The 1,153,433-nt window shown below is 38.8% G+C and overlaps 22 protein-coding genes, 3 long non-coding RNA genes and 1 pseudogene across 45 annotated transcripts; 12 read left to right on the top strand and 14 right to left on the bottom strand.

Moving 5' to 3' along the window:
* Window positions 1-14,081: 14,081 nt before the first annotated feature.
* On the bottom strand, window positions 14,082-20,407 carry LOC135698068 (uncharacterized). Its single transcript, XM_065217928.1, has 2 exons — window positions 14,251-20,407; window positions 14,082-14,086 (listed from the first exon to the last, which is right to left on the bottom strand). The coding sequence occupies exons 1-2, from the start codon at window positions 20,405-20,407 to the stop codon at window positions 14,082-14,084; spliced, it is 6,162 nt and encodes a 2,053-aa protein (XP_065074000.1).
* A 1,967-nt stretch (window positions 20,408-22,374) lies between these two features.
* LOC135698090 (alcohol dehydrogenase-like) lies at window positions 22,375-26,052 on the bottom strand. Its single transcript, XM_065217944.1, has 6 exons — window positions 25,947-26,052; window positions 25,647-25,883; window positions 25,399-25,572; window positions 25,169-25,323; window positions 24,789-25,108; window positions 22,375-22,402 (listed from the first exon to the last, which is right to left on the bottom strand). Exons 1-5 carry the CDS (start codon window positions 26,034-26,036, stop codon window positions 24,988-24,990), a joined length of 777 nt encoding a protein of 258 aa, XP_065074016.1. The 5' UTR covers window positions 26,037-26,052; the 3' UTR covers window positions 22,375-22,402; window positions 24,789-24,987.
* Window positions 26,053-35,406: 9,354 nt separating this feature from the next.
* LOC135698089 (angiomotin-like) lies at window positions 35,407-36,565 on the bottom strand. Its single transcript, XM_065217943.1, has one exon. The coding sequence runs from the start codon at window positions 36,479-36,481 to the stop codon at window positions 35,501-35,503; it is 981 nt and encodes a 326-aa protein (XP_065074015.1). The 5' UTR covers window positions 36,482-36,565; the 3' UTR covers window positions 35,407-35,500.
* Window positions 36,566-47,113: 10,548 nt separating this feature from the next.
* LOC135698088 (pupal cuticle protein-like) lies at window positions 47,114-48,129 on the top strand. The gene has a single exon (XM_065217942.1). It carries the CDS (start codon window positions 47,188-47,190, stop codon window positions 48,100-48,102), a length of 915 nt encoding a protein of 304 aa, XP_065074014.1. The 5' UTR covers window positions 47,114-47,187; the 3' UTR covers window positions 48,103-48,129.
* A 17,333-nt stretch (window positions 48,130-65,462) lies between these two features.
* Window positions 65,463-110,839, bottom strand: sti (sticky). Its single transcript, XM_065217960.1, has 6 exons — window positions 110,424-110,839; window positions 109,785-109,882; window positions 109,571-109,717; window positions 106,693-108,527; window positions 71,126-73,290; window positions 65,463-66,646 (listed from the first exon to the last, which is right to left on the bottom strand). The coding sequence occupies exons 1-6, from the start codon at window positions 110,668-110,670 to the stop codon at window positions 65,607-65,609; spliced, it is 5,532 nt and encodes a 1,843-aa protein (XP_065074032.1). The 5' UTR covers window positions 110,671-110,839; the 3' UTR covers window positions 65,463-65,606.
* Window positions 110,840-113,769: 2,930 nt separating this feature from the next.
* Window positions 113,770-116,156, top strand: LOC135698106 (transmembrane protein 134). 2 transcript variants are annotated; one of them, XM_065217958.1, is made up of 2 exons: window positions 113,770-114,407; window positions 114,688-116,156. In XM_065217958.1, exons 1-2 carry the CDS (start codon window positions 114,208-114,210, stop codon window positions 115,001-115,003), a joined length of 516 nt encoding a protein of 171 aa, XP_065074030.1. In that variant the 5' UTR covers window positions 113,770-114,207; the 3' UTR covers window positions 115,004-116,156. The 2 variants fall into 2 exon arrangements, with proteins under 2 accessions (XP_065074030.1, XP_065074029.1); XM_065217957.1 differs by having other exon boundaries at window positions 114,655-116,156.
* Window positions 116,157-128,444: 12,288 nt separating this feature from the next.
* LOC135698067 (uncharacterized) lies at window positions 128,445-132,953 on the bottom strand. The gene has a single exon (XM_065217927.1). It carries the CDS (start codon window positions 132,951-132,953, stop codon window positions 128,445-128,447), a length of 4,509 nt encoding a protein of 1,502 aa, XP_065073999.1.
* Window positions 132,954-142,961: 10,008 nt separating this feature from the next.
* On the bottom strand, window positions 142,962-158,815 carry LOC135698132 (probable serine/threonine-protein kinase kinX). Its single transcript, XM_065218020.1, has 3 exons — window positions 158,306-158,815; window positions 158,016-158,213; window positions 142,962-143,918 (listed from the first exon to the last, which is right to left on the bottom strand). Exons 1-3 carry the CDS (start codon window positions 158,343-158,345, stop codon window positions 143,023-143,025), a joined length of 1,134 nt encoding a protein of 377 aa, XP_065074092.1. The 5' UTR covers window positions 158,346-158,815; the 3' UTR covers window positions 142,962-143,022.
* Window positions 158,816-185,899: 27,084 nt separating this feature from the next.
* On the bottom strand, window positions 185,900-224,866 carry tral (trailer hitch). Of its 8 annotated transcripts, none has more exons than XM_065217997.1 (9): window positions 224,761-224,866; window positions 223,740-224,364; window positions 212,349-212,963; window positions 206,019-206,374; window positions 205,734-205,892; window positions 203,832-203,963; window positions 202,938-203,170; window positions 192,282-192,547; window positions 185,900-192,202 (listed from the first exon to the last, which is right to left on the bottom strand). In XM_065217997.1, the coding sequence occupies exons 2-9, from the start codon at window positions 223,858-223,860 to the stop codon at window positions 192,195-192,197; spliced, it is 1,890 nt and encodes a 629-aa protein (XP_065074069.1). In that variant the 5' UTR covers window positions 223,861-224,364; window positions 224,761-224,866; the 3' UTR covers window positions 185,900-192,194. The 8 variants fall into 8 exon arrangements, with proteins under 8 accessions (XP_065074069.1, XP_065074072.1, XP_065074071.1 ...); XM_065218000.1 differs by having other exon boundaries at window positions 203,859-203,963; XM_065217999.1 differs by having other exon boundaries at window positions 205,734-205,880.
* Window positions 224,867-228,855: 3,989 nt separating this feature from the next.
* On the top strand, window positions 228,856-230,888 carry LOC135698105 (cytochrome c1, heme protein, mitochondrial). The gene is made up of 5 exons (XM_065217956.1): window positions 228,856-228,994; window positions 229,468-229,512; window positions 229,573-229,854; window positions 229,931-230,224; window positions 230,294-230,888. Exons 1-5 carry the CDS (start codon window positions 228,923-228,925, stop codon window positions 230,519-230,521), a joined length of 921 nt encoding a protein of 306 aa, XP_065074028.1. The 5' UTR covers window positions 228,856-228,922; the 3' UTR covers window positions 230,522-230,888.
* A 6,816-nt stretch (window positions 230,889-237,704) lies between these two features.
* Window positions 237,705-379,748, bottom strand: Uev1A (Ubiquitin-conjugating enzyme variant 1A). 2 transcript variants are annotated; one of them, XM_065218033.1, is made up of 5 exons: window positions 379,744-379,748; window positions 249,973-250,037; window positions 238,818-238,960; window positions 238,636-238,761; window positions 237,705-238,564 (listed from the first exon to the last, which is right to left on the bottom strand). In XM_065218033.1, the coding sequence occupies exons 2-5, from the start codon at window positions 249,992-249,994 to the stop codon at window positions 238,424-238,426; spliced, it is 432 nt and encodes a 143-aa protein (XP_065074105.1). In that variant the 5' UTR covers window positions 249,995-250,037; window positions 379,744-379,748; the 3' UTR covers window positions 237,705-238,423. The 2 variants fall into 2 exon arrangements, with proteins under 2 accessions (XP_065074105.1, XP_065074104.1); XM_065218032.1 differs by lacking the exon at window positions 379,744-379,748 and adding an exon at window positions 250,693-250,792 and having other exon boundaries at window positions 249,973-250,046.
* Art7 (arginine methyltransferase 7) lies at window positions 254,740-256,923 on the bottom strand. The gene is made up of 2 exons (XM_065217941.1): window positions 255,266-256,923; window positions 254,740-255,202 (listed from the first exon to the last, which is right to left on the bottom strand). Exons 1-2 carry the CDS (start codon window positions 256,898-256,900, stop codon window positions 254,774-254,776), a joined length of 2,064 nt encoding a protein of 687 aa, XP_065074013.1. The 5' UTR covers window positions 256,901-256,923; the 3' UTR covers window positions 254,740-254,773.
* dre4 (SPT16 homolog, facilitates chromatin remodeling subunit dre4) lies at window positions 261,714-267,177 on the top strand. The gene is made up of 9 exons (XM_065217955.1): window positions 261,714-261,961; window positions 262,057-262,320; window positions 263,221-263,520; window positions 263,590-264,562; window positions 264,625-264,823; window positions 264,894-265,760; window positions 265,832-266,100; window positions 266,174-266,306; window positions 266,612-267,177. The coding sequence occupies exons 1-9, from the start codon at window positions 261,893-261,895 to the stop codon at window positions 266,847-266,849; spliced, it is 3,312 nt and encodes a 1,103-aa protein (XP_065074027.1). The 5' UTR covers window positions 261,714-261,892; the 3' UTR covers window positions 266,850-267,177.
* Window positions 274,805-815,481, top strand: LOC135698113 (phosphatase and actin regulator 4B-like). Of its 7 annotated transcripts, none has more exons than XM_065217981.1 (13): window positions 274,805-275,417; window positions 276,644-276,865; window positions 479,961-480,128; window positions 486,663-486,761; window positions 487,116-487,211; window positions 496,541-497,179; window positions 750,570-750,782; window positions 751,055-751,669; window positions 781,010-781,250; window positions 781,865-781,894; window positions 814,100-814,446; window positions 814,521-814,797; window positions 814,864-815,481. In XM_065217981.1, exons 1-13 carry the CDS (start codon window positions 275,306-275,308, stop codon window positions 814,877-814,879), a joined length of 3,075 nt encoding a protein of 1,024 aa, XP_065074053.1. In that variant the 5' UTR covers window positions 274,805-275,305; the 3' UTR covers window positions 814,880-815,481. The 7 variants fall into 7 exon arrangements, with proteins under 7 accessions (XP_065074053.1, XP_065074056.1, XP_065074058.1 ...); XM_065217983.1 differs by lacking the exons at window positions 274,805-275,417; window positions 276,644-276,865 and adding exons at window positions 294,374-295,593; window positions 434,851-436,199; XM_065217984.1 differs by lacking the exon at window positions 487,116-487,211.
* LOC135698145 (uncharacterized) lies at window positions 521,976-579,171 on the top strand. Its single transcript, XR_010517461.1, has 3 exons — window positions 521,976-522,955; window positions 563,710-564,922; window positions 577,930-579,171. It is a non-coding gene; the product is annotated as an uncharacterized LOC135698145 (long non-coding RNA).
* Window positions 815,482-816,212: 731 nt separating the features above from the next.
* Window positions 816,213-826,848, top strand: LOC135698144 (uncharacterized). The gene is made up of 2 exons (XR_010517460.1): window positions 816,213-822,290; window positions 823,224-826,848. It is a non-coding gene; the product is annotated as an uncharacterized LOC135698144 (long non-coding RNA).
* Window positions 826,849-828,542: 1,694 nt separating this feature from the next.
* On the bottom strand, window positions 828,543-829,020 carry LOC135698066 (uncharacterized). The gene is made up of 2 exons (XM_065217926.1): window positions 828,969-829,020; window positions 828,543-828,784 (listed from the first exon to the last, which is right to left on the bottom strand). Exons 1-2 carry the CDS (start codon window positions 829,018-829,020, stop codon window positions 828,543-828,545), a joined length of 294 nt encoding a protein of 97 aa, XP_065073998.1.
* Window positions 829,021-829,188: 168 nt separating this feature from the next.
* On the top strand, window positions 829,189-834,682 carry LOC135698065 (histone H4-like). The gene is made up of 3 exons (XM_065217925.1): window positions 829,189-829,218; window positions 834,102-834,303; window positions 834,369-834,682. Exons 1-3 carry the CDS (start codon window positions 829,189-829,191, stop codon window positions 834,680-834,682), a joined length of 546 nt encoding a protein of 181 aa, XP_065073997.1.
* Window positions 834,683-845,135: 10,453 nt separating this feature from the next.
* Window positions 845,136-889,206, top strand: l(3)mbt (lethal (3) malignant brain tumor). 4 transcript variants are annotated; one of them, XM_065217962.1, is made up of 7 exons: window positions 845,136-845,220; window positions 856,545-857,218; window positions 884,258-887,152; window positions 887,509-887,734; window positions 887,800-888,126; window positions 888,188-888,353; window positions 888,417-889,206. In XM_065217962.1, the coding sequence occupies exons 2-7, from the start codon at window positions 856,751-856,753 to the stop codon at window positions 888,979-888,981; spliced, it is 4,647 nt and encodes a 1,548-aa protein (XP_065074034.1). In that variant the 5' UTR covers window positions 845,136-845,220; window positions 856,545-856,750; the 3' UTR covers window positions 888,982-889,206. The 4 variants fall into 4 exon arrangements, with proteins under 4 accessions (XP_065074034.1, XP_065074033.1, XP_065074035.1 ...); XM_065217961.1 differs by lacking the exon at window positions 845,136-845,220 and adding an exon at window positions 856,353-856,445; XM_065217963.1 differs by lacking the exon at window positions 845,136-845,220 and adding an exon at window positions 856,445-856,461.
* Window positions 889,207-904,415: 15,209 nt separating this feature from the next.
* Window positions 904,416-905,447, bottom strand: Eaf6 (chromatin modification-related protein EAF6/MEAF6). Its single transcript, XM_065217940.1, has 3 exons — window positions 905,297-905,447; window positions 904,992-905,195; window positions 904,416-904,931 (listed from the first exon to the last, which is right to left on the bottom strand). Exons 1-3 carry the CDS (start codon window positions 905,372-905,374, stop codon window positions 904,569-904,571), a joined length of 645 nt encoding a protein of 214 aa, XP_065074012.1. The 5' UTR covers window positions 905,375-905,447; the 3' UTR covers window positions 904,416-904,568.
* Window positions 905,448-910,241: 4,794 nt separating this feature from the next.
* On the top strand, window positions 910,242-932,959 carry akirin. 3 transcript variants are annotated; one of them, XM_065218031.1, is made up of 5 exons: window positions 910,242-910,391; window positions 911,552-911,890; window positions 923,472-923,671; window positions 930,328-930,484; window positions 930,566-932,959. In XM_065218031.1, the coding sequence occupies exons 2-5, from the start codon at window positions 911,677-911,679 to the stop codon at window positions 930,574-930,576; spliced, it is 582 nt and encodes a 193-aa protein (XP_065074103.1). In that variant the 5' UTR covers window positions 910,242-910,391; window positions 911,552-911,676; the 3' UTR covers window positions 930,577-932,959. The 3 variants fall into 3 exon arrangements, with proteins under 3 accessions (XP_065074103.1, XP_065074101.1, XP_065074102.1); XM_065218029.1 differs by having other exon boundaries at window positions 910,242-910,438; XM_065218030.1 differs by having other exon boundaries at window positions 910,242-910,708.
* Window positions 932,960-942,071: 9,112 nt separating this feature from the next.
* LOC135698084 (uncharacterized) lies at window positions 942,072-943,804 on the bottom strand. The gene is made up of 3 exons (XR_010517459.1): window positions 943,681-943,804; window positions 942,413-943,401; window positions 942,072-942,350 (listed from the first exon to the last, which is right to left on the bottom strand). It is a non-coding gene; the product is annotated as an uncharacterized LOC135698084 (long non-coding RNA).
* Window positions 943,805-947,924: 4,120 nt separating this feature from the next.
* Window positions 947,925-949,309, top strand: LOC135698134 (ribosome biogenesis regulatory protein homolog). The gene is made up of 4 exons (XM_065218022.1): window positions 947,925-948,157; window positions 948,228-948,717; window positions 948,777-949,033; window positions 949,101-949,309. Exons 1-4 carry the CDS (start codon window positions 948,009-948,011, stop codon window positions 949,249-949,251), a joined length of 1,047 nt encoding a protein of 348 aa, XP_065074094.1. The 5' UTR covers window positions 947,925-948,008; the 3' UTR covers window positions 949,252-949,309.
* A 6,632-nt stretch (window positions 949,310-955,941) lies between these two features.
* On the top strand, window positions 955,942-956,551 carry LOC135698064 (uncharacterized; annotated as a pseudogene).
* Window positions 956,552-961,910: 5,359 nt separating this feature from the next.
* Window positions 961,911-977,117, bottom strand: LOC135698133 (glutaminyl-peptide cyclotransferase-like). Its single transcript, XM_065218021.1, has 4 exons — window positions 976,902-977,117; window positions 976,420-976,869; window positions 962,357-963,146; window positions 961,911-962,297 (listed from the first exon to the last, which is right to left on the bottom strand). Exons 2-4 carry the CDS (start codon window positions 976,510-976,512, stop codon window positions 962,110-962,112), a joined length of 1,071 nt encoding a protein of 356 aa, XP_065074093.1. The 5' UTR covers window positions 976,513-976,869; window positions 976,902-977,117; the 3' UTR covers window positions 961,911-962,109.
* Window positions 977,118-1,015,136: 38,019 nt separating this feature from the next.
* LOC135698120 (organic cation transporter protein) lies at window positions 1,015,137-1,126,059 on the bottom strand. The gene is made up of 7 exons (XM_065217996.1): window positions 1,125,156-1,126,059; window positions 1,071,477-1,071,690; window positions 1,059,858-1,060,116; window positions 1,017,407-1,017,599; window positions 1,016,909-1,017,342; window positions 1,016,497-1,016,845; window positions 1,015,137-1,016,367 (listed from the first exon to the last, which is right to left on the bottom strand). Exons 1-7 carry the CDS (start codon window positions 1,125,623-1,125,625, stop codon window positions 1,016,169-1,016,171), a joined length of 2,118 nt encoding a protein of 705 aa, XP_065074068.1. The 5' UTR covers window positions 1,125,626-1,126,059; the 3' UTR covers window positions 1,015,137-1,016,168.
* Window positions 1,126,060-1,153,433: the final 27,374 nt, after the last annotated feature.

Raw genomic sequence — 1,153,433 nt, 5'->3', positions numbered from 1 at the left:
ACACGATATATCGTGTAAATTTAAGCGCAATATCGCTTCAATTAGAAATATTGTATGCAAGCTTGTAAACGATTTCGTTGTTTATGCCAACTAGAGCCCAAAATTAAACGAGGGGAGATTTTAAGCGATAGTTAAAATTCAGATTTTTTTCTGTGTATATAGCAATTGTTTATTCGCGAAATTCACATCACTCGCGTAGGAAATCAATTTGGCAAGGCATTTGAAATCCGCCCGTAAACTTTTTTGTTTTGGCACTGTTTATAGCAAAATAGCATGGAATGCGACACATCTAAATCTCAATTTAATATTGTCAAAAAATCACCCGATAGCAAATCAATCTATGAAAAATCTTTTTTCATATTACGAGATGAACTAGTCTACGGTTAAAAATCTCAAAAATAAAGTTTAAAAAAAAAATTTCATCTCTTGCATCTAAATCCATCTACTCGCATCGCTCTCCACCTTTTCGCTGGAAATCTTCAAAATCTTCATCAATCTTCCTTCTATCTTATAAGTGTGCGCGCATCTCACAACAGCAAAGCAATTTTTTCCTGCATCTTAGATAGAGTCGCTCCCTTTGCAAAACAGTGAACTTTTCCTGAACATTCACTAGCGGACCGTGAGTTCCAGCCCACCTGTGGTTATCCGCCTTGAACCAGACCGTATTTTTACCAAACGGTAATGGGGTGTTTACATCTGTGCGGATTTGCTAGCGCTTGTGTACTAAAGGGTGATACGGTCAAAATTTGGTCAATATCAACTTGACGTATTTCTTTCAATTTTGCATTTAAAAAACCTGAACACCCCTCATTTTGAAGGTGTGTGTGAGTAGAATGTTGCTCCTATTTTGATTTTGGAATTCACTCTTCAGTTGTCAAAATGCCGTCCAAGCAAGAAGAGCAGCGTATCAAAATTTTGCTCGCGCATCGCGAAAATCCGAGCTACTCGCACGCAAAGTTGGCAAAATCGCTAAAAGTTGCCAAATAAACCGTTACAAATGTAATTAAAGTGTTTGGGGAACGTTTGTCGACAGCCAGGAAGTCTGGATCGGGGGGAAATCGAAAACCGGAAGCCGCTGAGACGACAAAGAGAGTTGCCGGTAGTTTCAAGCGAAACCCTAACCTCTCTCTCCGAGATGCCGCAAATAAGCTGGGTGTATCGTCTACAACCGTGCATCGAGCCAAAAAACGAGCCGGACTATCGACTTACAAGAAGGTAGTGACTCCAAATCACGATGATAAACAAAATACGACGGCCAAAGCGCGATCCCGGAGGCTGTACACGACGATGCTGACGAAGTTTGACTGCGTGGTAATGGACGACGAAACCTACGTCAAAGCCGACTACAAGCAGCTTCCGGGACAGGAGTTTTATACGGCAAAAGGAAGGGGAAAGGTAGCAGATGTTTTCAAGCACATGAAACTGTCAAAGTTCGCAAAGAAATATCTGGTTTGGCAAGCCATCTGTACCTGTGGCTTGAAAAGCAGCATTTTCATAGCTTCCGGGACTGTCAACCAAGAAATTTACGTGAAAGAGTGTTTGAATAAACGTCTGCTGCCTTTCCTGAAGAAACACGGTTGTTCCGTACTGTTTTGGCCGGATTTGGCATCTTGCCATTACGGTAAAAAGGCCATGGAGTGGTACGCCGCCAACAACGTACAGGTGGTTCCCAAGGACAAGAACCCTCCCAACACGCCAGAGCTCCGCCCAATTGAGAAATACTGGGCTATTGTCAAGCGGAACCTAAAGAAGACCAAAAAAACTGCTAAGGGCGAGCAGCAGTTCAAGGCAAACTGGCTTTCTGCGGCGAAGAAGGTGGACAAGGTGGCTGTACAAAATCTGATGGCAGGGGTCAAGCGTAAGGCCCGGCAATTCGGATTTGGAAAAGCGGAAGCCTAACTGAATATTTTTCCTGAATTTTATACTGAACTTGAAAAAGAAATTTAATTTGATTTTTTAAATAAACGATTTCACCGATTTACACGCGTTTTCCCTTGACCAAATTTTGACCGTATCACCCTTTAGCCAACAAGCACGAATTTCTGTTGCTCCTGAAATCTCATGATTATAGATGCTGTTGCCCTGTTTACATTATGCTGGCTACTTTTTTGTACAGTGCTAGTACACTGAAACTTCTGGAGAAAGTCAGAAGCCAGAGGGCTTACGGAACAGTAAAAAGAAATTTCAAGGAGAAATTGGGGAAAAAATCCGGAAGCAAGAGATTTCTTGGGGATGCTAACACAACATTCCCTGAAGTTCATTATCGAGCAATTTTCCTGATATTCATAAAACATCCCTGAAGACACCGCAATGTTCCTGAAGTGTTCGGAACTTTCCTGAAATGCTCTTCGGAATATCCCATAATTCTTCGGAACTGCTTGAGAGATCTTGCAATTTCCCTGAAATTAATGGGGCTGTTTTGAAGTTCTCTGATCACCATTGAAGTACTCGGAATTTCCCTTACTATAATGAAACTACTGGAAAATCTCTTATCTCCTTTGAAGGTCTCTGGATTTTGTTGAAGATTTCATGGTATCACAATTTTCTTGAAATTAATTTAACATCAACATTAATGTTCTCTGGTCATTCCGATTTTTTTAGAGTTCTCGAAATTGTTTTAAAAATCACGGAACTTTCCTAAAACGTTTTCAAAATTTTCTAATTTTTATGCTACTTCTCTTACGCTTCCAAAATTTGAATGAACCTCTCGGAACTTTGCTGAAGTTTTCGGAAATTCCCCTACTGTGTTACCTGACTTATAACGAATATACGTATGACTCGTCGAATTTTGCATAGCATTTGCAATGTAAAATTAGACGAACTATACGTTGCATTCGGGGTACTCGTATACAACGTATATTCGTTAAAAGTCAGTTAACCTCAGTAGTTTTTCGGAACTCCTTTAAAGTTTCAGAAATGACATTAATTGATCTGTTCCGATGTTCTCAGAGCATGCCTACAGTTCTCTCAATGCACCTGAAACAAATGGAACTGTCGTAAAAACCATTAAATTTCTCTGAAGTTTCCCGGGTTCTGGAATTTTAACAGAACTTAATGAAACTGTCTTTAATTTATCGGAACTTACCCTTACATATCTTTAAACTTACCCATATCTTCTTAAAAGTGCCTGCAGTTTTCCTGAAGCTAATGGTACCTCAATAAAGCTGTGGATGAAATTCCGCGGAAGTTGAAAAAATAATCTGTCGGGAGAAAGCGGAAGAACCTTTCGAGGAAAGCCAGAAGAAGCTTCCAACGGGAGTCGAAATAACTTTCCGATAGGAAACGGAAAATAACTAATGGGGCAAGGTTGAAGATAGTTCCTAGGGGGAAGTTTGATAAAACTTCCAAGGGAAGATTAATTCCACTTCAGGAAGCTTAAAAATTAACATTTTTTTGTTTATTTATTTATTTGATAAGGCTCAAACGAATTAACTTTACAGAGCCGAGGATTCTTGGTCACTATACAATAATATAATATACAATCTTAAAACTATAGTCAAAAGGTACAACACAATAAACACTTTGTCTTCCGCTATCCAAAAAGCCTCCTCCATCAGAACTGGAACCACTTCCAGTGGTTTCATTATATGGCAGTTACGCCAACGTGGGTCAGAGCGCTTCCATTGCAGCGGACGCAAAACGTGGTCAGCACTCACACACTCATCACGGAACGGTTGCTTTCCAAAGTCGACGACGCATCGACCGAAAGAACTGCTGATGAAGAACAATGAGGAGGACCACACAATGGTTGCTGCCGAGAAAACAGACGATCGCGTGGCACACATCGAGAGTGGCCTGTTATTGTCGAGAGCCGAGTGAACACTGAATTTATATTTTGATTGACCTATTTTTTAACTGAATAAACGTATTTCCTAATTCCCAGCAGCTGTTTCTCGGGTAGCCAAAAATGGCGAGGAAATTAAAACATTAGTCGAAAGAGTATCAAGAATTAGACATTTTTATACAGTATGCAAAAAAAGTTTATCCAACACCCTACCAATTAACAATATTTTTTTGTTTTTCTGGTGAAAATCAGTTTAATTTTATGAGTGTTGAGTTATGAGTGATTTAACAATTTATGTTTATTTATCACATTGCCAAATTGAAAATACGGCGTTTATATCTTTTCTTGAGATTTTACGTGGTAAAAAATTACGCAAAAAAAGTTTATCCACCCCCAAACGGATACTGTGATTTAAGTGTGTTTACATAGTTTTAGTGTATATTCTGCAACTTTATCGAATGTAAACATTATGTCTATCTGTCAGTTAGTGCTCTTGAAGTTTTCGTGCTCAAAATTTCAGTTTCGTGTTCAAAATTGGAAGTTATTTGTTGCAAAATACCCAGAAAAGCACAAATTTCGATCAGTACCCGAAATTTGATTATTGAACATCTCAAAACTGGCAAAAGCTGCCGTGATATTGCCGATATTGTCCAGCTTCACAAAGATACGGTCGCTAGAATTGTGCAGATGTACAAAAAGCGTGGTTCTATCTCACCAGCTAAGCGATCGGGGCGTCCTTCAAAGACAACTGGCCGAATTGACAGAGCTATCGTGAAGAAAGCGGAGCAGGACCGGGGACTATCAGCTCCGAAAATTGCGAAACAGATTGAAAGCGAGTTTTCCATTCAACTGACATCACAATCCGTACGAAATCGTCTTCATAAGGAAAGTCTTAAGGGCAGAGTAGGTCTTAAGAAGCCATGGTTGTCCGCAATATATATCAAAAAAAGATTGAAGTGGGCCCAGGACCACATTTCATGGACCAGTATCAATTTTGCAATGTGATAAATAAACATAAATTGATAAATCATATTTATTTATTTATTTATTTAATTGATTCCATCAACAGGCTTCAATAAGCCCCAATGATGTTAAGTAATACAAAAAACAACATGATTGTCTGTGCTTAAAACTTAAACATTACACTGCTATTCACGGTTACGTGTGCCCGAAAATATCGAGGTGAAACTACGGCGAAGCGTCTGACGTGGTACGTGAAAATCGAACACTGAGGCAACTCTGTTGAAAACTCGCTGCAGTCCGTTTATTGCTCCATTCATTCCGTAGTTCGTGCGACGAAAGGGAAGTCTCAGCATAAGACTGTTTCTTTGTGCACGTGGTCGTACATTCAAATCGATTTTTTCGAGGATAGTAGGACAATCGATTCTCCCTTGCAATGTATCGGCAACAAGTAAAGCCCTTGCAACGTCTCTTCGGGTCGAAAGAGTTTCCAAACCAATCAGCTGACATCGGCTTTCATAGCTAGGCAAACGGAAAGGATCTCTCCAAGGCAATCGCCGAAGGGCGAAGCGTAAGAATCGGTGCTGGACCTGGACACCATTGTTGTAGCTTGGATTCCAAACTGCTGAGCAATATTCAAGGACTGATCGGACCAGTGAGGAGTACAATGACTTCAGGCAATAAATATCAGTAAAGTTTTTGGTTATTCTAAAGATAAAGCCTAGTGTTCTGGAAGCTTTATCAACGACATACGAAATATGCTGCTTATATGTGAATTGCGAATCCAAAATGACTCCCAAATCCTTTACGCCACGTTCAATTGCTGAACCCAATAGGTTGTAGTTGAAGATGATTGGTTCTTTTATCCGAGAAAAGGAGATTACTGAGCATTTCGCCGGGTTAACTTCCATTCGGTTCAAGGTGCACCAGTCAGCAAAAGCATGAAGCTGGCGTTGAAGAAAGTGACAGTCGGCAATGGAACGAATCCGAACGTATATTTTTAGATCGTCAGCATACGATAGTCGAGGTCCGTCAAGCACATAATTCACATCGTTGAAGTAGAGCAGGAAGATCAAAGGTCCAAGGTGGCTACCCTGGGGTATCCCCGATGTAGCAGGATAAGTATCAGATCGGTAATCGCCTATGGCAACCATCAGTTGGCGACCGGTTACATATGATCGAAACCATTATAATAGGTTACCATTGATCCTAAGTCTGTCTAGTTTAGCAATAGCAATAGCATGGTTTAGCTTATCGAACGCTGCTGACAGATCGGTATAAATCACATCCGTTTGAGCTCGGTCAACCATGCTATCAGTTACATAAGATGTGAGGCATAGCAGATTGGTGGTGGTGGAACGACCTGACATGAAGCCATGCTGATCATCACTAAAAACATGCTTGCAGTGAGAAAGTAGCGGTTCCATTATGACTAGTTCAAAAAGCTTCGATACGGTGCTCAGTGAGGTAATTCCACGATAGTTGTTGACATCTCGTTTGTTTCCTTTTTTGTGAACAGGAAACATGTGAGCAAACTTCCAGCAATAAGGAAATATACCACAGCGAAGCGATAATTGGAACACGTGACAGAGCGGAGTCAATAGACTATCGATATTCTTCTTGAAAAAAACGGACGGGATTCCATCGGGTCCAGGGTTGCAAGAAGATTTCAGCTTGGAAGCAGCTCTTAAAATGATGTCGATGCCATTTAATGTATCGCCGTGCATTGGAACGTTGCTTGCTGCGAGGTTAACATATTCGTCAGATAGGCTCTCGTCAGTGAAAACATCGGCAAATTTGAGAGAGAAGAGTCGGCAAATCTCCTGATTTGTGGATCCCACTTCGCCATTGAACACCATGGACGATGGAAGACCGGATTCCTTTCGCTGCTCGTTTACATAGTTCCAAAAGGATTTCGGATGTGATCTCATCCTGCACTGAATTCCCTGCTGATATCGCGAATAGCTTTGGCGACTGATCCGTTTGAATTGATGGTTTAGGCGAACATAATAGCATTTTAATTGGAACGTACGGTACTTGGTGTATTTGTGTAGTGCAGCTCTTTTAGTAGATTTCAGTCTACGGAGCTCCTTAGTCTGCCATGGATGATGAGCTGTTTTCTGGTGACTTATCTTCGGGACATGTCTGTCGATAGTATACGCCAAAATGTGTGAAAACGTTCTTGCGGCTACCTCAACATCGTGATGATCGAGGATGTTTTCCCAGTCCAAGCTGGAGAGCAAGTCTGAGATGCTGCGGTAATCTGCTTTTCGAAAATCGTAGGAAACAGCAACGGGCATTTCGTCGAAATCGTGAAGTAACTTGCTCTCCACAGTCACAATCAAAGGAAGGTGATGTGGAGTTGGTTTCACTAGTGGAGCGGGTGCACAGGAGATGAATGGAGCGACATCCTGAGAACTGACGAAACAAAGGTCCAAGCTGCGGTTGTTCTCGTTGACTACATGATTGATTTGCGATAACGTAGACGTACTGTAGCTATCAAGAAGCATAGTGGCTCCACAATGGAACACTGATCGTTCTGGATCCGGATACAGAAAACCGCTATGGGATCGTTGCCACGAGATACCAGGTAAATTGTAGTCTCCCAAGACAATAACCTCGTCAATAGCAGTTGCGCTTTCCAAGACAGCTTGAATTGAACGACAATGGGCGTCGATGAAATCTATATCTCGAGCTCGGTTTGGAGGTATGTAGACCACACATACACACAACGTGCGATCCGCTAGGTCCACAGCTGCCCAGACCTGCTTTACGCTGTTCCACAGATCATTTTCAATTGCTCTGGCTTTCAATTCAGAACCGACAGCCAAGAGGACACCACCTCCCGTTGATTTTCGGCTGTTGCGGGGGTTACGATCACAACGGAAAACCTCGTATTCAGATCCAAACACTTGATTGGAGATCGTGCGGGAGTCGAGCCAAGTCTCTGTGAGAGCAATAATATTATAGCATCGGTCAGATACGGATATACGATAGTCTTCAACGTTCGAGTTCATCCCGCCTACGTTCTGATAGTAAATAGTGACGTCCTGGTTAGTACTAGCAACACGTTGAGAATCTGTGTACACCTCGCCTGAGAGGGAACTTTTGGGCATCCTAATTTCACTTCTGATAACAGCATTAGGGCAGCTTCGATGATCAAAGGCAGCAGAAGGTGGGGCTGCATCGGAGAATCCAGTGGTGCAACCCGCACTTCGAATGTTAGAGAGTACCGATACAGTGCTGAAATTCGGAATGGCGTCAGGCGGTGAATGTTCAGAGTTATCATTGTACTTGCCTGGCATAGCAGGCTGGAAGACCCCCGAACCCCTACTAAAAACAGGACCAGGACGACTGTGAAGAACACTGGCTGGTACTGGCAGGACCGTGTTAGAGGGACTAGGGGCTTCCAAAATGCTATTTTCAGTGCGTCCTGGTTCCAAAGGTTGATGTATGAAAGGGTGTGCAATTTCCTGTGTACGGGAAACTTTTTTACGCGATGAAATACTAGGTCGAATCGAGTACTTGCCTGTACAAGCAAGGTAGAAGACCCCCTCCCTACTTCCAACCGCAGGACCGAGACGACTATGAGGTACGCTGGCTGCAGTAGGCGGGACTGGGTTGGAGAGATTGGGGGCTTCCATCAAGCTTTCCATGGTGCGTCTCGGATGTGATAGCTCGGGTTCTGTACGAACAACGGTCGAATTATCGGAACAACTTCGAAGAACAGCAGCTGCAGCTAGGTTGCATAAATCAGCAGTTCCAGTGGAGTCAACATTCGGTCGGATGATGAAATTTAGTGTGATGGGTGAAATACTGAAATTTGGAACTTTGTCAGGAAACGAAAAACCGCTACAACATGCATACTTGTCTGGAAGTGCAGGCTGGAAGACCCCTTCCTCTCCTCCGAACACAGGACCGGGACGACTTTGATGGCGGGAACAATGGTGAACTTCGGCTGAGCTCCGACGGGAAGCAGCGACGGCTTGAAACTCGACTGTGACGGAGGCAGAAGGGGCTTCCATTGTACCATTGAAGGGGCTTCCATGGAGGAACACTCATAAAATTGAACTGATTTTCACCAGAACACAAAAAAAATGTTAATAGTTCAGCGCGATCTTATAAATCGGTATTCTGAGATACCTTATCGGTATAAATACCGATAAATCAGTGCCCGAACTCTTAAAAAAATTGAAATATTTTAAACCATGGACACTTTAAAATTGAAAAAAATTATACGACATTCACTTTTGATCATATTTTGAAAACTTTTTATGAATTGTTTGCACAGACAATAATTTAAAAAATCTCAAATATTGTGAGTAGAAATTACAGAAAAAAGTGTACTATCAAAAAGTGCATAAATGTTATCAAAAGTTTACGTTTCACAATTTTTGTCAATTTTCATATGTTCGTGGTTTTAAATAGGAGAAGTGGATGTAATGTCGGCCTAAATGCCCCTAATTTGGGCCCGTACATAAACTCAGCAATCGACTAAATTTTCAATAACTACGAAAAATATCCATTAGAACCGTCCCGATGACGCGTTCAGCAACCAATCAACTTTTAGAAACTAGGTGGAGATGATCCAAATTAGCGGTTCTAAATGCGGACCAAAACGATCGAGGCTTGTACACCCCTTTTTGGGCACGAGAATCGAGAACAAAGAAAGATGGAACTTAGGAAGTGCTTTCTGAAGTAATAGTAGCCGACAAATAGGTTTACATGCTTGATTTATTCGGCCCACAATGGGCTCTAGAGAGAGATTTTAGAGAGAGACATTCGGGTGTACTTGCGCTTGTTTTTGATGACGATGAACTACGTTGGCATGCACGATGGCGATGGCGGAAGAAACGGGCAACTTGCAGTTGTCCGGCCGATCCAGGGTCGGTTCAATCAGTGGTGGTGAACAAGGGATGCATACCGTGGGACTAGCGGCAACAGTTTGAAACCAACTGGCAAGGGGCTTCTCGTCTGACCACCGGGGAACCTAGCCTGGTTCCACAACACCTTCTTCGTTGCTACCACTGGTTGAATCTGGACACGTGGTACGATGGCTTGTTGAAAATGGCCGAGCGGTGCTCGACAATCGACCCTTTGTGGAGATCCACTCCAAGATGGCGTCCGGGATGGCCGCGCGCTTCGTCTGACCACCAACGTGCTTCGGGCGTCAATCCCTTGATCGACGGATGGAACTTCTGGCAATTCTGGCCTTTCTGTGGAGAAATATCCTTCAGGATTTGATCCCGAAGGGGGGGGGGGAAGGGGGGCAATAAGAAAAGGCCCGACTACGGACCTTTTCTTACAAGTTCGCACTTTTCGTACCGTGTATGGACGGCTTAAAGTTCGTACGATAATCCTATTGTGGAACGTTTTTAACACTGTTCACCAAACACAGTCTACTTTTAACGTGTTCGAGGATTACTACACACTCACAAGAAGCACTTCGCTTACAACGCTTTAATTCATTAATTTTATGCACGACGCGCACTTCCACTCTCTTCAGTGGTCAAAGCAAGAAAAAAACCTACGGTTACTATGGATCATCTATTAGATTTTTTTACTTCTATAATTGGAAGACCCGAAGTTTGTAAACCGGACGTCGTAACAGTTGGCAACCATTCCGACCCAGGACGTCGAATAGTACTAAACCGGTTGAAGTTCGAAGCTCGGGCTTAAACCGTTGTCAATAAACGACAAAGGTGAAATGGGTAATGGGTGCTTTCTGAATAGACAGTTCTCTGCGCATCACAATGACAGCTAGGAATTTCAGCCACCAGTAAGACTGTCCAGTATTTTAATGGGATTTGGGAATTGGCCTTAGGGGCTCACTGGCAGGAGGGCCAATTGAAATGAGAAACTTGTGGAGGAGCCTACAAGTAACTATTTGGAACCACTTGGTTACAGGCTCAATCTTAGATCCATAGGCCAACATTAAAGCCATTTCCCCTATTTCAAAAGTTTGCCGTTTTGATGATTTTTTTAAATATAAAAATTAAGGACATACTCTTTGAGATACATGAGTTTTGACGTAGAATTACGTCTTTGTCGACTATACTGGTGTGCAAACAAAAAAATATGCGTGGTGAAATAGTGTTAGGTTTTGAACGCTTGTAACTTTGTCATTTATACATGAAATTAAAATCCAAATACGCCAATTGATAGGATATTACATAACGAATCTGTTGAAATACAAATTTTTCAAATTTCATATTAAATACTTTCCAAAAATGTACAAATAATAATTTAATCGCTGTTTTCATGAAATAAACGTTTTTCCCAAACCCAGTCGTCATAATCGAGTACCACTTGGTTGCACATCGTTCTGTTTTAACCTGAAAAGATATAAAACAACGCTACTGTCGTGCCTCTGTTCATTACCGCTTCGGACGGCGTGGCTCTTGTTCTTGCAGCAAGCAGGAGCAAGTCAGCGAATAAAGGTGGATCACGGCGTCATCACCTTCACAACCAGCGATGGGCTGGAATAAGACTTGGTTCCCGTATAATTAAAACAAAACGCGGTAAAGTAATATATGCAATAAAAATAAAAGAGGTGAATTTATAATTTAATAGCATTAATGGAAATTCAAACAGTCCTTTCTATGCTAAAATATATAACGACTTGAATGGAGGCTGAAAGCCTCCTTAATAAAGCTAAATAATAATAATAATATAACGGCTTGTTTAGGACCCCACATTTAAATTTTCATAATTTATTACATTCCAGGAAAAATACTTGAATCAACATTGTACACTAACAAAATTTCAAATATTGTTATTATCATTGAAATACTTGAAAATTTTAAGATAAAGTATAATAGTCAAAAATGCATGACATACATCAATTTTGCGTGGTTCTACCATAGAGGTACGTTAATCGATTTGCTTGGGACCAATAGGCTAGTCAAGTAGTGAGCCAATTTAAAATCATTAGTTTCCACCGGTTGGTTCTACGTCATACTGCGGTCGTTTCTACGACACAACCTTTCAATTATTTATTACTTTTTAGGAATTTTATCGAGTAATTTTTCCCACAACTTTGCCTGAGATGTCGTTTCGATCAGAAGTGACGTTTGATCCAAAATGGCCGATTTTTGGCAAAAATGTTATTGAAAATAGAAGCTTCGACGATACGGGCACCGATTCTTCTAGCGGGACAAACAATAAAATGCATTGTTTCCTACTGTTGCCCAACGCTGTAAAGCTGTAAAATTTATTAAGGTCTTATAAATAATAGGTTAGATAATTATAATTTAAAGAACTCACATCTTCAGTGATTATTCATAGCGAATAAGTAACGCAATTAGTTACTTATTTACTACGCCCGTACTTTCGCTTCTAATTACCATATCACTTCTATTTAGGTTGTCATCATAGCGAAAGCACGGTATCTCCTTACCTATAAACAAAAAGCACTCACTATAGACTATAGTGCACTTAGACTCATGCGATGTTCTTGGTGAGGGGTGAGCCGATGCGTTTTCACGCAACACTCCCTCCCGTAACACTTCAACATCACGAAGTTTTACCAGTCCATTCGGCGAACAATATTAACGTTAACACTCAGCCTTAAGATCGATGACGGAAGAACATCAAGTGTGTTGTTGAACCAAGTAACATACACGCGAGAAACTTTGAGACAAGGATCACTGGGTTGCTTATATTCAAACGTTGCGAGTAGATCGACTGAGTTGGATGAATTGCTGTCACAGGATCCCGTTGAGTCTTTCCCTCGATGTGTAGGTAATGATTAAACCACAGTTGAGTGCGTATCTTGGGTGTCTGTGATCCAATGAGCTGTGTGATCGTCATTGGGTCCGCAGGATTTAGGTTAAGTATGCGGTCAAGCAGGTACAATATGGGAACTGTTGGTCAGTAAATTTACTCACACTAGCAACGTGAATCTTTGAGCACATTCTAAGTTCGCTGGTGTAATTATAGACACTTTCTACATACAGTTCCATGCTACGTTTGAAGATCTTTACAGTATTGAAAATAGAAGCTTCGACGATACGGGCACCGATTCTTCTAGCGGGACAAACAATAAAACGCATAGTTTCCTACTGTTGCCCAACGCTGTAAAGCTGTAAAATTTATTAAGGTCTTATAAATAATAGGTTAGATAATTATAATTTAAAGAACTCACATCTTCAGTGATTATTCATAGCGAATAAGTAACGCAATTAGTTACTTATTTACTACGCCCGTACTTTCGCTTCTAATTACCATATCACTTCTATTTAGGTTGTCATCATAGCGAAAGCACGGTATCTCCTTACCTATAAACAAAATCGTTGTTGAAAATCGTTTCAATAGGAATTTTCCGATGTTATAATTCTCCACCGACGGCAATAAAACGCAATATTCGGTTTTGGGAGAATATAATTTTCCTGTAAGATGCAGGACATTTGTGATCAATATTAGTTATCAATTTTGTGTTTCATAAAAGTATCAATTAAATTCAGTATTTGTGCTTTATAGATGTAAGTTTAGATTGTAATTTTAGCCGGTAAGACTTACGTTTAGTTCCTTTAGCATATAACTCCCGGCTGGGATTTAAGTGGGTTCTCGACCTGATTATTGTGGTTGTCCTAATGGTAATAGAGTTTAGCGTTTGTTGTGTTTATTACTGTACCTATGTATGACCTTACCGATTGGCTTTCGTATGGTAAGATTAATATGGTTTAATCCTCTCGTGACCTTTGAAACGCAATTGACGGCAATATCCTACATAATTAAGTAGATTAATAGTAATTTTCGAGGAAACACTGTAGTTTAAGTTTCTCACCGATTGTAGTGTCTAATAGAATTGCGGCACTACTGCAAAGCTGGTGTTATTGTTGTGGGTAACCTAGTTATAACTAATAGCAATTAAGTTTCGTTTAAGATAGTTTTAAGTGATCTCAGCTTACCGGCTCAAACAATTTCACGGTTAATTTTAATATTTAGCACCTAGGTTCACTAGTTTAAGATTAATTTAAGTTCAATTTAATAATAGATGCATAAGAAACATTTAGGACTGAGAATGTTATAATTTTCGATTCCAATCGTCTGGCTCTATCTTTTTATCCTCTTCCTTACTCACCCCGGTGTCAGATCGGTACCTGTCACTCCGCTGTCAAACCCACTGCAGGGATGTTCTGACACGGTAGGTGCGCTCAGGCCAGTGCGGCCAACACTCCCCCCAGGGTACGACAACCCCTGGTTGGCTTACTCTCCGTCGCACCATATGTCTAGAACAGCAAGCTTCGTCGCCGGGCGATCGTATACGCCACTCGCTGTCCTCACGGTTGCGGACCGAACCTGGTCATCCTGGCTGACTTTGGTGCTGATGACTTTACCCTTCGGCCAACAATTACGGGGCATGTTGCAATCAGCGATGACTACAATATCGCCCACGGCGATCGGTTTTGTATGACGAAACCACTTGGTTCGGCGAGTGATTTCTGGAAGGTAGTCCGACACCCAACGCTTCCAATATTGGTTCGCTAAAATTTGCGACGTACACCAGTTCTGTCTCAGGGCTGCGCCGCTATCATCGAGGCTTGTGATCGGTTTCGAACCACTGGACGATCCAAGCAGAAAGTGATTCGGAGTCAACGCTGGGGCCGAATCCTCATCAATCGGCACGTGAGTTAGTGGACGCGAGTTGACTGTATTCTCCACTTCAGTTAGTAGATTGCGGAATACTTCATCGGACGTCTTCTTCGACGAACAAACAACCATCAAGTTGTTCTTGACGGTGCGAATCAATCGCTCCCAGCTACCGCCCATGTGTGGTGACAGAGGTGGGTTGAACACCCACTCAATCCCAGAGCTCGTGAACTCTCTCATCAGTTCGTGTTGGTTTACTGCTTCGTTGGCTTGCTTCAGTTCCCGATTTGCACCGATGAAGTTCGTACCACGGTCACTGTAAATCTTCTGGGGAGTGCCACGCCGTGCAATGAAGTTACGGATCGCCATGATGCAGGAGCTTGTGCTAAGCGAATGTACAACTTCAATGTGGATTGCCCGCACCGTCAGACAAGTGGCTAACATTGCCCACCGCTTCTCAACCCTTCTTCCGACGACAACTTCAACCGGCCCGAAATAGTCAACTCCGACATGCGTAAATGGTCGTGAAAATGCAGCGAGGCGGGCTGGCGGAAGATCGGCCATATATGGTGGGCTAGGTGTTGTGTGCTGGTTCTTGCACCACTGGCAATCCTTCCGTACTCGCTCGTAACAGGCGCGTAGATGAGGGATGTGAAACTTCTGCCGTATTTCATTGATAACGGTTTCGTGGTTTTGGTGGTGGTATTTGTGGTGGTAGTATGCTACGATCAGGGTGGTGGTGTGGTGATTTCGATTGAGAATGATTGGCTGCTTCGCATCATCGGTGGCGTAGTGACAAGCAGCAATCCGCGTTCGCATGCGCAGGACTCCACGTTCGTCCAACCATGGCGATAACTGGTATAGAGAGCTGGTTTTAGGGACAGTACTTGTGGAAGAATCGGCTTTGGCTTTCTGAAGAGCAGCAACTTCGTCGGGGTACGTTTCCCGTTGCGCGAGTCGTATCAGCGAACTCTCGGCGATCAGCATGTCATTTGCTGTAAGTGGTGCCGTGTTAATCGATCTCCTGGCGTGCTTTAGGCGACAGTTATTCGCGAAACGATGAACGAGTGCTGCAACTTTAACCAGCCTCTTCCAGCTTGAGTATTTGCAGACACTGATGACGGGTTCCGACGGTGCGTGATGACCCAGAAAGGAAGGGCGAAGTTCGGTCTCGGTAGATCCACTAAGTGTTGGCGATGGCGGCCAATCTTCTTCAGCGCGCCAGAGAAAGTCTGCTCCTTTGAACCATCTATGATCTGATGACATATCTGGTAGGCTACTCCACTTGGTAGCGTCGTCAGCGCAGTTTAGCTTGCTCGGGACCCACCGCCATTCACGTGCTTCCGAAATCTCTACAATATCACTGATCCTGTGACCAACGTATTGACTATAGCGGCGATGGTCCGAGTTGATCCAGCATAGGACGTCTCGGGAATCTGACCAGTACACCTTCCTGCAGATCTGGATGGACAGCGATCCTTCGACAGCGCGAGCCAAACGGGCGCCAAGGACAGCAGCTGCTAGTTCCATCCTTGGGATCGACGTAAACTTAAGCGGTGCGACTCTTGTTTTTGCGGCGACGATGGAGCAGATGATCGTTCCGGTCTTGACGAAACGCAAATAGCAAACGGCGGCCATGCCATTTTCGCTGGCATCCACCATCGTGTGGAGTTGGATATCGTCGGCTTCTTCCGCGGGGTATTTGGAGTTATAGCATCGAGGGATTTGAACCTGTTCAACTCTAGGTAGAACTTGCAGCCATGTGTTCCATTTTTCGTTTGCATTGTCGTCGATTTCTTCGTCCCATTGCACACCGGACCGCCAGATTTGCTGGAGCAGGATCTTCAGGAACGATAGAAAGTGGGAAATCAAGCCGAGCGGATCGAAAATGGTCATTAGAACACGCAGCACTTCCCGCTTCGTCGGACGTCGTTGGCCTTCTAGCAGAGCCGGGTCGTAGCGGCTCCATCCGACTTTGTAGGTAAAGACGTCGTCGCTCGTGTTCCACCACATGCCTAACACCTTCTCAGTGGCCAGCTCTGGAGATAAGTCGAGACATTTTTCGTCGGTGTTTGCCTCCTGTAGCGATGAAAGTACTTTTCTCGAGTTACTTACCCAATTTCGGATCTCAAAGCCACCCTGCTCGTGTACATGCTTAACGTCTTTCGCCAACTGGATCGCTTGCTCTTCTGTATCCACACTGACGAGCATGTCATCTACGTAATGAGACTTCATGATAGCTTCGCATGCAGCTGGATATTTGTTCGCGAATCTTTCCGCATTGGTATTTTTCACGAACTGTGCAGTGCTTGGGGAGCAGCAAGCCCCGAATGTCATAACCTGCATCACGTACACTACTATGGCTCCATGGTCGTCTATCCAGAAGAAACACTGACATAACTGGTCTTCGGCTCGGATCAGTACCTGGTGGAACATTTCACGGATATCACCAGTCAGTCCGATGCGGCGTTCCCGAAACTGAAGTAGAATTGCGAGAAGTGAGCTCAACAGATCCGGTCCTTTTACCAGCGCTGAGTTCAAGGACATGCCGTGAGCGATAGCTGCTGCGTCCCACACAATTCGCACCTTCCCAGGTTTGTTTGGGTTGGTTACGGGAAAAATTGGCAAATACCAGCGTCGTGGAATCTTCTGGTTGATTTCTTCGTCTGTAAGCTTCCGGATGTACTCCTTCTCCACATACTCGGTTATCTTTGATTGCAGGATCTTTGACATTTCCGGGTCTTTCTCCATCCGTTTCTTTAGGCACTGCAATCGACGCAGCGCCATTGATTGACTGTCTGGCAATCGGGTGTCATCGTATCGCCACAGCAATCCGGACTCGTATCGATTATCTTTACGACGGGTCAGCGACTGAAGCAATAAAAATGCTCGTTCATCTTCAACGGATAAAAGCACCTTCTCCGGTTTAGCCACCCCGAGACTGTCTAATGAAAAGTAGTCCTTCATAGCCTGATGCAAGTCCTCGTCTGACTTCACACTACAGGGGCAAACGTGGAAGGTGTAATGGTGTAGGTTGGCGTCGCTCCCGGAACCCCATCCTCCGCATACCGTCCATCCGAGGCGTGTCTTTATAGCGATTGGTTGACCGATTCCCCCTTCACGATTTTTCAGGCCAAGACTGAGCTGGGCGTGCTTCATCCCTATAAGAATGCGTGGACGAGCGTCGCGATAAGATTCGATCGGCAGATCTTGGAGGTGTGGATACAACTGTGACAACTCAGCCATGTCCATCGTTTGCTGGGGCAACAGTAGCTCTTTCACCGTCCTCACGTCACTCAAGAGGAATTTCTTGCTTTCGTTCTTAACACCACCAATGTGAAGATTGTAGATGCGAGAATCCGCCTCGTGTCGTTCAGTTCCTCCAGTCCACCGGAGACACAGAGGGCTTACAGTGCCATCAAGCTGAAGCTCGTTAGCAAGCTCCTGATCGAGCAGCGTTAATGCAGAACCTTCATCTAAGAATGCATACGTGCGTATTGCTCTCTTGTTTCCGTACAACACTACTGGGAGATAACGGAACAATACTGAGCTGACGGTTGTCTGATGGGTGTTGCATCCAGACTTGCTAGTGCTGGGTTGCGGAGATTGCTCACGCCTGGCCGTAGTTTCGGTGCTTTTCGGCTTGTCCTTCGAATCGTTGTGCAGCAGCTCGTGGTGCCGGTAGGTGCATCCGTCTTTGCCACACGGTTTCGCTTTGCAGTATCCTTTATGGATGCGCAGACATGTACGGCAGTAGCCAAATTCCCTTACGGCGGCCCAGCGCGATTCTCTAGAGAGCTCCAAAAAACGATTGCACTTATCAGCCGACTTGCAACTTCTCCTGCAGATTGGGCAGGCTTCCTGGTACGATGTTGATTCTGCCGTTGGTGGTTCTTCGAAGTCGCTGCTGTAATTCTTTTTAGGATGAAAGGTTTCAGAATGGGCGTTAAGGTACGTGTTTCCTTTCTTATTCCCGTGTGCATTTCGAGTTGGCTTCTCGTCTTGAACCGCCAAGGGGAATACAACAACACTCGCTGCTTCCGCCAAGCCATAAATCCACTCACTGAAGGTCGCCAGGTTGACCGTTGACAGTGTTCGACGATGCTGTGCCCAGTTGAGTTTAAGCGACGGTGGTAGCTTTCCGACAAGCTGGTGTAGTAAAGTAATATTATACATGTACTCCTGCAGTCCACACGCGTCTACAGTGGCACAGAAGTTTTGAACGTTCACCGCAAAGTCCACTAGCGTTTCCAGCTTGTCTTCCCGGATTGGCGATAAAGAGCCCACCTTACGAATCAGCGATTGTATGATTACTTCGGGCTGACCAAACAGCATCTTCAATGTTGATAAAATGCCAGGAACGTTTCCGGAATGCATCAGCCGACTTTTGACAGCATCATAAGCTCTTCCTTTCAGGCTTTTCTGTAGTCGAACTATGTTTTCATCCTCCGTAAATCCGCACATCGTAGTCGTTCGATTGTACATGGATATGAAAACTGGCCACTCCTCGGGATCGCCCGAAAACGTAGGTAAATCTTTGGAGACTGCTTGTCGTGCTGCAACTTGAGAGCGGGAAAGCTGGAACTGGTCATCATCATCCACAATAGAAGAGTTTATTGAATGCCTCCTACTCTGTCTATCGATAGGATTCGCAGCTGACCTATGCGGGTAATCCAATTCTATCGGATGAAGCTGCGTCGACTGTGGTAGGGCATCTGGTAGGAATTGACCAGGATGCCCACGTATCGACTCTCTGCAGAACCCTTTTTCCAGATTCTCCGGTGGGGGGTTGAGTTGTGGATCTGGCATCTGGTTGGACAGAATTATATTTCCCGGTCGTCGCATGACCCTTTGACCATCCGCTAGCTGTTGTTGTTGATCGCGTAGAATTTTCTCCTTTTCCAACTGCTGTTCCCACATTCGATTGATGGCATCCGCTTCCTTCTTTAACTCTTCCTGTTGCTGTCGCAAAAGATTCTCCTGGCGTATTTGCTCCTGCCGCTGATGCTGTTGAAACTGCCGAAATTTTTGCTCTCTCTCCAACTGCTTCTGTTGCTGCTTTCGTAGCTGTTCTGCGTGCGACCGTTGTTGCCGTTGTTGCTCTTGAAAGGCTGTTTCCTGGTGCTGTTGTTTCTCCTGAAGCTGCTCTTGACGTAGCTGTTCTTGCAAGCCGTCATGTTCACGGGCTTGTTCCTGAGTGACGGGTTTGGCTATCTCTAAGGGTGCAGGGTTAGTTGTTTGCACCCATTCTTCAACCCGACGACGAGAGGAGTTAGAGCTCCGACTCGATCCTTTTTCGCTCGCCAGGTCCTCCAGAATTTTATACTTGTTGTCCAGATATTCCTTATACTCCTCGGCTGCCTTTTCCTCAGCGAGTCTTCGGCGCTCTTCTTGCTGCTGCTGAAATGCTCGTTCTTCCTGCAATCTCATCAGCTGAAGCTTGGCGCGGTTTCTCGCAGATTTTTGTGAAGAGGATATGGAAATCTCGGAAAACGCCTCCTCTGCAACGATTACTGGCACATCTACGCCAGGCAACGATGACTTCTGCTTTGGTTGACAAAACACTGAGTCTAAAGGCGCTGGCTGCTGACTGGTTGACGGAACTGTCAACGACTTAGCTGACTTTTGTGATGCTGAAACTGAAGGAATCACTGGATTGCTACGGGTACTTGTCACGATCTTCCCGATGCTTAGATCTTGCAGCGATCTCCGATGTTGAATGACGTCATCCCTTATAGGTGCTCCATCCGAAGCTGCCTTAGTTCGCTGGATCCATTTCGCAGTCACGCAGTTTGTACAACTCCAGCTCTTGTCGGCAACTTCCTCCGATACGCCTACACATGAAAAGTGGTGCCATCCATCACATACGTCGCACTGGACCATTTCGTCGGTATCAGAACCTTGACACGTTCTGCAGGTATGTCCTTCCACAGTTTCCTCCAATGTCACCACATCCGGATTACCACCACCATCACCACCAGTAGCATTTACTCCTTTCATCACTCCACTTTCATTAGATCCACTTCGAAAGGCATCCGTTGCATCGGATTTACTACCACTTCGCGACATAACTTGACCGACCGTACCGTTTCAATAAACGAATATTATATGTTGTTGAAAATCGTTTCAATAGGAATTTTCCGATGTTATAATTCTCCACCGACGGCAATAAAACGCAATATTCGGTTTTGGGAGAATATAATTTTCCTGTAAGATGCAGGACATTTGTGATCAATATTAGTTATCAATTTTGTGTTTCATAAAAGTATCAATTAAATTCAGTATTTGTGCTTTATAGATGTAAGTTTAGATTGTAATTTTAGCCGGTAAGACTTACGTTTAGTTCCTTTAGCATATAACTCCCGGCTGGGATTTAAGTGGGTTCTCGACCTGATTATTGTGGTTGTCCTAATGGTAATAGAGTTTAGCGTTTGTTGTGTTTATTACTGTACCTATGTATGACCTTACCGATTGGCTTTCGTATGGTAAGATTAATATGGTTTAATCCTCTCGTGACCTTTGAAACGCAATTGACGGCAATATCCTACATAATTAAGTAGATTAATAGTAATTTTCGAGGAAACACTGTAGTTTAAGTTTCTCACCGATTGTAGTGTCTAATAGAATTGCGGCACTACTGCAAAGCTGGTGTTATTGTTGTGGGTAACCTAGTTATAACTAATAGCAATTAAGTTTCGTTTAAGATAGTTTTAAGTGATCTCAGCTTACCGGCTCAAACAATTTCACGGTTAATTTTAATATTTAGCACCTAGGTTCACTAGTTTAAGATTAATTTAAGTTCAATTTAATAATAGATGCATAAGAAACATTTAGGACTGAGAATGTTATAATTTTCGATTCCAATCGTCTGGCTCTATCTTTTTATCCTCTTCCTTACTCACCCCGGTGTCAGATCGGTACCTGTCACTCCGCTGTCAAACCCACTGCAGGGATGTTCTGACACGGTAGGTGCGCTCAGGCCAGTGCGGCCAACAAATGTGAATGGCACAAAATTATACAAATCGCAGACGCTCGATTTTATCCGATTCGTCATTTGGCGTGAAACTGCTCTAATGCGATTTATTAAATTTAAAATGAAAGATGGTTAGGATGATTAGGCCGAAGGTCATTAGGCTGAATGGTCATCAGGCTGAATGATTTCCATCTAACGCTGACTTAAATAAATGTTGACGAGCTTACTTGCACAGCTATGTTTTTTTAAGATTTAAAACATTTAGATATTTTATAATACCATTCAAAATTGGAAAACTTTTTGTGAGATCTTGATAAATAATAATAAATTTTATACATCTCCCATAATTTGACCAGCAACTTAAATGCAATGTTTTTAAGTATTTTTCCATCTTTCAAACATGAGCAGTTCTTTCGAGTTTGATTGGTTGCGTGATTTTTCGCAACATGAATAAAATACTCCATCACATTCGTTTTCCTTCTTTCAAAAGCTGCTCGTTCTTTTCTCACATCAATCTATGTGACTTGGATTTTTTCGGTATTGAAGAAATTTTACATATCCACTGAGTTTTCGAAGATTAGGGTTTGGCAATTTGGTAAGAAATCAAAGTGGAACATTTTTATGGATTTTTCCTTCTTTTAAACATAATCAGTTCTTTCGATCTATACTGTTTTCGCGATTTTTGGTACCATGAATAATATATGCTATTACATTATTCTTCCTTCTTTTAAAAGTCGACCATTCTTTACTCCCACCAATCTATTTGATATTTTACTATGGCTAATAATATCTTTATAGTACGGATCGTACGCTATGAAAAAAACAACCTTGAATTGATCAACGCGATTGAGGTCATACCGAGTAACAAAGGGAAATTCGAGAGCACATCAAGCATCATTGCATCACGGGAACAAAACATTTGCAAAAACTTATTTAACGAAAGTTAATAAAATGCGATCACCAGTCCACAGTAGTTCCACCGAAAAACTCCTCCTCCACACAGCACTCATTGATCACCATCTTGTGTCACTCGAACAGAGACCAGCTACCACATCGCCACTGCTCGGACGCTATTTGGGACTTGGCCTAATCTAACACCCCAGGTAACAATTTGATGCTTAACAAGTGTTAATTAATCGATTTCAATTTAGCCTTAGATTGAATAATTGCTGTACATAGACCATGTTAACCTTTGTCCAGCTTTTGAACATCTAAATCTGGTGATTTTAATCAGCCAAAAGCTTAACAGTAATAGACATTATAAGCTTTTTAAGGCATTAAGTAACAGTCTTTTCCAACTCTTGTTCAGCCCTCTAGTTTTTTTTTTTTCAAAAATAATAATAGAAGGCTTCAGAAGAAGCTTCATATCTTATGTATTTATATTGGAACTGCTTCAACTTGTTGCTGACTAATTGGATTAACATATGTATAATGTTAATATAAGTCTAAAAATTACCTTTGCATTTCGGGATTCGAACCAGCAGTCGCTGAATCGTAGGCGTCAACCATACCTACTGGACCATTTAGGCATATGTGTGGTAAAAGGTATGATCATTAGCTTGAAGCACGTCAAATTTAAGTTGAATAACAGCACCCGGAACAGTATTATACAGCAATGCAGAATTGTAAGCAACAACTGGTTACAGTTAAACATTCCTCTCATTTTCAAGTGCACTTAACACAATGTGGACACAAGCACGCGATTTATTTTGATGGTCGTTTGGATGTAATTAGTAATTAGAAAGGTAGGCACCCAACAAACAATTCAGAGTCACAAATAAGCATATATATTGAATAAATGCTGTATAACAGTGTACAATGCTGAATAAAAAGAGTTGTCGAATTATGTGCTGAAAAAGCTCATTGAGATCGACAGATGCACATTTATTCCACTGTTTACTCTGATCTGATTAATTAACTTATTAAAAGCTGTAAAAGTGTTAAATGTCTTCCCATATCAACGCCAGAAGTTTGATCTAATAACAAACTAAAAAAGTGTAATTTGTACATACATTGACACTTTTATTCGACTGTTTTCAATTGATTTAATAACATGCTTTATTAAACGTCTAATAAATGTTCTCCAGCTTCTTTATTAGATTTCATTGCATTACTTTACAATATTGCTGAATAAAGGTGAATACAGTCAGTATAATAGCTATTATACCACTATGCGTCCATGTTGTAATCACATGATTTGTAAATGTTTTATAAACGACATATTAGATTCATTATTCGACAACACTGATTCAGTCTAACAACAAGGCGAAATCAGTAGAGCAGTGGTTACCGTTTCCGCTTTCCAATTAGAAGGTCGTGAGTTCAATCCCAAGCTCAACCCTTTTTTTTATTTGTGTTCTACGTCTAATTAATTTAAATAGTAATCATCGATCACATGACTTACGATAATGAATGCATTTATCTAGTTTAAAAAATAACCGAGCATTCCTTCCTTGGGATTGGAGTGGTGAATAGGTAACATTGGTCTCATGTTAAACAACGATGAATGAATTAATCATTCCCACAGGGCCTTGAAGGAGCTAGAGTTGCGATCGGGAGTGCTGATAGGTATTTACTTTCAAGCGAGCTTTTATTGATTATTGAGTTGCCCATATGATGAATTATAGGATAGCTCAGATGACAAGGCAAGCGGCTGGTGATCGGAAGGTACATGGTTCGAATCCCATACAACGACATGTATGTATTTAATAAATTTTCTAATATCGTGTGGTGCGAGCCACGTTAGGAATAATGAATACAATTACGCACTTAAGAAACACACCCTTCCCTGTCACCGTCCCTCTTATTTTCGGGTTAATTTTCTCACAGTTGAATAATCGTTTAATAAATGTATAATAATGTCTAATTAAACGTTACTTCACATGAGAATCAAGCGTATACAGAGCATCACTGTTTTAAGTAAGCAGTGATGTCTAATAAACGCTGAATAATCAAAAATTTTATCGTATGAACTCTGTTACAACTCATATAAGTCGAATAAAAGCTTCTCGACATACCTTATACAACACAAGTAGTTTAATGTTGTGGTTGAATAAATTCTCCAGATTTGTGTGAACAAAGCCTGAACAGAAGTTATTATTAAAAATAGCACAAGTACTATTAAGCATGCAGTTGAATAAAACGGCCAAGAAGTCGTTTCTTCAATAGACGATTGTTTGTTGGGCAGTGAATTTAGTAGAACTAAAATGCCGGACATGCAACAGAAACTGACGACATTTAACAAATCAAGCTATCAAAATATGTGTAACGCATTGCTGATTTGTGGAATTGTGTTAAGCTTAAATAAGGCTTGTTCAATCTTTACATCAGCTAACCTATTGAGGTTGGATTATGGGGATACAATTCGCTTCATGCACTACTAATCAACTATATATTCAGCCTGATGTTAATCAGCTTGTACACCTTAAATCAACCAATAATCAGCTTCTGTTCTTAATGTTCAGCTTGTATTGTTACTTGGGACGTGTCTGTGTCGAATACTGTGATTCAGAACTGGGCGAGCAATTCCTGTCCATGCGAACAAATAACATTTGTGCTGCACGATGATGTAGTAAATTTATTCAAATCTTCAAACTATTAAAATGATCATGTACAGTAAAACCTTTGGAAAATAATAATTTTTAGTTAGTCCAAATCTTAAGGGCAATATTCTTCTTCAAAAGTAGTTATTGGGATTGCGCTCAACCTCAGAGATTAAATCGTTTTCCGAAATCCAAACAGACCCAGGTGTTCCTTCTTTGATAATCTTCACTACTGCTCTGCCCACGGAACTAGGCCTAAAAAAATCTCATTAGTATAAACATAATTTAATTAACATTGTTTAGAAGTAAACATACTTTTGCAATGGCATATTCTGGATAAACTGTTGCATTTGTTTCAAGGCAGGGAAAGAGCAGTTCGCAGCCATGACACTACTGTACATTCCTGTTTCAGTAGCTCCGGGACAGATAGCCACCATTTTTACGCCTGTCAGCTCAAAAATTTGGTCCGTCTAAAACAGCAACAACAACAAACAATCAATATCCTTAATACACGGTCAAGCAGATGAACGATCATGCATACATACTCCGACTGATTTGGTGAAACTAATCACTCCGCTTTTTGAAGCACAGTAAACTGCACCACAGGAGAATTCTTGCAAACCGGCAATCGATGAAATGTTTACGATAGTTCCGCCCCTGCCAGCCTTTTCCTTCGTCATCAAATCGATCACAATCATCGAGCAATCGATCAATGCCGTCTACATATTAAAATGATCATTTATGGAAAGAAATTACATGCACAGCAACATCAGCAATAAATTCAATGTCATACCAAATTTGTGGCAATACACCGTGCAGGGTTCCTTTCATCGAAGATTCCGGCACAATTCACTAGGATGTCAATCGATCCCATCTTCTGAACGGCATCCTGGCGCAGAACCTTCTCAAGCTGTTGCTTGTTGGTGATATCGCATTGAGCGTAGAATATCGCTGCATTTGCGTTGCAGGCTTGGAGTTCCGTTTTCTTCGCCAGATCCAACGTTTCACCGAGGTCCAAAATTAACACTCGCTGCCAAGCATTCGATGAGAATGTTTATATATCTATATACATACACCAAACAATATGCTTTACCGAAACTCCACTTTTGAGAAATTCAGCAGCTATACTGAATCCAATCCCATTGGCACCACCCGTAATAACAGCGCTTTGATCCTGCAGCATGGTTCTAATAGGTGTGACTAGCCGTACAACACAATTCAAACTGTTAGATAGATTGCTGAAGTCAAGTGTTAAAAGCAACTATCGGAATTAATTACATAGGTGCTGGTTGCCGTCCTTCAGTGTGTTGCAATGGGATGCAGTGGAAATTTATTCAATAAGATTATATCTTGCTTTAAGTACTGTAGGCTATAGAGCCGACAGAACAAACATGACTCGCGTGTACGCACGGTGCGTTTACTAGAGCTAATATAAATACTAAAAAATAAGTTTTCCCAAATCCTTCACCATTTGAAGAATTGGACCATTCCTCTTATATAAAGATAATTACTACAATACAGTCAAATCTCCATATCATGATTTTGAAGAGAACATCGAGATAAGGAGAGATCAAGATATAGAACAATATTAGCCTACTAGAACGTTTGAAGCTAGAAAAAAAAGTGATCGCATATCAAAATATAGAACATCGAGATATGGAGAGTTGATTGGCACAAGGGCGAAGCCAGGTTTCGCGATTTTTTTGAAGATGGGGTATTAGGCTAGATGCCAACAGGCTGAACACCATCAGGCCGAATGTGATTAGCTCGATCACTTCACTAAGTCATTTAACCAATATTGAAATTTGCATTATGACCCCGTTAATTCAGGAAATGTTCCCGGTTGTACGATATACATTTAAATTCATCATAAACTGAATGTGATTCAGCCGTAAGCATCATTAAGTTAAATGAGTATCACAAAGACAGCAAATTTAGTGTATATTTAAACTAAATTTAAAATTCTCATAGAACTCTTTACCTGCTTTTTTATGTTCTTATCCATTTGTTTTAATCATTTTCCCTCCAGAGAGTTCTTTGAGAATCTCTCTGGAATACCCTTGACATTTTCTTTATAACAGTCCACAAATTCTATGCGGAACCATCCTAACAAAAATCATGGAACTACTATGATATTTATTTATATCATCCAAGTGTTCACAAAAGCTTCTTTTCATAATTATATTCATAATTACTGTGCTAATAACATTGACATGATGCAACTTTTTTGTCTTATGATCAATTGAGCTGAAACCAAGGGGTACACACTTAATTCAGATCACCGAAGTCGGTAGGATTTTACCGGGTTTTTAAACAGCAGAACAAGTCGGTAAAATTTTCAAATGAAAGTTGCACGTGAGAAATCAAGAAAATGTATAAATTTATTTTTTCGTCAATAAATGGGGCATACTGAATAAATTCTGTACAACTTCGGAATAAATTTCCTAAAAATTGGATTTTTCAGTGATTTTTAAACTTTTACCGAAAAATTCTGTGGTTCAAAATTTACTGAACGACGGAGGCCGGAATTAGATTCGGCATAGCTTGGGCACATTCATCGGCACAATCTCGTAGGTTTTTTATTTTTTTTAAATAAAATGGGAGCACTGCTGGACAACTGTCATGGAAGTTGTTCACAACATTACGTGCTGTTTTACTGTATAGTCAGGAACATCCTCTAATTGACTATAACAGAGGAATTATGACCAGCAGTTCACTTATAGATCTAAATACGAAATGTAGGTTCTAGAGTGGGCTCAAGAGAAAGAGGCAGTGCTGCAACTCACACAAAGCAAACTGCAGAAGTCTATTCATCATTCTATATTGTCGGTCTCCAACAATGTTCCCTACCGGTCCAAACAACTGCTCCCTACCGGCCGCAAATAGACCGTTGCTTTCACATCACGAAAGTCTAGGTTTCTGGTCTCCCTTTTAGGGCATTATAAAACCCTAAAACACAGGATTTTTATTATTCCGTGAGCACAAATAACGTCATCCTCAATCCGATTTATCCTTGCGATTTCAAATCAAAAAATTCAAAATGTCAGAAATACCTGGTTGCCGGGATGGGTATTAACAATCGCAGCTTGCTCTATGACCGGCACAATCGGCACAACTGCGGCACACATGCGCCACACTGACCTATTCCTTGACTGAAACCTTTGTCCTAGAACTAAAATATGTTCAATTTTACGATTACAAAATACCACATTTTCGGAAGCACCTGCCGGAAAGTGAGACACTTGGTAAAGCTGTTCGAAATAATAGCAGTTTTAATAATTTGCGTTTCAGCTCAATTTTGAGAAAAAAATAAATTCAATCAATCCCCACCCAATTATCAAATGTATTGAATAGTTGAAAATGTTTAAAATATTTGCAGCAGTAAATTTTAAAATCAAAAACTGCTATTTTAGTTGTAGTTCTGAACGTTTCAGCTCAATTGATCTTATGAGAACAAAGTTACAACATGTCAAAGTTGTTAATTTTGTATGAAAATCGGCATGCACTTGAAAATAAAGTTCTACTCGACAAAAACTCAGCAGCACAAGACTCCTCGAACTGTGTCTCAGAGTCGAAGCACTACTGGTCAAACTGGTGGCGCTAGGCGGACTAAAGGGCATTCAAGCTTTCAAATTTACTGAAACATAGGTCGGATCAACTTAAACACTGTAGTTCTCCAAATTAACTATGGTGCGAATTGTGTAGTGTGGTCGATCTTCTGGCAAATACCTTTGACGACGATCACGATGATATGGAATTACCAGCAAGACAACAGTCGGTGGACTGTGGACTATCCTCGCTGTTCGACTTGATCAAGTTTAATAACCTCTAATTGTACTCAACCTGCCATGGTATAAAGGGCCAAAAACGGTTTGGGTGAATCCGAGGGCACATTGTCCACGTGCATCCACGAGATAAATGATAATATCCTTCCAACTACAGGATCATACAACCGGTAAAAAAAACAGGTCACCCAACAGGAGGATGAGAAGGGGAGCAGAGCCCACACTCTATCCAAGAAATGTTAAAGATAGGGAGTTGGCATTTCCATTCTTCCCATCCATTTTACTTCAATCTGGTTCCCTGGGTTGGTCTATTAGAAAGGTGACGCGAGAATTATTCTTTATATCTCATTAAATTGCTATTGACCTGTTTGACCCATAGTTTGGTAAAAAGAGAGAGAATACGAACTAAGCATAAACATGGATTATACATTCAAATGTATAAAGTGATGTGTATGTGAATAATGTATAATAGGGCTTTATTTGTCAAATGTATAAATTATGTACCATCGACTGCTTTTGGATCTAATGATTGAATTACAAAGATAAATAATAAACATCTAGTTTTATTTTATAAACAAATACATACATTTCGGAAAGTAGTATCATCGACGTGCTATCTAGAATAGACTGGGGAAGCGTCCTGGACCCTGATAACGTTGAAACCGCTGCGCAAACTTTTTCACATGTCTTGGCGTATGTCATTGACAGACACGTTCCAAAGAGAGTTCACCGAAAAGGGTCACACCTTCCTTGGCAGACGAGCCAATTGCGAAAGTTAAAATCGACAAAGCGAGCGGCACTAAGGAAATTCACCAAGTATCGTACGCTGTCGCTGAAACATCATTACGTTAGGCTCAATCATGAGTTCAAGCGAGTTAGCCATCGATGCTATTCGCGATATCAACGTGGGATTCAGAGTGAACTCAAGTCACACCCGAAGTCCTTCTGGAATTATGTTAACGAGCAGCGCAAAGAGTCTGGCCTACCATCGTCAATGATGTTCAACGGAGAAGTTGCTTCCACCTCTCAGGAGATCTGTCGCTCGTTTTCAGACAAGTTTGCCAGCGTATTCTCTGATGAGATATTAACCGACGACCACGTTACCCTAGCAGCTAGTAATGTACCACTCTCCGGTCAAGCGTTGGGTGCAATTGACATCGACGTCGAGATGATTTCCACTGCCGCACAACAACTTAAGTCGTCCTTCAACCCAGGACCCGATGGTGTCCCATCAGTATTTCTGAAGAAGCATATCGCCAGCTTGCTAACACCGTTGCAGCATCTATTCCGCATATCCATCTCGAGTGGTATATTTCCATCTTGTTGGAAATTTGCACATATCAGTGCCAACATTTCAAAGGGGCGTAATTGCTTTTGTAAACAATGGCTTTAGTCGTCGATTTCTCGTAACTAAAGCTCGCCCCTCCAAATTAACAATGCTAGCTAGTAGAGGAAACATTCCTCTACCAGTTGGTGTCATTATTTTTCGCGAGAAATCAACGGGTAAAGCCATTGTTTACAAATGCAATTACGCCCCTTTGAAATGTTGGCACTGATATGTTTCCTGTTCACAAAAAGGGAAACAAACGGGACGTGGATAATTCGTGGAATCACATCGTTGAGCTCAGTTTCGAAGTTATTCGAGTTAGTCATCATGGAGCTCCTGCTCTCTCATTGTAAGCAGTATCTAAGTAGTGATCAACACGGCTTCGTTTCCGGTCGTTCTACAACCACTAATCTACTTTGTCTGACATCGTACGTCACGGAAAGCATGACAGAACGGGCTCAAACAGACGTAATTTACACCGACTTGTCGGCTGCAGTCGATAAACTGAACCATGCAATTGCAATTGCTAAGTTAGATAGACTCGGGGTAAATGGCAACCTCCTGCGATGGTTTCGCTCTTATCACAGTGATCGCCAGCTGATGGTAACCGTTGGTGAATGTCAGTCTGCTACTTACCCAGCCACGTCAGGAATACCTCAAGGAAGTCACCTAGGCCCGTTGATTTTTCTGTTGTACTTTAACGACGTGAATCTGGTCCTCGAAGGCCCTCGTCTATCGTATGCAGTGCAGATGATCTTAAAATCTATATCCGGATCCGTTCTATCGATGACTGTCACTTCCTCCAATGCCAGCTCGAAGCGTTTGCTAACTGGTGCAACTTGAACCGCAAGAAGGAACCGATCATGTTCAATTATGTACTTCAGGAAACAACAATCAGCCGTGTCAACCACGTAAAAGACCTGGGAGTTATTCTGGATTCCCAGTTAACGTATAAGCAACACATCTCGTTCATTGTCGACAAGGCGTCAAGATCTTTGGGATTCATTTTCAGGATTGCAAAGAATACTATCGCTATTCTGTTCCCTGGTGCGGTCTACCCTGGAATATTGCTCTGCAGTATGGAACCCAAGCTATAACAATGGTGCTGAAAGAGTTGAGTCCGTTCAGCGTCGATTTCTTCGATTTGCTCTGAGGAAGCTGCTTTGGAGAAACCCTTTTCGTCTACCCAGTTATAAAAGTCGATGTCAACTGATTGATCTGGAGCTTCTACGTACTCGGAGTGACACTTCGCGGGACCTGCTCATCGCGGATATTTTTCAGGGTAGAATTGATTGTTCTACAATCCTGGAGAAGATCAACGTGAACGTCCAACCCCGAGCGCTGCGAAATAACGCTATGTTAAGATTGCCTTAGCATCGCACTAACTATAGCATGAACGGTGCTATAGACGGCCTTCAACGTGTGTTCAATCGAGTTTCTTCAGTGTTCGATTTCAACCTGACACGAGAGATGCTACGCCGGTGCTTTTCCCGTATTTTCTCTGACGCACTAAACCGTCACTTAAACATCATTGGGGCTACACTCAGCCTGTTGATGTAAACTAATAAATAAACTAATAAATAAATAACAGGTCATGGATCACTAAAGGCCCAAACGCAATGTGGGCGGAAACGGAACGGAAACGGCAAATTTGACAGTAGTCACAAATGAGTAGTCAAGTTGCCTAGCCGAAGTCGATTTGGTTCGAACTAGGTTCAATCCGACAAGTAGGTTTACTTAAATCGGGCTTTTCCATAGCCGCTGCCGTTTCGCTTCCGCTGTCATTGCGCTTGGGCCTTAAATTGCGGGATTACCCGAGCAAAGTCTGAGATCAAATTGAAATCTAAATTTGATGTTGTGATTTCGCTGATAATGATTACTCAGGTTGCTGTCGTTTTGGCCGCCTTAACGGTTAAAATATCAAAATTGAGAGCAAACAATCCCAAGTAACATTTTAAGTTTTATGAAATACTACAAAGCAACTATAAAACAACATTCATAAAACCCTGGTCAAGGCTATTTTGTCATTAATGCATCCACCAAAACCTCATTAAGACTAGAATATGTCTAGTTGGCCCACCCTGGAGAAGGTTCTGAAGGGTGTATTATCGAAGCTCTTCAATATTGATGGTGACTGGTTGGTTGATGGTTGACTGCAAAAGGTTGTATGACGAACGCATTGAAAACAATTTGAAACCTATAATAAAAGCTATTTAGCAACAATAAAAACCCTTTCCGAGCCATTTCCCCTAGCCGCATGCTGAATCCACTAGGAAAGCATCAATCAAGATAGAAAAGGATTTATGAATCCGATCTTATCAAAATAATTAAAATAGAAACTGATGGTATAAAAATCTTGTTGAATATCCAAATTTATTACAATAGTTCTCATTAAGTGGCCTAGTTTTAAGTGCCATATTAAATTTTATGTGAAATGTACGTGAAAACATCGAAAAAATTAAGTCCACCCTCGTAAAACGTCGATTTGACTAATTATTTAACATTGATAAAAAAATATTCTTCAGATCGAGCTTGCCCGAGACTTTTTTATTATTTTCGCTTTTAAATGTTTACTCATTGCTAAATTTACCAAAATATAGTTATATCTAAGGAGATATAGATTGAAAATCAAAGATTGTAAAAAACAAGCAAACTAATTGTAATATGGCGGTGGCATAAAAGTTGATTTTCATGGGTCATTTGTGAAAAAGTTGTTTTGCTTTCAAGAATTCTTGTTAATAAGGTTTTAAAATGGCTTTTATGAAGAAAACTTGCAGGCTGAATTGTATTTATCTAAAGCCATTTTGCTTGATCCTAACCCGTTCAGATTTATGGCAGCATTTATGGAGGCAAAGTCGCCTGCAAAAAGTTAAACGTCAAAGTTTGATTATTTTCCGATAGTTGCGCTGTGGGATCCAGGGTTCTTCCAGGTGGTTTTCTCCCGATAGATTGGGAGATTGGTTACTCAGACATTTTGCGATACTGTTTTACAACATTTCGTATTTCAATTTCTTTCGCCGAATAAAATCGCTGCTATGGATCGGAAACCAGCTAATCTCCGCTAACTAACAGTTTCAGTGGTTTGCTGTCAGTTGTCATCTTTTCGCAAGATCTGGAGAAGGCTGATATGTTTTTTAAACTTCCGACAATGTTTTATGCATTTGAGGGCCCCGCTCAGTTTGCTCTTCTCCGCCAGATGGCCAGTCGTTGATGGTGTGATGGTTCTTCTAAAGAAGGAAATTTTGCTGAAATCGACTTGAATTTTTCATCATACTTCGTCTATCCTTCGAGATTTCCTTGTCATAAATTTGGCATTTATTAACTATGAGGAACCATCTTTTAAGCTCAATTTGTAAACAGGAGTTAATTGTGCACTTTAAAAAGCCTAAAAAGCTACAATAAATGCTTTTTGCTCTAATGCAAAACCTAATAGTTTTATGGTTGCTTTTGTAATGATAGAACACGTTTTATAAAGTATTTCATCAAGACATTAATAAACAATTGGTAATGACGTTTATGCTTGAATTACAGACAGTTTTAAGGAGGGATTGATAACTGTTTTGAATTTATTTTTAAAACAAGACAGTTTTTGACTTCCTTGCCAGACTATAAAAGGTTTTTAAAAGAGCAAAAAGCTGAATTACTAAGCAGGAATGTTTTACACTTTGAAATGCTATATTTAAACTAAATGGATTGTTCATTGCCGTTATAAAACCATCATAAATCAGAGTGGATGCTAAATCGTTACTGAATTGTTACTTGGGAATCTTCCTATGACATCACATTGAAAACTATTTCTGCTATCAGTGAAAGCAAACTGAAAACTAAATTTGATATCAATTTTTCCTGTAGATAACAAAACAAGTATTCAATTTGATGTTATGCTAAAGCAATGAAAACAAACGCGCAACAACATATTTTTAAAGAGCAAATGTACAGTAAAATGAAAACAAAATTTGGTATCAAATTTGTCCATTGCGTAAACTGAAATCAAATTATGATTTCAGTTTGATGTTGATATCAAAACTTGATTTCAATTTGCTGTCATTTTGATGCTGGACTTTGCTCGGGTATCTAGTGGTTTCCAACTTCTTTGGTTGCGCAATAGTCCTGCAGTCCCGATTTCAACGAGTCGGCGCTCTCTTTCCGGGTAGATTTCGCCAGAGCATGGTGATCTAGTGAGGGGGATTTCGATGATTTCGCTTAAAATTAGGAAAGCACGTACTCACCTTATCCAAATCGCCATCGGTGGCATTGCAAACACGAACCCTAAAGTGTTCGTAATGTTGTATATTCTGTCGCATGTGCTGTTCCATAGCATCAATTTCGTCGGGTCCAATATTTACACCACAAACGGCCTGAGCCCTGAGGAGGGAGAGCTGCTTGAATGAAAACTGAATTACCTGAGAATGTTTGCCAACAAAATAAAACTGTCAACATCTAAATGAGTGGTATTCACAGAACGAATTTTTCACAGATTTTCTTACTTTCAAGTAAAGGATGCTGGGTTACTTTTTAAACTAGATCAGTGAATTCGTTGTCGTGAGTGATGTGATCGGTGATTACGATTTAAATTAATTAGTCATTGAACTATAATAAAAAAAGTAACCACCTACCAGGCTAAACCAGTGTTGTGCAATAATGAATCTAATACGTCGTTTATAAAGCATTTACAAAGCATGTGACTAAAACATGGACTCATAGTGTTAGTTATTGTAAAGCAATGCAATGATAACGGAGTTAAAAAACGTTAACTAGACGTCTAATAAAGCATGTTATTAAATCAATTGAAAACATTCAAATTAGAACGTCAATGTATGTGCAAATTACACTTATTGAGTTTGTTATTATATCAAACTTCGCTTATAAAACTTTTAATACGTAAATTAATCAAATCAGAGCAAACAGCGGAATCTATCGATCTCAATGAGTTTTTTTCAGAACATAATTCGACAACCCGTTTTATTTAGCATTATACGCTGTAATACAGCATTTGTTCAATGTATATGCTTATTTGTGACTCTGAATTGTTTGTTGGACAGTCTGAGTGCCTGAGACTACCTACATAAGTCAATAATATAATGGGATCTACGTATCGGGTCGTTTCTTGCAGATCAAATTTTGCATGACCTTTCTAGACCACACACCAAAGCAACCCATCACTCTGTCTAGAGCATGCATGATTGATTAAGCACGCCGTGCCTTTGTGGTAAGACTTCATTCCAAACCCACGTAAAAGGTGACTGACCTGAAGCTTGCTCGTTCGTGACTGAATGTGATATCGTTTTAAAATTTGCCAAGCCATGGTTCTACTATTTCACATTCTTCTCCGTTTTATTTGGATGTTCGATTTTTTTTGTACGTTTCTACGCAAACAAAATACTACATACACGTACAGTCTATGGGATTGGCTTTTTCGTTTTCAAATATAAATTGTACAGTTTTTACAAGAGCAAGCAGAATTATTCCCGATGAGCTAGATTATGTTGTGGGTTTGTCTGAAGATCCGAGTTATCACCATTCCGTGCAATGCATTTACTGCAGGTTGCGAGCCTTGACCTCGGCAACAGCCTGCAGATGTTCGGCCTTAGCCTGGGCGACTTCTGGGGTATCCTGAACTGGTTCCGGTAGAGCAACTTCGGCAGCTGGCTCGGGCAAAGAACGAGCGGAAATGGCAACTGGAGCAGCAGCAATATGGGAGGTGGTGTAGTAAGCCGGGACGCCATAGGAGTAAGCGAAGGCTGGCTGATGGATGGCGCTATACTGGACAGCAGTTGGAGCCGACTGACGGTATGTAGCATAGGAGAAGGATGCTGGAGCTGGAGCGGCGTAGGTGGTGTAGGCCACTGGCTCGTTATTGTAAGCCAACGATGAGGTGGAGTACGAGAATCCGGAAGCTGGGGCCAGAGCAGCAGCTGGAGCAGCGGCGGCGTAGGTGATGGGAGCAAAGGCAGCGACTGGGGCAGCTGGAGCAGCGGCGGCGTAGGTGATGGGAGCAAAGGCAGCGACTGGGGCAGCTGGAGCAGCGTTCACAACGACAGAGGACGTGTCTTCCTCATCAGCCATTTCAGCTGCAGCATTGCGCACCTTAGCTTCCTCAACGGCGGCCATATGCTCAACCTTAGCTTGGGCAACTTCAGGGGTATCTTCCACTGGCTTTGGGGCCATACGGGTTTCGACTGGGGCCACTGGCATGTTGCTAGCTTCGGCACGGAATCCGTTGACGGCATCGGCAGTGTAAGTTACGGTCTGCAGCTTGTTCTCAGCATCCAGATAGCTGTACGCTCCACGGGTGACTCCATCAAAAGACTTGGCTTCAGTCTTTGCCGATAATCCTCCGTTATATCCATATGTATACTGTCCGAGGGCATCCTGGGCGTGATACTGGCTGGCCACCGCCACTGGAGCAGCGACGTACGTAGTTGTCGGAACGGCAGCGTACAAATGCTGGGTCAGCAGCTGTGGGGCAGCAGTGGCAACGGCCAACAGAGATGAGACCACGACAAACAGCTTCATATTTGATATATTTTATTCGCGCTGCTGGAATACCAGTACTCGCTATTTCGAAGGATAAAACACGATTGATGCTGGGAGAACCGCATTACCGAACTATTTATACCCCGATGCCAATTTGCTTCTGGTTCAAGTGCTAGAAGGCTTCCCCTTGGAAGACTTGTTTTCTCATTTCTTCGACGTCGTTCTTGTTCTCGGCCGTACTTTTGACACTATCAGTTTTAAGCAATGGAACAAAAAAATTAAACCCGATACAATAAAAGTTGTCGTCGTTGATCGTTGGATACCCTTTTTTTTTTCTTCTTTGCACTGAACCTGACTTCTTGGCGGAACAGGACGTGTGGGGGGTGGGATCACATATCGAGGGACTACCCTTACGCGATTAAACCGGTTGAAAGCATCAAAGAGGAGAAGCATGAAACAATGGTTGAATTAACGTTTCTTCCAGCAGTGATCCGTGACCTTGCTACATATTCACATTTTGTGCTGCTAGTTGGCATCTTGCTGCATACATTTTTTTTTTTTTTTTTTCGTTTTCGCCATTCCGGATAGCCTTTCCGAGAGATTGAACGCATGGCAACGGCAAGTGCGAAAAGCGATCGTAACGTTGAATTGAAGTTCAACCACTCAACTCCACCCAATGCGGATTCGGTTGTAAATCCAGTTCTACACGCACGCGGGCAAGGGATGATTATTTTGTTTTAAATGTTCACTTTCGTTTATCAACCACATGCGATCGGAGCGTTGCATAGCACGGTAGGACGCGTCGCGGCTTGGCGCGTAAAGTGTGCGTCGGAGAGAGAGAAAGATCACTCGTGCCGGTATTGTGACTTGTGACCGTGACTTTGCTCTTTGAATGCGTGGGAAAAGTAGAATTTTAAGTTGGGTTGGGTGCAAACAATATAACCCAAAAATTTGAGAAGACGGATCGAATTCTTTGACTTGTTTTATTATGTTGAGGCTAAGTTTTCACCATTATTTTTGACCGCCCAACTATAGGGTATTGGCACGGACAGTAAGTAAAATCGAAATCTTACCAGCTAAACGTTCGGTTAAACTTTAAACCAGGCTTGCTTCTACTCACTTGCTATACAAAAATGTTTTTTTTTCTGAATTATAAAATCATTAGATGTTATAATGATAATAAGTAATTGTAAGTTACAAGATGAGGTTGTAAAGTATGTGTTTGACACATACAACCATTCAATATTGCTTTCAGAGCGTCACAATCATCGATTCCTTGCTCATCTTCGTCTTCGGCAAAACTTTTCGGATTTTCATGTCGGCTTTGCACCTGCTCTTCAGTCATTTGCATGTATAAAATAACAATGTAGATAAGATCTGTCAGCACTTTCGTAACGGCTCCTTTGTAAAGGGCGAACACGAAATTATTGCGACACATTCAACAGGGCATAACTTTTTTACCATTGGGTAAAAATCAACCAAATTTTGCACACTTTCTCATTGATGTGTATTGTGTACATGCTGTCAAACTCGAAGTCGTGTTTTTCGATTCAACGAAAATGGAGGTGAACCAACGCGAGTTGAGAGAACAAATTCTTTCCTAACACCTGGAATTTCCTGACCTGCCGCACCGGCAGTTGGGAAAAATGTTGAACATTCACCATTCAACCGTCTCCAGAGTGTTGAAGTGGTTCCAGGAGCGGTAGAAGTTGGACCACGACAAAGGAGCTGGAAGAAAACCGGGACCGGAGAACAAAAAGACGGAGGGAAAGGTGAAGCGGATGATTAAAGCAAATCCCAACGTCTCAAGCCGTGATTTGGCTAAAAAGATCGGCATGTCGCAGAGCTACGTCCAGAATGCAAAGAAGAGAGCTGGACTACATACTACTACAAGGTACAGAACTTCCCAAACCGCGATGAGCGGCAACAATCGACGGCTAAAACTCGGGCACGGTAGCTCTACGAGAAGATGCTGACAAAATATGGCTGCTGTGTGATGGACGACGAAACGTATATAAAAGCCGATTTTAAGCAAATTCCAGGGTTGGAGTTTTTCACCGGCAAGAGCAAGTTCGATGTGGACGACAAATTTAAGAAGAAGAAAATGTCGAAGTTCGCCTCCAAATATCTCATTTGGCAGGCCATCTGCTCTTGCGGACTGAGGAGTGAGCCTTTCGTGACAAAGGGCACAGTAAATGGCGAGATCTACAAATCTGAATGCCTCGAGAAGCGCCTTTTGCCGTTCTTGCAGCAGCACGACGAAGCTCCACTATTTTGGCCAGATTTGGCATCATGCCACTATTCTAAAAGTGTCCTGGAGTGGTATGAGGCCAAATCTGTCCATTTTGTTCCAAAGGACATGAACCGCCAAACTGTCCGGAGCTGCGCCCGGTGGAGCAGTACTGGGCAATAATGAAGCGGGAACTTCGGAAGAGCAAGAAGACAGTCAAAGACGAGAAGGACATGTTAAGAAAATGGAAAAAAAAACTGAGAAACTGGTACCGGATGACACTGTAAAGACTTTGATGGAGGGCATCAAGCGAAAATGCGTTCAATTTTACGCTCAAGGCTCCATCGATTAACTTTTCTTTTGATTTTTGAAGTAAATATATGTATAAAACTACCCTAAAATTTTGGTTTGATTCTAAACATTATAAGAAAATTGGCATGACATTTTCGGTGTCGCAGTAATTTCGTGTTCGCCCTTTACTTCTTAATTTCGATGATTGTGTGCAAAAATTTGAAGGTTTGCAGAATCAACGCTGTAAAGTCTTCACAGCAGCATTTCCAATAGGTAGCTAGCCGCACGAAAGACAGTTACACCTTCGGAATTACTAACAAAAGGATTCTCCTATATTTCATTTATTTATGATCACCTTGATGTCGATATCTGCCAACTGGGTCAGAAGTTGCCAAATCGAAAGCGGAATTGGCAACCTTGGGCATGTCCGAAATCATGTGCTTCAGAATTGAAAACAGAAGCGACATACATCATCTTGAAGTCAGCGGTGCCGGTGGTGTAGTGGTAAGCGTGATTACCTCTCACCCCAGCAGGCCTGGGTTCAATCGCAGTCGGCGCCGCCAGGATTTTCTGAGGCATAACATATCTGATCACGTCTTCCTTCGGAAGGGAAGTAAAGCCGTTGGTCCCCGGTTCATGAGTGGGTCGATAGGTAGGGTCCAGGTGTGGGAGCTGCCTCCCTGGCGTCGGTAGCATTGGTGCTTAGCACGGAAAACAAGATCGACGGAAAACAAAACAAAGAAAAAAAAAGAATTGAACAATTGCAACAACTTAACTTTAACATTATCAAAACTTTAACTTAGGATTAACCTATCTTTAATATAACTGTAACTTAACTTTAACGTAACTTTAACTTAATTTTAACTTAACTTTAACATAAATTTAACTTTAACATAACTTTAACTTTACTTGAACATAACTTTTGCTTTTCTATAACTTAACTTCAACATAACTTTAACTTAACTTTAATATAACTTTAACTTACCTTTAACTTACCTTTAAGTTAACTTTAACATAACTTTAACATAACTTTAACTTACCTTTAAGTTAACATTAACATAACTTTAATTTTACCACAGATAAACAGACATAACACATATAATATTTCTCACTGTAAAACATCGTCGCTAAAACATTACCGCCATCTGTTGAGTACACTGTGGTGGGCACTACGCTGAACAGATGGCGGTAGTGTGTAAACGTCAAACGCAAGGGAATTGACTTGGCACGCCACGGGTGGTGGTACTACCAACAACGATACTTTAAATTATCCGTTAAATGCTTGTTCGATGAACAACTTGCGAGTGTTATGTCTGTTTGTCTGTGATTTTACTTTAACATAACTTCAACTTAACTTTAACTTAACATTTTGCTGCGGTCAAATACGGCTTATTCAGCAATCAGCCATTAAGCATGGCCGTGTCGTCTGCCCACTAGGTTTCACCGCTATAGTTTAAATTTACCTGAAGCTTCGATCACATGGTCCACGTTAAAAAAACATCAAATTAAAAGTTTGTAAAAGAACGGTTACAAGAACCTTCCATCGACCACACTGCAAAAATTGAGCGACTAAAGTGGGCTGAGCACGTCGTAAGAATGCCAGACGACAAACCAGTGAAAATGGTTCTCGAAGGCGACCCAACTGGAACAAGAAGAAGAGGCGCTCACAAGGAGGATCAACCAAGTAGATGGCGACCTGCGGACCCTTCGCATATTACGAGACTGGCGACGTGTGACCATGGATCGAGTAGAGTGGAGAGGACTTCTTTGGACAGCAGAGGACATCAAGGGCTTAGACGTATTGATAATATAAATGCTGTGCACGAATCTGCTTCGACATGTTTCATTACTAACGGCATTGTATCAGTCGTGGATGATCTTGTAGATCATTTTATCTAAACTTCAGCACGGTTTGGAGAACCTAGAACATTTTAAATTATGCCCATGGGATCTATAAGCATGGACATTAGACCGATGCAAAATTTGACTTTTTCGCTCCACAGTGCTTGAATGGTTTCAAATCGAGTCCTGATTAGCCTCTCAAAGTTACAACTCATTTGGTTAGAAACAGACTTCGCACAAGCCATTTGAAGTTTACATGTAAATTACGATGGGAAATCTCATTGTTCATTGCCTTCTAGTCTTTTTCCATATTTAGCTGCGAAACAGTTCGCTAGCCATTCTTATAGAAAATTTTCTCAGCTACAACTTTGCTGAAGATTGTTTCTATGTAAAACGAGACAGGAACAAGTTATTAATTATTTAAGAGATTGGTAAACTTATGACATGATCAAGCAGCTGCTCTGTAGGCAACACTGTATTTTGCAGTGTGACATAGTAGCCATGATTTGTGTGTCCTATTCAACGCCCCAGAAACACCAATGTTGCCTGCTGAGCAGTTGATTGAGCATGATCATAAGACATCAGCGCATTGAACCATTGATAACTTTCTATTCTTGTATTTAATCAGAAAGTAGTCTTTAGCAAAGTTGTAGCTGGGAAAATTTCCTACAAGTACAGTTGAAAACTTTTGAAGCAGACCGTTATGGTGAATTATTAGATAGACATGAACAAAAATCTTGGTTTTACCATAGTAATTCCCATACAAACTTCAAATGGTTTGTGTCATCTCAGTTTCTCACCAAATGGGTTCAAATTTTGAGAGGTTAGTCAGGATCCGATTTGGAATCGTTTAAGTATTGTGGAGCGAAAATTTCAAATTTTGCATCACTCTAATGGACATGTTTCGTTGTTAGTAGGTCATTTGGTCTAAATTCCAGCACAGCTAATTCACATTGTGACAAGGTGACAAGAGCAAATTTTCATTATGTCGAAAGTGACATCTCATTCGCACCGATCCGAGAAAAATAAAGTGTTGTTTTGATGACCGAAAAGTTTTTCCTATTGCCAAATTATAATCTCATAATGATAGCATTGTTTAACATATTAAGCAGGGTTTTAATCATACAAAACAGATCGCTAGCTTCATGCTAAAAATTACTGGTTTTTGAGTCAAAAGTTATTATACACTCGATTTTTTATCTAGTTCGTTTATTTGTAAGGCTCAATCGCGTTAGCTTTACGGAGCCGATCATTCATTGTTGTTTGTTTGTAACAAAATTCACTTAATTCTATGTCTAGTAGGAGTTGGGGTAGTTAGAGGAGTACATTGTCGAAGGATAGGAAAAGGGGAGGAGCTTGGGGGTAGGGTTTCGTTGTCTCATCAGAGCAATGTCACCAGTATGAACGGTAGCGCGGTTCTAGTATCGTCTGGAGTTCGACCGGCTATGGTGACCAGTGGGCGACGATGAGACTCATCAAGACGGAGGGACAAGACAAACAAAAACTATTAAAGAGAGACAAAAGACAAAGAAACTAAATTCATTTACTAGACATTTGAAGAAACACATAAACCGACTGCAAATAGCAGATATCGCGAGTTCCCAACACGTCTCTGATAGGAACATTGGGTTGTCTTCATTATCCGCACATTGCCAAACTGCTTGATCGATGTCATCGTAACCGTTTCCACACCGGCAGAGGTTTATTCTATTGAGATGCGCATCTAGCGAGTAGTGGCTGGACATAAGTCTACTCATCACGCGAACGAAGTCACGACTTAAGCCCAAGCCTTTAAACCACGCTCTCGAAGAAACCAAGACCAACAATTGAAATGGCCTTAACTCCATTTTGTAAACAAACCTTGTAAGGCCATTTTCTCGCGAACCGAAGTCCGCAAAGGCAAACCAACATAATGAACAGGCAAGGGAAATTCTCCTCTACCCGATTGTGGTTTAGGTTTGCAAATGAAGGTTTCGGTTCGCGAGAAAATGGCCTTACAAGGTTTGTTTACAAAATGGAGTTAAGGCCATTTCAATTGTTGGTCTTGAAACATTAGGAATAATTGAATGTAACCACCGTCCAAGATTCCAAGTGTCCCAATCGGTTTGCTAACTCGAAAGGGTACTCTGACGCACTAAATGGTAAAATTCATCGTGTGAAATTTGCCTGTCATAAAATTCGCCTTCCTGCGCGCCCACCTTTGCGAGAGATCGAACTGAGACTATCCGAGAAGATGAAGTAATGGTCTGCGGGCATGTTCGAAATCATCCCCAATGCGAAGTTGATTGCTGCCAGCTCAGCAACAAAAACGAAACAAGGTTCCTGAAGCTTGAGGAAGGCGCTAGAGTTTTCATTGAAGACACCGAAGCCAGTGGATCCACTAAGACGAGACACGTTTGTAAAATATTTTTTCACGCAATTGACGTGTTGGTCCTTTTCAGTAAAAATTCGCGGGATAATAATAGGTCGAAGTTGATCGGGAATCCCATGAGTTGCTTGTTTCATGGTCAGATCATATTCAATTGAGGAACTGCGATTGGTGAAGTGAGCACGGTCTGGAGTGTAACAAGGAAGACACATATCCGAGGATATTTAGTGGTGGTAGATTCTCATAAATCGAGATTATCTGTTCAGCTCAAAAAATTCTTCAAAATTTGCAATTATAAGTGTGTTTGTCACTCCGCATTTGATTAGTATTCTGAGAGAGAGAGCTCCCTGAAACAGTTCTGGAGGGGTGTAACACCTGCCAGAACCTCGAGGCTTATGTTATGCGTTGAGTGCATACAGCCAATAGCAATACGCAGACAACGATATTGAATTCGTTCCAATTTTATTAGGTGACATTTTCTTGTCGAGAGAAAGCAGAAAGACCCGTACGTTAGAACAGAGAGAATTGTTGTTTTATAAAGCGTTATGAGGTCTCCCGGATGAGCACCCTACCATGTGCCGTAAATTGAACGGACAAAGTTGATCCTCTGTTGACATTTTTGCTTCAAAAACGTAATGTGGGTATTCCAAGTGCACTTTGAATCAAACCAGACCCCAAGGTACTTGAAAGACAATGATTGAGTAATGTTTCTGCCCAAAAGATTAAGATGCATTTGGGCTGGGTACCACTTTCGAGTAAACCATACCCGTTCAGTTTTCTGCGGCGAGAATTCGCCCAAGAAGACAAGTTATCTAAGGAACTTTGCAAAGGTCCTGGCCAGAGCTGGTAAATATCACGGCCGTCATGTGAGAATGAGAAAACAGGTCCTCTCACTATCACGAGATGAAACTATCTATCATTAGTTTTCTTGTCATTTTCCAATGATCAAGCACTCATGAGAATAATTCTATTGCGGTTTTTGTACCTACATTTCTAACTGATTTAGATTAATTCAAGCAAGTAACCGAAGGTGATCGTTAGAGTCAATATATTGTTACGATTTTCTCGGTACAAGTAACTTTAAAACCAATAAATGAGCTAGTAATTACGATGATCACAACACTGTCACATTTTGTCATGACGAAAAATTCTATGGGATTTTGAAGAAAATCTCTATCATCGTGACAGAGATCTTTCATTGAAAATGAAATTTACCAGCCCTGGTCCTGGCATGTCCACGGCATGTGGACCTCTTACGGAAACCACACCGTCATCTGCAAGTTGTCTAAGCGTGCATTGTTCTGCCAAACAGTTGTCGATATCTTTTAAATAAAAGTTATAAAGAAGAGGGCTGAGACATGAGCCTTGGGGCAGGCCCATGTAGCTAATTCTGGAAGTTGTCAGTTGTCGAAGGGAGAAGTTCATTTGCTTTTCTGACAACAAATTGTACAAGAAATTATTTAAAATTCCAGAAAGTCCACATCTGTGCAGAATTTCAATGGAAACTGAATCAAAAGCCCCCTTAATGTCCAAGAATACTGAAGCCAATTGCTCCTTGTGTGCAAAGGCCAGTTGAATATCTGTGGAAAGCAGCGCTAGACAATCGTTTGTTCCTTTGCTCTTGCGGAACCCAAACTGTGTATTTGATAGTAAGTTATTTGTTTCGACCCACTGATCGAGTCTCCGAAGGATCATTTTCTCCAACAATTTCCTAATGCACGTAAGTATCGCAATTGGACGGTATGAGTTTGGGTCAGACGCTGGTTTGCCAGGATTTTAAATGGCTATTACATTGACCTGTCTTCATTCAGGCGGTACAATGTTGTTTTCTAGTAAAGAATTGAATAAGTCTAGCAAGCGTCTTTTAGCGATATCTGGGAAAATTTTCAGAAGATTGAATTTAATCATATCGCTGCCCGGTGTGGGGTTGTTCGATGAAATAGAAAATTCCAGCATTGTGAATGGTCTATCCAGAGAGCCGCCGCTCGGAGACGCTTCTCGAAGAATGTGTTATGCTAGAACTGAGTCCGGACAGACCTTTTTAGCGAAATCGAATATCCATCGGTTGGAGTATTCTTCACTATCATTAGAAGATGAGCGGTTACGCATGTTCCGAGCCACCCTCCACAAGGTGTTCATTGAGGTTTCTCGTGAGAGTCCCTCGACGAAATTGCGCCAATAACCGCGTTTCTTTTCTTTGACTAATATTATACGTCGTTTGGTGGCCCACTAACGTTACTTAAGTCTATATTGTATTTACTAGGATATTCGGGAGAATTATCATTTGTTGATTTGTTTTCCGTCGATCTTGTTTTCCGTTCTGAGCACCAATGCTACCGACGTCAGGGAAGGCAGCTCCCACACCTGGACCCTACCTATCGACCCATCAACTCATGAACCGGGGAACAACGGCTTTACTTTCCTTCCGACAGAAAACGCGATCAGATATGTTATTCCTCAGAACATCCCAGCCATTGAAAATTTAGTCGATTGCTGAATTTATGTATGGGCCCAAATTAGGGGCATTTAGGCCGACATTACATCCATTTCCCCTATATCAATTATTTTAACGCCAAATTAAAGGTAAGAAAATTTTCTTTCAATCAACTGAACATCAACTGTTAGTGAGATTAGTGGTATTGTTGGTAATTAATAATTGGTTTATTTTTTTATATGTTTTGCATTTTTCTAAGAAATTTTGAATTTCCGCTAAGTTTTAAGCAGTGTAAATAAAAATGATTGTAGTGGTTGTACCATTAATCTCACTGAAAAATGGGTTTTAAACAATCGAAAGCAAATTTTATCATCTTTAATTTGACGTTAAATAAATTAAATTTTTTAAATAAAAAAACATTTTTTTAAGTGAAATTTCATTTTTATCTATGTTTCGAAAACTGTCTTACTGAGATTTTTTGGACTACATTTTTGGATTCAGCGCACGAATTTAACGTACAAAGTTCAAATATGCTGTAAACTAGTGTTTTAGGGGAAATGGCTCTAGTGTTTGTCTAAGGATCTATGATTGGGCCCATCGCTAAAAATTTGCTATTTATCAATTTTATCTAGATGAAATGTTTAAGATAATCAATCATTCAGTGATAATTAAAAACGTGATTGAGGGAAACAGTGTGATAAATTTTGTTTTTTTTTCAATTTCGAGTGATAGGGGAAATGGATATAATGTCGGCCTAAATGCCCCTAATTTGGGCCCATACATAAATTCAGCAATCGACTAAATTTTCAATGGCGACCAAAAATATCCATTACTACCGTCCGAAAGCCGCGTTCTTCGAGATAAAATTGATAACTAGGAGATTTTTAGCGATGTGCCCAATCTTAGATCCATAGGCCACCATTAGAGCCATTTCCCCTAGCACGCCTTTTTCGGCTACCACTACTGTCCATGAAGCATACACTTCATTCAATAAATCAAGTGATTTCGATAAAAAGTCCCTTCCTAGCATAAGGTTAATCAAATTAGTTAGAGATAGATCTTCCACGAAAGTCCCTGGGTTCATTTTTGCTAGGTACACACTACAACGGTTGTCAGTTACAAAGCACAACGATAAAAACTCTTGTTGGAAAAGGATTAAAATCATTTTGGAAATTTACTACACACTATAGCACATTAATTTTCCGACAAACTCGTTTTCGCACCAGTTTTACTGCCGCAATAACATTGTTCCCATATCAAAGGCTCCAAGCACTACATGCGTAAAATTATGCTGTGCGAGAGAACCCATCAGGGATCGGGATGATAGCAAAACGAGCCAGTGGTCGCGAGAGCGCGAATAGCAGCCCTGCAGGAAGTTAAACCGGAGCAACTTTTACTTTTGAAAGAATTTTGCGCTAACCTCCTTGATGCGCTGTTCGTTGACATTGGGCGAATCACTCTTCTGGATGCGTATAAATAGAACGACAGGTTGCCTTCAAAAGTATCAATCGTTTGCAATCCTCTGAATAAGCGAGTACTGGAAATCCAGCAGCGCAAAAGTTTTAAAAATTATATCAAATATGAAGATGTTCGTTGTTGTTTCGTCCCTGTTGGCCGTTGCTTCGGCTTCGACCAGCTTTTTGGCGCCAAGATTGTACGGATACGCTCCAGCCACTGCCTACTATGCAGCTCCGGCAGAACTATCCAGCCAGTACCACGCCCAGGACAGCCTCGGACAATACTCATATGGATACAACGGAGGACTTTCGGCTAAGGCTGAGACTAAGTCGCTCGATGGTGTGACCCGTGGATCGTACAGCTACCTGGATGCCGAAAACATGTTGCAGACCGTGACTTACACTGCCGACGCCGTCAATGGATTCCGTGCTCAGGCTAGCAACCTCCCACAGGCTCCAGTCGAAACGCGCATGGCTCCAGAACCAGTTCAAGACACACCCGAAGTTGCCCAGGCTAAGGCTGACCACATGGTTGCCATTGAGGAAGCTAAGCTGCGTAATGCTGCCACTGCTAGCAACAACTACGAAGACAGTTCCGTTGTGGTAAGCGCTGCTCCAGCTGCCGCCATTGCCGCTCCAATCACCACCTACGCTGCCGTTTCTCCAATTGCCCTGGCTCCAGCTTCGGGATTCTCTTACTCCCATTCCACCTTGAACCTGAAGAAGGAACCATTGGCCATCGCCACCTACGCCACTCAAGCCCCAGTCGCAGCTATTGCCCCAGCTCATTTCTCCTATGCTACCTACAGTGATGCGGCTCCGGCTGTCGCACTGAAGTCCTACTCCCTGCCAGCCTCCTACGCTTGGAACCACGCCCCAGCTTACGCTTACAGCTATGGAGCTCCAGCTTTCTACAGCAGCAACCTGTATGCCGCTGGAGAGCTGCCACAGCCAGTTCAGGACACCCCTGAAGTCGCCCAAGCTAAGGCTGAACACTTCCAGGCCGTCGCCGAAGCTAAGGCCCGTGCTCTGAACTAAACGCTGATCCGGTACTGACCGCACTGACATATCCCATCTCATTACTTCGAATATGAACGGAACCGTACTGACCAAACAGTCGCAATTTATGCGTGTATAAAATGTACAAAAAAAGTGTCTTTGTTTATTGCAATAGTTGAAACGATTGAGTTATCAAATACAGCCAAGTATAATGAAAAATGAAAATTTAATGTTGATAGCTTATTGGAGATGAAAGAAAATGTTCTGATAGTTTTAATAATTACTGTCATGTCACCAACTAACCCTCCCCCGCTAATTCATTAACAAACAAACAATTTCCAACTTTGGTAAATTCAAGAATCTTGAAAAAAAAATTTGAACTATTTGTAAAATCATAATAGTTTTTTTTTCTCTCAAAATGTAAATAAGTTTTCTAAAGGGGGACACCGGTTGAGATCTCTAAAAACCTTTTTTAGAGATCTCAATAGGTGTACCATGTAATTTTTGTTAATACCCTGAATTTTTGCTATTTTTTTAGAACGTTAGAATAAATGCAATTACTTCGGGGTTTCAGTATGTTATTAAGCAACACTTCAACTTTATTTTCGAAAAATTTCAGCCCAAAAAATGATTTTTTTTTCCGCTGTTGGCTAGCGAATCCACGGTTTTTTTTTTTATCTAAGCCCATCTCCTCGCATCGCTCTCCTCCTTTTTGCAGGAAAACATCAAAATCTTCATCAATCTTCTTTCTATCTACTAAGTGTGCGCGTATCTCAACAACAGCAAAATATTTTTTCCTGCATCTTAGATAGAGCCACCGCCCCCCTCGTAATCGACGGAGATGAGTTGGAAGTGGTGGATGCATTTGTGTACCACGGATCGTTGGTTGGTGACTTTGTATAACAACTACAGCACATACTTTGTACAGACTCCACAAGACCTTGAGGTCTAGTAAACTTCACTTCCGTACTCCAAGTTCAAGTACAAAACACTGCACAGTGGAGCAACGATCGCAGTAACGTGGCAAAAACCTCTAGCACCGTGCCTATGCATAGTACACGGAACGAAAATTACACGTAAAAACCATTGATTTTCATAAAAATTGCTCTATTGAAAAATCCTATAACCCGTATTTTTTACAGGTAGCTACTGTTCTCCAAAATATGAGTCTTAAATGATAGGATAGAGAATTACTTCGGGCTAATCGCCCATTTTGGGCCTATCGAGTAGAAAACTTCAAATAAATACATGATTTCAGAGTTAACAAGTCAATTATGCGTTTGGTACGATACTTTAGTTAATTAGCTACCGAACGAAGTCAATGAGAACCCGTGATGTGAAGGTTTGCACCCATTATTCCCAAAAACAAAAGAAGCGCTCCAACCGAATCAATTTTTATCTTCATCCGATAGGCCGAAGTGAATTCATTAGCGTTTCAATGGCGTTTCAATGCGTTACGCCGTCAAGAAGCAGTGTTAGACTTTTGACAATATCTCAACCATTTGTTTATCTTTATCAAATCTTACGGTACGTACGGAAAGCCATCAGTAATAATAACATTTCGTTTGGTGCGGGTTGTGCTTAATAGGCCGGAAATGGGTTAGTTAACCCTAGTCATATAAAAATCGTTGAAACACAACTTTCATTGCATTTTTCAAAGCGATACATTTATTGAACATCCAATGAAATTTAAAGAATTTCACCTGGCGATTACGTGAAGTTTTGCTTCAGTGTGTGGATTTGCAGACTTCGACAAAGTTGTTAAGTTTAGTTTGGTGGTTTCTGATTAGTTCGTATTCCTGCCGCATATAGGTGGCACTCGAATCTATATTTTGAACGGAGCGTTCTATAAGGATGGTTTCTTCCGAAAAGTGGTGCATTTTATAGTTTTGAGTCTGAAAGTGAGATATTGACTCCCAAAAACTTCAACAAGACAATAATTATTACAATTTATTAACGTGTGTAGCCCAGAAGTGTAAGAATAATATGTACCACAGGTTGGAAACTAACGATTTAAAATTGGCTCACCACTTGACTATCCTATTGGTCCCAAGCAAACGATTAACGTACCCCATTCTAGTCGAAATTCTAGTACACTATGTTTGTTTGACATATGAAATGAGGGGTTCGTGGATTTTCCTATGTTTCGAGGGGTGTATCGATTAGCTTGGGACCGAAGAGCGTACCAGAGCTGAGCCAAAAAGTTGAGCACGTTTCTTCTGGGACTTCTGGTCTTAGAATTACCTCTATGATAATACGTAGTAGTTTATCAAAATGCAAAAAAAAATCCCAATTATTACAAATGTATATGCATTGCATACATTTTTATAAAAGTATTTTCTAAAATGTTTCAAACTAGGGGTGTATAAAAATGCCATTTACTCAAATTAGGACTGAAATGCACGTAAGTTGTCCGTTCAGAGTTATTAATGTAGATACCTAGTTGGATATTTCAATCTGCATAGCACAACAAGGATCAGCAAACATGTTTATGAAACGTCATTAGAATATATTGAATTTGAAAAATATATTCAATGGAACATCTTACTAGGTCTACACGAGCCATTCCCATAAAAAATCTTGTCCCTTTTCGAGTTATTGACATTTTTACACTCCACTATTTAATCAATTTTTGTAAATATTTTTACAAAAATGTATAACACATTTCAAAACATGAGCGATTTGGATAGGTTCCATTATTTCGACAATGTACTCATTCATGAAGCTTTTAATGTTGGGCTATATTATGTGCCTATATACTGTAAAAAATATGAAAACGCCTTTTTACGGCCAATTTTCTTAGTAGGCCGATGTCTCACTTTAGGTCTTTGATGTATTCGACAACATTTTTCAGAACTATAAAATGCACAACCAATGCCGAAAAACCATCCTTCTAGGACCCTCCGTTAAAAATATAGATTTGAGCATGTGGCAAGAATACGAACTAATCAGAAAACATTAAAAGTTGACCCTTGATAAACTGTCCAAGACTGCAAATCTGTAGAATACATACCCACGGCGCTAGAGGTTTTGGCCATGCTACCGGGTTCACTGCCCCACTGTGCGCTAATGAGACCACTAGTTGCTCGAGGAGGACATGCAAGCAAGTGAAGTATCATCGAAGGACGTTGGACTATTAATGGTAAGATAAGGTCCAGAAACCAACAAGCAAAAATCTAGAATGATGTTTCAAGTAGCCTTAAACGTGGTAAATATATATCAAGTCAATAAATAATAAGCACTTCTCCAAATATTATGACATCATGATCTTTTACTAGCTTTAATTTCGTGAGGCGTACATTTTCATTCGACACGCATATCATAATATATTGCCATTTGACCACAACCTATTGAATCCATTCAATATCGTTCCGCAGTTTACGAGCATCATTAACTATTCCGGATACCATCAGTTACTCCAACATCGTAGGTAAAGGACAAGACATTGCTACTTGAATACACCGGGCCAGATATCTACAATGCGAAATGAGCCAACAAATAATCCTGTTGGTATTTAACCAGATCAATGTTACTACCGCTGTACTTACCAGTTAAATATATAGTCAGTCGAACCGGTACTGATAGGCGGAGATCCTGTCCATAGGATCGAAAAGTTCGTTTACACGGTATGTCGTTCTCGAATAACTTTTCAATATTTACGGTGTCCCAAACAAAAAAATTGCAGCATCATTCTCAACCATTGTACGATCAGAATAGTAGGGTGTCGCACCACCACAGGCGTATCCCAATTCACTTCGCCATGCTATTTATCCGTGAGCATGATAAAAGTAGACGCGTCTAAATAGGTTTCATTCGACGAAATAGCGCGCAACTCTACGGAGCTATTGCAGAGAAGACAAGCTGATTTTATTGGTTTCATCTGTCTTTTCGGCCATTACCCACCGGCTATACAGATAACCTCAACCCCCACATTTACGACCCGATCAATCAGACATAACGCCAGTAGTCCAACAGGTTATCCAAATGTATGATTATGAATAAAGTTTACACGGCTTGATATGATAGTACCTACTCGTTCGGATGAGGCGTCACCCCTCTCTCTCTCTCTTAGTAGCTCGTTTTTGCTTCTGCCGAAGATTAAGTGCCTGTTGGAGGCTGGAGCAAGTCAGTACTAAACCGGTACACGCGTCACCTATCCGATATAATCGTGTGGCTCAATCAGACGACAATTGGCGCAACTAAGGGGGTGTCTAGGGTGCCTGACCCCCTCCAGATTTTTGGTGATTCTAATTGCGACAATTTAAACATCTTTAATCTTCAAAAAATTCTGAAGGGGGTCTAGATCATTCTGGAGGGGCTTGGCCCCCTAGGCACCCTCATTAGATACGCCAATGCAGACGACGCCGGGTACAGAAAAAATGATACACATTTACGATTTTGGATAGGTGTACAAGCAGACGCCAACGCCACGGAATGCGGCAAACGCATTAGCAACTTGCGAGAGTAATCAAACGGCCTTGAACTAAACCCGTTCGAGTTTGTTGATATTTACGAAGATGATTAATTTCAACTCTCCAGTTGATGGACTGTTTGGATTTTCTTTTTCGATTAACTTCTTGATGTTGCGTTTTTTTTCTTGATAGTATCCTTCCAATTGTCGAGAATTGATGTATTGTAATCAATCACACAATAATGCTTAAGATCTATGTCAGTTTTAAAAATACATGTACATGTACCTGTATTATATTTTTTTTTCAATATCAATCAGCTATGTATTTTTCTTCGTTTTTGAGTTACGATTTTTTGAACGCAGGGTAATCTAGTCGTATTGGGGCGAAATTTCTAAACATCATAAATTCAAAAAATCGTAACTCAAAAAGGAAGAAAAATACATCGCTGATTTTTTGATATGTTGTGTAGAAAAACCTAAATTTAAAAAAAAAAATAATAATATAAAAACGTGTTACGCCCATTGTCTACAAACCATGAAAACCATAAAAAAAAACAAATACAATCAAAGTTCTTCTATACAAAACTCCAATTTTCAAAATTTTATATTTTATATTTTTTCTGAAATGTTTTTAAATAACCTTTCATTTGATATTTTGATCATTCAAATCGGTTCAATGGTTCAAAAGTTATGGTTTTTAAAAAATGTCATTTTTGGAAAAAAATAGGAAAAAAATTGATTTTTTGGACCACTCTAACATGGAAATGGTCGCCCAAATGAGAAAATAGAAAAATACGGGTCTAATATTTTTCGATAAGGAACAAAACTACCAATTGTTATGAAATTCTGAGAACCACTATATAGTTTTGCTATGGAATGGCTGAACATATGTTGTTATAAAGGGTGTTACGATCAAAATTTGGTCAAACAAGAATGCAAAATTTATTATAAAACCATATTATTTTTCATTTTTAAGTTCAATTAGTATGAAATACAGGAAAAAATATTCAGCTAAGCTTCCGATTGACCGAATCCTAATTGCCGTGCCTTTCGTTTCACTTCTGCCATCAAATTCTGTACTTCCACCTCGTCCACTTCGCTCGCCGCAGAATGCCAGTTTGCCTTAAACTGCTTCTCACTTCCAACAGTTTTTGGGGTCCTCTTCAGGCTCCGCTTGAAGATGACCCAATATTTTTCGATTGGGCGGAGGTTGGGTGGTTTATTGTCCTTAGGCACCACCTGCACGTTGTTAGCGGCATACCACTCCATTGCCTTTTTTTCCGTAATGACAGGATGCCAAATCCGTTCAAAACAGCAAGGAACAATCGTGTTGATTCAGGAAATGCAGCAGACGTTTTTCCAGACACTCGTTCATGTAAATTTCCTGGTTGTCGGTCCAAATTGCAAGCCAAACCAGATATTTCTTAGCGAACTTCGACAGTTTCATATACTTGAAAATGTCTGCCACCTTTATCCTGCCGGTTGCCTTATAAAACTCCTGCCCATGAAGCTGTTTGAAGTCTGCCGTGACGTAGGAATCGTCGTCCATTACCATGCAATCGAACTTCGTCAGCACCTTAACACTCTGAATACGATGCCTCCGAAAAACGTGTAACAGCAAGTTTGCAATAGCATAACTTAGCCATTTCTTAATGAATTTCAAAAATTGTGGTACCTCTAGAATTCCTAGGGTCTGTAGATTATTTTGATTGTAAAAAGATTAAAGATTATTCAAAAGCGAAAAGAGTCGTTACACGTTTTTTTTTTTAAAGGAGTGTTTATGGGTTTTGCAAGTGGCCTAAGATCCATTAATTAGATTAATGGGCACAAATGTTCATAATTAGCCAGAATACAGTTATGGTTCCTATATATGGATCATATAGACAACAAAACGGTCATACGGAAGATTCGAGCTCCGCGGTTTTTTTCGAAAACATTAGGAACTGTGATATTAGAAAAAAAAAATTGGGATCATGACATAAACACGGATCCGGATGGCCATGGAAGCGTGCTCAGGAAGATCCGAAACATCTGTCAAAGTAGTCAATCCATGAAACTGATCCTAGAGCTCTGCGGTTTTTTCGAAAACACTTGGAACTGTGATATAAGAAAGAGTTTGAGGTCGTCACATAAAAAACGACCAGGATGGCCATGGGATCATCCTCGTAAAGATCCGGAACATCCGTAAAAGTGATTCATCCATGAAACTGATCCTAGAGCTCCAGGGTTTTTTTCAAAAACATTAGTAACTGTGATATAAGAAAGAATTTGGGTTCATGACATAAACACGGACCCAGATGGCTATAGGACCATCCTCCGGAAAATCCGAAACATCTGTAAAAGTGGTCCATCCATGAAACTGATCCTAGAGCTCCACAGTTTTTTTTTTCGAAAACACGTGGAACTGTTATACAAGAAAGAATTTGGGGTCGTGACATAAACATGAACCCGGATGGTTATGGAACCGTCCTTCGAAAGATTCAGAGCATCGGTAAAAATGGTTCATCCATGAAACTGATTCTAGAGCTCAGCAGTTTTTTTTAAATCTCTTGGAACTGTGATATAAGAAAGGTCGTTAACGTAAACATGGACCTTGATGGGCATGAGACCATCCTCTGGAAGATCTGGAACATCTTTAAAAGTGGTAAATCCATTAAACTAATGCTAGAGCTCCGCAGTTTATTACAAACAATATTAGGAACTGTGTTAAAAGAATAAATTTTAGGTCGTGACTTAAACATGAACCTGGATGGCCATTGGACCGTCATTCGGAAGATCCGGAACATCCGTAAAAATGTTTCATACATGAAACATACTTCGAAAACTTCACAGCTCGAAGTGTTCTCGAGAAAACCACGAAGTTCTAGAATCAGTATCATCGATGCACCACTTTTACGGATCTTCCGCAAGACGGTTTCATGGTCATCCGGGCTCATGTTTATGTTACGACCCCAAATTAATTCTTATATCACAGTTCCACGTGTTTTCGAAAAAAAAACCGTAGAACTAATGGATCAGTTTTATGGATTGACCATTTTACGGATGTTCCGGATCTTCCAGACAACGATCCCATGGCCATGCAGGACCCAAAATTCTTATATCACAGTTCCTAATGTTTTTGAAAAAAACTGTGGAGCTCTAGGATCAGTTTCATTGGTTGTATGTATGTATGTATATACAATCCAACTTCCACTGTCCGGCAGTGTTTTTATGGAAGAAAAATGTTTGCAATATAATCTATTATTATCTTATACTGATCCCATTGCAAACAATTTTAGCCCGGAAGTTGAAAGGCGATAGCTCTGTTGAGATTCAGTAACCCATTTCAGAATGCCTGGTCACTCACGTCCATTCCGAGGTTACTTTCACTTACAACAAGCCCCGCATACACGTAGTACCGATATAAAACGTATATTGGTACTGCGTGTACACTTCCATCATCAAAGCAATTCCTGCTTTGTAGATGGCACGTATTTAGTAGGATGCATTTCATATTTTTATATCTAGTTGTAATCAGTTAGATCTCACCGCTTATGTATTGTGTCCTCGACGTGGAAGGATCGTAGTCTAATCTGCAAAATCATCTTTCCCGGTTATTGTCCAGGGGGCAGAACGCCAATACCAAATAGGTAAAAAGACACGGCAAACGTTGCTTCCGGGAGTGGAGGCGTAGCACCGAAACACACTAGCACGACGCTACAGTAACACAACTATTCAAAAAAAAAATTCTAACCCGGGAATTTTCACAATAATTTACAATATTAAAACACCGATAAATTAATCATGATGAATCTATATTCACATGATAATAATGAAAACGAATTACTTTTTTCCGTGGTACAAGCCAAACAGCACGCGGAAAACACGGAATTTGTGACAGCGAATTTAAAACCGACCGTTTGCGGGCAGAGCCTACTGCGCCTCTAGGATCAGTTTCATTGGTTGACCTCTTTTCCGGATGTTTCGGACCTACCAGAGGTAGGTCCTCCGTGGCCATTCGGGTCCATGTTTATGATATGACCCCAAATTCTTTCTTATATCACAGATCGTAATGCTTTCGAAAAAAACCAGGGATTTCTAGGATCAGTTTCATGGATTGACCATTTTCAAGGATGTTCCAGATCTTCCAGAGGACGGTCCCATGGTCTTCTAGGTATATGTTTATGCCATGACCCTTAATTAATTTATATATGACACTTCCACGTGTTTTCGAAAAAACCGTGGGGCTCTAGGATCAGTTTCATAGATTGAACACTTTTACGGATGTTCCGGATCTTCCGGAGGGTGGTCCGATGGCCATCCGGGTCAATGTTTATGTCATGAACCCAAATTATTGTTTATATCACAGTTCCTAATGTTTTCGAAAAAACCGCGGAGTTCTAGGATCAGGGGTTTATGGATAGACCACTTTTACGGATGTTACGGATCTTTTGAGGACCGTTCCGTTATATCCAGGTTCCATATATAGGAATCATGACTGTATTCTGGCTGGTAATGAACATTTGTGCCCATTAATCTAATTTATGGATCTTAGGCCACTTGCAAAACCCATAAACACTCCTTTTAAAAAAAAACGTGTAACGACTCTTTTCGATTTTGAACAAAGGAGACGACTCTATTTTTAATCTTTTTACAATCAAAATAATCTACAGACCCTAGGAATTTTAGAAGTACCATAATTTTTGAAATTCATTCAGAAATGGCTAAGTTATGCTATTGCAAACTTGCTGTTACACGTTTTTCGGAGGCTTCGTAGTCGGCGTAAAGTATTTTACCCACCGTATTCGGAGTGTTAATAAACGAATACCATAAACGAACTGTCTAGATACAGCTGGAATTAGGGCGTAACAGCATTTGTAAACAATGACTTCTCTCGATGATTTATCGGAAGCCATGGCTCTCCCTGGCAAATCGACATCATCATCGAGTAGATGAAGACTTCTCCTACCCGATGTATATGTTGGTTTGTGTAGGCGTGCCTTGAATTCCGAGAAATCAACGAGAGAAGTCATTGTTTACATAGGCTGTTACGCCCTAATTCCAGCTCTATCTAGATGTAACGAAAAATCCCAAACGCGGACGCAACGATAGAGCGCAAATAGAACAAACGACACATTGCGCATGCTCACATGAGCGAGTTCAATGCTCGGTTGATCTCTCACCATTTCACCAATGAAAGTAAGGGAGGAGAAAAGCAGCGATAATAAAAACGCTTGCTAAACCGTTTTCTCCGTCATTTGCTTTCGAACAACGGACGGATAAGCGTCGGAAACGACGTATGAGTGGAACAGCACGCTTTGCACCAATACGAAGACGACGCAGTGTTGCCACATTATTTCCAATTTCAATCTGTATTTTCACCGTAAAAATCATTTTAATCTGTTTCTGGCTGAAAAAAATCTGTATAAATTATATAGTATGATCTTATTGCGGATCGTCGTAAATATACTTGGAAGTCCAGAAATAGTTTGTTCACAGTTTAGAATCTTGAAGAATTACTGAAGTTTGCTTTCTAAAGAATTAATCTATTTAAAAGACCTCGAAATCCTGAATCTTGATTTTTTTTTTTTTTTTTGGGTGGTTTGTATTTTTTCAGGGCCACCAATTCAAAAATGGAAAGAGCCTAAATGATCAACATATTTGTTCCGGCCACTAGCGGTCCTACGTCAAGCTTCCGTTCGTGTCCCTAGGCACAGACCCTTCTATTTTTTCTGAGAATTCGTCTCAGACGTCATTTCGCTGAAAGTGCAATGATTTCTTGAAAAATATTGAAAAGTCAAAATATCAAAATATTGAGTCAAAATGGCCGAATTCCAGCACAAACTTGGTTCATTTCCCCTAGCGAACAATAATGCAAAGTTTCATGAAATTCTGAGAGGTGAAACCCAACAATTGGTTTTTTTTTTGTTATTTTCCCATAGTAAAACAAATACACTCAACTGTCCCATATTAGGGTTAACTACCCCATTTCCGGCCTATTAAGCACAACCCGCACTTAGTCTTTCTTAATCTAGCGCAGTTTAGCACCAAACGAAATGTTATTATTACTGATGGCTTCCAAATTTGTTTACCTTTCCGTATGTACCGTAAGATTTGATAAAGAGAAACCAATCGTTGAGATACTGTCAAAAGTCTAACACAAACTCGGCCTACGGATTCTAAACATGGCCTAACGCATTGAAACGCCATTGAAACGCCAATAAATTCACTTCGGCCTATCGGATGAAGATAAAAATGGATTCGGTCGGAGCGCTTCTTTGGTTTTTGGGAATAATGGGTGCAAACCTTCATATCACGCGTTCTAATTGAATTCGTTCCGTAGCTTATTAACTTAAGTATCGTACCAAACGCATAATTGACTTGTTAACTCTGAAATCATGGATTTAATTGAGGTTTTCAGCTCGATAGGCCCAAAATGGCCGATTAGGCCGAAGTAGTTCTCTACCCTACTAATTTTCAAAATTTACTTCCCTAACACGATGGTCCTTTCACTATCAAGTTAGGGATTGTTGACAGTTATTGTGTAAAGAACTTTCTAGATGAATTATCAATTTATTCCAAATGAATGATCCTGCACATTGCGGTAATTCTATATCCGTTCATACGACATCCACGTTTCGACAGCAAAAAATCAAACACTCAATCGCAAAATTGGAATCGATTTCAAATGTTTTCGTTGTCTTCTTTCCACATTCCACCAGTGATTTCAATCTCGCATACCTACTTATAGTGATGGTGATATTTGAGATTCCTCTCCAGAAAGAATGTTGTCGCTATCGACGAACCCTGTCCGTTTTAATTACCGTCGCAATCTGGACATCCATTGTACGGGTTCCTCGAGGGTGCACAAAAGGCAGATATTTAAGTGGTTCTATTTTCAACCAGAAAAGGTACCTACAAATAAAAATTAATATTTCCAGCGGACAACAGGACAGTCTCAGCAACGAGATCATCAAGGAGCAATCAAGCAATTTGAGGCTTCCCGATTGCCTATAGTCGCCAGGTAAGAGGTTTGTATTTAGACCTGCCGCAAGGGGCCATTTTATTATACAAATAAGGCTCATGTTCATAGATTGTCATAGAAGTGTATCCGCGGCATATATTGTATCATAAATTAATATAATTGGCTAATACTCTACACTTAATATTGCAACTCCTCTATTTCCTACAGGGGGTTTCGTTAAATATTAGTAATGCCGCGGATACATTTGTATGACAAACTATGAGCACGAGTATTATTTGTGTAATAAAACTCATGGTCATCCATGTTATACTTTATGTATAGTGCTCCTAATGTATTATAAAAATAATGGTGATGCTAATAGTTTGTCATACAAGCACATACAAGTGTATCCGCGGCACAAGTTGGGGGTTAAAAATCCTTAAAAAGGGCTTACGTGCATGACCCCTACCGAATTGTGTAACTTCTCCTATTTCTGTAGACTGGAGGCGAACCAGCCCAAGGCTGAAAGCCTCCTTAATAAAGCTAAATAATAATAATATTTCTGTAGAGGGGAAGTACGAGAATAGCTTTCAATACAGAGTTAGTGGAGGAAACATTTTCGTTAAAAAGATAACCATTAATTAAAGACTGAATCAAAGTTGGTCACGTTTTTGTATTTTGCTGCGTGATTTTCTCGTGAAACATTAAATTTAAATAGCCAATAAGGGAGCATTCATAAATTACGTCGCGCGTCTATAGGAGAGGGGGTTTAAGAAAATGTTACAAACGGGGAGGGCGGGGTTTGTTCAACCATGACGTCATAGCGCCATATTGTTTTAGTTTTAATTGTGGGAGATCTTATAGCATGAGTACCTACATTGAAATTTGTCAAATTTTTTTAAAAATCACAGAATTTTAATATCGATGCTATTTGAAACATTTATTGACCTTCCACGATGTTCAACGGGGATTGAGAAATGTCTAATGTGGATGGTATCGTGGATCTATTCAGGTCGCATTTCAGGAGTGTTTTCGTAAACGAGGAGCTATCTGACGAACACGCGTTTCAAATGCTGCAAGTGAGGTTCCCATACGTTCAGTTCAGCTGTTGAATCTCATCCACCTTTATCGAGAGATGACGTGGTGATTAAAAATTGTATAGGTAGGAGTTCTGAATGCAAATTCAACCACTCGTTAAATTCAGGGCTGGAAGAATTCATTTGTTTTCCCTGTCTACAAGAAAGGCGATAAGCAGTCAGTAATCAACTATCGAGGCATTGCGGCTTTGTGTGCAGTTTCAAAACTTTTTGAACTGATAGTTTTGGCACAGACAAACAGACATAACATATTGAATATTTCTCACTGTAAAACATCGTCGCTAAAACATTACCGCCATCTGTTGAGTACACTGTGGTGGGTAGTACGCTGAACAGATGGCGGTAGTGGATAAACGTCAAACGCAAGGGAATTGACTATGCGCGCCACAGGTGGCGGTACTACCAACTACGATACTTTTAAATTTACCGTTATATGCTTGTTCGATGAACAACTTGCGAGTGTTATGTCTGTTTGTCTGTGGTTTTGGATTATTTTAAACCTGGTTGTTCCAGTTACGTTGCTTCCGAACAACATGGATTTATGCAGAAGAGGTCCACTGCATCAAATCTCGTGCAACACACATCTTTTATAATTCTCGAGCTTGAAAAAGGCGAACAAGTTGATTAGGCTTCCATTGTCGCCTTCTTGCCTCACCGGTCGTCAAATGTCAGTGAAAATATGTGACCCTATTTCTCAGTCGTTTCCGATGTCTTCTGGTGTACCACAAGGTAGTCACCTTGGCTTATTTGTATTTCTGCTGTATTTGAATGACATTCACTTTTCAATAAGGTGTCTGAATCTATCTTATGCGGATAATTCTAAACTGTATTTTGTCGTGAAGGATCGTATCGCTGAACCTACCATGTTGTAGAATGAATTCGCATTCAGTTGAATACAGATTCCATTGTTTCCAAATTTTGAACGACAAAACCATTTGTATGATTTTATGCACAAGGACGTGTGTATTACTTTTAATTGACGAATGAATATTAACATATGTTTCGTATGTGAACCATTTACAGTGCATATGCTTGGTGTAATGGACAGTTTTCAGCTCAAAACAGAAGAAATTTATTTTGCTGATGCACCATGACTAAAATCTTTCGATAAATATGTCATATAATCGCTCGAATTCTAACATTCGAAAGAAACATGGTTAAACACGCGGTACGTGAAACTTTGATAGAAGTCGCAGAGTAAAGTGGAAATTAAATTCAATGTTGTAGACTATAGACACTGTATATTGTAGACGTGTTGGTATGTAAAAATACTAATTTGCTGTGTCAACATTTTGCTAAATCATGTGTGTTGCATTTCAGATAAGGATTTCGGGCAGAAACAATAACATCATTAGTTTTGTTGAAGCAGATAATTCCGAAGATAAGTTACTCCCCAAATCAGAAAACAAAGTGTGAACATTTACTTTTTGAAGTTTTTTTTTTATTTTACTTCTTATGATCAATTGCATGTAATGAACTCATCTCCAGAGAAGCGAAATCAGCAAATTTCAGAGTAGTCAACAACCTCTGGAATAAAAAAATAACGACGACCATCATTCAGCACTAGATTTCACCATGCGTCCCCTGCTATAATGTCATTCTGCCCAGAAAGTCCATTTGTCTTTTTTTTTGCAAATAAATATAAATATAAATATTTAAAATTAATATTACTACCGATTTTCATCTGATTTTTCGAAAAATCATTCGAGATCAATAATCATTCAAGAAAGAGAAATATGAAAAGTATTTCACTATTAAATTATTTTTCGTTTGATTTACGTCTACGTTAGCTTAAAAAAAATTAGCTACAATCATCCAATATTAAGATGACAAGTATCCGAATTGATCGAAAGACCATCATCTCGATATCATCTGATAAGTGGTATAGGGCTTGGGTAAGTGAATAATCATTCTAACCAAGGATGACGTCAAGGTTCAGTGTAGTGGTTCAGTTTTCCTACAACAACAGCTGAACTTTTTGCTGCTTGTTGTCACAAGAATAGGATGGTATTGAATGCTTCCAAATGTTCCATTACCACTTACTGCAGAAAAAAATTCACCCACCCGCTTCACATACAGCCTTCATGGTCAGACACTGAATCGAGAGACTATAGTCAAAGACTTAGGAGTCATGTTAGATTGTCAACTAACCTTCAAGGGGCGTGTGTCATATGTAGCCAGTAAAGCATCTTTTCAGATTGGCTTTATTTTTCACTTTGCTAAAGATTTCAGTGACATTTCGTGCTTGAAAACGCTATATTGCTCACTAGTCCGTTCGACACTGGAATACTGTTCATTAGTTTGGGCGCCGTTTTACAACAATACCATGAATCAAGTCTATTCAGAGGAGATTTGTTCGCTTTGCCCTTCGTTTGCTACCCTGGAGAGACCCTGTAAACCTCACTGATTATGAAAGGCGATGTAACTTGTTGAGACTATAACTTCTCAGTGACCGCCATGACGTCCCTAAGGCTGTCTTCATCGATAATCTGCTCCGTTCGGGCATTGACTGTAATCCACTTTTGCAACAGCTTAACATTAACATATAAGGTGTCCCAGAATGTCTAAGCACGACTTTGGAACACCCCTGCTTGTTTCAGGTGACGTTTAAACAGTTTCGTGTATCGTAAGTGTCGGTTCTTTACATTTCCGGGACAATGCGAAGCATTTCTCCGGAAAAGCGCAAACGGATCGTGCACATATGGTGTACTATCCCCAACATTTCTCTGAATCAATTAGTGAAATTGGAAGGTGTAGGCATCGGAACCGTTCGAAACGTGATGAAGCAACTTTCCAGAATAAGCAAATATATGGACGTAAACCGAGCCCTGTGAACCGAAATCTGTACTGGAAAATCGTGCAAGCTTTCACCCGCAAGAAAAGTGCTTCGGTTCGTGGGATCCTCGAAAAGTAACGTCCAGCGGGCCAAGGCAAGAATGGGTCTCAAGACATTTAAGAAGCGGAAGAAACCAAAGCGGAGTCAAAAAGAATACGACCAATTGCTGTGCGGAAAATCGGTTTGCGTGATTATGGACGATGAATCATAGGTTAAATTTGATTACAAACCTCTTGCTGGTAAAATTCGGTAAAATGGCTATGGCAAGCCATTTGTAAGTGTGGTATGCTTTCCAAACCGTTTGTGACAACGGAGACAATGACAACCGATGTTTACGTCCGTGAGTGTTTTAAGAAGCGTCTGTTACCCATGATCCGCAAACACGACGCCTCTGTACTGTATTGACTGGATTTGGTGTCGGTTCATTACTCCAAGGACACGGTAGTCTGGTATAAAGGCAACAAGGTCCAATACGTACCCAAGGAGATGAATCCGCCAAACTGTCCCCAGGCCAGGCCAGGCCAATTGAAACTTTTTGGGCCCTGACCAAAGCATATTTGCAGAAACATGTAAAGGCAGTGGATTCCGTTACAAAGTTTGCGAAAGACTGAGAAAAAGTATCCAAAATTGTTTGAAAAAGGCATCTATACTGCAGCTAATGAGTAGCGTGAGATCAAAAATCCGCTCATTGGACCACAACTGATCGGATCTCGGATCTTATACGTTTAACTGTAAGAGAATACTATAGAGAACATGAATACGAAATAAAAATCGAAATTGCTGTAAACAGAGTTACGTTATCGTTTTTTCAAACCATGCTTAGACATTCTGGGACACCCTATAAGACGAGTAAATTTGCGAACCCACTCTTTCATTACTATCGCGACTTCTCGGGTGCAAATTAACCAATTATTAGCTTAATTTTAAAAAGATGTTATAACTTTTTTGACTTCAATGCTTCCCGTGCTAGCCTTAAGTATTTATTCTATAATGTTTTATCATCCTGATTAATTAAATATGAATGTTTTCTGAATTAGTTTAAGCATATAGGGTAGAGAACTACTTAGGTCTAATCACCCCTTTTGGGTCTATCGAGCAGAAAACTTCAAAAAAATCCATGGTTTCAGAGTTAACAAGTCAATTATGCGTTTGGTACGATACTTTAGTTTTTTAGCTACGGAACGAAGTCAATGAGAACGCGTGATATGAAGGTTTGCACCTATTATTTCCAAAAATAAAAGAAGCGCTCCGACCGAATCATGTTTTATCTTCATCCTATAGGCCGAAGTGAATTCATTGGCATTTCCGTAGGCCGAGTTTGGCGTCAAGAAGCAGTCCCCCCTATTCTGCGAGTCACGTGACTCTCTCTCACCGGTGAGGTGACAATAGTCACCTCGTGTGAGGTGACTCTCCATTTGATTTACATGGAGAGTCACCTCACACGAGGTGACAATTGTCACCTCACCGGTGAGAGAGAGTCACGTGACTCGCAGAATAAGGGGGAGTGTTAGACTTTTGACACTATCTCAACGATTGGTTTCTCTTTATCAAATCTTAAAGTACATACGGAAAGGTAAATAAATTTGGAAGCCATCAGTAATAATAACATTCCGTTTGGTGCTAAACTGCGCTAGATTAAGAAAGACTAAGTGCGAGTTGTGCTTAATAGGCCTGAAATGGCCTATGTATCTGTAAGATTTAATGTTATCTGTTGATACGAAAAGAAGAGGTTTTACGCCCACTTGAGGAGTGGCAATGGTTGGTCCTTCTGAAGAAGACTTTTCCCTCTCAAATAATTAAATAAAAAAGGCGTCGAATAATGCTTCAACAGTCTCTCGAAGATGACTTTCATGAGATTTTTTTTTAATACTTTATTAGGATGATTTTTAGTCACTCCTGGACTAGTTCACCACGAAATATGAATTACCCAACACGGAATAAAAAAGGTGCAGCTACAAAGTAAGACCAGTAAGAGTGTTTGGAATGAGCCTGAAGACTTTGAGATGGGTGATCTGCTCTTCTACGAGGTTCGGTGAAATTCATAACAAGGTGGAATTGAAAATTCTACTAAAACGTGGAGATTTCGGATTCAGTGAACTAGCACCAGCAGGATTAAATATCTTAAAATGATAAAATGTTTATTTAAGAAGAAAAACATATTTCCTGTGGCATGAAACTCAAACAATCGTTTTCATGCGAATTTCCGTTAGTTAAACGACCTAGGTTCTAGGTAAAACAAAGGTTATTCGAAAGTACTTACACCGCATGTCCCAGCGATAGTGTCTCATTGCTCTGGGTCACCGTCGTCGGGTAGCTCGCCAAACTGGACAAAGTTTCCATGGAATTGCTAATGCACGGCGATGTCGTCTGCAGTGCTTTGTATCCATCCAGCATGATGATCTCCTGCTCCTTCCCCGGGCCACACTCGCAAGCCACGTAGATGCTGGTGCGGGCAAAGTCCAAGAATGCCATCAGCCGCGGTGAGTTCAAATTGACAAAAGCTCGCCGCTCATCGAGCGACTCTTTTCGTTCAATCTCTTTGGTGTACGATTTGCTAACGTACATAACTTGAACGCAATCGGAATGCGCAATGAAGAGGCAAGATTCGCGGTATTTGAAATCAAGGGGTTCCTGTAGCCAATTGATATTATCCGGCCGTGAACGGCAGCCATATTCGTCCACGAAAATTCCAACTTCTTTGAAACAAAGCATGAACTCTTGGCTGTTTACCTTGAAGGCCGCCATCGGTGTGCATGAACGGATATCCCGTAGACTCGAGTCGGACATATCCAGGAACTCTTCGGCACCGTAGGTTGCCAAATCGATTTCGAAGAACTTGTCCGAACTTACAATGCCGGTGTGTTTGGTGAAGAGCACTGATGAAACTGGAAGGACCGTGTCCAATCCGCGAACCGGTTTGAACCGTCCCAGGGTGGTGTCGAACTTCAGGATGACAATTCTCGATGAAGTCGCGGCGATTGCTATCACGTCCGACAGCTGTTGGCACGAGGGGTCGTCCATCATGCGAACCAAATGCCACCGTTCACTGTGGGTCCGGTTGGCAATCGATAGATCCAGGACAAAGGTTTCCAGCTTGGGCGAAAGGCAAGATGAGGCTTGGGCACGGCTGTGCAGGTGGCGCAGGTCGCACTGGTACAGGTACTCACCGTCGTTTCCGATGATGATAGCCTTCGGGATGTGCTGGGAGATGGTGAAGGACTTCACGTTGGATATGCCTCGGATCTGGACCAGTTCCTCCGTATCTGCGTTGTAGGAGAAGAGACCGGTGTCGCAACCTGTAAGAGGCGAAAATTGGAATGGTTCTTTTTAGTAGGTTCAGAATCTTCAAGGGTTGAACAATTCTTGATAGAGCTGGAATTAGGGCGTAACAGCTTTTGTAAACAATGAAATCTCTCGATGATTTCTCGAAACTAAAGGCACGCCCACGACAAACAACATAACCAACGGGAAGGGGAAGTCTTCCTCTATCCGATGGTGACGTTGATTTGAGTGGGCAAGCCTTGGCTTTCTAGAAATCATCGAAAGAAGTCATTGTTTACAAAAGCTGTTACTAACTAATTACAGCTCTATCTAGAATTATTTTCAAAGGAAACCATTTTTTTAATTGGATTACGAATTTAGAGTAAGGTGGGGCGAGATCGGTCTCGGGGCAAGATGGCTCATCTACATGATTTACTTATATGTTTGATTGTCAACATGAACAGGCTCAATGTAAACTCAATGCTGGTTTGAAAACACAAACCATCATAAGGGCTGCTGAACCGGTTTGATATTTACAAACAAATAAATGAATAAATGTACTAGCTGAACCATCTTGCCAAGCTTTACCTCAACACCGCTAAAGAAAATCTTGAAAGTCTGTTCAGAATACTCCTTAAAATTTGAATTGAATTGTCCACATTTCAGTAATTCCAGGAATAACATGAAGTTTTCTTCAAATTTCCCTTGAAACTCTTCCCGAAATTGCCTCGGCATTTTTCCTCAAAATTCTTTGAGAACTCTCTTAATAATTCAATTTTCTTGGAATTGGAAATTCTCTTGGCATTCTTCTCAGCAATTCTTTGAAATTATTCCCATCGAATTCCTTCTTAAAAAATACTCACACCATCTCACAATCGACACCGAATTCTCCGGAGCATAACTTTGGATTTTTTTCCAGAGCTATATTGTAATTAAACATGCAGTTCTCCTCACAATTCCCTTGGAATTTAATTAAATAAGAACTTGCTTTGAAATTATCCCAAAAGCATGCCCCGTAGCGTGGGTAGATCACCTTTTCGTGGTACGTTACGGGATGTAAGATCTACCACCGATTCCTAGTCCTGACTACTTCAAACTAGGGGAACAGGATTTTTCAGTAATCCAGTACTGCCGTTATACGCATAAGAGTCCCACGGTGCATAAGGATTGCATAGAACATGGGACAGTTATGCGTAGAACGGCAGAGTAGTCCTTGTTACTTTTTATGCCTTGTTGATAGTGACAAGACTCGGGTTTGTCTACCGAGGATGATCTTGAAACAAGGAAAAAATGAGTTAGTTGTCTTCATCTATGTGATTCCTAATCTTCTATTCGTTGTTCCCTAGTTTGAAGTGGTTAATACTAGGGTTCTGATGCATGGTCACTATCGGTGTCATTCTTTAATTTTGTTGCTAAGGAATCCAATTTTGACTGACAAAGGGGCGCGCCTTTGGAGGGTGTTCCAGCACTCCGAAGGGTATATTGCGATAAATGCAAGAATGACAACTGTTAAAAAATCGAATACTTCATTATTTATCAATAGTGATGGAGTAATACGACCTGCACTAAACTAAGGACACGGGATATACTACAATAGAACAATTTACTGGTCGCAGTAGTGTTATGTCCCGAACAAAGGAAAAAAAAATCCCAAAAGCATTCTCAGAATTTTCTCCAACATTACTACTTCGGGATTCTCATCATCATTTTCAAGATTTTTTTTCAGAATGTTTGAATCAGTGTTGGAAATTCCCTAGACCAGTTCCAGGCCAAATAGTATAAAAAAGTGAATCCATGTCAAATGACGAATCGGTTAAACTCGACTTTCTCCGATTTGCGAATCGACCCCCTCCCTTGTCTCTTCCCTTATGGTAGCTAATTCATTAATGTTGAGATAGGGTATTGCCGATACGTTACCCTACCGGCTCGCCCTGTTTCACATTCTGGTGGATTACACAAAACTTATTTAACCTGCTGGTAAAGATGCTGTGATGCCATCCCCTGTCTACTGGTATAGCATGTACGGTGCCTAAAACCATCGGTGACCTGGCCCTTGACCCCCTTCTATACTACACAATCACGATGACAGAAATTCACTTGGAACGTTTTTCTGACTATTCTGAGATTTTCAGATCTACTTGAAGGTTCCCTCAATTTTCCAGATGTTAATGAAACTACCTTCAAGTTCTTTTGTAGTTTGAGAAACTAGCATGATGCTTACAATACTTCCCGTTAAATTTTTAAACTTCCTTGAGCTTTTCGGACTTCCTAACGTTTCCTCAATTTTCCTAATGATCAAGGATCTTCTCCAAAGTTTTAACAATTCACTGATAAGCTCTCGAAACTTCTTTTAAATTTATGTGATTTATTTACTGTTAACAGAACTACTCTGAGGTTATCTGTTCTTTCTTGAAGTTCTCGTAGCTTCTCTTAAGTTTTTGTAGTTCTCATGAAGCTTGTTGTACTGCCCTGAATTTCATTGAACTGCCCTGAAAACGTTTAAGCTTACGCGAACTTCTGAAGTTAGGTGAAGACCTCAATAATTTTCATAATATCTCTGAAATTTTCCAAAAATCTGGGAACTTCTTAAAATTTTCCGTCAACTCTCACTGGAATTCCTGGGCTTACTAAACTTCTTTGTAATGGTCCTGCATTTTGCAAAATGTTCATGAAATTTACTGAAGTTTTCGAAGTTTTTTTTTCAGAAGTTTCTTTAACTTCTTTAAACTACCACATTTTTTTTTTAATTAAAACGTTCATAGAACTGGCCTTAAATAATCGACAATATTTCATAAGTTCATCAATAGTCTAGACTTTCCTGATGTTATTAAAACTGCCCAAATGATTTCTGAATGTCCTTAAAGTTCTCTAGACTGCCCTGAATTTCTCAGTATTTTTTATAAGAACCCGCAATTTTACTGAAATTAACTGAATTGCCTTAAAGTTTCCACAATTTTTCAAAAGTGTTATAATGTTTATAAACGCCTTAAATCACTATTTTTTTTCCTGAACTTATTTGGACATCCCTGAAGTTTTCAAAGCATGTTTAATGTTCCGGCAAATTTACTGACATATGTTCATAATTCCCTGCTGCTTCTGACGTTTTCGGGTCAATCATATGGAGCAATTCTCGCTGAAACCAGACCACTTACATTTTGGCCGGATCTTGCGAATCACTACAGCCAGGAAGTACAACAATGGTGCAATGACAACGGAGTCCAGTTTGTTCCGAAAATCCTCAATCTGCCCAATTGTCCCCAGTTCAGCCCTTTTGAAAACTATTGGGCAATTTTTGAAGAGGAAACTGAAGGTAAAAGGTACAGTAATCAAAACGGCAGCTAAGATGAAAAATTAGTGGGATATCGCCAAAACAGTGCACGAGACCGTTATGCGCCGCTTGATTGGTCGTATTAAGGGAAAAGTTCGAGAATTCCTTCGAAACCACGACGAATAATTCGTTTCGTATTTTTTTCTTAAAACATAAGGAATAATATGCACTTGAGTGTTCAAATCCGTTAATTCAAATCCGAAATAGACCCAAACGATGTTGTTTCGTTACTAAGTGGACCATGCTTTAATTATATGAAAAAGTGACTTTAGAGCAGTTCCACGCCAAATGATGAATCGGCAAATCTCGACTATCTCTCCGATTTGCATAAAACTTTGAATAATTGTGTTATAGGCAATCATTAACATTTTTACAAAAATTAGGCCATTTTAGATGTTGATTATTATTTTTTATTCGGCCGAATACTCTATGGCGGCCGAATATTCGGTGCAGCAATAGTTTTAACCTCTCATTATACAAAGCTTATTTGTGACTCTTTATCAAATCTTACGGTAGGTACTTATGAAAAGGTAAATGAATGTAGAAGTCTTCTTTTATAGAAACATTCAATTTTTTGTTCAAAATCATTCGAAATTAAATCTGAACCCTGAGCATTTTTAAAGAGAATCAAGCATGCAAAGATGCTTAAGTAGACGAAGACTTTACACCCACAAAGTTGCATTTAGTTACAAATTATTCCGCTGATTACTTCCCACGCAACTGGTATCAATGCATAAGAACTACTGACAGTACCAACAATAACAACAACAACAATCTTAAAATTATGATTCCGTAAAAGCCGGAATTAAGATCGGAAGCAGGTTCGGCAGTCGAAAGTCAGACTTGCGAACTTTAGCTTAGAGCTGGCGATACAATAGATCCGTTCAACGGTGATTTATTTCCTATTCTGGATTCAGAAGATGCAACGATTATGATGACGGATAGCTAAAGCTACCACCGTGCTTCATATGTGCACACAGCATTTTTATCTAAATTTTAAAAAGCAAAAACCTGCCGAAAACTTTCCTAAAGGAATTTCCATCGTCACTCGCACAACGTCGACTTTTCCAATGCTTCAGCTCATTATCCATTTCTTTGTTTTGCTCCCCCATCCCCAATATAATGACCCACATTTTATCGATTATCAAATCACACACCGAAAGTGAAACCAGCAAAAAAAACTTACCCAACAGCACCACGCTCTCGCTCACGTCGTACACATCGTTAATGGCCAGCTTCGGTTCCACCCGTTTCGTCTTGAACAGCAAGTCCCCGACATATTTGTCCTCGTCGTCGTCGGCCTTCTCCTCCACGCTGCTGACCGGGCCGTCGCCCGATTCCGCCTCCGATCCGTCCGGTGCCAAGCTGATCTGATCCTGCAGGGACTCTGTATCGCTAATACCACCCGCTACCAGCTCATTGGCAAGCGAATCCAAATCACCATCGCCCTGGCAATCGTAAGCTGCCCCCGATCGACACTTCCGGTGGACGTTCTTCGCACAAACTGTACACTTCCAGTAAGGGTGCCCGGCTAGGATGTGCCGATCGCAAACGCTACACAACTGGATGGGATTTTTGGACGAGGATGTTTCCAATGTCATGTCGAAGGTGTGCGATTTACCCCCGGGAGGGCCGAGATTTTTCGGGGTTGGAGCTAATTCTTGCCGGAAAGAAGGCTTGTGCAATTTTGAAGGAGTTCTCTCCGGGAGATACTTGTCCTTGGCTTCCAGCTGTTGATTTTCTTCGTCTTTTTGGGCTTTCTTAAGTGATCCTTGCATGGCAATCATGTCCGTTTTCGCTCGGAGCAGTTGTTCTTTGAGCTGGTTAGTACGTTGACGTTCTTTCTGCAGTTCTTCCTGGATCTTCTTGTAGCTGGTGGTATTCTCCACCATGATGGGATTTGGTGGAACATTCTCTTTCTTTTCATGGTTGCCGCCACTTCCGAAGAGCATATCGGCGAAGGTCTTTTTCTTTTTATGCGAACTTTCCTCAACGCGAGCTTGCAGATAATCGATGAGCTTCTTGTGCTGAGCAAGAGTGGCTTCCGATTTAATGTCCCTCTCGGAATAGAACGTTTTTTGCTCCGCTAGAACCGTCTTGACGTGATCAAGTTCATTGTTCAGCTGGTTGATTTGATTCTTGTAGTCTTTAATCTCGTTGTTCTGTTTGGTAATGTGTTCCTTAGCCAAGAACAGATCGGTGAGAATTTTGGAATTTTCCTCCTTCAGTATCAGATGCTCCTGCTCGTAATTGGAAACCACCTTCTGAAGATTGGATGCGTCCAGATTGAGCATTTCAATGCGTTCTTGTACCTCAAAGAGGCTGCTGGTCTTCTCGATAAGGTCCTTCTGCTGATCGACCATTTGGTTTTGCAGATCTTCAAACTTCTTGCGTAATTCATCGTATTCCGATGCCAGCTGAGAAGTTTTACATTCACTCAACGTTTTAGATGACTTCTCCTGATGCACTTCCTGTCTCAATTTGGACAGCTCCGTATCCTTTTCCTTCATCTGCTTGAACAAGCCGTCGATCTTCTCCTGGTATTCCTTATTTCTTTTCTGCTCCTTCTCCAGCAGAATCTCCAACTCTGTCAGTTGAGTCTCCGTAATACTGCAAGCTCCCTTCAACATGTTGAAATTCCGCGTCACGATTGCGAGCTTCTCATCAAGCTCCTTAACCGAAGCATCAGCATCCGCCAGTTCTTCTTGGCTTTCGCCCAACTCCCTCATGAGCTTCGAATTTTCCGATGTCATCATTCTCAAATTGTCATTTGCTTGGTTTGCCTTCTGTTTCGCCTCATTCAACTTCTCCTCCAAACTCTGGATCTTCGCTGAAGCAGTAATCAGCTCAGTCTTCTCGGTCAGTCGTCCCTTTTCGGTCGTATCTCTTGAATAACGCTCCTTTCTCAATTCATCCTTTAGCAACCTTATGTCCTCTTTCAAATCTTCGATCTGCTTCTCCTTTCCGGCAATGGTTTCGTGCAGCTGATTAATCTTGAATTCTACTCCCTCTTTCTCCTTCCTTACCCGGTTGACCCGTTCGTCGGCCTGCTCGACCCTTCGTCCCAGAATGGAATTATCTAACTTGACCTTCTCCAGTTCCTTCTCCAACTTCCACAGCGACAAATTGGCCGTCCGGGCCGACTGTTTGTCCAAGATCGACTGTTCCCGAATAGTACTTAACTTGTCCTCGAGCCGTTCGTTCTGCCGTTCCAGAAGCGAAGACGTACCGTCTGTCGTGCCGCGTGCGCCCACCGGGTTGCCCGTCTTGAACTGATCGATAATCTTCTCCAATCGCGAAACAACCTCCTCCAACCCGTTGGCTCGTTTGCGCTGCAGATCTTCGCTTTCTCTGTAAGGAGAAAAATTGGAAGCAGAAAAATTCAAAATAAGTTGCGGCTTGTTATTCGACAGTGGCGTGTCAAGGGGTGAGCTGGTGGGGAAACCGAAGATGATTTCTAATCAAAGTATATTGCATAGGAATGATGTGAAGCTAGCGATGGCTATTGATGACAGGGCTCTACCCAATTTGACATAATACCATTTGGCATAATTGACATTTGACATAAATGTGGAAAACCCCTACTTAAACCGAAAAAAATAGTTATATTGCCTCCTGGTCGCACTTCAACAGAATAAGAAAGAAGAGCTTATGATAGGAAGAATTAAAAGTAATTATTTAATTAGTGTTTACCCTTATTTTGAAGTTATATCTTGCATGGTGAGAAATTGGTGGTGCCGGATCATCAGCAGGGTTGCCACTGAATTTAAGAAATTTAATTAACGTTTTTTTCCGGTTTTCCTGGGTGCCAAATAGATTATAGAGAGCTAAATGTTTGAAAAGAATGATTGTAACAATTGATGTCACTGGGAAAAAAAAGTTCATCGACTCTCTCTTTCGATAATAATTCAGCTGCAAACACATTGCAACACAAGGAATGTGTTTGCAGCTGAATTATTAACGAAAGAGAAAGTCGATTAAGAGAATCGATCAAAGTCACTTAAACCCCTTTCCTTCTAACCCCCTCATATCATTTTGTTCGTGATCATGTAGCATCCGCATCTCTGCAGATAGAACCTATCAAGATCCTGGACGGCGTTACAGTTGTCTGCTTCTTGCTGAACTGATAACGAATTTCGACAGTGAGTATACATAAGGGCGTAAACGCGATGATCGATTCTCTTCGTCTATTTTCTTTTTTGTTAATAACTCGCTAGAATTAACGTTTCTCTGTGCCTTTGCTGTTGCTTTTGATAGCCAATACAACCTGTTACAGCTCTATATTGAACAAATTTTAGAAAATTGTTTCGCTTAGCTGTAGCTGAAGAGAATCGATCATCGCGTATACGCCCTTATGCATGCTCGCTGTCGATTTGTTTTTGATTAAGTTCTAACCTGGGTCGGGTATCAAGATTGGGTCTGCTTGTTGCCTTTCAAATGTCAGTGTCAACGTTTTATTTTTGAAACCTGGTTCGGGTTGAGGTTCGCACTGACAATAAGCTCGGGTTTGCACGGGTTAGAACTGGTTCCAACCTGGATAATAAACAAATTCGCTATAAGCTTATAACTGATGTAAGAACTCAGCACTCACCAACTACCTACTCGGAGATCAAACATACAGCACCCGGTCGACTCAGGCGACAAGAGCAAGCTCCGGAACACCCAGGGTCGCCTAGCTACTGGGTAATCAGAAGGTTTCGCGATACCAGAACGAAGAACTGTCACTTTTCTTTAAATGCATTTATTCGTTACTTTTTGGCAAGGCCACCTTGGTCAAGCCGAGAAGGGAAAACTCCTTTGGGATTATGGCCTAGGTTTGGCCAGATAATAGTGTTTGGTCCTTGACAATTAGGTTCGAAAACTGTTTCCAATGTCACGAGCCGGTCGTGTGCTGTGATGTGCTGTGCAATTCTCCTTCATCCCGTCATCCTAGTTTTGTATGGTTGTTTGTAGTTCTATGGTGGACATAACGTAACGGCACAACATTTTCACAGCGGTACAGAACCCTATCATTTCTGTGGTACACTGCTGTTCTTGCACAAGAAACGTGAAGGTTCTGAATATATAACATAAATGAAAAAAAAACCTATGAACTTGTGACCAAACGATTACAAACTACCAACCATCCAAACACCTTGAACAGCTAGCAGCATACCATCATTCGTACCGAATGCCTAATCCGTATCGAGCATTTCCAGCCCAAAACGCAAACCGGTTGGTCATGAGTGTTTCCGATTTGAATGAAACATTTCTCACGTGTTCGCTGCTACTAATGGTTGCATTTTTCATTTAAATATGATTTTTTCCTCCAGAGTAACTTTTGAAAACGGCGTATAAAAAAATGGATTATTTTTTTTTCAAAAAATCATAACTTGAAAATTATTGATCTGATCAAAATGACATATCAGAAGAAGTTTTAGGTAGTTAAATTATCTTTGCGGAAAAAAAAACACTGAAAGAAAAACTTAGTAAATTAGTATTTAAAAAACGTAAAACGATGATTATCTCAAAACACCCCCCCTTCGATCTCTTTATAATTTTTTTTTTCAAGAAAACTGAAAAAATGCCCTAATATATGGTGAAGAGTTTATGCTGGTAACTTTCTTAAAAAAAAATCTATAATTTTTGAAATTTTTGTTGGTTTTTACAAGTTGGTGAAATTGCATATTTTTTAGTAAAATAGTAATTTATTTGGATTCTACGCATAATTTTCAAAAACTTTGCATATAAAAACTTTTTTCCTAAGTCTAGCCGTTCTCAAGTTAATGCAATTTAAAAAAATAATTATAATAATTTTCTACATTTTGGGCCATTTTCAAATGTAAGTCGTGATGTCCAGCAACGAGATGTCTTTCCATGAATATATATTAAAAAACAAACAATTCATTCTCAATTGGTAGCTGTCAGACTTCCCCGTTTCTATTTAGACGCAGCAGAAAAGAAACAAGTTTATAAGTAAATACTCTCAAATATAACCAAATAATCAACAAACCCACTCATGTGCCTTTTTTCTGTCCTCTATTAGTTGTATACCTGGATAGAATTGTGTATGTCATAACAGAGGCTCAAAACATAAACAGGTAAACAAATATGTTATTAAACCTGTAATTGAGATAAATTCTCTAGGTACTTCTCTGACGTATACCATATTGTGCCTTAAGAGCTCATCCCGCGATATCACAACTACATAAAAAGGCACCCCGTGGAGGCTTCTTACACTCACACTTAAAAAAGTTTGCTATAATCAATTGTACCTAATGAAGATAGGTATAATGTCAACATTGTAATTATTCTGCTACATATATATATATATATATTGGGACGTTCTTCACCTGTTCTGTATCCGCTGATTTGCCGCAGATCCCGCCTCTCAAGGGTGAACAAACTGGCTGTCTACAAACAAATCATAGCACCTGCGATCCTCTATGCAGCTCCCCTGTGGGAATCATGTGCACAGACTCACAGGAACAAAATCCAAATCACTCAGAATAGAGTGCTGAGGATGGTTCTTGATCGTCCTTTCGACACTAGAATAACAAATTTACATGAAGAGGCAGGCATTGCCAAAATAGATTCCCGAATTAACGAAATTAAGACTAAATTTGCACAAAAATGTATTTTTTCAGAACATGTATATAGTAGTTGTAGGTTAGTTGTAGTTGTTAATAGTAGTTATAAGTAGTCTCCTTTTTTCAAATTTTAAACAAACCAATCCCACCAAGGTGGTCATTCTTAAAACAGGCCTGATAGGACTAGGAACTGTAATTAATAATAATTTTAATTGAAAAGGAACTAAAGTTGAAAAGACGCATCTGTGTCACTTGATAAGTTATACATGTAAACCACACAATACAAGAAATAAAGATCATTTAAGTCAAGTTCTTCACCTGTTCCATTCAGTTCATCTCTCTTAGCGTTTCAAGTTAAAAAGCAAGTAGTTTTTTACGATGGATAACAACTTCAAGTGTTGTTAACCTCTACCTAAATCAATTTCAAAGCATGACACAGTAGCAGTTCAGTTGTTTATCTCAAAATTATTAGAATTTTTAAAGTCGCAAATAACAGTCCAAAAGTGTATTTTTGTGTTAGATAAAGCAGCATCACAATACAAAAACATAAAAAATGTTGCTAGCCTTTGTGGATTTAAAGATAAGCATAATGTAGAAATGGAATGGCATTTTTTGCAACTTCACACGGCAAAGGTCCTTGTGATGCGATTGGCGGTACCCTTAAGAGAATGGCAACCAGAGCAAGTTTAGTTAAGTAACACGAGCACCCTATAACGAACCCTAAACAACTGTACGACTGGGCAAATAGTCGTAAAGAAGATCTTCAAACAAAAATGTCATTTTGTTATGTTTCTACGGAAGAATACAAAAAGGCTGACACGGAATTTGATCCAATTTTTAAGAAAGTGAAACCAATTCCTGGAACTCGAAAATACCATTGCTATATTCCAGTTTCAAACAACCAAATTGCAGTAAAAAATTCTCTAATTCAAACGATACACCCAAATTATTCAATGTATTCAAATAATATGAGTTGTAAAATAAAATAATAAATATATACTGTTTCTTATCTCAACAAATCTTTCATTTGACCACATCAACGTGCTTCTCTTCCGCTGCCTCTAGATAGAAACGGGTAAGTCTGACAGCTACCATATCTGAGAATGAATTGTTTGGTTTTTAATATACAATCATGAAATAAAATCTCGTTGTTGGACATCTCGACGAACATTTGAAAATGGCCTAATATATTGAAAATTGTTATAATTATATTTTTTTAATTCGCATTAACTTGAGAACGGCTGGACTTAGGAAAAAAGTTTTTATATGCAAAGTTATTGAAAATTATGCGTAGAATCCAAATAAATTATTATTTTATAAAAAATATGCATTTTCATGAACTTGTAAAAATCAACAAAAATTTAAAAAATTATAGCTTTCTTTTTAAGAAAGTTACCAGCATACACTTTTCACGAAATTTAAGGGTATTCCATCAATTTTCTTCAAAAAAAAAATTATAAAGATCGAAGGGGGGGTGTTTTGAGATAATCATCGTTTTACGTTTTTTTAATACTAATTTACGAAGTTTTTTCTTTCAGTGTATTTTTTCCGCAAAGATAATTTAATTACCTAAAACTTCTTCTCATATGCCGTTTTGATCAGATCAATAGTTTTCAAGTTATGATTTTTTGGAAAAAAAATAATCCATTTTTTATACGCCCTTTTCAAAAGTTACTCTGGAGGAAAAAATCATATTTAAATGAAAAATGCAACCATTAGTAGCAGCGAACACGTGAGCAATGTTTCATTCAAATCAGAAGGGGTCGAGACAAAATTGACATTTTTTTTAACGATTTGAGCTAGAAATGCTCTATCTGCATTGCACCATCTGCATGGTAAACTCGATCCGTATCGCTTGAACTGCAATAACCAGTATCTAGCTCCTTGCATGTTCGATCACGCTTGAAGCGTCACTGTTGGGCGGTAGGTTTCTGCTGGAAACGTCTCAAGTATCCAACCAGAAAACAAATATCTGACCTCACACACAACATCATGTACATCAGCAGCTTGGTCTCATCCAGTCCAGTGATAGGCCTTTCTCCATTGGAATTCTAACCGGGTTGCAGTTGTCCATCCCAAAACGCTTCAGCAATCGATCAATGCTTGTACTTTGAAACAGTTGCAGCGCACTGGCTTCGTTGTCGTAGTCATTTTGATTCCCAGGAAATGTCGTAATTCTCCACAGTCTGAGAACTCAAACAACAGCTCATCGTTGGAGTCCAGTTTTTTTGTAGAGACAATTATCGTGCTTCGATCTGGAAAAGCCCATCCTCAAGCTCGTTTCAACGTCGAGACTATTGTTTCAGACCATACAATAACTTCATCCGTCGACTGGTCAGGATTCGCTTAGATTCTATCCGGGATCTCTATGTAACTTGTTTCCATGAGGCAATTGCTCAAAAAGGCAGTTCGTACATCCATTGGATGTAAACTAAACTTGCGGTGAACTCCTGGTCCCATAGATTGCTTTTTATTATTTTTTTAGTCGCTCTCCTGGCTCCGGATATATAGCCGGAAGATGTTCCAGTTTGTTGTTGGGGCCTCCCTTAGCTGAGTCGGTAAAGGCACAGCTACAAAGCAAGACCATGCTGGAGGTGGCTGGGTTCAATTCCCGGTCCAGTCTAGGAATTTTTCGGGTTGGAAAAATTCTCAACTTCCCTGGGCATAGAAGTATGATTGGACTTGCCACACAATTAAACCAATGCCAAAATGGTACAGGCATCGAAAGCTCTCAATTACTAACTGTGGAAGTGCATCTAGAACACTAAGTTGAGAGCACGCAATACGCTAATATGCGATATGCAATAAGCTTGAAAAGCGAAGAAGAAGAAGAAGATGTTCCAGTTTGTATGGGCCATGAGACTAAAACCGACCTGAAATGCGCCATACCCATCATACGATACTTCAAATCACATGAGAAGTTAAAAACAAGATAATATAGTTTCTAACGAGTGCTCATACTCCTACATGGGCTGCATCCGAACATGTCCCGGTGCCCCGGGGAAGTGGGCAGTGTGATGAAAAATAAATACAATTGATTTCTCAGCAACCAGAGCACCGATTTCAACGCAACAAGCATCAAACGAAAATATTGTAGTCCCATAGAATGCAAGGGGCCTTCCTTAGCTCAGTCGGTAAAGGCGCAGCTACAAGGCAAGACCATGCTGGAGGTGGCTAGGTTCGATTCCGGTCTAGGAATTTTTCGGGTTGAAAAATTTCTCGACTTCCCTGGGCATAGAGTATGATTGTATACTTGCCAGACAACTAATACTAATGCAAAATAGCTTGTAATTAATAACTTGGAAGTGCATCTAGAACACTATGTTGACAGCAAGCAATAAGCTAATATACGATAAGCAATAAGCTTGAAATACGAAGAACCGACCTGAAACGCGCCAAACCCATTATGCGACACCTCAAATCACGTGGGTATTCGAAAACATCATCAATGGTTGTTATAACAAGTGCCCAGAACCACATTGGCCACATCCGGACATATTTCGGGTACCCCCGGGTAAGTGGCCAGTGTGACAAAATTTGTAGGATCGTTTTTTGGCAACCACTGGCCAAAACGCCAATCGATGAGATCGCAGTTGGCTGCGCATGAAAGCTGACGTTTTTCTTTTGCTGCGTATTTTTCGTAAGCAAATTAAACACTTTTTGGCTTTAAATTTGTTAATTTATGTGCTGAAATTTAGTTTCAAGTGTTCATAAAGTTATCATTTAGTGATATATCATGTTTTGCCTGTCGATTTCATTGCCTCCCGGGAGCCCGGTTCTTCGGATGCTACACTTTCGGCGTGTAGTTCTATTGAGAGATCGGCCCGGTTGGTGAATTTGCCCGGGAACGTGTTGATAATGTGTCCGTCGCGAGTTTTGATGGTGATTCGGTGGCCGAAGTTGCCGTGAATCAGCAAGTTTTCCGCTTGCAAAAGTGCTCGGCTGCTGGTCTCTCGCCGGTGTCGGAGATTGCGAGCAATATGAAAGATGCCTGGACGCTGGATACGCCCAAGACTGGACGGGTGGCAGTTGGTGGCCGCGAACTGTTCCTGGGAAAAGCACTAGAAGCGAACCTCATGCCAGATGACCCCATGGCAATGCAAGAAAATTTGTGTTCGTTAAAGGAAGTATTACGATAAAGATGCATCACGAAATGAGATGCAAAGCTTAGAGAAAATCAAAATTACGGAACCCATGGATTGGAGGATCAAATTAACATGGTGAGACCAGTCTAAATACATTTAACGGGCTTATTGTAAGTGAAGTAGCCTCGGAATGGGCGTGACTCTCCAGACATTCTGAAATGGGTTGCTGGATCTGCAATAGAGCTATCACTTTCTAACTCCCGAACTAAATCTGTCTACAGTGACCATAAATGCGACATTGTAAAGAGAGTTATTCCATAATAACACTGCCGGCCAGTGCGGGTTATAGAGAATACACACACACCACTGACCAAAACGCCAATCAAAAGATACTATAGTCCCATAAAATGCTATTAAATATTTTTGGAATCGATCTACTGGTTCCGGATATATGGCCGAAACATGTTCCAGTGCGTATGGGCCTTGAGACTAGAAGCGACTAGTACCGTTTGTACTCCATTTTCACCCTAAAACTTTGTTGAATTGAGAGATATAAAATGTTCGTCTTAGACAAAGTTTCTTAAAATGCCTTCATCTACAATATTTTCATAGATGTTCATCAATTTTATCAAGACATAAAAAGTTATTTTTTACCTGAGTGTATACTGCCGCTCATGGCAAGTCAGTTCCATAGCAAGCCGAGAAAAGCGAGTTTAAAGTTTACTTCTTATGTAACGGGACAACCCGTTTGACTATTTTTCTAAACTTTTCCAGGACGAAGTTGTTGAGTTCATCTACACACCAAATTCTAGTTTTGATGTTCGGTAATTTTTTTTTACGGTTTTGATCTGTAAAATTTAATTTCTACTGAGTGATCTGTAAAATTGCTTTAATTTTCTTCTGTCTGTCAAATAAATACAAGTTTTCGGTAATTCCCATGAAAATATTACTGAAAATTTGCATCTATTTTACCGATGTAGTTTGTAAGCCATGAAATGTCATTTAATCTAAACTGTTTAGTAAAGTTTTACAGATTTCCAGTGAACAATTTATAAATACTGACGAAAAATGTAAACAATACAGGAGTTCAGTAATTATTACTGAACGCTTCAGTTAAAATCACGCCTGTCAAATCTTCGTCAATTTCACATGTTAAGCGGTGTAAAATTCAAGTGTAAATAAATTTTAAGAAAATCGTGCGCATATTAGCAGAAAAAAAAAAAACTTGTAAACCATTGAAATGGAAGACGTGTTCGATGAGATTAGATGTGCTAGCGGCCCGATGCGGAAGTAAGGGATCTTTTCATTAAGTACCATTTATATTATCTAAATGTTTTCACTTTTTAGCACTCAAATAAAATGGCTGGCGACCGCTGACTCGTTGGATAAACAGATTGACGAATTGCATTTAATAAAAGATATAAACAACAATTTATATTGTGCATGATTTGAACGGAACAATTCCCTATATTTCACGGTTTTTCAGTAAAAACTATCGAAAGAACTGTAATTTTTGGCAGATGACGACCTTTCTATTTTTACCGATTATTTTGTAGATTTTACCGAACTTCGGTATTGAGTGATGAACTAGTCGGTATTTTTTGACAGTTGAGTATACATTGCAAGTTTACTGATCGTTCAGTAAAGCAAACTTTTACCGAACTGATTACCGAATGTTCAGCTGTTTGAAAGTCAGTAAAATGTTTACCGACAACTGTAAAAACAACTTGGTGTGTATAGTATTATGAAGATATGGGTGATTAGCTACCATTTCCATTGATAAAATCAGTTTTGACAAATGGGACCGACTTGCGATGAGCGGCAGTATACACCTCTTAAGTAAAAAATGACTACTCAAATAAAGTACATACTCGAAAAATGAAGAAACATTCTAAAAGACATAAAAAATGCTGCACTCAATAGTTTCGTCGCAAATAGCACATAACATATGTGGAACTTCATGCAAAAAGCTGACTTAAAGCTGACCCCTTTTTTGTTTTGCCTCAGTGGTAAAACTCGCTTCTTTCGTAAATGTCTCGTACTTCAAAGTCAATCCAAGTAAGCCACTAATTTTATCGGATAGGAGGACTTTTCTGTACACAATCATGGTGTTGGTTTCCTTGAGTGAGCATTGGCCCTTATGAAAGTGAGCATTGACGTTGACGGCGACTCTGCAACTCTTTACTCCTGGTAAAATCCTATAAGCATCTGATCTAGCGGACTTTATCTTATCTCTGCATTCCTCCAGCAAGCCGCCGTTTTTTCACGCAAAGATTGACAGAATCATATGGGATTTTCATAGGAGTGAAAGGGTAAGGAAATATTCACCAAGTTTCACGCACAGACTGATGTTTGCTTATTGGATTTTACCATAGGAGTGAAGAGTTACAGAGTGACCGAAGAGGCGAATTGTCAATAGTCACGGTAATGCGTAATGAGATGTAAACAGGTGAGGCCAGATAATTTTCCTCCGCTGTTTAAATGCTTGACGGAGTTTGACGTGTATGCATTCTTCTATCGACTAGTTCGACAGGGGGCTCAAAGGATTTTTAACTAGTATTTTCAAGTCGGTTAGAAACCAATCAAGAGCGTTGTTATTCAGTAATATTGCCTATTTACAGATGCAATATTTCTTCGTCTCTTCGATCTTTTTGGTTTGCATTGGATACATCACGGAAATTGTATTAATTGCATGTAATTTGATGCAAACAATTCGAAGATTTGATGATTACGTCGAATAGGTGTACTATTATAATGTCTGCGGTATGTTGAAATATTGTTAACTGTGCTTTTAGTGAGTCAACTTATGATTACATCATGAAATATCCAGTTGATGCATATTAACGATTATTTTCGTTAGTAAATAGTGCTTATCTTTGATACACATAGCTAAAAGTCCCTCCCTGGGACCTTAGCCATAGTGGTCGAACACAAATTGTTATGATTGTGTGTAGTTCCTCTTTTGCCTTTTCGATCAACAAGGATCAACATTACCACGTTATTTTGAAGAAATTTTCAATTGGGAGTGTTGAAATCTTGGATATTGCAGGTAATGATAAGCGCTCGATATCATTTATCGTCCTGCTTGCAAAATTCTTGCGAATGAAACGATGCAAAGTCAGCTCAAAACACTGCATATTTTTCAAATGGGACTTCTGACTCTTGTTCCAAATTTTGCTGCTTCTCTTTGGACTTCAAAATATAAGTACTTAATTCAAAATTTACGTGGTCGTGTTCTTCCTCCTACGAAACCTAATGAAATCAAAGTTTGATGCAATTGGTTCCAAAAAATTAGAAAATGTCCAAAGAAGGAAATGTTACATACATGTTTCTTCTAAGTTTACCACAGTTTTGCTATGTGTATCAAGGTGATGAATTTGTTAAAGTTAGCTATATAATTATAAATAAAGCACATAAATGGTTACGGAAATAGTAAGACATGAGTTCAGGAGTGCTAGGAACACATAGAATTATAAACCACGGTAGAATTATTTAAATGAATTGACAAGCGCCTTGATCCCCTTTCTCATTTTACAGCTGGTATAATCAATTTGACAGATTGATGTCCATATATACCACTTGAAATCACTGAAATGGGGTCGATTTTGATGATCGAGTTCCATATATCAGGCGTAACATTTGATAAAGGCACAAAAGCATTTGTAAACAACCTTTCTAAAACCCTTTACACGTTAACCAAAGTACGCCAACGCAAACCAATATCACTTTCGGAAAGGCGAGAGTTGCCCCTATTCAATGATGTTGTTGGTCTGCGTGAGTGTACTTTGGTTCGCGTGTAAAGCGCCATAAAAAGTTTGTTTACAAAAGCTTTTGTGCCGTTATCAAATGTTACGCCTGATATGTTATATGCAAATAGCCATGTCCCACTTTTTTTGATTTCCTCCCACTGTGCATAGATGGATAAATTCAGTATTTTAAACTATTATGCAAAGGCGTCGCGTGACTCATTTTTTACCTGTGCACCAAACTGTATTCGTTACAATTTACCAAGACATATTAATTTTTGTTTTATTTTTCAATGCTCCATGAATTCGAGGGATATATTCTTAAATTACTATATTTTTCACTACCTATCGTCTTTTGTAAACAAAACTTGTATGGAACTTTTCACACGAACCGAAGTACGCCCACGCAAACCAAGAACACTATCAGGAAAGGGAGAATTTAAACTTAAATTTATTCACGTTTTTATCACAAGGCTAACTCTTTCGATTGAAGTATACTAAAGAATATCCGTCAAACTCTTCCGGAAACATTGTTTGGTACAAGACAGTGTCGAAATCTAGAGAAAATTCATGAAGTCCCCTGGGTAGCACTCTTGAATTAATCATCAGAACAACACTATAGTACAACACGCTCGTATTGCACTATCGTAGGTAAAAAGGAACCATGCGTGGAAAATCCGTTCAATATCAGAGCTTAGACGCCAGGACTCCAAAAGTGCTGAACTAAAAGTACGTGCCAGCTGTGGTTCATTTTCGTGACACATGGTAAAGGGAGAGAGATTTGAATTCAAGTATGCTTAGTTGAATGGTATATATGTAGTATTTCTGGAATATACTGATATCAAAAAATCATGCAAGCGTTCAATCGTTATGACCATTTTTAAAAGTGACAGTTATTCAGAATCACCCTGTATATGCGATGTTGACTTAAACTGTAGCAATTTACGGTATTGTTTGTACATTGCTATACGACTTCTGGTTGTCTGTGTGTTTGCCTCTTTCAGTTGTTACGTCACTGCTACTAGAGCTATCATCATAAGTTTTGATCTCCGGCGATTAGTATACAATTGGAAATTTAAAGGCGAAGTTCACACTCATTTCAAGAATACAAAATTTGACCCATTTTTTAAAACTATTTTTAACTCACAGTCAAGTTCAACACAAGTTCCTCACACACGCCTATGCGTGGACAGAAAGATTCACACTGTCGCTTCCAAGCTGCAACCGACCACGCACACGTTGTTGATCACCACCGATCGTACTTTTCAGCAGCACTTTCGGTTTTGTTTTCAATTGAATAATGCATTTTGGGGATCTGTTTCTGCTTTATTTCGTTCAATTCACGCATTCACCATATGTGGGTCTCTTCTTCTTGCAGCAAATTACCATCTGATTTTGATGAGCCGATTATAAAACACCCATCAGTCAGTCAATCGGTGGCGGGCAAAACTGTAGCAGCAACAAGTGTGTTTACGATTACTAGGTAGATATGTTGTTCGCTCTCGTCGTCTCCGCGCTACTAGGCAATAGCACTCATTTTCATTCATCCGCTTAGTTTGCGCGCTACGAAATTTCCTGCAAAGGACTGTATCGAAAATAAGATGTAGACACATTTTTCTTTCCAATTCCGTTAAGAATATTTTAAAATGAAAAAAGGTTTTTCAATTATGTATGTTATACTCCGAATACGATGCCTCCGGTGGAATGTGTAACGGCAAATTGGAAATATTTGAAAAATCATTGTTCAGCCATTATATTATTTAAAATCGATTGGCGCCAGTTGAAACTACAGACTTTAAAGATGTATTCGGTATCAATAAGATTAAAATCTATCGAGAAGTTGCTGAGCAATAATTTTTCAAACATTGCCAGTTCGCAGTTACTCATTTTACCGGAGGTATCGTGTTCCTACTCTTATGAATTTTGGACTGTGTGACAAAACAGGGTTTTCGCACGTTTTGTATCCATCGTACAATATTTATTAGCCTTAGCATCCATGGAAAACGTTGTGACGAAAAGGCAAAAATTGTCGATCGTTTTGGCCTAATTTCACTAAATTCAGTTCTGTACGTCATTCTGGCTAAAAGAAATGGAAAAAAATTAGGCATTTAGATTTTCACCAATTCAACTTGTTCGTAACTACAACCTATTGAATGCCAATTGCTGATGCTGACTGGCAATTATAAAGAGCATATTCAAAAGAAAATTAAGACATTTAAAACTTGGAAATAGTCAACAACATACTGGAACGATGCGTTCAAAAACACGAAAATATAGGTACTGTCCGAATCTCATTTAATCATATCTAACCTCCAGCCTCCTAAAGACTATTTTTTGTACTTTTAAAGTAGGACATGACATAAATAAACGAAGTACCTTTTTTATTATGTTGAAAGAAAAACTAGTTTACAACTTATTTTCGATACAGTGCTTACAGCACAAGCACACCAACAAGCAGCAATTCAATCAATTCGGTATTTACGCGCACATGTGCGGAGAGGTGCGAACGTACGTAAAATATCGATCAGCTGGCGCGCGTGTTTTGAGTGTTACTGCTGTTTTCCACCCTCTCCTGGTTTGGGAGGTGATCACGCGGCGCCGGCGCGCACAGATCGAAGGCAAAACATTATTTCACACGTTTTTTCGCTAGGCAGATCAGATCATGTATCGTCGGCCGTGTGTTATTCAGTTAGTCTAGGTAGTTGAACAATCGAAATCAAGTCGATATAGCTTTGAAGGCAGTGCTCGAACGCGAGACGAGTGGCGCAGATTGATCAGCGTCATTAGATCTATGTATACCTATATGAAATTATTATCTTCGGACGCGCTAAATGCGATGCAAACAATATAAATTATGGTAGATGACGTGAAAACGGAAAATAATTTTATTGTTATCGTTAAATAGGCCAATTTAAACATTACGAAATCAACCATGCTCACATAGGAACATGATTTTAAATAGCCTGAACCCTCCATGGGTCGATGTCCAATGATGGAACCATAGTTAACGCACAGGCAAACAAGCATAACACTCCGCGTGAAGAACATCGTTTACTTATTTTTAACGATTATGTATTATTTGGTGGTGTAAGCCATATTGTCACGATCTATATCAAAAACACATACGATTTTTGTCAATTTTCAAGTGTCCATGGTTTTAAATATTCCAGAAGTTTTCATGAGCTTTTTTTTTTCTTATATATAAATACCGGCTACTTTTGATTCGAGAATCGTGGCCTACTTTGTAAACATTCGAATTTGTTGAATCACATGAAGTAGATTAATGAATCGATTGAATGTTTATCCACAACTATGACTGTACTATTCTCGATCATATAAAACCCTCAGTAAACATCATTAAGCGCTTCTCATAATCAAGCGAAATGTTTACCAACGAGTTTTATAAAAAGTGTACCTTCTTACAAGTTGTTGAAACTTGTAAAAACAACCACAAGCTCCTCTCGGGAGTCAACAAACATTCGTAATACCGGATAGTGCCGGATATTCCATGTGAAAATTGTTTATAGCAACAGGGTGTCTACTCAATCCAAGGAATCAAATTCCCTGAGTTTTCCAGGTTTTTCCAGGTCGGATGAAAAAAATTCCAGGTGCATACAAATTATACACATTATTATTTTTCTATTTATCCATCTGGAATCCCTTCTATGTACTTATTGATTTATGTTATTTTCGATTGTTCAAACTTAGGCGTTGGTACTTGTAAGTCGGCTCAGCAAAAAAGTTATTGAATATTACAGCAGAACAGATGCACATAGGTTGTTTAATATTAATTTGCACAATTTATGTTTAGTAAATGCACCAATAGTGGAGGTACGTTAGTACAATGTACTTCTACAGCGGCTTAGGGAGACTCTATAAGCCACCATAGGAACACATTGCACTAAAGTACCTCCACTATTGGTGCATTTATCCTACACATAATTTGCGAAAAGAAATTATATCCATGGGTGTAATATTGTATTTGGTTTTTGCAATCACATTAGTTATTCATACAGTAGCATGCATTACGTCAATCAATATTACATTCTTTTTTGGTATTTGTGTAGTAAATATTTTTTTAATTCAAGAATATAAATACAAGTAAGAAACCTGTCTATACTATTCGATAAAACGATATATCAAAATTTGATAACAATATGCTGTCAAAAACAAAATATCATTTTAATAATATGTTTGAGTCCAACTCTGTTTGGAAGATCAAGACAGAATAAATCATGGTTTCACATGTCTACAATCTCTTAAGGTCCGTTTAACTATCTGATTTCTTGGTTTGATTTTGACCGCCGCCATAATGAAAAATCTGCTCAAATTTACTTTCGACACACTTTGTTGCTGGTGTTCACACTGCTTGCACGTGTCGAAAGAACTGTCAATTTAGATTTCAAAACAAAACTGTATCAGGAATCAAAAGTAAATACTTCCATCATGAATTACCGGAAAATTGCTCTAGTTTCGGCAGACGTATTTGCTTTTATTATTTTAAATAAAATGAGAAGGAGAAGGTGAACTTTGTGGAGTAGGAAATGGTTGCTCAGGAGGAACACCAGCAGGGATCTGGCTCATCTTGTCCTTCAAGAGCTGCGATATGAAGATGAAAATGGATTTCAAAACTTCGCCAGGATGTCGATACCAACTTTAGACAAGCTAGTGGGAAAAGTTCTCACTAGATCTACATGATTCCTTGAGTTCTGAAAATTTCTGTTAACAACGCAATTCTGCAAGGTCTTCAAACCTTTTGACGTCCCTGAAGTTTTGTTTCTGTTCTCCGGTAAAATTTCTTTAAAGATCAACAATCTTTCCTGATGATCTGCAAATTTCTCGGTAGTTCTACAGATTTCTTTGAAGTTCTGTGTGTTCTTCAGAAGTTCTGCAAATTTTCCTAAGAATCTACAAAGTTTCTGAATCCCTGAAGATTTAAGATCCTTGAAGATCGACAATTATCTCTGATGTTCATAAAATTTCTAATAATCTACAAACTTCTCGTAAGCTCTGGAATTTTTCCGGCAGATTTTCATGATTCAATGAATATCTGCAAATATCTCTGAACATCTATACAATTTTCTAAGGAATTAAAAGATTATCTAGAAATTTTTGAGCTTCCCGGAAGTTTTAGGAAGTATTCTGAAGTTTTTCTAATTTTTCTCAAGCTGTGCAAATATCTCTAAAGATCAGTGAACATACCTGAAGTTCTGTGAATGTCTCTCAAAATCCAAGAACCGCAGTAAAATTCTGAAAAATTTATTTAAACATCTGCTAATTTTTGAGTAGATTTACGATCTAGCCTCTGAACTTTTCTGAAGTTCCTTAAATTTATTTCAAATTCTGTAATGTTTTCTAAAGTACTGTATTTCTGCTCTAAAGATCTACGAACTGCCCTGAAGTTCAATAAATTTCACAGTAGATCTCCGAACTTTTCTAAAGTTCTTTAAATTTCTTTGTGGATTCTTGATCTAAAGATCGGCGAACTTTCCCGAGAATCTGTTAGTTTTGCTGAAGTTTTGCAATTTTTTCTAAAAACGTACGAACTTTCTGACGTTCTACAAACTTCTTTTAAGGTCTACGGACTTCTCTGAAGTTCTTTAGATCTATCTATTTCCGACTTCCATGGAGTTCTGCAAAATATTGTACTTTTGTACTTCGCTGCGATTTGTTTTTGGAATTGAGGTGCTTTTCTGACATTTAACGAATTTTTCTGAAGATCTCTCAATTTGTGTGAAATTTTCTGTCAAATTCCTGCAAATATCTTTAAAGTTCTGTAAAGTTGTCTTAAGCTCCGTAGCTCTATTCCCAAAATCTACAAAAAAAACATGAGGCTCAATAAATTACTCAGTAGATCTGCAAACTTCTCTGATATTTTGTAAATTCCTCTCGGGTTACCCTGAAGATATGAAAATTTCCTTGAAGATCACCTAAAGTTGTCAAAATTTATCTGAAAATATTTGAGCTTCCTTGAAGTTTTAAATGTCAGAATCTACATCCTGAAATCGTGTCAGTAATTTTTTTTTTTAAATTGCCGAACTTCCTGAAGTTTTGCAATTTTTATTGAAAATCCAATAACATTTCTGAGATTCTTGTGATTTTTTCAGAAGTCCTGTAATTTTTTTCAAAGTTCTGTAACTTTGTTCTGAAGATCTACGAATTTTTCTGATGTTGAATAATGTTTCGAGGATCTCCAAACTTATGTGAAATACTTTATATTTCACTGTAGATTCTTGGACTTGTCTTAAGTAATGCGAATTTCCCTGAAGATTTGCAAAATTTCGCTTATAGTTTTACAAATTGATTTGAAATTATTTTTACTTGCTGAAGTTTTGAAAATTTCTTTGAACATTGATCTGATGATCTACGACCTCTCTAGTGATTTTGTTTTTATGAATTTCTATTAATTACTTTTAATTTGTTTGTAGTTCTGTTCTCAAGATCTACGAACTGAAACTCAACACATTTCTCAGTAGATCTCCGACCCTCTCTGAAGCTCAAAAAAAATTCTATGTAGGCTCTCAGACCTGCTGTCTGGCATGCTTATTCTTATACAATACATGCTTCGTATGCTTCCTTTTTACGGTTGCCAGTCTCTCTTCTTCGACTGTTTCCTTTTTACGACGATTTTGATCCTCCACATACAAATCAGCGAAGAGCGAGCGTGACAAGACTCTATGAATGAACTTGTCTCGTTCGCACACGTTGTCTTAGCTGTCAGATGCTTGGCAAGTTCAGTGCCCTTAAGAAACGTTTCGACAAACTTCTTTTGAATTACGAATGAAGTGATAATTGGAAAATTCCCTGAGTGGAACCAAAATTCCCTGAATATTCCAGGTTTTTCCAGAAAAAGTGAAATTCCCTGTAAATTCCCGGTTTTCCTGGTTTTTCCAGGTAGTAGACACCCTGAGCAAGTTATGGCCAGGTAACGAAAAGAGGGTGGGGCTGAAAATCTCCTTAATAAAGATATAAAAAAGAAAAGAAAAGAGAGTTGATGTTTCTCCATATTAAATCTCCACCATACTAAAAAGTTATGTTTTTTTTTTTAAGTTCTGCCAAACCAGTAATTTGGCTGATGTGACAGAGTGTCAACTCAATGAAGAAAACCAAATTCTCTGATATTCTCTGATTTACTTGAAAATGAGAACATTTCAATCCTATCTCACCATGAATCAATGCATGGTATTTCTATGAAGCATTCTAGAAACTTCTGTCCAAATCGAAGTCGTAAAAAAAATGCAAAAAATCATTCTGTGTTGAAGTATTGAAAAGCTAGTTTTTTTTTATAAGAATAAGGCATCATAGATTAAGGTTTTCGGAATTTCCAATTTATTCTCTTCACAATTTCTGCATTGAGACGTCGCTATTGATGGTTGATTGAAACATTAATAACAATAAGTTATTAAATATTTTCTTTATTTGATCAAAAATTATGTTCCTAAAAATAAACTTTACATGGAGCAAGAGTGCCATCCCTACATTTATGTATAAAATTGTATAAAAATGTTAGCACAATGGGGCATTTATGTTTCCAATATACATTGTTTCCATTTGAATTCTTTGGCGCACATGGTTTATATTTTTTGGTCAGTATATACCATGAGGATAAGTCAATATTTTTGTGGAATAAACAATAAAAGTAGTTGGTGGCATCCTTAAGAAAGATAATTTGTTGTGTATAAATGAACATTTATCAGTTTCACTTCATTTCAGGCCTATGGCCTTTTTGCCCCATAGCATTTTTTAGAGCAGGTACGACATGACATTTTTTTTATTGGGTATCAAGCTGGAGCTGCGTGACAGCTTAATTTTCAAGACTTGACCCATTTGAATAAATGTTGCTTCTATCTTTGACAATACAACAGAAGGACTAGCCTATGTTGGCCGCTTGAACACTGGATTTCGTATGTATTGTTTCAAGATAGTTATAGAAAAAAATGCTGTGACGTGTGCGCGTAGATACATCCGCGTAGTAAACCGATTGAATAAGTAAATCCGTTTCGAACGAAATATCTAAATTATGTAAGTTACGAAAACCGCGCGAATTCCGAAAGCCGTGCGAGACAACCGAAGCGAGAAAAAAGGCTTATTATCAACATAAATGTGATAGCCTATGTTGGCAAGTTGATTAATTTTGGTTTCCTCCCTAAATATTCTACTTATTTTACTGTTGAGCTTTGTTTCAATTTAGTTATTTTACCGCACGTATCAATCATTTCAAGATTTCGCGACCGTTTCGAACAAATTCTATACTACAGAAGCTCTACCGCATTGCGAATCACTTCTGCGTAAGCTCCGTAGACGTAGGCGCGTTGATTCCGACAGCCGCGAAAAGTTAAACATACATCAATACCACATAAGGAAATATCGATTTTACGTATTAGATTAACATTGACTGCTATTTACAAATGTAAATACTTGAACACTAAGAAATAAGTTAACTCAAATGCTTTAACCGCATATATAAGAGATTTCGCGTATTGAGAGAATTATATAGTAATCGAGTACAACAAACTCAGGGGAATACAATACCTCCAAAAGTTTAAAAGCTATTAATTGTCACATACCTCTACTTTTACTTATTTCCTAAACTATTCCTCTCCTTGTTAATCTGCTTAATGCTATTGATCTGCCTGCGTTTTCTTTTTAAAGTTCAAGACTACACACTTCGAAAATCCTAATTTTACATGTGACGGAATCCATCTTTGACATAAAGGATGACACGTAAACAAATATGTCATGTAAAATTAAATGTTCCGAGACTGAAAAGTTTGTTACTCGACGAAACGTACGTTTGATTGAGCTGAATTTCGTGTCTATCATGACTTAATTTTATGTCAAAATTGACGCTCGTATATGTCAGTCTCAGAGCACCTAAATTTACATGATTTTTTCTAAGTGTGTAAATAAGAAGATTCATTCTACAACTTTAAAGGTTAGTTGCCTCCATAAGCGGACCCCCGCATCCTAATTCTTTTGTTAATCTACTTAATGTCATTAGACTTTCTGATGTTTATTATTTAAGTTCATTTGATGATTATGATATCTCATTAGTCTAATTTAATAAATTATTAAAAGCTCTAATTCACCTAATCAATCATAACCCATGTTTTATTAAGTACCTACACTTGTGTTTGTAATCTAAAATTAAACGTGTTTCAAGTACTTTTGATTTAAGCCTATACCTATTTATTATATCTTAGTTCGACCCAGGTAACACCTTCATGTGACGAAAATGCTTCATTTTGAAGTTAGTTTCCTAGCTGATTTTTAAATTAAAGGGTGTCCACGATGAAATTGCCACACTATGAAATTGCTCTAACTTTTTAACCGTTCGGTAGAATTTAATGAAAATTTGGGTGGATTTAGTTCATAGTGCATTATTTACATCCTGCAAGTTTTAAAGTCCTGTGATCAAAACTCGCGGAAATGGATTCGAAAGAACAGCTCGTGCGTGATAAAATCTTTAATCACATTCATCACGAGAACAAGGATCTCTCGCATCGTTCCATCGCTAAAACGTTGGGAATCGCGAATTCCACGGTGTCGCGAGTGATTAAGCGGTTCGAGGAACGGTTGACCACCGATCGGAAGCCCAAAAGTGAAGGAAAAAGTATTCCGTACAACACCAAAAATCACAACCGCATAGTTGGGGCCTTCAACCGAAATCCGAACGCCTCCGTTAGGGATGTGGCTAAGAAGCTGCACCTAAGCCGAAGTTTTGTCCAGAAGGCCAAAACTAAGGCTGGGCTTCGAACGTTCAAGGTACAAAAGGCCCCTAATCGCGACGAGAAGCAGAACAAGTCCGCCAAAACCCGTGCCAGGAAGTTGTACCTCAACATGCTGACGAAAGTTGAATGCTGCATCATGGATGACGAAACATATGTGAAGGCCGACTTCAAACAGATCCCCGGCAACCTGTTTTTCACGGCCAAGGATAAGTTTAGCGTTCCGGAGCATGTCCGCACTCAGAAGATGTCCAAATTTGCGAAGAAATTCCTGGTTTTGCAAGCCATCTGCACGTGCGGGAAGCGGAGTGCAGCTTTCGTGACCCAGGACACGATGAACGGACAGGTGTACATAAAAGAGTGCCTCCAGAAGCGGCTGCTTCCTCTCCTGAAGGCCCACAACGTCCCAACAATCTTCTGGCCGGATTTGGCCTCATGCCACTACTCCAAGGACGTGCTGAAGTGGTATGCGGACAATAAGGTCAATTTCGTGCCGAAAATGTTCAACCCTCCCAACACTCCGGAGCTCCGCCCCATCGAGAAGTACTGGGCGATTATGAAGCAGCACCTTCTTAGACGACCTAAGGTAGTGAAGACAGTCGAGGAACTGAAGAAAGTATGGGTTTACATGCAAAAAACGGTTGATTCACAGGTTGTGCAGAATCTTATGGCCAGGGTTAAGGCCAAGGTGCGGGCATTTGCGTATGGACTGTAAATAAAATACGATTAAATAGTAAAATGAAGTTTAATAGTTATTTCTCAATCCCTGAAAATTTGATGGCAATCGGATGAAAACTCGAATTTTGCGAATCAATTTTGTGTGTGGCAATTTCATCGTGGACACCCTTTATATAGGGTATATGCTCCAATTACGCTCTCACGTTTCCACTATATCGCACCTCAAAAATACATATGGGTATGTCACAATAGAAGCACACCACAGTGGAAATCTCGAGCCATAGTTCAAACACTTATCCCAAATCAAAATGAAGCACATATAAGATTAGTTACAATACCATGTACAAAAATGATGTTTAACATTGTTTCCTGAGTAATACTTCAATGAAAACAACAATGAAAGCTAGTCACGCAATTAGAAGGAGCACCGTTGGGCACTTTCTGAAATATTTCAATAGTATAATTCCCTTGCAAACCCAAATAAATCTATCTGTGTTAAAAATAAATAAAATAAGAGTGATTTGCGGCAAAACCCGCCAGTATCACACCCAACGTCAGTGCCTATACGTAAGCGTACTACGACGCGGCTCTCAATCAAAGGAGTAACAAGTGTGATACTATCACTGCTAGACTAGATCTTTGGTTCTCTCATGCAGTGGTTTATCAGAGAGGGGAAGCCTAGTAATCCCCATTGCCTGCCCATGACGCCATTCTATCGCGGCATGAGCCAGCAAAGCCGACCATAAACCTACCGTCTCCAACACTCCACTATAAAGCATGAAATTAAGCCCGCCCACCAACAGCAAGGTGCAAAAACTAGCCAAGGGGAGGGAGCAGGTACGATTTCGTCCTATTCTGGCAACATCACTTGGGCAGTTGACGTTTCCGTCTGTTCGCTACTCTTCTTGTCTAACTTTACACATTGATTTTTAATTAATCTTTCTAATAGCAATATTGTAAATCGCTTTTCTTGTTTTCTAACGTGATTTTAAATCAAAATTCCACCGGTTTACAACAAACAAACTACCAATGTCTATGAAAATGGTAGTTTTTGGTAGACAAAATTAACGTTGTTTGATCAACCATGATATGATGTACTAATGTACCAAAAATCACGGATCTGCTCGGGTACATAGGCTTTTCAATTTGCTATTTGTATTGGTTTTTTTAAATTACTTTTTTATGAATGTCAGCTATAATTAATGAATGCTTGTAATTGAAGCTACTAAGAATCGCAAGTTTTTTTTAAAGACCCAAAAGTAATTGCTGACAGCAGAGTAAAAGCTAGGAAACTGTTCAACCGTGCAAAATTTACTTCAAACTGGTCTCAATATAAAGAGGCGTTAACTGAATATAACAGAGAAATAAGTAGATCCAAGCGAAAAGATTGGAGACACATGTGTGAAACCATAGAAAACACTCCTGAAACTTCAAAAAGTTCTCTCAAAAGATCATTCTAACGGTCTTGGAACTCTCAAAAAGACTGACGGACATTTTGCTGAACACTCAAATGAAACTCTGGAACTGATAATGCAAACCCATTTTCCAGGGTCCCTTCCTACTGATGATCAACTACAAAATCATGATTTCATGCAAAATGCCACATCTTCAGACCGTGGTGAACGTGATAGATCTACCGAAACAAATGTCTCACAATGTAGGCTAGATATGTCAAATGAAGAGGCTGAAAACTTTGCCATTAGAATAATTACAAGCTCTAGAATTGAATGGGCGATAGATTCTTTTAGTTTTTTTAAATCCTCTGGCCCCCATGGAATTTTTCCAGCATATATTCAAAATTGTAAATCTATAATAATTCCTGATTTAATTAAATTGTTCAAGTCTAGTTTCTTATTGGGATACATCCCAAAAAAATGGAGACAAGTCCGTGTGGTATTCATACCAAAGGCGAACAAAAGAGATAAATCTTCACCAAAATCATTCACACCAAATTTAGCCTGTCGTCAATATTTTTGAAATTAATGGAAAAACTCATAGATGAATATGTTAAAACAGAAATACACTATTACGTAAGGCACAATTTGCTTACCAGTCAGGCAAGTCAACAATAACAGCTCTTCATACTCTTATTATTAAAATAGAAAAATCCTTTGCGTCTAAAGACATTCTACTTGCAACGTTCCTTGATATTGAAGGTGCATTTGATAATGCATCTTTCACGTCGATGATAAGCGCCATTACGTAATCGTGGTTTTAAAAAAACAACTGGGTTGTAGAAATGCTATCCAAAAGAGAAATATCAGCTAATATAGGAGATTCAGTGAGTAGTGAAAGTAACAGCTGCAAAAGGCTGTCCTCAAGGAGGTGTTCTTTCTCCCCTTCTGTGGTCTCTAGTTGTTGATGACCTTCTTTTAAAACTAAAGCCTCAAGGATTCGAAATAATTGGGTTTGCGGATGACATTGTCATTATAGCCCGTGGAAAATTCGATAAAGTTGTTTTCGACCGAATGCAAAAAGCACATGAAACTGTCAAAGTTCGCAAAGAAATATCTGGTTTGGCAAGCCATCTGTACCTGTGGCTTGAAAAGCAGCATTTTCATAGCTTCCGGGACTGTCAACCAAGAAATTTACGTGAAAGAGTGTTTGAATAAACGTCTGCTGCCTTTCCTCAAGAAACACGGTTGTTCCGTACTGTTTTGGCCGGATTTGGCATCTTGCCATTACGGTAAAAAGGCCATGGAGTGGTACGCCGCCAACAACGTGCAGGTGGTTCCCAAGGACAAGAACCCTCCCAACACGCCAGAGCTCCGCCCAATTGAGAACTACTGGGCTATTGTCAAGCGGAACCTAAAGAAGACCAAAAAAACTGCTAAGGGCGAGCAGCAGTTCAAGGCAAACTGGCTTTCTGCGGCGAAGAAGGTGGACAAGGTGGCTGTACAAAATCTGATGGCAGGGGTCAAGCGTAAGGCCCGGCAATTCGGATTTGGAAAAGCGGAAGCCTAACTGAATATTTTTCCTGAATTTTATACTAATTGAACTTGAAAAAGAAATTTAATTTGATTTTTTAAATAAACGGTTTCACCGATTTACACGCGTTTTCCCTTGACCAAATTTTGACCGTATCACCCTTTAATCAGCTAGTAATAATGCACTTGTTGATTCCATATTACTAGCTTAGGGTATTTCCGTTGATATTGTATATAGTTTTATATAGTATGTGTTACATACTTTACAAAAATATTAAAAAACCATTTTCGTGTTTTTCGCGCTTTTGAAAAAGCACGCACACCATCACTTATGAAATGTTTTTCCGATGCAGCCATCACAAATTCAATGTTGAATTATTATTGCTTTTAAAGTTTTCTGATTATATACCCATTCACAGTTTCATATTTAAAGAACTAAATTGTTTGAGTTTCACTCATTTTTTTTTTTCTACATTCACCGAGCATTATCAAAGTAACCCCAAATCAAAATGCAGAAGTTAGGTCACAAAACTAAAAAAATAGTGCAAATGCTTTAATTTTCGTTCAACATATTACTAACGAATTAACTCTTGGATCCTCTGTACTTGTTTTAAAAATATAAAATTTGAAAAACATTCATTGTTTTACGGTACTTGTTTATTTTATTTTATAACTTTGGTGACTAACCTGCTATTTCAATTTTTCAGTGTACCACATGGCAACACCACTACTACTGGATTGTACCACATGGCAACACTACTACTAGATTGAACTAGCATTTTCACCAAATGTACTAGAATGTTTTGGTTCCATCTCTTTCACTCTACTCAAAACTGAAATGCATAAAAAATGACAAAATGATACGCACTCTTTGCACACTGTCAAAGAATCATTGTACACAAAATCAACTTGTTCTAATCAAAACAAAAAAACTAACCCATCTGGTGGATGATGGCACAAGCTTCCAAAAAAAATTCTATTACAGTGAACCACATTATTTAAATGGATTTCTTCGCCAGTTGGTCGTCTGTCACTTCGTTTGTGCTATTACCTTTAGCTTAATATTTCAGTTTACCCAAGCAAGTCATCGAAATTAATATGAAGCTGATGAAGCAGAAACATTAAATAATATTATATGTTTATAATTATTAAGCAGGTTATTTCTTGTCATGTTAGTTATTCATCACAATTTTTAGCATTATTGTTAGTATCATTCGAGCAAAATATAATTAATGGCTTAATATATCCTATACATTTCAGTGTTGCATCCACCTGTTGTGAGCTGAGGAGGTGTAGAGCTGCATCTTATTATATGTAAAATACTTCTTCATTGCAGTAGCAACTATATTATCCATATAAATGTATTCCATTATGCCATATTTTAATGTTCTGATATACTTCATTTCTCCATTGCATATATTTTCATTACATAAATAAATACTGGGTTGGGAGGGAGCATCAGGGTATCATTCAAACTGAAGCTGGACGATGGTATGATTGACAGCCGGAGTCTAGGAGGGAATAAACACTATCATTTTCTTTATCCTACCGATTCGATTGTGGTGGTGTGAATTCTACTCCAACAGTTTCAGGGCGATTGACGCGCCCTTCTTAACAAACCATCCAGTAGGAAGCTTAATAAGTATTGCGAATTGTGTTATTCGATTTGTTGGAGCGTATCGTTGGAAGGAGATTCTTAAATTCCCGTGGATTTCGCGTAAGTGTCTCTGCTTACGGGTCCACCCTTCCGTTTTTGGCCCTTCATACAGCGATATAGTGAATTCAGATCGGTAGCTCAAATTGATCTTGCTATTAAGTGGAGCTGCATACAAGACAAGTCTTGAAGGGATGGTGGCTACCTTACATACATACATACATACAATGCAAAAAGCATTAAAGTTCACACTATCGTGGTGCAAAGATGAGGGATTGAATGTCAATCCTACAAAAACAACTATTGTACCTTTTACTAAAAGACGTAAAATCTCTATCACTGATCTTAAGCTAGGAGACGTAAAGTTGTCACTATCTTTAGAAGTAAAGTTTTTAGGAGTAACTTTAGACAATAAACTCTGCTGGAACAAACATATTGATCAACAAATAGGAAAAGCAACCAATGCATTTTGGGCCTGCAAAAGAACGTTTGGAAATAATGGGGTCTGAAGCCAAATATGATACACTGGATATACTCGGCCATAGTTAATCCCAGGATTACCTACGCCTCACTTATATGGTGGCCGAGCGACATTATTTCAACCATAATTTCCAAGTTCCTGATGTGACTCGCGTTGACTGGGATGCAGGAGGACTGAATATTAGTCCTGGATCAGTAATTTTCTATACAGATGGCTCGAAACAAGATAATATGGTCGGGGCTGGAATTACCGGCCCTGGGGTTAACTTCTCGGTGTCCATGGGAAAATGGCTGACAGTATTTCAAGCTGAAATATATGCCATCTTAGAATGTGCAACGATTTGCATAAAACGGAACTATAAAAATGCGAATATTTGTATTGGTTCAGATAGTCAATCGACACTGAATGCTTTGAAATCAAAAACTTACACATCAAAACTAGTGTGGGAATGTACTAAACTATTACAGCAACTGTCCTGAGCAACTGAATGTACTAAACTATTACAGCAACTGTCGAAAAACGGTTAACCTTTATTGGGTTCCTGGTCATTGTGGAATCGATGGGAACGAAAAAGCTGATCAATTGGCAAAAATAGGGTCATCCACGAAATTCATTGGACCTGAACCACCGGAGCCTTGTCCGACCCTATACGGGTAGTCGCTGGTGTGAGACAAGGATGTATACTATCACCGCTACTGTTTCTCATCGTAATCGATGAGATCATGGTAGGTGCAATTGACCGTGTATCGAACCGTGGGCTGCTTTGGAAGCCTATCACCATGGAGCATCTCAACGACTTAGATTTGGCTGATGATGTTGCTCTACTAGCACAACGGCGCTCTCATATGCAGAGTAAGCTCAATGACCTAGCCGAACGCTCCTCTGCGGCGGGTATCACCATCAACTTCAACAAGACCAAATCATTGGATATCAACACGGGCAACCCTTCCAACTTTACGGTAGCGGTGCAAGCAGTGGAGAAGGTCGAAAGTTTCCAATATCTTGGCAGCCAAATAGCGTCGGACGGCGAGACCAAGAGCGACATAGTGTCGTGACCTGACCGAGGTTTCCAGCCTCAGCCATGTCTGAACAAACAGCATCCCTTTAATCAGGTACAACAGCTTCACAAATCAGTGATGCTGCTCCGCTTCCATTACTGCTGCTGCTGATGTTGTTACTGCTGCTGCTTCTGCTCCTGCTACTGCTGCTGATGTCCTTCGCTGCTAAAGTTAGTTACAAGAATGTCGTCAACGAGCTTACATAGCTCATACATTCCAAATTTTCTCCTCGTTTATCCAGCACTGCTTGCTTTGCCAGTATTTCCCCTCACATCTGTCATGCTTCACGCTAATTTAGTTCAACTCAAATGGAGTGTATCATTACTTGACTCAACTCTCAAGTTTTTATATATTTATTTTAATATTATTATTTCACACCAACTATATCCACCACACATAGGTGCACGAATCAAGAAGGCTAGGGCTGCCTTTGCGAGTTTACGAAACGTATGGATAAGTCAACGCACCAAAATCCGAATTTTCAACTCGAACGTGAAATCAGTGTTGTTATACGCCAGCGAGACGTGGTGTGTATCAGATGAGAACACACCTGCGGTATATAATTCGTGCCTGGTGGCCTCACAACTGGATCTCGAATGCCGAGCTCCATCGTCGATGTCATCAGAAGCCGATAGCAACAGAAATTCGAGAGCGAAAGTGGAGGTGGGTCGACCACACACTTCGACGGGGCGGAAACGAAATCTGCAAGCAAGCGCTGGATTGGAATCCGGCAGGACATCACAGCAGAGGCAGACCCAGGGGCTCATGGCGGCGGAGCCTCAATAAGGAAATTAAGCAAGTCGATAGGAATCTGACCTGGGCCCAGGTCAAGGCAAAAGCGAGCAGCCGCCCAGGATGGAAGTCTTTCACGTTGGCCCTTTGCACCGCTGGTGGTGCACAGGACCCTTAAGTAAGTAAGTGAACCACTTTTTGGACTTTCTTTTTGTGCTTTAAAAATGGAGCTAAAAAACTGGGAAAAAAACAAAGGTACAGTACAACTGGACCAGTAATGTCGCTTTTGTAACTTAAAGAGTGAAGCTCTGAACATTTGCTGTGTGACTGTGTTGCACTATTTCATAAACGATGCAGATGGCTTGGTAAGGGTCTGATGAGACCTTGGGAAATCTGGGCTGATGCTCCCAATCAGGTAATATTTTCATAAGGAATGTATTACCTGGTTGAGATAATTGCTTACAACAGTAGTGGTAGTTACTCAAACAATAGTGGCTTACCACTACGTTTTGGCATAAATAAAAAGACGATACACCACAATAGATCAAAGTGATGGTTGCGGTGGTATTATGTCCCCAACATAGGAAAAAAAACCTGCTGACCCATTGTAAAAGAGTTGATAAATAGTAAGTGTGCTTACCTCTGGAAGGAAAAATTGAATGCTGGTACTTCCAGGATGTCTTTTCCAGAATGGTCCCACTGTGCTGCGGTTTGATGGCTTTATGGCAAACATTTCCTACTTTCACTCTTGGTTGTTCGCATGCTTCTCATTACACTCCATAAAGGATGCACATATCCCATTATTGTTTAATTTATTTATTGCATACGAACATGTTAACGTTCACTTACAGCTTTTCTGGATTTTGTACTCAAAATTACTATTGAAAAATATACCATGTATATTTTCCCAGAAAGACTTTACTTTTCTCAACAACTTTGTATCAGACGTCATTTCGATCAGAACTGCCGTTTTCGTGCTACAATGTATTGAAAAATGTCAAAGACGCCATTTTGAAAAAAAGAAATACGGAATTTAAGCAAAAATATGAACGATTGCATATGAACGGTAGAATCTCTGATCCCGGTTCATGAGTTGATGGGTCAATAGGTAGGGTCCAGGTATGGGAGCTGCCTCCCTGGCGTCGGTAGTATTGGTGCTCAGCACGGAAAACAAGATCGACGGAAAACAAATCAAGGACAAAAAAATTAAAGTATGGCCTATACTTATCAATGGAACAACATCATTTAGGTCTATTGCGGATTTGAATTAACGGATTTAACGGATTTTCACTCAAGTGCATACTATTCCTTATATTTTAAGAAAAAAAATAAAACGAATTAGGGATCGTTCATTAATTATGTCACACTTTTAGGGGGGAGGGGGTTTTGGAAACTGTGACGAGCGTTAGAAAAAAAAACAATTAAGGTCCATATAAAAAAATGTGACAAAGGGGGGAGGGGTGGGGGGGTTGAAAATAGGCCAAATTTGCGTGACATAATTAATGGACCTTCCCTTATTCGTCGCGGTTTCGAAGGAATTCTCCAACTTTTCCCAACAACCCATCAAGCGGCGCACAACGGTCTCGTCCACTGTTTTGGCGATTTTATCCCACCAATTTTTCATCTGCGCTGCCGTTTTGGTGGCTGTACCTTTAACCTTCAGTTTCCTCTTCATAATTTCCCAGTAGTTTTCAATGGGCCTGAAACGGGGGACAATTAAGCGGATTGAGGGTTTTCGAAACAACCTTGTCTCCGTTGTCATTGTATCATTGTTGTACTTCCCGGCTGTAGTGACAACTCACAAGATCCGGCCAAAATGTCACCGGACCATCATGTGACTGAATGAAGGTTTAGTTTTGTAAATCTCCGAGTTCATCATTTTGTCAGTGACGAAAACCTTTGTCTTCTGGACGCAGCTGCAAATTCTCTACCAAATCATATATTTGCGAAGTTTGCGATTTTCAGAGTTGGTTGAAGATGCTATCTAACATGAAGCTTTTTGGATTTTTTTTCTACGTTCCTCTTTCATGGTGACTGTCTCCAAAACAAGAGCGTTTTATGAACTGAAAAAAAATACTGTTATTGTTATTGTTGTTGTCAACATATAGACGTCAAAAGCTTCCGAAAACGTCCTATAGAAGCGCTTTAATAAGCAAAATAGTTTATTCCAGTACGAGGTGGGCCAGGGTTTGTCGGCGCCGGTGGTGTAGCGTGACTGCTTTCTCACCCCAATGGGTCTGGGTTCAATCCCAGCCGAGGTCGGTGGGATTTTTCTGAGGCATAAAAATCTCTGGTCACGTCTTCCTTCGGAAGGGAAGTAAAGCCGTCGGCCCATGTGTGTTGAATGGGTGCGATATCCTACGCAGGTGTGGAAGCTGCCTTCCTGCACATCCGATTGCCGTCAATGGATGGCAATAGGGTCCTAATTCATTCCTTTATTTAACGTCGGTCTCTGTCCTGCAATCTAGCGTCAATCACCGACGGACATGTCGGTGATTGGCACTAGATTGCGGAACAGAGACCGACGTTGAATAAAGGAATGAATGAAGACCCTATTACAAATTTGTTGATGCCGCCATCGTATAACCGCAGCAATTGCAACGAAAGCCGCTGCCTTTACCGCAATGACCTCCGGAAATGACAGGATCTTTCTTCTCGATGAGGGGAACAGACTCCTCCGCATGACTGCCAATTCGGAGCTCCCCCCAGTGGCCAAGGTCCACTGGTACGGAGACAAAAGTTGGCGCATACCTCCACCAAAAATCAATAGTCGGATAAAAAGCAGGTTCAAGGCTGGAGATAACTCTGCAGCGCTGAAGAGAACAATAGTCGAACTGCTAGGCTCGGACTATCCAACCCATGCCCACATATACACAGACGGATCGCTTTCCCGAGCCGGGGTCGGAATTGGAGTAGCCGGAATTTCAGCCCCGATGAGTAGCAGCCTACCACCACAATGCTCGGTTTTCTCCGCTGAAGCTGCGGTCATCTTTGTTGCCGTTACAACACCCTCGGACCGGCCCATACTGGTGCTATCCGATTCGTACAGCGTGATACAAGCCCTTACATCGGAGACCATGACTCACCCCTGGATACAGGGTATTGTGGAGGCCACACCTCCCAACACGGTGTTTTCCTGGATCCCTGGGCACTGCGGTATCCCAGGCAACAGCGAAGCCGACAGCCTGGCAGGGTCTGGACCAGCTGGCCCCCGTTACACCGACGAAGTGCCACTACAGGACATAAAGCGATGGATAGTCAGCAAAATGTGGGAAGCCTGGGAAGCAGAGTGGTGCCAATCCCAATCTCTCTTCATCCGAAGAATCAAAGGAACGACAAGCAAGTGGACGGATATGTCGAAACTACGGGACCAGAATATGGTTTCTCGTCTTAGGACAGGCCATACAAGGATCTCACATAGTTTTGGTGGGACGCAGTTCCACAGAATGTGCTACGTTTGCGGAACCACTGCATCGGTGGAACACATTTTATGCCTGTGTCCGCAATACCAACAACTACGGGAGCAGTACTCACTTCTCAACAGCATTAGGGACATACTGAGTGACGAACCTTCCACTTTAGCGACAGTTATTTATTTCCTCAAGGACGCTGGGTTATACAACAACATTTAGGTCCTTTTAACTTTCTTTTGGCTGACGGTACATCTCTACCGTACGGGGGATTACCCCTCCTACGGTGGAGCTCCGATCTCTTTCAGAAGCCTACCTAACTTTGATGTACCAGATTTCTTTTTTTTTCTCGTTGCCTGTATTGTTAGTCTTTTTACTGGAATCTATTTTAATTGCTTCTATTTGAGTACATGTGAATTTTAAGCCAACTCCGTAACAAAATTTGCTAGCAGAACCCCCCTCTGGGGCCTCCCATTTTATAGAGATGAACTAGCCAACGGCTAAAAATCTCTCTAATAAAGTTAAAAAAAAATGTTGATGCTATTAAGGAAGGTACGCATCTGCCCATCCAGTTATGCACTAACTACTCATAGTCAATTATCAGTTCCACCTATGTTTGATTTTCTATATAGACACCGATTACATTATGGGTATTGTGGTTACCAACACGTGGATTGTATGGATCTGCTTTACCAGTTAACAACAGATGTAGTGAATATCAGTGCTGTAAATTCTCAAAATCATTTGATCCTTTTTGATAAAGATGAGAAAAGTAGCTATTCGCTATCAAAGGGGACCTCCTCCGAATGGATGATATAAGTTGCTTAGTCATTTGACGAAGGCATGGATCATTCTCATTTGAGAAACGCTATATATCATTCAATTGAGTGTAACATACACACAAACGGAGCTCTGGTCGACATTCCGGCGAAAAAGCTAAGCCAACCCGAAACCAACCTGACTTCTATCAAACCCCAACCCGATGTTGGCCCGACATAAACCCAAAATTGACCCGACAACAACACGACATTGGGTCGACATCGACCTTAATTTAGCCTTACTCCACTGTCGTGTATCAAATGATAGTGAGTGACTCAATTGACTGTGACAATGAGCTTTGAATGAGCAAGGGGCTCTTCAAATTACGGTCATGTGAGAATTTGTTTACACAGAATTGATTGAATGGTTATATTGGATCATCCTCAATCGAATGATATGAAAATTTACAGCACTGGTGTATATGACTATGAATGTTATGTTTAGGACCGTCCACAATGACCACCTCATTGATATGTTATTCTCGGAAACCTTCAAGAGCACCTTCGAGTTACGCTTGTACTCTATGGAGTACCGCTTGATAGGACATTTAGCCCCCGTTTCAGATATTTAGAGCGAAAAATTAATTTTTCCCGATTATTTTATGTTACAATCAAATTCAACAGCAGATGACCAACCTAACACTTAAAATACAAAAAAGCAATTCAACCATCACTACTAGAGTACTAACGTTCATGTGCATGAACGCGAAAGTGACTCCTCCTTTCCACATTCAAGTCAAATGCAAACTAAACCTTGACCATGGGTGGTAATTCCTTCCCATTGCAGCGAACCCAATTGACCCTTAGATGGTATAAATTTTAAATGTATAATGCCATACAAAAAAACAACAACAACAAATGACTCACCTCGCCTTGATCAAATCATTCCGCAGTTGCTCCTCCACGTGCGTGTTCAACGACTGAATACTGGAATTAGCACTCCGGAACTCCTGCTCCTGCAGCGAACTTCGCTTGCTGCTGTTGGCACTGCTGGAAACACTTTGCTCTTGCAGTTTGTTGATCTCCTTCCGCAGATTTTCGCACTTCCGTTGCATTTCTTCGCTCATCTTATCCGAAACTTGCTTCGCCTCTTCCATCTGAATGGTCATTCTCCGTTTGATGTTATCCACGAACTTCTCATGCGAATGTTCCGCGTTCTTCACGTTATTCTCGTACTCCTGTAGACGCGTTCGCAGTTCGCGCACTTGCTCCTCCTGGTTGACACGTAACTCCTTCTCCGCTTTCCACTTTTGCTTCAGTTCCACATTCTTCGCTTCGTACGCCGCCAGCAGTTGGGTGTGACTGCGATCGTACTCCTCCTTGTCCGCCAGTAACTGATTCTTGGACTTTTTCAACAGGTCCTTATAGTTCTCGACCATCTGTTGCAGCTGTGAGCATTCCTCCACCTGCGACCGTAGCTCATTCGTCTGCGTTCGAAACCTCTCAGTCAGCGTACTGATCTCAGTTCGCCTCTCGGCTATTTGCTTCTCATAGTTTTGATCCGAACTCTGTTTAGCCCGTTCCCATTTTTTATAGGTCTGCTTCAGCAAATCCGCTATCGTGGCATCGTTCTTTGCACGCTGCTCTTCTTCGATTTTCAATCGATTCTTTAATGTTTTAATATCAGTCTTCGACGCAGCCAGTTCGGCCGTTTTCAACTTTAACAGTTCTTGTAGATTTTGTAGCTCTTTCTTGGTTTCACCGAAAATCTTGCTATGAGCATTGATGGTTGCAATTTTACGGTCCTTTTCCAGCAGGGCTTTTTGCAGTTGATGAATTTCGTTCGTGTGATCTTTGATCACTCGATCTTGTTCCTTAAGCTTGTGTGAAAGTCGTGTCGTTGCCATGTGCTCATCCGTATCCCGATACTTTCCAGCGGGATCTGCCTCCTCATAGACGTACGTGTAGCCAAGGAAAGGAAGGTTTTGCCCACTGAAGTCGTTGACCTTGGAAATCGGATAGGTCGGCTTGTTGATGAAAGCATTTCTCTTGAGCGACTTATCAACATCCTCAAAGTTGGAAATGTCGTCATCGCTGCTCACCGTAGGAATGATCGGTGGAATCCGGTATCTTAACTTTTCCCAGTTGATATCACTGAAGAATGGATGCTTCTTGATTTCTTTGTAGTCTATTCGGTTGGATACCTTCGTAACCAACCGATCAAGTAGATCTCGATAATGCGCAGAAATGGAAACGTGTGCGGGATATTCCAACTTTTTTGCGAAACGTCCATCGCAGTGCGATAAAATCCTCGAGTATGTTTCGTTAACGTTCTCGTCGTGGAACGGTGTCGTCTCGGTTATAAATTCGTAGCCGATAATTCCCATGGACCAGAAGTCGCACGTTACGTCGTGATTGCCCCGGGAAGACTTGGTCAGGGTGGAAAGCGTCTGCAGCAACTCCGGAGCGATGTAATCCGGTGTTCCGACCGGTGTCATGCTTGTCACGCTACCATCCTTGTTGATGGCCGTTGCATTGCCAAAATCAGCCAGCTTGAGATGGCCAAAGCGATCCAGGAGGATGTTTTCCGGTTTGATGTCACGGTGGACGTACCCTATGCTGTGCAGAGAGTGCAGGGCTTCCGTCAGTTCGGCCACGTAGAACTGGGCCAACTCTTCGTCGAATACACCGATGCGGATCATGAGACTGAGCAGATCACCACCGGGAAGATACTCCATCACCAGGTAGAGACACTCTTGGTCCTGGAAAAGGAAGAGAAGATGATTTTTTAAATGTCTCTCAGATCAGTTGGCATTGTTACTAATGAATTATTGTCCATGAAATTTATCGTATCGCTGTTTTTTTTTAATCAGAGATTGACCTCTTCCCCGAGGCTTATCTCAACCTGCAACTTTGCAGGACATTATTTGGCTCTATCTTATAGCCCGAATTTGTGTACCCGTCACGGTAAGGGGAAATGCTTAAATGACGCAGCATTGTAGCGGGATCAGCCATGTAGAAAAATACCCTACAATGGGGAGGGGACCAAAATTGGTGCTTCATGAAACGTAAACACACGTTAAACGTTTGATTACGTTTGATGAAGTACCATCTTTGGATCCTTTCCCTCCCCCTTGTAACGCATTTTTGTTCATGGCTGGTCACCCTAAAACACTACATCATCTACGCATCTTCCCTTAGCATCATCGTCACACTCAGAAGGGTTAAGAGTTTAGGTAAAATACTATGAACTTGCCACTGACGTTTCTCGGATATTTATGGAATTCCTGTGGAATTACCCTGAGACTTTTCGGACATGACCTGAATCTTTCCTTTTAGTTCCCTTTTTTTAATTTCCACGGACGGATTTTCAAATATGTTCATGAAGCTTTAAAAAAAATTTAAAGAAATTCATTAAGAAAAAAGCCAAGAAAGCATTCTATTGAAGAATTCCCCTGAGAAGCACGTGGAAAAAAGTTTGTTTCCATCACACATGAATGATATCCATAACGACCGTCAAAGGTTAAGATCCACAACAAATAACTCACCCATGAGTAACCACTTCACAGATTTAAGTGACACTGACCGGTTTGCTTCAGATCACCAAGCAAGACATGTATAACTGCATGCATCTGCAGCAGATGTTCCCCTTGCTGTATTATGCTTTACATGCCACACAACACAAACATTTGCTACAAACGGGAATTATCCTGTTCAAAGGCGAAGGGGACACAGCAGCGCGAACGCAAGAACGCGAAAAGGCACCGGCAAAGAAGGGGACAAAAGAAAACAACAGCAAACCCACCTGAAACGCATACTGCAGCGACGTGATCCAGTCCGACCGTCTCGAGGCCATAATGTCGCGCTCCTCGCGAATCTGCGTAGAAGTAACCATCGCTTTGCGCATCTTCTTCATCGCGTACACCTCACCGGTGGTAGATTCCGATACGAGCTAAAATATACAACTTGGCTATAACATTGATGGAAAATTAGGTAGGAGCTTTGTGCAATAGGCTTACATGAACTTCTCCAAAGTATCCTTTGCCGATAAGGTTCTTCACATTGAAATCATTCACGTTGACTCGTATGGTACGAGTCTCGTTGATGATTGGCCGATCTGAAATGAGATAATTCGGTTTTATGTTTAATAAAGCTGTATATGCTACATACTCATTAATTGCTTTTTTCTACGTGAAGTACTAATTCATGAAGAGTGAAAGACTTAGGGTTTAACGTACAGTAACTCACATTACTATGCAGGTAGGTATCTAAGTACGATTAACGATTCTGAGGGTATGTCAACAACTCCGCTGAATCGGTGCATGAAAGGATGAAATATTATTAATTACTTACATACTCAGATAGTTAGTTAATAACACGAAAGATTATTAGCTTTACAAGGAAAGATAGGTAAACTGTTAGGTAATAATTGTAAAAAGGACAGAGAATCGAATAGATTGTATCTCTTTAAAAAAAAACTTATCTTCGTCATTTTAAAATGCATGCAAACGTATAAGTTTCTGATGTTAATAAGTGAATTAAATAACGATTATTACTGTAATAATTTATTGTTTAATTATTCATGCAGTTGTTGAACAACACGAATCAGCCTCAGAACCAACCCAACACAGCCAAAACACAGGGACATCCCTACTTACATTTGTTGACAAAATCGGCCACATTCTTATCCTTCTTCTTAATGACATCCTTGCTGCACTCCTCGTACAGCACAAACAGCGAATCCAGTAGCCCCTCCCGGGAAAGGGCACTATCCATTACCGATCCATATCCATCGTCGGTCGGATTCAGACCGGTATATTCTGCGGCCGCTGTAGAAACCGACCGGCCGAGAATGAAATTGTTCAGACGCGCAGTGCGCGCGCTTATCCGTTGTTTGGTATTCATCTTCACAGAAGTAAAATAAAAATCACCCGCGTCAGTAGTCTATTCTCACAACGCACAATATGAAGTCTTTTTTTGTTAATTTAAAATACATTTTTCACGAACAGACACTAATTTTCACGCGAACCCCGGGACATTTTCGACCGATTTTCCCGTTTGTTTATTCCGATTGCTTCGAGTGAGGTTAGTGCGCGAACCGAAAACCGTTGCAGAAAGTGAATCCTTCAAGTGTTGCCATCCAATCGGAACTGAAGAACCGGCAGCGAAAAAATCGACGAACAAGTGAAACGAGGGGGATGCCACTAGTTAATAATAAAAATATTAAAAATAAAATATATTTTTTTTTTTTTTTCATGTTTTGTGAAATCGAGCCTTAGAAGAATACTAAGATGAAATATTCGGAAGAAAAACTTTCTATTTTATAGCGATTCGTTTATTATCGGGTTGAAAGCAGTTCCAACCCAGTGCGAAACCGATTTTTTTTTGTCAGTGCGAACCTCAACCTGAGCTATCTATAGGTTTTAAAAACAAACGAGCAAACTGACGTTTTCAGAAAACAAGCAGACCCAATAGGCTGTTTCTGTGCACCACCAATGTAGAGTGCGCTAGGTGATTATGAGAGGTAACGTCAACCAAATCGTTTGATTACATCAAAATGACATTTTGATGTAACATAATATCTCAAATTAACGCATATTGTTATGCGTATCTTGCATATTTCCATCGGGAGGGGTCTTAATTTTTTCACATATTTGAACGGATTTACAGCTCAAATAACACCGCATTAAAAATCCGGAAGATCATAATCGCTGGGGTAGATTTATAAATCTTCACTTTTCTTAACAAAAATATGTGGAAGCACCAGCCAGATCAAATAAAATATTCCATGTGGATGATGATTACAAGCACCTGCGATGGATAAATTAATCATAAAAGGTAAAAACATTTTCCTCTTCTTATGCTTCACGGCGAAAATTTCAGCACTCATCACTCTTTTGATGGTTCCCTTATTCACCACAACACCAGAGAATGAAACGATCGCGTAGTTTCTATTGGATTCACCTATCTTGATACCCGATCCAGGTTGGAACTGAATGATAAACGAATTCTCTATTAGTGTCCTACTTTACGGTCCCTTTCATCCAATGAATGCAAGGTAATTTTGTGGTTTTGCTGCCCCCTCGGTGGAGATGAAATTTTGCGCATCAAAATCAGAGATGTCCCGTTTTTTAATTACTATTTTTTGTTTGCTGTACTGTCATTTTTCTACCAATGAGAGTGCAGCACATGTTTGAAACGATGGGTGATGATCCTCTAGGGAAGTTAATGGCATGATAATATATCCGATTAGAAATATTTTACTTTTCGTTAATCGAATATTCGAATGAAAATTGGCCATCACTAGATGAATGTGAAACCTCGATCTAAGATTCAGAAAAAATTTTGCTTTGCTTTTATGAGATGCACTCACGCTTAAAAGATAGGAATAAGATAGATAATGATTTTGAAGAAGATTTCCTGCAAAAAGGTGCAGAGCAATGCGATGCGAGAAGATGAAAAAAGTTTTTTTGTAGATTGATTCCCTGACATCAGATTTTTTAACCATCTAAAATTGAGATTTAGGCTCTAAACCATTTGGTGGATTATTTTAGCCATGAGTTTAATTTGACATATGGAAAGTTATCGATTAACCTTGCTATCTGAGCGTGGTTACTTCTGACGGACAAGAAGTTAAATTTTGACAACTGTGGCTGCGTTCTTCTCGAAAATAGAAAATAGCTTTCGAAATGTCACTTTTAACCGAGGGGACGGCTCTATCTACGCTGCAGGAAAAATTGTGTTGTGCTGTGGCTAGCTGCTCGCACACTGAGTAGATAGAAAGAAGATTGATGACGATTCTGAAGATTTCTTGCAAAAAGATGATGCACGATGCATGTAGATGCAAAAAACGCAAGAAGATTTTTCGAAGATTGATTCGCTAGTGAGAGATTTTTTGAGCATCTAGAATTGAGATTTAGATGTGTCGCTCCCTCGCTTTTAACCATGAGTTAAATTTAACTCGTCAAATGGTTCACAGCTTTAGATGTGTCGCACCTCTAGCAAATATTATTACATGTAGATGGAAGTATAGTCGCTATATTCATAGTCTTTTGGATAGAATTTCGATCTATCAAAAAGCCGAACCAATTCAATATATTTTAGACCAACAATTGAAAAGGTACTATCAACTTTTATAAACAAAACGTTGATTATTCTTTCTTCGCCAATCGAACGAAAATTACCAGCATCATCGGATAAGGGAAACTTTCCCCAACCCAAAGATGGTGTTAGTTTGCGCAGACGAGCCTTGAGTCATGAGAAAAGGGTTTCCTAAGTTTTGTTCGCAATAGCTGTTGTGCTCTTTTCTGTTGTTGGTCGTGATTTGTTCGATTTGTTGCGCTATTTGACAGTTCAATTGGTTCCCGAGATTCTATTCGCCAGACTATGAATATAGCGACTATAGATGGAAGATGCCCCCATCTGTTCGATGGTATTGTGATTGAATGGTCATTTGCGAGACATCGACGAAGGACACAAGCTTCTAAGAAAATTCCATTACAGCAAACCACATTAATTTAATTGATTTCTTCGCCAGTTAGTCGTCTGTCACTTCGTTTGTGTCAATAGGCTAGTCAAGTAGTGAGCCAATTTAAAATCGTTAGTTTCCACCGGTTGGTATACCTGTATATTGTTCAAATTTAATAAACAACATATAAACATCATATGCTTTACATATGCCAATGACCGTCATGTATACAGTGACACATAACAAAAAATCATAACAATAACTAATAAACAAATACTATAAACGAACTATATCCCGGATGGATAAACCATCCCACGAATTGTTTGGATGATACTCTCTTTTATAGTTATTTTATTAGGGATAATAACGACAATAATATTTTAATGATTCTGCATCGCTTCGTTGAACCCCCAGTGCGATTGTTGTTCATCGATAAAATTTTAAAACATCAACAATCGACGAAGCCATTGAACTGAAATTATTTTATTTTCTTTTAATGTTGCTGTCAAACTGTCAAGTGAGTCGAAAAAAAAATCAACACTCAAAGCGAAGCAAAACATTAAAATTTTCGCAAGTTTCGTTTATTATGGTCAATAAGAGAAAATTTATGTTGAAAATCGTGAAAAATTGCAGCTCCTTTTGAAAATTGTGATCAAGTGCGTATTCGCGCATCGAATTGTACAAAGACCTGCTGCAACCGGACGGGCTGCCGTCAAAGTGCTCAATTTGTGCTCATCATCCGCAAATAGAAAGAGTTAAAAAAAATTAACATGTCTGTGCTTTGGTGTGGTTTATAGTGTTTTTTTTCTCTGGTAAATAGAAGTGAAAACCAACTTTGCGCTTTTGAGCAATTCAAGCAATCGAAAACATACGACGTGATTCCGTCCCATCTGTCGTCGCTGAGAATCTGTGTCCAAGAGTGCGTGGATTTGATACATTTTTAAATCGAATTAGGAAGTAGTCTTAGCCACACAATGAATTCCGCCGGGAGTTTCCGTGGTTCCAGCGCCGCGAGTGGTAGGGAGCCCAACAAACGTTTCTCGATTCACGATGCCTTCGAGGAAGAAACGGATGAGGTAATCAAAGTTTACGGATCAACTGTGATATCAACGCCGATGCGGGCCAAGGCCAGATCCCCGGATGATGTGTCCATACGGGTACATCACGATCAGAGGTAAGCGGGCTTTTATTTGTGTGGTTTGTAATTACCTGGTAGATTTTGCTAGGAAGTAGGGTGCTTTGGCAATCACGAACCTAACACTAACAAAGAAGGAACCGGTGGACTGCACACCTCCCACGTCGGAATAGTGATTCCAGAATCTGGTTTTCTCTTTTCTTTTCCCTCACACTACCACTATCACCTCCCTTCCGTAATGGTGCTTGGGTCTATACGCTTCAACTTCCCCCGAACGTAAACTCAGGACGCTAAAGTACACCGATGATACCACCTCCAGGGATAGCGACTCGTTAATACAGGAATACGGCAACCTGTCCTCCAATGACACCTACACCTACTGTTGGCGCCATCCGAAAGTCCGTGAAAACTGGCGAACCGTACTAGCCGCCGCCACTCTACTAGTCATCGGAACCGGCCTGATAGCGATGGGAGCGTACGCAATCGCTGAACCACACAACGGGTCCCAGGCTGCCGTGTTCTTCGTAGCCGGATTCATCTGTTTCGTGCCGGGAGCGTATCACGTCGTGTACATCTGGCTGGCCGCACGGGGCTACCGGGGATTCGACTTCTACCATCTGCCTTTGTTCACGTAAGGCAATAGAAGAAGAAGCAGAAGCAGAAAATCGTTTTGCTGTACGAAGAAAATATACTACACAAGTTTGCTCATACTTCCTTCCCTCGGGAGAAGGATCGGTTTGAAGGGCTTGGAAGAACTCATTGAACATAAAACTCAGCATAATGAGATGTGATTAAACTGTAAGTCGGTTAGGTACCTTTTTTATTTTTCGAAATTTAATTAGACACAGTAGCTCTCTTTCTATCCAGTGAAGAGATTTGAGCTAATAAATTATTTTTTATCTTGTAACGGTTAGGCGATATATACACTCTCTTATGTATAGAAGTAATTTTCATAATAGAACTCAATATATTTTTATTCGAATTGAACAAGACTAATAACCTAATGCTCTCAATTGATATTTTGTCGAAAAATGTTAAGATGTGCTACTGTACTGGGTGTGGAGTTCTTGAGTGCTGCTCGTTATTTATTTTCTTTTCGGTAAAATTTAGGAGTGTTCATCCAGTTCATCGGCAAATATTGGGCATATTTACATTGCTAAGCAAATCAAAATTTCGGACATTGGTAAGATACACCGTCGCTTACTGAGCCACTGATTTAACTTTATGATAATTTTGGATTTGATAGCATTTTATAATGTTAACTCTCGAGCTGGGTTCAATGCAAAAATGGTACATGCATCGAAAGCTCTCAATTAATAACCGTGGAAGTGCATCTAGAACACTAAGTTGAGCGTTGGGAGAAATCTTCCATTTTTGTAAATAAGAAGAGAAAACATCTAAACTTTTCTGCAGTCTGCTGCAAATAACACGAAGACTTTTTCCTTTAGCGGAAATGCCTGTGTCATCAGCGAACAAAGATTTGTGGCAACCCTGATTCAAATCAGGGAGGTCCGAAATGAAAATGTCATACAATATAGTCCCAAGAATGCTACCCTGGGGGACTCCAGCTCTAAAAGGTAGTCGTTCAGATTTAGAATTTTGATAATTTACCTGCAGAGTTCTGTCAGTTAAATAATTTTGAACTAATTTCATAGTATAGAGTGGAAAATTAAACTTTTCCAATCTAGCAATCAAACCTTTATGCCAAACACTGTCGCATGCTTTTTCTATGTTTAGAAGAGCAACTCCAGTTGAGCAGCCTGCAGATTTGTTTGAAGGAATCAATCTTAAGAGTTGATGAGTAGTTGAATGCCCATGGCGAAATACAAACTGGTCATCTGCAAAAATTGCGTTCGTATTGATGTGAAGCATCTGTCTATTTAAAATCATCTTTTCAAAAAGTTTATCTATTGAAGAAAGCAAACTTATTGGACGATAGCTAGAAGCTTCAGCTGAATTTTTATCCGGCTTAAAAATTGGAACAACTCCTAAATGGAAACATTTGTTAAATAGTTTAATTTAAATTTCATGGCAGGATCGCGTGTTCTTTGATATGCCTCCTACGGACATTTTGCAGACGGAACAAGAGCCGAAGAGCGTCTTTTATTATAGATGAATCAAATTTAACCTCGCATTTTGGTACTGAGGCAGCTCTTGCATCAACTATAGAAGTAGTCAGAGATCCAAGAGCATAATTAACATCATATTTGGTTTGCAAAGGTATGTTTGGATCAAAGCTATATTCCATAAATGTTCGATATTGCTCCCAATCAGGTCTATGGTAATTGAAAGTAGAGCTGTTGGGATTAAAAATTATTTCTTGGGATATTTGAATAGTTACTGGAAGGTAATCAGCATGGGTGGCTACAAAGTTGACATGAATCAGTTAAGTCCAAATCAATCGTTGAGGGATTTCTTGCTGAAGAAAATCCTGTTGGGCTGTTTGGATATTGATTAGTGTAATAACCTGCAGAACAATCATCAAACCGAATATTACCATTGGAATTAGTTGGTACATTATTCTCAAAAAGTTAAATCACAGACAAACAGACGTAACTCTTCATTGTGTATCTTCGTACATGCATTTAACGGTTGATTTGAATATTATCAGTTCCGCGAACTACTCGCCGCAGCGCTGGCATCGGATCACTTTGACGTTTCTATACATTCTATAGAACTTTTATGCAATATTGTTTGCGAGCTAGCGAGCAAGCTTGTTTTCCGCGAGAAGCCCGAGAGATGTCGTTACTGAGGTCATATGTTTTGAGATACTATGTTTTCAAGAAAAACTTTTTCAAAGAGTTACGTCTGTTTGTCTGTGGTTAAATAGCTCGTTTTCATTATGAAGACATTGGCACGGATGAAGTCTGCAAGTAGGAGACGAAATACGCGTATCTGTCAAAAGATTAGCAATTATAACGGAATTTAAAGGAAATAAACCAACACACTCAAAGCTCTTCATAAAGGGATTCCGTTAAGAGGTTCGACAAATTTTAAAGATCATTTTCATTATCTTTCCCCTGCCCGGTGATTTTGATGGTTTGCGTTGGTGTCATATGGGTGGCGTAAAAAGGGCATAAGAAGGTTTGTTTACAAAAAGCTTGTATGCCCTTTTCACATGTTGTTCTTGATACGAGAAACGAACGGACCTCAGATGAAATACGCAATGCTTTCTGTAGAATTGGTTCAGCCCCTTAACGCAAATCATCCAAAACGATGATGTTAATAATTCTATCGAGCGTCATTAGCTGATCTGAGCTGACAAACGAGGTGGAAACATAGTCACCTTTAAGAGGTGGTACGAATATTGGTAAAACGTGGAAACCGAAGATTGCCTATTTCATACTAAACGAAGTTTCCTCTACCAACAATCGATTTGTAAATCCAAGATGGAATGGCTTATCATAGATATACAATACGGAAATGTAAACAATGACTACAATACGAAATTTGGATGCCAGTCATCAGCTGACGATGAATCATCCGAATTTTGAAAGCGTGGGCTCGAGCAATGCAATAATTATTCGATGTTTTTTTTTTTCGTTCAGTGCACAGTTTCACAGTTTCACAGAATTTTTGTTCGTTACACTTTATTTCAAAACTACCTACATTTGGGTAGAATCGAAGACAACATATCAAGAATACTGGCAACTCTGTCAGAATCCAAGCGACAGATACAGTAGTGCTGCGCTCGAGTGAAGCTGGAAGTAACGCTTTGATGTCTTCGGTAGAATACACCCTGATCGGTCAAAACTGAACCTACCTAAAAATAAGGGGGCGACACATCTAAATCTCAATTCTAGATGCTAAAAAAATCTCACACTAGCGAATAAATCTTCGAAAAATCTTCTTTAATTTCTCGCACCTACTTGCATCGCGCATCATCTTTTTGCAGGAATTCTTCAAAATCGTGATAAATCTTCTTTCTATCTACTCAGCGTACGCGCAGCTAACCACAGCAAAACAATATTTCCTGCATCGTAGATAGAGTCGTCCCCCTCGCCTAAAAATTGGTTAACTGTGTTGGGGACAAATTGAAAAAGTACATCACCGATATGAATCCGATCGACCAATGTAACTACATGTAGACGACTGCATCGATTGATTTGAGTTCATGTACTGATCAATGTTCATTAATAATGAATATTTAGTGTTCATTTTAAGTAAACATTGCCCCGCTCTCCTGTCAAATTTTCTTCAGTTCATGAACTCTAATTCATCGGTGCACTCGTCTATGGACGAGTGCACCGATGGATTTGAGTTCACTCATTTGAGAAAAAGTGACACAAGCTGCGGGCAATGTTTACTAATCATGAATACTAAATGTTCATTATTCATTTTTCATGGACATTTAGTGTTCATGATTAGTAAACATTGCCCGCAGCTTGTGTCACTTATTCTCGAGTGAGCAGTGGCGTCGCCTTAACCTCAATCTACGTGTGCACCAACTCTCAAAACATAAACAATTATCAAAATATTGCTTGCAATCGATAGATATCGAGTTAACTAGAAGATTAAGTGTGTTTTTCAACCGATTCGAGTATGAATATGGCATTAAATCTGTTTTTGAAAGTTGGTGCACAGGTAAAAAGTGAGGTTACGCGGCGCCACTGCGAGTGAGTGAACTCAAATTCATCGGTGCACTGGTCCATAGGTGTTCTAATGTGTAAAATTCATGATTCAGCCATGTTGGATTTTTGTATGGGACAGGAACCGAGTTTATTTACAATTTGCTCTAAAACCGCACTCGCCCATGTAGTGACAAAGTTGTTTTACCATGCGATCGTCGTTGTTCATTTGTCACTCTCAACACAGTTTACCTATTTTTGGGTAGATTCAGTTTTGATTGATATATATGGGTGGATTCTGTCCAAAATTGGGTGGAATTTAAAATAGCGTGGATACCAAGGGGTAAGTCACCCCAATCTTAGGTGATATTTTTTGTCACTTTGACGCAAGTGTGCCGATTGTGCCGGTCATAGAGCAAGCTGCGATTGTTTGTAAAATACCCATCCCGGCAACCCGGTATATCTGACACCTTGAATGTTTTGGTTTGAAATTGCAAGGATAAATGGGATCGAGGATGATGCGAGAAGTGACGGATGTGCGTAATTGTGGTGTTTTTGAAAAAAGTCTTGTGTTTTAGTGTTTTATAATGCCCTCAAAGGCAGACCAGAAACCTTGCCTTTCGTGATGTGAAAAGCATCGGTCAATCAGCGGCCGGAAAGAGTTGGAACCGGTGGGGAGCATTTTTTGAGACCGACTATAGAGGAAGATCAATAGACTTCTTTGGTTTGTTTTGTTTGATTTGCAGTATTATTTGAATTAAGGATACTAATGGGGTCTGATCAACTCCCTCTTTCTCTTGAGCCCACTCTAGAATCTACATTTCGTATTTAGATCTATAAGTGAAGTGCTGGTCTGAGTTGCTCTGGAATTTTCAATTACATTATGTTCCTGAATATACAGTCAAACAGCACGTAATGTTGTGAACGACTTCAATGGCAGTTGTCCAGTAGTGCTCCCATTTTATTTACAACAATCCAATGCCTACGAGATTGAGTCGAAGGTGTGTCGAAGGATGTGCCCAAGCTGTTCCGAATCTAATTTCGGCACAATGTGCTGAGTGACTTATCCCTTGGTGGATACTGTGTTTACTATACACGCTATTTATAAACTACCCAAATTTGAGTAGAATCCACTAAAATCTGGTCAAAAGTGAAGCTACTCAAAATTGAGTAAACTATGTTGGGAATAACAAGTTGACAAATGGACAACGTCAACCTTAATCCGATCGTTGTTATTCATTTACCAACTTGTCAATCCCAAGTTATTTTACTAATTTTTATAAGATCCTACTCAAATTTGGGTGATTTAGAAATAGCGTGTATCTGATAGCCCGGTCATACACGGCCAATGAGATCAACCCAAATTTGAGTTCAGTTAACCACTTCATTCGAGCAGTTAAAATGACGTTTACTACCACTCGAACTTTGAAATAAAACATTATTTTGAGATTTTTTCTTCTAGAACCACGAGAAAAGAGGCCAACATTTGTGCGTTTCATAAAAAAATAGAAATTAGTTGGTCCAGTTTTGTGAAATCGCTGGTAGAAAGTCACGCCAAAACTGCTTGACAAAGTGGTCAGTTTACTCATAAATCGTAAAAAGTGCAGTAACTCAGCGATGAGTAATTTGCCTCATGTTTTTCCTGGGTTTTCCAGGAAAAAAAATTCTCGAATATGAGAAAAGTAAAGATTGGACTATCTCTTTCGATTGCCACTACTCCTAAAATAAATAAAATTTTCGTTAATTTTTGACATGAGGCAAATTTATGTTTATGTCTGTTCATTATAGTCAATTTAACATATTTTCAGTCACTCATGACTTGTATTTTATTAAATTGGAGCCTGAAATAGTTAGTCTATTTTTATTTCATAACTGAGTTTTTCGAAAGTAGTTAAAGTTTATTTAAATTTAACTTAGCGGCGCCGATGGTGTAGTGGTACTCCAAAGGGCCCAGCTTCAATCCCAGTCGGATCACACCTTCCTTCGGAAGGGAAGTAAAGCCGTTGCTCCCGGTCCATGAGTTGATAAGTCGACAAGTAGGGTCCAAGTGTGGGAGTTGCCTTTCTGGCGTCGGTAGCATTGGTGCTCAGTACGGAAAATAAGATTGACCGAAATCAAGGAAAAACATAAATTTAAAGTATTCATCTGTTTGGACAGCTTTAAGCAATGATATGTATGGATTTGCCGATTGAAAATTGGGATTTCTGTAAATTGATTGTTTTCCGTCAACTCATCTGATGGTTTAAATATGTAAATTAAACATATTTTGGGGAAATATGGATTGAAAATTAATATATACAGCAACTATAAGGAACCCCACTAACATTGGAAATCCTATCCTAGCTCATATGAAATGAACACTCCTAAAAACTACAATTCATAAAATATGTTGAATCAATGATCTACCCAACAAGCATTGGATGCATAATAAGAGCTTATTCAGGCAAAAGTGGGCTTCTTCAGCTTAAAAGGGCTTATTCAGTCTTTAATAATTGTTTGTTGGGTACTTAAGATAGCTATTTTCCTAGGAATTCTGACCGTTTAAGAGACGAAAATGTTTCCGTAAATATTTCGCGTTTCTGCCACAAAAGTGACAAGAGTAAATCCATTTCCGCTTCGCTAAAAACCTGTGACACCCCAGTATTACAGCCTATTACCACCCACTACCGGTCACGCAAGGTGTCGCATGTGATAACGACTAAATATTGGTGACACCATGCCAAGTCAAGTCCGTCGCAATAGCGGCGAGCGGTTGGACGGTACGTTTCTACAGTCAAACTAGGTATATTAGTAGAATCGGCAAAAGCGACGCGGCACGCGAATCAAACGGGCAAACTGTGGATTTCTCCTCCAACCCACCCTAGCTACTGGATGGAAGACACCGCAGCCAAATAAAAAGTAGCGAATCGGAATGACAAACACAGCAGTACGAAAATGGTTAGCGGCTTATTAGCATTCTGCTGCCGGAGCTCTTCGTGATTGTTTGTGAGATCAACCTGCCTGCTCGAAGCAGTCGTACAGCCCTTTCGGAACCAAATTGTATAATTGTGCCATTGTCAGTTTTGATACTCGAAAAATTATAACCTGTAGAGAACTCATAAAGGGACATGAAGTCTTTCTTCCAAACAGTAACTTGCATGCATAACATACAACAGTTGAGATTTATGAAATTTGAATACATTGCATGACGAAAAACACCACATATGATAGAGCGAGAGAAAGAGAAACAATAGAAAATAAGCAATTTAAAACACGCCTAGTGAAAATGTCCACTTTTCCACCTCAAAGCACTCCCCCGAATCAGTATTTGCAGATGGAACAGGACGAGACTGGATGCGCGATTTATGAAATATGTACTACCGTATGGAACAGCTTTTTACTAACTGTGAAGCTTTTTACTGCAAATCTAACCTTGAAAGTGTATTCAAACACACACACACATACAAAACCCGCAAATTTAGAATTTTTGACCATATAGGCAAATACGAAGTGATACCCATAAGATTCACAACTGTACATGATATTAATACCTATATCGATAGCAAAACCTAAATCCCTATTTAAAAAAATAAGGCTTCCGCGATCAAGAAGACGCAAAACAAGTGAAAAAGTTTGTATTTAGGTAATTTTGTAGACAGGAAACTATTCGACATAACGACTTACCGAGCTACTTAACTTTGAGCTACGTTTACTTTTGGTACAACCGTATTTAAATAAAATATTTGCACTCTTTTTTTTCTCACTGGGACCTTGAGAATCTCAACCATTTGTATATGGATCGAAAGACGAATACAAAAACGAAAACATTGATTATTCGATCATCAAGCAACATAATAAAACTAAGTATTCGTGTACACACCTACCTTCTTTATATTACATAATAAACATGACAATTCATTGGACTGAGAGTGGAATTTTTCCTGTTTTGTTGAATTATTTTCAAATTTTAACAATCTAGAGTTGAGCAACATAACGGATAGCAAAGTCAACAACCAAAACAAATTGATTCAGCATTTTAACGGTAATACCACCGTCACACACACAACAAAAAAAACACTGTAAATGTACTGTTATGATTATGTTACGCTGTAGGCGTTGACTAGATTTAAAAAACAATATCTAATACGGCAATTAAACTATATAATTTAAGGATATACAAAATTGGATAAAGCTCGAATAAACATTTATAGAACTAGTAATTATTTCAAGTAACGTTGTAAGGAATTTGATTGCCCTGCGAAAGAAATTCCCAATGGCAGCTGGGCAAATGATGACATGCCTTGTTTCATTGTTTCATTGAATTGAAATAGGTACCGTTAAACGGGGGGAAGTTGATCACTTTTTAACGATTTAACCTGAATATTTTCCAACTATTTGGCATACAAACAAATACCTCTCAAACCTGTACCAGCAATTGCTTAGTTTTGAAATTTCAATTTCTGGTTTTTTTTAGAATTAAAATTAGATTAAAAACGAAGACTACAAATCAAGAAGACTGGCAACTCTGCCAAAAATCAGGAGACAGTAACGGCAACACCTCTTCTATGCAAAAGTGGAACCCGTGTATGATGGTGTGTGTTAATTCACGATTGCATTCACACATATAGGTAGAAATAAATAGCTGTCAATTGGGTTGTTTAACATCAATAAATATATCTCCTATATACATACAGCATCTGATAGAGCTCCGTTTTCTGAGAACAACTATATTTGTATCGATCCCGTAGACATTCATCTCGATTTTTTAATCAAGATTTAAAGTTTTGATCGTTGACACTAAATCTATTCGTTGACAGCTCGCTCCCATACAAAGCCCACCAAGGGGCGCTAAGACGGTGATTTTTGCTTATGTAATCGTGTTTATTTAAAATAGTTCCAGTGTGCCAAAATTGATGAAATTTAGGATTTCGGATCCATTTTTAATGTAGATAACGAATATGTATTTACCTAAATATCCCTAAGCAATCCAATTATTGGTTTTGTTATGATTGTTGTAAAAAGCGGAACGTTTCTTTCATTGCTTTATGCTGATAACGAGTAAAATTTCAACAGAAATTGAACAAATGCGTAAGTAAATTTGTGCTGAAAATTAAAACTATGGCAATGATGCCATTCACAATGATGGTAGGACTTTCCTCGATCATTTATTTGCTAACTCAGAATTATCTTCCACATTTCCTAAGCCCTTTAGTGATGCATTTGTGTGCATTTCAACCTTTCATATTCATTTTCTCCAACATTAGATCATGCTACGCCTTCCGTTGGATCGTGATGTAGTCATCGAATCTTTCTTCTTTTTGAATCCTTGAATTTTCAGCAGTTTCCGAATGACAGTAGTTCACTAAATGGTAATGGGAGCTTCCAATTCCTTATAATTGATTGCTTCCAACAGGCAGGGTAAACAATATTTCGGTTCATCGTACACAAGTAAAAGTTCTTTCACTAGGTATCGATCCAAGTTTCAATCATCTACTTGATCCACCATGACAAGTTTTTCGGTTTGGAGTTGGAAAACCACCGACTTGCTGTAATTAGGATACAAATTGCCGTGAAATTTTGTAGAGCAAAACAAAAACAACGAGTACCGTGTTATGATTATTCGTTTCGGTGGCATTAGGTCACACACACACAGTCACTGTTTATGAGCAGTCTCACTAACACTTGTGCTTCAAAGTTCCACCTTTGATTGACAGAGGCGCTGTTATTAGTGACGTTTGAAATTTGTATGGGAGAAGGGAACAGCTGCCAGTCTTCTTGATTTGTAGTCTTCGTTAAAAATGTAAATTATCAATTCTGGTGTGAAGTTGATCGTGCAGGTTTTTATGCAATGTAATATTCCGAATTTAACATTTATACTTGAGAGTTGGTTGAAAATGCTAACATGAAGCTTTAGTGTGATAATTTATTAGCTAGGCTAGAGAATGATCTTTAGAAGAGGGTAGTTGGATAGTTCCGTTAGAGTACGGTAGTATGAAAATTGAATAGAAGTTGAAAATGAGCGAAGGGCCATTAATGCGACTAGCTAATAAATTATCATACTAAAGCTTCATGTTAGCATTTCAAAACAACTCTGAAAATCGCAAACTTCGCGTATGAAGTAATATAAAAACATTCATTCATAGCAACTCAAGGCGGGAGTAGCCGTCAACAATGCTGATGATGGTACAGCACGCAACAACCACCCTACTGCTTTCTCTCTGAGATGACCACGTTGGTCATGACGAGAGGAGCAACACAATAATTGCGTAAAGAAGAACTGCATTATAACACACCATCGACTGGAAATCCTCTCGCAACGTGGGGCTTTAGGTAGTGATGAAACGTCGTTAGAACTATTCCCCAGCCGCGGTCAGTAATGAGCTGAAGGCGGACTCACATCTTTTGCCTGTAGACTTGAAGACATACTTCACTCCGCGCACATCGTACGGGTTAGGCAAAAGGTGTGCGTTTGTCTTTATACTGTCGCATTAATGGCCCTTCGCTCATTTTCAACTTCTATTCAATTTTCATACTGCCGTACTCTAACGGAACTATCCAACTACCCTCTTCTAAAGATCATTCTCTAGCTAATACATTATCATACTAAAGCTTAATGTTAGCATTTTCAACCAGCTCTGAAAATCGCAAACTTCGCGTATGAAGTAACATAAAACACTTTGAATTTATACATGATTTACATACTTTTGCTGGTCCGACGTCCCTTAGGATTTGACCTACATAACAATGTTGCGCCAACTAACTCGATCGCTGCCTGCTTGTCTCCTCAGTGTCCCACACTTCCTAGATCTTGCTCCACTTGGTCCAACCACCTAGCACGCTGCGTTCCTCTGCCTCTTGTTCCAGCCGGATTTGAGGTGAACACCATTTTTGCGGGATTATTATCCGGCAATCTTCCCGCCCATAGGGACTTTCTGGATACTGGATGGTGAACCAACCCATTAGAGTTGCGCCAGTTTGTGGTCCATTCTTCTACTCCAAACACCGTGCTTGCAGGTCCTCCTCGAGCATCGTCCATGTCTACGGGTGCAGTTTGGTTTACGCCGGGATCCAAAATACTTTTGCTTCTTCTTCTTCTTCGCATTTCAAGCTTATTGCATATCGCATATTAGCTTATTGCGTGCTCTCAACTTAGTGTTCTAGATGCACTTCCACAGTTATTAATTGAGAGTTTTCGATGCCTGTACCATTTTTGCATTGGTATAATTGTGTGGCAAGTCCAATCATACTTCTATGCCCAGGGAAGTCGAGAAATTTTCCAACCCGAAAAATTCCTAGACCGGACTGGGAATTGAACCCAGCTACCTCCAGCATGGTCTTGCTTTGAAGCTGCGCCTTTACCGACTGAGCTAAGGGAGGCCCCAAAATACTTTTGGGGCTTCGTAAATAGCAAGAGGAAAAATCCGTCAATTCCGCCCGACGCAGTTGATCTGGACACGTTCGAAATATTACCTGCAATGATTATCGGTGCGTCAAAAAAAAATCTGACAACACTGCTTGTTGATAAGTCCACGGTATATTCTAGCGGTTTACGAGTCTATTATCAGAACACCAGGGGGCTCATGACTAAATTGGACGATGTTTATCTGGCTGCGCTTGACGGGGAATATGACGTTTATGTATTCACGGAAACTTGGCTCGATGGGAGGATCAATTCAGTGCAACTGTTTGGTGACTCTTTTACTGTCTACAGATTAGACTGTAATTCATCCAACAGCATTCGTACTCGCGGTGGTGGTGTCCTTATCGCTGTTTCCAACGCATTCGCCTCCTGCGTAATCGGCAACGAACTATTTACTACAATTGAAGCGGTTTGGGTTAAGGTCAGCCTCACTTCGCGGAACATCCTCTGGAGCGGTGTATATTCCCCCTGAACGTCGACATGACTGCAGCACAATGCAGCTTCATCTGGATGCTACAGAATTTGCATCGTCCATGGCTGATATAACGGATGTGCTTCTTCTGCTTGGTGATTTTAATCTGCCTGGGTTTAGCTGGTCACTAGAGTGATGCAAAATTTAAAATTTTCGCTCCACAATACTTAAACGATTCCATATCGTATCCTGACTACCCTCTCAAAATTTGAACCCATTTGGTGAGAAACTGAGATGGCACAAACCATTTGAAGTTTGTATGGGAATTACTATGGTAAAACCAAGATTTTTGTTCATGTCTATCTAATAATTCACCACATCGGTCTGCTTCAAAAACTTTCAACTGTACTTGTAGAAAATTCTCCCAGCTACAACTTTGCTGAAGACCACTTTTTGATTAAATGCAAGGATCGAAAGTTATCAATGGTTCAATGCGCTGATGTCTTATGATCATGCTCAATCAACTGCTCAGCAGGCAAAATTGGTGTTTCTGGGGCTTTGAATAGGACACAAAAATCATGGCTACTATGTCACACTACAAAATACAGTGTTGCCTACAGAGCAGCTGCTTAATCATGTCATAAGTTTACCAATTTCTTAAATAATTAATAACATTTTCCTGTCTCGTTTTACATAGAAATGAACTTCAGCAAAGTTGTAGCTGAGAAAATTTTCTATAAGAGTGGCTATCGAACTGTTTTGTAGCTCAATATGGAAAAAGACTAGAAGGCAATGAACTAAAAGTTGGGATTTCCCATAGTAATTTACATGTAAACTTCAAATGGCTTGTGCGAAGCCTGTTTCTAACCAAATGAGCTGTAACTTTGGGAGGTTAATCAGGACCCGATTTGAAACCATTTAAGCACTGTGGAGCGAAAAAGTCAAATTTTGCATCAGTCTACTGGTCACCCTCAGGCCAGGGTTATGCGTTTCCAGATCCGATTACATCTTCAACTACTCCTGCCGGCCGCTTGCTTGTTGACGGCACAACTTTTCATGGACTGAGCCAGATAAACCCTGTTCCCAATTTCCAGTCTCGTTTTCTTGACTTGGTTTTTGTTAGCGAAAGTGCACTTCTGGGCTGTGTCGTCGCTGAAGCGCCTGACGTCATCGTTCCTCTTGACAATTTCCACCCTGCTTTGGATATATCTATCGCGAACGGATCTCACATTCGTTTTGATGAAACCATGACTGCCACTCGGCTCAATTTCCGGAAGATCGATTTCCGTTTGCTGAATTTTTTTTTTTTTTTTTTCTTTATTTTAGAGATTTTTAGCCTGAGGCTAGTTCATCTCTTTAGTCATGGGTGAGGCCTCAGAAGGAGAACCTCCTACGGAGTTGTTTGACAGAGTTTTAGCATAACAATTTGATCGTTTTCCTTAATGACTATCTAGGGTGACCACCATTATGAGGGTCAAAGATTCATCCCATGTGGTGTCCCTCCTGCTACTGAAAACTGTAAAATACAGCTTTCCTGGCTCTTCGCGAAAAAACAAGTTAAAACACATGGAACGATGACCTGAACGAGACGACACCGTGACGAGGTCCAAAGGCTCATCCCGTCCGGTGCCGTCCCGACAGCTAGCAGAAAACAAACAAACAAAAAACTGATACTAGCAACTGACTACAAAAACGGACTAAATTTGATGATACAAATTCGCCTCCCTCAGGAATACCAGGAGGGCGTCGGCAGCAGGCGAGTCCTCTCCGAGCAGGTTCCGGATGCTGGAGGTAATCCCGTAAGTCTCCCGGAGGTCCTGGAATTCCGGGCAGACACACAGTAGGTGTTCGACGGTTGCCGGAACGTGGCAGATAGTGCAGCTCCTGCGGAAGGGTCCTCCGCCGAAGTTGAGATATAGACGGCAGTGTCCAGTCCTCAGCCTCGAGAGTATCCTCTGGTCCGGTAGGTTTCGGAGGTCCGTCCATGCCTCCGTGGTTCCCTTGATTTTCCGGATGAAAGGCCCTCGAGTGCTGGCCCATTGGTCGGTCCATGCCTTCCGAACGGTGGCCTTAATCCACCGTCTGACGTCCTGGAGGGGAACTTTGTCGGTGAATCTGGGACCCGACGGTCCAGTTCCAGCGAGTTGGTCGGCTGCCTCGTTTCCGGGAATTCCGCAGTGGCCGGGTATCCACGCAAAAACGGTATTACTGGGTGCGTACTTGACAGTAGCCTGAATCCACGGGTGGGTGGGAGTTGCCGAGCAGAGCTCCTGGATAGCGCTGTACGAATCTGTCAAAATAAGAATCGGTTGATTAGCTGGTGACGTAGCCGCGTGGAAGATCGCGGCCGCTTCTGCCGAGTAAACGGAGCACTGCGGTGGTAGGCTGTTGCTGACGAGTATGCCACTTCCGGATACTCCGATGCCAACGCCCGTGTTGGATCGGGAACCATCGGTGTACCGGTGGGTGAAATCGGTAAACTTGGACCTGAGAAGCTCAGCTACTGTGCAACGTAGGGCTACAGAGTTGTCTCCTGCTTTGAATCGATTCTTGATCGCGTTTTCGATTATGAGTTTGGAAGAGAGCCAACTCTTCTCTCCGTGCCAGTGGATCCTAGCCACCGGGGGGAGGTCGATGCTGGCGATCGATTGCATGATTCTATCCCCCTCGTCGAGGAGGAAGACTCTGCCATTCCCTGCTGTTTTGGCGGCGAAGGATGCAGCTTTGTACAGCGTGGCGTTTATGATGCGGTACCGAAAGGGTAGAACCCCTGCTTCAACACACGCAGAATCTGCGGGGGTGGAAGGTAGGAGACCGGAAATGATCCGGATACAACTGTTGGAAGTCGGGCCAAGAATTTCCTCCTGCTTCTCCGATGCGATGCACGTAAGTTCGGTTCCGTACAGCAGCCGGCTGTCGATGATGGCTTGCGAGACACGGAAGCGAACTGCCCGGTTGTTGGATCGGTGTGGCCTGGAAATGGTCCTGACCAGATTGACCCTGCTTCTACAATCCTTCTTCACCTGGTTGAAGTGGGGCACGAAAGACAACGTGCGGTCCACCAGAACACCCAGAATCCGAACGGAGTTCCTAACGGGGATAGCTTGATCGGCGATCTTGATGGCGGCCCCGCTTACCCTGTGTCGGGACGGGCAGACGTGGCATCTAACACTTTTCCTGGCCGAGAGCTGGAAACCAGCTGTTTCGGCCCATTTCACGACGGCTGTGACGGCAGCTTGCGCTATGTTCCTGGTGCGGATTGTGGTGGGCCCGGTTACCACGATGAGTACGTCGTCGGCATACACAAAGATGTGCACGTTCTTGGGTAGCCGGTTAAAGACACCGTTCATCGCAATTAAGAAAAGCGTGACAGAGATCACGGATCCCTGGGGGACCCCCGTTTCTTCCCGAAAGCTGCTGGATTTGGCGTTACCAATGGCGACGCGAAAGGAGCGGTCGGTGAGGAAATTCCGAACGAAGTGGACCATGTGTCCCTTAAGTCCCCAACGGACGAGTTGGGCAAGCACGGCCGGAGTCCAGGTTCGGTTGAAAGCCTTGGAGATGTCAAGCGAAACGATTTCGGTGTGGTGTCCCTGGTCGAAGGCATCTTTCAGCACGTCTCCCAGTGTGGCAAAATAGGTAGAGGTGCCGCATCCTTGACGGAAGGCGTGTTGCCGGTGATCGAGCAAGCTATTCGTCTCCAGAAAGGTCTTCAATCTCCGGTTCACCATCCGCTCGAACACCTTGCTCATGCAGGAGGTGAGGGCAATGGGCCGGAACTTCGTCGCGTCTTTCGTTGTTTCGTTAGTCTTCGGGATCGGAATGACCAGGCTTTCCCTCCACGATGCTGGATAGGAGTCGGTGGTCCAAAGTTCGTTGAAGAGCTCAAGCATACGGACTTGGCCTTCGATCGGTAGGTGTGTTAGTAGGGGGTATCCGAGTTCGTCGGGACCCGCCGATTTGCCCTTGCTCTTACTGAGCGCAAACTGTAGTTCCTCCCAGGAGAAAACACCGTTTATCCTGGCGCTATCGTTGTCGACCGGTACGGGAAAGTTGCCAATCGAGGCCGGTGTGGCGTTGTTGCGGCGACGAAAGTTCTCGCCGTATCCAGGGATAGCTGAAAGCTCCGCGAAGTACTTCCCTAGCTCATCGGCAACGGCTACTGGTTCGGAGATGGTGCCATCTTCAGACTGCACCTGCAGCGGGCTCGAACGTCTTTTGCCACTGAGGGCGTTTACACGGCTCCAAAGATCTGCCGAGGACTGGGATGCATCTATGCTGTCGAGAAAGTTCGTCCAACTCTCCTGCTTGGCACTCCGGATCGTTTGCCTGCATTGGATGTGCAGTCCGCGATAACGTTCGAGAATGCCATCCCGGCCGGGATCGTCTGGCTTCGTTCTTCTCAGCTTACGGAGGGCCTTCCGTCGGACTTTCACGGCTGCCTTCGTTTCTTCGGTCCACCATCGAAGGGCTTTTCGTCCAGGGATGCTGCTGGTCTTGGGAATGGATGCGGCGGCTGCATCGAGGATTGTCTTCGTCAGGTCGGGGATGTTACCGGGACCCTGTTCGCTGATACCGGAGAGGATGGCGTTTCTGTACACTTCCCATTCAGCTTTGTCATACCTCCAGCGTGGCCTACGGGTGGTTACGGGGGCGGCTGCGGCATGTAGCTGTATCTGTATGGGATAGTGGTCGCTTCCATATAAATCCGAATTGGCGGTCCATTGAAACTTGCCAGCAACGTCTCGGCTGACAGCGGATACATCAATGGCGGTGGCATGGCGTCCATTGAAGAAGGTGAGTGCCCCGTCATTGAGCACGACAAGGTCTTCGCTTTCAAAAAGGTCCGCCAGAGCGGACCCGCGGTTGTTCGGTCTCGGACATCCCCAGTTGGGATGGTGCCCATTCATATCCCCGACGAGGATTCGTGGTTCTGGGAGCTTGTCGATGGCACTCTTCACTTGGTTGTTGAGGCCATTCAATCGGCCGCATGGCAGGTAGGCGCAGGCAACGGCAATGTTGACAGGGCCTTCTAGCTGGACGGCGATGAAGGGGAGATCGGACGCGACGTCAATCGGGTGGAAGGCAACCTCTCGTAGGACTCCAATGGCTACCGAGTGACGGAAGTTGCTACCACGCTGCATTATCCATGCGTATTTCCTTCCTAACGTACGGTCCATTTGTTCCACCGTCACTTTGTTTACCTCCTGCAGGGCGATCACCCATGGCAGGCTGTCTTGGCAGAGAAGTTCCAGATTGGCCAGGTGTTGGAAGAACCCGTTAAGGTTCCATTGAAGCAGAAAGTTAACGGGCTTTGGCAGGGCCGGCTTCGGGAAGGCGGTTGCCGAGTCGGTGCTTTCGCAGCTCATGTTGACGGAATGTCGAACGTCGTAGTGGCCAGAGGCGTTGATTTCATCCGTGTTGTCGGCGGTTTCGTTCGCATAGTCGGCGTCGGATAGAGACCCGCGATAGCCAGGCGGGGGAGTTCCATCGGACCCGGGTGTCGAAAGTACGGCAGCGGAGATTGCCGATGGGTTTAGAACGCGGACCGAATGAAACAGAGCCCCACCAGAGGCAGGTGGAGGCGTTCCACCCACCCAAGGCAGGGATGTTCCAACGGGAGAAAGAAATTTTGGATGGTTCCGTTGCTTCGTCGATGCGTGGCCGGCAGATGTTGACCCTTCTTCGTTTCCGTTATCCTTCGGGGAATGGGAATGACGTCCCTTTTCCGTCCCGATCCTCGCAATCAAAGAAGATCCCTCGTTGTCCTTAGGGGTATGGGTGTTTCCACCCTTGTCCGTCCCTCTTCCAGGCAGGCCCCGGCTCCGGGGGGTTACCATCAGTTCCGGTGTGGGAATGGCGTCCGCACCGATGGGGCCCCGAATACCGGGACCGAATGCTGGGCTCTTCTCAATATTTTTCGTCCTGTGGTCGCAGAGGGTACCCGCCAGTTCCGGTGGGGTCCTATCGTCCGCACTGTCGGTGCCCTGCGTACCCAAGGCACAGATTTCTTCATCTGGATAGCCTGGGCGCCGGGGGGTTACCAAAGGTTCTGGTTCGGGTGTAGCTTCCAGTCCAATGGGGCCCCGGCTACCCGAGGCTAATCGCAGACACGGCTGATGATGGTGGCTGGAGTTTGATCGTGGTGTGGTAATAGCGTGGTCCTTTAGAATAGTCCGGGTGGATGGCGTGGGTGGCGTAGACATTGGAAATAGTAGAAGAAGTTGCTACTACGTCCGTTTCTCCTTTGGTGCGTTCGTTTTGTCCGGTGATTTAGGAGATTTTAGGAGCGGCTTCAGTATTTTGGGAACTTGGGCTGAGCGAGGGGGTCGCCGTGAGTTATCAAGTTCCGAGATGGGGCGCTTGTTTGTTTTTGGCGTTGAAAAGTTGGGCAAAGGAGTGTCAGGTTTCTTAGCAGAGTTCGGGCTGTTGTCTGGCGTGATTGTTGTGTCGCTGGCTGCATCTGGGGAGAAGACGTCACTACTGATGTCAACCACGGAGATATTCGGGTTGTCCGAGAGGCTCGAACTGGCAGGAGCTGTTGCAGTTTCGGTAGAAGGTGCTGTAGGAGAGACAGTCGGAATAGAGGTACTGGGTTTGCTGACTGAAAGACTGTTGGAGGACGTTTGCTGAAGCGTTCCTTGTCCCGGATCAACTGGAACGTGTTGAATGACCTTGATATCGATACAACAGCCGCTCGCTATAATAGTCTTTTGCGCGACTGTGTTTGTGCTTCAGTACCGAAGTGCCTACCTCCAAGAAAACCGCCCTGGTCTAACGCTACTCTCCGCAACCTGAAACGAGTGCGATCTAGAGCTCTCCGTGCTCTCACTCATCGACGATGTACCCTTACCAAGCGAAATTTTTCAATTGCCAGCAATGATTATCGCCACTACAACAAGCTTCTTTACAAGAGGTATGTAATTCGTACTCAACATAATCTGCAATGCCACCCCAAGGTATTCTGGTCGTTTGTGAATACGAAGAGGAAGGAAACTGGACTGCCGTCAAAAATGTTTCTCGGCAATGACGTAGCATTGACAACTGAGGACAAATGCAGCCTATTTGCTAGGCACTTCTTAAGCGTCTTCTCGAATGACTCCCCATCGCAAGCAGAAATTGAGCGAGCCGTCCGTGATGTGCCAACCGACGTCGTAAACATGAATGTTATTGCCGTAGATGTACAAATCATCATTTTCACCAGGTCCGAGTCTTATTCCATGTGCTGTCCTAAAAAAATGCTCCGATATCTTAGCTGCTCCGTTGTCCTTGCTCTTCAACCTGTCACTTCGTCAACAGAAATTTCCCGCACTATGGAAACGCTTTACTATGTTCCCTGTTTTCAAGAAAGGAGACAAACGCAATGTTGAAAACTACCGTGGGATTACCTCGCTTGTGGTTGAATCTAAGTTGTTTGAGTCACTGATACATGAGAGATTGTTTGCATAAGTACATGTCAACATGGTTTCTTTATTGGCCGCTCCGTGGAAACTAATCTCGTCAGCTTTACGTCGTTCTGTATGGAAAATGTATGCAAGCAACTTCAAGTGGAATCCATCTACACTGATCTTAAAGCTGCGTTTGATAGAGTTGTGCACGACGTTCTGCTAGCAAAGCTTGAAAAAATTGGATGTTCTGTTTCCTTCTGCAGCTGGCTTAGATCGTACCTCGTGCAACGTGAAGTTACTGTATGCATTGGAAACTACTCATCGTACTGTTTCTCGAACAGATCAGGAGTTCCACAGGGTAGCACTTTGGGACCACTGCTCTTCTCTTTATTTGTGAACGATGTAACGTTTATTCTACTGCGTGGAGGTAAATTGTTTTTTGCCGATGACTTGAAGATTTATCTAGTCGTTCGAGGCTATGCCGACTGTTTAGAACTACAAAACCTTCTTGAAATCTTTAATGATTGGTGTGAACGTAATTTTATGGTCCTGTGCGTCTCAAAGTGCTGCGTAATTAGTTTTCATCGAACTAGGACTGCCGTTTTGTTTGATTATAACGTTGCTGGGACTGCAGATCACGTTAAAGACCTCGGTGTCATGTTGGATGAAAAGCTCACATACACTCGCCACTTCTCAACCACGATCGACAAAGCTAATCGTCAGCTTGGATTCATGTTCAAGATATCTAAGGAATTTCGTGATCCTCTGTTTTTTAAAGCCCTTTACTGTTCATTGGTACGCTCACTACTGGAATTCGCTTGTGTTGTCTGGAATCCCTACCAAGCAGTATGGAGTGGACGATTCAAAGCTGTTCAACGCAAATTCGTCAGATACGCACTGCGCTATCTTCCATGGAGTGACCCGCTGAATTTACCACCGTATGCTGACCGCTGTCGTTTACTGAGTTTGGATACTCTTGCTAAGCGACGAAACATATCGCAGGTCGTCTTCGTTGCTAAAGTTTTGCTCGCAGAATATGATGTTCCTGAGTTACTGGCCAAAATTAATCTGTATACTCCTGCCCGAACACTCCATCCGAGAATCTTGCTACATGAAGTAGTACATGCAACCAACTATGCTGCAAACAGTTCCTTTGTCGCCATGATTCATCAATTCAACGAAGCCTCTGACCTATTTGACTATGACATCAATGCCTCCAGGTTTCGTCATCGTTTGCTGTCGGCCAATTTTTAATTTTTAATGAGTGACTACATTTAGTGTTTCATTAAGACTATCAAGTCAGATGGACTATAATAATAATAATAAATAAATATTAAAAAAGTTGAAGAGTTCATTTGCTCCTGGCCCGGATGGAATTCCTGCTGTTGTTCTCCGTCGCTGTGCAAACGCAGTAGCTGAGCCGTTAGCCTTCATTTTCAACCGGTGACCGGCGAGATGTCAGAAACTACCGTGGGATAACCAGCCTTTCTACCGCTTCGAAGCTATTCGAGATCATCGTCAGCGATCATATTCTGCGTGCTACAAAGACCCACATTTCGACCGATTAACACGGATTCATTCCCGGCAGGTCCGTAGCTACTAATTTGTTGGATCTAACTACCACCTGTTTTATGGCTATGGAAGAAAAAGTGCAGGTAGACGTAATCTATACGGACCCGAAGGCGGCTTTTGACAAAATCGACCACAGAATGTTACTCAGGAAATTAAATCATGTGTCATGGTTTTAATCGTATCTGACTGGCAGGGTGGTGCATATTAAGCACGGATCTAGTGTTTTATCGCCATTTGCAAGCACGTCCGGCGCCCGGCATGGGGCCGTTCTATTTGTCATATTTTTCAATTACGTTGCATCTTCACTTGGCTGTAGATTAGAGTGATGCAAAATTTGAAATTTTCGCCCCACAATACTTAAACGATTCCAAATCGGATCCTGACTAACCTCTCAAAATTTGAAACCATTTGGTGAGAAACTGAGATGGCGCAAACCATTTGAAGTTTGTATGGGAATTACTATGGTAAAACCAAGATTTGTGTTCATGTCTATCTAATAATTCACCATATCTGTCTGCTTCAAAAGCTTTCAACTGTACTTGTAGGAAATTTTTGCAGCTAAACTTTGCTGAAGACCACTTTTTGATTAAATGCAAGGATCGAAAGTTATCAATGGTTCAATGCGCTGATGTCTTATGATCATGCTCAATCAACTGCTCAGCAGGCAACATTGGTGTTTCTGGGGCGTTGAATATGACACAAAAATCATAGCTACTATGTCACACTGCAAAATACAGTGTTGCCTACAGAGCAGCTGCTTGATCATGTCATAAGTTTACCAATGTCTTAAATAATTAATAACTTTTTCCTGTCTCATTTTACATAGAAACGATGTTGAGCAAAGTTTTTGCTAAGAAAATTTTCTATAAGAATGGCTATCGAACTGTTTTGCAGCTCAATATGGAAAAAGACTAGAAGGCAATGAACAAAAAATTGAGATTTTCCATAGTAATTTACATGTAAACTTCAAATGGCTTGTGCGAAGTCTGTTTCTAACCAAATGATTTGTAACTTTGGGAGGCTAATCAGGACCCGATTTGAAACCATTTAAGCACTGTGGAGCGAAAAAGTCAAATTTTGCATCAGTCTACTGTAGATGCAAGCTCATTTATACTGATGATCTAAAGATATATGTGGTGGTACGCTGCATCGAGGATTGTCTTCACCTGCAAATGTTGCTCAACATGTTTGTTCACTGGAGTCGCTTGAATAAACTTGTCATCAGCATCGCAAAATGCCACGTGATGACCTTCCATCGTTCCAAAGACCAGATAATTCATGAATAGATGATACTGTGCTGGATAGGGTGGACCATGTGACCGATCTTGGTGTTGTGTTGGATTCGAAATTCCATTTCCATTACGCATCGATTATATCCCAGGCAAACCGTCAACTTGGCTTTATCACCAAAATTGCCAAGGACTTCACGGATCCACACTGTCTAAAAGCGCTATATTGTTCCATTTTGTGACCGATTCTAGAAAACACTTTACTCGTATTGGCTCCAAACGACGTTACATGGAACCTAAGAATCTGGCGAGTCCAAAAAAGGTTCATACGGCTTGCTCTCAGGAAACTACCATGGCGTGATCCGTCTAACCTTCCAGCGTATCCCGCTAGATGCCGTCTGCTTGGTCTTGAAACGCTTGATCGAAGACGAAAATTACAACAAGCTACGTTTGTCGTTAAATTACTCAACGGTGACGTCGATTGCTCCTATCTTCTATCGCTCCTTGACTTCCGTGCTTCAGGTAGGATCAGTGCTGCAAAATATCAATATCAACACCTACAAAATGCTGAACTTCTCTAGCCTCCTGATCAGGGCCCCACAAAGTCACTTTCAATCGAAAATCGTCAAGCGACGATGAAGCTGTAAACTTTCAATTGAAAGTCATTCTGTCTTCTCACATCAACAGAACCACTTTCGATCAGTTTTCATGCTGTTTGTGTTGGCTTGACTCGTGTTCATTTCTTCTTTCATTGTCAAATGAACTTACTTTTGCATTGAAGCGAAGCTGTTCGATCCAAACTCGCGCTCGTTGATTGTTCACTCGGTTCATTTAAGCGTATGCGCATAGATCTGTGCACGTGGATGTCAAATTTATCATTGTCGGTGGCATGTTTACCCATCAATGTGTGTATTTTTTGAATCGGGGTGACGTCTAGAGATCAAAAATTAATATGCGACGCTATTTATAAATCCAATATGGCGGCTTCCAGTTTAATATAAAGTAGGAAATACTGTCAAATACCTATCAATAAAGGTATTTTAGGAATCGGGATGATGTCTAGAGGATGAAAATCGATATTCGACGCCATTTGAAATCGAAGATGGCGGCTTTCGACTTAAGAAAAAGTGGAAATACAGACCAATACACATCAATATTGACATTTTTGTAATCAGTATGAAGTCTACAGATCAAAAATTGATATGCGACGCCATTTACAAATCCAAAGCTTCCTATTTGAGAACAAATGGGAAATATTGTCAAATACCCATCAATATATGTATTTTTGGATTCGGGATGGCGTCTAGAGGCCGGAAATTGATATCCGACGCCATTTTGAAATCCAAGACGGGGACTTCCGCTTTACGGAAAAGTGTCAAATACCGTAAAATATGGTTATTTTCAGAATAGAGATGAGGCGTAGATGCCGAAAATTGATGTCACACCGTCTTTAAATCCAAGATGGTGGCTTTGGTTCAGAGAACCTGTGAAATACTGTCAAATACCGATCAATGTGGGTTTTTTTGGAATCGGAGTGACATCTAGAAGCCAGACATCGATGTGACGCCATCTTGAAATTCAAGATGGTGGCTTCCGATTTCAGAAGATGATGGCCTACAAATGGCACCGAATACCGATTTTCAGCATCTACGCGTCGTGGGAATCGGAAAGGTCCCCGTTCCGAAGAAAAAACCCTGATATTAGGGTATCTGACACTTTATATGAAACCTGATGGCCGCCATATTGGATTCCAAAATGGCATCGGATATCGATTTTCGGCATCTACACGTTGTCCCCGTTCCGAGAATAACCATATTGTAGGGTATTTGACACTTTCTGAATCCTGATGGCCACCATATTGTATTCCAAAAAAGCGTCGGATATCGATTTTTGACATCTACGCTTTATTCCCGTTCCTAAAATACCCATATCTTAGGGTATTTGACACATCCGAAAACCAATTTTCACTATTATGAATTCCAAAAAGGCGTCGGATATCGATTTTCAGCATCTACGTGCCATCCCCGTTCCGAAAATATCGAGGAAAATATCCTATTATGGCCGCCATTTTGGATTCCAAAATAGCGTCGGATATCGATTTTCGACACCTTCGCGTCGTCCCCGTTCCAAAAATACCCATATTGTAGGGTATTTGAGACTTTTGCTGACCCCGATGGCTGCCATCTTGGACTCCAGAATGGCCTCGTTAATTTAATTTTCGTTTGACATAAAATAGAATATTATTACTACATATAATCCGGATACCATCCCTATCGGCAACCGATATTGTGCGGATACTATATTTTTATGCTTGACGACGCGATGCGTGATGCGTGACAAGTCGAATGAGCCCGAATGGAAGTGAAAGTGGAAAAAACGAAGGAAGCAGTTTCCGAGTCATTCATTGCGTCAATTGAAACAAGTCTTTGCTTCAAATGAAATGAAGCACTTGACGAACGAAACAAGCGATAGTCAAGTCATGTTTGAAAGGAGGAATGTTCATCGTGACTGGATAACAAGAAACACAATGACTTACACGAAAATGATATTGCTCGAAATGAAGCGATTCTGCGGAGAGTTCATTTTCTTTTCTTTGTTTCGAAAATGCATAGCCCTGCTTTACGATGTCAATGTCATTTGTGCACTGACATTGATATTATAACTGGGCGAACTGATACTGATATCAGGACTCCTGATATCAGTATCAGTTCGTCCAGTTATAATATCAATGTCAGTGCACAAATGACATTGACATCGTAAAGACGCTTCTTATCCCGGAAAAAGTGAGCTTGCTATCTTCGCTTCTGTTTATATCGCTCCACCTTTTGACGGGTACCTTGCTGCAGCATCATCACCCGTGCTGCATTCTTCTCGTCTATGATTGTCTGACCCCAATCGTTTCGTCGATTCCGTTCCACAAACCCAATGGCACCCTTCTGCTGCGCTGATAATGGATGCTTTGACACTATCCCAGTAGTCCTCAAGAGGGGTTTCGGTTAGCTCTCCCTCATTCGGCAGCGCTGCTTCAAGGTACTGCGCGTAGTCAGTTGCGACTTCGGGTAACTTGAGTCGTTCCAGATTGTACCGTGTCGGGCCTGTCTTTGGCGCACTTTTATCATTACAAGCTAGTGGTCCGAATCGATGTTTGCCCCGCGTTAGGTGATATCCGAGAAGTGTCTTCCATTAATCAAAACGTGGACGATTTGTGATTCTGTCTGTAGTGGTGTACAGGTGTACCAATATGGGAGGCTGTGCTGGAAATAGGTACTCCGTATGGCGTAAACTGGTGAGCGCTGAACTTTCCGATAGCCGGTCTAAACTCCTCCTCATGGCCAACCTGAGCGTTTAGATCTCCGATAACGATTTTGACGTCATGGTTTGGGCAGCTGTCGTATACTCGTTCCATCTGCGCGTAAAACGCGTCTTTACCATCATCGTCACTTCCTAGGTGAAGGCTGTGCACGTTTATTATGCTAATATTGAAGAAACGGCCTTTGATCCTCAACTTGCACATTCTGTTGTCGATTGGCCACCACCCAATCACGCCCTTTTGTATTTCACCCAACGCGATAAAAGCTGTACCCATCTCATGTGTGTTTCCGCAGCTCTGGTAGATGGTATAACCAACAATTAATACGAAATTAACGATTTTAAATTGGCTCACTACTTGACTAGCCTATTGGTCCCAAGCAAACGATTAACGTACCCCATTCTAGTCGAAATTCTAGTACTACGCAATGTTTGTTTTGATTCGCTATGAAAGTTTGACAGATAAAATGAGGGGTTATTGGTTTTTCCTATGTTTCGAGGGGTGAATCAATTTGCTTGGGACCGAAGAGAGTACCAGAGCTGAGCCAAAAAGTTGAGCACGTTATTTCGGGACCTTCTTGTCTTAGAGTTACCTCTATTGTATAACCATCCTTATACGTATGTACCGACGATCCCTTCCAGCAAACCTCCTGCAGTGCTACAATGTCGAACTTGCGGACCCTCAATAAGTTGGAAAGAATGCGGTTTCTTTCCAAGAAATTGAGAGACTTACAGTTCCATGTTTCGAGTTGCCAATCGCTAGTCCCACCGGAGTTGGTTACCCGATCTTTCCTATGGTTACTCGTACCCCAGCCGGCACCGTGGGGAGGTAGGGATAGGAGTTACTGGACAATACGCTAAGGACCACATTGGGGTTCTATTTTATATCTGCAGATACGCGGTGTATCAATGGTACGCATTGTCCAGTCATTTACCAGCCAATACTTAAATCTAGAATCTGGTGTTTACATTTCAACAAAAGTTGTGTTTACGAAAAAAAACTGCACCTGGATCATTCCGCACCAAGTGACCGAGAAAAGTACAAAAGTTTAATTGACCTCTTCCGATTTGGACCAAATTTTGAAGGAGATGTTTATTTTCGTCTAACGTTTAAAAATCATTTTTTTTGTGCGATCGAAGCACCCCTCGGTCCAGGGGAGAGTTTCAATTTTTCGTAATTTTCAAGAAAGCTCGCGCAACACGAGAAAAGGCCTATCATTGTTGATCGATTCTCTTAATCGATTTTCACTTTCGCGAATAATCCGCCTGCAAATGAATGTCCCATTCTGTGTGTTTTTTCAGGCGCAAGCTAACACAATCTTCTGTCGAACTGTGCTGCGAGTTTAGCGAGAATTTCGTTTATGTTGCCGTGGTAAACCAAAGAGAAAGTCGATGAAGAGAGTCGATCAACGACGATAGGCCCTTTTCAAATGTTACGCGAGAAAGCACTTCTTTCTTTCATCAATATCTACAGAACATTTAAAGCTACAATTAACATTATAGAGTGTTTTTATGCGAAAATTATCGCCTACTGTTTCAAATGCATTTCGGAGCAATAAAACATGGATTTTCCTTATTAGAGAGTTGTATAGATTTTTCTCCTTTAGTTTGCTTAAATCTTTGGTTTTTATTAGTTAGGTAGGTTCCGAATCAACACATTGTAGTTTCATTTTTATACCTATGATCTTGACTTTTTTACCTAGGAGATGAGTACTTAAGGGGGTTAGATTTTGATAAGTTCTTTAGTGGGAATGATGAAGACTGCACATTGTAGTCGAAATACGTATCTGTCATGGATACCAAAATTAATTAAGTGGAATTAAATGGAAGATAACCCCTTTTTTGCTGTTTTATGAAATCAAGTTAAAAATTGTTTACAGTTTTATCAAATGTCAGTTTATTTTTCCAACTAAAAACATGAATAGAATTTTGTGTGGATATATTTGATTCACCATCGTGTACAGTATCCACAGTATTGTTTACATATAAGATAGATTAAACAATTAAAGGTCAAAGTATAGTTGCTGTGATATAGAGTTTTTTTAGAAAAATGTAAAACATGAGATGGAGTTATTACAATAAATAAATCTTCTAAATGTATCCATTGGATGCCTCCTCTAAATGCAACTTCTAACGTAACACATTCGATGCAAAAACCATTATATATACGATATGCACTTCCGTTTGACCGATAGCATTACAATTTTCCAGAAGAAAGTAAACGAAAAAGTCATCAGAATTAAATTTACGTCAACTACCTACTTCAAACTACCATGCAGAGGGAACCCACTTACATTTACCATAACGCAAGCCCGCTTTCTTGAACCATTCAACCACGCGATCATAGGGTTTAAAATGTTGGCATGCACAACAAACATTATCGTAAATATGAATGCAGCTACTCACGTTCCATTCCATTCCTCCTTTCCGTAACCGCAACGTTAAGGAAATTCACATAAAGTCGTCACCATTCGTTACGGATACATTTTCCGAACAAATTGATGGGCTGCGTTTACTAGCTGAATGTTCAACAGCCCGGAATTCTGGTAAATCGATATTATCGCTAGCAATAGCAACAAAATCTCCAAGTCTCTTCAACCCTTCGCAGGATAATTTATGCATTCACATTAAAATGGATTTCTTTCATTCAATTTGCGTTCCCACAAACGAACAATTCTCATAGACCAATCTATAAATTTACTCAAACTCACACAAATTAATGCTGGACGGTTGCCACAATCATCAAACCACACTCGATGAATAAATAAATTATAATTTCATGCTACCTCCGTCATTTCGCTTTCATCCTTTGAAAGCCTTTTTTTATGTTTCTTTCCCTTGAAATCGTACATATTCTGATATTTATTGATGGAACTCTTCAGCTTCTTATTCAACCAAGTCGCGAAAGCCTCTTCGTTAGTCTGCGCTTTGATCTGCTGTTCTTCCACCTTCCGCTGGTAACGTTCCTGAAACCGCTTCTTCTTAGCCTCGACACGTTTCTGTTTCGCATCCAATTCCGCCTTGGACAACCCGTACTCCGAGTGGAAGCCATTGTAGTATGGTAGTTTCTCGTTGACGGTCTTCTTGAACCGACAGCACTTTCGCTGGCATTTTGCAGATCTTTTGCCCAAATGAGCCTGCACGGGACTATCATCTTCATCGTCATTGTCATCGTCTTCATATTGGTCCTGAGTTTCATCCTCATTCTCCTCGCCTTCATTGTCATATGAGAGCGATTCTCTCATCAGTTGCTCTTTCAGAATTGCCCTCTCCTCGGAATTTTCGTCATCGTTTTGCGAATCCTCAGAGTAGTTGACTTCCTGACCATCTCCGGAACCAGATCCTTCCTCGCTTGCGCGAGCCTTGCTAGGACTGCTGCTGTCTTCGCTTGCCGTTTCGGGGTTGTGAATTTCCGTGTCCAAACTGGACTCGGTTACTTCCTCGTCCAGCTCTTCATCGTCCTCTGGTTCCTGTTCTTCATCTTCTTCCTCCTCTTGGTCCTCGTCGTCCTGTACCGTTTCCACGTGGGATTCGATGTCCTCCTCGGGTGGTTCGTTGATGCTGAGTTCTTCGATGATGTCTTCGTCTACCTCGTCCATGTCGCCGGCGGGGTTTTTACTTTGCGAACGGTCGTTCAACTCGGGTGATGATTCTGATCCTTCGTGCGCAACACCTGAGTTATTGGGAAGGATATAGCAATCAATTTTAAATTGAGTATGTTTTTCATTGCTGCTTAGGAATCTACGATATAATCATATTATTTATGTGATCTTCTTTTTATGTGTCATTTTGTATACATCCCCAATATAGAAGCGAATTTCAAACTTTTGTTGATTGCAATAGTGAAGAAACTTTGGCATACTATTTAGACATTTGCGATCAGTTAAATTTAGCCGTGAATGTGGCATTTGAGGAGTACAATTTAAAAACTGAACTTGAAATAAAATCTTGTCCTAGGAAATTCTTCAATTATGTGAAAACCAAATTAAAATCTGATAATTTTCCATCAAAGATGCATTTGGACGATAGGGTAGGTGAGAACTCGGATGATATATGCAATTTGTTTGCAAATTTCTTCCAAGAAATCTATACCATGCGCATGCATGCGGAAACCATGTAGAAGTGTTGTATACAGATTTCAGCAAAGCGTTTGATCGAATTGACATACCCATGCTTCTTTTTAAACTTCAAAAAATGGGAATTCATTACGCACTCCTCAAGTGGCTTGAATCATATTTAACTGACCGCCATCAAATAGTAAAATACAAAGGAAAGACATCAAATCCCGTTGATGTCACTTCTGGAGTTCCTCAAGGCTCCCATTTAGGACCGCTTTTATTTATTCTCTTCGTCAATGACATATCTTTCATTATTAAGAAATTGAAAGTTTTAATCTATGCTGACGACATTAAACTTTTTTTGGAAATAAAAGATGCCAAAGACATCATCACATTCAAAGAGGAAATACAGATATTCCATACTTGGTGCCAAAAAAGCCTGCTACAATTAAATATAAAAAAATGTAACTCAATTACCATTAGTAGAAAACGAACCCTACCCGATATAACAATCACTTTAGGAAACCATATCGTAGAAAAGTGTGATAGAGTCAGGGATCTAGGTGTTATTTTGGACTCAAAACTTACTTTCACCGATCATATAACACAATTATTAACAGAGCTAACAACATGCTTGGTTTCATAAAACGTTTCTGCTATAACTTTCACGATCCGTATACGATAAAAACATTGTACATTGCTTATGTAAGATCGATATTAGAATATTGCAGCATAGTTTGGTCACCTTTTTCAATCACACACGAAGAAAGAATAGAGTCCGTTCAAAAGCAGTTTCTATTGTATGCACTCCGCAAGTTAGGTTGGACTGTATTTCCTCTGCCATCTTACACAGCTCGGTGTATGCTCATAAATATCCAAACATTAAAAAAGCGTCGTGAATTTGCTATGATTTCTTTCGTAAACGATATCGTATCACATCGAATTGATTCAATAGAACTATTGTCATCCTTAAATTTATATACACCATCTAGGCATTTACGAAATAGAAATATATTTGCTACAAATCGTCATCGTACGAATTATGCCAAATTTGGACCCTTGAACCAAATGATGGATACATATAATAAGCACTGCGATAACATTGACTTTACAATGACAAAAACCAAATTAAAGCAATATTTTAATTCCTCGCATAACGTCAGCTAGAAGTAATGTTAAATATAAACAAAGACAAAATTGTAAACATAGCTCTTAAGACAACAATTGTTAAACGGTCTACACTGATTGACGACAAATAAATAAATAAATAAATAAATTCATATTTGAATGAATTGCTGTGGAACCCAAATTTCGAAACAGACACCACCTCTATACTTTTGCAAAACATTTGAACGCATGTTACTTTTCAAATTGTAAAAAATGGCAATTGAAGAAGATGATGATGATGATGGTGATGATGATAGTGGTCTACCACTCATTTTAGCACGGAAACTAGTCCGATAGCTGTGGGTTCTCCTCACTGTTGAACTTGATCAACCTCTGATTGCCATCAGCAAATCGCTGTATGAAGGGCCAAAAACGAATGAATGGATTGATTCGCCTATGCATTTCTTTGGGGCAGTTAAAAATCTCCTTCCAACAATTTGATCAGAAAACGAGCCATCCAACTCGAAGATGCCCCAATGAAGAGGGGAAGCGCCCGTCCTTTATCTACAAAATGTTAGCAACAGGGAGTTGGCAAATTGTAAAAAATGGGAATTGAGCCTGAACTACTCAAATGACTTGAATCATGCATAACTAATCACCAACCTATCACCAATTTCTACCCCGATGAAGTTTATCAGCTGTTCATCTATGTGTGTTGTTGTTTACTTATTGCTTAAAAGTTTGTGTGCGCAAAGTGCATTTTTTTTACAAAATCACTAGGGTATGATTGTACTTTGCCACGCAATTAAACTAATGCAAAAAATGGTACAGGCATCGAAAGCTCTCAATTAATAACTGTGGAAGTGCATCTAGAACACTAAATTGAGAGCACGCAATAAGCTAATATGCGGTAAGCAATAAGCTTGAAGTTCGAAGAAAAAAAAAGAAGAAGAAAAAGAAGGAAAATAAGCTGATGCAATTTACCAATATCCCTGGTGATAAATTATGTAATTGGTGTAATTTTGACATTAATGTTGACAAGCTGAGTGTTGTCATATATTAACTTACACGGTTAGTAGGCGTTCCTAAGATTATACGTCCATGGCTCCTGAAGAAATGCTACGTCCAGTTTGCCTTTGATGAATATTTTACTAAAAATTGCTCAAGCTACCTTTGCATGAAGATGGTTTTCTTGAATAAATTTGATGTTTTTTTTTCGGTAATTTCTTCGTTTTATGCGGGGCTTGAAATAGTTGACGTTTTTTACTACACGGAATCGAAAAATTACCCAAAATTAAGTTCTTTTCACTCATTTCCCAAGTTATATATTCGTTCAATAAGCTAATTTTCAGTAAACCGCTTATAGTAGTTTACATTTGACTACGGCAAAAATAATTACTTACTCGTGAGTATTTTCTATCTAAAATTAAGTTCAATTGACTAAAATTTGAGAATATCTCATATACTCACTAATAGCTCATTGAACGATAGTCATGAGAAAGTCGAATCTCTCGTTCCGTTTTTGACAACAACAAAAAGTGAGAGTGGGATGCAAAACTCAAAATTACCTAAAATTAAGTAAAAGAACTTAAATTTAGGGTAATTTTTTTCTCTGTGTACACTTGCTTCGTTGTCGTGCGCGACAGTCTGTTTGTATTCGTACTCTCATGCTCTACTGTCGTCTCACTTACACAACACAAACGGTAGAACAACATTCGAGCAAACATAAAATTATCAAATAACTATCATATGACATGTGTGGTGATTTCGTTCTAATTCCTCAAAATCAATTTACACCAAAATTAAAGCATTTCTGTTTATGATCAGAATCATGTTATTACTAGGACATTGTTGCTTGCTATATTCTGAATTCACACAAGCACAACATCAGCAGCTCTTGTTATGCGAAAAAACTAAAATACATAGATTCGTGACGGTTTTCGGCGACAGAGTCGTATGACAGAGCCTGTCATATGACATTTTAGTTATTATTATTATTATTTAGCTTTATTAAGGAGGCTTTCAGCCTTGGGCTGGTTCGCCTCCAATACATTTTAGTTTGATACTGTACTATGATAGCTTGGTTTGAAAGTGTCGGAGGTAAAGGCATTCGATTATCACAGAAAATGTGTCGACTACCGTGACCGCGTACAAGACTGGTTGTATGAATTCCCTTAATTTTCCAGCGTGGGCATTTTTATCTGCCTTTATTTCAATTCGTAGTTGGTAATGTAGAATTTTCATTATTATTTATTCCACTGGTTCCTGGATGGCATTGGTCAGTCAAATTCGTTGTTCGTGATGCCGCTAGCTCCTGTCCTATGTTGGTTTGTTTAGCTCAAGAAGAGGCTCTCAATTTATCTGAGTGAGTGATATAGTCAGTGAAAAATGATAAAATCGCTGATTGCGACTCTAAGGAAGAAAAACTGACTGATTTTATGTGTAAAACACATACCTTCAATCTTTGCTTGTAACATACAAGTAAAACAAGTGATCATAATAGCCAGTGATCCTCACTCAAATGATTTTTTGACGTAGGACTACGTCTGTGATTTCTATATGGGGGTACACTTTGTGAAAACCAAAAATGGAAAATGTAACAAAATTATGAAAGATTTTGAACGTTAATAACTCAGCTGCCCCTGGACCAATTTCAATAATTTTATCACTAATCGATTATAAATATTTCTACGCATCAGACTTTATCACATTTTTTTCAAAATGTCACTATTGAAAATTGCATGAATGTGCAACTGTTGCTATTATAATTAAAATTATCACCGATTGCCTGCCAAAAGCGATATCCCTAACACAGATTTCAAAGTTGAGTTCCATCCGGTCTCACGAAACGGTGTTTATTCAATCACCGCGTGGTGAGTGGTGGTGTTCTCCAGTACACAACGAAAGGCTCCCCGCAAGTAGTTTTTTTTCGCTCTCAAGGGCTCCCAATATCACGCGTGATATTGGAATAAAGTATCAAGCATGATATTGATTTTAAATGCTCCTTTTGTATTGCGTGACTATTCACAACATGTAAAATTGTAGCTACAAATTGACTCAACACAAACATAATTCATTATGCTCATTGGTGAGATTTGATCTTTTGATATTTTCCCCAACACTGATAACAGCAAATGATTTCATAAATCCAAATAACATACACTCAGGTCTTTTTTTACACGGGGGATACGGTCCGTGTAAAAAAAAAACCGTGTAAAAAAAAACCTACGAGATTTTGATTTTTCGCATGCTTAAATGTTTTTAAAAAATCGGATTTTGATGCCATTTGTAATTAAAGCATGATATGGTCCATATAGACATATTTAAAAAATTTCTGTATTTACACCAAAAATTGTGATTTTTTTTAAAGTATGCCATTCGATTACAAATAGCTTGAAACGGATAATGTGATTGGAATCAAGTCGATAGGTTGTATCGTTGTCGAGAAATCGTTAAAAACGTACCGTGTAAATCGTGGAAAACCGTGTAAAAAAAACCGTGTAAAAAAAAACCGCGTAAAAAAACCGTGTAAAAAAAGACTTCAGTGTACTTTGACTATATGTTTTAGTATTACTTCTACGTGAAGTCAACGATTTACATAGTTGAAGATGCTAATTTCAAATAACATACTGTAGTGGTAATTTTTATACGATAGATGGAGTAGATGAAAGCATAGAGTTGATAGTTCCGTTAGAGTACGGCAGTGTGAAGATTGCATATAGATATTAGAATAGCGAGCTAGGACAACTTTTAAGGAAGGTACAAATCGGTTTTTTCATCTCTCTTTACCAAACTCCCCCTTTGGAGAGGGATGGTGAGGGGTGTCCCCCCCCCCCCCCCGCCACCACTGACAAAACCGATTTGTACCTTCCTTAAAAGTTGTCCTAGCTCGCTATTCTAATATCTATATGCAATCTTCACACTGCCGTACTCTAACTATCAACTCTATGCTTTCATCTACTCCATCTATCGTATAAAAATTACCACTACAGTCTGTTATTTCAAATTAGCATCTCCAACCAAATAACATGTTTTTAACGAAATTAGTATTTGCAACCTTGATTATTACTTTGCTTAATGAGTGATAGTTTGCGAGAAATCGGCGATGGAAGTAAAAAGTTACTGTTAATTACGTTATATTGTAGTATACCTGGAAAATTTATGACACTCTTCCTCGAAAAATCTAGGACAAATTAAAATGGTACTATAATGTTTGCAAATAGCTGTCTCATGAAGACAGGTTCATATAACTTCTATTATGTCTTTACAACATATAATGTTGACTGGTTAGTTGAATATCTGTAAAGTTCTGTTCTGTTAAAGAATATTTTCGAGCAAAGTCCAACATCAAAATGACAGCAAATTGAAGCGAACGAACCTCAGTTGAAATACGTAATGCTCTCGCATTCACGCAAATCATCCAAAACTATGATGAAAATAATTCTATCGAACGTAATTTGTGGATCTAAGCTGACAAACTAGGTGGAAACATAGTCATCGCTATCAGAGGTGGTACGAGCATGGGTAAAGCGTGGAAACCGAAGAATGTCATTTCGTAACAAACCAATCCCACCAAGGTGGTCGACCGTGTACTAAGTCTAGGACTAATTCTGTAAAACAAATTTTGAATTTTGCCCATACCTAAAGATGAAGAAATCATTAAATCACTTAGTAAAAAATTTATATGGTAATCGTCCAAGTTAAACTAAAATAAAGATCATTTAAACTAACTAAATGTCATTTCGTACGAAAACAATCCCATAAAAGGGTATCCTGTAAATTAGCGCTAAACGCAATCATCACATTATTATAATCAATTAACTAGAACAAAGATGAAGTGTTAACCAAGTGAAATGTTAAACCAAATGTTGAAACATAAAAAAACCAGAAAATAAACGTAAATTTTACTACTACTTGTCATTTCGTTGTGGAGGAAGATTTATCTACCAACAAACGATGTTTGTATCCATGATGGAATGACTGTTCATGGTTATTCAGTATAGAAATTCAGTCTAGTTTAAAGCATTTGCAAGTCATCCTATTGCTAAATTGTTATTCTCTGAGCGCTGTACGTTTTACAGCCAATTTTCAAATAAATATCATCCTTTATTTGGATGACAGTCATGCTGATTCTCATCAGCTGATGACGAATTCAACCATAAGGCAATCATCCGAAATTCGGAAGCATATCAAGTCAAAGGGTTCGAGCAATGCAATAATCATTAGCAGTATTGCGGATGTTTTCGTTTACTGCACTTGAAGCGGATCCCGTTATGATTAGGGAGGCTTATTGGATAGCGGAAGATAAAGTGTTTATAGTGTTCTACCTTTCGACTATAGTTTTACGATGAAACAAGCAGGCATGGAAATTCATTTGCATTTATTTCGTGCATTCATTTACATTCATTTGCCTTAACATTTTTTTATCAACAGAATTCCGCAAAATGATGTATGGAGCTTTAGTAGGTTTTGTTATTAGCTACAACTTTTGTTAACAACTCAAATTCGTATCTGTTATGTATGACGAACCAGAGCGAACAGAATCCACTACTGTTTTTCAGTGAATGTATTTTACATTCACTGAAAAATAGTAACAAGTTTTGCCCGCTCTAATTCGTTATGCATAAGAGACACAGATTTGAGTTATGGGAAAAAGTTGTAGCTAATAACAAAACCTACTAAAGCTCTATACATCATTTTGCAGATTGCTGATGATGAAAAAAGTTAGAGGCAAATGAATGTAAAGGATTGCATGAAATGAATGCAAATGATATTCCATGCCTGGAAACAAGTATCCTCGGCTCTGTAAAGTTAATTCGATTGAGTCTTATCAAATAAATTAACAAAAATGACAACAAATCGAAATCAAATTTTGATATCAACATCAAACTGAAATCATAATTTGAGTTCAGTTTACGCGATTGGCAAATGTTATAAAAACCTTTTTTTTTCTTCATTTTGCTGTACATTTACTCTTCAAAAATATGTTTTTTGCTGTTTTGTTTTCATTGTCATCACATCAAATTGAATGTACTCGTTTTGTTATCAACAGGAAAAATTTACATGAAATTGAATTTTCAGTTTGCTGTCACTGATTCCATTTTGTTCTCATTTTGATTTTTTAACACGTTAAAACGACAGCAACCTGAGTAATCATTTTTAGCGACATCAGAACATCAAATTTTGTTTCAATTTGATCTCAGACTATGTCAAAATTTGGCAACAGTGCAGTTCCAGGCCAAATAGCCAAAAATAAACAAATTTTGGATTTTACCTCTCAGAATTTCACGAAACTTCGCATAATTGATCGCTAGGAGCAATGAACCAAGTTTGTGCTAAAGTTTGGTTATATTGACTTTGCGGCTAATTTTTCAAAATGGCGTATTAGATATTTTTTCATTAACTGATAGCACTAAACCAGCTCATTTAATCGAAATGACGTCCTAATAGTACTTACTTACTTATTTGAGGCAAAGATCCGTAATGTTGGACAAAGTTTAAAAAAAACTCAAAGAAGCAATTTTCTATCTCTAATGGTTCACGATTTATACATGTTTTTAATAAGTAATGTAGGATGACTCCTAAAAAATCGGTTTTACAAGAGTAGCTTTTTATATTGATATCTCGTCTGATGTCTGATACATACCTACTGTTCTAGACAAAAAAATTATAGCGCACATTTTTGCCGATGCATTTAGGGTAGGTGTACCAATTATGGGTATACGTTCCTATTATGGTGTGTTCCAATTATGGCCTATAGAATTCCCATAGGCCATAATTGGAACACACCATAATACGAACATAAAACCATAACTGGTACATCTACCCTAAGATAGGTAATTTGGGAACAATTTTCAGTGAAAATACTCCCTTTTAAAAAGTTAATTAAATAAGTTAAACAAAAATGACCTTCACAGTTTTCCACTGTAGATAAATGAAATCATGATCTTCCAAATGCAACTGCTTAAAAATCATTTGAAAATTAAGTATTTTTCAGAGAAAATTACGTATTTGCAGTGAAAATAACGTACATAACTTTTCAAAAAATTTAAATAGCAACTAAGTTAATTCGGCAAAAATATGCGCCATAAAAATGTAAAAAACTGTCTAGAACAAATATTTTACGAGATATGTATAAAGAGCTACTGCATATCTAACAATCATCGAAACAACAACACTAACCGTAACAGTTTCCGCAGCAGTGTTAGTCAGAATAGAAACAACCTACTGCCACCTGATCGAGAGCTTCTTGCGGCAGCGAAATATCGGTTTTCCAGACCGCCGCAGGCTAACTATGGACCCACGATGCAATTCCAACGAGGCGAAATCTTAAACCCCTACCCGGCGTGCGATGTATACCCACGTACCGTTCCAGCGCACTTGCATAATGGGATGGCTGCAACTGCATCATGCGAGGCGTGTGTATGCAGGAATTCGTGTTTTGTACGAAATTGACGCACCCCTTGGAGGAAGACAATGATCCGGCAGACCCCGACATTATCCAGGACTTGACGACTTCTCTACATCAAGGAGAGGCACTCGTTTTTTCTACAAAACTGACACACTCCATAGAGGAAGAAAATAACGAAGATCACGACACTTTGCAGAACGAAACAAATTCGGAACATGGATCAGGGGTAAATAATTTTGATAATAGTTTTATGAATGACAGGTTACCATCAACTTCTTCACCTAATCTTCAGACCAGTACAGAAATTTTGGTATATTGCCAAAATGTTAACCGCATGAGAAGCGCCGGTAAAATGAATGAAATTAACAAAAATATATTAAGTTCTACTTACTCTGTCATAATGGCTAATGAAACAAGTTGGGATGATAGTGTGAGAAGTGAAGAAGTTTTTGGTAACAATTACAACGTTTATAGAGACGACCGCAATTTTCAATGGTCTGGAAAAAAATCGGGAGGTGGAGTATTAATAGTGATTTCGACCCAATTGAATTCAGAAATTATTATGGCTACTAAATTTAAAGAATTCGAACATGTATGGGTAAAAGCGCAAGTAGCAGACGAAACACATGTCTTTGTTTCGGTATACTTTCCTCCAAACAATGCTCATAAGGACACGTATGATAAGTTTTTTGGAAAAGCGGAAGAAATTTTGTCTACCCGCAGAAAAATGGATTTTTGTTTCAGGGCCTAATGTATTTTGTTATTGAATCAAACATATTGTATCACTTTTTCAACAAAACATATTTTTGAATCAACAAACTGGTTTTTAGAATCAACAAACAGAGTATTGATTATACAACCGGTTTGTTGATTAAAAAATATTTTTCTTTGAATTAACCGAATAATATATTTGAATCAATACCAAAAATATATTAGGCCCTGAGCCAAAAATATATCCATTTGAATTTAAAAAGCATTTCTCTGCGTGTAGTTTACCCCCTGAAGTAAAAGTTCATATATATGGGGACTTTAACCAACGCAATGTTGACTTTATTTCTGATATGGACAATGAAAGCATCTTACTTCCAGTCGTTGGGGAAAATGAAACACTCCATTTCATTTTTGACAAAATTGCAAATTTAGGACTCAATCAAATTAACCATGTGAAAAATCAACAAAATTGTTATTTAGACCTTTTATTAACAAATACTTATGAAGATTTCTGTGTGACTGAATCGTTAAGTCCCATATGGAGAAATGAAATGTTTCACACAGCAATAGAATATTCTCTATTCGTTCACATATATGAAAGAACCAACGACTGCGAATTTGATGAAATCTTTGATTATAATTCAGCAAATTATGATAACATTATTATTATTATTATTTAGCTTTATTAAGGAGGCTTTCAGCCTTAGGCTGGTTCGCCTCCAACTGATAACATTAGAAATAGATTGAACATTGTCGATTGGCAAGCAATATTAAGAACTGCAGGAAATGTTGAATGTGCAGTTGACGTATTCTACAATGTGTTGCTTGGAATAATACTTGAAGAAGCGCCAACTAAAAGAAGAAGACGTCAGAGTCATGCAAAACATCCAGTTTGGTACAACAGGGAACTAAAATTTAAAAAAATCGAAAGCAAAAAGCGCACAAATTTTATAAAAAATATAATAGTGAAGAAACTTTGGCATACTATTTAGACATTTGCGATCAGTTAAATTTGGCCGTGAATATGGCATTTGAGGAGTATAATTTAAAAACTGAACTTGAAATAAAATCTTGTCCTAGAAACTTCTTCAATTATGTGAAAACCAAATTAAAATCTGATAATTTTTCCTCAAAGATGCATTTGGACGATAGGATAGGTGAGAACTCGGATGATATATGCAATTTGTTTGCAAATTTCTTCCAAGAAATATATACTACGTTATCAGAAGAGGACCGTGATCGTGAATATTTTGAATCATATCCAGAATTTTCAAGTGACATCAGCGTAAGTCAAATCAAGGTTCATGATATCTTAAAGGGTTTAAACAATTTAGATGCATCTAAAGGTCCTGGCCCTGACGGTGTTCCGCCAGTTTTTATGAAAACTTTAGCAATTGAACTTACTGCTCCATTATTTTGGATTTTCAATATGTCACTGGAATCCGGAAACTTCCCTCAAATATGGAAAAACTCGTTTTTAGTGCCTATCTTTAAATCGGGTAAAAAATCCGACATACGTAATTATCGTGGTATAGCTATTATCTCTTGCATTCCGAAACTTTTCGAGGCGATTGTAAATGAAAAACTCTTTCTTCAAATTAAAAACAGAATAACTACTAAATATGCAGCATGGCTTCTTTAAAGGCCGTTCAACAACTACGAATTTGCTCGAATTAATTAATTATTCCTTGAATGCAATGGATAACGGAAACCATGTAGAATTGTTGTATACAGATTTCAGCAAAGCGTTTGATCGAATTGACATACCCATGCTTCTTTTTAAACTTCAAAAAATGGGAATTCATTACGCACTCCTCAAGTGGCTTGAATCATATTTAACTGACCGTCATCAAATAGTAAAATACAAAGGAAAGATATCAAATCCCGTTGACGTCACTTCAGGAGTTCCTTAAGGCTCCCATTTAGGACCACTTTTATTTATTCTCTTCGTCAATGACATATCTTTCATTATTAAGAAATTGAAAGTTTTAATATATGCTGACGACATTAAACTTTTTTTGGAAATAAAAGATGCCAAAGACATCATCACATTCAAAGAGGAAATTCAAATATTCCATACTTGGTGTCACCTGCTACAATTAAATATAAAAAAATGTAACTCCATTACCATTAGTAGAAAACAAAAGCTACCCGATATAACAGTCACTTTAGGAAACCAGATCGTAGAAAAGTGTGATAGAGTCAGGGATCTAGGTGTTATTTTGGACTCAAAACTTACTTTCACCGATCATTATAACACAATTATTAACAGAGCTAACAACATGCTTGGTTTCATAAAACGTTTCTGCTATAACTTTCACGATCCGTATACGATTAAAACATTGTACATTGTTTATGTAAGATCGATATTAGAATATTGCAGCATAGTTTGGTCACCTTTTTCAATCACACACGAAGAAAGAATAGAGTCCGTTCAAAAGCAGTTTCTATTGTATGCACTCCGCAAGTTAGGTTGGACTGTATTTCCTCTGCCATCTTACACAGCTCGGTGTATGCTCATAAATATCCAAACATTAAAAAAGCGTCGTGAATTTGCTATGATTTCTTTCGTAAACGATATCGTATCACATCGAATTGATTCAATAGAACTATTGTCATCCTTAAATTTATATACACCATATAGGCATTTACGAAATAGAAATATATTTGCTACAAATCGTCATCGTACGAATTATGCCAAATTTGGACCCTTGAACCAAATGATGGATACATATAATAAGCACTGCGATAACATTGACTTTACAATGACAAAAACCAAATTAAAGCAATATTTTAATTCGTCGCATAACGTCAACTAGAATTAATGTTTTAACTTGTTCTTAAGACATATTATAAAAATATAAACAAAGACAAAATTGTAAAAATAGCACTTAAGACAACAATTGTAAAACGGTCTACACTGATTGACGACAAATAAATAAATAAATAAAAACTGATTTTTTAGAGGCCACTCTAAGTTACTTATTAAAAATCAGTATAAATCGTGAACCATTAGAGATACAAAATTGCTTTCTTGAGCAAAGTTGTTTTAAATAACTTGTCCTACAACTTGGTCGTGCATTACACTGGTCTACCTTGAATAACTAAAAAGTTGATATTTGGAACTAATAAAGTGTGTGGACCACCCTAGGACTTGAAAAATAAATCGGAAAACTTTCGCGAAAACCCTATATACCCAAAACTAGTTATTTAGGCACAATTACCACCTAGATACTGCTTTTGGACCATAGTGCATTGGTCATATCCGGACCCACCCCCGTGGGAGTGGCTAGCTTTAAACTAGAGCCAAAAGACATGCAGAACTCTAAAACAAGCTCATTGCTGGTCACATTAACCTGGAGATGTTCCGGATACCCCCTGAGAAGTTGCTCGCAATTTTATTTGGTAAGAAGAGTCAGATCTCACTATAGGTGGATAAATACAGGTTTTCAATATAAAATGACACGTTTAAAAATATGTTAGCTAGCTCTCTTTATTAAAAAGGCTTTATGCACTGGGCTGGTTCGCCTCTGAACGTTTAAAAATGTATTTTCTTATATCACAGTGCCAAGCGTTTCTGAAGAAACCACGGAGATCTTATATCAAAGTTTCTAATGTTTTCAAAAAAACTTTCTTATATCAAAGTTTCTAATGTTTTCAAAAAAACCGCGGAGCTCTATGATCAGTATCGTGGATTGACCACATTTACGGATGTTCCGGATCTTCCAGAAGACCGTTCTGTTGTCTCCAGGGTCTATATATAGGAAGCATGATTGTATTCTTGTCTATTATGAACATTAATGCTCATTAATCAAAATTATAGATCTTAGTCCACTTGCAAAACCCATAAACACACTTTTTAAAAAACATGTAACAGCTCTTTTCGCTTTTAAAAAAATTAGACGCCATTATTTTCAATCTATTTACAATCAAAATAATTTACAGACCCTAGGAATTTTTGTGCAACCACATTTTTTTTCGATTCATCAAGAAATGGTAAAGATATGTCATTGCAAACTTGCCGTTACACGTTTTCCGAAGGCACCGTGTTCGGAGTGATAATGAACAAAAGCTGAAATTTACTCGTTCATATAACTTTATATGTTTGGTCTTTGAAACATAAATACATTTTTATTGAACTTCACACATATAAATTTAAAAAGGTTTTTGCTGTGTACGATTTACTAATATTGGTGAATTTTCCCGTATCTAGGCGTGTCTGCAACATATATTACACTATAGATTGAAAATAATTATCTGTTGCTTTGTTACTTTTGTATTGGTATTCATATGGATTTAAGATTTAATTCAGTCCCGCAAAACACAGTTTAGGGAGCAAGTTAACATCGATCTGGAATGACTCAAGGAACAATGTCCATCTGATTTTCACACTGATGTATCTTATGTAACACCTCTTTGAAGTTCTGATAATCGATTCATAAAAATTTCACAACCAAAATTCCCTCATTCAACCAAAACTTACCATTCGTGGCGGCGTATCGGCCCTCTTCCTCGGCGTCACTGTATTCGTCCGGCTCGTAATCCACCAGCTGTGCCCGAAAGGTAACCCTCCTTTCTCCAGATGAATATTTTGGAGACGGAGGCGTTGGAATGGCAAATGATTCCTGGTTGGCTAACTTAATCTTCTCCTTAATGTTGTACTCGTTGGCGGGACGAAGGACTGTAAATATGCACCACAAAGTTCCTCTTGTGAGACACACGGTTCCGAAAAGATGATCCGCTCAGTCGACACATCGAACCAACAATACTCACAGTATCCTTCATAATCCTCCTCGTCATCGTTGTCGATCATCACGTCAGCCTCGGATTGGCAAATCTTCGCCGTCTTCGGTCGCCTTTGGTGGGCTCCCTGTCGTTGTACGGTCGTCCCACCTGCCAAGGCGATGAGTTGTTCGAAATTGTAACGGTGCAATTATTAGCCGGAATGTTTGATTGGATACGACCTAGCCGAAGGTTAATCCGCGATAGTCAATAATCAAAGCATTATCCGTCCTATATCGAATGCACGATACTCTCAACTGGGCAAATTTTCACGTGTCACGAACATTCACGACGATTGTGTAAAGCACCGCCTCAGTCAAGCACTATTAGATACAATATTTAAATTTCTAAGGCGGCACAACTCATAAAACAGGAACAATACGCCGAAGGGATATTCCAACCGACATCGGTATTTCCTTGTGCGAAATATTAACTCTCCTGCCTACCGTCGTCGTCGCCGTCGTCTTTCTATTCTATCGCCGTCCGGACCGACCGGTAAAAGTAAACTAAACAAACTGATTGGTTATGACTTTCGCTAGCAACTGCGGACCCCACGCCAAGTTCGCGGGCAAGTATCCTTCCAACATCGTGGGCTGACTGTGGGCAGGGAGGGGTTACGTGTTTGCGGCGGGCGCTTGGATACGGATTGGGGCTTGGTCCACAAATTACGTGATGAAAACCGATCGTCAATTGGGTTTCCACGTCCTTCGTTTCCCCCGTCGGCAGATTTTTTTTTTTTTTTTTTTCATTATAGCCACTTTAACGCTCTTGGGTCATTCGTGACTTGTCCGGGGGTGAGATTTGAACTCGTGACTTAGGCGTGAGAGGTATGGATGCTAACCACTACACCGGGGTCGCCCCCTCCGTCGGCAGATTTACGAAGGGGGTGTTTTCGCTGTAATAACAACACCAAGCTCATCTAGACTCTGTTTTTCCATTCTCGTACAACTGAGTTAACAGAAAGGCTGTAATATCACTTGAAGATTAGAATTAGGAGATTTTAATTAAACACAGACTTCACAGACAAAAATATTTTGTAATTTTCAACTACAAACTGGAGCAGGTTTTTGAAATGTATATCCTTGTCCGTTGAAAATTCTTTTCATGTAAAATTCAATGCAAATGAATGGATTATTAAAAACTTTAATGTTCAAATTAAAGCTTAAATAATCCATTTAAAAAAGTTAATCTTAAAGGTTACGTTACGTGTGGCCTTTCAGATGCCTATCAAAATTAAAATTATCTAATCAACTAAATGAGAGAAAATTAGAGTTTTCTGCTACCAGCCGTTGCAGTTTATTTTTGAGAAAGCAATTCTTAGGCCTAAATCAAATAAATAATCTACAAAATCAACAGAATTGCTTCCTGGATATTTTACTAACAAATACGCATGAAGATTTCCGTTAAAATTAATCTGCTTCTCTATTATGAAAAAAAAACTATAACGGCAGCCCTATGGGGTTGTTCGCAATGGTGACTAGAGATGGGCGATCCGCTCCCGAGCTGTTCTATAGACCCGATTCTCTAAAGTGAGCTGATGACCCGTGGTTCATTTTTTAGGAACCGCAGCTCATCAGCTCACTGATATCACAAGTCTTAACCATTCAATCCATCACTCATAGCGAAACTTTTCAAAAAAGGACTCATTATACCACTTACACATTGAACAGTCACCGCGTAAACCCAGACGCGCGCGTAATACAACATGTGCCTACTGATCGACAGCGGTAAAAGCAAACTTCCAAGCGGCTGTATGGGAGAGAGAGAAATATGTACATGCGCTTAATTTTCTACTGGTATTATCCAATTTATTTATGTACCCGGCTCTTATTGGTGATGTTATTCCTCCAGCATATGTGCTCTCACCTCTTCTCCCAGAATGATGGGGGAGCGGAAGATTTTTTTTTTTTTTTTCTTTGGTTTGTTTTTTCCGTCGATCTTGTTTTCCGTGCTGAGCACCAATGCTACCGATGTGCCAGGAAGGCAGCTCCCACACCTGGACCCTACCTATCGACCCATCAACTTATGAACCGGGGACCAACGGCTTTACTTCCCCCCGAAGAGATGTTATTCCTCAAGGCGGCGCCGACTGGGATTGAACCCAGGCCTGCTGGGGTGAGAGGTAATCACGCTTACCTTACGGAGCGGAAGATCCGCACAAAATTAAATAACCGAAAAGCGAAATGCAGCTCTCCAGCTTATCAGCTCAGCTCCGGATCCGAATCATCGACTCGAATGATTCACTGGGAGCTGTTAAGGATGAAAACTCTTGGACCCGTCCAGCTTTTCGGATCTTTTTTTCTCTCTCTAGATTCTTCACGATTCAGCTTCGGATCCGGATCTGAGCTGATGCCGAGAATAGTGAGAGAAATTTTGCTGGAGAATTAACATCAGAAATTAAATTTGAATGTAGACTGGATTGTATAGCTTGAGAAAAGGCGTAACATTGTGTGCCACGATGTCAATCATATCATTGCGTGTGACATAGGTGTAGCTCTCTCGCATACATTTTATGTTTTAAAGCTATGTTGTTGGCACATTTTGCGCGCATTTTGGTTTACGTGATGGTTGATCAGTTGTTGCGTTAGTAGCGTTTTCCATTGAAAAGTAAAGCCATGTTGTAAGGTACGGATTTATTGGTTTAGGCTACTTTACGATTTTATGCAGTTTTAAGCACTTAAACCACTAATTATTTTCCGATTTTGAATTTGTGTCATAATTTCAATAAGAGCTGAAGAGCTGTTCAAAAGAATCGACTCCCTTCAGTGAGCTGGATGGGTTTTATCCACTCAGTCAGATGAGCTTTTTTGCCCACCTCTAATGGTGACATAGGACTACGTGGTCTTATATAATAAATGTTATTTGTTAACTGCAGCTTGTGTTTTGTGTCGGAATAGGAATTTGAGTGGGGTTTGAGAGTAGGCTGTCCGTGTGTTCGAACCTGACGTTTGTTTTTTCCGTGGAGTTTTGTTTTTTTTTATCTATAATCGATTGCTGATCTGGCCATAACCAGGCCCAAGAGACAATTTCTAGTTCCTCATTCTAGGTCCCTATTATTTGCCACCGAGAAGCTGTTCCGAAGCTAAGTAGAACCGCCACGAGGCGTCCCATCATTAGTTCCATCATTCGTTGAGTCGCAGCTTTGAACCTGACTATTGGCCACGAAAAGACTTGCCAATGCACATCAAAAATCGACTACATACATCCGAACATTTGTTTATCTCAAATCGACGGAAGACATTCCGCGCAACTACCATAAACCGGACTAGTTCATGTTGATCTTCGTCAAGCTTCGTCTACAATTTGGACTTCTACATCAACACATGTCAGGCAGCCTTCAGGTTCAATTGGCTAAACTTGGTGAGTTCGTTCCATTTTGTAAATTTTTATCTTTTCAAACCAAACATTGGGAGATCACCTTTTTGTGGTGCGTTACTTGTGTAAGATCTACCACCGAACCCTAGTCGTGACAACTTCAAACTAGGGAATCAGGATTTTCCAGTAATCAAAGGATCACATTTTAGTCCTTGTTACTTTTTATGACTTTATAATAGTGACAAGACTCGGGTAGTGACCACCGCGCATTGCATTTCTATAGTGTATATTTCAAATCAAAAATATTGTTTATGTTCATAGATTTCAAATAATCCTTTTCCCTTTGTCCTTCTCCTTTTCCTTTCCCTCTTCTCTTTTCAGAAAGCGAGTAATGGCGCTATAGCCATAAGTCATAAAAGGCTAGGACAAGAGTTGGTGCTCATGCCCCAACCGTCAGAAGAAAATTGAACATCACTTAACCTTTCTAGCTTTGATGCTTCCAACGATCAACGGTTCGAGTATCCAATTTTCATCCATTTATTGGATTATGAAGCATCGTGTTTAAAACTTCGATTTAAACAGGCCCGTTGTTTTCTGAACCATCTTACCCCTTAAATGCTGCACACTAGGCCTGGTCGTTTTGATATGTGTGACGCATCTTCGATGTGAAACATATATCAAATAGAAAAAAAAATGATGTAGGTATAGGGGAAATGGCTCTAACGTTGGCCTATGGATCTAAGATTGGGCCCATCGCTAAGAATCTGCTATTTATCAATTTTATCTAGATGAACGCGTCATTGGGACGGTACTAATGTATATTTTTGGTCGCTATTGAAAATTAAGTCGATTGCTGAATTTATGTATGGCCCTAAATTAGGGGCAAATTACATCCATTTCCCCTATATATCATTTTCCAGCATACTTTCAAGAACTGGCTGTGTTGGTGTTAGATTAAATTAGATTAGGAAAAGGAATTTGAGCGAGGTTCTCTATTGTTATAAATACTAAAGTATGACGCGCTTGACATAGATGGCCCACAGCAATTCACGAAGAGCTACTGATTCCGATCAATAGCGGTACAGCGTCTTCTTCTTTATATGGATGTTCATGTAGGCTGCAGCTCACTGCTTGCAGGCAGCCTTTTATTGTGTACTGGAGAACACCACCACTAACCGGTGGTGATTGAATAAAAACCGTTTAGTGAGACCGGATGGAATTGAACTTTAAAATCGGTGTTAGGGAAATTGCTTTCCCAGGTAATGGGTGATAATTTTAACTATCATAGCAACAGTTGCACATTCGTGCAATTTTCAATAGTGACCTTTTGAAAAATGATAGGGGAAATGGATGTAATGTCGGTCTAAATGCCCCTAATTTGGGCCCATACATAAATTCAGCAATCGACTTAATTTTCAATAGCGACCAACAATATACATTAGTACCGTCCCAATAACGCGTTCATCTACATAAAATTGATAAATAGCAGATTTTAAGCGATGGGCCCAATCTTAGATCCATAGGCCAACGTTAGAGCCATTTCCCCTATTCTTAATTTTAACAGATTCGTAGAAAAAATCCTATCGATTGGCGTATTAAGAATTAAAATCCATCATCTCTGGATCAAAATCAGACCACTTTCATGCCGCGACCGACATTGGTTTTTGAAATCACACCCCCAATGTTGCCTTAAAGTACATGGTATGTTAAATTTAAACATATCTAGATAGAGCTGGAATCAGGCGTAACAGCTTTGTAGTCAATGACTTCTCTCGACGATTAGGAACTCAAGGCACGCCCACGCAAATCAACATTACCGTCGGGTAGGGGAAGTCTTACCCTACACACTTAGAAATAACTAATTTTTCACGTGACGGAATCCATCTTTGACATAAAAGATGAGACGTAAACAAACATGTCGTAAGTGCTCCGAAACTGAAAAGTTCGTTGCTCGACGAAAAGTACGTTTGATTGAGCTATATTTGGCGTCTATTAGGACTGAAATTTATGTCAAAATTGACGCTCGTATAAGTCACTCTCAGAGCACCTAAATTTACATGAATTTGTCTAAGTGTATAACTGATGGTGATTTTGATTTGCGTGGGCGAGTCTTGACTTTCAAGACATCATCGAAAGAAGTCATTGTTTACACAAGCTGTTACGCCATAATTCCAGCTCTATCTTGATATGGGAACTGACATCCGATTGATGACCTTGACAAATGTCCGAAAAATACTTTTTTACAAATTTATGGTGGTCAAGGACCGTTTTGTCGTGATGGTTGAGTAATGCTGAACAGATGAGGCTGGTGAGCTATATGTTGTTTGGAATGAGGGTGACCAGCTTGGCATAGATAGCCCACAGCGGCTCACGAAGAGCTACTGATTCCGATCAATAGTGGTGTGGCTTCTTCCTCCTTCTATGGATGCTTATGTGGGCTGCAGTTAACGGCTTGCAGGCAGCCTTTCATTGTGTACTGGAGAACAATGTTCAACGCCACGCGTCGAAAGCACTGCTGTTGCTGCAGCTGATGCCGAAGAACGGATACCACCACACACGGTGATTGGAACTGAATCCGATCAGCGATTGAGGTCAGCCTTCGTAGCTAGCTGCTTGCGGGGAGCCTTTCATTGTGTACTGGAAAACACCACCACTCCCCACGCGGTGATTGAATAAACACCGCTTGGTGAGACCGGATGGAATTCAACTTTGAAGTATGTGTTAGGGAAATCGCTTTTTGCAGGTAATCGGTGATAATTTTAACTATCAAAGCAACAGTTGCAGATTCGTGCAATTTTCAATAGTGACATTTTTAAAAACTGATAAAGTCCTAAATTTAACAGATGCGTAGAAATATATCTGACCAATTGATGATAAAATTATTGAAATTGATTTAGGGGCAGCTGAGTTATTAACGTTCAAAATCTTTCATAATGTTGTTACATGTTCCATTTTTGGGTTTCACAAAGTGTCCCCATATAGAAATCACAGACGTAGTCCTACGTCAAAATAATACAAATACATTGATGTTTAAGCGGTTTTTATGAGTTTCACATCGGAATGTTTTTTTTGTGATGTGTGTGTGAGTGTGTGAGATTGAAATTTGGGTTTTAGGTTCACACGCGAGTTTATTTTTTCAGGGGATTGAGCTTGATTGAACACTGTCCGAATCTTCCCAATTTTAAAATTTTAATAATTCAATAAAAAGCTGTACGTTTTGCTAAGATTGAACTCCAAACAATGTTTTTAATGTCAAGAAAATATTCGCAAAATTAGTCATTAGTCGTATTCTTCTTCATCGCTTAAGGTTGTGTGGATTGTCCAACATTTCTGATAAATTCCAAAATTGTTGATGTTCATAACGTCTTCCGCGACCACTCCCTGTCGTCGTTGAGAGCAAACTCGCGAAAAAATAACATACAGAAGAACAGACGGAAGGAACGATCCCATTCCAGGCATCACCCTCACATCCGTTGGACGCCGGTCGGTAGCGAGAAAACGAAAGCTATATCGATCAAACTGGAGGAGGCTTCAGTTCCTAGCCAAGCTCTTGTTTTATTTATTCTGTCCTTTCGCCACATATTCCACCCCCCCAATCGTAGGCTGCCTGCCAATGAATGCATATGCCCTCGTGACTCTGTACCACTAACAGTTGTAGTCTGCATTACGAATTGCCACGTGATTGCCTCTGGGCCTGCATTATACAAAATTTGCAGTAGCCCACTTCTAACTCGAATAATGCTCAAGCGCGTGTTGGACAAATGCTGGCCTATGTTGATAGTCTAGGGAAGAATGTGTGATAGTTAGAACAGCTATAAAATGACCAACCTCGGCTCGGTGATGGATGTACAGTTTGTCACGACAGAGAGGGCTACCGTCACACGGATTTCCGGCGGATACAAGTAAAAGCTATAGTTAGTGGAAAAACCCAACATGCATGCGGCGGTAAATCCTTCCGAGCCTTTCAGCTTTCCTGGGCTGGGTTCTTATGACCCATTTTAGTTGCCTTTCGTTTCGTGTGTTTTTGTTTTCAATTATTTTGATTGTAATTTACAACGAGCGAGTGTTTCCTCAATCTAGAAAAGAAATGCCGTCTCATGGCAGTTAGATATTGTGGTTATGATCACTACACCGAGGTACAAACTTTTTGGGAACTGAAATGCTTGGTAAAATATGTTTACAAATTATTGTCCCAATTTAGATCAATCTCGTTTGTTGCTTTTTAAAGCGATGCGCGAAATTAGTAATCTTTTTGCGCGAAATTAGGGAAAAACAGAAACAGGGGTGTGAGATCTTTGGGTAAGAGATTTTTTGCACAAAATCAACAATTTGTTTTAAACGTCAAATTAATAATTGAAATTTGTTTATTTGTTTATTTGTATATTAAAAAATTCAACTGACAATTATTGTCTAAATGAATAAAACTTAAACTAAATACTTACGGTCAACAGTACGGAAAAGGCCAAGTAGCCGATGACGAAACACGTCAGCTGATACATTGAAGTCGAACATATAAAAGAAGTTGTTGAATTGCCGGCTGATTGCTCGAATTGGCTCGTGTTGTATATAATTCCGGCTCCGTGGTTCCAAAAACAGAAAGTCGCGTTGACGAAGAGACCTCTCAGGGTCAAACATATTTAGCTGTGACAGCAGTGTTGGACAGTCAATGTCAGCCGTAAGCAGCTTTCCAGCGAACATAGCTTGAGCGACCGTCCGTCTCACCTCTAATGGCTCGATTCCCAGGAGACGGCAACGCTCCTCGTACGGTTGCAAGTTCGTTGGGTCATGCCAGTTGATGAAACGATGAGAATATCTCACAAACTTGCGTTGAACGGATTCAATTCTAGTGATCCAGCTAGCATGGAAAGGGCACCAAACAACTAAACTTGACTCCAATAAGGATCGAACAAGCGAGCAGTAGAGTGACCTGAGGCATAGCGGGTTACGGAACTCGTCGACAATTTTGAAAATAAAGCCCAATTGTCGATTAGCTCTGGAGATGATGTCATTCTGATGATGTCTGCAGTCCAAGGTAACGCCGAGATCCTTTATGTGCTCTACACGAGCAAGACAGCGTCCGTAGAGAACATAGTCCAACATGATTGATTCAATTTTTCGGTGATAGTAAATAATGTTACATTTTTCGATAGACTCATCAAATTTCTTGAGCACCAGTCAGCAAAAATACCTAACATATTCTGAAGATCCCAACAGTCCGAGAGACTTTTTTATAATTTTGTAGATTTTGTATCGACTGCATAAAAAACGCGACATCCTGATGGTATCAGAAAGGTGACGTCGTTTAAAAAGATCGAAAACAGTAGCGGTCCTAGGTTACTGCCTTGCGGAACTCCTGAGTTGTTTGAGAAAACATCCGATTCCGACGCGCCAATCTTAATCCGTACATAGCGATTCACCAAGTAAGATCTGAACCAATCCACAGCCGTTGACGAGACGCCAAGTATCTCCAGCTTGGCAAGCAAGATATTATGGCCCACCGTGGCAAATGCAGATTTTAGATCCATATACGCAGCATCGACTTGCCATCCTGAATCCATGCATCGCAAACAATTAGAAGTAAACTGCACCAGGTTCGTGGACACGGAGCACTTCGGGTAAAATCAGTGTAGTTCTGTATCAATATGATTTTTGCAGCACGCACAAAAGGAGGTGTTTCCACGATAATTTGCGTCATTCCGTTTATCTCCTTTTTTGTAGACTGGGAACAGATAAGAATGTTTCCAGCGGCAGGGGAACTCACATTGCTGTTCCGAGAGATTGAATAGCCTCGCAAGTGGAAGGCAGAGATTGGCTACACAACGTTTTAGAACTGATGACGGAATGCCGTCAGGTCCGGCGGCGACCGAGAGCTTCAGTTTGCGTGTTGCGGCTATCACCATGTCTTCTGAAATGCGCGGAATATCGAAACTAAACACATCACTTGGCATCCCAACAGTAGCATCCAGCACTTGTGTCGGCGAAGCGGAGAAATCGTGGAACACTTGCTTGAAATGACGAGCAAACAAGTCGCATTTTTCTCTTTCGCTATTAGCCGAGTCATTCCCAAGAAACATGGAACAAGGCAACCCAGATTCCTTCCGTTTGGAGTTGACAAACGACCAAAAACTTTTCGGATTCGTGCGAAGGTTTGCATCTCACGTGTCGTTTATAGAGAAAACGATTGTAATTTCGATAACTACAACTCGCAAAATTGAACAGTCGTTTGTAGTACGGCGAGCGAGAGTTACAATACTTTCGGAGGGCGGCAGAGCGTTGACGTTTTAGCACGCGTAGGCGTGGGTTAGACCATGGAGGCTTTTGCGGGGGTCGTCGTGCTGGGACAATGTGGAAAATAGCATCTTCCAGTGCAGCACTGAAAAAAATCAACAGTATCATTCACGCTAGCGGCTGGTTCGATAAATTGCCAATTAACCACTTTATTCGAGCACTTAAAATGACGTTTACTACCACTCGAACTTCGAAATAAAACATTATTTTGAGATTTTTTCTAGAACCTCGAGAAAAGTAGTCAACATTTGTGCGTTTCATAAAAAAATAGAAATTATTTGGTCCAGTTTTGTGAAATCGCTGGTAGAAAGTCACGCCAAAACTGCTTGACAAAGTGGTCAATTCAAATGTTATCATCATGTATTTTAAGCTACAAATAAGTAGGGTAAGTGAACCAGTGGTTCAGTTAATTATGAAATAATTCTCGATGTTGAATGACACAATCTATACCATTTTGAAAAGATCTATGCTTCGTTGACAATAATAGAATGAGAAACCTGTTAAATATTTATAACAAATAACTAACTGTTGGTTTTTTTACCTTAGTACTAGCACTAGCAGTGTACCAGTTTTTGGCCATAGTGGTTCTTTCAAAGAAACCTTCCTTTGCTTACCTATGCTACATAAAATAGATCGTTTACTTAATTTTATATCCTATGTGGAAGTTGAAAATTTCTTAAGGGGAAAGGGAATGGGGAACATAAAAATTTAAAACCAGTTCTTTCGTTCAAAATCCAAATTCTATTCAATAAGTTGTGTTCAACGTGGCAAGTTGAGAACTTTGAATGCATTATTGGTTGATTATTCTTTTCTAAACAGAATATATGAATACATTTTCGTACAATTTGACCGATGTATTAATTTTTGAATAATGTTCCGCGTCCGCTTGTACCTTAACTACACGGATTCGAATTTTGTTCATTTAAATCAAATATATAAATGTGTATACTCTAAACATATGAATTATTCAAAGTAAATTGAGACCATGTTTAAAACTAAAATATTTATGTTAGAATTAAATTCAAAAGCAAGTTTATTTCAGCAATATAGAATTAAGGCGAAGACTACATATCAAGAAGACTGGCAACTCTTCCATTTTCGCATACGACCACTATGAGACCGACACAATCGCGTCATCTGCCGCTCAAAGGTAAATGCTTCGAACGATTTGATAGCAAAGATTACAACCTCAGAAGAAAGGTTTGTGTTTTCGCATTTTTCTATGCACCTTCACTCGAGCGCTGCGCTACTGTATCTGTCGCTTGGATTCTGGCAGAGTTGCCAGTCTTCTTGATTTGATGTCTTCGATTAAGGCAAGCAACTTTTAACGTGTCCTTTTTCCCTTCTTGCTTACATTTGGCAAACTTAACTGAAAACGGTCCACAAGCAGCGGAACCGAAGTAAAGGGTCCGAAAACCCACGTAGGCAAGTGTTTCAAGCTTGAAAAAACCGGCGGATCAATATCAACATCACTCTGTCGTTTCTAATGCCAATCATATAACCATATCATCCTCAACTCCACCCGACGTCGAACGAAAAAAAACGAAAATCCTAAATGGATTCTGAATTCATTCCGTCCCAACACCAAGCGTAGAAAGAAGCCGGTATGAGGACCAGCGTCAGAAACGACTAAACGACGGTAATATCACAAAGTTTAACCGATTCTACTGAACTGAAACCCCCGGACACCCACCCCAAAGGGCCACCGGATCTCGGACCACCCTTAATCACACCGAAAAATAGCAGGAATTTAGATGCCCTGTCTACAGATTTCCATTTATTTTCTATCGATTTTATTTTGTTTTATCCCGCATTCAAATGCTTAAATTATTTTAAAATATGTTTGCTCACAAAAATATTCACGTTTATTTTCAACACGTATATTAAAAAAAACGTAACATTATTTTTGTTTTAAACATTGATATCAATGAATTCTAACATGAGATACGTTGAAATCAACCTAGTTTATGTTTGTGGCCAGAACAAATTGAGGTTACGTTTAAATTTACCTCAAATATTTTTGATTCGACGATAATTATTTTCTGCTAGTACGTGAAATAACGGCACTTCACGGTTCACGCGATGGAGCTGAGTTTTGTTCCTATTTCTTCAACCGTCGAAAGGTGAAAATAATTGGCCGTTGACATAACATAACAGTAATCAGGATTAAGGCCATCTTCCGTAATAACTGTATCGTGCAGAACCTCTTCCACTTGCCATTCATTTTCCACGCTACTCAAATGTCAAAGCCACTCTCGATACTTGATATGAATGCTAGTTCAGCTAATAATTACCATATTTCATGGTTCTGGCACGTTTCCTTTGTGTTGATTCACGCGATGATCCCTTTGTGTGCCACGTGCTCCCTTCGGACTACAGAACATAACTTTCTACACCTGACAAGGAAAAGCTAAAAAAAAACAATTGAGCAATGTACTGCTGTCCGGATGATGTCCGAATAAACGACCGTAATAATTAGCAACCTGGCAGTGTGGGAAAACGGAGCAAACAGCAAATCAAAAAGGACCAACAAAGGCAACGACCTTACACAGGACACCCGTTGGGGATACAATAATATTGGTATTATTATGCTGGATTAATTTATGAACCCATCAAACAAGGTGCCCACTGGGAAAGTAAACAGATTTATATTTATGATTACCAAAGTACCAACCGAAGAATGTACAGTTACATCAGTTTTGTTTAAATGTACAGAAATTGTATAAATTCACCGAACTCTGTCAGTGACGAACATGTGCGTGTTTTGTTTTCAGCTAAATTCCTTACATGAATTTGTAGAGCTGTCAAAGTAAACATGCATCTACGCCCTCAACTGCATTTATAACAATAATGTGAACGAGAATGCACAAAATTACACTTTTGTTACCAGGTGAGTCTTTATCACTGACCAAACATGAATGAGATGTTTACGAAGGTTTACTGCCGTCCTTCGCATGTCCGTCCCATAGCAAAAATCTGCAAGCCGAGAAAATCGCATTTTAAGTTTGATTCGTATGTGATGGGACTACCAATTTGACTGTCTTTCCAAACTTTTCAAAACAAAGGTATTGAATTCATCCAGTGTAACAAGTACGCTTTTCCATTTATTTATTTATTTGCACAGAATTCCTAATTATACAATTTTCCACATTTAAGTATTTTGCATGAACTTTCGTTTTTACAATTAAATTCACAAATGTATTCACCGCCAAGGAGCGTACGTCCACTTATATATAGTTACACTTGTCATACAAAAACCAATACGTTCAGCTAATTCACTCCATTTAACCCGAATACGCTACCTGTTCGTTAAAGTCCGAGGTTCGAATCCGAACCGTTCTCTCGTATAAAAGAGTAACCGAAAATAGATTTGAGCAAGATAGTAGATTGAAATTCCATGATAAGGAAAGAGATGTAGCATTGAATGGTTACAGAGAAAGATGATGAAAATTGTCGTTTGAAAGGTCGTTGAATTACTTCGGTAATTTGACGTACTTCCGGCCACGACGACCGCTGAATTCACACCTATCTGAGGGTTCTGGAACTTCTACTCGTTCACTTTGGCTTGAACCGTGGAAGAGGCGGGAGTGCGAGTAGATAGTACTTAAGTGTACTTAGTGTCGCGGTATGTGAAGTTAAAAATGTAAGGAGTCTAAAAGACCGAATTTAATGTTACTCCTTTATTCCTTTCTGTTAGCCTGTAGAGTGCAAACTGTAGGTTAGAAGGTTCGCACTTATTGGGTGTGCAAAGTTCGTAGAAAGGGAGGTGAATAATGTCTTTTGTGTGGAGATATATCTGAAATGTGTCGAACAGCCGTTCGACGGCTTTTTGTGTAGCATCGTTTTGTGCAGATTGGAGTTTGCGCCGCATCGCTTCTAGCTTTGCTCGGCACACCGCAATCGAGGAATTAAATCGCGCTCTCTAGACCCCACGCTTCAACGTCAAGGTTCCCGGTTCGGGGGAGAATTCGGAAGGGAGACACCGTTTAACCAACAATCAATACGAAACTAACGATTTTAAATTGGCTCACCACTTTAGTAGCCTATTGGTCCCAAGCAAACGATTAACGTACCCTATTCTAGTTGAAATTCTATTACTACACTATGTTTGTTTTGATTCGCTATGAAAGTTTGACAGATAACATCAGGGGTGTGTGGATTCATGCAGAACATGCAGGGGTGAGTGAAATAGCTTGGGACTGCTTGGGACCGTTGTTCTGGTACTGAGTGAGCCAAAAATAATAATGATTTTCTTCGGGACCCAGTGGTCTTAGAGTTACCTCTATGGTTTAACTGTTCTCCGGCAGAGCCTTGGCCAAATCCGCCAATGTCAACCACGTGAACCCACGTACATTATTCGTCTTCGACAAACCCCTCGTTGACATTTGCGCCATCGGCAGTCGGCGCTAGTTTCAGTACCATTTCGAGGGTTCGATTGGGAATTTCCGCACCATATCAGTCCGGGGTGTAATGTGCTGACCTCACTCCGACATGCTTCTGCGACACGGATGAAGCAGCGACGACAATGATTACTGTGAGTAACTGAAACGTATGCGAATGTCCACACACATATACGCATGAGCTCGAAGAAAATTAACTAGTTAGGCTAGCAATCGCTAGAACTAGGTCAGGAAACCGCACACACGATTAGGGAGAGCTAGCAAACAAACGAACAAATGGGAAAGGAACAAGTGCCATGAATAAACCTTGATTAGGAACACGAATAAATCATATAATGATTTCCATTATTTAGCTCTAAAATAAATGTTGTTTTCGTAAAGTAAAAGCTTTCCCCGTAATGTTAATTTTTGTTGGCTAGATTCTTCACATTTTGGTGTCGTTCTATTTTGCGTTATTTTTTTTGTAGTATTTTTTATGTCGTTGAATTTACTCCATGTTGGACTGCCTGGGAAAACAGTCTCCGCACTCACGTGTCAGGATCGGTGGAGGAAATCTGAAAGGGAAAGTTCCTCCATGATTGGGAGATTGCCGTAAAAGCTCGACGCAGATGTCGCCACTGCATGATGATGATAATGTTGACGACTGCATATAAAATTCGTGAAAATTAGCATTAAATCATATATTTTTTATCAAATCTGCGTGAAATCCTTCCAACATAACATTCGAATTGAAGAAGAAAACGTTTTAACGATCAGACTGATGTGCATCTTTGACTTTTCCAGGTGAACTATTATAAGATATATTCATTTCATTTCACGGCTTCATCAATGCTGCATCGTAAATATCATGGTAAACAGAAGTAAATTGCTCAATTACTCAAAATAAAGATATTTTGTCACCTTGTTATCACTTTGAAGACTATCTAGCACCATTGTATAGTATGGTGCGTGTTGAGTAAATCAAGTTCCGGTGCGTTTTCCGTCGAAAATTGTGAGTATCAGTATGTTTGCTTAAAAAAGGCCAAAATGAACATTTATTGAATATTGGCGTCCTATACAACCAATTCTCTATTACCACCAGCATGATACAACCTTTCCTAAGTAAATTCACTTAATTTCCACTTTCATCTTAGTTAAAATCACACATATTTACCATTTTCTGAAAAATGCAGCTGCGCAGGAGTTTTAAGAGATGAACTAGCCTATGGCTAAAAATCTCTTTAATAAAGAAAAAAAAAAAAAAAAAAGCTGCGCAGGAGGTAACCTCTACCTGTGGGTGCAAACTTGTTATGCATAATTTGCCATGAAAACATCTCCGATCCATACCGAAGTAATAACAAATAGTTTTCAAACACGTTTTCTTACACGATTCAAGCAAAAGTTTCCACGGGAAATTATTAGTTTTTCTTTATGGACCGATTTGGCCCAAAAAGCGTCTGTTTTACTTGGAAAATTTGGAAACTATCCTCCTTCTAGTAGTTCTCACTTCGAAATGTAGGTGGCGAAAGCTTGGAAAAGTTTCACTGCAAGACGCCAATAAATGTGAGTGGGGCTGTTATGTTTCGGTAGAACGACGGTTAGCATCATGGTGGGTATATAAATGGTGATACAGCTTTGTCACTATATAGGCGAGGAGGTCGCGGGGGGAAAAGTGCTGTTTTAGTGCAAATTGTAAACAAACTCGGTCGCTGTCCCATACAAAAATCCAACATGGCTGAATCATGAATTTGACACATTAGAACACCTATATGTAGTCACCTTGGTTAGCATCAACTTTCGCTTAGGACCGTTTGACGGCGGCCTCTCTTTGTGAGGATCACAATCCCTCATGGAATTTCAGTCTGCTGAATCGCTCTTATAGTACGTTCAGACTACAGAGTTATAACATGTTATAGTGCTATCTTGATGGTGGTTTCTGTGTTGCAATTATTTGACAACCGTTATAACATGTTATAACTCTCCAGTCTGGACAGTGTTTTAAACTAAATTTCGGTCTCTTCCATTCATAAACCCGCCTTGAGGTTGGGTTTCTTGCGGGGCAAATCAAACTTTGACGAGTGGTCCTCTCCGGAGGTGGCGCTTAAGCCACTCGTTTTAGAGACAGGAAGCGTATTCGGTGGTCGAGATCTCACAGGCTTCAAGTCGTGAGTTACACCAGTATTATGAAAATATGAGTGATTAGCTACCATTTGCATTAAAAAACTCAGTTTTGACAAAAACGGCTGTGGGACCGATATGAGAAGACCGGCAGTTTAGGTGAGAGTTAATTCTTTCAGTGACAATGTCAAACATAATTTGGTCAACTATAGGTTTGCTTCCGTACTTGCTTTTTTACTTTTGCTGTAAGTTGCTGTAAGATAATAGGGTTACGGTATGTAATGTGGGTCTAGTCCTTTCATTCGGCCTATCACGCAAATAAATAATTAATTAAGGAATATTACACAAAAAATAAGGAAAATATTGATCACTGATGGTTGATAAATGTGTACCACACACAAATCAATTTATATCACAACATTTCAATACATTTTCAGCTCTCGTAAGTAATAAAACTGGTTGAGAATATCACAATGTTCGGAGTTTTTAGCCGCCATGACTTATAAGGTTAAGATGGGAAGGTTGACTGACGATCATCAAATGGCCTGATTATGGCATTTATTGATTGGAATTACCTGATAATACACACTAGACGTAAAACTTACAGTTGCTGTTTGAATATTTTATGTTTATTTTAATTGTTTAACAACGTTTTCACAAGTAAAACATGGACCCAACTTTAGGGACACATTTCTTTTCTATGTTCCTAACTATGGCCCATGAAATTCATTTGACAGCATATAGCAATAAGAGTAACGTCAACAATGTTGTTTTGCATTTGGATGATAAGGAACGAACAGGAAGGGAGATTTTTTCTGCCAAACCTGTATAATGAACATCACAATGTTCTGATTTAGATATTCTGCGGTCAAAAGACGATAAGCGAAATTTTTAATTTTTAATTTTTAAATTGAGTGATTTAATGTAGTTTTCGTAAAATTTTCTCTAAGAAATGTTTTGAGGAATGAAGAGCATTAAGTTAACAGTGATAGTGATAAAAAAAAATACATCAGAAAACGTTACCAAGAGCGTTTTTTTGAGGATCAAACAAGATAGGACGAAGTTGCATCCATAAATAGACCCAATTTGGGGACAATAGACCCATATTACATACATTTCCCTCGTGAGTTATTGTCTTAAAAAAAGTAAGTTTTTCAACTTTTCGTGGTTTCTGATAGCAAACGACATGATAAGCATATCTAAGCATACCATTTAGCAGTAGAATATCGTTTGCAGGTAAATTCATTGATGAGTTATGATTAAAAACGTAATCGATGGCTGCATATTAGACCGAGGTTAGGGACGTATACCCTACTTAAGGAATCCCCGATGTGCTCGGTGGGTGTTGCCTAGGGGCTTCCCACTGTAAACTTTAGACCTAATATTAATTAAATATTTTTAAATCCCTTGTAAGTATCGTAAGAACTTTTAAGTATTTTAAACTAAAATTATGTTTTCACCGTAGTAATACTTATTTTTATGACGGGTTGCTGTTTGTACGAAACCTGGACCACCGGAGGACCTCAAAACACGGTTTACGGATGATCTAAAAGTGGTTGGTTTGATAACGATCTGTTTGAGAAGTGGTTTTTTAAGGTCTCACTGCCATATTTTTAAAAACACGATGACAAAGAATTTCGTGCTTCAAAAGTACTAATCGGAGATAATTTAGCAAGTCATCTATCCATGCGTGTGTTGCTCGATGTAGCATTCTTCCGTCCGTTGAAAATCAAATAGCGAAACGTTCTTTTGGAGTATAAGACGAGGTTCTCTGGTACAGTACCGAAACATTTGTTCCCGGGTCTTCTTAAGAAAATTGTTGAGAAGCTCGATAAGGCTGCTGAGAGTTTGCGTGCTGGATTCCGTACAACGGGAATATGTCCTCTCAATCCACAACAAGTGATAAGAAAACTTCCAGATGCCAACAATGAAACCGAGGCTGAAAATTCATGGTCCAACGCTTTTGTCAGCGGTCTAAAGGAGGCGCGATTTGGGACATCCACAGGTCCGAAAAAAAGCCAATCCTCACTGAACCTGGACAGACCGTGACTGCCGAAGCCGTGATGGAGAAGACTGTTTTGAATTCCTCTTCAACAACAACGAAGCGCGGAAAGACAAACAAAGTTGGACCAATTAACAACAACAGGAAACAGACTAAGCAACAAGTGGCTTCAGCTCATCCTCCAGCACCAAAAGCATCTCAGAAAAATCCAAAACCATGATCAAATTGTTTTAAAGTTCTGTTTTCATTAAACTAACAAAAGTGTTGCATTGTGTTTATTTTCGAGTATGAACACTCATTACAACTATCGCATAGTACTAGGAAATAAAACTTGTTTTTGAAAAGTTGTGAAGGGAGAAACCTGGAAAGTGTTGTAAGTGACCTCGTTTGACGGTACCTGATTTAGGTATGTGCAAACTGTTTTGTTCCAAAAATATCGTAAAAAATACCAAAACTTGATTGCCCCAATCAACTTACATTGAAAGCTGAATAAGGAGTTATGCAAGCAAACATGTGCTGCTTCAGGTAAAAAATAGCTTATTCAGCTTTTAATCCGCTCAAATTGTTTGTTGGGCAGCTTGCAGCAGTCATAAGATATGTCGTAACCTGGTCGATGTTTCAAGCATCGACCATTTGTCATTATGACTGTTTCAGCCAAATTGTCCCACGTTGTTCCTAGCGTCCGTCCACACTAAAATTAGTCAACAGAATGACCGAATGACGAAACTAGCCATGAACGAAAGTGATGAATGCGTTCACACATATCATTCTGCACTCTTCCATCCCATAGCGTCATTTTAATCATACGTCCTATCTCCCTCACTTCGCGTCCTGTGCTTTGGTCGTTTCATAGACGTACTTCGATTTCCATAACACGAACAGCATTCGTGTATTCGGAGCTTTCCGAAATCATGTTCGATCACTCTTGCGTGTATCTGTCATTTTGTTATTTCATTAATGTCGACTTCTAGCAACAATCAATACGAAACTAACGATTTTAAATTGGCTCACTACTTGACTAGCCTATTGGTCCCAAGCAAATCGATTAACGTACCCCATTCTAGTATAAATTCCAGTACTACACTATGTTTGTTTTGATTCGCAACCCTGAATTCGCAGATAAAATTAGGGGTTATTGGATTTTCCTATGTTTCGAGGGGTGAATCGATTAGCTTGGGACCGAAGATAGTACCAGAGCTGAGCCAAAAAGTTGAGCACGTTTCTTCTGGACCTACTTTTCTTAGAGTTACCTCTATGCTTCTAGTGCTGCCAAATGCATTTTGCCGACATCAAACTAATTAACGATAAATTTATGTTTAATTCATTACTACCTTATCATATATACTACACAGTGTACCATGGAAGAAAGAAAAATCAACTGCGTTTTTCCCGGCTTACTGTTTTTCCACATGGGATTGTTATGCATTTATGGGCAGCATATACCACTGGATTTCCCAAATAAATTTATGAGTGATTGTCTACGTAGGAGGAGGGAGGGGGTATAAAACTTCTCAAAAACGGTCTATGTAATTGTTTTTCTTTATTTTAGAGATTTTTAGCCAGATGGCTAGTTTATCTCTAGGTCTACGTAATGTATAAACAGTCCCTAAGAGATATTGGACGAAAAATGGTTTTTGTAGTATTAAAACGATCTTAAATCTTGGGAAAATGCTCTTTTACCACCCTTTACTGCGTAGCTACTCAAATTGACTGTCCTGCCCGTTCTTATTTTAGTCAGAAAAGCGGAGCGACTGGCAAGCGTCTAGAATAAGCTTCTAACGAAGATTCTAAAAGAAGCTTATAATACGCTTGCCCATCGCTCCGCTCCTGACTAAAAAACACGGACAGGACAGTAAATCTGCATGCAATAACGGATGCGGTGCGTAGCACCCCATCAAAAGCATTAGGCCGCGGCAAGGGTAGACGCGACATGCGACGCGACGCGATGCGACTCACGTAAGAAATAATAATAAATAATAAGATTATTTTGAATTGGTCGCGTCGCGTCTACTCTGGCCGCGGCCTTAGAAGCAATCATCAATCTGCTGCACTCGCATGAACATTAAACTGACGCAAAATTTGAAATTTTCGCTCCACAGTGTTCAAACAGTTTAAAATCGGGTCCTGATTAACCTCCAAAAGTTTAAACTCATTTGATAAGAAACTGACTTGGCACAAACCATTTGAAGTTTATATGAAAATTACTATGGGAAAACCAAATTTTTTGTTCATTGTCTTCTAGCCTTTTTCCATATTGTATTGTTAACAAGTTCTATTGCTATTCTTATGGGAGTTTTTATCAGCTACAACTTTGCAGAAAATCGTTTTTCAGCGTCGTCAAATTAAATAGTTATTAATTGTTTAAGAGATTGATAATCTTATGGCAAGTTTATGCAACTGTATTGTGGGCAACACTGTATTCTGCAGTGTGACATAGTAGCCATGATTGTTGTCCTCTATTCTATGTGCTATAAACACCAATGTACCCTGCTGAACAGTTGATTGAGTATAATCATAAGACATCAATAACTGGAATCATAAAAAATTTGTGTTCCTTAAATTGATCGAGCTAAGCGGCGCCGATGGTGCAGTGGTAAGCGTGATTACCTCTCACCCCAGCAGGCCTGGGTTCAGTCCCAGTCGGCGCCGCCGGGATGTTCTGAGGCATAACATCTCTGATCACGGGAGTAAAGCCGTTGGTCCCGGGTTCATTAATTTGTGGGTCGATAAGTAGGGTCCAGGTGTGCAAGCTGCCTCCCTAGCGTCGGTAGCATTGGTGCCCAGCACGGAAAACAAGATCGACGGAAAACAAATAAAAAAAATACATTTTATCGAAAAGTGGTCTTCAACAAACTTGTAGCTGAGAAAATTTTCAACAAGCGCAGTTATCATTTTCTCAAGTAGAGTGAACTGGCGAATTTTGAGATAGATATGAACCGAAATTATGATTTCCTCATAGTAATTTCCATATAAACTTCAAATGGTTTGTGCCAAGTCAGGTTCTTACTAAATGAGTTCAAATTTTGGGAAGATAATCAGGACCCAATTTGGAACCGTTTGAGCACTGGGGAGCGAAAATATCAAACTTTTGCATCAGTCTAATGAACATGTCCAACTAGAAGCGGAACGAAGTGCTCTAAGGCTCAAAAGATCTAAAAAAAGTCATGCCAGGTGATCTTGTTGGTCATCTAAGCATCTTACAATACTTTCAAAGAGGACCAGTGATGAGTATGAATGGAGACTGGATGAAACCAGAGGACAACTATGAGAAGAGTCCGTATCGTGCTCTCTTGCCGTGCGGATCTATTTGCTTTTTGCTGAAGGAAGTGTTACTACTACCTTTTCAGTGCTCAACCTGTAAAATTTCTACCTTGTTCAACTCTTATTCCTCTTCGATCCTAGTTTGGACCCTACCCGAGGTAATCCTTCTTGGATATTGATTTGGAAAATTCCTCTTCGATCCTTCAGATTCGTATAGTAATCTGCTTGGAAGTCGATTTGGATAAAAAAAATCTGCCGCCATGGCGCCTAAACACAAAAGAAAGGGGCAAACTCTTGATCCCCCTTCTGATGAAATTAATTTGAGTAATCAATTTGATTTGCTCACGGATGATTAGAATGATCCATCATCCAAGAAAAATTCTAGTAAACTTTCCCGGCTTAATGCCAAGAAGGAAAAGATTCCCCCTATTGTGATAACCACTTGCGATTTCCATGTTCTTCGCATGGAACTTTTGAACTTCGTGAAAGTTAAGTTTTCACTACAAATTGGACGTCGGGGTGAATGCCGTGTATTGGCTGAAACCTTGGACGGATTTAAATGTCTTCTCAAGTATCTTACTGAGAAGCAGCACAAATTTTTTACTTACGACACCGAAACTGAAAGTGTGTTCAAGGTTGTCATGAAAGGACTGCCCAGTGGTGAATCCCTGGATCAGATCAAATATGAACTGGCAAAATTACTTGGAGTTGTGCCACTCCAAGTAATCAAAATGAAAATGAAATCCCGTCCTGGCGATTCGCGCAACGGGATTTCTAATGATTTTTATTTAGTTCACTTCAAGTCTAGTGAACTAAACAACCTTAAGGTCTTAGAAAAAAGCTAGCCTTATGCTCCATGTCCGAGTGAAGTGGGAACACTTCAGGAAGACTGGAGGAAATTTCCAAAACCTCACTCAGTGCCGTAAGTGCCAGGGATGGGGTCACGGAACTAAAAATTGCTACATGCCAGCTAAATGCATGAATTGTGGTGATTCCTCTCACGCAGGGTTGCTTCTACTCACTTGCTATAAAATATTGTTTTTCGGAATTATTAAATCATTAGATGTTATTTTGGTAATTAGTACATGTAAGTTACAAGAACAGGTTGTGAAGCATGTGTTTGACACATAAAACCTGTCAATATTGCTTTTAGTGCGTCATAATCAGTGATTTCACGATTCGTGAGCGCTCACTCTGAGTGAACGCTCACGAATCATAAGATCGCTGATTGTGACGCTCTAAAAGCGGAATTGACAGGTTTTATGAGTAAAACACACACTTTACACCCTCTTCTCGTTACTTGCAAGCACAACATATAATTATATCATCCAATGATTTCATAATTTCGAAAAACGATTTTTTATAGCAAGTGAGTGGAAGCAACCCTGCTCTCACGCAAAGGACGACTGTCCTGTGAAGGAAGATCCTATGAAATTTAAATGTTCACATTGTGGTGAAAACCACAAATCCAATTTTTAGGAATGTAAGACTCGCAAAGCGATCCTACAATCTCGTTCTAAGCGTCAGGTAGGAAACGCTCTACGTTTCCGACCAGGTACAAATTACTCTGCTGTTAACAACGGTCAGCGAGGAACAAATTCTACATTCGTACCCGTAGGTACAAATATCACCCCTGCTTCAAATTTTTGTACCTACTCCCCTCGCTGCTAACAATGTTCAGCGAGTTAATGAAGCTACCTATGCTGCTATTGCAGCGGGTAGAAATCAAAATACTAACCAAAGTAATTCTAACGGAAATTTTAACAATTTTGACTTAGCATTACTGCCCCTAAAATGGAATTTTTACAGAAATCATTAATTGACATGATTTCTGATATGCTTAAATCTAACTCCATGTTTGATGCTATTCAAACTGGAGTAAAATTTGCAAATAATATTGTCATGACTTTAAAATTCAGTAATGGATTTTAAAGCATTAAATATTGTAAATTGGAATGCTCGATCTCTTAAAGATAATGAAGACGAGCTATTTAACTTTTTGAGAGTTCATAACGTGCATATTGCCGTTATAACTGAAACGTTCCTTAAACCTGACCATAAGGTTAAGAAGGACGCAAATTACTTGATTTATAGAAATGATCGTCTTGATGGACCCTGTGGTGGCGTTGCCATCATTATTCATAGACGAATCAAACATAAAATTCTTTCTTCATTTGAAACCAAAGTTTTTGAAACTTTGGGAGTTTCTGTTGAAACAAAATTTGGACAACTTACGTTTATAGCTGCCTATTTGCCATTCCAATGCGTAGGCCAGAAAAAGAATTTTCTCAAAGGTGACCTCCAGAAACTTACCCGTCATAGGTCTAAATTCTTCATTATTGGTGATTTTAATGCAAAACACCGCTCATGGAATAATGCTCAAAGCAATTCCAATGGTAATATTCGGTTTGATAATTGTTCTGCAGGTTATTACACTATTCAATATCCAAACAGCCCAACATGCTTTTCTTCTGCAAGAAATCCCTCAACTATTGATTTGGTCTTAACTGATTCATGTCAACTTTGTAGCCAACTGGTTACCCATGCTGACTTCGGTTCTGATCACCTTCCAGTAACTTTTGAAATATCCCAAGAAATAATTTGTAATCCCAACAGCTCTACTTTCAATTACCATAGAGCGGATTGGGAGCAGTATCGAACATTTATGGAATATAACTTCGATCCAAACATTTCTTTGCAAACCAAAGATGAAATTAATTATGCTCTTGAATCTCTGACTACTTCTATAGTTGAAGCAAGAGCTGCCTCAGTACCAAAGTGCGAGGTTAAATTCGATTCAATTATAATAGACGACGATCTTCAGCTCTTGATCCGTCTTAAAAATGTCCGTAGGAGACAATATCAAAGAACACGCGATCCTGCCATGAAAATTATCTGGCGGGATTTGCAAAAACAAATTAAAAAACGATTCTCTGCCCTGAGGAACAAAACTTTTGAAAATAATATTTCTAAATTAGACCCGAGTTCCAAACCCTTTTGGAAACTCACAAAAATTTTGAAAAAACCTCAAAAGCCTATTCCAGCGCTTAAAGAAGGTGGTAAAATTTTGATCACAAATTTGGAAAAAGCTCAGAAACTTGCTAAGCAATTCGAGAGTTCCCATAATTTCAGTTTGGGTCTTACTAGTCCTATTGAGAATCAGGTTGCTCGGGATTTTTTGAATATTTTCTCTCGGGAAAATATTTTTGATGATTCCTGGGGGACTGATTTGGACGAAGTAAGGTCTATAACTAAAAAGTTTCAAAATATGAAAGCTCCAGGTGATGATGGAATTTTCTATATCCTCATCAAAAAACTCCCAGAGAGTACCTTGTCTTTCTTGGTAAAATTATTTAACAGATGTTTCCATTTGGCATACTTTCCTGATAAATGGAAAAATGCAAAAGTTGTTCCAATTTTGAAGCCGGATAAAAATCCAGCTGAAGCTTCTAGCTACCGTCCAATAATTTTGCTTTCTTCAATAAGTAAACTTTTTGAAAAGATAATTTTAAATAGTATGATGCTTCACATCAATACGAACTCAATTTTTGCAGATGAGCAGTTTGGATTTCGCCATGGGCATTCAACTACTCATCAACTCTTAAGAGTTACCAATTTAATTCGTTCAAACAAATCTGAAGCCCACTCAACTGGAGTTGCTCTTCTAGACATAGAAAAAGCATTCGACAGTGTTTGGCATGAAGATTTCATTGCTAAATTGAAAAAGTTTAATTTTCCACTTTATATTATGAAATTAGTTCAGAATTATTTAACTGACAGAACTCTGCAGGTTAATTTTCAAAATTCCAAATCCAATCGACTACCTGTTAGTGCAGGAGTTCCTCAGGGTAGCATTCTTGGGCCTATATTGTATAACATTTTCACTTCGGACCTCCCTGATTTGCCTCAGGGTTGCCACAAATCTTTGTTCGCTGATGACACAGGCATTTCCGCTAAAGGAAGAAGCCTTCGTGTTATTTGCAGCAGACTGCAGAAAAGTTTAGTTATTTTCTCTTCTTATTTACACAAATGGAAGATTTCTCCCAACGCTTTCAAAACTCAACTTATAATATTTCCACATAAGCCTAGAGCTTCGTTTTTGAAACCTAGTAGTAGTCACATGGTCACTATGAACGGAGTTCCAATTTCCTGGTCAAACCAAGTGAAATATCTTGGATTAATACTTGACCAAAAATTAAGTTTTAAAGATCACATTGAGGGCATTCAAGCTAAATGTAACAAATATATTAAATGTTTGTATCCTCTTATAAACAGGAAATCCAAACTTTGCCTGACGAATAAACTTCTAATATTTAAACAAGTTTTTAGACCGGCCATGCTTTACGCTGTGCCAATATGGTCTTGTTGTTGCACTACCAGGAAAAAAGCACTTCAAAGGATTCAGAACAAAGTTCTGAAAATGATTTTGAAGTTGCCTCCCTGGTACAGTACTACCGAAGTACATAGAATTTCGAATGTTGAGACTTTAGAACAAATGTTCAACAAAATAATGAATAATTTCAGGCAAAAATCGTTGCAATCCTCAATTGCAACGATTAATTCCCTTTATATTTAGATAAGATTTAGTTTTAGTTTTTAGTTTTAAGATATCAATTGTTATACTGACGTGCAGGTTAAAAAACCTGTTTAAAATACTTAATTGCCAAGACATGAACAATGTAAAAACACTTAGATATATATCATAACAATTAAGGCTGGTACGTTACGGCAGTAACTGGAGCACCTAGGATAACAATGAAATGTAATTTATTTTGAATTTGAAACAAATAAAGAGTTAAAAAAAAAAGAAACAAAAACCGATAACGCTGAAGATAATGAGCTGTGGTGATTTATATGACTATATAGTATTATTTATTTAAACTAACCTAAACACAACGTGGGGTGACCCAAATCCAAACGATCACTAACCAAAATAATAGACTTATCTTTTTTTCAGCAGGTGTAATTTCGTATAGTTCTGTTTCTCTTTTTTCAGCAAAACAACAACAAAAAACCTCTATAACTCTTCTCCATTCTTTTAATCTCCTACTATCCCCTATAAATGTATCGGAAACTAGTGGGACTGTCTGTGCAAACAGAAACAGGCCTGCTAGTGGAAGAAGGTCGTTATGCTATACGGTCTAGAATAGGCCTACGGCCAGGTTTCAGTAGGTGCTTATGCCTTTGTTGTCGTTTGGAACCAGTTTTGCGAGTTAAGCGACGATTGTGCATATTTCTCGCGTAACTTTTGAAAAGGGCCTATTTATAGCCTATAGAATACGTAAAGAGCAAATTGAAACATTGAACGTCGCGTGAAAGTGGAACTTAATGAAGGCCTAAGTACTTTTTCGTAGTTTTTAGTTTTCGGATTTGAAAGATCGTCGGTTACAGTGGCCTGCTTACTGAGCAGAAAAACGCGGTTCCAGGTTTTTACATATCAAAGAGATTTATGGTAAAATCGCTCGTGTATCGTGTATTTTGCGAAACTCGTTGTTGTCGTTGATTCCGGGTTTGAATGGATACAAAAATTTGAGCAACGGTATTATGTGATATGAGGGGCTCGGTGGCCTTAGAGCAACCGTTTTTGCTTACTAAGCAGAACATCATGAGTCTAATCTCAGGCCCATCCACATTCAAGATTCGTCAATCGTTTTATTTGTTAATATGACTTCATGGTAATAACAGAAACTCGGTGATTAAAAGGGTGCTCGTCTGCCTAGTGGCAAACGTTTTTGCTTACTGAGCAGAAGACCGTGGGTTTAGTCCCAAGCTCCTTCGCGTTATATGATCGTTAGGACATCAAATCAGCTTATCGTTTACCAAAACGAACCCTGCTGCAAACCCAACCCTCTTATCCAACATCCCAGTGATTCCTCGTGGAAGTGCAGAGGTGTTCTCGGCTTCCATCAAAGCGAGTGTCATGTCAACACAATCCTTCCCATTCCTTTCTTGACCTGTGTTCGGGCGCGGCCGGCGCTGGTATTGCCCAATTTAAGATCACCAGTTTTTACACATTGAGGATGATTGCTAGTCCCAAGCATCGTCTATTGGTTCTCTGTGTAATTACAGCTGATCTGGCAATAACAGAGTAGCAACCGTGGGCGGTCAATCAAGCTCAAGCAGTAAAGGAGCATTTTTCTAAGGGTTTAAGGAGCATTTCATTGCTTCCGATGTTGGACTCAGTTCGGATAGTTTAGAACGTTCAAACAACACACAGCTGCCTTCTGTTTTAATGGTAGAGTTCATATATTTTTTAACTCTGCTTTCTGTTGTATTTCTTTTCTTTTCGTTTCAAATGTGTTTGTTTTTTACTCTCTTGTATTTTGTTTTCTTTTTTCAACCATAAAGTTATAATGTTTGATATTTCTTTCTTTCCTTTGCTGTTACTGTTTACTTGTTTACACAACTGAGTTTCACCTGTACCTATTTTGAGTTTTTTTTTTGCTGCGGGTGACTATTTATTAATTATTGTTTTGTTTAGAAAAAAACATCACCATCCGATTCTCAGTTCTCACGATGGCTTTCTTGCTTCTGGTGTTGTAGTGGTAGGTAATAAAAATAGACCCGAATATCGTTTCTCATGATTCTGTTTTTTTTTAGTCTATTCTTTTGTCGGTGTGCTTGTGTGTATGTAGTTTATACAATCTTTCTCGTGCATTTTTATCTTCAATGATATTGAATAGGAATTGTAGTGTAAACTACGGATGTTGTATCAGCATTTTCCGGCTTTAAGTGGAATACAGACACAGGAAAGTTTGCATCAGGTAAAATATGTGAGGCAATTGATCAACTGCTTCTGGATGGGGTGGCATAATCTAATTCCGTGTCATGAACCTTGTACCACCGTCGTATTGTATTAAGTTTTTTTTTTGTTTAACAAAAAATCATCCTTTCAGACGGTAAATCAAATTGATGGGACTCTGTTACACTACTACCTTACTTTCTTTTTCGATACGAATAAATTAAATTGATTTGATTAGTTTATTTAGAGTTATTCGAACAATTACACTTGTCTGGAGAAACTCAAATTGAACGAAAAGTTACAGAAAACAATTTAGCGTCGAATTTTTTATTCTGAGATAGAACTGCCTACCAGTAGCGAACAATGACGATGCACTCCTGTTTGAGTGATGAATGTTGCATGTCGTCGTCGCTAAGACCTTCGTATGACCATGAGAAAACCAAAACAATTGTCAAAAAGTCAAGTAGGATCTTTGACTGCAGGTCTTGACTAGCACCATTTTTCCGGTTTAAGCGACTTTTAGGATTAAAAAAAAATACTAACCATAATTATGATAATGGAGCATTGTCATTGTGCGCTACTTAGGGTTCGGTGTTAAATAGAGTATACTATTGTTAGGTTTAATAAATGAATTTCCACGTGCAGGGATCCTACTAAACATTCCCTTCGCCCCTCATGAAAAAGGAGAAATTCCGCTGTTCTTCTCCGGTAAGGTGAGGGGGGATTGCTGTTTATAGATCCAATGCAACAGGAAGCGAATGAATGGGATTTTGTGTTTTGAACTCACCGAAACATTACATTGTATTAGTTGTCTGGGGTAGCCTGGTAGATAAAACGCGAATGTGTCGATTCGCACACAGTATTGCTTGGTCCCAAAGTGGAACCACGACATGTTAAGAGCTACCCGCGCAATTCGCCGCCGCGGCAGGCAAATTGTCAAATGGAACAGAGACTTGTTTTTTCTTGCATCCGTACTTCTCTCTCTCTCTCTCTTTCTCAAATGCTAAAAATTACAGCTATATCTGTTTCCGGTTTCGCTGCGCGCACCTATTGGACCGAATTTGGCTTTGTTTACTTTATATGCTGATTCTTTCGTATTTCAAATGTGACGATTTGTTTTCTGTTTTGCTAAATATTGAGGAAATCACTTCGTCTCTTATTAACTTCAGCTTACAGGTTAATATCAGTTTTTTTTAATATTGTACATTTTACATCACGGTTTCAATTTCTTCTATTATTTATTAGTGCTGTCGTTCTTCCGTTTTTTTAATTATTCCTTCTGTCTGTTATTATGTATGTATGGACTCGTGTGTGTTTGTGTTTTGTGAATGTACGCTTGTGTGTATGCGTTTTTTTGTTAAAATAATTTCCATTGTTCGATCCATTCTCACCACGACACCTGATTGTGTGACATTCTAGCTTCTCCTAAGCGTTTCTCCATAATCCACACTCGCTCTCTCTCGCGCGCTGCTGCATCATCGATTGTTATCGGTATAAATGACTTCTCTCGCCTATATGATCGCCTTCTCTCTTCTTTATTATAAATTTCTTATATATTTAGTTAATAGGTATCTCCGATCGGTCGGATCCGGTTTCCCTTCGTTCTCTAACTCAGCAAAAAAAAAAATTAATCATTACTCGTTTTCTTTTGGCCTTCTTCTTCCATTGACTGGATCCTTAGCTTTATGTCGTTCCCATTAATTCATTGAATCATCCCGGCGATCGCAACTGAGCAGGCAGTTAGGCACCCGCAGCGATCCGGGAGTTTTAGCCAGCTTTATAGGTATGCCTCCGTTCCCATTTAAGTTCCACAGTTTCTTATGAAATAATAAAAAAAAAAACGAGTTAGAGCTAGTTGTGTAAACTAATAGTTTTATATATAAAGGTTTCTCGATCGACTGGATTTTCCCTAATTGTTATGTTTTTAGTCGATGCCCAGTTGGTTGCTCTTTCTTTTGTTTATGATTTAGCTAGTTCTGTTCATGTACGTGTTTGTGTGGGTGGCGGATCTCTCCCTCCAAGATTTATTCATCTCCGATGTGGGTTTCGTACGGTCTAAGTTCCTTCATTTGGTATGGTGTGACTGCTACCTCTATGAACCTACTGAGATTAATGGGTAGATCTTCATGACATGCTTAAGTTAGTTCGTCAAATGGTGACCAGAGGTGAGCTTCCTACAGACAAAAAGGAGCAGCATTGTTCAACCTTGCTGACATAGAAACATCATTTTGCAACGGCATCCTGATCACCTGATTGTGGCTCCGTGAAGTTACTGTACGCTTCCATGAAGTATTTTGATATTAGCGTCTTCATGCACAGGACATGTGATTTTTCGGTGGAGTGGCCGAATAAGGAACAATCCGACATGTTTCATGCAGAGACCGACAGTTGCTTATGGGAAGTTCCCACAGGAGTTAAGAATTACATGAGCTTCGTAGACGCGGATTGAGGCAAAATTACCACACTTCATGCAATAAAAACGTTTTATTCGCATACCTTATAATTTGAACAGTGCATCATAATTATGGACAGCTCAATGTTTATAAAAAAAATGGTGACTTGGGATTCAAGGTTTCGAGCGCAAATAAATTAAAAATTAAATTACAGAATATGGAAATGGATTATTCAATGTGCTCACAATCTTCAATTGACGAACGACAATGGTGGTCCTCAGGCTTGATGGAGCCTCGCTCGCGAGTTTGAAATGAGCCGAGCGTAGCATTTTTCTGAGAAGTAGAATGTCTACTGCCAAATCATTCCACTGAGCTTCAGAGCTTGTGAGCGAAGGGTCATAAAATGAGAGTGAGGTTTGCTGCCATTCCAAGCTGAACATTGCATTAGGTCCTAAGTAACATTGACAGATTCTCTTCGTCGACTTTCTCTTTGTATCTCCACGGCCATGTAGACATTCCCAGGTATTTTCAGCACACAGATCGATAAAAGAAGCTTTTATCTAGCATCTAATATGACAAACACATCAAGAAACGGTTATGTGCTCATGTTATTAACGAAAGAGAAAGTCGACGAAGAGAATCGATCAATGTTACTTAGGACCCCTAATGCAATGTTCAGATTGATTCATGTTCATGTTTTCTATCACACGCTCTTAAGTGAACCCTACACGATTGCTTTTATTGACAATAATCGTATTGTCAATACATTATTATTATTTAACTTTATTAATGAGGCTTTCAGCCTTGGGCTGGTTCGCCTCCAATTGTCAATACATGCTATATTGACGTCAATATATCGAGATTGACAATATTTCTGAATTCACCTCATCAATATTATTGTCAATAATTCCCCTTCGCGTCAATATATTGATGCGTGTGGGGTTTGCTTTACTCTCACTCTGGGTGAACTCTGAACTTCTTGCGTCGAACAAAGTCATCCGGAGTCTCGAAAAGCACACCTCACGTCAAATTATCCTCTCGCTGAAGTTCACTCTCCCTCCGTCTCGGGAAACTTTTGTTTACTTCTTCCATATTCCTGCCGCCACTCACTCGAGTTGAGGGCTGACTGAGCTCGCAGGACAAGAGTGTTTTAAAACCTCCAGCAAGCCTGGTGGTCCTATGTTGAACGTATGTTAACTACGAGACCATCAGTAATTAATGTAAATTAGTTAATTCTATTGTTTGTTCGACTGCCTGAGTTAAAAAGAACAGTTTTTTTTTTTCAAGAATGCATTGCTCTCATTCATTTTATGAAACAAATAAAACATCGAAACATGCATCCAGTCTATCACCAATTCACTTAACCATTACTACACAATCCAGTAACATTTACTTGCAATTAACACAAGAAAAGCATGAAGTATTCATAAAGATCTACAACACAGCTACCAGAGCAACAGACGACAGCCCTTTCACCTTACCAAACAACAGTTCCCCTAGACCCCCTTCTCCTTTCAGCGTGACGCATTTCTTCCGAAATGATTCCTCCTCATATAATCCACTTGTTTCCACTTCCATTTTCAATATATTAATATTAATAATTATTCAATATTATTATCGTAATCATACATATTACATATTTTCCACTCTCATCATAATCAATCCTCTCTTCCAAAAAAAAATCGGTTTTACAATCTTCTCTCCGCCGAAATGCTATGCGAGATTACGGGTATACCTGTTGAAATAACATTCTATAGTTTAAGAGTGGACTTGTCGCGAGAGCCCGCTCCCTCCCCCGCCGGAGACCGGAAACAAAACTACTTAATTCAAACTATCAGTCGTAGGAAGGAAAATAAAGAAAACTAGGTACAACCGCACAAAAGTTTCCTCGCGCTTCAAGGAAAAAACATGCATTTTTGGTTAGATTAAAAAAAAACTAAAATTAAAAGTGAAAATAATAAGGCAAAAAAAACTAGTAAGTGAGGAAATTGCTAAACATTAATGAAAAATCTCCACACCGCGCATTCGTCTTCTCCTTTCCGTCTCCCTAAGTACTCTATCACACACAGTAGTTGAATAACAATTTCAATAACGTTTGTATATTGGCTTGAATAATTATAAACTGTAATCCGGCGGCATTCTGCTCTCAGGCTCTCGCTGAAATTATCTAATTCATCTCTCATCTCATTTCTCGGAACTTCGTTTCTATCCAAAAATCTATCGATGTTTCTTCTAATTCCTAAATTCTTGCTCCTTGCATCATTCAATTTGTCATTTCTTCTTCACACTTTTTGATCGCCTCTACGGCTGAAGGGAGTGTTATATTAGTTTGTAGCATCCACCTTTTCAATATTAGCTTAAAGATTATATCCATTCTTTGCGCAAAAAAAAATTGCCCATTCACCTCTCTTCTACTTCAAATTCTACAAAGTTCCTCTTTGCATATTGGTTCCGCTCCTGTTTTTGCGCTAGCTCCCCTTCTTTTAGTATAATAGATTTCCACAATTTTCAAAATTTACCTATTAAGCTTCTCCGTCATCCGTCCTCTTCCGGTGATGACCTACTACTACTCTGTACACATACACACGATTTCACTTGGCTGCTGATTCCTTCTGTCGACTCTCGAACTCGCCGCTTGTCTTTCCCTCTCCTGCCGTAGAAAGGAACTTCATCTTCCATTTGATGACGACGACGACGATGACAATATTTTCTGTTGCCAGCAATAGAAAATCAAATCTCGTCTCAACACGTAAACACATTTACACACGGTGGGCGCCTGAATCGAAGGGAAAGAAGGCGATTCCAATTTCGTATTCAATTTTGTTTCAAGTAGCTATGTGCGTATTTCCCACTGTCCACAGCCGAGCGCGGTCTTCGGGCGGCATCATCCGTGGGAAAGGGAAGTTTGGGGGGTGGGGACACACGTTCGACGTTGTCCTCGTTTTTTGTTTTCCCTGATGCTCCGAAGATTGGTGGGCGGCGGCGACGAGGGGCAAATACGGTTTCTAGATTCGAGCACTCTCCATCGCTTCCATTGCAGCGAGTGGCGCTGCGAATGCTTATTCTTTAACCCTAGGTGAGCAATGCCGTACGCCTTCTCTCGAATCCGTAACGATTCACACAGTTTGTCCTTTTCTGTCAGTTGATGAAGATGGAGGGTCTCTCGGCGGCGAGGAAGCGGCCATCGAAGGTTTCCGAATCTTACAGGAGGATGCCAACTACGTTTACACGGGGAGTTTAGCTGGTTGTGTTGCTTCTCAACAGGGTCTCTTCATGCTCTGAAATTTCTGTTACTTGATCTGCTTCTATTTGGTGATAAGCTTTTACGGAACTCTGGTCAGCTTTTTAAAAGTAAAAGTACATCCTTAGTTGTTTTGTAGCATTATTTGCCTGTGTTTGAGAGAGAGAGGGGAAACAAGTGTTTGTGAATTATACTGTAGAAATTAGCCCACTGAATGCGACAACATACCCGCTGCAACCTCTATGGCGGCTGGTTGCTGCTGTTGGGATTGCGCTTGCGTCTGCTGCTGGTGCTGTTGCTGCGATTGGTGCTGTTGCTGCGATTGTTGCTGCTGCTGCTGGTTGGTGTTGAGGCGACTGGTGTTGTGAGGAAGACCGTTGGGTTGGTTGAGACGATTGCCGCTGCTGCGTCCCCGGTAGTTGTTACCGCCACGGTATTGGTTGTTGCGGTAGTTGTGCGGACCACGGTTGTAGTAACCGCCACGTCTGTTGTAGCTGTAAATGGGGGGGATATTAGTGTTGCAGCATTTTAAAAGTTCAACGCAGGTCAGTAAAGTTTTTTTTAATATTTAATTTAATATTTAAAGGCAATTCTACACTAAAGTACGATTATGCTTCGGACATCACCGAAACGTGGAGTAGTTAGGAATACAGCCAACCAGACCACCGTCAGCGAACGCGAAACCCGCATCGGGCGATCCTCTGAAATTACTCTCGGAGTTCGACTGCTTTCGGCTCACCTTTTTTTTTTAAACTTTATTTTTGAGATTTTTAGCCGTAGGTTAGTCCATGAAAGGTGGGGCCTCAGAAGGAGGACCCCAACAGAGTAGTTTTTAACAGTGTTTACTTCAACCGAAAATTGGTTCCTGGCTCGATCGTACATTTACACAACATATTAAAGACACAACATTATAATCTGAATAAGACAGAGCTCCACACCGGGAGGGCACCCACCAGGCAGAGATGTCCCAACAGCCGAAAGGAATTAAAAAAGACTAAACTTTAAAATACAATGCAGCATCTTTAAAAAGCGCATTGCTGCTGCCAGTGTGGAGGGATCATCACCCAGCATGTCGCGTATGCTATTTGGAAGCCCGTGGAATTCCCGCAGGTACGCATAGAATGTGCTCGATTGAGGCTGGAGTTCTACAACCGACGCATGTTCTGTGGAACGGCGTTCCACCGAAATTGTGCGAGATCTTGGTGTGATCGGTCCTCAAACGCGACACTATCTTCTGATCCCGCTGGTTCAACTGTTCTGTCCATTCCCTCGTCGTCCCTTTGACCCGTCTGATGAAGAGGGAGCGGTTTTGGGCCCACTCTGCGTCCCAAGCTTCCCGTACTTTGCTCACGATCCAGCGCTTGACATTGTGCAACGGTACTTCGTTGGTATAGCAAGGAGCAGATGGTCCTGCCCCAGCTAGAAAATCAGCTTCAGAGTTGCCTGGTATTCCGCAGTGCCCCGGAACCCAGCAAAATACCATGTTTGGTGGCGCGGACTTCATCGTCGCCTGTACCCAGGGATGAGTCGGGTCCTCGGATGTCAGGGCTTGTAGGACGCTGTGCGAATCCGTGAGGACCAGGATCAGTCGGTCGGAGAGCGTTGTAGCAGCGATGAAGATGGCAGCAGCTTCAGTAGAGAAGACAGAACATTGCGGTGGTAAGCTGCAGCTGGTTGGTGTGATGTTTCCGGCTAAACCGATACCGACCCCGGCCCGAGAGCGAGATCCGTCCGTGTATCGGTGAGTGTGCGTGGGGTATTTTCTCCTAACATTTCACCTACAGTCCTTTCATGGCCACGGAATTGTCTCCGGCTTTGAACCTGTCCTTAATCCGGCTTTCGATTTTCGGTAATGGTGTTTGCCAGCATTTTTATGCATGCCAGTGGACCCTGGCTACTGGGGGGAGATCTTCGTTGGTAGCCGTGCGGGGGTGTCTGGAGGAGGAAGATCCCTTGATTTCCGGATGTCTTCGAAATGAAAGCAGCGGCTGTGGTTGCGATAGTTGCGGTTATACGGAAGCGGAAAAAAAGTTTTTCGTTTCAAGATTCGCAATGTGAGCCGAGATTCGATTCTCTCGGAACCATTTTATAGTAGTTTGGGTTCCAAACTGCTGAACAATACTCAAGCGTCGATCGAACAATCGAAGTATAGAGAGATTTTAGACACTAAGTTTAACGTTGGGGAAGTTTTTAACTACCCTGAAAATGAACCCTTAAGTTCTAGACGCCTTATCGACAACATATGCAATGTGTTGCTTGAATGATAGCTACTAATCCAAGATCACATCCAAGTCTTCAACCTGATACACGCGTTCGATTGTCGAGCCAAGCAGGTCATAGCTAAATATTATCGGGGTTGTTGTTTACGTGAGAACGCAACAGCGGACCATTTGACTGGGTTCACTGCTATTCTGTTTAAACTGCACCAACTAGCGAATACATTCAGCTGACGTTGAATGACAGTCAGCAACCGAGCGGATTCGTAGGAGGTGGTGAGGTCATCTGCATATGATGCACTTCGTACAGTAGAAAAATCAACGATACCAGATGACTTCCCTGAGGTATAGGGGTAAGAGGGCATAGAGAACAAGTGGGGAATAGTGAGCATCCCGTGCACCAGCTTGGACTTCCGGCCGTTCGGAACAAATTGGTTGGTGGTAGGATCAATATCATAATGATATTGAACCTACTACCAGTTGATTTGTTTCATGCAACTGGAGATCCAGAGACAAAGTACGGGATGCTCACTATGCCCCTTCTTCCCTTACTTGATGTAGCGAAGAAGCTAGCTGATCTACAATCTCCTATGGTAACCATTAGTTGGCGACCAGTAAGGTACACGCATACAACGAACCTACCGAGTTTAGCAATCGCAATAGCATGGTTCAACCGTTCAACTTGTCGAATGCTGCGGATAGGTCTGAATAAATAACGTTTGTTTGAACCCGATCCAACAGTCTTTCGGTTATATACGATGTGAGACACAGCAGATTGGTGGTTGTAGAGCGACAGACAGTAAACCCCAATGGGACAGCAACGGTTCCTGGCTGGAATAGCTTCGAAACGGCACTTAAGGTGATTCGCTGTGAGATCCTTATTCTTGCTACCACTTGTTACTCCACGTTTGCTGCGGTAGCAATTTCAGGTGAAATGGAGCTCCGATATTTGTGTAATTGAAAATTGAAGGTGAAAGTGCATTTATAGCCTATTTGTGGACTCTACAAGGAATCTCCTTAACGATGTAATTTCTCGATAGTTATCCACAGTTCGTTTCCTTCCCTTTTTGTGTCCGGAAACATGTGCGAAAATTTCCAGAATAGACGATGAAGCGGAATTAACAAGCTAGCAATATGTCTCTTCAAAAATACAGATGGAAATCCATCAGGTCCAGGATTCAAGGATGACTTGGCAAAGTCGCGGCCTTGGAAATCATCTCAGTGTTAACATCAAATGGATTTCGGGTGTAGCTTAAGTTAGCGTTGGAAACTTGAGATTCATTCACGACTGACTCGCTGGTACATGTGATTCAGCCTCAAATAATGAAGTTTCAGAGGAAGCGTGCGATACTTCGTAGATCTTCTCAATGCTGCTCTCTTGATTGACTTCAACCAACGTAGCTCTCTCGTCTGCCAGGGAGGGTGACAATGACATCTGCCAAGACATTTTAAAAGGTTTACGCTGCAGCCTCAACGTCATCAGGATCAAGGATGTTCTCCCATACCATGCTGGACAATACATCTAGCAGCAGGATAATCGTCGAAATCACGCACCAGTTTGTCCTCATAGTGACATGTCGAGTTTCTAACGCCTTTGGATACGGTTGTGTGTAAAGTTCGTTCTCTGTTTTGTGCGTGCATTCGCTTTCATAGTTTTCGGCTGCATTTGCCGGATTAGCGCTGGCACTCTGCCTCCCGGACGGTTATACGTGTGTGAGTGTTGGTTTCTCGCTTTCCGAGAAGTTTTAGAATCGAGAAAGAAAACATGATTCATCATGTTTGCAAAATTGGCGCGGTTTGATTGTTTCTCCCGGACAAGAAATTTGTGGCACCGCGAGTGAAAATTTTAATTTCTGTTTATACGCGGTGATGAAAGTGCGCTGATCTATTGTCAGGGTTTTGCGATGTGCATTGCTTTTGTACACGGAGTGACTTGAAAAAGAAAAGTGACGAAAAGTGATATTTGGTTGTTGTGTGGTTGGAGTGGAGGGAAAAAAAATGCGTGGAAGCATCGGGAATGCGCTCCCGGGTGAAGTGATTTGGTGAGTACGTTCCAGTTGAAGATTGTTGACAAGTGTATTTGTGGTGATGCAAATTATGGTTTAGATGACGCATGGCTTCAAACATTTTGTGTATCCAAATAAAACATATTACATACTAAATACGCACAGGGCATCGTCTGCTGACCATTGCCGCGGGTATATCGTGGGAGTCCCAGGTACCCGGTTCAAGCTTTAGTTGGCGGCGGTGGCTCTTCTTGACCTTCTACCCCCTGAGTAGTTAGTGTGAATAAGGGCGTCTATGTGATGTTTTGCTGTACCTGTTGTGGACATTTAGTGCATCCTGTTCCCTTAACTTGTTGAGGATACCATGTCTTGCCTCAAAAGTTACCCTTTTTGAAGTACTAGTCTTCACAACATAAAGGGCACCATTACGGAGCATGAGATTTGATCAAATTATTCGCAGTTCTACTTGTCCAACGCCCCCGGCTGGGTGAGGGATAGAGGATGACACACACACACACACACACCAGTTTGTCCTCATAGTGACATTTAGAGGAGGGTGATGCGGAACTAGCTTAGTTAGTGCACAAGGTGCCGATGAAATTAATGGAGCCCTGTCCTGAGTGCTCACGAAGCAGAGGTCCAAACTACGATTATTTTCCTTAACTACATGGTTAATTTGAGAAAGCGTTGCTGCGCTGTAGTTGCCGAGAAGACTAATAGCTCCTCCGTGAAATGAAGAGCTATCAGGATTTGGATACAGGAAACCGCTATGAGATGGACTTCACGAAACGCCTGACAGATTGAAGTCACCCTAAATGAATACCTCATCAACTGGAGTGGCACTTTCGATAACTGTGAAAACTGACCAGCATTCAGCATGCTTCGAGAATCGTTTCCCCGGTCGCGGGTAGCTACAGTGAAACGAAGCACAGGGTTGACGAGAGATTTGACTTAATCTGATATGCAAATCCGCGCCATGAGAAGTCTGATAACAAATCCGCGGTATCGTAATAACAAAGGATTGAGCATCATCTTTGCCGCTGAAAAAATTGCATCGTCATACTACGCATCACCCTATAAAATAAAATACTTCAAAAGGCTCAAAAATTTCATCAAATTTAAAAAAATATCGATTAATTTTTCGAAGGGACGTATCAGCTTTTGAGCTTATGAGCCGGTGCCTCGAGGGAATCTTTCGGCTCGGAAATTTTCTCGACTTGCCTGGGCATAGAGTATCATTGTGCCTGCCACACAATATACGAATTCATGCATTGGTATTGACATCGAAAGCTCTCAATCAATACCTGTGGAAGTGCATTTAGAACACTAAGTTGAGGGCACGCAATAAGCTAATATGCGCTAAGCAATAAGCTTGAAATGCTAATAAGAAGAAGAAGTATCAGCTGTTGTAAACAATGCATTTGATCGTCAGTTTTGGTGTAACTGGTAGCTCACCCACGCATACTAGCACCACCAGCAGGTAGGGGAAAATTTCCCCTATCTGATGGTAGTGTTAGCATGCGTGGGCGAGCTGCCAGTTACGCCAGTTTATAAAAACTGATACGTCCGAAAGTATTCAGTAAATTTGGGACTTAAGAAAATTTCCAAGATTTCCCAAGTAACAAGTTTGATCAAGGGTATAAAGCATTTAACAAGTCTAAATAATGGTCTGCGCAAAACCCTTATAAAACCAAAACTGTTACTAGGATTGTGCATTATAAAACCTTTGTGATCCAAGATTTCGAAAACATCAATATGGAACTGAAAAATTCAAAATGTGGATCTTAAAAAAAAAAACTCAAGATCCAAGATTTCACCCTGAAAAGTTTTCAAGGTTTTGGAACTTGAAAGAATTGTCAGGAATCTAACAATTTAAAGATTTCAAGCGATTCTCTTCGTCGACATTCTCTGTCTTTAATAAATTGGCTACAAAACTGTGTTAGGTGCTAGATAATAGCGTTAATGTGTTCACATTAGCTGGAAATATATATATACATGTTTATAGGAAAGTTTGAACATACTGAGAGGTAAGCACATATCATCGGTAAGAGACATGTGTGTGAGAAAATTTGCGAAAAAATCTAAGGGCACCGGTGGGATTCGAACCCACAATTCCCATTCAGTACACGGGTGCATTGCCAATTATACAACGGTGGACCTATGGTCTACGGATGTATTTGGCTAATGACATTTGAGTTTCGAATCCGTTGACTGCAAAGTCGCTAAACCGTAAAATCAAAAAGTAAAAGTAATTGATATTCATCAACTACGGCCCGGTGGTCGGAGGTGAGGCCGGCAGCTCAAAATGTTAGAGTCATACTGTACTGGACATATTTCAGCATGTAAGATGAATAACAAAAATGAGCTGTGTTTGTTCACATCGACTGATACTGAGTGGTTGCGGTACAAGCACATATCGTCGATAATAGACGATTGTTGTGTATCAGAGAACGCTTGCACAAAAAGACTAGGGTGGGGAACGGATTCGAAACTCAAATGTCATTAGCCAAATACATCCGTAGACCATAGGTCCACCGTTGTATAATTGGCAATGCACCCGTGTACTGAATGGGAATTGTGGGTTCGAATCCCACCGGTGCCCTTAGATTTTTTCGCAAATTTTCTCACACACATGTCTCTTACCGATGATATGTGCTTACCTCTCAGTATGTTCAAACTTTCCTATAAACAATTAAATTGACTGCAAAGTCGCTAAACCGTAAAATCAAAAAATATATATACATGGTCATGGGGATGCAAAGAGAAAATCGACGAAGAGAATCTGTCAATGTTATTTAGGGCCGCTTGATTTTTGATAGAATTCTGCCGGAAATGTAGGATAAATTTAAAAGGAATTAAAATGTTAATTCAAAAGAAACGCTGAGGATTCCTTAAAAATCAAGGGAAAAACTCTAAAGAAACTCTGTCCAGATCTCCAAGACAATTTTGAGTTGGGAAATTATAGTTCTAAGAAATTCTGAGGTGAATTCTAAGGTGAAAAAGAGAAACAGACAGGCTCACTTAATTTTCTCAGTCAGAATGTATGTTATGACGGGAATAAACTAAATGTATCTTATGCATGACGAAGGGGCATCGGACGAATTACTGCTCAAGCGGTAACCCCGGAAGCAGTCAGAAAAGCTACAACGGAACGAAGAACAGAGTATAGACACTGTATACAGTGTCTATAGAACAGAGTGGTAGCAGTACGTAAGCCGACATAGTGCTTGGAGTTGTATCTTCGGACAATAACGAAACAATAAACAGAAGAAGAGATAGAGGGGCTCGGAGAAAAATCGTAGACTGAAGAGACGCAAGAGCAAAATGAAGGCGAATCCCATGAACAGCAGACACCAGTGTTCAAAGCATAGGAATGAAACTTACTACTAACTATACATGTTTTGTTATACTGTTATTTTTGAACATTCTGGCGTTTTAAGGCTATCTATTAGCTTGGAAAACCGACTTTCGACTTAGCTCGACGAAATAGGAATACGTCTGTGTGTACCGATTTTTTTCTAAGTCGTGTTTCTCGGCAGCCACTGTGGGGGAGGTAGCTCATCGATTCTTCCGGTTCGCCTCCTAGCATCGTGCTATAAGGTACCAGGCGATAACCAGGGTAGTTGATCGATAGCTCGATGACGTCATTTCGTTGGCGTCTGCTATGGGAAATTCTCATAGCAGGCGTTGACGATGGGACGTTGTCGAGTTGTTGAATAGCAACTATCGTGCTAACTCACCGATTACCTGTCGATCTGCCAAATTTGGAAAGACGTCTGCATTGAATTGTCTCATATAATAATATTCCGCCCACTATATCACACGAAATTGCGAGTAGTTGAGTGGAATGGAGATAAGTTAAGCATTGGGTACAGGACCAAGTCTCCCCTGGGTGGTGCCAGAAGATGAGCGCAATAGAATCATCAAGTTGCCATAAGGCACGGAATGAGACTATTGCATGGCTGGGTAGTCAAAGTCTTCCATTCGTTAGTCATTTCAGGTGGATTAGAACAGGTTTAGGTTTAGGGTGGGCGTTGGCCAGATTTGGATTTTTCAGATATAATCCTAAATAGGACCTAGATTATTTAATACACTAGTAACCTCAACTTCTGTCACAATGTTTCATTGTGACTAATCAACACTCAATGGGTAAAATATCAAATTTGCGGGAAATTTGAAAAAAAGGGAACTTGGAGTGTAGAGTGCACTGCCCACTGGACGATTCTGAAGCCTGACCAAGTGAGTGGGTTACGGGTTTATTTGATTGTACGTCATTTCCAAGTTATATATAGATACATTCATACCATTGGCATTTTGTATTTGAGATAAGACAGAGACAGGATGCGGAGGGCCCGCTTAGGGGGAGCGTAACCCATGTTATGGCTTCCATTTATTAAATAGTTCAGATAGGCTGGAAATGATAGGTTCATGGTGAGAAAATGTACCATATGGTGCCCGTTCACTGATCAAAATTAGATTCAAATCGTCAGGCCCTGCCCTGGAATAAGGGAATTGACGATGATTTGTCAAGTTTCATTTTGCATTTGCATATAATTGTAAGTTTAGGTTTGCTTTTGTAATTGTAAGATAGATAGTTTGCCTCAATTGAAACATTGAGTTAAACATGACGAATCATACCTCTAAAATAGTAGTAGTTACAGTGCCGCATTATCTAACTTTTGTTTTGTTTGTTTACATATAACTAATACTAATACCTCCTTGTTTTCTCTCTAATTTGTCTACTATGTCCCACCATCACGATGAGAGATGAGCTACCGTACATGGTACACGCTCATATACACTCCCAAAATAGTATGCCGCAAGTAAGTATATCACAGAGGCAACTAAAGATCCAGAAACAAAAACCGAAAACGCTGAACGGCAGATTGGTTTACAGTGGTCGACCAGGGTGTGTGCGGATAAATTACAAAATTACAATTAGGGTAGATGTACCAGTTATGGCTGTGCGTTCCTGTTGTGGTGTGTTCCAGTCATGGCCTATGGAAATCCTATATGCCATGATTGGAACACATCATAATAGGAGCGTATAGCCGTGACTGGTACATCTACCCTACATCATTATTCCATACATCAGGCTTGAATTACGTTGATCGATATTACATTTTTTTTGCTGTGCACTACACCACCGGAGCCAGCAAAGTTCAACAATCCATCGTTGCTTATGCCTTTGTTGTCGTTTGGAACCAGTTTTGCGAGGTAGGTGACGATTGTGCGTATTTCTCGCGTAAATTTTGAAAAGGGCCTAGCCTGAACAACACGTAAAGAGCAAATTGAAACATTGTACGTCGCGTGAATGTGGAACTTAATGAAGGCCTAAGTACTTTTTCGTAGTTTTTAGTTTTCGGATTTGAAAGATCGTCGGTTACAGTGGCCTGCTTACTGAGCAGAAAAACGCGGTCCCAGGTCCTTACATATCAAAGAGATTTATAGTAAAATCGCTTGTGTATCGTGTATTTTGCGAAACTCGTTGTTGTCGTTGGTTCCGGGTTTGAATGGATACAAAAATTTGAGCAACGGTATTATGTGATATGAGGGGCTCGGTGGCCTTAGAGCAACCGTTTTTGCTTACTGAGCAGAACATCATGAGTCTAATCTCAGGCCCATCCACAATCAAGATTCGTCAATCATTTTATTTGTTAATATGACTACATGGTAATAACAGCAACTCGGTGATTAAAAAGGTGCTCGTCTGCCTAGTGGCAAACGTTTTTGCTTACTGAGCAGAAGACCGTGGGTTTAGTCCCAAGCTCCTTCGCGTTATATGATCGTTAGGACATTAATTCAGCTTATCGTTTACCAAAACGAACCCTGCTGCAAACCCAACCCTCTTATCCAACATCCCAGTGATTCCTCGTGGAAGTGCAGAGGTGTTCTCGGCTTCCATCAAAGCGAGTGTCATGTCAACACAATCCTTCCCATTCCTTTCTTGACCTGTGTTCGGGCGCGGCCGGCGCTGGTATTGCCTAATTCAAGATCACCAGTTTTTACACATTGAGGATGATTGCTAGTCCCAAGCATCGTCTATTGGTTCTCTGTGTAATTACAGCTGATCTGGCAATAACAGAGTAGCAACCGTGGGCGGTCAATCAAGCTCAAGCTCAAGCTCGTGTTTCTCGGCAGCCACTGAACCGAATTGGACGCAAAAACCACAAACGGAAGGTATTGTGGTCCTATAGAATTAATATTTTTTGTAATGGATCGGTCAACTGGTTCCGGAAATATGGAAGTCTTGGTCTTAATCGTTTTAAACCCATGATGTGACACCTCAAATCACATGAGAATTCAAAAATAAGATCAATGGTGGTCATATTGAGCGTCCAGGACCAAATTTGCCACATCCAGACATGTTCCGGTGTACCGCATTCGTAAGAGTGTTGGACGACGGACCCGATGAAAATGGTTCTCGAAACAGACCTGACTACACGAAGAAGCACGCAATGACCAAGGTGGTCGACCAGATACAATGCGATCTGCGGAGTCTCCGCAGACGAGTAGAATGGAAACGACTTCTACATTCAGAAAAGGACAACCAAGCCTTAGCCTGGGCGAACGGTGATGTCAAATATCGTGTGTTGCCGAAAGCGGACCCTTACGGTTATCTTATTGCTAGTATCGAGAATAGAAAAACCTCATTAACTTACCCTCCACGTCGGGTGGATCCGACACCGAACGTTTCGGTGTTCAGCTTGCGCTCCTGCCTCCAATCGGTACGCTGCTGCTTGCCCTTGGCACGCTCGATCGCTTCACACGAGATGTTATCGAAGAACGACTTGGCCTTGTCGTAGCACACGCCTTCTTCCTCTTCCTGCTCATGGTCACCTGCACCCGTTTCGTTGCCGGAGTCATCCTTTTTGTCCAAGGTTTCGCTAGTTAACTGATGATTCCCAGTGGCAACAGCGAGAAAGATAATGTGTGTTTGAGCAGGTTTTCGTGAAACATAAGCAACGGTGAATGTGTGAACACATACAAACGATTGAAACGAATAAGCAAGATTGTATCGGTTGAATTTTGAGAACAGAATTTGCGAGCCTAATTTGTTTGATATTGCTTACTCTTTCAACCAATGATAATTGTATTCCTTCGATACAATTATGAATTAGTAAAACGGTTACCGAAAAAAAGCAAAAGGATCTTAGCACAGTAATAAGACAGGTTCATTGCACGAACCGATGTGTGAATGAAAGTGAAACTAGTGACTCGTTTGGCGCGTAAGAAAAAAAAAACAAAACATAGGAATGTCAGAAGAGGTAGCAATTACTATTGTATTCCATTACTTTACCTTCGCCAGATACGCGTATTTCATAAACCAAATATGCAGATCTGTCGAGGATAAGGTAGTAGAATTGAAAAGTAGAAAGTTCATTTTTTCACAGGCTCTCCACTCTATAGACGCCTTCTTCACTGGGATAGGAATCTCGTTATTCGTTCAATTTTACTGACAGACATGGAATCACAATCACCGGAGTGATCCTCTACACGAATGTAGTGTTTTCGGGTATTGCAAATAAAAATATTAAGAAAACAAAAAAGGATACCTGCTCTGGCTTTGCTTCATCGCCCACCTTGAGTTTGGACAGCTGGGAACGGAGCTCCTCGAACTTGCTGTTGGCCTGCTCGAAGTCGTAGTCGTTCTCGAACTTGAGCAGATTCTTCGCACGGTTGCCACCCTGTTTTTGATGATTAGGCTTCTTGTTATTAAGGTTGCGATTACTAGTAGTAGTAGTAGTGGTAGCAGTGGTATTGGTATTGGTAGTAGCAGTGGACGATGATGGTTTCTTAGTATTCCTATCACTAGAGGTAGCACTCTTTCGGCGGTAGTTGGTGTTGGAGCCCTTAGTTTGATTGAATTTAATTTCCGGAGAATGGTTTTAATCCAATGCGTGAAATTGACGCGTGGATAGTTTAATGGGCACGCACAGGCACGTGCAAGATAGTGTGAGAGATAGAGAGCGATACACGAAGGAAAGAAAGAAAGAAACACAAGTTCAGTTTTGTGTGTTTGCGGGAATGAAGTTAAAAGCAGTTATTTCTCGCAAAATAAAAAAAAAAAACTATAGTCAAACTAAACAAAGATTTGTGCGAACGTTTGTTCAATAAGTATGCAACAACATCATGCCTAAAGATTGAAATACGCTCAATCCTTTTGTCTCCGGATCCAGGATTGCTGGAATCAATACTGTGATTAATTCAACAAATCGTTAAAGGACTATCTAGCAGTTTCAGATAAACTAAACCCGTAATTCACTAAGATCCAGACTTAACCAGGTTTAACAGTTCTTTTCATCGTTTGCGGGCCGTTTGAGCAGGGACGGCATCGTACCAGTGGGGTTAGTGGAAGATGAAAGGAAAGACACCTCATGGAAATTTCATTTAATAAAAACTGCTTAAAAATTTAGGAAGTTTCTAGGGGAAATGACGACTTCCGACACTTGCTTACCTATTGTCGTCAGGGGGTAAATGAAGTCCTTGAGCGCTGATTTTGTGCTTCAAGATGTATCATATTCCAAAGTATCATTTTGCAAAAAATGAACACTCTAAGACTTCATTTACCCCCTGACAATAATAGATATAAGGAAGTCTTGAAGCCGTCATTTTCCCTACATGAATTCTAAAACTTCAACAAAATCTTTATCGAATTGTCAGGAAAGCTAAGATATTAAAATTAAGGATATACCCCATTTGGCAAAAATGCGAAAAAAATGCATTTTATTGTCTGTTACTATTTTGTATCATGATCTGATCTTCAAAACAATATGTTAAATAATTAAATAAACTAAATAATTATGTTCGGTTCTTTTGATCATGAGCTGTTTTTTTTCGTACTCTATTATAAAAGTAATTACACTGCCCATAAAAGGAGAAAGCTGTAACTGCTGTAAAAAAGACAAAAGGACTATTTTTCGGTATAAACAGCGTTATCCGTATTTATGCCAAATGTGGTACTCCAAAATTTACTAGGCAAGGGTAGGAATTTTCCGCACCGCTTCTTCCATGTACTTGAATATATTCTAAGAATGTACAAACCGTAATACAAATTAACTAGGCAAAAACATGAAATGCCAACAAGAAATCATAACATGTTACAAACTGTGTGCAATATTTTAAGCTCAATCGTAAAACATAGATTCCGGAAATTAAATTTAATCAATTAAGCCAATTCAACCTACCAAAGAGTGTACGTTTTTTAACAAATCTTAAAGCTAAGATGACGTATGCCAATTATTGAAATGAAAACACTATGTAATTCAAATGAGAAAATCAGGACACGAATCCCTCCTGTTACACATAAGATGTGAAAGGTAAGACTAACAGAAATCAGAACCTGTCGGTCTGTCTGTTGCGATGGTAAATGCACTACCAACTAACGAATGCAAATTCTATCATTTCTATAGATTTCCATTCTAATGGGAGTAAATACATTCCGACTGACACATTACCTGCGGTAGACCTCCACGTCCACGCGGACGACCACGCATGTTATTGCTCATGTTCTGGTTATTGATACGATTGTTATGCCAGCCACGGTTCTGATTACCACCTCCTCCTCCTCCCCCGCCTCCTCCTCCTTGTCTCTGCATATTGTTCTGCATGTTGTTCTAAGAAAAATAAAAAGAGTTAAACGAAACAATCAGAAACTAAAAAAAAAAACTAAGAAATTTTCGAACAGTTTGATCCTATACCTACAGCCTGATCAACTCAATCGAGATATCCGTTGCACTTACCTTGTTGTAGTTATCCTTCATCTGACCATCGATCTTGCCGGAATCGCGTCTTTCCCGCTGATGCTGATGTTGCTGCTGCTGCTGGTGGTGGCTACGTTGGCCATTGTTCCGATTGCGTTGGTTCATGCCTCGATCCAGATTGGCACCGTCGCCTCCGCTGCGGTTGCCGTCACGGTTCTGCTGCTGGCCACCAGTACTACCCTGCTGCTGCTGTTGTTGATTAGTCTGCACGCCCATGTCGACCGTTGGGCTCTTGCGGGACAGCAAATTGCTCGGTGTCGTCGAGCGGGATCCGCTAGCCGCACCGGTACCGGCACCTCCTCCAGCGCCGCCGCCAATCAAATCTAGAACCGATTCTAATATTAAAACACATCTAGCGTCAGTTTAGGGTCGTCACTTTTCTTGCAATATGTTCTTACGTATGTAGGGTAGGTAATTCAGAAGGAAGGGCGGTACTAAAGATCAAACTCAAATACAGTACGTTGTGAGTAGCAAGCAGGCAGCAAAGCAATAATATGTAACTAGAGAAGGAACAAACAATCATAACGCTGGTGGAACAACTGAGCTACCTATATAGAGAAGAGAACAAGTCACATGACAGATGATCATTCACATGATGAGAGTTTTGCGATGGATGACGATGGCAATGATGAGTAAAACTACGAAGGATATTGAATAGTCCTGACTGATGATTAGAATGCTCCATGAGGAATGCCTGAACGGTCACTGCATGCAATTTTTATCTACTTACTGTCGGCTTTCTTTGTTATGTAGTTCCTGCCCTAGATAATACTCAAGACTTCTACACGTAAGATCATTCCTCCGTGTTCACTTGGATATAAATCGTCATCTCATGGTCTCAAATTAGTCTTGTCTGTCCGAAGCTAGCATTCAAAACAAGGCAGTTACAGGCGAAATCTTCTGAAGGATGTGGAAAGAAACTTCCGGAAGTAGTCAGTTATAACTTCCAGGAAATGGTAAGCGTGATTGATTGCCTCTCACTCCAAAAGGCTTGGGTTCAGTCGCAGTCGGCGCCGCTGGGGTTTTCTGAGGCATAAAATCTCTGATCACGCTTTCGTTCGGAAGGGAAGTAAAGCCGTTGATCCCTGGTCCATGAGTTGATGGGTCGATAGGTAGGGTCCAGGTGTGGAAGATGCCTCCGTGGCGTCGATAGCATTGGTACTCAGTACGGAAAACAAAATCGACGGAAAAAAATACTTCCAGGAAAGTCGGAAGTCTCTAGATAATCCCCCCTATTCTGCGAGTCACGTGACTCTCTGTCTCGTGTGAGGTGACTCTCCATTTGATTTACATGGAGAGTCACCTCACACGAGGTGACAATTGTCACCTCACCGGTGACAGAGAGTCACGTGACTCGCAGAATAAGGGGGAATCTATCAAAACATCAATTTTAAAAATATTTTCGAGGAAGTTTGGAGAAGCTTCCAGATGAAGTCCAAAAACTTCCTGGAGTTGGAAAAGCTTACTGAGGAAGAAGGAAGTTTGAAAAAAATCTCCTTGGATAGATCAAAGAAAGCTTCTGGAGAATGTCGAAAAAATCTTCCGAAACAAATCCAGAAGACAGATACTCCTACGCGATGCAAAAAATAAATTCTAAGAGATGTCGGGAGAAACTTCGGAAAAATTTTCTTTTTGGCTCAGCTCTGGTATTATCTTCGGTCCCAAACTTTCATAGATAACAAAAACAAACATTGCGTAGTACTAGCATTTCGACTAGAATAGGGTACGCTTGATGTACTTGGGACCAATAGTGAGCCAATTTAAAATCGTTAGTTGCCACCGGTTGGTACGATGCCCCATGATCTACTAGTTCATCGTCGACTGAGACAATGTCACTAGTTCGCATCAACTATTGAAGAAGGCGACAGCAGTAGCTGTACTTCCCCTCGACATTTTGAGTGAAGGGTGATGGAATAAAGAGTTCACTTTGCTTCATGTTCCGCACTGGACGCGAATGTTCATGAAATAAACAGGCCTATTCTGCGCGGCGTGTGAGGTGAGATGACTCGCTGTCACTAGTGAAGTGACAATTATCACCTCGGGTGAGGTGACTCTCCATTTGATTTGCATGGAGACGCACCTCATCCGAGGTGACAATTGTCACTTCACCATCACTTCACTGTCACCTCACCTCACACGCCGCGCAGAATAGGCCCAAAAGCGTACAGGATTGGCGAGGAGAAAGCGGTTTCATAAGCTCAAATCGGAACAAGGCATGAAGGACGCATTCATGAAAACGAATCATTTAACTTTCCATTAAGCTGGGTTTAGACAGGGCAAGTCGATTGAACAAGTCAAATGTAATGACTTGAACGCGAATTGAACGTGTAAACCATGCCATTCAACTGACTTGATCAACTCACTTGAATTGAAAAAAGTTGAACCAGGCTCAACTTTTCAAGCCAATTGAATTCACCTGAGTTGATCATTTGACTTGCCTAGTCTAAACCCAGTTTAAAGCACATACACATCAATGTGATGTGAACAGGTGGGCAATGTGAATTTGTCGGCTCTTTCGTTGTACCGCTGTTTAAATGGTTAAAGGAGTGTGATGTCAAACTTGGATACACATATCGCCTGCGAGAGACAACAATCAATACGTGCACCGATCCTTGGCGGGATAAAAAAAAAAAACAAGTATTTTCTATGCAATATGATTGAGCACCAGATGGAATTCTTGTCCCAAACGGAGCAGATACATACGATACGAAACAATTTAGTGAATCGTTGTTCTTTGTTCATCGTATGTTTCTAAAAGAAGTTCGAAAGTTTTAAGAAAATATTCGGAACACGGTGACCAGCAAATCCCTATTAGTTATTTCTCGGAATTTTGGAAATTTGCCCGGTTGTGCGATATACATTAAAATTAAGCATAAAAGCGATTGCGATTGAGCTCAAGAGATCAGTAGGTTAAATTGGTCATTATTAAGACAGCAACATTTCTTTCTGGATCTTGAATTTGGTTCTGCGTCGAATTGAAGTCTGAAGTGGCCAAGATTTGTCTATGCACATTCGCTCAAAAATTAACAGGATTTCATTTGATTGTTCTCAAGCATTTCCTTTGCAATCTTTTCCCATAACAGAGTTCTTTTCAGAATTATTCTACAGTAAATTTTAGATTCTCTCTGGTAGTCCCTTGAAAATTTCTTATAACAATCCGGACACTCTCTGCAGAGCACTCCTAAAAAAAAAATTTGTATTCGCTTTAATTCTTCTTTGAATTCCCATGCAATTCACCTCAAAATTGACTTCAAATTTTGCTCAGCATATCACTTCTCAAAAGTTCACATCGCCGTGAGATAAGAAAGTGTCTCTCTCTGATCACGACTTCCTTCGGAAGGGAAGTAAAGCCGTTTGTCCCCGGTCCATGAGTAGTAGTTGATGGATCGATAGGTAGGGTCCAGGCGTGGGAGCTGCCTCCCTGGCGTTCGAAAAAAATGGCACACCGAAAATCTTCTTTAACTTTTGAACCGTATGTATTGATTACATCTGTCAAGTTTCATAGTTATTCATACAGTAGTTCCAGTCTTGTCATCGAAACAAGAAATTGCCCGTGAAAAAATGTTTTGCACCTTGCAATCAACATCCAGAGGCGTCCCATGGATCGCTAAAAAGCTTGGAATTGCAATACAACTGCGTGATAAGAACCTTCAAGGAGCGTCTGAGTGCCCACAGGAAAGAAGAGAGTGGTTGTAAAGTGGTCCAATGGACAGTGAAATGACCAATAAGGTGGTGCAACAGTTCAAGAACCGTTCAAACATGTCAATTCGAGATGTCGCAGTCGTAAGGTGTCAGTCGGTTTTGTGCAGAAAACCATGAAGCGAGCTGTGTTACATGTTTACAAGGTGCAAAAAGCTCCAAACCGGAATGAAAAGCAAAACATCACCGCGAGAACCCGCGCCCGGAAACTTTACACGAAGTCGCTCACCAAATCGTGTTGCATCGTGATGCCGACTTCCGTCAACTTCCTGGGCAAGCATATTTCGTTGCCAAGTCTAAGTTCGATGTTCCGGAGGATGTTCGATAGAAGAAATTATCGAAATTTGCAAAGTGCAAAGTTCCTGATCTGGCAGGCGATTTGCGGATGTGGTGAAATAAGCGTTCCCTTCATCACTTCCGGAACAATCAACGGTGCGATTTACACGGAAGAATGCGTTAAGAAGCGGTCATTCATAGAAACACAAAGGATCAACTCTGTTTTGGCCTGATCTAGCATTTGGCCAGAAGATATGAACCCACCAAATTCACCGGAACTTCGCAAACACCCCAAAACTATTAAAACAGAGCTGGAGTTGAAGAAAATTTGTGTAAAAACAACAAAAACACTGGGAAAATCGGTTGTACAAAATTTGATGGGTGGAATGAAAAAAAGGAAGGTGCGGGCATTCGGGATGGAAGACGAAATTGAATAAATCAAATTTCGTAAATCATAACTCATTAGTGACATTTAGTAGTTTTTCATTCCCTGAAAATTCCAAGAAAATCCGATAATCGGTTTAATTTTGGTGAGTAAATATGTGTATGCCATTTTTATCGAAACACCCTTTACACGGCGATATTCAAAATTCTGCTTTGGTCACTCAATTGAACTAACAGTCATCGTCAAGGCAAGTCATGTCAATTGTCAATTCCAGAGTGATTTGAGATTTGGGCGTAAATGCATTTGTAAACAAACACGTCAATCGCCGATTTTTCTCGAATAAAAACTCAATCTCAAAAACTAATAGCACTATTATTCGGTATAGTTTGGTTACGAGATTGAGCTTCTGTTCGCAAAAGCAATTACGCCCAAATCTCAAATCAATCCGGAATTGTTAACATAAGGTGACGAAGGTTTCTTTGAGGATCAAGTCTGTCAGTGACTATGGGAAAAACAAGTTTGTCAATATCGCGCATAAGTTTGTCATTGACATTGACAATGACAAAACTCAGCACTAATCAACGGAAAACAGACTAAGGGAAAAAACAGGTTCAGTAATATTTTTGATAATTTTCGCCATCGTGGTTAATGGTGGTGCGTGGTTAATCCAAAGTATGTTTTCTGAACAATTAACTAATGATGGTAAGCTCCAACTGGTATTATCCTAGGATTAAATCCCGATCAAGACTGTCCAGCTGCTTTGAGTTGGAGCTTACCGCCATAGATGGATTTACGTCACATTGTCGGCTTAAGGCAGTTTTGCTCTTAAAGAGTAAAAGTCAATCCTCCACAACTGCATATTGAAGGGGCATATAGCGCTTCGATTATAGTTTCGAAATAGAAATTAAACGAGAAAGTTCCATGGATCGCTTTTCTCCTTGGAGCAATTAAGAGAAATGCAAGGGAAATCACATCAGAAAGTTAAGGAAAGTTGTAAGCATAACTAATTCATAGCGAATTCCGTTCTAGGAGAAATTTTTAGATTAATTCCCTTGCCAATAATCGTCTGGCCCCAGGTGATAAATAAATACCTTGAGCGTTTATATTTAGCATAAAGCTGCAATAAAATTAAACAGTTATTGTAGAAGAGGTGTTTAACAAAAAGTTTGAAATTTTGAAAAGAAGAAAGCCAAAAAAAAAGTTTAATAAACAAAGAGATAAATATTAGTAATTACCATTCAATGCCACCTACATTCCGTCAGGGTTCCAAATAAGCTTGTATCTACAAAAATCCAACTTAATCACCGACAACTGTAACAGTTTTGCCCCGTTTCGATTGATATGTAGAGTCTTGTCATTGTCAGAGCATTTCGATATGCAACATCGGATATTCTAGACAAACAGTTGAACGTAACTAAAATCATAGAAACATTCAACATCGACCGAACAAGAAAGACCCCGAAGATAACGTCTGATGATAGACGTATCCAAAGTGCATACCTACTACGCAATACTAGAACGATGGTCTGGTTATAATATGGATGGAAAATGAAAAAAAAAACGACAATAGATAGGTTTCAAAGACACATCCAAAGAACACCCTTCCGGTAACAGTAGAAAACTGCTAGAAGCTCAAAATTATTTTGATATTCATTTGAGATCGAAAACCCGCTCATATAATACGGTTTACCTTTCTCAACTGAATACCTCTACTAAACGGAGTAAATATGATTTATACAAATGTTTCACACGCTAAAACTACTTAACTGCGGTTAAAAAGCCAAACAGTGATTATAAAATCGGATGCCGGAGGATAAATATAATAAAATAGAAAGATACTATGCATTGGACAGGTAGGAATAAATGGGAAAAAACGAAACCCAACCAAATCAACTGATTAAAATGAATGAGAAAAACTAGGAATCGCTTTTTACTGCGCACATCCCCACCTTGATCTTTGAGCTCATTGCCGACGATGACGGAAGAGGCCGAAGATCCCACAGGCCCCGGTGGTGTCGGCTGCTGTAGCGGTGGATCCGCACCTAACAGGCTGACCAGTTCGGAGCCTGGTGCCTTGGCAGACCCACCCGCCGAAGAACCAACGCCGGTTCCACCACCCGGTTGGACCTGCTGTTGCTGCTGCTGCTGCCCTGGCATTTGATTGACCGGCCCACCGGGAGGGAATGGACTCTTATTAACCAAATCGTTTGAAAGCATACCTCCGAGATTGTTTAGTCCGCCGAACGAGCTATATGGTTGACCGATCGGTTGATGACCGGGCGGTGGGCCACCCATCGGGCCGGGTCCTCCGGGGCCAATCGGGGGCATCATGAAACCCGGCTGCGGCTGGAAGCCCGGTTGACCGAGCTTGCCCTGCATCGGCGGAAGGGACTGCTGCGGGGGCAGATGCATCTGCATGATGGCCGGATCGTTCGGTACCGGGTTGTTGTTGATGACGCGGATGTCCTTGATGTCGGACCCGCGGAATAGGATGTAATCGTAGCATTGGTTCTGCGGGGCGATCGGAAACTGCGTCTCACGATCCTCCGTACCGTAGGATTTTACTGAAATGGATTAAAAGAGAGATGATGCTTTAGATGTGTGCGGTAGACAAGTACAACATAGGTGTTTGAATTAAAATTAGGGGACTGGAAGTTTTCTGACCACTCGAAGACTGATAGCCGGAAAAACAACGGAAGCAGATATTTTTTTACGAAACGTTCTTGTAGCTACGATTTTGTGAATAATAATAGAAAACAAAAATAGGTCCTAACCCCATGGTAATAGGGCACGTCACTGTACACACAAATTTGCTTCAATTTCTCGAATGCTGCTGGGAAAATTTGAACAAATTATTGACAAGAGATCTATAAATATTGTTTGGAATACCACTTAGTTTTTATTTTAGGAAGGACGGGTCTCTAAGACTTCTTCTCGAATTGTTCTGAAAAACGACAACCCTCCCATCTCTCTAGGTGAATGACCGAAGAATTTACATTGCTTGTATACTACCCATAATCGCATATCAGTCCCATCTTTGCTTGATTTCCTATCCATATGGGACTGAATATGCGATTATGGACAGTATAGATTTCTAAGCTCCCCTCTCATAGAATCTCGGGAACCAATTGAGCTGTCAAATAGCGGAACCAATCGAGCAAATCACGATCAACAACAGAAAAGAGCACGTCAGTTATTGCGAACAAAACTTCGGAACCCCTTTTCTCGTGACTCAAGACTCGCCTACGCAAATTAATACCATCTTTGAGTTGGGGAAAGTTTCCTCTATCCGATGATGCTGGTAATTTGCACAAGTTCAGATGGAAGCTTAATTCTAGGCACCTTCCCTTTCATGAAAGAATCAGCATTGCCACGGTGGAACCTCGTACCGGCGACCTTGCAGCAGTTCTGGATAAAGAGGACCACCTACCGAATATTTATAAGAATTGTAAAATACCTAGTACCCTCCCTAATCCATAATCGCCAGGATTGTGATGCGATATAAAAGCCAAGACAACGTTAAAAGCGATATACAATACTTGTTCGCTAACTGGGCTGCTTTTTAAATGAGCGTTCGTCAACTGGACTGTTGACGTATAACTGCTTTGTAACTAATAGCGAATTCGTTTATTATCGGGGTTGGAACCAGTTCCAACCCAGTGCGAAACCGAACTTTTTGTCAGTGCGAACCTCAACCTGAGCTAGGTTTAAAAAAAAAACGAGCAAACTGACGTTTGTCAGAAAACAAGCAGACCCAATCCTGATACCCGATCCAGGTTGGAACTGAATAATAAACGAATTCGCTATAAGCTACACTGCCCACAGCATAAACGACCACCAGAAGATAAAGATTTTAAGAAGAAAATGAATTCAAGAACAGAAATTTCGAAAATTTCTAAAAAAAATATGTTTAACAAATCTGATTTTATTGCCATTCGTATTTCGATTACCTACACACTTAATCTAGCTCGGTAAAATCTCCAACAGCCGATTACCTCGGCATTTACTTTTGCTGATATCTCTGCAAAATATGTGTTTGTTAGCTGAGTCTCGGCAATTGTTTTACTGAATCTCAGCAAAATAAATTGCAGAATTACTCGGCTGTTGGAATCTCGGCGAAATTTTTTAAGTGTGTATGGCTTGAAACGGATAATGTGATTTAAATTAAGTCGATAGGTTGTATTGTTATGGATAAATCGTTATAAACGTACCGTATAAATTGCCATTCAGCGGCACCAACCTTGTAAAAGAAGACTTGAGTGTATTCAAATCAAGACACGTTATTTTCATGAAAGATTGCCAGCAACAATAGGAGATTAATCTGCAAGCATGGTTGCAAACGGGCCGCAATTTCGGTGACCACGAAATTCTGGAAAACAACGATTTGAATCCGATGCAAGAAGAACCCGAACTTGAAGTTGGAAGCACTAGCTAGGAGAGTTTTCAGGATGCTGATATGACTCCGTGGACAATTCCGTTTGCACTCCCTCCGCGAAAAGTTTCACATTCACCCGAGTCACATGCGTTGTGAACCATTAAGAAGTGGTGGGATGTTTAATCTACCTAACCCAATGTACACGCCTTGACATCTGCCACACTGTAAACATTCTCTGCCGTTTCAACGAAAACCCCGGAGAGAAGCATTGGAACGCCGTCAATCACCCACTTATTCAGGAATCTCCGTGGTACATCACACATCCAATTGACCTAGGGGTCGTCCATTAATTATGTCACACATTTAGGGGGGAGGGGGTGTTTTGAAAACTGTGACGAGCCATACAAAAATAAATTAAGGTTCATACAAAAAATGTGACAAAGGAGGGTTGGGGGGGAGGGGGTTTGAAAATGGGCCAAATTTGCGTGACATAATTAATGGACCATCCCCTACAGGTAGGATGCTGATCCGAAGATCACCGGTTATTCTGTTGCTGAGTAGGCGACGAGCTGTGAGGATCGGAAGTCTGTAACCGTATATGTATTTATCGCCCAGGATAGTGTGATTTCGTGGTGTTGTAAACGCCAGTGGCGCTTTCTACTTGCGAGGTTGAGTACATGGCCCTTTCTGTAGCCGTCCAAGAAGCCCTGTGGCAGAAGCGTCTAAGAAATCTGTGGTAATACACGACAACCAGAGCACCATTGCAGTGGCCAAGAACGGTGGGTACTACTCCAGGACCATACACATTGACATCTGCAATCATTTCATATCTACACCTGTGTTCAATATAATAGCAATAAATAGGCCCTGAGTTTAGATGTGGATTGAGGGTCTCCCAGCTTGCTATATTAGGCAAGTACACACTTACTAGCGAACTTTCACTGCCTGATGATGATCATAATTCCAGTGCCTTCAACTCACCTCAAACATCTGCCAGTCGGCAACATGGAGCCACCACAGTCAACTGCACTCCGGGACGCATTCTTGCCGTCCGCCCTGAGGAAGCCCCTATTCCACTCATCGCAGTCGAGCCCCTCCTGCCAGCAACCAGCAGTCGTCCCGGCCCTGCGTTTGAGATGGGAGAAGGGGTCTTCCACATTCCTGTTATTGGCAAGTATGATCAACCGACGAATATATTATCGCCTGAAAATATCTTGGTTTCCAGCGACCCTACTCGAACATCCTTCCTCCGTCAAGTGACATCTACCAGCTCCCAAATGCAACTACACGCTGAACCTTCCGTTGTTCCCGAACAGCGGAGGTCGGACATAACGATTTACTATCAGAACGTTGGTGGTATGAACGGCCTCGTGGAAGATTATCATCTGGCCGTCATGGATCACTGCTACGACATTTTAGTTTTGACCGAAACATGGCTCAATTATCGAACCATTTCAAACTATGTCTTTGGTGCTGGTTACGAAATATTTCGCTGCGATCGAAACACGAATAATAGTAGGAAAACTACTGGGGGAGGCGTCCTTATCGCAGTTAATTCCAAGCTGAAAGCAGAAGTTATCGAGGACGATTCCTGGAACAGGGTTGAACAAATGTGGGTGGCTATTCAACTTGGTGATCGTCAATTGCTTCTCTGTGCAGTGTACATTCCTCCAGATCGAACCCGTGACTTGGAGCTTATTGACGCACATTGTCGATCCGTCTTGGCCGCTTCAGACAAAGCAGGCCCTTCCGACGAAGTTATTGTTCTTGGCGATTTTAACCTACCGGACATTGCATGGACTCCAACCCATAGTGGTTTCTTTTGTCCTGATCACGAGCGTTCATCTTTCCACGTAGGAACCATCCAGCTCCTGGACAGTTATAGTACCGCAATTCTGTCACAAATCAATGGCCTGTTGAATGAAAACAACCGCACCCTGGATCTCTGCTTTGTGAGTGCTCGTGATACAGCTCCTTTCCTCTCCACGGCACCCGAACCTTTAGTCAAGGTAGTGCATCATCACCCTGCTTTAGTTATCGTGATCGAAAATATTATTGTCCATGATTTCACCAGCACTCCAAACGCTGTGTCATATGACTTCCGTAGAGCTGACCATTGCAGTATCGTCCATGTGCTGTCTAATCTAGATTGGGAGCATATTCTAGATCCTGTAGACGTCAACATTGCTGCACAAACCTTTTCTCACGTCTTGGCATATGTCATTGACAGACACGTTTCCAAAAAGATCATCCATATCGACTCTCGCGTCCCGTGGATGACGAAAGATCTTCGCTCGTTGAAAAGAACTAAGAAGGCTGCTCTCAGAAGATTTACTAAACTCCGCACACTGCCACTGAAATGCTACTATGTCAGACTCAACCACGAGTATAAGCGGTTAAGTCGTCTCTGTTTTCAACGCTATCAAAGGAGGATTCAACGGCGGCTAAAATCACACCCGAAATCCTTCTGGAACTTCGTAAATGAGCAACGCAGGGAAGTCGGCTTACCCTCTTCCATGATTTTTAATGGTGAAACTGCTGGAAATCAACAAGACATTTGCAACTTGTTCTCAGCCAAATTTGCTAGTGTGTTTGTAGCCGAGCAACTCTCCGCTAATATCATTACTTCCGCGGCCAGTAATGTTCCTTTGATCAACCAAACGCTCAGCATGGTCGAAGCCACTACAGATACGATTTCTAGAGCAGCATCTAAACTTAAGACTTCAACTAAGGCTGGACCCGATGGTGTTCCGTCGATTATTCTTAAAAAGAACATCACTTGTCTTTTAGATCCACTGCGCCGCATATTCCAGCTCTCTCTTTCCAGCGGCATCTTTCCGTCTTGCTGGAAGACTGCGGATATGTTTCCTGTTCATAAAAAGGGAAGCAAACGCGACGTAAACAACTACCGGGGAATCACATCGCTGAGTGCTGTATCAAAACTTTTTGAATTGGTTGTCATAGAGTCCCTAAATGCGCATTGCAGATAATATCTAAGTACAGATCAACACGGATTCATAACTGGGCGTTCCACAACTACGAACCTGCTGTGCCTAACGTCTTACATCACAGACAGTTTGATTGCTCGGACCCAAACGGACGTTATCTACACAGATCTTACGGCAGCCTTCGATAAGCTGAACCACGAAATTGCGATCGCTAAGCTTGATAGGCTAGGGATCGGTGGAAATCTTTTGAGATGGTTTCGTTCATACCTCACGGAGCGCCAATTGACAGTAACTTTGGGTACTTGTCGCTCAGCAAGCTTCTGCGCAAAGTCCGGTATACCTCAGGGCAGCCATCTGGGACCATTGGTATTTCTCCTCTACTTCGACGACGTTCACCATGTTATCACAGAGTCACGATTATCGTTTGCAGACGATCTGAAAGTTTTTCTGCGCATCCGCTCACTCGCCGACTGCCGTTCTCTCCAAAATCAGATTGACATCTTTGCTGACTGGTGTAGTCTAAACCGACTGGTGGTCAACCCAGCTAAGTGTACAGTTATTACTTTCTCACGCAAGAAACAACCGATTATTTTCAACTACAAACTACTAGGCACGACTATCGAACGGGTGCACTGCGTGAAAGACTTAGGCGTTTTTCTAGACTCAAAGCTGACATACTCACACCATATATCGTATGTCGTCGACAAAGCGTCCAGAACGCTTGGCTTTGTCTTCAAGATTACTAAGAACTTCACGGACATTTACTGCTTGAAATCGCTCTATTGCTCTCTCGTACGATCTACGTTGGAATACTGCTCTGCTGTCTGGAGCCCGAACTACAATAATGGGGCCGAGCGAATTGAATCTGTTCAACGACGTTTTCTTCGCTTCGCGCTCCGTAAGCTGCCTTGGAGATACCCACTTCGTCTTCCAAGCTACGAGAATCGCTGCCAATTGATCAATATCGAGCCCTTACGTATCCGAAGAGATGTTTTCGGAGCCTTAACCGTCGCTGATACTCTGCAAGGAAGAATTGACTGCGAAGCAATTCTGCAACAAGTGAACATTAATGTTCAACCTCGATCACTACGCAACAGTCTTATGCTGAGACTTCCACTTCTTTGAACTAATTATAGCTTAGGGAGCGCTATTTACGGCTTGCAGCGAGTGTTCAACCGAGTAGCGTCGATGTTCGATTTCCACTTGACACGGAATATGCTTCGCCGAAGATTCTCTGCCTTTTTTGCTGACCGAAGGCGCTTGATACCCAACAGCTAAGTGTAAAATTTAGGACTTATAAATTTTTAGTAACTTGACAATGCTTTCCAAGTTATTTTCGTTTGTAACTGTAGTAACTGTAGTATATGTATGTCGTCTGTATAATCTGTACTTTTTTACAACACATCATTGGGACTATTTCTAGTCTGTTGATGCAACCATAACAAATAAACAAATAAAATAAACAAACTTTCACACAAGTTGTAACTTTGTTCTCTTAAAACCAATTGAGCTGAAACGTTCGCCACAGAACTACAAATATGTTTGCGATTACAAAATACCAAATTTTTGGAAGCATTGGCCGGGAAGTGAGACACTAGGTAAAAACGTTTCAGCTCAATTGGTTTTAAGAGAACAAAGTTACAACTTGTCAAAGTTGACCATTTTGTATGGAAATCGGCATGCGCTGCTATTATATTGAACACGACTGTAGATAGAGCTGAAATTAGGGCGCTACAGCTTTTGTGAACAATTACTGCTCTCGATGATTTCTCGAAAGGCATGGCTCTCTCTCTCTCTCTCCCTGGCAAATCGACATCACCATCGAGTAGAGGAGGACTTCCCTTACCCAATGGCTTTGTCGGTTTGTGTAGGCGTGCCTTTAATTCCTAGAAATCTACGAGAAAAGTCATTGTTTACAGAAGCTGTTACGCCCTAATTCCAGCTCTATCTAGATATATCAATTTATATAGACAGTAATAAATTAATCATTCTAGTTTTTCCTTCTTCATTAATCTCCAATCGTGATTGCTTTCAAGCCTTCTATAGTTCCTCTGTAAATTTTGATCTGGCCATGATGCAAAAAATCCATGAAATACGGTCGATGGTTATTCCCTCAATGTTTGCAATCAAGTACCACCATGTAAGTAACGATAAAAAATTTTTCACAGATGGGTCAACCATAAATGCTTCCACTGGATCATTTTCATAGCGCCTCAAATAAACTGCAAAAATATAAAATATTTTACGCAGTAGAGTGAATTGCCTCACTACCTTCTGACCATTATTTCATTTTTAAGGATAGTCTTAGCTCATTGGAGGCTATTCGCTCAATGAGGCCGATGAAGCACTCCTCGTATTTCCTGCCTGAAATCCCGCGTAACATTTGAAAAGGGCCTATGTCCAAAATGTAAACAATCCAGAAAATGAATTGTAAATTTTTCCGCCAGTATTTAATTCCTATATAAATAAATTGAAGTATTTTAGGCATTTATATTGTTCACAATAACAATAGTAACTATATCTCAGTACACAACATCCAAAACATGCGAAACGTTTTCAAAAATACATGAAAATCGATAAAAATTTAATATCACAGTAATAAGCCTTTTTGTGAATCTTTAAATGGTTAGGCCCTTTTTGTTAAGCCGTTGTGCTTGTCATCATAAATTGTAGGCCCTTTGCTAAGCCTTTTCTTAACGTCAAATAAATCATCGGCCCTGCCTCAAGCAGTAGGGCCTAGCTTTGATTTGAAATTTTTCAATCATCGGCCCTTCTACGTCGCTAGGCTTATGAATGGAACCTCATCGAACGAAAAAAAATATATTTTAGGCCCGAGGTTAGGCCGTTTTAGCATGAATGATTGGAAAAATTTCGTGGATCGGCCGTTTTAAAAATCAAGTTATTTTTAATGATTTTTATCGATAATGCGGAACATTCCTATACGACTGGTAGCTAATTACCAGTGCTACAGAATGGTATCAAAAATCGGTTTGTTTACATTTTGATCATAGGCCCTATTCAAATGTTACGCGAGAAATACGATCTAAACTGAGTGCTTTATCCAACTGCTTCTATACATCACCTTAGCGTGGGTCCCATCTCATTGCTCAATTCCGGGTAATGAGAAAGCGGACTCATTGGCTAAGGTGGGCGGGCGCTATGGACGGCGATATTTTTGAACGACAAATTGCCTTCAACGAATTTTTCTCCATTGCTCGTCAGCAAGTCCTCATCAGTTGACAACAAAAATGGAATGATGGTGATTTGGGAAGATGGTTACATTCTATTCTCCCATAGGTGTCGAACAAACCATGATTCAAAGGGTTGGACATGAGCCGCGACTTTATACGCGTTAAGTCAAGGTTTCCTGCTCGTTAGACTCGCACTTCTATCGAATTGGGCTCTCAGGCAGCCAGCAATTTATGCGCGTGTGGCAGTGATTATCACGATATCGAGCATGTTGTTTGGTCATGTACTCTACACCGTGTTGCCAGATCTGAGTTATCCACATCCCTCAGGGCCCGAGGAAAACAACCCGCGATACCCGCTAGAGATGTCTTGGTTAGCTCGACTATGTATTTGAATTTAATTTGTGTTATTAAAATGAATAGATCGGAGGATTTAGTAGCTAGTTTAGTGTCATCTTGTGTTCTCCCAAGTTGTTAGCTGCCCATCGGTGTAACCCCATGTGTGTCTTTTTCATCAGTATGTCGCTTAGTTCGAGATCAAAAGCACATTGCTCTCCAAACCTTGTGTTCTTAATCCCTACCCTGGCATCCATTTGTTACAATTTGTTGCCCGCGCTTTACTAACGTTAGTTTTAAGTAATTCTGTGATCTAAACAATGAATATCGGCTCCGCAAAGCTACAGCAAATGAGCCTTGAAAAATAAACGCATTATTTAAAAAAATCTGGTTTTATGCCTACACACCAAAATACGTGTTTTCACGGGATAGGAACAGAAGGCCGAAACACATAATGAAACGTATGTTAGTATGAAAAATATGTTAGCATCTGGACCTACGAAAAATTTCGTTGATCGGCCGTTTCAAAAATCAAGTTATTTTAATGTTTTTTTATCGATAATGCGGAACATTCCTATACGATTGGTATCTATTTAGCGGTGCTATAGAATGGTATCAAACAACGATGTGTGCACATTTTTTTCATAGACTCTTTTCAAATGTTACGCAAGTCTCTGTTCTTCGCGGAAAAAAAAAACTCCAAGTGCTCCATAGCAACGTTATGCTGAGATTTCCAACTAACAATTTTAGCTGCAGATTAGCTTATACAGCCAAAAATGGCACACGCAGCTAATTTTTGCCTGTATAAGCGCTAGTCTGCAGCTAAAATTGTTTGTTGGGTTGGCTTTTCGCCGCACTAACTACAGCATGAACGACGGTTTACAGCGAGTACTTAAATGAGTATCTTCGGTAGCCGACTTCCAGCTGCCACAACAGGTGCAACGCCGACGTTTTGCTTAATTTTGTTTTTGACTGTGCTGTAAACCGTGAATGACCGGCATATATGTTTTTTATTCATTCGACCTTCCTTTTCTGTTACTCTAGCAAGCCATCATGTTGATGTTAACAAAATAAATAACTTTTGAAAAACTTTCAATGTAATATGTAACTGACATTCACTCATTCATCCATACATATGAGTATAGAAAATTCTGCTTAGTTCTCGTGTTACTTTTCAAATAGATCATTGATCGATTATATTCATCGACTCTTTCTTTCGTTAATAACTTGGCTGCATTAATATTTAGGGCTAATTTTTCTACATGGCCTGTCAAAATAAAGTATTATTGAGCGTATTGGACGATAAGAACAGCTGAACATGTTTTTGGAGCTAAGTTATTAAACAAAGAAAGAGTAGACGAAGAGAATCGATCAATGTAGATAGGTCTATTTGAAAAGTGACGCGAGATTTGTCTCGTAATTGGTTGTCACAAGGAGGATATTCTTGTCTTCAAATTTCTAGAAGCAACTATAAATCTTAACAAAAATTCTGTATTTATTCATTTTGCTTTGCTTTAGTCGAAATCCTGCTTTAGTAACTATAGCTATATAAATGACTCTAATCATATAGAATATACATATCACCGCAATGTTATTCGTCAGGGTTCAGCCATAGACAAAACAAACGTGGATATCCAGTACCGTAATATCAGTAATATTATCAGTCAACACTAGGATTAATCAAAAGCTATTTAAACCAGGCTACGGTTGGAAACCCGATATTGATAATGCAATTATATGCACAAACATGTCGAATGACAAAGTTTGATAAGATTATCGACTAAAATTGTTTATGCACAATTTGCAAAAAAAAATGTAATCCAATACGTCACACAACAACCGTGCACCGTAGGATTTCGAACTTCTCACAACTACAGCCCAATGCATCGTTATTCTTCCGACTCGACGCCTGTGTCTGTGAGGTACGCCGGATGGGGAGATAACTAGGTTCGGGGCAGCAAATTGAAACTCCCCCTACGACGACGACGACAACCAGACTGATGCTGCTGCTGCTGCTTGGTTGGCTGACCGACCGACTGATTGACGAGTTCGAAGAGATTGTCCTCGTCGAACGAAAACCACCCCGACAACGTAAAAAGAGAAACAAAGGCCTACTTTGCAAAACAAACTTCCGTCCACAAAAGGCGTCGTTTCGTCACTCGCTTTTCTTTTTTATTCCGCAAAAAAGCGACCAACAGAAAATGAGGTTAGATACCTTCTCCCTTCCTTGCAGCAGCTCCCATACCCGTCACCGACGTTGTCCACCTTAGCAGCCAGCAAAGTTCAGTAGCACACAGTAGTGAAGGAAAAAAAAAGAAAAGAAAGACCCGAGAGGGAGCAATAATCGAATGATGAAAAAGAAGCTGTCAAACAATGGCTGCTTTTTTACTGTGTCTCTCCCCCTCGGAACAGTGTCCAAGGAAAATGGAAGCTTCCTAACCACAAATACGCGACACTATCCGGTTTCTACTGCTAGCTTTCGAAGGCACTTACCTCGCGCTAGGGCAATGGTACAGCGGTCCGGATCCACGGTAAACAGCAGGCCCTCATATCGGATGTCGGCTTTCGAAATCAGCGATATGCAGGAGCCAATCTCCGGCATAGGGCAGCTCATCTTGGCTGGTGGCTAATCCGAGCTGCTCACGTAGCAGGAAATCTTTTTCTTCAGCAGGAAACTTTATCCAACTAATGTAATGTACTATTTTGCTGCTTCGATGATGATTTCGCACAAACTGCGACCATTCGAAATGGAGAAAAAAAAAAGAAAGGTAGGAAAATTTTCCCTTCAATCCACACTGCACTTCTTCACACACACACTCCGCACTTCTATTTCGAAGGCTTTCACTCCGACCGAAACTCCGAGATCCTTCTTCAGCACTTTACGGCGTACGAATGCGAACATGAACGCGAACGAGCGATTGAAAACGAGAGCCAGTCACACAGTGAATAGTAGGCTGCTTTTACGACGATTCAAAGATGGACGACTGCCGCTAGCAGTCTGCTGATTTTACTACCACACAGCACACTTGCTGACGATGACGGTAATGATGATGCGATGATCGCAACTGATGGTGTTTGCAACGAGGAAACGGCTCGTCCGACAGCGGCGAACGCACAGCTGGAAAATAGAAACAGTGTTGCTGATCATTTCTAAAATACAGTAGTTTATCTTGTTCTTCGTGCAATATTTCTGGGGTTCTTTTTCAATTTTTGTGGCTTGAGGTCTAATTTTAGGAAGTCAAAAATAATTATTTATTGAGTGTACAAAGCATTCAAATTTTACTAACTTTTGTTTGATTGTTTTAACAAAACCAAAACCCAATTAACCTCAATGTGACAAACTGGCAACCTTTCTCAAAAACGCAAAAAAAAATCCACACACACAGCTAAAAACGCAACTTCACACAAGGACTTTCCACCAGTCGTCACTCAAGCCCAGCACTCTGCTCTTACAGCAAACAGGAAAGCACTCGTAACGGCACTATTTCCTGTGAAATTCACCCACAGCCCATACCTCACCAAATCCCCAATCAATCACCAACAGCCGGATAAATCGAGAGACCTTTTTTCCAACCGCCAAAGTTTGGAAAAGTGTGTAAAATCGTACGAAAACAGCGAAAAAACAAACCCGTACTCGTATGCACTGAACTTCCAACTGAAGTTGGCTGCGATGGTTTTTTGTGCGGCGAGGAAAAGAAGAGTCACTCGCCCGCCCGTTGTCTGGGGTTGATGATCGTTGATCGATGTTCAATGATGATGACGAGTCAAAATGGCGTTCGAGTGGCCGGGTTGATCGATTCAACTGTCAGCCTCCGCACTGACACGGCAAGGTTTCATGTACCGCAGAGGGGTGTATCGATTGCTTAGGGTGTTTTATAAAGGTGGGAAATTGCCGTATTGAAAATAGAGCTTTTCAACGTTTAATCGGCGTACACTGATAAATTAAACTATTCCCATTTTGCTTGAAATTTAATCAATTTGACATTAAACTCAGTTTAATCATAACGAATGATTAAAAATTAATGCTCTCTTTCTTAAAAATAATCATCTGATATTAAACCCAGTTCAATCATGGTTGATTATATTGAAAACTATCTTTTTTGAATAAATTTTTATCATTGTTGATTCTATTTTAATAATTTTTGAATAAAATTTAATCTTTTTTGATTATATATTAATATTTAAAAAGAATAAAATTTAATACTGGAAAGATTATAACGAATTTAATCATGCATGACTACTGCCGAAGTAATCATGGCTCGGACTCAATAGATGAAGCGGGAATCTGAAAAAAAAAACCGATAGACTGCCAGCTTGACTGCAAGTACATTAGACGTTCACTAACTGAAAGACTTTAAACTTTAACGTCTTTAAATTGAAAGTTCACTAACTAAAAAATAAGTTTTAGATAAAAGACATTTATCTGTCAAATTTATGCATTTCAAAGTGTCAAGATGATCCAGGTGAACACGAGGATGAACATTGATGCATTTTAAATGTATTTGACAGCTGGTTTGACCCATAAAATGCGTTTCAGTAAGGAAAAGTAAACATGTTTAATTAAAACGCTGTACAGACTAAAGAGTTATAACAACCGGTGAACACTCGTGTTTATTTCAGTTACCGTGGGGACGTAATTTGTGATTAGCCCCTTCTTCTTCTTCCTCGCATTTCAAGCTTATTGCTTATGGCATATTAGCTTATTGCGTGCTATCAACTTAGTGTTCTAGATGCACTTCCACAATTATTAATTGAGAGCTTTCGATGCCTGTACCATTTTTGCATTAGTATAATTGTGTGGCAAGTACAATCATACTCTATGCCCAGGGAAGTCGAGAAATTTTCCAACCCGAAAAATTCCTAGACCGGACCGGGAATCGAACCCAGCCACCTCCAGCATGGTCTTGCTTTTTAGCTGTGCCTTTACCGACTGAGCTAAGGGAGGCCCCGGTCCCTTTCAAATTGTATCATTATTTATGTACGGTCCTTATATTTTAAATGACGTTTCACATTCATCTAGTGATGGCCGATTTTCATTCGAATAATCGATTAAGAGATTAACGAACCGAAAAGTAAAATATTTGCTATCGGTTATATCATGCCGATATAAGCATTAACCTAGGGGTACGACAGCTTTTGATAATGAGTCATACTGGAGTAAATTTTGAGTAACTCTGAGTAACTCGAGTTGCTCAATATTCAATGCACGGTGACATAGCAACCTGTTTGTTTTGTGTGTATTCCACGATTGTCAAGCAAAGACGTTTGACGAGGAAAATCTACGTCCATCATTCAACAACATTATATACCGGATATCCATCCACAAAACCTGTCTCGCAGCATGCAAATCATGCAACAAGATTCAAAATGTTTCAGTGCCCCATAAAAGTTTCACTTCACGTGGCATCGAAGATTACGGCTTTGTGATTCCAGGACTGTATTGCCCACGAATGACAACTAATTTTTTTAATGGTAGTACCAACAATCAATACAAAACTTACGATTTTAAATTGGCTCACTACTTGACTAGCCTATTGGTCCCAATCAAATCGATTACGTACCCCATTCTAGTCAAAATTCTAGTACTACACTATGTTTGTTTTGATTTGCTATGAAAGTTTGACAGATAAAATGAGGGGTTATTCGATTTTCCTATGTTTCGGGGGGTGAATCGATTAGCTTGGGACCGAAGAGAGTACCAGAGCTGAGCCAAAAAGTTGAGCACGTTTCTTCGGGACCTACTAGCAACAATCAATACGAAACTAACGATTTTAAATTGGCTCACCACTTTAGTAGCCTATTGGTCCCAAGCAAACGATTAACGTACCCTATTCTAGTTGAAATTCTATTACTACACTATGTTTGTTTTGATTAGCTATGAAAGTTTGACAGATAACATCAGGGGTGTGTGGATTCATGTAGAACATGCAGGGGTGAGTGAAATAGCTTGGGACTGCTTGGGACCGTTGTTCTGGTACTGAGTGAGCCAAAAATAATAATGATTTTCTTCGGGACCCAGTGGTCTTAGAGTTACCTCTATGGTTATAACACGTTATAGCGCTATTTTGATGGTGGTTTCTGTGTTGCATTTATTTGACAACCGTTATAACATGTTATAACTCTCCAGTCTGGACAGCGTTTTAGTATTCATCTTTGGTTATAACATGTTATAACGGTTGTTAAATAATTGCAACACAGAAACCACCATCAAGATAGCGCTATAACATGTTATAACTCTGTAGTCTGAACGTACTATAAAACGCTGTCCAGACTGGAGAGTTATAACACGAACGTCTTGTTTTTATGTGTACCACATATGAATTTTTGCAGTATGATCAACAAATGATATCCATGTGTCGGATATATATGTACATAATATGCCCTGATAAAATTTCATATATTGTTTTTTATGTATCCCACACATGCATTTTTGCAATGTGATCAACAAATAAAGCTGACCATTGCAAGGTCCTAAGTAACATTGATCGATTCTCTTCGTCGACTTGCTCTTTCGCTAATAACTTGAGCACATAACTGTTTGATGATGTGTTTGTCATATTAGATGCTAGATAAAAGCTGCTTTTATCGATCTGTGTGCTGAAAATATCTGGGAATGTCTTTGCATGCTCGTGAGGATACAAAAAGAAAGTCGACGAAGAGAATCTGTCAATGTTACTTAAGACCTAATGCAATGTTCAGCTTGAAATTATATCGGACACATATACTTAATATGTGTACACATAAAAGCTATGTGTAACCACACATACTATTAATTTGACTCATAAATCTCACGTCACTTTTCAAAAGGTTCTAACTAACAAATGTAAACAAATCGAGTTAAGCGATACAAACTATTGCTCTTCTATCATTGTATGTGATACAAAAACATCCATCCAAATTTACTTTCATTTATTTAAGATAATCATTGATCAAAAATTGCCCAATGTACAGTTTGAAATGATGGGTACATGATTGTTACTTCGGTCATTCGGACTGCCTAATATGATTGGTGCTCATTTTCCAAAGGCGGGGCCCTGTGCTTAAATTTATTTTTCGTCATCCGAGATTTTCGGTAACTTCGACAGATTGTGGGTAACAATAAGAACTAACGACAGCTCGGTTATTCCTCTTTGAACCGAACAGACTACCGAGCGTTCAGCATATAAAAACTCGGTTGAAATCAAACCGAGTTCGGTAATATTTTCTAAGTGTGCATGTTTTTTACTGGTTGAAAATAAAAAAAAAAACAGCCGCTGTTAAGTCGAACACTTTGACAGCTGATTTTGTGGTTGAAAATAATAAACAAATCAATTTTATACGACTACACTAGCTATGTTGCATTAGTGAAGTCTTGCGTCGATAAATCAATGGGTGTATTATTTATTAATCACGAGAAATCAACGTTCATTGTGTACGTTTCGATTTAGACCCCTTTGACATGTTGCCCTTATTTTTTTTTATATTTATCTTGGTAGATCTATCCTTCAAAAAACCACGTTTGATGCTTCACAGTGAAATTCACAGTATTCAGAGCGAGAATCGATAGTATTGACAGCCGTCAAGGTTTCCACGAAGTAGCGCTGTCAAAAGTCGAAGAAGAAAAGTGCGAAAAACGACATCACGACGACCATCAGCGAGAAGCAGAGATCCTTCACTTTTCCCCATCGCAGTCCATCATGGCGGCTTTCGTAGGAAGAATTTGTGGATCCGGCCTGTTAAATACGAAAAATGGGATTACCTTGCAAAAGGTCGGTATCAAAGCTGCTTCGGAGCGGTTCCGGAACTGCGGGATCAAGTGGAGAGCGATGCGGAATAACCTCTGCGGACGTTTTGGGGGTGTTCTTTCGGTGCCTAGCCCTAGTTGTGTAATCAGACAGTGAGTTCAGTGTAAAGAAAAAAAAAGTTACGAGGAAAAATTCGAGGCTGTGGAAATCAGCTGTGAAGCTGCCGTTTTCGATGATACAAGCTGGAAATCTTTGTTTCTGTGGACATCTGAATCCGGTTCTTGATTTGAATCTTACGTGCTGTGATAGTTTGGACCAAAACAAGTAATATTTGACCGAGAAGTTCTGTTTTTCCTACTGGGGTTATGTAACCAAAAGTTTGACTTTGGCACTAGTCCTAGACGTTAGGTTCCGTCTCGCTCTTCATCAGATTCATTTGTGCTGGGTTAATCTGTTGGTTTTTTTTTTGATAATCGAATCTTGTACTTCCTTTGCAGGTACAACAATTCTCAACAAGCCGACCCTGGACGAGAAGTCAGAAGGTAAGAGAACGAAAACAGTGATTCGGAACAACGGTAAACATATTTTTTCGGTTCCCACAGCTAGCGACCGTTGCCGGAATTGCAGTAGGTGGAGCCGGTGCCCTGCTCTACGCCTTGGAACAGTCGGTGTCCGCTTCGGGAACCGAGGTGCACCCTCCAGAGCTGCCATGGAACCATAAGGGTGCGTTCGAATCCCTGGACCATGCTTCGATACGACGTGGCTACGAGGTGTACAAGCAAGTTTGTGCCGCTTGCCACTCGATGCGTTTCATTGCCTATCGTAACCTGATTGGCGTTTCGCATACCGAAGCCGAAGCCAAGGCTGAAGCTGCCGATGTTCAAGTGAGTTTTTATGGTGGGATCAGCGTGGTGTTCGGTTGTTTGTAAATCGATATTTTTTTTATTTTTTTCATTTTAGGTTCGCGACGGTCCCGATGATACCGGCGCTTACTTCATGCGGCCGGGCAAACTGTCCGATTACTTCCCTAGCCCATACCCGAATGAGGAAGCGGCCCGTGCTGCCAACAACGGTTCTTACCCACCCGATCTGAGTTACATCGCGTTGGCTCGTCACGGTGGAGAGGACTATTTGTTCGCGCTGTTGACTGGCTACTGCGACGCTCCAGCCGGCGTTGTTCTGCGTGATGGCCAGTATTACAATCCCTACTTCCCGGGAGGTGCCATCTCGATGGCCCAGGCTCTGTACAATGAGGTAAGCAACATTCACTCGGAAACCTTTTTGTAGGTCGTTCGTGTCTAAATCTATCATTGATCCTTGCAGTCCGCGGAATACACCGACGGAACACCGGCCTCTGCCAGTCAGCTGGCCAAGGATGTGTCCACTTTCTTGGTATGGTCCGCCGATCCGTGCCACGATGAGCGCAAACGCATGGGCATCAAATCGCTCGGCATCATTCTGGTTCTTGGTACGCTTGTGTACTACATTAAACGACACAAGTGGGCTGCCCTCAAGACTAGGAAGATTTCTTTCTATCCTAAACAAAAGTAAATAACCGTAAGTACAGGTACGGGCGATTCGAGGGGTGCTGAAGTGACGTATAGCAAACAAGCAGGCAAGAACAACAATCGTTGGAAGAATGCAATAGCTGAAACAGCTGCAACAACATCTATTGAACTTTCATTCAATGATAGAGGAAACCAAAAACAAATTATGCTGCTAATATGATTATTGTACAATTTTATCGAGAGTTAATCACTACCATCAATTGATACTGCTGGAAATTAAATTTTCAAACCAGAAACGCATGCAGACAGACGGGACATGCGAGGGAGGGAGAAACAACGACCGGAAATATGTAGCCCGATAAGGAAACCAGGAACGCAAATAAAGCGAAGTGTTGTTAGTATAAATTCAATCACGCGAAGATCGTACTCTTACTTTTTATTTGGAAAGAAATTTTCACCGTTTAGATTGTTGGCAATCTGTCGGGGGGACTGGATTCGCCAAACGTTTTTATATTGTAAAAAGTACTCCGTTAATGGTTTGAAGATCTCCAGAATACTTCCTGACTAACCTGGCCTTCTGAGTGAAAGTTTTTCGGAAAATGTCGGAAGTAACGTGATTCACTGTAGAGCGGACATTTGAATAGGAAAGCTGGTGGCAAAAATGGACACTGGCCATTAGACCATGCTTGGCATACACAATTGTACACACCAACTGCTCATTTGTTAATAACTTTTCACTCAGTTGTTGAAATTTGTTTTAAAGTAATTGATAGATTATCAATAGATCATGCTATGATAGATCATAGCTTACTATAGAGCTTGAGCTTGATTGACCGCCTACGGTTGCTACTCTGTTACTGCCAGATCAGCTGTAATTACACAGAGAACCAATAGACGATGCTTGGGACTAGCAATCATCCTCAATGTGTAAAAACTGGTGATCTTAAATTAGGCAATACCAGCGCCGGCCGCGCCCGAACACAGGTCAAGAAAGGAATGGCAAGGATTGTGTTGACATGACACTCGCTTTGATGGAAGCCGAGAACACCTCTGCACTTCCACGAGGAATCACTGGGATGTTGGATAAGAGGGTTGGGTTTGCAGCAGGGTTCGTTTTGGTAAAACGATAAGCTGAATTGATGTCCTAACGATCATATAACGCGAAGGAGCTTGGGACTAAACCCACGGTCTTCTGCTCAGTAAGCAAAAACGTTTGCCACTAGGCAGACGAGCACCTTTTTAATCACCGAGTTGCTGTTATTACCATGTAGTCATATTAACAAATAAAACGATTGACGAATCTTGAATGTGGATGGGCCTGAGATTAGTCTCATTATGTTCTGCTCAGTAAGCAAAAACGGTTGCTCTAAGGCCACCGAGCCCCTCATATCACATAATACCGTTGCTCAAATTTGTGTATCCATTCAAACCCGGAACCAACGACAACAACGAGTTTCGCAAAATACACGATGCACAAGCGATTTTACCATAAATCTCTTTGATATGTAAGGACCTGGGACCGCGTTTTTCTGCTCAGTAAGCAGGCCACTGTAACCGACGATCTTTCAAATCCGAAAACTAAAAACTACGAAAAAGTACTTAGGCCTTCATTAAGTTCCCCTTTCACGCGACGTTCAATGACAGGGTCCTATCCAAGATTACATCTGAAAAATCCAAATCTGGCCAACGCCCACCCTAAACCTAAACCTGTTCTAATCCACCTGAAATGACTAACGAATGGAAGACTTTGACTACCCAGCCATGCAATAGTCTCATTTCGTGCCTTATGGCAACTTGATGATTCTATTGCGCTCATCTTTTGGCACCACCCAGGGGAGACTTGGTCCTGTACCCAATGCTTAACTTATCTCCATTCCACTCAGCTACTCGCAATTTCTTGTGATATAGTGGGCGGAATATTATTATATGAGACAATTCAATGCAGACGTCTTTCCAAATTTGGCAGATCGACAGATAATCGGTGAGTTACCACGATAGTTGCTATTCAACAACTCGACAACGTCCCATCGTCAACGCCTGCTATGAGAATTTCCCATTGCAGACGCCAACGAAATGACGTCATCGAGCTATCGATCAACTACCCTGGTTATCGCCTGGTACCTTATAGCACGATGCTAGGAGGCGAACCGGAAGAATCGATGAGCTACCTCCCCCTAATAGCATAGAGGTAACTCTAAGACAAGTAGGTCCCGAAGAAACGTGCTCAAATTTTTGGCTCACCTCTGGTACTATCATAGAGGTAACTCTAAGACTAGAAGGTCCCGAAATAACGTGCTCAACTTTTTGGCTCAGCTCTGGTACTCTCTTCGGTCCCAAGCTAATCGATTCACCCCTCGAAACATAGGAAAAATCAATAACCCCTCATTTTATCTGTCAAACTTTCATAGCGAATCAAAACAAACATTGCGTAGTACTAGAATTTTGACTAGAATAGGGTACGTTAATCGTTTGCTTGGGACCAATAGGCTACTAAAGTGGTGAGCCAATTTAAAATCGTTAGTTTCGTATTGATTGTTGGTACTATCTTCGGTCCCAAGCTTGTCGAACCACCCCTCGAAACATAGGAAAAACCAATAACCCCTCATTTTATCTGTCAAACTTTCATAGCGAATCAAAAAAAAAATTGCGTAGTACTAGAATTTCGACTAGAATAGGGTACGTTAATCGTTTGCTTGGGACCAATAGGCTACTAAAGTGGTGAGCCAATTTAAAATCGTTAGTTTCGTATTGATTGTTGCTAATAGGCTGGTCAAGTAGTGAGCCAATTTAAAATTGTTAGTTTCGTATTGATTGTTGGTACCAGAGCTGAGCCAAAAAGTTGAGCACGTTATTTCGGGACCGTCTAGTCTTAAACGCTGGCCAGACTGAGCAGTTATAACATGTTATCAAATAATTGCAACACAGAAACCACCATCAAGAAAGCGCTATAACAACAATCAATACGAAACTAACGATTTTAAATTGGCTCACCACTTTAGTAGCCTATTGGTCCCAAGCAAACGATTAACGTACCCTATTCTAGTTGATATTCTATTACTACACTTAGTTTCGTATTGATTGTTGCTAATACCCCGTTCACATTACAGCGTATATCCATAGAGGTAACTCTAAGACCACTGGGTCCCGAAGCAAATCATTATTATTTTTGGCTCACTCAGTACCAGAACAACGGTCCCAAGCAGTCCCAAGCTATTTCACTCACCCCTGCATGTTCTGCATGAATCCACACACCCCTGATGTTATCTGTCAAACTTTCATAGCGAATCAAAACAAACATAGTGTAGTAATAGAATTTCAACTAGAATAGGGTACGTTAGTCGTTTGCTTGGGACCAATAGGCTACTAAAGTGGTGAGCCAATTTAAAATCGTTAGTTTCGTATTGATTGTTGGTATATCACGTGATATACGCTGTCTTGCAATGAGCACTCATACATCTAGTTTTCACTGGAAATCCTATGTATGAGTGCTCATTGCAAGACAGCCTATATTACGTGATATCCCGGATAAAAATAACCATACAATTACCATAACATAAAATACAATTACAAGCAAACCTATTGGCCACAATCGATCTTATTGTGCGTATATAGTACACGAAATTTTAGCATATTGTTATTACATTAGATGTATAATACGTACTATTTAGTAAGAGTTTTCAACAATAGAACAACCGAGAGAACAACAATTCAATTAATGGTAAATGGCTCAAGTTTGTTCGGGAAAAGGTGATTTTTCGTATGGTTAAGATCGAGGTTAAGATACATAACGACCCCCTTGTTCCATTGTATATTACCCCATTTACCATAGATTCTGTTGTGGACACAATACATTCTATTGTTATTTCGACAGTGAGCATGCATAAGGGCGAGTACGCGATGATCGATTCTCTTCATCGATTTTCTCTTTGCATTGCTACACCTAAGCGAAACAATTTTCTAGAATTTGTTCAATGCAGAGTAGTAACAGGTTGTATTGGCTATCAAAAGTGTACGGAGAAGGCTTGTTTCGTATAAATAAATCTCATACCTTTTAGGTTTGAAAAGAAATCCAGAATTGGCCGTCGATTTATTTCGGTTTTAGTTTTATATCAGTTACAACGAGTATCTTAAATCTATGTATTGAGGAACGTGGATTAGCATTCGGTAAAATGTTAACCAATCAGAAGTTAGCATTCTGATCGGTACATAATCGATTCTAGCATTTAGATGGATGGTGCATGGAGGGGATGATAGAAAGATAGAGAATGTAAACATAGAGAGAGTGAGTGCCCTAGCGCGAGTGACTTGTCATAGTCGCTTGCGCTATGCATTTCTCGAGAATGGAACTGTGTTAGCGGTGTGGTAATAGGACACTTTTTGCATGTTCTTCAGTTCTTAGTTTCAAGTGCTGTTGTGCTACTTGAGGTTTATTGCTTTGTATGAATGATTGGAACTGTCCGTGGGTACGGGTTAATATGTTGTAATTAGGATGGGAACATGGACTTGATGTTCTGGTGGGAAATGGTTGAGTTTAAAGGATGTGTTAGGAAATTTACGATGTGTTATGAAATGTAGGCTTTATGAGAAAGATTGTACTGTGAGAAAGTTTATGTGGGTAAGTTTGCTTACAAAAGCAACAGCAAACGCACCGAGAAACGTTAAATCTAGCGAGTTATTAACAAAAGAGAAAATCGACGAAGAGAATCGATCATCGCGTATAGGCCCTTATGCATGCTCACTGTCGATTTTATCTTTGTGGAGAATAAGATTTATTGTAAATACAATAAACTCTATTGTATGGTTACAACACATTTCATTGTACCTCTACGGTTCTTTTTTTTACAGGATAGGCTGTAATGTGAACGGGGAATAAGACTAGTAGGTCCCGAAGAAACGTGCTCAACTTTTTGGCTAAGCTCTGTCCCAAGCTAATCGATTCACCCCTCGAAACATAGAAAAATCCGAGGGGGACGACTCTATCTACGATGCAGAAAAGATTGTGTTTTGCTGTGGCTAGCTGCGCGCACGCTGAGTAGACAGAAAGAAGATTGATGACGATTCTGAAGATTTCCTGCAAAAAGATGATGCACGATGCAAGTAGATGCGCCAAATGAAAGAAGGTTTTTCGAAGATTGATTCGCTAGTGTGAGATTTGTTGAGCATCTAAACTTGAGATTTAAATGTGTCTCGGGAAAATCCATTAACCCCTCTTTCTATCTGTCAAACTTTCATAGCGAATCAAAACAAACATTGTGTAGTACTAGAATTTCGACTAAAGTAAGGGAACGTTAATCGATTTGCTTGGGACCAATAGGCTAGTCAAGTAGTGAGCCAATCGAGCCAATTTAAAATCGTTAGTTTCCACCGGTTGGTATCTATCATTGTATGTGATACAAAAACACCCATCCAAATTTACTTTCATAAGACAAAAATTGTCCAATGTATAGTTTGAAATGATGGGTACATGGTTGTTACTTCGGTCACTTGGACTGCCTAACATGATTGGTGCTCATTTTCTAAAGGCGGGGTCAATCTAAAGTTAGGTACTCTACTCTGAAATCTGTGAAAGGGAATCTAGTATCATGGAGAACGATGTTTATTGAACATTTAGTGCAATAAGTCCTTTAGCTGATGCATTTTGGACACCTGAAAACTTTTTCAATAATTTCGCGTGTGTTTATTAGTGCTGTTTGCTTATTTAAAAAAACTTAGGGTCGAAAGAGTTTTTAAGATTACCGCGAGTGAACAAACCGGGTTTTTTCTTCCAACGAAACTTTTAAGCGCAAAATAATCATTACCAATATAGGAAAAAATTCAGTAAGATCCTTCCATTGCATTATTTTACGATTCTTCAATATTTTGGATGCTGTATGCAGAGATACAGTTACTATTGTTATTGTGAACAATATAAATGCCTAAAATACTTCAATTTTCTTAAATATGAATTGAATAGTGGCGGAAAAATTTTAAATTCATTTTCCGGTTTGTTTACGTTTTGGACATAGGCCCATTCCAAATGTTACTCTAGATTTTATGATTCTTCAATATTGTACAAACATTTACACATTACACACAACTACACATAGTAACTCGGAGCGTTTGGTATTTCTGGAAGTATTTCAAGTTAATACTAATGGCAAATTTCAATGGTATTTTCAGGAGAATTTTGAGAAACATTCCAAGATAATCCTGAGCAGAAAACAAGGGGATCTGAGATGAACTGCAAGCAAATTTTGAGATGTCTTAAACCATTTTTTAAGAGAATTCGAAGAGCATTATGGCGAAAATTTCTAGTGTAAATTATTAAGAATTCAAAATGAATTGCGAACGGATTCTAATCACTTTCTGAAGGGAATAAGTAGATCATTAGATTATTATATATAGCATTATAACCAGACAGAATTCCAACATCATTTAGGCCTCAGGCAAAGCTTGAAAATAGATTTTAAGGAATTCTAGGATGATTCTTATGAAATTTTTGCGAGGATTGCCAACGATAGTTCAGACACATTATTTGGCGTAATTTACTCATGCGATCGGAAAATTCGGATTAAAAAACAGCTAAAATAGTTTATTTTTCACCTTTTACTTTGTTTTGTTATGCTGTTTTTAAAAGAACAAAAGCTTGATTTCGTTTTATCTCAGTGTGGGTTTCTTCTTCTCAGATTTAATCACTGCAGCATCAATCCGGTAGTGTATGGTAAAGGACTTGAATTATCAGTTGATTCTTTCTTCTACAACAACTACCGTTACAGAGAGAGTAAAAGCTGGGATATTGTAAGAGAACGTGGGTGCGTTGGTTCCCCTAGAAAACTGCCACTTGCTCAAAGTATATTACGGACTATGCTGCACCTAGATGATATAGTTGTGGATAATTTTAATTACTCGCTTAAATTTCAACTTTCTAGTTAAAGCAGCAATTTATTTAAATCTTTGTAACTTGTTTGTTTTTCTACTGGCTGGAAATGATTTATGTAGCAGGAAATGCATCGCAGCTTGTTCCAATACTTTTATACCGCACTTCCGCGCGAAACGTGCTCGGCCTTTATATGAACGAAACCCCTTAATGTAGGCAAACGAAATGTTTAGGTACATTTCTTTCCACCAACAACAAAATAGTGTAGTGATCTTTTCTGTCGATTTAATATTGGATTATTTTGGTACCACGTGATGAAGTAGAATGGATTCTTATTTTCCCAGTCAAAGTAAAGTAACTTCCCGGCCGATTTTTGGAGAATAGTATCCGCTTTTATTGTTTCCTTCTCTTCGTTCATCAGCAGTGTTAATGCTAAACTGTTTCATCATTTTCTTAAGTTTCCTTCATCATATTTAGAACGCTCGTCAAAATTCGAACTGCATGGAGTGTAGTTTACCATTTAGCATTTAATTACCGCAAATATAGATAAGCAATCCTTTTTTTTTTCTCTCAAACCCCTTATCAACAGATTCTTCTTCGTCTTGCGTTGCTCCCTCTAGTTCTATAAAGGATATCTAGGATTTTTCATCTGTGTGTTTATGTGTAGTGCTTTGTAGTGACTTGTAGTAAGGAGATTTGTTCTTGCTGCTCATGGTTTATATTTTTGTAAGATTTTCTCTTTTTAATCATAAATCAACAAAACCAAAAGGAAGGTTGAAGAACAGCAGCAACAATGATAGCGATGGCCGCAACAGTAGAGCGGAAGTTGAAGAGTAGAAGTAGTAATAGCAGTATATTCCTTTTGTTCCGATTGTTGCTTTTTCTCTGCAGCTGGGTGTTGGGTGGTTTTGTAGGGGGGGTGTTCTACAGGAGCAATAGACAGCGTCGTTCACGCACAGAAACGATGATGATGATGACGAAGACGACGACGATGCAAAAATATCAACCAGCAGCAAGAGTAGATTTTCACGATGTAACTTCTTCCGTTCGGGTTTTGCCTTTCTTCCTTTCCCTCGGTTCTTAAGGCCACTAGAAGCAGCTTCCTTCTGGTGGCTGTGTTAACTTTAGGTTTTCCTTTAACGTCATAATCCTACGGATCTCCTGAAGAATTGTCTTAATAGTGTAGTCACGGTTCCATCTGCTCAGCACGGGAACCATCCGGTGTTCAACCTACAATGAAAGGACGCTGTTAGCATTTCATCCAATGACGAGGAAAAATCTGATTGCTAGGCACTACTTACCACTCCGTTTTGACTATTAATGCAGTTAATGTTAATCTTTGACAAAAACTTTAGCGTTGGCGGTTCGTCTGGATAGCGTTCGCCGCATTCTATTTTCAACGAGTACATTCTATTTTCGTATGGTGTCTATAGAGAGATGGAACTGAAGACAACGAGCATCAACAACATTCGAATCAACTTACCCTTGGCGGGCCAATGATCATGCCAGTCCAGTGAGTGAGTGTCATATCGTCATCGTTTTCCAGCCCCCAGGAAATGGTGCCATCGCCTACGCCCTTCTGTCCTGCTTCTAGCTCTTCCAGGAGTCGGAAGTTGCGTGGAACCACTGCGGAAATAGAACACGGGAATTGGTCGTTTAATGAGACACATGCTTCGGTGGAAAACAAAATCGTTAGCGGATTAAAAAGTGCGAACGGGGATTACATCATTCTTTATTTTCGATTTGAAGTAGGTGAACAAAGTACAAGAATGATCTGATTTTGTCAGCCGCATTTTTTGTAATCTTTTCTAATGTTGCATTACTTATTGCACCAAAGCATACCTTAAACGACCATCTTGAAGATGAATGAGCAAGATTTGAAATTACGGTCTGGAAAGATAAAAGTCTGGTGCGCGGAGGGGCTAACAAAATCGGGTCATTACTGTAATAACCAACTCGCTAAACGAATAGATAACGTAGCATTTCATGCCGGGAGTAATTTAATAAAAACACTGTTGTCAGGTGACGGACGACGCAACGGCAACAATAGGATGGTAGTTATTATTACATATTCCGTTCTACCGTTTTGTTCCGAGCTTCTGGCTTGGCTCTGTTTGACTGAACTTCTTTATTTTTTATAATCAATTACAGAATCAGAAACTAATAATTCCTATTCTGGACATGTAGATTGTTTTAGAATATCCTGCTGTTATGTTCTTCGATAGATATGACTTGAGCTGCTGCAAGAGCGTTCGGAAATCGGGCTCTGATAATAAGATTGTGGACCTTGAACAAATTTCAAGACCCTTGGACTGGACAAGATTTTCGTTTCTTCGGGTTTCGTGTTTGTCTTGTTTTTTTTTCGTTTCCCTCTTCCTGTGTTGAGGCAAATCTGATGCGGTGGTATGTGAGTTTCCCGAATGAATGTATCATACAAGCCAAATTGCAATGATATTATATTCTCTTCATCCAAATGAACGCTAATTTTAGATGATAGCGGCCTTAATAAACGGGTACCACACACTATCGATATGATAGATGATACGACCATATTACATAAAATTCGAATGATAGCCAGAATTGATAGTTAGGCGCTGATCATCTGAAAACTCTACTTCCTTTTAAGGCAATAGATACCTCTGGTGGTGATGGTTCGGCCACCAGAAAGTACACTGGAGCGTATCCTAAGGTTGAACAATCTCCCCACCGACCACTTTACCTCCTACCCAAGTAAAGCAAATTCTTAGAATTATGATGAGTAATCTTCTTTACAACCAAAGCCAGTCATACAAAGATTATATAAACTGTTATAGAACACGTGCTGCTTAGGTAAGGCTTACCTAGAGAGGGTCTAGTATAAGAGAGGAGCAGACTAGTCGCTTGATTCATAGTCTGGCGGATAGAATCTCGGGAACCAATTGAGCTGTCAAATAACGGAACCAATCGAGCAAATCACGACCAACAATAGAACTGAGCACATCAGCTATTGCGAACAAAACTTCGTAAACCCTTTTCTCGTGACTCAAGGTTCGCCTACGCAAACTAACATCATCTTTGGGTTGAGCAAAGTTTCCCCTATCCGGGGATGCTGGTAATTTGCGATCGATAGGCGTGGAAAGAATAATCATGTTTTTTTTTTATCAAAGTTGATAGTACCTTTTCAATTGTTGGTCTACACTATATTGAATTGGTTCCGCTTTTTGATAGATCGAATTACTATCCGCCAGACTATGAATATAGCGACTATATAGCGGACTGGCTGGTTTTAAAAGGTTTTAATCTGTCAAAGCCAGAGCCAATCGAGCACCACCTATACACGGTAACCGCAAAATACCCAATAATGATTACAAAGTAAGCATTTTCGAGGGAGACTGGGACTACCCATTAAATGAGTAAAAAGATTACCCATTTATGAGTATTTGTTACTCACAAATGAATACTTACTACTTATTTTTGTAGTTGTAATTACTCATAAATGGGTAAAATTTTACTCATTTAATGGGTAGTCCCAGTTTCCCTCGAAAATGCTTACTTTGTAATCATTATTGGGTATTTTGCGGTTACCGTGTATTGATTGCATTGGCAGTGTTGCTAGAAATCACCTACACGGATAGAAATCTCCTTATACCTTTTGGCAAATTTCTATTGCTGATTATTCATAAAATGTATAAGTCAACTAATAAGCAGACGCCTTGCAAAAAGATAATGAAGATCATGTGTCAAATGAAATGTATAAGCGGTCACACATACCTTTTATGCATTTTATGGGACCTATGTGGTTTGTCTTATGGAATGTATAAGGCTGATGTTTTGGCAAAAATGTATGAGTGAAACACATGAATAAAATAATTGATTTTCGTTTCGTGTACAAGGAGATTTCTATCCGTGTAGGCATAGGTTGCAAAAGCAGTTTGTTTTGAATTCGCTTCTCTCTTATACTAGACCCTCTCTAGGCTTACCCATAAGACTCGATAGGCTTGCTTTCTTCCTGCGCAAAAATCTTTGAATGTTGATCAGATTTCAAAGGATCTAGTAAAACAATTTTCGGCTGTGACAGAGGTTATGAAGGTGACGCCAAACAAACTGCGCCTTACCGTTTATGACCGCCCTGATAAAAAAAAATAACCATAAAAGAGAGCTTAACGAGGTTTTCGGGGTATCATCCAAACCATTTGTGGGATAGGCGCCGGTGGTGTAGTGGTAAGCGTGATTACCTCTCACCCCAGCAGGCCTGGGTTCAATTCCAGTCGGCGCCGCCGGGATGTTCTGAGGCATAACATCTCTGATCACGCCTTCCTTCGGATGGGAAGTAAAGCCGTTGGTCCCCGGTTCATGAGTTGATGGGTCGATAGGTAGGGTCCAGGTGTGGCGTGTGGGAGCTGCCTTCCTGGCACGTCGGTAGCATTGATAATCAGCACGGAAAACAAGATCGACGGAAAAAACAAACCAAAGGAAAAATTTTTTTTTTTTTTTGATAGTTTACCTATCCGGTATAGAGTTCGTTTATGGTATTTCTTATTAGAATGTGTGCAGGCAGACAGGATTGTTACTTTTGAGCTTTTTTCGATGGAATATCGAGTATACATTCCCAGTAGCGGTGTTGAAATTGGGAGAGTTATCACCGAAGCGAGTATGACTCGCGATCGCGATGATTTGACCACTTTGTCAAGCAGGAAGATAATGTTAGCCTCCCATCCCGAGTTCAAATTGGTGGTGACGAAATCGAGATGGTCGATGAGTTCGTGTATTTGGGCTCACTGGTGGCCGCCGAAAATGATACCAGCAGAGAAATTCAAAGACGCATTATGGCAGGGAATCGTGCCTACTTTGGACTCCGGATGACGCTCCGGTCGAATAAAATTCGCCGCCGCACGAAGTTGACTGTCTACAAGACGCTGGTGGTCTCTACGGCTATGATACCTAGACTATGCTCGTGGAGGACCAACGTGTTTTCGAATGGAAGGTGTTGCGTACCATCTACGGTGGAGTGCAGATGGATGACGGAACGTGGAGGAGGCGAATGAACCACGAATAGCACTAGCTGCTGGGAGAACCATCCATCGTCCACATTGCAAAAATTGGGCGATTACGGTGGGCTGGGCACGTCGTAAGAATGCCACACGACGACCCAGTGAAAATGGTTGTAGAAAGCGACCCAACAGGAACAAGAAGAAGAGGCGCGCAGCGGGCAAGGTGGATCGACCAAGTAGAAGGCTACCTGCGGACCCTTCGCAGACTACGAGGCTGGCGAGGTGTGGCCATGGATCGAGTAGTGGAGACGACTTCTTCGGACAGCAGATGACAACAAGGCCGTAGCCTGATTGGTAAGGTAAGTAAGTCAAGCAGTTTTGGCGTGACTTTCTACCAGCGGTTTCACAAAACTGGACCATCTCAATTCTATTTTTTGTACGAAACGCACAAATGTTGGCTACAAAATAATGTTTTATTTCAAAGTTCTAGTGGTAGTAAACGTCATTTAAAATGCTCGAATGAAGTAGTTATTTACTGAAAAGCGGTTGGTGTCTTCCCTGACACCTAAGTTGTAGTCGAATTATGCGATGAAGAGAATCGATCAATACAGATAGGACATTTTGAATTGTTTATCTAGATTACGCCAAAAAGGAGACTGCGAGTTGTACGATATACGATATGATATCGATACGATATCAAGCTGAACATTGCATTAGGTCCTAAGTAACATTGATCGATTCTGTTTGTCGACTTTCTTTTTCGTTAATAACTTTAGCATATAACCAACAAGAGGGATTCCATCCAGAATGAGCTGAAAAAACCTGAAATCGTGCTCGACCATCTTCGATTTGGATGATACTTTGCCCAAGTTTTCAGTATGATAGACCAAGTATTTTCCGCAGGAGAGGAGACCCTTTTGACTCAAGGATAATTTTTGAAAAGGGCCTATGTGTTTTTGCACACTACTTTATACATGGCCATGGAAGACATTATAATGTACCTAATAGTACGTTCAGACTACAGAGTTATAACATGTTATAGCGCTATCTTGATGGTGGTTTCTGTGTTGCAATTAGTTGACAACCGTTATAACATGTTATAACTCTCCAGTCTGGACAGCGTTTAAAATAATAAGATGGATAGGTACATCAATATTACCAACTTAAATAGGATGAAACTACGCTTGATAATGAAAATAAGTGCAACTTAACATGTGTTGGTTTCTATATTTAAAATAATAGTGTTTTCATTTCCCCTGTAAATTCTAAACGGGTTGTCTGATCGTTCAATCGTCAAAAGACAAATTGAAGGTAAATATATGTGTATCTTGCTAAACTTATCAATGCTGATGGAGAATCACGATTAACTTATGGAAATGGCTTATTTTCTACAAAAAAAATGATTTTGATGAAAGTAAATTTGAAATATTTCCAAAACAGTTATATTTAGGAAGTTTATCGATATGAGCACTATCGTTTGAAATGATTTTTATAATCATATATTAACATCAAACTGAACATTTTGCCGTAAATAATGAAATTTTCAAAAATGCCTCAAAAGTTGCTCTTAGAAAAACTTTTTTATTAAAAGTTTGTCCATCCTAGAGTTGTTTTCAAAACTTCGGCTTTCTATTCAAATTTTTATACAAAAAATATAAAAAAAATCAAAAATACGTTTTTTTTTTATTTGAATTTTAAGGTTTATTTTAATTTTTTTTTTTTTTGTAAAAACGAAAAAAAAAATTCCGTTTATATTTTTTTTTTATAAAGCCTTATTAGTTTCCTACAACTCCTTCTTAGTCAATTTTTTTTCTTTAACCAACTGTTTTCGAACTACATTTTTTTTAAGTATGTGTGCAAAAACACATAGGCCCCTTTCAAAAATTACCCTTGAGTCAAAAGGGTCTCCTCTCCTGCGAAAAATACTTGGTCTATCATACTGAAAATATGTGCCATGTATCATCCAGATCGAAGATAGTCAAGTTTGGTGACTGACCGATTTGGCGTGGAATTGGTCACGATCAATACGAAACTAACGATTTGAAATTGGCTCACTACTTGACTAGCCTATTGGTCCCAAGCAAACGATTAACGTACCCCATTCTTGTCGAAATTCTACTACAACACAATGTTTGTTTTGATTCGCTATGAAAGTTTGACAGATAAAATGAGGGGTTCGTGGATTTTCCTATGTTTCGAGGGGTAAATCGATTAGCTTGAGACCGAAGAGAGCACCAGAGCTTAGCCAAAAAGTTGAGCACGTTATTTCGGGACCTACTAGTCTTAGAGTTACCTCTATGATATAACTGTTTCTTGATATGTTTGTCGTATTAGATGTATTAGATGATGTATTATATAAAAGCTTCCTTTATCGATCTGTGTGCTGAAAATACCTGAGAATGTCTTTACATGGCCATGGGGATACAAAGAGAAAGTCGACACAGAGAATCTGTCAATGTTACTTAGGACCTAATGCAATGTTCAGCTTGATATATTTGGTGGACTTATATGATTATAAACGATTACTAGCTGAAATATGGACACAACTGGGTGGCGTAGCCTGGGTGTAACGAAAACACTGGCGTGGTCGGCCTAGTACGGCGATAGAGGAAACCCTTCGCCAGACAATCAACAGTCACAACAGTCAACTGAATGCCGTCGTGGATAAGGGTCAAAAGGGTGACCGCAAAATCTACACAGGTGAGACGAACCAGCCAATGGCTGAAAGTCTCTATAATAAAGAAATCAATCAATTAATCTACACAGGCGACTTCAATGCGAAGATCGATTTCGACAACACGGACTAGGAACGTGTCATGAGACGCCATGCTCCCGGAGCAATGAGCGCGAACGGCGAGCTTTTGGCAGATTTTTGTGGCAATCACGACATGGTAAGCAGGGGGTCGTTTTCTCTTATCGACCAATGCACAAAGTCAAGTGATTTTCCAGCGATTGACATACCGAGAATCAAATCGAGCACATCTGCATCTGCCGAAAATGGAGACGGATCACGTCTGATCACCATTTTTTAATTGAAGAGATCCGCGATCCGCCTACGCATTGCGCGGAACCAGTGGCGGGAGGAGAGCTCCGGTGGCGATTCAACACACACCGACTTGAAGATGCAGCATGAAGGTTTTTCTAGAAGAACTTGAGACCCAACAACGAATGTTATGGCAGCGTAAAAGAGCAGTGGACGACCATCAAGAATCAATGTCCTTTATATAAGCACAGATATAAAGTCCGAGCCACCTTGCAGTATGAAATGTTGTGGTAGAGTTAAAGTCCTGCAAGTAAAAGTATGGACGTCTATCAAAAGTTTTTCCAATCGAACCGTCAAAATGCACTGCTTTGCTCGATTGGAACAACTTGTTTCAGTTTGTGGTGGCAGTCATCCATACTTTTAGGCTGTGAACCGTTTGCGGAGTTGAATTTAACTCGTGGTTAAAAGTGACACTTCGAAAGTTATTTTCCATGTTCGAAAATCCCCGTGCTGTAGATCGACCGGTTTTCGAGCCACGGTTGTCAAAATTTAACTTCTTGTCTGTCAGAAATAACCACGCTCGGATAGCAGGGTTAATCGATAACTTTTCATCTGTAAAATTTCAAACAAAAGCAATGTTAGCAATATTTTAGCTTCTAGTCTGTTGATCTGGACCTTATAGAAACGTCATTGATCAAGTATGCCTTTATCGAACAATATGGGTGAGCTGCGCACCCCAAGTGCCTAAAGAGTGGATCGTGAATGAAACCCATTGGAAAATCGAAAAGTTAAGAGAAGCAAAAGCCGCGCTATGGGATGTTTACACTTGTGCTGATTCACGTGCTGGTGAGTCTGTCGTTTGCAAAACCATGATTATTAAACGCTGTACATACTGGAGAGTTATAACATGTTATAACGGTTGTCAAATAATTGCAACACAGAAACCACCATCCAGATAGCGCTATAACATGTTATAACTCTGTAGTCTGAACGTACTATTAGCATGATGTAAACAGTGTTTGGTGCTGATTAACATTGGTGCATAAATTTCTGTTGGAAACTTGATCAGATTACACCAATTTTGGTTGATCAACATTATGAACCAGCACATAATATGTAAACAGGCCATAATGGGGTGTTTACATCTGTACTGGTGCCCTAGCACGAGTGTACTAAAATTGTACTAAAAAGTAGTCAGCATAATGTAAACAGGCCATCAGCATCTGTGAGATTCCAGGAGCAACTGAAATTCGAGCTAGTGAAACAGCATACATATATGTAAACAGGTCATAAAGCGGACGATGACCAGAGAAGAACGAAGCCCGTGAACGTTACTCGGCTCTAGAGAAGGAAGTAAACCGCTTTGGTAGACGGGACAGCTTTACGGTAGCTATATAGCGACGCTATAATAGGGTCCGACCAAGAGGGTCATAGGTACATGATACAAGAAGACTACGGCTGCCTTTGCGAGTCTACGATACGTTTCGAGTTCAAATCAGATAAGTCTACCCTCCAAAATCCGAATTTCCAACTCGAATGTGAAATCTGTTCTGTAATACGCATTAATGGCCCTTCGCTCAATTTCAACTTCCTATTCAATTTTCACACTGCCGTACTCTAGCGGAACTATCAACCTATCCTCTTCAGAACTTTTCCTTGTTAATAAATTATCACACTATAGCTTCGGGCCTTATTACGGGTGTCACTACACGGTGATAAGGAAGTGATACTCAGAATAAGAGTCGTGGTTGCCGTACAAATCAAATGGGAAACACTTCACCGTGAAGTGACATCCGTAATAAGCCCCTTCATGTTGATATTAGTATAGCATTTCCAACGAACTCTGAAAATCGTAAACTTCACGTATGAACAAAACAAAAAAAAAACAGTTTGAATGTATAATTTATTTTTAAATCACGGATATTAACCTATTTTTCTGTGTGTAGGATCTCGAAAAATATCAATGTTTGAATCTCTCTTGGAATTTTTGACCGAATTCATTTGAGGTTGTAATCCTTCGTAACATACCCTCTATGAATTCTCCGAAAACTCCAAAAACATGAAAATATGCGCCGGATTCCTTTTCCTCCATAATCATGAAATTATCCTCAGATGTCCTTAGAATTCTCTATTCTAGTACCTTGGAGTTCTCCTCAGAATTATCATGGTATAATCCTCTTTCTCGTCTCATAATTCCTTAAGAACTAACACCAAAAACTGTTGTGAATTTTCATTAAAATTTAATTCTTTTGAATCCTATTCAGGGTTGCCTTGGAATTCCTTGTGACATTGACATTTTTAAAGAGAAGTACATTTTTCTAATTATTTTCCCGGTGTTATCGAATTTCCGACATTTTCCTGGTTCACTTGTCACCCAGATTATTGTACATATTTTGCAGTTGAAACTGAGCTCTTTAAAGATCCGAAATCACAAATGAAAGTGAGCTTTGATGATGCATACTGTAGCCCTGTAACAACTTTTATGAGGGTCCACTGGGTCGGAGACGAAGCGTGGGACCACTCTCCACCTAAGATCATATGGGCATTAAATAAACCAACCAAAGAAAATCTGAACCCCCACACTGTGGTCCCGCGCTTCAACGAGCTCATTAGAACAATGCTGAATGGATACGAGCTCATTTATACGGATGGTTCAAAAACAGCGAGCGAAGTCGGCTATGGCGTATTCGGCCCCAACCTGTATATCAGCAGAGGCCTTCCTAAGCCTACATCGATCTTCTCGGCTGAGGCAGCTGCCATCTTCTCAGCCGTTACAGAGTCCAGTTTTTCCTGGAAGGCCATCATTACCGATTCGGCCAGTGTGCTGAAGGCCCTTGAGAGTCCGAAGAACTGACACCCGTTAGGGCAAGCAATCAAAATGGCTTCTAACAGCAACACCGTATATGTCTGGGTTCCCAGCCACTGCAATATCAATGGAAACGAGGCTGCGGACAAACTGGCAGCGATCGACAGATCGAAAATCCCAGTGGAACCGGAAGTCCCTGCAGCGGATTTAAAAATCTGGATCAAAACGATCATCGCTTCGGCATGGGACAAGGAATGGGCTAATACCCGAGACCCTTTCTTACGCAAAATAAAAGGAGATTCGAAATGCTGGTCCGACACCAAAAACTGGAAGGACCAGAGAGTACTGTCCAGATTACGCTGCGGCTACACCAGATTCTCACACGATCTCGGATCCCGTGATGGATTCCACAAGCAATATATGGGGTGTTCAACCAAAATGTCTGTTGAGCATCTCATAATAAATTGCCCTGCACATCAAAACCTCCGAGACCAATACGGTATCGGTCTCAGCATCAGAGACGCAATATCTAATGACCCAAACAGGGAACGATCACTTCTCGACTTCCTTAAAGACACAGGCTATTATCAATATACGTAGAACCCCGCAACGAACAATGACACGACAACGGACGAACGACGGCACTTGGACAACACCAGCTCTCTAAATGACATGTCAAACGGAAGAACAACGATGACAACCCCGCAGGCTACGGACTTTGACTCTCTCTCTCTCTCGAAAATTAACCACAACTTCGTTCACCTTCCTTACTATTAAAACAATCGACACAGAACTCTGAGATACTTAAACTCTGTAACAAACACTATGTAATTTATTCATTTTCTCTCTCCGGGACCCCCTCAGGAGTCCCAATCCTTCAAAGAGACGAACCAGCTAAATGCTGAAAGTCTCTATAATAAAGCAAAAAAAAAACTTTTATCAATTTTTCAAACGAATTTTTCATTGCAATATAAACATGAATGTCGCGAAAAGTTACTTTAGTTAATTTTTGTCGAAAATAGGAACCTTTTAGTGACCACCTTAAAAAAGTGACCCGCCATCAGCCCTGCTAACATAATCATTTATTTGGAACAAAACTTGAAAACAAAATTTGTAACGACCTAACTAACTCTTACTGTCGTACCGCCCAGAATGTTTCAACCAGGATTAATTTCAAGTTAAAAACTAAACTAAATAAAAATCTAATCGTAATATGCCTTTCTTTTCCCTTCTTCATGATAGCAACCAAATAAACTAATCAAAACTCATCTCGCTGTAGGAACCTACTAGCTATTGACCGAATAATTATTGCTGCATATTGATAAAGAGAAATCCTAGCAGTGACTCAGTGGAAAAAGTTTTCCCCATTTGCTTCGTTGTTGCTTTTATTGAAAGCGAAGCCGGTGAATGTTATTTTTTTGGAGAAAACGGGCCTTGTGGGCGTGTATCAAAACACATCCTTCCCGGTCGAATCGCACCAGCAAATTCCAAAGAGCATCGGGGGCAACATCGCCTAGGTAATGCTCTGTCTAATTAAGATGCATTCGTCGGCAAAAGAAAAACAACGAGAAAATCGAAGTCTCTGCGCACATTCATCATGCATATGCGGTGGGTTGTTATCCTACGTGACATCGCCGCAGCGCAACACAAGGTACGAAGACGGAGAAAGGAAGAGGGAAACAAAGTGGGCATTTTTGTCAGTTTTCGCCCCGCATTATGCTTTGCAGGCAGGCAGGAATTAAATATTGTCCTGTGATGATCGATTGAAGGTGCATGTCCTCATCCGCTCCGATTTTGATAACGAGGATTAGACTGATAATGCTATGCTGGGAGACACTGGTCCGCTAGATAGACAAAAATAATTGTTTTGATTACTTACCCACACCGGTTGTGGAGGCCATTGCAGGCTGATACTTGCTGCTGTAGACGATGTTCCGACGAAAGGAAAGGCTCCTGCTATTTGGGGAGCAAAACGAACGAAGGTAGGTATTTTCCTCGGCTTCTCTGGCTAGTAGCTAGCTGGTGCTTCTGGCAGATTATTGATGAAAACCAGGCGAACAGAGAAGAAAAAGCAAAACTTAAAACATTATGGAAACGTCAAGATCAACATGTGAAAAAGGTTTTAACGCTTTGGGGCAATCGAGAATCGATATCGACCTGATTGGAAAATGTCTAGACCGAACTACTTTCCCCCGTACAGTTTCAACTAGCCTCAGCAAATGATTATCCTTAACACGATTTTCACTTTTCCGTTAAAAAAAACCATTCAAAAAGAAATTAATTTAATGATGCCGAAAATTGCAGTCATAGGCCGTTCCACCAATCGGCCTCGACTCGATGTTTCACCTTGTCGCTTTTTCCGTTTTCACGTCACCACCACCGCCTCGCCGGGTTCCCTTTCTCTGAGCGAGCTTTTTTCCCCTGTGCTGCTCTTTTCACTCCACGCACACACGCACAGCACAGCCAAAAGTAGCTAATCGGATCGTTCCGGAGAAATTTTACAACACAAATCGAATGCACCCACGGTCTGGTCTACTGCCGTTCACCGTGTCGATGCCGTTACCGATTCCCGTTGCCAACGAGAGCCCACAAAACTTACAATTTTCACGTATTTTGTCGCACGAATGGCCTGACACTACTCCCTTTCGTGACTAAACTTTTTTCAGCCTTGCCTTGCGTTTGTAACTCTTCTTCTTCGAGCTGATGTTTCTCCTTCGTCGTCGGTTTCGCGGCGAGAGGACGACGTCGATGGTCGATTTTGAGCAGGCGAAAATCGACAAACAAAACGTCAAAATCAAGATGTCGGAAAATTTAAAGCTCAGAATAAAATTCAAGCCAAACTCCATAATCAATGATCGATGAATTGATGGAAAAACTCGAGGAAAACTGCTGCCAGATGTCGCTACTGAACAATGATGATGATTGTGAAAAACTCGAGGAAAAAGTGCGAAGAAATCTCGGAATAAATTAATAAAATTCAGCATTAAAATGCAATTATCTGAAGTCCTTTTTGATTGGGTCGTATGTAACATTTTTGTCAATTAGAGAGACGGGGTGTTTTGTTTTGGTGAACAAATAATTTGTTTCTATTTTCAATGAGATGGATGATTCTTTCAAAATTCCCCTTAACTAACATCTCATGGGTGTTGCTATCAACTGAGTAAGGTATTGATAGCGTTTCTGTTGAAAAACAAACGTGTTTAAACCAATCAATATAATACGATCTTTTGCATGCCGTGTTTTACATTCGACCGTGCGCTTTTAGCTGTTCAAAAATGTATTATTATGAGTAATTACATTTTATAGACCACCCTCAACCGTTTTACATTGAATATTTGCCAAATTTGCACTTTTATTAGGAAAAAACAACAGGTCTTATGTACAGTTTTTACGCTTCTGTCAAATTTGTTACATACGACGATTGACACCCCCATAGAAGTTAGATGTCGTATGTAACATTGAGTTATGTTTTGGTCAGTTGGCATTGGCACATACGACGAATAGTTTTTTGATGAGAAAATGAAACAGAAATGAAGTAGTGGGCCCAAATTTTGCCTCTTACAGTACGTTCAGACTACATAGGTATAACACCGACAAACCAACATGAATGCCCATAGCAAAAACAATAATATTGTAATATTGTATATTATAATGTCTGACCAAAGCACACTACTGACATCTGGCTCAGTCTTGTAAGCGGTCACGGTAGTCGACACATTTTCTGTGATAATTGACTGCCTTTGCCTCCGACACTTGCAAAGCAAGCTATCATGGTACAGTACCAAACTAAAATGTCGTATGACAGGCTCTGTCATACGACACTGTCGCCGAAGACCGTCACGAATGTATGTATTTTAGTTTTTCTCATAATAAGAGCTGCTGATGGTGTGCTTGTGTGAATTCTGAAAATAGCAAGCAATGATGTCCTAGTAATAATATTTCTGATCAGAAATGGTTTGATTTACACCAAATTGAGGAATTACAACGAAATCACAAATCAGTGCCAACATTTCAAAGGGGCGTAATTGCATTTGTAAACAATGGTTTTAGTCGTCGATTTCTCGTGAATGAAAGCTCACTCATAAAAATGAATGACACCAGCAGGTAGAGAAATGTTTCCTGTACCAGCTAGCATTGGTAATTTGGAGTGGTGGGCTTTTATTTGCGAGAAATCGACGGCTAAAGCCATTGTTTACAAAAGCAATTACGCCCCTTTGAAATATTGGCACTGATATGTCATATGATAGCTATTTTGATAATTTTCTTTTAGCTCGGATGTTATTCTACCGCTCGTGTTGTGTGAGAGAGACGACGGTAGATCATGAGTTTTCGAATACAAACAGACTGTCGCGCACGACAACGAAGCGAGGGTAGTAAAAAACGTCAACTGTTTCAACCCCTGATCTGGCTTCGTGTGCGCAGAAATATTTAGCTAAGCCATGAACCCGCATGCAAAAGTTATGAGTTGGTTCGTGTCTGATCTATTCGGGACAAATTATTTTTATCTAGATCAATAAATCCTATGGTTTTGACAGGTCGGATCACTGCACATTTAAATCGGCCGTTTACGATTTTCGGGCATAAGTAAGAATTAAGTGTCATGTCGGTTTGTCGGTGATTACACACTAAGATTTTTTTACAGTATACTGTAATTTTTTACCGAATATGGAACAGCTGAACATTCGATAATTTTTATTATTTACATCTTCACTCCTTGGAGCTGTCTAAATCGAGGTCTAAATTTACTGACCTGGATTGTAAATTTTACAAAATTATTGGTAAAGTTTATTATGGCGCTCGGTATATTTTTTACCGAAATAACTGTAATTCATTATTTTCCTGAATGAACAAAAATTATGATATTTTCATTGATTCATTGATTATTAAAACACAGTCATAGTAAAGTCACAGACAAACAGACGTAACTCTCTGAATAAAATTATCTCCAAATCATAGTACCGCCAAACATAGGATTTCAGTAACGAAATCTCGCGGACTAATAGCATAGAGGTAACTACTAAACCCTCATTTTATCTTTCAAACTTTCATAGCGAATCAAAACAAACATTGCGTAGTACTAGAATTTCGACTAGAATAGGGTACGTTATTCGTTTGCTTGGGACCAATAGGCTACTAAAGTGGTGAGCCAATTTAAAATCGTTAGTTTCGTATTGATTGTTGCTAATAGTACGTTCAGACTACAGAGTTATAACATGTTATAACGCTATCTTGATGGTGGTTTCTGTGTTGCAATTATTTGACAACCGTTATAACATGTTATAACTCTCCAGTCTGGACAGCGTTTAAGGCTGTGTTCCATTTGGTAAATTTTCACTTAAATTTGACACTTCGAAAATAAATCATAATGTTCGAAAATCCCTCTGTTGTTGATCTTCCGATTTTCGAGAAGGTGCTTGTCAAAATTAATTACTGGTCTGTCAGAAATCAGTCTGGTACAATTGAGGGTACTTTAAAATTTTCCATCTGTCAAATTGAAGTGAAAATTCACCAAATCGTACACAGCCTAAGGCCGTGGCCAGGGTAGACGCGATTCGCGATGCGACGCGACCAATTCAAAAGAATCTTATTATTTATTATTATTCCTTGCGTGAGTCGCATCGCGTTGCGTCGCGTGTCGCGTCTACCCTGGCCGCGGCCTAAGGCTGTGAACCATTTGCCGAGTTAAATTTAACTCGTAGTTAAAAGTGACATTTCGAAAGTTATTTCTTATGTTCGAAAATCCCCGTGCTGTCGATCGACCGGTTTTCGAGCCACGGTCGTCAAAATTTAACTTCTTGTATGTCAGAAATAACCACGCTCGGATAGCAGGGTTAATCGATAACTTTCCATCTGTCAAATTTTAACCAAAAGTTAAAATAATCCACCAAATGGTTCAGAGCCCAAGTAAAAGTATGGCCGTCTGTCAAAAGCCATCAAAATACACTGCTGTCCTCGATTGGAACAGTTACACATTGCATTAGTGGTCGTGAGATTCTGTAAGAAGAGGGCATGAAAAATGAAACACTGCAAACACGTACGTTTAAAAATCGACGAAGAGAATCGCGAGACTCGATCATCGCAGTTAGGCCCTTATGATTCTGAACGCTATAGATACTATACTTCGACAGAACTTAAAAGTACATTACATTTTAACTGGCATTTAAATTAATTTAACTCTCAACCCCCCAACGTCCGATACTGATAAATGCTAAATCCACAGACATAACACATTGAATATTTCTCATTGTAAAACATCGTCGCTAAAACATTACCGCCGTTGAGTATACTGTGGTGGGTAGTACGCTGAACAGAAGGCGGTAGTGTGTAAACGTCAAACGCAAGGGTATTTGCCACAGGTGCCAGTACTACCAACTGAGATACTTTCAAATTGACCGTTAAATGCTTGTTCGATGAACAACTTATGAGTGGTATGTCTGTTTGTCTGTGTTAAAATCATAACTCCAATTTTATATTTATACTATCCATGTCAAAAAACCGCAAACTCCTCAAGTTTTAATGAGCTTTAAAGGATTTGGATGATGTTTTTATTCTGAAAATATCATATGAAAAAAAAAATGGGTTAGTTTTTTGACGTTGGGGGGTTGATAATTAATGAATTAAAAGAAGGCTAAGTTATATTGTCCAATCATGCAACTTTTATTCACTTAACAAAATCAACACTAGTAACCAAATTGAAAGTAACACGACTTGAGCTGACCATTGAATTTAACTCGCCAAGAAATTGTCTTCTTGGCGGTGCCTTGCTTTCGCAGCAAATGAACACCTTGTCTCCAGTTTACGTTCCACCTCACAGGACTGGCCAGATCTGCCGAGGGAACTTCATCAATTGGAACAACCGGTCCCGTAGAAATTATACTCTTCGGTCTACCGCTCCCGTCCATATGCCAATCGGCCCACAGAGCAATTCCGTTACATTCTTTGATCACATGATCCAATGAAAGTACCATTTCTCCTTGAGCTAGCTCAGACTGTAAGCTTCCGTCAGCTAGGTTGATGGTGATCATTTTACACTGAGATCCTAAAGCAAAGCAGGGGTATTCCCAGAGCGGTTGAGCCTCCACAGGGGAATCTGCCACGTTCGAATGTTCCTGAAATAAGTCAGACACTTTTCTATTATGGCGTCAAACCCGGAAAAGGTTGGAAAAACTTACTTCAATCATTTTATCCATCATGTCGAGATCGAATCCTTCGCAAGTACCCAGAGGTGCGTTAATTTTCTGTAGATCTAAAAATTCAACCGGAACGGCATAGATGCTAAAACTATTGGGAACAACTACCACCTTCTGTTTGAGTAGCACCTTCACCTGTTCCCAGTCCGATCCAAACTTAATAGCATTTTCCCATGGTAGAATGGCGGAATTGAAGTATGGTTCTCCGAACACGTGAGTTATTTGGGAGGCTGTCTCGGGTTCCAATTCATCAATACTGGAAAGGATTTCAACGCTTTCCAGTTTGTTAAATCCCACATAACTTTCCATACACTGCCGCGAAAGTTTACTCTTTTCCAGAAGTATAATTTTCTTTGCTCCCATTGCTCTTAAGGACAGTCCCAGCAAAGATCCCTCTCCCAGTACCAGCACAACAGAGTTTTTATCCAGAATTTGTTCTAAATAATTCAATATTCGCTTATTGCGAGGACCATCGTTGATCTGTCCTATCCGTGAGCGTGAATACGCGATATGCAAACCGCATGAACAGTGAGCTGCTTCCAAGCTGGAATTTCCTAAACCAAACCACAACGAGAATTCATCGTGATAAGCATCCAGAGCTATTTCCTGACCCTTCATCAGAGGATCTTTCGTGTGAGGCAAGAAATAGATGGCTTGCATCCAGTGATCCCGCCAAGGAATTAAATTTTGATCCGGAATGATAGTGCCCTGGTTTTTCTGCTTCAACTCGGAAAAATCTAGATGGGCCCAGAATGGCGCACAGCTTAAATGCACAGTTCCTTCCAGATCCATTCTCAAATCCCACCACATAAACACTGCCTGTGGTATGCCTGAATTTATAGCCCTTACCAATTTTCTAGAGTGCCGCTTAAATTCCAGAGCCTCCTTACTGGACCAGTCAAATTCGAACACTGGAACCGGTTCCGACAGAGCATTAAAGCTTTCCATTGGCAGTTGACTGAGCTGAACATCGAAAACAGCTGACGATCCTCGACAGTCAATTATTTCCTCCGGTGTCCTTAGCAGCACGTCTCCATCAGAGTTGCTCAAAATTTTTGGCACCTGCCAGCTTATTGCCAGTGGACATTCCACCACTTGAGCGTAAATTGTGGCCTTATCAGGAATCACTCGGCAATCGGCTTCCAGCAAATGCTCCAAAGCGTGCCTATAGGTAGCAATCGCACCTTCTCCTATCAGCTCGGTGTCGAACAGTTCCGTAACCAGCACATTCGCTTTGCGTTCCATATCTTCGCCAGCACCGATAACTACATCCGTAGATTTCTTCTTTACCAACCGAATCCGATCTCCCATTCCATTGGCAGCAATAACGCGTTCCGCACAGTCTGCCATCGGTCGGAATGCTTCGCAAGCCGTCACACTATCCGCACCAGCACGAACGGCCATCATCGACAGCAGACCACTACCAGTTCCTATGTCCAGAACGTGAGCTTCCTTTCCGGCGGCATGCAGCCTTTCTATAGTTAACTGAAGGGCCCGATCGTACTTTTGATTGCGCTCCCAATCGTGACACATGTCGGCAAACGCACTCCGGGCAATTTCCTGATTTCGATCGAAATCGTCTTCCTCTCCGCTAAGATCGTCGGAAAAATCGTACATTTCGGAATTTTTTAATTCAGTCCCAAAAAAAACACGTTTGGTTTTACCACCGGCACTTTTGTTTGATTGTTGACAAACATCAAGTCTGTTGTCATACAAGCAACCCCGGTGGTGAAATTCGGTTGTGCGTACACGGAGAAACGAAACAACTCAAAATTCTACCGTGGACCCCCGGTCATGTGACCGTCTTCAATACAATGACGTTTATATAAGGTCTGGGCCAAAGGGCTTATTGGTGTTAGTGAAATGTGCAAATGTTTAGTGGTGTTCGTATTTTATTGCAATGTTTATCTTTTTACACGAAACAGCTGTTGGCAGTGACGTATTTCTATCTGTTCTCAGTATGTTGGCAGTGACGTATTTCTATCTGTTCGCAGATGTTCAGCAATGTTTACAACATTTTTGCTTCTAACACCAGCAAGCTGCCTGTTGGCCCAGACCTTATATAAATGTCATTGTCTTCAATAGACCTTTTTGACGTTTAATCATCTTTCTCTATCTAGCACACATGGATGAATGGACGATTTGTTTTCCCACCAATCTGTTTCCCTCTTGCTCGCACTCTTGCGCTTTAAATGGTACAGTAGTGTGCGCCGATTAAACGTCAAAAAGCTCTATTGGCGTTGACGGCGACTCTGTCTTAAATTTTTTCGCCGAGATTCCAACAGCCGAGTAGTTCTGTAATTTATTTTGCTGAGATTCGGTAAAACAATTACCGAGACTCAGCCAACAAATAAAATTTTGCTGAGATCTCAGCTAACAACAAGATATTTTGCAGAGATATCAGCAAAAGTAAATGCCGAGGTAATCGGCTGTTGGAGATTTTACCGAGTTAGATTAAGGCTATAGCTCTTTACTCCTATATGAGAAAATCCATAAGCAAACGTCAGACTTTGTACTATCCTTTCACTCCACCAAAAATTCCCATAAGAAAATGTCTATATTTGCCGGAAGAGAAAATTTTTCGACGGTGCCGTCAACGCCAATCTGAACACTTTTTAATTTGAACCCGTTAACACCCTACACGATGTTTCGCGAAAACCCATTTATCTTAATTTAAGTGTAATAATTTTCCAAAATTGATCCGCTGGAGGAATCCGGCTGAGGTAAACATCCTTATTGATGCGTTGCATCAGTAAGGATGCTTAACGCAGCCGGATTTCACCAGCGGATAAATTTTGAAAAATAATTACAAATTCTAACAGAATTGTGATCCTCTACACAGCAAAAAAAAAATGTAATATCGATCAACGTAATTCAAGCTGATGTATGAAATAATGATGTAATAGCAAAAAGCAGATACAATATTACATCAATGGATGTAATTTTGTTCGCAAAATCAATGTACATCGTAGCAGCAGTTTGGATGTAATATTCAACAACTTTTTTTTTCTGTGTAGGTTCGAAGACAGATCCCGATATGGAATCCCGATGCCATATCCCAACCGATAACCAATGCCGGATCCAGAATTTAAATTTAGGCTTAAGTTCAAGGTAAATTAAATTTATGTTAAAGTAAATTTAAAGTTATATTAAGGCCCAAACGCAATGTGGACGGAAGCGGAACGGAAACGGAAAGTTTGACAGTTGTCACAAATGACATCAAGATGCCTAATCGAAGTCGATTTGGTTCCAACAAGTTTTCAATCCGACAAGTTGGCTTACTCAGATCGGGCTTTTCCGCTGCCGTTGCCATTCCGCTACCGCTGTCATTGCGCTTGGGCCTTTACAGTTATGTTAAAATATTTATAAATAAAGTTTATTGATGAAGTCATGTTCTCGCCAAAACTGAACCTACTCTTAAATGGGAAAACTACACGCTTAGTTCGGTTCACCCAAATATGTGTGAAGAATACCCATAATCGCGAAAAAGTGCGCATACCCATTTTATGAGTAAAGTCGACATACCCATATTTGGGTACATGTATTTTGCGGATAATGTAGGTAATGTTTACCTTTGTATGGGAAATTGACTTGGGGTGAATTTAGCCCAATTTTGGGTGATTTTTTTTTTATTTATGCTTTTGAACATTTCAGTGTCAACATTTCAAAGGGGCGTAATTGTATTTGTAAACAATGGCTTTAGCCGTCGATTTCTCGCAAATAAAAGCTCACTCATGAAAATTAATTACTCCAGCAGATAGAGGAATGTTTCCTCTACCAGCTAGCATTGTTAATTTGGAGGAGTGAGCTTTTATTTGCGAGAAATTGACGGCTAAAGCCATTGTTTACAACGGTAATTACGCCCCTTTGAAATGTTGGCACTGATTTATTGAATTAATAAAAATACAAAATAAATTGCATCAACTTTTATTTAAATCAAATGCAATCTCGTCCCCAATCAATCGAGGTCAATGTACTGATACTTGAATAGATCCAGCTTTTGCAGGAATAGAATTTGCGCCACAACGCTACACACAAACAACAAAAATTGTATTAATAAAAATAATGCATTTTCAAATTAAAAGTTTCCCAAAAATAGTAGTTATAACAGCAAAAATATTAAAAATAAAAGTAACCTTTTTAAATTGAAAGTTTTTCTTTTACTTTTGACTCGTGGCTTTAAAAGTACAAATTTTTAAAACAAAAGTTGTACAATTGTCAAAAATATCCCTTCAGCGATGTTTTACTGGCTGCACTGACGTCTCATATGCCGCCTTTTCTGCTAATCTGGCCGCTTTGAACATGACATCCAAATCAGAAGTTACAAAAAGAGTCATGATTATTTTGTGGGATACCAGACTTTGAACTTTTCTTCGTTGGATATTCCGAAATTATTTGCTGCTACGTAGAGACCCGCTTGGAATTGGCATTCCAAATCAAGTTCCAAATGGTAAGTACATTATTTACATTGTTATTTTATTGTATTTTTAGATTCTTTTTTATATCAACCAGGACGACGTCAACCATAATAACAAGAATCCGTCACCAGTTGGTACATTCTGATGTTGTGGCATAGGATTTAATACGTCTGTAGCGCTCCCCTAATAAAAAATAACCATAAACGAACGATAACCCAAATCATTGAACTATTCCACAAATGGTTTGGATGATACCCAGAACACGTCGTTAAGCAAATTAACCATACAATTTTTATTAGGGTCAGTGCTGGATTCATCGGATTACGAAATGTAAAACAATACCAAGCTTGTCTTGCCAGTGTCCGGATTATGTGTTCCTCGTATCGACCTTCACTTGCCGGAATATCTATCTGTGTCGCTCCATGAATCTCGTTGCATAACGCTTAATTAGTTTTAAAGAAAATTAGTAATAAACAAATATATTTTTTGAAGTTTTTACTAATTTTCAAACCCCAAATTAAATATTATTTAGAATTTAAAATGAATACAAGATGTTATTATGGTGAAAATGTGTACTTTTAATTTTAAAATTCTGTTTTTCCTATCCAAAATGTTACTTATTGTTTAAACTATATCATATTTTCAAATCAAAACTTTGTTTTGAATTGAAAAGAACCCAATTTTAATGCCATCACTGCAGTGCTTTTAATTTGACAGTAATACAATTTATTTTGAAAGTTTTAGCTTTTAAATGTAGTGAGCGGCCAACTTTTGATTTAACAATTGGCTGACTTTTGTTTTGAAAGCTAACCGCTTTCTACCAAAAAGAACCAATGCAAACTTTTAATTCTACCAATGGATTTTTTAATTCTAGCAACGATTTTTCTTTCTGTGTAGTCGTCGTGAATACTTTCAGCAAGGGTAGTGGCATCATTCATAATTTCATCCTTTTCGCTCTGACTTTTGCCGGCCGAGAAGGTTCCTCAGCTCAATGCCCTCATCCTCATCTTATTCCTCCTGTTCGTCCATATCATCGTCGGATGGAGACAGTTTCTTCGGCTGTGAAAACAAAGGGAAAGTATCTTCCAAAATACTTACCAATAATGTGATTCTGAGCCGGGTTACAGTTTCGCAGATGGGAGCAACACACACGGTTAGAAAAAAAGTACCCAAAATTAAGTTCTTTTCACTCATCTCGGCACTATAGTGCAGGAACCCAAAAGTAGGTAAAGCGGGTCAAAGTAATTTTCATTTACTTGTGTGCAGTTCGTATGGAATTTTCCACTAGCTTTTTAACCAAAAGTAAGTTAGTTGTACCCAACAGTAGGTAAATATGATTATACCCAACGTTGGGTTCCCACACTTTACTACCCCTGTTGGGTGGTTTTGCTCCTTCTTTTTTGACAACATTAGAAGGAGAAAATGAGACAAACTAGTCAAAAGTAGGTAAAAGTGAACTGGCCGTTGGGTACTTATTTCTTACCGTGCACGAACGGCAGCAGCAGAAATACACAACCAATGCTGGAAGCAACACGGTTTTGACAGTGTTTGTTTTTCCATCCAAATATGAGTAAAGTGCAATTACCCATATTTAGGTAAAGTTACTTTACTCATAATGTGAGTGAATTCTACTGATTTTTATCAGTATCATTCACCCATATTATAGGTATTGTATCAGAAACCCAAATATAGGTGAATCAACTACCTATTTATGGGTGAACTGAACTAAGCGTGTATGGGATGCAAAACTCAAAATTAAGTAAAAAGAACTTAAATTTAGGGTAATTTTTTTTCTCTGTGCGCGTTTAAAAAAATTACCACCTGGGGCTGAGTCGACTGACAGCGTGAAGCTGCCAAAAGTACGTTTTTTCGCGCGTCAAAAGTACAATTCTTTCTCGCTCACACCACCGTCGTTTGCTTTGCAAATAAAACGATCCGCTGAAATGATCTTGCTCGCTCCTTCAACCGCTTCGCGTGCTTTTTACTTCGGCTTCATTGCGATTGTCGCCGCTGCGCCGCCATATTGTTATTTTGTTTGCGGAAAGCCGCTTTGCTCGTTGCAGCGCAGTTCATTCTGTGAGATTTTTCGGCCCCATTTGTAAACCCTAGTGCTGGAATTTTGTGCCGGAGAGCAACCGGAAGTGTCCCCGCATCGAATACCGTTGGATGCGATAGTTGATCGGCCCCGAAAATGTCGAATATCGTGCTCGATAAGGATTCCTTCTACCGACGAATAAAACGCCTCTACGCCAACTGGAAGGTGAGTGATGGAGTTTGTGGTTATTTGAATCCGCTGATTTTCTTTCGACTCGTACGGATCGGAGCCAGCATCTAACCTCTATAATTGGTTTACAGGAACCGGAGTTTTCCCACGATGATTCGTTGCAGAAGGTGGATTGCATTCTGACGGCGGTCGGCGTAGATGAGGAAACCATTTACAGCAAATCCACCTCGCTGCAGACCTGGCTGCTGGGATACGAGCTGACCGATACGATTACGCTGCTGTGCGAAAAGTCCATCTTTTTCCTAACCAGCAAGAAGAAGATCGACTTTTTGAAGCAGATCGAGAAGGACGGCGAGGAGGGCATTCCGTCGGTGAAGCTGTTGGTTCGAGATAAGGTGAGGGGTATTTTTTTTCTTGAATGGGAAGGAAAGCGTTTTTGATGTACCTATCTCGCTCAACTTTTCAAATAGACCAATATACATTGATCGATACTCTTCAGCGACTCTCTCAGTCGTAAATAACTCGGCTATTTAAACGTTTCCTGTACTCTTTGTCGTATTAGATGCAAGATTGTTGCTTTGTCCATCAAACTGTGTTGAAAATATCCATCCGGAAATATCTTAACATGGTCAAGAGAAAGTCGATAAAGAGAATCGTTCAATGTAGATAGGACCGATTGAAAAGTGACGCGAGCTATCAGGTTTTGTCAGGAATGATGATGAGTTTTACGCTGGAGATCAGATGCGCAGTGTTGCCAGTAATGATGGGATGCAACTCTATGCATCGTTGCATCTAGGATGCTGGACGAAGATAACACTAATATTTAGGTTCTAAGTCACATAGATCGATTCTCTTCATCGACTTTCTCTTTCGTTAATAACTTAGGTATAGAACCATTCCTTGTCGTGTTTGTCGTATTATAAGCTAGATAATAGCGTCGATGTGGGTGCTGAAAATAGCTGGGAATGCCTTAACATGGCCGCGAGGATGTAAAGAAACAGTCGGCGAAGAGAATCTGTTAATGTTACTTAGGACCTAATGCATTGTTCAGCTTGATTTTCGTTTGTAATTAAAATTTACTGTCATGTGTGGTCATGTGCTTATGTCGTTTTCGTTTTACACAGAGAATAATTTATATGGTGTGGATATCAGATGCACCCTTGTTTTCAAACAAAATGTGTGCTAACAATGACACTTACACAAAATACACCGGTTTTACACCGCAAAACCGAAAACGACATTAGTTTCACATTTTAAACACCCCTTTACACTCGCATATCCCACTGGTTCCGCAGAACGACAAAGACAAGGCCAACTTTGAAAAGCTGCTGGAGGCGATCAAGGGATCCAAGGATGGCAAAACGTTGGGAGTCTTTTCCAAGGATAACTTCCCGGGTGAATTCTGTGAATCGTGGCGAGCCTTCATCAAGGACAAGAGCTTCGACTCGGTGGACATCAGCGTTCCAATCGGGTACATCATGTGCTCCAAGGAGGACTCCGAGGTTATCACCATCAAGAAGGCCTGCCTGGTTACGGTAGACGTATTCAACAAGTACCTCAAGGATCACATCATGGAGATTATCGATGCTGATAAGGTTGGTCGAACGTCGTGCTTTTAGGGGTGTACTTGTTCCGTAAATTATGAAATTGTTTGATTCTTTCAGAAAGTGAAACACGCCAAACTGTCGGAGGGTGTCGAGCAGGCACTGACGGACAAAAAGTACGTCTCCGGTGTGGATACCAACCAACTGGACATGTGCTACCCGGCGATTATCCAGTCGGGTGGCAATTACAGCTTGAAGTTCAGTGCATTCAGCGACAAGAACTATTTGCACTTCGGATCGATCATCTGTGCTCTGGGTGCGCGTTACAAGTCCTACTGCTCCAATGTCGTCCGAACGTTGCTGGTCAATCCGACGGAAACGATTCAAAAGCACTACACTTTTCTGCTTAATCTGGAAGAGGAACTTTTGAAGGTGATGATTCCGGGCAAGAAGCTTTCGGAGGTTTTTGACTTCGGAATGGATTATGCCAAGAAGGAGGAACCCAAGCTGGTGGATAAGCTGACTAAGACGTTTGGCTTTGCCATCGGGTTGGAGTTCCGGGAGAATTCGATGATTATCGGGCCAAAATGTGCGGCTGTGTTGAAGAAGGGCATGGTTTTCAGTTTGAATGTGGGTCTGTCCGGATTGGAGAACAAGGAAGCATCCGACAAGGAGGCGAAGGTCTATGCACTGTTCGTCGGGGATACGGTGCTGGTCAATAGTGAACCTCCGGCGAGTGTGCTGACCCAGTCCAAGAAGAAGATAAAGAACATTGGTATTTTCTTGAAGGATGACGAAGAAGAGGATGAGGAGGAGGAAGAGAAAACGGAGAAGCGTCCGGAAATGTTGGGCCGCAGTGGCAAGCGTTCGACGGTGCTGGAAAGCAAGTTGCGAAACGAGCAGAACTCCGAGGAGAAGCGTAAACTGCATCAGAGGGAGCTGGCCATCGCTCTCAACGAGAAGGCCAAGGAACGTCTAGCGAAGCAGGGAGGCGGTAAAGAAACGGAGAAGGTTCGGAAGTCGACCATTTCCTACAAGGGAGTCAACCAGATGCCTCGGGAGCCGGAAGTGAAGGAGTTGAAACTGTTTGTTGGTAAGTTACCATTGATTCTGAGTTGACGAGACCTGTGCTAAGATTGTTTGCGTCGGTTCCAGATCGCAAATACGAAACCGTCATCATGCCAATCTTCGGAGTTCCGGTTCCGTTCCACATCTCCACCATCAAGAACATCTCCCAGTCGGTAGAAGGCGACTACACCTATTTGCGTATCAATTTCTTCCATCCGGGAGCTACGATGGGTCGCAATGAAGGTGGCATGTATCCCAATCCGGATGCAACTTTCGTCAAAGAAGTGTAAGTCACTACTACTTCATATAGTTTGATCTGATCAAAACTGTTCTCTGAAACTCAATTTAAATTTTAGAACCTACCGTTCGACTAACACGAAGGAACCCGGTGAGATCGCTGCCCCGTCGTCCAACTTGAACACCGCATTCCGGTTGATCAAGGAAGTGCAGAAACGGTTTAAAACGCGCGAACAGGAAGAACGTGAAAAGGAAGATTTGGTCAAACAGGACACGCTGGTCCTCTCGCAGAACAAGGGTAATCCGAAACTCAAGGATCTCTACATCCGACCCAACATTGTCAGCAAACGTATGACTGGTTCGTTGGAAGCGCATGCCAACGGATTCCGCTACACATCCGTTCGTGGCGACAAGGTGGACATCCTGTACAACAACATCAAGAGCTCCTTCTTTCAGCCTTGCGACGGCGAAATGATCATCCTGTTGCACTTCCACCTGAGGCATGCGATTCTGTTCGGCAAAAAGAAGCATCTGGATGTTCAGTTCTACACCGAAGTCGGTGAGATCACGACCGATCTGGGCAAGCACCAGCACATGCATGATCGTGACGACTTGGCGGCGGAACAGGCCGAACGTGAACTTCGGCACAAGTTGAAAACGGCGTTCAAGAGCTTCTGCGAAAAGGTGGAAGCCATGACCAAGCAGCAGATCGAGTTCGATACACCCTTCCGGGATCTGGGTTTCCCGGGTGCCCCGTTCCGCAGTACAGTATTATTGCAACCGACTTCCGGCTCGCTGGTCAATCTGACCGAGTGGCCACCATTTGTCATTCCGCTGGAGGATGTCGAACTGGTGCACTTTGAGCGTGTCCAGTTCCACCTGCGGAACTTCGATATGGTGTTTGTGTTCAAGAACTACGCTCAGAAGATTGCGATGGTGAATGCGATCCCGATGAACATGCTGGACCACGTCAAGGAATGGTTGAAGTGAGTATGCTACGCTTTGCTTATGTGCGTTATCTTGAATTAAATCGCTTCATTTTGCTTCTCCCGTCCAGCTCGTGTGACATCCGCTATTCGGAGGGTATCCAATCGCTGAACTGGGCCAAGATCATGAAAACCATCACAGACGATCCGGACGGCTTCTTCGACAATGGTGGCTGGACGTTCCTGGATCCGGAATCGGACGGAGAAGGCGAACCCAACGACGAAACCGAAGACGAAGAGGACGATGCGTACGAACCCACGGATGACGATGATGAAGAGGAATCTGACTCGGAAGACTACTCGGAGGCTTCCGAGGACGACGATACCGTTACCGAGGATGGTAAGAGCATTGTGTAAACTACGCTTGTAAAACTATGAATACTGATCGTCGTAAACTTGTCCATTGATCGCAGATCTAGGTTCGGATGAAGAATCAGGCAAGGATTGGTCAGATCTGGAGAGGGAGGCTGCCGAAGAGGATCGGAATCGAGACAAGGATGGCTTCGTTGATGATCGACAACCGGCCAAGAAGCGTTCCCATAATAGGTAAGCTTACTACTGCTGCTCAGCAGACCCCTTTAAATGCTTGACAATCATCACTTGCTAACACTATGCATAATTCATTCACTCATGCCATACGCATGCCGTCTTCAGACGTGATCGAGGTATGCAGGAATCATCCTCGATCAAAAAGAAGCGGCCAGACGGTCACAGGTGATTTGCTTTTTTCTGCGCTTCCAAGCTCTCCGAACCATATTTTATACTTATAAAGATTTCAAAATCATCTTGATTGTTTAAAGTAAAAAGCCCACTCAACAATTTCCCCGTTTCGTTCCCTTTCTCACAATCAGCTCGTCGAAGAGTAGCAGCCGCGATAAGAACCACAAGGATAAACACAGTGACCGACACAAGGATAAGCACCGTAGCAGCGGTGGAAGCAGCAGTAAGCACAACAGTAGCAACGACAAACACAAGAGCAGCAACGACAAACACAAGAGTAGCAGCAGCAGCAGTAGTCATAAGCGTTCGCGGGACGAAAGTAAGGACAGCAGCTCGCACCATCACAAAAGCAAAAAGTCCAAGAAGTAAGCGCAGTTTCGGATCCTGCTGACCACTCCCCTATTGTGTCCTAACTGTAACTCTGTTTTAACCTGTGTTTTACTCCGGACTGATCCTGGTGTGTGCGAGAATCTTTTGCATCATCAACATCATAGACTCTCCCACACGTTTTCGTTTTCAACATACGCTTTTTGGTCTTGGACAGAAGGTATAGTTATGGCCTTCTGAAGCACTCTTTAAGAACACTGTGTAGTTGTTTCGCTAAGTTTGGTTAAACTATATGTTAAGTGTACCTTTAGAAGGCTAACTTTTTTTTCCGAATCACAAATCAAATACATTCGAATCAGTTGGTACAATAGTTCAAGAGTTTTGTTTTTCCTATTATCACCACTACCTAGGGTTTGAAAATTCGACCTCGTAACGATAACGAATAGTGAGCGAGTTGGTGCTCGATTCACCATTGTAAGGTAGAGTGTGTCAAGTGGGAACTGGTGGTCAGCTCGGGTTCTCACTGGGACGTGGACGGGACTGGTAGCATGTCACTTTTCAGTGTGCTAGGTAACTATTTTCAAGTAAGTCACTAAAAAGTATTTTTTTACACTTACGAAGAATAGTACATGAAGCGGCGCCGGTTGTGTAGTGGTAAGCGTGATTACCTCTCACCCCAGCAGGCCTGGGTTCAATCCCAGTCGGCGCCGCCGGGATGTTCTGAGGCATAACATCTCTGATCATACCTTCCTTCGAAAGGGAAGTAAAGCCGTTGGTCCCCGGTTCATGAGTTGATGGGTCGATAGGTACACTCTAAAAAATCTTCACGTTCGATTTACGTGAAATATCACGTACCTGATCTGTATTTAGAAAATCTCAAATGTTACGTGACGTTAATAACTTTGACCTGCATTACACGTCATGTCCACTAAAAATGTTGGTGAAATTGACCGTATATTCACGTAAACAGATTCAGTGTATTTGTGTTTGTGTGTTTGGGACTTCGATATTTCCGTGAAACGAGATTTGCGTGATTTTCAGGTACGCAAAAAAAATCAATATGGCGTCACCGAGCGTTGTGGAAGAACTCCTCAAAGATTCGAAATTCCTCAGCGCTTGCTGCAAATGTTTAACGGTAATTAGATTCTTTTACATTAATTTATTTATGATTATATGTAACCTTTTTCTAGTTTTATAAATTCAGACGGTGACATCATGCAAACAGGTGTTAAAAAAAAACTCATACAAGTTTCTACCTTATAATAATGAATTAGTCAATATTTTATAATTTTATGAGTAGATATAAGTATTAATCTAAACAAACACGTGAAATTTATATCTTCCCGATAAAATTGCATAATATTGGCTGCTTCTATATATACTTCCCATTATTCTCATTCAAAAATCACGTACAAACTACATGAAAAGCATTTTAACCAAAACGGAATGTCACGTAAAAGTCACCATATGTCCAGTAGTTTTAACCCTGATTTCACGTAAGCAGTACGTGAAAATCAGGCCTTATTTACCTGACTAATCACGTAGATAATTGAAGCTGAATTTTGATCGGCTATGTGCAATTCCGGTAAAAGTTACGTGAAAAATAGGGTGGACGAAAACCACCTATGTTTTCACGTCAATCGGACGTGAAGATTTTTCAGAGTGTAGGGCCAAGTATGGGAGCTGCCTCCCTGGCGTCGGTAGCATTGGTGCTCAGCACGGAAAATAAGATCGACGGAAAACAAATCAAAGAAAAAAAAAGGAGAAGAATAATACACATAGCGGAAATGGCTCTAATGTTGGCCTATGGATCTAAAATTGGGCCCATCGCTAATAATCTGCTATTTATCAATTTTATCTAGATGTATGCAGTTGTCCCACAGCTATCTACAGCAGCAGTCGATTTTTTATTTCGTTGTGAACCACACGATAGCCTATTTTCGAGACTCGCTATTATATAGTTGCTCTTTGTTCGTTGCTAGCAGTTCGGTGCCTTTTGTTGCTACGGTGAAAGATGTGTGAAGTAAAAAACAAGTTTAGCTTCAGCCATTGTGATGCCAAACCAAACATCGGAGAGATAGTAAATTTCGCCAAAGCACTCGACGCGGATCCGGCTGAAATGGAAGCTGTTTATCGCATTGGTGAGGAAAGGGGAGTCTTCATGAAGTTCAAATCAGAGGAAGCGATGCTCCATGCTCTGACATTCAATTCGGAGGATTTAATCTTCCATTATGCGAATGGAACGACGGCAAAGGTACGCATGTCGCATGCTGGTGAATTTATTCAATATGTGCGTGTGTATGACTTGCCACCAGAGGTACCCGACAACGAGCTGGATAAAGTGCTGGGAAATATGGGAAAATTAAACGCATCATCCGGGAGAAATTTGCAACTGATCTGAGTTTTGAGGTATATACAGGGATACGCGGTGTATATATGGATGTGAAGAAGGAAATCCCCACGTCATTACATTCTTCAATCGCAAAGGAAATATTTTTTATGATGGCAACAAAGATAAATGTTTTCTGTGTAAGGCGGACGGACACCGGAAGCTTTCCTGTCCCAAGCGGAAGGCTCGGAAGGAACCGGAGAAGCAACTGAAGGAAAAAGGAAAGCAAAGTGAAAGAAAACAAAACAGCAGCAGTACGTATGCTGGTGTAGTGGTGGAAGGTGCGTCGTTTGTCATTAGCGACCAGGAAACGGACACGGGGTTGGAGATGTTGAATGAAGATAACGAAATGGACGTGACTACCCCGACGACCGACGAGAGTAGCGGAGAGCATGCAACGGGAAACGATTTTCAGAAACAGCAGCAGCGATCACGATTCGGGTTCAATGAAAATGAGGAACAAATTCGGGAATGAAAGAAGTTGCGTGCGAGGGGGGCGACACATCTAAATCTCAAGTTTAGATGGTCAACAAATCTCACACTAGCGAATCAATCTTCGAACAATCTTCTTTCATTTGTCGCATCTACTTGCATTGCTCATCAATTTTTTGCAGGAAATCTTTAGAATCGTCATAAATCTTCTTTCTATCTACTCAGCGTGCGCGCAGCTAGCCACAGCAAAACACAATCTTTTTTGCATCGTAGATAGAGTCGTCCCCCTCGGTTGCGTGCACGGGAGAAGATCGCTTTGTCGCCGCTTCGATCGCCACCCTGAAAAATCATATGATAAAATATATTTGTATATATTTTTTTTTTGTATTTTGAATACCATAATTGGTATTCTACACTCAAAAAATTTATCACATATCTAATGGATGAAAACCATGTGAATTTCACATAGCTTTTATGTGATCGCATAGCTAAAAATCCCACCACAAAATCACATGAATATTATGAGGCCGATTAAATCCATATGAAAAATCATATAAAATTAACGTGATCGCATAAATGTTATGTGAAATTCAGATGAATTCCATTAATTTTGTTTATGGATGGAAATCATTTGTGTTTCCAATGGAAGCTACATGAAAACTATTTTCGGTGTATGTTACTCGGCTCCGCTAAGTTATTTTTATAACATTTGAGCCTGCCAATGGCCTGCCTAAACGAAATGAAAAAAAAATCAGGATGTATGCGTCATTGGGACGGTACTAATGGATATTTTTGGTCGCTATTGAAAATGTAGTGGATTGCTGAATTTATGTATGGGCCCAAATTAAGGGCATTTAGGCCGACATTACATCCATTTCCCCTATCGCTTGGGAAACCGACTTTCGATCCGAGACCCGGAGTGCCGAGTGTCGTCTACCATTCGACTAAGCTCGACTAAAGTCCTCTAAGTAAAAGCACAAACGAAGTTACAGACGACTAACTGGCGAAGAAATCCATTAAAATAATGTGGTTCACTGTAATAGAATTTTCTTGAGAGCTTGTGCCATCATCCACCAGATGGGTTAGTTTTTTTGTTTTGATTTGAACAAAGTTGATTTTGTGTACAATGATTCTTTGACAGTGTGCAAAGAGTGCGTATCATTTTGTCATTTTTTTATGCATTTCAGTTTTGAGTAGAGTGAATGAGATAGAACCAAAACATTCTAGTACATTTGGTGAAAATGCTAGTTCAATCTAATAGTAGTGTTGCCATGTGGTACAATCCAGTAGTAGTGGTGTTGCCATGTGGTACACTGAAAAATTGCAATAGCAGGTTAGTCACCAGAGTTTTCGAGCCGCTCCGTCTGTCACTTCGTTTGTGGTAAAAGTATAGACGTCTGTCAAAAGTAGTTCGAACCGTCAAAATGCACTGCTTTGCTCAACTGGAACAACTTTTTTCAGTTTTGTGGTGACAGTCGTCCATACCTTTACTAGAGGGCTTTAAGCTCGAAGTGATAGGAAAATGTCTGTGTATGTGTATTAGAGTGGTTCAAAATATTGATTTTGCTCCACCAAGTTCAATCGATTTCAAATCACTTCCAAGTAATTCTCCCTAAATTTGAGGTCATTTTGATGCAAACTTATACTTATACCACAAACGAAGTGACAGACGATTAACTGGCGAAGAAATCCATTAAAATAATGTGGTTCACTGTAATAGAATTTTCTTGGAAGCTTGTGCCATCATCCACCAGATGGGTTAGTTTTTTTGTTTTGATTTGAACAAAGTTGATTTTGTGTACAATGATTATTTGACAGTGTGCAAAGAGTGTATCATTTTGTCATTTTTTATGCATTTTAGTTTTGAGTAGAGTGAAAGAATTAGAACCAAAACATTCTAATACCCATTTGGTGAAAATGCTAGTACAATCCAGTAGTAGTGTTGCCATGTGGTACAATCTAGTAGTAGTGGTGTTGCCATGTGGTACACTGAAAAATTGAAATAGCAGGTTAGTCACCAAAGTTTTCGAGCCGCTCCGTCTGTCACTTCGTTTGTGCTTATACCCAGGCTTGCCAAAAGCTCCATCAAGAGTCATCAATAAGCTGAGCTCCAGCATATTTTGATGATGATAAATTTTGCTCTCACGGAGCTATACTTGATGGTCAATCTGAGAGAAGGATGCGGAGCTCGTGTACATTTAAGGTGTATTCAGATCTGAGCGATATTTCACGCGCGGAGAGAGATTTTGCGAAGGTACGAGAGGGAGAAAAGTACTAGTTGTCTCTCTCATTCCAACGCAAATTATGCTCCGCTCCGCTAATGTACGCTCAGATCTGAATTCACCTTTACTCTGCCTACCGAACTTCGTGATGCGCTGGCTCCTTGAAATTTATATGGGACTAGCTGAATGTGGTCAGTTATGGAAGTTGGCCTAAAATTGATGGAAAATTATGGTGAAAGTGTGTTTGGAGTGTGTCGAACTGTCCCAGCCAACGTCGAGGAGTCGTAACCAAGCAGATTACTGACGTTCTCCGGGAGTCCATGTTGTTCGCGTAGCTTCTGGAACTCCGGGCAGACAGGCAGACGGGGATACTGCAAATTGAACAAACCTTGCGGAAAGGTGTCCCACCGAAATTACAGGAAATTATCGCATGGCCGGTCCGGAGTCTTGAGATGATCCACTGGTCCTTGTACGTTTGGTTGTCCAGCCAGGAGCGTACGGTTTCCTTGATCTTCTTCAGGAAAGTAGTCCGCGAATGGAACCATTCCTGCTGCCAGGCTTCCATAATAGTATTCACAACACAACGCCTGACGTCTAGGAGGGGTACGTTCCTGGTGTAGCGGGGACGGGATGCACCAGATCCCGCCAGTCTGTCCGCAGCCTCGTTTTCGGGAACACCGTAGTGTCCGGGGATCCACGTAAAGACGATTGAAGGTGGGGCGTACCGTGTAATGGCTTGTATCCAGGGGTGGCTCGGGGTTTCGGCTTCCAGCGCTTGGATGACGGTGTGTGAGTCAATTAACATGAGGATTGGTTGATCTGCCGGAGTGATGGCTGGGTCTAGAATAGCTGTGGCTTCAGCGGAAAAGACGTAACACTCCTCCGGTAGACTTTGACTCGTTGCAGTGTTCGGTCCTGCCACTCCGAGTCCAACTTTCGTTCCCGGATGTCTTAGCAGCGAGGGCAGCTGCTTTCGTAGCAATGGCTGCAGCAGATCGATAGCGGAAAGGGAGAATTCCGATTTCCACACATGCTGCGTCTGCAGGCGTGGAAGGGAGAAGGCCAGTATTGTATACCGGAGCGAGGATGTAGTTCAGCTTCTCGGTGGCTAAGCAGGCTATTTCGAGGCCGTAGAAAAGTCGACTGTCGATAACAGCCCGAGCGACACGAAGGCGGATCTCTTGGATGATCTTGGATGGTGATCGGTGGTTCTCGAATCAGCTGGCCCGAGTGACAGATATGGCACCGTACACTCTTCGGCGCGGAGAGCTGAAAACCAACCTGCTGACGGCGGAGACTGCCGCTTGAGCTATGTTCCTGGTCTGCTTGGTCGTTCGTCCCGTTACAACGATGAGTATGTCGTCTGCTTAAACGATTACGTGCATGTTCTTGGGCAATCGGCTGAATACCCCGTTCATTGCCACCAGGAATAGCGTTACCACTATCACGCATTCCTGGGGCACTCCAGTTTCCTCGGGTAGCGGATCCGAGCGAGTGTTCCCGACAGTCACCTGGAAGGTACGATCAAGGAGGAAATTCCGTACAAAATGTGTGATGTGACCTTCCAGGCCGCAGCCGACGAGCTGCCTGATGACACCAGGTGTCCATGTCCTCTTGAACGTCTTTGAAATATCAAGGGATACTAACTCCGCATGGTGACCGTTTTCCTGGGCTTCCTTACGTACTTTCCCGAGGGATGCGAAGTAAGTGGAGGAGCTCGTCAAGGAGGTCGTTTGAGTCCAGGAACTGCCTAAGACGACGATATACCATTCTCTCCATCACTTTTGCCACGCAGCAAATGAGCGCAATCGGCCTAAAGGAGGGGGCTTCTTCACGCGCCGTGTTGTTCTTCAGAAAGGTCACAACCAACAATCAATACGAAACTAACCCATTCTAGTTGAAATTCTACTACTACACAATGTTTGTTTTGATTCGCTATGAAAGTTTGACAGATAAAATGAGGGGTTAGTGGATTTTCCTATGCTTCGAGGGGTGAATCGATTAGCTTGGGACCGAAGATAGTACCAGAGCTGAGCCAAAAAGTTGAGCACGTTATTTCGGGACCTTCTAATCTTAGAGTTACCTCTATGGCACAACCAAGCTTTGTTTCCAGAGGTCCGGGTACGAGTCAGTGAGCCATAGATCATGGAAGAGGGCGAGTAGCCTAGTTTTTCCGTCGCGGGAGAGGTTTTTTAACACCGGGTATCCAATCTTGTCCGGCCCGTCAGATTTACCGCTACTGGTGCCGAGGGCAAATTGAAGCTACCGGAATGTAAGAGCTTCGTTGATCTGGAGAGCAGGAACATCGGGAGGAATTCGCATGTCGCGAATGCTGTGGAATGTTTGACACGCTGAACGAAATCACTGTCGTAGCCACTGACAGCAGACAGGCCGGCAAAATATTTTCCTAATTGGGTTCTTAAATTTTGAAAAATATATCGGTTTTTCTATATCATCTGAAAGAGCTTCATTTTCTGAGCACAGCGATATTTTTTTCAACCCCACGCACTTTCATCTCGATTTTTAAATCATGATTTAAAGCAAAATAATAACTTCACTGTTTGACACTAAACTGACGAAACTGACAGCTCGCTCCCATACAAAGTGACACCGAGGGGCGCTAATTATGTGATTTTTGCAAATGTAATCGTACTTATTTAAAATAGTTCCAGTGTGCCAAAATTGATGAAATTTTGGGTTTGGGTTCCATTTTTAATGCAGATTACGAATATGCATTTACCTCAATACCCTTAAAGAACCCAATTCGTCGGCGATATCCTTCGGTTCAGCGATCGAGGTGCCAAGAGCAGTGTAGACATCTTGGTATTTTTTTCTCACCCTGTATTTTTTTTATATTTTGAATCTGCGCCCCCGTCTTATTCACACTGGGGTTGACAGATTCAAACGTTGCTGTCAGTGCATGTTTTTTTTTCTGGCGAGTTCTTCGGTCGTTTTTTCGCTGCGCTGCAGGTGCAAATCCCGTAATTTTTGCTCCGCAATTCGCGTAATATTTCCGAATTCTTATCATGTCTGATATCGGATTCTTATCGCCAATAAGTTGATGAATTTGGAAGTGTGAAAAGAATTTCAGCAAAACTGGGGTGAAGAACAGTGAAGTGAGGTGAGTTTCTCTCGCGCGGCGGCGTTTCGGTTGTGCATTTTGTCGTGTCGCGAATGTTGTTTGATTGTTTTTATGAACCGTAATGAGTAGTGCAAACAGTGGAAAGTAATCGTGAATCGGCTAGCGGATTTCTTGTGGGAGCTGTTTTCCGGGAATGGTTGGCATTCTACTTGTTGCATGCTGTCAGAGTTTCTGGTTGTCGTTATTTGCTGTTGTTGGTGTTATTTTTAACAAAAGTTAGTCGATGACTGGTGATTTTGCCGAATGAAGTTTTGTGATTGAAGAAACGTACCAGAAGAATCCCGGTGCCTTATCAGTTGCGCATGAAACAACAATGGAATCGAATTACTCATCCGGACAGGGAGGGGCACCAGAAGAAGCTGGCTCGTCGTCGTCCGTTCCGTACCAGATTCACAACCTGGAAACCGTCGCTGAGGAGAACGAAGGTTTGCTTTTGTTTGCATTTGGTTTTAAGAAGGGTTGTGGTTTGCTTTCGGGTTCTCTCTGGGATCTGCTTTAATTAAGGGTTTTTCAGTTTTTGGTATCCTCCCTATTCCTTGGTTGAGATTTTGCTGCTGATGTTCGGCGTGAGAAGTACCTAATTCTATTTTTCGTACTTTCCATTTCCAGCTGCGAAAAAAACGATAACCGATCTCAATGTGGAACTTCTCGTCGAAGACAGCACAAAATCTCAGCTATCGAAGAACCTGGCTCGATTGCTACAACATTTCATTCAGCGCTATCAGCAGGAAATAGAGATTAATGCGTTCGATTTGCTGTTCATGACTATCTATAATGTCGCACTTGAGACCGGATTCATCCCCGAAGGGCATCGTATTCTGTACATGTCCAGTCGTTTGCAGCCGATATTTGCTTCCTTCGATAGCAACGTAGTTCGGCTCTTCTCCGGAATTTTGCCAAGCAATTTCTACAATCGTACGAGCAGAAGCTATCGGTTGGACCTGCATCTGTTGGGATCCGACGAGCTGTGCTCCCTCGTCGGTATCAAAAGTGGCGACTTCCTTTGTATGACGTTCACTACTCCCCGACGTGTGGATATTGCTGGAATGAGCATCCTACTCCCAGTGGCTCGTTACATACCGCTGGTCAATCTGCAGAAGCTCAGCCTGTCTTTTCAAAATTTGAAGGAACTTTCCCTCAAACTCAAGAACCATCTTTTCGTTCCGGTTCGAGTTGCCCTCTGTCTCGACGAGGATGTTACGATGTATCCATCTCTCAGCGGGTTGCCGAATGAAATCGTAGCAATGCTGCTGGTGAAGTATCTCGACAAGAAGACTGCTTTGCAGCTGTCTGCCAGTTGCTCTAGGTTAAGAATGCTTACGAAAACTTACTGCGGTCGGTGGTTTGCTTAGCTGTGGGATCTTATGAATGGGGATTTGCGCGTGAATAAAGCTGTTTGAGTAGATATTCTTTTCACTACAATGGAACAAAAAGAACTTCTCATTATTGTGGCTAGTAGCTTTGGACGGTGACGGTAAATTTGCTTCTTTTGGGTGAAATTAGGTTACAACTATCGCTCTAAGCTTTATGTAAATAGTCTCACACTGTCAATGAGGCCGGGTCTGTAGTGACTTTCGCTTTCGATGCTCAACTATCTTTAAACGAAGAGAAAACCAATGCTAAGCTCGTGTTCCCGAATCCCCCTCCACAGAATGTGCAGATAGTTCCACCCTGCCTCGTTCGTCGTCGGATCATCAATCGCCGGGCACGCCACCGCACATGGTGCTAGGAGTATCGCAGGCCACTCAAACTCCTGCGGATGATTCCTACCTGCCACTGCAACACCAGGGACGGTCCATCTATGAAGGTATAATCAATCCCGGGGATGTCACCGGGGAAGGTTCTCCGGTGTCAGCCCGTGATGTGGACGGTGGTGAGTATACTCCTGTAATGTTCCTAGTGGATATGTCGCCGTTGTTGAATTTCACGGAAGCAGCGATTTGGTTGGGTTCGCTGTCTGGTTGGTGAATGTGAACAGGATTAGGCCAAGGTAATTGCCAAAGATAAAGGGAAACAATTAGAACACACCTAACCAGACTTTCCACGTCTCAACTGGACATCATCTCGTACATAGTATTTTAAAATGTATGTCTGAATTATGGTAATAATTCCAACTCTTAACAGGTTTTCTTCGGAGTTTTCTCAAGCATTATCTTCGAATCATCCCACCTACTTCTCAGAGTATTTGCCCAAATTTCTCAAGACTAATCATGGGATTTTCTCCATCACATTTCTTTCCGTAACTGTAAAATTTTCCTCGAAGAACTCGCTTAAATGTGTCTCCTTTATTCTCGTTAATATTTCATTGGAATATTTATTTCAAGTTCGTAATTAACTTTATGAAGTATTAGAGATCTTCATTGCAGTCCCATTAACTTCACAACAATTGTAGGAACTTTGAAGAAGTTCTGAGGAATGAAAGGAAATTCTGAGAATTTCAGTAAAGCTCCATAAACAAACTGCGGGAACATAAGGGAAGTTAACACACTGAAATTATGGGGAACTTACTGGAAGCTTTAAGATCCTCAAATCGGTTCTTTTAACATTTTGAAATTTTCAGAAACTTTTATGAAGTTCCTAGAATTTCAGAGCACATCACAGGTGTTAAGCAAACTTGAGAAATATAGAAACCTTGAGGGGTATTGTGCAAATTTAAAAAAAAAATCTAAGCACCTCGGAAAAGCTAGATCTAGAGATCTTTGGGGAATTTCAGATCTTAAGAGCAGTTCCCATGACTTTAGTTCAGACTTTTTAGAGCAGTTTTAATATCTATAATCGTAAATTCAGGAAATTTTAGAACCCTTAAGATGTTCCGAGAATTTCAGGGAAGTACAGAGACCATCAGATAATTTATGAAAACTTCATAAATATTTCAGGAACTTCACAGAAGTCCAAAGAATTTCAGGGAAATTTATCTTCAATAGAATTGAGAGCTTTAGGGAAGCTTCGAGAACATCAAGACAGATCAGAGAATCAAAGGGCAGTTCAAATAATTTAAAGAAAATTGTAGAAACCTTAAAGAAGTTCCAGAAACTTCAACAAAGCTCCGATAGAACTTCTGGAACGTGATAAAAAGAGAGTATTTTAAGGGTGTTATATCATGGAAATATCAAGAACTTTAAAAAATACGAAAGTTTAGCTAAGTTGATTATAGAATATCAACGAAGTTCCATTCATTTAAAAAAATGCGAGAATTATTTTAGCAAGCAGCGATAAATATCTTCAAAAAATTCCAGAGAACTTAGAATTTAGATGTTTCATGATATTCAGCAAAGTTCCGAGTACTTCGAGGACGATCAAATAGCTTCAGAATAATCCCATTAACTTAAGCAAATTTGCAGCGACTTACAAGGAATTCCGTTGAATTATGGGGTATTCCAAGAATTCTATGATTGATCTAAAAACGTCAGGGAATTTTAAATATATAATATATCAGAAAATTTGCCGAACAAACAAATTTAGAGAACTTCAGGTAAGCTTAGTTCAGGGAAAATAAGTGAGTGTTTTTAATTGTTAGAATACTTAAGGAAAATTGTCCAAACTTCAAGGCAAATCAATTAATTTCAGTAAAGTTGTGGGTTGTTAAAAAATACTGATAAATTCAGGGCAACCTAGAGAACTTTAAAGAAATTCGTTTAGGCAGTTTTAATAACACCCGGAAAGTCTAAACTATTGAAGAAGTTTTAAATTAGTGTCTATGATTTAATGGAAGTTTCATGAACTTCAGAAAAATCATGAGAACTTAAATGATAATCATAAAACTATACTAATTATTTCATTCTAATTCCATGAAAATTGCGGGAGCACAAAAGTTCCAGAAATTTAGAAAAACTTAGAAAACTTTACAGAAAGACAGTGGTATTCAGAAACATTTCGAGAACTTCTTAGGAAAAAAATTAGGAAGTTCTCAGAATAGTCCATTTCATATTCAACGGAAATTTCGATGAAGCTATCCTTCGAATTCAATTTTCTTTTAGTTTTTTGCGGAATTATCTTGAAATTCTCCACAATAAGACACCCTTTGGAAAGATTATCAGAATATTCATTGAATTCATTTCAGATTTCCTTTTGAATCTCACTCCTTCCCTTGAATTCTACTCACATTTAAAGTCTCCTAAGAATTCATTGGCATTTCTACTCACAATTTCCTTAGATTTCTTCTCATAATTTGTTTGGAAAATTCTTCTGAATTTATTTTCCGAATTCCTTTGAAGATGTCCTGGAGTTTTTCTCAGATTTAATTGTAATCCTTATTTTAGTATTTTCAAAAAAAATCCTAGGACTTATGCTCCGAATTTGTTTTCTCCCACACACTTTATGAAATTATTCTCAGAATGCCCTTGGAATTTTCCTTTGAAGTTCAACATGGTCACTAAAATCACAGGAGTTGTGCTCCTCAGAAATTCCTAAGAGTTTTCAATAAAATTTATTTTTAATTCAATTCAGGGTCACTTTTTAGTCACTAATTTTAAAACTAACAGTCACTATTTAGTCACTTATTTCTTCAACATGGTCACTAAAATCACTATTTTTGACAGCAGTGATGGCTACCAGCCCTGAATTATACCTTTCAGAATAACTATGGAATTCTGCGCATATTTTTCTGCTCTTTTCTAAGAATCCCGTAAATTCCATGTGAACATTCTCAGCATTCCCTGAGTATTAATTTGGAAACCTCCACCAAATTTCCTTGGAAATCTTCCAGAGATTCATTGAGAATCTCCTGCAAATTTCCTAGGAATTCTCGCCAGCATTCCTGGAGCATTCTCCTAAATATTCTCTAGGTATGCTCCCAGAAGTGCTTTGATATTCATCTAAGATTTCCAAAAGAATCTTCCTCGTAATTCCATTGAAACCACCCTCAGATTCCTAGAGGCGAACCAGCCAAAGGCTAAAAGCCTCTTTTATTAATAAAACTAACTAACTAACTACCCTCAGATTCAGATTCTCTTTGATTTCTGGTCATCAGACTAACTTATTGGCATTCTTGTCACGATTGCATGGGAGATTTTATCAGAACTCCCTTTGAATGCGCATTAAAATTTCTTTAGGATTATACAATTACAAAGAATTCCACTAGTTTTTAAAGAATTCTGCTAAGAAGTTTTGAGTAAAAAATGCCATGAAATTCTACTTAAAACTATTATTATTATTCTCTCGGAATTCCCTGAATAATTCAACTTGGAATGCTACCGAAAATGTTCCTTAGCATTTTAAAAATAATCTTCAGATTTCAGAATTCTCTTAGAATTTATGTGGAGTGTTTATCAAATTTGTCTTGAAATTGTGCTAAGAACCTCCATCGGAAATGCCATTCAAATTTGGTTGGTATTGTCTTGATAGTTCCCTTTGAATTCTCCTCGAAAATTCTTTGAAATTTTCCTCAGAATTTAATTTGAAAATAAAAAAAAAAAAATTTAATGGACATCTCCTCACAATCATGAAATGCTTTTCAAAATTACCTTGGAATTTTTCTTGGAATTCTATACGAAATACTTTTTAGAATTACCCAGGAATTCTATTAGGAATACTCTTGAAATTAATCTTTTTCGACGAATCTTGTCTACTATCAGCTCTCCATGTATTTGAAAAATACTACATTTTTCGAATATTTGTTTTTCAATTTAACCATGGATAAACAATGTTTTATGTCCGACGTTTCGGTCTTTGGACTTGGCCATCTTCAGGGGATATAAAGTTGTCTTTCGCGCAATTACGATCTCAAACTAAAACTAGCCTTGATGGGGATTTCAACCCCTGAACCGAAACGTTGAAGATGATAAAATTGTGATCTAGTCGAAACAAAATGACTAATTCTTCAACATCTTGGAACTTCCCGTAACTCTAGATTTTTTTTAAGCTTTCTGTACTTACTTGAAGTAATTGTATCTGCCCAAAGGGCTCTGATCCTCAAAACTTCCTTTGAAACCTCTAAACTCTCCCTAAATGTTCAAGAAGTTCTCGGAAATTATCTAACGTAATTTTCCTGATATTCATGTCCCTGAAAACCCTGCAAACTTCAAGAAATTTTTGAAACATTCCTAAAATTCTTGCAATGTTTCATAATTTTTGAAACTTCTTGAAATTTCCTCCAATTAACTAATGGAACTGCTCTAAAGTTCTCTAATCTATCTCGAAATACTCTAAACATCCTTGTGAATAATGAAACTGTTTGCCCGATCGGTTTGGTGTCTTCGGCAATATTGCAGATAATGGATGAGACTATTTGAAAAAAATATGCACTCTAAAAAAATACCCAACTTTTTTTTTTATTTCAAATAAAATCTTAAAAACAGGATTTTTGTTTTTTTTTATTTGTTGATATGTTTTAGGGGACAAAAAATGCCATCTATTGCACTATAGGCCAAGATGGACATAAAAGTTATAATATTTTTAAAAAACTCAAGTTTTTGGGAAAATATCCAAAATAATTTAAAAATATCTACTTTTAAACAGCTACATCTCGAAAACGGTGCGACTTAGCAAAATTTTTCCCAGGTGCTTTTTTATTGTAAATTTGGTGTACTTTCATTATATAAAGTGAAAAAGTAATTGGACTAAGTTTTGGATATTTTTCCAAAAACTGGAGTTTTTTTTTAAATCATAACTGTTTTGTCCATCATTTCTCCATCTTGCCCTATAGTGCAATACATGGCATATTTTGTCCCTTAAAACATACCAACAAATAAAAAAAAAAACAAAAATCCTTTTTTTAAGAAAAATTGTTTTTAAGATTTTATTTGAAATTAAAGTTTTATTTCTTTTTAAAGTGCATATTTTTTTTTTCAAATAGTCTCATCCATTGTCTGCAATATTGTCAAAGACACCAAACCGATCGGGAATGACATTGTTGGTCATAAGAAAAGTTATAGTATCTTTGAACTTATGTTGTAAATTTCCTGCAATTTCCTTGAAGTTAAATTGACTTCCCTGAGGTTCTCTGATCTTCCCTGGTGTTCTCGGAGCTATCTTGAAGTTCTCATAAATCTCCGGACGTTCTTGGTGCTGCCCTGAAATTAATGGAACTGTTTGAAAAAATATTACACTTCCTTGAAAAACTCTGGACATCTCTAAAGATTCCAAAGTATGTCTATAGTTTTCTACAATTTTCGGCAGATCTATAGACGTCCCTAAAATTCCTCGAACTTGTTAAAGAAGAAGAAGAAATTAAAATTGTGACAATTTTTCTAAATTTCTCTGGACTTCTTTGAAGGTTTTTCGATTTTCCTTAAGTTCTCTGAATATACCTGAAGTTCATAGAACAGTAGCCCTGAAATGAATAATGCTTCCTGTAAGATCTCTATACATCCCCACGTTTTCTGCAGATTCTGTGGAATTTCTTGATACCTCTGTGAAGTTTCAGACATTTTTCTTAAGTACTCCAAACTTCCCTGATGTTCTCAAGACTATTTTTAATTTTTGAAACTTCTTGAAGGTTCTCTTTTTCTGGATTTAATGGAACTGCCTTAAAGTAATCGAAATGTATCTGAAATTCTAGAAACTTCCCTGATTTACCAAATCATGAACCTGCACTGAGTTCTTAGACTGGACAGGACGAACTCAACTGAAGTTTTGGCATCCTCCGCAAAGTTGCTACAATTTTCTTGAAGTTAATAGACCTGGCCTAAAGTTCATAGATCTTCACTGAAGTTATCGAAATTTTCCTGAAATCTATTGAACTGACCTAAAGCAATCGGAACTTACCATAACAAATCTTTAACCTTCCATGTTGTTCTGGACGTTCTTGAATGTCTCGGAACTACCGAATTTTTCTGAAGATCCTGCAATTTCTCAAATGCTAATTGATATGAAGATTTCAGAATTTTGTATTAGTTCGTAACCTCGTTTAAGTTTTCTGGACAGTGTTGTTAGAACACCTGAACCTTGTCTGAAATCAATCGAATGGTTCTGAAGTTCTCAAAAATTGTCTGATGTTTTCGGAATTTACCTTCTTCTTCTTCTCTTCTTCTTCTTCTTCTTCTTCCTCGTATTTCAAGCTTATTGCTCATTGCATATTAGCTTCTTTCGTACTCTCAACTTAGCGTTCTAGATGCACTTCCACATATATAAATTGAGAGCTTTCGATGCCTGTATCATTTTTGCATTGGTATAATTGTGTGGCAATTTGTCAACCCGCAAAATTTCTAGACCGGACCGGGAATCGAACCCAACCACCTCCAGCATGGTCTTGCTTTGTCGCTGCGCATTTACCGACTGAACTAAGGGAGGTCCCACGGAATTTCCTTCATGTGTTACCTGATCTTCTATAGATGATTCCTTTTTTATCTAGTCTATATATGATTCCTGAATTTGCCAAGATACTCCCTGAAATGTGATAAAGAATATAAACTATAGATATTTTTATTCGACGAGTGGAAAGTCGGGTTGTGTTCTTCTTTTTTTTTGTAGCTAATCGTTATTAGATCCGTTTGCGTTGCGTTGACGTAAATTTGACAGTCAGACAATAGATTTAGCTGTCATTTTGCCGCAACGCGTCCGATTCGGATCTAATGTGCGTGGGCGTTAAGAAAGCAGCATTCTAGTTTGATAATAACAAAGGTAAAACATTCGATGCTATAGAGTCTATAGATACTCATGAAATATATGTGAAGATGTCAACTGATGTACCGTAAGACGGGGTGACATTGGGCCAAAATTGAAAACCGTTTATTGCCCGGTAAGTTACGTGGGTCAGGCCAAGGAAAATGTCGCAAAGCAAATCGAACACATTTTCGCTGAACAGCTTCAATCCTCTGGATAGCGTTTTGATAGAATGCAGACGGCTGAATATTCCAGTATAGGACGAACAAGAGAACAATATAACGCCTTCAGGCAATATACACGTCCTTGAAGCTTTTGGCGAAACGGAATGAAAATCCTAGGTGCGATGAAGCCTTAGATACGGCATAAACGGTGTTGTCCTTGGTGAAGTAGCTTGGAGTCGAGCATGATGCCCAAATCCTTAATAGTTGATTCACGTATCAAGCTCGTCCCTTTTAAGGCGTAATTGTGCAAGTACATCGCATGTTTTCGACCGAAGGAGATGGCCGAGCACTTGGACACATTTAATGACATTCTGTCAATCAGGCACCAATTATCGAAAACTTCAAAGCATTGTAAATTGGATCAATGAGATGTTATCAAAAAGAGAAATATCAGCAAACCTTGCAAGCTCACTCATCAGTGTAAGAGCAATTAAAGGATGCCCGCAAGGAGGCGTGTTATAATCTCTATTGTGATCTTTAATAGTTGATGATCTTCTCAAAAATTGAATAGTTCAAGGCTTCGAAATAGTTGGCTTCGCAGATGATGTAGCCATAATTGTACGTGGCAAATATGATTGTATTATCGCCAACAGAATCCTTGATAGTAAACTTAATTGGAACATGCATCTAGAGCAGGCAACAAACAAAGCTACTAATGCTCTATGGATAAGCAAAAGAACATTCGGTAAACAGTGGGGACTGAAACCGAAAATGATCCATTGGATTTACTCGGAAATTATGAAACCCAGGGTTACTTATGGTGCATTGGTCTGGTGGCCAAAAACAAAAGAGAGTGTTATTCAGAGAAAGTTAGAAAAACTCCAAAAGTTAGCAACTCTCTCAATAACAGGTGCAATGAGAAGTACACCATCGAAGGCATTGGATGCTTTGCTTTATGTGCTACCATTTCATCAATTTGTACAATTAGAAGCCGAAAAGTGTGCTCTAAGGATTACAAGGTCAGTGAAACTCTTTGAAGGAGACCTTAGAGGACATCTTAGGATTCTAAAAACTTTTAGTATCAACTCTCTAGTAAGAAACAACGAAGCCTGGATGGAGAAAAGATACAATTTCAATCGATTTTTCAAGTATTTGACCCTGGGCGTAATTCATGGCAATTTGATGGTCCGATTCTTCGTCCAGGATCGATTGTTTTTTATACAGATGGTTCAAGATTGAACAATCAAGTGGGCCCAGGGATAGACATATCGGTTCCTATGGGCAGATGGCCAACTGTGTTTCAAGCTGAAATCCAAGCAATTTTAAAGTGTTCTATTATATGTTTGCGTAGAACCTTTAAGAGTTCAAATATATGCATAATGTCCGACAGTCAAGCTGCTCTAAATGCTTTAAAATCGGCGACATGTACATCAAAGCTTGTCTGGGAGTATGTTCAATCACTTCAAAAATTGTTTAGTCATAATCAAGTCAACTTATATTGGGTTCCTGGTCATTGCGGGATTAACGGAAATGAAAGAGCTGATGCACTAGCAAGATTCGGATCTTCTCATAAGTTCATAGGGCCAGAGCCCTTGTGTGGCTTATCGGCTGCATCTCTTAGAATGGAACTAAAAGCGTGGGAATCTTCAAAAGCGGAGGAAAACTGGAAGAACACTTCTATTGCTAGGCAGTCGAAGCGATTCATTAATCCAAACATTTTTGTGATCCACAACATCCTGGAATTTTCTAAGAAAGATCATAACATATATACAGGTCTTATAATAGCTCATTGTCCGAGCCGTTATCACTTGAAGCTGATTGGAACACTTCGAGATGATGTATGTCGCTTCTGTGGCATAGAAAAGGAGGACTCGGAACATTTGCAATTTTCAATAAAAGGCGTAAGTTCTTCGAGGGGCTGATAGTACCCTTTGACATTTGGAGAACAACTCCCAGTACGGCAGTGCACTTTATTCGAAGTGTAATGCCTTGCTGGGATAATGATATTAAGTAGTCAAACAATGGCGATCACTCCTAATAATAGTGATACGGCATCTTTTTTTTTTTTTTTTATAATTCGTTTATTTTTCCAGGCTCATTTGCTGTAGCTTTGCGGAGCCGATATTCATTGTTTAAATAACAAAATTACTTAAAACTAACGTTAGTAAAGCGGAGGCCGATTACTCGCGGCTATCTCGAGGTTAGGGGTAACAAATTGTAACAAATGGATGGCAGGGTAGGGATTGTGAACACAAGGTTTGGAGAGCAATGTGCTCTTGATCTCGAACTAGGCGACACTCTGATGAAAAAGACAAACATGGGGGTACACCGATGGGCAACTAACAACTTGGGAGAACACAAGATGACACTAACTACTAAATCCTCAAATCTATCCGTTTTAAAAACACATAAATTAAATTCAAATAGTCGAGGTCTCGGCTCGCCAAGACATCTCTAACGGGTATCGCGGGTTGTTTTCCTCGGGCCCTGAGGGATATGGATAACTCAGATCTGGCAACACGGTGTAAGGTACATGACCAAACAACGTGCTCGATATCGTGATAACCACTGCCACACGCACATAAATTGCTGCCTGAGAGCCCAATTCGATAGAAATGCGAGTCTAACGAGCAGTGATTGGACATAAGCCTTGATATAACGCGTATAAAGTCACGGCTCATGTCCAACCCTTTGAACCATGGCTTGTTCGACACCTGAGGGAGAATAGAATGTAACCATCTTCCCAATTCACCATCATTCCATTTTTGTTGCCAACTGATGAGGACTTGCTGACGAGCAATGGAGAAAAATTCGTTGAAGGCGATTTGTCGCTCAAAAATATCGCCTTCCATAGCGCCCACCTTAGCCAATGAGTCCGCTTTCTCATTACCCGGAATTGAGCAATGAGATGGGACCCAAGCTAAGGTGATAGTATAGGAGCAGTTAGATAAAGCACTCAGTTTAGATCGTATTTCAGGCAGGAAATACGAGGAGTGCTTCATCGGCCTCATTGAACGAATAGCCTCCAATGAGCTAAGACTATCCGTAAAAATAAAATAATGGTCAGACGGTAGTGAGGCAATTCGCTCTACTGCGTAAAATATAGCTGCGAGTTCCGCAACGTATACTGAGCATGGTTTCTGCAGTTTATAAGAGGCGCTATGAAATTGATTAAATACACCAAATCCAGTGGAAGCATTTATGGTTGACCCATCTGTGAAAAATCTTTTATCGTTACTTACATGGTGGTACTTGATTGCGAAAATTGAGGGAACAACCATCGACCGATGGTGATCTGGTATTCCATGGATTTCTTGCATCATGGTCAGATCAAAATTTACAGAGGAACTATAGAAGGCTTGAAAGCAATCACGATTGGAGATTAATGAAGAAGGACCAACCTCCAGCGTCATGTACTCATAGTACAAACTCATGAATCTTGTTTGAAGATTTCTGTCGAGTAGCTTCTCAAAATTTTCTATTACCAATGGGTTCATTACTTCACAACGGATAAGAAACCGGAAGGACAGTTCCGCGAAACGATCTGTCAGTGGGAGAACACCCGCGAGTACTTCGAGGCTCATCGTATGCGTCGAGTGCATACAGCCAAGCGCGATTCGGAGGCAACGGTATTGAACCCGTTGCAGCTTCAAGATATGTGTTTTTGCCGCGGATTGAAAGCAGAAGCTACCGTACTCTAGAACCGACAAGATGGTTGTTCGATACAACCTGATCAGATCTTCCGGGTGTGCTCCCCACCAAGTTCCAGTAATTGTACGAAGAAAATTAATTCTTTGCTGGCATTTTTGTTTCAGATACGCAATATGTTTTCCCCATGTGCATTTGGAATCGAACCAGACACCTAAATACTTAAAAGAAATACTTTGAGTGATTGTTTTACCCATTAGCTGAAACTGTGCAGGATGATGCTTCCTAGAAAAAACAACCAACTCAGTTTTCTCCGGAGAGAATTCGATACCCAGCTTCATAGCCCAAGTAGACAAATTGTCTAAGGTATCTTGCAATGGTCCTTGCAGGTCCGGTGCACTTGGCCCTATAACGGACACAACCCCGTCATCTGCAAGCTGCCTTAGCGAGCAATTTTCATCAAGACAACCATCAATGTCTTTAACGTAAAAATTATAAAGAAGGGGGCTTAAACATGAGCCCTGGGGGAGACCCATGTAACTAATTCGTGAAGTTGTCGAGTTTTCATGAGAAAAGCTCATATATTTCTCAGACAACAAGTTGCTCAAATAGTTGTTCATAATTGGTGAAAGCCCACTATCGTGGAGTTTATCCGAAAGGACATCGATACAAACAGAATCAAAAGCCCCCTTAATGTCCAAGAAAACTGAACCCATTTGCTGTTTTTGCGCATAGGCCAGTTGAATTTCAGTTGAAAGCAACGCAAGACAGTCGCTCGTTCCTTTGCCTCTCCGAAATCCAAATTGCGTATCTGAAAGTAAACCATTCGACTCGACCCATTTGTCTAGACGAAAAAGAATCATTTTCTCCAACAATTTCCGTATACAGGACAGCATCGCGATGGGACGGTACGAGTTATAATCCGACGCGGGTTTACCGGGTTTTCGAATGGCGATAACTCTTACTTGCCTCCAATCATCCGGAACAATGTTGTGCTCCAGAAATTGATTGAATAAGTTCAACAAGCGTCTCTTCGCGACGTCTGGGAGATTTTTGAGCAAGTTAAACTTGATTCTATCCATTCCTGGAGCTGAGTTGTTACATGAGAGGAGAGCAAGTGAGAATTCCACCATCGAAAACGGAGAATCTATTTCGTTATTACCCGACGGACGATCACGAACGTTGGTTTGAACCGGCACCGAATCCGGGCAAACTTTCCGCGCGAAGCTGAATATCCAACTGTCTGAGTACTCCTTGTCTTCGTTGACCGGTGATGACGCGTTTCGCATTCTCCTGCCGCCATTCCAGAGTGTTCTCATGGAAGTCTCTCGCGACAAACCATCGACGAACCGACGCCAGTAACCGCGTTTCTTGGCTTTAATCAAGCCCTTGAAAGTTTTCTCGAGGTCGGTGTACCGCTCGAAATCCCCGACCTTACCGTGTTTGCGGAAGCGTTTAAACGCGGCGGACTTCTCGCTGTTCGCGTTGGTGCAATCCTTATCCCACCACGGAGTGAGAGGTCGTCTGCGAATGGAAACACCCGGAACGCGTTTCGTCTGTGCTTGAAGAGCGGAGTCAACGATAAGTCGCGATAAAAAGGAGTACTCATCCAGCGGAGGGAGTATCTCAACCGATTCAATACCACCGAGAACCGTGGCCGCAAATTTTTTCCAGTCGATGTTTTTCGTGAGGTCGTACGCGATGTCAACCGAGCGAGTGGAAGATGAACCATTGGTAATAGAAATTTTGATTGGCAAATGATCACTACCGTAGGGATCTTGGATTACTTTCCACGAGCAATCCAACGATAGTGAACTCGAACAAAGTGAGAGGTCTAATCTGCTTACTCTTGCTGGAGGTTTGGCTACTCGTGTTGCTTCCCCGGTGTTCAGAATTGTCATTTTGAAGATGTCGCACATGTCGTATATCAAGGTTGAGCGGTTGTCGTCGTACAGTTCCCCCCAGCCTGTACCGTGAGAGTTAAAATCTCCTAAGATCAACCGAGGCTCAGATAAAACTGAGCAGATATCTGAGAGACCTTGGCGAGAAATCGCAGTTCTCGGAGGAAAATATACTGAGGCAATACTGAGGCTTTTACCTCGAATATTTACCTGACACGCGACAACTTCAATGCCTGTCACGGAAGGCAGATCGATTCTATAAAAGGAATGGAGCTTATTAATCCCTAGAAGCACCCCTCCATACGAATCTGCTCGATCAAGGCGAATAATGTTAAAATCGTGGAAAGGGAGATCGGTGTCTGAAGAAAGCCATGTTTCACAAAGAGCAAATGCGTCACAAAGTGAGTTGTGAACTAAAAATTTGAATGCGTCAAGTTTCGGTATAAGACTTCTACAGTTCCACTGAAGAAGAGAGATCATATCTCCGACCTCATTCGGAAAATTATCCATCAAAAGATATGATCGATGCAAGGAAGGACCACCTAGAAGCTAGTTGCTTCAAAAGAGTTTTCACAAATGGAAGCACTAAATTAATAATGTTCCTAGTTGAGTCAGAGACGTTGAATATATTGAAGATGCTCTCCACAATTCCAGAAAACGTGAACATGGCATCATGTTCTTGCTGGTTATTTAGCTGATTTTCTGGCTGAAAAACTGGGATATCTGGGGTTTTAGATGATCCCGGAAGTGGCGGAAAGTCTTTGTTAAAATTACAAACTTGAAATCCCGGTGGTGGGGGTTTTGCTACATTTCCGCTACCTCTTAAATTTGTCAAGGTAGGTTGAGAGTCCGTACGAGAGGCCTTACGAGGTTTTTGGGTGACGTTTGTTTTGGACCGCTTCCTCGTGTTGCCGTTAAAGACAAAAGGACTACTCTCACCAACCTCTGAGTCAGAGCCCTGATCATCATCTGGCAGGAGGTGGAATGTGTTGTTGCTTTTTGGGGTGGTTTGGGAAGATGAAGCGGTCGTTTTCAAAATTTCTGCTAACGAGCGCTTAGAGCGAGCTTGCAAGGACCGCTTTAGTTTTTCTCCCTGCTGTTTGTACTTCGGGCAATCACTCAGAGCATGCGGAGCATCCTTACAGTAAACGCATATTGGTGTAGCATGACAAGGACCCTCCGTATGCTCCTCCCCACATTGATCGCACCGCGGTTTGTTGGAACAAAAGTCCGCGGTGTGACCTAGTTGTTTGCATTTCAAGCAATTCATTACCCTCGGTACAAACAAGCGTACAGGTAGTCGAACCTTCCCAATTGTGACGTAGTCAGGTAATGCCGATCCTGAAAAGGTCACACGAAACGAATCTGAGAGGGTATACTTTTTGTTTGTGCCTATGTGCGACACTGACTGCAGTTGAATGCAGTCCAGTATTTTGACTTTCGGAAGGGCACGGTTTTTGAAAATGCCGAAAGATTCGACTTGCAGGAAATCCTCACAAGTCAGACTCGAATCGGTGACCACTCCTTCAATTTCTACGTCACAACTGGGGACGTAGACTCGATATTCGATCGAAAAAAGCTCACAGGCAACAATTCGGTTTGCCTGTTTCAGGTTATCAACGGTAACGCGCAGTTTGTTTGGCGTCACCTTAAAGATATCGGTTACGGCCGAAAAATGTTTTGTCAGATCCTTCGAAATCCGAGAAATATTCAAAGGTTTTTGTTTGGGCCGGAAGAAAACAACCCACGGACCTTTCGAGTCATCAGGGTAAGCCTTGTGGCGGGGGGTCGCTGATATTTTCGGGGGAAGGAGTGGAGTAGGGGGCACATAAGGACAAGGTGGCGATGGTGGACAAGGCGGCGATGGAGGAGAAGGGGGCTGTGGTAGAGATTTCACTTTTGGATAGGCTCCAGTGTTCTTGCTGGTGGTTTGATCAAGGTGCTCTTCGAGGGTATCCATTTCCTCAGAGCTATCAAGCTTTTCAAATGAGGGAGACTTTATTGACTCATCATCAGAGATGTCAAGCGACAGACCCCCGCCTTTATTTGTATCATCCATTGCGGTGACTTAAGATACCACCGCAACGGAATTGGTTGCAATCTTAGTTATTAAATGTTTATATTTTCCACAAATTTCAAATATATGGATTGAAATTGGAAAGGAAACAACAAGAAAAGGAAGTCAACACTGTGAGTGAATTGCTCAGTGTTAAAAAAATAAAAATAAAATAAAATATGTGCAAAAAAAAACTAAATAAGATAATGAATAATAATAAAATTAATAATTTGTAAGAAAGGAAATTCAACGCTGCAGGGGGATTACTTAATATTAGCAAATCAAAAACCAAACAAAAAAAAAATTATTTACAAAAAAAAAAAAAAAAAAAAAAAATTAATTAGGCTGAGATAAAAATTAACTTATCTCTATATGCCGGGATGGCGCGTTTACAAACTCCACTGTGCGATGAAGCAGAGATGATCGCTCTATTGTTGCAGCACGTGGCTTAGCACAAAGGGCACCGTCCGGTCTGGATAGACCGTATCTGCAGTTCTGCTGCTTCGTTGTACGGTGTATACGGGTGATGACCTTTTGATGCCGTATGATGCGATGTCTAGGTGGTGGTTGATAGTTTTACCGTTGGACAATCCAATCTTCAGACTCGGCTGAGATGGTTGCTTCCTCCGGGGAACGTTTATGTCCGCCTGTGGCACTGCACACCTGAAGGTGTAAAAAAAAACTCCGATCGGGGAGAGAAAAAAAATCCACTTTTTTCCGAAAAACACTTTTGCGGCGGCGGGAGAGTAGCGTAAGCAAACTTGCTCTGTCGAACGTTCGACGAGGAATGATACGGCATCTGGATATATCTAAAAAAAACGGAAATATATCACAATAGATCAGAAAAATGGTCGCAATGATGAAAACACCCGACAAGCATAAAAAACGCCGTCGGTCATACTAGAAAGCAATCCCGTTTTTTCCGTTGCTCGTTCACATAGCGCCAGAAATTCTTAGGATTCGCTTTGAGACGACTCTGCAATTGAGACTGATGGGCATTGTATAAGCTAATATTGAGGCATTTGTAGTCTTTGTTTGCGCGTTCGTAATTTGCTTTCGTAGAATCTGTGTGATGTTTACTATGTTTCCTCAGAGCGGCCCTTTTCAGGCATTTCAAACGTTTGAGTTCGGAGTTCGACCAAGCGGGTTTGTCAGGCTTACGACTAAAGTTTTTTTGGCACGAACCGATCGATAGCGTAAAGCAGGATACTACAGATGGTCGAAGCTGCAAAATTCGCATCCCCGTTACCAAGTGTTGCATTCCAGTCCACACTAGCGAGAAAGATATTCATTCCCTCAAAGTCTGCTTTGAAAAATTCGTAGTAGACGTTTTCGGCGTAGTCCAGAAATGGATTCTCAGGTTTGACCCCAAGCGTCAACAGTAGAGGAGAATGATGCCTGGAGTTTTTGATGAGCGGTGCCGGAGCATGAACACAGAACAACTTTGTCCCAATTCTTCACTGACAAAGCACAGATCGAGCAAACGGTTGTTTGCATTCGGAATGCCATTTATTTGCCGAAGCCCTGCGGTACAATACGCGTCTAGCAACGAGAGAGATGCTGGTCTGAACGATGAACGGGAGTTATCGGGAAAGGGAAAACCATATGCGTCGCTTAGCCACGACATGGTACTGAGCTTGATCTTGAATACACAGAAAATGAAGACTAGAATATGTTTGTTGAACTCTTGGAGTAAAGTGTAGATGACATTTACCAGTTCAAGACCAACAATTGAAAAGGCCTCAACTACATTTTGTAATCAAACCGTATAAGGTCATTTTCTCGCGAACCGAAACCTACATTCGCAAACATAAAAAAAAACGGATAGAAGAGAATTTCCCCTACCTGTTCATTTTGTTGGTTTGCGTTGGTGGACTTCGGTTCGCCACAAAATGGCCCTTCAAGGTTTGTTTACAAAATGGAGTTGAGGCCTTTTCAATTGTTGGTCTTGAGTTGTTTTATTTGAATAGTGCTGGTAAGTTAAGTGTTATCAATAGTAGCAAAAACACGTTTTTAAAAACGTTCACAGTAAAAAAAAAAGTTTGATCACACTTTTATGTGGATAGACAAAGGGTCCACGTAATCTTTAGCCATACATTTGAAGTACATTGTGATCATAAACAGCTAAGCTACGAAACATTTTCATATTCTAAGATAGGGGAAATGGCTCTAATCGCTAAAAATCTGCTATTTATCAATTGTATCTAGATAAACGCGTCATTGGGACGGTACTAATGGATATGTTTGGTCACTATTGAAAATTTAGTCGATTGCTGAATTTATGTATGGGCCCAAATTAGGGGCATTTAGGCCGACATTACATCCATTTTCCCTATTTCAACCAAATTTATGTTTAGGCCCAATGTCACTTCCCCATTAGGTTTTACATTGATATATATATATATATATTTTTTAAAATTTTAGTAAAATAAGAAATTAATTCCAATCAACCATTTCCATGACAGTCGTAAAAATATCATTGATGAATATATTCACATGTTTTCCTTACTCAAATGTAAATATTGTAAGGTAGCGAACGAATTTGTTTGGCCCAATGTCACTTCCACTCACGGTATCGAAACGGACCGTCAAATCGTATGGATATTTGGTACATATCCGCACATCTATCGCATGAGCATCTATAGTATGATCTCCTCATCTACTCAAGCGCCAGTGGCTAAAGTAGGAAACAAAATGCCACCCAATGCAAGTATTTCAATTTTCATACAACAGTGACTGTATTCTCATGTTATTTTCTCATGTTTTCAGCTTCTTAGATAGTAAATGCATATTTTATTGTCCTGGCGTTTATAACTAACATTGATTGACGATTGTTTCATTCAAAACTTCCCGCAATCACATTATTCATTCATAACCATAACCGAGTGAAATGAATAAGCCACAGTTTAGCTGACAGTGACAGTCGGACTGACTCTGACAGTTCGTCGCTGAACGATCGTGTTCAGCTTGCACTGGGTTTCGGCTTGTGTCGGAAAGAATCGCAGACGGCGATACTCATGATAGGGAATGAAACTCCGTTAGCGCTGTAGTGGTGTCAGTCGTCAGCCGTCGCTCGTACGTCGTACACATACGGGATAGTGGAGAAGAAGTTGGTTGGTAGACCGTATTCAATCGTTTCGTGTTGAGTATCGTAGCGTTGACCCCCACCCCTCCCCGCCCCCTATATGTTAAGGTGCTGGTACTACAGGGTAAAGGGTGGAGGATACTAGTTCCATTCTGTGCGTCTCGGGTTCAGCCACCAAAGGAAGCTGCTGTGGAAGAGGTGTGTATGAAGAAGGGGTGGTTTGCTCCCAACCGATTTGGAAAGAGAGTGGCGGAGAGTGAGAAGAGTGTGTGTCCAACGCAGAAAAAAAAGCTCCGCAGTCTTTCTTTATCCACAACTGCAATTTCCATATTTTGGTAAAATTATCACACCAGTCAGTGTTTAGTGGAAGTGTTACTCGCGGGATGGTGTGAATTAGGAAACGATATCGAAGAGCTGGAGGAGGCCAAGAGGCCAAGAAGAATGATGGCAGTAAATGGTCGTGAATAGATGTTTGTATACATCGCCGTCATCATCAGAAGAAATTGAAGGCAGAAAAATGTGTATCGAAATGATGGCTCTGGGTGAGAGAGCGAAAAAGGAGTGGTGGCAGCAGAAGTGAAGTTTTTGGAGGCAGAAATACTGAAGAAGCAGTAGTGGTGCTACTGGAGAAGAATCAGGAAGAAAAGAGAATGCTAAGTGAAGTATATACTAAGAACGTCGGGCAAAGTGTGGGGCAGCAGACAGGAGAAGAACCGAAGAGAAAACGGTGAATGTGATGGGAGAGGAAAAATCATCTTAAAATTTATGGAAGATTTGCTGTCAAAGTATGGAAGAATGAAGCGAGAGATCAAATGATGGAGAGTGGAAGAATGTGAAAAAAGTTTGAATTTCGACAGAAGAAATTGGAGTTTTGTAAATGAAGTCTCCCATATGTGTGCAAGAGCCCATCTGAGTTCTGGGCCAAGTGTGCTGCAGGTATCAATTAGAAAATAGTGATAATGCTGGAGAAGGTGCTTCATTCATCAACCACAGTGCAGTGGAAGCAGCACTGATCGACAGCAGCTGAATTATTGTTGGAGTTGTCGACAAGAAGAAGGTGCACTTCGAGTCGGATTGTGGAATGGAGTGGTAGTGAGGCTATCGATAAATATACACTCGCACACACACGGGAGTAGAGGAGTTGAAGCAGCCGAAAGAAACAACATTGCAGCCAGTCAGATTGCCGATGGAGCCGAATATAAGCATGTGTAAGTGTCATGATTATCTACCTCCACTATACTATAGCACTAAGTTGTACGAACGACTACGATCACAAAACAGACGGACAGACGAATTGAAACAAAACGAACGAGTTGTAAGTGGAGTCATGCAGCAAAAGAAGCAAAACGCGCAAGAGAAGAGGAGGAACGAGGAGAAGAATGTCAAAAACAAGTTTTTACTCCGAAAATAGTTACCTTTCGGGTTGGATTTTGTTTGTATTCTTCGCGCTTCCTTGCTTTGCTTCTTTGGGAGGGAATTTCTGTTGATGCTGTATGTTTTTTTTCTCTACTTTATTAGCGCATCATCATCATCGTCTTTTTTCGATCGAACTGGTGGGATGCTGCGGTTCATTAAATGAGGAAAAAGTAAAAAGATCGAAGGAACGATGAAGCTTTGGGCAGGCTTGTCTTTTTATCGGTATAATTTTGAATAGATCAGTATTAAATAGGCTTGAATGCTGTGGAGGGTTACGTGACTAGAATACTTCATACATCATATTGAGCCCTTTTCTTTCCATGGTATTTAAAACAGGTGATCTACAACTTTTCGATCGATGTTCGAATGCGGAATCTAGCTCTAAATAGTTAGCATCAATTTATGCTTGGTAGCTTTATCATGCAAGGAAATTAACTGTGGACTGTCTTATTCTTGTGTTGATACGATATTGACTTTTCAAGGACTGACTGTCAAATTTGATGACCGTCATGTGAAAATGACAAATTAGTCTAATTTGTCACAATTATACAGATCATTTGCCTGTGACATTTCAAGCTGAACAATGCATTAGGTCCTAAGTAATAACTTGGGTACCAACCCGTTTCTTGTCGTATTAGAAGATAGATAATAGCTTCTTTCATCGATCTGTGTGCTGAAAATAGCTGGGAATTCTTTGATGCAAGCAATGGAAATATTTATCTTATTTGACAACACCCAGGTAATCCTGACGTTTGATTATTGAAAAACGATTTGAATGAAGAAAAGAGATTTCTCGCGTCACTTTTCAAATAGACCAATGTAACATATTCACCATTTTGAGAAAACCTAAGTTGAAGTTCGACAGATTATTATTTTAACTGTTTAAAAACAATACAATTTGCAATACTATTTTTAATGCAGTCACTGTATAATAACGTTGAAAATTCAAAAGAAAAGGTAAAATTACAATTTTACTTTGAATTTCATGCTACAACATAGAAAAAACCACATAGGACGTTTTGACAAGTCGAGGTGTACATCGGACATGTTACATTGGACGATTTTCCTCAATGACATAATCTATGAGTGTTACATTGGACGTCTACATGATACTAGATTCCCTTTCACAGATTTCAGAGTACAGTACCTAACTTTAGATTGGCCCCGCCTTTGGAAAATGAGCACCAATCATGTTAGGCAGTCCGAATGACCGAAGTAACAATCATGTACCCATCATTTCAAATTGTACATTGGACAATTTTTGATCAATGATTATCTTAAATAAATGAAAGTAAATTTGGATGGATGTTTTTGTATCACATACAATGATAGAAGAGCAATAGTTTGTATCGCTTAACTCGATTTGTTTACATTTGTTACATTGGTCTATTTGAAAAGTGACGCGAGATTAGTCAAATAATGTAAATATTTACCCCGATTGCATCGAAGAATGTCTTAAAATAACCGTGAGGATGCAAAGAGAAAGTCGACGAAGAGAATCTGTCAATGTTACTTAGTACCCTATGCATTGTTCGTTATATATTTTTTTAAATTATCTCTCATTTGATATTTTTATCTTTGAAATCGGCCCAGTGGTTCAAAAGTTTAAAAAAATATTATTTTTGGAAAAGAAAACTGATTTTTTGGACCACTCATGGAAATGGTCACCCTAATGACAAAATAAAACATGCGATAAGGAACAAAACTACCAATGTTTATGAAATTCTAAGAGCCGCTATATCGTTTTGCTCTGGAATGGCAGTGTAATCTCCAAGGAAATTGTGAGAAGAATTCCAAAGTGATTGTGAGAAGAGCTCCAGGTGAAATTAAAGAAGAGTTTTGAGTAGAATTTTGAAGTTTCTCTTAGGAGAATTCTAGGCGAATGTGAAGAAGATTTCAGGTCCAATTCTAATGAAGTTTCCAAATAAGTGTTGAGCAGAATTCAAAGAGAGTTGTGATGCGTGTTCCTAGGAAATTCCAAGAAGAACTTTGATGCTATTGAATGTTATGGATAGTTCTTATTTCTTATCTAATTCAGGAGCAATTTCCTATGAATTCCGAGACGAATGCCAGGGAATTCGGAGAAGAATTTCTAGGGAATCGTGACGAGAATTCCAAGTGAACTTTTAGAAGAATTCAGAAGAGAACTCCAAGATAACCCTCAGTTTTCAGACGTGAATTTAATGATAAATTTAAGGAGAATTCAATCGAGAAAGGAAGGTTCAGCGAATTCTTCGGAAAATCATTAAAAATTCGATAAATATCTCCAAAATCTCTGAATTTCAAGAAATTTTCGGATTGTTCTGCAGAGAGAATTGCATGTTTCTTATACGGAAATTCTAAAAAGAGCTAAGGAGAATGATCCTCAGGAAATTATTAAGAACATTACAAATAAATTCTGTGTTCTGAGTTAATTATAAGGGTTGTTAAAACCATTCTTTTTGAAGCTTTTTGATACAGAAAAATCAAAATCCAGGAAAATTTCTGCTGCCTTAGCTATGACCTATTTAACCTAGCGACCTCTTTGACTCAAGCGCATTCGGTTTTATGCATAATTTAAATGTATTTAAACATACATATACAGTTTTGTTCGATAAAATAGCAGCGCATACCGATTTTCATACAAACTGGTCAACTTTGACATGATGTAACTTTGTTAACTTATGATCAATTGAGCTGAAACGTTCGCCAAAGAACTACAAATATGCTCAATTTTAGGATCACAAAATAGTAAATTTTTGGAAGCATCTGCCGAAAATTGAGACACCAGGTAAAATTGTTCAAAATGGTGGTATACATGTGTATATTTCATTTAAATAAAAATCTGGCCTAACAGGATTGCACAATTGTTTGTAATCAGTTTGAAGCTGATAGACTAGATAATCGTTTGAATACATTCAGCTAAGTATTGTGATGGGGTAATGCAGTCAAATTAACGCTTAAATTTGTGTTGCCAAAAATAGTAAAGGGGTGCTGAAACCGACATTTACATCAAATTAAAAATGTTGAAAATTATACTTCTAAGTTAGTATCTGTTCTAGATATCAAAGAACGCAAGTTAAACTAGCATTGAAATACCCATAACACTTATTTTCAATTAACATCATCCTTAAGGCCTTTTTAGAGTTATTAAGGCTATTCTAGTGCTGTTGATCGCATTTCGCTGTTTTCAACAAAAGTTATAATTTTTAATAAGCATTAAAAATTATTAAAAACAAAATCTGTCAATTTGTTTTTTATTGGAAATATTATTTTTTTTTAAATTGGGAGCAGTTTTTTCTATTTCCAACAACTTTGACCGATATTTATATTTTCCTTCAACTTTCTCTCAGACGCATTTTTGACGGTTTTGTACTATTATTTGCTGAAATTCGACCAAAATGGTCGAATTTCAGCATAATTTTGAATTATGATTGCCCATAACGAACAATTATGCAATGTTATATGCAAATCGGTGAGGGTAGAATCTGAAATTGGGTTTATATATAGCTCTTTATAGCTGGTTCGACTTGATTGAAATTAATTTGCATGACCATTTCAAGCTGAACATTGCATTAGGTCCTAAGTAACATAACAGTTTCTTGTTGTGTTTGTCGCATTAGATGCTAGATAAAAGCTTATTTTTGCTGAAAATACCTGGGAATGTCTTCACATGGCCTTGGGAATACAAAGAGAAAGTCGATGAAGAGAATCTGTCAATGTTCAGCTTGATTTGTGCATTGTTAAGTAATGTTCAAGGTTAGAGGTGGTTTTTTCCGGTGTTTAGGCCATTTCCTTCGTTGGTGTTATTACATCCCTACTGGGACGTTACGCCGGCCCTCAACTTAGTATTCTTTGAGCACTTCCACAGTTAATTGAGAGCTAAGCTAGTGCCATTTTTGCATTAGTACAATTGTATGAAAATTTCAACTCGGAAAAGTTTCTACACCGAGCCGTGAATTGAACTCAGCCGCCTCCAGCATGGTCTTGCTTTATAGCTGCGCCTTTACCGATTGAGCTAATGGAGTGGGCCATTTTCATGATTATTAATAGGGTGATAACTCGATCAGAATATTCTTGAAAACCAAGGGAAAAGTGGAGAGTTTGATAAAAAAAATCATCGGTAAAATTACCTTTCACATCAAAATATTTGATATAAGATTCTTTGAGATGGGTTGTTTTTTCTTTAAACAAACCCAGTTTTCAGCGTTTTCAAAATTTCAAAATTACTCATTCACACCACCACCATAGCCTTCATGTAAATCTTCTAAATCTAGATGATAGTCAAATAAATACAGTAAGTAGGGTAAGGGTCAGAGTTATGGCACTAGTGCTCCAGTTTTTGGCCACAGGGCTTTACTGAAATTGGAGCTAAATTTTCACGGTGTTATTTGCGTACCTCTAAGGCCAAATTGTTTTATCTAGGTCTTTTATTTGAAAGGCTCAATCGCGTTAGCTTTACAGAGCCGATAATTCATTGTTTCGTAGTACAATTTACAGGGTGGCCAGCGAACCGGGAGAACCGGTAATAGCAGGAAATATCCGGGAATTTGAAAAGTAACCGGAAAAACCGGGAAAAACCGGGAAATTCGAAGAGTGAACCGGGAAAAATAAATTAACCATGCCATGGAACAAATTTTTACACCAGAATTTCAGAATAAACCATTTAAACAGAGTGATTCTTTACCAAATGAATGTCTTACTTTATTTGCTGCAAATTTTTTTTTATCTTTCCCGTCCTATTGTTTTTAGAATTTAATCACTCAGCAATATTTCAAATTGATTTTTGTAGTTTCAATTTCAGATGTAAAGTGCATGGATATTAAAAGAAAATATTGAAGATGCTGGACTTTTGAAACAAATATTTGTAAAACCGAAACTGAACCATTCTTTTCCGGGTTTTTAATTTTTTGTTCTTCAGAATGCTCATGATATGAAGCTCAGAATTAACTAATTCTGCTCTGAATAATCATGGAATTCTTCTGAAATTAACCAGAAAACACTCCACGTAATAATTACCGTTGAATTCTTTTTGAACTTTTCTTGAAACCCTTTCTAAGAATTTGAAGGATTTCATTCTTAGAATTGCCTTAAACCAATTCGGAGCCTTTGATTCCTTTGAAATTCTTAAAATTTTCTGTTCAAAGCAGCAGAATTCTTTTGAAATTTTATTAAGAAACCCCTTGGAGTATTTTAAAGAATTTCTTTCTAATTTTTCAGCAATTTTTTGGCAATTAATTCTTCGCACTAGGGTTGAAATTATCCCCGGAACACTCTTAGAACTCTGTTTCTTGTTGAATTCTCATCATAATTCTTTTGGAATCCTTCTTTAAATTCATATGTCATTTTCCTTACGATTCCCATACAAATCTCCTCAGAATCACGTAGAAATTTTTCTTAAAGTTTTTTTGTTTCAAAACTCCTTTTGATTTTTTTCTAAAATTACCTAAGTGTTTAATTTAGAACTTGCATTTTTCTGCACAGAAATCCCTCCAAATTCATCTAACAATTTCTAAGGACTTCATGTCAGACGAATTCTGGGATTCTGCTTCTCACTTCTTCCTTCGGAAATTATGTGGGAATCCTCCTCAATATTTGTTTGAAATCAACACTTTGAATACTTTTAATTTTTACTTAAAATTTGTCCGCAAGATTTTATAGATTGTTCTGTAATTTGTTATAACCCTTAAAATGCTCCCAAGTCTCAGAACCTACCAATTATAACAATTACAACTCCACGACCCAGAAGTATGATTTTTTTCAAATCTGTTATCTTGGACTTTTTTCTTTTCAAAATCTCACATTTAAATTATTGTTTTCTCCAAGTCTTGCATCACGAAAATTGTTATTTTCCCACAAATAAACTCCGAAAATTAAATGAAGTGATGAAATTGGGTTGTTAGCGGAATGCTTAAATAAAACAGCAAAAAAATGTTAGCTTCCATTTAATTTGGGGTGGGGTTTCGTTGTCTCATCAAAACGTAACTGGCACACTTACCCCATGTATTTAAAAATTTTTTCGAAAATTCTGAATATACTTTCAAACGAATAAGAACTGGAGCTTCATACGTTGTGACTGAAAGTTTGTATCCGCTTGCTCGTGACCGACCAATATTATTAAATGCAAATGTTTTAAGACCATAATGATTTCTAAAACTCCTAAATGGATTTAAAACGCCAATAAAGACATTGCGTTTCGGCGGATTGAAACGCCAAAACAGTCCAATAAATGCAATTAATTAGAAAACCACCTCATAACGTTGTGAAAAAACGACTTGAGACCTACTTTCAACGCCGGAATGGATTAAAAAAAAGCTCTAAATCGCGAAAAAGGCCTCAAATAGCAAAAATAGATTTTTAGAATAGATTAGAATACCCTCAAAATAATCTCGTAAACACTGAAATTATATTATTTTAAAATCCGATGAATTCTGCATTCTGCATAGATTGAGAAACGCTGCTCTAAATGACAACTCTTGTAATTATCTTGAAAACTAAAAATCTCATACTAATATTGAAACGCCAAAAATGGTCCAAGATAGTCCAAATGAACTATCCAAACTGACTTTAGAAAGCCAATCCGAAATTTCATGATAGAATAGTCTGAAAACGCTTAAAAATGCCAACATAATTAATTCTAGATAGAGCTGGAATTAGGGCGTAACAGCTTTTGTAGTAAACAATGGCTTCTCTCTATGATTTCTCTAAAGTCATAGCTCTCGCTGGCAAATCGACATCATCATCGAGTAGAGGAAGACTTCCTCTACCCGATGGATAAGTTGGTTCGTGTAGCCGTGCCTTGAATACCTCGAAATCAACGAGAGAAACCATTGTTTACAAAGGCTGTTACGCCCTTATTCTAGCTCTATCTAGAATTAATCACAATAAAAGATATTGAAAATCCATAATTGATTTTGAAGCAGGTTGTTATTGTAACTCAATTTGGATTATCTCAGAATAATTTTAAATTCAGTTTGCATTAAAAAAATATGACCAATCTGTCTGAATTTCAGACAGGTATACTTTGGTGCAATATGGCCACTGAAAAAGCGCATGGGTTTCTTAGAACATTAGGGAAAATTTTCAAAGAGGAGGCTGACAAAATCGGGTCATTACTGTCATGTAACATTTAAGCCTGCTAAAAGTTCAACGCATCGACTCCCAAATAATCTGTAGTTAAAAGTTTGGATGATTTTAAGCCTCTCCAAACACACTTTCCATGTTCAAGTACCAGCATAAATGAAGACCAAAAATACACGTGCAGCGCAAACTGGCTCTGAAAAAATCAGGACGGAAGTTCAGACAAAAATGAAATAATCGACTGGGTTAGAGATTGCCTCGTAATCTGACCAATAGAATTTTTACAGAAAAACGAGTCGAATGGGCGATCGATTCTTTTGCACCTTTCAAATCACCAGATAGGGACGAAATTTTCCCAGTACTACTTCAGAAAGGAAAAGGAACGTTAACACCCATTCTAACAGGCTTGTTTAGAGCAAGCTTAAGATTAAGTTATATTCCGATAACTTGGTGTCATGTAAAGGTTATATTTATTCCGAAGGATAATAAAAAGGATAAAACTACTTCTAAATCCTTCAGGCCGATCAGTTTATCATAGAAGCAAAGAGGAAGCTGGGGAGACCGCAAAGACTTGCTACTCTCTCAATAAACTGATGCAATGAACAGCACACCGAGTATGGCACTAGATGCTCTACTTTATCTGCTTCCGTTGCATAAATTCATCCAATTGGAAGCTGAAAGGAGCACTTTAAGGGTTCAAAGAACAAATTACTTCGTTGATGGTGATCTTACAGGACACCTTAGTATTCTAAAAACGTTTTATATTGATTCTCTTGTATTAAAAAATGAAGACTGGATGGAGAAAAATATAATTTCGATCGTTTATACAATGCAGCAGAATTTGATCGTAATGTTTGGGAAAGTGGGGGATCAAACATCAGTCCAGGTTCAACTGTTTTTATACAGGTGGTTCAAGATTGAACAATCGTGTGGGAGCAGGGGTAACTGATCCAAAGAAGGATATCAATATCTAAGGGTTACTGGTCAACCGTGTTCCAAGCAGAAAGTCAAGCAATTCTTGAATGCTCTGTAATGTGCTTGCGCAGAAATTATAAACATTCGAATATCTGCATTATGTCTGATAGTCAAGCAGCATTAAATGCTTTAAAATCAGCAACATGCAATTCAAAACTCGTATTGGAACGTGCAATGTCACTTCAAAAATTGGCCTGTAAAAACCAAGCAAACCTATATTGGTTTCCTGGCCACTGTGGAATTGAAGGGAATGAAAAACTCCGACACGTTAGCCAGGCTAGGATCATCTCAACAATTCATAGGACCATAACCATTGTGTGGAGTTTCTGCTTGTTCTCTTAAAATGGAGATCAAGAAATGGAAAAAAAATGAAAGTGGAGACCAATTGGAACAACACTTCCATTGCTAGGCAATAGAAACGGTTCATAATTCCGAACATTTCAATAACTATCAAAATTCTTGAATTATCAAAGAAGGATCTCAGTGTCTGTAATGGTCTGATAACAGGACATTATCCACGTAAATATCACTTGAAATTAATAGGAAAACTTCAAGAGGATATGTGTCGATTCAGTGGCATAGAAAAGGAAGACTCTGAACACCTGCTATGCTGTTGTGCAGCAATCTTCAGTGAAAGGCGTATTTTTTTGGATAAGGGGCTAGCAGAACCCTTTGATATTTGGAATGCAGGTCCCAGTCAAGTAGTACAACCAGTAATGCATATATCCTAACAAAATGAAAAAAAAAAACTTCTTCAAATCGCCAGAGATCCTTTAAGGTCCTAAAAATTTCACTTTATGCAATTAATTACGGTAAAAAATATTCATTAACTTTAAAAGACTTTGCTAAAAAACTAATAAAAAATCTAAAAATCTCATACCTAATGCTTTGTGTTAGCTCTTGTACCATGTTAACTAATGAGAACAAACATCAGGCTTGTTGAAATAGGTCATTTATAAATGTATGCCTTTTGTTTAGTAATGTAATTATAGTTTTAACAACGCCTCCGTTACACGGAAAGGATGGATATTGTTGATGTAGCATGGGACAATTAATACAGTAATTTACACCGGGGCAAGTTGAAATATGGGGTAAGTTGAAATGGAAGCCGTAACTATATGCGAAAGTGAGTTATCACTGTGAATATTTTTAACAGTATAATATCAACTTAAACGCATCCTATCCCGAGCAAAGTCTGAGATCAAATTGAAAACTAAATTTGATGTTGTGTTGTCGCTGATAATGATTACTCAGGTTGCTATCATTTTGGTCGTTTTAACGGTTAAAATATCAAATTTGAGAGCAAAAAATCTTCCTGTGACATCACATTGAAAACTATTTCTGCTATCAGTGAGAGCAAACTAAAAACTCAATTTGATATCAATTGTTCCTGTTGATAACAAAACAAGTATTCAATTTGATGTTATGCTAAGGCAATGAAAACAAACCCGCAACAACATATTTTTGAAGAGCAAATATACAGCAAAATGAAAACAAAATTTGTCAATTGCATAATCTGATATCAAATTAGGATTTCAGTTTGATGTTGATATCAAAATTTGATTTCAATTTGCTGTCATTTTGATGCTGGACTTTGCTCGGGCAATTAGATGTTCTGCTAAGGCAATGAAAACAAAACAGCAACAACATATTTAGAAGACCAAATGCAAAGCAAAGTGAAAACAAAATTTGTTATCAAATTTGTCAATCGCGTAGACTGAAATCAAATTATGATTTCAGTTTGATGTTGATATCAAAATTTGATTACGATTTGCGGTCATTTTGATGCTGGACTTTGCTCGGGATGACTGTCAAATCAGGTAGTTACAAACAGCTTGGCCTGCTCCTTAGCTCTGTTTATTTTAATTTTATATTAAATTTACAACACACATTTTTTCGCATTGATTCAATCGACTTAAAAATGTTAAATTTTCTGTGTTTACCCATTTTCAAGCACTATAGGGAACCATATGGAGGCTAGTTGTAGTGATGATATAGAAAAACCCGGTTACAAAAAATATCCTCAACATTTCAAGCATTTCAACTTGCCCCACATTTTTACACCTTATGGGGCAAATCGAAATGAGATGAAATGGTAGATATCCCATTCTCAGTACAAGAAATCACTTTATAATGTTTTAAGGATATCCAAGAAAGGATGAGTGCCTTTAAAGAACTATAGTATTAAAAAAATGAATTATTAATTTTACCATAGAGTATAGAAAATCAATTTTTCGCCATCAAACTAAATTCACCGGTTTATTAAGCTGTTTCAAAGCACATTAGGCTTGTTTTTAACAGAATACAGTAATATGTTGCTGCATAAACTGTTCTGCAGTAAAAACAACAGTAGCGACAGGCTTCAGGATAAAATATATGAGAATTTTCATCGTAAAACTGATGTAATATATGTGTTTCAATTTACCCCCTTGTATTCCTCATTAATACATAGTTTAATATTTTTTTCATGATAGAAGACGCTGATACGAAACTTTTATTGCAAAAACATCCGGTTGATGTTACTTTATGATTTTTCCAGAGATCCTCAAAGTTCAACTTAAAAAAAACCGTTACAACTTGCCCCGGTGTACCTTAATGTGCCAAAGAGTTTGAACGATATGAGTTTGTGAATGCATAGTAGTTAGGAATGTTGCACAAAGCTGTTTGTCATTAATTTCTGAACAACTTTCATGAAGGCCGCAAATTTCTAGGAATACATCCAAAAAAGTTACAGTTTAATGAAGTTGCACAAACATATTCAGATAATCGACGCTTCAAGGGAAAATCGCTTAAAATCTTAAAATCGCGATAGTTTCGTAAGATATGATTTGGGTGATTTACGTGGAGATTGATGATTTACGTAGAGAGAGAATACGTAGGATGACCAACTGTATCGACTGGAATACACAGGATTGATGGACATTTTAGGCTGTCACAGGGACACCGTGATCGCCATAGAACTATGGCAACGATTTCTGACAATATCAATCTCCATACAGATCGTTCACCGATGGCGGCTCCACACCGACCACTTCCAATTAACATTCTCGTGTGCGTAACGTACCTACACAGCCAATGAATGGTTTGTTTAAAAACAACAACAAAATACTCCCAGCATCAGCCAGCAGTGCTGGACCGATAAATACATTGCTTCTCTTCTTTGTGTTCTGTCGGACGGAACCAGTCGGCGGCAGTGACGATGTCGGATACATTATTATCATCAGCCTTGGTGGTTTGCTGTGCTGTTGTCCCAGCAAATTTTTTGGAGTCTTCTGCCACCAATCGTTGTGCGTGTGTCTGTGAGTGGATGGCTCTTCTCGGGAGGCTACACGCGTCATTCATTTATGATGTCGCGAATTGGGCAATAGACTGTTGACCTCATCCTTCTCTGCCGATGGTTGCTGAGAGAATGCGTGTTCTTCAGTTGAAGTTGTCTGCTGAACAGGCTTCGAGACAGAGAGGTCAAGGGTCAGCAGGGTAAAGAGATAAAGCTTGAAAAGCTGGAGTGTTTTCTTTCCGGAGGCAAAGAAAGCTACTCGATGAGTGGATTTGCCGGAAAAAGAGTGTTCTTGTGTGAGTCCTCCCAAACGGTAAAATAAGCGTGCAATGCGTATGAAATTTCAAGCTACGTGATCTGACGGATTTTCTTTTCGTGAGGGAAAAAGTGCTGCGTGCTGATATTCTATTTCATCCAAACGACTTTCGCAACGAGAAGTGATAGGTAAATGATGAATTGAACCGGGCAGAGTTACGCTACGCCAACTTAAAAAAAGCAAGGTGTAGATTTCGCATTCTCAGCAAGCAACTTACAGAAATGGATCACGTTTCCTAGAGTTTGACATGGCATTGTTCCTATTAAATTTCTCCTTTCAAGCCGAGCGATCCTTGGAATACTTCCAAAACTGTGATGGCGTTTTCGCTCCTTTGCCATGCTTCGTTTTGATTTTGTGCAAAACCAATTTGCACTAGGCCTTCTTTTTTGTTGCTGTTGTTTTGATCCTGTATCGAGTATCGAACGACCGTTATCAATGTCGAGTGTCGTGTGAAACAACAACCCGGTGACGACAGCTATAAAAACGGGTCAAGAACCTGTGAAATGTATGGAATAGTCGAACAAAAAACGTGGGGAGGTTTTGAATTGGTACAAGCACATATTTTTGGCCGATTGCGCGCCGTAGGTCCCATGGGTCGGTGTTAATTAAATAAAAGATATGCTGCCCATATCCGGTTGTTGGAATTGAAAGTAGAAATGCGCCATGCTGGAAAATAGTTTGGTATTGGTAGCCTCGCCTGTATTAAGGATTATAGTCCAATGTCCCAGGAAGTTCTAAGTCGGACCAAAATATGTCCATCATTCATCCTCATATAGGGTTAATGTCCCTAATGTCGGCCTATTATTGGGTCCATACATAAATTTTGAAGGTAAACATGTTTTGACAATTTTTCACTAGCAACCAAATAACCATTCGTATAGTCCAGATGAAAAATTGAACAGAAGATTCTTATCTATGGGTGCAGTCTTTTCCACTAGTATAATTAGTATAAATTGTCATATTCTTACAAGGGTCCGTCGGTTGAGGTAGTGTCCCCCGGGTTAACAAAGGGGACTATGTTTTCAGATTCTGCATGCTAAAGTACGACGAAATTCAAAATATGAGCTATACTCTAAAGCAGATACAAAGCCAGAAGCAAATTACAATACGTTTAATTGCGGATAGTGTTCATCATGGATTGTGTGTATTGTGATTTTACGTAATTCTCATACCAACTTCAAAGAGCCAGTGCTGCATGATTTCACAACCAAGTGTGTTCAAATTCTGTGAGAATGATCATAATCGATATTTTGAACCACCCTACTGGGTATAGAGTATCATTGTTCTTGCATTATTCTCCACCATACTCTGTTTTCATATACTTCGCCAAAGTTGGTCCTAGTTAAGCACGCGTTGTTCGAAACTTGAATAGAACTATACCAGGCGCTCATGGAATCCGTAGTAAGCGCGAATTCCGGCAATAATGCGTCAACTTTCTCTGCTGCAGTTGTATTCTGACTTCACAAAAGATCCGAGGTACACAAATTCATCCACCGCCTCGAACTCATCTCCGTCGATTATCACACTCCTGCCTATTCGAGCTCTATCGCGCTTATCTATGATTATGCAGGAAAATCACGAACCTGCCACGGAATCATAGACAGGTCAATAAAAAACACGCACTTTAGTAACTGTATAAGTATTTAAAATGCATTTAATTTTACCCTGTTCAATATGGAAGTTGTAATTAATTCTTAGATGAACCAAACATCGCTATAAATCTTTACTATTTGATATCAGTAGAGTCATTAGTTTGAATTCGTATCCGAATTCGAAAGGAAACGAATAAGCTTAGTGGAAGCCAAACTGAACATCTCTTAAGTAGATACTCGATTTAAACCAGGATGAAAACTGCAATTTAGAAACTGAATTTAAAACTGATTTTGTATGGAGTGCGCTTTGAGTATCATTAGAGAACAGTTGTGTTTTTGCTCCGCTGCGTGTTGTTTATTTTTTTTTATCCGGCCTGTCTTTGTGCTAGCGTTGAGTTTTTCTGTGCTCGCAATTTGTTGGTTTTGTGTCCCGGGCGCGATGATTTGATTTGGAAAGATTTGTGCAGCTGTTTTCCGGCTCTTGCTTGGGTGCTTGGTGTGCTCTCGCTTCCTTTTGTTGTCGGTGTAACTCGACCGCGCTGATCTATTGTTGGGTATTTGCGATCAGCATTGTTTTTGTGCACGGAGTGGTTTGAAGCAAAAAAGGAATAAAATGCTCTTGTTTGAGCTTGGTCTGTTGCTTGAGGATGATTGCTAGCTCCAAGCATCGTCTATTGGTTCTTTGTGTAATTACAGCTGATCTGGCAATAACAGAGTAGCAACTGTGGGCGGTCAATCATGCTCATGCTCATGCTCATGCTCATGCTCATGCTCATGCTGAATGTAAAACTGATATTGTAATGACATGAAAGTTACACTTTGACCAGTTATTTGATCTATAGTGGTATACCCCGTGTCTTTAGTTTAGTGCATGTCGTATTACTCCATTAGTATTGAGATAGTACGCATATGAAAAACAACTGCCTAACTATTTTTTTCTTGTTTCAAGATCATCCACGGTCAAGGAATCAAAAATATCTCCAAATGACAAAATAACAAGCGATCAACGAACCGAATAAAAACGCTATGTCAGAAGTGGAAAGCAATAATGATATATGTAATCTTCACCGTTCTTTTTCATGACAAGCAGCCCGTGCGACACAACTCATTCGGGGCGGTAGAAGGAAACGAGCAAATTGTTGGCAAGTTGCTTCACGAAGTAAAGCCGAAGATGATACACGTGTGTTAATGGGAATTTTTTTGTTATGTCTTTTCCCGATTCATATCAAGCTATGTCCTCATCCGTGTATATTACAACAAAGCAGGCAAGCAATATATCATTATCCTTCTACCACTCGGATCGAGCTTTGTTACAGAGCGAGTTTGTCATGGTAGTCGTAGCAACCATTTTGCCTGTATCGTTGGTTGCTTTATGTGTTTGGATTAGCTGTCCACGGTAGATGTGTCTTTGATTACAAAAACAATCATATTCTTCTAGTTTGAAGTAGTTCGGGCTAGGCTACGGTGGTAGATCTTAATTCTAATTATGCACCACGAAAAGGTAATCTACCAGGCGTAACTGAGCAAAGTTCCACTTTGTTAATTAATTATTTATCGTCGGTCGTATTTTGACTGTAATATGCAGACATCATCAGTGCCATCCCACTCCAGTGCAGATAATAACATAATATTTGCAGGTCATAATAACTGGTCTTCATTCATCCATGGAATTTGTGCTCACAATTGGATTTTGAATGCTGTGTTCCATCGTCAATATCAACGTACCTAAGCCGAAATTCAAAAACTTTAGTAAAGAATGGGTGGACCACAGTTGGATGAAAACAAAATCGGCAAATAATTGCCGGATTTGAATCCTTCTTTACATTGCTACGGACATAATGCCTATCTGATCCGTGTTGATGACATTATAACGCTTTTTAAAACTATTCAACCGATCAATTTAGCTAAAGTCAATGAAGAAGAGTTGGAAATTTTCTAAACAAGATCTATTAATTAGGATAGGTTTACCGACGAAGATCTTAAAAAATAGTAACTCTTGGAATTATTCTTAAAATTCATTTGCTTTCTCCTCACGATCTCCATTAAGGGGAAATACAAGTACTTTTTTTTATCGATTTTTTTTATATTTTACTTTAATTTTTTTTTAAATGCTACGAGCACGAGGAAGGAGTGATCTATGGCCCAGGTATCGCCAATTAACCGTAAGTTCCAGAAATCATGTTTTTACACAATCCGTTTTTCTCGAAACGGTGTTTTCCAAATTGGCGGGAAAGATAACTCAAAAAGTTCTCATCCAAATGACTTGAAACCTGGCGCATCTTAAAGGAAATAGATTTTTACTCTATGTGAACCACTAATATCATGAAAAAATTAACAATAAATAATTTTCATGTCTGCTTTTTCAGATATTTTTTTCTAAATTTTTAAATCGTTTTTTTTTTGGTTTTAGAGGTTCACATAGAACAAAAATCTTTTCTGAATAAGGTCCAATTGATAAAAGTAAGTTTTGTCCATTTTTTAGGTCTCTAGAACGCCCGACAATTACCAATCCCCACCGGAGGCGACCTCCTTCCGATGTGACCCCAAGGAGCCACAGAGGTCACACACCAATGAAAAAAAATCTTAAATGTAGAGGAAGATTTAAGCAATTTAATGCAAAAAACCCCAAACGTTTGCGTTGTTTCATTTCACAAAAAAAATCCGAAAATCGTCGAGTTTTTGACGTGTTACTTGTATTTCCCCCTTAAATGCTACTCAGAATCACCTAAGAATTTGCCTTGATGTTCTTTTCATAACCCATATTGAATTATTCCTACGAATTCAGTTCAGAACAGCCTTTCTTCTTCCCATAAATTTCTAGGAGTTTATCTAACAATTCCTTAGGGCATTATCCTTAGAATTCCATAAATTGTTTTTAAATTCCTGTATTATCCAGGACCAAAATAATATTTTTTTTTGCTAATCGAAAATTTTGTTAATTTTCAAAAATTCTTCATATTTTGTATTTTTTTAATCTGAAATTAAAAAGAATATGAATCATGATGTTTTTGCAAATAACATATTTGGATAAAAAAAAAACATAGTCTAATGCTTCGAACACATTTTCCTAATCTTATTTTTTAAGATTTTTGTTAGCACAGACTACTGAGTGTTCGAACATTTCTTGCTCCGAATTCTCCAACAATTTTCCCTAGATCTCATTTGTATTAAGTTTACATACATACATTCATCTCATTTGTATTTGGTTAAAAGGTTTCTTAAACAATTTCTCAATTCAATATCACACTCTTTACATTTTGGTCTCCAGAGGCGGATGGCCATATGAGTTAAAGCCTCTTTAATAAAACCAACCAACCAACCTTTACAATCCAGTCTAATGACCCATTCAGCCAGGGCTGGTAGCAGGTCACTTTTTTGAGGCTAGGTCACTATTTTCAAGTCATTCACTAAAAAGTCACTTTTGTCTTCAAAAAGTCACTTATGTCACTTTATTATGACCAATGTTGAGAGTAAAGAATTTGTCTTAAAATAATCACATCAAACTTCAGCTTGATTAGGTAACAAATTGGTGTTATAAAGATTCATTAAAAATGAGCGTGAGCAGTCTGACAGTCCCAATCAGTGGACACCTCAGCTGAATATATCAAAATATATTTTTATATTTTAATTTTCTTGGCTTAGACTTAAAAAAAACAAAAGTATTCGTAGAATACACATTGCTCAGCACAGATAGCTCTATCTTTTACATGTATTTCTTTTTTAAAATACTTAAATATGTTCGTAGATATTAAGAAACCTTTGTTTTTTTTTATTATAGAAATTTTAAACTTGAGAGTTCATTTATTTGATGATATTTTCAAATAGGCAAATTTTCAAGCTCAAGTCTTTGAAGCCCGGTTGCTTTAACATTTCGACAGTAAGCATGCATAAGGGCGTAAACGCGATGATCGATTCTCTTCGTCGATTTTCTCTTTTGTTAATAACTTGCTAGATTTAACGTTTCTCGGTGCGTTTGTTGTTGCTTTTGATAGCCAACAACAACCTGTTACAACTATAATTTGGATTCCTAAGAATTGGACAGAATCAGTAGCAAGAATAAGGTGTGGAGGGTCCGCCTAAGAAATACCGATACGTTGATCAGGGTTGTAGTTTCGGTTTTGGTTGGGAACGAGGTAGGCAGTAGTCTTTTTATTTCATGGAAGGAAGAATTTGAAAATTGATAACAAATAGGGGGCCCTTCCACAAAAAAATAGACCAGGGCCCCCAATGGTAGTAAAGACGGCCTTCCATAATTGTTAATCAATTATTCATATTTGTGCTGGAATTCGGTCATTTTGACTTTCGCCCTGAATTTATGATATTATTTATTGAGTTTATTAATGTCGAACATTTTTTGAAGTCCAAATTTTTGTCCGTAATCTCAAGCGGAATGTCTTGAAAGCATTTCTCGTTGCATCATTCATTTATTATTTAATACAAAATTCCCCATTCATGGTACATCTGCCCATTCTCGAATGCCTTCACAGACATGTATTATTAATCTGGTTCTGCTTTCCTGTCGATGTTGAATATTCACCACTGCACCATTGTTGGGGAATTTATATTCGATGTGGGAATTCCTGGTAGTGGGTCCAACTTGGCAAACGTCCTACGACTCGGAATCCAAACCGTACTACCAGGAATGAGAACGACTGAATACGTTCGAAATACGCTCTCGAGCTACACATTGTATCATACTATAGTCGGCAAAACAAAACTAGAGCATCCTACCTAACCTATAGGACAGAATCTCACAAATGCCTGTCTATCAATTAGTCTAATATTGGCCCCAAAAACACGAATTCCGGAGCAGCTCAGCAGCTGTCTCCGACCGGGATGCTAACTAGGTAGATCGATTAATCATACATTGATGGCACTCATCCGGAGTAGTGGTGGAACGAGATTCAATGACAAGATATAAAAGACATTTCTCGCAGCTGATGTGTGCTTCGTGTCCCAATATGGCCTCGAGGGTGTATTCATACCGGATCGTCTGACAGTGATAAATAATTGTTTGCACTAGACATTCCACCTCGTCTACCCCAGTTGGTCTCCCGTCTTATTGGGTCGTGTGCGTCTACGCAATTTTGCACCACCTCACGGTTGGTCAAGAGAGGAAGAAACAGAATTGACAAAACGCAACACTCCTAATTGTCCGAAAGTCGCCATTATCGGTGGTGTGTGAATTTGATTGTGTTCTTGCATAGCTCTATCAGCACGAATCGTTCAAAGATGACAGCGGATGATAGATGTGCAAATTTAATGCCTTTTGCTCCGGTTGTTGGGTGATAATAATTTCTAGAATACTGACTGCGAAGAGGAACCTTGGGCGTGGGTGGTGCGAAAAAGGTCACTTCACAAACGGACCGTAATTTCGCAAATTGATAACCCTGGGATGATGCTGCCTGCCTAGTGGGATTCACACCGTTTTGCTACCTTTTTGTTGTTTGGTGTTCAGTCAGTACCGGACAATATTGTCATTCTGAGATTTTGCCTTCTGAAAATCTCAAGTTGATTGATATTTGACTTTCCTGTTTGTAAGCCAAAATCCCCAATTATTGTGCCTTGGTAGGAAGCGCTGTTGAAGTACAGCTTAGAGCCTGTTTCGTTATTATGCCACGCCCCGTGACCCCAATCAGGTAGATGCAGTGGCGTCGCCTTAACCTCAATCTGCCTATGCATCTGCTCTCAAAACATAAGCCATTAAAATATTGCTTGAAATGGATAGATATCGAGTAAACTAGAAGATTTGCATTTTTCAACTGATTTGAGTATGAATACTGGTAAACTGGTAAAGAGTGAGGTTAGGCGATGCCACTGGGTAGATGATCAATTATGTATGCGGGGAATCTTTTCATAAGAACCTAAGTCCGTCGGATAGTGGTCACTGTTGCTTGACATTTGCTCATATTAGGCTAAGAAGTACGTATGACGTAACATTTCAAGACAAACAATTGAAAGGCCTCAACTTCTTTTTGTAATGATTACATCCTAGCTTCAATGGAACTCCTTGTAAGTCGCTGCAAATTTCCTTAAATTAATGGGATTGTTCTGAAGTTATCTGATCGTCCTCGAAGTACTCGGAACGTCGCTGAATATCATGAATTATTAAAAAATATCTAAATGAAATACAAAGAATCCCATCTACCAGCATTTAAATCCAATCCCAGTTCATTCTAATATATTCCTCAAATTATTTCCCACGAGTCAGATCCAGCTATGATGGGACGAGCAATACATTTCACCAGTGAATCCACCCTTGTCTAGCGTCTAGCGCTTTCCACAAAGATGATCCAATTTTCGCATCGCTTTCTTCGCCATTTTATAAATTATGCTAATGTGCCAAGATCCGTCAGAATCAACGGCAGCAGCGACTTCCCGTGCTGGTAGCAGCAATCGGCAGTGGTGTTAACAAAATGTTGTACACGAGTATTTATACTTACCATCAACTCAATAAAGGCGTCCTCACCCATCCATCCTTTGAGCATTGGCGGGATGCAGCCTCCCGTAAAATATATATCCACCCCTTCCACCATCCCCACCAACATATAACGCCGTCGTCATGATAATAGAAACGAAGCAAGACATTTGAAAACATGCCTCGAACTTTGCCGTGTGGCTTCTTTTAATGCGTATCTGTCTGTTGAACTGAGTATTCTTTGAATTGTGGCGGTCACAAGTCATGATGTAGCCTGTATATCCAAACCAACGTCGGAAGCAAAATCCGAGAACCTGACATTTTCCATCCTCTGTACAATTGGAAGAGAAAATTTCGAAATACCACCACAAACGAGATTGCTCTAGAGCAAATGAGAATCCGTACGCATTGGGTTTGTGGTTCTGCACATTTACAATTCTGATTATAAATTTCTTTCATGTTTACCCAAGGAAACAAGCAAAATACGAAGGCAAGCGAATGTTCGTCCTCGGGTTTGATTTCATAGGAAAACTTGGTCTTAGTCTGTGGGGGGGGAGATGGAAGACCCTTCCGTACAAGAATAACCCAATCACCTCCACCGAACCTGGTGGAAAGCTTATCGGTAACAGGGTAGCTTCGACTCACTTCGCGTTAAACAATGTTTTTCGGAATTATGAAATCATTAGAAGTTGGGAGAAAACGTTGTGAAGTTGAAAAATATGTTTTACACATAAATCTGCCAATTTCGCTTTCAGAAAGTTTCAATCAAAGTTACAGAGTGAGCGCTCACGAATCATTAAATCGCTGATTGTAACTCTCTGAAAGCGTATACATAATACTTCACAACCTCTTTTTCTAACTTATAACTACAACATAACATTATAACATCTACAGCAAAACAAATTTCTCTTACTATTTGAGCCTGTCAAATTAAGAAAATAAAATTTCTCTTACATTGAATGTAAGATTGGATTTATTACATCCTCTGCATATGTTTCATACAACAAATGTAATGGTAGTTACTGCAATGGACTGCAGCGTACAAGCAAATGTTTCCAGAATGCATAATTTCGTATAAAACGTTCACGAAATGGTTTTCTAAACGCAATGCATTTGAGAAAACAAACTTTGTTCGAAAATTAAGCTACCATGAACATTACAAATTATTTAAAAAAAATCGCCGGCGACCACATTACAGAATCATCATGCGGTCAAACATACCAAATTCTGCATACTTTTCATGCAGACTTCTAATAAAATCTTACACTTCCCGGTTGAGTGTAACGATTCCATATGACTGGAACACGTTTTTATAGCATGGTGTGGAGAGAGTGGAGGCAACCCTGATCGGTAGCTGCATAATTTTCCGGTAGATGCCATTTGATTGTGATGGAACTCTTTGGAAAGACAATGTAGAGCGTTGGTAGAAGTTTTTGTTCTTTGTACTTTCGCATTATTTGTTTGTGATGGTTTTATATAAACAGAGAGGAGCAATTTAAAGGAGCACTGGGACCCAAACCAAGCTACGCGACGTATATATTTAATGTAGAAGCACGTTGAAACTAAATGTAGTATGCGGGACGGGCTCGGCGTAGGGGTTAACATGTATACCTCTCACACCAAAGCCATGAGTTCAAATCTCATCCCCGGCAAGTCGCGATGGGCCCAAGAGTGTTAAAGTGAATATAAATTAAAAAAAAGTAGGATAATCTAATTTAATTAACCTTTTCTTTCGAATTTCGTAATACTCTATTAGAAAAAAAAAATGCAACATCTAAAATCAGTAATCCGTCCAAAGTGCTCCACACAGAGGCGTCGCGTCTCTCATTTTTTACCTGTGCACCAAACTGTATTCGATACAATTTACCACCACATATTAGTTTTTGTTTTATTTTACAATGCTCCATGAATTTGAGTTATATATTCTCAGATACCATGTTGAGGAGAAGTTCATCGGTCCGAAAGAATAATCACGTTTTGATTTTTCTAAAAACATTGAGAAAGATGTTAAAATTCTATAAAAATCTTTTTTTCTAATTTAAAAAAAAAATCTCGTGTCTAAAAACATTTTTGTGAGTCATCATGGCATAAAGTTGGACTCAAAAGAACACAAAACAAAAATCGACCTTTCTGTTTTGCTGAGGGGACAATTTTTATTTATGAGATAGAAAAAAAATACCTTTACGTGTAAATTTTCTTAGGAATCTAAGCAAATCACTGATTTTTTTGAATTTTTGATAAATTATCCCAATATTTTTAGAAAAATAAAAAAAGCACCGAAATTATTTTTTTTAGCAGTAAACTTCCTCTTATTACTACCTCATGTAACATTTGACTGGCTTATCATCTTTTGTAAACAATACTTGTACGGCCCTTTTCGCGTGAACCGAAGTTCGCACACGCAAACCAAGAACACTGTTAGGAAGGGGAGAATTTCAAAACTTAACTTAAATTGATTCTCCTTTTTATCCAAGGCAGACTCTTTCAACTGAAGTATAATCAAGAACATCCGTCAAACACTTCCGAATACATTTTTTGATACAAGACAGTTGCGAAATCTAGAGAAAATACATGAAGTTCCCAATACATGGGTTGCAAACTTGAATTAATCAACACTTCATTCATCAGAACAATGAAACACAGAAAGCTCATTAATGTTGACAGGCGCAAGCGGCAACCATCAGTAATTGAGAGATTTGCAACTGGCAAGAGAGTGAGAGCATTTTGAGAAAGCTTTTGCACTACAATCAGATACACAAGTGCACAGCGAGAAGTGCACGCTTTAGGCACCCATACATCACCAATGTTCTTCTAATTTAAACTCACACATTCAAGCCGGTCTGCAAGTATGATACACGTCCAAAGCGTACCACACTGCTGTTTCCGTGGTGCTCTCTTTTAACACGTGCTTGCTTGAAAGTTTCAATTAAGACTAGTGGTGCAAACTGTCATGTATTGTGGACAATTTGTGGTATGTTTCAAGCATGATTTAATTTTATTTTCCGTTGATAGAAGATCTGGCAATCACTTTGCTTGCATCAGGCATTTGACCATTCTCAAACTTGCCACCCGCCACCAAAAAAAGCTCGCTTTTATGAGCACTATTTAACGAATTTTTTTTTTCATGGTAGTGATATCGACATGTTTAGGAAACGGCGCCGGTGGTGTAGTGTAAGCGTGATTACCTCTCACCCCAGCAGGCCTGGGGTCAATCCCAGTCGGCGCCGCCGGGATGTTCTGAGGCATAACATCTCTGATCACGCCTTCCTTCGGATGGGAAGTAAAGCCGTTGGTCCCCGGTTCATGAGTTGATGGGTCGATATGTAGGGTCCAGGTGTGGGAGCTGCCTTCCTGGCACGTCGGTAGCATTGGTGCTCAGCACGGAAAACAAGATCGACGCAAAAAACAAACCAAAGGAAAGGACATGTTTAGAAATCAATGCATTAAGGATTAGACAACCCATCCGAACTGAATTTAATCCATCTTGAAGCAAACCAAGATTTAATTGAGTCATACTATAAAGTAGTGTATTCATGGCCACTCTCTCATTTAAAGGTCGTGTCCAACCGTTTTATTATTTGGTGTGAAAATGCTCCAAGTGTAAATTGTCTGGAAATCTTGGCATAATATTTAACTGTTTAAAATCTTAAAAAAATACTACGTCTGAAAGCTCTTGAAAAATTCCCAGATCCCTCAACTATTTCTTTAAGGGCGACATCTGCTGAGATCTCTAAAAAAATGGTATTTTTTGTTCATTTGCTTAGAACATTAGAATAAATGCAATCACTTCGGGTTTTCTGTATGTTTTTAAGCAACATTTCAGCTTTATTTTGGATGTGTGTTAGACTGCCTACTGTGAATTGTCTAGAAGAATATTAAATAGAGTTTAAAGGGCTGATTTAGCTGTCACTTTGCCGCAACGCGTCAGATCCGTATCTAATGTGGGTGGCCCTTAAGAGCATGATATTGAACTGGGACTTCGTCTGTGATTTCTATATGGGGGTACACTTTGTGAAAACCGAAAATGGAACATGTAACAAAATTATGAAATGGGGGCGACCCCGGCGTAGTGGTTAGCATCCATACCTCTCACGCCAAAGTCACGAGTTCAAATGAAACCCCCGGACAAGTCACGAATGACAAGTGACTATAAATAAAATAAAAAAAAAAAAAAATATGAAAGATTTTGAACTTTAATAACGCTGCCCCTGGACCAATTTCAATAATTTTTATCACCAATCGATCAGAAATATTACCACGCATCAATAGCAATGCTTCCGACTGATGATTTTTAACAAGAAACTATTGAAAAAGTGGTAATGTTAAGCATTGACCAATGTACAAATGAAAAGTGATAATTTTATCACTGTTTTAATGAAATAAACGATCTTTCCAAACCAAGTCGTCATAATCGAGTACCGCTTGGTTGCATATCATTCTGCTTTAACCTGAAAAGATATAAAAGAGCGCTGCTGTCTAGCCTCAACTCATTTTCGCTTTGGACAGCAATAGCAGCAGTAGGAAGGTGGTGGCATGTTAGGTAGTCCACTCTTCTACCTAACAAGCAACAAGGTCTTGGTAAAGAAGGCACCAAACGTCATCGCAAGATTCTTCGTGATAACCGACATTCGTCGTCTGGCTCACTGTGGCGGTGTCAAACGTATCTCCGGTCTGATCTACGAGAAAACACGAGGTGTGTTGAAGGTGTTCCTGGAAAATGTGATCGGTGATGCTGTCACCTAATCTGAACACGCCAAGCGTAAGCGGCCATGGATGTCGTCTACGCTTTGAAGCGACAGACGCACTCTATACGGTTTCGGCAACAAAACGGCCCTTTTCAGGGCCAACAAGCTTATTACAGTAAAGAGTTGGAATAGAATTTGTCTTTTGTTTATCATATTCAGAACCACACACCCCCAACGACCACACAAAATGCTTTCCAGAGTTGTAATCTTGTAAACCAAACTTTGTAGCAGGGGTGCAAGTGATTTTGATCGACTTTCTGTTTCGTTAATAAATCGTTAATTGCCCTTTGCTTTCAAGGTATTGAAATTGGCAAACTACGCAAAAGGAGAGTGTCGCTACTTGATAGAAACCTACTCATGATGGGAAGAGTTTGCCTAAGATCTTCATGACGAGGAACTTGCTTCTGTACTCATACGACGAATATAAAGGTATTCCAAACGTGGTGACCGGTGATTTTAACATTGACATTGCATAACCGGACGGTTATGGGTTCGTTGCATTTATGGCGAACTATCTCAAGTTGAGTCTAGCGTCGAATCAAAGCGAGCATGCTGTTGGTATATATTCCATTGTGTAGGGTTACGGTATGTAATGTGGGTCTAGTCCTTTCATTCGGCCTATCACGCAAATAAATAATTAATTAAGGAATATTACACAAAAAATAAGGAAAATATTGATCACTGATGGTTGATAAATGTGTACCACACACAAATCAATTTATATCACAACATTTCAATACATTTTCAGCTCTCGTAAGTAATAAAACTGGTTGAGAATATCACAATGTTCGGAGTTTTTAGCCGCCATGACTTATAAGGTTAAGATGGGAAGGTTGACTGACGATCATCAAATGGCCTGATTATGGCATTTATTGATTGGAATTACCTGATAATACACACTAGACGTAAAACTTACAGTTGCTGTTTGAATATTTTATGTTTATTTTAATTGTTTAACAACGTTTTCACAAGTAAAACATGGACCCAACTTTAGGGACACATTTCTTTTCTATGTTCCTAACTATGGCCCATGAAATTCATTTGACAGCATATAGCAATAAGAGTAACGTCAACAATGTTGTTTTGCATTTGGATGATAAGGAACGAACAGGAAGGGAGATTTTTTCTGCCAAACCTGTATAATGAACATCACAATGTTCTGATTTAGATATTCTGCGGTCAAAAGACGATAAGCGAAATTTTTAATTTTTAATTTTTAAATTGAGTGATTTAATGTAGTTTTCGTAAAATTTTCTCTAAGAAATGTTTTGAGGAATGAAGAGCATTAAGTTAACAGTGATAGTGATAAAAAAAAATACATCAGAAAACGTTACCAAGAGCGTTTTTTTGAGGATCAAACAAGATAGGACGAAGTTGCATCCATAAATAGACCCAATTTGGGGACAATAGACCCATATTACATACATTTCCCTCGTGAGTTATTGTCTTAAAAAAAGTAAGTTTTTCAACTTTTCGTGGTTTCTGATAGCAAACGACATGATAAGCATATCTAAGCATACCATTTAGCAGTAGAATATCGTTTGCAGGTAAATTCATTGATGAGTTATGATTAAAAACGTAATCGATGGCTGCATATTAGACCGAGGTTAGGGACGTATACCCTATGTTGATTGTTGAAGCAATTTATTGAATAGTAATATAAATAATATTTTTCTTGATTAAAGACCTGTGTTCACTCGGCCGTCGACAAAAGCAGGCCACTCTCGATGTGTGCCACGCGATGGTCTGTTTTCTCGGCAGCAACCATTGTGTGGTCCTCCTCATTGTTCTTTCGGTCGATGCGTCGTCGACATTGGAAAGCAACCGTTTCGTGATGAGTGTGTGAGTGTTGACCACGTTTTGCGTCCATTGCTGCAATGGAAACGCTCTGACCTTCGTTGGCGTAATTGCCATACAATGAAACTACTGGAAGCGGCTCCAGTTCTGATGGAGGAGGCTTTTTGGATAGGGGAAGATAAAGTGTTTATTGTGTTGTACTTTTTGACTATAGTTTTAAGATGTATTGTATAGTGACCAAGAATCCTCGGCTCTGTAAAGTTAATTCGTTTGAGCCTTATCAAATAAATTAATAAACAAAACAAAATGATTAAAGACCGAAGCAACAGCGATTAGTACCTATTCGTTCCGTACCCTCCAACTCCAACAACCCTTTCGATGGACACCAGGCCACAATTTGAAAAACAACCGGCCCTTTTCAAGGTCACCAATAGATGATAGATAATAGATGATCGATCAATTAAAAGAACTAAATGCTCTTCACATTTGTTCCGTCCACTAGTGGTCCTACGTCAAGCTTCCGTTCGTGCCCCTAGGCACAGGCCCTTCTACTTTTTTAAAGTTAATGTGTACTATTTCAAAAATAAGCTTTGATTCTCATTCTAAAAATTGATTCTGTTAGATTGTGAGATTCAACATCAGTCAGAAATTATTTTACGGCTCTTTAATATCTACCTTATTTCATTAATATTGATAGGATTGACTAAGCTGAAATTTGGAAACAAATTTAACATACTCTGTGATTTACTAAATAAAAAATACTAATTTCTGTTAACTAAACAAAAACTGCATTACATACGACACTTTAAAATGTTCAATATTCTATCAAATTTTGACAAATCTAAATGATAATTATATTGACCAATAATTGCACTAGGTCAAGAATTAAGAACATTTTGTCATGTTTAAATCATTTCAAAGTTTAGGCAGCTAATTATTCCAGTAAACACGAATAACTCAGAGAGAATAAATCTGTTTATTAGTAAAGCAGCTGCTGAAACCGTTCAAGCTTTTAACAATTTCATCGAATATAATTCCCATCCGCTCCTTAAATTAAATTCCACTTTTGCTTCAAACTGTTAAAACCGCATTACTTTATCTAACAGCCAGGGTGTCCGACAATTTGGTTTTACGCACAGTAGGAGCCCAATAAAAAAGCTCATCAAAATCTCATCTGAAGCTAAGCACCACACGGCGCCGCAGCGGATAAGGAGAGACCACCATCCCCGTCCCGGAGTCGTAGAAATCCAACTCGTCTAGCGTCGAGATCCATTATTTGTCATTTATTATTGGCAGAGTTTCACACCAGCACCCAGCCCCCATCTTGGTGTTGCTTCCTTGCCTGTCTGTGGGCCAACCGCGCTATTTCGGTAACGAATTCATTTGCGTTTGATTTGCCTGACGGAATTGGAGAACGATGATCCAAATTTCCCTTGCTTCTAGCTGTGACAAATCACAGCTCCGTTTGAGTCTGTCACTTTAGATGACGCCATCCAGTGCCGGGTTATGACAACAATGACACTTGTTTGTTTGTTTGCTTGTTTCCGAATTTATTGCTCTTCTGCTGTTAAATATTAATCCGTCGAAATGGTTGCGATTACCTAATGATGGTATGTTTACGAGACGTACAGACGACGACATCGGTCGGCGTCAGTCTTCGTCTTCGTCTTAGTCATCACCCAGCGCCAAAATAGCTGGGCTGTACTACCGTAATCATTGTCAAAGGTTTCCGTTTTTGTCGCACTCCACGACACGATTGCCTTATATGATGGCGAGAGTGTAACGTCTAGCTTGGAGTGACATTTTTCCGACGCCGGTTTTGCGCGGTTTAGCCAGCCATGGCAATTAATGTTTTATTAGAGTAAACGCCGCAAATGGAGCGTGGAGTGTGCGCCAGTCAGTCTAAAAATAGAGTTAGCAAAACACTGAGATAGAGGATCCATTGAATAGCGTAAGTTAAGGAAATAATACTTCACAAGGGGCTTACCTAATTTTGTCTACAAATAGAGTTGAACTGACGGTTAGACGTCGCGAAACCTCACTTTTTACCTGTGCACCAACTTTTAAAACATAATATCTAGCAATATTTATTTTTTATTCGATAGGAATATCTTTTAATATTTTCGTGATTACACATAATCGAATAATACAAGATTCTCTTAAGGCTTTTCAATGAAATGTTAGTTAATTTTATAAATTAAAAATCATCATTGTTTATGCAAATTTTGATTCTGGACAATGTTGTTAGCTTCAGTTTGTTGTGAGTATTAACATTGCAGTTCTCGTAAAAAAATTAAATGCGTATCTTGATCAATGTAGCCATATAATCTATGTTGATGTATGCTTGCTGATCCAGTGATCAATATGGACGAACACATAGTCAAATGATTTGGTATGCTCACTTTCCATACAGCACCAACCAACCAACCTTCAAATTCCATACTTTCTTCGCTACAGGCATTCGGTCGATTGCACGCAAAAAGATTCTGTGAAACCCTTCAACCGAATAACTTTGTGAGCTGTGATAAATCAGTAGGAAAATCCCCCCCCCTCAGGAATGTGTTTACATATTCTGGCACAGCACTGCACTTTTCCTTTTCACCATCATCGTCACTTTTTATGAATTTGCGGCAAACGAGTAACTGGTGCACCATCGACATTATGACGAGACGGGATAAGTGAACCCCCCCCCCCACCCTCTTTCTCGGCAGATTTTACAACCTAACATTTTTACTCAACGCATCATCATCGGCATCCACAGCACATGGCTATAAAGTGCCGCCGCCTTGATGAAATTAATACATATTTCCCTGGAAGCAGTAGTCTCAGCAGATAGCCCTCAAAGGAGTAGCGTTGTAATGTACTTGTTGAATAGCTGTTGAAAAAAATATATGGTAGCTATCATAGAGGCACGGCCACGGCAAAAATAGGAAAGCTTTTAAAATAACTCCTCCATCCATTTATGGACGCGTATAGGAATTTCGCTCCCTGAAAAACCCTTCCAATCAAGCCTTGTGTAGATTCGATTGTGCCAAGTCATACCCACACCTTCCCTTTCCCTTGGAGATGGATGGTGATTCGCTCTTCTAGCTCTATCACCGACCTCCGGATGAGATTACTACTTGCTATTGAAGTGATGGCGGCAGCTAACTGTCTTTCCTGACCTGTCTGTCCGCCTCACTCTTTGCTGGGTGTTCGTGCGGTCGGGCGGTGCTTGTTGCTTCAAATTGAAAAATCGTGCAACATGCACCCCATTGCATTGTCCTGATGGTGTGTCCCGGTAGCGATGGGTGGTTGCTACTGGTGTTTTAAGAGAGTGCCACGAAACAGGGGGCGGCATGGTTGTAGCAAGCCCCGATGATTGATGTGCGAAAAAATAGGAGTCGTAAATCTAAAATCGTGAAATCTAAATTAAATTGAATGTTTGATATGTATTTCTGGAGATAATAGCTGTTGAGAATGATAGTGTTTGAATTATTCAGTTAGGGAATTAGTGGAATAGCAACGCTCCATCCTAAAACATGTATGCTGCGCCGCAAATAAGTCTTCGTAGATTTAGGAGCTTCCGTGACCTCTGGGGATCCCACACTCGCTCACTCAAGTAAGCTGAGCACCTAGTGATGCCTGAGATTAAAGTGCAATATTTCAATCGCCTTGACGTGGGCTCAGGTCAAATATCTGTAAACTTGCTTGATTTCTTGGGGCTCCACCTGCCATGAGCCCTGGTTCTAACTCTGCTACGATGTGCTGCTGGATTCCAGTTTAGTGTTTGCTTGCACGTGCACCTAACCGAGCGTATGTCCAATATTGGAGAAGCGGCTCGTACAGCGTCTGACTAACATTGAGCGACTGAATAAGAAATACTTATCCCCAAAAACTAAACCTCAGATGGAGACCTTTGCTCAACTAGATACGGTGCCTGAAACATTGAAAGTCTCCAACAATGGTTTTGGAGTTGGAGTCGGAGTCGATGAGTTAGAGTCGGAGGGAATTCCACGAACGGAGAAACCGGAGAATTCTATCAAAGACACGAAAACCTTATAACTATAATTAATTATTATATTGATAGCTTCAAGGCGCGAGGAATTTAGTTAACATATTAAAACTAATCAAAAAGATTCAAATGTCTGTTCTATTCGCGGTCCAAATCTAATATAATTACTGTAGATAATTTAGTGAATGAAATGTAGCGTGTATTTCGTCAGTGATGAATAATAAATTGGAAGTACGATTCTTGATTTTTTTTTTCAAGTTCGGGTTCTTATAATTTCTTATAAACACGAAATTTCGGAATATTTTGCAATGCACACATATTTATTCAGGATTTTATCTCGAAAAAATCTCTGTGTTCGGAAACAAGTGTTTGAAAATGGACACCCTAGATGACTCCTGAACCGGGAATTAAACTGGAATCGTAAGTAACCGGGATAAACAGGGAATTGGATTGGAATTATATAAAAAATATACCGATAATAATCAAATTCTATTAATAACAATTATGAGTCCGAATGCTCAAATATTTCATTTAGAATTCTGAATGTTTCTTCCAGCTCAAAATTCTTAATTTTTCTATAGTATAAGATACTAAACATGGAAGTGCATCTAGAACACTAAGTTGCAATAAGCTTGAAATGCGAAGAAGAAGAAGAAGAAGAAGAAGATACTAAACATTAAGTCTAAAGTCTAATCAGCAATGTCCGAGAATTCACAAAATTTGTTAAGTTCAAGATCATGACAATTATGCAAAATGATACCAGTGAGAATCAAAAACAATTTCTTAGCCTTCGACACGTGATATTTTGTTAAAATTGCAATCTCGAAAGTTTTAAGATGTCCAATGTTCGGTATTTTGAATATGTTTGTTTTTAGAACCTTGAAAATTGAATTTGTTTTCACAGAATCTACCAACTCCATGGTTGGACTTTTTTGAACTTAAGTCCGGCGTATATAAGATTTTTGCAAGTTTGAGATCTCACACATCTCACTGTTACACTTTTCATAAATTTCTATTCTCGGAGGCGAACCAGCCTAAGGCTGAAAGCCTCCTAAATAAAGCTAAATTAATTAATTAATTAAATTTCTATCCACAGTTTTCGTAGACCAAGATATTGGAAAATCTTTTAATTTATGGATTAACTTAACTATTTCTTCGGAATTCTTCTCTGATTATCATTAAAATTTTCTCTAGGGTTTCCTTAGGATCATTCCAAAATGTCTTCAAAGTAACTTCCCTGATTCCCCTCAATAATCTTATGATTCACTTCGGTATTCCTTATAAATTATCTTCATAACTGTTCTGGAATTCTGTGCAGAACACTTTAAAAATTTCCTTCAGCAAACTCTTGAAATTCAATGTGCAATTAACTCTCGTGAGAATTTGCTTCAATTTCTCTCCATAATTATCGCTGAAATTCATTTGAAATATTCTTCAGAAATCTCTTGGTTTATTCTCCCAGAATTTCCTTGAAATTTATTTCAGAATAGCTAGGGACTTTTCCTGAGAATTTCTTTGAAATTTTACCCAAAATTTTCTTAACACTTTTTTTTAAATAAAATAATTTATTTGTACAGGCTCAATCGAATAAATTTTACAGAGCCAAGTTATCATTTGCGTTATACATAGTTAATGTCTTAAATCTAGATTTATTGAAATTGAACCGAATACAAACGTTCAGCAACACTTACAGAATTTAAGAGACACTGCATTTCACACATTAAACCTGTATTTTGAACAGTTATCCAGTGATTTTTTTTATAAATTGACAAATTATGTATCGTGACTAAGTTATCTCTAACGGATTATTTTGTATGGATAGCTGTCATAACGACTTTTAATAATAATTGTAGCAATGCAAACTAAATTTTGTTCCCCACGATGGTGATGATGGATTTTTGATGTTTGATTTAATAGTAGAAGTTAATTTAAAAAAAGTAATTGTGGATAGTCTACAAAGGTTTGAACGCGAGGCTCAAGAAGCGCGAGGTGCGTATTACGGATATGGAGGACTGAATTTAACATTTGATAAAAAAAATTGAACGACATAACCTTTGGAAGACGCTTTGAATTAGTAGTAAGGTTTCTGGCTGAATGTTGAAGGTTCGGAAGCATTCCTGACATTGCTGAAAATTATAATATCCTCGAATTGCGGTGTTTGTAGTAGGATGATTTGTTGATTATTCATAAAGTCTTGATCGCTGGGAGTGCTTGTGAAATTTGAGGTGGACAAAAGGGCGAACAAGGAGGTGAACGTCCAAGCTTTTTCACATTTCTATCACTGTGAAGCAATTTATGAAGGAATTTATATCTGTAACTGTAACCAGTTCGTGTTGTTTGCTAATCTGGTAAAGATGTTATACTTAATTATCTTAAGGTTCTACAAAGGGTAAGTAATTTTGTGTTCTTCTTCTTTTTTTAAATATCATAAAATCATCATCATTAGTTTACACATACATTATGAATACGAAAATTTAAAACATGTATTTCGTGATTTTAGATCGAAAATTTCCTGGGTAAAACACATTCACTGAATTTACGTACTTGTGTTCTTCGAAGTATCGAACACAATCGAATACACGAAACTCAAAACGACTGCTTCACAAAACTCTTGGTGAACAAAATTTATCACAAAGAAAACCATTTCTACTTTATTGCTTTGCTAGCAATCGTTTAAATATCATTGAAACAGCAGTGCCAGATGTATTGCCTCTAGCAATGAATTTAAGTTTATTAAAACAATTAATTGCGAAGTCTGACTCATTAACATAGATAAGTGGATGTATTTAATGGTGGATAAATATCAAAAACTGATTAAATAAAACTTAAATGACCATTTTAGACATTTTACCGGTGAAATTAAAAAAAGTCACCGAAGATTGAATTAAACACAAAACAGGAAAGATGGCAGCATTGCACGTAACCTGTAATTCACTTTCCCCTCTCATGACGGTAAGCTCCAACTCGGATCCAAATTTCATACCGGTCCTGATTGAAGGATGTGCCAAATGTTTGTTAAGGGTTGTATTGATTAACATCGACATCGACACCATGGCAGCTTGACATTCGTGATCAGGATTTAATCCGAGGATAATACCGGTTGGAGCTTACCACCATCAGGGGTGTAAACACAATTTCATACAGCGAGGTCCAGCAATATGATTTTTTTTGTCTACCTGTCATTATGCACTAGGTAGTGTGAGTTTACATTTGCTGTTGTAGTGAAATGAAGGAAGAAAAGAGATGGTTAAACTTTCCTCACCATACCAGTTGATATTTATGAAACATGGACAGTTTTGGCGCGTGACATGCGCTTCCAATGAATTTTACCATTACATTTAAAGAATGATGATCGAACAATATTTCAAAAAGAAGAAGTAGACAAATTATTGACCCTTTGTAGAACCTTAAAGATAAATCGTCCAGGTCAAACCTTTGTAGGAGTAAAAGCTGGGACCATCATCATCATCATCACTACTTTGGAATTCTCCTCATTATTCCTCTACAATTCTCCTGAAATGTCATTTGACATTCTCAACAAAATTCTTTAGTTAATTCTTCAAAGTTAAAATCCTAAAATGTTGTCTAAAAGTAAAGATTTTTTTTTATTTAGAGATCTTTAACATAACGCCTAATTTGAAATTTTACAGTTTTCTAAGCCTAAAATCTTGAAAAGTTCAATTATGTAAAAAAAAACTGTCATAGCCTCTTTAAATTTTCTCATATGGAGGCGAACCAGCCCAAGGCTGAAAGCCTCCTTAATAAAGCTAAATAATAATAATAATTTTCTCATATAATCTTGAAACAATTTCTTAATCCGAGGTCTGAAATGTCATTCCGTTGATCTCATTGTTTCCTAAAGGATTTCTAAGTTTAATCTATCTCTTAAACATAGAATTTCTTTCTATTCGGTCTACTGACCCATTCGGCTCAGTAGCGTTCGTGCTAGTAGCTTTTCAAACATATTTGGCCGTTTATATTCTTCTTCTTCTTTTTCGCATATCAAGCTTATTGCTTATCGCATATTAGCTTATGGCGTGCTCTCAACTTAGTGTCCTAAATGCACTTCCACAGTTATTAAGTGAGAACTTCCGATGCCAATACTAATGCATGAATTTGTATATTGCGTAGCAAGCACAATGATACTCTATGCCCAGGGAAGTCGAGAAAATTTCCAACCCGAAAGATTCCCTCGTGTCGCAAGATGGGTTTGTCACATCTCAGGTCGCTTCTGGTATCCAGACCAGAACTTCTTCCGGTCATATCACGGGAACCGGCAACCGAGTCAACTCATTCCAAAAATGAGTAAAACGTAATTTAGAGAGAAAAACCGGACGTATTGAACTCGAAAACAGCATTAAAATGCGATTAAAGTCTTTTTATTTAGAAAAAAACAAACGAAATAGTGAATATTGAACTCACCTCTAAAACGGGATTTGAACATTATTTAGCAAGACAAGTTCGATAATAGAGATTGAACTCCAAAACAGCCCTTAGAATGTGTGTTATGGGACTTATTAACACGCGAGAAACCACGATTAAAGGTGTTTTCTTATTTTAATTTAATTGTGAACAGAAACGAGCATCCCTACGTTGAATGAGTTCGAATATTTTCTGAGTTTGACCGCTATATTTTCTAAACTTCTAATGAAGTTCAATACATGATTCGTAGGACTCCAGGTCCTTCTCCAGGACTCCAGGAAACTTCCCTGGAGATTTTTTTCAATTTTACCTAAAGTTTTACCGGATGGTTTGCTTTTTCGAGTTTGAGATTTCTCAGGAGTTCTTTTGATACCCAAATGGGAAATGCATGATTACTCTACAGTTGTGTATCAAAGTCATACGAGCTCTGTAATAAATCACTGCATGTACAGATTATGTAACGTAGTCGTCGGAAAACTTTTCAATGAATTTTATAAAATTTGAAACTGTCTACCATGCGTCTCCTTTGATTTATAGCGACTGTAACATGGTCAAGATGCATGGTAGTCTAGTCGCATAAGAGTAATGAGCAAAAAACCCAAAACTTGATAACCTGAAAAAGAAATATAACTCTAGAACGAAAAAAAAAACACATCGCTGAATTTTTGATATGTTGTGTAATAAAGCCAAAATTTTCAAGGAAAAATATTAAAACATATTGCGCCCTCTGTCTACAAACCATGAAATCAATAAAAACAAAAACAATCAATGTTTTTCAATACAAAATCCAAATTTATAAATATCATTATATTTTTCCTAAAAAGTATTATTAATTACCTTTCGTTTCATATTTTCATCTTTGTAATCGGCCAGTCGAAAGTTGATAGAGGAAATGGATGTAATGTCGGCATAAATGCCCCTAATTTGGGCCCATACATAAATTCAGCAATCGACTAAATTTTCAATAGCGACCAAAAATATCCATTAGTACCGTCCCAATGACGTATTCATCTAGATAAAATTGATAAATTGCTGATTTTTAGTGATGGGCCCAATCTTAGATCCATAGGCCAACATTAGAGCAATTTCCCCTATTCTGAAAAAGTTATTTAAAATTTACTAACTAACATGGTTTTCCTAGTGACGAAATACGGGTGTAATGTTTTGCGATAAGAAACAAAACTACAATTTTTCTAAGAACCACTATGCTATGGAATGACTGTATGGTCATAAACCAATGTCGTTCGATTTACATGTACTTTCTTGAGAGGTTCTCTAAATTTTCCCGGAAGATTTCATGAAGTTTCATGTCTAGATCTTTGATCTTCTTGAGAAAATTTTCTGATTCTATCCGGAGCTTACCGTACCAACCAGACTAAGGCCTTGATGTCCTCTGCTGTCCGAAGAAGTCGTCTCCACTCTATTCGATCCATGGCCACACGTCATCAGCCTCGTAGTCTGCGAAGGTTCCGAAGGTAGCCTTCTATTTGGTCGATCCACCTTACCCGCTGCGCGCTTCTACTTCTTGTTCCAGTTGGGCGCTTTCGAGAAACATGTTCACTGGGTCGTCGGCCGGTCGGCATTCTTACGACATACTCAGCCCATCGTAGTAGACGATTTTTTGTAGTGTGCACGATGGATCGTTCTCCCAGCAGCTGGTTCAATTTTATCCGGAAGGTTTCCGGAATTTGCTTCTCTGAGTTTACCCGGAAAGTTGAAATTTTAATCAGATTGCAATGTTCTAAATTTGAGCTTAAGCATGGTATAAACTGCCCAAATTTTCAACAAACTTGATTTCGTTCAAATTGCTCAGAAATCTGTGAATTAATCTTAGTTTGCTAAACAACTGGGGGTAAAACGAACAGTTGGCTTTTTTTTAGTGATGTAATCATGAACATTCTTCTGTAAATATAAACGAGTAAATTGGTAGAAGTTGCAGCGATCGAAAATCTTGGCTGCTAATTATTTAGTTTAGACGCCAAGTGCTTATTTTATTATTTTGTATTTTACAATATTCTCACGCGCTATTTCAGCGAAAAGTCACGTTAAGCGATAAACTGCCCTTAAATGTCCTCCCTTAGGTACGTCCATGCCCGTAGACTCGGCCTGACGACCAACTTTAGTGTTAAATCTCTCTTATAGTGAAAACACGATAGTAGTAAAGAACGCCCCCGTGGAGAGTGTTTCCTTCCGTTGTTGTGCACCGTCGGGGAAAGGGATCGGTAACGAAAAGTGGGGTTGAGAATGACACGGAAGTGAGAACTCCATCAAAAGTACAAGTCACTGCACTTTTCTTCTTTCCTGGATGATGTCGTTCTCGTCCTCGTCCTCGTCCTCGTTGGTATGGGGTTGCAGACAAGAGCTGTTTAATAACCGATATTGAACCCATGTCGATTCGAAGAGAATCTCTTGCAGTGTCGTCGTGTGAAAGCTGCCAACGTCTGGTGATGGGTGAAAGTTTTAAGGTGTGTCAATCATGAAGAGCTAGGTATCTTCTGTACGGCGCATATGGTACACGTGTGACTTATTGCCAAGGCTGTGTGCTCACGTCAGGTTCATCGGCTTTGACCGCTTTATTTTCTCCACGCGTGTGTGCTGGAGTGGTTTGAATCGTTCATGCAGATGATGAAGGTGTCAATAAATTGCTTTCAACACTTGGCGGAACCGGACTGCCCGGAAACCACACACTGATTGCAAATTAGTTCAGTAAGCAGGTCGAAGTTCATTAGCCCCAACCATTAGTACACACAAGAGCATCCACTAACTGCCATCTGGTACCAATCGACAGCGCGATCATACTCTGGCAGTAGATATCTATGTTGTAGGCAGATTAGTAGCACGGATGGAAGCGCACATTTGCTGCGTAAACACAACGTAAATAGCTCTCATCAATTATCCACAGCTGTGAACGCTTCTACGCTGCAAGTAGGCAACTGAGAAGCTAGCCACACGTCCGAATAAACTTTTACCAAGCAACAACAACAACAGCAACACCGCACCAACTGGATGCTATCGCATCCGCCGAACCCCGATAAATACCCCTGGAGCCAATTGCGTGTTCCAGCAGCAAATTCTCTGTAGAAGATAAACAAACAATCCCGCAACAGCATGGACTGATGGACGTTGGCAACCGGAGTTCCGTTCCGTCATCCGCCTCTACAACATCAAAAAGCTCATTGAAGCACCTCTAAATAACACGCGATTTCGTCTGTTCCGTTGCCGCCGCTACACCGGATCTTGCTTGTTTGCTATACAGGTAAGACTATTCATACCGGCGGCAATGGTTTCGATATCAAGAGAGCGCCAATTTTCCCTGTAAACTGAGCTGCGTTGGTGTGTGGAAAAGTTAAGTTGGGGTGGATGCGAAGTATGCAGTTAGGGGTGTAAGTTCTATTGTTTATCAACAACAGGCTGGGCTGCCAAAGACGACCTTTATAAATTTCGGAGAAGGAAGGATGCGTGAAATGAACACCACCGGTTGATGTGGCTAATTTTAGGAGGCTCGTCAGCTCAGAAGAACGATCGCAAGAGGGTAATCAATCAGGTGATTGATTGATCGACGAAAGCGAGGCAAGTGTAGCATGCCGGGTGGTAAAGTGATAGCATTCTGGCGAAATTTGTCTGTTGAATTTATTTTACGAGTTTCGGCTTCTGCATATTATTAAGAACGATTTTCGGCTTCAGTTACTTATTTGAAACGATTTTCATCTTCTGTGAAGGATTTTCGACTTATTATTAATGATTTTCGACTCTCCATGTTCGCTGGTTTAGCATTAGCATTGATGCAATATTATTATACAATTTTATAGGATCGATTTTCCGCGTCTGCATCTTTTTTCGATATAAGCAAGGTGGCAAAACCTAAAGAACCGGGACTTAACTGAGAATCGAAAACAACCGGGTAATAACCGGGAATGTCATTGGAAATTTACAAATCATTTTTATTAATACAAGCAAAATAAATTTCTCTTACATTCAACACGTTGAATTTATTACATCCTCTGCATATGTTTCATACAAAAAATGTAATATCAGTTCTTGCAGTGAACTGCAACGTACAAGCAAGTTTTTCCAGAATGCATTTTTTTTTTGTATAAAACGAGATGATTTTCTAGACGAAATGCGTTTGAGGAAACAAACATTGTTCGATAATTAAGCGTATTAGAAAATAATTCAAAAAACCTTCCGGAGACCACATTACATAATCTGCTTATGTCGCGACACATTGCAAATTGTTCATACTTTTCATGCAAATATGTAATAGAATCTTACATTTCCCGGGTTGGTGTAAATATTCAAAGTTCGATGTCTCTAATATTTCTCGTAGAATTTTGAATCTAGCCCCATTATCTTTGAAAATTTTCTAAAGCCAGGATTTTGAAATTTGTTCTCAACTGAAGTCTCAGAATCTTGGCAATTTTTGTTAATGCTGGATCTTAAATTTCTGGGTATGGAATCTAAAACTCAACTAAATTATTTTGTTGAAACTTATCTCAGGATATGTTTGCACATTTCTCGTGAATTTACTTTGTAGCCTTTCAAAATGTCTTCTAAATTACTTTTACTTTCAGGATTCCCCACAATAATCTTATGATTCTGTCCGGTAATCCATAGAAATTTTCTCCATAAAAGTTGGAATTTTGTGCAGAACAATTTAGGAATTCCCTCCAGAAAACTCTTGAAAATTATTCTAAATTTATCTTTGTATTCTTAAAAATTCTTGCAAGAAATTGCTTTGATTTCTCTCCATTACATTCGTTACAATTCGCTTGGAATATTCCAGGAAATTTCGTGATGTGTCATTTAGAATCTAGAAAAATGTTATCTCAAAATGTTCTCCAAAAAATTTCAGAGAAATTTTTGTCAGAATTTCCTTGAAATGTTTCTCAATATGCTCTTGAGAAAGATCTATTGGAATTCTCTTGAATCTATCCTTGGAACTCCCCTGGGAATTTCATCAGAATCTCCTCAGAGTTTCTTTGGAAATAAACATTAAATTCGTCCCAAATTATTTGATATTTCTTCAAAATTCTTTCTGAAGTAATTCTATTGAAACTGTCTTCAATCTTGCTTAAACTTCTGCAAAGATAAAGAGAGAGAGAGAGAAGGATTAGCAATTTACATTTAATTCCACTACCTTATTTGCTTATCCTTGACAGATACGCGTATTTCGTCTACCATGTGCAGACTTCTTCAGTGTATTGTACTAATACTTGACTGTCGAGTATTAGTACAAGACACTGAAGAATTCTGTCTTTGTAGATGAAATACGCGTATCTGTCAAGGATAAGCGAATAAGGTAGTGGAATTAAATGAAAATTACTAATCCTTCTATATCTCTCTTTATGAAGGTATTCCACTAAGACAAAAATTTGTTTTAGCCATATCCCTTGGAATTATCATTTAATTTGAAATTTAATTTGAATAAGCTACGTTGAATGGCCTCCTAACTGGCAAAACCGGGAAATAACCGGGAATCGAAACGAACCGGGAAAAATGATTTCAATTTAAATATGTTGGTATATATTTTGATAGAATTCTGTAAATGTGTTCACCAAATGTACTTTTTTTTCCTCTGTTATATTTACTTTGCAGTGTGGTGCAATGAACAACTTAATTTTCATTGGTCTTGGATTGATTCATTATTAAAAATTCTATGATGGGTTTACCGATTATAATGGGACTCGACTCTTAAAGAGTATTCCTAGACCAGAAACTTAAATCTTTTGTTGTAAGGATGAAATGTTATAAACTATTTAAAGTCACAGAGTTTAAAAGTACAACATCTTGAATCTAGAATTTCTGTGTCTGGAATCTTAAAATATTTTCGATTTCTGAATCAACTAAATCATCGATTCTCAACGTTCCACTACCGTATGATCAAGCTAGCAGGGTGCCACTGAAACGGATATTTTATGTCCGATGTCTCGAATATTTCTTTAAGTTTAGATTTTTTGTTACTTTCCCATAGCTCTTAAAATTTAGGCTTAGAACTTGAAAATAGCAATAAACCAGTGTCCAAAATATTTAATACGATCTTAGAACCTTTAACATGTAACAAATTTTAGAAAACTTTTCCATTTCTGGAATATTAATTGCACGTTCATGTAGGATTTTTCCAAGTTTAAGGTATAACAAACCTTACTTTTACACTTTTCTGAAATTTTTTACTCAATATTGTTGAACAGAAGAATTCTTGATAATCATTAATCTTGAATTTCTGTGTACGGATCTTGAGAAATGTTTGTTTGAGTTTACTAAATTATTTTATAGGAAGGAACTCATCTTAGGATAGCTATGCAAATAAACTCGTTTGACATTATCATTATATTCTAGTCAATCAAGAGCCATGATTTTTTGTTTTAATCTAAGATTTTCAAAGTACGATAAAAATCTCGCTAAGTTAAAGAATGCGAAAATTGATAATTTTGAACAAAAATTATAATTCCCAGTCCGAGTATACTCGATTCTGTTTTTATGTGATTAGTGCCCTTCGAATAATTACCATGCTTCTTTAATGCATTTGAAAGTGTTACTTGACAATTTGTTGTGCTCTGCCTGGTAAATTTTCGAAATCCTGGAAAATTATTTTCCAGGTTTCTGCATTTATAATGCTGAACTATTGTTTTGCCAATGACATCAGTTGCCGAAATCAATCATACCAGTATTGCTTTTTTTTACCATTTTTAGCTGTTTATTTTCAATCGGAAAAATATGCTGAACAACCGAAAAAAACCGAAAAAAGTGGAACTTTAATTTCGTAGATTGAGAGGCCACCCTGTATATCTGAAGAATACGAATAACAAAAATTCATGCGTGCCTTCATTGGCTATGAGCATTTTCTTTAGTGACAGTTACTATCCTCACCCTGTACATTTTCATCGATTTCGTCGTCGTCGCATCCATAAAGTAGAAGGTCCCTTTATCTCGTTTACACTCGGATAGAATATAAAAGTAAATGCCAGTAGGACGCATTACGCTCTGTCAAATTTTACCACCTTTTTGCTACCGCACCCGCCTGAAGGTATGCAAAAATGAAACAAAACAAAGTCTAGCGACAAGCCAGCTTATGAAAAATGGTGCTGATGATGAAAACGTGCTCGTGCATCACCAACATTTAGTAGATTTTTTTTTGTAGGAGCAGCGTTGCCAGGTCAGGTTCTAAGAAAATCTGGTCCAGTTAATATGTAAAATCTGGAAAAATCATTTTATATGGTAAGTGACAGCTTCGACAATACCTTATTCTATTATCGTCCTTGAGAGCTCAATTTTGGCATGTGGATACTTTGAGTTTCAGAGCATCTATTGGCCAAATTTTAGTGTTCTAGGACTTTGTTTACCCCCTGACGATAATAGGTTAAGGTATTGCCGAAGTCGACATTTCCCCTATCAATTTAAAATCTTTAAATAATGTTACATTTTTAAATGAAGGAAACAATTTCAAAGCTTGGAACTTTGTTGATCAGAAATATATATTTCAGTTTATTTTCAATGAAAAATTGAATTACCAGTGCTGAAATTTCGCGTATTTTTTTAAATAAAAATTTAAAACATTAGAATTCCTTTTCAATTTGTCATAAGAATTCACATGCAGTTCTCAATTTATTTTTAAGATTTCTCTTCAAAATTTGTTTGGCATTTAAATAAGAACTCTATTGGATTCCTGAATCATAATTCTTCTGGAATTATTCTCAAATTCCATTGTAATCCTTATATTAATATATCACCGAAGATATTTAATTAACAAGATATCCCACTAATCAATTCCTCATACAAGGCATATGGTTACCACCCTTATGTGATCGCAGTGCCATCTGTTGAGTGCACATTGAAACTGTTGGGAGTTCCCCTTCAACTTCACCACCAGGGCTCAATAACTGACAGGTGGCAGCATGACGGATATCTACGCGGACGTTGATGATCAGACGAGGGAATAGGACTATATCATCCTCGAAGTCATCACCATTATATTGCTATAACAAAATTCTTACTTGTTTGTGATTGCTCCGATTTTCAATCATTACCACTTTATACGCAACAGAAACACTTAAGAAAACAATCACACATCCAAGCGCGCATAATGAAGGGTTTACTTTCGAGCGAAAGAGTTTCCAATATTACACCGGTATCAGTAAGATGCAAATCTCTAATAGTAATTGATGATTTGTGGAGGTGTTGTTCAAAATATTCTTAATAAGCAAGTTCTTCTTCTTCTTCTTCTTCTTCTTCTTCTTCTTCGCATTTCAAGCTTGTTGCATATCGCATATTAGCTTATTGCTTGCTCTCAACTTAGTGTTCTAGACAGTGGTGGCACGAGTCCTGGAGTTTAACAATTTTTTCCTTAACATTTGATACTTTTTGCGATAACCATTGTGACGACACACAAAAACAAACTGGCAAGCGGCAAAAATGTCATGACATTTCTAAACTGTTTTCTGCCAGCGACAGAACATTTTCGCACAAAGAAGCAGACAAGACCGGCGGCGCGCGCGACATAAATTTATGTCGTGTAGAATTTTGCTGATTTCTGGCTAATCACTGAATTTATTTGATGTTTATTACATGGAATTAAAAGATAAGAATGAAGACCGACCACTCATAAGCATTGATGTTAAAATTATGCGTAAATAAAGGAGTTGGTAATTTACTGTCACACGCAAGCCTGCAGCTAAAATTTCATTACAATAAACTGTTTGGAAAAATCAGGCTGCGAGATTTTATTTATTCTCTATCTCCGCTGTTCGCTCGGAATGTAGTTATACACGGCCGCCCGTGTGCTGACTGTTTTGTTTCGCTCTGGACGATGGTTTTTCAAAAAAATGTACTGTTGCCACCTCTGGTTCTAGATGCACTTTCACAGTTATTAAGAAGAGCTTGAGCTTTCGATGCCTGTACCATTTTTGCATTGGTATAATTGTGTGGCAAGTCCAATCATACTTCTATGCCCAGGGAAGTCGAGAAAATTTCCAACCCGAAAAATTCCTAGACCGGACTGGAAATCGAGCCCAGCCACCTCCAGCATAGTCTTGCTTTGTAGCTACGCCTTTACCGACTGAGCTAAGGGAGTTCCTCTAGATTATTTTATTCCTAGAAACTTCTTGAAATTATCTTCAAAATTCGCAAGGATTTTTCATTTGCATTGGCATGAAGGTATCTTTAAAATTATCGTGAAATAATCCTCAGAATTCTCTTTCAAAGTTTCTCAAAATTCGTTAGGAATTAACCTAGGTAATTCCTGAGAATTTTTTTCAAGTTTGCTTTGATTCCTTTTCAAAATTTCTGTGGAATTCTACTCAGAACTACCTTGGTATTCTCCTTACCATGGAGATTACACCCTGTTCGAACACAAATGTATGCATGTCAAATAAATCATTTTTAAACTGTCCCTTATAAATCATCGTATATTTTGTAGTTACAATTGAGAAATATAGTTCCAGCAAAGTATATTCAAGTTATTACGTTGATACTAGCTTGAATAACAAAATTTCTTATGTAGATTTGTTATTGGTAAATACCAATCGCAAATCTACATAAACAGGTTACAAATAACAAATTTTCCTGAAAAATCAACGCGAAATAAATTGCCAATGGTTACTTTGGGTAAGTGAACAAACACCTCAAATCACAGTGTCGATTCTATTGGATTTTTTTTTTTGATCAGATAGATTCGTAATAAGCAAATTAGTGACCTTTTTCCTTTTAAAAATTTCAACAATATATCAGTACTGATTTAAAGACTTTTGGCTCCGTAAAGTTTTTTTTTAACATTGAAGTCTTAAAAAATAAAAAAAAAATAAAAAAAAAAACTATAAAATAAATGTGTTGATATGGAAATTTGCATATTTGCAAGAAAATCAAATTTTTACGATGTTCTTCTTTTGTTACAGTTTGTTTTGGGTGCATTTTGCAAGTTATTTTTAAAACACTGTTGGCAACCATGCCTACAGGCGTTTATATGAGCTGGTAGATGCACTAAGCAAAGCGTTAGTTACTTTTTGCACAGAAGTCGAATCGTTTTGCGGCCATAGAAAAAGTTGTTATGTATAGTTTTCCCAATCAAAGTTCCAGCTTTAGTTGAAACTATGCATTTTTTTAATTTTTGACAAGCAAATTAATAGTTTTATTCCGTTTCCCATATAACATTTTGAAATTCTCCCGAAAATCCTGTGGAGCTGGGGGTTGCAAAGTTGACCCACCCTAATGGACATGTTTTGCTGGTAGGTAAATTTTGTTTTTCCTTGATTTGATTTCCGCAGTGAGTACCAATCCTACCAACGCCAGGGAGGCCGCTTCCACACCTGGATCATACCTATCGACCCATCAACTCATGGACCGGGGACCAACGGCATTACTTCCCTTCCGAAGGAAGACGTGATCAGAGATGTTATGGCTCAGAAAATCTCGATAGCGGCGACTGGGATTGAACCCAGGCCCTTTGGATTGAGAGGCAATCACGCTTACCACCACACCACCGATGCCGCTAATGTAGAGAAATTTTCCCAGTCGTGATTGATTTATTGGATCGAATAATATGAACTACAGGATGACTTGGAGATTTTATGACAATTTCTATTTCAAAGGAATTGAATCGTACCCCATAGACTTCATGAATTTAATTTGACATATTTTCTTGGTAAGGGCATCGTGCTAGCCCCGGTTGATCTATTTGATCAAATTATCGTAACTCTTGAATGATTAAGATGACTAAGTAATGGATCAATAATGGTAAAACTTGATTGTTTGAACATATTTGAACATGGAAGACCATTACTAATGTGTTATAGCAATATAGTCAAACATAAGCCTCTCAGGATAGTTTGAATGACCTAAAAAAAATAAGAAGAAGAAAAAAAATGACAATACTTTGCCTTTATTGTGTAATTTTTGTATGAAAACCACTGAAAAAGCTACAATCAGTATTCAAGTTCTTCCCGAAAGGGTTAAAGCTGCGAAATAAAATTGAATTCAGACTTTTTCCAAAATTAATTTGAAATTATCACTGGAAGTCCCTTGAGAATTTTATTTATCTAGAAATTATCTATAGAACACTTCCAAAAATTCTTGAAATTCGTCCTTAGATTATCTTAGAATTTCAACTCTTTCCAACAAAATATATCGCCGTAACTTTTTTTTACTAGTGACATCTGTTGGGAAATTCAAACTGTATGGCTTCCATTGCTATTCGATAATTTGAATTATTCTAGAACCATACTCAGCCTGAGAGATTGTAATTTCGAAAATATTACATAGATTGAAAACTATCCAAAGCTCCAAAACATAACTAAATTCAACAAGTCGTCAATTTCTCAGATTGTTTTCCTTATTGACGATTTGTTTTTACGTTTCAGCAAGTTTTTCAAGATTTAAGCACTGAGTTACTGAACAAATTTTAGTGCATGCAAAATTTTAAATTCAATAAAACTATATAACGTCTAGTTCTATAACTAGAGGCTACAAACAACCATGCATACATTTAAGATTATTTGCGTATCACTTTTAGAATAAATCAATACTAAAGATATTAAAAAAATAAGATTGATAAATCTGGAAATAAAATCTGGAAATAAACGTGCTATGGCTGTATTTCTGTCTGACAGGACGACCGAAAATCTGGAATACTGGCATCGCTTGTGCTGGTGGGGAGTGAAAATAATTGGAAAAACACTTGGAATTTCCAGACGGTCGGTGACAGTGCAGTGCAGGGGTATGTATTGGTAAGCTTTACTTTTAATGAGAAATTTGGATGTGAAAAGCGCTAAATTAGTCAGGCGGAAATTACGTTCGGGAAAACATGAAGAGAACGTGACTTTTCATCTGTTGTGTAGGTTATTTCCGCTCTGGAACTCATGCTCTTCTAGGGAGCTTTGTTAGTTCTTGTCATGAACGAGCTTTTGTAATTTGGTTTTAGCAACAGGAAATGCCTCACCTACCTACATAGTTGAATTTTTAGTTATTAATAAATGTTCTAAATTAAACGGCACTATTATTTTAAGATTAAACCCTCCGGCATCAACAAGTTCCTTCTCCTTCATTATCAGCCATTATCGGCTTTCAACAGCCCATTTCCGGATCTTGTTGTTAATTAGAGCCCCGTCTTCTAAGGCTCACTTCCAATTCTTCCGGTGTAAAGAAAAGAAACCGCTGCGGGAAAACGTAGCCCATTATCCTTTTTTTATTTCCCTGAACAGCGTTTATTTTTCACAGTTAACTGTTGCTTCGCGTTGCTTGTGAGTGGCATGTGAATGAAAGTAATGATGAAAAAACGAAAGCAGACCTCCACCGTTTAAATTTGAGCATTGAATAGTTTCGTTGAATGAATGCGGTACCTCCTACGTACGATCCCTTCGTCATCCTGTCGTTAAAGAGCTGCTGCCTGGCACACGCTATCGTCCACAGAAACAACGTACCCACCCATTGCATGAGAGCAGCACCAGTTGGAGAGCATAAATTACACGTCATTCCTAATTAACACTTGTTGCTTTGACTTTATTACAAACCGCGTTCTACGGTCCACGATGGTGGTGGCATAGTTTTCGCTAGTGCCGCCCGGTGCCATCTTATACCCATCAGCGGCCCACGGTCGACCGTCGTCGTCGTCGTCGTCGCGGTCGCTACAAAGCAATTTGAGTCTCAAGCACCGCCGCCGGTAGAAAAATTATTCAAAAATTTGATGCCCAATTAAAATGAGCGTGTAAATGATCGTTAATCATCGTAGTCTGGCAGTCTTTTTTTCCGGAGAAATATGACCATCTATAATGATTCTGCGGAAGCAATTCGCCGGTGTACGGATCCGGTCCTATTATTTTTCATCCGAAGATTATCACAGGATTTTTGTGTCAAATGAGGAGATGAACTTCCTGGAAGGACGTATATCTGACAGGATCCTTGTTCCTTTGCCCGACTTACACCTGCGGAGACAATAATGGGATCGAACGGGAGTTTATGGAGCTTGGGGGGACAATCCGTTTCCAAGTGGAGAACATCAAAGCTCTGACACAGGTTCTTCGTACCGCCAAGTCAGCATAGGAAGGAAGGACGAAACAAAGCAGAATAATCCCTTTCTAATGGAGTTATGTTGCTTGTACCCAGCAGGATAAAAAAAGACGTGCGGTGCGCTACTTGAGTCTTGTGCGAGGAAAATTGATCGAAGTTGTTTTGTCTTAGTAAATCAAAGAAAGAAAGTAGAGCTGCATTTCAGCTTTCGCATTTCATTAGACTCCTGCGCTAAAATTAAGTACACAGCAAATTTTCGCACTGGTTATATACAGTTTAAACATAGCACTTCTTAAAGTTTTCTAGAGTATGAATTTATTAGTGTACATAGCTTGCCAATACTGTTACAAAGCTGCTACTGCTTTCAGAGCTTACAGGATTTGGATGACTGGGTTAATGCAATACAGATCCACGTCGTTAATCAATCAATGTTTATCTTTTCATACTTGGTCATCGCAAATAAGATCGTGTAGCGTGTCAAATATACAGTCAACTCTTCACAATTCGATGTCCACTAACTCGATTTCGAGTTATAGAACCGTAATTCATAATGAACTTCATGGTTACTGCGATGGTAATTCACAATCTTCTTCTTCTTCTTCTTCTTCTTCTTCTTCTTCTTCGCTTTTCAAGCTTATTGCTTATCGCATATCAGCTTATTACGTGCTCTCAACTTAGTGTTCTAGATGCACTCCCACAGTTATTAATTGAGAGCTTTCGATGCCTGTACCATTTTTACATTAGTATAATTGTGTGGCAAGTACAATCATACTCTATGTCTAGGGAAGTCGATACATTTTCCATCCCGAAAAATTCCTTGACCGGCCCGGGATTCGAACCCAGTCACCTCCAGCATGGTCTTGCTTTGTAGCTGCGCTTCTACCGACTGAGATAAGGAAGGCCCTTCTTAACTTCACTCACATTAAAAGATTTGCTAAACGAAAAAACTTTCTCGAAGTTCATATTTAATTAAAATAAGATTAAAGCGCAAACAATTGTTTCCTTTTATAGCAAACTTTAGAACCACTGTGCAACGGTTTGATCAGGACGATTAATCGATTAAGTTTAAACATTTTAACCAGATAAGCAAACAAAATCAAACTGGTTACAGTCTGGGCGGAGACGTTATGATTCGTCACGAGTTCAAATCTCACCCCCGGACAAGTCTTGAATGACCCGAGAGCGTTAAAGTGACTAAAAAAAAAATTGAGGGAAAGCCAATCATTAATTTTATTTTAAAATTACTTCAAAATATTTCTCATGAAAATGTTTCGTTTTACTGGTGCAGTGCATGAACACAACCTTCTCGTAGCTTCACATTCCAATTGCTATCGAAAACCGAAAAAAATCAAACTCAACATCTGCATTGGCTATGATAAAGTCACGCATTGATTTGTTTTGTTTATCAATTTGAAATCCATTGGAGACACCCCTCACCATCCCACATCAACGGATGACTTTAATAAAGGGGATGCTCGACCCGATTCGTACATTTCTCAAAATTGTCCTATACTCGCTTTCTACTTTCTATATACAATTTTCACACTGTTGTACTCGAACGAAACTATCAACTTTATATTTTAATCTCCTCATCTATTGTATAAAATGTTCCCTTTAGGTCTGATATTTGATGTCAAGCATCTTTAACGATGTAAATTGTTCACTTCACGCATGAAGTAACAAAAACATGATTAGATAAAGTACATTCTTTTGTACAGCACGTCATGAGCTGTCAAATAAACAAAGGGTTCAACCTGCTATATAACCTGAACCAGCGTTTCTCAATCTGTGGGTCGTGACCCACCGGTAGATGGTGGGAATTCAGATCCCCGGTTCCGGGTATCCAAATATGGTTATATCCTCCTGTTGGTCCCTGGCATGATGTCTATTTACTTCTGGAACGGCCTAGGGCTGAAAGCCTATTTAATAAAAAAAAACAAACAAAAAATTACTTCTGGATGAAAAATCATACATTTTGAGCCGTCGGATGGTACCAGTACATGAAATTTACAGGGCTAGTAGCGAGTCACTTTTTAGTTACTTGGTCACTTTTTTTTAAGCCAGTCACTAAAAAGTCTTTTTTTAAGGCCAAGTCACTAAAGTCACTTTTTCTTGTAATAAGTGACTATTTCAAACTTTTTAAACGTGAATTTATATTCAAGATTGATCATTCTTCTGGATAGGCCTACATTTTGTTCTATTTTTAAACAATTCGAAGTTGACAGGTGGTATAGAGTATAGAGTTGGTATAGAGTTTTTTTCTTTACGTTTAATCGTTCTTCTCTATCTACAGGGTGTACATTTATTTGGCTAAATAAAGTTCCCTGAGTTTTCCAGGTTTTTCCATAACTTTTGCGGATAATTTCCAGGTTTATAATAAAAATGTTATTTATGAAATGCGTTAAAAATATGTTTTTAACGCAAACGTTTTTAAGACATGATAATCAGATCAAATCCATTAAATGTTGAAATTGAACACTTACTTCATGTTAGTAAGTCTAAGATCACAACATTTGTAATGTCTTGACGTTTCGTACTAACAATAATGTGGAAACTTTAATGAAGTTCTATTGACTTCAGAAAAGCTAGATCTAGAGATCTTTGGGGAATACCAGAGAGGGAAGTCCCCGAAACTTTTGCCCAGACTATTGAATTGATCTTCATCAGAGTTTAGAGTTTTAGGGAAGCTCCGAGAACAGATCAAAGAATTAAAGGGCAGTTCAAACAATTTCAAGGAAATTGTAGAAACCGTAATTTCCGGAAACTTCGGTTTGCTCAGAGAGAATTTCTGAAACGCAATACAAATTATATGAACATCCGTAAATGTGAGGGTACTTCAAGGGTGTTATATCATGGAAATTTCAAATTTTAAACATCAACGAAGTTCCATTAATTTAAAAAAGCGGGCTAAGAAATTTAGATATTTTTGATTGTTTCATTATATTCAGTGAAGTTCCGTGTACTTCGAGGACGATTAGATAACATCAGAAAAATCCCATTAACTTAAGGAAATTTGCAGCGACTTACAAAGAGTTCCTTGGAATTATGGGATATTCCGAGAATTCTATGATTGATCCGAAAACTTAAGAAGTTTAAGAGAATTATTAATATATATCAAAAAATTCACCGGAACATTTGATCAATTTAGAGAAATTAAGGTAAACATAGGAGACTTCTTGCAGGGAAAATTAGTGATTTAAGGCAAAGTTCAGTGAGCGTTTATAAACTTTATAAAACTTAAAGGAAAATTGTAGAACTTAAAGGCAATTAAATCAATTCCAGTACAATGGTAGGTTCTTTTAAAAAAGGTTAAGGCTGGGAAGTCTAGAGAATTTTAAGAAAATTGAGAAATATATTGGGCAGTTTTAAAAACATCAGGAAACTCTAGACTATTGAAGAAGTTATGAATAAGTTTCGATACTTTGAACTTCAGTGGAAATCATAGAACTATATTAATTATTTCGCTGCGGAGCGGAAGCCCAAAGAAGTTCCTGCAATTTCAGAATAACTTCTGAAACTTCACAGAAGTACAGAGATCTTCAGAAACATTTCGAGAACTCCATAAAAGTCTATGGAACTTGAGGGAAGATCTGAGAACTGAAGGAACTTATATGGACATTTCGGGAGCATCTCAAATAACTTAAGTAAAGTTCCATTAGTTTCACTAAATTAGCGGGAAATTTAAAGAAGTTCCCTGATTTTCAGAGAACTTTGGAGATGTTAAGGAAAATATTGAGGTTTTCACATAAGTCCAGAAGTTCACGCAAGCTTAAACATTTTTAGAACAGTTCAATTAAATTCATGGTAGTACAACAAGCTTCATGAGAACTGCAAACACTTTACAGAAGTTTCGAGAGCTTCAAGAAACATATTGATCTCGCTAATAAAGCTCTAAAAAACTTCAAGAAAGAACAGATATCCTCAGAGCAGAGATGTTCCAGTGCAGGAAAATTACATATATTTTTTAAAAAGTTTCGAAAAATTCAGTGAATTGTTAACACTTTAGAGAAGATTCATGATCGTTAGGAAAATTGTGGAATCTTTAGGAAGTCCGAAAAAGTTTAGAGAAATAAAAAAAAAAAAAAACAATCGTGAGGAGTATTGCGAGCATCAGGCTAGTTTCTCAAACTACTATATTTTGGGAACTTTCAAGTAGTTATGAAGACCTCAGAATAGTCCATTCCATATTCAACGGAGATTTTTCATGAAAATTCTCTTGGAGTTTACTATCTTAGGCTTTTTTTTTCCTTGTCGGGTATTTTCATCACTGCGACCATTTTTCTGATCTATTGTGATATATTCCCCATTTTATCACTATTATTAGGAGTGATCGCCATCGTTTGACTAATAGCATTATCCCAGCACGGCATTATACTTCGAATAAAGTGCACTGCCGTACTGGGAGTTGTTCTCCAAATGTCAAAGGGTTCTATCAGCCCCTTGTCGAAGAACTTACGCCTTTTATTGAAAATTGCCGGACAGTGGCATAGCAAATGTTCCGAGTCTTCCTTTTCTATGCCACAGAAGCGACATACATCATCTTGAAGTTTTCCAATCAGCTTCAAGTGATAACGGCTCGGACAATGACCTGTTATAAGACCTGCATATATACTAAGATCTTTCTTAGAAAGTTCCAGGATTTTGTGGGTCACAGAAATGTTTGGATTAATAAATCGCTTCGACTGCCTAGCAATGGAAGTGTTCTTCCAGTTTTGCTCCACTTTTGAAGATTCCCACGCTTTTAGCTCCATTCTAAGAGATGCAGCCGATAAGCCACAAAAGGGCTCTGGCCCGATGAACTTATGAGAAGATCCGAGTCTTGCTAGTGCATCAGCTCTTTCATTTCCCTCAATCCCGCAATGAACAGGAACCCAATATAAGTTGACTTGATTATGACAAGACAATTTTTGAAGTGATTGAACACACTCCCAGACAAGTTTTGATGTACATGTCGCCGACTTTAAAGCATTTAGAGCAGCTTGACTGTCGGACATGACGCATATATTTGAACTCTTATAGTTTCTACGCAAACATATAACGGAACACCCTAAAATAGCTTGGATTTCAGCTTGGAACACAGTTGGCCATCTGCCCATAGGAACCGATATTTCTATCCCTCGGCCAGTTACTCCTGCTCTCACTTGATTGTTCATTCTTGAACCATCTGTATAAAAAACAATCGATCCTGGACGAAGAACCGGGCCACCAAATTGCCATGAATTACGCCCAGGGTCAACTACTCGAAAAAGTCGATTGCAATTGTATCTTTTCTCCATCCAGTCTTCGTTGTTCCTTACTAGAGAGTTGATATTAACCGTTTTTAGAATCGTAAGATGTCACACTTTTCGGCTTCTAATTGTACAAATTGATGCAATGGTAGCATATAAAGCAAAGCATCCAATGCCTTCGATGGTGCACTTCTCATTGCATTGGCTTAGGCTTCACATGAAGTCTAAAATTCCTCAGAAGTACCATGAAAGCAGATTGCAGTTGATGTTCTCTTCATTTTTTTTTTCGCAGAAATCCCGTGGAATGAGCCTTACAATTGCACAAGGAAAAAAAAAATCCATGAGCCTTACAATTGTACAAGGAATTTGACTCCAGATTCTTGAAAATTTCTTGAAGTAGTAAAACTTTTCAGTTCAGAATTTGTAAAATTTGTGGGAAATGAATATGCATATTCTAAGACAAAAAAAAAATTATTTGAACCCTCTGAATTTAAAAAATGTATTTGTTACTGAAGATTAATCCATTCTGAATCTATAAAGTTCAATGTGTGAATGAAAATAACTAGGAATATGAAATGTTTTATTTTAAAATGTATTCTTAGTAAGAAAATTATTAAATTGACTGAGAAATGATAAAATTCCCTACGAATTCCCGGTTTTTCATGTTTTTTTTTGTAGTAGAAGCTTGGAGGTGTAGTCATAAACTTTCTATTGAATATTTCACTTTAAACGTTCCTGTCGTACATATTTAAGTGTTTATGAGAATCTAATTGAGTAAGTCACATCAAACATTTATTTGGTATGCCATAAGAACGACTAATTTTCTTCCCTTAGGTCACTTTTTAGTAACTTATTTACAAGTATAAATCACTATTTTGACAGCATTGTTCGCTACCAGCCCTGAATTTGGGAAGTTTCCTTTTTTGGCCCTGGCGTAATTGGTTCTGGGTATCCAGATGTGGCCAGATCCACCTGTCGGTCCATGGCATGATGTCTATTTAGTTCTGGATTAAAATTCATAAATTTTTAACCGTCGGACGGTACCAGCACATGATGTTTAGGATGTGTCCTATTTGGGGCAATGCCGGAATCGGGTCTGGGTATCGGTTGTGGCCAGATGCACCTGTTTGTTCGTAGCATGATGTCTATTTACTTCTGGATGAAAAATCATAAATTTTGAGTCGTTGGACGGTACCAGTACACGAGGTTGTGGAAGTATCCTTTCTGGAGCCCTGCCGGAGCCGGATTCGGGTATTCAGAAAAGGCCAGATCCACCTGTTGGTCCATGGCTTGATATCTGTTTACTTGCTTAAAATAGCAAGTAAATTTGATCATGGCCGTCTTGTAGTATAGTTCAAAATCATCACACATATTTATTACGTAATATTTAATAAACAATAAAATGTCAGGAATATCTAACTGTCCGGTATTCGGTGCATTATGGTAACAAAAGACCATATCCAGTATGGAAAGCTTTTCCTGTCGAATCGTTAGAACTCAATCGATTAATCAAGTTTTTTTTTCCATCGGTTTGCGTTAAAACTTTGAAAACTCCATTCCAAAAAGGATCGGAACTTGATCCGGAAATATTGAGAAGCCATTGACAGCTTAAACCAGCTCCGGTGTCGCTCCACGAACACAAAAAAAAAGGCAATCAAAAGACGCAACTAGTGCGTGTGCGATGGGCAAACTCAGTAAATCTCAGTCACATTAGACTCCCGTTTGTCCTCAACCTGAACTCTACCGACACTGGCAACAGGAACAACATCGACAACAATTGCCAGTAAAAGCTTCCCTAGACTTAGTACAAAAATGAACTTCTTCTCCCCTAGATAGTCTGCTATAGTTCATTTTTTTTCCAGCCTAACAATAAACAATCCCAAGGGAATGGCTGCTAGCGACTGTCAACGTAAGGACAGATGAGTTGGCTGTGTAGCACACGACAAAGCCGACCGACAAGTCTTTCCTTCCGCTTCATGTCACTTCGTCAAACAGAGCTATCTCTAGCTCGCTTCGTTGGTACCGTCAGAAACAAAGCAAGTAAGACAGATTTCTAGCGTTCAGAATCATAAGGGCCTATCATAGATTTTCTCTTATGTTAATAACTCAGCTGGATTAACATTTCTCGGCCCGTTTGCTAGTGATTTTACAGCACTTGCACTGCATTGGAAACATAATTAGTTCACTCAATTGTAATAATTCAAAGAGAAAATCGATGAAGAGAATCGATCATCACAGTTAGGCCCTAATAATTTTGAACGCTCTAAATCATCCATTTCACCGACTGTCGAAACGGCTTTACCGAAACTTTGCTTGATGTTTACTGAATAGCATCATTAGCAAGGTGGCGAGTGACGGGTGGTGGCAGCCAGGATACGAAAACAGTTAAGGACTTTCCTTGCGTTGCTCGTTAACTTATTTCAGCTAGCCCGAAAAAAAAGTGCCCGCGTAATCAGTCAGATGAGAGGATGATGAGTATTCATAAGTTGTATTAATGTAATTTACTCGTGTGCGATGGTTTTTCCCGAAATAATCTGAGAGATTGGCATATTTCTTGAAGCTCAACATAACATACCTTGAGCACTTCCTTGCTTGTTAATTGAGCTTACAATATATTTTCAGCATTCGTACATATTGTTTAGCAATCAAAATGATGCTTCTCGCCCAGGGAAGTCCAAATACTGAAAACGAATCTTACTCAGAGAGTGAGTAACTTTTACTCATTAGTATTACCAAATTACGCTTTTAGAAATTTCTCCATACGAGTAAAAGTTACATACTCATAACTTAGTAAAAGGGACTCACTCTCTGAGTTAGTTTCGTTTTCAGTATACACTTTTCAAGTCGACAACATATCTTTGACCGAATTGAGAGCCGATCCGCTGCCTTCGGCATGGTACGCCGTGGGGCCATCAGAAGGCCTCTAACGCAATATCAATTCAGCCTAATGGTATTTTTAGTGTTTGTACACTAAATTCTGTTTTTACACGATTTTCATTTTGTCAGTTTTCCCTCATGCAGGATTTGTACAGCATTTTTAATACCACCATAATTTCCTTTGATTTTATTGTGTTTTTTTGAAACAAGCTGTATTAAGTTTGATTGCAATTCGAGATTAAACGACCAAAAATAGAGTCGAAAAAAAAATCACATATAAACAGAATTGAATGTACTTCTATTTTGCTCGCAATTCACTCATAACGAGGCAAGACATCCTTCTAACCAATTCAGTTGTTCAACAAATTCCCAAAACAAATTCAATTGTTGCCATACAAGCAATTCACGCAAACTGTCGTGAGTAGTAAACATAAGTGACAAATTTATCCGACCTCCTCCTCCTACATTTGGCTGCTAGTACAATGCTTTATGTTTACCGGTAACACTCTCTATCTCTACACACACCGTCGTCGTCTGTCGGTATTGCTGTTTGTTGACGTATTCGACACGGCGCGCGGTGTGGTGTTGCACTTTTCATGCCAAACATGTCGCACTTCTCCATCACTTTTACGATGCAGCAGCAGCAGCAGTTCGCATTCGTGTAGAACCGGTTGCGTAATTCGAGTACCTATCTGTATATAAATGCCAAACGAAAGAGATTTACATATACCGTCTAGCAAATCATGGAATGAAATGTGATCCTGTGTGAGCTACCGGGTAACATAATTACATCGTCAACAAGAACGAGGAAATGGAACGTAGAACTAGGATTGTCTTTTTCCGATTGCACGACATGTTGAAGCGGCAAATGCTTATTGACTTTGAAGAAAAAAGTATTGTTGTTAGATAACCGAGCACACGATACATGTACTACAGGGCAATCAAAATCGATTATCGGCGTGATTGTTGTATAGTTGTCATAGATGCGTTCTGGTTTCACTTTACTGAAGAGCTATGTGCTGATTGTTTCCAGAAGGCCGTCATACGGAAGCTAATTATAGTCGTGATGGGAAGTTCGTGAACTCCGCAAAACAGGTCTCCGTCCTTCGGAACCATTTGCTGTGATTTTTGAAGCAGGCCAATTGGGGTCGCAGAGAAAGTTCCACCAGTGAACGACACTTGAAGCACTGAGATTCGTGATTTCGCTATCCAATCTCACGGCCGGCATACAGAAAGGCATTAGATTCGTCCAACTGGCCTGGCAGTCTGCAGACCCATGCTGCTGGCTGCGCAAACTGCGCTCACCGAGAGATAGCAATCTATTGTTAATTTCTCGTTTATTGAACCTCCTCGGGCCTTTTGCCTGCGCTCGCTCGTTCGCTCCAGATCGAGAATTACTGCAAAGCAGCGCCAGTCGAGCGGATCCTCCATGCTCCGAAGTAAGCACGGGAAACGAGGGGTTTAGCGATGTTTGGACAAAATTTGGACAACGACAGGTTTTTTTATGGGAAATTCGAGATTTTCCATAAGTATTTTTTCGAATATATTAGAGGTTAGTTTGATTTATTTTATTGCAACTTCTCTTTTTTAATTGGAACAGATTCAATTATTTATTTGTTTTCTATTTTAGCCAGCATTGCCAGGTCAGTTTCAGGGCCATCTGGTCCAGTTGAAATATAAAATCTTGAGTGCTCTGAAATAACCAAACAAACAAATTATAAAGAATATAAACAAGCAAAGTATTTTTATGTTACTTCATACGCAAAGTTTGTGATTTTCAGAGTTGGTTGGAAATACTATTTAACATGAAGCTTTAGTGTGATAATTTATTAGCTAGAGAATGGTCTTAGAAGAAGGTAGGTAGTTATTTCCTGTAGAGTACGGTAGTATGAAATTTGAAGACATAGGGTAGAGAACTACTTCGGCCCAATCGCCCATTTTTGGCCTATCGAGCAGAAAACTTCAAATAAATCCATGATTTCAGAGTTAACAAGTCAATTATGCGTTTGTTACGCTACTTTAGTATATAAGCTACCGAACGAAGTCAATGAGAACGCGTGATATGAACGTTTGCACCCATTACTCCCAAAAACAAAAGAAGCGCTCGGACCGAATCAATTTTTATCTTCATCCGATAGCCCGAAGTGAATTAATTGGCGCTTCAATGCGTTAGGCCGAGTTTAGAATTCGTAGGCCGAGTTTGGCCTCAAAAAGCAGTGTTAGACTTTTGACAATATCTCAACTATTGGTTTCTCTTTATACGGTACATACGGAAAGGTAAATAAATTTGGAAGCCATCAGTAATAATAACATTCTGTTTGGTGCTAAACTGCGCTAGATTAAGAAAGAGTAAGTGCGGAGCTATCTACCTACCCTTTTCTAAGACCATTCTTTAGCTAATAAATTATCACACTAAAGCTTCATGTTAGATAGCACTTCCAACCAACTCTGAATGTAAACAATATTTTTGAAAATTATGCTCACGAAATATTTTTCTCTTTATAATTCCCTTAATATTCTTTATAGAATTTCCTTGGTGCACTCTCCAGAATCACCGTACAATTCTTCTTAGAGGTGGTCCTAAAAACTGGTTAGGCAAATTTAGGCCAGAATTATCTATTATATTAATTAACTCAACAGAATGATTAATCAACTCTTTAACATTCCCTAAATACTCTAGGTAGGGTTTGAAATTGTCTCAGATATTGATGTTAAAGTTTCCTCTTATTATCGTATCCTCAAAATATCTTCGGAATGCTTTCTAAAATCCTTTGAAACATTCAGCAGAATTCCGAGTGTTGTTCTCAGATTTTCCTGCTCCTAAAATTTGCTTGTATTTCTTATGAGCGTTTAATATTATACTCATAATTTCCTTCAATTTCTCTTCAAAACTCTATTTGAATCCTCCACACAATGCTTCAGAGCTACACAGTTCGAAAAAGTAGTGTAAATTTCTGTTAAGTATGATGCACATAAATAGAGCGCCACATATCATATAAGTTTACAAAATATATATCATGTAAAGTTCTGAGACATTTCATGGAATGTAGCAAACATTGTATTCAAAAGCCCATAGTTGTATTGAAAACAACATTGATAACAAGTTGCTCGGTTGTGTGAAATGAAATACAAGTTTACGTCAATGAATGTTTACATCACTATAAAAAAACAGAATTTTTATCTATGTATGTTGCAATTCTACTCATAATGAGCTTCGGATTCTCATTAGAATTTACAAGGAGCTCTCCGCACAATTTCTTAGGAATTATTTTCAGAATTACCATAGCATTAAAATCCTCCTCAGTTCTGAAATTTTGGTTTATATAGGGGAATTTACGTATTCTCGGCAACCTAAGCAGCAACCTTCTTTCTATAGCCTTTTTCGCTAAGGAACGCACACATATGCAGTATTGGTTTGTATACAATCTTTTGCTGCCAGCTGCTCTAACAATTTCAGTCGACAGAATTGTCAAAAACTGTTTTGAAACGCTTTTACAAAGCTCCAATCTTCTCTAGTGAGAGCGAGTATTGTCGGCAACCAGTTTTTCTTCGGCAACCGTTGCATTTGAACTGCATGTAAATCTGCTGTTCTATTATCGGCAACTCGAAATCAGCTACAATTTGTAGTGCGTGTGTTTCATTTCAAGAAAACCTTGCTAGATTGCTTTTTCTCAGTGGTAAAAATATAGTCAAATTTAAGCTGAAAGCATAAAGAACCGTTTGCATGCATTCAGCGAAAGGTTTTCGTAAGAAAATCCAGTGAAAATAGTGTTTCAATTTGGGTTGCCGAAAATAGTCTGGCATGCCGAAGCCGTCATTTTCCCTATCTTAGTTCTAAAATCTCTATTATTTTTTTCTCATGGTTGAAATTGGACTTTGTTTTCTATTTCCAGAACCTAAAAAATCTTATAATGACTGAAATCTTAACAAAACATCAAAAATTCTTATTTGAAAAAAAATCTTAGTCCGAGATTAGGTGGCAAGCAAGCGAACCAGGAACACCTGGAATTTCGGGAAAAAGTCTGGATTTTATTTTCACTGTGAAACACCAGGATAATGTCTGGAATTTGAAAAATCTACCAGGAAAATAATCTTGATTCTATTATTTCTATTAATAAGTTACAAAAAAAAACACACACACACAAATGTTGTCGTTTATCATCGACTTGCTTCAAAACTAATCATTTCGTTCAACATAAAACTTCGATAAAAAAAATCAAAAAAAGTTAAGCAATCAATTTTATTCCGTGACGACAGCTACATGCTTCGTTGCTCGCAGAGTCGATGCGAAAATTGACAGTGAACACATCGTAGCCAATTGCTGAGTCGTTTTCAAGCAGGCTTGCAATTGCTCATCACAGCTAAAATGCTAATTTTTGGAATTATGAAACTATGAGATACTATAATGATAATTTTTATTTTGAAGAAGCAAGGAAGGGGTGGTAAAGTTTGTGTATGACATACACAATTTATCAATTTTGCTTTCGGAAGGTCACAACTAGCGATTTTATGATCTCTGATTGCTCGCTTATCACGTTGCTCATCGTTACAGCTAATCGCTATTGTGACCCTCTGAAAGCTAAATTAGCATGTTTTATGTATCATACAAATACTTTACCTTCTCTTCTTGCATCTTGTCAATAAGAATTACCATTACAATATTTCATAGCTTCATAAATCCGAAAAATAGCATTTTAGCTGTAATGAGCATTTGCAAGCTTGTTTTCAAGTATATAAATTTGTAACTATTTTAGCTACGTTTTAACAGATAAAATTAATCCAAATGCGGAGAATCTAAGCCAAAAACGATTTCTCGCTGATTTTATAACTTCAGTCAGGCCATCAGTACAGTACAGAAAGGGAACTTCAAATCCATAAAAGGAGAATTTTTCATTCGAGAACACTAGCACACCTGGTGGTTGAAGGCAAGCTTTCGCCTGTAGTTAACATATTTAGGCAGCATGTTTTGATGGTGTGAGTGTCCATATATTTCAATAGAAAGCCCGTGTGACACGCATCGCTTGCTGAATATGAAATTTTGCCACTTTTTGCTTCGCTGATTCCTTTGCAATTCTCCTTCTGTTCTGTGCCATCAGTTCAGTACAGTCCATCATCTATAATTTTCGACTTCGCACTTAGTGCGAACGTTTTTCACATTCTTCCAGTTTCTCGCCTGATTCGTTGTACTGCTGTCATTTCGGTGTATATGTTATCGTTCAAAAATTTATCCTTGGAATATTCCTAAATTTGTTTTACTCTGTTCGGGACATAAAAGCACTGTGACCAGTAATTTGATCTATTATAGTACATCCCGTCTTCTTAGTATAGTGCATGCTGTATTACTCCATCACTATTGAAAAATGATGAAGAATTTGGTTTTGTTCTTTTTTGCCTTCATCGCAAGAAATCGATTCTAATTGAAAAGTCTCGCTATTTATACCCTTCGAGGAGTGAGAGTACTCTCCTAAGGCACGCCTCTTTGCCAGTAAAAATTGAACTCATTCGCAACAAAGTTAAGCAATAACACCGACAATGACCATGCTTCTTCTTCTTCTTCTTCTTCTTCTTCTTCTTCTTCTTCTTCGCATTTCAAGCTTATTGCATATCGCAATTAGCTTATTGCGTGCTCTCAACTTAGTGTTCTAGATGCACTTCCACAGTTATTGATTGAGAGCTTTCGATGCCTGTACTATTTTTGTATTGGTATAATTGTGTGGCAAGTCCAATCATACATACTTCTATGCCCAGAGAAGTCGAGATATTTTCCAACCCGAAAAATTCCTTTACCAGACCGGGAATTGAACCCATCCACCTCCAGCATGGTCTTGCTTTGTAGCTGTGCCTTTACCGACTGAGCTAAGGGAGGCCCCATGACAATGACCATGCATTAGATCCCTATTCTTAAACACTTCAAACTGGGGCACAACGAATAGAAGATTAGGAATCACATAGTCGAAGACTAACTAACTCATTTTTCCTTGTTTCAAGATCATCCTTGGTCCAGGCAACCCAAAAGAAAAAAAAATAGGATTTTTTTTGTCAAATTCGTAGGCATACATATTTTCTGGAGTGCTTAAAATTTTCAAAACTTAACGATATCCACAGTTGCCAATTTAATATGATCTTCACACACCTTTCGACTCAGTACAACAATTCGGTCAAATGGTATTTGAAGTTCATTTCATTCGATCAGACGTCATTTAGCCGTTAAGCCGTCTTCAAGTTGGTGTGTTGTTAGATAATGGCAACTCTGACTATTCATGATTTTCAGTCACTTCTAAACTTTAACCCTGGCATGTTTGTTGCCGAAACTTCATATTTGTATCATTCCATTTAAATACTACCATCGACTAGTCCCTCGATCCCACTACGTTGATCCACCCTTTACTGTTAACCGTTGCTCATTCGGTTGGCTGGCTGGTTGATTCGCCCGTTCGTTCAGCTCACGCGGAGAACGGCGTTCGCTTGACTTGGCAGCACAGAAGAGGCAGCCAGGCAATATACTGGTCCAATAGACTATAGTGAGTACTCTCCGCTACCCATCTTTGCTTTTTACTAAGGTACCTGCATTCTTCGCGCTTCCCTGTTCGTTTTCTGAATTTTATACGACGAGCAAGTTTTCCCGCGAAACAAACCATCGCACGATCGTAAACCTCGTTAGGTGCGTAGTAAACCATCCCGTCCGATGAATGAAAATATGACTCGACTGGGCTGGCGGACTACCACAAACCGTTTCGCAACTAGGCAGCAGCAGCTCGGCGGCAGGACTGTGCTGGGCGCGTAATTGAAAGAAATAAAGAAAACAAAAAATCACACAACATGGGGCCGGAGATGGTTTATCGTTTTTCTGCGGCTGCCGATCCGACCCAACCATTACCTACTACAGGACCGGCTAGGCCAATGGATTAGAGGGAAATATCTTTTCACTTTTCCTAAAGGCGCGCAGATTTTCACTTTCCTCGCCATATGGCGCGGTTTTGCGACGGCGACGACGGCAGAGGCTTCTTTTTTGTCGATTCCCGTCCCCCGTCGTCTTGTGGGACAGGAATGTAATTTTAATTTCGTTTCATCGTTGATTTTCCCGTGCGCTCCCGGTTGTGGTGACAGCAAGCATAAATGGTGGAAAGTGCAGAATGTGCGCTCGAATTAACGGAGCTGAGTTGTTGGGTGGTGGTTTGTTTGAAATTTGGGAAAAGTTTGGTTATTTACCGGAGTGTGGTTTTGTGCTATGCGCACGCAATCAAATTGCGAAAGTTATGCTCATCTAGCGGATTTGGAGCCTATAAAGAAGCTCGAGGAGTGGAAGTTCTTGGAATTTGTAATTATATGGGTTATTACGGAAAGTGGTGGTATGCGGATGCCATTTGCTTGTTGCGGTCGGTTTCATTTTTTCAATGGAAATTTGATTTGACTTTTTCGAGACACCACGACTTATAGATCTAGAAATAATTCACAATCTCTGCATCCGGTTAATTAGGCTTAATATGCTACATAAATAATACAATATTTTCTCTTTTTATTTTCAGAATTATCAACCATTTGGGTACATTTTCAGTAACTATTCAATTGAAAGCGGTAAGCGAGTATTTGTTTATTAAATCGATGGTGTTCTTTGTAACCAACTAAGTGAACTATCTCTATCCGTATCGTTCTTGTACTTCTTGAAATCTACGGAACTCTGAAGCTGGGCTTCGCCGAGCTACGGCTGCTTAATTATTCCTTAATTGTTATGACAAATCCATCTGTAGAATTCCAGGAATAATTCATATACCTAGTTTAAACAATCATTAGTGTAAGACTCAGTGGTTAAATTTTGGCGAATTACTGAATAAATATTAAATTCACATAAGTACGTATTTTCATCGAAATTTGCTTGGCGTGTCGTATGGATTCGAAAAGATCCATTCTATAAAATTCAAACCTAACCAGGTCGATGATTAACTAGCCCAGAAGTGGCTAAAAATCACCCTAAAAATTGAATCGTAGAGCAGAAATCAATCTTGGCATAGCAGGAAAACAAAATTTCCCTGAAAATACGTACTTTTGTGAAATTAAACCCGATTTTCTAAAAAAAACTGTAAGTGTTACAAAAAAATCTGAGTGCATATTCGCATTATAAATTCATTGAAAATCGTCGAAGAGCGTGAGACACTGCTAACTAGTGTAATCAATTATGAGTATTCGAAGAAGGCTACATTAAATTGTTAAAATTTCTCGAACCTTAATGTAGATTTCCTCAGTGTCTAGGTACAGCAGTATGAAAATTGAACAGAAGTTAAAATTAAGCTGCCATTAATGCGACAATACTAATCACATGCGCACTCACACTTTGAGGGGTGAGGGGTGAGAGGTGAGGGGATTTGAGGTATTTCCAACATGGCAACATGGGTTTTAAAGTAGTGATAAACGTAGCTCGAACTATTCCACAGCCGCAGGAAGTATATGAGCAAGTCCAACGCGCGCTCCTTTGTATGTGGATTTGAGGAAATACCTCGAATCTCCTCTCAAGAGTGGACGTCATATTTGAATCGCCCCTGTTTGAATGTCATTTTAGCACTAGAATGCCACAAATGTGATCTGTTTCGTTCTAAATAATTTTCCTAACATTTGCGAAAGTCCGAATCTCCAAGAATTGCTGAATTTGTGGAAAATATAATATCATCCAGAGCTCCGAATATACTCGATGCTGCCAAGAATTCCATAAACTTCCAACATCTAAGGAATTTTCATGATCTTCCGCATCTTTCAGATCTCCAAGAAAAACTCTCAGAACGTCCTCACCCAAACTCTTAAAATTGCCGAGACTCTAGATACTCTCGTTTTTTCGGAATCTAAGTTTTCCGGATATTATCGGAAATCCAGAAATTGGTGGCACTCTGAAAAATCCTGGATTTTTACGATTGCCCAGGATTTGTTTTTCCTACCTCTCCTGGATGTTTTTTTTTTCTGACATCGCTCGAAAATTTATCTGATTTTTTCCGGAAACTACTCACAACTTTCTTCAGATGTTTTTTTCCCCAATTTCCCAGAGAAATTTCTCATAGAAGTCCTTCAAGTTTCTCCGGGAAGTTTTTCCCTACTTCTTTCGAAAGTTTTTCTTAGTTTGCCAGAAAAAATCTTCTGTGTTCCCTCCGCGGTTTCGTTTAACTTCCTGCGGATTTTTTTCCACTTCCTCTGCATGATTCTCTCGCTTTTTCCCCAAAGTTACTTCCATCACTCAAAAGGATTCATTGTCTCATCGTCGGGCAGCCTGTGACTTCCTCTCGGAATTGCCACGAAAACCCTTACTATGGACGATTCTTCCGACAATTTCTAGAAGTTTCCTACGAACTATCCCAGGAGGTTTCTTCCAGTTTCCGTCTTCAGAACTGTTTTCCAACATCCACTGCAAATTTTCTTAGATTTTTTTTTCTTCCGCAAGTTTTTTTTTTTGACTTCCTCTGAAAGTTTATCCAGACTTCCCCGAAATATGATTTCATATGGTATTATAGTCACTTTAACACATTTTAGGTCATTCGTGACTTATACGGGCATGAGATTAAAACTCGTGATATTTAGCGTGAGAGGCATGCATGCTACTGAGCCTTTCCCTACCCCTGAAATTGTCTGCCAACTTCCTAGAAAGGTGTAATAGATTTTTTTTCCAGAAATTTCTTTTCATATCCCACGGAAAATTGTTCCGATTTCATTTGAAACTGTCTTCCGGATTGAGGGTGTCTACTACCTGAAAAAATCTTGGAAATCCCCCAGGGAATTTTCTTTTATCTGGAAAAACCTGGAATTCTCAGGGAATTTTTAAATTCCTTTATCAAATAAATGTTTAAGATTATAATTTATAGAAGTACGCCAAAGAACCTTTATTTCAATATACAATCAATTTTATCTTCCTCGTTAGTTACTCTTACCCTTTGAACGAAATATTTCTGGAGTGGATTTATCTTCTGTAACATAAATTCCTTGGTTTGAATTGCATTTTTTTTAAAAGATCTGGAGCATGGATAATATCTACAGATTTTAAACATAGACTATTTTTTTAAAATCTTGGATCTAATGAAATCAGTGGCGTCGCGTCCACATGTGCAACCTGTGCACGACACACGTGTAAATTATTTAAAAAAATGCGTTTAGATTTTTATAGATTTTATGGTCACATTATAGCTGTACTTCTTTACTCCAGACAACAAGTGACCATAAATACACTACACAGATAAAAATTCTTAATTTTAATTGTGATGTAAACATTCAATCACGTAGACATGTATTTCATTTCACCCAACCGAGCAACTTGCAAACAATGTTATTTACAAAGATGAGCTTTTGTATACAATATTTGCTACATTGTATGTAATGTGTCAGAACTTTACATGATATATAATATATGATATGTGACGCTCCATTTATGTGCATCATATTGAACAGAAATTTACACTACTTTTTCGAACTGTGTAATTTATAGTGTGGCTCAATCAAATTTTCGACCTTGGTTTGCTTCAAAAAGGATTTAATTCAGTTCGGATGGTTTGCCTAATCTCTAATGCATTGTTTTTTAAGCATGTCGATATCACTACCATGACAAAACTCAGTGCACCTAAAAGCGAGGTTTTTTGAGCGGGTGGCAAGTTTGTGAATTGTCAAATGCCTGATGTAAGCCAAGCCACAAATTTTCCAAAATACATGGCGGTTTGCATCGCTAGTTGTAATTGAAACTTTCAGCAGTCACGCCTCAAACGGGAGCAACACGGAAACAGCAGTCTGGTACGCTTTGCACGTTATAATACTTGCAGACCGGTTGGAATGTGTGAGTTTAAAGTAGTAGAACATTTTTCATGTATGGGTGCCTAAAGCGTGCATTTCTCGCTGTGCACTTGGATATCTGATTGCAGGCAACGAGAGTGATGGAGAAAGAGAACGCAAAAACTCGCTCTCACTCTTTTGTCAGTTGTAAATCTCTCAATTACCGATGGTTGCACCGGTGCCCCTGTCAAAACTTCCCCTGGCTCTTTCTGATAGTGTTGTTCTGTTGAATAAAGAGTTGATTAATTCAAGTTTGCTACCCAGCGCACTTCATAAATTTTCTCTAGATTTAGAAAATGTTTTGTATCAAAAAAAAATGTTTTCGGAAGTGTTTGACGGATATTCTTCATTACACTTTAGTCGAAAGAGTTAGCCTTGCGATAAAAACGAGAATTAGTTATGTTTTGCAATTTGAAGGGCCATTCAAGTTTTGTTTACACAACATGATAGGCTGTTAATGTTACGTTAGGTAGTGATTAATATAGTAATTGAGAATATGTCCCTTGAATTCATGGAGCATTAAAAATAAAACAAAAACTAATATGTGGTGGTAAGCTACCTATAACGAACAAAGTTTGGTGCACAGGTAAACAAATGAGGCACGCGACGCCTCTGTGAAATCAAACTTGGTGAAATTTACAAGAATCTGGAACGAAAATAAATATTCAAGACTACGGACATAGAATAAATTCCAAGAACCCAGATTTAAAATAAATTCAGGGTATTGCAAAAGTTTCAAAGCTTATTATGAAATCTAATGATTGGAATTAATGAGAATTTCCAAGGATCTCTAGGAATAATTTAAAGGAAATTTAGAGGAAAACATCAGTGGATGATTTTTTAGGAATGTGGTTTTGAGGTTTCCTTTCAAATTAGTTCTGAGGAACTCCAGACTCCAGGTGAAGCGTATAAAGAATTCCAAGATGTGTCTGAGTTGGATTCAAAGGAAATTTACAAGACAATTCTTTGGAACATTCCAAGGCAATCCCAAAGAGAATTCAAGGAGTGCTGAAACCTCAAAGAATTTTTGAGGAGACTTTTTAAGGAATTTGTAAGGAATACTGAAAGTGAATTCTAAGTAGAGCCCCATGGTACTTGTCAGTCGAATTTCATGAGAAAAAGGATAATACCAGTGGCGTTTCCTTAACCTCAATCTAGCTGTGCGCCAACTCTCAAAACAAAAACAATTATCAAACTATTGCTTGCAATGGATAGATATCGAGTAAACTAGAAGATAAAGTTTATTTTTCAACTGATTCGAGTATGAATAAGGCATTAAATCTGGTTTTGGAAGTTGGTGCACAGGTAAAAAATAAGGTTACGGGACGCCACTGGATAATACAAAAGTAATTCTGAAAGGAATTTTTCGACAATTCTAAGCATGATTCGAAAAGTACACGCTTAGAAATAACAAATTTTATTCGTGACGGAATCCATCTTTGACATAACATTTCATGTAAAATTAAGTGCTCCGAGACTCAAAAGTTCGTTACTTGATAAAAAATGCGTTTGATTGACCGGAATTTTGCATCTTATATTAATCCATTTTACGTCTAAAGTAACGCTAACTAACATCAGATCTGTATCTAATGTGGGTGGTCCTTAAGTGTGTACTCTTAGGAGTATTACAAATAAGATTTGACGATAGTTTTAAAGAAATTTTCATCGAAATTTTGAGGTAAATTTCAAAGGAATACTATGGAGGATTTCAAGGTTGTTCCTATAATCATCATCAACTCAAATAAAAGATGCAAGGGAATTCTTGGGAGAAAATGTGTGTTCATTTTCCTATATTGCCAGACGGCTAGTGTACATTCGCTGTAACTGAGAATGGTTACACAAATATAAGCATAGGTTCTTGTATAGCTAAAATACACTATCAAACATCGCTTTATTCAAAGTTGATTAAAGTCCATTTTACCCAGCATCAGTTTGACTTTCGACACTTTCGATTGACCGAAAACCTCGGTCGATAATCATTATCTTTTAACACCCCAATAATGAAACATTTCCACCGATAAGCAAACAGCTGAATCCCACGTAGCAGTTCCCTTGCCCGACCAACTTTCCCTGAATCCCCGTCATGTTTCAAAGTTCAACTGCTGCAGTAGGGCTCCTCGCTCTTCATATCCAAATTCTGCTGCAGTTGGCGTAATACCTTACCTCGGACAGTCTACAACCGCCACCGTTGTCTACAATCTCCCTGCCCCAACTAGTATAGTATAGTGTTTGAAAAAGAGGATTACACCTAAAAACACGCTCCAATGGTGCTAGCATGAACTTTTCACCCTCTTTCCATTCACCACGTGTAGTCTGACTGCCACAGTGAACTGTCATGTGCCATGACAGACAGTATGTGCCATTGCCATTCTACCCAATGTGTGTTACGTTTTCAAAAAGGCATTTGCCCAATGGAAGAATGGGGACATAAAGGAAACCTAGACATCAGCAGCCAAACTTCATCTTCAGAAGTTGCTGCAGGCTGTCGTCGCTGGTTCCACCTACGGGGAAATGCAGCTGAAGGCGCACAAACACACACAGTTGTTGGCATTTTCCTTCCCAGAATCCAGCCAAACTATATATGTACACACACAAACACATGTGGGTAACGGTCGGGAAAATGGCCAACTGACTGGGAAACCGAAATGGGAAACAGAACGCTAACGCTTTTTAGAGCAATTCCGGATGGATTATCTCTCGGATGATCAAAGGGAAGTTGTTTGGATACCGCATGATGATGCACAGTGGATGTTGAAATGAGCAGCACTTTGCGAATCATTAGTGTGTACAGAACTAGTGTAGGATGTGACTTCAAACGTCCGTGACTCAAAATAATAACTATATTGAATGAGTTTGAAGAAAATCGCCATGTGAGGCTGTGCAAAAACCAGCCTATATCGAAAGGAAATAGATGCTTTTTCCCTTTCCGTTCGTTGCGGTTCATTGAGGATTGACGGATACATCAGCATGAGTAAGCATGGCACGGTAGGTGAACCAAGGGCCGAGGGAATCACCAAGACAATACCATTGTAGCAGCAGCATCAACAACATCGTCTGCAAAGTTTGTCACATTGAATGCTCGAGTGCTCACTTTTGCTGAAATGAAAAACAACGAAGAAAAGGCGAATGAAGTGGGTGGAATGGTTCATCAGCTCGGAGGAATTTCACTCTCTCTCTTCCCATTGCGAGAGTGAAGTTGCTCCTCCTGGGGTGCGCTAAAGTGTAATAAAAGTGATTCCGAGAGCACAGCGGGGCATAATGCGAACTTTTCGGAATTGATTTGGATGGATGATGATTGCCTAATTTTTTTGTTTGAGATTGGGTGAATATATTGCCAAGAACTTTCCTGATTCTTAGGAAAAAGAAATTTGTTTCCAGCTGTTTCAACTGAAAGCAAGTGGTTTAGTTAATTTATGGTTAATCCGATTTTGATTGATCTAAAATTAATTTCTGAGACCAGTATTGAAAATGATCATGATGACTACTGGCAATTTAAATGTGAAGTTTGTTGTCTTGGCCATCTCTAGCTGGATATCCTTTTATTTGACATGATCGCAACTTCGCTCGATTAACCTATAAATCCTCAATCCAGCAAAAGATTTTTCTCATGACCCGCAGAAACTTACCTCTGATAATTAAAAATTCTTCATTATTGGTGATTTTAATGCAAATGGAATTATGCTCAAAGCAATGCCTAAGGTAATATTCTGTTTTATTGTTGTTCTGAAGTTCAATTGCTCAATATCCGAAAAACCTAACATACTTTTCTTCAACAAGGAATCCCTCAACTACTGATTTGGTCTTAAATGATTCATGTCAACTTTGTAGCCAATTGGTTACCCATACTGACTTCAGTTCTGATCACCATCCAGTAATTTTTGAAATTCTAATCCGATGAGTAGCAGCCTACCGCCACAATGCTCGGTTTTCTCCGCCGGAGCTGCGACCATCTTTGTTGCCGTTACAACACCCTCGGACCGGCCCGTACTGGTGCTATCTGATTCGTACAGCGTGATACAAGCCCTTACATCGGAGACCATGACTCACCCCTGGATACAGGGTATTGTGGAGGCCACACCTCCGAACACGGCGTTTTCCTGGATCCCTGGGCACTGCGGTATCCCAGGAAACAGCGAAGCCGACTGCGTGGCAGGGTCTGCACCAGCTGGCCCTCGTTACACCAACGAAGTGCCACTACAGGACATAAAGCGATGGATAGTCAGCAAAATGTGGGAAGCCTGGGAAGCAGAGTGGTGCCAATCCCAATCCCTCTTCATCCGAAGAATCAAAGAAACGACGAGCAAGTGGACGGATATGTCGAAACTACGGGACCAGAAGGTGGTTTCTCGTCTTAGGACAGGCCATACAAGGATCTCACATAGCTTTGGTAGGACGCAGTTCCACAGAATGTGCTACGTTTGCGGAACCACTGCATCGGTGGAACACATCCTATGCCTGTGTCCGCAATACCAACAACTACGGGAGCTGTACGCACTTCCTAACATCATTAGGGACATACTGGGCGACGAACCTTCCACTTTAGCGACAGTTATTTATTTCCTCAAGGACGCTGGGTTATACAACAACATTTAGGTCCTTTTAACTTTCTTTTGGCTGACGGTACATCTCTACCGGACGGGGAATTACCCATCCTACGGTGGAGCTCCGATCTCTTTGATGTACCAGATTGTTTTTTTCTCGTTGCCTGTATTGTTAGTCTTTTTACTGGAATCTGTTTTAATTGCTTCTATTTGAGTACATGTAAATTGTAAGCCAACTCCGTAACAAAATTTGCTGGCAGAACCCCCCTCTGGGGCCTCCCATTTTATAGAGATGAACTAGCCAACGACTAAAAATCTCTCTAATAAAGTTTAAAAAAAATCCTAACAGCTCTCCTTTCGATTACCATAGAATATATCTTTGATCCAAATATTCCTTTGTAAACCAAAGATGATAATAATAATGCTCTTGAATCTCTGACTACTTCTATAGTTGAAGCAAGAGCTGTCTCTGTACCAAAATGCAAGGTTGAATTCGATTATAATAGACGATGATCTTCAGCTCTTGATCCGTCTGAAAAATGTCCGTAGGCGGCAATATCAAAGAACACGTGATCCTGCCATGAAAGATATCTGGCGAGAATTGCAAAAACAAATTAAAAAGCGATTTTTACCCTGAACAACAAAACTTTTGAAAATAATGTTTCGAAATTAGACCTGAGTTCCAAACCCTTTTGGTAACTCTCAAAATGTTTGAAAAAAAAAACCTCAAAAGCCTATTCCAGCCGTGTTAAAATTTTGATCACAAATTCGGAAAAAGCTCAGAAACTTACTAAGTAATTCGAGAGTTCCCATAATTTCAGTATGGATCTTACTAATCCTATTGAGAAGCAGGTTGCTTGGGATTATCTAAATATTTTCTCTCGGGAAAATATTTTCGATGATCCCTGGGGAATTGATTTGGACGAATTTAGACCTATAACTAAACAGATTCAAAATATGAAAGCTCCAGGTGATGATGGAATTTCCATTATCCGGGATAATCTTTGGGAAGTCCAGGTAAGATCAACTTTGTTCATCGTTGGGTAAATGAGGTACGCAAGATTGGTTTTAGTTTATTCATCAAACATCTTTGTCATTAGAGCCACACTGACTAGCGCGACTTAATTCTATTCTTAAAAATGAGTATCCTGCAACATCTGTCGAGTGGACGGTCATAGCCATAAAGAGCTGTCCATAAACAACGTAGAAACATTGTGGAAGGGGGTGGAGGTGTTTGGCGATTATCTACGGTTAATTAAAATTTCAATAAATTTGTATGTATAATAGTCTACACAGGGGGAAGAGGGTCTAAAACTCTGTTAGTCTTAAAAAAAACTCTACGCAGCTTATGAACAGTCCCTAAGCAGTGTGGTGCCCAGGCGTCCATAGGAGGTACGAATTGCGTAGACGACAGGTTACAGCACAGAAGTTGTCCACAAACACAGGCTTAATGTAGCCCCAATGCTGGTTTGTAAAAGTAAACTATCATTGAGGTTTCATTGATTCTGTTGTGACAATCAAATAAATGAATTAAACCTGACCCATCTTACTCGGATGGAGTAATGTGAATATTTTTCTATGTTAAATAACCCTAAAATTCCCTAATTCAAGTCCTGGATCACTATTTAAAAAATTTCTGGAATTTTCCAAAAAACAAGTCAATCCTCAGAATCATAACAAAATCAAGATCCTGAAATTCCTTTGCCTTTTGTCTCTCTTTAATAGTTTTTGTTTGTCTTGTCCCCCCGTCTCGATGAGTCTCATCGTCGCCCACTGGTCACCATAGCCGGTCGAACTCCAGACGAAACTAGAACCGCACTACCATTCATACTGGCGACAACGCTCTGATGAGACAACGAAACCTTACCCCCAAGCTCCTCCCCTGATCCTATCCTTCGACAATGTACCTCTCTAACCTCGAGTAACCCGCGAGTATTCCGCCCAACTCCTACTAGACATAGAATTATGTGAATTTTGTTACAAATAAAGAACAATGAACTATCGGCTCCGTAAAGCTAACGCGATTGAGCCTTTCAAATAAACGAACTAGTTAAAAAAAATCCTGAAATGTTTTAAAGTTCTTGATTGCTTAAATTTGTTTAAGACGCATTTTGCGCCAAATCGAATCGAAGCCAGTTTTTCCAAAATTTATCTAGACTAACATTTGAAAAGGGCCAAACTTTTCTGCGATTTTTTTTTTCAAAAAAATATTATGGGAAAATTACAAGTGCTACAACAATGTGTTGTATGGATGACTTTTAGGAAATTGTTTAAAAAAAACTAAAAAAAAAATCCATTTGAGACATACACTGAAAAAAAAAATCGATTTTTAAAATTTAAAGTCGGTTTAAGAAAACGGCCATGTTTGATTTGGATGAAACTTTGCCTCAAGACCACCATCCGTCCATACATTGCGAGATGGGCACTTTTAAGGAAAAAAAGTTTTACTTACAAAAACTTTTTCGTGTCTTAACTGATTTTTTTTAACTTAGCATTTTCACACAAACCTAAACCAGTGAAACTCAAAATCATCTTCGAACCCAATGAAGCTCAATTTGTGATTATTTTTTTCTAATCAGCAACTTATCACTTAGATTAATCGAGAATTCCATATGAAAAGAGCTTATATCATTAGAAAATAATATAATTGATTATATTGTCTACTACTGAGGCAAAATCCGATACTTCTATAGCAATTTTGCATTATTAGCTAAAATTATCCACAAAGAATTAGGTATGATTAAAATTTAAATTGAGATCTTCTTTCGTATCAACAACGATTTGGGAAGTGGGAAGCCTATCGCATCATCATTATATACGCCCTTCTGGTATTTATACCTAAACCATCAACATTATATACCTATCACTTCATTCTACCTATGAGCACTATAAAAATAAGGTTTATTTCATACAAGCAGCAGTCAATCTGATAACGGAAGTTGTGAAGACAAGTGTAGTAAAATTATTATCATGGACCGAGATGCAACCGAAATAAGTTACGAGCCATATCGTCAACGATGGTAGAACAAATACATTCAATGGGATATAACCACAAAATTGATGAAACGATGAGCATTTGTGAGTCATGCCGTAGCGTGATATCTCATAATAGAAGTCCAGTCAGTGTCAGAAGTAGCGGCAAAAAGGTATTCTAATTCAGAAGATGAACCAAAAATATTTATCTTCATTGGAAAAAGAAAAAAAAAAATAGCATGTATGAAAATTGGTTTAAAACATTGAAAATATATAAATAAATGATATATGAAAAATCTTGTCTTTTTTCCCTCACATATTATCAGATTTTGCCTCAGTAGTAGACAACAGAATAGGGAAATGATATTTTTTGACAAGGTCTACATGTCCAGAAAGTTTTATTGAACTCTGAGAGGGTGCTGCCAATTCCGAATGCATCATGAGCCCTTTTCATATGACATTCTCGATTAATCCAAGTGAACTTAAGTGCTGATTAGACAAAATTGTATCGCAAATTGAGCTTCATTGGATGCTGAGATGATTTTGATCTTCACTGGTTTAGTTTTGTGTGAAAATGGCAAATTTAAAAAAATCAGTTCAGACATGAAAAAGTTTTTTTTTTCTTAAAAGTGCCCATCTCGCGATGTATGGACGGATGGTAGTAAACATAACTACCTATTTTGAGACAAAGTTTCATTCAAATCAAACATGGCAATTGTTTTTAAAATCGACTTTAAATTTTTTAAATTATTTTTTTTTTCAATTTAGGTCTCTAATGGAATTTTTTTTCAGAATTTTTTTCGATTTCCTAAAAGTAATTTTTTATATTTGGACCATTTTCTAAAAGTCATCCATACAACACATTTTTGTCATTTTTCCATAATATTTTTTTTGAAAAAAATCGGCAAAACAAGTTTGGCCCTTCTCAAAGGTTAGTCTAGATAAATTTTGGAAAAAAAAACTAAGAACATATATGCAAAGTGGCTTATTTAGTCAAGGTCCACACATCCAGAAAGTTTCATTGAAATCTGAGAAAGCGCTGCCAGCTCCGAATACGATTTGGCACGAAATGCGTCTAAGCTGTGTTTTCTTTTGTGTGACCAAAAGAATGCCAAAAGATGTGTAAAAGTCTCAAAATGTTAATGTTGTGGTTTTTTTTTTAAATTTGCTTTTTGTTTTTATAGTTTGTTTACACTTAATCACTTAATCATAAAAAATAAGAACGAGAATGTAGGATCGCTTTGCGCGTCTTATATTCCTAAATAATTTATTTGTGGTGGATCGTACTTCAAAGACAGTTGTCCTTCGCTTCAGTGGAATCACTACATTTAATGCATTTAGCTGGCATGTAGCAATTATTTATTCCGTGACCCCATCCCTGGCACTTAAGGCACTGTGTGAGGTTTTGGAAATTTCCTCCAGTCTTCCTGAAGTGTTCCCACTTGACTCGGACATGAAGCATAAGGCTAACTTTTTCTAAAGCCTTAAGGTTGTTAAAAAGCCTTAAGGTTCATTGCTTCAAATACATCATATCAAGAAGACTTGGTACTTTGCCAGAATCCAAGCGACAGATACAAAAGCGCTGCGCTTGAGTGAAGGTGGAAACAATGCATAGAAAAATGAGCAAATACACAAACCTTTCTTCTGATGATGTAATCTTTGCTACCAAATTCGTTCGAAGCATGTACCTTGCGCGAATCTCCGGGATGCGATTTCATTTTCATTTCGATAACTTGGACTGGCTCAACTCCAAGTATTTAATTTGGTCAATTCATCTTTGATCTGGTCCAGGGATTCATCACTGGGCAGACCTTTCAAGGCAACCTTGAACATACGTTCAGTTTTGGTGTCGTAAGTCGTTTAAGGTTCACGGCATTTACCCCGACAGCAAATTTGAAGTGAAAACTTGAATTTAACGAATTTCAAAAGTTCCGTGCAAAGAGCATGGAAATCCGAAGTGGTTAGCACAAAAGGAGGCGGGGGTGGGGAGGTTTTCCTTCTTGGCATTAAGCCGGGAATGTTTAATTGATCATTCTCATCATCCATGAGCATATCAAATTGATTGCTCAAATAAATACCATCAGAAGGGGGATCAGGAGATTGCCCTTTTCTTTTGCGTTTAGGTTCATGACGGCAGAAGAAAGTTTCCCCAAATCGACTTACAAGTAGATTACTAGAAGAATCCGGAGGAATTCCAAATCGATATCAAAGCAGGATTACCTCGGCTAAGGTCCAAACAAGGATCGAAGAGGAATAAGAATCGATTGAACATTTGAAGGTAATATTTAGAACACAGAAGTGCTGTTTAAATTTGTTGTTGCTTTAGGTAGCAGTAACACTTCCTTCAGCAAAAAACAAATAGATCCGCAGGGCAAGAGAGCACGATACGGACTGACATTCTTGGGTTCATCATTGCTCCACTGAGGCGTTGTGAGGTATCGCAGAGAAAGCAGATATCGCCAGTTCTTCCGGCTTTTATCTAATATTCACCCATCAAAAAACAAATCAATTACACGAGACGCTCCATTGCTAGTTTCTTCATTCCTTGCATAGTTGTATCTGTCAAAATTCTAAAAGTAACAGCTCCTATACGGTATTGTATAGGTATCAATCCTGGGGTCGATTTCGTCAAGCAAACAGTGACCTGCAGCAAAGCGTTCGACTAATTGTAGTTTATTGCAACAAATTGCGCTATGATGGCTTAAAAACTGCACCAACCGTAGCCAATTGCTGTTGCTGCACTGTATTGCAACACATTCGTCACAGGGCGCAAAAAATGTCATTCGTTCCAGCTACGATGCCCACGATGATGATGATGATGATGATGACGATGATGATAATAACGACACGATGATGGTCGTCGTTGTCGTGTAGCAATTGTTGCACTTGTCTTAATTGAGCTTAGAATTTTGCTTCTTGCTTTGCGGTTGCAATTTGACGCGACATGAGTCGAGTTGAGTAGAACAATCGGTTGGTTATTCATGAAATGTTCTTGCCATGTCTATTACATGGTGTGTTGAGAGATGGAAGCAGAAGAATTGCAACAATTATGGGGATAAGATTTTCTGCTAGTGGATATTGTATAGAACTGAGTGTTGCACAAGTGGTCAACGATGAAGAATGTGGCGCTTAATTGCTGTTGCTGCTGCTGCTGCTGCTGGCTGTAGCTGTGCCGTTGTTATTGCAAGATGTACGACGGTGCTACACGCCATATTGGCGAGAGTTTGTGTGTCATTCCTGCAGTTGTTATTGTACGAGGGAACGATTAAAACGTGCAATTTAAATGTTTCGGATAATTTATTGCCTCCACGGAGGTGAAAAATTTACATTTGTCGCCATCGGTGTTTGCGTGTGTTGGTAGGATGATTGAATCCAAAAATATTTCGAGAGTATCCAAAAGAATTTCGTTCAAATGTCATTCTTATAGTTTTAGGAGATGTTTTACTGACCTTTCTGATGGTGCTGATGTCGGTCGTTTTGCATTAACACCCTACCGCCCACGGCTTTCGGTCATTAGTATTATCATAAATATAAGCTAAATTAAGTCTAATTCCCTGCTGCCTTCGGGGATGATTCATGAGTATCAAACACGACGACATTCTCGCCATCGTCATCGCACACCCCGGGTAGGCATGAAGCGGAATTACTCTAATTAACATCCACCATTATCGTTGGTCTTGCTTCGGCGGACTAACTTTGACAGTGAATTTGCTGCCTTCCCTATCATTCGTAACCAGAGGGAAAACTTTTGCGACTTTTGCAACCTTCATACTTCCGGCGTTGGACATATTTCAAGAAATTCCTTCCTTCCAGCTATAGCCACGTGCCGAACCGACGACGACAACCGTTACCCTCCGAGATGGTGGTGTTGCATTTTTGCACAGAAGCGATGCGAACGATGGGGCTCTTGTCCGGGTCAGTGGATTCCGACGTTGATAAGGGTACGAGTTTTCGTTCGCTTAGGCCTACACTGAGGAAAATAGGTACAAGGATACCGTGATTGTACGGTCCTTTCGAATGACACCAAAAGCATCATTACACATCTCAGTTCTAAGAAATTGTAATTTAACGTTTCTCTCCAACACCCATTTCGTTCAGTGTATTTATTACAATAAATTTCCCAAATTTCCCTCTTTTTATCGGATCAGCACATTGTTGTGATGGTTTACGTTTTTCCGTCCCTTTGTTTACACTCCTTTCCACCGATTATTTATTGGACGACAAAAGAAGATGTCCCAACAATTGGGGTCGGGTCTTGGCATCGACCCGGCTGCAAACAAAATAAAAAAATGTGGAAAAGCTCCTTTTTGTTCTACGATTTGTATCCCAGAACAGCTCTTCTCATTATTTTGCAAACGTGAACTTTTCGGTTTTTGTTTTCGAACAGTATGGAGAAGAAAGTATTATTTATGGCTGAGAAGTTAGGTTTGCTTGCTGCTGCTGCTGCTGCCGGGAAAAAAATGTTTTATTGTTTTTTTTTATCAAGTTACGAAATGGTTGTTGTGGGAAAGATGGAAAATATCCTGGCTGATAGGTGTTTTCGTAGACGCATTGCAGGAGTTTGGTTTCCGGTTGCGAAGATACTTTCTGTCTAAATTTACATACCCTGTTGACACAGTCTGCTGTGTTCATCTTTTCAATGTTTATTTGATGTCACGTGGAACGAAACACACTTTTGCCTGTGAGCTCTGCCGTTTCGTAATATTTGCTCTTCATTTGCATGATAGGATAACAGCATTCACTGGTAAGGGGGGTCTCTTCTACCCAAGCACGCCTTTAGGCGGGATGAACTTAAAGAGCTGGGACATAATTAGTTTAATTTGTCAACATATGCTTCACCAATGCATGAAAAGATACCATTTTAGTGTAGTATTTGCATGTGTTGGTAAAACTTGTCTGTTTTTTTTTGTTTGATTGGAAAAATGTTCTCAAATAAAAGAAAATTCCTGCCGTTATGATGTTTAAACTGAACTGATATTTCTGAAATCATTGTCAGAATTTAATCTTGGATTCTACTATCAGCTGGACGAGTTTGATTGAAAATTGTGAAATTAAGAGCGAGAAAATAAAAAAAATGGGTATCGGCTACCTGGACAATCTTGGAATATTCATAACTGCATGACAACAAACTATAATGATATCACAAATCATATAAAAAGTGATACAATGTATTTGTGTAAAAATTTAAATCCAGGGAAAAGTTCTTGGACTAGACACATTTTTTAAATATCCAAGTCATGTTTGTTCAAAGTTCTGGTACGTATTTCAGTTTCAAGGTTTCGTACTTAGGAAAATGTTGCTTTTTTATTAAAATCAAAGGCATTTGCGTTCCTACGAATTTCGGACTTATAACAAAAATCAAGGAAAAAAAAAAGTCCAGGGTAAAAAAAAAACATTTAAATTTATTCTGGATTAAAATAAAACAAAATTATGGGCGGAGATGAACCAGTTTACAGCTGAAAATCTCTTAAATAAAGGAAATCAATCAAAATCAAAATCATGGGGTTTGAAATATTAAAATGATTCCAGACATAGCAACATCAACTTGTGAAAATTTTCAATATTCCAAATTAAGAAGAATCTCAAGATCCTGAATCTGCTATTTTTTTTAAATTCATTTATTTATTTATTTCGTAAAGCAAAGTAGACTACTTACAATGTTTACAAAGTTTTACTTACATGCAACTCATTATTTCTATTTCTTCTTAGTCGAGTTTTTATTTGGTGTTTGGACATAGTGATGTCAATTTCTTCGCAATTTATGTTATACAGGTGCATGCATCATTCGATTGATGGTACCATTTTTGCGTAATTTGTTCTACATGTGTTTTCATAGCTAATTTTCGAGTTCTAAGAGGTCTACAGGACGATGAGAAATAATGTCATTGATAAAGAAAACCTATTATTTCGATAGTGTTTATTAGTGGAATCATTCGAAACAATGGTTTTCTCTATTACAGGAACCAACATTAGGAAATTCTACAACTATGCAAAATGGTGTCTATTAATGGATTTCGAGCTTATTTATTTACTCAGTAATTAAACCATCAATCCATAATTTCCCTCAAAATTACTGTAGTGCCAAAACTGTAGATTAACGTATTAATCTTTAATCAGTAAGCTTAATTTATTTTTTAATTTCCTTTACTTCTAACACTAAAATCCTGGATTTTTGCAGAAAAAGGACTGGAAAATCAGGGAATATCAGCGATTTTTTTTTATCATTGTGTCGACACCCTGTGATTTAACAAAAACTGCCAATTATGAAAATTTGAACATAGTACGATGGATTAATTTCGAATTGACAAATGTCGAAAGGTCGAAGGATAAATGTCGAATGAATGCATAAACGATCAAATGAAAGTTCAAGGAACAACAATTCGAATGGACAAATTACCGTGATGAACAAAAGGTCGAATGGCCATAAGGGCGATAGGGACAAAAGGTCGAAAAGTACAAAAGGTCTAAATGTATAAAAAGTCGAATGAAAATTAGAGGAACGAAAGGTCGAATGCGCAAAATGGATCGAAGGATAAATTGCAAATGGACGAACGTCGAAAAGTCGAAGGACAAATCATGAAAATTGAACCACAGTACGTTAAATTTTAATCTTAGTTTAAGAAGTGGTATTATTTTCGTGGTTCTGGAATCTTATAATGGCTGCGTATTGAAATCTTAAAATTTGGCTTTATCTGAAAACCAGGATATTGATTATGCTATGCCTCGGAGTATTAAAGACTATTTCGATTTTTGTTTCGGCGTCTAAAAAACCCTCAAAGTTATCCCAAATAATGTTTGGAAATTTCACTTTGCAGTAAGTCACTCGTCAGTTAACATTTATTTACATGTTCCTAGATTATTAAAACTTCCGGTTGTAGAACAAAATGTCGAGGGATAATAGGTCGAATTGACTAAAGGTCGAATGACTGTTAGGGGGTCTAATAGGCAAAAAGTCGAATGAACAAAAATTCGATGGATGAATTCCGAATGGGAAAATGTCGAATGAAAACAAAAGGTGAAATGGACGAAAGGGCGAATGAACAAAAGATCGAATGAAAGTTAGAGGGACAACAATTCGAATGGACAAATGCAGGGTGGCTACTGAACCAGAAAAACCGGGAGAACCAGGAATTAACTGGGAATTGAAAACAGCCGGGAATAACCGGGAATTGGATTTGAATCTTAAAATATGTTTGTGTTTGCCTGTATTAATCGAGTTCTGTTAATAAAAAGTCCGATATATTGAATATTTTTTCAAACTCGATATTCTAAACTTTCTCTTAGCGCGAGATACCATAAATTATGTATGAGATCCATACAAATTAGAAGTCCCAGAGTTTCATAAATTTATCAAGCTAAAGACCTGAATTATTTCAGAGAGAATCCAAAAAAAAGTCCAAACCTCTGATACTTAAGTTTTAGTTAACTTCGATATCTCAATAGTTTGTTGATGTCCTATGCCCAGCAATTTAAATTACTTTGTATGTTTTTGAACCATGATAACTTTTCATGTCATAGAATCTAGATAACTCTTCCATTCTTTGCCTTCGAATTCTCTTCCGAGTTCCATGAAAGTTTACCTAAAAATTTTATGGAAACTATTATCATAATTATTTAGGAAATATTATCAGGGTTGTCCTGCTCTTGGATTTCACCCGAAATTTTCCAAAGTATTGTCCAAAAATTATCTTGGACTTCACATCAGAATTCCAAGGGATTATTTCTCAGAATTCTCTTGACATTCTTAATATTTCTTAACATTTTCTTGAGAGGTCTTAGAATTTGCTGAAATGCTACTCAGAATTTGCTCGAAAATCCCTTTGATTTTCCTGAAATTCTCCTCAAAATTCCCGTAATATTCTCTTCAGAACTACCTGGGAATTTGATGAGAATTGGGTTGGTTTCAACGGAATTCAGAGGAGAGAAAGGGGAAAAATTATTTGGAAAACTTGAAGTGAAATCTAAGGATGCCTTTCATGTCAGTTATGTTGAGCTCTAGATGAAACGTAAGGAAAATTCCACGATAGTTCTGATTATAATCCCAAGGGAATATTGAGTAGAATTCAAATAAAATGTCCAACAGTATACTGAGGAGGATTCAAAGGTAATTCCAAAGAGAATTTCAAAAGAGTTCTGTATAAGAAAGGGCTGCCAAACCTTTCTAAACTAGCTCTATCAAATGGTTGTATCTATGTTCGATGAACATGTTTCAAGCTACATTTTGTTTATTTCTCATTCATTCTGGGCTAAAATTCATAATGATGAATAAAATTAGACAAGAATAATATAATTGCTGATATCTTGAGGTCACGTTCGGTGATTCCTAAGGTATTCTAAGAAATATTCATAAGAAACTGCAAGGAAAGTTTCAAGGACATTTCAACAGAGTTTTGAGGTAAATGTCAAAGGAATACTTAGGAGAGTTCCAAGACTATTCTTGTGATTATCGTAAGAGAAATCAAAGAAGTGTTCTTAGAGAATTCTGGGAAGCATTTCAAGGAATTTACGGGACTGCTCTTAGAGAACTCTGAAGGCCCATCCACATCCGACACGTTGCGGTAAAGTGACAGCTAAATCTATTGTCTGACTGTCAAATTTACATCAACGCTACGCAAACTGTTCTAATGTGGTTGGCTCTTAAGGTTCTACAAAGGGTCATTATTTTGTTTACTTCTTCTTTTTGAAATATTCTTCGATCATCATTTTCTAAATGTATTGGTAAAATTCATTGGAAGTACATGTCCCCTCGCCAAAACTGCTCATGTTTCATAAATGTCAACGTGTATGGTGAGGAAAACTATTGAAAACTTTTCTTCCTTCATTTCAATACAACAGCAAATGTGATGTAACACTATCTAGTGGATAAGAATGTAGCAGACAAAACATTCACACTGCCAGACTGCGCTGTATGCAAGTTTGTTTACACCCCTGAGCGGGAAAGTGAATGCCAGGCTACGTGCACTGCTGCCATCAACCCTGTTAGTGTTGAATTCAATCTTCTGTGGCTTTTTTAAATTGGACCGGTTTACTCAGTTTCAGATATTTATTCACCATTAAATACATCCAATCATCTATGTTAATGAGTCAAACTTCGCAATTGCTTGTTTTAATAAACTTAAATTCATTGCTAGAGGTAATACATCTGGCAACGCTTTTTCAATGATAGTTTAACGATTACTGGCAAAGCAGTAAAGTTGAAGTGGTTTTCTTGGTGTTCAATTCTGTTCACCAAGAATTTTGAGAAGCAGTTGTTTTAGGTTTTGTGTATTCAATGGTGTGTTATTGTGCTATGCTTCGAAGAACACAAGTAAGTAAATACAGTGAATATGTTTTACCCAAGAAGTTCTAAAATCATGAAATACAAGTTTTAAATTTTTGTATTAATATTATGTGAATGTACGTGTATGATTGAAGAATATTTCAAAAAGAAGACGAACACAAAATTACTTACCCTTTGTAGAACCTTAAGTGGAATTTAGACGGAATTCTGAAGAGAATTTCAGGAGATACCGAGTGAATACTGAGGTGATTTTATTTCAGGATAATAATTTGAAAATTCCTAGGTAGTACAGCGAACCTATTTAAGAATTTTATGGGAACTGTAGAGTAAATCAAAGAGCCTTCTGCAGATAATTTTTAGTGTATTATGCAGCAAATTGTAAGGGAATAGCAGAGCGAGCTTTAAGACGAACTCTGAGGAAATTCTTGAGCCAATTTTAAAGAAATGCTGTGAAGAGTTCCAAGAGTGTCAAGATAATTCAACATAGTATTTTTTTTTTCGAGATCAAATTCAAGGTAAAAAAAATAAAAATCTGAGACTTCGACATTTTTATTTGATATCTCATGCAAAACAAAGTTCACTTGCTTCTGGATTAAGAAAAATCAAATCTTCAAGTTTCGGGAAGTTTATTTTTCAACATTCAGGGCTTATTATACAATATGAGGTTTGAAAAAATTTAAATATTTAAATTGCGTATTTTTAGACGGATTTTCATTAAAATTTTCGTTGATAACCTGGGAATTTTCCGTTGAACTCTTGGAAAACTCTGGGAATTTTATTGAGCATATTGAGTAGACACCCTGTAAAAATAAAATTTGCATCATCCTTATTTATCTATTTATTCATCTTACTTTTTGTTGTCCTAATGAATGTAATGGGGAGTAGCTAATTTAACTGTTTTAAAAACCTCGTATTTTCACAATACAGTACAAATATTTCACAACAGCACATCCGTGAATATGATTCTGGAAATATATGTAACCAATGGTAAGTAAATAACAGACTGCATTGAACAATCAACTTTTCAAGAATTACAATTTCCATACAAAATTTTAACACCATAATTTGTGATCTTCAACCCCAGCTTAATTGATAAAACATCTCCACATTATGTGTTTAAAGCTATTTCCTATGTATTTCGAAGAAGACTTTTAAAATTCTGGTAATGATTTATAACACATTTTGCTTATATAAAACATATAACCAATTGATTGGGTGTAATATCAATACAAAGCTATAGTAACAAGTGAAATGGTTTTCATTTTACAATTGATAACATTTCGCCCCGGGAAAATCTAACTCAAACCTGTTTTTAATTTCCTGATGTCTTTATTTGCCGGATTCCATCGAATCACCTAAGTGCTATCTTTTTTCTTTCGGTGGATACATCGTTGCTTCAAATCAACCAATCGATAGCAAATAAAACCCACGACCACAAGGTACATCGTCACCGTAACCGAATGCGGTGCCAAAGCTTGATCTTTTTATAACTTTCGACAAACACTTCCCTTCACCGATATGGAGGAAAAACACATTTCACACACGAAAAAAAAAACACTCCCCGAAACCGTCAACCCCTTGAGAACACACAAACACCCCCAACATCCTATTCATAGGAAATCTTCAAACTCTCCACCCGCCACCGCATTGACAGAGGATTGAAACGGAAAAGGACACCGAATCCTCCCGACGAAGGAGGTTCCGGTACCCGGCAATGGTGCGGAAAAGATTCCTACTAAATGCCCCTTTCAACAGTACACTTTGCTTCGATTTCGTTTGTCACTGCCAAGATTTATCGGCGCACCCAAGAGCAGAAAAAAAACCAATGGACACCCATTTTGTGCGGTCGTTCAGATCAAAGAAAGTGAATCCCGATAAAATCGTATCCATCACATTTCCCGTCAAGTGAACGCCTCCCACGGTAAGCACGGACTGTACCGTGGGTGGGAGAGGGGAATGTATTTTTAGGATCTGTCATCTATTTTATTATCGGTCCGGTTTCTTCTTGCTGTTTTCTTCTTGTTGATCGATACACACTTGAGTTGGCGTTTTATTACCCGAGCACGTCCGTTCAATTACTTCGGGAATATGGCTCCGAATTTTTCCTCGAATAAACAACTCGGCCGTCTACACGGAAAAAGGACCCTTCTCTGGGGAGGGGCACTGTGGGGGTAAGTCATGTAATATGTATGAGGCAATTGAAAGGATTAGACTGATCACAAAAGTTGGCAGCATTGTAGAACACTGGATAGTGGAAACTAGTCGATTGACATGCTTTTCTATTTGAAGAAGTAAATGTGGCTTTCTATAGGCTGGCAGCAGAAATCAAAATCTATCTACTGTATCCGATTTTACTGAGCTGCTTTCCCCTGGGAGAAGAATAGCACACATCCGATGGGGTTAGGATCGATTCTATCAGGATGAATTTCATCCAACGACGGTGGTAGCTATTTCCTTCATATCCTCCCAGGAATATCGGCAGGTGTGAGGAGCGTACAAATAAAAGAAATATGAAATTGTTTCTGAAGGTGCCACAAACAGCAGCAGCAATTACTCACTCTACAACCCTAGGTATACGGACCATAAAACGAGAGCAATAAATTTTCCTGAGGGATAATAAAACGATGGAATATGGCAATTACCACACGGTGTATTTTATACACCCCGTTTTTTTTTTGGGTAGCAGGTACTGCAGTTGTTTGATCGGGAAATACCGCGACGACCACAACAACAAGCGTTTGGTCTCGCCGCCGCCGCCGCCAAAACTACGAGGTGCAAATATTTGAGTAAACGGTTTGAACCGCATGTCGTGTTTAGATAACCAATTAGTAGTGGATATTACTTATACCGAACAGATTCGGGTTATCGGAGGTAGCTTTGGATGTGAACAAAGTGGATGATCCAGCGGCAATTTTTTTACGGGAAAATGTTCTTATTTTCGTTTTTTAATCATTAAGTTCAATAAAATTTCAAAAACTACCCCATAAAATATATGCACATGTGCCAATGTTCAAGTTTAAAAGTTCAATAAAAAAAGTTTAGAGGCACGATAAACAAGTAAAATTGCACAAGTAATTTAAAAAATGTCCTCCTTAAAACAAGAAGAATAATCTATATGAATGATGATTGCTTCCCAGAAAATACTTAAATGTTCCATAAAAACTATGAAATGTGCCAAAACAAAATATGAAATGCTCCATAATCTGCAACGATTTTTATTGAACATATTTTTTTTTATTTGTACATGTCCTATTTTTTGCGAACAAATAATCTTTTTCTTGATGCGTAGATTTACTGTCCTGGCTTTGTTTTTTTTTTAATTAGAGGAGCAGAGCGACGGGCAATCTTTCAATAAAAGCTTCTAAAAGATGACTGGTCCTTAAAAAAGATGGAACATTTAAACATTAAAAAACAAATGAAATGAACCAATGAAACAATTTAAATGGGTCAGTAAAATGATATGAACCATTGAAATTGTCGAAGTTTATGGATCATTGCGTTTTTCATATTTGTTATGAAACATTTCAGTATTTTTTAGGGAACATATCATAACTTTTTTAGGGAACATTTTTATCTTTTTTATTGATCATTTTCCTTGTTTTATGGAGAATATTATTAATTTAATTGGTGCAATTTTACTTGTACATGAGACCTCCACATATTTTGATTGTGCATTTTTACTTAAATATTGGTATATCTGTCTATTTTTTATGGATCAATTATTCGTTTTCTAGGGTGCACTTTATTGTTAACGTTTGGTGCAAAATCTGGGCTGCCGCTATTTACTTACAATCTCAGAGGAAAGTGAAGGAATTGTAGTTCAACGTCCACTTAAGACAGGACAGGGAAGCCACACAGTGATGACACGTAAGGGGAGCATCTGTGTTGACAAAGAAGTACAGATGGTCATTTTGGCAGTGTCAAGCATTTAATTTATAGTTACTGTTACGAACCTCAGAAAATACTACCTGTTACCTAAATTTCAACTGCTTAATTCAAAATGCAAGCAAAAAATTACAAACAAATAAATAACCTGTAGAATTTGTTAGATTTGTTGAGTCTTTAGGACCTCAAGATCAAAACTCTAGGATAACTAGGAGATCCCGAAATATTTTTTCATTATAACTAAATATCCAACATGATGTTATCAGGGTGGCAAGTCAACCAGGAAAACCTGTAAAGCCTGTAAAAAGTCGGGATCTTAGGAAAAACCAGGAAAATGTTGGGAATTTAACTAACCCATCAGGAAAATATTCATGCTTCAATAATTTGAGCAGTTTTTGAATGTCACATGAGTGACATTCACACATGTTTCAAAACTAAAAATATGCAAAACTAATCATTTCGGTTCAACAAAACTGTAAACATTATATGTAGCTAAAGGGTGTCCACGATGAAATTGCCACACTATGAAATTGCTCTAACTTTTTAACCGTTGGGTAGAATTTAATGAAAATTTGGGTGGATTTAGTTCATAGTGCATTATTTACATCCTGCAAGTTTTAAAGTCCTGTGATCAAAACTCGCGGAAATGGAGTCGAAAGAACAGCTCGTGCGTGATAAAATCTTGCGCATTCATCACGAGAACAAGGATCTCTCGCATCGTTCCATCGCTAAAACGTTGGGAATCGCGAATTCCACGGTGTCGTGAGTGATTAAGCGGTTCGAGGAACGGTTGACCACCGATCGGAAGCCCAGAAGTGAAGGAAAAAGTATTCCGTACAACACCAAAAATCACAACCGCGTAGTTGGGGCCTTCAACCGAAATCCGAACGCCTCCGTTAAGGATGTGGCTAAGAAGCTGCACCTAAGCCGAAGTTTTGTCCAGAAGGCCAAAACTAAGGCTGGGCTTCGAACGTTCAAGGTACAAAAGGCCCCTAATCGCGACGAGAAGCAGAACAAGTCCGCCAAAACCCGTGCCAGGAAGTTGTACCTCAACATGCTGACGAATGTTGAATGCTGCATCATGGACGACGAAACATATGTGAAGGCCGACTTCAAACAGATCCCCGGCAACCTGTTTTTCACGGCCAAGGATAAGTTCAGCGTTCCGGAGCATGTCCGCACTCAGAAGATGTCCAAATTTGCGAAGAAATTCCTGGTTTGGCAAGCCATCTGCACGTGCGGGAAGCGGAGTGCACCTTTCGTGACCCAGGACACGTTGAACGGACAGGTGTACATAAAAGAGTGCCTCCAGAAGCGGCTGCTTCCTCTCCTGAAGGCCCACAACGTCCCAACAATCTTCTGGCCGGATTTAACCTCATGCCACTACTCCAAGGACGTGCTGAAGTGGTATGCGGACAATAAGGTCAATTTCGTGCCGAAAATGTTCAACCCTCCCAACACCCCGGAGCTCCGCCCCATCGAGAAGTACTGGGCGATTATGAAGCAGCACCTTCTTAAACGACCTAAGGTAGTGAAGACAGTCGACGAACTGAAGAAAGTATGGGTTTACATGCAAAAAACGGTTGATTCACAGGTTGTGCAGAATCTTATGGCCGGGGTTAAGGACTGTAAATAAAATACGAGTAAAATGGTAAAATGAAGTTTAATAGTTATTTCTCAATCCCTGAAAATTTGATGGCAATCGGATGAAAACTCGAATTTTGCGAATCAATTTTGTGTGTGGCAATTTCATCGTGGACACCCTTTACTTTGCTTGTCGAAATAAATAATTAAAAACTACACCCAACCGGGGGATGTAAGATTCGCTTACAATTATGTGTGATTCATCATCAGAGGATGTAAGTGGAGACCGCATGAACCGAGGATGCGATATATCTAGCTGCGGTCCGATGTAAGAAAATTGGAGACCGAAAAATGTGGAGTGTATTAGTGAGTGAAATTAATTATGTCGAAAAAAATAGAAAAAAGGTTACCGCCTGGACTCGAACCACGGACGTTGCGACTATCAGACCTGTGCTTTCTCCACTGCTCTCTCCATGCTTCTGAAAATGGATAGCCTAAAAGCAAACATGAAGCGCTCATTTTCTCGCATGCTCGACTTCGTATATGCTTTTTCTGCTGGAGAGATTCGAGACAAGTGTGTGCGTCGTTCTACAAGCTTACTGGTATAGTCGAAAGCGTAGATGGAACACGAAATAAAAAAAGACAAAAAACCATTACATCGCCTGCATGGTCAATTTCTAACATTCGTTGCGATGTTCATGAACAGAGGATGATAGGAAACGGAACTAACATTCATTGTAATAGATTTTTGGTTTCCGTGTACTAAAGGGTGTCCACAGTTTACTTGCATCACTTTAAAAAAGCTGTAAAATTTTGTCGCTTTGGGTTAATTTTAATGAAATTTTGAGTGAGATGGCCTCAGTTTTGAAAATGAAGTTCTGCCTTGAAATGCAAACCCTACACTATTCCGTTCGGGATGTCGCGGAAAAACTGCACCTGACAAAAAAGTTTCGTACAGAAAGCCAAGAAACGAGCAGGACTACGTTCCTTCAAGGTTCGGAAAGCACCAAACTGCAATGAACGACAGAATAGGACAGCGGTGCCCGTAAGCTGTACACACAAATTTTGACAAAACCACAAAAGCGGTCTTCAAACAAATTCCGGGAAACCAGTATGTGACTGCGAAAGATAAGTTCGATGTTTCAGATTCCCTCAGGAAACAGCAAGTGTCGAAGTTCACCAAGAAATTCATGATTTGACAGGCGATTTGTTCGTGCGGAAGACGGAGCAAGCCTTTCGTAACAACTACAGCCGTAAATGGTCAAGTCTACATGAATGAGTGCCCGAAGAAACGACCGGTTCTGTTTCTCAAATCACACAACGTTCCTACAATTTTTGGCCGCAGCTAACCTCTTGTGTTGGTGAAGAAATAGAATGAAATGAACGTAAACAATGCTTATATATAGTATTACTTTCCCTGAAAATTTCATGTCAATCGGATGAGAGACTTATTTTTGGCGAGTACTTCTAAAGGCCCACGTACATTAGATCCGGATCGGACGCGTTGCAGCAAAATGACAGCTAAATCTATTGTCTAACTGTCAAATTTACGTCAACGCAACGCAAACGGATCTAATGTGGGTGGCCCTTAAGTGATGCAATTCAACTGTGGACACCTTTTACGCAACAAAAAATGTCCTACAAGTTGAATAGAATTAATGTTATTTTTTTTCGAATCAATTGGCTAGTTGCTGATTCATTTTCAAGTATATTTACACCAGTATACCAAATCAATCCCAGATTTAAACATGATTGTGATTCTGTTATTGAGATAAAGATACTGTTTTCGTAGTTAAAAGCAATCCAAAATGGGTAGAATCTGATGCAAAAACGACTAACTCTCTGATTTTTGATCTTATTGTTCAGTCGATAAGAACATGCTGTCAGTTTTGAGTATTCCAGCAGTTATCTGCTTGATAGAATCAACACTCGGTCAGCTATCTTTTAGCATATAATAAAAGTTTAAAACAAGTGAAAGTTGCAATACTTACTGATTCTAAGGTAGAACTAAGTGGATTCCTGTGCTTAGGGAGATTTTTTTGTGCTCAGGTCAGAAATGGTTACATATTGATACTTCTCAAACCTCCATATGATAAGAATTTTTGGAAAATGTAGTGCTACATTCAAAATAATCATTTTTTATTGATGTTGGTCTGAGTGATGTGAATCTGGGGGATTATATTTGGCGCAGTGCACTAGTTTTAGGAATCTTTTAATACTTTATACAGAAATATGTATAAATACATTCCTACAGAAGCATCAACATTTAGCGGCGCCGGTTGGGTAGTGGTAAGCGTGATTACCTCTCACCCCAGCAGGCCTGGGTTCAATCCCCGTCGGTGCCGCCGGGATGTTCTGAGGCATTACATCTCTGATCACGGCTTTGGAATGCAGGTAAAGCCGTTGGTCCCCGGTCCATGAGTTGATGGGTCGATAGGTAGGGTCCAGGTGTGGGAGTTGCCTCCCTGGCGTCGGTAGAATTGGTGCTCAGCATGGAAAACAAGTTAGACGGAAAACAAATCAAGAAAACAAGAGAGAAGTATCAACATTTAACGGGGTTCAATAAAGTGCAGTGATTTGAAATGCTTATTGGACTAGTGTTGATTCAAATTCTTATGATTTTTTTTTTCAAATTGCGCAAAATCCTTTTTGTTTTAATTGTTGTTTGCATTTTAATTAAGAAAAATCTGCGGAAATTAAAATTGAAATTTCCAATAACATTTACAGAAGCAGAATATTTAATTCGTATTCTTCTTCTTATTCTTCTTCTTCTTCTTCTTCTTCTTCTTCTTCTTCTTCGCATTTCAAGCTTATTATTATTATTTAGCTTTATTTAGGAGGCTTTCAGCCTTAGGCTGGTTCGCCTCCAACCATTTCAAGCTTATTACATATCGCAATTAGCTTATTGCGTGCTCTCAACTTAGTGTTCTAGATGCACTTCCACAGTTATTAATTGAGAGCTTTCGATGCCTTACCATTTTTGCATCGGTATAATTGTGTGGCAAGTCCAATCATACTTCTATGCCCAGGGAAGTCGATAAGCCCTTCGTATAACAAATGTTAAATTAATGGCTACAAACATGATTTAGAAAACCAGGCAATGTTCGAACTATTAACCAGGGAAATTGGAAAAAAATCTGGGATTTTATGGGGCTTCGTGGAGTTCTACAGAGCTACATGGCTCTATAGATCATCAATATCAGAACTCAAAACACTTTGGAGAAGCTAATATATATTGCTAATACAACTTTTGCCCAACATGATGTTATCCGATCATACGAGGCTCTATAGATTCTTATAACTAATCAGGACTTGGTTGAGCCTGTAGAACATCAAGATCTATACTCCAGGATCATTTGGAGGACCCAAAATACTTTATCATTACTAGTATACGTCCCACGTGGTATTATGGGGATCCACGAGACTATACGAACTCAGAAACTCAGCGGCGCCGGTGATGTAGTAGTAAGCGAATCTTGGATCTTGGAATCTTTTTAAAACCTTCGTAGGATTGAGTATTTTTCTCAGTCGAATTAACGATATGTACCATCATCATTTTTTCTAAACCCGAAAATGGAGTTAAATCTTGAAAAAATGTCATTGGCTAAGATTCTAAACAAATTTCGAAGCCTCAGATTCAAAGAAAGTTTCTTAAATCTCAACATTTTGAAAATCTTGTTAGTACAGACTACAGAGTGTTGAAACGTTTTCTGGTTTTGAGATTTGCAATAATTTTCCCTAGCTCTATTTTTCTTTTAAATTATTGGACAAAATGGGCTGAATGATCTTAACATTTTTATGGAATTTTGCCCATAGGTAGCTTTATGGTAACATTTTAGAAAATAAAATATTCAATCAATGTGGGGTGGCTATTTTTCCGGAAAATTTAAATTGAAGTTTTCAGATTTTCCTAGACATCACATACTTTTAAAAAGTCATAACTCATTACCAAGTATGTGATTTTTTTTAGTGAAATGATGTGTAAATTAAGTCAGCAATCACACTTAAAAAAAAAACAATCATTTCCAAATGAAAATTTTCACTAAAAATATGTTTGTGTGTGTTTCCGAATGGTATGTTTTACCGTTTTTGAGTTATGACCGGAAACTAACGGTCGATCACTTGCCAGAACCTAGAAAAAATTTATGATTTGAACCGGGAAAACCGAGATAAATCCGGGAATTTCAGAATGAAAAATCACTGGTCACCATGAATATCACATTTGTTTTGGATTTTACAAGATGCACTTGAACTTTTTCAGCATATTTGGATACATACACTCTAAGATTATTTCACCGAAATCTGTGAAATTTTACCGAAATCTCAACAGCTGAACGTTCGGTAAAAAGTTCGGTAAAAAGTTCGGTGATTTTTCGCAGATTTTCTTTATTTTTTCACCGAATATCTGTGAAAAATTACAGGAAATCTGTGAAAAATCACCGAACTGTTTATTAAACGTTCAAATGTTGTGATTTCGGTTAAATTTCACAGATTTCGGCAAAGTATTCTAAGTGTGTACCCGAGCAGAGAATGAAAACAAAATGAAAATTAAATTTGATATTATGATATAAGCGTTCGTGATAACATATTTTGCCTACCGTGTGGTCGAGTTAACAGTAATCATAACAAAAATGAGATCTAAATGGTATATGAAGGATATTAAAAAGATAAAAAAACATGTTTTCTTGATAACAAATCTATATAGTTTATAGGAAAGTTTGAACATACTGAGAGGTAAGCACATATCATCGGTTAGAGACGTGTGTGACGTGAGACAATTTTTGTAGTTAAAATGATTGCAAGCAACTTTGTCGAAGAAATTTTTTTTTTCTATTTCTTAACGTTCTCATTTTAGAGTAATTTTTAGGAGTTGACTTAGGGATTTCCTGGAAATAATAGTTTTTTAGCACTAACATTTTTATTTAAAATTTATCATGAAAGTCATCCTCTAAAAACTTTTAAAAAACTTTAAGACGAATGTTTTGTAGGGAAATTTGTTGTCTGTATCTCTTCAAATAAAAAAGATATACCCAAATATAGTAAAAAAAAATGAATAAATTCGAACTGATTTTATACGAGTTTAAAAAATAACATACCTCAATTTTTTTCATATTATTCAGAATAACATACGCCCTTTCAAATGCCGTATAAAAACATTTTTTTTTGCCCCAAACAGAGATATTATCATTTGAAAAATGCATATTTTTAGTACAAAAACGTCAATAACTCTTGATCGGCGAAAGGTATTGACAAGCTTTCTGGAGCAACAATTTGCGCCTTCTAAAGATCTAAAAGTCATTTGAGAACACATTTGCTGAGAAATTTGAAATAAGAAAACTAGAGCAAAATAACTGTTTTTTAGCGCCACCCTAACTCAATTCAAGAAAATAGCTCTAAATCGGCCAATTTAAGAGATACAAAAAAGTTGTTTTCAACAAAGTTGGTCAGCTATAACTTTGCCGAAGAATGTATACCTTAATTTATTCAAACAAAAAAGTTGGATTTTTGATTTTAATGATAATAAGAACCACTCTAGAATTCATTGTCATAAAAATGAGGGTCTAACTATAAGGAACAACTTTGTAGAAGAGACTTTTAGTCTAAACTTTCAATTTCAGGCTCAAAACATATCATTCCACCTAAATCTGCATTCTGGACCACTGTGCACTGGTTGTATGCAAGCTTGTATGCAATAACGTTGGTTAAGCCAGTTATAACTCAAAATTAAACGAGTGGAAAATTACGCGATTGTTAAAATTCAGATTTTTTTCCTGTGTATGATGGTAACTCTAACCAAACCAATTTTTATTAACTCTGAATTTATGTATTCTGTGATTGCCACCGTGATAAATCCCGCAAAACATACTGTTTTCTTATCTTTAATTAAAATGAACCGGCAAATTTTCTAGAATCCTAACTTGCTCCAGAATTCCAGTCATGCTCAAGCAGACAATCCTCCCGGGTAGCCTCATTGAAATTTAATGGTAGCAACTCAGCAACATCCCTTCTACGTTCATATCAAAACCTGGTCCCGAGAACAAACTCCCCTCATCCCCTCAAGAAACACACAGATAGAGAGAGCTTAGAAACTCGTTTTGCTTTAGTGTACCACCGACTCTATAGTATGGCACCGTCATCCGGCGGTGGTGGCTGGGAGCCAAAATCTTTAACCCTCATCTCGCCATCCCTTCGAAGTAGAGCAAAAGACGAGATTGTAGCGAAGAATCCTCATTCTGGTGTCTTCTAGTAGCGGGACCATAACCGCACAAAGCGCTCAGGTTAATTACTCCTTTAGGGGCACTATCGCCAACCACACCGACACACATGACCGACTCAGATTTGGCACGACCCTGTGGACCTCTGCCCGGTCGTGTGATGAGGTGTTTGTGTGGGTAAATTGATGTTCCTGTCAATGGAAAACAACCGAGATATGTTGCGGAAGATTGACACCGCAGACAGAGATGTCCCGACTCGGGCTTGTCACGTCAAGTCATTAATTGTGAACATGTTTTCCTTTCAACTAGACATGAATAAAATTCAAGCCGGTCACGGTCCTTCCAGCAGGGTTCCTTTCCGAGAACAGTCCATGATTGCATATTGAAGTTTTCAGAACCACTCTGAGGGGCTTTCCGATGTAATAAACACCGTGCGTGAATATTTTATCAACTAAGGTGTGTGGGTGTGTGTATGTGAACAACTTTGGGAACGTGCTTGAAGAATGAGTGGCCTACCTTTGATTTCGGGATTTGCGAGGCTGAGTTGGGGGCGGTGGCATTCTTAATGATGTAGCTTTCGCTTTCGCACGGTAATGACGAGACGAGGTAGAGGTTTCCCTGTTTTAGTCGACGCAGTTTACAAAACGACAACTGGGGGTGAAGAGATTGGAACACGTATAAAAGCTCGTCCTAATGGTACCATGGAATCTCTGTCAAAATATTTGATATGCTCAATAACAAGCTGTGTGGGTTGTTGAGGCTTTTGCTTTGTCTTAGACCTTTTTCGTGCTGACTTTTCGCGTACCTAGGGGTGTAAGTCATTATGATTATGTCCACATGTTTTCTCCTACGAGGTGTAATTATTTTGTATGAGTTTCGAATGAGTAATTTTTGATGCCGCAATTCTGGGGGATTTTTCCGATGACTGGAAAGGGGCTTTGCAAAAGCATTTGGAATCGAACTAATTCTGAGAGAGTGATAACTTATTTTGTTATCATTGATTTCAAATGCAATTCTTTTCAACTAATTTCAAATTATTGTTTATTGTTTATTTGTTCTTCGTCTTCGACAGTGTCGTACAGACTAGTTTAACTTATGCTATGTTTTTAATCCTATTTTTAAAACAATTTTTGGACACATTAAAATCAAACAAATCACTAACATTGTTGAAAGCTCTGAGGCAAGAACTGAGCGGGTTGTTATGACCATAACATGTTCTATGTGCGGGAACTGCGATAAGTGCTGAGTACCGCAGCTGACGCTGTGGAACGTTCAGTGATACATGAAGAGCTTTTTGAGTGTGAACATAAATCAAAAAATTCAAAAAGCTCTTCATAAAGGGATTCCGTTAAGACGTCCGACAAAATTAAAAGATAAGTTTTAAATTATGTTATCGGTTTGAAATTAAAGCCTTATGCTGATAACTGAATATTGCGCTATATGACCAATGGGGCAATGTAGCCACCCGCCTACAAACCAACTTATTGAATATATTTTACAAACAATCTGTTGCAGGCTTAATGCTTGAAGCCTACTTCAATATTCGAAAAATGTTAGACTAGCTCAAAATGTCAAAATGTTATGAGATTTCTGAATCAGAAAATAAGGTCTATCTGTAGTTTCTTATAATTTATCGTTGATATTCCTTCAGCAGCTTTAAAAATGGTCATTGGTTACTTCTTATATGACACGATGTTTTTCTAGATTTTAATAAACATTAAAGATTTCCTTAACAAAATATTACTTAAGTCCATTCGGGGCAATATGAGCACCACTGATATTTCAACTTAAATTCTTCAATTTTGCATTATTCCGTTCATGAATATGACTGTATGTAGGCCGAGGTTGGGATCAAAAAGCAGTGTTAAATTTATAACAATATCTCATCAATTTATTTCTCTTAAGCAAATCATACGGTACGTACAGAAAGGTAAATATATTTAGAAGTCATTAAAAGTGAAAACAATACATTTTGTGAAAAAAATCTACTCGAAAAATAGAGGAAAACGACGGATTGTGCTTAGTAGGCTCAAAATTAGATCTAAGCCTTATGATAATAATTCCAAGAGCATCTTGAATAGAGTTTTTATAGAATTTTAATAATCAAATATTCAATTGGAGTATTTTAAGAATAATTTAGAACTCCAAGATAATTCATAGTAAATTTCAATTCTGAGGTGAATTGCATTAGGATTCTAAGGAGAATCCAAGCAAATTAAAAAGAAATGGAATTGAATTTTAATTCTTAGAAAAAGTTTAAAATTCGAAGAGAATCAAAGGATGAGTTTCATGTTTTTTTTAGCGTTCCACATAGACTGTGAAGTTTTCTGTACTGCTGTATAGAAATTTTTCAGGGGTCCCAGATAGAATCTCAAATTTATGTTATTTTGAATGCTGAAAAGAAAGAACTCTGTGTCTGTGGACGGCTCCGGCGTAGTGGTTATCATCCATAACTCGCACACCAAAGTGAATGAACCTAGAGTGTGAAAGTGACTATAACTCTGTAAAGGGAAATGATTCTAAAGGATATGCTTCCAATAAAATCCTGTACAAAGTTTTCAGCGAATTTAGAATATAGACACATTTTGAAGACTTCGAATGCAAAACCAAATTCAAGATCCAGCAAAAATTCTACTGTCTTTGTAATGACTCATTTAACCCATTGGGTTCATTCGCATTCGGTTTTATACTTAAGTTAATTGTATATCACACAATCGTGACAATGCCGGCGTGGTGGTGTAGTGGTAAGCGTAACTGCTTTCTAACACCCCAATGGGTCTGGGTTCAATCCCAGCCGAGGTCGATGGGATTTTTCTGAGGCATAAAAATCTCTGGTCACGTCTTCCTTCGTAAGGGAAGTAAAGTCGTTGGTCCCGGCCCATGTGTGTTTGTGAATGGGTGCGATATCCTACGCAGGTGTGGAAGCTGCCTTCCTGCACATTCGATTGCCGTCAATGGATGGCAATCGATGTCCGTCGGTGATTGGCACTAGATTGCGGAACAGAGACCGACGTTAAGGTGATTCGCTGTGAGATCCTTATTCTTGCTACCACTTCGAAACTGTAAGTGCACAAATATCAGCTTCCACGACACATACTACAATGAAACTGTTACTCCACGTTTGCTGCGGTGCAGCATACATCCAGTAGCAATTTCAGGTGAAATGGGGCTCTAACTTCCGAGATTTGTGTAATTGAAAATTCGAGTTGAAAGTGCATTTATAGCCTACGTGGCGGCCATTAGTGGACTCTACAAGGAATCTCCTTAAATAAAGGAGAGAAGACAATCGTGACATTTTCCAAAATACCAGAAAAACGGATAGAACCATGAAATTTAAAATTGAGATTCACTGGTCACCATAAATATTTACACCCTTTATTCTCAAACACAAAAGAAGCGCTCCTAGCGAATCCATTTATTCTGCCTTCATCCGTAGGACAATAAAAAATCCAATGGCGTTTCAATGCGTTTGGACGGAATTGAAACTCGTATGACGGAATTGGAATCAAGAAGCAGTAGATTTTATCGATACTCTTTATCAAATCCAACGGTACTAATGGGAAGCATCCCTGTTACGACGTTCAACACATTCAACAAATGTCTTATGGCCAAAATGTCATCAAGAAGAACAGTTACGATGATACGAGACTGTATAGAACTGGATCAAGCTTAGTTGACAGCTAGATTTATAGAATTATGAAAAAAAAAGAATGATAGGTATTTTGTTCCGAAAATAATCCAACCCCCAACGACAGAAGATCCGTACCCAAGGGTCATTTATCATACAAAACATAAGTCGTGAAAGAGGATGGAACAAGCACACGAAACGAAATGAGGTGTATTTCGGAGAACAAGTTGTTACAAACTCGTCTGGTTTCGGAATACACCTGCGTCTCTGTGGGAAGAAGGAATCCGAAGAGCCGCACCCCTAAAATAAGTCAGGTTCTCATTTTTTGCAGCGCAATGTGCACCTTAGGTAGGATGTGTGGGATGAATCGGTGCGTTTATCGTCGTATGAGATATGTTCTACCTGCCTGCGCCCCATTTGGGTTTGGGATGGCATTCATCGTTGTTTGGTTTTTTCGATACTCCCGGATCGTCGGGGGTCAAAAGGCAACGCACAACAACACACGCACACATACTCGGAGGAAGGCAGGAATTTAACCGTCCTTTTGTTCCCCGTTGCGTGGATGTTGATGTTGTTGTTTGATGGTTGAAAATCCACATAAAAGTTGGTCGGTCCGGAGGTTTGTTTTTCGGTCAGGGTTGCACCTTTTTCGATCGTCTAAGTTTTGTAATAACAAACAATCAAACGGTTTACATGCTATTCCTTCGACCTTTTGATTGTATCCAGCGAAAAGAAGAAAGTACAAAAGCATCTCTTTTTAATAATGTGATATTATCGGTGGCTCCGGCTTAACGGTAAATAATGGTAATCGAGGAGTACGAAGTACATCATGTTTGGTAAACTTCCGGAGGAATTTATCTGTCGGTTGCCTTGAAAGAGCGTGGAAATGAATCACGTTTGTGAAGCCTCATAAAGTTTTCATGATTACTTAAATTATAACTTTTTTTACCTGCGGAAAAAACGTCTTTTGGGTGGGGTCGGAACGGGATTCCAAGGTGCTTCTTCTTTGGTATGCGTTTTCAAAATTACTGCTCCAACAAAGGGAGAAGGCATTTTTTGTAGCTGGAGAATGTCGATGGAGGCGCGAATAAGCGATGAAACATATTTTTAAATAATTCCATGCTAGGGTGCGGCGTTCGAGGAAGGGATGAGGGAGAAAGCGGGATGGAAATTTTGAATATTTCATCTGAAGTGTGATGAAGCACAAACATTGCAACGGAGGATGCCTTTTGGCAGATGTTTTTCTTGGGCAATTCTTCCACATTGTTTTTGCTTGAGTTATTTGCAAATTATGCATCGGGAATCAGGTTATTGACTTGATTATTTTTCTTTCTTTGCCTTTTTTCGTTCGCGATTCGTTCTGACTGAGAATGAGAAAACTAATCGAGAGAAATGGCATTCAAATGCCTCTTAAATGCTACACTCCCTCTGTCGGTCGTCGGGCCAGATGTGCGAAATCGTTCGACAGCCGTTCGTTTCCCTGTTTTCGTTTGATTAAAAAAAATAATTATCAAATACATTCCTTTATTCCTGCGAAATGACATTTCCATCCTGTGATTTTTCCCCCGTGCCAGACTATCAATTTGCGTGAGTTTTCTTTTCGTTTTTGCCAACCGCATACAGTGTGGATTGAGGATGAATCTGTGGTTAAGTTTATGGAATTATAAAAAATCAAAGAATTTTTATCACCCACAACAATCAAATAAAAAAAAACGGCGCCGGTGGTGTAGTGGTAAGCGTGATTACCTCTCACCCCAGCAGGTCTGGGTTCAATCCCAGTCGGCGCCGCTGGGATGTTCTGAGGCATAACATCTCCGATCACGCCTTCCTTCGGATGGGAAGTAAAGCCGTTGGTCCCCGGTTCATGAGTTGATGGGTCGATAGGTAGAGTCCAGGTGTGGAAGCTGCCTTCCTGGCACGTCGGTAGCATTGGTGCTCAGCACGGAAAAAAAGATCGACGGAAAAAACAAACCAAAGGAAAAAAAGGAACAATCAAATTTATTTTAAGTAATTTTATATTAGAAAAATCGAAGTGTTCCAAACTTTTCTTCCATATCTCGCCGTACACAATTTTGAAATCTGCATTATTATGATGTTTTTCAAGATGGCCACGAGAGGCCTAGTTTCTTAGGCCTATACTACAGGATACCAAAAATTAAGTCTGTGAACCAGCTATGTCCCAGGGTCTGGAATTATTTATGAATATTTTTGTTAATTTTTGAACCTTGAAAACTTTTCATGCCACAGAATCTAGAAAATGCACGTCCATAGAAGATTCTTTTTTCTAATATTAGATCTCACATACCTTACTGTTACACTTTTCTGAAATGTCTATGTCCCATAATCTGTTGTTAAGTTCTCAAAACGTTAATAAATCTCAACATACAGCTTGCAGTGGATAAATATCAGTAGAGCTACACATTTGGAAATTTTTACAGAAATCAGTAAAATTTTACCGAAATCTCAACAGCTGAACGTTCGGTAAACGGTTTCGCAGATTTCCTGTAATTTTTCACATATATCTGTGAATAATTACAGGAAAACTGTAAAATTGTTTACCGAACGTTCAGCTGTTGAGATTTCGGTAAAATTTTACAGAAATCTGTAAAATACTCTTAGTGTGTAGAATATTCTGTGCATTTGGAATTTACTTAATTTAAATCTATTTCAGGATATCTTTGCAAATTTCTCAAGGATTTCCTTAAGATCATTTCGAAATGTCTTCTTAATTACTTTTAATTTCAAAATTCGACTCAATATTCTTATGATTTTGTTCCAAATTTCGGTCTCAACAATCTATTCAGAACATTTAAGGAATTCTCCAGAAATCCCTTGAAATTAAATCTATATTTATCTTCGTATTGTTAATAATTCTCGCGAGAAGTGGTTTTTTTATTTTCTCCTAAATTTTCGTTTAGAATATTCTTCGTAAATCTCTCGGTCTGCCATTTAGAATTCAGAAAAGTATTCTCCTAAATGTCCTTGAATTTCACCTTAAATACCATTGTAATTTTCCTCTGAATGTCCTTGAAATTCTTCTCAAAATGCCAAATTTCGTGCCAAACCTTTCCGGTAACTCCTTCAAATTTCCATCCCATATGAATTTGTTTAGGAATTCTCTTGAAGCTATCTTCAAACTAGCTTGAAATCCTGCAAAGATTTTTTTTAAGCAATACTCAATCAGGAAATGTAAGATTCTATTACAGTATTTTGTGTGTATTTACAATCCATTTATAACTGGCCGGCAGTGCTGTTATAGAAGACAAATTGTTTGTGCCTAATTTTATACATAGATGCAAACATTTTTAGCCCTAGCGATGGAAGGTAATAGCTCTACTGTACATCCAACGACTCATTTGAAAAATGCCTCTTCATATTCTGAGGTCGCATTCATACACAATAAGCATGAACACAAATGAACACATCGATACATTAATTGTGTGTATTCAAACTTCCAGAAAAAATTATTTTTTTTTATTCTGGCACGATCTCACAACGTTTCGCTATTTCTTCACTCTTCTATCCAATGTTCGTGCCTATTTGTGTGTTACCCTTGTCTACATCGCTGCTATTCCCTGCTAGTCTCCCGTGCTAGTTCTGATGTGTTCCACTACATTTTGACGCCCAATTTCTTTTATGATGACCTTGAGTTCCTAGTTGCGTCTTATAAAACCGTAATACCAATGCGGAAAATAGACATAGACCCTTCTCCGGGTATTTTCTTAACGAGCATCACTCCATTGTCGTATTGCATGTGCTTCATTTTGCTGATATCCTTTCATTTATACTTTGTTGACTCCATGGTACCGAAAAAGATATAGATTTATACATTATTAGCAATGCTGTGATATAACCAAAACGGTATGGCCATTCAGAATGGTTCAACGAATGTGAAATGAATGAGGGAACATTTAAATATAAGTACCTGACTACAACATTCACTGACTAACAATTAACAGATGTTTCAATATGTTATCTTAACTAATTTCTGGTAGCATTTACTTGTGTTTTATATAACTACTATCAATGTTCCGTCATATGTACGATGTAAGATTCTATTACAGATTTGCATGAAAAGTATGCAAAATTCTCGACATGAACAAATTCTGTAATATGGTGGCAGGAAGGTTTTTAAAATGATTTTGTAATATTTATGTTAGCTGATTTTTAGTTTGTTTCCCCAAATACATTGGGCCAGGGTTTTATACAAAAAATATGCATTTTGGAACAACTTGCTTGTACGCTTCACTACATTTGTTGTACTGCTATTACATTTTTTGTTTGAAACATATGCAGAGGATGTGATAAATCCAACCTTTCATTGAACATAAAAAAAAAAATGTTTTCGTCAGTCGATTTTGGCAACATGGCCTCAATGTCTTTATCTTGCTTGTGCTGTGCAGTTTAAAATATTAACTTCTGTTTAATATTTTAAGTCGATTGTCAGTATAATTGTAAAGCTTCGGACGTCACAGATAATAAGATTTGCAGTTATTAAAATTTGTGGAAACTTAAGAAGTCAACAATTGTGTTGCCAACATCGAACGGGTACTGTTTTAAGAATAAGATTTCCTTGTAATCCTTATCCATATTTACTTGCAACTCTGCTCCGAAAATCTCTTTAATTGATTGATTAATCAACATTTAAGAGATTTTCAGCTTAGTTTCAGTATTGTAGTCATAAAATCATAAAGTGTTTCGTAGGGTTAATTTATTATGACACCGAATTCCCTTAGAATTCCCTCTGAAATTCCTTCCAATTTGCTTTAGAGTTCCCTAGAATTATATTCAGAATCCCAATAGTGTATTCTGAACTAGCCTGCCCATACAAGCATATCAGTTCCATTTGAATAAACAGCAAGCCGAGAAAAACTCTGTTGAACATTTATTTCTCCACGTGTTCTTATAGATTGGACAACCTACTTTTGGTATTTCCACGATATTTTCTGAACAAAACATGTAACTTTTTGTGCACTATGCAAAATGTCGGTAGTTTACAATCGATTCTAATAGATAACTAATTTATGACGAAAATCCATATGGGACTGTTATGCTTTTATGGGCAGTGTAGTAGTCTCAAAATGCAGGAGAAAGCCTTTTCTTTCAAATCTTCGGTTCTTCTGACTTCCTTCAGAAACTTCTTCAAAATGCCGCTGGAAGTATCTTCCGTTTTCATTTTAAAGACTTCCCAGGAAGTTTTTATTCTTCTGATTTTTTCCAACAGGCTCTTCCAATTTTCCCCGAAGATATCTTCCAGCTTTCCGCGGTAGCTAGTTCCAGATCCACCGGAAGATTCTTCAAATTTACCCTGGAGGTTTCTTTCGACTTTCCGCAGAAGTGCATCTAATTTCCTTTGGAAGCTGTTCCAACATCATTGGTCAGTTTTTTCAGGCTTCCTCCAGAAGTTTCTTCTGTCTGCTACCAAAAGATTCTTGCAATTTCTGGAAGTGCTTTCTGAGCTCCCCTAGGAGTCCTACTTACTTGCCCCGAAGGTGTCTTTTAATTTCCTCCGCAAGTTTCTCTAAACATTCTGTGAATGTTTCATCTGACTTGTTCCAAACACAATTTTACTTATTCTGGATGTTAGTCGTCCATATTCTGTCAGCTTCCACCAAATTTTTCTTTCATCTTCCTCCGGAAGTTTTTTTTCTGGAAGTTCTCTGGAAGTTCTTTTAAATATCTCGAAAAAGTATCCAGCAGTATCCACTGGAAATTTCTCTTGATTTATTGATAGATCTAAATTGATAAAATTTTCCGGGAATTGGTTCCTGGTCTCTATTTTGAGTGTATATTAAGCATGCCTTATTACTTGTTTCCTATGACATTGAATTAGCTTCCCTAGAATTGGGAAATTTGATTTTTGGTCACATTCGAGGGAATCTTTTCCCTGGATGTCACTGGTACGAAACAGTTAACACAGACATTGAGTCTTAAATTTTGTATTAGTCGTTTTTATAAAACCCCTCCCCTCCCTTCCATCCCCAGACAGGAATCCTGGTTGCACCACATCACTCAATTAAACATTTAAAAATATCATTCCCATCCCACTGTGGTACACCACCTGGCTATTTTTAGGCAGAAAATAATCGCATTTAATAAAGAACTCAAAGCTGTCTGACTGTCTCCTGCCGTCGTCGTCGTCGCATACTGGGGCAGAACGGGCAATCTTTTGGACAAAACCTATTTTTTTTCCTCTGAATTTCAATTCAACTTGATATTCTATAGAAACTAAGATTATTTACCGTGACAAATCACGCATAAACTTATCACAATCAGATTGTTTTTGCATAACGCCAGGTAGGGAACATCGGGCATTCGATTAAAATTAGAAGTAATATTTCTAACATACTTTTTAGCGTTTAAAATGTAGTTTTCGTTTTGAAAAAGAAGGGTTTAATGATTAAAGTACATTTGAATGAATATAGATTTCCTGAATAGGAGATTACTTAAAAATCGACAAACAATTAATTCCACTAAATTTTTTGTATCCATGTTAGATACGTATTTAGTTATAGCTCTTATCTACCTGCAAAACTGATTTTGATTTAATAGCGTGTTTGCTCTAAAAATATAGCTGATTTAGATCAAAATATAGTGATCTAGATCAAAACAAATGATGCCAAAAGCATGATCTTATTCGCCAGAACAACTTAACCGTATACACCAAACCTGTATGACTTGGATTTTAGGAGTTATGAGGTTTTTTTTCGATAAGATGCTTCAATAAAAAATAGAACTGATCTAGACCAAAATTTAGTAATCAAGGTCAGTATAATGGTATCAAAAAATAGCTTATATCTATCTGGAAATATTTGTTGAAGATGTTGTTTTAAAAGTTTTGCTTCCTCAAAATATAGAGCTGAACTAGATTAAAATATAGTGATCGAGATCATAACGAATTATTTGAAAAGATAGATCTTATTCACCTGAACAACTTTGCCAAAGACACCAAACCTCTATTGGTTGAAGTTGAGGAGTTATGAGGTTTTGTCCTATTTGGTGCTTCTACCATAAGATAGAACTGATCTAGATCAAAATTTAATCATCAAGGTCAGTTATCAACAGATAGCTTGTATCTATCTGGAAAACTTTTTTGAAGAGTTTTTTTAATAACTTGATTCCTGAAAGATAGATCTATATAGATTTGATCTAGATCAAAATATAGTTAAAGATCAAAATAAATGATCCAAATATGGATCTCATTCGTCCGAACCAATCTACCGTACACACTAAATCTCTATGACTTGAATTTTAGGAACTATGGGGTTTTGTCCGATAAGATGATTCTACCAAATTATATAACTGATCTAGATCAAAATTTATTAATCAAAGTCAGTTCTAATGGTATCAACAAAAGCTCTTATCTATCTGATGTTTTTTGTTGATGATTTTGTTTTAATAGCGTACTTGCTCAAAAGATAGAGCGGATCTAGATCAAAACAATTGATGCCAAAAGATAGGTCTTATTCACCTGAAGTTTAAGAGTTATGAGGTTTTGTCCGTAAATTTGTACGATCTGCCCCATTGTGCGTCGTAACTGCGGTGGCGTTGTGCCGGCGCGACACTTTCGGCAGCTGCAAAGCAGCATCGGAAGATCACAAGTATCACACTGCGTCCATTTGAGTCAATTTGTTTGCCATACAAGAGCGGCGCACACTCAACCGGATCATCATATTTATTTTAATGTTTTTCATCGTCACCCATTTGATTCAATTCGAATATTTTGTTTATACTTCTGACGCACCATAAAACAGAGGGAGCAAATCCACGCCAACTGAAAAATAGATTTTATTTTACCCTCTCCGAATTCCATGAAACTTCGCTAGGGCCAAGTTTGTGCTGGAATGGCGTTTTCGACATATTTCAATAAATCATAGCACGAGAATAGTTCATCTATTCGAAATGCCGTCTGATACAAAGTTCTAGAAAACTGAATTGTATTTTCAGAAAAAATACACACTGTTAAAAAAAATCAAAAATTGAAATTCGAATTTCGATTATTTTTTTTTCACTATATGGCGTGGACTTGCTCAGAGTGCATTGAAAGTGAAAATTTTCGCCGCACGCGCACCACTTAATCGACTGACGACGACTGCGGACGGTGTGTAGCATAAGCACACAAGGACAGCGAGCTGGTCCATTTACCATGGCCAATGTCATTGCCTGATGAGTGCGGTGCTGCTACCACACACCGTTAATACCGCGCGGTAGCTTCGGTCCATTTCCGACAATACGAGGAAATGTAATGGCAAATGGTTTCTGGGGGTCCGGTTGACCGGTCGAGTCGATAAATTTGAAAATGGTTCCCCAGGGGATGCATTTGATGAAGTGATGCCATTACTTAATGTGGCATGTTGTCGGAAAAACTGCGTAAGGCGGAAAAAAGTCGAGCAAATTGATATTTTATGTTGTTGGATCTGGTAACGTTTTGGGTGTATGAAAGTGCAGGGCCCGTTAGGTGCAAATAAAAAAAAAGTGTGGAGTTGAAAAATTGGAGATTACAAACATGAAAAGCCGGATGGATGGATGTTGTGCGCACTATCAGGTTGATGGGCAGGTTGAAACAATCGAATTATTGGTACCTCAACGTCATTTGAAATCCATGATGCACACCGTCGAGATTTCAATTAAGCTCGTTTTGTTTTTCATTTTCAGCTAAAAGCATTCTCTAATTCACTTAATCCGCTTTTTAAATAAACATTTTCCCAAACGCTAGAAAGATAAGCTACAGCGAAGTTCTTGAAAAGGTCACCATCATTAGTTTGTGCGTAGTTAAATTGGGACAAGGGGAGGAAGGCACTGCCCCCTAACTCAGCAACAAAACATTTTTTGTTGTTGGTCCTCGAAAATTGTTGAAGCATCAAGTCCAAGTTTGCTGATAACTATGCTTTTTCTCCAATCCTTGAAATTATCCCGAGTTGCAGAAACATAAAATTTTTCGTACGTCATTATGAATGGGTCCCACATATTTATTAAGATTTTTTTTAAATTCTTCAATAAAAAAAATAGTTTCTAGGAAATTTTCAAGATTCTCGATCTTATGTTATGATATGTTATAGATTCAAATAATTTGAAAAATCAAGAGAAAGACGGGTCTTCAAAGTCACTTGGAAAAAAACGGGAAAACCCGTGAATTTCGATGACAAATCGGGAAAAAATATCTTCGGTAAAAAAAAAATTATACTTTGAACACAATTCAAGACCGTTAGACTGGAGTAGATTTTCAGGATACAGACACTTTGAAGAACTATTAAGAGAATTTTATATTTATTTTCCAAAACAATTTAGAGCCGATTTTACAATGAATTCTAGAGATAATACCAAGGTATTTCAGAGCATGACTAAAACTGCAAATCAATGGAGTGAGTTCTGAGTAAAAATTTAAGTAGTTTAAAATTGTAAGTAGCGAAAAATTCCATGACGATTGTGAAGAAGATTCTGAAAGTTCGTTTGTGATTTCAGGAGTGATACAATAGTAGTAGTATTAACAGGAAAATAAAAAAAAACACGTAAAAGGTATACTCAAAGAGTTGTTTGGAAACAACATTTCACGGAATCATGAAAGGATTATTTCCCGAAATTTCTGAGATCATATCAAGGGAATTCCGAGGATAATTTCAATGAAATTTGAAGCAATACTTAAGGAAAGCTGAGAAGAATTTTAATATTTTGTTTTAAAAGTAAAAAAAATCAGAGTAAAATTCAAACGCAGTTCTGCAGTAAATTTCATGTTTTTTGGCACACTTAGATATACATAATACCAATTAAGGCGTGGTAAGATGCTGTAGTAGCTGGGGTACCTATATTAAAATGAAATGTAATTTAATTTGAATTTGGGACAAATAAAGAGTTAAAAAATGTCTTTAAAGTGCTCCGAGGAAATTCTGAATAGTTTATCAAGAGAATTCTAAGAAATATCCCGTGAGAGTTGTATAGATAATTCAAAATTATGGAGGTAAACTGATCATTTTTTGTGAGAATCAATAAGAATACTACATAATTGCAAAATGAATTCCAACAGTTTTCGTTTGCTGAGTATTCCTTTAAATACAAATGGGAAACACGCTAAGGGAATAACCAAAAGATACCCAATAATTTTGATGTAGATTTGTATGCTAAGTGTGTCAACCATTTCAATGTCTCACAATTATATACATATTTTTTATTTTTCCTGGATTTCCTGAATCTCAGCACTGTAATTCAACGCTCTAATGAATTCTACAATCTTGATATTTTATTAGTTTTTAATTAAGTTTTCTCGAAATCTTATATTTTCTTGAGTATTAAATTGAAGTAACAAAATGTTGAATTGTTCGAACATCAAGATTTATTTTTTATTTTCCTGGGTCAGTTTTAAGCATGAGAGCTTAATGAAAACCTAAGTCTGAAGTAATCAATATTTTCGTAACTTTGAAACTTTGCATATTTAAAACGCCCCATTCAGAACTATTATAAAAGAAAATCTTAGTCCAAAATCATTAAAAATTTCCAAAGTATGAAAGCTTAAAAACTATTAATATACCATTAGGGTTACGAGCAGCTTGGGCCCTCAAGACCTTATTTCAAGCGCAGTGTTTTTCTCAAGAAAATTAATCGCGAACCTATCCAAAATGCACTAAAATTAACTGTATCATACTGCAGAAAATGAGCGTTGTACATTATTGTTTGCCAATGTTTGAAATAGGATCTCGGTAGTCGAAGCCGTTCCGAAGAACAAAAGTTTTATCTAGGGCGGAATCTTAAAAATGTCCAGCAAGGATTTTTTTCATTATTTTTGTTAGCCTAACTTACTTGCAAATTCGTTCGAAATTCCAAAATATTGAAAACTTGTCTAGGTTACCTACATCTAGGAATGCTTTCATGTTCAGATTAGAAAATCAATCAAATACTACATAATTCTGACCCTTTTACATAAGTCTGCAATGGTTCGCTTATAATTTGTGAATTAAAAAGTGGTCATTGAATGAGAAAGCTTAAAAATCCCTGTTCTAGGCACTTATGAAAAAAAAAAACTCTGCAGAAATTCTGGGATGATTCTAATGAGATTCGTGCACAAATTCAAAAAACGAAGAGTTCCACGGGAAATAATAAGGATTATCAGACATAAATCAGTTCATAGGTTACTAAACTTCTCTATTTTTTGTTTGTTTCTTTATTAAAGAGACTTTCAGCTCTAGGCTCTTCTCTCAATGAAGTTCCATGAGATTTTATAAATTTCGATGTATCTCTTTTATTTCTCTAAAAGCAGAATAAAAATCATGATAAAACTGCTGTATTTATCAACAGGTGATCCAAGAAATCGAGAAATCCTGGAAAAAGCCAAGATTTTTAAATAAAGTCTTGGGATAACACCAAAGTATTTCAAAGAAAAATTTCAAATAATTTTTTGATAGAACTTCAAGTCAAATTTAGAAATAGCTCCAAGGTAATTGTGAGAAAAGCTCTTGGTGAGGAAATTCTTCTCAGGACTTATAAGGAATATTCATGATCGGAAATCCTTTTAACGATTGTTTTGGAATTTTCCTCAGAACAACCAATAAATTCTACTCTGAATTCTCCTTCAAATTCACCTAGAGCTTTCTCTCAATCACCATGGAAATCTTCCTACATATGACTTGAAGTTCTATCCAAAACTCACTTGGATTTTTTCTATGAAATACTTTGGTGTTATCGCTATATTTTTTTCTAAAACCTCCTTCAAAATAATATCAATAATTTCAATATTAGAATATTAATGATTTCAAGTGAATTCTGCGGAGAGTTCCAAGGGAATTCAGAGCAAAATACCAAGGGGATTAAATTTTAAAAGAAATCCGTGAATATTTCGAGAAGATGATAGATAATTCTGAGCAGAATTTCTAGGCTTTTCTGAGGAGCATTGCATGAAAACTCTATGGAGCATTCAAGTGGATTTGAAACAGAATTATAAAAAGTAAATCTTAGGAAAATATTTGTTAGGAGTGTTCTGAATAAAATTTCTGGACTGTTTAAAAAGAACAATGAAATACCAGCGCTATTCTCAGATTTATTCGAAAAGAATTCTGTAGGGTGGCCAGCGAACCGGGAAACCGGGAAATAACCGGGAATTTGAAAAGGAGCCGGGAAAAACCACGGAATTTGACGGGATAACCGGGAAAATTTATAAATCTTAACATTCGGCCAAATGTTTACTACGATCAGATTCTCAGAATCAATTAGTGAATCAGAGCAAGCCATTTCCAAAGGAAAGATTTGCTCTGTTTGCTGTATCATTGCCATCAGTTATTCGTCTTATTTTAATTACTCGACAATATTACAAATTAATTTTTCGTCCCTACTCAAATCCAGAGGTAAATAACATGAGCCTTTAAATAAAATATTCAAAATGCTAAACTTTGGATAAAAACTACATATGAAAAACGAAACTCAAGTAAAAAATTTCCAGGATTTGATTTTTTACGGTTTAAAATCAAAATTACCATGCAACACTCAATAGTTTTGAATTCCAGAATTACCGTGAAATTCTGCGCACCTTAATCTTGAACCAGTAATGCTGGTAGATCACCGTTTCGTGGTACGTTACTGGTATTATCGAACATCGAACTCTGGTTCTAAGCTTTTCTTGTTGACGGCTATGAGTCTTGGTTTAGAGGTTGGAAACAAGAAAAGGTTCGGGCCAGGGTTCTGCTGCATGGTCAAATATCAGGTTTATCGCTGGTTTTCGTCGCTAAGAATACCTTTTTTGATAGGTGAACGGCGCGTATTTGGAGAGGTCTCCGATTTTTTTCAATTGATACCATCAAAATTGAATGAAGATTCATGTAAGACCTATTTTGATTGATGAGAGGGTGCGTCTTTGGAAAGGTCCCGGAACGCTTCAAATGATGTGGAACTTCACAATTGAATGAGCCTTCTTGTGAGAAGAGCTAGTATGTGTGATTTAACCGTATCTAAAACGAATACCTCATTACATTTTCATAGTTATGAGGTATTACGAAATGCACTAAAGGACACGTACATATCACACAAAATGACATTCTTGTTAATATTAACTCTTTCTTGAAAATTTTCTAAGAATTTCTTTTCAAATTTTCTCTATTTTTATAATTAATCTCATATTCAGTATTTTTCTCGGAATACATATGAATCTGTTCCCTGGAACTCTCTTTATAATTCTCTTTGAATGCTCATAAGAATTTTCTTAGGATTATCAGTTTAATTAACCTTCAGTGCTCCTCTAAATCCCCATACAATTATCAACAAATTTTCCTAGCAATTTTCCGAAGTTCTCTTCACAACTCCCATAACTTCATCTTTCATTCTACCTAGAATCGTTTGGAATTCATCTTAGATTTCCTTTGGAATTCATCTCAGAAATATGTTGGAATTCTTGTCCGAACTCCTTACAATTTTTCAAAGATTTTTGTATGAATTCTCTGCAGCATTATTTAGAATTCAACACTTAAATTCTTTTTGAATTTTCCTCAAAATTCCCCAAAATTTACGTCAGTATTCTATGGAATATTCGTTAAGTAGTTCGAAAGAAGAAAATTCCGAGAGCCTTAAATATTTTAGGATAGTGGCATTTTTTTTAAATCCCTCAGTGTCAGTCCAAACTACGGAGTGTTACAACGTTTTCTTTTGTCGAGATTTTCAATAGTTTTCGTTAGAGCTCATTTAAATCAAGGTCTTAATTCAATCTCTCACTGTTCACAATTCAATCTAACGACTCATTCAGCTCGATAGCCAAGTGACTTTACAAAAATCTAACAGTATATTCTGTGGCTTTAAAAACATAAGAGGCGTCGGACTTAAAAAGTAATGTAAGTTGATTTTTCTAAGTACAGTAAACTCTCCCTTACTCGACATGCTGTATTTTGATATTTTCCTTACTCGATGAAATTCAAAACCCTTTCAATTTTGCAAACAATGTTCTCTCCCTAACTTCGATACCTCCTTTACTCGATGTGTTTGATTAATTTGTCCATGTATTTTCACCTCCCTAAGTCGGTATTATATATTTTTCACAATAATTTTAGATAAAGCCGTTGCAGTGAAATTGATCATTGAGATTCAAGATAGAGTTAAATTGCGACCTTCTTTTTATTATTATTATTATTATAGTCACTTTAACCCTCCGGGATGATATTTGAACTCGTGACTTTGGGGTAAGAGGTATGGATGTTAACCATAACGCCGGGGCCGTCCCCAATTGTGATCTAGAAGAAAGATTTTATGATAAAATAGAAAGTAATTTGTTTAGTAAAGGATCTGAAATAAATATTTCACATGACGAACAACATTTTAAATATAATTTCTTGTTTCATTTCGAAATCATCGATAAATCAGGGTGTTGATTATTTGGACAAACCTGTTAAATCAAGGAATATCAGGAAATTCATTTTTGGACCTGGAAATTTGGAGGTGAAAGCGTTGGTTTTTCAGATTCCCCACTGGAGGAATCCGGCTGTGAATAAGCGTTTGGTTAAGTGTATAATCCGGAATAAGGTTCTAACAGAGCTTGGTGTCAAAATGTGCTCAAGGGGAAATAAATATAATGGGATTAAAGACAAATGTTTCGTATGTAGGAGAACTGGGTGAATTTCTGTCTCTAGCGTTGAGTTCGGAGGCATTCAGAAAAAGAACTTCCAAGGGTGAGAAAATTGCCATGCCAAGGACTTCTTGTCGTATCACGGAGTAAATCGAGGGAAGAATCGGATCATGAACTTGCTGAAAACTTTAAGCGATTAGGCAAGCCTTTTTTGATAGATTTATATCGAGATGGTTACAGTTTCCTTCACACATCATAGTAGCATCCCGGTTACTGGTTGAACTGATTACATGGCGCGTTTAAATTTTTTTGCATTCTTTAAAATGTATCGAACGACTTACTCAAATTGAGATTGTATTGGACCACTCTTCATGGGTTAGAGGTCCATGTGGTATTTCATGAAAAATGTCCAGAAAGCACTAGTTCATATTAGAGAAAAGTAGCTGTAGATGAGGTCGTGTTCCTTAAAACGCATAGGCACTGTATCTTTTTTTTAACTATTGGAATGTCCGGGAATATCAGGGGTAATGGTTTTCTTCATTGAGTTGATACCCTGTAAATATGCCATTACATTATTATGTTTGGCTATGGAATTACATAATTTTGATGTTTTTTTCTGATGTTCTGTAACTCGTCCCTTGAATATTGCCTAAGGGAGAGTTAAATGTATTTCGAATAAATGTACTGTTTGTATATTTTATTCAATCATTCCAACGTTAAGGATCACTTCCAGTTTACTAACATGCTGAACAGACTAATTCATAATACTTATCAGATGACACATAATTGTGAGATGACTGTACAACGTTTATATTTAATCAAAAAATTATCATAAAGGTGTATGGTTCGGTTTTGAATAAATCAAGCGTCCCGTTTAGTTGACTTAAAAGTTCTGTTTTAACCTGAAAAACCAGAAAAAAACTGAAAATTCCAAAATGAAGATTCACTGACCCCCCTGATTTTTTAGGAAAAAAAAACTATGTGAAGAAAAATTATGTTAAAGATAATTCTTGAGAATATTCAAAAGATATCCTGCACAATCAATGAGACCTAATGACATCTTTAGACTAATCACATTCAGCCTAATAACATTCGGTCTAATGGCATCCAGCTTCTTGGCATCAGGCCTAATCCTCCATTAAAAAAATCCTATTTCGAAACCTGGCTTCGACCATAGTTGTAGAGTGTGGTATATGTCATTTCACGTAGCAGATAATGTACAGTGGGCTTCTAAAAAAAGAAAAGAATCATTTTTTTCCCTAGTTGAGGTATTACAATAATATTTAGCTGTACCCGAGTAGACGAGAATATCAAACCAATAGCAAGTTTAATGATTAAAATTGGGGAATAAAACATCAAAAAATGCTATTAGATTGATAGATATAAGAGGTAACATATCAAAAATAATATCAAAAAATCCATGGAACCATAACTGAGTAATAGCAAAGTCAGTTGTTGCCATATATGTAAAGAATGGTAGAAATCAAAGCAAATTAATATCACATCTTTATATCTTCATTTATTTATTTTTAAATTTATTCGCATTCAATTTATCCATGACGAATGAACTATTTACCTTAAGCTAATTCGAATATAAATTCTGTAAATGAATTCAAAACTATGAATAGAATCAGCTTATCATGATGAGACATTAACTTCTGAGTAAAAGAACATGATGAATTAGTTGCCATAAGGATCATTTGAATTCAACAGTACTCTCCAACAGCTCAATGCGGGGGTCCATTCATCGACGATCCCTCTTGCTGTAGAAATTCCACAGAAGTTAACTCATCAATTCAGCATACCAATGGTCCCACGTGGAAACGGGTGTTGATACCAAACCGATCCAATCCCCACCCCCTCCCGTCGGCTCATAGTGTGGAGGCTCACTGTCTCACGACAAAAACCTCTGCCATGTTCCACACACTCGACTATCTTTAGTTCACATATGCTCTTCCATTGCGTCCTATTGCTGATGCTTACTGCAGTGAATAACTGCAGACTGCAACGATGACGACGATGACGATGAGGACTGGTTGCTCATTATGCAGCAATTTGCATTGAGAGAATTTTAAATTCTATTCACGCCCCTACCATGTGCAGGAACATTCGCTTTCAGCGCACTCTAGCAGCTCTGAATAATTCTACGTCGCAAAACACCATCATCATCCTCGTCCAGCAGCTCAATGAAAATAAAATAGAAACGGCCCGACTCGCCATAACCGTAGAATTTTCGACACTTTCATTCGATTGAAATACAATCTACCTTCGTGGAAGGCGGCAACAATGATTCAAAGCAAGTTCGGCAAAATATGCTGAACGAGAGAGGGAGCTCGAGGCTACAACTGGTACCGTACGTTCAGACCAACAAACGCCGGAGCAGTTGACCTTCCAACCAGCAGCGAACCCCAGCCAGCTCACGATTCGCGTAGGTATAAGTTCAATTGAGGTCATACACTCCGAAAACCCCCGGCTGAATTGTACTCACAACGCAGTGAAAAACAAGCCTCGTCTCGCTCGTTCTGCAGTTGCCTACACATAATCGATTTGGGCACTTTTTGAAATTCGATTCGAGTTTGCTGCTGATGGAAGGGGAGGGAAAAAATAGCAAAACATCACTCTAGAGCTGTTGTTCAAGGGCGGCTAGTTGTAGTAGTAGTAGTTCACCATCGCTAGACTTTGCACCAACTGTCAGGGCAAATTTAGGCAATGCCATGCCGGTTGGCCCCAATTGACGATGTCATGAATGGGGAATATGGAATGAATGAAAAATTGAGCTGTGATATGATTATTTACGACAACCAGAAGTCGTAAATCACTGTTCAAATAGAATCATATATTAGACATTTAGTAAACATCGATTAAAAGGGCGATGTTCATGCTAAACAGCACTGAATTAGAAATTCTGGCTTATATTCGATCAATCATTTTTGCAGTACACGTTAAATTGAAGAAAAAAAAAAATCAAAAGGCTCAAAACAGAATTAATTATTTTAGATTCTTTGACTGCATCCGTTTTCTAATTAGTGTTCTTCGAATACAACCTCAGTTGTTGATTGAGAGCTTCATAATATAAGCTAGTTCTTCCATGTCTTGCATGCATATATTGTGTGGCAAGTACCGTTTCATACCCGGGAAATCCCGGGAACCCATTTCCGGTAAATTTACCAAAATTCACATTTCCCGATTCCCGGGAAACTTGTTCGTATTTCCGCATGGTGGAAAGTCATCCAGGAAAACCGGGAAAAAGTCTAGGAAAATAATCTTGTTTTAAAGATTTCCATAATTTCTGAATTTAACATAAGTGATAATGGCACATATTTCAAAACTAAATATTTTGTCCAAACCTAAGCTTCTAAGCAACTTAAAATGTACTGCAAGTTGAACAAAATTCACCTTAAGTATGGGTTTAATCAATGTATTGCGTATTTATCATTATTTTCATGATTATTTTTTTAAGAATCAATTGGATTCACGATAGCGACTTGATTCGTTGATTGACAAGTGAGTATGCCTTGGGTAATTGCTGAGTCGCTTTCATTTATAATTACAGGTAGCTTGGTAGAGCAAATCAATCTTTACTTTACACATAGTTGTGTTGGTATTGATATGGAGATAATTACTATGTTTTACCTTTGTTACCTAGCCAGTAACTAAAGATTTTAAAATATGATTCAACACGTTTTTCCGTCTGTGACCAATAACCAGCCACACAAACTATTTCACCTGCCAAAAACATTTCCCAATTGATAGGACTTTGTTCGCTCTAACTCGACAGTTTGATTACGACATCGTATAATCAAATTGAATCGGCTCGGCAAAACAAAATTAGGTGATGTCTGTTTGTGCGTCTTCGGACGCGTACCATCTAGGCAAGCTTTCTCACCCGAGCAGGAGAAAATAGCTAATGAATACCTAATTCTGATATGATACCAAAATTTGGTATTGACCAGCATGACATAAGAGGTAAAATACCAAAGTTTAATACCAAAAAATTACATGGAAAATACTTTGCAATACCGGGGGAGTATTGTTTTGGTATTGCATTATCATAATTTGGTATGGGAATGGTATTGAGGGAACATTTTTTTGGTATTATTTTTTGGTATTTTACCTCATCCATACCAATTTAAGGTATCGAGATATTCGTGCCTGCTCGGGCAGAGATGGCTTATCCGATCCATATGGTTGATATCTCATATGGCGTATAACTTCTGTTTTTTTTTGTATTCAAAATCCACAATATTTTTCTAGTAAGCCTGTATTCACTAGAGGTTTCAATCCTGCTCATAATCATTGGTCTATCATTTCATTTACCTGCCATTTCGGACCAGTGCGTACTTTTGTCGGTTGCATACTCTTGTCCTACTTTACTCTACGGTTTGTTTTGCTACATTGAACATTATAGAATACGCTTCTTTTAAAAACTTGCGCGAGTCAAAATGGCCGAATTCCGGCACAAATTTGATATTGTGTCCATAACAAACAATTTTGCAAAGTTTCATGGTATTCTGAGGGGTAAAATCTGAAATTCGTTTATTTATTCGTTATTTGGTGTAGATTTTCTCAGTTGGCTTTCTTGCCTTTATCGCTTGTAACGGATTCTAACTGTAAGATCCCGCTGTTTATATCCTTTGAAGAGTGGAAGCACCGTCCAAAGGCGCGCAACTAGAACTAGAGAACAAAGAATAGAAGATTAGGAATCATATAAAAGACTATCCATTTATCTTGTTACTATCAGCAAGGTGTAAAACCTAACAAGGACTAAGCTATGATTCTTTGATGATTGCAAAATCCTGTTCCCATAGTTTGAAGTAGTCAGGACTCAGAACTAGGGTTCGGTGCGTTTATTCCGAACATCATGAAGGATTTGGATCAATTAAAAAAATATAACATACTAGAATTTTGAAAACGAAAATTCCTTAAGATGCGAACTTCTGCTTTTTTGTAACTGAAAACATGAGTTGTAAAAACCGGGAAATATTTGAACAATTGAACCGGGGAAAAACCTGCAATTTCAAAATGGCAATTCAGTTGCCACCACACTGTTGACAAGCATTCGCTTATTTCGATGCCCAGTGCCTGTCAACAGTGTACAATTGCATATTCATCACTGTATTTTTATCATACAACTCCCACGAGTGAGCTGCTACCAACCGAAAGCTTCTGGTAATCTGTTTACATCCATTATTCGTGACTGCATATATGCACATCGCATACAGTCGGTAATTGAGTAAAAGATACTCCAGGGAGTCGGGGCATCCAAATGCAGTTGCGACTGACAGATACGACGACGCACGGATGGACGGACAGACGCTGGCGCATCCGAGATTAAACATAAAACGGGATCCGCAAAGAAGCATGTAATGAAATTAAAATCTCTCTATGCTACCGTTGCTGCTACTGCTGCTGGTGCCCACAAAGACAGCATAGAGCATTTCCACGCCAAATAGCAAATCGGTTGGACATGACTCTCTGCGATTTGGATGAAACTTTGCACAGTTGATTGGTACCGAAGATGACATTTTCCATTTAAAAATGGTATTTTTTTTTATGTAAGTCTAATGCAAAAAATGGGTTTTATTGTGTCATAAAATCATAACTAGAAAACGATATATTTCAAAATGACGTCTGAGAAGAAGTTGTAGGTATTAGGATGGTCAGTGATCTTTGTAAAACTGCATCAGACTTTGTTATAAAACAGCAAACATCAGAGGACTTTAGTGTATTTTGCAGATGGAATTGAGCTTCAGGGAATTTTGTAAAACTTTAGAGACATCGTAGAAGTTCAGTAAGCATCAAAGTAAGTCAGAAAACTCGGTAGATATTCTAGAACCTTCGTTGAACTCCAAAGAACTTAGTAGAAATGCAGGAAACTTGAAAGTCTCGAAAGAATATTGAAATCTATACTGCGAAGAAGTCTAGGAAGCTCTATATGCAAGGCTGGTAGCAGGTCACTTTTTAGTGGCTAGCTCACTATTTTCAAGTCAGTCACTAAAAAATCACTTTTTCATCCAAAAGTCACTAAAGTCACCATTTCTTAAAAAATAGTCACTAAAGTCACCATTTTATGACCAATGTTGAGAGTAAAGGATTTGGCTTTATGACTCACATCAAATCGAGCATCCGTTTCCTTGATCTCTATTAAGCCAATGTTGGTGGATTATGTTTAAATATTTCTATACTTTCTGCTACGTCTTTTCCAAGGCGAAAATACATGCCGCAGGATATTAATATTATCCGTTGTCAAATTGTGCAACCTTGGATTTGTACCTCTGCGATATGTTCCTTAAACCTTGTTTCCAAAGTTCTTTTAGTCTGAACAATGTAGATATTATTGCAATCTGGACAAGAGATTTTGTAGACACCGGCTTTTCCTAAGACATTTATTGAATCTTTTGTTGATCCTAACAGTGATTTCAGTTGATTTGTCCTGCTGCTGAATATTAACACAACTTCTAAAATTCGAACATTACTACTAACTACACGTAGTAGAAAGTTTAGAAATATCTAAACATAATCCATCAACATTGCTTAATAGAGATCAAGGATACTCGAGACTCTGTTGGAGGCTTAATTTAGGTACCGTAAAACGGGGTACCTTTGATAATGCGGGTAAGTTTAATAGTAGAATATAATGATTGAATTTACTCTCTGCGATTTTTTCGAATTGAAATCATTGGTCCTATATTGTAGCTCCGTTGAGATGATATATAGTTTTTATATAGTATGTGTTACATATTTTACAAACGTAATAAAAAATAATTTTGTTGTTTTTCACCTGTTTGAAAAAGCACTCAAACCATCACTTATGAAATGGATTTCCTATATAGCCATCACAAATTCAATGTTGTATTCTTATTGCTTATGATGTTTTCTGATTATTTACTCATTCAACGTTTCATTTAACAAGAACTAAATTATTTGAGTTTCACGCATTTTCTTCTACATTCATCGAGCATTATCAAAGTAACCCCAAATCAAAATACAGATTTTCGGTCACAAGACTTTAAAAATAGTGCAAATGCCTTAATTTCTGTTAAACATATTACTAACGAATTGACTCTAGGATCCTCAGTACTTGTTTAAAAAAATTAAATTTGAAAAACATGAATTGCTGTAAAAAATATTTAGAATATACTTAAAAACAAACTATCAATGTTACTCCGTTTTACGGTACCAACCAAACTGGTTAGGTAAATGTGACATGGCAATTAGATACCTGCTGATTTTAAGTACCTATTGATATAAGTCGTAGATAACAGATGGATTCTTCAATGGTGTTGAGTACATGGCACTGATTAAGTCTTTTTTTACGTAGGACTATGTCTTTGATATCTATATGGGGGTACACTTTGTGAAAACCGAAAATGGAACATGTAACAAAATTATGAAAGATTTTGAACGTTAATAACTTAGCTGCCCCTGGACCAATTTCAATAATGTTATCACCAATCGATCAGAAATATTCCTACGCATCTGTTAAATTTAATACTTGATTGTTACTATGATAATTAAGATTATCACCGATTCCCGGCGAAAAGCGATTTCCCTAACACAGATTTGAAAGTTGAATATCCGGTCTCACCAAACGGTGTTTATTCAATCACCGCGTGGTGAGTGGTGGTGTTCTCCGGTACACAGCGAAAGGCTCCTCGCAAGCAGCTAGCCTATCAAGGCTGACCACAACCGCTGATCGGATTCGGTTCCAATTATCGTGTGTGGTGATGTCCGGTCGTCGGCATCAGCAGCAGCAGTAGCAGTGCTTTCGGCACATGGCGTTGAACATTGTTCTCCAGTACACAACGAAAAGCTGCCTGAAAGCAGCGAGCTGCAGCCCACATGAGTATCCATAGAAGGAAGAGAAGCCGCACCGCTATTGATCGGAATCAGTAGTTCTTTTTACGTACAACCCCATAGGGTGGCCCCTTGTAGGTTTTTTACTTGATTTGTTTTCTGTCGATCTTGTTTTCCGTGCTGAGCACCAATGCGACCGACGCCAGAGAGGCAGCTCCCACACCTGGACCCTATCGACCCATCAACATGCTTGGCATACACAGTTTTGCTAGTGGACTGCTCATTTGCTAATAAGCAAAAGTTGACGAAACATAGTTCTGTTTGAAGCATAATCACTGTCGATAGAATAGAGTTTAAGCTTCTTATAGAAAAAATAAATAAAATAAATGCTCGCAGCACATCTCGGACTGTAATTGTAAAAATTCATTGGCGTTGATTCAAATGATAAGATTTACCTACTCTTTGCATGTCTACAGTAAAGGGTGATACGGTCAAAATTTGGTCAATATCAACTTGACGTATTTCTTTCAATTTTGCATTTAAAAAACCTGAACACCCCTCATTTTGAAGGTGTGTGTGTGTAGAATGTTGCTCCTATTTTGATTTTGGAATTCACTCTTCAGTTGTCAAAATGCCGTCCAAGCAAGAAGAGCAGCGTATCAAAATTTTGCTCGCGCATCGCGAAAATCCGAGCTACTCGCACGCAAAGTTGGCAAAATCGCTAAAAGTTGCCAAATCAACCGTTACAAATGTAATTAAAGTGTTTGGGGAACGTTTGTCGACAGCCAGGAAGTCTGGATCGGGGGGAAATCGAAAACCGGAAGCCGCTGAGACGACAAAGAGAGTTGCCGGTAGTTTCAAGCGAAACCCTAACCTCTCTCTCCGAGATGCCGCAAATAAGCTGGGTGTATCGTCTACAACCGTGCATCGAGCCAAAAAACGAGCCGGACTATCGACTTACAAGAAGGTAGTGACTCCAAATCGCGATGATAAACAAAATACGACGGCCAAAGCGCGATCCCGGAGGCTGTACACGACGATGCTGACGAAGTTTGACTGCGTGGTAATGGACGACGAAACCTACGTCAAAGCCGACTACAAGCAGCTTCCGGGACAGGAGTTTTATACGGCAAAAGGAAGGGGAAAGGTAGCAGATGTTTTCAAGCACATGAAACTGTCAAAGTTCGCAAAGAAATATCTGGTTTGGCAAGCCATCTGTACCTGTGGCTTGAAAAGCAGCATTTTCATAGCTTCCGGGACTGTCAACCAAGAAATTTACGTGAAAGAGTGTTTGAATAAACGTTTGCTGCCTTTCCTGAAGAAACACGGTTGTTCCGTACTGTTTTGGCCGGATTTGGCATCTTGCCATTACGGTAAAAAGGCCATGGAGTGGTACGCCACCAACAACGTGCAGGTGGTTCCCAAGGACAAGAACCCTCCCAACACGCCAGAGCTCCGCCCAATTGATAAATACTGGGCTATTGTCAAGCGGAACCTAAAGAAGACCAAAAAAACTGCTAAGGGCGAGCAGCAGTTCAAGGCAAACTGGCTTTCTGCGGCGAAGAAGGTGGACAAGGTGGCTGTACAAAATCTGATGGCAGGGGTCAAGCGTAAGGCCCGGCAATTCGGATTTGGAAAAACGGAAGCCTAACTGAATATTTTTCCTGAATTTTATACTAATTGAACTTGAAAAAGAAATTTAATTTGATTTTTTAAATAAACGATTTCACCGATTTACACGCGTTTTCCCTTGACCAAATTTTGACCGTATCACCCTTTAAACTGTGATCCTAATCTATCAATTACTTTAAAGAAAACTAAATTTCAATAACTGAGTGAAAAGTTATTAACAAATGAGCAGTTGGTGAGTACAACTGTGCATGCCAAGCATGCCCATCAACTCATGACCCGGGGACCAACTGCTGGGGTGAGAGGTAATCATGCTTACCACTACACCACCGGCGCCGCTACTGATGAAGTCTGCAAGTAGTAGACGAAATATGCGTATCTGGCAATAGATAAGCAATTATAACGGAATTAAAAGAAAATAAATCAACTCCCTCAAAAAGCTCTTAATAGATTTTCTTTTCAGACTGCGATCTAGAAAAGTTATCTAATTGACAGTTCTAACATTGTCAAAAAAAATCTAAATCCGTGACTTTGAACATTTTTCTCTGTGCCTAAATTGTGCGTTCTAATCACGAATTCGCAATCTGCATCTAATATCAACTTAGTAAATTATTTAAAAAGAAAAAAAAAAAAAAAAACGAGTGCAGAGTGAAAAAATGGAGGTTGGACCGTGCTCTTGCTTATTAAATTCATACTTATTTTTCGAAAACAAATTGATGGGGTCATTAAACCATTGGTTGTATCTTCAAAAAGCATGCAAAATATTCATGATGGGTTTGTGAGTTTATAAAATATCTCGAAGTGGCAATCGCAATCAACGGATGAATGAAATCATATCCTTCCACTATTTTAGATATTGTAGTCACTAAAGTCACTATTATATCACATACCCACTACCAGCCCTGTGATACAAGTTCAGGGAATATTATTTAGTTTCACGAAACCTCACAAATACTCAGAGATTCTTTTTTATGTTCTGGGCATTTTGTTGCATTTAAATGTATTACTTCTACTTCAGGGAAATCAAAGTTCGTCGTGGAACTTCAAGAAAGATAATCAACACAAATTGTAGAAATACAGTGAACTTTGCAGTAGTACAGCAGTAAACTTCATTAAACATCAATTTACAGGGAATTTCGTAAAAGTTCATCTAACTTCGTAGAAGTTCATCATCCTTGATGCTCATAGAATTTCAGGATCTTTTGGAATAGTTCAGATAACCTTTTAGGACTTCAGGGAACTTCGAATCGGTTTTTCAGAGATCTAGCTGTTTCTAAACTTCCTAGAAGGATCTTAAGCATTCTGAACTTCCTGGAAGTTTAGGAAAATTTCGTTTAATTTCGAAGACCTACCTAGATTTTCAGGAATATTTGAACAAAATGTTGAGGGCCTTCCCGTATCTTCGAAGTTTATAGATGTTCTGAACCAGGGAAGTGGCACCCTTATCTCTTCTAATAACAAGTAGCCGTAGCGAACATAACCGTGGGCCCACGCTTGGGCCTAGCTTTGATTGCTTTGTTTTCACTTTTCTATGCTGCCTATGAAAAGATGGCGGCGTGTCAGTCCCTTGTCTGAAATTTGGATGCAATTGCGAAAAAAAATATGTTAACAGAATTCCAAATGTCTTCAACACGAAGACATGTCCTCAAATTTGGCATCCCTGGCGGGTAGCATAAAGAAACTACAAGAACTTGAACTTGTATTGTCCAAATGAAAGACATTGATTTACAAGCTACAAGTTCTTGTAGAATTAAGTTCCTCATTGTACCAGAACAGGGAGTTACGGCCCCATATCTTTGCATTATTATCAGGTTAGGCCTAAGTTTTCAGGTTATTACCCAGAGTCTACCAAATGCCTCAACTAAAACGTTTCCTCGGTAACTAATAAAATTTCACTGAGTGACCAGCAATGAAGTTTGTACCTTTTGTATACAACATGCGTTGGTTACTACCATAAAACATTTTAGCGAGTTTTTTTTTTTTTTAATTTCACCCCCCCTCAGCTCTGATCCATCATGAGGACAAAACATTGGAAAAATATTTGCAGTGGCCTAAATTGAAAATGCGTGGAATCCATTTTGGTAATAATTCACTTAAGTTGATTCCTTGAAGAGTCCCAAAATGGCCGTTATGTTGGCTGATATGCCCTATCACTTCAAGTTTTCTAGAGCACAAATCTCGGATACTATTGTGACATCACTCATGAAAAAGAAACTCCGTGTACCACGCAGCAAACGTGGAGTTCCAGTTTCATTGTTGCAGATTTTTAACGAACTGAAATATGTGCTCTTTCAATTTCTAGGTGATAATGAAATAAATCAGAAAGAAGGATTCTACAGCGATTCACCTTAAAATACGAATTTTGAATATTTTTAAGAATAAGATAAAATTAAAAAAATATTTATAAAAATTAAAAATTCAACTTGAAACCAAAATTTTCAGTGATTTTTCTCTTAGTGTATAATAAGATATACCATACTATTACCTACAACTTCTTCTCAGACTTCATTTTTATCAAATAAACCGGTTTCAAACTATGATTTATTTGTAAAAATAAAACCTTTTTACGTAAGCCTTTATAAAAAATTAGACCGAAAAAATTAAAAAGTTTTGTATGGAAAATGTCATCTTAGGTAGCAACCAACATATGTGCAAAGATTCATTCAAATTTAATTTTGCCGTTTTGTACTGGAAATATTCCATGCATACATTTTATATTTGGTGGTCACCCGGAACGACGGCGACGGTGGCGACGACGACGACGACGACGACGACGACGATGACGGTGGATTACAAGGTTGGATCGTGTAGTATCGTAGGCAAGCATCCACTTGTGTGTATGTATTCCATGTAATTTATTAGAGTGAATTAAATTATTCTTTGACAGGAATGTAAATATTGTAAAAACTAATAAAACTCGCTTCCCTTGCTTCATGGCTTTTGTTTTTACCGCCCAGTGCAACGGTGCCATCGCTATCGAGACTTTATTGTGGTCACTGGCAGTGCACTAACTGTCATGTTAGCACAATGATGGAGAAAGTTTTCCACTATGCAGACAAGATGCGAATTGAGATCGTAGTTTGCGGCGGTGCACAGCTATGCGATGAAAAATTGCATCCGTTCACAACGGATGTGCGATTAGCGCAGCGTTGGATTATTATTTTTTTCAACCGTCCATAAGACAACTTCGGCTAATTGCTGTTTTTATGATAGCAATCAGCTACCATCATGGGAGATCAGTATCGTTGAAGGGGGAGCGCACATGGTTGTGCTGCAACGCTTGGAGAATTAGCGGCGTTCCAACGGCCCCGAAGGGTTCGCCAATTTTTGGGAAGTAATTATGTAATAGGTCTTTAAATTACCGCTATTGTTGAATTAAACAAAAACATCAATTGGAGAGGCAACGGCGCCGGCGGTGTAGTGGTAAGCGTGATTACCTCTCACTCCAGCAGGTCTGGGTTCTGAGGCATAACATCTCTGATCACGCCTTCCTTCGGAAGGGAAGTAAAGCCGTTGGTCCCCGGTTCATGAGTTGATGGGTCGATAGGTAGGGTCCAGGTGTGGGAGCTGCCTCCCTGGCGTCGGTAGCATTGGTGCTCAGCACGGAAAACAAATCAAGGGAAAAAAATCAACTGGAGTCAGCAATGGTTAACTCCTGAGTGCTAAAAGAGTGTACGGAGTATAATGATATGCGGAAGTTTTATGCAATGGAAGTTGAAAATCGTTAACAAATTCAAATTAAAACTAACCTTAAAAGCTGAAATTGAAGAAAGTAAAATCTATGTTCGACTATGATTTGGGAACGTTGAAGTTGTAACTGATACTCTAGTTTATATGAAAAAAATATAACCTGTTCAAACGATAGATGAAGAGCGCGTGCTCCCCTATCTTTTCCCGTGCACGTCGGGTGCGTAATTTCCGATTAGATAATTTACCCATCAATTTCTTGCCATCTCGCTCGCGTGATGGAACAAAATCATCATTACACTTAGTTGCAGGGTCCGCGTTGGTACCGCAGCTCCTTCATTCACCCACATGCATAGGCACAATGGGGTAAATTACAAGTTAATTAAATTAAAATTAACTCCATCACACATTCCTTTGGCCCCGGTTTTGAAGTGCAGGCGCAGGCTGCATAACCCAACGAACGGAATGGAATGGCAGTAATTTGGTACGGCAGCAGTAGGGCGCTGGGTATAGATCCGTTGGTCGTCGTCTTCTCGCCTTTGAAGAAACAGCAGCCAAGATGGAGCTACAAAGGGCTACGCCCGCATCACTTTCCTTAGGCTTTCGTTGTGCAATTCAGGCTTAATGAGAGCGCATTTTTTTTTTGCTTGTGGAGATACACTTTTTCTGCAATTATTTTATAGCTTGTTGAGAAGGAATCTCAGAAAAAGGAAAGTTCATTTCAAGTCATCTGAATTTTTTGATTGATTAAAGTGAGGTTATATTCAGGCTTAGTGCTTGTAACAGTTTTAACACATAATATTGCTATTTATAGAAATTTGAAATAGCCTACATTTAACTTAAAAAAGCAAATATGTACTGTTGCTTACTGTTACGTTCCACTTCTTGCAGTTTTTTTTCAGTGAACAACAGAGAGAGAAAAAGTTAACATACAACTTCTCTGCTTGTATTTTCCATCATTACTTTTATTGTGTGCACACAGAATGCCTTTCAAACTTCATTCAGAAATTATATAAAAAAAAACAAGTAAAACTGAAATTGCAGCTACTTCCTCCTCGTCGTCATAAGTGCGCCGGGGCTCCAGTCTGCAAAGGGATGTTGTTTACACATTCATGGAGTGCTTCACTGACTTGGTTGGTTCTTTGCAGTCTGTTTGGGGACAACTTTTTTATTGCCGGTTGTTGGTAGACAATTGTATTTTTTCTGCTATGCTTCGAACTGTGACAGCAACTTTGCTACAAAGTCTCCCCAAGCGGGAAAGTTTTCGCTTGTTTATTATTATTATTGTTATGGTGACTAATTAGGGGACAAATTGCTTCCTAATAGGATTTGCAGCATAGAATTGGGTGATTGATTAAATTTGTCTGAGTGGTTTGTGTGTTTCATGGTTTGATTGATACATTATGTTAGGAAAATACATTCATAGCATCTGGATTCACCGAAATATCTTTTTTACGTATTAAGTAGTATCATATGAATCAAATCAATAAAAAATGTGAAGGGCAGAACTCGTTTCAGGAATCACTTTTCTATGAATCCATAGTGTTTTTGTTCTTGGTAAATTTGAAACACATGGTTCAATTTTCCATGCAGTTGCTGTTTAGGTTTGTTATATCATGATTTACAAAATAACAATCTGAAATATGACAGGACACTCCATTCTGCTTTGTAGCTGTTTTTGGAATTTAACATTGACGTGAGGGCCTCCCTTAGCTCAGTCGGTAAAGGCGCAGCTACAAAGCAAGACCATGCTGGAGGTGGCTGGGTTCGATTCCCGGTTCGGTCTAGGAATTTTACGGGTTGGAAAATTTCTCGACTTCCCTGGGCATAGAAGTATGATTGGACTTGCCACACAATCATATCAATGCAAAAATGGTACAGGCATCGAAAGCTCTCAATTGATAACTGTGCAAGTGCATCTAGAACACTAAGTTGAGAGCACGCAATAAGCTAATATGCGATATGCAATAAGCTTGAAATGCGAAGAAGAAGAAGAAGAAGAAGAAGTGAGGGCTACAAACTTTGGAGGTGATTGTGTAAAATGTATGGTATCAAAACTTTTTTTCATTAAATGTACGAACATTGCTACTAATGAACTGTACTTATTCTTAGTCCACCATGTATAGAGAGGGTACTGTTTCCAGAGTTTGAAAATCTTGATATCCGTTTTTTAATATGCTTAAAATAAACTTAATTCACAACTACTACACCATTCATCAATTTCAAAGCTTGAATATGAGTACCGTGAAGTGAAATCAAATTGATCATTGAGCTTTCTTTTTGTTTTTGTGCAGATATAATACTTTGTACGTCGAATGATGTTGAAATAGTATGCATTCTTACGCACTGAAACACCAAACATATTTCACTTTAAGAAAGATAATCAGAAATATCACTTATCTAACACACCCGCTGTTCAAATGTACCCCATTTAACGATACTAAGAATAATGTGTACATATGTATATCGATTTTATCAGTTAGTTCCCTTGACCAATTATTTCAAGAACCATATTTTATTTATGCTTTAATTTTTTTATGCCCTGTGGGGGGCCATGTGGCCTGATGACGACCGTTTTTGTTTAACGAACAGTAGATCGTGGGTTCAGTGCCAGGCTCCTTCACATTATGTAGTCGTTAATAGCTCTCCTTGGCAACTTGAACCCATCACTTAAATGAATAAAACTCCTCAAAGTCACCGGATTTGAATAGAAAACAAAACTCGATCATAAGTGGAGTAAGGGCGTTAGTCTCGGCATATGTGTTGATGGGTTCAATAAAAGGTTCCAGATTTGGAAGTCGCCTTCCTGGCATTCACTTGCCAAATTGGTGATTAATCACCAATTGGCAATCGATGCTTGTCGGTGATTGGCACTTGATTTCAGAACAGAGACCTACGTTAAATAAAGGAAAAAAAAATACATATTCAGAATAATCACGAAATTCCCCCTAAACTTAGCAGATAATTCCCTTTCAACCCTCCTCGTTATAACTTTGGAATTCCCTTGAAATTTTCCGCAGCATTTGCTTGGAATATTTCTTGAAATTCCTGTGCAACTTTTAGGAGGATTATATTTCTTTATAATTTTTCTCGAAAATTTGTTTGAACTCCAAACTTTCCTCAGAAATCCCTTGGAGTTCTCTTCTGAGTTTTTAGGCACATTCCTTAACAATTTCTTTTAAGTTCTCCTTAATTTATGGTGAATTACCTTATGAATACGATTCCTATGATATGTTTCTAGTAAATCTTTTCTGGATCTCCTGAGAATTCCTTTGAAATTATCCTCAGAAAACCCTTTATATGATGCAAAAAAATACTTTTCAGTTATCTAATTATTTTATTATTCTCCTAACAATTCTATTCAGAAGTTTCATAGGACTTAATTTCAAAATTATCGTAGATTTCTGGTCAGAAGATTTTTCCCAGTTTTTCTATTAGAAATTCTACTCCGGATTTTCTTTTAAATAATCACTTTAGTTCCTTTAAAATTGTCCATAAATTTTCACAGGTATTTCGGTAGAATTATATAAAAAAATCCTTCGCTTTGAAAACTTTCAGGACCTAATCTGAAATCTTGTAAAATTTTCAAAATACCATATTTAATGATTAATGATAATATTTCCAATTATGTTTTTTTTTTCTTTGAATCTTGGATAATGAAGATTTTGATGAATTACAAAAATTGGAAAAAATGTCATAGTCTAAGACTCTAAGCCTATGTTGAAGACTCAGAATTTAGGACAATTTCGTAAATTCCGAAATGTTTAAGGTTTACTGGATTTAAAAAAAACCGTAGTTCCAAATCTTCCTTATTCATCTTTAAGATTATTGTTTAAGGTATACTTTGGTGCAATAAGACCACTGCAAAAGCGCATGTGTTTCGTAGAAATCATTTTCAAAAATGGGTTGCCAAATTTGGGTAATTACTGTAATTTCAAGAGCATTTTGTTATTTTTTAATACTTTATTATTGAGATTTTTAGCATTTTGCTAGTTCATCTCATAAAAAAAGCATTTTGTAGATAAACCCAAGGGAATTCTAGGAAGTATCTTTTTAGAAATGCCATGATGAATTCAAGATAATTCTGTAATAAAACTATAGACTTTGGGAGAAAAACGTCAGGTGAATTCAATGGAGAATTTCAAGTGTTTTATGAGCAGAATTACATGGCAATTCTGAGGATAAATCAATAGAAATTTTAAAGAGAAGCACTCTTTAGGAACTCTAAGCAGATTTGAAAGTAAATTTTGAGAATAATTGCATAGAAATAGTAACGAAAATTCTAAGGGAATTTTCAAGAAAATTCGGACATGAATTTGATGATTATTTCAATAAAGGTTCTAATTAGATTTACAATTTCCCAGTAGAGTACAATTCCATGAATAATTGAAACTGAATTTTAAAGAAAAATTCACTTTTAATTTTGTGAATAATTTCAGCGAATGTTTTGAAAAATCAATGAAAATTTTGATAAATATTTTTTTTCCTTTGATTTGTTTTCCGTCGATCTTGTTTTCCGTGCTAAGCACCAATGCTACCGACGCCAGAGAGGCAGCCCCCACACCTGGACCATACCTATCGACCCATCAACTCATGAACCGGGGACCAACGGCTTTACTTCCCTTCCGAAGGAAGGCGTGATCAGAGATGTTATGCCTCAGAACATCCCGGCGGCGCCGACTGGGATTAAACCCAGGCCTGATGGGGTGAGAGGTAATCACGCTTACCACTACACCACCGGCGCCGTTCTGAAAAATATTTGTCACTATGGTTTCTTGGAAAATTTGATGAATATTTCAAAGAAATTCTTGCAAACATTCTGGTAGGAAATCCAAGTGAATTTTCACAACAATTCATTGGGAATTTGAATTTGATGGTTCCAAAAGAATTCAAAGAAGCGCTGCAATTCGGAAAAAAAAGTATTTAAATTGATATCCCGATCCATGGTAACATTAAAAATCTCAAAAGCATTTCCCGAGTAGCACACTTTCGTTAAGAAAAGTTGCAGCAACTTGATTATGACTTAAATAAGTCGTAATGAAGTTTCTACAACCCATTTGTGACAAGCGTGCTACTAGGGTTAGGAATCGGGCCGTATATTGCCAAAGGCGTAGAAGAACCTCACTTCGTCGCTGTTCAAGTTGTCATACCATCTATTAAACATTTGTCGTTGAGCTAGTTTCTGGTTGATATTGTGAATAATGATATTATTTAGAAGTTGATTTTAGAAGATTTTTTATAACTATCAAAAAATTTCTTCTAACATTCGCAGCTAATACCGAGCAGAAGAAAATAACTAATGAATACCTAATAAGAGGTAAAATACCAAAGAATAATACCAAAAAATTACATGGAAAATACTTTGTAAATACCAAAAATTGATATTTGTATACCAAAAGAATAGCTGGTGGTATTCTTGTTGTATTGCATCATCATTGCATTAGCAGGAACGAATATCTCGATACCTTATATTGGTATGGATGAGTCTGACATAAGAGGTAAAATGCCAAAAAATAATACCAAAAAAATGTTGCAAATGCAATACCAAAACAATACCACACAGGTATTCTTTTGGTATCCAAATATCAATTTTTGTAATTGACAAAGTATTTTGTATGCAAATTTTTGGTATTATTCTTTGGTACTTTACCTCTTCTGTCATGCTGGTCAACACCAAATTTTGGTAGCAGGTCAGAATTAGGTATTCATTAGTTATTTTCTCCTGCTCGGGTATCCAGTAAAACAATTTGGGTGAGTTACGAATTCAGATTGGGTATTTGTCCCAAACCTCAGTCTCAGGCTTCAATTACATTTGATACCGTATCTTATGTAATAATTGAGCTGCAGTCGATATTTCACTGTGAACATGTAAGCTTAGATATTCTTATTATTTGGATATTGATTAGGCATGACTGAAAATTGGTAATCGCACCATTTTAACATGAAAAGTATTTTATTTATGGTTGATCCAGATAACATCAACCACGATGCTGTCTAGTTAAGTAATAGCAAGCCGAACAATACATTAGCACCTTAGTATCATTGATATATTCTCTGTGTTGATTTTTTTCCGCTATGTTTCACAAAATTTGACATTTTCAGGGCTGTTACAACAGGCGCGGATTTCGCGGATTTCGCGATTTTCGCGGATTTGTCGCGGATTAGAACTTTCAGTCGCGAAAATCGCGGAAACATTAAATGATGTCGCGAAAATCGCGAAGGGACTGATGTGCTGTCACAAAAATTGTGGAATTCATTGTAACCTTTCCGTCCCGGATTATTTTGCTGTAATCATTTTTTTTGTTCATTTGGCTCTCAATTTTTTACCGGTTCAAACCAAACACCCTGTAAATAATCGAGAAATGATCTCAATTCCATAAGTCACACCGGATTTACACGGAAATTCCCTGAGGTCTGTCCAATGTGAGACATTTCCCTTTTTTCCAATATGAACATAGCATTTTTCGTTGTCAAATCACAAACGAATCGTATATATGCGAGTAATTGCCATGTATACCGGATATTCTAGGTTCTCGAAATCGTCCTTGAGTTCAGTTGATTTGTTCTATCAAGACTCCAATAATGTCTGTAGTATCGAAATATGTCCAAACAGATTCAAAGTGTCTATGTGGATTGTACCCGACCTATTGCTACGTATACAAGATGTTATAGGTTCTGAAATCATTCTGTAGATCAGATTATTTTTCTACTAGATCACCCAAGACTAATTCAATATCTGTAGTATCGAAATATGCCCAAACAAATTTGCAGTGTGTATGTGGATCATGCTAACCTATTTCCGCGTATGCCAAATGTTCTAGGATTTCCAAATCGATATTTCGATACTAAAGATATTATCCTAGTCTTTGTTGATCTAGTAAAACAAATCATCTGAACTGCAGGACGATTTGGAGAACCTAGATCATCTGGTATACGTGGACATAATTAAACATTATCCATATAGACACTATGAATCTGTTTGGACATATTTTGATACTACAGACTTCATCCCAGTCATGGTTGATCTAGTAGAATAAATCATCTGAACTCCAGAACGATTTCTTCTTCTTTCCAAATCGATATTTCGATACTAAAGATATTATCCTAGTCTTTGTTGATCTAGTAAAACAAATCATCTGAACTGCAGGACGATTTGGAGAACCTAGATCATCTGGTATACGTGGACATAATTAAACATTATCCATATAGACACTATGAATCTGTTTGGACATATTTTGATACTACAGACTTCATCCCAGTCATGGTTGATCTAGTAGAATAAATCATCTGAACTCCAGAACGATTTCTTCTTCTTCTTATTAGCATTTCAAGCTGATTGATTAGTGCATATTAGCTTATTGCGTGCTCTCAACTTAGTGTTCTAAATGCACTCCCAAAGTTATTAATTGAGAGCTGTCGATGCCAATACCAATGCATGAATTTGTATATTGTGTGGCAAGGCAAGCACAATGATACTCTATGCCCATCGAAGTCGAGAAAATTTCCAGCCCGAAAGATTCCCTCGACCGGACCGGGAATCGAACCCGCCGCCTCCGGCTTAGTAATACCGTTCCTTTACTGACTAGGCTATGAGGCCCAGAACGATTTGGAGTACTTAAAACATCTGGTATACATGACAATACTTCATGCATGATCCACATAGACACTGTGCATCTGTCTGGAAATATTTCGATACTTATGCCATTGTCCCAATCTCGGTTGATCTAGTAGATCAAATTAACTGAACTCCAGGACGATTTGAAGAATTTTGAACATCTGGATTACTCGGAAATAGATCATGCATGATCCACATAGACACTGTGCATTGTCTGGAAATATTTCGATACTAAAGACATTATTGCAGTCTTGGTTGATCTATTAGAACAAATCAACTGATGTCCTGAACGATTTGGAAAACCTATAATTTCCGGTATACATAGTAATAAGTCGCGCATGATCCACACAGTCAGATATACACGATTCGGTTATGATTTGACAGCGAAAAGAGGTAGGTTCATATTAGAAAAAAAAATGTCTGAAAATGTCTCACCATTGGACAGACCCCAAGGAATACATTCGTGTAAATACAGAACCGCGACGGGACCAACAATTGTAACTTTTGAAACTCTGGTAATTTCTTGATTATGTGCAGGATGTTTGGTTTGAATCGGTCAAAAATTGAGAGAACTACAGCCAAATTAACTACAACATTTAGGACAGCAAAATACGTCTCTGGTTAATTTTCAAAAAAAATTGCATTTAAAATGAAAATGCATTAATTTTTTTTAAATAATATTTCATCAAATCTGGGCCGGTATTATTAAATAGAATCTCATAACTTAAGGGTGTTTTATTATGTTCACTAATTACTCAGAATTTATACCATACATAAATAACTGAAGATGATACAATATTTTTTTTTTTAAATTCAAAGGTTACAAACGATACTGATTTTTCGGGTTGGAAAAATTCTCTACTTCCTTGGGCAAAGGATGGTACAGGCATAAAAAGCTCTCAATTAAATGTGAAAGTACTTCAAAAAACACTAAAGCAAAAATCTAATATGCTATAAGCAATAAGCTTGAAATGCCATGTAGTAGTGTACAAATGCTATTTTTAGGTAATGAAAACAGTTTTTTTTTTGTCGCGGATTAGTATTTGAAGTTGCGGATTTCTTTTGAGAAATCGCGGATTTCGCGGATCAAATTTAGAAAATCTTGTAACAGCCCTGCATTTTATGATGGGGTTTTCCTATAGGAGTGAACAGTTGCAAAGTCATCGACAATGCGAATGGTTTCACCAAACCAAAACAATGTTATTTAATAAAATTCGTAGGCCATAATTAGGAACAAGCATCAATATTACGTACCTACTGTTCGGTTCTTTGTTACAGTGTATTTCAAAATTGAGCGTACAGATGTCTTTAAATTTTAGAAAAAAAAACAGCTTTAAAAGAGATAATAAATTTATCAATTATTGGTACAGTGTTGGGCTTATTTGGCTGCGTTTATTAAAAGTAAGAGCTATTTGAGAAAAACGCCTATTCCTTGAAAAACCTTAATATGTATCTTGAAATATAATAAATTAAACTTTTTGAAATTTTGCTCATTTTAAAGATTTGAATTTTGAAATTTTGCAGTCATAATAAGATCATTCATATTCCACTAATTTTACTAAAATTCGTGAAAAACGTGCGTTTTCATATTCCACTAATTTTACTAAAATTCGTGAAAAACGTGCGTTTTACTAAAATAAATCTAACTTCATACAGGTTATTCCAATTAAGTCCAAAACTAAAACGATAAACCAATGAACATCTATTCAACCACCAGCCACGATTTAAAAAATATATCTATTCAGAATGTTTCAACAAATGTTCCACTAGGATGTACGCTCAATTTTGCGATACTCTGTATAACGCTTTTATTATATCTTCTAAATTTACAGTAAGAGTAAAAATGTATGATTTATTAGGCTATCATGTTCCAAAAAGGTAAGTCCTTTCAATTCATGAAGTTACCAGGTTTTTTGATGACTACCGAAGTGTAGATTTTTGTTAGTTCAATAATACAGCGCCTAGAAATCGAAAATTGAGACAATTTTACTGAACTTTTTCTTTGAAAAAAGAGCAATAAATGTTCAAAATGTGTCCCAAACATAGGCAATTAATTTACGGACAACTACTTTACAGCAGATGTGGTATTAGTTTTTCATTACTATTGTGTATTATTGCTGAATTAATGAGTTATTTGCTTGATCGGCCGAAGTGAGGGGCTAGGCTGACATTACATCCCGTAACCCTACATTTCGAAGCCTTCATACACTAATGACGGAACTAGCCTATATGGAGCATTCCTACAATACTGATTAACAAATCCTGTTTTCCGATAAAATATGAACCATCGATATTATATTATATTTACGGGACTCGATCTCGAAATTAATTTTTCTGTTCGCCCGTGAGTATCTGCTATAGGCTATAGGAAAATAATTAAGAATTTGCTTGGCTGACAGCAGCTTTCGGACCCAGTTGAATCAAATCAATTACAGTTTAGTTGTTTAATTGAAAATTTGGCATTTCGATGTGCAGTTATACAAGTTATAGCAGAGTGAGCGACTTCACTTTTTGAACGGCATCTAGTTCGATGTTCCATATATGTTATGTTATCAGATTCTTAAAAAGTGTCTATGTCGGGTTCCAAGTCTTGGCTGTTAATGGTGAAGTTCTTATCTTATAAATTAACGTGAGCTCTGCATTTTTTGTTTTAATGTTGTGTCCGTTATACTTATCTTTTTCGGTACTACAAAAATTTTTATTTCTTCTATTTTGGGATCTTGACTTTTAACCGTTTCATGTCTAGAAAAATCTCCAATGTACCGCAGCAATTGTTTGCATAGAGATTACATTCAAAATAGTTTATGGAAAACCACAAACAGAAATACAAATTGCGGTTGGTGTAAATGCTTTGTAGCATGCGACAAAGTTACCTGGCGTGTTGCCTCTACCTTAATACACATTAAAAGGGAGAGCTCATTGATGGAATTCAGCTGCTTAGTCTAATAACCTAAATGCTTAATAAGCAGAAAATAAGCTACGTTTAATAAAATATCAATTTTTGAATACGTTTCATCAATCAAACATTATTATATGTTGGGTTTGGGGGGGCAGCCTAAGGGTTTCAATGGATTTGTAGACTGGACAAGTGTTCGTGGATTTGCCAGTCCCTTGTCACGTGTTGATAGACGTACATCTTGTCGTTTGTCTTCCAAAGGTCTTCAATGAAGTTGATTCACCCAGCTGCAACAAACCATCAGGCAGAACTTTACAACCAGTGAAGTATCTGCAGTCATATGTAATCCTTGCACTGATGGTGGGTTCTATTCACATCACATGTTCCCCTATAAAAAAAGTGAATTTGTGTCGCATATATTATAATCTCATCTGATTCTGGATTTTACAGTCAGCTTCACAGGTGTCAACCTCCTGCCCAGGAATAAGGAAAACTTCGTTAAAGTCTCTTATTGTGTTTCCCTTCCGACTGGGGGACTTGTAGACTTCGGGGCAAACTTTCTTTGACGGTGGTGGATTATTCCCTTCGTTCGCCTCCGTATCCGAAACTGGCTACATCTGTTCCAATTCTGCTTCAGCCTCCAAGCGAGTCTTGAACTCTCTTTTTTTCACTCAATTGATACGTTCCCACATTGGGTTTGGCATGGAGAACTCGTCTTGAGAGAGTTTCGCTACCGCGTTTTTTTTTCCGGCCAGTGTAGGATTCCAGCTTCTTTCCAACCAGAAAGAATTACGGTTAGGCATGTTTCGCATCTTTCAATTGTTTGTACCACTTTAAATGGCATTTTTTCCGCACTTGAACTTGGACGACACTAGCTGACTCCCTTCCGAAACATTTTGAACTGTCACTTTTCTCCAGGCAACTTTGTCATCATAAAACTGAACGGTACCAAGTCAAGTCAAAATGGATAATAAATAAACAATAAGGTATTCAAATTTACTTTATAAATGCTATAATAAACCATTGTGCAGCGATGATCGAGACGTTTCCGTCGGATAAGATTATTTTGCGGCCGAGTGTCTAGGAAGCTATGGAAACCGAAATGGCTCTTGATTTTGTTTTATGCCCTTATAGTATAAACCACCATCGCACTTTGTGAGTTGCCCCAATAGAACCCTTGCTTTTGGTTTGAATCAGTACAAATTCGTTCTATTATATAAAAAAAAAAGAAGTATACATATTCATTTTCTTCCGAACTAAATAAACCACCATCACACTTTGTGAGTGGCCCCAACAGTATCCTTGCCGTTGGTCTAAATCGGGTCAAATCGGTTCTAATAATTATTTTATATTCAATCAAGTAAACCACCATCACACTTTGTGAGTGGCCCCAACAGCATCCTTGCTGTTGGTTTAAATCGGTTCAAACCGCTTATAATTAATTATTTTGGTCATTGATTAAATAAAATAAACCATCATCACACTTTGTGAGGGGCCCCAACAGTATCCTTATTGTTGGTTTAAATCGGTATACACACATCTAATAATGATCTACATCTCTAGACAGCCGGCTGTTTAGAGCATAAATTGAAAACACTTATAAATAACTACACAAAACAAAAGATCGCATCACTTATCAAGGTGAATCCTGATCCAACGAACCTAACCCACTAACAAAACCTCCTTCCTGTGACTTTTGTGGGATGCAGAGGTAAACACGGTCCCAAAACAACAAAAGTCACACACTAACATTCCTTCCCTCTCCCACCTGATTGCAAGGACGTGGCCGGTGACGTTATTGATCTTTAAAGGTAGGAGTCACTGGAACATGTACACTGAGAATGGCAGGTTACTACCAAGCCCCATTCAGTTGATTCTTTGTACAATTTCACTGGTTCAGATCAATCACGGAGTGCAACTATCGATACGTGCAGTCAGACTAAGCTAAGCTAAGCTAAGCTAAGAAAATAAGCTACGTTTAATAAAATATCAAATTACTGGGTGTTTCAACCATACAGTTTATTCTACTAATTAACATTCTTTTCAAACATTTGAACAATCGTTATCGTTGAAAATCGCAAATAAAGCCCAAATCCCAATATTTTCTGCTCTGCTCTTTAAGCAAACGTTTCACTTTGAAAAATAGCTATACTTAATTTGAACACTCCCCCGAAACAAGCTTGCAAAAATAATATCTTCTTACCGCACACACACATTAGCTCGCGAACGTGATTCCATTTCTCGCCTATTAATTACCAAACTTACGTATTTTTCTTTTCTTTCTTCTTCCTCCTTCACAGAGACCGCAAACCAACGACGGTGGCAGCTAATCGACGCCGAATCTGAAGTGAACCGCTCTAAACGACAACAACAACAACAACAACAACAACTACACAAACGCACCGAAATCCAATCCACGGAGTTTAATCCGTGTACGAAAAAGGAAACGCCGGAAAAAGTGTCGGTGCTTGGCCGCCAGGCTCTGCCTACTCGTGCGAACGAGCGAGTGTGTGCTTGAGGAGATGGTGGTGATGAGATAAGCCTATATTGAATGATCCGATCGACGCTAATTAGTTTCGGGAAAAGTTTTTCCCCATAGCTCTCCCCCCGCAGGAGTCAAAAGGATGAGAAAACGGGGAAAAGTGAAGTTCAAATCGATTTTGCTGTGCGAGTGAATCCGGTTTTTCTGCAAAATTCAAAGTTGTTCTAGTGCCAAATCTGCGTGTGTGAGCTTCCGTGGAAAGCAATTTAGCAACGCATAAAAAAAAATTGTGAATTTTTTTTCTACGACGACTTTTTTCTTCTTTTGGATGTTTTATACCATAGGTAGCTGTATAGAGGCAAAAAGCATCAAACTTGGCCATTGAATTTTCCATCGATATGCATTAGCAGTTTATTGCGCCCCGAGAGTGTTTGTGGAGTACCTACCAGTGTTAAGCGAGAAATAAGAAATAAAAAACCCGCAACGGTAGACGGCAGCAGCTGAGAGGCGTACAAAAATAGCAAATAAAAGTGGAAGTGAAGAAAGAGAGGAGGCAGAAAAAAGTGAAATAAATTTACATAAATGCAATTAAGGTGCAGTGATGTGTGCTTATCCGTTGGCCGGTTGATAAATGTCTAGCTGAATAGAGTAGACAAGCAACTGCAATAGCAGCAGCGGCCGGAAAAGCTTCCCCGCACACCGCCTACCAGTCACCTAATTGCGTTGTCGTCGTCGTCGTCGTCGTCGTTGTGCTCTTCCGTCGTCGTAATCGCAGCAGCAGTTATTACCATTTTCCAATAATAGTTATACCTACCCACATGTATTATAGTAGTATATTCGAGTGAGCCATCCCTCCGGAAGAAAGAAAGGAAGTTTAGACATAGGAAAGCAAAAAAAAAGCAGAAGAAAAAGAAGAACATAAGATGTCCTTCAATGGAAGAGATCTGATGAAACAGCCACCGCCGGAGTACAACCATCAGAGTGTACTCACGATGCAGAAATCGGTGACAATCACGGTGACGCCGCAGCGGAGCAATTCGATGGATTTGCTCAACTTTGAGGAAAAGCGACAGCTGATTGCATCGTCGTTGTCGCTGTCGGACATTTTGCACGTCAGTCCGGCGGCGGCCCACGTGGCCAAGGAGGTGGCCGCCAGTACCGTCATTGGTGAGTTTCCCCCAACTGGGTGGAAGGGGAATGTGGGTGAGGTTTCTGTGAATGGGGATGACATAATGACTGCGTGTCGGTAATGTACGAATCGTCGTGGCGCGGCTGACGGCTATATGTTGGTACGGTAATGACATAGGATGGTTAGATTAGGAGATTTCTTGCGCTCTCTGATGGGATATCGAATCATACTGCATATCTTGTAAACATGTTTAAATTATTCTTATTTAATTCTTGTTTGTATTTCAGGTTTTATGTGTTAATTTTATTCAATTGTATTAATTGAAAAACGTCATTTATCTTAAGTCTTTTGTTTCAGCCATGATTTATGTATACACTCCCGGTCATAAGTTTGGGTCACTGTTAAAAAAACATGTAAATTGTTTTATTCATATTTCTGCAATTTTACGACCAATTATCGATATATATAGGTAATTTGAAAGATATTGGCTGCAATTGGTTTCGTAGGTAACTGGTTTTATACATTTCATTATTTTTTTGAGAACTTAAACGTCTCTGGAAGTTACTACATCTTCAAAAATCCACACTGAATTTTCATAACTGATTTTCTCACAATTAGGTCGACCAAATGAAACTAAACTTGAAGTAAAATTTAACCAAAACTGTATAAAATTTCCGCGATAAATTTAGTGATTATTGATCTCTAGAGTACTTTCCCTAATTACATTGATTTTCAGAAAATTTGCTATTCATTTGATGATGTTTTATTACGAATCAAACACAGACTAAATAATGAAAGAAAAAAAAAATCATGCGGGGTACGGTTGGCCTTCCCTAGGGGTAAGACGGCCATATGGAATATACCATGATCATGACCATATAAAAGGTTACTTCTTCGGCAAAATTGTACAGTAGGTCAAGGCGGATAGAGAAAATTAGTACAACAATTTCTCACTATGCGGCGCTAACGTGCAAGTCCATTTTCTGTATACAATATATCTTGAGATCTTTACTGTTTAGAATGTTTCCGTCTGCGGGAAAGTTGTTCAGGTGATCAAAGTATTCAACTTTGTGGGTTTTTTCCTCTGTTCGGGACCTAACACTACTGCGACCAGTAAATTGATCTATTGTAGTATATCCCGTGTCCTTAGTTTAGTGCATGTCGTATTACTCCATCACTATTGAGGAATGATGAAGTATTCGATTTTTTTTTTACAGTTGCCACTCTTGCATTTATCGCAAGGATCCGACTCTAATTGAAAGGTCCAGCTATTTATACCCTTCGGAGTGTTGACCATGCATCAGAACCCTAGTCTTAACCACTTCAAACTAGGAAACAACGAATAGAAGATTAGGAATAACAAAGATGAAGACAGCTAACTCATTTTTTTCCTTGTTTCAAGATCATCCTCGGTAGACAAAGCCGAGTCTTGTCACTATCAACAAGGCATAAAAAGTAACAAGATATGTTCCTTGGATTACTGAAAAATCCAGTTCCCCTAGTTTGAAGTAGTCAGGACTAGGAATCGGTGTTAGATTTTACATCCCGTAACGTACCACGAAAAAGATGATCCACCCACGTTACGGGGCGTTGTGGGTTAGTTAGTTCTGAATTATCTCACTACGTAACACTTCACATGATGAGGATTTCAATATTGCTTATAGATACAGAAAGCTCACATTTACACTAGCGCCGCGTAGTGAGGGAATTCTTAATTAACTTGTGCACCATCAGCATTTGGAATGCCTTGATCATCTTACTTATAATGCCGGTAACAGAAGCTTCTTAGAAATCCTGAACCTAGTTTTATTAATTGACTACTTTTACGGATGTTCCAGATTTTCTGGTGGATCCTCCCGGTAATTCATACTACAGGCAGATCTACAAATTTTTCAAAAAAAGCCTGATATATTTCAGAAACGAAATATTGATATTTACGCATTCAGTTTCCACCAACCAAAGGTGGCCGTCTTACATACATGTCAAACTGTAACAGCTTCTGTAATAGCTCATCATGTAATGAAAACTGTATATTTTTCACTATAAGTACATCGAACAGCCATGCGTTTTCCTTATAGTACCGTTACTTTTACATGATAAATTATATGATAGCTCTAAAGCATTAAATTCCGTTAACCAAAATTAAAAACTGCAGGCTGCCGTCATGCGCAATGTTTGTTTTTGTTGCTTATTTTGACGTTTCACTTGTTATCAAACTAGAATGTGTTTTACAACACAAACTATACTATAGCAAATAGCGGCGCTGGTGGTTCAGTGGTAAGCGTGATTACCTCTCACCCCAGCAGGCCTGGGTTCAATCCCAGTCGGCGCCGCCGGGATGTTCTGAGGCATAACATCTCTGATCACGCCTTCCTTCGGAAGGGAAGTAAAGCCGTTGGTCCCCGGCTCATGAGTTGATGGGTCGATAGGAAGGGTCCAGGTCTGCGAGCTGCCTCCCTAGCGTCGGTAGCATTGGTGCTCAGCACGGAAAACAAGATCAACGGTTTTGTTGAAAAAAAGTTTGGATGAAAATTTTAGAATACGTTTAAAATCAATAAAATAGTTATTCATCGGTTAAAAATTTGGGGTCACCCCACAGATGGTTTGTCGTTGTTTTAAGTGTACTTGAAATATATGGAAAAATATGATGATCCATTGATGTTATTTAATTTTTTTTTAATTTCTTTACCAAAATTACTTTACAATTTTTACCGTGTATATTTTTTCCTACAACTTTTTCTCACGTCATTTTGATTAGAAGAGACGTTTTCAAATTATAAATTTTTGAAAAATTGCGAATACGTAATTTTGAAGTCTTTTTTGCGAGATTTAAAATAATCGAAATTTAGCTCAAATGTGAATGATTGATCATCAACAATTATGCAAATTTTAATGCAAATCGGAGATGATCGCCTCAGATCGATGCATCATTTGACGAGGAAGTGCTTGTTTACTGCGTATGAAAAAAACTTGAAATTCTTTTACTATTTTCTCTTTCTGTACAACATATTGATGGGACGAAACTCTCCGGCTTTAATCGTTCGAGCATTTTTTTTATATAAGCACACGTAAACAAATGGCATGTACATCAAATGTAAGTCATAAGATTTTATCCGAACTTTCTTTTTTACTATTGTACGACACAAACATTACTAACCATATATGCGTAAGATATTTGAATACCGTAGTTCACCGAATACCGGGCGGTTCCGGAAATTCCATGTTTTAATTAAATATTCTGTCAACTTTGCGACCTACTAAACATGTGTGACTAATTGGTTTGTGGACGCCGTGAAATCCTTCGGAATTCTACACATAAATAGCTTGAATTTCTGTTTTGAATTTTCTTAAAACTTTTCTTAAGAATTTATTTTAAATTATCCTTCAATTTTATTTTATTTTTAACCAGAGTTTCTGATCTAATTTCCGTCGTACTAATCACAACCCACGCTTTACCTCTCCACGAACGGGTTTTAACAATAAATTAAATGTTTCAGTTAAAGATGACTTCTAAATTTATTCCCCTTTCCATAAGTACCATTGAGTTTGATAAAGAGGCATACATTTCATTTTTATTTTCATTTTGCAGCGTTTGGTGGGGCAATGGGAGCGCAAGTCAATTCAAAGCCGAGGATAAAGGACGGGTAGTGGCTGAATAGTCTATGCGGACCACTTGAACGCCATGGGAAAAGGAAGGGATTGAAGAGGCCGGTTATTGGGGGGTTTTTGAGGAAATGACACATAGTGATGCTAAATGTAAAGAAATCGAAAATCCATCTCCCACTGATTCATCCTTTCACATATATATCAAATTGATATTTTAAAGCAATAATCAAAATAAACAGACCATACATGAAAAGGCTAGTTGCCAGTTGCTTTAAAGGCTAGTTGCCTCCCTAAGCGAACCCTCCGCATCCTAACTCTTCTGTTAATCCACTTAATGCTACTAGTCTGTCTAAATTTTCTTATTTAAGTTCGTTTGATGATTATGATATCTCTAGTATAATTTAATAAATAATTGAAACTTCTAATCTACCAACCATGCTTTATTAAGTACCTGCACTTGTGAATGTAATCTAAAATTTAACGTGTTTCAAGTTGTTTTTGACTTTGACTTATATTTAATATATATTAGTTCGTCCCAGGTAAGAGATGAACTAGCCTATGGCTAAAAATCTCTATAATAAAGTTTAGTTTAGTTTAGTGCATGTCGTATTACTCCATCACTATTGAGAAATGATGAAGTATCCGATTTTTTTACAGTTGCCACTCTTGCATTTATCGCAAGGATCCGACTCTAATTGAAAGGTCCCGCTATTTATACCCTTCGGAGTGTTGAAACACCCTCCAAAGGTCAGTCAGAATTGGATTCCTTAGCAACAAAATTAAGGTATGACACCGATAATGACCATGCATCAGAAACCTAGTCTTAACCACTTCAAACTAGGGAACAACGAATAGAAGATTAGGAATAACATAGATGAAGACAGCTAACTCATTTTTTTTCCTTGTTTCAAGATCATCCTCGGTAGACAAAGTTGAGTCTTGTCACTATCAACAAGGCATAAAAGTAACAAGGACTAAGATGTGTTCCTTTGATCACTGAAAAATCCTGTTCCCCTAGTTTGAAGTAGTCAGGACTAGGAATCGGTGATAGATCTTACATCCCGTATCGTACCACGAAAAGATGATCTACCCACGTTACGGGGCGTTGTGGGTTAGTTAGTTCTGAATTCTCTCACTACGTAACACTTCACATGATGAGGATTTCAATATTGATTATAGATACAGAAAGCTCACATGTACACTAGCGCCGCGTAGTGAGGGAATTCCTTATTATTTGTGCACCATCAGCATTTGGAATGCCTTGATCATCTAACTTATAATGCCGCTAACAGAAGCTTCTTGGAAATCCTGAACCTAGTTTTATTAATTGACTACTTTTACGGATGTTCCAGATTTTCTGGTGGATACTCCCGGGGCCGCCATATCACAAATTTATGCTACAGGTAGATCTACAAAGTTTTCGAAAAAAGCCTGATATATTTCAGAAACGAAATATTGTTATTTACGCATTCAGTTTCCACCAACCAAAGGTGGCCGTCTTACATGTCATCATGTAATGAAAACTGTATATTTTTCACTATAAGTACATCGAACAGCCATTGCGTACTTTTACATGATAAATTATATGATAGCTCTAAAGCATTAAATTCCGTTAACCAAAATTAAAAACTGCAGGCTGCCGTCATGCGCAATGTTTGTTTTTGTTGCTTATTTTGACGTTTCACTTGTTATCAACCTAGAATGTGTTTTACAACACAAACTATACTATAGCAAATAGCGGCGCCGGTGGTTCAGTGGTAAGCGTGATTACCTCTCACCCCAGCAGGCCTGGGTTCAATTCCAGTCGGCGCCGCCGGGATGTTCTGAGGCTTAACATCTTTGATCACGCCTTCCTTCGGAAGGGAAGTAAACCCGTTGCACAGTGGTCCAAACGGCGAAAAACGTGATCGTGTGAGATTACGCAAAATCCTTTGACTTTAGGTATATAGTGTCTTCAGAGAAGTTTTAAGGCATAATTGGCGCCATCTTTTGACGGTAGCCATTTTGTGATCAATCCCCCTAAAAGTGGGATCCAACATTCATTTTTTTAAAGTTGAGATAGAAGGTTTGTGTACTCAGCAAAGTTGTACATTATGTAAATACAAACAACTTTGCTCAAGACATGAACCTTCTATCTTTTTGCTCAATTGATCTATAAAGCGTTTTTTGTGGACGTGCCCCTTAAATCATATTTTTTTACCATAACTTTTTCTATGTAATTTTTACAGGTTTGCAATGTTCTAAGGACTTCTTTGTATTATTAAAATACATGTTTTTGTACAGCATTGTTTCTCGCTATTTCCTATATACTTGGAAATATTGGGGATTTTTCAATAAAATTGGCCTATTTTTGAACTCAAATATTTCATAAGGTGGCAAATGGTGGCAGATCATACAACTTACATTTGAAAGTACAACAAAAATACTGCAAAATCATGCACGAGTTGTGTACATCGGACTACATTCGGAAAAGTTACAGCTGTTTTAAGAAGGGATCAAAATCAAATGTCTCCTATTAAATATTTGATCTCATTCAAAAGGCGACAATCGAGATACTGCGACTATCTGTCTGGTATGTTTATAAAGATCTTAATTCTTCGTTAGATCATTTTCCAAAGCTTTGTGAACATTCTTGTATTGATATGTTGCGTTAATGACACTCTCTTTTGAATTAAAATAAAAAATAAAACCCGCTTTTTATGTTGCTTTATTCGCTATCAGTATCGTCAGAATCAGACCCAGTACTTGAGTCGTTCATATCTAGTAGGAATCGAGCATCATTAGAAAATAACATATTTGGCTTGCACGTACTATTTTTTTTTTTTTTTTTTTTTTTTTTTTATAGTCACTTTAACACTCTTGGGTCATTCGTGACTTGTCCGGGGGTGAGATTTGAACTCGTGACTTTGGCGTGAGAGGTATTGTAATGAATGGATCAGACAACTCAATCAATCGATGCAGCTGATCGGTATTCGTTGCCACCCGAGAAATTTTCCTTGAATGGAACGCTCGTGTCTGTCGGATGACTTTATTCATCGATTCTTGTGTCTCCTCGGAAAGTTGACCAATGGGCACCATAAATTGGTTGATGAAGCTCGAACCATGTAACAGGATTTTGTGCACAGAGGCAGGCAAGTAGAATCACGGATACAGGTTAACTAGTTTTCGTGCCGTTTCTATACAGTAAATATCGAATTTTTCCACATTTACTGTACGACCAGAAGCCAGAACTTGCAAAATTGTACCACATCGCTGAATCGCATGTAAGTCTAGACCTAGATAATGAAAAATGCGTGCTGGAATAAAGAAAAGTATAAACTGATATATATTTACCTAAGATTTCTGCAGACTTTTCTGCATCTCTGAAAAATCGACGAGCTGTGTTACCGTCGTTTGACGTTCCTGCCGCAGTCGAACGCGGTTTGTCGATTATTAATCCAAGTTCCCTTTTGAATCGATTCTGTATTGTCTTCTTCCGTTCTTTCATCCTTTCAATTTCAACTCCTTGAATTCGCCATTTTTCTATATCAAGCCTATACGAAACATATAGAAAAAATTCCATAAATCGAATCCAGGCGTAAAGAGTCGATAGTCCGAATTGGAACGTTGTTTCATCAGCAACGCGTTTTTGAACATCTTCAATTTGGCTCATCTGTTTCGGAGTTGCACCACAAACGTAACATCTTTGAGAGGATGCTGTAGATGTGATAGCATTACAAACTTGCCCGTCAATCATTGTTAAAACCATGCTGTATTCCACAATCACAATTTTCCCATTTATGCTCGTTTTGAATGGAACGAGATCTGCTATTTCTTTGATCAACTGAATTCTTAATGGCCGACAGAATCGAGTTGATGATGGGGTGGGATTTTGAAAAACAATTTTTCCGTTAGTTTCCGCCTTTATCGCGACAATTGACGTTAAAAACATGTGCGAATCTGATGCATCTTCGTCCGTTGTAAACCGTTGTTTATATTGGCTGTGATCGCTGCTTCCGTCAAACCCCCATTTCACTATCATTTCCACTTTTAAAAGCTCATCGGCGGAAAGCTCTTTCACTATATCTACAGAAGATTGCAAAATCCGTAAAGCAGTGTGATCCAAGAGTTGTTGCAGTTGTACTTCAATTAAAGTTTCGCTAACATGAATATATTCCTGATCAGGGTAACATTGTTGTTTTGCTGCTAAAACCTTTAACGAAGGATATAATTGCGCATTTCTCAATCTTGCACCCTTTCGAATGTTGATGTATTGAGATTTTGTCAAATCCTGTTCAATAATCAAAGGTAACGTTTCCGAGTCAGAGAATGGAACTATTTCCGGAAGTTTCGATGATTTCCAGGATTTTAAAAATTTTGTCGCACGAGTAGGGGAAGTTTGTGTGGCTTCTTTGACAATAGAAGCAGCATAATTTTGCCCAGTTGAACGCAATGACATTTGTGCAGCATAGTTCAACTCATCAGCATTATGAGCTGAGCGAAGCACCGCTGTTCTACGTCTTTTCACACAGTCTGAGGTTTCGACAAACGCTTTAATTATTTTGTGTGTAACATTGGACGTTGATGGAATGTTTTTAAGGATATGTTGCGGCAAACAAAATGGTTTGTCAAAATAAGCAACGTTATTTTCCAGAACTCTAGCCATTGTGCGGTTATGCCTCTGCCACAGCTGGCTGAAATATTTGCAAATGTTATCCAAGTAATTTTCAATCTCTGACATAACATCAACAAGTTCTGCATCTATTTCAAGACATCGTATTATTTCTTTAACCAAAAAACCCAATTTGGTTTTTTTGTCACCTTCCGTATTTTTCCAAAGCAGAAAAACCTGACGATAATCCATTTCTCCTGCAGATACTGATAGAACATTTTTAAAATGTTAATTCCAAAGAAATTGTGAGCTTTCCTAAAAAAAACTGGGAAAAATTCTAAGGCAGTTCTGACCAGAATTCGAATCCTGATAAATTCTTAAATGAATACCAAAAAATTTTTGTGGAGAAGAAATGATGTTTTGAATTGAATTCATTTGTGATTCTAAGGAGAATTTTATGGCAGTCGTGAGGAGGAGAATAGCAGGTGAATTGTATGGACAATTTGCAAGTGAATATCAGATGAGTGGTCAAACATAATTATAATCCGAATTTAAAACATGTGTTGAGGATAATTTCTAATTTCTAAGAAAATCTGAGGAAGATTCACAAAATAGTATCAAGGGTATTCCGAGAAACATCCAATAACATTAATATGGTAACACATTATTTACTTATATTATACTAAAATGTACCCAGCCCCAACGCTTTGACATATTATCAGGGCAGGATCTGGGATCTTAGAAAGTTTTCAGAACAATACATTTTGCGTATTTTTCTCAGTTCCAACACTGATTTTTTTTGTAAATCTAGGATCACAAAGATTTTTATTTGTCACAAATCACGTAAAAATGTTAAAGTTTTTTTTAAAGATTTCTATTGAAACAAGAATACAGAGTGTTAATATATTTTCTTGTTTCGAGGTCTCCAAGAATTTTCCCTAGATCTCAATATTTGTAATGAAGTTCAATACTATTACAATTTCTTAATTCATTTCTGAATAATTAATCTCTCACTGTTTACAATTTGGTATAATGGACCGTTCATGCCCTTAACAAAAAGGCTCTGTTTCTCAGTAAATTCTGGGGCTTTGAAAATGTAAGGTCTCGTCGTTGCTTAGAAAGGTGATAGGGGTAATGGCTAATGTTGGCCTATGGATCTAAGATTGGGCCCATCGCTAAAAATCTGCTATATATCAACTTTATCTAGATAAACGCGTCATTGTGACGGTACTAATGGATATTTTTGGTCGCTATTGAAAATTTAGTCGATTACTGAATTTATGTATAGGCCCAAAAATCCTTTACGAATTCATTGTTATAAGTAGGTATCTCAAAAATAACATTTAGTTTTCGTATCTTTTATACAATCAATCCCAGCTATTGATCACTTCGAGGTAGCTACCAAGCTGGGCTGACTGATTCATAATTATTTACAACGTATATTCTGGCTCAACACATTATCCTTAAGGTTAATGTTTTTTTATTGAGTACATCAAGTGATCCATTTAGTTGAATAAAAGGTGTCCACAGTTGAATTGCATCACTTAGAAGTACTTGCCAAAAATAAGTCTCTCAACCGATTGTCATAAAAATTCTAGGGATTCTAATACTACATTTAAGCTTGGTTTACGTATCTTTATTTCACTCTATTTCTTCACCAAATCCAAACGCCCGAACTTTCTTTTTAATTTCACCCATAAGATTTTGTACAACGGTTGAATCGATTTTTTTTTTTCTGCGTTCAACCATGATTTCAACATTTCCTGCTCCGTAGTGACAACTTTAGGATGCTTACGGAGTTCACGTCTTATTATGGCCCAGTATCTTTCGATCGGCCGCAATTGACCCCTTTAGTCTTGTACCACTCCAGAAGGTCCTTGGAGTAGTGACAGGAGGCTAGATCCGGCCAAAAATTGTAGGAACGTTGTCTGATTTGATAAACGGAAGCAGCTGTTTCTTCAGGCACTCATTCATGTAGTCTTGGCCATTTACGGTTGTAGTTGTTACGAAAGGCTTACTACGTTTTCCGCACGAACAATTCGGCTGCCAAATCATGAATTTCTTGGGGAACTTCGACACTTGCTGTTCCCTGACGGACTCGGAAACATCGAACTTGTCTTTCGCAGTCACATACTGGTTTCCCGGAATTTGGTGCGGTCTTCAAACTTTTACGTATGTTTCATCATTCATGATGGTTTTGTCAACATTTGTGTGTACAGCTTACGTACCCGCGTTCTAGTTGTCCTATTCTGTCGTTCATTGCGGTTTGGTGCTTTCTGAACCTTGAACGTAGTCCTGCTCGTTTCTTGGCTGTCTGCACGAAACTTGTCAGGTGCAGTTTTTGCGCGACATCCCGAACGGAATAGTTGGGTTTGCGTTTGAAGGCAGCTTGTGATCTTTAACGCAGTACAGAACACTTTTTCTTGCACTCACTTGCTTCCGATCGACAGTTAAACGACCTCCGAAACGTTTTATGACACGAGAAACAGTAGATTATTGGATTCCCAACATCTTTCCGATGGCTCGGTGCGAAAGATGTGTGTTGTTGAGGTGAGTGTGCAAAATTTTCTGGTATTTTCGTTCGTTCGACTCCATTTTCCAAACTTACTTGAAATTTCACAATGAAACCAACGCAGTATCAACAATACACGCTGAGGCCATGTCACCCAAAATTTCATTAAACTTAACCCAAAGGGCAAAATGTTACAGCTTTTTGAAAGTGATGCAATTTAACTGTGGACACCCTTTATACTTTCAGATATGTAAAATGATTCTTGTAGTTTTCTTACTGAAGATGTTTTACCTTCAAATTACTTGGAAAATTTGCACGTGGTCACAATTTAAAGAAATGTGATCATTGAACACTTTTTGGTGACAATTAAAAACCGACTTTTTTTAATTTCTTCCGGGAAAACCGGTTGAAAATTCACTGGCCACCCTACTGTTATTCATAGTGGTCCTTAAAGTAATTGATTTAAATAATTACATGATCTGCAGCATATAGCTGCGCTAATTTCAAGCAACTTTGTTCAAGAAACATATGTTTATCTCTCAAAGAGATGAACTAGCCTACGGCTAAAAATCTCTATAATAAAGAATTAACAAAAAAAAATATCTTTTAACGTTCTCGTTTTGCAGCAGTTCCAGGCAAAATAGTGAAAAAAAAATGAATTCTTGAATCGACCTCCTCCGACTTGTATGAAACTTTGCATAACTGGGCAATGATTCTCATTTTAGCTTAAATTCGGCCATTTTGGATCTTGTAAAACCTTTAAAATGGCGTCCTTGAATTTTTTTTTTCCAAAAAATGTAGCACGGAAACAGAATTTCTAAGCGGAATGACGTCTGCGACAACGTTGTAGAGAAAAATAATGTGTTTCTGGAAAAAAATATGTTTTGCTTATTTTTGTTTTAAGGAAAAAAATAAAACCCAAATTTTTAAAAATGTCTGTGTCTGATTTAAAAAAAATCAGAAAGCTTATGGAAAATGCAAACTTTTGGTATGTTCAAAACCATGGACACTTGAAAACTGACACACATTTTGGGTACGATTTTCTGTGTATTGTATGTTTGAAAAAATGCCTTAAGAAATTGTTAAAAAAAAATCGACCAAAATTCTACTATTTTTTTTTTGATTTTTACCATTCCAAAAGTTAACATTTTTCATAGGCATTCTGATTTTTTGATAGTTTTACCCTTCTTACAAAGAAGGGTATAGATATCACTTGAAAAACCGACTATTGATCCGAGGCCCGGAGGGCCGAGTGTCATATACCATTCGACTCAGCTCGACGAGATCGGAACATGTCTGTGTGTGTGTGTGTAAGTGTGTATGTGTGTATGTGTGTGTGTATGTAACGAAATGAATGCGCTCACGTTTCTCAGCAACCGCTCAACCGATTTGGACAAACTCGGCGCCAAATGGGGTCTCATTGAACGCTATTGAACGGTTTTGGAATCGGTGAACCGGTTCCGGAGATATGGCCGGAATAAGATCCGGTGAATATGGGCCTTCACGCTGGATTTAACGGAAAACGTATCAAAACCATCATGCGACACATCAAATTACTACAGAATTCAAAAATAAGATCAATGCAAGTCGTGTTAAGTGTTCCAGACCACATTGGATACACTTGGACATGTTCCGGGTACCCCGGGGAAGTTGCTTGAATATGAATTGAATTAAAACCCATTAAATCACATTAAAATACGATGATAAGGTGATTGGTAGCCTCACCAAATAGACTACACCTGGATATATTCCGGGTACCCCCAGGCAGTGGCGTAGCGTCACTGGATGACACGGGGGTGGGGGGCTTGGTCACTGATAATGACAATAAAATAAATAAACTTGAATAAGTAAGAAGGGTCTGATCACACCATAGGTGGATAAATTCGGGGTTTTTTTTAGTTCTTTCCAATAATATATTTTTCAGCAACTAATCCAGAAATTACATTATTTTTCTCCACAACTTGGATTCAGGAACAGAAATGCCGTTTTCGTTCTACATTTTTTTTAAATTTCAAAGACGCCATTTTGAAAATTTTACAAAATCCAAAATGGCTGAATTTTAGCAAAAAGTCAAATTAATTATGCAAAGTTTTATGGAAATCGGAGAAGGTCGACTTAACTTTTTTTTCAAGAAAAATGTGTATTTTAACAAGTTCTAAAAGTCGAACATAACATTCACGAGAAGTTTGAAACAGAAGACTACTTTCCTGCTAGATTCCCATACTGGAGCACTGTTTAATACTTGGAGAATCCGTCGTAAATCTGGGATTACGAACAACCAGGACTTCAGAAGTTATGAAATTGAAATGTGCATGCCAGCTGTGATGACGTTTCTCGACGAATGTGGCTGCTAATTATGGGAAACAGGGAGTGGGTTGAGTTTGACTTCAGCTAAGTTGAAGGTTATATATGAAGTAGGTTAAAGGATGGCACCCAGTCATTGTTTTCAGCAAACAAAATTTAAACGTTAATTTTGATGTATTTTCTCACCATTAAACATCGTTAAACGATTTTAAACGATTGCTTAGTCTTTCAGCTTCAGCTGGTAACATTTTTACAACTGAGCAAACCTGTTATGCCAGATTTTTCTTCAAATGAAACATACACTCTACAAAATACGGCTGATTTCGACTTGCCGATAACACTAGTTTACAGCATATTTGAAATTTGTACGCTGGTGGTCATTTCCCATGTAAAATCGTGTGCTGAATCCAAAAATGTAGTCAGAAAAATACTTTCTAAAAAGATTTTTAGACACAACTAAAAAATTAAATTTTACTCATAAAATGTTTGTTTACTAAAATAAAAACATCTCCGGCTGTAATGAAGCTATGTCAATTATTTTAACGCCTTTAATTTGGGTAAGATAATTTGTTTTCGATCAACTAGGAATCATTTTTCAGTTGGATTAGTGGTATTGTTGGCACAACCACTACAACAGAAATATTTACCTTGCATCAAAACTTAGAAATCAATTTTTCTTGTAAATATGTAAAAAATAATAATAAACTTACTATTAATTAACAACAATACCACTAATCTAGCTGAAAAATGTCCAAATTTTCTCACCTTTAATTTGGCGTTAAAATAATTGATATAACTTCTTTACAGCTGAATATATTTGTATTTTAGAGAACACACTTTTTTAAAGTGAAATGTCGTTTTTTGCTGTACCTAGAAAAGTATTCTACTGAGATTTTTTGACTACATTTTTGGATTCAGCACACGACTTTACATAAGGATCATAGGTCAAACCTTGGAGTTCATTTTTTTTACGTTTATTTGTAAACTAGTGTAATAGAACAGCTGGTAGACACGCAGTTGAAATGGAAAGGTTGCCGAAAAAAAAGAGGCTACTGACAATAGTCACACTCACCTGAGGAGTTTGGAGCGTTGTAAAAACGTTTTTAAACCGTTTTGGACAATTCTATCGATTGTAATGGATAAGTAGCAAGCAGAAGATAAATGTAAACAAACAAACACGCCATATGTGTGCGTGGGATTGAGAAATTGCAAATAGAAATGCGGACGCTGTTTTGATTGACGAGAATACGGGAATTCCCCTATACCTGAAATATACTGATAACAAAAAAAGAAGCATGCGAGCATTCAATCTTTATGACCATTTTGTTTAATGACAGTTATTCCACCTCACCCTGTACACAAAATCCAACATGAATTTCTTGTATCATCTGTAGATGTTTCTTACGAGAACTATAATGGTAGTTCTTGCAACAGTCTGTAGTGAAAGTGCTTTTTGTATTGTCATCATTTTTTATTCAATTAATTGTTTTCGTACAGAACCTTCATATGAAAATTTTCTAGGTTTAATGTATTGGTGGGATTGTATTTACTTCATAAAATTAGCAAAGAATAATTTTACACAATAATATGTAAAGTTTACCAGATTACAGAGTTTGTTCATGCCGTGATTCCATACAGATTCAGTCATTTTTTTAAGAAAACAGTACGATAATCTTGCATTTCCTGATAAAGTGTATAATTAGGTTTAATTGAAAAGTCTTTCGATGATTACATCACAGAATCTGTATGGTGATTCTGTGTATCTTTTATACAAATCTGTAAGATTATCTTACATTCTCCTTTTGTTTAAGCGGATGTGAAAAAATGTGTTAAGTTTACAAAACTGATCCCTCTAAACACAATTTCCAAGCAATTTCCCATTCTTCTTTGTAAGAAAGGTACCGTAAAACGGGGTATCTTTGATAATGCGGGTAACTTTGATAGTATAATATAAAGAATAAATTTACTAGCTGTGCTTTTTCCAAATAAGAAACATTGTTTCCATATTGTAGCTTAGAGAATTTCCGATGATATGGTATAAAGTTTTTATATAGTATGTGTTACATATTTTACAAAAATATTAATAAACCATTTTCGTGTTTTTCGCCTTTTTGAAAAAGCACTCAAACCATCACTCACTCACTAATGTATTTCCGATACAGCCATCACAAATTCAATGTTGTATTCTTATTGCTTATGAAATTTCCTGTTTATATACTCATTCAAAGTTTCATATTTAAATAACTGAATTGTTTTAAGTTTCACTCATTTTTTTCTGCATTCATCGAGCATTACGGTACTGTAAAACGGGGTAGCTTTGATAATGCGGGTAACTTTGATAGTAGACTTTATCATATATTATATAAATTTACTCTCTGCACTTATTCCGAATTGAGTCATTGGTTCCATTTTGTAGCTTAGGGTATTTCCGTTGATATTGTGTAAAGTTTTTATATTGTATGTGTTGCATATTTTCCAAACATATTAAATAATAATTTTCTTGTTTTTCGTCTGTTTGAAAAAGCACTCAAAATGTATTTCCGTTAAAGTCATCACAAATTCAATGTTGTCTTCTTACTGCTTATGATGTATTCTGATTATATACTCTTACAAAGATTTAAATAATTTCTTGAACTAAATTGATTGTGTCTCACGCATTTTTTCTACACTCATCGAGCATTATCAAAGTAACATCAAAACAGAAAACTGATGCTCGGTGACAAGACACAAAATACAGTACAAAGGCTTTAATTCCCGTTAAACATATGACAAACGAATTAAATCTAGGATCCTCGGTATTTGTTTAAAAAAAAATTGAAAGTCTTTCATTGCTGTAAAACATATTTAGAATGTACTTCAAAAAACTATGAATGCTACCCCGTTTTACGGTAATACTAAAGATTTAGTTTCATTCCATCAATTACATCCATTCATCCATACAGCATCGTATTTTACCAGCACCGATCCTAGCATTCTGGAGTGTATACCTGCAGCATACCCTCTATAAAATCCCCGGTAACGTAGCACATCTCACAGAGGTAAATCCCGGATGCTTTGTTGTTGGATTGAATGGCAATCCCTTTCAACTCAGACAGACTGCAGACAGTGCAGTGCCTCATCCCGACAATGAATTCTTCATCATTTGCTACTTGAGCAGCACACACGAGGTCGACCAGGAAAGGTAAACAAACTCCAGACTGTTGAATAACAAGTAACAAAGCTCTGCTCAGTGAAAAATATTTTTATGCGTCAACTAAAGGCGGTGCCAGTGGAAAAAAATAACCCGTGCGGGTTAATAATGGCAGTAACCCCATGCGAAAGGGTTGTTACGTCTCGTCGGATTGCCTGCAGTGGTTATATTGTCACGTACCCATAATATTATGCAACGAAAAGAGTTTATTTAGCTGGTGAAAATAACAAGAATTGTGTTTAGCAAAACTTTATCCTAACAAAATCCATTGACTTGTCCAATGTCGGTCAGTTTTGTTATCACGCTCGTCTTTGATTTCCTAAGAACTCTTCCATAGCTATACAGAGCGAGAGCACACTGATTCACTGAATCGATCTGATTGATATCAGAACTTAGGCGAACAAACATGTTGATAATACTGTTGAAGCCAACGAATTCATCGGGAGCCCTTCTCATATCGATGGTGATTGCGCATTGTCGGTCCCATCAATTTCATATCGAGCTTGTCGAATCCGAATAGAAATTGAAGCTTTCATGCTACTGCTCCGTTCCCATACAGATATGGACGCTGTGTGGTTCTGAGAAGGGAGAGAAGATTTCCAACACATCCATAGTGGTGATATTACCCAGAAGTTATTATTAATCTGTGCGATGCATCGTTCGCTCGATGAACCCTTATGCCACTGACTGAGATGTGCACCAAGCCGAAGAAAGGGTGCCCACAATGCACACTTGTCATAAATGGATCACTTCACTTGCTGGGAGCAGAGCACTTTCTCCAGTGTTCGACATTACTGATTCGTCCCAGTTCAGGGTAGCCCAGCGGATTGAGGAAGATATCAAGGCAACATCGAAACTTGGTGCCACAATTGCCTACCTTACCAACCACCGCTCAGCTGGTTTATCCCATTTGCAAAATGATGGTTATCGATCAGCTGGAAAATATGGCAAAATTGTGTGAGAAACGAACCGAACGTCCAGACTGTGGCATACTCATACAATCTCAATCACACAAAATGGAACGAACTGTGATTCCGTATGTAATGAAGAGTTGGTGGAAGCATATTACATTTGCACTCAAATGTAACTCGTGAAGAAAATGAAATGGCTACTAGAGAGACCGTTCAATCGATGGCAATGTGAATTGAATTCGAGAGCTTCTTTTGTGTTGGAATTGAATGATTCTTGTGCATAATTACTCCTTTCAATGTTGCTTACTAGCCCGGGGAAGTAGATTCAATTTTGTCCCGTAATTGAATTTTAGATCTTAGACTTTATCACAGCTAAAGGTCGCACATGCCGGGATAATGCAACTTGGAAGCATTTCAATAAGTGGCTAAGAGTGCATAAAACTTGCAAACTTGTTCAAATGCCAGCATTCTCCCACATGCAAACCAACTTCTACGGGGAGGACGATCAAAGTTGGAAAAGTGTCTCTAAATGAGCTACACGAAATGTGCAATGCTGCAGCAGAGCCATCACTACTGGTGGTGCCGCATCGTCTATACCACCTATTCTGTCTCCTATCTTGTCATGCAGTCGAATGCTGCGAGTACACGGAGGAGAGGTGATGATATAATTTAATTCAATTAGCACATTTTGAACGTTGCTGTTACGTTAGTCTTATGCTGCTGCAGCAGCAGCAGCAGTAGCGTAGAAACGTTTGTTCGATGTCAATAGGTTTCGGTTGAGAATAAGAGACAGAAACACAAATAATTGCTCATATAATTGTGTTATTTGCAGAATTTGGGAATGTAATGGGTGACCGAGAGTAAATTTGAGACACCAATTATTGCCGTGACACAGTGTGTTTATTATTCAATTCGATAACCGTTATGGGATCGTTTCGGTCTGCCGTGAATTTCGACAATGAATGTTGAGACCTATCACCGAAAGTGAATTATCTAATACCATTTTCAACTGATTTAGAAGAGCTCTGAAAACCAAAAGGAATTGATCATTTTCCAATTCAGTTCTAAGTGTAAAGCTTGGACCAGTTATAAATGGATCATTTGCTGAAAAAAGATCATAAATCGCTCCAGTTGTTCAAAAGCTATGAATTTTAGAAGTTGAGTAGATAGGTAAAAACGTCGATTTTTTGGACCACCCTAACTCAAGAAGGTGCACCCTAAGGGTGAAATAAAAAAATACGGATAGGAAATTTTTCGATAAGTACCAAATGTGCAAGGTTTGAGCGAAATCGGAGCAATATATTTTTCGGTGGTACTGTTTTTCATGAAATGACTGTAGGGGAAATGGATGTAATGTCGGCTTAAATGACCCTAATTTGGGCCCATACATAAATTCAGCAATAGACCAAATTTCCAATAGCGACCAAAAATATACATTAATACCGTCCTAATAATGATAATCTAGATAGAATTGATAAATAGCAGATTTCTAGCGATGGGCCCAATCTTAGATCCATTGGCCAATATTAGAGCCATTTCCCCTAACACATTTTTTTTTAAATTTTATGCAATTTTCTACAATTCACTCATTGACCAACATTGTGAGTCTTATAGTTAATGAGTTATAATGTTTTGAAAAAGAATGGTGGAAATACGTTCTAAAATTTGACCAATAGTTGATGTTTTTATGTCTACTGTGTAGTATTTGGATCTTATAATGCAAGCCTTATTGACTGTTGACAGTTTAAAAAAAAAATCAATTATTACAGCGGATGTGTGTTGTTTTTGTTCATCAATCATTTCAGAAGTGGCTTTATCTTTCTAAGAGCTCTCTTCCCTATGACCAATAAGTGTTGCATAACTAATAGGTGGAATACAGCATATTTTGAATATGAGAAACATTTTCTATTTATAATAAGTTTTGTCCATTACCGATTTTTCGGTATACAGACATGTAATACCGGTAAGTTTTATCGGTATTACATTTCTGTTTACCGAAAAAGCGGTTTTCCGGAAACATACCCGGTAATGACAACCCTAACTAAGAAGACGAAGGGCAACCCCCCGAGTAACACAAATTCATAGAATTATGTTGAGTAAACTGCTATACAACCAAAACTAGTCATACAAAGGTTATATAAACGGTTATAAAACATGTGTATGGCTTGGGGCGACTACTTCGAACTACCGAAATGTCCGAAGCTACAGTATGTATCGTGCGGTGGATTTATTTCCTGTAGTTGCGGCAGTTTTACTTTCTACCAAATTCATATATGTTTAACCAATAAATTTGTACGCAGATACATAGTTTAATAGATGCGACCAGATAAATGAAGAGCGGGGCACAATGCATCCACAATAATCGATTTAGTTTTCATCTTGCCTCAACGTATCAAATCCATTCCTAAGTAACAATTTTGGTTTTATGAGGTTTCTGTAGACCATGATTTCCACTTGTACACAATTATTTTTTTTGCCGAGATTCCAACAGCCGAGTAGTTTTGCAATTTATTAAGCTGAGATTCAGTAAAACAATTGCCGAGACTCAGCTAACAAATAACATTTTGCTGAGATATCAGCTAACAAACATATTATTTTGCAGAGATATCAGCAAAAGTAAATACCTAGGTAATCGGTTGTTGAAAATTTTAACGAGTTAGATTAAGTATGTAGAATGCTTTAAAACCTCGATAAAACTTGCAATGTTACTTGGGTTGTGTGGTGTACTTATGGTTTTCAGCATGTATACTTGGAACTTTACAAGATGAACTGACCCCAGAAGCAAATACTGCCATTCATCCGATCCCCCGACAGTCCCATCCTGTTTTGATCAGATCTTATGACTCAGTGAGCTAGACATTCAGGTTCGTTATTTTCAAAATTTGACCAGATTATACAATTTCTAATTTTTTGCCTTGCCTTGAAATAGGTATAGACCATCAAAAATTTTCTGAGATTTCGAAAAAAAAAAAATTCAAGATGTAAAAAAAAAAAAAAAATCATCTCCTAAGATTATAAAATGTTTGCTACGTTTCAGAAGCAAAATCTCTAAAATGTATCCCGGAATCGTACACTTATTTGAATAACAGATTTTAAAACTTAATAAAGGTAATTGTCTATTGTTGTTCAAATTTTTGTGTGGTTTGCTTAAGTTTAATGAACTTTGTTTTATGTGGAAAAAATGTTGTTTATTGATGACATATCGAGCGGTTTTATGTTTTAGATTTATCACGCGAATAAAGTCAAAACATTTTATCCAAGAATAGCGTTTATAAAATCTACAATATTTGAAAACCAGAATCTTTAAGAAAATATGCTTTTTAAATTATTGAATCAGGGTTTTGGTTAATTTATAAATACAAGATTTAAGTCAATGCTAACGTCAATTATAATTCCCATTACGGTAAACTTGTAATGCTTATCTTTTTTTTATCCTTAATAGTTGCTGAATGTGTAACATTCTGACAAGATAAAATTACTTTGACTATATTTTTAGTACTACTTCTGCGTGAAGTCAACGATTTACATAGTTGAAGATGTTAATTTCAAATAACAGACTAAAGTAGTAATTTTTTTACGATAGATGAGGACATGAAAGTATAGAATTGATAGTTCCGTTAGAGTACGGCAGTGTGAAAATTGCATATAGAGAGAAGAAAGCGAGCAAGGACAACTTTAGGAAAGTACAAATCGGTTTGATCATCTCTCTTTACCAAACTCCCTCGTTGGAGAGGGATGGTGAGGGGTATTCCCCCCGCCACTACTGGCAAAAAGAGATGATCGCCGACTCGCTCATGTACCGACGATGTGTTTGAAACAGTTCTATCGATTTTTACCGCACTCAAGTTGTTATCTGAAGGAAGGCATCCAGTCGTAGGTTTGGAAATTGCAGCTATTGTTACTTCTACCACGGATGGGTAGAGGTAACAATGGGTATTTTTTTAAAACGATGTTCTGGAACATGATGCACCTTCATTAGACATGCAAAATTTGAAATTTTCGCTCCACAGTGCTCAAACGGTTACAAATTGGGCCCTAATTAGCCTCCCAAAATCTGAACTCATTTAGAGAAAAACTGACTTGGCACAAACCATTTTAAGTTTATATGGGAATTACTATGGAGAAATCATAATTTCGGATCATATCTATCTCAAAATTCACCAGTTCACTCTACTTTGAAAAATGATAGCTGAGCTTGTTGAAAATTTTCTCAGTTACAACTTTGTTGAAGACCTCTTTTCGATTAAATGTAAGGAGCAACAATTATTAATGATTCAAGTCACTGATGTCTTATGATTATGCTCAATCAACTGTTCAGCAGGCAACACTGGTGATTATGGCTCGTAGAATAGAGGACAAAAATCATGGCTACTATGTCACACTGCAGAATACAGTGTTGCCCACAATACAGTTGCTTAATCTTGCCATAAGATTAAACAATTAATAACTATTTAATTTGACGTTTGGCTGAAAAACGATTTTCTGCAAAGTTGTAGCTGATAAAAAATCCCTTAAAAATAGCAATAGAAATTTTTAATAATACAATATGCAAAAAGGCCAGAAGACAATGAACAAAAAGTTTTGTTTTACCATAGTAATTTCCATATAAACTTCAAATGGTTTGTGCCAAGTCAGTTTCTTATCAAATGAGTTTAAACTTTTGGAGGCTAATCAGGACGCGATTTGAAACCGTTTGAACACTGTGGAGCGAAAATTTCAAATTTTGCATCAGTCTAACCTTCATGCAAAAAATCAGCACTCAAGGGCTTAATTTATCCCCTGCTGAAAATAAGTAAAGAAGTGCCGATGCTGTCTTTTCCCCTAGGAGTAGACTGAAACTACATCACATTACAATTAGCAAAGTACACCAGTTTAACCATACATGATCAATTAAAATCACATATTAAATAATAATATCTCGTACGCTGACGAGAATATCATATCCATAGCAAAACAAGTTATTCTTGAACATTAGCACAACACCATCATTCTGCTTGAAGCTATATGGACTGCATAAACCTTAACAATCGAAGAAACTGTTGGCCCGTCCTCTCGCATTTAACAAGTTGATATAGGTGAGTGGTCAGCACTTGTGACAGTCACGCAGTTGGCTCGGGTTCGAGACTTGTTGAAGCCATGTTTGGTGCTTTTTGTAATCTTCATTATTCTATAATAGCTCATTTTGCTATTGGTTAGATCTTCAGCAGTTCAAAGAACTTTGTTGTTGCTTTGCTATTTAAACAGCTTATTTTGCTATTATTTAGTTATAGTCCCGTAGCTTTTTAGTTATTATGTTTGATATTTTAGCTCTTATTTCGATCAAATAGCAAATATCAAAGTGAGATGTTCTGATTTTCTTTTTTAATAGCAAAACCTGATATTGGTTTGATATTCTCTTCTACTCGGGATGTGCTACGATGGTACGAGGTCTTAAAAGGTGTCCAGTTTCAGGGTTTTCCGATCACACGGATTACGCAAGCTTCGCGATTGTCGCGAGGTATCGTGAATTTCGTGCAGATTTGCATTTCCGATTTGGTTTTGCGCTTATTTGGCGCGAATTAAAAGTTCCATTAAATACATTAATCCAGGCCTCCCCTGTAACTTTGGACTACGAAACAGTTCAGTGAAAGTTTCGAGTTTCATTCGGCATATTTTCATCAATTTCTCGGTAGTTAATGAATATTTCTAAATCTTTTTGGAACGTTGCATCTTATGATCATTATTTAAGGGTACGTATGTGCAGGTTTCAAAAATATAGGATTTTTTATGTGAATTGTGCTTATCTTGCCCCGGGTGGCGATCTTTCTCCGTCCTATCCTACATGCTGTATGTAAATAAATTGAAATATTGTTTGTCAATCCAATATTCCATTCTCCTTTTCTTTTTGGATTATCATGAAGGTCATAAGATATTTGAGTAATAATACTAAATAGCTAATGATTTTAAAATTGTTTAATTGACTGACAACAAAATTGCGTTGAGGGTGTAGTGGTAAGCGTGATTACCTCTCGCCCCAGCAGGCCTGGGTTCAATCCCAGTCGGCGCCACCGGGATGTTCTGAGGCATAACATCTCTGATCACGCATTCCTTCGAAAGGGAAGTAAAGCCGTTGGTCCCCGGTTCATGAGTTGATGGGTCGATAGGTAGGGTCCAGGTGTGGGAGCTGCTTCCCTGGCGTCGGTAGCATTGGTGCTCAGCACGTAAAACAAGATCGACGGAAAACAAATCAAGGAAGAAAAAACAAAATTTCACCAGTCTTAGGGTCAGTTCTATCCTTGAATTATGTGCGATTCGAAATCAAAGTTATCACGGAATTTTTCTTTAAATTACTTGAAAACTCTCCTCGTAATTATCTCGAAATTCTTCAGGAAATTTCTTTTGAACACTCCTAATAATTTCCTTGGGATCCTTCGAAAACTCCATCGCATTGATTTTTTTCTTTGAACTGTAGTCAAAACTTTTCTCAGAAAAAAAATCTCTTCAGAAATGTCCTGGAATTTTCCTCATAAATCCTTCGAATTCACTTCTTAATTTTTTTTTCCTTTGAATTTCTTTAAGTTCTGTTCTGAATTCAGGGTGTCGATTACCTGGAAAAACCTGGAAACCAGGGAATGTCGGGGAATTCCTTTTTGGACCTGGAAAATCAGGGATTATCAGGGAATTTCATTTAAAGTCAGGGAAATATTTGTTTAAAACAGAAACATATTAATAAGTATGGCTGACTTCGCTAGTTTCAAACAACTTAATTACTCGTTGTAGTTTGAGGATGGTTTACAATTTCAAATTTTAAATAGAGTTGCGAAGTTGTGGTTGTTCAATGCTTGATTCTGCATTTTTGGAAGTGGAGTAAAAGTTACTCAAATAAAAGGGTATTTCGATGATTTTGTGCCTATTATAAATTCAGCTCCCATATAATTATGTGGCAAGTACAATCATAGTCTATGCCCAGGGAAGTCGACAAATTTTCCATCCTGAAACATTCCTAGATCGGACCGGGAATTGAACTCAACCACCTCCAGTATGGCCTTGCTTTGTAGATGCGCCTGTACCGACTGAGTAAAATCTTCATATAAAATTAAAACTAAAACGCCAGCTCACCTTACAACCAAATGAGCGGAAACTTTCAGAGAGTGGTTTTCACACCCAGAGGAACAAACCTACGGGTTGGCCGTGGAAAATTTGAACTGGTGTTTTTTGCGCCAGTCTACTGTAGATTGTGAAAACATTATCCAAATACAGTTTGAAATCCGGGTCAATAAGGTGTAATCGGTGAAATTAAATGTTCAAAAATCAGCTAAAGCTGAAATCCAATGAGAAAAAGGTAGAAGTGAGTAAATCACGCGTTCAGTATAGGTATTTATCTGCCATGAGCAATCTGTCCGATTCAGTCCATAATTCGACAGATTGTGATAAACATTGCAGCAGCATCTGACACAGATATTTTTTGCAACCAATCCATCCGCTCGGAGGTTATGACCAAGAAAGCACCGTGATGAATCACAACAAACATTTGCAACGATTAAATATTGGTTTTCGACGAAAGGTGATGTAATGTAGTTGTTTGTGCCGGTTCGGAAAGTCTACCCTCTTGTAAAAACATGTGTTTTCAGCTGTTTGACCCACTACCAGTGCCAAGCAAGTTCGAGAAACCGGCTCATGAATTGGTAATGGACGATGACTGCACGGTGACCGTATTTCGACAAAGTTTTAAGGCTGATCTCACTTGAACGCTGCTCTCGGAGGTTAGAGGTCGAAAATCTTGATGCCATGCGATGATGAATGATTGGAACCAATTCATTCTCCGAGAGGTAAATACACAGAATGACGATGAATCGTTTCACTTCGAGGTCATGGGTGGGTGGGTGTGCAGAAGAATTCGCATTAATTGTGCTATTAAGATAAATTGTCACTTTGTTTTAGTGGGAGCCGAAGCGCCGTAGAGGAGATAATTGAACGAAAGTCGTAGGAAGGTGCAGATAGGAGATGGCCACGGTACGCTATTTTTGCGAAGTGCGAAATGAAACTCAATTAAGTTTCTCGCTGAACCGCAAATTGAGCCCATTGGTGCTGAATGCTGATGATGGGTGTTCTATCTATCTATCTACACGATGGGGATAAATAATGTGGGTGCTACCGGGCGGGCAAGTGTGGTACGGAATGAGATATAGACGCAACGCTTGGCGTTCGCTTCTAGAGTCAACTTGAATTGGACACGATTCGTTGGTTCTCGAGTGCTTATTGCCTACTTTCAATGCGGTGACAGAGAAGTCCTGAATTGTGTTCAATAACGAGATGCTACTCGGAGGGAGATATTTATCGTAAGTCATAGCGTTTTAAAAATTCATGAAAAATGAAACTCATTCTGGATGAAACTGTTGTTGTTGTAATCAGAGACCGTACAAAAGCAGTCACGTAATTAGCGGGATTGGATTCTGGTTGGAATACAAGGATGGAATCGGCTTGAGTTGTACTGTTCAGGGCCAATAGCGGGTTACTTTGTCACTATTTTGTAGGTGGTCGACAAGAAATCACTAAAGCCCGTTTTTTCGCCATTCCTACTTGAATTGCAATGTAAACCCGTTCACAAAAATATAAGTTCTCTCAGTGCGCTTCGTGGATCTATTTGCTTTTTCCTGAAGGAAGCTTTACTGCTACCTAAAGGTACAAAAAAAAACAGCACTTTTGAGTGCTCAATATTACCTGTGAAATTTCTACCTCGTTTGACTCTTATTCGTCTTCGATCCTTGTTTGGACCTCCCTCGGTAATCCTGCTTGGTCATCGACTTGAAAAATTCCTTTTCGATCCTCCGGATTCTTATAGTAATCTGCTTGGAAGTCGATTTGGAGAAACTTTGCTCTGCCGTCATGGCGCCTAAGCGCAAAAGAAAAGAGGAATGACTTGATCCCTCTTCTGATGAAATTCAATTGAGCAACCAATTTGATATGCTTACGGATGATGAGAATGATCCATTATCCAGGCAACTGTCCTGTGAAGGAAGATTCTAAAAATATTAAATGTTCAAATTGTGGTGGAAAACACCAAATCAAATTTTTGGGAATGTAAGACTCGGAAAGCGATCCTACAATCTAGTTCTAAGCGACAGGTAGGAAACGCTCCACGTTTTCGACCAGGTACACATTCCTCTGCTGTTAACAACGGTCAGCGATTAACAAATTTTACATTCGTACCCGTAGGTGCAAATATCACCTCTGCTTCAAATTCTGCTTCAAATGCTGAAAACTAACTCCATATTTGATGCTATTCAAACTAGAGTTAAATCTGCAAACAATACCGTAATGACTTTGAAATTTAGTAATGGATTAAAGCAGTAAACATTTTGATTCCAATTCCAACTCGATCTCTTAAAGATAATGAAGGCGAGCTATTTAACTTATTGAGAGTTCATAACGTGCATATTGTATAACGGCAATGAATCGTTCTTTAAACCTGGTGATAAAGTTAAAAGGGACGCAAATTATTTCATTTATCGAAATGATCGTTTTGATGGAGCCTGTGGTCGCGGTGCCATCATCGTTCATAGACGTATCAAACATCAGATTCTTTCTTCATTTGAAACCAAAAAAATGAAACTTTGGGAGTTTCTGTCGAAACAAAATTTGGACAACTTACGTTTATAGTTGCCTATTTGCCATTTCAATGCGCAGGTTAATTTTCTCAAGGGTGACCTTCAGAAACTTACCCGTCATAGGTCTAAATTCTTCATTATTGGTGATTTTAATGCAAAACACCGCTCATGGAATAATGCTCAAAGCAATTCCAATGGTAATATTCTGTTTGATGATTGTTCTGCAGGTTATTACACTATTCAATATCCAAACAGCCCAACATGCTTTTCTTCTGCAAGAAATCCCTCCACTATTGATTTGGTCTTAACTGATTCATGTCAACTTTGTAGCCAACTGGTTACCCATGCTGACTTCGGTTCTGATCACCTTCCAGTAACTTTTGAAATATCCCAAGAAATAATTTGTAATCCCAACAGCTCTACTTTCAATTACCATAGAGCTGATTGGGAGCAGTATCGAACATTTATGGAATATAACTTCGATCCAAACATTCCTTTGCAAACCAAAGATGAAATTAATTATACTCTTGAATCTCTGACTACATCTATAGTTGAAGCAAGAGCTGCCTCAGTACCAAAAAGCGAGGTTAAATCCGATGCAATTATAATAGACGATGATCTTCAGCTCTTGATCCGTCCTAAAAAATGTCCGTAGGAGGCTATATCAAAGAACACGTTATCTGGCGTGATTTGCAAAAACAAATTAAAAAGCGATTATCTGCCCTGAGGAACAAAACTTTTGAAAATTATGTTTTGAAATTAGACCCGAGTTTCAAACCCTTTTAGAAACTCACGGAAATTTTGAAAAAAAAAACCTCAAAAACCTATTCCAGCGCTTAAAAATGGTGGTAACATTTTGTTCACAAATTCGAAAAAAAACTGAGAAACTTGCTAAGCAATTCGAGAGTTCCCATAATTTCAGTTTGGGTCTTACTTGTCATATTGAGAATTAGGTTGCTCGGGATTATCTGAATATTTTCTCTTGGGAAAATGATTTTGATGATTCCTGGGGGACTGATTTGGACGAAGTAAGATCTATAACTAAAAAGTTTCATAATATGAAAGCTCCAGGTGATGATGGAATTTTCTATATCCTCATCAAAAAACTCCCAGAGAGTATCTTGTCTTTATTGGTAAAATTATATAACAGGTGTTTCCATTTGGCATACTTTCCTGATAAATGGAAAAATGCAAAAGTTGTTCCAATTTTGAAGCAAGATAAAAATCCAGCTGAAGATTCTGCTACCGTCCAATAAGTTTGCTTTCTTCAATGAGTAAACTTTTAGAAAAGATAATTTTAAATAGAATGATGCTTCACATCAATATGAACTCAATTTTCGCAGATGAGCAGTTTAAATTTCGCCATGGGCATTCAACTACTCATCAACTCTTAAGAGTTACCAATTTAATTCGTTCAAACAAATCTGAAGGCTACTCAACTGGAGTTGCTCTTCTAGACATATGTATAATAAGTATTTGGCATAAAGGTTTGATTGGTAAATTAAAAAAGTAAAATTTTCCACTCTATATTATGAAATTAGTTCAAAATTATTTAACTGACATAACTCTGCAGGCAAATTATCATTCCATTTCTGAACTACAACTTGTTAGAGCAGGAGTTCATCAGGGTAGCATTCTTGGGCCTACATTGTTTATTTTCATTCTGACCTCCCTGATTTGCCACTTCTGACCTTCCTGATTTGCCTCATGGTTGTCACAAATCTTTGTTCGCTGATGACCCAGGCATTTCCGCTAAAGGATGAAGTCTTCGTTTTATTTGCAGCAGACTGCAGAAAAGTTTAGATATTTTCTCTTCTTATTTACAAAAATGGAAGATTTCTCTCAACGCTTCCAAAACTCAACTTATAATATTTCCACATAAGCCTAGAGCTTCCTTTTTGAAACCTAGTAGTAGTCACACTGTCACTATGAGTAGAGTTCCAATTTCTTGGTCAAGTAAAGTGAACTATCTTGGATTAGTACTTTGACCAAAAATTAACTTTTAAAGACCACATTGTATCCTCTTATAAACAAAAAATCCAAACTTTGCCTGAAGAATAAACTTTTAATATTTAAACAAGTTCTTAGACCGGTCATGCTTTACGCTGTGCCAATATGGTCTAGCTGTTGCACTACCAGGCAGGAAAAAAGCACTTCAAATGATTCAGAACAAAGTTCTCAAGTTGCCTCCCTGGTACAGTACTACCGAGGTACATAGAATTTCGAATGTAGAGGCTTTAGAACAAATGTCCAACAAAATAATTGATAATTTCCGACAAAAACCGTTGCAATCCTCAATTGCAACGATTTATTCCCTTAATTAAGATTAGATTTAGTTTAAGTTTTAGTTTTCAGATGCCAATTGTTATACTGAACACCTATTTAAAATACTGAATTGCCAAGGCAAGAACAATGTAATAATATTTAGATATATTTCATAACAATTAAGGCTGTTATGTTACTGTAGTATCTGGAGAACCTAGGTTAAAATTAAATGTAATTTATTTTGAATTTGGAACATAAAATATATACGGCTGTTGGCATCGTACACATTAACGGGGGTCCACGGGCCATTTGATATTGGTTCATAAGGGCTTGTAACTTTGCCGTAACCAGAGTTTACTATCAAGATTCTATTAGCGTAAGTTATGCGTAACAATGATCATCCATTTCTCTTACGGCAAAGCTAAACTGGTTATGGCACATCGATTTATATCTGCACCTTGACATGTTTCGAAACAGCACTCATTTCGAAATTATCGATATCATCAATAATTCACAAACCAAATCGACACTCTATTTTTCCACACCATCTTTCCATCGCACAAACACTGCACGAACCATTGCTTACATCCATATTGCATGGATGACATATCGTTTCATCGTGATGGTCGTGCTATCGTCATCGCCGTTCACTGTCATCCTAGCGAGGCGATAATTGGAATTACTGGTGACCACCGAACCATCCCATAATATGCTGTATCAGTGTGTTGGCTTGTTTTTTATTCGTTTCAGTTTCATGATGCCATCATCCACCACACTGCACCGCATCGTTCAGTTTAGTTCAGTAGCTCCGTAACTCGTTGTGGTTCTGGTTCAGATGAAAACCACCAAATCAATTGCGGTATAACCGCAACACACTATAACTATTAACTTCAACTCGGGATGTTAACCAGTCACATTCAGGATGGCATCTCGGTGGTTACAGTAATGACAATTGCATCCATTGGCCATCGCACACTAACGGTCCCTGTGTGAGTGGATGGGAAGTTTCCGGATTTAAAGCTAATTTCCGATCTCAGCAATAAAGTTGGTTTGCAAGCAGCCTCCAATTTAGCTTAATGACACCATCATGGAAGATTTTGATCTCATCCTTCCGTTGTTTGCGCCAAACCGCACACAAGCATTGTTGGATTGCATTGCAGTGAGTGAATGGTTGCATTTTTTAGCACTTCTGTAACTTGACTCAGCTGAGTCGGAAGATTGAGATAATTTGCGTTTGAATGAGAAACGAAGCTGGTTGGACCGGGGAGGAACATTTTATTATTTAGTGGTGGAATACGGCGGGATGGGGCCCGTAAGGTTGCCTAACTTCAATTGTTTCGTTCCATCGTCAATGTCTGCGAATGTCAGCGGTATTAGTGGATATCATTCGCCATCCTAAGCTCTCTGCGGGACTGTTTGGCCATGCTGGCCATTATTAAAATAAATTGAATTTATCTGCTCTTCCTTTGTTGAGTAATCTATCCTGCTCGCCAAAATTTCATTGTGGTGTATGGAAAAAGTAATTAAATTATCACAGCGGTTGGCAGCTTGATCACTGCTCGTTATGGAAGATGAAGGTTACATTTTTGATAGAGATCGTGGTCGGAACCTTAGGAAGGATTATGCCTTGAAGGCATATCAATTCTTCTTAAAGTGGCGTCGTCTTAAGCCTCAATCTAGCAAGATGTGCATTGACTCTAAAAAACGAAAATTAACTGGAAAACGTATGTGAAATGAATAAGTATCTGTAAAATTAAGAGACTGTGTGGGATTTTACTAACGATGTGAATTTCAGCTTTTCAATTACATAATGTTTTTAATGTTAGTGAGCATATAAAAAGTGATGCTTACCCGACCAGAGTTGAAGATCAAATTGAAATCAATTTTTTTTGTTATGCTGTAAATTTTTGTTCAATGCTCCAGTTGATCTCGTTTTGTATGGATTAACGGTTGACATAGCAAAAATGAGAGCAAAATTTTACTCTGCTGAATCAAACGGAAAACTGATCATGCTTTCAATTAAACCAATTTGATTACTGATTTTGCATTCATAATATTTAAATGAATACGGGCCTGGCGTTAATGGTTAGTATCCATGCTTCTCACGCTGAGAGATTTGAGTTCAAATCTCATCCCGGAAAAGTCACGAATTACCTAAAATGTGCTAAACAAAACAAATGAACAATAATCGTTACTTTGACTATATGTTTTTTAGTATTACTTCTACGTGAAGTCAACGATTTACATAGTTGAAGATGCTGATTTCAAATAACAGACTGTAGTGGTAATTTTTATACGATAGATGGAGTAGATGAAAGCATAGAGTTGATAGTTCCGTTAGAGTACGGCAGTGTGAAGATTGTATATAGATATTAGACAAGCGAGCTAGGACAACTTTTAAGGAAGGTACAAATCGGTTTTTTCATCTCTCTTTACCAAACTCCCCCTTTGGAGAGGGATGGTGAGGGGTGTCCCCACCCCCCGCCACCACTGGCAAACCACTGTACCACTGTACCTTCCTTAAAAATTGTCCTAGCTCGCTTCTCTAATATCTATATACAATCTTCACACTGCCGTACTCTAACGGAACTATCAACTCTATGCTTTCATCTACTCCATCTATCGTATAAAAATTACCACTACAGTCTGTTATTTGAAATTAGCATCTTCAACTAAATAATCGTTAGTTCAACAACCAATGAAATTAAATTAAATTTTCATCAAGACGATAATAGCAAAACTACTTTCATTTTAAAACCTCTTGCATAATGCTCAATAAAATATCAGACTTATTTCGCAACAGTTGAAATCAAAATGAGTTTTAATTAAGATAGGAAGAGCAAACTTTTACATCGATTTGCTATCTTTTTGTTAATCAACTTTGCACGGGTGTTGGTCAAGTTGACTTACTCACTCCTAGAACGGTAGAGTAGTCTGTTTGAAATATAAGCTACTAACACAGGCTGGCCACTGAACCGGTAAAACCAGGAATTAATCGGGATTAAAAAAAAAACCACCGGGAGTTTACGGATAATTTGATTGGAATGTTACAATATTTTGTTTTACCTATATTAATCTAATTCTGTTCATAAACTGTCTAAGGCCGATTTCTTGATTATTCCTTCAAGCTTGGATTTTTTTACTTTCCTAAGTACAGGATACCAAAAAAAAAAAATAAGTCGGAGATCTGAAAAAAAAAAAAAAAAAAAAATAGCAGTGTCCCAGAGTTGGACATTTTGAATATTTTTTGACAATTTTTGAACCTTGAAATCTTTTCATGTCACTAATTTATGAAATTTCTCTGGTTCTAGGATATTTAATGTACCTCCATAGGGTATTTTATCTCACATACCTTACGGTTATCCTCAATCGAGGTCTCAGATTCTTAAGAATTTTTGATAATTCTGGATCTTGACTTGCTGTGCAAGGAATTTTGAAATTACTAAATTGTTGCTTAGGAAGTCATCTCTAGATATCTTGGCAAATTTGTCAAGGGTTTGCTAAGGATAATTTAAAAAAAGTTTTTAGAATTACCTTTACTTTCAAGATTCCCCTGAATAATCTTATGGTTCTGTCCGATATTCCCTAGAAATTTACTCCATAACATTTCATGCAGAAAACTTTTGATATTCTCTCAAAGTTTACCTTCGCATTCTTAATAACTCTTGCGAGAATTTGTTTATCTTCTCTTCATATGTTTCTCTAGAATTCGCTGATAATATTTCTCAGAAATCTCTTGGTATGCCATTTAGAATTAAGAATGTATTCTCCCAAAATTTCCCTTGATTTGGATCACCTCAGAATTGTTCTCAAAATGCCCTTAAGAGGATCTCTTGGTATTATTCTTGGAATTCTCTTGAAACTCTCCTCAGTATTCCCTTGTAAATTTCTTCAAATTCTCTTTGAGCACAACCCATGTTTTTTTTTGGAAATATGCTCAAAATGTCTTGCCGAACCTCTCCGGAAACTCCTTGCAATTTCCTTGAATTATTATAAATGCTCTTTGGAACTCCTCTTGAAACTATCTTCAAACTAGCATGAAATTCTGCCAAAAAGTTATGAGGTATTTTAAGAATTAGGATTCCATGGAATTATTATCCATTTAACATTTCCGCTCTCCGCAAAATTTCTCTTAGATTGATTGATTGATTTAAGAGACCTTAAGCCGTTAGTGATCAGTAGACGTAATTTTAGGATTGTAGTCTCAAGTCAAGTTTGCCGTAGGGTTAATTCACTTTAAAGGATGGAAGCTTCGAATTCCTCTAGGCCGATCCCATAGTTAGAGCGGAGCGAAGCGTTGAAAATAATGTAAGGAATAATATCAATAAGGAAAATTGCCATTACTGATAATGTTCTTTACATTCGTTTCAATGCTTTGCTCGCCTCTTTGCTTCTTTCAGCTCTCACTATGGCATTGGGCTTAGATGCTCGCTGAAATTTCTTTCGATATGCTGGAGTTCCCTGGAATTATCATCATAATCCCCACAATAGTCTCGTTAGAACTGCCTTAAAATTCTCCTTACAATTTTTGGGAAATACTTCTCAAAATTTTCAGAAATTTCTAGTTAAATTCCACTGGAATTCTCCCAGAGTTCCTTTACAATGAACCCTAGATTTCCTCTACAACTATCCTCAAAACTCATTTGACACTCTCATAACCACTCTCTAGCCAATGCTTCATAGTTTCAGAATCCTAAAATGTTATCCTAGTTCAAGAGCCATGATTTTATTTTAAATCTGAGCTCTTTAACATACGCAATATTTAAAGTATATTATGATATTATGGAAAAATCCATAAAACTTCTACATTTTGATTCCTGATGAAATTACTAAACCCAAATCTTTGAAAATTCTGCGGATGTATACATTTTCTTCAGTATCAAAAATAAATCATCATCACATCGATTAGTTTGAGAAAAGAATAAACAACTTTCCAAAGAAAGAAAATTAATGTAAATTTTATTCTTGATGCCAAAAAAAAAAACATAACCGGTAAAGTTCGAAATAACTGCTCATGTCTGAAAGAAGCGAAAATACTTTTAAAAAATCGTTATAATTGCTTGCCAAACTTGAATCTTTCAAATTTCAGGGGATGTATGAGAATTCTTATATACTGCAATAAACAAAAATCGCAGTTCGAGATCTCTCAAAATGTGTTAGTCAGAAAAAATATCTATATGTTGAAAATCTAAAAAAAACTGTATAAGAAAACTCGTCAACATTTATTTAAGTGGAGGTAAGCTGGAAATCATTCGGTCTGATGACTATTCGAATAAAATACCATTCGGCCTAATGACCTCTTGCCTAATGATTTTCGGCCTAATAGCTTTTGGCCCAATGACAATTCGGCCTAATGGTCATTTTACTTAATTACCATTCGACCTAATGGCCGGATAACCGAAAAAAAAGTAGTTCAATAGGATTGTGGTTTGAAGACCCAAGTACAATGTTCGGTGTTGATGAAAAACTGTATAAATGGTTCAGAAAAGGAACCTAGTTGCCGTTGCTGCAAATAGATTTGTTGAACATTTAAGCCTTAATATATATATTTAATACCAATTTTAAATAAAATCTGTCATATTAAAAAAATCCAACATAGCAATGTCCCAGAGTTTTGTCAAGTCCAAGATTTTCTCAAATGATTTCAGTGAAAATCCTTAACAATCTTAAAAAGTTTTTAGATGACTGATGATCGTCATTTCGATTATTTTTGCTAATTTTCGAACCAAGAAAAATTTCATGTCGCTGATTCTGAAAAAATATCCATGTCCATGTCTGGGATATTTAATTTCAGAACAGCGAATAGAGAATTTTTGCGAGATTGAGATCTTCAGACCAATTATAGGAGGTATTTATCGCATAGGCAATATATCATACGTGACAGCGGGTCCATGACAGCAAAACAAATTATTTGGGCCCAGGACATGCTTTCTAATGTCAAACTCTGTTGTTTGGATAGGCCCTGTCCGTGGCTTGGAGATCCCTTACCTCGCTGTTCAAAAATTTCTGGTCTCACCCTACGTGATGAACTAGCCTACGACTAAAAATCACGACAATTAAAAAAAAATCTGGTCTCATAATCTTGAACAGTTTTCTTAGACCAGGATCTTCAAATTTATTACCAATCAAAATCTTAGAAAAAAATCTAAATTTAGGGCTTGAATTTCTGTACACGGGATCTTGTAGCATCTATATTAGCTCTTTAGATCTTATCCCAGGATATCTTTGTAAATTTCTTTAAGGTTTGCATATCCTAGTTTCCCTTCATAGATTTTTTTATTATTATTAATTTTATAAACTTTAGGTCATTCGTGACTTGTTAGAAAATGAGATTTCAATTCGTGACCTTAAGTGTCATAACTATTTTCGGGATTCCCCTAAATAATTTAATAACTCTACCGGTATTTTCTAGAATGTTTTCACATAACAGACTCGGAATTATGTGTAGATCATTTTAAGAATTTCCTCCAAAATAATCTGAAAATTCACTCTACATATATCTTCATATCCTTTATAACTCTCGCGAGCGTTTTTTTATTGGAAATAATTTTCAAAATTTCCTCTAGGAACCCCACCGGAAATTCCTTGAAACTATCTTCAACCTAGTTGGACATTCTGGAAAGATTTTTTTTTTAAATTCTATTAAGAATTGCTAGGGACCCTGCCAAACTTTCTTGAAACTTTCTTCAATTTTATCACCACCAGGCCAGTCTTTGTAAGAGTTCTTCATCTTTAGCTAATGAACTAGTTTGTCGAAGATAACCGTATCTCCAGGATTGATAATTAATAAGATACACAAGTAATTCTAAAAGTAACCGGGAAAAACTCTGGAATTCGACGAGACAATCAATAAACCTTAATATATGATCAATTCTCGATAACTTTTTCAAAGGGACGTATCAGCTTTTGTAAACAATACATTTGATCGTCGATTTGGCGTAACTGGTAGCTCGCCCTAATGTTGGCCTATGGATCTAAGATTGGGCCCATCGGTAAAAATCATCTATTTATCAATTTTATCTAGATGAACGCGTCATTAGGACGGTACTAATGGATATTTTTGGTCCCCATTGAAAATTTAGTCAATTGCTGAATTTATGTATGGGCCCAAATTAGGGGCATTTAGGCCGACATTACATCCATTTCCCCTACTATCATGAGAATTAAAAAAATGGAAATATTCGAATTCCAGTATTGTAAAATAGACGAGAAAACTCTCTTCAGGTTTCCACCTGAGTCCATTTATTTTGAAATTATCCTCAGGACACCATATAAATTATGTTAATAATTACCTTTGAATTCTCGCCAAAATTCTAGTGGAATTATTCTTAAAATTCAATTTCTAATCTCGTCATGATCCCCATAAAATTCAACTCAGAATCACTTAGGAATTCTCCTTGATGTTCTTTTCGAAACTCCCAAGGAATTCTTTATAGAATTATCTAGGAATTCAATTCAGAACTTTCATTCTTCTTCTTATACATGGAATTCATCTCAGAATTCCTTAGGACATTATTTCAGAATTATTTTGGAATTCTGGTTAGAAATCCCTGAGGATTCTTATCAGAATTTGTCACTTTATGCCTTTTAAATTTTCCTAAAAACTACGTAGGAATTATCTTCAGCATTCTATGATATTTTTTTTAATTACTGGAGCCCTGAACCTTCTTCCAATTTCAGAGCCTTGAAAACATTACAGGACCATTTTTTTTTAATCTGTTAATTTTCCAACGTTCCACATTTTGAGTATTTTTCTCAATCCCATATTTAAAAAAAATCCAATTCTTTTTGTTTTATAAATCTAAGAACTTAATGTTTTTTTTTTATAAATATTTAACAAGTTGAAGAAAAAAAATCGCTGTCTAATGCTTCTAACAAATCTCAAAGCTTCAGAATTTTTAAGATTTCTGTTAGTTCAAGCACGGAATGTTCAAACATTTTCTTACTCCGAGATCTCCAACAAATTTCCCTTGATTCCATTTGTATCAAGTTAAAGATTTTTTAAACAATATCGTAATTCGATCTTTCACTCTTTAAAATTCGGTTAATTGTCCCATTCAGGTTAATAGCGGTAGATAGGTATAGATAGGTACTAAGAAAATTCAATTTGCATAATTTTATTAAGCTGGAGATCTCTTATGTGTGCAAAGCCCGAGAACTTACTGAGCAACTGAGTCATGGGATTTGTTATGGTCACTTGGCCGAATGCTTTTGAGCTACACTGAATTGTAAAGAGTGAGAGATTGAATTTAGAAATTGTTTACAGGGTGTCCATCCAACAGGGAAAACCGGGAAATCCGGGAAAAACCGGGAATTCGGATTAACCGGGAAAAAACCGGGAAAAATGCGGGAAAACCCTAATTGCACCGGGAAAGATCATATATACTCATCCCAAGTAACAATTTTGATTTTATATTAGTCTTGTAGGCCATAATTTGGTCTTGAAGAATCCTTTAAACCTTTAAATTTGTAATGTTACTTAGATTCAATCAACTTTATAGCACATACATCATTATATTCTCTTGCTTACAACTTTCATATTATTCTTTTATCTCACTCGCAATCTGTTCGCGCCCGGATCAAACGGTGATGTTGTCGTACGATAGCTAAATTTATTGAATTTCATATGGTGTCATTGGAATGCCTATGGTGTCATGTGGTGTCATTGATGGAATTATTTTGCCACAGTTTTCCGAGTGAAGTAGTTCTAGTATAAAGGCTGAGCGAGACATATCCTGTTACGAAGCTACTTCAAGATAGAGAAGCAGATTCATGCCGTCTCAAACTCCTTGCTAACTTAGATCATGCTTAGCATGCAAATGTTTGACACCGGACATAGAGATAAATTAAACATTAATTTCTGCACTTTGTGCTAACCAGATACCAAGATTAGGACATCTTTGAATACCGAGGTTAGTCTGTACAGCATAAAGATTTGAATCCATATCTCTTACTCCAAAATCATGAGTTCAAATCTCACCCGGATAAAGCACGAATGATCCGAGAGTGTAAAAATTACTTTAAATAAAAAAAAAAAAACTTTCTTTGAAATTTTGCTAAGCATTCTAAAATCATACACAGGATTCCATGTTAAGATTCTATTAAGATTATTTCAAAAATCATCATAGAAATTTCCTTGCATTTCTCTTCTCAATTCCAATCCCCAATTTAGAATAACATATTTTGACCTTACTACATATTACATACTGTATTATTTAGGGCCAACAGTTAAGCGAAATAATAATCTATGCTAGTAAGGATTTGGGTTTTATCATGCGATAAAACTTGTGATGGTACTTGGGGTATTTTACCATATTTAATTGTTCCAATTAAACCAAAAAAAAAACCGAATAAAGTTTTCGAAACAAATAAACTTTGGTTCCGATATCTCTTCGTCATCTTGAAAGTTTTCCAAGCCTAAAATGTTGAAAAATGGTCTAGGAAACTTTCCAAGCGCTAGAGATTTTTTCAAAGACTTGAATTTCGATAAATCTTTGAAGGCCGGAAGCTTAGTATCGACAAACATCGAACAATTATGTAGCAGAATCTTCTTTTTTCAGAAGTTCTTTTCCAAGCCCATCAAATTGTATTTTCTGCAAGTCCGGAATCAACAAATTTCCAATGCCAGATTTTAGATAAATTATATGTTTCAAATCATGAAATCTTTTCTATGTTTTAGAAACATTAAATTTTTCTCGGACTGTGAATTTACATTCTAACATATCGTAAATTATTCTATGCTTTCTTAATTTGTTTGAATTAAAGATCGCGAATTACTAAGTACCAGCATTAAACAAAAAAACGTCCAATATCTCTAAAATGTAGACCAGAATCTTATAACTTTTTTGAATTTTCCTCGTTCCAGAATAATGATAATTATTGATACGATCCAGAACACTTGTAAAGGTTCCAGAAATATGAAAATTTGTCTATGTTTGAAGTTTTACAGAAGCTTCTATATTCGAGATCTTTAACTGTTTGCTTGTTTTAAAATTGACAAATTTGAGGAAGACGTTGAAAATTTTTCTCTGTGCCTCAATTTTTTTTTTCAATTTCAAGATTTCCTAATAAATTTCTATATCCAATCTTTCGCATCCCGAAATTCAACCAATTCGCGATCTGAATCTAAATTCAACTTATTCAACGGTTGGTTTAAAAAAAAAATCGTGACAGAAAAATGAATCCCAGGAACTATTCGTCAAGGTACAGTATCAGGGAATGCCGGAATTCCATGAAAATGCAGAACCCACATTTAGGTTGATTTTATCTTACGGAACACACCAGTGTATGAACTCATATAATTAGCATTGATGTAAGTCGCTTGACATTTAAAAAAAACTCTGAAATTTTTTTCCGGATCTCCGGAATAGTCATAGGAACTATCCTTCAAAGTACAGTATCGGGGAAGACCTATTCACCATGAAAATGCAGAACCCACATTTAGATGAACTTCCTCTCACTGAAATCAGTGGTATTTGATTTCAAGTGGCATTGAACTTGGTCCCTTGGCATTTCAATTACCTTGAAAAAAAATATCCAGCACTCAGGAATGGTCACAGGAAATATAACTTCAAGCTGCTATATCGGGGAAGGGAGGAACTTCATAAAAATAATGATCACTACTAAGTTGATTAACCTGTGTAGAAATAGCTGCAATTTAACCTTATGTATCATTGCAATTGGTGACATTTCAAAAATCTTGGAAAAATATTTGCGGATCCCAGGACTGGTCGTAGGAACTTTTCTTCAAGGTTCAGTATAGGGGAAGACCTATTCTCCATACAAATATAGATCACCACATTTAGGTAAATTTCCTCTTACTAAAATCACCAGTAATTGAAGTCAAATATCAATGAAGTTGGTCCCTTAGCCTTTCAAGAAACTTGTAAAAATATTTCCGGATCTCAGGAATGACCATAGGAACTATTTCATGGTTCAGTATAGGAGAAGGTCGGTTTTCCATGAAAATGTTGAACCCACATTTAGGATAATTTCCTCTTACTGAAAACAGTGGTGTGGGAACTCAAATACCATTGAATGGTCCCTTGCAGTGTTGGAAAAGTTCGCGATATTTCACGAAGTTCTCCAAGGGAAACGTTCGTGAGTCATAGTGATTTTTTGCGAACTTTTCCATCACTGGCCCCTTGATAACTCGGAAAAATATTTCAGGATCTCATGAATGACCTAAGGACCTATTATTCAAGGTACACTATCAGGGAAGGCTGGTTCACTGTTAAAAATGCTGAACCCACATGGAGGTTAATTTCCTCTCACTGAAATCATCGGCAGTTGAACATAAATATCAATGAAGATAGTCACTTGGCATTTCTAAAAACTCGGTCCGGTTTATGAAAATCGAAAATACGAACAACTTTTGCTCATATTCGGTTTTAGTACACGTCATTGCACTGTTTCTGTTCGTACACTACCAAGGATAAGTTCGCGAACACATAAATGAAAAATTAAATTCTACATCACCTAGCCTATCTGACCTTGATGTGGAAATGAAGGATAAAATTATATGATGAATAAATGTTGATGATAATCTTTGCAACTTTCTAGAATAATGTTGTAAAGTACCTTTTCGCTGATGTTAGATATGAGAGATACATGATAGTGAAACATGTAGGGAACCCCACATTTATGAACATTAGTGTACGCTAAGCTGACGACGTTCTTCGCGAAGCAAATAAATATTTCTTTCTTCTGAAAGTAGGAATGATCACTTCTAATCAGAATGATATGTATCGTAATCGTAAGTAATTGTGGCTTTTAATATCTGCCGGAAATTGACTGTTACACTATCTATATAAAGTTACCGCGGTTTGTCAAACAAACCAAAAACTATTACTATTACTATTAAGTCTATTACAGATAATACGTCAGTATAATTCGATAATCGCTAAACAACAATAATGTGACTTTCGGGAGGTAATGATAACCGATAGTTGCTAACCAGTTTCATTCCAACCTTATTTCAGGAGTCTTTTAGTGTAAAATTTATAAATTATAATCATGTCTCAAAATACAGGTTGCTCTGATTTTTTATATCAAAAATGTTCCTAGTGGATTAACTAAGCTATGCCCAACTCTGAACGAAGCATTACATTTTTACAACAGTTGATAAATGTTTTCACTTTATCAATAAATGTTACTGTAATTTGGAATAAAGCAATTTCCTATGTTGCAACTAACTTTCTGAATACATCATAGCAAGGTCTTGTCATTATCGGCTGTAGTATCGTAATTATTAATTGAATCAGCTCGGTGAGATCTACATCTTACAACAAATCACACCGTCAATAGGGACTCTATCCGCATCGCGGAGCTTTTTGAGGTATTGGCAATTATACCATATGACGTTTCGAATGTGATTCTTAGATACGGAAATCAATAATACCTGCTGTGTAGATTATATAGTCAATATCAAGGTGGGAGGATATTATGCTTATTGCTTATATTGCTTCCCAAACAATATTTATATGTTTACTCCAAACAAAGAAAACACTAGTAGCCTAGCTAGTTTCATGGACCTGCAGAGAAACTTTGTCATTCAGGGTGAAATGGAGGATGTAGGGAAAGGCATTTTATTTCTTGATGACCTTTTTCATTATCAACAACTTGAATTATTTTTTGCTAAACATACGACACCACTATTCGCATGCTTCAGTCAGCCGTCCGCAAAAATCATGTGAGCCGAAAGCTCCTCGCGCGCATTCGTGTTTAGTACAGTTTTTCTTTTCTTTCCCATGCCTTGTTCGCCATGTACTGGTATATCGGGAAAATAGTATGCATGAAATGAAAATGGAAAAACGATGCGAGGAAAGTCGGAAAATTGTACTTTGAAGTGAACCAAAAGATTCCTGACATTCCCACGAATCTTCTAGTATATAATTATCTGATACTTTAGAATAAAGATCACGAGCTATCAAAGGGGAAAGATAGAACATGGCGTCTACACCTATGCAATCACGTGGCCGGAATTGGGTGGTCTTCATGTCGGAAAAACAACCCACTTTTTTGTGGGTTGGATTTTCCCAAAAATTTTCCAACTATCATGTTGCCAGAAAGTTATGCTAGAACGTAGTGTGCTTCGATTTTTCGATTAGCTTATTTTTCTAGCTAATTTTTGCGGGTTTTCCCAGATGTTCTAAAAAATCCCAGCAAGGGAATAATATCAATAATACTTCCAGACGGGGGCCTTAATTATCCAATTAATAATGATTTTACGAAAACAAATTTATAAGATGCTTCAACCATTTGTTTTATTTAAAAAAAAAATCTTGTAAAATGCTCATGGTGGTTTGGGAATTTATAATATTTGTCAAAGCGAATCGCATTCAACGACAGATTGGATCCATATCTTTAATATCTTTCCGATCAATTAATGTCAGAATTAATGACAGATTCATAATTATTATTAGCTGGCCCATGATTGTGGGATGAGCGTAAAATGGATGTGTAATGGATCAAAACATTGTTAAGAATAAAGATCAATGGTTTATTTTATTACATTCGAGCCATTTTGTTGAATATACTTTCATCTTAACAATGTTTTCCTTGAAGTTTTGCTTTTGAAGATAATTTACCCATACAAATCATAAAGTACTTTCGTTTTTTACTGAATACTATAAACCTGGATTTTTTTTTTAGATTTGAACCGGGAAATCCGGGAAAATTACTGGAAATTTCATAATGAAATTCCGCTGGCCACCCTGGATACATTTTTAATAGCAGTTTAGTACAAGTTTAATACATTTCTTATTTTAATAAAAGATGGCGCTTCTTATTAAAAAAAAAACATTGCCGAAAATACAAGATTACTAAAATGACTCGTTTTGGAACTATTAATTTTGTAGATTGCTTCCTTTGTATCGATTGAACAGTCATTCTAACCTAAGTCCAAGTATCTCATCACCGATTCGTGATGTGCAACATTGAAACTTCAATGAAATAGAAAACAATATTGAATATTTTTCGACCTGTTATTGCACGTAAAAGAATTCGTTCGTTTCATCCACACTACAGAAATCTCACCTGTAATGCGCGCTGTAAATAATTCCTATGTTTATTTGCCACTTGCATCTCTCACGTCAGAGTCAGATACTGGACTTTATTTAACGGGTGGATGTTGTATGCTCACGCGGCGGTGACTTGTATAAACAATGATAAATAGCACGTCACTATCAGAACTTTTATTTATTTTTACTCATTCACCCTACCGCCGCAGTTGCGAATCCGACAGGCTACAACTGTTATCTTCTCTATATATTGTGAGCAGTGCGCGAATGCGTGCAAAATTTTCTGCACGCTATCACTCGTCAGGAGCACACAGCTCAGCATTTTTTTTTTTTTTTTTTGGAATCAGCTCTTCTCGTTCTCGCCTGGAAAAGTGGTCTAGTAGGAACTTGCAAATTCCATCGTTCAACTTAGCTGATTCCGCAATTTCCACATGTTGAGCACAACAAAAAAACACGAACGAAAATCGTTCTTTCAGTTGTGAAAATCTCCAAATGTAGTCATTGGTCGTAATCTGCTCGTGTCTGTGTCAGTTAGAGCTACCATCATTTGGTAACTGTCCTAGCTGATGCTCCCAAACGAAACTGGTAACTCCAACAGTCTCCGCATTCCATGTCAGGTGATGCGGTGGAAAATTTGTCGCTCGCAGAAATTCCTCAAGCCTGACGTAACCAACCCAACCAAAAATCGCTGCTATGCCGTCGCCGTACCGTGCTTCCACTTTCACTTCGTCTAGTATTAGGATTAGAACTTTACCTGTCAACTTACGGACGCTATACTAACCTGCACTCTTTCCATTTCTTCCGTTTTTCAGCTTCCAAGAAACAGAACGGTGCCACCCTGCGTTCCAATAGTCTCAATTCCGGCTCCCGGACGCCACCGCTGGAGCGGAAGAGCAAGTTCAGCGCCTTCGGACGCTTCTTCAAACCGTGGAAATGGCGGAGAAAAAAGAAAAGCGAAAAGTTCGAGTCCACCTCCAAGTGTAAGTACTGCCGTTTTCCGCCACCATCGCCAGTGGTGGCCATATTTCGTGCGTTGGCCCACCCACGACATGCACATCATCTATCTACAACCATGATAACATGTTTGGCTTGCAAATTGACTTTCTTGTTCGTTTTATGACTGTGTATTTTTTCTGCCATTTCCCAAGAGGGTTGAGGGATAGTAGTTTCGAGGATGCTTCATGGTTATCTGTTTTCGTTGTTAATGATGGTAATTCTACGGGCTAAATAGCAATCTCATTCGATTAACACGCAAAAGAAAAATGCTAGATTTTATTGCAAATACTTTTCGTAATGGAGCGTAGTGTGGAGGGAAAATTGAAGAATGGCTATGGGCAAATTTGCAATAAATTGATTGGTCTCTTAATGGTTTTAAGCTGTGGCAATTAAACTGACGAACTGGAATTTTTTTTGTTCATCTTCTCTGATTTTTTTTTCGAAATTCACATACTCTGAAAAATCATAACTTATGTAGAACTTCAGATGTGAACTCCAGAATATTTTAAATAGATGATTCAAAATATTTTACGCGGTACAGATCTCTCATGAAATGATATATGATTTTTTTTAAACTATAAATTTATCAGAACTTCTGAGGTTAACCCGTAAAGTACCAGGACGAGATTTTTTTTGAATACTCGTTCTCAGCAATGTAACAACCGATTTTCATAAACCTGGACTTTTATTAAAGGGGAATAGTGGATCTAACTTAAGGTTACGCCCTGCTAGACCCCTCCCCGCTTTTGAGAGTTGCAAATATGTCTGTGTTTTTTTCAGTTTTTCCCACTAGTATGACCAAATGCTATTTGTTGTTTGCAGTCACTGGTAGCGAGTTACTTTTTAGTGACTTGGTCACTTTTTTCAAGCAAGTCACTAAAAAGTCTCCTTTTTTAAGGCCAAGTCACAAAAGTCACTTTTTCTTTTAATCAGTTACCATTTTAAACTTTTTTTTTTAACGTGAATTTACTTCAAGTTTGATCATTTTTATTGCAATGTGTAGAAAAGGTCTACATTTTGTTCTAATTTTTGAACAATTCTAAGTTGACGACCTTGTATAGAGTTTTTTTTATGTTTAATCGTCTTTCTCTACAGGGTGTCCACTAGACTGATGCAAAATTTGAAATTTTTGCTCCACAGTGCTCAAACGGTTTCAAAACGGTCCTGATTAGCCTCCCAAAATTTAAACTCATTTGGTAAAAAATGCACAAACTATTCGAAGTTTATATGGAAATTACTATGGGAAAACCAAAATTTTTGTTCATTGTCTTATACCCATTTTCCAAATTGCTTTTTTGAAAAGTTCTATAACTATTCTTTCAGAAAATATCGTTTTTCAGTCAAATGTCAAATTAAATAGTTATTAATTGTTTAAGAGATTCATAATCTTATGGCATGATCAAGCAGCTGTTCTGTGAGCAACACTGTATTCTGCAGTGTGACATAGTAGCCATGATATTTGTGCTCTATTCTTCGCACCAGAAACACCAATGTTGCCTGCTGAACAGTTGAATGAGCATAATCATAAGACATCAGTGACTTGAATCATTAACAACTTTTGTTCCTTACATTTGACTGAAAAGTGGTTTTCAACAAAGATGTAGCTGAGAAAATTTGCTACAATTACTGCTATCATTTTCAAAAGCATAATGATGTGGTGAATTGTTAGACAGATATCAACAAAAACATAAGTTTTCCCATAGTAATTCCCATATAAACTTGAAATGGTTTGTGCCAAGTCAGTTTCTTAATAAAGTAGTTCAAATTTTGGGAGGTTAATCAGGACCCAAATTTGGAACCGTTTGAGCACTGTGGAGCGAAAATTTCAAATTTTGCATCAGTCTAGTGACCACTCAATTGGCTAAATAAAGTTCCCTGAGTTTTCCAGGTTTTTCCATAACTTTGGCGGATAATTTCAAGGTTTCTAATAAGAAAGTTATTTATGAAATTCTTTAAAAATATGATTTTTTTTTTTGTAAAACAACAACAACAACAATTAACGCAAACATTTTTAAGACATGACAATTAGTTTTAAAGAAACAGCTTTACTTCATTTTAGTAAGTCTAAGATCACAACATTTTTAATGTCTTGAAGTTTTGTACTAACAAAATTGTGGAAACTTTTAAGAAGTTCTATTTACTTCAGAAAAAAACTAGATCTAGGGATCATGGGGAATTCCAGAGTTCTTAAGCGATAAGCGTGAGTTTTGACAAATTCAGGATAATTCCAAGATGTGCTGAAATAAAATCGAGAACACTTAAGATGTTCCAAGAGATTCAGTACAGAGACCTTCAGAAAATTTGTGAAAACTTCAGAAATATTTCAGAAACTTCACATAAATCCAGAGAATTCCAGGGAAGTTTAAAGGTGTTCACGAGAATTTCATTTATTTTAAAGCCGAACCGGGATCTTCATTAGAATTGAGAGCTTTCGGGAAGCTACGAGAACATCAAGGCAGGTCATAGAATTAAAGGGCAGTTAAAAAATTTCAAGGGAATAGCAGAAATCTTAGAGAAGTTTCAAGAAAATCTCCGGGAATGTCCGGAAACTTCGGTTTGCTCAGAGAAAATTTCTGGAACGCAATAAAAATTATATGAACATCCGTAAAACGTGAGAGTATTTCAAGGGTGTTATATCATGGATATTTAAAGATCTAAAAAATTTCGAAACTTAGCTAAGTTGATTAGAGAACATCAATGAAGATCCATTAATTAACAAAAAAATGCGAGAACTTTTAGCAAGCACCGATATTTTCAAGAAATTCCAGAGAACTTCTAAAAACTTTAGATATTTTAAGATTGTTTCGTTGTATTCAGTGCAGTTCCGAGTACTTCAAGGACGATCAGATAACATCACAAAAATCCCATTAAGAGGCTGTTCATAAACTACGTAGACATTTTTTTGGGATTCTTGACCTTGATTTTTTTTTGGATTCTTGATTTTTAAAATTTGTATGGTCCGTGGATAATTGTCAACCCCCCCCCCCCTAAACTGTCTACGTAGTTTATGAACAGCCCCTAACTTAAGGAAATTTGCAGCGACTGACAAGGAGTTCCTTGGAATTATGAGAAAACTTGAGAAGATTCAGGGAATTATAAATATATAAATCAGAAAATTTACCAGAACATTTGATAAATTTGAGTGTTCACTCGGCTGTCGACAAAAGCAGGCCTCTCTTGATGTGTGCTACGCGATCGTCTGTTTTCTCGGCAGCAACCATTGTGCTGTCCTCCTCATTGTTCTTCATCAGCAGTTCTTTCAGTCGATGCGTCGTCGACTTTGGAAAGCAACCGTTTCGTGATGAATGTGTGAGTGCTGACCACGATTTGCGTCCATTGCTGCAATGGAAGCGCTCTGACCCCCGTTGGCGAATCTGCCATACAATGAAACCACTGGAAGCGGCTCCAGTTCTGATGGAGGAGGCTTTTTGGATAGCGGAAGATAAAGGGTTTATTGTGTTGTACCTTTTGACTATAGTTTTAAGATGTATTGTATAGTGACCAAGAATCCTCGGCTCTGTAAAGTTAATTCGGTTGAGCCTTATCAAATAAATTAATAAAAAAAAAAAAAAATTGATAAATTTAGAGAAATTAAGGTAAGCACAGAAAACTTCAGAGCTGGACTTTCCAGGGAAAATTAGTGATTTATGGCAAAATTCAGTGAGCGTTTATAAACTTTATAAAACTTAAGGAAAATTGTAGAACTCAACTCAAAGGCAATTAAATCAATTTCAGTAAAAATGTGGGTTCTTTAAAAAACCCTAAGATCTTAAGGACAGTCTAGAGATGTTTAAGGAAATTGAGAAATATTTTGGGCAGTTTTAAAAACATCAAGAAACTCTAGACTATTGAAGAAGTTATGAATTTGTTTCGAAAATTGACAAATCTTGAGAACTTCAGTGAAAATCATAGAACTATATTAATTGTTTCATTGCGGGAGCTTAAAAAAGTTCCTGAAATTTCAGAATAACTTCGAAATCTTCAAAGAAATACAGAGATCTTCAGAAACATTTCGAGATCTTCATAAAAGTCTATGGAACTTAAGGGAAGATCCGAGAACTTCAGAAACTCATATGGACATTTCGGGAGCATTTCAAATAAGTTTAGTAAACCTTCAAAAACAAGGGGAATTTCAGGGGAGTTCAGTTCCATTAGTTGCACTAAATTAGCGAAAAATTACATGAAGTTACCAAATTTTCAGAGAATTTTAGAGATGTTAAGAAAACTATTGAGGTTTTCACATAGGTCGAGAAGTTCACGGAGGCTTAAAATTTGTTTGAATTAATCTCAATCAAATTCAGGGTAGTACAACAAGCTTCATGAAAACTGCAAACACTTTAGAGAAGTTTCGAGAACTTCAAGAAAGATATTGATCTCACTAAAAAGCTAAAGAAACAAACTTCAGGAAAGAACAGATATCCTCAGAGCAGAGATATTTCAGAGCAGCGAAATTACATAAATTTTCAAGAAGTTCAGAGAAATTCGGTGAATTGTTTAAACTTTAGAGAAGATTCTTGATCGTTAGTAAAATTGTGGAAACTTTAGGAAGTCCGAAAAAGTCTAGAGAAGTTAAAACAATTATGAGAAGCATTGTGATAATCAGGCTAGTTTTTCAAACTGCAAAAGAACTTCAAGGCAGTTTCATTAATTTCAGGAATATTTTGGGAACTTTCAAGTTGTTCTGAAGACCTCAGAATAGTTCATTACATATTCAATGGAGATTTCGCATGAAAATTCGCTTGGAGTTCTCCTCATCATTCGCTCGTATTCTTCCGAAACTCTCATGGAATTATTTCAGAAATTTACTTGGCACGCTTGTCTGAATTCTCTAAAAAATATCATAAGAATATAGTTAGAATACTTCTCGCAACTATCCTCTGAATTAGATTTTCTTTTAATTTTTCTAGGAATTAAAATTCTTCTCAGTACGAAATCCTATTTTTTCAACATGTACTTCATTTATAAAAGCTGTGCTTTAAAATATGAGCTAAATTGAGCTGCAAACATCATAATGTAGAGTGGTAAGCGTGATTGTCTCTCACCCCAAGGGGCTGGTTTCAATCCCAATCGGCGCCGCCGGAATTTTCTGAGCCACAAAATCTCTGATCATGCCTTGCTTCAGAAAGAAAGTAAATCCATTAGTCCCCGGTCCATGAGTTGATGGGTCGATAGGTAGGGTCCAGGTTTGGGAGCTGCCTTCCTGGCGTCGGTAGCATTGGTACTCAGAACGAAAAACAAGATCGACGGAAAACAAATCAAGGAAAAATAAAACCTACACGAAGATGAAAAACTACCCAAAATGAAGTACTTTTCCCTCAATTCCGGAGTTCAGGCCAATAACCCAAATTTGAGTAAATCGCATATAGTAGTTTCCATTTAACACCAGCAACAAAATTACCTACTCTTAAGTACCTTCTACCTAAAATTAAGCTTAATTCACATAAATTTGAGAATATGCAATTTACTCAAAAGTAACTTATTGGGCTGAACTATATCGTTGGGTCGAATCTCTCGTTTCCTGTTTTGACAACAATAACGAGTGCAAGTGAGAGGCTGAAGTTAATATTAAGTAAAAAGAACTCAAATTTGGGTTGTATTTTTTCTCCGTGTAGGTTTTGATATGATTTGTCATTTTAACACCATTCTAGTTCAGGCCGCTTGGGTTTGTATGTATTTGTTTGTGTGTGTGTGTGTGTGTGTGTGTGTTTGTGTTATCTTGGATTTTTTGTATGTTTTGGTGTATTATCTTAACGATGTTTGTGGGTCATTATGCGTGTTGTACGCTTTTTGGTGTTTTAGTATTTTGAAGGTAATTTTGGCTTGGTAATATGCATTTTTAATATTAATGGATCGTGGAAGTGCGTCGTAATCGAAGAAAGTCTGAAAACCGCTGTCTGGATGTTGCCTGAATCATTTTTAAGTATCCCTGAATTACTCTGGTGTTATGCGAGTTTCCCTTAGCCTCACCAAACTTCTTTGCAGATTTTTATTTTGTTTTTCTAGAGTTCACTTGAGCCACTGTAAAGGTTCTTATGAATTTCTTTGGGGTTTCTTAGACTTCTTTAATGTTAATTGAACTTTTCCGAACTTCATTAGAACTTCAGTTGTTAAGTTTGGAGATCTTTTGAGCAATTGAAAGGATCGAAAAATGTTTTCCTGAGATTTTCAAGAGACTTTGTAGGGGATCAAAGAGCATCAAAAGTGTTCAGAGAACTCTGGACGAGTTCGAGGTATACAAGGGGTGCTAATGGAACTTCAGACAAGCTGTTCTGAGCTAGCCCATCATTTAGAAAACGACTCAAAGTTACTTACAAGTAAACAACAACGATTTAAAATAAACCACGAAGCATATCTTGAAACCTAGTTTAGTTCAGTATAGTTAATTCAAAACCCATTTATCAGGTTGTTGGCTGTAAAGTTTCATAAAGATCACTATTTGTATATACCTTCGTTTTGCTATAGATTCGTTCATCTTCGATCATTCATCTTTCACTTTCTCCCATTTGTCACAATTGCAGCTTTAGAACGTAAAATATCAGTACGTGCCAATCGCGAAGAACTTGTACAAAAAGGCATTCTGCTGCCCGAGAGTCCAACGTCGGCGCTGTCCATAGCTGGTGAGTATCAATTTTCTCATTATTTTTTTTATTTAATCCTAGATCAACCTACTCTGTCAAAAATCGGGCTACCTAATTGCGGGTCAGTAAGATCTTTATCCACCGCACTTACCAACAGCTAATCATAAATTTCGCTCCACAATAAAGGTGCTTCTCTTCCCACTTCCCCATGATAGTTAGCTAGCATATCAACAGTGACTTGAAACTAAAACCCTTTTTTCAAAATTTTTATCTCATCTCCCGTTTTTCTCCCCATCCATGCACATTTCGGCCGCATACGAAATTATTAACGCTAACTGTACAAATCAAATCCAAACCAACAACAACAACAACAAATAAAAAAAAAACCTGAAGCCATTTGTATCAGTCCCACGGATTCGGTGACGTGGTCAACATCATCCCATAGACAGCTACAAACCTTCCATCAGCCGAACCACTATCGAAGCCAAAGTAAGTCTCGTTTGGGATTTGTAGCTGAAAAGCTCACCAAATAATAACACACATTCCTCGCTGTGTTTCTCTTCTCCTTCTTCTTATTCTTCTTCTTTGCCCTTCTGCTTCCCGTGCACACATACTCACATACACACACTCGCATACTTCACCTGTAAATAGCTATAAATTAGAGAGAGGTTCACTTTTCGAAGTGCTTCTTCGAGCCGGCGAGAGTTGTTGGGCTTTCACGCGTGTTATTTGTTTATATGTTCTGTGTGTTGTTATTTTTTTTCCTTCTGTTGTTTTCCACTCTTTTCTCCTTGTCTACTACAAGTGTTTTTTTCTTGCTGTTGTTTTGGTTACTCACCTCTTTCCATCGCACTTGCTTACTCCTTTTCTGTGGTATATCGAAAACAAACGACATGCAGCCACTATACCTACATATATCGTGATAAGGGCATGCGTAAGCCCAGGCTTATTGCTTTAGTCTATTAATATAAGTAGTGGGTGTTTTGCAGGTGTGTGTATGCGTAAAGTTGTTTTCCCTTTTTATCGTACTAAACACCCAAGTTAAATAGTAACACCATATTTATGCGGGCCTGTTGCCATAACAAATGTGATAACAAAAGCTTCAGTTCGCTTGTACACACGTATCAAGAGTAGGTTGAATCATGCCGCCCACCATTCATATTGAAATCATTCGATAGTTTTTGCCACCACCACCGGTTCTGCTTTGTACAACTATCAGCCTCCGTTCCAAGAACTTGGTAAGACGACCCACTAGCGAACGTCGTGTTTGCCTGTTCTTGCCGAAAGACATTGCTAATCATTCGGTATTCGAGACGTGATGAATTCCCCTTTTGCTTTAAGCAACTGTGAGGTCGTAGAAGCTTCGATTACTTTCGCATGGCATCACCGTTCGCGGTGGGAGTTTAGTGCATATTTATACAGGTGTGGTTCGGAGATGATCAGAATTTGGAATAACATTTACTTCTCTCAGCAAACAAGAGGTGATTTTTGCAAAGTCCTCATCTATAAAAGTCGTCATCGTTAAGGAACCAGAAATGATTTTGTGGTGGATACTGGGTTACAGTTAAGACTGAAAGTGAATAATTTTATTGATTTTGATTCCAGATGCTTTGCTTTTCTACTTGTGGAAAGAGCGATGTTTCCTCAATTGTCAGAATCCCTCAAATAATTACAGTCCAGCGCTGGTAGCGAGTCACTTTTTTCAAGCCCGTCACTAAAGTCACTTAGTGAGAGTGAATTTATTTCAAGATTGATCATTCTTTTTGCAGTGTGTAGGTTCTGATAGTCCAATCGATACTTACATGTTGTTTAAATTTTCGAACAATTCGAAAGTGTTGTGCTTCTATAGAACTTTGTCTGTTTACAGAGTGTCTACTCGTTTGGCTAAATAAAAATCCCTGGGTTTTCCAAGTTTTTCCAGAACTTTTACGGATAATTCCAGATTTATAATAATAAAACTATGTTTTAAATGCGTTTAAAATATGCTTTCTTTTTGGTAAAACAGCAACATCAATTATTGCAAACGGTTTTAAGACATGACAATCAGTTTTAAATAAACAGCTTTTGATTGTTAATCCATTTAATGTTGAAGTTTCACATTTATTTAATTTAGGTAAGTCTAAGATCTCAAAATATTCAATGTCTTGAAGTTTCTTATGAATGTGTACTCAAGATATTAAACATTTTCAAAGTGCCAGAATTAAGGAAAAGAAATTAAATGATTTATTTCAATTACCAACTTTATGAAAGAAGATAGAAATTTTCCGTGAAGTCCCATTAACTTCCCAACAATTCCAGGAACCTTTCTGAAGTTCTGAGGAATTAAAGAGAAAGCTGAGAATTTCAGTTGAGCTTCATAAACAAACTGCGGGAACATAAGGGAAGTCAACTTCCTAAAAATAAGAGGAACTTACTGGTGGAAGCTTCTTTTAGCTTCAGCTTCCTAAAAACTGCAGGAACCTCTATTAAGTTCCTAGAATTTCAGGGAACTTCATCCAGTGTCAAGAGAACTTCAGAGATGTATAGAACTTCAGGACAATTAAGGAAACTTTTAAGAAGTTCTTTGTACCTTAGAAATGCAGAAAACAGCTTAAAGATCTATAAGCGTGAGTTTATAAAAAAAACAGGATAGTTCCATGATGTGCTGAAAAAAAATCGAAAACCCTTACGATATTCTGTATATTTCAGGGAAGGTAGGGGAAATGAATGTAATGTCGGCCTAAATGTCCCCAATTTGGGCCCATACATATATTCAAAAATCGACTAAATTTTCAATAGCGACCAAAAATATCCATTAGTAGGGAAGAGCGCTACTTCGTCGTAATCGCTCATTTCCGTTCTATCGAGCAGAAATCATCAATAAGATCACTGATTTTACCGTGCACAAATCAATAATTCGTTTGTTCCGATCCGTTAGTTCATAAGCCACAACATGAAGCCTATTATAGCGCACTGTATGAATATTTCCACTCATTGTTCTCAAAACAAAAGAAGCGCTCCTAGCGAATCCCCTTTTTCTACGTTTATCAGTAGGACGAATAAAATCTAATGACGTTTCAATGCGTTAGGACGGAATTGAAACTCGTAGGACGAATTTAGAATCAAGAAGCAGTGTTAGATTTTTAATAATATCTCAACATTGTTTGAATCTTTATAAAATTATTTTTGATGAAAACATTCCATGTTTTGTTCAAACCCTTTTAAAAAAGAGAGGTAAAGTGCGAGATGTGCTTAGTAGGACGGAAATTAGATCAAAAACCCTACCATCCCAATGACGCATTCATCTAGAAAAAATTGATAAAAAGCAGATTTTTAGCGATGGGCCCAATCTTAGATCCATAAGCCAACATTAGAAGCCATTTCCTCTACATATACTTTCATAGAATTTATGAAAACGTCAGAAATATTTCAGGAACTTCACAGAAGTCCAAAGAGTTTCAGGGAAGTTTAAAGGTGCTTACGAAAATTCCATTTATTCCAGAGCAGATCTTCAATAGTATTGAGAGCTTCAGGGAACCTCTGAGAACATCAAGACATATCAGAGAATCAAAAGGCAGTTCATTAAATTTCAAGAAAATTGGAGGAACCTTTAAGAAGTTTCGGGAAGCTCAAGGAATTTCCGGAAAATTTAACAATGCTCCGAGACAATTTCTCGAACGCAATAAAAATTATATGAACATCCGAAAAATGTGAGAGTATTTTTTAAGGGTGTTATATTATGGACATTTCAAGAACATTAAACAATGTAGAACATTTAGCTAAGTTGATTGGAGAACATCAACGAAGTTCCATTAATGAAAAAATGCGAAAACTTATAGCAATCACCGATATCGTCAAGAAATTTCAAAGAACTTTTAAGAAATTTAGATAGAAAAGTTCTGAGTACTTCGAGGACGATAACTTTATAAAATTTCCATTAATTTTAGCAAATTTGCAGCGACTTACAATTAGTTCCGTAGAATTATGAGATATTTCTAGAGTTCAATGGTTGACTCGTAAACCTCAGAAATGTCAGGGTATTATGAATATATATATCTGAAATTTTTCTGGAAGATTAAACAAGTTTAGAAAACTTCTGGTAAGCATAGAAAACTTCAGGGATGTCCAGATAAGTTCAGGGAAAATGAGTGTTAAGGCAAAGTACCGTGAGCAAAAATCAATTACTCTTAGTTAAATTGTGGGTTCTTATAAACAATATTGAGAAATTCATAGCAGTCAAGAGAACTTTAAGGAAAATCAGAAATATTTTGGGCAGTCTTAATAATATCAAGAAAGTCTAGACTATTGAAGGAGTTAAGAATTAGTGTACATAGTTTAAGGGCAGTTCCAGCTCAGAAAAATCTTTTAACACTTCTGAGAAATCTTTTAACTCTGAACTCAAACTTACCTGAAGCTTCTATGGAACTCTTTCATTATTATTATTATTTGTTTATTTGGTTCTACATGAACAGACTGGGTTTAGTCCTAATGATGGATTAAGCAATACTAAGAAATACAATATAGTCAAGAAGTAACAAGCTGTAAAGGCCGTTAAGTCCAACTTAATTCCTAATTCTTAAAAATATATCACGGAATCTCTGACGCAGCGTCTCGCGTGCCAAGTGAAAATCAAATAAGGAAGCAACGTGATTGAAAACCCTTTGTAGCCCATTGACCATACGAACTATAGTTTGTACGACGAAAAGGTATCCTCAGCTTTGCGTTGTTACGGAGTGCTCGTGGTTGAACGTTAACGTCGATTTGTTGTAGAATAGAATGACAATCGCTTCTGATCTGTAGAATGTCTGCCACAAACAGGGCCCTTGTCGAATCTCTTCGACTCCACAAAGGATCTAGGTGAATTAACAGGCACCGACTTTCGTAGCTTGGAAGGCGATGAGGATCCCTCCAAGGCAATCGTCTAAGGGCAAACCACATGAATCGTCGTTGAATAGACTCTATTCTTTGTACACTGTTTTGGTAATTGGGATGTCATACAGGGCAGTAGTATTCTAACACCGACCGGACGAGGGAGCAGTAAAGCGACTTCAAACAGTAGATGTCTGTGAAACTTTTATTATCGTTATTGTTGTCAAAAAAGGAACGAGAGGTTCGACCCAACGATATAGTTCAGCCCAATAAGTTACTTTTGAGTAAATTGCATATTCTCAAATTTACGTGAATTAAACTTAATTGGATAGAATATACTAAGTACTACTAGGTAGAGTAAGTATTTTTTTTTGCTGGTGCTAAATGGAAACTACTATATGCGATTTACTCAAATTTAGGTTTTTGGGCTGAACCCGGGAATTCAGGGAAAAAATACTTAATTTTGGGTAGTTATCCGTGTACACTTTTAGCTATACGAATTCTAGAGTCCTTTTTGATTGGGTCGTATGTAACATTCTTGTCAATCAGAGAGATGGGGTGTTTTGTTTTGGTGAACAAAAAATTGTTTCTATTTTCAATGAGATGAATAATACTTTCATAATTCCCATTAATTAACATCTCAGGAGTGTTGCTATCAACTGAGTAAGGTATTGATAACGTTCCTGTTGAAAAACAAACGTTTTTTAACCAATCAATATTATACGACCTTTTGCATGCCGTGTTTTTACATTCGACCGTGCGCTTTTTAGCGGTTAAAAAAAATGTATTATGTAATTACTCACGAAAAGCGTAGTTATCATTTTATAGACCACCCACAACCGTTTTAGATTGAATATTTGCTAAATTTGCAAACAACAGGTATTCTGTACAGCTTTTACGCTTCTGTCAACTGTGTTACATACGACGATTGACACCCCATAGAAGTTAGGTGTCGTATGTAACATTGAGCTATGTTTTGGTCAGTTGACACACAAATAGTTTTTTGATGAGAAAATGAAACAGAAATGAGGTAGCGGGCCCAAATTTTGCCTTTAGAAAGAGTAATCAGAGTAGCGTCTAGTAGCATTAAAATGTCAATTTGTTTACGTTTGTTACATACAACCCACTCAAAAAGGACCCTTGAATTAGTAAAAGTGACTCGCTCTCTGAGTAAGTTAACTTTAAATTTTCTTTCGCTTTGAAATATTTTTAGATCACATTCAACTGTGCGGACATCAACCATCATTCATCTCATAATCGACATGGTTAATGAGAGTAACTCAGTGACCGAATCGGTTTTACTCAGTTGTATATAGAAACGCCTTAAAATCACACAGCCGCAGAATCTAACACAAATTGCGGGCTCCGTTTACTCACTTTCGCTAAAGCTACGCACTGAAAACTAATCTCCTCAGAGAGTGAATCACTTCTACTCATTCGTGTGAAGATATTTCTTAAAGCGTAGGCTATTCATGCTTCTGTGTGACATACGCTTTTATACATTTCTCCATACGAAGAGTAAAAGTGACTCACAACTGAGTAAAATTGACTCACTCTCTGAGCTAGTTTCGTTTTCAGTCAGATTACTCACGTGCACGGCCGTGGAACCGAACTCATATAGAGGTTCCGTTTACTCAAATTTGCCAAAAAACGTACACAGCTGATTAAACCTCCTAAAATTTGAGTTTCGTTCACTCAAATTCGTTAAAACATAGGTTACTAACATACTGAGTAACATTATTCTTAATTTTCCAGGAAAAACTATTCGAATATCGAGAGAGTTTTCACGAAGTCTGAGTAAAATTTTCATCGATTTTTCTCATATTCGAGCAGTTTTTTGAGGAAAAGCGAGCACAATTTTACTGAGTCTATGAGCAACAGGTTTTTGCGATTTTGAGTGATAAATCATTTAATTTAAAGGTCGGTTATTCAGTCTATTAGTGATCACGTAGATCGAATTTTAGTACACGGAACCAATATATGAGTTAGATTCAACGGTCGTGTAGATAGAGTAAAAATCTGCTTGAATTTGAAAAAAAAAATACACAGCTGAGAGTAAGTCAGTAACTGAGTCGAATTCAACTCAAAATTTCCAGGAAAAAACTGCTTGAATATGAGGAAAATCCACCGAAATCTTACTCAATCTAGGAGTATACGGATAGACGAGTGAAATATCTCTCAATTTACTTCATATTCACAAAGTTTTTCCTGGAAAATCGGGGAAAATTTTACTTGTTCACTGAGTAACGTCGCTTTTTGCTATTTTCAGTCAAATTCGACCTAATTTTGAGTTATTATCATTGGCCGAGTATACCTCCCTCATATTTGAGCAAAATTTAGTCAAACAAAAATTTTGTTTCTCAGTCTATGAGTAACCATGGATTTAGAGCAGTTCCAGGCCAAATAGGATAAACAAATATAAATTTTGACTCGATCACCTCCGAATTGCATGAAACTTTGCAGAATTCTATGTTATGGGCAATCATTCACATTTTTTTAAAAATTCGGCCATTTTGGATCTTATATTTTATTTTTCAAAATGGTGTCTTTTACATTTTGTAATAAGTTGTAGCACAATAACGTCACTGCTGTTCGAAATGACGTGGACAGTGTTAAAGATGCCATTTTGAATTAAAATACAGCATCAAAAATGGCAAAATTTTCGTAAAAATGTTTATGATTGCCTATAACGCTATAACACACAAGTATGCTTTTTTTTTTGCATATCTGATATGGTCTAGTTTTTTTCAATTCGTAATTTTCGTAGAACTGCTCTTTAGTGAGTGTGAGTAAACGGAACTCACAATTTGTGTTAAACTCAATGGCCATGTATACTACTGAGTAATGGTTACTCTCTCACTGAGTTAGCCTCAGCGGCCGTGTATTTGTCCATCTACAATGTAACACCTCTAACACTTGCACTTCACACGGCCGATGAGAGTACAATGGAAACGAAACTAACTCAGAGAGTGAGTCACTTTTACTCAGTTATGAGTAACTGAGAAATTTATAAAAGCGTACACGGCGATTTTTTTTTAAAGCTTTATTAAAGAGATACACGGCGAATGAGAACACCCCAAATTTGAGTTTAGTTCACTCATAATCGCCAAAAGTGCAGGAACTCAGCGGTGAGTAAATTTGCCTCATGTTTTCCCAGGTTTTCCCAGGATTTTCCAGGGAAAAATTCCGAATTTGAGAAAAGTAAAGATTGGATTCACTCAGTCTATTGGTAGACAAATTTTACTCATCGCTGAGTTCCTGCACTTTTGGCGATTATGAGTTAACTAAACTCAAAATTGGGTTGTTCTCATGCGCCGTGTAGGTCACACCGAGCCTCCGCTTTTAGAAATTGCTCCATACGAATGAGTTAAAGTGACTCACTCTCTGAGTAAGATATTTTTTTTTGCAGTAACTAAGTCGAATTCATCTCAAATTGGTGAAAAGTAAGGTTACTCAGTGGGTGAGTAACATTTTCCCACTTTTCCGAGAAAAACTGCTTCAATATGAAGAAATTGCACACGGCCAATGAGAACAAACAAAATTTCAGTTTAATTTACTCATAATCGTCAAAAAGGCAGGAACTCAGCGATGACTAAATTTGTCTCATGTTTTCCTGTGGAAAACTTCAAAAATCTGCTGGAAAATGAGGATAATTGACGAAAATTAAACAATCAAATTTGGGTCGTTATCATTGGCAGTACACGGAGTTTAACTCAAAATTGAATTCAATTTAACTCAAATTGCAAAAAGTTGAGTACTCAGTGAATGAGTAAAATGTTCATAGATTTTCCAGGGAAAACTTTTTAATATGAAGAAAATTGATATATTTTTCACTCAGTCTATTAGTATACTCCTAGAATAAGTGAAATTTTGGTCGGTTTACCCCAAAAACAGGTTATCTACCATATATTTCCACTTAATAATTTTTTTGTATTCATGACAGATACGTTTTTCGACTACAATGTGCAGTGTCACATTTAAGCAGTTTTTCCTGGAAAAGTGAGGAATATTTTACTCACTCACTGAGTAACTTCACATTGTGTAATTTTGAGTTCAATCCGACACAGTTACTGAGTTATTTTCATCTGCCGTGCAGTCGAGGAAAATACTATGAAATTTTTTACGATTTTCCTCATTCCAGAAGGTTTTCCTGGAAAAACTAGGAAAATTTTACTCATTTTCTGAGGAACCCCACTTTTTGTAGTTAGTTGAATTTGATTCAATTTAGTGGTACTCTCATTGGCCGTGCATTTTCTGACTAGCATGGATCACATATCACTGACACCATACACCTTCCTCTAGTCGTCACCAGGTGGTAGTGTAGATTCACTTTTAGATGATGTTACCGCACGTTATGTGTTACTTAGATGATTGATTACAGGTATCACTGAAAAGGAAACTTAATCAGAAAGTTAGTTACTTTTACTCATTCGTATGGACGAATTTATGAAAGCGTAGTTTACTCATGTGCTGAGTGGCCTACGTTTTTATAGATGTTTCCATAAGAATGAGTACAAGTGACTCACTCTCTGAGCTAGTCTCGTTTTTAGATGGACGAAACGCTCCTTAAGCCCCGAAAAAAAAAATGCGCTTTTACTGAGGCGCGGAGCAACGGCCAAGCGTCTCGAATGAACTTCCAAACGAAATTTCTTTTAGAATCTGCTTCTGGAAACCTTAGAAGCTTCTTTTAAGATGTTCTTCAGAAGCTTCCTTTGAAATATTCCTTCAGAATCTTCCTAAGAAGCTTCGTTTAGAAGTTGTTTCTTTAGCTTCATCTTTTAGTAGCTTATTATAGAGACGTGCCCGTCGCTCCGCTCCTCCAACTAAAAAACACGGATAAAAGAGCACTTTTCCATAATTTAAGGAGCATTTTCTCATTGATTATATACTGGTGGTGAAGCATTAGTAACGCCATGCGTTCAATTCAAAATTTTGAAAATACGTTTCTTTCCCATGCTTTTGTATTCCAGACGAAGAACAATATACCATCTACAACTCAGTGAACGGAACCAATGCATCCGTCCTGCCAAACCTAGCCAACACTTCGGCATCATCGTTAGCGTCAGCATCAGCAGTAGTACCAAATACTAGCATAACCAACAATGTGCCTTTATCACAATCGGCTCAACAGATTAGCAGCAGTGCTGCGCTCAGCAACAACAGTAGTAGCAACAACAACAACAACAACAACAACATCAATAACAACAACAACAGCAACAACAACAACAACAACAGCAGCAACAATAACAACAACATCAATAATAGCATCAATAGTAGTAGTAGTGGCGGTCCGCTGAGTTTATCGGCCATCCTATCCGGATCGCTCGGACCATCGCAACCCAGTGGGCCCGGGAGTGGTGGTAACAATTCGGTTATCGGTGCAAATATGATAAGCGGTGGTACCGCCGGTCAAGCCTTGGCCAGCATACTGACCGGCAGTAGCGGCACCAGTATAGGTGGTGGTTCCGGAATGGTTGCCGGAGGTGCACTGTCACATTCACAGTCGGCGCATCAGATAGGGGTGAACCCGATGTCCCAGCATCAGGCCCTTCAGCAGCAGCTGCAGCAGCACTTTGCCAACGTTGCCAACAGCGGTAGCAGTAGTTTAGGTGAGTCACATTTTCTTTGTTTCATATGATTCTCTAGTAAATGAGTTTTTCTTTGCCTTTACACACGGTGAGGGCCGACGAACAGTAGAGAAAATGTGGGAAAAATTAATTTTAAACCACGCTGGACATTGCTTCCGGCGGTAGAAGCTAGAGCTGTCAGCCTGTAAGCTTTTGTTCGGAAATGTACTGGATGTCGCGGACAGCGGAAATAATTAACATTCGAGTATTAGCCTTGGGGCCATAGTTGTCGACAACTGAGTTAGTGATTCTTTTGTTATGCGTCTTATTATCCTTCCTAATGGGTCACCGAGTTCATTGATCTAATCTCTTGAAAGCCGCCCAACCTCATTCCTAATTTGATTAAAATGATGCGTGTGACCTAACACGCTTACTGGCTGGCTTTTCTGGCCGTTCTTATTCCCCAATATTCATGTTTTCTCTTCGTATCGCTTCTGAGCGCGAAGTGCATTCCTTGGTACAGAGAAAATTCCAAATACTTGCATGCATTCTCACATTGCCCGTGGAAACAAGTAACCAACACATTCTCTCGAAGGGGGCGTACTACACCACCCAACTAAGGCTTTTTAAGAAAATGACAAAGCGGGTTGTTGCTGTGCTGTTTTGCCAACAACAGCAATACCTTTTGCGGACGGGGGGCAACGGAAAGCTGCCGTCCGATGTGCTGCTAGGAGGGAAACAAAATATTTTCCTTTCGTTTTCTGTGTCGTTCTCTGGGTGGGTGAAGGTATGGTAGGTATGGTGGAAAATGCCAAAGCCCAAGAAAGAGCGCGCGCTTCCCGGCTGGCGCATGTGTCGGCCAGCAGCAGCACCGTTCTAAGTGGTGGTGAGTGTTTCTTCTGCCATAATAATTTGGATGATGAGGGGGTTTGTTTTTCCGAGCGGAGTCATCTCCTGGTATGAGCAGTGATGGAAGTTCCCGGATTGGGATATTTTATTTTGAAATTCCTGGATGCTGTCATGAATTTTATACAGTACGGGTCCGATTTTAGCAACACACATTTTTTGACTTATATGCTTTCCACAAATTTTAATGATAATAAAACGCAGTGTCAACATTTTAAAGGAGCGTAATGGCTTTTGTAAATTTTGATTTAGCCGTCGATTTCTCGCTAATAAAAGCTTACGCATGAAAATTAATAAAACCAACAGGTAGAGGAATGCTGCCTCTACGAGCTAGCCATGTTAATTTGGAGGGGTGATCTTTAATTCGCTTAACATCGACGGTTAAACCATGGTTTACTAATGCAGTTACGCCCCTTTGAAATGTTGACACTGAACTAGTTAAATCGTTAAAATAAAACAGAATACAATGCTCATAAGTTGTACTGTTAAATTATCCAATACAAATAAAATAAAGGTAATCGACCAAACAATTTATGGAAAATTGAACTTCTACAAAAAAAAATCCAATAGGTTGTCTTTACTATATAAAAAAAACTGTTTTTCCTCGATCAAATCCTAGGCTATAACCATAAAATATATTGTTCTTCTATTGTACGATTTTTGTACTGGAGAAATATTTCAGGTATATATTTCATACCAACGACGAGATCGACTCAAATAGTGGTTTTTCACTCAAAATCGCAGAAACGTAGGTTGCTCATAGACTGAGTAAAATTTTCCTCGCTGTTCCTCAAAAATCAGTCTAGGAGTATACTCTGAGAGAATAGACTGAGTGAATCCTTTCTCTCGATTTGCCTCATATTCAACAAGTTTTTGCTGCAGGGCTAATGTGATGAAACCAAATTTAAGTTCAGTTTACTCATAATCGCTAAAAGTGGAGAAATTCAGCGATGAGTAAATTTGCCTCATGTTTTCCTGTGGAAAACCTAAAAAATCTGCCGGAAAATGAGGAAAATTGACAAACATTTGACTCAGTCTAGCAGTAGTACCGATAGACTGAGTGAATCCAATCTTTACTTTTCTCATATTAGGGATTTTTTTTCCTGGGCAGACCTGGAAATTTACTCATCGCTGAGTTCCTGTACTTTTTGTGATTTATGAGATTGAGGAAAATTTTACTCAGCCTATGAGTAACCTACGTTTTTGCGAATTTGAGTGAACGAAACTAAAATTTGAGTTGGTTTAATCCAGGCCAGTGACAAGACCTATACTAACAGCAGCGTTTGACAGTAGGCAGCATGTCCCGGGCTCAAATTGTTTATTTTGCTGTGCTGTGCCCGCTGTCACAGTATAACATGTTGCCTACGCGCCTGTTACTGGGCTGGTTTAATCGCCCATAAGTCATCTGCCTCTGCAAGCACACGGACGATGAGATCGACTCAAAATTGAGTTGAATTCGACTCAATTTTGCAAACTGTTGAACTACTCAATGGTGTAGGCAGGCTTAGAAATAGGATGGGGGGGGGGTCAATTTTTATGATGGACGATTAGTTCAGAACGTCATTAGGCCGAACGTGATAAGCTCGAGGATACTAGGTCAAATAAGTCATTTTACCGAAATTGAAACTTCTGTCAAACTGCGTAAGTATTTTTCAAATTTGCGCCGGCAAATATCGATAAGAATGTTTGCTTTTTTTCCGGAATTATTAAAATTTTCCCGGTTGAGCGATATACATTTAAATTGTTCACTAAACGAAATGCGATTGAGCCGAAAGGATCGGTAGGTAAGATGAGTTATTAAAAACTCGTATATTTCTTCAGAGCGAATTTCTTTAGAATTTCTCATGAATTATCTTCAAAACCATTACCCTCCACAAAGGTATTTTCAAAATAATCGCTCTGAGACCTTGAAATTTTCTGTATAACAGTTCGAAAATTCTATGCAGGATATTCCTAGCGCATGAAATTCAAATAAGGATAACATCTTATTTTAAATTATACTTTCGAAAATTCACGAATTTATTATAGAATTGTGAAAGAAAGTAATTTTATAATAAATTCGATTGAATTCTCCATAGAAATTTCATGTAATGCACATTAGAGAAGTTTTGAAATTCTGTTCTTCTATTCTTCTCGAAATACCTTTGGAATATATTTCCTCAATATTCTTCTCAGGGTTCTCTTGCAACTCTCTTTAGAATTCATTTGAAAATATTTTTAGAAGTATCATGTAATTTATCCTAGACATATTTTGAAACTATCCTCGAATTAAATATTGTTGGAATTTTTTTTTAATTATCGTCAGATATCTTCAGACATTCTTCTCAGAACTATTTTTTGTTTTTTAATTAATTATCCCATAATCGAATTTTACTCAGAACAGCTAACAAATTCAACCTATGAAATCGCCAAAAAATGTATCTGGATTTTGCCTCGCAATTGCCTTGCAACTCTTTCATCTAATTGACTTGGAGTTCTAATCAATACACTCTCTTATAGTTCATTTCAAAACAACCTAGAAATTTATCTCTGAAATACTTTGGAGTAATTTTTAGATTTTGTAAATATCTCTTCAAAATTCCTTTGGAGGTTTCTTCGATTTTTTAAAAGTCCTTCAAAGTGACTGCATCGGGAAAATTGAGTCTAGTCGAAGGGTCTTGAAATGTTGTCAAGGTGAAGAACTTTTTTGGAATTAATTATCGAAATTCATTGACTTTTTCTGGTTTCTCCCGAATTTACCATCTTGTTGTTATTCATCTTAGAAAGTCTTGAAATTCTGTTCAAACCTGTTCAAATCCTTCTCGAAATACCATTAGAATATATTTTCTTGGAACTCTCTTCAGAGTTAATTCGAAATTATTTTTAGAATTTTTATGGAAGTTGACCTAGACTTATTTTGTAACTATTCTCGGAACTAAATATCGTTGAAATTTTCTTGAAATCTTCATCAGATATCTCCATAAATTCTTCACAGAACTTTTTTGGCATTTTCATTAGAAATGAACCAGGAATCCTTTATATAATCGTCGTCTTCTCATAATCGAATTTCCGTCAGAACTTTTTGACAACTCTGAACTCGCCTTCAAATTTACCTGGAGCTTTTCTGGAACTCTCTCGTCCAATTGATTTGGAGTTCTTATCAATTCTCTTTCAAAAAGCATATCTATTTATTTCTGAAATACTTTGGTGTTATTTTTAGATTTTGTTTAATCCCTTCAAAATTGCTTGGGAGCTTTCTTAGTTTTTTTTTAAAAGTCCTTCAAAGTGACTGTATTCTAAGGGTCTTGAAATTTTGTCAAGTTAAAGAACCTTTTTTCGGTAGAGATGGTTAATTAGTTATCGAAATTTACGGGCTTTTCCTGATTTTTCCCGAATTTACCATCTTGTTGGATCACTCAAATATATGAAGTGATTTGGTCCTCAACGCCAGTATATTTATAAAAAAATCAGGTCATGTCGTGTTTCGTTTAGGGTTTCCAAATTTTCTGGGAATCAACCTCCCGGGAATTGGGAATTAAAAAAACAAAATTTTCCGGGATTTTTTCTGGATTCGAAGATTGAGAGTTGAGCATTTAACAAAACAAATGTAAATTACAGGGTGGCCTATCATAGCTTCCTCGGTTTCATATAAAAAAGCTATATATGGAAAATGGAATACTCACATGAATGAATTTCCAGATTTTTTTTTTATTAGGCTTCAAGATAGTATCGAATTGCCAAATCATGTTCCATAATTTAGTTTGCAGAAGTTTTTAAGAGTCTCAGAATTTTGAAATTTCTCTTGGTTAAACCTATTTTTTCGAAAGTCACTAGGCCAAATGGTCCTGTTCTGACTAGATTTGATCCTCAGACCGTATGTTATAAAGTGATATATTGAACTTGGAAATGTATTTTAAAAACAATCAGATCCACGAATTAATGGTGGGATTTTGGACTGAGAAATTTTATGAGGTGTAAATTTTTGTACATGAGTAAATTTTTGAGATTTTCAGACTAGACCAGATTTTAACATTCCTGAAAAATCTCAGATTAAAAAAAAAATCATGGTTTCGACAACTTTTTTTGGATTCTGACACTTTGAAAAATTGTGAACAGAATTAAAGAAAAAATCCAAATGAGTTGTGAAGACAATTGTAGAGGAATTTAAGGGATAATTATAAAGGACTTTTGAAGGAATTCGACTAGAAGTTCCAGGTAATTTTGAGAAGTGTTTCAAGCTAATTGTAAGAACTAATGGTGAATTCCTAGTTAGTTCTGATGAGACTATTATGAGGATTAAGAGGCGAATTCCAGGAAAACCTAAGGCAAATTTGAAGAAATTTCAGGGAGCACCCTATGGAAGAAACCGTGTGCCAAACTTAATAATGGTATCACTACAACCGTTGTCCCTAATAATCGCTGTCGTTGTCCCTATTAATCAAAATATAGATGATCATAATTCCCTATGTAACACTTTAACTACGTTATACTCCACCGAGGAGGGAACCAGTGACGCTGGTAGATCCACCTTTTTGTGGTGCTTTACTGCTATAAGATCTACATCCGAACCCCGGTCTCAGGTTCATTCATATTAAAGAGATTTATGGTCAAATCGCTTGTGTATTTTGCGGAACTTGTCGTCGGTGCCGGGTTTGAATGGTTAAAACAACTCGATGATGTAATATGAGGGGCTCGGTGGCATTAGAGCGACCGTTTTTGCATACTGAGCAGAACATCATGAGTCTCAGGCCCATCCACATTGAAGAAAACAACAACAACTCAACAGCAACTCAATGAAAAAGGAGCTCTTTTGCCTAGTGGCAAACGTTTTTTCTTACTGAGTTATATGATCGTTAGGACATCAATCAGCTTATCGTTTACCAAAACGAACCCTGCTGCAAACACAACCCTCTTATCTAACATCCCAGTGATTCCTCGTGGAAGTGCAGAGGATTCCTCGGGTTCCATCAAAGCTAGTGTCACGTCAACACATCCCTACCCATTCCTTTCTTGATCTGCGTTCGTACGTGGCCGGCGCTGGTATTACCTAGTTTGAGATCACCAGTTTTTACACATTAAGGATGAATTTGTAACCAGTTGGTAACAATCCGTGGATTTTCGGCTGTATGAGTTGTTGTTGTTTGGAAAATTCTCGAATTTTCCAGCAGCGAGAGGGTTAGTACCGCTGCCAAAACACTCGAACGATACTGAAGGGAGGAAAATCTTAGCTTTAAGCTAAAAATGGATGCGCATATATGGTGAAAAGAGAATTGGAAAAATTGGTTTATGACAGCCATCTTAGATTTGGAAGATTAGGCAGAAGTTAACAGGCGACCGTGTGACCAAGACCATAGTGAAGTGCAGTGCAATTGTTTAATACCCCTCTCCCCTTTTAGGGGCTCGGAATGGAAGGGCTGCCTCTGTTCAGGAAAATAGGCTTAAATTATCGCTATCAGCCAACCTGACGGAAATGTTACCTTATTACCGTACCGTATTATTAAATGGTCTCATACGGCGGCTCGGAAGTCAAGATGGCTTCCGAGTCTAATTGAAAAAGAACCTTTGTCGTCCTCAAAGGCCGACTCCCTCAGGCCGCTGGCCTTAATCGTAAAGGAGGGTCCCTTCTCGGCTCAACCAAGGCAGCCATGTCACGGTCAGCTGATTTCGCCAAGGAAGGAAGATGCCTGCCAGCCAAACGAGCCAACAACGACTGCTGGGCCGTTCGTGGTTGATGGATATCCGTCATTTTCCCAATCCAGCACTGTTTGCAGCACGCGTCGCAAGTTTCCGGCCTCACGGTAGTGCATGAGCAGCCGATAGTAAGCCGACTAGAGACTCAGTTCGAGGAGTCTCTTACTACTGCTACAAATTCCTATTGGTACGCTGTGTAACTACAGCTGATCTGACAATTACATAATAGCAACCGTGGGCGGTTAATCATGCTCATGCGTTATACCGAAGACAACAAATCAAGAAGACTGGCAACTCTTCCATTTTCTCATACGAACGCTATGAGACAGGTACACAGGTCATCTGCCGATTAAAGTTAAATGCTTCGAACGAATTCGATAGCAAAGATTACATCCTCATATAAAGGGTTTATGTATTTGCTCATATTTCTATGCGTTGCTTCCTCCTTCACTCAAGCGCAGCGCTATTGTATCTGTCGCTTGGATTCTGGAAAAGTTGCCAGTCTTCTTGGTATGATGTCTTCGGTTATACTCAGTCCAGCAGGGTCTCTTTTGACCAAGCGGACGGCGAAAAAACTCTTAATTGTCAGTCAATCAATCAATCAATCAATCAAAAAAAAAAAGAAAATTCCAAGGAGAGCGCTATGGAAATATTCCAAAGGAATCTAATTCTGACGAAAACTAAAAAAAATCTTTGCTGAATTTCAAGCTAGTTTGAAGATAGCTTCATAGGAAGTCCTAGGAGACTTCTTTAGAATTTTGAGGGGATTTCTAGGAATTTCCGAATGAAATCCAAAGCGAATAGTAATGTAATTCAAAGGGAATTTTGAACATATGTCGTAAGAATTCCGAGTACCATTTTAGGAAGTTTCGGAAGAAAGTTCTAATAGATTTTTGAGGAGAGTTTTAAAAGAAGGAAATTCCAAGAGATTCCCTCGAGGGCATTTAAAGAAGAATTTCAAGAGAATTCTGCGAAACAATTCCATGAAATTCTGGTGTAAATTCCAAGGAAATTTTAGGGCAATACTATGAGCAGTGGCGTCTCGTGAGAAAATTCATTAGTTGTGCACCTATTTTATTTATATTTGGTCTGTAACAGTAGAAGCCAATTTTGATGCAGAATAAAAAAATGGGATACAAATCTTTCGACGGGGGTACCTGTATAAAAAATAAATGAAATGATGATGGGAAACAGTTCTGCTACCAGTTTCACTTACTCTTGTATAGAAACATTGATTTTCTTTTTAAGTCTCATGTTTATGATATTTGTCATCGTTACTCGCCGTTTCCTAAGCAGTAGCGTAGAGTTGACGCCGATTGCAATTTCCTCGAAATGCTCCACTTCCCACGCAATTTCCTCGAGCATGACACAACCAACAATTTCCACTTGTCCATTTTCGGCAAAGTTCTGCGTTATGATTTTACCATTTCTTTTACATGTCGTTTTCAAGTTGTCCAACTATGGCCGTGGGACGTCCATTCTCGCAATAAGCATTTTTTCCTTCATGGATCTTCTGGCAAACGGTCTTTTCAGGAGGTCATCAACAATATCCTGTTCCATGATTCCTATTTAATTTTGCACTATGTTAGATCAATATTCCATCAATCCGCTGAGGCTACTGAATGAAATGCAGTCAGGTAGTGAGAAAATTTAAAAATTTAAAAATTCGATGTGTGCGTGTAGGTAGGTATACAACGAATGACGGCTCTCCAAGATTCAATCAATTCAGAGAGAAACTCAAATGCGACGTTGCCTATACGTGCCAATTTATTCTCTTCTCTTTAAACTGTGCAAAGATAGAAGTGCACAAAATAAACACTAACACAGCGGCAATTATGCTTACGGGACTTCAATACATATACAACTGATCTGGTTGTAAATACGAGCGTTTCTGGTGCACAAGCAAAAGTGCTCAGACTGGGAGAACTAAGCATGCGGTGGCTTTGGTAGAACGAAGGTATATTTTCCTTGCTTGTTTTGTGTCGCTCATTCGCCATAGAAGCCCAAAATGAGTTGTCTGCATGTGGTAAAATCCCAGCGTACCCGTACGTGAAAACAAGCTCGCTATGCCTAGCTTCTGTTTTTACTTACTTTTATTTCAGTGGCGGGTAAACGGAGGTTGAGCAGTTATGTGGTAAGCAATTCAGCTACTATCCAGTGATGTGGTGGACAATTCAGTTACTATCCATATGAAACCAATAAATATTGGGGGGACAAAAATGGTTTTGATTGAGTATTAAATTTTTGCCTCTTAAATTTTATGAAATATAAATTTTACTTTTTGAAAATTCGAGACTGTGCAGTGCACGAGGTGCACATATGGACGAGACGCCACTGAATGAGAAACCTGGGGTGAATTACAGTTGCAAGGAAATCTTAAGGATGATTCCTGGATAATTCTGATAAGAATTTCACGAATATTTTGAGATAAACTTTAATGGAATTTTGTGGAAGGATTTTCCAGAGTCTTTGATAAGAAATCTATCTGTTCAGCTGAATCACAAGTAAGTTATGAACAAATATAAAAATTTCCCGGGAAATTCGGGAACCCTGGCTCTATGGTTATCATTTTGAGATCCATTGGTCATATTTCATCGAGTTGATGTGATTTGATATGGTTATGAGCGATAATAAATTTGACTTTGTGGAACCATGATCCGGAATATCCGGAACCGGTTCTACTGAAGCCATATGATTCTATGGACGTCGTTTGGTGTGCCTTTGATCATATTTCGTCGAGTTGATGTGATTTGATATGTCGCATGATATGGTTATCAGAGATATCAAATTTTATCATGTGGAACCCTAAGCCGGAATATCCAGAATCGGTTCTTCTATGACCATATGGCTCTATGATTGTCGTTATGAGAGCCATTGGTCATATTTCGTCGAGTAGATGTGATTTGATATGTCGCTTGATATGGTTATAATAGATGTCAAATTTGACCATGTGGAACCATAACTCGGAACATCTGGAACTGGTTCTACGATGGCCTTATCTATGCATGTCCTTTTGCAGGCCATTTATCATATTTCGTCGAGAAGATGTGATTTGATATGTAGCTTGATATGGATATGAGAGATATCAAATTTGACCATGTAGAACCATGATCCGGAATATCTGGAACCGGTTCTACAGTGACCATATGGTTCCGTGGTTGTTGTTTTAAGTGTCATTCGCCATATTTTATCGAGTAGATGTTTTTTTTTAATATGCCGCTTGATATGGTTATGAGAGATATCAAATTTGACCTGGTTCTATGGTGGCCATATGGTTCTATGGTTGTCGTTTTGAGTGCCATTGGTAATATTTCATCGAGTAGAAGTGATTTGATATGTCGCTTGATGTGGTCCCAATGACGCGTTCATCAAGATACAATTGATAAATAGCAGATTTTTAGCGATGGGCCCAATCTTAGATCCGTAGGCCAACATTAGAGTCATTTCCCCTTTATTTAATCAGTAATAGCATTTCAAGGATACAAATTTTTGAAAATAACAAGTTTGTCCCGGGCTTTTACGGGTTAAAACATTGAAGACATTGATCTCATTAAAAAAAGCTATGTTAATCCACCTATGGTGAGATCTAATCCTTACTAATTGACATTCCGACACAAGCGCTTACATGATGATGTGTGGTTATAGATGAATTGTCATGTGATTTGAGATATCGCATGATGGATGATGACCCTAGTCAGAAATTGGACATCTCCAAACTCGTCAAAGCTACCATTGGAGACTCATATATAATTTTCCCCCCGGATCACAGTAGTTACATATTTTTCAATAATTTGTTCCTTAAAGAGAACACGATAAAAATTTAACTGCCTTCCTTAACGGGGACCTGTTTACCCTGCTTATAATCGCGTGTCATTTGATCAGGCCCGGTAGATTTCCGCTCTTCATCATCAAATGTCCACTGGCAGCACTGTCGCATTTTCCTCCCATCCTGCCCGAATCAGGACCAGCGTGTGCAGCCCTGTTAAACCCGCTTTTTCGCAGACAAACGCATCACACACTGTCTCACACACACATACACCCACAAAAAAAATGCTCCTTCACTGGAAAAACGCTCCCCTCTGATGAAACAACAAACTGGGTAGAGTCACTTGTGTAAGGATTCGCTTTTGTTTTTCCTCTCCAGTAGATACCCATCATTTAGAGGTAGTGGGGCCCCCTTTTGCCATAACACCAACAATCACTGAACCAGTCAACTGGAAGATATAACCCTCGCCCGAAAACGAAGACGTCGACGACGACCGACGTTCCGACCCGTTCCCGCAGTATAGGTCAGTGAGTCTCGGTGTAATGGTCGTGTCTTCGATATCGATAGAGCGATGGTGGGTATAGGCACAAGTCGCGCACCACGGCTTTGTCAAGTTGTTGAAAAATTCAAGCCACTTTCAGAGTGGGACTGATAATTTGTGTAAGGAGGGTCCCGGGGGTGGTGTGGACGGGTGCTGATCGGTGACGTGGTGTTTTCTTTTAGATGGATAGTAAACAATTGAATAATGAAAGATTACGTGCCGCTATCGAAACGATACGGACTTATGTATGGCTGCGTACCGTATCTTCGAGTGGTGTTGTGTATTATCTGTAGAGTTTGTTGGCACTGAAAGAAAAGTAAAATCGGACAGTTTGAGGTGGAATCGATGCATAATTCCTGAGCGATAGGCCACCCGTTTCGTTTAAGTATATGATCGATGGCTATCCGGTGTAATCAGCTCGACGGAACAATCAGTATCGCCGTCTAATTGGATTGCAAACAGTGCAGTGCGAAATGTTGAAAAGTTCAGCGAGTTTGAAGCGAGTGCAAATGTTCTGAAATGGAAGACGAAGGTGTGCCCGTTAGCGAACCACAGTGAATTTCTCCGTCTAATAACAATTTGAGGCAATTGGGTAATGTCCGAAGTCGGTCAGTGCGAATTTGGGGGCGGACCCCATATTAAAAAAATCGAGGCGATAAATAAAATTTACGATAAACCGCAAAACCCAGTCAACCAGCAGCAAGAAGTCATAAATCAATAACGCAGTTGTTTACATGAAAATTGGTCCAGTCGGTGAATCTAGCTTCACATACGCGGTATGACCCCGGGCTTCGGAGGGTGGGAGGCAATTTTGCGTGTATCACAAAGCGTGACAAGTGAAATGTGAGTGCAGTGCAGCGAGTGAGCAAGTGAGCGATTACAGCGACGTCGATCGGTGGTTGATGGAAGCTTGAAGTATTCCGGATGCATCCCCTCCGTATTAACCCAAACAAATGCCTCTTTCGGTAATTGGAACCAGACATCTCAAGGGAGATAGCTTTTGACGTTTGGTCCTAATCAAATTGCGAAATGACATTGAAACGGGGTTGATCTCACATTTTTGACAAGCGGAGTCCTGATTTCTACTAATCCTTTCTACGTGTTCCACTTACACATGCAATGGAAACGAGCATCGTAAATTTCGTTCAATGTATAATAGATGGATTATCCTGTGGATGCATTTTCTCCCTATTAAATATTAATACACAAACACGGACACAGAATGCATACTCTTCGACCACCGCGCGCTGGTTGGAGTGATACGACACGACGACACGCACTCATACTAACGATGATGTACTAGATCGAATTTTGTCTCCATGACGGGATGAAGTGAAAGCGTATTTGTAAGCTGCATACGTATGTGTACGCATTTTCCGAGTATAACTTTTCACTGCTTCACGGCCGATGAGAGTAACTCAGTAATTGAGTCGAATTGAACTCAAAATTGCAAAAAGTGAGTTTACTCATCGAGTGAGCAAAATTTCCGTCATTTTTCCGAGAAAAACTGCATGAATAAGAGGAAAATCTAGCAAAAATTTTACTCACTCTCTCAACTTTCTACATACAGTAACCCCTCCATATATGCGGTACCAATGACGCTGATTTTTTTGTAATTGACTAACAACACTTTTGGCAATTTTGAGTCAAATTCGTCTGAATTTTGAGTTACTCTCATTGGCCGTGTGAGGCGGAAGCAGCAGCATCATCTAGGAAAAGTCCAACGAGGGTTGGGGTGGTAGAATCTGCTTTGCCTATTTCAAACAATACCGCGAACCGTCGTCTTTATCATAGGAAGGGTGTGTATTGGGGTTGGCAGTGTTGCCAGTGCTGCGAGTGTAAGTGAGATTCAGTTTCACTGTTTGCTAGACTGCCGTGACTTGAAACCCAAATTAATATACCCGTTTTAATGCGGTACTTTTGAAGTATTGTAAAGCTACTTTACGCAGTTTTTATCTACTCTTTTGACAATTTGGCATGGATAAGTTTTCTTTGAGATTTCCATTGATGCAGCCAAGGTCATCAATATTCCTGTTAAGGAGTTTCGAGATGACTTGGAAGGAGTCTTCCATCTCTTGATGTTTTGAATTATCTTTTAGAAAGTATATATCAGGGTATGTGATCCAATTTAGTAGAAGAACTAACTACTTTGATTTATATAAAATGAAATAAACATTCCTCCCAGCATATCAGCAATCCTGATTGTTAAATTTATCCTCTATTTTACGGGAAAATATTCACTTTAGAAATCCCCTCCAGGAAACTGTTATAATTTACTCTACAATTATCATAGCACATATTCTTAATAATTGCGAGAATGTGCTCAAATGTTTGTCCACAATTCTCTTGAAAAGTAGCTCTTTGGAAATTTACGCTTGAAAATCTAAATTATCATGGAATTCTCATAAGGAACCTCTGCTGGGGCTGCTAGCCCAAAGCATCCTCTATAATTCATTTTAAATTCTCCTCAGAATTCAATTGAATTTCTTCAAAAACTTCCGTTGAGATTCTTTTCAAAATTTGTCAAGGATTGTCCTTGGAATTTTTCAACAATGTTCTTATAAATTTCCTTGAAAACTACGTATTTTGATCTCCCATCCACAGACCACATTCCTAATCTAATCTCTAATCTAATCTAACACTAACACAGCCAGTTCTTGAAAGCATCCTGAAAAATGATCAAAGTGATATACCTCCATAGTTTTTCTTATCTATTTGATATATGTTTCACATACTAAAACGACCAGCATTTAAGGGACAAGATGATTCACAAAAAATGGCCTGTTTAAATCGGAGATTTGAACACGATGCTTTAGAATCCACTAAATGGATGAAACGTGGACATCTCGTACAGTACGTTCGGTTTTTGTGAATTATATGATTGGTTGGTCGTTGGAAGCATCTAAGCTAGAAAGGTTAAGTGATGCTCCATTTTACTCTGACGGTTGGGACATGAGCACTAACTCTTGTCCTAGCCTTTAATGACTTATGGCTATAGCGCCATTACTCGCTTTCTGAAAAAGATAATAAGGAAAGGAAAAGAAGAAGGACAAATGGGAAAGGATAATATTTACTCTGTGAACATATACTATATACAAAATCATAAGCGAGTCTTGTCACTATTGGCATAAAATGTAACAAGAACTAAAATGTGTTCCTTTGATAACTAAAAATTTCTTGTATGAAGTTTTCAGCGCTAGGGTTTGCTGGTAGATCTTATACCAGTCACACACCACGAAAAGGTGATCTACCAGCGTTACTGGTTCTATCTACGCACCACATTCTTAAGGATCAAATGGTATCCGAAATAATAATCTGTGTCTCAAGTCACAGTTTTGGTTTTATCGTGCTCTTGTAGACCTCGCTCTTGTAAATGTTCGATAAAACATGCTTGGGTATTTTTATCATATTTAGATGTTTCAATAAAACTAGGAAAACTATGTAAAACAACCGGGAAAAACCTGTGAATTTAAGTTCCTAATTCCAGTGGTCACCCTGAATTTTGCAGATACGTCTAGACTTTTCTCATGAACCCTTTGACAGAGTGGCAAGTGAACCATTAGAAGCGTTAAAAGCCGGGAAAAAGTCGGGATTTTGATAAATGTATCAGGAAAATTATCTTGTTTCTATGATTTAAATAGCTTCTGAATTAACCTTAGGAGAAGTTTTAACAAAACTTCTACACAACTATAAATTTGCTGCAATTTTTCTCTCGAATCATTTGGATTTATGATTCGGTGACCTTAGCTACGTGCTTTAGTTAAGCTTACCGTGGCTTATTGAGGAGTCGTTTTGTAACAGTTAAGCGGTCGCTTAGTAGAGCGAATCAATCTTTTGCTTCCTAGATCAAATTAATCCATATGGGAAGAATCTAAGCCAAAAACAATATCTCGTTGATTTGCAGAAATAAATCAGTCGAAAATTTTATATCGTTCAAGCTTTAATCTATCGATTTCGAGTTTGTACTCAGTGAGAACATTTTTCACATTATTTCAGTTTCTTGCCTAATTCGTTCGACCACTGTCAGTTGTGAGTATACAGCCGTTCCATAGCAAAACGTTATAGTGGTTCTCAGAATATCGTAAAAATTGGTAGTTTTGTATCGTATTGCAAAATATTAGACCCGTATTTTTATTTATTTTATCATTAGGGTGATTATTTCCATGTTAAGGTAGTCAAAAAAAAAATCGTTTTTTTTTCAAAAATTACTTTTTCCCAAAATTCATAACTTTTGAACTACTAGGTCGATTTCAAATATCAAATGAAGTTTTTTGTGCAGAATATGTAAAAAAGGAGGGACTTCTGACGTTAATCTAACTTCAAATATAGAGGTACCTTACCTTACCAATCAGGCTAAGGCGTTGTTGTGCTCTGCTGTCCGAAGAAGTCGTCTCCACTCTACTCGATCCATGGCCACAGTTCGCCAGCCTCGTAGTCTGCGAAGGGTCCGCAGGTCACCTTCTACTTGGTCGATCCACCTTGCCCGCTGCGCGCCTCTTCTTCTTGTTCCTGTTGGGTCGCTTTCTAGAACCATTTTCACTGGGTCGTCGTGCGGCATTCTTACGACGTGCGCAGCCCACCGTAGTCGCCCAATTTTTGCAATGTGGACGATGGATGGTTCTCCCAGCAGCTGGTGCAATTCGTGGTTCATTCGCCTCCTCTACGCTCCGTCATCCATCTGCACTCCACCGTAGATGGTACGCAACACCTTCCGTTCGAAAACACCAAGGGCGCGTTGGTCCTCCACGAGCATAGTCCAGGTCTCGTGGCCGTAAAGGACCACCGGTCTAATCAGCGTCTTGTAGACAGTCAACTTCGTGCGGCGGCGAATTTTATTCAACCGGAGCGTCCCCCCGAGTCCAAAGTAGGCACAATTCCCTGCCATAATGCGTCTTTGAATTTCTCTGCTGGTATCATTTTCGGCGGTCACCAGTGAGCCCAAATACACGAACTCATCGAGCACCTCGATTTCGTCACCGTCAATCTGAACTCGGGGTGGGAGGCTAAAATTGTCTTCCCTAAAACCTCTTCCTTTCATGTATTTTGTCTTTGATGCGTTGATGGCAAGTCCAATCCGTCTAGCTTCAGCCTTCAGTCTGATGTACGTTTCCGCCATCATCTCAAAGTTCTGTGCCATAATGTCAATGTCATCGGCGAAGCCAAGAAGCTGGATGGACTTCCTGAATATCGTGCCACTCGTGTCTATCCCAGCTCTTCTGATCACACCTTCTAACGCGATTTTGAACAGCAGACACGAAAGTCCATCACCCTGCCGTAACCCCCTTCGAGATTCAAAGGGACTCGCGAGTGTCCCCGATACTCGAACAACGCACATCACTCGATCTATCGTCGCCTTGACCAATCGCATCAGTTTATCCGGAAGTCCGTACTCGTGCATAATCTGCCATAGCTGATCTCGATCGATTGTGTCGTATGCGGATTTGAAATCGATGAACAAATGATGTGTGGGCACGTTGTATTCGCGGCATTTCTGCAGAACCTGCCGAATCGCGAAAATTTGGTCCGTGGTAGCGCGGGCACCCATGAATCCTGCCTGGTATTGCCCCACGAACTCTCTTGCAAATGGTGACAGACGGCGGCATAGAATTTGGGAGAGTACCATGTAGGCGGCGCTCAGCAGTGTGATCGCGCGGTAGTTGCAGCAATCCAACTTGTCGCCCTTTTTGTAGATTGGGCATACGACACCTTCCATCCACTCCTCGGGTAATATCTCCTCCTCCCAAATCTTGGCAATTACCCAGTGCAGCGCTCTAGCCAGTGCTTCACCACCGTATTTTAATAGCTCACTTGGTAGTTGATCTACACCAGTTGCTTTGTTGTTCTTCAGCCGACCGATCTCCTCCTCAACTTCTTGAAGATGAGGGGCCGGTAGCCTGTCGTCTTCTGCGCGTGCTCCAAGGTCTGTTGCCGTGCCACCTTCGTTTTCTGCTGCTTCACCGTTGAGGTGCTCGTCATAGTACTGCTTCCACCTATCAATCACCTCACACTCGTTCGTGAGAAGGTTACCGTCCAAGTCCTTGCACATATCGGCTTGCGGCACGTAGCCTTTGCGCGAACTATTTAGCTTCTCGTAGAACTTCCGTGTGTCGTTTACGCGGTACAGATTTTCCATCGCCTCGCGATCTTGGTCTTCCTGCTGACGCTTTTTCCTTCGGAAAACCGAGTTTTGTCTGTTCCGCGCTTGTCTGTATCGCTCCACATTCAATCTCGTGCGGTGTTGCAGCATTCTCGTCCGTGCTGCATTCTTCTCCTCTACTAACAGTTTGCATTCGCCGTTAATCCAGTCATTTCTTCGGTCCGGGATTGCAGTACCTAGTGCCGCTGCAGCAGTACTACCTATGGCGGAACGGATGTCCCTCCAGCCATCTTCAAGAGAAGCTGCGCCAAGTTGCTCTTCCGTGGGTAGTGCAACTTCCAACTGCTGCGCGTAGTCCTGGGCTACTCCGGCGTCCCGTAGTTGCTCAATGTTGGGTCGCGGTGTTCGACTTCGACGCGTGTTATGCACCGTCGAGAGTTTTGAGCGCATGCATACTGCAACTAGGTAGTGGTCCGAATCTATGTTCGCACTGCGGTACGTGCGGACGTTGATAATTTTTTTTTTTTTTTTTGTTAATTACTTTATTTGTACAGGCTCAATCGAATAAACTTTACAGAGCCGAGTTATCATTTTTGTTATACATTATTGATTTCTTATATATTTAAAGTTAAAGGAGCTGGACCGGATACTCGCGGTTGTCTCGAGGTTAGTGGGGATTTACAATTTTTTTAGGATGGGAAAAGGGAAAGGGAGGTTTGAAATGTGGTTTACGAAACAAATATTTAATTAATCCTAAAACATGAACTAATTTCTATTCATCTTGAAAACAAATATAAAAAAAACCCACACGTACAAAATACAAACTAAACACAAGGTTAATAAAACTTACAATCTAATGTTAATATTCTTAAAGTAAACATATATGAGTTTCATAAACTCCAGATCGCGTCTAGCCAAAATATCCCGAACTGGAACATTAGGTTGTCTACCTCGAGCCCGAAGGGAATCATAAAAATGTGATCTGACTCCACGATACTCCACACAAGACCAAAGGATGTGATCAGCGTCCTGGTAACCTTGTCCACAATCACAGAGATTGCTGTCCCCCAGCCCAACACGGAACAAGTGAGCGTTTAACGAGTAGTGATTGGACATGAGGCGAGACATCATACGAATGAAGTCTCGACCCACATCCAACCCCTTGAACCAAGAACTCTTCGACACCTTAGGGATGATCGAATATAGCCATCGTCCCAAACTCCCTTCACTCCACTTATTCTGCCAGCTGACGAGTGACTGTTGACGATAAATGAAGAAAAATTCATCGTAGGCGATTTGTCGATCGTAAATATCGCCTTCCATAGCGCCCACCTTAGCAAGTGAGTCAGCCATCTCATTGCCCGGAATCGAGCAATGAGATGGGACCCATGCAAAGGTGATGACAAAAGATCTTAAAGATAAAGCACTTAAAAGCTCTCGTATTTTCATGAGAAAATACGAGGAGTGCTTTACCGGCCTCATAGAGCGAATAGCCTCGACAGAGCTGAGACTATCCGTAAAAATAAAATAATGATCTGGTGCAAGTGAGGCGATCGTTTCTAGCGTATAATGTATTGCCGCCAGCTCAGCAACATATACGGAACAAGGAGCTTGAAGCATTCGAGAGGCGCTATGAAATTCGTTAAAAATACCAAAACCAGCGGACGACTCTATTAGTGATCCATCTGTGAAGAACGATCTTGCGGAATCAACTTGGCCAAACTTTGCAGCGTAAATTGACGGAACAATCATGGAACGATGATGTTCTGGGATCCCATGAATCTCCCGCGTCATAGATAAATCAAAACTAACTGAATTGCCGAAGTCGGAGAAGCATACACGATGAGGATTATGCTGTGAAGGGCTGACATCCTGTGTTATGTACACGTAGTACAATGACATAAAACGAGTTTGAGGGTTCAGCTCAAGAAGCTTTTCAAAGTTTTCGATTACCAGTGGGTTCATAACTTCGCAACGGGTGAGGAGCCTGAGGGACAATTCCGAGAACCGATCCGATAGTGGCAACATGCCCGCCAACACTTCGAGACTCATCGTATGAGCCGAGTGCATGCATCCTAACGCGATACGAAGACAACGATACTGGATACGTTCCAGTTTGATGATGTGAGTTTTAGCCGCCGACTGGAAACAAAAACTACCGTATTCTAAAACCGATAAAATCGTTGTCCGGTACAACGTTAGAAGATCTTGCGGATGGGCTCCCCACCACGTTCCGGTAATTGTTCGGAGAAAATTGATCCTTTGTTGGCATTTTCGTCTCAGATACTCAATGTGGGATCTCCAGGTGCATTTTGAATCGAACCAGACCCCAAGATATTTGAAGGACATAGAATGAGTGATCGGTTTACCCAAAAGTTGAAGCTTTGGTTGTGCTGGGCTATGCTTCCTAGAAAAAACGACCAACTCAGTTTTCTCCGTGGAGAATTCGATACCTAGCTGAATAGCCCAAGTAGACAAATTGTCTAAGGTATCCTGTAAGGGTCCTTGCAGGTCGACCCCTTTGGGCCCTGTCATAGACACTACGCCGTCATCTGCAAGTTGTCTCAACGTGCAGTTGTCACTTAGACAATTGTCAATTTCTCTGACGTAGAAATTATACAAAAGGGGGCTTAAACATGAGCCCTGGGGGAGACCCATGTAACTAAATCGAGAAGCTGTAGAGTTTCCATGAGAAAAGCTCATATGTTTCTCTGACAGCAAATTGTACAAAAAGTTATTTATTAATGGAGAAAGGCCACAAGCGTGGAGTTTGTCTGAAAGGACTTCAACGGATACTGAATCAAAAGCCCCCTTGATATCCAAGAATACAGAAGCCATTTGCTCTTTTTTAGCAAAAGCCAACTGAATTTCTGTGGAAAGCAACGCGAGACAGTCGTTCGTTCCCTTGCCCCTACGGAATCCAAATTGAGTATCTGAGAGTAGGTGGTTCGTCTCAACCCATTTGTCCAAGCGAAAAAGGATCATTTTCTCCAACAATTTTCGAATGCACGATAACATCGCGATGGGACGATACGAGTTATGATCTGAAGCGGGTTTTCCAGGCTTTTTAATGGCTATAACTCTCACTTGCCTCCAATCATCCGGAACAATATTGAGCTCCAGGAACTGACAAAACAAGTTCAACATGCGCCTCTTAGCGACGTCTGGGAGGTTCTTCAACAAGTTGAACTTGATTCTATCAGCCCCCGGAGCCGAATTGCCGCACGAAAGGAGCGCGAGTGAGAGTTCCAGCATTGAAAAAGGCTGGCTGATCTCGTCTACAGAATTCGTCGTTTCGCGAGGAATCATCTGTGCCGGCACGGAATCAGGACATACTTTTCGCGCGAACTTGAGAATCCAACGATCTGAGTACTCCTCGCTCTCGTTGTTCGAAGACCGGTTACGCATCCTTCGCGCCGCGTTCCAAAGCGTATTCATCGACGTTTCGCGCGATAATCCGTCCACGAATTGCCGCCAGTATCCGCGTTTCTTGGCTTTGATGAGGCTCTTGAGTTCGCGTTCAAGAGCCGAGTACGCTTCGAAATACCCGGGTGTTCCATGTTTCCGGAAAAGCTTAAACGCGTCGGACTTTTTACGATAAACCTCAGTGCATTGGTGGTCCCACCAAGGGGAAGGAGGTTTCCTACGGAAAGACGTTCCAGGAACCGGCCGAGTTTGAGCTCGAAGAGCGCTGTCCAAGATCAGATTGGAGAGGAAGTTATATTCCTCCAACGGTGGAAGCCCTTCTACCGACGACACGGCTTCCTCTATCGCGGTCTTGAACGTTGTCCAATCGATATTACGGGTGAGGTCGTACGCGACGTTAACGGGTTCCGACGGATTGAACCCACTGGCAATCGAAATTTTGATCGGCAAGTGATCACTACCGTGGGGATCCTGGATCACATTCCACGTGCAATCCAACGATAATGAGTTAGAGCAAAGTGTGAGGTCTAATTTACTTCCATTCGAAGATGGTCCAGCCAAACGTGTTACTTCTCCATTGTTAAGTATTGTCATATTGAAGTTATCACAGAGGTCATATATAAAAGTAGAACGGTTGTCATCATACAGTTCCCCCCAGCCTGTACCGTGGGAATTGAAATCTCCCATGATCAACCGTGGAGCAGGAAGTACCGAACATATATCTGAAAGTTGTTTTCGATTAACAACGGCTCTAGGAGGAATATAAACAGAAGCAATACAAAGGCTCTTACCTTTAAAAATAGCCTGACATGCGACAACTTCAATACCTGTAAATTGTGGAAGATTCACTCTATAGAAAGAATGGCACTTTTTGATCCCCAAAAGTACCCCTCCTCCACGCGAATCCGCACGATCCAGTCGAATAATGTTAAAATCATAAAAAGGAAGATCTATATCTGAAGAGAGCCAAGTTTCACAAAGAGCAAATGCATCACAATGATTATTGTGAACTAAAAACTTAAAAGAGTCTAATTTAGGAATAAGACTTCGACAATTCCACTGTAGAATTGTGATCAAATCCCCGACCTCGTTTGGAAAATTATCCATCGAAGGAAATGATTGCTGCAATGAGGGGCCACTTCAATGTCAATTGCTTCAAGAGGGTCTTCACAGTAGGAAGCATTGCCAGAACAATGCTTTTGAGAGGATCAGAAATATTCAGGTACTTGAGAATATCGTCCACAATTTTATCAAATGAGAACAACCCAGATGAAGAAGGGGCTTCTGTTCTTAAAAATGGGACATCAGGGGTTTTGGATGTCCCCGGGAGAGGTGGAAAATCCTGGGTATAGTCAGTTCTTCTGAATCCAGGAGGAGTAGAAACTTCCTTTTTTCCACCACTCCTTGATTTGGGCAAGCTGATTTGGGGTTCTTCATTCTCAACTTTCCGCGAACGGATGCGTTTTCGTTTCCGTGCTGAAAAACAGAAAGAAGTTCCCTCCTCAGCCAAGTCAGAGTCAGTCTCGTCATCTGACAAAAGAGAAAAGGGATTTTTGTCGTTGGTCGATGGCGTGGCCGTCTTCAGCATTTCTGCAAAAGACTGCCGGGAACGTTCCTTAAGTGAGCGTTGTAATTTCTCCCCGCGTTGTTTGTACACCGGGCATGACGAGATACCATGAGGAGTTCCCTTACAGTACACGCATTTTGGTGCGGTAGCTGCACAGGTGTCATCCCCATGCTTCTCTCCGCATTTGGAACAGCGTGCCTTGCTGCCACAGTGGGAGGCCGTATGTCCCAACTGCTTACAGTTTTGGCAGTTCATGACCCGGGGAACGAACAAACGCACAGGTAGTCGAAGTTTTCCCAGCTCGATGTAGTGAGGAAGGGCTGAACCAGAAAAGGTCACACGGAACGAGTCTGTGGGGGTAAAACTCTTTTTACCCTCGCTGACAGATACTGAGCCCAGTTTTTGGACATCCAGTATCTTCACCGGAGGAAGCAAACGGTTCTTGAAACGGCCAACCGCCTGCTTCTCCAAGATCTCGGGGGTCAGACTCGCTTCGGTGACCACACCTTCGATCTCCACATCACGAGCTGGGATGTAAACTCTGTACTCGAGCGTGAAGAGCTGGGAGGCAGCAATCTCGTTAGCCTGCTTCAGGTTAGAGACGGAGACACGAAGTTTATTGTGCCTAACCTTCGTGATTTCAGTCACGGCCGAGTATCGCTTCGTCAGATCATTAGTAATTTGCATTACATTCAAAGGTTTGTTTCTGGGCTGAAAGTAGACAACCCATGGGCCAGTCGAGTCATCTGGATAGGCTCGCGATCGGGGGTTTATCTGAGCCTGTCCTTTGCCAGACTGAGACGATGAACCAGGGAGAGATGACGTACGTTTTCGACCCTTCTTGCCATCGCGTGGCAAAGTGGTGTCATCTTCCGACAAAACGTCCATTTCGTCTTGCGACAAAATGTCCATTTTGCCGTACTAGTGGGAGCGAAAAACGCTCTACCACTGAAACGATAATCACTCGGACACAATACACAAAAAAAAACTACAAACACAGAACACAAACTTAAAATTTAACTGTGGGCGAAAGAGAGAAACAAGAACAAAAACTTATCTGATAATCCTATACTACTACCACCGAGCGTATAAACGGCAGCAGCGGAGCGACGCGCAGCGTGGATGATCTTCGATCAGCGTGTGCGGGCGGTCTTCGTTGGTGTGTGTTTATGTGAGGGTCGGCACTCAGCTGAACACACGATGATAGATGAGCGGTGTAAATGCGGAGGCAGATGCTGACACTCGATGACGATGATCCGTGTGCAGGTATGCGTTACCACGCACCGATGGTGCGCAAAATGGTTGGCGAATTGGCAATCGTAAAAACAATTTTCCTTCCGATGATGCCGAAAACACACTTTCTTCTCAGAAAAAACTCACTTTTAGTTAATTATTTAGCTGGGAACTCTAAGCGAGAAAAAACTGACAATTTAAATCAAGCGAATAGCGAGAAAACTTCCAAAATAGCGGAGCGCGAACTAAGTCGACCGTACTTCTTGCTAGGACGCAGTGGAATGGAACGTTGATAATGTCGGAGAAGAATTTACGTGATCGATTTGGTTTTCTGTGTGTTGGTCAGGTGATCTCCAGGTGGCTTTGTGGATATCCTTACGGGGGAAAAAGGTACTTCGAACTACCATACCCCGAGAGGCTGCAATGTTCACGCATCGTTGGCCGTTGTCGTTCGATACGGCATGCAGGCTGTTTGGCCCGATTGCCGGTTTATACATTGCTTCCCGTCCTACCTGATCGTTCATGTCGCCGATGACGATTTTGACGTCCCGTTGCGAACAGCCGTCGTACACCTGCTCCAGCTGCGCATAGAACGCTTCTTTCTCGTCGTCGGTTCTCCCTTCGTGTGGGCAGTGCACGTTGATGATACTGTAGTTGAAGAAACGGCCCTTAATCCGAGACAAATATAGAGGTACCAGACATGATTGGCAGCGTCAGGTACTCTATTTTGTAGTCTGTGAGAGAGAATCACAACTAGAGTGTCTTCAGAATACATGGCATGTTGAAAGATTTAGCTCGTGAGAGCAAATTTTCTCTCTCAAGTTTAATTCATTATGGAGCAGTCAGTCGAGCGAGTTAATTAAATGGGAGTGATCCATAATTGTGGGTGATCCGTTATTGTAGATTCAGTGTACACTGAAGTCTTTTTTTACACGGTTAGTGCCGCTGAGTTGCGATTTACACCTATCGAGTTGATTTCAATCACCTTATCCGTTTCAAGCTATAGGTAATCGAATGGCATACTTTAAAAATCATAATTTTGGGGTAAATACAGAAATTTGTCTAAATGCTATAATTACAAATGGCATCAACATCCGATTTTTTAAAAATATTTAAACATGTGAAAAAAAGAAATCTCAATAGGTTTTTTTTACACAGTACATATACCCTGTGTAAAAAAACATGAGTGTACTTCAAGGTTTTTAATTTTCTTTTTTAATTTGTCTTCTAGTTTGAAAAGTTACACTCTAAAAAATAATAAAAATAACAAGCGACGTAATCTGTTACAAACGATTAAGTTTTCGGTACGTAATTGCCTCACAGATGTAAACTTTACAAGTTTGTCATGTAACTTTACGTGCAATTTATTGTAAACTTACATGCATACCAGGTGAGGCACGTAAACTCTCATGTTAAATTATTAAGAAATACACGCACTTAGTTTTTCTTAATCTAGCGTAGTTTAGCATAAAATTTATTTACCTTTCCGTACGTACCGTACGATTTGATAAAGATAAACAAATTGTTGAGATATTGTTAAAAGTCTAACACTGCTTCTTGACGCCAAACTCGGCCTACGGATTCTAAACTCGGCCTAACGCATCGAAACGCTTCATTTGTAATTGAGAATATTGGGTGCAAACATTCATACCACGCGTTCTTATTGACTTCGTTCGGTAGCATTTGAACTAAAGTATCGTACCAAACGCATAATTTACCTGTTAAAGCCGAAATCATGAATTTATTCGATGTTTTCTGCTTGATAGGCCCTAAATGGACGCTTAGGCCGAAGTAGTTCTCTACCTTATTACTTAAAAATGTTTAGACACACAGAAAACCTTCTAACAGAACTGAATTCTCAAATTAGCGTATTCACATTTTCCATAATTTCCCAAACTTCCTCTACCATTCTGGCAACCCTGAATTGCATTCACTTGCCCACTGGCGTCCACTCACCCACACAGAGACGTACAAAATGCTCCCCATCCCTTGTCCGACATCGCTCGATCAACCAGGCAAACACACTGACTGACGGTAGCCAAACGCAAACCAAAATCCTACTTCTCGCATCGGAAAAGTCTGAGCATGCCGCTGCCGCCACACCACCAACGACGACGACGACGACGACGACTCGACAGCTCAGCTCAGTAGTATTTCAGTTCCTTATCCCGTCGTGTGCGCGCCGCCGTTCGTTGCTGCCGTTGCTTGGTCGTTCTCGTTGATGAACCGCGTCGTTGCTTCTGCTGGGGTGTGGAAAAAGGCTGGATTTTCCTCCCACCTCCACTAGCAAGAGCATCTCCCTAGGTTCCCCTTTTGCCCGGCCAGATTGCTCTGTGCTGCGTGAACCGTGCAGTCGTCGGGTTTCGGAGAGTTGGTTGAATCCTTCTTCTTCCGTGTACGTGTAGGTTCGCCGAATTTGTTCCGTCGTCGTGACAGTTGTGTGTTGACGGCGGCAGTTCAGTGTGAAAAATTCAGTCGACGGCGTGAAAATTTAACATTTTTCCTCGACCGGGGTTGACTGGGTTTTTCGATGGAAATAACCTCTGTCTGGAAGGTGTGTACGGAGCTGTGGAAGGGTTCAAAAATCAACTCGCCAAAGATCGAAGTGTGAAGTAAATATTTTGAAGATTCAAGTGAAATGTGAGATGGCATTGATGTCTGCTTCGGAGGGGTTGGTGGAAATGGAGGTGGATTGGCACGAAGGAGCAGACGAATTTTCGTGGATCGATTGGGAAGTGTTGTGTCAGAAAGCAAGGAAAGAAGCAAAGCAGAAAAGGGTGGTGTTAAATAATGAAGGTGTAGGGGTGGAAAAAAAGAAGTCGTGGAACTATGAAAGTTGGATGTGTTGGGGGTGCTGGGTCAGGTCAGGTCAGTGTGAAGAAGTGTTCTTTCCCGAAGATCAGTGTGAAATTTGAAATCAAATGAATTTGTGAATCACCTTAAATAGTACACGCAAAAGAAGCGAGAAATTATGTGCCAAAATGGGAAAAATGTGCTCTATGTACTTGGCTGACATATGACAGCTGCTGCTCCGGGGCGAAGAGGAAAATCGGGTCATGTACCAGAAAGCAAAAAAGAAAAAAAAAAGTGAGAAAACAGTGCAAGCCCATATTTTTAGAAATTTGCTGAGCACTAGTTTTTGGGCCTAAAAGCGAAAATTGAAGCGAAGCATTTGTTGGGATCAAAAGTACGACGATGAGAGTACGGATGGGTGAAAAGTGACGCGAAATAGAAGCAGTAAAATACGACAAGAACATATAAAATCGTGAATTCGTAACCTACACAGCTGTTTGTGACATGCCTGGGTGAATGAGAATTCAATACAAACGCGGGATGTAATTGTGAATAGAAACATGACATTCACCTCCTTTCGGCTGGCGTTGATAATGAAGATCGGCAGGCTGAGATTCTTGCAAGAAAACAATGAAATTTGATCGTCCGTGCAACGAATTTAACCGGGGCACAATTTCTGGCAAGCGTCGTTTTTATGTAACGCAGAACATATGATGGGATGGTCGTTCTTCCAACTGCTGCTGGCAATGAGCATTTCAAATTTTGCACCTTAAACAATTGAAACAAACCGTTGCTTATCGATGAAAGAAGCACAGTGCCAATTTAGTGATAATTATTTCGATTGGCTTATCAGCAGGAAAAAAAAATGCGACTGACGACGGTTATTGCTTCTTAGAGCACAGTATCGAGATCACGTGCTTTTGCATTATCGGTATTTTGGGGATCAAAATGATTACGCATTGTAAATCAAAGCTATCTGGTTCTTGACTGAAAGAGTAGTAAGTTCAAAATGTTATTACACTTCGTTGATTCCGTCATCAAAATGCGTACATCGTTGTTGGATATGGCAAGTATTTATTGAATACCTACAAAATGCAGTTGGATATGATTCAGATTAAAACTGGAAAAGCCACTTCCATCATGGTATCTGAATCCAGAATCAATTCCAAGGTTGACCAAAATGACCAAAAAGTACTCGCCATAGCCAGCATCGTTCATCATCTGCGATCGAATCACTGGAAATCAAAATTGTTCATGTGTGTGTGGTAGGATTCAGATGGAATCGCAGATATCTGCTTTCGTAGGGGGAGTCCTATCTTTGTTTACTAGAAGCGGAGCTGATTTGTGTTCTGAAGGAATTCTATTTACAAAATCTCCTGATTGGATTTGATGTGTATAATATTTACAGAGTAATTCTATTGAGGAAACGACCTAGAACGACCTTCCTCGATTTGGATAAATCTTCTAAAAGATCTAGATAAAGTTTTGACTCAGGAATGTTTCTCGAAATGGGGGAGTATTTTTTTTTCAAATTCGGTCATTTTGAATCTCAGCAAATCTTTAAAATGGAGTATTCGATATTTCTAACAAATTATATCTTTAAAATGTCACTTCCAATCGAAGTGACGTCTTAGATAGTAGGAAAACAATTGCTTTTCAGGAAAAAATGGCACGGACAAAAAGTTTAAAGTAATTTTGGGTAACAACTGAAAAAAAGTGACTCTCTTAGATATTTTTTGGTATACAACTTTTTGTTTATAATTTTCTTTTGTTTATTTTGCACAGTAAACGATTTTAAACTATTTGCTGTGTAATTTTTTTCAAAAAATTGTTTAAACATAAAGTTTAAAATGTTGTCAAAAATTTCTCGGCTTTTATTCGCTCGGTAGAAAGGTGACGTATTTATAACAATTTGAAGTGTGGGTATCGAGGGTCAGGGACGTAAAGGTTAAGAAGAGTAGTCGAAATATAAGACATTAAAAACATATTTGTTTGTTGCGGGTAAAAAGTAACGTTGCAAACTGGGTGATCGGGTTTGGAATCACAAAAATTCTGCGTGGGGACTAGGTAATTTGAAGGGGGAAATCTGCCATGGGCACACCAGTGAGTCCTTAGAAATGAATTCTGATGTCTGTGTTAGGGGATTTTAACTTTTTTTAAATTTGTAGTTACTACTCCGCTACTGATCATATATGGCTATTGAATTTTTTGTTGATACTACTTCCGGTTCCGGAGAAATAATGTGAAGACTAATTTGAATTCATGATTTAAAAAAAAAGTTAATGGCACATCTAATCAAGCTGAAATTTTCATAGTAAAAAGCTCGCATTAGCTTCTACTTGTAGAAGAAAAACATTCCGAACTGACGTTCGGTGTTAGAGATAGAGCAATTTACCCGTTTTACAGTGTACCTAGTCGTAACTAAAAATTTTAAAATTGGATTCAACACGTCTTTGTCTGTGACCAATAGCCAGTCACAAAAACTATTTCACCTGTTGAAAACATTCGCTCGGTCGAATGGTGACGTATTGGTAACAATTTGAATTGTAGGTGTCTAAAGTCAGGTTACGAAAAGTAGTCTACATCTATTTTTTTTAACTAGTTCGTTTATTGTGAAGGCTCAATAGCGTTAGCTTTACGGAACCGATAGTTCATTGTTCTTTGTTTGTAACAAAGTTCACTTAATTCTATGTCTAGTACGAGTTGGGCCGAATACTCGCGGCTTACTCGAGGTTAGAGAGGTAGGAGCTTGGGGGTCTACACACTTAGAAAATATCATGTAAATTTAGGTGCTCTGAGAGTGACATATACGAGCGTCAATTTTGACATAAATTTGAGTCATAACAGACGCGAAATATAGCTCAATCAAACGTATTTTTCGTCGAGCAACGAACTTTTCACTCTCGGAGCAATTAATTCTACATAAAATATTTGTTTACGTCTGATCCTTTATGTCAAAGTTGGATTCCGTCACGTGTAACATTAGTTATTTCTAAGTGTGTACATAATATATTTAACATAGGAGAATGCACGTATTCTCGACAATCTAAGGGGCATACGCACTTCTATGGGCTTTTTCTCGACATAAGACACACATATGCTGTGTTTGTTTGTTTACATTAATCTGCTGCCTGTTGCTCTATCCATTCCAGTAGATAGAATTGTCCAAAACTGTTTTAAAACTCTTTTACAACGCTCCAAACTTCTCAGGTGAGTATGACTATTTTCGGCAACCTTTCCATTTTAACTGCGTGTTGGTCTACTGTTCTATTATCGGCCACTTTGAAATCAGCATTATTTTATAGTGCGTAGGGTAGAGAACTACTTCGGCCTAATCGCCCATTTTGGGCCTATCGAGCAGAAAACTTCAAACAAATCTATGATTTCAGAGTTAACAAGTCAAATATGCGTTTGGTATGATACTTTCGTTAATAAGCTACCGAACGATGTCAATGAGAACGCATGGTATGAAGGTTTGCACCCATTATTCCCAAAAACAAAAGAAGCGCTCCCACCGAATCAATTTTTATCTTCATACGATAGGCCCAAGTGAATTCATTGGCGTTTCAATGGTGTTCCAATGCGTTAGGCCGAGTTTAGAATTCATAGGCCGAGTTTAGCGTCAAGAAGCAGTGTTAGACTTTTGACAATATCTCAATGATTGGTTTCTCTTTATCAAATCTTACGGTACGTACGGAAAGGTAAATAAATTTGGAAGCCATCAGTAATAATAACATTCCGTTTGGTGCTAAACTGCGCTGGATTAAGAAAAACTAAGTGCAGGTTGTGCTTAATAGGCCGGAAATGGGGTAGTTAACCCTATGTTTTTTTTTTATTTCAAGAAAAACCTGGCTAAATTCGTTTGCTCAGTCGTAAAAACCTAATCAGATTGAAGTTGAAAGACTAAGCAATCGGTTGAATACAGTGAAATTACCGTATGCATTTTGGTTGCCGAAATCAGTCATTGGGTGCCGAAGCCGACATTTACCCTTTTAGATTTGAAAATATGTCATCACTGAAAATTGAAAATTGGGCGTTTTTAATATTTTACCCCTTTTTCAAATATGGCTCATTTTGCGCCAACTGCCCGAGGTAAGTGAAATTTACCTCTTCTGATGTGGAACAAATTTGGAGGAGACATACCACATTTTAAAAATCTAAATTTCGATGCCGTTTAGAGCACCCTCGGTTCAAGGGAGCATTTTATATTTTTCGTAATTTTCAAGAAAGCGAATGACGCTACAGAATAGCATTGGGTACTGGTTTCATAAGCAATTTAGACAAGGAATCTATTATTTTTGTACAGTGTTGCCAAATATTTTTAATTCTGGTATGAAATCTTTGAACACAATTTTCTCAAAATGAAAGTATTTTATTTTTTAATTTGATGGCACCATCGGCTCTTCATTGTTTTTCACGTATGAATCACTATTTTTTATCTAGTTCGTTTGTTTGAAAGGCTCAATCGCGTTTACTTTACGGAGCCGATAATCATTGTTTAAAAAAATCACTTATTTCTGTGTCTAGTAGAAGTTGGGCCTAATACTCGCGGCTCACCCGAGGTTAGAGAGGCACATTGTCTAAGAATAGGGTCAGGGGAGGAGCTTGGGGTGGGTTTTCGTTTTCGTTGTCTCATCAGAGCGTTGTCGCCAGTATGAATGGTAGTGTGGTTCTAGCTTCGTATGGAGTTTTACCGACTATGGGGACCAGTGGGCAACAATGAGACTCATGGAAACAGGGAGACAAGACAAATAAAAACTAATAAAGGGAAAGGAATTAAATTCTAATACTAGCGATTTGCAGAAACACATAAATCAACTGCAGAGATCGCGGTTTCCCAACACGTCTCTGTTAGGGATATAGGGTTGTCTTTCTTGGGCCTCGATGGTAATAAGAATCACTTAACTACAACAAGTAATTTGCGTAGTTCCTGAGATATTGAAGAAAACCAAAATAACTATAAATTATATTTTTGGCATATTTGGCTTATTTTGTGTGGATTTTTCTAAATAAATTATCTAAAAAAAATATTTTATACCAAAATAAGTTGCTTTGAACAATGTTTGACTTAAAAATATCCAAGGTTCACGCGAGTTTGATAATATTCGTGTTTCAATACCCCGTGAGTCATAGTGATTGCCGAGGATACATTCCAGGTAAAACCTAAATGCGACATATCAAAGCACATGAGAATAGAAAAACGTAATCTTTGGCGGTGTTACGTTTCATTTATGTTACGAGTATACATTTCGAGAAATAAGTAAGTTAGCTTACGAAGATTATAGCAAAACATATCGCTAAGTTCTGCTCGCTGACTTGAAACCAACGTCAAGAGACAAATTATCTTGCTGACATTACCGCTGCTCATCATGTGGAAACGGTTCCGCGAGGGAAAGAGAGGAAAGAAATCATTCGAGGTTGGACTTTTCGTCGGGAATCGAACGCTTTGAAGCTCACACAACCACACGAGTGGGTCAGCAGCCGTAAGTGTGATTGGTTTGGAGCAAATCGCATCCATTGACTGTACTCGTTCCACAGAGATTAATCCAGGACGAAGCCAAGACAGATCCCGCTTGACCATTCGTTCGATCGTGGTTGATTTTACGTTCTTTGAAGCACACGCCACCGCACGGGTGTGCCAACGACCGTAAATGTGGCTAAATGTGAGAAGATTGCATCCAATGACTGAAATCCTTCCACAGAAATTGAGCTAGGGCCTAGCCCAGACGAAGGCACTGGACTCATCGGTCAGATCTCCGTGGAAATTCGCTACAAAAAGGAGCCCCGGAAGGCTGAGTCGTTTTGGTGAAACTACCATAACAAAGTTTATAATTGGTTTGGGTCCATACGGCTCTTTTCTTTATCGACTCCTGGTGCAACTCGGCGTTTGATCACACGTTCGGCGGACGAATATCGTGGGCGTTTGTGTTTGGCGACGATACAACGGGCTGGTCGAAGTCCAAGGTGGGACTCTCCCGAACCGAACCGAAAATCCGGACAGAGAGGGACGGAGGATTCGTGCGACGACTGCGAAGCCACAGCCAGGGAACTTTTGCGGCGGTTAAGGTCGAATGATCACTCCCTGGACATAGACGCCGCGCAGAGCAGGATTGCGAACCATTGTTTCCGAGTGGGCGAACGGTCCGAATACACACGGAAAGACCAGTGCGCGGAGGCGCGTCCAGCATTCGCCATTGGAACGGCGATAGCGATCTACGCCGAAGGCGAGTGTAGCATCAGCGAGCAGCATCGAAGCAGGGAACGGTAGCCAGCGAGCATGGAGTCCGGTGAGCTAGTTCCTTTTCCATATATCGGGTGCACCTGTTAGAGAAAAAGAGAATGATAGTTAGATAGGAGGAAAGTAGGAATAAGAACAACTCCAATGTAAGGGACCAATTAGGGGATCCAAAATATAAGCTTCAAAGGCATTTGGAGTTCGTTGTGTTAGATTTGGAGCCTTAGCCCTTCAGTGTTTGTGTTTTGTCCGCTTTTGGTAGTCTCGTAATTCTTGCTCTACCACTACAGGAGTACATGCAACAGCGGTTACATTAAGTGCGGTAGAAACACATTGGTCACACCCGGACGTGTTCCGGATGCCCTCGGAGAAGGGGCCAGATTTTGACCGGACCGTAAACCCACAATGTGGCAAATGAATTCACGTGAGAATTTAAAACAAGGCATTTGGTTGTTACATTGAGTGTCCGATACCACGTTGACCATTAGAATGCGGGAAAATTTTGAATTTTCACCCTATAGTGCCCAATCAGTTCCTAATCAGGTCCTTATTAACGTACAAAAACGTAACCTTATTTGGTAAGAAACTGACTTGGTACAAACCATTTGAAGTTTAAATGAAAATTACTATGGGAAAACCAAACTTTTTGTACATTGTCTTCTAGCCTTTTGACATATTGCACTGTTTAAAAGTTCTATAGCAATTCATATTTAAATTTTTTCAGCTACAACTTTGCAGAAGATCGTTTTTCAGCCAAACGTCAAATTAAATAGTTATTAATTGATTAAGAGATTGATAATCTTATGGCATGATCATGCAGCTGTTTTGTGGGCAACACTGTATTGTGCAGTGTGACATAGTAGTTATGATTTTTGTGCTCTATTAAAGCCGCCAGAAACACCAATGGTGCCTTCTGAACAATTGATTGGGCATAATCAAAAGGCATCAGTAGCTTGATTCAGTAACTTTTTTTTCGTTACATTTGATCGAAAAGTGGTCTTCAACAAAGTTGAATCTGAGAAAATTTCCATCTAGCGTCTAGCATCAAAGTTAAGGAAGTGAGTCTATTACATCTAAAAAAAACGCTTAATTTTATTCTGCAAGCACTGTAATCTCGATATTTGTGTTGAATTGGCCAGCAATAAAATGAAAAGGCAAAAGTCTAGATGAGGAGAGATTGATTTATATAGCTGTATTTTACTGGCAATAGTTAAATCGTTTTTCAATCTGCATGGAATTCCATACTTCTTGGCAATTTTATTGATGACATTGTCAATGTGAGAGTTGAACTTAAGTTTGTCAACAATATTCACGCCAAGCTATTTAATCTCCCGAACGTAATCAATAGCTTAATCATCAATTACAACGGAGATGTTTTCATTTACTCGATTCCGCGAAATTGCCATGAATTTAGTTTTACTTATATTCAATCTCAATTGCTTATACTTCAACCATCTTCTTAGAGAATGCAAGTCTTCATTCAAGTGTAAAACGGCATTATCTAAATTCTTAGCTGCAATGAATAACACAGTATCATCTGCAAAAAGATTAATGTCGGAAAATCGTAAAACACGTCGCAAGTCGTTAATATACATAATAAATAACAGGGGCCATAATACACTTCCCTGGGGCACTCCAAGGTTATTTCCTACGGTACTGGAAACAGAATCATTAAAAACAGTCCGTTGAGTCCTGTCACACAAATAGCTTTCAAATCATTTATATGCAGTACTTGTAATTCCAAAGCGCTTGATTGTTCGTAACAATAAGGGCCTAGACATTGCTTCAAAGGTGCAGTTTAGATCTAAACACCCAGCAACAATCGTATCTTTACGCTCCAAGTTATCTTTCCACTTCGCTGATATCAAATTCAACGTGGTTTCACAAGATGACCTGCTTATAGTCACATTAACACATATTAGGTCATTTGTGATTTGTCCATCATAATATTTGTACTCGTGACTTTTAGCGTGAGAGGTATGGATGCTGAACATTACGCTGGGAAAAATGCTTTTGTCGTAGGCAAGACCCATTTATCCTAGAATTTTCTTCGATTTCACCCGGGATAATTTCCAAAATTCCGGACACAAATCGAAAAAAAAACCGGGACATTAATAATCGACATTTGCTGGTCACCATGGTACACCCTTTGTTCCTTCTCGCTTTCCATAAAACATCCCCAACCATTGGCCTGCATTTTCTCGAATTACCATCACACCAACCCGTCGGGTTGGTGATCTATTGTAGCTCATACTTTTTCCTATACCCCTGTATCTGTATAATCCGTAATCCAACTTGGCAGGGTGTTGCCCCCTGTTTGTACCGACCCGGTCAATCCATCAGCCGGAAACCCCAAGAGCTAAGAATGAGAAATCACTGCTCGTTAGCCGTCATCGGGTGTTTATCGGAGATGAAGGATGAATCCATTTTTATTCAAATCCCCGAGAAAGAAAAAGTGACACGGCCCATCATCGTCGGCGTGTTTGCAACATTCTTTCGTCCCGGAAAATCAAATTCACAAATCCTCTCGGTTCCAATTAAATTCCATCTATTCAGCACTAGCGGTGGTGGCAGCAGACACAAACGAATTTAATTTCTGGTGGCTTTTGAAAACTAATTCAATGTGGAGCCACACTTTTAATCCAATAATAACACAAACATAAATAGAGTGGGCGCGGCGGAGTGGTCAGTCGCGAACCGAGCAACCCATGTTGCAATCACATTTATGGGAAAGCGAATACGTGACTTACATGGCAAATGTGTCGTCGTCCTGTGTTGACAGTGATGCGGTGGATACTCGGAAGAAGTGATTGACAACCATCAGGCACACCGCGGCACCGGGAGTCGCACGTGCTCGGGAATTCATCAGGACCAGCAGGACCTCTGGGCCGGGGGAAACTCCGATGGGGGCGGTTGGTAACCATCGTAAAAATCGATACGGTCGTCCCGCAGTCGAAACATCAATTTCCTACTGTATGGATAGGAATCGCCAGCATGGGTGTGAATGGGAGGTGTTAGAGGGGGGAGAGGGGATTTGATATCATTCGGACTGATTCGTTTTTCGTAGTAAAAGTACAATGCCATGACCGTCGGAATGTCAGCAGATATGAAAATGTGTGTTTACGTGGTAACATGATACGTAAATTGTAATCTACGTTGGATGGCGAATTCGGGGAAACAGTTGGTGCCGGTAAATGTTCCCAGGGTCATTATAAGAGGGGAATGTGGTAAATAAATCATTGAATCGGTTTCTTTCTGAAGACATAATTCGTTGAATTCAGTATTAACGTACAATTTAACTATGGTCAAATCTTCCCAACCGAAAATTATTTAGATTCAGTTGATCGTTTCAACACCAAAAACTGCCATCCAAACATAGTTTGGACCGTTTTGCCCCAGCAGCAGTGTAGTATCATGCATAACTCTAATAGCCCACTCACTTTGTGTTTGCCAACATCCGTAGGGATTATGTCTGAGAGATTGCTTTCGTCGCATAAGAAGGGGCAAGAGAAAATCAATTTCACTTCAACTGACTTCGGAAGCATCCATAGTTTTGATGGTTGCCAATAACTTGTGTCTCTTGCCCCATACAAGCAAATCGGTGCTTTAGTTGAGAAAAGTTACACAAGAAAATTGCCGTCGTGTTCTTTTTATTTGGTCCGTTTGCGCAAAAGCTCAGGACATGGAGCCACGAGAAAAACTGCATGAAAATCCCATTCAGCTGTTCCACTTGAATTAGTTTCTTCGCTTAACTTTCCCCGCGTTGACTGTACCCAGACTGGCTGGTCTAAGTACAACTTACGTTCCATCTTACTGAGGGCTTATGTGGGAAAGGAACAAATTGCGAATTCTTAAAGAGGGACCTTTTTTTCCAAACGGAAAAAACTAAAATGGGAAAATTGTCCCGGGAACGAGTTTATAAAATAGTTGAATTTAAGAGCTGCAAATGCCATGTGTCCTCACCATGTGTCATCGTTTTTCTTTAGAGCAACAACGGATCTGACGACACCGTTATCAGCGGGGTGCAATTTTGCTTGAAACTTTCTTAATGACAGAATCAATTTTCTCTTCTTGTCTGCGTCCGTGTCGCTTTTTCAAGGATGTTCACGTGCTTTCCCGCGTGGTGCAACGATAAGAAAGTGCTACGGGAGAAAATGACTTGCTCTGTGTGTGTGTGTGTGTTGTTCATCCACAGTCGGGAGTCCACTTGGGACACAGTTAGCCAGTGGCTTGGAAAATGGTCGGGATTGAAGTGCCAAGCTGTGTAGCGCTGAAGAAATTACGAAATTACTCAGCCCAATGACGATACCGGAAAGGTGGATTTAATTGTTTTTGCTTGCGATATGGGCAATGATTTGCTATATTTTCCTAATGACCGACTCTATTTCCTCACCGTCATTCATTTCTTTGCTGCGCCTCGTTAAGGACAAGATTGATAGAATTCACAAATGGCCATGACAACGGCCATTTGTGGATTCTTTCAACCTTGTCCTTAACATCAATGTACAACTTTCCGTTCAATCCTGACTCAACGAACCGCAACAGCTCCGGAAAAAGTTGAATTGGCCATAGTCGGATCCAGAAGGGTGTACGGGGGCTTAGGGATTTATTAATGATTTCTATTTAAAGGTTTTGCAAATCCCTGACGACCTTCTTCCAAACTGTGCTTACTCGTGGCGGATCTAGAACAACGATAATTTTTTTTTCTTTATTATAGAGATTTTTAGCCATATGGCTACACACTACCAAAAAGTAATGTAAATTTCCGTGCCCTGAGACCGACACATGCAAGCGGCCCAAATGACATAAGAATCAGTTGAAAGAAACGAGAAAATAAATTCAATCAATCGTACTTTTCGTCGACTTGCGTATGTTTCGGTTTGAGAACACTTAATTTTACATGACATGTTTGTTTACGTTCCATAATTTACGTCAAAGATGGATTACGTCTCATGTAAAATTAGTTATTTTTAAGTGTGTAGTTCATCTCTTAAGATTGAAAAATGGAGAAAAAAAGAATTGGGTTCTCAGAAGGAGATTCCCAATCTTGGCTGTGGTACATTTATTTTGCTATAATGAAAAGGTATAGAAAACTGCCAAAAGGGCCAACAAAACGGAAATACAAACAAGGGATACTCAGATATTGTGGTAAAGTTTCGCCTCCTTTAGGAAGGTGATGAGGGCGGCTGCTGCCGGGGACTCGTCGCCCAACAGGTTCCGAATGCTGATTGACTCCAAGCTGAAGGCAGCCCGAAGGTCTTCCAACTCCGCGCAGTTCACGAGGATGTGCTCCACGGTGGCTGGCACTCCGCAGGTTTCGCAGGTCCTCCGGAACGGTGTTTCTCCGAAGTTGTGGGAGACTCTGCTGTGCCCGGTGCGTAGCCTTGACACCACTCGCTGTTCTCGTAGGTTTGGTCGATCCTTCCAGGTTCCGGTGGTCGCCTTGATCTTCCGAAGATGGTGTGTCCTGTTGTTCCTCCACTCGGTGTCCCAGGCTCTCCAAATCATCCGCTTGATCCACTTTTTGACATCTTGGAGCGGTACATTGCCGGTGGACCTGGGTCCGGTATGGCCTGAGCCGGCGCAGTGGTCGGCTATTAGGTTCTCTTGGATCCCGCAGTGACCGGATACCCACATGAGTACTGTGTTGGGCGGCACGTGCTTTACCGTTCCTTGGATCCACGGATGCTTCGGTGTTTCTGTTGTTAGGGCCAATATCACGCTGTGTGAGTCAGTTATCTAATATCTAATATCGGCCGGTTGGCCGGTAGCTTTACCGCGTGGAGAATGGCCGCTGCCTCAGCTGAGAACACCGAGCATTGGGTCGGGAGCGATTAGCTCACAAGCAGACCATCTCCGGAGACTCCCATTCCCACTCCGCTCTTGGAGAGAGCTGTCGGTGTACCTAACTTCATAACCTTGGTAGTGCGCCCCGAGAGTTTCGACAACTGTCCGGCGTAAAGCCAGCGAGTTGTCTCCTGCCCTGAAGCGGTCCTTGATTCGGCTGTTAATTTTAATCTTGTCTTGTAATCTTGGGAGATCTACGTCGGCGGCCGTGCGGAGGAGTCGGTTCGCCTCGTCGAGGAGAACGATCCTGTTGTTTCCCGACGTTTTAGCGAGCGGCGGCAGCGGCTTTGGTAGCAATAGCTGCGATGGAAACGAGCCGAAAAGGTAGGATACCGGCTTCAACGCATGCAGCGTCAGCCATGGTAGAGGGCAGGAGACCGGAGACCTTTCGAACGTAGCCGTTGTACACCGGTTCCAGAATCTGGACGGCTTTCTCGGCGGAAAGGCGACTGTCGATGATGGCTCTAGCTACGCGGAAGCGGATTTCGCGATTGTTGGATCGGTGGGGGCGGGAGATGGTCTTAATCAGGTTGGACCGACTGCGACAGTCCTTCTTTACTTGTTGGAAGTGCGGCTCAAAGGATAAATTCCGATCGATGAGCACTCCCAAGACCCTCACGGTGTTTTTAGTCGGTATTGCTCGAGGCTTTCTCTCCAGTTTTCCGGGTATTCTTCAGCGGTCCAGAGTTGATTGTAGAGCTCGAGAAGTTTCGTTTTGCCTTCGGGTGGAAGGTGCTTTAGCAGCGGGTAGCCGATTTCGTCCTGTCCAGCCGAGTTCCCGTTGCTCTGACTGAGAGCGAACACGAGTTCTTCCCAGGAGAGTGGGCTGTTGATCGTTAGGTCGTTGTTGTCTGGAGGAATTCCGAAGGTGACACAGAGGAGAGAAAGGGGCGGACTCGCTGTCGGAAGCTTTCGCTGTACTCCGAGATGCCGGATAGTTTGGCGAAGTATTTGCCCAGTTCGTCTGCTACGACGGTTGGATCAGTGATGGTGACGGCGTCTGTTTGAATCTGAAGCGGAGATGATCGCCGCTTGCCGCTAAGGGCGTTGATGCGACTCCATAGCTCCGCTGACGATTGTTCGGCGTTGATACTCTCCAGAATGTCCGACCAGCAATTTTGTTTCGCCGTTCGGATCTCCTGTCGGCATTTGTTATGGTACTGACGATAATTCGCGAGGACATCTTCTCTTGCTGGATCGTTTGGGGTGGTGCGTTTGAGCTTCCGGAGTGCTTTTCGCCTGGCTTTTACTGCCCTTTTGGTTTCGTCGTTCCACCAGCGGAGTGCCTTCCGCCCGGGGACTCAGCCAGTTTTTGGTATACTGGTGCTAGCGGCTTTATAGATGATGTACGTGATGCTTGGGATGGTCGTGGGTTCCTGGTTCTGCGCGAACAACGATAGCAAGTTTTATCGAGGTTTCAAAGCGGTTTACAAGGCCTTCAAAAACCAACATTGTTATTTGGGATGGTCTATCGATTTCATCTGTTAACATCAAATATGGTCAATTGGATTCACACAGCCAGCCAGCGTGTTTGATTATGGGTCAACAGGCAGAACTCTATTAGGCCGAAAAAGCCGCATCATTAATCCACAATTTCGACATACGGCATCATTTTTTTATTCAAATTAAAAAAATACGAACAAAAGAAGAAACAAGACAGGATAATGTAACTGACTGGTTAATCCATGATCAAAAATCATCTCTATCTATTGTTGGTTGTAAATCTAATGAACTGATCTTATAAATACAAGTTGTCGGCTGCAATTATCAAGGTTTTTCAAGCATCAAACAACTGCATTTCTTTCAAAGTCTCAGATTTTTGATAAATATTCGACCAACAATTGAAAAGGTCCTATCAGGTTTTGTAAACAAAACATATAATACCCTTTCCTCATTAATTAAAGCTCGCCTACGCAATCCAACAACACTATAGGGAAGGGGATAGTTTCGCCTACCCGATGGTGTCATTAGTTTGTCTAGGCGAGCTACGGTTCACGCAAAAAGGGAACTTTGAGTTTTGATTACAAAAGCTGATAGGCCCTTTTCAATCGTTGGTCGATAATTGTCCGATTCCTGGATCGTCTCTGTCTATGTCTGTATTAACTTGGAAATTCCCATGGAACACGTATGCTTTCGGTGTTATTTTTTCAAGAATATTTAGAATTATTTCAATTCCTGCAATTCTCTTCCGAGTGCCTTTGACATTTTCCTCGGAGTTCCCTTGGAGCTCTTCTCGGGATTTCATTTAAACTCCGTTGTAAATTCCCTTGGGATTATGCTCGGAATTCGTTTAGTTGTCTTCAGTATTTCCATGGAATACTCTGCGGAATTCTCATTGTAATCTTATTAGAATTTACTTGTAATTCTACCAAACTTTCCATCAAATTCTCTTCAGAATCCTCTGGGAATTCGATTCCCTTAGAATTCTCCGGAAAATAATTTTAGAACAATTCGACTTCTTTGAAATATTTCTCGGAATTTCCTTGGACCATTCTTCAGATTATTAGGAAGGTTCCTCATTTTTTTTAATAAATTGATTTATTTGCCAAGGCGTAAATGCGGAAGCTTTACGGAGTCGAAATCCATTTTACTTTTTACAATGTTTCCTAATACTAGACTTAGTACAAGAGAAGTCCGAATACTCGCGGCTTACTCAAGGTTGAGAGGTACACAAACAGACAAAACTCTACCACCCTCTCAAACGTTAGTATTTTAATCGTCAAAGTTGATGATCGACGAAAGCAATGGCCATTTAGTTGCTTCAAAAGAGTTTTCAACATTGGAATCATCAAAACAATAATGTTCCCCATGGAGTCAGACACCAATATTTCGAGAATGCCATCCACAATTCCAGAAAACGTGAACATGGCTTCATGGTGTCCTGGCTGTGGAAATGGAACATCTGGAGCCTTGAAAGAACCTGGAAGTCGCGGAAAGTTCCTATCAAAATCTAATGGTTTGAAATTACTCGAGGTTCAATACAGGAGGCCTCCTGAGGCTGTTGCGTGGTAATTTTGGATCGCTTCCTAGGTGGGGCTTTGAAAACGAAATGACTTACCTCGCCAACATTCGGGTCAGAGCCCTGGTCATCAACTGAGAGAAGGTCGAAGGGGTTACTACACGGGGGAACTCGGAAAGATACAGTAGCTGATCTTAGAATTTCCGCGATGGAACACTGCGCGCGAGCCTTCAAAGATCGCTGAAATTTTTCCCCCTGCTGTTTGTACTTTGGAAATTTTTGGGGTGGCACGACAAGAACCCCTCCGTATGGTTCTCCCCACATTGATTTCATCACAGCGTGGCTTGCTGCCACAGAAGGCCGCAGTGTACCCTAGTCGCTTGCATTTTGTGCAATTCATTACTTTTGGTATAAACAAGCGCACAAACGGATCATCCCAATCGCGGCATAGTCGGATAGAACTGCAAACAGTTATATATATTTTTCTCCTGAAGAAGGCACCAACAAGTGCTAAAACTTTTCGACGAATAACAAATGTGTCGTTCTAAATTAGAGTATTAGACTGATAAGCCGAAGATTTCTTAAGATTCCTAACCTAAGAAGTAAGAGATGGATTGGTAAACTTAACGGCCATTTCCTGGCGTTATAACCGAAAAACTTCACTTTTTGGGAGCATCCGGAACATTGTTGTTCGTATATGTTTTTTTTTTTGTTGTGATCTAAATTTGAGCAGTAGGTTTTCGATCAAAGTAGAAAGGAACCATAAATAATATTAGTGCTGTTGAATTTCGATAATACCTGGATGAAAACCTCTCTCGTTGAATACCTGAAGCCGCCTATGTTCTCAGCACTATGCCATCGAGTAGTCGTTTTATAATGGAAAAAAGTGAAAATGGTTTTTCCCAACGATCCTTGCCCTTGCCCTCTTGTATCAGTCGTACATCCATACATACAAATGCACATACTATTTTTTCTCCTCTGATCGTTACTGCAATAAGAGCAATTTGTCTGCTGCACATCTGTGCTACATAGAGAATGCCATTCGAACGATTTTGTGTTCTGCGCCAGAAAACTGAAGTACACGTGAACAACCATATCCTCTTTTCGACTGTTGAAAAGTGGTTTCAAATTGAATGGTTTACACGATTTTCTATAGTGTTTATCGCCCATGAACTTTCAAGCGCTCCTTGAGCTTAATTAATCGAAAAGAGCACACAAATCCTATTCCTTATTCGACCTCAAGTACATCAGCATCCCCCAAACCACCGAGAAAACCAACCTCAGACGCGTTTCCGTTCCTGACCTAAACCACATCACGCATTGTCGTTCACGTCTCTCCCACTAAACCATGTTGCTTCGAAAACCGTGTATTCCTCGAACACAACACACTGATGTGATGGACGTGCGTTTTAAGCATAAACAAAACGCAAATCTGTACACACCCTGCGCACACAACGGCTTCCCGTCCGTCCACCACTTCCCGGCAGCCGTCAGTATTGTGGCTTCAAGAAATTAGATCATCAACAATAACGGAGTCCTACCCTCCTTGCCCGCCGCCGGGGGCCTAGTACAAACCGGGAGCGAAAACGCGCCGATGGATGCCAATTTAAATTCGACTCTCTGGTGCTGGCGACTGACGACTACGACGTCGACGATGACGTCGTCCAAGACGAAGACGGCGGCAACAATTGCTTAGAATGTCTTGTCGCCGTCGTTGTCGTCGTATTAGCGTGCAATGTACTCATGGACTCAATTTATAACGTAACAGGATATATTAAATGGGTGCTTGCATGATGGGGGCAGAATGTGGGTTCGCCGTTCTACAATTGACCGAGCCAGAGCTGAGTGCAATGAACGATAAATGGGAGTGAATTTGTATGTATGCACTTTGTGCGGAGAGTTTATGAATTACTTGAGACGAAGAGCAGATTTTGCTCGAGCTCAGTATACGAGATATGTAGGTTGGTTAAAAATAGCGAATATGGAATATGGAATTTGCAACGATCAGATTTTTATATATTAGTGCTAATCAACAGGATCAACATGCACGAACTTCTTAGAGAACTATTTGTTTCAATTCTAGTAAGTAGTAAGACATTAAAAGATAACTCTCTGATAACTCTCCGGTGGTGTTTTTGGTGGAATGGCAAGGATGAATTCTGGGAAAGTTTCGATGATAATGTTTAGTAAATAGCAACACAAACTATGTTGAGAAGCTGCACAATTCAAAGGAAACTCGAAGGAATCCAAAGAAAATTCCGAGGAGAGTTGATTAGATTTTGTTCTGAAATTCTTTTCCAATTGCTTCCAGAGGTGTTTTGATCCCCGTTTCTGAAATTCCTATGTTTACCTTTTCAGTTTCTCCGGACATTCTCTTAGAAATCTTTGCTGGACTTGCCCTTCAATAAGATCTCTTCAATTGTCCCAATGCTCATTTTTCAATTTCTTGATTTGGTTTGTATTTCTCTGGATGGTTTTTTGAAAGCTTTTGTACAACCTATACCCTTGTTAGATTGCTTTGCTTTGCCCATTTGACTGATGAACTTCCTTGAACTTGCCTTTAAAGTCCTAAACAGTACTACTTATCCATGGTCAGAGCCCCTTAACTTTTCTGGACTATTATTATTATTATTATTATTAAGAATCAGTAATCTACTTAAAAGTTCACAAGACTTGCTGGGCTGTGGAAGCGGTGTCCGGTAATTTGGCCGAATTGGTAATTTGGCCGAATGGGCCATTTGGCCGAATGCCGTTTGGCCGAATACTTGAAAAGAGATTTCAAAATTTTGAACACTATTAGATTCTTTAATAGCAGCCCTGTGGACTTTTTTTTTAACTTTCAACAATTCTGGTTTTTTGACATTATAAATATGGGATTTTTTGTTAAATTGTAGGGGAAATGGATGTAATGTCGGCCTAAATGCCCCTAATTTGGGACCACACATAAATTCAGCAATCGACTAAATTGCCAATAGCGACCAAAAATATCCATAAGTCGGTAATTATGGATATTTTCCCAATGATGCTTTCATCTAGATAAAATTGATAAATAGCAGATTTTTAGCGATGGGCTATAGGCCAACATTAGAGCCATATCCCCTATATTGTATAAAACTGAAATTTTATATTGACGATGGATTCATTATTCTTTTAAAAATAAGCTTTTAGGTATGTAATTGATATTTTTTTAGTCACCCTTTTTAACATGAGCAGTTCTTTGGAGTTTTGATGATCTTATTATTTTTGGTACAGTAAACGCAGTTTGTCATACAATTAAGACAAATCAGAATATAAAAAAATAGGAGATTTTTCCTGAGCAGTTCTTTGAAGTTTTGTTGTTCGGCATTCTGTTAAACGACCCATTCGGCCAAATGGCATTCGGTCAACCGGCATTCCCGGAACCGGGACCGTGGAAACCTATGCACTTTTCTAGGCCATGATTTCAGTATAGTGAACTTGTAGTTTAAGTTTGTGGGCCGTCTCATGAAGACTTCTGTAGTGTAATGAATTTTGGTTGGACCTATTACCCATATTTTTTAAGAAACTTCTTTTAGAAGCTCATAACTATAAAGAAACAGAGCTTTTTTAATAATTAACATATATTTTCAAATAATTTCGGTTTTATTATATATTTAAAAATAGTCCATTTTTCATTCTTTTTCTTGTCAACATGGTTAACTTTAGATTGTCCACAAGAGGAATGTTTTTAACATTTTCAAAACTTTTGTCCAGTATAATACTACTAAAAGTTGTAAACTTCATGTTAGCAGACGATTAATGCATTAATTTTACTAAAAAGTTTGCATAATTGACAGTATTTCTAATTCATATTTGTATTATGGTTGGACCTATGCAGTATCATGGTTACCCCTAGTTGTTTCCGGCGTTGGCCGCCAGGTGCGCTTCAGTTTGCTTACATTTTCCTTCGCGGTGCAGCAGATTTTAATCGATGTTATATCGTTGCGTTAACTCAGAGCAAACTATAAAAAAAAAACATGGTTTTCTCTTTCAACTCTGCAAGTGGCCACTTCCCTGGGGGTTTTCGAAAAATAATTAGATGTGGCCAGCGTGATCCTGGCTATTCTTTATATCTGCAATTGAACTGGTTGTTGAATTTTGATGGTATTTGATCATAGTAAGAAACTGGTCACTTCTCCTGTGGGTATCGGTACAAGGCCAAGTGTGCCCAATGTGGCCCTGGGCCTTCAAATTACTACCATTGAACTAGTTTTTGAATTCTAATGTGATTTAAGGTGTCACATGATGAGTTTTATTCGTTTCCATATTTCCGGAACCCGTTGACCGATTCCAAAAAATAATTAAAAACTGCTCTATGGGACCATACTTCCTTTCATTTGGCAGATGTCGCGTCCAATTCGGTTTAGCGGTTGCCGAGAAACATGTCTTAATACATATTTCGTTACTCACACATACACACACAAAAACACGGATATCTAGACATTGTCCGATGTCGTCAAACTGAGTCGATTGGTTTCCTGAGCTAAGTCCAGCATCAAAATGACAGCAAATAGAAATCGAGTTTTGATGTCAACATCAAACTGAAATCATAATTTGATTTCAGTTTACGTAATTGACAAATTTGATACCAAATTTTGTTTTCATTTTGCTGTACATTTGTTCTTTAAAAATATGTTGTTGCGGGTTTGTTTTCATTGCCTTAGCAGAACATCAAATTGAATACTTGTTTTGTTATCAACAGGAAAAATTGATATCAAATTGAGTTTTCAGTTTGCTCTCACTGATATCAGAAATAGTTTTCAATGTGATGTCACAAGAAGATTTTTTTGCTCTCAATTTTGATATTTTAACCATAAAACGACCAAAACGACAGCAACACAACATCAAATTTAGATTTCAATTTGATCTCAGACTTTGCTCGGGTTATGGCCCTCTGTCCTGCGGGTTTTCCAAGCGTACAATTGGTACTTTATATAATAGGTCCAACCATGATGCATTTTTAGGTCCAACCATGATCCAAAATCATTGTTGAGTAAACGCGTTCAATTAAATCCTATTTTGAAAAAAAAAATTAATTTCTTCAGTATTATTCAAATCTAGAAATGTAGCCTTTTGCACCAAACACGCCAACACCAAAAACGCAGTGTGAAAATTACATAAATAGGTCCATCCAAAATCCATTACCCTACTTTTCCAAAAAAATATACTGCTTTACCTTCGATATTTGTTGTTCAAGCTCAGTCCTGTGACGTTTAAGATCTCCAGGCTTATACTTTATTTCCTTTTGGACGAATCTTCAAGATCATTGTATTTGAATCAGAAGTGTTTTGAACGTGCCCTAGAAGTCTTCATAATGGACCGAATAACTTGTCTAAACTCTGTTAATTTTGACGTAGGACTACGTCTTTGGATGACTATACTGGGGTGCAAATAAAAAAAAAATGTATGAGAAATAGTGTCAGGGTTTAAACGCTCAAAACTTGGCCTTTTATGGATGTATTTCACATTTTATCACACCATTTGATTAAGATTTGATGTAAGAATAGTTTGGTTCGAACTGGTAAACTTTTGAAAATTAATCAAACTTTTTAGCCTCAGTCAATCAATCAAGTGCTTGCTTGCTATAACTATCGAGACAACTGAGAAAGACGAGTAGATAGCGATGATATAGAAAATCGTATCTGCACGAAGTGTGGTTAGTTTCCGTAGATTTCCGGATTTTTAGATTTACTACGGATCTACGGTTGACCATAAAATTCTACTGATTTTCTAGATTTTTAGGGATTTTTTAAAATTATGTCTCACCTCTGCTCATCACTTAAAAAAATACTTTTAGAATTACGGTTTTCGGAAGATGGTCATTATATTTAGCAATAACTGTCGCAATGGAAATAAATTCACCTACCTACGAATAGTACTCCATGAAAAGTTAACAACACTGCCTGTACGTGTTGTTTCAGTTCGTCTGTGGTCACATCGTTAGACGCCGTAAATGGGAAATTTGTGTGGCAAGTTTGTGCTATAAAAACTGCTCATACCGTTTATTAGCAAAATCCACATCAAAGATTGGTTATTTGCGTAGGAAATTAATTCTAAAAGGTATTTTGGCCATCATACACCTTCATTCTTCTTCTTCTTTTGAAAAAAAAAGCTGAATTCTGGGCATAAATTAACAGCTGCACTGAATATGTCCATCCTCAAGAACTCTTTTGGACTTATTCTGGACTTAGTCTAGATGTTCTTTGAGCATGCTATGAGGACCCATTCAAGAGTATCTAAACCATCAAACCTAGCTAACATACTTGTCGCCGTCGTGCTTTGTTTAACCTGCTTCCTGGAAATCTTACCAGAAGAAAATATTATTGTTTACATCCATTTCCATTAATCTTCCCCATTCCGCTTCTGAATCCCACTGAAGTTCCGGGAAATCTATTATCATTTCTTGTTTCCTACAACATGTCAAACGACTTTTTCTGATGTGTGGTTACAGCACGATATCATCGTTCACGTTATTTCCGATCATTGGCGAGTGACAACAGATTTCGCTACCAAGTAAAAGGATTATATCTGCCCCCGGCCCAACCCAAATAACACCCCCCTTATGCTCATCCCAACGTTTGACAGTTTAGCAATCGGCAACACCAATACAAACTGCACAGTGCGATTCCACCAATACAACTCATCGGTCAGTAACGAGGAGGATGCACCTGCCGTCGGTGAGAACATGCGCACTGCGCTTCTCACTGGCTCGCTCGTCCTTTTTGCCGATACCAATACCAATCCGGTTCCGGGACCGTCGTCGTCGTCGTACGGCAAAACAAAAACAAACTGCGGCGAAGCCGCCTACAGTCACAACATGACGTGCTCGGATTTTCAACTTTTTCACTTTTGTACACGGCCGATGAGAATAACTCAGCAAGTGAGTTGAATGCAATACGAATTGCAAAAAGTGGGGTTACTCAGTGAGTGAGTAAAATTTTCCTCACTTTGCCGGGAAAAATGCTTGGATATGAGGACGACCAAAATTTTACTCGGTCCAGCAATGTAGTATACCATGGCGAATAAGAACGACCAGAATTTGAGTTTAGTTTACTCATAAGCCACCTAAAGTACAGGAACTCAGCGATGAGTAAATTTGCCTTATGTTTTTCCGTGTTTGTCAGGAAAAAATTCCCGTATATGAGATAAGTAAAGATTCACTCAGTCTATTTGGTACTGCTCTTAGACTGAGTAAAATCTACGTTAATGTTCCTCATTTCCCGGCAGATTTTTGAGGTTTTCCACAGGAGTGAACTTAATTTTAGGTCGTTCTAATGGGCCGTGTAAAATATCTCTAGATTTTCCTCATAATCAATAAGTTTTTCTTGGAAAATTGAGGAATATTTTACTGATTCACTGAGTAGCCCCACTTTTTGCAATTTAAGTCAAATTTGACTCATTTTTGAGTTACTCTCATTAGCGGTGTACTACTATAGGACTAGCAGGAGTACTGTTCTTAATATTGGTTTCTCTTGCTGTTGCAACACGGTTCCGACCGAGGCAGCAGGAACAAAAATAAAGGTTATTATAATTATAAAACGATTGCGCTGATGATTGCATTCTACGGAGAAGGAGGATGATGCGATGCTTTTAGGGGTGTGAATAGGTGGTATCTGGTAGGTACGGCGCGAGGGTTCGCAATCAAGAACGTGCTTGCTGTTGCTGTAACTGTTCGGTGCAAACGATGAAAAGTGCTGTTAAAAATTAAGTGGAAACATTGTTGCGCTTTTTCGTAAGGAGGCATTGTGTTGATCCACGAATTCCTGCTGGATTATGTTCATGTTTCAAGTGGTGTGTTATTCCATGGTGGAGTAATTTAGATTGCACTAGTTCTTAATAAGGATATTCAATGTGATTCACTGTGTAGCCACTTCGAAACTTATCACAAATATCAGTTTCCCCGACACGTACCACAATGGAACTTTTACTCCACGTTTGCTGCACTGCAGCAAGCATGAAGTAGCAATTTCAGGTTAAATGGGGCCTAATTCCCGAGATTTTTGTAATTGAAAATTCGAAGTGAAATGGCTTTATAGTCTACGTGGCGGCCATCTGTGCACTCTACAAGGAATCGCCTAAAAGTTTGCAAATAGCGCTTCTTCTTCCTATTTTCTCTTTTCGTCCTGAATGGAAATTCCTCGACCGGATCGGGAATAGAACTCATCACACCCAGCGAACGTCCAACATATGCTGTGATAAGTTTTCGCGAAGCTCTAAAATTTGTGCAAATAGTTCCTGAGAGATCCTGAGCACTTGTCCAACCACCACCACAGTGCATCTCCAAACCTTGTGTTCTTAGTCCTTAGCTCGCTATCCACCTGTTTATCAATTATTAATCTTTATCTCGAGCAAGCCCTGAGTAATGAGCTCCCGATCTAACTTTAGTGTTCAGTAATTTTGTTGAACCAAAGTTGAATTTCGGCTCCGTGAAGCAACTGTGAATGAGCCTTCAAGATCATCATAGCTACTCCATGAGCTGTACGAAGAACTTCGAACGCGAAATACAATATTACAATATGTCTAAAGTTCTCACATTGCTCTACAGATTCGTATAGTCAATAGGATTTATATATTGAATAATTTATTTAGCCTATATATCTTCAGCACAGTTTTAAATTCAACTATACGTTCTAAATGAAGACGTAAGATTGCAGGAAGCTCTACGGATTCGTAGATTTAGTCGGGACATCAAAATGCACAATGAAGTTTTTCATTGAGCACGCAGAACATCAAGAAGACTAACCATCTAGGATGGTTTTTGAAGAATTTATAATGCCTCGTTTATGTTGTTTTGTAATTCACATGATGTGTTTAAGATTTAAAGTACGTTTGAATACAAATCACTCGATAAAATATTCCATAAATCCCTGTTGATCCTGTAAATAAGACGATAAGAACTCCAGAATAATTTAGATCCTAGATTATCCTAAGCCAAAATATTTTCGTAAATTTAAAGATTTTTGTAGTTGTATAGTCGAGTTCTTACAAAAAAATGTTAAAAGTGCATTAAAACAAACCTATGAAAAAGTTGTGGCGGAAAGGGTTAAGACTGTACCTTTACTGACTACGCTAAAGGAGACCACAAACTGCACTATGCAAGCACTAATTAAGTTATGGTTCGGCATAAAAACATAACAGGATCAGAGAATGGAAAACCACTCCTCGAACATGCAGTGAATGCCTCAACAGAACGACTAGCTAACTAGAACCATAGAGGTAACTCTAAGACTAAAAGGTCCCGAAATAACGTGCTCAACATTTTGGCTCACCTCTGGTACCCTCTTCGGTCCCAAGCTAATCGATTCACCCCTCGAAACATAGGAAAAACCAATAACCCCTCATTTTATCTGTCAAACTTTCATAGTGAATCAAAACAAACATTGCGTAGTACTAGAATTTCGACTAGAATGGGATACGTTAATCGTTTGCTTGGGACCAATAGGCTAGTCAAGTAGTGAGCCAATTTAAAATCGTTAGTTTCGTATTGATTGTTGCTAGAACTGCCCTCTTCGATAATAATCCTGCTATTCGAGAATGGTCCCACGCAAATGTTGTAGAATACTAACTTACTACTTACTTCCACTCACGTGCTATACAATATTGTTTTTCTGAATTATGAAATCATAAGATGTTATAATGAAATTAGTACTTGTAAGCAGAGTTGCGGCCATTCGTTTGGAGAATCTAGAAAATTTCTCCATTTATGGGATAGATTAGATTAGATTTCTTTATTGAAAAGACTTTTGGTACTTCGGAGATATTGGGTTTTCTCAAGTTTGAGATCTAAAATTCCTTACTGTTATACTTTTCTGAAATTCCTAGTTCCATATTCTTGTACAGTTTTCTAAAAAATGCATCTTGAAATTTGTTCTCAATCAAATTATCATAAATTTCTAAGTACGGGACCTTGAAAAAGTTCAATGCTTAAAATTACTAGATTATTTCTTTGAAACTTATCTCATTATAGCTTTGCAAATTTCTCAAGCATTTCCTTAGAATCATTCCAAAATGTCTTCAGAATTACTTTTAATTGAAGGATTCCCCTTAGCACTCGTGTAATTCAGTCCGGAATTCTCTGGACATTTTTTTTTTCATAACAGTCTTGGAATTTTGTTCAAACACTCTTGAAATCCACTCTACATTTATCTTCATATTATTAATAATTCAAAAATATGCTTTAATTCTTCTCCAATTTTTTTTTAACACTTAGCTTAGAATATTCCTCAGAAATCTATTGGTATGCCATTTAGAATTTAGAATATTATCACAGTCAGTTGAAGATATCATCGACTTATAGAATAAACAACATATATTTTTGCAGGGCTGGTATCAGGTCACTTTTTAGTGACTTGGTCACTATTTTGAAGCCAGTCACTAAAAGGTCACTTTTTACACCAAAAATTCACAAAAGTCACTATTTCCCTAAAAATAGTCACTTAAGTCACTTTTGCACTACTAAAATAGAGTGAAATTTAAAAATATCAACAAAATGTTTAAATTGAGTACATGGCACTTAGAAAGTCCACTGTAGTTTTAACAAAATATACACATCTGTTAAAAAAAATTAACATTTTAACCAAGGTGACCAGTGAACCGCAAAACTTTAGAACACCAGGAAAACTATTGGGAAATGCCTTCAATTTCGTTTAAAAATCGGAGAAAATATATCTCCTTTCCCAGAAAATAAATTGTAAACCTTGAAAACTTTCCAAAGGTATTTGTCTGTAATAGATTTTCAATGGATGATTAAGAACTTTAAGTAATGATTAAGTAAATTTTAAGAGAATTTTAAAGGATTCTAGGGATGACACCAAGATATATCAGAGGAGAATACCTAAGTACAGACTACGCAATTCTCATGTAAAATTAAGTGCTCTTAGGACCGATTTCTTCATCTCCGCTTAAATCTTAAGCCAGGTTTATCTATATGTATAGTTAAACTTGGCTTAACATACGAGCGTCGCTTTTGATTATTGTTTAAATTATTAGAGACGCAAAATTCAGCACCGAAACAATTTTGGAAATAATTCCAATATAATTGAGAGTGCATTTAACGAGAGTTCTGAGAAGAACCCTATGATGATTTAATAAGGATTCTAGGTCAAATTCTAATAAGAATTGAAGAGGTTAGAAGAAAAGGGGTGTAAGTGACTTTGATCTATTCTCTTCATCGACTTTCTCTTTTGATAGTCACAGCTTTATAGACAGATTTTGCGCTATTTCTGCCACATATTTTGATAAAGGAGGTTCTCATCTAGCATCCAGAATGGCACACGAATCAAGGAATGTGTTTGCAGCTGAATTATTAACAAAAGAGAAAGTCGATGAAGAGAATCGATCAAAGTCACTTACACCCCTTTCCTTCAAACCCTCTCAATTCAAAATTAATTCTGAAATTCCAAGAGAATTCTAAAGAGTTCGAAATAAATTCCGAGAATTCCAATGGAATTCTGAGAAGAGTTTCAAAGTTATTCTGTGACGAATTTTGTTTTAAAAATTCTGAGAAAATACTATGAGAATTCTAAGGAGAAGACGAATTGAATTTCCAATTGAATGCAGGGAAGAAGTCCAAGATTATTCTGACCAGAAATTTATGAAATATCTGAGGTAAATTGCGTGGAAATTCTAAGGAAAATTCAAATCAATTTAAAATGGATTTATGAAAGGAGCCTTCAGGGAGTTCCTAGAAGAATCAATAAAAAATCGAAAATGATCTGCTTTAATCATGTGTTATTACTTTTTTCCTTTTGGTTTGTTTTTTCCGTCGATCTTGTTTTCCGTGCTGAGCACCAATGCTACCGACGTGCCACGAAGACAGCTCCCACACCTGGACCCTACCTATCGACCCATCAACTCATGAACCGGGGACCAACGGCTTTACTTCCCATTCGAAGAAAGGCGTGATCAGAGATGTTATGCCTCAGATCATCCCGGCGGCGCCGACTGGTATTGAACCCAGGCCTGCTGGGGTGAGAGGTAATCACGCTTACCACTACACCACCGGCGCCGTTATGTGTTATTACTTCATGCGTGAATTTAACGATATACATAGTTAGAGATGCTTAACGTCAAATATCAGACTTAAAGTTGAGATTTTATACGATAGATGAGGAGTTTAAATTATAGAGTTGATAGTTCCGTTATAGTACGGCAGTGTAAAAATTGTATACGAAGTAGAAAGCGAGCAAAGGACAATTTTGAGGAAGGTACGAATCAGGTAGTTGTTTACGTCAGATGGCGACTAGAGTGTGAAACAATCGATAAAACTGTTTCCGCACATCGGAGGTATATGAGCAAATCGGCGATTATTCCTTTTGCCAGTGGTGGCAGGGGGAAACACCCCTCACCATTCCTTATTAACGGACGAGATTGGTAAAGGAAATGCTCTGCCCGATTTTAACCTGCTTCAAAATTGTCGTTTGTTAGCTTTCTACTTTCTATATACAAATTTCACACTGCCGTACTATAACGGAACTCTTTACATTCATCTCCTCATCTATCGTATAAAATGTCCACTTTAATTCTGATATTTGATGTTAAGAATTTCCAACTACGAAAATAATCTATTTCCAAGAATTTTGTTGATTGTTCTGCAAAAAATTTCAAGAATACAGTTTTATTTTTGTTAAAGCTTATTTGCCTCTAAGTTTAAGAGAAGAGGTTATTCTAAAAAAGTTCTTGAGATCATTCTGAAGATATTCTGTGAAAATTTCTCAGCGAATTTTCAAAGTTATCTACCTAGATGTATCAACATTTTAAAGATTTCGGACGCAGAATCAAATACAAGATCATAATGCTCTTCACAAGAGATTCCGTAGTGAGATTCGATTAAAATAAATGAAGTTTGCTAAGTTCCATGACATAAAAAGTTTATAAAGTCACTACTATTATATCGCATCAGCACTACCAACCCTGTTTTTGTTCGTTTATAATTTCAATAAAAATACCGAAATACTCCATTTACTGGCTTTATTTACTCATATGAATTCGAAAAATGGGTCAAGGATCCATTTATGGAAGTTCTGAGTAGTTAATTTATATTATTACGCCAATATACGCAAAACACGCAATAGGGTTGTCTATTCCTGAAATTTAATTCGTGTAGATATCAAAGGTTCATTTCTGGATGTGGCACTATCGCCCAGAGGGTGTCCGGCGATTAGGCCGAAAGTTCATTAATCCAGACTTAAATAAATTTTGTTGACTCTCCTTACACAGTTATGTTTTTAAGATGTTAAATTCTTAGATATTTGTTCTGCCTATTCGGACGGTCCAGAATCTTGAAAATTTATCTATGATTGGAATATTTTAAAATAAAACTTACTGAAACCTTTCCTATCCATGATCATTAAATTTTCTAAACATGAAATATTTATTAATTACTTTTGTCCAATGTATAGAAAAAAAATTCCTTGTTGGAATCATCCTGGGAAAATTTACAGGATTCCTTCCATTTTTTTCTGAATAATTTGCTTGAATCATCTCAGAATACCCTCAGAGTTCATCTTAAACCTATTTCTTGTATTTTCTTATAATTTGCTCCATAATACTCTTGAGAATCATGTGCAGAACACTCGTTGAATTTAATCTGCAATGCTTTTCAAATTATCAATGATTTATGCAGTATAACCTGCTCGGAGATGAAACAGCGTCTGGCTGAAAATTTCCTTAATAAAGACAACCAACCAACCAACCAGTATAACCTGGGAATCTCCCGGGGTATTCTCCAGAAATTCATAAGGAATTTTCTGGGAATTTCGTTTTAGTTTTGATCAGGACTCCAATAAATTATTTGAAATGCTCCTCACAATTTCCTTGAAACTCTCATTTGAATTATTTCAAAATTATAACATAATTGCAATTCCCTTGAAATATCGTTAGAATCAGCATCGAAAATCAATTTTCCTCAAAATTACCTTGAAATACTCCTCAGAAGAAATACTTCGAAATTATTCTCAGAATTTTACTCCTTCCCTTGGAGTTCTACTCACTTTGAAAATTTCCTAAGAATTCGCTTGCAGTGAAGTAACAAATTCCATAGATAACTCATTAAAAGTTATTTGCTATTCAATTCAGAACTCTCCAGATATTCTTCTCCTACTTTCTTTGAAGTTTTCCTGGAATTATTTTCAGATTTAACTGTAATTATCCTATTATCATATTCCCGACGTCCCGAGTAGCAGTTGCAGCAACTTGTTTATGACTGAAATAAGTCGTAAATAAGTTTTTTTTGTGACAAGCGTGCTACTAGGGGTATTCTTCGAAAATTTCGAATTCTTTTCTCCCTGAAACTTCTTGAAATTATCCTCAAAATTTCTTTGAAAATCTTCTTTGAATTTCTTTGGAGTCCTCTTTAGAATCCGTTAGGAATTAACTCTTGGTTTACTTGAAATTCTACTTCGAACTACCTTGGTATTCAGGTTTCAAATGGAATTTAAAGTTCCTTAGGATCACCTTGAAAGCAGATTACACTAAATGGTTTCCTCACAGTTCTTCCCAGAACTCCTTTAGAAAGAGTTTCTTAGAAATTATCATGAGCCTTGAATCTTATGCAATGGTCCTTGATTTTGATTGGCAAAAAAAATGAATATTCCCTGAGTAATGATGAAATTCCCTAACAATTCCTGGTTTTTTCCAGGAAAAACTAAAATCCCCTAAGGTTTTCCGGGTTTCCTGGTTTTTCCTGGCAGTATACACCCTGACTTTCTATAGTTGTGTTTTTCCTCCTCCTTCCTTATTCTTCTTCTTCTTCTTCCTGGCATGAGACGGAATAATTATTGGTGATTTGAGTCCAATATGGAATAGCCTTATTTATCCTTCTATTATTTGCTGGTTATTCTTGTTTTCAAACCAGTTAATTTTCTTTGCAAGTGTTAAGAAATCATTTTCCGGAATTAGGCCTAATGGCCATTCGGCATACTAATCTTCGCCGTGAGCATTCAATATAACCTGTTTGATATATTTCAGGATAGGTCCTTTTTAATTAAAGGTACGGACCATTTCCCCGAAACACCAGGAACACGTTCTGATGTGGTCGTTGGGTCTTGATATGATGATATGAATATGATGTTAACATCAACATCACAGCATTCAGAAGCTCTATCTTTGACATACCGAGTTATAGAATCAAAATCTACATAGACACTACATAGATCATCGACCAAAGGAGGCATCGACTTGTAGAAATATTGACTTATGGAAAAATTAAGGGATCGCAGAATCTTTCGAGTTGTAGAAAATATCGAGTACTAGAATATCGATTTGTGGAGAGTTGATTGTATATGGTAAGTGTATCAGTTCTGGCATTAGTGCTGCAGTTGTTGGTCCTAGAGCCTACATAAAATTTGATTTAAGTTTTCATGGTTTTATTTTTTTTCTTGGAATTGTCTTGTTACTCTCCATAGGATTTTCTTGGAAATTTCATCCGAATCTCCATCAGTTTGTTTGCAAATATGTTTAAAATTTTCTGCCAGACCATAACGGAAACTCGTTGAAATTCTTTAAAATTTCTCATGAATTTTCTTAGGAATTCTCTTGAACCTATCTTCAAACTAGCTTTAAATTCTGCTAACATTGTGTGAGCTATGTTAAGAATTAGATTCCATTGGAACTATGGATATTTAATCCATATTTAATAACAGCTCTACTAAGAATTTCTCAACATTAAAGAGATTTTCAGCCGTACGTGATCATTTGTCATAGTTTCAGGATTGTAGTCAGCTATATCATCATTAAGTTTCAGCCGTAAGCTTTGAACCCTTATAATGCTCCTTTATATTCCTTCCGATTTTCTGTAGAGTTTCCTCGAATTCTACTCACAATCTCCATAATAGTCTTCAGAACTGGATTAGAGTTCATCTTTAGTTTGTCTTAAAATTTTCCGGATGTCATCTAAAATATACCTTAAATTTCTAGTCAAACTTCATTAATTAATCTAACTATAATTATTTTATAATTATCCATAGATGTTTTAAAAATCATGGATTTTGGACCTAAACAAAAATTTGGGATTCTGATACTTCACTTCAAGCATATAATTATGATGAGAATACCTTATAAATTGCGAAGAATCGACAGGAGATTCTGCTCAATTTATAAGGTATTCTCATCATAATTATATGCTTGAAGTGAAGTATCAGAATCCAACAAAATTGTTTAAACCCAAGAGCCATGTTTTGTTTTAAATCTGAGATCTTTTAAATACGCCATATTTACAGTCAGAAATCTCGCTAAGTTCAAGAATGTGAAAAGCTTGTGCCAAAAATTTCTTAAACTTAATTCTTAAACGATCTCATCGTTTTCTTATAGAAATTTAAAACTCTATTAATGAATTCAGCCAAGTGCCCTTCGAATAATTTACATGTAACTTACCATGTTTAGATGTTTATATAAAACCGAGAAAAATATGTTAATTTTCTTAAAGTCAGTGCCCACCCTGATTGGATATCATGGCATTCAGGCAAATCGATAGGGACTTCCGGTGAACCAAATTTTGTGTCACTTTCATATCAACAGATTCAAAATGTGCACAACACAGCCTGGCACCAGTGCTGTAAATTCTCAAAATCATTTGAACATGAAAATGAGAAAAGTAGCTATTCGCTATCAAAGAGGACCTCCTCCGAATGGGTGATATCAGTTGCTTAGTCATTTGACGAAGGCATGGATCATTCTCATTAGAGAAACGCTATATATCATTCGATTGAGTGTAACCTACACACAAACGGAGCTCTGGTCGACATTCCGGCGAAAAAGCTAAGCCAACCCGACACCAACCTGACTTCTATCAAACCCCAACCCGATGTTGACCCGACATTGACCCGACATAAACCCAAAATTGACCCGACATTAACACGACATTGGGTCGACATCGACCTTAAATTAGCCTTACATTGATCCGACTTCGGGTCGACTTGTCTGTTCGGGACCATTTTCCTGGATTTCTTCCATACTCCACTGTCGTATATCAAATGATACTGAGTGACTCAATTGACAGTGACAATGAGCTTCGAATGAGAAAGGGGCTCTTCAAATTATGGTCATGTGAGAATTCGTTTACACAGAATTGATTGAATGGTTGTAGTGGTTCATCTTCAATCGAATGATATGAAAATTTACAGCACTGCCTGGCACTACCGGAAATTGCCGTTTCCGGATCCATTTAGCAAAATGTCAACCATGCGCGGCGCAGGAAGTGAAATAAGCTTCGTTTCACCGGTGCACTTGCACTGTAGCTGGAAAAACTTCCGCGTAACATCGCATTCCAACTGCTTACGAGAAACGAATATTTCTAATTTTGGATCCCTCTAATGTTCGTCTGACATAATTATTATGTTGCCAAGTGGATGTAATATTAAAAAAAACTGTCCAGTATATTTGTTCATGATCCATAATAATTCTTTTCAGAAATCTCTTGGAGTTCGTTATGCGATTCTATTCAAATGCTCATTCATTTACATGAGGCTACTCTTAAATTTCTGTATAAGTATCCTTAAATTTCAATGGGTAACTCCTTAGAAATTCCTTGCAATTTTGTTGAGATTTATCTTGGAATTCTTCTTAAAATTCATTCATACCCTTAGGATGCTTTTATAAATTCCATATATTTATTTTTAGTATTTTCCTGGATTCCTCCTCTGAAATTGATTCTTTTGGAATTGTTGGAATTCTTCTTTCAATTACCTTGAAAATCCTCTTTTCAGTTTCTTCTCTGAATTTCTTTCAATCACTCTCAAGATTTTCCTTGAAAATCTCATTGAAACTTGTTTGGAACTATAATCAGGATTCGATGATTTGAATTAATTCTCAGACAATTCCCAAGCAACTTGATTGTGACTGAAATAAGTTACATACCAGTAAGCACAACTGTTCAGTGACAAGTGTGCTGCAAGGGTTTTGTTCTTATTTTTTTCATTGGACATTAGACATAGACTTGTAAATTCTTAAATTCCCTATTTTATTTTTAATCCAGTATTTTTAATTTTCTTATACCTACAATTTTTATTTTCTCAAATTCTACAATTCGGCGTTACGCACAGTGACCTTCGAGAATGTTTATTGATTCTGATCTTTAGATTTTTTTAATTCTTGGCTTGAAACGAATATCTGAATTTGAAGCATGAAACATTTACGGTATTGAAGTTAAGAATATTTTCAAAACTCTTAACCTTAAACTTGCTCCTGGAACTTTCATAATGCCTCAATTTAGTATCGGAAATTTTAAAGCTTATTTTTATAAATATGTTGCAATTTCCTAAACTCTTGAAATGCCAGAAACTTTACTTACACCCAGAACTGGTAGCGGTCATTAAGGAGCGTATGAAACTCCTAGAATTTTAAGAACGCTTTGAACTTCAAAAACCACCAGAAGAATCTGGTTTTCCGAGTTTCCGGTATTCCGAGAGTTTAGAATTTTTGACGTAGGATTACGTCTGTGATTTCTATATGGAGGAACACTTTGTGAAAACCGAAAATGGAACATGCAACGAAATTATGAAAGATTTTGGACGTTAATAACTCAGCTGCCCCTGGACCTATTTCAATAATTTTATCACCAATTGATCGAAAATATTTCCACGCATTGATAGCAATACTTCCGATTGTTATTTTCAACATGAAACTATTGAAAAAGAGGTAAATGTCAAGTTTTGTTCAACCGCGTCGCAATAACTTACAAATCCATCAATTATGTACCTGCATATGCTGTTTCCCCAACACTGCAATCAGAGAGTCGTTAGCAGTGTTAGGAAAATATAAAAAAAATCAAATCTCACCAATGCCCAAGATCACGCTTGATTTTCATAGACAAAAATCAACAAGCAAACAACTGCGGTTGCAAATCTCAACAAACTGTGGTGACAACCGAACGCAACCGAAACTTCCATAACGGCTGGCAGCAGTCACTTCGTGCCTGCCATCTGTGAAGAGTAAAAAGAGGTAGCAAACCATACTTTCTCTTTTTAAGAAAACGATGTGCTATGGAATCATTTTTGCGTCGAATCAACTCTCAGCTTGATTTTTGCACGTTGTGAATAGTCTCGCAATATCAAAGGAGCTTGTAAAATCAATATCAAGCATGAAATTTTGTTCAAATATCACCCGTGATATTGAGACCGTATGAGAGCGGAAAAATATCATTCGATTTATGATTTTGCCATCACTGGTCGTTAGTATATGAAACAAGTCGAAGTGGCATTCGCCTCCGATCTTCGAGCGTGTGCGAATAGAGAGGATGCAATTTTGCACACTCATCGCCATATTCAGAACCACAAGCCCCCACACAAAATGCTCTCCAGACTTGTAATATTGTAACTAAACTTGGAAGCAGGGGTGCAAGTGATTTGGATCGACTCTCTTCATCGACTTTCTGTTTCGTTAATAACTCGATGGCAAACACATTCATTGAAACGTTTGTTGTTCTGGATAATAGAAGAGCCTAGCAGAAATAGTGCTAAATACGTTAGTGAAGCCGTGGTCATCATAAGAAAAAAAAATCTATGAAGAGAATTGACTTTCACCCCTCTGATTTTAAACCCCTTAATTCAGTTGTTGTCATAGCATCACACCGCTTTTGGTTCTTGGGTTACACTTGCTGGTTGCAATTCTGCTGTTCGACATTTTCGAAGGACCACCAAAAAACATGAAATTACACTATTTTCTAGGGATGCTCAAAAGTTCAATCATTCGATTAACGATTAATCGTTTAACAAATTTTCAATTAAATATTTATCGAATTTTCAATTATTCGAGCGCGTTACCGACATCCCTTCTTATTTCTACTCGTTTGATTTAGCGCAGTAGAGAAAATAAATAAAAGTACTAATTTATCTGAACAGACATAGAGAAGAACCATGACATGAAACAGGGCCATAAGTTCGCCGAAAAAAGTGTTAAGCGTCTTTCTGCTAAAGGCAAAGATTTACCAACTTGTTGAGAGAAGGAGTTTCACGAGAAAAACTAAAAAGGGGAGGAGCTTTAGCTGGGGCACTGATATTCTGCGGCCTTCCAACCTGTCGCAGACACCAGTTAAACCCCTGTCCAGCAGCAGACGGGCCGAGACTCTTGCGAGTGGCCAATCATTAAACCGAAGAATATGGGATTGTCCGGTCCGATTTGCTGATCCAACTGCCTACACGTCATCATCATCTTCCAAAGGCCTTAAGCCTGTACTACCATCAACCTTTTTCAGGGCCACCAAGATTTTCCAAAAGATTCCTATTCCTACACAAAACACAAGCTCCTGCTGCAGTTTATTAATATAAGACCACGTAGTCCTTCGTGGTCTATTAGGACTGTGTGTTCTTGGCGTTGTAGGGTTTTGAAATATATCGGTGTAAAGGAATTCCCAGAGTTCTTAAGTATCGAACATTTCTGGAGCTTTTGGAGTTCCAAGTGTGCTAAGTAGTGCCTGGTCACACTAACCATATGTTCGTTTACCGTCTGGGAAAGTTTTGAATATGTTAAGAATCTACGTTTAAATTTGGTTGAACACGTAAGTTGGAGATCTAAAGACTGAGACTTTACATATATTTGCATTATCCACTGACCTTGTCAATATTGTTAGAATGCGTTCAGTTTTCAACACGTGTAGAAATTGTACCGGCGTTACTGAATATCTAATTATCATTTTTGAGTGTGGTCGTTGAATTCTACACATGATGGTATTACCAGTGATGGAAAAGTTTGCGAAAGTTCACTATGACTCACGAACTTTTCCCTTGGTGAACTTCGTGAAATATCGCAAACTTTTCCACCACTGATCGTAACAATGTAATATCAAACAGAAAGCCATAACATGTTTGTGACATCCAACCAAACCAACCAAATTAATTTGAATCAAACCATGACGCGTTGTAATAACATACCATAAAGATGCGAAATAAAACATAAGAAGGCCAAGGCAAACCGTTGTTCGCTAATCAAAAATTTACTGCCACCACCAGACGTCATAACATTCTTGTGAGCGTGTGTTATGTGCCCAAACACATACCTACATACATTCACAACCCCATGCGTTCTGCACCGTGTTAACCATTCTTCCACCAACTACGTCTGTCTGGTATTACACATGTTCTCCTAACTATAATACAACCCACCACACCGTGGAGAAAAGGTGTCCTCTCACAGGGAACGAACCATCATGAAATTTTAATGTAGGTCGTCCCAGAGCTGTATTTACATTTCTCGTTCGCTTCCAACATCTCCCTCATCATTAAGGCGAAAGAGCTGCAGGAGGAACATATTTAGTTTCCATCCCGGACAAGCAACTGCTCTTTCCTCCACCACTCCTAAAGAAGCAGTTGCTGCGGAACGAAACAAACTTTAAACGAGATTTCGTTGTTTTCCCAGTTTACCAACAAACCACTAACAACGACATGCAGTCCTGCTACTGGAGCCGAAGCTTTTTGCCAATTGCCAAGCCAACTAATGGGTGATGGCAATCTGTAGTCACCATTTTCGGCTTGCATTCTGCTCTTCTCAGGGACGACTTGGATACTAAGCAACCATGTGGCATGTGGCCATAGAACCACATTTGCTGACTGGGAAGCGAAATTTACTGCAAACCACCACACGTTGCATACTTTGTGTTCTGCCTCAACAGCACTTGTGGGGATGGCGAAAGTCAGGCGAGAAACCACAGCAACTGCAATCGACGCTAACTTTCCGAAGAGGAGAAATCATTGCCGAGTATAGGTTTAGGGACAGCTGCAGAGTAAAGCGATGTCATTAGTTGCTTTGTAGTTTGTAGGTTCTTCCAGAAATAGACAATTAGAGCTTGAATTGAAAAATATGTAATAAGGCTGCATTTTAAACTTTTCATTGAATTAAAAATGAAATTATATGATGAGCAGTGATGGCATAATCATTAACAAATTGATGTTTTTTCCGCTCGCATCCGCTCTAAACATCATTGGAGCAAAATATCATACTTGATATTGATTTTACAAGGTCCTTAAATATTGCGAGACTATTCACAACGTTTAAAGTTGAAGCTGAGAGTTGAATCGACGCAAAAATGATTCCGCTGCGACTCGTTTTCTTAGAAAGAGAAGGTATAATAATGCTTTCTTTTTTTTTCTCTTCATCGATGATAGACACGAAGCGACTGCTGCCAGCCGTTATGGAAGTGTCGGTTGTGTTCGGTTGTAAAGCAAAAATCATGAAACTCAATCTCACCACAGTTTGGTGAGATTTGCAGCTGGTGAGTTTTGTTAGCTTGATATTCCGTGCTGCGATATCACAGCTTGGAATATCATCTGCAGTTGATTTTTGTCTACGAAAATCAAGCTTGATCTTGTTCTTGGTGAGATTTGATTTTTTGATTTTTCCCAACATTGATAACGAGATTCTTGATTTAGATCAACATCTTGACAAGTTTAGGCCAGGGTGGCCAGCTAACCGGGAAAACCGGGAATACCGGGAAATATCCGGGAATTTGAAAAGTAACCGGGAAAACCGTGAAAAACCCGGGAATTCGATGAGAGAACCGGAAAAAATAAATTAACCACATTTTACACCAGAATTTCTGAATAAACCATTAAAATAGAGTGATTCTTTACGAAATGAACGTCTTGCTCTATTTGATGCACAATTTTCTTCAGTTTCCCGTCTTATTATTTTTAGAATTTAATCACTCAGCAATATTTCACATTGATTTTTGTCGTTTCAATTTCAAATGTAAAGTGCATGGGCCTTAAAAGAAAATATTGAAGATGCTGGACTTTGGAAACAAATATTTGTAAAAACCGAAACTGAACTATTCTTTTCCGGGGTTTTAATTTTTTGTTATTCAAAATTTTCATGACATGAATTCCAGATTTAACTTGGAATTCTGCTATGTATTATCATGAAATTCTTCTGAAATTAGGCAAAAACGCGTGATAAATACCGTTGAATTATTTTTGAAATTTCCTTGAAACGCCTTCTAAGAATTTGATTGGAATCCTTCTTTGAATTCCCTTGAACCTATTAGGATACTTTGATTCATTTGAAATTCTTTTAAAAATTTTCTCATCATAAATCTTTCGAAATTCGTTTTTAGAATCCCTTTGGAGTATTTTAAAGAATTTCTTTTATATTATTAGCATTTTTTGCAATATATTTTGTTTGAGCTCTGTGATGAAACTTTCGAATTAGGATTGAAATTATCGCCAGAACACTCTTAAAACTCTGTTTCTTTTTGAATTCTGATCATAATTATGTTGGAATTCTTCTTAAAATGCATCTGTCATTTTTGTCACGATCATCATACAAATCTCCTCAGAATCACGTAGGAATTTTCCTTAAAGTTTTAAGAATTTAACTTATAACTTGCATTCTTCTCCAGAAATCTCTCCAAACTAATCTAACAAGTTCTGCGGACTTCATGTCAGAATAATTCTGGAATTCTACTCAAAACTTCTCATTCGAAAATTGTGTGGTAATCCTCCTCAATATTTGGTTGAAATCAACACTTCGAATACTTTTAAATTATAAAAAAAATTCCAAGATTTTATCGGTTGTTCTGTAATTTGTTATATCCCTTAAAATGCTTCCAAGTTTCAGAGCTTTGACAATTATGACTCCACGACTTCTAAGTATGACTTTTTTTTAAATCTGTGATATTGTTTTTTTTTTTTAAGAATCTCGCATTTTTTTTATTTTTTTTCAAATCTTACATCACGAAGATTGTTTTTAATGACAAAAATTGAAGAAAAGTTCTAGTTTCAGACTCTACACAAATTTACTAGGGTGGCTAGGTTGATGAATCTTAAGAAAATTTCAATATAATCTTCAGGGTTTTCGAAGAAATTTATAAGACCTTTGGTTCTCCGTAGAATTTTACAACGATTCCTGGGTTTTCTGCATGTGTTTTCAAAAAGTATGGCAAGAATTTTTGAGGAATGTAATATGTCTAGAGCTTTTATTCTAAAACACAAAACACTGGTTATGTGTGTATCCGGAGCACCTCCATTTAAGTTTTCAAAAATTGTCGCTCGTTGGAATTTAAGGAAAATTCACCACTTTATACCGAATAGAGAAAATAGAGCATCAATCATGGAACGTTGTTCTGGAGAGTATGGAGAGTAACTCTTAATCCTTCTGGTTTGAGCCAGTTTCCTCAATCTAGTTGAGCGGAATGTTCTAAAAATTCATCGCACAATTTAGGGCTTTTCATAGACACAAGGCTTTACAATTTGAGTGCACATACCTTCATTAAATTTCGAGGAACATTGCATCGCATTCCAAGGATTACTCAATGTGTGCAGCTATGCAGAAACGATTACAGGTGATTTTGGCTTTCTATTTTGCTCTGTAATGTAAAGTGGATATCGCTCTTCTGGTCAGTGAACAAAAATGGCTATCACTAGGTCACTGAGCCCCTTACAGCATGACAAACCACTGCGGTTGACGGTGGATCAAGCCCGGCATAAAGCTATTCAATCGAAATGATGGTTCCGGAAGAAGTCATCTAACATGTCATAGTATAATATGTTATGTTCTCGATCCCGAATATGCGTCACCGAGGATACCTTTCACTTTTTGCAGATCAGGCGCTTCAGTTTGACCTGATGAGCTTCGTGAAACTATTAACAACGGACACGCTTAATTCGGCACACTACGAGATCATATTTCAGAGTTAGAAATTTTGTGGTTCTATTTCGTTAGTTTTAAATATACGATCCATATAAGATGGTTCTGATGAGCCTAGGTGTCCCTAATATTGGGACCATACATATATATATTAAACAGAAATTTACACTACTTTTTCGAACTGTGTCGCAACCGAAAATATCCATTTGTATTGTCCAGATGACGCATTGTTCTACGAAAAATTGAATAACAGGTGATTTTTATCGATGGGCCGAAGATCCATAGGCCAGCATAAGACCCATTGCACCTGTGTTACCAAAAGCAGAACTAGATCAGTTCTGTATTGACTTCATGAAAACCATTTCTTCCATATCTTGAGATCGAAGTACTACCAAGCTACATAGCTATAAATCGTAACTATTCTTGCAAGAATTTCAATCATCATCCTACGATCGTCATACTCTCCAGTAAGTGCATGGTAAGCAGTGTACTAGGCATTACAGCAAGCAACACAAGTGAAAAGAATGAAGAATATTTAAATCCCGACGGCTCGAACCCTCTCCCAGCACGACTCACGTATCCAAGGTGTTTACCGTAAAATATGCCCCAGTATCCAGTTAGACATTCAGCACAGAGCATTGTGTGTACGTGTGTGTGCGTGCGGGTAAAATACGTATTTGCCGCGATAGATAACGTTGTTTCCGTCCGGTGCAAAAATCTGAACGAAGAAAATGCAACTTGGAAAATATGTGCATGGAAAATTCTTTTGTGCTCCACCTCCATTTGTGCCCCCCTCCCTCTCCAGCCGTTCCTCGGTGGTGCAGATCACTGGATCTGTGCAATTGTGTTGTCTATTCCACCCCGTCGTCGTCCCGGGCTTCAGTGGAGTGGGAAGACATAACCGAGTCCTTACTGGTGGAGTGTGCACCTCTTGATTCCAGTAGGTAGCCGAGACGACGTTAGACAGTCTGGTGCAGAGATGCAGAAAATAAGTGGTAGCAGCAAGTAGTGCAAAAAATGCGAAATATATGCAAACAAAGGACTATTTACCGCACAGAGAGTGCAACATGAAAATGTATCACAGTTTCCGACCATCATCTACTTCTGCCGGTGCTGGTGACGATAGTGAACGCAGGTGCAGGACGAGGGATGCAAATTAACATTTTAACCAACGACAACCGTGGCGACGACGACGACGACGACGCCATCAGTGCCAGTGACAGGTGATGGAGATGGTGACCGGTAGGAGATTAATTGAAGTGCAATTACAGTTACTGCTTTTACAACCGTTGGTGATAAAATGATAACATTCGATGAGTTGGAATCGAAGGATTTTTTTCCGAGAAATTGAGTGAGAACTGCGTTACTGAAATAATCAATCAAAGTCAAAGTTAGTGAATTCAAAATAAGTGAGTGTGTTTTTGCCTAGTATATTCGATTTTAAGTAGGTAGTTCTATAAGTAGTACATTACTTCAATTTAACCCCTGCACGAAAAAAAAAAATCTACGGAAATCAATAACACCCGCAAGCGTTGTCTGTGATTGTTCAGTGATCGATAAGAAAACCCCACGATAAAGTCGCTCCATGTAATGAAATCACCGTAATTTAGCAAAGAAGAAAAACTGCAAAGAAAGAACGTGAATCGTCCATACTGATAACAGTCAATCCGTAAATCTAATCAATCATTCTTGGTGGTCGCATAAGCACAAGGACAAGGTCACCAATACCACTGGGGAGAATTCCGTTTACATAATCCAGTCTGGGGTCGGCTCCCTCGGGTGGGGTTGTGAGATGAAAGTCATTAATCGTCTTCATCCACGGCTTCTACCTTCGACGAGCGGGGCGCCGACAGGACTGTTTTTATCGTTGAACTGTCAATACCGTAGCCGTTCGGGCGTAGACGCCAGAGATCGAAGGAGAAAACGTCGAGTTCGTTGGTACCGCCGAGGAGATCATCATCGACTGTCGCTGGAAGGGGCACTGCCCGAAGGCGAACGGAGACGAACTGATAGCAAATACGGCTCGGTTGTGGTAGGGTCCCTGCTGAAGCCTACCGTTCGTTCCGGTTCGGGAGCTGGTTTCTGTACCGTTAGTGCATCAATTATTACCTGCTCCAATGATGGGATACATCATGGGTTGTGCTTGTTTCAAAGGTAATTGAAATGGTATAAATATTTTTTTGTTTTCATTGTGATGCAATATGTCCTATCCCGATTTCATTCGTTTAGGGTCTTAAGTAGGTGGTAAAAAACAAAAGAAAAAAGAATCTCCAACTAAAACTCAATCGTACTTTACGATGCAGTACCTTGGGAGAGAATCCAACAACTATGATAGTCAATCGCACAGGTTGAATGAAAGACGGTATAATTACGTGATGAACTAAACTGCGACTAAAAATACCAATAATATAGAGAAAATAAAAGGCGTTCCAATTTTAGATCTCCTGAAGAAGGTCAAGTAAAAAGGTTGACACGTCGGATATAAAAAATAACGTTAGTTTTGATCCTTCGTTAGATTGAAAAAAAAAAACAATATTCAAAAAATCGATTCGAATTTCAGTCGCTCCCCAACTAATCCGAACGAAAACTGATTTCCAGGAGTCGTTTAAAAAAAACGTTAAAGTGGTTATAAACTTCCCAAACATCATTAAAGGGCCAACATGGCCTGGAAACCCTCATAATAATCTCATAATAAAAATAACTTTTAAAATGCCAAAAAAGCTACATTGTAAAAAAATGTGTTTTATACAATTAGTAGCAATGTTTCGTCATATCGTATCTTCAAGTGATCTTTGCAAGCGCCACATGTCAGTCAGGTTTTTAGGAATTACATGTGGTGAAGTAAGAATCGCATCTTTTAAAGTGAATTACATATAACAATGACCAGTGTTAACTTTGCGCAGTGGCGATATCGTAATGTCCAGTGTCATCACTTACTCACACATGAAATAAACCTCGACAATCCTGGCAGAACGCGTCGTAACCCTCATCGAACCAAAGGGCAGGGGACATTATGCCTAAATGAGCTTCCTTTCACAGTTCTTAAGATTTTAAACACTTCGTTATTTATTCGGACCAGGCATTTGGACTTGGAAAACTTTTTGAGAGTTCTCCGACGGCGATTTTTTTTTTTGAATAGAAAAAAACCTTTGAAATTTAAAACTATCAAAATCCTCTGCACTCCCCCATAATTTCGGAATTACTAACTGTATTTCTCCTGATGGATTCTGAAAATAGTTCCCGAAGGTCCGTGGCAATCGAAATATTATGGATTTGCTCTCTTGTTGTTGGAAGGTTGCTACAAACTTACAACGACATTTGCCAAACAATCAATTTCATGAAATCCTTTGAGATTGAACAATTCCGTAAATCTAAGGACATTTCCGTAAATCTGGCTGCTCTGGTGGATGCCCCACAGACAATTTTAATTTTAGTATGTTGTAACCTTCTTACATATCGCTTGGAAAACCGACTTTCGATCCTAGACCTGGAGGGCCGTGTGTCATATACCAATCGACTAAGCTCAACGAGATCAGAAAATGTCTGTGTTTTTTTAATAGTGAGGTTTAGGGAACTTTGTGTATATAATCGTAACATTTTCTAATGCGTGTTTCGTGACACCCACTGAACCAAATTGGTTGCAATACCCGAGCAGGAAAGAATATCTCGATACCTTAAATTGGTATGGATGAGCGTAAAATACAAAAAAAAAAAAATGTTCCCACAATACCATTCCAATACCAAATTATGATAACGTAATACCAAAAAAAATACCACACAGGTATCATTTTGGTATCCACATTTCAATTTTTTGTTTTTAAGAAAGTATTTTGCATGAAATTTTTTGGTTAATATTCTTTGGTATTTTACCTCTTATGTCTTGCCGATCAACACTAAATTTTGGTATCAGATCAGAATTAGGTATTGATTAGTTATTTTCTCCTGCTAGGGTAACAACCCGAGCAGGACAAAATATCTAATGATTACCCGAGCAGGAACAAATATCTCGATACCTTAAATTGGTATGGATGAGCCTGACATAAGAGGTAAAATACCAAAAAATAATACAAAAAAAATGTTCCTACAATACCATTCCAATACAAAATTATGATAATGCAATACCAAAACAATACCACACAGGTATTCTTTTGGTATCCAAATATCAACTTTTTTTATTTACAAAGTATTTTGAATGTAGTTTTTTGGTATTATTCTTTGGTATTTTACCTCTTATGTCATGCTGGTCAATACCAAATTTTGGTATCAAGTCAGAATTAGGTATTCATAAGTTCTTTTCTCCTGCTCGGGTACCTAATTCTAGTCTGATACCAAAATTTAGTATTGACTAGCATGACATAAGAGGTAAAATACCAAAGGATAATACCAAAAAAATGTATGCAAAATACTTTGTAAATAACAAAAATTGATGTTTGGATACCAAAATAATAACTGTGTGGTATTGTTTTGGTATTGCATCATCATAATTTGGTATTGGAATGGTATTGGGTTAACATTTTTTTTGGTTTTTTATCTCTTATGTCAGGCTTATCCATACCAATTTAAGGTATCGAGATATTCGTTCCTGCTCGGGAATGGTTCCATAGAACGCTTTTGAATATTTTTGGAATCCCTCAACTGATTCCGGAGATGGAAACAAGATCCTTTTTTCTAATCTTTATTAAGGAGATTTTTAGCCACAGCTCCGACAGAACAAGATCCGAAATACATGGATTTAGGGAACTAAGCCGTGTTTCGCGGGAACCACTGAACCGAATTGGATGCTGCATGGAGGTTTCATAGTCATATAGAATGGTTTTGAATATTTTTGGAATCGGTATACTGGTTCCGGAGAAATTGACGGAACAAATTCCGTAAAACACAGATTTAGGAAACTATATCGTGTTTCGCGACAACCACTGAACCAAACCGGATGCAACAACCGTCAAATGAAAGTTTTCATGCCTCATAGAGGGATTTTGAATATTTTTGGAATCGGTCAAATGGTTCCGGAGATAGAGACGGAACAAGATCCTAAAACACGAATATAGGAAACTAAGTCAAGTTTCTCAGCATCCACTGAACCGAATCGGACGCAACAACCACTAAAAAAAGGTTCCATCGTCCCATAGAACGTTATTGAATACTTTTGGAATCGGTCAACTGATTCCGGAAATATGACAGACACATGATCCGAAATACACGGATTTCGGACCTAAGTCGTGTTTCGCGACAACCACTGAACCAAACCGGATGCAACAACCGTCAAATGAATGAATCAGTCATCTGGTTCTGGATATAGAGACGGAACAAGATACTAAAAACACGGATATAGGAAACTAACTCGAATTTCACGACAACTACTGAACGGAATTGGACGCAAAAACCACCCAAAGAAAGGTGTCATAATCTTATAACACTGGATAGTGAGTCAGAAATGAAATCTAGCAGGATTTTTTTTTCTGTGATTGCATCCAATAGAGTTGACGTGTTTAGCAAAGTTTATGGACTTAGTTAGGAATATCATTTGGTGAATAAAAATAGTTCAAGTGGCGCAGCGATACCAACTTTTTTTTATTTTGCATGTTAGAAAATGGCTGTCGTTGGCAAAATTTTATGAAAAGTTGCTCAAGACATAAGCTGTACATTTTCAAACAACATTTTCAAAGTTATATAAATTCATTCAAATGAATTTTATCATCATGATTAGTCGATCGGTTTGGTCCAGTCAACTATTTCAAGAACAATACTTTTATTTTTAAAGTACTATAAAATAAACAGTACATGAAGTTTTAAAATAAAAATTTATGATTTTCTTAATATTTTTTTTTCTCAAAAAAAGCAAGTGATTGCAAAATGTTATAAGTTATTCAAAATGAACATCAATTAGACTATCATTCCTCAAATATATCCCGGTCTTAATTGCAATGTATTAGAGGTATTTGGACTTGAATCAAGCGTGGGTCAAGCTTACATGGCGGATCACAACCCTCTGATCCCCACTATTTTTTCGATATGTATCGAGGTCACTAACAATTGTAGCAAATTCTAAAACTGCGGGAGAACTTTAAAATATGTATGGGAAAATGTATGGAGAATGGAACAAAACCATTCATTGCGTGCCAAAAATTCAAAAAATTATGGAATTTTATCAAACTTGGGACTAAACAGAACAACTTTGTCGAACCTCTCAAGTTGATTTGACGTTTGTGCAAAAATCTACTAAATTTTAACTAAAGGCCAAAAGCTCTACACATACCTACAGGCTAATATTTAAGCTTGTAGGTATGAGTGTTGCACTACCCAAGTAACCATAGCCACGTTATTTCGCCTTTTTGGCTATATACAGCTGAACAACTGCTATACCAGTGTTTGCACGTTCTGATGAGGCCCGTATATAGCCAAAAAGGCGAAATAACGTGCCTATGGTTACTTGGGTAGGCCTAAAGTAAAACAATGGTAACTTTTTTTTACAGAAGCTGAATCGATTTGCAATCTTCGACTAAGTTGTTTTGCATTGTTTTCTCATTCTAAGTCCCAGGTTTGGTCAAATCTATAAAATTTTGTAATTATTTGCAAGCAAATGAATAGTTTTGTTCCGATCCCGATTAAAGTTCTCCCACAGTTCTAGATCGTAACCAAATTCCTTCGAATTTGGCAATGTTGTTGGTGACCTCGATCGAAAAAAAATAGTGACGATCAGGGGATTGTGATCTGCTATATAAATTTGACCCGCCTTAATGTACATAAAAGAATAATATTATTGTTTAAATAAAATATATTGTGTGATTCAAATATATCTCTGAGATATTTTGAGAAATGATAGTGTATATGATGATCATTTTTAATAGCTGATAACATTTCACGTTCACTTACGCTTTTTTGAGAAAAATCAATCAGAAAATTGTGCTTTTTTCAAATTTTATGTAATATTTATTTTTTAGAACTCTAAAAAAACTCAAAACCGATCGATGTAAAATAGAAGTATTCATTTGAATGAATTTATAAAACGTAATACGTGATAACGTGTTAAAGTGGTGCCAAAACAAGAAACTGCACCCAAGTCCTGCTAGCCGGTTCATTTTGAATTTCCCGCCACTACCGCAAAAATGGATTCGTCAAGTGAGTAGAAATGTCCTCGAGAGTATGATGTCCGGCTAACATGAGATCTTGATTTGTAGCATACGATACCGAACATCGGGACAATTGTGCCTATGTTGTGGGCTCTTAACACTAAAACGGAATTTAGTTAGTTCTTTGAAAAAGGCACAATACATGTGACCGAAACGTCAGATGAAAACATAAAACCCCTTTTTTGAGCATCAAAAGACTGAAAGCCACATAACCTCCAACATAGTTCGTAACAGTCGATCCTGCCAAGAAAGTTCAACACAATGGCAAGTTACTTTCAACAACTTGACAACGAATATAGACCCGGTACAAGAACATTACTCAAGGACTACGCCATGCAAAACCGGAAACTTGGAAACACAGTGTCGAGAAAAGAGTTCCTTCTCAGGTGCAAGAGAACAAGAGTGTTTCCAACGCACATAAAAAACGTCTTCAGGTGCGTTTTTCCGCTGATCGAGCATAACTTAATAACGTGAATTTCAGATAAATTTTACAAAACATCGTATATCTCTGATGTTTGACAATCTACAGCTATTATGTCTTCAGAAACTTAAAAAAAAATAAGTATTGCTTCTCCATCAACTTGAACTATTTTCATCCACCAAATCATAGTCCTAACTAAGCCAAGAATTTTTTTTTTCCTACTAGATTTCATTCCTGACCATGTTTCAGGAGCTCCAGGAAAGTGACCAGTTTCTGACTTGGGCCAAATCCATCATTCGATACCTCAATTCACATCAGAATTAAGGCACTTTTATTAGTAGGTGAATTAATTCAGTTTTGTTTTATAACCTAGCTCAGGTGCTAATGACGAAATACCAGCTTGGTTCATCGTTTGATTTTAATCAAATCGACTGACATTCAGCCCATCCAGAGAACTTTCGCAAAAACTGACCAGATCTTGTAAACATACACAAATCTGTCAACCATCCGCCAATTTGGCATCAAACTAATGGGCCTCGTAATTGACCAACTGGCTTCTGTTGACAGAACGAAAGGCAAAAGCTGTGCACTTCCAGAGTTCATAAATAGGATTGGTGTTTCCTAAGCGGAACGTCGACGACGACGACGACGACGACAACGGCCAATCCTTTTTGTTCCGATGATTGTGTTCGGTATATGTGCAACAAATAGGCAAAACAGCACACATCAATCGTGAAAACGGAACGGTTGAGGTTCAGCATTTGAACAGCACTGCACACTCATTCACCCTTTGCACTTTGCTTATTCAACGGTAATGATTTAATTTTTCACTACTCGCGTCCACCCGCGTAACCGGTCCCAATTCCCTGTGGTAGGTACGGAAGAGGCTAGCGCATGCAATCCTGTTGACGGCAGGTACCTACCTAGGAATAGGTAGGTGCTTGCGCTCGCACCGGCTAGTTGGTACGCTTCAATGGGGAAGTAAATAAACTGACTATTGATTTTTTATAAGCTTTCTCTCCACTATTGCCGACATTCTCGATGGGCGCGCGCTTGCATAATATTTGCAGTTCTAAATATACGCTTGAAGAAGTCAATATGCCGGCGATGATAGTGGTGAGGGAGTGGAAAAGTTAGTGAGTAGTACTTCTACTTTCACATATCAGACGGTTTTTCCCCCCGTTGTCGAGGAATGTGTTTAATAGATGGATGGCAAATACGAATGAACGAGGGTAGGCGAACAATGTTCAGCTGTTTGGAATCGATAAGGAATGTATTAAACAAATACCTTGAATACCTAGATCAAATTTTGAACCTGTTACGGTTGTTTAGGGAAAAGTAATTAATTGAAAGGAAGAGAGCTTTCACCTTCTTGGAAGCCTCGAGCAGAAGATTGGGTGACTTTTATACGTTTTATTAAGATTCAGCATGAGATCTAAAATATGTGCAGAGCAATAGCAGTTACGTAGCCAAAAGGGGCTGTGAAGGGTCTAATTTAGCTTGAAATAATTATTAAAAAAAATCCTTTATATTTTGCGTTGTAATATTGCCTCTCTAGTGCTTCAATCAAAACTAAACGCAATCAAAAGTACACTGAAGTCTTTTTTTACACGGTTTTTTTTACGCGGTTTTTTTACAAGGTTTTTTTTTACACGGTACGTTTTTAACGATTTCTCGACAACCGATACAACCTATCGACTTGGTTCCAATCACATTATCCGTTCCAAGCTATAGGTAATCGAATGGCATACTTTAAAAAAAATCACAATTTTTGGTGTAAATACAGAAATTTTTAAAATATGTCTATTTGGACCATATCATGCTTTAATTACAAATGGCATCAAAATCCGATTTTTTAAAAACATTTAAGCATGCGAAAAATCAAATTCGTAAGTTTTTTTACACGGTACGTATCCCCCGTGTAAAAAAAGACCTGAGTGTATTGTTATTTGCTTTTGAAAACTACAGAGCCTTTATGAAATATAAATTGAAAATAAAATAGCGCTCAATATTTGATAAAATCACGTTTAAAGTGTTCATACGCATGTGGAAACTGAAAGTGTTTCCATTGGAGCCCTAACGGAACCGGCTCTGAAGAATTCGAATGTTGCTGGATCCATCCTTCTAATTGATATATTTTTTAAGGACCTTTTAATGTGTTGATTCATATTGTATCTTCTAAATCAATGCAATCCCTCTCATGACCTATTGTTTTAAATTTTGTTAAGAAGAAAATTGAACATATTTTTTGTGCAGTGTTGACAAATGTTATCGTTATAATTTTTAGAAATATGCAATTTGAGTAATTTTTTTTTCGTATTGATGTTAAATTTTTGTTTTTTAATAAACCATTTTTTTTTCAGTGTATATTATTTTTTTGAAATGCACAATAGTCACCCACAATTTTGCCGAAGTAAACATATCATATTAAACATATTAAAAACATATAGGGGAAATGGCTCTAAGGTTGGCCTACGGATATAAGATTGGGCCCATCGCTAAAAATCTGCTATTTATCAATTTTATCTAGATAAACGCGTCATTGGGACGGTACTAATGGATATTTTTGGCCGTTATTGAAAATTTAGTCGATTGCTGAATTTATGTATGGGCCCAAATTAGGAGCATTTAGACCGACATTACATCCATTTTCCCTACAACATATATTAAACATATCATTGCATGAGAACGGCTCATCCAATCAAAATGATGTCTAAAACAAAACTGTAGAAAATTAGATTACCTTTTCAAAAAAAAAAAAAAAAAAAAAACAGACTGAAAAAAAAATCAAAGTTCCGTTAAAAAAAAAGCTGTTAAAAATCTCAATATTTAAAATAAGGCATTGTTGGCGGATACTTTCGCCTTGAGATGTAACATTCAAAGTGTTTTTTTAATGTTACTTCATACGCGATGTTTGCGATTTTCAGAGTTGGTTGGAAATGCTTTCTAACATGAAGCTTTAGTGTGATAATTTATTAGCTAGAGAATGGTCTTAGAAGAGGGTAGGTAGATAGTTCCGTTGGAGTACGGCAGTATGAATATTGAATAGATGTTAAAAATGAGCAAAGGGCCATTTATTTTGCCAAAGTTTAAGGAGAATTTAATCGTTTCTCTGGTAAATATATAATTTGCCGAATTGCTCATTTCAACCATTCATTTAAATAATTTATTTAAATTCAATAGAGACTTTCAATCAATATACTAATTTTCTCATAACTAATACATTTTAATGATTAAAATTTACATATTAATAAATAATAAAACTTAAAATACATTCTAATATGTCTCGATCACTTTTTCGAAGGGTCGCATCAGCTTTTATAAACAATGCATCTGAACGTCGATTTGGCGCAACTGGTAGCTCACCAACCCATGCTAACACTATCATCACATGGAGAAAACTTTCCCCAACCTGATAGTGGCGATGCCGAGTCTCCAGTTACGTCAAACCGACGATCAAATGCATTGTTTTTAAAAGCTGATACGTCCCTTCGCAAAAGTAGTCGAGATGTTATTTAATTTTTTTATCTCTACTATCGATTTATTTTTTTGCTAAGGGTTTTATCCGGATTACGGTCATTCACTCCACTTCTTTTGATTATTTTCGCAAAATTACTAAAATAAAATATTACCGTGTATATTTTTCATTGAAAGGTTTTATTTTCTCTACAACTTTATCTCAGACGTCATTTCGATTAGAAGTGACGTTTTCGTGCTACGATTTATTAAAAAATTAAATACGCCATTTTGAAACACAAAAATAAAGGTTCAAAATGGTCGAATTTAAAACAGAAATGTGAATGATTGCCCATAACAAACTTTGTATAAACAAAGTGTCATGCAATTCGGAGATAGTCGTGTCAAAACATTTTTTTTTGTTATTTGGTATGGAACTGCTCTTTATCAAAACATTGCGCTTAAAACATTTGGTATATTTTGGTTGAATACTTAAACAAATTTATCAAATATTTTGATGCTGGCTGGAAATAAAAGGTCTATGGGGTGTTTACATTTGTGCTGGTGTGCTAGCGCTAGATTACTAGAACTGTACTAAAAAGTGGCCAGCATAATGTAAACAGGGCGTCAGCATCTACCAGCATGGGATTTCAGAAAATAGTTTAAATCGTGCTAGTTGGTTGAGCTGGTTGAGCTAGTGAAGCAGCGTATATGTAAACATTCTAATGTAAACATTCCTAAACATAAGAACTGTTCTCCAAAATAAAGACTGCTCCAGAAAGTATGGACGGTGCGTGAAAATAATGCACAAGTGTTGGAAATTTTATTTTTATTACATATACTGTTAAGATTAGATTAGCATAACAGATCAGGGTTCTCAATGTTTGCCATCTATCGATTGTATGCCTTATTGCGAACGTTCTTAATTCAGCAGATTCAGCTCAGACTTCTTGGCGACGAGTTCAATTTCTCCCAATCCTTTTCAAACTGTTGAATGGTTTCTGGTACGGAGACATGTTTCCTGATATGTGCCTTGGTCAATGCCCAACATTTTTCAATTGGTCAAATTTGCGGGAAATTAGGAGGATTCATTTCCTTTTTAACGAATGTTACATTATTGCAGGTATACCATTCTGCCGTTGATTGCGGGTATACCATTCTGCCGTTGGTTGCAGGTATACCATTCTACCGTAATGGCAAGACGCAAGATATTTCCTGAAGACAACAGAATCCTTGTGGCTTCGAATAATGGGAAGAAGTTGGTTTTGTTAACACTCCTTGATGTATATTTCGCTGTTCATCGAAGCAGTTGCGAAACCTTACCGCAGCCACTAATAGCTTGCCAGTCCATAGCTTTCTTCCCAAACTTTTCGAGTTGAATGTATTTTTCAGACTGGCCCAATACTTGCCCTTCTCGCACCGTATAATATTGTGGCCCCGGCAAGGATTTGTAGTCCAATTTCACATAGGTTTCGTCGTCCATGGTTATACAGATTGAATTCCCAGCAACCAGCGTATCGTACAGCTTTCGCACTCTGGGCTTGATCGATGTTTCTTGTTTTGGACTCCGTTTTGGCTGCTTCTGCTTCTTATAGGTTCGAAGATTCAAAAGTTCTTTAGCACGAACTTTTAAGTTCGACTTTTTTTTTTGGCAACATCACGCTCTGAAAGCTCCTTCTTTTGCTCGAACGCCTTCAGTATACGTTTATCCAAACGAGGGTTAGCAGGACCTTTTTTTCGAGCCGTTTTCGGTATACGAGTTATCCTCACTGAATTTCCTGATCGCTGTTCGTACGCCTTTCTCACATGCTTCTTCTATTTTTGCCAACTTTCTTAGTGACAATCCGGGTTCTGTACACCATTTGTTCACAATATTTCGACGTTGTTCTGATGAAAGTCCACGCGTTTTGAAAAACACTGATGGATTAAACCAATTACACTGGTACTGAGAGATAAAGGTGAACAACAGGATGCAGCCATAAAAATGAATTAATAAAAAATTATTGCAAAATGTCAGCGGTTTCTGATTGCGTCTTTACTTCCTGGAGCAAAAATCAACAAACTGACGCAAATAAAGTCTGGAACGCGCTAAAATTGGTCAACTTTAAATTGGTGTATTTCTGTTAAAAATGCATAAAAAACCTGAAATGCTGCATTTGGAAGTTGAGTTTATATACAATGGTTGCTATGATGAGTTTTCAACGTTCGCTATCCAGGTTTCAAAATAACGTCCAAGCAACAGGAGCAGCGTGTCAAAATTTTGCTCGCGCAGATAATCCGACGTTCTCTCACTGGTCAAGTTGGCAAAATTGTTGGATGTGGCCAAATCGACCGTGACAAACGTTTTAAAAGTGTTCGGGGAGCGTCTGTCGACCTCTAGGAAGCCTAGAAGCAGCGGCAATCGTAAACCGGACGTGGCAGCGACGACGAAGAAGGTGACTCAATATCTCCCATACTACTATGCAACAGGCCAATTAACGAGCCGGGCTGTCTATGTTTAAGAATGTGAAGGTGGCGAACCGAGATTACAAACTAAACACGGCAGCAAAGCAGCGGTCCCGAAAGCTGTATTCGAATCTGCTCACAAAGTTCGACTGTGTCGTCATGGACGACGAAACTTATGTGAAGGCGGATTTCAAGCAGCTTCCGGGACATGAGTTTTATACCGCATCAGGAAAAGGGAAGGTGACTGAAATTTTCAAAACCATCAAACTATCGAAGTTCCCGAAAAAATATCTCGTCTGGCAGGCCATATACACATGTGGTCTAAAAAGCGGCATTTTCATGACTACGGGAACCATCAATCAAGAGATCTACGTCCAGGAGTGCCTGGAAAAGCGGCTGCTACCATTTCTAAAGCAACATAATAGACCTGTGCTGTTCTGGCTGGACTTGGCGAGCTGCCCCTATGGGAAAAATGCTATCGAGTGGTAAGATGCGAACAACGTGGTTGTGGTACCCAAAGACCACAACCCTCCCAATAGCCCAGAACTCCACCCTATCGAACGGTATTGGGCCTTGATTGAGACGGAATCTCAAAAAATAAACTAATAAATCCATGGAAAACGAGCAGCAGTTTAAATCTAGCTGGCGTTCGGCGGCGAATAAGATCGATGAGACCACTGTGCAAAATTTAATGGAAGGCACGGTAGTTCGGATTTGGCAAACCAAAAGAATAAACGAACATTTTTTCCTTTAAATATATGAATTGAACTACCAAAAGAAAAATAAGAAGATTTTTGTGATATGAATTTTGACTGAAAGAAACGATTTTTTTGTCGACCAATTTTTGCGCGTTCCAGCCTTTATCACCTTAACGGTTAGTTTACATTCTGTCTAGACGAAACTTTCTGTCGACCTACCTTGAAAAAATCCTTTCTGAATTTCAAGAAAACTGTGGCGAGGAGGGGAGGGGGATCAAGTGTGATCAGTTCCCCCTGTATTTCTTTCTTTCATCCCTTTTGTCTTTCGACCTTTCGTCATACAGCCTCAAAATTCTGTTTGAACTTTTAGGAAAAATGTCCTCTTGATGACGTACTTTAAACTGTCTCCCAAAAAGCCTCATTCAAAACAAGGCCACTAAACCGTACACTGAAAAAAAAACAGGAAAGGACCACGAAGGGAGGGGGGTGGCTGTCATAAGAGTGATGTTTCCGACTAGAAATGAAGTGCAAATTGACGCCCAGCCGTGCTGCGTGTTCCGAAACGGTTTCAGCAGCAGCACCATCAACGTGACGTGAGAGACAGCCGAGATTGATTGGTTTCTGTAAACATTAGGGGTCGGTCGTTCGATGGGTATTCAATCTCCCATCGTCATCGAACGAACGTGAGTACATTTACCTACTCTGCCCGTGAATAGGAATGGTGCATGGTGGTTGTTATTCGATTCACTCTTGTCCAAAAGGGGGGGAAATTTTGGAACAATTTGTTGTTGATTCTGCAATCAGCATAATAGTTGCGAGTGGAGGCGTTTCAATATTTATCGGACAAAGGTAGATGTTGTGTTGTCTTTGTAAACTGAACTGCAATCGAAATTTTTCTACTGTTTGTTGGCCTCAATTAATATCAAGTTCGAAAACATAGGAGCAATTTCCCCAGTTATTTTAGTACCATTACTTTTTCATAGCACTAACAAATATTTTAAATCTTTTCAGGTATGACCCGATCAAACTTATTTCTACCTCCAATGTCTTCCAAGTTGTAAATAGACATAGTCTTCACTATCAACAAGTCTGGTAAGCTAGAATGTTTAAGCTGTGTATAAAATTCTTCAAGTTGAAAGTTTATGAAACTCTTCGGAACAATGTTTCAATATCAATACAAAACATATGAATCATCCACCGCCTCCGAATCCAGTGGGTGGGTGGCAAACATTGTGAGTGACCCCATCACCACCACTCTCCGTTTTCGGAATCACCAATGCTCCTCCCGGTCTGGTTTGTTGTGCTTTACCGTTTCAATTCTCGATTACCGTGACGAACGTCGTTCAATCAACTGGACCGAGAGGAGAGCAAGAGAGCCATCTGTGATTTTTGAACCGTTTTCTCTATCCATTCAAATTGAGCTATTTTTAGATATCGATAGAACTCAGCGCTCACGAAGCACTCTTCCGGTCGTAGATCGAATCTCCCTCTCGCTATCTATCTTGCTTTAACTGAGAGAGAGAGGGGAAAATAGTTGCTCAATTTCCCCTTTAGGTCTCGTTTAAAAACTGCTCCCTGGGAGTGAGAATACTACGAATCTCATCTCTCTCCCTCTCGTCTTGGGAAATTTGACGCCCATGCGCGAACACTGCTTAATCTCGCCCTGCATCCATTGAACCTTTATCGAATTTTCTCACGCTCACGCTCCCCAGGATATTGTTTTTAAACGTTTCAACCAAATAAGTGGACTCATAAATTGACAACCGACGGACGAGCATCTGCTTAATTATTCACGTTAACAATCGCCATTCAGGTTCTTCTCGTTCACGAGTGGGCGACCAAGAATGATCTTTCGGAGAAAGCTGTAATTTGTGGATTCGTCCACACTGCTACAGCAGCTTCAACTGCGTTGGATAACCTTAACGAAATATGACGTTAAAAGCTTTTATCCTTCGTCACAGGATCATCTTGATGATGAAAATTGACCAAAGTCACGTTCGACACACCAAGTTTCAAACCCTCGTTCATTTTTTTTTTGTTTCATCCTTGCGACAACGTGATTCGGACGAGGGGGTTGATGACTCGATGATATGAACGACAACAGGAGGGCGAGAGCGCTCGCGCTTAGCAAAGCTAATAAAGCCGGGCGAAGCTTTTGATGTGGCTTTCAGTATTTTGGAATAAATGGCAATTGCCATCGTTAACCAGGGTGGAATTCACTAGGAATGTACAACCGTAAAACGATTGGCTGCGACGTGGTCGGGGTGTGACTCTGTTGGGCAGCTAACTGACTGACTGACTGGCTGGGTAATCCCGGGTAATTCCATTACTAAATCACATTTAGAAAGTTTGCACCAGCAACAGCAGCAACATCGGTGGCCAACGACGACGACGACGACGCGACGGTTCTTATGTCGTTTAAGCCCGATGCCGTAAAGTACTATCGAAACTGAGGGGCTGGTGGTTAGATGGGTATTTGTACTTTTGGGTAAATTTTGGACTGGTTGGATGCCAACTGGATGGGGAATGTTGTCACAAGCACTTTGATGATGTAATGCTTAAATAAACGTGCTGAGGCAGTTTGAGTCTCATAATTTACTCCAGGAGGGTCCTAAGCCATTCTTGGCAAGAATAAGCAAATAAGGTAGTGGAATTAAATGGAAATTACTAATCCATCTCTCTTTCTTTATATCAAATCTAATCTTTGTTGACTTTTGAGCTTGCCCAAGAAGACTTCTGAGCTTTCTTTTAAGAATATCCGGACTTTCCATTGACATAACTCTTCAAATCTTTATACGTATCTTTGATGTTCTGATTCTAGATGTATCTTCGAACATTTCTTTAATTGACAATAGTAGACCTCTGGACTTGCCCTTAACCGGTGAAATGCTTTTGACTCGTTCTTCAAGTCCTCTGGCCTCAGTCGTGGAAAGCTTAATTTTATACTCCCCCTTGAAGCCATCTGGATTCAACTGTACAGTCCCCTGTTGTGTCTTCTAGAAAGATCTATAGAACAGCAGCTCTGCCTAGATATGAGAAAATGGCACAGCTTTTTGATATGCAAATAATTTTGCTCAACTATGGTTCAATAATGCGTAACAGTGATTGTCTGCTACAGTTTCCAGGGATCACAATGTGTTCTTCCTTTTAGCCATGAAAAAGCCTGTTTAACGATTGGGGTAGTTTTTCTTATCGCAACTGTTGTTGCCCTCCCACTCCTATTCACTTTGGCGGGAGCAAGTAACGCAAGGCCATGTAGTGCAGACAATGTTGACACGATAAAAGAAAATGTATGCACGTACACGCAGGCAAAAGAACGTAAGAATTCCATAACACTTATAAATTTTTGGCAACAGGAAATCAGTATGAATTTCATTGACTTGCCAATGTTGGAAAAACAATAATAAATCGGAGCAGACTGGAACCGAACCATGGACGTTGAGATTACGGGGCCTGCGTGTTGACCACTCGTCTTTCAACGCTTGGGAAAATGTAATGGTTAAAGGCGTATAAGAGCTACCTCATGTTACCCGAAAATCATTCATAAGTCATGCTTATGAAATTCATATATGTTGTTAATAAGTCGAGGCTTATGAAATTCTTAAGTCTATTTGCCTCAATGTAAGCCAAAAGATCTCACCGTTTGTCAGATATCTCTAGCAAAGTAAATGAAGATATGAATACTGTGTTGAAAATTATGCTCAAATGAAAATTGGCTATTTGTTTTCGAGTTTTTATTCAACGGAATTATAAAGGGTGTCCACGATGAAATTGCCACACACAAAATTGATTCGCAAAATTCGAGTTTTCATCCGATTGCCATCAAATTTTCAGGGATTGGGAAATAACTATTAAACTTCATTTTACCATTTTACTCGTATTTTATTTACAGTCCATACGCAAATGCCCGCACCTTGGCCTTAACCCCGGCCATAAGATTCTGCACAACCTGTAAATCAACCGTTTTTTGCATGTAAACCCATACTTTCTTCAGTTCCTCGACTGTCTTCACTACCTTAGGTCGTTTAAGAAGGTGCTGCTTCATAATCGCCCAGTACTTCTCGATGGGGCGGAGCTCCGGAGTGTTGGGAGGGTTGAACATTTTCGGCACGAAATTGACCTTATTGTCCGCATACCACTTCAGCACGTCCTTGGAGTAGTGGCATGAGGCCAAATCCGGCCAGAAGATTGTTGGGACGTTGTGGGCCTTCAGGAGAGGAAGCAGCCGCTTCTGGAGGCACTCTTTTATGTACACCTGTCCGTTTATCGTGTCCTGGGTCACGAAAGGTCCACTCCGCTTCCCGCACGTGCAGATGGCTTGCCAAACCAGGAATTTCTTGGCAAATTTGGACATCTTCTGAGTGCGGACATGCTCCGGAACGCTGAACTTATCCTTGGCCGTGAAAAACAGGTTGCCGGGGATCTGTTTGAAGTCGGCCTTCACATATGTTTCGTCGTCCATGATGCAGCATTCAACTTTCGTCAGCATGTTGAGGTACAACTTCCTGGCACGGGTTTTGGCGGACTTGTTCTGCTTCTCGTCGCGATTAGGGGCCTTTTGTACCTTGAACGTTCGAAGCCCAGCCTTAGTTTTGGCCTTCTGGACAAAACTTCGGCTTAGGTGCAGCTTCTTAGCCACATCCCTAACGGAGGCGTTCGGATTTCGGTTGAAGGCCCCAACTACGCGGTTGTGATTTTTGGTGTTGTACGGAATACTTTTTCCTTCACTTCTGGGCTTCCGATCGGTGGTCAACCGTTCCTCGAACCGCTTAATCACTCGCGACACCGTGGAATTCGCGATTCCCAACGTTTTAGCGATGGAAAGATGCGAGAGATCCTTGTTCTCGTGATGAATGCGCAAGATTTTATCACGCACGAGCTGTTCTTTCGACTCCATTTCCGCGAGTTTTGATCACAGGACTTTAAAACTTGCAGGATGTAAATAATGCACTATGAACTAAATCCACCCAAATTTTCATTAAATTCTACCCAACGGTTAAAAAGTTAGAGCAATTTCATAGTGTGGCAATTTCATCGTGGACACCCTTTATCGGCCTAGATGCAGAATATTCTGCATACTTTAAAAGTTAAAATTATCGAGTAAGTTACTGTGCCGACAAAATTGTTAAAGTAGCATTTTCTAGTTTTCGTTTGCAAGGGACATAGCCATTTCCTCATTTATGGGCAGAGCAGTTCTCAGACTGCCTGATTGGGACCCACTTTGAGAATTTCCATAAACTCGCTACCAATCAATATTATATATTACACAGTGTTACCAGGCCAAAAAACAAAATAAAAATCATTACTACTACTACCATATCACTTTGTTTACTGTTAAGTGATTTATTAACCGAAAAGTGACCAATAAGTAACTTTTTAGTCAGTTAAGTCGCTTCCATCCCTGAAATTGCTGAATAGTAATCGATGAAATGGTTAATAACATCGAAATAGCTTTAAAATCTACGACGGCCCTAACAACTCCAAAATTACATGATAAACATCAAATTTTCTTTTAACGTAAAAAGAGCTCAAAACACCAAAACAGACAAAAGTAAAAAAAAATGTATAGCGTTTCAATGCGTAGAATTATCAAAATAGGTTTTATATCAAGAAACGACCATCTTCTTCTAGGTTTTTTACGCTCATTTGCGAGGGTCGTGCCGGCTCTCAACTTAATTCTAGATAAACTTTCACAGATATTAATTGAGAGTTTCATATGCCAACAAATTGATGAATTTGTATATTGCCTGGAAAGCACAATGATACTCTATACCCAGGGAATTTCCAACCTAAAAGATTTTCTCGAACCCGCCGCCTCCGGCTTGGTAATACCGTGCCTTTACCGACTTCCCAACCAATACACATGTTCCATAACAGTTTATATAATTTAAATATAACTTATTCGACATAAATGCATGAATATGTGTTACTTGGGTAGGCTATCTGAGACCCCTGATAAAACCCAAAATACTAATAAATTGCAAAACACGTATTGAAATTCCTTGTTGACTTTCAAGCACCAACATGTTCTAAGTTTTGGAAAGGATGTAAGGTTGATGGTCTTTTAAAGGAATCACTCAACCTACTTCAAAAGCTTATCAAAATTCATAGTCATGCTTAGTTTTAACAATTTAGACATGAGGAACTGTTCAGAAAGTTCCATTCCGAAAAAAAACCTTCTTTTTTTCCTTTCGCACTTCCCATTTCCCGTCGTACCCTTAAAAATCATGGCACACAATTTCTCAAGAGCAATTCGTTGGCTCTAGCCCGTCCCGTCTTGGTAACGAACCGCCATAAATTAGCCCACCATCAGCAGCACAGAAGTTGTTCTTTCGTTTCATTCAGCCTCATCATCTCGTCCTCCTTCTCAAGGGCACTTTTTGCAAACCACCGAGGACACTTACACTCCGAACTACGGCGAGAGCAACCAGCCGCAGTTCCTTTTGGTCGTCCATCGCCTTATTGTTCTCCACGGAGCAATTTAGGGTTGTCCCTAAATCACCCACCTATTTATTGCGCTAGCAGCAGTAATTTGGGGACCAACCCAAAACATTCCGAGAGCCGATTCGCGTTGGCCACATCAATTATACGCACACGCCGCGCTGCCAGGCTTACCGTGCTTGGCATAGTCAGTGATTGCCTGTGAATTTCGAGAGGAACCAATAATGGAATGACCATATAGAAATCACCGTCCAGCAACCGTACGAGCCGGGTCGTAGTGCTTGAGGCAGAATTGGAAAAGTTTCCTTTGTTTTTCCACCACAGTTGTACAAGCACAATCAAGGCAGCAAGCGGACCGGATAGGCTAACTTGCTGTGAGCTGCAAGAACTTTTAGCGAGCGAAAATGTTTTCATTGTTCAGAGGTTAGGGTTACCATGAGGGTTGTGCTTTCTTGGCCGGAATTAGTCTACCAAAATTGGTCTGAAGAACACAAGTTCATCGTGGCTTCCTAGAAAGGAAGAATATTAGAAGTGATTTTTGATCGATTGGAAACTGTTTCATTAATATCGGTCAAGAAATGACGAAATAAGAAGAATATCTAAGTTTTTAGGCGAAATTACCTTGGGTACGCAAAGGTTCATACTCAGTCCCAAAATCTTTACCCGAAAAAAGGGACTTTTTTTAATATTTTAAGAGGAATACTATGCGGAATCAAATTGCGTAGACCTAAAAAATCCTTCCGCTCAATACATTATTCCATCAGGCGGACTTTCCATGTGTTTGGATTTTAGTCCCGCACGGTACAGACAATTGTCATCGAGAGATCTTAATCAAATAAATAAAATCTGGCGATGTTTTCCATACACCGAACCGGGAATCGATCCCGAAACCTCTGGCATTTAGCGCGTTATTCTGTAGACACCCCAATGGCCATTAGACTTATCCAAAAGCATTTCTAAATTTGTCTAGATTTAGCTATGCTGTCGTCTACCTTCCGCTTTGATGACCTTGGGACCTTCCATTGAAACATCAGCTTTGAATCTAGAAATATTATAGGATTAGTGTAGTCCTAAAATATCTCTAGATTCAACTTTGATAACCACTTGTCTTACTTTTATAAACCATCAGATGTGCCCTTGAGGACTTTGGAACTCAACCTTGGAGACCTCAATCCTCGTCTCTGAGAACATTGGGCTTATCTTAGAAACTATACGGTTTTTGAAAGGCCCTGTACTTGTTCTGTTATGTTGATGGATTTAGCGTTTTCAGGCAATTTTGCATTTTTAGGTTGTTTTGTCGTTTTCAAGGTTATTGGGTTTATTTTCAGGTCGTTTTGGCGTTTTTAGGTCATTTGGCGTGCCACATACCTTTTTAGCAGTTGGAATTCAGTCTTCATTTTTTTTAAATTCTTTGTACATATTTTACTTTTAATTCTTGATGAATATTCCTCAGATTTTCATGCTAAATGCTTTAAATTTATCATAAATTTATTCGTAGAGTTTTCTTGAAATTAACCTTTCTGCGGATATGTTGTACCCCTTCTACGATCCTTCTAGGATTGTTATCATCAACATTAAAAATTTCTACATTAATTTCTCTTTAGTACAAACCAACATATGTCAAACCGCATGCACAGGCCAGTCACGTTTATTCTCCTTGAAATTATTGACATTGATACATTGTTAATTGAAAAACAAAATAAATCATTCAGCAAGATTGTCCCATTGTAACACACAATTATTATTTGATTGGTAGATTCAAAAATCTCTTTTGATTTGAAACGTTTGAAACACATCTCGTCAAATACATTGATAGTGTCGGTAGGACATCTTAAAAATTAAAGTTAAAATATTTCACGCATATTCACGCATTTCCATAACGCATATTCTAGCACTTCAGTACTACATGAAGCATATATCTCCAAAATCTTGAGGACTTTGGAACTCAACCTTGGAGACCTCAATCCTCGTATCTGAGAACATTGGGCTTATCTTAGAAACTATACGGTTTTTGAAAGGCCCTGTACTTGTTCTGTTATGTTGAAGGATTTAGCGTTTTCAGACAATTTTGCATTTTTAGGTTGTTTTGTCGTTTTCAAGGTTATTTGGTTTATTCTCAGGTCGTTTTGGCGTTTTTAGGTCATTTGGCGTGCCACATACCTTTTTAGCAGTTGGAATTCACTCTTCATTTTTTTTTTAATTCTTTGTACATATTTTAATTCTAGATGAATATTCCTCAGATTTTCATGCTAAATGCTTTAAATTTATCATAAATTTATTCGTAGAGTTTTCTTGAAATTAACCTTTCTGCGGATATGTTGTACCCCTTCTACGATCCTTCTAGGATTGTTATCATCAACATTAAAAAATTCTACATTAATTTCTCTTTAGTACAAACCAACATATGTCAAACCGCATGCACAGGCCAGTCACGTTTATTCTCCTTGAAATTATTGACATTGATACATTGTTAATTGGAAAACAAAATAAATCATTCAGCAAGATTGTCCCATTGTAACACACAATTATTATTTGATTGGTAGATTCAAAAATCTCTTTTGATTTGAAACGTTTGAAACACATCTCGTCAAATACATTGATAGTGTCGGTAGGACATCTTAAAAATTAAAGTTAAAATATTTCACGCATATTCACGCATTTCCATAACGCATATTCTAGCACTTCAGTACTACATGAAGCATATATCTCCAAAATCTTGATATTTCTTTTTATAAAACATGTTCCGGAAAATTTTCATTTAATTAGCATAGTTTCCATACAAAACTTCTCAGTTCTTCATCATTTTACACTTTGTCAAAAATGATATGAAGAGTTAGTGTTTTCGGAAAAATTGTAGAAAATATGATCACAAGCAGCTTTGCTGATTACCAGAGGCCTCCACATGTAACCAGCTCTGCAGAATGATTTTTGGGTGCAGATATTTCAATCTTCATGCGCTCCTATAATTCAGGGGGCACCAAAATGCGTAAGGGAATTTTAAACGCCCATCTAGATTACTATGCGCTCATATGAGCGAAATATCACTACAAGCATACACTGAAAACGAAACTCAGAGAGCGAGTCACTTTTACTCAGTTGTGAGGAATTTTAACTCATTCGTATGGAGACATTTCTAAAAGCGTAGGTCACTCAGCGCATGAGTCTACGCTTTTAGAAATTTCGCAATACGAATGAGTAAAAGTGACTCACTCTCTGAGTAAGATTAGTTTTCAGTGTACAGCATCGAAAACATTCTGTCTTCATCCAGAATCAATCTTCGCTCTTAAAAGTGGAATGGAAGTATAACAAATTCAAAAACAAGCATTTGAAAAAAAGTCTCTCTTCAAATGTGCTATGGAAAACCTTGTCGATCTTGTTTTCCGTACTAAGTACCAATGCTACCCCGACTCCAGGGAGGCAGCTCCCATCCTACCAACGGCTTTACTTCCCTTTCGAAGGAAGGCGTGATCAGAGATTTTATGCCTCAGCAAATCTCGGCAGCATCGACTGGGATTGAACACAGGCCCTTTGGGGTGAGAGGCAATCACTCTCACCACTACACCACTGGCACCGCTATGGAAAATATTCTGCGTTCGTCAATTGTAAACTGTAATTCATTTTATTTGGGCCACCTCATGCACATGCACTCCTGTGTAGGCAACTAAAAATAATAATCTGTGCTTTTGAAAGTGAAAAAATATTGCAAAGTTTTGAAAAATACAACTTGTAAATGAAAAATGGTTAGGTTAGGTTATCTCTATTAAGGAGAATTTCAGCCATCTCCCTTTGATATTATTCATAAATGCTCATGCAACGAGCAGAAGGTTATGAGTTCAATCTCAGATGTCACACACTTGAAATTAATTGTAACGTTGAAAAATTGCCAATAACGGTTACCAAACGTATCTTATCCCTTCTACTAACAAACATCCAACCATTCCATGATACTTAGAAGAGGTCGTAAGGGCAGTTTCAAAAACTTCAGGAAAATTGCAGTGACTTAATAGAAGTTCATTGAAATCCAGGGACGTCCAGAAATAATCAGGGAAGTTCATATATCTTTAGGGAAGTTACGAAAAATTTGGAACAGATCTGCGAACCTCAGAGCAGAAAGTTCCATGAACATCAGGAAAATTTAGAACAGTTCCACTAATTTTGGGAAAACAGAGGAAACCTTCAAAAACTTTCGAAAATTTAAACGAAGCCAAAAGAAGTCCAGGGAAGTTTAGAGAACTTCAGTGAAACTTCGGAAACATCGCAAAAGTTCCAAGAATTGCACGGAAGTTCAGAGAACTTCAGATATCATTATTACAATTACATCAATTTCATGGCAGTTTCAAGAACATCATCAGGAGATTTGTCAAAACTTATGCGAGGTTCCAAAAACTTCAGGGAGCTTGTAGATTATCAGAGCAGTCCCATTAAATTTACAAAAAATGTAATAGTACATAGAAGTTACGAGGATTGAAAGTAATTTCCGTTAATTCATTAACTGAAACATTGGGGGAGTTCAGAAAACTTCTGCAATGCTTCTGCACAATTCAAGGTGGTTTCATTGACTTCAGTTCTGTGAATTTCAGGGATATATAGAAATTTTAAAGGAAGTCCAGACAGCTTCATAAAAGTCCAGATAACTTGAAGACAATTTTAGGAACATTAATAAAAACTTCCAAGAGTTTCAGGAAGTTTGGAATTCTTTAGGCAATTTTAAAGACGTCCAGACAACTTCAGCGAAGTCCAGATAACTAGAGGAAAATTGTAGGAATATAAAAAAAATCCAAGAGCTTCAAGAAGCTTACATATCTTTAGGGCAGTTCCGATAAATTCAGAGATGTTTCGAGAAATTAAGGATAGTCCTGTATGAGTGAGCTTAGAATTTAAGAAAAATCTGAAATTTAACAGAAGTCTGGGGAACTAAAGGGAAGTTTTAAGATTTTTAAGATAGTTTCATCAATTTATGGGCAGCAGCATTACGAGAACTTCAGAGAGCATCAGAGAGCATAAAAAACTAAGGGCACTTCCATTAACTTCAATTAAGTTCAAAGAACTTTAAAGTAGTTCCGAGATCCTCAACACATTTGGGAAAACTTTAGCTTTCCAGGATCATCAGAAAATTAGTGGAACATTAATAGAATGCGAAAACAGTTTAAGAAAAGTTCCGTAATCTTCAGAGTAATTTCTAAAACTTAAGAAAAAATACAATACTTCAGCAAAGATCAGAGAACTTCATGGCAGTTCCATTAGTTTCAAACAATGGCAAACACTTTTAAGAAGCTGTGAGACCTTCAGAGGTAGTTCAGACAACTCCCGAGAAGTGGGAGCAATTTAGGGTAATTTTATTAACTTTAGAGAGCTTACAGTACTTTGGGGAAGATCAGATAAATTTGAAGCAGTTGCATTGATTTCAAGAAGTTGCAGAAACTTGCAAGAAGATCCGATGAACTATGGGAAATCCCAATAATTTCAGAGATGTTCCGAAAATTGGAATATTGAATGATCTTCAGGAAAGTTCCATAAGTTGCAGGACGATTGCCGGGACATTGGACGGGTTCCAAAAGCTTCAAGGCAGTGCAGAGAAGTTCAGGGAAGTTGAGAGATTTTGAAAAAAGAAAAAAGAAAACAGAAAAGTACAGATCTTTAGGATAGCTACAATAACTTCAGGGAGGCTCAAAATTTTGCTGTTTTTGCTGAAGTGACAATCTTGGATACGTGTAAACCATTTGGTTTAAGAATTTCAGGAACCTTAGAGAAGTTCGGATAATTTCAGGGACGTACAAAACCAAGAAAAGAGTTAAGAAAATCTAGAAATGTCTAGGGAACTTCACAGAAGTCCAGAGAACTTCAAAGAAGTCAGCTTTTTACACAGAGGAGAAAAGATTTGAACTCTTCCAATTGTTTGTATTGATGCTGCAATTCAATTTAAACTCTCAATAATTCACACAAGAAGCTGCTTAATTTTCTCTCAATAATTGTGTATTAAATACCAGCACGTCTCTAAAAATTGACATGTCATTCTCTTCAGAATGGTCCTGCAATCTTACTCAAAATTGTCTTGGAAATCTCCTGAAACTTCCCCAGAAGTTCTAGTCAATATTATCTTCAAATGTATGGCAAAAAAAAAATAGGAAATTCTCTTAAGGATTTTCTTGCACCACTCTTTCAAGTTTCCGTGGAATTCTTCTTGAAATTGCCATGTAGAAGAATTTCTTTTAACTATGCATAAAATTCTCTTAGAATAGTCCTTTGAATTGTCTACTAAAATTACTTGAAACTGCTCTAAAAATTTCATTCCTCTGCAAAATTTCTTTAGCGCGATCTTTTGAGTTTGATTTTCTTAGATTTCTGCTTAATATTCCTTTAACTTATCCTCAAAATTGTATATATATATTCGCTCAATATTTCCTTATAAATTCTCTTCAGACGACCATTAACTACTTTTTTAAATTTGCCTGAATTCATGGATTTCTTATATTTATTACGGTCATGGAGTTTATGAAATTTTAAACTTTTTAAAGTTACCAACATGTTTGAAAATTCGGCAATACCGCGGTTGAGAAGAATGCAAGTGCAAGCATGGTTGCTAAACAATTATGCAAAAGGGTTGACATATACTTTAACGTTTTACTTTCAAGCTTTATATTTCTCAAAATTTGCAAAAGTAAAAGTATTCATTGAGCTATGTTGAGTATGATTTTAAATTGATTAGCTATTTAGAGTTTTAATATAGTACACCGTGTCCAATATATTCTCATACAAATTCAAACATCGATTATTTCACATCAGTTATTCAGATTTTATTAGTAATTGTGCTTATTGAAAGGTAATATAGTATGGATCAATTACAGCATATGCTTCGGAATAACACCGCCTTTAACCTTTTTGACCAGCTTCAAACGTTTTTCAAACCCATTGCAAGCGGCACGCACGACTTCCATCGGCATTTCGTCCCAAATTCGAAGGATTACGGCATTAAACTGAACCAAAGTGGGCACCTTGTGTTCGTTTAGTTTTTGACAGCATGTATGACCACACAAAATAATCCAAGGGGTTTAGATCTGGTGAACTGGAAGGCCAAAAAATCGGTCAAATTTGCTCGAATACGCAAATACCTCCCCATACCATCACGGAAGCGGCGCTTTGGAACCGTGGAATGTTTCTGTCCCTATCTGGGATGTCCCTGGACCTACACGCCCACAACCTGTCGTTTTGGACATTGTGAGACTGCTGCAGGACAAATAACTTTTCATCGGAAAAGACAAAGTCTCGTCCAGCGTGCCGCGATAGTAGGAGAGTTGCTCTTTCAAGCCGTTTCTTCTTGGAAGGTTCCGAAACTCCGTGAACTTTACGTTTCTTGAAAGCTTGGCATCCCAGGTCCTGCTTGAGTACATTGTGCATGGTCGATTTTGAGACATTGAGATCAGCGGCCATTTTACGTACAGAGCGTTGTGATTTTTGTCGAACTCGTTCCCTGACGGTCTTAATCACTCGTTCAGTCTTAGCTGAACGTCTTCGGCCGGATCTTTTCCGGTCATCTAACGAGGAAGTCTCACGGTACCTTCTAATGGCTCGATACACAAAATCCCGCTTTACTCCCAGATTCTGCAAACTCTTGAAAATAGCGCCAGGGCACTCTCCTTCCAAAAACTTTTTTATTACCACAGCACGAAATTCTTTCATTGTTGATAAAAGATGGATACTGAATGAAAATAAGCAAACAGAACCGTCAATGGTTTGTGTAAACACAGTGCAAGATTACACCAATCCATATAAAGTGTATGAACTGTAGCTTCACCACTACGACAAGATGAAAAGGTGTATGAATATATTGGACACGGTGTATATAGAGAGCGTTTTAATGTTTCTAAAGTTAATTTACAACATCTAGAATTGATTTGATCTGGTTTGCGTTTTGAATGTCTTCGAGATTGGTTCCGGAGTTCAATGCTCGACCAAATCCTATAGATACCCGATGGGTATTGCCCATATTATGGGACAATGTAAGAACCCATTTTGCACATTCCAATACGGCGCCAAATATAAATTTCCTGCTTCGACTCATAATTGGAATAACAAAACAATATCTCGTCGATGTTCAAAGTTCCACCCTTAATTTCTGGTCACCCTTATAACGACTGCCGCCATCTCCACAGATATAATGTATAATGACCACAATTGTGGGCGTTGATGGTTGCTATTTCTCGCCGGTCCCAGTTGGCAGCCTCGCCATTATTGGGCCTCTCTCCTCTTTCTATATCTTGCAGCCCGTCAAGTGTCGGGTATAGAGCGGCAGAATCGACATGGCACGGCGCTCACTATCAACTAGTCCTACTAGTGGCGAGGAACTATGTGGTTCTACATCAATCTTCTCACCCCGCCATGCGTCGCTGCCATCCGCCATTCACCGGATCCGCCTTTGTCTTCCGTTCCGACAGCGGATTCTAGCCGTCCTTCAAGTGGGTGAAAATAGCCGATAAAGTTCACGGTCAAGTGTGCAATGAAATGGAATCGATGCAATCAAGGAGAACGCCGCTTCGGCTGAGGATGAGCTTCACTAATCATGAGCCTTACTAAGTTGCTGTGAATGGTGTTATGTAATCCGCTAATTATGGGAGTCTGGCATTGATGCGATGTTAAACGTTTTAGTTCAATAAATCAACGGAAACGGTAGAAGCACCGAAAGGTTTACCTGCTAAAACAGCTAAAACAGCTCTCAGTCAGCCATTACATAACGCATCGATTCTGTCAGCCAAAGCCCTGTTCTCGTCCAGCCCTTGATTGAAAGCTAACAACGATCAATGTCCACCATTCTCGACGCATTAAAATCTCAAACAACCCAAAACCAGATGTTTCCTCCAATCCTTCTAGTTCGACCTTGTTAGCTTTCATCACACATCGACCTACCTACTACGACACCAACGACGACGGCAAACGTCCGCCTCAAACGTGCATTGTTTACACACCCATCTGTGTTTCGGTCGGCTCGACACAACGCTCCGCGTCCGAAAAACCACCTGCGAATTTTCCTCTTTGAAGCAACCGCATGGTACTTGGTGTGCAAACAACAAGCATTCGCTCGCTCGCATTTTCCTGTGCTACGTCTATAGGTGCTAGTCATGTGGTTTCCTTCCACTAACAGCCCAGCACTCAGCAGCAACTCGTGACAAGATTTTCCCCTTTTGTTTTGCCCAAATCTCACTCTCAAACCCCGTTGTGTTGTAACTTGTATGAGAGAGTGTGCGAGAGAGATACAGTGAGACAGAGAGCGCGAGCGTACGGATCACCCAACAAGTTGTACGTCGGAGGGTCCCGGTCGGCGAATCTTCAGGGTCGCCGAGCCGCACCGCGGCTTTTCGCATCGAACACAACACACAGCCAGTTCTGGGGGCGGAGGTGTGGGTCGCTGCTGGCTGTTTGGCTGGGTGGAAGAATTTTCGCACTCACACGTGACGTCAATGGCCTTAGCGGGTTTTGTTTTTGTTGTCGCTGTCAGTCGACTCGGGCGGCGACGGTGGGTTGCTCCGGATTTTCTCTGTATCTTTCTCCGAGTAAAATTGAAGATGGCTTTCAGTGTTTGAGAGGATTTTCCGGTCTCACCGAAGATGGGACTTTGCTCGGAAGCGTGTTCAGGGCTTAGTTGGAGGGATGTGGGTAGGCATGGAAAATCATTTACATTCATGTCGTGCATTCATTTACATTGATTTGCCTCCAACTTTTTTCATAGACGGAATTCCGTAAAATGATGTATGAAGCTATTGTAGGTAGTATGATTAACTACATCTTGTGAAAAACTCAAATCTGTATCTCTTATGCATAGTAAACTAGAGCGGGCAGAACTTGTTACTATTGTTGTTGTACTTAATAAAACAGCAAAAAAAGGTTATCTTCCATTTAATTCCACTTAATTAATTTTGGTATCCATGACAGATACGTATTTCGACTACAATGTGCAGTCTTCATCAGTGTCATTCCCACTAAAGAACTTATCAAAATCTAACCCCCTTAAGTACTCATCCCCTAGGTATAAAAGTCAAGATCACAGGTATATAAATGAAACTACAATGTGTTGAATCGGAACCTACCTAACTAATTAAAACCAAAGATTTAAGTAAGCTAAAGGAGAAAAATCTATTCAACTCTCTAATAAGGAAAATCCCAAAGGCTTGGTAGCCATCATAATGAAGTAATGAAATTGGGTTGTTAGCGGAATGCTTTAATAAAACAGCAAAAAAGGTTATCTTCCATTTAATTCCACTTAATTAATTTTGGTATCCATGACAGATACGTATTTCGACTACAATGTGCAGTCTTCATCAGTGTCATTCCCACTAAAGAACTTATCAAAATCTAACCCCCTTAAGTACTCATCCCCTAGGTATAAAAGTCAAGATCACAGGTATATAAATGAAACTACAATGTGTTGAATCGGAACCTACCTAACTAATTAAAACCAAAGATTTAAGTAAGCTAAAGGAGAAAAATCTATTCAACTCTCTAATAAGGAAAATCCCAAAGGCTTGGTAGCCATCATAATGAAGTAATGAAATTGGGTTGTTAGCGGAATGCTTTAATAAAACAGCAAAAAAAGGTTATCTTCCATTTAATTCCACTTAATTAATTTTGGTATCCATGACAGATTATTAGTTAGGTAGGTTCCGATTCAACACATTGTAGTTTCATTTATATACCTGTGATCTTGACTTTTATACCTAGGGGATGAGTACTTAAGGGGGTTAGATTTTGATAAGTTCTTTAGTGGGAATGACACTGATTTTTTATTAATTACTTTATTTGTACAGGCTCAATCGAATAAACTTTACAGAGCCGAATTATCATTTTCGTTATACATTATTGATGTCTTATATTATATATAAGTTAAAGGAGCTGGACCGGATACTCGCGGTTGTCTCGAGGTTAGTGGAGATTTACAATTTTTTTGGATGGGAAAAGGGAGAGGGAGGTTTGAAATGTGGTTTTCGATACAAATATTTAATTAATCCTAAAACATGAACTAATTTCTATTCATCTTGAAAACAAACATCAAAAAAAACTACACGCACAATACACAAACTAAACACAAGGTTAATAAAACTTACAATCTAAGGTTAGTATTCTTAAAGTAAACATATATGAGTTTCATAAACTCCAGATCACGTCTAGCCAAAATATCCCGAACTGGAACATTAGGTTGTCTACCTCGAGCCCGAAGGGAATCGCACAGCTCAGATCTGACTCCACGATGCTCAGCACAAGACCAAAGGATGTGATCGGCGTCTTGGTAACCTTGTCCACATTCACAGAGATTGCTGTCTCCCAGCCCAACACGGAACAAGTGAGCGTTTAACGAATAGTGATTGGACATGAGGCGAGACATCATACGAATGAAGTCTCGACCCACATCCAACCCCTTGAACCAAGGACTCTTCGACACCTTAGGGATGATCGAATATAGCCATCGTCCCAAACTCCCTTCACTCCACTTATTCTGCCAGCTGACGAGTGACTGTTGACGATAAATGAAGAAAAATTCGTTGTAGGCGATTTGTCGATCGTAAATATCGCCTTCCATAGCGCCCACCTTAGCAAGTGAGTCCGCCATCTCATTGCCCGGAATCGAGCAATGAGATGGGACCCATGCAAAGGTGATGACAAAAGATCTTAAAGATAAAGCACTTAAAAGCTCTCGTATTTTCATGAGAAAATACGAGGAGTGCTTTACCGGCCTCATGGATCGAATAGCCTCGACAGAACTGAGACTATCCGTAAAAATAAAATAGTGATCTGGTGCAAGTGAGGCGATCGTTTCTAGCGTATAGTGTATTGCCGCCAGTTCAGCAACATATACGGAACAAGGAGCTTGAAGCATTCGAGAGGCGCTATGAATTTCGTTAAAAATACCAAAACCAGCGGACGACTCTATTAGTGATCCATCTGTGAAGAACGATCTTGCGGAATCAACTTGGCCAAACTTTGCAGCGTAAATTGACGGAACAATCATGGAACGATGATGTTCTGGGATCCCACGAATCTCCCGCGTCATAGATAAATCAAAACTAACTGAATTGCCGAAGTCAGAGAAGCATACACGATGAGGATTATGCTGTGAAGGGCTGACATCCTGTGTTATGTACACGTAGTACAATGTCATAAAACGAGTTTGGGGGTTTAGCTCAAGAAGCTTCTCAAAGTTTGCAATCACCAGTGGGTTCATAATTTCACAACGGGTGAGGAGCCTGAGGGATAATTCCGAAAACCGATCAGATAGTGGCAACATGCCCGCTAACACTTCGAGACTCATCGTATGAGTCGAGTGCATGCATCCTAACGCGATACGAAGACAGCGATACTGGATCCGTTCCAGTTTGATGATGTGCGTTTTAGCCGCCGACTGGAAGCAAAAACTACCGTACTCTAAAACCGATAAAATCGTTGTCCGGTACAACGTCAGAAGATCTTGTGCATGGGCTCCCCACCACGTTCCGGTAATTGATCGAAGGAAATTGATCCTTAGTTGGCATTTTCGTCTCAGATACTCAATGTGGGATCTCCAGGTGCATTTGGAATCGAACCAGACCCCGAGATATTTAAAACACATGGAATGAGTGATCGGTTTACCCAAAAGTTGAAGCTTCGGTTGTGCTGGGCTATGCTTCCTAGAAAAAACGACTAACTCAGTTTTCTCCGTGGAGAATTCGATACCTAGCTGAATAGCCCAAGTAGACAAATTGTCTAAGGTATCCTGTAAGGGTCCTTGCAGGTCGGCCTCTCTGGGCCCTGTCATAGACACAACTCCGTCATCTGCAAGTTGTCTCAGCGTGCAGTTGTCACTTAGACAATTGTCAATTTCTCTGACGTAGAAATTATACAAAAGGGGGCTTAAACATGAGCCCTGGGGGAGGCCCATGTAACTAAATCGAGAAGCTGTAGAGTTTCCATGAGAAAAGCTCATATGTTTCTCTGACAGCAAATTGTACAAAAAGTTATTAATTAATGGAGAAAGGCCACATGCGTGGAGTTTGTCTGAAAGGACCTCAACCGATACTGAATCAAAAGCCCCCTTAATATCCAAGAACACAGAAGCCATTTGCTCTTTTTTAGCAAAAGCCAACTGAATTTCGGTGGAAAGCAACGCGAGACAGTCGTTCGTTCCCTTGCCCCTACGGAAACCAAATTGAGTATCTGAGAGTAGGTGGTTCGTCTCAACCCATTTGTCCAAGCGAAAAAGGATCATTTTCTCCAACAATTTTCGAATGCACGATAACATCGCGATGGGACGATACGAGTTATGATCTGAAGCCGGTTTTCCAGGCTTTTTAATGGCTATAACTCTCACTTGCCTCCAATCATCCGGAACAATATTGAGCTCTAGGAACTGACAAAACAAGTTCAACATGCGCCTCTTAGCGACGTCTGGGAGGTTCTTCAACAAGTTGAACTTGATTCTATCAGCCCCCGGAGCCGAATTGCCACACGAAAGGAGCGCGAGTGAGAGCTCCAGCATTGAAAAAGGCTGGCTGATCTCGTCTACCGAATTCGTCGTTTCGCGAGGAATCATCCGTGCCGGCACGGAATCAGGACATACTTTTCGTGCGAACTTAAGAATCCAACGATCTGAGTACTCCTCGCTCTCGTTGTTTGAAGATCGGTTACGCATCCTTCGCGCCGCATTCCACAGCGTATTCATCGACGTTTCGCGCGATAATCCGTCCACGAATTGCCGCCAGTATCCGCGTTTCTTGGCTTTCATGAGGCTTTTGAGTTCGCGTTCAAGAGTCGAGTACGCTTCGAAATACACGGGTGTTCCACGTTTCCGGAAAAGCTTAAACGCGTCGGACTTTTTACGATAAACCTCTGTGCATTGGTGGTCCCACCAAGGGGAAGGAGGTTTCCTACGCAAAGACGTTCCAGGAACCGACCGAGTTTGAGCTCGAAGCGCGCTGTCCAAGATCAGATTGGAGAGGATGTTATATTCCTCCAACGGTGGAAGCCCTTCTACCGACGACACGGCTTCCTCTATCGCGGTCTTGAACGTTGTCCAATCGATATTACGGGTGAGGTCGTACGCGACGTTAACGGATTCCGACGGATTGAACCCACTGGCAATCGAAATTTTGATCGGCAAGTGATCACTACCGTGGGGATCTTGGATCACATTCCACGTGCAATCCAACGATAATGAGTTAGAGCAAAGTGTGAGGTCTAATTTACTTCCATTCGAGGATGGTCCAGCCAAACGTGTTACTTCTCCATTGTTAAGTATTGTCATATTGAAGTTATCACAGAGGTCATATATAAAAGTAGAACGGTTGTCATCATACAGTTCCCCCCAGCCTGTACCGTGGGAATTGAAATCTCCCATGATCAACCGTGGAGCAGGAAGTACCGAACATATATCTGAAAGTTGTTTTCGATTAACAACGGCTCTAGGAGGAATATAAACAGAAGCAATACAAAGGCTCTTACCTTTAAAAATAGCCTGACATGCGATAACTTCAATACCTGGAAATTGTGGAAGATTCACTCTATAGAAGGAATGGCACTTTTTGATCCCCAAAAGTACCCCTCCTCCACGCGAATCCTCACGATCCAGTCGAATAATGTTAAAATCATAAAAAGGAAGATCAATATCTGAAGAGAGCCAAGTTTCACAAAGAGCAAATGCATCACAATCATTATTGTGAACTAAAAACTTAAAAGAGTCTAATTTAGGAATAAGACTTCGACAATTCCACTGTAGAATAGTGATCAAATCCCCGACCTCGTTTGGAAAATTATCCATCGAAGGAAATGATTGCTGCAAGGAGGGGCCATTTCAATGTCAATTGCTTTAAGAGGGTCTTCACAGTAGGAAGCATTGCCAGAACAATGCTTTTCAGAGGATCAGAAATATTCAGGTACTTGAGGATATCGTCCACAATTTTATCAAATGAGAACAACCCAGATGAAGAAGGGGCTTCTGTTCTTAAAAATGGGACATCAGGGGTTTTGGATGTCCCCGGGAGAGGTGGAAAATCCTGGGTATAGTCAGTTCTTCTGAATCCAGGAGGAGTAGAAACTTCCTTTTTTCCACCACTCCTTGATTTGGGCAAGCTGATTTGAGGTTCTTCATTCTCAACTTTCCGCGAACGGATGCGTTTTCGTTTCCGTGCTGAAAAAAGGAAAGAAGTTCCCTCCTCAGCCAAGTCAGAGTCAGTCTCGTCATCTGACAAAAGAGAAAAGGGATTTTTGTCGTTGGTCGATGGCGTGGCCGTCTTAAGCATTTCTGCAAAAGACTGCCGGGAACGTTCCTTAAGTGAGCGTTGTAATTTCTCCCCGCGTTGTTTGTACACCGGGCATGACGAGATACCATGAGGAGTTCCCTTACAGTACACGCATTTTGGTGCAGTGACTGTGCAGGCGCCATCCTCGTGCTTCTCCCCGCATTTGGAACAGCGTGCCTTGCTGCCACAGTGGGACGCCGTATGTCCCAACTGCTTACAGTTTTGGCAGTTCATGACCCGGGGAACGAACAAGCGCACAGGTAGTCGAAGTTTTCCCAGCTCGATGTAGTGAGGAAGGGCTGAACCAGAAAAGGTCACACGGAACGAGTCTGTGGGGGTAAAACTCTTTTTACCCTCGCTGACAGATACTGAGCCCAGTTTTTGGACATCCAGTATCTTCACCGGGGGAAGCAAACGGTTCTTGAAACGGCCAACCGCCTGCTTCTCCAAGATCTCGGGGGTCAGACTCGCTTCGGTGACCACACCTTCGATCTCCACATCACGAGCTGGGATGTAAACTCTATACTCGAGCGTGAAGAGCTGGGAGGCAGCAATCTCGTTAGCCTGCTTCAGGTTAGAGACGGAGACACGAAGTTTATTGTGCTTAACCTTCGTGATTTCAGTCACGGCCGAGTATCGCTTCGTCAGATCATTCGTAATTTGCATTACATTCAAAGGTTTGTTTCTGGGCTGAAAGTAGACAACCCATGGGCCAGTCGAGTCATCTGGATAGGCTCGCGATCGGGGGTTTATCTGAGCCTGTCCTTTGCCAGACTGAGACGATGCACCAGGGATGACATCATCTTTCTTCTGAGATGACGTACGTTTTCGACCCTTCTTGCCATCGCGTGGCAAAGTGGTGTCATCTTCCGACAAAACGTCCATTTCGTCTTGCGACAAAATGTCCATTTTGCCGTACTAGTGGGAGCGAAAAACGCTCTACCACTGAAACGATAATCACTCGGACACAATACACAAAAAAAAACTACAAACACAGAACACAAACTTAAAATTTAACAGATGGGCGAAAGAGAGAAACAAGAACAAAAACTTATCTGATACTCCTATACTACTACCACCGAGCGTTTAAACAGCAGCAGCGGAGCGACGCGCAGCGTGGGTGATCTTCGATCAGCGTGTGCGGGCGGTCTTCGTTGGTGTGTGCTTGTATGAGGGTCGGCACTCAGCTGAACACACGATGATAGATGAGCGGTGTAAATGCGGAGGCAGATGCTGACACTCGATGACGATGATCCGTGTGCAGGTATGCGTTACCACGCACCGATGGTGCGCAAAATGGTTGGCGAATTGGCAATCGCCAAAACAATTTTCCTTCCGATGATGCCGAAAACACACTTTCTTCTCAGAAAAAAACTCACTTTTAGTTAATTGTTTAACTGGGAACTATGTCAGGAAACACTAAGCGAGAAAAACTGATAATTTAAATCAAGTGAATATCGAGAAAACTTCCAAAATAGCGGAGCGCGAACTAAGTCGACCGTACTTCTTGCTAGGACGCAGTGGAGTGGGAATGACACTGATGAAGACTGCACATTGTAGTCGAAATACGTATCTGTCATGGATACCAAAATTAATTAAGTGGAATTAAATGGAAGATAACCTTTTTTTGCTGTTTTATTAAAGCATTCCGCTAACAACCCAATTTCATTACTTCATTATGATGGCTACCAAGCCTTTGGGATTTTCCTTATTAGAGAGTTGAATAGATTTTTCTCCTTTAGCTTACTTAAATCTTTGGTTTTAATTAGTTAGGTAGGTTCCGATTCAACACATTGTAGTTTCATTTATATACCTGTGATCTTGACTTTTATACCTAGGGGATGAGTACTTAAGGGGGTTAGATTTTGATAAGTTCTTTAGTGGGAATGACACTGATGAAGACTGCACATTGTAGTCGAAATACGTATCTGTCATGGATACCAAAATTAATTAAGTGGAATTAAATGGAAGATAACCTTTTTTTGCTGTTTTATTAAAGCATTCCGCTAACAACCCAATTTCATTACTTCGTTGTTGTACTTGTTACTTGTTGCATTCACTGAAAAATAATGGTGGGTTATGTTAGCTCTGGTTCATCATACATAAAAGATACAGGGGCTTATTACGGATGTCACTTCACGGTGAAAACTTGTCACTTGTCGTCACGGTGAAGTGAATCCCATTTGATTTGTATGGCAATCACGGCTGTTATTTCGAATATCACTTCCTTATCACCGTGTAGTGACACCCGTAATAAGGTCCAAAGACTTCAAATATTGACAAAAGTTGTAGTTAATCGTAAAACCTACAAAAGCTTCATGAATCATTTTACGGAATTCTGTTGATGAAAAAGTAATAGGTTGTATCTGAGTATGTTGTAAGACTCAATCATAGATTTGACGTAGGATTACGAAAGGTAGTTTTGATGTCACAGCAAAAGTAAAGTAAATATAAAATTCAATTCTTAACTCGTTCTCAGTGAAAAAAGTTCGATCGTTTGAAATTCGGAAGCAATTTGTTTCAGAGGTGCTCTGTCGGTGTCCATGTAGTACAATCCAATCCTGGACGTGTGTCTTGGATACAAGCTCTTACTTGAACTCTTGAGTTAACTCTATTATCAGTCATTTGTGGTCTTGAAAAGGACCGATGAGTTCGAAGCTTGGATGCCAGTTCAGAACAATGCTGTGGAATTTTTTCCTAGATATTCTGGAGATGAAAGCGGTGCGAAAATGAAAAATGAATTAGGGAAAACACATCAATCGCAAAATTTAAGCCTATTGGACGGTACCTACGTTTATGCTTTTTGATGCAAATTTTAAGCATTTTCTATTAAGAGAATTCGGCAAGATTTTTTTTTTTTTTTGCATAATTACCTTAATAGGAAGAGCTTAAAATTTGCATGAAAAGGCATACAGATAGGTACTGTCTGGCATGCTCAGTGCTCGGTATCAATAATCGGCGACTGTGTTAGGGAAACCACTTTTTCCATCACGGAAACGCCTCGTTTTCTGATGACAAAATTACGCATTTTGGTGCAAAAAACGCACGGAATTTAAGGCTTATTCAATAAATAAAAAAAGGAAAATTAATTGGAGGAATTGCTTGTTAAAGTCCAATCGTGGCTGGCAGCAAGGCGAGCGAATGTTCAATGAACATTAACTCTTAAACAACAATAATTTATGGTGGTCCTGAAAAGAACCGTTTTGTCGTGATGGTTGAGTAATACTGAGCTATTAGGCTGTTCAACACGGATAAGACTGGCGAGTTGTATGTTGTTTGGATCAAAGGTGACGCGCTTGTCATAGATGGCACACAGCGATTCACGATTTGCAACAGTAGTGATGCGGCTTCTTCCTCCTCCTTGTGGGCTGCAGCTCGCTGCTTGCGGGCAGCCTTTCGTTGTGTACTAGAGAACAATGTTCAACGCCACGTGTGAAAGCACTGCTGCTGCTGATTATGATGACGACCGACCGGACACCACCACACACGGTCATTGAATAAGCACTGTTCGGCGAGACTGGACGGAATTTAAATTTGAAATCTGTGTTAGGGAAAGTGCTTTTTGCAGGCAGTGATAATTTTGATCACCATTGCAACAGTTTGACATTTGTGTAATTTTTAATAATGACCTATTGAAAATTGATAAAGTGTTCATTTAAGCAGATTTGTAGAAAAAATTCCAATCGATTGGTTTGTTTAGAATTAAAAAATTCATTCGCTATTGACAAAGTAATAAGTGGTCAAAACCTGACCACTGTTAGTAACGCGGTCGATTTTGGTTTTTTTTTTAAATTGAACCCTCAATATGTTGCTGAAAGACGTAATCCTACGTCGAAAAATTCCTTTCTAACAAGAGTTAATAATGGATTTGTATTAGGACAGATTTGTATAAATTGTATATATTGCGTATTTTGCATAAAAGTAGACTCCTGCGCTGAAAATAATCCCTAGTAATTGTTTTCACTCTGGTATGAAATATATATATTAATTTTCAAAGTTCTATCACCACTAGAATGTCAATCTGATATCCTATAGTAAAATTCAGCGTTAAGGTAGATGTACCAGCTATGGCTATACGTTTCCATTATAGCTTTTGGTTATTCCATAGTTTATAAATAATAGGAACACACCAAAATCAATAAACTTCAACATACGGTGAAATTTTTACGCTAGTAGCTTCAAAATCAATCGGTGCATAAATTATCATAAGCTAGTTGTCTCATAATTACTCCACAATATTTCAATCGATTTTTCATCGCTACATCCATCTGGATGTAATGTACCTTGAATATTTATAAGGTCGTGGAAACCAACTATGAAATTAACTCGTACTACATTGAAAGAAAGAGTTCACCTGATGTAATGAACAAATATAATTTTATTTTTGAACGCCGCCATCTTTTCGTAGTCGGCATAAAACCGTGAACACATATCAACCCAAGCGCCAATTTTTTTTTAATTATTTGAAAGGCTCAATCGCGTTAGATTTACGGAGCCGATAATCCCTAGTACTTTGTTTGTAATAAAATTCACTTAAATCTATGTCTAGTAGCAGTTGGGCCGAATACTCGCGGCTTACCCGAGGATAGAGGGGTGCATTGTCGAAGGATAGAAATAGAGGAGGAGCTTGGGGATAGGGTTTCGTTGTTTCATTGCGTCAAATAAGTTAATAGGGTAGGTGTACCAGTTATGGCCATACGTTCCTATTATGATGTGTTACAGTTATGGCCTATGGAATTCTCATAGGCCATAATTGGAACACACCATAATAAGAACCTATAGGCATAACTGGTACATCTACCCTAGTTGATATTATTCTAGGTGTACGTTCCTGAAACCTTGACTGGTTATTTATAAAATATTCAACATAAACCTTGGTATGGTTTTGAGTTTGATTAATTGAGTTGGAATTTCGAGCAAATTGCTATATTTTTTATGTCAAGGAGCAAAAGGAGTTGTGATTTCGGCCATTTGTTTTAAAATCATAGATATTTTATCTGGCTTAACAAATTTCCACGGAATCATATTTAAATTTCTTTTGAAACTGTCCTGAGAATTCGATCGCATTGAAATTCTTCTCAAAATTTAATTTTACCTCTAGCGAAAACTCTTCTCAGAAAATCTTCGAAATTTTCGACAGCCATCTTTTCCAATTTTCCTAAGAATTACTTTTTAATTTTTTTTTCAATTTAATTTTAATAAGCCTCTGATTACGATTTTTTGTATTTTTCTCGGAATTCACTGGAAAGCTGCTTATAATTTTCTCATAAGATTTATCTAGACGCTAAGATGCACATACCTCAAAGTCTGTAAAGAATACCTAGCTATCGGTAATCAAAAATTTCCTAATTTATAGTAAAAGATAGCCTATTTATAGTAAGCAGTAACGATTTTTATCGGTAAAAATACCGATAATTTAAGGTAATCGTAGTCTAGAATGAAGGTGTTATCATTCAAATAAACTTGATGTTCTCCTCAAAATCCCCATACAATTCTCATCAAAATCACATTGGAATTCTTCATGACGTTCTCTTCGAACTGTTTCAAGAATAACATCGGAATTCAATACAGAACTTCATTTCTTCTCCACATAACTCCCATGGAATTCATCTCAAAATTATGTTGAAATTCTTGGAAGAAGAATACAGTCCCAGAGCTTCAAAAATTGAAATTCAAAAGGCCTTGAAATTTTCCCAGAACCGATTATAATGATTTTTTTATGTTAAAATCTTGAATCTTGGAAACCTTTTAAAATCCATCTTATTGAGTACTTTGCTCAGTCGAATTAACGATGTTGTTATTTTTTTTTCTAAATCTAGTAGGGTAGAGCGCTACTTCGTCGTAATCGCACATTTTCGTTCTATCGAGCAGAAATCATCAATAATATCCATAATTTCACCGTACATAAATCAATAATACGTTTGTTTCGATTTGTTAGCTCATAAGTTACAACACAAAGCCTATACGAGTGCGTTGTTTGAATATTTAAACTCTTTGTTCTCAAAACAAAAGAAGCGCTCCTAGTAAATCCAATATTTCTGTCTTCATTCGTAGAACGAAGAAAAACCTAGAAAAACCAAGGATGGAATTGAAACTCGTAGAACGAATTTGCAATCAAGAAGCAGTTTTAGATTTCTTACAATTTCTCAATAATTTGTGACTCTTTTTCAAATCCAACGGTACGTATAGAAAGGTAAATAAATTTGAGAGTAATATATAGTAGAATCACTCTATTTTTGAGTTCTAATCCGTTCGAAAAAAAAAGAGTTTAAGTGTGGGTTATGCTTAGTAGGACGGAAATTAGATTCAAAACCCTATCACGAAAATTTTTATAAGTCAAAAATCTTGAAAAATGTCGTTGCGTTAGACCGAAGACAACATATCAAGAAGACTGGCAACTCTCTCATTTTCTCATACGACCGGATAGGACGAATTGGATAGCAAAGTTTCCATCCTCAGAAGAAAGGTTTGTCTATTTGCTCATTTTCCTATGCGTTGCTTCCACCTTCGCTCGAGCGTTATTGTATCTGTCGCTTGGATTGTGGTAAATTTGCCAGTCTTCTTGATGTGTTGTCTTCGCTTAGACTCTAAACAAATGTCAAAACCTCAGAATCATAGAAAGTTTGCATAGTTGGAGATGCTTAATGTCAATATCAGACTTAAAGTAAAATGTTCATACGATAGATGAGGAGATGAAAGTATAGAGTTGATAGTTCTGTTAGAGTACGGCTGTGTGAAAATTGTGTATAGAAAATCGAAAACGAGCAAAGGACAATTTTGAGAAAGCTACGAATTGGATCGAGCATTCTCTTTTCCAAACTCTTGCCACCACTGGCTCAACCAGTTTTATCCAGTAAAATTTGTTTAAGTAAGATAACCAGTACAGAATGATGAAGATGATTTTACTTTAAACTTTTGAATTGAAATTGAAATCTGTAAATGCAGTCTCCTAATGCAATATTGCAATTTAAATCTGCGAAATGTGTAGTGAAGCTACCATCAAGGCAACGGGCCACAGCATCGACATGCATTTTGCAGGTTTGATATTATGACAGTTAACATGACTTTATGCCAAAGTTAACCTAACTGATGTTGAGAACTTGTAACAAATAAGTAAGTTTCAGATCAATGGAATCATCTAAAATCTTGCCGTCAATATGAATGATGTATCTCTGTTGTTTATCTACCAATATTATTTGAAATTATCAGGCCTTCTTAAGCTTTCGTCATATTCTCTTGTGAATTTAGTTAACGAAATTGAAGTAATATTTTAACTGTTCTTATGTCTACTCATTTAGCTAAATAAAATTTTCTGATATTTCCGGATTTGTCCAAAACTTTCCGGATAATTTCCATGTTTATAAGAAAGCTGTTTTCTATTTGCGTTAAAATATGTTTTTTTAGAAAACCATCAACTTTCTTCCCACAAACGATTTCAAGACATGACAACCACTTTTACAATCGAAACAAATAAAAGTGGAAGTTTAACATTTACTTAAGTCTAAGATCTCATAAAATATCAAAATTTCAGTCCAAGATCTAGAAACTGTTCAAAGTGGCATAATCTCAGAATTAGAAGAATGAAGTCTCAGCCATTTGATTTCAAGTTTCCAACCTTAGAAATATGAAAATTTGGCATTTGAAATATGTTTGCTAGTTTTGGAACTTGAAAACTTGAAATGAAGCACCCTGAACCTTGAAGATTTTTCTAAATCCAGGAAAATACACAATTTTCTAAATATGCAATCTTAAAAAATCTAAGCCACAGAATTTCTAATTTTCCGAATCCTTGAATCTCGATCTTTTTTCTGTGTCCGGGATCTTGAAAATTTGAATGGAAAAATTGAATGGAAAAATTGAATTCTTTTATATTTTCCACCAATAGTTTTCAAAATCTTTTTAAGAGCACTCTTTCAGTTAACTCAGCAATGCTCTTCATATTATAAATAATTCTACCTATTCCTCGAAAAATGCTCCTGAAAAAAATCACTTGAAGTTCTTCTCAGCATGCAGTTAGTATTCTTCTGAAATTATCATATTTTGCTCATAATTTCTTTTGAATTTTTTGAAAATTATCACCAGAATATGCTTGGAATACTCCTCAGACTTTTTTTTTATTTGGAACCGACTGAAGGTAGCCACTTATGTCCAATCTGGTCCACACAAAAGCGACTAAAAGTAGATTAATATAGATTCTTACTGCCAAAACAAACCAGGTGTACATTCTTAGTCGAGCGGTTAATCAAGGCACTTCAGTTTCGCTGTCAAAACCAATATGTGCTGTATTTATAAAGTCTTGAAGAAATTTAAAATACAAGACATTTGTACAGCTGATGTTGACAACTCATTTACGAGATGCTTTGGCATGAGTTCATTGAAAATAATCTAGTGAACCCAAATATTTGTGCATACACACCTTTTTCGCCGAGAGGTGCGGTTTGTTTCTTTTATATTTTTCATATTGAACGGCATTAAAGTGTTAGTTAATTTGAAGCGCTTTTCTACTTTCCAATTCGGCACAAACCAATGCAAGAAATTTTTTCATATTGTTGTTTTTAAACACACTGCAGTCTTCTACACTCCCCTCCCCCACTTCTCGTTCGACTCTTATTGTTTTAGAAATCAGAATGCTGTCTCTGATAAAAGGTACAAACAGTAGGTAGGAATACTCCAGCAGGCTGAGGAGGCTCGTTACTCCATATTCCCAAATTTATCCGTGTAGCAACCCGCTAATTCATACGATGCCTCTCTAGCTTGCATCAGAAACGCTTGTTTTTTATCCCATCGTAGAAAATGTTCCCCTTCCGATTGTATTAGTTTATCTAACCTCTGGTCAAGCCATCGGAGATCGTCTGCGGTGGGCTACATCCGCCTTTTTTACTGGCTAGCTCGAGCCTGAGGCCAAGTAAGGCTCAAGGTCGGTTTTTCGCTTCATGGACACTGTGATTAGAAGGACAAATAACACCACTAAATGCACCTTTTATAGAGTTTTATTAAACTTACGGTGTGTCTTGTGTGGATGTGTGATTGTTTGCGGTTCCGTGCTATTTGACCGAATGCCATTTCGTCGAATTCAAAAAAAAAAATAACAATCAAACACGCAAACCAAAAATCTATTACAATGAATGTTAGTTCCTATCATCATTTGTTCATGAACATCGCAACGAATGTTAGAAATTGACCATGCAGGCGATGTAATGGGTTTTTGCCTTTTTTTTATTTCGTGTTCTATCTACGCTTTCAACTATATCAGTAAGCTTGTAGAACGACGCACATTGTAGAACATTGTAGACCGACGCACGCACTTGCCTCGAATCTCTCCAGCAGAAAAAGCATACGAAGTCGAGTATGCGAGAAAATGAGCGCTTCATGTTTGCTTGTAGGCTAGGTCTCCACTAACATCCTCTGATGATGAATCCCACATAATTGTAAGCGAATCTTACATCCCCCGGTTGGGTGAAGGAAAAAAGTCAAAAATTTTTAAATTTCCCATCAAAGTTTCCAATCGGAATCACAATCCAAGTAACAATTTTGGTTTTATAAGGGTTCTGTAGATCATGATTTGGACTTGCAGAATGTTATAAAACCTCGATAAAACCTGCAATGTTACTTGGGAAATGACCAAATTCCGTGGCAAGTTTCATAACTGTAAACAGGCAGGAAACCGTTGTTCAGTGGGTGTAATATGGGACTTTTTTTTCGTAGGGGGATTCGAACTTTTGAATATGGAGCTTTGTTCGCATTGAAGGTAGAGAGACCAAGCCCGTTAATGTCATTTTTACGCAATATAAAGCTGATTTACGGCTTTCAATTGTGATATTAGCCTTATATCAGCATTATTTTGCACTTTTTCCATGACCTTGATGGTAACTTGGGAGGCGCAAGCAGAGCTCACTCACTATTTACCTAAGTACACCGCTACTATCTCGGTTGACTGAACTGGTTCAAATAAGTACAACTGCAAGTAGCTCCCTTGGCACGCCTCTGCTTCCCGCTCAAATGCTCACCGCGTTCCGGTCAACTGGTGGTTGGGGTTGAGTCGAATTTTCGAAAATCCCACCATTCTCAGAGATCACACTCTGAGAATGAATTTTCTCATTCGGGAAAACTTTGCTCACCGCTCCGTTTTCCGCCTGAAACCCGGCCTGGCCGCGCTGAAACAGCAGCAACGGCAGCGGCAGCTTCAGTCATTTTCCGGATCCCGTTCAGTTCGTTTACCAACGACGACGCGCGTGCAGAAATAGACGCAAGTGTTGTATCTTTCCCACACCTCATACACTACTCACTTACTTTGTGCTCAACAACCCGCATCCGTAGGAATCAATCCCGCTGAAGTTTCCCCAAAGTGTTTACCACCCAAGTTTTAAAGTAAACAGCAGGAAAAAACTGACCGTGTGAAGTGTAGGCACTGCTGTCAGGGGTGTGGAAAGTGTGCGGTCGATCCCTTTTATTGTCATCCCTTTTGGAGGGATTTTCCTCTCAAGAGGAAAGAGTGGAGAAAAGTGTTTCCCTTGTTATGAGTTGAAGTTTTCGAAGAAGAAAAGTGTAAATACTAGCCCCCTCGAAGATTTACAAGCGGAGGAAAACGCAACGAGGGGCAACGAGCTTCCTGTCCATCTACGAGTAGAAAGCAAATATTTGGCAGAAAAATCAAGATTTACGACGACAGCGTGACTATCATCTCAGTGGTTTCCTACTACCAGTAGTAGTAGTAGTTGTTGACTTTTTTGTCTAGTGAAAGTGTTGCGAAGCCAGACGTCGATGAGAGTGACATATTTTCGTAGGAAGAAACTTTGTCCAGAGGAACTATTTTTGAGAAACGATCTGTTACTATTTCAGTAGTCAAGTGCTACCGCAGTAGGCGCAATTACTAATAAGGAATTTAATGCAGGGATTTTTGAGCTACACTTAGTCGTTGACCCTGAAAATCCCCCCTCGCGCGAAGCGTACACCGTTTGACCTTGGGACCCTAGATCCCACAGAATTGCGATGAAGATTTGCTGTTATACGAAAAATTATCACACGAGGAGCTGGTATCCCGTAGATTTGTGTAGTTAACTCTGTTACTAGATTCGCAGGACTGCAGAGTCCGAGTTGTTGTTCATCGCTTTCGGTGTTTGTTGTTCAACGGTCGTGCCCTCCAACAGTGGTAGAATTCATCAAAGTTCAGTGTTTTGTGTGCGAAACTATTCCGAAACTTAGCTCCTGGAAGTTATCCATCGGCTGAAATCAAGCAAAATGAGCGGCGTGGGATTCCTGGCCACGATGAAAACATTCGCCCCGAGCATTCGGCGTCGTCGTCGGGTCGATAAGCAGAATCTCGAATTACATAACAACAACGGAACGGCCGACAGTGGTGGTGGCGGCGGCGGTAGTGGTAGCCATCGAAGTAGCAGTGCGGCCACTACACCGAACGCCGGACCCACTGAGCGCGGCGAACGCGGAGGCATCGCGGCCGGTATCGTCGGCGTCGGGGAGGTCATTTCGCCGAGCAGCTGGGACATTGTGCCCCCGATTACACCACCGGCCGCGTTCCTACCGCCCGGCTACAAGCGGCTCTCGATGAAGGGTAAGACGAGTTGTATTTGGGACCAGGAGAGCCTGGAATTACTCCCCATGGGCGGTTGCCCAACTGTGGGTGGCACGGTTATGTAATGGGCGTGTTTTCCATCTTCATAAAGCGGCGACGACGGCATAAAGTAACTGGGATTAGTGTTTACTCTTTTGGGCTCAATGAATCGGATCCGGTTGATTAGGGAGATTTTCGAAGTCTTCGCCGTCGTCGACGCTCTTTTCGGGATCGTAATAGCGCAAGCCGAAAGCCTCCAGAGCGGCTCAGTGTCAACAAGTTGATGATGCCGCAGGGGAATTCTGTCGGATGCTATCACGTGCACAAGTTTATTAGATACTGTTGAAATTTTCGCCTTGCAACTTTGCGGTGGTAATAAGGGTATCCATTAAGTCCTTGTGGCATCGGCAAATAAACAGAAGTCAATTTGAATAGTAACCCTTTTACCATCTCTAAGCTAGACATGCTGAAAACTCATCAGAATTCATCAAAGTTCAGCGCAGTCTAATTTATCTCATCGGCTTTTGCAAACTTTGTGGTCTGTCGATATGAACGTCATCTGCCTTGATCATTTCAGATGTTCTGAAAAGTTGTCTACCGGTAGTTTTGTAACAGATAATTAGTTTATAAAGCTCGTTGGAGTTATTCGTAGGTTTGATTTATTAATGAGATCATTCGTTGACAAAGTTTGTCCATCAAGCTACAGACTAAGTAATGCTTCAAAGGCAATATTATATCACTCAAGACCAAGAGGTTTTCTACTTAGTTCTAAGAGCCAATATAGGGGTAATGTCCCTAATATTGGGACCATACATAAATTTTGAAGGAATCATTTTTTTAACCGGCTACCAAAAATATCCATTTGTATTGTCCAAATGACGGATTGTTCTACGAAAAATTGAAGAACAGGAGAGGCCCAATCTTTAGATTTATAGACCACTATTAGAGCCATTTCCCCTATATGGGATGGCAATGAGTTATTTATGTAATTATTCTGCGCTAAAGAGAGAATCTTCACAGATTTCCAAATGGCACTAGGTTTAAGTGATCCGATTAACCGTTGAAAATATCGAATTTCAGAACAGTCTACGCGAAGGTTTAAGGAAACCCGGAAAATGTATGATAACCCTAATGTTAGTCTTAGTGGCCTTAGTGTTGAACCCATGCCTGCAAGCATTTTTTACCAATCCTGATTAATGTGGGCGTCTTAGTGGAATACTTGTATAAAGAGAGAGAAAGATAATGATTTGTAATTTCCATTCAATTCCACTGCCATGCCACTACCACTACACTTGTACTCTGTTGTTGACTATTAGCTAATAAGGTAGTAAAATTAAATGGAAATTACTAATCCTTCTGTCTCATTATTTTTGGTCAATTATTCATTACCAATCAATAATAGCCAATCATCCAATAGAACTGACGCATTGTGCGAAGAATGATTGAGAAAAAGAAGATTTCTCTCGAGGGTCCCAATCTAACAGCCGGTTTCGTTTTGAATTTACACACTAAGTAGGGGGCTAATTAACTTTAATTTTCGTCCGCCCCCTCTAAAATTAACATTCCAGATTTTTTTTTTGAAAAAATACATAAAATACCCTAAAGTTTCTAATGTTTGTGAAATTTATTCTATGCTATCAGATTCTCCGGAGAAAACGCCCATATATGGTAAATTTATTTGGTTAAATTTCATCCCTTTGTTTATGATTTTTTTTTTTTAATTCTTGGACTCTGTTGATGGTAAGAAAATTTGTAAATTAAATGAGTTTTTCTGTTATAACAATAAAACTCTTAAATTTCTTATGCCTTACCGTACCAGAGAATTTATAATTCAAAGTTCTAAGAGTATTTGTAGAAGTTGTAAAATTTTCAGATTTTGTGTTTTTGAATAATGCGAATTTTCAAACGGTGCCATAAAATTTCTTAAGTAATTTCTAATAGTTTCCAATTTTTCCAAACTAAATCAAATCTTCATCAAAATTTACCAGAATTTATGAACAAAATTGTAAAAGGTATGAAAAGATACATTAGGATTCAAACTTATAATTTAATATTCGCCCTCCTTTCTTAGGAAATCATTGTGGATTATTTTTATATTTAAATCAATGCACCCATTTTCAGCAGCAATTGTTTCATGCAATCAGATTCTCCGAAAAAGAGGCTCGATATCGTTTTTTTTTGTGGTGGGTGAAAATTTGCCCTTAGTGTTTCCACTTTCTATGAAAATTCTAAAAAAAATTCTTCTGTGAAATGGTGCTTTTGGTCGCACTAACCATATCGCATATAACCTAAAATTTTGGAAATCTTTCAGATTCGACAATTATTTTCGGAAATGGTTTCAAATGTCTGGAATTTGGCAATAACCAATAAAATTGGTACAAGTTCCAAATACGTAGATGTGAAATTTTGGGTGTCAAATGATGATTTAAAACTTTTTAATACCTGATTCATAACAAGACTTTGTCCAAAAAATTTGATACATTTGAGGAGAATTCAAGAACATAATCATAAAATGTTTGTATGATATATGGAAAATTTGTTTTAATTTTCTTCCACCCTACATTGCAGATTTTTTGAAAATCATACAGTACTCAGTTGCTTTTGTTTTTGGTAGCAATTATTTGAAGAAAACAGATTCCTCAAAACAAGTATATAATAAATATTTTCTTTAGTTTGGGAAAATGAAATTGGTTATTTTTTTTTTATAGATATCTACCATCTAGTGTACCACAGCCAAGAGAACGGGCATGGAAACCCATGCTGGGAGAGATGCTCCTGTTGAGCTTGACTCGAGTTTAAATAAATTATTTTGTTTAATCATAGAATTTTGCTATTATTCACTAGAAAATTGCTTAATATCTAATACCCTAATCTACTGGAACATTTTGATGTAAGTTCTAACTATATAGTAGTTTTGACGTTATATTTTGAGGAGATATAAATCTTCAAATGGTTTCTAATGCTATCAAAATAATTCATGAAAGCCTCATAGTTTTAATGAGTATGCTTCTACTTTAAGCATCAATTGTTTGATGCGGTTCGATTCTGCGAAAATAAATTTTATAGTTTTTTTAAATTTTTAATTTTGAAAATTTCGCCACTAATTTATACCTCAAATTCGTAAAAAGTTTTTGTTTTTTTCATGAATTAAGTGGTGGTCTCAATAGCTTTGAAACTCTCTGCTAATATTTAAAAACTAATAAAAGAATTCTTGAGGTCTGCGAATTGATAGCAATCACACATTTTGATAGAAATTCGAGAAAAATATCAGTGAAATAATTCTTTAAAAACTCTTATTTTTCAATTAAAGCATGTGACAAGTCAACTTGACAAAAAACTCTGAATCATTAATTAAAAATTCAAAGGCCTGGTTTTAGAATGTTTGAAATGCCGCACTTGGCGACATATTTCTAATTAAATTTTCGCGTAGCAACATTCTGAACTAAACATTCAGGGTTCATTGTTTGTTTCAATCGTAGCCTAGTGTTTTCTTCTTTTGGTAGTAATGATTTGATCCGAACAGATTTGCTGGAATGAAAAAAATAAGAAGATAAACATTGGTATGGATGGTGGAAAAGTTGGGACATTTTCGCCCGCTTAATCTAATATAACCTACCGAAGAAAACACATCTCAGGACCAAAGAATCAAAAATATCTCCAAATAACAAAATGACAAGCGCTCAACGAACCGAATGATAACGCTATGTCAGAAGTGGAAAGCAATAATGATATAATCTTCTTCCTTTTTTCATGACAAGCAGCCCGTGCGACACAGCGCACTCAGAGCGGTAGAAGGAAACGAGCACATTGTTGGCAAGCTGCTTCACGAAGTAAAGCCGAAGATGATACACGTGTATTATAGGATTTTTTTTGTAATGTCTTTACTAGATTAAGATCAAGCTATGTCCTCGTCCGTGTATATTGCAACAAAGCAGGCAAGCAATATATCATAATCCTTCTTCCACTCCGATCACGCTATGTTACAGAGCGAGCTTCTCATGGTAGTCGTAGCAACCGTTTTGTCTGTATCGTTGGTTGCTTTATGTGTTTGGATTTGCTGCTCAGGACATGTTCATGAACTATATAGTATTCTCAATAGTTGTGGGAATCAAAAATTGGAAAATTTGGAATGAGAAACTTCCTAATGGTTTCAAAATTCTAAAGTTTTTAAAAACCTTGGGAAAAATCCTTGGGTATTGTAATGTGCAAAGAATGGGACAATTAACTAAGGGAAAAGAGGCGATTTGAAACTTTCAAAAAGACGCCTGGAAGGACTCTTTTTTATAAGAACTAATTTAATTTGAACAAAATGCGTGAAAATCTACAGGTAAATTTACCATTTGTAGAATGAAATAATAAACCGTATGGAATGTACTGGGCCACGTGGACTTGAATTTATCATCACTTTATCAACATTTCACATTTATAAGCCAATAATATTTATCCAAAATTTTAATTTGATTTATTTTTAAAAGTTTCTACTTCTGTTTGGATCAGCTTAATGTTCAAATTTTGTTTTGGAGAATGATTGAACTTTTAAAGAAATTCTTCAATTTCCAAAAAGTTGGTTTCAGAAGCTCTCTGGATTTTCCTTGATAAACCTCCGTATTTTCCATAAAACCACTCTGTTCTGCATTAAAACTTTCACTACTTTCATTTGACGTACAAATAAATAATTGAATTACCCTTGCATATCTACCTCTAATAAGGGACAATGTAATCCTGGATAACCTCTGCACTCTGCAGTCTACAGTCTTCACTTAGAAGCCCTGGTTACCAAAATTGCTGTTATTTGGATTTGTCCATGAAGACCTGTGGACTTCTTTTAGAAAACTTCAGAAACCCTAGGAGGGGTTGTAAGGAACCTATGAAGATTTCTGGATTAGTACTTGCTGACCTCTGAACTAACTGAATACATTTGACCTTGAAGTCCTTTGGATCAATGATGGAAAAGTTCAACAAAACTTACTCGCGATTTTTTTCTATTGCGAACTTCATGAAATTTGAAGGGTCTGTCTTTTGAATTGAAAATATTTTGACAATTTATCTACATAGGTTTAGAGTTTTTGATATTTTTTCGTAGTTCTTACTGAGGTTTTGAAAGGCCTGAATTTTGAAATGTTTTGATCTGTGCAGGATATATATTTACAATTTGTTCAATTCCAAAAATTTAATTTATTTTTTGATATTTCAGGATATGAAGATTGAAATTGGAATTTTTGGGGTCCTAGATTTTTGAAAAATTAATTCTCTGTCTTCCTCGTTTTTCAAAATCCAATATCTACTAAGCCTCAGAAATCTGAAAATTTTGTGAAGTCCATGGTCATTTTTCTTCTTTTGGAATCCTACAATTGTCTCGAAATCCAGGATCAGCAATTCAAGTCATGAGGATTGAATACCTTAAATATTTGCCTTAGATCATAATATCCAAGATAATGGAAAAGAAATGCTTAGTCCATAAATTTTTTAAATGTTTTGAATTCCATAGTTTAGAATAATTTTTCATCGCCTAGATCATGACAATTTTCTGTTGTTGTGAAATCTTGATTTTTATATGCCCAGGATTGTTTAAAAAATAAGAGCTCGAAACTCACAAATTTTTCCTAATCATGAAAACCCATGAGTTTCAGAAATTTATTGTTTATTCATTCCTAAATGTTAGATTAGTTTTACGTTCAATTATTTTGCTTCAAATCTAGTTGTTTTTGTTAAACCGGGAAACCTATCATGGACAACCGGGAAAAACCGGGAAGAAACCGAGAATCTAAAATCTTAAATTCAGTGGCCACCCTGAGCCTTCAACTGCTCCTTAGTGGCTTTGATTTGTGCATAAAGATTAGTAGAATTAATCCTAAACTTGAATGTCTTTTTGCACCACTAAAGGTGCTCAGGATACTTACTCCTTGAAGACCTTGGCCCACTTGTATTTTAAGTACCATGAAATAACATCCCCACGTTCCAAGTTTTATCGAGGCTTTGAAGCATGCATCAGGTCCAAATCATGGTCTTCTAGAGTGTGATAAAATCAAAATTGTTCCTGTACTGGTCCCCTTATAAGTTTCCCAAACTTGTCTTCAAAGGCACAAGGACTTGAATTTCTATGGACTGATTCTTGAAGACATTTGAATTACCCTTCGAAGTACTTTTTACTTCTTCTTGAATTCCTTTGTATTGTCCCTATGAATCCTTTGGCTAGACATTAACGGTATCTAGACTTTCAAGAATATCAGCACTTGTCTTAACTCAACCTCGTAATCTTCTGAGTTTGAAGGTTTTCATAGTGTTCTCTGAAGCACTTTAAATTCTGGACCTAGAAATCTGGATGCTTGAGTTCGCTTGAATTTGGATTGATCCTTGAAAACATGTGGACTTGCCATCGAAGTGGTTTTGCATATTTTTTTAAGTTCTCTTGGTTGCTCCGTGAACTTTGAACTATCCCTTGATGCCCTGGAGGGAAGAGTCAGCAGTTACCTAGTCAGTTCTAGCAGTTACCTGAAGTTCTCTTGAAAGATTTTAGGATTTCTCTTGAATTTATGATTCAGACCAATCCTCTGCGAAAGGCGTCAGGTTTGGCCTATTAATTATTATTTGCTGTCTTTGAAAATCCTCTCTACCGGATCTAGAAGCTACAGTTGCCTTTTAAGATTTTTCTACAGTTATTCTAAATTGTTTCTGCTCTTCTTAAATTGAATGTTTTCATAGCCTCTGCACTGACTCTAGACGTTACCTGAACTTGCCTTCAAAGATGGTAGGACTTACTCTTATATTTATGATTCGGAATGATCTTCCGTTAAGGTGGAATGCTGCAAACCCTCTGCACTTGACTTAGAAGCTTTCTGCAGTTACCTTTCAAGATTCTTTTGCGGTTATACTGAAAAGCCTCTATACTTGTTTAGCAATCCTCAAAAAGGGTCCGCTAGCAGCTGCCCGTTCTTCGACTGATCTATGGACTCAGAAGTTCTCAGTTCTTGAGCTTCTTTGGGATCCTTGAAAATCTTTGGACTTGTCTTTTAAGTGTCTTGTGCTTACATTGTACATTTTTTTAAAGACTGTCGTTTTTTGCAAAAATCAAAATTAAGATCACACAGAATTCATGCAAAATTTCTCATGTTTCTCATTTCTGGTAAATATAAAATGAATAAATCCAGTTGGGCACTCTTAAGATGGTTTCGGTTTCCTGCCGCTATTATTGTTTGATTTTTAGAGCTTCACTCTGTCCAAGTATTTCATAATTTTCAAAACTGTGTTGATAACATACAAGGCCAGTAAAATCTTGCACACAATTTTACCATTTTACGATCCTAGCCAGTTCAACATTCCATAGCGATTCCTCCACAGTTGTAAGAAGTTTTATTATGCACTAGGTGGCGAAATTTCCCTTCCGTCTTATTTTTTTAACAAACATTTATTATGTTCTTGCTGCCTATAAAGCAATTCCAAATCAAATAGCATAAAAAAAATTAATGTCAGACTCGACCTTCTCCACTTTGCATTAAACTTTGAGGTAAAATTCGATCATGTTGAATCGTACCAAAAACATTAAAATGGCGTATTTGATATTTTTAACAAATCATAACTCGAAAACGTTATTTTATTCGAAATGACGTCTAATACAAGGTTGTTGAAAAATAAATATTTTTTCAGGTAAAAAAAATACAGAAATTTTGCGAAAAAACTGCATTAAATTTAAGTGACAAAAAATAAAAAAAAATATTAATAAGTTTATACAAAATAATATCTTTTATGGAAATTTCAACTTTTGGTATTTATTGTTTTGTTAATTTTTGTGTATATTTTTTTTATTTCCTTACAAGAAAACAAATTTGAAAGTCTAAAAAAAGTGTTCTGTGTCAGAATAAAAAAAGTTGTCCAAAAAGTTTAAAAAATTGTACAAAAGTTGTTTATTCAAGGTTTTTGGTTAATTTTTGGGTGTTTGTCTTGAAAGTTTCACAGACGATAGCATTTTTCATAAGCCTTTTTACACCTCAAACACACATTGAAGAACGACATTTTTTTTATTCAAGTTATAGCACTTTTTTAGATTTTTTACCGTGTGAAAAGCAATTACTTTTTTCTTATAACAATTTTTGGATAGTATTTCAAAACAATTCCGCCCCTGAGGAAATACATTTTGTTTCGAATTTTTTTATTAGTTTTACGGCGTGAAAAATATAGAATTTCGTCTTTTAGTGTCTTAAGTTTGAGATTTGATTAAGAAAGTTAGTCTTGTACATTTAGATGTATCACGGGAGAAGGCAAAGTTTGCCTCTATGTGTTGTGTCTAGTGTTTCCCAAAGTTTTTTTTTTTTATTTCTAGCTTTCCATGAATCGTCCTATTCCTTGTTGGAAACTGTTCATCGCCAAAATTCCCGAAAATTCTAAAAGGGGAGGCGAAAGTTCCAACAGTGTTTCGCCTTCCAACAAATTTGCAAATTATCTTTTGCTCCAAATGAAGCAAACTAACCAACTAACTCAACTCATCAATTCTCCAGCTCGAATACCTTCTCCATTAGCCTTTGACGGTCCGGCGGCGTTTTGAGCTTCTTTGGAGCTTGATAAATGACACCACTTCTGCCCACCGAACGTCCTGATAAGACCGAAGACAACCTTGTAGCAAGAGCAAAAAATCCCCCTGCCAAACCTTCAAATCTTTGTCATTGTCATTGTTGTAGCGCTGACGACCATCGCGAATTGGTTCGCTTTCTTTCTTTCGTTCGGAGAAATTTCCACTCGAAGGAACGCAAAAATTGATTCTATTACATGGGCCTTGCTCGCCCGGCGCCGACCAACCGACCGACCGCGCCCGTGAGAAAAAACCCATCTATTAAAATGGAAAATTGACCCTCTCTCGGGTTTTTCTTTTTTGCATTGGACGACCTTGGATTTTCGCACGCCCAAATGGATGATTTATTCGTTTCGTCCATGATTTACGGGAAGGTAGAGGAACTCAAAAAATGGCCCAAAAGGCTCCCTTTAATCAGAAGCTGAATGGTGGGATTTCGTCAATTTTTCCCGAGGTTGGCAATATTCCATTTGGCTTGTTTTCCGTGCTTGGATCTTGGTCCACACTAACGAGCTTTTTTCCGCATGTCTTTTCCCGACAACAACTACCGGGTTGAGTGAGTTGTGTTTTTGCACGTTTTTCCTGGGAGAAAAATGTCGATCAAATTACCGGCAAACACTTCAACACAGCTGCCACGTTCGGACGAAAAATTGAAACTTTCCACGTCACTGCTCTCTGCCACCATTCACCCGTCACTTCCGAACGTCTTCATTAATCATAGCTGGATGATTCCGTTGAAAATTCATTTTTCCTCCAAAGGATTGATCGATTTAACTTTTGACTTCTACCTTTCCCCTACCCGACCCGTCCAGTCGTCTGTTCAGTCAGTTCCACATGGCTCCGCACAGCAGCAGCAGGTTGGGCAACCTTCAATCAAAATCGAATCAAATTCCGATCGAATAATCCACACCAGTAAGGGATATCAGCGGGGATGGGGTCGCATGATGGTTGACTGTGGTGACTTCCTCGGCTCGGTTGTGTACTAAGTATTCTTTGAGTTTCCGGCTTCGCTAGGGCTGGGCTGGCTGACGACAGCTTCCATCCGTTTTGCTCTGGGTATGCTGAAAATTGATTGATTCAGCTAGAGGTGGTCAGCTTTTGGGTTTTGCCCGTTTTATTTAAAAGGAGCTTTCTAGTTTGTGGGTAACTTAGAATGTAAGCTAATGTTCACAAAACGCTGTTCTGTGCGATCTTAGATCAATAATCCCGACGTCATGAACCCATTCCATCTATGTACCTACCTTGTTTATTACATAAAGTACATGGTCATATCAAAATCCTGTAAGAATTCCAGATACTAATTCCATATACTCTGGGATGTGAAAAGATATTATTGGATTTTAAATAATCCTAAGAATCGAGAATTTTTCAGACTATCAGGCCCAGGGAATCATTTTCAGGTTTTTCAGAAACTTGTATCGTCCATCAATCTTAATTAGTTCATGTTGGATACAGAAAATTGTAACAAAATCTTATGTAAAATCATGTGCTGAATCCAAAAATGTAGTCAGAAAAAATCCCAGTAGGATAGTTTTCTAGATACACCTAAAAAAAGAAATTTCTCTCAAAAAAAGTTGGTTTACTAAAATTCATATTTATTCGGCTATTATGATGCTACATCAATTATTTTAACGCCAAATTAAAGGTAAGAAAATTTACTTTCGAACAACTGGACATTTGTTACTTTTGAATTAATCTGAATTTATTTGTTAGTAGAAACAGTTTGAATTTAAAGTTATTAAAAAAATGCTGAAAATTAAAACAAGTTTTCCACTAAACTGATCCAACCACTTAACAGAATCCGGCTTAAACAACATTTAGGGTAGATTAAGTAATTTGATTTCAAGATCCATACGTTATTTCGCTATTCAAATCTATTTGGCTATGTACAGTGAACTCTCTACAACTCGATATTGAAGGGACCATCGAAGTTATAGAATAACAATCCCACACAAAATCGCTATCACAGTAGCCATAGAATAAATGTTTACTATGGTTCTATAACTCGATATCGAGCTAGTGGACATCGAGTTGTGGTGAGTTGACTGTATTTCAGGTATCATTCTAGCAGTTTTTAAGATTTTTAGGGCTTATTTGGGTGATTTTAGGGATGTTTTAACACTTAATTTTTGAGGCTATTTTGACGCAATGAAAAGCTACTTTTGCAGATTTGGGTAATTTTGGTGATTTTAAAACCAATTAGCTCTTTTTGCTTTTCTCGTACCGTACCGTAGGTGTACCGAAAGGCTATAGTATCACAAGAAAAACGAATTTTAGATCTTAGGTCATTTACCAATCGACTCATCTCGACGAGATCTGAAAATGTATGTGTCTGACTTAGTGATTCTCTTTATCATCTTTATCCACCCACCGTTATATATGTCTTTTGGAAAATCGATCTATTTTCTTTACTAGTGCTATAGTGCTCTAAATCAGTCATCTACAATTAATCTGATCGATTGGTTAGAGGACAACTGAGAAATAGCGATAGGAAAATGGTATGACCCCCGCGCTATTTTACATAAATATCTGTTTGCTACCAGACAAGTGAGATGAAATATTTTTTGTAGTGCTCCCAACCTTTAAAATATATCTCTTCTTATGTCCCATGCGAATTTTGTCTTCTGAGCACATACACAACTTACTACTTGTTTTGTTTTTTTTATTTCTCTAAATGAACACGTATAAGTGCAGGTTTGTCCACTTGTATGCGTGCAACCCTAAAAATCTATACTAATAGGGGGAATGAATGTAATGTCGGCCTAAATGCCCCTCATTTTGGCCCACACAAAAATTCAGCAATCGACTGAATTTTCAATAGCGATAAAAAAAAACCATTAGTACTGTCCCAATGACGCGTTCATCTAGATAAAATTGATAATTAGCAGATTTTTAGCCATGGGCCCAATCTTAGATCCATAGGCTAACTTTAGAGCCATTTCCCCTACTTAGACATAAATATAAGTCTGCAACTGTTTCCTGTGCGTAGTTTCAAATGCGTGGAAGAAGAACATGACAGTTACGTTCATGAATGAAAAGTGTGTTTTCAAAAAATTAAAAATAAAGGTTCAACGTTTATTTTTTTTTCATAACTGTAATAAAAAAAAGGTTTCTTGCTCGTGAGATTGTGTCTAAAAATAAATTAAAGGGTATTATTCAAGTAGCAGCTGTCATCCAAAATACCTGCTGTATATACCTGCTAATCTATCTGATTTCATCGTACCTATAAAGCACAACGGAATAGGAACGTATTTTTAACCTTTAGGACCACAATTAAATTGTTGACAGAAGTAAATGTTATGATTTCATAAAATGAAAATCCTGTCCAGAACAAGTGAAAAATAGCTTAAAAATATTATTGTGCCGTCGGCAAGCGGAAAACTTGCTGATTTACGGCAACGTCGACCACCGAATCACCACCAAAACTCGCGACGGACACATTTTCATCACGTTCCCGGGCTGTTTTTTCACCTATCGGACCGGGTTCAAAATCTCCCACGGTAACGAATCTCTCAATCGAACTACACGCCGTAAGTGTGGCATCCGAACTCGGAGAACCGGGCTCCCGGGAGGCAATGAAAACCGACACCGAAAAATGAAAGGTCAACCGAGTCACTCAATGCAAACACAGGCAAAACACGATATATCACTAAATGATAACTTTATGAACACTTGAAACTAAATTTCAGCACACAAATTAACAAATTTAAAGCAAAAAATGTTTAATTCGCTGATGAAAAACACGCAGCAATATTCCATTCCTTTATTTAACGTCGGTCTCTGTTCCGCAATCTAGTGCCAATCACCGACGGACATCGATTGCCATCCATTGACGGCAATCGAATGTGCAGGAAGGCAGCTTCCACACCTGCGTAGGATATCGTACCCATTCATCACACATGGGCCGGGACGGGACGGCTTTACTTCCCTTCCGTAGGAAGACGTGACCAGAGATTTTTATGCCTCAGAAAAATCCCACCGACCTCGGCTGGGATTAAACCCACACCCATTGGGGTGCACGCTTACCACTACACCACCGGCGCCGGCACACGCGCAGCAATAGTAAAACACGTCAGTTTACAAGCGCGGCTTACTGCGATCCTCCTTTTGTCAAATTGCTTTTTGACCTAAAATCAAACGCCAAAATGGCCCCATGTCATTAAAATGTCTAAAATAGCTGATAGACGTAAAAACGGCCTCCTTCAAAATTCCAAACTAACCATGAAAACGCCAAAACAGTGCTCAGAATGGTACAAATTACTTAAAACTGCCAAAGTGACTGTTCAAAAAAAAAAAAGGATCTAGAGTATCTAAACTGTTTTTGAAAAAGTGCCAAGCTCGTAAGAAACACAGGAGGAAAACATCTGGACAAACCTTTTCAAATCACATTATCGCGCCCGGGACACAAAACTAATCAAATTCGAGCTCCAAAAAACTCCGCGCCAGCACAAAAACGGGTTGAACTTAAAATAAATAAGAAAAAGCACGCAGCGGAGCAAAAACGCAACCGTTCTCGACCAATTCTTAAACCGAAAGGTATTTTAAGATTAGTGACAAATGCGTCTTGACTAGAACTCCAAGGTAATTGTGAATAGACTTCTATGGTGGTTGTCAGAAGAGCTCCAAGTGAAATTTATAGATAATAGTTCTGAGTTGAATTTGTAGATTGCTCTAATGAGAATTCAAAGAATATTCCAGGGCAAATGTTAATGGATATAAGCTACAAAATAAAAAAAAAATTAAAGCTATTAAGTTCTGAGAAGACTTTCAAGAAAGTTTTGATGAGGGTTCCAATATTGAATAATATTGATAATATTGAATTCTGTGGACGAAACTTAAAAATTCTGGAGATAGGTCTAATAAAATTGAGATGATAGTTCCAATTGGTTTCTAAAGGGAATTTCAAATTAATTTTGAGAATATCAAGGGAATCGATTTTTGAGTTTACAATTCCATATGCATTCAGAGAAATGTTTCAAGCGAATTCAGAGGATAATACAAAAGGAAGTCATTCTTGGGAACCTGTTGTGAATTTTCAGGAGAAATCAGAGGAGAACTCAAAGATAATTGTGAACTGAATATCAGGAAATTTCACGAGAATTCTAAAAAGTATTATGAAAGGAATATTTTGGATTTCTGAAATCGCTCAAAATAATCTTAGAAACGGCAAAATGATCTTGAAATGAAAAGCCGAATTTTGCCTTAGTAACGCTAGAATTGGCTAAATGGCTTCAACATCGGACACAAAGTTGTAGAGGAAAAAAAGTATTTGTGAGAAAATATACATGGTTATTTTTTTAATAGTTTTGACTTGAAAATTTAGAAAAAGTGTTAAATACTCATGTATTTCAAAATTTCCTTTTTATTTTTATATTTTTTTTTTAAAGCAAAACCTTATGAAAAATGCGATGTTTTGAAATATTGAAAACCATGAACAACTGAAAAATTACAAAAATTGCAGAACATGGGAAATTTTTTGAACTATTTGTTAGTATGCTTTTTTTTGTCATATTTGAGACATATTTAATCGTTTTCTGTGCAAAAATTACTTTAAAATAGTGGTAACAAGAATTTATTCTTTTTTTAAAAGTTCTGTTTAACGATGTCTGTCAATTTTTAAGTGTGAATTTTTCATGCGCATTAAAAAAAATACATAAAAATTGAACAAGTACATTTTGAGATATTTGAGTATTCAATACTTTTTCAGAATTTTTACTCAAAATTACTTCAAGAAATTTACTAAAATTACTTCAAAAAAGTTGTCTCAGACGTCATTTTGATCAGAAGGGACGTTTACAAGCTATGTACAATTTATTGAAAAATCGCAAGACGTCATTTTGAAAAAAAAAAAATATGGTCCGATATGGCCAAACTTCAGCAAAAATGTAAATGAATGCCCATAACTAACAATCATACAAAGTTTCATACAAATCGGAGAAAGCCGAGTTTAAATTTTTTTTATATTTTCGTCCTTGAATTGCTCTCGTAAACAGTAATGAATGCCAAAATAGTAATAGCCAAAATAATAGTAATGGTAAAAATGTTATTAAAATTTTTAAATGCATCGGAAATCCCAAAGTTTAAGGAAAGAAGGATTCTGTTGCTAGGTTTGATGTAGTATATGTAAGTAAATTAAAATACTTTCTATCAATTAGAAACCAACAGCTCGAATGTAGCTTAACTTTGATTATCCCAATTAGGTTGTAAAATTATATTATTTTAACATAAACCAAGCTTTCTAAATGCGTGCGACCCATCTAAAGGCAGTCCCCGACCCACCGGTTATTTCTATGCCAAAGTAAATGTAAGACCAGAACGTAAAACGACCCAACTTCCATCTTGAACAACCCTGCATCCACGAAAATCCGACGTCCACCGGAACCCACATCTAACCACTACTGTATGTTGTGCATACATGTTTGCGAATTCATTCCCCAACATTGTACCGTACAAAGGCAAAGACCGACCGTGTGGTTGTATGTGTGTGTCCATTGAACATGTATGCTTTGTTCTTCTATCCTTTTTCGGATCAACCTCAACCACCATCATCGCCGCCGTCACCCTTCTTCGATTCTTGATAGCGATCCTGATTGGTTGGGGCATCTTCTCGGCCCCTCTCTCAAGGGAAACCGAGTGATGATTTCATTAAATCCGGTCTCAGAAAGCATGCCTTATCCGATTTTTCCCTGACCCGAATCGAATTCCCAGCTGCATAGGAACCAACAAAGACCCCCCCCCCCCTACCTCCTCCACCGGAACTCAGTCTCAGAATGGGTAAATAATTTAATCAATTATGACCAGAAATATTATTAGTTGCTCGTTACGGACCTGGGCATGTGGCTTGGTTCGGTTCCGGGAATGTTGTCATTCTCACATGGCTGAACGAACGAACTGTGTGGATCCAGTGACCTTCAAATCAACATCATTTCATCCTTCCTTGTGAGTCAATCTTCAATCAGAACGACGAGTGATGGCGTTGATGCTAATGATGACTCAGATGCAAACAGACGTCGAAATCATCGTTCCACTTCGACGACTATTTGCATACCACCCACAGCCGCCCCTCCACTGAAAGCTTTTCTCGTTTTGTGTTTGTGTTTGCTTACCTACAATCTATCTCGTTGGGGTGGAGGCGCTGTGGATTGGAGCTGTAGAAATAGCCATATGCTTGAATGTACACATAGTTTCTGAGCGATAGAGAGAGATAGAGAGCTGTTCAATTAGTCGGATCGGTCGCCGTCGAAGGATAAAGTCGAACGGGGACGACCGCCTGGGTGTACAGGAGGAAAACAGTTTTTGGCTTTTGTTCAACCGAAGCCTTTTCCCCATCCATTGATTGGCCTTTAAATGATGCAGAGAGAAAGAGACCAAGGTCCGAGTGGACGGAAGAAGTTTTGTAACATAAATCAATAATCGTGTCTTCCTGTGTTCTCTGCGCCGACTGCAGGACTCCGGGACTCGTTTCGATTCGGCATGGATGTGACCTTGCAAGGTTGCGTTTTATTTCTGTGTGTGCTGGTTGAAAGTTGTCGGAGATTTATTGACGGAAGTTTTTGCTGTGGTCCAAGTTTTCCGGAACAACTCGACATGCTGATAGTTTTCGGACAAAAGATAGCATACCACGATTGACTGAACTGTTGAAAACATTCGAAGTCAACGATTTGGCTCAGTCGTTCCAACTGGAATATTTAGGGAATGTTATCCAATCGTCCAAATGACATGTGGATGAGTTTAATTCAAAAATTGAGAAATTTATCGTCCCTCAGCAGCCGAATCCTTTCCACAGAGAACGCATAATCCCCATCCTCCCCAGGCAGCAATAAACCATCAGCGCCAATTCTTCCGTTGCCATCCATCAACCGAACATGTTCTTCGCAGCTTTCCAGCTTCCGGTACGCAATTTGCCTTCCGTTCACTTTTTTTTCGCTCGCTACAACTCCAAAAAAACATCCAAGACTAGAATTTTGATCAGTTCCAACAATAAATCATTTGGGCCGGCGGAAACTCTAAGTCTCTGCCGCAGCAAATTCTTAAAAGAACAATGCTTTTTTTCAACGACAACGACGTGACGCAGATTCGCAGCGATGGAAATCATCTGCCACCGCGTCACCGACGACGACGACGACGACGTCGACCGGGTGTTGTTGATTTAGGATTCGAATAGCGGAAATTTAATGCCACCGCTTTTGGTTTGCATTTTCAATGTTCATGGAGAAGTGTCTAATTATATTATGCGGATTTCTGTCAATTCGAGGGGAGACACACGGGGTGGTTGACTTTCAATTAAAACGCGGATGATTCCGGAAAATCGTGACTGAAAAGACGTCATAGCTATGATTCAAATTGAATGGAAAAGGTACCATTCGCATCTAAGTTACGGGGGTTGCCACCTGTTACGAATTTCCCGTACCCATCTTCGCAACCGAACGCCGTAACGAACGTGTCAAAGTGGCTCGTATTCGATGATTTGTGAAGCCATTTCCAGCGCAACAAGCGGGCTTGGGGAAGCTATAGAAGGACATATGGGGAAAGCTCTTTGCCATTATGGGAGGATTTAGGAAGCCACCCACCCCTTGCTGAAAGAGGTTATTTTCGGGGGGAACGAGAATGACAGGAAATTACTGAAAGTTAACTAGCTGTAATCGTATATTTATGATCGCTGCAAGTTTTTGGAAACTCAAATATATATGACCTGACTTGTAAAGTTCTTTCTAGTGGCACTTAGTTGTGTATCGTTAAATATCGTAGTTTTCAAACTGTTTGACGCCATGGACTTTTTTTCTTCAAATTCTTGGTTGGGGTGTTGTCAATGGTGTATTTTGAGTTCCTTTCTTATACTCTTCAGAAAATGATAGTTCTAAATGCTAAAATATTCGCAAAATACAGAAGCTACAAGCCGCAAAAATAGCTTTTAAAAGGTCTATAAACGGCTTTTTAATTCACCAATACCAAGAGTAGTTTTAATTCGCTAAGTGAGTCAAGATTTAAAAAAAAATACTTCTAACATTCTAAATCATCATGCTAAGCAACAGGGGCATCCGGAACATGTCCATAATAAGTGTCTACAGCCCCAATGGCCATCCTGGACATGTTCCAGGGTTCTTGCTAAAGCAGCCATCTCTCGACGAGAACCAAAACCCTCCAGGCGACATAATAACTTTCATGATTTTCCCATGCAAGGCTAATGGAGGCCTCATTCAGAGTCCTCATTAGCCATCCCGGGTATGTTCTGGTGCCCACGGGCAAGATGTTAATTTACGATCGGACATTAAACTCACCTAGCTTTGAATAATGTGAACTCTCAATGTGGGCTCTACTGACTTTGTTTTAAAGGTTCATGTAATATGGGTTTTTGTTGTTATTGAAAATTGGCCAATTCCTCTTTAACCCATAGCTCTCTACTGCCCAAGACTGCCTTTTATCGGGGTAACATTAATGAGCTGGGGCAGCAATATTTGAATTTGACAACAATTGAACATATTTTTAAAAAAATTGACCAGAATTATCTTCAAAATTCTGGTTTAAAATTTGATAAAAACTAGTAGAAATCGAAACACAATTTTTGAAAAAAAAAACTGTTTTAGAAATTGATCTATATCAAAACAATTTCTCTCATTTTTTTTCGCATTGAGTAAGCAAGCAAGTATGCATAATTATATCAAGGACCAAAGCCATATTATGGGAGGGTTAATACACCAAGAAGCTAAAATATACAAAAAATGCAAAAAAAATCTAGGAAAACTGTCAGAAGCACACAAAACTAGCTTTTAATTGGACGAAAGTAGTTTTTAAACGCTCTAAGAAGACTATACCTGCAGTTCCATGTCAAATGACGGATCGATCTGATGCTACCTTCTTTGTCAACTTAGGGCGAACCTGTTTTTGTGAACAATGACTACAGCTCCGATGTTTTCGCAACTAAAGCTCACTCATGCAAATTAACGATGCAAGCTGGTAGAGGAAACATCCCTCTATCTGTTGGTGGTGGTCCTTGGGCTATACATAGTTTTACAAGCTTCCTCTAGAGGACTCAATTGACCGTTTTAGGAGCTTAGATTGTATCGTCAGACATTTTCCAATAATCTGGATGAGGATACATAAATTCGAGACCTCTAGAAAGACCCTTTCATTAACTTTTATCTCATCTTAAGACCTTCAGAAAAGAATGCAAATATATCTGAAATGAAGTTTTCAGAAGACTTCTGGAGCTCTAAATTGATCTTTTAAAAAGCTTGTATTTCGACATCAGAAGAGAGGCGAAGATTCTAGAGGTCTCAATTGACCCTTTTAGGAACACTGAACACATCTCAAAATCTCCAGAATAGGATTCTAGTATGTTTCAAATGGCTGTTGAATCGCCAAACTAGCTTTTAATTGGCTAAAATGGCTTTAAAACGCTAAAAGAGCTAAAACCCTACTAAGAAGACTATATAAAACATCAACTCAGAAGACTATATAAAAACACCAAACTATACTAGTAATAAGATATATTTCAAATACCAATTTAAGACCTTGGGCTATACCATAAAACTCAAAGAAGGGAATTTAACAAGATTTTTCTAGAGGACTCAATTAACCTTTTTAGAGCTTGGATTTCGTCTTCAGACATTTTTCGAATAACCTGGATGGGGGAAAATAAATTCGAGACCTCTATAAAGACCCTTTCATGAACTTTGAACTCATGTTAAGACCTTCAGAAGAGATTGAAAATATATATGAAATGATTTTTTTCAGAAGACTTTTAAAAGCTCATGGGATCTTTCAAAAAGCTTGGATTTCGACCTCAGAAATTTTCAAATGACCTGGGTAAATATTCTCAATTGACCCTTCTAGGAACTCTGAATATATCTCAAAATCTCCAAAAGAGGATTCAAGTATGTTTTAAATGGCTTTTGAATTGCCAAAAATTAGCCTTTAAAATGGATTTAAAACGCCAAAAGAGCTAAAACGCACTCAGAAGACTGTATAACGCATCAACTCAGAAGGCTTTGTAAACAACACCAACTAGACTAGTAATAACATATACTTCAAGTGACAATTTAAGACTTTGGGCTATACCATAAGACTCTCAGAAGGAAGTTTAACAATATTCTTCATTAGGTCTCAATTGACCTTTTAAGAGCTTGGATTTCGTCTTCAGATTTTTTTCAAATGATCTGGATGAGCAAACATATATTGATCCTTCTAGGAAAACCCTTTCAAGAACTTTGAACTCATCTTAAGAACGTCAAGAAAAGAATTCAAATATAGCTCAAATGGATTTTTTTTTTCAGAAGACTTCTAAGTGAAAGGTCAACTAGATTTTTCTAATGGCCTAAATTGATCACAGCTTGGATTTCGTCATCAGTAGTTTTAAAATGACCTGGAAGAGGAAACATAAATGGATTATACTGGAGGTCTCAATTGACACTTTCAACTCTGAACACATCTCAAGATGTCCAAAAAAGGATTCTAGTATGTCTCAAATGGCATTTTTAAATCCTTGGACAATGCCATAAAAATTTAAAAAGTAACTACTAGACCACTAGTACCACTAGATTCTTCTAGAGGTCTCAAATGACATTTTAAAGAGCTTGGAAGTCATCTTCAGACATTTGAAAATGATCTGAATCTTCAGATCTCCAGAAGAGAAATTCAAATATGTCTCTAATGGCATTTTTAAGAAGACTCCTAAAAGGATTTTCCATTAGATGCTGCTAGAGGTCTCAAATGACCTCTTAACGATCTTAGACTTCATCTTCAGAAATTAATCAAACTATTTGGATGGGGAAACATAAACACATTCTTCCAAAGTCTCAATTGATCCTTTAAAAATCTTTGAACTCATATTAAGGTCTTCGAAATAGTATTCAAAATGCCTCTTTTTGAAAGACCTTTGACTGTTCCTGAAGACTCGTAGAAGGAAACTTCTAAGATTTTTAAAGTAGTTTACATTTATCTATTGATGATTTTTTTAAAGATTGATCGTTAGAATAGTAGTGAATCCATCTTAAGATCTCTAGAAGAGAATTAAAATATGTCGACCTTGGACTGCACATGAAAACTCCTCTAAGAAAGTTTAACAAGATTTTTCTAAAGCTAAATTGATCTTGTGATGAGCTTGGTCGTCGCCATCAGCAATTTTTAAAATAACCTGGATGATGAAATTAAAAACAAACTTCTTCTAGAGGATCTCCAGAAGAGAATTCAAATAGGGGAATTTACGCATTCTCGGCAACCTAAGCAGCGACCTTCTTTCTATAGCCTTTTTCTCTATGGAACGCACACATATGCAGTATTGGTTTGTTTACAATCTTTTGCTGCCAGCTGCTCTAACAATTTCAGTCGAAAGAATTGTCGAAAACATTTTTGAAACGCTTTTACAAAGCTCCAATCTTCTCTAGTGAGAGCGAGTATTGTCGGCAACCAGTTTTTCTTCGGCAACCGTTCCATTTGAACTGCATGTAAATCTGCTGTTCTATTATCGGCAACTCGAAATCAGCTACAATTTGTAGTGCGTGTGTTGCATTTCAAAAAAACCTTGCTAGATTGCTTTTTCTCAGTGGTAAAAATATAGTCAAATTGAAGCTGAAAGCATAAAGAATCGTTTGCATGCATTCAGCGAAGTGTTTTCGTAAGAAAATCCAGTGAAAATAGTGTTTCAATTTGGGTTGCCGAAAATAGTCTGTCATGCCGAAGCCGTCATTTCCCCTATGTCGCAAACATCATGTTTGATACTTTGCAACGTACCTGAAGACTCATAGAAGGAAGTTTAACAAGATTTTTCTAGAACCCTCAATCGGTGTTTTGAGGAGCTTGGACGTCGTCTTCAAAAAACTTGCAAATGACCTGGATGAGAACACTTCAATAGCTTCTTCTAGAGGTCTCAATTGACTTGTAGAATAATTTTGAATCCATCTTCAGATCTCCAGAAGAGAATTCAAATATGTCGCAAATAGTATGTTTAAGGCATTGCAACGTACCTGAATACTCCTAGAACGAAGTTTAACAACATTTTTCTAGAGGTCTCAATTAATATTTTGAGGAGCTTGGACGTTGTCTTCAAAAAAAAAATTGCAAATAGCCTGGATGAGGACACTTAAATAGCTTCTTATACAGGTCTTAATTGACATCTAGAATAATTTTGAATCCATCTTCTGATCTCCAGTAGAGAATTAAAATATGTCGCAAATAGTATGTTTAAGACCTTCCCTAGTAGCACGCTTGTCACAAATCGGTTGTGGCAACTTCTATACAACTTATATCAGTCATAAACAAGTTGCTGCAACTTATTGTGACGGAAATGTGCTACTCGGGTTGCAACGTACCTGAAGAACTCCTAGAAGGGAGTATAACAAGGTTCTTGTAGATGTCTTAATTGTTCTTCTGATCGTCGTATTCTAGAGGCCTCAATTGACCCTTTCAAGATCTTTGTACTCATTTTAAGATCTTCAGAGGAGTATTAAAAATGCCTCAATTGAATTTTTAAAAGACCTTTCACTGTTCCTGATGACTCTTAGAAGAAAGTTTATCCAGATTTGTAAAGTGGTCTAAATTGAAATGAGCTTTGAACTTAATGAATTTAATGAGCTTGAACGTCGGTTTCAGAAATTTTCAAAATAACCTGGATGAGGAAATAAAAATAGCTTCTTCTAGAGGTCTCAATTGACCTTTAGCATAATTTTGAATCCATATTCAGATCTCCAGAAGAGAATAAAAACTGTCTTTTGATGAGCTTGGTCTCCACCTAAAGACCTCTTCATGGCAATTTAGATAGTTCCGTTCAGTAATCTCAAATCATCTCTCGATAAGCTTGAGATTTATCGAAAGGCTCCGAGGTCCAGGATGGGAATTTAGCAAGACAGAAGTCCTAGTACTCCTAGTTTTAGAGTTTTAGTGTCTTCTGTGAACTTTTTCAGCTCAAAATCTTCTTTTGGCTGTTTTTAAAATTAGGGTGGTTCTCAAAGTATTGATATAGATTAACAAACTTTTTAATTTTTTAAAATAAACATGCATGTTCCTTAGAAAAGTTGTAGCTGAAATTATTTCAAGCTACTTTGCGAAAGAAACATTTTTTTGTATCCCTTAACGTTCTCATTTCTCAAATTGATTTAAAATTTAAGAAAAACCCGAAGCAAATTATAAAAAATTGCTCTAAAACGAGAATGTTAAAGAACAGAAACAATGTTTCTTCTGAAAATTAGCTCGAAATCATCTTAACTACAACTTTGCTGAAGAACTTGCGTCTTTATTTTTAAAAGTTGAAAAGTTGGTTTTTCTATATCATCTGAGGACAACCCTAATTTTAAGAAAAATGGCCAAAAGATGAAACTTTATATGCTGAAAAAATTGCACAGAAGACACAAATCCTCTAAAACTTAAGACAAAAGCATTATGACTTTTGTCTTGCTAAATTTCCATCTTGTACTTCAGTGATCGGGTGGTATCATATAAATTATAATATATTGCCGTAAAAATAAAAATAAAATAGTTAGCTAAAACTGATTTTTTCAGGCCCACCGTAAGTTAATTAAGAACAAGTGCTATCAATTTGATTTTCTCGACAAAAATGTGTACTTCAACAAGCCCTAAAAATAATCCCAGCTGATTTTTTTCAGGACCACCCTAAGTCGTCAATTAAGAAAAATTGCTCCAAAATGAGAACGATAAGTGATAGAAATAATGTGACTGCAACAAAGTAGCGTGAAATTATGTCAGCTCCAACTTTTTCAAAGAGCGCGTGTCTTTATTTTTAAAAATCAAAAAAATATTTCTTCTATAATAATGACTTGAGGGTCATCTAAATTTTAAAAACGGCCTAAAGAAGGAGATTTTTAAGCTGGAAAAGTTTACAGAAGCCACTAAACTTATAAGGCTTACGGTAAAAGGATTAGAACTTTCGTCTTACTGATTTCCCATCCTGGTCCATTGTGTGTGTGGCTTCAGGACACTAAACACATTAAACAAAAATCTTTTGATCGTGTCTTAAATAGTATGTCCTTTTGTAGTTATTTTTCTTTTATATTGCATTCAAAATCTTTTTTGAGCTTAAACTGAAAAGGAGCTTTTAAACACCAAAACTGCCTAAAACGACTGTTAAACGCCAACATTGCTTTAACTAACCAAAAGTGACTTTAAGAAACACTTTGCCATTGTTGCGCCTCCTGCATAGACATAATTTTGAAACACCAAATTCGGTTTTTAAACGCCACAATAGCCTTAAAGCACCGGGAAATGCTATACAAATCTAAACTAGGATGGTAAACACCACAATAGGCTATAAACGATGTATAATAATGTAAAAATAAAAATTAATAAAAATAGCTTCACTTACTCAGAAGTTATTTCCCTTTACATAAAATAACTTTTAAGCGTCGAAAGGCAAACGAGGCTTCGAAACGAAAAAAATATCCGATAAACTCAAAAAATAGTTTAAAGTCGGCAAAAATCCCAAAATTGCTTTAAGTTTCCGACAATATCTCCAAAAGAGCTGAAACCGCCATCAAACGACTTTCAAACGCTAAACATGTCTGACGTGAAAATTGCCGAAATATGATAAAAACGCCTAAAACACACCAAACTGGGCTATACACAAATAAGCTATCAAACGCCAAAATTTCGTAAAGCTTGATCCTTGCCGAGACAACAAATGGCTGACTTACACTGTCACTGCAACATTTAGTAAACAATACGTTGAATTTATATGATGTGTTCGTGTTAAAAAACGAAGCAATTAAACCTTCTGCCCAGTAAGCCAAAGCGGTCGCCACTAGTCCACCGAACCCCTCAAAGATTTTGGCATGAATTTTATACCGCTGGCTTCGGTTGATGAAGACCTACAGCGTTTGAGTGTTCTCCGTAACAGTACAGATTGCACGTTGGAATTTTAGATTCGGATTTTGGTGTATTGCTACACACTAATCGAGTCAGTACGGTTTTACTGAGTTTTTGAATTGCGGAACTGTTCGGTTAAAGTTTAAAAATCTGTGGAAAATTTATTAATGAGGAAATTTGTTCTGAACTTGTGCATACTTGGTTCTGTTAACCCCATTTAATGATAGAAAATAAAATTGGTCGTTTTCATTGATTCCTTACGGATAACGGTCATTTGAATTTTTACCGACTTTTTCAGCAATTAAAAAACCCAGTAAAAAAATACTGACTCCTGTAAAAAAATCTTAGTGTGTAAATCTGCTTTGATCGCCATATATTTCGTAAAGTCGCCTTCTTGATTCTTGCACCTCTAAGTCTCTCTTGGTCCCACCATATGACACTATCTGGCTGCCAAGATATAGAAAACTTTTGACTTCCTCCGCTGCCTGCTCAGCTACCATCGTATTGAAAAAGTTGACCATGTTGACATCCAACGATTTGGTATTTTTGAAGCAAATTTGTTTAACTCCGACTTTTCAGTTGGCAAAACTGATTTGGTGCCATATATGATAGAAATGAAACTGTCTTACTGAGTAACAAACGCACAATCGCAACAAACCCAGCTTAACAAAAGGCACTTCGAATCCTCCATCAACTCCTCCGACTCCTAATGAATTGTTTATGGTTATTCAAATCCAATACACTTCATGTTGCACACAGATGTATGTGTGCTCGACGCCGCCGACATTAATGCTTGAAAGGATTTCGAACCTAATGAAATTCCAGTGTTTCCCCAAACTCATCCTCCGCCGCATCGATCCACACTTCGTTGGCTTCGAGACGTTCACGGTTAGGGGCACCGAACGGGAAAAGATCCGTGGGAAAAAAGTGATTGGCTTTCTTCCCGGTATCGGTGGGCCGGCTTGGCTTGTGATTGCTTTCCAACGACGAGCCTGAGCTTGAGCATTTGTACACACTGAATTCTACCTCGGCTACAACTCGCACATGCTCGGCTGGAGTCTTGGTATGGGTTCCGGTTGGTTAGCTGAATTTCAGTCAAATACAAATAAGTGTGTACGTACACAATAAATCACCATGCGACTCCATGGGATTTCGACGCTCTGTCTCTCCGTGTTGCTTGAGCTTAGACGAGACGATAACTACCGGATCGTTATTGCTCGCGCACCATTAGCATAATATTGCAATAACCATTGAAATTTATTCCTTTCTGATACTCGGCGTACGGAGTGTGGTTAAAGTCATTCTTAAAGTGTTTATTGCATTAATCCTCCATTTCATTGGCGGTGGCCCTAGACGACCGACCATGCTTTGTCTCAGACTGTGCTGGATAACATTTTTCTGCCATGTTGGACGAGACTAAACGAATGGGAATATGTACATTTATGGGAGCTCGTATACCTTGCTACGAATATTTAGATAGGTGGTCGTGGAAACACGTGAGCAATGTCTAGGATGAAATGTGTTATCTGAAGCCAAGGAGCCGAAAAATAGCTACCGAGATGAGCTCGGCAGTAGCAGTGGAAGATCGAAATCATAGAGTGTCTCCGTTGGTTAAGTCCGTTTATGCTCCTGCCACGGTGCTGCTGAGACGATGAAGATATCTATGAAGTTTTCGACAGCAACATAAAAGAAAACGAGCAAAGTGACTTTACTGCTTTACGGGTTTCTCCAGGATTGGTGGGATGTGACGACGGCGATGGACAAAAAATACTTTCACTTTGAATGGATTCCATTCCCTTTAGCGCTCATACTGACGTAGTGTCCTGGAAAGAGAGGTATATATTCGGTACAATACACATTGATTTGTGATGATCAATCGACATGGAAAGGTACACTCGGATTCAAATGGCTGTAATTCCCATTGAATTCATCCGAAATGGGAGAAAATGCTACTCGGTGTTCTTCGGAACATTCTTACGTCGCAAAGGAAGGGGCTGAAAACGTGATTGAGGAATTAGTTGCGAAATACGGCGATAGAAATTCGTATTGGTTTGGATAAAGTTAAAATTGTAGAAAATGGTCATGTTGATGTTCTTAGGGAAGAAGATGGATTTTGATATATCATAATTTGAAACAGTGTTGGGAAAATATCAAAAAAACAAATCTCAGCAAAGATCAAAATCGCGCTTGACTGTCGTAGACAAAAATCAACAAGCAAACAACTGCAATTGATATTGCAAGCTGTGATCCGAATTTTCCATCACTGCTGGCAGCAGAACCTTCGTGTCTGCCATCGGTGAAGAGTAAAAGGAGATAGCATTATTATACCTTCTCTTTTTAAGAAAACGAGATGCAACGGAATCATTTTTGCATAGATTCAATTCTCAGCTTCAACTTTACACGTTGTGAATAGTCTCGCAATATCAAAGGAACTTGTAACATCAATATCAAGTACGATATTTTGCTCCAATATCACACGTGATGTTGAGAGCGTATGAGAATGGAAAAATATCTATTTGCTAATGGACGCATTTCGCGCCAAATCGAATCGAAGCTGGCAGCACCCTCTCAGATTTCAATAAAATTTTCTGGATGTGTAGACTTTGACTAAATAAGCACTTTTGCATACTCAGTTTTTCCAAAATTTATCTAGACTAACATTTGAGAAGGGCCAAACTTTTTCTGCCGATTTTTTTTCAAAAAAATATTATGGAAAAATGACAACTCCAACAAAAATATGCTGTATGGATGACTTTTAGGAAATTGACCAAATCATCGAAAAAAAATACTGAAAAAAAATATCATTTGAGACCTACACTGAAACAAATCGATTTTTAAAATTTAAAGTCGATTAAAAAAAATGGCCATGTTTGATTTGGATGAAACTTTACCTCAAGATAGGTCATTATGTTAACTACCAACCGTCCATACATCGCGAGATGGGCACTTGTAAGGAAAAAAAGTTTTTCTTACAAAAACTTTTTCATGTCTGAACTGATTTTTTTTTAACGTACCATTTTTACACAAAACTAAACCAGTGAAGCTCAAAATCATCTCAGAACCCAATGAAGCTCCATTTGTGATTCAATTTTGTCTAATCAGCAACTTATCACTTGGATTAATCGCGAATTCCATATGAAAAGGGCTTATATAATTAGAAAATAATATAATTGATTATATTGTCTACTACTGAGGCAAAATCCGATACTACCATAGCAACTAAGAATTCTTAGCTCAAATTATCCATAAAAAATTAGGTATGAAAAATTTAAATTGAGATCTTCTTTCGAATCAACAACGATTTGGGAAGTCAACGTATTGCATCATAATTCTATATGCCCTTCTGTTATTTATACCTAAACCATTAACATGATATACCTACCACTTCATGTGAGCACTATAAAACTAAGGTTGATTTCATACAAGCAGCAGTCAATCTTATAACGAAAGTTGTGAAGACAAGTTGTAGTAAAATTATTATCATGGACTAAAGTAGTAAATTAAGGCTCAAAGGATTGAAATGTTGTGCAAATATAAATAATCCGAGATGCAACCGAAATAAGTTACGGGCCATATCGTCAACGATGGTAGAAAAAATACATTCTATGGGATATAACCACGAAATTGATGAAACGATGAGCATTTGTGAGTCATGCCGTATCTCATAATAGAAGTCCAGTTATGAAAAAACGCCGATCGGTTGGAAATGAAGTAAATACCCAACCATCAACTAGTGGGCAGCAGCATAGTGTATACATAATGTATGTATTTGTACAATTCATGAAAATGTAAAATTAATGATCAACAGTTTAAGAATTATGTCACAAGATGCAATAATAGAAAAAATGCTTTGTAATATTTCTACTAGAACACCTGATTGCTTTTTCCGTGCTTGCGAAAAGTGTGCTTCCAATGAACATATTGAAGAGGAACTTACTTTGCTATTAGAATCAAATGACAAACAAGATGTTGTGTTTCATCAGTGGCTGAATACTGATCGTTGTAATTTGGAAACGATTATCAAGCCTGTCGATGAATTTGTTCCGTATATCATTGATAAAATTAACAAACTTATAACTCATAACTTTATTTACAAACAACAGTCATCTTTTCTAAGAAATAAAAAAGAATCATTAAAAGAAGGCGAAATTCTAGCAATTTGTGATTTTTCTGAAAATTATTCATTCATTATCCAAAACGCTACTCAAGAATATCACTGGAATAATTCTCAAGCAACAATACATCCATTTGAAGTTTATTTTAAGAAAGACAATAAACTTGAAAATGTTAGCTTCATTATCATATCAGAAATAATGACTCACGATACAGTTGCAGTTTAGTTGTTCATCTCAAAAATGATAGATGTTATTAAACAATCGATAGATTTTTCTAAAATTACTTTTATGTCAGATGGGGCAGCATCACAATACAAAAATAAAAAAAACTTTGCTAGTCTGTGTAGATTTCAGTCAAAGCATGGATTAGAAGCAGAATGGCATTTTTTTTGCAACGTCTCATGGAAAAGGTCCCTGTGATGCCATTGGTGGCACTCTCAAGCGAATGGCAAAGAGAACTAGTCTTGCTCGAGATTATGGAAACACCATAACAACTCCACGAGAATTATATAACTGGGCAGTTGAACAAACAGATAAAAATATCACAAAACTACGTTTCGAGTACATATCCACTGAACAGTACATCAAAATGTCAGAAGAACTCGAAGAACTATATAACAGCACAAAGAAAATATCTGGCACACAGAAATTCCACAGTTTTGTCCCTATAACTGGTGACAAAGTAGCGGCAAAAAGGTATTCTAATTCAGAAGATGAACCAAAAATATTTAACTTGATTGGAAAAAGGAAAAAATAACATGTATGAAAATAGGTTTAAAACATTGAAAGTATATAAATAAATGATATATGAAAAATCTTGTCTTTTTTCTCTCACATATTATCAAATTTTGCATCAGTAGTAGACAACAGAATAAGGAAATTATATTTTTTTTGACAAGGTCTACATGTCCAAATAGTTTTATTGAACTCTGAGAGGGTGCTGCCAATTCCAAATACGATTTGGCGAGAAATGCATCATGAGCCCTTTTCATATGAAATTCTCGATTAATCAAAGTGAACTTAAGTGCTGATTAGACAAAATTGAATCGCAAATTGAGCTTCATTGGATTCTGAGATGATTTTGAGCTTCACTGGTTTAATTTTGTGTGAAAATGGAAAATCAAAAAAAAAATCAGTTCAGACAAGAAAAAGTTTTTGTAAGAAAAACTTTTTTTCCTTAAAAATGCCCATCTTGCGATGTATGGACGGTTGGTAGTAAGTCGGTAGTAGTCGGGAAAAACCAGGAATTTTATTTCTTAAATCCGGTGGCCACCCTGAACATGAAAACTCACACAATATCCACGTGATATATGGGCTATAAATCTTCGTATAAATGGTAAAAAAATGGCCTATGAAACTCCATACTCTGCCAGTAATAATTGTCTTTTGAACGCCAAATATATAGAAAATAAAATGATTGAAAAATAGCTTAAAACCTCTAAATGGCCAAGAATCTTCGAAATGGCTTTCAACGCCAAAATAGCTTAAACATTGTCTTAACTTAACCCTTAAAAAATTTGTAAACTCAAAAAAGGCTTTAATGCAATACAATTACCATAACAAAGTCATAAAGGCCCTGACACGCCAAAAATTTACATAAATCTCAAATATTAAAAAAAATGAATCGTCAAAATGAACTTGAAGAAGTTTAAAAATACACTACTAGTCATAAGTATGGGATCACTAAGAAAATTATTGCAACACTCAATCGAATATTGCAACACCCAAAAGTTTAGCATCACTTTGATCATCACCTATCTCGAAAACCTGATTATCTGCAAAGGTGATGTTTTGGGCAAAGTTGTTCAAAAGAAGCTTTTGAACAACTTTACTCAAGACATCACCTTTGCAGGTTAACAGGTTTTCCAGATAGATGAAGGTCTAAGTAATGCTAAACTTTCGGGGTGATGCAATATTCGACTGAGTGTTGCAATACTTTTATAAGCGATTCCATGCTTATGACTGGTAGTGTTTGAACAAAAGTTGGTGTTCTACGTCGTATGTTAATGTTCAAGTGTCCATGGTTTTAAACAGATACATTACTCAAGCTACTTTTCGCAGAGCTGAGAATAGACTATATTTTCATCTCTCATTCTTGAACGATTATTCATTTTCCTCTCCCATCCAAGCCATGAAAATGTCGCTGTCTCAAATTCGGTAAAAACACTTTTTCATCTCCCATTGGACGGCTGGAGTCCGAGCAGTAGTGCAGCATCTGAGCGTTTGAGCCCAATGTGATGGAAACAGGTGAGGCGATATGAATTTGTCGACTCTTTTGTTCGCCTGCTGTCTAAATGTATGACGGAGTTTAACGTCACACTCCGTCAACCATTTAAATAACGAGAGAACGTTGATAACACGGAAAACAAGATCGACGGAAAACAAACCAAGGAAAATTAAAAAAAAAACGTTGATAACACATCACATAGTCCATTTCACGAAATAACAGGAGTCAGCCTGACAGAATTTGATATTAATGTTGCTTCTCACAGTCGTTAGGCTACTGCCTTCTGTCAAAGTTCATTCATAAAATGATCTATTGATTTAATCCAACTAAGGACCAAAACAAGAGAAAATGAAAAAGTCACTGTTTTCTTTCGCAAGTAATATTTCTAGCGTTCAGAATCATAAGGGTCTAACTGCGATGATCGATTTTCTCTTTTGTTAATATCTCGGTAGGTTTAACATTTTGCGGAGTCGTTGATGTTTACTTTGCATCATTTTAGTGCACTGCACTGGAACAATTTTGGAAACTTGGATCCCTTAACTGTAGCAATGCGAAGAGGAAATCGATGAAGATAATCGATCATCGTTCCCGTTCCCTAATAAAAAAAACACATTAACAAACGATATCTCAAATGATAGAAGCATTTCACAAATGGTTTGGATGATACTAGGAACTTGTATATGTACATATATGTGGCATATCTGAGTAACACACATTTAGATTGTTTTGCCAAGATGGGCACCACCGAGCAGCTCGGCATTTTATTTTGCTGGTTCTAATTGAAAAATTTGCCGAGCTTCAGCTAACAAACGGGAATTGCGCCGAGATCTCAGCTAACAAACATAAATTTTGCTGAATATCGGCAAGTTTTTTACTGAGATTCAGCAAAATAAAATGCCGAGCTGCTCGGTGGTGCCCATCTCAACTAAAAAATCTAAATGTGTAGTTGTCTCTCTCAAACAGCCGCGAATCCAGTCCCGTACGACACAACTCGGTTTTGTCTGAAGACATCTTAAAATCGCGTTCTCGGAAAGGGTGAAAAATCATAATCAATGTTAAAAAAAAATGCCTTTTCTCGAGAGAATTACTTTGCTCGAACAAAGTTCTCTCGCTCTTTGTTTTAACTTTTAATTATCTATACCGGTGAAAGGTGCCGTTTCTCTTCTCATATCAGCGATAATTTCGATCTCTGGTTTTAGATATTCCAAAAATTTTAATTTTTCATTGGTTTTTCATAATGATAAAAATTGAAGATATGATTTTGGAGATGTTTGAGTATTTAACACGTTTTATTGAAGTTTTCCTCAAAATAACTAAAAAAATACCGTATGTATTTTTGAGCAGAAAGATTTAACTTTTCTCAACAATTTTGTCTCAGACCTGCTATAATTTATTGAAAATGTCAAAGACGCCATTTTGAAATAAATACAAAATACAAAATGGCCGAATTTAATCTGAATCTTGCAATAATCTAAATAATTGCCATAACAACCAATTATGCAAAGTTTCATGCAAATCGGAGCAGGTCGAGTAACTGTTTTTTATTTTTTTATTTGGCCTGGAACTGGTCTATATTTAAAACATAAAACAGCAATATATCACCAAATATAACGTTCAAATGAAGAACTAGTTTGAAAACAGCCTGAAAACCCCCAATTTTAGCTTTTTTTAAACGCCAAAAATGGTTGTGGTTTCTAAGGCTATTTTGGGTTTGTTGTGGTAATGTTATTATTTTCAGGGTGGTTTTGACGTCGTGGGATTATTATGGCCATTTATGCCTTTTCAGCCGATTTTCTAGTTTGAAGCTATTTTAGTGTGTGGGGATTTTTTTCTTATTATGTCATTTTGGAGTCTGCAAGCCCATTTTGTTGATTTTATCCTTTGGGTCCCACACCTTTTAGCATACAGAATCATGAGTTTAAATGCATTAAAATCGAAGAAAACGGTCATGGAGTATATGTTGCTTCTCAGTGCTCATCTCACCATAGTGATCCTCGACCATGTATTACAATTGAAGAGATTCAATTCAAACCTTGGCGTAGAACTTAGTGAAACACTCTCAGCGAACTTTCTTACTATTCAACGTATTACGCAATGGAAGGGATACAAGCTCTCAGTTAATTCACAGTCACGTCCACTGCGTCATTCCCAAGCCAAACCGGCCCGGTATCAAAAGTTTTTTTTGTTCCTTTATTAACAAAATCAGCCATCAGCCAACCAAGTCTGACCTTAATTTGCTACCGAAGGAAAACTTTGCCTTCACGAGAAATGTGTGTAGGCTTCAGGATCGGACCATTAGCCAAAGTTCACTTACATGATGTACACAGGTGGCTATCCATAAACTACGTAAACATTTTTGGAGAATTTCCAGAACCGTCCGGCGTTAAACATCCATCCATGGAAAATTTAAAAAAGTTAATCTGCCGCCGTACGTAGTTTATGGACACCCCCAAGTTGGCCGAATCTTCTCCGGTATGATTCAAACGCCCACCATGATCGAGCATCCAGTTTCGTGATGTCTCAGCTACCTACCTGCTGCGAACTTTAACCTGAATACATGGAAATGTTTGCCCGACAACCCTCGACCGTCATCCTGCACTTCTTTTTCGACGACTAGAAGCATGTAGGCGTTGGTGCTGGTTGGTGAAATGTGCAGAGTCTACCCTACTGGCAAAACTTTTATTACCTTGCAACATAGTACAGCAATATCTGCGCGCTGCTGGTGTTCACTATTCAACGGGCAAACAGAGCCATAAAGATAAACTTGGTGTTTTTCACACCTACTTACTTATTGCAAGTCTTATTCTCTCACCCTTCTCGGTCGGAGGGCTTCGAAATGGGCTGGTGAGAAAAATTTTCATAAACTAAGGCACCAACGACGGCGGAGACGACGAGTCGTTCCGCTTCTGTTGATTTGATTGATTTTCGTCATAAAACTGCGAGGAGCGCGAAACTTGGCCTACCCTGGCCTGGAATGTGTTTCGTTTGAATAGTTCCAAGTTCCTCCCGACAACGATCGGTGGCGTCTGGTCGTAACAAAAGACTCTCACACACATCGGCCATAAAATGGAAAGCCTTCTTATGTGCAGCCGCCTTATGGGTCGAGAAGGATAATAATTCAAAACGAGAGACTCCGTCGTCGGTCGGTCGGTTCGTCGGTTCGTCGGTGGAGCAAAAATAAAAGGAAAAGGAAACGAACCGAATGTAGTCAGCCGGTGCGGAATGATGTATGTGAAAAGCAGCAGTAGCAGCCATTGAGCAGAAGCTTATGGGGAAAGCTGTTGGCATATGCCGGGCGAAGGGTTGTGACTGGAAAATGTAATGAGTCAAATGTATGCTCGGGGAAAGCTGATGGCGGCGGGAGAAGAAGACGCAGCTGCTAGTCAGTGGTGCTTGGGGGTGGTTTTGTTTTTAATGTTGATATTGTAAGGGTGTAATTTTTGGTTTGCTGTAATGAGATTCCTTTTTGGAACATTATAATGAAATGCAGTTGAGACATGGCTTTTCAATTTTTGAGCACATGTGCTCTGCCGGTCGTTGATAGATCATTCGAGCTAAATATCGTTAATTAACATTAAGTTCATCGTTGAAAAGACTGAGCCTGAAAATGCTACCAAACTGTGAGATTTTAATGAAAAGCACACACAACATTTTCCTTGAGTATCATTATTTTAAATCTTAATTTATAAATATAAGCCGAAAATTTAATAAAATAGGCCAACAAAATGATTGACTCACATGCCTATGTTAAGCCAGAGAGAAAAACAGATCTTCGGAACTGGATTCTGGATGCCCCGGACACTAACCACCGTGACCAAACTACAATTTGGAGGGATCTCTAATACTCAATCGTGCTCACCTTTCAAAATCTGCCTGCATTAATTTGTATTATGCCCATGTACCGTCATAGATAAAAATTGGAGATCAGAACCAGTTACTAACATTTCGTGGATAAAGGGCGGGCTCTTCTCCCCATCTTACTGTTGGATGGCTCGTTTTCTGACCAATTGGCTGATCAAGTTGTTGGAAGGAAATTCATAACTGTCCCAAGGAAATGAATAGGCGAATTGCCTATGAATCCATCCATTCGCTGTATGAAGAAGCGATTTATTGATGACAATCAGAGGTTATTAAGCTTGATCAAGTTCAATTGTGATTTTAGGTATTAGGCGCAATACATGATCCAAATGGTGCTAACGTGATCAAAATTGTGGCGTCAAGTAACATCCGACCATTAATTTTCGTACATTTTACCATTACCAAAAGTATAATGAGTGACATAGCTTAATAGTTCATAATACTTAACAATCGTCAACTGGTGTAATAAGTTGGTATGACCGGTTGCCTGCTACATAAAAAGACCTGGAAAACCGGGATTACTTGTAATATTCAGGGAATTTCATCAATGCACAGAGAATTTTCAAATTATCTAACTAATAATATTTTTAAGAATGCAAAATGCAAATATTAATGCAAACAAATTCAGTTATCGAACTTAAAGATCCGCAGCAAAAATTCATCAATAAAAAATAAGATTTAAAAAATCAGAGGCTTTAAATGTTATTTTTCTGGTTCTGAAATATGCATATTTCACACAAATTTTAAACTTGAAGAAGTTTTTGAAATTCTGGGCTAAAAGTTGCAAGAAATTTTCTGGAACCTGGAGTTTAATCCCTTTCACACTTTTGATTTTGTTTGCCAACCTGGTTAAAATGTCATATTTAATTATCTTAAAGATAAATCGTCCAGCTCAAACCATTATAGGGGTAAGAGGTGGGACCATCATCATCATCATGAAAGCTATTGGAGTTTGATTATAATTTTTAAGGATCATTCCACCAGAAACAGAAAAACACCAAGTGCAATCTACTTTGTTCTGAGGAATTACAGATTTCGTGTGAAATCTGAGATAATTTTGAGTAGAATTTTTAGAAATTCCTAAATTTGATTCAAAGTGTACTGTGGACCTCCGGTAATCTGACCATCCTTAATCCGATCACTTTTTAAGTTTGAACCCCGCTAATCTGCACACTTAAATTTCTCAAACGTCATCTAGCACATGCAATCAGTGCTGTAGTAAATTATCAATGTGAGTACAATTATAAAATTTAAAGGGATTTCTGAAATGACTTCAATGCAAATTCTGAGAATTATTTCAAATGGTTTCTCACTCACAAGAATTTCAAGATAATTCCAAGGAGAATTAGAAGGAAAATTTATTTCGGAGGATAGTTCCATTGTTTTGTGGAATATTTCAAAGGAATTCGGATAACTATTCAAAACTTATTACGGTGATATTTTTAGAGAATTAAAAAAAGCGTTTCTTGAATAATTCCATGGGGTCTTCGGGAGAATATAAAGGGAAATCTGCGGAGAACTCATAGTAAATTTTTAGGAAACATCTCCTGGACAATTTCAAGGTCTTTAGAACCAGTTGAAAGTTTCCAAAATTTCCCTGAATTTAATTAAACTGCCTTGAAGTTCTTTGTAGTTTGTGAAACCAAGAGATGAACTAGCCTATGGCTAAAAATCTCTATAATAAAAAAAAAAAAAAAAAAAAAAAGTTTGTGAAACCAGTCTTTTTTTTTTTTGTTTATTAATTTATTTGATAAGGCTCAACCGAATTAACTTTACAGAGCCAAGGATTCTTGGTCACTATACAATACAACTTAAAACTATAGTCAAAAGGTACAACACAATAAACACTTTATCTTCCGCTATCCAAAAAGCCTCCTTTATCAGAACTGGAGCCGCTTCCAGTAGTTTCATTGTATGGCAAATTGTTGTATGCCAACGAGGGTCAGAGCGCGTCCATTGCAGCAATGGACACAAAACGTGGTCAGCACTCACACACTCATCACGAAACGGTTGCTTTCCAAAGTCGACGACGCATCGACCGAAAGAACTGCTGATGAAGAACAATGAGGAGGACCACACAATGGTTGCTGTCGAGAAAACAGACGATCGCGTAGCACACATCGAGAGTGGCCTGCTTTTGTCGACAGCCGAGTGAACACTGATGAAACCAGTCTGATGCTCATAATATTTCACTTCAAAATTTTTAAATTTCTCTGTATGTTTTTGGACTTCCCTAAACAACCACAACCACCGAACGGTCATGGATCTTCTCTGTACTTTCGTGAGATGACAATGTGACGTAAATTCATTTAGTGAAATTTTCAGAAAATAGACAGTTTTGTTTAACCTCGCAATGATTGCGAAAACTGTCAAAATTATGAATATGATCTAAACAAAGCTAAAAACATGAAAATTGATGTTAAGAAAGCCTAAAATTTTTCAGCACTTATGTATGGTGGAAGTAGGAATTTTTCACTGATTCTCCGAAAATGTATGGCTAACGTCACATTGCCACTATGCCTCAAAATCAAATTATGCGCAAGTGTTAAAATATCGCTGAAGTTCTCGAAACTTTTTTTTTTTTAATTTATGTTATTTCTCTAAAGTTTATGGAACTGCCCTGAGGTTTTCTGTTCTTTCCGTAAATTCTAGAAACCTCTCTAAAGTGTTTGCAGTTCTCGTGAAGCTTGTTTTACTGCCATGAGTTTAATTAAACTTAATTTAAAAAAAAACCTAAGCTTCGAGAAATTCACTCAGACCAGTTCCAAGCCAACTAGGCTAAAAAAAATAAACATTTAAAACTCGACCTTCTCCGATTTACATGGGACTTTGCATAGTTATGTGTTCTGGGCAATCATTCACATTTATGTGAAAATTCGGCCATTTTGGATCTAGTAATTAACATTTTTCAATAAATTGTAGCTTTAGAACGTCACTTCTGATTGAAATGACGTGTAAGACAAAGTTGTTTAGAAAAGTAAAGTAATTCTGGGAAAAATATGCATGAAATTTTGAGCAATTTTGAGTAAAAACTCAAGAAAGTGTTCAAAATTTAAATATCTTAAAAAGTATATTTTCATTGTGTATAATTAATTTTTTTTAATAAAGCTCATGAAAATTGCAAACTTTAGGAGTATTAAAAACCATGGACAATTGAAAATTAACAAAAATCGTAAACTATCAGCTTTTGTTCATATTTTTTAACTTCTTGTTAACTAGCTTTTTTATATAATTTTTGCACAGACAACGATTTAGAATGTATCAAATATTGTTTACTGTGTAGAAATTACATAGAAAAGCTTACTAGCAAAAAGTTCAAATAATCAAAAGTTCTTGTCCATCGATTTTTGTCAATTTTCAAGTGTCCATGGTTTTAAATATTCCAAAAATTAGGCTTTTATTAGACGCCCTTCTGTCTTGCAAAATAAAATAAAAATCAAAGATTTTCACTAAAATTCTTGAAATTTTCCCGAAGTTTATGGAACTGCCCTTAATTTATCGACTCTAATTCATAAGTTTTCCAATAACCTGGACTTCTTCTTCTTCTCATGTCAAGCCCCGGCAACGTGGGGCTTTAGGTAGTGATGAAACGACGCTAACACTATTCCACAGCCGCAGACAGTATATAAGCAAGTCAAACGCGCACTTTTTTGCTTGTAGATTTAAAGAAATACTTCAAATATCATCGTACAATGTATGAGCTAGTTAAAAAAGTGTGCCTTTGACTAGTACTGTCGCATTAATGGCCCTTCGCTCATTTTTAGCTTCTATTCATACTGCCGTATTCTAGCGGAACTAGCTACCCACCCTCTTCAGACCTTTCTCTAGCTAATAAATTATCACACTAAAGCTTCATGTTAGCATTTTCGACCAACCCTGACAATCGTAAACTTCACGTATGAAGTAGCATAAAACACTTTGAACATTTTTTCTTACTGAGCAGAAAATCGAGGGTTCAAACCCAAGCCCCACTATCAAATAGTTTCATTGTCACATTACTTGCTCATCGTGTTTTGTGAAAATTATTGCCGTTTTCGTCGGTGCTGGGTTTGAATGGCTACAACCACTAGATCATAAGTGGTGTATGATAAGCTCGGTGGCCTTAGAGCGACCGTTTTTGTTTACGGAGCCTAACATCATCAATTTAATCTCATCTCCCTCCACATTCAAAATTCGTTAGTCGCAACCCATCACTGTAATTTAGTGTACCGTTTGCCAAAATGAACCTTGCCCCATGCCCAACCCTTGGTAATAGATAATTTATTGGTTTTTCATTGGTGTTAGTGGTGGAAACATGGCATCGCTTTTCATAATCTTAAAGCCGTGACGCATCTAACTTAAACAATGTTTCATTGGTTTCAGTGTAGGGGACTGTAGAAGACTGTAACTCCCGCGAAATAATCATAACCAACGTCCAACTGTCTGCCTCGTCCGTCGACATCATAATTAAATCTCTTATAAATAGTCACGTACTGCACTTTTCCCCCGATCTCATCCTTCAACATTGTTCCCACGAGACTCTTATCCTGGTTGTGAACATACACACACATACACACTCAAAAACCCTCACGTGTTTTCGACCCTGGAGTTTAGTGTACAAGGATTTCCGAGAATTGAGCAAGACGTGATAGGGTTACCTCGAATCGAAGTCGATTCTGTGTCTCCATTTGGGGCTTTTCGGGCCTCCCCGGTTGGGCACGTGTGCGTTGACCCATGGCTTCCGCCACATGCGGGTGGGAGGTGAATTTGGTGGCCATTTGGACGTGGGTTAATTTATTCAGGGACCCAAGCAAAGTAACAACAGCACACTTCTTGAAGGATTTTTCCCTTTAACTTGGTTGGTTTGAGGCACCACATGGAATGTTGATTGCGTCGTAAAGTGTCCCAGTGAAAGAGGTGATGTCGAACGGCGAAGGCCATGCGGATCGAATAAAAAAAACGAAGGGGTTGGAGAAATCGGTTTTCCATAAGATTCTTTTTCTTATGTCTGTTTTCGGCCATTTTGGATCGTACGGAGGTCCTTTATCGAACGATATGCTTTTACGAGCCAATCTACTTTTAAAACCCGCTGGAGGGCCATTAATATCGGATACGACGAATAGATCGATTTACAAGAAAGTGTGCTCCTCTGTGTGCCCTATTTCAGCTAGAAGCTAGAAGGGTAATCGATTTAGATCTACTTTGGTGACGGAATGGATTGATAAATTGTGTTTAATTTAATCCCTTGCGATGGCTAGGAATAAGGACGATTAATTTGGAAGGTTGAAAAATGGCGTTGTAAATTGTGTAAACGTTAAGGTTAACCTTTCCGAAACCGAAATTAGTTTACCCACAGTCATGTTCCGCTCAAAAGCAAATGAATAAAATATGTAGCTTATTAGTTTCCTTTCCATCCGCTTGGGACGGGACCTTTGAACACGAAGGACGGGAAGGCGGTTTGAAAAATTGGATTAGCTTGCAATTTCAACTGACAACATGCTTTTGCCACTAGCATCAAACCAAATAATTCTCTCTGCTAGATATGACCTTTCCATTGCGATGACGACAACGAGGTGGATAATCGAAACAATAACAACTCGGATCTGTCTTTGTGGAAATTGACGTCATAATCATGACGCTCAAGCGCCAAGATGCGATGATGGTGCGTGTTGATCCTAGGAACAAAAAAAGGACCTGTCATAACACACAGTCGACCTGTTTCCTGGAGGTTTCATTGTAGTATCGTTCGCAGGAGATGAAGAGCATCGCATTTTATGTTTCCGAGAAGGCTTGGGTTAATTTACGTTTACATTTACATCGGAATGGGTCTTTTTTTCAACAGTTACAGAGCACTTGTTGAAGGTCGTTAAAATTTATTCGACATGAATGGTGTTGCTCAGAACGTACATTGGAATTCAGTTCAGCAACAGGTCCTTACCGGTTCACTTCTCTCGAATAATTTTACAAATTCGAAGAAAAATGATGTAAATCTTTGGAAATGCACATTGATGAAAATTCATGATTTACTTTGTGCTTTTTCAACATCTGTAGTTAAGGAAATTCCTGGAATTCAATCTAGAATTATCTTAATCATGTTCGTATATTCCCTTAATTTTATTTAAATAAATATTTTTAAAAGTTATCGTTTGGAATTATCCTTCAAATAATTCTACGAATTTTCTTGGAGTTCATCTCAAATTTGTCTTAGAAATCAAAACGTAAAAGCTAGGAACTCGCAAACGTAAAAGCTGGAAAAAAAAACTTCCTGTCCAAGATCATAAAATGTTAACGTTAAATTACGCCTTTCGGCAACATATTGGGGGTGCACTTTCAAAAAACCAAAGACCGCGTTACGAAAAGTGGTTAGGTTTTGACCACTTATAACTCTGTTGATAGCGGATGGATTTTAATTCTAAACAAGCCAATTTTTCTACGAATCTTCTAAAATGAACACCGATTGTCTGCAAAAAGCGCTTTCCCTAACACAGATTTCAAAATCGAATTCCATCCGGTCTCGCCGAACGATGCTTATTCAATCACCGTGTGTGGTGGTGTGTGGTCGGTCGTCATCATCAGCAGCGGCAGCAGTGCTTTCGGTGCGTAGCGTTGTACATTTTTCTCTAGTACACAACGAAAGGCTCCTCATTAGCAGCTAGCTATCAAGGCTGCCCCCAAGAGCCGATTCACTGGAGAAGGAGGAAGAAGCCGCACCGCTACTGATCGGATTCAGTTGCTTGTCGTGAGCCGCTGTGGGCCTCTCTTTGCCAAGCGCGTCACCCTCGTTCCAAACAACATACAGCTCGCCAGCCTTATCTGTTTTGAACATTAGCTTAGCATTACTCAATCATCACGACAAAATGGTTCTTTTCAGGATCACCATAAATTATTGTTGTTTAAGAGTTTATTTTTATTGATCGTTCGCTTGTCTTGCTGCCAGCCACATCACCTCCAAACGTCTTTGATAATGTACCCAGCAACCAAACGTTTGTAGGCAAATGCGTAACAGTATTGAAGTGGTACATACAAATTCACGCAATGACCGAGTGCCATATGACCTTGTCAATTAACCAGAAACACTTAGAATCCAGGACGCTAGAAAAAAAAGCAAAACAATCTTGAATTTATATGATTGATTGCGAATATCTCGAGATTGGAAAATTTTAGCGAGAAATTCCTCCAATCAATTTTTATTTATTTTTGATTATCTATTGAATAAACCAAAAAATTCATACGTTTTGTGCACGAAAATGCGTAGTTTTGTCAACAGAAAACTATGCGTTTCCCTAACACAGTCGCCGAATATTGATACCGAGCACGTTATCCTACGTCAAATCTACGGTCGTGTCATGGATACAACCTCTTTTTTTCTACGTTTCTGAAGCATTTAAATTTGTCTAGGTCTCTCAAATTTATCCAATATCTCTCAAATTAATCCCAGAATCTTGCAAATGTTTTCAAGATAGAAATTTTAAATCATAAACGCATGCAAAATTTTCTATGTTCGTGATCTTTCAAAGTAGGGAAATTTTCTTCGCCACAGTATAATGAGAATTTTTCAGCTGTCTTGGTTCCAGAGTTCGGAAAATTTGAGGCGTTACAGAAGTTTCTAATTTCGAGATCTTTTAAATTTCTTGCCTCAACATTTTCAAAAGTATTTCAAGACTCCAAGAAGTCCAAGATTTTATAATAAATGTATACTTTCAATATTTCATATCCAGAAATTCCTTATAATAAGCAATTTACGATCTCAATCTAAATTCAACTTAGTAAATGGTTTTTTTCCAAAAAATCAAGGCAGAAAGATGAGTATTGTGTGAGGAAATGGAGGTTAGAAATAAAATGTGCTCTTGATTATTCAATTAATAGTGATTTTTCGAAATCAAATTTAGGGGAACCTTTAACCATTTGTTTGATTCTAAAGAAGCTTGAAAAATGCTCCTGGTGGGTTGGGAGTATATTTCACAAAACAGTTCGCACCTAAAATGTCACTATTGGTAACTTTTGTATTATTTTTAAATCACGATTTGATCACTATTTTTGTTATTTTAGTCCACTACAATTGTATCAAGTACCCACTACCAACCCTGTGTTTGAATTCTCGATCAATCGAAACTGTACGCAATATGGTGTTGAGCTACCTATGCACCACAATTAACATGTGGATTGTCTATTCCCATATCAGCTGATAATTGGTTTTTCATGGGTCAAAAATATGAATAGAATTGGATAAAAATTCCACACTTTTCGATGGATTCCTCCCTAAGTTTATCAACATTGTCTGTTCCGAAATTAATCATCTGAGAGATGGGCTCTGAATATAACCATATTGATAATTTCAATGCTTGATGCTGAAAGGTCATCGGACTAGTTGGTCCAAAATGAAGCTACCCGTTGGTCAAACTTTTCCCAGCAATAGTAATAACCCTCATCCAACTACGGACATCCCACTACCAATACGGATTTAACAAGCTCACCCTTCTGTATCCCGTCTGAGTGGCATAAACCCTCGAGATCGCAATTTTGCCCACAGCTTCAGTCGGACCATCCGAAATAATCAACATGATAACGACCCCGAAAAGAGCACACCACTCGACTTTATTTGCAACCTCTTTTCGTTCGTCTATTCATCTACACACACTAATGAGGCACGTAACCTTTCGCAACTCGATTCCAACCAAATTTTTCCCGAACTCCTAATTTCGCGCGTAACAAATTACACATTGAATCCTCTGCCCTCCGCCGGCACCATCGGTCATAGTTCGTCTCTGCATGGGTGTTCGTGTTGCCAATCTAGAACTGTCTGAGTCTGTCAGACCTGGCAGCTTTAGCGAGCGACAAGGTACATATCCTAACATGGTTGAAGCAACTTGACGGGGTAAAAAAAAACGTTTTGCTTACTGGTTTTGAAAGCTGATTGCTCTCTGCTCCCGCCCGCCCTACCCCCGCTCTTCAATGCTTTTGCTGGGTTTCCACTTGATTTCAGGGCTATACTTTTTTCCTCAGTCTGATGCAGCAAACCCTGTTGGAGAAAAGCATCGGCTAGGGTTACCAGCATTCAGTTGAACGAGGATCGACTGGTGGTACTGCAACTCGAGTTTATCTTCTACCAATACTGGTAACCCGATCGGTGACTGTCAACCAGATGGAATCGAAATTGGTATGCAAAGTGTGTAATAATGGAATAAGAAATAGAACGTTCTCCTCTATTCGCTTGAAGGGGTGTTTCCATGAAAATGTGTGCAATTCCACCACTACTGTGCCAGGAATAGCGTAACACCAGAAGACACGCGAAACAACAGTAACAATAAGGATGGCTGCCTTCCCCTTTCCAACTCTGCCAGCACCTTAAAAGCAATCTAGCGAATTCTGATGTGAAATAATGTACGACACTTGGAAATAATGTGCAAACATTTTTCACTTGTCCCGGAATGTGAGTATGTAGTGTCGACGACGACGACGACGACGATGGTAACCAATCGGTGAAGATTTGTAACATAAACAACACACCAAGCGTCTCCATTGAAGGGGAAAATTGAGCCATCTTTGTGTCGCCTCCGAACAGGAAGCTTAAGACGGAACGGATGAAATCATCCGTCATATGTACCTACCTACCAACAGTTCCAACCAACCGGGCTAAAATCGAGCTCAACAAGCGACTTTAGCTTGAAAAATGTGAAAGATTTCCTTCGCTTTCCCATCATCGTAACAAACCACCACCACCACTCTTCAAGATAAGGAGTATCAGGTTCGGAAATTGCTGACTATGGTGAAACTGCGCTCAAACCAAAGAATTTGAGAGCTCCACTGCTGCTGCTGGCAGTCATCCAGTTTTTCTTTTTCCTCCATTATCCTATCCCCCTTCCCCCCTTGTAGCTAGTGAGCTGCATGGGGAAAAGAATTCCGGTTCATTTTCCTTGGCCCAGGGAGAAAAATGAAGAGATTAATCTCCGCCACGTGACGAAGGTTGTTGGAGACGTGAACATGCGCTGCTGCCTTAGCGCTAGTAGGCACCCAACACTCTGCTAGTTCTAAATTAAACTTTTCTGTGCTACACGTCGCTCTCGGTGATGGAGTTTTTAATCACCCGTCGTTTCCTCCGCCCAGATCATGCCATTCTTCCGAAATCGAAGATTGTTGGGGGGAAATATTGCTTGCATGTGGTGACCGCGAAAAGTGACGACGATCATCATCGTGGGGCGAAGTGGTCTTGACATTCCTTTAACGATGACCTCCAAGGGCAAATCACCTCGAGCAAGGTTAATTGGGCTATTAAGCTAACCCTACCCCAATTGTTCAAAAATAACTCTGCACTCCCATAAAATATCTATTTCTACTAACTTACTTGTACCGTTGCTCCTCCCGGTACCGTTCCAAATCCGCCCAGTACACTATGGGGAAACTCCATGCAAGCAGGTGGCCAACAATGTTTTGTTGCGTGTTCTGAATTATTTGACAAGTTTTGTATTGGTATGTGCCCACATTCATAGGCGTAGCCAGAGGGGGGCAGCAAAACAAAGGTTTTCGGTGAAATGGCATTCGGCCAAATTTTCGCCCCTCCCTAGCTCGAAACCTGGTTACGCCCTTGCCTACATTAATCATTAGATACCATCCTGAATTTTTCTACATAGGTTCCCCAAAACTTTATGGAGTTAAGATCTTGATGTTTTTAAGGGTTTTCCAATAGGCATTTCCTAACTTTGACAGTTCATTGCATCCATATTGTTGAAACTGAAAAATTAGCTGTCATTTATTCAGTGTGTCTTGCCAAACTGCCATGGAGAGTTATAGCGTCCAACGTCCAACGTACGAATGATAAAATTGTTTTATCAAAGTAAGTGTTCTTTGCGAGCAACGTTCCGAGCCCATCGCCGATTTTACGGTCGCAATAATCGTCCTACCGAGAGGACTATTCGCAATGTGGTGAATAAATTCGAGGAAACTAGTTCGGTGAACGCTCAACCACCACCTGTACGTAAGCGGAACGCAAGGTCTGCCGAAAATATCACCGCTGTACGCCAAAGTTTGCTGGAGAACCCGCGGCAGTCGATTCCGCGCCGCGCACAAGAACTGGCCCTCTTGCAGGCTTCAACTTGGCGAATTTTACGTCGAGACTTGGGTCTGCACCCATACAAGATCCAATTGACTCAGCAGCTCAAGCTTAATGATCATAGACATTGGCTGATTGGGTTTTGGAGCAGTTGGAAACAGACCCCGATTTTGGCCCATTTCTGGATGAACGGGTATGGGAACAAGCAGAATTGTCGAATTTGGGACATGGCCAATCCACACGCGGTACACCAAGTGGTAATGCATCCCCAGAAAGTCACTGTTAGGTTTGCATTACTTCTTCTAAAACGACGTTGGCGAGATCATCGCCGTTAACGGAGAGCGCTACAGGTCGATGATTACCAACTTCTTCTGGCCTAAAGTGGACGATATGGATGTGAACGATATGTGGTTCCAACAGGACGGTGCAACGAGCCACACAGCGCACGAAACAATTGATATTCTGCATGAGCGATTTCCGGGCATGGTTATATCATGCGGAGGCGATGTCAACTTGCCACCAAGTGTGATTTAACACCACTATTTTTTTGGGTTTTGTTAAGTCGTAGGTCTATACCAATAAGCTGCAAACCACCGATTCCCCTTTAAAGCCAACATTACTCAAGCCATCAACGAGATTCAGTCCGATTTATGCGCCAGAGTCATGGAAAATTTGACCTCTCGAATGCACGCCACCAAGAGAAGCCGCGGCGGCCATATGAGTCCATAGAGCTCAAATGAGCCTCCTGACAATGTGCACGTCATGAAATGGTATCATGAAGGTATTTATTGCTGCCGATAGTATTCTGGAGTTATGGGGGCGACCCCGGCGTAGTGGTTAACATCCATACCTCTCATGCCAAAGTCACGAGTTCAAATCTCACCCCCGGACAAGTCACGAATAACCCAAGAGTGTTAAAGTGACTATAATAAAAAAAAAAGAAAAAAAAAACTTGAGTTAAGATCTTGAAGAGCTTTATGAAGTCTTGAACAATGTCGTGAAAAAATACACATCAAGGAGTGTTATCAATAAGATATGTAATGGATTCCGAACCATTCTTTAGTTCAGATCTTGAAGATTTACAAGCTCAATGAAGTCTTGGACAATGTCCTGAAGATATTTATGAGTCCATGAAGTTCATGAGAGCCTTTTGACAACATTCATATCATCGAATGATATCATCAAAATATTTAATACTTTCCAAACCATCTTGGAGTTTGACCTGCTCAATGAAGACTTGAATAATGTCATGAAAATTTTTATGAGTTCATGAAGTTCAAGCGAGTCTTTTGACAACATGCACATTATGAAATGATATCAATAACATATACCAAACTATTCTGGAGCTGGTATACAAAATCAATGAAAGTCTTGAACCTGTAGTAGTTCGTGAAGCTCAAGACAACCTGTTGACAACATACACATCATGAAATGGTTTCAATAAGATATTTAATGCTTTCCAAACCATTCTTGAGTTCAGATATTGAAGTTCTACAGTCAAAAATGAAGTCTTCAACAATGTCCTGAAAATCTTTATGAGCCCATGAAGCTCAAGAGAGCCTTTTGACAACATGCATATCATCGAATAGAGATGAACTAGCCAACGGCTAAAAATCTCTCTAATAAATTTAAAAAAAAAATCATCTAATGGTATAATCAAGATATTTAATGCTATCGAAACCATTCTTGTGTTCAGATTTTGAAGTTCTACAGACAATAATTTAAGTCTTCAACAATGTCTTGAAAATCTTTATGATTCCATGATGTTCAAGAGAGACTTTTGACAACATGCACATCATCAGATTTAATGTTCTTGGAACTATTCTGGACCAAAGATCTTGAAGCTCTACAGGCTGAATGTAGTCTTGAACAATATCTTGAAAATCTCCTGAAGCTCTAAAAAGCCTCTTGACAAAATGCACATCATCAACATCCCATCAACTATTCTAGAGATCTTGAAGTTCTACAGACCAAATAAAATCTTGAACAATGTCCTGAAAATTTTTATGAGCGAATGAAGTTCAAGAGAGCCTTTTGACAACATGCACAGCATCTAATGGTTTAATAGGATATTTAACGCGCTCCAAACCATTCTGGAGTTCAGACCTTGAAGTTCTACATACTTAATGAAATAATCTGAAAATATTTGTGTGTCCATGAAGTTCAAGAGAGCCTTTTGATTAGATCGAATGGTTACAGTAAGAGATTTAATGTTCTCCAAACTTTTCTGGAGCTAAGATCTTGAAGCTCTACAGGCCGAATGTAGTCTTGGACAATATCTTGAAAATCTGATGAAGCTCAAAAAAGTCTCTTAACAACATGCACATGATCAACATCCCATCGACTGTTCTGGAGATATTGCCCCGTAACGTGGGTAGATCACCTTTTCGTGGTACGTTACGGGATGTAAGATCTACCACCGATTCCTAGTCCTGACTACTTCAAACTAGGGGAACAGGATTTTTCTGTAATCCAAGGAACACATCTTAGTCCTTGTTACTTTTTATGCCTTGTTGATAGTGACAAGACTCGGCTTTGCCCACCGAGGATGATCTTGAAACAAGGAAAAAATGAGTTAGTTAGTCTTCATCTATGTGATTTATAATCTTCTATTCGTTGTTCTCTAGTTTGAAGTGGTTCTGATGCATGGTCATTATCGGTGTCATTCCTTAATTTTGATGCTAAGGAATCCAATTTTGACTGACAGAGGGGCGCGCATTTGGAGGGTGTTTCAACACTCCGAAGGGTATGAATAGCGGAACCTTTCAATTAGAGTTAGATCCTTGCGATAAATGTAAGAATGACAACTGTAAAAAAACGAATACTTAATCATTTATCAATAGTGATGGAGTAATACGACATGTACTAAACTAAGGACACGAGATAGACTACAATAGATCAAATTACTGGTAGCAGTGGTGTTAGGTTCCCGAACAGAAGGAAAAAAAATTCTGGAGATCTTGAAGTTCTACAGACCAATTGAAGTCTTGAACAATCTTTATGAGTCCAAAAAAATCAAGAGAACCTTTTGACAATATACACATCATCGAATGGTTTCAATAAGATATTTACAGGGTGGCCACTGAATACTGGAAAACCAGGAGAACCAGAAATTAACTGGGAATCAAAAACAACCGGAAATAACCGAAAATTTGATTGAAACATCGAAGTATAATTTTTGTTAATATTGAATATTTATTATAGTTTACTATATTAAAATAATTTACACAGAATTTTGAATCTAGCCCCATAATCCAGAACAGTTTTCTAAAACCAAGATCTTGAAATTCTTTCTGAACTGAAGTCTCAAAATTTCGACAATTTATGTTAATCCTGGATTTTGAATTTCTGTTTACGAAATCTAAAACTGTAACAGTGTTACATTCAGCATTTCTTTGAAACTTATCTCAGGATAAGCTTTGCAAATTTCTCATGATTTTCCTTAGGATCATTTCCAAATATCATCAGAATTACTTTTGCTTTCAGGATTCCTCTTAATAATCTTATGTAACGATCTGGAATTTCCTAGAAATTTACTTCTTAAAAATCTGTGAACTTCTGTGTGGAATTTCCTCTAGAAAATTGTTGAAAATCACTCTACATTTATCTTTTTATTTTATTTTTAATTCTCGCAAAAATGGACTTTAACTTCTCTCCATTTTGTTCATTGTCGTTTGGAATACTATTTAGTATTATCCCAAAATTTCCCTGGATATAAAGAATTCCACAGAAATTTTCACCAGAATTTTTTGAAATTATTCTCAAAATGCTCTTGAGAAGAAAATTTTCAAGTAGGGGAATTTACGTATTCTCGGCAACCTAAGCAGCGACCTACGTTCTATAGCCTTTTTCTCTAAGGAACGCACACATCTGCAGTATTGGTTTGTTTACAATCTTTTGCTGTCAGCTGCTCTAACAATTTCAGTCGAAAGAATTGTCAAAAACTGTTTTGAAACACTTTTACAAAGCTCCAATCTTCTCTAGTGAGAGCGAGTATTGTCGGCAACCAGTTTTTCTTCGGCAACCGTTCCATTTGAACTGCATGTAAATCTGCTGTTCTATTATCGGCAACTCGAAATCAGCTACAATTTGTAGTGCGTGTGTTTCATTTCAGAAAACCTTGCTAGATTGCTTTTTCTCAGTGGTAAAAATATAGTCAAATTGAAGCTGAAAGCATAAAGAATCGTTTGCATGCATTCAGCGAAGTGTTTTCGTAAGAAAATCCAGTGAAAATAGTGTTTCAATTTGGGTTGCCGAAAATAGTCTGTCATGCCGAAGCCGTCATTTCCCCTAATACATTTCAAAACCTTCTTAGAATTCCCTTAAAAATTAGTTCAGAATCCCCTAGAACACTACTCAGAGTTCTTTTGGAAATACACTTAACACTTTCTGCCAAAACCCAAACTTCGAAGTGTCAGAGTCCTAAAATTTTGTCCAATAAGTTCAAGAATGTGAAAAACTTTGAGGCCAGTCTGAAAATGTTCTAATGTAATGTTCAAAAAACTGTCTTAGTCCAAAAATTCAAATGTTATTCCCTGGATCTCATTAGCTTCTAACAGGTGTCCACTAAAAAATGAGAATGAAAATAATGGGTCGGGAAAACCACCAGTGAAGTTTAGTTAAATCTGATTTATTTCATACAAAGGGGTAACTTAAGTCTTCAAACTGAGCTTAGTGAATATTGGCATACGCTCCGTGGTCCGTCGATGATATTGGAACATGACCGTTAGACGGCTGCCACATCGATTTTCCAGATGCAGTTTTTGAACCTGTTGGTGAGTTGGTTGGTGTCCTTGACCTTTCAATTACCCATGTATACTATGGCCTTAATAGACCGAAACAAATCCTCGATAGGACGGCACTGCGGTCTTTTGGCACATGTGGTATATTTTGTCTCTTTAGGACTTTCCGCCGTACTTCCGGGTCATCCAGCGGCATTGGGATCTCACGGTTTGGATTTGCTCGTCAGTGTACTCTGGGGATCTGGTTTTCTTTCTACACACTATTCCCTCCTTCCTTAGAGTCTTGCAGTTGTGTGACTTCGAACAACGGAACTTTCTGGCCGCTTCCCGTTGACTTACCGATTCCATTATCTTCCTTAAACGGCCGCCACCTCTCTTTCGGGCTACTGCCATGGATGCCAGGATACGGTGTACGGTGGATACCGAAACATTTTCCGTCTTAAAATGGTACACCGTGTACTTTTTTCCACGATCTTCGTTCGCTTGAAAGAATTCTACAATGCACGCGCGCAGTTCTTCTTGTTTCATTCCTGCTCGGGAAACACGACTGAACTTGTTAGAGTGAAATAAAGTGTGTGCCAATTTTCTGGAGGGTGTAAGGATTCAATCACCTAAGGTGACATGTATCTGCAAACGTTTTTGTTCTAGTAGAAAAGTATTGTAATCATTCTCATTTCTTAGTGGACACCCGTTAAATGAATATCTATGTTCAATCTATCAATTCGGCCAAGTGCCCTGTGAATAATGTACATGTAACTTAAATGCATTTCAAATTTCTGATCTCAAAAATTATCTAAATTATGGTAATTATGAATTCTAAGAATTTAACAAAGTTGTGGAAATTTACGTTGTTTCTCAATAGAAAGGTGGCGGGGTGTTTCTCCGGTTTACTGCATTTAAAACGAAATTTCGTAACTTTTTATCCAGTGACAGCAATTGCTAAAATCAGTCGTACCGGTATGCTTTTTTATATTTTAATCTGTTTATATGAAACCGGGAAAACTATGTTGGGCACCCGGAAGAAAGCGGGAGAAACCCGGAAATTTAATTTCTTCAATTCAGTGGCCATCCTGAATTTTTTTAATCATTAAAGTGACAACTTCCTTATGTCATTGGTGATTTGTCCGGGGATGAGATTTGAACTCGTGACTTTGGCGTGATCGATATGGATGCTAACCACTATGCTGAAGTCGTTCCCCATAAGATATATCATGCTCTCCAAACTATTCCAGGGATAAGGTCTTGAAGTTCTACAGGCTCCAAAACGGCAATTTAGCGGGAAAACATATTTATTCCGTTTCTATTAATTTTAGATGGTTATTAATTTCTACAAAAATCGGCATGGCTCTCATGTTGGCGTCTGGATCTTAGAGTAATGCGTTATCTGGTCAATGCATATGGATATTTTTGGTTGCTTATGCAAAATTGTCAAAAACTGATTTCCTTCGAAATTTATGTATGGGCCCAATATTAGGGACACATAGACCGACATTAGGTATATTCACCCTTTATTGTTTAGAGAACTTATTTTCTGGAATTTTGTCCATTGAATCCATTGAACGAATCGTAGAAAGTCGATTCCCGATTATTGACCACCTGAATCCCCTTAGTGCAGTAGTGAGCTGTTTCAGAATGAACATTCCTCAAGCAGCTAGCAGCTAGCCATCTGCCAGAAAATTGCGTTCTCTTATGTAATCCCAGTCGAAGTCATCGTCGTCGCGTTCGTTCGTTCGTTCGTTCATCTCTGAAATTGCGACACTTTGGAGGTACCGACAACAGCACAACTCCACCAAGCAAAATATATAGTTTTTTGAACTTGACTTGGCACTGGGGGTACTCCCCGGTCCGTCGTCGTTCTGATGCTATGTAGTAGTGATGTGCTGTAGCGTAGCTCAACATGACGACGACGACGACGACGACCGTCAGTACGTGTGATAAATATTTATAATTTACGACAGTGGCGTGCGCAGCTGTTTGAGACAAGGGATACCGCTTATTGAAGCGCTGCGATTAGGTTTGCGTCACTGGTGGAGAACACTGTGGACTTGGGTCATACAGATGATCGTTTGATTCCTGGTGGTTGATCTTCTGGTAGAAATTAAATTTAAATTGTTGCTCAAACCTTGGCTCAGACATTTCTAAAATTGATTCAACTGTAAATTCAAGAATTTGTTTTGTTTAGGCGATCATAATTCTAGAGCAGGGTAGGAATATAATTTTTATCAAGCAGTTTAATTTTGTGGATGACCTCCTGGAAAATATTCAGACCGGTCAATCAAGTAGAACATTTATTAATCGATCAACTTCATTAAGAGTTTTGAGCACCAGTAAATGTATTAACAATCTGGTATTGTGGAAGTGCATTTAGACAACTAAGTTGAGTGCCGGCAAAACGCCCGCAAAGGACTTGTAAAAAACCTAGACCGTACGTATGACCGTATTTTTGTTGTTTTTAAAGACACAGGAGCAAAGTTATAGCTGAATTTATTTCAAATTATTTTGTAGAAAAAATATTTCCTTTATCTTCAAATGTACTTGTTTTAGTGCAATTATCAAGAATAGACTTAGGGTGTATCTTAAAATTTCTAGTTTTTTTTTATCTATTTCATTATTATGTAAATTTTTCGTGGGATTCTTATTCATGTTAAATTTAAAACTTATAATGGAATAGAGTAAATCGATTTATATTAAAAATCATGAGATTGAATTATTATATAATAATTTAACGGGCACAATCAATTTTAACCGTTTGATGTCTTCGGTGAAGTTTCTCTGCTTTGAATTCTACTATGAGTAAATATTAGTCCTCAAATCAATTGGAATTCAAAAACTAACTTTCTTGTTTTTGGAAACAAACACCCGAGTGCTTCGAAAAATCTGTGGCTGAGATGGTTTGTAAAATTCTCAATTTATTTATTTTTTTAAATGACCCAGGGTGTTCCTGAAATATTTAGTTTTGAGTGCCAACTTTTCACTTCTAATTTGTTAATTTCCACTACTTCTGAAACAAAAAATCATTTTTTTTTTTCAAATGTGTAGTAAACTAAATGTTTTATTTAAAAAATATATAGTTTATAATGTAACTGCCCTTTGCACCAAAACGCATACCGAATCAAGATAAAATAGCAATAGATCAGTCCACGAAGATTTGCCGTTCCTGTAAATTATGACAGTTTTGGGTGGTTTGATTTTGCTCCCATTGGGAGCGTTGTTACAGTTGGCGCGGAATTTGTGTTTGGCCTGTATTTGGCGCGTTTTTATAGTTGTGTGGTGCGGATTTTGCGGAGCTTATTAAAAAAAATTAAACCATTGTGATGATTGTATTTTTCAACTATGAATTCATTATTTATTCATGTGCATGGACTTAGTGAGGGGATGTTGAAAATGACCTACGCCAAGAGCGATAAGCCAGAGTGACGAATTAACCGGGTTTTTACTTAGAAAGTTTTCTTTTAAATGCATTCCAGAGACAGAGGGGTCAGGCGAATTTCCGCTCTTATTTACCAACCAAATCGTTTTCCAGAATTGAAAATATACTTAATCCATAATTACGGCCTCCCTAAGCTCAGTCTGTAAAGGCGCAGCCAGGGCTGACAAATGTCATTTTCAATGAAAGATTTCACGCGAGATTTATTGAGATAGTTCTGTCACTATCATCGGATGAGAAAACGATAATAGAGATTTTATTCAAAATCTCATCGATATTTTTGTCATGACAGAACATGACAGTGGTGTGATCATCGCAATTACTAGCTCATTTATTAATATTATTGTTAATTGTACCGCTAAAATCTTAAAAATATGTTCATTTTACCGATTACATACTGTTGCTAGCCTAAATTCGTCTAAAACAGTTAGAAATTTTGATGTCAAAACCGCACAAGAATTATTCTCATGAGTGCTTGGTCGTTGGAAAATGACAAGAAAGCTCATGATAGGTAGTTTTGTCTCGTGATGGTGAGAGAACCTGTTTTCTCATTGTCACATGAAAATCATGATATTTACCAGCTCTGGGCGCACCTACAAAACAAGACCATGCTGGAGGTGGCTGGGTTCGATTTCCGGTTCGGTGTAGGAATTTTTCAGGTTGGATAATTTTTCGACTTCTCAGGGCATAAAATATGATTGTACTTGCCACACAATTATTCTAATGAAAAATCGATACAGGCATCGAAAGCTCTCAATTAATGTGGAAGGGCAAACAATACCGAAATTACGAAATCAAATATAATTTGAACTACTAAAAACACTGAAGTTTTCGGACTTTGTAAAATGTGTGCGTTTCTGCCTCAAGTACATTGCTTATAAGTAACGAAAAAAACTTGCCGAAGAAAGTATTGAGCTAAGTAGTCAAATCATAAAATTATGACTGAAAGTGTGTGTCCGTTTGATAAATTAAACAGTCCTTACTTAGACTCTATGTTACAAAATACTACAACGCTGCTATAAAACAAGAATCATAAAACCCTGGTCAAGACGGCTTTGCCTTTATTACATCCATCAAAACCTCATTAAGTCTAGAATCTGTCTAGTTGGCCCACCCCGAAAAAGGTTTTGAAGGGAATATTTTCGAGGCACTTTAAGATTGATTGCTACGACGAAAGCATTTAAAATCATTTGAAATCCTTATCAAAACTACAATAAAAGCCATTTGGCATCAATACTTGTGCCATTTGCCGTTGACGCTTGCTAACCGCAGTGAAAATAAAGCATCAATAAAGATAAAAAGGGATACATAAATATCATCAGATCTTATCACATTCATTGTTCAAAAATGAATCTTTTAAAAATCTTTTTTAATTTCCTCATCTAATGTAAAAAAATTATCAATATCATAAAAGCAGTTCTCATTTGGTGGTCTAGTTTTAGGTGACAGATTAAATCTAATGTAAAATATGCTTCGAAAGATCGAAAAATAGGTCCACCTTTGGAAATCGTTGATTTTACTTATTATTTTTATTTAGGAAACAACGTATAGTTATGTTTTATATTAATCATTGCGTCCAGCCGAGATAATTTAATGATTTTCGGAATCTCTATTGCTGCTCATCGATGAATTTATTAGATTAAAGTTATTTTCAAGTTATTTGAAAAACGAAGATAATAGAAAAAAAAAACAAATGTAATGATAGCAATATGGCATAAAAATTGATTTTCCATAAGCCAATTGTGAAAAAGCTATTTTTCTTTCATGAAATCGCTAACAAATACAAAACGTTTTAATTTGGCTTTAATGAAGATAATTTGCAGACTGAATTGTATTTATCTGAGGCCATTTTGCTTGATCCTATTCCGTTTAGTTTTATGACGGCATTAATGGGGCGTGGAAAAGTTAAACGTTAAATTTGTTTACATTTCGATAGTTTTGATGCGCGATCATTGCACCGAGCTTCTACTCCTGCGTTGGATCAACAAGTTGTGTGTAGCGGCGCCGGTGGTGTAGTGGTAAGCGTGATTGCCTCTCACCCCAGCAGGCCTGGGTTCAATCCCAGTCGGCGCCGCCGGGATGTTCTGAGGCATAACATCTCTGATCACGCCTTCCTTCTAAAGGGAAGTAAAGCCGTTGGTCCCCGGTTCATGAGTTGATGGGTCGATAGGTAGGGTCCAGGTGTGGGAGCTGTCTTCCTGGCGTCGGTAGCATTGGTGCTCAGCACGGAAAACAAGATCGACGGAAAACAAATCCAAGGAAAAAAAAAAAAAACCAAGTTGTGTGGCATCCTCCATAAGGGCGATTATCATCCATTGGAAGCAGTTAATCAGGAAGTGTATCTGCATAACTTGGAACAGGTGGAAGCTCAATCGTTCCCAAAAAGTTTCCCTTCTCCCGGACGATCCGAGGAAATCAATGGGCGCTTGCTTGGATTTTTTGGAACCGTTGACCCTTTCACCGAATGAAGCCACTGCTATGGTTCGGAAGGCAGTCAGTTTCCAGCTGACTGACAGTTTCTGAAGTTTCCTGTCGGCAGTTTTCCGCAGTCCCAGTTTGGCGCTGATGCATGTTATTCGAATCATCGAAACGCGATTTCTGGAGAAGGTTGGTCTGTGTTTATTTTGGGTATTCCCATTAATTTTAAGCGTCTAATTTGACGGCTTCTAGTGCTTCGTGAACCGCATTCACTCACTCTTCTCAGTCGGCTGTTCAGTCATTGTTGACCGGTTCAGTTAGAGCTGCTGGGCCTCCCAGGAAGTTCTGGAATTGGAGTCCTTTTCCTTTCCGTCGACAGCATCGCTACAATTATTCCTCCTACTATCGCTACTAAGTATTATAATTTAATATATTTTTAATTTTTATTTATTTCGTCAAGCAAAGTAGACTACATACAATGGTTACAATATTTTACTTACATACTATGCATACTATACTATACTAAATTCGACTATCCTTTGGCATTTCCTTGTGATTCTTCGTTTAAAAGCTCCAATCGATTTATTTTTTCTCGGTCTCTACGCGGATCCATATTTTAGGTTTAATTTGTAAACAGTAGGGAGTTTTGTGATACACTTTATTGACACCAAAAAGCAGCAATATATGCTTTTTGTTCCCGTTTGAAATCGAACGGTTTTATAAATGCTTTTATAATGATAAAATATCTTTAAGGAGTATTTTGTCGTGGCATCAATAAAAAAAAATATCGAGCAGGTTTATGATTGACTAACTGAACAGTTTTATACAGGGATAGAGTGCTTTTCTAAATTCATTTTTTTAATCCAGACCCGTTTTGACTTTATCGTCAGACTTTAAAAGGTTTTTGAAACAGCAAAATTCTGAACTACTGAGTAAGAATGTGTTGCAATTTTATAAAGATTGCTTATTTCCATTACAAAACAACAATAAATCAGTGTGAAAGCCAAAAGGCTGCTAAATTGTTACTTGGGATGTAATTAAAGTGCAAGGCTGTTTTAAACAATTGTTGAGTGTACTCCTAATTTTGTATTTGGATTGTAAATTCAATATTTTTTCTTCGGCGCGGATTTCGCATCCTGGCACGGATGACCAAACGTCGTGGTGCGGATTTTGCAGGAATTTTTGTAACAACCCTGCATTCATTGCCATCTCTTTTTTTCACTCAGGATCAAAATGATAGGGAGAAAAAAGTGAGGTTAGGAACCGTGTACTGATCTATTGTCCCAACCAGCGCACGCCGATGATGACTTTCCTCTGTTTTGAAATGAATAGACGAAAAAAAAAAGAAAAAGAATTTCAATGTCATTGTCTGTGCGGCGCTGGTGGATCCTGCGGAACAAGTGATGAGTGATGATCCCCACCCGTCCCCGCTTGCACCACTCCAATCATCTTCCACCGCGAGCCTGGTTCGACAACTGGTTAGTTACATAGATAGGGGTTGTTGATGCGAAGAATAATCTCTGGCATCCGAACAAAAACTGCGCTTAACGACGACAGTGACAGATCCACGACGGCTTACCCGCGCCACCTCGCTTCGTTGTCGTCGTCATGCCCTTTTGAAATATTTTCGTCAAGTTCATATCAGTTCTTTTATCTTCGCATCCCCTCGTGGGAGCAATGGATAACAATGAAAAGACATTTCTTCGTCGTCGTCAAGCGGGGAGTGAGCGGCGCGTCACGAATTTTGTGACGGGAGCCAAACGCACGCACAGTTTAATAAGGTTTGCTTTTTGGTCTGCCGAGGAAAAGTGACACCGGTGGCAGCAGAAGGACCTTTAAGAATTGAACGAGGTTCCTCTTGGTTCTGAAACGAGCTGACAGCTGATTCTGTTCGAGCGACTTGTTCTTTTAATTTTCTCAGACAACAGAAAGGTTGCAGTGTGGACACTTTTTATCTTGGCATAAAGGACGTATGTGTGTAATAAGCGAAATGGCTGCCATTATCATCATCATGATGGTTATTATTTGAAGACGACGTGACGTGATTTGTGCGGTCGTTGTTCTGAAGCCGCTTTCTGGTGAAAGGTGTTCTTTGCCAAGCTTTGTGTGAATGACCGAATTTCGCAAACTTTGCCTTCGTAGAACAACCGGCAGAAATGGTTCATTGTGGGCCAAAGCGAATGTTGATTCTATTTGATCTTCTCGGAAGCTTAAAATACAATAATATCTCGCCTTTCGTTCCTTCCTAGCGTTCTAGAAATGTGTGTACCCACCGAATCCGAAGGAATGCCAGAAAATATTCACACAAATACCACGCTAAGCTAGAGCGAAACAAATTGACTCATTACAGTTTATTTATAATTTGGTCTCACGGTTCGCGACCGGCCCGATCCGCGAATGGCGTGGAATATTTTGGCATTCAGAGATCTCACCTTCACCATGACTTGTAATGTGCGAATCTTTGTGAGAGCTGAATGTGTTTTGAAAATGACAGTTTTGTTTACGATACTCTAGCGGACAGCAGTGTAGAAGATATGAATCAGCTGGATGGTCACTGAGAGCGATGAAACTGTGCCAGATTTGTCATGAGATACGATACGATCTCCGTCTCTGCGCTGCAGTTGTTGTGGACTTACTCATCTCGAAGAGTGTTGCGTTGGTTGGGAAAAGTTCGATTAATAAAAAGGCGAAAACGTGTTGGTGGGAGTTATCTGGTCTGTACGACATGACCAGGGTTGTGTGCTATCTTGGCAGTAGAACTAATTTTCGGCAGATGAGAGGAAATAAGCTATTTTTCATTAATGTCTTGCTTGTCTTAACCCTCAGACGGGTGTGCAGTAACCACAAACCTCCGTCGGGTAATTATTTACCACCCTAATTAAAAAAAACTCATCTTCCATCGTTTGTTCATCTCTCACTCAGTATCCACCTCCACAACGGCATGCTCAGCACAAATTTACTTCATCGAAAAAAGGCAAACAATTTTTAATTGGCAGGAAATCACCCGTGTCATCACGAAACTTGCGAAGCCCGAAATCGATCTCCGTCGATTTGTTCGGGGCCGAGAGGTAATCAAAATCTGTCAGCCGGCAGCTTTTATACCGTTTGTCAACTTGTTAAAGTAAAAATCAACTTTGAAGGGCACGTGCAATACCTCCTCCGCTTTGCCCCCACCTTTTGTTTGTCCTCGGAAGTCCCCAGAGTGAACAGACCAAGTAGGAGTGGGAGTCCGTTGTTTTGATTTCAATTTTTCGATCCCAGCCTCCCGTTCCAATCGGATGCTGGCAGGAAAATCCCATTGGATACAGGAATAATTGAAAACGATGTAAAATGCCCTTCGTGGGTTGTAACGATTGATTGACAGCTGCTATTGGTGACCGGAACGTATTGCGCGGACAATCGTTTGCCAATTAACGGTCGTACTGCAAACATATTACAATGGTTGATTCTGATGTTGAGTTCGGTGAATGTAATTTGTCGATCATAGTTCCAGGAAGAGTGAATCAGCCAAATCAGGCTGTTATTGCATCAATTTCGTAGAAATTATTATTTACAGTTACTGATGAGCGAATTGGATGGTAATTTGACTAATTTGCAATTGAGCAGTTCCACGTTACCGAATTCAATGAAACATCGCATAATTGTCCGTTAGGGGTAATAAAAAAATTTAAAGGTGGAATTCAGTCATTTTGACTCTTGCCTATTTTTTTTCAAAATGGTGTTTTTGTTTTTTTTTTCAATAAATCATAGCACGAAAACGGGTCATTTAATAAAAATTACATCTGACACAATGTTTTAGGAAACTGAAAATAGTTCACTGAAAAAATATTAAACTCTCGAATAAAAAACTTTAATAATAAAAAAAACATTACATTTTTAAGATTATCAAACTTAAGTTTATTTGAAAAGTTATCAAAAATACTAACTTTTACGAAATGTACACAATGGACACTTTTCAATTGACCAAAACCATAAAACATAAACTTTTAATCAAAATTTTGAACTTTTCTTCCACAAATAATTTTTACAGGGTGATTCGTAATAACTGTCACTTTTAAAATCGGTCATAACGATTAAACGCTTGCATTATTTTTTTATATCAGTATATTCCAGATATACTACATATATAACCTTCAACTTAGCATACTTTAATTCAAATCTCTCTCCCTTTACCTTTAATTACCAACCACATTTATCACGAAAATGAATCACAGCTGGCACGCAAGTTTTAGTTCTAGCACTTTTGGAGTCCTGGCGATGCGTCTAAGCACTAATATTGAACGGATTTTCTACGCAGGGTTCCTTTTTACCTCTATAATGATGCGAAAAATAAATGTTATATTCTTTCGAAGAGATTTCAGTGTCTAAAAGATAACAAACGATTTTATACAGATTTATGACATGCTCCATTTTCACGTCCAAGGCTGCTTAAAATCGAAAACGGATGAAAATTCAAATCCAACTATCAATAAAAGCTGATAGTGGTACACACTTTAAAACAGAAATACTTGAACATATACCCATTTTACCCATTGAGAATTGCATATTTCTGAAATCGATGACAGTTACTCTGAATCACCCTGTATTGTTTTTTATGCATATTTTTAGTCCAGAAATAAATATTGCGACACAAAAAAAAGTTAATATTTTTAAGAAAACATTTATGTTCGTAATAAACATGAGTTTAAAAAAGTTAAAAAAAATTTTTTTAAGTTTTTGACGATGTTATTTTTTCCAGTGTGTATTTTTTTTCTGAAAAGGAAATCCAGTTTACTACAGCTTTGTCTCAGACTTCATTTCAATATTAGATGATGATCATTATCGAATACTCCATTTAGAAAAATTCCGCGAGTCAAAATGGCCGAATTCCGGCACAAACTTGGTTGATTGTCCCTAAAGACTGGAACGCGCAAAAATTGGTCGACAAAAAAATCGTTTCTTTCAGTCAAAATTCATATCACAGGGCTGGTAGCGAGTCACTTTTTAGTGGCTTGGTCACTTTTTTCAAGCCAGTCACTAAAAAGTCTCCATTGATTCATTCTTTGCTTTGTGACGTTTAATAGTCTTTCTCTATCTATACTCTGTACATAAATAGAGAAAAACTTTTTTTTTCTAAATAATTTCCTGAGTTTTCCAGAGTTTTTCCAGAACTTTAAAGGATAAATTCCAAACTTATAATAAGAAAGCTATTTTAAATGCGTTCAAAATATGCTTTTTTGAAAGATCAAAAACAATAGTAATCAACTCAAACATGGCAACCAGTTTTAAAGAAACAGCTTTATAATCCATTGAATGTTGAAGTTTAGCACTTATTTAATTTTTCACTTTAAAAAAGTCAAAGAAAAACGTACTTAATTTTAATAAGTCCAAGATCAAAAAATATTCAATGTCTTGAAGTTTCGTATTCCAAGTACAAGTTCAAAATATGTAAAATTTTCGAAGTGTCTGAATTTAGGAAAACAAATATATTATTTATTTCAAGTTCGTAATTCACTTTATGGAAGATGAGAGATCTTCATTGCAGTCCCATTAACTTGACAAACATTGTAGGAATTTGGGAGAAGTTCTGAGGAATGAAAGAAAATGCTGAAAATTTTGGTGAAGATCCATAAATAAACTGCGGGACCATATTGGAAGTTAACACGCTGAAAAAATGGGGAACTTACTGGAAGCTTTGAGAACTTCAAAGCGGTTCCTTTAGCATCCAAAAATTTCAGGAACTTTTATGAAGTTCCTAGAATTTCAGAGAACTTCACAGGTGTCAAGCGAACTTGAGAAATATAGAAAACTTGAGGGGTATTGTGTAAATTTTTAAGAAGTTCTAAACTCCGCAGAAAAGCTAGATCTAGAGATCTTTGTGGAATTAAGTTAATTTTTCCTTATTAGGGAGGATTTCAGCCTGAGGCTGGTTCGCCTCCGGCTCTTTGGGGAATTTCAGATCTTAATAGCAGCTTCCGTAACTTTAACACAGACTTTTGGGGTAGTTTGAAGATCTATAATCGTAAATTTAGAAACATTCAGGATAGTTCCATGATGTGCTGAAAAAAAAATCGAGAACCCTTAAGATGTTCCGAGAATTTAAGGAAGTACAGAGACCTTCAGAGAATTATGAAAACTTCAAAAATATTTCAGAAACTTCACAGAAGTCCAGGTAATTTCAGGGAAATTTAAAGGTGATTACGGGAATTCCATTTATTTTAGAGCAGAACCGAGATCTTCAATAGAATTGAGAGCTTAAGGAAAGCACCAAAAACATCAAGACAGATCAGAGTATCAAAGGGAATTTCCGGAAACTTCTGCACAGCTCCGAGAGAATTACTGGAAAGTGATAAAAATTATATGAACATCTGGAAACGTCAACATTAGAGAAGTCACATAAAATTTAAAGAAGTTTAGAGAACTTCAGTGAATTGTTAAACCATTAGAGGAGATCCATGATCATTGAAAATTTAGGAAACTTTAGGAAGCCCTTAAAAGTTCAGGGAAGTTTAAGAATTTGATGAGAAGTATTGTTAGGCTCACGCTAATTTTTTAAACTACAAAAGAACTTCAAGGCAGTTTCATTAACTTCAGGAAAAAATTGGGAAATTCAAAGTAATTCTGAAAACCTCAAAATAGTCCATTCCATATGCAACGGAGATTTCCATTGAAATATTCCTCAAAATTTTGGTAGATTCAATTTTCTTTTAGTTTACCTTGAAATTCTCCACAAAAAGAAACCCTTTGGAAATATTCTCCGAATATTTATTGAATTCATTTCAGATTTCTTTTTCAATCTCACTCCTTCCCTTGGAATTCTGCTCACATTGAAAGTCGCCTAAGAATTCATTGGCTTTCTCCTCAAAAATTCCTTAGATTTATTCTCATAATTTGTTTGGCAAACTCTCATAAAAAACATTTTCCGAATTCCTTTGAAGATGTCCTGGAGTTATTCTCAAATTTAATTGTAATCTTCCTTTTAGTATTTTCAAAATCTTTCCAAGGACTTATGCTCCGGATTCGTTTTCTCCCACAAACTTTATGAAATTATGCTTAAAATGTCCTTTGATTTTTCCTCTGAAGCTCACAGGAGTTGTGCTCCTAATAAATTCCTAAAGGCCCAAGCGCAATGACAGTGGAAGCGGAACGGCAGCGGCAGCGGAAAAGCCCGATCTGAGTAAGCCTACTTGCCGGATTGAAAACTAGTTAGACCCAAATCAACTTCGATTAGGCATCTTGATGTCATTTGTGACAACTGTCAAACTTTCCGTTTCCGTTCCGCTTCCGTCCACATTGCGCTTGGACCTTAAGAGTTTTCATTAAAATTTACTCCTAGGTCACTTTTTAGTCACTATTTTCACAACTATAAGTCACTATTTGGTCACTTATTTCATCAACATGGTCACTAAAATCACTATTTTTAACAGCAGAGATGCTACCAGCCCTTATAACAAAAATCTTCTTATTTTTCTTTTGGTAGTTCAAGGCATATATTTAAAGGAAAAAATGTTCATTCGTTCTTTTGGTTTTTTTCAAATCCGAACTGCCGTGCCTTCCTCTTAACCCCTTCCATTAAATTTTGCACAGCGGTCTCATCGACTTTATTAGCCGCCAAACGCCAGTTTTAAATCTAACTGCTGCTCGTTTTCGATGGATTTATTAGTTTTTTTGAGATTCCGTTTGACCAAGGCCCAATACCGTTCGATAGGGCGGAGTTCTGGGCTGTTTTAGGGTTGTGGTCTTTGGGTACCACAACCACGTTGTTCGCATCATACCACTCGATTGCCGTTTTCCCATAGTGGCAGCTTGCCAAGTCCGGCCAGAACAGCACAGGTATATTATATTGCTTATGAATGGTAGCAGCCGCTTTTCCAGGCACTCCTGGACGTAGATCTCTTGATTGATGGTTCCCGTAGTAATGAAAATGCCGCTTTTTTATACCACACGTGCATATGGCCTGCCAGACGAGATATTTTTTCGGGAACTTAGATAGTTTGATGGTTTTGAAAATTTCAGCCACCTTCTATTTTCCTGATGCGGTATAAAACTCCTGCTCCGGAAGCTGCTTGAAATCCTCCTTCACATAAGTTTCGTCGTCCATGACGACACAGTCGAACTTTGTGAGCAGATTCGTGTACAGCTTTCGGAACCGCTACTTTGCCGACGTGTTTTGTTTGTAATCTCGGTTCGGCACCTTCACCTTCTTAAACGTCGACAACCCGGCTCGTTTATTGGCCCGCTGCACAGTAGTATGGGATACAATGAGCTTGCTAGCGACGTCCCGGATGGAGAGGTTAGGATTCCGCCTATATTTCACCGCCACCTTCTTCGTCGTCGCTGCCACGTCCGGATTACGATTGCCGCCGCTTCCAGGCTTTCTGGCGGTCGACAGTCGATCCTCGAACACATTTAAAACGTTTGTCACGGTCGATTTGGCCACATCCAGCAATTTTGCCAACTTGGCGTGTGAGAACGTCGAATTCTCTTGCTGCGCGAGCAAAATTTTGACACGCCGCTCCTCTTGCTTGGACGTCATTTTGAAAACTAGAGAGCAAATTGTACATACACTCAACTTCCAAATGCAGCATTTTAGGTTTTTTTTAATGCATTTTTAACAGAAATAGAGGAAATGACGGCTTCGGCATGACAGACTATTTTCGGCAACCCAAATTGAAACACTATTTTCACTGGATTTTCTTACGAAAACACTTCGCTGAATGCATGCAAACGATTCTTTATGCTTTCAGCTTCAATTTGACTATATTTTTACCACTGAGAAAAAGCAATCTAGCAGGGTTTTCTTGAAATGAAACACACGCACTACAAATTGTAGCTGATTTTGAGTTGCCGATAATAGAACAGCAGATTTACATGCAGTTCAAATGGAACGGTTGCCGAAGAAAAACTGGTTGCCGACAATACTCGCTCTCACTAGAGAAGATTGGAGCTTTGTAAAAGCGTTTAAAAACAGTTTTTGACAATTCTTTCGACTGAAATTGCTAGATCAGCTGGCAGCAAAAGATTGTAAACAAACCAATACTGCATATGTGTGCGTTCCTTAGAGAAAAAGGCTATAGAAAGAAGGTCGCTGCTTAGGTTGCCGAGAATTCGTAAAATCCCCTACATCAATTTAAAGTTGACCAATTTTTGCGCGTTCCAGACTTTAGTTAACAATTATGCGAAATTTCCTTCTGCTCACCGAGAGGCAATCCACACCGTTAGCTTTAGCTCTCTTCTCTCTGCCTGTCTCTCACAAGCCCAATAGTGTCACACAGTTAAAAAGTTCGCTACCGGCCGAATTGCACGAGCTTCAGATGCGTCGATTTCAATATTGTTTGAACAGTCGAGTTTATACAGTTCTTTCAAAAACACTTATCGAAGCGGAACGAACCATCCACGTGCACTTGAATGTTTATCTATGTTCGTCTCGCCCTGGGACGAGAAAAATAAAAAGTTAATTCGAAAAAAGGACAATCGGAACGAAACCGTGAGGGAAATTTGTTGACCATCTTTCCGGCGATGCGTGGTGATGGCACTGTCGTCGTCGAAAACAAACAACTCGAGGGCACGCTTGGTTCGTGGCTTTCCCTACTGAAGTTATTTTTTTTTTAAGCTAAGGTGACTCGCTCGGAAGTCGATGCTCTTCAAGTTTCAACGCCTTGCGCAAATATTTGCTGCCATCATTTCCCGAGAATGTTTGGTCGGGAAGGATGGCGAAGAACACTTTTCCCCCCACTAAGCTTTCTTATCTGAAAATTGCGAAAATTCACGCGCCTCGCTCTCAACAAGGCGAGACGAAAGGAGGTTGTGTTTCTGTTTGAAGTGCCCTCTTATTTAGCTGAATTTAAAACGATAACGCTTCGGCGACGACGGCTGGGAAGCAAACAACTTCTTACTCAATCTTGAGTTGTGCCAAAGTGAAAAAAAAAACTGAAGAATTTGCACCCGACATTCTCCAACTGGAGATGAGTCGAATTTCGCCCGGAAAGCCATGCCAATTGCAAGAAGTGAAAAAAACTTTTTAATGATGATTGCGAGCGAGGTTTTGATTCAATTTCCCAGTTTACTCAGCCAACGGGAAGCTGGCTTTGCCAGGGGTTTTCGGACTTTTATAGTTTCGACCTTTTGGCAAGCTATTTTGAAGAAACATACTAGAGCATTTCCAGCCCAAAACGCAAACCGGTTGGTCATGAGTGTTTCCGATTTGAATGAAACATTTCTCACGTGTTCGCTGCTACTAATGGTTGCATTTTTCATTTAAATATGATTTTTTCCTCCAGAGTAACTTTTGAAAAGGGCGTATAAAAAAATGGATTATTTTTTTTTCAAAAAATCATAACTTGAAAACTATTGATCTGATCAAAATGGCATATGAGAAGAAGTTTTAGGTAGTTAAATTATCTTTGCGGAAAAAAATACACTGAAAGAAAAACTTAGTAAATTAGTATCTAAAAAACGTAAAACGATGATTATCTCAAAACACCCCCCCTTCGATCTTTATAATTTTTTTTTTCAAGAAAACTGAAAAAATGCCCTAATATTTGGTGAAGATTGTATACTGGTAACTTTCTTTAAAAAAAATTTATAATTTTTGAAATTTTTGTTGGTTTTTACAAGTTGGTGAAATTGCATATTTTTTAGTAAAATAGTAATTTATTTGGATCCTACGCATAATTTTCAAAAACATTGCACATAGAAACTTTTTTTCTAAATCCAGCCGTTCTCAAGTTAGTGCAATTAAAAAAAATAATTATAATAATTTTCTACATTTTGGGCCATTTTCAAATGTTAGTCGTGATGTCCAGCAACGAGATGTTTTTCCATGAATATATATTAAAAAACAGACAATTCATTCTCAAATATGGTAGCTGTCAGACTTACCCGTTTCTATTTAGACGCAGCGGAAAAGAAACAAGTTTATAAGTAAATACTCTCAAATATACCCAAATAATCAACAAACCCACTCATGTGCCTTTTTTCTGTCCTCTATTAGTTGTATACCTGGATAGAATTGTGTATGTCATAACAGAGGCTCAAAACATAAACAGGTAAACAAATATGTTATTAAACCTGTAATTGAGATAAATTCTCTAGGTACTTCTCTGACGTATACCATATTGTGCCTTAAGAGCTTATCCCGCGATATCACAACTACATAAAAAGGCACTCCGTGGAGGCTTCTTACACTCACACTTAAAAAAGTTTGCTATAATCAATTGTACCTAATGAAGATAGGTATAATGTCAACATTGTAATTATTCTGCTACATATATATATATATTGGGACGATCTTCACCTGTTCCATTCAGTTCATCTCTCTTAGCGTTTCAAGTTAAAAAGCAAGTAGTTTTTTACGATGGATAACAATTTCAAGTGTTGTAAACCTCCACCTAAATCAATTTCAAAGCATGACACAGTAGCAGTTCAGTTGTTTATCTCAAAATTATTAGAATTTTTAAAGTTGCAAATAACAGTCCAAAAGTGTATTTTTATGTCAGATGGAGCAGCATCACAATACAAAAACATAAAAATTTTTGTTAGCATTTGTGGATTTAAAGATAAGCATAATGTAGAAATTGAATGGCATTTTTTTGCAACTTCACACGGCAAAGGTCATTGTTATGTGATTGGCGGTACCCTTAAGAGAATGGCAACCAGAGCAAGTTTAGCTAAGCAACACGAGCACCCTATAACGAACCATTAACAACTGTACGACTGGGCAAATAGTCGTAAAGAAGATCTTCAAACAAAAATGTCATTTTGTTATGTTTCTACGGAAGAATACAAAAAGGCTGACACGGAATTTGATCCAATTTTTAAGAAAGTGAAACCAATTCCTGGAACTCGAAAATATCATTGCTATATTCCAGTTTCAAACAACCAAATTTCAGTAAAAATATTCTCTAATTCAAACGATACACCCAAATTATTCAATGTATTCAAATAATATGAGTTGTAAAATAAAATAATAAATATATACTGTTTTTTATCTCAACAAATCTTTCATTTGACCATATCAACGTGCTTCTCTTCCGCTGCCTCTAGATAGAAACGGGTAAGTCTGACAGCTACCATATCTGAGAATGAATTGTTTGTTTTTTAATATACAATCAAGAAATAAAATCTCGTTGCTGGACATCTCGACAAACATTTGAAAATGGCCAATAATGTTGAAAATTGTTATAATTATATTTTTTTTAATTTGCATTAACTTGAGAACGGCTGGACTAAGGAAAAAAATTTCTATATGCAAAGTTATCGAAAATTATGCGTAGAATCCAAATAAATTGTTATTTTTCAAAAAAATATGCATTTTCATCAACTTGTAAAAAACAACAAAAATTTAAAAAATTATAGATTTCTTTTTAAGGAAGTTACCAGCATACACTTTTCACGAAATTCAAGGGTATTCCATCAATTTTCTTGAAAAATTTTTTTATAAAGATCGAAGGGGGGGTGTTTTGAGATAATCATCGTTTTACGTTTTTAAATACTAATTTACGAAGTTTTTTCTTTCAGTGTATTTTTTCCGCAAAAATAATTTAACTACCTAAAACTTCTTCTCATATGCCGTTTTGATCAGATCAATAGTTTTCAAGTTATGATTTTTTGAATAAAAAATAATCCATTTTTTATACGCCCTTTTCAAAAGTTACTCTGGAGGAAAAAATGATATTTAAATGAAAAATGCAACCATTAGTAGCAGCGAACACGTGAGCAATGTTTCATTCAAATCAGAAGGGGTCGAGACAAAATTGACATTTTTTTTAACGATTTGAGCTAGAAATGCTCACTAGTCTCAAAGCAATTTCTAACTCCAAAAAAATCTATTTCCATGTGAATGCTCGGAGGACTACGATTCGAAAACCTCTGCATTGAGTGGGGAGCAAAGTCGAAAAAAGCTTCTTTTTTTTCTTCTAAAAGGAAACCAACCACATTTCCGGGAAAACTTGGATGATGCATAATTCCCAAGGACACAGAGGAAGCCAGGCGCTATAAACTGACAGTAAAATATTGCCTCCCAGCAGTTCGTTTTCAACTAAAAGCTGAAAAAATTATCTATCAGCGGACGTGGACTTTTGTGATCCAAAAGCAAAAACCCCACGAATTCAAATTGTTCAAAGTTTTGGATATCCATCCATCTTCTCACGACTGTAACTGTAGATCTGTTTGGCTGTCGAAACGACAAAGAGCACTTTTTGTTGGCGTTGAAAGCGGTTGCTACCTGTTTACCGCTAAGCAGGAAACTTAATCCGGCTCAAAGTCTCTCACCTTACAGGTTTTCCTCCGGATCAACCGGCTGAAAGTTTTAGCAGCCTTCGTATTTAAAAATAACAAATGTGAGTCGGTTAACCTTTTGCTACGGAATGCTCGTCCATCACTGTTGCTCTAAATCTACGCCAATTAATTACTTGTGCCTTCTTCTAAGGCCTCTCTCCCTGGCTTCTGGGACCGGGAAGAAAATGAGGACGAAGCCCTGCCGGAGCAACGGTCCATAATTTAATTCTGGAAAATTAAGAGAAACACAAGTCCACGGGTACAGGAGTATCGCTCGTCTGGTCTATGAAACGTGCTGCTGCTGCTGTTGAAACTGTTTCCGGTGCAAGACCAACCAGAGGCAATCAGCGACGGAAAAGCGTGAATAATGGAAAGCTTTTCTGGTGTTGTCTCCGGTTGTACGTGATCTAACTAAGTTTTGAGGAGGAAGGAGGACAGAAGTTGTTTTGGAGCGTATTGGATTAATTTTCGCCAACCAATAGTGGCGATTTTCGCCAATCTTAAAATCGTCTACCAACATGCAACCAATTTGTACGTAGTGGTTCTGTGGTGCCCTCTTTTCTCGTAACGTAATGCTAACAAATGACGACAACCATTAAAAAATGATGGTAAATAAATACCATATATAGAAATTTTGCAAATGGCGGAAATTAGAATTCAAATCGAGATTTCCGGTAGCAATTTCTGAGATCCCAGACTTGCTGGGCTACATGGCGAGCTCAGAAACTTTCATGTTTAAAATCTAGAGCTTCGAGATCCAGAGGTTGCTAGGAACAGCTTCAATAGTAACTTAGCATAGGACCTGTCCCGTAGGTTCTCAGGCATGTCCAGATAATTTCGTGGGACAAATAATAGGACCAAATTTCAAAACCTGGGATGACCTCCAGGACCAGCTCAATAAACTTCAATGTCGAATGGCTCTACTTAACTTATAAATCTGGACCTGAGGCTCTACTTAACCCAGGTCAAAATTATTGAAAACATTCAGTTTTTAGTGCAGCAAACCGGGAGCTCCAATTTCATGAGCGATGTTGCAACAGTGTCCGAGATTAATGCTCTAGAAAGCTCTAAGTGATAGAGCATATCAACCATCGTGACGGCCATTTGTGGACTCTTCAAGGAATCAGCTCAATCTCCAGAATCGTTTTCAAAATTCATTGGACTCAGTTCCAAATTATATCAACCTAGCCGAAAACCACTCTCGAGAGACCTTTGGACTCATCATCACAATAGGATTGATTTGTTTCCGTAACTCCTGCGGGATCAACTCTTAACGATATTCAAGTCCGCCGCGGAAATCCACTGAACATGTTGTCATAGTTTTCAGATTCCACTCTCGGAGTACTTTGAAGGTCAGCTGCTGCAGCCCTCGGAGGTCTCCTGGACTTAATGTGACATTCGACCAAATAATAAATTAGCCTTCATATTATTCAAGCAAAGTTACAATACCCAGATCCGTTCATATTCCACGGAATCAAGCCATGCCCATCCGAACAGCCCATGCCACTCACATCACAAGGACTAAAAGTACTAAAACGCAACACAGCAGCAGTTTCTCCTCCCATGGAGGTTCCCACTTCTCCATTCCCGAAGAGCGACTACAGGAGAACCATGCACAGCACATATGTATTTCGATACACCCATTAGGTCCAAGGATTTTCCGAGTATAACATAACCGCGTACACGGCCAATGAGAGTAGCTCAAAATTGAGTCGTATTTGACTCAAAATTGCGAAAAGTGAACGATTGAAATTTTCCCCGATTTTCAAGGAAAATCGTTCTGAATATGAGGAAATCGAGAGATATTTCCTTCAGTCAGCAAGCAAGCTTTATAGGGGTTTTATAACATTCTACAAGTGCACATCATGCCCTACAGACCCCTCATGAAATCAAAATTGTTATTTGAGTTAGTACACTCTAAGAGCGAGTTAAATTTCGGTCGATTTTCCTCACATTCCAGCAGTGCTTATCCCGGAAAAGTTTTTTTTATTAGAATTCGACTCAGTTACTGAGTTACTCTCATCGACTGTGCACAGCAGCCGGGCTGATGCTGATGCAGTTGAGATTTGAGAGCACATATGGGCATGCTGCTGCTGCGGCTGTTCCTGCTACTGCTGTCGAATGGCTTTCCGTTGGTCCAGCGTCCATCATCCACGTCAAAAGCAGTGTAAGGCAATAACACAGCGGGAGCACTATTATAGTTATTTGCTGGAGCTAGCTCAGTCACCAACTACCCCACCCCACCTCCCCCTCCCCTCGGTTGGTCTTTGGGTTCTAATTTTCAATGTCAACATCATATTTTTCGGACCAACCCAGCACCACCCACTATTGCTACAGAGCTTACGCGGTGTGGTTTGATGGTAGCTGTGTCATGGGATTGCGTGGGACGAAGTACTCCTGTCCTTGTTTGTTTATATGTAGTTTGTTTGGGATGGGTTTTCGGTTGGGGGGTAGTGGCCCCATACATTATGCCAGAAAATAGTTAACCTGTTTTTCGCTGTCAGTCGATGGGAAGTTGTGTGATTGAGGCTGGGTTTTTATGGGCTCCACTGATGGCCTTGGCAGATGGAGATTGTATCGAAATACCGTAGTGGTGTTTCATGAAATATGCATTAATGTCGGTACGTATTTGCTGTTACTATTTAGTATTCTTTCATCAGTTAGTTTGTAACAAATTCTAATGAATCTCTGGCAACGTGAATCATTTCCGCCATTTAAACACATTTCGCCAGCACTCAGACCTCAAGGTGTTAGTTCAATGCCCTACCGAATATGCCGTCGCTCTCTAATCCAGCAGTCCGTTTTCACAGCTGTCCGATATAACTTGGAAAACTCGACACATCTACAGCTTCCTTACTGCCCTATTGGGCTGATTATTTATTTATTTTCCAACGAATCATTTCCGCTAGACTGGGAGATGATGGAAATGCACTAAGCTTCCGCGCTGAACTGCATCCACCGAAGAGAGAGAGTAGGTATCATCATCATAACTTGCTGATTGCTAGTTACAGCAGAAAACATTCGTGAAGATTTCGAAATCACTCTATTTGGCTTGCTTCCAAATCCTGCATTTTGGCTGTGTGTGGATATACAGACAGCCAGCGAGCGTGGATTTGACTCTTATTTGGAATTTCCTCTTCGCAACCGTTTTGGAAGGCATACACTGAAAATTCGATTCGAGCTTGTAATGCATCAGAGTGGTTTCCGTGTGATTGGAGCAAAAGTGTTAGTCATTAGTTGGGAGCTTCCTAAGCCATTTATATATGTCAATCACGGTAGTACATCCGAGCAAAGTTGTATACCAAATTTATAACAAGTTCTAGTACCCGGTTATCAAGGTTTTATAACTAAATATGTAAGCGGCGCCGGTGGTGTAGGGGTACGTGAGACTACCTCTCACTCCAAAAGGTCTGGATTCAATCCCAGTCGTTGCCGTCTCTGATCACGCTTTCCTACTCCGTACTCAGTACGGAAAACAAGGTCGACTGAATACAAATCAAGGAAAAAACTGAATATGTTATCATTGTGGTTGAATAAACAGCCATCATAACAAAAAGTATAACAAACATATTGGATATCATAAAAATTACTAATTTTGTTATCATTTAAAAATCTTGATAACAAATCTCTGTAAAAATAAATGCCGAGCTGCTCGGCGGTGCTTGGCCAAAAGTCTAAGTGTGTGGGATAACAAGACATGTTATCTAGATGATATCAGATTGTTATTTTAATTTGCTCGAGCATAGTTTTACACTGTATTGATAACAAGTTCTGATACCCGGTTATCACGGTTTGTTAACTAAATGTGTTACCATTTTGGTTGAATAAACAGTCAACATAACACAAATTATAACAAAAAATGCTCGTTTTATATCATCATCGTGATGACAAATCCTGTAATCTGTGCAAATTGTTCAACCAATTTCAAATTATGTTATAGATTTGATATTAAAGTCCTACGCTAATAACTGAAATACAATGTTTTTACCTCGCGGATAATATTTATAGTTGTGAACTAACCTTGGATTACTTGCTTTCATGATAAAAACTGATAGCAAAATTAGTAATGCGATAGCAACTCAAAATAGAAAGATATCTGGAATAACAAAACTTGTTATTAAGATGATATCAGGTTTGTTATTATACTTTGTTCGGGTAGGAAAACGCATGCAGCGAGCTCGAAAAGCGAGTACAGCTGTAGAAACGACCTCTAATGGGCAACTACACAGCGGCATTATCATCATTGCTGCCAGCCAGGACCACCGTGCTATGTGCTGTGTGTCATTCCAGGAGCACGAAAATCTGAAGATAAAAACGAGCGTTATGTGGTGATGCTCTACCACCGCCCCATTACACCCCATCCAGAAACGACTGTCATAAGCTCACCACACCCTGAGCAGAGCCTGGTTGTTGGCTGGGTTTTTTTCCGGAATTTTTACGATATTCATGGGCATGAACTTGAAAAGCGATTAAAGGCCTTGCCGCTGCCTCCACCCAATCCGAACCGGGGTTTGATCCTCTGCTTGAAGCTGACACTATGGCGGTGGCTGCAAAGTTTTTGCTTGCCATCCGTTGGTGTGCTGCTATCTTTCGAAACGGGATGGTTCACAGAATCCGGACCGACAACGACGATGTAGAGATTCAAGGTCTCAGACCGCATGCGCAATAGATACAGTGCCTCGGTTTTTTCGTTGTTTTTGTTCGTTTGCAATGCTCTCTCTCTCTTGAAGTGTAGCAAAAAGCATATCTCCCGTTGTTTTGTTGTTGTTTACTGATTTCATAATGCCTTTCTTGGATTCAGCATACAGTAGGGGGTGGATAGAGGGAGAGAGAGGGAAATGGTGAGTTTTACAATTTGATTACACGGTGCTTTTGTAGGTATTATTCTCGTTGGATCGTCCAAAACCTAATCTGATTTCAAGTTATGGCGATTGTGCTTTGATTGCTTGCGAAAAACAAGAGGAATTTGGATAAATCAATTTCCCGGGGTTGTGAAGTTCGACGTTGGACGGGCGTGAGTCTTGTTCCTTGATGGATCGGGAAATCTGAATTTTTGATTGAAAAATATCGAAAAGTAACTCCTTCTCAGCCTGGAACGATTGGAACTTTACGCTTGCCCTTAACTTGGTGTTTTGTCGAAAGCATTAATCAAACATTTGATAGCACTTCTCAAGTGATCGGTAGGAACAAGTACGAGCCATGTAACGTTGCATGTTTTATCGAGGTAAAGCATTGTACAGGTCTTCAGAACTCTCATAAATCCAAATTGCTACTTTGAAGGCTTGGGATGATGGATTGCCAACATTGCTTAGTGTGAAAATTCAGTTTGATCAATATTTTATCTCTGATCAGTTCTTTCGAATTGTACTACAATGTATTGGGTTGCTTTGCATGGGAATATCTATTATTTAATTGCGTTCCAAATTAATTTTAATTGTAAATTGATTCATGATTAAAATTCGACGAAATGACCCATTCGGTGAAATGACCCATTCGGCGAAATGTCCTTATGCGAAATGTTCTACGGCGAAACGTACTTCGGTGAAATGACGCAGCCCCATCATATCCAGAATAATCATCAAAATCTCCTTAAACTTACTAGTTCCGTAGTTACTCTCCTCGTAATTACATTGGAATTTTCTTTGGATTTCCTCAAAAATCCTCCTGAGAATTACCTTGGAATCCTTATTAAAATGGTTTTGCAAATGCATATTTCAATATAATTAATTCATCTGAAATGCTTCTCATTTTTTTTATTTGCACTCAAAAATCTCCTCAGAAACCTTTTGGAATTTCCTTCTAAATGTTCCTGAAACTTTCCTAAGATTTAAATTTAAATTCTGCTTAATTGTTTTAACCATCATCAGAATATGATTCTTTTGATATTTTTTTCGGAATAAAAGGAATTGTCGAAATTGATACGATAATTCCTTTTAAGTTTCCAAAAGATCCAAACACTTAAAACTTTTGCAGGGTGAAATCAGGGCTCTTGATTTTTTGCAATATATATATTTTTTATATTTGAGTATTTTCTCAGTTCAAGATTGTCTGTCTCTTAATCTAGGATCACGAAGGTTTTTACAACAACGGTTAATAGTAATTTTGGTTTTATTAAGGAATCTGTAGACCATTATTATGACTAGTAGAATGCCATTGATAAAACTTTTAATGAGCAAAAAAAAACAAAAAATTCAAAGGGTTTGCATAAACAATCAATCAATTCAGGTGGCGATCGATGGATTAAAAAAATGAAATTGAATGGACATTGGGTTACTGTTATATGGAAAAACGCTAAGTTTACCTCACCAAGCCCTTTTTGGTTCCATTTTGGGTCCCAAACAACTGTGCAACAGTTTCGAATGTAACCCGGCTTTCCGCATTGCGTTTGAAATTTGTGTGGAAATTAGTATGGGAAAACCTACTTTTTTGCAGTTTTATTCCAAAAGACCACCATTTTCGTTCATGCAAGTAACCATGTACGGTGCTAGAATGTCTCTAAAAATATTGTAACTGTTCAAATATTTATGGTTTGAACTAAATGCTAACTTTTTCTGCCAACACTTCCGGTGTAATTTCGGAGTTGATTATCTTATCGATTTGGTATGTTCAGATAAATTATTCAAAAACAATTGCTCTATCTCATATGCGGTATTGGAGACGGAAATTTTGCACAGTGGTTTGGGACCCCGAATGGAACCAAAAATACATTGCTATGAAAAATGTATCATGATGTTCCACCCTAATGGACATAGTACTCTTCAATTTCGCATAATTTCGTCAATTTTTATCGGATCAACTTGAAATTGTAATGTTGGCCTAAATGTCTCATATATGGGCCCATACATAAATTCAGCAATCGACTAAATTTTCAATAGCGCCTAAAAATATACATTAGTACCGTCCCAATGACGCGTTAATGTAGATAAAATTGATAAATAGCTTATTTTTAGCGATGGGTCCAATCTTGGATCCATAGGCCAACATTAGAGCCATTTCCCCTATAAACACTTTCGAGTTTTTGAAACTTTGCAGGTAGGTATGACCCCTTAATACATGCAACACAAATTTCTCTTACATCTTATATAAGGTTAGATTTATTACATTATTTGCATATGTTTCAAACATAAAATGTAATGATAGTTCTTGCAATGGACTGCACCGTACAAACAAGTTTTTCCAGAACGCATATTTTTGTATAAATCCTTCACGAGATGATTTTCTAGACGCAATGCATTTGGAGAAACAAACTTTGTTCGAAAATTAAACTAACATCAAAATTATGAAATTATTTTTAAAATCGTCTGGCAACCTCATTACAGAACCTATTCATGTCAAGAAATGTTGTAAATTTTGCATACTTTTCACGCAAATCTGGATTTAAATTTTACATTTCCATTGGTACCGGGATTTTTTTGTAATTTGCACCGGGAAAACCAAAAAAAAAACGGTAATTTTAAAATGAAAATTCTATAGTCGGCCACCTTGTACTAAAAGCCAAGAAAACCTCTGCACGTCCACATCTATCGTGGAAAGGGATTTAATGTTAGTGGAAAAGTAGCAGATCTGAATTTACCATGGTTTTTGATGGGATCGTTTGCTTGCATTGCAATCCTATCGATTATCTAGAATGAAGTGAAATTGATCTCATTGATCTTCTGCTTAGTATGCAAAGCCGGTCGCCACTGGGCCACCGAGCTCTTTATGAGCAGTGTTTCACGTCAAATGACGAATCGATCAGATGTGATCTTCTCCGATATGCATGAAGATTTTCAATCAATCACATTTGAGCTCAAATTCGGCCATTTTGAATTTCGCAAAAAAAAACTTCAATACGGCACTTTCAATCGAAATGACATCTGAAACAAAAGTTATTTAGTTATTTTGAGTGAAAATCCAAAAAAGTATTTAAAACTTTAAAAAATTACCTTCTTTAACATTTTAAAATAATTTTTATTCAAGATTTTCAAGTTGAACCTTTGAAAATCATTGAAGTACAACCTTTGGTATTCTTTTTTTTTTACTTTTTGTTTAAACATTATTTTGTAGAATTTTGTACGGGAAACCATTTTTCAGACTTTTGAAACTATTTTTTGTGCTAGAATGCGATAGAAGTGCTGGATAACACTTCTTTTACGTACCTGTTCTGACAAAATGCGGGTCCACCGAGCCCCTCACATCACAACAAACCATGACCACTGACCAATCCAATTTTTGGCACAACCTGCACTTTACCTTTCTTTTTCGAACGGATTTTTGAACAAACTGGAATGTTTTTACTACAGATGACTTCTAAATGTATTTGCTTTTCCATATGTACTAGAAGTCTCCCTTAGCTCAGTCGGTAGAGGTGCAGCTATAAAACAAGACCATGCTGGGTTCGATTCCCTATCCGATCAAGGAATTTTTCGGGTTGGAAAATTTCTTGACTTACCTGGGCATAGAGTATGATTGTACTTGCCACACAATTATACTAATGCGAAATGGTACAGACATCGAAAGCTCTCAATTAATAACTGTGGAAACACTCAAAGAACTTTAAATTGAAGGCTGTAGGGACGTAATAAAACCAAAGAAGATGTACCGTTGGATTTGATAGAAAAACACAAATTATTTATATTTTTTAAAAAATTATTGTTTCTAAATTCGACCTACGGTTTGCAATTTCGTACAAATAGATTTACTTCGAGATACGGATGGAGGCAAAACATGGAATGGATAAATGGATTCGCTTGGAGTGCTTTTTATGTTGAGAACAAAGCAGGGCTGTGAAGTCGGATGAAAATCGATCGACTCAGACTCATCTGAATTAAAAATTAGCTTACTCCAAATTCGACGCTTTTGCAATTAAAATTGACACTTATACATTTAAAATTCTTCACTGTTTATAATTACATATTTTGTCACAACTATAGCTTAGAAAACAAGGAGAAATTTCATACAAATTTGATAACATTTGTATTGGTATTTCTCACAACGTTTAACGAAATTGGTCACAAAATTCAAATCATATTTTCCAATCAAACTTACAATATCATGTTCATATTTTTTAAAAGAAATTGACACGATTTCAAGGGAAACATTACACACCTTTAAGCGAACGTGATCAATTTTTTTCTGCAATTTCAGAAAAAGGAACACTGCTTCAGTAAGCACCGATCATAATTTTAAAATAAATTGATCATGTCTTTTTGCCAAGAAATTGGTCATAGCGGTTAATGAGATTGATAAAGAAAATTCCAAAATTGCTCACAGTTTGCATTGGAATGCCGTACTTTTCAAAAATTGGTAACAATTGTAAAAGAATTTGGTTGCAACTCTGAATGAAATGGATTTCAATGTTTAACAAAATCCGAAGAGCCTCTGGCTGAAAGCCTCCCTAATAAAGATAACCTAACCTAACCTAACAAAATCCACAGTATTCTTCGAAATTAATCACAACGTCCAACATAATTGAACGATAATCTGGTGCAAGTTCTAAGGAAATTTTCACAACTTTTAAACAGAGCTAACTTTTGGGGAAATGATCACAATTTTCAAATAAGAACAAAGTGTAAGTTTTCGCATTTTTTTTTGTTTTTTACTCGGATTACCAAAATGCTTTTGAATATTTTTGGAAGCTTTCTGTCTTCTCTCCCTTACTCGGTATTTCCCTAATTCGACTTCAACCTCTTTGTTCATACACATTTCCAAAATTTATATCAGAAGCTCGATATTCTCCCTAACTCATTGGTTCCCTTAATATCGAGTTAAAGAGAGTTGACTGTATTAAATTTTGAATTGCTTTAAGTTTTAATTTTTTAAACCAACCCTTGTCTGGGGAATAATCTGATTTCCACTTTAAATAATGCAGTAATCATTTGCTTTTTATTTTAGGGAAATTATTTAAAAAATCTGAAGTTGTATGGGCCCTATTATGTGAGCGTCACTTCTGGTTACTGGTCTATTTTAGTATTACAGAAGTACAGACCCTATGTTTCCTTTCTTTGAAATGTAATATTTTTATTTCACCAAAAATAACTGGGAAATAATTGTTTGTGCCATATAAACCGTGTTCATTTGGAAAATAATGATAATTTTGCATCATGCCAACGTGAAACATGAAAGAAAATTAGAACTTTTAATGCATTACGTTTTAATCTGTTGTCTGAGGAGGTTCATTAGATCAAAATCATCAGTATAGCGGGCTTAGACGGTTCTCATGATATGCATTCAAATTAAATGGTCGTGAGTCAAATAAGTTGCACAAGGACTAAATTAGGTTTTAGTTTCAAATTATGTTTTCATAACAGTCGGAGTCGGCACTTTTTCTACGACAAGTACAAGTTTGAGATGTTTTGGGATTTTAGTTAAATTTTCACTTGTTACAAATATTGCAAAAGCTTGCTTCTTGCTCAATCAATAAAAAATGTATAGAGGTTCGGGAGGGGACCATCATGGCACCAGATTGAAGCAATTTGGATGGAGAAAGTGGGATTTACAACTCCCTGTTGTTAACATTTCGTGGATAGAGGGTAGGCTCTTCTCCCCATCTATTGGGACGTTCTTCCACACGATGGCTTGATTTGGTTTCTGAAAGGAGTTTCTCTATCACTCACTCGGGTTTCGCGTGAGCGTTTCTGTTTACGGGTTCGTTCCGCCGTGTTTGGAACTTCATACGGTGTGACAAGAAATCAAATCTTGAGCAAGTCATGTAGTAGGAGCAGTCCATTGCTATATGCAGGTGTTTTACTACAATAGGTGGTAGTTCATCATCTTCATCATCATCATCAGTCGGAGTCCGTACCGTAGTTTCTATGACTCCGACCCCGACTCCTTATGCTCAAAAATGCGTCCGACTCCGACTCTACAGCCTTGGAACAAAGGGCGTAAATATTTGTATCCTGCGCTCTTAAAAGCTTTGTGTTGTAGATTTTGAATTAAAGTAATTAAACGTATATTTGAATCGGTCATACCGAAATCATAGGTTGAATTTGATATTTTCTGCTCGAAAGGACGAATATGGGCGATTAGGCTGAAGTAGATTTTTACCCTTTTTTTTCTATGTTTTCTTCTACAAAAGAAACAAAAACATTGTAAAACAAACGATGCTACTATGCTATCAGGGAGCCAGGGATTGACCTCACGGTGTTCTGTTCAGTAAGCAAAATCGATCGCTACTGAGCCATCGAGCTTTGAATTCAGTCATCCTAGAGGTCGTCCAGATTAGCTATAACCTGAATCCCACCGGTTGCCGTAGATTTTTTTTCAGCTTTTAAACATACCGAGAAGGCACCATATTCGAAGCGGTTCCTAAATCGACGCACTCTCAATAATGTTCGACTATTTTCAATCATTATTTTTGAAATGTTACTTCTGCAAATATTAGTTCCTGTGCTCTAGGGATGCTGGTATAACAAAGTTTTAAAAAATATCTTGTCAAAATCGTGATGCGATAAAAATTAGACGAGTGCGTCATCATAAGGGACGCGTCAAATATGGTGCTGGCACGGTACATCCCAAAATCCCATAACCTCAAACCATCCGAAACATCCGCCCAGCAAACAATTAGAGCTGCAAACTAGCTTTATACAGGAAAAATTTACTTGTATAATCCATTTTTGCCTGTATAAGCTTATCTGTCGCTAAAATTGTTAGTTGGGTAGTGTCCTGTAGCCACTTCAATTTTAGGCCCAAATCACAATAAGTTGAATAATTTCCCCGTCGAAGTTGCTCCCAAGTTCATCAAAATCGGTTAATCATTCATGGAACATTCACTTTAAAGTAGGGCAAAATTTTGCAAGTCCTGATTATTTTACCCAACCCCATGATTATTGCACGATGGCACCAGCAACAGAATGTTGACAATTCAGGAAAGTTTTTTACTAGTGTAGTCGCATAAGAGAAAAAAATAAAAAATAAATATATGACACAAAAACAAAAAAAAAACATCTTCCACAATTGGTCAAAAAGACGAGCCTTCAATCGTCTTTTTGACCAATCGTACGATCATGTTAGAAGGAGATTCTTTACTGTCCTTAGATGCGTATTGCGATCTATCCAAATTGAGGAACGTCAGAGGTTATTTCGACGGACGGGACACTGAATTGTTTGAATTATTATTATCTACGTTTTTAGATCAGTCGGGCAGTAATTAACATCGGTGTAAAAAAAAATCGTTAAACAAAACTGACCACATCCTTGAATTTTAAATAGAATTACGGTCAAGTGTGTTTTGATTCACCATCATCTAACCGTGACATTAAATTTATTGACTTCACTTCACCATGAATACAATACTGCATGCTCTTTAAATACCAAACCGTGACACAGTCATCGGGAGAGAATTAATATTAATGCTGTGCGAACACGGAAATAAAATGCGATCTCCACTCACTCTTCACGGCTGAGATGTGTGATGCGACAAATGAGCGTCTATAAAAAGAGTAACAAGATGGTTATTGCCAAATCAACATCGTGGAATCTGCTTCATGGGAGAATCTTACAACGAATTTGTTTACGAATTGTGCACATTACCAACGAAAACGAAAAGCTGAAAGCCAACATTGATTTTGCCTGTCATTGCTAGTCGCACGGAAAATTACCTCCACCGCCATCAGTAATGCATAAATCGTGTTACGATCAATTAGCGCTCGACTCCCGCGATCCGCCCAGTGAGACAATGAATCATTACCTTACCTCCTACCTTTGCGAGGAATTGTGTATTTATAAATTCAGACGAGATAATCGTCTGGGAAATTTCTACCCCAATTATTCATAAGCCCCTTTTTGATCAAAAGCGCTTCCGAAATGGCTGATGTGCGTGTGTTGGTATTTCTCATAAATTCCGGATACGTCTGTCGGTGCCAATTTTCCCCGGTGGGATACCATGAATCTCTCGAAAGTGAGCAAGGTTCCGGTATCGATCCTTTCTAAGTTCTCTTTTCGCAGCCAACCGGCGTTTCTGCTGTTATTATTTTTGTTGTTATGGATGACACGGGCCAACACAAAAGGTTAATGGATCTTTTTTTTTTTTGCTCCCGTTCAGAGGAAATGGGATATTGTCGTGTCTGGATGACGCATTTCCCTTGGATAAAGTCGCTAAGGTCTAGGCTGTGCCAGTCTGGCCGCCAAGTGCCACGAGCACTTGAGCCTATTTGGGTCACGTTCGGCTTGATTGACTTTAGAAGATGTAAGATAAACAATCAATGTTTTCATTTCCAAGACCAAGGGGACTATCGTCTTACGGGATGCCGAGTGACATTTTGTTCGATACCATCTGGTGGCAGGGCGTTTATTTCAGCTAAGTGGATCACCCGCTTAAGCCGATTTTAGTGCGGTGAAATTTAGAGAAGAATTTCGCCAATTTCACCATCTGCCGAAATTCTAAACCAGTTGGAACAATGTATCGGCCTTGGGCCTTGCCAGACCGTCGAATAGCAATTGCTAAATATTTGCGAACTGCGGCAGCAACAACATCAACAAAACCAACACCTCTACCGTCGAATATCTAGTTCAAGGTGAACCTGAACGTATAAATTCAATCCCCCCATTTTGCTGGAATGGCACCCCCGGGGTTCCCGTCCATCGAACGAACTCAGAGGATGACAAAATCCGGCTCCGACGGCTCAGAAGGGTTCATCGAAGCTCTCTCTCTCTCTAGTAAAAGCGAGCTGATGAGTGTGTTGTGATGCCACGTCAAGTCAAATACCGCGCGAAAATTTATGGTGCGAAAAATGTGTCGTGCGTCGCCACCGGTTGGTGCCAAGACGTGAGTCGTCGTCAGTGAAAGGAAACGACCAAAGATCGGGAAGGAGCACGTACACGGTCGTTGAGTCTGGCGCATATTGGAGCTCTGTTTACTCAGCTACGCAAAAACGTAGGTCACTGAGTAAAGTTTTTCTCATAATTGAGTAAACATTTACTCAGTCTATGAGTGGTCTACGTTTTTGAAAATTTGAGTAAACGCTATTCAAATATGAGTCAGACTCAACGACCGTGCAGCACACGTATGAGCAAACACACACGCACACAAATCACCGGGCGAGGTGAAAATTAAATGCGTATCAAAGATGTCACAGACATCACGTTGTTGGTGGATGATGGGGAATGAAATGAGGATTGAATTGAAATCGTTAGATATTCAGGCGAACAAGGTGGCTAAATTTGTCGGAAAACAGGAAACGGATGTGGCTTGAAATGAAGATGAAGCGATTTTAAGCATGCGATCAATCTGGTTTTTAGTTTTGGTTGTAAATCAACGTCGGCTTAAGTCTACCGGAGAACGTAAGATTGTCTTACGGCTTTGAATATTCAATAAATCTTCGCTTAGTATAGATTCTGCTTTGTAGTCTTGTAGTCTTAACTTACTCTGGAACTCTTCAAATGATTTCATTGAAATTTTCCCAAGAATTTTCTTAGGACCATTCTTTAAATTCCTCAAAGCTCATTCCAAACTCCCCCTAGAATAATCTTGGGATTCTCTCTTATAATTTACTCCATTACACTCATTATTCTCAAAAACAGAAGAAGCGCTCCGACCGAATCAATTTTTATGCTCATCCGATAGGCTGAAGTAAATTCAAAGGCGTTTGAATGGCGTTTCAATGCATTAGGCCTAATTTAGAATCCGTAAGCCGAGTTTGGGGTCAAGAATCAGTGTTAGATTTTTAACAATATCTCAACAATTTGATTCTCTTTATCGAATCTTACAGTACGTACGGAAAGGTTAATAAATTTAGAAGTCATCTGCAGTTAAAACATTGCATTTTCTGAAAAAAAAATCCACTCGAAAAATAGAGGCAAAAGGCGGGTTGTGCTTAGTGGGCCCAAAATTAGATCTAAGCCCTATAACTTATTCAATCTGATGAAATTGGATGTCGTTTCCATTTATATAACGTAAGTCTCTGTTCCGCAATCGAGTGCTAATCACCGACGATTTCCAAGGAGGCGACTCCCACAATTTAAACCTATTAAACTCATCAGCACATGGGCCGGGACCAGTGGCTTTACTTCCATTCCGAAGGCAGACGATATTTTCACCTCAGAAAAATCTCAACGGCCTCGGCTGGGATTGAACCTAAACACACTGGGAAAGGAAATGAAACAGGTAGCAAAATCATCTGATGTATATTAAATGGACAACTACTCACCGTTTTGCAACAATTTTCTGATTGAAAGCAGTTGCATGTGTCGAACCATATCGTCACCTATTCAGCACACTACGTTGAATCCGGTGACGATAGGTTTCCGCTGCGCAATTGAAGTCGAAAAAAAGCATAGAATTCATTGAAACGGGCAGACACGAACCGTATTGAATCATTTAATCCGTAATTAGCTGCTTGGGGTCCGAGATGCAGGAAACTCCTCGATCGTATAACTCGTTCAGGTACATAGATTTGCCTCCTACGTTCAAGAGATTCAATACCCAGGAGTTGACAAAGATCTTCGTAGGGTGGAAGGTTTGTTGGATCATTCCAAGAAAGGTGGCGAAGAGCGTAACGAAAGAATTTCCTCTGAACAGAATCGATCCTCGCTATCCAAACTGTTCCATATGGACACCATACTACTACACGAAATTCCAATATCGATCGCACTAGAGAACAATATAGAGCTGTCAGGCAGACTCATCAGAGATCTTAAAGATGAATCCAACTTGCCTGTTAGTTTTGGTTATGATATCCTTGTAATGGAGCTTAAATGTCAAATCAGAATAAAGTGCAATTCCTAGATCACGAACGTTGGTCCACACGCTGCAGAGGTTGGTTATCGATCGTATAATTGAATGCAATAGGTTTTAGCTTGCGATGGAAAGTGATGATCAGTATTGGGAAAATATCAAAAAATCAAACGCCCAAGATCACGCTTGATTTTCGTGGACAAAAATCAACAACTGCGGTTGATTTTGCAAGCTGTTGTATCGCAGCTCGGAATATCAAGCTAACTAAACTCACCAGCTGCAAATCTCAGCAAACTGTGGTGAGATTGAGTTTCATAATTTTTGCTTTACACCCGAATGCAACCGAAACTTCCATAACGGCTGGCAGCAGTCGCTTCGTGTCTGCCATCGGTGAAGAGTAAAAAGAGATAGCGTACTATACTTTCTCTTTCTAAGTAAACGATGTGCAACGGAATCATTTTTGTGTCGAGTCAACTTTCAGCTTGACTTTTGCACGTTGTGAATAGTCTCGCAATATCAAAGGAGCTTGTAAAATCAATATCAAGCATGATATTTTGTTCCAATATCACGCGTGATATTGCGAGCACATGAGAGCGGAAAAATATCAATTGATATCTGATTTTGCCAACACTGGTGATGATATTGCATTTTTTAAACCCAGCGTGAGAAAATTCCTAGAGCACCACTCTTCGAAACTAACGATCAGGTGCTGCAACCGCAAGCAATCAGTGACGCATTGCACGACCACGAATGATGAGATCGTCTGCATAGAATAACTGACAGTTAGTTGGAAGTATCAAACCGATTTCGTCAATGAATATCGAGAATAGCAGCGGTCCCACACAAAGCTCTAGATTGGTAGGATACGATTAAAACCAACGAGTGAGTCCTTAAGAGATACCGAGCTTCTCGAGTTTGGCAAGTAGAATGCCATGATTAACCCGTATGAAAGCAGCCTTGAGATCCGTGTATACGACATCCACCTGTGCTCCTGCCTCCATATTCCGTAGGCATCGGGGAAATGAAAGGAGTGAGATTTGTTGAGACCGAATGTTTGGAGTGGAAACCATGTTGGTCAGGAGAAATGTAGTTTCTACAGTTGGCAAATAAAGCATCGTCTCGAATACTTTCGAGCAGGCACAAAGTGAAGTAATTCCTCGGTAATTCTCCACATTTCACATGTATCCTTTCTTGAAAATCGGGAACATGAACGAAGATTTCCAACTAGAAGGAAAAACACCTGGTTGTAATGAAATATTGAACAGCTTTGAAGGTGAAGAGGAAAGCTCTGTTGAGTATTTTTTGAGTATGAACGATGGAATGCCGTCAGGCCCAGCTTCTGGATGGGCAGAGTCGACGAGGTCTAATGTGACGTTGAAAATATCAAAGCTAAACGCGTCACTGGGAGTATTTCTGATCCCTTCAGTAGCTTGGCTTAACGATGCCGTTGAGTCGTTGAAAACACTCTTGGAGTGCTCTGCCAGGAGGTTACATTTTTCTAAAGAATTGTTGGCTCTTTTAACGCTTAGATAAATATCAACCGGTAGCCCATTCTCTTTCCGTTTTGTCTTCACGAACGTCCAGAATAGCTTAGGATTACGCCGGAGACTGGTCTGCATGCGCTTTGAGTAATTATGGTATAGAAAACGGTTGTACATTCGATAGCCATTACTTGCTAACGAAAATAATCGCTTGGTGGATGGGTTACGAAACTGGCTGTATTTGCGAAGAGCCTTGTTGTAATCTAGCATAAGACTATGCAGGTTTTGGAGCAGGTCTCCTCAGAGGTCGAAGTAGTTAACGGCTCCATCACTGGACGATCACAAGTCAAGCGACTGCCAATCTACCTGGGCTAGTTACGGATTCATTGCAACGAAGTCAGTTATACGAAAATCCAGGCTTTGTACATCAACGATGTCTTCATAAAGAACAGCAGCTGATCAATTGATGAATGCTTCCAACGCTAGATGATCGGCGTCTTGTGTCAGCGGCGGCTTCGTTCACCAGTCTAAGATAAAGCAGCCGAGAGTATCTGTTTAGTACAGAATTAATTTGCATTAAACCATGCAGGCTGAAACCACCCCAAAGAGCACAGCAGGAAGCAGGCATGTACGACCGAAGCATGTCAATGGTTGGATGATCATTCGAGATGATCATTGTAGTCGCCAAATAGCAGAGCAAGTTCGTTGTGAACTGGTATGGTTCTCAATGCAGCTCAAATTATATTTACGTCGTACTCTTCACCCATAACTCGACAGTGAGCATACATAAGGGCGTATACGCGTGGATCGATTCTCTTAATCGATTTTCTCTTTGCATTGCTTCAGCTAAGTGAAACAATTTTCTAGAATGTGTTCAATGCAAAGATGTAACAGGTTGTGTTGGCTATCGAAAGCAACTGCAAACGCACCGAGAAACGTTAACTCTAGCGAGTTATTAACAAAAGAGAAAATCGACGAAGATAATCGATCATCGCGTTTACGCCCTTATGCATGCTCACTGTCGAACTGCTCAAGAGAAGTACATACTGACCGGAGCAGAATCGAAGCAATAGTTCAGTCGTTTGGAAACCGCAATCAAGACGCCACCACCACGTGATTTGGCACTGTTCATACTGCCAAATAACTGTGCTGAGTGAATTCGATCATCTAGCCAGGTCTCGGTAAGAACTATTGCATCGTAATTGGACTCAAAATCAGTCAAGCATAAGTCCATCGGATAACACTGGAGTTGACAATCGAAAAGGTGAGGCTCAGTCAGTATTGAATAAGACGTTGTGCTGAAACGTAGAGGCTGATCAGGCGAGGAATTGGTTGAGAGGCTTAAGGGCTTCCATGGGGTGGCAGGCAATGCGTTCTGGGCTGACATTTTCAGAAACGTGCCAGCTACGATTTGGTGCAGTATATTCAGAATCGGTGATATAAAGTATGCCGCCATCGGTGGACTGCAGACCGTGGAATAAGCAACATTGGAAATGCAAGACGTGCTGTAAGTTGAAGGCATATCAGGCGAAGAATTGTCTTGATCACATTAGTACTTGATGATCACTGGCAGATATTAGCGGGACTGGACTAGAGGAACCAGGAGCATCCAAAATACAGTCCATAGTGCGTTTCGGGTGTGAAGTTTTTCTAACTCATGGTTGTTCAATGCCGTTGGCAACAGAAATGCTATTCAACTGGAGGAAGTCGGTGAAGGATTCGGTATCTAGAGGCGTAGCACTAAAACTCGAAAACTGGTCAGTCAAATACCTATTTCTAATGGAAGTATACTTGCCTGAGCAAGATGGAACATTAATCAACAACCGAACCTATTCTACTATTAAAATTCCCAAGATTAAAGACCACCGGTCAATCCCGGGATCAATCGTTCGTAACAAGAAATTCCTGCAAGCTCGTTTGCTAGAAACGTTTCCCAAACGAAACATATTTTCTTCAACATTAAACAACGGATACAAAAACAGAATTTCCTCGTACCCGATGTGATGGCGAAACCAACCAAAACAATAATTTATCTTCCCCCACTGCAACCGTTTCGACCGTCCTCCGCCCCCCCCAACATTCGGTGAATTTCCAGCATTCAGACTGACGGACGAGGACGGTCGTGGAGCGACTTAAGTGCGAAAATGGTGATTGATATCGGTTTGTCTGGATACCGCCACCGCCGCCACCTACCAGGGTTGTATTAAAGGTGGGTAGGTGAGTTATAGTGTGTACACAGCAAAAAAATAATTTTGATATCACGTCAAAGTGGATGCACTACAATCATGTCGAAAATATGGTGTAATATTACTTGCTAAAAAGGACAAAATTATCATTAATACAATGCATGAACTGACATTACGCTGCTTTTACTGCATTTGTTTATTTATGTGGTCATAAAAATTAATGAAATTTTCGACATGATTGTAGTGCATCCACTTTGATGTGATATCAAAATTATTTTTTTTGCTGTGTATGGACTACCACTGATCCACCGACGCATGAATGTGTGTGATTGGAAGTACAGTATTGAAACTACATTCGTTTGTTTTCATAAAGATTGTTGCGTTGCCTTCGGTTGCGGTCAACATCATGGAGACGCATGGCCGTTCACCGAACGCAAAGCATAGTAACTTAAAACTGAATAGGATTTCACTGATTTCAGTAAAAAGTTATTGTGACCAGAACTAAGTTTGATTTTTTTTCTCAAAAATGAGTAAACGGTTCTCAAAACTGAGTTAGTATAATATAAATGGTGGAAAGTAAGTAAAACGTTAAACTCGGATTTGAGTAAATTCACTTGTCAAGAAAATATGTGAAATTTTACTCAATTTTGAGGTGATTTTAACGAGCGTGTCATTAAAAACAATTTAGTGAAGATTAATTATGGTACATAAGAAATTCATATGTCATAATAGAAACGTATATCTTTGCCTAGTACATCTACCCTATGCTCATAAAAAAAGAACAACGTTCCCATTATGATGTGTTCCAATTATGGCATATTCCCATAGGCCATAAATGGAACACACTATAATAGGCACGTATAACTGGTACACCAACCCTAATCAAAACGTTACAAAATATATACGGATTATGAATGAATTAGGCCATTCGTAAAATCCTAATTTATTCATCGCTGGTAAAAGTTATTTGATCACTGAAAGGAAACACTGTCGAGACGACACCATCTGATGTTCGCTGCTCGATCATGATCAAGGAATTTTGTCGTCCGACGACGAAGACGACGGCGACCGAGACGCCACTCTTCGGTGATGATTAATTATGCTAGACCATCGCCGCTAGTGCCTGTAGTGAGCGTTTATTTTACCGCACACAGTAAATTATGTGTGTGTCTGTTTACTTCACTCAGGATTCGGCTATTCATTTGCCATAAAAGTGGCTAAAAGTGAGTGTTCTTCCGAACGCGACCGTTGTGAATTTTGGCTTGTATTAGACAGACAGAGAGCAATGATGGTGCGACATCAGCACTTTATTTATGGTTCCTTATTTCAATTGTCTTTTGGCATCCATCATGACAGTTATTATGCGGGCGAGGTTTTACCCGGCGGTGGTAGTTTTTCCGTCTTGGTCAATAGGAGGATATGATGGCATTTTAGATTTGATTAGTGGTGAATATGTGACCGTACACTGCCGATTTTCCCGAGGTATTTTGGTTTCCTTATACTCGGATGTACCGAAAAGATGTAACATCACGTCGAAATGTACGATTTTAACTACGCATTACTAATTTAAATTGTATACGAATAAAATTTAACGATGATGCTTAAGTTTAATCGATCGTATAGCAATCCAAAATGATGGCTTATGTACAAGTAATTACGTTTATATTCTACAAGAATACATTACGCATATCAAACTGAATGTCTAATCAGTGTTAATTGAAATTTGTACCTATTTGATCTTTAGTTATGTACGTAAGAGTCAATTTTGCGCATTATATTTGATTTGTGTATTTGAATAAAGCTCGTATATCACAGAAACTGCTTTGCTGCGTTCTGACTTCAGAAAAAATATGACAAATACAGTGAAATTCGACCATTCATACGAGAAAGGTAAACATCATCGATAGGTGCATTAATACTCGTTTAAGAGCGTGTCTGCTTTATTACAATCCACCCATAAAACACGTATTCGCACAGTGCAATTGATCCCCATAGAGCTTACGTGTGTCCGGAGTTATTCTCACGTTCTGGGCTTAAAGCATCAACAGCAGCAGCAGCTGTTTTGTTTGCGGCAACAGCACGATCCAATTAAGGATCCCGACTCGTAAATCTCGAAGCGGAAGTTTACTGCACTTGTATAAAACTGCTAAACTACTTCCACACGCGCGTGCGCGTGGAGCAGCATTTTTAGAAACCTGCCAGAAAGCAAACATTTTCCCACAATTTCCTCTCAATTAACAACATCTAGCAGTTGGAAGTTCGAAGAAGTATGAAGCACTCTCCTGGTTCGTTCGTTTTGAGCCGCAACGAAACAAATTCCATTACGGATCCCGGTTCCACGAATCGTGGAAAATCGAATATTCACTTGCAGGTGTACCCACCACAATTTCGACGAAATAGTTGTGCTGACTGCAGCAGTAGCATAAGCTTTTCCAGCTGAGGGCTAAATAGTATGGAGGGAAAAAGTTTCATCTGGCTGCAAAGTTCAGCTCCAAATGTGCAGCAGCAGCCAACGAATTGGAATTCCCGTTGACGGCGAAGACGACGACGACGGTTGGATTTCATTGTTTCTCCGATGGGCAAACTTAATTTGGGGGGATGAGCGAGGCGAGGGCTTTCGAAGGGAATTTCAATTTCATTTTATTTCTGCCATATAATTAGAAGACATAAATCATTATAATTGTGTGCTCCGGACAGAAATTGTGGGAGATGGATTTTCGGTTTTGAACGGACGGGAAAGTTTTATCCACCCGGCCCGAAGAGGTGGAGGCGAACGTTGAAATGGTACTTCAGCCAAAGTTTATCAGGATAAGCGTTTTATGGTGTGCGGTTGCTTCAAGAAGGCGGTTAAATTTTTGTGTAAATTTGCAGGAGTTGAAGAACTGCTTATGAGTTACTTCAGCTCTAGTGTGCACACTAGACTGATGCAAAATTTGACTTTTTCGCTCCACAGTGCTTAAATGTTTTCAAATCGGGTCCTGATTAGCCTCTCAAAGTTACAACTCATTTGGTTAGAAACAGACTTCACACAAGCCATTTGAAGTTTTTATGTAAATTACTATGGGAAATCTCAACTTTTTGTTGATTTGCTTCTAGTCTTTTCCATATTGAGCTGCGAAACAGTTCGATAGAAAATTTTCTCAGCTACAACTTTGCTGAAGATTATTTCTATGTAAAACGAGACAGGAAAGTTATTAATTATTTAAGAGATTGGTAAACTTATGACATGATCAAGCAGCTGCTCTGTAGGCAACACTGTATTTTGCAGTGTGACATAGTAGCCATGATTTGTGTGTCCTATTCAACGCCCCAGAAACACCAATGTTTGCCTGCTGAGCAGTTGATTGAGCATAATCATAAGACATCAGCGCATTGAACCATTTCGATCCTTGTATTTAATTAAAAAGTGGTCTTCAGCAAAGTTGTAGCTGGGAAAATTTCCTACAAGTACAATTGAAAACTTTTGAAGCAGACCGATATGGTGAATTATTAGATAGACATGAACAAAAATCTTGGGTTTACCATAATAATTCCCATACAAACTTCAAATGGTTTGTGCCATCCTAGTTTCTCACCAAATGGGTTCTAATTTTGAGAGGTTAGTCAGGATCCGATTTGGAATCGTTTAAGTATTGTGGAGCGAAAATTTCAAATTATGCATCACTCTAGTGCACACCTTAGGTGCTGTCATCGATTTCAACTTAAATATGTTGAAATTCTCAAAGAGATTTTAAAGAAATCGGCCATTTTTGGATTTTGGCCTTAAGTGCTTGGTTCATCCTGGGATTTTCGTAATTTATAGCCACGTAACACGAGAAAGGGCCTATCATTTTTTAACGATTCTCTTATCGACTGAATTCTCTTCCATCACGAAAATTTTACGTGGTTTAATTTTACGGAGTTTTCTGCACATGATACACTTGGAATAACCTGATTTTAACTGTTAAATGTTTTAAATTAAAAATTACTTAAAACGGGTAGAATATTGCCTTAAGTTTTATGGGAAAGATTCCTACAAGTTAAGTCCAGAGGTATCATTGGTCAATTTCAGTTGCCAAAAAAGGGCTTGCATGAACTCCAATTAATTGCAGATGCCTTAGTGCCTTAGTCTAGAGACGTTACAAAGTGACGGGAGTAGAACGCGAATTTGATCCAAAAGCAGGTATAGGGTTAGCAGCACCCTCTCATATTTCAATAAAAGTTTATGGGTGTAAAGACTTTGTCTTCTTAAACAACTTAGTTTACTTGTTTTCATCAAATAACATCTAGACCAAAGGGGCCGTTTTGTTCTGGTTTGAGAGGTTACTGAATGAAATTTATCTGCTTTTGGATGAAATTCATGCGCCAAGATTCCTTCCAGTGCAGAAATGAAACAACTGTTATTGAAAAACTTTTTTGCCATCTTGGAATGTATGGACGATTTATAGATATTTATTAAGTTGTCTAACCAGAAAAAAAATCCAAATTTTCCAAAATTGTTTTATAAAAATAAAAATTTGCTTTTTTATTTTTTAAATGATTTTTTTTATCAGTGTAGGAATTGTTTTTTTTTTATATAAGTGTTAAGACAATTTTCAAAAATTCACTATTTGACCGCATTTTTTAAAGTATTATTATTTTTAAGCAATGATTTTGTTGTAAAACAAACTAATGACAACCCTTCATAAATATTTGTTTATTTTTAAGCTTAAGCAGTCAAAGTCCTTGCACCCAAAATTTTTTTTATAAGAATCTGAGAATGTGCTTCTAACCAGTTGTCGAGTTGGCCTGAAATTCGTCAGAGGCCTTATCGGTTTTATAAAGAAGTGTTGTCATGAAAAAGTTTTTAAATAAATTTGTTCATACAAAAGATACCATCTTGCAACATATGGACGATTTGTTGATGTTAATTAAGTTGTATATCTTGATAAATAATATCATTATTTTTAAAAATTGAGTCGTTGAAAAAAAATTGCATTTCATTTTTCAAGTGATTTTTTTTTAGTGTAGGAATGATTTTTTTTTGTTTGATGTTTTTCATTAGTATTCAGACAATTTTCAACAATTCAATCTTGTCCAAATTTTTGAAAGTCTTATTATTTTAAAGTTATGATTTTTTGAAGAAAAAAAACCAAAAGTAATGAAAAAAAGTTCCTTTACAAATATTAGTTTATTTTAAAGCTTAAGCAGACAAAGTCTTTGGACCCAAAATGATTTATCCAACCAGTTGTCGAGTTGGCGTGAAATTCTTCAGATGCCTTACCGACTTTATAAAGAAGTGCAAGATTGATAATGATACATTATTACAGATTCAAATGTCAACTTCAACAACTCAAAAGGTTTCATGTCTTATCTGACAGTGCGAAGGCAAAGCCGCCCTCTCACCCCCAGCGATCTCTCAATCGATTTGGATGGCGAGAGTAGAATTGCCAACTCCCTGTTATTGAAATTTCGTGAATTGAAGGTGGGCTCTTCTCCCCACTCATTGGGACATCCCCTCGTATGATGACTTGTTCTGTTTCGGGTTGGAATATTTTTATCATTGGAAGGAGATTCTTCTTGTTTACGGGTCCACCCTACGTTTTAACCCTTCATACAATAGTAAATTGAATACAACCAGGTATCGTACTTGATCAAGTCAGGTGGACAGTCTTCTGTCTAATGGCTGTGCCCTGTAATAATGAGTGGTATCCATTACATACATAAAAAGCCACCCTCTCACCCGCCAGAACCTTGAGGCAAAACTCAAATAGTATTTATACATAATGTGAGTCAACTTTAACACTTTTTACATAAGAGCAAAATAAGAGTCGAATTAAACGATCTTTGTTATGGTCTCAATCTTTTTGGATAAACAATATCTATAATAAATATAACTGCCCATGATCCTCTATTGAGGATGTGCACCGAACCGCCAAAACCGGGAAATAACTGGGAATTTGAAAAGAAAGCCGGAACAACCGGGAAAAAGTTGAAAAGCGGTGCGGTGGTGTAGTGGTAAGCGTGATTGCCTCTCACGCCAAAGAGGTATAACATCTCTGATCACGTCTTCCTTCAGAAGGGAAGGAAAACCGTTGGTCCCCGGTCCATGAGTTGACGAGTCGATAGGTCGGGTCCAGGTGTGGGAGCTGCCTCCCTGGCGTCGGTAGCATTGGTACTCAGAACGGAAAACAATATCTCCGGAAAACAAATCATGGAAAAAACGGGAAAAAGTCGGGAACTTTACGGGAGAGTCGAGAAAAACCAATAAACCTTAACATATTCCAATAAAAATTAGAAGTTGACTAAGAGCTTGAGCAAGTAAACATCTTCAGCAAAAAAAATGCTTATTCAGCTCTTAATCATCGTGAACCTTTGAAATTCTTTGAGTTTATGCAAAACTCTTATCAGAAATCCTTTGGAATTCTCCTTACACAGAAAAAAAAAATCTGAATGTTACTGCCGATGTAAACATCCATGCATGCAAACATTAATGCATGTAACCTTCCTTTTCACGTAAACCAGCAACTTACAAGAAATGTTGTTTACAAAGATGAACGGTTGTCTCATAAATTTACGCGAGCCATAATGTAAACTTATATGATATGTGACGCTCCATAGTAACATGTGTGCATCAAGGTAACATAAATTAACGATACTTTTTCGAACTGTGTAGGATACCTTGGAATTCTCCTTTGAATTTTCTTGAGCTTAAGAATTCAATTTAAATTCTCCACTTTTCTCGGAATTTGCTTAAAATTATCTTCTTAATCTCCCTGAAATCATTTACACAAAACCCTTTAAATCCTCTTTATATTTCTTTTGGAATCCTCCTTAAAATTTACCTGCTTTTCTCCCCCACAATCCCCATAATTCTCATCAGAATCACCTAGGAATTCTCCTTGAAGTTGTCCTCACAACTCCCTTGTACTTCTTCTAAGAATTCCTCAGGACTTAATCTCAGAATTAATGTGGGGCTCTTCTCAGACCACTGTTGAACTCCCTGTCTTTTGGTTCAGCGAGGGTTGGAGCGTGTTCATGTGTGAGTAAGTGATGAACATAGTTATGTGCAATTCACTTTAAAAGGTGCGTTTCATATTTCATCACATGTACTTCCAAAGAGCCTGAATGAAATGTGGCGCTTGCGAAGATCGCTTGAAGATACGATATGATGGAACATTAATACTAATTGTATAAAACACAAGTAAATTCTTCCATAAATTAGTTAAGATGACATATTGAAAAATGTTTTAATTGTTAATGAACAAATGTATTTGAAATACTTTAAATCGTGTTTAATTTAAATGTTCCCTCATTTCACATCCGCGGAACCATTCTGAACGGCCATCCCGTTGTGGTTATATCACATCTTTGCTAATAATGTATATATCTATATCTTTTCCGGTACCATGGAGTCAACAAAGTAAAAGTGAAAGAAGAGCTGCAAAATGGAGCACATGCGGTACGACAATGGAGTGATACTCGTTAAGAAAATATCCGGAGACGCTGTCCATTTTCCGCATTGGTACTACGGTTTTATAAGACGCACCTAGGAGCTCAAGATCATCATACAAAGATAATGGACGTCGAAATATCGTAGAACACATCAGAAATAATATGGGAGCCTTTCGGGAGACTAGTAGCTGCTAGCAGTGATGCAGAAAAGGACAACGAGTTCACAAATAGGCACGAAAATTGGACAGAAGGGTGATTCTGAAAGTTGGTGAGATCGTTTTAAATTTTTAATTTTTATTATTGCTCATATATACAAAACAATGCTGCGATTGGGAGAGACCACACTCATTGGGGTATCCTCCAGTCGGACGGCTTGTTTTTTGACCATTTGTATGATCATGTGGCTGGAAGGAGATTCTCTACCATCCCGTGGAGGCGTATAGGTGAATTTACCTATCGATCTACCAAACCCGTTTTTGGTCCTGCATACAGTGACATGTTGAGGACAATCAGAGGCTATTAAGCTTGATCAAACCAAACAGTGAGGAGCGCCCACTGCTATCGAACTTGGTTTCGTGCTATAATGAGTGGTAGACAATTATCATCATACATCATCATACTTCAGAATTTGGAATTTTCAAAATTCTATAAAAAAGATGACAAATTTTATACTCTAACCAGTTTGTCAAGCCTTCAATTTGGGACTGTATTTGATTTTTCAAAAGTGGTTTATTGAAAATTAAAAAAGAAATCAGGGATCTTGGAAATTTGTTAAAGTCTAGGATCTAATAAATTTGTAAAAAAATCCACATTTTGAATATATTTCTCAGTCCCATATTGTTCGCAAAAAAAACCCATCCTGTTTTTTTTTTCAATTGAGGATAGATTTTTTCAAGTCACAAATTTTGGAAAAAAATATCATATTCTAAGGGTCCAAACACATGTACAACGGCTCAGAATCTTAGAAATTTTCTTATTTTTTTTTAAGATTCCTGTGAGCAGATACAATGCGTTAAAACATTTTCTTGCTCCGAGATGTATCAAGTTCAAGATTTCTAATCACTTTCTTAATTAAACCTTCTAAAATTCGATATAACGACCCATTCAGCCCGATAGCGTTCGCTGTGCGACCTTCAAACAATTCTGGAACTTTGTAAATTCTGGCGCTTTAAAATCATAAGAGGACTCGAATCTAAAAAAGTTATTCAAATTGATTCTAAAGGCTGTCCACGAAATTATTGCACCACTGACACAAATATTGGGTAATGTCTCTGCCCAAAAGATTTAGACGCAGTAAATACTACCAATTCAGTTTTTTTTTGCGGTGAAAACTCGATCCCTAAATTTCTGGCCCAGATGGACAGATTATCTAGGGAATTTTGCAATGGTCTTTCAGGGAAACCACGGCATCGTCTACAAGCTGTCTAAGCGTGCATCGATTATCTAAGCAGTTATCAATATCCTTAACATAGTAAGGGACTTAACCATGAACCCTGGGGTAAGCCCATGTAGCTAATTCTAGAAGTTGTCAGTTGACCTAGATTAAAGGTCATTTGTTTTTCTGACAGCACTACTGTGCATATTGTCTGACAGTATGTCTATGGAAACTGCATCAAATGCCCCCTTAATATCCAAACAGACTGAAGCCAACTGCTCCTTGTGCGCAAAGGCCAGTTGAATATCAGATGAAAGCAACGCTAGACAATCGTTTGTTCCTTTACTCTTTCGGAAACCAAATTGTGTATTTGAAGGCAGGTTGTTTGATTCAACCCAATGGTCAGTCTTGATAGAATATTTTTTTCTAATAATTTCCTGAGGCATGATAAGGACGGTAAGACTTGTGATCGAACGCTTATTTCCCAGGCTTTTGAATAGCTATTGCTTTAACTTGTCTCCATGCTGGAAGAACTATATTCAATTCCATGAAGGATGTATACAGGTTATGTAATCGTTTTTTTAGCGATATCGGAGAGGTTTTTTAGAAAATTGAATTTGATCATATCGCTTCAAAGTATTGCAATGTTTTGCACAACTTTCATAGAAACAGTAAACACAATAATTTAAAGTAAGGGTGAAAGTCGCCATAACTAATGGTTGCACTTAAAACACTTTGGTTACCTCATGATGACTCCAATTTATATGAATTTTATAACATGAGTTACATTAATTACTCACTTAGAAATTAGTAACTTAACACGTGACGGAATCCGTCTTTGACATAAAAGATGAGACGTAAACAAACATGTCATGTAATATTAAGTGCATCAATTTTTCTAAGTGTGTACATTGCAGTGGAATTTCGAAAAGTTTATTTGAGTTGATCATAAAATCTTATTTCAAAATTAAACAAATTTTCAATCAAATATCCAATTGTTGGCTTAAAACATGGTTTTTAAAACCGGGAAATTTTCGATATATTCACCAGGAAAACCCGGAAAAAACCAGGAATTTTTAAATGAAAATTCTGTTCAGATTGTACATTGACTATTTGTATGGTCTGTATATGACTTGTAAATGCTTACGTAACATGTTACTGAGACAAGTAAGAAAATGTCTAATACCCTCCCCCCATAAGTGTTTACGTAATTATTGAATGCCCTCCTAACAGATAAGGAACAATCGCAAAAATCCCAATTTTTTCCACTGAATTAAGTGATTTAAACCTCTGCAGGTTGTGATGATCCTGACGCATAGCCTTGATTCTCAAAACTGATTCCGTCTGCTTCCTTCCAACGATGGTTGGTCGGTACCCAAATTCCAACCATTCGCTGATATCATTTTATTGCTCTTTTCCACTTTGGCACCCGTCGGATAATGACTGTGTCTAGCGAAACCAAGACCGAAGCCGCTTTGGCGGAAAAAACACTGCTTTTCCCTGTCAAACATTTCCAGCGTCCATGTCTTGTCGTGTCGTAAACATGCATGGATAAATGCGTAGAAAAAGTAAATAGCTTCCCCTCACAGAATTTTCCTCAAACGGTCGTAAAAGAAAAGAAGATGATTTTCTACGCCTCGTTCGACAATTTCCGTCTTGGGGCCGGTAGCTAGCTAGCCCGGCTAGCCCGGACGACGTGGCAGTAGTGGTGGAGGAAAAATGTTGAGCTAGGACACATGTTTTTGCTTTTCTCGTCCACCAAGGTGTACCGAAAGACTATAGTATCGCTCTAGACATCCAAATTCCAAGGTTCGGACACAAGTCCGCATATCTTCCCTCCCTGGACGCTATATTAGAAAAAAAATCACGTATCTCACCGATAGGTGGATCAGTCTGAGTAGCTTTTTGCTATGCCTTTTTCATCGGAAGTTACACATGTAGGGGTCGAGGGAGTAGCAGAGTAGAACGATCGGAAAGGAATTGGGTACTACGGATTCAATCGATTTTATTTTGCAAGCCAATGGGAAATGCTTGAAAATTTTCTCAATCATTGAAAGGATTTGCTGTTCTTCAGCAGAATCCCTTATGAAGTTTGTAGCAGGCCTTCTACACTCAACTTAGCTGAAAATTTAAGACAACCTTAACAGATAGATCAACTGCCTGTATGACTTTGAATTTGGACATAACAACATTCTCTGGATCAAGGCAACCTCTGAGTATCGAAGTCAACATTTGTTTTTGTTCATTTCGGCCTGTGTTGTTGTCAATATTACTTAATATTTGTCTTCATCTTGGTGGGGGTGATTTTGAGGATCAAATGCTAAATGATTATTTTTATATTACACAAATATAGCGCGGTAGAACGTGTTGTGTTGGGTTTCACACATAGATCGATGAAAAATTATTGCCTCGTGCTGAATTGATGATAATATCGAGGTTTTATGCTCAGGGGTCGATAATATTCAAAATAATCATTTTGCCCACAAATAAATTGGATTATTTTGCTTTTGATGATAGCTTCTGATTTTGGCAATTTACGGTTGGATAATCCAGCGCTGCTGAATATCAACAAACGCGTATTCGTTGATGTATTATGAACTCATTTGTTCGTTTCACTTGTACGTCACAGTGGAGATATTCAAAACGAATGCAATTCATCTACACTGGGTTGATGCGCTACTCCTTGCGTGTGATGGTAAATGATAAAAACAGACACTGGTTTGTAGAATGACCCTAATAAAGTTTGTTTACATTCTTGTTTCGTCAAAGTATGTTTTAAAGATACACTGAAAACGAAACTACCTCAGAGAGTGAGTCACTTTTAATCATTTGTATGGAGACATTTTTTAAAGCGTAGGTCACTCAACGCATAAGTAACCTACGCTTTTAGAAATTTCACCATACAAATTTAATTAATTTCAATTAACAATGTGTTACGAATAGATGATATGACCAGGGTGGCCAGCAAACCGGGAAAACCGGGAAAACCGGGAAAACCGGGAATACCGAGAAATATCCGGGAATTTGAAAAGTAACCGGGAAAACCGGGAAAAACCCGGGAATCGACGAGAGAACCGGGAAAATAAATTAACCATACCATAGAAACAAATTTTTACACCAAATTTCAGAATAAACCATTAAAAAAGAGTGATCCTTTATCAAATGAATGTCTTACTCTATTTGCTGCATAATTTTCTTATTCGTTTTATTGTTTTTAGAATTAATCACTCAGTCTCAATTTCAGATGTAAAGTGCATGGTCCTTAAAAGAAAATATTGAAGGTGTTGGACTTTGGATACAAATATGTATTTGTAAAAACCGAAACTGAATCATTCTTTTCCGGGGTTTTAATTTTTCATTGTTCAAAATTCTCATGACATGAATTCCAGAATTGACTTGGAATTCTGTTCTGAATTATCTTGAAATTGTTCTGAAATAAACCAGAAAACACTCCGCGTAATAATTACCGCTGAATTCTTTTTGGAATTACCTTGCAACCGCTTCTAAGAATTTAATTAGAATCATTCTTAGAATTCCCTTGAGCCTATCCGGAGACTTTGATTCCTTTGAAAATCTTTTCGAAAATTTCTTTTAATTCTATTCAAAACAGCAGAAATCTTTCGACATTTTGTTTAGAAACCCCTTGGAGTATTTTAAAGAATTTCTTTCTAATTATCAGCAATTTTTTTGCAATCAATTTTGTTGGAGTTCTGTGATGAATCTTTCGCACTAGGGTTGAAATTATTGCCAGAACATTCTAAGAACTCTGTTTCTTGTTGAATTCTGATCATAATTCTCTTGGTATTCTTCTTAAAATTCATCTCTCATTTTCCTCACGATTCCCATACAAATCTTCTCAGAATCACTTAGCAATTTTCCTCAAAGTTTTGTTTTTCACAACTCCTTTTTAAATCTTCTAAAATAAAAATACCTAACAGTTTAATTGAGAACTTGCATTCTCCACAGAAATTCCTCCAAATTCATCTAACGATGTCAGAATAATTCTGGAATTCTGCTCAGAACTTCTCGTTCGAAAACTGTGTGGAAATCCTTCTCAATATTTTTTTTTTGAAATCAACACTTTAAATTCTTTTAAATTTTACTAAAAAATAACCAGGGTTTGTCCGCTAGATTATATAGATTGTTCTGTAATTTGTTATAAACCTTAGAATGATTCCAAGTCTCAGAGCGTAACATTAATGACTCCACGACTCATAAGTATGATATTTTTGTTTTTCAAAATCTCACATTTTAATTATTTTTTCTCCAAATCTTGCATCACGAAGATTGTTCACAAATTTTAAAGCCCCAGAATCTTGGGAATCTTCTTAAATCACATTTTTTTATCCTTTCAGTAAATTCCTTTGAGAACGTTCTTAAAAATGCGCTCAATTTCGTTTTGTTGTTGAATATTAACAACCGGGAATTTTTTAATATTTAAACCGGGAAAACCGGGAAAAACCGGGAATTTCACGTTGGCTTCCAGTTGACAACAGTCTGTAAATTTTGCAGATATTTTGTAGACTTTTATAATTTTCGCAGAATTCCCGTGGATAACGAAATGAACAGGATGTGTGTCTTTTCTTCATCAATAGATGAATGAGTGTCCTTCCTATCCTTCGTCCGCCGCTCATAACTTTGATGTCGACGTCAGTTTAGTTATGCGTCAACAGTGGGCGCCTTGCTAATATCCCACCCCCACTCATCACTGTTAGTTATTCATCTACGAAATTTTATAGACAGCCAACTGCAGATATTTTGCGCTCACACCGCAAATATGTGGTAAAGTAACCTGACATCCCGACAAGCATATTGAGTGAGTCCGTAGTACCCAGGAAAGGAAAAATGTCAGTGTCAGTTCCAGCCAAATCAGCAATCAGTACGCTTTTCTTCAGTGGGATATCTGTCGTCGTGTGATGTTTGCCATTGACAGCGCTGGCACCTATAGAGATAACGCTCCTTATTTGGTCATGGTCTTATTTTGACCATATTTTGACACTATTTCACTTCGTTTACAAGTTTCAGATCTTGAATTGTGCTAAGATTGTTGATTCAAATAATAATCAAGATTTAGATCTTACCGTTTTTCTGAGGTAACTATGGCCAAAATAGGAAACTATGGCCGAAAGTGGTACACTTACCCTGCTGCCACTTCGACTTGATTGAAGAAGATGCTGAAGATGGCTTTTTTGTTTTGTAAATGGAGTGGTGGTGATGGCAATTGTAATGAATAGAATGCCGTGTAATTATCAGGTTGTACTCTTCGAGGTTTTTTTTCGTATATTCTTATCCAAATTATAAAAACTTCTAATAAAATAACTCTTGTTCAACGGACCATGCATAATGCAAAGTGAAAATTTGGTCCGCGTGGCGTATTTTCGACCCCGGCTTGGAATTGAAAACAAATAAAAAGGCCATTTGCTGGTTTTGTTTTGATTGGTCGCGAGTAGCACGAGCACTTTTTGGCCGAACTTTACGACCCGAAAATACCGTTTGTGTTTTTTTTTTGTTCTTTGTTAAGCAAACCGTATTAAAGTCCAACCGTTTGTTACTGTGGCGCAGCATACGGTTTTTATCAGGAAGTGGATCTAGGAGGGGACTGGGCGAGCATCGGGGAGTAATGGCTATACCGAGTCGTTTGCCAAAATGTGGTTAGAAAATGCCTCACAGTTTTTGGCAGCCGGGTGCGCTATTCTCCGTTGCACTTTGTATTTAGTCACCGCCCCCACACGTGCCGGTTCTTAAAAATATTTCACTGCGGATACATATGGGGAGGGATAATAATGAGTTGAATTTTTATTTTCTCGCTAGACTTGAACTTGAACTTTACTGGCGATGGTATTTTTAACGAATATTACACAATGGCGTCAATTTTTTGTTTGGGTAACTAAAAATAATGACATCCATAATTTGCATATTAATGAATGGAGTGGATCGTAATATTTCACACAAAAATTCAAGATAGATTATTTGTCGTTGAAGAAGTATATATTACAAATCTGGAGACCACACCCAAATAAGATCTACAGTACTGTCTTTAATAAAGTTATCACCGTAACTTTTTTGCCCCTAAAAAAAAAACCTCACGGTGCTGTAAACTGTATGCTGTATGTGTATTCAATCTAACCCCCACTGGCCGGCAGTGGTATTATGGAAGAAATTTGCTTACAACAATCCTTTATGTAATAATTTAAAGCAAGTTTAGTCCGGTAGTTAGAAAGCGATAGCTCTACTGCAGATTCAGCAACCCATTTCAGAATGCCTGGTAATTCACGTCCATTCCGAGGTTACTTTCACATACAATAAGCCCCGCATGTAAACACTACCGTTATCATATGAATAATGGTACTGCAAACACACTTCCAGATTTCGAAATGTGATGTTTCGAAATCTGGCGCGTATTTAGTAATATATGGAAATATGCATTTATGATTGATTATAAATCAGATGGATCTCACCAAATTCTGCCTCCGAAAAAGGACCGGTTTGTTCACTCGCGATAATTGAAAAAATCTTCCGTATTGTTTTTACAACCCAACACGACATTTTGAATTACATTTGAAGTTTTTCATTTGCACCGAATTTTTGCTTGACACCTCATTCGCGGCTAAATAACGAGCGCTCGGTGGACCAGCGACTTTGGACGTGAGATCACCATTGCAATTCAATTCAAATCAATGAAACCGGCCAAAAAAGGCGGAATCATATTAGAACCAAACAAGGACGATCTACGGACGGAAATTGCCTGTGAAGCACGGAATGAAATACGAAGCGTTAGAGAAAAAGTCCAAGGGATTCCAAAAGAAGCAATCAACGACGGCGGAAGAGCAGAATATGGTGAGAGCTTTCCAATTATTAAAAAAAAATATATCAAAATTAAACTAAATACATGCCAGGTTTGAAAAAAAATATTTTCGAACCTGGAAGCGTGTATGTAATACCAATATCCATTTGATAACGGTGATGCATACATGCGGGGCTTATTGTGAGTGAAAGTAACCTCGGAATGGGCGTGACTCTCCAGACATTCTGAAATGGGTTGCTGGATCTGCAATAGAGCTATCACCTTCTAACTCCCGGACTAAAGCTGTCTACAATGACCATAAATGCGACATTGTAGAGAGAGTTCTTCCATAATAACACTGCCGGCCAGTGGGGTTTAGATTGAATACACACACACACACACACACACCTCATTCGCGTGCATCCTCCGGAAGGCAGAACGCCAGCACCAAGAAAAGAAAAAAAAATACCCGGTAAAACTCTTCTTGGGAGGGAGGCAAAGCACCAAAAACAAGCCGAAAACAAGAAAAACCGACGACGCCATACTACAGCAACACAGCTACTCGAAACAAATTCTTGTCTCAGATTTTTCACTTTAATTACATTATCACTAAAAAAAAACTTCTTAAGACGTGATAGATCTTAATTTACACTTATCCACACGCGAAAACTAATATTTGTTTAAGTGGAACAATTAAAAAAAATATGCGAAAAACAGATGAAATCAGCGCCAGCGAAAACAAAACCAAAACCCATCAAATGTTCAAGGTTTATTGGAACAATTTTGAGCCTGAACGGTGGAGTTTGAAAGAGACGGGTTTAGAGCAAATTGTAAACAAATTCGATCGCTGTTCCATACAAAAACCCAACATGGCTGAATCATGAATTTGACACATTATAACACCTAAATGTAGCCACCTTGGTTCTAACAGCATTGGTTAGGATGTTTTTTTCACAATGATAATAACCTTTTAAAGTATGCAGAATATATTTATGAATTATAGATTTACAAACGTTGGGAATCTGATTTTGATTTAAAAAGTGATCAGTGAACGGGCATCACATGGTACATTCTCTCTCTATGAACCTGTCATTTCTAGCCTATTTGAACTATTTAATAAATGAAAACCATAACATGGGTTACGCTTCCCCTACGCGGACCCTCCGCATCCTATATCTGTCTTATCACAAATACCAATTGGCAATGGTTTGAATGTACAACTTACCAAATATAATGTACACAGAAATTTCCAAATCATACTTGCACACAGTAATTTTATTCAAGTAATTAGATTTCGGCAATTATTTCAATATGCGCTGTATTTTTTTCGGGAAATGATCATCTGTTTAAGATGTGTTTATCGGAAATCCATACAAAATCCTACTTAAGAGCTATTTTTGTCGTCGTCTGTTGGGTCGCCGCCGGGACCGAAGCCTAGTAAAAGCAAATTTAACGGGAACTTGATCGTATTTTTTGTGATAAATGGAGCTCGGTGGCCTAGTGGCGACCGATTTCGATTATTGAGCAGAAAATTACGGGTTCAATCTCAAGCTCCTTCAGTTTAAGTGTGAATCTGATATATTCTTAAAATGAGATAAAGCGGATTGAAATTCGGTTGGAGGAACGAGTATTTAAAAGAAATAATTTTCTAGTTTTAGGAAAGGGGCGTTGATCAGAAAACTGTAATAAATCCTTCTCAAGAGTAGTTGTTATCGTAGTAACGTTGAACAGGAACTTGGTCGTAATAGTTTTGAGAAATAAGAAGCTCGGTGGCCTTGTGGCAACCGATTTTGCTTACTGACCAGAAAATCATGGGTTCAATCCCAAGCTCCTTCAAATTATAGATTATGTTATGACTAGACAAGAAAATAAAAACAGCTCATTTGGATCTTTGTGCTTCAAGAAATAGCAATTTGGAAAATAGTTGTCAAATGAGAAACATTTTACTAAATTTGCTCAAACTTCGTACAAACTCAACCAATCAAGCTCAAAGCTTCACCAATAAACCTTGAATATTTTACCCATCAGTTGCCAGTATATCTGAAATTTGGATGCACATAATGGAAAGTTACAGCACATTACTTTTTTGCTTGTCCTGAGGCACCCCAACACCAATTTAGAATGTATCAGAACTGATGTTGTAAAGGAAAACTTGGAATGATCAGGCTGATAGGCTTATGATCTTCACTAGGAAGATCGAGATATTTGATCGCTGCAGTTTACAGATTAAACCCTTTTTGACGTGCAACAATGCCACGGCTGATGTCTTGGAGAGTGCTTTATTTTGCCTGATGATGTCCGTGACACGGACAACCTTTGCGAAAATGTCATACTTCCGCTGTTTTTTGGATGAAATAAGTGCTGGCCACAAAAAATGTGCTTGATTGGATGCTATTTAGATTCCCTAAATTGTTGAATTTTTACAAATCGCATCTAAGTATGAAATTGAATACATGAAGATTAAGTTTAATCAAAGACATCACATCGGTTAAACTGGCAACTCTACCAGTATCAAAGAGACAATGCACCACCAACGTAGAGTGCGCCACGTGAGTTCGAGATGAAACGTCAACCAAACCGTTAGTTTACATCATAATAAGGATTTTTCACAACGCAAATTAAAGCATTTTTCATTGAACATCTTTCCATTTTCCATCGGTAATTGCCTTATTTTACAATTTTCCGCAGATCCGAACTGATTTGCACCTAAACTATTCACACATAAGAAATCCGGAAGATCATAACCAATAAGACACTATTCCATTTTTCCATTTTTCTAATAAAAAAAAATCCTTAACACCAGCAGGAGCCTTGCACAAACGATACAGAATTAAATTCTTCAACTGTAGATAAAGTACCGTTCCGATTCAAATTTCGGACGATTCAAATTTCGGACACTTTCATTTTTAATTAAATATTACATCCAGTTAGAAACAAAGTAATAATGTTAGATGATCGTGGAGGGCACTAGTCAAAAAAATTTCAAATTTACAAGACATGTGGATTATATTCGACCGAGATAATCAACTTTTAAAAGTGTCCGAAATTCGAGTTTAAGTGTCTGAAATTTGAATCGGCACGGTATTGGAGCATCTCAGAAGAATAAATTTATCAAGAAAAGTTAAAAAAAATTCCGCTTCCTATGTCTGACGGCAGAAATTTCTGCACACAACACTTTTTTTTTACGGTCTCCTTTTCACCACCAGAGGTTAAATCGATCGCTTAGTTTCTATTAAAAAGGCGTATTCAATCCTAATAATTCTCGCAGAATAACAATGGAATTATTCTCTGAATTCTCCAATATTCATTTGAGATTCTCTCCATAATTCTCTATGCCCTCCCCCAAAACTTCTATTAATGTACCTTTGAACTCTGTTCCGAAATTCTTTTAAATATCCATGAGAATGCCCTTGATTTTTCATTGAATTGCCTAGAATTTCTTCACGGAATTACTTTGGAATCCTCATAAAAACTATTCGTAGAAATTTGGAATTAGTTTAAGATTTTCTTCTAATTTCCCTCAAAATTTCCTAGGAATTCTACTCAGTCCTCAGTCCTTGAAATTCTCCTCTCGATTTCTCAAGAATACTGCTCAAAATTATGTTGAAATTCTAGTCAGCACACCCTTAATATTCTCAAGCATATAGTCAAATCGACGTAAGTTGCAACATATCGGGTGAGATGTTTCCTTTATTTTTCTCTTAACTTTCTTTCCATTATTACATGAACCATCAAATGCTGGGAACGGGAGGGTCCACAAGAGCACCCAGTTGAAGCAAAATGGATGGGGAGAGTGGAAATGCCAATTCCCTTTCTTTAGCATTTCTTGAATAGAAGGCGGGTATTTCTCCCTACTAATTGCGGCATCGTCCTCTTGGATGGGTTGTTTCTTGACCGGTTGTATGATCCTGTGGTTATAAGGAAATTCTCAACTATCCCGTGGACTGCCACGTAACGTGGGTAGATCACCATTCGTGGTACGTTACGGGATTTAAGATTCACCATATCGAACTCTGGCCCTGAGTTCTTCTTGTTGACAGTTATGAACCTCGGTTTTGAGATTGGATATAAGAAAAGGTTCGGACCAGAGTTCCGATGCATGATCAAATATCAGTTTCATTGCTTGTTTTTCTCACTAAGAATACCTATTTTGATTGCTGAGAAGGTACATATTTGAAGAGATCGCCCTATTTTTAAAATGATTCGGAACATCGCAATTGAATGAGGATTCATGTAAGACCCTTTTTGATTGATTAGAGGGAGCGTCTTTGGAAAGGTCCTAGAACGCTTCGAATATTGTGTGAAGAGCAAGTATGTATGATTGACCTGGAAAATACCGAAAACGAATACCTCATTACTTTTCCATGGTAATGAGGAACTACAACATGCCTAAACAAAGTATACTTTGTTTTTTAACTTTATTATAGAGATTTTTAGCCGAAGGCTAGTTCATCTCTTAACAAAGGACACAGACATATCACAAAAGATCGCACTGATTATGACACGAACAGAGGGGGAAAATCCCGTAGATGATCATGGGCTATATTGTCCACGGATCCACCCAACCCGTTTGTGGCTCTTCATACAATTGCAGGTTGGGTACAATAAGAGGTTATTAAACTTGATCAAGTTGAACAGTGAGGACAGTCCACAGCGCTGGCTCGGCGAGAGGGGGTTTTGAACTTCATTTCTTAGGTGTATGGATTTCGATCCCCCACGACGGTATTACTTGAAATTTACCAATTGGAATTTTACTCGTAATTACATTGAAGCTATCCTAAAAAAATATCCAGCTATATTTGGATGAAATTTTCCACAGTATCTCTCGTGGATTTTCTTCTAAAATTCTACTTAATTTTGTTAAGTACATGCTATGAATATTGGCCCATTTTATATGTCGATGGTTATCGCGGTCTCTGCTAACGGTCTAGTCTCCCTATCTCGATGGTCCCTTCAATACCCATACCAAAACATTTGCTGAGATTTCGGAAAAATATTACCGAACAAGACAATAACTTCTGAGTTTGATGAGTATCATTATGCGTGCCAATAAATATATAAATTCATGCATTGTTTGGCATGGAAAGCTCCCAATAAATAACAGCGGAAATGCTGCAAAGAACACAAAGTTGAGGACAGGCACAAGAGTAAGAGTGTCAAAGCCAGGAGGATAAAGCTTTGAGACCATCAATTATTTCCTTCCAAATTTATCTAATTCATTGAATGATATTCAATCAACCAACTTAGAATTGCAAATCCATCACAAAACAAACCAATCAATTAACTTTCTGTGCGTTCTCATCCATTGCATCGCCAACAGAGCTCCAATAATGTTCAAGTTCAATGCCAACGGAAAATAAACAAACAAACAAACAAATACGAGCACCGGAAAACTGGAATACCGCTTCCCTACACGGCGAATGAGAACGACCCAGATTTAAATTCAAAATCACCAAAAGTGCAGGAACTCAGCGATGAGTACATTTTCCACATGTTTTCCTGTGGAAAAACTCAAAAATCTGCCGGAAAATGACGAAAATTGATTAAAATTTTACTCAGTCTAGAAGTAGTACCAATAGACTCAGTGATTCCAATCTTTATTTTACACGTATTCGGGAAGTTTTTCCTGGACAAACCTGGAAAAACATGAGGTAAATTTACTCATCACATCCTGCATTTTTGTGATATATGAGTTAACTAAACTAAAATTGGGATAGTTCTCATTCGCAATGTACCCTCTCCGCAAGAAGAAAATCGCCCCGACAGTGATGCTTTCGGATTTTTCGGCCATTTTTCCCTAGCAACCAAAGTCCGCATCGACTTCATCCTCGGGCCTCTATGGACTCCATAAAAATTTAATTTCATTTTCCCCTAATGTTTTGACCGCCCCAAGCACAAGGGGGTAATTTTCTCGATTCTTCTCCACCTGAAACAATTGCAATTTCCCCGTTTTTATTTCCCGGCCAATGAGAGCTACTCAAAATAAAAAAAAATAAAATTGGCATTATTCAGTGAGTAGTTATAATTTTGCCGATTTTCCTTAAAAATCGACTCCAATTAGAGGAAAATCGAGGACAATTTTACATACTCACTGAGTAAACCCACATTCTGATATGTTGAGTCGAATACGGCGCAATTTTAAGTTACTCCCACCAGCCGTGCACCACCGGGTGCTTCAGTGTTGGTTTATTTTCTTCCTGGGACCGTCTGCCATTGCAGCACAACGAACGAATGAATGGATTGAAAAATAAATAAAGCTCTAGCGCTCGAGAGACATAAAACGAATCAAATTATAATAAAGAGTTGCAGAAATAGTTTCCTCCTGCCTGCCTGTTTCTGGCTCGTTCACATTTTCCATCTGCCCTCGGTATTGGAAAATCCGAAACGGCGGGAAAGGGGCGGCAGGTATAAAGCCAAGGGAAGGCATGTTTATGTAATCATACATAAACATTTGTACCATTTCATTCATATGGTTTCTCTCGTTGGAAGAGGCTGGGAGGCACTGCTCCGGAAGCAGTCTCCGAATAGATGTTGGAATGTTTCTTTGCTTATTCCTTTTTTTCCTGGAGAATGGAAGAGGAAAATGTTTCTTTATATTGTAATCGAAAGTCGGGTTTCCTCTTTTGCTAAAAAAGGTTCGATTTTGAACAAATGAAGAAATCGGATATCGATATTGGCTGTACCGTCTTTGATGCTAGTTTCGGTATGGAAGGAACTGGACCCTTTCCCAATCAAAGGTACTTTTGAACCGGTGATTATCCTGGCCTGGCTGATGTATGGATCCGGTTTTAAGTTTATGTGACTGACTGAGATGAAGGTTGGTCAAGAGGGTTGGAAAATCGGGATTTGATTGTAAATATGCTTATTTTGAGATTTTAAGAAAATTTATTTGTTGGAATTTTGTACTAGATTTTTGGAGCCTCCTGAGTGACAAGTGTTTTATGTTCTTGATTCACTATTTTGAAAAGAAGTTGAAAATAAGCGAAGGGCCATTAATGTGACAGTACTAATCAAACGCACACTCTTTTACCTAACTCATACATGAATGGATGAGGAGAATTGAAGTATGTATATCTTCGAATCTACAGGCAAAATAGTGCGCGTTTGAATTGCTGTAGATCAACCTACCCTCTTCAGAACTTTCTCTAGCTAATAAATTATTACACTAAAGCTTCATGTTGATATTAGATAGCATTTACAACCAACCCTTTTAAAATGATGTTTATTAATCACATTCTTATCCGACATTTCTAATATTTCTCTTAGAATCTTGAGTATTTCTTCAAGCTTGGAAGTCGTAACTTTTGCTCGGTACGTGATTCAAAAAATTAAAAACTGAGATCTCAAATAAATAGCATGTCCCAGAGATTCGAATATGTGTCAAGTCCAACATCGTGATTATTTTCCTTAATGATCTTAGTAAGAATCCTAATCAATGTCCAAACTTTGAACGTGCCATTTTTCGTTTACTGTGCATTTTCTAAAGTGTTTCGATATCCGATGCATTTTGAATAAAGACTGAATAAACACATATTAGGTATGTTTTTGCAAAGTTGGCTTATTCAACCTCCTCTACTAAGCTAGCTAAATGCCCGCACCTTGGACTGAACGCTACCCATCAAATCCTGTGCAACACTTGCGCCATCTTTCTTACACACTTTCATCTACTCTTTCTTCAAATCCTTGTCGTTTTTGAAGACCTTCACTGTTTTCCGGAGCATGCCCTTCATAATCGCCCAGAATTTTTTTCTATTGGGCAAAGTTCTGGTGAGTTAGGCGGATTTGCCTCCTTCGGCACAAAAACAACATCGTTGGCTTTGTACCACTCCATCACCCGTGCCGCGTACTGGCACGATGCTAGATCCGACCAAAACAAAGTGTCACCTTCGTGGGACCGGAGGAAGGACAGCAGGCGCTTCTGGAGGCATTCTTTTTCATATATTTGGCCGTTGATGGTGCCGGTCGTTATGTGCGGCTTGCTGAATTTGCCGCACCCACAGATCGCCTGCCACACTAAGTACTTTTTGGCAAATTAGTCGACCTTCTTCTTCCGGAACATCATGGTGGGACTTACCGACGAAAAACGCCGGGGATCTGTTTGGCGTCCGCTTTAATGTACGTCTCGTCGTCCATTACGATGCATTTTGGCTGCACCAACCACTCGAGGTACAGCTTCCTGTTGCAACCGTATTCTGTTTATCGGTTCGGTCAGACGCCTTCCTTACCTTGCACACATGAAGTCCGGCCCACTTCATTGTCTGCTGGACGAACAAGGCGGAAGAACTGACCTTCTTGGCCACGTCCAGAATCGAAAGGTTCGGATTGCGCTTGAAGTAATGCCTCACTTTCCATGCGTTCACAGGGTCGGTCGTCTTCGCTTTTCTTCCGCTGCCAGCTCGCCGCTGGGTTGTCTGGGTCTCCTTGAACGATTTTATCACACGGAGCACGGTCGAATTGTCGATTCCAAACTGTTTCTCGATCCACCTATGGGACTGGCCTGGATTTTCCACGACCGCTCCCATAATTTTTTGTCAAAGCACTTCTTGCTTGAAAGCCATCTCGATAACCACTTGAAAGATTGTGACGAGATTTTGCACATGTAAACATTACACTCTAAACTAGTTTTACTGAAAATTTCATTAAATTTTACCCATGCAATAAAAAGTTATAAAGTCTGCTCCATTTAGAATTTGGCCGCACAAAATAAGTAATTTCTCCGAGGGGAAATGAAGTACAAAAACGCTATAGGTAACATTTTGTAGGATTGTTATTTAGCATTAAGGGAAAAATACAAAAAATAATATTCGTCAGCTTTTCGGATGAATTTTCGAACTTTTCGTGGAATACCTCTCATCATGTCTTGCACAGTAGTACTGTCAATCTCATCTACCACTTCAGATTTGTTTCCACCACTTCTCCAAATCTGATGGTATTTTGATTGTTTTGCCACACTTCTTCAATTTGCTCTTGATAATTGCCCAAAATGTTTCAATGGGACGAAAATCTGGACAATTTGGTGGATTGATACTATTCTCACTAAAATCGACATTATTCTGCTTATACCATTCTATGACATCGCTGCTGTAATGGCAGCTGGCTAAGTCAGGCCAGAACTTTACGGGACCTTCGTGTGATTGAACGAACGGTAAAATTATGTTCTGGAGACACTCCTCCTTGTAAAGTTGACCATTCATAGTCGCTCCAATGATGAAAATCTTTGTTTTCTATCCGCAACTGCAGATGCCTTGCCAAATCATCAACTTGCGAGGGAATTTATCTGCAAAGACAAATTTGAATTTATCCGGAGCATTCCCCTTACGTTTTGCAAAGTAAAATGTTTGGCCCCGGATTTGTCCAAAGTCTATTTTTACGAAATGTGAGTGGGCAGAATTTTTTCACGTCTGTCACGTTCCATCTTCGATAACTTTTGAACAAGTAGGGGAATTTACGTATTATCGGCAACCTAAGCAGTGACGTTCTTTCTATAGCCTTTTTCTCTAAGGAACGCACACATATGCAGTATTGGTTTGCTTACAATCTTGTGCTGCCAGCTGCTCTAACAATTTCAGTCGAAAGAATGGTCAAAAACTGTTTTGAAACGCTTTTACAAAGCTCCAATCTTCTCTAGTGAGAGCGAGTATTGTCGGAACCAGTTTTTCTTCGGCAACCGTTCCATTTGAACTGCATGTAAATCTACTGTTCTATTATCGGCAACTCGAAATCTGCTACAATTTGTAGTGCGTGTGTTGCATTTCAAGAAAACCTTGCTAGATTGCTTTTTCTCAGTGGTAAAAATATAGTCAAATTGAAGCTGGAAGCATAAAGAATCGTTTGCATGCAATCAGCGAAGTGTTTTCGTAAGAAAATCCAGTGAAAATAGTGTTTCAATTTGGGTTGCCGAAAATAGTCTGTCATGCCGAAGTCGTCATTTCCCCTATATGAATCCTGATGAAATTTTCACTACTAAATAAACAATCTTTCCGGATCTAAACGCTGTCAATAGTTTCTTGCTACGACAACTAGAGGTGCTACAGTATTTAAAAAAATTGTCCAATATTAACTGGAACAGACTTTACACAAAAGAAAGTGTTGCATTTTTTTCGAGTACGATCTTTATTTTTAATAATTTAAGAACCATGAATACTTTTTATGTCTCGGAAACAAAAAAAAATCTTCATGTCTGTGATATTACATGTCTGGCGATTTTTTTTCAATGTATCACTGTTACACTTTTCTAAAATTTCTAGCAGTTTTCTTAAACAAAAAATCTTATTCCTGGATCTTGAGTTTCCGTGTATGGGGCCTAGAAAAATTTGCCAAAAATTTGTCCAAATTATCAAAATTATTATTATATGTTTCTCAAGGATTTCAGTTATTTTCAGGATATCAGGTAAAGTCCTGTAAACTCCCTCCAAAACATTCTAGAAATTCACTGTGATTTAGCTTTGTATTTTTTACAACTCTTTTGAGAAGTATCATTAATTTATCTACACAATTTTGTTCAAATTCCTCTGAAATCACACTCAGAATTTTATGAGAGTTTTCTTCAAATTGCCTTGAAACTCTTCTAAAAATTTAATATTCTTGAAACCCTCCTTAGAACTTCCTTGGAAGTTTCTTCAGAATCCCCTGGAGCTCGTCTCACATTTTTTTGTCGGAAATATACTCAACATTTTCCTGTGAATTATCCTCGTATGAAGTCTTCCAAAATTTCCTTGGAATTCACTCGGAAATCCTTTTTATTTTCTCTTAGATTTTTTTAATTATACAGCCATTCCATTGCAAAACGATATAGTGGTTCTCAGAATTTCGTAAAAATTGGCAGTTTTGTTCCTTATCGCAAAATATTAGACCCGTTTTTTTGCCAGTAGGGTGACCATTTCCATGTTAGGGTGGTCCAAAAATCAAAGATCAGAATATCAAATGAAATTTTAGGAAACATATAATAGGAAAAATGTCGGCCTAAATCATCTAGATAAAATTGATAAATAGCAGATTTTTAGCGATTGACAATCTTAGGTCAATAGACCAACATTAGAGCCATTTCCCCTAGTATTAAAAAAAATGGGATATTGTTTTGAAAAACATTGATTGTATTTTTTTTATGGTATTCATGGTATGTAGACAGAAGGTGAAATAAGTGTTTATATTTTTCCTTGAAAATTTAGGCTTTTAACACAACATATCAAAAATTCTGCGCTGTGTTTTTGGTTTGTTTTTCGGTTATTTTTTTTTATTTGAGCTATCAAGTATTGGGTTATCGCTCAATACTCCTTTGCGACTAGACTACCATGCGTCGTGACCATGTTACAGTCGGTATAAATCAATGGAATGTTTCAATTTCGCGGGAAACAATTTTAGAAGATTTTTTGGGTGGAAGTTATTTGAAATTTCCCAAAGTCAAATGAAATGTTTAAGGAGAAAATTTTAAGAAATTTTATGAAAAATCTGAAGATCTTCTAAAGGATTTTGAAAAAAAAATGTTCCAGAATTGCCATGCAATACCAGAAGGACTAACTCTGGGGTAGTTAAAATCGATTCAATATAAACGTCCAATGAAAGTTTAATGAAATTTGCTGGAGCAGGTGGATGAACCTTCCAACGGAAGTCAAAATATGTTATCGTCCAAGTCAGAAAGACTTCTAATGAAAGTAGGTAAAAATTAATAGGAAGGTTGGAAAATTCTGAGAGAATTCGAAAATAGCTTCTAGGTCAAAGAATCTCCTGAGGGTAAGTGTTCCGAGACTGAAAGTTCGTTGCTCGACGAAAAGTACGTTTGATTGAGTTATATTTCGCGTCTTTTATGACTTAAATTTATGTCAAAATTGACGCTCGTATCCCAAGTAACATTTCAAGTTCTATCGTGGTTTTAAAGTGTTCTACAAGTATAAATCATGGTCTTCAGAACCCTCATAAAACCCTAATTGCTACTTGGGATATGTCAATCTTAGAGAACCTAAATTTACATGAATTTTTCTAAGTGTGTAGGTTATACTATATTTTATAAATCGTTCTACCGAAGTTAAAAAAATAAACATTCTGATGAAGAACTGCTATGAATTCAATTTAATCCTTTGCTGGACTCTGAAATAAAATATTTCCTGATTCTCGGGAAGAGCCGTCCGCTGTTTTCCATTTGCCTGGAAGCCAAAAATGGCCGGAAAATCGGACAAGGTTTAGTCTAATGGCTTTGTCATTTGCAACTGCCCTTTAGATGTTTATCGTAATTTTGATACGCGCCGATATAATTTTTGAGTAAACGGATATCGTGATCGTGAAAGATGATTACAAATCGATGAACCGGGATTTTTGAAGTATAACAAAGAGATTCAAGCTTATATTCAGATGCTTGCATCATCATGAAGCTTAACATTAGGGTGAAATTTGAGATATCCTTTATGACATTTCTAACACGCACTATCATGTTTTCGAGTGCAACGTTTGATATCCACACTGTCACCTCCAGCAACACATATCGTTAGTTTATTTTTATATTCATTATCGCAGAAAGAAATATAAAAGCAATACGAGTATTTGAATGCGTCATGATAATGATGAGATGTACAAAAGCAATAAAAACTGCTCAATGCTATGAAGAAGCATTGAAATAGACCTATAACTAATGATAATAAAGTAATTTCCAATAATTGGTTGATGCATTTTACATTTTAAAAAACTGTTTGTGTTATATCAGGCGATCAAAATGAATCTAATTAATGTAAGGGGTGTGGTGGCCTAATGGTAATAATTGTTGCATACTGAGTAGAAGATTGTGGGCTCAATCCCAGGCTCCTTCGCATTTCAGGGTCACAGAAGGGTCGTTAACAGAATATTATTTTCAATCTTATATTCATTTCGCGCGAAAGCTACTACCATCGTTGTTGAGATCGCTACTGGAATTGAACGGTAATACCAGGAGAAAATTGTTTTTGTAACGTAAGGGGTGCGGTGGCCTAATGGTAACCGCTTTTGGTTATTGAGCAGGAGACCGTGGGTTCAATCCCAAGCTCCTTTACATTAAGAAGAGTTGCATCGTCATTTATCAAATCGTTTACAAAGACGAATCTTTATCTATTAACCACTCTCATTCCTTCCTGTGATCTGTGATGCTCATGTAGGTGCAGAGCACTTCTCGGCTTCCAATAAAATAATGCGAATATCGCGCCAGCAATTTCCTTCCCTTCCCTATTTGACCGGTATTAGACAAAATACATTAGTTCACCTGTATTTGCATATTTATGATGACTGCTACACTCAAGACGCATCTCTTCGTTCTCTGTGTTATTTCAGCTGATGTTTGTAATAACAGAATTGATTTTAGCTTGTACTGCCCACAATAGTAAACGGGGATATCAAATTAATAACATTTTTTTTAAATTTTTCATCAAGTTATTGTTGTTGTTTAAATTAACCAATTGAATGGCATATTAATAGCTTATACTGCTAACATATCAAAATTAGCTCTTGAATTCATGATACCAAAATATCATTACAATATCAAATTATATTTTGAAAGCAGAATGAAATTTTAACTTGTTATAGCGCAAAACTTACCAAAAACTTAATAAGATATTGATAGTAAAATTTAAATTATTTTCGTCTGGATTTGCTATTCCCCTTTACCCGGGATATCAGTCCCATTTTTGTTTGACTTTCTATTCTAATGGGACAGTATTGCAATTATCGGTAGTGCGCGTCTCATTTTTTGCTATATAGCAATTCATAAAGATGATTTTTCTACGTCAAGATCATGAAGGAAATTAATCAAATTAACATAATATAATTCATAGAGAAGTCCTCCGACGAGAACTTTACAGAATCTGTACCATAAAACTGTAGGTTAGTCTAACGTTCTCCGCTTGGACTATCGTCAAAAATGAACAGAGAAATATATGTACTAAAAGGGAACATGAAAGGTCCATTACCATATCAATGTAATTGAATCATGGTGAATTCGAGACGCAACATTGTGCAAACCGTTCCACGTCATTCTATGCAGTCAAGGTCGTTTCCTGAACTGCTAATCGATTTCTAGTTTTGTACAGAATGCAACCGTGCCAGTTACCAATCATCGAATCCGTAGAATAAGCAAACAAACCTGGTAGTTGGTACCTTCACACCAATCGACAGACCGACCGACCGACCGACCGGCTTGGGGATCAACGCCCCAAATTCCATTCCCACTTACTCAAATCGAATTCGCCAACACCAACCGGAGACCTACCAAGCCAGCCAGTCAGTGGTCGATGCGATCGGTCGCATTCGAACGAGTGAGTGTAAATATACAAACACCCCAAATAACTTCGCCTAGTAACATTTGCATCCACGGCGGCGGCACACATACGGATCAAGTACTAGGTAGCACGAGACTGAGTCGAGTGTGACGAAGTGCTCCATTCACAGAACAACACACAAGTGCTATCACGCAAGAGTACTCTTATTCAGGTCCTCTCGAAGGAAACGAAAAAAAAAACAAAGACTTATCGCCACCTTTTATCGGGGCAGAAGAGCAAGCGGTTCCAAAAATAGTCTGGAAAAAAGTTCACACGCATTTCAGGGTAAACAAATTTGGATTTTCCTTCTGCGTTCATTGTTTATCATGATGACGATGATGATGATGAAGCCGATCGATGGAGGGCCTCGCATTTTCATCGGCGGCTAAATGAAAATGGTCTTGTACATTGTCAAATTGATGCAAAATTCTCGACTTCAGTGCATGGTGGGTGCGGAACAGCTGTGTGAACAGGTAATTCCCCGCATTTAATTTAAACGTTTGCTTGATCCCCCCACGACCCTGAGTGTTTCAGTTCTGCGAAGCAGCAATGAAGGAGATTGACTTTCAAGGGGCTCTCACTCAGTTCGTCTTAGGGGCCATGCATTAAGTACGTCACACGAAATTTAGCGCAAATACCCCCCACTATCGTCCCGTTTTGCTTGTCACAGAATCGTACACTGCCCCTCTCCCCTAAGAACGTGACATCATGTATGCTTCACCCCTGCCTGAGAAACGCATATTCGTACGTACAAAGCGAGCGGGCGTACCACGAGTGAAAGTGGATTTAATTTTAGAGGACTTTTACATTTTCTCATTACGGAGGGCATTTGAGTTGCTCTCGTCTTGGGCTCGTTCCGTCAACGTCGTCGTCAGCGTCGTGGGTGACTTAGCAACGGTAACAACAATAAAAAAAAACAGTCTGCTTTTGGTAATAAAAGCCACTGCACGAATTTGCTGTTGCGACGCTTTTCCATCGCTGTGAAGGGAAATCATTACCGAATTACCCGCTGGGAACGTGAGTTTAACAAGGGTTGAAAAGTTTTGCCATACGCGGTGTAATAAAATTTTACTAGAATTACTTTATTGAAGCATTTGATGGAACACGTTAGCGACATACATGCAAATCGTGGGAATTTATGATCACCACGAGTGCCATTTCAATGGAGACGCATGATTTTCCAAGCTGAAATTTTTGTACAAGCAGAAGGCAATTTCCATTCATCCTAATATCGCATTATTTAATTTAGATAATTCGGCCCAAATTACAAGTCATTTACGGGCTGTGAGTGAACGCAACAACAACAACAAAAACGAGCCCGAAGAGAGCAGATGGAACTCCATGTCGCTTCAAATTGGTGCTTATCTTTTAACGTAATTTGCAAGCGCATTATGGATGGGGACGACGACGACGACGACGACAACGTCAAGGTACAACTTTTTTCCGTTGAGCTTTTGTCGTGTAGGTAGCTGGAAATTGTGCGCTGAGCGTGTGGGTTGTAGACGGTTTCCTCCGAGCGGCCAGATGGAATGCAGCACTCACCGGATGAAGAACAGAACACACACAGAAGCAGACACGTATTCCGGTGAATGAAATCTAATCACGTAGCAAGAATTATTTTATTATTTGGGAAGCAGGTGGCAAAACAAAGCGCTTGTGATGTATCTCGAGGGCGTCGCCCACACCGAAATGGGGCTGATTGGGTTAGCGCAGGAAGAAGTCGTCCCCGACATTCAGTCAGCATTGAGTTTGATGGATTAATTGATAGAACGGTGTACTACGTTTGAGTTTGTCGATTGTGGAGGAAGACAACGAGGATTTAAAGTGGGATTTTGTGTAAACCCGGTGGCTTTTGATTGTTTTTGGAGGGGCCAGGACGATTGGCAATTGAATTGTGAATAGTATGGTGACACAAGTTAGCCATTTTGGATACGCAAATTTGAACGCATTTTTAATAATTCTCGGAGGGAATTGAGAGTTCTCAGATGTCATGATATTTTGTGCAGGCTATTGTGATACTTTTGAATTGACCAAAATAATAGAACATCAACTTTTATTAAAACTTTTGAACTGATTTTTTTTTTGCGATATTTATTTAATTTGTGCATAGACAACGATTTTCTGGAGTACAAAAATTGTGGCATGAAAAACATTGAAAATTATGTGAGGAAAAAAAGTTCAAAATGTTTAGTAGAATTTGATGTTCTACGATTTTGGACAATTTTGAAGTGCCCATTGTGTCCCATTGGCCTTCCTTAGTTCAATCGGTAAAGGCGCAGCTACAAAGCAAGACCATACTGGAGGTGGCTGGGTTCATTGTCCAGTCCTGTATATGAAATTTTCGGGTTGGAAAAAATCTTGACTTCCCTGGGAAATATAGTATGATTGTATATACTAATGCAAAAATGGTACAGGCATCGAAATCTCTCAATTAATAACTGTGGAAGTGCATCTAGAACACTAAGATGAGAGCACGCGATATGATAATATGCAATAGGCAATAAGCTTATGATTTGAAGAAGAAGAAGATTGTGCCAATTTCTGAAAAGTTAACATTTTTGATAAAACAAAAATCTTTAAAATGTACTTTTTTGTTATTAATGTTTTTAACTGTTTATTTTTTTTTTCATTTTTTCTCGCAAAAATGTGATTTTTTTTTCAATGTGTTTTTTACCTGAAAAGGTAATCCAGAGGTCTCATTTCGCAAGTGGAAACGACAAACTTTTTCATACAAAAAATGCTTCGTTTTGACTTGCGCAATGAGACCCAAGTTTCCCATACCTTTGCCTCAGACGTCATTTCGATTTGCTCCTCCGTTATTATAGTAAAACGTAGTCAGATCGGTAATATTAAAAAAAAAACTGACAGGATGTTGTGAACATAAATCCAGATGTATTCAAAAATAAATTCAGAAGCCTTTCAGGGCTAGTCCTCACTTGTTAGCTCTGATGTCTTCGAAACTAATTCTAGCGTATTTGAGGACTTTTAGGAAAATTTGCATTGCATTGCAGTTCAGGGGAATTCTAGACACACTCTATGAACATTTCCAGACAGAGCCGTCTTAACTACCCTTTGGGACCCTAGTCTATTTTTTATTGCGAGTCTCCCTATGATTTGATATGGCTATGAAGTTATTGGATTCCCAGATGACATAATAAATTTAGTGAGGGGAAAATGCGATAGCACTATATCTTTTAGAATGCAAGCAGTTCTAAACTACACACTCAAATGGTGTAATTTGGAGGGGCTCAGGGTCAATCCTTCTAAAACAGTTGTTATACCATCTACAAGAAAAAGAAAGTATACTATTGCAAATCTTCAGTTGGGAGGAGGCTAAATTGGAACGACCATCTAGAGTGCGCGATCTCAAAAGCAAATAATGATGTTTGGACTTGCAGCAATACATTTACTAAAAAGTGAGGACTAAAAGCGAGGATGATTTACTGGATTTACTCGGCGATCGTAAGACCCAGAATCACATATGCTTCGATAGTGTGGTGGCCCAAAAAAAGCTTGGAAAATTACAACGACTGCCGTGTTCGTCAATATCTGGAGCAATGACCAGTGCACCCTCTAAGGCCTTAGATGCTCTTTTTACATCTTCTGCCGCTACATCAATTCGTGCAACTTGAAGCAGAAAAAGGTGTTTTAAGACTGAAATATGCAAAACGTGTTCAAGATGGAGATCTCAATGGACACCTACGAATCTTCAGAGATTTTCAACGAAGCACTGTAGTAACCATGTATGAAAACTGGATGGAGACCAAGACTAACTTTAATGTTCCCTTTGAAGTGATTAATCGCAGCATACAGGAAGAAGCCGGTCCTAACATTCGTCCAGGATCACTCGTTTTTTACACCGATGGCTCCAAAATAGGGAAATATACCGGAGCTGGGATCACAGGCACTGGAATCAGCATCTCAATTCCAATGGCCTACAGCTTTCCAGGCAGAAATACATGCTATTTTAACGTGTACAAATATTTGTTTTACTAGAAAATACAGGCACGCCAATATCTGTATTTTCTTCGATTACTAGCACTGATTGCTTTAAAAGCATAAACATGCCAGTCGAAGCTAGTTTGGGAGTGCATCCTCTCTTTGAAACAGTTGGCTACAACTAATAGTGTTAACCTATACTGGGTACCTGGTCACTGTGGGATAGAGGGTAGTGAAAAAGTCGATTATTTAGCAAGAATTGGCTCTGCAACTGATTTCATCGGGCCTGAGCCATTTTGTAGGGTACACACCAACAAATTATGAATTTTAATGGTGATGTAAATATCCATGCATGCTAAAATTGAAGCATGTAAACTTCCTTTTAACGTAAACTAGCAACTTGCAAGAAATATTGCTTACAAATATGGATGATTGCATACAATATTTAGAATATTTCATCAAATGACTCATACATTTACACGATCTGTAATGTGAATTTGTACGGCATGTGACGCTCCATTTATGTGCATCATAGTGACAGAAATTTACACTACTTTTTTCGAACTGTGTATCTAAATCCTTCTTAAAATCCGACCTTAGAATCTGGGAATCATCGATGATTGATGCCAATTTGAGAACTCTTTCAGCATTACGACAATCAAAAAGAATCATTACACCTTGTAATAGATTCACTCGTAACCTACTCAGCTTTAAAAAAAAAGTTGATCTGAGTGCGCTGACTGCACAGTTCGAAAAAGTAGTGTAAATTTATGTTACTATGATGCACATAAGTGGAGCGTCATATATAGTAGAAGTTTACATTATAGATCACTCAAATTGATGAGACATTTCATGAGATATTGCATAAATTGGATGCAACCGTCCATCTTTGTAATCAACATTTCTTGCAAGTTGCTGGTTTACGTGAATGTTTGCATGCATGGATGTTTGCATCACCAGTACAATTCATAATTTGTTTCTGTGCAGTCTATTCACCGAACACTGCCACTGTCGCTTCTGTAATTTTGAAGTTGAAACTTCGAAACACCTACTGTGTCAATGTAGTGCATTACTTCAGCGAAGACTCCAGTTTTTCGGTAAGGGTGTCCTTATGCCTAACAAGATATGGTAAACTAAACTAAAGAAGGTAACGAACTTCATTAGGGAAATTATACATTATTTTAGTGAAATGCATAGTAATAATGCGACTATCACTCACAATTCACGAATCCTGATGAATGTGGGCGTCTTAGTGGAATACCTGTATAATGAGAGAGAGAAGGATTAGTATTTTCCATTTAATTCCACTACTTTATTTGCTTATCCTTGACAGATACGCGTATTTCGTCTACAATGTGCAGACTTCTTCAGTGTCTTGTACTAATGGTCGAGTATTAGTACAAGACACTGAAGAAGTCTGCACATTGTAGACGAAATACGCGTATCTGTCAAGGATAAGCAAATAAAGTAGTGGAATTAAATGGAAAATACTAATCCTTCTCTCTCTCATTATCACAATTCACGTTAAGCAAAAAGCAAATGATCCGCACGGCAAGAGAGCACGATGCGGACTGATACCCCAGTCTTATGGGCCAGCTAGTCACTATTATTGGTCAGTCAGTTCTGCATGTTATTCAAATGGAAGTGGCCCATAATTGTTGGTGACGCATAATACTGGGATGACTGCAATAATCCTGAAGATGATGCGATAATCCTTTTTCGTTTAAATTTATTTTTCCAACCTACTTTTAATTTACCACGCAGCTTCAAACAATTCAAAAGGTCAGTGTTCACTCGGTTGTCGACAGAAGCAGATCATTCTCGATGTGTATCACGCGATCGTATGTTTTCTGGGCAGCAACCAGTGTATCGTACTCTTTATTGTTCTTAATCAGCAGTTCTTTTGGTCGATGCTTCGTCGACTTTGGAAAGCAACCGTTTCGTGATGAGTGTGTGAGTGATGGCCACGTTTTGCGTCTATTGCTGCAATCGCCGGCGATACTGCCATACAAAGAAACTACTGGATGCGGCTCATGTTCTCATGGAGGAGGCTTACTGGATAGCGGAAGATAAAGTGTTTATTGTGTTGTACCTTTTGACGATTGTTTTAAGATGTTTTGTATATTGAACAAGAATCCTCGGCTCTGTAAAGTGAATTCGATTGAGGCTTTTCAAATAAATAAAGGAACAAAAAATAATTAATTCAAATGGCCCTATCTGCTTTGGTTGATTATTTTCATCGACTTTCTCTATCTATCTAACTCAACTGCAAATAGATTCCCTGTTGAATTTGGTGTTCTGTGGATGCAAGATGAGAATCTCCTTTATCAAACTATGTTGCAAAAATATAGTGAAATCTGTTTGAATAACCGTGGTTATCAAAAGAAAAAAGTCGATTAAGAGAATCGAACAAAGCAGATAGGCATTTTTGAAATGTTCATCGAGAAATGTATGAGGGTCATTCCACGCCAGCGATCTCAAGAATATGCTAAATTTAAATCGACCTCTATGTATTTGATCCAAAATTTGATTGTGCCCGTTGGACCGCCACTCTTATCAGGCGTTCATTCCTCTTTTTCTTAATTTTCAAAAACATGCCTTAATTGTTATGATATATAGCTGAGTGTATTTACATTGGTCCTGCCTTGGAAATTCAGTACTTTAAACAGGTTTTCTATACCTGCATGTCAGTATAACAATTGACATCTTAAAACTAAAAACTAAAACTAAATCTTATCTAAGTATAAAGGGAACTAATCGATGCAATTGTTCATTTATTCTGAAGCCTCCACATTCGAAATTCTATGTACCTCGGTAGTACTTTACCAGGGAGACAACTTCAAAATCATCTTCAGAACTTTGTTCTGAATCCATTGAATTGCTTTTTTCCTGGTAGTGCAACAACTAGATCATATTGGCACAGCGTGTAAAGCATGGCCGGTCTAACAACTTGTTTAAATATTAGAAGTTTATTCTTCAGGCAAAGTTTGGATGTCCTGTTTATGAGAGGATACAAACATTTGATATATTTGTTACATATGACTTGAATGCCCTTAATTTTGGGTCTAGTACATCCAATATATTTCACTTGGTTCGACCTAGAAATTTAAACTCCATTCATAGTGACTACATGACTACTACTAAGATTCAAAAAGGAAGCTCTGGAATTATGTGGAAATATTATAAGTTGAGTTTTGGAAACGTTAGGAAAAATCTTTCATTTTTGTAAATAAGAAGATAAAATATCTTAACTTTTTTGCAGTCTGCTGCAAATAACACGAAGACTTTTTCCTTTACTGGAAATGCTTGTGTCATCGGCGAACAAAGATTTATGGCAACCCTGATTCAAATCAGGGAGGTCCAAAGTAAAAACGTTGCTCTTGTAGGTCGTCGATCAGATTTTGAATTTTGATAATTTACCTGCAGAGTTCTGTCAGTTAAATAAATTTGAACTATTTCCATAATATAGAGTGGAAAATTAAACTTTTTCAATGCAGTAATCAAACCTTCATGGCAAATACTGTCGAATACTTTTCTATGTCTAGAAGAGCAGCTCCAGTAGAGCAGATTTATTTGAACGAATTAAATTGGTAACTCTTAAGAAATCCTTTAAAATTTGTCGAACCTCTTAACGGAATCCCTTTTATGAAGAGCTTTGAGTGTGTTGGTTTATTTCCTTTAAATTCCGTTATAATTGCTTATCTTTTGACAGATACGCGTATTTCGTCTACTACTTGCAGACTTCATCAGTGCCAAGTGGTGTTGAGTACTTGGCACTGATGAAGTCTGCAAGTAGTAGACGAAATACGCGTATATGTCAAAAGATAAGCAATTATAACGGAATTTAAAGGAAATAAACCAACACACTCAAAGCTCTTCATAACTCTTAAGAGTTGATGAGTAGTTTTGCATTTTTTCATTTATCAGGAAAGTATGCCAAATGGGAACATAAATAAATACAAATAATGTTACCAAGAAAGACAAGGTACTCTCTGGGAGTATTTTGATGAGGATATAGAAAATTCCATCATCGCCTTGAGCTTTCATATTTTGAAGCTTTTTAGTAATAGATCTTACTTCGTCCAAATAAGTGCCTCAGAAATCAACAAAAATATTTTGTGAGAAAGTATTATGATAATCCCGAGCAACCTGATTCTCAATAAGTAAGACCCAAACTTAAATTATGGAAACTCTCGAATTGCTTAGGGTTTGGAACTCGGGTCTAATTTCGAAACATTATTTTCAACAGTTTTTTCCTCAGGGCAGAGAATCGCTTTTTAATTTGTGTTTTTTTTTAATCTCGCCAGATAACTTTGTGTTCTATGATATTGCCTGTTGTGTGTGTTGCAGCTCTTGCTTCAACTATTCAGTCAGAGATTCAAAAGCATAATTAACATCATCTATGGCTTGCAAAGGAATATTTGGATCGAAGTTATGTTCCATAAATGTTCGATATTGCTACCAATCAGCTATATATTAATTGAAAGAAGAGCTGTTGGGATTAGAAATTATTTCTGGGGATACTTCAAAAGTTACTGGAAAGTTATCAGAAGCGAAGTCAGCATGAGGAACCAATTGACTACAAAGTTGACATAAATCAGTTAAGACCAAATCAATAGTTGAGGGATTGATTGCTGAAAAAAGCATGTTGGGCAGTTTGGATATTGAATAGAGTAATAACCTGCAGAACAATTATCAAACAGAATAGGGTTAACCACCCAATTTCCTGCCTATTAAGCAAAACCTGCACTTGGTCTTTCTTAATCTAGCGCAGTTTACCACCAAATGGAATGTTATTATTACTGATGGCTTCCAAATTTATGTACCTTTCCGTACGTACCGTAAGATTTGAAAAAGAGATACCAATCGTTGAGATATTGTCAAAAGTCTAACACTGCTTCTTGACGCCAAACTCGGCCTACGGATTCTAAACTCGGCCTAACGCATTGAAACGCCAATGAATTCACTTCGGCCTATCGGATGAAGATAAAAATTGATTCGGTGCAAACCTTCACCCCACGCGTTCTCATTGTCTTCGTTCGGTAGCTTATTAACTAAAGTATCGTACCAAACGGATAATTGACTTGTTAACTCTGAAATCATGGATTTATTTGAAGTTTTCTGCTCGATAGGCCCAAAATGGGCTATTCGGCCGAAGTAGTTCGCTACCCTATTACCTTTGGAATTGCTTTGAGCATTAGAGAATAATGATAAACTCAATGTTATTTTGTCCAGCAACTTATACCCTACTACTTCATATACAACTCATAGGGGGATCCAAGGGGATGCCTAATGAATTTTCTAATAAAGTACCTCAACGTTTTGTTGCATTTTGCTGTTTTACACGAACATTTTTCCAAGTATTTACATTAAGGTGGCACTGTGGCACTGTTTCCAGCAGAGTTTTGAGTAACGAATCAACCTTCATTTTCATTAAATGTACTCAATATTGTTTCACAATTTAACCTAGTTTAATCGATTGCATCGTGTCCTGAATTGCGCACCGTTTAATCCTTCGTTGATCGAAGAAAACGTAAACGCCTGCACGTAAATTCCTATGCCTATATTGGAAGCCACCCGCACCCAAGGCGCCCTGATGAAATTCGAAACTCTTTTACCTTGAGCACATCTGCCGTCATCGTTGATGTGTACGATCGCATTACTTACGCCTCAGAAAAATTTGATTTATCGAGGACATCCCATTCGATATGCATATAGGACAGGTTGGATACACCCAAAGCTCGACTTGTATGCAGCTTTTGAAACAACATCAAAAAGGGTAGTGATTTTTGCGTGAAAAAGTTATTTTTAGTGCCGGATTGGCAGCCTCGCGTGCTTTGCCGTACCTTCGTTACATTTCTGTTACAGCAATCGCTCTCCGGTTTCGATTGTTCTACTTTCCATTTGTACATCTACACTCCACGCGAAAAGGCACTGAAAATGTCATCGATGTACATTCAGACCAGAAAAGCGATTCGTCAATATTGTTTACCCTCCTTCTGTCGAACAATCGTGTGCCGTATTATTTTCTGCAAGCAGTTCAAACGCGACACGATAAAGGTATCACTTTGTGGGTGATCCAATTTTACTTCTTCGGAAATGTCATCCTGAGTTACGGCAAACGGTCTTTATCGGATTCAATTTATCGAAATTAACGATCATCCATTCGCTCCGCACCGACTGTGTTCTAGAGGTAGCGATTGTTTGTCCCCTGTCAATTCTAGTTCAATGTCACCGTGAACCACAAAGCGGAATCAATTAATGGACCTGATAGAAGTTCCACGCCCACTGATGTATTCATTGTATTTTTCCCTCAGAATTCCATGAAACTTCGCTTAATTGTTGACTTAGGACAATGAAGAGCACGCCACATGACGGATGGGAAAAACTCGACCTTTTCCGATTTGCATAAAATTTTGCATAATTTTGTGTTATGGGCATTCATTCAAATTTTTAGAAAAATTCGGCCATTTTGAATGTTGTATTGTTTTTTCATAATGGCGTCCATGCCATTTTCAATATATTGTAGCACGAAAACGTCACTTTTGATTAGAAATGAGTTCTGAGACAAATTTTTAGAGAAAAATAAAGTCTTTTTGGGGAAATATACATAGTAATTTTTTAGTAATTTTGAGTAAAAATTCCAATAAAGTGTTAAAAACTCAAATATCTCTAAAAGTATGTCTACAATTTATATTTATACAGCCATTCCATATCAAAACGATGTAGTGGTTCTCAAGATTTAGTAAAAATTTGTTGTTTGGTTCCTTATCGCAAAAATACGACCCGTATTTTTTATTTATTTTCTCATTAGGGTGACCATTTCCATATTAGAATGGTTCATATAATCGATTTTTTTTTTCAAAAATGACTTTTTTTTCAATTTATATTTTTTGAACCACTGGACCTATTTCAAAGATAAAAATATTAAATGAAAGGAATTTAAAAATACTTTTTTATAAAAAATATAATGATACATAAAAAAAAATTGATTTTGTGTTGAAATTTTTGTTGATTGTATTTGTTTTTTTTTATGTTTTTCATGGTTTGTAGACAGAGGGTGCCATTTTTTTTTTCAATCTTTTCCTCGAAAATTAGGCTTTTTTACACAACGTATTAAAAAATCAGCGATATGTTTTTTTTTGTTCTTGAGTTATATTTTTTAGAAGTTATCAAGTATAATTTATACCTATTCTTTGCTTCTGATGTTATAGGCTTGAACACTCAAAACATAATTTGAAATCGATTCAGTGGTTCAAAAGGTATATTTTTTTAAAAATTCGTCCTGTTGGCTGTTGAAGCTTCTCATTCTTCGTTGTCTCTTCTTTCGAAAAGTTTTCGGTTAGCTGTTCAATCATTTCTTTAAAATCGTCAATTTTATTATCTATCTTAGCTTCTGCATTAAGTGCCAAGATATGCTTTTAATTATTTTAATTAATTGCATGATATTTCTGACTTGGAACATTCATGTTGATACCTTGTTCATCGCAGCTCGATAACTCATCACTACTCGATAGTTTAGTACGTTTAGAAAGCTGTATATGACAATAATCACATGTTTTTAAATTACTGTTAAGTTGATTTTCATCAGCAAAACCCAGTTCATCTAATTTCTGAATATTATTTTCCGTGAGATTTCGGCAATTTTTGAGCAACTTTTGTTTAAACACGTTTATGATAAAAAGTATTCATTTTCACTATTACTTTTCTTCTGAGTCACTGAACTTAAGTACCGCAGGGTTCTGCATTTTCAAACTAAAGAAATGTAAATGAACTCTCAGCAGAATCGCTTCATTTTGAGCAATAGCTTTACAGCTCCTACACCTGGACCCTATACGGAGATGAAAAACTACCCAAAATTAAGTACTTTTCCCTCAATTCCGGGGTTCAGCCCAATAACCCACATTTGAGTAAATCGCATATAATAGTTTCCATTTAACACCAGCAAAAAAAAATACCTACTGTTAAGTATATTCTACTCAAAATTAAGTTTAATTCACGTAAATTTGAGAATATTCAATTTACTCAAAAGTAACTTATTGGGCTGAACTATATCGTTGGGTCGAATCTCTCGTTCCTTTTTTGACAACAATAAAGAGTGCAAGTGAGAGGCTGAACTCAATATTAAGTAAAAAGAATTCAAATGTTGGATAGTATTTTTTTTCTCCGTGTACCTGTCGACCCATCAACTCATGAACCGGGAACCAACGGCTTTACTTCCCTTCAGAAGGAAGGCGTGATCAGAGATGTTATGCCTTAGAACCTCAAATAACCTACAACATGGGTATTTTCGGAACGGGGACAACATGAAGGTGCCAAAAATCGATGTCCGACACCATTTTGGAATCCAGGATGGTGGTCATCGGGCTCTAAAAAAGTGTCAAATACCCTAAGATATGGGTATTTTCGGAACGTGGACGACGCGTAGATATCTAACATAGATATTCAACGCACTTTTGGAAACCAAGATGGCGGCCATCAGTTTTCAGAAAACGTGTCAAATACCCTAAGATATGGGTATTTTCGGAACGGGGATGTCGAAAATCGATATTCGGTACCATTTTGAAATCGTTTTCCTGGAATGGGAAGCCGCCGTCTTGGATTTCAAAATGACATCGAATATCGATTTCCGGCTTTAGATACCCTGATTCTAAAAAAACGATGTTTGGGTATTTGATACAATTTCCCGTTTTTCTTAAACCAGAAGCCACCATATTGGATTTCAAAATGGCGTCGTTAATTCTCTAGACGTCACCCCGATTTAAAAAATACCCATATTGATGGGCTTTTACAGTATTTCCCGATTTTTTTTTATCGGAAGCCACCATCTTGGATTTTGAAATGGCGTCGAATATCTATTTAATTCTCTAGACCTCACCCCGATTCCAAAAATCTGTATTGATAGGTATTTAACAGTATTTCCCACTTTTATTAAACCGGTAGCCGCCATCTTGGATTTCAAAAAGGCGTTGGCGTTGATTTCCGATCTCTAGACGTCACTCCGATTCCAAAAATGCCCATATTGATGGTCGGCAACAGTATTTCCCACTTTTTCTGAAATCGGAGGCCGCCATCTTGGATTTCAAAATGTTGTTGGATATCGATTTCCGACCTCTAGACGTCACCCCGATTTAAAAAAATACCCTATTGATCGGTATTTGGCAGTATCCACAACTTTTTCTGAAATCGGAAGATGCCATCTTGGCGTCGGTCATCGATTTTCGGCCTCTAAGCGTCATCCCGATTCCAAAAATATACTATTGTTGAGTATATTACAGTATTCACCACTTTTTCTGAAATCGGAAGCCGCCACCTTGGATTTTAAAATGGCGTTGCATATCGATTTTCAATCCTTAGACGTCACCCTGATTAAAAAATACCTATATTGATGGGTAAACTAGCCACTAGACACTGATAAATTTGAAATCCACATGCACAGATCTATGCGCATGCGCCTAAATGAACCGAATGAACAATCAACGAAAATCAGAAAAACTGCACGAATTTGGATCGACCTGCTTCGCTTCAATGCGAAACTAAGTTCATTTGACAATGAAAGACGAAATGAACACGAGTCAAACAAAAACAATCAGCATGAAAACTGATCGAAAGTGGATCTGTTGATGTTGAAGGTTATCTGCTCGAAGAAGAAGACAGAATGACTTTCAATTGAAAGTGATGGTTGACAGCTTCGTCGTCGCTTGGCGATTTTCGATTGAAAGTGACTTTGTTGGGCCCTGGAAGCATGCCACTTTCACAAATCCACAGCTAATTGTTTTCTATTGTTGAGTCTGTGTTTGAGTGTTGAGTCTTATATATAGACGTACGTAGCTGAAAACTATGTCATTTGCTACCAGGAACTTCTATGCAATAGGTAGTATAATAATATATTAGTTTGTGCTAGAATTCGGCCATTTAGACTCAAGCCTAATTTTTCAAAATGGGGTATTGGATATTTTTCAAGAAAAGTACATTTTTAAGATTTTTAAACTTATACTCATTTGAAAGCTTATCAAAAATGCTAATTTTTCTCAACATCAACTATTGGTACAGATTTTGATCGGTTTTCCTCAAATAATTCTTATAGTTTTTATGTAGAAAACATTTTTTTATTCAGAAAATCGTTTCTCATACAATTAACGTAAATATTACGTGAAAAACAATGTTCAAAAAGTTTACTAAAAGTTAAAGTGCTAAAAATTTGGTCAATTTTGAAGTGTCCATTGTGTCCATTTCAGAAAAGTTTGCATTTGTTACATTGAAAGCTTACCAAACATAAGTTAAAAAATCTCCTTTCTTTTTTATTGATATTTTTACAGTGTTTTATTCATTTTTTTACGTAAATTTTAGTTTTTTTTCAGTGTCTTTTTTTCTGAAAAGGCAATCCAGTTTCCTACAACTTTGTCTCAGGCGTCATTTAAAAAAGATGAGCAATTTTTGTGCAATGATTTATTGAAAAATATACGCCATTTTGAAAAAAATAGACTCGAGACAAAATCAGTGCTGGAAAATATCATTGTCAATGAAAAATTTCACGCAATATTTATAGAGGAGAGCCTTCTGTTACTATCATAAGACGAAAATACAGTGACAAAGATTTTCGCTAAATTCTCATCGATTTTTTGGTCATGACAGAACGTGACAGTGTTGTTAAAAAAGTAATAATGAGCTCATTTATTAATATATATGTTACTAGTGCTGCAGAATTTTTTAAAGCATTGTCACTCTCACGATGACATACTATTGTGGCAATTTATCTAAATTTACTAGTAATTTGGCTTCCAAAAAATATGAGGATTAATCTCATGAGAGCTTCGTCATTGAAAAATAACAGGAATGCTCATGACATACAGTTTCGTCTCATGATAGTGGTAGGACCTGTTTTGTAATTCTCACATGACGGACATGATATTTATCAGCACTGGTCACAATGGCCGAATTCCAGCAAAAACTTGGTGAATTCCCCCTGCGAAATTTCATGGAATTCCGAGACTAAAAATTACTTATTATTTCGCTAAGCCAAAGGAACTGCTCAGTGACGAATGTCAATGGCAACCGGAAGTAATCAAATTTCCGAGGTGGTGTGTCCAGATGTGTATGTGCTTTAAGATGGCGATTGTAAAGCTTTTTATGCGATGCGTAATTAAGTTCTGCCTTCTTGGGAAGTGTTCAAGATGAATGTCACTTCGACCAAAATGAATTCGTTGGAGCCGCTTTGTCTGCCGTCACCCTTGATTGACAATCGTATTTGACACGGGTACTTAACTTCCGATCGAGCCGCCGCCGGTTTCTATTGCATTCGATTCTTATTTGCCGGTTCACTGAATCAGCACCGGAGAAATACAGGAATCTACGCGCCTCTAAATAGCAGCTCTCGGCGCACAGTGGGACGAGGTCGGTCGGAATTGAAATTATTTGTTATGAATTATTACTTTTTTAATATTTTTTCACATTCACTGATAGGTTTTAGCCTCGAATGCAATATTTCAGGATCTTTAAATCCATTATAAGCTTTTTTATCTAAGTTATTTTATTGCTAAATCAATATTTTAAGATGAAAATAATTTTTAGAAATTTGTAAATATCATGATCAAACATGAATACGTGTAAATTGATTACATTTTTTAATAAACAAAATCATTTTTTTTTTTAAGTTCAATAAGTATAAAACACAGAAAAATGTTCAGCTAAGCTTCCGGTTGACCGAATCCGAGTTGCCGGAGATTACGTTTAACACCTGCCATCAGATTCTGTACAGCCATCTCGTCAACTTTGTTCGCCGCAGAACGCCAGTTTGTCTTAAACTGCTTCTCGTTTCCAAAAGTTTTTGGTTCCACTTGACGATGGGCCAATATTTTTTGATTGGGCGGAGCTCTCACGTGTTAGTTGTTTTCATAATGGTAGGATGCCAAATCCGGCCAAAACAGCACGAAACAATCGTGTTGCAGACGTTTTTTCCAGACATTCATTCAAAACATTCGTTCAAACACCTTATTTTGAACGCAAAATGATGATTCCGGAGCATCAAATTACTGACAATTTCACTACTTCATTTCGACCGGTTTTTATGTGGGGTCACCCCACTGTGCGGTGTTCTGGGGGAGACGCATGGTTTGTTTGAGACGTTTTTTTTTGTGTCCATCTCTTTTTGTACCGAGAAATTGCTCGTTACTTCCAAGAAATGGGAGCGCTACACACATGCGGGTCGAACTTCATTCATATTCGGATGGAGACGAAATTCATTCAACGTTTTTTTCACGGAACAGCTGTCGCCACCACCACAAGCAAAATGAAACTTTTAGACGTAATACAATTTTAAAATAGTTTGTTCTCCGTGACCGTCGATCGTGCTGTTTTTGGCCGTTCATTGACTGCGAAGAATGCTTTACGGCCGAGAGTTAAATGATGCTATAAACATAATTCAAACGTATATTGGACGAGTGTTTATACAGAATGCAGTAAGTTACCAACCGGAAATAAATACTAAACATTCTAAACCGAAATAGTTTGTACAAATTTGGTACGTAAATTTTGATAAAACAAGAACAAATAGTACATCTCATGAACAGAGGACCTTCTGCACATAATTTTCGTAGCCCCAGAATTTTCGAGGGGTCCTCTAATGCGAAACACCTTATTGTCGATCAATCTTCCACTTTAACTTCGACTAGAACGAGCAACAGTCGGGATAGAGGGTGCTGTGAAATCAATTAGAACGCAAAATCGGAACACAATCACAACGGGGCCGGACCGGACGCGCCGGAAGTTCGTAACAACTTTCCGCTAATTTGAATTCAATTCCACCCCGGCATGACGGAAAGAGCAGCACCTTAATACAAAACGCCAATGTTTCCTATTGGGGAAAAGGTGCCTGCTGGTGGACGATAAAGCGGCGCGACGTCCATTCACCCTCGACTGAAATTGAATCTTCCATTTGACTGATCACCGTTGATTTTTTTTTTCGGGCGTATTTCTCTCTTTTTTTTTTCGTTAGTAGATGATACGGAAAATTGATACTTTCTACAAGTTTGATTCGCAGACATTGACACGCGCCAGCATGATCTATTTTGTACACAGATCTCAAATCTTCCCCTCCGCCCCCAACCCCAAACACTGCTAGTGGGATACATCGAAAAAAAAATCTCCAACTCGCAAAAGTCATCGACACATTTCCAACCTAGCCGAATGTAACATCAGGGCAATAACGCACACCGAACCGACTGATGAACGTCGTCGTTCCTAACGATGGACCGACCGAACGACGACAGAAAGTGGAAAACAATGGTTTTCCTCGCGCAGTTTTCCACTCTCCGTCGCGCCAATCCAAATTGGCATCGGTCGTGTGAAAACCCCAAACAAAATAAACAAGAGGGACGAAAAGCAAAGAAGAACATGACAGCACAAAAGTTCGATTATGTTGAACTTCTTTGAGCGAGATGCGTTGGGACGCGGGTGGAATGGCAAAACGAATGAATGCAGTTAAAGACACAACCCTAGCAGCACACTTGTTACTGAACAGTTGTGGTTACTTGTATGTAACTTATTTCAGTCACAATCAAGTTACAGCAACTGACTATAATGGATGTGTGTTGCTTGGGAAGTTTCCTTTGGTGGTACAACACTATTTCGATTTGAAGTTGGAGAAAAAGATTCTCCTTTTTTTTACGTGCCCCATCCCTCCCGGTTCCGATAATGATGGCAAAGGAAATCCGGCCAGACTATGGGTATGGATAAGTGGGAGGAGTGTTGTATCTATCCCTCCGGGAAACAGATAGTCCGTGGATGTTCTCAGCGCTAGAAGCCATTGACTGCAGCAGAATGGATGTAGCAAAACGTGGTACCTTGCATTAATCAAATTTAGCGCGGAGTGAAAAGTACGGTTCCATTGTTTCATGGAAACTCATTTTATGCTAAGCACACACTCTGAAAACGGAAACAATGAATTTTATTCCGTGGCAACGTGTTCTGTAGTTCGATGCTGGTAGCAATGGTTACGATTCTAAGTCATCACATTTTGTATTGTTACGTCATAGTTATTCCTTAAGGCTCACACGAATTGCATCCATTAGTGCAACGCTGCGAAATAATAGATTTAGCTGCCATTGCTGTATAAATGACGAATGCATTGTGGGTGGGCCTTTAGGACCATGAAAATCTTTTCCTTTTTTTTTAGTGAATTTTAGCCATTGGCTAGTTCTTCACTTTGCAGGAAAAATATCAGAGGTATAAGGCCCGTCTTGGGAAAAACACAGTTGGAATTTACTGAGTTTTGTTTGGACGATATTTAAAATTTGAGACGCAGAATAACAAATTAGACCATTGACATTGAGTTAACTTATTGACTAATTCGAACAAGGCAAAGCTCCACCGTTAAAGGCGGTGCCCCCGTCCGGTAGAGAAGCCCCGACGGCCGAAAAGAAGGAATCAAACATTGAAAAACAAACCAGCGTCCTTCAGGAAGGAGATCAGTGTAGCCAGGATCGAAGGTTCGTCGCCCAGTGGGGGTTATTCCGAGAGTCGAAGTGACTGTTATCACTAGTGAAGTTTTTTTTTTTTTTTTTTTTTTTTTTTCTTTATTTTTGTGATTTTTAGCCGTAGGCTAGTTCATCACATAACACTATAGTGAAGTGAGAAAAGTCACGTTGTGATGACGTGACTCTCCATTTGATTTGCACAGAGAGTCACGTCACCACGACGTGACTTTTCTCACTTCACTAGTGACAAAAGTCACTTCGACTCTCGGAATAACCCCCAGTATGTCGCCGATATTCCCCCACGCAGAGGATATGCTCGACGGTGGCTGGAATATTACAAACGACGCAGGTCTTGTGGAAAACTCCTCCGCCGAAATCGTGTGAGAGCCGGGTGTGACCTGTGCGAAGCCTGGAGATGACTCGTTGCTCCTTCAGCTTGCCAAGGTCCTTCCGTGAACGCGTGCTCTCCTTGATTTTCCTTAGAAGCGGTCCATGGTTTGCTAACCATTCTTCTTGCCACCTAGCCTGCATGGAAGTTTCAACCCAGATGGTCCCGCCCCGGCCAGTATGTCAGTGTCGGAGTTGCCAGTGATGTAACAATGCCCCGGAACCCAAGCGAATAATGTGTTGGAGGGGGGCATGTCTGATGATCCCCTGAATCCACGGATGAGTGGGCATGTTGGACCGGAGAGCAGAAATTACGCTGTGTGAATCAGTAAGGATTAGGACTGGTCGGTCGGATGGTGTGATTGCTGCTTCGAAAATCGCCGCTGCCTCTGCAGAAAAAACAGAGCAGCTCGTTGGCGAGATCTTTCCCGCGATGCCTATCCCAACTCTGTTGTGCGATTTGGACCCGTCCGTAAAACGGTGCGTATGCCTAGGGTACCCGGAGTTTAGCATCTCCGCGACGGAATGCCTGAGCCCCGCCGAGTTGTCTCCTGCCCTAAACTGGCCCTTAATAATATAATAATTGTATACCTTTTACGTTGTTTTTATCTTTTCAATTCTACTATTATGGTATCACTTTCACTTTCACTACTTCACTTTCACTATCACTTTAAACTATAACAGATACGTATTTCGATTACTACTTGAAAACTTCTCCAGTGTCTAGTCATACACACTTAGAAATTTTTACAGAAATCTGTAAAATTTTACCGAAATCTCAACAGCTGTATGTTCGGTAAACAGTTTCGAGGATTTCCTGTAATTTTTCACAAATATCTGTGAATTTTTCACAGATATCTGTAAATAATTACACGAAAACTGTAGAATAGTTTACCAAACGTTCAGCTGTTGAGATTTCGGTAAAATTTTACAGATTTCTGTAATAATTTCTAACTGTGTAGATAATATCTGTTTTAGTTTAAAGTGATAGTGAAAGTAAATTAGTGAAATTGAATTATTTAGAGAAAGTGAAAGTTATGCAATAGTAGTAGAATTAAAAGGAAAAACAATGTAAAAGGTATAAATAAAGATGTTCAGCTCCAAAACACCTCTAAAAACACGAAATGATCCTTATTAAGAGGAGATAAACGCGATTAAAGAATTTAAACTACAAAATACCACTGATGGCACGAAATATGCATGCGATAGAAATTTTGAAGGGACTCCCAGAGAGAATCTCAAATATTGTTTTAAAGGAAATGCTTGAGAACAGGCAAATAAAATCCTGAAAAGTTTTTAACGAATTTTCATTGACAACCGGGAAAATTTGGAAATTGCTACAAACTGAATTTTCAATGTTCCAAACAAATTTTCAATCTGCCATTCCCCTTTAGCCTTAACCTCAAATAAAGCAAATATCGATATCAAAATTACCTTACTTGAATCCAAGATGTCTAATCATGCCGCATCGAATAATCTTGACACTCCAAAACACACTCCCTCCCCTCCTCCCCCACACTGCCGGTGTTCGTGCGCGAACGCGTTGTGGCAGGTTGCGGTTCATAAATAAAGTTCGAAAATATTAACTCACTTTTAGTCCCTCCCCCCCACACTAAACCAGCCAAATCCTCCGACTTGCATCATACTTTTTCGTATTTGTCTCTCCCCTCCGGCCTTCTGAATAAAAGTGCCAAGTTATTGCCATTCAACCACACTAACAATTTGATAAGAAAGAGAGAGAGAGAGAAGGAGGAAAGAAGTAAGACGCAGATGGAGTTTGACCGTACAGTACGTGATTGCTGCGAATTACCCTCCCACCCACTGACGTTTTGAATTCAACTTTCATATTTTTTAGCATATTTGAGGCAAAGGATTTCCTTCTGCCATGCTGTATAATGATCAAACTTTTCGACATCTTGATGCCTACATGATAATCACTACGAAGAAATGTTCTGCATCAATTGAAACTTCGCATGCGGAAAAAGTACCATGCGTCTCCTTGCATCTACTTTGAATCCAAAACAAAAATTGGAGGCCCCTGGTGGTTTTAGCAGCAGCTTACGTTTTACGATCGAATCATTTAGCTGGGGTCGGTGTTTATTGCAAATCAAACTGTTCGTAATTCAATGCTGTTCTCATGCATAATGAATTCACAAGACGGCGACGCACAAGTGTTGTTTGGTCGATTTGAAATCTACAAGTTCAATATGCCGAGAGACCTACAAAATGGTATTTATGTAAATGTCAGTCAACTGTTGCTGCATTCTGTTGATCGTCGTCGTCGTTGTCATCAGCGTGATGAGTGGGACGGGAGATGGATTGGTGTGAGATTCGTGATGGATATTGTCTTGGATTGGATTTGTTTGTTGTGTTTCGAAGCGGAATGTTGAATTTGATTACGAGGAATAACAGATGGATTTGTGTGACGTGATCAACCTAGGAGTGAGTGAATGGGAGTGTATAGCTTTTCAAAATTTTGCACCGTAGTTGAGTAGCAGCATTTTGGTCAGAGAACAGTGGGCACTGCTATTCGATACACCCCAAGCGTGTAGTTTAAAACACAAAATTGCATCATTAAGGAGGAATCCTCCAACGACACACAGCTCTAACATTCTAGCTCCAGTAATCGAACCTAGATCAAGTAGAACTAACATTCGCTACTAACGTACCATAGGCCTTGTAACAATACCAGACATATAATAGTTGTACCACTAACTAATACGAGCCTGTCCTGATTACCTTTTTTAGAGTCTGTGTATTGCGTTCGGTTTGAGTCGCTTTGCTACATGGTTTTCCCTTTTTTCTTCTTTCTTTCCCATCTACTTGTAACTTGCGCACTTCCAAATCGCACAACAACCCGTAACACAACTACCACTTTTGGCACCGCCCGCCATTACACCAAAAAAAAACTATACCAAATAACGTGAACCAAATCGAATTTGCCTACCAACAACATCAACAAAAACAACAGAGCCAAGGAAAGAAAAGACTGACGCCCACAGTAGTGCGAATGGATCGTGCGTGGAACAGTCGCTGCATCCATCGGCCACCAGCGGTGGCGGCGGTCCAGCGACGATCGAAGGTGGCATGCACCCACCGCTGACACATCCTAAACCAGAACGGCCCAATTCCCTTGGGCCTTCGAAGCTGTCCCGCCGGGTACTCTGCTACCACAGCGATGGTTGTAAGTATACGAGAAAGAATATCCGTTTAAGAAAGCTTGTCCCCCTCCCCTGACAAACTTTCAAAATTTGTCTCTTAACAATATACCCTGTAATCTAACTCTACCATCATAACCATATTAAATAGAATAGATTGGATCACAGCTCTCTTGTACATTGTAATTTTGCTTTCAGACTTGTTTGTAGTGATGCTTTCAATTTCACCTTCCCTAGAAAATCATCCTCGATCAGCTCAGCCAACTAATCAGTGTTCTTCCCCGTTTTCCAATTCCAGTTCAAGATAATCAACGGAAAACCCCACCACCAGCCGACAGTCAATCCAATCAGCACCATCCGACGCTACAACAGCAGCAGCAACAGTCTGCCCTGGCAGCAGCTGCGGCAGCCGCTGCTCAGCACCACCAGCAGCAGCAGCAGCAACACCAACAATCCCAACTGCCATCGCAGGCAGCACTATCGGCTGCGGCAGCCGCCGTCGCACAGCAACACCAGCAGGCACTCCAACAGGCCCACCACCAGCAGCATGGCGGCCATCAGCACCACCATCACCATCCGAATCACATCATGCTGTCGGAGCTGCCGGAACCGCCGATCCCGGTGTCCGAGATTGGCCCCATCCCGCCGCCGCCAATGTTTTCAACACCAAGTCCCACCCTAATCGGGGGACGGCCGCATCAGCAGCAGCAGCAACATCAACATCAGCAGCACCACCACCACCAGCAGCAGATGCAGCATCAACACCAGCAGCACCAGCATCAGCATCAGCATCAGCATCAACAGCAGCATGGCCCGAATGTGCATTCCACTACTACTACTAGTACCGGTAGCAATAATAGTATTAGCGCGAGTAATATTATACCGTTAGATATGAATGATTACGATTACGACGGTAAGTACGGCTTTTGCTGCATGTTTCAGCTTGATTCGGCTTTTGAGCAACAATTTCAGCTTAACAGATATACAGAGCGGTTAACCCGAGTTCCATAGAATTTTGACGCCTCTGTCACGGCTGGCTCCTGGCATCCCTAAAACCACCTGCATTTGTCTGCACGTACTAGTAAACATAGTTGCAAGAGGTAGTGCTTCCGAAATCTAGAAACACAATGAGTTTGGGTAGAAGAGGCCGCCTCTTATCCATGAAATGTTAGCATAGGGCAAGTTCACTCGCTTCAACTAGATACCCGGATAGTTCTTCGCAATCCCAAAAAGTGAGATACATAGCTTTCTGGTAAAGCCATATTTGTCTTTGGTAGGGGTTCCTTTTCGGAAGATCCCGGGACAAAAGAAATCCCGAATCCCGGGATTTTTCCTACATTCACGGGGTTATTCGAAAATTGAAATGTAATGCTGTGAAACCACGAGGAATAGTACAAAAAACAAAACCAACAAATAGAAAAGCAGTTCCTAAACATAAACAAATTTTAGGAACTTTAATAACAAAAAACTGTAGATTTAAAAATAAATTAAACTCATATTTATCTGAAAGCTTATCACAAATGCTAACTTTTCTGAAAACGACACATTGCACAGAAAAGGAATGAAATCTATCAGGAAAAAAATAATAACGCTCTGCATCCAATTGAGTTGACGTCTTGAGTGAAGTTTCTTGAATGTAAAAACTCATGTTGTCACACCAATCATTGTGTTTTTCTGCCGTTTTTACAAAGAAGGTATTTCCCTGCGTCTGTGCCAAAAATAAACTTAATTTTTTCTTTTCGACCCCAAAGTCAAATTGTCATATCTCACCGAAGGTTCTGCGGATTTTTGAAATCTCAAATGTTTTGTAAATTAAGTTTAGTATACTTTCAGTTTAATTTATCAAAGCTTATTGTAGGAGGCGGATCTCTCATAGGGAGGGGTCACTGTAAAAATATACCCATGAAGTGGCATATCTTGATGTTAGAGATATTTAGATCACGAGATCCCAACCAAATTGGATGTTGCTTCCTTCTGAAAAGATATTCAGAAAAACAAGAACTTCAAAACAATGGATAGTGCATGACAAAATTGACTCATTAGATGGCGCTAAAGCGAACATGATCAAGTTGCGCCATCTTATATACACATTATATAACGCTATCTACAGATCCTGCTCATATCGATGGTTCCCGTCTTCAACAAAGTTGTTCAGATGGACAAGACCTGTCTTAAGTAAAAGATATTAGTTCAGAATTTAGCCCGGAGATGAACTAGCTTACTTACTTTTACTTAAGGGTCCTGTGCACCACCAGCGGTGCAAAGGGCCAACGTGAAAGACTTCCATCCTGGGCGGCTGCTCGCTTTTGCCTTGACCTGGGCCCAGGTCAGATTCCTATCGACTTGCTTAATTTCCTTATTGAGGCTCCGCCGCCATGAGCCCCTGGGTCTGCCTCTGCTGCGATGTCCTGCCGGATTCCAATCCAGCGCTTGCTTGCAGATTTCGTTTCCGCCCCGTCGAAGTGTGTGGCCGACTCACCTCCACTTTCGCTCTCGAATTTCTGTTGCTATCGGCTTCTGATGACATCGACGATGGAGCTCGGCATTCGATATCCAGTTGTGAGGCACGAATTATATACCGCAGGCATCGGTTGATGAAGACCTGCAGCTTTTGAGTGTTCTCCGCTGATACACACCACGTCTCGCTGGCGTATAACAACACAGATTTCACGTTCGAGTTGAAAATTCGGATTTTGGTGCGTTGACTTATCTGGTTGGATCTCCATACGTTTCGTAAACTCGCAAAGGCAGCCCTAGCCTTCTTGATTCGTGCACCTATGTTGCTCTTGGTCCCGCCGTCCGACGCTATTTGGCTGCCAAGATATTGGAAACTTTCGACCTTCTCCACTGCTTGCCCCGCTACCGTAAAGTTGGAGGGGTTGCCGGTGTTGATATCTAACGATTTGGTCTAGTTGACGTTGATCGTGAGACCCGCCGCAGAGGAGCGTGCGGCTAGGTCATTGAGCTTACTCTGCATATCAAAGCGCCGTTGTGCTAGTAGAGCAACATCATCAGCCAAATCGAAGTCGTTGAGATGCTCCATGATGATAGGCTGCCAAAGCAGCCCACGGTTCGGTACACGGTCAATTGCACCTACCATGATCTCGTCGATGACGATGAGAAACAGTAGCGGTGATAGTATACATCCTTGTCTCACACTACCCGGATAGGGTCGGACAAGGCTGCGTTATGCAGAACTCTGCACGTGAAAGCCTCATACTGCGCTTCGATGAGGTTGACGATTTTATAAGGGACTCCCTTTTTTCGTAGTCAATGAATACCAAATAAAGGGACTCTTGGAATTCATTGACCTGCTCCAGGATGATGCGGAGCGTGACAATATGGTCCACACAAGATCTTCCGGCACGGAATCCTGCCTGCTGCCGTCGGAGAGTCACGTCGATCTTCTCCTGTATCCGATTCAGGATAACTTTGCACAGAACTTTGAGAACAATACACAGTAACATGATCCCTCGCCAATTGTCGCACACAGTCAGATCCCCCTTCTTTGGGACCTTCACTAAGATGCCCTGCATCCAGTCGGCCGGAAAAGTCGCGGTGTTCCAGAAATTACAGAATAGTTGATGCAACATTTGTGCGGATAGCATGGGGTCAGCTTTGAGCATCTCTGCTGATATGCGATCGACCCCTGGAGCCTTGTTGGATTTCATGCTTCGGATAGCTGCTTCAATCTCCTGCAGTGATGGGGCCTCGGAATTGAGGCGAGTGATGCGCCGCACCCTAGGCGGATCATGCCGAGATGTTGATGGCTGGTTGGCCGTCCAATCTTGAAGAAGTTGTTCGAAGTGCTCAAACCAGCGTTTCAGCTGGTCAGTGGGGTCGGTAAGCAATTGTCCAGTCGTGTCCTTCACTGGCATCCTCGGGCTCATCCTTGCTCCACTCAGGCGTCGTGAGATATCGTAGAGGAGGCGTATATCGCCAGTGTTTGCGGCTTTCTCCCCTTCTTCGGCCAGGGAGTTCACCCACGCTCGCTTGTCCCGTCTGCAAGACCGCTTGACTTCCTTCTCTAGAGCCGAGTACCGTTGGCGGGCTTCGTTCTTGGCTCCTCTGGTTCTCGCCCGCTCTATCGCGGCTTTTGCTTCTCTACGCTCCTCAATCTTCTGCCAGGTTTAATCTGTGATCCACTCTTTCCTCTGGGTGCGCAGCTCACCCAAGTTGTTCTCGCTTGTTTCTATAAAGGCGTCCATTGTTCTTCTACGCTGCCACCTTCTGGAACGTCCGCAGCTCGAGTCTCAAGTTCTTCAACAAAAGACCTTTTTACCGCTGGATCTTCAAGTCGGCGTGTGTTGAACCGCCGCCCGAGTCTCTCCCCCCGTCGCTGGATCCGCGCCATGCGTAGGCGGATTTCACCGATTAGAAGGTGATGGTCAGACGCGATGTCAGCGCTGGGTTTATTCCGGACATCAAGAAGGCTCCGTCTCCATTTTCGGCTGTGGCAGATGTGGTCGATCTGATTTTCGGTATGTCCATCACGAGAAACCCACGTGACTTTGTGCACTGGCCGATAAGGGAAGAGTGAGCCCCCGATCACCATGTCGTTATTGCCACAAAATTCTGCAAACAGCTCACCGTTCTCGCTCATTTCGCCGAGAGACACGCTCATAGTCCGTGTTGTCGGAGCCGATCTTCGCATTAAAGTCGCCAGTGTAGATCTTGATGTCACCCTTTGGAACCTTATCCACGACGGCATTCAGTTGACTGTAAAAATTCTCCTTGTCCTGTAGCTCGGCAGCATCGGTTGGCGCATAACATTGGATTATGGTAAGGTTACGAACCCGTGTTCTAAATCTGGCAACGATTATCCTCTCATTAACAGGCTCCCACTTGATGAGCGCAGCACTTGCCTGGACGCTAAGTAGTGGACCAACTCCACGATGGCGGGGAGCGTTTTCACCTCAAATTCCAGAATATAGTAGTACCTGTCCCGACGGCAGTTTGTGTTCTCCAAAGTTTGGCCAACTTCCCTCAGTCCCAGGATTTCTAGCTTCATGCGTCGCGCCTCGTTGGCGAGTTGTGCTAGTTTACCCTGCTGGGCTAACGTCAATACATTCCATGATCCAATTCGTGTCCGTTGTTTAGCGCTAAAAGCCGTTGCCGTTATATCAGTTCGATGTATTTCTCTGTTGGTTTCTGTAACATTGTAAAGGTTTCAGAGACAGTAGGTGGTTGGCCTAAGGTCTCCTATCCACCGTGATGGGGCTGCCATCTTAGGTGTAGCTTCCGGGGAAGAGCATTTCTTATTCAGCCGCTGGATGCCAGTCAGACGCTGTTTGAGCCGCACCTCCATGGTGAACAGACGCTCGGGTTGGCGAAGCATTTCCTCTATCACCGTGCTATGGTTACCGCGCCAGTGTTCGCGTCGCACCTCCTCACTCAGCTATTGTCGGATTGACAACATTGCCCAGGCTACGCCAACCAGCTGTGTCCATGTTTCAGCTGGCAGTCTCGTGGAGGCGTGAGGTAGGAACTTGTGAGGACCGGAGCTAGGTATATCGCTCCTTCCAGATTGTCACTCACCATTTTGTAGCCCGAGATGAACTAGCCATAGGCTAAAAATCTCCTTAATAAAGAACTAAAAAAAAAAAAGTTAAGAATTCACTCACCAAGCTGTGCTGGTACGACATTCATTTTGTTTGCCCTAACTTAATATCTTGACTAGATAGAAGGCTCGCGTCTTGGGCAAAATTTTTTAGATGGACAAGACCTATATTATGGTAAAAATCAGCTCAGAATTAGCTCACCAGTCGGCGCTATGATAGTGTGACATTAATTATTCATTGATTGCTACAATTTCGAAGCTCTAAAATGAACTCGTGTTTTGTTTCTCTCATACATACGTGTTCGACGCTTCATTTCTATAACGCCTAGCTAGACTATCAGCAAGAAACGAAAATAAAAAAGAAGGACGCTTGGAAGGAAAGGCTGGCTGTGGAACTTCTCGTCGTTGCTTTGCTCATCGCTTTCAATGTAAATAACGTCGATTTTCTAGTTAAACGAACTTCATTATGGCTTTCAATTCCCTTTCACGAACACTCTATCGCCGCTCTTTCAATTTGTTTAAAATGCGTTATGTCCCGTTTTCGATCATTTTTTTTAGATAAATATATGGATGGAAGATAAATTAGAAATATGACGTGTAATCTTCAAGTGTTTTGAAGTGAGAAATGCTTTAAATGTGTTATTTCATTTTCCGTCATATACGTCATGAAACCTCTGTTGATGTGTTTCATGAAAGAGAAAACTATCAAAGTCGAGCGCTCTTTCGCTCATCCATTTCGACGAAGCTTGAAAGGAAGACCAATGGAGCGACGGGAGAAAGAGAGACAAGCGATTGAACATTTGTTTGTGCACGCCGACTGAGGTTCTAGAATGCTGCGAAGCTGTTCGACTTTAACAGAAAAAGAAAGCCAGCAGTCTCTTCGTCGCATCGATTTGGTCGATTGAAGCTGATATTGTGACGCCCTGGCCCTAACTTAACATATGGACTAGATAAAAGGTTTGCGTCTTCGATAAAGTTGATCAGATGGACAAGAGTTATCGTAAGGTAAATATTTTAGTTCATAATTCACTCACCAGACAGCACTAGTGTGACATTCAATTTGAATTATATGCCCTTACTTAGCATGTGGACTATATAGATGATTTCCGTCTTCGGTAAACTTATTCAAATGGACAAGACCTATCATAAGGTAAAGAGCTTGGTTCAAAATTCACTCACCAAGCTGTGCTAGTGGGATTTACATTTTTAATTGTTTGCACTAACTTAGCATCTTGACTAGCTAGAAGGTTCCCGTTTTCGGCGAAGCTCTTTAGATTAACAAGACTTATGCTAAGGTGAAGAGTTTAGTTCAAAATTCACTCACAAAACAGTGTTAGTGTGACATTCATTTTAAATTGTTTGTTCTAACTTAGCATATGGACTAGATCAAAAGTTTCCGTCTTGGCCAAAATTGTTCAGATGGACAAGACCTATCCCAGACTATTGAAGATCTAAAGTGACTGATATGAACCACGAAAGGTTAAAATGAATTGCGTATTTCTTTCTAAATGTGGATGACAGGAATCTTCTAAACAGAGTTGGAAACTAATGGATTATTTTTTCTGACCAAGATTGCTGAAGAAAGCGATATTCTAATTAGTAAACATGTCAAATAAAAGCAAAAAAGTAAGAGGTAGTATCCAAGACACGACCATAGATTTGACGTATGTATATTGAATTGATTTCTTAACTCGTTATCAGTGAAAACGTTCGATAGGTTGAAATTCGGAAGCAATTTGAGAGTTCTGTTTGTGAGCTGCTCTGTCGATGTCCATGTAGTACAAGCCAATCCTGGACGGCATGTCTTGTATACAAGCTCTTATTGTTTAGTTAAATCTTTTATCAGTCATTTGTGGTCCTGAAAAGGACCGATGGGTTGGAAGCTTGGAAGCCAGTTTAGAACAATGCTGTATAAATTTGTCCTCGATGTTCTTGGAGATGATAGCGGTGCGGAAATGAAATATGTATTAGGGAAAACACATCAAGCACAGAATCACCACGAGCAACTGAATCCGATCAGCGGTTGAGGGCAGCCTTGATAGCTAGCTGCTTGCGGGGAGCCTTTGGTTGTGCACTGGAGAACACCACCACTCACCACACGCGGTGATTGAATGAACAGCGTTTGTTGAGACCGGATAGAATTCAATTTTGAAATCTGTGCTAGGGAAAGCGCTTTTCGCAGGCAATCGGTGACCATTTTATGATCATAGTAACACTTGCACATTTGTGCAATTTTCAATAGTGACATTTTGAAAATGATAAATCCTTAATTTGAACAGATTCGTAGAAAAATTTCCTATAGATTTGCGTATTCAGAATTAAAATCCATCATCTCTGGATCAAAATCAGACTACTTTCATGCCGCGACCGACCTTGGATTCTGAAATTGCACTGCCAATGTTGCCTTAAAAATATATGGTATGTTAGATTTTAACATATGGGAACTGACACCCGATTGATGACCTTGAAAAATGTCGAAAAAATACTATTTATCAAATTTATAGTGGTCCTGAAAAGAACCGTTTTGGTGTGATGGTTGAGTAATGCTGGGCTATTAGGGTGTTCCACACGGATGAGGCTAGCGAGCTGTAAGTTGTTTGGAACGAGGGTGACGCGCTTGGCATAGATGGCCCACAGCGACTCACGGAGATGGATCCCGATCAGTAGCGGTGAGGCTTCTTCCTCCTTCTTCGGTGAATGGACGCTCATTTGAGCTGCAGCTCGCTGCTTGCTGGGAGCCTTTCGTTGTGTACAATGTTCAACGCTACGCGCTAAAAGCACTGCTGCTGCTGACACCGACGACCGAACACCACCACACATGGTGATTGAATGAGCACCGTTCAGTGAGACCGGAGTGGATTCGATTTTTAAATTTGTGTTAGGGAAATCGCTTTTTGCAGGCAATCGGTGATAATTTTGATCACCATTGCAACAGTTGCATATTTGTGTATTTTTAAATAGTGACCTATTGAAAATTAATAAAGTGTCAATTTTAGCAGATTGGTAGATAAATTTCCAATCGTTTGGCTTATTTAGAATAAAATCCATCTGCTATTGACAGAGTTATATGTGGTCAAAACCTGACCTCTTTTCGTAATGCGGCGATTTTGGTTTTTTGAAATTGCACTCCCAATATGTTGCCGAAAGACGTAATCCTACGTAAAAAAAAACTTAAGTTAAGCTCCATTGATATCTGTCGAGAGAATTTTTAACTATGATGATTACCATATAATTGTTTTAGTTCACCTTAAAAACTTTGCAGAAAACAGATAGAAGGTTTCAGGCAAGCTGTTAAGGGAAACCAAAAAGCTCAAAACAACGTGAAGCAACAGTGTGAACTGATGAGTAAATTCTGAGCTAAACTGTTTACCATAGAATTGGTCAAGTCTATCTGAACAACTTTGCTCAAGACAGGAGTCTTCTATCTAATCAAGATGTTAAGTTAGGGTAAACAATTCAAAATTAATGTTGTACGAGCGCCAGCTGGCGAGGGAATTCAGTGCTGACCTTTTTTCCACAAAATAGGTCTTGCCCATCTGAACAAGTTTACTGAAGATGGAAACCTTCTATCTAGTCCATCTGAGGGCAAATAATTCAAAATGTCTGTCACACTAGCGCAGACTGGTGAGTGAATTATCAGCTGAACTTTTTACCCAAAAGTAGGTCTTGACCATCTGAACAACTTTACTCAAGACGGGAACCTTCTATCTAGTCCATGTGTTAAGTTACGGCCAACAATATCACACTAGCGCCACATAGAGTCATTACTGAGCTGAACTCTTTACCTAGGTAGGTCTTGTCCATCTAAACAACTTTGACTAACACGGAAAACTTCTATCTAGTCCATATGCTAAATTAGGGCAAACAGTTCAGTACTATTGTCACAGTAGCACATCCTGGTTAATCTATTATAAGCTGAACTCTTTACAATAGAATAGATCTTGTCCATCTGAATAACTTTGCCCAAGACGGGAACCTTCTATCTAGTCAACTCTTAACTCTTAAACTCTTTACCATAAAATAAGTCTAGTCCATTTGAACTACTTTGCCGAAAAAGGAAACCTTCTGATGTTAAATTAGGGCAAACAATTCGAAATGAATATCACACTAGCTCCGCCTGGTGAGTGAATTCTGAACTAAACTCTGTTCCATAAGATAGGTCCTGTCTATCTGAACAACTTTGCTCAAGACGGGAACCATCCATATGAGGAGGATCTGTAGATAGCGTTATAAAATGTGTATATTCTTCCGTCTAGCCCATACTTTGTAAAAACTTACATGAAAAAAGTCTGCTCAGGATTTCGAGAAACCAAAGAGGAATCAAGCTTCGCCGAGGATCAAGTCTATTCAGTCTTTCCTATCGCTGAAATACCCTCCCAATGAAAGCTGAAGGTCAACCCTTTCATTTGGTATTTAATTCAAAATGTTCTATCGGGGGTCATTTTTCCACATAAAATTTCTGGAAAAAAGATCTAATTGGAAATTTTCGGTATGAGATTCATGCGACTAATTTCTAAATGTTGTAGGCGAGAACATTTAGAAATTAGTCTCAAATAAAAAGGGACTCTAAGCTTTCATCCGGTGAATGATACAGCGATACTGATTTTTTTAAGACATTGGTTGCTTTCAGTGAAACCGTGATATCGGTGGTGCCGGAGCATAAAATGTTCATATCAAAATGATTGGTGGCGGGTCACAAAAAGTTTTGAAGAACCACCATCTGTTTTGGTGAAAACTATTGTATTAGGTTGATTAGGTTGGTTGGTTACCTAAGCAAAATAGTTCGTTTACAGCCAATGTTTACATTGAAAGCAAATCGGTAGTAAAGTTTGCAGTTCCTATCGTAATGAAAACTCATTTTGGTTTCAATTATCGCGACATAAGGCCGTTCGCAATGCTGTTGTATTTTATAAGGACTGTTTCAATTTGAAACTAGAACAGAAACGCACCTCTCGCAATGCTGAGTTGCAGTTCATTATTCGAGCACTATTTTGCACCAGATTTGCAACTGCTCGACTATTCTGTTTCATTTCTGAGCGAGTTTGAAACACGAATGGAACTATGTTTCAAATTTCATTGGATGTATTTAAAGATGTTTCGAAGAGCTTCACAAAAAAAACGGAGAACTTCATAGAGAATAGTAAAGGTTATGGAACATGATGATTGCAAACATCTTTTAGAACTGTGCGTTGCACTGATCGTGTTGCAGTTTTATTTTTGACAGTTTCAAATTATAGAATGGTCGAGTAGTTTAAAACAATTTTGAAACTCAGCATTGCGAACGGCCTTAGTCTGATATCATATTGTGCTTTCATGCACAATTACCCGAGCAAAGTTAGAGATCACATTGAAATCAGAATTTGCTGTTATGATGTAACTTATTTTGAATACTCCATTTGATCTCATTTTGGTTGACTTAACGGTTAACATAACAACAATGAGAGCAACATTTTACACTGTTGAATCAAATGGAAAACTAATCCTGCTTTCAATGAAATCAATATGATTACTGATTTTGCATTCATAATGTTTAACTGAATACGGTCCTGGCGTAAACGGTTAGCATCCATGCTTTTCACGCTGACAGACTTGATCTCAAATCTCACCTCGGTTTAGTCACGAAAGACCTAAAATGTGTTAAACAAAACAAATAAAAAATAATCGTTAGTTCAACGACGATGAACTTAAATCAAATTTTAAACAAGAAGTTAACTGCAGAACTTCAAGTTAAGTTGCTTTGATTTGAAATTTCTTGACTGCATAATGAAAGCACAATATGAAATCAGACTTCTGTCGCGACAGTTGAAATCAAAATGAGTCTTCATTATGATAGGAAAAACAATGGACGCATTAGTTTAAATGCTCCAACGAAAATAGTTGTATCAGTTGGAAAACCCAATGGTTTGGTTTTACAATATTCGCTATATTTGATGAAATTACAGCACTCTAAATTTGAGTGTACCACGCTCCACAACATCGAACGCTAAGGATTGTTATCTACCCTGCTAGCACTCATCAGGTATCTCAGATATCTTCAATTCGAATTTGAAATTGTCCTCAAATGTCTTCTCCGCTAATGTTTAACTCTTCGAGCACCATACCAATATCATATGTTTCACTGTTTTTTTATAAAGATATATAATTTTAAACGGATTTCTGATGTTTTAAACTTGTTTGGAAAGCATATTAGATTAGAGTTTAATTCATCATAATATCACAATTGATTTTCATTTTTTTCGAGCTGATGAATTTTCCCAACAAGCATACAATGTAGAATGGTCCAAAGTCGAATTTTTAAATGCATTACTAAAAAAGTACTGCTCTCTGCAAAAAATTTGTAAGAAAATTATAATCTGGATTTTGGTGCGATGTAAGAAGTAGGTACCGCAACCAATTAAAATATTAATTATTTAATATAAAAAATATTAGGAAGGAACCTAACTAATAGTATAAATATATTAGAAATCGGATAAATAGAATCTGTGATACATCATTTTTAATTAAGTGTCGACTTCATGTTCAGCGTGGTGCTCAAAGAGATAAACAATCAGCTCAGAATCATTAAAAAATCATAAATGCTAAATATTGGCTCTGCCTAAATATTGGCTCTGCCTCTCGATAAAATTGCCTAAATATTGGCTCTGCCTCTCGATAAAATTTCAAACTAATGTGGGCCCTTCACTGTTGGAACATTTTTTCCAAAGACGGCAACTTCCTATCCTGGAAGTGTCATGAGATATAACGTTCTGGTTGAGCGAAAGAATTCCGATTTGACAATCTGAGAGTCTGTTTGAAACATCTCCCATTTTCACAATGATTCGATTAAAACTGCCTATGTTTATAAAAGTCTTCAAATTTGCAATTCCAACATTGACTACTCAAACGCAACACATATCCAAAAGCAAACCAGACCCCATTTGCCAGTGATGACGTCGATGTTCAACCGTGACTGCTATTCTCCACGGAGCAAATCATCACCGTCGTACGTACGTCAAATGCATTTATTTCCATTTATTTACTCCACTGGAAGCTTTCGTATTTCATGAATGAACCGTCCTTCAATTATCACGCTATAAATATAAATTTTACGCATTCTGCTACCCAAACTGGCCGCTATAATTCTGTTTGTTTATTTTTACATTTATACGACACCGTTCGCAAACCCCCTTCCCAATCGAAAAAGTCCTCATCACTACCAAAAATGTTCATCCATTTATTTCGGCCCCATGTCGAAAGTTGTACAGCATCCAAAATACACCCACGCGCCTTGCGGATGCGTCTCCTCATTCCGATCGAAATGCCGCAGCGATGATGAATCGTCTGTCGGCCATCATCATGCATACTCAAAACTGAAAACTCAACCGTTTCAATGTGTGTTTCGTTTCTTTAAAAATAAACCCGATTTGGCAACAAGAACACAACACAAACGGCGCCGCAGATTTTCCACCGAAAACAGCATCACTAATCTTACATACGTTTTTTACGCTTCACCCGCATATTTACCACAACACTATGGCTATGATAACTAAACGGGTGCCTACCTACACCCTTTCTGCGCCAGTTGTTTGTTTAGTCGCACTTGCTGTGATGGTGGATGGACCAGCCCAAGTTGCGGACACTCACCTACCAACTTAACCTTCCAAAGCAATGGATGACAATATGTAGCATATAAACATGGCAACAGTCAACTCTCGCTTATAGGATATTCCCGCTGATTTCAAATTCTACCTAGTGTGTCATGGTTCCTTTGATACCGAGAATTAGGGAGAGTTGAGAGCATCAGGTTAAACATTTCCATAAGTGTACCTTCGCACTGAAATGGCCATCAACAGCTGTTGATGGCGGATTAATTCGTACATGAAAATGCTTGGGATGTTCAGTTTTAACGAATTTTCGCACACGAGAAAAGTCATTCACTCGCGCGAGTACCACAGAAACAAGATATCCGTTTTAGATTGCTAACAGATTTATGAAGGAGTGTAAATTCTTCTAAGCATGTTGACTCAGAACAGACAGCAGTATAACGTTATTGATTTTACAAGCTCCTTTGATATTGCGAAACATGCATGATATCAGAGCTACCGTATCACAGCTTGTAATATCATCCGCTGTTGCATGCTTGTTAATGCTTGTATAAGATAATCAAATGAGATTATGGCTTGGATTATGCTCATTGGTGAGATTTGATCCTTTGATATTTTCGTTACACTGCTCAGAATAGACAGCAGTATAACGAAACAGACGAGAAACTGAAAAAAATCGAAAAATTTACTCTTCCGAAGGCAAACCGAATTGAAACTGTAAAAATTTGTCAGTAATGATTTAGAATCAGCGAGTGTGTCGCTTTTGGGTCAAGTGTTTGAATCAGTGGAAGTATCTCCAGAAGTTTCTCCCGACTTCCTTGATAAGTCTTTTTGGCTTCGCATGAAAATGTCTTCTGATTTCCTCGGATGTGTTTTTCTGGACTCCCCCTGAAATGTCTTATGACTTCCCTTAGAAAATTGCACCTCTAGACCATTCTTCCGATTTCCTTTAGAAGATCTTTAGACTTCCTCTGGACTAAAGAGACTGAATTGGGTAAAGAGGTGACATCTTATCCATTTGACAGGTCTGCTCGATTGGAATGACTTTGACAGATAATGGATTGTTCCAATTTTGACATGTGTATATGCAAACTTTCTCCTCAGATGTTTATTATGAGACTTCTGGGAAAGTTTTTATATGTTTCACGCAAAAATACGTCTGAAATTGTATCCCGATAAATTGGAACATATTCCCGGAAATTAGGAAACGAGATTTTTGGAAAATTTCCCGGGAAAGGAAACACTATCTTGCATCATAGGCGTAAATTTAGGGAGGCTAAGTAGGGTAAAAATTTACATCGACCTAATAGTTCATTTTCGTCCTATCTAGCAGAAAACATCAAATATATATACACAGCAATTCCATAGCAATGGATCTTACAATTTCGTAACAATTGTTAATTTTGTTTATTATCGTAAAATATTGGACCCAGATTTTTATACTTCGCTATTAGGGTGACCGTTTCCATGTTAGGGTGGTCCGGAAAATCGGAATTTTCTTCATTTTTTTATTAATAATCATAACTTTTGGTCAAATTAAAGATTATTTAATCTAGTTTTTAGGAAAAATATAAATATGGACCACTATCAAGGTTTTACATTGAAAACATTGATTATTTATTAGAGTGGGTCATCGTTGTATGGAAAAACGCCAATCACCAATCGAGAACAACCCTTTTTTGGTTCCATTTGGAGTCCGAAATAACTGTGCAAAATTTGGTTGTAACTCGGCTTTCAGCATTGCGTTTGAAATTTGTATGGAAATTAGTATGGGAAAACCAACTTTTTTGCATTTTTATCCCTAGAGACCACAATTTTGCATAAACCATGCAACTAAGTATGTAAAAATATAGTCCAGGAAGTGTCTAACAACTTTTCCAAAGAAAGTACAGTGCTAGAATGTATATAAAAAAAGTTATAACTATTCAAATATTTATGGTTTGAATTAAACACCAAAAATCCCTTTTTCTGCCAAAACTGCCGGTGTACCATTGGGAGCCAGATTCCAAACTGAAATATTTTCGGAGTTCTTATCTTGCCGATTTGGTATGTTCAGATGAATTATTCAAAAACAATTGCTCTATCTCATATGTATAGCTGGAGGAGGGGTAATAATATACCCCGCCCCCTCACTCATATCAATAGAAGTGAAGTTTCAAACTGAAATAACTTCGGAGTTTCTTATCTTATCGATTTGGTATGTTCAGATAAATTATTCAAAAACATTTGCTCAATCTCATAAGCGTAGTTAGACAGCGGGGATGGGGGCTTACCATATGCAGTTTTTAAAACGAAAATTGTTGTAGTGTAAATATTTAATACCCACTTGTCCGTTCATTTGTTAGTAAGGATATGTTGTTTGAATTATTAGTCCAACTGCCATATTATTTCTATATAAAGCTTTTGTTTGAAATATTTAACTGCCATTCGGGCCACCCGCATATAGAAAACACCTTTTCGAAATTTCGACCGGCTTCATGCAAAAACCGGCAAATGAGTGGAGTAGTTATACAAATTATTTCAATGCGATACAACGAGTTGCTTCCTTGATGGTTGCCAACGATATTGCTGAATGAAGGGTGAAGCTAATTTCTGACTTATCAAGAGATCCACCCGAGATCTAGTTCAACAGCAATATTTGCTTCAGGGGATAGAACAGCATCGAAAAGAGTACCCTGAGAAATCGTAGAATATATTAAAATGAAATATAATCATTTCAATCTAATGACATTTGTGTGAAGGTAATGTGGATACACGCTTTACAACTACTTTTATGAGATTGAGCAAATGTTTTGAATAACGCATCCGAACAACTCGAGAGATGGGAAACTCCGATGTTATTTTAGTTTTTATCTTTACTTTCATTGATATAAGTACACAGCAAAAAATAAATTTTGATATCACATCAAAGTGGTGTCAAAAATATGGTGAAATATTATTTGCCAAAAGGACAAGTTTATCATTAATACAGTGCATGAACTGACATTACGCTGCTTTTACTGCATTTGTTTATTTGTGTGGCCATAAAAATTACATGAGATTTTCTACATGATTGAAGTGCATCCTCTTGGATGTAATATTAAAATTTATTTTTTGCTGTGTAAGGACCGGACAGCATACAGTAAACCCCCATATCTAACTACGCCTATTAAATGGAGCACATGTTTTTGAATACATCTGAACATACCAACTTGACAAGATCATAATCACCGAAGTTATTGCTTTACTTCCATTTATATGAGTGAGGAGCGCGAGATAAGATTGAAAAATTGTTTGAGAATAATTCATCTGAACATACCAAATCGATAAGATAAGAAACTCCGAAATTATTTCAGTTTGGAGTCTGACTTGGCAGTGTTGGCAGAAAAAGGGATTTTTGGCATTTAATTCTAAACATTGATCTTTGAACAGCTATAACTTTTTTTTAGGGGCATTCGAGCACCACACATCCTCGAGCAAAGTTGTTAGGCACTTCCTGGGCTATACTTTGACCGAAGACAACAAATCAAGATACAGATACAGTAGCGCTGCACTTGAGTGAAGGTGGAAGCAAAGCATAAAAAAATGAGCAAATACACAAACCCTTTCTCTGAGGATGTAATCTTTGCTATAAAATTCGTTCGAAGCATTTACCTTTGAGCGGCAGATGACGCGATTGTACCTGTCTCATAGCGTTTGTATGAGAAAATGGAAGAGTTGCCAGTCTTCTTGATTTGTTGTCTTCGCTTTAACGTATTTAGATGCGTGCTTTGTGCAAAATTAGTAATAAAGATAAAAAAAATTTGGTTTTCCCATACTTATTTCCATACAAATTTAAAACGCAATGCGGAAAGCCGGGTCCCCAAATTTAGCACAGTTGTTTAAGACCCCAAATGGAACCAAAAAAAAATCGTTGTTCTGAAAAAAGGATCATGATGACCCATCCTAATTATTTATAAACGATTTTCATGGTTATGGGTCCAAAGCCACTAATGAATTTTATATTTTGTCTTGAAAATTTGGACTTTTTTTACAACATATAAAAAAATTTGTGATATAGGGGAATTTACGTATTCTCGTCAATCTAAGCAGCGTATGCACTTCTACTAGCATTTTCTCAGCGTCACGCACATATATGATGTGTCTGTTTGTTTACATTCATCTGCTGCTTGCTTCTCTATCCATTCCAATCGACAGAATTTTTCAAAACGTTTTGAAAGCGTTTTTACAACGCTCCAAACTTCTCAGGTGAGTGTGACTATTGTCGGCAGTCTCTTTTTCTTCGGCAACCTTCCCATTAGAACTGCGTGTTAACCAGCTGTTCTATTATCGGCAACTCGAAATCAACCTCATTTTGTAGTGCGTATGCTTTATTTGAAGAAAAATGTAGCATTACTGGATTGCTCGATCGTTCAAATATAATCAGATTGAAGCTGAAAGGCTAAACAATCGTTTGGACACATTCAGGGAAGTGCGTTGATGGGAAAACATAGTGAAATTAACGTTTAAATTTTGGTTGCCGAAAACAGTCAATGGGTGCCGAAGCCAACATTTACCCTATGTTTTTTTCGTTTCTGAGCAACAATTTTTCATGACAGTTTATCTAATCTAATCTAATCTAGCACCAAAACAGCCAGTTCTTGAAAGCATCCTGGAAAATGATATATATACCTACATCATTTTTCTTGTCTATTTGATATATGTTTCACATCGAAGATGCGTCACACATATCAAAACGGCCAGGCCTACCCAGACAACCAAAAATCGTATAACAATGTACACACAATATCGTAAATTGCTACAGTTTAAGTCAAAATCGCATATAAGAATGTCGTACCTCGCATTATGTTTAAGTTAAATCGTATAGAATGCAAATTTCCGACCTATATGCGATGACTCATTTTTCCGTCGTACTGTATCCCAAATTCAATCAGATTACATCGTAAGACTTTTCAAAATGAATTTGTTATTACAGATTAAATCGTGTATGATGTTAAATCAACTCGTTTAAAATTAATTTAAAATATGCACGTATATGGCCTCCACTTTTGTACGTATAAGCCATTTATTTGCATTCTATACGAATTGTTCGTTTGTATATATGTTTGTACATCACGAAAACAACTTTGAATATACGTGCATTCTGGTTGTCTGGGTACTGTGCAGTATTTAAGGGGCAAGATGATTCACATACACGATGCTTCAGAATCAAATAAATGGATGAAACGTAGGGTACGTTCCGATTTTTGGTTATTATATGATTGGTTGGTCGTTGGAAGCATCAAAGCTAGAAAGGTTAAGTGATGCTCCATTTTCTTCTGACAGTTGGGGCATGAGCACTAACTCTTGTCCTAGCCTTTTATGACTTATGGCTATAGCGTCATTACTCGCTTTCTGAAAAGAGAAAAGGGAAAGGCAAAGGAGAAGGGCAAAGGGAAAAGGATTATGTGAAATCTATGAACATAAATAATATTTTTGATCTGAAATATACAATATAGAAATAGATAACGGCGCGGTGGTCACTACCCGAGTCTAGTCACTATTATCAAGTCATAAAAAAGTAACAAGGACTAAAATGTGATCCTTTGATTACTGGAAAATCTTGATTCCCTAGTTTGAAGTTGTCACGACTAGGGTTCGGTGGTAGATCTTACACCAGTAACGCACCACAAAAAGGTGATCTCCCAACTTTACTGGTTTGAAAAAATAAAAATTTACAAAATGCAACGAACTCACCAAGTTTAGCCAATTGAACCTGAAGGCTGCCTGACATGTGTTGATGTAGAAGTCCAAATTGTAGACGAAGCCTGACGAAGATCAACATGAACAATTTTTCATGACAATTTATGAGCAAAAACTAAAAACATTATATTTTTGAAAATTTCAAATTTTCAAGAAAAAAATATAACATTTAAAAGCTACAACACAAAGCCTTTAAGAGCGCAAAGATGAATATGTATACCCTTTGTTCACAATAACAAAAGAAGCACTCCAAGCGTATCCATTTTTCGAGCATCCATTTGACGTTCCTATGTGTTTATACGAAATTGAAACCCGTAGGCTGAATTCGGAATCAAGAAGCAGTGTTATATTTTTAGCAAAATATAAACAATTTGTGACTCTTTAGAAAGGTAAATAAATTTAGAAGTCATCTGCAGCAGATACATTTCATTTTGTTCACAAAAATCCGCTCGAAAAAGAGTGCTAAAGTGCGGTTTGGGCGTAGTAGGCCGAAAATTAGATCTAACCCCTTCTTTTGACCAAAGGCAAGCTTCGTAGTAAGGCAAGCGTATTTTACTATTACCACCCCCAAATCCAACAATCCCAAACTAAATAACGAACATCCCTAATTTCCCATCCATCGGAAAAATCTACACCCACACAAGTGGTATAGCGTAAAAAATTTCACTTCACCAAAAAATAACTGACCACCACGCAGGTATACTTTTGCTTCTTCTGCTACTAGTACCTCTGCGGGAGTGTTCGCCTGACGCAAATTTTACCACCTGTTGAGCACTTATGAGTAGGCAGACAACCGCAGGTGCTCTTTGTTACACTCGCACTCTCACACTCACCTTAATTTGCTTTTTCTTCGGCATCAGGTGCACAATTCGCTTCTCAAATAAACCTGTCGATTATATCTGTCCGTGTGTGCGTCCGCCCGTTCCTGACTTAGAGCGCCAAAATCGATTTGAACTGCTAATTTCCGTTTAGTGTGAAAGTGTGACTGGATTGTTGTTAATTTAAGCATGCCTCTATAACCGTGTCCGTATGTCAATCACCTCCTGCTGCATATCACCGGATCAAAATTCTGCCTGATACAGTTTGCAAGCTCATTGCTACCTCCCGCTGAAAATATGTTTTCCCCTTTCAAAAGCAACAGATGTTCTTTCCGACCGTTTCGCCTCGGGTACTAAATGGGGTGGGGGGAGGGGGAGTCGGTGGTGAGTAGGAGTATCGAAATGATGACGATGATAATCGATTTGGGGATTGCGCTATACCACAACCACTAATCACTATCTGACACGCTATACACATAGTGAAAGAAAAATAGAAATAGAGCTGTTTTGTGGCATCAACAGGATAATCGCCAATAAATTAGACTTTTTTCGGTAGCGGCAGGTTGTGGATTTTTAACGATTTGTGCGGATGATTGAGAGAGAAATGTGTACGTTGGTTATGAATGATGAGTGGTATCATAAATCTTGGTGGTAAATCTTTTGCCAAATGTTTTTTTTTATCAGTTGATTTATTTGGTAAGCGTCACAAAAAACATTAAACAAATTTTTACAATTAATTAACTATTTCGAAACAATGATTGGTAAGACACGTGCGTGTAAGAAAGTTTACAGCAGAAGCCTCGAAAACATCTCAATCAGGCTCCAGAACCATTTTTCTAAGAGCGGAGTTTGATTAGTCAATTTCATGGCAATAGTTTTAAAACTTTAAAGCTCTACTGCCTAAAACTGCTTTTTGACGGGGAAAATAATTTGAGCCATGATTAACTTCAATAGGTCAACATTAAAGGCTGTTATGTTTGACTGGACAGAACTTAATAGTCAACTTCTGCAGAGATTAATTTGCGATTATATTGGGCATCTTACCAGTTACGTTTAGAGGTCTTATCGGTCTACTAGATGAACTGGATGTAATGTCGGCCTAAATGCCTCTAATTTGGTCTCATACATAAATTCAGCAATTAACTAAATTTTCAATAGCGTCCTAATGGATATTTTAGTGCCGTCCCAATGACGCGTTCATCTAGATAAAATTGATAAATAGCAGATTTTTAGCGATGGGCCCAATCTTAGATCCATAGGCCAACATTAGAGCCATTCCCCCTATATGATCCTTATCGATGGTTTCTGATGGCTGTCGCTTTTGCTAACTGAGTAGAAGATCGTGGGTTTACTCCCAAGCTCCTCCTAAATAAAATCATTGGAATGATCGCATCGCATGCTTAAGCGAATCCTGACCCATATCCTACCCTATCATCCAACACCGTAGCATCTATGGGGGCGTCGGTGAATCGCTGACGTCCCTTTAAGTAGATATTACATCAACCATATCATTTCTATCCCCGTAGCGGAGAAGATGGGCGTGGGTAATTGTCATGCTTTTCCTGTTCTAAACTCTGATTTGAAAGCTATCCACTCCTAAATAGTTTTCCTTGAGCAATCAGTATAAGAGCGTTAAAGTATATAGGGGAAATGGATGCAATGTCTGTCTAAATGCCCCTAATTTGGGCCCATATATAAATTAAGCATTCGACTAAATATTAAATAGCGACCAAAAATATCCATTAGTACCGTCGCAATAAATAAAATCCCAAAGATAAAATTGATATGGGCCCAATCTTAGATCCATTTCCCCTACATTTCTACGAATTACTCCGTTACAAACGCAACGCAACGCAACACCTTACGAGTTACGTTTAGAGGTCTTATCGGTCTACTAAACCAATCTTATCGATGGTTTCTAGAGATTTTTAGGTTCACTCTGTAGGTAAGCACTACTGTGGGTGCCTTACGAGCTAACTATAGACAACTTATGGATAGATTCCCATTGACTTATTTGTGGATTCCAAAAATTCTATAGTCAACATGCCTTTTGCATCCTCTCTATGAGTTCGTTTACATCAGAAATCTTATGGATCAACTCAAATTCTTATGGGTTCAAAGGCTTTACTATTTAGGTCCACTTAAGATGCCATATGGTTCAGTACCTCCCTGTTTCAATCTTTATGAGTTAATTTCAGTGGCAGGTCTATTGCTAAAGAAACAACTCCAGATTTTGTTTTGTCATTTAGCAGATGGATTAGAGCGGACATAATCTACTTATTTGATTGAAAGATGTCCTTCATTATTCTATTATTCCTCTGAAGTTGAGCCATAAGGCCTACAAAAATTAAAAAAAAATATGGTTATACAATATGTTAACGCCCTTAGTTGTAAAGTCGTCAGATTACAAAAATCACCGGAGTTGACTCATAAGGTCTCTGAAGTATACCAATAAGTCTTTGGTCTTAATCCGTAAGGCGTTCCTACTTAACTCATAGAGCCTCTGTAGTCGACCAAAATGATGTCCGAAGTTGAACCCTGAACCCTTGGCTTTCCCTTAGTTCAATCGGTAAAGGTGGAACTATAAAGCAGGACCATGATGAAGCCGGTTGGGGAAAAACTCCCTAGTTGGTTAATTCCTCAATTTCCCTGGTGATAGAGGGTATCATAGTACTCGCTATACAATATACCAATCCAAAGCAAGGTTGCAAAGACTCATTTCAGCTAAAATAATGTTTTTCGGAATAATAAAACCAAAAGATGGTATGATGGCATGTTTTACTTGTAACTTACAAGAAGAGGTTACAAAGTATGCGTTGGAAACATAAAACCTGTAAATTTTGCTTTCTATGAGTCACAATCAGCGATTTGCTGATCGCTGAGTGAGTGAGTGAGTGAGTGAGTGAGTTTGTGAAAAATCGCTGATTGTGACTCTCATGAAGTGAAATAAACAGGTTTAATATGTCAAACACATTCTTTGCAACCTCTTCTTGTATGCTACCAATTCAAAATTTGATCATGGCATCTAATTATTTCATAATTTTGAAAAACATTGTTTTAGCTGAAATGAGTCTTTGCAACCTTGATCCAAAGTTGGTAATATAGGTATATAAAGCTGTAATTTTTTTGTAACTTGATTTGTTTTCCGTCGATCTTATATCCGTACTGAGTAACAATGCTATGAACTCAAGACGTGATCAAAGTTTTTATGCCTCAAAAAATCCCGACGGTGCGGATTTGGATTGAACCCAGACCCTTTGGAGTGAGAGACAGTCTCGTTTACCACTACACCACCGAATCTACTGAGAAAAGGTCAATTAATAACTGTAGAAGTTGCATATGAGACCAGACGTAAAGTTCCTGTTGGGATCAGTAATAATCAGCGCTTTTCTCCAAGACTGCTATGCTAAAATAAAACTTACAATTTATCACTCCAGTTGAATATCTAAGTAATTAATCTTAAGGTCTGTTATAAGGTATTTATAACGCCACTGTATTCAACCCAAAATTCATTTGAAAATGATTACAAAATATATCAAGAATATTTTAAGCACTGAAGTCTCTGAACTTGATTTTTTTTTATTAGAGAGACTTTCAGCCATGGGCTGGTTCGTCTCTTAAAAATGAGGTGTGAGGAGTTCAGATGGGAGTCCCCTTAAATACTGAGCTAATAGGCGAGGTTCTAGAAGAGAACCTCGAGGATACAGAAGTAGGGATGGGATGGGTGGGAGCTCCAGAAGAGAGTCCCCCTAATAACGGAGTATTAATATTTCAGAGTTGGGTTGGTGTTGAACAGTGTTGGGAAAATATAAAAAAAAATCAAATCTCACCAACGCCCAAGATCACGCTTGATTTTCGTAGACAAAAGACAAAAATCAACAAGCAAACAACTGCGGTTGATTTTTCAAGCTATGATATCGCAGCTCGGAATATCAAGCTAACAAAACTCACCAGCTGCAAATCTCAACAAACTGTGGTGAGATTGAGTTTCATGATTTTTGCTTTACGCCCGAATGCAACCGAAACTTCCATAACGGCTGGCAGCAGTCACTTCGTGTCTGCCATCGGTGAAGAGTAAAAAGAGATAGCAACGGAATCATTTTTGTGTCGAGTCAACTCTCAGCTTGATTTTTGCATGTTGTGAATAGTCTCCCAATATCAAAGGAGCTTGTAAAATCAATATCAAGCATGATATTTTGTTCCAATATCACGCGTGATATTGCGAGCGCATGAGAGCGGAAAAATATCAATTGATTTCTGATTTTGCCAACACTGGTGTTGAATTATAAACCCTTTGAAGTAAACCTAAAATATGTCTCAGGTTGACTCATAAGACCTCTGTAGCTGATGCATTTGGTCTCTAGATATAACAGAAGATCAACTAAGGCTTACACATAATACCTACTAATGGGGATCGACTAAACCCCACGACCTTTCAAAATAACCCGTTAAGCTTCTGGAAATCCCCGTAACGAGGGTAGATCAGCTCTTCGTGATGCGTTACAGCGTTGGATCTACCACCGAATCCTAGTCCTAGCTACTTCAAACTAGGAGAACATGATTTTTCAATAGTCAAAGGTACACGCCTTAGTCCTTGTTACGTTTTACGCCTTGTGGGTTGTCCACCGAGAATGATCTTGAAACAAGAAAAAAATGGGTAAGCCTCCGATCTGATACCTAATCCTCATTCGTTGTTCTCTAGTTTGAAGTTGTTAAGACTAGCGTTCTAGTGCATGGTCAAAATCGTTGTCATTGATTGATTTTCTCGCCATGGAATGCTACAATAGATCAACTTATTGGTGACAATGGAGTTATGTCCCGCACAGAGGATAAAATAGCCTTCTTGTATCGACCCACAAGATGTCATAAGGTATCTAAACTTGACTCATAAGGTCTCTGAAGTTGACTCATTGGCCTTCAGTATCGCCGTATGGCGTTCGACGTCCGGACTCAGCAAGCTAAGGTTAATCTAGAGAGATGATATTTGGAGTTGACTCATACGACCTCTATACATAATTAGGTCTCTTAAGTTGACTCGTACGGTAATTGAACACATTCTATAAGGCCACCGAAGTTAACATATAGGTTCTCTGAAAGTTTTAGATACGCCGGAACCGGTTCCGCTAGGATCCAAAAAGGAAGCTTTCTAAACCTCTTTTACTGGTACCGTCCGACGGCTCAAAATTTATGATTCTTCATCCAGAAGTAAAAAGACATCATGTAATGAACCAACAGCTGGATCTGACCACTTCCGGATAAACCGGAACCGGTACATTATGTTTGAAATTATCTTTTTTGAACCTTATTAAAACCGGTTCCGGGTGTCCAGTTGTCGCCTGTTTAGGCACACCTAATCCAAGTTCATTCCATGATGTCTTTTTACTTCTGGATGAAGAATCATGAATTTTGAGCCGTCGGACGGTACCAGCACATGAGGTTTAGAAAGTTTCCTTTATGGGTCCTACCGGAACCGGTTCCGGGGTATCTAAAGAGATTTATCTATGTATAGAGATCGTATGAGTCAACTCCAAATATCATCTCTCTAGACTAACCACATCAGTTGGTCTATGGCATGATGCCTATTTACTTCTGGATAAAAAATCATAAATTTTAAGCCGTCGGACGGTACCAGTACATAAGCTTTAGAAAGTGTCCTTTTGGGCCATACCATATCCGGCTTGGGGGTATCTGGAAGTGGTGAGATTCACCTGTTGGTCCATGGTATGATGTCTGTCTACTTCTAGATGAAAAATCAAGAATTTTGAACCGTCGGACGGTACCAGTACAGGAAGTTTTGGAGGTGTCCTTTTTGAGCAATACCGGAACCGGTTCCGTAATTCCGGAAGTGGTCAGATCCATCTGTTGGTCTTTATTACTTCTGAATGAATTTTGAGCCGTCGGACGGTACCAATGCAGGAAGTATTGGAAGTGTCCTTTTTGGGTCCTACCGGAACCGCTGCCAGGTGACCATGTGTCCGGAATGGCCAAATCGAAGAAAACCAAATAAGGGTGCTATTCTAAGACACTTAATTATTCATTTGAGCCAAGAGATCAAACATCGGTTGAAAAATTGATCTTTGGGAGTGAGTAGCAGTCTGTAACTGTCTGTAACAGTCGCTAAAGCACAATGTGTCACATCTATAGATCTCTGAAAGCTTCGTTTGACAGCAAAACGTTCGTTTTTAGAAAGTTAGAAATGTCATGAAATTTCATATCTAACTTTTATCGTTACAAAGTCACAGCTTTGTAAAAGTGTCGCCAGGCCAAAAATGACCCCAATGCACTAGGAAGGTTACGCAGTTATCCTGTGAGGTAATCGAACATCGGATTCAGGAGGCTTAAGTTAACCCATACGATGTCTGAAGTTAAGCTTAAAACCATCAAAGTTGAACATAACCCGTAAGACCTTTTGAGTTGATTCATAATACTTATAATGTTACCACAAGGCGTCAGAAGTTGAGTTGAGAGATAGTTGGAGTTAACCCTCTATACTAACTTCTCAAGAATTAGATCGAAAGGTTTCTGGAGTGTACTCGTAAGGCCTCACAAACTAGCATATAAATTCTTAAAAGTTAACCCAAAAAAATCCTGTGGAGATATGTGGAATTGACCCTTGGGAACTCTGAAGATGATCCAAGAGATATCTGAGCCGAGATTCTGGAGTTGCCAACGCGGCCACAAGCCTGACATTGAATCATGCGGTCGTCAAAATTATGCTTTTGAGACATCTAGACTCTTAAAGCTGTAAGTGGATTCAGCAGCCCTCATAAGTTTACTCATAAGGTCTCTAGAGTTGACTTGTTGAGCTGAGCGTTCTAGTTATCTCGTAAGGCAATCTAAGTCCACACTCAGGAATCCGGTTAAGCCCTAAGATATCTGAAGTTAAGATTGATATGGTGAGCCCAGTATCCTGAGAGCCGCTTGCAGGGCACAAAGGGCGGGACATGTTGTAAGAATGCCAGACTACAATCCCGCAAAAATGGTGAGCATAGCGAGCTAGGTGGTTAGGTTAGACCAAGTGGAGCAAGATCTTGGAAGTGTAGGATGCTCAAGCAACTGAAGACAAGGAGCAACGAACCGAGTTAGTTGGTGTAACAATGTACAGCAGGTGAAGTCTCACCGAGGAACGTGTTATCACAAGGCCTCTGAAATCAACCTGAGAGATGTTATCACGACGCATAAGGCCATCCACGTTTTCTGAAGTTTACCCATAAATCCTCTAGAAACGATCCAAGGAATACCTGAACTTAATCCATGAGATCTCAGAAGTTCCACCGAGCCAAGAGTCGGCTACAATTGAACCATACGGTCGCTAAAATTGGCTAGATATCTAGACTTAGACCCGTAAAGGTACATATAAGATCTCTAAACAACACTCTTATAAGGTCTCTGAGATTGATCCGAGCAAGGCTCTATGACAGTGATTCTCAAACTTGTCTCGATAGCGATCCACTTGTAGGAATTTTATAAGCTCGCGACCCACCAATATTAAATCCAGATGTTCTGTGACCAAAATGCTCATAAAAACATGGCATTTGAACGACTTAAAACTCCAAAACAGCCTCTGCATAGAAAGATAAAATAGAAACGACACAATTGTATTAAATCGACAAATCAATCCAAAACGACCTCAAATGTGCGAAAATGATCTGAAAACACTGAAAAAGTTATCTAATCGCATGAGCAGTATCAGAACAATAATGTAGTATTGCAACTAATTAGAAAACCACCTCATAATGCTGTAAAAAACGACATGAGACCTACTTTCAAGACCAAAATGACCGTAAAAACTAAAAACTAAATCGCAAAAAAGGCCCCAAAACGCTAAAATGGCTTTTAAAAACAGCCTAAACACGATCAAAATAATCTCGAAAATACTTAAATAAGCTTTAAAACGTCAGAATAAGATTTACACGGTATATAATTGCTATTTTTATTGCATGATTCATGAGATTTGTCATTTTCAGGCCAATTTAGCGTTTTTAAATTGGCCTGAAAATGACATGAATCATGAAACGTTAAAATGGCCCTAAAATCGCCAAAATTTGTCCAAAATAAGTCACAATGGCCTAGGCTTTCCATAATGTCAAAAAGGCATTGAAATTGATTATCCCTGTCCCTGTCTTAAATTCAGTTAAATTCTTTTATAAATTTCAAAAAATTATGATCGAGTTGTCTGCTCTATGACATTACTCCGAATGTCATTAGACCGAATGTCCCAAGTTGTCAAAAAACAGCTCATGTTTCAAAGACAGAGTCAACTCCAAGAGAATGAATTATTGACTATAATGTGAAGGGGTCTAAGATTGAGCCCACGATGTTCAGCTCTGTAAGCAAAAGCGGTCGCCACTAGACCACCGAGATCCTTACATTATAGCAAACCATACTGCGCTCAACACCAGTGAAATATTGCTATTAAAATAGAATAACATCCCTGGGAGCAATAAATTAACCGTATCAGGCTTCAACGTTCTGACCAACTTCTATAAGTAGCGATTTGCTGCGTTTTCTTCAACTCAAAAAAAAACATTATATTCTGACGGCTATAGTAAAGACCAGCCTGGGACTTATCCCACGATTTTCTGATCAGTAAGCAAAAATTGACCGCTACTATGCCACCGAGCTCCTTACATCTCAACAATCCACTCCGGCTGACGATCGTTCAACCCCATATATATTTTCTAACCTGGATGGAGCATACGTTGCGTTGTACCGAAAATATCACTTTTTCAGAGAGAAATTACTTTCAAGTATGGGTCATTCCAGCTCAAGTGGGTACAGAATTTAAAAAAGTTGTGGTCGATGTCAGCGATTTGAGCCAAACTTGGCCAAAACGCTTATTTTGGCATTCTGAACAAACGCCTTTTTTAATTTTGCTCTAAAGTGCCTAGATTCTTCTGGGCTACAACCCTGGATTTTCGAGATTTAAAAAAAATTCAACTTTCAGAAGAGATTACTCCACAACCAAATACGCTATTCCTGATCTTAGAACGTCAATTGAAAGATTTTTTAATGTAGGTTCACATAGGTGTACCCACATTTTGTTTTTGTTATAGTAACTACAGTAAACAGACTGATTACCGGCAGGTATCAAAATGGTCCAAAAATGGCCTATTTTTACCATGAGTGGGCTCAAATTTTCACAACACTTTGGAAATTCTTGTACTTGATGTGTTTCGAAAGGTAAATGATTTAGACAAACAGTTTTTGAGATATGACCAGATGAGTGAGTGGTAGTTTTAGCTTTTCTGGTGGAAAATCAATGCTATTTAATATTTTTATTTTTTATTGAATTCCTTCACGCATGGCATAATGATATTTTTCTGTTATTTTTCACATGTTCTGGGCAGGATTCTCATTATATGAAATCATAACTACCTCATTTATTTACTTCTGTCCATAATTTAATTATGGTCCTAAAAGTGAAAAATACGTTCCCGTGGGATACAGCCAAAACGTGCTTTAGAAGTACGATGAAATCAGATAGATTAGCAGGTATATAAAATTTCACTGGGTTGTCATTCGGTATTCTCACGATGTACCTAGCCAACCGTAGTCACCCAATGTTTGCAGTGTGAACGATGGGTGGTTCTCCCAACAGCTGATGCAATTCGTGATTCATTCGTCTCTTCCGAGTTCCGTCTTCCATCTGCACTCCAGCGTAGATGGTCCGCAACACCTTCCGTTCGAAAGCACCACGAGCATAGTCCAGGTCTTGTGGCCGTAGAGGACCACCGGTCTTATCAACGTCTTGTAGATAGTAACTTCGTGGTGCATCGAATTTTATTCGACCGGAGTCCAAAGTAGGCACGATTCCGTGCTATATTGCGTCTTTGAATTTCTCTGCTGGTATCGTTTTCGGCCGTCACCAGTGAGTTCAAATACACGAACTCCTCGACCACTTCGATTTTGTCAGCGTCAATCTGAACTCGGGATGGGAGGCTACAACTTCTTCCTCTCGTGTATTTCGTCTTCGATGCATTGATGGCAAGTCCAATCCGCCTAGCCTGATGGACTTCCTGAAAATCGTGCCACTCGTGTCTATCCAAGCTTTTCTTATCACACCTTCCAACGCCATGTAGTGCTGAATTGAAGCATCAGACTAATACTAATGGTTACTTAGATTTGAAATATGTATTACTGTAAAATATTTCAGAACATTGATTGTTAATATTTTATATAATTTTTATTTGTTTGATTGCCTCAATTTTTCAATCTATAGTCCTAATTCTTATTATATTTAAAAGATTTTTCTTTTCAAAACAATATAGGGAAGGTGTACCAAAATGGCACGGTTCAACAAACAATTTTAGCTGCGAAACAGATTAAACAGACAAAAGTTGACGTATGCTGCCAAAAATCAGACTAGTCTTATACAGCTTTTAACCAGCTAGGTTATTCGTTGGGATGACTGATAACAACAAATTACGTACAGGGTCAAAACTATTTGTTTGTTAAAGAATTTTTACCTTAAGTTTTCAGATTGTTGAGAACCACCACAAATACCTACTTATAAAGTAATCAACTTCGACTCCACACTAAATTGCATCCCACCATTCTTTTCGCCGCAGATCATGAAAACAATGATCACGATGAACTCGACTCGGACGAGGAGTACATGTACACAATGTCGCAACCAAATCCCAACATCGATACCAACCGTATCGATGAGATCCCTGCGAAGGAGCCCAAATTCAACGCAGTGCCATTGAAATCAGCTTTAAAGAAGAAGAGTTCCAACCCGGGAACGCCCACCCAGGACAACCGGACGCTAACGGTGCGCTACGACAACAATCCAACAGCGACGATCAAGTAAGTGTGCCATTTGCCAGTCGATTGTGTTCACAAATTGAAAAACAAAACAATACAGCGATTGGGATGTGTGGGAGGATGTCGAATTAAATTTGTTCCTCACTCATTTCCCGTGCAGCCACATCACCATATACAGAATTAGTCGAACACACTCCGTTTCGTTTCGTTTTGGTTCTGTTCCGAGTATTTCCTCTAATAATTCTCAGCCAGGAACGATAGTGAATAGTTTATTAGATAGTGTTCGCTCCTTTTTGGCTATGCTGAACCTCCCGAAACTCTAATCGATCTATCCCTGTAATGATGTTTGGTTCGAATTTACCCGTAAAACTAGTGGCTATGACGATTGGGCTTTGATTGGTATAGTTCCTACGGTTTTCTTACGTTTCCTACGTTTCACCTGTTATTTCCCAAGAATTCTATCCGCTCACTAAATTTTCCCATGCTATCGTGTGTTCAGAATAAAAAGAAATAATTCTATCGTGCAGCCTGAAGTTGAACTTTTTCCCCTATTTCTATGATTTCGATTTCTACAACAAGATACTCAAGCTATTTGAAAAACCGAATACCAACACTTAACCAATGATTTTTCTATCCACTTTATTGTACATTTTTAGGCCAGTTTTACGACCACGGATTAGAATATGGTAATTCATCTTATAGTGCTGTCTGTGTGAATATGTTGAGTTTTTCTTGTGTTTGTTTGTTTGATTTCTATGTTCTATCCTAAATGCACCTGTACTTAACCCTGCATACAATTCTTTCTGGTTTTCTCGCTGTCAGTCTTTATTTTCTTTTGAACTGTATTCTTACCCCTTATCACCCTCTACATTTATATTAAGCACTTAAAAATAAACTTTTGTCGTTCTTGCTGTTTTTGGTTTGGCTTCAACAATGTTCATTAACCCCGTTTTACCGGAACAGTCATCTCGCAGTTAGGCACGCTGTCACAGGCTGGTTGATCTACACTTATACTTCTTGGTGATCAATCCTTATAAATAGTCCAAAAACATATAATTGCTAAACTATTTGCGTTTGTAGTTTGTTGGAATATGGTAAAATCCAGTTATAAGCTGTACAATACAAATAGGTATGAAGAATATTGTTTATTGTAAAACAACCCATAAAACACTACTGCCATTTGTTGACACCACTCTAAAGAGTAGTGTGTACACTGTAATAAAAAATTACCTAAAATTAAGTTCTTTCACTCATCTCGGCAGTATAGTGCAGGAACCCAAAAGTAAGTATAGTGCAGGAACCCAAAAGTAAGTAAAGCGGGTCAAAGTAATTTTCATTTACTTGTGTGCAGTACGTAAGGATTTTTCCACTAGCTTTTTAACCAAAAGTAAGTTAGTTGTACCCAACAGTAGGTAAATATGATTATACTCAACGTTGTGTTCCAACATTTTACTACCCCTGTTGGGTGGTTTTGCTCCTCCGTTTTTGACAACATTAGAAGGAGAAAAAGAGACAAACTAGTCAAAAGTAGGTAAAAGTGAACTAGCCGTTGGGTACTTTTTTCTTACCGTGTACAACAGATGGTGGTAGTGTTGAAATGTCTAACTACACGACCTCTGAGACTAACTCAGTGAGAAAGTTATTTCTACTCAGCTTTATGAGAAATTTCTAAAAATGCATGTCACTCAGATCTGAGTGACCTGTGTTTTTAGAAATTTCCCCCACCACCATGGAATTACCGACAAACCGAAACGAAACTTAAACTTAACTCTTGATCGAGAATCCATAACGCCCGATTCAAATGTGCAGCAATCCCATCTGTCAAAACTATAGAAATGTTTTATCTAGATAAAAATGTTTTGTCCGAAATTGATTAGACACGAACCAACTCATAAATTTTGTACGCGTGTTCGTGGCTATGATAAATATTTTCCACAAACACGATGGCAAATTTCTTTGTAATTTGTATGGTCATTCATGTCGGTTTTTCGGTGATGGAATCTTACTCATTAAATGAGCAAAAATTATGTCGCTATCTCTTTTTTCCTACGTTAATATAACTCAGTTATTGTTAATACTGCTGTTTCTCACAGCTCTGAGTAACTGCATTTCTTACGATCTAAGAAGAAGAGGAGACAAATAGCTTCTAAAGCTAAAGAGTAAATCTCTATCTCTATCTCTATCTATATCTATCTCTATCTTACGCACTTCAAATCGGCCAATCACGAGCTGGTTCGCGTTTGACAGAAAAGTGGTTCGTTTTCGCCCCCGTATAGAGCTTTTTGACGTTTAATCCGCGCACACTACTGCACCATTTAAATCGAACGAGTGCGAGCAAGAGGGAAACAGATTAGTGGGAAAACAAACAGTGCATTCATCCATGTGTGCTAGATAGAGAAAGGCAATTAAACGTCAAAAAGGACTATTGTCTCCTCTTCCTCTTAGCTTACGATAACAGAGTAAATTTGCGTGAGAGAAAAAGAGGATGGCAGCAACATATTTTTACTCAGTCATTCAGTACACTCAAAAAATTCCACACGTCATCATCATGTTTCTCACACTTAATTTTGCGTTTATTGTGAAACACATCCATTTCATGTGTGAATCGTGAATCTTATGCTATGAACCATGCCTGAACACTATGGATTTGAATTGTGACACACTTGGATTCTATGTGCCTCATATGGTGATATCAATAGCTTTGCACATCATAGTTCAATATACTACAATATTCTACTTTATCGACTTCTACTTTACCGACTCTAAAAATTAATAAACAAAACTGCCAGAGGCCAGAGCTTTCACATATCTGATTTGGGATTCGATCATGGACTGTTGGGGTGTGCTGCTGCCGGAGTCTTCGTTCGATCTCATTGTGTCACGGTTGTTCTCATATATGAGGCGGGTTGATAGGATAAAGTCACAACTCTTGTTTTCGATGTTTACCTTTCTGAGCAAGTAATTCACATCGTATCTAAATGCAAAACACTTTAAATCCATCTGTTTTGAACAGTAGTGTGTAGTTAGATAGTTAGATAGTAGTTAGATAGTAAAAGATTTTCAACATTTTAAAGTTTGAAACACTATAAATTAACGTGTACAACACATTGAATCATGGTGAAATACACTTAAAGTAAATGTGATTGTGCATTTAAAAAAAAATCAAGTGTTTAAACACTTCGATCAAACGTGTGGAATTTTTTGAGTGTAAGATACACACGGCCGCGCCACTAATAGCGTCTTTGCCAACTAAGAAGCATTACAACGAAGACAACATATCAAGAAGACTGGCAACTCTTCCGTTTTCTCATAGAACCGCTTTGCAACAGGCACAACTGCGTCATCTGTCGGTCAAAGGTAAAGCCACCCAACGAATTTGGAAGGAAATATTTCAGCGTCAGCAGAATGGTTTGTGTATTTGCGAAGGGTAGCAGTATAAGCCGGAATAGTAATTGGTTTTGGCAATGAAAACAGCAGAATTATGAAAGTTTAAACATGCGGAAATTTGTTCTGCGGGTCAGATCTCTCAGTTGAATGCTATATTTGGTGTTCCTGATTGTAATTTCCGGAAATTCGTTTTGTTTCGTATCATTTAGAAAAAAAAATGATTAGAGTTCAATTTATGATCATAGGGTCTTTCAGAACCAGACATTTACAATAAGGTAAAAAAAATCCAAATTATGAAAGCTTCTATAGATTTTAAGACAAAATTTCGTTTTGTTTTGCTATTGTAGGGTTTTCATACCGTAAACACTGTACCAAAACATCATCCTTTGTTCGAATGAAACTTTAGGCCATTCAAATCGAAACATCGAAATCGCTTTTTCGAATGATATCTGCAACCGGATGACGGTTGTTTTGTAATCAGATGATGCTACTCTCGAATACCGGATGAATTACGAGAAGCAAACGAACCTCAGTTGAAATATGTAATGCTCTCTGTAGAATGATTGTCTCATCCCAAATTGAAATGCATATGGTATTGGTTCAGCCCCATCACGCAAATCATCCAAAATGATGATGTAAATAATGCTATCGAACATCATTTGCTGATCTGAGCTGACAAACGAGGTAGAAATATATGGATCGCTATCAGAAGTGGTACGAAAATTGGTAAATCATGGATAGCGAAGATTGTCCCTAATTTGGGCCCATACATAAATTCAGCAATCGACTAAATTTTCAATAGCGACCAAAAATATCCATTAGTACCGACAATGACGCGTTTATCTAGATAAAATTGGTAAATAGCAGATTTTTAGCGATGGGCCAATCTTAGATACATAGACCAACATTAGAGGCATTTCCCCTATCTTCGATAATTTCGAATGGACTTCTGATATTCGGATGTTCGGATTTGTTTATAGCTTGTTGGAAGGGATATTAGTTCCCCTTTATTATTATTTGATTAATCATGTCACATGGTGATATATAGGGGAATTTACGTATTCTCGTCAATCTAAGCAGCGTCCGCACTTCTATTAGCATTTTCACAGCGTCACGCACATATATGACGTGTCTGTTTGTTTCAATTCATCTGCTGCTTGCTTCTCTATCCATTCCAATCGACAGAATTCTTCAAAACTGTTTGAAAGCGTTTTTACAACGCTCTAAACTTCTCATGTGAGTGTGACTATTGTCGGCAGCCTCTTTTTCTTCGGCAACCTTCCCATTAGAACTGCGTGTTAACCAGCTGTTCTATTATCGGCAACTCGAAATCAGCCCCATTTTGTAGTACGTATGCTTCATTTGAAGAAAAATCTGGCATAACAGGATTGCTCGGTCCTACAAATATAATCAGATTGAAGCTGAAAGACTAAATAATCATTTGGATACATTCAGGGAAGTGTGTTGATGGTAAAACATAGTGAAATTAACGTTTAAATTTTGGTTGCCGAAAACAGTCAATGGGTGCCGAAGCCGACATTTACCCTACGAAGTGATACGAAATTTGGTAAATCATGCAAAGCGAAGATTGTCCCTAATTTGGGTCCATACATAAATTCAGCAATCGACTAAATTTTCAATAGCGACCAAAAATATCCATTAGTACCGTCCCAATGACGCGTTTATCTAGATAAAATTGGTAAATAGCAGATTTTTAGCGATGGGCCAATCTTAGATCCATGGACCAACATTAGAGCCATTCCCCCTATCTTCGATAATTTCGAATGGACTTCTGATATTAAGATGTTCGGATTTTGTTATAGCTTGTTGGAAGGGATATTAGTTCCCCTTTATGATTATTTGATTAATCATGTCACATGGTGATATATACTACGATGTTTTTTTTAAATTTATTTTTTGAATCGGTAAACAAGCAAACCCACAAACTGATTGAATATAGTTTGTAACTCGAAGAGTCAACTGGATATTTTGATGTTTGAATAGCGTCCTATTTGAAAAGGTTAATAATGTATGCAATTCGACTAAACTTCTAGTAAAAGTTTTGAGTTAAACTTAATGAAGAATTACGGAGTTGATAAAAAATCAAGTTAAAAGATAAAGATTTTAGTAATCTCAGACATAACGCAATCTAATTCTAGAGAAATGTGATTATTACTTCATTAAGAAAATATTCAGCCGGATGCAAATTTACCTCTCACTCCTGGAACATAATTTTCTGTATTTTCAGACTTGTAGAAATTATACAAATCACTTAAAAATCAAAATGGTTGGATTTCGAGATTTTTTTTTTAATAATTTGGAGGCGAACCAGCCCAAGGCTGAAAGCCTCCTTAATAAAGCTAAATAATAATAATAATTTTTTTAAATCCTGTCATCTCTAACACAACTCGATGTCCACTAACTCGATATCGAATTATAGAACCATAGTAAACATGAATTTCATGGCTACTGTGGTAGCGATTTTGTATGGAATTGATATTCTATAAATCAATAATTCTATAACTCAATGGTCCCTTCAATATCGAGTTATTGAGAGTTCACTGTAGATAATTTCTGTAGAAAACATCTTTTGTCATTTTTCAAGATACTCTATTCAAGAACAAACTATTTCTGAACTATGTATGAACTCAATTGAGACTTACGTAGATCCGCACTATGACAATAACAAAGAAATTATACAGATTTTTGTCAGTCAGATACAGATTAAAAAGATTTTTTGCGATAAAAATACAGATTGAAATTTTTAAACAAAAATATTTATTGGAATGACGATAATCGGCTGTTCCAATTTTGACATGTCGTCCTCTACTTATAGACACTCCAATCGCAGCCTCTCACATTAATTTGTGATCATTCATCAGACGTTTTTTTCTCCTATATCCAATTTGCGGCATCATGTAAACCACGCGTCACAGGTTGAAGGGAAGTGTTCATCCGAATAAAGCGTATTTTAATACCTGCTAGGATGAGCAGGAATCACGTAGACACAGCGGGGTGGTTAATGCTTGCTTTCGCCTACATATGCTTTCCAAATAACAATATTTTCCATCGTGCGGTGTTTACTGTGCAGAAACAAGATTCAGGAACTTGAAAGGATTTGTTTTCGAATAAGGATGATGATCAACAGCACACTAAGAATGAAGTACTCATATTTACTCAAAGAATTTACCCACATACAATCATACTACAATTTAGCTGACAGCTTGTCTGAAGGTTTACAATTTGTTGATTGTTCGAAAATTGTGTTCTACTTTCGAATGGTTCGGTTTTGCCTAGAGCAAGCTATATACTTAAGTGACACCTTGATCTCATTTATCATTTCCCGTTGTCATGAGGAAGCATTATCTTCCAAGTCCAAGGACCATCCGGTTGGTCACATTGTTCGAGAAAAGTCATCCTGCCGGCTGGAGTGCCCCTCTTGTATTTCGCACAACATTGTTCAAAATGTGGAACTCACTCATGGACCTAGGTGTAGGTACTGGATGGTGACGGTGGTGATCATCTGGGGCATTGTATTGTGTGAGAGGTGCCTTTGCGATAAAATATAGAGTACTGCAGAATGTGCTTGCTTACATTCAACCCACATTCCAGACAGCTTAGTCCTGATCCTGAACCAAAGCATCCCACGTGCACAGCGATGGAAGAAGTATTACCATCATAATGGAATAATTTATCATTCTTCGTAGAATATGTACGGGTGGTGCTCGAACGCCTCCTACTCCCGGAGGAGTGTTCGTCGGTAAACAGACATGTTTTTACAGCAACGCAGAGGATAGTGTCACTCCAACATGTTGGTTGAGTCGTGCAGGTTTGCCTGCATAACACTCTACCGCCTTCCGTCATTATTTCCACAGCTGCACTGAAAATCGTTGTTCATTGCATAATTTGTTTGCAAATCTGCCGAACGGGTTATCACACTCTGTCGCATCGGAGCGCGCGTCTGGCAATTGTTCCCAAGAATCCAAACCTCAAAATATTGTGAAAACAACTCATCACCACAAACATTAACGCCTCCGAAAACAAGCCAATTCATATGCACGATAAAAGTTTCTTCGTCACGATCCGTAGCTCGACTCAATTGCCCGCTTCCTGATGTTCGTGTTTCAGCTTCAAAAAGCGCAGAGTCTAATTTCGGTCTCAATTATACCGACAGTATGGCAAGATACGATAAGGGGAGCAAAACAAGCCCCGCTTCTTTTATTGAGCTGATCCAAAACTCGAACCAAGAAGCTAATTAAATTTTCATCCTACACTTGCTACTTTCCGGTTCCGCAAAGGCGGTTTTCCAAGAAAAGTTTCACTCTACAAAAACCCTTCCCAGAAACAGATACACCTATCGTGCGCGCATCTTGACACTTAATTTTGTGGGTGTCGGCATTGTGTCGAAGTGGAAGCTTCAGTAGCAAGCAAAAGTTTTGCCCTCGAAAAGAAACTCTGGGCATGTATGAGTTTGAGGGCAAAAGGGTGGCGTAAAGTGCAATGTATGAACACACGAATCGGACGTGGGCAGGGATGTAGGACGGTTTCGATATAATCATTTTTTCGTGAACTCCAAACACTTCATACATCCCGAGAAGGGCGACTCTATCTAAGATTCAGCAAAAATGTTGCTCTGCTGTTGTAAGATGCTCGCATGCTCAGTAGATAGAAAGAAGATTGAAGAAGATTTTGAAGGTTTCCTGCAAAAAGATGAAGAACGATGCGAGTAGATGGATTTAGATGCAAGAGATGAAAAAAGATTTTTCGTAGATTGATTCGCTAGCGTGAGATTTTCCGACCATCTTTATTTAGAGATTAAGATGTGTCGCACCCCCAGATGCATCCCTGTGGTATCTAGGCTTTTAACCCCCGGCCTGCGATAAAAGCGTACGTGGTGTAAATTTCAACTATACCACGTTTCTTCTCTCGATAGGTAATTGAGAACTTTTCGCCTCGGCTGTGGTCTTGTATCGTGTGGTTCAGTAGGTTCTGATATTGAAAGTTGTAGATGAATTTGTAACAATGAAAAATGGGTGTGTTTGGATGTTGACTTTAGAATGTTCGTATTCCACCATTTGCTCAGAATACTTACTAGCGAGTTGAAGAAAATTCAATTGAGGTTAAAATTATATAGTTCTATCACAGACAAACAGACATAACACATTAAATATTTCTCACTGTAAAACATCGTCGCTAAAAAATTACCGCCATCTGTTGTGTACTGTGGTGGGCACTACACTGAACAGATGGTGGTAGTGTGTAAACGTCAAACGCAAAGGAATTGACTATGCGCGCCACAGGTGGCGGTACTACCAACTACTATGTTCCCTGTTTTCAAGAAAAGAGACAAACGCAATGTGGAAAACTACCGTGGGATTACCTCGCTTGGGGTTGAATCTAAGTTGTTTGAGTCGCTGAAAAATGACATAAGTACATGTCAACATGGTTTCTTTCCTGGTCGTTCCGTGGAAACTAATCTCGTCAGCTGTACGTCGTCCTGTATGGAAAATGTATGCAAGAAACTTCAAGTGGATGCCATCTACACTGATCTTAAAGCTGCGTTTGATAGAGTTGTGCACGACGTTCTGCTATCAAAGCTTGAAAAAATTGGATGTTCTGTTTCCTTCTGCAACCTCGTGCAACGTGAAGTTACTGTATGCATTGGAAACTACTCATCGTACTGTTTCTCGAACAGATCAGGAGTTCCACAGGGTAGCACTTTGGGACCACTGCTCTTCTCTTGATTTGTGAACGATGTAACGTTTATTCTACTACGTGGAGGTTAATTGTTTTTTGCCGATGACTTGAAGGTTTAGCTAGTCGTTCAAGGCTATGCCGACTGTTTAGAACTACAAAACCTTCTTGAAATCTTTAATGATTGGTGTGAACGTAATTTTATGGTCCAGTGCGTCTCAAAGTGCTGCGTAATTAGTTTCCGTCGAACTAGGACTGCCGTTTTGTTTGATTATAACGTTGCTGGGACTGCAGTTCAACGTGTCGATCACGTTAAAAACCTCGGGGTCATGTTGGATGAAAAGCTCACATACACTCGCCACTTCTCATCCACGATCGACAAAGCTAATCGTCAGCTTGGAATTCAGCGTTGCCAGATTGTTTTTATGCTTATCGGTATAAAATGATTAAAAAATCGGTATTAATCGGTATTCACTAGGGGAATTTACGTATTCTCGGGAACCTAAGCAGAGACCTTCTTTCTATAGCCTTTTCCTCTATGGAACGCACACATATGCAGTATTGGTTTGTTTACAATCTTTTGCTGCCAGCTGTTCTAACAATTTCAGTCAAAAGAATTGTCAAAAACTGTTTTGAAACGCTTTTACAAAGCTCCAATCTTCTCTAGTGAGAGCGAGTATTGTCGGCAACCAGTTTTTCTTCGGTAACCGTTCCATTTGAACTGCATGTAAATCTGCTGTTCTATTATCGGCAACTCGAAATCAGCTACAATTTGTAGTGCGTGTGTCAAGAAAACCTTGCTAGATTGCTTTTTCTCAGTGGTAAAAATATAGTCAAATTGAAGCTGAAAGCATAAAGAATCGTTTGCATGCATTCAGCGAAGTGTTTTCGTAAGAAAATCCAGTGAAAATAGTGTTTCAATTTGGGTTGCCGAAAATAGCCTGTCATGCCGAAGCCGTCATTTCCCCTATTTCAATTAATTTTATGTTTTTTTCAAACTTTTGGACTGAAATCGAATGATCGGAAGAATTTCTGGAAATATTTGAATTTGTCTCTTAATGGTACCGACAAAACTTCCAGAAAAAGAATAAAGAAGATCTTGTGGAGGAAGTTTGAAGGAAGTTTTAATAAATGTCGGAAAAACATCCGATGGGGATCTTCCAACACAAATATTGAGAATCTTTTTTTTTAGACATTTTCGGAAAAATCCAGAAACCAGAAATTTTTTGAAATCGGAAGCCACTAGAAGCTCGGAAAAACCTTTCAATAAGTCAAAAAAAACCCACGGAGAGTGATTTATGGAGAAAATTCCAGAGGAAGACGAAAGAAGTGTCTGGGAGAACTCGATAGATAAATCCGGTAGAATTTTAATTGAACTTCCTGGCGAAGACGGAAGAAAAACTCCAGGATACACTGGGAGAATCTACCTAAGATAGATTGGAAGAAACTTCTGGAAAAAATCGCCAGAGGGCTTACGGAACAGTCGAAAGATACTTCAAGGAGAAGATGGAAAATATCTGGAAGAAATATATTTCTGGGGGATGTTAGCACAATATTCCCTGAAGTTCCTCACATGCTCTATTGATCCAGCAATTTTCATATGCATAACATATCCCTGAAAACCCCACAATGACTCTGAAATTTCTCGGAACATTCCTGAATTGCACTTCGGAATATCCCATAAATCCTCGGAAATCCTTGAAAGTTCTTGCAATTTTCCTAAAGTTAAGGTTCTACAAAGGGTCATTATTTTGTTTACTTCTTCTTTTTGAAATATTCTTCGATCATCATTTTCTAAATGTAGTGGTAAAATTCATTGGAAGTGCATGTCTCCACGCCAAAACTGCCCATTTTTCATAAATATCAACTGGTATGGTGAGGAAAACTTAACCATCTCTTTTCTTCCTTCATTTCAATACAACAGCAAATGTGATGTCACACTATCTAGTGGATAAGAATGTAGCAGACAAAACATAAGCACTGCCAGACTGCGCTGTATGCAAGTTTGTTTACACCTCTGAGCGGGAAAGTGTATAACAGGCTACGTGCACTGCTGCCATCAACCCTTTTAGTGTTGAATTCAATATTCTGTGACTTTTTTAATTGGACCGGTAAAATGTTTAAAATGGTCATTTATGTTTTATTTAATCAGTTTTTGATATTTATCCACCATTAAATACATCCACTCATCTATGTTAATAAGGCAGACTTCGCAATTAATTGTTTTAATAAACTTAAATTCATTGCTAGAGGCATAACATCTGGCACCGCTGTTTCAATGATACTTTCACGATTGCTAGCAAAGCAGTAAAGTAGAAATGGTTTTCTTTGTGATGAATTTTGTTCACCAAGAGTTTTGTGAAGCAGTTGTTTTGAGTTTCGTGTATTCGATTGCGTTTAATTGTGCTATACTTCGAAGAACACAAGTAAGTAAATACAGTGAATGTGTTTTACTTAGCAAATTTTCGTGTTTTACCCACGAAATACAAGTTTTAAATTTTCGTATTCATAATAAATGAATGTATGTGTAAACTAATGATGATGATTTTATGATATTTAAAAAAGAAGAAGAACACAAAATTAATTACCCTTTGTAGAACCTTAATGGGGCTGTTTTGAAGTTTTCTGATCATCCTCGAAGTACTCAAAACTTCCCTGATTATTATTAAATTACCGGAAAATCTCTTATCTTTTTTAAAAGTCCCTGGATCTTCTTTAGCGCTTTCATTTTTTTAAATTAATGAACAGCAGCATTAAAATTCTCTGATCTTTTCGATTTATTTTTTTATTTTTTTAAAGTTCTCGAAACTGCCGATAAAAAACACAGAACCTTCCTTAAAATGTTCTCACAATTTTCTAATGTTTATGTAACTTCCCTTACGTTTCCAAAATTTTCATGGACCGCTCGGAAGTTTGCTGAAGTTTTCGGAAATTCACTGAGTTTGTCGAAACTCATTTAAAGGTTCTGAAATTTCCTTGAATGTATATGTCCTGATGTTCTCAGAGCTTTCCTAAAGTTATCTCAATTCTCCTGAAACAAATGAAACTATCTTGAAAACCATTAAATTTCTTTGAAGTTCTTTGGACTTGTGAAGATTCCAAAATATTTCAGTTTCCTTTAGTTCATTGGAGTTCTCTGAGGTTTTCCTGAGATTCCCGGGTTTTCGAACTTGAACAGAAGTTAATAAAACTGTCTTTAGTTTATTGGAACCTACCCAAAATTCCGACCTATTCTGAAGTTTCAGAACTTCTGAAAAGTTCCTGAAGTTTTCCTGAAGCTAATAGAACCGCATTAAAACTCTGGAAGCATTCATGAAGTTCTGGGGAAGTGCAAAAAAACTGACGGGAGAAGACGGAAAAACCTTTCGAGCGAAGCTAGAAGAAGCTTCCAAGAGAAGTCAAAATAGCTCAACAGGGTAAAGTGAACGGAAATTCCTAGGAAAAGTTGGAAGAAAGTTCAAAGGGAAGATTAAATAAATTAACGTTTTTATGGACCTATTTTTCCACTGAATAAAAGTATTTCATGATTTCCAGAAATTACCGAGATGAGCCATCAGCTGTTTCTCGACTCCTTGGTAACCAAAAACGGCGAGAAAATGGAAGCATTAGTCGAAAGAGTATCAAGTATAAGATATTTTTGAAGATGACATTTTTTTAGAGCAGGCTCAAAAATGTTAATTTTCAAAAAGATAAAAGTCTCTTACAATAGTTTCCTCTGACAATTCAGTGTGGGCTGGCAATAATCATTTTGATTATTATTGAGAAATCGGTATAAATCGGTACTGAAACTCAAAAATCGGTATTCTGAGAAACCTTATCTGTTTACCGGTATCAAGTTTGAAAATCGGTATAAATACCGATAAATCGGTATATCTGGCAACGCTGGCTTGGATTCATGTTCAAGATATCTAAGGAATTTCGTGATCCTCTGTGTTTTAAAGCCCTTTACTGTTCATTGGTACGCTCACTACTGGAATTCGCGTGTGTTGTCTGGAATCCCCACCAAGCAGTATGGAGTGGACGATTCGAAGCTGTTCAACGCAAATTCGTCAGATAAGCACTGCGATATTTTCCATGGAGTGACCCGCTGAATTTATCACCGTATGCTGACCGCTGTCGTTTACTCTTGCTAAGCGACGAAACATATCGCAGGTCGTCTTCATTGCTAAAGTCTTGCTCACAGAATTTGATGTTCCTGAGTTACTGGTCAAAATTAATCTGTATGCTTCTGCCCGAACACTCCGTCCGAGAGCCTTGCTACATGAAGAAGTACATGCAACCAACTATGCTGTAAACAGTTCCTTTGCCGTCATGATTCACCAATTCAACGAAGTATCTGACCTATTTGACTTTGATATCAATGCCTCCAGATTTCGTCATCGTTTGCTGTCGGCCAATTTTTAATTTTTAATGAGTGACTACATTTAAATTTAAGTGTTTCATTGAGACTATAAAGTCAGATGGACTATAATAATAATAAAAAATGACTTGAGCAACACAATTACATGGAGCCGTTAATGTGAACAAGCATCTACGACCTGAACTACTTGAATGACAATAATGTGACACAGAATGTACGAAATTACACCTTTTCGTAACCAGGTGAATCTTTGTCATTGTCGGAAAAATGAAAATAAATTTGAAGATCAACTCTGTCAGTGACTATGTGACGAACAATTGTGTCAATATCGCGCGAAAGTGTGTCAATGACAATGCCAAATCCCAGCACTGCCCGTGATTTTGACGTTCGTCACGATTTGGAGCCTTGTGGACTTTGTACGTATGCAGTCCCTCCCGGTACTTGGTCATCTGAACGAAAGACTTGGACAGATTCAACTTTTTGGCCACATCCCTGACCGAAGCATTGGGATTCCGCTTAAACGCTATAACGACACGCTGATCACTAATAGAACATCCATTCTGACCGCATTTCTCCTTCCGTTTGATGCTCAGAGTTTCGTAGTAACGTTTAGTCGACTTCACGATTCCGAGTTGTTTTCCGATGTCCCGATGAGAGAGTTGAGGATTTTTCAGATGCTTTTCGCATGACGCCATTTTTTCCAACTTACGAAAAACTTACAAAAATACAGTGTAAACAATACACTCTAAACTACTTCTACCCAAATTTTCCAGAGAAAATACCCAATGGGTAATTTTCTAAAGCGTTTCTTCCGTTATGCAATTTGATGTGGGGCACACTTTATTTGCGGAAACATGTAAACGCAGCGGATTCCGTTACAAAGTTTGCGAAAGACTGGGAAAAAGTATCCAAAATTGTTGGAAAGGCATCTGTTCTGAATCTACTGAGTAGCGTGAGATCAAAAATCTGCTCCTTGGCTTACGACTGATCGGATCTCGGATTTTCCGAGTGGGGCGACACATCTAAATCTAAATTCTAGATGCTCAAAAAATCTCACACTAGCGAATAAATCTTCGAAAAATCTTCTTTCATTTCTCGCATCTACTTGCATCGCGCATCATCTTTTTGCAGGAAATCTTCAAAATCGTGATAAATCTTCTTTCTATCTACTCAGCGTAAGCACAGCTAGCCACAACAAAACACAATATTTCCTGCATCGTAGATAGAGTCGTCCCCCTCTGGATTTTCTACGCTTAACTGTAAGAGAATACTATAGAGATCATGAATACGAAACAAAAATCGAATTTTCTGTAAACAGAGTTACGTTATCGTTTTTTTTTTATCGTGCTTAGACACTCTGGGACACCTTATAAGAAAAAACGATGGAAATTAATTTGATCTAAATCGATTTGGCTTGTCTAAAATAGGTTTTGTAAAATCAATTTTTTTTCGATTTTCTCACGAACGAATGCACTTAAATTAGAATTCACGAGGAAATTAGAATTCACGAGGCCAAATTGTCATTACGATGAAATTTTATTTTTGATGAGAGAGCATTTTTTCAATAAAATGTTTTTTTTTACTCGAAATCATAGAACATATATTTTTACAGAATGATTTTGTAACCCATTTATTTCTAACGCTCATGTATTGTATTAAACAGTTTGTTTTCCCAGATCTTTAAATTTACCCCACCAAAAAGCGGGATTGGACAGTAGAGGGTTAAAAGTAGAGGTGAGGACATTGCATCGATCTCGTTGAAGATTAAGTTTAAGGCAAGTTTAAGTTCGTTTTTTCCTAATAAACTTGCTCGGAAACGCATGATCTGGCGATTTGAAGCTGCGGATGAAAACCCCAGGTTTTCGTCACAAACAATATGATTAACTCGATGGTGCAGTACAAGCAATAGTGTCGAGAAAACCGGCTTCTATCGTTCATTAAGTCGCACAAAGGATCTATGATGTTTTGGTCAGATTTGACTAGCTGCCATTACGTACGAAGTAAGGGAAGTACTTCCGTCCCCATTTCCACCCAAGCGAGAAATATTGGGCAATTTTCAAGTGGAAGATGAAAAAGACTGGCAAGGTTACTCAGGATGCTGTAGAGATGGCCATATGTTGGAACGAATTGGTCGCAGAAGTTGACTAGTAGCATATGCCTCAGATATACGAACAGTAAACAGGGGTCCCACAAAAGTTCAAATAATGGACGCAGTGGTTCAACTCCCCCCAACAACAACAAAAATGCCTCAGTTGATGGTGGAAATTTCAAAGATGACCCAATTTTGTCAACACCACCGCGCATCAAACATTTATGTATCGATAATTTCACATAACCTTAATTTCAACCCGAGCAAAGTCTGAGATCAAATTGAAAACTAAATTTGATGATGTGATGTCGCTGATAATGATTACTCAGGTTGCTATCGTTTTGGTCCATTTTAGTAAAATAATAAAATTGAGAACAAAATATCTTCCTGTGACATCCAGGGCTGTTACTAGATTTTCTAAATTTGAAAATATAAAAATAGGGGAAATGCAGATAATGTCGGCCTAAGTGTCCCTAATTTGGGCCCATACATAAATTCAGCAATCGACTAAATTTTCAATAGCAACCAAAAATATCCATTAGTACCGTTCCAATGACGCGTTCATCTAGATACAATTGATAAATAGCAGATTTTTAGCGATGGGCCCAATCTTAGATCCATAGGCCAACATTAGAGCCATTTCCCCTACTAATCCGCGACAAAAAAAAATGTTTTCTTTGCCTAAAAATAGCATTTGTATACTACTAGATGGCATTTCAAGCTTATTGCTTATACCGTATGCGTGATAATGTTTGTTGTATTGAGCAATGTCAAAATTTAAAAAAAATTCAAAAATTTCGTTTTTGAGTTTTTTTATATATTCAAAGGGGGGATGTTTCTCAGAGGCTTAAACTATGTTAATCATCGATCGAGTTTCCACTTGCTGCAATTACGGCCTCCAGACGCTTCCGGAATGCACGGCAGGTTCTAATAATGTAGTCTGGATCCATTTCTCTCCAGGTACGGATCAATGTTTGTCTGAGGCTTGCTGTACTCGGGTGGTGTTTAGAACAGGCCTTGGCTTCCATGACGCGCCATATTGAGTAATCCAGCGGATTAAGATCGGGGCTGGATGGCGGCCACATATCCTTTGCCCAGAACGGAAGATGTTCCTGCAACCACTTCTAAGTGCGGTTCAAAGTGTGACACGGAGCCCCATCTTGTTGAAATACAACATTTGGTTTTGGACCGTACTGTTCTTTGATCCACGGAAGAACATACTTACTTAAAATCCCGATGTAGACCTCCGTGTTGACCTTGTCTCCTTCTGGAATGCACACCGGATCCATATTTTTGCCTTCGGAAGCCACCAATCCAAACATCATAACGCTAGCAGGATGCCTGGTCAGATACACGTTCTTGTGCTCGTCGGCCACGTCTTTTACCGGAAGAGAACTAATATACCGGTCGGGATCGACGGTAAACATGCTCTCGTCGGTGAACAGGATTACCGATTTTTTTCGCTTAAGGAAGTTCAAGATTTTCTTGCATCGTTCGACTCCCAGCTCCCGGATGCGGTTGGTAATCATGTGATTTTTTTCCCGTGCCCTCGACTTCGCCCCGTAATCGTCCTTTACGATCTTCCGTGCCGTAAAGTCACTGATCCCGTGTTCCTTTGCCATTTTCCTTATTGAACACACTGGTTTCACCCGAATCTTCCTTTTGATAGCAGCGATAACCCTCGGAACCCGAGCTGACCTCGGACGGACCTGTGGCCACCTTCGCGGATAGTTGTCCTTTCTTTTCTCGGTCTAAAACCCTTTTGACGGTCCACCGGGACACTCCCACGGCGATTGAAATGTCTTTTTGCGACATTTGCGCGTGGGACAAATCACGAATACGCTGCCACTTCGTCATGCTGTCAAATTAAGTAAATCATTTTCTTTTATACACAGCCTACTACGGTATGAGCTATAGGTTACGTGCATGCAAAGAAAACCAAGGTATTGTATGCACATGTGAAACGGGAACCTTATTTGTACGATGGTGCAAACATTATCACGCATACGGTAGCATATTAGACCCAACTTAGTGTTCTTTGAAGTACTTTCACATTTTAATTGAGAGCTTTCTATGCCTGTACCAGATAGTAGAGACATTTTCCAACCCGAAAAATTAATAGACCGGACGGGAATCGAACTCAGACGCCTACAGCATGGACTTGCTTTGTAGCTGCGCCTTTACCGACTGAGCTAAAGGAGTATCGTTTGTTATCTTTGATTTTTTTTAAATAACATTGTATCATCTTCAGTTATTACGGACATGAATGCATCGCGGAGATGTAAAATGTCCTTAAAAAAGAAAAAAAAATCTTCAGTTATTTATGCATAGTATAAATTCTGAGTAATTAGTGAACATAATAAAACACCCTTACATTATGAGATTCTATTGAATAATTCCGGCCTAGATTTGATGAAACATTATTTAAAAAAAAATACATATTAATTTGAAATGCAAATTTTCTTTTCGTTGTCAAATCACAACCGAATCGTATATATGTGACTTTGTTGATCATGCACGACTTATTACTATGTATTCCGGAAATTATAGGTTTACCAAATCGTCCAGGACATCAGTTGATTTGTTCTACTAGATCAACCAAGACTGCAATAATGTCTGTAGTATCGAAAGTGTCCAATTAGATTCAAAGTGTCTATGTGGATTGTACCCGACCTATTGCTCCGTATGCAAGATGTCATAGTTTCTTAAATCATTCTGAAGATCAGATTATTTTTCTACTAGATCACCCAAGACTAATTCAATATTAGTAGTATCGGAATATGCCCAAACAAATTTGCAGTGTCTATGTGAATCATGCCAACCTATTTCCGTGTATGCCAAATGTTCTAGGATTTCCAAATCGATATTTCGATACTACAGATATTATCCCAGTCTTTGTTGATCTAGTAAAACAAATCATCTGAACTGCAGGACGGTTTGGTGAACCTAGATCATCTGGTATACGTGGAAATAATTAAACATTGTCCAATCCGGAGTGACTTATAGAATTGAGATCATGCAAATATGGTGTTTGGTTTGAACCGGTAAAAAATTGAGAGCCAAATGAACAACAAAATTGATGACAGCAAAATAATCCGGGACGGAAAGGTAACAATGAATTCCACAATTTTTGTGACAGCACATCAGTCCTTTCGCGATTTTCGAGACATTATTTAATGTTTCCGTGATTTTCGCGACTGAAAGTTCAAATCCGCGACAAATCCTCGAAATTCGTGAAATCCGCGACTGTTGTAACAGCCCTGGACATCACATTGAAAAATAATTCTGCTATCAGTGAGAGCAAACTGAAAACTCAAATTGATGTACATTTTTCCTGTTGATAACAGAACGTGTATTCAATTTGATGTTCTGCTAAGGCTGTTACGACGATCACTGGGTCGTCCCAGAATATTGTGCAACCGTGCACTCCCTCCCAAGTAACTATCCAAATGCTTGGAAGCTTTATTCTTATTTTATCATTGTTTTATCATAGCATGCCTTGCAGCCTGTGGTTGTATTACGGTTTTGTGTGCTTCTCATAAAATCATGCCGTCAAGTCGTCTTTAAAACTGTTTTATGACTACTAAATTAAAACTCAGACTTCATAGCTTTAACGGTAGCTGTAAGGTGGTTCTGCATCACTACTTATAACTGCAGAATAAAACCAAAACAATTATGTTTTATGGCATACGTTTCATGACCGATATAAAACTTGAAGCAGTCTTAGACCTTCATTAAAGCCTTATTACATCTATCATCTTTATCAGAGGCCTAAGATTCACAGATAAGAAATATACTACAACAATAACAAAAAATACTCTGAAAATTGTTACCAATATAAAAAAAAAAAACAAATCTATTCAGATACATGAAATGGAAACCTCTTCAGCGCTTTTGAACACAATGAAGATGAGACGATCGCCAATATAAAATTCCTGGAGGATCTACAGTTATGGGCTCCCTCATATAACATAAGGCACAGTGCGGTGAATGAGCTCTTAAAAATATTGAACAAGCGGCTTTCCGATACACTTCCGAAAACAACGCAGACAGTTTCACTAAATCCGGTTGGATATGGCCAGTATTGGCATCACGGCTTTAAACCTTGTTTTGAAAAAAAACTTTTAGTGGATCCAATAAGCATTTCTTGCATCTTGATTACAAGAGAAAATAGGAGGATCGATTAGAATGTTGACTTTTTGACAAGATGCCGTGGTTTTTGTTTTGTTTTGATCCGCTGTACCTAATAAAACCAGCAAGCTAGTTATAGAGCTTAAATATAACTTAACGCTCTCAATTTGGACTACGAAATTCTAAGATACAACCATTAGGTTTATGTTATGCTATAGAATTCCAATCTAGGAGAATATGTTATATTGAGGTATTTTTAAGGAGTAGCAAGTTATAACGAAAAATATGTCGCCGTATGAACAAATTTCACACAGTATGAATAATTACGCTTTAACTGATAGGCGATAAAACACTTTCATACATCTTTGTATAATTTAATAATATGTTACTGGTTATTGCTCAACAGTAGTAACAGTTTTGTACTAAATAGATAATCTCCTAATGACTCTTTATTGCATGGTGCTAATGCAGACAAATAAAAATAACCCTAAATTTTAGTATTCATATGGCGCACTAAATGTATGCTTCTATTTGGTATAATAATCACCATAAATATTGCACCGCATGCTGTGAAGCATATACAGATTGGTTAAAAATTGTAATAAAGGCGCCTTATTTTCAATATACAATAATATCAGCTATTGTTACCAACTGACAAAGATCATAATTTCACATCAAACATCGAAAGAATAAAACCACAATAAAATATTTCTCAATATTAACTATCATCCAAAAACCCCAACTTAAAACCTTCAAAGTTGTCAAAATGTTTTGCGTATCATGTTTTATCAACTTCTTCAGGAGCGATTTATGCGGTTGTAATATAGTTTTATGTTAGTCATCAAAAGGTTGTTAAAACTTTCTGACCTGGAGGTGGTTTTATGTTTTCATTTTTAACAACCATGTGTGGAGTGTGATAAAACTGACATAAAACCTATGCTCCTAAGGTAGTTCGCATATCAAGTTTTAATGATTGCATTAAAACTGGGCCAATTGGCCATGACATGGCTGTATAGCGGTTGTCAGGAGGTTGTTAAAGCAATGTGGCCGTCAGTGAAGGTTTTATAATTTGGTTATATCAACTGCTATAAAACTTCAATAAAACAAAAATTGTTGCTTGGGCCTCGACGAAGTGACAAGCTACATGAACGTCAACAGAATAGACATATTTGTATAACTATTATATAATACCAGGGATTGTTTACAAACGAACAACAATAGCTATGATAACGTGCAGGTTTTCGATAAACTAACATTTAATTTAGGTATTGCTAAAGTTATTAATTACGTACATGTGTGTACTTATATTTTGGATCGTGAAGGTAAATTTACTTAATTGATAGTGGAATTATATATAAATTAGTTGGTAAATTGTATTTAAACGTGTATTCCGCTGTGTAACCTCTATACAGATTTAGAACTTTGAAGCTGTTTTTGTACAGCTAGCAAAATTCGGTGTAATTCAACTGCCACACAGGCAATGAAAACAAAACTGCAACAACATATATTTGAAGAGCAAATGTAAAGCAAAATAAAACAAAATTTGTTATGTCTATAAAATTATGATTTCAGTTTGATGCTGATATTCAAGTTGCTGTTATTTTCATGTTGGACTTTGCTCGGGAAATCATTCTCATTCATGTTCAAGATGGATGTTACAGGTAAACTTTGGTGCAATACGAGAGGGGTGACACATCTAAATCTCAACTCTAGATGCTCAAAAAATTTCACACTAGCGAATCAATCTTCGAAAACTCTTCTTTCAGTTCTCGCATCTACTTGCATCTACTTGGATCTTTTTGCAGGAAATCTTCAGAATCGTCATTAATCTTCTTTCTATCTATTCAGCATGCACGCATTTCTTCTACCCATTTTCCATATTGCTTTTTCGCAAATTTCAATAACTATTCTTACGGGAAATTTTCTAAGCTACAACTTAGCGGAATATCGTTTGTCAGCCAAATGTCAAATTAAATTGTTATTAATTGTTTAAGAGATTGATAATCTTATAGCATGATCAAGCAGCTGTTCTGTGGGCAACACTGTATTCTGCAGTGTGACATAGTAGCCATGATATTTGTGCTCTATTCTTCGCACCAGAAACACCAATGTTGCCTGCTGAACAGTTGAATGAGCATAATCATAAGACATCAGTGACTTGAATCATCAATAATTTTTGTTCCTTATATTTAATTAAAAAATGGTTTTCAACAAAGTTGTAGCAGAGAAAATTTGCTGCAATCACCGCTATAATTTGTAAAAGCATATTGATATGGTGAATTGTTAGATAGATATGAACAAAAACATAAGTTTTCCCATAGTAATTCCCATATAAACTTGAAATGGTTTGTGCCAAATCAGTTTCTTACTAAAGTACATTATTGTGTGGTTGGATTCGCTGGAGGAGGAATTGTTTAAAAATGACTAGAGAAAATTAAGCATCGAGAATGCGCTCCCGGATATATTGATTTGGTGAGTACGTTCCAGTTGAAGATTGTTCTCTCTAAATATCCCTTTTTTGAATACGTTTCATTAATCAAACATTATTATATGCGGCAGCCTTAGGGTTTCAATGGATTTGTAGACTGGACAAGGGTTCGTGGATTTGCCAGTCCCTTGTCACGTGTTGATAGACGTACATCTTGTCGTTTGTCTTCCAAAGGTCTTCAATGAAGTTGATTCACCCTGCTGCAACAAACCATCAGGCAGAACTTTACAACCAGTGAAGTATCTGCAGTCATAGGTAATCCTTGCACTGATGGTGGGTTCTATTCACATCACATCACATCACATCACAATCAATTTCTTACTAAAGTAGTTCAAATTTTGGTTGGCTAAGCAGGACCCAATTTGGAACCGTTTAAGTACTGTGGAGCGAAAATTTCAAATTTTGCATCAGTCTATTGAGTATTCTTCTGACGATTATACTACAAAGTTTCCAATACTGTGTTATGTCACATGTTTTGGGCATGCTTCATACAAAGTTGCAAGATAATTCAAACGATTTAGTGTATTGTACCGGCAAATTAAAGCAACTCCTAAACTACACCACTTTAAAGCTATCCGCTTCCTACGTGAGTTTCCGCTATTAATAATTTCCCTAAAGTAAACATTACTCGGTAAGTGTTTTCTCTACCAACTATAAGGTACATCCATTAAATACGACACGCTCCAATGGGAGGGAAGATTTTATAATCAGGGACAAACAATGTACTTAGGATAAACGTGTGAAAAAGAGCTGGAGAGAATTAATATTTCCCTAAACTTAGCGTGAAATAGTGATTAATGAATACTCCCTAGACCTATTGGCAGTAGTGTGTAGGTTGTTCTATGAGCTGAAAGCGGCACACCTATCTAGTCCCATATCAACAACAACTTTTCCCACTCACAGTCACAGCCCAGAAGAGTGGTTTCCCAGGACAAGCAAGCAGCCACATTTCACGCGTCTTGGTTATTTACCGATGTTGCTTGCGACAGACTCTATGTCCCAAAGGCGCCAGACCAGCATCCGTAAAATGAATATGGGAAATTGTTGTTGTTGTTGTTGTTATTCACGCAGGAGAAAACGATCCGGGAGCTTATTTCATTAGGAATTATGATGATTAAGTATACACAATTCAAGCTTAAATTGCTGTGTCTTTCCCTGCTGGGCGATGAATTATATCCTAAGGATGTTGATTTAAACAAACATTGATTCTGCTTAGCCGGGTAAATGCTCGCAGTTTTCCGTGAATTACGCCGCTGCCGCGGGTTGACTTTGAGTTTATCTGCTGAATCCTTATAATAGATTTCATCGGAACCTGGCTTGAGATTCGATATCCATCGCTGCTGTCTATGATGTCGATAGGTAAAATGATATTAAACAGAAAACCACCCAATCATCTAAGGCAAGTCCGATTTGCCTGACTAGATTCCTTTCGCCAAACGACATCAGGAATTTCAACGAAATAAAAAGACATCTGGTCTGACAGATTTCCAAGGGAAGATAACTCCTCGCCCAGTAGTGGCGGACACCACGGTGAAGACCTTTTTCCCCAAGACTAAATCTTGTTTAACCTTTCATTCAACTTAATTTCCCCTTTCCTGTAACTTATCTTTAGTTGAACTAGACTACATACACTTATTTTTACTCCGACAGTCAGGAATAAAGAAAAGGCAATCCTAATCTTGGTCAGCTTAGCCAACCGTTCGCTGATGCCGCTGGAACCGGTAAACTCCGGTGAAAACTTTTTCACCGACGACCACACAAAGCAAAGTTGATAAAAAAATAAACTTTGCGGAAAAGAAGCCGATCCAGATCTAGCAGCTCTGCGAGTGGGTTTTCTCATGGGGTTTTTTTTATGTTCGTTGGACCGTGAGAAAAGACCGGAAAAGTCTCATGAATAGATGTCGGATTTTTCATCAATTCAATTAGGTAATTTATCCGAGGTTTTCTGTTGATTTATTGGGCATGTGAACCAGGGAAGCGCTTTCTATGATTGGAATGAATGAAACGCATGAATTCGGTTCACCTTAGAACCTAGAACTCCTTCTATGTAAATTCAATGTATAGGTAAATCGTGTACGCCACAGAAAAATAGATTGAACTAATGACAGATTTTCATGGTTGGTTAACGAGAAAGAGAGAAACCGACCTTAAGGTCGGGAAAGGGCTTAAGGTCGGGAAAACATGAGATCACATAGAATCGGATAATGTTGTTCGAACTTGCGTTTCACAAGCAATATAGAACGATCGTCTGAGTTTATTTTTAGGATTTTGGACTGTTTAATGTTCTTTAATTTTTCAGGATTTGAGACAACTTGCCAAATGTGGTTTGTGAAGAATTGTAGAAGAATTTTATAGATAATTCTAATGGAATGTGATGGTAATTCGACTAGGAGTTCTAAATAATTTTGAGAAGTATTTTTTTCCAAAGAGAAAATTTTATAAAAAATTTCCCGAGCGCATTTTGAAAAAAAAATCATGGAATTCGGAGAAACAGTTCCATGCTGTAGGAAGAAGTTTCAAGGAATGAAAGAAAATACTATAGATTTCGGGTAAGTTTTATGAACAGACTGCGGGATAATTAAGGAACTTCTGTAATATTATAGGGAAGTAAAGAAAACTTCCGAGAAGTTCAGAGAACTTGAGGAAAATTGTGAAAACCTTAAAGAAGTTTTAAGAACCTCATTGAAGCTATGGCTAGAAATCTTCAGGGAAGCTCAGAGATCTTAGTTAACTTCAGGAAATTCCAGACTTTCGGGGAAATTTATAGATGTGGTTAGTTTAAATTAATTCAAGACAGCACCCCGAGCTTCAGAACAATTTAAGAAGTTCCGGAAATATCAGGGAGCTCCAGAGAACTTCTGAAAAGTTAAGAAATCTTCAGACATATTTTAGAACAGATGCCCAGAGATTTGCATGGCTGTTCCATTTATTTCAGAGAAGTACCAAAAATTTCAGGAGAATTGCTAGAACTTCAGACTTGCTTTGCGAGAACATCAGGGCAGTTAAATTTCCTTCAAAGAAATCGCAGGAAGTTCCGAAAAACTCCGGAAATTTCCAAAAACTTCAGCAAATTTCCGAGATTTTCAGGGAAGTCCAGGGAAATTCAGAGACGTTTAAAGATTTGTGAGTCTTAGAGTCTTAGAAGATTAGAGATCTTCAGAGCAGTTTCGTTAAGTGATTGCAGGGTTTGTCAAGAGGCATTGAGGAATTAGGAAATATCCCGAGAATTTCAATAATTTAAAAAAAAAATCCAAGAAAATTGCAAATTCCGTTCCGTTCCGTTTAGAGAAGTTCCTTGAATATCAAGAAAGTTGTTGGAACGTAATAGATGTTCATTGAAAATTTAGGCAACTTCATAAAAGGCCGATAACTGTAGACAAGTCCAGAGAAGCTCAGGAAGGTTTAGAGTTTTTGAAACTTCAGATAATTTGCGGGAGGTTCACACACTTAGAAATACCTAATCTTACACGTGGATTACAAGGATGAGACGTAAACAATCATGTCATGTAAAATTAAGTGCTCCGAGACTGAAAAGTTCGAAAGTACGTTTGATTGAGCTGAATTTCGCATCTATTATGACTCAATTTTATGTCAAAATTAACGCTCGTATATGTCAGTCTCAGAGCATCTAAATTTACATCAAATTTTCTAAGTGTGCAGGGTAGATAAAAGAATTTCAAGATATTTCAATTAACTTCTGGAAATATGCGGGAATTTTTTTTAAAATTTGTGAGAAATTCAAGGCAGTCTAGAGAACTTCATTGATGGTCAGATATCTTTAGGATAGGACATATAACTTTAGAGAAGTCTCGAAAACTCCAGAAACTCCAGACTATTGAGGAAGTTGAAAGATGTTGAAGAACTAGTCATTTTGATTCGGATTTTCAGTCTTCATGAAAAAGTTCTGTTTACAGTTTAACCGTCCAGGGGAAAACACTACCGCCATTTGTTGAGTACACTGCACAGTGGGCCAGAAATTAAATCTAGCAGGAAAACAAATAATAACGCTTTGGTATTACATCCAATTGAAATGACATCTTCAGTGAAGTTTCTTTGATTAATTAGGACTACAATTGGGTGGATACAAGGGGTTGGTCACTCCGCACAGTGTGCCAAAAATAAGCTTGGGCACACCTGGGCACAGTCATTGGCACTGCTTGGCACCCATGGTTACAATTTTTCTGATCTTCAAAATTACTGGCAACACTGAACTTTTTCTGCGCCTGCGCCATGTGCATGTGTCAAATTTTTTTATTGATGTTGCCACAATATAATCATTTTTTTTTTTTCAAAACACAACCGTGAATCTCCACCAAGTCTCGTCGTTGCTTTTGCTTTCCTTCTAAGGACATGGACTTAGATCATCTTGTTTGGATTTGAGACAGTTGCCCGTCACCGAAATGGGCGTTACACCACCGGACGCTGCTGCCATGGCGGAGGCTGTCTCGGCCGCTGCCGACATTGTGTTTCCAGGTGCCGGTGCCAAGCCCATGCCCATGTTTTCGATGTTCTCGTTGCTCCACGCACCGTTCATCGTCTTGGACGAGGAGAAGCACATCTTCATTATGACCGGGCATGTTGTGCCTTTGTGATCGATCATGCTGTGGTTGCACTTTATGTTGCGTACACCGCCAGGGCTAATCTCGGGAACTCGACCAATCCGGAGGAGGAACGTTCGGATTTCAGCGGGAACATTCCCACTTACGACGGGTGGCAATCCTTGGTGGGGTATTGAAAAAATAAAGAATCTTGCTCGGGAAAGAAAGCGATTGTTCTTGGAGGCGCTGTAGTCCTTGAAGCCGATCGAATTGTCCGGCAGGGTGTAGGGGTTGGTGGATTCTGACAAGTAGTTCTGCTTGGAAAATGCAATCTGCATTTTGCTACCATCATTTTCGATTGGAATATTGTTCAAGTGCTGGATGCTCTTTGGTCTTCAGGAACTTTATCCTGACAACATTTGGCCGCAAAGATGGCTCAGCGATACTAACTTTGTTTATTTCACAAGATAGAGGTTTGATGTCTTAGGCAAAGTTGTAGATCGTAGAATTTTAGAAAAGTTGCCGAAGACATGAAAGCTGCACATCTGCAGCAGCTTGCCCCGAAGGGCTGTGGATTTAAAATGCAGACAGATGAAGGATCAGATGCGTTTCGATATTCCTTCTGCCGAGGTCTTTGTCAAACAGCGGTCGCATGGACTCGATCGCCTTCTTCAGCAGATCCTCTGGTTGGGCCAATTTTCCCGGTATCAGTTTGTCCAGCTGGGTGCCTCGGGATCTCTTTTTTTTTTTTTTTTTCCTTTATTTAACGTCGGTCTGTATTCCGCAATCTAGTGCCAATCACCGACAGACATCGATTGCCATCCATTTATGGCAATCGAATGTGCAGGAAGGCAGCTTCACACCTGCGAAGGATGTCGCACCCATTCACCAGAGATTTTTATGACTCAGAAAAATCCCACCGACCTCGGCTGAGATTGAACCCAGACCCATTTGGGTGAGAAAGCAGTTACGCTTACCACTACACAACCGGCGCCGGCTGTCTTGGATCTCGTCTTGGTTCAGATTCCACTGCTTGTTGTGTTGTTGCTTCGCCTTCAAAACAAAACATTTGAACTGTCAGATTAACCGGGTTGCCAAGAATGCCATTATTCACCAGTAAACATAGTCAGTCTGATGACTGGCACTCTCGGCACTGTGTAGTGTGCAGAGACGTAGTTAAGGTTAGCAGAGCCCCTTGCAAACCATAAAAAATACGCCCCTCTTCAAAATGATTTTTTTTTGCATAGTTTGTATTTCACATTTAAAATATTTGATCTATAGGTACATCAATGAATTTACATAATTACACATACAAGTTTATTATATGTTGAGTCTAATAAATACATACAGCAACACAATTCGTTTTTATCGGTTAAGTAACGCTTATCCATATTATTCGGGGAGTTTAGTAAGAACATCTTATGACGGATAATGATACCCCTCTCTAAACTCAAACTGATTAATATCGAGCCCTGGTTTCGATCCTTGGTTGGCGCAATAAAACTGTAATCAGCGTATTTTCCTTGGAGACTGAAAAGCCTATACATAAAAATTCAAATAAATGCCTTACGTGCATCAACTGCAAAAAACTGATTCAAAATATCATTCAAATCAAGTTCTGAAGCAGTGTTCACTCGGCTGTCGACAGAAGTAGGCCACTCTCGATGTGTGTCACGCGATCGTCTGTTTACTCGGTAGCAATCATTGTGTGGTTCTTCTCATTGTTCGTCATCAGCAGTTCTTTCGGTCGATGCGTCGTTGACTTTGGAAAGCAATCGTTTTGTGATGAGTGTGTGAGTGATGACCACGTTTTGCGTCCATTACTGCAATGGAAGTGCCCTGCCCCCCGTTGGCGATACTGTCATACAATGAAGCCACTGGAAGCGGCTCCCGTTCTGTTGGAAGAGGCTTATTGCATAGCGGAAGATAAAGTGTTTATTGTGTTGTGCCTGTTGACTACAATTTTAAGATGTATTATATAGTAAACAAGAATCCTCGGCTCTGTAAAGTTAATTCAGGGCTGTTACAAGATTTTCTAAATTTGATCCGTGAAATCCGCGATTTCTCAAAAGAAATCCGCGACTTCAAGTGCTAATCCGCGACAAAAAACTGTTTTCATTGCCGAAAAATAGCATTACTAGCTTATTGCTTATAGCATATTAGATTTTTGCCTGCTCTCAACTTAGTGTTCTTTGAAGTACTTTCACATTTCAGTTGAGAGCTTTCTATGCCTATACCATCCTATACCCAAGAAAGTAGAGATATTTTCCAACCCGAAAAATTAACAGAGGACGGGAATCGAACTAAGTCGCCTCCAGCATGGACTTGCTTTGTAGCTTCGCCTTTTGTAACTATTTATTTTTTTTTAATAGCATTGTATCATCTTCAGTTATTTAGGGAAATTTAAATTCTGAGTAATTAGTGAAAAAAATAAAACACCCTTAAATTTTGAGATTCTATTGAATAATATCGGCCTAGATTTGATGAAACATTATTTTTTTTTAAATTAATGCATTTTCATTTGAAATGCAAATTTTCTTGAAAATTAACCTTTGCGCCTCTGACGTATTTTTCTGTCCTAAACGTTGTAGTTAATTTGGCTTTAGTTTTCTCAATTTTTTTCCCGATTTAAACCAAACACCCTGCACATAATCGAGAAATTACTAGAGATTCATAAGTCACACTTGTTGGTCACGTCGCGGTTGTGTATTTACACGGATATTCCTTGGGTTCTGTCCAATGGTGAGACATTTTCATATATTTTTTTTTTATTTCTAATACGAACCTAGCACTTTTCGGTGTCAAATCATACCGAATCGTATATATGTGACTTTGTGGATCATGTACGACTTATTACTATGTACCTATACCGGAAATTATAGGTTTTACAAATCGTCCAGAACATCAGTTGATTTGTTCTACTAGATCAACCAAGACTGCAATAATGTCTGTAGTACCGAAAAATGTACAATCAGATTCAAAGTGTCTATGTGGATCATGCATGATCTATTTCCGAGTAATCCAGATGTTGTAGGTTCTTCAAATCGTCCTGGAGTTCAGATAATTTGATCTACTAGATCAACCGAGATTGGGACAATGTCTTTAGTATCGACATATTTCCAGACAGATGCACAGTGTCTATGCGGATCATGCATGAACTATTGTCATGTATACCAGATGTTTTAGGTTCTCCAAATCGTTCTGGAGTTCAGATGATTTATTCTACTAGATCAACCATGACTGGGATAAAGTCTGTAGTATCGAATAATGTCCAAACAGATTCATAGTGTCTATATGGATAATGTTTAATTATTTCCACGTATACCAGATGATCTAGGTTCTCCAAATCGTCCTGCAGTTCAGATGATTTGTTTTACTAGATCAACAAAGACTAGGATAATATCTGTAGTATCTAAATATCGAAATGGAAATCCTAGAACATTTGGCATACACGAAAGTAGGTTGGCATGATCCACATAGACATAGACATTGAATTAGTCTTGGGTGATCTAGTAAAAAAATAATCTGATTTAAGAACCTATAACATCTTGTATACGTAGCAATAGGTCGGCTACAATCCACATAGACATTTTGAAATTGAACATATTTCGATACTACAGACATTATTGGAGTCTTGGTTGATATAGTAGAACAAATCAACTGAACTCCAGGACGATTTGGAAAACCTAGATTATCCGGTATTCAGGGCAATCACTCGCATTTATACGATTCGTTTATGATTTGACAACGAAAATTGCTATGTTCATATTGGAAAAAAGGAAAATGTCTCACATGGACAGACCTCAGGGAATTATAATCCGGGACGGAAAGGTTACAATGAATTCCACAATTTTTGTGACAACACATCAGTTCCTTCGCGATTTTCGCGACATCATTTAATGTTTCCGCGATTTTCGCGACTGAAAGTTTAAATCCGCGACAAATCCGCGAAATCCACGAAATTCGCGAAATCCGCGCCTGTTGTAACAGCCCTGTTAATTCCATTGAGCCTTATCAAATAAATTAATAATAAACAAAAGCTCTGAACAGTGGCGCCGGTGGTGTAGTGGTAAGCGTGATTACCTCTCACCCCAGCAGGCCTGGGTTTCAATCCCAGTCGGCGCCGCCGGGTAATGGTAATGGTTCGTGATTGCAATGATTCGTTTACTTTGTTAATATTATTGAGGTTTCTCTCCAATAGATCGAGCAGACAAAGAAATTTAAAATCAATTTGTTTCAATGAAACTTGATTCCCGTACACCTTGGCACTATTATAAGTTGTCAGATCTGTTAAATTGGTAAGAAGGAAGAAATTTATCTTTTTTGAGTAGGAACTACTTGTCGTTTATACGGCCATCTTGTATCGAAATGTCCTTTTAACGTTACTCTCAATTATGAATTAAGAAAACTCCACCGCGTAGTTGAACTATTTGAATATTTGAACATCTCTTGTACAGTTTCAAAGAAAGTAATCTCTGTATACAGACTGCGTAATCTCTGATAAGATTTTAACTATGGACAGTACAAGTACAGCAATGTAAATTTCTGAAATTCAATCGTACATTTGGGCGCCCCTGTAGCTCAGCGCCCCTGGCGAGAGTCTCTTTCGCCACCCCCTCACTACGCCCCTGTGTGACCACCCCTCACTCTAAAAAAATCTTCTCATTCGATTAACGTGAAATATCACGTAACTGATCTGTATTTAGAAAATCTCAAATGTTACGTGACGTTAGTAACTTTGACCTGCATTGCAGGTCATGTCCACTAAAAATGTTGGTGAAATCGACCGCATATTGATGTAAACAGATTTAGTGTACTTGTGTTTGTGTATTTGAGACTTCGGTATTTCCGCAAAACGGGATTTACGTGATTTTCAGGTACGCAAAAAAATCAATATGGCGTCACCGAGCGTGGTGGAATAGCACCTCAAAGATTCAAAATTTCCCAGCAGCTTGCTACAAATATTGGACGGTAATTTAATTATTTTACATTAATTTATTTATGATTATATGTCGCCTTTTTCTACTTTCATAATTTCAGACGGTGGCATCAGCATTTTGAGTCTGCAAACCTCGCTGCAAACAGTTGTTAAAATGTTGTATCTGAAAAATCTACGTTAATATGCGGTCGATTTCACCAACATTTTTAGTGTACATGACGTGCAATGCAGGTCAAAGTTACTAACGTCACGTAACATTTGAGATTTTCTAAATACAGATCAGTTACGAGATATTTCACGATAATCGAACGTGAAGATTTTTTAGAGTGTATAAGTTAAGTTAAGTTTTCTTTAGCCTCCCTACTTTGAGTGTATAATTGTGTGGCAAGTACAACCATACGCTATGCCCAGGGAAGTCGAAAAATTTGTCAACCCCTAAGATTCCTAACCCGGACCGGGAATCGTACCCAGCCACCTCCAGCATGGTCTTGCTTTGTAGCTGCGCCTTTACCGACTGAGCTAAGGGAGGTCCCCACTGCTGACTTTCATACCGATGAACGGAAGTTCATCGCGCTCATTCGTGACGTCAGCGTGCAGCATCCTATAAATAATAGATTAGTAATAGTCCATTTTAAGAAATGACAGTTATTGATGATATTGATGTTGCTTCTCAAAACCATTGTGTAACGCAATCACGTTCATGCTCATTGATTACTTTTTTTTTTGATAATAATTCAATACTTTGAATGGAAATGAGTACATTCTGAAGTAACCGTGCATGGCATGAATAAGAGCTATCTGACCACATGTGGACGTCTATTCGACGGACTGATTTGAAGTTATTATAAAAAATCTTTATTCTATTCACTAACTAAAAAATATGCATAAGACTATAGGTTAAAAATGCTACACAGAGTGTTTTAAGTATCGCACCAACAGTTACAGCAACCTTTGCATGATCATGTTCCGATTAAGTGTGTTTACAAGCACTGTTTCTAATAATACCACACACTGAATCATCCCTATCTAATTACACCACTACCGGAATGTCTACCATGTACTACGCATAGTGATATGAATCAACAATTCAACAACCAACAAGCATTGGTCATTATGCGCTTAGCACCGATTTCTCTTTTCATGTTGTTTTTTTTTTAACAATCATACATGGTTTTTTTTTATTTAAAAACTCAACCAATACTTCCCTTCCTTGTTCCGACATGCCCTGATTGTACTAATATATATTCGTTTTCATTTTCGTCCAGCGCGCGGCCGATGCGTTTCCAGATTGGCCTACCGAGTACGATCGAGAACAAGGAAAACACCCGACCGTACGTGATCCGCGAGGGGGACAACGACGACCATAACGATGGACCGATCTGCTACCGGGAGGACGACGCCGATCGGGCGGCCAAGATTGCCCGCAAGGAGAGCCTCTCGATCAAGCTGGCGCTGCGGCCCGACCGGCAGGAGCTCATCAATCGCAACATTCTGCAGATTCAGTCGGACAACGAAAAGCAAGAATCGAAGGAGGCCATCGGCGCACGGTTGATCCGGCGACTGTCGATGCGGCCTACCGCGGAGGAACTGGTCGAGAGGAACATCCTGAAGAGTGAGTACCATCTCGTGCATTCGTCGATGGACATTGCTCTGATGATCTACTTTTTTTATCCTCAATAAACGCAGCACAATCCCCCGCGGAAGAGAAGAAACAAAAGGAGGAAAAGAAACGCTACCTGTTGCGAAAGCTGAGCTTCCGGCCCACCGTAGACGAGCTGAAGGAGAAGAAAATCATTCGCTTCAACGACTACATCGAGGTGACGCAGGCACACGACTACGACCGACGGGCGGATAAACCGTGGACGCGACTCACCCCCAAGGATAAGGCCGCCATCCGTAAGGAACTGAACGAATTCAAAAGCTCCGAGATGGCCGTGCACGAAGGCAGTCGACATCTTACCAGGTTTGTTTGATTGCCCGCTTACGTTTGTACTGATCAATCATTCTAATGTTCCTCCCGAATCCGCAGGTTTCATAGGCCATGACAGCTGCAATGCAGGATCAAGCAGAGACATTTTGCCGTTCATTACTTTACCTTTCTCATTAAGAATTACTACAACAAACATTTGATTGTGTACATATAAAACAATTGACATTCATCAGGAAAATTAGTAACAGCAGCAACTCATATATAGAAGCAAACACATCATCCATTATCTCACACAATTGGTAAATGCTGATGGAGGCAAAAGTGGAAAACCGAACGAGTTTTCATCATTTCCTGCATTCCCCGGTCTCCCAGGACGAGCGCAGCAGGCATGTGGAGGTAAGGTACTTCCAACGGAGGGAAGCTGCTGAAAGTGTCTATTTTTAGAACCCCGACCCCCTCCCCTCCACCAAACAAAACAATTCCATTTTCTTGGACCTTATCCACCCTAAAACTCATAAAGGACCCTAGACGTTTTGAAGGAAAATTAAATAAAAAACACGAAACAAACAAAACACTCACACATCGCAGCATAATACAACAACTACAGCAACACAACAACAGCAAATTATACCAGTTCGATTGTAGTTTACCAAGAAAACAAAACAAAAAAACGAAACGTTAAATCAGTAACAACAAGTAAATGCGCAGCAAAGGCAACAGCAAAAAATGTTTCAACCAAGAAATTAAAGGAAACCTAAAAAATATTAATGCAAAAAAAAAGAATAATAATACTGTGATAATGTTGACGTTATTAGAATGTTACCGAGACGTAAACAAAAAAAACATAAGGAAGCAAAATTTGAGACAGACAGACAGGGAGAAAGAGAGAGAGAGAGAGAGATAGGAAATACGCGGTGAAAATTGGCGCGGTAGGAGATTTTGCGACGGGATGCGGATCGAGCGGGAACCCACGGAGGTGTGGATTTTTTTTAGTGCACTTGGAAGTGCTGTGCAAGGTTTGGATTATGTTGCGTTGGTTTTGGGGAATGTATTGGAAATGGGATACTGAGAGAATGATAGGCGTTAACACTTGCGAAACGGAACATCGGTGGTTAGTAATCAATGAGTCCGCAAATTTGGCTGTTTGCAATGTAAGGCAAATGTACGGCTAAAATTAAGCTCGGAAGGCCTACACTGCCCTGTGCGCCATAACAGTCCCATTAGCATTTTTGGCGATTATGAGTTATACATTGGAATCGATTGTCAAGTACCATCACTTTACAATGTACACGAAAAAAATCCTACTTTGTTCAGAAAATGTCGCGAAAAATAACAAAACTATGTTGTCCCATCCATAAGAGCCCATAGAGAAAAAAATCTTCAACAGCGTTTTTCTCAGCTTGCTGTTTTAACGAATGGGACAACTATGCTGAAAAGGGCAGTACATTAGGAACGAGATGAACTAGCCAATGAGCTAAAAATCTCGCTAATGAAGCTTTAAAAAACTCTGCATTAAGCGTAGGTCAGCCTTATGTAGCAAAGGAAAATTGACGGGATTCTAGGAAGATGTACCACCCGTTTCACTATGAAAACTAACTTGAATTCGGTATATGTTGACGTTAAAGAACACGTAGAAGGCTAAGAATGTACCAGGTAATGTCGTAGACGTCTCGAGCAGCCAACAGGATGTAGACCGGCTTTGAATGTTGGTGAAAGGAGGCTTGTGCGCTTGGTAGCGAATTGCTATGCGCATCCGAAGTTCCGAAATTCCGAAGTTCCGAAGTTCCGAAGTTCCGAAGTTCCGAAGTTGGTTGACATTAGAGAGGGTCTAGTATTCACTGCCAATGCAATCAAGATAGGCGCTGCTCGATTTGCTCTGGCTTGGCTCTCTTATACTAAACCCTCTCTAGTTAACATGAGTGCGCATCACTCAGCGATACCATAGGAATCCAATGTTAACTGTTTCGAACATGTAGCTTCACGTTTTTGTTGAAGGAACGGAGGTCCTCGTTCGTTGGTACTTGCGTACCTACAGTCGGAGGCCCTTACTACGGTTGTAAGTGCTTCTGCGCGTTAACAAGAAGCTATCCAGTGAATCTTAGAACTCCTCGAATGTCTTTGAGGATCCGCTAGAAGGCATCCACGAATCGTTTCGTGAATATGGCGCTTTTGAGCTAGTTTTCACGGATTTACCCAACCGAGCAAACAATCGAGATGCTGATGGTGGCAGAAGTTGGGCTACTACATTCTATCAGACCATCACAGTTGACGTGTACGCGTTGCCATGTGATGAGACGATCTAGCTATGGACGACACTGTTGACATGTCATTACGGAGTTTATAATTTTGACATCCATGTTGGGCTATAACAGGTAGGTTCTTGACGATGACCTTCATTCACTCCATGTCCGCGTGAGTATGATAGAACTGTTTGAGATACAACTCACGATACAGTGATGGAAAGAGTCGTTCCGTAAAAACGATGCACCCATTCATCATGGTGAGTGATTTCCATCTAGCTTCAGATCAATGAAATTCTAGACCGTCCAGCCGTTTTGGACGTAGCGGTGGACTAGAAACCCTTTGACTGTATTACATACCACTGACTTGAGATCCACTTACAGATTGTGGCTCGCAATACCGTAGTCTTCGTTCGGTAGGTCTGCGTTGCACATATTCGATATCAAAATTGTACAGCAGCATGTTAAGAGCGAAGCATTGAGGGTGGTAGACCGTAATTCCCTTCTTCGAATCAAACACACGAAGCAGAGGACTGTGATCGGTGTGTAACCGCTTGACGTGTATTTCGCGATCATCATGCGGTTGTAGTATTGCTCAGCCTGAAGTGAGTACCATGGATATGTGTTGGACAACCTGAGTGGTCACCTACACAGCAAAAACAATGTAATATTGATCAACGTAAGTCAAGCTAATGTATGAAATAATGATATAATAGCAAAAAGCAGATACAATATTACATCAATAGATGTAATTTTGTTCGTAAAATCGATGTACATCGTACAATGTGATATTACACAACCGATGGATTGACCTGGTTGCAGCAGTTTCGATGTAATATTCTACAACTTTTTTTTTGCTGTGTAGAGTCATACGGAAGAACCGTCAGCGGAATAAATTCTTTCCCGCTTCGGGTCATTGTGTGTATGGGGAAGTTGAGGGCCCTCTAGAAGGTCGTACATCGGCTAGGTAGGATGAGGACGTTGTATCCGCGGCATAATGAACGTAAAATTATACGAGGTATACGATCCCGTGGATTCAATGTATATTCGTTATGAATCAGCTAACACAGTAGTAACGAGTTCGCTGCTTCTTGGATGATAAATTCAAGCAGTGTTGGAAAAGTTCGCGATATTTCATGAAGTTCACCAAGGGAAAAGTTCGTGACTCATAGTGAGTTTTCGCGAACCTTTCCATCACTGAATTCAAGTTGTTGGAGTTGAGCCTCTCAATAACGTAGTATTTATCTTAACGAGCTGGTTGACCAACTACGACAGAAGGTCTGAGTTACTGAACGTATTCGATGTCGAAATTGTAGAGCAGTAAGTTGAATGCAAAGCGTTGAAGGACGGGCTTACTGTAGCCTTGTTGGATACGTGATAAACAACTTTAATGATGCGGTCGGAGTACCTATGGTCGCGCCGAGTTATCTTTCAGCAGAAACGGTTAGGCTTCAAAAGAGGATTTGCTTGAACTGCTCCTGGTAGTCCGGACTCCAGTGGTGAATCTTAGTCTCTGCCTTGAGCGGGCAGCGTAGCATTGCGCATGTTGGAGACAAACTTGCCATAGTAGTTTAGAACCCTCAAGAAAAATCGCACAACGGATACATCGGATGAGGACGTAATCCACGACAGTCGACGATGTGCCTCAAGTAGCGGGTATGCTGCTTTCGAAATGTGCACGACTCGGATGATAAATTCAGTTGAGGCTGGTGATAAAGGGACGTAGTGGTTGATCAACTTTGAGAGCAGTCCTGCCTTGCGGAACTTGATGGTGGGCACGTATTCGATGTCGAAATTGTAGAGGAACAAGTTGACAGTGAAATGATGAGGGCCGTTTTCTATGTAGACCGGAAGCCCCTTCTTGGAATCGAAGATAACGAAGTAAAGGGTTATGACCGCGGTCTATATTCGGAACCTTATTATAAAGCAGATAAAAGTATTCGTGAGTGCCCTGGATACGAGTTCCATCAGCGAACCTATGACTAATGTGATGTTTACTAGAAATACTCAGAGGGATAGATGGGCGGAGAAAACAAAATACAATGCGGCAGTAGGGATTTGTACCTAAATCATCTTGCAACCCTTGCTAGAAGCTTTTTTTATTATGGTCACTTTAACACTTTTAAGTCATTCGTGACTTGTCCGGGGGTGAGATTTTGAACTCGTGACTTTGGCGTGAGAGTTATGGATGCTAACCATTACGCCGGGGTCGCGCCTCTTGCTAGACTTTTATTTTTGATTCGATTTACGTGTACAATAATAATTGATTGCATCGCAATATTTTGCACATTTCTTGGTGCCATTAATTACCCAACTAAGATCAATTAATCAACAGAGTTAGAATATTGATTTTGATTAAAAAAAACTAGTTGAATTTGAGAAGCACACGAAACAAAAAGGTGATTGAATTTCTGTTCGATTGCAATACTCTCAAATTTAATCTAGTAAGAATAAGGAATTTTAATGAGAATGTTCGATTGGCTCAAATTTTGACAGGCTCAAAAAATTCTCTCCGCCCATCTGTCCCTCTGAGTATTTCTAGTGTTTACATATGCGCTAATTTGCAAGCGCTAGTGTACTAGAACTGTACTAAAAAGAATCCAGCATAATTTAAACAGGGCGTCAGCATCTGCCACCATGAGATATTATAAACGACTGAAATTCGTGATAGTTTGTTGAGCTAATGCATTAGCATAAGTGTAAACAGCCCAATATGGCCAGTTTACATATGCGCTGGTTCACTAGCTCAACCAAATAGTGAAAATTTCAGTTGCTCCTAAAATCTCATGCTGGTACATGCTGACGCCCTGTTTACATTATGCTGGCTGCTGTTTTAGTACATTTTTAGTACACTAGCCCTAGTGAACCAGCGTATATGTAAACAACTCCCTATTTGTCGTCCCGTTTCGGGTCGTTCCGGAATGATTTGAGACTTCATTCGAGCAGTTAAAATGACGTTTACTACCACTCGAACTTTGAAATAAAACATTATTTTGAGATTTTTTTCTTCTAAGAGAAAACGAGAAAAGTAGCCATCATTTGTGCGTTTCATAAAAAAAAGAGAAATTAGTCGGTCCAGTTTTATGGAATCGCTGGTAGAAAGTCACGCCAAAACTGCTCGACAAAGTGGTCAATTGCTTTTAAAAACAAACACTTCAATCGGCGATTTCTCGCGAATAAAAGTTCAATCTCGAAAACGAATAACAACATCCGAAAACTAATAATGATTCCTCTATCATTTGGAATAGGTTGTTTTTCGAGGTAGAAACGTGTTTGTTTTTAAAGGCAAGTACGCCCAAATCTCAAATCCGGCGTTGTTTGTGAGTAATAGATCCGAAGCGAGGATTTTCTTGAACTGCTGCAATGACGGCACCGTCGAGAGATCGTCTCTTCTAGCAAATATTGACAGTTTCTTATGGGAATTTTCAGTGGAGTGAAAGGATAGTACCTAGGCCGCCATGTTTAACGCACAGTCTGACGATTGCTTATGGATTTTACCACAGGATTAAAAAGCTACAGAGTCCGTCAACGCCAATTGCTGTCTGGCCTCGTGTCTAGCACTTCGGACTCAAGCGGTCAAATTCCGTTTCTGCCTTGAGGATATAATCGAGCGGGTAGCGTACCATACGTATGTTGATGGCCCCAAGAAGGATCCCATACCGGATACATTGGTTGAAGGTGACAGCTTGGAAATTGACTCGATTTGACCGGATCCAGACGTAACCTAAGGTGAGAAATTTGCTGCTTCCAAAACGTACACTTTTCGAATCGGAAGGTAAGATCAAAATAACCTGGGATCGCTGCAAAACTTCCAGTAGATTGTGGTCGTACTCCGCGTCGGCTTCACTGCCTTCGTTGACATCAACAAGATTGCGAAAAGTACCCATCAGTCCAACTATTCACTAACTAAGTGAAAGCGTCCGACAAATCATACGGTAGATCTTGCAGTTAGCTTGTCTGTCGAAGATGCCGACTGGAAGTGCAAGTGAATACTGCTGCGGTTGAAGAGCTGCGTTCAAAGCCGTCGAGGTTAGGTTAGGCACTATAAGTGAGACTTTCAGCAGTGGGTTGGTTCTTTTGATAAGAAATAAAAGAGAGCATAGGCAGTTAGATGCATCACAGTTTCTAAAATAATTCTACAAGACTGAATCATGGTCTACAGAACCCTCATAAATCCAAAATTGTTACTTGAGTATAGTCCATTGTGTCAGACTGGCGTTGATCATTGGGTTGTCCGTGTGTGAGCAGTAATTGACTAGACGTCGTTCGACCGTATTCAGTGTTGGTTAATATGCTGGGGCTCAAGCAATGGTCAGGATTTGTATGGAGGAACTAGATCCTTTCGAAAAGGTCAGTGCCGCCATTCTGGATGGATCCTCGATAAGCATGTCCCGGATGCTACCTGTTATACCATAGAACTCGAGGCCAGTACCAGATGATATGTTGTACTGAATGAAGAACTTGAAAGATTTCACAAGTCTTGTCTTGAGAGAGTTTCATCGTGCGGGATTGGAATCGGGAGGGTTCTCCCATCTCCAGGCAGCTCCCTTGTAATTGAGCTATCAGAATAACGGATGGTATGTGAGATGTATTTGATTCTTTGAAGCTCCCCCACCGATGTTACCCGTTCGGGGGAGTTGTGCCACATACGTTCAGGTCAAAAGGTAGCACTCCGCTTTCAACGCACATAACAACACACCAGCTGTAGACGGGAGGAGGCTGTAGCAGATCCGGAGGATTTGGTGATATGGAAGCGTCAGCATAGTGATGAGTTGGTCACGGGCGAGACTGGTAAGTTCGATGCCATACAGGAGCCGCGACCGGTTGCAATCGGGATGTCGTCTGGCAGTGGAACGGAAAACATTTAACCGAGTTTTACAGCCACACTTAACGTCCCGAAATGGGCGACGAAGGACAGATATCTAGTTGGATCCCAATGAGCTGGGCCGTCTTTTGATAGGGCACAACTGTCTCGTCAATGTATATGGAAGTGCTGAGAGGACTATGCTGGTGCGAGTAGATGTGGACCAGAGACCTTTTTCAGCTGAGAGTCGAATCCAGCAGACGACGCACACAACGATACAATCCTGGCAGCCAGTTTAATCCGGAGCGCCTTAACGGTGTTACAAATGACTACGAGTAAGGGCATTAGACCGAACCACGATTGCCAATCCTTGCGGGACACCTGTCTCCTTGCAGAATTATCGGTTGAGTACTCTGCACATCCTGATGGAACCATTGACTTTAGCAATAGATCACATCTTTCAAACAGTAGATTTGATATTCGTTAATAACTGGCTGAGCTACGATTTTTCAAATATTGCAAGATCGCCTTTACATTACATTTTACCGGAGGCATCGTGTTCGGAGTGTTAAATGACGTTTTCCACCACTCGAACTTTGTGGTGAACCAATATTTTATAATTTTTCTTCTTATTTATACTAAGCTAGACAAAAATACTTCAATATTTTCTTAAAATCACTGCTGGACAATGCGATTAATTACGACCACTCCGAATATTTGACCGAAAAAATGATGATCGGCATACCTAAAGAGACTGAATTGGGTAAAGAGGCGACATCTTATCCATTTGACAGATTTTCTGCTCGGTTGTAATAACTTTTCCTATGACTTTGACAGATAATCGATTGTTCCAATTTTGACATGTCGTCTCTTCATTGGCATATTGCCAATTCAGAGAAAAATTAGAATTTGGCGTCAGATTATCAGCATGCTGTGGCTGTCAGTTGCGTTGAATTACTTTCCCTGAAACGGCAATACCTAGCCGGTCAGGCTCGCTGTCAACGGCCTTCCCTTTGAATTAGTTCCACGCAGGGTTGCCAGGTATTTTTTGAGCGATACAAAATCACGATTTATCAGGATAGGCATTTTGGATAGCAAATGTGTTAAGGAACAGTCTTCCACTCGATACAATATATGTTTTAAATCGCAAATTTTGAAAGTGGGAGTGGGAGGTTATATCAGGATGTTTCTTTAGAAAATCAGGATAAATTAGGGATTTATCAGGATGGGCCTAAAATCGGGATAAATCCTGATATATCAGAATGTAGTAGGCCCTGCCTGAATGATAGCAAAAGATTGTAATAAGTATTCCAACCACCAACCAAGTTAGACGTAATAAACAGTAGCTGCCAACAACAACTAGTTTTACTTGTTGGCCTTGGTTACGGATATAACAATTTGGCGACGAGGAAAAGTTTGGAAGTATCTCGAAGCCTCAAGCAAGAAGCTGTCCGATATGGAACTCAATCTCATCACGAGGAAGTAGCTTCAAATTGAAAACCTGGAAAATCAGGAAAATCCGATGACTGACAGTGAGAAGATTGCTGAGTCCTTGGTAAGCGGGATCCAGGATTTCCAGTACGATCCAGACGGAGAAGTTTTCTTCGCTGGCTGGTATGCGAAGGTACGAGGACGTTTTTACAAAGGACGGCCAATCCCTGAATGATGCCGCCCGTGTGAGATTGCTTCTTCGAATATACGGATATAACACAGAATACCTGACACCGCTGGATCCACGCCAAATGACGACCTTCTCCGATTTGCATGAAACTTTGCATAATTGTTTGTTCTGGACAATGATTCACATTTTTGCTAAAATTTGGCTATTACAGTCAACTTTCGCTCGTTGGGCTAAACCCATAGCCCACTTATAGCGAATTTGTTTATTATTCAGTTCCAACCTGGATCGGGTATCAAGATTGGGTCTGCTTGTTTTCTGAAAAACGTCAGTTTGCTCGTTTGTTTTTAAAACCTAGCTCAGGTTGAGGTTCGCGCTGACAAAAAGTTCGGTTTCACCCGATAATAAACGAATTCACTGTTAGTGAAAGGCTTTCGTTAGTTGGGCTGAGTTGTCAAGCTGAAAATTGGTTGAGGGATACAGCGATTGTTTACTATCATTAGAATCACTTAGCAATTCCAAATTGTTCATCCATGAGCCCCTCGAAATGGAATCAGCACTGTCAGAAACGGTGTTTGACTTCGATTTAAGTTGGCAATAGCCCAACTAGCGGGATCCCAACTAAAACGTAGCCCACTCAAAGATAGCCCAACGAGCGAAATTCGACTGTATATACAATTATTTTCGATATTTTTCCTAGAACTGATGCGAATTCGGTTTGTAACTCACTTCTTCTTCTTGTTCGCATTTCAAGCTTATTGCTTAGCGCATAATAGCTTATTGCGTGCTCTCAACTTAGTGTTCTAAATGCACTTCCACAGTTATTAATTGAGAGCTTTCGATGCCAATACCAATGCATGAATTTGTATATTGTGTGGCAAGCACAATGATACTCTATGCCCAGGGAAGTCGAGAAAATTTCCAACCCGAAAGATGATTTGTAACTCACATGACCTGCGAATTTCAAGTTAATTGACCGCCTTTATTGTTTATATCTATGACAGACATGATTGTACCTCTATATACCTCTATGATTGTACTAACGTTGTACTCCATTAAGCAAGTACCTCGATTGTGGTACTAGATTAAAGGATTACAAAGTTATTACAATCATGTCTCTCATAGTCTCTACATTGATTATGTAGCTTTCAAGCGTGAGTCATCGACAACGAAACACTTTTGGTTATGGCTAAATTCGATGTAGAAAGCCTCAGAGCTTCCGCATTACATTTAACAGCGGGAAAAGTGTGATCGAACATTCGTTATCATTTACAATAGTCAACTCAATTGCTTTCCCAGATCATAGCCTTTCACCAACGCAACATAACCTCTCGAACGAAAGCGAAATTTGAACAAAAATCAGAACGAAACAACACGATAGACAACATTCAACATACAAACTCGTGATCGCCGCGATCCGAACAATAATGGTATCTTGTATTATCACAAGAAAAAACGGTTTAGAACACATTTGAAACCCTGCGTGAAGTGCCATCGCTTTCGAATAGTCTCTCAACGTACACCAAACAAAATAACAAAATAACAAAATAGCATATATAGTATTTATGTTCTATATTGTATTGTGTAAACAAAAAGGTACGTACTTTGGAACAGTAGTCGAAAGAGGCATCATTTCAAGCAATTATTTAGACACTCTAAAGAGAAATCACAACCAATTTTGCAAATACCCAGAACCGGGATGGACGAATGGAGGAAGGAAAGTAAGCTGTATTTGTACATATCTTGTGAAAAATATTACTAAAATTGCTAGAGGAAAAAAACACTACTAAGCAGAATACCGAAACAGTAAACAGTATAAGCAAATCTTTGAGCGGAAAACAGAAATTGATGAACATATTTTTTTAAAGCTGAAACACCTAAATAACACTAAACCGATGGACAGCCAGTGAAAGCCAACACAATAAACGAAAAACTAATAAGAAATCAACTAAACCCGGAAAACCGATAAATGGCAAACGAAGAAGAAAACCAAGTAAACAACCACAAGCAATTAAACCTAAATCGCGGATCCATTTGCATGGTATAGTTGAAATCAAAATACACACACAAAAAAAATAGTAGAATATTATCAAGCAAAAAAAACTAAATAAAAAAGGAAAAAAATCAACAACTTGGAAGTTGGAACAGAAAATGGACAAACCGCAAACACACAATAGTTGTGCGTTTCAGTGGGTGTAGATTTTTTTTTTTAGTGAGAAAGCAGATGAGGAAGCGAATCGAAAGGCGACTCTTTCTTAAGGCGTTGTTGGCTCGAGAGCGTTTTGTCCCGTTCGTTGTGCTAAACAATCCGCGCTATCAAAATACAATACAAATTACTTTTAGTTTTTTGTTTTGCGTTCACTTTCTTTGTAAGTTTTACGTTTTACGTTTACCTGTAATTTTAAGAAGAGCCTCTTCTAGCAAATGGAAGCGCATGTTTTCAGTTTCCGTTTTCTATATAGCGAAAAAAACAATGGGAAAATACAATCCGTAAGCTAGAATAGCAAATCAAGTTACGAGTTTTGTTCTTTGTAACGCCAAAACGTAATTATGCTTCATTCGTCTCCTCAGAAGTAGAGTTTTTACGAAAGAATCGCATTGGAGAAATTCTAAATCGATGGCAATTTTCGTGAAAATACACTAATACATAGCAAGCGCTAGTAACTGAAAACAAAATAAGTAAAACAAATAATCACAAAAGTCGACTGTTTCGCTTTTTCGTTGTATTGTCGTATGTATTAATGAGCAAAATGTAGAAAACAAAACCAGAAAGCAGAAGGAGCAGCAGCAAGAAGGTGGTGCGTGTCGGAAAAGGTAAGCGAGTGAGGAAAACTAGAAATAACTAATAAGGTGGACATATTTTGTAAAAAGGTAAACTGAAAAAAAAAACAATTTGAACATTCAATTAGTGACGTTTTCGAAATTTACGTGATCATCTTATCATAATAGGAAGGAATAGAAAACTGTAATGCAAATGAAATAAACTCATTCGAACGAAGCAAAAAACACGCATAAGACAGATAACGAAATTTGAAGAAAAGAAAAAGGCACAGGGAACCTGGCGCACCAGTAAAGGTCACCAGATGGAGTGTGGGACTGCTAGAGAAAAAGGAAAACTTTCATACGATAATGTGCGGAGAAAGAGACAAAGACCGACAGGAAAAAAATAATTCTCAAAAAACATCCCAACAACAAAACACAATAGAACACTTTTTGGAAAACCACTTTGAAAAACAAAACTACACAATATGGCAATGCAAACATTGGAAGCAGAAGAAGGGAACGCGTTTAAAGAGAAGAAATAGCGTTTAAGCGTACATGCATATATTATATTGATGAAGAAAACAAAATTAAAAGTGAATAATTTGAGGAAAAAATGAAAAAAAAAAATAATGACAAATAAAAGAAATAATAAATTTAAACCGAGGAATGGGATGACATTTTATGCCGAACACCCTTTAGCTAATCTTTTTTTCCCCTTTATTTAAAATCGTAATCTAGTGCCAATCATCGACGGACATCGATTACCATCCATTGACGGCAATCGAATGAGCCGGGACCAACGGCTTTACTTCCCTTCCGAAGGAAGACGTGACCATAGATTTTTATGTCTCAGAAAAATCCCACCGACCTTGGCTGGGATTGAACCCAGACCCATTTGGGTGAGAAAGCAGTCACGCTTACCACTACACCACCGGCGTCGCACAGTGGGGCAGTGAAGCCATTCGCGTGGCTAAAACCTCTAGCGCCGTTGGTTTGCTTTCTACAGCGATACAATGGTCTACAAAGTTGCTCAATATTAAAAGCGCCATCTTTTGAAAGCTTCAAATTAGTTCATTTTTACGCCACATAGGTGGCGCTTGAGTCTATCTTTTGAACGGAGCATCCTAGCCGAATGGTTTTTTTCGGGCAAAGTTGTGTAATTTAAAGTGTTGAAAAATGTTGTCGAAGACATCGAAACTCTATGACTCACATTAAGGGGTTACGCCTACCTGCAAGACCGAAAAAAAAAGAAAGTTTGGATTTTTTTTGACGTTGGATAACGTCTTTCGGCAACATACGGGGGTACAAAATTGAAAACAGTCATTTTGGATGTGTTACGAAAAATTAAAAGATTTTGAACGATAATAACTCAACCGTCTCTCGATAGATTTACGAGATAATGGCATCAATCGATTGGACATATTTCTAGCAATTTGCTGAATGTTTCAAAACTATTGATTTCATTCTGTAAACTATTGAAAAATGGTTAAAAGTAAACCATTGTCTAAAGATGGTGAAAATCGATTGATTTTTTTTATATTCTTATACTTTCCCCAATAGAGACATCAGATGCGAGTATCTGACACCTCTGATATTTTCTGTTCTACTATATAACCGTCCAACAAGGTCGCCCGTTCCATCTATTGTCTATCCGATCGTCGACCCAGCAGCAGAGCAGCAGAGCAGCATTACCAGAGCAGCGGAAGCAGAGCAACGGCAGCAGAGCCTGGGGGCGAAAGGGCAACTACGCCGAGTGCGTTGGTGCCAGTGCTCCGGCATACTAGGCCGCCGTCATGGAATGCCCAGCTGCTGCAGTTCTCAGTCGGTCGTATTCACCGTCTGCTCCGCAAGACCAACTACGCCGAGCGCGTTGGAAAAATTGCCCTTTTCAGGGCCACAACCTTATCAAGAAAGAGTTTAACGATTAATTTTCTAATGCCTTTCCGACAATTGAATATCGAAAGTTGAATCTTCGCAGAGCCATATTTTATCTCGAAAAATAATTTTAAAATTCTTAACAATCGATGATGCTACGAGAATCTTGAAAACATAATAAAATTTACTTAGAAAGTACCATAAAATATATGTTATTTTCTAGTGGATTGGGCAAAGACCTTTTCACTTTGATGCTATATGAAAATAAAGCGAAATTTATTTCCAAATCATATACCGGACCCACTGTGTTAGTTTTCAAAATCTCGAAAACAAACCCCCGTACACGTTCTACTTCATTACTTAATCTGGACTAGAACGGAACGAGCGAATTAAAATTTTAAAAGTTCACTACAACTCTCTTGAATTATTGTGGCGGCCCTGAAAAGGGCCGATTTTTGTTAAGATTTCGACGGGGTAATTAAGCACGTTCTCCACGAATACGACGAGCCAGCTGGATGTCCTTCGGCATGATAGTGACACGCTTGGCGTGGATGGCACACAGATTGGTATCCTCGAACAGACCGACCAGATAGGCCTCGCTAGCTTCCTGCAGAGCCATAACAGCTGAGCTCTGGAAGCGCAGATCGGTCTTGAAGTCCTGGGCAATTTCACGGACCAGACGTTGGAAAGGCACTTTCGGATCAGCAGTTCGGTGGATTTCTAATAAATAATAAATATTTTTTTAATTGCAGCAGTATGTATTGTGTAGGAGAATAGGAATTTTAGCGGGGTTCTCCCTGTTTAGTCTTTTTAGTATGACTATGATTGGCCTCAGATTAACCAGGCGGTTTTTGTTGATTCTTTTGTATTTCGACTGGAATATCACTGGAAACGCACTACTTACCCCAACACAGCAAAATGATTGTCGGTACTGGATTAGTAGTGGTAGATCTCATACCAGTAACAACCAACTTAGGTTAAATCTAACAACCTTAACTGAAAAAATCAGCTTTTTATCACATCCCTACCACCTTTCAAAAACGACTAGAAAGTTCATTAAAAACACCTTTTTTTTTATTCATTTGGTGGCCCTGAAAAGGGCCGGTTTTTTGTCTGAGTCGATGATGCTAATTTATCCTCCGAAACCGTACAGAGTGCGTCTCTGTCGCTTCAGAGCGTAAACGACATCCATTGCAGTCACCGTCTTCCTCTTAGCGTGTTCGGTGTAAGTAACAGCATCACGGATAACGTTCTCCAGAACACCTTCAACACTCCTCTAGTTTCCTCTTAAATAAGTCCAGAAATTCGCTTGACTCCACCACGACGAGCCAGACGACGGATAGCAGGTTTAGTAATACCCTGAATGTTGTCACGCAGCACTTTTCGATGACGCTTTGCTCCTTCTTTGCCAAGTCCTTTTTCTCCCTTGCCGCGTCCAGTAATTGTTGGAGATGGTTAGTGTATCGTTGATGAAGGTTGAGACGAAAACGAAGAAAATTTCAAATTTCGACTTTTTTATACCTACTCGAGGGTTAAATTCTTCTTGTTAGTTGTTGTATTCTGTTCTTTCATCGTTTCTGATTGGTTGAACGCAGCAAACGCATGTTATAAAACAGAATGGAAGTCATTTTTTTTTTTTTTTTTTTTTTTTTTTTTTTTATCAATCGTCATCGAGTACATTCAAGCAGTTCAGTTCGGTGTTAGCTCGCTCTCTCGAGTTGTTTGAAAAGTTCATTGCGATAGTGTTCGCGCTCTCTCTTTCGCGGTTTGTCGTGCGTGTGTGTGTGCCCCGTAATGGGGAAGCATCGGTCGCGAAGCCCGGCGAAGGTCCAGAACCCCGGAGAAGGAAGCTCCGGTGTGCCTACCTCGAACAGGTTTGCTGTTCTCCCCATGGATGGGAATATCCAGCCAGCTGTGTTGGAAAAACGCAGTAAGAAGAGGAAGAAGAATCGAGGCCAGTCCGATGTCACTGCGACGAACAACAGCGATGTTGGAGATTTCGGTGACGCTGCCGAAACCGTGAATACTGCCGAAATGAGCACGGCAAAAGTGAAGCTACCTCCATTGGTAGTGAAAAATGCCCATCTTAATGTGCTCATTGCGGATCTAGCGACGCTGGGTGTTAAAGCCGAATACAAGTTGGGCAGAGTCGGCACTAAAGTGATGCTCCGTACCAAAACGGAGTTTGACGTGGTCGTCGCCCACCTGAGGACTTCCAAGGTGGAATTCTTTACCCACGACATTCCCGGTGAGAAGCCGTTCAAGGTCGTCATCAGGGGCCTACCAAACTTCGACCCGAAGTTTATCGAATCAGAAATCAGGGACCGGTACAAGCTGGCCCCAAGTGCCTTGTATCGAATGACAAGAAGAGACGAGAATGTGAAGGCGTATCCGGATAGCCTTTTCCTGGTACACTTCCAGAAGGGAACGGTGACGCTCAACGCACTGAAAGCCATCCGGTCCATCAATTCCATCATCGTTCGCTGGGAGCCATACCGTGGCGGCCATCGCGATGTGACTCAGTGCCAGCGGTGTCTGAACTTCGGACACGGTACCCGCAACTGCAACATTAAGCCACGCTGCGGAAATTGCGCTCAAGACCATGCCACCTCCGAATGTGCTGCGGATGAAGCTGTGGCGTCCAAATGCGCCAACTGTGGTGGTGCTCACCAAGGATCCAACAAGCAGTGCCCTAAACGCGAGGATTTCAAGCGCATCCGAAATCAAGCGTCCACCAACAATCAACCAGCACGAAGGAAGGATAAGGCCCCGGCTTTCAGGACAGAGGACTTTCCACCTCTTCGTGGACAAGCGAATCCCAGGGTGCGATCCGCGCCCCCTCAAGAAACGTCTGGATCTTCTGCTGGACAAAGCTCTCCATCCCCCCTGGATTCTGGAGGCAACCAACAGCTCAAACAAACAATCCCGATCTGTTCTCAGCAGACGAACTGATGGAGATTTTTATCAACATGACCGGTGCTCTACGTAAGTGCCGCAATAAGCCCGAACAGATCCAAGTGCTCGGTAAGTTCATCATCCAATATGGTGTCTAAACCGCTAACCATCGCTACCTGGAACGCTTGCTCTGTAAGAGCTAAACAGATTGAGCTTGCCGACTTCCTCCGCAAGCACAGCATCGACGTGGGTCTTCTAACCGAAACCCACCTAAAGTTCGGTGACAGCTTCTGGTTGCCTGACCACAACATTATCCGGCTTGATCGCACCAGCTCCAGGGGGGGTGGTGTAGCGGTCATCGTCAGAAAGGGAATCAAGTTTTGCACTCTGCCCCACATCCGCACTTCTATCATCGAGGCCATTAGTGTGGAGGTGGAATCACCAACTGGAAACGTCCGGTTCATCGCTGTTTACTGCCCACGCCAGTGTACCGCAAGCAACGGATTAGGAATCCAATTCAAGAAGGACCTGACCGCCATCACCCGTACTAGCTCCCGATTCATCGTTGGGGGCGACCTGAACGCCCGCCATGAAGCTTGGCGGAACTACCAGAGGAATCGAAACGGATGTCTATTGTTCGACCACGCACAACATGGACTGTACACAGTGCAATTTCCGGACGAGCCAACTTTCATCTCTCCAGCGGGAAATCCCTCCACGCTAGACTTTTTCCTGTCAAACATCGGACTATCCAAGCCGGAGGCGCACAACGATCTCAGCTCCGACCACCAACCGGTGGTGACTGAAGTCGGTGTCAACGTGGTTCCTGCTAGAGGCTGCCTGCGTAAAGACTACCACCATGTCAACTGGGTGCAGTACGGTCGAATGGTGGACAGCAACATCGATGAAAATCCACTACTCGACACCGTAGATGACATCGACCGGGCGTTGGAAGGACTCCAACAGGCCATATCCGAGGCTGACGAGACATGCGTTCGACAAGTTCCTGTGAGGGGTAAGTTTGTTGCTATTGATTCCCACACCCAATTATTGATTCGATTGAGAAATGTGCGTAGACGCCAGTTTCAGAGGACTGGAGACCTGGGCAAAAAACGTGAAATGGCCGATCTGAACAGGCAGATTGCTTCCAGAATGGACTCACTCCGAAATGAAAGTTTCGGGCGTGTTGTCCAGAATCTGGACGACCGCTCCAGACCATTCTGGAAGGTAGCCAAGGTCCTGAAAAATCATCCCAAACCCGTTCCACCTCTCAAAGTCGAAAATGATGACGATCGGCTTTTAATTACCCCACAGGAGAAAGCAAATGCGATCGGCGAACATGTCGCTTCATCGCATTTGCTTGGCTCGAATATCCAAAGTCCGCTCGAAGATCAGGTTGCGCAATGCGTTCAAAACCTAGATGCCTCCCCTTGTGTCGTGCCTCCGGCGGATATGATTACAGTACAACAAATTTGCTCAGCGCTGAAATGCACCAAGAACATGAAGGCTCCCGGGTTTGACGGTATATTCAACTTGATCTTGAAGAGACTCAGCATGAAAGTGCAGTCTCTTCTAACCGCTATCTTCAACAGATGTTTGGAACTGCACTACTTTCCAAGTATCTGGAAAGTAGCAAAAATCATACCAATCCGCAAACCCGGTAAGGATCCAACATTGCCTTCAAGCTACAGACCAATCAGCCTCCTTTCAGCGCTGAGCAAATTGTTCGAGAAACTCATTCTCAATCGTTTGCTCAAGTTTGTCGAGGAAAATAACATTCTCCTTCCGGAACAGTTTGGGTTCAGAAAGGGGCACTCCACCAATCATCAGCTAGTACGGGTGATGAATAACATCCGAAGTAACAAAGCTGTATCCAAGTCCACAGCCATGGCCTTGTTAGACGTTGAAAAGGCGTTTGACAATGTTTGACATGATGGACTTGTGTACAAGCTTTGTAACTTCAACTTTCCATCACATCTTATTAAAATCACCCGTAACTACCTCCAGCAAAGGTCGTTTAAGGTATCGTTGAATGGTTGTCTCTCAGACACGTTTTCGATCCCAGCAGGAGTCCCGCAAGGTAGTCTGCTGGGCCCCTTGCTTTACAGCATTTACACTTCCGACATTCCTCCCCTCGGTGACGGTTGCGTGTTTTTCCTGTTCGCAGATGATACCGCAATAGCCGTCAAAGGAAGGATGCCTCGCGAAATAACGAACAAACTTCAACGATGCCTTAACGCCTTTGCTGATTATGCCACCACGTGGAAAATCAAAATCAATGCCACCAAAACACAAGCGATCATGTTCCTCCATCGGCAATCGCCCAAACTGAAACCGGCTCCATCTTGTACTGTAATCATGGATGGCACAAGGGTTGAGTGGTCCGCCGAAGTAACCTATCTCGGGATGTTGTTCGATGAAAAGCTCCTCTTCCGTTCGCATGTAGAGAAAACAGTAGTCAAGTGTTCTGCCTTGGTTAGGTGTCTGTTTCCGCTGATTTGCCGCAGATCCCGCCTCTCAAGGGTGAACAAACTGGCCGTCTACAAACAAATCATAGCACCTGCGATCCTCTACGCAGCTCCGGTGTGGGAATCATGTGCACAGACTCACAGGAACAAAATCCAGGTCGCTCAGAATAGAGTGCTGAGGATGGTACTTGATCGTCCTTTTGACACTAGAATAACAAATTTACACGAAGAGGCAGGCATTGCCAAAATAGATTCCAGAATTAACGAAATTAAGACTAAATTTGCACAAAAATGTAATTTATCAGAACATGCTTTGATAAGCAATTTGTATATAGTAGGTTAGGTGTACATAGTAGTTGTAGGTTAGTTGTAGTTGTAAATAGTAGTTATAAGTAGTCTCCTTTTTCCAATTCAAATCAAACCAATCCCACCAAGGTGGTCATACTTTAAAATAGGCCTGATAGGACTAGGAACTGTAAATAATAATTAAAATCTCAAATGTACCAAAGTTGAAAAGACGCATCTGTGTCACTTAACAAATTCATACATGTAAACCACACAATCACAAGAAATAAAGATCATTTAAATGGAAAAAAAAAAAAAAAAAAATTTTTTTTTATTCCACAGTTTGCTTTCATCGACTCCATATCGTACCCAAGGCTCGCACCAAGTAGGCCGCTCGAAAGTCCACTGGAGTAAAGGCTCCTCGCAAGCAGTTGGCAACGAAGGCCGCTCGCAAAAGCGCTCCAGCCACCGGAGGAGTAAAGAAGCCTCAACGCTACCGGCCAGGCACCGTCGCCCTGTGTGAGATCCGTCGTTATCAGAAATCGACCGAACTGCTGATCCGCAAGGTGCCTTTATTGGTATCTTCAAACAGTCCGAATAGAAAGTATTGATCACTTTCGTTTCAACCTCCATCGACGATACTTTTACCATATTAGAAAAGACTGGACGCGGCAAGGGAGGAAAAGGCCTTGGCAAAGGAGGAGCCAAGCGTCATCGAAAAGTGTTGCGTGACAACATCCAGGGCATCACTAAACCTGCAATCCGTCGTTTGGCTCGTCGTGGTGGAGTGAAGAGAATATCCGGTCTCATCTACGAAAAAACCAGAGGAGTGCTGAAGGTATTTCTGGAAAACGTTATTCGTGACGCCGTTACTTACACCGAACATGCGAAGAGGAAGACTGTCACCGCCATGGATGTCGTTTACGCTCTGAAGCGGCAGGGACGTACTCTGTACGGATTCGGGGGTTAATTTAGTATCATCGACTCAACAAAAAACCGGCCCTTTTCAGGGCCACCATATAAATTTAAAAGGTGTTTTAGAATTGACTTTCTTGCCAGAATGTGAAAGGTTGAAGTGATGTGATGGAGCGTTCATCGATCTGCGGGTGTTATGCTTAAATCAACGTAGGTCCTGCTGGTTACCGCTACTAATCCAGTACCAACAATATTCTGCATACATTTTGGTGTGGTAGTTCCAGATACGTCGTGCACTTCCGGAATCCAGAGAAGAAATTAATGAAAACGCCTGAGTTGTCCGAACGCGCTTTGGGGAAAGATATCGCAAAAGAGTTAAGGAATATTCCTAAAATATAATATACACAATTAAGTACAACACTTAACAGACGTTATCCAACGCCAACCCTGCGGTCGTATCTAGTATACAACCCTTCCAACTTTTTTCTCGAAAACGACACAACATATTGAAAATCGGCTTTCTTCCGTTTATTGAACACACATTAAATGGTACATTTATCAGTCGATGCTGTAAAAACGAAGTCCTGGTGCCCCGCACGGCTGCTCCCGGTGGATGATGTTCTAAAAAGCGCTTTTTGCGGTGCCAACTGCGGTTTGTGATGTAATATCTGAAATAAAAAAAAACCATGCCAAATCGTTAAGCATGTGTTAAACTAGTCCTTGATCGTTCGGTTTTTGTTTAATTTTTTTTTACAAAATGGCGGCCTTGCAAAGTTGAAGTGCCGATTTTTGATCCTTAAAATTTGTCTTTGATCGGCTGTAAAAAATCGAAATTAAATGATAGACGAAATCCGAACGATCGTGGACTGCACAAAATAGTACTGAACAGAAATCAAAACGAATCGGATGAATCGAATGTATACATTTCGAGAAATTTTTGGCACCGTTTTTGAAAATATGATTCCGAGATAATCGCGTTTAAAGTTTCAAGTTGGGTTTAGTCCACTATAAGTGAATATTTTTGTACGTCGCATAACTTTCACAATTTTCATCGGATCAACTTGATCTTTTGAGGAAATATTCTTGACTTTATATACTTTCGATTAGGACAAAAATCGATTTTTTGAAAGTTTGCAGGTAGGCGTAACCCCTTAAGCGAGATATCGGGTAATTAGGAAAACTGACATCTAAAATTGAGTTTTTTTTTCCTTTTTTCACCCATATACGTCAAATGTATAAGTTTTATACTCTGCTAATTATCGCAATCGTTTGACTCATCCAATAAATACCCATTATTTTATATATCATGCTTTATTATAAAGTTATTAAAATAAATGTCTCAAAAAAGTTATGCATAAACATGTCAATTACTCAAAATATAGTAAAAAGTAGCAGCCAATTTTTTTTCAGGGATTAGTGTAGACCTTGTTGGGTAATAATTACGACCACAAATCAACAGGCAACTGCAGGCATTTTCATATAACATCATTTGAATATTGCATAGACGTCTGTGTTACTTTGAGAATTCAAATATGTAAACCACACAAATACAAGAAATAAACATCAGATTCCACCATTCCCAAGTAGCATTGCAAGTTTTATCGTGGTTTTATAGCATTCTACAAATCTAAATAATGGTCTTCAGAACCCTCATAAAACCCAAATTGTTACATGGGTTTACAGCCAGACAGTCGAGCTGGTCGGAGCTAGGAGCCAACGTCAATACAGGGAAAGAATCCTGCAACGAGATCCACTGGCCGAGTTAAAGCTGGTGACCGAGCTGTCCAGCAAAAGGAATAACAGTTAATAAATACAATATTTTGTTCGCTCGGTCAACGGCTTTCACTCTACCAAGGTCCTTAGACCATAAACGCTTCTGCCAAATTACAACCAGAGGTGGCAACAGTACATTTTTTTGAAAAACCATCGTCCAGAGCGAAACAAAACAGCCAGCACACGGGCGACCGTGTATAACTACATTCCAAGCGAACAGCGGAGATAGAGAATAAATAAAATCTCGCAGCCTGATTTTTCCAAACAGTTTATTGTAATGAAATTTTAGCTGCAGGCTTGCGTGTGACAGTAAATTACCAACTCCCTTATTTACGCATAATTTTAACATCAATGCTTATGAGTGGTCAGTCTTCATTCTTATCTTTCAATTCCATGCAATAAACATCAAATAAATGCAGTAATTAGCCAGAAATCAGCAAAATTCTACACGACATAAATTTATGTCGCGCTTCTGTCTGCTTCTTTGTGCGAAAATGTTCTGTCGCTGGCAGAAAACAGTTTAGAAATGTCATGACATTTTTGCCGCTTGCCAGTTTGTTTTTGTGTGTCGTCACAATGGTTATCGCAAAATGTATCAAATGTTAAGGAAAAAATGTTAAACTCCAGGACTCGTGCCACCACTGATTACAACCACCGTCAGCTCCAGCCTGCCAGTCGTGCAACACTTACTACATAGGGATAGAAGTAGCGGAATTCTTCATCCACTGTCAAATCGCATGTCGTATCGAGATGCCAGATTTTTTTCTATACAATTCCGTAGACTTATTCAAATCTACGGATTTCTACGGATTTTTTTTTTAGTCGAAGGTGATATTTTGTTTTTAGTTCTATGGTGATATTTTACGTTAAATGATAAATCAAAGAATAGAACTTTTGAAAAACTACTAGGGACAGCCCTCTGGGGTTGTACGCAATGGTGACGTCGGACTATGTGGTCTTATATAATAAATGTTATTTGATAACTGCAGCAGGACTTGTGTTTTGTGCAGGAATAGGAATTTGAGCGGGGTTCTCTCTGTTTATACTCTTTAGTATGACTATGATTGCCCTGAAAAGAAGCTTTTGATGTGAATTTCAGTTGGGACATGTTCAGAAATTTAACTCTTTTGGAAAATCTTGGTGGCCCTGAAAAGGGCCGATGGTAGTACAGGCATGAATACCTCGTTAATACCATGATACTGTTGCACCTGTAGTGTTTGGCATACTTTCACTGATTGCTTCCCGGGGATCCTTGTTCAGCCATAGCAAGATGTGCGCGTTAGGACTTTCACGGTGCTTAAAATTCAATCGTATCAACCAGCTTGTTGAAGTACACACAGCACGTGACTGGATCATCATTGACCAGAGTTGCTCTTTGTAGTGCAGTCAATTCCTGGATAGGATCTGTTAAGTCATTGCCATAGTGTCCTTCTGACAATCGATGTAGGAGATTCAACAAATGGGACCACTTCATCTCACTAAGTGTGAGGAACATCGTAGGCTTTCCCAATTGTCGCATCATGGTGAACAAATTTATCTTCCTTTGTTACCAATACTGTACTGAATTCGGTATTGATTTAAGGAAGGATGAATTTCGCTTAATGCACTGCTTGTTCCCGTGCACTTAAAAGTGCATTGCAAACCTTCGGAAACTCTAAGGCGTAGAACTTTCATTGTCATATACAACAAATGTTGTGGTTTGCCCACACGCCTGTCTTGACGACGAGTTTCACTGGATGCCATCATGAAATATGTCATCCGAATCCCTGGCTTGAATTTCCGTAGATGGTCAAAACATATGGCAGGAAAAGCTATCTCTTCGCCGTGCTCGTCTTATATTAATGACAGATGAACCCTGTTTTTTCGCGGGAGCGATCTCCAGGCATTTGTCCTTATTCCAGAGGAGCGTTTCCTGTTGCCCAGCCAGCAATTCTGTCTCATTATCCACGGCAACGGTTTGCAGCTCAGTTTGAGGATTCACTGCAGAAGTTTCATGACCATCTATGGCGATCTGATCAATTGTGATCCCGTAGAGGCGGTACAGTGGTGTCGTAATCTAATAAGAAAGTCACGTTTTAACCGTAGTTTCCTTTATAAAGCCGGAAACGTACAACGACTTATGGATTACGTGCTTTTTGATGAACACGTTCAAGGCCTGATCATCATCGAGCTGACGGGGAAGAGAGTGGCGTCTCTCTTACACAACGCAAAAGGGTAGAACAACATTCGAGCAAAAAGAAAATTATCAAATAACTATCATATGACTTATGTGATTTCGTTCTAATTCAATTTGGTGTAAATTAAACCATTTCTGATCAGAAATGTTATTAATAGAACATCGTTGCTTGCTATTTTCAGAGTTCACACAAGCACACACTTAGAAATTATCGCCGACTTCGGTAATTTCTACCGAAATCTGAACAGCTGAACTGTTCGGTAAAATTTATGCAATTTAGTTCCATTGAACCTAAATCTACATTAAAATGACAATATTTGATCGTTTAAACAAGATTGAACATGTTTTGAAATTATTTTTTTAATTCAATGGACTTTAAAATGAAGCTCAAAATTACCGAACACGAAAACAAAATCTTAGTGTGCATAACATCAGCAGCTGAGATGTATGAGAAAAACTAAAATACATACATTCGTGACGGCCTTCGGCGACAGTGTCGTACGACAGAGCCTGTCGTATAACAGTTTAGTTTGGTATTGTAATTTGAAAGCTTTTTTGCAAGTGTCGGAAGCAAAGGCAGTCGATTATCACAGAAAATGTGTCGACTACGGTGACGGCTTACAAGACTGGTCTCGACACGACTTTTATTCACCTTCACACGGCACCGTCGAAAATTTTTCTCTTCAAGCAAAGATTGACAGTAGATTATGGGGACTTTCGGCGGAGTGAAGAGTTTCACGCACAGTTTGACGTTTGCTTACGGGATATTTCATAGGATATAAGAGCTACAGAGTCGCCGTCAACGCCAATTCTATCAAAAAGCGGATAAGTGAGCAAGAAAACGGTTGTATTTTACTGTATGCTTCTTTCCCTTCAAAATCAGATTATACTAGATTGTTATACTAGATTGTAAAATTTGATTCTGAAAGGAGACGAAAAAATCCGTAGAAACTGTACCGATTTCCGTAGATTTTGCCTACGGATCCGTATTTCCGCAAAAATTTGTAAAATCCGTAGATCTACGGAGATTTCCGTAAATCTGGCATCTCTGGCGTATGTCTGCAATTAGCATTTTCGGATATTAGTACAACACAGCAAAACAATAATTTTAATATCACATCAAAGTGGATGCACTTCAATCGTGTCAAAAATATGATGTAATATTACTTGCCAAAAAGGACAAAATTATCATAAATACAGTGCATGAGCTGACATTACGCTGCTTTTACTGCATTTGTTTATTATTGTTGCCATAAAAATTACATGAGATTTTCGACATGATTGAAGTGGATCCTCTTGGATGTAATATTGAAATTTATTTTTTGCTGGGAAGCGTAAGGAGAGAAAATATTCAGGAGTGTACACATTTTGATGATTTTTCCCGTAAAATCTCGACTACTTTTTCGAAGGAACGTATCAGCTTGTGTAAACAATGCATTTGACCGTCGATTTGGCGTAAGTAGGGGAAATTTTTCCCAATCTGATAGCGGTGTTAGTATGCGTGGGCGAGTTACGCCATACAGACGATCAAATGCATTGTTTACAGAAGCTGATACGTCCCTTCGAAAAAGTAATTGAGAAATGCTGATTCATTTCCACAGCTCGGGGACTAAACCTGAACGGATTAAGAGCAGCGGATACCAAGCCCATAAAATTCTGAAAAAGCCTGAAACGAAAATTTATGGACGTGGCCAAAAACTACTTTCTTCTCCGGTTGGGGAGAGTCTTTGGCTTACTAGGTTAGACACTGTTTCTGATTCTAAGAACTACTTTTTTCTTAGATTAAGGAAAAAAGTTTTCACTTAGGTCAAGAGTTCTTCTAGGATCTTATGGTTTTAAATTATTTTTTTTTAAATTGGGGGTGGGGGTTAGGATTTGTGACAGTATGGGAAGGTAGTGCAATCAAAAAACCTAGAAATCTCACATTTAAAAATAGAGCACCTGATTTTGCAAAACGAAGTAGTAATAAAGTTACGTTTACTTCTGTTGGTTATGATTGTACACTCAGGTTTTTTTCTTACACGGTACCGTGTAAGAAAAACCGGGTAAAAAAACCTACCAAGATCAGAGCCGAGATTCTGAATTTTCACATATTAAAATATTAAAAAAAAAAAAAAAGTTGATGCTATTCGTATTTATAGCATGCTATGGTCCATATAGACATATTTAAAACAAAATCTGTATTTACACCAAAAAATATGTTTTTTTTTTATATGGATTACTCACCGATTACCTGTGGCTTGAAACGGATAATGTGATTCGAATCAAATCGTCCCTAGGCTCTACTTTTTTTTCAATTCATTTATTTATCAAGGCTCAATTGCGTTAGCTTTGCGGTGGCGGACAAGTGCTCTGAATTTCGAAAGATGAATGGACGATTGATGAGGAACTGAAACGAAACCCAAAAAATTACCTATCTTGGGAGAACGATGAGAGGACCGACATATCAATTGGAAAAAAAAAACTACTAAATTTTCAAATCGATCCGTTTTAGAAAATCAACTTCATATATTCGAGATCGCGGCTAGCCAGAACGTCTCTAACGGGTTATGTAGGTTGTTTTTCTCGGGCCCTAAGGGATTCACATAACTCAGATCTGGCAACAAAGTATAAAGTACAAGACCAAACAACATCCCAACAAACAATTCAGACTCACAAATAAGCATATATATATATTGAATAAATGCTTTATTACAGTGTACAATGCTGAATAAAACGAGTTGTCGAATTATGTGCTGAAAAAAGCTCATTGAGATTAATATATGCCCATTTATTCCACTGTTTGCTCTGATCTGATTAATTTTCTTATTAAAATCTGTATAAACGTTGACTGTCTTCCCAATTCAACGCCAGAAGTTTGATCTAATAACCATTGAATAAGTGTAATTTACACGTACATTCGTTCTACTGGTTTCAATTGATTTAATAACATACCTTATTAGACGTCTAATAAATGTTTTCTAGCTCCATTATTAGATTTCATTGCATTCCTTTACAATATTGTTATTCAGCAAGGTGGACAAAGTCAGCAGAATAGCTCTTATACCACTATGCGTCCATCTTTTAATCGCATGCCTTGTAAATGCTTTATAAACGACGTATTAGATTCATTATTCCACAACACTGGTTCAGTCTAACAACAAGACGAAAGTAGTAGAGAAGTGTTTATCGTTTCCGCTTTCCAAGTAGAAGTTTGCGAGTTCAATCCCAAGCTCAACCTTTTTTATTTGTGTTCTGCGCCTAATTAATTTAAATAATAATCATCGATCAGATGACTCACGACAATAAATGCATTGATCTAGTTTAAAAAATAACCGAGCATCCTTTCCTTGGAATTGGAGAGGTGAAGAGGTAACATTGGTCTCATGTAAAACAACGATGAATGAATTAATCATTCCCACAGGGCCTTGAAGGAGCTAGAGTTGCGATCGGAAGTGCTGACGGAGTGATGAATTCTAGGATAGCTCAGATGACAAGGCAAGCGGCTGGTGCGGGAGGTACATGGCACGAATCCCATGCAACGACATGTATATGTATGTAATTCATTTTCTAATATCTGTCTGGTGCGTGCCACGTCAGAAATAATGAAAACAATCACTAAAAAAACACCCATCCCTGTCCCCCCATCCCACTTATTGGCGGGTTAATTTTCCCACAGTTGAATAATCGTTTAATAAATGTATATTATATTGCCATTTTAAACGTTACTTCACAGCAAACGTATACAGAGCATCACTGTTTTAATTAAGGAGAAGCAGTGATGTCTAATAAACGCTGAATAAGCAAAAATGCTATCGAATAAGCTCTGTTACAACTCATATAAGTCGAATAAAAGCTTCTCGACATACCTTATACAACACCAATAGTTCAATGTGTTGTGGTTGAATAAATTCTCCAGTTTTATGTGAACAAAGCCTGAACAGAAGTTATTATTAAAAATAATGCAAGTATTATTAAGCATGCAATTGAATAACACCGTTGAGAAGTCGTTTTTTCAATAGACGATTGTTTGTTGGAATGGTTGATGTCGTGGTAACCGTCAACACAGTGGGCCGCCTTATTACGGGTGCCACTGCACTGATACTCGGAATAAGAGCCGTGATTGCCGTACAAATCAAATGGGAATCACTTCACCGTGACAACAAGTGACAAGTTTTGACCGTGAAGTGACATCCGTAATAAGTCCCAATATGTCAACCGTCAACGGCTCTTATTACGAGTGTCACTTCACGGTGAAAACGAAGTGAAGTGACCACTTGTCACTCAGTGTGAAGTGATCGCCGTGTAAATCAAATGGGAATCACTTCACCGTGAGTTATAAGTTGTCACTTCGCCGTGAAGTGACATCGATAATAAGGGCCAATATGTACTATATGATATGAAGCAGCTTTTACTTAACCTCTATTATAAGCAAATCTGGTGGACAAGCCCTTACTGCATGTTCTTTAAACGCTTTTATACAGCTGTTATTCTGATGTTTTAATTGTTTATGAGCTTATTCAACCTTTTTTCCGATTATCTAATAATCACTATACAAGAGCTCTATATTGAAGATGTTGGCGAATTTTATTTTATTTAATGAGTAATCATATTCGTCGAAATTAGTTAGAAGCAGCACACACAACTACATTATTAACTGCGCTGGGATCGGACTTGAACTCCTGACGACCGCATTAGTGAACCTCGACTCTACCAACTTCACTACTTCAACACTTAGAACTGACGTGAAAATATCCGCATTCCTTTCTAAAACGAGATCGCTGAGTAAAAGTTTTATAATAGTGCTCATGCAGCACTTGTCTCGACTAGTTTATTCAGCTTTGCAAAAGAAGCGGAGTAAATGCTGTAAAACTATACATTTCTAAAAAATAAACCAAGTGAATTGTCAAAATGCTACACCAAAGAAGTGGAGAACACAGTTTATTAGCTGATTATACGTAGGTAAAAAAGCAATACTGATGTTCATCTTAATCAGTAAGAGTTGTTTTAGTTGCGTAAAAGTGCATTATTGGCAAGAAACCATCATTGACAGGTGCCAATAGGTTACAATAGGTGGTAATGGTACAATGAAAATGCTGAGGTTTTGACAAAATTATGCTGTGGCTACTATAGATACTATAGATTCCATAGATAAGCGAAGGCACAAAAAGTTGTTTTGGCTACCATGAATAATAAATGATCTTACTGACATCCGTGAAAAAAGTTAATGCCATCATAGAGCTCTTCGTTGTGCATTTATGTTTTGTTTCGTGCGTAAAAGTTCAAAATGAAGTGCAAAGCCAATCTTTGCAACAATGAATCGAGGAATAGTTTGCTTTATCTTTTCTTCTTGCGTTGTCCGCGAAATAAATCGGAATGTGGCGTGTGGAAAGCGCTTTGTGCTCATAATATTACAATACTTCTCCCTCAAACAACACCATGCTGACGTCATGGTCGTTTGGCTACACTAACTGACAGTTCGTTCTGCTACAATATACTTTGCCTCCGCTTTTCTATGGAATCTATAGTATCTATAGTTAATACTCATTATCATCAAAGAATCACTAAGCCAAATCAAACTATCGACTAAGCCTGATTAATCCCAAGGCACGCAAAAGTTCCAAACCAATCATCAGAAGATCACGAGATTTGCCGTAACGTAGTAAAGAACAAAAGTTTGCTGCTTCTTACACTATCACACTATTTCTTGTCGAATGGTGATAGATAAGCAATAATGTTCATCATTATTATTTTGATTAGCTTTTGAAATGAAAGCATTCCCGGAATAAACCTGTCAATTTTTGGAAAATCAATGGATAATTAGAAAAAAAAGGGAACAAACTTAATTAATGAGGCCAATCCGATTACACACCTGAAAACGAGAGTAGAGATTCCAAAAATCCACACACACATGCTCATTCATTGTGCCGCTAAAACTTTGACAGCTGTGCGGTACATAAGACATAAAAGCTTACCGAGCTATTCATGTGATTCGCGTCGTGAGGCGTGAGTTCCAACACACGCCAATCAACAAAACAAAAACAGTGCCATGTGTGTACGTTTACGCCTGGTGATGATTTTTCGAAATGCATTTTCATTGGGAGCGTAAAATGAACACTCTCTAGAGCGAGAGAGAGAGAGAACCGCACACGAGCCACACTCACACAAACAGACTTTCATTAATGAAGGTTCGGTGATAACACCACCAATGACAATACGCGTCGAACAAACCTCGCTGAAAGCGCTATTCCTCGCCCCAGTCCTCTTTAAATGCATTTGATTTTTGATTGGATACCCGAAATTAGCACTTTACATCGAAATTGCATCCATTCATGAGCCGTACCAAACCAGGCGAAAAAGGAAAACACGTTTCTTCGTTGGTGTGCGTGTGCGTTTTCGGGGCCAACCGAGTGACTTTCTCTCGCGAATCCGTCAGGTGTGAGAGAAAAAGAGCGAGATTCCTGCGACTGCGAGATCGTAGGTGCATTTTCGAAATTCGAACTTCAATCTTCGAACACCCGTCATTTCAAGCTTCGTGTGATTTGGACTAGCAAACCATCCTCAGTCGCCAAGTGTTGTGATCTATTTTTCACGTGAAATTGTTCCCAAAACCGTTCAAACCGTGGGAAAACTATTTTGAAACTAATTGTTTGCCGATCTGGTTGGTGAGTAGGTTTAATTAGAAGCTTAAGGTGTAATTTAAAGATGTTATTTTTCTTCCTCATTTGAGTACTTTTCCCATAGCACATACAGTGTGAGATGAAAGCTGTCAAACCTCTGAATCGCGGCATCAACAAATTTTCGATCGCGGTTTGCAGATAATTTGCATGATTTGTGATTACTTTCTGCATCCAGCAGCACTCGTTAGAAAACCTAATGGATGTATAAATTTACTCGCTGTAATAAAAGTAAGCAGCTACGCAATCATTGCCCACACCTGATAGTAACGAAAATGATCTAGTCGTCTATTATTCGGGTCTTGACCAGGAATGCCTGGTTCGTAATGTAATGTGCAGTGTTTAGTAAATCTGGACGTATTCTATTAAAAGCATTAAATTAGGATGTGTCTGAGAAAGTTAATACAGGTGCCCACAGTAGATAAAAGGTGTCAGTATTCATAATATTCTTGCTTTTGACTATCCCTTCTGAACTTTGTAGACAAATTTCAACAACAAAAGCTTTCATACCGTTCGCTAAGCCGCATTGGATGCAGAAGAATCAGCTTGTAAGTAATTGATTATAAATCCTGTTAGATTCTGATGCTCATGAGCGGCATAATTTCTATGCTGCTACCCCCAAAGTTATCGCAACATGTTTTCAGTGTTGCTAGTGATAGGTACCTATTACGATTTTTATTCGTGAGTGAACCGCATCTGGTGAGAAGGTTTGCTGACTGAGTGTTCATCACCACGTTTCTTCTTTTTCTTCCACGGCACGGTTATTCGAATTATTTTCAACATTTATCAAGGTTGGACCACATTCATGAACGATCTCTTTATAATCTATTTTTAGCCCAATTTTCAGTTGCTGGTGAGGGTTAATATACTGCTGGTTTCATTATTGCATGCACATTCAATTAAGAACCTAGAAACCTTAATCATACTTGTGGCATACAATTGCATTGATGAAGTTGATATGTTGATGTCTTGTATTTTAGATTGTAAAACTCACGGCTCGTATATAACGCTTCTCTGACACTCTGACTGCGATGAACGAACTGAGTATACTGGTGCGTTTGTTAAACTATCCTGCATCTCTGAACTAAGAATTTAAATAAGTCGCGTGTGCAACTTTTTAAAAATCTTAAGAACACTTTTAATTCCACAAGTCTTACTGTGTTAAACACCAACCAGTACATGAAACAGCACTTACAAAAAATAACTGGTTTATAACATATTTGCACAGGATTTCTGCCTATAAAACATAACTGTCCCATATTAATAGGAATTAAAGCAAAGAGTTATGCTTATATGGGCAGGATAATACCGTTAGGAGTAACATCATCAATATGTTTTGTAGATTTCTATCTTGCCTAATGAGGCACATACACGGCAATCTGGTAGTATAATCGCAACGGTTTTACTTTACAACCGGATTGCAGTGTCCCAGTCACAATAATGCTGAGTGAGTGAGTGAAAATTTATAAAATCACTGATTGCGACTTTCAGGAAGCGAAATTGACAAGTTTTATTCGTCAAACACATACTTGGCAACCTCTTCTAGCATTTTATGAATAAAACATATGATCTGAATGACTTCATAATGCCGAAAACATTTGTTTTTATGTGAAATGCGTATTTGCAACCTTGCCCTATAGAATATTACTGTCTTCGGTAAAGTTGTACAGTTGGGGCAGGCATGGAAAATCATTTGCATTCATTTCGTGCATTCATTTACATTCATTTGCCTCTAACTTTTTTATTCAACAGCATTCCGCAAAATGGTGTATAGAACTTTTGGAGGTTTTGTTATCAGCTACAACTTTTGTTAACAAATCAAATCCGTATCTTTTATGCATGACGAACCAGAGCGAACAGAAACCACTACTGTTTTTCAGTGAATGTATTTTACATTCACTGAAAAACAGTTCCAAGTTCTGCCTGCTATAGTTCGTGATGCATAAGAGATACAGATTTGAGTTATGATCAAAAGTTGTAGCTTATAACATACCTACAAAAGCTCTATGCATTATTTTGCGGAATGCTGTTGATGAAAAAAGTTAGAGGCAAATGAATGTAAATGAATGTATGAAATGAATGCAAATGATTGTCCATGTTTGACAGTGGGTCAAGGCCGATTGGTTATTGAACAGTAGTTCAAATTTTTCTCACTACGCAGTGCTAATGTGCATGTCTGTGCAACAATTAAGGTTTATTTTACTTTGATGCATTTTCGAAAAATTTCAATTGTGTTTTTTTTACGCATCATTTTAGATTGTAAAAAGCTCGCATCATTCTATTCTTTTTGCTATTTTACACCAAATGACGCGAGCTTTTTGCAATTTAAAATGATGCGTTAAAAAAACTGAATTTGAATTTTTTGAAAATGCATCAAAGTAAATTAAACCTTAAATTCAAGATGCAGTCGATTAGTCATATCAGAGAGTTATAGACTTGGAAATTAATAATTAACTCACTTTTTTTTACGTTCAATTAAAAAGTGGTCTTAAGAAAGGTTGTAGCTAGAAAAATTTCACCTACGTTGCGTAGAGCAAAATCGATATGTGCTTTCTTTTAAATTGATTATCGGTCTTATTTTCATACCCACTTTTGATAATTGAGAGTCATTATGCACCTCGGAGTTGAAAAAAATGTCTTGAATAAATTGGGCATATAGCAGCCGCTGAATTCCGGGCATAAATTTCATCGAAGAAAAATAAATTTAAAACACCTATCAAGCATAAATTTTTAAAAGAACGTATGTAACATTTGATAGGAAATTAGAAACATTGGATAGCAATGTCCATATGGGATTATTAAATCCTATTTAAAAGTTAATGCTTTTTTTTAATCTGTTTCTGCTATTAGTTGGATAAAGGGACGTTTAAGAGAATTATGAAAATCGTTGAGTTTTCGCAAACACGGACAAGACTTTTGATAAAACAAACTGATACACCTTTTCCTTCCCAAGTAACAAATCTAGAGCTGCTTGGCTATATTCAAAATTTATAAAGGTTTTATTGCAGCTGCAACCATTACCTACAGCTTTATGACGGTCATATACAATGCAAGTCATGAAACATTCCTATAGCTATCTACAAAACCCCTATAAAGCTAATTAAAAAACCAACTGATGCTTATGCTATTTTCACTTATGAAAGGTTTTATGATTGCTTTGAAGTATACAAAAAAGTAATATGAATTGCCCTTATAAAACCAAAAAATAAATCCTTTCGTTGCTTTATAAGTAAGCGCAATAAAACTAGTTGGCCATGAAACAGTTATTTTAAAACAATTATAAGCATTCAGTTGCAACTTGTCAGAAATGTAAATAAGTGGTTTATTTTAACAACATAGAAAAGAATCAAAACTTTCAGGTACTTCCAAGCGGAGCGCAAAGAAAATCAACAAAATTGTTAGCATGAGCATGAAAACATTTCGTGTATACGTATACGCGACGTACTGTGCGTAAGAAAAACGTCAGCAATCTCCATGATTCTTCCGTTCTCGCTCGCATATACATGGGGTGACACGGTCGAATCTTGGTCGAAATACATGGAATGGTGACAGTCCTAGGGCAAAAAGGTTGAAATCACGCATAACTTTTCATAATGGTTAATGTACCATTCAAAACTTTTCTAAATGTTTGTAAAATTCATCGGTTGCACCCGTAGAATAGGAATATACATTTGCCCTCAAATAAAAAAATGAATTCAAGCTGAACATTACATTAGGTCCTAAGTAATATTGACAGATTCGCTTCGTCAACTTTCTCTTTGCATCCCCACGGTCATGTAAAGACATTCCCAGGTATTTTCAGCACATAAATCGATAAAAGAAGCTTTTATCTAGCATCCAATACGACAAACACATCAAGAAACGGTTCTGTGAATAAGTTATTAACGAAAGAGAAAGTCGAGGAAGAGAATCGATCAATGTTACTTAGGACCTAATGCAAAGTTCAGCTTGAGTTGCTCTTGTAAAAAGAAAATAGTTCTCGTAATAAAATCATGCATTATGCTTTTCTGTTCTGGCTTTCATCTCATGCACACTGGGCCAGGAATGCAACCTAGCGGAGCAAAATTAATAACTCCAAAACGAAGCATTTCCGCGACTTGGTGTCTTCGGCAAATTTCTCGTCATAATAAGGACCATCTATTGACATAAACAAATAGTTCAAAACTCTTCCGCAAAGATGGTGTCACAATCTAACTTCTTTCTCTGACGTTTTGGAAACTTGATGTCTACGGCAAAGTTGTTTATCTTGACAAAATGAACAGCTCTTTCAAAGACGTAAAATTTCCACAGTCTACTGGTTCCAAGTTATATGGAGTTAAAGAAAAAAATGTCGAAAATATGGTTTTTTTCTGTTTCGGGTTTTTTGCTTACAGCTTTATAATGTTATATTTTTCTCTTATGCAAATAAATTAAATAAATAACTTTTGTGAAGAAACATACTGGATTAAGCTTCAAATTTCAAAGATATTGTTGAAAAATCGAGAAAAAACCACAATTTTTGAACATTAATATCTCCCAAAGCGCAAAAAATCGCAACCTGGCATTTTCAGCAAAAATTAAGCAATACTCGATAAACAAAATATCAAAATTTGAGAGAGGTATATTTTTGTGTTTTGTAGATTTCTTCATTTTAATGGAACATTATTTTTTTCGTTTGGAGTTATTAATTTTGCTCCGCTAGGTTGCATTCCTGACCCAGTGTGCAATGTAAGCATTAGACATTTTAAGAAATTGCGCTTGGTGTTTTTCTTGCCTGCTGTCCTCTGTCGCCATATTGTCATTATGAAAATGCCATTAGCCTTGGAATAAAATCCAAGAAATTTCAATAAAATAATGGCTAAATAAGAGATCCGAAATGATTTCCAGTGTGCATTGGTATGAATTTATGTATTGAGATCTATTTTCTGTAAAATTAAGGTGATTCCATCAAATTCATTTGATTTCTGAAACAATCTTTTTTTGTTAACTTGAATTATTTTGGAGGCGCATTTATTTAACGCTCATATTATCTCAATATACACGATAACATTTCAAGCGCATATGTTTTTTATTTTTTGGAACTTCTAAAAAGTAATATATTTTTTTTTAAGATTTTCACTAATGTCGCCATGAAACAAAATTGATTGCATGGTGATCTTGACACCAACACTCAAACCTATTTTTACCGCTAAAGATTTCCATTTGGAAAAAAAAGTTTCAGCAGAACAGAACCACAACAAGCTAATTTATGGCGGTTGCTTTGAAGCCAATAAAAATTAAATTGGCTTTATAACTGATTTTCACCAAAGCGTAATAAAACTGCTTGGATACAATATTACTCTTATAGAGGCTATGAGAACCTTTTGTAGAGTACGAGGCTTCCTGACAAAAGGTTTTAAGACAGCTTTATTGTGATTCTCAAACATGCTTTATAAACCTTATCAAGAGTGGTCCACTAAGCTGTATGACGATCTTATAGCGGTTATCAAAAGGTTGTGCTGGAGCTATTAATTTTATTGGCGGTTTTATGAAATTGATCTCAATAACCACTAATAGAGTGCAATAAAACAAGAAATGCTACTTGGGTTGTGTGCTACTCACATATACCTTGATTGATTCGTCGGTATCACACCCTGCATGATTCGTCGATACACATACCGTCAGATTAGTTAGATACACCGACGATCGGAAAGCATTGAGGATACTGTCGGTTGGTTGGTTTATTTGCTTAACTAGCCAGAATTGTGAAATAATCCAAGTTAAAAGCGAAGATGAGAGGATCATCGCATCTTCTGCTGTCAAACGTTATACGTTTTGTGTTTTTGTGTTAAGGAAGCGCTGGTCAGAATGGTATGTAGAGTTGAATATTAAAGTGCTACACGAAACCGAAAATCAATTATATTATTCGTATGTTTCACTTATACATTTTTGCCAAAACATCAGCCTTATACATTCCATAAGACAAACCGCATAGGTCATATAAGAATGCATAAAAGGTATGTGTGACCGCTTATACATTTCATTTGACACATGATCTTCATTAACATTTTGCAAGGCGTCTACTTATTAATTGACTTATATATTTTATGAATAATCAGCAATAGTAATTTGCCAAAAGGTATAAGGAGATTTCTATCGTTGTGCAGTTTTGTTTTGTTTCGTGCGCAAAAGTTCAAAATGAAGTGCAAAGCAAATCTTTGCAACAATGAACCGAGGATTACTTTATCTTTCGTTCTTCCGTTGTCCGCGAAATAAATCGGAATGTGGAGTGTGGAAAGCATTTTATGCTCATAATATTACAATATTTCTTCCTAAAAAACACCATGATGACGTCATGCTCGTTTGGCTACACTAACTGAGAGTTCGTTTGGCTACGTTATACTTTGTCTCCGCTTATCTATCACTCAAAAAAATTATCACATATCTAATGGATGTGATCCATGTGAATTTCACATAACTTTCCTGTGATCACATAGCTGCAAATCCCACCACAAAATCACATGAATATTATAAGGCCGATGAAATTCATATGTAAAATCATATAAAATTAACGTAATCGCATAAATGTTGTGTGAAATTCAGATGAATTCCATTAATTTCGATTATGGATTAAAATCATGTGCGTTTCCAATGGAAGATACATGAAAACTAGTTTCGGTTATGGAATCTATAGTATCTATAGGCTATCTATAGGTATCTATAAGCTGAGTTACGTTATATCGAGTTACGTTATATCGAGGTTGCTTTATATCGAGGTATGACTGTATTTTTCAATTTGGGATGACAATCATTCTACAGAGAGCATTACGTATTTCAACTGAGGTCCGTTCACTTCTCGTATCAATGTTCATCCTGTAGACGAGAAGAGCATCATCTTATTACAAAACAAGCGTCATCCGGTTGCAGCTATCATTTGAAAAAACGATTTCGATGTTTCGATTTGAATGGTCTAAGGTTTCATTCGAACATGCTTTGGTACAGTATAGTTAACTACCATAAGTGTAAACACAAAGTGTGTTATTTTGGGCCTCCCTACTAGGCAGCCATTATCCCTCCTTTTTTGATCGGCTTTAAATCGACTTATAAGTATACTGCCGCACTTTACGCTGCAAAATGAAAATGAGACTGTTATGCGAATAGTGGCAGTATAGTAACTTATACCCCGGACAGACTATGGCTTATATCATGTAATATAGATAGTCTTGCAATTAGCACTCATACATAGGATTTCCAGTGAAAAGTAGATGTATGAGTGCTCATTGCAAGACAGCCTATATTACATGATATAAGCCATAGTCTGTACGGGGTATTACCAACCTTATTTGGTATTTTATATCTACACACTTAGAAATGATTAATGACTTCGGTAATTTTTACCGAATTTTCACTGTTAGGTAAAAATCATGCATTTTCATTAATTAATGTTTAGGCTTCAAAACAATGAAAACTTTACCACAATGGCAAGACTCAAGTATTTAAACAAGGCTGACAGTATTTTGAAACTAAAATTTAGTGAAACTGTTTTCTGAAATGAGGGTCATAGTTTTACCATTTTACCCGAGGTTTTACCACACTGAACCAATATGACATATTCCTGTTATGTGAAAGTCTAATAAATTTGCGCTATAAGATAATCCAATGAAAATGATATGATTGAAAATGTGTCAGGTAAATTCTATATGAATATCTGATACATTTACAATGCAGATAATTTGGTAACATTTATATGAGCGTCATATGATAAATGAAAATTGGTCAAATTACAATAATTAACTGAAATGGATTTGAAACCCATAAGCATAAGCTTTACTTTTCACCATAATATAATATATGTGTCATAAATCAATCGAAGTAAAGTTTATGTGAAAATCACATGAAATTTACTTCTTCTTTTGACACATATATTTAATCGATTTCTAAAAATAAATCGAAAAATAAACATCAGGCAGTGGGAGCTTTCACAGTTGTGTCTTTTTTATTGTAGCTGATTTGGGATTCGATCAAGAACTGTTGAGGTGTGATGCTTTCGGTGTCTGCGCTCGATTCCACTGGGCCACGGCTGACTTCAAGATTGAGCTCGTTCAATTAGCATGAAGTAAGAACAGCTCTCTCGACATGGAATGTAGTGCAACGTTATGCTCGTTTTGCTAGAGTGAAGAAAAATAGCACTGGCAAATTTATGTTCCGTTTCGGTGGTGTCGTTTGTTCAAATCTTTCTTAATGCTCCTGTGTGCAATAAAACAACGACTACATTATATGATTTCATGGAACTGGTTCATGAAGTTCAAGTGCTAGTGCTGGAATCTGAATTAGCCGTAGAAGGCTTACAATTAGAATCTTAGCAAAGTAAATATTGCAGTAGAATATTTTTTTTTCAATCTCAATACATTCTTTTTCGGAACACCTTATCTTATGGAACAATAACAAAGAAGGATTATTCAATACAGTATCATTGTTGTTAGCTATATTTAGTTCGACTAATCATTTTAATGAGTGTACGATAACATCGTTGAAAATTGTTTCAAGAATATATGAAGAACAATCATGTAAGATGTATTTTATTGGAAGCGATATTCATCCCAGAAAAACATGCTAAAACAAATGTTTGTTGTTGGATTTCTTAAAAGGCAAATCTATATGACTATATAATAATTGGTATAGATCTGTTTACAATCTTTAAACGTCAAACATCAAAGGAAGCTATTACAATGAGATATACATGTTTTCCTATCCTGCAAAGTTAAATGACTGTCCAATAGTTGCTACATGTCTGTTTACACGCAACATATCAACAAACGTCAAAAATCGTTAAAAGCAACTCCAATAAAATTAACATTAATATCTTATAAGATATATCTTTTAGTGAGCAATATTCATCAAGAAAACAGGTATATATTACTGAATTTTCTCATAGTGCAAACTTATATGATTTTCCATTAGTTTCTATATGTCTGTTCGCACCCATGACATATCAACAGTTTGTCACCATGAAATATATCAGACAATATTCATATACATCTTACCTATCGCTAACCACGTTCGAAGCAAAGTATTATCAAGTACTAAGTATGTGAAATTACGATAGAAATTATTCCATATCGCAGTCATAGTTTTTAAGTGATAATCCAATGGAGTCTATCAATCATCACATAGAATGAATAAATCTGCTGACATTGGTATGTTATAAGATGGATCCAATAAACGGTACATGTCGATTAGTTTCAGTGCAGTTGTTGAAAGTTTGCAGAAAAAAAATTACCGAGGTCAGTAATAATTTCTGAGTGTGCAAGTGTGTTTACATTACCAACCTACACAGAAACAAAATCCATTGGCAAAAATACTATATTGATGGTTTAAATTAAATACTCCCACCGATAGATTTTTGCAGAAACGAAATTCATTTAATTTTACTATTTTTTCTATCAAAACTACTATGCCGTTTGAGTAAGCATAGTAGTTTTGACAGAATGGTAGTAAATTTGATTATATTTATAGTCAACTATACTGAAATCATGGTAGATTTAACGGTTTTAAACGTAGTTATACTGAAAATAAGTGTTTTCTGCAAAATAGTATTCCTAACTATTATCTTTGTTTCAGTGTAGCCAACGTTCACATTGGCTACACTGTAACAAGGACCATAGTTAGGAATACTATTTTGCAGAAAACACTTATTTTCAATATAACCACGCTTATTACCGTTAAATCTACCATGAATTCAGTATAGTTGACTATGAATGTTAACAAATTTATTATAATTCTGGCAAAACTACTATGCTTGCTCAAAATGCATAGTAATTATGATAAAAATAATAGTACAAGTAAATGAAATTGTTTTCTGCAAAAATCTATTGGCGAAAGTATTTAATTTAAACTAGCAATATAGTATTTTTTTCCAATGGATATTTTTCAGTGTAGTTGGTAAGCTCCAACTCGGATTACTTTTTAATTCCGTCCCTGTTTGGATGATCTGCATAATATTTGCTTAGAGTCGTGTTGATTAAATCTGATGTCGACATCAAAGCAGCCGGACATTCTTGATCGGGATTTAATCCGAGGATAATACCGGTTGGAGCTTACCACCATAAGAGGAAGAGGAGACAACTGGCTTGTTTTTGTCTGTGACGTCCCGAAAAAAAATTATAATAAAACAATGTTGAATTTTGAGTACATTAAAATTTATTGTTTAATTATTGTACGGAGAAAAATAAATTTTGTATTTTTAAAGATACAATGCTCAAACAATAAAAATTAATGTGATGAGATTAAATTTGTTCGAGAAAATATGTTAAGATGCTCTATTTTTTACTGTAAATATCTCAAATCCGGAGAACTTTGAGATTTGGACGTAATTGCTTTTGTAAACAAACACGTCTATCGCCGATTAATCGTAAATTGAAACTTATTATCGCGAACAAACCATACTAAATGATAAAGGAATAATTTATCTACCTGTTTGTGCCGTTAATTTTTTAGATTGAGCTTTAATTTGCGAGAAATTGGCGATTGACGTGTTTGTTTACAAAAGCAATTACGCCCTAATCTCAAAGTTCTCCGGAAATACCATGATTTTCATTGTTGTGAACCACGAATTCCGTTGTGATTTTATGGTAATCAACAAAAATGTTCAATGTTTTGACAGTAAATATCTTGGTTACAATGACAATGAAATTCATTGTATTTTTTTACGGGGTGTTCTTCTCTCGCGGAAACGACCGTGCAAAAACTATTTCACTATGGGCGACGCAGTCGACTGTCAGAATACAAAAAAAAATAGAATAAAGCTATGTTGATGAGGGGAGTGTATTTTGTTCATGCAGGTTGTTCCATTATCACGATATGCATCGAAAATGCACCACCGCAATATGATTTCGCCCCCAATAACGGTCCTCACTGAACTGCATTCGGTGTTCATTATTTCAAAGCGGCACTCTGCTCCCTCACTCACTCACACTGAGCATGACTTTCTCACAAATTTCTCACTCACAACATTACTTACTGACTAACTGCACACTGACGACCACCAACCCACTACACGAGATAGATAGGTACCCACAGAAGTGTACACACATTCATTATATTACATCGATAGCAACCAGCTTATAAGACTACTAAAACTGCGGCTCTCGCGAACGCATCAACATAAAAAAAAATAATTTCGTGTTAGATTGTTGGTTAGAGCATTTTGCTGAAAGCCAGACGTGCTCTAGTGTCCTTTGAAAGTGCTGAATGATGTGAGTGAGCAGAAGGGTAAAGTGCAGTGTGCTGCTGAAACGCAACGAGCTTATTGCTTTATATAACATAAACAACAGTTTTACTTTCTATCTCAACAGAAAGACGCCCGAAACATAAGTTGGTGTCATTCCTTCGTGATCTGCAGCGTGACACCTAGTCCCAGAAAGTGGAAGCACTCGATAGAAGTAGAAGTGAAATCCGTGTGCAGAGGAACGTAATTTTGACAGTTCTTGCAGTGTGAGAGAGTGATTCTCTAGTGGTGTCCTTGAGCAGGAGCAAGAAACCAGTTTTTCACCGAGACCCCATGATGGACCCCGACGAAAGTGATCTGATCGACAAGCTTATATCCCCAACGGGAACATTCGGAACCGGTGGACAGCAGAAAGTAATAGTTCAACGGAACTCACCAATACTGTTTCCTGGTGGCACACCGTTGACAATCAATGCTACGAGCTCGCTGTTGGTACCGAATTCTGTGCCACTATCGGTGACCCCTCAGCAACTGTCATTTGCTGCACCATCGATAGATGGAGGACTTGCGGTAGGCTCAGGAATTGATTCTACCTCGGTAATTGTGCTCAACAAGGACACTCCGCTACCACCCGGGGCATTTCCCATCAACGTTTTGACGGCCGATCCCCAACAGCAGTATATTCATAACGCCAATATGCAGAAAGTGGTGGTCGCTTCGAATCCCGGAACCGGTGGACCATCCAGCCATGGTGGGGTTCAGTTTGTTCCCGCTGGTACTATGAAAACGCTCCAACAGAAGGTAAGTCTTTTCATTCTTTGTTTTCTGTGTTATCATATCTAAAATGAATCGGAAATTATTGCTGCTGCCATTTTTGTATTCATACGTACGAAGCGTAGGTAAATATACCTACATCAACAGACAACTCCTCTAGATATGTTGCCTTTCATTGGCATAAAGGCCGTTCGTTCATTCGTTCATCGGTGCTTTTATTTTTATACACCGTGTACCGTACACTGCACAACGAACCAGCAGCGGCTTATCTAGTGCGAGTTGTGACTGTCACGTTGCCTCTGCTCTCTCTCGCAGGTCGTTCTTTTCGTTTATTCGTATCATTTTCTTTGCCTACGCCAGTAACTGCAAACGCTATCATTTGTTTTGTTTTCTTGTTGGAAATAAAATCGTTCAGTTCAGTAAACAAATTCGATTTTACTACTTCTGGGTAAAAGGTATATTACATTGAAGTATTTCAAAGTTGCAAATTCCACACTCATCAGGCAAAGCCGTTTTATCTGGCTGGTAAGTTATCAAGCCAATCGTGAGCACAATTGCATTCTATAACCTCAAAATGACTGCAGGCCAGGGCTACATACTCGCACAACGATCAAACATTTTATCAGATAAGTATAAACACAAATGCTAGCGTATTAATAAAGTTGATTAACCTTTATATGGTTTATATCTGTTATAAACAACAAAAAACAAGAAAAACAACTTACTCTACTTGCTTTATCGTTATAAGTGACGTATAATAAAATCCTACGTCAACGCTATCAAACCATTAAACAAAAATATCTTATGCATTTAAAATATGCAATTGCCAATGCAATGTAACTTGTGGCTTCATCAATAGAACTGAATTTTCAGTGACAGAATTACAACCTAAACCAGCAACTAAACTGATTGAACATTGATGAAGGGCCATTCAATAATGACGTTCATTCATTATCATTCTACAATAAGAGTCCCACGGTGCAAAAGGATTGCACAGAACATGGGACAATTATGCGTAAAACGGCAGTTCAGTTCTTAACCAATAACAGTTTGGTATACAATAATCGAATCAAACAGTACAAGAAAATAAGTTCACAAGAGAATAACAAATAGCATTACAAAAAATGCTTCATTTTGATAGCAAACACCAGGCTTCAAGTATGTAGTTGTTTCTTAGGTTTTGTAGGTTTCCAAATGTGCTACATTTTCGGTACATCACTCCGGTGGGCCAGGAATCTTCACGTAACGCTATAAATTTCAGATGGAAAAATCACGGTGTCTCTGAAAAAAAACTTAAAACAATCAGTATCGCTGAAACCCAGCAAACAAAAGCTTATGCTCGCCCCTTTCATATGAGGTTAGTATAGAATGATCTATCGGGGGTGGTAGAGCGATTTTAGATTATCATGCCCAAAAAAATATGTTTTAAGCCCAAACAATGTATGGAAAAATTACCCCCGATGCTAACACGGCCGATGAAAGTAACTCAAAAATTGAGTCGAATCCGACTCAGAATTGCAAAAAGGGGGGTTACTCACTTTAGTATTTTACTCACGGGAGGCGACTATCTAAAATACAGGGAAGATTTTGGTTTTGCTGTCCTGAGATGCGCGTGCGATGAAGATGGATGAAGATTTTGGGGCTTTCCTGCAAAAAGATAGAGGGCGATGCGAATTGATAGATTTAGATGCGTAAAATTAAGGAAAAAAAAGTTTTTGTAGATAAATTCGATTTCATGAGCTTTTCGACCATATCAGGATTCAGATTTAGGTGTTTCGTCTATAGTCGTTATATTCATAGTCTGACGGATTGAATCTCGGGAACCAATTGAGCTGTCAAATAGCGGAACCAATCGAGCAAATCACGACCAACAACAGAAAAGAGCACATCAGCTATTACGAACAAAACCTCAGAAACCCTTTTCTCGTGACTTAAGGCTCGCCTACGCAAACTAACACCATCTTTGGGTTGGGACAAGTTTCCCCTATCCGATGATGCTCGTAATTTGCGTTCGATTGGCGAAGAAAGAAAAATCAACGTTTTGATTATAAAAGTTGATAGTACCTTTTAAATTGTTGATCTACAATATATTGAATTGGTTCCGCTTTTTGATAGATCGAAATTCTACCCGCCAGACTATAAATAAATAGAATAAAGTTTCGTCCCCCCGTTTCAAGCGTATTGTGAGTACCACGAAGTGAGGGTTCGATTCCTGCTCCTGTGGAACTTTTCGTGTTCAGTCTGTGTAACCTCTGGTTGAAGACAGTGTCAATTGTCTTTTTAAACATACAAATCTCCATAGGATAGATGGGGGACAATATGGTTACTCTAAGAAAAACACATCATAAAATAAGAAAAACATTCCTAAATATAGGAATAATTAAATTAATATGCTTGAAAAATTTCAGTTTTCGCTCCATACGGGGAAATATGAGCACCAAAAAAGCAGAGCAGCAAAAGTTAAAGTTTTGCCAGGTTTTCAATAGCTAACAACCATTAGTATTGATCTGAAATAAAGAAGCATATTAGAAGCATTTTCATCTAGTTTGAAAAAAATAGATTAAGTTAATAGGTAATATGTCCTACACACAGAAAAATGGATTTTTGCTTCAGGGCCTAATGTATGTTGTAATTGATTCAAAAATATTGTATCACCATTCCAACAAAACATGTTTTTGAATCAACAAAATGGTTTTTAGAATCAACAAACAGATCATCGACTCTACAACCGGTTTGTTGATTTAAAAATATTTTTCGTTGAATTTGAATCAAGACCAAAAACATATTAGGCCTTGAGTCAAAAGTATATCCATTTGAATTTAACAATCATCTCGGCCCGTATGGTCTTCTTGCCCTCATCCCCTATATTATTTTTCTGGTTAACTGTCTGCCTATAAGAAGGTGGCGTCATGCTGGCAGTGGCTGCTGGACAAATCAGGCATAACATTTGATAACGGCACAAAAGCATTTGTAAACAAACTTTCTAAGGCCTTCTACACGCGAACCAAAGTATGCCCACGCAAACCAATACCACTTTCGGAAAGGTGATAGTTGCCCCTATCCGATGGTGTTGTTGGTTTGCATGGGCGTACTTTGGTTCGCGTGTGAAGGGCCTTAGAAAGTTTGTTTACAAATGCTTTTGTGTCGTTATCAAATGTTATGCCTGAAATGGTCGAAAGACAAAACGTAGAATGACAAAAGATCGAAGGTACAAAAGGTCGAATGATGAGAAGAGGGACAAAAGGTCGAATATACTAAACGTCTAATGGTGACCAAAGGTCTAATGGTCCAAAGAGGGACAAAAGGGCGAATGGCACAAAGAGGAAAAACAATATAATAATACACACAAATATCTTAAGAAACTAGAAGAAAATGATATTTCTTACAAACAAGCAAAGTTGTTTCGAATATTTAATACACTGGAGTCGCTTTTTACGCGGTTTTTTTTACGCGGTTAGTGCCGCTGAGTCGCAATTTACGCGGTACGTTTTTAACGATTTCTCGACAACGATACGACCTATCGAGTTGATTCCAATCACATTATCTGTTTCAAACTATAAGTAATCGAATGGCATACTTTTAAAAAAATCACAATTTTTGGTATAAATACAGAAATTTTTAAAATATGTCTATATGGACCATAGCATGCTTTAATAACGAATGGCATCAAAATCCGATTTATAAAAAATGTTTAAGCATGTGAAAAATCAAAATCTCGGAAGTTTTTTTTACGCGGCACGTATCCCCGCGTAAAAAGCGACTCCAGTGTATTGTTTTTTATGGTTTGTACAAATTATGTGTACTCTAATATTAAATTTTCAAAGAATATAAAATTAAATGTCACTCTAATATTCCTTCCCTACACCCAATGAGATACAGAGAGAGGTGAAGCAGATCGCGAAATATTGTTGTATTAGTAAACCAAAAAATTAACGTAAACGCAAGTAGTGACGTCACTAATTGCTTGTATCGTACAGGGGTATTACTCACACAACATAACCGATTGTTTCACCTCGGTAATCCAGCTCATTGCGGTGCTGTTATTGATCTTCAAAATATGGAATCACTGAAACATGTACATTGAGAATGGACGGTCACTCCCAGCCCCATTCGTTTAATTCATTGTGCAATTTCACTGATTCTGATCAATTATGGACTAGCCACCATTAATATGTGCAGTCAGTCTTATAGTACGTTCAGACTACAGAGTTATAACATGTTATAGCGCTATCTTGATGGTGGTCTCCGTGTTGCAATTATTTGACAACCGTTATAACATGTTATAACTCTCCAGTCTGAACAAGGCATTAGCTAAGCTATATGTAGTACAGTGTAGAATAATAAGGGCCTGGGAACAGAACGCATCGTGCGCTCTGGCCGTGCGGATGCTGACATAACTGTTACTACTACCTAAAGCTACAACAAATTAAACAGCTCTTCTCAGTGGTGATGAATCCCTGAATCAGATACAAAATTAATTGAAAAAATTAGTTAGAATTGATCAAGTCCGAGTAATTAAAATGAAAATGAACCCCGTCCTGGTGATTCGTGCAACGGGAGTTCAAATGTTTTTTAGTTCTTTTGTGTTCCAAATTTAAATTAAATTACATTTCATTTTAAATAATCTAGGTGCTCCATGATAGGATAGGACCCGATTTGTACGTTGTGATTTTATAATTGAAATGTGATGATGATTTGAGACGTCCTTCCATGGCGGAGGCAGTTGATACATTTAATTTATTTTTTATGCATAACATTACGATCAAACCAATTTACAATTACGTATACAAACGAACGGTGACATCTATTGGTAAAAGAATAAACTATTTCATTACTTAGGCTAAAGGCGGTAAATGTCGCTTGCACGAACACTAATAGCGAATTTGTTTATTATTCAGTTCCAACCTGGATCGGGTATCAAGATTTGGTCTGCTTGTTTTCTGACAAACGTCAGTTTGATCGTTTGTTTTTAAAACCTACCTCAGGTTGAGGTCCGCACTGACAAAAATTTCGGTTTCGCACTGGTTTGAAACTGGTTCCAACCCCGATAGTAAATAAATGCGCTATAAGTGTGTTTACATTGTTCCTACTTTGGCAGTTCAGTATTTTGAACAGGTTTTCTATATCTGCATGTCAATATAATAATTGTCATCCTAAAACTAAAAACTACAACTAAATCTTATCTAAGTATAAAGGGAACTAATCGTTGCAATTGAGGATTGCAACGATTTTTGCCAGAAATTATACCACCGACAAACAGACATGACACTTAATTCTGACTTGAGTTGTTGATCACGTTTCTTAGGGACCTATTAGTCTTAGAGTTACCTCTATGGTAGTACTGTACCAGAGAGGCAACTTCAAAATCATCTTCGAAGTGCTTTTCCCTGGTAGTGCAACAACTAGACCATATTGGTACAGCGTAAAGCATGGCCGGTCTAAGAACTTGTTTAATTATTAGAAGTTTATTCGTCAGGCAAAGTTTGGATTTCCTGTTTATAAGAGGATACAAACATTTTATATATTTGTTACATTTGGCTTGAATACCCACAATGTGATCTTTAAAAGTTATTTTTTGGTCAAGTACTAATCCAAGATATTTCACTTCGTTTGACCAGGAAATTGGAACTCCGTTCATAGTGACTATGTGACTACTACTTTCAAAAAGGAAGCTCTAGGCTTACGTGAAAATATTTAAGTTGAGTTTTGGAAGCGTTGTGAGAAATCTTCCATTTTTGTAAATAAGAAGAGAAAATATCTTAACAAATAGCACGAAGACTTCTTCCTTTAGCGGAAATGCCTGTGTCATCAGCGAACACTTTGTGGCAACCCTGAGGCAAATTAGGGAGGTCCGAAGTGAAAATGGTATACAATATAGGCCCAAGAATGCTACCTTGAAGAACTCCAGCTCTAAAAGGTAGTCGTTCAGATTTGGAATGTTGATAATTTACCTGCAAAGTTGTCAGTTAAATAATTTGAACTAATTTTATAAGATAGAGTGGAAAATTAAACTCTTCAATTTAGCAATCAAACCTTCATGCCAAACACTGTCGAATGCTTTTTCTCTGTCTAGAAGAGCAACTCCAGTTGAGTAGCCTTCATATTTGTTTGGACGAATTAAATTGGTCACTCTCAAAAGTTGATGAGTATGCCCATGGCGAAAAACAAACTGCTTATCTGCAAAAACCCGAGTTCGTATTGATGTGAAGCATCATTCTATTCAACATTATCTTTTCAAAAAGTTTACTTATTGAAGAAAGCAAACTTTTTGGACGGTACCTAGAAGCTTCAGCTGGATTTTTATCCGATTTTAAAATTGGAACAACTTTTCTATTTTTTCATTTATCAGCAATGTATGCCAAATGGATTCTTCTGTTAAATAGTTTTACCAAGAAAGACAAGGTACTCTCTGGGAGTTTTTTGATAGAAAATTCCATCATCACCTGGAGCTTTTATATTTTGAATTTTTTCAGTTATAGATCTTACTTCGTCCAAATCAGTCCCCCAGGCATCGTCAAAAATATTTTCCCGAGAGAAAATATTCAGATAATCCCGAGCAACCTGATTCTCACTAGTAAGACCCAAGCTGAACTTATGGGAATTCTCGAACTGCTTAGCAAGTTTCTAAGTATAGTTGAAGATGCTAATTTCAAATAACAGACTGTAGTGGTATTTTTTATACGATAGATGGAGTAGATGAAAGCATAGAGTTGATAGTTCCGTTAGAGTACGGCAGTGTGAAGATTGTATATAGATATTAGAATAGCGAGCTAGGACAACTTTTAAGGAAGGTACAAATCGGTTTTTTCATCTCTCTTTACCAAACTCCCCCTTTGGAGAGGGATGGTGAGGGGTTTCCCCCCCGCCACCACTGGCAAAAAGAGGTGAAAACCGACCGGAAAATTCACCGGCCGGTGAATTATCATTTTCCCGGTTTTCCCGGTTCAAATCTTAAAAATTTCCCGGTTGTCAATATTCAACAAAAAACGAAATTGTACGCATTTTTAGAAACGCGGCCACCTGTAAATTTTCTTGAAAAATAAAGGCAAAATTACAGAAAGTAGAGTTGGTTGGAAATGCTAACATGAAGCTTTAGTGTGATAATTTATTAGCTAGAGAATGATCTTTAGAAGAGAGTAGGTGGATAGTTCTGTTAGAGTACGGCAGTATGAAAATTGAATAGAAGTTGAAAATGAGCAAAGGGCCATTAATGCGACAGTTTTTAAAATTAGACGCACATCTTTTGCCTAACCCGTACGATGTACGCGGAGACTTGAAGTATGTCTCCAAGTCTACAGGCAAAAAATGTGCGTCCTTCTTTTGCTCATAAACTGACTGCGGCTGTGGAATAGTTCTAGCGACGTTTTCATTACTACCTAAAGCCCCACGTTGCGAAAGCATTTTCCAGTCGATGGTGTGTTAAAATGCAATTCTTCTTTACCCAACTATTGTGTTGCTCCTCTCGTCATGACCAACTTGGTCATCTCAGAGAGAAGGCAGTAGGGTGGTTGTTGCGTGCTGTACCATCATCAGCATTGTTGACGGCTACTCCCGCCTTGAGTTGTTACATTCAAAGTGTTTGTATGTTACTTCATACGCGAAGTTAGCGATTTTCAGAGTTGGTTGGAAATGCTAACATGAAGCTTTAGTGTGATAATTTATTAGCGCAACGTGGGGTTTTAGGTAGTGATGAAAACGTCGCTAGAACTATTCCACAGCCGCAGTCAGTTTATGAGCAAAAGAAGAACGCACATTTTTTGCCTGTAGACTTGTAGACATACTTCAAGTCTCCGCGTACATCGTACGGGTTAGGCAAAAGATGTGCGTCTAACTTTAAAAACTGTCGCATTAATGGTCCTTCGCTCATTTTCAGCTTCTATTCAATTTTCATACTGCCGTACTCTAACGGAACTATCCACCTACTCTCTTCTAAAGATCATTCTCTAGCTAATAAATTATCACACTAAAGCTTCATGTTAGCATTTCCAACCAACTCTGAAAATCGCTAACTTCGCGTATGAAGTAACATAAAAACACTTTGAATGTTACAGAAAGTATTTTTTAAAGCTAAAAGTATAAAGTAAACTCTATGAGTCACTTAATGTATTCAAAACAAATCATTGATCTTTCGAGATACTTTGAAAAATTAATTTCTATCACATTTTTATGCTCGATACATCTTATGATCTCAAAGCCCTAGAATTCATTGTGCAACAGATATCAAGATCACTAGGCCAAAAGCTATTTGAATGAACGAGACATAATTGAAGAATAAGAGATTTAATTTTAAAAAAATGTTCCAGTTAAGATGAATGTGATTTAAGAAGATTCTCAAGATTCTAGCGCGTTGATATTTGTGTAGAGTCTGAAACTAGATCTTTTCATAAAATTTGTAATTAATAACAATCTTCGTGATGCAAAATTTCGAGAAAAAATAATTCAAATTTCCGATTTTGAATGTTTTTTTCAAGATCACAGATTTGAAAAAAAACATCATACCTCTGGGTCATGGAGTTATAATTGTCAATGTTCTGATACTTGGATGCATTTTAAAGGTTATAACAAATTACAGAACAATATATAGAATCTTGTGGACAAACCCTGGAATTTTTAGTAAAATTTAAAAGTATTCAAAGTGTTGATTTCAAACAAATATTAAGGAGGATTCCCACATAACTTTTGAAGGAGAAGTGCTGAGCAGATTTCCAGAATTATTCTGACAAAAGAAATCTTAGAAATGGTTAGATGAATTTGAAGGGATTTTTGTGCAGAAGAATGCAAGTTCATAATTAAATTCTTAGAAGTTCTAATTAGGCAATTTTAGAAGATTTCAAAAGGATTTGGGAAAAAAAAACTTTAATGAAAGTTCTGAGGAGATTTGGAAAATTACAGATGTATTTTAAGAAGAATTCCAAGAGAATTATGATGAGAATCAACAAGAAACAGAGTTTTAAGAGTGTTTGGGGGATAATTTCAACCCTAGTGCGAAAGATTCATCACAGAGGTCGAACAAAATTGATTGCAAAAAAATGTCTGATAATGAGAACGAATTCTTTTTTTAAATACTCCAAGTGGTTCCTAAATAAGATTTCAAAAGATTTCTGCTGCTTTGAATAGAGTTAAAAGAAAATTTTGAAAATAATTTCAAAAGAATCAAAGTTTTCGAATAGGTTTAAGGGAATTCTAAGCAGGATTCCAATCAAAATGTCAGAAAGGGGTTTCAAGGAAATTCCAAAAATACAACGGTAATTATTACACGGAGTATTTTCTGGTTAATGTCAGAAGATTTCCATGATAATTCAGGTTTATTTATAGATATACCCTATTTTTTTTTTCTCTGTTCGGGACCTAACACTACTGCGACCAGTAAATTGATCTATTGTAGTATATCCCGTGTCCTTAGTTTAGTGCATGTCGTATTACTCCATCACTATTGAGAAATGATGAAGTATTCGATTTTTTTACAGTTTCCACTCTTGCATTAATCGCAAGGATCCGACTCTAATTGAAAGGTCCCGCTATTTATACCCTTCGGAGTGTTGGAACACCCTCCAAAGGCGCGCCCCTTTGTCAGTCAAAATTGGATTCCTTAGCAACAAAATTAAGGTATGACACCGATAATGACCATGCATCAGAACCCTAGTCTTAACCACTTCAAACTAGGGAACAACGAATAGAAGATTAGGAATCACATAGATGAAGACAACTAACTCATTTTGTTTTCCTTGTTTCAAGATCATCCTCGGTAGACAAAGCCGAGTCTTGTCACTATCAACAAGCAAGGTTGCAAAGACTCATTTCAGCTAAAATAATGTTTTTCGGAATAATAAAACCAAAAGATGGTATGATGGCATGTTTTACTTGTAACTTACAAGAAGAGGTTACAAAGTATGCGTTGGAAACATAAAACCTGTAAATTTTGCTTTCTATGAGTCACAATCAGTGATTTGCTGATCACTGAGTGAGTGAGTGAGTGAGTGAGTGAGTTTGTGAAAAATCGCTGATTGTGACTCTCATGAAGTGAAATAAACAGGTTTAATATGTCAAAAACATTCTTTGCAACTTCTTCTTGTATCCTACCAATTCAAAATTTGATCATGGCATCTAATTATTTCATAATTTAGAAAAACATTGTTTTAGCTGAAATGAGTCTTTGCAACCTTGTCAACAAGGCATAAAAAGTAACAAGGACTAAGATGTGTTCCTTGGATTACTGAAAAATCCTGTTTCCCTAGTTTGAAGTAGTCAAGACTAGGAATCGGTGGTAGATCTTACATCCCGTAACGTACCACGAAAAGGTGATCTACCCACGTTACGGGGTATAACAAATATAACAGATATACCCTAACAAATAGAGTTGGTGAGTCACTGTAGTAACAGGAGCACCTAGATTAAAATATGAGTGTAAATTGATTAAAATTTGAAATAAAAAAGAGTTAAAACAAATAAATCAAATATACTGTGTGCGTCAGAAAAGACAACTAAAGTGTTTCGAAGATGAACTGTATGTATGTATGTAAGTAGCCACCATCCTAGCTTGGGTCTTGCCCTGCATGCGGCTCAACAGCAAGATCAAATTCCGTCATAATTCTGGAATCAACATACTGCTGTATAAAGGGCCAAAAAGGGTTGGACGAGCCCGTAAGCAGAGGCACTTACGCGAAACCCGCGGGAATAAGAGAATCTCCTTCCAACAACATGATCCAACAAAAAGAATAACGAAATTCGCAATACATGTTAAGTTTTCCACGGGATGGGTTTTTTTAAGAAGAGCGCGTCAAATTCATTGCAACTGTTGAAGTGAAATGTAACTATCTAAAATGACAGTACACATTCCCTCCTAGACTCCGGTTTGCACTCCACTCCATTGTCCAGTTACAAACTTCAATGATGCCCTGATGCACCCTCCCGTCCCAGCATTTTTTTAATATACAGGATAAATTTATATATAATCATGATATATTTAATGGAAATACAATATATAGAGATATGCAAAATATGTAAAATAAATCAATAATACAAATTACAAATAAGCTCGATTGCAATGTATTGTGAATAGTGTTTAATCATACTTTTATTCATGTGATTTGAAAAGATATTATGACGTGTCCTGGAATGTTTTAAAATTATAATACTAAACTATAATGTATTTCGGAGATGAACTAGACTAAAAACCTCTTTAAAACAACTAATGTATTCTATAAACATTACGAGGGATGCTTCAAAGCTACCACAGAGATTTTAGTAAAAAGTTGTTTAAACAATTATTTTCGTATTTTCATAGGATTTGCTGTAATAGACTTAAGCAATGTGCGCAACTTTTTTCTCTGATTGTAATTAATGTAATGAAATTATTTTTTTTTTATGTGTAATAATTGCAACTCACTCACCCCTCAACTGTAATCAAATGCATGTTGGTTGTCTAAACACGTTAGGTGGTGTATCGAATAGGATCTTTCTATCCCCTACGTGATGTATGGACAATCGACGAGTGATATTGTTAATATAGTATATTTTATAATATTCAAGTTTTGCCAATGTCAAGAGATCAACTCCGTTTACTGTAATTCAGATGTGTAGAAAACTATTTACGCTCGTAGTTTCATAGGACGCACAGCGCTAATTACTTTTATCACCGCCGGTATGCAAATTGAAATAAAATCACGTTGAGCATTCGAAATAGGTAGATGAAATACACGAAGCAATAGATATCATTACAACATAACCTCTTCCAACACCTAAATATATATCGCAAATGTATCGCTTCGCACACTGCATTGAATTAAAATTTGCCAAGTCTGCAAACATCATCATCATCATCATCACCACCACCCGTTATGACAGTAGCAGAAGCAAAAGCAGTTCATCCATAAATTTGCCATCGCTCGATGTTATAGGCTAATTAAAAATCATTGAAACATTTACTGTGCCGAAAGCTCCACGTTTTTCAGGTATTGAGCTTCAGGTTTGTGTTTTAAGGGAAGGTCATGATTACCGGAAGGGATATTTAGTAACAACCCGATTTGCAATCCCACTAAATACGACGGTCGACTAATACATTCCTGTGCTCATCAAGCTCTTCATCACATACAGTCGCAAGAAGCGTGCCTTCCGAGCACATGTATTTATACGTATCCATCTACACGTTATAATAGCAGAGCTAAAACGGACTGACACTGCTGTTGGGTATAGGCAAACCGTCAGAGCCAGCCAGAGCAGAGAGTATTACGACGAGTGCCAGTATTCGAGTATGGAAACATGTATTTCAGCTCAACGTGAGCGAGAGCTACAACAACAGTGCTCCAGTCAGTCGCGAGAAGCAAGCGAGCAGTTGTTAACCGTAGAGCACCCAGTAGTAGACGAAAGGCTGGACGGCTAAAGACAGAGCTCAGTCAGAACATAAACCTGCGAGGCTTGAAAATGTGAGATCATGTGTCAAAGTATACACTGAACTAATTTTCGGTTCAATCCATAGTGCGTAATCATTAGCAAAAGTGCGGAGCGAGTAAAGATGCACACCGTTTAGCAGAAGAGGATAATTATTGCGATAAGTGATTCGTGAAGCAACGAGTTATCACACAGAGTAGCAGGTGATTTCGTCACAGGTACGTGCGATGGTCATTTTTATCGCATCGGTCACACACCGTTGTTAGTTCAAGGGAAGAAATACTTTTGCATCGCCGCTTATCCTGCCTTTATGTTCTCCATCATCCTTGTGTATTGTGAATATTGGGAAACGTCCTACGAGAAGTGGGATTCATCGAAGGTCTGTGACGACGACGACGACGACTCGACAACAACATGGCTGCAACCAGTCAGATTGAAAAAGATTCGCATGAAAATATCGGTTTCAACAATTGAAAGGCCGGTGTGCGTTTTTATTAACCGAGGAGAGTATAGCCAGTGGAGCGATAATCGTGTTCTTTATTAGTGAAGTGGAATATCTCCCTATGCTTGTTGCGTACACACTAGACCACACTACCTGGGTTGTGCGATTTTGGTGAAGGTCGCCCCTCGCCGCGAAACGTGCTAATTCATGTGTCTCGAGGAAGCCTTTTTCAACTTCGCTGTTTGGTGTTTTGGGATGACGGTGATGATGATTGTGATGATTGTTGTAAGCAATACCAATATGTGGTGTTCATGGAAGTAATGTTACACGCGCCATCTGGTTGCCTGATTCGAGCACTGATTAATTGGTCGAAGTACACGAGGCAGCTGTTTGGAATAGGTCGCACAAAAATTTGCACAGGGTATGCTTTAATCTTCTGGTTTGACAAAATATTCGTCATTATGCGAAATACTATGTGAGTGGCAATTAAATTCACTTTGTGCATCGTGTCTGATTTGAATGAGCTGTGTGTACTTCAGGCAATTGAGATATTTACATCATAGCAATATAATAGCATCATTGACATAAGCTGCGCCTCGCACTCCCTGTTTTGGTGTCTTGTCCAGTTGATGACGTTTTCGCATAGTTTAAAGTTTCTGTGAGCTTACGAAATTATTAATCCGCTTCTAGGAATCTGCTATCCAATGGTGTTGTTGATATCTTATCGCACTATAAGAATAAAGAGAAAAGAGCATGTGTAATTCCAAATCTATTTTCTCCATTTGTAGCTCATATCAATGTGGTGTGCTGATATGTTCAGAGCTTATCAGTCAATGTTTGAGTCGAATTCGTTTGATGAATCATATAGTTTGCATTGCAGGTCATAAATTTGCCTCTTTTTCTTCTTCTTCGTGTCTTCATACCAACCAACCTTTTCCAGCTGGATCTTTACGGCTGTTTTCAAAAGCATTCCACAAAAAAACTAAGGTTTTTAGTTTTCAAAAACATATTGGAAAAAGAAGAAACTCTTATTCCCTAATTCTAAATAAAATTAACGTGAGCCCAACTTAATTGAATGCAGGTATAAAAAATACATTTAAATTTTCTCATGAAGGGAAAACTGGTTTTCTTAGATATATTATATCTTTTTCCAATATAAAAAAGTTAAGGGTTGTGTACAAATCACGACCGCATTGTTGAAGTAGGATTACGAGATCATTTTGCTGCTCCATTCAATAATACATTAATAAACAATTCATTATACAATTTTTTGAAATTGGGCAATTATTGAATAAATCCTAAAATTAAGATAAATTTTTGGAATTAGAAAATTAATTCCTTTATTATTCATAATTAGATTCCAAACATGTCCACTCTACTTTCGGAAACATACTAATGTTAGTCATGGTAAAACAAGTTTAGAAATCAAGTTGCACCTGACATCACAAATCTGTATGTTGCAGAACTATGACAGACAAGTGGCTTTCAACTGCAACATATTTACGTTAACTTGAATTCATTTTATCTTTATCTGTGCTCAATTAAAATCGTTGCAAACGTTGTTATTGAATAAATGGAATGTAAATTTGATTGTTTCGTTATAGGTAGCATATTAAACTCCCATTAGAATGGATCAAACCCTATATATATATATACAACATATAGTTCTATACACTTAAATTTTTTCGCCGAGATTCCAACAGCCGAGTAGTTCTGCAATTTATTTTGCTGATATTCAGTAAAACAATTACCGAGACTTAGCTAACAAATAAGATTTTGCAGAGATATCAGCAAAAGTAAGTGCCGAGATAATCGACTGTTGGAGATTTTACCGAGCTAGATTAAGTGTGATAATTATAGTTTTCCTAATTTTCATTATTCTTTGTCCTCTTTTCTTTCGAGAAATATTGCCATGCAAATTGCATGTATCGTGATAAAAAAAAACATTATTTGTGTTTGTGTAGTCACTATTTCCCAAGTAAGTGCAAACCAAAATGAAAGTTGAAGACAGACACATAATTCCAGTTGGAACGTATTAATACAATTTGTTGTATTCATCTGATCAACTTTTCCAAAAACTGCAAACTTTTGTGTAGCAGAGTAGTTTTTAACATGAAACAATCAGAAGCCAAATGGTACAGTGCCGACCAATACGAGAATTCTAATCTGTCCAGTATTCAATAGGTCTTATAGATATGAATAACTCTACTAAAGACAGCAACCTCATATCTAGTCGAAATGTAGACTGCTTAAGCAAGCCTTTTGAATCAAATGACACTAGCACTGCATGGTGAGTGAATTATGAACTGAGAGCAGCATTGTCAGTTTGTTTTCTAGCTTATCGGTATCAAATATTTAAAAAAAAAATCGGTATTTATCGGTATTTTCTATTTCAATTAATTTTATATTTTTGCTCTTTTTATAGGCAAAAATTCAAACTTTCGGACTAAAAGCGGAAAATTTGCTTTCCAGGAGACATCGGAAGAAATTTCAAAATAATGTTTGAATTTGCTTCTAAAGGAAGCCGACAAAACTTTCAAAAGAAAGAATAAAGAATCTCTTCTGGAGGAAGTTTGAAGAAAGTTCTATTAAAAGTCGGAAAAACAAATATTTAGAAAATTCTACCGAAAATTTTAAGAAACTTTTGGAAAAAATCTGATGACACATCCAGATGAAGCCAGGAAAGTTTCTGAAATCGTAAACAAATTCCAGTAGTAGCCATTTCCAGGGGAAGCCAGATGAAGCTCAGAAAAACTTTCCAGTAGTAGTCGGAAAAAAATCTACGGATAATGGTTTATGGAGAATCTTCTAGAGATGAAAGACACTTCTGGGAGAATTATGTTGATACATTCGGTGGAAGTTTAATTGACCTTCCTGGGGAAGACGGCAGAAACCTCCTGGAGGCGCTGAAAGAAACTTCTGGAGATAGTCGGAAGCCAGAGGGCAGTCGAAATAATCTTCAAGGAAAATTTGGGTACACATTTCGGAAGAAATAGATTTCTTGGAGATGTTAGATGTTAGCTTACGGGTTCTAAAAATTCAACGATTTTCTTGAAACTCATACAAAAATCGCTGGATACCCCGCTATGTTCCTGAAGTTTTCATCCTCGAAGTAGTTGGAACTTCTCTGATTATAATGAAACTACCAGAAAATCTCTAAGCTTCTTTCAAGGTCTCTGTAATTTCTTGAAGGTTTCAGAACTTTTGAAGTAATCTCACAATTGTCTTGAAATTAATGGAACATCAAAATTGAAGCTCATTGACATTCTCGACTTTTAATTATTTCAATTTCTTCAATTATTATTTTTTAAAGTTCAGACCTTCCCTTAAAATGATCTCACAATTTTCTAATGCTCATGTTGTTTCCAAAATTGTCATGAACCTCTCGGAACTTTGTTGAAGATTTCGGAAATACCCTGAGTTTTTCATATCTCCTTTAAAGTTTCAGAAATTTTATAGAAATTATTTGATCTGTTCTGATGTGCTCATAGTTTCCCTAAAGCTTTTTTAATTCTCCTGACACAAATGGAACTGTTCCGAAAACTATTAAATTTCCCTAAAGTTCGTTGAAATTGATAAGTTTCCAACCTATTTCTGGTTCATTTGTGCCCTCTGAACTTTCTTGAAATTCCCGGATTCTTGAATTTCAACAGAATTGTATGAATCTGTTTTTAATTTATTATACCCTAACAGATCTTTCAACTTGCCCTAAATTCTAGACTTTTCTGAAGTTTCAGATCTTCAGAAGTTGAACAATAAACTGGTGAGAGAAGACAGAAGAACCTTTGTAGAGAAACCAGAATAAGGGAAGTCGAAATTATGTTTCTGGCAGGAATCGGAAAATAACGTTCAGGGGAAAGTTGGAAGAAACTTCTACGGGAATATAAAATAAAGATCAGGAAGATAAAAGATGAACCTATTTGTTCACCGATTCCCAGGATTTACCGAAATGAGCCATTAGCTGTTGCTCGATTCCTAGGTAGCCAAGAAAGGTGAGGAAATCGAAACATTAGTCGAAGGAGTATCAAGCATAAGACATTTTAATCGAGGGGGGCGACACACCTAAATCTTTAGATGTTTAGATGCTCAACCAGTCTTGTAAGCGGTCACGGTAGTCGACACATTTTCTGTGATAATTGACTGCCTTTGCCTCCGACACTTGCAAAACAACCCAAGCAGCACACTTTCATCAAAATAAGTTGCTGCAACTTGATTGTGACTGGAATGGGTTGCACACAAGTAACCACAATTGTTCAGTGACAAGTGTGCTGCTAGGGAAGCTATCATAGTACAGTACCAAACTAAAATGTCGTATGACAGGCTCTGTCATACGACACTGTCGCCGAAGACCGTCACGAATGTATGTATTTTAGTTTTTCGCATAATAAGAGCTGCTGATGGTGTGCTTGTGTGAATTCTGAAAATAGCAAGCAATGATGTCCTAGTAATAATATTTCTGATCAGAAATGGTTTGATTAACACCAAATTGAGGAATTACAACGAAATCACACATGTCATATGATAGCTATTTTGATTATTTTCTTTTAGCTCGAATGTTATTCTACCGCTCGTGTTGTGTGAGAGAGACGACGGTAGAGCATGAGTGTTCGAATACAAACAGACTGTCGCGCACGACAACGAAGCGAGTGTAGTAAAAAACGTCAACTGTTTCAACCCCTGTGCTCAACAAATGTCACACTAGCGAATCAATCTTCGAAAAATCTTCTTTCATTTGGCGCATCTACTTGCATCGTGCATCATCTTTTTGCAGGAAATCTTCAGAATCGTCATCAATCTTCTTTCTGTCTACTCAGCGTGCGCGCAGCTAGCCACAGCAAAACACAATCTTTTCTGCATCGTAGATAGAGTCGTCCCCCTCGATTTTTATAAATAAATATGTTTATGAGCAGGCTCGAAATTCGAAAAGATAAAGTATCTCACAATAGTTTCTTCTGACTGTTCAGCGCAGGCAGACAATGATCGTTTTGATTATTAAAAAATCGGTACAAAGCGGTATAAAACCTTTCCGAGCAAAGAAAATGAAAGCAAACCGATATTTAAGTTTGCAGTTCCTATCATAATGAAAACTAATTTTGATTTCAATTACCGCGACAGAAGTGTGATATCATATTGTGCCTTCATTTAACTGCATAATGAAATAAAAACAGCTTAACTTGAAGTTCTGGTGTTGACGTCTTGTTTAAAATTTAATTTCAGTTCATCTGTTGTTGAACTAACGATTATTGTTTATTTGTTTTGTTTAACACATTTTAGGTCATTCTTGACTTGCCCGGGGTGAAATTTGAGCTTAAGTCTTTCAGCGTGAGAAGCATGTATGCTAATAATTTACGCCAGGCCCGTATTCAGTTAATCAATCTGAATGCAAAATCAGTTATCAAATTGATTTAATTGATAGCAGGATTAGTTTTCCGTTTGATTAAAAAGTGTAACATTTTGCTCTCATTTTTGCTGTGTTACCGTTAAGTCAACCAAAAAGAGATCAACTGGAGTATTCAAAATAAGTTACATCATAACAGCAAATTTTGGTTTCAATTTGATCTTCAGCTTTGCTCGGGTTATCTGTATATCGGTATCAAGTTAAAAAAAAAAAACGGTATAAATACCGATAAATCGGTATATCTGGCAACGCTGACTGAGAGGTCAGTCATGCGATATTCTTTTCCATCAGACCATCCAATAGGCGTTTCTTATGCATCTGAGACACTTTCTTTCTAGCCAAGATGTCAACTTAAGGAAACAACTTGAAGCTAAATATTACACTAACACTGCCTAGTGAGCGAATGCTGAACTGAGTTGTTCATCATCCAATAATTACTATTAATTTGAACTACTTTTCCTAAGATACCTTCTATTTAATCGAAAACGAAAGCGAGTAATTCGAACTCAAATTTCACAATAGTGTCACCTAGTGAGCCTAGTTCAATAGCTATTGTATCGGTTTCAAGTAATGATGTTACAAATCAAAATCAAAAGCGTCGACAATTTCACCTGGTTTTTTTATTAATAATTGTAGATTTTGTGCTTAGAGGTTAAGCGAGTGTCCCGTCAACGCATTCCTACCCATTCCTTTTTTAACTTGCATTCGGACGTGGCTTTCGTTGGTATTGCCTAGTTTGAGATCACCAGTTTTTACACATTGAGGATGAATTCTGGTCCCAAGCATCGTCTATTGGTTCTCTGTGTAATTACAGCTGGTCTGACAATAACGACGTAGCAAACTGCTGGCTGGCGCTAGGGGCACGCAATAACCTTTAACCACAGACAAACAGACATAACTCTCGCAGGTTGTTCATCGAACAAGCATTTAACGGTCAATTTAAAAGTATCATAGTTGGTAGTACCGCCACCTGTGGCGCGCATTGTCATTTCCCTTGAGTTTGACGTTTACAGACTACCGCCATCTGTTTAGCGTACTACCCACCACAGTGTACTCAACAGATGGCGGTAATGTTTTAGCGACGATGTTTTACAGTGAGAAATATTCAATGTGTTATGTCTGTTTGTCTGTGCTTTAACTCCAACGCAGGCAACGGCTGTAATTGAATCAATTCCATTAACTACTGCTTTAATTACATTAATTAACTACTTTTTAACTCCATAAATTACAGTTGGAATTTCGTAATTAAAGTACATTAATTACATTTTCAATACTTTTAATTATACTAATCACGATAGATAATTTTAATAATCATCAGTACTTCTTCAAAACGCATTAATTACTTTAAGTACTTTTGATTGCATTTTAACTTCAACGCCCCTCGGGCTGGCGGCCAATTATGCTCATGCTAATGCTTATTAATGAATAACAGAGGGGAGCGTCACATCTAAATCTCAATTCTAGATGCTCGGAAAATCTCACACACATCAATCTACGAAAAATCTTCTTTCATTTATCGTAAAGAGCGACGACATCTTATCCATTTGATAGGTCTTCTGCTCGATTGGAATGACTTTTCCTATGAGTTTGACAGACAATCGATTGTTCCAATTTTGACATGTCGCCTCTTTATAAATTTAGGCTCTTTAATTTATCGCATCTACAAGAATCGTACCCCTCGTGAATAACCCGCTTTGTCAAATTTTGCAACAGATGTCGCTAGTGAGAAGACATTACGATGGTTTATTTTGTGTGAAAAAGACTGAAAAATGATGATTTTATCGAAATAGGGACCATTTCAGAAAACAAAACAAAAATGGCAAAAGGCAGCACAAATTATTACGGAGCCATTTAAAAAAAATTAAAGAGTTGTGTCCTAGACACGACCACAGTATGACGTAGAACTATCTATCTATCTCTATCTATGATGCATGATATATGCATTTAGGTTAAAATCCGACGTCCCTCCTTTTTTACATATTTTGCATAAAAAATACATCCGAAGTCCCTCCTTTTTTACATATTCTGCACAAAACATACTTTCTAAGCCCCGCAACTGACAGGATTTCCCGCCATTTTATTATGAATGGGGGCGGAGCAGAAAGTTTCTTTTGTGCAGAATATGTAAAAAAGGATGGACTTTGGATGTTAATATAATTGCATATATAGAGGTACCAGATATGTTTTAAAGTCATTTGTTGGTTATTAATCGAGTGTACATGTCTCCTGTTAAGCGATTTTTTTTTGAAAATGTTGGCTCTGCATGTAAAAAATTAATTGTTTATACATAATTGTGGTTTTGCTTAAAATTTATTTCCCGAAAAAAAATGATCGGCAAAGTCCATGTCTTTTTCGGTTTATGTTAAGGGGGAGGGGGTTTAACATGCACGTTTTTTCTAAGTATCATTCCTCATTGTGGTGGACACGCCGTGATCCACCTTTGGCAGCTGACTTGGTCCTGCTTGTTGCAGGACCTAGTGCCACGCCGTCCGAAGCGGTAATGAGCAGAGGCAGGTTAGTTTAAATGATCTTTATTTTAGTTTAACTTGGACGATTACCATATAAATTTTTACTAAGTGATTTAATTGCTTTCTTCATCTTTAAGTATGGGCAAAATTCAAAATTTGTTTTACAGAATTAGTCCTAGACTTAGTACACGGTCGACCACCTTGGTGGGATTGGTTTGTTTTGTTTTTAGAATTTGAAGAGAAACTACTTAATACTACTATTGACAGCTTAAAACTAACCTACTCTACTATATACACTTAACCTACTATGTACAAATTGCTTATTAAAGCATGTTCAGAAAGATTGCATTTTTGAATAAATTTAGTTGTCATATCATCAATTTTGGAATCTACTTTGGGAATTTCTGCCTCTTGATGGAGGTCTGCTATTCTTGTGTCGAATGGACGATCTAGGATCATCCTCAACACTCTATTCTGTGCAACCTGGATTTTGTTCCTGTGGGTCTGAGCGCACGATTCCCACACCGGGGCGGCATAGAAGATCGCGGGGGCTATGATCTGTTTGTAAACAGCCAGTTTGTTTTGCCTTGAGAGGCGGGATCTGCGGCAAATGAGCGGATACAAACACCTAACCAAGGCGGAGCACTTAACTAGGGTTTTCTCTATGTGCGAGCGGAACAGGAGCTTCTCATCGAACAACATCCCGAGATAAGTAACATCAGTGGACCACTCGACCCTTGTACCATCCATCATTACGGTACAGGAGGGAGACGGTTTAAGTTTTAATGATTGTCTGTGAAGGAACATGATCGCTTGGGTTTTCGAGGCGTTGATTTTGATTTTCCACGTGGTGGCATAATCAGTAAAGGTGTCAAGGCATCGTTGGAGCTTGTTCGTAATTTCACGAGGCATCCTACCCTTGACGGCTATCGCGGTGTCATCTGCAAACAGAAAGAACACGCAACCGTCTCCTAGAGGAGGGATGTCCGACGTGTAGATGCTGTAAAGCAGTGGTCCCAGCAGACTCCCTTGCGGAACACCTGCTGGGATCGGAAATTGTCCCGAAAGGGAACTATTCAACGACACCCTGAACGACCTTTGCTGGAGGTAGTTACGGGTGATTTTCACAAGGTATGGTGGAAAGTTAGAGTTACAAAGCTTGTATATAAGTCCGTCGTGCCAGACATTGTCAAACGCCTTTTCGACGTCTAACAAGGCCATGGCTGTGGACTTGGATACAGCTTTGTTACTTCGGATGTTATTCATCACCCGCACTAGCTGATGATTGGTGGAATGCCCCTTGCGGAACCCGAACTGTTCCGGAAGAAGAATGTCATGTTCCTCCACAAACTTGTTTAGTCGGCTGAGGATCAATTTTTCGAACAGCTTGCTCAGCGCTGAGAGCAGGCTAATCGGTCTGTAGCTTGACGGTAGTGAAGGGTCTTTCCCAGGTTTGCGGATCGGGATGATTTTTGCCACCTTCCAGATGCTTGGAAAGTAGTGCAGCTCCAAGCATCTGTTGAGGATGGCAGCCAGCAGCGAGTGCACCCTCGCGCTGAGATTTTTCAACACTAGGTTGAATATTCCGTCAAACCCGGGAGCCTTCATGTTCGTACTGTGTTTCAGCGCTGAGCAAATTTGTTCCTCTGTAATCCGTTCTTCTTGAGGGACGGCACAAGGGGAGGCATCTAACGTCTGGACGCACTGCACAACCTGGTTCTCGAGTGGACTTGGGATTGTAGAGCCAAGCAAATGCGACTGGGCAATGTGCTCCCCAATTGCATTGGCCTTCTCTTCGTTGGTGATAAGCCGTTCGTCATTGACTCTAAGTGGTGGAATGGGCTTGGGGTGAGACTTCAGCACCTTGGCAACCTTCCAGAATGGTCTGGAACGGTCGTCCAGGTTCTGAACGAGCCGCCCGAAACTCTCGTTCCGGATTGAGACCATTCTGGAAGCGATCGGCCGATTCAGATCGACCATTTCGTATTTACGCTGCAGATCCCCAGTCCGCTGAAACTGGCGTCTACGAACATTTCTGAGCCGAATCAAGAGTTTGGTGTGGGAATCAATTGCTTGAAACTTACCCCTCACAGGAACTCGTCGAACGCACTCTTCGTCAGCCACGGATATGGCTTGATGGAGACCCTCCAGGGCCCGGTCGATGTCCTCCACTGTGTCGAGCGGTGGGTTGTCGTCGATGTGGCGGTCGACCACGCGTCGAAACTGGACCCAGTTGACTCGATGGTAGTCCTTCCGCTGGCACGGTGCAGGGGCCACTTTGTAGCCGAGCAGAGGCAGGAGAGTAGCGCTGATTTATATCTTTTCAGGTTCAAGCAGAATGATGTGCAACCAAGTGGTATTCGTTTATGATGACTGGGTTTGGGAAAAAGGCTTATTTCATGAAAACAGTGATAAAATTATCATTTGTACATTTTCAAAAGTTTAATTACAGAAAAATTGGAAAAAATATTTATTTCAGCTGGTTTGTAATGTAATATCCTATCGATTGGCGTATTTGGATTTAAACTTCATCTATAAATGACAAAGTTACAAGCGTTCAAAACCTAACACTCCTTCACCACACATATTTTTCTATTTGCACCCCAGTATAGTCGACAAAGACGTAGTTCTACGTCAAAAATCTGTTTTAGCTTTTAAAATCGATATTTTTGAAAAAGTGTTCATATCTCCATACAATATTTTCTTGCACGGAAAATGAATCTGGCTTATATTTGAGTCCGTTCACGCAAATTCTCAAAAGCGTAGGTCAATCATAGAATGATTCAATTTTTACTCAAATGTCAGTAAATGTCATTCATGTTTGAGTTATATGTACTCATTTGCCGTGCACTTGGTTTATACTGTGTAGCTCGACATTATCTTTTGCCTTGTCTCACTAAAAAACATGCCGAGATTCAGTTAATAAACGAGAGTATAAGTAAATACCTAACTAATCAGCGGTGCCAATCTTGGCAATACAGTTTATGTGTGTACGGCGTTTAAATTGTGTAAGTTTTTAACCGATTATACGGAAAAATTGTATTTTATGAGCTGTGACAATATTGCATGAAACCGACGAATTATCCATTTGAGCCAATTTGACAAAGACCATTGTCTTCTATCTAATGGAGATGTTAATTTAAAGCAGACAATTGGAGATCAAAAGTAAAACAAAATTTATAGTGGTGACACCTACAGTCCGGTTCAATAACTAAAAACGTGATGATAGATTTGTTTTTATTGATTGGAGGTGATACGGAACTACTGAAAAATACTTGTTAATTACTGCGAATTTCACGGCTTTCTATAATGGAACTAGGCGGAAATGGTAAAAAGCATATCAACTACTCTATCCAACACATTTGATATGCATTTTAGAGAATGATTTGATCGAAAATTGGAATCCTATTTTCAAATTTGCATTTGATTGAGGTTAAAACCTATCCATACATACGCAAGTGATACAAATCTAAAAATATTGAAACCCATCTTTAAAGTGAATGTATTCCAGCTGCTGAAGATCATGATGTGGATATTACCATAGCTGATATCTTGAACTACGTGGGATTATCCCGTCCGGTAAGATACTGGCAGGTAAAAAAACAAATTCGACGGTAAACTTCCTCTTAAGGGCAGGATTGGCGATCTACTTAAATAATGTGCGAAGTTCGGAGAAGCAAGCACCGAGTTTAATTTTCATCAGATCTGCATGACTTCTGAATGTTGAGATTAGTGCCCCTGAAAACGCTAAGTGGAAGGATTCCGTCAATAAAGTCCATTTAAGCACTTCTAGATTAGCTGTTGCTAATGGAGCGTTTCGTAGGCTCACACCTAGATGATGACGATTCCGGACATTTTATGAATCCCGGGATTCGGGAATACAGCAGTGGACTTTCCCGGGAATCGTGAATTTTGATTGCAGTAGTACAAACTATTACTATTACAAACTATTATTTTTTCGCATTTCAGATAACAACTACAAGATCAACTTTTAGTCCTTGCTTCAAGTTAAATCAGTCTGTTAACTTTTGCTGATATCACTTTGGCTGATCTTGATTCATCTTCATCTTAAGGTTGTAATCCTTAAGGTTCGAACGCTTCTTAACACAAAAGTTTGATGATGATGAGAAAACTCGCTCCCTTTCGGTCGAAGTTGGTCTAATGCTTTTCAGAAGCGAGACGAACAGGCTGCAAGCAACCTAACAGCGATTGTACTGCTTCTATGTCATCCTCTTTGACCGAGATGCTTGAGATTTACTGCCCATATTCGCATATCAGTCCCATGCTTTGCTTGATTTCCTATCCATATGGGACTGTTATGCGATTATGGGTAGTTTAGCTCACCGAGAGTTTCGACACGTAGAGTGTACTAGCAAAAACCTTTCAAGCATAGTTTGTACACTGTTCTATTTGATCTTTACATCCAATAAAAGTTCCAATTCCTTTCCATGAACTTTCGAAATATTTGTTTGAAGAAGTCCATTTTTCAAAGGAGAACGTTTAAAACGCTTCACTATATGTCTGATACGCAACTAAATCGATTTGACTATAGGATTCAGAGCCTGATTCATCAGAACTTAGATCAGAACTGGAATCAGTATACTGCACAACAAGTTCGACTTCAGCTGAGTCTTTATAAAGAACGTCGGAAACAGCCAAATGAAAGCCATGGTTGTAGCATGTTTGATGCAGTTAATCTGTTAGAGAACCAAACTTGAGCATTACCTTCGCACCATCTGTGGTTGACCCAATGACATCTGCGCTGGTCAAATCGAATTCTACCAATTTCTCCTGAATCAAATCAACTATATGTTTAACAGTAAAGTTAACATTCAGATATCTCCTGATTTGAGACTAGTCCCTTTCGTCTAGAGTGAGACTGAATTTATCAGCACGGTTCAGTTTGAATCTGCTTGATAACCTGTTTTCAAATCAAAACAAACATGTTGAACTTTGTATTTATCTTAAACAATGTTACATTTTACCTACTTTTTGGCATCTTTTTGAAGTTCCGAATCAGATTCATCACGTTTGTCCTACCAGTGGGAAAAAAAATCATCTGCTCTAAAGCGATTGGCGGATGAAAGTACTTTTCTCGATTCCAGCGATCGAGAATCCATCAAGAGCAGCGAGCCTCGCAACTATCTCAGATTGTTCTTTGCGTTTTAGGTGGTCTGACAAACTTGATTGTTTTACTGTTTTCAAACCTTTCGAAGAGCTCGGCTGTTGCTGGGATTCTGATGGTCGTTTCAAGTTTATGTTTTTGAGCTGATTCCAGATGTCGAATCAGTCCGGATGTACTGCATCCCTTGCAATCCAGCTCTTTCGAACAACGAGAACACAATGCCTTGTTTGCCGAATGTTTGGTAAAATGCTTAGAAAACTTCTGACATTGTATCCTGATATAAACAACGAATGAAAATCGTTTCTCTTGATAGATGAAATTTGCAAAAAAATACGATTTTATCGATCCTCTTTTTGAAAATATGCTTTGTTATAGCAGCAAATTGAAGAATTCCACCCCTAACACGCAAATAACTTCGAGAAAATCCTGGGAATCCAAAATGGTGAAATTAGTAGATTTGAAGGGAATTTTTCCCGGGAAATCCCGGGAGTCACCCTCTATAAACACCTGTTACAAACCTTAAACATAGTCATTTAATGTACTTTTATTTGCAATCCAAATGAAGCATTTCCGGATGATGTGCAATTTTGAGCCATCAGGTCCATGTGTTGAATGGTTGCGATATCCTACGCAGGTGTGGAAGCAGCCTTCCTGCACATTCAATTGCCGTCAATGGATGGCAATCGATGTGCATCGGTGACTGGCACTAGATTGCGGAACAGAGCGATGTTAAGTGGACCCTACAAGATTGCTTTTATTGACAATATTCGGTCTCATAGCCTAGTCAGTAAAGGCACGGTATTACCAAGCCGGAGGCGGCGGGTTCGATTCCCGGTCCAGTCGAGGGAATCTTTCGGGTTGGAAATTTTCTCGACTTCCCTGGGCAATAGAGTATCATTGTGCTTGCCACACAATATACAAATTCATGCATTGGTATTAGGCATCGAAAGCTCTCAATTAATAACTGTGGAAGTGCATTTAGAACACTAAGTTGAGAGCACGCAATAAGCTAATCTGCACTATGCAATAAGCTTGAAATGCGAATAAGAAGAAGAAAGTCGTATTGTCAATACATTCTATATTGACAATATTACTGTATTCACACCATCAATATTATTGTCAATAATTCGCCTTCGCGTCAATATATTGATACGTGTGGGGTTGGCTTGAAATGCGATAAATAAAAGAAAGAAGAAGAAGGAGAGCCATCAATAAAATTCAACCCTTTCTTTTCGTCCCTTTCCAGATGCAAACGCCAGGCTTCAAGCTACAAATCGGAAACACCAACATTATGTCTCTGCAGCAGAAATTTATCGGTCCGTTAAATCAACAGCAACCCCAGGGTCCCCCATCCATGACAATGATTCAACCCAGTCCGATGAGCATCCCCGGCCCTGCCGACCTGAAGCGTCTTCCATCATCAATCAAAATACTGAAACCCATCGCTCCGAAACCCGGTATCACCAATTACACCAGCACGGTCATCAAACCGGCCCAGGAAAGCGCCATCCAAGCGGCCTCGCCAGGAGCTTCGAGCGTTTGCCATCACGTACTTCCATTTGGGACGACTATCAAGGTCACTGCCGGCAATGAACAACTTCCAATTCCCATTTCGAAATCACAGCAGATCATTCAACCTCCATCGCTGATCCAACAACAGGCACAGCTTCAACCACAACAATCACAGCTGTCCCAAATGCAGCCAATTCAACAACCTCAATCTCCACAAGCATCCGCTCTCATCAAACAGATCCGTCCGGTTTCACCGGCCACGATGTCACCTCAGCAAAGCGCCGTTCTCTCACCCAATCAGAACAAAGTTATAATCAACAAAATAATCTACAAACCTCCGGAAAGTCATCTGGGACCGGGCCCAACCGCAGGACAACCCCGCATAGTTGCTGCTACTCCCCCGCTTTCACCGGTATCGCTCCCGGACCTGAAGCGTAAAATCATCATTACCAACAGCGCTAACCGTAAGCGACTAACATCGCCAGCACAGTCACCAACATCGATTCCACAACGCACGACCAGTATTCAACCGACCCAGACCCAGATCATCGTTCAAGCTGCGAGTCCGACTCTTCCGTTGGCTCCATCACTGGCAGCAGCAAGAACCACTATCGACAACATTCCAACCACCATGCACGCTGTCATTACCTCCTGCAGCAGTAGCAATATAACCGTTACGCCGATGATAGTTGAACCAACGGTTTCGTTGATTCAGGAAGAAAGACCCCAATCTACTATGGAAGAGGAACCGAAACAACCGGACGAGCTGCCCGAATCGTCCGAACCTTCCTCGGATAGGGAAAATCAGAGCTCGTTCGAAGAGATTAACAAAACTATTTCGCAATCTAGCTCGCAAGTAGATGCATCGGAAACTGAGGTCTCTTCGACGACCACCGAGCAGATGATGATCGGCGGAGAAGATCCGGAGAATAAAGATGAATCCCACGATGACGAACTAGATACAGGTGAGCACATGGAGATGGAAATGTTGGAAAGCTCACAAGGGTCAGTCTGTTCGGAGGCGGTTGATGATAGTATAAAGATGGATGAAATGGAAGAAGAAAATGAGGTGACAAAGGAAGATAGTATAATACAAGAGTTGAAGGAAGGATTGCATACTCCGACAAAGAAGCAAGACGAGGTGTTGGACGAGCTACTTGAGGATCAGCTAAAGAGTCCTCGACTACTGAAGAGAGCCAATTCAGACAGCCAACAGGTGTCGAGCCCGGTTCGCGCTCGTCGGCTCTCGGAACCACCCAAGCCAGATGAAGTCCCAAAGGAGGACGATGATATTCTTCCGATGCCAAAGCCGTTGGCAATCATTAAGAAAACCAGGAAAGGCAGGAGTTCCGTCAGCAGAAGAAGTCGATCGTCCAAGACTATCCACTCGTCGCTTCTTTGTAATGAAAAGTTGGAAACGGAGTCGGATGAGAGTCGTAGCATTAAGACCTCTGCGTCCAGTTTGCATACGATTAGCCCTCCTAAAAAGGAAGAAACCTCGGAGTCACCTCCAGCTTATGATCAAGACAAATTGCAGGCTGCGATCGAAATGTACAAGAAAAAGCAATCCATGGTCAAATCTCAGAGTCATCGGGAAAAAAGTCGATCGGAATCACGTTCCGTTGCGGATCGTGAAGAGAAGGAAGAGAAGGACTACATCGAGGGAGATTTCGGTTCGACGCCATCGGATCTTATCAAATGGAACGATGGAATAGGTTACATGCGTAACAGCTATCTCCACTTTCAGTTCAACCAATTTGGTTTGGTGGAACCGATGGAAATCAAAGAGTACTTGAAACATGTGAACACGAATGTGTACGAAACTCTCAAAGATCCGGTGGCAAGCCGAACAGCTGTTAAAGCGGCTCGGAAGAAACGCAAGACATTGAATACTGACGGGTCATACCACTGCAAAGGTTGCCGCGGTCGTGGAACTGCCGGTGACTTTGCCACTCCAGAATACTGTTCGATTGCTTGCATGAAGAAAACCAAAAACGAATCCTTACTGACGAGCATTGAATATTCCAAATCACTTCAGCGGAAGGGTATCGGATCCTCCGAATCGTCAGCATCCACCAGCACACCACTTCCAACGAGCGACGACGACTCGCTGGGAAGTTCCCTCAATTTCGCAAACGCTTTCAAAGAGAAGAACGTTATCCCACCGAAGGAGAGCGTCCCCAAAACTATCGTTCAGGAAGTGCAACCAACCGCGGAGCAACCGAATCAGCCCAAATTTGCGTGGGAGGTTTACCTGTCCAAAACGCAAGGCACCCCATCGCCGTTGAATTTGTTCGTGAATCCTTACCCGGGTGGACCAAACAAATTCCGCACCGGAATGAAGCTGGAGGCCATTGATCCGGAAAATAATTCGCTCTTTTGCGTGTGCACCATCGTCGAGGTCCGAGGCTATCGGTTGAAGCTGACCTTCGACGGATACTCGCGCGATTACGACTTTTGGGTGAACGTGGATTCTTTGGACATCTTCCCTCCCGGGTGGTGTCGAAAGACGGGCCGAGTACTGCAGCCACCCCACGGATACGATGGCGACTTCAGCTGGATGAAGTATCTTACCGAAAAGCGAGCAATGCCCGCCTCTCGCAACCTGTTTACGCATCTCAACTCGCCGGTAAGTACCTGCCACGAAAGAAGGCAACGATTATTTTCTCGTTCATTTGATTAGTAGATTGTAAGCTGGGGTAAGACACACCCGGGGGCAAAATAACGTTTTTACCTCTTGTTCGAGGATCTGTTAAGGAACATTGCTAGTTCAATGTCTGAACGAGCAATGCTGCATGATAAACCCACGAAAATATATTGAAAAGGTATTCAAAATTTGCAAAAAAAATCATCTTACCCCGGGGGTGCATCTTACCTACTGGCCATTCGGCTATTTCGATATCGATGGTTGATTTTGCTTTTGTTACGTTATCTACACAGTGCAAGAAAATTATTCCTAACTCACATAATTTCGCAAATTTCCAGTCTAACGAAAACAAATTCCAAATTGGCATGTGTCTGGAAGCCGACGATCTGAAGAAATCCGGCAAGGTATGCGCAGCTTCGATCACGGACAAAATCGATAATCGCGTACTGGTCCATTTCGATGGGTGGGATGAGCGGTACGACTATTGGGTGGATATCCATTCGCCCTACATTCACCACACCGACTGGCACCATGAGAATGGCTACAACATCACTCCACCTCCAGGTTTGTTACTATTAACGACTTTTTAACTTGTAAGAATAATTAAAATAAATCTCAAATTCATACAGATTGGAACAAGAGTGATTTTGAGTGGGTCAAGTACATCCGTCTGAAGTCACGTCGCATAGGAAAGGCCATCATTCCGGCGGATCAGTCGCTGTTTGCCACGCGACAACCGATGGAATTCAAGCCGGGCATGAAGTTGGAAGTTGTTGACCGCAAGAACCAGATGCTTATTCGACCGGCAACGGTTGTGGCCACCGATGGCTATGAAATTAAAGTTTGCTTTGACGGGTGGCCCAATTTCTATTCGTTCTGGATCGAAGACGACAGTTCGGATATTCACCCGATGAACTGGTGTAAAAGGACCAATCACCCGATCGAATTTCCACCAGGTAAGTCGCAGACGTTTGAAACGTGAGTGAAGATTTCAAATTGGCCCATCCTTAATTTCAGATCATCGACCGGCTTCAATCAACAGCTCCTGCGAAGGTCCTTACTGCCTGGGTCAAGGCAATGCCAAAATTCTGAGCAAATCATATCATACACGTCTAGCGGAGTGTCCCTACAGAACCAACAACTGGCTGCTGGAGGATAGGAAAAAGCCGCGGCTAGCTCATGAGTACGTATTTACGCTAGAAATCAAAGCAACAACGATATTCTAACAACCCATTCTCATTTACAGGCAAGTCGTCACGCAGAACAATTTCAGCACCCTTCAGGAACCCCTTCCTCAGGAGGCTCCTCCTGCGAAGAAAATCAAAAAGGAACTTGACGAACCTCTCCCGGCACCGAATGCGCACAATCCACAGTCCATTTCTATGCCATCGCTAGGAAATGTCCAAAAAACAACCCCCTCAAATGGCAACACTACCACCACTCTAGATCCGTTGCTGAAGACGGCCTTACCGGTAATAGCCGACTTTGGTCCTCGGTTGAAACAGTCCTACAAACTGTGGAAGACCAGCAGTAGGATCTTGGATCGCTGCACGGATAGTATGTCCGGCTATGACCGAAATCCCCTCTGCTGGTCCGTGGAAGATGTTGCCTCCTACGTAGAACGGTTCCCCGGCTGTACTTTCGTAGGAAATCAGGTACGAGAGGAGCAAATCAACGGAACGGCTTTCCTGAGTTTGACACAGGAAGATCTGGTAAAATATCTGGACGTTAAACTTGGCCCGGCGATCAAGCTGTATAACCGGATAATACATCTCAGGCTGGAAGTGGAAAAGCATTTCATAAAATTCTAAGAATTAGGATTTTGAAGTCGTAGATTCCAATAATGTAGTGGTTCGTAAAACTAGCATAGCAATTGCCATTTTTTCTAGGAGTACGGTGGTCAATCCGAGCTTACAAGCGATTAAGAGTAAACAATATCTAGATTCTAGATTTGCTAGCAAACCGCACTTTGCTCATTTCGGTTTGCTCGATTTGTAAATAGTCAGTTTAATGTTTCCCTTTTCTGGATATTGAATGAACATATTCATTATGTCAAGAAATAAAGATTCAATTAATTATTGCTAAAGTTTTTTTTTATTAGATAATATTACTGGTTAATTTTTCACTGTGTTTATCCGAAACTCCGTTACCGTGAAATGCCATAATTTCGCACGGTGCCCAATATTTTATACCTAGTGTATTGTGATAAATATTTATATAAATTTATGTTTTTCCCTTACACTAGCCTTTTAATACTTATCTACGTATTCAGCACAATTTAAAATATCCACTTTACTGTTACCTCATGGAAGGGAAATAAAAAAATTTGTGAACTGCCTATAATCGCATTACGATAGGCGATTTCCATGTAAATATTTGAAAAACCATAGTAAATGTATTCCCTCCCCTTGACTAGTTTTGCACCTTGCTGCTGGTGGGCGGGCTTGACTTCATGCTTCACAATGGAGTGTTGGAAACGGTAGGTTTATGGCCGGCGTTGCTGGCTCATGCCGCGATAGAATGGCGCCATGGGCAGGTGATGGGGATTACTAAGCTTCCCCTCTCTGATGAACCATTGTATGAGAGAACCCAAAGATCTAGTCTGGCAGTGATAGTATCACACTTGTTATTCCTTTGTTTGAGAGGCGTATCGTAGTACGCTTCCCAAGTAACATTGCAAGTTTTATTGTGGATTTAAAGCATTCTACAGGTCTAAATCATGGTCTTCAGAATCCTTATAAAACCCAAATTGTTACTTGGGTTACGTGTAGGCACTGACGTTCAGGGTTGCCAAAAGGATATCTGTGTATTTGTTTAAAAAAAATCTTTTCATCTTAGTTTTTGTCCAGAAAATCTGTGATGATATCTGAGTTGATAATTTATTAATTGAATCCTTAAAAATGTCATTTATTTTTTGTTGTTTACATCAACAGGCTGGATGAAGCCCCAATGATTTTAACCTTATCAACTATGGTAAAAAAAATACATTCACGCATGGTCATAACATAAAAAAACATTAAAAAACGTATATCTTATAGTCAATATCTTAACTCCTGCCGACGAAAAACAGAATAAAACTTTCGACCAAGCGCATCACGGGAGAGATGAAAGTCGAAAACAGATGCAACTCTGTTGAATGTTCTCTGCAGTCCGCAAATCTCACCGTCCGCTCCATAATTTGTGCAACGTAGAGGCAGTCTTAGCATAAGGTTATTTCGATGCGGTCGGGGTTGTACATTAAGGTCAATTTGCCTCAGGATAACCTTACAATCTGTCCTTCCTGGTAGGATATCGGCCACGGTTAGGGCTCTGTTTGTGTCTCTTCTAGTCCGGAGAAGTTCTAGGTCGATAAGTTGACAACGGTATCGTAACTTGGTAATCGAAACGGATCGTTCCAAGGCAATCTACGCAACGCAAAACGAAGAAAGCGACGTTGAACAGATTCAATTCTCTCGGCACCGTTGTTGTAGTTTGGGTTCCAAACCGCTGAACAATACTCAAGCGTCGATCGAACAAGCGAACAATAGAGAGATTTTAGACAGTAGATATCAGTGAAGTTTTTAGCTATCCTAAAAATGAACCCTAAAGACGCCTTATCAACAACATATGCAATGTGTTGCTTGAATGAAAGCTGCGAATTCAAGATCACACCCACGTCTTTCACCTGATTCACGCGTTCGATTGTCGAGCCAAGCAGGTCATTGATCAGTTCACGAAGATTTGCCGCACTCTTCTCTCACCCGTAAGTTTTGACAGTTTTGGGTGGTTTGTTTTGGCTCCCATTCGTTGCTATCTCTTTTACTCAGAAGCAAAATGATAGGGAGCAAAAAGTGAGGTTAGGGACCGTGCACTGATCTATAGCTAAATATTATCGGTTGTTGTTTTCGTGAGAACGTAATAGCGGAGCATTTGGCTGGGTTCACTACCATTCTGTTCAACCTGCCCAACTAGCGAATACATTCAGTTGACGTTGAAGAAAGTGACAGTCAGCAATGGAGCAGATTCGTAGGAAGATTTTGAGGTCATCTGCATATTTTTTTTTTTATCTAGTTCGTTTATTTGGGAGGCTCAATCGCGTTAGCTTTACGGAGCCGATAATTCATTGTTCACTGTGTGTAACAAAATTCACTTAATTCTATGTCTAGTAGGAGTTGGGCCGATTACTCGCGGCTTACTCGAGGTTAGAAGGGTACATTTTCGAAGGATAGGATCAGGGGAGGAGCTTGGGGTAGGGTTTCGTTGTCTCATCAGAGCGTTGTCGCCAGTATGAACGGTAGTGCTGTTCTAGCTTCGTCCGGAGTTCGACCGGCTATGGTGGGTGACCAGTGGGCGACGATGAGACTCATCGAGACGGGGGGACAAGACAAACAAAAACTAATAAAGAGAGACAAAAGACAAAAGGAATTAAATTCTTATACTAGACATTTGAAGAAAAACATAAACGGACTGCATATAGCAGAGATCACGGGTTGCCAACACGTCTCTGATAGGAACATAGGGTTGTCTTCCTTGGGCCTCGAGGGTATTCAAAAGTCGCTCTCTGGCGGCGTCATTATCCGTACATTGCCAAACTGCGTGTTCGATGTCATCGTAACCGTTTCCACACCGACAGATGTTGCTGTCCACGAGGTTTATTCTATTGAGATGAGCATCTAGCGAGTAGTGGTTGGACATAAGTCTACTCATCACGCGAATGAAGTCACGACTTAAGCCCAAGCCTTTAAACCACGCTCTCGAAGAAACATTAGGAATAATTGAATGTAACCACCGTCCAAGATTTCCAGTGTCCCAATCGGTTTGCCAACTCGAAAAGGTACTCTGACGCACTAAATGGTAAAATTCATCGTGTGAAATTTGCCTGTCATACAATTCGCCTTCCTGCGCGCCCACCTTTGCGAGAGAGTCCGCCTTCTCATTGCCTGGGATTGAGCAATGTGAGGGGACCCATACAAAGGTAATCATATATGATCTTTCGACCAGCACACACATCTGCTCCCTTACCTTTGAAAGGAAATAAGATGAGTGCCTACCTTGTTTCATCGACCGAATAGCCTCAATCGAACTGAGACTATCCGAGAAGATGAAGTAATGGTCTGTGGGCATATTGGAAATCATCCCCAATGCGAAGTTGATTGCTGCCAGCTCAGCAACAAAAACGGAACAAGGTTCCTGAAGTTTGCGGAAGGCGCTAGAGTTTTCATTGAAGACACCGAAGCCAGTGGATCCATTGAGACGGGACCCGTCTGTAAAATATCTTTTCATGCAATTGACTTGTTGGTACTTTTCAGTAAAAATACGTGGGATAATAATAGGTCGAAGTTGATCGGGAATCCCATGAGTTGCTTGTTTCATGGTCAGATCATATTCAATTGAGGAACTGCGATTGGTGAAGTGAACACGGTCTGGAGTATAACAAGGAAGACACATATCTGATGATATGTAGTGGTGGTAGATTCTCATAAATCGAGATTGTGTGTTCAGCCCAAGAATTTCTTCAAAATTAGCAATTATAAGTGTGTTCGTCACTCCGCATTTGATTAGTATTCTGAGAGAGAGCTCCCAGAAACGGTTCTGGAGGGGTGTTACTCCTGCCAGAACCTCGAGACTCATGTTATGCGTTGAGTGCATACAGCCTAGAGCAATACGCAGACAACGATATTGAATTCGTTCCAATTTTATTAGGTGACTTTTTCTTGCCGAGAGAAAGCAGAAAGAGCCGTACTCTAGAACAGAGAGAATAGTTGTTTTATAAAGCGTTATGAGGTCTCCCGGATGAGCACCCCACCATGTGCCGCAAATTGAACGGAGAAAGTTGATCCTCTGCTGACATTTTTGCTTCAAATACGTAATATGGGCATTCCAAGTGCACTTTGAATCAAACCAGACCCCAAGGTACTTGAAAGACAATGATTGAGTAATGTTTCTGCCCAAAAGATTAAGATGCATTTGGGCTGGGTACCGCTTTCGAGTAAACACTACCAGTTCAGTTTTCTGCGGCGAGAATTCGATCCCTAGATTCATAGCCCAAGAAGACAAGTTATCTAAGGAATTTTGCAATGGTCCTTGCAAGTCCACGGCATGTGGACCTCTTACGGAAACCACACCGTCATCTGCAAGTTGTCTTAGCGTGCATTGTTCTGCCAAACAGTTGTCGATATCTTTGACGTAAAAGTTATAAAGAAGAGGGCTGAGACATGAGCCTTGGGGCAGGCCCATGTAGCTAATTCTGGAAGTTGTCAGTTGTCCAAGGGAAAAGTTCATTTGCTTTTCTGACAACAAATTGTACAAGAAATTATTTAAGATTCCAGAAAGTCCACATCTGTGCAGATTGTCTGACAGAATTTCAATGGAAACTGAATCAAAAGCCCCCTTAATGTCCAAGAATACTGAAGCCAATTGCTCCTTGTGTGCAAAGGCCAGTTGAATATCTGTGGAAAGCAGCGCTAGACAATCGTTTGTTCCTTTGCTCTTGCGGAACCCAAATTGTGTATTTGATAGCAAGTTATTTGATTCGACCCAGTGATCGAGTCTCCGAAGGATCATTTTCTCCAACAATTTCCTAATGCACGAAAGCATAGCAATCGGACGGTATGAGTTATGGTCAGACGCTGATTTGCCAGGTTTTTTAATGGCTATTACTTTGACCTGTCTCCATTCAGGCGGTACAATGTTGTTTTCTAGCAAGGAATTGAATAAATCTAGCAAGCGTCTTTTAGCGATATCTGGGAGATTTTTCAGAAGATTGAATTTAATCATATCGCTTCCCGGTGAGGAGTTGTTCGATGAAAGAAGAGCCATAGAGAAATCCAGCATTGAGAATGGTCTATCCAGAGAGCCGCCGCTAGGAGACGCTTCTCGAAGAATATTTTGTGCTGGAACTGAGTCCGGACAGACCTTTTTAGCGAAATCGAATATCCATCGGTTGGAGTATTCTTCACTCTCATTGAAAGATGAGCGGTTACGCATGTTGCGAGCCACCCTCCACAAGGTGTTCATGGAGGTTTCTCGTGAGAGTCCCTCGACGAAATTGCGCCAATAACCGCGTTTTTTTGCTTTGATTAATTGTTTCAGCTTTGTCTCAAGCTTTGAATATTCCTCGAAGTAAGTGGAGGTTTTGTGTCTACGAAAAGCTTTGAAAGCATCAGATTTTTCTACATACAATTTTGTGCATTCTTCGTCCCAACCAGGTGTGGCTGGTCTCCTTTTAAAGGGTGCACTTGGAACTTTTCTTTTTTGTGCTTCCAGTGAGCTTTTGTAAATCAAATCGGCTAGGAATCGATATTCTTCCAATGGTGGAAGCGCATCTATTGATTCGACACCGATTGTCACCGCCGTTGCATATTTCTGCCAGTCGATGCTCCTTGTAAGATCAAATGGAACCCGAGATGGTTCTGCAGAGTGAGGGCCACACTTTATTGAAATGATGATTGGCAAATGATCGCTACCATGGGGATCATTGATAACCTTCCACTGACAATCCAATGATAGCGATCTTGAACACAAAGATAGGTCGAGTCGGCTTTCTCGAGCCGGAGGTTTTGCTATACGTGTCGCTTCACCAGTGTTCAAAATAGTCAAATTGAAATCGTCACATAAATCGTAAAAAATAGCCGCTCTATTGTCGTCATATAGATCGCCCCACCCAGTACCATGGGAGTTCATATCACCCATAATTAATACTGGGGATGGAAGAATCGAAACTAGATTCCAGAGTTGACTACGGCTAATGGAGGTTCTTGGTGGAACGTATACTGAAGCTATGCAAAGATCTTTGTTCTTCACATTTATTTGGCAAGCAACGATTTCGACGCCGGATAGAGCAGGAAGGGAAATTTTGTAGAAAGGGTAGCACTTTTTGATCCCTAAAAGTACTCCTCCATAAGAATCGTCTCTATCCAGGCGTATAATGTTAAAATCGTGGAAGTTGAGTTCTTTATCGGAAGAAAGCCATGTTTCACAGAGAGCAAATATATCACAATCAGAATTGTGAAGTAAAAATTTGAACGAGTCTAGTTTAGGCACTAGACTACGGCAGTTCCACTGTAGCACCGTGATCATATCTTCAACCTCGTTCGACGAATCATCCATCGAAAGATATGATTGATGCAAGGAGGGGCCATGAAACAGTCAATTGCTTAAGATATGATTCTAACGTTGGAAGCAAGGCAGAAACTAAGCTTCTAAGAGGGTCTTGTATGTTGAACATATTTAATATGAATTCCACAATGTCCGAAAAAGCTAGCAAACCTCGTTCGAACTTGGATTTCTTTTGAGAAGTTTGAGGAGCAGCTTTATTATTTTTCTTATCTTTTTTGGGCAATGGTGGAAAATTCCTGCTGCATCCAGGGATTGGTTCAGCAAGAGCCTTCGGTTTCGTTTTTTCATCCCCATTACCCTGGGAATTTGCCAATCTTCTGGAGGTGACTTTTGTTTTCTTACGGCGCACTTTCGGGGAGGGGCATTTTCTTTTTGAGGATCCGTCCATTTTTGAAGGTGCGTGTACCACCGTAGAATCACCTTCATCGGATGAGTCAGAGTCCGATTCTTCAGCGGACAAAATCGAAAATTGGTTTGCATCTTGGACGGCTGATGCAGCCTTCAACATTTGAGCATATGTCTGCTTGGAGCGTCCAGAGATTGAACGCTGCACTTTATCGGAGTGCTGTTTGTACATCGGGCACTCCTGCAAGGGGTGAGGATTCTCGCCACAGTAAGCGCATTTTACTGATTCTTTGTGGCAAGAATCCTCTTTGTGGTTTTCACCACATTTGCCACAACGAGTTTTGTTGCCGCAATGGCTGGCCGAGTGTCCCAGCCTTTTGCAGTTGGTACAATTATATACCCTCTGTACAAAAAGCCGCACGGGAAAAAAAGCACCATCAATTTTAACAAAGTTTGGGAGAACTGAACCTGCGAAAGTCACCCGGAACGAGTCTGAATGTTTATAAACTTTTTTACCGTCTAGCAAAGATGCTGAATGCAGTTGCCTTACATCCAGTATCTTCACTAGCGCGGTAGCGAATGTCGAGTTTTTAAAAGTTCCCGAGGCATGTTTCAAGTCCTCGACAGTCAGACTCGCGTCGGAGACCACGCCTTCTATCTCCACATCTCGAGAAGGGATGTAGATGTTGTACTCAACACTAAACAACTCGTGATCAGCAATTTTATTTGCCACATCATAAGTCGGTGCTTCTACACGCAGTTTGTTGAATCTTTCTTTGTGTACCAAGATTCCCGGATACTTACGCAGCAAATCTCTCGTTATGTCGAGAGTTTTCAAAGGTTTATTTTTGGGCCGAAAAAAGACAACCCATGGTCCTTTCGAAGACGGTTCATAGTATCTGGTTCGCGTAACGTAGGCATCGGAAGATGCCATAAGTGTTGCGCAAAAGCGGTGCGCAACCACTTAAGAAGGAAAAAAAAATAAAACCTTCACTAATTAATTAATTTTAATTACTAGTAATTAAATTTTTTGCCCGACGTACGAACAAATCAAAAAGAAAAAAAAAAAAAAAAAAAATCGACACAAAAAAAAAACTTATATCTACTTGCAAAAAGTTGTCTCACTATGACCCATACTCCCCTACCAGGGGTGAGAGACAGAGTCACGCGCCACGAGGCAAAATTAAACTACAATAGGGAGGCAATGGACTTGCAAAATGTATTGTCTAATACTTATGCCGGTTGTAAACAACCTATCAGCCGTTGCAGCTAGATGGTCCGTTTGCTGCTGCTGGTGGTGATGATTGGTGTTGGTGGGTCGGCACGATGATGATAAAATGACTTGACGACCGGATGGATTACCGGGGTGGATTAAAGCTGGATGGCAACTCCAAGGGGCTCGGCCCATGGAATTCCACTTCCTCTGTTGCACACTGGTCACTTGGGGCACCCAATGGGGGGGTGAAAAAACCGCTCGGGCGGAAAAACACCGAAAAAAATTAGATGCCGCGCGACTGAGACCGGGACGTTGTTAACCGACTGAGTGTTCAACTAGGAATGACATCATCTGCATATGATAACCGAGGAGCTTCGATGACCAGTTGAAGTACAGAATAAAAATTAACGGTCCCATGTGGCTTCCCTGAGGTATACCTGATGTGGCGAAGAAGCTAGCTGATCTGCAATCTCCTATGGCAGCTTTTAGTTGCAAACCGGTAAGATATGATCGAAACCAACTCAGAAGATTACCGCATACACCGAGCCTGCCGAGTTTAGCAATCGCAATAGCATGGTTCAACTTGTCGAATGCTGCGGATAGGTCTGAATAAATAACGTCCGTTTGAACCCGATCCGACATGCTTTCGGTTATATACGATGTGAGACACAGCAGATTGGTAGTTGTAGAGCGGCCGACAGTAAACCCATGTTGATCAGCACTCAAATACTGCTTGCAATGGGACAGCAACGGTTCCATAATCATTAGCTCGAATAGCTTCGAAACGGCACTTAACGATGTAATTCCTCGATAGTTATCCACAGCTCGTTTCCTTCCTTTTTTGTGGACGGGAAACATGTGCGCAAATTTCCAGCAAGATGGAAATATGCCACCTGAGAGAGACATTCGGAACAGGCGAAGAAGCGGAATTAACAAGCTAGCAATATGTCTCTTCAAAAATACAGATGGAACTCCATCAGGTCCAGGATTGAAGGATGACTTGAGCAGTGTCACGGCCTTAGAAATCATTTCTGCATTAACATCAATTGCACCCAGCGCTTGATCGTTTACTGGAACGTTCCTGGCAGCCAGGTTAATATGGTCGTCAGTTAGTGTCTCATTAGTGAATACACTGGCAAACTTTTCGGAAAAAGGTGGCATATATCCTGAACAGTGGCAGCAACTTCTCCATTGAATTCCATAGACGATGGGAGGCCGGATTCCCTGCGTTGCTCGTTCACGTAGTTCCAAAAGGATTTCGGGTGTAGCTTAAGTTTGCGCTGGATGCCTCGTTGGAAACTTGAAAAGCATTCACGACTGACTCGCTGGTACATGTGATTCAGCCTCACATAATGTAGTTTCAGAGGAAGCGTGCGATACTTCGTAAATCTTCTCAATGCTGCTCTCTTGATTGACTTCAACCTACGTAGATCTCTCGAATACCAGGGAGGGTGAGACACTTTGTGGTGAGTTCTTTTCGGGACGTGTCTGTCAATGACATATGCCAAGACATGTGAAAAGGTTTGCGCTGCAGCCTCACCGTCATCTGGATCAAGGATGTTCTCCCATACCATGCTAGACAATACATCTATGATGCTACGGTGGTCAGCTTTACGGAATTCATAAGAAACCGTAGCAGTATAGTCAACAATCAATACGAAACTAACGATTTTAAATTGGCTCACCACTTTAGTAGCCTATTGGTCCCAAGCAAACGATTAACGTACCCTATTCTAGTTGAAATTCTATTACTACACTATGTTTGTTTTGATTCGCTATGAAAGTTTGACAGATAACATCAGGGGTGTGTGGATTCATGCAGAACATGCAGGGGTGAGTGAAATAGCTTGGGACTGCTTGGGACCGTTGTTCTGGTACTAAGTGAGCCAAAAATAATAATGATTTTCTTCGGGACCCAGTGGTCTTAGAGTTACCTCTATGGTATAGTCGCCGAAATCACGCACGAGTTTGTCCTCAACAGTGACAATTAGAGGAGGGTGATGTGGAACTAGCTTAGTTAGTGCACAAGGAGCCGAGGAAATTGATGGAGCCCTGTCCTGTGTGCTCACGAAGCAGAGGTCCAAACTACGACCATTTTCGTTAACTACATGGTTAATTTGAGAAAGCGTCGCTGCGCTGTAGTTGTCGAGAAGGCTAATAGCTCCTGCGTGAAATGTAGAGCTATCAGGATCTGGATACAGGAATCCAGTGAAAAGTGATTGAGCAATTTTTCTGACAGAGACAAAAAATAGATAAAAATATATGTATCATAAATTGGCTCATTCTCCCTTTTCGTTCCGCAAAAAAGCATGCATAGATATAAAAGTTTGTGGTTATAAAATTACACTGAAGTGAAAAATGTTTTGTTATTAAACATCTCACGTTTAATTTAATAATTTACAGTTAATTTTTGATCTTATTTTAAAAATCTGTGTAATCTGTTAAAATCCTAGAAATCTGTAATCTGTGAATACAGAATCTTGGTTTTAAGAACTCTGAAAAATCTGTAGAAACACAGATTTTTCTGTAGTTTTGGTAACCCTGCTGACGTTGGGTGCAATACTGGCGGGTTTGCCGCAAATCACTCTTATTTTATTTATTTTTACGCAGATAGATTTATTTGGGTTTGCAAGGGAATTATTTCAGAAAGTGACCAACAGTGCTCCTTCTACTTGCGTGACAGGCTTTCATTGTTGTTTTCATTGAAGTATTACCATAGAGGTAACTCTAATACCCCGTTCACATTACAGCGTATATCACGTGATATACGCTGCCTTGCAATGAGCACTCATACATCTAGTTTTCACTGGAAATCCTATGTATGAGTGTTCATTGCAAGACAGCCTATATTACGTGATATAGGCTGTAATGTGAACGGGGTATAAGACTAGTAGGTCCCGAAAAAATGTGCTCAACTTTTTAACTCAGCTCTGGTACCATCTTCGGTCCCAAGGTAATCGATGCACCCCTCGAAACATAGGAAAATCCACGAACCCCTCATTTTATCTGTCAGTCTTTTATAGCGAATCAAAACAAACATTGTGTAGTACTAGAATTTCGAATGGAATGAGGTACGTTAATCGATTTGCTTGGGACCAATAGGCTAGTCAAGTAGTGAGCCAATGATCTGGCAAGTCGCGTTCTCACTCGCGTTGACAGGGTGCTGTTTTCTCTCTCATCGAAGGAAATTTTGATTAGAGTAAGAAAATAAGGAACAGTCAGAACATTTCAAATGTAAGTACGTCAAATCAAATTTCGAACCGTTCCGTCGGTCACTTCGTTTGTGCTAGGAACGGCTGTGTGCTGATTTAAAATAGATGCACATAGAATCAACATTTACCATTTGATGACAAAATTAAGAACAACTCTCACATTGACAATGTCATCAAGAAAATTGTCAAGAAGTATCGTTTGAAAAATTATTTAACTATTTGCAGTAAAATACAGCTATACAAATCAATCATCTCTCCTCATCTGGACTTTTGCCCTTCCATTTTATTTTTAACCAATGAAACACAAATCAAGGTTCTAAGGCCGTTCGCAATGCTGTTGTATTTTATAAGGACTGTTTCAATTTGAAACTAGAACAGAAACGCACCTCTCGCAATGCTGAGTTGCAGTTTCATTATTCGAGCACTATTTTGTACCAGATTTGCAACAGATCGACTATTGTGTTTTATTTCTGAGCGAGTTTGAAACACGAATGGAACTCTGTTTCAAATTTCTTTGGATGTGTTTAAAGATGTTTCGAAGAGCTTCACAAACAAAAAAACGTAGAACTTCATAGAGACCAGTAAAGTTTATGGATTTTAATTATTACAAACATCTTTTAGAACTGTGCGTTGCGCTGATCGTGTTACAGTTTTATTTTTGACAGTTTTAAATTATAGAATTGTCGAGTAGTTTAAAACAATTTTGAAACTCAGGCTGTGTTCCATTTGGTGAATTTTTACTTAAATTTGACAGATGGAAAATTTTCAAATAAACCTGCTATTGTACCAGACTTATTTCTGACAGACCAGGAATAAACCTTCTTGAAAATTAGATGATCAACAATTGAGGGATTTTCGAACATTATTATTTATTTTCGAAATGTCAAATGTAAGTGAAAATTCACCAAATGGAACACAGCTTTAACATTGCGAACGGACTAAGACTGTGTTCTATAGAGAGCTGCACCGTCGGGTTAACCTCACTTTTTTTGACATCTAACAGTGGTTTGTTTCCATGGACTTAGAAAAAAATTTAAAAAATTTATTAAATGTTTTTTTTTTTAGATTTTTTGGAAAGAAATATTTTTCAAACGAACATAGTCGGATATTCGGTCGGATATCATATTTTTTAATTATTTTTAGTTAAATCCACTTGCATCGACTAACAAGTAAAGGTAAACAAACCACCACTGGATGTCAAACTGATGAATGCGGGTTCATCGCGTTCATTCGTGACGTCAGCGTGCAGCATCCTATTTGATGAATTCAGGCATAACATTTGATAACGGCACAAAAGCATTTGTAAACAAACTTTCTACGGCCCTTTACACGCGAACCAAAGTACGCCCACTCAAACCAACAACATCATCGGATAGGGGCAACTATCACCTTTCCGAAAGTGGTATTGCTTTGCGTAGGCGTACTTTGGTTCGCGTGTAAAGGGCCTTAGAAAGTTTGTTTACAAATGCTTTTGTGCTGTTATCAAATGTTATGCCTGAATTTTTACTTAATTTGACAGATGGACAGCTTTCAAATAAACTTGCTATTCGAGCAGACTTATTTCTGACAGACAAGGAATCAATTTTAACAGACACGTTCTCGGAAATCGGCCCATCAACAACGGAATGATCTTCGAACATCTTAATTTATGTTCGAAATGTCAAATTTAAGTGATCGATTCTCTTTATCGACTTTCTCTTTCGTTAATGAGCAGTTCCAGGACAAATAACGGAAAAATAAACAAATTTTAGATTTTATCGCTCAGAATTCAATGAAATTTCGCGTAATTGTTCGCAAGGGCAATGAGCCAAGTTTGTGTTGCCATTTTGACTCAAACCCTAGCTCAAACCTATTTTTCAAAATGGCGTTTTCGATATTTTTCAATAAATCATAGCACGAAATCGGCTCATCTCATCGTAATGACGTCTGAGACAAAGTTGTAAGAAAGTGGATTGCCTTTAAGAAAAAAAATACACACTGAAAAAAAAATTACAAATTTTAAATTTTCTAAAAAAAAAAACATAAAATCTTCAATTACACAAAAGTGTATTTTAAGAATTTTAAACTTATTTTTGTTTGCAAATTTTTCTCAATGGACACTTCAAAGACCAAAATTGTGGAGCATAAACTTTTAGTAAAAATTTTGAAAAGTATTTTTCACGCATTTTTTTAGACACATCAAAAGTGCAAGAACACTTCAAGAGCAAATTTTCATTACGTCGAATGTAACAAAGGTAAACAAAGTCGAGCTATCAGTGTCAATCGATTCTCCTGCTATTACACTATATACTGTCCGAATATAGGATCAAATCCCATTTTTAAATTTATTTGCCAGTCAAATTGCTTTTTGACGTAATCACCTTCCGATCAAAATAGTTTTCGATGTTACTTAAGTCAGCCAATTTCTATGGAGATGCCGTTTGACTTAAGTAACAGCGCTGAGAAACCCGTGATAAGTGTACGTTCGTCGTTTCGCTTTCTCATTATTAAAGTAAATAAATCGAACTGTTTGTTGCTAAGATAATTTCGGTAGTCCTAAATTGATGAATGGGCTGCACGTAAGGAGACGTAATTGATAATTCTCCCGAATATCCTGGTAAATACACTTTGACTTAAGTAACAATAGGGGCCACCAAACGACGTATAATAACTTTTGACTCAAAAACCAGTATTTTTTAGCATGAAAGCTAGCGATTTGCATTTGTATGATTAGAACCCTGCTAAATATGTTAAACATTGCTATCACTATGAGATTATATGTGTTTACTTGGAAATAGGAATAACTTTTCGGTCATCAAAACAAAACTTTATTTTTCTCGGATTGGTGCGAATGTTACTTACGACATAATGAAAATTTGCTCTTGACTTACAGAAATTAAGAGAGACACCGCATTTCACACGTTAAAACTGTATTTTGAGAAGTTATCAAGTGGACTTTTTTGTAATTAATTATCGTACCACTACAAAGACTATTTCGTTCGTCACGATGATGGATTTTTAATATAATAAAAAAAAAGTAGTTTTGTGTAGTCTACAAAGGTTTGAGCCTCGCGCGAGTATTGCGGATATGAAGGGCTGAATTTAAAATTTGTTGAAAACATAATTCAAAGCCTTGAATTAGTAGTAAGTTTTTTGGCTGAATGTTTGAGGTTCCTGACAATGCTGATAATTATGATAGCATCATATTGCGGGGTTGCTACTGAAAAGGGATGCTTGTTAACCCTTAAATGCATAGTGTTGGCATTTGGCAATATACAGCTGTGTTCAATAAAATAGCAGCGCATGCCGATTTTCATACAAAATGGTCAACTTTGACATGATGTAACTTTGTTAACTTATGATCAATTGAGCTGAAACATTCGCCAAAGAACTACAAATATGATAACAATAACATTTACGATAACAAAATATTGAATTTTTGGAAGCACCTGCCGGAAAGTGAGACACTAGGTGAAATTGCTCAAAATAATAACAGTTTATTTGAAAATTTACGTGCTGCAAATATTTTAAACATTTTTAATTATTATTTAAATTTGTTAATTTGGGGATTGTTAGAATTTTGAGAAATGTAAAATTTAAAATCTCAAAATTAAGCTGAAATGAAAATTATTATTACTGCTATTATTTTGAACAATTTTACCTGTTGTCTAACTTTCCAGCAGGTGCTTCCAAAAATTTAATATTTTGTCGATTACAAAAATAAAAATAAAAAAATTGAACATATTTGTAGTTCTTTGGCGAACGTTTCAGCTCAATGAATCATAAGTTAACAAGTTTTGTATGAAAATCGGCATGCGCTGCTATTTTATTGAACACAGCTGTACCTTTGTTTGTTTTTAAACATGGTAATAGTAAGCGCAATATATATCACAAGAAAAAAAAATTACCGCAAAATAAAAAATCATGCATTTAAGGGTTTACCTGAGCTTTTTCACATTTATATCGCTGTGAAGCAATTGTAAATTGTAGATGCAGTTCGTCTAGTTTGCGACTCTGGTTAAGTCAATATACTTAATTATCTTAAAGATAAATCGTCCAGTTCAAACCTTTGTAGGGTAAAGAGGTGGGACCAGCATCATCGTGAATGTGAGAAGGTGGTGAATTTGGGTGAAACCAGTAAGAGTAGTAAGAGACGTCACTAGTGTATCTTCGTCGATACTGAGGAATGGAGGATTGCAACGCTGGAAACAAAGAGGAATCGAAGTTGAACTGAACGTTCTGGCTCAGGCCTTTACGAAGTTTGCCAATACTCTGACACTGCAAATAAATCACTAGAAAAAAATAAAAACTCTTGCCACAGTGGAACCAGGGATGTGATATTCAGAGATACCATTCGTCACATCTCAATCACTTACATTAATTTACTAACATTACAGAGGAAACATAAAAGCACAAATAATATACTAGAAATTCAGTGGCAATCTCGAAATGTACAGACCCTCCTATACAAGATGAGTAGGTGAATAAGTAAGTGCCTTACCTCGAACGACTGTCCGTATGAATGCCCCACCGGAAAACAAATACCCATTTAGCGATGACGTACCTTCTTGTTCGAACTGTTCTTCTTCACCGAACCCACGTTCGCTGCCTTGTGCTTAGCGGTACTGCTCGGAGTGCTCGATTCTTTCACCGAGCTGGTGTTGGCTTCTTTGGAAGGTGTAACAGGCCGATTCAGGAAGGACGACGACTTCTCGATGGTGCTCTTCGACGAATTCAACCCTTTACTGGCCGGTGTTTTCAAAGACGACGACGTATCGTGAGTCGAAGTGAGTGACGAGTTGGAATTGATGGCACCGATTTGGTTATCGCTCGAGTCATCATTAGTCATCGAATCCGATTCACTGTGACGATCATGCTTGACATCGTTCGGATCAACCAATCCGCTTACGGCCTGAAAATACGAGTTTGATCATTATTGCAACAATAAAAATGGAACTTCTGCGCGGCTTACAGCCATCGAAGTGATGGACGATTTGGAGAACAGTCGTTCTGCTTCCTTGAACTTGCGGTTCCGTTTGTCCGCTTTCGAGTTGGTCGTTTTGTTCGTTGTCAGGTAGCGATCCCATCCTCGAATGATGTTCCCATACAGCTGCGTATCCTCCAGGTAGGATCCTTCGAATGCATAGATTTGCCGCTCGAGATTTGCAAGGGTTTCCTGAAAAAAAGAAATCGGCTTGTTAGACCGAAAACATTCTAGCGTCTCGTCTTAAATTGTTGGAGCCTCCGGGGAGAGTGCGTTCCGTTTAATGAACCTACCGATATCTCTGCTTTCCTTTTCACCAATTCTGCAAGTTCTGCCCTTGTGTCTAAACTGTTTGATGATTTTGTACTCATTTTTACTAGAGTTGGCGGAGAATTTTATAATAAAAGCTGATTAAAGTATGTTTTTGTGGGGGAAAATTTCCTCTTGTCGATAGAGTGTGATTGTTTTGATTCATTTCAGTGACAGCGAGAAGGAAGTGAACAACTTCGGGCCAAAGTGCGGTTGTCAATCGTTGGTAGCATACACTGTCATTGGAAAGTTCACATTAATGGGTGAAAAAGTGTCCATTCGATGTAAGTACACTCTGATATATTAATACTCGTCGATAGTTTACAATTGACCACTTTGTCAAGCAGTTTTGGCGCGATTTCACAAAACTGGACCAACTAATTTCAATTTTTTTATGGAACGCACAAATGTTGGCTACTTTTCTCGTGATTGTAGAAGAAAAAATCGAAATACTAATGTTATATTTCAAAGTTCGAGTGGTAGTAAACGTCATTTTAACTGCTCGAATGAAGTGGTTAATTAAATCATTCTTGACATTCACGAGGTTTACACAGAGCATAGTGTAAAAAGTATACTAGCTTCAGTATAAACTTTAAACTAAATCCGATTTGTGCGAGAATATTTTGGCCAGTGTATTTTTTAGTAAAAAAAATAAGCACCGTGCCAATGCATTTTCGGACCGATAAATCTTACATTGGTTTATAAACTGAACATCGAAAGATTTAATATCTAACAAGTTTAAAAGGGTGATCCGCAAAGGACTTCCTTCGTATGGGAATGGCTCTTTTAAACAAAGTCATATATATCAATTCTCTCGGTTTTCTTCACATATATTCTCGTTTTCACACAAACCGTATCTTCCATACAAAAAAAGTGTTTTTAAATGGAAAATACGGTTCGAACGAAATTAAGAATACAGGGGTTAATACCTGAGTGATTATCATATTTATGATCCTTTTGACAACCAAAACCAACCTGGGAGCGTGGAAATCGTTTCTGGAATAAACCATCATTAAACTATACGCATGTATATTCAAAAGATATACTATACTCCACTGATAAAATTTCGAAGATTGTTTTTATGTGTCCTTTTTGCAATGTGATCAACAAATGATATCTATGTGTCGGGCACATATTTAATATGTGTACACATCAAAGCCATGAGTAACCATATATGCTATTCATTTGACTCATAAATTTCATGTGTGTTTCTGGGTGGATTCTGTTTATGTGTAGTCACATGAAAATCATGTGAAATTTTACATGGAAATTCGTCAATAAAAATGTGTGGAATTCTATTAGTGTCCTACACAGAAAAAAATGTAATATCGATCAACGTAATTCAAGCTGATGTATGAAATAATGATGTAATAGCAAAAAGCAGATACAATATAACATCAATGGATATAGTTTTGTTCGCAAAATCGATGTACATCGTAAAATGTGATATTACACAACCGATGGATTGACCTGGTTGCAGCAGTTTCGATGTAATATTCAACAAAGTTTTTTGCTCGGTAGGGGTAAGACGGCTGTAATCAGAATTATGCAGCGGACACACTTGGATGACAAACTACACACCAAATTTAAATCGCTGGAAATCAGCAAAATTTTGCTGATTTTAAACTTGACGAAACATCAGCAAACGTTTCAGCAAAATAATGCTGCTGAATTTTTCAGCAATTCCAACTTCTGTCAAAATGACAACCTTTTACTAAAAATCAGCAATATTTCTTTACTGATCTTTCCGCAATTCAAAATTCTGACATTTGGCAGCATTTTGTTGATTAAACTATTAAATTCAGTAAAATGAATTTGTTTTCACTATACGAGCTTCCAGCTCGGCTTCCAGCTTCTGTAAAAGATCGTCGATACAAATATACGAATAATAAAGATAAAATCGCCAGACTGTTTTCCAAGTAGCATTTATTAAATATAACCAGTGTCCGAGCCTGTCTCCTTACCTACATAATTTTATTTATTTGCAGTTTTTTTTACCTCTTCCTCCTCCTGCGGTTTGACCGGTGGTGTACGAATGCAAAAAAATCTTGCGACTGTGATGCTAACAGTTTGACAGCTTTTTGACTGGGTGTTAGCATAGAGGTGTTGGTGTTAGTTTATGTAAGCTGATTTTTTTCGGTAAAATATCGTTTTTTGTTTTTTAGTAAAGCATTGGATTGCTGATCATGATCCAGTAATTCGTTTTACTGATAATAAAAACTCAAATTTGGTGTGTATGAGCATATGCATTATTTGTATAATAAACTATAAGCACATTAATGGTCACACTTGTATAGTTTGTGTATAGTTGTTGTATAGTGCTCATAATTATTATACAAATAATGCTCATGCTCATAGTAGGTCAAGCAAGTGTATCCGGGGTATTAATATTTTCACAGAGAGTAAATTTAAGTTACTCATATTTACTGAAAAGTGATCAAAGCAGTCTCATAATTCATTCATAAATTAAAAATTAGATCAGTATAAACATTATCTGTCAGAGTGTCGGAGTGATCCTATCCGTATTTTATTTTGTATTCTTACTCTAATATGCGTGGTGGGACAATAAAAGTTGAAAATCAGAAAAAAATATTTCTGATATATGATCCCGAGAAGCGAACCCGTTATTTTGCGTGTTTTATGGTGGCTAGTCACTTCGAATGTATGGGGATGGTAGGAAACCATATAGAAATGCATGAAAATTTTCAGTTTTTATTCATTATCGTCTTTATGGGCAGTTTTAGATGTACAAAAAGTGCACGAGTACATTACTATGGTGATAAGGTAAACACTCGTTTATTTGTTTCCTTCTGTGAAAGCATGTTTCGTCACAAATCGTGGATTTTCTGATATTCTCCATACTGCAAATATGATTTTCCTACCACTCAAGGGGCGACATCTCTCGGATCTTCAGTATACACAGCAAAAAAAGTTGTTGAATATTACATCGAAACTGCTGCAACCAGGTCAATCCATCAGTTGTGTAATATCACATTGTACGATGTACATCGATTTTGCGAACAAAATTACATCCATTGATGTAATATTGTATCTGCGTTTTGCTATTACATCATTATTTCATACATCAGCTTGAATTACGTTGATCGATATTACTTTTTTTTTTTGCTGTGTAGGTACTACTCAAATCATATAATTAATTGTTAATTTAAGCATCTTATAAAAACAAGTTAAAATGAGTTGCCAATTCTAGTTTTAATTGTTCTGATAGAGCAGTAAATTTACATATGTGACTAGATCTTTCCATCACTCCCAGTTTAAACTTAGTGAAAAGCTATATAACAGTAAAAAAAGGTTATCTTCCATTTAATTCCACTTAATTAATTTTAGTATCCATGATCCATTATGATGGCTACCAATATTTTTAAATAAATTTACTAGCCGATATTTGCTACATGGACAAACAATTTTAATTATTTGAACAATTTTACCAGCAGCAATTTTAATATTTATTGCTTTCACCTCGGCTTTCCCTTCATTACGTTTTAATAGCTGAAATTAATTCACCTTTAATTACTTTAAAAGCTATTGGTCAGCAATGTTCAGTATCATTGAATGAATGAATATTCTAATTTCTTAAACTTAGAATTTGATTCATATATAATTCCAATAAATGAATTAGATATAAATTTATCATTATGATTCATCAGTGTCATTTCCACCAAAGACTTATCAAAAACCTAACAACTTCCTTAAGTACTCAGTACAGTAAGGTAAAAATGTCAAGATCATAGATTACTAGGAATTAAATGGAAAATAACATTTTTTGTTACATTCAAAGTGTTTTTATGTTACTTCGTACGCGAAGTTAGCGATTTTCAGAGTTGGTTGGAAATGCTAACATGAAGCTTTAGTGTGATAATTTATTAGCTAGAGAGTGATCTTAAGAATAGAGTAGGTGGACCTGAATAGAAATTTACATTAGCCCAACGTTTGATTCTGATGTCTACATCAGCATCGAAATCAAATGTATGACTAATGTCAAACATAAGAAAACATTATGATTTAGTTGTATTTAAGCAACGTAACATCGATAGTTCCGTTAGAGTACGGCAGTATGAAAATTGAATAGAAGTTTAAAATGATCGAAGAGCCATTAATGCGACAGTTTTTTTTTAAAGTCAGACGCACATCTTTGCCTAACCCGTACGATGTACGCGGAGACTTGAAGTATGTCTTCAAGTCTACAGACAAAAAATGTGCATCCTACTTTTGCTCATAAACTGACTGCGACTGTGGAATAGTTCTAGCGACGTTTCATCACTCATCTCCCACGTTGCGAGAGCATTTCCAGTCGATGGTGTGTTATAATGCAATTCTTCTTTACCCAACTATTGTGCTGCTCCTATCGTCATGACCAACTTGGTCATCTCAGAGAGAAGGCAGTAGGGTGGTTGTTGCGTGCTGTACCCGAGGCTGTACCATCATCAGCCCCCCCCCCCCTTTTGTTGTTGTTTTATTTAGGCATTCCGCTAACAACCCAATTACATTACTTCATTAGTGGAAAGGGTTTATTATTAAGAGCGAAATTAAGAGCTCAAGTTATGGTTGTGAATTTCACGTAGTTGTTAATCCCTCCACAAAATCACATGAAAAAATTATATAAAATTTATGTGATCGCAAAAATGTTATGTGAACCCTAATAAAAAATAACCATAAACGAACGATAACCCAAATCATTGAACTATTCCACAAATGGTTTGGATGATACCCAGAACACGTCGTTAAGCAAATTAACCATACAATTTTTATTAGGGAAATTCAGATGAATTCCATTTATTTTAATTATGGATGAAAATCATGTGAGTTTCCACTGAAAGTTACATGAAAACTATTTTCGGTGTTTGAGTGGCTACCAACAACGGTGCTACCAAATAAACTGTCATCGCTGGTCTTTTGTGCTGCGATCGAACGCACACTCTCTCAAACCCGTTGCCTTTTTGATTCGATTTTCCCATTTTTCTCCATTTTCTTGCGATTTTCATTTCCAAAACCGTGCTTCACTCGAACGGATCGTTTTGTGTTTGCCGTTGCTGGCGCAGTTGAACCCAACAGTCATCAGTCAGTGTAGTTTTTGTTGCTGATGGTCGTTCGTCGTGGATGGTTTGGTGTGTGTCTGCGTGTGTTATTTCGTTGAACTGAACTGGCAAGCAGGCAGCCAGCAAAAGAAGTCTGTCTGTGCAGCCATATTTTTCTCGCATAATATTTAAAAGTGAACGCGTAGTAGGTGGAATCGAGTCAAATTTTGGAATTTCAATCGCGGGTTCCTGTTTCAAGTGCATTACCTTTCGGTTGATTGATAGAATCGATTTTGAGGGTTCGAATTTTGGTGACCTAGTGCGGAAATCGGGAAAGAGAAATTGGCTGCAGCTGAAATTGTGCGTGAAATTTTCTCGGATCTTGCCTTTCTTCTTTTGCTTCGACCTCCTCTTGTTGCTGGTTGTGTGTGGTGCATTTTCTGTAATCGCCTGCGCTCCGCCACCGAATAGGAATCAATCGGAAAGGAGAAAAAGAGTGCGTTTGTGTGTCTTGCTGCTGTCTGAGCCAGCGCTAATGGTGGAATAAGGATTTTCGTCTCCATTGTGTAGAACAAATTCAAGCTGCGAGTGCCATAAAGTGCTTATTCGGAAGAAAAGGTTCAAGCAAGTAAAATAAGCATTGTAAAAAATTCTGCTGGTGAAAAATGTGGCAACTCAGCAGAAGTGTTTGGTCATTGTCGCAGCAGTAGTCTCTGCCTGCAAAAGGAGTGTGCTCAACGACGGAGGAGGCCATTGCGTTGTCGAGACGACGACGGCGACGGTGACGACGAAATTGTCGAAGACTACGACGGGAGTGGATAAAAGAAGCAGCAGGAACGACGGAATTGTATCAGCTCCCCGTTGCAGCAGGAAGAAGCAGGGAAAAAGCTCCGTTCGTGATATAAAAAAAGAGTGCAGAAAAGAAAGCATTTTCGGGTTTTATTCGCGTGTGGGAAGAAGTGGAAACAGGAACAGGAAAAACGAGCTGAACAGGCACCGACACGGATCCAAGATAGAGAAAAATACTGTTTATTATTTTGACACACGAAAAGGCGAAAAGTCACCCAAGTGTTCAAGACGTGTGTGGACGACATTTCAAAATCGTGTAGTGTTTTATAATCTTGTCTCAACTCGTTTTTCCACATTTGAAGTCATCAGAAATTAAGTGTCTCTCTTTGCTAATGTTAAGTATTGTTCCAATAGATTCCAGCAGTAAACTAATTATAAACAGATTGTAAAAGACTTGAATCCTCTTAAAAATTCATACGACGGAAGACTGACAACCTTAAACCAACCGAATAAAAAAAAATACTAAACAGCACCGCAAGATGGCCTGTGCAACATTGAAACGTTCACTAGACTGGGAAAGTCTTAATCAGCGGCCAACGAAGCGCCGGAGGTGCCATCCATTTGGCAGCCCCAGCACCAGTAACGCCCAAAACAGCCCATCGTCCTCTTCCTCATCCTCGAGCAGTGCAATGCGTGTGATGGAACCGAAGCCTTCTCCATTTGCTGAAGCCGTCTGCCCAAAGTTGACCCCAGGTGAGTTGAGTTCATGTGTAGTGTTTTAATAGCTAGCCAGTAGGTACATGTATTTCCCCCATGTTCATCCTTTTCGGTTCCCCGCTACGTCACACCACATGGTTCCCGTATTCAGTCTCTTCCTTCCATCGAGCTAACATTTATTTTGCGCAAGCACACATGCAACGGTTATACGGACGGTTCCATGTCGTCGTCGCAGCTTTAAGTTTTTACCCAAATATGTTTTCATTCTGGTCAGTGTTGCTAGCTGACGGGAGTGCACATTTTCTGTAACCGTTTGGGAATGCATGACCGTCTCCAGAAAACCCTCTACTGATTTAATAACTTATAAGATATTGATGATGGGTAATGCGGGTTCGGCGAAATCATCGATCGGCACGCACGTGCAAGGAAAAAAGTAAAATCATATCGCCCAACTTTTCAAGCAAGCAATTAGAAGTCAAAATAGCACACTATCGTCGTCTGGCGAGAGAATTCTAAACTGAGCTGTTCACCATTCTTGTCCGTTTGAATGTTTTAAGTCAAGGAGCAAGTCCACGCCAACAGACGATTCGATTTTATTTCACCCCCTCCGAATTCCATGAAAATTTGCATAATTCTCGCGTCACTTTTCAAATAGACCAATGTAACATATCCACCATTTTGAAAAAATCGAAATTGAAGTTCGACAGATTATTATTTTAACTGTTTAAAAACAATACATTTTGCAATACTATTTTTAATGTAGTCAGTGTATAATAACGTTGAAAATTCAGAAGAAACGGTAAAATCACAATTTTACTTTGAATTTCATGCTACAATATAGAAAAAACCACATAGGACGTTTTGACAAGTCGAGTTGTACATCGGACATGTTACATTGGACGATTTTTCTCAATGACATAATCAATGAGTGTTACATTGGACGTTTTGCCTACATCATACTAGATTCCCTTTCACAGATTTCAAAGTATAGTACACTGGAGTCGCTTTTTATGCGTTTTTTTCTTACACGGTCTTTTTTTACTCGGTTTTTTTTTACGCGGATTTCGGAATTTACGCGGTTTTTTTTTACGCGGATTCCGGAATTTACGCGGTTTTTTTTACGCGGTTTTTTTTTACGCGGGACATATCACCCGCGTAAAAAGCGACTCCAGTGTACCTAACTTTAGATTGGCCCCGCCTTTGGAAAATGAGCACCAATCATGTTAGGCAGTCCGAATGACCGAAGTAACAATCATGGATCCATTATTTCAAACTGTACATTGGACAATTTTTGATCAATGATTATCTTAAATAAATAAAAGTAAATTTGGATGGATGTTTTTGTATCAAATACAATGACAGAAGAGCAATAGTTTGTATCGCTTAACTCGATTTGTTTACATTTGTTACATTGGTCTATTTGAAAAGTGACGCGAGAATTGTTCACTAGGGAGCATGATTGACCGTCCGCGAATGCTACTCCTTTACTGCCAGGTCAGGACTCATAAAATCGGAATGATGTCTAAGACAAAGTTTTTGAAAACTAAATAGCCTTTGAAAAAAAAAAATTCCACTAACAAAAAGTGCATTTTTAAGATGTTAGCTTTTCAAAGCTTATCAAAAATGCTACCTTTTCTGATATTGGACACAATGTACACTTTGAAATTAACTAAAATCGTAGAACATCAATATTTAGTTAACATTTTGAACTGCTGTCATGATTACCTGAGATTTGTCAAATAATGTAAATATTATTGTTATTGTCCATCTGAACAATTCTAGATATCGCTGGAATTAGGGCCTAACAGGTTTTGTAAACAATGACTTCTCTTGGTGATTTCTAGAAATTCAAGGCTCGCCCACGCAAACCAACATTCTCATCCGGTAGGGAAAGACTTCCCCTACCGAGAGATGGGCGGAGTAAACAAAATACAATTCGGCAGCAGGGATTTGTACCTTATATATCTTGCTAGAAGCTAGCATTTCACATGACTTTTACTTTTCATTCGATTTACGTACAAAATAATAATTGAGTGCATCGCAATATTTTGCACATTTCTTGGTGCCATTAATTAATCAACTAAGATCAATTAATCAATAGAGTTAGAATATTGTTTTTGATTCCAAAAATTAGTTCATTTTAAGAAGGACACGAAACATAAATGTGATTAATTTTTTTTGATTGCAATACTCTTAAATTTAATGTAGTAAGAATATGAAATCTTAGGAAATATCGAAGGCAACATATCAAGAAGACTGGTTTCTCTTCCATTTTCTCATACGTCCGCTATAAGGCAGGTACAATCGCGTCATCTGACGCTCAAAGGTAAATGCTTCGAGCGATTTTGATAGCAAAGGTTCATCCATCCTACTGTGTCTGTCGCTTGGATTCAGGCAAAGTTGCCAGTCTTGTTGTCTTCGGAAAAATTCTAATGCACGGCGAATGAGAACGACTCAAATTTGAGTTTAGTTCACTCATAATCGCCAAAAGTGCAGGAACTCAGCGATGAGTAAAATTTGTCTCATGGTTTCCTGTGGAAAACCTAAAAAATCTGCCGGAAAATGAGGAAATTGACGAAAATTTTATTCAGTCTCGGAGTAGTACATATAGATTATTATTATTATTTAGCTTTATTTAGGAGGCTTTCAGCCTTAGGCTGGTTCGCCTCCAATAGTACCAATAGACTGAGTGAATCCAATCTTTACTTTTCTCAAATTCGGGATTTTTTCCCTGGAAAAACCTGGGAAAACATGAGGCAAATTAACTCATCGCTGAGTTCCTGCACTTTTGGTGATTATGAGTGAACTAAACTCAAATTTGAGTCGTTCTCATTCGCCGTGTGGGAATGTTCGATTGGCTCAGATTTTAACAGTTCATTTGGCTCAAAGCATCTCTCCCTCTGAGTATTTCTAGTTTACTTCTGTGCGGATTTGCTAGCACTAGTTTACTAGCCAACTAGCACGATTACCAGTTGCTTCTGATATCTCATGCTGGTAGACGCTGATGTCCTGTTTTGTACAGTGCTAGTACACTAGCGCAAGTAATTTGAAATCAAAAAGCGTACTAGCGAGGCCTGGCGAGTGAATTCTAAACTGAAGAACTCTAGATAAATCCACAGAAAACAGACATAACACATTGAATATTTCTCACTATAAAACATCGTCGCTAAAACATTACCGTCATCTGTTGAGTACACTGTGGTGGGCACTACGCTGAACTGATGGCGGTAGTGTGTAAACGTCAAATGCAAGGGAATTGACTATGCGCGCCTACAACAGGTGGTGGCACTACCAACTACGGTACTTTAAAATTGTCCGTTAAATTCTTGTACGATGAACAACTTGCGAGTTTTATGTCTGTTTGTCTGTGATAAATCTGTCACAAATGTTAACAAACTGAGGTTAATGCATCGCATTATACTACTATTAAATGCTACAAAACGATATAATTTTGAAAGAAGTTTAGTAAGCTCCGAAAATTGGAGGAATTTCAGAAAACTACTGGGAAATTTAAAGCAGGTCCCAGATTTTCAGATAACTTCAGAGACGTTAAAAAGTTAATTGAGGTCTTCGTATAAGTTCAGAAGTTCATTGAAGCCTAAACATTTTTAGGACGCAGCGCATTACATTTACAACAAGCTTCATGAAAACTGCAAAAACTTTGAAGAAGTTTTTTTTTTTCAATTTCAGAAAAGAACAGATAACCTCAGAGCAGCTCCGTTAACATTAGAGAATTCACATACATTTGAAGTTTAGAGAACTTCAGCGAATTGTTAAACTTTAAGAGGAGATCCATGATCGTTAGAAAAATTGAGGAAGCTTTAGGAAGTCCTATAAAGTTCAGGGAAGTTTAAGAATTTGATGAGACGTATTGTGAGCATCAGGCTAGTTTCTCAAACTACAAAAGCTCTTCAAGGCAGTTTGATTAACTTTAGGAAAAAATTGAGAACTTTCAAGTAGTTCTGAAGACCTCAGATCTCAGAATAGTCCCTTCCATATTCAACGGAGATTTCCATTGAAATATTCCTCAAAGTATCAATGAAGCTATCCACCGAATTCAATTTTCTTTTAGTTTTCCCCGAAATTACCTTGAAATTCTCCACAATAAGAAACCCTTTAGAAAGATTCTCCGAATATTCATTGAATTCATTTCACATTTCCTTTTGAATCTCACTCATTCCCTTGGAATTCACAGTGAAAGAATTCATTGGCATTTCTTCTCACAAATTCTTTAGATTTATTCTTATAATTTGTTTAACAAACTCTCCTAAATTTATTTTCCGAATTCTTTTGAAGACGTCCTGGAGTTATTCTCAGATTCAATTGTAATCCTCCTTTTAGTATTTTCAAAAATAAAATCCAAGGTCTTATGCTCCGGATTTGTTTTCTCCCACAAACTTTATGAAATTATCCTCAGAATGCCCTTGGAATTATCCTCTGATGTTCACAGGAGTTGTGCTCCTCAGAAATTCCTAAGAGTATTAATTAAGATTAACTTTTAATTCAATTCAGGGTTTTTTTTCAACTTCAACGTCGTCACTAAAATCACTATTTTGGACAGCAGTGATCCCTACCAGCCCTGCATATTTGAATCATTCAAAATAGCTTAAAATGTGTTTCAATTGTTTTAACAACTATCATAGAAACAGTACTAATAATCATTTAAAGTAAGAGGAAAAGCCGTAATTCTTTCCGATTCTACTTAAGTGGCCTTCTCCTGCTTCTTCTTCTTCTACTTTGAATTTCAAGCATGTTGTTTATCGCATATAAGCGTATTGTGTGCTCTCAACTTAGTGTCCATCTACGTCCATAGTTATGAATTGAGAACTTTCGATGCTAGTACCATTTTTGCATTAGTATAAATGTGTGGCAAGTACAATCATATTCTATGCCCAGGGAAGACGAGAAATTTTCCAACCCGAAAAATTCCTAGACCGGACCGGGAATCGAACCCAGTTACCTCCAGCATGGTCTGATGAGCTTTGGTCCATAGATGCCCTCCTTGAGCAGTTCCAGGCAAAATAACTAAAATAAATTTACGTTATTTACGGACAATGATTCACATTTTTGCTCAAATCCAGCCATTTTCAGGGTTGTTACAGCAGGCGTGGATTTTGCGATTTTTGCGAATTTGAACTTCGCGAAAATCACGGAAAAATTAAATGATGTGCTATTACGAAAATTGTGGAATTCATTTTAACCTTTGCGTCCCGGATTATTTTGCTGTCATCAATCTTGTTGTTCCTTTTGACTCTAGTTTTCTCAATTTTTATCGGTTCAAACCAAACACCCTGCAAATAATCGAGAAATTATCACAGTTCCATAAGTCACACCGGATTTACATGGAAATTCCTTGGGGTCTGTCCAATGTGAGACATTTGCATATTTTTTTTTTTATTTCCAATATAATCATGGCATTTTTTTAGTGGCGTCGCCTTAACCTCAAAATATTAAACCGATTCGAGTATGAATATGGCATTAAATCTGGTTTTGAAAGTTGATGCACAGGTAAAAAGTGAGGTTACGCGAAGCCACTGGCATTTTTCGTTGTCAAATCATAAACGAATAGTATATATATGCGACTAATTTCCATGTATACCGAATATTCTAGGTTTTTCATATCGGCCTGGAGTTCAGTTGATTTGTTCTACTATATCAACCAAGACTGCAATAATGTCTGTAGTATCGAAATATGTCCAAACAGATTCATAGTGTCTATGTGGATCGTGCCCGACCTATTGCTACGTATACAATATGTTATAGGTTCTGATGTCATTCTGGGGGTCAGATTATTTTTCTACTTAATCACCCAAGACTTATTCAATCTGTAGTATAGAAATATGTCCACACAAATTTGCAGTGTCTATGTGGATTAGACCAACCATTTCCGTGTATGCCAGATGTTCTAGGATTTCGAAATTGATATTTTGGTACTACAGACATTAACCCCAATCTTTGTTGATCTAGTAGAACAAATTATCAGAACTGCAGGACGGTTTGGAAAACCTAGAACATCTGGTGTACTGGAAATAAATCGTACATTATCCACATAGAAACAATGAATCTGTTTGGACCGTTGATTTTATGGTTGATCTAGTAGAATAAATCATCTGAACTGCAGCACGATTTGGAGAACCTAGAGCATCTGGTATACATGGCAATAGTGCGTGCATGATCCACATAGACATTGTGAATCAGTCTGGAAATATTTTGATACTACAGACATTGTCCCAAGCTCGGTTGATAACATTATCTGAGCTCCATGACGATTTGGGGAACTTAGAAAATCTGGAATACTCGGAAAAATAGGTCATGCATGATCCACATATACACTTTGAATCTAAATGGAAATTTGTCGATAGTACAGACATTATTGCAGTCTTGGTTGATCTAGTAGAACAAATCAACCGACGTCCTGGACGATTTGGAGAACCTAGAGTTTCCGGTATACATGGTAATAAGTCGTGCATGATTCACAAAGTCACATACATACGATTCGGATATGATTTGACAACGAAATATGCTATTTTCATATTTCATTTTCATTTTGCAGCGTTTGGTGGGGCAATGGGAGCGCAAGTCAATCCAAAGCCGAGGATAAAGGACGGGTAATGGCTGAATAGTCTATGCGGACCACTTGAACGCCATGGGAAAAGGAAGGGATTGAAGAGGCCGGTTATTGGGGGTTTTGAGGAAATGACAGTAATGACACATAGTGATGCTAAATGTAAATAAACCGAAAATCCATCTCCCACTGATTCATCCTTTCACATATATACCAAATTGATATTTTAAAGCAATAATCAAAATAAACAGACAATACATGAAAAGGCTAGTTGCCAGTTGCTTTAAAGGCTAGTTGCCTCCCTAAGCGGACCCTCCGCATCCTAACTCTTCTGTTAATCCACTTAATGCTACTAGGCTGTCTAAATTTTCTTATTTAAGTTCGTTTGATGATTACGATATCTCTAGTCTAATTTAATAAATAATTGAAATCTCTAATCTACCTACCATGCTTTATTAAGTACCTGCACTTGTGAATGTAATCTAAAATTTACCGTGTCAAGTTGTTTTTGACTTTAACCTATATTTAATATATATTAGTTCGTCCCAGGTGCCACCTTCAAGTGACTAAAATGCTTCACTTTGAAGTTAGTTTCTTAGCTGATTTTTAAATTACATAGGGTATATGCTTCAACTACGCACACACGTTTTCACTATGTCGCACCACAAAAATACGTATGGTTATGTCATAATAGAACCACGCCACAGTGGAAATCCCATAGCCATAGTTCAAACACTTATCCCAAATCAAAATGAAGCACATATAAGATTAGTTGCAATACCATGTACAAAAATGGTGTTTAACATTGTTCCCAGAGTAATACCAACAATCAATACGAAACTAACGATTTTAAATTGGCTCACTACTTGACTAGCCTATTGGTCCCAAGCAAACGATTAACGTACCCCATTCTAGTCGAAATTCTAGTACTACGCAATGTTTGTTTTGATTCGCTATGAAAGTTTGACAGATAAAATGAGGGGTTATTGGTTTTTCCTATGTTTCGAGGGGTGAATCGATTAGCTTGGGACCGAAGAGAGCTGAGCCAAAAAGTTGAGCACGTTATTTCGGGACCTACTAGTCTTAGAGTTACCTCTATGGTAATACCTCAATGAAAACAACAACGAAATCTTGTCACGCAAGTAGAAGGAGCACTGTTGGGCCTTTCTGAAATATTTTAATATTATAATTCCCTTGCAAACCCAAATAAATCTATCTGCGTAAAAATAAATAAAATAAGAGTGATTTGCGGCAAAACCAGCCAGTATCGCACCCAACGTCAGTGCCTATACGTAAGCGTACTACAACGCGGCTTTCAAATAAAGGAGTAACAAGTGTGATACTATCACGTCAGGCTAGAACTTTGGTTCTCTTATGCAATGGTTGATCAGAGAGGGGAAGCTCAGTAATCCTCATCGCATGCTCATGACGCTATTCTGTCACGGCATGAGCCAACGATACCGGACACAAACCAACCGTCTCCAACGCTCCACTATGAAGCATAAGATTAGGCCCGCCCACCAACGTCCAGGTTAAAAAACTAGCCAAGGGGAGGGACAAAAAAATATGCTATGTTCATATTAGAAAAAAAAAATCATGAAAATGTCTCACATGACCATTGGACAGACCCAAAGGAATATCAGTGCAAATCCAGAACCGTTAATCCGAGGTGACCAACAAGTGTGACTTTTGAAACTCTGATAATTTCTCGATTATTTGCAGGATGTTTGGTAAATAATTTAGAAAAGTGGAGCCAAATTAACGACAAAATACGTCAGAGACGCAAAGGTTAATTTTCAAGGAAATTTGCATTTCAAATAAAAATGCATTATTTTTTAAAGTTTAATGTTTCTGGAAATCTAGGTCGATATTATTCAATAGAATCTCATAATGTAAGGGTGTTTATTATGTTCCCTAATTACTCAGAATTTATACTACCAAGAACATAACTAACTGAAGGTTATTTTTTTTTTCAAAGGTTACAAACGATACTCTTTTTTAGCTCAGTCGGTAAAGGTGCAGCTACGAAGTGAGTCCATGCTGGAGGCGGCTGGGATCGATTCCCGTCCGGTTTATTAATTTTTCGGGTTGGACTATTCCTCTACTTTCTTGGGCATAGGATGGTATAGGCATAGAAATCTCTCAGTCTCAATTAATATACGGAAGTGCTTCAAAGAACACTAAGTTGAGAGCAGGTAAAAATCGAATATGCTATAAGCAATAAGTTGTAAATGCCATGTAGTAGTAATACAAATTGTATTTTTAAGCAATGATTAGTATTTGAAGTTGCGAATCTTTTTTTTTTAGAAATCGCGAATTTTGCGGATTAAATTTAGAAAATCTTGCAACAGCCCTGCATTTTGATTCTTGTAACATTTTCAAAATGGAAATTTTAAAAAAATTGTTGCACGTAAACGACATTTCTGATCGAAATTACGCTTAAGTCAAGGTTGTGGAGAAAAAAATATCTTTCTGGGAGAAATAAACAAAAATGTTTTTTGTTACTTTAATCTTCTTTGCAAAACATGTTACCATTTTGTGACGAATTAAGGTGTTAACGGGTCATATTGACCCGGATTTTAAACTAAATTTGGACAAGGTTTTCGTAATCAAGACAGCAAAAAATAAATTTTAATATTACATCCAAGAGGATGCACTTCAATCATTTCGAAAAGGAAAAGCCCATGTAATTTTTATGTATGTATGCAGTGTTGGAAAAGTTCGCGATATTTCACGAAGTCCACCAAGGGAAAAAATCGTGAGTCATAGTGATTTTTTTGTGAACTTTGTATATGCAATCCAACTTCCACTGTCCGTCAGTATTGTTATGGAAGAAAAATGTTTGCAATTTAATCTATTATTATCTTACACTGATCCCATTGCAAACAATTTTAGCCCGGAAGTTGAAAGGTGATAGCTCTGTTGAGATTCAGTAACCCATTTCAGAAAGCCTGGTCACTTACGTCCATTCCGAGGTTACTTTCACTTAGAACAAGCCCCGCATACACGTAGTACCGATATAAAATGTATATTAGTGCTGCGTGTACACTTCCATCATCAAAGCAAGCACGTATTTAGTAGGATGCATTTCATATTTTTATATCTAGTTGTAATCAGTTAGATCTCACCGCTTATGTATTGTGTCCTTGCTGCTGAATCTTTGTCATCTCGATTCTCGTTGAGTCCTGTTAAACAATCGGCATCTCTAGTGGAATACTCTTCTCTCTCTTTCCCTATCACTTTTCGATGTTTTTCGTATCTCTTCCAAATAACCAAGTGGAGATGCATCAACAGCAACCGGCCTCCTCGTATACTTTCTTCGACCCATCGCAGGTATCTCCTTCAAACACAGACGTTAAAATTCCGGATCCATTTCGTCGAGTAGAGAACGTTCTTCATCTTTCCAGATTCGAATCAATGCTTGAACTGTAGTCGTTGGTCAGATACCTAACCTAAAACAAACAGAAAAATTAGCATGGTTTCTTAACACTCACCTGCAATCGGAATCCTACTTCCCTTCGGACCCATATCGGGTTTCTTCAATCCGGTCGGTCGGAACATTCTTTTTCCTCCTCCAAGGGCACATCTCCGATTGCCAGCACAAACGACTGTGGTCATCATAAACTTTTCCAACCTAAACCTTCTTCAATTACTTCTCCTTGATGCGGACTTGCATCGAACGATAGGAAGTTGGAAGTTCAGTAGATATTTTGTTCGTAATTGCCACTTGACTCTTAACTCGAAGATATTTTCAGCGGCTGCAGCAACACTTTATTCCATGCTTGAACTATTTTTTCAAGCTCATGTTATTTTTATGGCCACAAAAATAAACAAATGCATTAAAAGCAGCGTAATGTCAGTTCATGCACTGTATTGATGTTAATTTTGTCCTTTTTGACCAGTAGGTAATATTTCACCATATTTTCGACACGATTGAAGTGCATCCAGTTTGATGTGATGTTATTTTTTTTTGCTGCGAAACCTATCAGATTTTAAAGTCAAATTGTCTGAATTTTAAGTTTTTGGTATATAGAACCCATTTTTACATGATTAGCCACAAGGAATCGATGCCGAATAAAGTAAGGAGTGGCCACAGTGCCGGTATGTTGCCATCAAATATTGTAAATCATTTAGGAAATGGAACCTAGGTACATCAATACAGTGAAATCAATGCCTTACTAAGGACAATTGATAGTTTCTTGCTTTAGGTGACCTATCCCGGATGTTCCGGATACCGATTCCAGTGGCCACACCTACTTTTTCATAAAAATGGTCATCCGATACATCAAAACACATTGATGCTTATGAAACGATTCTTCGAATATTTTGCTAATATTATGATTACTCGTGGCCAGTGACCTTGTTCCGGTGGCCACAATCAACTTTCTCACAAGAATGGTCATGCGAAACATAAAAAAACACATCAAATTGATGCGTATGAAACGATTTTTTCAATATCCTAATTACTATTAGCAAGTGAGCTAATCCGGATGTTCCTTCCGGTTACCGGTCATGCGACACATTAAATTGATGCGTATGAAACGATTATTCGAATATTTTTTTCCAATATTCTGGTTACTTGTGGCCACTGAACTAACCCAGAAGTTCTGAATACCGGTTCTGGAAAGCATTATTAAACACTAAAAAGTATGACTGTACCTTAAATCCGTGGTTTTTATTCTATAAATATTTTTTTGTTTTTTTTTTACGTGTGTGATATGCTAACGCTTAGGATAACTATTGAAACAAATCAATATAAACTACAAAATTCAAGTTATCAAACCCACCGTATTAACCGCTGCGTGGAATCAGGGCCGATCACGGTATATGGAAATGAAAGTACTTTTGCCATCCTGCAGATAATCGATCATCAATGGTTGACCCTGCGTAAAGTTGTATCGATAACAATAAAAACACTATTACTAAGGTGTTCACCTAAAAATTCATAAGTCAACAACAAATCTTTCCCACATTATCTTTGATTATAATAATCTATCTGGACTAGAAATGTTTCTTAACAGCACATCTTTCTTTTACCTTTATTTATTTCAGAAAAAATGGCACAGAACATCACCGAGGAAATCAAAAGACTGCACCGCCGGAAGCAGCTCACATTCAACACGGGCAACATGGAACGTATGCAGGATTCGGAATCGAGCGGCTCCGAGATGGGTCCGGATAGTCCCCGTAGACCGGACAGCCCTCCGAGCATGGTCAAACATCCGGAGAAAGCACTGTTCACATTCAAACAGGTAAGGGCGGGCAGTTCTTGGATATTCACATTTAAGTGAAACTCCAAAACCAAGTTGCTAAGGATTCTTGACTTGGAACATTCATGTTGATATCTTGTTCATCGCAATTCGATAACTCATCGCTACTTGATAGTTGGGTAAAGGGTGATACGGTCAAAATTTGGTCAAGGGAAAACGCGTGTAAATCGGTGAAATCGTTTATTTAAAAAATCAAATTAAATTTCTTTTTCAAGTTCAATTAGTATAAAATTCAGGAAAAATATTCAGTTAGGCTTCCGCTTTTCCAAATCCGAATTGCCGGGCCTTACGCTTGACCCCTGCCATCAGATTTTGTACAGCCACCTTGTCCACCTTCTTCGTCGCAGAAAGCCAGTTTGCCTTGAACTGCTGCTCGCCCTTAGCAGTTTTTTTGGTCTTCTTTAGGTTCCGCTTGACAATAGCCCAGTATTTCTCAATTGGGCGGAGCTCTGGCGTGTTTGGAGGGTTCTTGTCCTTGGGAACCACCTGCACGTTGTTGGCGGCGTACCACTCCATGGCCTTTTTACCGTAATGGCAAGATGCCAAATCCGGCCAAAACAGTACGGAACAACCGTGTTTCTTCAGGAAAGGCAGCAGACGTTTATTCAAACACTCTTTCACGTAAATTTCTTGGTTGACAGTCCCGGAAGCTATGAAAATGCTGCTTTTCAAGCCACAGGTACAGATGGCTTGCCAAACCAGATATTTCTTTGCGAACTTTGACAGTTTCATGTGCTTGAAAACATCTGCTACCTTTCACCTTCCTTTTGCCGTATAAAACTCCTGTCCCGGAAGCTGCTTGTAGTCGGCTTTGACGTAGGTTTCGTCGTCCATTACCACGCAGTCAAACTTCGTCAGCATCGTCGTGTACAGCCTCCGGGATCGTATTTTGTTTATCATCGCGATTTGGAGTCACTACCTTCTTGTAAGTCGATAGTCCGGCTCGTTTTTTGGCTCGATGCACGGTTGTAGACGATACACCCAGCTTATTTGCGGCATCTCGGAGAGAGAGGTTAGGGTTTCGCTTGAAACTACCGGCAACTCTCTTTGTCGTCTCAGCGGCTTCCGGTTTTCGATTTCCCCCCGATCCAGACTTCCTGGCTGTCGACAAACGTTCCCCAAACACTTTAATTACATTTGTAACGGTTGATTTGGCAACTTTTAGCGATTTTGCCAACTTTGCGTGCGAGTAGCTCGGATTTTCGCGATGCGCGAGCAAAATTTTGATACGCTGCTCTTCTTGCTTGGACGGCATTTTGACAACTGAAGAGTGAATTCCAACATCGAAACAGGAGCAACATTCTACACACACACACCTTCAAAATGAGGGGTGTTCAGGTTTTTTTAAATGCAAAATTGAAAGAAATACGTCAAGTTGATATTGACCAAATTTTGACCGTATCACCCTTTAGGTTTAGAAAGCTGTTTACGACAAGAATCACAAATATTGAAGTTACTGTTGGTTCTCTTCCGCAAATCCCAGCTCAATCAATTTCTGAATATTATTTTCCGTGAAATTTCGGCACTTTTTCGATCAACTTTTACTAAACACGTTTATGTACTTATGATAAAAAGTATTAATTTTAACGATAACTTAGTCTTCTGACTAACAGTCACCCAATATTATGGGTCATCCACAATAAAAGGGTGTCCCACATCAAATTGCATCAAGGAAAAAACGCTGTTTTAAATTACCCGTTGGGTGTTTTCTCTTGAAAATTTGGGTAGAAGTAGTTTAAAGTGTATTGTTTACACTGTATTTTTATCGCTGTCAGTTTTTCGAAAGTCACGAAAAGAAAATGCTCAACTCTCTCATCGGGACATCGGAAAACAACTCGGAATCGTGCAGTCAACGGTGAGTCGTGTAATTAAACGTTACTACGAAACCCTGATCTGAGATTTTAAGCCTCAGAAAATCCCGACGGCGGCGATTGGGATTGGCGATTGAACCCAGGCCTGCGGGGGTAATAGGTAATCACGCTTACCATCGGCGCCGCTATACGTAGATCTCGTTGCTTTCTAATAGAATTTCCAAACTCAATCTACCAATTCGGCCTAGTGTCTTTCCAATAATTTACATGTAACTCAGATACATTTAAGAATTCTGAGACTTTTAGGAATATTTCTAATTTTGGAATTCATAAAATTATCTAAATTATGGCGCATAATTCGATCATTTATTTCGATTTTGAAACCTGTTTGTCCGGTTTTGTATTACTTCATGCGCGAAGATAACGATTTATATAGTTACTTACCTTACCAATCAGACTAAGGCCTTGTTGTGCTCTGCTGCCCGAAGAAGTCGTCTCCACTCTACTCGATCCATGGTCCCACGTCTCTAGCCTCGTAGTTTGCGAAAGTTTCGCAAGTCGCCTTCTACTTGGTCGATCCACCTTACCCGCTGCGCGCCTCTTCTTATTGTTTCTGTTGGGTCGCTTTCAAGAACAATTTGTCACTGGATCGTCGTCTTGCATTCTTACGACGTGACCAGCCCACCGTAGTCGCCCAATTTTTGCAATGTGGACGATGGATGGTTCTCCCAGCAGCTGGTGCAATTCATGGTTCATTCGCTTCCTCCACGTTCCGTCATCCATCTGCACTCCACCGTAGATGGTACGTAACACCTTCCGTTCGAAAACCCGTCCTCCACGAGCATAGTCCATATCTCGTGGTCGTAGAGGACCACCGGTCGGTCTAATCAGCGTCTTATAGCTTTGTGTGACGGCGAATTTTATTTGACCGGAAAGTCCTCCGGAGTCCAAACTAGGCACGATTCCCTGCCATAATGCGTCTTTGAATTTCTATGCTGGTTATTATTTTCGGTGGTCACCAGTGAGCCCAAATACACGAACTCGTCGACAACCTCGATTTCGGCACGGTCAATCTGAATTCGGGGTGGGAGGCTAAAATTGTCTTCCCTAGAACCTCTTCCTCTCATGTATTTCGTCTTCTATGCGTTGATGGCAAGTCCAATCCGCCCAGCTTCAGCCTTCAGTCTGATGTACGTTTCCACCATCGTCGCAAAGTTCCGTGTCATGATGTCGATGTCATCGGCGAAGTCAAGAAACTGGATGGACTTCCTGAAGATCGGGCCACTCGTGTCTATCACAGCTCTTCTGATTACACCTTCTAACGTGATATTAAATAGCAGACACGAAAGTTCATCACCTTGCCGTAACCCCCTTCGAGATTCAAAGGGACTCGAGAAGTGTCCCCGATACTCGAACAATGCACATCACTCAATCCAGTTTATCCAAAAATCCGTACTCGTGCATAATCTGCCACAGCCCACAGCTGATCTCGATCGATTGTGTCGTATGCGGATTTGAAATCGATGAACAAATGATGTGTGGGCACGTTGTATTCGCGGTATTTCTGCAGAACCTGCAAAATCGCGAAATTTTGGTCCGTGCTAGCGCGGGCTCCCATGAATCCCGCCTGGTATTGCCCCACGAACTCTCTTGCAAATGGTGTGACAGCCCCTTTGTAGATTGGGCATACAACACCTTCCATCCACTCCTCCGGTAATATCTCCGCCTCCCAAATCTTGGCAATTACCCAGTGCAGCGCTCTAGTCAGTGCACGGAGAACAAATTATAGTAGACGCAATTGTTTTTCCGGTCAAAATAACTATATTGTTCAATTGTTTTAGAGATAATCCAAACTATAGTTGATTTGACTATATATAGAGGGCAACAACTATAGTCCATAGTTGGTTCCTCGGTTGGCTCAACTATATTTTTCAGTAGATGAACAAACGTCAAACTTCAAAATACAACTATGCTTTAGTTGATTCAAGAAAACTTTTGTTAGGTTAGCAAAATTTTTCAATGTTTATTAAACGAACTGCTCTTCATTATCGACATATTAAGGAAGTTTGTTTTACCTCTTTATCGATTTCAAAAACACAACTGCAAAATCATAAAAAAGGTGAACAAGAACATTCAACTAAGATTTGAACCGTGTTCATCTGCGTGAGAGCCAGCTGTCTTAGTGCCTGCTCTACGCATCACAAGTTAATAATTGTGGATTTATGATGATCACTTGAAACCAAATTTTATAACTAAATTACATTTGACGGTTGTTGTAGTTGATCAAAGTTATAGTTGAATTGAGTATAAGATGAACAGTTGAATCTATTAGGTAGATATGATTGAGTTGATGGTCAAATTAATGTTGGAATAACTATAGGTTTCTTTCAAACAACAATATTTTTCCATGTGAAAGTAACTATTAGGATTGTTATCTTAACTTAACGAATTTGTTCTCCGTGTGCTTCACCACCTTATTTTAATAGCTCACTTGGTAGTTGATCTACACCAGTTGCTTTGTTGTTCTTCAGCCGACCGATCTCCTCCTCAACTTCTTGAAGATTAGGGGCCGGTAGCCTGTCGTCTTCTGCGCGTGCTCCAAGGTCTGTTGCCGTGCCACCTTCGTTTTCTGCTGCTTCACCGTTGAGGTGCTCGTCATAATACTGCTTCCACCTCTCAATCACCTCACACTCGTTCGTGAGAAGGTTACCGTCCAAGTCCTTGCACATATCGGCTTGCGGCACGTCGCCTTTGCGCGAACTATTTAGCTTCTCGTAGAACTTCCGTGTGTCGTTTACGCGGTACAGATTTTCCATCGTCTCGCGATCTCAGTCTTCCTGCTGACGCTTCTTCCTTCGGAAAACCGAGTTTTGTCTGTTCCGCGCTTGTCTGTATCGCTCCACATTCAATCTCGTGCGGTGTTGCAGCATTCTCGCCCGTGCTGCATTCATCTCGTCTACTAACAGTTTGCATTCGCCGTCAAACCAGTCGTTTCTTCGGTCCGGGATTGCAGTACCTAGTGCCGCTGCAGCAGTACTACCTATGGCGGAACGGATGTCCCTCCAGCCATCTTCAAGAGAAGCTGCGCCAAGCTGCTCTTCCGTGGGTAGCGCAACTCCCAGCTGCTGCTCGTAGTCCTGGGCAACTCCGGCGTCCCGTAGTTGCTCAATGTTGGGTCGCGTCGTTCGACTTCGACGGGTGTTATGCACCGTCGAGAGTTTTGAGCGCATGCATACTGCAACTAGGTAGTGGTCCGAATCTATGTTCGCACTGCAGTACGTGCGGACGTTGATAATCTCGGAGAAGAATTTCCCGTCGATTAGAACGTGATCGATTTGGTTTTCTGTGTGTTGTTCAGGTGATCTCCAGGTAGCTTTGTGGATATATTTGTGAGGGAAAAAGGTACTTCGAACTACCATAGCCCGAGAGGCTGCAAAGTTCACGCATCGTTGGCCGTTGTCGTGCGATACGGCATGCAGGCTGTTTGGCCCGATTGCCGGTCTATACATTGCCTCCCGTCCTATCTGAGCGTTCATGTTGCCGATGACGATTTTGACGTCCCGTTGCGAACAGCCGTCGTACACCTGCTCCAGCTGCGCATAGAACGCTTCTTTCTCGTCGTCGGGTCTCCCTTCGTGTGGGCAGTGTAGGTTGATGATACTGTAGTTGAAAAAACGGCCCTTAATCCTCAACTTGCACATCCTTACGTTGATCGGCTGCCAACGAATCACGCGTTGGCGCATCTTACCCAGCACTACAAAGCCGGTTCCCAGCTCGTTGGTGGTGCCGCAGCTCTGGTAGAAAGTAGCCGCTCGATGCCCGCTTTTCCATACCTTTTGTCCCATCCAGCAATGTTCCTGCAGTACTACGACTTCGAAGTTGCGTGGTTGAAGTTCGTCATAGATTAACCTATCGCAGGACGGGAAGCCAAGCGATTTGCAGTTCCATGTTCCGAGTTTCCAATCGTAGTCCTTATTTCGTCGCGTAGGTCTGTGCCGATTGTTCCGATCCGTATTTCTTTCTTCAGTATTTGCAACTTTATGGTTTTTCCAGGGCGGCTTGTTGGGCCTGCCCCAACCCCCTGTCTCGCCGGGAGACCATCGTGCACAGCTCTGTTAAGAGTCCCACGCTGGCACTAGGACGGTAATCAGCCGCTCCTAACATGGAGAACAGACGCCGTTTTGAGCCGCACATCCATAATGAACAGACCCTCGGGTTTGGTGAAGCATTTCCTCTATCATCGTACTATGGTTACCGCGCCAGTGTTCGCGTCGCACCTCTTCACTTTGCTATTGCCGGACTGGCACCATTGCCCAGGCTACGCCACCCAGCTGTGTCCATGTTTCAGCTGGTAGTCTTTTGTTATCATATGACTCGGGGAGGCGTGAAGTAGGAACTTGTGAGGACCAGGGCTAGGTATTCCGCTCCTTCCAAGTTGTCAACTCACCATTTTGTGTTCTGGGCAAAAACCAAATTCAATATTCAGGCTGCTGTCGTAGTAGGGTAAGGTACGGCAAGATGGATTTGTTTGTCAAAATTAACATGATCAATGCAATTACGGGTCACGGAGCAAGATGGGTCAGCTAGTACATTTATTAATTTATTTGTTTGTCAAAATTAGCATGATCAATGCAATCCCAAAGATGGATTGCTTTTTCAAACCTGCATTGGGGCAACGTTAAACCTGTTGAAGTTGTCAATCAAAAATATAAATAAATCAAGTAGATGACCCATCTTTCCTCGTGACCCATCTTGCCACCTTACCCTATTTGCTGATCACCATGCCTATAGTACCGATATTCCATTGCACCTTTAATTTCCTTTCAGGTACAAATGATCTGCGAGCGTATGCTGAAGGAACGGGAAGACGCCTTGCGGGAGCAATATGATGCCGTTCTGACCAACAAACTAGCCGAACAGTACGATGCATTTGTCAAATTTACCTATGACCAAATACAGAGACGCTACGAAGCGGCGCCTAGTTGTGAGTATTTCCACTATTGAAGTGTTACCTTTCTTATTTTTAAATTTTATAACTAAACTAATTCCAATTTTTTTTTTGCAGACCTCTCCTAATCTGCTAGTTAACTTATGATGTAAAAGCAAAGTAAAAACAACGTAAGGGGCATATATCCACCCAATCCACACAACAACAGCAACAACAACAAACAGACACACACACACACGCGCGTATCCATATATTCAAATTCCCACATACAAGCTATAAATCTAAAACTGAATAGAGCTCTTCATTTATTTGTACTAATCTTCTATTACTTCATCTTGCTGCTGGTACGATTACAGAGAGGAAAAGAGGAAAATTATTACACCCCAACAACTGGAAATGCTTTCCAACGCCACACTTAGACTGTTAACTACTAAAACTGCAATTTTGCCAGAATCGATAGTTCACTGAAATGGAACATGTAATATTGAATTCGCCTTTTGTATGATTATTTTTTGTAGAATCATTCAATAAAGAAAAACTATTCTATGTAAACTCTGAAGATTATTACGTACTTGAGTCTTGCAGACAAAACGATAACGAAACAACAACACAAAAACTGCAAACGGATTTCGAGTCCCAGTAATAGTGCCGTTACTCTTTTCGATTATTCTGCCGTAGTAAAGCTCTCAAAAGAGCATTACTCTTAGATACTGAATGCTCATTGGAAGGATCATTGTTATTCTTCTCTGGAGTTTCGGTAGGTCTCTCATTATTTTGCTTATTTAGTTCTTTAGGTAGTTATTTTCATTGATTCTATTCGGAAGTTGTTCGTAGTGTGTAGTTGCCTAATTTTTTTTTCACTTAGTAAATTTCATTATTCATCATAAGTGTTCTGTTTCATTGTTAGTTTTTTTCTTCTGATTTTTCTCTCAATCATGCTTCGTTTATCATTTCCGCAGATTTTGTTTGCTTTATTCTATATTTTTAGTCAATTTTGTTGTTAATCTGGATATGAATATGTAAATTAAGTTTTTGCGGATTGCGTTGCAATTAGAATCCCTGTATTCTTGTCACTCACTGCAGAATAATCATGTCGATTGAGATCTAATTCAGTGATGCTTCCGAGTAGCGTCTCGAAGGAAGACAAAAAAAGACGAGCAGGAGATTTTGGAGGTAGGAAATGTGAAATGTAATACGATTATCTCATTGAGTAGGGAATAATGATAACATATATACTGATAAAAATGAAAGGTGAAAACAAATGCATACAATATAGGCGGTAAAGTGGAAAACAGAACTAAGCATAACACATAGAGAACACACAACATATACATTTATACATATGAAACTATATATATATTTATATACATATAGTGAGAAGCATAACTATGGAAAAGAAGCAAAGTTTGCTAGCAACTAGAAACCAGAAGTAAAACTAATTGACGCGTTGAGCGAAACAGAAGAGTTCATGTAAAGTTAAGTTTCTATTTATAAGATAGGATATGGAACAAGACGGCAGAAGATGAAAAAAAACGTAAAAATAATCTAAGGACCGTAAGTATATATAAGTATACAGACAAAAAAAAAAACAAGATTGAGCAGAAAATTGAAAGGGAAAAACACAAAAAATTAAGCTTATACTATAAACGGTAAGATGAGGTTAATTCGTAAGCGTTTATATACATATGTTTTATATAAAATGATCGAAAAGTAATCTTGCAAGCGCAAATTAATCGAGTTGCGAGCGAGAGAGAGAGAGAGAGAGTAAAAATAATAAAGCAAAAACAAAAAATTCAGCCCCGATGTCATTGCTAAAGTAACTCACGTGAGCACCACTTTGTAGAGCATCATTTAATAGTGCATTAAAATGCAATAGCAACAAGCAACAGCGCAGCAAATAAGTAAAACCTACCTACCTTATAGCCAAATCAAGCATCAGCAGCAGCAGCAGCAGCAGCAGCAAAAGCAGTATGAAACTAACCTTTCCCACATACCCTTAAACAACAAAATTATTCCGAACGATTCGATGTTTTAGAGAAAAAAATAAAGACAGAGAGATACAAAAAAGGAATCCAATCCACATACAAAAAACTACCACATTACTCACCAAAGTAAACAAGCGAAAAGAAGAAAAAAAAACTACAAGAGAAGATACACTCGCGGAGAGCAAACGCGGTTTGTAGGCCCTCGAATGAAGGGAGACAGGTGTGCGTGTGAATAAATAAGGTGCAGCAGCAGCAGTGCAGAGACACAACGGACCGACGAAAAAGGAAACTGTACGCGACGATTTCGTAAACAAAGATGTCTAATGCTTGAGATAGGTACCGAAGAGCCATAATAGTGCAGTGGAGATGCGGTTTCGTCGTCGTCGTCGTCCTCACCGTGTATCCTCGAGGTTGCGGATTTGTTCGTGGTGAAGCAGATCGACATACGATTAAAAGTAACCAAAATCAGACAGAAACGAAAACACAGGCGAATAAAAAGTGCAGTTTGCTAAGTCCGTAAATTAAACTCTAAAAAAAAGAAAAAAACAGGTTTGCTCAATGTGCTTGTGAGATATCACATTACCTATGGGAAATTCTAGGCAAAGCTACCGGATGTATGAGGTTTGTCCTTTCTAGATTAATTTTTGATCTAGATTTTTTTTAGGTTTAATCTTTGAACTTTTGATTGCATGCATCAATATTGTACTCAGAGAAAAAAAATACCCTAAATTTAAGTTCTTTTTACTTAATTTTGGGTGATTTTGAGTTTTACATCCCACTCTCACTTTTTTTTTTGTTGTCACAAACGGAACGAGAGATTCGGCTTTCTCATGACTATCGTTCAATATGCTACTAGTGAGTATTATTGGAATATAAATTTGTCATTCATTTCTACTCGGGATATGAGATCCCAATAATCAGAAGAGAGGGAGAACGAATTCTCTCACCACACAATTAGGCATAGGCAAATGAAATAGACCACGTGGATTGTAAAGTTATATATATATCGCTAGAATAGATGGGACAGTGAAATGTATAAGATCAATAAGGAATACAGTGAATTTACCCTCATTTTGTATCAGCAAACGGTTGACGGAATAAAGACTGCGTAAGGCAATTTATTCACAGAAACTACTTTTTGAAAGCTGATCCGAAACTGGAAGAAGTCGTTTCTTTTTCAGGTTGAGAACATTCTTGGTGAGTATACTGGTTATGATAGTGGTGACGACCCCATTGGTTTCTCACTACATAATCAGAAAGCTGCTGTCTCTGCCAACAGGTTATGGGCCCAGACGAGTTGACGTTTAGGAGTTAGTTTATAGAATTGTTCAGACGGAGGCCTTCTCTCTGTGGAACAATTTCTAGGGTTTGCTCAGTCGGAGACCTTCTTTTCTGAGGAGCAAACATAGGGATTATTTGAGAAAAGTTTTGCTCAGACGGAGACCATTTTTCTGTGGAGCAAACTTTGATCAAAAGATTATCGACTAGACTATTTTAGACGGCCTTCTTCTTTTTTTATTATTATTGCAAATATGGAAAACCGTCTCAAGCGAGTGGTTATTCCAATGTTTAGAGGGGACGAAAAGACATTCCCGTTCTGGAAGAAAAGAATGGAGCAACATTTTAAATATGAAGGTTTGTTGCACACTCTCGACAAAACTCCTGAAGAAGAAGATTATTTCCATGCGATCGCCGGGGCTACCGCCGAACAAGAGAATGCGAGGAAAGCCGCATTACAAAAACGGCTTAAAGAAGAGGATACAGCAGTTAATGAGCTGTGGCTTGCATTGTATGATGAGCCAATGGGGCATGTTATACATTATAACTATGCTAAGGAAATTATGACTCGATTAGGGGAAATTTTTCAAAAACATGGGCCGATGGCTATGATTGGACTCCGGGCGAAATTATATTCGTTAAAATCCCAAAAATTTAACTCTTTGAAGCAACTCTTTGCAGCTCACCAACAAATTGTTAGGGAAATTGAGAGTATGGGGGAGACTATTGGAGGGGTCGAAAAATTAAATACTTTGCTCGTTGCTATACCGCAGGAATTCCAAAATTTGATTGGTGCCCTCTCTGTGTTGAGGAAGGACGACTTGGAATTGATGTCACTGGAGCAAGTCCAGCGGGTATTTTTGGACGCCGAAGAAAATAAGGGCAAGCGAAACGATTCGGGACCATCACAGGTGGCCATGTACGCACCCCAGCAACAACCCCAGCATCGACCAGATCATCGACCCGATCAGCGATACGAACAGAGACGCCAGCAAAGTTCGGTGAGATGCTTTGAATGTGGTCGGTACGGACACAAGAAACGTAATTGTCGCGAAGCACGCCGCAAGAAGGAAGCCGAAAGGACGGAATTTAGGAACCACCCGGGAGGACAACGTCGTGATGTGGCTATGGTCACGCGACAGAATGGCGCGTTCAGAGTACGGATACCGTTGGAGATACTATCCGAGGATTCCGTTCGTGATTATAAAATAGCGAAGATGGATCTCACCAAGATGCCGGTGCCATCCGGTGGGGTAACCTTGCTGGATTCAGGAGCTACGAAACATATGTTTCATGACATCGGAATGTTCAATGATTTGTGGGACGCCGTGGCTGCCATTCAAACGGCCAAAAAGGGAGAGATGTTGAGATCTGAAAAGTCCGGAAATGTGAACATAGGAACAAATAAAAATTTCAATGTTACACTGTATAATGCTCTTTATGTTCCTGATCTGAGTTACAATATTGTTTCTGTTTCAAGAATCGAGTCTTCTGGGAAGTCAGTTGTATTCAGAAATGGTGGAGTGGAAATTTTCGATGAAAAAGGAATGTTGATTCTTACGGGAGAAAGAGTTGACGGTTTGTATATCTTGAACGTTAAGTTTGATGGAAATTCAGATAAAGTATTTTCTGGCAAGGTATTAAAAGATCATGAGTTGTGGCATGTTCGGTTCGGTCATTTGGGAGCACAGAATTTATTTAAACTGATGAAGGACAAAATGGTAGAGAGGTTGAATATTGAACTATCTTCCATGTCTGGTTCCCCATTGACATGCAAATCATGCATTTATGGAAGACAAACCAGAGAAGCTTTTGATAATTCGCCTAAGATCCGATCTAGTAGACCACTAGAGCTAATTCACTCTGATGTTTGTGGTCAACTACCAGAAGATACACATGACGGATACAGATACTTTGTAACGTTCATTGATGATTATACACATTTTGTAGTTGTATATTTAATCCGCTATAAGAGCGAAGTCTTGGAAAAATTTCGGGAATATGAGGCTATGGTAACTTCACATTTTTCTCTTCGAATTTCGAGGTTGCGAACAGATAATGGTGGGGAGTATTTCAGCGGAGATTTTGTGACGTTCTGTCGAGATAAAGGGATTCAGATGACACCCACTGTTCCGTATACACCACAACAAAATGGTGTCAGCGAAAGGATGAACCGGACCTTAATGGATAAAGTGAGAACAATTCTTCATGAGAGTAATTGTCCGTCAATGTTTTGGGGAGAGGCATTATATGCCTCAACATATGTATTAAACCGTAGTCCTACAAGTGCATTGAACGTTTCAAAAACGCCCTTTGAAATGTGGTTTGGGGTAAAACCTGACGTAAGCAAACTTAGAGTGTTTGGTTGTATTGCCTATGTACACGTGAATAAGGAATACCGTACAAAGTTGGACAAGAGAAGCAAGTCTCTTTGTATGATGGGGTATGCACCAAACGGGTACAGACTATGGGATGAAGATATACGAAAGGTTATAATTTCAAGAGATGTAAAATTTGATGAACATAGTTTTTATTTCACAAAAATTAAAGAAACATCCGAAGAAGAACCGATTTTCTGTGAGGTAGAAAGAAGACCTGAACCTGAAATTTTTGAAGTAGAGAATCATTCCATATCTGATGAAAACAGTGACGATGAGTTCATGAGTGGGGAAGAAGTAGTTGAGGATGAATATAATCCTGAAGAAGGAAATCGTCCTAAAAGAACTGTTAACGCCCCTGCGTGGCTAAATGATTTTGAAACTGTTTTTCTATCTTTGAGCGGTTCAGGTGAAATTCCACAGAATATTGATGAATTACGTAAACGGAGTGATTGGGGTCAATGGAAGCAAGCCATTGATGAAGAATTAAACGCCTTGAAGGAAAACAACACATGGTCATTAATCAACGAGCTACCGGACGGAAAAAAGGCTATTAATTCCATGTGGGTGTTTAGTATCAAGGAAGAAGGAGAGTCCATTCGATATAAAGCAAGGTTAGTAGCGAAGGGGTGTTCGCAACGTCCAGGTGTTGACTACTGTGAAACCTTTGCTCCAGTGGCAAAGATGACAACTGTAAGGACGATGCTTTCGATTGCAGTAAAGAAAGATTGGTTAATACATCAAATGGATGTCAAAACTGCATTTCTCAACGGAACACTGAACGAAGAGATTTATATGAAACTTCCTCGAGATGAGAATGGAAACATTAAGACATGTAAGTTGAATAAAAGTCCCTATGGGTTGAAGCAAGCCGGTAGGAGCTGGAATCAACACTTTGATAAAATAATGTCACAATTAGGGTTTCAGAGGCTGAATTGCGACACATGTCTTTATAATTGCTCTAAAAAGGGTCTTTTTATCATCTTGTACGTAGATGATATATTGATTTTTGGAACTAACATATCTGCTATCAATTGGATTAAGGAAATGCTATCGAACCATTTCAAGATGAAGGATTTAGGGGAAGTTAAAAGTTTCCTGGGTTTAGATATTACCAGAAATCTTGAGAGAGGTACATTAGAGCTGTCTCAGCAATCCTATATTGAGAAGATTTTGAATATATTTGGTATGATGGACTGTAAGTCGATGGCTACACCTATGGATGCGAACTATAAATGGTACTTGACACTAATGTCAAGACCTGACATAACTATTGCTGTGAGTATTTTGAGTCAATTTCAGAGCATGCCAGGAGATGATCATTGGGCAGGATTGAAGAGGATCCTTCGATACCTTCAAGGAACGAAATCGCGACGCTTGGTTTACTACCGTGAGAAGGATGACGAGCCATTAAAGGGATACGCGGATGCGGACTTCGCAAACGATATTGAAGAGAGAAAGTCAAATTCCGGAAACGCTTTTCTGGTTTATGGCAACATCGTGTCCTGGAAGAGCAAGCGGCAGCACATTGTGACGCTATCATCAACAGAAGCGGAACTGGTTTCATTATGTGACGCTTCTAAGGAAGGTGTATGGATATCGTGTATGCTGCGGGAGATGGGAATCTCGTTCACTCCATTCACCATATACGAGGACAACATTCCCTGCATTCGAATATCGGAGGAACCTAGAGAGCATCAGCGAACAAAACATATTGATGTGCGGTATATGTTCATTAGAAACTTGATTAATGAGAAGAAAATTAAATTGGAATATATTAAGAGTGAAGATCAGATTGCAGATGTATTTACAAAACCCCTATTAAAATCAAGATTTTATAAAATGTGCGAATTGTTAGGAATGATAAATTGAAGGGAAGTATTGGAATATAAATTTGTCATTCATTTCTACTCGGGATATGAGATCCCAATAATCAGAAGAGAGGGAGAACGAATTCTCTCACCACACAATTAGGCATAGGCAAATGAAATAGACCACGTGGATTGTAAAGTTATATATATATCGCTAGAATAGATGGGACAGTGAAATGTATAAGATCAATAAGGAATACAGTGAATTTACCCTCATTTTGTATCAGCAAACGGTTGACGGAATAAAGACTGCGTAAGGCAATTTATTCACAGAAACTACTTTTTGAAAGCTGATCCGAAACTGGAAGAAGTCGTTTCTTTTTCAGGTTGAGAACATTCTTGGTGAGTATACTGGTTATGATAGTGGTGACGACCCCATTGGTTTCTCACTACATAATCAGAAAGCTGCTGTCTCTGCCAACAAGTATATGAGATATTCTCGAATTTGAGTCAATTGAACTTAATTTTGGGTAGAAAATACTTACGAGGGGTGCCCGCACTACCACGGACCAAATTTTCGCGATTTGGCAGGTTCTGCAGAAATGGCGCGAATACAACGTGCCCACACATCGTTTGTTCATAGATTTCAAATCCGCATACGACACAATCGATCGAGGTCAGTTATGGCAGATTATGCACGAGTACGGATTTCCGGATAAACTGACGCAATTGTTTTACCATCGCATTGGTCAAGGCGACGATGGATCGAGTGATGTGCGTTGTTCGAGTATCGGGGACACTCGATTCCCTTTGAATCTCGAAGGGGGTTACGGGAAGGTGATGAACTTTCGTGTCTGCTATTTAATATCGCGTTAGAAGGTGTAATCAGAAGAGCTGGGATAGACACGAGTGGCACGATCTTCAGGAATTCCATCCAGCTTCTTGGCTTCGTCGATGACATCGACATCATGGCACGGAACTTTGCGACGATGGTGGAAACGTACATCAGACTGAAGGCTGAAGCTAGGCGGATTGGACCGAGGATTGGACTTGCCATCAACGCATAGAAGACGAAATACATGAGAGGAAGAGGTTCTTGGGAATACAGTGTTACCCTCCCACCCCGAGTTCAGATTGACCGTGCCGAAATTGAGGTTGTCGACTAGTTCGTGTATTTGGGCTCACTGGGGACCGCCGAAAATGATACCAGCAGAGAAATTCAAAGACGCATTATTGCAGGGAATCGTGTCTATTTTGGTGAAGAAGAGGTGCGCAGCGGGCAAGGTCAATCCTTCGCAGACTACGAGGCTGGCGACGTGGGGCCATGGATCGAGTAGAGTCGACTTCTTCGGACAGCAGAGGACAACAAGTCCTTAGCCTGATTGGTAAAGTAAGTACATATCAATATTACAAATCCACGCTCAGTTCGCGGCAGAAAGCAAATCGAGTTTCTCGTTTTTTTATCCACAAATGGACACCTGTTCCAAAAGGACTCAAGATGTTTATAATAATTCGGTCAGTGTATTGACGAATGGTAAAAACCTTTCCCTTTCGATTTGCATGTTCTTCTAAATGCTTTAAGTGATAATTCAATGTTTTCACGGAGGTGGATAACTTAGAACTTACTTAACGTTGTTAATGTGAAACGCTGTGACATCCTTATTCTCGGAACCACTTCAAGACTTTAAGTGTACAAATATCAGCTTCTACGATTCGTGCAACATTCAAATTATTACTCCACGTTTGGTGCACTGCAATTTACATGAAGTAATAATTTCAGGTGAAATGGAGCACCGATTTCCGAGATTTGTGTAATTGAAAATTCGAAGTGGAAGTGCATGTATAGCCCACGTGGCGGCCATTTGTGGACTCTACAAGGAATTACCTTAATACTGAAAACTTCCACAGCAGTCGTGTATCAGTTCTATTATTGGTGATAATTGTGCTGTACAATTGAATAAACCTCAAACATGGTATGCCAAAAATGTCTCATAGACTGCAAAAACGATGTGTTTAAAGGGTGATACGGTCAAAATTTGGTCAATATCAACTTGACGTATTTCTTTCAATTTTGCATTTAAAAAACCTGAACACCCCTCATTTTGAAGGTGTGTGTGTGTAGAATGTTGCTCCTATTTTGATTTTGGAATTCACTCTTCAGTTGTCAAAATGCCGTCCAAGCAAGAAGAGCAGCGTATCAAAATTTTGCACGCGCATCGCGAAAATCCGAGCTACTCGCACGCAAAGTTGGCAAAATCGCTAAAAGTTGCCAAATCAACCGTTACAAATGTAATTAAAGTGTTTGGGGAACGTTTGTCGACAGCCAGGAAGTCTGGATCGGGGGGAAATCGAAAACCGGAAGCAGCTGAGACGACAAAGAGAGTTGCCGGTAGTTTCAAGCGAAACCCTAACCTCTCTCTCCGAGATGCCGCAAATAAGCTGGGTGTATCGTCTACAACCGTGCATCGAGCCAAAAAACGAGCCGGACTATCGACTTACAAGAAGGTAGTGACTCCAAATCGCGATGATAAACAAAATACGACGGCCAAAGCGCGATCCCGGAGGCTGTACACGACGATGCTGACGAAGTTTGACTGCGTGGTAATGGACGACGAAACCTACGTCAAAGCCGACTACAAGCAGCTTCCGGGACAGGAGTTTTATACGGCAAAAGGAAGGGGAAAGGTAGCAGATGTTTTCAAGCACATGAAACTGTCAAAGTTCGCAAAGAAATATCTGGTTTGGCAAGCCATCGGTACTTGTGGCTTGAAAAGCAGCATTTTCATAGCTTCCGGGACTGTCAACCAAGAAATTTACGTGAAAGAGTGTTTGAATAAACGTCTGCTGCCTTTCCTGAAGAAACACGGTTGTTCCGTACTGTTTTGGCCGGATTTGGCATCTTGCCATTACGGTAAAAAGGCCATGGAGTGGTACGCCGCCAACAACGTGCAGGTGGTTCCCAAGGACAAGAACCCTCCCAACACGCCAGAGCTCCGCCCAATTGAGAAATACTGGGCTATTGTCAAGCGGAACCTAAAGAAGCCCAAAAAAAACTGCTAAGGGCGAGCAGCAGTTCAAGGCAAACTGGCTTTCTGCGGCGAAGAAGGTGAACAAGGTGGCTGTACAAAATCTGATGGCAGGGGTCAAGCGTAAGGCCCGGCAATTCGGATTTGGAAAAGCGGAAGCCTAACTGAATATTTTTCCTGAATTTTATACTAATTGAACTTGAAAAAGAAATTTAATTTGATTTTTTAAATAAACGATTTCACCGATTTACACGCGTTTTCCCTTGACCAAATTTTGACCGTATCACCCTTTACTGTCTGCGAGGGAAACTGTAGTATACCATTTCACGCAGCATGTGTTGGCTTTTCCGGGGATAGTATGTGTTTCCTGAAGAAAACTATTATCTGTGTATGTGACGACTGCCTCTCCGTCTTCTATGATCACGTGCAAGAAAGCGTGCACCCCTTCAAAAATTGATGCAGAACTGGCTGATATAAAGGAAAAAAATAGCTTAGGGCAATGTGGCCACCCGCTTACAAATCAACTTATTGAACGTATTTTACAAAATAGCTATTGCAGGCTTAATGCTTGAAGCCTAACTTCATTTAATTCTAACAAAATACTTTTCTCTAAAGCAAATATTCCAAAAATGTTAGACTGGCTCAAAATGTCAAAACATTTATAAGATTTCTGAATCAGAAAATACCCTCCCCATGGACATTGGAGGTTGACGGTACTGAAGCAAAAGGTTATGTTTAATTTCTTTATATTTGCAACGATAATGATTTCCTATAGTGACACATATCACCTTTCTAATGCTTCAGTATGCCTCAAACGATTAATTCTTGGTTGTTAAGATTTTTTTTAGAAGCTTTTCGATTTTTTTGTTAGTACATATCTACGCTATTTTGTGTATTGTTTTTTCACAGAAAATGATTTAAAATGTCTCAAATATTATTTTTCGAGTATAAATTACATGAAAAGACGTTTTAACAAAAAGTTCAAAATGTTGACCAAAGGTTGTTGTTCTACGATTTTTGTTGTGAATATTCCGTCAGTTGACGTCAGTTTCCATTTTGGCAGAATGTGTGGAATTAGGCGCTGTGCAGAATTTTGGCAATGGCGTTTCCCGAATTCACATTTCCCCAAATCTTTAGTCCCGTAATTCATGTCAAACAGCACAGATATCGTTCATCGTATATTCCATCATTTTTGGTGATACTATCACTACACATGAATTCTAATTTATAGAATAGTTACAGATTATTACGTCATTTTGCTTCGAATATAGCAACTTACTTTTCATGCTATCGTTCAGCTTCAATGGAAACCCCTTATATTCTCCGTTGATTAGTGCCACGTCGTGTAGCCGAAGCGTTTGTAAAGACTCGCATAGTATTCTACCTTTGCAGCCGATGATCTTCCCAACGGCTAGATTTATGTTCTGTAACATGTAGAGAGCCAGTTGATTGGATATGCAGAAATAACATATTTATAAATACCTACCTTAAGCTTCTTCAAGCCTGCCAACTTAGCAAAACAGTTGAAATTAACACAGAACAGGCTTAGTTCAATCGACCAGATTAGCGGACAGTTTCGGCAAACGGCTAACAAGGCGGCATCTTCGACGCCAGTTATCTTTATGGCTTCTAGCTTTTTCATTGAGCCAAACAGTTGATCGAATTGTATGGGAGGAATATTTTCGATTACAATCGCAGTCGATACGGTTGTTAAGTTAAGAGTGTTAAGATTCTCAAATGAATTACATTGAAAGGTGCGCCAAATTCTGTTCGGTAGATCCAGCATGACGTTTTTCAGTTTTGAACAATGTTTGATTGTGAGAACAGTGTAACAGTTCCAATTCCGTAGGGTTTGAATTTTCGTGTAAATTAACACAGGTGCATCTATCATAAAGTATTGTCTTCCATGGCTGATGTTGCCGAGAGAAGCCTCTGTCCATTCTAGACACTCCAATGCGTGCATGTTGAGGAAACATCGTCTGATACCAAGAGGAGCATCATCCGCTGGAAGCGTATATTGATTAAACGGCGATCCAATGTACATATGTAGCTCTCTAATATGATTTAATACTGATCGGTGAAGTTCGAAAAATTCCCCAAGCGTTTCGTCCGGTGTAGCGTTTATAGTGAGCTTTTGAAGTGAATATTTTGGAAGCACTTCGAACATTTTGTTGATTGCAAACAGATACTGTACGTCCGGGTGGTTGATCCATGAAATTTCTACACTTCTGTAGGAACGTTGGAGGCTTGGAAGGAATCCGCTAAACAGTACGTAGGAACTGCCTGGTTTCCATTTGGCTAGGGGGAATGTTACGCTGTGGTTTAGCGAAACATTGAATATGACATCGTTCCAACGTCTACAAACCGTCGTGCATACTTTTCGGTCCTCCAGGGACAGAAATCGGATGACGGCACCTAAGATTACGGTTGGTGCATGTTCCCACCCGGATTGTAGCTTGGAATATGCTCTACTTCCTGCAGTTAATGAATATACAGGAATAATAATTCAAATTATTATTGCCTACACGCCTAAGATTCGTCTAGCAATGACCAATGTGTGTAAACAGGTGAACTCAGAGAATTTGTCATCTATTTTGTTCCTCCGCTGTTTAAATGGTTAACGGAGTTGGAAGTTAAATTCCATCAAACATTTTAACCACGGAGGAACAAAAGAGACTACAAATTCTGTGGGCCGCACTTGATTACGTCCCATTGAGCAAAGACTAGTCTTGCTGTAGGCCCAGTAATACATACCATTATTTTCGAAGGATGTAGGTGCTTGAGAGTGCTGCCTAACTTGTTTCTTGTAAGATAGTGGATCCATCGCAAGAACTTTGTTGGCTGATTTACGTAAATTCCTGGGGTTATCAATCGTTTAGGTTTGACTCTTGCAACGAAGTGGGCGTGAGCGCGCCCGTTGCTGAATTGCTGAATATATAGTCCATGGTGGGTATATAAATGGTGATACAGCTTTGTCACTATAGGCCTTTAATGCACCACCAACGTAGAGGGCACCAAGTGAGTTCGAGAGTAAACGTCAACCAAACCGTTTGTTTGCATCAGAAGAAAGATTTTTCACAACGCAAATTAAAGCATTTTTCATTGAACATCTTGCCAGTTTCCATCGGTAGTTGTCTCAACAATCAATTCGAAACTAACGATTTTAAATTGGCTCACTACTTCTACTTGACTTGCCTATTGGTCCCAAGCAAATCGATTAACGAACCCCATTTTAGTCAAAATTCTAGTACTACACTATGTTTGTTTTGATTCTCTATGAAAGTTTGACAGATAAAATGAGGGGTTAGTGGATTTTCCTATGTTTCGAGGGGTGAATCGATTAGCTTGGGACCGAAGATAGTACCAGAGCTGAGCCAAAAAGTTCAGCACGTTAATTCGGGACCTTCTGGTCTTAGAGTTACGAGTTACCTCTATGGTTGTCTTATTTTATGATTCTCCACAAATCTGAACTGATTTGCACCCAAACTATTCAAACACAAGAAATTCGGAAGATCATAACCACTAAGGAACAATTGGAATTTTGCATTTTTCTCAACAAAAATATACCTGAACACTAGCAGAATCCTTGCAAAAATGATACAGAATTAAATGTTTCATTATAGATAAAGTTTTTGGGCATCTCAGATGAATTAATTTATCAGGAAAAGTAAAAAAGTGTTCCACTTCCAAAGTCTCACGGCAAAAATTCTGCTCACAACACTTTTTTTGACATTCTTATATTCACCACCAGAGGTTGAATCGATCGACTAGTTTCTACTAAAAAGGCGTATATAGGCGAGGAAGTCGCGGGGGGGGGGGGGGGAGTGCGGTTTTAGCAACAATCAATACGAAACTAACGATTTTAAATTGGCTCACCACTTTAGTAGCCTATTGGTCCCAAGCAAACGATTAACGTACCCTATTCTAGTTGAAATTCTATTACTACACTATGTTTGTTTTGATTCGCTATGAAAGTTTGACAGATAACATCAGGGGTGTGTGGATTCATGCAGAACATGCAGGGGTGAGTGAAATAGCTTGGGACTGCTTGGGACCGTTGTTCTGGTACTGAGTTAGCCAAAAATAATAATGATTTTCTTCGGGACCCAGTGGTCTTAGAGTTACCTCTACACAGCAAAAAAAATGTAATATCGATCAATGTAATTCAAGCTGATGTATGAAATAATGATGTGATAGCAAAAAGCAGATACAATATTACATCAATGGATGTAATTTTGTTCGCAAAATCGATGTACATCGTACAACGTTATATTACACAACCGATGGATTGACCTGGTTGCAGCAGTTTGGATGTAATATTCAACAACTTTTTTTTCTGTGTATGCTGGTACTGAGTGAGCCAAAAATAATAATGATTTTCTTCGAGACCCAGTGGTCTTAGAGTTACCTCTATGGTTTTAGTGCAAATTGTAAACTGACTCCAACAATCAATACGAAGCTAACGATTTGAAATTGGTTCACTACTTGACTAGCCTATTGGTCCTAAGCAAATCGATTAACGTATCCCATTCTAGCCGATATTGTAGTACTACACTATGTTTGCTTTGATTCGCTATGAAAGTTTGACAGATAAAATGAGGGGTTCGTGGATTTTCCTATGTTTCGAGGGGTGCATCGATTAGCTTGGGACCGAAGAGAGTACCAGCAACAATCAATACGAAACTAACGATTTTAAATAAGCTCACTACTTGACTAGCCTATTGGTCCCAAGCAAACGAATAACGTACCCCATTCTAGTCGTAATTCTAGTACTACACAATGTTTGTTTTGATTCGCTATGAAAGTTTGACAGATAAAATGAGGGGTTAGTGGATTATCCTATGTTTCGAGGGGTGAATCGATTAGCTTGGGACCGAAGAGAGTACCAGCAACAATCAATACGAAACTAACGATTTTAAATAAGCTCACTACTTGACTAGCCTATTGGTCCCAAGCAAACGAATAACGTACCCCATTCTAGTCGTAATTCTAGTACTACACAATGTTTGTTTTGATTCGCTATGAAAGTTTGACAGATAAAATGAGGGGTTAGTGGATTATCCTATGTTTCGAGGGGTGAATCGATTAGCTTGGGACCGAAGAGAGTACCAGAGCTGAGCCAAAAAGTTGAGCACGTTTCTTCGGGACCTTCTAGTCTTAGAGTTAACTCTATGGTACCAGAGCTGAGCCAAAAAGTTGAGCTCGTTTCTTCTGTTCCGCTTCCTATGTCTCAAGGCAAAAATGTATGCTCACAACACTCTTTTTGACGTTCTCCTTTTCACCACCAGAGGTTGAATCGATCGTTTAGTTTCTATTTAAAAGGCCTTTTGCCAAGTTAAATTTAACTCGTGGTTAAAAGTGAAAATTCGAAAGTTATTTTCTATGTTAGAAAATTCCCGTGCTATCGATCGACCAGTTTGAAAACCGGTCAACCCACGGATGTCAAAATTTAACTTCTTGTCTGTCAGGAATAACAAAGCTCGGATAGCAGGGTTCATCGATAATTTTCCATCTGTCAAATTTTAACTAAAAGTTAAAATAATCCATCAGAGCCTTAACTTTTAGTTAAAATTTGACAGATGGAAAGTTATCGATGAACCCTGCTATCCGAGCTTTGTTATTTCTGACAGATAAGAAGTTATGTTTTGACAACCGTGGGTTGAAAACCGGTCGATCGACAGCACGGGGATTTTCGAACATAGAAAATAACTTTCGAAATGAGTCTTAGCAATATAAATTGACCACCTTGTCAAGCAGTTTTGGCGTGACTTTCTACCAGCGATTTCACAAAACTGGACCAAATAATTTATATTTTTTTATGAAACGCACAAATGTTGGCTACTTTTTTCGAGGTTCTAAAAGAAAAAATCTCAAAATAATGTTTTATTTCAAAGTTCGAGTGGTAGTAAACGTCATTTTAAGTGCTCGAATAAAGTGGTTAATTGCTGAACGAATCTGGTATCTCGATGAAAAAAAATTTAAGTGTGTATGTTCGAAAATCTCTGTGTTACCGATCGATCGGTTTTCGAGCAGAACTCAGCCACTGTTGTTAAAATTTAACTTCCTGTCTGTCAGAAATAATCACGCTTGGATAGCAGAGCAGCCCTAATAAAAAATGTATGGTTGATTTGCTTAGCGACGTGTTCTGGGTATCATCCAAACCATTTGTGGAATAGTTCAATGATTTGGGTTATCGTTCGTTTATGGTTATTTTTTATTAGGGAGGGCTAATCGATAACTTTCCATGTGTCAAATTTTAACCAAAAGTTTAAAAAATCCACCAAATGGTTCAGAGCCTAAATAAAGTGACAAATCTAGATAGAGCTGGAATTAGGGCGTAACAGCTTTTGTAAACAATTACTTTTCTCGTTGATTTCTATATAGCAACTCAAGGCACGCCTACACAAACCAACATATCCATTTGGTAGGGGAAGTCTTCCTCTATTCGATCGTAATGTTGATCTGCCAGGGAGAGTCATGTCTTTCGAGAAATCATCGAGAGAAGTCATTGTTAACAAAAGCTGTTACGCCCTAATTCCAGCTCTATCTAGAAATGACAAATGACTATAAATATCTTTATATTAAAAATAGTTCTGGCCACACTGCCACATGAAATAGATATCAGTGCCAACATTTCAAAGGGGCGTAATTGTATTTGTAAACAATGGCTTTAGCCGTCGATTTCTCGCGAATAAAAGCTCACTCATGAAAAATAATGACACCAGCAGGTAGAGGAATGTTTCCTTTACCAGCTAGCATTGTTATTTTGGAGAGGTAAGATTTCATTCGCGAGAAATTTACGGGTAAAATCATTGTTTACAAAAGCAATTACGCCCCTTTGAAATATTGGCACTGATATGTCGGTAAAATCGATCTGGGAGAATGCAATCTAGTACTGCTCAGCTCTGCTCTGTTGAGAGGTTATGTTTATCTGCTTGACAGTTCGGCTCGTGCTGTTCCCGAATCAAGTAAACACCGAGCTTATAGGAGTGCACATATTCAGCAGGAAAGAAAACGTGTTTAGTTGGACATTATTTCATTATTTTAATGTTTGCTTATTATTTGTGCTAGAATCGCTCAAAATGGATATAGTTAAAGAAGTTCTGCAGAAGCAGAAAAAAGATTTGGAAAAATATAAACCAATAACAGTGCAAAAACACCTCGAAGCCGTACTCGATGAGGGGCACCTGATGGTTACGGATCCAAACTACTTCGACGATGATAAGTTCAAGTGAGCCTCCGCGGTGCTGCGAACTGGTAGTAGATTTTTTCCTAAAAATACAACTGTTTCCCATTTCCAGAGCCGACATAGAGCAGTACCTGCTCGACTTGACCAGAGACAACGTACAGCTGTTGATTAACAGCATTTGGGAACTGCCAACGGAACGCGAAGAAGAATTTGTTGTTGCTAAGTTGCCGCCAGCCCGGATGGCGTTGCCTCGAGCTCGTAAGCTTCCGGTACCAAAACCACTGACCAAATGGGAAGAGATTGCCAAGGCCAAAGGCATCAAAAAGCGAACCCGCGATAAGAAGGTCTACGATGAGGTATTGGACAAATGGGTACCAACCTACGGATACCAGCGTTTCAAGGCAGAAAAGGAGAAGGATTGGGTCTTAGAGGTTCCCCAGAATGCCGACCCCAACAAGGACATGTTCCAGGAGAAACGTGATTTGAGAATCGAGAGGATAGCAAAGAATGAAATCTCCCGTATGAGAAACATTGCCCGGGCGAAAAAGATTCAAACACTGCGAACCGGTTTTCTGGGACCGGAATCGGCTTCCGCTAAAGAGGTAGCTCAACCCACCTAGGTTTATTACATTAAGTTTCAAACAATCATTCCATTTTGTAGCTCGTCACAGCGGCCAACATTGCTAAAGCATCGACCGCATCGGTTGGCGTTTTTCAGGAGAAACTAAGCAACGAGAAACAAGCTCGTGGAATCGGTGTGAAGGAATTGATGCCCGGTAAAAAGCGGAAGCGAGATCCCATTACGATTCCTGGCGAGAAGAAACGAAACATTGAAATCATCAACAAGGTCCTCAACAAGAAGCCGAAGATCGACTTGGAGAAAGCTATTTCCCTGCAAAAGGCGGAAGCCAGGACAGAGTACGTATTAAGGGTTCTCTCAAGGTTAATTGCGATTCTTTATATTAAACTGATTCCTTTCTTTCAGGAGAGAATCGGCCGCAGCAGAGGAAGGAGGAAAGAAGAAAAGGAAGGGCAAGGGTGGTAAGGGAGGCAAGGGCTTCGGACGAAAGAAGCCAAAGGGTGGACAAGGGAAGCGGAATCACAGTAAACGGGACGTCGGGCGTAAGAGGCGATAAGTGGACATTTAGAGCGTAAGGTAATCGTGGAAAAATTCAATATAATAGTTTACATTGATTGCTTTGGCTAAGTGTGAGAATTTTTATTCGAAAGTCCCTGCTTGATATTTTTTGGATTATTTTCGTGTCAGCGGTCAATGGACTATAAGACAATCACCCATATTCTCATTTTCGCTCAAACCGTATTTCATACAAAAAAAAATTGATGAAAAATAGCCAGTAGGTAGTTGGCTCAGTGGGTTCTTATGCGCCCATGCGCGCTGCGGTCTGGTTGTGCAGTGGCTGTGGGTTTGCCATATGGCAAATGGTGAAGCCGTAGCGGTTGGGCAGCCGGGTTGCAATATGCATTTGCCGTATTATAAATCACTAGATTAATTCAACTTCCGAGATCCTGTCATAATCTTAAGTATTAATGGCTGATCAGCGCTCTTAGGGAAAACTGTTAATTGTAAGGAAATTTGAAAAAAAACGTGTGAAGGACACAAGTATCCGGCGGTTTGATCGCTACTCGAACTAGTATAATGTGTAATACTTGTATGGCCAATTCAGTGCAGGTTGACATATTTCCAATATTCTAACCAAAATTTGTATTATTGGGATTCTACTCTTTGTAACAGTTTTAAGGCTGGAGAGATGTAGGACGCTGAGGGACCGCTTAGAGGAAGCATACTATGGAGTTAACTTCCTATTTTGGAATGGTTCAGATGTTCAGATGGGCTAGGAGTGATAAGTTTACGCTTTTGAGCTTTGCTCTTCCTTATATCATTTTCATTATTTTCATCTGTTTTGACTAACTGGGAGGATTTTGTTTTAACTAACTCTGGTAGTCGGTAGCTCGTTGAGTTGACCACATCTAACCCCGCAACTGTATGTCAGGTTTCCGCAGATGCAAGGGCGGCGTATCTATTGTGAGTCGGCCTGAACAATCCAGAATGTTTGTTTTGCAAGATCCACTTTGCCAAGATGTTGTGGAGTTCAAAGTGTTGTGACCGACGAGGGGGTTTTATTTTGAAGGTCCCGCACGATTGGCACCACGCATACGCTCACATTTCATGTACGAACGGATTACTAAATCGGGACAGCCAGAAGCCGTGGTGTAGTGGAAAGCGCGACTGATTTCTCACCCCAGTAGGTCTGGGTTCAATCCCAGCCGAGGTCGGTGGGATTTATCTGAGGCATTCAAATCTCTGGTCACGTCTTTCTTCGGAAGAGAAGTAAAGCCGTTGGTCCCGACCCATGCGTGTTGAATGGGTGCGATATCCCATGCAGATGTGGAAGCTGCCTTCTTGCTGCACATTCGATTGCCGTCAATGGATGGCAATCGATGTCCATCGGAGATTGGCACTAGATTGCGGAACAGAGACCGACGTTAAATAAAGGAATGAAGAAGAAGGACAGTCGGAAACGGAATACTAAGACAAAGAAATCATCAGTGGAGGATCCCATATCAAGGGGATCAAACCGGTAGGAACATCGGAAGACATCGATCATAATGAAGTGCGTGCATGCATATGTACACTGAAAAACGTTCTCATATAGTTCCCATTGGGAACGCACATGATATTTTTCAAATAAAATTAATTATTTTTATCTGAAATTCACATATTATTCATAGGATCATATGAATTCTATGTGATAGATCCCAAAACACAGGTTCATATGATTTGCTGGTGCGAATCCCAATTATGAGATCACATGAAAGTTAAGTGAAATTCAAATGGATATTTTCCCATTGGAAATGTGATTTATTTTTTGAGTGTATGTATAACTTTCATGGTGGTAAGCTCCAACCGGTATTATCCTCGGATTAAATCCCGATCAAGAATGTCCGGCTGGTTTGATGTCGACATCAGAGTTAATCAACATAATTCTGAGCAAACATTTTTCAGATCATACAAACAGGGACGGTATTAAAAGTTAATCCGAGTTGGAGCTTACCGCCATCAGACTCATTTCCAACATCTTATCTTAGGGTTGATGCATATATTATGTCACGCTCTAAGAGTGTGTGTGTGTGGGGGGGGGGGGGTTCTAAGATTTTGTGACAAGCAATGCATTAGGTATAGGAAAAATGTCATGATAGGGGGGAGGGGGTAATTTTTTGCTCGATTTAGCGTGACGTAATTAATGCATGGGTCCTTATAACACTCTCCCCCTATCAATACACTGAAAAAAGTTTTCACTTAGTTTCTATTAGGAACGCACATAATATTTTTTCAATTACAAAAATAATGATTGCTATCTGAATATCCAATAGCATAAGAAATGCTATATGAGAAATCATATAGATTTCATTGGACACATAACGTTCATGTGATTTAATGGTGCAATTTCAAATTATGGGATCACATCAAAGTTATGTGAAATTTACATGGATATTTATTTTATGAGTGTACTTAGATGCCCTTTGAGCATAACGCCTTCCCACAATGGCTTGCGATTTTTGAGGATAATTACGTTTCAGTGCCAACATGGACGATTCCTGGAACACGGTTGAACAAGTGTGGGTGGCTATTCAACTTGGTGATCGTCAATTGCTTCTCTGTGCAGTTTACATCCCTCCAGATCGAACCAGTGACTTGGAGCTTATTGACGCACATTGTCGATCCGTCTTGGTCGTTTCAGACAAAGCAGGCCCTTCCGACGAAGTTATTGTTCTTGGAGATTTTAACCTACCGGGCATAGCATGGCCTCCAACCCATAGTGGTTTCTTTTGTCCTGATCACGAGCGTTCATATGTCCACGCAGGAACCATCCAACTCCTGGACAGTTATAGCACCGCAATTCTGTCACAAATCAATGGCCTGTTGAATGAAAACAACCGAACTCTGGATCTCTTGCTTTGTGAGTGCTTGTGATACAGCTCCTTTCCTCTCCACGGCACCCGAACCTTTAGTCAAAGAAGTGCATCATCACCCTGCTTTAGTTATCGTGATCGAAAATAATATAGTCAATGATTTCACCAGCACTCCAAATGCTGTGTCATATGACCTCCGTAGAGCTGGCCATCGCAGTATCGTCCATGTGCTGTCTAACCTAGATTGGGACCATATTCTAGATCCTGTAGACGTCAACATTGCTGCACAAACATTTTTCTTCATTTTTCTTGACATATGTCATTGACAGACACGTTTCCAAAAAGATCATCCATATCGACTCTCGCGTCCCGTGGATGACGAAAGATCTTCGCTCGTTGAAAAGAACTAAGAAGGCTGCTCTCAGAAGATTTACTAAACTCCGCACACTGCCGCTGAAATGCTACTATGTCAGACTCAACCACGAGTATAAGCGGTTAAGTCGTCTCTGTTTTCAATGCTATCAAAGGAGGATTCAACGGCGGCTAAAATCACACCCGAAATCCTTCCGGAACTTCGTAAATGAGCAACGCAGGGAAGTCGGTTTACCCTCTTCCATTATTTTTAATGGTGAAACTGCTGGCAATCAACAAGATATTTGCAACCTGTTCTCAGCCAAATTTGCTAGTGTGTTTGAAGACGGCAACTCTCCGCTAATCTGATTACTTCCGCGGCCAGTAATGTTCCTTTGGTCAACCAAACGCTCAGAATGGTCGAAGCCACTACAGATACGATTTCTCGAGCAGCATCTAAACTTAAGACTTCAGCTAAGGCTGGACCCGATGGTGTTCAGTCGATTATTCTTAAAAAGAACATCACTTGTCTTTTAGATCAACTGCGCCGCATATTCCAGCTCTCTCTTTCCGTCTTGCTGGAAGACTGCGGATATGTTTCCTGCAGTGCTGCAAAATCTTGACAATACACGGTGATATTGATAATTCTGCTTTGGTCACTCCTTTGAGCTGACATTCACAGTCAAGGCAAACCATGTCAATTGCCAAAGACAATGCTGTCAGTGACGAAGATGTGTAGATTTTTATATTAACTAAATTTGTAACGAAATTAAATGACTTGAGCAACACAATTACATGGAGCCGTTAATGTGAACAAGCATCTACGTCCTGAACTGCGTGGATAACAATGATGTGACACAGAATGTACGAAATTACACTTTTTGTTACCTGGTGAATCTTTGCCACTGACGAAAAAATGAATGAGATTTTGACGAAGATTTTTTTGAGGATCAAGTCTGTCAGTAACTATGTGACAAACAATTATGTCAATATCACGCGAAAGTCTGTCAATGACAATGACAAATCTCAGCACTGGTTTCCTGTTCATAAAAGGGAAGCAAACGTGACGTAAACAACTACCGGGGAATCACGTCGCTGAGTGCTTTATCAAAACTTTTTGAATTGGTTGTCATAGAGTCCCTAACTGCGCATTGCAAGCAATATCTAAGTTCAAAGTGTTTTTTATGTTACTTCATACGCGAAGTTAACGATTTTCAGAGTTGGTTGGAAATGCTAACATGAAGCTTTAGTGTGATGATTTATTAGCTAGAGAATGATCTTTAGAAGAGGGTAGGTGGATAGTTCCGTTAGAGTACGGCAGTATGAAAATTGAATAGAAGTTGAAAATGAGCGAAGGGCCATTAAAGCGACAGTTTTCAAGATGACGCACATTTTTGCCTAGCCCGTACGATGTACGCGGGGACTTGAAGTATGTCTCCAAGTCCACAGGCTGGAGACATACTTCAAGTCCCCGCGTACATCGTACGGGCTAGGCAAAAATGTGCGTCATCTTGAAAACTGTCGCTTTAATGGCCCTTCGCTCATTTTCAACTTCTATTCAATTTTCATACTGCCGTACTCTAACGGAACTATCCACCTACCCTCTTCTAAAGATCATTCTCTAGCTAATAAATCATCACACTAAAGCTTCATGTTAGCATTTCCAACCAACTCTGAATATCTAAGTATAAATCAACACGCATTCATAACTGGGCGTTCCACAACTACAAACCATGCTGTGCCTAACGTCTTACATCACAGACAGTTTGATTGCTCGGACCCAAACGGACATTATCTACACAGATCTTACGGCAGCCTTCGATAAGCTGAACCACTAAATTGCGATCGCTAAGCTTGATAGGCTAGGGATCGGTGGAAATCTTTTGAGATGGTTTCGTTCATACCTCACGGAGCGCCAATTGACAGTAACTTTGGGTACTTGTCGCTCAGCAAGCTTCTGCGCAAAGTCCGGTATACCTCAGGGTAGCCATCTGGGACCATTGGTATTTCTCCTTTACTTCAACGACGTTCACCATGTTATCACAGGGCCACGATTATCGTTTGCAGACGATCTGAAAGTTTTTCTGCGCATCCGCTCACTCGCCGACTGTCGTTGTCTCCAAAATCAGATTGACATCTTTGCTGACTGGTGTAGTCTAAACCGACTGGTGGTCAACCCAGCTAAGTGTACAGTTATTACCTTCTCACGCAAGAAACAACCGATTATTTTCAACCAAAAACTACTAGGCACGACTATCGAACAGGTGCATTACGTGAAAGACTTAGGCGTTTTTCTAGAGTCAAAGCTGAAATACTCACACCATATATCGTATGTCGTCCAGAACTCTTGGCTTTGTCTTCAAGATTACTAAGAACTTCACAGACATTTACTGCTTAACATTGCTCATTGCTCTCTCGCACGATCTACGTTGGAATACTGCTCTGCAGTCTGGAGCCCAAACTACAATAATGGGGCCGAGCGAATTGAATCTGTGCAACGACGTTTTCTTCGCTTCGCGCTCCGCAAGCTGCCTTGGAGTTACCCACTTCATCTTCCAAGCTACGAGAATCGCTGCCAATTGATCAATGTTGAGCCCTTACGTATCAGAAGAGATGTTTTCAGAGCCTTAACCGTCGCCGAACAAGGGACTATTTCTAGTATGTTGATGCAAACATAACAAATAAACAAATAACCATTCAAAAGGGCGTAATTGCTTTTGTAAATAATGGCTTTAACCGTCGAAATCTCGCAAATAAAAACTCACCGTTCCTAATTAACAATGCAAGCTGGTAGAGGATTCTGTTGGTGTCATTTATTTTCATTAGTGAGCTTTTATTCTCGAGAAATCGACGGCTGAAGCCATTGCTTACCAATGCACCAATGCCATTGTTTACCACACACACCTTTGAAATGTTGGCACTGATTTAAACTCCCATGACCTTCAATATACATATCGACAGTGAGCATACATAAGGGCCTATACGCGATGATCGATTCTCTTCGTCGATTTTCTCTTTTGTTAATAACTCGCTAGATTTAACGTTTCTCCCTGCGCTTTGGTCAGAGAGCGTATAGGGCGTCGTTGTGCCAATTTGGTCGTGGCACATCCCGACCAACCATTCGTGAAACTTCGTTAAAGTTCTTTATGCAAAAATAAAGATTTTTGTCGATAATTCTTTACCTTGAAATTTGTTTGATTGCGATACGTATATTTAAAAATATTTATTGATCGATACTCACATTTAAGAAAATTTCTTTATCGGTAGTATTATAGAAATCTATAAAGGTGCCATAATAAATTTCGTCCAATTTCGATATATCGCAAGGGCTTGAGCTTTCTTCATAGATATTAATCTAAAACTATTTAAATTCTTATACCATCGTATCGTTGCACTTCGCTAAAGAACAACAAAGAATGCCATCGATGCACATTCATAATCCCCTTGTTATCGATTTGCACCGCTGGGTAAAAAGAGTTCGATACATCATGTGACAGATGGCTTTGTTTATAAAATTTCTGAATGAACAAATAAACACGAAGATGTCCGATCCAAGTTTCAATCCTGAAATTGAGGAAGAGGTGCTGGAGGAAACTCAAAATAATCAGGCAGTAGTAGTGACACTTCCGCTAGATGTATACAACGAGCAAGCGGATTCAATAAGAGCGCTACAGGCCGATGTGACTTTTATTAAGGAGCAAATACAAATCCTGGTCCAGCAAGGATTGCCACCGGGTACATCGTCAACATCAACACAGGATTTTTATGACCTTTGCATTGCAGTCTCAAGTGAACTATTCTGGGGCTGGTGGCAAACAGGCACTCAAAAGTTTGTGCTCGACACAAGTATTAATAAGTAAGTAGTTTATTTTTGCTGAATTCAAAATATAATACATATTATTGCATCTTACAGAAGCTCTCGTCGATCATTCGCTCTTTGACAACACGGAGAACCCAGCAGCCCAAGCGTGTGTCGAATTTCGGTACCAAATGCAACACGCATGTGATCGGATTAGGAGCAGTAAGCGCAAGCAATCTGGGTCCGTAAGCCGACAACAAGTCAGCAGACCAAAGTTGACTGTTCCGCTGCTTAAGATGGAGCTTAACGATGGCCACAATGAGGATGAAGTCTTGGATGAGGACACTGAGTAAGATCTTGAAATTAAAAAGAAGTGATTAAAATGCTCAAAAACTATGAAATTTTTGCTCTTGTTTTTTTTTAATAAAAGCGGTAACAAACTATAACACCTGTTATAATCTTATTGTTATTTAAATGTATGAATCAGTGGTGTTACAAAATAATCCGAGCCATATAAATTGTATGGTAAGCAAACCATTTTGCATATTGATGGATTTAGAGGAAATGTTTACACAGTTTTCGAAAGTTCCCAAAAGCATACTCAATTTTAACGTCAACTTTGAATTACACAGTAATTCTTCTACTTTAAACTCCGGTCCTGTAACATAGATACTTTCATCTTTTTTTTTTTTCAAAAAAACCTACTCGCAAAATAACAATTTCGTTTAAAGAATTCCACATGATGCAGTTGTCACTTTTCTTATCTGCCCGAACAGTGAAATTAGGATAGGTCAATCTATAAAATTTATGACGATTATATTCAAAATGGCTTAAATTGAGTAAGTTATCGTTTGCTTCCACACCAGTAACAGAGTTGAGTTCCTCCTGAAGCCTGTTGAATATTTGTTGTAGGGGTTTGCTTTGAGCATGTAAATATCGCTTTATCTTTTTTATATCGGCTTCAAACGGGTAACAGCTATACGAATCCAAAGGACCATGTTTTTTGGCATCATCTGCTAGATGTAAAAGAACGTGAACATTAAACGATACCGTCTCTTTTCCATATAGCTCAGGATAACTATTAACAAATGAGATCAGTAACTTTTTCGCGACTTTGTTGTACTTTTCATATAGTGATGGGCAACAGAGAATTCGAATGTCAACTGAAAAATTCAAAAAATGGGAAAATGTGGTTGTAGGAATTATCTGATGGAATATGACTAGTCCTGTATACAAAACAATATTTCTAAATTCTGTTGCTTTCATTTTTGAAACGTAATTAAGGGTCCTCAGCTTTCTTTGAAATTCCATTGGTACATATTCTGTGCATTCTTTGATTCGATCGTCGATTTCTTTCATATTTTTTTTTCGTTAGCTTTTGTGGGTCTTTCCTGTGAATGCAACTAATATTTTTTTACAGACTCCTTCATCAACAGCGTGCATTTTGTCGATTACAAAGTCTTCAATCATGTCAATTGGTAAGTTTTCCAAAATAGTGTGGTCTTTGGACATGTGGAGGTCATCTTTATCATTATTCCACATTCTTCGTCTGAATTTCGAATCGGTACGTAGAGGAGCATCGACTTCGGGATATACTATTTTCCTCGAACCGGAAATATTCGTCCCCCGGGTTTCACATTTTGGACATGCTGAATATCCTCCGTGTGATTTTATACCCTTGATGTACGCTACTGCTGGTGCATCTGCGACGATACATTTTATTTTCACGGTATATACCTTACCATCTTTATGAAATCCAGTAGTAAGTAATTCCTTCATTTCATCGACAAACTCGTTGAGAAATGCGTTAAAAGATGTTGGTTTCGATGGTCCATTGAAAATTCCTACGATGAATACATGCCGTATAAACCCTTCGGTATGGATAGCTCCCGATATAATCCACAAATCGTTCGCACCACTTTTAGAAACAGGTGTTTCGTCTACCGAAAAAGATAGCATAATTGGTCGTCCTTCTTTGATATGATCCATCAAATTGAACTGGTTCAAAAACTCCGCTATACCAATGTGAATGTATTCTCCATTGCACATTTCCCGAACGTTGGATTTTCTTGGTGTTTTAAGAAGACTACGCGCATCATTTGGCAAATCCAATCCAGTATGTTCCTTCAAAATCTTCAGTAAGTCGGAGACTCCGGCCAACGGAACACTGTATTTTGAAACCCAACCTGCCAGATCTGCTTTCAATTGGGAGCTGGGAGAAACATCAGTTGTTCTAATTGATTCATCTGTATTCTGCATAGGAAACACATTAAAAAACAAATTAATAGCTAACAAACGTGTGCATTGATAAAATTAAATCCGTCACTAACATTGTTTCCATACTCGTTTTCAGTCAACGGATCAAGATTTTTCCATATTGTCTCCTCAAAAGCTTGATCCAAATACTCTATATACCATAAATTCGTTCGAAGAGGCACTCTCCGTTGACGAATTCCGTACTTCATCGCAAGAAGCATCAGCATCTGGTAAATGAATGGGGAGGCACGTCCGTGGCCGCGGCGAAGCAAATGTTTGCAATTGTGGCTCTTTAAGTTTATGTCGATGTGCTCTCGGTCTTTTTTTAAGAACCCGTGGTAAGATTCTCGGCATTTTGAAACGAAAGAGGAAACTTGAAACCTTGACGACTGACTGTTTTAATGTTATGACAAATTATTTCAAAGATGCATGAATAAATGTACAGAAAATTCGACACACCATGTACAAGAGTATGTTCTGCAGTCGTTGGGAAGGTCATCAACAGCAGCTGTAGACCCGAGGATCAGCAACCAACAACGAAATCAGTATACCCTAAATGGCATGGGATCGAAACTAGTAATTGTGCAGTTAAAAAAGTCTTAAAAATATCAGCACTGTAATTGACAGAAATATCACAGACAAACAGACATAACACTCTCAAGTTGTTCATCGAATAAGCATTTAACGGTCAATTTAAAAGTATCGTAGTTGGTAGTACCACCACCTGCGGCGCGCATAGTCATTTTCCTTGCATTTGACGTTTACACACTACCGCCATCTATTCAGCGTACTACCCACCACAGTGTGCTCAACAGATGGCGCTAATGTTTCAGCGACGATGTTTTACAGTGAGAAATATTCAATCTGTTATGTCTGTTTGTCTGTGGAAATATGTTTACTTCTGTTGATGATCACCGTCTGGCTAAGATGATTCAATTAAGTTTAAGTTTAAGAAATTAAGTTCCACGCTTTGCAAAAAATATTTTTTTACAATATTTAATTACGTTTCAAATAAATCCACGTAAAGATCAGTACTGAACTGGCAACATAAATCGATATCTTTACATCTTTAACGATTGGTATCGAGATTTTGATAAAAATCTTTATAAATTATTCATTATTAGACTTGGAGTAGCTTTGAATGGCTTCATGAAATGGTGACGATCGCTATCGATTTTTTATATGAATGGCTTTAAAGGCCGATACATCGCAATTTGAAGAAATTTAAATAAATGGTTGGTCGGGATTTCGGTATATGAGAGAGTGATTGCAGTTTGCTCAAAAGTGCCTGAGTAAAATGCAAGTATTTTCGATGATTACCCGTAGTTGTTACAGTGAAGATATATGTACACCCATATTCTTGTTTATGTCTGGACGTGTTTGCCATACAGAAACATTTTTATTTGATTTTGTGTGGTGGATGGGTTTCGGGCGTGGACGGGCATATGGGTGATAATATTAAGTTTACGTTCACAGCTAAAAAAAAGTAGTGTAAATTTCCGTTACTATGATGCACATAAATGGAGCGTCATATATCATACAAATTTAGATTATAGATAGTGTAAATTTATGAGACATGTCATGCAATATCCCATATATTGTATGCAACTGTCCACTTTTGTTTGCAACATTTCTTGCAAGTTGCTAATTTACGTGAAAAGGAAGTTTACATGTATGAATGTTTGCATGCATGGATGTTTACATCGCCAGTAAAATTCAGAATTTTTTGGTGTGTAGGATAACGTTGAAAAATTGAGAAATGTATCGCTTCAGTTTGAGAAGCACTTCACTTCGCAACCGATGAACCATTCTGACGGCCCACATTGCCGTGCAGGCGCCGTGTGTTGGCAGGGTCCAATATTGGACAGTTTGACGTTTATAAAGTACCATCAGTTAAAACTGTATGTTTGAACTTTATCTCTATACATTCTTAGATGTTTCTTAGTAGATTATCATGTTGGTGTAAGCTGATTCAAAGAGTAAATGGTATTAACATTGAGCTGTCCATAGTTGGGCGTTATTGAACTTCTGGTACTTGCACAACATTTCATGTGAATACCAAAGTAACCATATAATCACAAAATAGCTTTAGGTGTGGGTTCAGAGTGGTACAATGTCACTGAGATATGGTTAGTTGGGTATTCAGATGAAACTATTACTTTAAAAAACTAATCCTGGTTGTATCTCTTTTTCGTTTGCATGTAACACTGTTTGATATTACTAACCGCACCGAGCCTTCATTCCGGGTGGTGAGCGAACCTGAAGAAGAAGAAGAAGACCATAAGCCCCTTCTCGGAACGAGTGTTTTGTTAGTGGACCTGGTCTGCGATTCAAGGTTGGACTCTGTGATGATAAGTATCACATAACAGGTAAAGTAGGCAGCATCATCTTTATCGAAATGTAAGTATTATTGACAATAATCATAACTAGATTATATGCAAATTTATATGACAGGTACCTGGATCAACGTTGTTTAAACTTGCACATTCAATCGTGACGGCATCTAATTCTGCATTTTAAACCTACCCAACCCTTTTCCTTTCTACAATCCCTGAGCCGGTGGTTCAACATAAGTATACCTCGCAGAACTTTTTTAACCCCCATGGGTAAAGATGCTGTGTTGCTCACTCCTCTCCCCTTCCCTGGTGTATTATGGATGGTGTGAATATTCACATCGGTGACATGGCCACTGACCCCCTTGTACATCATAAAATGAAAATGAAAATGAAACTCGCTAGATTTAACGTTTCTCGGTGCGTTTGCTGTTGCTTTTGATAGCCAATACAACCTGTTACTACTCTGCATTGAACAAATTCTAGAAAATTGCTTCACTTAGCTGTTGCAATGCAAAGAGAAAATCGATGAAGAGAATCGATCATCGCGTATTCGCCCTTATGCATGCTCACTGTCGATATAATGCAATAGCAGCACACACCTCATAGAGATCATTAACCTTCATAAACTTTCAGTGAAGTCATCACTCTAGAACAAGGTGAGTTTGATAGTAGTAGTACTTAAACCATGCATAGAGATAAGTTAATCTATCAGAACCTGGACGGACACTTGCGCCTACCGGGGGGAGGACCCAGATACCACGATCCACGTGAGTCTAGAGTATCGTACGAGCTGACGAGTGCAACAGGAAGAACAGTAGGTGTATAGACTAGGGAGTTGGTCCCTAGATAAGCCAACCAGCTGCAATCAGTGTAGGCATATTGTCTCTAGGTACCCAGAGGTCGTTAGAGCAAGTGGAGCAAGATCTAGAAAGTATATAGAGATCAACTGACGTTATACGCAAAAGTGTCCATAAAGATTTTATAGAACATGGGACACTTATGCGTATAATGGCAATCAAGAAATTGGGGGGGGGGGGGTGGGCAACATGGAATATGTATTCAGTGTTTAGTGCTGTGTTGTGTTAATAAACAATTACAAATAATACTTCTTCATAATAAAATAAAATGTCTTTATTCGTTCATACGATCTGGAAAAATGCCTTGTTTATAAATAGTTAATTCCCTCGGGGTGGTTTTCAAAAGCAGCAACAGTCACACCCAACATTCAACTTTGTTTTCAGTTTTGTAGCTCACAAGAATAAAGCTAATTAAGTTTGCAATGGTAGATGCTATGGTGCTAGTCGTTATGTATAATAATACTATTCCAAACAGGAACTGAGTGGTTTCCCGTATTTACTGTTGCAGTACGTTAGATATTCCAACGTAAACACTCGCAGGACCATATTGATGTTGCCCACAGTCCTGAGATTGACATTCTCCTCACTGTCTTCCGGTTTGTGCCAGTGTTTGGGGAATGGAACCGGTATAAGGTGAAGTATTGGAATATCTGAAATAAATAGGAGTAACATAAATGCTTTGCTGCATGTCACAAATTAATATTCATACTTCTCTTCAAAAACGGCAAATGATCATCCTCGATCCTACTGAACGAAGACCGATCAACGAACATCTCACTACTCTTGGGATCCTTCAGCAAAAGTCTGTTCTTCCTCAGGTTCGATTCTATGCTACTCAACCTTCGGTGGTAGTTTTTGGTATTATCAAAGAAATTGTAAAACTTGGGATTCTCTCCTCCGATCAAATCCAGTAAGACCATCAGTTGAATTCTGTCAATTTCTCGCATCGATTTCCCCAATGTTGGCGAGACGTAGGGCATTGTGGTCCACTTGGTGGCCAAATGTCGCGATCCATACAGGGAATCCGTCGCCGACCACTTCCTGAAGGCTTCCTCCCCGTCAAAGAAAACCAACATCAGGCTGAGATCGGTGTTGTTCTTGAGTAGTGCCAGTGCCGATTCGGTAGTTTTTGCCAGATTTAGCATCATCGCACAAGGAACGGCCGAATCCACTGCTCCAACGAAAGCGTGCTCTCGGAAGTATTTACTATCATAATGGCAGGCGAGGGTTAGGTATTTGTCCGCGGCCGGATTCAACTTTCCAATAATGTTGGAAAATTTCAGTCTTCCAAAGTGCGGAGTGTTATCATTGAACTCGTCCAGTTCTACGGTAAACTGTAGTTCCTTCAGCTGGTCGACGAGGTAGCGCTTGACCTCGTCGTGGGTGGCCGTGCCGACGATGCGTGGTTTCAGAATTTTCTTCAAAGTCTGGCGAAAGTGGGTGTCATTGTTCGACTTGGACACCACTCGCATCTGGTCCACGGTGAATTGGGCGTTGACCTGTAATGAGAATGCAACAGAGCATGATGTACTTGATTAGAATTGCTAATTGTGTTTACATGTTTTTTTATTTGTTGCGATATGCGAGCTGGGGATCGTAGCACAGAGTATAGATAGAGCTGCGCTATTCAAAATTATTAGGTAAGATATTTATTACGAAATTGCGTATGCGTTATGAACCATTGAAACAAGGCTTCGACAGAGTTTCATTTTTATACATCTACGATTCCTCCCTCTGATTTTCAGTCGCATGTTTGTTCATTGTTTAGGAATCGTCCATTAATTATGTCACACTTTTAGAGGAGAGGGGGGGGGGGGAGGTTGGAAACTGTGACGAGTCATACAAAAAAAATTAAGGTCCATACAAATAATGTGACGTAATAAACATTTGCGATCAGTTAAATTTGGCCGTGAATATGGCATTTGAGGAGTATAATTGAAAAAGTTCAGAAGGATCTTCTCCAATTACGTGAAAACCAAATTAAAATCTAACAATTTTCCTTCCAATTTGGACGATAGGGTAGATGAGCACTCGGAAGATATATGCAGTTGGTTTATAAATTTCTTCCAAGAAATCTATACTGTTTTATGTAACTCTTTATTTGTTCCAAATGCAAAATAAATTACATTTCATTTTAACCTAGGTGCTCTTACAGTAACTTACCAGCCTTAATTGTTATGGTACCCAAGTAACATTGCAAGTTTTATAGTGGTTTTAAAGCATGCTACAAGCAGTGTTGGAAAAGTTCGTGATATTTCACGAAGTTCACCAAGGGAAAAGTTCGCGATTCATAGTGATTTTTTGCGAACTTTTCCATCACTGGCTACAAGTCTAAATCATGGTCTACAGAACGCTCATAAAACCAAAATTGTTACTTGGGTATATATCTAAGTGGTTTTACATTGTTCCTGCCTAGGCAATTCAGTATTTTAAACAGGTTTTCTAAACCGATCTCTTCTTGTAACTTACAAGCAGGGTGACTTCCACTCACTTCGCTATAAAAAATGTTTTTCGTGTTTATGGAATCATTGGATGCTATTATGAAAGTTTGTACTTATCAGAAACAAGAAGAAGTTGGAAGGTATGTATTTGACGCATAAAACCTGTCAATTTCGCTTTCAGTGCGTCACAATCAGCGAATTTATGACTCGTGAGCGTTCACTCAGAGTGAGCGCTCACGAATCGTAAAATCGCCGATTGTGACGCACTGCAGGGTTACTTCCACTCACTTGATATATTTTTTTTTTCGGAATTATGAAATCATGAAATAGTATAATGGTCATTAGTACTTGTAAGTTACAAGAAGAGGTCATGAAGTGTATGTTTGACACATAAAATCTGTCAATATTGCTTTCAGTGCGTCACAATCAGCGATTTTACGACTCGTGAACGCTCACGAATCACAAGATCGCTGATTGTGACGCTCTGAAAGCGAAATTGATAGGTTTTATAAATCAAACACATACTTTACACCCTCTTCTTGTTACTTACAAGTACAACATATCATTATAACATCTAATGATTGCATAATTCCGAAAAATATATTTTTTATAGCAAGTGAGTGGAAGCAACCCTGACGCACTGAAAGCAATAATGACAGGTTTTATGTGCCAAGCACCTAGTTTACAACCTTATCTTGTGACTTACAACTACTAACTATCATTATAATATCTAATGATTTCATAATACCGAAAAACAATTTTTTATAGCAAATGAGTGGAAGCAAGCAAGTACTAATTATAGAGGCGCCGGTGGTGTAGTGGTAAGCGTGATTGCCTCTCACCCCAGCAGGCCTGGGTTAAATCCCAGTCGGCGCCGCCAGGATGTTCTGAGGCATAACATCTCCAACGGCTTGACATCCCCTTCGGAAGGGAAGTAAAGCCGTCCCAAGTAACCAAAAGTTCTGATAAAAGGCTATTTATGGCTTAAGCACCTTGGTTGAAGGTGGTCTATAGAATTCTAAGCAGCCTCATTTTTAAGTCGTTATAAGAACTTGAGAGTTCCGGTACCATAATTGAAGAGCATTCTAAGAAGCCTCTGGAGGAACTTAAACGGAACTTTTAGAAAATAAATTAAAAAAGGTTTTTGTCCTCTACACCAAGTCTATATATTTAGTTCACACTTTTATCAAAGTTATTTCTAAAGGCAGGTATTAATGTGTATTGATTTATCAGCATTAGTAGTAGTAATGGAGCTGTTTGAAGAATTAAACCCAGTCCTTCTGCGTGAGAGTCTCAGCACGAACCACTACGTCATCTGAAATATATTAAAGTGAGCTGTTGTCCCGCCTATTGTTGGAATTTTCTGAGCCAGCTGACTGACTTGAATACAAAACACAACACCTTGATGAATTTAAATTGGTGTTTGCCCGCATGGTATTCCATCACACTTGTGGCGCAGTAATTAGCAATCGTAGATCACATGCCGAATACATGGGTTCGAATCCAGGAGATTACTTTTAAATTTATTTATTTTTTATTTTTGGATAGAATGTTGCATAAATATAACAATTATAATTTATTCGGGCCACTTATTATTTCATATTTACGTTCATTAAATTTTGTAAAAAAATATTTGTGCGGATTGCTTCATGTGGCTTGAAAGTTCTGTCGGAACTTAATTTGAACTTTATGGAACTTGAAAGTTCTGTCGGAACTTTATTTGAACTTTATGGAACTTGGAAGTGTTGAATGCGGAACTTTTAATTACTTGGGGTTGGTCCCCGGTTCATGAGTTGATGGGTCGATAGGTAGGATCCAGGTGTGGGAGCTGCCTCCCTGGCGTCGGTAGCATTGGTGCTCAGCACGGAAAACAACATCGACGGAAAACAAATCAAGGAAATAAAAAAGTACTAATTATCATTATAGCATTTAATGATTTCATAATTCTGAAAAACATTTTTTTTTATAGCAAGTGAGTGGAAGTAACCCTGCTTTCGAACGCTCGGTTTGACGGATGTGGCTTGTTTTTCACTCCGCTTTGGTTTCTTCTGCTTCTTATACGTCTTTAGACCCATTCTTGCCTTGGCCCGCTGGATGTACCCTTCGAGGATCCCACTTTTTAGCCACGTCTCGAACCGAAGCACGTTTCTGCGAGTGAAAGCTTCCACGGTTTAGGTCCAGATTTTTGTTTGTCCTGGAAAGTTGCTTCATTACCATACTTCTGAATAGCGTTTCGAACGGCTCCGATGCTTACACCACAGACAAACAGACATAACTCTCGCAAGTTGTCAATCGAACAAGCATTTAACGGACAATTTAAAAGTATCGTGATTGGTAGTACCACCACCTGTGGCGCTCCTAGTCAATTCCCTTGCGTTTGACGTTTACACACTGCCGCCATCTGTTAAGAGTAGTGCCCACCAAAATATACTCAACAGATGACGGTAATGTTTTAGCGACGATGTTTTACAGTGAGAAGTATTCAATGTGTTATGTCTGTTTGTCTGTGCTTACACCTTCCAATTTTGCTACCCTAATAAACAAATGGCATAAAAGAACTGCATCCCGGATGGGTAAACTATCCCACAAATTGGATGATACCCCGAACACGTCATTAAGCTATCTTTTATGGTTATTTTTATTAGGGTAATTGGGTCCTTTAAGGGTATTGAGGTAAATTCGTAATCTGCATTAAAATGGAACCCAAACCCAAAATTTCATCAATTTTGGTACACTGGAACTATTTTAAATAAGAACAACTAAATTTGCAAAAATCACCTTATTAGCGCCCCTCGGTGTCACTTTTTATGGGAGCGAGCTGTCAGTTTGTTGATTTAGTGTCAAACAGTGATTATTTTACTTTAAATCTTGATTTAAAAATCGAGTTGAAAGTGTGGGTTCGAAAAAAAATATCGCTGTGCTCAGAAAACGAAGCTCTTTCAGATGATATATATTTCAAAATTAAAGAACTCAATTAACTCAGAGAAATATTGGGGATAGTAACACCGACAAACCGACATGAATGACCATAGCAAAAACAATAAAATTTCTGACCAAAGCACACTACTGACATCTGGCTCCGCGTCCACGGTAAATATTTTGCTATGCCATGAACCCGCATGCAAAAGTTATGAATTGGCTCGTGTCTGATCTATTCTGGACAAATTTTTTTTTACAGTTCGGATCACTGCACATTTAAATCTGCCGTTTACGATTTTCGGGCATAAGTCAGAATTAAGTGTCATGTCGGTTTGTCGGTGATAGTACAGCATTTGTGCACGATCTGTTTGCGCTTTTCCGGAGAAATGCTTCGCATTGTCACGGAGATGTAAAGAGCCGACACTTGTGATACATGAAACTGTTGGTTGAAATGTAAACAATGATTCCGCGTGATAATCAGCTGTTTAAACATCATCTGAAACAAGCAGGGGTGTTCCAAAGTCGTGCTAAGACATTCTGGGACACCCTATATCACGTCAACACATTCCAACCCATTCCTTAATTGACCTGCATTTTGAAGTAATGATCGTGATGTTTTACATAAATATCTGCAATCTCCTTGACTGCTCAGTTTGTCTTCCTTATAAATAAAAATCTATAGAGCTGTCATAAGAACGCTGTTCAAAAATTAACTTGAATAATCCATAGACAGCATGACTAAAATTTTAAGTGTGATGATGCAGGGCATATACTGTGTGCAGTTGTTTTTCGAAGCTAACATGTTGTATTTATTTATCTTTAAACAGTTTAGCATGTGCCAGATAATTAAATACAACGCTATTTAGGAGGCTGTCTGCCATGCCCATTTATACAATGACTAATGTATACACATCACTCATGGTGAAAGTGACTTCCGAACAATTCTATACCAACAATTGAATTAGGCGGAACAACCAGACGTAAGCAATGGCTTTAAACGCAAAAATCCCAAAAATCAAAACACACCCACGCAAACTAACAATGCCATTCGATAAAGGAAATTTGCTCCATCTGATGCTGGTGTTTAATTGCTTGAATGTGTTTAGATTTCCGATAAATTTGCGAAAAAAGCCATTGTTTACGTTTGGTTGTTCCGCCTATTTCAAATGTTGATATAGAATTGATCACCAGTTACTTAAATTTTCATTCACACCTTCATAAGCCTACGTGATTCATTCATTAATGAAGGCATTTACTTTTTCCAAAACATACCCAACCATCGAGCGGAAAACCGACAACTTTTCCGCACTATCTTTCAACATAACTCTTCCGATACCGATTGATGCAACGGTCGCTTGTTTATTCGTAACGGCTTGTCCGGTTAATCGTTCCATTGAATGCTAATGGTGGGTGGGAATTTTCTTTCCGCTCATTTTCTACCCCTAACCATTGTATAGTAGGAAAAATCAGGGTATAATGATGACCGGACTGCGTGAAATCGATTCCGGTCACTCTCTGGCGGAGAAGGTAGTCCCTTAAAGCTATAGCAGATTAAAAGTCACAACAAGATAATCTAATCTATAAATATTGTCATCTAATCCCGGGCAGTGAGCCTCCATTAAAACTTTAAGCGTGGGTGGATCCCTGGTCGTCGTCGGTGAACGAAACGATAAAACTCGGAAAGGACACGTAGTTGTGTGCCTTTTCCTTTCAACGCACAAAAGTATATGGATTCAGCACTCGTTTCACAAGTTAGAAGTGCCTTCCGGGTAAGATAAGAGAAAGCACGTCTAAGTGAATTTATTATTGGAAGCATGAATAATCCGAGGAATTTTAGGGGAATTTATCGTTTTATGGTATGTAGATATATACTTGAAACGGCGTGGTAAATTAATTGAAGCATCTAGCTAGACAGCGTTATACACATATTTGCCATATCCGTACACCTAAATAGGTGTACCGAATGGTTTTAATATCACTTGAAGAAAGGATTGATCTGAGTTTTCCTCGGCAAGTAGGGTGATCCAATTAATTGGATTGAACTACTTTGATTCTTGGACTTTGATCTTTTCCTCAAAAATGTCAACCATCTAACCTCGAGTAAACCGCGAGTAATGGGTCCCATCCATACTAGACGTAGATTTAAGCAATACTTGTAAGTTAGGTAAATGAATTATTGGCTCCGTAAAGAAAACGCGATTGAGCCTTTCAAATAAACGATCTAGATAAAAAAAATCTTTGTTTTTAATGGGTCAAACCCCAGTATAATGCCTTGTTGTAAGACTAAATGATAGCGGTAAACTCCAACTTTTAATACCGTCCCTGATTGAATGATCTGCAAAATGTTTACTTAGAGTCGTGTCGATTAACTCTGATGTCGACATCAAAACAGCTGAACATTCTTGATCGGGATTAAATGTGTTACGATACAGCGACCATAAATCACCGGCAGGATGACTGACTTGCGCTGCCACTTCACATTTTGTAATGAGTAACTTTCTGACACTAATGCGATTTCATGTAGGTATGGAATTTCTGCCTTTTTATATTTGCTGCGTCAGTTTTGTTATTGCATGTTTTCTGGTAGCTAATACTCTAGAAAACGTGAAGTGGCATCAGTGTAAAGCTTCCAGACCGTATCATAATACAGTTTGGAGCTTTCCACCATGATTTTTTCAACGAATCTATATGGCAACGTAGTTTATGGTGTGTAATAAAAAGTATATCAAGCATAACTTTTCAAAAGGACGTAAGTCGCAAAAATAAACAAATCGATATTTTGCATCTAATCGAATATAAAAAACATGCTTTTCCTACGAGTTAATGAAAAACAAGGTTTGAAATTGTAATGCATTATGGAAAATATATTTAATGACCTTCTTTCAATGTTTTTAAAATGGTGTTGATACACACTTTTATCACAAACGAGGTGCTTTTATTGTCAACATGACTTAACTGTTAAAATTGGATGATAACACAAAAACTGCAGATACGCGCACAGTGAAGCGTCGTATGTGAAAGAACAAAGCAACCACTATCAATCAACAAATGCGTCAAGTTTGTATGTTTGTTTTTGTATTTCCGGGAGCAACATCAAGCATAACTTTTCAAAAGGACGTATGTAACATTGCATAGGAAATTAGAAACATTGGATAGCAATGTCTATATGAGATTATTAAATGCTATTTAAAAAAACAATGCTATTTTTTAAAATCTGTTTCTGTTATTAGTTGGATAAAGGGATAGCGTTTAAGAGAATTGTGAAAAATGTCGAGTTTTGCAAACACGGACAAGCCTTTTGATAAAACAAAATCATACACCATTTACTTCTGTACTACTCACATACACCCTGATTGATTCGTCGGTATAACACCTTGATTGTTACATACACCCTGCATAACGGCGCCGGTGGTGTAGTGGTAAGCGTGATTGCCTCTCACCCCAGCAGGCCTGGGTTCAATCCCAGTCGGCGCCGCCGGGATGTTCTGAGGCATAACATCTCTGATCACGCCTTCCTTCGGATGGGAAGTAAAGCCGTTGGTCCCCGGTTCATGAGTTGATGGGTCGATAGGTAGGGTCCAGGTGTGGGAGCTGCCTTCCTGGCACGTCGGTAGCATTGGTGCTCAGCACGGAAAACAAGATCGACGGAAAAAACAAACCGAAGGAAAAAAAAAACATACACCCTGCATGATTCGTCTATTTGATAGAAGAGTTTTCACATACGTCAAATCAGATACACCGGTTTTTGTTTTGCAGTGAAGATACGTCGGCAGCTCGAAAAGCATTGAGGAATTGTCGGTTGGTTGGTTTATTTACATAACTACCCATAGTTGTGAAATAATCGACGTTAAAAGCGGAGATGAGAGGGTCACCGCATTATCTGCTGTTAGATGTTATACATTTTGTGTTTTTCGTATTAAGAAAGCGCTGGTCAGATTGGTATGTGAAGGTCAATATTAAAGTCAAGATTGAAGTGCAATTTTATTAGAATACTTTTGAAATAATATACTCCCCCTTTGGAGAGGGATGGTGAGGGGTGTCTCCCCCCGCCACCACTGGCAAAAAGAGATGATCGCCGACCGCTCAAGTACCAACGATGTGTTTGAAACAGTTCTACCGATTTTTACCGCACTCCAGTTGTTATTCGAAGGACTGTGGATGCTAGCATAATGCGTGACATCATTCAATTTGTTATCGAAATTGAAGCCATAACATTCCGTCGCTTCAAGGCATTATAATGATTGAATTTTTTTGCAAAGGATAGGTACTTTAAATATTCGCTGAAAAATTATAGACGATATTAGATAAGCAAACAAACTAAATTTGTATGAAAACTGTGGTAACCAAGGTGGTAATAAACTAACGCTAAATATTTCTTAAGTATTTCCAGGTATCTTAGATATCAGTAAGGACTTTCTGTGTAGAACGCGAGAAATACAAAGTTTAGAGTGGGATGCCTCTAAAGTCCACTAAACTTTCCCGGCTTAGTGCCAAGAAGGATAACCACTACCGATTTTCATGCTCTTCGCATGGAACTTTTGAACTTCGCTCAATTCAAGTTTTCACTTCAAATTGGCCGTCTGGGTGACTACCGTGTATTGGCTGAAACCTTGGATGGATTCAAACGTCTTCTCAAGTATCTTACTGAGAAGCAACACATTTCTTTCATTTTTTTAAAATACCCTCCACTAACCCCCACACCAAGGAGCTCGCACAGAGAGCCCCCTGGTAATGGACACTTACTAAAAAAACAAAGAAAACGCGGAGAAAAAACTACAATTAAAAACAATGTAAATCCCAGTGGCACAACATAGTTCCTTTGAAGGGATTCACTTACTCAACAGAAAATTCTAAATAATTTAAAGAGTGATAACGTTTGTGGCTTAACATAAAAAAATTGAACTTATTAAACTATACTATAATTAATGATGCAGGAAAAAAATAGCAGGAGCCAGAAAAACCTACATATGCAAATGGTAGACACTTTTAGAGAATATATTCATTTACGTTCATAATTATATACTGCTTCAGCTTGCTTTTAAAGAGAATTTTGTTCATTATTGCTTTCAAGTCGATGGGAAGTATATTGAACTTTAATGAACCGTAGTTTGTGATGCGACCTAGACCCAAGTTCGTGCATGCTCTGCTTCTCAGTGACTCATTTGCATGTCTAGTTCTCTGAAGGTTAACTCTAGTCGAAAAAACAATGTTGTGATGGAAATTACGGTTATGTAACGTGTTGTGCACATACAAAATTGTTTGAGAATCCTAGCCTTATGCTCCATGTTCGAGTGGGAACACTTCAGCAAGACTGGAGGAAATTTCCAAAACCTCAGGGATGGGATCACGGAGCCAAAAATTGATACATGACTGCTAAATGCATGAATTGTGGTAATTCCTCTTACGCAAAGGGCGACTGTCCTATGAAGGAAGACCCTAAGAAAATTAAAGGTTCAAATTGTGGTAGAATTCAGCTAAGAACAAATTCTACATTCGTACCTGGAGATACAAACAGCTCATAACCTTCAAACACTTCATTTATACCTATTTATACCTGCTGCTATACAATGTTCAGCAAGTAAATGGAGCAATGCTGTTATTGCAGCTAGTAGAAATCGAAATCAACATTCTAGCCAACATAATTCTAACAGAAATTTGGATGATTTGGACTTAAGTAGCATTACTGCTCCTAAAATTGATTTTTTACAGAAATAATTAATCGAGTACTGATGTGCTGAACACTACCCGAGCAAAGTCCAGCATCAAAATGACAGCAAATTGAAATCAAGTTTTGATATCAACATCAAACTGAAATCATTATTTGATTTCAGTTTCGCAATTCACAAATTTGATACCAAATTTTGTTTTCATTTTGCTGTACATTTGCTCTTCAAAACTATGTTGTTGCGGGTTTGTTTTCATTGCCTTAGCATAACATCAAATTGAATACTTGTTTTGTTATCAACAGGAAAAATTTATATCAAATTTAGTTTTCAGTTTGCTCTCACTGATAGAAGAAATAGTTTTCAATGTGATGTCACAGAAAGATTTTTTTGCTCTCAATTTTGATATTTTAACCGTTAACACGACCAAAACCACAGCAACCTGAGTAATCATTATCAGCGAAATAACAACATCAAATTTAGATTTCCATTTGATCTCAGACTTTGCTCGGGTAACTACATGTTTGCTGCAATTCAAACTTGAGTTAAATTGGCTTATAACATACTTAGTTATGACTTTGAAATTCAGTAATGAATTTTAAATCAATTTGAATTGTAATGAAGATGAGCTATTTAACTTTTAGAGAGTTCATAACGGGCATATCGCCGTGATAACTGAAACCTTCCTTAAACCTGACCATAAGCTTAAAAGGGACGCACATTATTTCATTTATCGAAATGATCGTCTTGATGGAACCGTTAGTGTCGTTGCCATCATTGTTCATAGATGTATCAAACATCAAATTCTTTCTTCATTTGAAACCTAGGTTTTTGAACTTTGGGCGTTTCTGTCGAAACAAAATGTGGACAACTATAAAAGCTGCCTATTTTATATTCCAATGCGTAGGCCAGCAAAAGAATTTTCTCTAGGGTGAACTTACCCGTCATAGGTCTAAATTTTTCATTATTGGTAATTTTAATGCTTTATTACTGGAATAATGCTCGAAGTAATTTCCATAGTAATATTCTATTTGATGATTGTTCTGTAGGTTATTACACTATTCAATATCCAAACAGCCCAACATGCTTTTCTTCAGCAAGAAATCCCTCAACTATTGATTTGGTCTTAACTGGTTCATGTCAACTTTGTAGCCAATTGGTTACCCATGCTGACTTCGGTTTTGATTACCTTCCAGTAACTTTTGAAATATCCCTATAAATAATTTCTAATCCCAACAGGTCTACTTTCAATTGCCATAGAACTGATTGGGAACAATATTGAACATTTATGAAATTTAAATTCGATCCAAATATTCCTTTGAAAAACCAAAGATGATGTTAATTATGCTCTTGAAGCTCTGACTACACACCAGAAAATTATGAATTTTAATGGTGATGTAAATATATATGCATGTTAAAATTAAAGCATGTAAACCTCCTTTTCACGTAAACTAGCAACTTGCAAGAAATATTTTTTACAAAGATGGATGGTTGTATGCAATATTTGGAATGTTTCATTAAATGACTCATACATTTACACGATCTGTAATGTGAATTTCTATGATATGTGACCAGGGCTGGCAAATGTCATTTTCAATGAAAGATCTCACGCGATATTTACAGAGATACTTCCGTCACTATCATTGGATGAGAAAACGATGATAGAGATTTTCTTCAAAATCTCATTGAATTTTTTGTCATGACAGAACGTGACAGTGTTGTGATCATCGTAATTACTAGCTCATTTAAGGTTCAATTTACTTTGATGCATTTTTTAAAAATTCCAAAGCAGTTTTTTTCTACGCATTATTTTAGATTGCAAAAAGCTCGCGTCATTTTGTGTAAAATATCAAAAGGAATCGAATAGTGCGAGCTTTTTGCTATCTAAAATAATGCGTCGGAGAAAACTGCTTTTGAAATTTTTCAAAAAGCATGAAAGTAAATTGAACCTTAATGCTTTTAAAGCTATTTGTACCGAAGAAATCTTAGTAATATAATCACTCTACCGATTACATACGATTGTTTGCTTAAATTCCTCTAAATCAGTTAGAAATGGTGATGTTATAACCACATAAGAATTATTCTCATGAGTGCTTGATCATTGAAAAATGACAAGAAAGCTAATGATAGGTAGTTTCGTCTCGTGATAGTGAGAGGACCAAGGTTGCAAAGACTCATTTCAGCTAAAATAATGTTTTTCGGGATAATAAAACCAAAAGATGGTATGATGGCATGTTTTACTTGTAACTTACAAGAAGAGGTTACAAAGTATGCGTTGGAAACATAAAACCTGTAAATTTTGCTTTCTATGAGTCACAATCAGCGATTTGCTGATCGCTGAGTGAGTGAGTGAGTGAGTGAGTGAGTTTGTGAAAAATCGCTGATTGTGACTCTCATGAAGTGAAATAAACAGGTTTAATATGTCAAACACATCCTTTGCAACCTCTACTTGTATCCTACCAATTCAAAATTTGATCATGGCATCTAATTATTTCATAATTTAGAAAAACATTGTTTTAGCTGAAATGAGTCTTTGCAACCTTGGAGAGGACCTGTTTTCTCATCGTCACATGACGGACGTGATATTTACCAGCTCTGTATGTGACGCTCCATTTATGTGCATCATAATGGCAGAAATTTACACTTCTTTTTCGAACTGTGTGCTTCTATAGTTGAAGCGAGAGCTGTTTCAATACCAAAATACGAGGTATTCGATTCAATCATAATTTTAGATGACAATCTTAAGCTCTTGGTCTATCCGTAGGAGGCAATATCAAAGAACACGCGATCCTGCCATGAAATTTATCTGGCGGGATTTGCAAAAACAAATTAAAAAGCGATTCTCTGTCCTGAGGAACAAAAATGCCACAACCCTCCTAGCTTGCGTGTTGCTAGGGTTTCTTGAAGTTTTATAATATTCCCTAAACTTTAAAAAAGTTTCCCATGAATCTACGAAGTTCCGTGAAATCATTTTCTTAATTTATAGCTTCTAAGAATTTTCATTGATTTCTAAAAAGGTTCTTGAACTTCCATAAAAACTCAGTTTAAAAAATCTGAAAGATTATACATCTTTCGCCACCCATAATTTTTAAATGTATAAGTAAATGCATTTTGTCGATCTCCCCGATGGTTTATGGTTTATATCTTGTCTCTAGGGCCATGTCCCCCCTTAGCCCAACATCCTAATTACGTCTATGCTGCCAACGCTTCCAAAACTAAACTTATTATATTTGAACATAAGCTTTCCTTTTTGAAACCTAGTAGTATTCACATAGTCACTATGAATGGAGTTACAATTTCTTGATCAAGCTAAGTGAAATATCTTGGATTAGTGCTTATAAAGATTACATTGAGGGTATTCAAGCCAAATGTAGCAAATATATAAAATATATATACAAGTTTTTAGAACCGGCATGCTTTACGCTGTGCCAATATGGTCTAGTTTTTGCAATACTAGGAAAAAAGCACTTCAAAGTTCTGAAGATGATTTTGAAGTTGCCTCCCTGGTACAGTACTAGCGAGGTACATAGAATTTCGACTGTTGAGACTTCAGGAAAAAATTGTTGCAATCCTCAATATATAAATTAAAACCACATTATCATCCCATAGTCGTTTCACTTCCGTGCAGATTACACTCAAACCGCAACGATCAATTAACGATTCTCATCGCACGCTACACATTATCCGAACCAAATCAGTTGAATTCTGCTAGTGTTTATATGGATACCTGTTCATAGAGCCATTCTCACCTGTTGAATTGGCCACTGTGTGAAGGTCGCCACGAGTGCCAGCACCAGCGACAAGCGTAAGAAACTCGACGTCGACGATCTTCGGTACCACATCGTGTGTGAGTGTGGTTATTGGGTTCACTGTTTACTGCCTTACATAAGCCACGCGAGATGACTTGTTTTGCACTCAGTGAACTGTTAAAAATTGATTTTTTTTTATCAAAGACAAGCAGAACTACACCACTATGAATTATGCATGAACACACGTTTTAAGATTTTCTTCCAGCTTCGATGGTGGTATCACGACATATCACACACGACTTTATTCACAGGATGGATACAACAATTTCTTTCGCAGGTACCTACTTCGGGCAGTGATGTGAGTTTGTACTTTTGACAAGGCGCACACTTCCGTCGCTACAGAACTTGTTATCAGCAGTGAAAGGGTTCTGTTCGACAACACTACTGTGGCTAATGGTGTTTAAAATGTTTCTCGCCGCGACGACAACGTAAATATTGTTCGCGGAAAGACCGCTTTCCGATGTTGTTGTTTGCTCTTTGCCGCAGAAAGGTATCTCGTGGCCAAGTCGAGGTGACTCACTGCAACCAATAATGCCGCGTCTAGTCACGATGACGTCCGATCGACGAATAAATGGGAGAGGCTCCGTGTGCACTTTCAGAGCTTACACGTTATAATACTGTAGTGCACGATACTATCTGCCTACTTACTGACTGCTTGCTCGAGAGCTGAGTGTGAGCAGAGCATTGAGTTGAGCAAGGTATATACGACAAGTGCCCGGAAGCGTAGCTGGGGTTGTTTCCAAATAATTTTTTTATGAAGTAATGAAATTGGTTTGTTAGTTGAATGCTTTGAAACAGCAAAAAAGGTTATCTTTCATTCAATTTAATTTAATTGATTGTTGTATCCATCACCGATACGTATTTCGACTACTATGTGCAGTCTTCATCAGTGTCAATCAAAGTAAAAACATAAAAATCTTACCCCCTTAAGTACTCATCCTCTTGATAAACATGTCAAGAGAACAGGTATCTGTCACATTTTTTGCTGTTTCAAAGCATTTCAACAAATATATCATATTAACTATATGGTCCATTCATGACTTTTCCATGCATTGCAATGGTGACCCGAAAATTTTGCTTCACGCACCATCTAGTGTTGAAAAAGGTCAGCAACAATCATCCAAGTACATTGTGTATATTAGATGGAAATGTTTCTGATGTGTCACTGTTGTCATCAAATAAAATAATATGATGAAATATATACATTTAAAGTATTATGCAAATTTCCATTTGGTTTACCCCTTGTGAAGATAAACAAATACATTGGTAGCCTTTTTGGCCACAGAGGCACTTTCATCGCTAAAAACTCACCGCCAGCTAAGCGAAAGAATGGATCATATTGTTAATATAATATATTTGATTCCACTAACAACCCAATTTCGCGGGTACGTCTATTAACGTCTCTTTAAACTGTTCCCCTACAAGAGGAGAATTTAGTTCATTCGAGACGGGTTTTAAACTGCAGCTGTTTCATCATTGTGTGTCCCCCGTTTAGGTCGGTCGTCCTCCCTCGTGTACCTTGGTCTTTGGGACCTTTAGGACTGCCTCTTGTCGAATGAAGTGGCATGACTACCAGTCATTTTCTTTCTAATGCCACTTCAACTTACTCATGCTTATATCATATCGTATAAGTCTAACGCCCTCAGGAAGTTGAGTACAGTTTGCTCTGTACTCCTGTCGTTGAACAATACCTCATGGATTGAACCAACGACACCCATATCTTCCCTTAATTGTGCTCTCGCCGGGCACTCCACCAATAGATGATTCACATCTAATACCGCGCCGCATCCCTGGCAGTAGGCCACACTGCCGCTAAATCGAGGTCCATGAGTGAGCCGTGTATGACCAATCCTCAGCCGAGTCAGAACTTTCTGATCTCGAGAATTAGGTGCATCCTTCCACTCTTGTGTAGTGTTCTTGATACGACGCAGGAATGCATCACGGTTGTTATGCCAAGACACATTCCATGCGTATCGCGAGGTCTGCTTCACGGAGTGGCCTCTAGTTGAGCAAGACGACCCTGGTTAGCTAGTTTATCAGCAGCCTCATTCTCTGGTATACCTGCGTGTCCAGGTACCCATGCAAAGGTTATGTTAGCGTACCGTTGCACCTCTAACAGCCACGGGTGTCCAACCTGCCCATGCTCAAGGGCAGAGAGACAACTCGCAGAGTCAGAGAATACAACAGCCTGAGACCCATTTGCTAGCCTACAAGCTTGCAGGAGAGCATAGGCCTCAGCTGAGAAGATACCACAGAGACCGGGTAACCGGCCGCAGCGGCTTATGTCCTCCCCAGACACCCCATAACCAACCTCCTCTTCGATTAATGAACCGTCCGTAAATAGCTTGAGCCTTCCCTCGTATGAGGCAGCGACCTCTCTAAATGCAGCTTTCGCCACACTAGAGCTAGCCCCCGCCCCGCACATAGCTTTAACCCTCCAATCAACTTTCGGGGCAGTAGCATCCCATGCCCGTTGCCACAGCCTAGCTTGCTGGGCTAACGTGGGAAAATCTACTCCCGTCAAGTCGCTCCACCATTCTCTCGCCCTTGCAACCGTGGGCCTGTCATTGAGAATGGGATCCCTTTCTAGGAGTCTTAGCGCCTTGGTGGCCAGGTCTTCGGTGACAACATTCACCAAAGGAACCTTTCCATTCTCCACCAACAGGGAAGCTATTGGTGAAGACCTCAGCGCTCCGCTACAGATTCTGTACGCCTCATTGTACTGAGGTTCCAGAATCTTGAGCAGGGAGACACCACCCCTGCTCCACAGTTCCGCCCCGTAAAGGATGCTAGGGACAACCAGAGCCCTAGCAACCTTGGTCAATGTACTACGAGAGGCTTCAGAGAAGCGACCATTTAGGGTCCGAAGGATATTCAACTTGTTGTTGACGTTATCCTTCACCAACTTGGCGTGCTTAACAAATCGGAGTTTGTTATCAATAGTCACACCAAGCAGTTTCATCTCGCGTACGGCCTTGACCGCATGCTCACCGATACTAACATAAGGCAGGTTCGGTCTGTGATGATGCCCAAAGCAGACGTGCAGCAGTTTGGACTTCTCGGGGGAAATCACAAACCCAACACCATCTGCCCAGTCAACGACAGACTGAACTGCATCCTGCATCTTGTGCCTAACCACCCTACCGTATTTACCAAACACGATAAGGGTAATATCATCGGCGTATACAATGATGTATACTTCCTTGGGAATGCGTTCAAACACTGAGTTCATCGCAATGAGAAACAGTGTAACCGAAAGGACAGACCCTTGCGGGATGCCATTCTCCAGCAACCTCGAGGTAGAGGTTGCGCCAGCGTTCAATACTCGGAACCTACGGTTCTGTAGAAAGTTTTCTACGTAGTTAAACATACATCCTTGGAAGTCCCAGCTCTTGAGGGAAGTCAAGATAGGAAGCTTCCATGTCATATCATATGCCTTGGACAAATCGAGGGAGACTACATCTACATGCAAATCTTCCGACGAGGCCTTGTCCAATAAATGATCGAGCTCAGAGAAGAACGTCTCCGACCCATAGCCGCATCGAAATGCGTGTTGCCGTGGGTGGATCCGTCCTTGCCTCTCCAGCTCGGTTGACAGACGACGGTTAACCATCCGCTCGAGTGTTTTTCCCATGCAGCTCAGCAGGGTTATCGATCGATAACCCTCTGTTAGGGTTTTATCCTTCCCAGGTTTGGGAATAGGAATAACCAACCCTTCTTTCCACTCGTCCGGTATCTGGCCAGAAAGCCAGACTTCGTTCATAGTAGCAAGAAGAGCCAATCGGCCGGCAAGGGGTAATCTCCTAAGCAGGGGATACCCGATGTCGTCAGGGCCCGCAGCCTTACCAAGGCCGCGGCGCAGGGCCCAGTTGAGCTCTTCAAGCACGAATACCCTGTTGTCGTCTTTTACTAGACTACACTGCCTGTCACGGGAGTAGCGGTACTCCCCCTCAGCCAATGACTTTACACGCAGGAACTCATCACTGTGATTGCTGTTTGCCGACACCTTGGCAAATTGATCAGCAAAGGCCTCACTGATAAGTCCTGGGTCTTTCGTGTAATCGCCATCCAACTTTATAACCCTCTCAACATGTCTGTTCTTACCACCGACAGACTTTACCTTTCGCCATAGCTCACCAGAGCTAGTGGTTTCCGATATGTCTGCGGTGAAAGCAGACCATGTATCCCGCTTTGCAGCTTTGATTACGCTTCTAGATTTAGATCGAGCAAGCTGAAACTCCCTCAATCTATCGGCCCTAGAAGGATCATCAAGCTGCAACCTACGCAGCGCCCTTAGACATTTACGTCTAGCCTTAATCGCTGTATGAACTTCTGTCCCCCACCAAGGGACAGTTTTCATACCTCCTCTCCCTCCAGCCTTTGGGATGTGACGATGAGCGGCCTTACTCAAGATTTGGGTCCAGTCGCCTGGTCTCAGTATCCTGTCATCACCAGGCAGTTGGCGACAGACTTCTTTGCCAAAGCTGTCCCAATCTGCCCTCTCAAGGTTCCATCTCAGCCTTGTCACAGTAGACGGGAGGTCTACAGCCTGTGACAATGAGATAGGAAAATGATCACTTCCATGTAAGTCATCGTCAACCCGCCAGATAAACTGGCTGGCTACATCCCAAGAGGCTATAGCCAGATCAATCACGGACTCTACCCCGGTGGTGGGATCGAACCGAGTCGGTCTGCCATCGTTCAGCACTGAACAACCCAACGTGTCCAGTAGCTGATACAACCTCTCGCCACGAACGTCCGTCTTATGTGATCCCCAGGAGGGGTGATGCGCATTCAGATCGCCCACTATCACATAAGGGACAGGCAGCTGCGAGATGAGATCTTGCAGTTTGCCGATGACGTTCACTTCCTTGCCAACCCTATTGATAGTTTTTTAACAATTTATGTTTTTCAAATACTATTTTTTTAAAACAAGTAAAGGGTGTCCACGATGAAATTGCCACACTATGAAATTGCTCGAACTTTTTAACCGTTGGGTAGAATTTAATGAAAATTTGGGTGGATTTAGTTCATAGTGCATTATTTACATCCTGCAAGTCAATCTTGCGCATTCATCACGAGAACAAGGATCTCTCGCATCGTTCCATCGCTAAAACGTTGGGAATCGCGAATTCCACGGTGTCGCGAGTGATTAAGCGGTTCGAGGAACGGTTGACCACCGATCGGAAGCCCAGAAGTGAAGGAAAAAGTATTCCGTACAACACCAAAAATCACAACCGCGTAGTTGGGGCCTTCAACCGAAATCCGAACGCCTCCGTTAGGGATGTAACTAAGAAGCTGCACCTAAGCCGAAGTTTTGTCCAGAAGGCCAAAACTAAGGCTGGGCTTCGAACGTTCAAGGTACAAAAGGCCCCTAATCGCGACGAGAAGCAGAACAAGTCCGCCAAAACTCGTGCCAGGAAGTTGTACCTCAACATGCTGACGAAAGTTGAATGCTGCATCATGGACGACGAAACATATGTGAAGGCCGACTTCAAACAGATCCCCGGTAACCTGTTTTTCACGGCCAAGGATAAGTTCAGCGTTCCGGAGCATGTCCGCACTCAGAAGATGTCCAAATTTGCGAAGAAATTCCTGGTTTGGCAAGCCATCTGCACGTGCGGGAAGCGGAGTGCACCTTTCGTGACCCAGGACACGATGAACGGACAGGTGTACATAAAAGAGTGCCTCCAGAAGCGGCTGCTTCCTCTCCTGAAGGCCCACAAGGTCCCAACAATCTTCTGGCCGGATTTGGCCTCATGCCACTACTCCAAGGACGTGCTGAAGTGGTATGCGGACAATAAGGTCAATTTCGTGCCGAAAATGTTCAACCCTCCCAACACTCCGGAGCTCCGCCCCATCGAGAAGTACTGGGCGATTATGAAGCAGCACCTTCTTAAACGACCTAAGGTAGTGAAGACAGTCGAGGAACTGAAGAAAGTATGGGTTTACATGCAAAAAACGGTTGATTCACAGGTTGTGCAGAATCTTATGGCCGGGGTTAAGGCCAAGGTGCGGGCATTTGCGTATGGACTGTAAATAAAATACGAGTAAAATGGTAAAATGAAGTTTAATAGTTATTTCTCAATCCCTGAAAATTTGATGGCAATCGGATGAAAACTCGAATTTTGCGAATCAATTTTGTGTGTGGCAATTTCATCGTGGACACCCTTTACTGTTCACGCTTTACCTCTATTTTTGAACGAATAAATGGAATGATTATGCTATAGGTGACTTAAAAAAATATTTACTTTTCCATACCGTTAAATTTGATAAAAAGTCACACATTGTTGAAATATTGTTAAAACGATACAGTGGGGGAAATTCGTTTAAACGCAATGTCATTTTTGCGTTTATTTTCAACACAAAAGATCGAGACAAAAAATCAAATATAGTTTGTCATAGCCCATCAGAAGTCTCGTATTTGAGAACACAATTTGATTGGAAGTTCATAATGACTTTTGAAAAAATCCCAAAAAAGGTGATTTTGGGGGGGAAATTCGTTTAAACGCACTTTTAGTTTTATTAATCAAATCGAGTTCACAGTTCAAAAAATCAACAATAAACAATAGTTAATACTTCGTTTGCTTTCCGTTTTTCTGAATAGTTTCGAAAATTCTGTTCGGCATTGATTTCACCAGCTTCTGCAGAGTTGTATCAGGTATCAAGCTCCAGGCTTCTCTTACGGCTGACTCAAGTTCACGAACTGTTTTAAACTGCCTTCCGCCTTTGTAAACCTGTCGTGCCAGGATGCCCCACAAGTTCTCGATAGGATTTAGATCCGGACTACGAGCTGGCCAATCCAAAAGACTGATGTCTCGTTCAGAAAACCATTTCAAAGATTGCTTGCTGACATGAATTGCTGCATTATCCTGTTGAAATACGAAATTTTCCGGCATAACGTCTTCAGTAAACGGGATCAAAACATCTTCCAGAAGCTCCAAGTACTTTCCCGAATTCATCCTGGTTGAAATGGTGGCAATAGGGGTCTTTCCATGGATCGAAAAAGCGGCCCAACACATTAGAGTACCACCTCCAAAGTTCCTGCTCAACTTAACCTGCGGAGATTTCCTCAAATCGTGCCAATAATATGCGGTGCAGTCTGGGCCGTCCAAATTGAATTTCTTCTCGTCAGAAAAAATAACATTGTCCCATTCCGTAGTCCAAGACATGTATTTTTTAGCGAAATTCAATCTGGCGCTAATGTGGGCCGGTTGAAGATTGGGTTTTTTTGCTTTTTTGGTGTACTTTAAGTGGCCACTTCCATGTAGAATCTGCCGTACACGCCTCTTAGAAATGGAAAGCCCCATTTCTTGCTTGATTTGCGCAGCAGAGAAGTTTCCAGAGTCTCCCATTTGTATGATTTGGTTTCGGACACGGTTGGTGATCTTCGAATTTCCCTTTGTTTTCTTTTTTACGCCATACGTCTTGCCTTTTTTCAGCAGGTTCCTGATTGCTGCTTCCGATCTGTGGATCCCACGTGCAATTTTGCGATTGCTCTCACCGCGACTTTTGAGTTCTCGAACCAGTATTTGCTCCGACTGGCTTAAATACTTTCCTTTACCCATTTTGCCGAAAACAAGCAACAACTACCGCGCAACGCAAATTTAAACTCGTGTTAATGGCGAACGAGGGCTATACAGTGTAAATATGACAGATGCGCAAGATAACAGGAGCATAGGTACGCTCAATGCGGCTTTACGTTAGTGTGCGTTTAAACGAATTTCCCCTCTAAAATCACCTTTATTGGATTTTTTCAGAGACCACAATGAACTTCCTTTCAAATTGTGTTCTCAAATACGAGACTTCTGATGGGCTATGACAAACTATATTTGATTTTTTGTCTCGATCTTTTGTGTTGAAAATAAACGCAAAAATGACATTGCGTTTAAACGAATTTCCCCCACTGTATTGTTAAGACCTTAGCCTTCTGAACAACAATATAGAAACAGCAACGAGATGTATTTACACGACCCAGTATTTACACGATATTTATAAGAACCTAGCGAGAGAATTCCGAACTAAATTTTCAACAATTCTAAAGGTTTTAGCCGAGGGGCATGTAATACAAAGAACCGGTGCGTTGAAGTTAAAATGCAATCAAAAGTACTTAAAGTAATTAATGCGTTTTGAAGTAATACGGTAATTAAAATTAACTATCCGTACTCAATGTAATTAAAAGTATTGAAAATTTAATTAATGTACTTTAATTACGAAAAGATTACAGTTGACTTTTCGTACTTAACGTGGACTTAAAAAATAGTTAATGTTCTACACTGTGTAATTTATGCAATTAATGCAGTAGTTAATGGAATCAGGGGATCGAGGTAGGCCGTGCATTGAAACTGACGTGTTTTGAATTTGCTGCTGCTATTTTCGGAGATGTTTATTGAAAATTTAGTGCAATAAGTCCTTTAGCTGGTGCATTTTGCTGTGTTTGGTTATCTACAAGTGCATAACGATCTGGAAGCCGGAAGTTACAAAATAAGTCCAGGAGGTAACGGTGATATCCAGTGGAAGTAGGTTCAAATCGAACGTGCAAATTTTCTCCTGCAAAGTGCTGCTGCCTGCAAGCCAAAATGGGCGCGTAGGGTAACCAACTTGAATTGGACCCCTACATATTTTGGACCCTTATCATATATTTTCCTCGCTTACTGTCTAGTTTCTTCAAATTCATCTGGGTTGATGTTGTAATTACATTCTTTCAATTACTTGCTATGTCTCAAAATCATTAGTTCACCTCAAATTGCTTACAATTGCTCAATTTATGCAGTTTTAGAAAATGTTATCGAAAAAGTTTCATGTTTCGACGTTTGTCAAGAGGAATCGGCGTTAGTGTACTTGTTTTAAATTTGGTCTAAAATATACAATTCAATGATTTTTTTTATCAAATCAGTTTATCTGACTTTGAAAGATGTATTTCACGTGTTTATAAATATTTCACCTTAAGATTTTACTTAAAAAGTATTAAATAAAAAGTGTCCAAAAAAGATCGTAAAAAAATGTTACCAACTTATTTTGGACACTTATCAAATGAGAATCATCAAAAGAGCGACAAAAAAAAATTCCGGTTGGTCGATCGTGCTATTATCTCAGATTTATGATTAAATTGGTAAGTAAATCAATCAAAATTATATGAATTCATTGTTTTTAAATATATTTCTTGTTTATCAGGCGATTCAAAATGGGAAAAACGGCACAAAACGTAGAGTGGTCCACTCTGAGTTTTCCTAGTTTTCCTAGTTCCTAGTTTTCCACAAAAGTTTTCCTATCTCCCAAACGCATTTAACTAAGGGGCTGTTCATAAACTACGTGTGGTGTTTAGTTTTAGCGTGCACCTTCTATGCGTACGCACACATGTCAAACATCGGTCATCTTCGTGCGATGTTTTCCGTGAACATTGCTAACCAGCGATCAGAGAAATAAACGATCGAACAGTTTACGTTCAAACGCCCAACCTACTAGTTCAACATTTCTCCTAGTCCGAAAGTATATCTTTTAGTTAAGTCTGTTAACAGTAGAATACAAGAACATAAAAGTGGCGACGACGGTGAAAATCGCGAATAGTGATAAAGTGCGAATGTTTAGTGGTCGGTAAATTTATTCCCCGACGGACAAATTCTCCTGTCAGCCATCAGTTTCGACGCGCTTCACTGGTCGAGGTACAGCAGCACATCAAACAGAAGAGGATTTTCGCTTTCTGGTCGTTATTTTTTACATTAACATTACCAGCTGACCGTGAGTATAGTGCATAAAGAAAGTGCAAAAGGTACGGCAAGCCAAAATTTTGGTCGGAGAAATAGCCATCTTGCTATTTATTGGCGTCGTTTATCCTGCTTGATGGTGCTAGGGGAGAGAGACAGAAGTCCATAGCACTTTTGTTAGTTGATCGTGATTGATTGCGATAGGGTGACCAGAGGTTTAACAGAATAATCGACTGATTTATTTTCAGGTTTAATTCTCTGTTGATTTATTTTAAGACTAAAAGTGTTTTTTTTTCATTTATCGTTTAAATAGGAAGACAGTGGTGATAAATAATATTATAGTGTTTTTATCACTGGTTCACATTTTTGGAGTTCTCGAAGGTACTTCTGCAGGCTGTAAAGTCCCGGTAGTACCGGTCGAGAAGCAGTAAAAGCTGCTGGAGCGTTCCGCAAGAAATCAACCCAGGATCGGTTTTTGGATCGTTTCCGATATCTGCTGAAACCAAGGGCGACTGAAGGTCGGTACAGAGACAAATTAGCTAGGTGAGTTTTTGTTTCACTATTTTCTTTGTGTGAAAATATTCATAAAGCGATAATTGAATTTCCTTTTGTTAATTGGATTTTATTGTATTTTGGTCTTCTTTGTTTAAATACCGGTTGTTTTATTGAATTTAAATTGTGGTGTGTGCTGCTGCCATTTTGATTAGTTTTTTTGCCATTTTGCTCTGGATTATAAAATTTAACTTTCATTTACTAAGGATTGCCTTCTTGTCTTCTAATTAAAATCATTTGTTGGTATCCATTTTCCTTGGAAATAGGATTTTAATATGAGCGCCAATATGGCTTTTTCTATGGAACCATACCGGAGAGGCAATTCATTTAATGATTGGTTCACCCGTCTAAAATATTTTTTCCGGGTGAATGGTGTGAAGGACGACGATAAAATGGCGTACTTCATAACCCTCAGTGGGCCAACAATTTTTGAAGAGATCAAATTGTTGTACCCTGCAGGGAATTTTGAAGAAGTTCCTTTTGAGGATTTGATTGCTAAGTTGAAAAATCGCTTAGATAAAACTGAACCAGACTTAGTTCAGCGATACAAATTCAGTACTAGGGTGCAGCAGCCGGATGAAACCACTGAGGACTTCATTCTATCATTAAAGTTACAAGCAGAATTCTGTGGTTTTGAGAATTTTAAGGAAGTCGCAGTGCTCGATCGTTTAATTGCGGGCCTGCGAGATAAACATTTGAGGCAAAGGCTACTTAGCGAAGAAAAATTGAAATTGACGACGGCTGAAAAAATTATTGCTACTTGGGAGGTCGCTAAGGCAAATGCTGACACTGCTGAGAACCCTAAAAGGGATTCTCCAAACATGATTGCTGCAGTAGGGAATCAGCCTAGAGCCGAATATGGTTCTGCTTTAGGGAAACTGAACAAGGTTTATAGTTTGGCGAACAGATATCAGGCGGATAACTATAATGAAGGTGCTGGAAACAGCAGAGCTCCGGTGAAGAGCCGTTTAGGGTTCAAACCATACGAAAAAACGTGGCAGGTAACCAGAGGTGGGCACCAACATCCCGGACCGAGGAAGAGCAACCCATACCAAGGAGGAAGACGAGAGGATACTTATGGACAAAGACAACGACCTGATTATTCGCAAATGGTTTGCAATTTTTGTGGTGTTAAAGGCCATATAAAAAAAAATGTTTTAAGCTAAAAAACTTACACCGTGATTCAATAAATTTGGTAGAATCGTATAGGCCTGGTCCATCATCAGACAGACATATCCACGAACTTCTCAGCAGGATGCGAACAACGGACTCGGATGATGAGGACAGTGACACAGGTGATTTGGAATGTATGTTGGTGTCGTCCATCAATAAGATTAGTAATCCTTGTATGATACAAGTTAACATTGAAGGCAAAGGCCTCGAAATGGAGGTGGATTGTGGTTCTTCCGTTTCTATTATAAGTAAAAAGCAATATTTATCTAAATTTGACAATCGTTTGAAGGTTTATAGCAAGCAACTTATTGTTGTTAATGGAGCTAAGTTAAAAATTGAAGGAGAGGCAACAGTCTCAGTGAAATTTAATGGCAAAACGGAAATGATGCAGCTTTTGGTGCTTGATTGCGAAAATGAGTTCTATCCTTTATTGGGCCGAACTTGGCTAGACGTTTTTTACCCAAATTGGAGGGAATTTTTCACAAATTCTCTGATGATTAATAATTTACAAAATGAGCCCAGTGATAATGCTGTTGATGAGTTGAAAAAGAGGTACAATAATGTTTTTAAAAAGGATTTCTCTGTGCCTATTAGTGGATTTAAAGCTGAATTGGTTATGAAAGACGAGACCCCTATTTTTAAGAAAACGTATGATGTCCCATACAGGTTAAGAGATAAAGTAGCTGATTATTTGGACAAGTTGGAAAATGAAAAAGTTATTACACCAATTGACACAAGTGAATGGGCATCGCCAATTATTATAGTAATGAAAAAAAATAATGATATTCGTTTAGTAATTGACTGTAAAGTGTCAATTAACAAATCATTAGTTCCCAATACTTATCCATTACCTACCGCACAAGACATTTTTGCAAATTTAGCGGACTGTAAGGTTTTCTGCGCCCTTGATTTGGAAGGTGCTTACACTCAGTTAGAACTGACAGAAAGGTCCAAGGAATTCGTGGTTATTAATACCATGAAAGGGTTGTACACTTACAACAGACTTCCGCAACGAGCTTCCTCAAGTGCTGCTATTTTTCAGCAGGTAATGGACAAGGTATTGGAGGGAATCGCTAATGTTTCATGCTATTTAGATGACGTTTTAATTGCCGGAAAAACCCTCGAAGAGTGCAAAAATAAAATTTTATTGGTATTAGAGCGGTTAGCTAATGCTAACATAAAAGTTAATTTCGACAAATGCAAGTTTTTTGTAACAGAGCTGACTTATTTGGGGCACATAATTAGCGAAAAGGGGCTGATGCCTTGCCCAGATAAAATTTCAACCATTGAAAGAGCAAGTGCCCCGAAAAACGAGTCGGAATTGAAATCCTTTTTGGGGTTGATAAATTACTATCATAAATTTATACCGCGGCTATCCTCAAGTTTGTTTCATTTGTATAATTTGCTCAAGAACAATGTGAAGTATGTCTGGGACGAAAATTGCCAAAAGGCGTTTGAAGAGAGCAAAAGATTGCTAATCAACACAAATTTTTTAGAATTTTATGATCCCAAGAAGCCGATAGTTGTTATTTCGGACGCTTCAAGCTATGGCCTTGGCGGATTAATAGCACATGTGATAGATAATGTGGAGAAACCGATTAGCTTTACATCATTTTCATTAAATCCGGCACAGAGAAAGTATCCAATTCTGCATTTGGAAGCTCTAGCACTAGTGTGTACGATTAAAAAATTTCATAAATATCTTTATGGACAGCCATTCACAGTATATACAGATCACAAACCTTTAGTAGGAATTTTTGGAAAGGCGGGTAAGAACTCAATTTATGTTACGAGGCTTCAGCGATTCATTCTCGATCTGGCGATTTATGACTTTGAAATAATATACAGACCATCAAATAAATTGGGCAATGCGGATTTTTGCTCGAGATTTCCATTACAGCAGGAAGTTCCTGTAGAACTAGATACGGAGGTTATACAAAGCATAAATTTTAGTAAAAATATTCCCCTTGACTCAATAATGATTGCGGAAGGAACTAAAGACGATGAATTTTAAAAAAAAATCATAGGGTTTTTGCACAACGGTTGGCCTGAAAGAGTGGACAGACGTTTTGTTGATGTTTTTGCGAACCAACAAGATTTAGAGCTGGTAGATGATTGTCTGCTCTATAAGGATAGAGTAATTATACCAAAAATACACCAAAAACAGGTGCTTAAAATTTTACACAACAACCACTTTGGTATCGTAAAGATGAAGCGTTTGGCAAGACGAATGGTTTATTGGTTTGGAATTAATACAGACATAGAAAAACACGTTGCAGATTGTGATGCTTGCAACAGTATGGCTACTTCCCTAAAATCTAAAGAGACATCCAATTGGATACCAACCGCAAAACCTTTTAGTAGAATTCATATAGACTTTTTCTTTTACGAACATCGAACTTACCTATTGATCATTGATAGCTTCTCCAAATGGATTGAAGTCGAATGGATGAAACAAGGAACTAATTGTAACCTAGTGTTAAAAAAACTGGTGGCATTTTTTGCTCGGTTTGGGTTGCCAGACGTTTTAGTTTCGGACAATGGTCCTCCTTTTAACTCCAATGGTTTTGTAACTTTTCTTGAACGACAAGGTATCAAGGTGAAGAAAAGTCCACCTTACAATCCCTCAAGCAATGGACAAGCAGAAAGATTGGTCAGAACAGTTAAAGAGGTCTTGAAGAGGTTTCTATTAGAACCAGAAGTTGCGGAGTTAGATCTGGAAGACCAGATTAACCTGTTTCTATTTAATTTTAGAAACAACAATTTGACAATTGATGGCCATTTTTCGTCTGAAAGGATATTTTCCTATATGCCAAAGACAATTTTAGATTTAGTAAATCCGAAGAAACATTACAAAAAGCAACTATCTGTACCACAGCCAGAAGATGAAATAGTCCAACCAAAGCTGGGCGGGACAATCCCGAAGCATTCTAAGGATGCTATAGATAACCTGATGGCTGGTGAAGAAATATGGTACAAGAATAATAACCCACACCATCATGCAAGATGGATTAAGGCAACCTTCATTAAAAGGTATTCTCACAATATTTTCCAGATACGTGCTGGAAGCGTGAGCGTAATGGCGCATCGCAGCCAAATGAAGGTTAGCAAGGAGGCTTCAGGATGGCAACGGCCCAACATAGTAGTACAACAACGGAATACGAACCACGACTACGAACCAGATAGCACTACCACTATTAATGGAGCAGGGACGGACGAAGGTCATGAAACCGAAGGAGATACAGTGCCAAAACGAGTTTCCTAAGGGAGAAAAAGAAAACTAAGTAGCTCGGCGATCGAACAACCACGAAGGTCAAAACGAAGAAGAAAAATTAAGATAGATGAAGATTTTTGTTATAAATTCATTTTCGAATTCACTATGATGTAAATTTTTGGTTTTAAAGTTGAATGTTATTGCCCTTTCGAAATAATGTGAATATTATAGTTGGCGAAGGTCAAGCTCTGAAGTATTAGGATAAGTTCTCTAAAAGGGGAAGAATTGTGGTGTTTAGTTTTAGCGTGCACCTTCTATGCGTACGCACACATGTCAAACATCGGTCATCTTCGTGCGATGTTTTCCGTGAACATTGCTAACCAGCGATCAGAGAAATAAACGATCGAACAGTTTACGTTCAAACGCCCAACCTACTAGTTCAACATTTTTCCTAGTCCGAAAGTATATCTTTTAGTTAAGTCTGTTAACAGTAGAATACAAGAACATAAAACTACGTAGACGCTTTAGGGGGGTGGGAGCGCTTGGCAGATGTCTACGGTCCACATAATTTTTTAAATTTTGTGTTTGAGACTGTCTTCTACGGAAGGGGTGTTGAAATCTCTCAAAAACCGTCTACGTAGTTTATGAACAGCCCATACAAAAAATAATATGGACTGCAAGCATAGAGTCAGGTCTCCGTATTAAGATTTACTTCTGAATGATTTTTTTTTTATGGTATGATCAGTTGTTTCCTTATGCTATATTATATTTCCTCCGTTACTCGCGCCAACTTTTGTAACACGAGTACTCACGCGTTGTACTTTGTACAACAGTGTGAGTTTTCCATTTCCATTTTGCAGCCGAGCTTCCAATCGATCTGAAATCAACGAGTATTCCTCAAAAAACTTGCTTTTAACTAAACAAGCTAAATATTTATTACAGTTAACCCCCAAAATATGCGGATAATAGAGAAAATGTAAATGGAAACCGCGTAAATGGTGTCCATACTACGAGGGTTCTGACTTAATTGGTTACAACATGGAATATCTCGAGATCCTGACCAGATAGAAAGTTACTGTCTTTGCCAAAGTAGTTCTAGAGATCATAACCTTTTTGCTGGTGGACAGTAGTTCAAAATTTACTCACTACATAGCGCTAGTATACATGTGAAGTTCTCGCATGTGATATATCTCGAAATCCTGACCAGATAGAAAGTTACTGTCTTCGAAAAAGTTGTTCAGGAGTTCAAAGCCTATAGTTCAGAATTTTTTCACTATATGGTGCTAGTATATACGTGAAATTCTCATATAAAATATCTCGAAATCCTGATCATATAAAAAGTTACTGTCGTCGGCAAAGTTGTTCAGGAAGTCAAGGCCTTTTTGCTGGTGGACTTAAGTTCAGAGTTTTCTCACTTTGCAACGCTAGTATACATGAGGAATTCTCGCATATAAAATATCTCTAGATCCTGACCAGACAGAAAGTTACTGTCTTCGGCAAAGTTGTTCAGAATGTTAGGATCTTTTCGTTGGTGTACAGTAATTCAGAATTTTCCCTTTACGTGGCACTAGTATGCGGGTCATTCAGAGATATTTTATATGCAAGGATTTCACGTGTCTTTCAACGTCACCTAGTGAGAAAATTATGTACTTTCCACCAACGATAGGGTTTGATCTCCTGGACAACTTTGCCGATTACAGTACATTTTTAGCAGGTCTTGAGATATATCATATGCGAGAATTGCACGTATATACTAGTACCATGAAGTGAAATATTCTGAATTACCGTCCACTAGCCAAAAGGCCTTGATCCCCTGAACAACTTTGCCCAAGACAATAACATTCTATCTTGTCATGCTCTCTAGATATTTTATATGAGATAATTTAACGTGTTTACTAGAACAAAATAGTGAGAAAATTCTGAACTATTCTACACCAAGCAATAGGCTTTGACCTCCTGAACAACTTTTTCAAAGACAGTAACTTTCTATTCGGTCAGGATCTCGAGATATATCATATGCGAGAAGTGTATATGTATACAAACGCCACGTGGTGAGAAAATTCTGAACTACTGTCTACCAGTCGAAAAGTCTTGACCCCCTGAACAAGTTTGCCCAATACAGTAACTTTCTAGCTGGTCAAGAACTCGAGCTATTGTATATGCGAGAATTACACGTATATACTAGCGCCTCGTAGTGTGAAATTTCTGAACTACTCCACCAACGAAAAGAGCTTGACTTCCTGAACAACTTTGCTGAAGACATTTACTTTCTATCTGGTCAGGATCTAGAGATATTTTATACACGAGAATTTCACATGTACACTAGCACCACGAAGTAAGATAATTCTGAACTATTGTACACTAAGAAATAGGCTTTGACCTCCTGAACAACTTTGCCGAAGACAGTAACTTTCTATCTGGTCAGGATCTCGAGATATTCCATGTTGTAACCAATTAAGTCAATCCCACGTAGTATGGACACCGTTTACGCGGTTTCCATTTACATTTTCTCTATTATCCGCATTTTGGGGGATAATTGTAATCAAAGTTTAGCTTTTTTAGTTCATAACAAGTTTTTTGAGGAATACAAGTTGGTTTCAGATCGATTGGCAGCAACAAAATGGCAATATGAAAACATATCATATTATATGTGTTGTACAAAGTACAACAGCGCGAGTAACGGGGGGTTAACTTTTATGCATACCGTAAAACGGGGTGTAATTGATCAGCGGGGCAAAATTGATCGCTGAAATTTCTCGTGATATTTTTTCATGTGTAACATGTTTTTCGTTACTAAGCGTACGAATGTATCTTTGTATACATTGTAAAAATATTATTCATAAGTACAATATTGGGTATACTCAGCGATCAAATTCACCCCGCTGATCAATTTCACCCCGTTTCACGGCACCTTCTTTGAAAATTTTCCCACCTAGACGGACCTAACAAATGCGAGATAGGAAGAAGTGACCCTCGTAATTAATTTTAGGCTCATAGGTTGAAAGAACTTCAGCATGTCCAAAATATATTCGTTCCCATTCAGTGTGTCCAAAATATATAATGGACACTGTCCAAAATCAAGTGGAAGGGTCCAAAATATGTGAATATCATGATGTGAAAAGAATTATTTTTCGAGTATATATCAATAAATAAAACATCTAGTGACATTTTACATCCAAGATGAGTAGCTTTCGAACACAACCGCATGTAAATTGCATAATAATAATAAACAAATAATATTATTTTGACATAAACGTGATCTCACTTCCTCTAGGGGTCCAAAATCAGTTGGTTACCCTATCTATCGGAACCACTCACAACGAGGGATTCGAGCGAGGAGGCAATTGATTTGCTTGCTTGCGGTTCCAGCTCGATGAAAGGCTGGCGGATCAGCCAGGAGTAGCAGTTTCTAGTGAAAGAAATAATCTCCATCACATCACTAAACATAACCACGAACAAAGACGAGGAACTGCATCCCAAGCCCCATCATAAACAAGGAGCGGATGCATCCAACGAAACTTTTAAGCGCAAAAGAATCATTACCAACATAGGAAAAAATTCGGTAAGATCCTTCCATTGCATTATTTTATGATTCTTCAATACTGTACAAATATTTACACATTACACACAACTACACATAGTCACTCGGAGCGTTTGGTACGGTATGTCCACGCATCCTTCCACCCCTATAGATTCAAGAAATGTTCCCATTCATTTCCAAGAATCATCTTTGTGGCAAATACAACGCAGTAGGCCTGGCCGTATTGATGTTTATATCATATCTCAGATATGCTGTAAACATCAATTAGACAAGAAAATGAATAGACCTCATCTAACCTAATCATTTTCCAGAATGCTTTCTCGTACTGGCTGCGTTTGTATTAGATTAGATTAGATTAGATTAATGCAGTAGTAAATTGAATTAATTTAATTACAGCCGTTGCCTACGTCGGAGTTAAAGGCTACATTTAGACTAAATTAAAAAAAAAACGTTTATGTCTCTGACTAGATAATTTCGAACTAAATTCCTCACAATTCAAAAAGCCTTGATCTCCTGAACAACATAGCAGAAAATAGCAATTATGTATCTAGCAAAGGTCTCATAAGTTGACCTAGTATTTACACGAAATTTATAAGAATACAAGTGCCTCCTAGCGAGAGGATTTCAGACTAAATTGTCCACAATTCAAAAGGCCTTAGCCTCCTGAACAACAATACAGAAAACAGCAACTTTGTATCTAGCAGGGATCTCGAGATGTCGACTATATAGATCCTTAGCTGCAATGAATAACACAGTATCATCTGCAAAAAGATTAATATCGCGACGTGTCGCTTATAATTAATATACATAATAAATAAAAGGAGTCCTAATACAATTTCGGGGGGCACTCCAGGGTTATTTCCCACGAGACTGGAAACAAAATCATTAAAAACAGTCCATTGAGTTCTGTCACACAAATAGCTTTCAAACCATTTATATGCAGTACTCGTAATTTCAAAGAGCCTTGATTGATCTTAACAATAAGGGCGTACACATTCTTTTCAAAAGCGCTTGATTAATTACAAAACATCGAATTCCGTTTTGAAAAATTGGTAAGAGGTAAAATCTTTTGCTATTTGGCCAGGAACTGCTCAAATATTTTTCATCGTCTTCGAAGCTCTGCGATAGGACCATCATACAATTTACGTGCTATTTTGAGCATAGTAATTAATTATTAATATAAATATCGAGTCGAGTATTACCCAAGTAACCAAAAGTTCCGCATTCAACGATTAAAATCACTTCCAAGTTCCATAAAGTTCAAATAAAGTTCCTACCGAACCTTCAAGTTCCATAAAGTACAAATAAAGTTCTGACAGAACTTTCAAGTTCCACAAAGTTCAAATAAAGTTCCGACAGAAATTTCAAGCCACATGAAGCAATCCGCACAAGTCTTTATTTATACAGAGATGAACTAGTCATAGGCTAAAAATATCCTTAATAAAGAACTAAAAAAAAACAAGTCTTTATTAGTAACAAAATTTAATGTACGTTAATGAAATGATCAGTGGCCCGAATAAATCATAATTCTTATATTTATGCAGTGCATCAACATTCTATCCAAACATAAAAATAAGGAGTAATTTCCTGGATTCGAACCTGTGTATTCAGCATGCGATCTACGATTGCTAACCACTGCGCCAAAAGTGTGTTGGAATACCAAGCGGGCAAACACCAATTTAAAATTCATGAAGGTGTTGTGTTTCGTATTCAAGGCAGTCAGCTGGCACTGAAAACTTCAACACTAGGCGGGACAACAGCTCACTTTAATATATCTCAGATCACGTAGCGGTTCGTGCTGGGGCTCTCACGCAGAAGGACTGGGTTTAATTCTTCAAACAGCTCACCAATACTACTACTAATGCTGATAAATCAATACACGTTCATACTTGCCTTTAGAAATAACTTTCATAATAGTGCGAACTAAATATAGAATTGGTGTAGAGGAAAAAAAACCATTTTTTAATTTATTTTCTAAAAGTTGTTCAAGTTCCGTCAGAGGCTGCTTAGAATGCTCTTCAATTAAAGTACCGGAACTTTCAAGTTCTAATATCGACTTAAAATGAGGCTGCTTAGAATTCTATAGATCACCTTCAACCAAAGGCACAAATGCCTTTTATCAGAACTTTTGGTTACTTGGGTAGTACAAGTCTGCACATTGTAGACGAAATTCGCGTATCTGTCAAGGATAAGCAAATAAGATAGTGGAATTAAATGGAAATTACTAATCCTTCTCTCTCTCTTTATCCATTATTTTACGATCGCTTATGGCCGCCATAATCTGACTGAGTTTCTGGTAGGGAACATAAGATTTGAAGTTTGGGTTGTTCCGTTTGACTTGTAAACGATCAAATTTGAACGTTTATACGTCAAACGACACAACCCAAACGTCAAATCATATGTTCCCTACCAAAAACTCAGCCTGATTGTGGCGACCATAAGCACTCGTAAAATACTGGATACAGGTTTTCCACGATGACGCCCACATTCATCAGGATTAATTATTAATAACTTTTAAAAGTGAGGGTCGACTTTAGTAAGGATCTAAGGATTCTTATTCCTCACTACAATACTGGATGTGCGTAGTGCCAACCAGCTTCAGTTATCAATTGCTGTGCTTGACACCAGTTGTTGTGTCCCTGTAAAAGACACATTTCTGGCCATACTGTAGTGTACCCACTTAAATGCCTTTAAACCTTACAATTGGATTGGAATTTTTCCATTCTCATATTCTTCTAGGACACCCACACTCTTACTGATTGTGAATGTCAAGCTAATCTTTTGCTGAGAAAATCAAAGATATTGATTGAGAAAAATGTGTCATAAACATGCCGAATCTCCTGATGGGAGGGTTATTATATTGTTTCGCAACGAAGGATTATAATCATCTTCGCTACCTTGTTGGAATTATTCTGGGAAATGGCAGACTTTCCATTCATAACACAACAACGAACGACGCTTATTATTTTATAGCACACTGGGCTACTTTATTTTGTGGTGCACCACATGGATCTCGTTTCACTGCACCGGCAAAATACGACTAGGACGTATGTCGTCAAACCGTTACTATGTTGTCTTGTTAGGTACATAAAGGGGAATCTTGGGGTTAAAACACATGCAAAAATAGTATATAAAGGGTGAGGTAGAATAACTGTCACTGATTTTCACACGTGAGTAGTTTCTGATGGGTAAAATAACGACATTTTTAAGTGTATTCAAATTTCGACGTTGCTTGTTAGGTTGTTTTGAAAATTAATTCGTTTCCAATTTCAAGCAGCCGTGGACGCGAAAAAAGAGCTTTTTCATAAAACTGCTTTTTAAACAATCAGCGGCCGTGTGACATCTTTAAGAAGCAGAAATCGCTCTGAGTGAATAGAAGATTTACCATTCGCACCGGTACAAGGAAACTAGTTCTTGGAAAATTTGTCCAAAACCACGGCTTAAGCGCATCGGTAGAACTCAGCAGGCGTGAAAAATAGATTATTAATAGCGAATTCGTTTATTACTCAGTTCCAACCTGGATCGGGTGTCAAGATTGGGTCTGTTTGTTTTCTGACAAACGTCATTTTGATCGTTTGTTATTAAAACCTAGCTCAGGTGAGGTTCACACTGACTAAAAGTTCGGTTTCGCACGATAATAAACGAATTCGTTATAAGTTGACGATGACGGGAGCACAGACAGTAGTAGAAGAAACAATAGCTGCAATTTCAAAACCTACCGACTAGATACTTAAGTCGGATGGCGACTTGAGTTTGTAATAATCAACAGAACCGTTTTCGCTCATCAGAGGTACATGAGCACCCCTCACCAACGGGTAAGTTTGGTAAAGAGAATGTTGAATCGGATTCCTCAAAATTGTCCTTTGCATGCATACTTCAGCCTCAAATCTCCAATTGTTAAAAACAAATCATATTGATATTGAACCTACCACCAATCATCCTGCGTCGTACCAGTGCTGAGATTGTTATTGTCATTAACAGACTTTATCGCGATATTGACAAAATTGATTTTCACATAGTCACTGGTAGACTTGATCCTCAAAAAACCTTTGTTTAAATTGTCATTCATTTGTTGGTCAATGAAAAAGTGTAATTTCGTGCATTCTGAGTCACATTATTGTTATCCAAGCAGTTCAGGACGTAGATGCTTGTTCACTTTAACGGATCCATGTCAAAAGGTCTTATCTGCATTGATCGATTCTCTTCATCGACTTTCTCTTTCGTCAATAACTCAACTGCAAAACCTTTCCTTGTTTTATTCGACGATTTGGACGCTAGATAAGAACCTCCTTTATCAAACTATGTGGTAGAATTAGCGAGAAATCTGTTTGCATAGCAGTGGTTATGAAAAGAGAAAGTCGATGAAGAGAATCGATCAAAGCAGATAGGACCATTTGAAATGTTCATAATTATTGACATGGTTTGCCTTGACGATGACTGTTAGCTCAAATGAGTGACCAAAGCAGAATTTTTAAGGCTAAACAACAGGATGCTCATTATGCACCTCCTTCCCCTATACGTTTATTTCTTCTTCTTAGTTCCTTTTTAACGTCGTTCTCTGTTCCGCAATCTAGTGCCAATCACCGACGGACATCGATTGCCATCCATTGACGGCAATCGAATGTGCAGGGAGCACATTCATGCACACCTGCGTAGGATATCATCAAAACACATACATGGGCCGAGAGACCAACGGCTTCATTCCCCGAAGACGAAGGAAGACGAGACCAAATATGTTTATGCCTCAGACAAATCCCACCGACATCGGCTGGGATTGAACCTAGACCTAGTGGGATGAGAAGCAGTCATTTTTACCACTACACCACCGGTACCGGCTGATGTAGCTTCAAGATGATGGAAAAACGTGGGATGCTCAGTGAATACAGTTAAATCCCAATAGCCTCAAGCTGAGTTGGAAGTTTTTCGGAACGTTATCAACAGTTAATGTTGTTACTGGTGGTGGAGCGATGATGTTGTTTACCATAAGCTTATGTATCGTCCGGCTTGGTTTTGTTGGATAGTTGCACAGAAAAAAAAAGTTGTTGAATATTACATCCAAACAGCTGCACAGAGATCATTCCGCCGGTTGTGTAATATTACGTTGTACGATGTACATCGATTTTGCGAACAAAATTACGTCCATTGATGTAATATTGTATCTGATTTTTGCTATTACATCTATTGGAGTTCTTGTTGAGCCACTTTGCAGAATCTTTAATGCATCGTTTGTGGAGTCGAAATTTCCTGCTGTCTGGAAGGAGTCATTTATGGTTCCAGTACACAAGAAAGGAGACAAACGTGATGTTTTTTTTTTTTTTTTTTTTTAACTCTTTATTTGTTCCAAATTCAAAATAAATTACATTTCATTTTAACCTAGGTGCTCCAGTTACAGTAACGTACCAGCCTTAATTGTTATGATATATATCTAAGTGTTTTTACATTGTTCATGTCTTGGCAATTCAGTATTTTAAACAAGTTTTTTAACCTGCATGTCAGTATAACAATTGATATCTTAAAACTAAAAACTAAAACTAAATCTTATCTAAGTATAAAGGGAATTAATCGTTGCAATTGAGGATTGCAACGATTTTTGCCTGAAATTATTCATTATTTTGTTGGACATTTGTTCTAAAGTCTCAACATTCGAAATTCTATGTACCTCAGTATTACTGTACCAGGGAGGCAACTTCAAAATCATTTTCAGAATTTTGTTCTGAATCCTTACAAGTGCTTTTTTCCTGGTAGTGCAACAACTATACCATATTGGCACAGCGTAAAGCATGGCCGGTCTAAAAACTTGTTTAAATATTAGAAGTTTATTCGTCAGGCAAAGTTTGGATTTCCTGTTTATAAGAGGATACAAACATTTTATATATTTGTTACATTTGGCTTTGTGATCTTTAAAAGTTAATTTTTGGTCAAGTATTAATCCAAGATATTTCACTTGGTTTGACCAGGAAATTGGAACTCCGTTCATAGTGACTATGTGACTACTACTAGGTTTCAAAAACGAAGCTCTAGGCTTATGTGGAAATATTATAAGTTGAGTTTTGGAAGCGTTGGGAGAAATCTTCCATTTTTGTAAATAAGAAGAGAAAATATCTAAACTTTTCTGCAGTCTGCTGCAAATAACACGAAGACTTCTTCCTTTAGCGGAAATGCCTGTGTCATCAGCGAACAAAGATTTGTGGCAACCCTGAGGCAAATCAGGGAGGTCCGAAGTGAAAATGTTATACAATACAGGCCCAAGAATGCTACCCTGAGGAACTCCTGCCCTAACAGGTAGTCGATTAGATTTGGAATTTTGATAATTTACTTGAAGAGTTCTGTCAGTTAAATAATTTTGAACTAATTTCATAATATAAAGTGGAAAATTAAACTTTTTCAATTTGGCAATCAAACCTTCATGCCAAACACTGTCGAATGCTTTTTCTATGTCTAGAAGAGCAACTCCAGTTGAGTGGCCTTCCGATTTGTTTGAACGAATTAAATTGGTAACTCTTAAGAGTTGATGAGTAGTTGAATGCCCATGGCGAAATCCAAACTGCTCATCTGCAAAAATTGAGTTCATATTGATGTGAAGCATCATTCTATTCAAAATTATCTTTTCAAAAAGTTTACTTATTGAAGAAAGCAAACTTATTGGGCGGTAGCTAGAAGCTTCAGCTGCATTTTTATCCGACTTCAAAATTGGAACAACTTTTGCATTTTTCCATTTATCAGGAAAGTATGCCAAATAGAAACATCTGTTAAATAATTTTACCAAGAAAGACAAAGTACTCTCTGGGAGTTTTTTGATGAGGATATAGAAAATTCCATCATCACCTGGAGCTTTCATATTTTGAAACTTTTTAGTTATAGACCTTACTTCGTCCAAATCAGTCCCCCAGGAATCATCAAAAATATTTTCACGAGAGAAAATATTCAGACAATCCCGAGCAACCTGATTCTCAATAGGACTAGTAAGACCCAAACTGAAATTATGGGAACTCTCGAATTGCTTAGCAAGTTTCTGAGCTTTTTCCAAATTTGTGATCAAAATTTTACCACCTTCTTTAAGCGGTGGAATAGGCTTTTGAGGTTTTTTCAAAATATTTGTGAGTTTCCAAAAGGGTTTGGAACTCGGGTCTAATTTAGAAAAATTATTTTCAAAAGTTTTGTTCCTCAGGGCAGAGAATCGCTTTTTAATTTGTTTTTGCAAATCCCGCCAGATAACTTTCATGGCAGGATCGCGTGTTCTTTGATATTGTCTCCTACGGACATTTTTCAGACGGATCAAGAGCTGAAGATCGTCGTCTATTATAATTGAATCGAATTTAACCTCGCATTTTGGTACTGAGGCAGCTCTTGCTTCAACTATAGAAGTAGTCAGAGATTCAAGAGCATAATTAATTTCATCTTTGGTTTGCAAAGGAATGTTTGGATCGAAGATATATTCCATAAATGTTCGATATTGCTCCCAGTCAGCTCTATGGTAATTGAAAGTAGAGCTGTTGGGATTACAAATTATTTCTTGGGATATTTTAAAAGTTACTGGAAGGTGATCAGAACCGAAGTTAGCATGGGTAACCAATTGGCTACAAAGGTGACATGAATCAGTTAAGACTAAATCAATAGTGGAGGGATTTCTTGCAGAAGAAAAGCATGTTGGGCTGTTTGGATATTGAATAGTGTAATAACCTGCAGAACAATCATCAAACAGAATATTACCATTGGAATTGCTTTGAGCATTATTCCATGAGCGGTGTTTTGCATTAAAATCACCAATAATGAAGAATTTAGACCTATGACGGGTAAGTTTCTGAAGGTCACCCTTGAGAAAATTCTTTTGCTGGCCTACGCATTGGAATGGCAAATAGGCAGCTATAAACGTAAGTTGTCCAAATTTTGTTTCAACAGAAACTCCCAAAGTTTCAAAAACTTTGGTTTCAAATGAAGAACGAATTTTATGTTTGATTCGTCTAAGAACAATGATGGCAACGTCACCACAGGGTCCATCAAGACGATCATCTCTATAAATCAAAAAATTTGCGTCCTTCTTAACCTTATGGTCAGGTTTAAGGAACGTTTCAGTTATAACGGCAATATGCACGTTATGAACTCTCAAAAAGTTAAATAGCTCGTTTTCATTATCTTTAAGAGATCGAGCATTCCAATTTAAAATATTTAATGCCTTAAAATTCATTACTGAATTTTAAAGTCATGACAATATTATTTGCAAATTTTACCCCAGTTTGAATAGCATCAAACATGGAGTTAGATTTAAGCATATCAGAAATCATGTCAATTAATGATTTCTGTAAAAATTCCATAGGGGCAGTAATGCTTCCTAAGTCAAAATTGTCAAAATTTCCGTTAGAATTACGTTGGTTAGTATTTTGATATCTACCCGCTGCAATAGCAGCATAGGTAGCTCCATTAACTCGCTGAACATTGTTAGCAGCGAGGGTAGTAGGTACAGATGAAACATTTGAAGCAGGGGAGATATTTGTACCTACGGGTACGAATGTAGAATTTGTTCCTCGCTGACCGTTGTTAATTTTTACCTGGTCGGAAACGTGGAGCGTTTCCTACCTGACGGTTAGAACGAGATCGTAGGATCGCTTTGCGAGTCTTACATTCCCAAAAATTGGATTTGTGGTTTTCACCACAATTTGAACATTTAAATTTCTTAGGATCTTCCTTCACAGGACAGTCGTCCTTTGCGTGAGAGGAATCACCACAATTCATGCATTTAGCTGGCATGTAGCAATTTTTAGTTCCGTGACCCCATCCCTGGCACTTACGGCACTGGGTGAGGTTTTGGAAATTTCCTCCAGTCTTCCTGAAGTGTTCCCACTTTACTCGGACATGGAGCATAAGGCTAGCTTTTTCTAAGGCCTTAAGGTTGTTTAGTTCACTAGACTTGAAGTGAACTAAATAAAAATCATTAGAAATCCCGATGCGCGAATCGCCAGGACGGGATTTCATTTTCATTTTGATTACTTGGAGTGGCACAACTCCAAGTAATTTTGCCAGTTTATCTTTGATCTGATCCAGGGATTCACCACTGGGCAGTCCTTTCATGACAACCTTGAACACACGTTCAGTTTTGGTGTCGTAAGTAAAAAATTTGTGCTTCTTCTCAGTAAGATACTTGAGAAGACATTTAAATCCGTCCAAGGTTTCAGCCAATACACGGCATTCACCCCGACGTCCAATTTGTAGTGAAAACTTAACTTTCACGAAATTCAAAAGTTCCATGCGAAGAGCATGGAAATCGGTAATGGTTATCACAATAGGGGGAATCTTTTCCTTCTTGGCATTAAGCCGGGAAAGTTTACTAGAATTTTTCTTGGATGATGGATCATTCTCATCATCCGTGAGCAAATCAAATTGATTACTCAAATTAATTTCATCAGAAGGGGGGTCAAGAGTTTGCCCCTTTCTTTTGCGTTTAGGCGCCATGGCGGCAGTAATTTTTTATCCAAATCGACTTCCAAGCAGATTACTATAAGAATCTGAAGGATCGAAGAGGAATTTTCCAAATCGATATCCAAGAAGGATTACCTCGGGTAGGGTCCAAACAAGGATCGAAGAGGAATAAGAGTTGAACAAGGTAGAAAATTTTTACAGGTTGAGCACTGAAAAGTGCTGTTTAAATTTGTTGTAGCTTTAGGTAGTAGTAACACTTCCTTCAGCAAAAAGCAAATAGATCCGCACGGCAAGAGAGCACGATGCGGACTGTAAACGTGATGTTAAAAACTGCAGAGGAATCACCAACCTTTCAGCTGACTCAAAACTGTTTGAGATAATTGTGAGTGGGGTAATTCTTGAACGTACCAAATGTTACATCTCCTGCGACCAACATGGCTTCATGCCAGGACGTTCGGTTACTACAAATCATCTGGATTTTACCACTACGTGTTTCGAACAACTGGAGAATGGGGCGCAAGTAGCCGTCATCTATACGAACCTAAAAGCAGCGTTTGATACGATCAACCATGATATTCTGTTGGCTAAGCTATCCAAACTCGGCACATCAAATCGGTTGACATCGTGGTTTTGCTCGTACCTGACTTGCAGGTCTTTGCGGGTTAAACTTGATTCCAGTACTTCCTCGTATTTTACGAACTCGTCGGGCGTACCACAGGGTAGCAATCTTGGCCCGTTGTTGTTTCTTTTATTCTTCAACGATGTATTGCTTGTACTTGGAGCTGCAACCATCTTGCGTTTGCCGATGACCTAAAGCTGTATTTCGTGGTGCGATGTACTGAGGATTGTATTTGTCTTCAATCGCTATTGGATCTATTCGTTAGTTGGTGCAATTGGAATAGGCTTACCGTGAGCATACCAAAATGCATGGTAATGTCGTTTTACCGCATCAAGCAGCCGATTAGTTTCGATTATGCCATCAACGGTGTTATACCATAGAGGTAACTCTAAGGCTAGAAGGTCCCGAAATAACGTGCTCAACTTTTTGGCTCAGCTCTGGTACTCTCTTCGGTCCCAAGCTAATTGATTCACCCCTAGAAACATAGGAAAAACCAATAACCCCTCATTTTATCTGTCAAACTTTCATAGCGAATCAAAAAAAACATTGCGTAGTACTAGAATTTCGACTAGAATGGGGTACGTTAATCGTTTGCTTGGGACCAATAGGCTAGTCAAGTAGTGAGCCAATTTAAAATCGTTAGTTTCGTGTTATACTGCAAAGAACCGACCAGTTCAGTGATCTAGGCGTTCTACTAGATAATAAATTATCGTTTAACCTCCACCGTACTGCTGTGATCACCAAGGCTAACCGTCAGTTAGGATTCGTGTCGAAAATATCAAAAGACTTCTCTGACCCACACTGCTTGAAAGCTCTTTATTGCTCCGTTGTTCAACCTATCCTGCAAAACGCCTCCTTGGTTTGGTTTCCTCATCAGTTGACCTGGAACTTAAGGATCGAAGGTGTTCAGCGAAAGTTTATCAGAATGGCATTGCGTAACCTACCGTGGCGCGATCCGCAAAATCTCCCGTCGTATTCTGATCGCTGCAATTTGCTGAGTTTGGAAACCCTGGAACGTCGACGGAAGAATCAGCAGGCAGCATTTGTTGCCAAGTTATTGAATGGGGATGTTGACTGCGTGAGTCTTCTTTCGCTGTTAGATATCCGAGTGCCGCCGAGAACATTACGAATCGCAATTATCAAATATGACATACATACATTAAGGGGTTTTCCGAGTTAGCTTCTGTGTTAGTTAAAATCAATCATCAAATAACTTCTGCCGGTTGGATCAAAAATCAAGTTCCATAATTATGTTTTTGGTTATTGGTTTGAGTTGAAATGAGCGGAATCATCATGTTTGCAAGCATCAGTAGAGATGTCACTATCTGCGATGTTTGTTTTTTTTTCTCCCGGTCCAGAAATTAGTGGCATCGCGAGTGATAATTTTTAATTTCAGTTTATTTACGCGCTGTAAGGTGCGTTAAAGAGCTCAACACGGTCGGTGTTGATGTTGATTTACTCGCAACTACCTATTTTTGCGACCGAAATTGATACCGAAAGTGTATCAAAAGTGCTTCTGAACGTGTTTCGCAGTTAGGTGTGGTGAAATTTGTGCATTCCCGGTTGATTTTCAGTGGAAATTCCGTTGCTTTATTGGATCCGTTTCTTTGCACGGGTGTATTTTTTTGTAACCAGCCTGCTTGTGATTTTCATTGGCTACCGGGAGGTCGGTTCACCGTGTTAGGATGTTACGCTTTCGGTGTGTAGTTATACCGAGAGTCTCGTCACCGTGTGCGAGTTTGAACACGGTCCGGTTGGCAAATTAGCTGGGGAAAGTGCTGATAATGTGTCCGCCGCGAGTTTTGGTGGTGATTCGGTGGCCGACGTTGCGGTGAATCAGTGCGTTTACGGCTTGCAAAAGTGCTCGTCTGCTGGTCTCTCGCCAGTGTCGGGGATTGTGAGTAAGCTGAAGGATGCCTCGCTGGATATGCCCAAGACTGGACGGGTGGTAGCTGGTGGCCGTGAACGGTTCCTGGGAAAAGCACTAGACGCGAACCTCCCACAGGAAGTATTACAACAAAGGTAATTGCTATTAGATACTTTTGCAAACAGTGACAGATAGCATGAAGCTCAAGTGGAGGTGCCGGGCAAAGGTGTTATATCCTAGACAAATGGTAAGTTACAAATTCGCTGTTGTCGTTGTCGTAATCGCCGTCCTAGTCGCCGTAGACAGCACCGTTAGTATATTTAAAATTAACCATCAACCGCTGAAACTATATGAATTATCGCGTATTTCTGTTGTTCATTACATACCACGTGAAATTCGAGAACGTAATTTTATTTGAATAGCTTGTTTAACTAGTGCTTAAACAATCGTCACGTCGGTCATAGCTTGTTATGATTGCCTGAACCATGCGTAAAGAGAAAATCGAAACATTGAACGTCTCGTGAAAGTGGAACTTAATGAATCCGTAAGTACTCTTTCGTAGCCTTTAGTTTTAGGATTTGAAAGATCGTCGGTTGCAGTGGCTTGCTTACTGAGCAGAAAAAATGCGGTCCCAGGTCCTTTTATATTAAAAATGTATGGTAAGATCGCTTGTTTATCGTGTATATTGAATAGTATATTGAATAGTATTTGAATAGTTATAACAACTTGAGTAGCGGTATAATGTGATATGAGGGGCTCGGTGCCCTTAGAGCAACCATTTTTGCTTACTCAGCAGAACATCATAAGTCTAATCTTAAGCCCATCCACATTCAAGATTCGTCAATCATTTTATTTGTTAACATGACTACATGGTAATAACTGCAACTCGATGATTAAAAAGGAGCTCATCTGCCTAGTGGCAAACGTTTTTGCTTACTGAGTAGAAGACCGTGGGTTCAATCTCAAACTCTTTCGCGTTATATGATCGTTAGGAACATCAATTCAGCTTATCGTTTACCAAAACGAACCCTGCTGCAAACCCAACCCTATTACACAATATCCCAGTGATTCCTCGTGGAAGTGCAGAGGTGTTCTAGGCTTCCATTAAAGCGAGTGTCACGTCAACACATTCTTACCCCTTCCTTTCTTGACCTGTGTTTGGCCGCGGCCAGCGCTGGTATTGTCAAGTTTGAGATCACCAGTTTTTACACATTGAGGATGATTGCAAGTCCCAAGCATCGTCTATTGGTTCTCTGTGTAATTACAGCTGGTCTGGCAATAACAGAGTGCTCATTGGCTTGAGTTAAAATGAGCTATTTTCTAATCCACTCTTCGCGAAGAGTGAAGAGCGAAGAGTGGGTGAGATAAATAACCAAATTGAGAGTTGCATGTAGCAAAATTGGCAGCTATTATGTGTCAAACACAAACTTCACAATCTTTTCTTGTTGCTTACACAAACAAAATATTATTATAATATCTTATTACTCCATAATTTCATAAAACATTTTTTAAGCCAAAATGAATGTAGATAACATTAACCAGTTGTTTTATTTGAATTGTGCTGTAAATTTAAGGGTCATAAATAGTAGCAAAAAAACGTTTTAAAAATGTCCACAGGTAAACAAAAGTTTGAACACATTTTTTGTGGATAGCCGCAAGGTTGCAAATACTCATTTCAGCTAAAATAATGTTTTTCGGAATAATAAAACCAAAAGATGGTATGACGACATGTTTTACTTGTAACTTACAAGAAGAGGTTACACAGTATGCGTTTGAAACATAAAACCTGTAAATTTTGCTTTCTATGAGTCACAATCAGCGATTTGCTGATCGCTGAGTGAGTGAGTGAGTGAGTGAGTGAGTGAGTGAGTGAGTGAGTGTATGAAAAATCGTTGATTGTGACTCTCATGAAGTGAAATAAACAGGTTTAATATGTCAAACACATTCTTTGCAACCTCTTCTTGTATCTTACCTATTCAAAATATGATCATAGCATCTAATTATTTCATAATTTAAAAAAAAAAAACATTGTTTTCGCTGAAATGAGTATTTGCAACCTTGGATAGCCGAGGACTACACGCAGTCTCAAGCCATATATACGAAGTACATTGTGATCATAACCAAGTATACTCCTAAATACTAAGATACATTTGCATATTTTAATATATTTTAAACAAATTTTTGGTTTGGCCCATAAGGTTTTACATTGGTCTATTCTTTATTTAATTTTAGAAAAATGAGCTATCAATTTCAATCAACCATTTCCATTACAGTCGTAAATATATCATTGATGAATATGTGCGTATGTTTAAAATTGTTTTCCTTGCTAAAATGTGAATGTTGTAAAGTAGGGAATTTTTATTTTATGGCCCTTTACCGTACTACAAAAGTAAATTTGCAAACTCGCTTGCCTCCAACTTTTACTTTCTCCTGATTTACGATAAGACTCGGTTGTTAGGCACTTGTCGTTGTTGTGTTTTTGCTATTATCGCTTTCATTGATCAACAATCAACAACACATTTTCAGAACGCATCTCTTAATTTGTAATTCAAATGTATGCCCTAGATGTGCGTCAGCCAAAACGAAAAGCTTCAGCAAAATTTCGGCAATCTGTGTCAGTAGAGCGCAAATTTCGCACCCACCAGAACAAAGATTTCACTTTACGTTTTCCGTTCTATGCTAATCGTGTGTCGGTCGCTCCCGCCCAACGTCCGTCAGCAAACGCATTGATCACCACCACCAGAGTTACAGTTACGGCCATCAGATGCCATTTGGACACCTCTCGAATTCATACATATTAATTACCTAAATCATACATTAGTTTCGCTTATTAACCAAACCAAATGTGCAGTGTTCAGTAACCGAAACAGCGAGGCCTCTGTGTAAATTATACCTTTTGATTTAGAACAACTGCCTAAAATTAGCATAATGTTCATTGCTGTGACTAATCGCAGGAGGGTTAAAATTATGAATTCTCAATAATTCCGTTTTCTTTTAATGTATAACAGCAGAATGATTTGCTCACGAAATAATCCCATTTTCCAAGGAAATCAGTTGAAATGGGTAAATTATCCGCCAATAATGATAATGTCTGTACGAATCAGTAGGGGTTATGACATTATTTTCTGTGGCAAGATCTTGCTTTCTGCTGCTGACTTTATTGCACAATATCTATTACATTACGCCTACATCATGAGCACGTGGAAGAGATTCAACAAACTCGTTAAAATTATTCGGTAGCAATGGAATTAAATCGGTTCTTTTGAATTGCTCATTGGAAATATGAAATATTTTGCAGAGCTCTATTCAAATTTCAAACAGTTTTGAGTAGAAGCATTAGGTATGTTCCCGTACTTGGTTTTTTGCTTTTGGTATTAGTTGCTGCAAAGTACGGAAAGTACGGGAATATAACTTTGCTCTTTGCTGTACAGAATCTTACAGTACGGGAACAAACCTTATAGCATCCATGGCTACCATATATAGCATAGCACTGGTTTCGTTGAATCCGGTCCGGATCGCTTGTATTAGCAGTGCTCTGTATATGCGAGGTGTTAGTATGGTAAGCGCCAAAATGACGGCAATCTGCTAGACTCTATAGCGTATGGTTGTGTAGGGATGTCCATGTTTTCTATAAAATCAATATTTCTCAAACAAGTTTGGAGTAGTAATCGTATATTTAGAGATTCGCGGAAGCGGCCATCTTGAGCCAATCGAGTAGCGAGAACTGTCAAAATGTGAGCCAAACGATCATGTTTATCGTTTGCAAGAATGTTTCAGTTGAAAAGTATTGTAGTGGGGGTGAAATAAATTCAAACAAAAAGTTTATAAATTTAAAAATATATATCATGGCATTAAAATGTCTATGACACAAAAGAGTCTTTGATATTGTTGGTCAAAAGCATAATTTACGTTGGTAGGTTCCGAAACATTTTCATTTCTGCTGCTGAGTTCAGTAGGCATGGATGAACCGGATGTTTATGCAAGGAGCAGAATAATGTGTAGTGTTTATTTGCGACGTCAAATGGTTTTTACAAAACCTGCATTTGGTGCTGATGAACAGGGATAGCTTCAGGCAGCTTCAGAAGTTTCTCACCTTCTTTAGCAAAATACAATTGGGTGTGCACGAAGTGGTACTGGAAGAAGCATTAAATTTGAACTAGATACCTACTAGAAATAAATATCTTTGCAACGTACACTGCACAAACGTAAAGAATCCACTAGGTAAAAATCCGACGATATTCCGCAAAACTCCAGCGATTTTTTGCGAAGTTTAGCGTTTTTCGAAAACCAGAAAAAGTCACATTGTTACACTGGTTAGGGCAAAACTGTGGTTAGGACAAAACTTGACAATGCAGTTTATAATCAATAAATGTTATTCGAAATTTAAGGAAAAATAGTTCAGAATTTGAACAACGTAAACAAACAAACTCGTAGCGTAGACAACGATAAAGTCATGCACAAAGCTGCAACATGTTGCTCCGCAGCAAGTGTTGGCAGCTTTTGTAAACATAACAAATCACGTTGCCAAATCGTCTGCTAATATGTCCACGAATCTCTGTATATAGGATTACTAGTTTGGAAGCATAATTAGTGATGCCATTCATCCGGGGAGGAAATCAACACCTTTTTAACAACACCACACTTAAATGTTTTCGCCGAGAATTTATTTAGCTGAGATTTAGTAAACAGTTAGTAAGTTTTCTTTATTATGGAGGCTGGTGCGCCTCCGGCTTTAGTAAACAATTGTCGAGAATAAGCTAACAAATAACATTTTGCTTAGATATCAGCTAAAAACCAGATATTTTGCAGAGATATCAGCAAAAGTGAATGCCGAAGTAATCGACTGTTGGAGATTTTACGAGCATTTAAAAAAACTCTGTACAGGGATGTATTGTCCACTGTTTTGGCGATTTTATCTCACCAATTTTTCATCTGAGTTGTCGTTTTGATGATTGCTCCTTTACCATCAGTTTCCTCTTGATAATTCCGGAGTGATTTGAGATTTGGGCGTAATTGCATTTGTAAGCAAACACGTCAATCACCGATTTCTCGCGAATAAAAGCTCAATCTCGAAAACTAATAACGCTATGAGGTAGAGGAATGATTTCTCTATCATTTGGTATAGTTTGTTTGTGAGATTGAGCTTTAATTCAAGAAAAATCAGCAATTGACCTCTTTGTTTAGAATAACAATTACGCCCAAATCTCAAATCACTCCGGAATTGTCCTGTAGTTTTCAATGGCCCTGATCTGGGGACAATGGGACAATTGGTTTTCGGAACAAACTGGACTCCGTTGTCATTGTACCATTGTTGTACTTACCGGCTGTAGTGACAAATCGCAAGATCCGGTAGAAATGTCACCGGACCATGATGTGACTGGATGAAGGGTAGAATTCGCTTCTGGAGACATTGGGTTTTGTAAACCTCTGAGTTCATCATTTTCTCAGTAACGAAAACCTTTGTCTTCTGGCCGGAATTTCCTGCCATATCATATATTTGCGTGCGAATTTATCCACAAATACAAATTTTAATCTGCCAGAGACACCTCCTCGAGCCTTCACCTTGTAAAATTTTGGTCCTGAAAGCTGTCCAAAGTCGGCCTTTACATAGGTATCATCATCCATAATTATGCACCCACCGGAATTGGTCAGCAGGTTGTCATGCAGCTCTCGAGCACGGGTTCTAGCTACGGTATTCTGCTTGAGTGATCGATTTGGTTGCCTACTGGCGCGGTATGTCTGTAAGCCTTCGCGTCGGTAGCGAATTCGCTGCACTGTACTACGGGCGGCATCATACTTTTTACTCAAATCGCGATCAGACATTCCTGGGCTGCTTCTGATTGACCTCACGACCTTTCCATGGAGCTTACGGTTGGCAGTTCCACTCCGGCGTTTACTTTGAGGCCTCCGATTTGTCTTCAATGTTTCCTTGTACGTTTTGAGCACGCTACATACGGTGTTTCTAGGAAAATTCAATACTTTAGCCAGCTTGGACGCGGACCACGATGGGTTTTCCAGGTGACTGTGCACGATTTGTTTTCTACGCATGGTGACTGTCTACAAAACAAGAGCGTTTTATGAATTAAATAAATACACTGGTATTGTTATTGTTGTTGTCAACAAATAGACATCAAAAGCTTCCGAAAACGTCAAGCGCTGTAATAAGCAAAAGAGCTTGTTCCATTACTAAGGTTGTAAACAGGGGGTAAGTCACTCTGCCACCTTGTGTCCGTGCTTATTGTGTTTCTTCGGTGTTTTTGGGTGTCGGAAGGTGTTTCAGCGTGTCAACATAGTTGTCAAAACGAAAAATAAAGTTTTCTGGCAACCACTACATCTATAACAGCTGATTCCAATGTGATGTGTTTGCTGTTGATTGGAGAAAGGAAAACAATAAACAATGAATTTTCAGACTACTCCGGCCGAATTAGGTTTTGCACCGTCGGGGTTAACCTCAATCTGATGACAGTTCACTGGTACTGTTTACGTGGACTTAGTCGTTTTTTTCTTGGGTAGATTTTCTCGATAATTTTTCAGACTGCAGTGAGATGTAAACCACACTTCTGCATTGTCCACGAGCAACATCCTTTCACCGCGCTGTTCCTCGACAATTTTCAAGTTAAAATTTGGAAATTTTAGAATTTGTTTTTTTCGAAAAAAACGACTAAGTGCTTGTAAACAGTACCACTGAACTGTCAAAAAGGTTCAGCCGATTAACACTGAGTTCATTTATGACGTCACGCTGCAGTACCTAATTACGTTTTGCACCTAATTAGGTTCTGCAGCGTGACGTCACAAATGAACTCAGTGTTAAACGGCTGAACCTTTTTGACAGTTCAGTGGTACTGTTTACAAGCACTTAGTCGTTTTTTCGAAAAAATATATTTTAAAATTTCCGAATTTTAACTTGAAAATTGTTGAGGAAATGCGTGGTGAAAGGATGTTGCTCGTGGACATTGCAAAAGTGTGGTTTACAGCTCACTGCAATCTGAAAAATGATCCAGAAAATCTACCCAAGAAAAAATCGACTAAGTCCACGTAAACAGTACCACTGAACTGTCATCAGATTGAGGTTAACCTCGACGGTGCAAAACCTAATAGACGAGTGCACGGATGGATTTGAGTTCACTCACTCGACAAAAAGTGACACAACAGCGGGGCCCTGTTTACTAAAAATGAACACATGAATAATGCCCGCATAACATTTGAAAATGGATTATCATTTTTTCTAAACAACTTGCAAGGTCCTTTTCACAAGAACCGAAGTATGTTTACGTAAACCAAGAGCACTATCGGGAAGGGGAGAATTTCTGCTACCCGATGGTGTTGTTAATTTGCGTGGGCGTATTGGGTTCGCGAAAAGGGCTTAACAAGTTTTGTGTACAAAAGTTGATTGGCCCGTTTCAAATATTACGCAAGTATTATTCATGTGTTCATTTTTAGTAAACAGGGCCCCGCTGTTGTGTCACTTTTTGTCGAGCGAGTGAACTCAAATCCATCCGTGCACTCGTGCTGCGATACGGATGAACGTGGATCACGGTGGACCTAGAGTCGGTGTATAATGAGTCACGCCAAGAGTGAAGCCAAGTCTACCTATTGAACTGTCAAACCGGCTACCTATCGTACAAAGTAAACAAGCATTACGATGCTATGAAAGGTCCACGAAAGGTATTGCAATTAAATATAAAATATAATCGAAGAAATGATCATATACACGCAGTGAGCATTACATTTGTCATGCGATACGTTTTGTAATGATCAGTAATGACAATTTCTACTATTTTTCTTTAAGATAATTCGACAAAATCCCTGATATAATGATTTACTACAGCCGTTAATTTTTTTCCTCGCTAGAAGTCATTTGAAGTTGATGCAGAAGTCCTCTGTTGCCAAGTTAAAATAAAGGAAATCTTTCAAAAACCGTGATGCGAGTTCAACTGTTTTTCTCTTGGCGTGACTCATTATACACCGACTGTAGGTGGACCGAGCCAGAGAACAACACACACTGGATTTGCACGCGGGAATAGACGAGTGCACGGATGGAATTAAGTTCACTCGTTTGACAAAAAAGTGACACAACAGCGGGCCCTGTTTACGAAAAATGAACACATGATTAATGCTCACGTATTATTTGAAAAGGTCCTATCAACTGTTGTAAACAACTTGCTAGGTCCTTTTCACGAGAACCGAAGTACGCCCACGCAAACCAAGAGCACTATCGGGAAGGGGAGAATTTCCCCTACCCGATGATGTTGTTAGTTTGCGTTGGCGTATTCCGTTCGCACGAAAAAGGCTTAACAAGTTTTATGTACAAAAGATGATAGGCCCGTTGCAAATGTTACTCGAGTATTATTCATGTGTTCATTTTTAGTAAACATGAGTGAGTTTGTTGTAAACCTTACCTTCTGTAGCTTCCCAAATTGTAGCATTTCTAATAATTTCAAATTATCATAAATTATCATGAGCGCTAGTGATATGAAACATGCATGCCACATATTATCCTCAAGCCTCCATTAGCTTATGCTGACTCAAAACTTTTGCTTTCGGATTCTGTCTTGTCTTGGCAAACCCAAATCTTTTCGTAATCATTTATTTATTAATACACTTGAAACTGTCAATAACTACATTCGAAAGCCTAATGCCTTCGATTGTCTGTAGATTGTTTCTTCTGCGAATTGTCGCTTCAATTCCTCCAATCAAGCGATACAAATGATTTTAAATTACATAAATATTGAAATAAATTAAAAGAAAATCATTCTAGCTCCCGATCGCTATCTGAAAATTATTCAAACTCAATCGTTTTTCCAAACCGATTATCAGCACGGATACGAACACGTCAATATATTTGTTGCTTGTTGCGTATGAGCCTAAAATGTCTACAAAAATCTATAATCATACATTTAGATTAAAATACCTTTTCCCTTGCTCGTGAGCAAGCTGTCTCGATAATGTATGATTCCTACTAGAGCTAACACTAAATTCTAAAAACAATGCTACTGATGGAGTGAATATGCACTATCACACGTCTTGCACGACTTTTCTAACACAGATTGAGGAACTCCAATTGGGTTTGTAGTGCTGTAGTTGTGCCTTGCACATTTGTTGATGGTATCACTAATACTTTTGGCAAATTCGCTTCTGCTCTTCAATGTTATGGCTACAATTCTTCCTTGCGCATTCCCATTTAGGAACTCTAGTCACTTCTTCTCTGTTTTCTCACAGTTCCTGGATGGTCAACTTTTTTTGGCTTGAGGTCTTTTTTCTCTCCTTACAAACTATGATTAGGGTCGCAAGCTGGCGTTCGGTTCGATCTCTCAACCGTTCTTTCGCACTCACTAAAATCCGGCTCACAGCGTGCTTTTAAAATGGGTGTGAATAACATACGAGTACCTAAACTAATACATCATCCGATACGGTTGACTAGGTTGGGCTAATTCTGTCCCCGGGCGGGCGGCTCCGATTCTCCTCGCAGCAGCGTCGCAGAGGAAACAAAAGTCTATTAATTCTATCTCCTGTTTTGGCCTATTCGCTAAGAAATGTCCTCTGAGTGGATGCATTTATTATATAATAGATGCAATTGAGCATGGATTCATTTGAACGGGCGCTCGTCAGACACAGGCGGTCATCTGATCTGCACGCTGCTGGAGGGAACGCACCGAGACGCGCGACCGAATCGAACGGTTTAGCATGCTGGAGCGCAGCTCGCCACGCGTCGACGCCCGCAGCGAAGCACCAACCGAGGTCTTTGATGTGGCCCGGGTGAAACGCTCCACCGGAAGGTCGTCCACCTCGTCGTCGTTGATTTTCCTATAGATAGAACGAGGAAGAAACGGTTCGTTAGATGGTTTTGTGAATTGAAGCGTTGCACAGTTGCAAATTGGATTAGCAAGCATGCAGATTAGTAGGGGAGATTCCGTTTTCAAGAAAGTGACTCACTTGGCCAAGCACGGGAAATCCCAGATCTTCTGCCCACGTCCGAATTCTTCTCCATCTGCCAGCGTTTGTGGCAGATCGTGTCCAAGTGTTTCGGGCAGCATCAGCGAGAGGAGCCCTCCGAAGATTCCCAGGACTCCCAGCACAATCAGCGGCAACGAAGGCGAAATGTGCGATAGATATACGACGAATGGAGCGACAATACTGGCCACGTAACCCATAATGTGAATAAATGCCACACCTTGAGCGCGGACCACGGTGGGAAGCAACTCGGCAGCATACTGTAGACCAATGTTGTAGGAGATGTTGACACTGAAGCGACCCAGGATGGCCAGGGTAGCAGAAAGAGCACCTGTAACGAGATAATAATGAGTAACCACCACAGATCTTGGAACGAATCACGGCACAAACTTACCAACTGGTACGGTAGTAGCAAGCAAGCTGAACACTCCGCTGGCCACCATCGTTCCGCAGGCCAACCAACGGCGTCCCCAGCGATCCAGGGTTAGAGTGAGGAACGTATCGGCCGGCAGCTCGGTGGCGGCAGCAACGGTGAACGTAAAGAACAGATCCAAACCAAGCGATCCGACGTTACGCACGTGCCCGTCGAATACCAGCGAGATGGCCATCCAGATGGCAATCAGCAGAATGGTTATGTTGCGAAGGCGTGGCGTCTTGAACAGGTCCAACACAGAGTAGCTACTGTTGGCGGCTTCTTCCTCCTGCAAGCGGACGCAGCTTTCACTGAAATCCTGATATACCTTGGGGTCAACGGTCTTCTTGTTGATCTTCTCGAACTTCTTCAGGATGGTGATAGCTTGGTCCACTTTGCCCTGCGAGACGAGCCATCTGAAAGGGGGGGGGGGGAGTGGTTAGAAACGGTACTTGAACAGGTATTGCTTTAGCTACTAACCTTGCAGATTCGGGGACGAGCCACGGCGTGAGGATGGCCAGGGCCAGAGGAGCGGAAGTGACAATGGCAAAGAGCTTCCAGTTGGCAAGGTAGTAGGCGATCCAAGGGAGGGCGCACGAAGCGGTGGTGAAGAACAGGGCGATGGACATGTTTGCCACGAAGGTTCGCCATTTCGGGCCAACGTACTCCAGAACTGGAAAGATAAGAAAGAAAGCGGTTAATCGTAGCGCTATTTCGTTATCGAGGGCTGTCAATAGGATTTAGGTTTGGTATATTGTAGGACAGTTTTTCTCAATCTTTTGAACTATCACACATAACATATGTGGAACTCGATCATAAAAAGTCAACCCCATTTCAGTGATTTCAAGTGGTATAGTAGGATATTGATCTGTCAAACTGATTATACCAGCTTTAAATTGAGAAAGGAAATCAAGGGGGTAGTCAATTCTAATAAAATATTTCTAACGTGGTTTATAATTCTATGTCTTCTTAGCGCTCTTGAACTCATGTCTTTGTATTGCCATAATAACTTACGTTCTTTATTTATAATTATATAGCTTTACTTTAATTATAAATTATCGTTTGCATAAAAAGGAAACATTTTTCGAAGGTGTTTTAAGCGATGACCTGCCACTTTAAAAACGTAATTTTAAGCTGCCATGTGTTAACTGTTTACAATTCAATTTTGAATGCGATACGTATTGCTTTTCTGTAATTATGACCAAAAATTTGAGAAACTCCAATCGAATACTTGTTTATTTCTTTAAATTTGCGTGAGTAATTGTTTCCATTTGCTTTCTCAATGATAAACTTAGATAACAAATGTATGCACCATTTTTTTTTTGTTGGAATCAATTACATCAAACTTTGAATTCATTTCATAACGTAGGAGGAAAAATACGGCCGCACAAATTAGGAGTTTGATGCATAGAGTTTAAAGCAGCAACATTTTACAACAAGTGTCCTGGTTTATACATATAAGTATTGAAAATCTTAAGAAGCTGTGGAAGTTCTACCGCCAGTATAAAAAAAGCTGAATACTGAAAAAAAAACATAGTGTGCATTGAGAAATTGAATTATATTTGCCTTGTTCATTTGATAGCTGTAGTGGAACTTCTTCTTCTTGGAATTAATAGGTAAAACAGACATAAATCTCTTGATATTGTGGAAAATATGCAGTGTTTTGAGCTGACCTTGCATCTTTCAATTCACAAGAATTTTGCAAGAAGGATGACAAACGAAATCGAGCGCTTATCGATACCTGTAATACCCAAGGTTTCACCCCTTTCTATGTTTCTCAATTGCGTAAAATTGAATGTTTCTAAATCCTTTGATAAGCCCCCTGTTCCCTAGAGCTAGTCTAAAAACGAATGGCCGCATTACCGTGACAACTAGCGTTTTCGGTCACTCTGTACACAGCAAACAATTATTTTTAATATCACATCAAAGTGGATGCACTTCAATCGTGTCGAAAATATGGTGTAATATTATTTGCCAAAAAGGACAAAATTATCATTAATACAGTACATGATCTGACATTACGTTGCTTCTACTGCATTTGACAATTTGTATGGCTATAAAAATTACATAAGATTTTCGACATGATTGAAGTGCATCCTCTTGGATGTAATATTAAAATTTATTTTTTGATGTGTTACTTTTTACTCCTATCGTAAAATCCTATAAGCAAACGTCTGTCTGTGCGAGAAACATGTTAGACATTACCTTACCCTTTTCACTCCAGTGAAATATCTCATATCAAGAGCCACATGTGAAAAGGGCATACTAGCTTTTTGTAAACAAACCTTTGTATGCTCTTTTCTCGCCAACCGAGGATCGCCCACGCAAACCAACAACATCATCGGGAAGGGGAAAGGTTCCCCTACCCGCTAATGTTAATGGTTTGCGTTGATGTCATATGGGTGGCGAGAAAAGGGCATAAGAAGGTTTGTTTACAAAAAGTTTGTATGCCCTTTTCTCGTGTTGTTCTTGATATGATCCTGTTAAGGTGATTCCTTTTAGAGTCCACAAATGGCTATACATTCACATCCACTTCGAATTTTCAATTACACACATCTCGGAAATTAATGCCCAATTTCTTCTGAAATTCTACTTCATGTATGCTGCAGTACAGCAAACGTGGAGTAACAGTTTCATTGTGGTAGGTATCGTAGAAGCTGATATTTGTTCACTTAAAGTTTCGAAGTGGTTACGAGAATAAGGATCTCACAGCGAAACACCTTAATCTTTGCATGAAGAGGCGGTGGCTCGCTGGTGCCATGGTGGAGTGAAGAGATAAGACAAAATCCGCTAGGCTTCGGGATTTACCATAGGAGTAAAGAGTTAAAAAGCCACCGTCAACGTTAATACTTATACGTTGTTTCAAAACTACTCAAATTTGGGTAGTATCCTCCCAGATCGATCACAACTGAACCTACTTAAAAATGGGTAAACTATTTTGGGAGTGACAAGCTGACACATGAGCAACGTTGGCATGGATCCGACCGACGTTGTTCAATTGTTAACCTGTCACTCCCAACATAGTTGACCCATTTTTTGATCGATTCAGTTTTGACAATTTCAGTTTTACTCAAATTTGGGTAGTTTTCAAACAGCGTGCACTGAGCATGCATCCAAATATATTGTATTTTTTCGTAAGGGCCAATTTCACAAACGTAAACACTGACTTTTCACGAATTTCCTCAGAATGAAAACTCGCTCAAGTAAGCCACCGCGATGCTTGTGTGTAGGGAAAATTCCCATAGCTGGTAGAATTGCTTGGTTACATGGATTTACTTTGAATTACAAGATATTTACGAAAAAACCATTGCTGAAGTTTCCGACATTGGCCAATATGAAGACTCAGTGTCAAATCACGAAAATTTAATTTTGACAGATCGATGTCCAACTATACCAGTTATATCACTGAGGAAACACAAAAAAGGGGTAAACTATTAGTCAGCAGTTTTGCATGAAGTTCCACATATGTTATGTGACTATTATCAAGTTTGGATTAATACTATTTTTATAGGTCCCCAATATAGACTTGAATTGCAAATTCTGGATTTAGAAACAATTGCAAGATCGCAGAACAAAAAACTACAAGGCACAGCCCTATGGGCTTGTACGCAATGGTGACGAAGGACTAAGTGGTCTTATATAATAAATCTTATTTGTTAAGTGCAGTAGGAGCTTGTGCTTTGTGTAGGAATAGGCATTTGAGCGGGGTTATCTCTGTTTATACTCTTTAGTATGACGCGTGGGCTGCAGCTCGCTGCTTACAGGCAGCCTTTTGTTGTGTACTGGAGAACAATGTTCAACGCCACGTGCCGAAAGCACTGCTGCTCCTGCTGCTGATGTCGGCGACCGGACACCACCACACACGGTGATTGGAACTGAATCCGATCAGCGGTTGAGGCCAGCCTTGATAGCTAAATAAGTGCTTGCGGGGAGCCTTTCGTTGTGTACTGGAGAACACCACCACTCATCACGCGGTGATTGAACAAACACCGTTGGTAAGACTGGTTGGAATTCAACTTTGAAATCTGTGTTTCGCAGGCAATCAGTGATAATTTTAACTATCATAGCAACAGTTGCACATTCGTGTAATTTTCATTAGTAACATTTTGAAAAATGATAAAATTTTAAAGATGCGTTGAAATTTTTCTGATCGATTGGTGATAAAATTATTGAAATTGGTCCAGGGGGAGCTGAGTTATTAAGGTTCAAAATCTTTCATAATTTTGTTACATGTTCCATTTTCGGTTTTCACAAAGTGTACCCCCATATAGAAATCACAGACGTAGTCCTACTTCAAAAGGTAACATTTCAGACTTAACCAAATTGACATGACTCTGGGGCTTTGTTAAATATTGAAGACGCCAGAATATAAAAAAAAACTAATAAAAAAGGTTTAAAAATCCCAAACATAAAAAAAATCAGATCTTGGACTTGGAGAAGAATAATCAAGATCCTAGAAATGAAATGTATTTTTCAAGATTCTAACACCTCAAAAAATCACATTTTTAGAAAAGTAACTACACCACCGGCGCCACGATATCTCACGTTCTATCTATGGAAAAATAGTGATCCAGGAAATTTAAAGATGTGGAGTCGAATGCGATGACGTAATTCCGAAGAGCGTCGAAGAAAGTTGGAGAAGTTTTGCAATTTTTTTCAGCAAACTGAACCTGGTACGAATTCCTCGTTGCTATTTCCCTGGCTATGATAAGCAGGGCTACCAAACATTGGAGCTCCATACCTTTGTAGACGCGGGCCTGTCCGCGTAACCGACCGCTGACAGCCACGGCGCGCGCTGGTAGCGTCGAAGTCGAAGGTAGCACCATTGAAGCCACTATCGGTTCCGCGCAAATCAACTGATGAAGTCTATAGTCAACACATCCATTCGATGGAATTCCAGAAAAGGTATATCTGGACTGATTCAGATACCGTGCTGTCATGGATAAGATCATACGCAAGAAGGTATGTCGCAGTGAGAATCGGAGAAATCTTGGAGGATACAAACGTGCAAGAATGGCCACACGTTCCGTCAAAACTCAACGTTGCTGATGACGACACGAATTGGAAGGGATTTCCTGATTTGTGTGCATCCAATCGATATTTTGCAGGTCCAGAATTCCTATACGAACCTGAAGACCAGTGGCCGCTGCAGAATGTGAATTTCATCGAGATACCTGAAGAATTTCGTGCAGTTCACGTCGATAGGGAAATCGTTGACACGAGCCTAATCGATTGCAGTCGGTTCTCGAAATGGGAACGTCTGTGGGAAGATGTCGTGGATTCGAAGGTGAAGTGGGAGTACCGGCTGTGAGTTTGGACCAAGATTACATCAGGTAATGCGTACACTTTCTGGGACACCCTATGTATATCAGTTAAATGGAAACAGTTACCGGAAACAGTTTGGAACTGAGCAAAAACGTAATCATAGTTCAAGTTGCCATACGCCGTTCTCCAAATCTATTAATTAATTAGTGAATACATGTAATTATCACTTTGTATTGGCAATATGTGAAGTATAAAATTCTACCTATGCAGTGATAATTAGATACAATAAACCCACGATTTGTATTTTGATTAGCCAACCTGTCAAATGAGATTAATAAGCACTCGATTTCAACCAAAACAAGGAAGTCCATTAAAGCTAACACGTAAGCAAGTGGGTGGTACAATTCACAGTGTGGATGGAAGGGTCCTTGCCACTATTAATTATATGCAATCAGTGGTCTGTTGCTGCACCTACGCTAAATCACAGTTTGAGTTCCTTGTTCTGTGTACTATCGGTGCGTGTTCGAGAAGAAAAAAAACTAGTTCGAGAGTCAGTGAGATACAATTTGCCATCCTTGGGTTTAATATCGCTATTAGGTTATAGCTATAGAATAGTAGTATCTTGAGGTGCGAAAAACTGAACTTTCCCTTGAAAATGAACACATTGCTCACATCCACGTTCATTAAACTGCCTGGATGCTGAGAGTGATCAATTCTGAACACACTTGCTTGCTGCCGCGAGTTCTGCTGGTTATTGATATATTACTTTATTGACCAATCAATAGTAGCAAACTGCAAACGGCATCGCATCGGTTGGCAACTTGCCTTTCTTGGGATATGGTTCCTCGTGGGTAAGTGTGTTAAATTCATGGCATTCACGTGCCAAACCAACCAAACAAACGTTGTTGACGCCGCCGCAAGCCAGGAAGTGTAAGCACTTGTATTTGCTGCATTATTAGCAGCAGGTGCCCTTTACCAGCGGAGCACATTGGAGCAATAAAATTATGTTGTTTTTTTTTCTGCTGCATACCACGTCTTCGGCAATTCAAGCAGATATTTGCAATACTTTGGTAGAACAAGTTGCTAACATAGTACGTTTTTTTTCTTCTTCTATCTAATGCAACAGACGGAAGCACATCGTAACTTGAAATCTTTGCATATCTTCGAACGAATGATTGGCAGTCGGCCGGTAACCTGTCATGATCGGTTGGAATCGGTTGAAAATTCTGTTCCGTGCTCTTCCGTATAGCGGCGTTTTAAAAACTCGATCAAGATGTAGAATAGCAATTGATCCGTAGATTTAAATCATTCGCATTCATGTGTCACATTGAGTCGTGCTACGTTCTAATTAAAATATCAAACATATATAGCTTTTATAATAATGATTGATGATGAAGATAAGCACTAATCATGATTTTTCTTTATCGCTTAAAATCTTAATCATAATCATTGGAATTGAATAATCATTCATCTGTAAAGCAAATACTCACATCACGCAGCACTGCTTTTATGATTTCCCTAAAACCACGTTACGATTCGTTTCTTCATTCTATTTAAATTAAATTCTATTTAAAACTCACATGAGCTTTCCTGAGAATTCCAGCGCAATTCAGCCCAGATAAATATTATCAAATTCCTTAAAAAAAATAAAATCTATCAGATGATTTTGACTTAATACCTTACCCAATACTCCAACTCCGTAGTACTTATAAGGGTGTCACTAATTCGGTGACCTCTCGTTGAGTAAGTACTACATCAACATTTCCTTTCATATCCCTCCCAAGTAACATTTTAAGTTTTATGAAATACTACAAAGCAACTATAAAACAACATTCATAAAACTCTTATCAAGGCTATTTTGTCATTCATACATCCACCAAAACCTCATTAAGACTAGAATATGTCTAGTTGGCCCACCCTGGAGAAGGTTCTGAAGGGTGTATTCTCGAAGCTCTTCAAGCTTGATTTACTGCAAAAAGTTGTATGACGAACGCATTGAGAACCATTTGAAAGCTACAACAAAAGCTATTTAGCAATAATAAAAACCCTTTCCGAGCCATTTCTCCTAGCTACTTGCTAAATCCACTAAAGCTTGCTTCATTTAGAATTGGAACAAACTTTTGCTCATATTGTGGTGCTCCTGGTGGACGGATTTGGAAGTTCTTGGCGCCCACGTGTCGGGAATTTTGTCAGCTTCACGTATGTATTTTTGACATTCCGCAAATTGACTGTACTTTGTAAACAATCAACATGGAAGCCGAAAGAAGGGAAAAAATTGTGCACAGTTATTTGGAAAATCCATTGTGGTCTGCATCTAGGCTAGCTAAACAGCTGAAATTCTCCAGAAATACCGTATGGCGCGTTATCAAACGGTATAAGGAAACATTGACGACGATTCGGAAGCCTCAAGCCAATCGTCGGAGTGGAACTGTCGACCGGAAACTGCGTGGTAAGATTAAGAGGAATCCCAATCTGTCGGACCGTGATTTGGCCAGAAATTTCGGTGCTGCCAATAGTACCGTGAGGAGAACTCGACTCCGGGAAGGAATCAAGTCGTATCGAGCTAGCAAACAGCCAAATCGGACCATAAAACAGAATAGTGTGGCCAAAATCCGTGCGCGGAAGCTATACGACCAGGTGCTGACCAAGTTCGACGGGTGTCTTCTGATGGACGATGAAACCTATGTCAAGGCTGACTTCGGGCAAATCCCAGGTCAAAAATTTTACTTGGCAACGGCTCGGGGGGATGTTCCAGCCAAATTTAAATTTGTTTTTGCCGACAAATTTGCACGAAAATTTATGATTTGGCAGGGCATTTGCAGCTGTGGCAAAAAAAACGAAAGTTTTCGTTACAAATAAGACAATGACGTCGGAACTATACCAAAAAGAGTGTCTCCAAAAACGAATTTTGCCGTTCATTCGATCCCACGACCACCCCGTAATGTTTTGGCCAGATTTGGCAAGCTGTCATTACAGCAAAGTCGTTCAAGAATGGTATGCAGAGAAAGGGGTCCAGTTTGTTCCGAAAAACCTTAACCCACCCAACTGCCCCCAGTTCCGCCCTATTGAGAAATACTGGGCAATCATGAAGAGGAGACTCAAGGCAAAGGGAAAGGTTGTCAAAGACATCAATCAGATGAAGACCTGGTGGAATAAGATAGCTAAAACGATGGACGAAGAAGGTGTGCGCCGGCTAATGAGCCGTGTACAGGAAAAAATCGAGAATTCCTTCGAAACCGTGACGAATAATTTTATCCGTATTTTTTCTTAAAAGTATGAAGAAAACGCTACATTTGTATAAAAAAAGATCTTGAATTCAATAATAAATAACTGAAATACAGGCAATTGTTTTTGTTCCAATTCTATCTGAAGCAAGCTTTAGTAAAGCATCAATCAAGATAGAAGAGGATTTATGAATCCGATCGTATCAAAATAATTAAAATAGAAACTGACGGTATAAAAATCTTGTTAAATATCCAACTTTATTACAATAGTTCTCATTAAGTGGCCTAGTTTTAAGTGCCTTATTAAATTATATGTGAAATCTACGTGAAAACATCGAAAAATATAAGTGCGCCCTCGTAAAACGTCGATTTGACTAATTATTTTAAATTAAAAAAAAAAATAAATTATTCTTCAGATCGAGCTAGGCCGAGATTGTTTTTTTTTATGATTTTCGCATTTAAATGTTAACTTATTGCTAAATTTACCAAAATATAGGTAAATTCAAGGAAATATAATCGAAGATTGTAAAAACAAGCAAACTAATTGTAACATGGTGGTGGCATAAAAGTTGATTTTCATGGGTCATTTGTGAAAAAGTTGTTTTGCTTTCAAGAAATCCTTAACAAATTCATAAGGTTTTAAAATGGCTTTTATGAAGAAAACTTGCAGGCTGAATTGTATTTCTCTAAAGCCATTTTGCTTGATCCGAACCCGTTCCGATTTATGGCAGCATTTATGGAGGCAAAGCTGCCTGCAAAAAGTTAAACGTTAAAGTTTGTTTATCTTTCGATATTTAGTTGCGCTGTGGGATCCAGTGTTCTTCCAGGCGGTTTTCTCCCGATACGATTGGGAGCAGTTACTCAGATAGTTTGTTTTGCATAATTTCGGATTTCGAACAGCTGGAAGCGCAATCGTTCCCGAAAAAGATCCCCTTCTTCCGGATGGTTACAGAAGTGCACCATCCAACGATGCAGGGATGTACGCTTGAATGAAATTTGCGAAGAGTTGATTCTTTCGCCGAATAAAATCGCTGCTATGGATCGGAAACCAGCTATTCTCCGGTAATTAACAGTTGCAGTGGTTTGCTGCCGGTTGTTATTTCGATTGTCATCTATACGCAAGATCTGGAGAAGGCTGGTATGTTTTTCAACATTCGACAATGTTTTATGAATTCGAGGGCCACGCTCACTTTACTCTTATCCACGAGATGGTTTAGCAACTAACATTTTCAGCTTTATAAGCCAACTTTTCCAGCGTTGTGCTGTAAAGTTGCTGAAACAAAGCTGCAGATACAGCTACAAGCAGAAGCTAGCAAAATATTTTTGAAGAGCGTTTACTCAACTTTTTCACAACCACTATTCAATTTGTCAGTCGCACTGAATAACAGCAGCCAATAAACGCTAATGTCACTTCTATGCAAATATTAATCAACTTTAAACTGGTAGCTGCAAAACAAAGCTAACAAAGTGAATATATTACTCATTTGATGGCTTCTATACAACCAACCACTCTTGCTGAATGACATAAACATCAAAAGTGCTTTTTCAACAACTAAACAACCTGTACTCAGCTAATAAACTGTGTTAGTGCTACTTCGGAAGCATTTTTACAGTCAACTAGGTTTATTTTTAGACGTGTGCAGTTTTACAGCTTTTACTCTGCTCCTTTACAAAGCTGAAGTAAGTGATTCATGAAAAGTGATTCATGTGCTCTTTTATAAAGCCTCTATTCAACGATATTATTGTAGAAAGTCATGTATATTTGTTTAAAGGGTGATACGGTCAAAATTTGGTCAAGGGAAAACGCGTGTAAATCGGTGAAATCGTTTATTTAAAAAATCAAATTAAATTTCTTTTTCAAGTTCAATTAGTATAACATTCAGGAAAAATATTCAGTTAGGCTTCCGCTTTTCCAAATCCGAATTGCCGGGCCTTACGCTTGACCCCTGCCATCAGATTTTGTACAGCCACCTTGTCCACCTTCTTCGCCGCAGAAAGCCAGTTTGCCTTGAACTGCTGCTCGCCCTTAGCAGTTTTTTTGGTCTTCTTTAGGTTCCGCTTGACAATAGCCCAGTATTTCTCAATTGGGCGGAGCTCTGGCGTGTTGGGAGGGTTCTTGTCCTTGGGAACCACCTGCACGTTGTTGGCGGCGTACCACTCCATGGCCTTTTTACCGTAATGGCAAGATGCCAAATCCGGCCAAAACAGTACGGAACAACCGTGTTTCTTCAGGAAAGGCAGCAGACGTTTATTCAAACACTCTTTCACGTAAATTTCTTGGTTGACAGTCCCGGAAGCTGTGAAAATGCTGCTTTTCAAGCCACAGGTACAGATGGCTTGCCAAACCAGATATTTCTTTGCGAACTTTGACAGTTTCATGTGCTTGAAAACATCTGCTACCTTTCCCCTTCCTTTTGCCGTATAAAACTCCTGTCCCGGAAGCTGCTTGTAGTCGGCTTTGACGTAGGTTTCGTCGTCCATTACCACGCAGTCAAACTTCGTCAGCATCGTCGTGTACAGCCTCCGGGATCGCGCTTTGGCCGTCGTATTTTGTTTATCATCGCGATTTGGAGTCACTACCTTCTTGTAAGTCGATAGTCCGGCTCATTTTTTGGCTCGATGCACGGTTGTAGACGATACACCCAGCTTATTTGCGGCATCTCGGAGAGAGAGGTTAGGGTTTCTCTTGAAACTACTGGCAACTCTCTTTGTCGTCTCAGCGGCTTCCGGTTTTCGATTTCCCCCCGATCCAGACTTCCTGGCTGTCGACAAACATTCCCCAAACACTTTAATTACATTTGTAACGGTTGATTTGGCAACTTTTAGCGATTTTGCCAACTTTGCGTGCGAGTAGCTCGGATTTTCGCGATGCGCGAGCAAAATTTTGATACGCTGCTCTTCTTGCTTGGACGGCATTTTGACAACTGAAGAGTGAATTCCAAAATCAAAATAGGAGCAACATTCTACACACACACACCTTCAAAATGAGGGGTGTTCAGGTTTTTTAAATGCAAAATTGAAAGAAATACGTCAAGTTGATATTGACCAAATTTTGACCGTATCACCCTTTACGTCACTTCAAAGTGTTGGCGTAGCGAAGTTGGTAGTGTCAAGGTTTCCCAACTAACCATTTTCGCAATGTAAACGCTTTACTCATTTCATTTATACAGCCTCAAGCTGTATTCAAATGTTACACGATATGAGGAAACCTTTACTCAACCTCTTTACAAGCAAATCTGGCGAACTTAGTCAGCTACTTATGGCTGTTGGGACAGTTAGATCAAGCTCTTATTGCATTTCCATTTACGCTTCTAAACAGCTGTTATCCTGCGGTTTAGTTGTGTGCTTACTTGAAAGGCGCTTATTCAACCTTTTTCCGGTTATCCAATAATCACTACACAGCATTCTGTTGAAGCCGGGTTAAATATTGTTTACGCTTTTTTTGTTGGAGGAATAAATTGAGTTTATTTTGCTGTGAGAATCAAATTAATCGAAATTAGTTATTAGCACACCACCAAATTATTTACCCTGCACCGGAACCTGGAATCGAACTCGAGACGACTGTATTGGCAACCCAACTAACATTTTCAGCTTTAAAAGCCAACTTTTCCAGCGTTGTGCTGTAAAGTTGCTGAAACAAAGCTGCAGATACAGCTACAAGCAGAAGCTAGCAAAATATTTTTGAAGAGCGTTTACTCAACTTTTTCACAACCATTATTCAATTTGTCAGTCGCACTGAATAACAGCAGCCAATAAACGCTAATGTCACATTTCTATGCAAAGTAATATGTCACTTTAGCAAAGTAATTGGGAAGTTTATGATGCCCTTTAAAAAGCCCTAAAAGCAACAATAAATGCTTTTTGCTCTAATGCAAAACCTAATGGTTTTATGATTGCTTTTATAATTATAGAACACGTTTATAAACTATTTTATCAAGACACTAATAAACAATTGCTAATGACTTTTATGCTTGAATTACAGAGCAGTTTTAAGGAGGGATTGAGACTGCTTTAAAATTATTTTTCTTTCAGTGTTCTGAAAAACTCAAAAACTCAAATCTCATGCATGAGTTCATGCGCCTATGAGTTTTACCTTGCAAAATTCAACGTCGCAAAAATCACCGATGAGTATTCAGGTTTAAAAATTCATTGCTTTATATTTTGGCGTTATTCATTGCTATTACTATTGTTTGTGCATCAGGGGTTGTAAAACTAACACAACATGCAAAACAAGACAGTTTTTGACTTTCTTGCCAGACTATAAAAGGTTTTTAAAACAGCAAAAAGCTGAATTACTAATCAGGAATGTTTTACACTTTGAAATGCTGTATTTATACTAAATGGATTGTTCATTGTCGTTATAAAACCATCATAAATCAGAGTGGATGCCAAATGGTTACTGAATTGTTACTTGTTACTATATAGTTACGGTAAATATATAATATGGGCACACAAAAGGAAAAGTTCGCAAGTCATTGTGAGCTTCGCGAACTTTTCCTGTAGATTGTTTAGATACCCGTTTTTTTTCAGTTTTTACACAAGGGAAAATAGAACTAGGGTTGGACGTTTGTTTTTTTCCGTGGAGTTTTTATTTATTTATAATCGGTTGCTGATCTGGCCATAACCAGACCCAGGAGACAATTTCTAGTTCCTCATTCTAAGTCCCTATTATTTGCCGCTGAGAAGCTGTTCCGAAGCAAAGTAGAACCTCCACGAGGCGTCTAATCATTCGTCCCATCATCAGTTCCATCATTCACCTTTTTGTGGTTCGTTACTGGTATAAGATCTACCACCGAACCCTAGTCGTGACAACTTCAAACTAGGGAATCAGGATTTTACTTGTTACTTTTTATGACTTGATAATAGTGACAAGACTCGGGTAGTGACCACCGCACGCTATGTCTCAAGGCACTTTTTTTTGCAACTTTCATGTACCTCAGTTTATTCATCACAGGAAGTTAGAATGGATCCTAACAACCAAATCAGTGATGGTTTTGAAATATTTCATCTTGGGCTTTTTTGAGAAAAAGTATTTTGAAGTATACTTAGTCGTTTATGAAGGCGTATATGGACTACTGACGATACAAAACTGTTACGGATCGAAACAAATACAGCGAATATGATTGTTGGAGATGAAAGTAGTCAAAATACTTCGTTTCAATGGTACAGTAAGATTTCCTTTTCGGTACCGTAAGATATCGTAACTTTGTCATGATCTCATAATATTTAAAATGATAAAATAATTATACAATAGTTTATTCTCTAAATTTACTATAATTATCAATTCCATCTGTTTCATCCATTCTTATCAATGCTTACATTAAAATCTAAAGAGAATGATAAAAAACATGGAGCTGTCAAGATAAGGAGATTACTTCAAATAAGCACTACTATACGAATCCACCGCTTTCATCAAATTTTTGTCGTATCTGAAATTATTTTCCACTGCTTTATAGATACTCCATGTTTGTTTGAAAATTGCTGCAGCAGCCACAGATTTTTAAGCATTATTGGGATCATTATTGGTCGCGTTGCCTTTCGTCATAGCTGATTTGAGACCGGACTGGATAGCTTGACGGTCGGTATGTCTCATACGTTTAGCCAATTTTAGCGTATGTAACATAACAAACATATAGTGTAAAGTTATGTACATACTGACCTTATTAACACTCGGATTAACATCTTTCTTAAAGCTGAGTAAATCTTCGTGAGAGATTTTTTACCTGATTGTTTTAAATTCAAGCCCACTGGTCTTCCAGCGACGTTTAAAAAACTAACCACGGCTAGGTTTTTGCTTGCTAACTCTATAATGCTTTTGGCAACAAAGTGATCCTTACTTTCATCTGCCAACTCGGAGCGATTCTGAAGTTTCCAATTTTCACTACATGCATGACGTTCCCCAGGTTCTCTGCGTCAGAAATGATTTCAAGGGGTAGGTCACTCAGCACATAGTGTCGAAATTAGATTCTGCACAGCTTTGACACATCCATCGGCACAATCTCGTAGGCATTGTATTGTTGTAAATAAATTGGGAGCATTGACGGACAACTGTCATTGAAGTTGTTCACAACATTACGTGCTGTTTACTGTATATTAAGGAAAGTCCTCTAATTGAATATACCAGAGGAACTCAGACCAGCAGGTCACTTCTCGGTTCACTTATAGATCTAAATACAAAATGTAGGTTCTATACTGGGCTCAAAAGAAAGAGGCAGTTGAACAGTACCCATTAGTACCCTTAATTCAAATAATGCTGTAACTCACACACAACAAATTACAGAAGTCATATTCATTATCCTCTTCTATAGTCGGTCTCCAACAACGTTCCCAACCGGTTCCAACTCTTTCCAACCGCTGAATGACCGTTTTTTTCACATCACGAAAAACTAAGTTTCTAGTCTGCCTTTGAGCGCATTTTAAAACCCTAAAACACATGACTTTTATTATCCTATGAACACAAAACATCACAATTTCACACACCCGCCTCTTTCCGCGGATCATCCGATTTATCCTTGCGATTTCAAACCAAAACATTCAAGGCGTCAGAAATACCGGGTTACCGGGATGGGTATTTTACAAACAACCGCAGCTTACTCTATGACCGGCACAATCGGCACACTGACAAAAAACATGACCCAAGATTGGTGTGCGGAGGGACCTACCCCTTGCATGATTTACACATTTTTATGAATTGGTTTTTTTATGTGGTACTTTTTTCTTATAAATATCTACACACTCGCATGATTCGACAGTCAACATGGTTTGAACGTCTTGTTAACATCTTTTTCTGGATACCTAAACTCACTGGGCAAGAGCAGCTAACATCATGTGAGTTTCATTCCTGTATTATCGGCATTATCTGTTAACCGATTTTCAAACAACTTCGTCATAGGTTCCAAAAATTCAAACTAATTTTCTATCCCTCAGGGTTGTAAATGCCACCTTCGTCACCAGCTGAGTACGGGACACCAACATTTCAGATACCTACTAATTCTTTTATTGAACTCCGATAAAAATCTTTCAACGAACGTCGCTACTAATGTGGCGTGATTTTTTTTTTTTGCAAAATCGCTTTTTCAAAGCACAACAAGCGAACTCTCTATTTTCTGCGAGAGATTCAAAAAATACTCGAAACAGGCAGAAAATCAATGCCTACTATGATTACGTGGCTGTCTTGGACTGTCCTGCTCGTTTATTTATCTTTTACTCTTATGAGGGCAGAGAAATTAAACAAGAAGTTGTTCTAGCAACAAATATTAATTGATTTTGCGCAAAGTCGACGTAATCAATACGCATCTTGCTTGAGAGTCAAAGAGAACTCTTTAATGCCATTTGGATTAATTCAATCAACTTTTGAACCTGATTTAACTGCATTTGTTCAATTCGCAATAGTTTTGTATCGTCAATAGTCCAATATACGCCTTCGTTGTAAACTTCAAAACACCTTTTCTCAAAAAACCCAAGATGAAATATTTTCAAACCATCACAGAATTGATTGTTAGGAACATCCTGTGAAGAAAAAACTGAGGTACATGAATGTTGCAAAAAAAGTGCCTTCAAAAAAAAGCGTGCACCGCGTCGTTATGCATTTCTATATTTTATATTTCAAATCAAAAATATTGTTTATGCTTATAGATTTCACATAATCCTTTTCCCTTTGTTCTTCTCCTTTTCCTTTCTCTCTTCTCTTTTCAGAAAGCGAGTCATGGCGCTAAAGCCATAAGTCATAAAAGGCTAGGACAAGAGTTAGTGCTCATGCCCCAGCCGTCAGAAAAAAATAGAGCATCACTTAACTTTGATGCTTTCAACAACCAACCAATCACATAATTACCAAAATCGAAACGTACGGTACGAGATGTCCACGTTTCATCTATTTATTGGATTCTGAAGCATCGTGTTTAAATCTTCGATTTAAACAGGCCCGATGTTTTCTAAATCATCTTGCCCCTTAAATGCTGCACAGTAGGCCTGGCCGTTTTGATATGTGTGACGCATCTTCGATGTGAAACATATATCAAATAGACAAGAAAAATGATGTTTGTATATATATCATATTCCAGGATGCTTTCAAGAACTGGATGTGTTGGTGTTAGATTAGATTATATTAGATTAGAAGGGAAGACAGAACTAGGGTTCCTTCCTCCTTTTCCTTTCTCCTACGGACTTTTATTCCATTTTTTTTTTCTTTTCAGAAAGCGAGTCATGGCGCTAAATATAACCATGAGCCGTATAGGGCTACGAAAAGAACTAGTGCTCATGTCCCAACCACTCGAGGAAAATGGAGCATCATTTGACTTTTTTAGATTAGATGCTCCCAACGACCAATCATTTATATCAACGGAACCTACGGTACGAGATGTCCACGTTTCATCCATTTATTGGATTCTGAAGCATCGTGTTTAAATCTTTGATTTAAACAGGCCCGATGTTTCCTTAAATGCTGCACAGTAGGCCTGGCCGTTTTGATATATTTTGTGCATCTCGGATGTACAAAATATACCAAATAGACAAGAAAAAGGATGGAGGTATATCTATCATTTTCCAGGATGCTTTCATGAACTGGCTGTGTTGGTGTTGGGTTAGATTAGATTAGATTAGAAGTACCTTGGTATTACATATCTCTAGAATCTATTCTAAAATTTGTTCAAATCTGCTTTGGAAAAAAAGTTCTTTTAATAGTTCTTCAAAGTAATTGTATCCTGAAAATCTAGTCCATTCCAAGGGTCTTTAGATTTTTTAAAGAGAGGAAGAAGCACATTTTTTTCGATTTGGCATCGAAGTTCACGAGTTTATCTCGGCGATATAGAATTTCCGGTATTTTCCGATTATACCCTGATTATTTTATTTTGCAGTTGAAACTGGACTCCTCAAAGGTGCGAAATCGCAAATAAAAGTGTGCTTTTATGATGAAGCGTCTTGGTTTCTTCTGCCTACTTTTTCGTTCGTTAGTTTAATGAACTTCCAACTAAGCACTAAGCATACTGTAGCACTGTAGCAATTATTTTAACGAATTGTACATTGCGGGAATGGCGAAAAAAGTGATTTAAGAAACTTTTTGTCGAAAATAGGGACTTTTTCAGGCGGCGCCGGTGGTGTAGTGGTAAGCGTGACTACCTCTCACCCCAGCAGGCCTGAGTTCAATCCCAGCCGGCGCCGCCGGGATGTTCTGAGGCATAACATCTCTGATCACGCCTTCCTTCGGAAGGGAAGTAAAGCCGTTGTTCCCCGGTTCAGGTGCGGTAGCATTGGTGCTCAGCACGGAAAACAAGATCGACGTAAAACTAACCAAAGTCACCACCTTCACAAAAGTGACAAAGTCACTAAAAAGTGACCCGCTATCAGCCCCGCTAATTTGAATCAAACTGAGGTAGGTAAGTCCACGTCGAATAACGATTTTATCAATACATAGTGGTAAGAGAGGCATAGTGAACAGGTGGGGCATTATGAGCAACCCGCACTCCAGTTCCAAACTTCTAAGTATTCAAATCAAATTAGTAGGTAGTAGGTTCAATATCACCATTGCAATGATCATTAACGAAATAATTTGTTTCAAACCATAAGAAATCCAAGGTTAAAGCACAGGAAGCTCACTATGCCCCTCCTTCCTTCGTTTTGTGATACATTATATTAAATGAACTGTAAGTTAAAGTTAAGCACTTGTAAACTGCTGCAGCATTAGAATGCTATTTTCAAAAATTAATTCTCAGTTCTTTCCAACTAATCCATATCTGTCCACTCGATCTCAACTGTTCCGGTTCAATGATTTAATTGGCATCCTCTGGTGGTCCCAAGACTGACGGTTCAAGACAGTCAGCGCAAGACCCATATCCGATAACACTGCTATTTGCAATCGCAAACAATTAAAGACACTTTGCTATTAAAAGTTGCTACCGGTCTTGAACGTATGGAAGCCACTGCTGCAGTGCAGTGACAGATCAATCATCAGCCATCACCACAAATCACCCCGGGGCGTTTACACAAATGCTTCAAACCGAGCTCGTATCTTATATATTCGACGTGCTTTGCATAAACGAGCCCTTCTAATCGTCAACCGATTAAAATATGACCCGTTTGACCAGTTGCACCTCCGTAGCTGAATTAAGCATTTTTATTGGAAGTAGGAACCATCTGGTTGTGCTACGACTGTAAATATATTAGGATTAATCTTCCCGGATAGGTTTATTCCGATGATGGTGATATAATAGAATGCATTACCATAGGTAATTTACAAGTGCAATTAGCGGGCAGGTGTTTTGGAGAGAGACAAATTGATCATCTATAGTAAAGGTTTGACGTGTGATTGCTCTCGTAAGTCAAAACCTTCCTACGTACCAAGTTCGTATGAGTTATTTGTTGCGAAAACAAAATCACTTTGAACCGGGCTGCGCAAATGGACAACTTTATCAATTATTCACAAGCAAATCAAAGCACTGGATCGTGCCCCGCCAATTAGAGTGCATATTTATGAACGTTTCTCGTCACTATCGATCGGCACGGCGTGGGTAGTGTGCTTTTGACGCCTCAGGTCAGCCACATATCGACTTTGAATTATCCACGAAGCCGATCAGGCTGTGCGTGAATTATTCAGTTTGTTTTTATCCCAGGTGCTTGGCGGAAATCTTCCCAGTCCTTGCATCTCACCAGGATACGTCATAAGTTAGCTCTCATAACGTGAATGGTAATTCGAAAGAATAAATGCAGATTAACGTTCGATTACTGTCGACAAACAACTGCGCATAGGAACAGGTGCACACTTGTCATCAAATGTGAGCAGCTATTGCTAGCCGGGTGATGTTTGCTCTAGTTTCATTCAAATGCGGAAAATAGTGGTGAAACTGGTTCCTGAATTCAATCGCCAATAACTGCTGAAGCGATAAAATGCTTATCCACGACTATTGATATTCATAGGCAAATGGAAATTGGATGCAAATAGCAAATTATGGCGAACTAGACTCTAATGATTACATACGAGTTCAGAATGGGAGATCTTCGCTCCACAGGATTCAAACAACTGTGGGTAGTGATTATCCTTCACTGTGTAAAAAAGAAGCTAATCTGGACCACCCACACTGGAACTGGGTTCTTTGGATGATTTTTGGTTCATGGCAATTATCATGAAGGAACAGAACTTCTTGCGTGATAATGTTCGCACCATCAGCCGAATGTGGTCTTTCAGCAAGACGGGGCACCATGCCACACCTCAAACCACACGCAGAATTGGCTGAAGGAACATCTGCCGTTCTAGTCGAAAGATATGTGGCCACCATCCAGCCCCGATCTTAACCAAAGTAATCAAAGGAACACATATTAGTCGTTGTCACTTTTTATGGCTTGTTGATAGTGACAAGGCTCGGCTTTGTCTACCAAAAATGAATAAGTTAGTCTTCATCTATATCGTGATTCCTAATCTTCTATTAGTTGTTCTCTAGTTTGAAGTGGTTAAGACTAGGATTCTGATGCATGGTCATTACCAGTGTCATTCCTTAATTTTGTTGCTAAGGAATCCAATTTGGATTGACAAAGGGGCGTGCCTTTGGAGGGTATTTCAATACTCCGAAGGGTATAAAGAGTGGGACCTTTCAATTAGAGTCGGACCTTTGCGATAAATGCAAGAATGACAGCTGTAAAAAAAATCGAATACTTCATCATTTCTCAATAGTGATGGAGTAATACCATAGAGGTAACTCTAAGACTAGAAGGTCCCGAAATAACGTGCTCAACTTTTTGGCTCAGCTCTGGTACTCTCTTCGGTCCCAAGCTAATCGATTCACCCCTCGAAACATAGGGAAAACCAATAACCCCTCATTTTATCTGTCAAACTTTCATAGCAAATCAAAACAAACATTGCGTAGTACTAGAATTTCGACTAGAATGGGCTACGTTAATCGATTGCTTGGGACCAATAGGCTAGTCAAGTAGTGAGCCAATTTAAAATCGTTAGTTTCGTATTGATTGTTGGTAATACGACATACTCTAAACTAAGGACACGGGATATACTACAATAGATAAAATTACTGGTCGCAGTGGTGTAAAACATAGGTTTATGTTCTTATACCTTTTGAATAAATGATTTTTTTCTACTCCGAAATTTTTCAGATTTTTTGTTTTGTTTTCACAGTGTTCAATGGTGAAAACATTATCATGCCGCATGTAGTACTAAAATCAATGCTAGTTTGATTATGCACTTTTTGGACATTATCCCATTTGATGAAGATGATGAAGAGTTAAATATATTTTTTATTAAAGTCAGTTTAATATACAAATTAAAATAGTACGCCCTCCACTTTTCGCTCCGCTCATTTCCCGTCAATCTACCGCTACCGACACGAGGCGAGCAGAAATTTTATAGTTCAGAAAATCCCAACAGCGCCGATAGGAAATAAACCCATGCCCTTTTTAGTGAGAGGCAGTCACGCTGACCACTACACCATCGGTGCAGCTTTGCTCAATCCTTATATAAAATAAAATTGCGGCCTTTTTTTAGGCACGGTTCTACATTAATAAATGTGAAGATCGCGTGATATTTTGACAAATACCCTTTTGGGCATAATACAACCATAGAGGTAACTCTAAGACTAGTAGGTCTCGAAGAAACGTACTCAACTTTTTGGCTCAGCTCTGGCTTCGATCCCAAGCTAATCGATTCACCCCTCAAAACATAGGAAAATCCACTAACCAAAACAAACATTGTGTAGCAGTAGAATTTTGACTAGAATGGGACCAATAGACTAGTCAAGTAGTGAGCCAATTTTAAATCGGTAGTTTCCACCGGTTGATAAAACTGTCTTGCAATTCATCAAGATTAGTAAAGATTTTTTTTTTAGAATATTGCCTGGAGAGGTTTTCCGTCTAAAATTTCTGTTTCGGTTGTGTGATTCTTTGAAAACGTAGATTTTTCGTGGTGGTGCTAATAAATTGCTAATGTTTGTGAATTTTTCTGGTGTCGTGACTTGCCTGCGTTTTTGGACAACATCGATCACTTATAAGAGTCCAGGAGATAATCTGGCAGACCAGAAATGTGGACGATCTGAATCTGATACAGTGTTGTCGTTTTAACAGCGTAAAAACGAGACGAAATTGCATACTAAGTCTGTGTCCCAATTGGCTAGGTAAATTTGACTCGTGGCTAAAAGTGGCAGGTGAAAAGTTATCGAACAACCCTGCTAGCCAACCGTGGTTATTTCTGACAGACTAGAAGTTAAATTTTGACAACCGTGGCTGAGTTCTGTTTGAAAACCGATCGATCGATAACATTGGGATTTTTGAACATTGAAAATAACTTTCGAAATGTCACTTTTAACCACGAGTTGGTTTTAACTCGGCAATTGGGAAACAGCCTAAAAGAAAATTTAAGTTTGTGCATGGTATTACAGATAGTACTCCACGACCTACTCACTGCTTCGCCAAGTCTCCAAAAGTTTTCCGTAAATCGTTCCTAAAACATGAAGATTGATGCCGAAAAGTTTGCTACGAGAAACCACGACGGCAGAAAAAATAGAAACGTGAGGTGCAGCCACCGACGGGGGTCTAGATTTGATCATACAAGTGGGCTTCCTTCAGAAAGGCGATCAGTGCAGCCAACGTCGAGGAGTCGTAACCAAGCAGATTACTGACGTTCTCCGGGAGTCCATGTTGTTCGCGTAGCTTCTGGAACTCCGGGCAGACGCACAGAACGTGTTACATTGAGGCGGGGATGCTGCAAATTGAACAGACCTTGCGGAAAGGTGTCCCACCGAAATTACAGGAAATCCTCGCATGGCCGGTCCGGAGTCTGGAGATGATCCACTGGTCCTTGTACTTTTGGCTGTCCGGCCAGGAGCGTACGGTATCCTTGATCTTCCTCAGGAAAGTGGTCCGCGACTGGAACCATTCCCGCTGCCAGGCTTCCATATTCACAATGCAACGCCTGACGTCTAGGAGGGGTACGTTCCTGGTGTAGCGGATACGGGATGCAAAAGATCCCGCCAGTCTGTCCGCAGCCTCGTTTCCGGGAACAACACAGTGTCCGGGGATCCACTTAAAGACGGTTGAAGGTGGGGCATACCGTGTAATGGCTTGTATCCAGGGGTGGCTCGGGGTGTCGGCTTCCAGCGCTTGGATGACGGTGTGTGAGTCAGTTAACACGAGGATTGGTTGATCTGCCGGAGTGATGGCTGCGTCTAGAATAGCTGCGGCCTCAGTGAAAAAGACGGAACACTCCTTCGGTAGACTTTGACTCGTTCCCCGGATAAACCGACCCAAGAAGCTCTACAACAGAACGTCTCAACGCTACAGAGTTATCTCCGGCTTGGAATCCACTCTTAATCCGCTTATCTATTTTGACGACGTTTGATCGCCAACTCTTCTCTCCATGCCAGTGTACCCTGGCCACCGGGGGGAGGTGACGGTTGGCTACAGTGCGCAGGGCTCTGTTCCCCTCGTTGAGGAGAAAGACCCTTTCGTTCTCGGATGTCTTAGCAGCGAGGGCAGCGGCTTTCGTAGCAATGGCTGCAGCAGATCGATAGCGGAAAGGGAGGAGTCCGATTTCCACACATGCGGCGTCTGCAGGCGTGGAAGGGAGAAGGCCGGATACGATGCGTACGTAGGTAGTGTATATCGGAGCGAGGATGTGGTTGAGCTTCTCGGTGGCTAAGCAGGTTATTTCGAGGTCGTAGAAAAGTCGACTGTCGATAACAGCCCGAGCGACACGAAGGCGGATCTCACGGTTGGTGGAGCGATGCGGGCGGGATATTGTCCTGACTATGTTGATGCGGCTACGACAGTTTTCTTTCACCATCCTGAAATGCTGGTTGAAGATTCAGTACTACCCCCAGAACACGCACTGTGCATTATATTTAACATATTGCGCATTTCACACAAAACTGGACAAACAAACGCTTTTTTACTATTTCAAAAGCGTGATAAAAGTACGAATTTCTGTCTAATCGTCTTTGTGTCTGCGGTGCACCCAATCGTTAAGGGGGTATTCCCGATCTTTTTTTTCAAAAAATCAAATTTTTTTTTTCACGTTTTTTTGTACTTTAGACTATATACTTTCATCCCCCCAAGCCGTTTTCCGATCAGCGAATTCGGTGTCCAGGCATAGCTGACTAATGGTAAGAACCCCCAAATGGTTTTAACTAAAGTCAAAACTTTAAACGCGTTTTTCTCGAAACCACATTTTTTTTATCGGGCGAAGATTTTTCTCAGAAACTATAAGAGATATTGACTTGAATCTTTGCGCATTTTGTTCCTTATTAAATTCTTTGGAGCTTCTCCCACTTTCAGCCAAAAATATTAACATTTAACATTGTTTGAAGCACCTTAAAGCTGCAAAAAAGCGGGCTAAAAATCGCCTGTTTTTTCATCTGGCCGCCATTTTGTTAATTTGCAAGATTTTTTGCTGCCAACGGGAGAAGCTCCAGAGAATCTTATGCAGATTATTAATTTCATCACGAAATCTGTTTCAGATGAAGCCGTTCCGAGAAAAGTCTTCGCCCGTCCAGGCGTTTGCGGCGAACAGGGGTCTGTTTGCCGCCATTTTGTGACGTCAATAATGTCTTTTTTTATGTCGAAAAATTTTTATTTGTAAACTTTAATGTTCAATAAACAAGAATCCCAAAGAGTTAGGCGCATTACTATTCATTTTCCTTGAAAAAAATTAATTGAAAAACAGGCCGAAAAAAGGCAAAAGATTGGGAATACCCCCTTAAGTTCACCCGTGAAGTAATACAAACAAAATAGTTAAAGATGGTAAGATCGTTTAATTAAAATTTGTTGAATATTTCATATACTTTTCATTGCATAATATTATCATTATTTTCACTTTGCTAAAATCGGAGCGTTTGGTACGGTATGTCCACGCCTTCAAGCCCTTTAGATTCACGAAATGCCTCGCTGTTTGAATATATTCATTCAAACTCGAATCATTTTAAAGAATCATCTTTGCGGCAAATGCAACGCAGTAGGCCTGGCTGTTTTGATGATTGTCTCATATCTCACAGATATGTTACAAACATCAATGTTGACATTTTCCAGGATGCTTTCTCGTACTGGCTGCGTTTGTGTTATAGCGAATTCGTTTATTATCGGGGCTACCACCAGTTCCAACCCAGTGCGAAACCGTACTTTTTGTCAGTGTGAACCTCAACTTGAGCTAGGTTTTAAAAACAAACGAGCAAACAGGCGTTTGTCAGAAAACAAGCATACCCAATCTTGATACCCGATCCAGGTTGGATCGGGAATAATAAACGAATTCGCTATAAGATTAGATTAGATTCTTGGCTGGAGTGCAGTTTAAGCTGACTAAAACTGATGTTTATTAACATCCTAATTTGCTTGACGTTCAATTGATCGAAATTTGATCCAACTTCAATCGATTTGAATTAACGCATGAAATCAATACATAAGAATCTGAATCAAGAGGTAAGTGGACCGTGTTTCAGAGCATTTGTTGAGGCACAGAGATATACGCAGCACATAAATTCCAACACCTAAGCGTGGTTTGTGATCATGACATGGTTTGTGATGAATTATTATTCAACACGAAATAGCGATGCGGTAGATAGATCATGGAACTTTGTATCCCTCATTCCCTTTAACACGCAAAAGGCTCCGCGAAGCCTGACTGGAGGCAATTAATAACTGTTGACGTTTGCGTTCACAGATACATGTCACCGTTCAGATGGAATATAAATTGCCGTCGATGTAAAAGTATCTCCTTTAATCTATTCTAACGGTGACAAGTGTGACGCTTATTGAATGTGCCCATTGGGCCTTCATAGCGATTAAGCTTCACGCATTTATCGATTTAACGATAAGGGGCTCTCCATAAACTACGTTGATAATTAATGAGCGATTTCAACTTTCAATAATTCCGTTGACAGTCTATCATAATTTTGATCCCAATTACGCCCTAAATATAGTTTAAGAACAGTCTCTATGATGATTCGCAATACTCTAAAAAATAAAAATAATCTGGATAAAATTAGCAAGGACATAAATAAAACTTTCCATAAGTTAAGTCCTGAAATAAAAAAAAATCTTTAATTATTTCGCCATTTGATACAGCTAACAAAGGAACACCTGGTTTAATACTATAATATCGCCTAGGGGCACTTAGATGATGATTTTGGCCAATGCAATCGCATTTGTTTAAAATTCAGAGCTTTTTTTCTGTGTATGAATAATGATGGATAATTATATAAATGTGAATTCCGCCGAGAATTCCGAACAAGAAGTTTGATGCAATTTTAAAGTACATAGAGTTAATGTCCCTAATATTGGCCTAAGTGTCCATAATAATGGGTCCATACATAAATTTTGAAGAAAAGCATTTTTAAACAAGGTTACTCTAGCAACCAAAAATATCAATTTGTATTGTCCAAATGACACATTGTTGTACGAAAAATTGTAGAACAACCCGAGTAGAGGATAGCATCAAACCAATAGCAAATTTTACTATTAAAAAAAAATATCAGAACGTCTCAATTTGTTATTGATTTGATCGAAATAAGAGTCCCTAGCCGACTGCGTGACAAATGCGGATCACTCAACTATATCAACTTGTTGAATGTGAGAGTAAAACGGGCCAACAGTTTCCTCGATTGTCGAGGTTTATGCCGTTCAGTGATTAAAATAAAATAATCTTGAGCAGACGATGACATTGATATGATACCTTAAATTGGTATGGATGAGCCTGACATAAAAACAAGGTAAAATACCAAACAAATGTTATGGTTTTCTCGGCGTAGCATTCATCACCACCACCTCTTCTTCCAGGACCACATGCCACTTGACGAGGCTGCTAGTGACATGATTTTCGAATTCTCATGTGATTTCATCAGTCTGACATGAAAGATTTAAGAAAATGTCATAATGTAGCCATTTCCCATGGGGTTCCTGGAACATTTACGGTTATGGGCACCTTGTCTCAACAATGAAAGATATTGGTTTAGATCTATTATATGACTAAGTTTCGCATGATTGGCTTTGGTACCTGTAACATTTCAGGATGTGAACAATGTAGTCCTGGTAGCTCATTACGACTTCCATTAATCTTCACACTTAGAAAAAATGTAGAAGAGTCTGTGGCTAGGGGCACGAACGGAAGCTTGACGTAGGACCGCTAGTGGACGGAACAAATATGTTGATTATTTAGATCTTAACTCTTACCGTTTTGAATTTTATTTTTTAGACTTTTAGAAAAGATACAAAGCACTCAAAAAAGTCAAAATTCAGGAAAATATTAATTCTTTAGAAAACAAACTTAAGTTATTCTTCAAGATTCCAAACTATGAACAAACTATTTCTTAACTTCAAATGAACTCAAAGTATATTTACGACGATCCGCAATAAGATCATACTATAGAATTTATACAGATTTTTTTAACAGATTGTTGTGAGCCAGAAACAGATTTAAAAGATTTTTTACGGTGAAAATTCTGATTGAAGTCGAAAATAATGTGGCAACACTGCATCGCCTGTGTTTTGGTGCGACGCGTGCTATTCCACTCATACGTCATGTCCGACGCTCAAAAGCAATTTTTTTCTTTTCTTAATGTAACGTTGGTCTCTGTACCGCAATATATTGCCAATCACCGACGGACATCGATTTCCATCCATTGACGGCAATCGAATGTGTAGGAAGGCAGCTTCCACACCTGCGTAGGATATCGCACCCATTCAACACACATGGGCCGGGACCAACGGCTTTACTTCCCTTCCGAAGGAAGACGTGACCAGAGATTTTTATGACTCAGAAAAATCACACCGACCTCGGCTGGGATTGAACCCAGACCCATCGGGGTGAGAAAGTAGTCACACTTACCACTACACCACCGGCGCCGGCTAAGAACAGAAAACGATATGGCAAGCGTTTTTATTATCGCTGTTTTTCTCCTCCCTTTCTTTCATTGGTAAAATGGTGAGCTCGCTCATGTGAGCATGCGCAATGTGTCGTGTGTTCGATTTGCGCTCTATTGTTGCGTCCGTGTTTGGGATTTTTCGTTACATGCCTGAATTAAGATTTTTTTTTAATGTGACCCCCAGTATAGTAATTAAAGTACTCTGAGAGTGACATATACGAGCGTCAATTGTGACATAAATTTGAATCATAATAGACGCGAAATGTAGCTCTTTATTTCAAAGACAGATTTCGTCACGTGTAAAATTAGTTATCTCTAAGTGTGTTGTTTTAGAATTCTCATGTAAATTATTATGTCGCTTCTGGTCTTTAACCTAAACATGATCTGGTCGTATCTCCAGAACTACACAGCAAAAATAATTGTAGTTTCGATCAACGTAATTCATACTGATGTATGCAATATTGATGTAATATCAAATTCTATGTACATTGTGCAATGTAATATTATACAACCGAGGGACCTGTGTGCAGCCGTTTCGATGTAATATTCAACAACTTTTTATACTGTGTAGTTGAAAGATTCCATGCTCTATGACTCAGGTCTATAGATAATTTGAGCTGATTAAAGGCTGAATAAGCAATTTGTTAGCTGAAGAAGCGAATTTTTGCCTGTAAAAGCTTCTGCTTCCAATGTTTGTTGGTATGGCAATAATACCAATAATTTTTGCCCTTTTTGTGTATAATTTAGTATAGTAGTTAGCGAGAAACACGTTTTTCACAATTTAAAAGCTTCGGCGTATCAAAATTATACCGGCGGCGTATCAAAAATTACCATGGCGGCGTATCAAAAATTACCATGGCGGCGCGCTGACTCAAAATAGTTAGCGGCGGCGGTGTTCAAAAAAGTGCAAATCGCGGCGTACTGGTCTACTCGACTGGCTTTTCCATGATGGCTTGGCATAATGGAACATTAATTCACAGACAAACAGACATAACTCTCGCAAGTTGTTCATCGAACAAGCATTTCTATTCGGTCTATTTAAAACTATCGTAGTTGGTAGCACCGCCACCTGTGGCATGCATAGTCAATTCCCTTGCGATTGACGTTTACACACTACCGCCATCAGTTCAGCGTACTACCCACCACAGTGTATTCAACAGATGGCGGTAATATTTTAGCGACGATGTTTTACAGTGAGAAATATTCAATGTGTTATGTCTGTTTGTCTGTGATTAATTGTTCACGATTGTGCTGCAGACAATGAAGCATGGAGTCTTCTAATTTGAACTTGATGAACATAGATGTTTTCCTCCGCCATGCGATATGTAGCGATCATGTGAGTGGGATCTGCGTCCAGCAATTTCACAAAATTCGCAATTTCTTCCATGGATGGTTTCGCCGAGTCATGGGCGAAGCTGAATCTAATCGTTTGCTTCATTTCCATGGATATTTCCAGTTTTCTGCTCCGAACGGCAAATGCGAACGAACTTCAGACAATGAGCAAGCACCGCAACAATGAGTTGCTATCTAAAAACAGACTATCGCGTGGCATGCAAAGAAAAAAACACACAGCTCCTTCTGTCGACAGCGAAGAGCGAACTGAGGTTATCTTTATTAAATAGAATAGTTATTCTAGCAATGAATTTTGTGCGATTTATTTTCTTTCGCAACATATGGAAGTTGCAAGTAAATTTATTCAAAAAAATTGCCTTCCCTTTCGACGACTGTAGTTAGATGCTTCCGGAAACTGCAGTATGCACGTTTTAAAATGTTTCGATCCATAGATGTCATCACTGCCTTGATTTTAGCTTTTAGCGACTGAAGTGTGGTGTGAGGGGTTCTATTGGTATCCCGTTGGACGACGCCCTATACAAAATAATCCAACGGATTGATATCGGGACTGCTTGGGGGCCAAATTTCTTCCTCCCAAATTTACGAAATATTTTCCGTAAGCCATTTCTGTGCTTTATTAGCAGTATGAGCAGGTGCTCCGTCTTATCACTTTCCCAAGCCTTTTTTAATATTATACACTGTTCTTTCAGACACATTTATCGACCGAATTATTTCTTTCATGCATACTCCGGCGCGCAACAAAGCGACAACGGCTGACAGATTGCTCTCTTGTTTCGACATCTTTACGTTTACTCAACATTGTTTGTTTAAATCTTACACCTGACAGTATAAGCTATCCAGTGCTGCCAAATATATCTAAATCATGATGCACAAGCATGAGAAATTACTATTTGAAATTTACTGCAAAAATTCGTCACGCACCCTGTAGGCTGGTTCACCTCTTACACATTTTTAGATATGGCAGCAACTGACTTTACTAATACTCAGTTATAATGGCATAGATTTTGTGATATTATATATCAATCACACTAAAGGGCGAACACGAAATTATTGCGACACATTCAACAGGGCATAACTTTTTTACCATTTGGTAAAAATCAACCAAATTTTGCACACTTTCTCATTGATGTGCATTGTGTACATGCTGTCAAACTCGAAGTCGTGTTTTTCGATTCAACGAAAATGGAGGTGAACCAACGCGAGTTGAGAGAACAAATTCTTTCCAAACACCTGGAATTTCCTGACCTGTCGCACCGGCAGTTGGGAAAAATGTTGAACACCGTCTCCAGAGTGTTGAAGCGGTTCCAGGAGCGGTTGACGTTGGACCACGGCAAAGGAGCTGGAAGAAAACCGGGACCGGAGAACAAAAAGACGGAGGGAAAGGTGAAGCGGATGATTAAAGCAAATCCCAACGTCTCAAGCCGTGATTTGGCTAAAAAGATCGGCATGTCGCAGAGCTACGTCCAGAATGCAAAGAAGAGAGCTGGACTACATACATACAAGGTACAGAACTTCCCAAACCGCGATGAGCGGCAACAATCGACGGCTAAAACTCGGGCACGGAAGCTCTACGAGAAGATGCTGACAAAATATGGCTGCTGTGTGATGGACGACGAAACGTATATAAAAGCCGATTTTAAGCAAATTCCGGGGTTGGAGTTTTTCACCGGCAAGAGCAAGTTCGATGTGGACGACAAATTTAAGAAGAAGAAAATGTTGAAGTTCGCCTCCAAATATCTCATTTGGCAGGCCATCTGCTCTTGCGGACTGAGGAGTGAGCCTTTCGTGACAAAGGGCACAGTAAATGGCGAGATATACAAATCTGAGTGCCTCGAGAAGCGCCTTTTGCCGTTCTAGCAGTAGCACGACAAAGCTCCGCTATTTTGGCCAGATTTGGCATCATGCCACTATTTTAAAAGTGTCCTGGAGTGGTATGAGGCCAATTCTGTCCATTTTGTTCCAAAGGACATGAATCCGCCAAACTGTCCGGAGCTGCGCCCGGTGAAGCAGTACTGGGCAATAATGAAGCGGGAACTTCGGAAGAGCAAGAAGACAGTCAAAGACGAGAAGGACATGTTAAGAAAATGGAAAAAAAAACTGAGAAACTGGTACCGGATGACACTGTAAAGACTTTGATGGAGGGCATCAAGCAAAAATGCGTTCAATTTTACACTCAAGGCTCCATCGATTAACTTTTCTTTTGATTTTTGAAGTAAATATATGTATAAAACTACCCTAAAATTTTGGTTTGATTCTAAACATTATAAGAAAATTGGCATGACATTTTCGGTGTCGCAATAATTTCGTGTTCGCCCTTTAATAGCACACGTTTACAAGTATGACACAGAATATAATATAAAACAGCATCACTGCTGTGTGTTGACATTTTGACAAGCGTTGCTAAGGTTTACTACGTTGATTACTTCAAAGTAAGGGGGAAGTTTAATCATTCTTGTCGATTTTCCAGCGAGGTTGTCCCAAATCTTAACAAAAGATTGCACAATTGACGAGATTCTCCATGCCCTGGGTATGGACCTCTAAAGAAAGTCTATAGAGTATTCCCATAGTTTCGAAAGGATTTATGTTTTGGGGGAATCCCAAACAAATTAGTTATGCAAATTGTATAGGTAAAACGAATTGCAGAATCTAGTTCCAATTGCAGCATTGATGTATGGTGTCAACAAGAACCCGGTGCAGAACGGCCCTGCCATTCTGTAGACGCATCTGCAAGCGCAGCAGTTTCTCCCGGAGAACCACTTGGTACGATTGATGGTCCACTAATCAGTCAGCCGTTCAGCTCATTAAACGATCTCGGAGTTTCGATTGACTGTGGAGGCTGGTGGAGTTAGTGGATCCCGTATTAGCCATATTAAAAAGGATTCTGCTTGCAGAATTGTAAAGGTAACCACACCGGAGGTAACGAAGCCAATCCGAACCGTGGTATTAATAAACCCAATCGGAACCGCCAGTAGTTTCAGGGCGATAAATATGCAATTCCGGCAAGTCCAAGCAAGGATGAAAAACATCAATGAATAACAAGCAGAGACAAAGCGGATCAAACGTTGGCAACCATAATAGTCATTTGGAATAAGGGATGTTGGCATAAAACAATGGAAACCTTTATACTTGAATGCGGTTTAATAACGCAAGCCTAGAAACATGCTAAAATAGGAAATATCGAACATTTAATTCGATATCAAAATAAAAATAATGAGCTTTCGTTTCATTGTTTGCGCAATATATGAGAAACATTGAGAAGGTGTCAATAATTACTGCGACACTAAAATTCTAACGAACAGCTCATGTTTGAAAGAAGGAAAAATCTCTATTGAAAGTACGCCAATGGGGCGGGAGTGGGTTGGAAGTGTCAGTGTATCTGTTTAAAAATGCTGTAGCACGCACAGGTGCGAGTTCATTTGGCATATTAAATCAGACGAGGTATACGATCCCGCGAATGCAAAGTATTTTCTTTATAACTCAGATAACACAGTAGATGAACTACTGTAATATTATTTGGAAAATTGTTCATATCAGTTGGTCTATAAAAATTAAGAGAGAAATTGACGTTGGTCATATTACCCCGTGGCGCCTATTACACCCAGCTCCCCTACTGGTAGAATTTGAGAATTCAGAGGAGCATTGCAAGGAAATTCTGAAAAAAATTACAATTAAAATTTTAAGAGAACTTGAGCTGAATTCTATGGACAATGCCAATGGAGTTATGAGTAGAATTAGTTTGTAATTCTGAAGAAAATTGCAATTCCAAGAGTGATAACGTTATTGCTGTCAACACCATTAACAACCCTAACTTACATTAATGCCAAGCTATGTATTGCAGAATTGCTAAGAAAAAATGACCAATTCTCTAAAATTGCCTCCCACACCACGACGACGGACCGAAAAATGGCATTTGTTCACGCATTTACCATAAGAGTTCACTGATCGCGAGCGCATTTGCACTGTCGGCCGTTAGTATGGTACATTAAATTGCGACCTTGCGGAAACCACCTGACATAGCAGCGAGTGCCGGTACCGCATTGCAATACCGATTCGTTTTCAAAGCTCTCATTGATGGGGCATTCAACTCTTTGTACGGATCTGCTAACTATATAGATTTTCATTCAGCCCCCCAGAATGTAGATAGGGGAAGACAGTCCAAAATGCGCCACGGGGCAAAATGCTTTCCCGTTTTAATTCATAATTAATTAAGTTCAGCACTTAACCCAGCATTTCTGCTCAAAAAATCCCAGAATTAGGAATGGAAAAGCTATGAAAAACCACATCGGGCATTTTAACCCGGGGTGCATTTTGGCCTGTGCTACCCTATGTAGTTATGTGGCTCTAGCTACCTACGGAGCTAAATGTGAACCAATTTCATTATATTGTGTCCGTTCTCTTTTTTCTATTCCTCGTACCCACCTCAGCCTCTAGAGTGCAGTTGTTGCGTAGTTCAAGTTCATTGTCTACCTCTTGTAGACCAACGAACGGCCACTGCTACTATGCTTGCCAAGGGGACAGTACAGACAGCCTGCTATGATGGGCCCGATCAAACCTGTATCACGACTAGCAGAAATGTTGGCAAAGCATAACATAAAGCAATCACAACTTAAACCTCCTTTCACTATACAGTGTGGAATTGCCTTATATCTTGTTGAAAGTCACTATGCATTTGCAAAAAAAAAAAAAATACATGATCGGAAGTTAAGCTGGCTAATTTCAACGTATAAACAAATCATTAATCCGACAGGCTGGCATTGTTTCAATGCGGATGTAATTGAAATTCTAGCTCTGTGGATGGAGATTTGCAAAGATTTGCCGGGAGCTACTTATTTGTGTTCCTCGAGTCCTTCGGATTGAGATAGCCATGATTGAGGGTGGCCTTGAAACGATCTGCAACTCTTTCGGCGGACAATCGGAATCGCACTTCCAGTGGTTTGAAAGTAGGCGTTGGAATAGTTGGTTGAGTGAAGGAAAAAAAAAAACGAAATTCTTTTGGGTTTGGTTAACGACAGCGGGAAGTCTGTGTATGTGATTCATTCTGTTCGGTTGCTCCATGACCTACAGGCTGTATGCTAGCAATACAGGGTATGAATAGTAATAGATTGATTTCTGCAGCTAACTAGTAGCATGTTGGTCGATATTTATAGAAATTAAACCGACCGAGAATAGTTAATTGTTTTTGGCTTTATTCTGCACTTATCGTTTGGTCAGGTCTAGACATTCCTTCACAGACTGAAGAACATGCGGTTGATTTACGATCGTTTAATAGCCATGAAGATCGATGTGATAACTTCAGATGTTGCTGGATGCCAGCACTTTGGAATGGAAGTCGGAAATTCGATCACTTTTATGACACTTCATGTGAATCAAATACTATGTGAGTCCAATGAAGATTAGGCAAATTTTATCACAAATGATCTGATTAGTTTCATTCATCCATTACTGTACAGTAATGAATGAGCAATCATTCTGAGATCATCGCTCAAATCGCAGGTATTTTCGACTACTTTATTATGATCGCAAAATCGCACGACGTTCGAAAATCAGTTCATCTCAAGGATCCAATTAAGATCGTTTTAACTTCGACAGCGAGCGTACTGACCGCGTCCTCACTTCCCAGTTTGTTCTTCGCGCCACGATGCTGCGCCGGTCAGTCTACTAAAGCCAGTTTATTAGTGCGCACGTACTTTTAATTTCCATTTAAGGTTCGCATGAATGTGAGAAAAAAATGACTCCTATTTATTTCAAACAGAAAAGGTCACTCATTAATCTCAATTTATGGGGTGCACTTCAGAGTAGTTCGCGCATGGATGCGTTCTGCCGTGCTTTGCAAGTTAAGCCCATATGACACAACCACACGTTTGTCATACTCAATAAATGTCACAATAGGGTTTCACACCTGTCACCAGGGATAATATCCATACGACGCAGTTATTAATTATGGTAGTTTAGCACGGTCGGCCTGCTCGTAAAAATTGTAATTTATGTTTCAATTGAATTGAAGTAAGTCTACAAACGGTTCATTTAAAGGCTTTAAGTCAGTAGGACATTTCATGGAATGGTCACGAATGAACAGTTTCCATATAATTTATCTAAACAACAAAGCCAGTACCTGTCAATACCACGAACAAAATTTAATAAAAATTTCCTACAGTGCCTGAATCCCTCAGTTTTAACTTTTCTAGGTAGACCTTTGAGAATCCTCCGACTTTCTCTGAAAGACCCCTATACTAGAGCATTTTTAGATGCCTCTTAGCTTGAAAGACCATTGAAGCCTCTTAGCCGAACTTGCTTTCAGAGTTCTCTGAATACAGTGAGTACAATTTATAATCCTCCCGCAAATCAAGATCATAACCAAATTAGTTCAAATTTGTTACAGTTACATACAGTTGTTGGGAACCTCTATACAGATCGAAAGAGCAGGGTGTTATTAAGTTGATTCACCATAACGAGCAGCATTTATCACGCCATAAACCGTTCCATTGGTTGTGAGTAAAAGACAAAGTGATATGACTTAGTTCAAGCCTGTTCAGCGAGACGTAAGGTATAAGATATACACAATAAAATCATGATAACGTGATATCACAAAACTCAGGACAAGACTTTAGAGCAGTTCCACGCCAAATGATGAATTGATCAAACTCGACCTTTTCCGAATTGCATGAAACTTTGCATAATTGTTGATTATGGGCAACCATTCACATTTTTGTAAAAATTTGGACATGTTGGATCTAGACCTGTGCGCCAACCTTTCATCAGCGGCGGCGAAACGGCGTGACGCCATTGACTTTGCATCGGCATATTACCACACACGAAGTGACAGACGGAGCGGGTCGAAAACTTTGGTGATGAACCTGCTATTGCATTTTTTTTTTTCAGTGTACCACATGGCAACGCTACTACTCGATTGTACTAGCATTTTCATTAAATGTACTCTAGATAAACCAGAAATTCATTAAAAAAATTGACAAAATGATGTACTCTTCGCACACTGTCAAAGATCATTGTAAATAAAACCAACTTTGATTAAATCATAAAAAAATACTATCGCATCTGATGGCTGATAGAGAATTCTATTACATTATTTTTATTGGGTTCTTCAATTATGAAAAAAATTACCAGTTTTCTTACATCATATGAAAGACATTCGTTTTCTAAGAACAAAGGTAAATTTTTACAATCAATGAACTTCCACCTCGATTTTTAAATCAAAATAATAACTTCACTGTTTGACACTAAACTAACAAATCGACAGTTCGCTCCCATACAAAGTCCCACCGAGGGGCGCAAAGATGGTGAATTTTGCTAATATAATCGCACACAGGACTAGTTGAATCTTGTATTTTTTTCAAAATGGCTTCTTTGATATTTTCCCTTCTGGTAGACATGACATCTGAGACAAAATTGCAGACAAAAATATAGTCTTTCTAGGAAAAATATAAGTGGTCAAATTTTTAAAGTAATTTAACTAAACATTAAAAAAAAAGTTAAAAACATAAATATCTCAAAATGTCCTTGTCATAAATACATTTTCTAAGCAAAGCTGATGAAAAATGCGAACTTCTGAAATATTGAAACCTTGGACATTTGAAAATTGACAAAAATCGTTAAACAACAACTTTTGACAACTCTATGTAATTTATACATAGACATTTTAAAGCGTTTTCTGTGCAAAAATTACATAAAAAACTCGAAGATTTGATCCAAAGAAGTGGTTTTTATAATTTTGCCAATTTTCTAGTGTCAAAGGTTTTCAATATTTCAAAAGTTTACATTTTTCATAGGCTTAAAAAAAATATAAATATTAAACAAGGTCATTTTGAAATATTTCCTGTTTTAACACTTTGTAGAGTTTCTACTCAAAGTTTTGAGTAATGAAAAGTTTTGTGACGTGATGTTTTCGTGCTACAATGCATTGAAGTGACGCTGAAAAATGTCAAACGCCATTTTGAAAAAAAAAATACATGATCTAATATGGCCAAATTTTAGCATAAATGTGAATGATTACCCGAAGGGGTGGTCACTCTATACACTTAATTTGTGCCACATTTTTTCTCAGTGTAGAGCAGCTGTGCCAGCAGTGCCAAGAGAGCCAGTCATCGGACTGACTTTTAGTTTACTTCTGAATAATGGCTTGTTTGGCATCCCGGTTAATTTGACAGTTTGAATGTTTTGTTTTAAAGGAAAAACACAACAAGCCGTAGAATCAGAACCATGTGATGAACCAGAGGCACTGGACGAGCTGACCCGACCGGAGGATCCCCTTGAAAAGGTGATGGAGTTCGTCCGACCGCTGCAGGTGCTTAGCAAAGACAGCATCGAAACGCATTTGATGGCATTCGGAATTTACAGCTGCCGTGGCAAACAGCTGCTAATGTTGAAATCGCTGGAACTCTATCGGGGATCAAAATTGGCTGCGGAGATCAGATGGCGTAGTGAATCGGGACAACGTGGATGCACGGATTGAGCTGCCAAGGTCAAGAATGCGATGAAAGTCTAGATAGAGCTGGAATTAGGGCGTAACAGCTTATGTAAACAAAGACTTCTTTCGATGATTTCTAGAAATTCAAGACTCGCCAACGAAAATCAGCATCGCCGTCATCCTCTACCCGGCGTTGTGTTGGTTTGCGTGGGTGTGTCTTGAATACATGGAAATCATCGAGAGATGGTTGGTTGGTTGGTTGTCTTTATTAAGGAGATTTTCAGCGGTTACGCCCTAAAAGACAGATAGAGCTGTCTAGAAGTGTTCCACTGCTATAGGCTGGCTTCTTCAGTGGTTTCGCGAGAAGCAGGTCGATGCATTAAAAAAGTGCTGATAAAAGGGATTCCGCTAGCTGTTATGTTCACCTACAGTCAGGAATCCTTATTGCCGGAATTTGTCAGTTGGCCGCCATCTTTGATTCCAAAATGGCATCTGGAATCGATATCTAATCTCTACACGTCATACCCTCTCCGGAAATACCCTTCAATATGGGTATTTGACAGTTTTTCTTGAAACGGTTGCCGCCATCTTGGATTCCAAAATGACGTCTGGCATCGATTTCCGGCCTATACACGTCATCCCCTTTCCGAAAATACCCATATTGTAGGGTATTTGACAGTATTTCTTGTACTCATGACCGCCATTTTGGTTTCCAAAATGGCACCTGGCATCGATTTATTGACTCTACACGTCATTCCCTTTCTAGAAATACCATTATTGTAGGGTATTTGACAGTTTTTCTTGAACTGATGGCCGCCATCTTGGATTCAAAAATGGCATCCGAAATCGATTTCTAGCCTCTGTACACGTCATCCCTTGTACGGTTCCTGGTTTCACATTGCACAGCAACATATTATATGGACAAGCTTTCGAGACATAACATATTAAAGAAGTTCATGTGCACACTAGCGCTGCGTAGTGAAAGAGTTCTGAACTAATGTGGCCACCATCCGAAAGCACTTGGTCACTTGAACAACTTTGCTAAAGACAGCAACTTTCTGTATGGACAGGATCACGAAATATTATATGTTGGACCTAAGATCCATACATTATAGCGCCCGTCATAAGTAACATACAAGTGGAGCGCCTCTAGCGGCGTCGTTCTCAATTAAATCTGAATCCAATGACACAGGCTTCTTGGTCTATCCCAGAACAACAACTTTGTCGAAGACAGTATAGAAGTTGCGTTTCAAAATGCTAAAAAATGTATTTCAACAACAATGATTTGACACATGCGCTGCCTGAAAGTTCAGTGTTGCCAGTAACTTTAAAGATCGTGAAAGATTCATACCATGGATGCCAAACTGTGTCAATGAGTGTGACCAGGTGAGTCCTGTTTTTAGCAAACTGTGCGGAGTGACCAACCCCTTGGATTATCCATAACAATCAATTATGCAAAGCGGGGAAGGTCGAGTCAAACATTATTTGTTTGGCCATTTGGCCTGGAACTGAAATCTTCCTAATCAACGTGTCATTTCGGGAGAATATCTGAGACACGCCTTTTGAATTTTTAAACAGTCTTCAGATCTTAATCTTGATCAACCTGATGTCCTTAAAAATGAACATCTTGAAAACATATCCACAAGACTTAATTGAAATCTGCGATTAGCTGGACTGCCCATAAAGGCATAACAGTCACATATAGATTTATATCAGAAATTGGTTATCCAGTAGATGTTGATTGTAAACTACCTGTATTTTACACTGTGCATTAAAAGTCACATCTTTTGTTCAGAAAATTAGACGAAGTTTCCTCAACTTCTATGAGGGTTCCTGTACTTGCACAAAGTTTTTGGAACTTAAGCTTAGTTCTATGAACATAAACGATGCTGTCTGCACCTTTTTAAAATCCATTGCTCTTAACCAAAGTTTCCTGAACCTCTATTTTCTAACAAGTTTTCTAAAATTTACCAAATCTTGAGAAGTTTCGTAAACTTCTACGAATCTCCGCGAACTTCTTAGAGTTTTTGACGTAGGATTACGTCTGTGATTTCTATATGGGGTACACTTTTTGAAAACCGAAAATGGAACATGTAACTAAATTAATGAAAGATTTTGAACGTTAATAACTCAGCTGCCCCTGGACCGATTTCAATAATTTTATCACCAATCGATCAGAAATATTCTTACGCATCTGCTAAATTTAAGACATTATCATTTTTCAAAATGTCACTATTGAAAATTGCACGAATGTGCAACTGTTGCTATGATAACTAAAATTATCACCGATTGCCTGCGAAAGCGATTTCACTAACACTGATTTCAAAGTAGAATTCCATTAGGTCTCACCACACGGTGTTTATTCAATCACCGCGTGGTGAGTAATGGTGTTCTACAGTACACAACGAAAGGCTGCCCTCAACCGCTGATCGCATTCAGTTTCAATCACCGTGTGTGGTGGTGTCCGGTCATCGGCATCAGCAGCAGTGCTTTCGGGCGTGGCGTTGAATATTGTTCTCCAGTACACAACGAAAGGCTGCTTGCAAGCAACGAGCTGCGCCCACATGAGCAGCCATAGAAGGAGGAAGTAGCCGCACTGCTATTGATCGGAATCAGTAGCTCTTTGTGAGCCGCTGTCGGGCATCTATGTCAAGCGCGTCATACTATAAAGTATAAACAGAGAGAATCAAACTCAAATTCCTATTCCTACGCAAAACGCAAGCTACTGCTGCAGTTAACAAATAAGATTTATCATATAAGACCACGTAGTCCTACGTCACCATTGTGTACAACCCCATAGGGCTGTCTCTTGTAGTTTTTAATTGCTACGTGATTCCATGGACTTCTACAAAGTTAGCTACACTTCTACGAAGTTCCCGAAGAGTTTCGCTGATTTGAAAAGTTCCTGAACTTCTACGGGATTCTCTGAACTATTCCAAGTCCATTGCACTTTAACGAAGTGCCCTGAAGTTAAAAGAGGGTCCAGCAACTTTTATGATGTTTCCTGAAATTAAACAAAGCTCTCTTTACTTACACGAAGTTACTCAAACACGCACAAAGTTCCCACTTCTTTGAAGTTTTCCCAATTTTTAAAAAAGCTCCCTGAATTTCAACGAAGTTCCCTGACTTTCTTTTAAATTTCTTTAATAGAAACCTACAAAGTTTCAGAAGTTTTACGAAGTTCATTGAAGTTAATGAAAAATCCTGGACGGACTACCAGAAAATCGTACCACTCGTGTCTATTCACGTGATCGATCACGTGTCACATTTCACAACAAATATTGCTCATGAAATTCGATAGTTACCTAAGACGGTTTTGAGGCTGAAAAATGCAACTTGTTATGTAAAACAGGTATTTGAATTATTTACAGATATCAAACATGAAACGTCAAGGTTAGTCTGATATTATCTGTCATCGTATAACGAATACCTGCTATTTAGTTAGGAGGTCACATAATTAGTGAACACTCAACAGCAAATCCGGCTGTATCCTTTAAATGTTGTTCTTCTTCTTCTCATTTTTCCTGGTTTTGACGCTCTTGTACGAGCTTTTCTCTTAAATTGATGTTCCAAAGCACTTCCACAGTTGTTAATTGAGAGTTTTCTAGGCCAACAAATGCATGAATTTCTAATGTAATGCCTGCTCTTACAAAGGGCTGTAGCTTACAAACAAGTTTTTACAGAATGAATATTTTTCTAAAAAATCTTCACGATATGATTTTCAAGGCGCAGTGCATTTGGGGAAACAAAATTTGTTCGAAAATTTAACTAACATAAAAATAACGAAATTATTAAAAAAAAATCCTTTCGGTGACCAAATTACAGAATCTATTCATGCACAAATCTGAGCGGCGCCGGTGGTGTAGTAGTAAGCGTGATTATCTCTAACCCCAGCAGGCCTGGATTTAATTACAGTCGGCGCCGCCGGGATGTTCTGAGGCATAACAACTCTGATCACGCCTTCCTTTGGAAGAGAAGTAAAGCCGTTAGTCCCCGGTTCATGAATTGATGGGTCAATAGGTAGGGCCCAGGTGTGGGAGCTGCCTCCCTGGCGTCAGTATTGGTGCTCAGCAAGGAAAACAAGATCGACGGAAAACAAATCAAGGAAAAAAAAATGCACAAATCTGTAATAGCATCTTAAATTTCCCGGCTGGGTTATTATTTCAAGTGAAATTTGGTGTAAAGATCAAATCAAAGCATATAACTATTTGGATATATGAAATCAAAACGTATAACTATTTGGAGTCACGTATGATTGAGGAAAAATCTCTGATCGTTGCACAAATCTCGATAGAAATCCAGCTGCATAAACTTTTATTGAATTTAGGTATCTCCGTAATTTTATAAACTCCAACGACGGTCGTTTTGATATCGAGATAAAAAGAGTTCAATGTGATAATTACTATTTCATTTTTTTTAAATAAATTTACTTGAAAGGCTCAATCACGTTAACCTTACGGAGCCGATTTTTCTGACAATCCTGATTCAGTCACTCAGCAAACAAAAGAGTATTTTCTTTTTTTTTTCGCATTGAGATCATTAAAATTCCAGATCAGTGTTTCTCGTTTGTCATAATCAGTTATTTACAGAGCCGCGAGCAAAGTAAGTTAATTGTATTACTGATTCATTCCCTTCGCACAAGATGATAAGAACAAGACGTTGCAACAATATCATTCAATCTTATATCCATTAATTGAACATCACACATGAGTGGTGGAAAAACTCATGTTTATAATTCTTGTTAGCCATTTTTATCCAGTCACGAATTTTACACGATGTTCAACATCAAATGCTTTGTTCATACGCCGATCGTTTCACATTCACAACGAGTCGGAATCGAGCACTGATGTGCTACCAACAGCTCACTGTACCACATACCCATATGTGATCAATGGTGCATGGTACAACACAACAGGTGTGTAATGAACAAAAAAGCCCCCCCTCTATTCGCGGAGGCATTCCTCTAAGAACGTATTCTCGCACATATGCTAATGAACAAGAACACATTTTATCTCTAAATGGAAGGTGGTTTGTCACATTATTACCGACCGTGTGGTGTGTACCAGTTGACAGTTGATTATGGTAATCGAATCTTGCGCGGTAGCCGCCACCACTGTTATTGTTTTTCAGCTGCCCCATCTGAAAAGGGGTTAAGAAATGTTATGCCCGTTACACCTGATCTGGGGAACTACTATGTTGAATGCTAATCAGTTTATGTCTCAATTAGCGTGTGCCGCATGCCGGAGGAATAGTAAGTAATGGGACATAAATCGTGATTTACCATTTCATGGAGACGCGTGGTGCTTCGTTAGCGATAAGCTTCCGTTGAGCTTCCATTCAGTTGAATATGTACGTACGTACATTACGTAACACTTATGTTCAATTCGAGCAATAAATGTTTCCGCGTAATTAACCTAAAATTCTATTAAGTACAAGTTCCACTGATTAATTATTCATTGATTCACCAGACAGGTTTTTCCAAATACCAAACGAGCATTTTTTGCCCATTGTTTTTCAATTTAAGCCGAGTTCTGCAATCTCCGAAACACCTGCCTTTTTGGGGCTAATTTAGTTTCGCACATTCGAGCTACTTGCTTTGTCCCTAAAGCCATTAATCAGCCGAAATAGCCTGAAGTGATTTGCTCGAGTGGTTATTCGGGTTATTGGTTCCAAACGAGATATCGACCGGCTTTAGATTCTATCGACAACCCCCTATGGCGTTCCTGTATCTATAATCGACCGTGGGATGCAAGACCGGTAGTTACGTAAGTGTTTATTTTTAAATTTCTGCTTGATTGTTGGAGCATATTAAAATCACTTACCCAAAATGTACATCATGGTGAAGCAGTTGTCGAAGGCGAATCCAACCAGAAACCGGCACAGTGCGAACTGCCAGAAGTTTCCAACGAAGGCGGTCGCCACACCGGCGACGAATCCGATTACGTTGCAACCGGCCAGCGCCGGAATGCGACCGTACCGATCGGCAATCCAGCCGAACAGTAGCCCACCGACGATGGCACCGACGAAGAAGATCGACTGCGACAGAGTTGAGAGGTACGCGTTCTCGCAGACCCATTCGAACTGAAAAAGGGAAATGAAAAATGGTGTTAATTAGGATAGATTTTTTTAGAAAATTTGAAGGGAGTCGGAGGTTTTCAAGGGAATGTTTTGTGTTTGTTTCTGTTGATGATTTTTTTAGAGCCACAAAAGGATGTTTCGCTTCCAAGGAAGGTTTACAGAAGCTAGGAGGACAGTATATCCCAGTTATTATAAAGCTTTGGAACCAACGCCTTAAGTTTGTACGCTTTTATTAGGCACTTATAGAACAAGAAATACGCTACTAAGATGATTGTCGTTATTAATTAAAATTATGTTTGTGTGGTAGGGTAATTCGCCAATTGTTGCACACTTCACATTGTTTACTGTGCAGCATTTGTCCATGACCATAACGTTTACCGATCATGTTGACATACCAACCAGTGATCATTTTTTGAATAATAAAACAAGTGTTTTTGATGTTAAGTATAAGAAATATTGTGATAAAACATGTTTTAAGTATTTTTGACATTATGCATATGATTTCAGGTGATTTCCTTATTTTTCAGCTAATAATCATCAGTTGTAAAATAAGTTATTACTAGCTCAAAATAAAATAAAATTATAAAATGTTTACAGGAAAATGTTGGTTATTCTTTTACCTAACGATCTATCAAACATGTAAAATTTACAGAAACAAATTATAATGTTGAATAATTGGATCACATTTGGACTCTTGGTCCTGGATTATTATCTATGGGATAACGCCTAAAGGTATGCAATGTTTTAAATAAAACAGCTTTTGCTTATAGCGAAGACAACAAATCAAGAAGACTGGCAACTTTGCCAGAATCCAAACGACAGATACAATAGCGCTGCGCTTGAGTGAAGGTGGAAGCAACGCATAGAAAAATGAGCAAATACACAAACCCTTCTTCTGAGGATATAATCTTTGCTATCGAATTCGTTCGAAGCATTTACCATTGTACCTGTCTCATAGCGTTCGTATGACAAAATAGAAGAGTTGCCAGTCTTCTTGATATGATGTCTTCGCTTATAGTTTCATCCTGTTGTTGACTGATTCAATAAAATGAATTAAATAGCTTCTTATATCGTAATTACACTACAGCGAATAGTTACGTTTAACATCTAACATAATCACTGAATGATTCTTCTTGATGAAAACATTGATTTTAGAATGCATTTAGCCATATTTTATGGCTGTGCAATTCGTAATTATAATAATAGAATTTCAATGCAAATGATGCGTGCAACAATTGGGCTCTGAGACGCATTCAAAATACTTATTATAAGGAAAGCTTTTACAAATATAGACTGCTGATTAGCGTGAGCAAATCGGTATTCATCTCTTTTGCCAGTGGTGGCGAGATGGTAACATGGAGTTTGGTAAAGGAGATGATCAACCCGATACGTGCCTTCCTCAAAATTGATCTTTGCTCGCTTGCTACTCTCTATACACAATTTTCACACTGCCGTGCTTTAAAGGAACTATCAACTCTGTACTTTCATCTCCTCATCTATCGTATAAAATGACCACTGTACGTCTGATATTTGACGTTAAGTATCTCCAACTTTGTAAATCTTTAATTTCACGCATAGAGTAATACAAACAAGTTTAGTAAAAAAAAAATGTTTATTTTAAACATGATTTCCAAGTTTATTTTAATCGTATTAAATATAAGAAAAACATATTTTAAAATTGATTACTATATAATTATAGATTATTTTCGAATAAGCGTTAGTGCATTGCAGACACCAATATGATTCAAACTAATCGTAAGCTCAATCATATCCGTATTTAGGAGCGACGCGATATCCCTTACTCAATTCGCTTCACCATTGGCCGTCTATGAAATTTTCGCTTCACAATACTTAAACGATTCCAAATCGGATCCTGACTAACCTCTCAAAATTTGAACCCATTTGGTGAGAAACTGAGATGGCACAAACCATTTGAAGTTTGTATAGGAATTACTATGGTAAAACCAAGATTTTTGTTCATGTCTATATAATAATTCACCATATCAGTCTGCTTCAAAAGTTTTCAACTATACTTGTAGTAAATTTTCCCAGCTACAACTTTGGTGAAGACCACTTTTTGATTAAATGCAAGGATCGAAAGTTATCAATGGTTCAATGAGCTGATGTCTTATGATCATGCTCAATCAACTGCTCAGCAGGCAACATTGGTGTTTCTGGGGCGTTGAATAGGACACAAAAATCATGGCTACTATGTCACACTGCAAAATACAGTGTTGCCTACAGAGCAGCTGCTTGATCATGTCATAAGTTTACCAATCTATTAAATAATTAATAACTTTTTCCTGTCTCGTTTTACATAGAAACGATCTTCAGCAAAGTTGTAGCTGAGAAAATTTTCTATACGAATGGTTATTGACCTGTTACGCAGCTCAATATGGAAAAAGACTAGAAGGCAATGAACAAAAAGTTGAGATTTTCCATAGTAATTTACATGTAAACTTCAAATGACTTGTGCGAAGTCTGTTTCTAACCAAATGAGTTGTAACTTTGGGAGGCTAATCAGGACCCGATTTGAAACCATTTAAGCACTGTGGAGCGAAAAAGTCAAATTTTGCATCAGTCTAATGGGCAAACTGAACAGTACTCTGGGACTTTTGCTTGCCAGAACTCCTAACCGATAAGGACGATCGATAGACGAGTCCCACAGGACCGTTACTGATCAACTTGACACACTCGAAGCTATCAGTTCTGGGAATACAGTTACACACCAACTGCGATTCTTTCACAATCTTCTAGATGCAAATAGAGCAATCGGTTCCCTCGGAAGAATTTTTGAGACAGGGTATCAATGCTGGTAACCGGCATTTGATGACCGTATAATGTTTCCACGTAGAGCATCTCATCCAGGGATCAGACCTTTACCGTCCGTATTCTACCGGAAAACCATCCCGGTAACAACGTCTTAATGTCCACTCAGACTATTCCCAAGCAACCAAAAGTTCCACATTCAACGATAAAACTCACTTTCAAGTTCTAAAAAGTTCAAACAGAGTTCCGACAGAACCTTCAATTTCCATAAAGTTCGAAAAAAGTTCTGACAGAACTTTAAAGTTCCATAAAGTTTAAATAAAGTTTCAAACTTTCAAGTTCCATAAAGTTTAAATAAAGTTCCGACATAATTTTCAACTTCCATTACGTTCAAATGAAGTTCCGACAAAACTTTCAAGTTTCACAAAGTTCAAATAAAGTTCCGACAGAACTTTCTTCCCAAGCAATCAAAAGTTCCGCATTCCACGATAAAACCACCTTTCATGTTTCATAAAGTACATATAAAGCTCCAACAGGACGTTCTGGCTACTTTGAAAGCTATAGAAATCACAAGAGGAACTTCAGGCTCCAAAAAGTTCCGATGCGTACTCAGTAGCAACTTGAAATTCAAAAAAAGTTCCAAAAAGCATCCCTAAGCACTTCTTAAGGAACTTCAGACAAGGCAGAACTTCTTAGCAACTTTAAAGCTTCTTAAAAGTTCCCTGTGGAACTTCTTAACAACTTGAAAGTTTCTAAAAAGGTCCGTCAAAGCCCACATGAAACAATCCGCACAAGTCTTTATTAGTAACAAAAATTCATGTACTTAAATATGAAATGATCAGTGGCTCAAATCTATATAACAGGTGTTCAATAAAAAATAAGATTTTTTAAAGTCATATAGCTACACAGCAAAAAAATGTAATATCGATCAATGTAATTTAAGCTGATGTAATAGCAAAAAGCAAATACAATATTACATCAATGGATGTAATTTTGTTCGCAAAATCGAAGTACATCGTACAACGTTATATTACACAACCGATGGATTGACCTGGTTGCAGCAGTTTGGATGTAATATTCAACAACATTTTTTTCAGCATAGTAAAAAAAAATTTTTTTTCAACGAATTCAGTATTTTTTTTAAAAACATAATGTTTATTCTTCAAAAAAACCTCAATGAATATTGAAGATGGGGCCCTGGTCAACCGTACGACGCAACTTAGTCGCGATGCTCTCACAAGAGCGCTGGACGGCACTGAAATCATTCTCATTTTTATTGAACACCCGTTATATAAAAATGAATTTCTGTCTGTCTGTCTGACCCTAATAGACTCGGAAATTACTGAACCGATCGGCGTGAAAATTTGTATGTAGGGGTTTTTGGGGCAGGGAATGGTTCTTATGATGATTCGACACCCCTCCTCTCTCTGTAAAGGGGGGCTCCCATACAAATGAAACATAAATTTCTGCATAACTCGAGAACTAATCAAGCAAATGGAACCAAATTTGACATGTGGAGGTCATAGGGGGTAGCCCCTTAGATAAAGGGGGGGGGGGCTACGTACAATATAGCATGCTTTTAATTTTTTATTGGCGCATAAACTCAAGCTAAAATTGAATCCCGAGCAAGGCCGGGCGCTCAGCTAGTATATCATAATTCTTTTATTTGTGCAGTGTATCAATATTCTATCCAAACATTAAAACAATAAAATTAAAGAGAAATTTCCTGGATTCGAACCCGTGTATTCGGCATGCGATCTACAAACGCTGACCACTGCGCCACAAGTGTGTTGAAATACCTTGTGGATAAACACCTGTGTTTCGTATTCATGTCAGTCATCTGGCACTGAAAACTCCAACAGGAGGCGGGAGAACAGCTAACTTTAATATATCTAAGATGGCGTAGCGGTTCGTGCTGGGGCTCTCACGCAAAAGGACTGGGTTTATTTCTTCAAAAAGCTCTAATCATGTCTGTATCCACAATAATTCGGACACATCAAAACTTAAGCAAAACACAAATTTCGCATTATATTTCTATTGTAGTTCTTTATTTCAGATTATGATTTTGCTGTCAAATTCTGTTTGTCGTTGCGATTTGGACTGTTTTTAAATTATACGACTTCAGCCCCAAACGCTGTTTTCGATTTTTGGGCAAAAGCAGGTGACATTCCTATTTTACGAGGCACCGTTCGAACAGAGAGATTCGGGTTTTCCTTCAATATCCTCTTCACCATTCGGTCCATAAGATGATCAGTACGTCCAATGTTTTTATCACTTTTCGGTTTCCTCGGTATTTTTTATGTTTTCTTACGAAATTTCACATAATTCTCGACCGTCAAACTTTCCGAAAATGATTTTACAAGTCAGGATTTGCATTACTTCCGCGCACGTGTTTTTCCTTCGTCACCATCTTGAACACTAAACATGGAATGTAAACACCAATCATAGCCTCCATTTCTGGAATATTAAATACACGATCATAGAGAATTTTTCTCACATACCTAACTGTTACACTTTTCAGAAATTTCTAAGACCAGGATCTTGATATTTGATTTCAATCGAAGTATAAGAAACTTAAGCATTTTTGTTAATCCTGGATCTTAAATTTCTGTGCACGGAATCTTGAAAAAAAAAATCAATTATTGAATTTACTACATTGTTTTACAGGAACTCATCTCTGGATATTTTTGCAAATTTGTCGCTATCAGGATTTTCCTCAATATGATTCTGACAGCATATCAAGAAGACTGGCAACTTTGCCTGAATCCGAGCGACAGACACAGTAGCGCCATAGAGGTAACTCTAAGACCAGAAGGTCCCAAAGAAACGTACTCAACTTTTTGGCTCAGCTCTGGTACTCTCTTCGGTCCTAAGCTAATCGATGTACCTAGCGATGCCCCCCCCCCAAAAAACTTAAGAAAATCCAAGAGCCCCTCATTTTATCTGTCAAACTTCCATGGCGAATCAAAACAAACATAATGTAGTACTAGAATTTATACTAGAATGGGATACGTTAATCGATTTGCTTGGGACCAATAGGCTAGTCAAGTAGTGAGCCAATTTAAAATCGTTAGTTTTCACCGGTTGGTAGCGCTGCGCTCGAGCGAAGGTGGAAGCAACGCATAGAAAAACTAGCAAATACACAAACCTTTCTTCTGAGGATGGAACCTTTATTATCCGATTCGTTCGGAGCATTTACCTTTGAGTGGCAGATGACGCGATTGTGTCTGTCTCATGCCGGTCGTTTGAGAAAATGGAAGAGTTGCTAGTCTTCTTGATATGTTGTCTTCGACAATAGTCTCGGAATTCTTTGCAGATCACTTTATGAATTTCCTCCAGAAAACTCTTGAAATTCACTCTTACCTTCGGATTCTTGTTTAATTTCTCTCCATAATTTGCCTTAGAATTCGACTGGGATATGCCTCGGAAATGAAATGTAAATTTCCATGGATTTCACTTCAGAATTCTTCTCAAAATGCCCTTAAAAGGTCTTTAGTATTCCTTTGGAAATTTCTTCTGATTCTCTTGGAGCACTACACATAATTTCTATGGAAATATGCCCAAAATTTTTAAACTACTAAGGAGTTATGATTTACAAAATATATTTTATTCAATTTTGTCTCCCATCCCGAATGCCCACACCACACGCGGGGGGGGGGCGGATACCCCTCACCATCCCTCTCCAAAGGGGGAGTTTGGTAAAGAGAGATGAAAAAACCGATTTGTACCTTCCTTAAAAGTTGTCCTAGTTCGCTATTCTAAATCTATATACAATCTTCACACTGCCGTACTCTAACGGAACTATCAACTCTATGCTTTCATCTACTCCATCTATCGTATAAAAATTACCACTACAGTCTGTTATTTGAAATTAGCATCTTCAACTATGTAAATCGTTGACTTCACGTAGAAGTAATACTAAAAACATATAGTCAAAGAACGAAATATTGTTGCCCAGGAAGTTGACGAAAGTCGGCCTTGACGTAAGTTTCGTCATACATCACGATGCAACAGGATTTGGTGAGCAACTTCCTGTACAGTTTCTGGGCGCGGGTTTGAAACTTTTTGTACTTTGTGAACATGTAACCCAGCACGCTGGTTTTCTGCACAAAACCGACTGATACCTTGGACTTTTTAGCGACATCTCGAGTTGACATTTTTGGACGGTTCTTGAGCTGTTGCACCACTTTCCTGACCATTGGACCACTTTTACGACCGCTCCCTTCCTTCTTTCGGGCACTCAGACGCTCCTTGAAGGGTCTTATCACACAGTTGTATTTGCAATTCCAAACTTGTTAGCGATAAATGGGACGCCTCTGGATTTTGATTGAAAGTGCACAAAAGTTTTTCACGACATGGCTGGAACTACTGTACGAATAACTATGAAACTGGACAGATGTAAACAATACACTATGAATATGATTTACTCTAATTTTTAGGCTTTTTACTCATACGGTTCAAAAGTTACAGAAGATTTTCGGTGTGCCATTTTTATCGAATACACCCTTTAGAATCGTATAAAAAATGATAGGTGGCCTTTTATCAGTGATCAAAAATTGTTGACAGTTAGGGCACAGACAAACAGACATAACTCTTAGAAGAAAATTCTTCAAAAAATATCGTCAAGCGTATTTTGCATGCGCACTAGCACCATCTATCATCCACATTCCCAAGCATTGTTTTGCAACCGGAGCATTCCTCGTTCATGCAATTTTTTCACTAGTTGCTTTTCCATCGTTCTGTCAACGCGTCAGCTGTGTTGAATAAAAACAAAACAGATGGAAGTCAGTGATGTCGGTTCTACGGAATTTTCCGTAGGTCTATAGAATTGATTGAATTCTGCAGAAATACAGATCCGTAGGAAAAATTCACCGAAGCTAAGACTTTTTTAGGTATTTGATTTGTTTGTTTTTTTCTTTTGCTGGAAACAAGTTTTTAAACGAGGTAATGCATCACTTAATAGTGCCCTTTCTAAATGTAGATGTGTCAATGTAATATGTATCAATCAATGATATTCATTGTGAAGTATTTATTTATTTATTTATTTATTTATTTTTATTTAATACATCCATCTGACAATAAGTCTTAATGAACCAGAAGCCATAACAAATACTAAATGTATCTGGAGTTAATAATACGTCTCTGGAATTGAGCAGCAGGTTCCCCAAACTCGAACAACTCTTCAACTGTAGAAAACGTGCGAATCATACTCGTAACAGGTTCATGTTGTCCAAAAGAAGAGCGGTGTGAGTCTTGACGCAATAGGAACGTTGAGCGTAGAAATCTGCTTGGCACACGAAAGTTCAAGCAAGAGAGTAAGTGGGTAGAGTCAATTTCACCACTTAATAACTTCGCGACGAATGTTGCCTGTTGAATTTGTCGCCGTCGTTGTAACGTGTCCATGCTTAGCAAGCGACATCTCTCAACATACGGAGGTAAGTTTAGTGGATCTCTCCAAGGAAGTTGTCTTAATGCTCGACGAATGAATGTTTTTTGGATACGTTCTATTCTGATGTTCCAGGAAAGTTGGTAGGGAGTCCAAACAACAGATGCAGTCTCGATAATCGGACGAACGAGTGAACAGTACAGTGCTTTTAAACAGTACGGATCCGAAAAATCTCTTGAGATTCTTGATATAAACCCAAGCTGACGATTAGCCTTAGTGATTACCATTGAACGGTGTAAGTCAAACGTAAGTTTAGGGTCCAGCATTACACCTAGGTCGCTTACTTGTTCTACTCTTTCTAGTACAAATCCATCAATTGAGTAATCGAATACGATTGGCGTTCTTGTGCGATTAAATGTCATGACCACACATTTTGATATACTGACGGAAAGCTTGTTTAAGCGGCACCAATCAACAAATTGGTCTAACATTGCTTGGAGCTGACGGCAATCCTCGACGTTCTTGACAACAATGTATAGTTTGAGATCATCGGCGTATATGAGCACACAACCACTCGGCAAGAGGAGCGTCACATCGTTGAAGAAGATTGTGAACAGCAATGGTCCTAAATTGCTGCCCTGGGGAACACCGGAGGTTGCAGCAAATGGTGATGAAGTGCACGAACCCAGCTTGACACGAAGTGTTCTGTTGGAAAGATATGATTTCAGCCAATCAACCAAACCATCCGAAATTCCCAGGCGAGACATTTTCCGAAGAAGAATACCATGATCGATGCAATCGAATGCCGCTTTCAGATCGGTATAAACGGTATCTACTTGAACCCTATTTTCCAAGTGATTTATACATGTTGAGGTGAACTTCAGCAAATTTGATGTAACTGAGCGTCCTGGCATAAATCCGTGTTGCGTTGCTGAAATGTAGCTCTTGACATGAAAGAAGATAGCATCGTTCACAATGATCTCGAATAATTTTGAAGCTGCAGATAGACTTGTTATGCCACGATAATTTGTCACGTCACGTTTGTCGCCCTTCTTATGGACAGGGAACATAAAGGAATGTCTCCATATTTCGGGGAAAACTCCTTGGTGCAACGAAGCGGTAAAGATGCGAGCTAGGGGATCAGCTAAAACAGCAACACAGCGGCAAAAAATGATTGCAGGTACACTATCAGGACCCGGTGAAACAGATTTCTTCAACTTCCTAACAGCTTTAACGACATACATATTGCTAACCACAAATGTACGCAAATCGATGAGACCCTCAGGAACATTGCAAGCCGCTCTTTCTACTTCATCTGCGTTGGCGGCTGAATCCGAAAAAACAGAACTGAAGTGGCGGGAAAATAGATCACACGATTCGAGCATAGAAGTAGACTCCAAATCGCCAAAAAATACGGATGAAGGAATATTCGACGATTTTCGCAAACTTCCAGAAGCTCTTGGGATTTCTACGTAAATTGGTCTGGACACGCAAGACATATGACTTGTATAGGGTTGAATTAAGCTTACGATAGGCGTTGCAAGCGCGATGAAAGTTGCGTTTCGTTTCAGAAGTTCGATGTCGGCGAAGTTTACGCTGCCAGGAATTTTTATCCCGTTTCAAAAACCGCAGGAGAGGAGAACTCCAAGCAGGAGATATAGGAGGTTTTCGTCTTGGAGTGTTATCGGTGAGCCAATTGCAAATTATGTTGCAAAATTGTGCTGCCATATCGTTGACGTCATTTGTTGCCAGAATACTGCTCCAATCACAGCTCATCAGGAACTCGTTGAGCATGACGAAGTCGATTTTTGAGTAGTCGAGCGTATGTTCACCAGCATCAAGGGATTCCACACGGTCAACACAATCGGATTGAGTTGGTAAGGAGAATAAAATCGGTGGATGATGCAAATCAATAGCCAGCAATGGGGACACCGCTTCGTTAACTACAATGTTGCAATCGGAATCACAGAAAACCAAATCTAGGATGCGCCCCAGGTGATTGCGAATAGAGTTGTATTGCCGGATATTCAGGAAGCTCATTCCATCCATCAGAGCAGCACTGGCAGCAGAAGTCGTGGAAGGATCAAGGTTTAAGATTCCATCATCAAGACAATCCCATGCTATGTGTGGTTGATTGTAGTCACCACAAGCAAGCAAAAGGTCACCATCTGGAGTTGCATCACGTAATTCACGAAGAGTAGCTAAATGGGCATCGATAACACCTACGTCCCGACTACGATCTGGAGGAATATATACAGCGCAAAGCACGAACCGCTTTCCGCGAATACAGGCAGACACACTTACTTGTTCCAGGTTACTACCATTAATAGTCTTTATCTCAACAGACTTGTAAACGCTGGCCACGGCAATAAGCACTCCTCCAAACTTCGCTTTCTGGCTATTACGAGCACTGCGATCGCAGCGAAATACATTAAAGTCAGTACCAAAAAGTTGCAGTGAGTTGATGCTGTCGTCAAGGCCCGTTTCTATCAATATGATGACATCGTAATTGCAATCACATACCGCTACAACCAGGTCGTCAATTTTGGTTCTTAGACCACGTACGTTTTGGAAGTAAAGCCAAACATCGTTGTCACCAGCAATTCCACAACTGTTGTCACGAGATGCCGGCGTGTAGGAATTTTCGGCGCGTCCCGACATAGGTAGGGGACGTTCAAGGCGTTGTCCATGTTGGTTATTGAACATCCATAACTGGTAAAAGTTGATAGAATATTACAGTCATCAACATGATTTGTTCTCGAATTCTGTGTACATCGTACAACGTTATGTTAGGAACGGAATGACTAATGTGCAGCAGTTTTTATGTAATATTCAACAACTTTTTTTTTGTATTCGTCAAAACAATGACGTGAAAAAGAACTGGCATCACTGATAAGTTCGAAATGTGGTGGCGTGCGATTTTCGTTTTTTTTCCGGAAGAATAGCAAACGGCCTATTGTCCTTCGGCATAATGACCCAGCATCATCATGTTTGATGGCAGGAGATCAAAACAAGCAACTCTACTCCTGATTGAGAACCCGTTGAGATTAAGGTTGAGGCACTACATGACTTCTTCATTGGAATTTCTTGAAAACAACCTGGTTCTACAGCACACTATTGTTACTCCAGGTTAATCTGACTAGCTCTTTCGGCAACACAATGCTTATAGGACAATTTATTACATCAAAATTAAACAAAAAATACTCACATCGGTAGCCGCCGTCCGGTACGGCACATCGGTAAAGTTGTACTCCCAGCCGTTTTTGCAGGACTGGGTTGGCCAGGATGGGTCAGCCTTGCGGATGTTGTTGGCTAGCACTTCGGTGAAGTTCACGGCATACATGGCGCACTTGCTGTAGGAAGCCGTTCCGTCGTCAAACTCAGTTCCATGTTCGTAGTGAACGGGAATTGCTAGGGCGCGTCTGAAAATGAAACCGGGAGCAAAATGCCAAACATGAACAGAAATTAATGGAATGTGATCACGATAAGTAGATACCGGACCCCCGCAACAACGGTTAGAAACATCAGAAGACATATTGTTATAAATTTGATCGACAAACCTGTCCGGTTAATTTATTCAAACTGTCAATTAAGGTATTCGTCATCATTGATCATTGCAGCGACACGACCAAATTCATGATTTGGCACTTTCACAAAAAGTGGAACCTCATAAATCGTATTCCAGGTGGAACCACTGCGTGTCTGGGCAATAAGTGCTGACACCGCCTCCAAAACCTCCTCCGCGGAGCTCCGGATACAACGAGTTTCGGTTTTTTTTATTTTTTTCATTAATACATTTTACCAGACAGCCAGATCACAGATTATGACTGATTTAGACTGTCAGCAGCTGATTTACTTCTTTTCTATTTATATTATGCCTTAGGCACAAGTCTGGTTTCTGGTTGAGTCTAAAAATACTAATTATATAGTCTTATTTTAATAATTCTAATTAAGCACACTTTTTTCCATTTGCAACAACAATCGCGGTATGTTCCGGTACGACGATTTCCTATTCTCACAAACCAGATCAAATTTGCGCAGTGTTACGCAATCACAAAAGTGCTCGCACACGGGTTCGGCTTCAGTTATGGCATTGAACTCTGAAGAGCTAGAATCGTTCCAACCTTCAAGTACAACCCGTTTTACCGCGGTAGCAAAATATTTGTCCCGAAGGCTAAATAGTGACGTCACTCGCCGTTCTTTCAAATATATCTAGAATAGCTGATTTACAACTTTCTGCTGTTTTGAAGTTTGACTTTGAGGATTGAGGATGTGTGTACCTAAAAGGTTCAATTAGCTTCGCATGGGAGGGCCAATTTAATGACCGTGAAAATCAGGTTCTAGGTACGGCTTCTGTTGCTTCTTTTTCTTTGCTGTTTCAGAATTTGGCATTTAAATTGGGACGTTCCAGCAGGTAGGGGAAGGTGTCGGTAAATATGTGGGGATAAATTAAAAGTGAATGTTTCTGGCTTGTTGACTGGAGCTGATCCGGTGCACAGGAATGTTCAAGGTTGAGTGTAGACGAAGACGTCCCTTTTAGCGGGATGTTTTGGTTGTATACACATCCGCATTGGTTAAACACATCGCGATGGAGGAACCCGTACAAATTTTCCGAATATGGTAGGTGTACCGAGAGTGGTTCTTAGGATTGTTTCTTGGTTGGCGAGTATTCATTTCGTCCCCAGTGATGGATCGCTCTCTTGAGATTTATCATTACTTTTAACTATATAATGCTAACGTAAAATCCAATTGAATTTTCAGCTATCCCATCGTAAAATCGATAGTTTAAGGTGATTCCTCGTAGAGTCCACAAATGGCCGCCGTACATGCACTTCCACTTTGAATTTTCAATTACACAAATCTCGGAAGTTAATGCCCCATTTCACCTGAAATTGCTACTTCATGTATGCTGCAGTACAGCAAACGTGAAGTAACAGTTTCAATGTGGTACGTTTCGTGGAAGCTGATATTTGTGCATTTAAAGTTTCGAAGTGGTTACGAGAATAAGGATCTCACAGCGAAACACCTTAATGCTATTAATCTCACTATCAAAATGCAAAATTTCCCCACGATAGAGCCACACTCTGTGTTTTCACTGAAGCTGCACTCGAGAGGGAGTGAAAACATAGAGTGTTGCTTTGATTTGCGGAAATTTTAAATTTTGATAGGGCGATTAATTTAGCTACTTTTTGCTTGATCATGCCATTATTCAAAATAGCAACCGTCTGATGCGTTGCTACCGGGTTGCTAAATTTATGAACTCACTACTTCCCAAGATGCGGATTGCTATTTCCCCCACCTGAATAGCAACCTGCGGTACGCAAGTAGCGTTATGGTAGAGGTTGGTAAGTGTGCCTTATTTACTCATTGGTACGGTTGCTCTTAGATTATCAATCTTGTAAACAATTAATAACTATTCAATTTGATAACGATTTTCTGCAAAGTTGTAGCTGAGAAAATTTACCAGAAGAGCTATAGAACTTTTTAACATTGCAATATGGAAAAAAGCTAGAAGATAATGAACAAGCAATTAGGTTTGCCCATAGTAATTTAAATATAAACTTAGGCTAATCAGGACCCAATTTGAAACCGTTTGAGCCCTGTGGAGCGATAATTTTTAATTTTGCATCAGTCTACAGTATATGTTTACGATGCACTTTGTGAATGCCCCTGTTACACCTAATCGGCATTAGCCATAATATACGATAGGCATAATTGACGTTAGGCATAAAATCTCATGCTATTTTGCATGTTTTTCAAATAAACGGTTCTGTATACTAGGTGGGGTGAAAAGTAACCTCCTTGGGAATGATTTTTTTTATATTTTTTTTTTTAATTTTATCCAATATAAAGCAAGGTTGCAAATACTCATTTCAGCTAACACAATGTTTTTTTTTAATTATGAAATATTTAGATGCTATGATCATATTTTGAATTGGTAAGATACAAGAAGAGGTTGCAAAGAATGTATTTGACATATTAAACCTGTTTATTGCACTTCATGAGGGTCACAATCAGCGATTTTTCACACACTCACTCACTCACTCACTCACTCACTCAGCGATCAGCAAATTGCTGATTGTGACTCAATGAAAGCAAAATTTACAGATTTTATGTTTCAAACGCATACTTTGTAACCTCTTCTTGTAAGTTACAAGTAAAACATGTCATCATACCATCTTTTGGTTTTATTATTTCGAAAAACATTATTTTAGCTGAAATGAGTATTTGCAACCTTGTATAAAGCTATGTCCATTTAGAATCCGGAATAGTAAAATCATTTGTATCTCAGTAACGGGTTGGCGTAAAAATAAGGTTAATACAACAAAACAAAGGTAATTCACTGCACTTTTAGGAAAAAATATCAATACAAATCATTTCTTTTCGTTTCTAATGAAAATTCGCACTTTCTTCTTTATTCCTCCCATCAAACGCTGCACACCTCCGGAGTCAACTGCCTTGGCACATTTGTTCCACATTTTGATCATGTGAATCGCGTCCCGAGCCGTTTTTCCACTTTTCTTAAGCTTCCGCTTCATTATTGCCCAAAATCTCTCGATGGGCCGGAACTGCGGGCAGTTGGGTGGATTTATGTTTTTATCGATGAAATCTACGTTATTATCGCGGTACCACTGGATGACTTCCCGGCTGTAGCGGCAACTCGCCAAATCTGGCCAAAACTTCACGGGACCTTTATGGGCTTTAATGAAAGGTAGTACGCGGTTTTTGAGGCATTCTTCCTTGTACAGCTTCGAGTTCATCGTCTTATTCGTCACGAACACTTTGGTCTTTACTCCGCAGCTGCATATCCCTTGCCAAATCATCAGTTTTTTGGCATATTTGTCCATAAAAGCAAACTTAAACTTCGCAGGAACATCTCCTCGTGCCGTCGCCATGTAGAATGTTTGGCCAGGAAGCTGTCCGAAATCCATTTTGACGTAGGTTTCATCGTTGATGAGCAGATATCCTTGGTACTTCGTCAAAAACTGCTGGTAAAATTTTCGAGCTGAAGTTTTGGTGACGAAACATTGCTTCAACGTTCTGTTTGGTTGCTTGCTGGCTCGATAAGAACGATATCCTGCTCGCAAACGAATTCTTCGAACGGTACTGCGAGCAGCAGCGTATTTTTGTGCGATTTCATTATCTGATAGTCCAGGGTTTGCTCTGACGGTTCTCAAAACCTTCTGGGTCAGCTTGTGGTCATTTGTTCCACTACGACGCTTAACTTGAGGCACTCGATCCACGCTCTTTCGTTCCCTGAAACGTTTGAGCACATCATACACGGTTGATTTGGCGATTTTCAACGTTTTTGCGATTTTTATTGCGGACCACGTTGCATTACCAACGTGGGTGTGCAGATTTTTTTTCTCTCCTCTCGGCTTCCATCTGGAATAATTTTTGACTCACTGCACGAAACACCTTAAAATTTATACCACAGAAAGTGGGCGCCTAGGTAAACAAACCGCTGTAAAATAATTCTTGCAGCGGTCACTTTCCGTGCCGCTGCAACACAATAAGTGATTCCGGATTCTAACTGGACAGAACTTTAGTCCCCTTTTAGCTCGATTTTTCAACTTCATGATATCGTCCGAAAAGTAATTTTCCGGAAGGTCTGCAAAATACTCCTCCGCGGCGTCGATGATTTCCTCGCGTGAGCTGATTTTTTTTATTGATGAGCCATCTTTTGAGGTTTGCGAAGAGATATTAGGGAGCCAAATCAGGCGAATACGGTGGATACGGAGGCAATTGGAGCCGTAAGTCATTGATTTTAGCCGTGGTTGCGATGCTCTTGTACGCCGGCGCATTGTCTTGCAAAAACAATTTTTCGATTTCGGCCTTCAATAGCTCCAATAACGCACAGTAATACTCGCTGTTGATGGTTTTTCCTTTTTCTAGGTAGTCCACGAAGAGTATGTCATAACAATCCCAGAAAACCAACGCCATAACCTTTCCGACCCATCGACCTTCCCTCGGCCGCTTCGGGGCACTCGTGCCGGCTTCAGTTCATTGCCGAGCACTCATTCTGTTCTCTGGGGTGTAATAGTGGATCCAGGTTTCATCAACAGTTACCAATCGACGCCAAAAGTCCGCCCGATTCCGCATCAGCAAGTCCAAACACTCTTTTGAAGTGCTATCGTGTTCGTGGTTTTGGTCAGGAGTGAGCTTACGCGGCACCCAGTGGCAGGATAACTTTTTCATATGCAGAATCTCGCCCAAAATATGGCGTGTGCGCTCAGTACTAATCTTTGCGGTATCTGCTAGATCGCGCACCTTCGCTTTCCGGTCAGCCAACACCATTTCATGTATTTTTTGATATTGTCCTCTGTAACCGCATCGGAGGGCCTGCCGCTGCGGACTTGATCGGTAGTGGAGTTGCGGCCACCACGAAACTCTCGAAACCAATATTTGACGGTGTAATCTGACGGAGCATTAGCCCAATAATATTTATCCAACTTTTCTTTTGTTTCCTTCGCCCGTTTGCCTCTCAAAAAATAATGTTTTATGAGAGAACGAAAATCGTTTTTATCCATACTCAACATGATGCCAAACACTTCAACAATAATCAGCTGTCAAAACAAAACTTAAGACAGTATCGCACTGAAATTTGGCATGTCTGCCTAAATATGAATGGACTACAAGGCACTATAATCTTTTTTTGCAGTAGCAGCGCATTCTGGCGGTCAAGGAGGTTACTTTTCACCCCACCTAATCTAATCTAATCTAATCTAATCTAATCTAATCTAATACAATCGCAGCCAGTACAAGAAAGCATCCTGGAAAATCATTAGTTTTGATAAGACCTAATCATTTTTCTTGTTAACATTGATGTTTGCAGCATATCTGAGATATGACACAAACATCAAAACGGTCAGACCTACTGCGTTGCATTTGCCGCAAAGATGATTCTGTGAAAGGATTCGAGTTCAAATAAACCGTGGAGGCACCATATTCGAAGCAGTTCCTAAATCGAAGCACTCCATAATGTTCGACTATTTTAAATAATTATTTTTGAAATGTTACTTCTGCAAATATTACTTTCAGTGCTCTAGGGATGATGGTTTTACAAGGTTTTAAAAAATATCTTGTCAAAATAGACGAGTGCGTCATCATTAAGAACGCGTCAAATATGGTGCTGGCATGGTATATCTAAACAGCGATGCATTTCGTGAATCTTCAGGGGTGGAAGGATGCGTGGACATACCGTACCAAACGCTCCGAGCTAGGTTATGAGTGAATGTAACAGTAATATGCAATGTAATGAATGGTATATAAAATACAGTGTAATGGAAGGATCTCACCAAATGCCTCCAATGTTAACCAAATTCCCGATTTCCATTTGACTTTTGTCAGGTGTAAGCTTCTCTCTGGCACTTGAAAGTCCTACCTCGGCAACATGATCGCACTGAACGATGGGACGTTGGGGGTTTGCTGGCTTGACAGCGGCCCCAGGAACAAGCTGGGGGATATTGTAGGTCCTGCAGACCGTCGATGTACGTGCACTCGCGGTGTTCCGAATGGAAGATCTTCCGTTGCTGATGATTGGCAATTTGCGCCAGGAATTGAGCTGCTCGTGAAAATAACTTCTTGAATCTCGGCTTTGGTGGCAACCCAGAACCGGGCAAACGAATCCAGGTCCATCTATGGTAGTTGTTGACCGGATCAGCACCCAAGTATAAATATAACACAGGTCATCACTGGAATTTCGAATCGCGGAATATGTGCTCCAATTACGAGACAAACTATCTCACATAAATTATTAATTTTAAATTTTTCCAAATTTTCAAACGCGACAGAGAAAACAAACGTCACGGCCGTACGAACGCACAGCCTACTCGAGGTTACTTTTCACCCCACCTAGTATTTAAACTAAGGATTGTATCAAAAATAAGTTGTGAAGAAATTTTCCTTCTTAAAATGGAAAAAAAATGTTTTTTTTTTATAAAAAAAAGATCTTTGATGTGTCCTTCTTTAAAACTTTACAATGAAAAATAAAACCAAACATATTCTTTAAGGGACTGCTATCACATTAGATTTGGTTCCTCTTATGAGGTTTCGGACAGTGTTGATTTCGTGTTTTTGGTCGCATCGTTACAATATTTCAAGGATTTAGAACTATTAATATACTTTTGAAGATGGTTTTTACAATTTCTATTGAGCATCAACAATCGGCATTCTATAGGTTGTATTTAGTTGCGAACAAGTTGAATTAAGTCGCTCTCGGCGAAAATCCAAATAATAATTTTTTTCCCATTTTCAACAAGAATGATGTCAAATTAGGCCAACACAATTGAAAATTGTTGTGTTTCTTCACAGCCTTTTCCATGGATGCTAAAGCTACTAAGATCATGGAAAAACTTTAAAAAATATTGTACGTACAAAAAGTGCGAAAAACCTGTTTTGTCATACTGTCTTAAATTTATAAGATCATAAAAGTACATAAAATGTTTCAACTATAACGGATCACAGGAAAGTTGGTGCAGATTAACGCCAAGTTCCGTCTAAAGTTGATATTACTTTTTATGACATTTCACTTATAATAGTCATTTAGTGTGATGATCGATATCATTTAAAAATAAATTGTGTAGTACGGGAAATGGATGAAATGTCGGCCTAAATACCCCTAATTTGGGCCCATACTTAAATTCAGCAATCGAATAAATTTTCAATAGCACCCAAAAATATCCATTAGTACCGTCCCAATGACGCAATCGTCTAGATAAAATTGATAAAAAGAAGATTTTTAGCGATGGGTCCAATTTTAGATCCATAGGCCAACACTAGAGCCATTTTCCCTACGTACGCAGTAAAAGTTGTGAGTGTAACATACATGCATGATGAGAATATAGTAAATGACTATTTTGATTTAATTTGATATGTGGAAGTTTTTGCTCAGGATACTTGATTAGGTGAGTGATTTAACAGACTATAATATTCGTTTTATTGGTATTAAATGATCGATTTAAAAAAACGAAAGATTAACATATAAAACAAATCGACTAGATAGACAGAGTGTAAAAGCAAGTAAGTACGGAAAGTACTTAATTCAGATATCCCAAAACTCATCCGAGAGGGATCCCAAGAAAGCTTATTGGGCCATGCGTTTTGCATCGAGCCGATATCGACCAGTTTTAGAGAATAGCCTCTCTGACGAAACACTTGTTAGTAGAACACTTGAACTGTCACACTGGTTGTTTTCAGAACCCATGTGCAAAGGTGAAGACAAAAACAAAATCAATGTTAAATTGCAAATTCAAATGCATTGAAACTTTTTTTTTTATCGAAACAAAAATCTAAGCAAAAGGATCGATTCAGTCGATTTTTGTCGTGTTTGAGATCGATTCAAAAAATCGAGTAATCGAACCAAAAGAATCGATCTTTTGTTTTTCGATCCAAGATCGCCCATTGCTAGTTTGAACTCGTGACTTTGGCTTGAGAGGTGTATGGATGTTAACCACAAATATCAGCTTCTACGACACGTGCAACATTCAAATGGTTACTCTACGTTTGCTACACTGCACCATACATGAAGTAACAATATCAGGTGAAATGGGGCACCGATTTCCTAGATTTGTGTAATTGAAAATTCGAAGTGGAAGTGCATTTATCGTCTACTAGTGGCCATTTGTGGACTCTACAAGGAATCACCTTAACCTGAAAGCAGTTTAAATATGTTTTCACAGTGTGTATCAAATTTGACTTAACTCTGCTTGACTAATTGAATACCAAAAGATTAAATTACTGTTGCTAATGACGCTAATTACCGCTATTTAAATCGTCTTCAATTATAGATATTTTATAGCCGATTCAAATAGCCGTAATTTGTCTGACGCTCCATAATATTTGACTGCAGTAAAAACAATTAATTTACCTTTAAATCCACCGTCGATTCGTCGTTGCTTATTCCCTTCGATGGACCATAAAATCCAGAACTAAAAGCGCGGAAGTAAATTAGCTCATACGGAAATTGTCGCTTCTGTGATCTTAGCAACTGAAATATACGATCACCACATCACCCCGTTGACGCTGGTTGCCATGTCACACTAAATAAAAACAAGTTCTTCCACTTCCCCACTTCACAAATGCGGCAGCTAATTCTTGGAAGAACAATAATTGACACCGTTTCATCCAACGGGTGCACTGAAGCCAAAAGCGTACCCACATTGCTTCGCAGCACTTCTGGATTATGATCGCTTTTAGACACGGTGTTTGCGTACTACTTCCATCGATTCAATTTTCCTCAGAGCAACAATTCCGATTGCAAATTCGTAAAACGTTTTGTTCCAAATTAGCAGCGCCACAATTAATGGCTAAAAAAGCAAATGTCGTACATAATGGATTTTCGGCGTGCCCATAGCCAACAGATAAAGGGAGTACCGTTTAAAATCCGCCCACACTCAAATTGCTCTAACTTTTGATCCGTTGGGTAAAATTAATTGAAGTTTTGCGTAGACATAGTTCAATGTGTATTGTTTACACTCTGTGAGGTGATGAAAGAACAGTGCGTGCGCGAAAAAGTTTTGCACGAGTAATAAGGATCTGTCGCATCGTGCCATCGGAAAAAAAAAGTTGGGAATCGTGAATTCCACGGTGTCTGGTATCATAAAACGGTTTAAACAACGTCTGACTGTTGATCGGAAACGAAGATCCGGAAAAAAAGCCGTCAGGTCAACGAAAACGACCACAAACGCGTGGTTGTGGTCTTTAAACGGAAACCGAACGCCTCAGTTCGAGATGTGGCTAAAAAGTTGCATGTGAGTAATACTTTCGTGCAGAATACCAAAACTCGAGCTGAACTACGTACGTTTGAGGTTCAGAAGTCCCCAAACTGTGACGAGAAACAGAATACGGTCGCAAAAAGCCGTGCCCGGAACTTGTACGACTAGAAGTTAACCAACCACACTGCTGCGTGATGGTTGACAAGCCTTATGTGAAGGCGGACTTCAACCAGATTCCAGGAACTCTGTATATGACTGCAAAGGATAAGTGTGATGTTCCCGAGAACAGACGAAGTTCGCCAAGAAGTTCTTAATTTGGCAAGCGATTTGTACTTGCGGAAAGCGGAGTACACCTTTCGTTACCGCAAGCACCATGAATGGACAGGTGTGTTTGGAAGAGTGCCTCCAAAAGCGGCTTCTCCCTCTCCTGAAGGCTCACGACGGTCCGACGATCTTCTGGCCGGATTTGGCGTCATGCCACTACACGAAGGACGTGCTAGAGTGGTATAAGGCGAATGATGTCGATTTCGTGCCGAGAGATCTGAACCCCCCAAACACTCTGGAACTGCACCCAATAGAAAAATACTGGGCCATTATGAAGGAGCACCTTCTAAAACGACCTAAAGTAGTGAAAAATGTAGAAGAAATGAAGAAAGCAATATCCTATGCAAACAACTGTGGATTCCGAGGTCGTGAAATACCGTATGGCTGGGGTTAATGCCGAGGTTCACGCATTATAGAAATAAATGAAATTAATAATGTTGTAAAAACTAACTTTAATTGTTTCTTTTTACTCCCTGAAAATTTGATGATAATCGAAATTTTGAGAAGGAATTTTGTGTGTGCGGTTTTTTAACAGTACACCCTTTAGCCTAGCCTGGGTAGGGTTACCATACGGTATGTCCTCTTTCTTAGTCTTTGGATATTTTCCAGTAAACATTTTCACAAAATTATGTTAAAAGATTTGTTGTTTGGAGAGCATGTTTATTTTATGTTGTCGCAATCTCATCCTATTAGGAAAATGCCATTAGATATTGGGACCAGGAGAATACTACAGCTATCAGCTCCTGTACATTTAGGTTGAATCCAACATATCTCAGGGTGGCTACTCCCAAGTAACAATATAGCAGCCTTCTGGATTTCACACTGATTTATTGTTGTTTTAAAATGGCAATAAGCAATCTTTTTAGTTTAAATACAGCATTTAAAAGTGTAACACATTCTTGGTCAGTAGTTCAGCATTTTGATGTTTAAAAAAACCCTTTTAAGTCTGACAATAAAGCCAAAACGGGTCTAGGTTTAAAGATGAATTTAAAGCAATACTCTATCCCTGTATAAAATTATTCAGTTAGTCAATAAACCTTCTTGGTATTTTTTTATTGATGCCACGAAAAAATACTCCATAAAGGTATTTTATCATTATAAAAGCAATTATAAAACTGTCCGGTTTCAAACGGGAACAAAAAGCATATATTGCTGCTTTTTGGTGACAATAAAGTGTATCACAAAACTCCCTACTTTTTACAAATTAAACTAAAAATATGGATCCGCCTAGAGACAGAGAAAAAATAAATCGATTGGAGCTTTTAAACGAAGAATCACAAGGAAATGCCAGAGAATAGTCGAATTATAATACTAGCGATAGTAGGAGGAATAATTGTAGCGATGCTGTCGACGGAAAGGAAAAGGACTCCAATTCCAGATCTTCCTGGGAGGCCCAGCAGATCTGACTGAACCGGTCAACAATGACAGAACAGCCGACTGAGAAGAGTGAGTGAATGCGGTTCACGAAGCACTGGAAGCCGTCAAATTAGACGGAGGGATGTGATGGGAATACCCAAAATATTGTCAATGGCGTTTGCGATCTGAATAAACACAGACCAATCTTCTCCAGAAAGCGCGTTTCGATGATGAATCGAATAACATGCATCAGTGCCAAACTGGGACTGCGGAAAACTGCCGACAGGAAACTTCAGAAGTTGTCATTCAGCTGGAAACTGACTGCCTTCTGGTTACACTCGGCGAAAGGGTCAACTGTTTCCAAAAAATCCAAGCAAGCGCACATTAACTTCCTCGCATCATCCGGGAGAAGGGAAACTTTTTGGGAACGATTGAGCTTCCACCTGTTCCAAGCTATGCAGATACTCTTCCTGATTAACTGCTTCCAATGGATGATAATTGCCCTTATCGAGGATGTTAATCCAACGCAGGAGTTGAAGTTTGGTTCAATGATCGCGCAACAAAACTATCGATATGTAAACAAATTTTGACGTTTAACTTTTTCCACGCGCCATTGATGCCGTCATAAAACTAAACGGAATAGGATCAAGAAAAATGGCCTCAGATAAATACAATTCAGCCTGCAAATTATCTTCATTAAAGCCAAATTAAAACGTTTTGTATTTGTTAGCGATTTCATGAAAGCAAAAAAGCCTTGCAATTAATAACTGTGGAAGTGCTTCAAGAACACTAATAGCGAATTTGTTTATTATTCAGTTCCAACCTGGATCGGGTATCAAGATCGACTCTGCTTGCTTCCTGACAAACGTCAGTTTGATCGTTTGTTTTTAAAACCTACCTTAGGTTAAGGTTCGCACTGACAAAAAGTTCGGTTGCGCACTGGGTTGGAACTGGTTCCAACCCCGATAATAAACAAATTCGTTATAAGTTGAGAGCAGGCGAATGCTCAAAACCAGATTGTTGAAGAACAGTCAACAACAATAAAAGATCAAGCGACACATTTCGGTCACGTTGCCCTGCCCGTTGACCCGAAAAATTCGACCGTCCTTGAGTGAGTTCAGAAGGCGAGGCGATTTACGGTCAATAGTGCAACCCGAATGGATTAAGAAGGAAACTTCCTGATCGTCAGCTGAAGCTTGGTTACTTTCATGACGACGACGGCCGTCGCAACGTTTGACGAGGGGGGTGATCCAATTGGCCGCGTGCCGTCAAGTAGATCACGAACAAACGGCGGCATTGTTTTTGATGTATTAAAAGTTCAAGCTGTGCGGGTGGTGGGATAATTATTCACATACATGTGTGAACGGTGCGAAGTTGATTCATAAATGGCAGACTTTGGAAATCCACTGCTTGTACACACGAGTGGCGAGCGTGATGACGTGCATAACTTGCAACCAAATGAACTTTGCCGTCTGTTTAAACGTGTTGAATGGATTGGCATGAAAGTTGTGACGTATTAAGTAGAGGTTTGAAGGATAGATAAGTCATTAAATGTGGGGATTTTCCTTGCAGCTCAAAACGAGGCAAGGTAGCTGGGTGATGAATTCAATGACATGTTTCTTGTGGCAATTAACTATATGCAAGAGATGGGGCTTCCCAAATGGCTTTTGGTTATTCCACTATATTTCGTTGCGTAGTCGTACTTCATGCCGGTTTACCATTATGGATAGTCATGGAATATACCGCATTTCGAAGCCATGAAGCTGTTTTCCAATTTTGTTCAGTTTCTTGTAGTTCTGGACCGGGTTTTCCCACCATTTTGAATTGATTTTAACAGATGGTGATTTAACAGTGAGCATCGGTTGTAATCCAAATCTCTATATTTTGCTTTTCATAACAGAATTTGACCTCGGGTTTTACTCTATAGATTCCATACTGTTATTAATTCATCCATTAATGCTATAAAGGTGCAATAGATTTGTCTAATAAAATTCACTGGGCATACCTGACAAGATCTCAGGGTCAGGACGGGTCTTTAAGTCCGCTGAACTCTTTTTATAAAACCTTCGGACATATTCCACAAGTCTTCTGGACTTCAGAAAAAGTCTGCTGAACTTGCTCTAAATGATCTTTGTGATGTCTTTGAATATGACTTCTATGGTTTGGTATGTTTAGTTAATCTATAAGGCTTTCGAAATTAACCTAACGCTAATTAAAAATTAAAAATTCATTATTATTTTTCCCATAGTGCTTATATGTAGAGCTTAAAACTTGTCGAAGAAAGTATTAAGCTAAGAAGTCCAATAATAAAGTCGCGACTGAAAGTGTGTGTTCGTTATATGAACTTAAGAGAAAAAATAATGAATCTGTCCCAGGTCTTCTACAGTAGCATATCCTGATTTCAAGAGTTCATATTCAAGACTCCAAATCATACTTATATCAAACTACAAGTGTTTGAGAGAAAATTAACTCAAGTACTATTTTTAATTATCATCTTGTATATAATTATTTACTCTTCAAGCATGCCTTTAAATTATTTATGAATAAACTTGCATCGTTGTTTGGAAGGGGCTCTGAGAATGGTTTTATAATTTTACCAGTTCTATGGTTGTTTTGGATCTTGCAAAGGATCATCTCCTACAACTACAAATTAAAGATTGTACCACAACAGGTATTCCCCTTAAGTTAACCTGAGGATCATACCTTACAGGAGTCTTCCTGAGAACGGTTTTTACTTTAAACTACATGCGCTCTTATTCCAAATTCTGGAAACTTCGTATGGAACTTGCTGCGAAATATTCAGCAAAATCCTATGATTTATTTTCTTGAACAATAATCTCTTAAAATTAGTGGAACAATTAGAGGAAATCTATTGATAGATTATTGAAAATAAAATTGAAAATCTGTCAACATTATTTTAAGACTAACCCACTTTATTCTATATCCCTATTTATTCATATTTACTTAACTACATTCTGTATAAATATACTCTTGCTGAACACCAAGTTTTGACGTTGTCATACACTGAAGAAATCTAACGCGGTACAAAAATCGCAACACATCACCGTTAGTAATTTGTCTACGATTGATGGCGTGTGTGTGTGTTCTATGACAAGCGCAAAAAGCCAATCGATTTAACGAGTGATAACTTCGCACGGGATTAATTGGTGTTTTAATTAACCCAACAAGCCATTACGACCCTCCAAATAGCATCGGTAATCAGCCGGGTGTCGGGTAATGATTGTCACTTTACTGTGGGTACATATGTCTGTAGGGCCATGATAATGTGTTACATTATGTAACTGCTATATGCGACGCGACGATCAGATAATTAAATTTATCGGAATTCTTCGTCTCGTTTTCCGCATCCATCTACCGACAACAGTGTATTGAATAGAAATATCTAAGCTACTGACTGGATTGGCTCATGAAGGCATCAGCTTTGTTCGACATGGAGGAAGCCCTTCAACGACATCTCGTGTCGTTGTCATATCATCATGAAGGCGAAGGGCTTAATTTGTCATTAGAGCCGATTCTTAGAGTTAGATAATTCTTCCGGTTTTCTTTGTTTTTGCTATTTCGGTTCTCAAGGTTGTCTCTATGAAATTACCTAGTCCGGGTTGGTGCTGTTGTAAAAATCCTATTCTGAATGCCCCGTTAATGATCAAGACATGAGCATATCCATAAATTGGTACAACCAGTATCAACGGTTATTCCAGAGGCCATCATCGTCATGTCGTGGTTCGTTGAGCCATTTCCGCGTGAATGTTGCTATATTTTTGAGCGTTTAATTTTCCCTTTGCTTTGACCGGAACAGACACAAATCTCACAGCTCCAAGTCACGATTCTGCTGTTTAGAACGATATTAATCTTCTTATTTTCTACGGCACCTGTTTGGCTAGAGTCCGATCGAAAACATGCTTGCGGGTATTCCGTTCCGATGTACAACTCTGCCTGTCCGACGGAGAAGGCACGATCAATCGATCGATTGATGGTGGGGGTTAATGATAATTACAGTAGCGAATCATGAATAATTGTTATATGAGCTGTCAATTCGGTGCGGTAATCATTATGATCTTTAGCGCAACCACTTTGTATCGCCTCTTAGAATGAGTGCTGCCCCATCAATAAGGTGTGAGTGTGTGTGTTCTCCGATCGAGTAATTGATTTTCCGCGTTCTAATTAATGAAATCAACGGAGTTCAATAGTTCAATTCAGACGATACTCTGTGCTCGGCGACTTTGAACATGGGATACCAACAGGTGTTTAACTTAATGGTAATTTGTTCACAAATTTGACTTTTGAGAATTAGATTGCTTGCAAGTTGTAAACAAGGAAAGCGTCAGTTCATACTGACTTTTTCTTCTTCTAGCCTTTTTATGCTTTGGTAGCGAGCGTTTTGCCGGCTCTTAACTTAGTGTTCTAGATGTACTTCCGCAGTTATTAATTCATAATTGAGAGCTTTCTATGCCAACCAACACATGAATTGATTTAGGACGTGATCTGGAGTTTACGAAACTCATATATGTTTTCTTTAAGAATATTAACCTTAGATTGTAAGTTTGACTAACCTTGTGTTTAGTTTGTATTTTGTTCGTGTGTTTTTTTTTTCAATGATTGTTTCTGTAATAATTGTATAATTACACTGCTGATACCAAATTGAATAGGAAGAAGTTCATGTTTTAGGAATAATCAAATATTTGTATCGTAAACCATATCTCTAACCTCCTTCTCCCTCTCCCCATCCATAAAACTGTAAATCTCTATTAACCTCGAAACGACCGCGAGTAATCGGTTCAATTCGTTTAACTCTAGATTTAAGACAATTATGCAAAACGCAAATGATAACTTGGCTCTGTAAAGTTTATTCGATTGAGTCTGTACAAACAAATTAATACACACACATGAATTTATTTATTGTGTGACAAGTACAATTATATCTACTCTATGCCCAGGTAAGTCGAGAAAATTGCCTAAACGAAAGATTTCCTCGACCGGACGGCTTGGTATAGTAATACCGTGCCTTTACTGACTAGACAATCTGAGACCCCTTCTTACTGACTTACATACACAGGGTGTCTACCACCTGAAAAGAAACCCTGGAAAACCGGGAATCCTCAGGGAATTTTAGTTTACCTGAAAAACTCTAGGATTCTAAGCTAATTTTATCGTTACTCAGGCATGTTTATCAGAACATATTGTACTAAAGTACTTAAAAAATCTTCTCAGAAATTTCAAACAATTGAACCAATGAACTTAATAATTCTGTACGCCTTATTTTAAATACATAATTTTTTAAATTTAGATTTTAATATAAGGCAATTTCCTGGACTTAGGAAAAAACTTGGAGAAATGATCAATAATCTGGAACGAGGTTAAATATTGAATATGTCGAACATTGATCAATTTTTAATATCTCAGATTTGAAAATAATCACTATTGGGGTTTAAAAAAAAATTATTACCAATGGACTTCAATGAAGGAATTTGATGAGAATTTTGAAAGAATTCCAGCGAATTTCACGGAAATTTGAAGGATAATTTCTAGGGATTTTTGGGAAGAATTCCGACAAACTGTAAGTGCAATGTGTATATTACTTTCAAGGTACCTAGTTCTGAGGAACACCAGATATCAGGTGAAACCAAAGAATAATTCCAAGACAACCCTGAATAGGATTCAAAGCCAGTTTTAATGAAAATTCATAGAAATTTCTGAGATTTATTTCCAAGGAATTATTTATAGCGAGATTTCGATAAGAATTCAGAGGGTAATATCATGATATTTTTGAGGAGAATCCTAAGAAGATTCTGATGAGAATTACAAGAAATTTATAGGAGCATAGAAAAGGAATCCGAAGGTAAATTCAACGGGAAATTTTAGCGAGTGCTTCGGGTATACAATTGAACCTAAGGATTATAATAAAACAGTGGTGTGGAGTCGGAGTCGGAAGGAATTTCACGGAATAAGGAGCCTTAGTCGGTGAAATTATGCCGACTCCGACTCCGACTCGTTGATCAAAATTTAGAATTCAGTTTTGAAATAATGATGGAGTTTTGATCTAATTCTCGATCCTTTAAAGACTGTACTCGAAAAAACTGGGACACATTGATTAGTTTGTAATTTTTAAGTAAAAAATTATGGAATTTTGACTGAAACTAGCTAAGAGTGTAATGTTGACGCTGGCATAATTTCATCACAATCTGTCAAGTGGTTATCGAGATGGCATCGGAGCAAGAGTGGAAAATCCAACTGCATCCCACAGATGAATCGGGAAACACATGGGAATCCATCTTTCGACGATTTCCCGGGTGGTGAAGTCATTCAAGGAGACCCAGACGACCCAGCGGCAGGCAGGCTGCGGCAGAAAACCGAAGACAGCTGACCCGGTGAAGGCCAGAAAGGTGTTGAATCTGTCCAAGCGTCGGTCAAATCTTTCGAGGCACTGAAGCGGAATAACAAACAAAACACGGTGTCCAAAACCCGCGCCAGGAAGCTGTACCGGGAGTGGCTGAAGAAACCGAGGTGCGTCGTGATGGACGACGAGACTTGCATCAAGGCGGACACAAAGCAGTTGCCCGGGCAGGAGTTTTACTTTGCCAAATCACGGTTGGCCGTTCCTGAGGAGGTAAGGAAGAAGAAGAAGAAGGTGGATTCACCAAAAATTTCTTGGTTTGGCAGGTTATCTGTGGGTGCGGCAAGATGAGCCAGCCCCATCACCCATCACGACGTGTACCAACGGGCAAATCTTCCGGGACGAGTGCCTGCAGAAGCGCCTACTACCCTTCCTGCGGTCTCACAGTGGCGAGACGCTGTTTTGGTCAGATTTGGCATCCTGCCACTACGCGCGGCCGATGTTAGACTGATACACCCTAGGCTACCATTTGAAACGGACTGAACCTTTTTAAATTTGTTTTTCAAAAAAATATAGCGCATTAACTGCCAGACTTGCACAATTTTAGTCAATGAATGAATTGCAGCAAATTGTCTAAAATTTGATAAAAAATATAGCTACCACTCTGAAAAAAATTATACAATTTAAAATTGTTTTATTTTTTTTTCAAATACTCATTTTTTTTTAATTTAAAAAAAAAATTAAAAGACCGCTCAATTAACCACCTTATTCGAGCAGTTAAAATGACGTTTACTAAAGTAGCCAACATTTGTGCGTTTCATAAAAAAAATAGAAATTAGTTAGTCCAGTTTTGTGAAATCGCTGGTAGAAAGTCACGCCAAAACTGCTAGACAAAGTGGTCAATTATTTACAAGTCGTCCATATATTGTAAGATGGATAATTTGATCGAAAATAAGATTTTCTATCAACAACTTTTTCGTGACCCTTTTACGTTGATTTTCCTTTTAATTTTACTACTATTGTATTACTTTCACTAATTCACTTTCACTAATTCATTTTCACTAATTCATTTTCACTATTTACTTTCACTATCACTTTAAACTATAACAGTGTGAAGTAAATAGTGAAAGTGAATTAGTGAAAAAGAATTAGGGGAAGTGAATTAGTGAAAGTGATACATTAGTAGCAGAATTAAAAGGAAAATCAATGTAAAATGTATACAATTATTCTACTAAAACGCTCATCAATCAATTTAACTTTTTCATATCTATACCAAAGGGCGGGACACCTTGGCATATTGTATCAACATATTTTTCGATATTTTTAATTTGTTGACTTAGATTTAAAAACAAAAATATCCGTAGAACAAACATTGTTCAACACAAAAAGCTCCATGTTTAACATTTATTAGTTGTTGATATTTAGAAATATTTGATGTTTTCATAAATATTAACTTTCTTCTTCTTCTTATTTTTTTCGCATTTCAAGCATATTGCTTATCGCATATTAGCTTATTGCGTACGGACATTATTGCATTTGCACTATTTTTCTAGTCTTGTGACCGAACATCAGTATTTTGATTTGGGGTTACTTTAATATTGCTCGATGAATGTAGAAAAACATACGTGAAACTCTAATTCAAGTTTAATTCAAGAAATATAAAATTTTGAATGAGTGTATAATCAGAAAACATCATAAGCAACAAGATGACAACAATGAATTTGTGATAACTGATAGTGTTCGAAAATAAATTTCATAAGTGATGATTTGCGTGGTTTTTCAAACAGCTTGTATTTTAATACGTTTAGAAAACATGTAACACATCTGTATATGTAAAAATGAATTTCTGTCTATCTGTCTGACCCTTATAGACTCGGAAGCTAGTGAACCGATCGGCGTGAAAATATGTATGCAGGGGTTTTTGGGGCCGATGGTTCGAGACTCCTCCCATACAAATGAAACAGAAGTTTCTGCATAACTTTTTTTTTGTTTATTTAGTTGCAAACGTAGCAACGCTTGCACGGGGTTCAGCTAGTACTATATAAAAACTCAATGCGATATCAAGGGAAAAATATGCAATCAATGTTTCCAATTCAGAAAAGGACTGAGAGTAAATTAAATCATTATATTTTACTATAAAAGCTACCCGCATTGTCAAAGATGCCCCGTTTTGTGGTACATGAAATTTCTAAGGAGAATTTATTCTAATTTATTATAAAATAACTTTTTTTATTATTCTATAATTATTAAATTTTTCAAAGAATAATAAAAAATTCGATGTTAATCTGATGAATTTGATGAATTTCATTTAGCTAGGAGTGTCCTGAATGGACCTGACCTGTTATAAAATTTTTTTAAGTGAATTCAAATTTATTTGAAATGCAATTTTAAAATAACTTTGTGAAAGGTAATGATTTTGAAGATAATTCATGAGAACATTCATGTGAAGATGTGAAGAGTTAAGCGAGTATTCAAGGTAGTTAGTACATAGACAAATTTTGCTACCTTTGTAATAGTAGTTTGTAGTTTGACAGAAGTTTCAGTTTCGATAAAATGACTCATTTGACCTAGTGAGTTCGGCATTATAGCTTTCTGCCTAATGTCGTTCTGGCCTAATCGTTCATCATAAATATTTCGAAACATGGCTACGCCCTTGATGTTGATGCTGACAGAAAAAAATACATTAAAATAACATTTTAAATTGTCGTCCAGAATGTTCATGGGCGTCCTATTTTTTTAATCACTTAGACTTCTTTTCTAATAGTAATAGTAAAATAAATGTTCACTGTGGATATTAGAACTTAGAATGTTTATTGAATTCAAATATTTGTTACAAGAAGTTTCGGTTACAAATATAATTTTAAGAGAGGAGCTTGGAGTTAGTTAGACTATTTGCTGCGAGCCAATCAGCGTACATGCATTATGTATACATTGATTGGTGATGGCTTAGTGTATTGTGTCTGTGGAAGTGGGATAATCGTTTGGGCACTTGCATCGTGGGAACGACGAGCTGCAGCGTTAATAAGGAGATCGAATTACGCTGCGTCCTAATCGATTGTCTGGGAACGGACATTTTGTTTTGTCTCTAGGTGTCAATGACGTGGGTCATCGTTTCTGTTGCAATGTGACAAGGATGACATAAAATTATTTGAAGTGGTTACATGTACAAATTTGTTTGAAGTGGTAATAATTCAATTTATGTGACACAAGGGTTTTTGACTGTGAGAAAGTTCTAGGGTTTTAATGTGGGAAAATGTTCAATGTTTTATGTTTCTAATTAATGATGAATATCTGGTATGCTACAATATATGTCCCGAACAGGAAACACAGCACTAAGACGTCAATCAAAGGCGTATTGAATTAAAATTGACTTAAACGTATTATGGTGGAATGCTTCAAGACGTATTGAAATTTCATGACCAGAACTATAATGAATACATGTTAAATATTGGCTGAAATCGAACCGATTTAATATGATGTCCAGATTTTCGATACAGAGCTAATAAAAAAAAATTACTCCTAGGCTTTAATCACCATTCCACACTAAGTTTTGTTTGTTCAATTTCGCTAATTTTGGTTCCACCAAGAAGCTTGCCGTTAACTGAGATCACAGCAAAAAATGACTTTTCCTAACTGAGATTCAGTAAAACTGTTTCTAAGACTCAACAACTATACATTATGTTTGCTCTGATCTCAGTAAAACTCAAAACTTCTGCGATGTAAGCAAAATAATTCAGAAAGGACGTACGCCTTTTGACAGAAAATCGTTAGCAATTACTCGATGATAGCGAGACAATCTAGCTGAGTTTAACTGAAAGTGAACATGTTTTCATCCTATCCGGAAGCTGTTGCAACAAAACTGGAAATGCACCCGGCAAAAACTAAAGACCTTTTTTATTTTAACAATGGGTTTCTAATGGGTTGATAACAAAATGTAAGCACTGCAATTTCTTATTATTATTCACTTTTTTTCTAAACTATAACAGGGTGTCGACTCAACGAAGAAAACAAAATTCCCTGATATTCTCTGATTTTCCAGTAATTAAAAAAAATCCAGATGCAGTGCCTACCCGGTTTTGGAAGCACAACCCCATCAGCTACACTCTGTCCAATTAGCTTAGGACCACCTGATATTTTACCCATAATATTACCCATAAATAAATATATATTTTGAGCATACCCTATTATATTATGTTTGTATTAGTGAACGCCACATAATGAAATAGCAGTGACAGATGTACACTCCAGGATCTGTGTTTATTCTGACATAAACATGTTTTTCGGTGTCCAGTTAAGTTAGAACCACTTGCTCTTTTCGTGAGTTTGGAGTCATTTGTGGCGCTAATAATCACAATGTCGAGGGGAAAAGCACTCACCGACAAGGAAAAAGGAAAAATTGAAGCATTCCGTCAGGAAAAAGTCGGCATTAGAGAAATAGCACGCCGGCTTGGTCGATCGCATCATGTGGTGCTCAACTACTTGAGAAATCCCGAAGGATATGGTCAAATTGCGAAGAAGACTCGCCGATCGAAGCTTTCCGGACGAGACAAACGTAGGATTGTTAGAATCGCTTCGAATTCTGCAAAATCTCTGATGCTAATCAAGCAGGAGCTCAATTTGAGTGTATCCCGGGAGACTGTTCGTCAGGTTTTAGTCAAAAGTCCGTTCATTAAACGGGCTAAAAAGGCAAAAGCTCCAAATCTGACTCCATCTCACATCGAAAAACGCTTAAACTTTGCACGGAACAATATGAATCGACAGTGGGATACGGTAAGTTATCAGTCAGACTCATGATGCTGTAGTATTTGGTTGTCGGTGAAGCAAAGAATTGTATATTTGACTATGGTGTTCATTTTTAAAGTAGTTAACGGTTTGCTGCCTCGATATTTGTGTGATCGAATTGAAAGAGGAAGTGACTTTCATAGATATAATACTAGAAACGCGGTTGAAATAAGAACACCACATTTCTTGACTTGTGCTTCACAAAATTCATTATATTATAAAGGAATAAATGTTTTCAATTCGATGCCTAGACATATCAAACGTTTAGCAACACTTACAGAATTTAAAAGACACTGCATTTCACACGTTAAAACTGTCTTTTGAACAGTTATCCAGTGATTTTTTTATGAATTGACAAATTATGTATCTTGACGAAGTTATCTCTAACGGATTATTTTATATGGATAGCTGTCATAACGACTTTTTAATAATTATTGTAGCACTGCAAAAACTATTTCTGTTCGCCACGAGGGTGATGATGGATTTTTAATATATGATTTTATAGTAGATTAATTTAAAAAAAAAAAGTAGTCTACAAAGGTTTGAGCCTCGCGCGCGTATTACGGATATAGAGGACTGAATTTAACATTTGATAAAAAAAAAATGCAATTTTGAAGCTTATTTGGAAGATACTTTGAGTTAGTAGTAAGTTTTCTGGCAAATGTTGGGGGTTCGTGAGCATTCCTGACATTGCTGAAAATTATGATAGCATCAAATTGCGGGGTTACTAGTGTAATAGGATGCTTTGTTGATTGTTCATTAACTCTTGATTGCTTGTAATACTTATGAATATTTTAGGTGGACAAAAAGGCGAACTAAGAGGTGGACGCCTGAGCTTTTCCACATTTATATCGCTGTGAAGCAACTGTAAACTTTAGAGGGAATCTATATCTGTAACTGAAACCAGTTCGATTTTGTTTACCAACCTGGTTAAAATGTCATATTCAATTATCTTAAAGATAAATCGTCCAGCTCAAACCTTTGTAGGGGTAAGAGGTGGGACCATCATCATCAAAATTCATACATTCTTCGAATTTTAAATTGTTTCTAAGAGTTCAGTAAAGCTTCAATTTTTTTAAATTTGCATGAAATTCTCCATAGAATTCACCTCAGACCAACAATTGAAAATGCCTATTAGCTTTTGTGAGCAAAACTTGTAATCCCCTTCTCTTCCAACACCATTTGGTAGGGGAAATTCTCTCGCCGAGAATTGTCTTAAAATTTTACTCAGAATTATCTTGAAGTTCTACTCTAAATTCTTCTAAAAATTGCATGGAATTCTCATTTAAAAAAATCGAAATTCCTTTCGAAATGCGCTTGGAATTATACTCGGACTATCCTTATAGATCTTCGCATAATTATTTTGCAATTGTACCCTCAAAATTCGCGTTCCTTGGTATTTTTCAAGTATCCTGAAATCCTCTTGTTGACCTCTTACTTTGGAAAAAAATATTCTATAATTCTCTTAATAGTTCTTAAAAGTGACTGTTGTTATCCGAAAAATCTAGACCAGTCCAAGGGTCTTTAAATCTTATTGTTTTCGAAGAGAGGACGAGGTATATTTTTCCAGATTTGTCAACTAAATTCATGGGATTTTCCCGGTGCCTTCAAATTCCATCTTTTTCCGGTTTTCCCGGTTCACTGGTCACTCTGCATTTCACATATGAAACACTTGTCTTTAATCCCATTATATTTGTTTTGTCTTGAGCAAATTTTGAGACCCAGCTCCATAAGAAAATTATTCCGGATAATATGCTTAACCAAAAGCTAATTCGTGGGCGCATTCCTCCAGTGGGAAATAGTAAAAACAACGCTTTCATCTCCAAATTTATATATGTTAATTCCATCTAAATTTCAATAGCAGCAACATTACTATGCTAATTTTACGAGTTAACCAGGATTACAATGAAGACCTTGAATACTTAATACAGCCACTCTATGCTGTCGAAGCAATGCTTCTCTACGTATCTTATCATTATTCAATCATAAAAGCTTATCAAGCTGTTAAGAACACAATAAGGAACAAGAATTAGAAGTTTTCAGAAAAAAAATCATTACCTTCTCTTAAAGCTGGGTTTAGACGAGGCAACTCAATTGATCAACTCGGTTGAATTCAACTGACTTGAACGTGTAAACTATGCCATTTAACTGACTTGAATTGAAAAAAGTTGAACCAGGCTCAACTTTTCAAGCCAATTGAATTCAACTGAGTGGATCAATTTCTTGCCTTATCTGAGCCCAGCTTAACTCTTAATCCTTCTTGCATTTACTCAAAAGCACTCCAACGCGCTCAAGGGATCGATTTTTGTTGGACACAGCTGGTTCGAGCAGACGCAGAATCTACTTGAAGGTTAAATTTTGTCAGACGCAATTAGGTATAACATCTACTAAGAGACGCACATTCCCATAAACAGCTTAATTTTGCAACAACTAACAACGTCTAACGTCTCTACGGAACTGAATTTTTATCTCGGTTCAACTCAGGAATGTGACAACACCCAGTGGGAGCTGAATTTATAATAGGCTCAAAATCATCGAAATACACTTTTTTTTTAGTAACGTTTGCTCCACTTGCAAAAATGCAACATCAAGCATTGAACTACCACAATTTCGCAAATCTATTTAAAAGTTGAAATTGAAAACCATCCTCAAACTACAACGAGTAATTAAGTAGTTTGAAACTAGCGAAGTCAACCATACTTATTAATATGTTTCTGTTATTAAGAAATATTTCCCTGACTTTGAATGAAATTCCCTGACAATCCCTGATTTTCCAGGTCCAAAAAGGAAATCCCTGATATTCCCTGATTTTCCAGGTTTTTTTCAGGTATTCGACACCCTGTATAATGTTTAGTTTTAATATTAGTTTTCTCATCCCTGGAAACCCGGGAATTCCCAGGAATACGTTCCCTATTTCCAGATTCTCAGGAAAATTTCAAACCCAAACAGTGACAGAGAAATCCAAGAGCTAAGCCAGGGAGTTTCAAGTCAGCATGAGTTCAGAAGACCTTAGCGCAGGTCCAGTGATTTTCCTTGATAAGACCGGGCTTCAAGACTTTATAACAGGTTCGATGCCCTTCGAATAGGGCTGATGAACAACCAGAGTGGTCTGAACGACTTCGATAAAAAGATAGATTTTGGTAACATACACGACAATTTCATTGCAGTTATTTCTAAATGTCCAGTCATATCGCAATTGCCACAGCGCAGCGGTGCATACCGACCTACCATCGTGGCAGCGTTTAGCAGCGGTTTGGAACCGCGCTGATTTTGAAGGCGTGTGCAAAATTACAACCTCACCTAAGTGATGTCCATACGAAAACGAAACTATGCGCTAGTAGTGGAATGGCTACGCGAATTACTTGCTCACATCGTGTTTGCAGCGGCAAGAAATCGAGAACGAATTAACGAATTCAAGGTCACTGTACACTGCCTGCGCTGCCTACCAATTGCCACCGTAAGGCGGGTGGCTACACTCCGCCAGCATGCAAATTCGAATCAATCATACCTCCCATGAGTCCAGGCAAGAATGGTAGGTTTATTCAACTAAATGAACGACCGAACAAGAGGATGGAGATTGAATCATGTTTCCACTATAACAAACTGAATGGGTGTAATTTAGCGTATCCTGTTAGCTGATGCAAACAAGGAAATAGTTTGAAACAGGTCGATAAACCCCTCGATTCGGGTGTGGGAATTCGGATTAAATTGTACATTCTTGCTCTCACCGGTGTCTACACATTTCAGATGCTATCGTCTGAGTAATTGATACTTACGTGTTAATCTAGTTTTCAACACCCATGTACTTTACCGGGCTAGTAGGATCCATCATCGCTATAAATTGCCCTGGTAAGGTTCATTTTTGCCATTATCATTCTCCAGGGGCGCTCCTTCGCACGCGGTGCTTGTTGGTGGTCAATCTAATTAATTTGCGAATTGTGCCTTGCATACAGGTATGAGCCGTACCGCCGGTAAATGCGCCTAATAAACGGACGGGTACGATTGCCGTGCTACATCCAATTCCACACGCGGACGTACCGTGTCGGGTTGCAAAGTTCTAAAACGGCTACCGACGACTACCCATTATGCACCTTATGGAGCGATCACACTTCAACTTGACCTAAATCAGGCCTGACTACTGCAATCTAAGTACGCGCACTGGTGCTGCTAGACATAGGTATGCGTCATGTATCTAAAACGAAGCATACACTTCGCCGTGCCGGACATTGATAGTGAGTTGTAACCTGTTCTACTACGCCGAGAACGGCTTAGAATGTCGTGAATGCGTAAGAGTGTGCTTGTTGCTACCAGCTACACACAAACCGCTCGGTGGTTGAAAGTGTGACAACTTAGATCTAGGAGATTATGTGGACGTACCAGCAGCCAGCGCTGGAAAAGCTTAAACTTTGTTCAAGTTCACAACAACCGATTTTCATTATGTTAGTTGACAGAGGTGCAAATTAAAGAAACCCCCGTGAGGACAGCCTATTCGCACGAACCTCTCCTCTAATCGTAGGGTAGGGGGAAGGTTGGTATGCTGCGTACCTTTGAGCAATTAAAATAGGTAGCCGTGATGCGTCCGTTCATTATGCCATGACTGTGCGGAAATTGATTCGATGGGTGTTCGCTGCTCAATAGTTGTGCTGCAGTTTTCCCAAGAGATACGGATCTAGTAGCTATATGGGCTTTGTTGATGGAACTGTTTAATTGAACATCCATAGTTCCATCATTATTGCCGTTGTGGTCAGTCGGGGAGCCTTGACAGCCGGTGGATGCATTAGGATTGAGGCTTGACCTAGGTTCGATGCGGTTTAATGAGCGCTAGCATTGGCCCCTTTTTGGCAGAGGCTTTGTACAGCGGAGATGCTGAACAGAGAAATGCCAAGCCTGTTGGGAAAAGAGCGCCATGCATAAGGTTGGGCGATACCTTGACGGGAAATATGCATCGCATAATTTTAGACTTATTATTATTTACTCACGATATCTTATATACTTTAATCACTTTGTATTGAACTGTTGAATCGATCCTTACCTGAAATGATAAAAGAAAAGGGATAATTAGCAATGTTTTTTTTTAGCTCTACACAAGTAGTAGTTAATTTAAACACGTGCCCAGTATTTATCTTTGACACCTGCACCACATGTAAGATTGTATTACAGATTTGCAAGAAAAGTTAGCAGAATTTGCAATGTTTCGCGACATGAACAGATTATGTAATGATCTGTAATGCTTATGTTATTGCTCATGGCACATTGCGAGCTCTCAACTTAGTGAACTAGATGCAATGTCACAGCTAAGAATTGAGAGCTTTCTATGCCTGTACCATTTTTACATTAGTATAATTGTGTGGCAAGTACAATCATACTCTATGCCCAGGGAAGTCATGAAATTTTCCAACCCAAAAAATCCTAGACCGGACCGGGAATCAAACCCACCCAACAAACAATTTTAGCTGCATAAGGCAAATTTTGGCTGTATAAGCTAATTTTCAGCTAAAATTGTTTGTTGGGCAGCCACCCCCAGCATGGTCTTGTTTTGTAGCTGCGCCTTTCCTGACTGAGCAAAGGGAGGCTTATCTATTTGTATTGCTTTTTAAAGTTCTTATGTTTTCAATCATGTCATGGATATTGTTAACGTCACTTGGAATGCTTTCGGACTGATTTCATAGTCTGCACTTAGAGGAATCATACACTTTATGACATTTGAGAAAATGTCCATAATTCTGAATCTTGATTGACATTTTTTTTTTATTGAGATTTGTGATTTATTAAAAAAAATCTACATTCTGGATTCAGAAAAATAAAACATCGATCGTAATTTTTTTCAACAATCGAGGACTGTGATAAAGACTTAGGTATAATGAAGAATTTTGTTAAATTTCCAAGATTGCAGATTTGTATGGTAAAAGATATTTTAGAAGCCCTGTAAAATGGTCAAGGCTCTAAGTATTGGAAGAACTTTCAGGTTTCATAAAATTTTAAGAATATTGTATAGATTATGACGAAAATACCTGCGGCAATTTGAAAAGAAATTTAAAAGAATTAAAGTGATAATTTCATAGAAAATCTGTCAAAGATTCTTAAATACTTTTGGGTAAAATTCTAAAGAGTTCTGAAATTCCAAGATAATTCTGAGATGAAGTCCCAAATAATTTGGAGATGAATTTGAATGGATTTCTTGAGGGATGAAAGTAAGTTCTGAATTGAATTCCTAGGCTCTTCATGGAAGAATTCCAAGAGAGTTGTGTTGAGAGGAGAGGGTAATCTCTTGATGGTTTTGATGAGAATTGAATGGTTATGTTGAGGATAACAGCGGGATTATTTTTATTGAGAATCCCACGAGAATTCGGAAAGAATTGTAAACAGAATTATAAACAGAATTTAAATAATAAATTCTATGGAATACTAAGGAAGATTCATAAGCATCAAGGGAATTCCAAGAACAAGAAGAAAATATACGAAATGGTTTTCTGAATTTATTCCCACAACATTTGGAAGAAAATTTAAATGAAATTCTTAAAAATCAAGTTCAAAAGCCCAAAAGATTTCTGAGGAGAATTCGAAGAAAGTTTAGAGGAAGATTACTGGTGTAATAATTTCCTGTTAACTTTAAGAAGAATTATATGATGCAGAATTCCAAGTTAAATAAAATGATAACTGGAATTTTTACTGGCCTCCAGTCTTAAAAACAATCAATTATAATGGGAGCTCTGATAATAGTTGCATAGTAATTTTGATTTAAAACCGTAAAAAAACAAAAATGTGTTAGTTCAGTTTTGGATTTCAGAAACATGTTTATTCCAAAGTCCGGCAAATTAAATATGTCCCTCTAAGACCCATGCACAAGACACATCCGGATTGGAGTTGGGACGAAAAATCTATGTGCAATAATGCTGAGTAACTAATTAAGGTCTAAAATAACACGATGTTGAAGCACACCATCGGCGCCGAGTTCTACCACAATTTGAATGTGGAAAGCTACGTCAACAAATGCCCCCCCAGCGTGGTGGTAGCGATACGATCTGCAGTAATAGAATTTCCACTGTTCCTTCTCAAAATATGCAAAATATCATGACACTCACTCGACACTCGTCAACGCATCAACCAAGTATCGCTGACAGAACGTTTTGTCACGCAGTGAGAGGTAGAGCCATGGCAAACAACAATCACCAGTAATGGTCGCTGCTCACAGGGAAAACGTAACACTCGGTGCTGATTATGTAAAGCACTACGAAAACAGTGAAGACTTCTGCAGTACGATGATGAGAAAAAGCGAAACGACAGGAGAAAATGAAAACAATGCCTACGCATTCCAAGTTCGTCTCGGCACGCGCGACTGTGTAAGTTACAAACTAAGCTGGCAAAATTAAACGGAAGCTGTTGGGATCACTCACCAACACACTCACATAAGCAAGCAAAGCAGCAACTGCTTCAAAACGAGCGCAGATGAGTGTCGTGATTGTCGGGAATGCCCAGATCGGTGATGGATCACCACCGAAGACGACATTCACCAGTTGCTTTTTTACTTCTTTCGTCAACTTGATGGATGGTCATGGAGAGTGCTTCGACAAGCACATTGATAGGAATGTACCAAGCGCTAGTACCAACAATCAATACGAAACTAACGATTTTAAATTGGCTCACTACTTGACTAGCATATTGGTCCCAAGCAAATCGACTAACGTACCTCATTCTAGTATAAATTCCAGTACTACACTATGTTTGTTTTGATTCGCTATGAAAGTTTGACAGATAAAATGAGGGGTTATTGGATTTTCCTATGTTTCGATGGGTGAATCGATTAGCTTGGGACCGAAAAGAGTACCAGAGCTGAGCCAAAAAGTTGAACACGTTATTTCGGGACCTTCTAGTCTTAGAGTTACCGCTATGCTAGTACCATCACCTGTTTGACGATTGTGATTGTGATAGGTCGCAACTCTGTTCCTTCTTGATGTTTGTATATGCCATTCATTGTTATTGTTTACGTTAGGTATACTTTGTTTTGTAGAGCCATTTTTGCTATGGAAATTAATTGTCCGTGGCTTCATATTGAGAGAAGACAAATTATATGTAATGTGTTCGCACTACCTCCGAGCAGGCAAAATGCCTCTCGGAGGCAATAAACAGAATTAAAGTGGTGAAATTGCGATTGTCCTATTCGTGTTCCTGAAAGTTCCTCCTTTTTTTAAATCTCCACCGTTAACAGATACACAACGTAGGGAAAGACATGCTGGTCAAAACACACGAATATCTGCATTGTGCAGCATAAAGAGCAAGTTTTATTTTCGGTGATTAGAAGAAACAATTTTGAGAAACTATATCACTATATAACTTCAAGGAACTTCCTAAAACTTCAAGGACTTCCAAGAACTTTTGGGAGCATCGTATAAAATCAAGATATTTAGTAGAAATTCTGGAAACTTCATAGAACTTCAGGAAAAATCGTACAAATCGGAAACTTTGGAGAAGTTTAGAAAACTGCGTTGAAGTGGGAACCTCATTTAAGTTTGGAGATCTCCGTATAAGTTAAGTGATTTAAGATTTAAGCTAATTTAAGGGAACCTCATTATAATTTCAGGGCTGTTTTTCGAAGCCTAATGGACTTGAAATAGTTAAGGGAATTCCCATAAAAGAAACGTAGAAGTGCAGCAATTCAAGAATGTAGAAGTGCAGCAATCGTAGAAGTTTTGCGAATTTCATTTTGAGGAGTTGCGTAAAACATGAAGTTAATAATAAGTGCATGGAATTTTGGAAATGTTCAAAGAATTTTGATAGAATAAGAAGAAAATAGATCAGCATCATCTAAGAACTTCAGAGATCATCGTTTCAAAAGAGAACTTCGTAGCAGTTTGTCAGAGATCTTAATTCAAAAAATCTCAATGAACATCTGGAAAGTTTCTTGAAATTTAACGAAGTACCCAAAAACTTCTTTAAATTTCAAGGAACTGTCCTGATGTTCAAGAATATTTTTAGATGATGGGTGTTTTTTTCAGGAGATCAAAGATGTTCAGAGATTTTCGTAGAATTAAGAGGGGTTGGAAAAAATTTGGAAATTGGAATAAATTCAGGGAGTTTCGTAAAAGTTGGGGAAATTTTGTAAAGCTTAAGGGAGTTTTGTAGATGTTGTACATGATATTCTTTCAGACATCCTCCCTACACAGAAACAATATGACCTTAGTTGAAACAAACAGTAATAAAACATTAATTTTAGATGAAAGCATTCATTTGCATTGAATTTTACAAGCATGTGTGTTTTTACATGGAAGTCAAAAGTTCAAATGAAATTGATTTAATTTTCAACTAACAACGATACAAATTTACATGAACGGATAAGTTTAAGTCATCGAATTTCAGATCGTCAAACGTGTAATTTGGTTTTTTAAACCTGCTTCAGTTGGAAGTTGAAAATTACAAAATATGTTTAACTGTGTGGATAGCAGGAAATATTCAAAAGATTTCCCGATAGACGAAGTGTTAGTAATGTTATATGGACATTATTTCAAGACTTCAGGTTGATCAAGTTCTGAAAATCTCCAACTGTTAGAAAATGCAAACGACGTCTCTCAAATAATCTACGAAGACTGCAGGTTGATCAGAAAGTAATCAATAGTTCTCCAGTTAGTCTAATAGATATTTTTTCAGGACATTATATACACTGTTCAACCAACATCAAAAAGGAGTTTAAGACTTGAAGTCAATATCTTCAGTTCCATAGCAAAAACATCTACTTCTGTCTGTTTAAAATTAAAAAAGCCATCTGTATTATTTTTAAATTTCAACATTTCTAAAACATCTTCACAAATCTTGAAATATGTGTGTGAAAATAAAGACATGTCGAAAAATCTGGCATCCCTGCATACAAGTTACAATAAAAATCTGACACTGATGAAGCCTGCACATTGTCCTCGAAATACGTATCTGTCATGGATATCAAAGTTAATTAAGTGGAATTAAATGGAAGATAACCGTTTTTTTGCTGTTTTATAACAATCTGGTTTTTATCATATGCCTTTTTCAAAAATTAGGCTTAATTCAAAATGGCGATCTGAATATGTAAAATGGCACCAAAAGGTCATAAGGGACATTTCTGCAAATTTTCAGCCAAATCCAAAATTTCAAAAATAAATCGATTTGCGGATTGGTATGGAACCGCTCACACTATATAGGAGAAATGGTTCTAATGTTGGCCTGTGATTGGTTCCATCGGTCAATTTTTCTTCTAACAATCTTCAGTGTCTTGTACTAATACTCGAGTCGGAGTCAAGTATTAGTACAAGACACAGAAGAAGTCTGCACATTGTAGACGAAATACGCGTATCTGTCAAGGATAAGCAACTAAGGTAGTGGTATTAAATGGAAATTACTAATCCTTCTCTCTTTCTTTATCATGTATTCCACTAAAACGCCCACATTGATCAGAACATGGTCGCTATTGAAAATTTTCCAACAAATGCTTTCCTTCGAAATGTATGTATAGGACCAATATTAGGGACATTTAGGCCGCCATCAGGAACATTAACCCTATGCTAGGACCTTAGGAACAATTTATAAGGAAAATGAATCCTATGGAACTAAAGATTTGGCTCACCGATCAAAACTATCATATTTATATTTTTTTTCCTAGATGAATGGCATCCAAATGGTACAACCCACGTAACCACTCAATGCTGATATAAGGCTACTATGGCTAATAGCCGTATATCAGCCGTATATTGCAAAAAAAGCCCTCATCGGGCCTGGTGGTTCCTTGGAAAATGGCTGCTTTTGGTTGCTAATAGAAAGTTTGCATGGGCCCATTATAAGGGACACGTAGGTCAACATTAGGGACCTCAACCCTACCTGCATACTGGTTGTCCGGGAGAAAGCGCATTCATCGTACCAAAACGGGTACAAACCAAGTGCATACCTCCCTTTGCCATCGATGGTGACGATGGCCCGCGGAATCACCACCAACATGATGAGTAAGTGAACCGTGCGCGAGCGTGTGCTCCACCTATATGGGTAGACCCGAGGTAGGTACCTACACAAGAAGTGCGAAAAACCACGCTGCGGCACACTTCTTTTCTTAGACCAGTTTGGTTCAGCCACCGGCCCGGACAGGGTTGGTGTGTCCGCAAGTCATGCAACCATGAGTAATAGTGGTGTACATATCTACCACTGATTGTATGTGAGCTGGGCTGGTTGATCCACGGACTTTGCACTACAACCACCATACTCGGAGACGGTGACGATAGTACGGGTTCGTGAGCAGAAACTATTGACCAGTACGTGTATCACATTTTATCCAATTATATGAGCTGACTAGACTTGTAACGGGGCTGTTGCTTGTTGTAGGTGTGTGGCTTCTTAAGGCTGCATTCGAGACGAAAGGAAGCTATGCGATAGTAATTTAGATGTCATAGATAAATTTGCTTTTAACGGCGAATAGGATTGAATGATTTTGATACTATGTTTTGAACCGGTTGAATCGGTTGAACTCGTTTTTTAAGTGTGTATTTGTGCTAGAACCTATCTGGAAACTGCAGAGTACCTCACTATAGTAATGACCCGATTTTGTCATTTAGTTTAAAATTCAAATCGATTCCAATTTTTTTGTCGAGCAACCATGATGAAGAACAAACGATTAGCCAACATTGGAAGGTTGACTCAATATCTATTTGAAGAAAAGGTGTTGGAGGATTCGCAGTTTGAACTACCTCTACTTAATCCATTATGTACAGCCTAAAAGGCAAACATTTCTGCGTCTCAAGTGATTGCAATCCAAGCGCTATTACTCAAGTGCCAGCACTGCTGTTTAGTACCAGCAAACACATCCGGGCAAGTGCGATGGATCGATCTTCAACTAAGCAAACACATTTGGTCATCCACAAATTATGAAAGGGTTTTGAGATATTATTAGACACACCCCTCCCCCCTTTGTAAGACACTGTAAAAAAAATCTTAGTAAGATTACATTTTTTAGGAAATCGTTAAATGTTGATTTGGGAATTTTTCGGGGCATGTTGAATCACGCGGGGAAGTTGAAACGGCAGGTGTATCTCTTTGCAAAAGTGAATAATCATTGTGATAATTTCTAATCTTATCAAAAATAATCACAGTGAATATTCACTTCCGCTAAGAGATTCACCATACCATTCAACTTGCCTCGATGTATGTACTTTAAATAAATCAGCTTATCAGCTGCTCATTTAGAGCAAGAAACTATACGAAATGTTAATACTCATCCTTCCCAACCCAATTTCCTTACATAATTTGTGGATGACCCCTTATGATGGTTAAAGACACCAATATTGGAACCAATCACTGCGAGGGCGAATCGAAATCGATTTGTGTGTTATTTTTCACAAACTCATCATCATCGATCGCGCAATAAACAAGTGCCCACGACCTTGGCGGAGCCGAATTTCTATGTTTGCATCCATTTTTATTTTGGGTTTTGTTGTTGTGCGTACTTTTGCCCACCTGTTTTGTTGTGATGGGGTATGGGTGTGAGAGATACGAGATTGGTGGAATAACTAAAGGAAAACTTATTAACAGTAGGTTGTAGTCATTTTGGATTGGCTGGTTGGGATGCTACCTTAGCAACCGCCAACTGATGAATCGATTTTAAGTTTCTCTCTCCGAATTCCATGAAACTTCGCATAGTTTCATGAGCTGTCCACTATACAATAGGTTATGTTGATAGCAACCTTCTATCTAATCGAGATGTCGTCTTAAGCAAGCCGTTAATATCAAATGGCACTAGTGCCCAAGTAACAATTTGGGTTTTATGAGGGTTCTTTTTTTTTTTTTTCCTTCGGTTTGTTTTTTCCGTCGATCTTGTTTTCCGTGCTGAGCACCAATGCTACCGACGTGCCAGGAAGGCAGCTCCCACACCTGGACCCTACCTATCGACCCATCAACTCATGAACCGGGAACCAACGGCTTTACTTCCCATCCGAAGGAAGGCGTGATCAGAGATGTTATGCCTCAGAACATCCCGGCGGCGCCGACTGGGATTGAACCCAGGCCTGCTAGGGTGAGAGGTAATCACGCTTACCACTACACCACCGGCGCCGTTCCATTTTTTATGAAGGTTCTGTAGACCATGATTTAGACTTGTAGAATGCTATAAAACCACGGTAAAACTTGCAATGTTGCTTCTATCTAATCGTACTGTCAAGTTAAAGCTCGCAATAAGATGACAAATTGCACACTAGCGTCACCTGGTGAGTGAATTCTGAACTGAGCTGTCCATCATCCAATAGGTCTTATTCATCAGAACAACTTTGTCCAAGACTATCCAAGTATAATAGTGTGATGTACACCATCCAATAAATCTTTTTCACTTGTTCAACTTTTCCAAAGACAGAAACCTTCTATCTAATCAAGATGTTAACCAAATAATTTGAAAACAAATGGCATATTAGTGCCATCTGGAACTCTGAACTCAACTGTTTACCTTCCAATAGGCCTTATGCATCCGAACAGCTTTGATGAAGACCGCAACCCAGTGATGTCATGGTAAATGTGGAACTGGTTACTCATTTAGAATTATCCTTTGCACCCTTGTAGGAAATAAAGATAAATAATGCTTATTTTCAATAATCAGTTCTAACCCCTATGGCATCACTGAAAATTTCGCTTGAAATCGTAGAAATTAGGATTACTAACTGAGCAGTAAAATGTTCCTCAAAAATCTGTTCGAAAATGACGTAATCGAGAAAAAAATTACCCAATCTACACGGCCCATAGAAGTAACTCAGAACCTGTGTCGAATCCAACTCGAAATTGCATTACATTGCGTAACGCCAGTGGACCCTGTAGGGGAACCCGTTGAGGTGTTTCCTTGTAGAGTCCATTTTCCATCACACCTCGCAATTTCAAGAGCACACAACTCAAGACCTACGAGGTTTATACATCTGCAAATTTCAGACATTGCTTGCTTCTCCGCAGCAAACAACAAGTAGTAGTTTCAGCTACGTGCATTCACATAAACCTTATTATTTGCGAAGTGTAACACGAAAAAGGACGCTACAGGACTTAAACCAATTCAAAATGAGCGCTGTTTATCTATTCAAATTAAACGACGCTCTATGGTATTCAAGAAGTTTTTCCTGAAAAATCGAGGTAAAATTTACTGCAATTTTGAGTCAAATTCGTTTCAGTTTTGGTTTACTCTCATTGGTCGTGTACTAAAGGGTGATACGGTCAAAATTTGGTCAAGGGAAAACGCGTGTAAATCGGTGAAATCGTTTATTTAAAAAATCAAATTAAATTTCTTTTTCAAGTTCAATTAGTATAAAATTCAGGAAAAATATTCAGTTAGGCTTCCGCTTTTCCAAATCCGAATTGCCGGGCCTTACGCTTGACCCCTGCCATCAGATTTTGTACAGCCACCTTGTCCACCTTCTTCGCCGCAGAAAGCCAGTTTGCCTTGAACTGCTGCTCGCCCTTAGCAGTTTTTTGGTCTTCTTTAGGTTCCGCTTGACAATAGCCCAGTATTTCTCAATTGGGCGGAGCTCTGGCGTGTTGGGAGGGTTCTTGTCCTTGGGAACCACCTGCACGTTGTTGGCGGCGTACCACTCCATGGCCTTTTTACCGTAATGGCAAGATGCCAAATCCGGCCAAAACAGTACGGAACAACCGTGTTTCTTCAGGAAAGGCAGCAGACGTTTATTCAAACACTCTTTCACGTAAATTTCTTGGTTGACAGTCCCGGAAGCTATGAAAATGCTGCTTTTCAAGCCACAGGTACAGATGGCTTGCCAAACCAGATATTTCTTTGCGAACTTTGACAGTTTCATGTGCTTGAAAACATCTGCTACCTTTCCCCTTCCTTTTGCCGTATAAAACTCCTGTCCCGGAAGCTGCTTGTAGTCGGCTTTGACGTAGGTTTCGTCGTCCATTACCACGCAGTCAAACTTCGTCAGCATCGTCGTGTACAGCCTCCGGGATCGCGCTTTGGCCGTCGTATTTTGTTTATCATCGCGATTTGGAGTCACTACCTTCTTGTAAGTCGATAGTCCGGCTCGTTTTTTGGCTCGATGCACGGTTGTAGACGATACACCCAGCTTATTTGCGGCATCTCGGAGAGAGAGGTTAGGGTTTCGCTTGAAACTACCGGCAACTCTCTTTGTCGTCTCAGCGGCTTTCGGTTTTCGATTTCCCCCCGATCCAGACTTCCTGGCTGTCGACAAACGTTCCCCAAACACTTTAATTACATTTGTAACGGTTGATTTGGCAACTTTTAGCGATTTTGCCAATTTTGCGTGCGAGTAGCTCGGATTTTCGCGATGCGCGAGCAAAATTTTGATACGCTGCTCTTCTTGCTTGGACGGCATTTTGACAACTGAAGAGTGAATTCCAAAATCAAAATAGGAGCAACATTCTACACACACACACCTTCAAAATGAGGGGTGTTCAGGTTTTTTAAATTCAAAATTGAAAGAAATACGTCAAGTTGATATTGACCAAATTTTGACCGTATCACCCTTTAGTAAGTCCACAAATTTAAAAGACGTAATATTTTCCTTATATTCAAGCAGGTTTTTGAGGAAAATCGATGAAAATTTTAATTTTCTACTATTTTAAGAGAAATCTTACTCAAGTTTGAGTTAGTCTCATCGGCCGTGTATGACGCGTAACGATGGGATAACTGCCACTTCAACAGACGAACTGGAAAAAACATACAGGTAAGCTCTTTTATAACCTCACAATCGGCTCTGAGATCTGTTCTCTCGATAGTCATATCATGCAAGCACGTGATTGGTTGATTTTGGCTAAAAATTTTGACCAATTTTCAATAGTTTACAACTGATGAATTACTATAACCTTTACATCAAATAAATTTTACATCAAATATGAATCAAGTGGTGTAAAAAGAAATTAAATCCATCAATAAATGGCCAAATTATAAGCGTTTAAAACCGTAGTCCTTTGTCAAAAAAATCTCCTAGATTTGAGATCAATTTGTTATCTTCACAAATCAAAATCCTTTTATTTCTGACTTGAAGTAGCCAAGCTTGTAGACTTGGAGACATACTTCAAGTCTCCGCGTACATCGTCCGGGTTAGGCAAAAGATGTGCGTCTAACTTTAAAAACTGTCTCGCATTAATGGCCCTTCGGTCATTTTCAACTTCTATTCAATTTTCATACTGCCGTGCTCTAACGGAACTATCCACCTACCCTCTTCTAAAGATCATTCTCTATCTAATAAATTATCACACTAAAGCTTCATGTTAGCATTTCCAACCAACCCCCCATTAAATGAAACTTATTTCGTAGCTCGATATATTTTTTTCAAATTTTGTATGCTAAAACATCAACTAAAGTTACAAAATTTTCCAAAATTCACATTGAATATTCATGACTGATTTTCTCATAATTGGGTCGGCCAAATTTTGAAATGGTAGTAGTAGTATAAAACCTGGTGGAAAAATTTAGAAAATATTTTAAATCAATAAAATACTGATTCAAGTCATCGATCATACGTTTGTCGAGTATTAGGACAAGACACTGAAGAAGTCTGCACATTTTAGACGAAACACGCGTTCTATCAAGGATAAGCGATTAAGGTATCTTTACGTAGGTATTCCACTAAGGCACCCACATTCAACAAATTTTTTTAGCTCAAGAATTTGTAATGTCTTCAATGTCTGAGTCTCTGAGCAGGGAGATAGGGATCTTGGGAAAACTTTTCAGTTACAGAGTGTTCCAATGATCTAAGGTCAACTCTATATTTCTCGATGTTCTGTTCTCAATATTCCTCCCTTTCTCGGTGATTTGAGCAGATTCTTCAGATTCTCATAAATTAGTCTGGAAAAAAATGTCGATGGAAAAATTTAGTTCGATAGTTTTTTCTCCGTTTGAAATACAGTAACCCCTCCATATATGCGGTAGGTGATACCGTCCTCAATCCGCTATTTTTCGGCTGTCCTTCAACCAATTGAGCTGATTTTATTTGGATAACTAGTTTATGGTTGACACTAATCACATACAAGAGTCAGCGTAATTGGTTGACAGCCGAGAAACAGTGGTGGGTGGACGGTACCACCCACCGCATATATGGAGGGGTTACTGTATGCGATCGAGTTAAGCTTTGGATACGGGATAAAAAATACAATTTATGAAACCGAAGTGCTTCTAAAATCGTACTACAGCTTTTGACCTAATTACTTATCAAATGACCCACCTAAATGAATACTCACCCCAAAAAAAATCCGTTCCCATATTCGTGAACGAGAGTCGTGATCTATGGTCCATGGTGTAAATTTGCTTCTACGCGCGGTCCGTGAACTATAACTTTACGGCTGCTGTTCACGGATATGGGAACGGATTTTTTTCCCGGGTACCTACGTTCAATTCAAACCGCTCCGAACCATCCGACGGAGATTATAAACTACAATGGCACCAACACCCGTCATAGGAAAGCCTCTACTCTCTATATTTGGCCATCCATCCAAAAAAGCCGGCGTCAAAATTTCACCGACTAGTAAACCAAAGAACTGGTGGCAGGCAACATCAAATTTTGGACTTCAATCACTTTAAATCGCATTCACGCTCCGGCAAAGAAAGATTGCTGGACGGTTGTGCCTTCTTTGGTAGTTAAGCGAACAACGTTACATTCAAAATCATCCGCAACATTACTTTGCAATATGAAACTAGTTTAATCCAGTCATAGCTCCTAAATCTCCAACCTTTTCATGTGGATCAGAAGTTCCATTAACTCTCCATTTGGTTCTATTTATCCGACAGTCACGATTTGCGGAAACACGAAACCAAAAATCACAAAACATCAAAAATTCTCCTGACAGGTCTGACGAAGCATGACGTCAGAAGCCTTGCCCTCAGACTGGGTACGCTTAACAATGGTTTGACTTCGACCAACCTACCCCACAAAGGGATACCTGACTGACCACTGAATGATCGTGAGTCTGGTTCGAATGGAAGTTCCAATGACCTGCAAAAATTAATGAGCGCTCTTTCCTGGCCAGCCTGTTTCGTGACCTTCCTTATCTTACTAATGGTTGAAAATCAAACCCGAAATTCACAACTAGTTTGACGTCATAAAAGCAGTCCAGATCTACTTGAACTGTTAATACAAGTTACGTTGCAACGCAGGGGGGAATGCATCAACTCAATGCCTCACTCGGATTGAGACTGGTCAGCAGCCCGTCCGTCCTCGTCAAGGCGCTGGAGGCCATTCTCGATTATGAAGCGGTGTGCAGCGCGCGTTGCGGGAAATGTAATTGTATCAAAACTACAGCTAATTACACACATGTAGTTGCTTAGTTTAACATACCAAGACGACGCCATCATCGCCGTTAATGACAACAGCATGTATGCATGTGCTCGGATATGTTGTCGGTGTATATTTTTTGTTCCACCGATGGAGGTGCGATCGCACATAAGCCGTACCAGGTCGCATCATTATTTATTGTGGGCTGGTAGTGGATACCTAGGATTGCAAAAATTTGCTATTCAAAACTGCTGCTGCACGAGACTCGCCATAGCCCGCTTGGCCAATAAATTTTCAAGTTCAACTCGTGGCTATTCGCTCAAGTGTACGCTACAGCTATGGATGTCCGAGAAGGTGGCGCTTTTTTTTCTGACGAACCATGAAGAAGCGTGAGGTGATTCGACGAAAACAAATTCGCAACAATAAACCAACGGAATAACAATGCATGGTGTCGATCGAGCTGTCTGTCGCACTACTGGGCAAATGAATTTTATTGAATGGAAACTGCTAATCGGATTATATTAGACGGGATGATTATCGGAAACTGCTGAATAATGGTGCATATAATTATTTTTTTTTTCTGAAGAAATCGCGTTTTATTTTAAATAAATGATTACTTTTCAAAGTGAACCGCTTCTCAAATTTGATGGTTGCCGCTCTACTTGCTAAATATTTGCTACGTGCTTTGTATTTCAAGTGAAAGTGAGGAAAAATTAACTCCCCACCTTTTCCTTTCGTTATGTTTTTCGTATACCTCCCTCCAGAGATGGATCACTCTTTTGGGACTTTTTCATTAATTTTTAATGTAGAATGCTTACGTTAAATCCAATTGAATTTTCAGTTAACCCATCTTAAAACAGTTTAGTGATATTATTCTCCCTATTAAAATTCGAAATATCCGCACCGTAGAGCCACCTTCTGTGTTTTCACTGAAGGTACACTTGGGAGCGCTCTCGAGTGTAGCTTCAGTGAAAACACAGAGTGTGGCTCTACGGTGCGAATATTTTGAATTTTGATAGGGAGATTAATATCACTAAACTATCTTTTTTAAGATGGGTTAATTGCAAATTCAATCAAGCATTCTATATCAAAAAGTAATGAAAAAGTCCCAAAAGAGTGATCCATCACTGCCTCCCTCCCATCTTAGAGCGTCACGTACTTAATGGTTGCTCCATTCTATATAATGGCTCTTATAAACTCAATGCATGCTGAGTTTTCCGAATCCAGTTAGAACTGCAGAACAAGCACTACAGCAAGCAGGACTCATTGTCAGGTTCAATTGAAAATTATACCAGCAACCATCCACTATCAAAGTGACATTATTCGGATGGCTAATAATTTCGATTTACTTCGTCATCATCTTCAGTTGAGAAACACTTGAAGTCATTCGCGATTTGAGGTGTGTTTGGGGCTTTTAAATCTTTAATCACGTTTCTCCTTAGTTAAGGCCTAAATCACGATTTGAGGGGTGTTTTGGAGTTCGAAAACTCTAATTGCATTTATCATCTTAATTAAGGCATATATCTTGAATTTGGGAGTGTTTGGGGGTTCGAAACCTTTTAGTAAAGCATACACGACGGAGTTATAGCACGGAAGACTAATATCCGATGACATATAATTAAGTTACTGACACTACATTTAATTAATATTCTTAATGAGAGCTCCCAGAAACGATTCTGCAGGGGTTTTACTCCCGCTAGAACTTCTAGGCTTGTTTTGTGTGTTGAATGCATACAGCCAATGGCAATACGTAAAAAACGATATTGAATGCGTTCCAATTTAATTAGGTGGTTTTTTCTTGCTGAGAGGAAGCAAAAAGAGCCGTACTCAAGAACTGAAAGAATAGTCGTTTTATACAGTTTAATTAGGTCTTCCTGGTGAGCACCCCACCATGTCCCGGAAATTGATCGTAGAAAGTTGATCCTTTGTTGACACTTTTGTTTCAAATACTTAGTGTGGGCACCCCAAGCGCATTTGAATCAAACCAGACTCCAAAGTATTTGAAGGTTAAAGATCGGGTAACTTCTCTGCCCAAAATATTTAGACGCAGTTGGGTTGGAAACCGCTTGCTTGTAAACACTACCAATTCAGTGAATTTTGTTAAAACAATGAACAATGAATTATAGGCTCTGTAAAGCTAACGCGATTGAACCTACGAAATATATATAAAAAACTTTAATAAGGCTTAAATCGCAATTTGAGGGGTGTTTAGGGGTTCCAACTTGCGTTTATCTCCTCAATTAAGCCCTTAATCACGATTTTTGTTTCCTTAATTAAGGTCTAAATCACGATTTGAGGGTTGTTTGCTGGTTCGAAATCTTTAAGTTTATCTCCTCAATTAGGACTTAAATTGTGATTTGAGGTGATTTTTGGGGGTTTCAAATCTTTAATCGCATTTATCTCCTTAATTAAGCCTTAAATCACTATTTGAAGGGTTCTAAATCTCAAACCCTGTTTATCTTCTTAATTAAGGCATAAATCGTGGGTTTTAGGGGGTTCAAACTATTTAATCACGTTTATATCCTTAATTATGGCCGAAATCTGAATTTTATTTCCTTAATTTAGTCTTAAATCGCGATTTGAGGGGTCTCTGGGGGTTCAAAATCTTTAATCGCATTTATCTCCTTAATTAAGGTCTAAATCGCGGTTTGAGGGGTGTTTGGGGATTCTAAATCTTTAATCGCTTTTATTTCCCAATTAAGGCCTCTTTGATTAAACCTTAACTCAAGTTTTGAGGTTAGAATCTTTAATTGCGTTAATCTTCTTAATTAAGGCCTAAATCAAATTAATTAAGGCCTAAAATTTGACGAGTGTTTAATACCCCCTACATACTATGGCTTATATCACGTAATATAGGCTGTCTTGCAATGAGCACTCATACATCTAGTTTTCACTGGAACTCCTATGTATGAGTGCTCATTGCAAGACAGCCTGTATTGTACGAAGTATAAAGGTATATATGAGGGGTGCCAAATCTCTTATCACGTTTATATTTTTTATTAAGGTCGTGATCGCGATCATTTATCTCCTTAGTTAAGCCATAAATCGCGATTTTAAGGGGTGTTTGGTGGATCCAAATCTTTAATCGCGTTTATGTCCTAGTCCTTAATTAAAGCCTAACTAGCGATTTGAGGGCTGTTTTGGGGTTCTAAATCCTAATCATATATCTCCTTAATTAAGGCTTAAACCACGATTGAGGGGTGTTTAATAGTTTAAAATTTGAATCGTGATTTTAGGCGATTTGGAGTTTAAAATCCTCAATTAAGGTTCCACAAAGGGACACTAAGATTGTTAGGTGGTGGGGTTGTGATGAGTCAGGCTTTTTTTTACGCAAGTGCGATATGTTCTTAATATAATCGGTACAATAAACTCAATAGATCACACAGTGTTGAGCTTGGCTCTTGACTGATTGGAGTGAATAAACAGTTTGCTAAGAAAGCAAACTATGAAAATGATATGGAAGAATAGTAAATCAATTCTAATTATCGTGCAGCTTTAGTGGCTAGATCATGGTATGAATTGTTGAGTTTTTGTTTTTTTTTCATTAAGGGGGTATTCCCAATCTTTTGCCTTTTTTCGGCCTGTTTTTCAATTATTTTTTTTTTTCGAGGAAAATGAATAGTAATGCGCCTAACTCTTTGGGATTCTTGTTTATTGAACATTAAAGTTTACAAATAAATTTTTTTTTGACATAAAAAAAGACATTATTGACGTCACAAAATGGCGGCAAACAGACCCCTGTTCGCCGCAAACGCCTGGACGGGCAAAGACTTTTCTCTGGAACGGCTTCATCTGAAACAGATTTCGTGATGAAATTAATAATCTGCATAAGATTCTCTGGAGCTTCTCCCGTTGGCAGCAAAATCTTGCAAATTAACAAAATGGCGGCCATATGAAAAAACCCGCTTTTTTGCAGCTTTAAGGTGCTTCAAACAATGTTAAATGTTAATATTTTTGGCTGAAAGTGGGAGAAGCTCCAAAGAATTTAATAAGGAACAAAATGCGCAAAGATTCAAGTCAATATCTCTTATAGTTTCTGAGAAAAATCTTCGCCCGATAAAAAAAATGTGGTTTCGAGAAAAACGCGTTTAAAGTTTTGACTTTAGTTAAAACCATTTTGGGGGCTCTTACCATTAGTCAGCTATGCCTGGACACCGAATTCGCTGATCGGAAAACGGCTTGGGGGGATGAAAGTATATAGTCTAAAGTACAAAAAAAAGTGCAAAAAAAAATTTGATTGTTTGAAAAAAAAGATCGGGAAAACCCCCTTAATTTGTTTTCCGTCAATCTTGTTTTTCATTCCAATGCTCGGACGCCAGAGAGGCAGATCCTATCTATTAACCGATAGTGATAATAGTGGGACATGGCTATTTGCGATGAACTATTGGGTGTAGCATTTCCATGTCTTTAAGAATGTTTCTTCATTTATAGAGTACTGAACATTTTTGATTAAGGGGGGTATACACTAGGATAAAAAAAGATAACTTTTTTATGTCTTGTTGAAGATGATGAACATCTATGAAAACATTGTAGATGAAGTCATTTTAAGAAACTTTGTCTAAGACGTCAATTTTCTATCTCTCAAGTAGACGAAGTTACAGGGTGAAAATTGAGTACAAACGCTGGTACCCCCTTAAAAACCGTTTTTTACCATAACTTTTTAGTTTGAATTTTCAATTTTTTTTTTCAATGTTCTACAAAGTTGTAAGTGCTCTTAAAATGCACATTTTTGATGCACGAAAAAAACAGTTATCTCTTAATGTAAAGAATTTACATACTTATTTATAATTTTTCAACACCAACTTTAAAGAGGTGTATCTTGCATGTTAGCAGGTACTAGCTAACCTCAACGTTATTTTGATCAGCATCTCTACTCTACTGTTACATATATAATTTATAGGGGGATCCAAGGGGATGCCTAATGAATTTTCTAATAAAGTACCTCAATGTTTTGTTACGTTTTGCTGTTTTCATGACCATTTTTCCAAGTATGTACATTAGAGTGGGTTACAGCTTCGACAAAGTAGTTTGGTTTAATATTCTCAATCCAAGTCCGAGTTTTGGTGAAATGAGGAATATTTGGATTTTTTGGTAAGCATTTCAATAGGATCGTTCCATTTCCCATACAAAATTTAAAATTCTCTCGCAAATCGGGATTACTACCAAATCTGTTCAAATTTTTGTCCAGTTGTTGGGGACCAATGAATTGTTGGATCCCCCTTTGAATTTTATATGTAACAGTAGAGTAGAAGATGCTGAATAAAACAACGTTGATATTAGCTGCTAATACTTACTAACCTGCAAGATACACCCCTGACAGATAACTTTAAAAAAGGATTAAAAGAGACTTAAATCCTTAAAACAAAGAGATCTCGCATAACATTTGAAAAGGGTCTATCCTCGTTGATCGATTCTCTTCATCGACTTTCTCATGGTTTACTACGGCTACATAAACGAATTTCTCGCTAAGCTCGCAGCAGAGTTCGACAGAAGATGATGTTAGCTTGCGCCTGAAACAACACACTCAATGGAAAATTCATTTGCAGTCGGGTTATTCGCGAAAGAGAAAATCGATGAAGAGAATCGATCAACAATGATAGGCCCTTTTCTCGTGTTGCGCGAGAGATAGCGATTTGTTTCTTGTAGCAAAAATGTGCAATTTTGAAGCACTTACAACTTTGTAGAACATTAAAAAAAATTGAAAAATTCAAACTAAAAAGTTAAGGTAAAAAACGGTTTTGTAAGGGGGTACTACCGTTTGTACGCCATTTTCACCCTATAACTTCGTCCATTTGAGAGATGAAAAATCGACGTCTTCTGCAAAGTTTCTCAAAACGACTTCATCTACAATTTTTCCAAAAATGATCATAAATTTATAAAAATAAAGTTTTTTTTTTGATTTTAGTATACCTCCTAGCGAAAAATTTTACAACTGCAATAAAGTAATTGAAGAAAGATTCTAGAAGACAACAAAATGCTACACTCAATAGTTTCGTCGCAAATGGCCATGTCCTTCTTTTTTGATTTCGTCCCACTGTGCGGTGCCGACTGGAATTGAACCCAAGCCCTTTGAGGTGAAAGGTACCACTAAACTACCAGCATCACTATTTGGTGAGTTCAATTCAGTTTAAAATCGATCAAACGTGATCTGCAGCTTGATTGAAACATGATTCATTTTTAGAGGGTACATAAATATAGCGATCGCGATCGAACATGCAGACTTTGAACTTGACAGATCATATTTTAATGATAATCCTCCTCAACAAGATGTCACGGCGGTTCGGGTTGGGTTTATTTTCAACCAGCATCTCACTTAACTAAGACAAAAAGGCGAGAGTTATATGCAAAAGGGACACACTTGTGTGCCATATGGTAAAGAACCCTAATCAATAGTGAAAATAAATGATCAGATGCTTTACGTTTTGTTTTTTACTGTACATACTAGTGTGTCCGGCGTTGCTCCGGATTCAATATAAGCTTGAGTTTATGCGCCGATTCAAAAAAGCATGCTATATTTTTCTGTTTAAATTGTATGGAAGCCTCCCCATTACAGAGAGGGGAGGGCTATCGAACCATCATAAGAACCTTTCACGGCCCCAAAAACTCCTGCATACAATTTTTCACGCCGGTCGGTTCAGTAGTTTCCAAGTCTGTAAGGGTCAGGCAGACAGACAGAAATTCATTTTAATATATATAGATTGTACAAACATTACTCATATCCCAAGTAACATTGAATGTGTTTTAAAGCATTCTTCAAGTCAACTTGTCAACAAAATTAATACTTAGGATGCTGGGATTTTGTTTAAATAATATGTCAATAAATGCAAAGAAGACTAATTGAAATCAATAAAGACAAAGAATAAAGAAAAAGGCGCCATCTTAACAACGCCAAAATAGTTTTAAAAGACCAAAGTCGCCAAAATGACCTGAAAATTGCCAACAAAATCTTTAAAGCTAGAAAATGGCACTGTCAATGATAACACTAGTTTACAAAACAACATAAAAAGTGTGAACTTTAGTGGTTGACCAACGTTTCTAATGCAAAATCCTACGCTGAATTCAATGCCGTGGTCAGAAAAAAATAAAGTAGAGCCATTTTTGAGATATACAAAAATTTTGATTTTTTGAATTTTGGACAAAAGTACGATTACTAAAATGTCAATATCTTTGGAACTAGAGCACTAATTTTAAATCTTTTTTTATGAAAATGAAGCTAAATAAATTTGCTATCGTTCACTAGAATATTATGTCTTGATTAAAAATTTAATTTTGAAGTCATTTAAAAATTTACAGCATTTTTTTTTTATTTTTCCTGCGAATTTTTCATAAAATCTTGTTTTAATCAACATTTTTAATGGGATAAAAAGATTCAAAAAATCATTCCATAATTTTTTCTTAAAGTGCATTAAAAACTGGAGAAAATGAGCCTTTAATGGATGAAATCGGTTGGAAATTGTTGAATATTATGTCTTGATAAAAATTTAATTTTGAAGTCATTTAAAAATTTACAGCATTTTTTTTTATTTTTCCTGCGAATTTTCCATAAAAATCTTGTTTTAATCAACATTTTTAATGAGATAAAAAGATTCAAAAAATCATTCCATAATTTATTCTTAAAGTGCATTAAAAACTGGAGAAGCGCCCTCTGTTGAATCGACCGTTACAAAAAGTGAGGAGGAATTCAAGGAGGAATGCGAGGAAGACTTCGAGGTGGAATTGGAAAGAAACCCAAAACTGTTTACACAATCCGAATTTAATGATTTGGTCCGAGATCTCGACTTATCGAAGGAGAAATCCGAATTGCTGGCATCACGCTTGAAAGAACACAACATGCTGAGCAAGGAGGTCAAAATTTCTTATCACAGGAATCGTCACAAGAAATTTGACAAATATTATTCTACAAAGGACAAGGCATGTTTTTGCCATGACGTAAACGGCTTGTTTGAAGAGTTTGGTGAGTTGTCACAACCTTTTTAGGAAATTTCAGAAGCCCAGATTATGAGGAAGCCGTCGATGAATTGCTCAAAAATTATGAGAAAATAGGTATAAATCAAAAATATTGTGTTTGTTACATATAATTAATTTCAAATCCTTTTATTTCACTGAACACAGGTGTGAATATGTCTTTGAAGATACATTTCCTACATTCTCACATGGATTTTTTCCCGGAAAATCTTGGTGACGAGAGTGATGAGCACGGCGAACGTTTTCACCAACAAATGAAGATGATGGAACGTCGTTACCAAGGGTTTTGGGATGAAGCAATGATGGGTGACTATTGTTGGTTTCTGATTCGAGAAACAAGTTCAAAACATCGAAGACAAAGTCATTCGATTCTCAATCATTTTTAATAAAACCTTAATAAATTTCTTTTGTATCAACTCGGTTTTAAATCCTGATATGCCTTAATCAAATTGATATGTAGAGAAAAGAATCTCCCATGAAAACTTTACATGCGATTTGGATGCTTACAACGACACCTAGAAAAGGAACTCTAAAGCTGTTGTATTTCAGCAACATTTTTAAGTGTTTTACAAAAATGCTCATAACTTCGACAATTTCCAACCGATTTCATCCATTAAAGGCTCATTTTCTCCGGTTTTGAATGGACTTTAAGAATAAATTATGGAATGATTTTTTGAATCTTTTTATCCCATTAAAAATGTTGATTAAAACAAGATTTTTATGGAAAATTCGCAGGAAAAATAAAAAAAATGCTGTAAATTTTTAAATGACTTCAAAATTAAATTTTTAATTAAGACATAATATTCTAGTGAACGATAGCAAATTTATTTAGCTTCATTTTCATAAAAAAATATTTAAAATTGGTGCACTAGTTCCAAAGATATTGACATTTTAGTAATCGTACTTTTGTCCAAAATTCAAAAAATCAAAATTTTTGTATATCTCAAAAATGGCTCTACTTTAATTTTTTCTGACCACGGCATTGAATTCAGCGTTGAATTTTGCATTGGAAATGATCATCACCTTACAGTGTTCAAAAATGCTGTAAACTAGTGTAATTTGACCATCCAAAATGCCTTAAAACAATGGTAAAATAAAATCGTCAACACCATTGAGTTAAGCTAAAAAAATTAAATAAACTCAAAAATATTGAACAAGGACATTTTTTTTTAAACTTAAGTTTTTAAGTTTCTTTTAATTTTTGCTCAAAATTACTTAAAAAAATGTGAATATTTTCCCTATACTTTGTCGTAGCCGCTATTTCAATTAGAAATGACGTTTCCGTGCTACGATTTATTGAAAAATGTCGAATACTCCATTTTGTAAACAAACCTTGTAAGGCTATTTTGTAGTGAACCTAAGTCCACCAACGCAAACCAACAAAATGAACAGGTAGGGAAAATTCTTTTCTACCCGATTGTGTTTTATGTTTGCGAATGTAGGTTTCGGTTCGCGAGAAAATGGCCTCACGGGGTTTGCTTACAAAATAGAGCTGAGGCCTTTTGAATTGTTGATCTAGAATTTCAGGATTCAAAATGACCGAAATTCAGCACAAATCTGAATGATTGCCAATAACAAACAATTATACAAAAGAAAAAAATAGTAGTACAAAATTGAATAAAGAAAAAATCTATGTAATGACCTTAGCATCATCTGAGCTGAGACTTATTAATTCAAGGTGTAAAATAGGTAGTCAATTGACAATTATGTTTATGAAGAATTCGAAAAGTCATTGTTGATAATCAAATACAGCGACATATCGATTTTGACAACATTGCTTCATCAATTTTACCAAAATCGAGACCTTTTTAGACGTGTCACAATTGAGTGTTAAATGGCTTAATGCTACCAAGTGAATTCTTGAGAAAAACTTTTGAAAAAACGCTACTTTAAATATTTACAGGAAATTTTAATTTCTGTTCTGTTAAATCGAATAGATTTTTTTCGATTTGTGCTAAAAAAAACATAAATTTATCCACATATGGTGAGATCTGACCTTTCTTACTAATAAAAACTGGTCACTTCGCTAGCGATACCCAGAACATGTCCAGATGTGGCCAGTGTGAACCTGAGCACTCCAAATGACTACCATTGAACTAGTTTATCAATTTCCATGTGTATCTCAATCGCATGATCGATTTTGACCAAAGTCAGAAACTGGCCACTTCCCCGGGGGTACCCGGAATATAACCAGATGTGTCCAGTATGATCCTGGGCATTCCAAATGTCTTTTATTGAACTGGTTTTTGAATTCTCATGTGATACAATGTATCGCATGATGGATTTTGAGCCTAGTCAGAAACTGGCCACTTCCTTCTGGCTTTCCCGGAGCATGCCTGAATGTGGCCACTGTGGTTCTTTGTACTTCAAATTTCTTTCATTGAAGTGGTTTTTGAATTCTCATGTATCACATGACAGGTAAGGTTTAAGGTATCACATGACAGATTTTGAGCCTAGTCAGAAATTGGCCACATCCTCGGGTGTACCTAGAATATAACCAACGTGGTCCTGGGCACTTCCAATAACTACCATTGAACTATTTTTTTTTTAAATTCTCATGTAATTTGATGTGTCACAAGATGGGTTGTATTCGTTTAAGATTGGATTTATTCTCATGGCCCATACAATGTATGAACATGTTCCGGCCATATCTTCGGATCCAGTAAACCGATTCTAACGAGTCACAATATTGTGTTACACACGCACACCAACGTACACACTCACACACACAGATATTTTCCGATCTCGTCGATCTGAGTCGAATGGTATATGACACTTGGGCCTGGGATCGAAAGTCGGTTTTCCATCGGTATACCCTTCTCTGAAGAAAGGCGTTAGCGTTAGACGTTAGTTAATTTAAAAATGCTCCCTAGCGACCTTTTGAAATGAAGCATACTTTTTGAATAAAATCAGAAAATTAAAATTTTTGTGTTGTCGAAAACGAATACCACGTTGCCAAAATCGAGATTCATCTGTAATTCAATAAAATTACAAATGTTTTAAATGATTTATCAAAGACTTCCAAGACTGTTAGCTATTACAATAAAGTCAACTCTGAGCTGTACGATTCTCTTCGGGCTCGAGGTAGACAACCTAATGTTCCAGTCCGGGATATTTTGGTTGGGCACGATTTGGTGTTTATGAAACTCATATATGTTTTCTTGAACAATATTGATTAACTTTGTGTTTAGCTTGTATTTAGTGTGCGTGAGTTTTTTTTTTAATTTTTGTTTTGTAATAATTGTATAATTACACTGTTGGTATAAAGTTGGATAAGAATGAGTTCATGTTTTAGCAATAGTGAAATATTTGTATAGTAAATCATATTTCAAATCTCCATCTCCTTCTCTCCATACATAAAATTGTAAATCTCCACTAATCTCGAGACAACCGCGAGTATTCAGTTCAATTCTTGTAACTGATGATAACGCGAATGATAACTTGACTCTGTAAAGTTTATTCGATTGAGTCTGTACAAATAAATTAATCTAAAAAAAAACAAATACAGTCAACTCTCCATAACTCGATATTGAAGAGACCATAATTTAAGAATAATCCCGAATTTGGCCCTTTTTATCCACATTAATTCAAAAAATGGTGCAAGAACCCATTTACGGTTAATCATAAAAATCGAATTATTGAAAACCAGGGACACTTAAAAATTAACAAAAATCGTAGAACAACAACGATTGGTCAAATTTCTTAACTTGTATGCTTTTTTTGTAATTTTTGCACAGAAAACGATTTTTGAAGAAAAGAAGATCAAAAATTTAACCAAAAGTTGTTGAACGATTTTCGTAAGTTTTAAGTGTCTAAGGTTTTCAATATTTGAAAAGTTTGCAATTTTTATAAGCTTTAAAAAAAATCAAAAATTTTGAGCAAAGGCATTTTTGTTACTTAAGTTTTTTACACTTTTGTTTGATTATTATTATTATTTTTCAAAATTAAATAAAGAAAACTGTGTATATTTTTCCTATAAAAAAATACTTTTCCGTAAGGCTATCAGCCGTCATTTCAATTTGAAGTGACGTTTCCATGCTACGATTTATTGAAAAATTTCAAATAGGCTATTCTGGAAAAAAAATGCAAGATTCAAAATGGCCGAATTTTAGAAGAAATTTTAATGATTTGATTGCCAATAGCAAACATTTATGAAAACATTCATGCAAATCGGAGGACGAGTCTGATCAATTCGTCATTTGGCGTGGAACTGCTTAATACACGACTGTATTGTGAACGGGATAGGAAAAGTAATATACCAAAGTTATGACAAAAAATCGAAACTCAGTGAAAAAATAAGATAAGTTTTACCAATTTTGAAAAAGTCCTTGTAGTCATTAAATTGCGATATGTTATTTTTTTTATAAATTAAATCTTAAAACAAAATTTGAGTTAAAACAACCGTCAAGTAATTTCAAACTTGAAGAAAAAAACAGGATTTATGAGATGCGAGGAACGCTTCACACATGATTTCAGATTATTCGTTATTGGCAACATCATCTGATTAGCACCATTGTGGTACAAATGAAATTTTCACACCAAATTTAAACAATTTTTGGATTTTGTATCCTCTGAAAGCATGCAGTTTCAAATAGCACAGCAATCCAATCACTTTTCATCATTTTTGTCACTATAAAAAACGGTCATTGCTCCACAATATCCGTACATCGCAAGAGAAGACTTTAATTAATTATAAAAAAAACCTTAACCCAAACATTTGAAATCATTCCAAGCCATCAACCAATTTTGCGCCACCGATACAACCCACATGTCCGAACAAAAAAATCAGCCGAAAACAGAACCTTGAAAATAATACTTTTCCTAGATAGCTCCACCGAACGCCTTCCTATACTCATTTTTCATTGTTTTTGGACGTGTGTTGTAGCACAATCAAAAGTGGCAATTCTATGGACCGATCGAAATCCGTTAAACACACGACGAAAATGTGCTTTGTGAGCTTGTTGGGCTGCCGATTCGCACGTTCAACAACAACTTCTTAGCTACTAACATTTTCAAAAAGCCAGTGTGCAGCCATCCATCGCCGAAGGCTTGATGGTTGCTGCGGATGTTACAACTACTACCGATATGAATAGATATGTACGTATGATTCGAACTGGCTGGTACGCTAATACTTGTAAGGTTGCGCTTGTTCAATAAGTAGTCGGACTCACCTTTCTTCCACGGACAAGTGTTCTAGCTCGGGAACCCAGCACCAGTGCTCTTCGGGCACGATCGTGATGAAGATTTGCGAAAAGTACACAAATGCCACAAAGAACGCGAACGGGATCATGAGCAGAAAGAGGATCTTCTGGTAGCGTCCAAATTCACCTACGTGCGGCAGAAGATCGTCAAAGTCAACGATTGGTTTCTCCTGGACACCCGTCGGTGCACCGCCACCAGAGTTCGAGCCTGTGTTCTTGGCATTCTTCTTATCCTTCAGCTCTAGTTCCTTTGTTTGCTGGTCATTTTTGCTGTCGGATTGCGCCGGACAGTCCGACACGAAACCATTGTTGATGAACCCGTTCAGTTTGAGGTTGTGGTTCAGGTTTCCCAAGCTGCTAGCATTGTTCAACGATCCAGGCATGTCTTGTTCTTCTCCAGCGTGCACCACTGGGATACTCTCCTGGGGCTTTGGCGTCATGGTGTATAAGTAATTATGTACTTCTTCTCTTTTATCGATTGTTTCAATGTTAGGTACTATTTGTCGCTTTCAATTGCAGTAATCACTTGCGCTTTACACTGACACTGATTTCTTAACACACTGATCACCCAGGATTTATCGATTGAAATTATTTTACAATTCCTGGCTTGAACACATGTTGCTTTGACTGAAAATGCACCGTTTGAAACTTTTTTGCAAGTAAAACACCGATGGCTACTTTTCGTTCCACTCTCCAGGAGGACGCAAGCACCAGTTTCCCTGTTCTTCTCAAAAAAGAACTCAACGGTCCTAAACTACAGATCGCACTAGATTGAAGTCCTCCGCCGCCGATCACATCAATATATAAAGTCTAGGAGGCAGGGAATGTACGATCACGCGCGCCCGGCAGCTTCAGGAGAGCAAATCTTGCCTACGGAGATTTTCTCCCATCACACAGCATCCATTCGCGCGCGCTTGTGAGAAGCAAGAAATAGGTGACACATTCACAGGAACAAAGCCTCGCGCGCGCTGCTGAGAGCGCTCACCGACGAGAATCCGAGATCACTCTCACCGTCAGAACTCCGAGAAAAACGCGCAAAGAGAGTGGGGGACTCCAGGATTCTCGGGCACACTCTCAGAAGGATACACTCGCTCTTCCCGAACAATTCACCTTGGAAAATAAAAAACAAGCACCGATCGTTTCCACCTCGTCGCACAACAACGTTACGCTGAAGATTGCCGCGCGTTCATACTTCTTCACTCGCCCCTGCACCGATCGATACTGGTTATTAGTTCGTGTTGTTTTTACCAGCTTCGTTGGAAAATTGCTACTTTTAGCTGTGCTTGGCTACCCACCAACACCGACGCCTCCGCAGTACCTAGAAGCGATCATACCTTCTCTATCGGTAATAAGACGACGACGGTTGGTAACCCACGTGCAGACGCTCTCAAACTTCTCTCACGAAAGTTTCCTTCTCCATTCTCGCTCCTGCTCAAAGCGAGAAAATTTCCTCCAAAGCTTCAAGATATCTCTATCGTATCACCACCGAGCAAATTGAGCTTTTTACCGAGCTGCTTTGGGTAGGTAGGTAATTAGATTATCGAAGTGGTTTTACGAGTTGCTATTCAGCGTCTGCGAGGATCAGTTCATCTATCGAGATAGTAGTGCACGTGTTGCAATTTGATGAAGAGCTTGTTTTATTTTGTGTTGTAGATGGATCAGAGCGCGGTGAAGATCGCCAAAAATTATTTGACCTTTGGATTGAAGATGAGTCTGCAGATTAGGAAAATCTGGTTTCGAGGGTAGAGTGATTCATATGCAGACTTGCCCCTCATTGCATTGTGTGGAGATGACTAACAAATTTACTAATAATGGATTAAACATTGTGTGACGTTTTTCAATGAGAAACTATTCACAATTTACAAGGAAGCGCTCTAACTAAGTATTTAATCCTTTCGTAGCTATATTTTTGTTTACAAATTCTAAATACGGCTCCATCAGAGATTTACTTTATCAAAAAATCACTCACAAATTACAAAATTCACCAAAAAATGTGTTTTGGGTTGCTCTAGGCTAGTCTCATTAGACTTTAATCTTGAAAATTTATTGTACTCTGTGATCTAAAAAAATATAAGTAGTAGCCCAGGTAACAATTTAATGCTTAACAAGTGTTGTTCAATCGATTTTGATTCAGCCTTAGTTTGAATAATTGTTGTACATAGACCACGTTAACCTTTGTTCAGCCTTTAAACATCTAAATCTGGTGATTTTATTCAGTTAACAGTTCAATAAATTATAAGCTTTTTAATTAATTAAATAACAGTATTTCCCAACCCTTGTCCAGCCTTCTAGTTTTATTTCGAAAAAAAATAATAATAGAAGACCGCTTCATATCTTGTATATTTTTATGGGACTGCAACAAAGTGCTGACTAATTGGATTTACATATTTATATTGTTATTATAAGTCTAAAAATTACCTTTTCATTTCGAGATTCGAACCGGCAGTCGCTGATTCACAGACATAAATTATACCTACTGGACCACTTAAGCATATGTGTGGAAAAAGGTATGATCATTAACTTGAAATACGTCGAATTTAAGTTGAATAACAGCACCCGGAAGAGTATTATACAGCAATGCAGAATTCAGAATTGTAAATAACATCTGGTAACAGTATGTTTTACCAGTACTGTTTCTCTCATTTTCAAGTGTAGTTAACACAATGTGGACAAGCGATTTATTTCGATAGTCATGTGGAAGCTATTTTAGTGCCATAATAGAGTTATATTTTTGGAATTCTGTCTGAAAATTCAGTACAGAAATACAAATTTTAATACTTCCGGCGTCATCGCAGCCCACTTCTACCGGTAGCTATTCCTAAAAAGCTCATCTACCTTATCTCTACTGCTGCCGCTGCTTGGGATTAGAAAGATAGGCAGTGAATTTAGAAGAACAAAAATGCAGGAAATGCAACGAGTGACACCGACTACATTTAACAAATCAGGCTATCAAAATATTTGTAGTGCATTGCTGATTTGTGGAGTAGTGTTAAACTCAAATAAGGCTTACTCAATCTTTAGATCAGCTAACTTATTGAGGTTGAATTATGGGGATACAATTAGCTTTATGCACTACTAATCAACTATATATTCAGCCTGCTGTTAATCAGCTTTGTAGACCTTAAATCAACCAATAATCAGGTTCTTCCTCGTCAGCTATAATTGTTACTTGGGATATTTCTTAGATAATATGTATGTTTTTTTTTTTAAATCCAATATCCATAAATCCGATTTTCCAAAATCTTGAACTTACTTCATACTCTGAGATTTTGTGCGGTTTTTCTCAAATTCATATATCAAAGTCTCACAATAATATAAATACAATTTATATTTTTGTTGAGCTCCACAGCACCGCACCGAATTTTGTAATTTTGAAATTTTTGTTAGATTTGACATCAGTAATAAAGTTTTTTCGGAATCTTCGATATTTTCCTGACTCCTGATATTTCTAGTCTGGAATTCCAACCATTGCAAATGTTTCACCACCATTATTAAAAGAAAATCTTAGTCCAGCCTTAAGGATCAATTTACTTTGATTTTTTTTTTCTAAAATGCATCAAGGTCTTAAGTCTTAGTCAAATTTTCATTTTAATTTTGCAGCGTTGGTGGGGCAATGGGAGTGCAAGTCAATCCAAAGCCGAGGATAAAGGACGGGTAATGGCTGAATAGTCTATGCGGACCACTTGAACGCCATGGGAAAAGGAAGGGATTGAAGAGGCCGGTTATTGGGGGGTTTTGAGGAAATGACACATAGTGATGCTAAATGTAAAGAAACCGAAAATCCAGCTCCCACTAATTCATCCTTTCACATAAAGGGTGTCCACGATGAAATTGCCACACACAAAATTGATTCGCAAAATTCGAGTTTTCATCCGATTGCCATCAAATTTTCAGGGATTGAGAAATAACTATTAAACTTCATTTTACCATTTTACTCGTATTTTATTTACAGGCCATACGCAAATGCCCGCACCTTGGCCTTAACCCCGGCCATAAGATTCTGCACAACCTGTGAATCAACCGTTTTTTGCATGTAAACCCATACTTTCTTCAGTTCCTCGACTGTCTTCACTACCTTAGGTCATTTAAGAAGGTGCTGCTTCATAATCGCCCAGTACTTCTCGATGGGGCGGAGCTCCGGAGTGTTGGGAGGGTTGAACATTTTCGGCACGAAATTGACCTTATTGTCCGCATACCACTTCAGCACGTCCTTGGAGTAGTGGCATGAGGTCATATCCGGCCAGAAGATTGTTGGGACGTTGTGGGCCTTCAGGAGAGGAAGCAGCCGCTTCTGGAGGCACTCTTTTATGTACACCTGTCCGTTCATCGTGTCCTGGGTCACGAAAGGTGCACTCCGCTTCCCGCACGTGCAGATGGCTTGCCAAACCAGGAATTTCTTCGCAAATTTGGACATCTTCTGAGTGCGGACATGCTCCGGAACGCTGAACTTATCCTTGGCCGTGAAAAACAGGTTGCCGGGGATCTGTTTGAAGTCGGCCTTCACATATGTTTCGTCGTCCATGATGCAGCATTCAACTTTCGTCAGCATGTTGAGGTACAACTTCCTGGCACGGGTTTTGGCGGACTTGTTCTGCTTCTCGTCGCGATTAGGGGCCTTTTGTACCTTGAACGTTCGAAGCCCAGCCTTAGTTTTGGCCTTCTGGACAAAACTTTGGCTTAGGTGCAGCTTCTTAGCCACATCCCTAACGGAGGCGTTCGGATTTCGGTTGAAGGCCCCAACTACGCGGTTGTGATTTTTGGTGTTGTACGGAATACTTTTTCCTTCACTTCTGGGCTTCCGATCGGTGGTCAACCGTTCCTCGAACCGCCTAATCACTCGCGACACCGTGGAATTCGCAATTCCCAACGTTTTAGCGATGGAACGATGCGAGAGATCCTTGTTCTCGTGATGAATGCGCATGTTCTTTCGACTCCATTTCCGCGAGTTTTGATCACAGGACTTTGCAGGATGTAAATAATGCACTATGAACTAAATCCACCCAAATTTTCATTAAATTCTACCCAACGGTTAAAAAGTTAGAGCAATTTCATAGTGTGGCAATTTCATCGTGGACACCCTTTATACACCAAATTGATATTTTAAAGCAATAATCAAAATAAACAGACAATACATGAAAATGCTAGTTGCCAGTTGCTTTAAAGGCTAGTTGCCTCCCTAAGCGGACCCTCCGCATCCTAACTCTTCTGTTAATCCACTTAATGCTACTAGGCTGTCTAAATTTTCTTATTTAAGTTCGTTTGATGATTATGATATCTCTAGTCTAATTTAATAAATAATTGAAATCTCTAATCTACCTACCATGTTTTATTAAGTACCTGCACTTGTGAATGTAATGTAAAATTTAACGTGTTTCAAGTTGTTTTCGACTTTGACCTATATTTAATATATATTAGTTCGTCCCAGGTGACACCTTCAAGTGACTAAAATGCTTCACTTTGAAATTAGTTTCCTAGCTGATTTTTAAATTATATAGGGTATATGCTTCAACTACGCTCACACGTTTCCACTATGTCGCACCACAAAAATACGTATGGTTATGTAACAATAGAAGCACGCCACAGTGGAAAACCCGAGCCATAGTTCAAACACTTATCCCAAATCAAAATGAAGCACATATAAGATTAGTTGCAATACCATGGACAAAAATGGTGTTTAACATTGTTCCCTGAGTAACCTAACAAACATTGGAAGCAGCATAAGAGCTTATTCAAGCAAAAATATGCGTCTTCAGCTAAAAAATGGCTTATTCAGCCTTTAATCAGTTCAAATTGTTTGTAGGGAATACCTCAATGAAAACAACAACGAAAGCTTGTCACGCAAGTAGAAGGAGTACTGTTGGGCACTTTCTGAAATATTTCAATAGTACAATTCCCTTGCAAACCCAAATAAATCTATCTGCGTAAAAATAAATAAAATAAGAGTGATTTGCGGCAAAACCCGCCAGTATCGCACCCAACTTTAGTGCCTATACGTAAGCGTACTACAACGCGGCTTTCAAATAAAGGAGTAACAAGTGTGATACTATCACTTCAGGCTAGAACTTTGGTTCTCTTATGCAATGGTTCATCAGAGAGGGGAAGCTCAGTAATCCTCATCGCATGCTCATGACGCTATTCTGTCACGGCATGAGCCAACGATGTAGGACCTAAACCAACCGTCTCCAACGCTCCACTATGAAGCATAAGATTAGGCCCACCCACCAACGTCCAGGTTAAAAAACTAGCCAAGGGGAGGGAAGTCTTAAGTCTTAGTCAAATTATCAAAATACCAGTGCATGATGATAATTTTATAATACGTGTGCGATCATGAAAAAGTTTAGTAAACTCAGAATCGTATCATTATTTTTCTTAACCTAAGATCTCATGCATTCGATAAAGTTCCAACATATTTAAAATGTGTGTGGGTTCCAATTCCAATTTTAAATGAATTTTGATGAACTTGTAGAATAAATTTTAAGAACAACACCAAATTATTTCAGAGTAAAATTTCAAGGGAGTTTTGGAATGAAGTTTTTAAGAGTTTTGACTAGAACTCCAAGTTAAATGTACGAAGTGCTCCAATGTAGTTGTGAGAAGAGCTCCAGATAAATTTTAAGGAGAGTTCAGAGTTGAACTGAAGAAAATACCATGACGATTGTGAAAATGATTCCTTTTCCATTTCTAACAAATAATCCAAATAAGTTCTGAGAATAATTTCTAGAGAGTTCTGTTGAAAATTCCAAGGAAATTTCGAAAGTATAGAATTCTGAGGATCTTATCAAAAAAGGGCAAATTTCAAGGTAATTCTAAATATAATTTCAAGTGAATTCTGAATAAAAGAAATGCAAGGGTATCGATTTTTGAGGGTACAATGTCATAAACAGTCTGAAAAGATGTTTAAGCGAACTCTGATAATTCTGAGCAGCTTTAATGATTTGAATTTCATGGAAATATTATCGAGAATTCATTTTTTTTACTAAATTCAAGTGACTAAAGGGAGCTTCAGTGAATTCTTGGAAGAATCACAAAGCAAGTCTTATAGTGAATTTCATGATTTTAGATAGAAATCTTCTATATAGAATGTATGAACGTTATAACAAAATTTCAAGGAAGTTCCAGAGATATTCTAAAATATATTTTAGAAGAATTTTGAAAAGAATTCAGTGACAGGATATAAATTTATAGAAAATTCAAGACAACATAAAAAAAAATGTGTAGAGTTCTATGCGAATTTCTTACATAGACAAATTATACTGTCTTTGTAATGACTTATTTAATTTTAACTGTCTTTGTACAAGTATTTTAACATTCGGTTTTATTCCGGAAAAAATAGGGAAATAGCTAATCGCCAAATAGTACCATGCCAGTTGGAAAAATACTCAGGCAGTATGACAAAAACTTTAATTTCGGTTAAATTACTCATTTGACCTAGTGACCTCTTCGGTCTAATCACTATCAGCCTAATACCTTTGGGCTGAATAGCATTCAACATAATAGCGTTCGCCCGAAGACAAAAAATCAAGAAGACTGGCAACTTTGCCAGAATCCAAGCGACAGATACAGTGGCGCTGCGCTTGAGTGAAGGTGGACGCAACGCATAGAAAAATGAGCAAATACACAAACCCTTCTTCTGAGGATGTAATTTTTGCTATCTTAATTCGTTCGAAGCATTTACCTTTGAGCGGCAGATGACGCAATTGTACCTGTCCCATAGCGTTCATATGAGAAATTGGAAAAGTTACCAGTCTTCTTGATTTGTTGTCTTCGGTTCGCCCTAATGGCGCTCAGCGTGTTGAGGTCAGACTTAATTCTCTATCTTCAAAAACAAAATGTGCCCTCCCCCCTAGTTCATAACCTGACTTGACCATATCTCCTGGACTTCCCCCAGAAGTGCTCCTGATTTCCCTAGGAAGCTTCTTCCAACACCATCTGTGTGTTTTTTTCCTGACTTCCTCTTGAAGTTTCTTCTGATTGTTACGGAGAGAATCTTGAAATTTATCCTGGAAACTGGATACACAGCAAAAAAATAATTTTGATATCACGTCAAAGTGGATGCACTACAATCATGTCGAAAATATGGTGTAATATTACTTGCTAAAAAGGACAAAATTATCATTAATACAATGCATGAACTGACATTACGCTGCTTTTACTGCATTTGTTTATTTATGTGGTCATAAAAATTACATGAAATTTTCGACATGATTGTAGTGCATCCACTTTGATGTGATATCAAAATTATTTTTTTGCTGTGTAGGGGGGGGGGGGGTTGGTTCATGAAATAGATGCGAAATTTGAAATGTCAGTAAAAGTCCCGTTCGAGCAATACAGACCTGCTTTGAACGAATTGAACCTAAGTGGAGTTGGGAATGCATTCATTTACGCCGTATACGTTAAAAGCAATTAATAAAAAGATAAATTACGATCCCACGACAAATGAGGTCGACTCAAACTTGCGATTAGTTCACTGATATTCTTGAAAACGTAGTCTACTCATGGACTGAGTAAAACTTTCCAAGCTTTAACAGGAATTTGTTTATTAGAATGCATATTAGAATGAGAAATATCTCGATGTACATATGAAATTAGTACACGGAAACTCGTCTTCATGTAGTTTCCATTGGGAATGTCCATCATATTTTTTCATTAACAAAACCAATTATATCTATCTGAATTTCACATAACATTCACATGAGTTCTACATGATAAATCACTTAAATTTAATTTTACACAAGGTTCATGTAATTTTGTGGTGCAATTCCCGATTATGATATCACATGAAAGTTATGTGAAATGCTAATGAATATTCTCCATTGGATATGTGATTTATTCTTTGAGTGTATACTTCTAGAATGAGTAAATATTTCGTCGATTTTACTCATATTCAAAAAGAGGCTCGGAAAATTTTACTCAGTCTACAAGTAAATTCCTTTTTCTAGAGTGTTCTGTCAATCTAATTAAAGCTTTTATTGGCTCTGTTGTCTTGTGAATTTTAGCTATAATGGCCTCTTTTCTGATTTTTATCTCTCAATCTATGGAATCTATACGGAAACTATGTTTGAACGAAATTTCTAGAACAGTATAAGGAACATTATGCCGTAGACTACACATTTTTATATCATATGGGTGGAAAGTTCGTAGAACAAATACTTTAAAATTCTTCACTTTTTAAGAAATCTTCGAGCATGACACTAAGTCAAACTTCAATAAAATCACTTCGAATAGTCAACCTTTGGTCACAAAGCTTTGCTATGAAAGTTGTTACAGCAGTTTTCGTTGTTTCAGTCTCGCAATACAAATATTATAAGCCGTAAATTATCTTAAAAACATCAAATTAACTTGAAGCACCTCTAAATCATCACCGATTTTGCTGAAAAATTGCACAGAAGTTCAAATTAACATGACGAACAGTAATCACGGTTGACCCGGTACATCCCGAACATTTCTGTTAAAATGAACAGGTCTAGTATATATGTATGTATGTATGTAAGTTCGTATGAGTGTAACTCACACACTTTTCGCAGAGATGACTGGACCAATTTGAGTGGAACAAGTTCCAGAAGATGTGTTTCAGATCGCTATTGATTTTTTTTCCCGGCCGGAATTATGGTTCCACTGGGGAATTCGCAAAAGATTTATATATCAAAACCTCATCATGCGACACCTCAAATCACATTAGAATTTTACTATAAGATGGTGGACATATTGACATGCGCCGAAATGCATCGTGCTATACCTCAAATCACATGGAACTCAACATAATGACCGGCGCAGGGGTAAGCGTGATTGCTTCTCACCCCAGCACACCTGGGTTCAATACCAGTCGGCGCTGCCGAGATTTTCTTAGGCATAAAATCTCTGATCACGTCTTCCTTCAGAAGGGAAGTAAAGCCGTTGGTCCCCGGTGATTTTGAATTCTGATGTAATTTTATGTGTAACATGATGGGTTTTTGACCTCATATAGCCTGGTCAGTAAAGACACGGTATTACCAAGCCGAAGGCGGGGCGTTCGATTTCCGGACCGGTCGAGGAAATGGACCCTACTCGAGGTAATCCTTCTTGGATATCGATTTGGAAAATTCCTCTTCGATCCTTCAGATTCTTATAGTAATCTGCTTGGAAGTCGATTTGGATAAAAATTTACTGCCGCCATGGCGCCTAAACGCAAAAGAAAGGGGCAAACTCTTGACCACCCTTCTGATGAAATTAATTTGAGTAATCAATTTGATTTCCTCACGGATGATGAGAATGATCCATCATCCAAAAAAAATTCTAGTAAACTTTCCCGGCTTAATGCCAAGAAGGAAAAGATTCCCCCTATTGTGATAACCACTTCCGATTTCCATGCTCTTCGCATGGAACTTTTGAATTTCGTGAAAGTTAAGTTTTCACTACAAATTGGACGTCGGGGTGAATGCCGTGTATTGGCTGAAACCTTGGACGGATTTAAATGTCTTCTCAAGTATCTTACTGAGAAGAAGCACAAATTTTTTACTTACGACACCAAAACTGAACGTGTGTTCAAGGTTGTCATGAAAGGACTGCCCAGTGGTGAATCCCTGGATCAGATCAAAGATGAACTGGCAAAATTACTTGGAGTTGTGCCACTCCAAGTAATCAAAATGAAAATCAAATCTCGTCCTGGCGATTCGCGCAACGGGATTTCTAATGATTTTTATTTAGTTCACTTCAAGTCTAGTGAACTAAACAACCTTAAGGCCTTAGAAAAAGCTAGCCTTATGCTCCATGTCCGAGTGAAGTGGGAACACTTCAGGAAGACTGGAGGAAATTTCCAAAACCTCACTCAGTGCCGTAAGTGCCAGGGATGGGGTCACGGAACAAAAAATTGCTACATGCCAGCTAAATGCATGAATTGTGGTGATTCCTCTCACACAAAGGACGACTGTCCTGTGAAGGAAGATCATAAGAAATTTAAATGTTCAAATTGTGGTGAAAACCACAAATCCAATTTCTGGGAATGTAAGACTCGCAAAGCGATCCTACAATCTCGTTCTAAGCGACAGGTAGGGAACGCTCCACGTTTCCGAACGGGTACAAATTACTCTGCTGTTAACAACGGTCAGCGAGGAACAAATTCTACATTCGTACCCGTAGGTACAAATATCACCCCTGCTTCAAATGTTTCATCTGTACCTACTCCCCTCGCTGCTAACAATGTTCAGCGAGTTAATGGAGCTACCTATGCTGCTATTGCAGCGGGTAGAAATCAAAATACTAACCAACGTCCTTACGGAAATTTTGACAATTTTGACTTAGGAAGCATTACTGCTCCTAAAATGGATTTTTTACAGAATTCATTAATTGACATGATTTCTGATATGCTTAAATCTAACTCCATGATGCTATTCAAACTGGAGTAAAATTTGCAAACAATATTGTCCTGACTTTGAAATTCAGTAATGTATTTTAAAGCATTAAACATTTTAAATTGGAATGCTCGATCTCTTAAAGATAATGAAGACGAGCTATTTAACTTTTTGAGAGTTCATAACGTGCATATTGCCGTTATAACTGAAACGTTCCTTAAACCTGACCATAAGGTTAAGAAGGACGCAAATTACTTGATTTATAGAAATGATCGTCTTGATGGACCCTGTGGTGGCGTTGCCATCATTATTCATAGACGAATCAAACATAAAATTCTTTCTTCATTTGAAACCAAAGTTTTTGAAACTTTGGGAGTTTCTGTTGAAACAAAATTTGGACAACTTACGTTTATAGCTGCCTATTTGCCATTCCAATGCGTAGGCCAGCAAAAGAATTTTCTCAAGGGTGACCTTCAGAAACTTACCCGTCATAGGTCTAAATTCTTCATTATTGGTGATTTTAATGCAAAACACCGCTCATGGAATAATGCTCAAAGCAATTCCAATGGTAATATTTTGTTTGATGATGTTTCTGCAGGTTACACTATTCAATATCCAAACAGACCAACATGCTTTTCTTCAGCAAGAAATCCCTAAACTATTGATTTGGTCTTAACTGATTCATGTCAACTTTGTAGCCAATTGGTTACCCATGCTGACTTCGGTTCTGATCACCTTCCAGTAACTTTTGAAATATCCCAAGAAATAATTTGTAATCCCAACAGCTCTACTTTCAATTACCATAGAGCTGACTGGGAGCAATATCGAACATTTATGGAATATATCTTCGATCCAAACATTCCTTTGCAAACCAAAGATGAAATTAATTATGCTCTTGAATCTCTGACTACTTCTATAGTTGAAGCAAGAGCTGCCTCAGTACCAAAATGCGAGGTTAAATTGGATTCAATTATAATAGACGATGATCTTCAGCTCTTTATCCGTCTTAAAAATGTCCGTAGGAGACAATTTCAAAGAACACGCGATCCTGCCATGAAAGTTATCTGGCGGGATTTGCAAAAGCAAATTAAAAAACGATTCTCTGTCCTGAGGAACAAAATTTTTGAAAATAATGTTTCTAAATTAGACCCAAGTTCCAAACCCTTTTGGACACTCACAAAAATTTTGAAAAAACCTCAAAAGCCAATTCCAGCTCTTAAAGAAGGTGGTAAAATTTTGATCACAAATTTGGAAAAAGCTCAGAAACTTGCTAAGCAATTCGAGAGTTCCCATAATTTCAGTTTGGGTCTTACTAGTCCTATTGAGAATCAGGTTGCTCGGGTTTTTCTGAATATTTTCTCTCGGGAAAATATTTTTGATGATTCCTGGGGGACTGATTTGGACGAAGTAAGGTCTATAACTAAAAAAAATTCAAAATATGAAAGCTCCAGGTGATTTTTTTTTTGTTTATTAATTTATTTGATAAGGCTCAACCGAATTAACTTAACAGAGCCGAGGATTCTTGGTCACTATACAATACATCTTAAAGCTATAGTCAAAAGGTACAACGCAATAAACACTTTATCTTCCGCTATCCAAAAAGCCTCCTCCATCAGAACTGGAGCCGCTTCCAGTAGTTTCATTGTATGGCAAATTGTTGTACGCCAACGAGGGTCAGAGCGCGTCCATTGCAGCAATGGACGCAAAATGTGGTCAGCACTCACACACTCATCACGAAACGGTTGCTTTCCAAAGTCGACGACGCATCGACCGAAAGAACTGCTGATGAAGAACAATGAGGAGGACCACACAATGGTTGCTGCCGAGTAAACAGACGATCGCGTAGCACACATCGAGAGTGGCCTGCTTGTGTCGACAGCCGAGTGAACACTCCAGCTCCAGGTGATGATGGAATTTTCTATATCCTCATCAAAAAAACTCACAGAGAGTTCCTTGTCTTTCTTGGTAAAATTATTTAAGAGATGTTTCCATTTGGCATACATTGCTGATAAATGGAAAAATACAAAAGTAGTTACAATTTTGAAGCCGGATAAAAATCCAGCTGAAGCTTCTAGCTACCGTCCAATAAGTTTGCTTTCTTCAATAAGTAAACTTTTTGAAAAGATAATTTTGAATAGAATGATGCTTCACATCAATACGAACTCAATTTTTGCAGATGAGCAGTTTGGATTTCGCCATGGGCATTCAACTACTCATCAACTCTTAAGAGTTACCAATTTAATTCGTTCAAACAAATCTGAAGGCCACTCAGTTGCTCTTCTAGACATAGAAAAAGCATTCGACAGTGTTTGGCATGAAGATTTGATTGCTAAATTGAAAAAGTTTAATTTTCCACTTTACATTATGAAATTAGTTCAAAATTATTTAACTGACAGAACTCTGCAGGTAAATTATCAAAATTCCAAATCTAATCGACTACCTGTTAGAGCAGGAGTTCCTCAGGGTAGCATTCTTGGGCCTATATTGTATAACATTTTCACTTCGGACCTCCCTGATTTGCCTCAGGGTTGCCACAAATCTTTGTTCGCTGATGACACAGGCATTTCCGCTAAAGGAAGAAGTCTTCGTGTTATTTGCAGTAGACTGCAGAAAAGTTTAGATATTTTCTCTTCTTATTTACAAAAATGGAAGATTTCTCCCAACGCTTCCAAAACTCAACTTATAATATTTCCACATTAGCCCAGAGCTTCCTTTTTGAAACCTAGTAGTAGTCACATAGTCACTATGAACGGAGTTCCAATTTCCTGGTCAAACCAAGTGAAATATCTTGGATTAGTTCTTGACCAAAAATTAACTTTTAAAGATCACATTGAGGGCATTCAAGCTAAATGTAACAAATATATTAAATGTTTGCATCCTCTTATAAACAGGAAATCCAAACTTTGCCTGACGAATAAACTTCTAATATTTAAACAAGTTTTTATACCGGCCATGCTTTACGCTGTGCCAATATGGTCTTGTTGTTGCACTACCAGGAAAAAAGCACTTCAAAGGATTCAGAACAAAATTCTGAAGATGATTTTGAAGTTGCCTCCCTGGTACAGTACTACCGAAATACATAGAATTTCGAATGTTGAGACTTTAGCACAAATGTCCAACAAAATAATTAATAATTTCCGGCAAAAATCGTTACAATCCTCAATTGCAACGATTAATTCCCTTTATACTTAGATAACATTTAGTTTTAGTTTTTTTGTTTTAAGCTATCAATTGTTATACTGACATGCAGGTTTAAAAAACCTGTTTAAAATACTGAATTGCCAAGACAGGAACAATGTAAAAACACTTAGATATATATCATAACAATTAAGGCTGGTAAGTTACTGTAGTAACTGGAGCACCTAGGTTAAAAAATGAAATGTAATTTATTTTGAATTTGAAACAAATAAAGAGTTAAAAAAAAACCGGTCGAGGAAATCTTTTGTGTTGGAAATATTCTTGAGTCCCTTACCATTTGCCGCACAACATACCAAACAAAAAAACACTTGAAAAAATGGCAGTTATCGATACTTTAAGCAACATTGTAAATACGCTATTCACATTAGGGGCTGTCCATAAATTGCGTTACACACTTTGAGAGGAAGTGTTAATATGTGTGTACGGCTCTAGGTACGGCTCATGTTATCTTATAATAGTGCCCACTTCAGTTAGTCAAATGCACCTTTTTCCTTGTGACCCCCTCAATTATTTCCGTAAAATGCCTTCTACAACAACACTACAGCCGCACGAAAGCTTCACCGACGGGTGTGGTTAACATGTATAATGTATATCCATTAATTAAATTATAAAACTAATCCGGTGAATTGTTTGAAGGCGGCAAGAAATGTGTAATTGAGATGTTAAAGCTTTATTATATAATTATGCCCGTCTTGAGGTAAAGAGAGCCATAAGTCACAATGCCTCAGGTGATTATCTCGTTAAAAAGGAACGCAACTGAAATGAAGCTGCGAGGTAAATTTGAAACATAATGACTGATCGTTTTTCTCCGTTTATAGCTAATTTCAGCTGCCACCGCCGTGCATAGTGGGAGGGAGAGGAGTATGTATAGCACCTGTTCAGTGTGTCTGATAGAAACAAAACGAATAAAAAAAATTGTACATATAGAACGTGATGCTGGTGTTTTTCAGCCTAATTCGCACCGGTTGTCGCTACCAACTCGGCACCCGTTCTAGTGTAGAGGTCGCGTCCGGGCGGCAGGTTCAATGGAAGAAACTTCGACAGCCAACCGGTACCTAATCCGGCTGCTACGGGGGCTAGACTGGGGCGGACCTCCACCGCGGCATTAGACCTCCATGAATACGACGAGGATCGCGGTATTCAAATTAGTGCAAATCACTCAATGTTGCACCTACATACATCATTAGCACCGATTGGACGCACTGGTTGTCGTGCGGGTGCGAAGCAAACGTCATAACCGTCAACCGGACATACACAAGGAATACGCATTAAGCAAAGCCCCGCCAGCAACGATTTGTAGTCTATAAAAAAAACTTTAAACACTTCCGAGGTTGCCATACAGCTCATGTTTTTTGTTCCTTCTAGTTAGTATTTTAGAATGGAGGAAGGTGTTCAAAGAAATGTGTTGACGCAGCGTGAATAGCACGACCTGATGGCGCAAAAATGCATCAATTTTGGCGAAAGAACGATGTAAATAATTCTAACACTATACAATGAGTGGACAAAAAGGCGTGCCCTGATCGAGGTTTCGGTGAACGACCGCTTGAATGTCAGTATCTTAGGCCACGATGACTGGAAAAAGAACTTTGAGGTATAGCTATCGATTCTCTCACCTGCTGTTGAACGGTGACTCCAGTAGTCGCTTATAGACATGCATGCATGTATGGGGAAATTAGATCGTATCCATTCCACAAAAATCGTGATTCGAAAGGTGTAAATTCGAAAAAATGTTAGCCTTGCGCTAAGATAATCTCTTGCAAGATCCGTTGTTTGACAGGGAAACGTCAGGAAGGCTAATAATCTACAAACATCTATTAGGTTGGTGTTTGTCAAGTTTTAACTTATTTGCAACTTGACAAAAAAAATTAATCATATTCATTGAATATTATTCAGCCATTGGGTTCCTGGTACGGCGTCAATGATTAACGTGTTATTGGAATTACACACACCTTATGGGATAGGATATATGGTAATTATTTCCAAGCTCAGCTCGAAGCGTTTAAAGGTTTATAGTAGAGCTGTAGAGACTTTGAGAATGTGGGAATGTTGTTTGAATCTTTTTACTTCTAAAATGTTTCTTTTATTTCCATTGACTATGATCTTACATTGGTTATTACATTACAATAGATTAAATCCTAAGGGTTCTTAATCTTTGGTGAATATTTACTTTTAAGTTTTTGTTTTGCAACTATAGTAATCTCTCGATTTATTCGGATGGTGGTTTTGTTCACCCACCGCTGTTTCTCGGCAGTCCTTCAACCAATTACGCATTATGTTTATGTCAAAATTGGCTCTCGTGTATGTCAGTCTTATAGTACATAAATTTATATGATTTTTTTTCTAAATATGCAGTTCAGAGACCCGTACTCACTGGAACATGTTCCGGCCATATCTCCGCAACAAATCAACTGATTCTAAAAATATTCAATAGCGGTGCATGGGACCATGGGACCTGCATTTAGCGCTGAGGAACACAACTTCCTTCATTTACAGGGTGGCCAGCAAATTTTCATTTTGAAATTTCCGGTTTTTCTCGGTTTTTCCGGTTCAAATCTTAAAAAATTCCGGTTGTTAATGTTCAACAAAAAACGAAATTGAACCCATTTTTAAAAAGATGGTCAATTGTAAATTTCCGGAAGTTATTTGTGGGAAAAATACAAGCAAAATTACAGAAAGTATTTTTTATAGCTGAAAGTATAAATTCAACTCTATGAGTACCCAAGTAACACACAAAACATCTTTCTGAAAAATAATTAGAACGACTTGTTGTATAAATGTATTATAAGCGATGCAGAAAGCATACCATGTTTTATAAAAGGTTAATAGATGTTTTCTTCATACTTCCTAGAATTCAGCATTTTACAAAATAGTTTTCTTTTGCTTTTATCTTTAAATGTTATTTAAACGTACATCTTACTGTTTCAATACCACTATAAAACTTGTCGTTTGCAAAATAAAAAATTATAAAGCTCTTGAAGAGATTCTGTACTTTCCAGATTGACGTGGACATTGACGGCGCCGTTGAGCTGTTATTGACAGTTTCTTATGAGGTTTTTGGAGGTTTGTTATAAACAAAGTTGTAAACACTTTTTTATGACATGTCATAAATTAATGCAACTGAAAAGGTGCAGGATGTCTTATAAGTAGTTGAAAATACTTTTAAATAACACTCTGACAACAAAACTTCTTTATGCCGGATCGAAGGCGTGTTGCATGAGAAGATAATTGTCATGCCATTGGCAAGAACGTGATAGATACTTATTATAAAACTTTTATCAAGCAGAGTTGATCTAGTTACGAAGTAATAAGTCCATCACGGCAAGAACCTGTGTTCAAATCCCATGCTCAATTAATTTTTTTATTTTTTTTTTGCCGCTGGTTTTAGTTTTATAAGCTCCACGTCTTGCGCTTGTTAGCTTGTATAAATGTGTTAAATTATGTTTATTAAAGTTTTATTGAATCTATACGTAAGTCATTGAAAAGTATTTTCAACTTCTTTATGACATGCCGTGTTGCTTGGGTAACTCAATGTATTCAGTATCTTTCGAGATACTTTAAAAAAAAATTCTATCACTTTTTTAAGCTCGATACATCTTATGATTTCCAAACCCTGCGATTTATTGAGTGACAGAGATTAATAACAATCTTTGTGATGGAAGATTTGGAGGAAAAAAATAAAAATGTGAGATTTTGGAAAATTTTCAAGATCACAGATTAAAAATAAATAACTAATATAAATGGCTCGTGGAGCCATAATTGTCATGGCTCTTGGAAGCACTACAGTGTTGTAAAGAATTACAGAACAATCTATAGAACCTTGTGGACAAACCCTGGATTTTTTAGTAAAATTTAAAAGTATTCAAAGCGTTGGTTTCAATCAAATATTGAGGAGGAATCCCATATAACTTTCGAAGGAGAAGTTCTTTTCGAAAGATTTCTGCTGTTTTGACTAGAGTTAAAAGAAATATTTTAAAAGAATTTCAAAGAAATCACAGTCTCCGAATAGGTTCAAGGGAATTCTAAGAAGGATTCCAATCAAATTCTTAGAAAGGGTTTCAATGAAATTAAAAAAATCAACGGTAATTATTACGCGGAGTGTTTTCTGGTTGAACGCAGAAGAATTCCATGATAATTAAGAGCAGAATTCCAAGTTCATTCTGAAATTCATATCATGAAAATTTTAATTATAATTGCATGGTTATTTTGATTTTGAATTCCATCGCAGAGTGGCGCTAGTGTGCAATTTATCATCTAATTCCTTGCTTGATGATGATAGCACATGATAGCACGACTAGTTAGAAGGTTGTTGTCTTCAGTAGAGTTGTTATGATGTACAAGAAGATCTATCGGATCGTGGGCAGTTCAGAATTAACTCACCACCCAAGTACCATTTGATTTATAATGGCTTGCTTAAGTAGGCATCGCTCAACTACATAGAAGGTTGCTGTCTTTGGCAAACTTGGCCCCATTGATAATGCCTATGGGACGGTGGACAGCTTAGTTGAAAATTTTCTCACAAGTCGGCGTGTCACAGTGCCAGTGTCCCTTGTGACTTGCTGTCTTTAGTACAGTTTTTCAAACTGACATACTATATTGTATGATGAACAGTTCAGTTCAGATTTCTCTCACCAGAATTCTTTACGTGCCGCAAGCCGATATTTGCAAGGGTGTGGACGGTAACGTTCTTACGAACGAGTGTGAGGTGATTAAGAGGTGGAAGCAATACTATGGCGAGCACCTTAACTGTGATGCAGCAGAAAACAAAGGTGGCACGGTAACAGAACTTGGAGCACACGCAGAAGACGATAGTCAACTGGCCCCTGATCTTCAAGATGTTGAGGAGGAGATCGGTCGGCTGAAGAACAACAAAGCATTTGGTGTAGATCTACTATCAAGTAAGCTATTAAAATGCAGTGGTGAAGCACTGGCTAGAGCGCTGCCATTGGCGTAGCTAGAAAATTTTACTGGAGGGGGCCTAGGGGGAGCCTGTAACATTTTTTGTTATGTTAAACTACGATTAAATAGAAACTCTGGAACTACTATTCAATCATAATGCCTCAAGGCTATTTGTTATTTTATTTACCTGTTCGATACATTCCCAATTGTCCAATAATATGACCTATTATGGCGAGGCTTACTATTATTCCAACAAACAATCACTTTTTGAAGAAACGACTTCTTGACGATTTTATTCAACTGCATGCTTAATAAAAACTGCTTCCATTACTCCCATACATAAAGCTGGTAGTATCCACAACGTAGAGAACTACCGTGGCATATCAATTTTGAGCTGCTTGCCAAAGATTTTTGAAAGCCTCGTCTTCGATTCGTTTTATCCACACGTTTATCATATTATTTCCGAATTCCAGCACGGATTCGTGAAAAAACGCTCTACCACTACCAACCTGATGGCATATGTTTCCTCGTTGGTCAACGCACTGGAAATGAGACAACAAATCGATGCCATCTATATCGACTTCTCTAAAGCGTTTGATAGAGTGCCGCATAGTGCCGGGTAGTTTCATTGTTAGTTGATAGCTGTGTCATACAAGCTGACATCGACGCGTTACTACACTGGTGTAGGCTAAACGGAATGGATGTAAATGCCCGAAAATGTAATGTAATTTCTTTCTATCGAACAAGGATGGCGACCATTTTCGATTATAGAATGTTGACAACAAGTATCGACAGAGTAATCACTGTTAAATATCTGGGTGTGCTACTTGACAGTAAGCTGAGGTTTACCCAACACATAGCTGCAACGACCGCCAAGGTGTACGCAGTGCTTGGATTCATCAAACGAAACACGCAGCAGTTTGAAGACATTCATTGCTTGAAAAGTCTCTACTGCGCGCTGGTACGCAGCATACTTGAATATGGAGTGCTGGTGTGGGCGCCGTACCATGTCGTGCAGATTAACCGGATCGAGCGTATTCAAAGGAACTTTCTTCGATTTGCACTTCGTTTACTTCCGTGGAATGATCCGGTTCGATTACCACCCTACGAGCATCGCTGCGCCTTGATACATCTACCGACCTTGGCTAGTAGGAGGATCCTGTTGCAGCGGCTTTTTATATTCGACATCCTGAAGAGCAACGTAGACTGCTCAGTACTGCTGAGCAATATAAATGTAAACATTCCGGCCAGAACGATCCGGCGTGCAGATTTTCTCCGCCTTCCTGTGCACCGCACTCTTTATGGACAGAACCATCCGTTTGATGTTTGTTGTCGTCGTTTTAATGAAGTATTTGTCCTTTTTGATTTTAATATATCTGAGACAATGTTTAGAAATAGGATTAGTGAATAGCAATATCTGTCTGTACGATCAGTTCGAAGACTAGTAAAAAAAATAAAAATAAATAATACTTGTACAATTTTTAATAATAACTTCTGTTCAGGCTTTGTTCACACTAATCTGGAGAATTTATTCAACCACAACATGGTGTTGGGTTAAGGTATGTCGAGAAGCTTTTATTCGACTTCCATGAGTTGTAACAGAGCTTATTCGATCAAATGTTTTATTATTTAGCTTTTATTGGACATCTTTGCTTCCTTAAACAGCGATGATGTATACGCTTGATTATCATGTGAAGTAAAGTTACACTATTATACATTTATTAAACGATTATTCAACTGCAGGAAAATTAACCCGAAAATAAAGAACGGTAGCGACAGACAGAGTTGCCTTTTCTCATTAATGATTGTTTTCATTATTTCTGGCGAAGCACGCACCACAACACAGGTCTAGATTTTTTTTCACATACATGCACATGTCCGTTTGCATGGGTTTCGAACCATGTACCTTCCGATTACCAGGCACTTGCCTTGCCATCTGAGCTATCCTAGAATACATCATATGGGCTGCTCAATATGCAATAAAAGCTTGCTTGAAACTGAATACCTAACTGCACTCCCGATCGTCCCAAGGTCCAGTGGGAATCATTAATTCATTCATCGTTGTTTTACATGAGACCAATTCTACCTCTTCACCTCTCCAATTTCCAAGGAAAGGATGCTGGTTTATCCAACTAAAACAATAAATTTGTTGTCGTGAGTGATGTGATCAATGATTACGATTTAGAACACAAATAAAAAAAAAGGTTGAGCTTGGGATTTTACTCGCGACCTTCTACTTGGAAAGCGGAAACGGTAACCACTACTCTACTGATTTCGTCTTGTTGTTAGACTGAACCAGTGTTGTGGAATAATGAATCTAATACGTCGTTTATAAAGCATTCACAAAGCATGCTATTCAAACAAGGACGCATAGTAATATAAGAGCTATTTTGCTGACTGTATTCACCTTTATACAGCAATTTTGTGCAATGCAATGAAATCTAAGAATGGAGCTAGAAAACATTTAAAAGACGTCTAATAAAATATTTGATTAAATCAATTGAAAACAGTCGAATTAAAGCGTCAATGTATGTGCAAATTACACTTATTCAGTTTAAGAGATGAACTAGCCTATGGCTAAAAATCTCTTAAATAAAGATTAAAAAAAAAACTTATTCAGTTTGTTATTAGATCAAACTTCTGATTCTTAATCAAGAAGACAGTCAACGTTCATAAAGAAGTAAATTAATCATTTCAGAGCAAGCAGCGGAATTGACGAGGCTCGGTAGCTCAGTGGTTACCGTTTCTGCTTGTTGAGCAGAAGGTCGGGAGTTCAATCCCAGGCCCGTCCCCTTCCTTGCAATTTTTCACTTTGCCTTATTCTATACCCACTAGATTTTAATGAAAACAAATTCTTCTTTAACACCGATCGCATCACTTACCACAGTGTGGGTCCTGATCTAAAAATAGAAATTGGATGAGTGCGCGCGCGTGTGTGTGTGTGTGTGTGTGTGTGTGTGTGTGTGTGTGTGTTTGTGTATTATAATCGCTCTACCAAAAAACGATCCCTGCGTATGCGTGCAACCTTTCCCCACATCCAACAATCCAATCCCAGTGATTTCTCGTAGATGCGCAGAGGATTTCTTGGTTTTCTTCACAGCGAGTACCACGTCAACACATTCCTTCCCATTCCCTAGTTGACCTGCATTCGGACACGGCCGGCGCTGGTATTGCTAAATATTAGATCTCCAGTTCTTACACATTGAGGATGAATGTTAGTTCCAAACATCATCTGTTGGTTCTCTGTGTAATTGCAGCTGATCTGGTAATAACAGAGCAGCAACCGTGGGCGGTCAATCTGATTTCATTTGATTTCATTTGATTTCATTTCAAAGCAAGCAGCGGAATAAATGTGCATCTATCGATCTCAATAAGCTTTTTTCATCACATAATTCAACATCCTGTTTTATTCAGCATTGTACACTGTTATACAGCAATTATTCAATATGTATGCTTATTTGTGACTTGTGAATGTTCTAAATAAATGTCAATGAACAATTCGACAGTGAGCATGCATAAGGGCGAATACGCGATGATCGATTCTCTTCATCGATTTTCTCTTTGCATTGCTACAGCTAAGCGAAACAATTTTCTAGAATTTGTTCAATGCAGAGTAGTAACAGGTTGTATTGGCTATCAAAAGCAACAGCAAACGCACCGAGAAACGTTAAATATAGCGAGTTATTAACAAAAGAGAAAATCGACGAAGAGAATTGATCATCGCGTATAGGCCCTTATGCATGCTCACTGTCGAATTCTTAAAATTAGCGGCGCCGGTGGTGTAGTGGTAAGCGTGATTACCTATCACCCCAGCAGGCCTGGGTTCAATCCCAGTCGGCGCCGCCGGGATGTTCTGGGGCGCATAACATCTCCGATCACGCCTTCCGTGAAGTAAAGCCGTTGGTCCCCGGTTCATGACTTGATGGGTCGATAGGTAGGGTCCAGGTGTGGGAGCTGCCTCCCAGGCGTCGGACTCAGTACGGAAAACAAGATCGACGGAAAACACATCAAGGATAAAAAAGGTTTAAGAATGGTCATTATTAGTGTTTCCTAACACTAACCGGAACACAATTCCCGGTAAATTTACCATAAATCTCGCGTAACATTTGAAAAGGGCCTATCATTGTTGATCGATTCTCTTCATCGACTTACTCTTTGGTTTACTACGGCAACATAAACAAATTTCCCGCTTAGCTCGCAGCACAGTTCGACATAAAATAATGTTAGCTTGCGCCTGAATCAACACACTGATTGGGAAATTCATTTGCAGTCGAATAAATTTCCGATAGAGGCCAGGAAAAACTTGTCAAATCCAAAAAGACTTATCAGTGAAGTCGGAAGAAACTTCCGGGAATATCGAGAAAAAAAGTTTCTGGACCAAAACCGAATCAATAGAAACATCCAATGATAGTTGTAAGACTTTTTTTTAAAGAAGTTGGATGAAACTTCCAAAGGAAGTCAAAATAAGCTATCGTAGAAGTCAGAAGGACTTCTGGAAGAAGCTTGAAGATTCTTGGAAGACGGAAATATCTTATAGGTCAAATGGATCTCTCGAGGGTAGTCGTTAAAAAAGTAGGAACAAACATTGGGGGCAGCTTGATGAAATTTTCCGAAGGTTGGAAAAACATTATAATTATATGGTTAAACAATTCTATATTTTATAAATCGTTCTACAGAAGTTAAAAATTCATTTATCGTCAACAGTCGCTCGCCAGCTGGCAAAATAAATGGAGTGAAGGGTGTTTCCATCATCCCTAAGCTAAGGTGTCGAAGATTCCTTGGTTCAAAGGGTTGGAGGTGGGTCGAGACTTCATTCGTGTGATGTCTCGCCTCGTTAGCGTTAGCGTTAGCGTTGTTATGATAACTTCGTAGATTGGATACTAGCGACACTCACGTCTCTTCTGAAATTCTCAGTTAGACTAATTTCAGGAATAATGCTGGGGAGTAAACATTGTTTCCAATCTAAACAAGAGTAACAGAAGCATGACTGTTCCCGGCCACGCCCATCTTTACCATAACTAGGGATAGGGAAGGAAATGTTGATGTAGTAAGGGAGAACAGCCCATAATGCACCCCTGGGGTAAAATGCCCACTTTTAGAAAAACAGCGATAACTTTTTCTCAGATGCATTTTCCGGGTAACGGTTTGTGATTGTTTTCAACTGGAGGTTTCACAAATAATTCTTGATCATAAAATCATGTATTGACCTGCTGATTCCTTAAAAAAATTACATTTTGTGCAAAACAGGACACAGTTGTTAAAATCATCGACTGTAAATTAAGCTTTTAACATCATATATCACAAAAAAAAATTAAAAAATTTACGTTTCGTATATTTTTTAGATATTTTACTTGATGAATCACAGTTTAACATTCTATTGAGATTTTGAGACCTTATTTCTGATGTAACATAAAGAAATAATCATTTGAAATACCGCATCCCTTTGCATTATCTACTTGCAGGGGTTATGGTTTGTTTACCATGGGGTGCATTTTACCCCAATGTTGTGGTGCGTTTTGGCCATTGTTGTCGTGCGTCTTGTCCCAATGTTGTGGTGCATATTGCATCATGAATCAGGCGTTTTGCCCCGCTATCATTTTGGAAGCAATTTAGAAAATACCTTGAAAGTCATGGAAAATCATCCTTTTGTAGTTCTAAATTACTCGATCTTTGTAGAAAACATGGTAATGAACCAAACGCCATTACTTTCTTCTTGATTTTAGCTTCCATTCGCCAGCCATTGACGATTTTGCTTAAAGGGTGCGTTTTGCAGCATCCTACCCTACTTACCTAACAAGAGGCCACCGACTTAGCGACACCCTCATAAGTGCTACGGAGTTGGAGGGTTGAGTAGGGTATTCGGTTAGGATTCACCTCAAGTTGGCGATGCAACCAAAAGTATGTATTGTTTATTTGTTGTTCATTTAATCTCTCGATAGCCGACTATCGAAAGAAAATATTCATTTTGTTTAGTGATCATGAGTTTTAAGAGTCATGACGGAGAGCTTGGGATTAAACCCATGATTTTCTGCACAGTAAGCAAAAACGATTCCTCCAGGGTCATCGAGCATCTCAGAACCATAACGCTTCGCGACAATACAGGACTTCGTTTTCGCTTGATATACAAATAGTTTCCGAGGTTAATGTTCAATATCAAATATACAAATGATGGTGGCGATTTATTGTGCTGTGGGAGAGCTTGGGGTTAAATCCATGATTTTCTGCTCAGTAAGCAAAATCGATCCCTTCAGGGTCATCGAGCATCTCATAATCCACAGCGCTTCACGTCAAAGTACGTCACGTCAACGTGACTACTAAAATCTCAAAAAGATATTCTCACAAATATATTTCACGCAACCAGGAATCTCAAAACCATTAGACGCTGTCAACTGGTAATTTTTATACGATAGATGAGGAGGAGATGAAAGTATAGAATTGATAGTTCCGTTTAGATTACGGTAGTGTGAAAATTGCATATAGAGAGTAGGATAGCGAGCGGTAAAAATCGGTATAACTGTTTCAAACACATCGTTGGTACTTGAGCGGTCGGCGATCTTCTCTTTTTGCCAGTGGTGGCGGGGGGGGGAACACCCCTCACCATCCCTCTCCAAAGGGGGAGTTTGGTAAAGAGAGATGATAAAACCGATTTGTACCTTCCTTAAAAAGTTATCCTAGATCACTATCCTACTCTCTATATGCAATTTTCACACTGCCGTGATCTAAACGGAACTATCAATTCTATACTTTCAACCCGCACTCATCTATCGTATAAAAATTACCACTTCAGTCTGTTATTCGAAATTAGCATCTTCAACTATGTAAATCGTTGACTTCACGCAGAAGTAAACCCCGTTACCCCCGTAACGTGGGTAGATCACCTTTTCGTGGTACGTTAGTTTGAAGTGGTTAAGACTAGGGTTCTGATGCATGGTCATTATCGGTGTCATTGCTTGTTTTTGTTGCTAAGAGATCCAATTTTGATTGACAAAGGAGCGCGCCTTTGGAGGGTGTTTCACAACTCCGATGGGTATAAATAGCGGAACCTTTCAATTAGAGTCGGATCCTGCGAGAATGACAACTGTAAAAAAAATCGAATGCTTCATCATTTCTCAATAGTGATGGAGTAATACGACATGCACTAAACTAAGGACACGGGATATACTACAATAGATCAAATTACTGGTCGCAGTGGTTTTATGTCCCGAACAGAGGAAAAAAAAACATATAATCAAAGACAATTCAAGAGCCACATGTGAAAAGGGCATACAAGCTTTTTGTAAACAAACCTTTGTAGGCCCTTTTCTCACCAACCGAGGCTCGGCCATGTAAACCAACAATATCATCGGGAAGGGGAAAGTTTCCCCTACCCGGTGATGTTGATGGTTTGCGTTGGTGTCATATGGGTGGCGAGAAAAGGGCGTAAGAAGGTTTGTTTACAAAAAGCTTGTATGCCTTTTTCACATGTTGTTCTGGAATTGTTGTTATAATTATGTAACATCAAATGTAATATTTTATCATTTTTTTTTTGGATCACAGATTTCGGTAAATAACACTCCTTATTATAAAACACTGAATGAAAAATATTAAATTTATCAAACATTGTATTGTTACTTGGGGTGATTTTTGCCGTTGTTTGTTTTGCTGGTACTACAAAGATCTTCGATGAGACTTGGGTTGATGTTCCTAGTTTTCTAATTTGTTAATGAACATATTGTCTGAGCATGTAGATTCATCGATCATAATTAATCCACTAATTAAACGTATCATACTGAATCCGGATAACATATTAAAATAGTACAACTGAGCAAACAGCATGACGGCTAATCAGTAACACCGAGCCATCTTCTTCGACGAGAAAACGCAGGATGACGGTGCTATTAAAATCGTTTAAAGAACAAGGTATCAAGAACACTTGATCGGACGTACAAAATTGCGCAGATAATGTAAAAAATTACAAAATGAACTTAATTGAGGAAGAGGTTACCACAGCAGTATGGAGTATGCTCTGATGTCTGCGCACGTCGTTCTAGTGACCGGTTGGTATCTAAACTCTATGATTTGGCGAGACTATTAAAAGCACGCGCGCATCTGCTGTTCAGTAAAAAAAAAACTGTCCAGATCCAATGATGCATTAACAAGTAGAATATTAAGAGCTGTCTCGCATTTCGCGCTCATCTCGCGTCCTTACCTTGATCGTTTCGATCCCACAGTGTACTTTTTGCGATTCATCCTTTTCCTGGTTGGATGACTGAGCTGAGAGTGCAGTTTTGTTCCGATCCGATCTATGAGAATGTCTGAGAACCTGAGTAACTTGTCAAATGATGTTAGGACAGTTTCCTCCACCACGTATGAATATAATAATTGAACCATCATCATTACTACTTACAATACTAGTGAACTATTTCTTAATTGTCTTCAAATCACTGGAACTGCCATCGTGCTGCATTTGATTGGGATTGGTTTTGAAGATTCAATTATCGCTCTTTGTGATCAGTGCACCGGAGAGTAGGTAACTGTACAATCACATGAGACTGCTCATCCGTCTCCGACGATTGGGAAGCTCTAATGGTGCAGCGACCAATCATACGGCATTAATGATGTTGATGGTCGGTTCACACACTACCTACTGTCGACATTGATTGATTTTGTGCAAAAATTCTTCTGCTGCGCTGGTGCCTGCTTGTTCGCGTGACATTGACACCGAATTTGAACTAAGCGTAAATGTGGCCCAAGGTCTATTTTCAGGATCTCAACTTGTACTGCTGATTGGTACATATTATCGGCAGTATTTTTAGCGTGAACCAATGAAGCATGAAATACGTTCTTC

Source organism: Ochlerotatus camptorhynchus, unplaced genomic scaffold (genome assembly GCF_037179485.1).
Source record: "Ochlerotatus camptorhynchus isolate MF236.1 unplaced genomic scaffold, CSIRO-AGI_Acam_v1.1 ptg000082l, whole genome shotgun sequence".
NCBI lineage: Eukaryota > Metazoa > Arthropoda > Insecta > Diptera > Culicidae > Ochlerotatus > Ochlerotatus camptorhynchus.
The sequence above is the reverse complement of the archived record's forward strand: the minus strand, read 5'-3'. Positions and strand labels throughout refer to the sequence as shown.

Coding starts and splice junctions, on each gene's coding strand:
- LOC135698068 (XM_065217928.1), bottom strand. CDS start 20,407: ATGTCGCGAAGTGGTAGTAAATCCGATGCAACGGATGCCTTTCGAAGT.
- LOC135698090 (XM_065217944.1), bottom strand. CDS start 26,036: ATGCTGCAGGATCAAAGCGCTGTTATTACGGGTGGTGCCAATGGGATT. Junction 25,573..25,646: donor GGTGTATTGCCACAAATTTG/GTATGACATTGA, acceptor TTTAATATGTAG/ACGGCATTGATCGATTGCTC. Junction 25,324..25,398: donor GTTTCACCAAATCAGTCGGA/GTATGTATGCAT, acceptor TTGCTGTTTTAG/ACGGACCAAATTTTTGAGCT.
- LOC135698089 (XM_065217943.1), bottom strand. CDS start 36,481: ATGAAGCTGTTTGTCGTGGTCTCATCTCTGTTGGCCGTTGCCACTGCT.
- LOC135698088 (XM_065217942.1), top strand. CDS start 47,188: ATGAAGATGTTCGTTGTTGTTTCGTCCCTGTTGGCCGTTGCTTCGGCT.
- sti (XM_065217960.1), bottom strand. CDS start 110,670: ATGAATACCAAACAACGGATAAGCGCGCGCACTGCGCGTCTGAACAAT. Junction 109,718..109,784: donor GATACTTTGGAGAAGTTCAT/GTAAGCCTATTG, acceptor TGTATATTTTAG/CTCGTATCGGAATCTACCAC. Junction 73,291..106,692: donor AATGATTTGATCAAGGCGAG/GTGAGTCATTTG, acceptor TTCTCCTTACAG/AGAAAGCGAAGATCTGCAGC.
- LOC135698106 (XM_065217957.1), top strand. CDS start 114,208: ATGAATTCCGCCGGGAGTTTCCGTGGTTCCAGCGCCGCGAGTGGTAGG. Junction 114,408..114,654: donor CGGGTACATCACGATCAGAG/GTAAGCGGGCTT, acceptor ACGTAAACTCAG/GACGCTAAAGTACACCGATG.
- LOC135698067 (XM_065217927.1), bottom strand. CDS start 132,953: ATGTCTACGCCACCCACGCCATCCACCCGGACTATTCTAAAGGACCAC.
- LOC135698132 (XM_065218020.1), bottom strand. CDS start 158,345: ATGATCGACAACGATGACGAGGAGGATTATGAAGGATACT. Junction 158,214..158,305: donor GGAGGATTATGAAGGATACT/GTGAGTATTGTT, acceptor GCATATTTACAG/TCCTTCGTCCCGCCAACGAG. Junction 143,919..158,015: donor CCGATACGCCGCCACGAATG/GTAAGTTTTGGT, acceptor CCAATAACTCAG/GTGTTGCGCACGAAGGATCA.
- tral (XM_065217997.1), bottom strand. CDS start 223,860: ATGAGCTGCCCTATGCCGGAGATTGGCTCCTGCATATCGCTGATTTCG. Junction 206,375..212,348: donor CAATGAGCTCAAAGATCAAG/GTGGGGATGTGC, acceptor TTTTAATATTAG/AATCGGTTCTAGATTTGATT. Junction 203,964..205,733: donor GACGTGGAGGTCTACCGCAG/GTAATGTGTCAG, acceptor CATCAAAAACAG/GGTGGCAACCGTGCGAAGAA.
- LOC135698105 (XM_065217956.1), top strand. CDS start 228,923: ATGGCGGCTTTCGTAGGAAGAATTTGTGGATCCGGCCTGTTAAATACG. Junction 228,995..229,467: donor ATGGGATTACCTTGCAAAAG/GTCGGTATCAAA, acceptor CTTCCTTTGCAG/GTACAACAATTCTCAACAAG. Junction 230,225..230,293: donor CCCAGGCTCTGTACAATGAG/GTAAGCAACATT, acceptor TGATCCTTGCAG/TCCGCGGAATACACCGACGG.
- Uev1A (XM_065218033.1), bottom strand. CDS start 249,994: ATGGCCTCCACAACCGGTGTGG. Junction 238,762..238,817: donor TGATCATTGGCCCGCCAAGG/GTAAGTTGATTC, acceptor ATCTCTCTATAG/ACACCATACGAAAATAGAAT. Junction 238,565..238,635: donor TTAATAGTCAAAACGGAGTG/GTAAGTAGTGCC, acceptor CTTTCATTGTAG/GTTGAACACCGGATGGTTCC.
- Art7 (XM_065217941.1), bottom strand. CDS start 256,900: ATGTACGATTTTTCCGACGATCTTAGCGGAGAGGAAGACGATTTCGAT. Junction 255,203..255,265: donor TGATGGATAAAATGATTGAA/GTAAGTTTTTCC, acceptor GACTTATTTCAG/GAACATTCGAACGTGGCAGA.
- dre4 (XM_065217955.1), top strand. CDS start 261,893: ATGTCGAATATCGTGCTCGATAAGGATTCCTTCTACCGACGAATAAAA. Junction 264,563..264,624: donor GGAGTTGAAACTGTTTGTTG/GTAAGTTACCAT, acceptor CGTCGGTTCCAG/ATCGCAAATACGAAACCGTC. Junction 266,101..266,173: donor CGATACCGTTACCGAGGATG/GTAAGAGCATTG, acceptor CATTGATCGCAG/ATCTAGGTTCGGATGAAGAA.
- LOC135698113 (XM_065217981.1), top strand. CDS start 275,306: ATGGAATCGAATTACTCATCCGGACAGGGAGGGGCACCAGAAGAAGCT. Junction 276,866..479,960: donor AGCCCGTGATGTGGACGGTG/GTGAGTATACTC, acceptor TCCGTTTTTCAG/CTTCCAAGAAACAGAACGGT. Junction 781,251..781,864: donor AATCCAACAGCGACGATCAA/GTAAGTGTGCCA, acceptor GTACATTTTTAG/GCCAGTTTTACGACCACGGA.
- LOC135698066 (XM_065217926.1), bottom strand. CDS start 829,020: ATGAGATCTACCACTACTAATCCAGTACCGACAATCATTTTGCTGTGT. Junction 828,785..828,968: donor AATCATTTTGCTGTGTTGGG/GTAAGTAGTGCG, acceptor ATTATTTATTAG/AAATCCACCGAACTGCTGAT.
- LOC135698065 (XM_065217925.1), top strand. CDS start 829,189: ATGCTAATTTATCCTCCGAAACCGTACAGA. Junction 829,219..834,101: donor ATCCTCCGAAACCGTACAGA/GTGCGTCTCTGT, acceptor CGCACCAAGTAG/GCCGCTCGAAAGTCCACTGG. Junction 834,304..834,368: donor TTTATTGGTATCTTCAAACA/GTCCGAATAGAA, acceptor TTACCATATTAG/AAAAGACTGGACGCGGCAAG.
- Eaf6 (XM_065217940.1), bottom strand. CDS start 905,374: ATGAGTACAAAATCATCAAACAGTTTAGACACAAGGGCAGAACTTGCA. Junction 905,196..905,296: donor AAAGGAAAGCAGAGATATCG/GTAGGTTCATTA, acceptor TCTTTTTTTCAG/GAAACCCTTGCAAATCTCGA. Junction 904,932..904,991: donor CGTCCATCACTTCGATGGCT/GTAAGCCGCGCA, acceptor TCGTATTTTCAG/GCCGTAAGCGGATTGGTTGA.
- akirin (XM_065218031.1), top strand. CDS start 911,677: ATGGCCTGTGCAACATTGAAACGTTCACTAGACTGGGAAAGTCTTAAT. Junction 911,891..923,471: donor CTGCCCAAAGTTGACCCCAG/GTGAGTTGAGTT, acceptor TATTTATTTCAG/AAAAAATGGCACAGAACATC. Junction 923,672..930,327: donor CACTGTTCACATTCAAACAG/GTAAGGGCGGGC, acceptor ATTTCCTTTCAG/GTACAAATGATCTGCGAGCG.
- LOC135698134 (XM_065218022.1), top strand. CDS start 948,009: ATGGATATAGTTAAAGAAGTTCTGCAGAAGCAGAAAAAAGATTTGGAA. Junction 948,718..948,776: donor AATCGGCTTCCGCTAAAGAG/GTAGCTCAACCC, acceptor TCCATTTTGTAG/CTCGTCACAGCGGCCAACAT. Junction 949,034..949,100: donor AAGGCGGAAGCCAGGACAGA/GTACGTATTAAG, acceptor CCTTTCTTTCAG/GAGAGAATCGGCCGCAGCAG.
- LOC135698133 (XM_065218021.1), bottom strand. CDS start 976,512: ATGTGGTACCGAAGATCGTCGACGTCGAGTTTCTTACGCTTGTCGCTG. Junction 963,147..976,419: donor CACAGTGGCCAATTCAACAG/GTGAGAATGGCT, acceptor TTCTCATTACAG/GTCAACGCCCAATTCACCGT. Junction 962,298..962,356: donor TTTGCCGTTTTTGAAGAGAA/GTATGAATATTA, acceptor TATTTATTTCAG/ATATTCCAATACTTCACCTT.
- LOC135698120 (XM_065217996.1), bottom strand. CDS start 1,125,625: ATGACGCCAAAGCCCCAGGAGAGTATCCCAGTGGTGCACGCTGGAGAA. Junction 1,071,691..1,125,155: donor CACTTGTCCGTGGAAGAAAG/GTGAGTCCGACT, acceptor TTTCATTTTCAG/ACGCGCCCTAGCAATTCCCG. Junction 1,016,368..1,016,496: donor GATTTCCCGTGCTTGGCCAA/GTGAGTCACTTT, acceptor TTCTATCTATAG/GAAAATCAACGACGACGAGG.